Below are 1,153,433 nucleotides of genomic sequence, written 5' to 3'. Positions count from 1 at the left end.
GAAAATTCATAAGAAAATTAAATGTTATGGTTCCTTTAAGTCACTAAGTTTTGGAATGGTTTCTTATATAACAGGTAGCAAAAACATAGGTGTATGTATAAGTACAAACATATCAACTTTTCATAGAGAGGGAGCGAGGTGAGCCTAGAATCAACATTTTATAGAGAGGGAGGGAAATGGAGACTCAGAGACAGTAAGAAAAATGTGCCCAAGACCTCACAATTTATAATGACCGAGCTGAAATTCAAGTGTTAGTCAATTTAAGGACAAAGAGTACATATTTTCTTCTCCATCAGTGCTTTCTCTTCAGTTTTTTAGAAAAGACATCTTCCTATGACCTTTGTACTGTCTTTAAAATTTCCACAGAAAAAATACCTAACCATTTAATGACAATATGCATTCAGTGATAAAAATTACACTTCAAAAAAAGTCAGAGCCTCATCTCTTGTGTGTTCATAAAATACTTATGTTCTTAAGCAATTATTAGTAAAAAAGTCTCAATACATCAAAAGCTCCCCAAAGTGCAGCACATTCCCTAGGAATCTAAGTCTTTAATTAAATGAAACACACTTATGTTTCAGATATTTAAAATTAGACATTATGTATATGTGTGCGTATTTACATTTATATTATCTTTAAGTTCCACACTCATAACTGATATCTGCATGAACACCAGTGGACACATGATTACTGGAAATATTTTATTAGAAAATAGCTGCTAAATCTTCTTCATTGAAACATGGAGATTAGGTGCTAACAAGTACCCCAGGAGACAGATGAATGATTTCCTCACATTTATGAACAATGAGCCCTCACTTTCAAGTAGCACCCATCTTGGTCCTCATCTCATAAGCTGACTATCAGAAAGATAAACCTCATCAGGTCAATATTGTGCAGTCTATGAGTTTATTACATTTTTTAAAAATTCTCATGCCACTCTTTTATATTTGGAGGTTAGCACTCCAGTTGTATTGCACAAACCAGAAGTCTTAGTTTTTTGGAGGTTCCTAGGCTAGGGGTTGAATCAGAGATGCAATTGCTGGCCTATGCCACAGCCATAGCAGCTCAGGATCCGGGCTGCAGCTGTGACCTACACCACAGCTTATTGTGATGCTAGATCCTTAACCCACCGAGTGAGGCCAGGGATAGAATCTGCATCCTCATGGATACCAGTCAGATTCATTTTTGCTGAGCCACGACGGGAACTCCCAGAAGTTCTAGTTTTTGAGAGAAAGTCTACATCAGGCCAATATGCATTATGAATGAAAATGTATAAGTTAAATAAATTTCCTTCTCTGCAAAGCAGGACCTGATGCATGAGTAAAATGGACAAGGAATTTGTAACATTCACTTTGGATCTGATTTTACCGATAGGCTTTAAAAACTACCTCTGAAAAGCTCAGTGACACCGAAAAATATTTAATCTTTTCAACTATGGACTGTGTTTTTTTAGTTTTGTTTTTTGTTTTTTGTTTTTTTGTCATTTCTTGGGCCACTCCCGCGGCATATGGAGTATCCCAGGCTAGGGGTTGAATCGGAGCTGTAGCCACCAGCCTACACCAGAGCCACAGCAACGCGGGATCCGAGCACATCTGCAACCTGCACCACAGCTCACAGCAATGCCGGATCCTTAACTCACTGAGCAAGGCCAGGGATCGAACCCACAACCTCATGGTTCCTAGTCGGATTCATTAACCACTGTGCCACAACAGGAACTCCCTATGGACTATGTTAAGGTAGATAGTGGCTTCTCTGGTGGAGAGCCTACAAAGTAAATGTCTATGGCCCTCAAACATCAATACCATGCCCTTGAGTGATAGGTAGAGATCAGCAGTAAGATAAAACAACAAGGAAATATACAATAAATCAATGCTTTGTTAAGATGAGTGTTAATATTATTAATAAAAATAGCTACTATGTACTGGACACATAATATGTGAAAAGTACAGTGTATATATTACCATGGTGCCTAAAACATATCACTCATCCAATCCAAAGACAAACCTTAATACAGATATTATTACTGTGGCTGAAAACTTCTTCTCTTCATGTAAATAACAGAACATGCAAAATTTAGCAAAATGCATGGCCACCCAGAAAGGAGAGTAGATTCCTCAGCCTTCCTGGCTTGGTCGTGTGACTAAGCCCTAGTCAATGAGATGTAGAGATGAATAGGCAGGGAAGTAGGAAGAAAAAAAGAGGGCACGGGAGGGGAAGGGAGGAAGGGGGAGAGAGGAAGGGAGTAAGAAATGTTAATGAATGTAATAAAATGTTAACATTTGAGGAATCTGGGTGAAAGGTATTTTTCTATTCTTGTATCCTTTTCAAAATCTGAAGTTATATCAAATAAAAAGGCTTTTTAAATAAATAAATAAAATGAACATGCCAGTTACAAGTTGCTCACTTCTAAAAGTTAGGTACAAGCTGACTTGGATTGGTTCATTAAAAATGGTGACCCTGACAAGAACAAACAATGTATTCTACTTTCAAGAAAGCGGAATAAACAAAACGTCTGTGAGGTAGTGGCTAAGAACTTGGGCTCTAGAGCAAGAGAGGCCAGGTTTGAATTCTAGCTCCACCTTTCACTATCTGTATAAGTAGGAAAGTTACTCAATCTCTCTGTGCCTCACTTACCTAACTATAAAGCCAACATCAAAGGGGTGCACCACAGGAAATTAGTGTCAGTGTAAAATAAGTTGATAACATGCCTAGCCTATGGTCAGTATTGAATAAATATTAGCTATTATTGTTAAATTACATACTATGTGAAAGTTTACGAAGGAAAGACCATGTCTATCTGCAAACGCAAAGATACTTTCTTTTCACAAATTCATTAAACTGAAGTGAAAGCACACCCATCAGAATTTATAGTGAAATGAAGTCTGTGTTGCAAGTATAGCAGAATTGCAAATGTAGCAACAGACATTTAAAACAAAATATCTCAACTAAAAGCATTTGAGACATTTTGAGATGTATCCCTGAAATTATCTTGCAAAGTAAATATGCATTATCAACCAAGATAGCTTTGGTCTTTTCTCACAGGAAAATGGATTCTTTTGAGAGGTTATAGTTTATTTTTTAGCTTTACCATTTATTTTTTCTGTCAATTCCTATGTCACAAACTGACACACATGATTTCATGTTAAGATTTTTTTAATATATGACACGCAGTGAAGCTAAGATCAGATGATGATGATCACCTCCTATAATGACGACTCAGGTGATTATTTTATAAAGGGTATAATTTGGGGTTCAATCAGCAGCACTAGATGAAATTCCTCAGATAGTTTCTTTGTTGTGTTTGTCATCAGCCCATCCCATGCTAAATCTTCCTTTGGTTTTTCTTACTGTCCAAAGTGTTAAATCATTATTGGACAAAGCCAGTCATAACCTCAGTTCAAAATTTTCCAGTTTCCCTTGAAGTTAGTGTTGGACATGTGACCTATCACCCACAAATGAGACGTACAGAGACGTTCTTGGGAACCTTTTTCTTTCCTGAAAAAAGGGGTCAGAAAGAAATAACATTGTCCTCTTCTACTTTCCATGTTAAACAAATACATGGTCTTTGAAACTGCAGTGCCCTTTGTATGACCAAGGAGTGACATTTTAAGGTAAAAGTCAAGAGATCTTGGCCATTTTATAATCAAAGCACTAAATCAAAGCAGCAGCCATCTATTTCCGGGCCTTTCGTGACATATCAAGTATGAGCCCCAATTCTTTGAAGGTACTTTAAACTGGGTTGGTGTTACTCGCAGTTTAATGAATTCCTAATTGGTATAATACCCAGTTTAAGATCTCAGGTAATATAGGTCACAAACTTTCAATTATATAATTTATCATGAAGCAGTAAGTCAAGAAAGTCTTCAATATCAAAAGTTTTACAGAGACGATACTAAAATGTGTAATAGAAGTTCTTTTGTAGCACAGCAGGTTGGAGACTCAGTTTTGTCACTGCAGCAGCTTGGTCACTTCTGTGCTATGTGTTTGATCTTCCACATGCCACAGGTGTGTCCAAAAATGGGGGGAAAAAGTATAATAAATGAGACTCAGAGCTTTCAATAACTCTTCTAGGCACATGGATAAGTAGTTAATAAATATTGAGCAAGGAACTCTGGTGCCTTGTATATAGACTCATAATTAAAAGTGGAGGGAGTTCCCCTTGTGACTCGGCAGTAATGAGCCTGACTATTATCCATGATAACTTGGGTTCAATCCCTGGCCTCTCTTGGTGCATTAAGGATCCAGTGTTGCCGTGAGCTGTAGTGTGGTCACAGACCCAGCTCAGATCCTATGTTTCTGTGGCTATGGAACAGGCCATGGGCTGGCAGCTACAGATTTGATTCAGCCCCCAGCCTGAGAACATTCATATGCTACATGTGCAGCCCTAAAAGAAAAATTAAAAAATTAAAAGTGGAGATTTCTTTTTTAAATAGCAAAAGAAGTTTGTAATTGGTACCAATTGTTAATGCTAAGCCATAGAATTTTTGAGTCCCCTGATAGCACTACAGTCCCTTAATCAGTTTGTGCCTGATTGTATTCTTATAATCAATTATTTGTGAGTTTTAAGGAATCAGAGTCACAATACATTTTTGGTAAATTGCATTAAAGACAAATCACCCCAACAAACTTTAGGGAACAAGAAACAATAAGACACCACAATTTATGTTCACTACAACTGGAACATAGACTTTGAAAGTCCTTAAAACATTCCTAAGTTCAAAAGCAAGCACTTGTTTAACTTCCAAATTCAAGGAGGACTTTTTTTTTCAAAAGCCGATGAAATAAATCAACATCATTTTCTTATTTTGGAAGCAAAAATTCATAGAAATTGTATAGCTCCAGCAGATTAATCTCTTCATTTATTTTTTAATAAATTCATTTTATAGATTACATAAATTACATCTTGAGAAACTGTGGGTCATCTTTTCAAATTTATTTTCTTAAAAGATAACACCACAAATTGTGATTTTCCTTTTTTCCTAAATAAATTATTAATGTGCCCAAAGACCATCACATTTCTCAAGAATTTTCCCAAGTTTATCTTATATTAATTTCATAGTTAGGGTTTCATGGATGTATGGCATTGACCTCAAATCAGAAGTAGCAGAAATGAAATTTCATAATTCATGGGCCTCAAAGCATGTCTCATTTAAATACCAGATGAACAAAAACAACAACAGGAAGAAAAGGCAAATGCTAGGTTCAAATTGATAGGTGACTATATGTATGTATCCAGCTTCCCTTATCACAATGCCAAACAGCCTGACACTCTCAGCTCTGACCTTGACTGCCGTAAATTTTCTACAGTTCAACCTGAAGGGCTGGTACGTGGATTCTCATAAAGGTAACACGTATTCAAGTGGGCCAGACCATCTTGTTGCCAGAGGAAGGGAGTCCATTTATTTGCATTGAAGTAGCAACCCCAAATTAGCTGGAACTATGAGGACCTCACCAAATTTGTTGCATTGTCTCAACAAATCTGGCAAAAAAAAAAAAAAAAAAAAAAAAAAAAAAAAATTACTGTATTTCATAAAAGGGAAAAAGCACTAGTCAGATAGAGTCCCAGTCAAGAAGTTCTGCAGAATTCCTGCAGATACCTAGCCATCAGAACTAGGTAAGTTGTAGGACCGGAAAGGAAAGGATTTAGCTTACTAAGCACAATGATGATCAGGAGTATATTGAGAACAGTTTTAGGCTCCTTTCTACTTGCACCTGATTGATTGCAATGCTTGGCTAAGGTTAACCAACAGAATGCATCACATTGAGAATGCAAGGTAAATACTTCATAATTGACACCTGAGCAGGGTTGGCCTTCTGAATGAAAGCAATGAACTAAGAATTTCCTTCAATAAATAATGATGGCTTGAGTATTCTCAGGGATTTGTGGGTAATAAGCTATTTTTATGATAAAGTCAAGTTTATAAGCTGTAAAATGAGGGGCGTAGGCCTCTTTTAGAAGTGTTTCATACACATTCCATAATGTCTTATTCTACTATTATGAATTTCAGTATAATTATTATGACTGCACATATATATACTTGCACATGTGTTATAACTGGCATATCCAGCTGTAAGTGAAAAACACCTCACTTGTTTAAATGTCCAAAAGAGCTTCATTTTTACCCATAAAATTCCTAGTTTCAAGTTAATCTTGAAATTACCAAATCCAAATGCAATCACATTATTTCTCCCTCATTAACTTTTGCTTCTTTGGTGAACATTTTAAAGTCTGACTATTCTAACAGTTTAAGTCCCAAGAACTTATTCAAGTTCTTTCTGCAAAGCAGTTGTTTTCCATGAATTGTTTGCTTGATGCCTTTTCAAATAAGAGGCATTTTGTTGACAAAATGATTCACAATTCAGTTCCTGAAGTTCCTGGGTAGACACTGTGAGGGGCCTCAAAAAATTTGGCAGAAAACCTTGCACCAAAATACTATATTGCAAATATGTCTTTACCAATGATTGAAATATTACTACCTGAATTTGCTTACATTTTTCCCCGTTTTTCAGCCATACCCATGACATATGAAAGTTCCCAGGCCAGGGATCAAACCCGAGCCATATCTATGACCTATGCCACACCTGCACATGGCTGTGGCAATGCCAGATCCTTAACCCATTGCACCAGTGGGCCAGGGATCAAATGGGCAATGCCACGGAGATGAGCCAGATTATTACCCCACTGCACCACAGTGCAAACTCCTGAATTTACTTACTAGTTGTATTTCACATTTTAACTTTTGATGAAAACTGGTATAAATAGTGCAATGCCCTGGGGCATTTTCCCCAGCAATTACATGCACAGTTGATTGATGATAGCCAGATGCCATATGTGTTACTTGAGAGTCCTTTTATTTTTTTATTGCAAGTAATAGAAACCCAATGAAAATTTATCTAAGCCAAAAAAGGGGGGGAAAGGGTAATTTATAATATATATGCTTGGTAAGAAAAAAAATCAAAATAAAAGCAGCCATGACTGCTTTTAATTTGAAAAATACTTCCTTAATATACAGATCATAAAGGAAGATATTTTCATGATCACAAAATTATAAATCTTTTGTGTTAACCAACACAGGAAAAGTCACCCTCATCTGAATCCTACAAATAAGATAATTCTACAATTTAACACATTTGATAATTTGAGATTCTGTTTTTGAGACGGTGCATTAGTATGTTGATTTTCCCACACCAGGGCACACAAAATTATATTGTCCTGTTGTTTATGCTAAAAGGTCATGACAATTACATGTCTATTGTGGGTAATTCCCTCAGAGATCTTCCTTGCCATGTAATGTTGTTTGCTTTCATTTAATTTTTTTATGATATGAATTTTGCTAACTTTGCAATTTTGGTTTCTTTTGACTTGGATACACTTTTTCATCTTTTCCATAACCTTTCATAGTCACTTTCTAAAGTAGGTCTTTTACATTCTGTGTAGAGATAGACTTTAGGTTTTTTTAAATAAATCTGTCAGTCCATTTTGTTTTTTGATTGTTTTTCCTTGAACTAGGCAGGTTTATCTTATTTATACTAAAATTGTCAGACTAACAGATAATTTTGGACTTATTTCTGCCATCTTATTTTACATCTGTGACTCTTCTGTATTGTCTCTCTCTCTTTTTTTTTTTTTTTTCCTTTGGCCACATCACACAGCATGTGGAAGTTCCCGGGCAGGGACCCAAGCCCCTGCAATGACAATGCTGGAAACTTAACCCACTGTGCCACAAGGGAAATTCTGAATTGCATCTTTTAATATCAAGGGTGTATTATCACTGAATCATTTTGGTTTGTTGTGCATTTGTTTGAGACCATAAGATACTTTTTATTTTACACTTAGTAATTTGAAACCTAAAATATTTATTGCCTTTCTACTTTTTTTCACTGTCACCATTTCAGTTGGCTCCTAGAATTTGCATGTCAGTTCATCATTATCAAAATGTCACTGTGTTATGATGTAGTCTTTACTTTAAGAATATAATAATTACCATCATTTTGGTAACAATAATTGACAATTTAATTTGTAAATCAAGCTAAATGTATTGTAAGGCTTTTAAAGGCATTTGATATGCAACACTCTTTCCTACCTTGCATTTCTCAATAATGATGCTTTTTTCTATTTTTTAAATGGTGTAATATAATGATTTTAATGCACGTTTTGATAATGATAAAATAATAAATTAAATATTTATGTGGTACCCAGTTTATGCCTAAATCTGACTTTATTCTTTGCCTTTTTAATAATTTATTATATTTATACATATATTCATGTGTGTACATATGCAAACATACATTTATATATGCTTTAATTAATAGGTAATTTGGATATAATCATTCTATATGTAACATTCTAAGTTTTTCTCAGAATTATTTTTGAGAATAATTCACATTGATGTACATGACTGCAGTTCATTCATTTCCACTGAAGCAGAGAATTTTTTCTGTAGAAAGATAGTACAAATCATCTATCTATTTAACTGGGGCTGGATATTCTTGTACATATGCAAATCCTCTGGTACTAAATATAAGAGGTTCACTGGGGTATACGGTATAAATATTTTGTTATTCACTGGGATATAGTCATTGTCATCTTTATAAGATAATTATCTAATTTTTTTCCCAAAAGCATCCCAATTTTTAAATCTGGTAACAATACATGAATGCTTCTTTGCTTCACATTCTTATCAACATTTGATATTGTCAAATACTTGAACTGTTACCACTCCAGAAAATGAAAATGATATCTTCATTGTAGTTTTGTGTTTCCTTTATAAAGTATACCTTTTAGAATATTTTCATATGTCTATTGGCTCCTCTGTCTGTGAGATAGCCGTTCATGTCCCATTACTCATTTTTAAAATTCTGTTACTTATTCATTGATGACTTATTTGTGTATATTCAGGGTGCTAACTCTAGGTAAGCTAAATACATTTTTAGATCTTCTTTATGTCTTGTCTTCACTATTTTATGGTGTCTTTGATGAACACAAATTCTTAATTTTAATCTAGATGAATTAATTTATCCTATACTATTATACTTTGTCTTATTTAAGAAATCATTCATCACTCAAAATCATGAAGATATTATCTTAAGTTGTCAGCTAAAGTTGTAAAGTTTTATCATCCACATTAAAGTTCAATCCATCTAGAATGTGTGTGTGTGTGTGAGGGGCGGGGCAGGGAGAGAGAAATATGAGATAGAGATCCATTTAAATATCTTTTCAAGATGAACAATCAATTTTCCTAGCATCACTTATTAAATTCTCCGTGCTTTCCCTATTCGCCTTCAATGCCAGTTCTTTCACAAAATGAGTTTCCATGTATTTTCCAAGTCTGTTTCAAAGTTCATTAGTTTTGCCATTCAATTTGTTTCTGCATAGATCCTAAATTCCCTTCATTAGTATATTTTTATTCTTGATATCCAAAGGGCAAACTCCTCAGATTCTTTTTCTTCAGGAACATAATTTTTACTTCCAAATAAATGTAAGTTTGGAAAGTTTCTTGTAAGAAAAATCTGTTGCGATTTTTTTTTATTGGCATTACATTGCATTTACAGGTTAATTTGAGGAAAATTAAAATTATAAAAATAGTGTCTTCCTATTTATGGACATGTTATATTTCTTAGAGACTTTCAATAATGTTTGATTATTCTTATTACTTTCTACATAAAAGTCATTTAAAACCTTATTTTTTGTTACTACTAATAAATATTATTAACATTTGTTAATGTTCTGGTTATCTATTATTGTTAAACAACCTACTCCAAAACATAGTTGTTTAAAAACAGCAATGTATTATTTCTCATGATTCCACAATCTGGGCTGGGCCAGGCTGGGTAATTTCTTTGCTCCACATGATGTTTGCTAAAATTGGCAAGTCCAAGATGGCGCCTTCACTTGTATGACTTTTGTCCCTGTGGGGTTGTACTGAGTGACAAGGAACTGGATAAGAATGTCTCCCTCTCCATGCAGTCTCTCCATGTGGCATGCTTCAGGTTGCTCACTCAGTGATGGCCTCAGGGTGGCTGGACTCCCTGTATAACAGCTGGCTCTCAAGAAAAAGGAAGAAGTCCCCAAATCTTTTAAAGGATATTGGAATCAGCACAGCATACTACTGTCCCATTGTATTGGATAAATCCAATTACAAATTCAGACTGATATCAAAGGAAAGAGAAATAGACACCACTTCTAGACTGGGGAGTAGTGTGTACATATGTAGAGAGGGAAGGAATAGATGGTGGTCTTGGGCCACAACAATTCATATTGCTTCCACATGCTAAATATGCTCACTCTCATCCAAAATCCCCCTATTCCATTCCACCCTGGCGTAAGACTTGTGTTTTTAATGCAGAATCTTGTCATCTAAATATGGACTAAACCCAGGAGATGAGATGCATCAGATGCAGTCCCTCAGGTACAAAGCCTTGTGGACCAAAAATTACATTCATTTCTGCCTCTCTATGCCCAATAATCATAAGGTGAGAGCAGGTTAACTTACCAGAAACCCCCATTCTAAAAAGGAATACACACAGAATTTAATTGTTCCATAGAAATTCTGAAATATAATCAGTCACATAATCTCAGTTCCCTCTGCTCCAAAAGCAAGGAATGTTTTTAAATTTGACTCCAGTTATGCTCTCTTGGAATATTTCCTGTGGCTCACGGCTGTGTCCCCTAAGTTATTTTTCTCTTTCTGTAAGAAAACTTCCATGTTTGTGGCTGAATAGTTTTCTTACCATGTCTGTTTCTTATGTAAGGTTGGGGATTCTAAGACTTTTTATTTTTGTATTGTTAGTCTCTTATTGTTCAAACTGACAATGCTCTGTCCAATAAATTTTCTTAAAAGCCTAATGTTTTCTAGGAATTTTATTACAGTTGACTACACTAGACAAAAGTTGCACCCACCGATGTTATCTAGACAGAACGCTCTCTGTGGGACAGAATGCTATGGGACAACACACTTAAAATTCTTAGAACTTTCTGTCTGAATTAGAAGATCTTTGAAGCACTGACTTCAATCTGCTGAATGTTTTAAGAAAAGATCTCATAGCCATACACTTGATTTGATCTTAATTCTAAGGTACAGATTTACTGACGTTTCTCTGTATTTGATCTTTTTCTTGAGGGCATTTTTTATTCTGAGGACACTTTGCCAGCTGAACAAGCTAGTAATAAGGAATAGTATAAATTTCAACACAACCCAGATTGGATTTTTTTTTTTCTAAACCTTGGGTAAATTGAGAAGTTCCTTTTCTATTTTCTTTCTCTTTTCATGCACTTTACCACAGACAGCTTAAAAAATTCTTCCTAGAAATATCCTCAGTGAAATTTACAAGTTTACATCTTCTTTCTTCCATGTACTTGCAGACAATGGTGCTGCCAAACATCCCACCACTAACACAGGTTGCCTTTTTCACCAACTTCCAAAGACAATTTCCTCACTGCATTTTAGGTTTTCTTCCACTCACAGCTCAGTCACAAAGTGGAATTCAAGTTCCACTAGCACCCCGGATCTTGATATATTACAATTCTCTACTACTCCTTAACAAATTACCCCCAACCTTAGTGGCTTAAAACACAAACGTATTTTTTTTTAACAAATGCATTATTTTTTATGATTCTTCAATTTGGATTAAGCTCAGCAAGGAAATTCCTCTGCCTTATTTGACGTCTTGCAGAATTAGAATTCCAAGATGGCTTTTTCCTCCACCTATTTTTTCCTCAGGTAGGAAGGATGTAATAGCTGGGGTCTAGCTGGGTATCTATTTCTATCTCTGTTTGAACATATGCTCTTTCTAACAGCATGGTGCCATCAAGATAGATTGACCTCTTCCACGGAGGATGGTTTCTAAGAGAAAAAGAACAGTCTGCAAGCCTTCCTAAGTGCTTAGTCTGGAATTGACATGGCGTCCTTTCTACCACCTTGCACCATAAGAACACCTAGATTCAGAGGACGGGGAAATAGACCCCACCTCTTACCATAAGGACCAGCATGCATTTTGATACTATCCACATTTGGAAGCGAACACTACTAAAATTTTTCAATTATTTAAAGTTGATACATGGAAATAAAAGCGGTTTTGTTGAATATTTTATATTAGAAAAACTTCAGAAGTTCTTTTCATTTCTAATAGTCGGTCTGTCTCTCCCTTTCAAGTTTCTGTGTAGATAATCTACCTTCAGAAAATATTTCCAACATTTTTCTATCAATTCCTTTCCATTTTCTGTGTAAATAGTCATTCATCTTCAGCAAGAACCTCTAATACAACCACAATGTTTTGGCTTAGATTTGTTTATTCAGAAAAAAATACAAACTATTCATGTATTCCTATCCTAAGTTAACTCTAGAAGTTATATTTTAGAAGTCTCTACTAATGTATATCTGAGCAAAATATATTTTTATCAAAAACCATTAAAAATAAGAGTCTGTATAATATTTAGAGAAACATATTGCATTCTTAAAAGAATATATGTATTCAAATATGATTGTTGTATAGCAAATCTAGTGTTATTCTCTGAGGCAACTGTGTTTGGAATTGACAGATAATCTCTGTTTTAATAATGCCCCATTTCAATATAGTATAGTTTACAAATATAATAACCAAATATTTCATTTATGTAAACCCTTACTTAAAATATGAATCATGAATCAGAGCACCTGAGTTTCTCAATCTTCCTTTTATACCTACCAGCTTTATGACTTTTAAACATTGCATGACCTGAAATATTCTCAGTGTTGCCATCTTTAAAATGGAACTAATAATTACTGCCTTTCTTATGAGAGGCAATTACAATGAGTGTAGCATCAAAAGATTTATTTAAAAGCAATTTTTAAAGTCATAAACATCTCAAAAGATACATTACAGAATATTTTTGTAACATAAAATTTTTCATTTATAATGGATATTTCCCAGAAATATGTTTATTCTCCTGCTGCCATAATTTCCTAGCGTCTACAGTTCCAGGATATGAACTTGTCACAGTATTTTCATTCCTGGCCTAAAGTAGAAGTTTTTGGAGCCTGAGATTGTCATTTAAACAAGTTGATGAAATTTCTACTCTCATTCTTTTGTCCTCCTGTTTTTTGCCTTTATTATTTATATTTAATAGTCTACAGTTTTTCTGTGACAGAATTAAGTGAGAATTTATTTATCTTCCTCAGATATTCTTGATATATATTTTTTAAACCAAATGACTCGTATCTTTCAACTATTTGGAATTTTTTAGCCATTATCGCTTCCAATATTGTCTGGCCCTGATTCTCTTTTTCTTTTTGTAATTCCTGTTAAACTTCTGTTGGACTATTTCACTGGAGCCTTTATGATTTTTTTTTTACCTCCCTTGATATCTCCCATCTGTTTATCTCCTATCTTCCATCTGTTTATCACTCTGCTAATACATTTTGGTTGATTTCTTCAGATCTATCTTCTAGTTTGATTTAGCTCTTTGATCAAGTCTGTCTCTTGCTTTACCTTTTCTTGTTCTCTCCTGGTTTCACTTTCCTACTTCTCTCTTGAATGACAGTAAGCATACTTTATATGTTTCCTTATGTGTTTATACAGTGTGGGTTGTGACTAAAATACTAATTTTCCTGGAGTTTTGTTTGTTTTTGTTTTCTTGTATCTGATGACTTTCTCTTGCCATAGTTCAACTCCTTGTATGCTTGTGTTTTTTTAATCCTTACCTTATTATGAATTTCTACAAATATTCTAGTTGTGCTCTCGTTCTGAAAACAGATTATATTTCCCTGCATGTACTGAACTTAGTTGTGCTCAAATGGCTCTCTTTTATATGACTCTCTTCAATAATATAAAAAGAGACTTAATGTGTCATTTACTTGTAGAAGTTTTAAAAGCCAGAACTTTATTCACCCCATCCCCCTGTTCCTGCCTTGGCAGTCACGTGTGTCAAGTTGGAGCCTCAGTCAGCCTCAGTCCCTCTGAGGGCCAGAGAACCACAACAAGAGTATCTTCCGCCAGCTCCAGCTGGACATACAAAAGGAACCATATTAACTTGGCCTATTGTGATGGAATTAGCTTATTTTCACCATGGTTCATCCCTTTGTGGGATCCTTTTATTTCCCAGATTATGGAAGAATTCTTATAGGTATTACTCTAAGTTCAGGTATGTATTAAAATTCAAAATTGTCCTGGTAATTAGCATCTCTATGGCTTTCTAGTGGAACGAAAGCCTTTTAATATCCACTAATTCTACCATGTTGTTGGAAGCTGGCAGTTAATCTGTTGGTCATTCAGTTTACAATTGTAAATGGATTGCTAATAGAAGGAATAGTGCATGCATATTAATGCAGTGAACTCATACCTATTACACTGAACAAAGGAAAGAGCAGGGCACTGAATCTAAAAAAGAAACAAACTTCCATAATTAATACTATCTAAGGTGGTTTGGTGTTAAATTGATAAAAAAATTTGAAATTATTGTCCACTTTTAGAAAAAGAGATGGTTATTTTTAAGTACATATGATTTTTTTAGAATTATTTAAAAGGAAATTTATAAGACATTCTTTGTTGAAATCATTAGTATCTTATCCTTGTAAACTAAGAAAATCTAAAATTCCCAAGATAAAATAACATAGGGCAAAGTTAAATTTTAATTTTTTTTTTTTTTTTTGTCTTTTTGCTATTTCTTGGGCTACTAGCCATCTGGCTCTACAAGGATTGAATCATTAGCCACTTACTACAGTCAATGACCTTTAACATACTCTGAAAGGAGTTTGGGTCATAAATCATCAGGAATGAGGCACAATATGCTCGGAGAAAACTGGCAGAATAAGCCTTCAGTCAGATATGTTCAGGAGAAAATTTTGAGCCCAAATTTTTGTATCTTCCCCTACTTAGAAAAGCACTAAAACCACTAACTAAGATATCTGTTCCTCATAACCAGCAGCAACTTTCTGCTGAGATGTGTGCTTGATTGCATGTACCCTCCCTCGCCAAAATCACATGTCTACTAATGTGCCCCTTTAACTCTTTGAAAGGGTTTCTCGGCACTATCTGAGAAGCTGTCTCCCAGGCTATAGTTCTCAGTAAGACACTGAATAAACTTGACTCACAGTTTACAATGTATAGAGGTTTGTTTGTTTGAAATTAACAGAATCACCATAATCTAGTAGTATTCCATTGTGTGCATGTACCACATCTTTCTAATCCATTCATCTGTTGATGGGCATTTATAATATATTTTTATTCTTCTCTGATCTGTTCTAACTTTTAACCCCCTGACTTGTATATGGTGGACACCTAATACATAGTATTGAATTGAATTGTGCTATTTTTGATCTTATGCTACAAAAATAATAACTAAATTCTGAGATGATTAGGTAAATATTTCAGTGTATTATAACTAGTATAACTAGTAGATTTGCAGAAGAGTGAAGGCTGGATTACTCTTAAACATGCTCTTTTAAGCCGGTATTTCTTTTTCTCTTTGTTTCTCTTTTTTTTTTTTTTTTTTTTGGTCCTCTTAGGGCCACACCTGTGGCATATGGAAGCTGCCAGCCTAGCAGTGGAATCAGAGCTGTAGCTGCCAACCTAGGCCGCATCCACAGCAACATGGGATCTAAGCTGCATCTGCAACCTATACTACAGCTCTCGGCAATGCTGGATTCTTAACCTACTGAGCAAGGCCAGGGATCAAACCCACATCTTCATGGATACTATTTGGGTTCATTATCACTGAGCCACAGTGGGAACTCCAAGCCGGTGTTTCTAAAACCACAGTTAAAGGACATATTTTCAGAACTCAACAACATATTTATAAGGATTTTTAAACTATTCTTTCTTTCAGTTCTTTTTTTTTTATCGTTGATTATGGTGTTCTGTCAATTCCTGCTATACAGCAGAGTGATCTAGTTATACATATATATACATTCTTTTTCTCATATTATCTTCCATCATTTCCATCAAAAGTGACTGGAAATAGTTCCTTGTGCTATACAGCAGAACCTCATTGCTTATCTATTCCAAATGCAATAGTCTGCATCTACTAACCCAAAACTCCCAGTCCATCCTACTCTCTCCCCCTCCCCATTGGCAACCACAAATTTGATCCTTATGTCAATGAGTTTGTCTCTGTTCATAGTTAGGTTCATCTGTGCCATATTTTAGATTCCATATATAAGTGATATCATACGGTATTTGCCTTTATCTTTCTTACTTCACTTAGTATGAGCCTCTCTAATTCCATCCATGTTGCTGCTAATGGTATCATACTTCTCTTTTTATGGCTGAGTAGTATTCCATTGTGTGCATGTACCACATCTTTCTAATCCATTCATCTGTTGATGGGCATTTAGGTTGTTTCCATGTCTTGGCTATTGTGAATAGTGCTGTAATGAACGTTTGGATGCATATATCTTTTTCAAGGAAAGTTTTTTCTGGATATATGGCCAGGAGTGGGAAGGTTGGTAGTTCCATATTTAGTGTTCTGAGGTACCTCCATACTGTTTTCCATAGTGGTTATACCAATTTACATTCCCACCAACAGTGTAGGGGGTTCCCTTTTCACTACACCCTCTCCATAATTCATTATTTGTTAATTTTCTAATGAAGGCCATTCTGACCAGTGTGAGATGGTACTTCATTGTAGTTTTGATTTGCATTTCTCTAATTAGTGATGTGCCTAATTTTTTCATGTGCCTTCTGGCCATCTATCTGTCTTCTTTGGAGAAATGTCTATTCAAGTCTTCTACAAATTTTCAAATTGGGTTGTTTGGGTTTTTTTGCTGTTGCATTGTATGAGGTGTTTGTATATTTTTGAGATTAAGCCCTTGTCAGTTGCATCATTTGCAACTATTTTCTCCAAATCTATATGTTGTCTTTTTTTTTTTTAACGGTTTCCTTTTGTGTGCAAAAGCTTGTACATTTGATTATGTTCCATTGGTTTATTTTTATTTTTATTTCTATTGCCTTGGGAGAGTGACCTCAGAAAGCATTTATATGGTTGATGTCAGAGAATGTTTTGCCTACGTTCTTTTCTAGGAGTTTTATGGTGTCTTTTCTTATGTTTAAGTATTTAAACCATTATAGTTTATTTTTGCGCATGGTATGAAGGTGTGTTCTAGTTTTACTGATTTACATGCAGCTGTCCATTTTTTCATTTGTTCTTATTTTGGTGATGATTTTTTAAATTTTATGAAAATATTTGGAATTTTCTGGAAAATTGTCTCCTAATCAATTTTTGTCCCATGACTTTAAAATCAACTTTTGCACATATCTCATGATCAAAGTGAGTCCAACCAGTCTCTCAGTAATGTCATGAGCCAATGGGACAAGAAGTAAAGCAAAGGGCATACATGATATATTTATACCATGGAAGGCCATACAGCAAGACAGTTCACTGGAGATTATATAACACATTAGCATCAGAATGCTGTTATACTAAACTCATGTATGGTTTAGTACCCCAGCTCTACAGTGACTGACCCATTTAGTTTTAGCAATCAATATTTTCTTTTCCATTTAATTCATATTGTTAATTTATGTTCATTAATTTTATGGTTCTGTTTTCATTTAATTTATGTTTTATAGTTGTTGCAAAAGTTATATGCATAAAAAGATTATTGCTAGTTTAATAAATTTAAGTCAATATGGAAGGGTCACAAGAACTGAATCCTTTAAATGGAATATGCAATATTCAAGTTTGACAAACACTGTACCATTTAAAATATCAATTCAAAACAATCTACCATAAATGTGAGAGAAGGGGGAAGGGGCAATACACAACCTTTAAAAGAATGACACAGCCCTTGAGGATTTGACATAAACTGGCTAGAACCTACTGGACCCAAGATGGTGGAAAGTTTGACTTCTAGTATACCTTGAGCCTCATTATGTGCTCATTGCAACGCATTAGCTAAATGACAAGCCCACAGGTACCATGACAGTTCTGAGGCCAACTATAAAAGGCCAAAAAGTGGGTGGTGGCCCAATTCTTGAAAATCTCCACCCCTTCCCTGAAATAGTTGGAATAACCCACCCGCTCATTCACTGATTAGCCTATGAAATTATCCAGCCCATAAAAACTAACTACCCCATACTTTGAGGCCACTGTCACCTGCTGAGATGGACAACGTTCTGCCTATGGAGTGTGTATCTCTAAATAAACTTGCTTTTACTTTGCTATGGCTTGCTCTTGAATTCCTTCCTGTGTGAAACCAAGAATGCTCACTGGAGGCCTATCCCAGGGACTCACTAGAGACCAGAGACCTGGGACATGACCATATTCACATGCACCATTTTCCTGCAACAAATGTGTTGAAATATTTCTATTCATATTACCCTAGTTTTAGGTCTGGAGTATATTTATTTAGATATAAATAAAATCATCAATATACACAAAGAACAAATGGTGATTCTTTCTCTGTACTAAGGATTTCTCATGTTACTTAGGCTAAAATGGAATTCAAAAATATTCCTCCCTTATGAGGTCAGTGAATTCTAATCAGCCAGTTGTCTTTATGAATACTTTCACTTATACAAGCAGTAAATTATTGTTGGTCAACCAAAAACAGCTTTGAGGCTGATTACCATTTAAAATTTAACCAAAAATCCACCTTGGAAAAACTGCTTTAAAAAAAATAAAATAAAAATCAAGGGTATTTCTTTCTCAACTAATGTGAAAAGTCCTTTCAAATATAAAAATGACTGCTGCCATTTGGTCATTTCAGCACCAAGACAGAGCTGGTAATCAAAGAAACTGCTAATATTGAAGACAGCCTCGAGCAGTTAAGGTATCCAGGAGAAAGATTACTTTTTTAGGGTAAATAATACTCCCTTTGACCACAGATTCAGACGTAGAAGGCCCCATGCATCAAGTTGATGGCTTCATTTACATGAAGTCTTAAACATGATCAGCTCTCTGACTTACACATGAAAGAAAAACGCTACCAAGGCCCAGTTAAAATTCTGATTAATAGGTTGGTCAGGTACAGAGCCAAGATTTGCAACGGGCTGCAGTTGGTGCTTTGTCCAGGACCATGGATCATTTAGGCCGAATAGAGCCCTCAGTGATGGAGTTAACAGCATCTCTCAGGCATTAACTTGAAATGCAGTCTTAGGGTTTGTTTGGCCCTGAAGTTGGCACCACAGCCAGCAAACACTCCAGCTGGGCAGCAGATCCCCAGCCAGCCCTCCTCACCTGATCTGCCAAGTTTGGCAGGCATTCCCCTTTCACTGTCCAGATTCTGAATGTGTGTGCAGTGAAGGGAGAAGATGTGGTCGTGCTTCTAAATGATGAGGAAGTTGGAAGAAGTTGGCTGTTTTCGTTTCTTTTTCTTTCTTTCTTTCTGTCTTTCTTTCTTTCTTTCTTTTTTAATGCACTCTTGTTTAAGACAGGTCACTTTGTGAGAAAAAAAAAGAGAAGTTTGAACACAGAAAATAAGGAAGGACTGTAGCCCCATGAAAAACAAATCTGCAGAGATGATGTGGCAGCTGAGTATTTGCAATATTTATTCCCTGTGAAAAGGGGTGAGAAGCTGTAGCAATAGAAGGAAACGATAAAAGTGAAAGAGCATAGATACTCTAGCCACTCGGTCTTATAGATACAGCTGCTGCCTGACAATTGTCACACAAAGAACCTGGTTGAAAGGCAAAAGGGTTTCAGGTTTTCATGCTGTGGTCATTAGACATGTGAGCTGCTCTCTGAGGGTGTGTTGGGCCTGGGAAGCTAGGCACCTGTTGCCAGCAGAAACACAATACACTTATTGATTTGAGAGGACTGCACGGAGTAACTAAAGAGGACACACAAAAATCCAAAATAATAAATGGACCCATTACCCAATGATGTTGCAAAGGGGCCTCTAAAGGAAAGCCATAGATCCAGATTACTTTATCTAAGGCAGTACAAAGCAGAAAGAATTGTTTATGGGAGGTTGGAGGAAGGGCAGGGAGAGGATAGTGAGGAGGGAAGCACTGCTTAATAAAAAATGGTGTTGTACTTGAGACCATCTAAAAGAACCCCTTCTGATTTATCTTCTCTTGAAGCCGCAGCAGCAGCGATTGAAGTGACTATAATAGCCCAGGAGAAATGTTGGTGCTATTAGTTGGGTGATTGATGGAAGCGCTGCCAAAACAGCGAGGGAATTTGTCAATGTGTTTTTTGAAGTTTGTAAATGATGACACTGGCAAAGTGTAAACAAACTCAGCTCCAGCAGACACGTTACACAGTCCCCAAAATGACACTTTCAGAGACTCATTTGCTGAATTGTTCCAATTAGGAATCATCAGCTGGAGTAACATGCTCTGGTTTCTTAGGCCAGGGCAGATGGGGCTTGTATGTCATTTAAGATTTAAAGAAAGGCATCCAAGTAACTTATGTGGACTCATCCAAAGGGCAGGACCACCAGTTTGTTGCAGAGCACCTAGCAGATGCAAAGCAAAAAGGCCTTAGAGATACCTGTAACCCACAGACCCAGAGTCCCACAACTCCATGACCATAGTACAAGTTACATTAATTTTTTAAGGTCAACTTACAATGGCTCAAGTGCACATTAGCTCAGAGGGACAAGAATGATCCAAAAGAAATGGAATAGCAAGAAAGTCTTGAAGGCCAAAGAAGTAGGCTATCTTTAAGAAAGACACAAAAGTTCAGAAGGAGAAGAATAAAATGAGAACATGTAAGACTGTTAGGCTATGTTAAGGATTTTGGTTTATGACTTGAGGTAAATCCATTGAGAAATATTAAGCATGGAAATAACATTCTCAATTTACATTTAGAGAGGACCACTCGGGCTAGAGGGTAGAGACTATATTAGGAAGGTAAATATGAATAAGGGTCAGTATTGAAGTTACTGCCATGATGTACCTGGGAGATGATGTTAGATTGGGCCAAGAATATGGCAGCAGGAATATACTAAGGAACAAATTATAAAGACATTGGGGAGGTAAAAAGCCACAGGCCTTGATAATTGAATGATTATGGAGAATGGGAAGGAGAGAAGTGTCAGGTGTTATTGTCAGTGATGTGAATGAAGGTATCATTTTTTCATGTAGGTATCTTTTCAGTAAGCTGAATAAAAGGGTCAAAGCAACAGAACCCTGGAGTCATGCTGTCTTGTTAATAAGAAATAAGGAAAAACAAGATAATGCAGATATTTTGAACTAGACCCTGGACAATAGAAAATATATGGAAATTTATATCACCAACTTTTAAAATCTTTTTCAAAAACTCAGCAGCCTGTGGCCAAAGTAAAGGAAATCTAAGATCTACAGAATCCCCTGGAGAATGAAGGTAAGCCGTGTCAACTACAATAGCGATTTTCAAAATCAACCTTATAATCAGAAATTATATCCATGGAGGATATATACAGTGTCCTCAGAGTTCAACAAAGAAAGGCCATTTTCTGTGAAACAGAACAAAGTTTTTAATACACATTTTCTTCTGGAAATGTGGACCCAGGTTTCTGAAATCAAGAGAAATGTAAGAACTCCTAGCTAGGTCCATTCTCAAACAATACTCTCACTTTTCTACCCAGCAAGTAGTAAAATTAGTCTTAATTTTTGTTAGGTTTTTAAAATATGAGTTTTCAAAAAAAAAAAATAATAACCTGAAATAAGTTGCATGTTTCCTGACAAGCTAAGTCAAAATGTTTTCCTATTTTCTTACAAGAATTTTCACAATGCAAGTTTTTAATTTTAGGAAAAACAGATCTCTATGTACAAATCTGAAAAGAATTTGCTTAGATCTCCTTCAGTGCCAGAACCTGTCTGAAACTCCCCACCTCCAGGCCATCCCATTTCCAAGGACACATTCCACAGCCATCAGCTTACTGCTTTTGCAGCACAATCCTAGATTCAGGGCACACCAGGGCCCAAGTGTCCAAGGGATTCACAAAGAGAGATGAGCTAGTCAAGATATTTTTATTCTCATTTTGATGCTGCAGAGACTTACTTGTTTTGTGGTAAGAGACATCCAGACAGACTTCCAACGAGGCAGTGACTGGCACTAAAAGTAACTAAGTCTGTCAAAGACTCTTTCCATACAAAAGCCAAAGAAAAATGTGTACCATTGAAACAAACTGAAAGCTTGTCAGAGTGATTGGCAAGCTGACTCCTGTGAAGAAGAAATAATTATCACTTGATAATGGCAGCTTACGTCAGAGATATGCATTTGGGGGCCATTATTTGGGTTATTACAGGATGCCTGACATCACAGGAAGTCTTTTGTGGCTTCCAAAGCAAAACCATGAAGAGGTTTTAACTGCATCATTTCAAGAACAGCGTGTAGCAGGTACCCCTCATGTACCTGTCCCTCCCTGTTTTAACCACTAGATAAAATAGGTTAAAAAGAGAGAGACTCATGGACCTGTAGTAATGGCATTTGCTATTTTTGACTAGATGAATTCTTACGGGCATATTATATAGACAGTGTTTGCACAATCCATTTCAGTCAAAAAAATAAGTTCACTTTCATTTCACTGGTTTTAGAACAGTATTCTCACACCCCCAACCTTCAAAAAAAGATGCAGTCCTTGCTCTCTGAAAGTTTAGAGTCCTTTACTAAATATATTTTTCATTTTGGGGGGTTACTTTTTTATGGGCTTCTTTGGGGGTTTGTTTAGTTTTTTTTTTTTTTTAACTTTTCTCAAGGGGTATGAGAGAAGAAACTTGAGTGCAAAGTGTTAAGGACTTAGAAGGCAAAACTTTCTCATAAATAGGAAACATCTAGAAAAAAATGGTTTGTATATAGACAGTAAATAAATTCCTCACTTTATTCATTACAGACCTGGACCCACACATTTGTTAGTGACAGTTGTCAAAGGACATCTCCCTTTGTTTCCTCAAGTCACACACGTGTCCTGATTTATTTGCTCATTCAGTTTACTACTCTAATAAAAAGTAGTTATTTACTATGTTCCAGGCATGGTGGAAGGTACTGTAAAAATTACTTCAAATATGTATTTCTAAATATTTCTAGAAGATAGAAGTGTTTTATATGCTACTTTCTGAGAGAGAGAAAAAAAAAAATGTCTGTACCAGAGAAGGATGTTCCCCTAGAATACGGAAGTTATGCTTTGAAGCAGACGTGCTAATTACCTACACAACGTAAATTCTCCTCTTCTTCCTTATTAAATGAATCAATTTTAAACAGAGGGAAAATGTGCCTAGCTAAAATATTTAATTTCCTAGCCTCCCTTGCTACTAAAAATGATCACTAAACTCAGGTTAGGACAGCATGTTATTGCTGGAAATCTCAGGTGAGGACATTTCTTTTTCTTGAAGAAAGGGGAGTAGGGGAGAAAAAAAAGAAAAGAAAAGAAAAGAAAAGAAAAAACAGTGTCTACTGTCATCATATGATCAGTATACCAGCTTTGGACAACCTACCTTGAGCTTTCCTGTACATAAGAAAAACAAATTCCTACTTGTTTAAGGCACTACAGCAGAGACAAGTGCTACACTTCAAAACCATCTACTCTGATTCCTAAGCACACAGCTAGATTACTTTTCTCAGTCTCGTGGAGTTAAGTGTGAGCATAATGAAAGGGGCAAGCATTACTACTAACCTGGTCCGCATAAATGTCCTTTGTGTACACCTCCATGCTCTTCCTACTTCTGCTAGTTCAACGTCAAAATCCAAAGCAAACTCAGAAGATACACATTAAAGATAAGTGATAGCCCAACCTCCCTCAGCATCCATCTCTGCATGATCACCAGAACCTTCACACACCAAACAGGAACAACCACTTGAATTTTCACATAAGAGAAAATAAACTTATAATACATGAAGTCAAAGATATTTGGGGACTAACATGTTGCAATAGCTAACATTATCCTAAATCCTAACAATCTTTTTCCTTGAAGTGTGATACTGCTGGAACAAAACACCAAATATTTGACCTTGGGTTTGCATTCAGGTGGTAAATAGCTAGAAGGTCAAAGAACCCTGTTTTGTTTTGACGAGATGGTGAGTAAAAAGTGCTGCTGTCTGCAACAATCTGGAATTGTCCCAGATGTCTACTGAGACTAGCCCCAGGGGAAATAGTTGAAAAGTGACATGTTAGTATCAATTGCTATATGCTGCTTATAGCAAGTTATTATGAGGAAGACTGCAGATAAGGCAGCAGTTTCAGGAGTTCCCTGGGGCTCAGCAGGTTAAAGATATAGTGTTGTCACTGGTGTGGCTCATGTTAATGCTATGGTATGGGTTCAGCTCCTGGTGGGGAACTTCCACATGCCAGGGGCATGGCCAAAAAAAAAAAAAAAGTTTTGTAGAGTAAATTTCCAGGAGTAAAGTAAATGTAGAAATGTGAAGGCCCACAAGGTTGGAAAATTCAACAGCATCTAAACCCCATGAAGTACGAAATAAAATAGAAAAAGAGTTTGAATGGGAAATGCACACTGAATTGTAGCAATTCCAAGGACTCTCAAATTACTTCAAATGACCTCAAAAGAGCCTTGATTAAGTTGTTAGAAAGAGGTATTAAAATGAGGATGCAATGAAATAAATACGCTTGAGAATTATATATAAGAAACAATCTTGGTTGAAGATTATTAGCATATGAAACTAACTTATAAGTACATATGCAAGAAGTCTACCAAGTTTTTTAAGGAATTGTATTACAAAAAAAAAAAAATCCATGAATTTGGCCAAAAAAATAAAAACTAACCAATTACCAAAAACAAAATCTGAGCACTCTAAACTTGCACTAGTAGGGAGTATGTTTCAAAAGCTGTTGTCCTCAAAGAAGGTAGATTTACCAATGAAATTTGTCAGGAACAGGGGAAAATATGAGCCTCAAATGAAGGAAGATAACTTCTAGGGCAGATAAGGAACAGAAGAAAACAAAGAAAAATGGAAGAGAATGAATCCAAGATCTTCTCAGAAATGTCCTCCTCTGCCAAGCAGAGGGTCCTCATAATGCTTGCCCAGCAAGATTTCACTCTTGAAATGGACCTCTGATCATCCACTGGGCCTCCTAATCTTTTCCTTCTCCAAAGGGAATTTATCTCACAGTCATCCTGTCCCATATTGTGATCCAGTGTCATGTATCTGCTGGTAGAAGATTTTTTTTTTATCTTCTTCTTCTTTTTTAATTACAGGCAATTAGAACTTATGGAGCCATATTTGTACTTGATTGAGAGAACTGCCTATCAAAAATTATGCTAATATTGTTAACTCAGAAATTATGGACTTTGACCTGAAATGATACCCAAATGGTACTATTAATTTTCTCCTTTGGAGAGGAGCTGAATATGACCTTTGGATAGAAAAATGAATCAAAATGTTAGTTGTTTATCAGAATGTTTCCTTTTCTCCTACATTTTTCATCTTACCATTTAGAGCTTAAAATAAAGAAATAAAGCACACGAGATTTATGGTTAAGAAGGAAATGTGGGGATGGTTATCAGCATACAGAATTAACTTGTAAGCAGACAGATATGTGTTTCTTCTTCCTATATGTATGTTTCCGCTTCTGTTTTATTTTTTTTTAATTTTTCATTATGATTGATTTACAATGTTCTGTCAATTTCTGCTACACAGAAAAATGACCCAGTCATACATATAAATATACATTCTTTTTCACACATTATCTTCCATCATGTTCCAACACAGGAAATTAGATATACAGTTCCCTGTGCTATACAACAGGCTCTCATTGCCCATCCACTTCAAATGCAAGAACTTTCATCTACTAAACCCAGACTCCCAATCCACTCCACTCCCTCCCCCTCCCCCTAGCAAACATGAATCTGTCCTACATGTTCATGAGGTTTTCTGTTTTATAGATAGATTATTTGTGCCATATTTTAGACTCCACATATGCCAGGGCCAGCTCAGCAGGATGGGGCTGAAGAACAGGTACTGTGGAACTTAAGGGAAAAAGTTAACATAAAACAAGACACAGAGACATTTGTCTTAATTAAGTAAAGGTGGGAACCGGGAGACTCAAGGTCTCAGGGACCAAGAGCCCTGCCTCAAGAAACCATACCACTTTTATTGTGCTCTTTAGATGAGATCAAGTGAGGAGTGGCTATGGGTGGATGATATAGGGTTTGTTTGCTATTATATAAGTTCTTTTACTATCTTAAAAGCCACTTAGCTGGTAAAAGGTTAAGCTCTTACTGTGACTTCTAGGCACATAACAGTTCTTAGGCTTAAGTCATTTACCAGCACTGTGACTGTTTTTCAAGCAGGAAGATGGGATAAAGTAAAGAAGGACAAGATGGAGTTTTCAAAGAAACATGTCTTGCGACAAACATATAAGGGATATTGTATGGTGTCTTTCTCTTTCTGACTTCACTCAGTATGAGAGTCTCTAGTTCCATACATGTTACTGCAAATGGCATTATTTTGTCCTTTTTATGACTGGGTAGTATTTCATTGTGTACATGTACCACATCTTTCTAATCCATTCATCCATCAATGGGCATTTATGTTGTTTCCATGTCTTGGCTATTGTGAATAGTGCTGCAATGAACATATGGGTGCATGTATCTTTATCAATGAAGGTTTTGTCTGGATAAATGGCCAGAAGTGGGATTGCTGGGTCACCCAGTGGTTCTATAATTAGTTTTCTGAGGTATTTGCATACTGTTTTCCATAGTGGTTTACAAGTTTACATACCCACTAATGGTATAGCAGGGTTCCCTTTTCTCCACATCCCCTCCAGAATTTATTATTTGTTGACTTGCTAATGATGGTCATTCTGACAGTGTGAGATGGTACTTCATTGTAGTTTTTATTTGCATTTCTCTAATAATGAGTGATATTGAGCATTTTTCATGTGCCTAATGGCCATCTGTATGTCTTCTTTGGTGAAATGTCTATTTAGGTCTTCTGCCAATTTTTAATTTGGGTTTTTTTGTTGTTGTTGTTGAGTTGTATGTGTTGTTTGTATATTTTGGAGATTAGGCATTTGTTGGTTGAGTCATTTGCAAAAATTTTCTCCCATTCTGTGGGTTGCCGTTTCTTTTTTTAATGGTTTCCTTTGCTGTGCAGAGCTTTTGAGTTTATTTAGGTCCCATCGGTTTATTTGTGTCTTTATTATCTTTATTCTAGGAGGTGGATCAAACAAGATGTTGCTGTGATTTATGTCAAAGAATGTTCTGTCTATGTTTTCCTCTAGGAGTTTTATAGTATCTGGCCTTACTTTAATCCATTTAAAGTTTATTTTTTGTATCCATTTAACCCATATTGAGTTTATTTTTTGTATGGTGTTAGACAATATTCTAATTTCATTCTCTTCCATGCAGTCATCCAGTTTTTCCAGCAGCACTTATTGAGGAGCCTATCTTTCCTCCACTGTATGTTCTTGCCTCCTTTGTCATAGATAAAGGGTTTGGGTTTATTTCTGGACTTTCCATACTGTTTCATTGATCTATTTTTCTGTTTTTGTACCAGTACCATACCATTTTAATATATAAGAACTATTCTTTATTTATAGACTATGTAACAACTGACAGTGGGCCAGATTTGGCCTGCAGGATATAATTTGAAAACCCCTACTCTAACTAAGAAGTGCTATTACTGATAAGTCTGTTACCTGTAAACTAGATGAATAGAGAAGATTCAGTGGTGTTAAATGGTTTAGAAGAACAGGGTTGAATTTGAGAAAAAGTCACCATAATAGAGATTTCCATTACCTCTGGTTCCTTATTGTAAATCCCAGAATCTATGTCTATTTTAATAGCTTTGTAGTAGAGCTTTGTAGTAGAGTATGAAGTCAGGGAGCCTGATTCTCCAGTTCCATTTTTTCTTTTCAAAAATATTGCTTTGTCTATTTGAGGTCTTTTGTGTTTCCACACAAATTTTAAAATATTTTGTTCTAGTTCTGTAAAGAATGTCATTGGTAGTTTGATAGGGATTGCATTGAATCTGTAGACTGCCTTAGGCAGTATTGTCCTTTTGACTATATTGATTCTTCCAATCCAAGAGCATGGTATAATTTTCCATCTATTTGTGCCTTCTTTTATTTCTTTCATCAGTGTCTTATAGTTTTCAGAGTATAGGTCTTTTGTCTCTTTAGGTAGGTTTACTCCTAGGTATTTATTTTTTTTGATGAAATGGGCAATGGGATTGTTTCCCTAATTTCTTTCTGATCTTTCATCTAGGACAACACTAAACATACCAACATTTGCATCACAGGAGTTCCAGAAGGAGAAGAAAGAAAGGGCCAGAGAAAATATTTGAGGAGATTATAAACAAAAATTTCCCAAATATGGGAAAGGACACATTCACTCAAGTGGAGGAATCACAGAGAACTCCATACAAAATAAACTCCAGAAGAAATACAGCAAGACACATACTAATCAAACTGACAAAAATTAAGTTCAAAGAAAAAATATTAAAAGCCACAAGGGAGTAGCAACAAATCACATGTAAGGGAATTCCCATAAAGATAACAGCTGATCTCTCAGGAGAAACTCTATAAGCCAGAAGGGAGTGGCAAAATATATTTGAGGTGATGAAGAGAAGGACCCTAGACCCAAGAATACTGTACAGAGCAAAGCTCTCATTCAGATTCGATGGGAATGTAGAAAGCTTCACAGACAAACAAAAGCTAAGAAAATTCAGCACCTCCAGACCAGCTCTACGTCAACTACTAAAGGAACTTCTCTGAGCAGAAAGGGAAGAGCCACAATTAGAAACTAATATTAAGAATATTAGTTTTATTCCTTTAAGAATATTAAAAATGAAGAAGTTCACTGGTAAAGGCAAAGATAATTTAAAAGTAGGAAATCACCATTGACAAATATGATATTTAAACTAGCAAGCGTGAGAAGAGGAGAGGACAAATGCAGAACATTGAAAATACATTTGAAATTAAGGAGATCAGCAAGACAAAACAATTCTTCTTCATACATACAGGTGGATATATCTACCTATAATGGTCACATACATAAAAAGAAAAATCAAGTCAAACATAACACTAAACATTGTCAGCAAATTGCAAGAAAAGACAACAAAAAGAGAAAGGGAAGAAAAAAAGACCCCAAATCACTTCTGCTTCAGTTGGTGTACCACATGAGTGAGTTCTAGATAATGGGATGCAAATAAAAATGACTGCTGTCCACCAAACTTGATTCAGAAGAGTCTCCCATGCATCTCCCTCCATGCTCTTAATTACTGCAAAACACATATGTGAGACAGAAGCACCTAGGCCAGGATTTCATGCTTGACATCTTCTAGTAGGGCCTCATCCTTCAAGCCTCATGGACCAGTGGTAACACCTATGTTATTAATAAACAAACAAGAAATAAACTTCTATTTATTTAGCCATTGAAATCTTAGCATCTGTTCTTACACTAATATCTCCTGAAGACTAACTAACATCGGAGCTAGCATTACCCTAACTGTACAGTCGCACAATTCCTAAATGACATTTTTTGATGGATGAAAGTTTTGCTCAAATGTGTTTAGATCCATAAGTGGTGATGTCTGGACAGCCTGCATGACAGCCTGCATGCAGACTCAGGAGAAGCAGAAATTATGAAGATTTCTCTTTTTCTCTATTCTATCTCCTTACTTGTAAGTAATATACTATTTCTCCTATATTCTAGTTTTTATCAATTTATGGGAATTTTTTGGTGATGTTACTTTTATATTATAGAGGCTAGAAAAAGATTTCAAATGCCAATCAGAGAAGTATAGGGATTTCACTATGACGACTTCCTCAAACCTGAAGTTAAAGTCTGAGCAAGAGCAGAAGCAGAGAAAGCAACCCAAAAAATGGCAGCTGCAGGAACACAGAATAGGAAAAAAGACATCTGAGCAGCAGGGAGAGCAATTGGATGGGACAGAAGAGATAAAATCTATCCAAACCCTGAAAAGAAGTTTGGAATCAGGTGGCTTCACTTGTGACAGAGTGTAGGGGAAATTTGCAAAAGACATGCTAAAGGAATGTCTGGAATTATTATCCCTAAGGGTTTATAGAAAATATGTACACTATATGTGAACATGCTATTAAAAGCAGATAACCCAGGGAATTGGAATATGTTTAGTACTAGAGTTTTTCACATTTAACCCACCAGATACAAGAGGAGTTGGTAACAATGGAGGGCTAGGCACATGAGAAACTACTGAAGGTTATACAGTAACTGTACATTAAGGCACAAGCCTAAGACCATCAAGTTGCCACCACACCAGCACTATATCACAGTTGACACATAACAGTAAAAAAAAAAAAAAAAAAAAAAAAAAAAAAGGGCGTGCGTGTGTGTGTGTGTGTGTGTATAGGATAGGATTTGAAATAACACAAGACAATTTTTCTTTCTCTTGTTTTTTCTTATAGTTCAAAAATGTGACATATTTATAAAAAAGTAGACTGTTCCTACCCAAACATAGTAGTAGTTTCTTTTCTAAAAATAAGCATGGCCAATTATATTTTAGGGAGATTTATTTTCTGTTGTCTTACTTTTAAACAAAGCCATTTTAAAGAAAATTTATAAAGACTTCTAAAATCTTATCATAGAAAAAGATCCAACATTAACTAGGACCATGAGTATTTTTTTTTTTTTTATGGCCACATTAGAGCATAAGAAGTTCCCAGGCCAGGGGCTGAAACTGAGTCACCACTGATACCTATGCTGCAGCTGCAGTAGTGCTGGATTCTTTAAACTACTCCTCTGATGAATGTAAATGCAAAAATTCTCAACAAATTTTAGCAAACCAAATCCAATAACATATAAAAAGATCATACACCATAAACCAATTGGGATTCATTCTAAGTTCACAAGAATGGTTCAACATATGCAAATCAATCAATATGATACACCACCTCAACAAAAGAAAAGACAAAAACCACATGACCATTTCAATAAATGCAGAAAAACCATTTGACAAAACTCAACATCCATTCATGACAAAAACTCTCACCAAAATGAGTATAGAAGGGAACATATCTGAACATAATAAGAGCTATTTATGACAAACTATGGCCAATATAAATACTCAATGGTGAAAAGCTGAAAGCCTTCCCCCTAAAATCTGGAACAAGACAAGAATGCCCACTCTCACCACTTCTATTCATCATAGTATTTGAAGTCCTGGTCACAGCAATCAGACAAGGAAAAGAAATAAAACATACCCAGACTAGAAGGGAAGAGGTAAAATTTGTCACTGTATGACATGATACTGTATATAGACAATCCTAAAGACTGCACATAAAAACTATTAGAACTGATAGATGAATTCAGCAAGGTAACAGAATACAAAATTAAGACACAGAAATTGGTTGCATTTATTTACACAACAATGAAATATTGGAAAGGGAATTTAAAAAAAAAAAGCACTTAGGAATAAACCTGACCAAGGAGGTGAGAAATCTATATGCTGAGAACTACAAAACATTAATAAAGGAAATTAAAGATTATTCAAAGAACTGGAGAGATATACAAAGCTCTTGCATTAGAAGAATTAATTAATATTAAAAAGGTAATACTGCCCAAAGCAATCAGGAGATTTAATCTGATCCCTATCAAATTAGCTGTGATGTTTTTTCACAGAACTAGAACAAATAATCCTAAAATTTATATCAAAGCATAAAAGTCCCAGAACTGCCAAAGCAATCCTGAGGAAGAAGAACAAAGCTGGAGGCATAACCTTCCCAGACTGCAGACAATACCACAAAGCTACAATAATAAAAACGGTGTGGTGTTTGGCACAAAAAAAAAAAAAGACATACATATTAATGGAACAGAATAGAGAGCCCAGAAGTAAACACACACACCTATGGAAAATTAATCTTCAATGAAGGGGCAAGAATATAAAATGGGAAAGACAATCTCTTCAGGCAAGTGGTTCTGGGAAAGTTGGACAGCTGCATGTAAATCAATGAAGTCAGAACACACCTTCACACCACAAACAAAAATAAACTCAAAATGGCTTAATGACTTAAATATAAGACAAGACACCATAAAACTCCTAGAAGAGACCATAAGTAAAACATTCTCTGACACAAATTGCACCTAAGTTTCCTTAGGTCAGCCTCCCAAGGCAATAGAAATTTAAAGAAAATAATTTAAAAAATGAGACCTAATCAATCTTACAAGTTTTATCACAGCAAAGGAAATCATTTTTTAAAAAATGAAAAGAAAACCCACAGAATGGAAGAAAATAGTTGCAAACAATACAACTGACAAGTGCCTAATCTCCAAAATATACAAACATCACACTCACACATACACACACACACACACACACAGCACAATCGACAAATGGGCAGAAAACCTAGAAATTTCTCCAAAGAGGACATATGAATAACCAATGGGCACATGAAAATGTACTCAACATTGCTAATTATTAGAGGAATGCAAATCAAAACTCAATGAGATAACACCTCACACCAGTCAGAATGGCTATCTTTAAAAAGTCTACAAATAACAAATGCTGGAGAGGGTATGGAGAAAGAGGAACCCTCCTATGCTGTTACTGGGAATGTAAGTCGCTCCAGCTACTATCCACTATGGAAAACAATATAGAGGTTCCTCAGAAAACTAAAAGTAGTATTATCATATGATCCAGCAATCCTACTCCCGGGCATCTATCCAGACAAAACTGTAATTCGAAAAGATACATGCATCCCTTCATAGCAGTAGTATTCATAATAGCCAAGACATGGAAACAATTTCAATGTCCATTGACAGATGAATGGATTAATAACATGTGGTACATGTATACGAGGAAATACTACTCTGACATAAAAAAAAATAACAAAATAATCTCATTTTCAGCAACATGAGTGCAACGAGAGGTTATCATACTAAGTCAAGTAAGCTCAAAAGAGAAAGACAAATACATATGATATCACTTATATGTGGAATCTAAAAATATGACATAAATGAACCTATCTATAAACAGAAACCGACTCACTGACATAGAGAACATACTTGTGGTTGCCAAAGGGAAGTAGGTTGGGGAGGGACATATAGGAGTTTGGGATTAGTAGATGCAAACTATTATATACAGAATGGATAAACAACAACAAGGTCCTACTGTATAACACAGGGAACTATTTTCAGTATCCTGGGATGAAACGCAATGGAAAATAATATTTAAAAAGAATGTATATATGGGTATAACTGAGTCACTTTGCTGTACAACAGAAACTGGCACAACATTGTAAATCAACTACCCACAATTAAAAAATAAATTTAAAATACAAAAGAAATAAACTGAAGAAAAATTTCCCCTTGATAGCAGAGATTTTGATAAAAAGGAGAATGGTTGGAATACTTCCAAGCTACACCTTCTCTTACTTCGTAAGTTAGGACCACCATGTTGGTTCAGTTTTAAATACAAAGGAGAGGAATCTGCAGTTATGATATTTAGCCAGATGTGGCAGTGGGATTTCATGGGTGATGCTGTGGCCATTCCAATATTAAAAACTGTATTGCTAATAAAATTTAAATGTTTGTTCCATGAAAACAAAAATCTGACAGGTCTATAAGGAACTTATACCTGAAAGAAAGAGACCCATCATCAACCCATCGATTATGGAACCATATTAGATACCTTGGTTTTAAAGAGGGTTGAACATTTTTATTTTCTACTCACCAAATATCTTAATAACTTGATTATTTCCATACCTCTATGAGGCAGTAATAATATTAATATAACACAAATGATAGCTTCTAACATTTACTGAGAGTAATTATGTGCCACATAGGTGAAAAAATATTTTATATGAATTATTTCATCTTAACAGAAACTCTGAGGGAAATCTGAAGATTTTTACAATTTTTCAGATAGAGCACAAAAGTATAATTTATTTTATATATAAATATATAAAAGTACAATATATATAATAATTATATATATTACAAAAATATAGTATAAAAGTATATATAGCACAAAAGTATAATAAATATAAATATATAAAAGTATAATATATAGTAATTATAGATATTAAAATAATATAGTATAAAAGTATATATAGTACAAAAGTATAATAAATTAACCAAGAAAGTGGTAGTCAGAATTTGAACTTGGGCAAGTTGAATTTTTTCCCCATGGCATCCAAGTGTGCTATTTAAGGCATGATCCATTTGACCCAGATTTTGCGTAGAAACCTACATGAAGACAGCTGAACCCCCAAGAAATATACTTCATCTGTGACTTCAAACCACCTAGGACAAGGATGCTCATAGCCAGTCTATATCCTCAGAGAATAGAACAAATGGTAAACTATTAGATGCAAAATATGCATTATTAGATCAACTCCATTATTCCTTCCGAAGTTCTAGCCATTCATAAAAATGTATTAGCTAGAAAATAATGTTTAAAAAGAACGTGTGTATATATATATATGTATATATATATATGAGTTACTTTGCTGTACAGCAGAAATTAGCACAACCTTGTACTATATGACATATAACTATATAACAACTATAGTTAAATAAATAAATATTAGCTGGAAGACAATATAACACAGCTATACTTAAATCAATAAATAAACATTAGCTGGAAGACGATAAATTAATCTTAAGCTTTTGGTACTTCCCCTGATCTGAGCACTCTCAGAATCAGGTTGTATCATTAATATATAAGCAGCTCCAAATGCTTGACACATATACAACCAGCCAGTACTCAGAGGAAACTCTACCAAGGGCCACTACTCACTTCAGATGTTTAGCATCTTTTACCTCGTTTCTTTCTTTATTCACTCACAATATGCAGTGCCTAAGAAGTACCAGCCATTGCACTAACTTTAAAATAGTTGACATAGTCCCTACCCACATAGAGAGTATGGAATACTAGGAGACACGGTGACAGTGACACTCTGGCAAGGGAATTTTGTTTTGTGATTTTTTGAAAACATTTAGGTTATTCATATAAATTTGTAGGATGAAAGAAAAGTTCTAAGATAACCTATTAGTCAAGTTATGACAGCTATACCTGTTGCAGATACATTTGGTGGGTACATTTATAAAGAGGATAAAATGATTTGTCTAAATGCATAAAAAAGAGAATATGGTAATTTTAGAACAAATTACGTGACTTCTCTGAACTACTAGATCCCTAGATTTTAATTTCACAGGAAGTTAGCAAACATAGAAAGTCCTTTCTAAAGACATCAGTAAATATTTCTTTTTTTTTCTTCTTTTTTTTTTTTTTGGTCTTTTTGAGGGCCACGCCCGTGGCACATGGAAGTTCCCAGACTAAGGGTCTAATCGGAGCTGTAGCCACTGGCCTACACCAGAGCCACAGCAACATGGGATCCAAGCCACATCTGCGACCTACACCACAGCTCATGGCAATGCCGGATCCTTAACCCACTGAGGGAGGCCAGGGATTGAACCCGCAAGTTCATGGTTCCTAGTCAGATTCGTTTCCGCTGCACCAGGGGTTCTGCGGAACCCCTTCATTTTTTAAAAAATCTCAATAAATTGAAGTTTAATTATAACTCCAAAAATTCAGATTTAGAACAGAAATAAATGGATTCCAACTGCCTAATGATACTGCCTCCCCCACCCAACTAATGCTCAAAGTATGCATGGTTTTGAATATTTCCTTGTATTATATGATTTCATTGCAGCCAATGCCAATAAGGAACGAATCCCGAGTCTGAAGTTGAGTTGCTGCAAAACTGATTCAGTACTACTGGTTTCTCTAGAATTAAGGTGCATGGGGGAAAAAAGTGAGAGGGCAAGGTAACAATAATAGATTTCAAGAATAGGAAAGAGGAGTTCCCGTCATGGCTCAGTGGTTAATGAATCCGACTAGGAACCATGATGTTGCAGGTTTGATCCCCGGGCTTGCTCAGTGAGTTAAGTAAGGATCAGGCGTTGCCGTGAGCTGTGGTGTAGGTTGCAGACGCGGCTCGGATCCCGCATTGCTGTGGCCCTGGTGTAGGCCGGCAGCTACAGCTCCAATTCGACCCCTAGCCTGGGAACCTCCATATGCCATGGGAGCAGCCCTAGAAATGGCAAAAAAAAAAAAAAAAAAAAAAAAAAAGAATACGAAAGAAATACTTTGCAAAAGACTGATGAAATGCTCCCTATCTTCATGGATGTCAGAATGAGTGAAGAATGCCTCAAACTGCAAGATGTGATTGAAGTTAGACGCCTGAAAGTAATTGCCAGTTGCCCAGGGCACCAAACCATTGAGCATGGCACTAAAAAATGTTGATGAATCTCTGCCTTGCAAGGTCAACTTTCTGAGAAAGTTGCACTTCCTGCCACCAGGAAGCATCCCAGAGATAGATCACTGCTCTAAGAGATCTGTGTAGGCTCTTCAGTCCACCAAGCTATGAGAATACTGCTTCTAAAAACAGTCACTTTATCCTTCTCTGATCAATCCGTAAATATCGAGCACTTCCTCTGAGCCCAACACTGCAGATAATACAAGTAGGAAGACATCGTCCCTATCATAATGGATTTATAGAAGCCAAACTAAGAAGTTATTAAATAAAAACATATAATAGATCAGTATAAAATAAAGTTCAAACAAAGTAATTCCACTTATAAGACAAAGTAAAGGAAAAAAGCATACCATTTATATGACAAACTATTTTTACGACTTTCTAAATTAATCCCACAACAGCTTCATAAAACAAATATTGTTTTTCCCCATTTCATAGTTTAGGAAATTGTGGCTGAAAGGTGATACAAGATCATATAGCTAGAAGTAGGAAAAACCAAGAATCACATTCACATATTTCTAATCCCAAAATTCTTCCCACCAAACCCTATTAATGTTGTATTTTGCATCCTTTTAATAATTTATTCTCCAGAGTAGAAATGGTGGCTGTACTATATCCATTATCCCTAATATTTTTCTCAACATGACTGTCTCCAAAAAAGTAAACATCTTTTTAGAACTATTTTTAAATGAATAAATAAATGCAAAGCATGAATTTCTATTTTCTTCTCTATAAATCTCCTCTTCTAATTACTGACTAATAGCACTTGCATTTTATTATTTGTGATTTCAGAAAGGCTCCTAGGGAACTGAGAATTTGGAACTCAACAGTTGAATCGGAGGTAGGAAAACAGTATTAGCTGGAGGCATAGAGATGAATGGATTTAGAGGCACTAAATCAAGGAAACCAAATGGGCTCTCACAGTTCAATATTGCAGAATGAGCTTTAAGTACCCAACAGAATACTCAAGATCCAACATTAAAAGCCAAGAGTCAGGCAAAACCTCTTGCTCCTTTTAAAATCCACATTGTAGGTTTTACGTTCATAACACTATTTCTAATAATAGTATATTTTAAGAACTAAAATTTCTTAAAAGAGACCGAGAAGAATCAAACTGTTAACCTCCATATAACATTCATGGCCTACAGATCTATTTTTAAAAATTTGAATTAAGAAATTCCCAATTATTGACAGAATGCTATAAACCAGCTATAGTGGGAAAAATAATTATATATAAAAAAAAGAAATTCCCAATTGTTTTTTATCCAGGTCCACTCTGTCCCAGCCTGTGTGAATCAGTAGTTCCTAAACTTCAGTCATGCACATACCAAACTCCATAAATGTTGTCCTGTCAGCAAACCAATTATACCAGTATTCCTCTAAAACTTTAAAGTGATCTCCTTTTTAAACTTTAAGAGGGAATTTTCCATTATAATCATAAACAACACATTTTTTATTTATCAAAAATAGGAGGTTGCTATAAAAATAAATGCATAACTCTGTTAAATATAATACATAAAAGGTTGTCTTGGTACCACCTGAAGTGGTGCTTGCATGCCACTAGGTGCTTGTATATCAAACTTTAGTAAACATGGATCTTACTGGTCTCTACCTTTTTCCACCAGAACTATTCCCAGCAAACAAGAGGACACAGATGGACAGGGGACAATATCTTCCCTTATCTCAAGTGAAATCAGCATAGAGGATCACTTTTCCCAAGAGTGAAAACCTAGGCATGTCTTTCAGATACTCACCAAGGTGAAAAAGAAAATAGTACTTTGATAGCCCAGAGGAATTGTTCCCCTTTTCCTTTCCTGCTGATACCTGAGCTGTCACAGCTTGGTATCTGAGATGCTTTATAAGAGGCCTGCCTCAGCCACAGAGGAAAGAGGCAATGCTGAGAGCATAAGTCAGAACCACCCTGACTCCCACTGTGGCTGCTGGTTGGGAAACAGCCGAAAAAGTCAGAGTGGCGGTCACTCTTCAGACAGTCCCTGAGGAACAACAGCTTTTCCTTTCCTAACTTCAATATAGCTTTAGCATATCTACTTCTAACTCCATCTCATCTGAAGCTTGGTAACTGGGTTTCCTAAACAAAATTAACAGAAGTGTCAAGGTGAAATTGAAAGTGAAACTGGCAGCAAAGGGCAAATCTAGAGGCCTTTAATGGATTGCAAAGCCAAATGGCAATTTCCAGCTAGGTCTCTTGCCTCCGGCTGGATTAAACCAAGGCAATCACATTTCAGTCTGCTCTTTCAATAATTTCATCAATACATTAGACCTCAGGAAGTTTTATGTGCAAAAACAATCTCATGCTTCATTAGAATAGGTGGTCACCTTTATGTGATGTTCAGAATGCCCCCAACATGCTCCCGCACAAATATATCTCCCCTCATGCCCACCCTCCACCCCCCACTCCCACCCATGTACTTAAAGCTCCTTGCCACTTCTTTGGGAACAAAGTTATAAAGATCACTATTAAAGAAGCAAGTGATCCAAAGGGCAGCCCATTAAGGCAAATCCAGCTCACAACAGCAACTCCAAGTTAAAACGTTAGGATTAGACACTTTGTGGCTTAGAGCCAGGGCTTAAAGCCATGGGATTCTGGCAGGTAAATCTGGACAAACATAAAGCAATGAGGAATATATCAAAATCACTGAATTTCTTTTTTCAAAGCAAAAATTCCCTATGACCAAAGCCCCAGATATTCTGACTCCGCAGATATAGGAAGACAGCCAAGAGAGTGCCACAGTTGGGCCAGAGACCCCTGTTTAGAATGTAGGCAGGAAACTTAAATAAGAATAAAAAATTTCTGAGGAGAAACCCCCCTACTTTACACAAATTTGTCTCTATCTTTGAAGCAAAAATCATGGTCACAGTGCAATTTCCAACTATTATCCACTTCTGAATGAATAGGAAGTCAAAAATATTAGCCTATGGTATTCTCTGTATCAGTGTATCCTGTTCCTGAAGAAAGCCTACAGCACAGAGCAACTCCCGCCAGCAGCTGGGCATCATGGGAATGTTCCTGCTTTGGGGATGCATTCACCCTACTTATGGAAGCTAATCTGCTCTCCAAGTCTTCTGTGCAACCTCTGCTTTTCCTTTATTCTTACAGATATGGAAGCTCAAGGAAGACTCTCTGGGAAACTCAGGTTTCAGCAAGCTATGCATATCATAAGGGTGCATTCTCTCTCCCTCCCTTGCTCTCTTGCAAAATACTCCCTACTTGAATTGCAAACCTTGGAGCCAACACGTCTGGCTCTAGTGGCCTCATCATTCATAACTTTGTTATGCAAATAAAACAAAGATAAATTAAAATTCTAATTGAACCCCAATCAAAAGAGCCCCCCAAAAAAGCTTTTTTAAATGATATTAAATTCCAGTGCTTTTATTTTGTGTTTGTTATCAGCTTTTAAACAATTCAGCTAAAGACAAATAGATGAATGAATGTTCTGTTTGCTATTCCTAATGTTCATGTATTTGGGGCTATGCTATGGAAATTTATTAAAATTCCCCTAAACAATGGGGATGAATCGAACCATGGTCCTTAAATGACAAAAGCAGAATCAATCAAAGCAGGAAAAGAGATTTAAATGGACCCACGGAGCCTTGAACGACTGAGAAAAATACCTTTCAGAAACGTTACTTATATTACTGCTGAAGGTCTGAGCAGTATCACCTCAGCTATTTCAGAGATGTGCCGCCACCTCCTCACATAAAGTCGTGCTGTTCAACCCTCTTAATCTTACCCAAAGCCTCCACGAAATGTAAATATTTATGACTCACAAGCTGCACTTCCCTCACCCTGTTCAATATTATTCTCCCACAGAACTCTCTTTAAGAGAGTCGCAGGGCTTCATAGCTGAGAAAAACAGAATTTTTAAGAATCTTACTGCTACTTGCCCCAAGAGGGCAAATGATTGTTCTGAATTTCCCTCAAGGAAAGCCTTGTTGAAATAAAAAGTCTAAGAGAGACGTTTTGTCACATTGACGACACAGGCATTTTTCCAAGAGCTCCCATGTAAGAAATAGGGAAGGCGCAAGGGGGAGATGCAAAATTGTCTTATATGTAGTATAATTTGAATGGTGTGGGAAAGCTCCTATAGCCAAAATCATCTCTCTTGCTGATCTTTCTGTACTTAGAGAAAAGTACAGCCTCCAAAAAGCCCTTGCTTCAGTTCCCTTACACATCAGACAGAGATATGTAAGGGAAATACAAAAGTCTGGAAGAAAAAAGAAGTCCTGGGTTCAAGTTCTAAATCTACCCAGTTCCTAGCATCGCTATTTTGGACAAATAACAATGTCTCTGTCCTCAACTTTAAAATAGAATATGATTTGTTCTGCTTACTCATCAGAGTACTTACGAAGATAGAATGGGATAATGAGTATAAAAATGCTGAAAATATTTAAACAATAAACAAATATTTCTAAGAAGTAGTAAGTTAATAAAATCACTCAGTAGAAATTATCTTTTAAAGTTTGACATTATGGAATTATCATTGACCAACCTCATGGGTGCCATGGGTTTATACCATCATGCAAACCCCCTGTAGTACATTCTGGAATTCACAAAGTTGAACTCTCTGCTATCTTCTGCCTCCATATTGAAATATTATAAATACCTCCAAATTATGTGAGATTTGCCTGAGTATAAGATGCCACACATGTATCTCCTTTCCATGCATCTTTAAAAATGGCTTCCTAGACAATTACTAAGATTTTAGAAGCTTAGAATATCAGAAATGTATGAGTTGAAAATATTCTTACTTATCCTCAGCACTGTGACTGTAAAGTTCCAAAGGATAGAATGAATGGGACAATACTGACTCAGAGCAGGGTCCCAAGCCTCCAAGATGAATGACTGTTTAGTATCTATTTATGAAGGGTGCCAATGCCCAACATTCCTACAGACAATGAGTCAGCAGGTTTTTATGTTATTCAACCAAAGTGAAATTGGAAAAGGTACAAGCTGTATGCAAATCTGTGTCAATTTAAGGCCTAAAAGTACTTTTGTTATGTCATTTTAAAGTGCTCAGAACTTTCTTTTAACCACAGAACATATTAATAAGGAAAGAAAATGCATGTTTCAAGTCAGTAGGGTTAAGAAGGAATCATTTAATGATTGTCAGAATCCAAAACTAAATATGAAATACATTTCGGGCTATGGTTGATACTAAGAAGACAGTCTATTCTGGGAGTTCCTATCATGGTTCAGTGGTTAACGAATCCTACTAGGAACCATGAGGTTGTGGGTTTGATCCCCGGCCTCGCTCAGTGGGTTCAGGATCCAGCGTTGCCATGAGCTGTGGTGTAGGTCACAGATGCAGCTCGGATCTGGCGTTGCTGTGGCTCTGGTGTAGGCCAGTGGCTACAGATCCCATTAGACACCTAGCCTGGGAACCTCCATATGCCATGGCGGCCATAAAAGGACAAAAGACAAAAAAAAATGAAAAGAGAGTCTATTCAAATACCTGACCTGAACTCTAAAATGACATATTGATCTTATTTTTCTTGTGCCATGGCAACTTACCTAAATTTCCCGAGACTCAATTTCATGTCAGGCCTATTTCTCAAATTTTTAAATCAAAATATAACTGGTATATAACATTGTATTAGTTTTAGGCATACAACATAATAATTTGATATGTATATCAATTCAAAATGATCACTACAATAAGATTAGTTAATATCCATCATCACACATAGTAACAAAATTTATTTCTTGTGATGAGAACTTTTAATATCTACCGTCTTAGCAACTTTCAGATATACAACATAATATTGTCAACTACAGCCACCATGCTATATATTTCATTCCAGGATTTTTTTACCCAATAATTAGAAGCTTATACCTTTTTGACCTCTCACCCACTTTGTCCATACGCCATCCTCCACCTCTGGCAACCACCAATCTGTTCTTTATATCTATGAGTTTGGTTTTTTGTGTTTGGTTGCTTTTTTCTTTTGAGATTCCACATATAAGTGAAATGAAACCATAGGTACTTTTCTTTCTGTCTGAATTATTTCATGTAATATAATACCCTCAAGGTCCATCCATGTTGTCACAAATGGTAGGATTTCTTCCTTTTATGGCTGAATAATATTCATATAATACACACACATACCACATTTTCTTTATTCATTCATCCCTCGATGGACACATGGGTTGTTACCATGTATTGGCTCCTGTAAATACTACCACAATGAATATGGTGGTACAGATGTGTTTTTGAGATAGTGTCTTTGTTTTCTTCAGATAAATACCCAGAAGTGGAATTGCTTGATCACATGGTAGTTCTATTTTCAACTTTTGAGGAACTTCCATAATGTTTTCCATAGTGACACCAACTTATGTTCCCACAAACAGTGGACAAATATTCCCTTTTATCCATATCCTCATCAACACTTGTTATTTCTTGCCTTTTTGATAATAACCATGTGAACATTGTGATTTTGATTTGCATTTCCTTGATTATTAATGGTGTTGAGCACATTTTCATGTATCTGTTGGCCATCTGTATGTCTCCTTTAGGGAATGTGTGTTCAGATCCTCTGCCCATTTTTTAATGAGATTTTTGTTTGTTTTCTCTTGAGTTGTGTGTGAGTTCTTTTTCATATTTCAGATATTAACTCCTTATCAGATACTTGCTTTGCAAATATTTTCTGCCATTCTTTAGGTAACCTTTTCATTTTTGTTTATGGTTTTCTTTGCTGTACAAGAGCATTTTAGTTGGATGAAATGCCATTTGTTTATTTTTGCTTTTGTTGCCTTTGGTTTTGTTTGGAATCCAAAAAATCACTGCCAGAACCAATGTCAAAAAACTTACCCTCTATGGCTTCTTATAGAAGGTTTATGGTTTGGGATATTATGTTCAAGTTTTTTTACCCTTTTGAGTTGATTTCTGTGTATGGTATAACATACGGGTAGTTTCATTCTTTTGCACATGGCTATAACAGTTTTATCAACATCATTTAATGAAGAGACTATCCTTTCATGATTGTACATTCTTGCCTCCTTTGTCATAAATTAGTTGACCATATAAGCATGAATTTGTTTGGGAACTCTCTATTCTGTTCCATTGATCCATACATATCTGTGTTTTTATGCAGATATCATACTGTTTTGACAATTATAGCTTTGTAATATAGATTAAAATCAGGAAGTATGATGCCTCCACAGTCCCACTCTTTTTTTCAAGATTGCTTTGGGCATTCAGCATATTTTGTGGTTCCATACAAATTTTATAATTGTTTTATTTTTGTGAAAATGTCATTGGAATTTTGATAGGGCTTGCACTGGATCTGTAGATTGCTTTGGGTAGTATGGACATTTTAAACAATATTAATTCTTCTAATTAATATTAGAAGATTAGATATTCTATTAATGAGCATAGAATATCTTTCCATTTATTTTTGTCTTCTTCAATTTCTTTCATCAACATCTTATTTCAGTGTACAGGTCTTTCATCTCCTTGGTTAAATTTACTCCAAGGTATTTTTTTCTTTTTTGATGCAATTGTAAATGAGACTGTTTTCTTAAGTTCTCTGATAGTTTGTTATTTGTGTATAGAAAAAAAAAATGACTTTTGTATCCTGATTTTGTTTACTGCAACTTTACTGAATTTATGACTTAGTTCTAGCAGGTTTTTTTTTGCTGGAATTTTTAAGCTGTTCTATATATGTTACCTGAAAATAGAGCTTTACTTCATTTCAATTTGGATACCTTTTACTTTCTTCCTTGCCTAATCATGTAGGTTTTCCGATACTATGTTCTATAAAAGTAACAAGAGTGGGCATCCTTGTCTTGTTCCTGATCTTAGAGGAAAAACTTTCATTTTATTTTAAACCACTGTGTATTATGTTAGTCGTAGGCACAAATTTGTTGAAAATCAAATGAAATTCAGGATCCTGAACTTCTGCTTTCAGCTATGATGCAATAGTTTGCATCAGACTATCGCAGTAAGATCAATTACACAATATGGATAAAATAAAATATATAAAAGTTATATATATATAATTTTTCAAAGGCATCAACAAGAATTAAGGCAGACAAAATTCAAGGGTCAAGTTTCCAGAGAGAGAAGAAACTCACTGAATAAGAGTTCCACATTTTTTCTGCAGTTTTCTGAGGGAATTCATCCGTTCTCTGTATAACAAGAGTGTAGGCTCCTGGTATATAGTTGCTTTGAACCTGTAAGCTTCAATGAGCTAGAAACACAGAGGTTGGAATCCAGGAGTTTCAAATCACCTAAGACTAGAGGGACCAAAGACATGAGAGAAATCTCTTAAGCCGAAAAATTCATGTGTAATTTCTCCTTAAGACATAAGCCAACTCCTCAATTAGGCATGCTCAGGTTGAGATCCTCAGAAACCAAATGGAAAGCAACATCTGGGAGACCAAAGAGCTAAGCAGAGGTTTCAGTTGTCTCATGGAGATATAGAGGTATAGGACTATGGGTAAGTACTCTAGGAATTCTACCAAGACCTCAAAATGGCTATGCCCTACAGGAAAAAAATCTGTGTCCTAAGAGTGAGGGCAAGCCAAAAACAGATCAGCCATAAAAAAAGCCTGAAACCCAGTATTGACTGCAGTAAGATAATCTACTTATACTTTATCTAACTGCCAGGAAAAAAAAAAAAAAAGTAAATTCTTTCTGGAAGTAGATAACATCATCTAGAGCTTCTACAATATTTCATATACAATGTATAGTATTCAATACAAAATTATCAACTATGTCACAAACAGGCTAAAATAACCAAAAACCAAGAAGAATAATCAAGAGACCAATGTATTGAATTTTTCAATAGTGAAATTATCATTTAGAGACATTGAAATAGCTATAACTAAACAAGAAAAAAAAGAAAAGAAAAAAAAAAAGGGGGGGAAACTTCCCATGTGACACAATGTATTAAGGATCTGCTGTTGCTGCAGCTATGGCACAGGTTGTAACTGCAACATGTGTTTGATCTCTGGCCCAGGAATTTCCACATGTAAAAGGTGTAATCAAAAAAAAAAACAAAAACAAAAAACAAAAAACAAAAAACAAAAGACAAAAAGGAGTCCCTGTCATGGCTCAGTGGTTAACGAATCCAACTAGGAACCATAAGGTTGAGGGTTTGATCCCTGGCCTTGCTCCGTGGGTTTAGGATCCAGCATTGCCGTGAGCTGTGATGTAAGTCACAGACGCGGCTCGGATCCTGTGTTGCCGTGGCTCTGGTGTAGATCGGTGGCTACAGCTCCGACTAGACCCCTAGCCTGGGAACCTCCACATGCCATAGGAGCAGCACTAGGAAAGGCAATAAGACAAAAAAAAAAAAAAAAAGAAATTACAGGTAACTTCATGGGAGAAGTGGAATTTTTTTAATTAAATGGAAATACTGAAACTAAAAAATATAAATAAAATTAAGAATTCAATAGGAGTACTTAGTAAAAGAATGGCCAAAGAGGGGTTCCTGTCATGGCTCAGTGGAAACAAATCTGACTAGCATTCATGAGGATGCAGGTTCAATCTCTGGTTAGTAAACTAAACGACAGTTTATTCCCAATTAAACTCCTAGCAAGTTATTTTATGTGTATCAACAAACTGATTCTTTTTTTTTCTTTTTTTTTTTTTGTCTTTTTGCCTTTTCTAGGGGCCGCTCCTTAGGCATATGGAGGTTCCCAGGCTAGGGGTCTAATCTGAGCTGTAGCTGCCAGCCTGCATCACAGCTCATAGCAATGCTGGATCCTTAACCCACTGAACAAGGCCAGGGATCGAACCTGCAACCTCATGGTTCCTAGTCAAATACGTTAACCACTGAGCCATGACAGGAACTCCAACAAGCTTATTCTAAAATTTATACAGAGGCAAAAGACCCTGAATAGCCAACACAAAATTGAAGGAAAACAAACTTGGAGGACCAATGCCACCCAACTTCAAGACTTAGGATAAAGCTGTAATAATCAAGAAAATGTGATATTGACAAAAGGACAGACAAATCAATGGAACAGAATAAAGAGCCCAGAAGGAGATCCCCATAAATACTGTCAACAGTCAACATTGACAAAGGAGCAAATGTAATATAATGGAGCAAATATAGACTTTTTAACAAACAATCCTGGTAACAACTAGACATCCAGATACAAAAACAGTGAATTTGGACACAGGCCTTGTATCCTTCACAAAAATTAACTAAAAAATGGATCACAGATCTGCATATAAAATGTAAAACTATAAAACTCCTAGAAGATAAAGGAGGAGAAAATTGAGATGTCTTTGGGTTTGGGGATAACTTTTTAGATACAAAAGTCACAAACCATGAAATTAATAATTTATATGCTATACCTCATTAACATAAAAAACTTATGCTCTGAAAATTAAAATACTATAAGAATCAGACAACAAGCCACAGACAAGGAAAAAATATTTGCAAAAGACAGATCTAATAAAAAAACTTTAATGCAAAATACGCAAGAAACTCTTAAAACTCAACAACTGATCAACAAGAAGAAAACAACTTGATTAAAACATAGGCCAAAGATCTTAATAGATAACTCACACAAGAAGACATACAGATGGCAAATAAGCCTATGAAAATATGTTGGAGAAATACAAATTAAAACAGTAATGAGATATGGTACTACACACCTATTAGAATGGCCAAATCTAGACCATTGATAACACCAGAGGCTGATAAGTAGGTGGAGCTACAGGAACTTTCATAGCTGAGAGAAATGCAAAATGGTATAGCTACTTTGGAAGATGGTTTGGCAGTTTTTACAAAGCTAAATATGCTCTTACCATACAATAAAGACATCAGGTGTTTCCAGAGGTGGAGGGATGAAAAGTCGAATAAGCAGAATACAGAGGATTTGGGGGAAGAGAAAACACTGTATGATATTGTAATGATGGATATATATCATTATACATTTTCCTAAGACCATAAAATACACAATACTAAGAGTAAAGCCTAAGGTAAATTATGGAGCTTGATGGAAAAAAAAAAAAATGTACCACTATGGAGAATAACGTTGATGACTGAGGAGGATATGCATGTGTGGGAGCATGGGGTATATGGAAAAGTCTCCGTGCCTTCCTCTCAATTTTATTATAAACTTAAACCTGCTTTCAAAATATAAATTCACTTAAAATAGGTTATTAAAAAGTACTAAGAATAAGCACAGAGGGAAAGCAAAATGTGGGAAATAGAGAAAAGAACATATCACATATTTAAAAAGCGTGCTAACATACATATAAGAAGTGTGCTTAGAATCTCAGAAAGAGGAAAAGGGAAAGAGAATGGCACAAAAGCAATGTTAATGAGCTAATTGTCAAATTTTTCTAAAACTGACCAAAGTCAACAAGCCACAGATTCAGGAAACTTCTAATCAGGGTGGAAACTCAGAAGGCAAATACCGAGGTACACATCATAGTCAAACTGCTGTAACCCAAAGACAAAAATCTTTAAAGCACACAAATATATACATATATTCCTTCAAAGGAAGGACAACTAGACTTGCAGATGACTTCTCAATAAAAACAAAGACAAAAAATTGAAACACAAATTTAAAGAACTGGAAACTGGGGGAAGGGGACATGCTAACAAAGAAAATTGTGTAGGATTTTGGATAATCCATTCAACATGTTCTTTCTCAGATAGCTTTTTTTATTTCTCAAGTTACTTTTTCATATGAAGGTTCTTTTAATCTGAGGTTATCTAGCAGAACAAGGCTTATCCAGAAGACATTGAATTTACAACTGTCATTAACAATTTTTTAAACATTTTTTATTATACTTGATTTATAACGTTCTGTCAATTTCTGCTGCTCAGCAAAGTGACCCAGTCATACATACATACATAAATATATACACACACACATATATACATATGTATATATAAATATGCATTCTTTTCCTCACATTATCCTCCATCATGCTCTACCACAAGTGACTAGATATGGTTCCCTGTGCTATACAGCAGGATCTCATTGCTTATCTACTCCAAATGCAATAGTTTACATCTACTAATCCCAAACTCCCAGTCCATCCTACTCCCTCCTCCTCCGTCTTGGCAACCATAAGTCTATTCTCCAAGTCCAGGAGTTTGTTTCTTTTCTGTCAATAGATTCATGTGTGCTATATATTAGATTCCACATATAAGTGATATCATATGGGATTTGTCTCTCTTTCTAACTTACTTCACTTAGTATGAGAGTCTCTAGTTCCACCCATGTTGTTGCAAATGGCATTGTCCTTTTTTATGGCTGAATAGTGTTCCATTGTGTATATATACCACATCTTCTTAATCCATTTATCTGTCGATGGACATTTAGGTTATTTCCATGTCTTAGCTATTGCAAATAGTGTTTCAATGAACACAGGGGTGCATGTATTTAGACCAGACAACATAAAACTCCTATAAGAGGCAAAACATTCTCTGACATCAACCTTACAAATGTTTTCTTAGCTCAGTCTCCCAAAGCAATAGAAATAAAAACAAAAATAAAACCAATGGGACCTAATCAAACTTACAAGCTTTTGCACAGCAAAGGAAACCATAAAAAAAAAGATAAATTTTAGAATGGGAGAAAATAGTTTCAAATGATGCAACAGACAATGGCTTAATCTCTAAAATATACAAACAACTTATACAACTTATTAGCAAAACAAACAAACAACCTAATTGAAAAATGGGCAGAAGACCTGACTAGACATTTCTCCAAGAAAAGATATACAGATAGCCAACAGGCAAATGACAAAGTGCTCAACATCACTAATTATTAGAGAAATGTAAATCATAACTACAATGAAGTACCACCTCACACCAATCAGAATGGCCATCATTAACAAGTGGACAAATGACAAATGCTGGAGAAGGTGTGGAGAAAAGGGTACCATCTTTCACAAATACATTTTTCTAAATGAAGATTTTAAAATTGAGCAGTCACTTTTCTTTTCTTGTAATTTTATATAATGCCTTTGTATTAATTAAATACCTTTATAAGAAGTAAAGATATTTTTATATCATTTTGTTTTTACAACAATACTATCAAATATCATGTTCTCTATTTGAAAAGATGAAAATTGAAGCAAATGGAATTTTTCAAGATTGCTCAGCTAGAAAGTGACAAGGTAACAAAATAGTATAAAGATGCTAATATGGTTCTCAGTTTAAAATATTTAAGAAAAATCACATGCTTGATATATTTACTAATTGATATATTGTTCTTCAGTTATAGGAATCATCTTGAATGCAAGGATCTTGGGACAGAGTATTAATTCTTCTAGAGAAGAGTAGCCCAACAGAACTTTCTGTTAGAAAGATAATAGAAATGTCCTATATCCATGCTGTCCAAATACAGTAGCCATAGACATTTGTGGCTATCAAGCCATTGAAAGGTGGCTAGCGTGATTGAGGAACTTAATTTAAAATGTTATTTCCATTTAGCTAATTTTAATTTAAATAGCCACATATTTAAATAAATTATGTGACTTCCATATTGGACAATGCATTGTTAAAGCATTGGTTATCATTAAAAATATCACAATATTACTCAAGAGTAAAAAATTCTATATCTTTCCAGATATATGTGGACTGGATTTTATACATCAAAATATAGATAACTTCAGAGGCAACTACCAAGGCCATTTGTGTAACTAAGTTAAATAGAAAGACACAAAAGTCCCTGAACTTTTGAAAAAAAAAAAAAAATAGATCAAATAGATTTAACACAAGACAGTTTAAATTCTGTTGTGAACCAATTCCTTTGAAATAAGTAAGTCCTGGAGTTTGAGTTAGCTACATCATAAAAGTTATTTCTACCAGTGTTAAAATAAGTTTTGAAAGATGACCTTCTATAATGAAGTACTACAAGCGAAATAATCAAGGTGAAGGGAAAAAAAGTTAACTGAAAATACTGTATGTTTCCCAAATCTCTGAGACAGAGGATCAGCAGGAAAGTAATCCTGAATAATTATAGAGACAGAGCCCTGCAGTAACCTTCAGAGGGAGAAAGCATTCTGTAAGAAGCCCTGACAAAATACAACAATAACAAAAACGGATATTTTCATGTTGCTTCTACCTGTTGAATTTTTGTCTCAATCTAGTGAATCACCAAGAGTTAGGAGATATGTATTCTACCTCTATATCTGAGTAATTCCATGACCCCAGCAAATCACATAATTTCTCTGTGCCTCGATGTATTTGCCTATAAAAAAGTATTGGTCAACGCTATCTATAGTTGCTTCCAGTTCTGACACATGAGGTCCCCAATAAACACATCCCTTGTCCTTTAAAGACTTATACCAAAATCAGATTCTCCAAACAAATGCTGTGTTATGTAAAAGTTTGCTTGAACTGGTAATATAAGATCTGAGTCACATCAGTCTTGTGTGAAACTTTATAAAACCTCTTGAAACAAGTTTTGAGAACAGGTCTTCATCCGGTATGTATTGTCACATGTCTGGGTACTTTTTCAAACCCCTTTCTGGGATGGGGACAGAGAGGGCAGGGTATTCCATAGATGTGATTAGTTTATAGTTCACCCTATAAAAAGTGAGATGGTGTGGTACCTCCAGTTATTTCTTTCAGGGTCATGGCAGTTTTATCTGATAAGAACAATGAACTTTGACAGTGAACTTGCAATGATTTACATGCTCCCTTTCATTCCAAAACTCATTAAGTTGTTAAGTATATTGTAAAGTTCATTGAATTGTCACTCTTCCCATACCCATTAAGATCAATGGACAATGAACTTCCTCCTCTCCACCCATGCACGCACATAAAAATTAAACCATTTATGACTGTTTGGGGCTGATATGAAGCAATTCTTTTCCTTGATGTTGGTATCCATTCTTTGGAGAAGCTCATATATTGACATCTCTCATACAATGGAACAATGAATTTGAGGCCATAGCTCCCTTATGACTATTAAATCTTTAAATTCCAGATTTTGACCAAGAGTATAATAACAGTGCCAAGTAGCAAGAATCAAAGAAACCATATCTGAATTGGTTCAAACACATGTGCCTGGAAGAGACACCCAAGGACCTTGCATGTGAACCAATCTCAGAAAATTTATAACAGACCTGTCCTCAAGTTGCTTTGTTTTGGAACAGAATAAGCTTGGAAATAATTACAGTGACGAAGTCAGTTCCCCTGGACCTGATCCTTGGCACTGCCAGGAAACTTAATGCTATTTAAAATGCTGCCAAGAAGTGTTGGCTAGATCCTACAAAGTTCTAAAAAAAAAAAAAAATGATCTCTATAGTCATGTAAATCCCTGTTTCCCCAAACCCCACAATGGCTAACAATTATTTCACAATTGACAAGATTTTTAGCACAGTGTGTTGGAAAGGACCTATCATTTTCAGAGATCTTGGTCTCTTCATAAGTACTTGGGAGTTCTGCCAGACAACAGACTTAAGCCATTATTGCTGGACTGCTGGATGAAAATATAAAGATATATTTATCCACTTTATGCATTATATAGCCATGGCTACTTGGGGACGGACAGTACAAATGGGTTTTTCTTTTCATGCTATTAATTATAAATTGGAGAAACCAGAAAACAGATCAATTAAAGCCAAGTTAGCCTAGCTAAGAAAGTGCTTGGCAATTTCCTTAAGAAAATTGTGGCAAATGTGAAAATGTCAATAAGCCTAAAGAGAAAGAAGCTACATAATGAAAGATTATTTTATTATTCAATATTCTTTCTAATGTTTAAATAATTAATAATAAAAAAATTTAATATTTCTACTCTTGGTTCAACTGTTTTCTCCTGTTAAAACCACAAGGTGCCAAATGTCCTCTTTTCATAGTTTTGTTAACAAGTAATGACTATTCTCTGGCAAGATTTGTTCCTATTGGTTTCACAACATAGCTTTGTTGTGTTTTTTCTATATTTGAATCTGTTATAACTTTAAGTTACAATCCCTCTGAACTTTGTTACTATCAATCACATGTATTAGGATCTGATTTCTATTTTATAAATTCAGTTCATTGTACATTTTTTAAAGACCACAATAATTTTTCCCCTTGTTGAATATGCAGACTATGATCAGAAATGCAATTTCTAGATAGATCAGCAAGTAGTTCAAGATGCTGCTGAGTGTAGCACTGTGAATAATTTACAACACATGAAATGTTTAATAATGTCTCCTAACAAAAATGCAAAATGAAGTCTGCATGATAATATAACATGCTTTATTCTAAAATAAATATAGTGTTAAATGTGGGCACCTGTTAGATAAAAATATAACTTTATGGGATGTTTACCTACCTTAAAAATAAGAAATTATACACTTACACCAGAGGCAGAAAATTATCTGCCAATAATAGAATATTTGATTTTCAAAACAGACATTCAATAACTAGATATATATCCACTTGCCTTTTCTTCAAAAGCATTTCTCACCTCTAAAACATTGCCAATACTTCAATATACCCATATATCCTTTCTGTCCCTAGCTCCTCTTTCTGTTTGAAAAGAACAAATAGGAGTTCCCATTGTGGATCGGCAGTTAACAAACTGGACTAGTATACATGAGGACGTGGGTTCGATCTCCGTCCTTGCTCAGTGGGTGAAGGATCTGGTGTTGCCATGAGCTGTGGTGTAGGTCACAGACTCAGCTCAGATCCTGTGTTGCTGTGGGTGTGGTGTAGGCCAGCAGCTGTAGTTCCGATTCAACCCCTAGCCTGGGAACGTCCATGTGCCATGGGTGTGGCCCTAAAAAAAAGAAAAAAACAAAAACAAACAAAAAAAAAGAACGAGTAAATGAAAAGAGATTATAAATATTTAATAATTATATAAAAACTGATTAACCATCACCATAAAGAAAGTCCAGTTTGAATGACTGAGTAAATAAATTTAATAGAATGTTCACTTCAGAGGAAGTAAATGATCAAGATACATTCTTATTTAAATGTTTAAAAACCTTTGTAATTTGCTCTTTTCATACATTTATTTAAATATACCACCTATGTAAAGAAAGTTTAATCTTCTCAAGTAGAACAATTTTGAAAAATGCTAAGTTTGCCATCCTTCAGATGCTTTTCCTGAGATCAACCCACTGAGGTTCCATTAGTATCAGTAGAAAATTTTGTACCTAATGACACTGGAAAGGCCCTCAGTGATCATTTCAACGTGTATTAATCTTCTGTTATGATATGAAAGAAAATGTGTATATGTATGTGTGTGTGTAATAAACTATTCCAAGCCATACCATTTACTCAGCAGATGATATATGGTATAATACTTCATTTTACTCATCATTTATTTACTCAAGCCAAAAGTGAAAGAAGCTCTCCACTGGAGATTGGAGAAATTTCAGGTTGAGTGGAAATAGGTGGCAGTGATGGTTGATGCCAATGCTATTGTCATTAATAAGTTAATAAATGTATTATAATACTAAAATTCAATTAATAACATACCAGAATGCAAGGACAGTTCAATATTAAGAACCCTAATGGTATACTTCACTTTAATAGAAAAATCACACTATCATTGCATTATTTTAAAAATTAACATATTGAATATATTAAAATTCAATAGACATTTCTAATTTTCCAAAAGTAACCTCAATCAGAATGCTATGACCCTTCTTGGAGTGACAAATACACAAAATTTTTAAAAGCACATTTAATTGAATTCTACATGATTAGCTTCTAGGAATAATAATTGCTCAGCTTTCTTTTTAAAAAGTATATTGTTGATCATGGATTTAGGAATACTGGCAGATAGTATACTCATCAATGAACTCATCCACATTTGCTCCAATGCACAAGGTTCCATGTTCCAAAACATTGTTTACACTGAGCTTAAGTCTATTGAGTATAAGTAAATTAGATGTTACAACAATCAAAATATAAGTGCCAAAAGAGAGTTGGTATTTCTAAGGAAATTCAGCTAAATTCTTTGGAATCTGCAATAACTATGAACCATTACAGTACCTTCAAAAAACTATAATATTTGAGGTAGGTCATAAAGTATAGAAGTACTATGCAATTATATTATTTCATAAATATCTTAAAATGCCAGGTACTTAAAAAATATAAATTATATGCAATGTTTTATGGTATGGTTTATAGTATGGAGAGGATGTAAATCTACAATCAATAGCTCATATTCAAAGAAGAAACCTTGATTCTTTAACAACAGTGCGACAAATGAATGCTTAAGTTAAAATGTGAAGTTTGAGGAATAAATAAATTTTAATGATTGTGGGTCTTAAATTGCTTTTTAATTAATCTACAACCTAGTGAAACCAAATAAAATAAAATCATGTTGTATTAAACGATATGGTGAAACATCAACCATATTGTTTTCATTAAAGTTAGAAATAAGAACAATATCCTTCTTGAGGTTACTGTTAATACATTTAGTTATAGTAAATATATTTACCAAAAAGAATGAAGTAAATACAGACATTAGAAAAGAATAGGGAAATTGTCATTATTTCCAGATGTTAAAATTTTATTTACGTAACCACTGGCAAGGATACTATAAAAACTATTAGAAAATTAGAAAAAAAAATTTTAAGATAGCTGGTTACAAAAAATACATATATATATAATTCACTGGTTTTCCTTTGCACCAAAAACGGCGAGTTTGAAATTATGTTAAATGAGAGATCACAATTTTTTTTTTTTGTCTTTTTGCCATTTCTTGGGCTGCTGTCGTGGCATATGGAGGTTCCCAGGCTAGGGGTCGAATCGAAGCTGTAGCCACCTGCCTACGCCAGAGCCACAGCAACACGGAATCTGAGCCACGTCTGCAACCTACACCACAGCTCACAGCAACCCCGGATCCTTAACCCACTGAGCAAGGCCAGGGATCGAACCCGCAACCTCATGGTTCCTAGTTGGATTCGTTAACCACTGTGCCACGACAGGAACGCCCCACAATAGTATTTTTAAAAAATTAAATATTTAGGAATAAACTTAAGATATGATATGATATCAAAATTTTAAAATTCTACTTTCAAATGAAATGAGAAATTAGTCAATTTGCAGTTCATATTCTCATACTTAACTACTACAAAAACACAAAGCAGTATATAAAATGTAAAACTGAGAAATTTCAAAAGAGAAAGCCATGTGTAAACACACACACACACACACACACACACAAGCATCTCCTTGGGGGCAGAAATCAAACAAAAAACCAATGCAATGCAAGGATGAAGGTTCTGGCCTGCTGAGCTCTGCTTCCAGAAGCAAGCAGAAAAGGTATGAATTCATTTTCTCCAACATCTGGTAAAGGATTGGATGCAAGTAAAGGATTATTCAAGGAGCTGGAGAAAGATTCACCCACTTGTGAATGGATATGAAAAGAAGTTAAAGCTGTCTTCTATCTTAGTGTAGGTCTTATAAGAAGCTGACCATCAAGCAAGGTGAAGGAAACAGACGAGATTTGTAGCTACCACCTGGCCAAGCAGTCTTTGGCCTTGGGCATTATACCTGGAATGTCCCCCAATGTCACAATGAGATGGAAATCTGAGCCAACAGCATAAGGCTGGTTCTAGACTGACCATCCCAAAACAGAGTTGAGATTTAAAACAAGACAAAAAATCATAAATAGGAAATAGTAAGTACAGAGAAAGAGAAAAGAATCCATTCAAAATGAATCTATACATAAAAATTTCAAAACACCTGAGAAAAACATGACTCTCACCATCCACCACTCAGTTACATGTCCTCCGTTTCCAGTACACAGGTAAAGCAGGTTCAGGATTATTAACTCATACTCCCTTGAGAAACAAAGTTACCAACTAGACTACAGTGTCTATGTACTATCTGGGGGGAGGAGGTTGCCATCAGAACACCATTCTTCAAAATTATTTAGGTCAGTTCTGCTTTCTCCCACCCCCTTCACTACAGTGAGGTTATGTCATACATTTGTTGAGGCTTTTTTTAATAAAATAAATTTCAAGTTTATTGAAACATCACTAGACATGAACAGTTCCTGGAAAAAACTTGTTATACATTGTGACAACTGCATTCTTTTCTTGGATTCCCACAACATCTTGGTTGAACATTTCTTTATTTTCAGCCTTTCTGAATCATTTTATTTTAGGGTATTCTCTTCTATATAGCATATTTTTGGGTCTTATTTGGGAAATCAAAATCTTTTCCTTTTAATAGATGAGTTAAGCCCATTCACATTTGTTGATAATTGCAACACTGAGTCTCAGTGTATTTTTTTTTTTTTTCCCCGTCTTTTTGTCTTTTGTCTTTTCTAGGGCCGCTCCCACGGCATATGGAGGTTCACAGGCTAGGGGTCTAATTGGAGCTGTAGCCACCTGCCTACGCCAGAGCCACAGCAACACCAGATCTGAGCCGTGTCTGAGCAATGCCAGATCCTTAACCCACTGAGCAAGGCCAGGGATCGAACCCAAAACCTCATGGTTCCTAGTCAGATTTGTTAACCAAAAACCTCATGGTTCCTAGTCAGATTCGTTAACCACTGCGCCACGACGGGAACTCCAGTCTCAGGGTATTCTTAACTATTTCCCAGCTGTGTATCTTTTATTAGAGTTGGTACATTTCTTTCTCTTCAAGATGTGTCTTTTATTGTCTTTTTAAAATTTTATTGTATACTTGCTTTACAATGTTATATTAGCTTCAGGTTTATAGCAAAGTGAATCCGTTATACATATACGTATATCTACTTTTTTTTCCCATATGGTTACTAAAGAACATTAATTAGCACATTCTTCAATTGTTGTTTTTTTTCAAGTATTGCTACATTTTTGTCTTCGTGTCTTGATGTGAAAAGCCTGATGCAAGTCTAATTTGCATTTATGAATTATTTGAGTTTTTAGAGAGAATTTCACTTTTATTTTGAAATTTGTCTTACTTAGATATGTCTCAGCATTTATTATTCTTGATAAATTTTCCCAGGTATGTGATGAATCTACTCAATATATAGATTAGGTCTTATCTCTGAAAAGTTTTCTTGGATTACTGTGGGTTGTTGTTTTGTTTTATTTTGTTTCTTCATTTGGCCACACTTACGGCATGCAGAAGATCCTAGCCAGGGTTTAAGCCCACACTGAAGCAGGATCTGAGCTGCAGCAGTGACAATGCAAGATCCTTAACCCACCGAGCCACAAGAGAACTTCTGGATCATGGTTTTAAAGATTATCCCTGTTTCTATTTCAATTTTTTTCTTCCTTACAGACTCTGGAAGTATTAGTTTTATTACATTTTTCCCTGTTTTCCTTTCTACTGCTTTCTCTTTGACCATTTTTCTTCTTTTTTGATCATATAATTTCTTTTGATGTATCATTTTCATTTCTTTGGTTACTTGCTTAGTTTTTAAAATGTGCCTTAATAAATTTTCTTCAAGTTTATTCTTGAAATTTATATTATTATTATTTTCTTTTTGTCTTTTTAGGGCTGTACCTATGGCATATGGAGGTTCCCAGGCTAGGGGTCTAATTGGTGCTGTAGCCGCCGGCCTACACCACAGCCACAGGAACACCAGATCTGCGACATACACCACAGCTCACAGCAACGCCGGATCCTTAACCCACTGAGCAAGGCCAGGGATTGATGGTTCCTAGTCAGATTTGTTTCCACTGCACCACGACGGGAACTCCCTTGAAATTTATATTATTTATTCAGTTTGTTATTTTTTCTTTTTCATGCAGCACCTGAGGCATACGGAAGTGCCCAGGCTAAGGGTCAAATTGGAGCTGCAGCCACTGGCCAGTGCCACAGCCACAGCAATGCCAGATCTGAGCCGAGACTGTGACCTACACCACAGCTCATGGCAATGCCGGATCCTTAACCCACTGAGGCCAGAAATCAAACCCGCATCCTCAGGGACATTATGTTGGGTTCTTAACTCACTGAGCCACAATGGGAACTCCAAGATACTTTTTTCTATTTCTGTTCTGAGTTCAAAAACCTCTTCTCAATTTTCCTTGTCCACTGTTTTAATTTTTAAATTTCTGATTAAAGATGGTTTCTTGAGCCCTCAAAAGCTTGTTTGAGCATATTTAACTCGGTTTGGAGTTATTGGCTTGTAGACTTCTGTTTTATATTCATTTTTCAATGTAAGGCATGGTTAATATTCTTATTTGTTGTGTTTGAAATTTCTTTACTGATTTTCTGCAATATCTCTACATGGATGTCATCTTTCTTTTATTCACTTTTAAGATACGGGAGTATTTTTCACTATTCCCATTATTAATAGCACAATCTTCTGTCAGTATAGCACAGTCAAGATACTTTAACAAGGAGTTTTTATTTGTCAGTTTTGGAGTTGGTGAAAGGGTTCTGAGGCTTCCAATTTTATGGTTCTCTTTTTTCTTGCTTTCCCTAAAAGTCTCTCCCCACCTTTTTTTTCTTTTACTACTTAACTATCAAATTGCAAAGGAGCATTTTCCAGTCCTTTGCCATTTTTCTCTAGGCAGAAGTTGTGTATTTTGAAAAATGCCCATTTAAATTAAGTCTGCCCATGTAATTGCATCTCTCCTTTTAAAATGGGCCAGCCTCTTTATCACAGAAACTCTGAAGTCTCTGCCCTGTAGTTCTTGCTCTGATTTTCACAGGTTTGTTTGTTTGTTTGTTTGTTTCCCCAGTTTGATAGTAGACGTAATATTTTGAAAACTTCTACATCATTGCTTGCCTTCGTCTTTTGTTTTGCTCACTGTTTTTCTCTGGCTTATAAGATCATGGTGTGAAAGATAACTTGCTGGAATTTGGTCTTTTCTTTCCCCCTCTTTTTGGACAGTTATTTTTGCAGTTTTGGCATGTTCTACCTGCCAGTTAAGCTAGGGTATTGTTTTGCATAGAACTCATTTTTCATGCGTTTTCTTAGGAGTTAGGGAAGAAATTCTGCAGATGCTATAATGCCACCATTGTCCTAATCCACATGGATACCCAGTAAAATTATCTTGACTATAATGAATCAGAAGTGTAAAGAAGGCAATCTTCCTAATTTATAATTTCATTATTCTTCCAATCAAATTTCCAAAGTATTTGTTTGGAGGTGTGAATTTCTAAGGTGGAGACAGGATCTGACTATTTTAGAGATCACTTGGACGGCTAAATAAGTGAGGCTATCCATGAAAATGCATGTGGATGAAAGTCTAGCCCTTTGCAGTATCTCAAAGACATATCACAAAATGAATTAAAATTATGTGGTTTTGGTCAAGATTAGACAGTCAAACCAATGAAACAAAGTGAAGATTTCAGAAATAACTCAAATACATACTATATATTGGTATGTGATAACTATATCACTTAAAATAAGACAGGAAAAGCAAATTCTTTAATAATGAATGCTAGGGAATTTGCCAGGTCATATGGGAAAAACCAAAATTAGATCACTATGTTGTCCCATACATCAACACTATTTCAAAATAATAAAATTTTCAAATTTAAAGATTAAACCAGAAGTTACCATTGTGGCTCAGCAGTAAGGAACCTAACTAGTATCCATGAGGATGTGGGTTCAATCCCTGGCCTCACTCAGTGTGTTAAAGGATCTGGCGTTGCCATGAGCTATGGTGTAGGTCGCAGACACAGTTCAGATCCTGCGTTGCTGTGGTTGAGGTACAGGCCAGAAGCTACAGCTTCAATTAGATCCCTAGCCTGGGAACTTCCATATACCATGGGTTGGGCCATAAAAAGACAAAAAAAAAAAAAAAAAAAAAAAAGGTGGAACCAGTGAGGGAATATACCATAAGAAAACACATAAGATTCTTCTTTATATAATATTAGAGTGGAGAAGGCCTTGCTAAATAAGCATGCCATAAAATTCAGGAGATATAAAATTACATATTGGTAAAATTGACTACATAGAAACTAGAATTTCTGCATAGAAACTAATATCATAGACAAAGCTACCAAAAAAAGGGAAAATAGTCCATTACTACATGTTTTCAAATATTTCCTTTAATATAGAAATCTTTCTCTTAAATTGTTGAAAAGATCAACAAACCAATAAAAAATTTCATATAAAATATGAACAAAGAGCTCACCAGGAAAACAAAAATGGTAAACCAACATAGCTAAAGATGTCCAACTCAAATTTATACCTAAGACAAGGAGTTCCCATTGTGGCACAGCAGAAATGAATCCGACTAGCTTGTAGGTTCAATCCCTGGCCTCACTCAGTGGGTTAAGAATCCGGCATTGCCCTGAGCTGTGGTGTAGACCACAGACATGGCTCGGATGGGGCATTGCTGTGGCTGTAGCGTAGGCCGGCAGCAACAGCTCCGATTAGACCCCTAGCCTGGAAACCTCCATATGCCACAGGTGCGGCCCTAAAAAGACAAAAAATAAATTAAAAAATTAAAAATAAAATGAAAATATTACTTAGCGAAATAATTAACATCTTAAAAGGCCATATACCATATGATTCTAATTATATGAAATCTGGAAAATGCAAAACTGTGGAGACTATAAAAATATCAGTGGTTGTCAAAGATTGGGGAAGTGGGAAGCATGAACAGGTGAAGCACAGGAGATTTCTAGGACAGTAGTGATATTCTGCATGTTGTTAAAAATGTGTATGTATAATTACATAGATTTTTTTTAATCTATAGAATACACAATTGAAAGAGTGAACCCTAGTGTACACAATAGACTTCTGTTGATTTTTTTTATTAGAATAGTATTATTATGTCCTCTCAAATTCAACTGTTGAAGGGTTAATCTTGAGTCCCTCAGAATGTGACTGTATTTAGAGACAAGGCCTAAAGGGGCATTTAAGGCAACATGAAGTCAGTGGGTGAGCACTAAACCAATATGACTGGTATTCATATAAGAAAAGACTAGGACACAGATAGGCAAGGAGGTAAGACTATGCAAAGATACAGGAAGAAGACAGCCAAGGAGAGGGGCCTGGAACAGATCCTTCCCTCGTGGCCTTCAAAAGAAACCAAACCTGCTGACACCTTGACCTCAAACTTCTAGCCTCCAAAGTCGTTGATTTTTGTTTTGGTTTGGTTTTTGCTGCATGAATATCATTCACCTATTAACATTGTGAATATATAGTGGAAAAAAATGTTTCCCAAAAGAGAAAAGTGAATGTTGATTGTCAATAGGACAAAGAGGTCTTCAAAAAATAAAGAAAATGCATTTCTTTAAGCTGCCAAGTCTATGGTATTTGTTATAGCAGCTCTAGCAAACTAACACAAATAGTACAGCACGTCATGGCATAGGATAAAAAATAGAGTATACCACAGGTAGTAGGAGTAAATATTGTTTAGTAAAAAATCAGTTTTAGGTGTGGGTGTGTGTGCCCATGTGTTCATATGTATGGAGTCATGTATATGTTTTTCCTAATGTAGGTCTTAATTAGGACAATTTGAAATACGCTTATCTGGAGTTCCCATAGTGGCTCAGCTGGTCAAGAACCCAACATAAGAGTCCATGAGGATGCAGATTCAATCCCTGTCCTCATTTGGTAGCTTAAGGGATCCAGCATTGCTTCAAGTTGTGGATCTGGCATTGCTGTGGCTGTGGCATACACCAGCACTTCTGATTTAACCCTTAGCCTGGGAATTTCCATATGCCGCACAGCTGTAAGAAGAAAAAAAGAAAAAAACTGATCCAAACTATCCATTTTTTACTACTCAGTTACCTTCATCATTTCTTATTAGGATTACCTCTAAATTTTCCTACATGAACTCCATGTTTATTCCTTTATTCAGCAATACTGATGGAAGAATTACCAAGGTCCTGGAGATACAGTATTGAGTAAATGGACCTGGTTCCTATTCTCATTCACTCAGAGTCTAACGGCCCCTCCTATGTATTCTTCATAGCCCTGAGAGTAATCCTTCTAAAACATATATCTGATCAGTTTATTCTGCTCAAGGCACTCATCAGTGGCTTGCCAATGAGGTTTTTTTTTTTTTTTTTTTTTTTTTTTTTTAATGTAAACTCTCCTAGCTCGCAAGAGAGCTTTCATGATCTGATGCTGCCTGTAATTTTCGGTATATCCATGGTTCTCACCTATCCCCTATGTTCCAGATGTATTAAATGACATACATTACATCTTTCCAAATATGGCATGGTCTGTCAGACTGTTATACCCTCAAATAAGCTTTAGGCTCTAGCCTCCTTGTTCTCCCCATTTACTCAGATAACTCCCAGTTATAATTCAGCTCAGTGGCAACTTACCATCCCCCAAACCCCTGCTTCCTACCTCTAGGCTCTTCTTCATCTCCTTCAAAAATTCTTCATTGACCACCCTAGTCTAAATTAGCAACCTAACCATATCACATCAATCGTCAATTTTTTTGCCTATCTCTTTCATTAATTCTATTCACTGACAGTAACAATTTTGTTTCTTACTTTTCCACAAATTAACTACATTTCCTGGTACATAAATGAATAGAGGATGGATGGATGCTTGGGTGGATGGATGGACCAACAAACAGTCATTTATATGGGAAACTTTGCAGTTATTAATGAAATTACTCATCAAAATGTTTGAGAAATGAACATAATAAAAACATGCTACTCTAGTAACATACAGAAAAGAGATTAAAATTGTGAGAAAATACAAATTGAAGTAATTAAAATAAGGGATTTTCCTAGAATATATCATGATTTAGCCTGCACTCTATTAAATATTTTACCTAAAAATTCTTACCAATGATAATTGAAATTGATTTAAATATTTTAATAATATCTAGAAGTGAATCGGTTTGTTCTCTAGATCCCAAACAATGCAGATGCAAGATTTTATTGGAGACTTTTTACCCAAACTATTGTATTAGAAACATGAATACTGAGGAAGAAATTTTTTAAAATGACTTTCAACTTGGCAAAATACCACATGTATATCATATGTTGTAATTGCAGACTTACTAATAAAAGGTAATATGCCTATTCAGGATCTTGATTATTAGCTAGCTAAAAGTTTCTGTTTATCTGTTGTTATCTAAAGACTATATCCTGAAGATCACTAAAATGGAAGGAAGAGTCCAAGTGCTAGTATCAAATTGTGCTTAGGTAGCAGTCCCTTCTGATAAATCTATGCTTTCCAGATACCCATGCTTTTATACCAGTACTCATCTTACATTATCCGAGCAGTGCTAAAAAAAAAAGGGAGGGGGGAATAAAGAGGAAAGGAAAAATAGTAAAAATTGTAAATGTCCAATTACCCCTTTAAGAAACCTGAAAAAAATAGTAGTTTTGCAACATTTATTCTTTGAAGAAAACTGCATGCTTTAACCCTATTTTCAGAATGGAGCATGTGATGATAATTGTACATATGATTTAAGTACCTCTTAAAGAAATTGGACCTATAGTATTATAACTCACATAGTCTGTTATAATTTCTCACAATTCATTAATTGTATGGATATTTTCTGTGTATCACTTTTCACTGTCTCCCTCTCTCAGAATGCTAGGAAGTATCTTAAATGTAGAACTTGACACAGTTAGGAAAATATACCTGCATTTGAATGGGACCTACTGAAGTTGTCTATATAGATCAGCCTTCCAAAACAAAGAGCAAGGTAGAGATGAATAAAAAGTGGATCTGGGGGGGAAACAGAAAATATCTGGCATATCATTCAAGTAAGAAAACATGTAGTAAAATTTATAAAACAAATAGCAGGTATAAAAATGTCAATAAACACTGAGTATTCATGGGAGGCCTGAGTATGCTGAACACTCAACCTAGTGAAAAATTCATCTATGAATGCGTGAGGCCTTGGACATGGAAACATGGAAAGTGAGTGTTCACTTTCATATTCTACCACCCAGCCCATCCTAGACCTTCCTGTTCAGTGAATCTTGAGCCAAATTTCCCTCTAAATCCAAGCTCTCATTACTGACTACATTTAAGAAAGTACTAGTTTATTATTTCTTAACATCCTGCTTTCCATGGGCAGATCTGGAGAAGAGCTACTCTAAATGGAGTCTCTCCTTCTAAATCATCCCCAAACAGAAGCAAAAGTGCCATAGGGACCCACTTTTATTCTTCTATGGAAGAAGAGCGTATAAGTCTTTTGCTGATAGTACTACATCTTTGCAGTACTCCCTCAGCTTTCTTCTCCTTGTGTAAATCAATTATGTCCATCTTGTTGGGTCCTTCAAAAAAATCTCACAGTAGCATTCCACTATTATAGTGTTATATGTTATATTATACCTCTAATCCTCAAAACAGCATTCCAAGGTAGGTGGCATTATCCTCCCTTTTGCTCATGAGGAAATCGGGATTTAAAGTAAATTAACTCTCCTGACAGTAGGCTCTTTTAGGGCTCAAGATGTGTAGGACCCTCTCCTTTGTTGTGACTCCTAGTATATTTTTTCAAATCTAAATAGTTAGAAAACGATGTGATATAGGAAGCTTAAATGCATATTATTAAGTGAAAGAAGCAAATCTAAAAGGTCTACATACTACATGATTCCAACAGTATGACATTCTGGAAAAGGCAAAACTATAGTAGCAGGAAGAAAAAAAAAAAGTGGTGGAAGGGATGGATAGGTATATAATTGAGAGATTTTTAGGGCCATGAAACACTTCTGTGTGATACTAAAATGATGGATACATGCCATTATACATTTGTCTTATGTTCTAGTCATGGCAATTGCAGAGGCACAAGCACACCAAGTAGAAAAAAAAAAAAAAAAAACTCTTAAGCCTCTCGTTCATTCTGGCAACACTGTCACTTCTGTCTCCATTCCATCAGCAAACACAGTCACAAGGTCAGACCCAAAGTTAAGAGGCAGGAAAGTCCACACTATATTTAGTAAAACCTGAAAAGTTACTGTGAAAGACAGAGATACATGATGTAGTGAAGTATTTGAGTCCTTGTATTCAATCTGCCACAATGCAAGCATCTTTCAATCCAGTGTGCCTCTGTGACAGTATGTATAAACTAGATAAAAGTAACAACAGTCTAAATGGAAGGCAGCCTCCGGCAGTGTCCTGCTCAAATCCCCACTAACATTCACCTGTGATTAAAGACCTGAGGGCTACTTTTGGACAGAGGAGTGACCAGGGTGGGAGAGATGTACTGGGGGGTTAACACAACTAGAAGAGCCTTTGAAATGTACAACACTGAAATGTTTTACAGTTTCCTAAAAGTCTTCCCTAGGATTAAAATCCTAGTAGCCCACAGTAGTAACCTGCTCTTTAAAGCACCCTGTATTACAATTTCCCTTTTTCTACCTTAAGACCCTCCCTCCCCTAGCTGGGCTTCCCTGTATTGCCATTATAAAAACTCCTTGTGCTTAAATCCTTCAAGAATTTTCTTGATAATAAAATTCTGATCTAGAATCAAAAGCTTAAGTAGTTTTGGTATTCCTCCTACTAGGTATAGCCATGGAAAATCAGATCAACCAACTCTTTGAAGCAAATCCCATCCCAGGGATCAACTCTATAATCAGCTCAAGAGATAAGAGGCACACCTTGATTACTAACTGAGTCTGACTAAGATAACCAACTCTGGGTTGCTCAGGACTAATGGTTTCCTGGGATATAGGCTTTGTAGTATTATAAGTGGGACAGGCCAAGGCAAACCAGGATGGCTGATCAATCTAATCTGACCATAACAAATGAGAGTCATATGGTAAATATGCTCATTCTCTGAATTTTCAAGTCTGATTATTCATTATTACATAAAATCTTTGATTCTTCCTCAAGAAAGAAACTTATGTCACCTAATACCATCTCCCAGAAAATGCAGGAAAATAAATTAGGTAGATTGCGAAGAAGCAAAACTAACCTCTGCTTGCATGTCTTAGGTGATGGAAAGTTTAGAGTCATTCCCCTTATGTTTTCATAGTTTGAATTATAATCTATCTTCCTATAACCTAAATGAACTGGGCCTATTTCCATGGTGCTTCACTGAGTAAGTGCAATCTCTAGTTCACATGCACAGACAAGATTAGGTTCTTCAAATACTTCAAACCAATGCTTTTTTCCCCAACAATACTATCTTATCCAGTCAAACTCCTCCAGTTCTCCCATGATGTGCTTTCAAAATATTTAGATTTTTTTTTTTCTATTCTGGCATCCTCTTCTGGATTTATGACCATTTATTAATGATACTCTAAAACTGAATGTAACACTCTAGACATAGTCTGACCCATATAGAGTCCAAGGATATTCTAGATATGCTATTCATGTTTATGACACTAAAGATCACATTAGACTTCACATGAGACTGTCTCATTATAAGTTCATATTGAATGCCACTCAATTAAAACTTCTGTGATCGTTTTTACACCTAAATTATCTTTAATCTAAGTCTCCTGAATTATGCACTTGTAGAGCTGGGCTTTTAAAATCTAAATGCTAGATTTAAATTTCATCTGGTTGTTCTCAGCATCTTGTTCCAACTTTCTGGAAAATTTTGAGTCTTTAACAGCTAATATATTATTTACACATTGTATCATGTTCAATAATAATGTACATGTATGAAAAGTGATTTTTTAGCTTCTTTCAAGTTATTCGTGAGGACTTAGCCAAGATCATAGCCATGGGGCTCCCTTTGAGTATGGTAACTTCAAAATGCTATTGATCTATTAATCAACACACTTTAGGTATTGTTGTTTAACAAGCTTCAAATTTACTTAATGGTGCTATAATTCAACTCAGATATCTCCATCTTCTCCAGCAAGACATAACAAGAGATGTGGAGTGCTTTACTGAAATCCAGTTGCAGTAAATCAGAGGCAGCCTAGTGAATAAGTACTCCACTCATACTAGCAAAAATAAAATCAGGCTAATTTGTTATTATTTATTTGAGCTCAAGGCAGTTCATTTAGTGTTATCAAATTGCTGATGATATTACTCTTTGGGATTTGGCAACAAGAAATCAGAGTCCCAGGAATTTCTGAAATCTTACTACTCTTAAAATAATTTCAATATTATTCATACTCTACTCATCATTATGGATATCTCTACTCATCATTATGGATATCTAAACATTATTTACTAAATACGAAATGTATGTTTAATGGTAATTACAAGAAGTCAGAGGCTATAGCAAATTTATAAATAACGGAAAATATCAGCAAACACAATTGGATAATATTCAAAAAATAGAATGTGATTTCTTAGCAAAATCACCAGCACTACCCAAAATTACCATTATTAGGATTTATTTTGCTTCCAAAATATTTTTGGAATACCATTCATAAGCCTGCATATCATATAATAAGCATATAAACTTATTAATATTTATTTTATTTTTAAGAATGCCAGTTAGCAACAGACAAGACCACAGACATACTACAGGTAGACGCATGATTGCCTGACCATGACTGCGTCACTGGCACATGGCACATGGTCCTATCCCAGTTTCAGACATGGTCTAGAGATACAAACATTTAAAACTGCAAGGTTCATTTTGCAATTTATCTGCCCATCATACATTTAAATACTGCTTAAGCTCTACTTGTTTTCTTTCCATTTTGCAGCTCTTTTCCAACAGAGACAGAAGCAAACAAGAGTTCCGCGAAACGTTTCTGTCCCTGTCGTCCTGGATGCACCACAGGCATCCCCTGACCCAAACCCAATCCTTCTTTAGAGAATTGTTCTGGGTTGGCATCATTCTGAAGCTTATTTCAGCTCAGTATATTCATAACATTTTCCTATAGCTTTATGCCACAATTTTACATCTCCTTATTGAGGATGCCTTCTTTTACTCTTTATGAGACCTTCTTCTGCTCTTATGAGACCTAAATGAGCTTATCTATGAGTAGTTGCATTGATTCTCTCTCTCTCTCTCACACACACATACACACACCTCTACCCTCCCTCACCTTTTTTTCCTCTCTAGGGTCTATAGCAAATTTGAAAGCAAACTCTTTCTAGAATAATGTAGGAAACCTGTAAGAGTAATTAGCTTGCAGTAGAAACTCAGTTATCATTACTATTGTTGTTAGGTATTTCTACCTCATTGCAGTAATGATTCATTTTGAATCCCTAACTATGGAATTGGAACTTGGTTTTCTCTAAATTTTACCTTCTATACCTTCAAGGATGTTGGCATCAGGTCTGACAAAACCCACCTTTCCGTCTTTACCTGTGAAGAACTTCTTTCATATCATGGTTACCTCCACCCCAAACTTTGCGACACTGTTCATGTATCAAGTTGTTTTTCCTTATTGGTTAAAATAAGTGAAGACCAGCAGTTTCTCAATATTTTAGGAATTATGAAACTCACTGTTGGACAAGAATACTAATCAGGAATCAACTCTTTTTTTAATATGAGATTTCTAGTAATGTCCGGACAGTAAATAAAAATCTGCCACATTTTGCATCTTGTTTCTTTACCAGTTTTGTAATCTTTATCATGAAAATCTCATTTCCATTCTCTATCTGACTAGGCATGCTATAATCCATTAGACAAAATATTAGGTCTATTTTTCTCCCTTTATATCCCTCCCAAAGTCTCTCCACCTTTCATCATACCTCTATCCTGTTAAAAATGATTTATCCTACAAAAAAAGTTTCTGACCACTCAACAATTCTAATTTGGGAATGGGGTGAATAGGTTCCTCCTCATACTACCAAGCAATTATCTGGTACTATCTGGGCATTCTACCATTTAATTCAATCCTGACAATCAAATTCCACAGATTAAGAGTCCACAGAACTGCCCTCCACTTCAGATGCCAATTACCAACTCAGACTGTCACCTGGGCTTGTGGTCAACCAGCTATAGATTGAAGGGTCCAACTTCTTCAGTTACAGTTTAAGTGCTAAGTCCTACAAGATTGCCCCCACACACTTCAAATGTCAATTGCAAGCCCATGTTGTCACCCGTGCTTCCAACCTAATGGCTATCAATCAGAGAGGTTCCCACCATGCCTCCTTCAGTTTGAGTAAATTGCTAGAATGGCTCCATAATTCCGAAAGATTTTGCCTACAAGGTTACAAGTTTACTATAAAAAGACATAGCTCAGGAAGAGCCAGATGTAAGAGATGCACAGGACAAGGTATGGGAAAAGTTTCAGAGCTCTCAGAGTACACCACTCTCCAGAACTCTCCATACATTCACCAACCCAGAAGCTCTCCAAACCCAGTCCCTGTGAGTTTCTATGGAGGCTCATTACATTGGTGTGACTAATTAAATTGTTGGACAATGGAGATTGAACTCAATTTCAAGCCCCTCTCCCCTCCCTGGAAGTTGGGGAACAAGGAGGGGTCTTGGGGGAGGGAGGGGGCCTGGAGGGCAGAGCACTGAAAGCTTCAACCCTTCAATCATAGCCTGCTCCACTGGCAACCAGCCCCCATCCTTAGAAGCAGTCCAAAAGTCACAATTATGATAACAAAAGACACCTTTATGCTCTCTTCACTTAGTAAATTCCAAGGGATTTAGGAGCTTTGTCCCAGAAATGAGAACAAAAACCAAATAAACATTTCTCATTATAAATCACATCATCACATCCAACTATGCTCTCATTTTCCATGCTGCTCGAATATGATATACACTCCCAACTTCCACATTATATTTCTAAATTTTTACCCATTGTATCAGTGATACATGAGTTTATATTCACCACTCAAAATCAAACTTTCAAATTTCTTTTGTCAATTGGCCAATTGAGATCATAATTTTCAGCCATAATCGCCCCTTGTCACTAGCACATCGTCTACCATATTCTTCTACCTCAGACCTCTGTCTTATTCCATAACATCTGAAACAGAGCTCTTCATTATTTCCGGGAATGTATTTATTATCATCCCTACAAGTTTCAGTTTAATTTCACTTTAGAAGACCATCACCTCTTCTGGTATCTGCAGGCTTCCCAATTTTCATAATATGCACTTGATCTTGACAAAATTCTAGTCCAAACAATCCTTTCTTTGAGGAAGAAAGGCTTGAGATATCATTTTAAAAAATCAAAGTCATAATAATCATGATTCACCAAAAGAAATGTTTAACTTTCTAGTTTCTGTGACTTCAGTTTCCTCTTTGTAGATTTTTCAGGTACAGTATGTGGAAAAAGCATTTACCTTTGGTTATATAATTGACTGCTACATAAATTCAAAGTTATTAGTAATTAGTGGGTTATATTTATTTATTGCCAATTTTCCCCATGATAACTTAGATATTCTCCAAAAATCAGCAACAAAGTTTGTTAAAGCTTCATAAAGGAAAATATTAATCACCACAATGTGTTATTCCTCCTGCTCTAGGGGACAGAACTTCATATATTTGCTACTACCCAGGAATGCTCCTCATTATTTCAGGGTTATTCAAATCCCACTCCAGAAAGTCTGGTTTCATGGTCAGGATACTCCAAGGATTTGTCTTCAGCAGTTTTATAAACTGATTTCTTTGAAACACCCACCCACTTACCAATACCTTCATGAAAGTTTTAAATCTCCTATCCCACAGACACACTTTTCTTGTTTTCTTCTTTATCCCCCTCTCCTATCATGTTTAAAATGACTTCACCTTTTTAAATAAGCCATAACATATATTCTCCAAATTTTATCTTCAATTTCAAACATGAAAATCAGTATACATTTAAAGCTCTTATATTTGCTTCTTGCTTGAGGAAGAAAAATCTAGGCCAATTGCTCTAAATGATTATTCCCTGCACCAGTTATATATGGCTATCACCTCAAAACTTGGCAGCACAGAATAACCATTTATTATTTCTAAGAGTTCTCTGTTGATTTGGCAGTTCTTCTACTGGTCTCACCTGGCTCATTCACGGGTTTGCAGTCAGATAAGATGTAGAAGGTCTGGAAGCAGTCCACCCCAAGTATAGGCAATAAGGTACACTGAAGAATTTGAAAGCAATAATAAAAATGACTAAAAGTCAGCCTGCTTTTGATTTTCACTTTGCGCCAGTATTTCTAAATAGTGTCAGTGATAAAATATTCCTCCCTGGAAAAAAGCTTTGAGGGACACGGTGTTAGTCTTTTAGGGCTGCTATAACAAACTGTCATAGACTCAGTAACTTATAAAAACAAATTTTATTTCCCACAGTTCTGGAGGCTAGAAGTTTGAAGGGCATCAGCATGATAAGGTTCTGATGAGGACTGACTTCCTAGTTCACAGATGCTCACTTTCTGTTGTGTCTCACATGGCAGAAGGGGTCAGGAAGCTCTCTGGGGTCTCTTTTATAAGGGCACTAATACCATTCATGAGAGCGTCACCTTCCTGACCTAATCACCTCCCAAAGGTCCTCCAAAGACCATCACACTAGGGATTAGGTTTTAACACATGAAGTTTGCAGGGCAGCAAATAGAATTAATTTCTAATCAATGCTGGAGTTCTTGAGTTTTAATAATATATATGTAAGTTTCAAATTAGTATTTGGTTTAGGGATTAGGGATTAGGTTTTAACACATGAAGTTTGCAGGGCAGCAAATAGAATTAATTTCTAATCAATGCTGGAGTTCTTGAGTTTTAATAATATATATGTAAGTTTCAAATTAGTATGTTTTATTATTTATCCTTTAAAAAAAATTACATTCTACCTGGAAGTTAACTTGGAGAACTTACTAGAGCTGGACTCGCCGACATACACAGGGTCAACTACACATTTGTTTTAAAATTAATTGCATAGTGACCAGGGATTGTTCAAGCTTTCTTTGTGTGCAATTTGTATCTTCAACCCTGTGGTACTACATATTTTTGTGTTTTAAGATTTGAACTAAGCAATGATAGAATGACAGAAGAGAAGGCACTCAAGCTTTCTTTGTTTGCAGTCATTGTCCTATGACCACTGGAGATTTGTAAAAGTTTTTTAAAGGCGAAAAAAAAGTGAGAATTGTCAAAAAACAATATTTTTTGTTTGGTAAATACAATTTTTAGTTTATGTATAAAATATTTTTCTTAATATGAATGAGTATCTTCGAAATTGAAAATAATTCATTATTTTTCCAATTGTTTACTTTAAAACTAAGTAATATACCAAGAAAATTATAATTTTTGAAAATAATTTTGTCACAGAGAAGAGGAAGGGGTGAAAGAATCTATTTTGAGAGTCCAGTACTCACGATGCACCATTCGCTGGAAAATGCAAAACATACTCACGAGTCTGGAATTGGTTCCGTCTGCTGGAATGCCTGATTCACCACAACACTGTTCAGCCTCCAGGAGGATAGACCAGCTTCCTCATAAGATGATCCTAGCTTAGCATTCCTAGGAGGTAAAAGTGGAAGCTGCAAGGTCTCTGAAGACAAAGCAACAGAAGTAGCCTGACTTCATTTTCCCCACTTTCTCTTGGTTGAGGCAAATCGTAAGACCAGCTCAGAATCAAGGATTGGGCAAATAAATTCCACTTCTGGATAGGAGGGGGCTGCAAGTTTTAATAATATATACATACCTCCCCTCAACTGTCCTTTGTAGTGCAACTTTAAATGTCTCTAAGTAAACTTCAGCAAAAAACTCATTTATTTCCTCTTACCTAGAAACCATAGTATTAGGTTCCCTGTGTGGTAAGAGCTCCCAGAAATGCTGTCTTTGAGCCGGTCTGGCTGCTCCTCTCCCTCCTTTGGGCAGTTACTACTAATTACCTCTAGGTGTTAGCAATTAATACTGATTGACCTCAGCTGTGTATCCCCTCGCTTTGACATCATAAATGCTTAAGCCCTTAAAGACCAAATATTTAAAAATCTCTTGCTTTCTCCTTTGACCTCTTTTTTATTCTTTTCAGAACTCAATTCTAGTCAGCTCGGAGGGTGCAATTAGGGTCTGTCTGTAAGATCTCCCATAGGAGAAGATTATTTTGCAGCAATTTAGTTTGCCAGTGAGAGTAAGAGGCAGAACAAGAACCCAATTAATAAGAATTTGATTTGATTGTGGACCAAATCTAACCAAAGCTGGAACACTTTTCTTCCTCTGACCTCTCATAGCTCTTTATTTTGACCCATTTTACTGCAAATTCACTTTTAAAATTTATTGTGCTTTCTTGTGCAATGACAGCTCTTTCCGTGAAAACCTTGAATGGCCTGAGGGCAGGGGTCAAGTTTCCCTCTACCTGGTATCCTTCACAGCATTTTAGTCAGTTGGATAACTTGGTATGTATTTACGAATAAATGAAAACATTCTCTGTGTATTACTATTCCTGATACACTAAGTGAATTCAAAAGGAGGTATCATCCTTAACCCCCTATACCAAAGAGGTGAACATCACGACTAAAGAAAGATCAGCTAAACAGGGAAAGCAAAAATTAAATTTGTGGACCTTGATTTTATATTCCTAATCGCAAGGCAAGTTTTTCATCTGCTGGAATGTAAGATTCTCCACAAAAGAAAATCATTATTCCATGTTTCTTGAGGTGAAGAGAAAAAAACACAAAACACACACTTTCATTTCCTGAAGCTTCCAACAGAAGCAGGAGCACACACGTTGCGTCCTCCACTGCCACGCTCTAGACCATGGTAATGCTCATCTTTGTTCTTTTAGCCTTGCCGCTTTTTCATTTCCTTCAGCTGTGTATGTCTTCGAGTCTTTTGTCTGCTGCCCAGAGAATGAGTATTATCTTAATGAATAAATGACTGCTTGAGGAAATGAAAGTGTACAATCAATCTTTTCACAAATCTGTCTAATGGTTATTTGCAAAAGAAATGAAAATATTGAAGCACTTCTGGTTTTTAAGAACATGGTAAAAAAATATAACCAGGGTTCCATGCTAGTGTTGATCTGATCAGAGTGAATGGATTACATAATTCTGTTTTGCTTCATTGAAATGTTTCTGTTGTTTATTAATTTCACTTATTGATATTATGTAAACTAGCGATTCTTACTCTCTAGCTAACATCAGAATCACCTGGAGTGTTTGTCAAAACAGACTACTAGGCCCACTCCCAGAGTTTCTGATTCACCAGGTCTGGTGCGGGGCTCAAAAAATGTGCATTTTTAATAAATTCCTAAGAGATATTGACATTGCTGGGCCAGGGACCACACTTTGAGGACCTGCAACTTAAACTGTATCTATACATGTATGGCTCCCATACCTACACATTCCTGACTCCAACACCTCTTTAGAATATCTCATGTAATTCTACAGTACTCATCACCTGGTAAAATACTTAAAACCATAGTCATTTATAGTTAAAATACATCTGTTGTTAATAAATGCACAATTTAAAATAAATAAATAAATTTAAACCGGAAACAATTCAATAAAACATGATTAAAATTTAAAATGTTTCAAAGTTATAGGCCATTTTACTTAATCAGTATATCAAAATGATTTATTAAATAAAAGTGCACTTCAGTAAGCAGAATTAAGCTACACTGTCACCAAAATACCATATAATGTTACTATAGCTAAGAGAATTTCACACTGTGGGTAGGGGCAGAGAAAGTGTCAGGAAGTCTGAAAGAAGAATATTATCTAGACCAGTAATGTCCACAAATAAGATCTTTCAGAGGAGGTCTTAGGTAAAGGTCAGGGACATAATGTAAAGAGAAAAAAAAAGAATAAGGTTTCCAGGTTAAAGCTTTTGCTCATGGTAAAGAGAAATATCCAGAAAAGATGGAGTCTTCATAACAACATAGAAAGTATGGGTCACCTAACTATAGTCTGCAAATTCACATCTTCACACCCTCCTCTCTGGAGCTCCCATATTAGGCACTGGCATTGTTCTCCTTCAACCTTATATTCTATGGGCTACTGTCTGTTGTATCCCACTTTCTACCATAGTACATGCAGGTCTTTAACAAATGCTTATTGAATAAACAAATGAATATACAGCAGACATTTTTTAAATGGTTATAAATCTAGAGGAGAAGAATAAACTGCTTTTTTGCTCTGGAATGGAGCAGGTGCTGCTCTGGCTGAGGCCACTCTTTACCACTGTAGTTAGAGGGAGGTGACCACAGGCAGCTGTACAGGGTGTGCACTATAATACCCCAGAGACAACATTCATATAGGTTACAATCTGGATGGTAACCCCAAACTTAGTTGGGAGAACCACCTGCCTAATTGGACACAGGGGCCCTGTGGAGCAGCAAAGGAAAGGTGATAAAAGATGCTGAGGGTTGAGTCTAGGCTACAGAGGAACTCTGTAAAATGGGAGTTAGGAATTAGGATTTTGTGATAAGACAAATTCTAACTAGTCTTTAAGCTACAAGTTATGTGGCACAATTTAACCTCTCTCAACCATAGCTCACTCCTCTATTAGGAGGGTTAAATACAATACTGTTTGTATTTTCTGCAAAATGCCTGGAAATATTCTTTTCTCAACTGGTTTGACCTCTTCTCTCCATGACCTTAAACTGCTTCTGATTTTAGACAAGTGCAGAACGTTAATTCCATTTATTTCTGGTCCCGGAACTGGCCCTTGCCCAACCTATTCAGCCTCTCCCAAACTCTTTCCTGCTGTGACACAATTGGTAATTTAGGCCTCTTGTGTCACAAAGAAGTATCTAAGGCCAGTAGTGTGCTAATTGTTCTTCAACAGCACTGGGGGGTGGGGGGTGGGAAGAACCTCATTTATAGTGTTTGCCAATTTCTATGGTGTAAATATTTCTACTGTGCCAGTCTCAAGTAGCCAACATGAAATCACTGGACACAGAGTTCAAAAGAAAACTACAGTCAGCTTTGGTGAGCTTGTGGGAGCTGGCTCCAGCACTGCAGGACAAGGTAATTAGGGGCAGCCACTACCCCCACTACTCTCTTCCAGTCTCTGCTTCCTCTTGTCTTTTCTCCTTTTTATAATGGTCTCCCACAACTTTTTTTTTCCAGTTTGTCTGAGTATTTTTGGTACTTACCAATGTCACTCAAAAATCTCATCAACTTTGCCCAGCTCTGCCAGTGGCCTCAGGGCTTAAACTTCTAATCTCTACAGTTAATATGTACCACCAAGAGAGTACCTAAATATTATCACCAGATGGGCTAAGGGCTGAATCTGAGGCTTCACATGAAACTTGCTCTAGTTAAAACCAAAGAAGCTCTAGCCATTAAATTTGTATCTAGGATCAGCCGATAATTACCATTTCAATGTCTTCTATTTTCTCAAAGGAATTACAGTTTTATCCATGGGCTGCTGAAGTATGAGAAACCAGTAATGGTAGGAAAAGAAAAAAAAGAAAGAAAAAAACAGTTCAGTGATGGATTTAGCTCTGCAAGCCCTAGGCTGTGCTCAGATTTTCAATTTAAAGTTGTATATGAATATTCAATTCCTTTGAATTATGGGTGAAGTATAAATGCCTCTTGTGGATAGGATTATTTCCAAAGAGGTATTAGACCATACCACATTCTGAAAGATTTTGCCTTCCACCAAATCTAATCTCCCCTCAGCGCTCTTCCAAAAGCCTTTGTAATTGGGTCTATTACCTAGACTTTTCTCCACCTCTACCCTATGCCCAGCCCCAGTCACTCCTGTGAAAAAGAAAGAAAAGGATGACACATAAGTATATCAAGTGAGTCTTTGCCAAAATGTGAGAGGCAGGGGCTTCTGAGAGTCACACTATGTAAAGGGCATTGTGGGACAGGTTCCAATTGAAGGCCTCCTTTCAGAAGCTTGGGAATTAATAATCAGTACAGTGGAGAGAGAACAGAGTGCTCTGCAGCTGCAGACCAGTAATGATGCTCTTTCAGAAAGATAGTTGAGGTGCATTTATAAGTTTTCTGCCTGGTTTCAGAGACAGAGAAATGCTTAATATGGAACTCATCTTACTCTTAGATATGAATTGTATAATTCAATTCTCTGGAGTCTAATACAGAGCAATTGCTTCATATTATTGCAGCTTCATTATAAACGCTATGCTTTAAATGTTCACCTCTCTGTTTGGGTGCTCTCAGCTCCTAATAAGAACACTTTGAAATGGAGACATCATTGTAGAAACAACCTTGGATTTAAACTTTTGGAAAGCTAGTAAATCAAGGTGTAGAACCATCTCTTTAAAAAGACAGTGAAGCCTGAAGAAGGCCACATAAAATGTTCTATTTCAAAACAATTTTGCTTTGTGTAATATACTTTCCCCATTTTCCTCACCTTGTTTCCATAATAGAATCGTTTTTTTAATTTAATTGGAATTTTTCTATAGACCTGATTTTTTTAAAAGTGGTAAATAAGATGATCACTTTTCAAGTACTGCCTGCTTTAAAAATATATGCAATAAAATACAGATTTACAGAACAATTGGTAAGTAATTATTTGCATTAGAAAAAGAACTATTCCATTAGAAAAGAATTCACGTATTTTTTTTAAATCCTGTATTTCAATAGTGCAGTTTGAATGTTATTGATTTACAACAACTGAAGAGAAGAAAAGAATCAAGGGCAGGAAAACTGAAAAAAAAAAAAAAATGAAGGATAAAAGGTAGTTCCCTAATTTTTTTTTTTTTTTTGGTTGAGAATAATAAATGCCAATAACTGTAGAATCAAATATCAATAATGGCATTACCGCCAAAAGTTCACATATTGCTTACCTAGACCTTTTAGCACGTCACTGATACCCTCACCTGTTCCTGGGCCAATAGTGAAGTAAGTATATCAACAAGTACAGTCAGCTTATCAGGGAGAACTGGAAAAAGTCTTCTAGCCTTAGATCAGCATACAAACACCAAAGATGAGACCCGAGCCTCCTGGCTGGGATCCAGATATTCCGTCCAGACTCAATTCCACTAACTCCAGACACTGGCTAAGACTCAACTTCAAAAGGACTAATGGGGCCCAAATGTGGCCTTCTTGTTGCTGGGCCTCGGCTTCTGTTGCTTTGTCACCTCTGGTATCCTGGATCTTTTGATGAACAAGAGAAGACACTGAGGTAGATAGAGACAGACGTAAAAATACTACCTCCCTAGGTAGGACCTCCTTCTGAATGTGCCACTTACCTGTTCTCTTGTATTAGTTACTGTACGTATTCATTTTCAGGAATGTCCTTGATTGTTGGCTAGTTACCATCTAATTTTAACTCTTCTCTCAGAAATTGCAGCTTTGGATTTGTATCAGCTCTATAACTCCCATATCTGCCAAATATTTCCAGTCTCCCTATGAACCCAGTCCCTCTTGTCTCCATTACTTGCCTCCTGTCCCTCTTGTCTCCATTACTTGCAGCTCTGTGATAGTAGGTACATGCTCATCGTCCAAGGCGATGGGCATGAGTTACAATCACAATGATCCATTCAAGGAAATCTCACACCATCCAAATTTGTTCTCCACTTGTTCTTATTTTATTTGGTATCCATTTCCTATTTCTAATCTTTGGTGTCATCTCTTATTTATAGCTCCAACTATAGTAGACATAGTTTATGGCATGATCTCTGCTCATCATGATTCCCTTTAATTCAGGAACTTCCCACCCCTTCACAGGATCAGGAGGTTGAATCTCAGCAGTCATGTTTGAACAAAGCAGGAGTAGACACATGATTAAAACCAAGCTAATCATATTCTTTACTGGGAAGTTATTATTGGAAATAACAATGTCTTGTTTTATTGGGCCTATAACATGTAAGCTCAGGAAGTGAAGACAGCATATTTCTGCTACATAGACTAAATAACAGTAAAAGAATATCTGTAGAAAGAAAAAAAAAACAAATATCTAGAAAATAAGATGAGAGAGAGTGTGTGTGAGAGAGAGAGGAAGGAGAAAGACAATACAATAGGCTTATGCTAACAAAGTGGATAGGGTGTGGGGTGAACTGGGGGTTTGGGATTGGCATATGCACATTGTGATATATAGAATGACTGGCCAGTGGAGACCTGCTGTAGAGTACAGGGAATTCTACTCAATATTCTATGATAATCTATATTGGAGAAAAATCTGAAAAAGAATGGATGTGTATACATGTATAACTGAATCACTTTGTTGTATAGAAGAAATTATCACAACATTGTAAATCGACTATACTTCAATACAACTTTTAAAAGTGAAAAAAAAATAGTAGAAAGAGAATATAACCCCCCAAAGAAAGAGAGAATACCATAGGTCCCCAAACTACAACTGGGGCCCAGCTGATTTCTTAATCTAGGCAGAGACATATACACCAATCTTTAATTAAGCTTTCCAGAGTTGGTTTTTATTAAATAGTCAAGACAAATCCTGACTAACTCACTTCCCCAACCTCTTTGTTCTCTGGTTTCTCCAGAATGACTTTAGTTCCTTTTCTAGCACTTTAGATTTGAATCATTGAGGCATACCTTGGTAACATGCCTGCTCTGTACAGACCTTGGGCCCAGATTCTGTCCCTGGCCCTGCTAAGCAGATCCCTCACCAACCTATCTAACCTTGGGAAGAAAAGGAGCAGCATTTTCCCAACATTTGGCTTTTAAAGGGCACCTTTCATTAATTATTATGAAGGACCCAAGTGATAGAGCAGTTACAAGACCCAGGACCCATCCCCTGGAAGATGTCCAAAGTTTGGATTACAGCAATGAATTTTTTTAACCGATCCCAATATTGTATTATTGACGGAATTAAGTGACTGCTGTGATCTCCTCCCTCACGTCCAGTTCTGCCCTGACCTCTTACTACTCCTCATTCTGATGCTAGGAGTGCCCCTCCCTCCCTCTTTTATAGAGTGGGACATGAGCTTCCATAGCTTCCACAGGTACTGAATTGCCAAACAGACCTTTTCATTCTCCAACTTTCTTTCTGTTATCATTTGGTAACCTTTTAAAAAGCCATGGAGCTCATACCCAAAGGAGCAACAGGTGTGGTCTTTTGAGTGGATATATTTCAACATGGCGGGTTTCATAATACTAAACATCAAGATAGTATCCATAATACAGCAATTAGTAGTTAATTTTAATTAACAAGTATTGAGCTTTCTGTCTAAAGGACTCAAAAGAGGAGCACAGCAATCAATATATTGAGGAAAGAGAAATTCTCTCCTCTTTATAGAAAAATACGCAATGACAAAATAAAGACTTCACAACTTTAGTCTCACCTCTAATTTGACATTTACTATCTCTCAGATTTTTCTCTAGTTCTTGGGAAAATCATGCTGCTCTGGTAATGCAGAAGATAACAGTAACTCTTATACTGTTAACATTACCCAAAATTGGTTTCCTGTACCTTCTAGGAAAGAAAGTGATATATGGGGAAAAAAAAGTCCCAACTTGAGAGTTCTCTTATAAACAGGGAGGCACTCAAGTCCAACAAGGCAAAAGAATATTACTATTCCCAGTTCTACCACTGACTCTTTGATTCCCAAAAGTCATTTAAACTGTTAAGGGGCTGTTTCCTCATCTGTACATACAGGATAATAATAAACGCTCCTGCCTCAAGGGATTACCATGAATATCAAATAAGAAAGTGAGGAGTAAAGTGTTTGCATAACATGAATTCATAGTGAGAAAAACTACCACTGCATAAACCCTCCTTAATTCCATCCCTTGGAATTTATTATTTAAGCCCATTAGAAACTTTCTATTTCATTTTAGCTTGTTATTTGGTTAAACCACTAACCAAGATGCCAATTTTATTCCCTCAACAGGTTTCCCAAAACATGAATAGAACAACCAGACCTAATAACTAAGACATAATGTCTGCAAAGAAATGATAAAATGCTAGGGCATGAGGTAAGGCTAACACTATCCTAAAAATGGATCAGAGATGAGATAATAAATGCAAAAGAGCTCTGAAAGTATGAAGCACTAAACTATTGTGTGTTGTTATTATTAATGAGGAAGGGCTGGATTCAGGAGACAAAATTTCATGGCTGGACCCAAGGTCGCACAGTTAGACCTCAGACATTGCATAGATGGTTGATGTTCTGACTAAGGAACAAATGGCCTCTGTCATCCTCATCCCTATTTGGACCCCAAACATTATTCATGCTGCTTCGTCATTCTTGTTTGAAGGCTTTTGTTGATTTTTGAATGTGGCTGAAATGCAGTTTTCTTCCACACCTACTTAAAACAATGTAAAACAACACACTCACACCCTTGACTTGTGTTATTTTTCTGTGAGGATTCTTTAAAACCCTTCAGCTTCAGTTGGCTAAACATTTGAGGACAAACTTTTAAGCCAGAGGTCAACTCCATCTTTAGAAGAAATAAAAGATAGATAGATACATAACTTTGTCATAGTGGTTATTAGAATGATACTAAGGTAGCCACGACCACCAAGAAAGTAGGTGCTGGCATGTTTTCTGTACCTCTTTAATGAAATGACTTCAAAGTGCGCCAAAGCAATGCCTCCTCAAGAAAACACATTGCCTCTCTAGCTCCACTTTCTCATTCTTGACAATCTTAAAACAGAAATACAACTTTGACATCCTTTGTCTAGTCTTCCCCTCATTCCTATTCTGCCTGCAACGCCAATACTCCTGAACTAGCATTCTGCATCATGGACTAAAGACCTGAGACTATCTAAATTCAAAACAAACTGTTAGCCAAGTAGAGCACTGAGAATGTCTTAATTACTCATCATCCATCTCTTCTCTTCATTTATACAAAAGCACAAAAACACCTAGAACACTTGCCTGTTTGTTGGCTTAATATATAAAAATGACAACCACCAATTCTAACGGGTCTTGGTAACAAATGTTTTTTCAGCACTGAATGTCAGACCTGAATAATAAAGGCCTAAATTAAAAGCTTTATGGAATTTGAAGGGTCTCGAAAGCTTACACATGAGAAGCTGAGATCCAGGGAAGGGGATCCCTTGCCTTTGGCCACACAGCCAGTTTACAGGCTAATCTTTCTAGTCCACTGCTCTTTTCATTACAACATGCTGAAGGTTCTCCTTGACCCGTGCCCCCCAAAAAAAGCTTTATTCCCAGCACTGGTACATGATATCTTTGTTCTCCAGGTGTTTCAAAGGCAAGAAAACTAATGAAAATCATTAGCAGAATTTTAAAAATATGTCATCTAGCCTCATATACATGGGAAGAATGAGCTGCCATAAAAATTTTAAGATGTTTTAGATGGAAGATAGCACAAGGTCGTATGAATTAAATATGTATTTATTTAATTATGAAAAATATTCATAATTAATATTAGGCAAATAGCAAAATGCAGTAAAGTACCAAGGATTTGGAGAAGGGATTATTACACTCCCACTGTTAAGTCACAGCATGGTAAATAGACTATTCGGAAATGAATACTCTCATAAATACATATATGCCATCCTGAGTACCCCTCCATTTCAATAACACTAATTGCCCTTTTTTCCTTGCTGCTCCTAGCCATATTTCTTGGAAAACAACAGCTGTGTTTATTCAAATAGCAGCATACTGATGACTTGATGATAGGGTAATCTGCTGGAATTCCAAGTGTGACGGTCCCAGAGACAACTTCTCAGCACACCAAAAAAGTATCCTTTGCATAGTACAAAGCTTTGGAAAGGATTCCCCACTTTATTAGCACGTGGGATTGGGTGTTTTTTATTTCAACTGGTTGCAACATTGAGTTTCTTCCAACAAGTATCATATTTTCTTGTTTTGCAGATTAATTGTCCCATGCATCATGGTCAGAAAGTAATCTGCAACGTTAATATTTTCACTCCAATAGTTTCTAAGCAAAGGGAATAAACAGTACCTTGAGTTAAAATGAAAATAGCCACAGATTCAGTACAAAAACATAGCAACAAATTCCGTTTGTAGGTATTTTCTCTGAACCAACAGGCATTAGAAGGGATAATACCTTAGAAGCCATATGTTAGAAAAAATGAAACAAAAAAATATGGCTGATAATATAATTAATTGAAGCACAAGACCAATCTCCAAGAGTTAAATTTTTACAAGAAATTAGTCATGTTCCTTAATGAAGATCACTCAGGATAAATTAACACTGAATAGAATGTTTACAGACGGTATTTAGAAATAAAATGAGTTGAAAAAAAGTAACCAATATTTTTAAGGTAATGAAGCAACTGATCTCCTTTATTAATAATCTTTAGAATTTAGAAAGTTCATTTGTTTTTGTTTTGTTTTGTTTTGTTTGCTTTTTAGGGCTGCACCCATGGCATATGGAAGTTCCCAGTCAAGGGTTCCAACTAGAGCTACTACAGCTTCTGCCTAAGCCACAGCCACAGTGATGTGGGATCCAAGCCATATCTGTGACCTACACCACAGCTCAAGGCAATGCTGGATCTCCCACCCTCTGAGCAAAGTCAGGGATCGAACCTGCATACTTGTGTATACTAATCAGATTCATTTCTATTCTCCAGGATGGGAACTCCTAATTTAGGAAGTTTTTAACTCTTCTCCTAAGGTGATATTTATTAAGAATTTAAGTTTTTTCTGTAGGAGGAGGCATGTTCATATCAAATTAAAAAGACAGACTTATTGTACTGATGATTATGTAAATAGTAATAGTCACAACTACATATATAACACAATAGGCACACTTTTATGTGATTAAATGAATTAACTCTTTAAGTGAAGTGGATCCTTCATTTTTTTCAGAAGGAAAACCTAGAGCACAGAAACACTGCCACTTGCCCAAGGTCATACACTAGTAAGGGATAGATAGCTCTACAGTCCACATCCTTCATCAGGATACTATACTCCTCTCAAACTAAACATGACATGCATAAAAAAATAATATACTAGGTGTCAAAAGAAAAATTTAACAGTTATAAGTAATCCCTTTAGATTAAAGACAGTTACACAAAAAGGAGCACATTGAAGGAGACTAGATTTGAAGGATCTGTTAAGTCAACAAATCTTTAACGTACAGATATATCTAATGCATAAGTGACTCAAAACCAACTGAGGGAGTTTATCTCTAGCAAGAAGTAGGGTATTTTTCAAAAACACTATTCCCTACATTTCCTGAAGAGAGGAAGGGGAAATAGGCTTCAAACAGTTCCATTCAGTTTAAGTTAGACTTCCAGAGAGTTTTCTGTCTCCCAATGTGAGCTTCTAAAAAGGATTTACAGAAATCGTTTTTCTAGATGTTATGTTTATATTTCATTTTGCTGATTTTTAATACTGAAGGCTACAGGACTAGAAAGCGTTGGTGAATTTTTAAGAGGAGACCTATTAATGGTCTCCATAACCTCATGAGGGCAATTCTGTCTTTGGAATAAAATGGGATGGGAATTCAATTCGGCAAACAATGAAGTCACACTCTGTTTCTTCACTGACTCTGGATATCCGTTGGAACACTCTCAACACCGCTAAACAAATTCTGAACCGCTTCTGCATGGATTATATCTTTACTGTGGATTTCAAATGGAAATTTCCAAAAACAGAATGGCAATTTCAGACTAAAATGGCATTTAGTTGGCACTTATGACAGAACACCTCCTAAATTTGAATGAAAAACTCTAAGAGGGCAGAGAAAAAGATGAGAACTTTGTTTCTCAATGTCTTTCTCCACACACACACGTAAGCTGTGTATTTATACGTATATAGACACAGACATGTGTATGTGTCTATATATGTGCTTATATATAAATATGTATACATAGATATGTAAATGCATATGCCTGAGTATCTGCGTGTTTGTGTTTTATGTGTGTATGTGTGTATGCATAAAATGAGAATGATAGTAGGTACAGGCATACCTCATTTAATTGCACTTCACTTTATTGCACTTTGCAGACACCACATTTTTTAAAAATTAAAATTTTGTAGAAACACATGGTTGAGCAAGTCTATTGGTGTCATTTTTCCAACAGCATTTGCTTATCTCATGTCTCTGTGTCACATTTTGCTAATTCTCACAATGTGTCAAACTTTTTAAGTATTAGTATATTTTTTATAGTGATTTGTAATCAGTGATCTTCAATGTTATTATTGTAATTGATTCAGGGCACCACAAACCAAAGCCATATAAAATAGTGAATTTAACTGATACATATGTGTGTTCTGACTTCTCCACTGACTGGCCATTCTCCGTATCTCTCTCCCTCTCCTTGGCCTTCTCTATTCCCTAAGATGCAACAACATTGAAGTTAGGCCAATTAATAAACCTACAAAGGCCTATAAGTATTCAAGTGAAAGGAAGAGTCACACACCTCTCACCTTAAATCAAGTTAGAAATTGTTACGCTTGATGATGAAGACATGTCAAAAGCCAAGACAGGCTGAAAACTAGGCTTCTCGGGCCAAACAAATAGCAAAGTTGTGAATGCAAAGTAAAAGCTATGGAAGGAAATTAAAAGTGCAACTACAGAAAACATAAGTGAAAATAAAGTGAAATAGCATCATTACATATATGAAGAAAGTTTTGTTGGTCTCTGTAGAATGTCAAACCAGCCACAACATTCATTTAAGCCAAAGCCTAATCCAGAGCCAGGGTCTAACTCTCTTCAATTCCATGAGGGCTGAGAGAGGTAAGGAAGCTGCAGAAGAAAAGTTTGAAGCCAGCAAAGGTCAATTCCTAAGATCTAAGGAAAGAAGCCATAACATGTTTCATAAAATCAAAACGCAAGGTGAAGCAACAAATCCTGCTGTAGAAGAAGACATAGCAAGGTATCCAGAAGATCTAGCTAGGATAATTAATAGTTACATTAAACAACATATTTTCAGTGTAAACAAAATGGCTTCTGTTGGAAGATGTCATTTAAGATTTTCATAGCTAGAGAAGAGAAGTCGATTCCTGGCTTCAAAGCTGCAAAGATGGAATAGAAATATTTTTCTCTACATCCTCCTCTAAGTACAACTAAATTCCATGGATATTATATGCAAAAAATTATGTATATTATATACAAAATCTCAGAAGAAATGTGGAAAGAAGAAGGCAAACTAAATAGAAGATTTAAAACTCAAGAAACAACATGTTAGTGAGTTTCTCTGGGTATACACTTAAAGCTCAATGCCACCATCCATGAGTTCCTTTTACTCAGAATATTCTTCCTCCCACAGTGCACGTCTATTCACATTTTAGGTCTCAGTCCAATGATTTTTTTTAAAAATATACACTTTTTTTCTGTTCCCTAAATTAGATTGCTAGGTTATCCTGTCTGACTTATACACTCATATATCATTCTGTTTCTCCTTTTTATTTTCATCTCCCTTATATTTTTTTCAGTACTGTCTTTTCTAGTAAATTATAAGATTTAAGAGGGCATGGACTCTATCAATCATGTTCACACTTATAATTCTAATATTTAATATGATGCCAGGCACACAGTAGATTGTCAATAAATAGTTGTTACATGAATTAATTAATTAATTAAACACGAAGAAAGTTTTATAAATGCAAGAGCTTGAAAAACATCACCCACATGCAATTCTTCAAGAGTGTGTGTGTGTGTGTGTGTGTGTGTGTGTGTGTGTATTTTGACTATTCACAAAATTAATCAAGTTAAGAGCTTAAGAATGGAAATAATGTGGTCTAAAATGACCAGTGATGAACACTAAAACCAGTTAAATACAGATTCAACTACAAACCCCATAATATTAAATGCAAATAAAATAAATTTGAGGTTAATGAAAGATTACTAGTAATATCCTATCAGTCATGGGAGTAAGGCTGATTTTTATTTTTTACATGCCCTTTTATATTTACCAAATAGTCCGTGATATGCAAATAATGTGTTTCTAACTGAAGTAAAGGAATAATAATGAAATTTTGAAGAAAAGAACAGTTAAAAAAATAAACATTGGGTCAACTGATTCCATTAGTAAATTCTTTCAAAGCATTAAATAAGTAATATCATATGATACAAATATTCAAGACATACAATTAGGAAACATGCATGGTTTCTGGAAAAATGGAATAGAAATATTTCTCCCTATTCCTTCTTCTAAGTACAACTAAACACCATGGACATTATACACAAAGCAAACCTCAGAAGAAAGGTGGAAAAAGGAAGGAAAACTGAATAGAAGCTTTAACACTCAAGAAACAACACAGTAGTGAGTTCTCTGGATCTTCTTTATGCCTCATAAATCCCAAATTTTGGTTTAGGAAACTGGTAACCTCAAGGAAATCATAACTGAAATTTTCCCAAATTCTACAAGAGACACAAACCTAGAGGTTTAAGAAGCTGAGCATACCCCAAAAAGGATAAATATTAAGAAATTCACACTAAGACACAACATAGTCCAGCTTCTAAAAACAAAGAAATAAATCTTAAAAGCAGAGAAATTGAAAAAACAGCTACCTATGGAGAGAAAGCAATTCACAATTCTAATTACAGTGCACTCATCATAAAACATGAAGGCTAGAAGGAAGTGATGCATTGTTTAAACACTGAAAGAAAACAACTGTCAATCAAAAATACTACAATCAGAGAAAATCTCCATTGGAAATAAAATCCAAACATTCTCAAATGTAGGAAAAATGAATTTGTCTATAGTTTAAAGGAATTTGTTTAAACAAAAAAGAAATGATAAAACTGGGATTTGGATAATATAAAGGAAAAATGAATTTGTCTATAGTTTAAAGGAATTTATTTAAACAAAAAGGAAATGATAAAACTGGAATTTGGATAATATAAAGGAGACAAAAAAGAAAACAGTAAAAAAAATTTAAAAAAAAGTGGTGAAAGAAATGCACTTTTCTCCTTTTCTTGAGTTTTCTAAATTTTGTTTGATAGTTGAAGTAAAATTATAACACTGTGTCATATGGTTCTAAATGTACATAGAGGAAATATTTAAAACAATAATTATAAACTGGAAAGTATAAAGTGACATAAATGGCAGTGAATTTTCTATATATAACCTGAACCAGTAAAATGATGATACTGATACACAGTGGTAGATGCAAACTACCACATCTAGAACAGAACAGCAATGACGTCCTACTCTATAGCACAGGGAACTATATCCAATATCTTGAGATAGAACATGTTAGAAGATAATATGAGAAAAATTCTACATATGTGTATGACTGGGTCACTATGCTGTACAGCAGATATTGACACCACACTGTAACTCAACTATACTTTAATAAAAATATTTTTAAAAGAAGAAGATAAAGAAGAAACATTACTGGTTTATATAAATCAATGCAGGAAAAAAGCATTTGACAAAATTCACCAGTGTGTTGATACAAATTCAGAAAAATGAAGAGGGAAACATTCTTGATAAGCATCTACTAAAAAAATTATAGTTAACATTATACTTATGGTGCAATTCAGAATGTTTTCCTCCCAGGAACCAGAACAATGCAAGAATGTCTGTTTTCATCACTCTTATTAATTATAGGGCTGAATGCTCTACCCAGGAAAGATACAATGCAAGAAAGGCAAAAGAAAGCAAATATATTGGAAAGGAAAAAAGTAAAACTGATTTATTTGCAATGATATAATCATTTACATAGGAAATCTCAAGCAATCTACCAAAAAAAAAAAAAAAAAGCTCTTTGAACTAATAAATTTAAAAATTTACAATATACAAAATAACATACAAAAATCAGTTTTTTAATCAATAGATGTGAACAACACTATAGACCAAAGGAACCTAACAAATATATCTAGAATATTCCACTCAACAATAGCATATGGCAGATTCTTTTCAAGCACACATAGAGTGTTCCTCAGGAAAGATCATATGTTAGGCCACAAAACAAGTCTCAACAAATCAAGAAGATAGAAATTATATGAACTAACTTTTACAATCACATTGTATAAAACTAGAAATCAGTTAATGGGAGGAAAACTAAAAAGTTCACAAACACATGGAAATTACACAACATAGTCCTAAACAACCAGTGGATCAAAGAAAAAATCAAAAGAGAATTCAAAAAATATAAGACAAATGAAAATGGAAATACAACATGCTAAAACTTGAGATGCAACCAAAGCAATTCTGAGAAGAAACTGTAGTTATAAAAGCATGTATTAGGAAACAAGAAAGATCTCAAACAACCTAACATTACACTTTGAGGAACTTAAAAAAAAAAAAGTAACCACAAATTTAGTCGAAGGAAATTATAAGTTTGGAGCAAAAATAAATGAAATAGAGAATACGAGAGCAATAGAAAAGATTAACAAAACTAAGACTTGGTGGTTTTTCGGGGAAAAGTAAGTAAAACTGACATACCATTAGCTAGACTAACCAAGAAGAAAATAGAGAAGGCTCAAAAACATAAAATTATAAATGAAAGAGATAACATTACACTGATACCACAGAAATGCAAAGGATCATAAGAACTGTTATCATTTATATGCCAACAAACTGGACAACTTAGAAGAAATTAATAAATATCTAGAACCATAAAACCTGCCAAAACTGCATCATAAAGAAATAGAAAATCTGAGATCAATAGTAAATGAGATTAAATCAGTAATCAAAAACCTCCCAATAAAAAAAGTCCAGGACCATATAGTTTCACTGGTGAATTCTACTTGACATAATAATAAATTTCCTCTTATATGTCTGTATACATACTTTGGTTCTGTTTCTCTGGATAACTCTAACACAGCACTCAACAAAATCCAACACAGTTAATTCTGTAAAAAAATAACAGCAGCAGTATGGCAGAGATGATTATTATTTATCAAATAATTATATGTTCCTCAAACTTTCCCAGTTCCCATGAATCTAAGTGGTTTAGGTGAATGATTAATTCTCACCATTCAAATGGAAAAGGGAAGTTAAAAGAAGTTGTGCCCTCTATAAATACAATCTCACCTAAATGGCTAAAAGCGAAAACAGCTGGTAGAAAGAATTTGGAAGTAGCACTAGGGTCCCTATACTAGTAGCAGTAGGATCCTGGGGCACTTATTGGAAAAGAAGCACATAGGAGCCTCACCATCACATACTATGACGTGAGCAAGGGATGAACCTTTGTTGTGTCAAGTTTAGAGATTTCAGGTGTATTTGTCATTAAAGTATAGTCCTGTGTTGCTCTAACATAACTAGAACAACCTTCAATTACCATGATGCAAAATATCTGTTTTTAATCAAAAGACAGCATCATATTTAATGTTTCCCAAACCAATATCCAGGAAAACAACTGCTCTGGGATCTTTGGGAAAATGGCCCACTGTATATCTTATCTTCCCCTAAGTAATTTAAAGTACACATTTGCATATTAAAGACAGAAATCCTATAGAAAAGAAAAATCCATGACTTTATTGAACCCAGCATTTTACAAACTTATTTGACAACAATAATCTTTTAATTATTGGTATATCTATTCATCAATGTATTTGTATTCTACAGAATAAGCTGAAGAAGATAAGGTGCTAGAAGCATTGCCAAAAGATTCAGAAAATAGACAAAAACATCCACTGCTTTTGCTGGATTGATTGTCCACATGGACTTTTATCATAGCTTATTTATAGTATACATAAACAATAGATAAATGTACATATTTAGGTAGAGATACATTTGAGCAATAAATATATATGCAACATATATAAAATAAATATATAAAGTTTTCAAATCATATCAAATGTCTGAAAAATACCAGGCATTGCACATTTGAGAAAGCAGCATGAGAAAGTGCACATATAAGACAGACAAATATATACACACACATACAAAAAAATACCAAAATATTAATAGTAATTACTCTGGACACTGAAATCATAGGCAATTTTTTACTTTATTCTTTGTACTTTTCAATATTTTAATGAGAAATAATAAACATCATTTTTAAAAAGAGATATAGAAATAGAACAGTCCCTACCTTACAAAATTTCCACTTTGTCCTTCAGCTGGCACATTATTATTAATAATAATGCTTATTGAGCAAGAATAGTCTCTTTTCAGCATGAAATATCTCATATTCATGCAAAAATAATCTCAATACTTATTATTTTTAATGGGAAAAAATGTGCTCAGGTTGAACAATTACTTGATATGAGTATTAAAGGAGAACTTGACTTTGTAAAAACTATACTGTACACCAAAATGTTACAATCACTAGTAAACCACAGAGAGGAAGAGAGGCTGGTAGCAAAAAGAGTGGCCTGAAGATTCAAAGGTTCCATCCCAATGAGTGTGACCTAGAAGCAGATTCCAGTGGGGTCCAAAGATTCCCACCATCATCACCAACACCAATACCACACATATTCCTACTTCATAATGCAAGTTTATTAAAAGGCCCTTTTCTCTCTTTCATGATTTCTTTAAAGTCAACAGTTGCCCGTTTTCTCCTTCCAGGATCTTCTTCATCTGAAATTCCTCTGTTAAAATAAATATTTGAGAACATTTTCACTGAATCATTTCCAAGACAAACTTATGGCCAACTATAATTTTGCTTAGAAGTTAACTCACTGACTACTTCATCACCTTCCTTGGGGTCAACTTCAGGGCATATTTCAATATTAAAAGCCACTTGGTGGATATATGGTGCCTCTTTAAATAGTATTTCCACTATAGCCACCAGATAATTGGTGTTTTTCTTTTCTCTTTTGTTTTCTTCAATTCTAACTTAATTTTTATATGAACTTTGAAACTCTGATATATAACCTCATAAATTGTGTTGGGATATATATATACATATTCCCTCAAAAACCCATGAACAATAAAATTATATCTCCTCACAGAATTAGTCAGCTCAATGAAATGAGCTTATAGCATTCTCATATTTTGCTCCTTTTCACCTCAGTTTTCAAAGAGTTATAAAATATATCCAAGACATAAGATTGTGTTTTTTCTTTTATCTCAGCTTTTAAAGAAAGATGAAACATATCCATTAGAATATGCCCTTACATTTCAAGCAATTCAACCTTTTCAAAGTTTTTTTTTATTTTTAGGTTTTCTGAATAAAAACATGGCAAACAATATGTCTATTTATTGGATCATAGTATAGTATACTGCAGAGAGAAAAATATAACTTTGGAGTTAGATATGAGTTCCAGACTCAGCTCTACTGAATAATTTTAATGACTCTGTATTACAACATTTATTTTTCTGCAAAGTATAAAACTGCCTGCCTTGCAAATTTCAATGATGGATACATGGCATTAATCAAATGTGCTATATAACTGTTCATCATTGTTAATAATTAAAATTTCCCAATTATTTTGATTTTAGTATTATCTGTTATCACTAAAAAAATACTATTTCCATTGTGCTTAACAGACACTAATTGAAGTTCACATAGCAAACAGCAAAGAAAAAAAAAAAAACTCGCCATGATCAAAAAGCTGTAAAATATATACTTGGTTTTAAATTTAAATAGCCCATTGACCTTTCTAAATCATAGACTGGAGACAACCATTTTTCAAGGTCACTTATGAAATTGCAAGCATAAGGTGTTTATAAATTATTCTCTTAGCCCATCTCCAATGACTTCCATAATAAAATTAGTTGGGAAGACCTACTGTAGGTTGAATGTGTACATATATATAAATTGACCATTATTGTAGCAAGATGGCAGATTCCACATTGAAGCTAAGAAATGCTGTTAGAATGGAGTAAGATGCTACTTTAAATTATCACGGGTAGTTTTCATTGTTTGTTGTGGAGAGGGAATGGAAGCAGTTAAGTACCTATTACAATGTCAGCAAACATACTACTGAGATGAATCTATTTTGACCTTTGTTCACATTCCATCTGCTGTAGTGACTAGGGTGAGTTCACAGGTTCATGATGAGTCAGGCTTCATTTACATCCTCAGAAACATTTGCATTTGGAATACTTGACAGCCACACACCCCGATGTGGAAATCCTGAGAGAGTGACAGATTTGTAAAAGATGTTGCCTTGACTTAAATAATATGATGGAGGTAATGCAGTGAAGTTCATTCACTGAAAAGACCTCAGTGTCCTCAGATAGCCCCAGAACTAATCATTGGCATCATAGAATTGACCCCTGGCCAAACTGTGATATATTCCCAATAAAGGTGAAATCAATTAATAAATATTAATAAATATCAAAAGAACCTTGTAAAGGAGATAAACCACAAACTCTCCCCTTTGAATAGAGGAATATGCAAAAGGAGAAGAGCAGGATTATTCCCTTGCCTTAAGGATGAAGTAGGAATCCAAGGAAAACACATCTGGCATAGAAGGAATCGCATTTTCAGGTTGACATCTACATGTAAAACTCTGTCATTAAGATCAAATGGTAAAAGTATTCTGCTTCCTTTTACCACTTCCTAGTCTAAGAACCATCCAAAGTGGAATAGCAGGAATTGTCCCTACACTTTAAGAAAAGTAATCAGGGAGTCCTCACCAAGCAGTTATCCCTCACCAGGTGCTCTATCCCAGTCTCCTTAGTGGGTTCCCCTCAAATATTTTTTTAATCTCAAAGGAGTAAAGGACTCAGCCTTTAAAATCTCCTCAATTAGATGCTTTATTCAGTTCCGTAATTTTAAATATTATCTATTCACAGGAAAATATTCACAAAACTTTATTTCTAGCCCTGTGATCTGGACTTAACTATAAACCTACTATTTGAAATCACTCAGACCTCCAATTAGGTATCTCAGCTTTATCATATCCAAGATTGATTGTTTGATTTTTTACTTCTCACTCCACTTGTCTGGCAGTCTTCTTTATATTGGTAACTGGCATATTTATCCTGACATATACTCAAACTAAAAATTCTTGCAGTCATCTTTGATTTCCTTCTTTCCACAAGTAAATCCTTGAGCAAAAGTGTCAGCACTTCCTTTGCTCTATGTCCAACCACCTCTCGAGCCTCCACTGCCACAACCTTGGTTCAAACCATTGACATCTCTTGCTTAAACAGTTGTACTAGCTTCCTAACCTATCTCACCAACTCCACACCTGCCTCCACTGCCACCAACATGTCCCTCACTGCCTTCAGGTCTCCATCAATAGTTTACCGACTCAGGGAAACTTCTTGGGATCAGGATATGTCCTTCTTCCCTCATTTTACTTCTTATCAGAGTTCTTAATCATAACGTATATTTTGTGTCATTTGTTCACATTTTCATGGCCTTTCTTCACTGACTAGAATATGAAGTCTTTGAGAACAGGAATTTTGTTTATTATAATTATCACATTGTGTCCAGAACTTAACAAAATACCTGTCACAGAAGAAGTGCCCAACACATATTTTAAATGAATGAGTTATCAATACAGTTCCTGTCTTCAAGGAACTCACCATCCAGGAGTGGAAATGAAGATATACACAGTTATCTATAATGCAAGCCAACTGTGATTAAACAAATTACAGGATAGCACACGGGAGACAAAATTAAGTCTAGCTGGGGTTAGGGAAGGTTCAGAGTTTTCTCACACATACAGACATTTGGGCATACACATAAGTATTTAAATTAGGCTGAAACAAATAAATGAGATTTCAGCAAGAAAAGACATGGAGACCAGCATACGGCAAGAACTTGAATACTTAGAAGTGCTCAGCATATTCAAGGAACAGAAAATGATCCTGGGTGGCTGCCATCTGGAAGCTGAGCTGAGCACCATGAGAAGATGAAGCTGGGAAAATAGACCAAGCAGATTATCAGGGGTCTTGAATTCAATGAAAGTGATGTTGTTTAATACCATTACAAAATGTTTGTTAAGAACCTAGTCTAGACCAGACTCTGTGCTAAGTGCTGGCCATGTCGAAATGACAACTTTAGTTTGTGTTCAGGAAATATAAGAGCATAGGATACCTGAATATGCAGTCAAATAAGTGTCACAAAGTGTTATGAGTGTCATAGCAGCCATGTGAAGACCAACATGATGGAGCAAGGATTCTATAGTGCAGAAAAGGAGTTGTCAGAAAGATTCTATGAAGAAGGCCATGAGTCAGACTTCTGAGTTGCAGGTAAAACTGTGGAACCTAAGTCTTAGAGGGATTATGCAGGTTAGTGTAGGCATCTGAGTGGAACAGAGAGAGCCTAAAAGGTGCTTCTCTCAGTAAAGAGTAAGGAAAGCCTAATCAAACTTTGGAAAGATACTTCAATCCTATCCTCTGTCCTGGTAAGTATTTACCTCCTCAGACATTTTCTAATGTCAAATCAGTTTCACATAGATAGAAAAAAAAAGACAATAAGAATTCTCTTGCCTGATAATAAATCACATTTCTCCTTAGGGTAAAACTGGTAAGAAATCTAGAAAAAGCCATGCAAAAGTTCTTGACAAGTGTGGAGGAAGAACAGACGAATCTGGTAGTGTGTGGTATTATACAGAATGCTCCACAATTAGGGAATAGTAAGTTATGTCACAGCACTGGCTTTTATTGTATACATTACTTGCATACTCTCAATGGTTTAATAATAACCAAATAAAAAATAACTTGTAACATGCTTGGCTCCCATCCTTCTGTAAACCCTCTTCGTGGTTTCAAGATGTTAGTTCTGACAAGTTCAAATCATAATCATGATAATTAGTATTTGACACTTAACAGCCTCTTCACCAACAGTACATGTTGTTCATTTGTCAACATATAGTTGCAGTATAGAAAATATTTATCATATATAAGAACCACATTTTGTGTCATTTAGGAACATTTTGATAAGCTAAACATACTGAAGTATGCTTCCACCACTGATTACTTTTCTCTCTGAGCTATTCTATTTTGTTAACATGTGATTTTATAAGCTAAATTAATTTTCAAATTCCTACGCTTGTCGGGGTTGAGCCCTTGAGAAGTTTTCTCTGACTCACAGAAATGGAGGCATAAAAATGACTTGCTGAATTTAAAAATTTTTAAATGAATTAATGTAATTCTCACACATATGGCTATATGAACATATTATGCATAATTTTCTGGTCACCATAAATGCATGGAAAAGATATATATATATATTCACACACATACAAACATACATATACACACACTCATGTATATGTATACATATATGTATATATACATAATTTTTCCATGTAATATTCAGTATATTTCTTTTTTATAGAAAATCTAAGAGCCAATGAAATTTTTATTCAAATGCTTATTTTCCTATGGAAATCCAAAGCCTGTGCATTTCTCTGCTTTCTTATAGTAATATGACAATGTCGACTTAGGATTGCTTAGTAAGACTTCTTCAGATGAGCATAAGATGGTAGAAGTCAGGTTTAAGTATAGATGGTATCTACATTTATTATCTACTTGAGAAGAAAATATAAGTGTAAGGTATAAGGACCACACAGTTGTAAGTTGGAAAAACACTGTTTGTTGTCATGAATTAATTTTGAAATATTAAAATCTATCCTGATCTTTTAGGCTGGATCTATGAGTATAACTACTGTGACAGCTATTTATTGGGAACTGTGACTTTCACTCAGTTTACCTCTCAAGGTTATCAGGCCTAAAAACTGACCAGGATATGCCATCATCCCTTCTGGGTTGGCAGCCAAACTCCTAAGCTTTAAGTGGCTACTGGGCAAGCTTTTCTGGCCCAGTCTGGCCAGGCACTCTCAGGGGGGAGACTGTGGCAACTTGGCAGCTTCCCCAAAAATATCAGCTGTAGTTTGTACAGAAACAGTCTAGAGTTCTGGGATTTTACAAAGCAACTGGATGGAGAGCCGATCAAAATAAACTCTGAAAGTAAATAACATTGAGTTAAACACACTTTTGAGGAAATAGCATTAGAGCATATTCATGGAAAACAGCTCTCCTCAAAGCAGATTTTCAGGGCTTTTTTGTCCCAGAATTATCTGACACATTATTGTAGTCTGTAGGGATGTTATGTAAAAAGTATTATGGTAAAAACATAGTGAAAACAGTACAAGCCTGTGAGAAACTTCAATTGAACTGAAATACACAGAGGGATTAGGTCAGAGAAAGATAAATGTATCTTTAAGCAGTGTGTGCCTGAGAAATTATGCGTGATCAAAAGTCTCCCCATAGCCCCACTTATGACTAAATATCCTTAGCACAAATAAAATTACAACAGGTACACTTTTGTATTGGATATGGAAATGAATAGTTCTCTATGCTTCTTTACCTTTTTACATTTGTATAACCCTTTATAGTTTAAAAAAGAACTTTTGCAAGCATTATTTTCTTTGATCCTTACAATAAATTGGTGTGGTAGGTAAAAAATTAAAATAAAAGAAGACTTGAGGAAGCCAAGTTACAGATTTGCTTATAAAACAGAGTCCTTGACTCCACTCACCAGGAGAGTTCTAGGCTGCTGGCAACAAGACAGAGCTGGACAAGGAATATTGCCAGAACAGAAGGCACAAGATATGTGTGTGCGCATGAGCTTGATTGCAAATGTTTCGCCTTCCAAACAAAGTCAAGAAAGTTCCGAATTTCCTATAATTTCAAAAGACCTGTATCTATTTCTTCTCCCTTTAAATAACAAGAATAAAAATATAAGCCTCCAAAGAGCATTGTACAGTCAGTGAAGTCTGGTGTGAAAGCTGAGATAAGAAAATTCAAGGAAAGAGAATAGAGCCAACGTGAGACGTGTAAAACATATCCGTGCAGACTGCATTGCTGGAAGGCATCCATAGGCACCTAAAAAACCAAATTGAAGAAACACATGAAGAAGCCCTCCATTCAAGGCCTGTCTTTATCAAACAACTGTTTTCCAAGGTCATGCCCCTCTTGAGGAGTATTTCAGTATTCAAACCTTGGTTTCTCTATTATTTACAAGAGTGATTGCCCTTGAGTATGGATCTGTGTTGAAGCAACATTCCATGGCAGAGAGCCAGCTACTACAAACTTTAAATGTACCTGTTTTTTTCCAGCAAGCTCTACCTCCGTGTTCTTGGGGTATCTATAATATAATCTTTAAAAACTAATCTCACTATCATCCTCAAACAGAATTTTATTATACCCCCTCTCTCAATAAATGGCAAAGCCATTATGCAGTCTCCCAAGCTGTCAACCTTGTTCCTTGGACAGTTTCCTCTCCTTTCCATATATCGCTTAGTCTAGTTGATTTTACCTCCATGATATCTCACAAATTAACGTCCTTTGCTCTATCCTCACTGGTGTTATTTCTCTCCATGTGAGAGGTAACAAGGGTCTGGAATTATTGCAGGAGCTTTCTTGCTTGCTTTTTTTTTTTTTTTTTTTCAATTTCTAAACCTTTTTTTAATCATCATGTTTAAAAATTATTTTTATACAATTTTAAAGGTTACATCCCATTTACAGTTCTCATAAAATCTTGGCCATATCCCCATGTTATATAATACATCCTTGAGCCTACCTTACACTCAATAATCTGTACTTCCCACTCCCCTACCCCTATATTGCTAGTACCACTACCCCCACTATTTTGTTCTCTATATCTGTGAGTCTGCTTCTTTTCTATTATATTCACTAGTGTGCTGTATTTTTAGATTCCACATATAAGTTATATTATACAATTTATCTTTCTCTGACTTAACATCATTTAGTACAATGCCATCCAAGTCCAGCCATGTTGCTGCAAATGACAAAATTCCATTCTTTTTTATGGCTGAGTAGTACTTAATCATGTGTGTGTGTGTGTGTGTGTGTGTGTGTATGTATACATATGTATGTGTGTCTATACTTATATGTCATACATTCTTTATCCATGCATCTGTTGATAGACACTTAAGTTGCTTCCAAATCTTGACAACTGTAAATAATGTCTTGCAGGAGATTTCTTACTTGCCCACAAGATAAAATCCCAGGTTCATAAGCATAGCATACAAGGATCTTGTTTTATGATTTAGTCCCTGCCTAATTTTCCAAACCTGGCTACCGAAACTTAATTCTAGCTACACTGAACTTCTTGTAGACCCTCAAATTCTGTGCAGGATATTTTTCCATATCTTTGATCTTTTCGTTTGTTCTGAATAAAATATACTTTCCACAACACTGTCTTCCCATGAATATGTTACAAAATTGAACTTAAACACCATCTCCTCTGTGAAACGTCCTCCATTCTCGCATTCTCACACAGCTTGCTGCCCTTCTTCTATGCTTTAGTCACTTTTACCTTCATTAGTAGTATTATTGATATTATTAGATGTTTTGCTTTAATTTCTTTTCCATGGTTTTCTCTTCACTAATTAAAATTTATGTACTCTGTATTATTCCCCTTCATTCACCTCTACTATAATCATCTAGCATACAGAGAAAAGAATAAGCCTTGTTAAATGAATAATGGTGAATGAATTTTTAAATTTCAAAAAAAAATTTAAATATACGTACAATGGCCTAATGTCAACTTGAATATTATTATTGCCAAAAAGCTCTAACCTAAACCTATGTATTTTCAAATGTGCAGATAAAAGGAAAACTAAAAATAGTAAATATCCTGCAGACAATAATTACCATATTAAATTGCATCCCATATAACTTTGGGAAGAACAGATTGAGCCAGATTCTAAATAGAAGGCCCAGACAGACAAGAAATAAACAAAAGCTGATTTATCACGATGAGAGTAAAAGTTTTCAATCCATTCCATTAATTTCTAATTTACTTTATCACATTACTAGGTGAAGGAATACCTGTTTTAAAGACTACTGAAATAATTGTTGCTGCCTCTGTACCAGTCAGTAGTGTTGCCTCCAGAAAGCTCCATAAGAATCAGTCCTGAGGTTTGTCCTAGCAAGTTGCCTAAATTACATCTGAACCAAGGAGCCAATGGTCTATTCACAAATGTATGGATAATATGAAGGGGGGGAGGGGTGGAGATTAAGATTCAAAATTACCTTTACTAAAAGAAAAATATTCCTATGAAAACAGAAAAAAATTAAGTGTAAAAATAATTTCTTAAGGAGTGAAAAATTGGCTGGAAAAATCAATAAAATAAAAAAAGAGTTGGAAACCATTTTTTGAAAATGAAAAAAATGAGAAAAAAATAATATTAAATGTGAGGGGGTTTTGTTTGATTGGTTGATTGTTTTAGTGGGTCAGGAGCCTTTAGATTAATAGGTCTAGTTTAAGACATCAGGCTCACTCTCTCTGTGGATATCAGGGAGAAGGTTCAGAGAAGAATTCCAAAGAGTATTTCACAGAAGGGAAAGTTAGAGAATTTTAGGCTAGGGAAGAGATGCTAAAATCACAGCAAGGGGATGACTAATGATGTCAGATACATTAAGAAGTTAACACAAAGGGAACTCAAATTCTCCCTAAAGGTGATGCACCAAAATCAGAGAATACTGTCAGAATCAAAGAGAAAGAGATGGGGCTAAGGAGAAAGAATCTCTTGACTTTGTGAGTGATAAACTCATAGATGACTATGGAGCAAGGCTATAAAAACTTCCAGGAAGGGCTTAAAACTGTCAATGTTGAAAGTTTTAGGCATTCAGCTTTCTACGGGAAAGAAGATGCACCATGCCTTTTGTTATGAATATTTCTAGTTCTTTGAGTTAATGATATTACCTTGTATTCATCATATATTTATATAATATCCTGAACAACACAATAAACTATATGTTTATTTATTTACTCCTCTAGAAATAAGACATTACAGCAGGTTTAAAGTTCCTTCATAGAAGGCATGTTTAATGCTTTTGACCATTTTTTTTTGTCCACCAGTCTGATTCTTCCCAATTTCTCTGCAGCTTCTAATAAATATGGAGCACTGAAAAATACACAACTCTTCAATAAGTGTCCAGGAAATTCCAAATCAAAATAGGCAGATTACTCCATGGTTTCTGCATGTCATACATCTATTAATACATCCTAGGATCATGTTCACACTTTTAATAACAGCACCAGGCTGCTGACTCACATTCAGGCATGTTTCTACTTCCTTTGTACCTACATAATTATGCTCTATCTTGTGTCAGCCTGGTTTGTTTTTTTCCCTAATCTCATCCTGTTTAGCTTGGCCCATTTTCTCAATTTTCAAGGGTCTATTGAATTGTTGTCCTGATGCCTATGGATCGATCAGTAATGCTATCAAAATTAGGACTTTTTTAATAATCTTCAAATAAGTAAAGGATATGGAAGGTTGGGAGAAAGCTCAATAATTCTTTTTACCTGTGTGCAAGGCTCTCTGCTAGGTATTAGGGGTAAAACAAACATGGTTCCTGCTTCCTGATAGATTACAGTCCATCAGAGAGAGATAAGTAAATAGAAAACTACAACCCTATATGGTAAGTGCTGTGATAGGAAAGGCAGGCAGCAAGAGGACAAAGCAAGACTTTGAGCACAGGAAGAATTACAGGTCTAGAAGCTGTGGCTGCATTTTGTAGTAACTAACACCTGAATTCCAAAGAGAAGGATTCCGAAGGACAGGCTAAAAGGCTGAGAATCTGCACAAATGTATAAATTAGCCCCTTTAATCCCCACAATAACCCTGTAGGGCAAGTATTATTATCCCAACTTTAAAGATGAAGAAACTCAGCATTTAATAGGGTAGGTTACTTATCTGAAGGTCACACACCTCTAGATAATAAGTAACAGGGCTGGATTTCCAATCCAAGTCTATATGACTCCAAAGTTCATGAATGACCATGCTGCTTTTCAAATAGTCTCTGCCTTTCTGGTTTATTAACAGAAATGCCATGTGGGAAGAAATCTAAAATTTCAGAAATGCAGGTAATGTCTACTGCTTCCTTTTTATGTGGCATTCAGTCAAAACATGACAACAAACTGATCTGACATAAGCTCATCCCAAACTATTCTAGTAACTTCCTGACACTCTGAATTCAGGGAGCCAATTACCTGATGACTTGTTAGTTATGTTTCTAGGGCCCAAAAATATAACAATGCATTCATAATTTCAAGGGCCAATATTTATTCCAGTTTAAAAAAAAACAAAAACAAAAAAATGTATTTTTTTCACCTTTGGGCATTTTTGTCTTCTGCACAAATATTCTACAGCTAACAACTGTGCAAAGCACTCAACACTATCAGAAGTTACTTGGGTATCTATTTAGATGGCTCAGTGATAGTAGTTTCCTGTCACAAGCAGGTAGCCAATATGTATTCAGATAGGAATAGGAAACAATCCAGGAAATCAACCAAGCATATTGAATTGTTTAGTAGATGACATCTGAAATTCTATGTTTAATTCCTGTTACTATCATTTGTCTAACAAATGCAACATTTAAGCTAATTCCTGTAATAGGTCACTCTGAAAAGCTCCTCAATGTGAGGGTGTGCCAATGGTAATAGTTTGTCCCAGTCCTATACTTGACAGGGCATCTCCATCTTTACCTGCCCACTAATTTCCCTTAGCTCATGGGATGATCCATATCCAACCCACAGTGTTTTCTTAATAGATCATATTCTTATAGATTCCTATAAATACCTGCTCTCCCTCCTCAAAAAACTACCAATGGAATTTAAATTTGCATATCTATATTAGAATATTTACTAAATATTTACAATATTTACTAAAGGTTAACTTATACATAACCTATGACCCAGCAGCAGAAATGCTTACGTATGTTCACCCAAAGACATGCACCAGAATGTTTGTAGTAGTGCTATTTGTGATGTCCAAAAGTAGAAACTATTCAAATGTCCAACTACAATAGCAGAATAAATTGTGCATCTACACAATAGAATACAAGAACAGAAATGAATAACTACAACTTCATACAACAGTAGGGATGGATATCACAAACTTAATGGTGAGTGAAATACACATACACACCCATACTGTATGATTCTATACATGTGAAGAGGAAAAATTAATGTATTCTATAGAAAGTCTGGATGTATTACTTTTAAGGAGGGATTTTAACAGGAAGGCAAGGTGAGGAGTGCTTCTAAGATACTGGTACTACTCTTTCTTAATTGGGGTGCCGGTTGATTGAGTCTGTGGAGTTTTGTGAAAATTAATTGACTTACTTTTCTATATATGTATTATACTTCAATAATAAGTTTTTAAAGCCCCCAAAGGCTTAAAATTTTAAATATCTAATTTTTGAGGAGATTAATATGGGCCGTATAAAATATTACCTGTGGGTAGAAAAAGTGTTAAGATCTACATTCTAAACAATATGGACTTAGATGTCTTTTCTAAGATAGACCCGGATCCCTAACTCTGCTAAAACTCATGAGATTCCCATGCCTCCCTACACACGCCTTAGTCTTTAGTCTGGCTGTAGTCTCCAGCCCACTCCTTTTGATCACGTTGTTCCTCTTCTGCTAAAAGGGCACCCTCACTCTAGAAGGACATACCCTGGTCTGTGAGGCTTGGAAGCAAGTCGCTTTTCAATTAGTCCTCAAATATTCTTTTCCTGGCCTCTAAGCATGCTGCACTGACCATGCAATCACCTTCTCTCTCCCAGAATGTTCTGGGGAATCACCTCACAGTGGCCCCTCTTTCACTGATGCCTTTAGTTTGCCTCCTATGCCAATTAAGAGTAGAGAAGCTGGGCTGTTTCACATATTGTTTTAAATTCACCCAAATGTCCATTTGACTTTGATGGCAGATAATGTTAGAAGGCATTTGTTTTCATCATTTCCTAGAAGGGCCACCTCCCACTCATAGCTCATTTACAGACAAACCTGGCCCCCCCAAATGGCCAAATTACCACTGTTTCAGGTCCCCAGTTCCTTCCACATATTCTGGTTCTCTTTGGTAAATTACTACACAGAAGCCCCTCAATAGGCTGCTTATCTAGGGTAAAATGATTTTATAATATTAAAAATAGCTTTAATATATCTTAAGAGAAGCCAACATAACTCTTAACAAGAGAAAGGAAGAAAAGATCTGACATTTAACAGGTATGTATTACATGCAGATCTTTCTGCTGGTACTTGCCTATATGCTATTGTTTTTGGTCTTACATATTCTTGTAACATGGATCTTAAAACCTCCCTTGGCAGACGAGAAAGACAGAGCCTCATGGTTTAAATACATTGCCCTAAATCACATAAAATGTAAGATGCAGAATAAGACGTTAAACTAGGCATGGGCAAATATTTCCATAAAGACACAACAAATATTTTAGGCTTTGCAAGTCACATAAGGTCTCTGTCACATATTTTTCTTTGTTTCTTTGTTGGTTGGTTTGTTTTTACAACCCTTTAAAAACATAGAAACTATTTTTAACTCCACTGGATTTGTTCCAAAGATGATAGTTTGCAGGCGCCTGTCTTAAAAAGTTGGGGGGGGGGGAATACGTGCTAAAGCATGTACTCTGGACTTTGGTCCAAGTTTAAATCCTAATTCTATCACTTACTAGCTAACATTTATGAAGAGTTTATAAAGTACCAGGCAACATTTAGTTGTTTTATATGCGTTTACTTATTTAATCCTCACAACAATTATTCTCCCATTCTACTGATAAGGAAACCAAAGTGGTCTGATAACTTGCCCAAGGATACACACAGCAGTAAGCTGTATAGCCCAGACCATCAGCTATGAAGCCCATGTTTTTTACCATGATGTTAATATTATTGAAGTCAATAATAAACTACTTGATCAGGATAAGTAATTTGATTGTACATGTACATAAAAGGAAACTTTGTATTTTTCAATGGCACTTTTGGCCTTACCGGAAAAGGACTTAGTAACTGAGGCTGTTGTAAGTAGGCCTGAGGCATTTAGATTCTAGAAAATGCCATTTTGTACAATTCCACAGGTTTACAAGTGTGCAAAGCAGAACCTAGACAGGATGACTGTTCAAAGGCAAAAGGATAGACTGGATTTGAGTCCAGTTAGCCCAAGGTGCAAGTTGAGACTCAATGTAAGAACAGTTAGAGAACTCTATAGGGGATAATTGATAGGCATTCAAATGGGCAAACAATTAGTATCAGGACCTGCTGCCTGCAACAGCAGGGGGCCTGGTTCAAGGGAAACTAGAGAAACTTGAGATCCCCCATGACCACACTGAGTGAGCAGCAAGAGTGACTCAGTACAGAATCACTGCATGAGTAAGGGTACATCTTCGCCCTTGGTCTGCACTGTACTGGGGGTAAAAAGCAGGGCTCATCCTAAAAGTCAACGTCAGTTAATATCTACCCACAAGAGTTAAAGATCTATAAAGACAGGGACCCAGGAAGATCTTTCAAATACATAAATCTTAAAGTTATTTAAAATCCAAAATAACAGATACTGCTGCTTATCGTTATTGCAATTAACCTGCTATCAATCACAGATAAGTAATATAAAAGCAAAAAAAAAAAAAGAGAGAAACTGTAATCTTCTGTGGTGATAAAGTACAATGGCGTACAAGGGCCTACATGATCTGGCCCCTAGTGGTGGTCTCTCAATCTGAGACCCTTAGGGCAGGCTGTTCCCTTTCCCTGAAGTGCTTGCCATCACCCACTTCGTTGCAGCCTTTTTGGTTAAGCTTACATTTTCCTCATTTTATCTAATTCTTTGCTTTGTCACACATATCATATTTCTTAATTGTACACAATTTTAGAGTGCTGTGTATTGCCTGTTGCCTTCACTAGACTGTAAGCTCCATGAATGCCAGACCATATCTGTTTAGTTTACCAGGGGATCTCCACCCAGGGCTTAGCACAAGTCCATAAATTTTCTCTTGATAATTATCTATTAAGAATACATCTCTATTGACAGGGCATTGAAATACCTAAATATTATTTGTCCTCCTCCCCCCAACTGAAAAAAAAATACTTCCTGAAGTCAAGAAATATACTACAAATACAAATTATCTGTCAGTAGTCTTATGTAACAATACCAGGAAAATCATATGACACAGGATAAATAGGGTATCATCACGTTATTTATATCAAAATGTGCCCACAAGATCCCTGGGACAGAAAAAGGACTATATATATAACAAAAAGATTTTGCTAGTAAACAAATAGCAAGAATATTTCTGCCTTTTACCCAGTAAACATTAGGCTTCTTTGGCTTGCTGATGAAAAAATTTCCCAAAGCAATCAGCCCTGTTTTTCTCCTTCTATTTTTTGACTTGAGATGTCTATAACTTACTAAGTAAACTACCTGGCATCTTGTAATACTCAAAATCCACGTTGTCTATCACCACTCAAATAACAAGGGCATCTTTGGCATCCCAAATGCATATAAAGTAATCGATATAGAAAAAGAACAAATTAATCGAAAGTTATGTAATCTTATACCCTGAAAAGGACCTGATTAAATCTCTATCCTTCACAGTTTTCTAATCTAGGATAGTGCAGGTGTTTACAATCTTTTGTGAGATGACCTCAGGTGATCTAAGGATAGTTTTAATTCCTTATCAAATGTGATTTTATGAACAAGATAAAGATATTGTGAATGTATATAAAACACTTTTGAAATACAGAGAGCCTTTCAAGATGGGATTTTTAGTTAGCTTGCTACTCTTTCTTTAGAGTCTAATTGATTTTCTTGACATCTCTTTAGCCTGGCAAACTGCCTGCCTAAGTACTTTATCTGACCTTCAGGCTGTTTGCCAGGTATTGATCCAATACATACAATGGCTGTGTTGTACCAGCTTTTCCAACTTTGATAAGGGCTAATGTACTAGTGCCAGGCAGACAGGAAGTCGATGGTCTCAAAATTTCTCTCATCCTCCTCTTCTATCTATATCTTTCTTTCTTCTTATTCAAGAATTTCAGGTCCTATCAAAATCTGATCTTAAGCAAATTAGATGGACTTTTAGCCCTAATTTATTTTCTAGAATTTTTTTTAAACACATATTAGAAGAGCTCTCTGGGCAACAATAAACAACAATAAATGAAAATATTTAGAAATATATATTTCTCATTGAAGTTAAAAAATTAATAGCTGATGGGTTTCCTTTTGTTTTGTTCTTTTTGTGGAGCCAGTGATTGAACCCATGCCATAGCAGTGAAAATGGCAAATGCTTAACCATTAGGGCACCAGGGAGCCACAATAAGTTTCCTTTTTAAAGAAAAGTAAAACTAAATATGACTTACAGATATGCTTAGGGAGGATTTAGACAAATTGCATTGCAAATAGCGGAAAGAAACCAGGCAGTAAAGGGTCTTGAAATCATGTCATAAACAAAAATTTTTTTTAAAAAATGAGATTTTTAGTTAACCTGAAAAATAGAATACTAGGGAAACATTGTGATAGCTCTGAATTTATATCCACAACTTAATGTGACTGTAAGTATAAATTTGTGGCTAGCTCTCATGTTTTTCATAGTTTGACTTGACAATAAATTTTAGGAAAGCATTTTCATTGGACAAATGGCCCTGGGCGGGAAGGGGCAATCCACTCCAACAAAACACCCTAATTACTCAGGCCAGGATGAATCCTGGGAGATGGGGAAAGCAAATGACCTGAAAGGAGAGTTGTTGAAATAGACCTTTTGGGAAACAGAATCTTACTGAGAATATATTTCGTGTTTTGAAGATAATTTGGGAAAGATAAAATTGATTGATTCCCCTGTACAAAGCTGCTACTGATATGCTTTGCCCTTTGTCAACTAACTTCAAAAAACAATCAGAAGGATCTAGAGACTTCATAATGCCTTTACGTGGAGAAAAATTGGTGTTGACTGGTGCCTAGTTTATCTGATCTAGGTCTTTTTATAGTCTGGAACAGAGAGAAAGCTGTGAAAATTTTACTTTTAAGTTGCCAGCCTGAGGGAGACAATTAATAGTTAGAATAAACAAAAAATACATTCTTCATCATATGCCATTTCAGGTAACCTACATTCCAAAAAGTCACTGTAAGCAGCTGGATGGATCCTGAATTGATGGTTGGCCTTGGTGGGAAAGGGACAGAGAGTCCCACAGAAGTGGTATAGATAGAAAAATGCAGAGGGTTCTGCAGGAGTGGCTATGGGTGGAAGAGATACAGAAGACCGCACAGAGCTGTCATGGGTGGGAGAAGGTACAGAGGATCCCTCAGGGCTGGCTAAAAGGGAAAGAGGTGCAGAGGAATTCACAGCTAAGATGGATAAAACCAAGGAAGCTGTGCTGAGAAAAGAGGTGCCTGGGTTATTTTAATCTTCAGCCATACTAATTAGGAGCCACCAAAAATTTAGAATGATTCCTTCTTTTCGTCTGTTAGGTTCAATAGCACAATGATGTTGCAGACAGGCTTTGGAGAATGGACTTTAAAGCTGCTCCTAAAACCATGGGAATTTTTTAATCTTAAATACTGAAGATCTGGGGCACTTACCATCAATCCACTAGAGGAGGAAAGGGGACAGCCAAAGAAGAGAACAATATTTAAAGGGAAGCAGAAAAGGGGTAAGCAATGAGAAGGCCCAGAAATGCCTTTAGAGAGCTGCACACTCTGTGTTGGTGTAGGATCCAGATATTGACAGAATCTTAGACAGGAAAATTTAGCCAAATCCACGACTTCTGGGGGGAAATGTTGACTAGAGAAGTCATGAATGAGCAGTGATGATTATTCCAGGTTGTTTTGTCAATTATCAGTTAAATCAGTCTTGCTATTGTGATTACAATGGTGTTTGTCTCCAGCAGCTGGAGGCAAAAAGACCTTGAAAACAAGGAGAGGAAACCATCTGAAATTTGGCATGAAAAAAATAGTTCGGACAAATACACCTGGGGGAGTAAAAATTACAAAATGATGGAAGGTTTGAAAACCCACTATTGCCAGGAGTATCAGGAAGGGTGGCCAATATGACAGGAATGTGTGCATGGCATAAGGACAAAATGCTGTAGCCTCAAGCCGTGTGAACCATGTGCATAAGGCAAAGACTTCTGTTACCTTCTCTGGGAAGAGTTTGAGGGGTCAGATCTAATGTACTACTTATGGGTCTGCATTTTTATTAAAAAGGACAGGAAAAAATAGAAAACAGAGAAGTAAAAAAGAAAGTAAATGACATACAAGCAAAGTTGATGGGATTCCCCCTCAAAAAAAATTTAAAAATTGGCAAGTCACAGTCAACAAAAGGGGGAAAGGGAAGGAAAAGTAGAATCAGAAAGCCAAATAATAAGATGGAAAAGGAAGTTAAAATATTGTATTTCTAAAGCTCAAGAGAGTGCAAAAATCACTTCACCTCTTTAGGCCTCAGTTGTAAAGGGAGGGTTATGGACGAGGGTTATGGTTGTTAAGGCCTCTTCCAGCCCCAAATATCTATGCCCCACAGCATGTTTTAAAATTCAGCCTCTTCTAAATCTGGCTTTAACCTCACTTTGGGGAATTCTCTGTCATATATCCCATTTCACTCAGCTGGTTCCTTTCTTCACATCCCCAAAGGTCATCTGCCTATGCTACATGCTTACAAACAGTACATTTGCCTTTTTTTTTTTTTTTTTTTTTTAATTGAAGGAATGAAGATGGTAGAAAGGGAGTGACTGGAAATCCGAAGCCCTGGCTTCTGGTTCTGGCTCTCCTACACAGATGCGGGATGTTTCCCTCCTGCTAAAGAGATGGGCCAGATTAGGTTTTCACTGTGGTTCTTGTCAGCTCTACTTGCTGGTCTTGCTTAAGCTCTCAGGCCTCTGCATGAGTTCTCATTAATTAGATGTCTCTGACCAAGGAGAAGTCAACCACCGCACCAAAAAAGCCCGGAACCCTTCATTCCAATTCTCCACCTAATCCATTCACATAAAACATCACAGCTGGATCTCGGAAAGTGCGTCACACATACACACCAAATAGAAGCCAAACACTAAAAGACAACTTCCCAGAGAGGTGACTCACTCCATTCCATTCCAATCTCCAGAGAAACCAAGAGGAAGAGTCACTCTTTTCAGAGACACTTGAAATGAGATTTGAAAGAAGAGAGAACAGCTAGCAGTTGAGCATCCTCCCCCAGTTCTCAGGAGCTGGCCCTACACATTACCTCACATCTCAACTCTGCACCAGTCATCTCTGACTAGTGATGACTTGGAGACCACTAGAGACGTTCTTTGCATTGCGATCCAGCAGTGCTCCAACTTTCTCTTTTCTCTATGTCATCCTTGCAGCCCATGGACCACTCCACACCCTGCATTCCTGTCAGGTGTCCTGTTAGGCATAGTTGGTTTATTCAAGGTCATGCTGGCAGCTGAGCCCAAGAGCCTGCTGCCTCTACTGTTAACCTTGCCAAGTCGAGCTGCATCTATTTTTTTTTTCTTCAATCATTCCTAGAAATATCAATTCTGGAAAACTCTGTTTTCCCACATAAGGTTTTGGCAGCCAGTCCTCAGCAGTTACCTCATTCTTTGCTCTGCTGCCATCTGAGAAAAAGTACCAGGAAAAACTGTGCACCTGCAGCAAGAACAAATGCACAGAGAGTGAAAAACTGGATCACCTCTTCCTCCAGACAGGGCTACGCAGGTAATGCCTTTGTGGAATTAAAGAACATTAGTGCTTCTGAGACCTGAAACTCCACCTAGCCCGAATCCTTCATTTCACAGGCAAGGAAACTGAGTCTGGGCAGAGGAAAGTCTCTTTTACAAGTTATAGTGAAAAATATTTGCAAACACATGAATGAATAGATGAATGAATGAGAGAAATTCAGAAATGGAATTGGGAGGCCAGTATGCACACTTGTGGAGCACAAAGTCAGGCCAGAGGAAGAACCAGCAATAAATGATCTCTGTCACTGTGTACCTTAGTCCGTTTGAGCTGCTATAACAGAATACAATAGACTGGGCAACTTATAAACAACTGAAGCTAATCTCTCGTAGTTCTGGAAGCTGGGAAATCTAAGATCAAGATGCCAGCAGATTTAGTGTCCAGTAAGGGCGTGTTTTCTTGTTCGTAGATGGTCATCTTGCTATGTTCTCACAGAGCCAAAGGGAACAGTCTGGGGTCTCTTTTACAAGTACATGAATGCCATCATAAGGGCTCCATCATCACAACTTAATCACCTCTCAAAACCCTGCTTCCTAATACCATTACATTAAGGGTTAAGATGTCAGCATATGCAGGTTTGTGGGACACAAATACTCAGTCCATAACATGAAGTAAACGTTCATTCGTCTCAAGTTAAAATGTAGCCACTGGCCATCATTCTTTATTTTTGGTCCAGATAGAGTCTTCTGAAAATAAGATGTTTGTGACACTTCTGTATTATTGACAATTAATCATAAAGTAAGAATTTGAGAAAGTCTTATGAAGCATATGGCCACATCCTCATATTTTAGAGATGAGAGACTAAGATTTGAAAAAAGTAAAATGGCTTTCCCAGAATATCCAACAGGATGATCACAAAAAGAAAAAGCAATATAGACAGACCTTGATCAACTTGTCCCTGAACATTTTTTTTCCTACTGAAATAAATCCAAAACATATGTGTGCACACATGCATACCCATGCATTCATACCTACTGTAGGTATAAAGAGTTACTAAATATACTACCTCAACAGCTGGGATTTTACAAGTTGACTTTTCACAAGGTGCTTGTGGTTTCTTAAAATGTATTAAGCTCTCTTGTAAGATTTTTAAAATTTAACACAGAACAAACATTAAAAGGCTGAATTGGTCACGACAGTTACTGCACAGATACTTTATACTGTCAAACCCAAATTATGGGCAGTGAATTCAAGCTTGGCTTAATGTGCTGCCAGATCAGCTCACTTTGATCAATAGTATTCAAAAAAGGTGATCAGAAGCCGAAGTTGCCACCACGAGGCCCTACTGAAGTTGCACCAGTGGGCATCCATCTTTGCACCTGATTAGAGAGAATCCCTATTGAATTCAGTAGGAACTAAGAACTGAGGCCAGTTACTAAGAACTAAAAACTAGATCCTACTCGCATATCTGGTGGGTGGTAAAGCGGGACTATTCTCATGGTTACTCATGGGGCCTTGGCTTGTGACAAGTTACTAAACTTAGAGTCCCTGATACACACCCCCACCCCACGGAGAAAATACATTCTTCCAGATGCTTACTGAGGAAACTAAGCGATGCCCTGAGGAAGCTCAATGGGCCTTACCCAGGGTTCCATTCTTGCAAAGCTCACTCATCTTCCTCCTCTGATATCCTCTCTGCTCATCATCACACCAAAATTTATTGTGTAGGAATATGCTGGGAACTAAGTTGGATCTTATGCTGGAGACCTGTGTCAAGGAGCTGACAATCTAAGGGGAGCCAAAACATGTACACAAAAGTCTATCTAATTATACTCTTAACCAAATAAGCAAAGTATCAAATCAGTTAGTGAAGCAGTCAGAATTATGGAGTTCAGAGAAATTCCAAGGAGGGCATTGTGGTACCTTTACAGTGGTTATGAAGGTCTTCCTTTGCAGGAATTTAAAATCTTTTCTCACATTTTATTCTTATGTTCTATTATTCAGGGCATAACCCTCATTATCATAAGAAAGGGGGAAGACAGCAGAAGAATCCAGCACAATGAATAGGAACTTGAATTCTAAAACATGGAGTACTTAAGCACCTACTATGTGATAGGCACATAAAAAGAAAGCAAAATATAATATACAGTGTATTAAACCCCACCCTACAAGTTAAAATCTTTGTTTTTTTTTTTTTTTTTTTTTTTTTTTTGTCTTTTTGCTATTTCTTGGGCCGCTCCTGCGGCATATGGAGGTTCCCAGGCTAGGGGTCTAATCGGAGCTGTAGCCGCCGGCCTGCGCCAGAGCCACAGCAACGTAGGATCCGAGCCGAGTCTGCGACCTACACCACAGCTCATGGCAACGCCGGATCGTTAACCCACTGAGCTCGTTAACCCACTGAGCAAGGGCGGGGACCGAACCCACAACCTCATGGTTCCTAGTTGGATTCGTTAACCACTGTGCCACGACAGGAACTCCCTAAAATCTTTGTTGAAAAGCAAGTGTGTATGGCTCGGATGGGATCCTTGGATGGATCCCAAGAATGCCACAGGCAAACTTGAGCAGATCCACGTGGAGGCCAATGATCAGAACAATGAGGAAGAATATGGTTAGCCTCAAAGACGTAGAACAAAGAGCCTTGTAAGAAGGTATTATATGTCCTGGGGGCTAGAGAGTAGGCAAAGCAAAGTAGACAACTAAGAAAAGAAGACTAAGAAGGCCATAAATGGAGGTGGGAATGATATGTTATCTAAGAGATGTTATCTAAAAAACTCAGGGGGTTAAACAAGGATGAGAAAAACATGAATAAAATGGGACCAGGAAGGAAGAAGGAGGTTTGTTCTTTCTCAGACCAGACACAACAGTGTCAGATAAGGGCTCCATAAAAACTTCCCTTTATCTGCATTTGTTCCCCATATGATGGGGACATTCCCTCCTTCTCAAAGGAAAAAAATGAGTGGAGGAATCTGATACTAAGCTACAAATGAGTCTTGGGAGTAAATTATTGAACATCTTCTGCCCCCAGAACTCCCTCAGTGATCTAGAGATAGACATGATAAACAGAGTCAACTCTCACAGATCCTGTTCACGGGGGCAAGAGTTCAATTATACATAAGTGTGTATAACTCCCATAATTGCTTCTCAAGAAGATATGTTCAAAATGGAACAGGAACAAATGCTATATTGTGAGCATTTATTTGCAAAAAGGAAATATCTGCTTCTAAGGTCAGATCTTAAAGAAAGATTCAGCAATAATAGGGCAATGAATTTTAGAGCTAGCATATCACGCCTAGGAACTGTGATAACTTGGTCCCCAAGAGTCTCAATTAGCTAAAAGATTAGTCCTTGCTCAGCATGTATGGGTGATTTTTTTTACTTAACAGTAACTAACTGTATCTCTGGGTTATGCAATTTATCAAAATGACTGTATTCTAAACAGAAGGATGGAAAGAAACAAAAATAACCAAGGAGTACCTGGGTGCAGCATATTTTCATGTTTTTCTCTCACTCTTAAACAAAAATGTGTGTCGGAAAAGTGTGTTCTCCAGTTGTTCAATGAAACAAAATTTCCCATGGTCACTTGGCTCATAGTTTCCATTTCTAGTCGCTGGACACAGCATGGAAAAAGGGAAAGAAAGCACCTCGCTAGCCCTTCAATCAAATCCTAGCTCTGTTACTTAGTTGTAAATATTAATTATTAATAATTATTGAGTTCCTAAACATCCTGGTCCTGGGAAAATTTCTTTACCAATATTATGTCACAATAATGCTTTGAGGTAAGTACCATTCTTGTCCCCATTTTACCCATGAGAAAACTGACACATAAAAAAGTAATTTGGCCAAGGTCACAGCAAGTGATGGAGCCAGGATTTGGTCCTCTATCTATATCATGTCTCTTAACCTTTATGTCCTGCTACCAGTTCTCTCTTGTAATTAAACTATAAGCAACTTAATTTCTCTAGGCTTCAGTTTCTATATCAATAATGTGGAGAATATACTATCTTGCAGAATTGATGGGAAAATTAAGTGAGATGATGCATGCGAATTGTTTAGTATAATTCCTGGCTCATAATAAGTAATCATTAAAAGGCAACTATTATTGTATTTGGTAATAATTATTCCATAATTCCTGAAAAAAATGAGTACTTCTTAAGTTATATAGGTATATTTTCATCGATAAGAATAGAGTTATTAGTACTAGCTTTCATTACTTGGAGAATCACAATTTCCATTTAATTTCTATTGCCTATGTATTTGGAGAACAAAGTCAAATGCTCAAGAGATAACTAATCAGTGCTGGGCTGCTGAATGAATACTAAATGAGCCTTGATCCCAACCATATAATCTAAATAGAGTGGCCCTCCATTAACCACAGGAAATACATTCTCAGACCCCTAGTGGATGCTTGAAACCACAAATAGTACCAAACCCTATATAAACTATGTTTTTTGTCTATACATACATAGGTTTAATAAAATATAATTTGCAAATTACTCACAGTATGAGATTAACAACTAATAAAAACTAGAAAAATTATAATAATATATTATAATAAAAGCTATGTGAATGTGGTCTCTCTGTCAAAATGTTGTACAGATTTAATGGCTTTTCCATCTTAACTAAGTGTTTATCACACACTGTGGCCATAACTTTTGTAGTGTGAGGTATAATAGCAAAACTAGCACAAACATCTTTTTCCTTCTTTGTTCTTACTGTAGATCTTAACAAGCATATCATACAATTTTTTTCTTTCCTTATTAAATCAAAACATTTCACTTTTTCACTTAAAGGGAGCATTTTTTTACTTGTCTTTGGCATTTTTGAATTGCCAGTAGCACTCCTCTTTGTGCTTTGGGGGTCACGGCTAAGTAGAATAAGGGTCCCTTGAACAGAAGCGCTGCAACACCGAGACAGTTGATCTGATAACCAAGATGGCTGACTGCTAAGTGACCTATGGACGGGATCAGCTGCACAAAAAGACAATTCACATTTGGGGCAGGATGGGGCAGGGCAGAGGGAAATAGCACGAGATTTCATCATGGTAACAAGAACAGAGAGCAATTTAAAACTTCCGAATTGTTTATTTCTAGCATATTAATATTTCTGGACTGTCATTGACCACGAGTAACTGAAACTGCTGAAAGCAAAACAAATAAGGGGGGAATATTATAACCAAAAATAGTGGCTTATATTGACCCTGAAACTACATATTGCTCAACAGAAATAAAAGTGAAGAGCTCTGCTACTGGACTACATTTTCTGTGAGAGACAATGTTGTTGCCTACTCAACAGCAATTACCAACCCCCCACATTCTGCCCCTCTTCCTCTCCCCCTTCCTCTATAAGAGAACCCACACTTTATTCATGAGATCTGTGGCCATAAGTTCCAAAGAGGGGAAGACCCTTCCAGCCCCACGTGGAGAGTCATGATTGACCTAAGCTAATGATGGTATTTCCACTCCTCATAGGAAATCTAATAGGGGAAATTGAGAAAAGGCTTTTCACTTTTGGAAAATTAACATTCAAGGTGAAATTTCCCTCTCTGCATTTGCATGTTACACTTACAACTACAGTGGCTAGCTTGAGCTCATAAAGGGAAACCAAGACGATAAATCGATTTGCTGAGAATGTCAGAGCAGAAGGATGGAGAGAACATGAGTCCCTGATGAAACACTAAAGATAATAAACCCCTGAATGTACCCTAACAAGAAGCCCTCCAGACCTCCTGTTAGTGGGTTACTTAATTTACACATTGTTTAAACCATTCTGAGTTGGGTCTTATGTTATCTGAGCTGAATGCACCTTAACTGATACCCTAACCTAGAAGACTTGGTCTTGGTTAAGACTAAGGAGTCCAAGATAACAGACAGAGTCCAACTGGCTTGATTCTTGATTCCTGTTAAAGGCATATGACTAAAGGGAGAAGGAAAAAGAATGAAGTAGGACAGTTGTCCCTCGTTATCTGTGGGGGTTGGTTCCAGGATGCCCCTTACATAAAATGTCTGAGCACAGCTGGGATCCTGCATCCAAGCATTGTGGGTTCCACCAACAGCAGAATGAAATCCACTGCCATTGGTTGAATCTGCAGATACAGAACCCACCAATACCAAGAGCAGAGAGCAGACTGTGCTGAGAAACAGGACGAACTGAGGAACTGGGAGAAATCCTCAGGTCCTGATGGTCTTCCAGTCACTGACCATTCTTCCCATATTTATTCCACTTCTTTGGACTATCTACTGGTTCACATCACTCAGTTCATGTTAAATCTCCTTATACACAGACCCAGAAATTTGTAATAGGACCTCAGATTTAGTTGTTGTCCTGCAAAAAAAAAAAAAAAAAAAAAAAAAAAAAAAAAATTGCTCCCAAACTGATACATCTCCTGAAAAACCATGTCCTTGCTGAAATGTACTTTCTCTCACCCTGTACACAAACAAAGTATCACCCCCAACTGATTTCATTGAGCAAGGCTGGCAATATCTGGAAAGCAGCTTGGTCAAGTTGCAATGGGAATGGATAAGCTGCCCATGAACCACTAGATGTGTTCCTTTGACCCTGCTGAGCATCAGCAAAGAAACTGTTGCCTGAGTGGGCACAGCCTTGAGGGTGAAGTACAGGCACTTCTTAGAGCCACTAAATGAAAATGAGGGAAAAGCAGAGACTAACAGTAACAGCTTCCATTTATCAGGGGCAAGCTCATGGTTGTCATGAGCAGCTGTTCTCTTCCACTAATCACAGGCAGCAGGATTATATCTGGGAACAAAATGCCCCACAGTACAGTTTGCAAGAATAAAAACAACCTACGGAAGGATGTTATAAAAATCTTCCCTGGAGACTTTTGTGTATTTGTGTGTATGTGTATGTGCATTACACCACATATATATATATTATGTGTGTGTGTGTGTGTGTGTGTGTGTGTGTGTGTGTGTATTCTATATGAAAAGAGAGAGAGATTCTACATACATGTAAAATGAAAGGGGCAATACTTAAATACAGTCCTGTGGTAGAGGTACAAAAGTCAGTCTCTAGTTCTATTAGTCTGCAACACGCTATATCCTAAAGACATGTTCTGCTCCCTCCTCACCAATGATTATTGTCATCATGAATTATTCTTGCACTAGTTAGTCAATTTCTTTCTTCACAGGCTTGACTAAAGAACTCTCCCTGCCATTTCAGCTGTGCTTCTTCCTTACCACTGCTTCTCATATTCTCTTTGTTTCCCTGGGTCTCCAATTTCATTCTTTCCCCCCTCTTCTTAATCCGTGATTCTTTGTGAGACACTGCTGGCTGAGCCTGCACAATAGGCCTTGTCTCACCCTATTTACCATGCCCAGTAAATCTATTAGTCTCAGTACAGCATCAGCTTTTAAAAGTGCCCCCCTGTCACAGGCCCCCTTCTACCTGTTCTAATGACATTGTTCCCTCTTCCACTGCCCTTTGAACACTCATGTCATTAAGCTCCGGTTTCACTGTGCTTTTGGTAATGACAAGATGGCTGCCCTCTCTAATCTTACTCTGGAGCCTATCAGAGCAAGGACCTGTACAGCAGCAGCCACAAGAGATACCTATTGATTTCTCCCTTTGCCTCTCTGCCCTCAAGGTCCCAGAGCTGCTGTTGGTTCTTGTCCAGTCTAAGCTAGCTCTCACAGATGATTTTTAACTGGTCAATCCACGGACAAAGGATGGTGGATTTTCTGAATGACATGAGCTCTTTCCCTCTTCCCCTTTCCTCCCAAGCATTCTGCTGAGATGTTCAGATTCCATTCATTCCCTCCAATATGGACTTACTGAGTGTATTTCAACTGCCAGGCTCTGAGTTAGGGGTAGCAAGACAAGAAAAATGAGGTCTAGTCCCTTCCTCAAGGCAATTCCCATCTGAATAGATGGTAGGGGAAAGATGGACCTGCTGACCAGCAATTACGATGCAAGGAGTTAATTGCTTTATCCAGGCCAGAGAGAGTCCAATCACACTGGCTTCCATTTTGCTGATGTACTAAAAATAAAGACAGCTTGTGCAGAGCAGTGTCAAAGTGGACTGCACCAAAATGAGGCCAGACCTTGGTTTAAAACCTGGTTCCAACATAAATTTGAATAGCCTGAAGCAAATCACTTGCATCTTCAACAAAGCCGCAGGGTCCTCAGCTCTGAAGGCAAATAATAGTAGCACCTACCCCTCCAAAGGGGCTACTGTAAGGATGAAATAGAACTATACCTGGAGAGGTTGCTAGCCCAGCACAATGCTCCATCAATGTTAACTGGGGGTACACACATTTTTCATATTTGCCAGATACCCCCTGATTTCAGAGGCCTAATATTCCTCCACTAAACTGTCTTCTCTAGTGCCTAGAACTATGATTTTTATTTGAATACATGTGTAAGTCAGATCAGCTTCAACTCCACCAGGGTTGAGGTAGCTTGGTTAATTCCCCACCAGCACCTTACCTCCAAAGTATACATTACCCAGGAGATTTTAGGCACAGGGAAATTAGTTTCTCTTCTGGGAATTTATTCATGTCATAAAGTGAAGCTGAAAGTATTTCCATTGACAGTCTCCACTCAAGATTCAAGGGGATCCAGGAGGATGAACAGCAAGAGGGTTCCAGGTCAGGAGAAAGTTGCCTTAACAGGCTTTCTATGGAGGTCTCACGTCCACTGCCTGAGCACCAGAGTCCTTGAACCCACCTTCTGCTGCATTCGCTGTGACAGAAGACTCGCATCTTCACCCCAAGGGAAGGCACTTGTGCAAAAATTCTCCCCATGTATTACCATCCCAATGACTGCATGGTATCAGTTGAAGGGCAATAAAAAATGATTACTGAGCCATGTACAGACCACCCCAGCATTTTTAATTACATATCATACAAGGAAAACATACTTATATTTTTCCTGTATTCAAGATAATCTTATCAGGATTGTCAGGGAAAAAAATAATACTGCAGTCAAAAGAATATTCAATGCCCCTTCAGGCACTTTTTCAGAATTCAGAGTGTTGGCACATATTTAAAAACCAAATACAGGAGAAATACATAACTTAAAGAGCTCAGGTGCTAAGTTAGCAGAGGCTGAGAAAAAGAATGAGTCAGGGAACTGCTTCTCCAGAATGCGACCTAGCCTTTAGCCCCAACTTTTCCAACTCTTGTCAATGCGCTGAAGCCTGGTGTTGATGTTAAAATCATCTGACAACTTGTAACTCAACTATAAGCAGTTAGGCATAAGCTACAAGTGTCTATTTTTACACACCAGTAGCAATTCCCCCAGGAACCCCAGCTTTCCTTTCAGCTTGCTCTGCTGTCATCCCCAAGAACCATTTCCTCCTATGGATGTTCTATTCTCTTGTTGGATGCCTTTAGAAAGTTGCCTTCCAGTTCCTAATTACCTCAAGCAGCTGCCTAATGCAGCTTCCAGGCTCAAACCACTGTGGAGTATCCATTTTAACACTCAGCACTATCACTGACTGGCGTCGAGAGAGAGGGATTGCTTCTGTGCCTGTCAGGAAAACAACAGTTGCTATATTCATTGGCCTCCCAGGAAACTACGATGCCTTGCCATTGTGCACAGGATTTTCCCCCAGGGGCTCCGGCTGATGAGCCATCCGGCACACCAAAGAGGAATGGCTTTATTCTACCCTCTGCTCTCCTTGGCAGGGGTTACATCATTTGCTCAAGTACCATCATCAACAAGTCTCTATATACACTGCCTACAGAAAAAAATTTTATAAGCCAAAAGCAGTTATGACAAATACTACTAAGACAACATTCTCTGGGTAACACAACACAGTACCCAGCTCCCAAGCCATGGCTTACTCATTTCAGGAATGATTCCAATTACCAAAAAAACTCAATAAAGACTTGAGGGTTAAGTAATCCCTTGATTGGACTGGAATTCATCTATTAAATAACCTGTAATGTGCATTTTGACATAAGAGGGTGGGGTCTTCACAGCAACAGCAATGGTGTTTGCTGCCAGGCATCAGCTTGCCCGCATTTTATAAAAAAGGAAGGTACATCACTGACTCTTTGTTTCCACACATACACACACACACAATAGAAAAGTTGCCAAAAGGGGAAAAAAAGAAATTATTAAGAGAGGAAAGATATTCTTATGGGATTTGGCTCTCATCATTAAAGAAAAATCAACATTTTGCCTGTATTGCTGGTGGCAGTTCATATGCAGGTGCCATTTAATTTGAAACCTATTTTTAAGTAGTTGATTATTGCCTAGTGTTTCAAATTCACTCTTCAACTATCTCTTACTTTCTTTTCACTAATGGTTTCAGAAAATAATCCAGTGTCGGGAGAAAGTATTGAAAGGTCAGGATTGTTTAATGAGAATAAGCATGCAAAATGGTTTTCCAATTTGAGACCATAAGTGTATTGGATGCTACCATTTCTCCCTTAAGGCATCTGTTAAGATCAACCTTCCAACATTGAGGTCTCCAAAAAGTGAGCTTACTTTGCCTGGTAATTGGGATAATGTCTACTTCATGAACTTTATAGAAAATAAAGGGACCCAGCCAATGAGGCCTGCCCTCCCTGGGAAGTATCCGCATTGACCTGGCAACAAAGAATTAGTCAGTCTGCTTTGAGAAAGTTCCAACACTTGATTCCCTGACACTGATTTTCTTGCATGAATTTCTAGGATGACCTGAATGCCAAGGTCGTTAGGAGTCTATTATATCAATGAATGAAAGAACACTGAACATGTTGCTGCAAGATCTGTGGTTGAGGCCTGGTGCCTCTATTCAAGATATTTAATCTTGGAGTTCCCACTATGTCTCAGGAGGTTAAGAATTCAACATAGTGTCCATGAGGATGTGAGCAGAATCTCCCCTGGCTTCACTCAGCAGGTTAAGGATCCCATTGCCAAAAGCTGTGGCATAAGTCACAGATGCAGCCTGGATCTGGCATTATTGTGGTTGTGGCATAGGCCCCAGCTGCATCTTCAATTCAACCCCTAGCCAGAGGACTTCCATATGCCACAGGTGTGGCTATAGAAAGAAACACACACACACACACACACACACACACACACACAAAGATACTTTGGAGTTCCTGTCGTGCTGAGAGGTTAACGAATCCGATTAGGAACGATGAGGTTGCAGGTTCAATCCCTGGCCTTGCTTAGTGGGTTAAGGATCCGGCATTGCCGCGAGCTGTGGTGTAGGTCGCAGACGTGGCTCGGATCCCACGTTGCTGTGGCTCTGGTGTAGGCCAGTGGCTACAGCTCTGATTCACCCTTAGCCTGGGAACCTCCATATGCTGTAGGAGCGGGCTAAGAAAATGGCAAAAAGACCAAAAAAAAAAAAAAAAAAAAGATACTTAATCTTCCTGAGACTCAGTGTTCTCATTTGTAAAATTAAGGACCAGAACTGCCACCTCTCACCTCCACTTCAGCCCTTTTCCGTAATTCCTCACTAAGACACCGCAGATGGCGGGGTTCTGGAGGGAAGAGGAAACAGAAAGAAGGGACGTGAGAGTACACACAAGGGCCCTAGTTACTGAGCACCTTCCAAGAGGTCGCTTTTTCTTCATTAATCTCTTATCTGATTTTCACCAAGGGGGTGCAATGATTCACAGGGAAATAGGATTCTACACTCTTGAATATGTAGGAGGAGCTTATGTACGTGAACTGAGGAGCCCAAATGTTTTCAGAAGCTCTCGGTCATAATAGAACTAGCTCTCTTTTCTGTGGAAGTACGGAATCTCTTACAAATACCTCTAACACACACTTTGTGATACAGGCTTCAACGAGATACACAATGATATGTATCTGAGAAATGCCTGTCTGAGGCAAGGGTAAACTGCTACAGCCTAGACAGGACTAAACCTCTGAAGCTGCAGCATCTTCAGCTGAGGTCCACTAGCACTGAACCATCCAGAGGCAGAGGATCATGCAAATTCATAAGACAAAACGGGGTGGAGAAAGAGGAAGGGAGAGAGAAAAAGAAAGAAAGAGGGAGGTAGAGAGAGAGGAGAAAAACATAGGAGAGAGAGAGAAGTGAGAGAGCAGAAAGGAGAGAGAAAAGGGAGTTATAGAAGAGATGGAGACAGAAAGAAGAGAGGAAGAGAAGGAGAAAGAAAGAGATACTGGGAGAGTAGGGAGCAAGCCTACTTGCTGATTAAAGAAGAAAGATTAAGGAAGTGCTTGTTTGGCTATTAGGTTATATTTTTACCTATAGACTTTTTGTTTTCATTTTTCTATCCACTGTAATCCTCTATTCTGTATCCTATCTTGTTCCCCTGGTGAGGCAATAGTAAACAGTATCTTAGGCTTTTTCACTGTTGTTAATGATAAATACTAAGACTGTTCACCAATATACCAGATCTTCCATCAGGCCAGGGTGAGACTGCACTGTCATGCTCCCTTGAAAAGGAGCAGAGACAGTGATTTGTTTTGTCAAGGGAACATGAGTAAAAATAACATGTATTGCTTTGGGGCAAAAACCATTAGGAGACATTTTTTTTTTTTTTTTTTTTTGCAGGTTTCTTTCTTCCCACAAATATGATCAACAAATCTCCAAACATTGGAGGCTTCATCAGTCTGGGTCTGGATTGAGAAAAACCTGGAACAGAGTCTCCAGCTATCTATAGTGAACATGTATGTGTAGAAATAAAAATTTGTTGTTTTAAGCCACTAAGACCCAGGGTTCTTCTTATTGCAGCATAACCTAGCTTAACCTGATGATACATTGTTGTTATTACTGATTATTATTAAAGGCTGTCAGATACTGTTGTTTATAGCGTAATTTCACAAAATATAAAATTGTGAAGTTTAAATAAATAATACAGTTTTTTCAAAGAGTGGGTTCTGTTCACAAGGAGTTCTTATGATCTTCTTCTGGGTATAGAGTTTCCCAGTTGCAGTTTCATTTAAACAGAATTTTCTGTATATCTATTACACACTGGGTCTGAGAGGAAATGTTGATTAGTAAAAAACAGAGAAATGCTTTTGCCTCCATCATAGATTTTTCAGGAATTACTATTAGTGAATAATTTTAATGAGTATATAACAGCTGTAAACTTGTCAGAAATAGACACTAGAAAAATAAAATTATTGTTGTTGTGATTATTTTATCATCTCCAATACCCTGCAGCTAAGCACTCAATGATTTTTTAACACCAAATAAAACCCAGCCAGTTCAAAGCAGGTTTAATAAACCTAATAATCCTGTGAAGTTGAATCTGTGGAAACAACTAGATTGATCCAAAAGCATTTTTTTAGGTGAGCATTTTTAGCAAAAGGAATTAAATACTGGAGAATGTGGCCATAAACAAATGTTACCTAACTTTTACTGAACAAAGCCTCATCCAGCTGTTGGTAACTTTAGTGCAAATATATAATCTATAAAGTCATCTTTTGTTCCATAGTCCGAAAAGCACGGCTTTTCTCTGCATACTTAGTCTGTAACTACTAAATATGAGGGAGGTATCCTCACAAGGTGTGGATTAGATTAGCCACTTTAACCTCCACCTCATTCTCCATGTTCTGGAAACATCCCGGGAGAAATATAATACCAGCCCTCAATCTAGTAAAACTTCCTAAATTTGAAGTGTTGCTGGATATAAGAATAAAGTCAAAGAACAGAAATGATGTCATTCTTCAATTCAGGTAGAAGGACAACAGAGAAAATAGACTAGAAATAGCCTGTCAAAAACAAAGAAATTTGACAAGGATAGATCAAGCAGAGAAGGAAGCATTATATTCATTTCTTTCCATGTCCAGAAGGATTGCTGGTGATGAACTGAATAGGATCCCATTTTAAAGAAAGTGTCCCAGACCTACATCAAACCATATCAGCAAGCACATCCTACATTAAACGGACTTAGAAGTTAAAACAGCCTGGTGATATATTAATTCCAGTATAAAATAAAATCCACATACATTATTTCTTAACAAATCATTTTTCCTTTAAGGACTCCTTTTTTTTTTCCCTTTTTTTTTTTTTTTTGGAAATGTCTGTAAATCATTTGTCATAAAGAACCGCTGTCTCCAGAAACTCCAGAAAATTCTCCACTCCATCATAATCACAACTTAAGGACTCAAAGTATCTTTAGAAAACAGGCAGACACAGTAACGGAAGCTATAAGGAATAAACAAAAAAAATCAACAGGAGTTCCCATCGTGGCGCAGTGGTTAACGAATCCGACTAGGAACCATGAGGTTGCGGGTTCGGTCCCTGCCCTTGCTCAGTGGGTTGACGATCTGTCGTTGCCACGAGCTGTGGTGCAGGTTGCAGATGCGGCTCGGATCCCACGTTGCTGTGGCTCTGGTGTGGGCTGGTGGCTACAGCTCCGATTCGACCCCTAGCCTGGGAATCTCCATATGCCACAGGAGCAGCCCAAGAAACTGCAAAAAGGCAAAAAAAAAAAAAAAAAAAAAAAAAAAAAAACAAACCATAAAATGATCTCATTTACTTTCAATAATCAAAAATAAGCATAGGCCCATAAACCAGGGAAAAGAAACAGCACGGCCTTCAACTCTGCAAACACTGCTTACTATTTCTCAGTATTCTCCTATAGAGAAATCATTTTTAAGATGTTTGTGATTCCCATTTTCTGTATTAGAATTTTTTCAATTATAAAACTATGCACTGAAAAACACAGTACCTTCACCATAGTCTTTCTGGTCGCAAAATTCTATAACAAATAAACTAGGAGTTCCTGTTGTGGCTCAGTGGAAATAAACCCAACTAGTATCCATGAGGATGCAGGTTCAATCCCTGGCCTCATTCAGTGGGTTAAAGATCCATTATTGCTGTGAGCTGTAGCCTAGGTCACAGAGGCAGCTGAGACCCACGTTGCTGTGACTCTGTGTGGCATAGGCAGGCAGCTGCAGCCAGCTAGCTTAACCCTAGCCTGGGAAATTCTATATGCCGCAGGTATGGCCCTAAAAAAAGACCTAAAATAAATAAATAAATAAATAAATAAAACAAATGTGTTAAACATGCATGTTCACAAGCTAATAACGTAATTAAGGGGTGTTATATTTTTGCTTATTTTCCATCCCAAATAATAAATCCTCAATTTATTAGAAGACCAAAATGTATTCTTATTTAAAGCCAGTTAATTTACTTTTCTAGTCAATTTAAATAGAATCAAATATTCCTTATTGTTTTAAGCCTTATTATAAAATTATTTCCCCATATTTTGTTATTTATATAATGACTTTTAGAAGGTAAATTAATACTTTCCTATTGTAGTAAATACGTATTATTAAACATAACTGATTCTTCCTTTTAAAATGCAGGGTCTTTCAGGGCTTCCAGAGAGAACATTCCACATAAATATAGGTGACAATGATAGAACAAAGATTTAGGACAGCTGCTCTCAATAGGATTAGGGGTAAACGTGTAAAAATCACATTTTTTTTTTTCAAATTACATATGTCTATCCCCACTTAAGATTCTGGAATATATGTGGTCTAGAAAAATTCCTCTGATGATCCTGGGGTTCACTGCATTAGGAGTTTGGGGAACTCCTTGGATATAGAAGTATTATTCATTTAAACACTGAAATTTTTTTCTTCTAAAAATTAAGTGCAGGGGAAAAACTAGATTTAGAAAATTGACCTACTGTGTTCTTAGTTAAGGTCTTAACTGGGTAGTTAGCTCTGTTCTCCTATATATACATACAGGCAAATGCACCGTCTTTGTCTTTCACAAAATTGGAAATCTTTTCTCAGAGAATGAATCTGAAGAGTTGACTATCACCACCAAACACTTCTATCTTGTAGTTAACTAGCTTTGCTGTAGCCTGTCTGCCGGGGAAACAGCAGCCAATGGGCCAAGTCTAAAACACAAAAAGTGAAATGGCTCTATTAAGAAAGAGATTAAAGCATCAGGCTTTGTAAACTAGGCTAAAGCCCCAAACCACAAAATTATCTTGATGCATGTGATTGGGAAGGACTAATTAGAAGAGAGGATGTCATTTTATTTTCTAACCAGCCCACTTTGATCTGAAGACTTGACACCCCCTCACTTGTTACCTAGCAACCCTTCTTTGTATATGTAAGATTACTCTATTCCTGCATTGTTATTCAATTTATTTGCCATTTTAAGTGTCCTTATCTTCTTTAAGACTAACCCACCCTGATGTGATTGCCCTAGGCTTCCAAATAACAGAGAGCAGTCAATTAAGTGAAACCAAATGTCACTGCCCAGTCCACTACCCTCCACAGATATGCGCTAAATAAATGCTAAGATTTCACCTTGGTCTTAGTGATTTTTACCAGAGCCCTCCTCTCCTGCAGCCTCAGCCAACCAGCCTCTGCCTCATTCAGAAACTGCTGTCATTGCTTTTAACTTGATTGAAAGAATATATGCAGGACTGATTCTTTTTAACTCCATGGAAAAATGACTATCAATTTAAATATTAACTGGTGTCCTATCTAATCATGAAGCTAAAAACAGAATTTGCTTCTGCACATTGTAGAGTTTCTCAGAAAATCAGCCAACTAAACTTCACAATTTCACCTAAACCCTAGCAATATGTAAATAGGTAATCAGCCACATTTGGAAACATATTTTTTAATCAGGTAGTTTAGATGCATAATCACCTCCAAATCAAACTACCATTAGAGGCCATTAACTCTTGAAGGGAGGAAACTGGGTTGGCAGTCAGAATTCTATCAGAGATAAAGAGGTCCTGGCTCCACCTTTAATTTTTATAGAACTCTGGGCTTGTGCTCTTTTGCTCTTTATGCAAAAGAGTTGCATCTTTCTGGTCTTTTTTTCCTCCTTAAAAAGAAAATTGTGATTCTTTCTAAATGCTGCATAAGAATTAGCAGGCTTAATAAAACAGTCAACACACAGCACTTGAGTTCTTAAAAGAGGGCTATTACCTCTTTACTGTTTCTATTTTTCCTTCAGTCATCTGAGAAATGCTCCTAAGGCTAAAAGTCAAAATACCACCAGAATACCAAACTCTAGTACACCGTAATATACAGTATCTATTGTACAATCTAATATACATACTAATAATACAATTTGTTCAAAGCAATAGCACAATATTGCTCATTCTAAAATAACCCATGTTGCCAGAAGCTGAATTCCCATTCATTGTAGCACCCGAATAATTCCAAAATGTTCACAGCAATTCTTTTGGGATTTTATAGAGAAAAGGAATTTGAAAGCATTTGTTGTCTATCCTCTACTGCATTGGTTGGGGGATAAGGGCAACAGGTGGACCTAAGTCCTAGGATATGAGATAGTGGGGTGTATGGCCTGCCAAATTTAGATAACTCAATTAAAACAGCCCCATTCACCCTCACCAAGAAAAAATGCTGGGAGCTGGGGGAGAGGGAGAAGGTACACATGGGTGACAACTGCAGATTTTCTTCTCTGGGTCATTAGCTATGTTTATATTTCTATAGTATAACTGAGTTACAAGCTAGCATGGTTATTTTTGCCTCTGCCCCATCACTCACTGCGAAAGGGCAGAGGTGAGTGCCTATAAATTCACACAGCTGCTAGCTGGGAGAAGGCATTTGGAAAATAATTCAGTAACATGGACCTTAATTTCACTGAAAGAATTATTCTTTGAGAAACAGTCTTCCCTCTAAACCAAGAGAGCACCCAGACTCCTACAAAACCTTCCAGGTTAAAGCAAAGAACAATTTCTAGTTCTTGTGCCAGCCGGAGGTATGCAAAGATTTTTCTCAGCAGGAAGTCACTCATAGACATCACATGAATATTTAAACAATAGGAAGCCAGCAAAAAGATTCTTTCACGCTGCAGGATGATAGTGACTTCTGAAATTATCACAATTATCATTCCATTATTGCAAAACAAATGACCTGATTTATTATGCTCTGCCTCTGCTCATCTCTGGATCTCTTCCTGATATATTACACAACCGGTTACTTAGGCATTCTACACAAACAGCATTTGTATCGACTACTTCATTAATATTTTGATTATTATAAATCTCAGGAACTCAATCTACATCCTAGGTTAGAGTCAGCTCTCGCCCAACCTCTCTCCCTGAAGAAGATGGTCAGAAAACTTTAGAGTGGGTTATGATGATGTAGGCTCTGGAATTCTGCAAATTGAGGGGCTTTGTGGCATTATTCTCCCTTCAGTGCAGAAACGTTCCTACCAGAAAAAGCCAACAGTTCTTGAATCGGCAGGAAAAGTCGTTTACATTCAAGAAATCTAGGCAGAAATTCTATTTCCTTGTAGGATTCTAGTGCATGGGACATAGCCACCTTTACAAAAAAAAAAAAAAAAAAAGGTTTTTAGTTGTTTTACCTTTAGTAAGTAAAGAATAAGGGGGAAAAACTCACAAAGGAGTTACAACAGTTACGTCATTAAGTCATCAGTAAAGTAGCAGTGACAATACTAAAACAGGTCTTCCTATCCTCTTTTAAATCTTTCAGCAACACTAGGCAGCTTCATGTTCCCTGTTTACCGATCAATCTGTAGGGTAGAGCACGTTTGTTTACCCTCTTAGCAAGACTCAGCAAAGAGCAGTTATATCCCACCAGTGACACAGCAGGACAAGAGAACAATTCAGGACAAAAATATCAAACAACAGACTTGGCAAAAGCAGATCATGGCAATATGCATGTTGGAATGAGACAACTGATGAGCCATGAGTCAAATTCCCACTTCTTCCACTGGAACATTATCATAGTTTAAAGTGTTTGAAAAAGAGCATGTCTGCATTACCACTAATGACTTTAAATGGGCTCCTGTGTCAGGCTGTAAGCTGAAAAGAAAAAATAACTTTGCAAATGATTTTAATCTTTACCTATGCAGCACAACTTCAATCAGTCCCTTTCCACGTCTGGGTATAACACTTGCTCAGGGGGGGCACAATATGACCATCTGCTCTCAAGGTGAATCTAAAATAGGTTGCTCCAGGAAAATTGTCAATGAAACTTTTGGGTGAAATCTCCTGGCAACATCATCCCACCTTTTTCATTATATTTACAAACCCCCATACACTATAACCTCCCTAAAAGTTGAAGAAAAAATAATAATCAAGACTCAGGCATAGAATTATCAGGACTCCAAATGCAACTGAACTTATGGGGCTTATGAAGTTTCTATTACTATATATATATATAGTAATATATATATTTAGGACCATACTCACGGCATTTGGAAGTTCCCAGGCTAGGGGTCGAATAGGAGCTACAGCTGCCAGCCACAGCCACAGCCACAGCAACTCAGAATCCGAGCTGCATTTGTGACTTACACCACAGTTCACAGCAATGCCGGACCCCCAATCCACTGAGCAAGGCCAGAGATCAAACCCGCATGGATACTAGTTAGATTCATTTCTGCTGAGCCACAGCAGGAACTCCAACAATAAATATTTTTTGAACATCAAATAAAATATTCTACAGATATGAGCAAGATACAGTCTTCATCCTCAGGAGATGAGAATGTAGGAGAAATATAGAGATCAAGAAGAATCAAAGTAATTCATTTGAGGGAGGTCATGTATGTAGTTAATATAAATTTATTGATTGTTTATTGGAGAACTTCATTAGAACTGCATCCAGCAGACAAAGAGAAAGGAGCTAAGAGGTAATCTGATTTTGTGGTTTGAGGAGAAAAATCAGACCATCATGCAAGAGCCATTTAAAGAAGAATTAGAAAGATAACAACTCCTAGCCCTTTTCTAGCTTCAGTCCCAGAAAAGAATGTAGAAGTAGTCAGAAAAAGGAGAAATTTGGTAACTTGGTGTGTTCTCTCTTGGTAGACAATAGAGATTAAGGTAGGATGCTAAGAAAAGAGTTGTTACCAGATAGAGACATGAGGAAGACTGTGCCATTCATACAGAGAACTCTGCCTGGAATTGAGCTTGCCTGGCTCGATCTGGAGGGAAACAGCCTGTCACTTCCTTTCCATCCTCTGTATGGGAGGCAACATCCTCATCTCACACAAATGATGCTGAGAAATACTATAAATTAGCCATACTTCTCACATTTATTCAAACAGACATATTCTCACTGAAAGGAATAATACTTAAGAAAAGTGTATTTATTTCCCTTTGTATTAGAAGGGCACGCAAGTAGACAAAAGACCAAATCGAATCTTTTGCAATACAGCAATATTATTTGGTAAAACAACTACTTTGGGAACATTTTTTCTAGCCAGAATCAAATCTTGTTCAATCTTCTATTTCCCTATCAGTCATCAGTGATAAAGTTTAGAACTTTTAAGATATTTAACAGACAAGCAAAATAACGAAAAGGGCAGGGCGAGGGAGAAAGTAGAAAAGAAAAGAAACAATGGCAGCACTGTATAAGAATACAAGTTTAAACTTTTGGAGGAAAGATTGTATTGCATTTTATAAATACCTTGGAAGATTGGGCTAACTTTTTTTGACTGTGAAAATGCTCAGTATTCTAATATAATCTTTCTATTGTCTAAATCAGACACATCTCTTACCACAAAACAAGTTGTAATTGGCCTTTGGCACCACAGTTGGAATATTGCAAGGAGAGATTCTGGCAGATATCATTTAACACTCTCCCTTTATACTTTCTAGGATGTTAGTTTTATTTTCTTATTTCTTCTGACCCAAAAGGATTTCTTTTTAATTCAGAGCAAAGATGTTTTTATTTGCATCCTGAATTTCTTTGGTCCACCTGAAAGTCATAACAATACTAAAGAAGTATTTCTACCATTTTGAATCCAATTTACAACTTAGGTAAAAAAGAAATAACCTTCTGCTGCTATGGACCAAGGTCTTCAGCTGCATAAACTCCAGTCTGGAAAGGGCAATAAATCCAAATTAATAGACATGTTTTCGAAGAGCTTTCAAAGTCTAAACTATGATGATCATGTAATCAAATATGAGAGATGCCAACATTTATATTGATAAGGTAGTATTAAGTTGATTTCATATGGATTAATTGTTCTTTTTTTTTTTTTTTTTTTTTTTTTTGGCATTTCTTGGGCCGCTCCTGGAGGTTCCCAGGCTAGGGGTCGAATCAGAGCTGTAGCCACCAGCCTATGCCAGAGGCACAGCAACGCAGGATCCGAGCCGCGTCTGCAACCTACATCACAGCTCACAGCAACGCCGGATCGTTAACCCACTGAGCAAGGCCAGGGATCCTAGTTGGATTCGTTAACCACTGCACCACGACGGGAACTCCCGGATTAATTGTTCTTTACCTAAGTGTCTATTTCATTGATTTTGAACATTCGGGGAGGTATTCTTAAAAAAGAAAAAAGAAAAAAAATTAGCTCCAGTTCCACTCCAGATCTAATAAATCACAATTTCAGAGTGTGATGAATGGCCTGGGAAATTTTTTAAGGCCCCACAAGTGATTCTGATGCCCAAACAAGGCTGTGAGTCACAGGTATACTCTGGTCTTCAGGAAATAAGTCTTCTACAATATGAGAAGCAAATGGATTTTCCATTTTTCCAAGGTTCCAAGCAGAATGATGAGGACAGGGTTAAGTTCTCATGGCAAAAAGGTTATCTACACCTGCGAAAGAAGGCACAAGATTAAATTATCTAAACAATTTTGGGATATCTCCACAACGAAAATCATCCAATCATTTTCCCCAGTATCCTCTATTTTATTATTCTTCTAAGTAGGAACTCACAAGGTCCTCTCCAACCTTGACCATTCATATGACTCAACAGAATATATCCACTCCAGACACATCATCTATTTCACAGCGTAGTGCTTTGGGTAGAAAATTTGTTCAAGATTTTCACCTTGCAGATAGGTTAACTGGCAAAGAATAGAAGAACAGAAGAATATAAAACTGTCAAATGGAATCACATTAAATTGATGAGTTCCCAGAACAGAAAGCCTATTGCACCCCTCACAATTTCTCAATCGCATTAAAGAAAGTTTGAAGAAGAAAAGTCTAGAAATGAAGGAAGCAAATTTCCCAAATATACGACCACAGGGTGATAAGGAATCATGTGGAGTTAGGCTGTAAATAGACAAGAAAAGGGAAGCAATTCCACCCAAAGGGGAGAGAAGAATCTGACATCACCAATATAGGAATATATCAATTCTTTAGTGAATTTGACAGCAGAGTACAAAATATCTGAGAAGAAACAATATTGGTTATTTAACAGTCCAAGAAAAGTATTTCTCATGTCTGGGCCTTGGGCAAAGTACTTAGCCAGTATTTGTTCATTTAATTAATGCTCACAGCAACTCTATGATAGATTTACTAGTAGTATCCCTACTTTACAAATAATGAAAATGAAGCATAGGAAAATTAAGTAACATACCAAAGACCATATGATTAGTAAGTGGCAGAGCAAGAATGCAAAGAAACTGTCTAGCCCTAGAGCCATGAAGTTAACCCCTATCCATAGTCTGTAGTCTCTTAACTATTACTAAAAAATTGTAAGGCAGGGAAAGTTTCTCTATGACTTCTCCCAAGAGCTCATTTCATTGCTTCCTTTCACCAAGTTAAGACATTTTCTTACCTCCCCTTTCTCCTGTCAAAGCTTCTGATATTTAATTCCTCAGGGTTTTAATGTTTACTGGGCCATAGAATCCATACCAAGGATCAACAAATAAAAATAGTTTCACTTACCTCTTAATGATAATGGTTCCCACTTAATCAAAGGCTATTAATGCTTAACTAAGAGTAGTAGTTACTGTGGGATTCTGGCTACTGATATTCATGGTAAGCACCATTGAGGGGCAGAATCCACATTTCAATCATACGTGTATTCTTAGCACCCAGCACAGCATCTGAGACAGAACTCAACACTAATATAAGTTTACTGCATTGTAAATGCAGGCCATAGGCCAGCTTCTTCCATAAAAGGCTAGCTGGCCTACCTAATATGAACTCTCAAAGCTCCTTTGGGTACAAACTACTAAAATACCTCTAAAATGGGACATTTTGCTAAGAATCTCCTTTTTCTTCTCATAAAAATAGGCCACACATGTTATATAGAAGGACTGCTACAGTCAGCCACATTTCTGCCATTCAGAAGGAATAGAGAATGGATCCTGGGCCCTGAATGCCAAGAAAAGACATGGATAGGGAGAGGATACCTAGATGAAAAGTCTTATCATCGGTCATGGCTTAGGCATATCAACTTGTAGGTTTAGGGCAACATGGAATCCTGGCTCCTCATGGGAAACTACAAGTTAGGAAAGGAAAGCTTGCTGAAAGCAAAGAAGGATCTAAAACGAGAAATGGAAAAATGACTTTACAGCTTCAGAGACGTGCCTAGGGAGATGCCTATAGAAAAGTCCCCAGTGAAACAGACTGTATTTCCCAAGACAGCACCACACTATCTCTTGTTCCACACATTCTTCTTACAGTGCGACACTGACACTCCTTCCATCAAAAGGTGAGCCTGTGTTCTCTCCCCTTAGGTCTGGGCAGGTTTGAAACTACCATGTGACTTCCTAGGCTAGGTCATATAAGGTGATTCAACCTCTGCCTGATCCTCCTGGGACATTTACACTTGGAACTAGGCTGTTAGGAAGCCAAGGAGTCACAAGGAGATGCCACAGATAGGTGTTTCAGCAAACAGCCCAGCTGAAGTTCCAGCATGAACCACCAACCATGTGAATGAGGAAGCCTTCAAGAAGGTTCCAGTTCCAGCCACCATCTGACTCCAATCACAGGAGACACCCTAAGAGAGAACCAGCTAAATAAGCCAAATCAACCCTAAAAACCATGAGAGATAAGTATAAAATGATTGTTATTGTTAAGTCATTAAGTTTTGGGGTGATTTGTTATGCAGCACTAGTAACTGAAATGCCCAAACTGGAAACAATCTCAGGAGCCACTTTCTCTAAAGATGAGAATTAAGGCCCAAAGACAAGTTGGTCTTTTCTCATAAAGAGAGAGAGCAAAAGCAGTCCAGAAACTAGGTGGGACTGGCTGAGTCACAGCAGCCAGAACAACTCCTTTTTCCCTTTCTATAAGTTCAGAAGCTGTAAAACCTCCCCTGAGAGCATGCTGAGTCTGCCCAGAGAGAAGCCACCTCACAGATGATTAGAATGTAAGTGGATAACGAGCCATTTGAATTATCTGCTCTAGTTCAAACACATGCTGTTGCCAATATGCTGTGGCAGCCAGCTAACATCTGAGCATCTTTAATTTAAATTGCATATACTTAACTTGAAATGGCATCTATACTCTGAAACTAAGAATTTACTGTACCATCACCAGATCATAGGAGAAATCATCTTTTCAGGAATTTCCTAAATTTGCCTTTTTACTGCACTCTAATGTGGTAACAGCTTAATGCCTGATGGCTCCCAAGTCAAATGTTTCAGAGTGTGAGATGTAACTCCTATTCCAATCCGTTTGTTAATACACATGCTGTTTCCTGTCTACAAATGTGAATGGAATGATCCTCAGCAGCTTGGGTCTCATTCCCTCATAAACACCAAAATCATATTTGTAACCTTAGACAATAGGCACATTCAGAAAGCCAACATTTAACTCATCAAGCTTTATCAGAGATAAATATTCAAGGCAAAAATTCCAAAAGAAGCAAGAAAAAAAAATACAAGCTTATGATAGATATTTGAGACTGTCCTCAAAAGAAAAATAATAAAAATTTAATACAGCATCTGGGGAGCTTAAATTCTAGGCTCAGGATAAAAACAAACAAAAAGCAAATATAGCAAAAATGTGTGTTAGACGTAGTTATAACTGCATTAATTGTTTGAAAACAGATTGAGGGATTCTCATATTATAATGACTTCCTTTCAGCTGTTGTCCCACTTGACCTCTGTCATGTTTAATGTTGCTGGTCATCTGACATGCTCCTGCCCCTGTCCCAAACCATCCCTTTTCCTTGGATTTTTCAACATACCTTTCCCTTTTATTTTCTTGCTTCTTCCTGGGACGTCATTTCTAGAATCTATACCAACTAGATTCATGTCTTCAGTCAACCATCACTAGCTGGTATGACTTCTCCCAAGCTAAATTATCTAGTTTCTGCCATCTGTAAAATACAGATAATAATGATATGTTACACACAAAGAAACAGTGATGATTTGATGAAATAAGGCATATAAATGACTAGGTGTAGAATAAGTACTCAGTTAATATTAACTATTACTTTAATGTATCTTAGCGGGTTTTAGTGTCTTTTGCTGTCTTTCTCCTTTACTGGCAGCTGAAAAGTTGCAATTCCACAGCAGTCTGATCTTATCTCATTCTTACTCTCTCTGAACTGTCTCATCCCCTTCCATAGCATCAGTCACCTCCTACATGTCCGTGATTCTCCAGTCCTGACCTTTCTCCAGGTCTTTATTTCTATCTGATAACTGTCCTGTTGATCTAAAGGAGCCAAGCCATGACATAACATGCGTCCAGTTCCTGAGGGAAGTTCATTACATCAGAGGTCCTAGAAATGGTCTATAAATAGACAATCTATGGGCTATCAGAGCCAGACAGCCATTATGCCCCTCTGCTTTAGGAGAAAGAGGTTAAGGCCTGAGCTTTGAGGTCAACCTTGTGGTAATCTAGCACACTGGGCAAGCCCTTCTATGTGTACTGGTATGCTGGCTTTACCTGTCCTAAAACAGTCTCCATCTTTCTCCATCCAGCTCTCTGCCCTGGGCGACCTACATGGTGGACTGCATCAAGAAGCTGCCATGCCTTCTGGCTTCTAGTGGAGCTTGGCCTCTGGGGACACCTAGCAGGATATTGGGGAGAAGAAAGAAAGAGAGGTTGACAGACATATTCCCTTGGTTCCTCCCTGTGATGTCCTCTCACTCTACTGATTTCATCCCTCAACAAAAGATCATAGCTCCTATCATGGCAGCACTCTCCAGAAGACTCTGTCCTATGGTGTCGCAGGCCCCCTTGCCACCAATCCCAAGGCATATCGCTAATTTTGTATGCCATTGAACATAATTCCTTCATTAAGCCTTCCTCCCAGCTTCGGTATGCCATCTGTCTTTTGCTAGTACCCTGACTGAAACACATACCTGCTTAGTAGTTTTACCTTGCTTTTAAAAAAGAAATCTATAAAATTGTCTAAAGAAATATATGATAAATAATAAGACTATGCTACCAAAAAAGGAAAGAAAAAAAATTATCCATAATCCCATCACATTATTAGAATGTTGATACATTGCTTTGCAGTATTTGATACATATTTAATATGGTTGTAATTAAAGTATTTATAAAATTTCACATCTTACTCTTTTCATTTAATATTATAAAATAAGCATTTTCCATTTTGCAAAATAATCTTTATAAACATCATCTTTAAAACCTCCATAATATTCTATTAAGGGATTGCTGCAACTTGCTTGATTTTCTCATATTATTGAACATTTGGCATGCCCTTTCCACTGACCTTTCCAATGCATACATTCACACATACCATTACACATATGGTGATTTCCTTTCCATTTCTCTACTAGCTTTGCTAGAGGAAATTTTTAAATTTACATATGTTCTCTAAAACAAAAGCATTCATGTTTGCAGCTATCTCTCCTTTTAAAAAGGTTCCCTAGTCTTGTGCAATGGGAAGTACAATGGATTTGAAGTCAGAAGTCTTTGGTTCAAAGCCCAGATTTTGTGGCAGTCTCTGTGACTATGAATGTTTCCTAGAAGAGGTTAAACAGTTGGTCTCTAGGTCCCCTTCAAGTCTAATATGCTCTGCAAATGATTCAGATTAGAGTCACAATCAAAAAGATGAACATAGTGGGAAAACCATGAGTGTTTAGTTTGGAAGAATGAAGTCTTAGAGATCATCTGGTTGATAATGCATTCTCTCCTTGCTCTTAATCAGCACTCTAAGAATTCCCCACCCTGCATATGAGGAAGCTGAGGCTCATGGAGGCCTGGTGACTTAGTAAGTCATAAATGGAACATTCATAATGGAGCAAATACTCTGCTCACGCCTGGTGACTCCTAGTCCAGTGCTGTGTTCAGTGCCACAGTATAGCTTCTGAGGAGAGCATTTAAATATCCACATACGTGCCTCGCTCATTCATAGGATATAACTCCTTCACCTCAGGATCATGGATTTTTTTTCATTTTGCAATTGTTTAACCTTCCTCACCATGCTTTCACATCAAATGATATCACTGATTCCCTCCTATTTGTTAATAGGTACAGACAAAAAAAATCCTTATGAAAAAAATCAGAAATAACAATTTTTCATATAGCTTTGTCCAGTGCCCATAAAAACCTGAAGACAGAGGGGAAGCACTGAAGGTCAAAATAGGAACAAGAAAAAAATATATGGAGAGAACTAAGAGTAAACAAAATAGAGTTGCAAAATAGAGTTGACATTGAATTTACACTAATAGACAGTGGTACTTCAAGTCCATCACTGTCCAGTTCTGCAGACACCCTGAATCACCAGCAGCAACCTGATCATTATGCCATCCATACAGCTTTTCAAAGGAACTGTCTCATACATTATCTCATTTTCTTCTCACAAAAACCCCTTGAGGTAATCACAGCAAGATTTCCCACTGAACAGATAAAGAAACAAAGTGAGATGACCTGACCTTGGCACACATTTGTTGGCATAAGATTTGGTTGCCCTTAACAGAAAGTAGGCAAAATGAAGTCAGACTGTATTCCTATCTAAGGGAGGGTCTTCACAACATAGCCAGCTGGCTGGAATCTGGAGTCCTGGCCAAATAAAAGTTAACACCCAACACACATTTTAAGTAAGGACAGCCTAAAAGTATACTTTCTGGTTTTCTTAGCTGCCAAGATTTATCAATAAAATGCGAAGAATACCCTCCTACCTTCTAAATATAGAGGCCCAAAATGAGCCATGAAGCAGGCCCTGCTGCTAATTACCTCCAAATAACTATGTAAGTTACAAATTTAATGTCAACAACAAGGCACTGGCAAAATGAGACAGTAGAAAAAGAATAGTTGGTGCCTTTCCATTCTGCACAATCAGTGTTAGAACAAGAAGGCATTTGAAGAACACTCCAGTGATCCTAGTGTTTCTAAAATTCAACTTCTAGTCTCAGTTTTAGTATTCCCTGCCTTGCCTGGCCATAGCTTCCCTCATTCTCATATCCTAAGGCTCATGGTCCCCCAGAAACATTGGCAGCATCCCATAATTCCCACCTTTCTTATGTTCAATGTCATCAATGATGACATAAAAAATCCTGCCAATGAATAAAGAGGATAACACATATCCCTCTGTTAGAGATTTACCCAAGAGCCCTTCTCCCTTCTTCCTATTTGTTGGATGATCATGATTGTACCAGATCATTTCCTTCGTTTATACCCTCAATTTCCCAGACTCCCTTGTACGTGACTACCCCCACGAGAGACAGTGGCCTTCTGTTAAGAGGAAATTCCTTTGGCTCTCACTGCTTGGTTTCTTGGCTTTGACACGGTTTGATAACTAAATGCTTGAAGCCGTGGCCACTCTTTTGCAATCATGAGATGACTGTTACAAGATAAAAAGCCAATATCATGAAGATAATAATCTAGAAAGGTAGGAACTTTACAATATCTCTGAGCAGGTTTCAGGTGACCTGAATTCCAAATCCTTGTATACAATAAATATTTTTTGGTTAGATAGCTTTTTGATTCTTAGAGCTGAATACATCTGAACTGATACATCCTTTCAGGTAAACAGGCAATATGATATGGGTTTCAATGCCTCAACCCAAAAGACTGACTTAGGCATTCATTAGGGGATTCTAGAGCACTGTGGCATAGGAAGTATTATTTGAGTGGCTACCACATATGGCCCTGTACTCCTTTCACTCAGTTCGTCCAAGGAATTTTTTTTTAAGATAGAAGAGGAAACACACCCCCAGTAAAGAAAGTTATCATTGCAATAATTAATATCAAGGCAGCAAAAAATCAGTCCTGGATGAAATGGTTTCAGATTTAAATGCCTTTGCTGATATGCAGCTTGGGAGTTATAGAGCCATGTACACATTAACTGGTTGTTTCTTTGTGCTGTCTCCTCATTAAATTCATCTTCTGACTCTATCACTTTTGCTTTCTTTGTTGTTTTCTGCTCCCACAGACTCAAAGTTTTTTTATTCTCTGACACATACCCTCCTTATTTCCTTGATACCTTTATCACAGGCCTTTCCTCCCACATGGATACCACGACATCAAATCCCTACCTCTTGACTGAGAGACTGAGAGCATCCTCTAGCCAGTCTAGCACTCAGTCCTCTGTGGGTATTATTCCTTTCTGAACCTCTGGTTTGAGCTCTTACCAGTTCCCAGTTCTTCAGGACATTTCTCCACAGTTAATTACAAATAAATTACATAAGCCTCACTCAAACTCAAGTGTACAGCTTTCTGTTGTGTCTTCCCTCATAAAAGGTTGCATCTGTATCTTCTGATATCTTTGTCACTCCCATGTGACTCCTACAGGCTCTCAACCTAGCAGGTAGTAATTGTTTAATCTAAATATAAAGAAGAAAACATTAAGCATGGACTAAAGACTATTTTTCCAGTTGTGTAATACATTTGCTGTAATCTAAGCATACTCTCTCTTTCACCTTCATGTAATGAAATGATTGCTCAGGGTGTATGGCCATGAAAAAGATGCAGAGAGAGACTAAAAATGCCTGGCCCTTATTGTATGCTAAGCATCAGAACAAATCTCAAAGACTACCGATAAACAACTTTCTCCAGACATTCCACAATTACATTAAAGAACTAGGTCGTTTAAGTTTCCACCTTTAAAAAAAAAAGAGCTAATTTACTGTATGTCCAGCCCACCCCACAAAGGATAAAAAGAAATATGTATTCTTTGCCTTAAGTAATTATAAATTACTTGAAGAGATGATAAATGTTTAAGGATCATTTAAGTAAGGACAAATATATTCTTCAACATTTTGTACCTTCCATCTTTGGTACCAACCTGTAGCCAGTCTATATGTGCCAGCAGTTTCCATTCTCAGGCAGTCTCTCCTTCTCATCGAATACTGGGAGAAAATCTGACAACCAGCCTGCTTTCTAAGCAGGCATTTTGAACTCCAGTTAGAAAGTTAGTTCAAACCTGATGATCTCTCATTTAAAGAATTTAGTGTTGGACACAGAAATGTTTTTTCACCTACATCCTTTTCAGACTTCCAAGTTGCCACAGCGTATCACAGAAAACAGGCCTATTCTCATCAGAGGGAAGGAAAAGAAAAACTCCCAGATGGGCTCAATGGAAAAGCAAAAGCAGAAAGACTTTGCACCCTTAGAATATCATTGGACAACTTCAAACTTGTGCTTCATGCTCTTGCTTTTTGGGGATTTAGAATTTTGTGCTTTCCAGGACACATGAACAGCACTTGACTATTATATAGAAAACTGCAACTCCAGTTATCTGTGAGTTTGAAAAATCCCTGCTTATCTGCCCTAATCCTTCTTTCATTTTGAATACCGTAAACAAAATTAAATGAAGTTATATAAACAACAAAAAACTCTCCAGCTGTAACAGATGGACCCAATCCATATCAGTAGATAATATCTCATAAATGATTCACTGCCTTTGCTTTAACCTAGAGCCTTTTGTATTTTGCACATCTAAGTGAATAACCATTAGTAAGCTTTATGCATTGCACTGTGTAAATTATCTTGGGTCTGTCATAATCTAGGGAGTAGCACTGATATTTTGTGGGGGGGAAGGCCTGTTCTAATTATTTCTCTGCTGACCCTCTTATCTTGACAAGAGCTGCAGGTTATAAAACAGAACTAGACTCCAACTTCAAACCTGATCTGGGCTCTTCCTTGAGTAGTTACAAATGGACCATATGTCTTATTTAACACCTTAACAAATAAAAAGAATTCCATAGGCCTTATAAATATTTTATGTATTTGACACAAAAGTTAATTGTAATAAATGCTTAAAACATAGCCCTGAGGAGACACCTGGGCTTTCAAATACAGCTCTCCCTTACCTTAAATATTCCTCAAAACCACAATCTATTAACCTGGTGCAGGTACAGAACAAGCTTCTAAGGCAGTCTTACTTTTACTCAGCTGCTGTTTAAGAAAGCAATTGAGGAAGTTCAAGGTGTGGCTCAGCAGGTTACAACCCAACTAATATCCATGAGGATGCAGGTTTGATCCTTGGACTCACTCAGTGGGGTAAGGTTCTGGAGTTGCCTTGAGCTGTGGTGTAGGTCTGGCTGTGGCATATGCTGGCAGCCACAGCTCCGATTCCATCCCTAGCCTGGGACCTTCCATATGCCACCGCAAGTGTGGTTCTAAAAAGAAAAAAAAAAGCAATGAAGGAGTTCCCATTGTGGCTCAGCAAGTTAAGGACCCAGCTAGTATCCACAAGCACAGGGGTTTCATCCCTGGCCTCACTCAGTGAGTTAAGGATCCAGCGTTGCCTCGAGCAGCAGCATAGGTTGCAAATGTGGCAAGCTGTGTCTGTGGCATAGACCAGCAGCAGCTCCAGCTCTGTCTCCGGCCTGGGAACTTCCATATGCCATGCGTGCGGCCCTATAAAAGCAAAAAAAGAAGAGAGAAAGAAAAAGGGAGAGAGGGAGGGAGGGAGGGAGGGAGGAAGGAAGGAAGGAAGGAAGGAAGGAAGGAAGGAAGGAAGGAAGGAGGGAAAAGAAGGAAAGAAGAGAAGAAAGAAAGAAACCAATTGGCTCCAAATAATTCCAGGCCTTACTTCAGCTATCCAGGACAATGGATAAGCTTTGGTTAAGGCAGGCTTCTCCATGGCACCGCCCCCCCTCCACAGCAGCATTGTGAAATGGAGGGGTCAAATTCCACGGATACTGTAGTGATGAAGTCCCATAGCATGAAGGAAATAGGAAAAGTGGCAGCTGAGAAGTACTTGTTGAGGCTGTGGAGGTAGCACCCACTCAGCAGAATGGAGCAGCAGGCGGGAGGTCTTGCTTCCCTTCTCTGTGTTTCTAATTCCTCCCTATGTATCCACATTATCAGGCTATCACATAGCTGATAGCAACACCCAGGCCCTAGGCCTGGCCACTTCCATCAGAACATACCTCTCCCTCAACCTACCTATCTCCTCCATCACAGCTGGGCTAGTGCTAGCTATTCATCAACAAGTTCATACTGTAGTAAGTGACTGCTGATTGCCATGTATTGGACCTCAGAGATAATCTTCTTGCTTCTTGGGGTTCACTTCACCCATGGAAATGCAAAATTTGAGGATGAAAACATCTTCAAGATCTTTCCAAAGATTCCAAGTAGGAGATTGTTAAAGTCACATCATCAGGGTCTATATATTCTTTTTTTTTTATTAGTTTTTTTTTTTTTTACTTTTTTTTATTACTCAGATGAATTTATCACATCTGTAGTTATATAATGATCATAACAATTTGATTTCACAGATTTCCATCCCACAGCCCAAGCACATCCCCCCACTCCTCAAACTGTCTCCTCCGGAGACCATAAGTGTTTCAATGTCTGTGAAGCAGCATCTGTTCTGCAAAGAAGTTCAGTCTGTCCTTTTTTCAGATTCCACATGTCAGTGAAAGCATTTGATGTTGGTGTCTCAGTGTATGGCTGACTTCACTTAGCATGATAGTTTCTATGTCCATCCATGTTGCTAAGAATGCCAGTATTTCGTTCTTTTTAATGGCTGAGTAATATTCCATTGTGTATATGTACCACATCTTTTTGATCCACTCCTCTGTCGATGGACATTTAGGTTGTTTCCATGTCTTGGCTATTGTAAATAGTGCTGCAATGAACATCGGAGTATATGTGTCTTTGCGAGTCATGGTTTTCTCTGGATAGATGCCCAGGAGTGGGGGTCTATATATTCTAATATCACATTATTTGTGTTTTAAATTAAGGCTGTATTGGACATGGACTGTGGAACACAATGAAACCTTGTCATTATAGTTTCTTCTTTGACTCATGAGGATAAAATAAACAATAAACCTATGTACAAAAATGTAAACAAATATGAGCAGACTTAGTGTTATCAAGAAAGACTAAAGAAATGGAGAAAATGAATGAAGAGAGGTAAGGTCTGTGAATTACCCTGGAGTAAACGAGTAAAGGTTTAATAATGCAAAGGCCAGGAGGAAAAACATAAACATTTTAAAGAAGGTTGACTTTTGCTCTAGTTCTGAACCATGTTGATAAATAAAATAAAAGCGGCTAATTAGCATGAGTCGATCCTTAGCGGCACACCACCCTATGAGTCATTTTATGGTGTTTTTAACAAGCAAGGTCATTAATACAAGCCAAATAAATAATTTAGACAGAAGCCCACTGCACATGGTTTAGGGTTCCTTTGCATGAACTTTGAAAGAAATGGCCCCTTCACAGCAAAGGAAACCATAAACAAACAAACAAAAAAAGATAACCTGTAGAATAGGAGAAAATGTTTGCATACAATGCAACCAACAAGAGCGTAATCTCCAAAATATACAAACAACTCAGACAACTCAACAATAAAAAAAAACAACCAACCCAATTGAAAACTAGGCAAAGGACCTAAATAGATATGTCTCCAAAGAAGAGATACAGATGACCAACAGGCACAGGAAAAGTGTACCACTTCACACCAGTCAGAATGGCCGTCATTAGTAAGTCTACAAATAACAAATGTTGGAGAGGGTGTAGACAAAAGGATACCCTTCTACACTGTTGGTGGAAATGTAAATTGGTATAACTATTATGGAAAACAATATGAAAGGTCCTCAGAAAACTAAAACTAGAATTACCACATGATCCTGCAATCCCACTACTAGGAATATATCTGGACAAAATTATAATTCAAAAAGATACATGCACCCCAATATTCATAGCAGCACTATTCACAATAGCTAAGACATGTAGAAACCTAAATGTCCAACAACAGATGAATGGATTAAGATATGGTACATATTACAATGGAATAATACTCAGCCCTAAAAAGAATGAAACAATGCTATTTTCAGCAACATGGATGCAACTATAGATTCTCATACTAAGTGAAGTAAGTCAGAAAGAGAAAGACAAATACCATATTATATCACTTACATGTGGAATCTAAAATATGGCACAGACGAACCTATCTACAAAACAGAAACAGAGAAGATTTCTGGTTGCCAAGAAGATGGAGGTAGGGAGTAGGATGGGCTGGGAGTTTGGGGTTAGTATATGCAAACAATTATATTTAGAATGCGTAGACAGCAAGGTCCTACTCTACAGCACAGGGAACTATATCCAATCTTCTGGGATAGACCATGAGGGAAAGTAATATATATATATAATAGAATATATTAATGAGTAATATATATACACATATAATAGAATTTATTAATGAGTAATATATGCATATAATATATTAATGAGTCACTTGGCTATACACAGAAATTGGCACAACATTGTAAATCAACTCTAAAAAAATAAGTAAATAAATAAAGTAAAAAAACAGAAAGAAAGCAAGAAGGAAAGAAGGAAGGGAGGGAGGAAGGGAGGGAAGGAAGGAAGAAAGAAAGAAATGACCCCTTGATATGACTGATTGCCAGTGAGAGTGAATTCAGGTGGAAAGTCTCCTTCCATCCTGAAAAGGGAAGTAACACTGTGAGTGAGAGCTGGACCCAAGGTAAGGAGAGGAAGGAGACTGCTAGCACTACACACTCACCCCCTCTTCTGCTTTTTTGTTTCCTCAGTCATAGGTTTCACAAAGCTCTGATAAGAAGGTGGGGCTTCTGTCTTCTCCTCACCTGGAGCACTGGTAGGGAAGAAGTACCATTGTGCCAGTACAATCACAATGCAAGATTCTGTTTGTAATGAGCAGAACTTAGTGAGAACTCTTAGGCTCAGTCTGAAAGCTTAACTAAATTTTAACAATTGTGAATGAGTTCATTTTTATTCACTGGCACTATGGCGTGGCAGTTAAGTCACACTCTGGAGTCTTCTATGACGTTAAAACCCAAGCCTTTCAGCCATTCATCAGAAACATCGGGCCTCAGTGTTCATAACTGTAAAATGGGTGTAATTAGGGTGTCTATTTCACAGGATGAGAATTGAATAAGATAATGATTCTCCAGCACTTAGAGGCCTGACATATTCTAAGTGTTTAATAAGTCCTGATAATTACTATTGATATTATACTCATATTAACACTACAAAAGCAGCAGACCGTGATGAGAATACATACCTTGGCCACCTTGTACATTTTCTAGGAAGTGGTGAAAAAGTGACTAATGTCTCTATTCCTAGTGTCACTTTGATCAAAACTAAATTAAGTAGGTCATTGGGAGAAATGATCAATAAAGCAAAGAAACCAAGGATTTTATCACAGAGACAATCACAGTCCAGGTTTCAGTATCTTGTTTAAGCCAGGTAGGTAAACAGAGCTGCCCGTGAAAAACGTCTTCAACATCTCATTCCAGTAAGAACAGCTTGTATTAAAAACTGCTTTGAAAGATGTTATTATTTAGAGAAACTGGGTGAAGGGTTCACAGGATCCCTCTGTATTATTTCTTAGAACTGCACATAGATACACAATTCTTTCAAAATAAACTTCATAATTTCAAAATACTTGTCCCAGAATGTGGCATCATAGAATGATTCAAAAGGGATCTGGGAGACAAGGACAGCCCTTTCTTTGACAAATTAAAAAATACAACTGGAAAGGTTCAGCACTCTAGCTAGTCAGTGGCTTCTAATCAGAGCTTGTTTCACAACCCAGCATTGCTTCTACTCCACCCATCAGTATGTTTGCATTGTGTGCCCTGCTGTTTGCTCAGCCCCTTGATAGAAACCAAGAATTTATGTGTCATCACTCTTAATTCATACACTTTAAAAAGGAAGGTAGCACAGTATATTATTATTTTAAAACTGTATGACTATTTCTACCTGGTTCTAGAATATGGCATGTACTAGTTTTCTAGGGCTGCCTCAACAAAGTATTACAAACTTCACAAACTAAGTGGCTTAAAACAACAGAAATATATTGTCTCACAGTCCTGGAGGCTCTAGCCTGAAGTCTGAAATCAAGATGTCAGCAGGACCATTCTGACTCTGAAACCTGTAGGGAAGAGTCCTCTGGCTCTGGTATCCCCCAGGTATTTTTTGGCTTAGGGATAAGACTCCAGTTCTCCATCTTCACATGGTGTTCTTTCTCAGTCTTCGAAAAGTCTTCCCTTTGCATTTGCATCTCTGTCCAAATTCCCCCTTTTTAGAAGGACACCTTCGTATTGGATTGAGGCCCACTCTAAAGACCTCATTTTAAGGTGATTATCTCTAAAGACTGAATTTTCCAATGAGGTCACATTCTGAGGTACTGGCAGCTAGAACTTCAACAGCCTTGTGAGGGCACAAGTCAACGCATAACATAGTACACAGTAGGTGCATAATATCTAATCACTAACTACAAAAGAAGGGAAGACATTGTCATTATAAACCAAGGAAATCACAGATACCAAGTCATGAAGACATGGAGCAGATGATTGGATTCACTGGATATAACAGTAGTTGGAAAGAAGCTTAATACACAAGAGAGGAGAGGTGACTGAGAGATAGGCAGGCATGTGTTGATGAAGGACTGGGATGGAAGCTTGGATATTACCCTGTAGGCAACTCACACTGACTGGCAAGAAGTTATTCCAGAGCTGGCCCAGCCTTTTACTGAACTGAAGGATGAAAGTCAAATAAGACACAGGGCCCACTCTCAAGGACCTCATTGTTATGGAAAAGAGAACATGGTGTAAGCAAAACATTTCAGTTCTTTGTGTGTTCTTGGGAGAAGAAATAGTGTTACGACCAAAATAACTTGTAGGCATAGCATACAGCAGACAGTGAACAACTATTTGCTGAATGATTTCAATCTGTCAAGGTGATCCTTTTTTCATTATTGCAAATATAATAATACAAATAATAATAACATTAATAGTAACTAGATTATATAGCAAACACTGTGATAAACACTTTGGTGTATTATCTTATTTGTCATCACAATGCTCTGAGTTGTGTACTGTTATTATCTCAGGCTACAGATGAGGAAAGAGAGAGAGGCTTAGGGAGTTGCCCAAATGTTACAGATCTAGAAGTAGAGCTGAGATTTGGACCCAGATCCACCTGACTTATGAGTCCTGGATCTTATCTATTACACTGTGATATTAATTGGTGACTTTCCAATTATGTTGTTTGTCTCTAATTCTAGAAATTAGTGGGTTGTTTGGTTTTGTTTTTTAAGTAAATCATTACATTTCATCACAGTGGGTAATCCTCATAAAAATGCTGATTAAGTGAAATTCAAGAGTATTATGTTTGTCAGTGGCCATCAATCAATCTATAATCAATGTGTAAATTCTTTGCTACACAATTAACTTGTTGGAAAATGTGTAAACAAGGCAATTCCAGTTATGGAAGATATTAGCCAATAGTTCGATATAGACACATAGCATTAGGAACCAGCATACCACCCTCCATTTAATTATATTTGCAATATATCTATTGTATATGTAATGAACTTCCCTAGAAATCAGCCTCTTGGGACCTTCAGATAATTGGGAATCGTTGCTTTCGGCCTGGTTCATGAAACAATCAGTCTTACTAACAATAAATGGAAAATCTAGTTGGAAGTGAAATTGTAAGCAGCATGATACAAATCAACAATTAATAACATTGCTTAGGGTTCAAATATGTGATTTGTATTTGATGCCACAGTAGTTTGGGAAGGGAACAAAATGATTCACTCTTAACCTCGGAGTCCTTCTGGGCTTTAGGAACCCGTGAACCTCTCCACATATGTTTGCGCACACACACATATAGGAGAGAAAAATCACAACTTTATCAAATTCTTTTTAGGGTCCATCCCATGAGAAAGATTGAAAACCAACCTCCACCCCACCCTGGTGAAAATGAGCAAAGCTCAGAGATGTTAATACACAGTATCACACAGTTGTTAATGGAAAAATATAGGACAAGAGCCCACTGCCCACCAGCCTGGAGACCTATCTCCCAAATCAAAAGTTTAATAAACTGTGGATCTGACCAGAGAAATATGGCCCATCAACTACTGCAAAGACCAACATCTAGAGCAAGCCAGCACTGCCGTCTGATAGAGCCAATAGTTCACAAGATATAAAAGTGACACTTTAGGCCATATATGTTAATGTAAATGCTGACAATCTAAGAAGCATTTATTTATTTATCTTTTAAAAGAAATTCATCTTTCAAATACTATGATGGTATTATAAAATTTAATCAAAAAAATAAATAAAATAAAATTTAATCAACAGAAACCTTAATTAAAATAGAGGTAGGAGACCAGAAGGAGGACCTCTTACACGCTATGCAGACAGCAGAGCCCAGCGGAAGAAGAAAAGTTTCCACTTCTTGCCTGGCAAATAGCTCAGCCAGTGAGAGACTGTCACAACTCAGTCAATAAAAAAACACTATACTTCAAACTCTCAATTCCTCCAATGGACTCTTTGTTTACTGTACCCCTGCCAACTAACTGCCTTTTTCCCTCTTTAAAAGAGTTCTCCCCTCCTTGCTGTGTGGGGACTTGCATGTGGCTTGCCATGGTTGCAGACCCTGAATTGCAATACTTAGCTGATCCCAAATAAACTCATTTTTGCTGGAGAAATAATTGGCAATCTATTTGTTTTAGGTCAACAGTATTATATTTCAATGGAATGTAAAGGCAATTTCCCTTTCTCCCCTCCATTTCCCACTGCCCCCTCCCCTGCTGCTTCCATCAGCCACATCTGCCAGCAGCAATAATATAGTCTCCTTCCTTATTAAGAACCCTGCTATTATTTGTAAAGTAATTACCCAACACCCCACAGAGAATGCATTCTCTAAAGCACCCACAAAGCTTCTCCATCGAGACTGAGCACAGTACTCTGAAGGCTAATCCGGTATATGTCAAGGATTTGTTAAACAATGAACTTTCTTTTTTTCCAAGTGAAAATAGAACCCCCCCACCCCAAATGAAGGACTTGACGCTCAGCTCCATTTTCATATTATCCTTGGACTAGAAGTACATTTTTCAGCCTAGTTTATACAACTACAGGATTATGAGCAGGACTCATAACATGTGATCCATCTGATTCAATGAGAATCTTACTGACACATGACAGGTTTCTAACTCTCATTGATCCCTATGCAATTCTTCCATGCAGGCAACACCATGACTTTTGATTTCCCTAAGGCCAATGTTTGGCAGCCTCAAGATAAAGAAAGGCCATGTCTCCCCTTCCTGGTTCCATCACCTTCACCACTACTACTACCTTGTTTTGGCGCAGGGGATTAAAACAACGGGATCAGGCAACAGTTTTGGCCAGATACCAACCATCTTATTTACCCTGAGTAGCTTTGCTCCAATGTATCCTTTCCAACACAACTTCATGGGTTTTACATATCTATGGGGGAGCTTTCACTTGATTATATTGGACTAGGATAGAGTGAGATCTATGCTTGCTTCCAGGGTTGCCAAATACCTATGCTTGTTGCTTAGATGCTACAAATTGACAAGAGGATGCTCTATGTGTTTATATTTAAAGTGATAAGGAAATATATGTGCTGTTTGCTGCCATGACAGTGAGGAAGCTTTGATGACATAAATGTCTCCAGAAAGATGAGTGATTTGGCCCTTCCAGAGAGCGGGACTGCCAAGAAACTGAAGGAGTGGGGGTAGTGTCAGCTTCAGGGAAACACAGTCTGGCCTATAAATTAGGCAAATCACTTCTCTTTATAACTGTACTTTAGAAATTGATTTTTATATTAAAATAGACAGGTAGATAGGATATTCAATTAACATGCCTCACCTTTATCTCCTTTGGGTCAAATTAACCCCCTATTTAAAAGTTCTGGGCACACTGAAAATGATTTTAACAAATTATTTGGAAGTTCCTAATCCCTGATTAGAATCTAACTATTGTACTTTTTCTACTACAAGCAGCAAAATACTTTTTAAGTGGGAAAGGAGTTAATTTGTTGCAGAAAATGTATGTCATTTTCAAGAGTAACATAAAACTCCTTACACAGCTGAGCACCAAAATCTCATTTCACATTCACAGGACCAAACTCAAGATCTTCCATCCTCCAATCAATTTCCTTGTTTTCTTAGACAATTTGATTGGCACCCACCAATTAAGAAATCAACAATTCATTGACAAATATTTACTGAGCACCTACAGGGTACCACTTAGAAGTAGAAAATAAGCTGACAAAGTCTTCTTCCTTGAGCTGCACAAGAGATAGACAGCAAACAAATGAATATGGCTATGTTGTCACATGTGCATGGCTATTAAGATGTATAAAGCAGAGTAAGGGGCTAGACAGCAACAGATGCTGCCAGTTAATATAGGTTGATGAGCAAAGTCCTCTCTAAAGACATAACTCTTGGGTAGAGACCCATATGGTTGAAATAGCCATGCCACATGAACGTCTAGGCCAGAACATTCCAGACCAACAAGGACAAAGGCTCTTGGATAAGAAGCTTTGCTCTCAGGAGACCAGTGTAGCTAAGCCACAGGGAGCTCAAGTGGTAGGTAAGGAAGTCAGAGAGACAGCCAGACATGTAGTTTCATGTAGGCCATGATAAAGAAGGATTTAATTTTAAGTATCATTGGAAACTGTTGGAGGGTTTTGAGAAGAGAAATGACATGATCTCCTTTACTTTTTTTTCTTTCTTTTTTTTTGTCTTTTTTCTAGGGCTGCATCCACAGCATATGGAGGTTCCTAGGCTAGGGGTCCAATCGGAGCTGGCCTAGGCCAGAGCCACAGCAAAGCTGGATCCGAGCCATGTCTGCAACCTACACCACAGCTCACATGGCAACGACGGATCCTTAACCCACTGAGTGAGGCCAGGGATCAAACCCACAACCTCATGTTTTCTAGTCAGATTCGTTAACCACTGAGCCATGACGGGAACTCCGATCTGCTTTATTTTTAAGAGAATTTCCAACCAATAGGAATTAAAATTCCTTTGATTTCCCTCATATTTGTATCCTTTATCTTTGGTTCACAACTTCAATTGATTCTTCTTCATGATTCTGTTATCTATTTCTGGCCCCATCCTGGGTCTCACCTACATTCCTTATACATGAACCATCACAAAAGTCTTCTACCTGGTATTCATGTCTCCAGTTTCTCCAAGGTCAAATTCCTATAACTGGATGCCAAATTGATCTTCCCATAATCTCAACCTATCTGTGTTATTGTCCTGCTTTAGAAGAGGAAGAGTAGCTCCTGTTGCATCTCAGTGGGTTAAGGATCTGGCATTGCTGCAAGATGCGATACAGGTTACAGATGTGGTTCAGAACCAGGGTTTCTGTGGCTGTGGCTATGGCATAGGCCTGCAGCTGCAGCTCCAATTCAACTCCAAGTCTAGGAACTTCCATATGCCCCAGGTGCACCTGTAAAAGACAAAAAAAAAAAAAAATCCAGCTTATCTCCACATCTTCCCCTGAACATGCTTGGTTCATTCTTGATTTTCAGCCACACCCTTCCTAAAAGAGACTCTTTCTCCTTTTATGTCAGCCATATATATAATTTGTCCTTTGAGTTTTAATTCAAAGGGCACCCTCTTCTTTGAGATCTTTCTCAATGACTCCAACTAAGAATGTCTGTAGTGCACATGTCCAGCACCACCCACTTTAGTCTATATTTTCATACTCGACTTTGAAATACTATGTACATACTTCATATAATTATATGCTGTCCTCACAGTAAAACTGTAAGCTCCCCAGGACCTTACTACTACTATAACCAACTCAACAGCTTGCACACTTTTGGCACAGAGAAGTCTCCAAGCATGCTTAGGAGGATAGAAAGTTTAAGTGAAAGAAAAGTTAGAGCATTTCCGTTTCTGGCCTCTCATTTTATGGATAAGAAAATCAAGACCCAAGGAAGTGAAGGGCTTTGCCCAGGGTCACATAGGTACTTACTGGCAGAAAAAGAACTCAAAGCCAGGTCCCAAGACATCATGCTGACTGGATCAAAGAATTAATTCCAATAACTTGTCTTACTATTACAACATTCTGATTATTGTGGCTATAAATTTTCATTCTTTTTCATACGTTTTTTTTCCATTACAACACTGTTACAGAGTGATCAGATGACTTCTACTAATTGCGAAAAACATAACGTGATTCTCAGTAACAAGCAAGAGAAACCAGCTCTGGATGGCTTTAGCAAAAGGGACATTATTAGAAAGCTATCAGAGGGCTCACAGAAGTGACAGGAGGCTTGAGAATAGATGGAAAGCACAAGCACTCCAAAGGGCTGGGAGGCAGGCTCCTCTTTGAGTACCATACCACCACCATAATCAATGAATGACCTCAACTGCTACTTCTATCCAATGCCACATGTTCAGGATTCAAATACCCCTACCCACCCACAGAGTGGCAGATTGGTCAACTGTAGGTACCAGAAGATGAGGAGAGGAAAAGTTGGGAACCTTCGGCTTCCACAGTAGAAATCAGAAACCATAAAAAGCACTTCCACCAAGATCACGCATGATGAGGGCTTAATAATCCAAAACGTTATTGTGTGCTATTGCGAAAGGGGAATGACAGGAATTCAAACAAACATCAAATGTCCACTACACCAACCATCTCTACAGAGATCAGAGAAAATTATCAGCCCTCCAATTCCATTTCTGCTTAGGATGATGGAATAGAGGGCTGGGGGTGTGGGCAAAGGGATGAGGTGAAGAGATAGGCAGGAATGACTGACTGCCTTGCAAGGAGATCCACCATTTGTTTAAAATGGGTCAGAATCATATCATCTTTGATGAAATGCCAAAGAATAAGTGTAATCACATCCAGTGACTCCTGATTTTCATACAGCGAAACCGACTGAGAGTGCTACAAAGTGCTTCAAAGGAAGGTTAAAATCAGAATCACCCCGAGCTGTATATTTGAATGCAAATGCTCATAGTTCTGTGTTGATTTCTTAGCCCCTAAATGCTATCAATTCAATTATTTTTATCATAACAAAAAATATTTTGCCATACTGTATGCCTGCATGCCTGCATTTTATTAGGGACTTTAGCTATCTCATTTATTGCTTAGGGAAAAATATCATATAAATTCAGAATTATTTTTTCACTTTTTAGACAGAATAAGTGAAGCTCAGAGAGTCCAAACTAGAATTTGCAACTCAATCTACTTGTTTCCAAAGTTTCTGTACTTTCCGTCATGTTATTGAAGAAACAGGAAATACGAGAAAACAGAAAAATTGGTTCAAGTCCTGGCCCTAGAAGTTATAGGTCTGTAGCTCTGGACAAATCATTTTAATTGTTCTGTGCCTTAGTAGCTTCATCTAGAAACGAGGATAACTAATAATCGCCACTCACTCTCATTCAGTTGTTAGGGGGAACACATGTGAAAGGACCTTGAAAATTATAACAGTAATCCTATAAAATGCTATTCAAATAAGTCTTAGTAATTACCATTATTACAATATGTAAGACAATTGGAGATAAGCAGAATACAGGCTCAGACAGAGAAAAGTTAATAATCCAGCTGTATGTGGAATTCTGATGAGGCAAGGAAAGAAGTCCCAGAACGTAACTTTGCTCTTGAACAAGTCTACCAGTGTGTGAGAAGGAGGAGCCGGGAGTATCTCGAAAGACTATACCCAATAGGATTTGAAATTAGGATATCATTTTGCAGCTGTCTTGCTGTTATAGGAATGAATGAAACAAAATCATTGAATTTTAGACATACTCCTTATTCTTGATAGATTGGTTGCCTGACAACATTTTAGAACTGCCAGAGGAGGCAGGGTTAACTTTTATACAACTTTAAAACTGTCAGAACAGCAGAGAGTAAAATTAAGTTTGTTCCTTTTTACAACTACAGGTAGAGGTAAATTGCACTGTGAGATGAAGGAAAAGACATGTGACAGTTCTAATATTACAAATGAATATCTTTATGAGCACTGAAAGTTTATGTAGAGAGTGATTTTTCTCACATACTTTAGAATTATAGGTAACTGATATATTGCAGATCAGAGCCAAAAGAGAAAAGTGGAACCAACAACAATATAGCAACCACTCAGCAGAAGTACAGATGCAAGAAAAGATCCATTTGTTTTAATCTAAAGGTATTTCTGTTTGAAGATGTGAAAATAGGAGCCCCCAAACTGCTGTTTACATAGAATTATTTCCAATTTACACTTTGTCAGTCTTCTTTTTATTGGTGATTATGAATCATGATTATAATATATATTTATAAATGTTGCACAATGTGCATTTAAATATACCCTTCAAATACGAAACACTATGTTTGCAACCATTTGTCCTTTGCTTCAGTTACAATCATGAAACATCCCTCCTCCTTTCAAAGGTTAAGACTTCCATATGGGCTCCAGATCTCAAACCCTCCAACTTTCCAGAAATCCTATCAATAAGCCCCCTTTTTGCAGTACCATCAATCTTCAAGCTCCTCTCCGTCATCATTTAAAGATGATCTAGTATCTCTCACCTAGGAGTCTTTCAGCTGTTGTCCTCTCCCTCTAGGACCCTGTATATCCAATATTCTCAAAGTTAGACATTTGGCCTTAGCTTCTTATTCTCATGCACTCTGTAATCCATTCCAACCAGGTATCTTCCTACACTAAAAACCGTTCTTTCTTTGGTAAGAATTATTCATATTGCCTGAGTGACTAGGACTCTTTTTCACCTTCATCATTCTCAACTTCTCAGCAGCATTCAATATACATGACCACTTATTACCGTCTTCTCTTTACTTTCTTAACATTACACCTCATCCTCCAGTTTTGCCATCATCTCTTCTGCTGGCACTTCCTCTTCCACCTGATATAAATTGTCCTGGACATTCTTTACTCCTCATATTACATTCTCAGACATTTCATTTGCTCTCATTGCTTTAAATTCCAAATATTTGAAAAGAATTCCGAATTTACATTTCCAGACTAGCATCTTGTTGAAGGTTTCAGAACTGCACATCCACCTGTTCTTCTTGGCTTTCTCACAGATATCTCAGAATAGTGCTAACCCAACTTTTGACATCTCCTTCCACTTCATATTGGTCAGTCTTTCAATGTTCTTCACCTCAGCACTTGACTTCCTTATATGTACTCATTGTCCATGTATTAAGTTAGCCTTGACCTGAGAGACCCCACATTTAGTCAGTGGATTCTATCTCCAGAATATGTCTCATTTGTCTCAACAATGCTGACAATTATTTGCACCCTTAGCCCAGGCAGCTACACTGACCTAATCGATCTCCCACTTTCATCCCAACCCTTTCTATACTTGGTATTTGCTTCTAAATGCATCTTCAATCATGCTACTCCCTTACTTAAACACTTTCCATGTGGGGGGGTGGTGGATTATATTGCACTTAGGATAAAATTTACACATATATATAGTTGACAGCTGTATCATGAGCAGAATGCTACCCTTGTCTGTGGCTACCACAATATAGATCACTTTAAGAGGTTACAACTTGCAAGCCCCATGGAGAACCAATCTTGAGAAATCCCTGCCTTCAGTGTGTTTGGAAGAACAAATGTCATATGAATAAGATTAATGTAGGTCTGGTAGACTGAGAAATTACTTTCTAATTATTTTTAAATGAATATTGTTCATAAAATCATTTTATTACTATATCCCCTTACTTACTAAAACTCTATCCAAATAATTCTACCCATGAAATAATCCAAAATTACCAGAGCCATCTTTTTCAAAATTTCCTAAAATATTAAAGAAACATTAAAATAAAATTATTCTCTTATGCAAAAGCCAACAAATAGTTTTTCTACCTTGAGTACACTACATATAAAGAAGAAAAGGAAATTCAGATTTCATGTTGAATTGGAGCTACAGCTGCCGGCCCGCACCACAACCACAGCAATGCAGAATCCTCAACCTACTGAGCGAAGTCAGGGTTCAAAGCTTCGCCCTCACGTATACTAGTCGGTTTGTTAACCACTGAGCCACAACAGGAACTCCTGGAGGGGTTGAAAACAAGATAAAAACAAGTCTGCATGGTGGTAACAGGTAGCAGAGACACCTCATTGCCAGGGAAGCAATCCTGGCTCTGTAAAGAGGAGGGTAAAGATTCTGATTGAGTTTGGACGTTGTCAGTGCAAACATGCATGTTAAAAATGGAGTACTCCTAAAAGACCAAAGTATAATTTTATAATAGGGATACACAGTCTCATTTTAAGTAAATTTATTGATGCTAAAACTAATTTGGTTTAGAGAAACATAAGCAAGTTATACAGGGGATCTGAGGGTGTGGCAGCAGTGAAGTGGGATGGGAAGGGCTGAAATTTGGGAAATGCTGCTCCAAGTGGTGTGTGTCACTTGAAAGACATTGAAAATATCCTCTTTCAACTGCTTTCTGTTTGTTTGTTTGTCTGTTTGTTTTTGCTTTTTAGGGCTTGCATCTGTGGCATATGAAAGTTCCCAGACCATGGGTGGAATTGGAGCTACAGCTCCTGGCCTACGTCACAGCCACAGCAACACATGGGATCCGAGCCATGTCTGTGAACTTTACCACAGCTCACGGCAATTCTGGATCCTTAACCCACTGAGCAAGGCCAGGGATCAAACCACCCCTCCAACAAAAAAATTTCATGTTCACTTGGCAAAAATTTTCATAAAACCTTTGAAAACATCTCTCATGTCAAGATATGTATTTTCAAAGTAATATAAGCTTTGATTTTCTTTTTTTTTTCTTTTCTTCTTTTTTTTTTTTGTCTTTTTGTCTTTTCTAGGGCTGCACCGGAGGCATATGGAGGTTCCCAGGCTAGGGGGCTAATTGGAGCTGTAGCCACCGGCCTGTGCCAGAACCACAGCAACATGGGATCCGAACCACATCTGCGACCTACACCACAACTCACACGGCAATGCTGGATCCTTAACCCACTGAGAGAGGCCAGGGATAAAACCCACAACCTCATGGTTCCTAGTCGGATTCATTAACCACTGAGCCATTACAGTTACTCCCCGCTTTGATTTTCTTACCTTCAAAATTATTTATTTAGGAAAATAATATACATGCATACTTATAACATATTAGTTCCTGGAGAAATGTTAATTCTTTAAAATCAACCCACCTATAATCACCCTGATAATAAACAGGCACATTGAGAGATATCATTCACTCCAGAATAAATTTATAAGATGACTTTTATAGCTCCTAATAACCATAGAAACTCAAGTGATAGTTCATTATTTATTTGCTGCCAACATCATCCTTCATTTAATTATTTTTACTGTCCTCACAGTTACATAAAATTGCTCTGGTGCCCATCTCTACGACCTACCACCACGTAGAGTTGTGCTGGTGAACCAGCGAGGCAAAAATGCCCAAGCTTTCTCTGTTTCATACCAGAATGTCAGCTTTTCCACCTGCTACCACTTTGTGGGTCACTCTTTAGTCATCATGCCAGAAAACCTCTACTCCCAGCAATCAATGGAATGCTACAGCTATTTGACCTGTTTCCAGGGTCTGCCAAAGCCAACTGATGTTCCAGTGGAGAAACACAGGAACTACTCAATTCTCTAGATACTCTGAGCTCTACTCCCATGACAAGTTAGGACAACAACCATGTCCCTAGACTGTACTAACAAATCCTTCCTGAATTGCAATTTCATGTAATGAGAATTGGCCATTTCAATATATTGGCTAGATCTTTTGCAAAACTGTAGCTGAACATATTGTCTCCTATGTCTCTCTGAGACAATTCAAAAATTCCTTCTTGATTTTAGAATTGAGAAGTTTTCCTTTTTTGCAAATGGGTATACTTCCATATGTTAGCCAAGGAGAACTACCTAACTTGTCATGTTTGCTTTCGCTTTGGCAGCTAAGAATCAAAGAACTAAATTTACTATTCAATTCCCATAACTAGCACACTGAGCACTCTTGGTATAATAATATTTCCCCCCCCCCACCAAAATCAATTTTTTTTCTTTTTTTTTTTTCTCCCTACCACACTAGAAAGATACAGGACAAGAGCATCAGTAACACTGATTTACTACAAAATAAGGCATGGATGCAGAAATAACTAAAAAGTTCAGAAAAAGGCAAGGGTGTCACCTTGAAAAAAAAAAATGAAACAAAACCAAGGAAGATTCTCCTTAGTAACTGCTTTTCTACAAATGTGAAGATTCTCACTTTGATTTTTAGCCTGGATTATCCTGGTTTCAAACATTGCCCTCCATTCCTTTGTTCCTTCTCTCTTCACTTCTGTTAAGAATAATTGCTCTAAATCAGAGGTTGGCAAACTTCCTCTAACGGGCCATATAGTAAATATTTGAGGCTTTGCAAGTCATATAGCCTCTGCCACAGCTACTCAACTCTGCCACTATAGCATGGAAGCAACCATGGAAAATATATAAACAAACGAACAAGGAATGATCTAATAAAAATTTATTTACAACAATGTGTTGTAGGCTGATTTGGGCCACAGGTTTACCCCCGCCCCCATGCACCACTCACACTAGTAATTGAGAATCACTGCCTTTGCAAACCAAGGTTACATTGTGCAGTGTGCCTCAGGTGTGTTGGGATGGGCAATAAAAGCTAAAATATCCTGGCAAGAAGACTGTTGCAAAAATCCATGCAAGAAGTAAAAAGGAGGCAAAATATGGTGATGAGAATGGGAATAAAAGTGAGATTTAAGAGATTTTTTTCCCACACAGAACCTGCCTCCCACATGAAAATCCACTCCGGAGTATCTGGGAGCTGGTGCAGGATCACTGGAAATGGAGTTATCAGAGCAGCACGGTTAGTGGAATAGGTTACTTCAGTGACAGCCATGCGGAGTCTGAAGTATCAAGCAAATTGTGCACGTGAAGAGCAAGCAGAAGATTGAGCATGTGTCTGAAGCTTGAAGGATTTGGGACAAGATGTAGATAAATACACATTGTCCCAAAGAGGTGATAGTCAAGGCCATGGTTCTGTCACTTCTTAAGAGAGCATGTTCCAGAGAAGTAAGCACTTGAGGATCACTCATATTTTGGTGCCCCTAGAAGAAAGAGAACCAAGAAGAGAGAAGAGAGAGAACATGAACTGTCCCAAAAGTTAAAAGTCACAGTAAAGGGGATCAACAGGGAAAAATCAGTCAAAAAGCGAAGGCCTGAGAAACAGCCTTTGGACTAAAAGAGATGTCACTCTCCACCTTTGGGAGGACAGACAGGTTATAGCAGAGCACAGGCTGCAAGAGATGGAGGCGTGAGCTGGGTGAGGAATTGGAAGCAGCAACTGTAAATCCATTTGAGAAATTTGGGAGTAGTTTGTTCCTAGGATACTATAAATAACAGGAATGCAGGAAGGAGGAAGTCAAGAGATGAAAGGGACAACTCAGTAACAGGAGAGGAGTTTTCAATGGACAGTATTTGGGATTAACTAGCCCCAAGGTTATAATCAGCCTGTGCTGTGATATGCAGGCCTTGAGATATTTTGCCACCAGAATATGGTAAGTTCTGGCTTTCAGTGGTGGGACAGCTGGCCAGCAGTCACCATCATCATCCCCAAAAGCAGTTGGAGAGCCTCTGAGTACAAATCATATGCACTTTGCTTAAGACATAAAGTGTCTTAAACAAATGAGGCTTACATTGTGGAGAAGAGAAGAATCCCAAGAGAGAAAATATCAACTCTGACATGCATATAAAAAAAGAGGCAGTTGAGAAAACAGTGAGCTAATTGAAATAATGACTACATCTCATGGGCAAATGATGAAGACCATTCATTTTGTGAGGCAGAATGTGAAGACAAAGTTATAATTTGTATGTGATTAAGCAGTGTTGTTGGGAGGTGGCTCCAATTCCTTCAGGGAGCCTAGCGAGTGTCATAACCACTAGCCACCCACTAATTAACCACAAGGATTCACAGGCCAGCTCATCTAAGTAGGTGTGTAAGATTTCTGGATATCCTGGCCATCACTACTGAATTTCTCTAGCCAATTCAGCTCCCTTCCTATTGGTTTATACAAGCTCAAGTTTTTAACAACAACAAGAAAAAAAATTCACATTATCATAGGCAGGATGTAGAAAGAAAGATGTCATCAGCCACCACCTATACATTTTATCCAACTTTCTGTCTGTACAAGACCTCTGCTTTTGTGAGTTTCCATGATCAGAGCCCAGCCTAAGAGTGCAATCAGAGTTATGGGAGGTAACAGACACAAGAGAGAAGGACATTTCTAAAATGCATGTATACTCAGATGCCATTTGTTCAAAGCCCACGGTCCTTGAAGTACCTGAGAAAAGGAGTGTTTGGGATGCTGGGAATTAATTCAGTCCTATCCCAGGTTTGAGAATAATCATCTCTCTTTCAGGGAGAAGTTTGGGGAAGAAAAAAAAAAAAAAAACTGCTGCCACTTCTCACTGGTCAGGAAAAATGTCCTGTGTTGTATGGGGTGAAAGCCAAAAGCGCTTTTTCAGATACTGCCACAGTATCTGTAAAGCTGAGCTGGGCAGAACTTAATAGTCTAGGCAATGTTGGCTGAAGGCCTGACTTTACAGAGTTCACTTTTTCCCTTCTGGAAAGGCATCTCCTAATTATTTTCTAGATCAAGCCTCCTAGAAGGGAGGCTACTGCATCTTCCCACCCTACTAGATCCAGACCTTAGGGTGACATCATGCCCCTTGACAGTTGGGTTGGAGTCAACTGCACGAGGCAGACCAGATTGAGTGGTATGTTGACATATTATAAATGGTCATGTAATATATAGCCCTTATGTCATAGGAGACTAAAATTTTTTTGTTCCACACATCCTCTGGCATAACTTTCCTCACCCTAGTCCAAACCATTCATTTCTAGGCCAGGCCATTGAAAAACCTCCAAATGATGCTCCTAACAAATCAGCCACAATCTCTTAGTGTCTCCACCCATTTCAGTGGGATTGTTCTTACTCTAAACAGAAATAATACTGAACTCAACAGCTAATTGACCTCTTTGGTACTGGATACCAGCCATATATCCTCGTTGGTCCTACTGGGAGGGCCGGCGGTCTTGTATGTGGCCTGTCATGGGACTCTTTATATTCTTTGGCAGGAATGGAGAAGGCAGTGACCACACAGCAACCACTCAGAGACCACCCAGCAAGTGGTTTAGGAGTACAGCTTATCTGCAGACCACCACCAATGGGCTCACAGGCCACTCTCCCATCCTGTGGGAAATCATAGGGGAGACTGAGAGACGTGATAGAATCATTAGCAAATGATCCACATATAGTTCTGTCTCTTAGCTCTTTCTAAATCTCAGTGATCTTGGTACTGAAATAAAACAGAAGCTGAGACCCAATCCACCACTCCAGTATCTCTCCAATCCATCACTTCATGGAAAAATTTTTAAGCTTCTGCAGAGCAAAAATAGCATAATTTCAGAAAAAAGAAAACAACAGATTGTCATCCATATTTGCTGAAAATATTTTCCCCAAAGAGTTAATATTTATATTACATAAAAACTCATATAAAATGATAAGGAAAAATATCTAACGACTGCCACTTATCAGCAATTCAACTTTGGGCATGAAATTTAATTTCTTCAAAGCTCAGTCTTTTCATCTATAAAATGCAGGTAGGAATGCCAGCTTTGCTGAGGTACTGTGTAGATTAAATGATATAAGGCATTTAAAGTGATAAGAACAAAGTCTGAGAATTGTAGGTTCCTTTCTTTGCCCCGCAAGTGCTCTAACATCAAAGTGGGGAAAGGTCAGAATACAAAATTTGTATTGGAGAGAGTACGGTTAGGAAAAAAAACCTGAGAAAATATTAAACTTTACTAGTTACCCAAGAACTGCAGGTTAAAAAATACCTTATATCTATTACAGAGGGAATATTAAAAATCATGATACTGCCTTAACATTACCAATGAAGCTGTCAGGAGGACTATACATTCCTCTCTTCTCTGTTAGTGGCAGCAAGAACTGGGAAGCCTTTTTGGAAAGCCATTTGGCAATAGCAGTAAAATAAAATACTCATATCTTTTGACCCATTGTTACTATCCTAGAAATTTCTTCTAAGAAGACAGACCTAAAGATGCAGAACTACAAAGCACAAAGATTTTCATTACCACAAGATTCACTAGAACAAAAAAATCTAGAAATAATTTAGTGTATAATTTCAGATAAATAAGAAATTTAATTACATGAGGGAAAAAGCAGAGACTGTAAAATCATCTCTGTATTAATCTTATGTTTTTATGCATACACATAAACAAGGAGAGGGTGCACGAACAAATTTTTTAAAGGACTATTGGAATCTGAAGGAACAATTGCATTGGGGTAAGTTTTGCTTTGATTTGCTCTCTTGTACTGTTTGGTAATATTGTCTGTTCTTCTTTTAAAAAGTCACATCACTCTTATTTCCACAGCCTTCGCCTGAACCAGGACCTCTTCTCCCGTCAGCTAGATCAAGTACTCATTTTCCAATGCTTTCCTCTTGTGTTTCTCCTCCTGCCAACATAGGCAACACTAACATTCATCACTTACTGGGTGCTTCCTTGTTTGTCCCAGGTGCTATTTACCAAAGCACATTAAATACATATTTTGGCTTAGGAAAATCTATACCTACCTCATGAGGAAGATATAACAGGGCTCCACATCGAGAAATAAGAGAATTAACTCCCCTCCTAAAGTTTTGGAGTCCCTTGTGCTCTAGGATCTGAAATAGAACCAGAATTTATCTAACCTCAGTTTGAATACAGATTTTTAGCTTTTAAAATTGTTAGTTTTGGAGTTCCCATTGTGGCTCGGTGGTCATGAACCCAACTAGTATCCATGAGAATGCAGGTTCAATCCCTGGCCCTCCTCAGTGGCTTAAGGATCCAGTGTTGCCATGAGCTGTAGTGTAGGTTGCAAATGTGCCTCGGATCTGGCATTGCTGTGGCTGTAGCATAGGCCAGCAGCTGCAGCTCTGATTTGACTCCTGGCCTTGGACCTTCCATATGCCATGGGTGCAGTCCTAAAAGAAAAAAAAAAAATTGTTAGTTTTTAACTGGAGGTGAGTAGAAAAAATTTATCTTCTTATTTCTATGGAGACAAAAACAGAGGTCTGCTACTACAAGGCCCACTTCTGGGAGCTAAAGGCAGGAGAGTTTCCATAGAATCCACAATGCTGCTTATTTACCTACTCAATAATCTGTACAGTCCAAGCAAAGGGAAAATAGTAGATAATTTTGAACACAGTACTGAGGGTGGAGTCTATATTTAATTAATATTTGTGGGTAGAATCCATGACTCCAAAAACCTGCTCAAAGCCCAGGCAGAATCTTGAAATCAGTTTTCAAAGCCCCCTGCCTACCCTCTACTCCTTCTTGGCTTATCTCTTTCCATCAATTCTATTCCACCACTTCAACACTTACTAATGCCCATTATTTTCATGCCATATCCTCCATTCATGAGACTATACTATAAGAAAAGGATATATTAAACTTGTAAGTATTCAATTCTTTTGAGATTGATATCACTTGAGTTGGAAAGTACAAGTCAAGGAAACAAATCTAATTGTGAAACATTAGGTTCCCAAGTATTAGCCACTAGAGAAAGAAATGGCTAGTCAATAAATCCTATAAATAATAGCTGAAACACATGTCCCACTGTGTTAACAAAAGCTATAACATATCTATATTGCATTCATGCATTAAATCACTTTTTTAAACCACAAATAAATATAGTACTAAACCATACTTAGGTATCTTAAATATAAATTGTAGTGTGGGGGACTTTTTAATCCTTGTAGGCACATTGGTTCTTAATTTTTTTTAAAAAAAATTAATGCTCTAGGAAGCTTTTCTATTACAACATACAGATAAATAAAACTAATAAAAAATTTCCCTAATTATGCAGTATCTATGAAGGGTAATTATATCTGTGCAAACAGGATAAAGCATCAACCAAAAACAGCATTAAGATATAAAAAAAGGAATTTGCCAAAGTCCTTAAGGTATCCAGATAGATTAAACTTGACATCTGTCTGACTTAATAGGATTGATCTTAAGGAATTCAGCTCTTCTTTCCTTATCCATTGTCGCTCCAGTTGGACCTTGTTAATGGCTTTATTAGTGTCAGACTAGATAAGAGGGATTGGCCTTTCCATTTTCATCCACTGGGTTTCCTGGAGTGTAGGTTCAGTCATGAAAAAAGACCAGGCACTTTTAGAATTTGCTTTCTCTAGAGAAAAAAATTTCTTGAAACCAGTTCTGGATCCTAATTGGAAATACCAATTTTCTTTGACAAAATAGTAGCCAATTGCATAGAGTGAAATATAGTTTCTGATTAAAGAGGTTCACCTGGCCAGGAAGGCATTCAGATTTCTGGCAGAGGATGGACTAGTCAAAAACTCTAGGTATGTTTCGGTTATTTTGAAACAGTAGTCTGCTTAACAGGATGGACAGTAATTGATCATCATGTTACACTAGCAGAACAATCCATATCAATGGATTGAGCCAGCTCTCCTCCCAGGGGGTCAGTGCATGAAGCAGACATCCTAATTATCCACAGCCAGCTAAAGCCATACATACCGGGGCTTTTTCCATCAGCATCTTGACTGTGAGAGATACAGAGAAGCACACAATCTATCCAAGCAGAAATTAGATCTGCAATGTTAACACCCAAGGAACATGTAGCCCCATATTAAGCAGGGTATTAGTTTAGTAGTCCTGGAGTCCATAATAGGGCCCTTTCTCCAGCCTCTTCAAAACTTAGACTTTGGGAGTAGATCCTATAATAATGACGAGGGTCAACTTAGATACTGAAATTGAAGAACACTGCTAGAAGTTCTCGCCATATTAAACTTACTACTAAATAGTATATCCTATCAGTTCCTTCTCTCTCCTCCACCCCACCCTCACACACACAGTCAAGGACATAGAACTACATGTAAATTTCATGGAAGTCAGGTTAATAGATAATCATATGTTGATCTTAAAAGATAAAATTAGAACCCAAGCTTTTCCCAATTATATTTGGACATTTCTATCCCAGTGACTCTGCTGAAGGCTTGATGTCACAATGTATGATGTTTCTCAAATCTTCATAACTCGGAAAATCTAAGAAGTAATCTGAATTTTCTCTCCTGCAAACACAGACTTACTGTGAGCCTGTTCTCATAGCTCCACTGGGACCTGGTCCCTCTTTTCCTTTCTATCCTCCCCTCTCCTCTCGCCACCCCTGGCCTGGGTTCTAGGAATTAGCCCCCAAATCAATAGGCTTAGAGATAGGAACATAGCTATTGTTCTTTGTATGGCCCTGTCTATTCATTCTTCAAATTGCCCTTCCGTTAGGAAGACCTCCCTAATCTATTTGTCTTTAGGCTTCTTTTCTTTCCTTCTTTCTCTCTTTCTTTCTCTCTTTCTTTCTTTTGTTTTTCTTTTTAGGGCCACACCTGCAGCCTCTGGAATTTCCTGGGCTAGCTGTCAAAATGAAGGCAGCTACAGGCCTATACCACCGCCATGCAGGATCCAAGTCACATCTGCAAACTATGCCATAGCTTGTTGCAACACCAGGTCCTTAACCCATGGAGTGGGGCCAAGGATCGAACCCAAATCCTCACGGACACTATGTCAGGTTCTCAACCCACTGAACCACAGTGGGAACTCCTGTGTATTTCTAATATGCCCTGTGCATACTCCCATAATAACACCTGTCACGTTTATAGTGGTAATAAGGCTAAATTGTTTGCCCACCCCTAGATTATGTGTGAAAAATCTTTCCATTATAGGTACTCACTCTCGTTTCCAGCTCATACTAAGAGACTCAATAACTGTCAAGTGAATGCGTAGATTAATGAACAAATAAACAAAGGAATCCTAACCCTTTTGCCTATAGCAGCTTTCTGCTTTTCCTTTATCCAGTTATTAATACTCTTCTTGTCCATAGACAAGTAGATGATGAACATGCTTAAAAAACAGAAAAGGTAAACATGAACAGAATTCTAAAAATTCATCATGGCAATGGTTGCACAACTTAGTAAATTTGCTAAAATTTTTTAATTGCATAGGTGAATTTCATAGTATGCAAGTTATACTACACTACAGATGTTTTTAAAAATGAATACAAAATAAAATGTTTACATTATAAAACGGTCCAAAGTGAGAACATTTCAGAAGTAGAGATGATTTAAGTGAGAGATGTAACTTTGGAAATCCTTCCTTAAGTTTGTCATTGGTGGTGGTGGTGGTGGTGAAACTGCTTTTCACTTGGATAAGACATTGCTAGGAGCTTTGAATTAAATATATTTAATGAAAACTTGAGAGTTCACTGGCTGAAACTGGCCTATTTCCAACTTGGCAAAAAGGACCTACCCAATTTCAGAGTTTGAGTCATAGTTTGAAAAACAGCAAATTAATTTTATCTTATTCCACTTTTATTGACTTAATGAACTGAATTCAAATTAAGTAATTTAACTGTTAAAAAAGTGTTAACAATAAATTAAAAACAATAAATTTTTGCAATGAAACTTTATTGACTTAATTTTTTTACTTTGCTATGTCTAAGCAAATGAAGTTTTATGTTTTTAATCAGCTTGACTGCCTCTTTATTTCTATTAACATTTTTTGGGGTATGCCAGGTCTCCACTGCTGGGTTGCAAATGAAGGGATCTCTTCATATAATAGTCTCTAACATCAAAATCACATGAAAGTAGCCCTGTTTTCCTTTTAAGATCCTAACTACCTTACACTGAGAAGGGGTCTATTTTAAATAGATCCTCTTTTATAAATAAAAGTAAAGGCTTTCATCTACCTATCAAAACCACGTTGAAAATTCCTTTTCAACCTCATTTTTATGACATCTCGACCTTTTCTGATAGAATTTATTATTAGGAAGGGAAAGCACACCACAACACTAACATCAGACTTCTTTTCTTTGTAGAGATACCCTGAGGTATAAATTCAACTCGCAAATAATTCTTTTCATTATCTGTCTGTAAAAACATAAAATAAAAGTTAAAGACAATGCATTCTTGTTGAAAACATCAAAGTTAAATATACTCCTTGACAGACATTTAATAAAATCAGATATGAAGAACAGGAAGGCTAAGTTGTTATAAACATCAGTTGGCACATCTTGTAGTTCTTGGTGGTCTAAGATCACCGTTTTAAATTTCAAAGGATTTGAATAAAGACAGTTTCACAGTTGCTCTCTGGAGTCTTCATATCTGAAAGAATTCTTTTACAAGTGTAAAATGGACCAATTTGATATTTATTACAGAGCTGCCGTCATGGTCTTGGAAGAAGTCAGTAATTTACATTTGCAACCATATTTCCAATGAGAATATCTTTTTTATTGATGTGAGGGGCACATAGATCTTTCACAGCTGTCCTTGTCAAGCAGTTGCTTTTCATTTGTGACCATGTCTCTATTCAACACTATACCAGCTTTTCCATACTTGTTATTAGTAGGGTTTTTTTTTTTTCTGTTTTTATTGTTCTGATTAAAAGCATGCACTACATTCTTTCTAAATTATGTGTCACTTTCTTGTGATTGTTATTTCTGGCAATTTAATAGTCTGTGAACAGGAAAGCTTTGAAATGACTGTCCTCTGTCCTTTGGCATAAACCAATTACCAGGATTTAAACTTATCTGACAAAAACTGTAGTGACAGATTTGAGAACAAAGTGGTTTTAAATTGTTATTTTTGAATGTTTAACCTTTCCTGTTTCCTCTAACTAGATGTTTTCAAGTACAGTATGTGATCATGAAAATAGCACCAGCTTTTCGTATTTCCTTACTAAAATGCATGTCTTTCAGACTTTCCTATATCTTTGATGATGAGCAATGGCTTAAGTTCATTCAAATTAACTACTTCCAATTGTTACAGTAGAGATGTGTACTAAAAATCCAGAACCAAGACTGATTTGTAAAAACAAAATTCAATTCTTAAAGAAACATGTACAATTTTTTTTCCAGTTTTCTTTAAGGGAATATAATTAAAAGCAGAAATACTTTTACTCAGCTTTACTATGTCTGAGAGGTAGGCAAACCAGGTTTAGAATGCGATACCCCCAGGTTTCCGTGTGAAAAGTAAGAGTGTTTTGTTAGCTGTGAATAATCATTATTTATAATGCATCTATGGAAGAATTCTTCCAGCTCTACTTGGTACCTACAGAAGATAGAGAAAACATAATATGTGCTCAGGAGCCACCCTGTCAAGCAAAGTAGCTCCTGGGCCATTTGACCCAGTAACAAAAAGTAGCCAAATTCATTCCCAGCCTCATACTGCACAAAAGTTGACATCACTTTCCCAAGCCATGAAAGAATTAAAACACTAAAGATATGTCTGGCTAATAGGATTCAAAGTAAAATAATAAAAAGCACTTTTCTTTGGTTATTCTCAAACAGGCCATAAATATTTACATCCCATTATAAAACACCCTAATAGCTCAGTAAGATTGAATGCAATAGAGCTAATGCAATATAACTCCAAATGCTTTACAACTCCAATAGACTTTATAACTACACCTTGTAGACTATGTAGGAAAATCTGTGAGATGACTGGTGAATGTTCTTTGTTTAAAAAACATGTACAAGAAACACTATATGTACTATATGGACAGTATTTATTAAAACAGCATCTATATTTTATAGAGAGTTTCATCCAAAAGGCCATGTGAATCCTTAAGGAATAAGACAAAGGCACTACATTCATTTCCTGAGGGTTACTGTGCCACTTATCCACATAACTTGTAAAAAGAAAATGCATGTGCTTAAAGCAAAGCAACTTACATTTCATAAACCTTACATTTAAATAGTGCTTTATGGTTCACCAAGCAATTTCTCATTATTTTCTTACTTAATTATTAAATCAGTCCTTCAGGGTAAATAAAAGGTGATGGGAAGAAAGGGGTGCAGGAGGGAGAGAATGGATATTTACCGAGGACCTACTATGTACCAAACACCATAGAAATGTGAATCTATTCATTGGTTGCCTTCTGATAATCATTTGTTTTCATTTACATTATGAGGTTCACAAAGATTAATTATCTTCACCTTCATCCTATAGGCAATAACTGGAAGAGCTGGGTTAAATACCAAGTCTTATTCTGAAAAGAAAAGTATTCTTCACTCTATTTAATTAATTATCAGTATTGACTCTTGAACAGTTCTGAGATTGTGGTCTTCCTAATATTTTGTTGTTAAAATGTCCTTTCTTTTATGAAGTAACAAAGCTTAAAGTATCCTTAAGGGGCTGCTCTTAGAAATATACATTTTTGGCAAAATAAAACATTAGGAAGCCCGTATTAGTCCCCATATTTCTTTTTAATTCCATAGTTCCATGGAATGCAGAACTTTGAAAACCAGTATATTCTGGTTTTCCTATATAATGATCTAGCGCAGGCCTGTCAAGTATGATCACAAGTCTTCTATATCTGTAGACAAATGGGATGAGAAAGACAGAGTCAAATTCTCTTTGAGCAACAGTCTTCATGAGTAACAAGTGGATACCATCTCATCAATCCTTAAACCTTTTTTTTCTTTTGACCCATTACAACATCCCAGTTACCTATCATCTGCATGTGCAAAGAGGACCAAGAATACTGTGTTAAGGAGTTTTTAAATACCCTTCTTCAGTTTTTATCTTATCCCAGTGAATCTCAAACCACCTTCCTTTAACCTCAAGAGTTCTGTTGAGTCATCTCAGGAGCCACTGAAAGACAATGATAGGAGGCAAAGAGAGAGTGGTTTTCAACTATTCCAGACACATTTTCAGCTACTTTACAAATGGAGGTCTCTTTTATAACTTCTTTTAAGAAAGGGATGTTTACTATATAAGCAAATACATATATGAATATACCTAGAGAGATAACAAGATGATATTGAAAACCAGTGATTATCAATCTGAGGTCCTCGCATGCTTAAAAAATCTGCAAACCTAGTAATAAGGTTAGGGAAACTTTTTTTTTTTTGTCTTTTTGTATTTTTAGGGCTGTACCCACAGCATATGGAGGTTCCCAGGCTATGGGTCCAATCGGAGCTGTAGCCACCTGCCTATGCCAGAGCCACAGAAACGTGGGATCCAAGCCACGTCTTCTACCTACACCATAGCTCAGGGCAATGCCTGATCCTTAACCCACTGAGCGAGGCCAGGGATCAAACCCTCATCCTCATGGATGCTTATTGGGTTTGTTAACCACTGAGCCACAACGGGAACTCCAAGAAACTTTTGAATTTTTTTTTTTTTTTTTTTTTTGCCACACCTGTGGAAGTTGCAAAATCAGGGATTGAACCCACACCACAGGAGAGACCCAAGCCATAGCCATGACAATACTAGATCTTAATCTGCTAAGCCACCAAGGAACTCCTAAAATAGCCTTAATACAAAATAATAGCAGTCAATTTTAGCATAATGAATTAACTTTTTTTAAAAAAAAGGATACTTATGATTGTTAGGTTAACTATACTGATTTAAAGAAGGCAAATAGATGATTTACATCTCAGGATGCTATGAACATCAATTACATAGGTCTTTGATGACCAAAAAGGATAAAGGAATTAATTAACACTTCAAATAAAGAAGTTGGTTTGAAAGACCAAAATGATTCAAAGCATGGAAACTGTAATGAAAGACCATTAAAAAGTTGGCAGATTTCTTCATCATACTCTTTTCCTTCTTCATAAGGCTTATTTCTACCTTCTCTTCTGATCATCACTAAATTCCAAAAGTTACCTCAAGTTTGTAGTACTGTTGGATGCAAAAATGGACATCCACAGAGACTCCTGACTGGGTCCCAGAGATTACATTCAACAGAGCCAGGAATCCTGAACCTCGGCTCCTCCCACTTACACTCACTTGTCCAAGGACTAGCAGAAATTCATTTTTTTTTTTTTTTGAGAAATAATTAAGGGTCTAATAGTACTGTTTAGCTATAAAATGGGATTAAAGGTTAACATTAATGAACTCATGTTAACAGTGCCAACAGTAACTGTACTACTTGACAGATTTAATGTGAGTATCACAAGCCATATGTGAAGAATGCTGTTAAGATAATCATGTTAGGATTTCACAGCACCCACCACGAGGTTTTCTTTTCCTCTGACAACACTAAAAGAAACCTTTTACCATAAGCCAGGTAAATGTCATTGAAAAGCTTGCTCTCTGAATTTGATTTCTATATGTTACACCCATAATTTGAGAGGCTAAAAAGCATTTTGAAATCGATTTCCTTTTAGAGAGGGAGAAGGAAGATACATGTTTGAACTTCCTAATATGTGCCAAACAGAGTTAATTTTAACCAACTCTAATATACAGCAGAGATTATTGAGTTTTTAACTTAAGGATATTTTTTAGTTGTTATTGTTGTGGTTGTTTTAGCAGAGTTGACCAGCTATGCTGTTCTGAAGCAATCATTGACCATGGAAGTCTTCTGATTGCCATCTTGTCTGTGAGGACCCTCATCCGTTTAACTGGAATGTGACTTCTTCATATACCATCTCATCAATCCTTAAAACCATGTGACAACACAGGTAGTGTCCAAATCCCTCTTTCCTGAGAAATGGGCCAGGAGCAATCATCAAGGGTTACATGGAGCTAGAGCAGGGACTCAGTGAAACTAAGAACACAGGCAGAGCCACAGTTGAGCAGACCAGAAAGCTAGAAAAAGAAGTACAAATGAGTTACCTAACCAAATGGTGACTCCCAGCAGATATCAGAAACAAGGACAGTTATGCCAGGAAGATGACAACAGGGAAGGTGGTCCTTTTCCAATCAGAGACATGGGGACATGCAGAGTATTAGGAACCTAATTAAAACTTAAATAGACACTTCATCCATCCCCAATGCACACTTCTATGTTAGATCCTATGCTGTCCTTCACTACTTTCTTTTTGAGGGTATGATGTTGAAAAGTAGGATTGGTTTACCTGGATATGGCTCTGGGTCAGAAGCAGAAGCGCCAAACAATTGCATAGCTTTTCTTTGAGGATCAGAGACAAGGTAAAGTTCTCTGTTACATTAACTTCTTGTTAATATTTATCAGAAGAAAATTCAATAATTTACTTTTTAAAGTCATGAAATAATGTGAAACTATTGACTTTCTGCTATTATCGTATGGCCCAATTATATCATTTGCATTTTACACTTGAAAATGTGGACAGCACTAAATGAGACACATTAGGGAGCTATGGGATGAGAGAGTTAGATATTTCTAGGAAAAAAGTGTCTAATGCAAGAACTGGACCCACCCTTTCTGCCCTATAAGATGTGCCTCTAGTACCCTCTGGAAAGAAGAAACTCCAGAGGATCAGCTGGACTCATTATTCTTCCATCTTGGATAGCTGTAAATATTCTCAGTTCCTCGGTTTGTTTTCTCATCTTGTAAATTGCACAGCTTCACATATTTGCTGAATGTCCGTGGCTTTTGCCTCTCGTCTGCTGGCTTCATGGAAATTGATGCTACCAATATTAAAGTTGATCTCTAGTCCAGGAAAAAGGATGGTGGATTTCATGCTAGCTATGCTGGTTTTCTCCCAACCTATGTAAACACACCTTGCCACCACATAAATTTATTTCTTTACAAACCTACCTGTCTGATCTACATGAAAAACTATTGTTCCTCCAATTAATGTAAATATAATCTGATTTCTTATGAAATAATAAATTTAGCCTTATCATAGTTAAGATATAGTCAGTCTCTCTCTGCTCTGCAATTTATTATATAGATTCTATACCAAACATTTTAGAATGAACTTAAACTTCTCTCCCTATGGCTTTGCCTAAAATAGAAATTGGTCTCTACAGTCAACCTTTTGTACATTTCACCGAGAAGAATGTTGGAGAAGTCATATTATCTAAACAAGGAACAAGATCACAGATAGGTCAGTTAGTTGAACTTCCAGTATACAAATGTCAAAAATGAGGGTCAAAGAAATTGAGTGACATGCCCAAGATGAACAAATATCAAGGAGAAGGATTTGGGCCCAGAACTGAGATTTTCTAAAAAAAAAAAATCTTCAGCCATTATAGCCTTTCATCTATTATGATATCCCACTTCACACTTACTTTGCAATATATCTTTGTAAAATTCAGTGCTTTTATGTATAGCAATTCAACAGAGTGAAGAGAATGGAAGACACGAAACAAAAATTTTGGAGATATTAAAACCCTTACTAAGACCAGATGTTTCTGGTCAATAGCATAACACTATGAACTCTTTGAGAAATCAAAGAATCTTCAGTCTGTAATTTAGCGAAAAAGGATCATGCTGGGACTGGAACCATCAAGCCCTCTTGCCAGCTACAGGGTCAGTCTTCTTAGCAATAAGCCCAACACTAGTTCTTGGGGCAGAATTTTACAATGCTATCTCTCCATCTAAAGTTGTTGCTCTCAATTCCAAAACTGAGATGAAAACATTTCTTCTAATGTAAGTGGCTTAGAATATTGCCTTAGCCATCCCAGAGGTACCAAGATGATGGAAACTTATAACCAAGAATAAACTATACAATGGCTATCTAAGCCATCTAGTTTTCTCAGCCCCAGGCATCAATTAAGTTTTATAGGTCACTAGTAACAAGATGGTGACTATAAATGTCTAACCTTGACCTATAGGAAAGTGAATCTTTGACCATTTAAGCCACTTCATTATTCTCCTTGGGAAGATAGCCTAACTTTCACTTGGCATTGAGTAATTTTTATCACCTTCCAGGAAATGTACACAACTCATGATAAATACCATAAGAACAAGAGCCATTGAGAAACAATAATTACCAAAGGAAAAATAAAGGTTTTGGACCAGCACTGATAATTTAACTAAAAAGCCCAGAAAGGTTTACTTATTCCACAAAAGAAGGAGACAATTGTCGGGATGTTGTATGCTGCTTAGCCACTTCACCCTTCCTGATAGGACCGTTTATCAGTGGTGATACTCCTGCAGAAATCATTACATCACTGCTATGACTAATTCCATAACTATTCTCAAATAGTGCCAACTTACAATTAAACCATGACTTTGGCCTAATTCTTAACTGATTGACAGCCAAGGAAAGGTCTTATGTCACAAAAATACATGCTAAAAGTCTGGAAAAATCACTTGACACGCACTGCATCTTTTGGTGGTTCAGATGTACAGTTTTTTTTTTTATTATTTTAATTCAAAGGACATGAATGCAGATAGCTTTCAGTTGTCCTTGTGTTCCTTGTCTGAAAGAACCCTTTAATAAAGTGCTCTTGAAATGGTTACATGAGTAGCAGAAACAATCACGTCTTTTCAACCCCAATCACAACTGTTCTAAGATTTTGATGAGTAAAAAGCATCAGGCAGATTTTAAGTCACTAGTGGCCCTCTGAATTCTGAAGTTCTTTCAGAGTACAAACTATGTTACTTGTATTACTCTTCTGGCATGGTTTTGCTCATTTGCAGGAAAACCATATTTTGTACCACATCCTCACATATTGATATGTTGAGGAAATAAACAGCAAACATCACTTCCCATCCATCTGCTAAGCTTGTTAGAAAGATGAACACCCAGTGTTCAGATGTTTTTCACTCAGGTCTGAAATTCCATGCTCAGCATAATTTGCTTTTACTTTTCAAGACATATTTTAATCCAATAAGAGAAAATTCTGTTCCTTTTTGAAAGCAAATAATACCAATAAAATAGGCCAGCTCTACTGGACATTGTCAAGACATATTACAACTGGGTTTCTGTTAAGACTGTGAAAACATGAGCAACAATTCTGACGAAAAACCAATTTTCTCCAATTTATTATAAGCAAATCCAGCAGTTATTACTCATACAGTGATAATGCAAATCAAAGTGCCAGGTGAAATACTAAAAATGAGGGTAAGCACTTTATTATTTGTAACAAACTGTTTTCAAAAGATCTTTATACTCTTGCATCAGTACCCGGGATTACACAAGATCTTCTTGGGTTGCAAACATTTTAAAAGTGTGAAGCAAAGCAATAAAAGTCAATTGAACAAGCAAAAACCTGGCAGTCATAGTGCCCACTGGAAACTAAGCCAAATGCTCTTGTGAAAGAACCAATGAGAATGGAAGGTGCAGGCATCCCTAGATTTGTTCCTTCCAATATTTTTGCTTCCTCTTCTACTTGGAATTCCAACTCTTCAGGGGAAGTTTGCCTTTCTCTCCTGCTTTTGATTTACTCCACATCAATAAAGGTAGAACTGGTGGTTTTGCAAATTACATGTCAGTGGGAGAGAAAACAGCAATAGAACAGATATACAAGCTAGAATTTTTAAGTTATACTTAAAACAAACCCTTGGGATTCTATGTAGTATAATGTATATTTATAATATCAATGTTTCTTTTTTGGTATGACTATAAAATGAATATATTATAGTTCTTTTAAGTTTTCATAATGACATGAAGAACTTCCATTGAATGAGTACAATTCACCTGCTCTTTTGCAAAATTTAATATATAAAGGAGCAACATTTCTTGGAAGCACCAGAATGATTCTGCAGGCAACAGACTAAGAAGAAAAGAAGCAAAGGACAAGTTCTGAATAGGAAAAGATTCTGAAAAGTGTCTATAATCCAGTGCTTCTCAAACTATAATGTACATTCAGATTACTTGGGACCTTTGTAATTATGAAGATTCGGATTCAGTGGATCTAGGATAGGGTGCACTTCTGTACTTCTAGCAGCTCCCATGTGATGCAGATGTTGCAATTCTGTGGGTCACATTTTGAGTAGAATATAGTAGCCCATCCTTTAGGAACCAATACATTCAAAATAGGAAACTAACAATAATTATTTATGAAACAATTGCTATGAATTAAGCCTGGTAAGCATTGACACTGTGAGGAAATATATCAAGTATAAGAAAGATAAATAGACAGATTTTATGCACAAAAAGTAAACCAACAGGCATTTATCATAGACTTATATGTAAGGCAATGTAATATGAGCAATAAAGGATAAAATTTTTTTTTTCTTTTTTCAGCCACACCCGCAGAATATAGAAGTTCCTGGACTATGGATCAAATGAGAGCTGCAGCTTCTAGGCTACACCACAGCCACACCAACACCAGATCCGAGCCACGTCTGTGACCTACACCACAGTTTACAGTAATGTCAGATACTTAACCCACTGAGCAGGGCCAGGGATCGAACCCACATCCTCATGGATACCAGCTGGGTTCTTAACACACTGAGCCACAGTGGGAGCTCCAAGGAAATATTTTTTAAAAGGAAATGGTCTTTATTCTCAAACTGCTTTAGAACTCTAGTTGGTCAATTTTCACCTTATCTTAAATATGGTTCACCAGTCTTTAGGGAGAATTCCATTTACCTAGTTACTGGATTCTATGCCCTTCTGCCTATTCTGAAATCTTATTCTAGTAATTATCCCTCGCTTTCATGTATTATCCATCTTTCTTCTTAGTCTCTTTACCTTCTGGCTATTTACTCTCCCTAAAGCAATCTTATCTGCCCCCTACCCTCTGCTGCTATGACTCCAAAGCCACAGCACCCATCTCCATCCAATGTAGAGAATTTTCTCCTAAGATAAGGTCTTGATTTCTACCTGCCTCAGAACATTTCCTCCTGCATGTGCAATTTAACTGAACTTATTGTATCTACAAAAGGTTTTTCTCCTCTTCTTTCTCTGTTTTCCAGAATCCATCCTTTCTCTGCATCTCACAGCTATGGTCAGTCTCATAACTGGCTCTGTTCTACCAGTCTCTCTCCACTATCCATAATCCATATTTTTTTTGTTTGTTTTTTGGGGCTGCACCCATGGCATATGGAAGTTCCCAGGCTAGGGGTCCAATCAGCGCTGTAGCCACCGGCCTATGCCACAGCCACAGCAACCTGGGATCTGATCCGCCTCTGCGACCTATACCACAGCTCATGGCAACGCCGGATCCTTAACCCACCAAGCGAACCTACATCCTCATGGATACTAGTTAGGTTCGTTAACCACTGAGCCATGACAGAACCTCCCATAATCCATAATTTTACAAGAATTCTCTTCTTATCAAATAAATCTGAATATGTCACAACTTTTCTTATAAATGTCAGCACTCTGAAAGCTAAATGTACAAACTTCTTAGCTCCACATAGCAGATAAGGATGCTGGTAAGCTAGCCCCAGACTACCACTTTAATCTTCTTTCCCCTTCTACAAACCACACACACACATACACACAACATATACCTAAACTCCATTACTCAATTCACTAATCACTATGGACATCATACCCTCTCTGACTTTGCCTCTGTATATCTTGTTCCCTCTGCCTAGAGTATTCTTCCTTATCAGCTTGGAAATTTCTAATTCATTCTTTAGGACCCAGCCCAGTCTCCATGAAGACTTTTCTATTGGACTTAGGCACATATCAAATCAGAGAGTGCTATAAGAGTTTGTTTTCTCCACTTACACAAAAATTCCTTGAGATCAGACACAGTGCCTTTCTCTTCTTCCTGCTAGCAGTGCCAGGCACAGTGCCTGGACTAAAGCAAATATTCAACAAATAAATGTTTACTGAATGACTGAATGGACATAAAGCTGAAATTAATAATGCAAAACTGCAGATGACAAATGACTTATACCTTAAAAGGGTTATAAGCACACAAAGGAAGGAATGTTTACTATGTATAATTAAGTGCTAAAATGCATGCAGTATGACCTTCAGAGCAGACATTCACATACAGTCACATGCAGGAAGAGGAAGCATGAGATGAGCCTAAAAGGATGCATCACTCTTAGACAGATATAGGAGGTGGCATTACCTGTAAGGAAGCCGTTGGGACAGGGCAGATAAGAGATAAGCTTGATGAAGGAACACAAGGGAGAGGGAGTAGGTTTCAAAATTCAGAGAAACTTGGCTTGGCTGTGGTAGCATAGAGAACTGTGGGTGGCATGCCACACCCTCCTATGGTACAAAATCACATTTATTATCAGACAATGATGCCAGTTTCTTAATATCATTCTTGGGGCAACACAAGTTCATTCTTTCTTATTCTGACTCTACATAATTTCAATCACAAACTCCCTTTGTAATCAACTTCATAATAGCTGAAACTCATTTGAAATGACTCTCGGGTTTCCTTTCTCAAAATGACTCACCCACACATACAATATCTCTTCATTGGACTTTTTCTCTTCTGTTCTTTTTCCAATTTTCCATTCCATCTCCTAGAATATGGAAGACCTAAGGAGATGTGAGCAGAGCTGAGGAATGCCAACTCAATGCTACACTTCCAAACCCTTGGTTGACTGTACTAATGATGTGACCAGAGCCACTGCACAGTCTCACATCTACCTCATACCTGTAAGGCCATCCTGGTCCTGGGAATCTCCACACCAGTCACTCCTCTAGATTAAAGCACTACAGGCAGCTTCCAAACTGCTAATGGTACCAAAGAAGAGAAAGAGAGTAAGCCATTTTCAATTGCTGCTGCCTGCCTGATCATCCATTTCTTAGGTTAGTCACAGCAAAAATTAAGCCCTGTAGAAATTCAGCACATAAAAAGTCAACTTTAATGCATAAATATTATAACATTTGGTGCACAAAGTGTCTAGATGAAAGTAAAAGCCTAGCCTCAGATTACTCTTTTTTTTTTTTTTTTTGAGCTTTGTTATGTATAGACTGGAAAACTGTCATTTCAAAACTTATGCAGGTGTGGCCCTAAAAATTTAAAAAAAAAAGAAAGAAAGAAACAAACAAACAAACAAAACCAAGGCAATTTTCTATCAAAGAAGTAAGAGGACTGAATATACCTTTGGGGGAGATCGTTCCTTTGACTTGGGATAATTGCTTCAAATGGACCCCTTAGTGACACAAATGTACAATAAGTCCCTACCCATTACTGTTTGTGGGAAGACTGTGAAGCAAACTGAGTGCAAGTGTTTTCTTTCTTTTTTTTTCACTCTTACATTGGTTTTTATTTATTTTTTTAATTTTCAATTAATTTGTCTATTTGCTTTTTAGCCCTCTACCTGTTTGAGAAAATAAATGTTCTGTTTGCTAATGTAAACCACAAGGTACAGGTTTTAGCCAGATTCTTCACATGTGTTCCTTTCAGGTAAATGTTTCATTTACTGTACTGTTTGACAGAGACAACTTGCTGCTTGTTCTTGTGGAGATGTGAGTGTGTGGATGTGGATGCACGTGTGTGTGTATGTGTGTGAGTATGTGTGATTTTCTTGACTGCTTAAAGAAGATAATTTGGAGAGGATGAGACAAAGTTCATACTAGCCTGATCTTGACCTCATGATGGATCAGAGACAGTAAAAAAGAATTAGATTGGGAATCACATAGGAATTTGCACTGGACCATTGAGGTACTATATATAGAATTATTTAAGACTGAAACCTCCAGAAAGAGTTCATGTAACATATAGATTTTTAGATAATTTACATTTTTTTTCTGTTATAATTAGAGGACCTGCCCACAGTCCCCTGAGGGCAAGGGCTTGAGATTCTTTCCAAGGGAGCAGATATTCTTTGTCAATTATCCTGGAAGGTACCATTTGAGACCAGAAATGAGGCCTGAGGAGGTGAACTTTAGTCTGGAAAGGGTAAGGCACTTTGATGTCTTTGAGATGCCTGCAGATGTGAACTCTGAGGCCTAAATAGCTGGGAGCCTTCCAGGAGGTATGAGTGGGGAGAGGCTGGGAGGGTGGACAGTAACGCAGTGGGAAGGGGATTCTGAGGTTAACCAGGGTCTGTGTGTTCTGAGGGCAACACCATGTAGTCACAGGTATATGCTAACATTTAGAATGTATTTCCCTTCCATTGCTCCAAGGCTGTAGTAAAGCCTTATTCTCGCTGAGCTTCTGGGGAGTTTGAAGAATGATAGTAGAATATGCTGAGGAAAGAGGGTAAAGGAAGGAGCAGTGCCCCCCTCCCTTGCTCAGGGCCACTGTGCAGATCAGCAGGGTCACCCAGGAAGGGCCACCTACCCTGCACTGTGAGAGTGCCTGCCTGTACACTATAGCTTAACAAGGAAGTTGGAATGGAAGAAAGTGGTACACAGAAGGAAAGTACCGGAAGACACTCCTAAAGACCCAGAGAGCAGTTTGAGGAGCCTAAATTCATCTGTGGGCAGGTGGGGATAAGGTCATAATGTGCATGTTAATGAAAATGTTACCTAGTTCTGGACACATAAGCCAGTGAGGGCTAGGCATACAAGCTCTTTAGAGGGTTTAATTGTTGCTTCTTCTAATTATAAAGTTGATGAATGTTTACTGATGAGAAGTTAGAAAATAAGTGTATCAAAAAGAAAATTAAAATAACCCACAACTCTACCAAGAGATAACCACAGTTACTGCTAGGCAGTTTTGTAATCTACTTCCTCGATCAGTCATTTACCTCTGGGTTAAAAGAAACCCAAAACTGTTTTCTAAATAAATTCTTTATTGTGCCCATAGGTACTTCTCTGATTCATCTCTAAGCCAAAGTGAGAGGTCTCTTATTTAAGCATGCATCCTAATTTTCAAAGGATGATGTTTACCAACCCTATCTCAGCTCTGCTTTATACCTAACCAGCAACACAGAAAGACTGGATTCCAGGTGTTTGAAAATATAAGCTTGAAGTCACCCCCTTTCAATATTTTTCAAAAACTTCACTTAGAAATTATTGACCAAGGATGCTCCCAGGCAAGTGCAATACAATAATTTCTCTTTATAACCCAAATGGCCACAGAACCACACACCTAAACTATATTCTATTTTCTCATTTGACTGGGTGACATGAACATATTCTCAGGTTAAAACATAATTTTTAAAATACTATCTGTGATAGCTGCATGATAACCACCTTGGGAGTATCTCAAAACCATTTGGAAATATATCATAATTTATTCAGAAATTCCAGTTTTTTAGTTATTTTATCTAAAATAGCAATGAGCATCTTTGTACACAAATCTTATATCAGGACAATTGGAAAGTGGAACAGAGAAAAACAGTAGAAGTTGGTACTATAATGAAAGGCCATATACACCATACACTGATGACTAATTTTAAAAGGGTTATAATATAATAAAACTTACTAAAATTAAAGCTAAGGTGAATAAAATTTATAATTTTGTTAGTATTCTAAGTATTTGTCAAAAATCTACCCATTAATTAATTCATTTCCCAAATACTTACTGAAGATCTAAAATTTATTCAAGAGCACTATGTTAGGTATTATTATGTCAATGATTCACCGTCTATTCATATCAGTATGGTTTTATTGTCTGACTTTACATAAGATTTGAGGTGACCATATCATGTCAGAGGGTAAAAGTCATAATTTATAAAGAATCCAGACAAATAAAAATTATCATCAAAAAATTCAAAAAGAAGATTTTCTAAAACTGCCAAATTGTAATCTGATTGAATTTATTTCAAAAATTCATTCTCCCACAAAGCTCTTAAATATTGTGAAATAGAGTCAACATCTAAGTGGAATTCTCTGGAAGATTAAATATTTTTAGTGGTATAGATAATAAGTATGTGAGAAATACCTCTTTATTTTCTATGAACCAACTAAATTTTGACTTCCCCTCCTGCCTGGGTAATGGGAAATTTGATTTCAGCAACCTGAGACTCCCCGGTGTTGGGCTGAGGTTCAGGGTCTTTCAGAGTTCCAAGGCATTATGGAGTTCCCTGCAGTCACTGGCCATCTGTCCAGAGTTGCAACAGTGCTAAAATAGCTTCTTTCTCAGCCTGCATAATCTCTCCAGATCTTCCATTCCATGCTTCTGGGGTGCACTTGCGGCCTGGAAATATTAAGCAAGGCCAGCATCCCAGGCAGACAACCTATCCCTCTGGCAGCCTCTGACCTTTTCCTCTGAAACTATGCTTATACCTCAGGATACAGCCAGAGAGCTAAGTAACCCTTTCTCCCAGGACCAGAAATCTGTTATCCCCTCTGCAAGCCCAGAGGGAATCACTTTTGAATCTCAGATCTCTACATGTTTCTTCAAAAGCAAATCAGACCTCCTCAGTGGAGTTTATTGGGCTCTTGCTAAACATAAGCATAATTCTAAAAGCTGTGACTATATTGTCTCATTGCATTTCATCTAGTCTTCACCACAACCCTGTATATTAGGCCTTATCTCTAATTTACAGAAAAGGAAACTGACGCTCATAGAGTTCAGGTAACTTGTCTAAAATCACATGGCAAGAGAGCCAGCACTGCAATAATCATTCCCTATTACTCTCAGTCTTGGATTTCTATACCTTATAATAACTCTTATCCTTTTAAGATGACAGAAAATTGAGGCACCAAGAGTTTAAGTGATTTATTCTAGGATACACTATCCAATAATCCAATATTCTTTAATGGAACATTAAAAAACAAACAAAAAAAAAGGATTTAGGCTCATGAGCACACAACTTTTAAGTGAGGTATTATCACAGCAGTGGCAAGAGTATACATTTAGCCAGACTTGTCATGAGAACAGGGACTTACCAAAAGGATCAAAATATACTAAATTTAAAAAGTTATTATTTATCAAATATCTACTTAATGGTTTCCACGAGCAAAATTCTGTGCTTCTGTGTTCTGTGCTCTGAGAGATAAGAAAAAGACACTACCCTTGGCTTCCCAGAGCTTATCAGGCAGTAGAAGATACACAGGTATACAAATAGATTAAGGAAGTGAATATAAACAGGAGGAGGAATGCTGAGAGTGGCAGAGTGTAAGCTGAGCATGGACACAGCAGCTTCAAAAGTTTCCACACCAGAGTGGAGGAACGTCGGTATCGTGGCAAACAGTGTGGGTCACCCTGCCTTTCTCCTCCTCCCAGGGGATGAGAACGTTGGAGGCTCAGCTGCTGTAGACTGTAAACAGCACAGACTTCCCAGAGTTACTGACTTGCCTAAAGCCATTAAAATATATATATATATATGAGTTATTTTTCACTTCTTTTTCTGCCAGGATCAAGTATCAGCATTGTTAAATTCAGAAACACACCACTTTTAACACACTCGAGAAGAGCTGGCCCAAGCCGGGTAGGCATACAACAGTTGTCAGAGGCAGGAAGTCTCCCAGACTCCAGCCTCAAGCTACAGCAAAGTAAATTTGAGACATTCAACAGATTTCTAATGTGCCGAGATGCCTGAACTAGCCTTCATATTTACTAGTAAAGAGACAAAGAATGTTGTTTTGACAGAGCCAGAAAGAGATTTCAGGCAGATTTGGAATACTCAGATGAGTTTTTCTGAACTCATCTAAAAATCTAAAAATTTTAAAAAATCACTGTTCAGAACCTTAAAACTACTGTGAGGATTGCTTCTCCATCGCTGGTGTCCTCAAGCTCCTCTAGGGTATACCCAACAGGACCAGGGTTTCACACTCCTGTAACAAATCATTATACTCCATCTGTCTCCCCACCATTTGTTGAATTCTTTATCAAAGAGAAAAATGTCAAGAGAGTCCAGTTGCTTAGGTTTTAGGTTTTGATGGACTCCTACCCCATCAGGGGCCAGGATCTCCATTTTCTTTGTCTTTTACTCTTCAGGAGACCCAGAGAATGAAATCCAATACTTTTGTCTGCATCTGCTGCTAAAAGCCTTTTTTCCCTGGCCATGCCACAGCTCCCTCGAGGCTCATTAAGCACATTTACATTTGGCTCTTAAAATCCTAAATAGCCCATTTCACGCCTAGCAATGGTGTATTGATGAAAGAAGCACTCAGCGATGGCCCATAGGATGAGAGTGAGAACTCTTTTAACTCCAGATACCTCCCGCAAAAGATTTGCACATGCTGTGAAGGACTTAAACAGAATCGTGTGAGCAATAGACTATTGTTAGAAAGACACATGCACGCAAACACCATCGTTATGTACTGTCAATGTACCTGTTCACGTGCAGAAAATATGGCAAGGGTCCAAAATTTAGTGGAAATTCATAGAAGTGTGAGTGTGTGTGTGTGTGTGTATGTGTGTGTGTGTGTGTGTTAGAGACAGACAGAGAGAAAGGACAAACAAGGAAAGGGGGAGGAAAATAAAGAGAACAGGAAGACATAAAAGTAGAGAGAACGTGAGATACCGAAGCACTCACATCTCCCTAGGATTCAGGTAAAGATGTCTTTTTTCTTTCTTTTTGTTTCCTTTCTTTTTTTTTTAAACAAGGGACCACACCTGCAGCACATGGAAGTTCCCTAGCCAGAGATGGAGCCACAGCCACTGTAAAAGCAACACCAAGTAGTTATGCTGTGAGCCACACGGGAAGTCCAAGATGTCTTTTTTCTTTGACAATCTTTCTTTCCACCTACACCCCACACTTAGAGTCCAGAATAAAGTGATATTTATCTCTGTGACTTCATACCCTCTGGGGGAGGGGGAGGAGGCAGGGAATTCAGCACACAATAGAGTGTCTTTTTACTTCTTCCAATCCTCTCAAGTCGAATATATAGTCAACTCCATATCAGTTTTTTTGATAATTGGGGGTCAAGATGGAGAAGAGACCTTTTAGTTTTCATTTTATAACTTTATTTTTTTAAATAAAAGTAACAGATGCATATGATTAAGTTCCAACAAAATAAGGGTTATCTGTGCTGTAGGATAATTTACGTTTTGATTTTCTTCATTATATCTTCCTCTATTAAAAAGAAAACTGTCAATAAAAATGTTTTCATGGGTAGAGCAGAGGGAAAGGGCTGCCCACAGTATCACCTTTACCTCCCTCTGCTGTGTATGTAATCTGATTAAAATTTTATACCCAGGGGAATTTCCCATTACGGAATAGATAGATTCCTGAAAATGAACACATAAATCAACCTTTTGCTAACTGAAATTTATTTTGAGTATACCAAGAACATTTGCTATTTACAGAAACATTATATGAAATCCTCCAAAAAAAGTGAATAATCTAGCTCTGGAGCTCCCTTGCAGCACAGCAGGTTAAGGATGCACTATTGTCACTGCAGCGGCTTGGGTCACCATGCTGTGGTGTAGGTTCAATCTCTGGTGCCAGAACTTTCATGTGCTGTGGGCATGGCAAAAAAAAAAAAAAGAAAAGTAAATAATCTAGCTCCATGTATATAAAGCTGTGGTCAGTAATACTTTTTAAAGCAGAGTTCAGAGTTCCTGTTGTGGCTCAGTGGTAACTAATCCAACTAGTATCCATGAGGATGTGGGTTCAATCCCTGGCTTTGCTCAGTGGGTTAAGGATCCAGTGTTACCATGAGCTGTGGCAAAGGTCACAGACGCAGCTCGGATCTGGTGTTGCTGTGGCTGTGGCGTAGGCTGGCAGCTGCAACTCCAAATCGATCCCTAACCTGGGAACGTCCATATGTCACAGGTATGGCCCTAAAAAGACAAAAATAAATAAATAAATAAATAAAATTTTAAAAAGCAGAGTTCATGTGTGCAACATAGCAAATTGAATATGAGCACAGGTTCTGGAGCCAGACCACCTGGGATGGATCACAGTGCTGTTACTTTCTTCTTACATGTGCTTAGGCAAGTTATTTAACTTCCGTTCCTTCCATTTATAAAATGGACATAATATTAGCAATTCTTTCATCAGGTTCATGTGAGGATTAAACCACATAATCTCTTTAAAGCACTTATGAGCTGGCACATAATAAACAATCAATGTTCACTGTTTTCCATATTAGTATTATAACTATTGTACCGTTCTGTTATACTATTACTATGACAATGCTTGGGGAAGCTTGAATTCAGTTCTTCTTCTTCCAACTAAACAGGTAGCTCTTGAGGGCAAGACTGGTCTTAATCTAGGCTTTCTGTCATTTCCGTGGCTAAAATGGACACTGGCAATTGCATGAGACACAATGACATTTTTAAAAGGTTAAGCAGATGTATTTAATTTGTATTTGAATAGTGACATGTGGTAATGGCTACAGTATTGAATGTTTTCAACCTAAAAAAAAAGGTTAAGGGATTAATATTAAAAATATAAAGAACTCATACAACTCAATAGAAAAAAATCTGATTAAAAAATGGGCAGATAATCTGAACAGATATTATTCCAAAGAAGACATACATACAGCCAACAGGATGTTTGCTTAACATCACTAATCATCAGAAAAATACACATCAAACCTACAGAGTATCACCTCACACTGTTAGAATGTCTATTATCAAAAAGATAAGAAATAGCAAGTGCTGCCAAGAACATAGAGAGAAGAAAACTCTCATATACTGTTAGCAGAAATGTAAATTAGTGCAGCCATTACGGAAAACAGTATGGAAGCACCTCAAAAAAATTAAAAATATAACTACCGTATGATCCAGCAATTTCACTTCTGGGTATTTACCTGAAGAAAATGAAAATACTAACTCAAAAGGATACATACAGCCCAATGTTCACTAAAGCATTATTTATAATATTCAAGAAATGGAAACAATCTAAGCATGTACTGATGGATAAATGGATAAAGATGTGGTGTATATAAACACAATGAAATATTACTTAGCCATAAAAAGGAAGAAAATCTTGTCACTTACAAAAATATGGATGGAACCTGAGGTTATTATTATTATACTAAGTGAAATAAATCAGACAAAGAAAGACAAATACCACATGATCTCCCTTATATGTGAAATCTAAAAGCAGACAAACAAACCAGAGCTCATAGAGAATAGATTGAGGGCTGCCTGTGGGAAGAGGAGGGGAAATGAAAGGGGTGAAAGTAATTAAAAAGCACAAACTTCCAGTTATAAAAGTAAATAACTCATGGGGATGTAATGTACAGCATGGTAACTAGAATTATTGATTATTTATACTGTACTGTTCCCACTGCGGCACAGCAGGATCAGAGGCATCTCTGCAGCGCTGGATTCCACCCTGGCCTGGCACAATGGGTTAAAGTATCCAGCACTGCCACAGCTGTGGTGGGCCCAGGTTGCAACTGGGGCTCAAATCTGATGTCTGGCCCTGGTCAAAAATGAAACTAAACAAATAAATAAATGCTGTATTACTTAGCTGAAAGTTGCTAAGTTTTCTTAAATGTTCTCATGAGAAGAAAAAAAGTTTTTGTAACTTTGGTGACAGATAATAACTAGGCTTACTATGGTGATCACTGGGAAATATATACAAATATCAAATCACTATGTTGTACATTTGAAACTCATATAATATTATATGTTGATTATATATCAAAAAAAATATTTTTTTGGCTGCACACGGCATATGGAAGTTCCCAGGCCAGGGATCAAACCCTGAGCCACCGCAGTGACAATAATGGATCCTTAATCCCCTGTGCCACAAGGGAAATCCTCAAAATTTAAAAAAAAAAAAAGGTTTTTTTAATGACCACTGAACATTTTAATTAGTTGCAGCTACCATGCAACTAAGAACCCTGGTACTTGGCAGTGTACCTTGGACAAAGTTGAGACCCCATAAATGTGGCTGAATGAATGAATCCACATAAATGTGGGGCATTCCATGGAAAGGCTAAAAAAATAACATACATGTTTTATATTCATATAATTAAACCCTAATTTTATTTTTCCTAACAAGGCCTTTAGAAAATTTAGGACAGTCAAAACTTCAGCTAAGTAAGGAAAGGCAAGGAGTAATTAGCAAGCCAAAAACCGTTGATGTTTTCAGTGAGGTTTACATCTTGTTAAAAGGAAACAATTTGTATAATCCTCACTAAACACACCTCATCTATCATGCTCACAGGTCCTATGCTCTGCAGGGGTCTCAGCACAGCTCCCTTCCACAGCTCTCCAGGTTGAGCTAACAGACCTTAAATGTTTGCCAAATGAGAGTAGAAGCCTGGCCTTTGAAATTGGCCTCCCCCATGACAGCTGCCTACCAAGGGGTCTTTTCAGCCAAAGCACGTGTTTTATAAATGTGCCCCCAAATACAGTGATTCTCATATCAATAAAGTCCTGGGATGCCAAGAGCACAATTTCTCTGTGAGTTGAAACCACCAAGGTTAAGCCAGGTGCTTGATGTTGCTTTTATTGAGTCTGACTATTTTTGTGTATGTATTATTGTATGCGTGCTTGTGTCTGAATCAGTAAAATTGTTACTTATAACTCTTCTTAAGGTATTATTTCCATGTAGATAATCTTTGAAAATAGAACAGCTTCTTAGAGAGTGTCTGGGGTTGGAGATTGTGGGGAGCAGAACTTGAATGGGAAGAACCAGGCTTAGGCTCCTCCACTGAGGTAAATCACTGTGGAAAGTAAACAATAGCCTGAAGGTCAGCAAACCTCCTTCCATCCTCATCTGCATTTTACAAAGGAGAATACTGAAGCTCAGAAGGATGGAATAACTGCTCCAAGGACACACAACCAGTAAGGGACAACAGGAAGAGGCCCCAGCCCATGCTCTCTCCTAACTTTCCTCACTGGGATGTCAGTGTTACCCAGAAAAGCCCAGCGAGAGTTGGCAGGAAAGCCTAAGAGGAGGAAACCTTCAACTTCATTCACTATCAGCTGGGCTTTAACAAAATTAAAGTACCTTGTATTTATGCTACTAGCAGTGGCAAATATTTATTGAGCAGTTACTACTTGGACCAACACTCACTACTAGATGAGATTGTATAAACTATGGTCCCTACCTTCAAAGGTCTTGCCCCTACATAAGTAAGGCAAAAGACAGATTTTAACCTCAGATGACTGACTGCAGAGTTTGTACTCCTAACCTGGATTAGTATCCTATAGCTGCCATAACAAAGTGCTATCAAACTAGGTGGCTTAAAATGACAGATATGTATTGTCTCAAATTCTCAAGCCTAGAAGTTCAAAATCAAGGTATCAGCCCTTCTAGAGGCCCTGAGGGGCACTGTGGTCCAGGCCTCCCTCCTAGCTTCTGGTGATGGCAAGTAACCCATGGTATTTGTTGGCCTGTAGGTACAGCACTCCAACCACTGCCTCTGTGTTTACCTGGCATTCTCTCTGTGTGTCCATATCCATATTTCCCTCTTCTCATAAGGAGGATAGTCATATTTTAGTAAGGTCCAGTGATGATTTGATTCAATTTGCAAAAGACCCTATTTCCAAATAAGGTACAATCATAGGTACTGGGGGTTAGAACTGCAACATATCTTTTTTGGGGGTGTGCAGGGAGAGACATAATTTAACCCATAACATAACCACTATACCATACTGCTCCTATAATGCTCCACAAAACAAAATATATCACCCATCACCCACAAAACCCTATCAACAAGCACAAGCTATTTTGTTTTTTTGGGGGGGGGGTTTCCTCTTGTCTTTTTAGGGCCACCCATGATAGATGGATAGATAGATAGATAGATAGATAGATAGATAGATAGATAGACAGATCAATTGATCGACAGATCAGTTCCCAGGATAAGGGTTGAATCAGAGCTACAGCTGCAGGCCTACACCACAGCCACAACAGCACCAGATCCGAGACAAGTCTGTGAACTTCACCACAAATCACAGCAATGACGGATCCTTAAACCACTAAGCCAGGACAGGAATCAAACTGTGTCCTCATGGATGCTAGTCAGGTTCATTACCACCAGCCACGATGGGAATTCAAAGAGCTATTTTGTACTTACGGGGTTCAGGGCAGGTTGTCCCAGAATGTGTCACTTTGGCATGTGGATGATTTCAAGTTGAAGACAATCAGGGACTAACAAACTGAAGAACATTTTACCTCTCCTTTAATTGCCTAAAAGAATTTAGATATGGTGCTTGAACCAGGAAAGGAGCTATTACCAGAGATAACTTTACATCAGAAAGACTTATCTGCATGGTATGACAAACATTTGCTTACTATTTGCCCTTCTCATCTTGCTGTGAATTTTCTTCCTCCTTTTAAGACTCAGACCCCCACCCCCTTCTCTTGAGCTCAGTCAGAATGGCATGTAAGCCTTAGTTACCTGTCTGTTGGGGAGCCTCTCACATCTTTATGAAGCTTCTATGTGCATGAAATTAAATTTGTTTTTCTCCTGATAATCTGTTCTATTAGTTATTAGACAGCTAAAGAAGGGAAGAAGGGAAACATTTTCCTCTTTTACAGTACTATTTGCATATTCTTTTGTATTCGATAAATATGAGATTGCCTCTCACCACCTATTCTGGCACAACACTGCCACATAGACTGAACAATTTGAAAAAACAAAAATGAAAAGAAGGAATCTCTCTGGCCCAGGCCACCATGATCCAAACCTGATTCTGATAATGACCATTTAGAAATAAGTATATATAAGAGTCCTGAACTCATTTAGCACCAAGTTAATGTTTTGAAGCAGATTTAGCCCAAACTATTAAAAGATATCTGGAAATAAGTTAGACATAGACTAGGAGTTCCCTGGTGGCCTAGCAGGTTAAGGATCCAGCATTGTCTCTGATGTGGTACAAGTTAGATCCCTGGCCCAGGAACTTCCACGTGCTGCAGGCACAACCAGAAAAAAAAAAAAAAAAAAAGAATTCTAGACCGTCCAGCAGAAAAGTCCTTATGGGTCCACCCACCACATTTTACAAGTGATTAACATGAGGCTCAGAATCAGTGACCTGGCTGAAGTCACATGGCTAATTATGGCAGCAGCAGGAGAAGGAGAACACAGGTCTCGTGGCCTGAAGCCTGAATCTTTTCAGGATGCACAGAGTTGCTGGTCTTCCGTATGTCTGCTTCGGGTGCGTCCAGAGGTGTTCCTGGTACTTTGCACTATTTTGGAGCCTCAAAGAGATGAGAATGTCCATTCAGGGGCACCCACATGTTCCAAATCAAATGGGTCCCTACCCGACATGCTTTCTGAACTATCTCATTTGACTGGCGTAACTGAGCATCATCAGTCAGGGTAACTTGAATGTTTCAAGCACCAGTGTTTTGCTCTGGGTCCCAGGAGCCTACTTTCCCTCTAGAATCCTCAGCTATAAATGGCACCTTAACAGCACTTCCTTTCTTCATTTCTTTCAGTTTGACAATTCAGATATAAAAACATTTGCCAAAGATAAATGTAAAATAAGGATCCAAAAGAGAAAAATTACATGGGTTCACCTCGGAGAGTATGATTTGCTTCAATTAGGCCCAGTTGTCAGCCTGTGATCAGATGGCTAAGCAGATAAGATCCTCATGAAGAGTCAAGCTCTGAGGTTCCCTGGGAGGGCAGCAGGAAGGAGATGGTCCTACAAAGCAGGGTGTGGGCTGTAACAAAGTCAGTGTCCAGCTTTACAAATAATTCTCTTACTCAGGTGGGCTTTCTACCAATTTTGTTTAAATAAATCAGTAATTAAAAGCTTTCGTGCACATCACAATGGAACTCTAGTTAATGATCGTTCGATGGATTACTTTAGATTAAAATGTCTATCTCCATGGTTCCCTTCTAAGAATCTAAATCACAATCCCATCTCAACTCATTCTGTGAATTCGGACCTGTTGTGGCCAGGATGGCAGACACATTTCTGCTGAAGTAGTAACCTGGGTATGAGATACGGGAGGAGCAGGGAACTAAGGTATCACAAGTCTTGATCTCTGATACCCGACTTAGTAATGCTCTTTTACTCTGCCACATGAAGGCATGGAATTCATTCCTGGGTAGATGTGATATATTAAAGCACCTCTACCTTGTTCTCCTGCCTGAGATTCCCTTCCAGCTCTTTTCCCTCTGAAGAACTCCTACTCAACCCAAATGCATGATCTCCTGAGACAGGCTAAAGGCCCCCAAAGTGCACAAATGGCTTTTCCAGCACCTATGAGCCATTCCTTCCAGTGGAATGATGGTGAGGCAGGGGCTGAGTAAGGAGGAGCTGTTAGAGGAACCAGGAGTAAAAGGAAGAGTATCGTGGGTTGTGCCCAGAGACACTGCCTCGAGTGAAAAACCAAACTTGCCATGGTCCAAGGGTTGGCACAGGATTGAAACAGAGTTGCAACTAGAGGAACAAGGCCCAGGTCAAAGGTGAACTACACAACATAGAAAAAAACATCATGTGGGAACAAAGAGAGGCACGAATCTGGGAAGAGCTACACTAGTACTGTAACCAGGTGTAGCTGAAGCCCAGTCTAGGTGGTGTCAACTGCAGAGGTAAGAATGTTTTGCTTTTGGTGGGGTAGGACAGGACATTGTGATTGGGTTAGGATATTGTTGAGGTCAAAAGCACACATAAGAACATTTTCTCCATTGTATCATGTTTTTACTGCCACTTGACGAGAGCCCATACTCTTTATTACCTCTGTATCTCCGGTTCTTAACAAATCCCACCCACTACAGAGTAGGTGCTCAAAAGCAGGTATTACTGTGTTGTTCACTTCCAAATGGAAGTACTTTCTTCTGGTAAGATAACCCTGAAAGGTGCTCAGTGGCCCCCACTTGATCCTGTCGCATGAATTCAGGTAAAACAACTCTCTTCTTCCAGGCAGACCTTTCCATCATTGGGCAGCTTTAGCTGCAGAAGGACCTCTCATATAAGTTGCATCCCTATAACATGCACACTTGAGTCAGCTCTGCCATTTGAAGCCACTAAAAATAATTCTCCCTATCCCTTTTCCACATGGCAGTACCCATCTCAAGGTTAGGGAACTATGGAATGACCCCAGAGACATCTTCTGAAGCTGACATGATCCTGCAACTTCACTCCTTTGAAGAGGTTAATTTGGAGTAATATCAGCTTAAAAACTCATGATGGAGCCTTTTCTCCCACTTTCCTCCTTAATTCCTACCCTTTATGTAGACCCAATCTCCTGCCATATCGCATCTCAGGGTCTTCCTGCCAAGGAAATTTCCAACAGCAAGATAAATGTCATTCTTCCCAGAAAGTCTTCTCTGAGCTCCCCTGCCCTCAACTATAGTGGGCCCCCCATATTTTGTCTAACATCTCCCTATACTTCTTTTGTATGATATGTCTCACAATTGAATTTAAATATTCAATCATGGAGTCAGTTATTTAAGTCTGTATTCTCCACTAGAAGGCAAACTTCATGTCTGTCTTACTTAGCTTTGTATTCCCATCTAATGCCTGCTTCATTTAATGAGTTACTTAAATTTTTTTAATTTAATTAGAGTTTTTCATATTTTTTCCAAGGATCAGTATCAAGTCCATAGTACTATAGTTTATGGACCCCAATAAATGATATTGTCCTCAAGTAATTTATCAAGCTCCAAACTTTTTGCAAAAGGAAAAGCTGGCAGACATTTGGATGGTAGGATTCACCCATGACACTGCCACATTTGAACTCTGTTTTAGTTATCACATCAACATCTGCAGTTTTCACCTGGCCAGGTAACTTATCATACACCCTCACCACTAACCCCAAGCCACTTATGTTCTCTCTACTTTTATGTTCAGTAATGTTCTCTACTGCGCATTTATGCTTCAGTTTTGTAAACATCCATAAATAGCTAAGGCTTTGGGGTATGCTTATCATGTCTGTTTCATCTGTTTACTTTGAACATGACAAACCTTTGCATGTTGTTCTAAATTCTAGCCCATAATGTCCCAGTGTTCTCTCTGTCATGGGATTTAGTTCGTAGTGTTAAGAATCCAGGTTGATTTTATTTATTACTTATACTCTGTATATAATCTGAGATCATGAATATAGTTCTCAAACATCTACCCTGTTTTTTTCTTCAGTAAATTACTGGGCACCTCCCTCATTACTATTCTTTCTGTACCATGCCAGCTATCTTCCTAGTATCTAGTTAATAGATCATTTTTCTTCTTCCCTTCAAATTTCAGTTTAAGGCTTTCTTAGTTAGATTGGTGACTCTTCTTGCCCTTTTACTTTATTCTTTACTCTTCCTAGTGTTTTTGGTGTGTACTCTTCCTCTTGTCATTTTGCATCTTGAATGCTTTTAATGTCTTCCTCTTTGCTTCAATATAATTTAGTTTCTGGTATCCTCCTTGGATAAAACGTCCTGCCTGTCCAGAAAGGTTTCTTCAGCCCTTCCAAGAAGCCAGGTTTTAGAGTGGCTTTCTTACAAAGGAATTTAGGGTATTTACTCCAATAACAACCTAGTAAGAAAGGAAAATATCCAGACATTTGGAGGACAGTTGAATACAATATCCAAGTAGATATTGATACTCAGGGACCCATAGTGTCACTCAAGTGTCCCCCGCTAGAGTGGGTTTTATAGTAACCAGATAATAAATGGAGTCCTGGCACCAGATTTACAAAGAATAAATCTACTTTGTCCATGACTTACCTGGTAGACATTTCCATTGTTCCAAAATGTTTAATAGAAACCACATACTTGGTAATGGCAAAACATTTATGTTGGACTATAAGTTTAAGAGCTATTAAAGTGAGGAAGTCTGAATGGAAATCCTGAAGCTAACTCTACCCCAGCCAACATATTGAATCAAAGCAATATTAAATCCTAGGGACATGGTGAAGATGTGTGTTATGCAACAAAGTCAATTCTCCAGATACATACGTACATCACTGCCACTTTCTCAGACCATTCTTCAGTTATTATTTATTTGTTAATGATTATCTCCCTTAAGATTTACTATAATTAGACACACCTATAGTCAAAGGTATTCTGGAGGCCTTATTGATTTCCTCCTGCTGTTCCTTTCCACAAAAGTTACTGGGGGAGGGAAGAAGAGGCACCTATGTGATTCTAAGAGGGGAAATGGCAACATGTGGCATGGGGTTTTCCTGCCTCTATATGAACTTGATCATTCTCCTTTGCCTTTCCCATTGTATAGCAGGGTTGTGTTTAATAACCAATTCATTCCAAAAACATCTGTTACAAGACTACTTCATATAAGACTGTACCTAGATGCTGTATATAAGTAAGGGTATTGGCAAATGCACATAGATTTTTAAAAATGTAGCTGAAGAATAACATTATAAACATACAACATTAAAAAAAAACTTTAAAGGAACTTTTATAGAGTCTAAAATACTTAGTGCTCAATGGGTATTTAGTGAATGAATGAATGAATGAATTGTAAATGTTGAGAAATGGTTCTCTTCAGACTTCTGGAAAATACTTCTCCTTGATAAGAATAGTGATAACATCACTCCAGAGGGCTAATGTGACTCCTTCACCAATATGTTTCTAGATGTGTATTGTGTTTTCAGGTCTTCATCTTTGTTAGGGAAACATCTTTTCTAAGCCAAATAACAGTTTTCCTATTTCTTTTTTTTTTAATTTTATTTTCCCACTGTACAGCAAGGGGGTCAGGTTATCCTTACATGTATACATTACATTACATTTTTTTCCCACCCTTTGTTCTGTTGCAACATGAGTATCTAGACATAGTCCTCAATGCTACTCAGCAGGATCTCCTTGTAAATCTATTCTAAGTTGTGTCTGATAATCCCAGCTCCCGATCCCTCCCACTCCCTCCCCCTCCCATCAGGCAGCCACAAGTCTTTTCTCCAAGTCCATGATTTTCTTTTCTAAGGAGATGTTCATTTGTGCTGGATATTAGATTCCAGTTATAAGTGATATCACATGGTATTTGTCTTTGTCTTTCTGGCTCATTTCATTCAGGATGAGATTCTCTAGTTCCATCCATGTTGCTGCAAATGGCATTATGGCATTCTTTTTTATGGCTGAGTAGTATTCCATTGTGTATATATACCACTTCTTCTGAATCCAATCATCTGTTGATGGACATCTGGGTTGTTTCCATGTTCTGGCTATTGTGAATAGTGCTGCAATGAACATGCGGGTGCATGTGTCTCTTTAAGTAGAGTTTTGTCCGGATAGATGCCCAAGAGTGGGATTGTGGGGTCATATGGAAGTTCTATGTATAGATTTCTAAGGTATCTGCAAACTGTTCTCCATAGTGGCTGTGCCAGTTTACATTCCCACCAACAGTGCAGGAGGGTTCCCTTTTCTCCACAGCTCCTCCAGCACTTGTTATTTGTGGATTTATTAATGATGGCCATTCTGACTTGTGTGAGGTGGTATCTCATGGTAGTTTTGATTTGCATTTCTCTTATAATCAATGATGTTGAACATTTTTTCATGTGTTTGCTGGCCATCTGTATATCTTCCTTGGAGAAATGTCTATTCAGGTCTTTTGCCCATTTTTCCATTGATTGATCAGCTTTTTGCTGTTAGATTGTATAAGTTTTTATATATTCTAGAGATTAAGCCCTTGTCAGTTGCATCATTTGAAACTATTTTCTCCCATTCTGTAAGTTGTCTTTTTGTTTTCTTTTGGGTTTCCTTTGCTATGCAAAAGCTTTTCAGTTTGGTTAGTTCCCATGGGTTTATTTTTGCTCTAATTTCTATTGCTTTGGGAGACGGACCTGAGAAAATATTCATGATGTTGATGTCAGAGAGTGTTTTGCCTATGTTTTCTTCTAGGAGTTTGATGGTATCCTGTCATATATTTGAGTCTTTCAGCCATTTTGAGTTTATGTTTGTGCATGGTATGAGGGTGTGTTCTAGTTTCTTTGCTTCTTTGCATGCAGCTGTCCAGGTTTCCCAGCAATGCTTGCTGAATAGACTTTCTTTTTCCATTTTATGTTCTTGCCTCCCTTGTCAAAGATTAATTGACCGTAGGTGTCAGGGTTTATTTCCGGATTCTCTATTCTGTTCCATTGGTCTGTCTGTCTGTTTTGATACCAGTACCATACTGTTTTGATGACTGTGGCTTTGTAGTATTTCTTGAAGTCTGGGAGAGTTATGCCTCCTGCTTGGTTTTTGTTTCTCAGGATTGCTTTGGCAATTCTGGGTCTTTTGTTGTTCCATATAAATTTTTGGATTGTTTGTTCTAGTTCTGTGAAAAATGTCATGGGTGATTTGATAGGGATTGCATTGAATCTGTAGATTGCTTTGGGTAGTATGGCCATCTTTACAAAATTGATTTTTCCAGTCCAGGAATATGGAATATCTTTCCATTTCTTTACATCTTCTTTGATTTCTTTGATTAAAGTTTTATAGTTATCGGCATATAGGTCCTTTACCTCTTTGGTTAGGTGTATTCCAAGGTATTTGATTTTGTGAGGTGCAATTTTAAAAGGTATCGTATTTTTGTATTCCTTTTCTAATATTTCATTGCTGGTATACCATCAGTTTTCCTATTTCAACCTGAGCCACCATTGACACAGTTTAGACCCTAATCTGCACAATTACCCACATCTGATTTTGTCATTTCCCATTTGGCAAACTCCCTAATCTGTCCTTCATCTCACCATCACTATCATGCTCCAACCCCATATCCTTTCATGTACAGTCCAAGGCTTAAAAGGCTCACAGAGTCTACTGGAGTGAGATGGTGAATACCCCTCAAGCCTCATTTCTTACCTCTTTGCAATCATCCTACATTGAATATCAATTAATAGTTTTTAGAGACAAAAAATGCACTTCTTCTCTTTGCATCTTTGCACAGACTGTTTCTTCTTCTCCTGGGTAGTACTCACTGGCCGTTGAAGATTCAACTCAAGCATCCTCCCTCTTAGGAAGCTTTTCTAGAAAAAACTAGACTGTCATGAATGTCTCTTCTCAGGCTCCCAAAACATCCTGTACACACAGTGTCTTAAAATTTTATGTATGTACAATGTATGTATTGTATTATGTATGTACATACTGTCTTGCAGTATGTATGATACATATATATATTACCAATTCACTAGCTGCTTAAGGGCAAGAACTGAGTCTTTTTCTTTGCTGTACCTCTAATGTCCATCCTAGGGGCTGGAACACGGTAGAGAGGTGTACATATGTGTGAATGCGTGTGCGTATCCACACATATATGGTACAGAAAGATAATGGAAAAGGAGCAAAAAAGAAAGCAAAAGGCACCTGGCCTTGGAATCTTTGGCTCTCTAAGGTTGCTGGAAAGCAGGCAGGAAATTGCCAATGTTGACTGAGCTCTCTCTCTCTCTTTCTCTCTAAAGACTGGAGAGAAGCCAAAGGAATTGAATATTCTAGTACTTAGAGATTTTGCAGCCCAAGAAGGAAAAAAGAGCAGGCATTTAAAAAAGTAATAAAGCTTAGGATAAGCACAGGGATGGAGAAATACAAATCAATAGCATGCAAACTGCATTATTATTTTACGACTTGATTTTTAGAAGATATTTGGTGATACAAACTTTTGGCATTATTTTCATGTTTGGGGAAATAAGGAGCTATAAGAAATACAGACCATCACCAGTGGCCACCTAAGACATCACTAAGATGATAAGCAAAGCATGTTTTCAGAGCCACCAGCACACTTTTTTTTTTTTTTTTTTTTTTTTGTCTTTTTGCCATTTCTTGGGCCGCTCCTGCGGCATATGGAGGTTCCCAAGCTAGGGGTCCAATCAGAGCTGTAGCCGCCAGCCTACACCAGGGCCACAGCAACGCGGGATCCGAGCCGCGTCTGCAACCCACACCACAGCAATGCCGGATTGTCAACCCACTGATCAAGGGCAGGGATCGAACCCGCAACCTCATGGTTCCTAGTCGGATTCGTCAACCACTGCGCCACGACGGGAACTCCGACCAGCACACTTTTAACTACATCCCATCCCTCAGTCAGTGAGTTGGTTTGGGGGGGACAGATCACATGTAAACAGAGCTGGTGAAAGATGCCCCATTGGCGTTCTGCTGACAGAAAAAGGCTTCTCTGTGCCACTATCATCCTGACTGCTCATAAAATAACTTACATGTCTGGGCTCGTTCCCATGGGCCCTGTTTTCTGAAGGGAAAGGGAACACTTGTCCAGCATTTTCTACATACCACGCACATCTGATTTAATCTCCAAACGACTACAGGTACAGAAGAATATGGCCTTCTTATGAAAATGAAATTTAGTTTCTGAATAATCTGTGATCACATGGTTAATAAGCAATAATGCCAGAATTCAAACCCCACCCCTTGGTGCTAAGGACTGAACGTCTTCCATTACATTAAACTACTTATGCTAAGGTGGCTTTAACGTGTCTCTTTACCCATTAGAATTAATACAGGGACCTTTAGTTCTTTACCCCCCAAAAGTACCCAACAAGGCCATGCTAAGAACCACAGCAAGGCTGGCATAGTGGGGAATTTGGGCCATAAGAATCTTGCAACCTTCCCTCCAGCTACATCAGGTGGGTACCATGGACTCCTCTTAATCTGTCCTAACAGTCATTTTACTGAGTTTCTTTAAATGCTCAGCATGTGCAATCAAAAGCAAAATTATGTGGAAATTCATAGTGATGTAAAATAGAATACCTCATATATCCACAAAACTGCCTTTGTATTTATAATTTCATCAGGAAGGGCAAACTCACAGAAAGATAATAGCACCATTTATTCTCAAAAGCAGGTTTATACCTGTGACTACATATGAGTTAAGGTTAGTTTAAACACTGTAATCTCTTTTCATGCATTTTTAAAATTTTAATTTGTGTTTAAAATATTTAGATGGCTTCTTTGTACCCATGAATAAATAATCCTATATACGCTTTTTTGGCCTGCTTAGCAGAAAGTGACTGATCTATATTTTAATCCTTTTGTATAACATCACTGAAATCACAGCTTTCTTAGGAACTCAGGAGAGAAAATGTGAGCTCTGCCCTTTCACCTTCTGATTCTCCTTTGCCCTGACTCCAGACACAGGAAGAAATAAAAAATGGGGAAGGGAGAGGAGCTTGGTATCAGGGGAGCCTCTGGAAAAATGATGTTATGTAAGGGAAGAGCTGCTTCCAGGTTTTTTGTACAGGGTAGTCAGTTGCTGTGCAAGGATTATCAGGGCGCATCCAAAGACCCTTGCATCACCTCTTTCCTCTAGGATTAGGGTCTAAACTGCTGTAAAAATTCTTTAAGACATGTCTTATTGGAATTGTGCTGAGAACTGAGGTGGTTTATTATGACTGAAAGCTCAGAATGAACATGAAAGAAGAGTGAGATATGGAGAGAGGTGTTAATTTGAGGGCTGGCACTAGCATAGAATTATTTAGAAAAGCAGTCAGAGTTCAGTGTGTGAGCCAGATTTATTTTTGCACATGATTAGCTGAGTTAACCAACATCAGATACTCTGAAGCCAGGCTTCCCCACTCTCATCATCCAATCCAAAACTCAGAGTTGAAGCATTAATAGCAGTTAAAAACACAGCAAACAAACAAAGGAAAAAAAAAAAAAAAAACTTCATGAGCATGTTAAGAGGACTTCCCCTTTCTTCTGAGGTTCTCCAAACACCAAAGCAAAACGAATCTATGTGGCAATTTGCACAGCCTAAACTGCACAGTGAGTCTACCTGTATCAGAAATGTTCATAATCGTAGGGTATATGACGTTCATGATTTTCACTTTAGAGATTACGATTCTCAAGTTCAGCACCCAAGAAGTTATTTGTGGGGGGGTCATACTGACAGTACTAGAGGATGCCCTCCCTATGAGATGTGGTGCCTTTGTAAGTTGTTGTTTGACGAAAAAAAAAAAAAAAAAAACCCTAATATTCAGATAACCAATTCTCCAACCAGTAACTTTTATCAATATAAAACTCTTTCTCAAAGCACTTAGTTGATATTAAACAAAAAGCAAAAGAAATTTACATAGAGATATAAAGTTGTTTTGGTAAGAAATTGTGACCATCAATAAGAGCTTATGACCAAAAAAAAAAAAAAGTTACACAAGGTCCTGGGGGAATGTGTTCCACATAAGCAGCAATTATAATTAAAACTGACACAATGTATGACAACATGACAACATTGGTCTCAGGCTAATAATAGCTTGTATTTAAATGAAATAAATGTGATGGAAACACACCGGCTTTGATAAAATATATCTCATCTGTTATTTATTTACATTTTCACAAAATCCTCTTGTTATATATTAGGCAAATATTATCTTTTTCAATTTTAAAATATGAATTATGAAGGACTGGAGAAAAATTTGGAATGTATAATATTGGTAGAATTAAAACATCCACACAATATACTGACAGTTATTATAAGAGCTGAGATAAGATTACAGGTTTCCTAATATTCATTCATTCACTGGTTCTTCCACCAGACCAGTACAGCTACTTATACTTCTAATGCTCAGTGCTATCATAGGACCCAAAGGAAATATTAGTGCAATGAGACCAAATAGTGTTAACGATGTTTGTAAGTGTTTATAGACCCCTGCACACTAAAATTCCATTTGACATGAGGCAGGGAGAAGGTAAATGAAAAATGGTTGATAGAATTATGATCCAAAAAAGATCCTGACAGGCCATGGCATGGGCCATGCTGATAACACTCTTTCCTGAAGGGGTCCATCCATCCTTGGATACCTCTGATCTTTAGTTAATGACCCCTAACCATTCTTTCATGTATGCCCACACTTAAAACATATCTATTAGGTGCTTTCTCTAACAGGTAGGCATTGGAGCTAGATTCTAGAATTACAACGGTATATCAGTTAGCTGTTGCTGCATAACAAACCACCCCTAAACTCAGTGACTTAAAAAAATACACATTTATTACTGATTATAAACCCACAGTCAATGAGGTGGGTCTATTGATCTAAGCCAGCCTGTGTCTGGTCAACTGGTGGGATAATTTGTTACATTAGTCTAAAATGACCTAATCCACAAGTCTGGCAGTTGACTGACATTTGGCTAGGGCAACAGGGTGAGTAGACCACATAATGTTTATCCTTTAGCAGTGAGACCAAGAGAGCAAGCACATACAATTCTCCTTAGGGCCTATCCTAGAAATTGCACACACATTTCCACTGCATTCTATTTGCCAAAGCAAGGACAGATCCAACTCAGAAACAAGAGATGAGATAATAGAAGCCATGTCTTAATGGGAGGAGCTGAAAAGTTACATTGTAAAGGATACGGGAGCAGAAGGGCATGAACAGCTGGGAATTTTTTTTTTTTTTTTGCTTTTTAGGGCTGCAGCATATGGAATTTCCCAGACTAGGGGTTGGTCAGAGTTACAGCTGCCAGCCTATACCACAGCTGCAGAAACACCAGATCCAAGCTGCATCTATGGCATACACCACAGCTCACGGCAATGCCAGATCCTTAACCTACTAAGTGAGGCCAGGGATTGAACCTGGACCCTCATTGATCCTAGATGGGTTCATTACTGATGAGCCAGGATGGAACTCCAACTAGGAACATTTTTGTAACCAAGCTATAGAAATCATGAAACAGACAAGCACTGACCCTACCCTATTAGAACTTAAGAACTTTATTACTATAACTTTTAACCAGGAATTCTGGTTTATAGAACAAATCTAATCACTTTCCACATGAACAGTTCTTCAAATACTTGAATTTATCTCTCATATCTTGCATGAGATTTTTTTTAAGGCTAATTATGTCAAGTTCCTTCCAACCATCATGATGCAGTATGTAAGACAGGACTCTGCAGTAGTGAGAATGTTTATTTCATAAGGTTTCTAAAAGCAAAGAGGGAGAAATTATGGCAAAGATATGTTGCAACTTGTTTCAGCTTAGAGATAAGATACACTCTCAAAGTAACACATGGCTGCCTGGCAGAATAGATCTGCTACATATACTTACATATTGTGATTTCTAAATAAAAACTATTAATGTCAAATCAAATAAATCTTTTATTTTTTGCCCTTTTTTTAGAGCCACTCCCGTGGCATATGGAGGTTCCCAGGCTAGGGCTAGAATTGGAGCTACAGCTGCCAGCCTGTGCCAGAGCCACAGCAACACCAGATCCATCTGAGCCACGTCTGCCACCTACACCACATCTCACGACAACGCCAGATCCTTAACCCACTGAGTGAGGTCAGGGATCGAACCCGCAATCTCATGGTTCCTAGTCAGATTTGTTTCTGCTGTGCCATAACGGGAACTCCAAAATCAAATAAATCTTAAAAGTGATCCAGTAGAAGCTGTCAAAAATGTTGTAGGGATAAAGTAATATCAAGAGGAAGAGATTTTTACAGTGATGATGAACATGATATTGACCTAAGTTATCCATCCATAGGGCTTATAAAAAAATGGCTAAAAGATAAGAGATTTGGAGTCATTCAAATAGAAGACTAACTATGAGAATTTAGGCTGAATAGGTAATAGTAGATAAAGAAATAGGTTCACTCTGGGGGAAAAATGAGTCATTTTTTGTTTGTTTGTTTTGTTTTTTTGTTTTGTTTTGTTTTGGCGAAGATTGTACCACATACTGGTAGGACTAGTCAGAGATGACAGCATGGGTTTTTATCAATCAGGGAAAATTAATGACAACACACTATATTTAAGGATAGTAATAGACTGTGATGAAACGTGTTTTCAGCATGACCAGAAAATAAATTACAAGTCTCTAATAGGAAGCCCTAAGAGCCCTTTAAAATGAAGCAAAAACAACAAAATCTATGTCCAAATCACAAATATAAATGATGCTGAATTTGTTTCTCTGGTATCTGTAGTATTTTTAAAGAAAAACTCATCCCTAAAGACGGACTGACTGTCAGATTTAGGATGAAACGATCTGAGGATTTGAACGTGCCTGCTCCATAAAAAGGAGTGGGCAGCAGCCTATTATAAGCTCTAGTTTGCAATGGGCTTTCCTTGAAAGTTTTTGATGGAAAACACCATCACCCAGTTTGACCACTCACTGCTGGCTCTGAATGACTAGTACAGTATTTCCCAAGTCAAATTCCATTTAAAAAGGCACAGACATGCCACCACTGCCACCTCATCTCTGAAGATAAAGTTTTTCAAAGCCCCTTGAAAGATAAAGCACTATTAGAGTAAGTGGGCATCCCCCTCCAGTAACGACTTGAAAAGAAGTTTTGGGTATAGGCTGGGCTGATCTTCATCTAGTAGACACTGGGAAGACATGTCTGATGCAGACAACATTCTTATATAAGATGGTAAACTAGGGAGTTCCTGTTGCAGTGCAGTGGAAATAAATCAGACTGGCATCCACGAGGATGCAGGTTTGATCCCTGGCCTCGCTCAGTGGGTTAAAGATCTGGTGTTGCCATGAGCTGTGGTGTAGTTCCCAGACTCAGCTCGGATCTGGTATTGCTGTACCTATGGTGTAGACTAGCAACTACAGCTCCAATTCAACCCCTAGCCCGGGAACCTCCATATGCCACAGGTGCAGCCCTAAGAAAAATTTAAAAATAAAATTAAATAAATAAAATAAAATAAAATGGTAAACTAGGGGTCAGAACTAGCACCCTTAGGCTAAATCCAGTCCTTGGACTATTTTTATTAATTAAGTCTTGTTGGAACACGGACTGCTCATTGTTTACATTTTGTCTATGGTTGCTCTCACCTACAATGGCGGCAGAGCTAAATAGTCCATAAAGCCTAAAATATGTATTACTTGGCACTTTACAGATGTTTATCTACTCCTGATTTAGACTATCACCAGTGTATATACTTACTGACGTTTGTGAGTTTTCAACCATCTCTTTTATTTTATATTTATTTCTCTATTATTATTTGTTCATTGGCTGGGTTATTTGTATTGTCTTTGTTTTTTTTTTTTTTTTTAAGAAATCATTTCATTGAAAGATAAAGCAGAGATAAAGTACATACACCAAAAAATGAAGAGTATAATAAATTATTATAGGATAAAATCTCTTTTAACCAGGTCAAGAAATTAAATGTTTCCAAGCCACCCCAGATGGCTTTTTCAAGTGTCTTCCACCCAAATGCATAACCAATAGCCTAACTGTTATGGTAATCCTTTTCTTGCATTCTTATGGTATTATCACCCAAGTATGTATTCCTGGAAACTAATTTTACCTGAATCACTTTTTTTAAAAAATTAAAATTAAGTCACTTTAATATATAATTCCCACCATCGCCACCTCTACTTCTTTGTCTTCCTTACAATTTGCCTTTTGAAGGCCTGAGAATTCCCCACAGTCTAGCTCTTTCTCACTATATATTCCCAGTAGAGTTCACCATGTTCCTCTGTCCTAGGTATTTCCTACAATTAGAAGCTGAGACCAGAGGCTTGTTAAGACTGCTTTGAGGGAGTTCCCATAGTGGCTCTGCAATAAGAAACCCAACTTGTATCCATGAGGACATGGGTTCGATCCCTGGCCTTGCTCAGTGATTTAAGGATCCGGCATTGCTATGAGCTACAGTGTAGGTCACAGATGCGTCTCAGATCCTGTATTGCTCTGACTGTGGCAGAGGCCAGCAGTTGCAGCTCTGATTCAACTCCTGGCCTGGGAACTTCCATATGCCACAGGTGTAGCCCTAAAAAGCAAAAAAAAAAAAAAAAAAAAAAGAGAGAGAGAGAGAGACTGCTTTATTTTTTTGTGCAACTTTCATATGAACAGCCTTCAGGAAGCAAATGGAGTCAATGGAGTAAAATATGCCATTTCCATAAACATGGAAAAAATCATGACAACCAATAAAAACGTAGGTCTCATGAGTTTTCTTCTTCCCTTTTATTTGGTCCTCATAATACCTTTTAGAGTGGATATACAGCTGTCTGGGGCCCTATTATACACAAAAGAAAAAGGAAACTCAAGGGGGAAGGGGGTTTGCCCAACAATGATCAGCCAGTCAGTGAGGAAGGCAGGACAGCAGTTAGGCCCTCTGCCTTCCAGGCATCCTGGTTGCCTGAACCCAGCATGATGGTTTATTTAACTTCCTAAATATGGTTTAATTAGTGTAATCAAATGTAATTAATACACATTAATTTAGCCCTTATAATAGGCTAGGTACCATGCCAGGTGCCAAGGACGCAGACATGGTCCTTACTCTCAAGTTACATAACAGTCTAGTAGAAATGAAAAATATCTTCATTATTCAAATAATTATTTAATCATAATGTGTTATGTGCAATAAGAGAAAGATACAAGGTGCTTCTGGAGTAAGTAATATAATGGTAGGTAGCTCAGTTTGGGGTAACGGTCAGGAAAAAGTATGACTTAAACTGAGGGCTAAAATGGTAATGAAAGAGGTGGAAGACAAGAAAGAGAAAGCAGTAGGATGGAGCCAAAGTAGGGAGGGCCTCCAATTCCAGGCAGAAAGCACATATCTGTGAAGTCCCTGAAATGAGTAAGCTGATAGCAAAGCTTTAAAAGAACCAGGGTAGTGTGGTGGCTGAGAGCAGACCCAAGTCAGGCTGTCTGGGCTACTACCTGCCTGACCACAAGAAAGCCATGAGGTTGCGGTTTCGATCCCTGGCCTCGCTCAGTGGGTTAAGAATCTGGCATTACCATGAGCTGTGGTGTAGGTCGCAGACACGGCTTGGATCCCGTGTTGCTACAGTTTGGCCCATCTGTAAAAGGGGAGTGAGGAACATAACAACCTACAGGATTATTTGGAGGTTTAAAGGGTACAGAACACTAACAGTACCTGATACACATTCGGCCATATATAGGTATTTGGTAAATAAGAGAAGGTAAGTGTACTGAGCAAACAGAGAAGTTAGTGGTGCTTACACTGTCATTTTTGGACTTTATCCTAAGAACAGTCGCAGATCTTGGAGGTGTTAAACAGGAGAGTGACAGGATCAAAAGGGCTGGGAAAACAAATACCTGAAATAGCAACAATGGCAAAGTGAACATAGCACAGTTGATCACCTGACAACATTAATATTTTGATCTGCTACAAACTTCTGAGGAAAAGAGCCACCATCAATTAAATAAACAAATGACCAGATTAAAAATGAAAATATTGGAATTCCCATCATGGCTCAGTGGTTAATGAATCTGACTAGGAACCATGAGGTTGCAGGTTCCATCCCTGGCCTCGCTCAGTGGGTTAAGGATCTAGCATTGCCATGAGCTGTGGTGTAGATCACAGACACGGCTTGGATCCCGTGTTGCTGTGGCTCTGGTGTAGGCTCCAATTGGACCCCTAGCCTGGGAACCTCTATATGCTGCAAGTGCAGCCTAGAAAAAGACCCAAAAAAAGTAAAAAAAAAAAGAAAGAAAGTATCCACATAAGTACTATCTCTTTCTCCACAGCTAATGATTCATCTGCTATGAATTTAACATTCAGAAAAGGATGACTTAAATGCTGAAATGTGATGTTTCCCTCCCTGCAAGAGAGTTATTGTATATGTGTTTCAAACCCAGGCTAGATGACAACTCCCTTTCAGGGCAAGGATTAAGTCTTATTTGTCTTTGCAACCCCTGTCCTGCATCTTTGTCCAGAGTAGGCACTCAGGAAATTCTTATTGCAGTGGGCTGAACAATTCTGTGACATTTGATCTCAGAACTGTCTCCATTCATGCTGTTCCAAGCCAGAAGAATAACCTACACAATGCCCAGCTGGGAAATTCAACCGCATTTCAGAGATGTGATTGGACTAGAGACCTTGATTATTAACTCATGAATGACTGTGCCGAATAATATGACTCTCCAACAAGAGCTGCTGCTTGGGCAAGCCGTAGTCTTATAATATACTATCAGACTGTCTCATTGACTCATTCTAGTCTACCCAGAAGCCTTTAAACAATTGACATCCATTTGTTCATGCTCTTGTGTCTAGCATAACTGAAAAGTAAGTAATGTTTTCTTATGACTCCAATACCTTTATGCCTGCCAAAAGTGTTGCTTTAGTAGCTGTGCTTGGTCCCAGCAGTCCTAATGTCATTAGAGAGAGAGAACTATCACTGAAAGCGTATTATCTGGTGACCTCCGAAAGAGTCACGAGGAGAGACTGAAAGGATGACCTAGTCTCAAACACAGCAAGAGCTTCCTCCTGGTGTCTGAAGTTGGACCAGATTCATTCTTTCCATGGTCAGATTCTTCTACCAACTGGGCAACCTTGGGCATGGATCTTACTGCTTTCTGTCTTAAGTTTATCATCTTTAAAGCAGTACTCATAACAAGACCTACTTCATATGATTATAGCAGATAAAAGGATATAAATCTCTTTGCCCAGTGGCAGATCCATAAGAACTCAATCTACCGAAGCTGCTATCACCTTCTCAGAATCTCTGAAGCAATGAATTCCAGCCCCAGTTTTATACTGTCCCAAATTCTTAAAACAAAGTGTTAATCACTTTAATTTTAAAAGCACCAAGCAGCATTTTTAAGAAGAGTGGGAGGGTGCCAAGAAATCAAAAGATCTGGTGTTTGCAATTCCAAAAAAGGTCAGGAATCATAGCCCAGGAATGGACTATTTTGGTCAAGCCCTGCTGCCTCAACCAGACACTGTAGAAATTGTCCTTCTGGGTCACAGGAAGACTTGAGGGGACCCTCAGAGACAGGAACTTCTTCCAAGATACACAGCAAGGACATTATATGAGATGGAATTCCACGAAAGGAACATGGAAGCTCTAGTTCAAACTCTGATCAACAAACCCCCAAACTTAGTCTATCATTAGCTCACTTTCCAAGGTAAACTTAACACATCTCACAAAGCAAGATAAACCTAACAAGCACATGTACCAGTAATGTAATTTCTCTCACTCACTTGCTCACTTGCCTGCACACAACAATTCAGGTTTAAAGATGTAAGATTAATTCTTTCTGTCCATTGCAAATAAATGGCAGTGCATTCAGTTTTTGGAACCATGGGCAGCAGACAAGCCCTGCAAAAGCTCTCATGTTTACACTCAGTCTTTAATAAATTAAACCCCTCTGTTCCTTATTCATAAAAGCACAAATGTGGCCCCTGAATCATGGAACATGGTTGCCTTTTTATTACAAGTAAATTGGCATTTATGACCAGGCTATGATCTTTTAAGTCTAAAAACCAAGGTTATTTTATTGTTAATATTTTCTAGAAGAGGAAATACTATATTTCATAAACTTTACAGCCTGCAGATACATTCTTAATGATAAATCAGCCTAATCTTCTGCGTCAATCATTGATGATTATTAACATGGTGATATTTCTTTTAATCTAAATGTACAAGGTCACCAGCCATTCTTCTGTTATTGCTCAGATATCAAATGAGAAAAGAGCTATAAATAGAGGAGAAATCTGGACACAAAACCCTCTTCTTTTGCCCCAACCATTTTCAAATTTCCTGGAAATGCAAATATCATCCTTGGGAATTTCAAATTATTTCAATTTTACACAATTTTATATCAACAATCAATGTGCACAAGCCCATAAAAGTCTTGCCAATATTTATTCAAGAGAGTTGAACATAAACAAACATAGTTGCAGACTGAAACAAGAGTAGTGAAGGAGAAAGGATAAACACTCTTACAATCATGTAGTCCTAAGAACAAATGAATTCCCTCTCTTCATAGGTAGGTGGATGGACGATAGATAGATAGATAGATAGACAGATAACAGATACAAGATAATAGATAATAAAATCATTACTGTCACTGGCCAATGTGAGACATTGAACCTGAAGATTCCTCTACTATTCAAGGAAATGGGTTGTCCTAGCCAAGGTCTTCAACAGGGTAAGGCATTTCTGTCCATCATCATAGGCCTAGAACAACTCTGAATCTCATAAGACCTTGGTGGATCTAGGGGATTAACAAATGTGTTCAGTAAAAGTTCAGCCTGATACACTGTGACCTAAGAAGGAAATGTTCCCAGCACCCCAATGGCTACCCTTTCTTGAGAGCCCACTGTCAGAATGTGAGGAGTCAGCTTCTAGACACAGTTTCCATTTGCATGACACCAAAGGCACTCTACACATCAGAATCTATGTGTGGAGTATGCAGTCTACACAGCAGGATGCAATAGCCCTGACCAACAATCTGTCTTCTATCCAGGTAACATAGTGACCAGAATGAATCTTTTCCAGGAAAAAGACACTCCAGAAAAACTCAGCCTCCTTTGCAAGAAAAGGGACAGACTGGTCCAGTACACACGCCCCATATGACTCCTTCAAGAACAGAACTGCACTAAATGCATTCCTAGCTTGAATAAGAGCTGAAACAAGAAACTGCCACAAAAGACTCTGACAACTTAGGTGGCTGATCTTCAGATTTCCCAAGACTTGATGACTAGCTCCCTGAAGTAACCACCAGAACTCTGGGCTTTGGTTCTGAATCTCAACATTCTCTGTGATTTTAGGCAAATTTCTCCTTATCTCATTAAATTTCTCCTTTCTCACTTATACTTACCTTACTTAGATGAGGAAATAAACTCGCAACCGGAAATAAACATGAGAAGTTTTGAATGTTAAAAGTATTATATATTAACTTTTATGATTATGATGATATTTCAATGGTGCAACATTAGAGAGAATGTGAGATTCAGAAGATATGCACCAGTTCAACTCTTCTCACTCACTCTGGACAATTTAACCAATCTTTGACTCACTTTTTTCATTCTTTAAAAACAGGGATAAAAAATTACTCTCTGTATTAATTCATTCAATCATCTATGTCCTAAATTCATGACACATGGTAGGTTCATAACAAAAGTGAGGTTATTCTTGTCAATAATGTCCCAAGAAGGACCTCTATTTAATAAAGGTGATCATTCACTTCCCAGGAATCTGGTTTTGGGGAGCCCAGAAAAATCCCCCACAGAGGGCTGGGGCCAGCTACATGGAAAGGAATTTCCCAGAACATGGCTCTTCCTCCACAGACTACTCACTTAGTTGTGTTTTCTATCCCAGACATATTTAACACAAGCAGCTCAAGGGAATTAAATGATATCTCTGGCCTGGTCTGAGACACAAAGCCATCTGGAGAACATAACTTCCAACACTCATTCCTGGTTGCATCATATCTAGCCACAAAACCCCATCCAAGCTCAGAGTTTCTCCACCACTTTCTTCTCCCCAAAGATTTAAATGCATGGGCCTGCACTGACCTTTTAAAGCTTACAAAAGGCAAATCATTCTCCCCTTAGTATCCTCTGGGCTACTTCCCTAATTAAGGAACAGAAATACGGAGATGGTATCTTAGGAATACAGCCATACCATCCAGAGTAAGTCATTTCTACATTGTTCTGGAATGTATGGCACAGGTTTCACTGGGAGGAAATTTATCTTTTTGATTGAGTTTTATTTAGTCAACTATTAAAATTAATTTCCACTCCCTGAGCATTCTATTTGAAAGCAAGGACAGGCAGCCTGAGATTAAATTCTCACTATGAAAAGCTGCAGAAGAAAGAGTTTGTGTAGCTAATCAAGAACAACACATCTTTGATAAAGACCTAAAGATTTCAAAGCTCTAGCTCAGAAATAGCACTCTGCGTCCTGCTGAACAACCAACAGCCTATTAAAATCTGCCTTCTTTCCTGCACATTTGGTCTTAATTCTAATCCTGGTACTATTCCCAAACTTTCCATCCCCATGGGGCTAAAGTTACCCCAGAAATCCTTCCACACAAGATGCAATCATTATACTGTTCTCTGCCACCTTGGCCCAAGCCAAGGAGAGCTGGCTGTTTCAAATGCCTCGAGGTAACTTATTGTTACTGAGAAATGTTTTCCAGCATGGAGAGTGTCAGAGTCTCCTGCAGTCCTGAGGTTTGGCTCTATTTGGTGAGTTGACTCTGCCTGTGACAGAAAAAAAAAAAAAAAAAAAAAAAACAGCTGAGTAGCAGGGTGGTGAATGTTCTGAATCAACATAAGGCAACCAGACGCTTCGAAAAAGGCAGTTATGAAATATATTCAATAAATATCCACATCCAAGTATGGGCTCTTTCTTTAGTTGTGACAGAGGGAATACAAACAAATCAAAATCACACAATTAGCCCTCTATCCGTGGGATGGAATTTCTCAAAATTTCCACTTGTGTCCCACTCTAAGACTGTCACATCAACCTAGACATTTGCAAGAATATTGCCAGAGATATAAACAAGGTGCTCCTTGGGTTGCCTTTGCCCATCATCCCAACTGTATTCTCAGACTCCAAATTTGATAAGCTTTCTTTCCCCTTGTAGTTGACAAAGGGCCAGATCTGCAGTCAGTCATTTCTTTGCAGCTAATTGATGAGAACATCACTGGGGATGTTTTTCCAGATCAAGAGGAAAGACACAGCCCTAACTGTACCAGTATCTGTCAAGAGATTTTCCATAAACATGTAACACAAATAGGTAGAGATAGAAACAAAACAATTATAAATTATGTAATCTAATTATCACTAGGCAATTTGATTCATTGTGACCCAAGTGATTTTATTTGGGTCTGAAAGTTGTGAACAAAAATCTTAGGAAGGCAGTACAGACAGTGATTAAGACATGGACTCTAGAGTCAAACCTGGATTCAAATTGCAGCTCTACTATTTACCAATGATAGAGCCCTGAACAAATAATTTAAACTCTAACTCAGGTCCCCCCTTTTATGTGCTTAGTGGGTATAATACATAGTAAGAACCTAATAAAAGTGAGCAATAATAAGCTTCAAGGACCAGGATGTCTTGGAACTGTGGTGCCAATTATCCCTAAATTTCAAAATGTCATAACAAACAACCTGAGCAAGATTTACAAAAGAGGTGTTCTCAAAGTGTTTTGTGACCCCTGTACCCTCACCCACTCACAGACATATAAAGGAATCATTTGATAAGCCTGGAAGAATTGAAGATTGGAGTGAGGAATTATTTTGAAAATTTCTACCCTCACCTCAGTACTAATGAGAGAGACTTTAAAGAGATCACTTGGTGAGCTTGTTAGAGGTCTCCTGAGACAAATTAAATGGAAACTGGGCCATACCTGAGAAATATAATGGGCCAGAGCTAGCTAGAGCAGCCTGTGGAAGGAGAGTAAGGAGCTATAGCTGGAAAGCAATTGTATTCTCACAGGGGCCAGGTGAGAGAGATGACAGTAGGTGAGGAGAATTTATATACACTTCCCAAGAGAAACATGGTAGGCAGAAACTAAGATAACCTTTAGGATTCCTGCCCCCTTGTGTATAGTTGTGTATAATCCCCCCGCCACTTGTGTAATTGCCTCCATTGGATAAGACCTCTGAATATGATCGAATATCACTCCTATGATTAGGCTACTAATCCTTTGAATTGATCAAAGGGCAGGTTTTCTGGGTGGGCCTGACCTAATTATATAAGTCTTAAAAGAAGGCAGAGTATCATAGAGATGCTCTCCTGCTGGCCTGGAAGATGCAGCCTTTGGAAGTCTTGAGATGCAAGGAAATAAATCTTGCCAACAAATATGTGAGACTGGAAAAGGTCACTTAGTCACATTTGAGGTCACCAGTCTGGTCAACACTTTTATTTCAGCCTCGTTAGATCCTGAGCAGAGGACCCAGTTGTGCCCATGCCTGGACTTGTGGCCTATAGAAACTGTGATATAATAAGTTTACATGGTTTTAAGCCACTAGGTTTGTAGTAATTTGTTTACAGCAATAGAAAACCCTCGGGGGGCAGGGGCGGGCAAGGAAACCTCAGCAGAACTGTGCTGTAAATACATCATCAGATGCCCAGAGCTGAGGAAGATAACAGGCAGCCAGGCAGACTGTACTCCACTCATGACAGAACACAGCAGGCTAGAGATCCTCAGTGACGGGTTGTTGAGGGGAGTTCCAAAAACTCAAAAGCATGCCACAGGAGAATCAGCTTCAGCCTTTTGCCTGGCCCACAGTGCTCCAGTGCCAGATCACAAGAATTCCAGGGCTGCAGGACCTCTCCTGTCTCTTACCTTTCCTTTCACACCCATCCCCCAAATTCAAGCTGCCAATGTGGGAACAAGGGTCAGAAACATGGCAGGCAAGCTGGGGGAGGAAGGATAGAAATTTATAACACTAAGAATGTAGGTGCCCCTACATTCAGACACCCTCTACTCTGTCCCCTTTCCCACTTTCATCCTTCTACCTGCACAGGCCTAAAGCTGTACTTTTGAGTGCGTTCCTACTTTTCATCATTACACTAAAGTGGACCTAATAAAAGGAATTGAGTCTAGCTTTTTCTTTCCCATAAAAGTGACTGGAGAACATTTTATTATCTGAAAATAAGAAGATAACGTCTAAGTTTAGCCAGGATTTTATCCCAGGGTAGGGAAAGAGCCAGCTGGGTTTACAGAAGTATTGTTAAGAAAATATAAAGTTGCTTTTAGAATAGCACCATACTAGTCTGTTCTTTGAACATCAGAGTTACTGGGATTTTAATGATGATCCAACACACCAAGAAAAATCTTTCTGCCTTGTTCAAAGATAGGAACTACCAGGTTGGGACAATGAAGTAAGGAACGTATGTCCATGTTAGCTGAGGAAAGCCTTGAAATTGACCTAGTGTAATGACTGATAATACTGTCCAGGCCCGGTCTAAAAGTTCTGCATCAAGTTGTACCGAATTCTGCTCCCATGGGGATCTCAGACTCTTGGTTCCATATTAGGGGGTAAAAGGAAGAAGACTGGGGTGCTCAGTACAACTCTCAGACTCAAGTCTAACACGTTGGTAACTCTGCCGCCCACTGAAGTGGGAATGATTTCTTGCACACTGAGAATTGAAAATTCTTCCGTAGTAACTCATTATTTATTCAGTGTAGATACATTTGAGAACTGTCCTAGGCAAGAACTATAATTTACCTAAAAAGTCATGGTCTTCACTCCTGAAAAGACTGCCGTCTAATAGAGTGATTTGAATATACATCCTCCCCTGAAATAAAGGTGAGCATGAATGGTAAGTTTATGCAAATACACACTCACAAACTCTCCCCCTTTTTAAAAGGTGTCCATATTTTGGTAAAGCATGAGAAGGTGGCATTTTTATTTCTCCCCCTCCTGAAGAAATAGGAGGAAAAACATGTTGGGTCATAGACAGATGGGGGAGTCTGAAGCAGTGAGCAAAGAGAATGAAGATGAGGCAAGTGGGTGAGAAGAGGGCCTGAGGTTTAGACCAGATACAGGAGCAGGAAGAGATAAGCAAGGGGCCCATGTGAGGACCCCAGCAGCCCTGCAGTGTCTCTACTGACTCCTGGTGAGCACTGGGCTAGGAGGGCAGGCCCTAGTGGGAAGTCCTATCACCACATTTCACTTCTCGGCATAAAATAAAGGAGGGGCCTCTTAGGAAGTCTCCTCCTTCTGAGCAGTTTTATCTCCTGCCTAAAGGAATCAGTGCTGACCACTGCATACTTCTAACAGTGAGTCATTTAAGACTAACTCTAAATCTTTGGTGGTAACCATGCTTACTCCCACCTACATTCCCTGACTGGAATGTCTTTCCGTGACACCCTTTCATCTCCCTGTTGAAATCTTGAGCTACCTTTAAGACTTAACTCAAAACCTACCACTCCATAAAATTTGTAGGCATATCCCTCCTCTCTAATCTCCTATTTCATTTAGAGAAAATGAGGAGGGCACTGATATGCTACGATCACCTACTTTATACAAACAATTGTGTTGCGTGGCTACCATTCTGTTCCCGTTGACTCTCACTGCCTTATAACAAACTATCCTCAAAACACAGTGATTTGAAACAATAGCCATTTTATTATGCTCATAAATTCTGTGCATCAGGGATTTAGAAAGCACTGTGGGGACAGTTCTCTTTCCATGTCATTTGGGGCCTTGGCTGAGGTAAACTTCATGGCTGAGAGTGACTCAGTAACCAAGAGCTGGAATAGCTGGAGGACCCACATCCCAGATGGCTTCTTCTACATCACAACTCCTATATCTGTTGACGAGCTGGGATGGCTGGGGAACGGCTCAACTAGGACTCAACCCAGAAGGCCTACATGTGGCCATTCCGCAGGGCAGCCTCAAGGCAGTGAGACTTTTTATATGGTGGGTCAATGTTCCAAGAATAGGAACTCTGTTTGGCCATTTATGACCTATCTTTGAAGGTAACATAATATCATTTCTGCTGTACTCTTTTCTGCTATATTCTTTTGGTCCAAGCAAACACAATCTGCCTAAATTCAAAGGAAGGGTATATACCCCAACTCTCAATGGAAGGAGGTACCAAAAATCTGTGGTCATGATTTAAACCTACCACAGATAGAATACTGACACATTTAATTTTCATGAAAATGTTTAGAGAATATTAGTATTTATCCCTCATGAATGAAGAAACCAAGGTTCAGAGAAGTTATACAAGTTGATTATTGGGTCTCATGCCTAGAAAAAGGAGTCTAAGTTTGTCTGATTTCAGTGCAACCAATCTTTTCATTTAGACTTTCTGCTGCCCTTAAGTAAGTCATCATCACACTGACATTTCTCTAATCCTAAACTTTTTTAAGAGCACAGATGGTATCATTCCTTATTATACACACCTGTCCTAAATACCTAAGTTAATAGTGGGACTTCCCATTTAATATTAGCCAACTGATTTCCAACTCTTTCTCCTGCCAAAATTTTATATCTTTCATCTTGCTTTCACTCCTTATACTAACACACTTGATTAATACCAAGGCAACTCCCTCTCCAAAGAAAGTATGTCAGAAAGACATGTTCTGTTCACAAAAGCAAAATCTTTTTTCCTGGTAGAGAAAAAAAAATCAAAAAGTACCATTCATTAATTCAGCGAATATTTATAGAGCATCTACAATGTGCTGGACACTGTTCTGGGCAGTGGAAATAAGTGATTGACTAAAGTCTCTGCCCTCATGGACTCACACTCTAGGGGCTGAGTTGGATAAATCAATAGCTAAAAATATCTATTTTATTTATCCAGGAAATGATAAGTACATGAAAAAAAAATAATGCAGGGAAAGGGTGTAGAAAGTAGCAGGGCACTGTTTTTAGATAGAGTGTTAGAAAATATAATTTGAAAAGGTGACAAAGGAAATGAGGTTAGAAATTCAGCCAAGGGCCTGATGTGTAGAACTTCATAGGCCACAATAAATTCTGAATTGTATCCTGAGTGTGATGGGTAGGCATATAAGAGTTTTAAAACAATGGGATGTGACACGATCTGATTTACATTTTTTAAAGTTGACTTGTGATACTCTGAAAATAACTGATTATAGAAGGACATGGACTATTAAAGAGAGTCACAAATTTTTTGACACTCCTCTCATTGAAGGATGGGGTCTTTTTTTTTCCTCCCCTTGAATCTGGGATGACTCTGATTGTTTTGACCGATAGAATATAAAGAAAGCAATACTTTGCCAGTTTTTCAGACCCAGGCATTCAGAAACTGGCAGCTTCCACTTCCAGTGTCTTGGAACACTTACTCACATGTAACTCAGCCCCTGTGTCATGGCAAAGTCCAGGTATCCTCAAGGAAAGGCCCTTACGGAGAGGAACAGAGGCCCCAGATGACAACCCTGGCTGAAGCCAAGCACCCGCAGCAACTTGCCAGCCAAATGAGTGAGTCATCTTGAAGTGAACCCTCTGGCCTCAGTCAAGCTTCTGCAAGTGACAGTGCAAGGAGTACAAGTGACAATGCAAGGAGTAGAGAGACAAGTCATCCTGCTGAGAAATTCTGAATTCCTGACCCACACAATTATGAGCAAACATTTTGGCATAGCTTTTTATGCAACAATCAATAATAACTAGAATAAAGGATGAAAGAGGAAGCAGGGGACCAATGAGCAATCTACTTCAGTAAGCTAGGTGAAGGAGAATGGGGCTCATATCAAGTTGCTGTCAGTGGAGGGACGGAAAATTATTAATGCTCAGGATGTGTCCTTACATAGAAAAAATTGATTACTGTCTATTGTTGTTTAAAATCTTGTGCCGGGGAGTTCCCGTCATGGCGCCGTGGTTAACAAATCCAACTAGGAACCATGAGGTTGTGGGTTCAATCCCTGCCCTTGCTCAGTGGGTTAATGATCCGGCATTGCCGTGAGCTCTGGTGTAGGTCACAGATGGGGCTCGGATCCCACGTTGCTGTGGCTCTGGTATAGGCTGGCAGCTACAACTCTGATTAGACCCCTAGCCTGGGAACCTCCATGTGCTGCGGAAGCGGCCCAAGAAATGGCAAAAAGACAAAAAAAAAAAAAAAATCTGGTGCCCAGACTGAAAGAACTGTGAACTAAAATCAATAGCATTAAATAACATTATTAAGTCAGGTAGTGTTCTAAAAAACCTTTATATGTTTTACCCACTTTAAATCTCATGAAAATCTATGAGGTAGGTATCATTGTTGCCCACAGTTACATAAGAAGAAACTGAGGCACAGAGGGGTTAATTAACTTTCCTCAGATTCTAGTTTTGGAGAGAGTTGTTACTGGTAACTTGAATACAGGCTGGCTGGTTCCAGAAACTTAACCACTGTCTTATAAAACACACACTACAATCAGAGTTATTCCGGTGACTTAAGTCTATGACCTTCGACAAGTTACTTGACATTCCTGGGACTCAGTTTTGTAATCTGTAAACTGAGGCTGAAAAGAGGACCTTTAAGGTCTCTGCAAACTGTAACATTCTGTGATTCTAAATGCCAGACTTCCTAGAATTTGGGGGTCTGTTTGTTTCTGGAATTCAGAATGGATAATCTCAAGTACAGTCATGAGAAGTAAGAGACAGAAAGTTTACGACAGAGCCTAGAGACACTCCAGGCCTGTGTAATACATGGAAGATTAGGCATTTTAAAACTAGCCCCCTCAAGATGAGATTACGTGCCCAGAACCAGATGCAGCTTTTCTCTCTCCCATCTCTCCTTCTGGCTCTGCACACAGTGTGCCCAGGAATATGGCCCACAAGTTCAGCCCCAAGCTCAGACAATGCTACCTACAAAAGTGCAAATTTATTTTAGAGGTAAAGACCAGCCCGGCACATCATGGATGGCACAGGGGAAGAGACAGCAACACATCTGGTTCTAACCACAGGGCACTGCTCATATCTCTCAAGCATATTACCAAAAATCAAAGCATTTGTGTATTGAGTACATATACTGGGCTTAGTGCTGAGTTCTGAGTTTCAAATGTTTCCATTTATGTCAAATTATTTCAAATTGCCAAGATACCATGAAGACAACTATGAAGACAACATTTTGATTTCCTAGAAGAAGGGCATTATATATATTTGAAGAAACTGAAGGATCATTTTTTTTAACCAATATATGATTATTTTCCACTGAAAAACAAAATCAAACAGCTAACTTTTAGAGACCCTACTAAGTATGAGTCTAGTGTTTTGTGTGCATTTTCCCTTTTGACACTTACATCATCAGCCCAATTTATAGATGAGGAAACTGACATTAGAAGTAGAAAAGGGCAGATCAGAGATTTGAGTTCAGACAGCAAAATCCAGAGCACATGCAAAGATAGATGGATCTCTCCTGCAGATGTTGCATGTTAACATGACATAAGAATAAAGGTCTCAAGGCCTATGATCAACAACCTCAGGCCCCTGGCAGCCTGAAAGTCAAATTTTCTGTGTCTTTAAGGTACTAGGAGACTGTTTAGAAATTACTCTACTCCATGAGCATAAGCATTTTAGAGGAGAATGGAAAGACCCTAAGTCCTCCCTCCCTACCCATTCCCCACTCACATATCAAGAGAAAGCGTTGCTAATATTACTGGGCTGATTTCAGGATGCTGAGAGAATCACATGAGTAGGACCATCGTGCATTAAAAGATCCCACCATGGGAACTCACTTTTTTCTACTTCCAACTTTCACATCTTTGGTTGGTTAAGACAGGCTGGCTTGGTGGTCTTGCTCTATCCTTGGCCGTTATCATATTATGGCCAGCCTGATGAGCTAGGTGAGATCTTCCTGGGAACCTGGCCATCTCACTGAGTGTCGTTCTGTTCCCATGCGGCTAAAGGCCAGGTAAGCAAGCCAGGATCTACCTCAGACCCATTCACTTTACCCTTTGCCATTCTCCCATGCAGTAGGTTTGACTGGATGAGCCACATGCACTTGGGAACTGGTGTCTTGATGTTCTTTCACTAAGGTGCAGCATTTTCTTTCTTCTAGACAAGGTCCCTGCTGGCAGAGATGGAGTCGTGTTTCACTAAGTGGAATCACTCTACATTTACAGACTACCTAGTTGCACATGCCTTTCTTTCACTATTCCCAGCTTTTATCCTCCTTGGTGAGTCATAGACCCTCACCTGAGCATGCAAGCCGTCTTGCTTTCCTCTGTAGCACTTGTTTCCCTTCCCCAAATATCTTAGGGTAAACTGTGCCAGGATAACCTAAGGCCCAGATTCTTCTCTCTTCTCAAACATGATCATAAATTCAAGTAACATGGAATGTGTCTCTGTATCTAGTGGTTTGTCAAAAGGCGTAAGCTTCAGAGATTTGGAGTGTATGGAAGAATAGTCCTTGTGGACCTTTGGATGGGCCACCTATGTTTTCACTAAAGAGTCCTACATTAGTGAAAGGCATACTCATCCAGGCACTAACAAAGTAAAACTTGATTTCTCATTTGTCACTTCTGTCCTGAATGGAGCTTCCTGGGAATCTTCCAAGAGTATGGATGATCAAGGTAAAAATTCATTTATTTCTAGGTCCTCTGACTGTACTACATCTAAGTAATAAAAATATAATCCCAAATTCTTATCACACTAACTAAACTTTTACCAAAGAAGTTTACATTGATTTTTGCCATCTGATTTAAAAGCAATACTTTCTTATTTGCTATTGTCCATAAATATCTGCCTCAGAAACCTTTAGCAGAAGAGTGTTTAGGATAATACAAGATCTAGGCAGTCTTCTTTCCCTATCCATAATACTATCAAAACTTTACTTAATTCTCCCTTCTCCTTCTTAAGGATGGAAACCAGGAACAATATTCTTTCCCCTCTGCTGGGGAGAAGTGGAGAAGTAGGGATAACATGGTCCAGTTACTCTCAAAGGTCATCAACCAAATTCAGATGGGGGAGAATAAAGTAACTCTTTAAGAAAGCCACCCTCTATAAATTTGCCCTCTCAAGAAGCATGTAAATTGTTTTGTTACAAGACTATTCCCATAGAAGTAATGAAAACACAGAAACTTATGAGTCCAAAATCACTTGGCACATTTTCAATAGCATCAGTAGGAACAAAGGTGCCATATTATAATCCATTAAGTTACCTCATCTCTTAGTCCAACCATAGAATCTTATAGTAAGGTGTGGGACCCTGTAGGTCATGCAATTTAACTGCCTCTTAATAGAGAAATACTGCTCACAACCACCTCTGCATCTGGTCATGAGCCTCCATTCTTTTCACAATTAGAAATTTCTGAGTGTAGAAATATCTTTTATCCTGACAGGTCTCCTGACAATGTCCTCACTTTGCTCTCTAAAGCATCAAATAATGAGTCTAGTCTTCTCTCACTTTTTGTCTCAAGTATTTTATTTTAAATGCCCTTCTTGATCCTTCGCCATGAACTACCACCAAATCTTCTCTTCAGCAAAATTAAACTTCTCAATTTGACTGGATGTTTTCTCATAGGATGTGGTTTCTAGACCTCATGCCATTTATTATTATTATTATTATTATTATTATTATTATTATTATTTACCTCTGGATGTGCTCTTGATGGCTAAAGCTCTGTTTAGGTGGAGAGCATGTCTACACAAGACAGCATGGTTCTGGATGCTATGACCACCACAGAGTGAAGCATGTCCTTCTTTGTTGATATAAATTCTCACATCTCTTTAGTGAAGTCTATGAGTGTTGAATTTTTAGCAGCTAATCACATCAGTGACTTCCTATCTGCAAGTAGCCAAGGATTTGGCTTTAAATGGGAAAAATTTAAGAAAATGACCAGGTCCCTGGCTTTTTCTTTTTCTGAGCCTAAACTCTTTCTTGGTTATAAAAAGTAAGTTTTCAGGAGTTTCTGTCATGGCTCAGAAGTTAACTAGAATTCAGCTAGTAACCATGAGGACGTGGGTTCAACCCCTGGCCTTGCTTAGTGGGTTAAGGATTCAGCATTGCTGGTGAGCTGCAGTGTAGGTTGCCGATGCCACTCAGATCCCATGTGGCTGTGGTGTAGGCTGGCAGCTACAGCTCAGATTCGACCCCTACCCTAGGAACCTCCGTATGTCACAGCTGCAGCCCTAAAAAGAAAAAATAAATTTTTAAAAAGCAAGTTTTCAGCACTCATGTGTGAAGGCATCATCCCGTCTTGAGAAATGTACTGTAGCTGTGTAGAGAGGGAATCTAGCTACAGGAGTGAGGTAAGACCGTTGAAGAGATGGAGAGGGGCCTCTAGAAGGAAAGCAAATGGAGTATATTCACAGGAGCTTCTGGTAACATTTCATTAGTCCTCATCCAACCACACACAGAGTTTAAGAAGCTTGGTCCAGATTGCAGAGCTATTCAGTAATAGAGCTGAATCAATTTGTCTAAGTAGTAGTATTCCACAACTCTATACTCTCTAATCTGCTAGTTTATTATTTCTCAAATTATAACCCATGGACCATTACATCAGAACCATGAAAATACATATTTTCAGATGCCACATCAGTCTTGTTGAATCAGATTCTCTGATGGGGGCCTGAAATCATCTTTTTCACAAACTGTCCAAGAGATTCTTCAGTGGGAAGCATTATGTTAGGCAACTACAGTTAATCTACTCTCCATCTAGGAGAATAAGAGGGGAGCCTTTAGGAACGCAACAAATGTTCCTAGGTGTATAAGTGGAAACTCATTCTCTCATATTTTTTAAGATTTGCTGGGATGCAAAAAAAAAAAAAAAAAAAAAAAAAACAACTTAACCTCACAAAATATCAAATAGAAGTCAAGCAACAGTGCTCACAAGACACTGCCTTTTTTGTTTGGTGGGAAAAATGTTGATAAAAGCTGGTTAGTCTCATGGGACTAAAGATAAGAAGATCAAAAGATTTAAATAATTGCTAGTTGCTATTCTACTGCAAACAATATTATTATATGAACTATCAACACCCCAGGATCTCTATGATTTAGTGACCTGAAATGGAATAGAGTTCAATAGGCAAGATGAGGTTCTAAAGCTAAACTGGAACAAACCAGAAGTGACCCTAAATTCCTTGGTAAAGATTTTAAACTCTATCTCCCTTGAGATGAAGAGTTGTGACAGAAACTTATTACTTGTTCCGCTACTCTTTCCTTTCTTCATAGGTAAATAAACGACTGCAGTGAACAACATTTCCCAGACTCCCTTTTGTTAGGTGTGGTCATGTGACTAATTTCTGGCCAATGAGCTCTGAGAGGAAGTTTTTACTCTACTCCCAGACCTGAGCCAAAACAACCTCCCATTCTATTTTCCAAGTTATCTTTCTCTCCATCTGTTTTACAGGTTATCTTTCTCCCCATCTAGAAGCTGAGGGCTACAGAGATCTAAAAGTTGGTAGAGTCAACAGAAGGAAGGAGACTGAGTTCCTGGCTCACCATATTGAAAGCTGCCCATTCAAACACTCATTATTACACAATTATTTGAGCAAGAAATAAAATTTCTATTTCATTGAGATACTACAGCTCAGGGATTTATTCATTACAACAGCTAGCATTACATTAACTAATACAAGAATTATTATAGGACTTGAATTAACATGAAATTCTTTATATAGAAAAGCTACCCTGGGAGTTCCCATTGTGGCACAGCAGAAAATGAATCTGACTAGGAACCATGAGTTTGGAGTTCAATCCCTGGCCTCTCTCAGTGAGTTAAGGATCCGACATTGCCATGAGCTGTGGTACAGGTCACAGACATGGCTCAGATCAGGTATTGCTGTGGCTGTAGTGTAGGCCAGCAGCTGTAGCTCAGATTAGACCCCTAGCCTGGGAACCTCCATATGCTGTGGGTGCAGCCCTAAAAAACAAAAAATAAAAATAAAAACAAAACAAAAAAAAAAAAAGGAAAGCCACCCTGATGTCACACCACTTGGCAAAAAAAATTTTTGTATATTTCATTTATTTTTAAAATTTATTTTATTAAAGTATAGTTGACTTACAAATGTACCAATTTCTGCTGTACAGCAAAGTGATTCATTCATACTCATACATGCATACTTTTTTAAAAATTATTTTCTATCATGGTCTATCCCAAGAGACTTGATGTGGTTACCTGTGCTATATTTGTTTACAAAAGGTAAACAAGAACATGAGTTTCTTACAGAGAAACTCTTCTTTGTTTAAAACAAAAAAGAACAAAGATCAAGGATACTAATGACCATTTAGCTGAAATCACTTCTTATATCATTTAATTTAGTAACCTGCCTATGGGCAGATGAATATCCATCAAGCATCCAAATTAAAGCATTGTTTACATATCTTTAATAAGCTCCATTATAGTACCTCCCATAGTAATCCAGAATTTTCCTTTGGCACAAGGTATTTTTCTGCATGTATACATATCATTTTGCTGCATTTGAAAAATATTCTCTGAACAATTGGGAGGCAGTCTGCTAGTTTCCCCCTAAATCCACTTTTCCCTTCTATTAAACTGTCATAGTTCTTGAAGGGCCTATGGATAACTAGTTAGAAACTATGTTTTCCAGCCTCTCTTTCAGCTAAGTATGACTATTTGACTAAGGTCTCTCCAATAGAATATGAATGGAAGTGCTGAATGTAGCCAACTCAAGCCATAAAAAATATCTGTTGAAATAACTGACAGTGCAGTGCTCTTTCAGAGTTCCTGACAAACAGGTACATTCAATAAATGTTAAACCACTTTCTACCACACTCAAACCATATGTTTAATGTGATACTATTTTCTTAGAGGAAAAAAAACAGAAGTAGAGGACAAGGAATTGATCTTTCTGGCTCATAGTACCATATTGGTGCTCTATTTGGTGCTCCATCCCCAGGCCTACAATATTTCTCTAAGACAAAGAGAAACATTTTAAAGTATATCTAAAGCAATCATCATTTATGCACTCCTTTCTTAAATTTAAAATCACATACATCTTCTAAGTTTTATAAAACTAACCAGCAAAATTTTTGTAATTAGAAAAAAATCAAATAAGCACAAAGAATTGGAAAAACACAATTTTCTCATAACTTCATCCATAGTAGTAACTGTTCCATTCTAGTCTTTTATAAATATATTAGAATATATAATTTATCTCTTTAATTTATTTTATGTATTAATATTAATATATATTTTTATTAATAATACTATATTTTGTTTTTACAAAAATAAAATTATTAGTGCATGGAGTTAGGCTACTTGCTTTTTTTCTTACTAATCTTTCTTTAATAATAGTTTTATTGAGATATAATTCATGTAACATAAACTTCAACCTTTTAAAGTGGACAACATACTATTTTTAGTATATTAGGAGTTTATAACCATTGAACTACAGAAAAATTTTCAAAACTCCAAAAAAAACTTAATAGCAATCATACCCATTTCCCTCCTCTGCCCAGCCCCTGGCAACCACTAATCTACTCTCTGTCTTGGTATATTTGCCTATTATGAACATTTCATGTAAGTCAAGTCATATAGTATGTGATTTTGTGTGTCTCTCTTCTTTCACTTAACGTAATTTTTTCAAGGTTTATCCATGATATAGAATGTATCAGTAGTTTATTCTTTTTAAAGGCCAAATAATATTTCATTGTATGGATATACCACAGTTTATCTATCCCTTCATAGGTGATTTATATTTGGGTTGGTAACTTGTTTTTTCGCTTATCAAATTTTTACTAAACTGGAATTAAAAATCATATTTAATATCTGTAGGATATTACATTAAATAAGAAGAACAATTTCATTGAACAAGATGTATCATATTACTTAATCCAACTCCCTATTTACAAACTACTTTACAATAAACACCATTATAGACAAATCTTATCAATTCTGTCTCACTTTGAGTTAGAGTTGGGCAACTAGGATATAATTGACTTTTTCCTTAATGCCATTGCGTTCTGGAGGGGAAAGTAAGTGCACATATGGAGTGAAATAAGGCAGGGGGTAAGAGAGAGAGGCCACTTTTTAAATTTTTCTATCATCTAGGAAAGGAGATTCAGGAATATGCTACTGAAAATGTCTGTCATCCTGAAAATAAAATGATTTGCCTGACCAAGGGCAGAGGTAGGTTACGGACTGCCAAGATGTGATTCTAATGTGTTTCAGACCTGAAGTGGCCTGAGGCAGTACTCTCACAGCTCTAAAAGACTGAATATAAATCATACTTGTTGGCAATTTCTGCTGACGTGCTGCCTGACACATGGCTAAAAGCCTTTCTCAGAGCTGAGGATAAATTCCAAGGCAGCAATGACAGCTATAACAATGATGCCACATGTTAAAGTGTTTAAAAGCCCTCATCAGTAGTAGTCATCCAACACAATATCCTTTACTTAGATGGATCCAGACAATGGGGAAAGGGGGGTGCTATGCTAAAGAAGAAAAAGAAATATTGTTCTGCAAAAGACTACAGGAGTGAGGTTTATAAGCAATATTTAGATGAAATAACCCCTGTTCCACTCTCATCACCCTAAGTCCAAAGGGATCAAGTGCTTCTAAGGCATTTCAGTCATGAGCAGATGTCTACTGTGCAACAGGAAAATGAGACAAAAGGGGATATAGAATCACTTGATAGAGCATAATAAACACAAATTATGCTGCTTCCAATAGACTGTATGGCTTTCATTTGCAATCTGGTTTATTCCACGTGATTTGTTTCAAAAGGACTCAGGTTTGTTCTAGGATGTGTTGGTAGGAGGTGGTTAGGCTGACATTGTGTCCTAGGGATTAGCTTCTGGGTGTCCATGTGGGAACATGTGCTCCAAGAGCATTTCTGGAAGGGTTTTGTTTAAAAAGCCAAGTCATAAAAGGGAGAAGTTTTGCTGGCCTCTTTGAAGAGGTAAAATTTTATCCTTTTCTAAAGCAGTCTGCCTTTGCAAGAATTTGCCAGAGACTAAATTTTTAACCAATAATACTGTATGTGTGTGCATATGTGTGTGTGTGCTTTCAGAGAATTGTTTTGCAAGGAGAACATGCCTTGAGATTTACAAAAAGAATTGGCACCATTGGAGCAAACTGAGGGACCTTACTGAGACAAAAGAAAAAAAATTCCCAGTGGTTTCTGGCTCACAGACACTCTGAAAAATGTCCTGGGATGGGGACCATCTGGATAAAGATATTCCCACCCCACCAAACAAAATGCAAGTTAGAAAACAGGAAAAACACACCCCCACACATAAAGCAGAGCCAAGAAGCCAAATGATTGAAGGGCGGCAACTCAGCACAATGCAGAAGGAAACGGAGCTCCACAGGCACCTCAGAAAGCAGGGCTGATTGAATCCTGGGAGAATGCCTCCCAGAATGTCCCAGAAAGGGAAAGAGCATAGGTCCTGTTGAATGTGGGCCTATGGAAGACCAAAGGGAAGGGGGAAGACAGGAAATGGAGAAAGTTCCATTTTCATAACCATTTTCCACGCTTTCTGTCGCACTCAAAAGCTGTCCAAAATAAAGGCTACTTCCTGGATGGCTTTGGATGATAGAATGGCCATTTCTTGGTATTCTTTAATATGTTTTTACTCTTATGAGGCCTAATAGGTTTCATGTGCTAAATCAGATGGACAGTCAAATTATCAAACATATAAATAAACATGCAAGATGGACACAAACAGACAAGGAACTTTAATTGACATGAGAAACAATGCAAACTTAACGAATATTTTTAGTTTACTAATGTTTACCAAAACACTTTTAAAATACTTCTTCTCAACGACCTTCTCTAAATTTATAGGTTTCAAAAAAAATCTCACCATAGTCATTAGTGGTCCACAGGAATAACACAAATACGTGTGCTGTGGTATCATTGTTGCTTTTATGGTATTTGTTTTCCAAGAACAGTAAGATGTCAGGCAATCCATTCTCTACATAGAAAAATTACCAGTGATATTATTGGGAGTGGAACCTAAACACATAAAAGATTGTTTTCCCATCAGAGTGGTGAGGGCATGCATTTTCCTTCATCCCATAGCTGAACACCCCACTCTTTCTCCCACCCCATAAATCAACTTCAACCTCTACTTCTTTCCACCACATCTTTGAACTATGTCATCAGAGTCTTTTCTGCCAATCAACAGCCCATCCTTCTCCATTTAAGAAGTCTATCAGTTATGGACTTCAGCTTTTTAGAACAGCTGTCCACAACTTGTGGTCCATAGTTCTATGCTGTTCCAAGACTTGGCATGTGATCCAAAATGCCCTCTCTAGAAAGAGGTAAAGTTTTGTTTGCTGCCTTTCAAACAAAATAGACTCAGAAAGACACATAGGGAATCATTAATCCAGAACACAGGATTGTCTTCAGCTATTATCAGAGCTTAAAAAAAATAAAATCAGAATTCCCGTCATGGTGCAGCAGAAACGAATCCAACTAGGAACCACGAGGCTGCAGGTTTGATCCCTGGCCTTGCTCAGTGGGTTAAGGATCCAGCATTGCCATGAGCTGTGGTGTGGGTCACAGACACGGCTCAGATCTGACGTTGCTGTGGCTGTGGTGTACGCCAGCAGCTGTATCTGATTGGACCCCTAGCCTGGGAACCTCATATGCCATGGGTGTGGCCCTAAAAAGCAAAAAATAAAAAAAAAAAATTTCAAATTAAAAATAAAATCAATCCATGTGGCCATGCCAGAAATACTGTGGTCCTGGTTGCTAAGCATTCACTTTCTGGTCAGGAATTCTGCCTCACCATCCAGTTTCCATTGCTTTGCAATGTTTTTGTTTTCTTTTCTAAAATGCTTTTGTGTGTGTATATCTCACCATGTTCACCTCTGAAATAGGAGATAAAAGGAGATAGGCAATTTAAGGTTAGACCATTAAAAAAAGAAAATAGAATAAAGAAAGATGGTCCTGTGGTAGTCTTCCTTCCTTCATTTTTTTTTTCTTTTTGGCAATAGGATGTTTTCCTTTTTTTTTTTTTTTTTTTGTCTTTTGTCCTTTTAGAGCTGCACCCCATGGCACATGGAGGTTCCCAGGCTAGGGGGCTAATCAGAGCTGTAGCCGCCAGCCTACACCACAGCCACAGCAACACCAGATCAGAGCCATATCTGTGACCTATACCACAGCTCACGGCAACGCCAGATCCTTAACGCACTGAGCAAGGCCAGGAATTGAACCTGCAACCTCATGGTTCCTAGTCAGATTCGTAAACCACTGAGCCATGACGGGAACTCCAGGATGTTTTTCTTAAAGAATATTAGCAATAACCCCATTACATAAAAAGGTAAAAGTGGACTTGCACTGGTCAAAGATAGGTTAAATGACCCTAATTCTTGCTCTATCTCTCCGAACCAGAAGAAGCAGAATGATCTAGGTGCTCAGAGACAGTCTCAAAAGGAGTAGGTCAACCAAGTGGCGGCAAGGAGTTAGCATAGCTCCCATGCTTCAACCAGAGCAGCTCCTCTTAAAACTGGCTGCTATGTCAGGTTTCCACTGGGGTTCCAGTATCTGTAAAATTACTTGAAAAGGTGATCTCAGAAGCCTCTATACTAAGCTTAATTATGAAGCTCTACACTAAGATTCTAACTCAGTTGTAGTACATCTAACTTTTCTTTGGAGAAAAAGCTTTATGAGAGGTAGCAGAATATAGTCAATTTATTCATTTTCCAACTGTTAAGTGAATGCTATTAATATTTTCCATTACTCTATCCCTTGTAATGTTTAAAGTCTCATAGTAAAAATACCTGGCTACTCTTCTTTAAGAAAAGAAAGCTCACCCTGAAAGTGCAGAAAGCAAGCAAATTAATTCAGTTCTGTTCTTTAAAAATGGTTTATTATAGCCATTTACATAAGATATAATCACTTTAACCAAATTAACTTTATGATTTTGGCCCAATTCGAGTCTTTTAGCTCTTCTTAAGTACACATATTTAAGAAATTCATCTTCATAGTTTCCCAAATCATATCAAGCATCAGTGGGTTGTTTGTATACATATTGAATAAATAATAAGACTACAGTAAATAACTTTTTTTTTTTTTTGTCTTTTTGCCTTTTCTTGAGCCACTCCCATGGCATGTGGAGGTTCCCAGGCTAGGGGTCCAATCGGAGCTGTAGCCACTGGCCTACACCAGAGCCACATCAATGTGGGATCTGAGCCACATCTGCGACCTACACCACAGCTCATGGCAATGCCGGATCCCCAACCCACTGAGCAAGGCCAGGGACCAAACCCGCAACCTCATGGTTCCTAGTCGGATTCATTAACCACTGCCACCACGGGAACTCCAATAAATAACTTTTTACAAAAAGAAAAATTAATCCCCAAATAAACCAACTTTACCTCTATTCTCAACTTTTTCAATTACCTTCCAGTTCTTACATATACTTTATGTGGCTGTTACCACAGTGTCCACATCAATTTGCAATATGATTTTCAATTATTTCATAAACAGTTAATGCTTCTACATTTTCTTCCCAGTTGTAATTGGTAAAGGCTGCATAATATTCTACTGTATTGATGCATTATAGTTCAATATCCATTCTCTGACTGACTGTATTTCAATCACAGATTGAGCAGCAAGAAAAGCTCAGAATCATAATGCCAGAGGTTGTGGTTCTGCTTTGTGAAGCCCTGTTTTTGAACCACCAAAATATTCTGTTTGTCTCACACTACCACTGGTCAAGAGTCATCAGATTATAGGATCTTTCTTGTTGTTCTAAAGGTTGGAAAATGGCAACCTTTATAAATGGCAAGTGGGGTGGAAAATGCAGATGATATAAGGGCATTTCAGCTTACTTTGGTCTTTAAATACAGAGAAAACTGGAAATGTTGACCTACACAATCTCATCAGCTTTTGATCACAGTTCCCATGTTGTAGATATTGCCATACTGAAGTGATTCTTAGTTATCTCCATCTTGCTTCCCAGGAAAATCTAAGTCAGAAATTTCTATGGAAGTGACTCAATTGAAAAGTAATTTCTTCCTCAGAAAGTATTTAAATAAAATAAACTCAAAAGCTTTGGAGCCAGAAAATTTTAAGGATGGACCCATGTGTGGGGTCCAGGAAATATGTCATCATAACATAAACATAAAAATAACATATTTCTGTTCAGCATTCTGTAAGCAACTGGCTATGTTGAACAAAGCTTTTGTAATCTCCAACATATCATGCCACAGTGGGCCTTCATTTGTATATTTCAGAATGGATAGGCCTCCAATCCCACGCCTGTGTATATATCTGAAGAAAACTCTAATTCAAAAAGATACATTCACCCTAATGTTCATAGCATCACTATTTAAAATAGCCAAGTCATGGAACCAACATAAATGTTTATCGACAGATTAATGGATACAGAATATGTGGTCTATAATAAAATATAAAATGGAATTTTACTCAGCTATAAAAAAGAAAAAAATAATGACATTTACAGCAACATATATGGACTTAGAAATTATCATATTAGGTGAAGTAAGTCAGATAAATACAAATATCATATATCATTTACATGTGGAATCTTAAAAAATGATACAAACAAACTTATTTATAAAACAGACATAGACCCACAGACATAGGAAAAAAATTTATGGTTACCAAAGGGGATAGATAAGGGATTACTTATGGTTACCAAAGAGAAAAGAGATAAATTAGGAGTTTGGGACTAACATTTACACACTACTATGTATAAAATAGATAATACGTACCTACTGTATAGCACAGAGAACTAAACCTTGTAATAAGCTATAATGAAAAAAATCTGAAAAATAATATATATATGTAACCATCACTTTGCTATATACTTGAAACTAGCACAAAATTGTAAATTAACTACACTTCAATTGTTTAAAAAAGAAAGGATAGCCTTGACTTTTTCTTTAACCAGAATTTGGTTTTCAGATGCAGTGGGTGGCTATTTTGATTATGTTTCCCCGTATGTTCAGAGGGTTTTGTCAACAGAAGCTTAAAAATGTCACTTCCAAGAAACGTTCCTTTTTGTTCCCCTCTTACTGCTAGTCCTTGTCATTCTTGCTCTAAAACATGCTAAATAATTCCAACCTTCCAAAATGCTGTTTGCACCTTTCCAATGCTCATAGCAGGTACTTGGGGCTGTATAAAAACTAACAAGGAAATCAGTCTCTGAAAAGTGCTAAATAATCACATTGTTGGAGCTATAACAGCAATACAAAGCACTTTCATTTTCACAAGTACATTTTGAATGTAATAAAATAAAGAGTGTTAGTTAAACAGAGACATTTGCACCATGGGAGGTTGTAGAACTATTCAAAGGTAACATTGATAGGTTAATATATGAAAGGGGCTGTTGGAAACAGATTATTATTATTATTTTAAGTGGAAATATACTTAGAGCATTCAAAAGGAATAGGACTGCAATCTTAATATAATAGGTCCTCAAATTCTTGATTTTTTTAAAAACTACAAATTTACATGTGATTAGTATATATCATTCAGTGAAAGCTGAAAGGTTTCTAGCATTTCTCCACCTTCTTCCTTTTTTCCCTAAAAAATTCAGTATGTTCAGTACGTCAAGTTGGTAAAGTCCAACTGGAATAAACAAGCAGCTCAAAATGAACCTTGATTCTCAGCAGCCACAATCATGCAAAGAACAATGACTGTTTTCCTCAGGGGTCACCAGAGCACATGCATCATTAAGAGAAAGAAATCCAGTCTTCGTCTCTACCTAAGACACCTACTGTTGGAACTTTGAAGATGGAAACTCCATTGTAATCATCAACAACAACTACCTGGAAGCATCTTGTGCAACAAATAAGTAGGCCTTCTTCAATACCTTTTCCAATAAAAACTCCAAAACTATATTTTGACAATCACTAATTTTTTTTTTTAGAATTGTATTGACTAGTGTAGTCATAGCAAAAGAGATACACTTAATCAAAGCAGTATTTAACTTTCCATAATTGTCCTAATGCATTTGAAAATTCTCTTTTTACTTTCCTCTGCCCTCCAACTCATGTTTTATGCAAGGAAAATTTAAAGATACACTAGATATTTTCAATACGTTGGACCACAGTTATTGGGCCTCATTGAACAGTATTCCATCAAATATGTTTTAGAAATATCCTGCTTTCCAAATCACTGTATAATGGAAAGGCAGAAAATGTCTCTATCATTGCCTCTACTTCTTTTGTAGCCCTCACACTCCTTAGTTTCTTAATGATGTCATCGTTGGAGTGCCCAAAGCTCTGAGACAATAAAACAAAACAAGACATATGCTCAAAAAACAGCCCAAGTTCTGGACCTCATGGAGCTTACACACATGCCTACAGCAACTGGGTAATCATAGGGCATGTACAGATTGGCAAGAGTCCCAACTCTTTCACTTTTTTTGTTGCTCCTCCACCCCAACTGTAAAAGTTTTAAGTTTTGCTAAGCAAACATCTCACTAGACCCTGGAAAACAATAGAGCTTACTGATCTAAAGCAGACATCAAATCAAATCACATGTCTGCCACTCCTTAGTTGTTCAGTATATGATAATTACTTATCTAAGCTTCAGTATACTTTTCTGTAAAATAGGTAATTGTACCTCATGGGATTATTGTAATTTAATAAAATGCTCATGAAGGAGTTACATGAGGACCTGATACAAAGAAGAAAAAAAAAGTTTAGTTTTTTACTACTAGCTTTGTTTTTATTTTATCCATCTCATTTTATTCAGTCATGGCCACTTACCCAAGACTAAATTAATGTGCTCTCTATTCATGGCACAAAAATTGAATCTACCTGTACCATATTATCTTTTCTCTGATAATTTGATGCCTTAAGAATAACATATTTTAAATTTCTTTTTTTTTATTATTTCCCTTTTAGGGAAAGAATCATAGCATGTGTTTTTCTGTTGGACTGAATTGGATTGAAGGGAAGAAAATTACTTACAGAACACACTGTCAATCAATCGGCAGCTTTATTGAGTGCTTCCTGTCTACATATAAATATCACCAGAATGGTTGCTAGGTCTCCTGGGTTTACCTTGAGTGGAATTATCTTTTGACAATTTCATCCTCATTTTGTAGAAGTTTCATGTTTAAAATAGTGGAACCACTCCTCTTGATATAGGTGTATATTGCCAGCAAATCTTCCTATTTGAATAAATGTAAACTTTTCAATATGAGCAAGAAGTTCAAGGTCTATTGGAAGAAAACATTTATGTACAATAAACACAAAGTAATAAAGATATCACAATTTCATTTCAAGTCTGCAGGGAGCCTGAGAATCCTACAATAATATAATGTTATAATTTCAAAATACTTTTAATGAGCATCTGTAGGAATTGAGTTCTAATGTCTTTTTTCAAAAGATATGCAACATGACCTGAATTCCCCATTGGAGTGAACCTCACGTTAGCATCCAATTTAAAATGTTACAGAAATGGCATTATTGCCCAACATCTGTTTTACTATCTAATGATTCTGTGGTAAGATTATGATGGTGAAGTTATTTCAGCAGAATTCAAGAGAGACCTTTATGATGCCATCATCCTTACATTACTTTTCTATTACTCCCACTAAGGCTCATGACTGGGAAAGTAGAGAGTATCTAGTTAAGGAGACTATAGGATAGAACATTAGCCCATTCTGATTCCATATAGGGTTCCACAATACCTGCTCCAAAGAAATGACTATTTGTCAATGAATATAATTGCTATGTCGGAAAGTTTTTAATCCCCTTAAAAGTCATATGTTGAAATCTTAATGCTCAACATGATGATATTAGGAGTGAGGTCTTTGGGAGGTGCTTCAGTCGGGAGGTAGAGCCCTCATGAATGGGACTAGTGCCCTTATAAAAGAGACCTCAGAGATCCCTCATCCCTCTTACCCTATGAGAACACAGAGAAGCCAACAACTATAAACCGGGAAGAGGGTCTTCACCAGAAGGCAATCATGATGGTGCCTTGATCTTGGAATTTTCAGCCTCCAAAACTATGAGAAATAAATGCTGCTTATAAGCCACCCAATTTTTTTCATAGCATCCTGAATGGACTATGACAGTTGTTAATTATCAAACACAATTTCTAGAAATTCAGAGAGGAAATGTGTTGTGATTTCAGCTTTATTTTAATAAATTATTCCTTTTTTGACCCCAAAGTGTCTTCAGTTGGCAGATGTGGGGGAAAAAAAATGTGATGATCTGTCTACTGGTAAGATATGTAGATATGATTTCATGGATAGATATTATTAATAAAAGCCATCATATAGTGCTTTACAAAAGTAATTACCATACATATGATTAGTATAAACTTATTTTTGTGCATTTAAACTATTTGAAACAATCCACTCAGACTAAATTCATTATGAAACGTTTCATGCCCCCATCCCTATGCATAATAAGCAATCAATTATATGATGTAAACATTTAAATTTTCCATTTCATGGAACTTTTATAACAGCCTTGAACTTTACATTTTGGCCATTAAAAAAGCAAAACCTCACTAACTTTCCTGGTGATGCTAAATATTACATACACACCTGCTCATACATATTTTTGGAGGAAATGTTGTGTGGGCAAGAGAGTAGATTCCACAAATTTCTTGCAAGACAAGAGGCTGAGGTATAAGCTTTTTTTTTTTTTTTTCCAGAATGAGCAAAAAGACAGGAGAAACCTAAGATACCATGTACACATTACGATCACTATTCCTAGAGAGAGCAGTCCCTCAAACAGAGGGACTGTGTTTTCACATTGGTTGTAATTTTTAAGGTGAATCTATTCAGTTATGATATATATAGGAAAAGCCTCTAGCACAGTCCCTGAGACACAGTAAAGAAACACAGTAAATGATAACTATCATCTTCCCACACCATACAAGTTAAAATAAGAATAGGTACAGCAAAATTCTCACAATACTGAACTCCCCATCTTGCCCCCACATTTCCAATTAAGACCAGAGGTAAGCTGCTAGAAGGCAAGGATTGCCTGTTTTATTCACTGTTATATCTTTAAGATACAGAAGAGTGTCTGGCACACAACAAGTACTCAGTAAATAATTGTTGGCCAACTAGCTAGCTCTTCCCCTTCCTCCCCAAATAACCCTGTTCCTGCCTCTTCTCCTCCAACATTGAGGATCCTAAACCCAAGAGGAGAGAGTAGGGTATTGGACAGAGAGGAAGGTGGGTAGGGCTTGGGTACCAAATGAAGGAAGCCTCATATTCTGGCTCGGACTTCATGGTCTTTTTTTATCTCTAAGTTGCCTGTAAAAGCATTAACGATTAATGCACTAATGCAATATTACAACTTGACTGCTCATTATGGTAAATAATGTTTTTCTGAAATTTGTAAATAAAAAAAATAATTTCTTCAGGAGTTCCCATTGTGGCTCAGTGGGTTGGGGACCCAAGATCATCTGTGAGGATTCAGGTTTGATCCTCTGGCCTTGCTTTGTGGGTGTAAGATCTGGCATTGCCACAAGCTGTAGCAAAGGTGGTAGAAGCAGCTCAGATCTGGTGTTGCTGTGGCTGTGGCGCAGGCCTCAGCTGCAGCTCCAATTTGATCCCTGGCCCAGGAATTTCCATGTGCTACAGGTGCATCCATTAAAAAAAAAAAATAATAATAATAATAATAATAATAATTTCAAACTTCACAAGGGTTTCCATCTAAATCAATAAGACAGTTCAAATCATTCAGAATAGTCAAAGATTCAGATGAGAAAAGCATTTATTTATTTATTATCATTTATTTATAGATTTTTTTCTACTGTACAGCATGGTGACCCAGTTACACATACATGTATATGTTCTTTTTTCTCCCATTATCATGCTCCATCATAAGTGACTAGACAGAGTTCCCAATGCCACACAGCAGAATCCCATTGCTAATCCATCCCTAAGGCAACATTCTGCATCTATTTACCCCAAGCTCCCAGTCTATCCCACTCCCTCCCCTTCCCCTTGGCAACCACAAGTCTATTCTCCAAGTCCATGATTTTCTTTTCTGTGGAAAGGTTCATTTGTGCCACATATTAGATTCCAGATATAAGTGATATCATATGGTAGTGTCTTTCTCTTTCTGACTTACTTCACTCAGGAAAAGCATTTAAAAATGCAAATTATCTGTCAATGGACATTAGGGTTGTTTCCATGTCTTGGCTATTGTGAATAGCACTGCAATGAACATGAGGGTGCATGTGTCTTTTTTAAGGAAAGTTTTGTCCGGATATATGCCCAAGAGTGGGATTGCTGGGTCATATGGCAGTTCTATGTAGAGTTTTCTAAGGTACCTCCATACTGTTCTCCATAGTGGTTGTATCACCTTACATTCCCACCAACAGTGCAGAAGGGTCCCCTTTTCTCCACGCCCACTCCAGCATTTGCTATTTGTGGGCTTATTAATGATGGCCATTCTGACTCATGTGAGGTAGTATCTCATGGTAGTTTTGATCTGCATTTCTCTAATAATCAGTGATGTTGAGCATTTTTTCTTGTGCTTGTTGGCCATTTGTATGGAGAAATGTCTATTCAGGTCTTTTGCCCATTTTTCCATTGGGTTGTTGTTTTTTTGCTGTTAAGTTGTATAAGTTGTTTGTATATTTTAGAGATTAAGCCCTTATCAGTTGCATCATTTGAAACTATTTTCACCCATTCTGTAAGTTGTCTTTTTGTTTTCTTTTTGGTTTCCTTTGCTGTGTGTCCATTGACAGATGATTGGATTAGGAAGATGTGGTATATATACACAGTGGAATACTACTTAGACATAGAAAAGAATGACATAATGCCATTTGCAGCAATATGGATGGAACTAGACTCTCATACTGAGTGAAATAAGTCAGAAAGAGAAAGACAAATACCATATGATATCACTCATATCTGGAATCTAATATACGGCACAAATGAACCTTTCCACAGAACTCATGGACTTGGAGAATAGACTTGTGGTTTCCAGGGAGAGGGGGAGGAGTGGGATGGATTGGGAGCTTGGGGTAAATAGATACAGATTATTGCCTTTGGAATGGATTAGCAATGGACTCCTGCTGTGTAGCACTGGGAACTCTGTCTAGTCACTTATGATGGAGCATGATAATGTGAGAAAAAAGAACGTATACATGTATGTGTAACTGGGTCACCATGTTGTACAGTAGAAAAAAAATGTATTGGGGAATTAAAAAATATTTTTTTAATTTAAAAAAATAAAAATGCAAATCAGTATAGGGACTCCATAAAAAGACTGAAAAACAGTATCAGTTAAAAAGCAGTATCCGTTATTTTATTTTATGGAAAAAAAAAACTGAACTAGGCAATATGTATTGAATTACTTCCAAGGGTCATCAATCTCTAGATTGAAAAATATCATATTCTAGGATATCATGATATTGGCAGCTTTATAAATCAGCCTTGCTTTATCAATCATTTCAGAAAATATAAGATTTGAGCCTTTTGTCTTTATAGAGATAGGCTGCTCCAGAATTTTAAAAAATAGTATTTATATATACTCTTACATATATATAGTTATTTACATATGCTACATAGAGACATATACATACATATATGAGAAAAATGCCTACATTTGATTCATATTCTTTTAAAAAATCCATAAAACATTCAAAGAGATCAAAGTTGAATTATAGACTCTATTTAGCATTGTTTTATTTCCTATTGTTTTCAATTTTAGCCTCCTGGGTAAAACATTTTTTCCTACAAATAATGTAGCACAAATATTCTGCTGGCAATGTGAAAATCATGCTAAATACAATGGTAAAATGGTATTAGAGATCTATTAATACACACACATACACACACAGAAACTTAAGCAACATATAGGTCAGAGATTGTTTTCTTCATTGCGCGAATCAAGAAGAATTTAACTTGTTTTACAATGTTATACGCTCATAGAAGACACAGAATTTCTAGCCAAAAGACAGCTTATATTCTAATAGTTATAGGATGTTTTTTTAAAAATCAGTTTAATAAGAAAGTCAGATTTCTGGAAATGCTTAGATCCTTAACAGCCTCATATTGGGGAAGGAGTAAGACGTAAGACTACTATAATGATTTATAGATATTCCCCAATGAATTAAATTTCATTTCTATTAGTAAAATAGGATATAATTCTAAAAGAATGTCTGAATACTCTTGAACATGTGGGGCAAATTATAAGTAAGAAACTATGTAAAACAGAAGATGCACCATCATTACGTAAAAAGATGACTTCAAGAGGTGTAATTCTCTAAATAAAAGGTCAAGGTCTCTTTCCTCACATCATGTACTCAATAAATGTTAATTTGAATAATGAATCTTTACAGACAAATCATAACTCAAAAGTTTAAATATCTTGACTAGATCAAACTTTTAGAATCTGTAGATTGAACCCCAGATTTCTGAGTCCTTATCATCACCAGCCCAGCCTCATAAAATGCAGACAGCTCAGAGCCACGTCTAATCTTGCAATGGGAAGACGAGAGAGGAAGGCAGGGAATAACATGGGAAAAGAGAGTAAAAAATGTAATGAGATTGTAGAGCAGGGAAAGGGAAGAAGTCAGAGTCCAAAATCTTAAGTCTAAAGCGCAGGAGCCAAACTCAAGCCTATCTCTAGTAGGGATGGATTCCAGGCAGGAGCCAGGCAGGAGAGAGAGGACTGCAAGTTTCCCACAAGGTGGTGGTTCTTGTCAGGGAGCGGGGTTATCAACAAGGCAGTAGACAGGTAGAAGCCAAGTAAAGAAAAGGTTCCTGGCCTACTGACAGGGGGTCCAAAATAAACCCTAAAACAGTGGAGCAGACTCATCTTCCACATAGGGGGAATGCAGCAGAGAGTACAGAGGCTAGACTTTAGTCAGAAGATCTGTTGGGATTGCTTGGCCACACATGGATGAGAAGGCCTCAGTATAAGACTTTCACTAGACCAAGAGTACAGTGGTCTCAAGACCCTTGGACAGCCAAGCCTTATTTCTAAACCTTATCTCTAATAGGGGTATGGCTACAGACACCATATCTATTTAGTGCCCACTGGTTCCAGGGCTGAGAAGGCTGAATCTGCAGGTAGTAGCTAGGTGGGGCCATGACAGGCAAAGACTTATGCAACTCAACCAGAACTGTTCCCATAAACTACTCAAAGTCCAATATTACCATATCAGAAAAATTGGCATATATTCAGGCTTGGTGTTTCAAGGTCACATAATAATGGGCAAAAAGGTGGCGATACTGAAAGTGAGGTTAAAAATTTGGTTACATTATAGAAGCCAACTAAAGAGACAAAGTGATGGACATAGTGCCATGGAAGATAATATGAGGTTGAAAACTATTAAAGATGTGAAATATCAATATTGTACTTTAGTAAAAAAATTTCAATGGATTTTTAATAATAATAATAATGATAATATTACATGCAGTGAGTGATACTGGCACTCTCCTATACTGAAGATAAGTATGAACTGGGGAATGCAACTTGGCTCTGAATATATAGAGTCTTAAAAATTGTTCCTACTCCCAGTAAGTCTACTCCTAAGTATCCCTCATGAGGAAATAATCTGAGATTCAGATACTTTTAAACCACCATGTTTATACACTATTACATATCATACTAAAAGAAGTTGGAACCACTTAAACATCTAAAAATAGGTAAATTACAGTGCTTACAGTCCATGAAGCTTTAGGTAATCACTAAACACGTTAATTCTGAAGAATTCTTAATCATTAAACATGTTGATTCTGAAGAATTTGTTTATTAAACTGCAAAATCATTATATACTGTATGATCCAAATTATGTGTGTATATGTATACAGAGGAAAATCTGTCTGTATTTGTTCATATGTACTTCACATACATAGCTACATGAATATAGATATAAATACAGGTACAGATGGAAAATATACATCAATATAAGCCACAGATAGAAAAAGACTAAAAGGAAATTGAACTTTATCAAAACATAGTACTGAAGTTCCCTGGTAACCTAGCAGTTAAGGATTTGGCACTGCCATTGCTGTGGCTCAGGTCGATCCTAGCCTAGGTGTATCCAGAAAAACAAACAAACAAAACATAGTACTGTGATTTTTATTTCATCATATATTTGAATTCTATAAGTTTCCTACAATGAACCTATATTACAGCTGCTGGCCTATACCACAGCCAAAGCAACACAGGATCTGAGCCACGTCTGCAACCTATACCACAGCTCACGGCAATGCCAGATCCCAGACCCACTAAGCAAGGCCAGGGATTGAATCTGCATCCTCATGGATACTAGTTGGATTTGTTTCCACTGCACCACAACAGGAACTCCCTTTATTGCTTTTTATAGCCAGAAAATTATAATAAGTTGTTTCTTTGTATTGGTCTGTTTTTCATTTAGATAGAAAGACACAGACTTACATAGAAAGGTTTGGATTTTTGAGTCATGTAGCTTTATACTAGAATACTACTTTGCCCCTTATACTAGCTCTGTGAGCTCTGGCAGGCTAGTCATCTCTGAGATAAATTTTTCTCACACATAAAATGTCATCACCTCAAAGAGTTATGAAAATTAAATAAGAACATGAAAATAAAGCACTTGTTATGATACCTGAAAATGGTTTAGAGATTCAATAAATGGCAGCCGCTATAACAGTATTCCCAGTAACTTTGCCCCCTTAACTCTACCATTCTACCCCACATACCTCCCCAAACACACACATCCAGTCTTCAGAGAATAGATTTATAACATCATCCAATTAGCACCCTATATCAGGCAGTACACTACTTCTAGAATTATGAGGAACTAAACCCTAGGATTGGAAAACTATTTAGAACTACATGGTTCATGCAATTAAGTCTCAGCAGCTTCTCTGGCAATTCATTCCAGCCTCACAATCACTTCCTCCCATAATCTGAAAATCTTTAAAGTCACTGCTACTTATAAATCTAACTCTTTTGTTGAACTGCACAATGTCCTATACTCCCATACTCTGTAAGATTACTTTTGCGTGCCATAACTTGACCCCCATGCTAAAGATGTAGTCTCCTTCATCTTTATTTATTTTTTGGACATTTATTTTCTCCCCACACAATTCTGGGCATATGCTAAGTTAAACAATTTGCTGAATACACAGTGTCCCATTTGCACTCTCCCCAAAATAATATATTCAGCCAGTAATTCACTTCAAAAAAGAAATGTGCATATAAAGACTAAGGACAATTCAACAGGCATAAATTAACACTCAGCAGAAAGACTGCCATACATGGTTTTGCCTGGGAAAGTGAGGATTATAACTTGTTAGTCTAAGAGATTTTGATGTACAGAGCTGCTGTTTACCTGGTGCTACTTGAAATAAGAAATGAAAGAGAGAGGGGGAAAGAAGGGAGAGAGAGAGGGAGGGAGGAAGGGAGGAAGGAAGGAGAGGAAGGAGGAGGGAGGGAGGAAAGAGGAAGGAAAGGAGGGCAACAAGAAGGAAGTGGGGAGGGAAGGAGACAGGGAGGAAAGAAGAGAGACAGATCAAGAAGAAAAAGTTAACAGCAAGATAAAAAGCTCCCAGCAAAAAAAGAAAAAAGTAATAAGGTTCTTCAGGTGATTGGACTCTTTAAATACTACATAAATCCTTTGGGGTAGAAATGGGAGATGGGAGAAAATATGGAAATAGATTTTTATTGCCTAGGCTGATTGCTAAGGTGGGATCCACTGATTCCACAAATCAAAACATCAAAACTATATGATTATTCTCCTTTAATCCTCTTCTTTGAAGATTGTGTACAAAAGATAACCTACATGGTAAAGACATTTTCAGATTTCTGAGATTTTTCTAAGTGAGGTCAATGTGAGAGGAAAAAAAAATGCTATTCTACATAACAGCTGTCACTTGCAGATTACTAATTGATTCATTCAATAAATACTTATTGAGAATCTGCTCTGTGCCATGCCCTGTTCTAGGGCTGGGAATACAGCAGTGAACAAGATCTGCAAGTCCTTAATCTCAGGACTGCATATATTAATCAGTCTTAAGACTATGATAACACACGTCACATTTGCAATGTAGATTGCCCTCGAAAAATTATCAGAAATGAAGGGTATGCTTCACGCCCTCAAAATAAATAAAAGGATAAATGGACGGATGAATTGATGGATGGAAGGGGAAGTAGATAGATAGATAGATAGGGATAGATAGATAGATAGATAGATAGATAGATAGATAGATAGATAAATGGCTTTCAGAGCATGTGGGAGAGATCATATACAGTGAAATGAAGACACACGGTTTTTGTTTTGTGGTAAAATGTCTTGCTTTAAATAGACAGAAGTTTGCCTTGAATTCCTCTGGAGCAATCAGCTCGTTAGGAGGTTGAACATCCTGAAGCAACATTCTGAAAAGGGAGGCTAACTCTTAAAGACCTCCATGTGTGCCAGCTGTTGGCCTTTCCTGCATGCTCCATCAGAAAGGAATATTTTCCCAGGCATGTGTTTGATTTCAACACTCAATTATTTTCTTCAACCTCACCCACATGCTAGTACATGTCCAATAAAGTGTTGAATTTTTTTCTCTTTAGCTGTAAACACAGTACAAATCCAACTCCCACATAAAAAGTATCTGCTGCAAAATCATGTAGCACCCACATATTTGTTTAATGAAACAAGCCCAAATGGAAAAGTTACAATCTAATTTAAAGTTTAGATGCCTGGGGACAATTCTGATAATGTTTAGAGGTGGATAACTGTGGGAAACAGAAGAAATGAAAGATAAATATTGGTAGTGACTGAAAGAAAAGGAAAAGGCTGTCTTCAGATTTATGAGCAACACTAATAAAGGGCATGAAGTAAAAAGACCAAGGACTTCATGAGTATATGATGTCAAGGTATATATTTTCCTCAAGTGCCAGAAACCTTCTGACTTCCACAAGGACAATTGCTTATAAAAGAAATAAGAAGTATTTATTATTGCAAATCATTCCACAATGGCCTTGCGTTTACAGAATTTAACTAGAAGTCCTACTGTTTCCAGAGACTAAGGACATCTAGGTAGATAAAAACACTCTAAGACATTTTCATATCAGTATCTGGATAGTATCATGAGGTAAAAACGAGGATAGAAAGATGCTTTGGAAGCCCATCTTCATTCCCAAAAGAAAGGTATCACATTCCACGAACCTTAAAGAGAATCACTGCTAAAAGGGCAAAACTTCATAGATGAAGTAATAGAAGGCAAATAGATTAATCTTGGGACTAATCCCAAGAATCTCCTTTTGCTTGTTTTGTTTTTCAATATTAAAAAAATTAGAAATTACATAATTGGGCTTCAATGTTTGTGTAGCTTAGAAGATGACATTGCAACATTTTGACTTGTTTTTACAAGAAACCTTTCAATTTACTTATTTTCATTGAAGGATTCAACATACTTAAAATTTACTTGAAAAAAGGAATCATTTCTTAGAATCATCTGATGACCAGATTTGGATTTATCTAAAATTACAGACATTTATTATTCTTGTTTTCTCATCTAGTGTGTGTATATGTGACCGACACTGATGTTTTTCTAAGGGGAATAGATCAACAGAGAACATGGGTGCCAGGAATCCAGTCATTATGATGCTGAGGTTAAATTGGCCTAACTAAATACTCTAAACTGAGAAAGCATTTTTTGTACTGTTCTGTAGACTCTGCCTACAACAACCTGGGCACCCCAGGAAAACATCATGAGTCCTAATAAGACCAAGCAGCTCAACTCCTATACAGACCCATGACTTTCATTCCACTTCACAGCCAAAGACATTCTTCCTCTCTCTAGTATATCACTATCACCCATGTACACACTTTATCAAAGTCTTTATCATGCTATAGTTTAATTATAAGACACAGTGGTCATATTATGAGTTCTGGAATCAGACTTCCTTGGTTCAGGTCCTGCCTATACTAGTTTACACTACTGTGGCTTTGGACAAGTTACTTTTCTCATCCAAAAAAGGTGTTCTAGTAAACACTTGTCTTTTTAAATTTTTTTAGTTAATTTTTTTAATTATTATTTATAGCGTTACTTATGTTTGAAGAGTCTCTCCCTTTATCAATCTTGGTGCAAGGCAAAAAGCCTAGCCTCCCAGGCTGCCTTGCAGCTAGGGTATAGTTACATGGTCAAATCTAGCCACTCAGACTTAACCACTGAGGACTTCGATTCAAAGAAACAAGGACAATGGAGAATCATTCTGGGACTAGGGTGGCATATCTCTGGTCAAGAAGGTCCACTTTCTTAGGCCTCAGAGGCAGAAGGGCCAGTGGTGACATCACAGTTGGCAGTATCAGCAGTACAAGCCGAGACATCTAGAGCTTACGGGTGTGTGTTCTGTGGCAAAATTTTGACTGAGATGAAAACTAGTTGCTTAACAGAAATATATTAGGACTAGAAGGAAAACAAGAGATAAAGCAAGAAAAATATAACTGATAAAAATCATTCTATTTAAAAACTTGTAATAGCTTTCTATCCAATAAAATAATACACAAATGTTAACTTTACTTATAAATCTCTTCAGAATTTGGTTAAACCAAACTTTCCAAACTGAAACCCTGCTGCTAGATCCACACAACTTAGTCTCAAACCACAACAGATTCTTTTCCAGGTGCAACATTATCATTTAGATTTATGACTTCACAATCTAATCCTACGTACTATTAAGGGTCTTTCTCAAAAATTCCTTCCTTGATCAGCGTTCTCTAATTCCTCTGTGAAGGCAGAATCAATTGTTCCCTTTCTCTCTGTTTCCCCAGTCTTTGATAAGTACCTTCTGAGAGCATTTGCCACAAGGAATTATGATATGCATGCCTTCCCCAGAGCAGACTGGGTTTTTAATTTCCTGATTCATAGCATCTACCATATTATCAGTCAATTGATGGGCACTCAACAAATAATTAAATGCAAGCATGAAGGTCAAGAATCTAGTTTTTGGAGAAACCAATTTAAGAAAAAAAAAAAACCTTTAAGAATGAAGGTACAGTTTGCTCTCAGCCAGGAAATACATTCGGGTCAAAAGAGTGTATGTAGTAAAAGCATACAAATGTGATTTTTACACAGAGTTTACTGGTAGGGAAACATAAATTCAGGTTCCTAACTAGAAGCAGAAGTAAGTGTATAGACCCTGGGATTCCAATAAACATTTTTCTCTAATAAACACATATAAACAATCAATGCTCCTCAGGCCAAAAAGAAGTTTGTTAAGGCAGGAAGCAAGACTAAGTGAAATCTAAGATAAGCTGATTGTTTCACTCTTCTACTTTACTTTGGAAGCATGAGAATTTTTGTGGAGGAGTTCTAAAGATATTTTGCGATACATAATGCAAAAAAAATAAAAAATGATGTAGGGCATTTTTAAAAGTGAAAAGAAAAGAACCTAGATATGCATGGGTGAAGCCAGTGTCCAATGCAGGGATTCTCGTCCATTGTATCACTATTGCAGTTCACTGCCTTCATCCAGTCTGCAAAGCCACTGATTTCACTTTGCTCTATTCCTTAAGCTCCTCATGTCCTCACTCTGCTTCTTACCCAGGTTAAAATCTTTGATCTATCATTAAAATTACATCTTAGCAAATACTTGAAAATTCCCTGCCCCTCTGTGGTCCTATAACCCTGCCTAGCAAAATCCCAATCTGCTATGCCATCCTGTCATGATTCCCGCTTAGTCTACCAACCCCTCCCCAGACATTCTCAAAGAGGTTACCCCATTACAAACCCCTCTCTCCTGCATCCTCAAATGCTTTCACTGTCTTGCTCATTCCCACCAGTACTCAAATTTGCTCAAGTATCTCCTGCCTTTTAAGTCCTTTCCTGATACAAACCCCCACCTGAGACCACTCTTCTCTCTACTCCTCTTCACAGCCAGTCTTATCATAAAAGGTTTTCTGTGCATCCTACATCCACTTCCTTACTGACCCTTTACTGTTCAGACTACTGTAATCTAAGAGCTGTCTCTACTTCCAAAAGTATTCTTACCAAAGTCTTGGATTACCTCTAGTCATTAAGTTCTCATTTTACTAATCTACCAACCACCTTCAACAAAGTAGACTTCGCTCTTCATGTGAAATGCTCTCTTCAGTACTTCTCTGACACTATGTTTCCCTGAACGTCTTCTTCTTTCTCCTACTGGTACCTTCTTAGGCTCATTAGGAGGACCACTTCTATGTCACCTTTTTTTTTTCTTCCAGCATTGTATAAGTTTAAGGTGTACAGTATAATTATTTTACTTGCATACATCATGAAATGATTACCACAATAAGCTTAGTGAATATCCATCATCTCATATGTGACCTTTAAATTTTAGAGTTCCTCCGGGCTCAGTCCTGGGGCTTCTTCCTTTCTTACTATATGATATTTATTAGTAAAATATTATATAACGACATGGCTTTAAATAGCATCTAGGTACTGATGAATTTTCAACTTGTGTCTCTAAACAGAGACCCTTATATCTTCTTTTTTTTTTTGTCTCTTTGCCTTTTCTAGGTCCGCTCCTGCGGCATATGGAGATTCCCAGGCCAGGGGTCTAATTGGAGCTGTAGCCGCCTGCCTACACCAGAGCCACAGCAACAAGGGATCCAAGCCACATCTGCAACCTACACCACAGCTCACGGCAACAATGGATGCTTAACCCACTGAGCAAGGCCAGGGATCAAAACCGCAACCTCATGGTTCCTACTTGAATTTGTTAACCACTGCACCATGACGGGAACTCCAAGAGACCCTTATATCTTTAACATCACCTCTGCAATGTTCCAAATACATTTCGACCATAACATATTAAAATATATTTTGATTTCCCCTCCAATTTTCTTCAGCACCAACCTTCCCTTTAAAATGGACCACATCTGCATGCTGCCCATAGCTCTAGACTTAGCCCCTACCAGTAAATGATATCTTTTCCATTCACTTAACTGCACTAGCCAAAAATCTCAAAGTCTTTCTTCCATATCCCATCATCCAAGCTATTTCTAAGTCCTATCTATTTTACTGACAAAATATATCTGAATCTACAAGCTCCTGCCCAGCTTTGTGAAATCTCTGGAGTCTAAGCGGCTGTGACCCTGTCTTGGGCTAAAGCAGTTTTACTCCATTTTTCATTCTTGCTTCCTCCTCCAACTGATTTTCCACATAGTAGCAAGAGTGGTCTTTAGCTACTTAAATCCAGTTGTGTAATGCCTCTGCATAAAAGGTACAATGGCTTAGTTCCCATCGTGGCTCAGTGGTTACTGAACCCAACTAGTAATCATGCGGGTTCGATTCCTGGCCTCGCTCAGTGAGTTAAGGATCTGGCACTGCTGTGAGCTGTGGTGTGAGTTGCAGACGCGGCTTGGATCCGAACTGCTGTGGCTGTGGTGTCGGCTGGCGGCTATAGCTCCGATTCGACCCCTAACCTGGGAACCTCCATATGCCGCCCGTGCGACCCTCAAAACACACACACACACACACACACACACACACACCAACACACACACACACACACACACACACACACACACACCATGTTCCAGGCACAATGGCTGCCTTTCCACTCCTTGAGATCCCAGTTCCTTTCCCCAGGGTCTTCATATGCTTCTGTCTGCCTGGAACAATCTTCTCTCCAAATCATTCCTTCACTAATGCTTACTCATCCTTCAAATCATCTTAGTGTCATTCTCAGAAGGGTATTTCCTGACTTCGCTAACTAGCATCAATTAAAATCTTAAGTCAAAAACATATATTTTTCACCACAATTCTGACAACAATTTGAAGTTAACATAATTTTCATTTAATTAATGTCTGTTTCCCAAGTGATCACACGTTCTACAAGGGCAGAAATTGTGTTCAATGCTGATTCTCAGCATATACATCAGTATCTGGCCTACCGATAAATGTTTTTCGAATGGATGGGAAATTAGCCTTTTTTGTAAAGCTGCATTTGGCTGTCCTCGTTTGATTTGAGGAGAGTGGGAAATTGCTGATTTCAAAAGTGGACAAAAAGAAGTATATTCCTCCAGGACACAGAAAGAAAACACAGAGAGCAAGGGACATGGCTAAAATGCTGTGAAATAAACCCCAGCTCAGTTCTCTGGCTAAATGGCATAGAAACAAGGGGTCAGAATGTGAAATTAGAACTGAGTAAAGTTATATATTCTGTTAGATGGAGTTACAACATTCATTTTAATTTTTGCATCTCATGCCTCTCTTCATATTGTTAATGAATTTAAGGCTCTATAAAACCACCAGACAAATCTTCAAGTGCATTTATAAAAATATGTACTTTTGTACATTTTGAACAAAAGTATTAGGCTTACTGCCTTGTTTCATTGAAATATACAGCAGTTCCTCTGTCCAGAGGTGCAAACTAGAACATTTTGCATTGGATTTTATGACTCATCTAGTTACAGACATAAAAAATTAGGCTGAAAGAGATGGTACATGGATTAAAAAAAAAATGTCCAGAGCTGTGGATAATATTCCTGAAGATTCTCAGTAAAATTAAATAATAAACCAATCTCATATCACTCCTGGTCCAGTCCAAATCTAGTGATTTAAAGTGTTATAGTCCAAAAATCTTATCAATAATCATGGGGATTACATGCACCAAAAATCAGAAGTTTTCTCAGCCTACCACTGTTGCTCCCAAAAGAACAGAGGTCAGATACTTAAAATCATAAAAATTTGCCTCTTTCTTGTTTCCTTTCCAGAATCTTTCTCATTCTGAAACTAAAAATCTGAATTCATGGTTCTTCCTTTAGTCAGTTGTATATTTCCTCAGCATGATTTCCTTCTATTCCACAAAATATGCAAACCAAATAAATTAAGAATGAAGTAGATATCAATTCCTTAGCTAAACTGGTGACCAAATCTAAATTTAATTTACAGCCTGCAAAATATACTATCTTCCATACTAAATGGAAGATCAGATACCCACATTCCATTTAAGTACCTAGCTTAGCAAAATTTAGCTCTTTTTTCGAAATGATTGTAAAACAAATGAATCAGCATATTCAATATAGATATGATAATCAGGGTTGTTAAGCAAGAAGAAAAGTTTCAAACTCTACTGATTTTAAACCACTCTGAGCTTTAATGATTCAACTTTTGCTGTGCCTTTGGTCACTCCTGAATATTAATCCTAGTCATGAAACATAGTCATAAAATAGCAGGTATGAGAGGTTAAACAAATGTTTCAGCAATCCAAAACTGTAAAATAAAGGGTGGTTTCTTGAACAAAGCTCCAGTAAGTACTTCAATAACATTTACCTTTTTCTCCCAAATGGAGGGTATACAAAAATTTCAGTCAACTGAGGATGCTATTCAATTGAGGCCTTTATGCTTTAAGAACAACCAAAATGTTTCTAGGTAAGTTCCATAGAACTTTGGAATATTTCATAGAAGAATCTTTTGGCTACATTAAAACTAGTCCAAGAGTTCACAAGCAGTTTCCTCTCTCGGAATTCAAAAGCAGGAATACTGTTCTTAAAAAGAGGGATAGGCTTCTGATTCAGAAAGGAACTAAAGCTATTTGCTCAAACCACTGAGATCTATACTTACTGAGTCAAGGTGTTGCCATGAAATATTTACCATAAGTATTTTAAACCTGTAATAAACTGATATGCAGCTTGAGAAATCACATATTTTCTCAACTGTACCAAATAAACCCGGAGCCTACACTTCAAATGTTGTACCACTTTTCCTTTGTGCTCTAAGTTCCCAACTTAAGCCACAAAAACCTTATCTGACAGGCTTATTTCATCCTCAGAGTTCAGTATGTGAGAACAAGCAATTTTTAAAATCAGCAGAAGTTATGCAAAAATAAAAATAAACAAATAAGGATATTGGCTATGGAAATTAAAGTAAGCATTAGGGAAAATAATCACCATTTGAATCATGCTTATGCTTGGACCCACTTGTAACTTACTCTGACACTGATACAGATCAGCCATCCAAGAGCATGAGAGGAAAGGAGTCTGCTTTCCAAAGGTCTCTGTGAAATGGAATCTGCACTGCTTCAACTGCTGACATCGTTCATTTTACCTTTGAAGACCCAAGCGAGCTAATGCCAGAAAAATCCTCCCTGTGTTCTCCCCTCATACACCAGACCATGCAGCATTCCAGGTCTGCATCAAGAGGCTGCTGAGAAGCAGAGTTCCAGCCATTCTCCTGATTCCTCTTATCACATGCCTAGGGTGTCAGAGGGTCAGAGCCAGCGGAGCAAAATCTTGAGCCCTGAAGAACTGTTCCATCTTTATCAGGCCTTCAGGACTCACATCTGAATGACAACTGGCCTCTCATCTTAATATGAGGAAAATGCAGTCTGGAGACAATGTGTTACTTACCCAGGATCACACGACCCATGAGGGCTCATACTGGGAGATAAAATGACCATTCGGCCCTGACCAACTGGTTTTTCCTTTTTTACTCTACTACCAGCCCTCAACTGAATCAGATAGCTGGAATAAAGTCTCATGCATCTCTATGTTTTGTTAACTTATTTGTTTAAAACTTTTGCTAATATGATGTGAGTCCAGAAGAAGAATAGTCAAGGAGGAGAGGCAGCAGTTCATAATGTGATACAATTTTACAGAAGTCACTTCTCCCTGTAAGATGGTCCAGCCACCAGCTCTCTGTTTCTCCATGTTTCCCAACCATTTTGGCAGAATGTCATCTCTCCAGCCTCTAGAGTTACATATGGTGTAAGATCTCACTGTGTAAACTGACAGCAGAACCACTCCAAGTTCTCCCCCATAGAAAGGACTGGTGGGATCCCCCTGTGTCAGAAAAACAGAAAGAATTTTTATTGCAAGTAGCAAAGTTTCCATAGGGAAAAGAAGGCTCCTAGGTCTTTATTGTAAGAAAGGGTCTCTAAACTTTTTGTGCATGGACCCCTTTTCAAAATCATGTAAAATCTGTGATGCCTTCTTAAAATAATGTTTTTAAAAGTATAAAATAAAACACACAGGAGTGGAAAGGAAACTAATTTAAAATGTAAATACTAATATAAAAATGTTGAAAAAACAAATTAGTGATATAGTAATACATTATTATTGTATGAAATAAAATCTATTTGCAGGTGGGATAGTTGTATTTTTGAAATTCTGTTGAATGTAAACAATATCTTATGACATAGCAAATGTTATACAAAAATATCTGTGGTTTCTATTAATGACTGCAACTTCTGTAATTAGTTGCCCATATTCATAATGAAAGAAAATGCTAAAGTTCATTAGAAATTAGAGAAAATCAAGATGTACTCTCTTTTCAATCCAAGTTCACAGAATTCCTAAATTCTATTCATGGAATAGATAGGATAGAATTCCTAGGTGAAAAATTTCTACTCTAAAGAATCATTATGACTTTTGATAGCCACATGTTCCACTTAAAAGAGTACATACCACATACACTTGAGCACACTTAGTTTAACATTTCTTAATGCCATTACCTTTAAATTGAAGGTTATCCAGGAGCCAGTAGGAATTAGATTATCCTGCCATCACTTTCACTAAACCAATAGCTAATACATTCTCATTAGCTCAATTAGCTCATGAGCATTATTTCTCAGAGTGAGATCACTGCACCAGTAAATATTGATTACTCACATGGATTATAGCAGGTCTTAGGTACAGGTCTGTCTCTGGGGTTGTATGCAGGCCACTATCTCAGCTGAGAATATGGTGGTGAATCACTGGTTAAATGAGTTTAGAGCACTCCATTTATCACAGTGAAGTAAAGAAAGATCCACTACACAGCAAGAAGGGGACCAGCTGTTGCCTTCCTCCATTTTATGGAGTTAGGCAAAATCATAACCACCAACAGAGATTCAATTTAGTTCATAAAATTTGCATTGCCTTCTATTGTGTTTACCAATATTCCTATCCTATTTTCTTACTCTTGTCTCTTAGCTGCAGCACATAGTAAATGCATTTTCAACTGAACACTACCTCTAATCACACTCTCTTCTTATCCCTGCCTGTTAGTTTTTGCAACACAACTGAGTTATACATTGTGCATAAGGTAGAATACATGCTCTATTTTCAAAGCGCTGGGCACATTATAGTAATTTTTATAAATATTTGCCCATTCACCAGAAATAAATAAATACTTAGAGAGGATAAAATATATTAACTTCTTCACTAGCCACTCTTTGTTTTTATGGTTGTTTCATTTCTGGAGAAAAAAAAAAATATGTCAGACATGTCAGAGGGAATTGATTCCACAGATGAATAAAGTTTTCTTCAGGGAGGCCACATGAGCCAGAATGTAATTTAGCAAGGATGGCAAGTGATGGTTCTTAGCAACAGCAGCATCACCAAAGTCTAGCATTCATTTAATCATTCATTCATTCATTAAACAAAAATGCAAATGAGGGCTCACTAGGTATAAAAAAAGAAAAACTCGTGTAGGCCTTAGGGGAATCAAAGCCTGAGAAGGTAACAACAATCCACTTGATTTCTTCTATTCCTTTTCTTTGTTGCTACCCAATTTAGGCTTTAAATCACTGAAACTTCTTCTTGTCACTGATTCCCACTTCCAATCATGTGTTATTTGTGTAACATAACCTTTTTCCCCCAAATCATATTGCTGTCAAATTAATCTTAATAAAATAATTATAACACTAGGTAATAATATATACATATTAACCCAAATGTTTGATAATAGAAAAATGGTTGAAGAAATAATAGCATTTCCACAAAATATTATACAACCAATAAAAAATATATTCATGAAGTTTTTAATAAATGTGGAAATTTGTTATTATTACATTAAATATAAAAGCTAAGTTGTATACACAGTGTAATCTCAACAATACAAGCACACACACCCAAAGAAATAGAACTAGACAGAATGAGCAAAATTTCAACCATGATTATGATTATTGGTGACCATAGGAATTTTTGAAATTTACAAATTCACAAAGAAAAATTATAATGAGAATATATAACTTTTACATATCTTTAAGTCCACCACTTCCTTTTATTAACAAAAAAGAATTTTTAAAACTACAAATCCAATTATGCAAATCATAATCCTGTCTCAATATCCTTCAGTGCCTTATGATGACTTAGTGAACAGAAGTCAATTCTCTTAGACTAGACCAGCCTTCAAATGCTTCTACGTGCTGATGCCCCTTCCTCTCCCACTTTTCTTCTACAAATTTCAAATAATGTTCTGGTATGTTACCCCCTAGCTCTCCAGCCTTTGCACCTTTGCTCAGGGTGTTGCTTATTCCCAGAGCTAGATTAGGGAGCGGCCAGATGGCAACTACTCCAGCAGTGCTCAAGTGTGTAGTGAAATGGAGCAAACTGTGTTTACTAGAACTCCATTCAGAAACAGCTCTGTATGTGTTAGAAACGGATAATTTAATAAAACCACTTGGGGGTGGGGGTTTGGCAGGGGTAAGTGTGAATAACCACAGATGGAAGGTGGCTAGACTGCCTTCCAGGGAGTGGTCCCGGTAACTGCAGGGACTTTATCCTGCTAAATAGAGTGTACAACCTTGAGACCAGAGATGGATGACTTGGGGCAGTAAAAAAGAGGCTCATGTGGGTCTTTTGCTCACCGCTAAACAAATATTAAGCAAATATTTTAAAACCACCACTTGAAGGGCCACCCAACCATAGACCTGGTTAGAGGACTCACACCTTTGTCCTGCTTCTACTGCTTCTCCTGTAAGACTCTCAAATATCTCCTTCTCTATTATCTTCTCCTTACCTCTCCCACCCATCACCACCACTCTTCTCTGAACTCCTCTTGCTCTTGGTTGGTAGGACTTCTCATTCTAGTTTAAGATTATTTGAGAGTGTTGAGAGTGTTCTCTATCTCCTTCATTAGCTGCTAAACTTCTTATTTATTTAACTGCATCTAGCATACTACTCAACACATATTAAATAAATGAATGACAATTAATTAGAGAACAAGAAAACTATCCAGATGCTAGATAGAGACGGATTAAGAATAAGAGGTTCTACAGACACATTACAAAAGGAGATTCATTTAGGCCAATTTAACCCAGGGCAGGGCTAGAAAAGGGCAGAAACTTGCTGAAGATAATACCTTAGTATGGTCACAACCTAGAGAAATAAAACCCCAAAGTATCCAGGGCTTTCCTCAGAGCACAGTTCAGTGTTACTGTTGGTCTGACAGCTGGCTATAAGCAGGCCTGTATCATTCATAAAGAAATGTCATTGAAATGTGAATAACTTGAAGCTCTATTGGAATCCCCTATGTAATTTCACCTAGATGAGAGGCTTTCTAGCCTGATGTCACGTGGAGTTCTTTGGATGGAGGTGGGAGTTGATAAAACACTCAGAACAGCATGCTATAAATAGAAGACTGCCTCACACATTCTAATAACAATAACCACCCCTGAACTATTTAGCCATTGCCTTCTATATTTCACACTCCTCATATTTCCCCACTCATTTGCAAGAGTCAAGCCTCAGCTGTGAGTCACTGTGTTGTTAGCTCAATCCATTCTTCCAGAATTAACCTCCAGACTCAGCAGAAAATCTCAAGTCCTAAAGTAAGTCATCCTTCACACAGGTAAATTGGACATCTCCCAATCAATCTTCTCAGGTCACATCTCCCCCGGGGGAAGCTGTTCCCCAACAAGTACCGCTCAAGCTCCTTTCATTGTCTTTCCACAGCAGCGTTAGTGCTCTTTCTAGCCCTAGTTGCCAAGACTCAATTTTATCCCTTCCCTATGGCTTGCTTGGTAGCAATTTCATTAGTATCAGCTGTTGCTATCCAGTTAGACTGGGATTTTATTAAGGTCCCGGTCAGATCTTCCCTTCTCTCCACACAGAACTCTGTAAGTAATATCTGCTTTAAAAAATTAAAGGCTCATTTATTGCGTCATTCATTTGCAATCTGGTGGGACTTCCATTAAAAATTCTACTTTGAAAGCAATTCAAACAAAAGGAAAAATAAGAATACAGCTCAAAGAAGATGCTTATTATACATCTGTTTCCATGTTATTGATTAACTACAATGTATATATCTTGGGTCCAATTGTCCATGTCTAATTGACCATTCTAACTTTCACAGTGCTGGTGAAAAATATCCAAATGGATTCTCTTAGAGTGGCTGGATGGAATTATTTTAAGCTCTGCTGAAATAAAGAATCTACTAGACAAAATTCCTCCTTCACTCAGCACTAGAAGTCAATCTTTGTGAACCTAATTAGATACTGGGATTTTAGGATCTAAAGAAATCCTTACTCCCCATGTATCTTCCCAACTACAACAGGCTGCCAAGGGATCTGAAGCTGCTCAAAGCACATTTATGCCCTTGAGTAAAGGCAGTAGGTTTACAAGAAGCCTCCCCATTGGGTATTTGCATGTCCCCTATAATACCCTTGACACTGCAAGTAAAGGGACACTGCCTTTTGACTCAATTCATCCTCTTCCAGACAATTCTAGTTCAAAAAAATAATTTATTAGGACATAAAAGTAAAATATACACCCAAATACATTGCATTTAGAATTTAAAATTTTGATATTTTGTCTTTTTCCTCATTTTTATGAAAGAAATTAAATACTAGAGATAAAATTGAACCCCCTTCTCACTGGTCTCCTTCCAGAAGAATTTGGTATGATAAACTCAAGGCTATTTCTTAAACATCTATGTATTTAGTCTGAATAATGTAAATTTGTTAATCTTCAAATGGTTTTTTGACTTAAAGAATGTCATTTCACATATTTAAACCTACCATATATATGTTTTATGGGCGTGGCTTTTTATTTTATTTTTATTGTATTTTTCTTTTTAGTGCCTCACAGGTCACGTATGGAAATTCCCTGGCTAGGGCTCGAACTGGAGCTGCAGCTGCCAGCCTACGCCACAGTCACAGCAATGCCAGATGCAAGCCACATCTGCCACCTACGCTGCAGCTAGCAGCAATGCTGGATCTTTAACCCACTGAGCCAGGCCAGGGATCGAACCTGCATGCTCATCGATTCTAGTTGGATTTGTAGGTCGCTGAGCCACAATGGGAACTCCTAGGTGTAGCTTTTTAAATGTACATAAACAATATTATACATATTAAATATATTAAATATATGTCACATATTAACATATTGATATACACATTAAGCAATATGGCACTCTGTAATTTGCTGATCAATATTATGTTTTAAAGGTATATATATATATGTATATATATAGGTGTGTGTGTGTGTGTATATATATATATATGTATGTATATGTATATACATTTAGAGCACTAGTACATTCACTTCCACAGCTATATGGGATCCTATTACATGATGGTCTGCTTTGTTTGTTTGCTATACAAAGAAGGCTAACAATGGACATTTTTGCTCATTCCATCGTTAGGTATAAGAGTGAGAGAGTGTCAAGAATATACAATAAAAAATAGAATTGCTGGGTTATGGAATACATTTTCAGTTAAACAGGAGATTGCCAATTTGCTTTCACCAGTGATTATACCACTCACACTTTCACCAACAATAAAAAATTCTTACTCTCGCACATTCTTGCCAAACTTGATACTCTCAGACTTTTTAATTTTTGCCAATGTGAGGGGTAAGAAATTATTTCTATATGGCATTTTAACTTTCATTTTTCTGATAAATAATGGAATTGTGACAAACCTAATCTTCAGATAGTAGTTCCTTACTTTAAGCTAAAATATAACTTTTACTCATTTATTTCCTATGTCAGCAGTCCTCAACCTTTGTCCTCAGGACCATTTTATAATATTTTAAAATTATTGGGTACCTCAGAGAGCTTCTGTGTATATAAATGCTATTTATTAATACTTAACTGTATTATAAATTTTAATTATTATTTAAATATCTAGCAAATAATGTAAAAAACAATTATATGTTAGCATAAAATACTTTTCTTAAAAATAACGATATTTTAAAAATAACATAAAACAAAATAAAATGAAAATGAAAATAACCATATTTTGACAAAAAAAATTAATGAGAAAAGTGAGATTGTTTTGCATCTCTGCAATTCACTTTAATGACTCCTGCTTAATAGAAGGTGTCTGGAACCTCACACATGCTTCTGCACTTGATCTATTGTGATATGGTAGTTGAGGTATATATATTAAAAAAAATACGGACTCACTCAAGTATTGGAAAATGGGAGAGAATTTTAATAGCTTTTTCAGATAACTGTGAAAATTCTTCTTTGATACTACTCAAAACTCAACATGTGGTGGTATCTTAAATTAGGTTAGCTGCAATATGGAATCCAAAAGCCTATCAATGACATTTTTGTCTTCTATTGCATTAAAATCCAACGGACTACATTACACTTTAAATTGATCTTTGATCCATGAATGATTTTGTGACAGTATGCACTGGTTATTTAGAAAATATTAATTCACTGTGGTATCAGATCTTCTAACTAATGATATATTTCATCATATCAAAAAGTCATATTAGTGTTTATCATTTATCAAAGTCATCTTAGTGTTATTGGTAACAATCTCATCAGAAAAGTCTTTAAGGATTGGGAAGCTGTCAGGCTCATAGAAGCAGATATAAGTTTTCCAAAACTGTTTTTCACTTGAAACCTTGAATTTTATCATTGGCAACAAATGCTCAGTTTTCTTTGGATTGACAGGTTCATTTTGTTAATTTTTAAGAAAATGTGTACCAAATAACCAAGTCTTCATAACCATAGTTTGTCAATCATTCTTTCAATTTAAAGTGCCATTCTATGGGGGGGGGGAGTGGGGAGTGGCTAGTTCAGCTTGCAATTTATTTTTTTCTAATGATTTTTATTTTTCCATTATAGTTGGTTTACAGTGTTTTGTCACTTTTCTACTGTACAGCAGTCACCCAGTCATACATATATATGTATATATATATAAAGAATGTGTGTGTGTGTATATATATATATATATAGACACATTCATTTTCTCACATTATCCTCCATCATACTCCATCATAAGTGACTAGGTATAGTTCCCAGTGCTGTACAGCAGGATCTCATGGCTTACCCATTCCGAAGGCAATAGTTTGCATCTATCAACCCCAGATTCCCAGTCCATCCCACTCCCTTCCCCTCCCCCTTGGCAACAAGAAGTCTGTTCTCCAAGTCCATGAGTTTCTATTCTGTGGAAAGGTTTGTTTGTGCCATATATGAGATTCCAGATATAAGTGATATCATATGGTATTTGTCTTTCTCTTTCTGGCTTCACTTAGTATAAGAGTCTCTAGTTCCATCCATGTTGCTGCAAATGGCATTCTTTTGTTTTTATTTATGGCTGAGTAGCATTCCCTTATGTATATACCACATCTTCTCAATCCATTCATCTGTCAATCTGTCAATGGACATTTAGATTGTTTCCATGTCTTGGCTATCATGAATAGTTCAGCTTACAATTTAAAGAACTGCATACTTGCTTTTCCTCAGAACAATTATCATATTTGGATACACAGCAGAAATTACACATTCTTCCCATCCCATCACACAAAATATTAAGAGGACATGTTTGAAATGTCATTAAATGAATCATTTCTACTGTTTCATCAAAGATATTCTTTTTTTCTCTCTCTCTCTCTTTCTCTTTTTTGGCTGCCCCACAGCATATGGTGTTCCCAGGCCAGTGATCAGATCCAAGCCACAGTTGCGACCTACCCTGCAGCTGTGGCAACACCAGATCCTTAACACACTCTGCTGGGCCAAGGATAGAACCTGTGTCCCAGAACTGCAGAGACATCGCTCAGCCTACTGCACCACAGTGGAACTTCATGGATTTTCTTAAAAGAAATTATTTGTTTACTATATGTGTGGTGGTGAAAGACCCAGTTAGTATAGTTTGGTGCCACTTTATTTTCTACTAAGATACCAGTAATTTTACTACCATTGTTTTCATACTGTGAGTGTCAAAACAATAAATAGACAAATAATATTTTAGTATTATTCTGAAATAGTTTTGACTTCATAGATCCCCTGGAAGATTTCAGAGAACCTAGGAATCCATAGATCTTACTTTGAGAACCGCTATCCTTTGTTATATGTCCTTTAGGGCCATTTTCCAGTTATCAATTTACTGCCTCGCAGCTCCAAATTCACCCTTCGTGGCCTGCTCTGTAAAAATGTTTCCTCTGTTAGTGGGCATGATATTGAGCTTTTTTGATAGAGGGTGGTAGAGAGACACTGCAGGAGGAAGGGGCCTTCTTTTTTCTTTTTTTCTTTTTTTTCACTATTATTATTATTATTATTATTATTATTATTATAGTTGATTTACAAAGTTTCATCAAGTTCTGTTGTACAACAAAGTGACCCAATCACACACATTATCCTATGCCATACAGTAGGATCCCATTGCCCATCTACTCCAGATACAACAGTTTGCATCCCCAGAAACACCTAAAATGCCCATTCCTCCCACTCTCTCCCATTTCCAACCCTGAAACCCCAAGTCTGCTCTTCTTGGCCATGCTCTGTTTCTGGTTTTTGTTTATTTTTATTTTTTTTTTATTTTCCCACTGTACAGCAAGGGGGTCAGGTTATCCTTACATGTATACATTGCAATTACAGTTTTTCCCCCACCCTTTCTTCTGTTGCAACATGAGTATCTAGACATAGTTCTCAATGCTACTCAGAGGATCTCCTTGTAAATCTATTCTAGGTTGTGTCTGATAAGCCCAAGCTCCCGATCCCTCCCACTCCCTCCCCCTCCCATCAGGTTTTTGTTTATTTTTTATGTTTAGATAGGATCATCTGTTCCATATTTTAGATTCCACAAATAGGTGATATCATATGGTAGTTGTCTTTTTCTTTCAGGCTTGCTTCACTTAGTATGAGAGTCTCTACCTCCATCTATGATGCTGCAAATGGCATTATTTTGTCTTTTTATGGCTGAGTAATATTCCATTGTATATATGTTGTACAACATCTTCTTAATCCATCTATCGATGGACATTTAGGTTGTTTCCATGTCTTGGCTATTGTTAATAGTGCTGCAATGAACATGGGGGTGCATGTATCTTTTTCAATGAAGGTTTCGTCTGGATATATGCCCAGCAGTGAGGGCCTTCTTTTCTAGTTTCTGATTCAGCATTCATGAATTCTACAGCACCCAGCTTCTGCAGCATGTATGATTTCTCCAGCATCTGGCTCCTGTGGCCAGGAGCAGTTGATGGTAAGCAGCTTCCCTGGAACCATTTGCAGGTGGTTTCACAGCAGGAAGATATTCCTGTGAAAAGCTTTCTCTGGAAATGAGAGGGTGGGCTTCTGATAAGTCCAGAGCACAAATTTTCAGACAGTTTCACCATCAAGGCACCAAAACAAAGTCTTCACTACCCAGTAAGTCATAGCCATCCCTCCAACAAGGTCTGGGTCTCAACTTTGGGGTGGGGTGGTGGTGGGAGTTCTCCTAAGCCCTCAGGGTAGTAGATGCTCCTTATATATGCTCTTCGTATATTATTTAGGGTTCTCTTTAGTTCTTACTTCCAGTCCCTCAAAACTCCAATCCACTTGCTATAGTTAATAATAATAATAACAGTAATAAAATTCTTTATATGCAAATTTCCTGGTTTAAATATATATGTGGTTTATATTTCCTGATGGGATCCTAACTGATATAGATATACCACACAGAACCAAAAAAATGTTCTCACTTCAAGAAATCTTCAAGAGTTATTATCAGAGATGTTCTGATCTGTAGAAAAAAAATGCCCTAAACAGTGAGAAACAAGTGTGTTTTGGAGAAGAAAATAGGAAGAAATGAAAAGTCCATGGAATAGAGTTTGAAATGAGGAAACTATGAATGAGGGCTTAAAATGGGAACAATCTCAGGAAATTCAGGCAGACAGTTTGAGAAATCTGATCATCCAGGACATGAATTAACTAAATAATCTGTTAGCATGGCCTGTTTTGTGTTCACTTTGTGAACTGCTTTCTATTGCTGCAATGTATTACCATAAACTTAGTGGCTGAAAACAACACAAATTTATGATCTTACAGTTCTGGAGGTCAGAAGTCCAAAATGGGTCTCACTGGGCTAAAATCGAGGTGTCGGGAGAGCTGCATTCTTTCTGGAGTCTGTAGGGTAGACTCTGTGTTTTTGCTTTTTCTAGCTTCTGGAGGTCATCCATGTCCCTTGGCTTGAAGCCACGTCTTCCATCTTCAAAGGCAGCAGTGAAGGGCTATATTCTCATATCTCATCTCTCTGAACTTTTTTGCCTCTCTCCTCTGTGCTTGAGGACCCTTATGGTTACACTGGATCCACACAGAAAGAACAGGATAATCTCCCTATTATTGGGTTATCTGATTAGCAATCTTAATTCCCCTTTGCCCTGTAATATGCATACATATTTAGAGGTTCCAGGAACTAGAAGATGCACATCTTTGAGGGACCATTATATTGTCTATCACACCTTTGTTGCTTTCTGGAGCTCACTCAACAAGACTTACAGGAAGGAATGCTGATGGGAAAAAATTAATGACACCAAACAAAGTCACTATTTTTGAAGACTTACAAGCTTTTTATGAGACTGTGTTATGTTTTGCTTTTGTTAAGTATATTTATGTATATGATGCCAGTTTTTACTCTCAGGGAGGTTAAAACCTAACACAGAAAAATAAAACAAACCAAATATTTCTCCAAGAGAAGAGAACCTTTCTATTAAAGAGAGAGAACATTTTATTCTTTGTTTTTCTGAGCCCAAAGCACAGTGCCTTTCAGACAGGAACAAATGTTTGTTTAGCGGAGAAGCTGTAGAGAGAGAGGGTTGATCTAAAGAATGATGATATTTTATACACACATGTACACACATATTCTGGAAGGCAGAGAAGAGGATGTAAGTTAAAACAATATTTAAAAATAAAAGGGAGATGTGGATATAGAAAAAGTTTTCATTCTAAGACCATATTACATTATCTTATTTCAAAGGGCTCTCAAAAATATCCAAATGAAGTGGGCTTTCTATGATTCTCTTCTAATTTTAGCGTGGTAGGGAGGGGAATGGATCCTCTCTTCAGAAAAAATGCAAAATATCAGCAAATTAAGTCCTGTAACTTTAAAGTCAGAGGTAAATTTTTATAGTTACATTAAATTATAGTCCCCTGGGGTCTCGGTGATGGAAATGTTGACAGACACTTTCTCCTTCTTCTCACTCTTGCCCACCTTTCCCACTGCTCCTCCTATTTCCACTACCAAAGGGGAATAAACCTTCTTTTTTTTTTTTTACCATCACTTGACTTACATACTCAAAGAAAACATAAAAATATTATTATTTATTTGCCAAAAGCTATATGGTTTTTGATTGACTCGTCTGTCTAGAACATGTTGTCCACATCTACTTTGTGTGACTCTGGACACTCCCAAATGGGGCTTCTGAAGGGCAAAGACAGACCCAATCCCTGCCAACTCTTTACATCTGGAGTCCCTTGCTAACTGTGTAAAGGGCTCTGAAAAATGGCAAGCAGCAGAAGGGGAGTGTGGGGGATGCAGTGGGGAGGTGTCTGGGGACACATTGCCTCGGACTGTTGCCAGAGCTTCCTTCCTCTTTGGAAAGCTCCAGGATTGTTATGGTCCCTAAGGATCACCCTCCGGGTTTACATCCTGCTGAAGTCATTTGGAGGATTTTAAAGGAAGTCAATGCCTTTGGAAATTCCTCCTATGTACAGAATCAACTCCCGGTGATCTGGAGTACATGAATGTCCTCACAGGTTATGGATCACCTGGCCTGACAACAGCTATTTACAGCTCTACACACGAAAGGGGGTACCCACACTTAGAGGGTCTATGTTGTAAGTTGGCAGTTCTGAATGTAGGCCTCAGATTGCATTATAAAATCTAAAAGGTAAGATTTTCTGGTTGCCTGGTTTTTTAAATTGCCATATCTCGCACTGGACATCTTATGAAAGGTGCAAAATATACCTCTTTTGATGCATCTTACCTCCCCTCAGCAGCGTCAGGACCATCCCTTCCAACAGCATCCCAACTTCACTTCCTTCCCACCAGTCTTTCCTATTTAAAATGTACCTGAGTCCCATGACCTCAAGGCTCTTTTCAGCTAAAACTTTTGTTTTAACAGATGCTTTCTGGAAATAAAAATATTAACCCTAAAACAGTAAAAATAAATGAAGAAAATTCAAGTCTGAGAAAATATATTTGCAGACAGTGGGGTTTGGGTATCCCTCAAATCAAACTACATAGTTTATTAGGATGGTAGGCCTACATGATTATGATTTTTTTACTTCTATCAACACCTTTTGTTTGTTAAAGAAACATTTATTAGCTGTTGCTAATAACAAGGCACAGCTGAAGATGTTGAAGAGGACAAAGAGTTGCTACCTTGAAGGAGTCTACAATATAGTAGGTAAGAAATGGACATAAATACAATACTAGGTAGAAACATGTAAATAGTAAATCAGAGTATTAGTCTCTAAGAGATAAGCACTATTTCCTCCTGAGAAATAGAGTCTGCATATATATTAACTATATACATAGAGTTCTGATGATACTTTTTCAACTATGTATATACTAGTCTCATTGGAACCTAGGGAGGCTTCACCCCAACTCTTTTTAATGGTCTGATGGCAGTAGTAGAAAGTAGAAACATAAATTCATCTGATGAGGGAAGAAAAGTAATTATATAACTTATGAAAATATTCAGGATGATTTTTTTCCTTCCTAGCTGTCACTGATTTCAAAAACAAAAGACAAAATCTGTTATCTTAAAAAGAAAGAAGAAAATTAGACACTTATTTTATTTTGTAGGAGATTAGAAACATTTTTAAACACATCACAGTCCTTTATACTTTGTGTACTTTGGGTGGCTTGAACAGTGAAGGGCATCAGATTGTTTTCCCTATTTCTGCATATCTGTATGTTACTAGAATAAAATTTAAAATATTCATCAAAAGCCCATTTGGAAATATTTACTGGTAGAGGAACAGCATCCCAGGCTTCTGGATATTTTACTGTTATCATTTCAGAAATCTCACCTGCCTAGCAGATTGCTTTGCTTAGAGTGAGAAAAAAAATGATGGTGTCTATTTTAAGCATCATGATCCTTAATTTCTTAATTTTCTGTTCTTGAGTTCTATAATAAATCCATTCAAAGCTACACATATGCATTAAGAAGCACACAAAAATCACCTTTTCTTTTCTCTCAAAAACATTAAAGCCATTTTATCCTGTTTTAAAAGACTCTTTTAAACTGAGTTTTCTAAACCAAATTTCTAACCCACACATCACAGAACATTAGCACCCAGCTTTCCTGGATGCAGTAACTAATGTAATATCTGGTATAGTTATTTCTCCCATCAGTATCTTACGAAAAAAGCAGCTTCTGAGCAGAGGCAGGGCCAGAGCCAACTCTAGGAAAAGGGTAGGAGCGTGTGTTCAAGGTTGCTCACTTGCTCTCTTACTCGCTCATTCTCTCTTCCCCATTTAAAGACAGCTCAATTTTCACCAAATCACCAAAATATTAGCAAACAGTAACTACGAAGGATTTATTAGAAATGCCTTAAGATCGATAAAGATTTTGAGATGGATTCTGGGAAGATATCTCTGATCCCCCTGCTCCTTCATATGGCCCAAACTCAATATATGCCAGCAATGGCCCACAGGAAGTTGTGAGATGGAGGTACCTGTCCAAAGTTATTGATCAGGGCAGAAAACCTAACTTTTTGAATCACTAAACTTCAAAAACCACTCTCTCTTTCTCTTGAAAAAAAATAAAATAAACAAATAATGAACATCTTGGCAATAAGGTATAGAAAGGGATAAGGATCTATAAATGGCTCCCTATTTCGGTATATTAATACATTTGCTTGTCTCAGAAATTCAAATGTAATTTTAAAAAATGGCCTCTTTTTGTAACTACAGTGCTTGTACTGACATAACTCACTGTCCTTCAAGGATTATCAGAGTCAAAATGCTAAATACCATACCATCAAAGCAAGCCCCTTAAAGCAAATTATATTATTAAACAATATACACATATGTACAGTGATAAAAATGCAAAAATTATATAGTGAGATGAGTTCTAAGCAACACTCTAGGGCTTGTTCATGCTTTGCCTCTCTGATGCTACTCCTCCTATCACTTCATGGCCCTCCTCTTAGGAGTCCATCAAATTTCTCTCCTGCTCTCAGGCTTAGCTCAAGTACCACTTCCTCTACAAACCCTCCCCTAATAGGTGTTCTCTACTGCCTCTCATACCACCATCACTTAAGAACTGCCCATTGATCACAGGAGGCTTTGTGAGAGGTAAGTTAGAACATTTCAGATCTACCCACTCAAGACACTTCAAAGAGACCTCTATACCAGGTCCCTCTAACACTGCCCACAGACCCAGTGATGTCAACATTCACATAGTGATTCCTTCAACAGCCTTGTCTCTCAGTTTCTCACCGATGAACTCCATTTACTTGGATTACTCTCAATCATGTACAAGTTCTGCTACAGCCAGCACCTCCCAGCTTCCAAACTCACCATTCTAATGCTATTTGTCCTCTAACACCAACCTTGTGTCTCCCAACTCCCTAGTCTCTCAGCTTTACTTTGTTCCACATCCAACTTCAAGGTCAGGCATTACAACTATACTCTTGCCAGAACCCTGGGATTTCTCAAAATTTTTAGCTTTTCCACAACCCACATTGCCAACCCTTGATTCTGGGTAAAATGAATCATGCCCCTCTGTTCCTGCCCTGAGTTGCTAAAACTCAGCAAAAGTAGTAGCTAAACAAGCACTAGCTGCTTTCTATGCAAACGTATATCTGTGTTCCACCAAGAAAGGTCACAGGTTGCCTTTCTCCTCTGGGCAAAGAAGAAAGGTACCGGAGTGTCGCACTGCCTTTTGTGCTTCTGGAAAAATCTCAGCTTATTCCAGCTCCCTTTGACTTCTCTCATCCTCTCCTTCATATGGATTTTCCTAAGGGTTATCTTCATCCCTTCCCCTCCTTCAAGATGCCAGCATCAGCCTTTTCTGGAGAGGGCTGGAGAGAAGAGGCAACACAGTAGTGTGGGCAGAACACATCCCTCCAACAGACTCACTGAGCTGAGGGACAGAATGGCATAGTACAAAATTTCCAGAAGCATATTGCTGAGATTAAAATATTGAGTCTACTCTTATTTGCCATGTGACACTAGGCAGTCAACTTAACTTCCCATGCCTTGGTTTTCCTATCTGGAAAACGAGGTGAGTTAATGATACCTAACTGACTGTTGTAGGCTGAAAGGAGGTTCTTACAAGCTTCTAGAAGAGTCCCCATAGAAAGCACTCAGTAAGCATTCATTATTTTTAACTGGTAGAGAGGAACACTCATTTTACTGCATGGACCTTCAAAAAAAAGTTGTATCCCCATCAGTGAATATCTTCATCCTCTTCAGCTCACCTTTCCCTCTCCTCCAGGATTACCCAACAGAGTGCTGGAATCTCCCCTTGAGAAGGCTGGACTCCTACAAAGTCTGCCTGGTCCATGGGTTTCTACTCAAGTGAGCACTCTAAAGGTTTTCCCCAGCTGCAGCCAAGAGGTGGAACCAGCTGCAAGTTCGCTGGTTCCTGTTGGTTCTTCAGCTTGTACCAAGGTCTGTCTACCCACCGGCAGATACACAGGTAGATGAGACTCCTCCAGAGTCCCTTGGTATATGGTACAGGATACCACACTCCCACAGAGGCCCTCCTGTTCATGCATGGATGCTTAATTAGTTGTTAAAATGGGAGGCCATTATGCTGAAGTCACTCCCCAGGATTCTCAACTGCACATTTAAATGCCCCCCATATAAGATGGATGTTCCCCATACTCCCTCCTCCCCAAGGGCAGACAACTTGCAAGGTTTTACTTTTCATCCTTTTGATTACATGGGGAAGTCTTATGTCTACTGCTAAATGGAATGCAAGATCTTGATTTAGATTCCTTCATTTCCCAAACTGCCATGACCATAATCGATATCAGTAAATATTTCTTAATTTTTGTACTCAAATTAATAAAAATACCCAAAGTGGCCTCAGATATTTATCCCTCACACCTACAGAAGCCCAGCCAATCACCCACAAATCCCCACAGCTCCAAAGTCAAGGATTCTGTCCCTCCAGATATCAGAATCTCATTAGGGTTTGTCCCCAGGTAGGACATCGAATTATCCCTCCAGTTCTAATCAGGGGCCATCCAAAATATCTCTTCAGCATCTAGAGAGATTAACCTGAGAGGCTTGTTTCAATAGCAAAATTCTGATTCAGCACATTTGGAGTGGAGCTCAGGTGCCTGAAGTTTTAGAGAGTGATAAAACCCAGGTGATGCTGATAAAAACAATGACCTCTTTGGAGGATAGGGGAATAGGTCTTAGCCTTGACTGTTCTTTTTTTTTTTTTTTCCCAGCACCTAGTACAAAGTCTGAAACATGTTTGTTGTTCTCACCCCAAAACAGCCAGTCCTATCTAGAGGCACACCAATATGGCATTGAATTAAATTAGGGGTATAAGAGATGAGATTAAAGGTTCAGCTACTCCTGTGCTTTACCTGCATCTTTCACTTCCCTGCTGGGAACCACTCTCAGCCTCACTTTGCACCTTATTTACAACCATCTGCTGATTCTGGGAGCATCCAGCTATCTTACATCACCATCTTGGCCCCTGCAGTTACACGTAGGCACATGGTCCTGTGTTCTACCATCCGCACCAGCCTTGAAAATAAGCTCAGGTGACTACAGAGACTACAAGAAATCTGGAGGAAAGAGAAGAAACCTGGGCCAAATTCCAAGAAGAAACTGAGCTGAAAGTGCTCAGCCTTCCTCTCTGTTTCCCTTTGGCTTTACAGGAACTGGTGGCTTTGGGAAAATTGAAGCTGTGGCTGCCGGCATTTGTACGTGTTGTCTGATGGGGAATAAGATGATTAGGTGGGCAAGGAATGAAGCCAATGCAAATGTTGTGGGCTGGAAAAAATGCTTAAGGAGTTTTGAAATCTTTTACAAGGCCAACTCCCCTTGTGTCCAAACTTCTACACACCCAGCATCCCTTCCTTACATAGCTCACTCCTCCATTTAGAAAGCAGAGGCCAAAAGACCAGCTCCCCTGCTAACATAGTGCTTGGAGTGGCTGAGTGTGAGGCACACTAGGGCTGAACAAAACTGAGCTTCAACAGACTGCCAGGGTCTGGTTACAGCCCCTTCACCCACTAGTTTGTTCATTTAGGTTTCAGTTGTCTACTTTGAAAAATGAGGGGGTAGGAGGCAATGGTCTAGAGACTTTTGCATGTTTGACAGCAAAATAAACCTAAACCCAAGTCCTTTTATCCATCCCTTCCTCAAAGCACTGTCTCACAGAAAGCTCATCTCTGTGCAATTCAAAATTCCAAATCTGTTAAATAAGAGCAATTTTTGATAGTCTCTATTTTGCAGATATTGATGTACAGGAAACTAATAAATGAAAGTAAGCACCTAGAAATGATAAATTATTATAAATTTGTACAATTGTCTCAAGAATCCTGGTGTTCTGCTATCTTCATTATTAATGAACTAGACAACCCTTTTTAAAACAGATAATGGTGAACAGCAAGAAGATAAATATTTCACATTTTTCATTCAGGACCTTCTCTCTACAAAGAGAAATTTCATCTTATAAATATCTCATGTTATTTATTCAATTACTTCATTGTTTACTGCTCTTTCCCACTTGCATTTATATGGGGAGGAGAGCCTAGGTTGTTTTTTTATTTTGTACTTGAAACTCAGGGTCATTCCTGCATTTTTCACTAAATAATCATACTTGCACATATCTTTTTGCCTCTTTTGGATTTTAATTTTGGAAACCGGGCAACTGCTTTTATGTTACAATAGTGGTGATTTACCACTCATAGCTCAACTCTGAAAGTGTGAGAGAGAATAGTCCTCAGGTAAAAGGTGACACCATTTTGCTGTGACAATTTCAGCCAGCCCCAATACTCACTGTTCTCCAATCCTCAAGAAATAATGCAAGGGCACTAGATGGAAATCCCATCATCACCTAAACTCTGCAAACATTCAGTCTTAATGAAATGCACTGAACACAACCAGTATCCACTACATGTTCACTAGTTAATCTGACCACTCTTGAAGCAGGTTCTAAATGAAGTGAGAGCACAATACCTTATATTTAAATTGTATGTTCCAGTTTAAGAAATGCTTTAAAACACCTAACTTGGTCCCCACATTAATCCAGTCATTAGCCCATTTGATAGATTAAGATGCTGAGAAAAGGTCACTTCACAGCTTTCTAGAAAAACTTAGAACCATCCTTCATGAGAACGGGGAGATTTTTGTAACCCTCCCAGTTCAAGCAACATTTACTTATTAAGGCAAGAAAAGTAAGCAGAGCACTGGAAGCCAATAGACCTGAATTCAAGTTCTGATTTGGCCACTTACTGGCTGAATGACCTTGGGCAAGTTACTTAACTCACCTAAGCCCAGATATTTTTCATACATTAAAAATAAAGCTAATGATAAACTACCTCTCTCGGTTGTTATAATAGTTACATAAAATAATGAAAGTAACAGGCCTTGCTTTGATGCCTGGCACTCACTAACCACTCAGAAAAGGATGCTTTATAACAAAACTACACAGTGCCACCTGCTCTTCCTAATTAACATCCCTCATACACACACCCAAATGAAATAACAAACCAAGTAAGATTCCATCTATGTCCCTACGAAGATTAAAAAAAAAAAAACATGTCACTGTATAATCAGCCACACTGTTCCTATATCTCTTATAATAATGGAATCTTTATTCCAAAGGACTTATAAAAGAATGTCTTCCTTAGACTAGATACAGAGAGGAGGGTTTGGGAAATGAGCCTCCTCCTAGGGCAATTTCCTTTGCAATTTCCTTTGCATCTTTGACCCACACAGAGAAGCTCTCTAATTCCTCTTTACCATTGATTAATGGCATGTTTTTCAGGTATGTTACATGCCTTTAACTCGTGATATCCTGAGTGAAGCGTGACAAAACCATAATCTTTGGTTTATCCATCCAGCACATTTCACTCACCTAACCTGGGAAACAGATATCATCTTTGTCAAAAGGAATTGCTTCATGCACTTGGGCAACACATGCCTGGTTTCAGGCTTCCTTCCTCCCTTCCTGTCCCTGCTCAGACACCAGGCAAATGGGATTCCTTCAGGGAGGGCTTGGATGGAATCCAATTCAAAGACATATAATTGGCAGTTTTTTCATTTTTCAAAGGCCTTTTCAATACACATACTGCTACAGTCAGACTTGCTTTCATTCTCACAAAACATTGCCTCACCTCCAAGACTGTTGCTAGGATATAGGGGATATCACAACTCCTGAATACATAGGCGGAAGGAAAAGATTTTCCTCCTCCTTACAAATGTCAGTTCAATTCTTGCTCTGCTTTTCTTCAAGGCCAAACTCAGGACAAAGAATAGGATTACTAGGATGAAGTATTCAAAATAAAAGTCCGAAGAAACCAGAGAGACCAGCGCCTGACTGGGAATGGGGGTGGAGAAAGCCTGTGGGAGAGAAAGTTTTGCTTGCTACAGTGGTCAGATGACTCACCAGATGTGGCCCAGATCCAGATTTAGCAATAGCGACTGTGTGTGTGTGTGCCTGTGTGCGTGCGTGCATGCACGTGTATGCACGTGTGTGTACACACCTGTGTGTAAAAATCACAGACAGGGGAGGGTATTGCAAATCAACCAGGGACAGAAACATTTCCTCTCCAAAGGTAGTGCCCTTTCTAAAGTCAGTAAGTCAGAGAAGAGAGCTCTAGGATTTATTAAGCTTACAGCCTTATTAATCTGCAAATATGGCAACTGAAAGGGTTAACATATTAAAGGCTTACCCACTGTGGTAGTTTTGAACACATCCATAAAATCCTATATATTTCTTCCTTCAAAAAGTGGAGCCCAACCCCCCTTCCCTTAAAGGTGGACTGCATTTAGTGACGCATTTCTAGCTAAAAGGATGTGGTAGAAGTGACAGTGATACAGAGTGGCTTCTAAGATTGGACATAAAAGGTGGTGTGGCTTCCTCCTTACTCCTTTGTGTCACCTGCTCTGAGGGAAGCTGGCTGCCATACCATGCCGTGAGGGCACTGGAGCAGCCCTGTAAATAATTTTACAAGGAGAGGAACTGGGACCTCCAGCCAACAACCATGTAGGTGAGCTGTCTTGAAAGCTGATCCTCCAACTACTGTCTAGCCTTGAGCTGACCGAAGCCCCAGCCAGGATCTTGACTGCAACTTCATGAAAGACCCCCGGCTAGAATGATCTGCCTAAGGTCCTCTCAAATTTCTGACTCAAGGAAATTATGAGATCATAAATGTTTGTTACGTTAAGCCACTCAGTATTGGGTTAGTTTGCTTTGCAGCAATAGATATCTAATAATGTCACCTTTCCTCCACAAACATATTCAGATTATCTAACCACCTAGCCACTAAGGAAATCAATCCTGGGACTAAAGTATTTTAAAGAAAAGGGAAAGTCAGATATTTTATATCCTTTTATCATTTACAGGCCAACTTATGCTAATGGAGAGGACAAGACAGGGTAAAGTGCCATGGGAAATATGACACCAGAGTCTGCGGGGTTCAAAAGGAGGGATCCAGAGAGGAACTTTGACCACTTTTCAATGTTAATCAGAAATCTGTCTCTTACTTATCACAGGTATGGGCCCACCTTCTTTTTCCACAAGATGAGACTCACCTGCACCTAGTGAGGGACATGGGAAGATGGTAATATCAGATCCCAGAGGCTGAGGCAGCCTGAAGACAACTGGATCCAGGCACTTCTGCCAGAGGGGAGCTGGAACCACAAAAGGAGAGGCAGCTTGGGAGCTGGAAACACTGGCACAGAAAGAGGGCAGAATACTCAGGTCTTTCTCTTCCTCCCATCCTCCAATTTCTTGCCCTTTTATCCCCTTGGATAAAAGGCTCTGACTAAGAGCCTGAGAAGGGCAAGGAATCAGTCTGAGAGCAAACAGGGAAACAACCGTTGCTTTTCATAATTATTTTCCAATTCATCTTTTAATGTTTGGGAGCAGATGGAAGGATAAGTCCACACAATCCTACAGTGGTTCTGGCACCACCACACCGGAAAGAGAATGCATTTTTAAAGCACTGTGAAAACCACCAAGCTGGATTGCATAAGTTCATTTTTTATGGGAAGGCCCTAAGGCATCAAAACCAGAGGTGGGAGGAAAGAATACAGTTCACAAAATGAGCTGTATTGCTCATTAGAAATGTTTTATACTTATGTTTAGATATTTAGGCCTAGTCAAAAAATGTATAAACAGAGAGCTCTTGCGGATAAGGTTTCATCGCTTGTTTGCAAGAGGAAGAGGATAGTTACACAAGGCTAGGTTTTCCAGGTAAGTCTTCACTTTCTTCATCATCTTTGTTCTCTGTGTAATCATGCAGTGCTCTGAAACATCGAGGCCCCATTACAGCAACACTAACAATCCACCTGAAAGATGGAGACAATCAAATACTCACCAACCAGCTAAGAATGTGCAGCCTTTTTTGTGGTCATAAAGTTCTAAAAGACAGGCACAATCTATTTCTCCAGTACCTAGTCAGGCACTTCACCTTCGAAAACATCAGGTTCTATCAGGTTTTACAAAATACTCTGTGAGTTAACTAGGTTTCAGTTTTAATTCTCTTTATACACATCTCCCATTCATTTATTAGAATTTTTTAAACTGCAGCCTGTGCTAAAAGCCAGGCCACAAACAATAAAAATTTTCATTAAAATATTTAAAACCCAGAACAGGAGCAATAACATCAAAACTAAATGGCTAGCAGCCTCCAATAGCAAATCTCAAGAGGCCTTTCCACCATGTAATGCTGCTGAAAGAAGCCACATTTCGCACTTTGTCCTAAAAGTTATTAAGCCTGGACTCTTGAATGGGCATGGTAAGAAGTTATTGAAAATACGGAACTGTCCAGAGAAAATGTCTGAAACCCTCTACTCCCTCCCATCTATTTTCTTTATAATGGATAGAAAGAAGATAGATAGATAGATAGATAGATAGATAGATAGATAGATAGATAGGAAGACAGACAGATGGATAGACAGATAGATAGGAAGATGAATTTACTATATGGATTTGAGCCTGCAGTAAATATGCTTAGCAAGCTAGAAGACTTGGAGGCCTAAAGAGGGTCAGAAACTATTGCTACCTCAGGAACAATAAAATTAAGTTAAGCACCAACAGATAGAGGCACCTGTGTGTGTGTGTGTGTGTGTGTGTGTGTGTGTGTGTGTGCGTGTATGCATTGCCCGTATACACTGTCATCTAACAAATCCATTAAAATTGACAGAACACTGTAAACCAGCTATAATTGGGAAAAAATCATTATATATATAAAAAAAAACTTTGTAAAGGGATAGATGGTTACTAGATTTATCATGGTGATCATCTCATAATGTAGGCAAATGTCAAATATAGCAAACCTGAAACTAACATAATACTGTCAACTATATTTCAATTAAAAATAACAACAGGAAAACAAGAATTAAATGCCTACTATACAGTAGACATAATCATGTTTTCCAAACCAAACCCAGAAAAACAAGAAAATGATTGATACACAGAATAGAATATCTGAAATGAGGACTAGTCTGGGAAACATTAGCCTTGAGTCTGAGGACAAGCCCAAAAAGCCAGCCCATGAGGCCTGAGGACATGGTTCTCTTCCAGGATTCGACCTATGAGATCCTGCCCCCATGGGCCTTTTTCCAGAAAATTCTAGAACTGTCTGAGATCCCTTTAACAGGGGTAGAGTTCTCCAATTTGCAATAAAAACCTCAAATTGCAGACACATCTGGGAAAGATAATGCTGTTACCTTGATTTCACACAAAGTCGAAATAGCCACTTTCTTGAGAGTGATTTGATGTGAGGGTTAAAGCTGAGTAATAACAGGAAGAAGAAAGAGACAAGGATCTTGTGTACCTGAAAAGGAGCTGTCCTGTAAAGGAAAAATGTAAGGCAAAGAGAATGTCTGAAATAAAATTCTCATATGTCATAGTTTAACCTAAGGTAAAACTTTTCTCACTCATTTTTACATTCATCGCCATAGGACATATATATCATAGCAACTGTCTCAGTGACCACACCCCATGAAGCCTAAAGTCAACCATTGGATGGTGACCAGAAGCAGATTTCAAAGCCTGGTATCTTGAGCTCACAGTAGCAGCAGTAGGCTCCCTGTTCTGCAATCAGGGATAGAGCACCATCAACACGAAATACACAGGACTGTTGAGAAAAAGAGGAGAGAAACCCACATTCTTTCAAACTGTTTGCTGACTTTTAAAAGAAACCTTTTTCCTGTTTTGTTTTGGGGTTTGGCGATTTCTGTTCAACAATGCACTTGTTAAGTCTGTTGTAATAGAGCTCCTATCTTCTCATAATAACCAACTATCATTTAATCCTCCCAGCCATCCCATAAGGCTGATACTATAATTGCATTTCAAGAGGAAAATGCCATGACTTGCCCAAGGTCACAAAGCCAAATGCAGGTGAAAGAATTTGAGCCCAAATATACCTCCCCTTTGAAAACCACTGAGCCCCTGAGAGAGAGCAAACATTATCTGGATGTAAACTATCTGTATTTCAAAATATTTTAAAAGTTGTGTTAACATCAAGTACTCCATAAACACATATTAATTCACAATGTGTCTTCACGTTGTACTGTTTCCCTCCCCTGCTCTTGTTGGACTCCTCTTTCACTTTTTCTCCCTCCCTGCCATATTTATGCATCCATCCCTTTTCTCCACCTTCTGCCCTTTTCTTTCCTCTCCCTGACATTTCTTCCCTTTTCTGACATGGCTGAATGCTCTCAAAGCAGAGGTAATTAAGCTAATAGGTTTGACTTGACAGAAAATAACTTCAAAAACCTTTCTCAACAAAGATTCCTCATCAGAATCATAGAACACAGAACAACTCTCTTCCCAATTCTCCCAAGAATGGTACTTAGAAAGTATTATTCTAAATTCATGAGTGAAAATTTCATTCACCACACTCAGTGCTAAACTCTGATTTTATATAACTTTGAGAAAAGGATACTGGTTTACCTAAACAGTAAGAAATTCGAAGAAAATAATGTGTTTTGCCACTCATAAATATATACTCTAGGGATACTTAGAAGTCAAACATGAAAAAAATACTAAGTAAAACTGATTAAAAATCAGAATGTGAAAACAAGTACTAGACTTAGAAGTAAACCTAAATGGTAGGGTAATTTAGTCATTCTTACACACCAACTTTTGTAACATACCACATGTCACCTGTACTTTTGTCTATTTCGTGTTTTTCTTTATTATTTCTCTTTTGTTTAATAGGTGGTGATGTTAAAAACATACCAGTAACCAGCTAAGCCCGTCTTCTTTATATAATTAGAAAAATGGAAGAAGAATTGGAAAAATAGCATTTATGTGATTCAGCTTCATGAATTGTAAGGTCCCACCCAGCTCCACCTAAAATTGTCCTGACCATTCAGTACTGCTTTTCTCACCCTGAAACATTGTTAAGAAAATCAGTCAACAAATGTTTACCAAGCCCAGTAATTTTCATTGTACTGTACTTGGAATTACAAAGTCTCTTTGAATGAGGAGTTGATATTCTAATTTTGGAAGACCCATTCCACTACAATATGGCAGATGCTAAAATCAACTCCATCTGCCTCTTTAGAAGATACATAAAACCTTGCTACTTGTAACACATTTTGAGTCCCCAGGACCCCAGAAAAAGAAAGTGGTTGCCTAGACAAAATCCAGCTCCACAATAAACAAGCAAATCTTGTTAAATCCAAGTGCTAAGAAAGGAATTCTGAAGCAAGGAATGCAGCAGACCACAGGGCACAGATTTGAAGATTAAGCTCACACAACTAAACAGTCTTTGATGAATGGATCATTTGCATGATTCTCCTTATTAACCAAAATTCTAAAATTCCATCACAGGGTACATTCCTCATTCATGTTTGAAAGCTCTTATTGAAAGGGCTCTTCCATAAAGTGATATCCTAATTGCTATGAAAATAATCAAGGTAACACTTAACACTTTTGCCACAACATCTTTATTTTTGGCCTCTTACCTTCAACTGTGCTGGGGAAACCCTACTACTTCCCTAGTCCCTTTTATTGCTCAGAGATTATACATATTAGAAGAGAAATAAAATCTCAATAAACAAAACAAAGTAAAATTTAGTCTCCCTCCTCACAATTATTCTTATAATAACTAGAAACACAAACACAAGGATCATTATATTTCTGCAATTGTCATGGTGACAGCTGCATATGATTCTTTTAATGTTTTCATTTGTTAAAATACCTTGAACATTATTTGGATCCTTATACCAGCTGGCCAGACATGAATTTCAGCTCACTTCATGCTAAAATGTCTCTAAAGCCAAAGAGCCTCAGACTTTTTGAAGTCCCCACACTAACAGGGTCCACATGTGTAAATAAGGAAAGCAAGCTTTACAGTTTAGGGGTTTGTAGCTCTGGATCTCACTCCCACTATGATTGAAAAATTCCCTACTTGATTAACTTTCAGTGCCTATAAATTGTTTTGAGCTCCTCTAAGAAAGACGCTATATAAATACAAAGTATTATTATTAGGTGGCACTGGAATTTATTAACAGTTTAGTTACTCCATCAGTTTCTTGGCATGTAGTTTTGGTTATGGCTTGAACAAATACCTGTAGGGCTAAAACAAAATTCAGTCCAATGATTCAAAAAGCCACCTTGCCTTAGACAATGAAGAAAGCAAAGATAGTCTCATTGGCCAGAAAGAGAAAAGTAAGCTTTCATGCTGTTGCAGACTCATGTCCCAACTTCCCATGATCATGTTAAGCCACTGCCAGGGTCACCCAAACCCAGTTACTCTGTGTCTTTCGGTGAGCCATCAAAATCATCCTATGTGATACATACTGCAAAACGGAACGCACCCCAAATACTCTGCTCAGTCAACAATTTAACTAAACTTTAATGACCCACCTTTTTTTTACATACATTTCTGAATATAATGATTTTCCTTAGTATCAAAATTCATATTTTATTTGCCAATTAAGTAAGAGATATTTATTGATTTTCTCTAATAATTTAAAGAAAAATTAACACATGCACAGTTCTATGTGTAAGGCACTATACTGGAGAGCAAGGAATACGGAAGATAAAACACATCCAAGGGATTTAGGATTCAACTGAAGAAATGAGATGTGTGCACCGTGAAAAATGATCAACAATATGAAACAAGTAGTTATTTCTTGTTGAATGAATTAAATTAGACCTTATATTAATTACCAGGGAGTGTTATAGCAAGCAATCATAGAAACAAGTCAAATAGAGTATATGCATCACCAAAGTTGAGTTAGGACTAAACTGCTGGTCCTTAACACCAGGTTTCCATTAAAATCACCTGGAAAGTCTAAAATACTACTGATGCTTGGGCCACACCCCAGACCAATTAAACTAGAAGCTCTGGAAGGAGCCCAGGCATACAATGTTTTAAAGCTCTCTAGGTAATTCTAATATACAGCCAAGGTGGAGTATCGCTGGGCAAGACTTAGAAGAATTCAGTTGGACAGAAAGGCAGTAGGGATGACATAAATGTGATGGGAGGCCCTCCAAGTGACAGAAATCTGCATCTGGGGAAAAATGAGTCAACCCAAAGTGAATGAGCAAATGATTCTGATAAGAGAGCAGGGAATAACAGCATGAGGGAAGCGGTCTGGATCAATTACTGAAGGCTTTAAAGACCAGAATTATAGTTTTGCTGGTTATTTCTTCAGTGATGGCCATTCCAGGCCTAATCTCTCCTCAGATGTTAGGTTTTTGGTATTTTTAAATTTTTTATTTAATTTGAAATAAGTATCCCTATCTCTAGAAGGTTTACTTTTCTAGGCCAAATCCCTCCCAGTTCGACTGCTCCTCATAAGGCATTCAAGCATTCTCAAAATTCAAAGCCTAGGAAAACTCAGTCCTTGGAATGTGGTCTCACCAGGCCAGAGCAGCCTTCCTTCAACCTATCTGCTGGACATTTGCCATGTGAAGCTGAGACCATAGCATTTTCTCATTTGGGTCATATCACTACATATATACATGGAGCTTTTAGTCAATTCAAGCCTTTAAAGTTGTGTCGCTAGTGTCTAGTCTTGCTTGGTTTTAATAAACCACATAGTTATTCTATGACTGTGCAGTTGATGTTTTTTAACTGCAGGATTTTGCATTCATCTCTGTTCTGTTGCTACATATTTGTTTTGGCCTGCTCTTCTAGCCTCCTTCCTTGAAAGTTAATTATGTTTGATTAACATGATCTGAATGTGTCTATTTCCAAGTGCCAAAGTGAAGTGTTCATTAGCCCTTCGGTGAGATGCACAAATTACTCTACCAAACAGCAAGAAACCAATTTGGACTCTTGGGAATAATTTAACTCAATTCCAAGACACTTCCATGCCATTTCCCTGTTATTACTCCCAACTAAACAATTTATGTGAAGAGAAGGAAGCAAGAAACAAAGAAGTGAGGAATCAAGATGAGTTTTCTATATGACTTTCTGTGACTTTTAATCACTCAAACATCATCTGTATTTCCTTTGTAGATGTCCAGTGTGAGATAGCAATATAGGCCCCGAACCCTCTTTCTGCCCTGTAGTTTCTCTACCACCATACATTAACTTATCTCATTCCAAGATCCCAAGAGTTAACCTATTGCTCATTATAAGCCTCTCCAAAATTAAATCTAAGAAGAATGTAATTTCTGTTTGGAAGATAGGCTGGAGGAAGGCACTGCCTCCAATTAGCACTCCTCTCTAAAGAGCAACTTCCAACCTCATCTGGACTTAGCTCTGGCCAGAGCCCACTTTCCTCCTCTGTACATCAGAAATTATATTGACCTACTTTCCTCAGTATAGCTAATAAAAAGTTGTGTAAAGGGCTGTCCAGAGATAATATGGTCTATAAATGCTTTCTGTTCTGCAAATTGCATGGGACAGTCATGCATTTCTAAAGCTTAGAAGCCATGTGCCTCACATTTTTGCATCTTGGTTATAAATAAGAGAATTACTTGTGTTTGCAGTAAGAGATGCTACTTTTTACTTGGCAGGTTCATTTCCTTAAATATATTAGATAAGCCAAACAACAGTGATTCTTTTTTGTTCTCAATTTTCTGCTGTTTTCTTCTGAAATACAGAACAAGATGGATTAAAGAAAATATGAAGAGTGGGAGCCTATGGAATGTCTCTGAGTTCAGAAATAAACATGAGCATGACCTCACATTGAAGGCTGAGCTGTGTGTGTGTGAACACACATGCCTGTGAGTATATGTGCTTGAGGGTTTAGCCAAACACTGACCTCTTTGAGCAGTGTCAGCATATTACAGGAAAGGAGGAAGAGAGCTCTGGACATGCAAACAATGGAGACAAAAAGCTGCTTCACATTCCAGAGCAAGAGATGAGATGGTGGAACTGGAGAGTCACATGACATCAAGCACTTCACGTTCAGATTCTGCAGTTTCTAAAAGTGTTCGTTATGCTTAATTTTCCTCCTTTGCTGATATTAATAATGATAGCACTTAGCATTTCTAAAACACTTTTCATCTTCAAAGGACTATATGAACATTACCTAATTAACTAACATTAACTAATTATAATTAAACTTGCCCTGGGCTCACAAGTCAGAAGAACTTTAAGAAGGCTGGGGCGGAGGGGGGAGCTTTCTAGTCAGATAGTTTTCCCAAGTTTTCTCAGACTGAATTTTGATTTATATTATCACAGATTTTTCAAACAATTCTTGAGATAAACTAATAGGCCTCTCTCACTTCCCAATGGTTAAATATCAATGAGAACAATAATAGTCTCCAAAAAAGAAAATCATCATTCTAATACCAGTTTGTGTTAATAGAAGAGTTTAAATGCCAATTAAAAGGTGTTTCTAGAGCAACATGCTCTAAAACATTAAGCCAAGGAAATTTCTTTTCCTAGAGCAATCTCTCACTTCACACACACACAATCACACACATACAGACTCACTGCTGAGTGGCGTCAGAATTCTGACTTCCAATCTTTAAGTGCAATGAGCTCAGTGTTCTAACTCACAAGCCTGTTTCAGACATTTTAATGTATCTATTGAATTTCCTTTTTATTAACCTTAGCAAAAACTTTCAGTAATATTATATCCCAAGATCAAATAAAGCATCCTGTTTCCATAATTCCTAGACAGAAAAGCCATATAATCAAATGAGTCTATCTGGATGCTTATTTTCTGTACATTACACTTATCTAAATTTATACTTGAAGGAGCAGGTGGGTAAATAGGATTTAAGTCCTCTTTAAAGTTCCCTCTTTTTTTCATTCTAGAAATGTCTAAATAAAATATGTAGCTATGCTTGACTGGAAGCCATCGCTAAGATTTTGTTCTAGTCAGAACATGCTCAGACTGTTCTAAAGTATTCACTTTAGCAAGCTGCAAGTTCAGTACTGTATCAAAAATAATGTTCTCCTTTATATAAACTCCTTTTAAAACAATGTTTAGTCGGGTGGTTGTGAAAAAGTATGGCAATAATGGCATAATTTATCTTGGTTTTTTTTTTTTATTCATGCTGCTTGCATTGCTGAAATTACTCTGTTTCCATCAATAAAGCGGGCCTTCAAAACGTTATAGAGAAATCATTGCAACAAGCCTTTATCCCTATAGGTTTGCTTACTTTAAAGGCCTCCAAACCTGAAAGGGATGTGATCTTCACTCCTCCGTAAGTCTCCAGGAGAGATGATACAGCTCAGCTGACAGTGGTTACTCTCAGAAGCTGGTTATCGATCAGCTAAGATGATGTGTGCCATTTATCTCTGCTGAATTTGATCTTTTTATTGCGCTCCTCCAACCTCTATGTAATGAGAGCCTGCGGGCCAGTGCTTGGCGGATCTTTACCCACTGAAGTCACTTCCACCTTCTTATTACCCGTGTGCTTCCTTATGAAGATGCTATTCATCTTTACCCTCTGAAGAAAGAATATCACAGATAACAGAGAATATGGGCACAAATGAAAGCCGGAAGGACAATCAAAACATCACCCACAAAGAGGTCAGGGGATCGCATCTAGGGCTAAAAATTTTTAGTTTTTCAAATATGATCCTTAGGCTTCTGCTTTGTAAAGACACAGCCATATTTGAGGGGTTTTTTTGCTCTCTTAAGAAGACTGTTTTGTTGGGTTTGGGTTTTGTTAAAATAGCAGAATTAATTCAGTGCCTGGAAAGTGTCCAATATCAAAGAAAAAAATGTGTGGGTTATACAGAATTCAACATGTCAGCTTACAAGAGGGATGATCCCTTGGGCACCCCCATCACAGGCCTCTCAGAAATATGAGACAAATAAAAGCGGCCACAGAATAAATCAAAAGAGGACATAATTTTGAAGAAAGATATTTAAAACCCTCTCTCCATAAAGCTAATGACATGTGCCATTTTTATTTGATAGCCTGAAGCAAAGTCACCTAACAACCCATAATGCTCACAGAATACCGTCTTTATTTTTTAGCTTCTGCCAGAGAAGTTCTAAAACTTCTTATGGCATCTTATGATAGCTCAGTACACAGTGAATACAGATCTGCAAAAGCTTGGTCTCCTAATCTTTCAGATATTTACTCACTACTGATGAAAACCTAATTTCTGAGCCCCACCTATTTGCTGAATCCAAAATCTCTGTTACACTCTGAATAATTGCTCTACATAATTCCAGTTTCAAATGGCATAAAATCTGTCCAAGCAACAAACAACTTTATACAGTGAAACCTTCCTCAAACATTATCCTAAGTACAGAAAAAAGGAACAATTTTGCATACCGTGTGTACTGAGCTTGACGATACAAAATAAGCCACAAGATTTCGTGTGCAAAGGTAATATAAACCCAATATAAATATCCAGAGGACAAAACTTGTTGGCATAGGTCCCATACGGAGCCTATCACACAATGTTTTCACATTATTTATATTTATATGCTCACCGCAACGTAATTCCTGCTGGAAACTCATGGAGCTGTATATGCAGAATCACTACCTTATGTTTGATCTGTCCTGCTTGATGAGAGAATGTAGACTCTAATTAGAAGTCGAGCTTTGAGTAACTTTTTCTGAATAAAGGTAAAATAACTTCAAAAAATGAAACCATCATCTTCCAAAGAGGAAAGGTCTCCAGATGAAAGCTGTTTGGAGGTTTCGAAGCAAAGAAGAATTCCACATGTAAAGGCATTGGGAATAGAGGAAAGCTCAATTTAGAAATTTGATGTTTTCCAGTAGGAACTATCTAAAATATATAAAATATCAGAATAACACACAGACACACACATCACTTGCAAGAACTGTCCCCCCAAAAGGATATCATGCTGGGAGCCTGCTCCTTCAACCTGCAATTTCCATCAAAGCAACAAACAGAGGCCCAGCTGAACGTCATGCACAGAATATAAGGGAAACAGAGGACATGGATTCATGTTTAGTAAATGAACTAAGACAATCTCTGTAATGACTGCTACATTTCATTTGTGTACTCCAAGCAAAATCTGTTAAAAATAAATTATATATGTTTAAACTGGAAGTGTTCCTAGCAAAATCGTATAAGGTACCCAGGGCTAAATTGAAATGATCATTTTAAAACTACAAAAATTTCAGGAACATAAATTATAATTTCACGGTATGCCTTGAAATGGTAGTTCTGCAATAAAATTAAAATATATATTCTCAGTGTTTGTCTGGCAAATGCAAATATATGAAACAAACATGGTTAGTAAATGAACCAACAATTTGCTACATTTGGAGAAATCTGTTTCTACACTGAATACTTCAAATGGCAAAATCCTCAAAATTTTATCTTTCTTTCTAAAGGAATTACCATTGGTATAATTCACATGATGGTTCCAAAATGATCAGAGATTGTAACAATAGAGATTTGCTATTCTGGAAATAACACAAACAAAAACCTTTAAGCAACAGGAAATACTCTTGCTACATTAATTTTCTTTTTTGGTTCTACATAGCTTTAAAACAAGGGCAAACACAAACCAAGTTCCCTTGCTGAAGGATCAAATAGAAGTAAAATCTGAAGTTTGAATTACAAAACAAATAAAAACCAACCTTACAGTAAGAGGACATATTGCCCAGATTTTGCTTGCTTCTTACCTATCTTATTTGCAAGCGTAAGTGGACAGCTCAAGGACTTAAAAAAAAAATCTTGAAAATGGCGCTGCTAGTGTTTCAGCAAATCACCTGCCACCAACAGAGCTTACTGAATGCTGTTATCATCAATTCTATTTTTTCAATGTAAACAAACATTCTTTATTTACTTATTTTTAGAGTAATGACACAAATGTAGCATTCTCCTTGCAATGGCAAACTTCCTTGAAAGTTCATTTTCTCTTTTTTGAAAAGTGTATCATGGAGCATCAGCTACTTTTCTTTGAAGTAACACATTTTTTACCATACTGGCCATACCATACCATCATCAATTCTTTTAAAAAGATATTAGTTTATTTGAAAGATGTCAATTTATTGTTGTTATTATTTCCTGAGTTCTGCACTAACCAAGTACAGATGTTGTGACACAGACATGCTAGGAATATACACTATTTGATCACATAGCTCTGTATATTCATGGAGAAAAAAAGAGTTATGAATTACCATACTGGTTTGATCTTTTTCCTGAAAAGTATTAAGAACATTATGTTTAAAACTCTTATTACAGTTTACCAGTTGGAATACTCTTTGCCAGCTGCTACAGTACATAATGAAGAGACCAGGAAGCCGCTAAATTAGAGATCAACATTCAGGGTCCTAGCTCTTCCACTGACCAATAGAGCTTTGGCCATTAAGCTTCCACCCTTTTAAACCTCAAGATGCTCATCTATAAAATGAGAAGATCTGCCTCATTGTGAATACTAAAGACAGTGTCAGAGCCTCTGATCATGCAGTGAAGTGAAGAAAGTGAATAAGCATGTTCTTGTTTAAAACTATTTTACTGTTTTTGCTTTTTAGGGCCACACCTGAGGCACAAGGAGGTTCCCAGGCTGGGGGTCCAATTGAAGTAACAGCTGCCAGCCTACACCACAGCTACAGCAACGTGGGATCCAAGCTGCATCTCTGACCTACACCGCAGCTCACAGCAACATCAGATCCTTAACCCATTGAGCAAGGCTAGGTATCAAACCCACAACCTCATGGTTCCTAGTCAGTTTTGTTTCCACTGTGCCACTACAGGAACTCCTTTTCTTTTTTTTTCTTTTTTTTTTTTTTTTTTTTTTGCTTAAAAAAATATTTTATTTTTTAAAGAGCTTTGGGTTCACCTCAAAATTAAGACATTATAGACATTTCCCACATACCCCTTGCCCCACATTTGTATAGCTTCCCCCACTATCAAAATATCTCCCACAAAAGTGATATATTTGTTACAGGTGATGAACCTACTTTGACCTTCATAATCACCCAAAGTCCATGTTTATCATAGGGCTCACTCTTGGTGTTACACATTCTACAGGTTTGGGCAAGTACATAATGACATGTATCCATCCCCATGGTATCACACAGAGTTTTGTTTTTTGTTTTTGTTTTTGTTTTTTTCTTTTTGGGCTGCCTCACAGCATATGAAGTTCCTGAGCCAGGGATCAGATCTGAGCTGTAGTTGCAACCTAAGCTGCAGCTGCAGTAATGCCAGATCCTTAACCCACTGTGTCAGGCTGGGGATCAAACCAGCGTCCCAGTGTCCCCAAGACACCCCCAATCCCATTGTGCCACAGTGGGAACTCCTCACACAGAGTATTTTCAGTACCCAAAAAATTCTCTGTGCCCTGCCTTCCCAAACCCAGTCTCTCACAACCACCAATCCTTTAACTGTCTCCATAGTTTTGCCTTTTCCAGATGTCATATCGTTGGAAGTATATAGTATGCAGCCTCCTTAGACCGGCTTCTTTCACTTAGTAACACGCAGTTACAATTCCTCCATGTCTTTTCATGGCTTGGTGGCTCAAGTGCTAAATAATATTCCATTCCCTGCACATACTACAGTTTGTTTATCCACCTACTAAAGGACATCTTGGTTGCATTTAAGTTTTGGCAGTTAGGAATAAAGCTGCTATAAAACTCCATATATATGTTTTTGTGTGGAAATGTTTTCAACTCCTTTGGGTAAATATCAAGGTGTGTCATTCCTGGACTATTTGCATGGTAAATGCATGTTCATCTTTGTAAGAAACCATCAAAATGTTTTCCAAAGGGGCTATACCATTTTGCATTCCCAACAGCAATGAATGAGAGTTCATATTATTCCTCATCCTCGCCAGCATTTGGTGTGGTCAGTATTCTAGATTGTGGCCATTCCAAATAAGTTTGTAATGGTATCTCATTTTTTAATTCGCATTTCCCCAATGATATATTGATGTAGAGCGTCTCTTTACCTGCTTATTTCTTATCTGTATATCTTGTTTGGTGAAGTGTCTGGTAAGGTCCTTGCCCATTTTTCAGCTGATTTGGTTTTTTTGTTGTTGAGTTTTAAGAGTTTTTCGGTATATTTTTTGGATAACAGTCTTTTATCAGACGTGTCTTTTGCAATATTTTCTCCCTGTCTGTGAACTGTCTTCTCATTCTCTTGACACTCTTTTGCAGAGCAGGAAGTTTTTCATTTTAATGAAGTCCATTTTATCAATTTTTTATTTTATTGATCATGCCTTTAGTATTATATCTAAAAAGTTATTGCTATATGCAAGGCCGTCTAGGCTTTCTTCTATTATCTTCTAGCATTTTTACAATTTTGCTTTTTACACTTAGATATATGATCTTTTTTTAGTAAATTTTTGTGAAGGGTGCAAAGTCTGTGTCTATATTCCTTTTTTTTTTTCATGTGGATATCCAGTTGTTATAGCACTGTTTGTAAAAAAGACTATTTTTGCTCCATTGTACTGTTTTTGCTGCTTTATCAAAAATCAGTTAACCACACTTATGCGATTATATCCTAAATAAGTTCTCGATATTGTTTAAGTATTTTTTGAAAATTTCATTGATTCCTTTCAGAAGTCATTAACATTCTCAGCTACTGAGAATTGCCAATGGGTAATTAATATCAGTGGCAGAGAACCTGGAAGAGTTTATACACGTCAGGTAGTGGGTGGTCTACTCTTAGGGTGAACCATATAGTTTGATGTGCATGCCATCTGTCAACTCAAATTTGGTAGCATTGGGAAAGTACAGCTTTCTGTTTTCATCCAATAAACCTTTGCATTCAAGTGTTTGAACTGAATACCAGCTTGCTTAATAATTAACTTGATAATTTTAATTTTGCTGTGTTTTGAAGAGGAGGAGAGAGGAGTTTAGGGCAACCCTACCATAGATGTACATCTTCCCTACCCTTCACTCTCTATCCCCTCACCCTAGCCTATGTTTCTGTATAGAACTTATTGCTGTTGGGCACTATTTTGTATATTCATACTGTTTGGTATCTGCTTCACTCAGTAGAATAAAAGCTCTGAGAAGGTAGGAATTTTGTCTTGTTCACTCCTATATGCCCACTATGCATCAAAATAGCTAGCATATTCTGAGTGCTTAATAAATATTTTTTGTCTGAGTGCTTAATAAAGATTTTTTGACTAAATGCCATTTGATTAATTTAAAGGATTATCATATGGAATGTCACAAATACTAGTAAGTATTACATTAAACGTTCCATAATGTATATCTATATAAACTTTATCTCAGGAAAAGGAGAAAAAAGTCAAAAAGAGACAAGAAAGACTTGAAAGCATAGCCCTTTCTAGACACTTGCTACTCAATAGACCAACCACATTAGCATCACATGGGAGTTTGTTAGAAATGCAGAATCTTAGGCCCCACCCCAAATCTATAGAATTAGGATCGATATTTTAACAAGATACCAGGTGATTCATATGAACATTAAAGTTTGAGAAGCACTACCCTGGGGAACCTACATAGGAAACTTATACAGGTCTTAAAATTAAACTTTAGGGAAGACACCAAAACATTTCATTCCTCACCTGGTACAGGCTTTCAGCAGCCATAGATAAGTGGAAGGTGATTCCTGATGATTCTCTTTCAGATTCATCTAATGTGATTAAATCAGTTTTACTTCCACACTTATCTAACAACAAAGGCTAGGATAATACTGAAGAATATCTTACCCCTCCCAGAAAGACTCCCTTGCTGCTTAACCATGCTTGAAATTCCTTTAACAAAGAAAAAGAATCTTTCATTTCCCAAACAGAAATAAAAACCTAAAGGACAAATACCTGGTAAAATATAGACAAAAACTTAAGCATATTAAGGTGAAATCCAAAAACAAGAAAAAAATTTTGATATTAGTATTCACAAGTTTTGCTAGAAAAGTAGTCAAGCGAGGATGAAGGTATCCAATGTTCATATCTTGTTCACTAAGGAGATAACATGACAGAAAGAATGGAATGTGGGAACCAGAAAACAGAACTTAAGGCATGAATTTTTGTGGGCAAGCACTATCCACTTTGAATTAAAAAAATGCTCACATAAATTTATGAAGATTTAAAAAATTCTAATTTTATATTGAAGTATGCTCCCACAGTTTTGATAATCCAAGTTTTATCTAATATCCCAAAATAAATTTACAGCACAGTGAAGTACAATCTTAGTATCACCAGTTCAATCTGTAGGCAGCATAGCCAACAAGCAGAAGCCCCAGGAGGCCATGTTGAAAAGGAGTACCCTAGTGGGTGTGCCATTTGGAAAAATCAGGACAATGAAAGAGCCCTTTTTCTGGGAACTCAACCTGCTACCAGCTGATAGTCATCTGAAGAGGCACTTTTCTATAAATCACTATAATTTAAAAACCAAATGCTTTGAAACTCCTTTTGCCAGATCAAATCAAACTGACTCTCAGTTGGTGGAAAGCCCAGATGTGAGTTTCGTAACACACATCAATTACTATCTAATCCATCACTTGCAATGGCTAAATGTGCTCAGTACCATTCCCAGAACTAGTGTCATGGAAACAAATAACAGCATCTAGGTAGGAGTGGAATTAAAAAAATCTCTAGTCACTGTCTGCAAAGCATGTGTGGAGCATGTGTAAGCACATGCTCAGTTTGGCCTTTCAATCTCAAACAATATCACCTCTCAAGCTATTTAAAGCCCAAGTTGTAAACAGGAAGAGATGTTATATAAAGAAAATATCAACTTCTATAATAGCAATTTCATAATAGCTCGTTGAATACTTTCTCTGGTAATAGCCAAAATTTTCTAACATGATCATTAACCTCAGTGATGGACACATAGGTAATCTTTCACATGAGAAGTGCTGGTTTATTTGGATCTTTCACATTGCCACAGAGTGCTTTTAACAGAAAATAACATTGCAAGACCACATGAAGTGAACAAACTGACATAAACATGAACGAGTAAACAGATCATTTGAACAACCAACTCACAGCTGAATCTCTAGTCACACACAGGCTGGTTGGGTGGTGTCAGCTGTAACTGCATTTTCTGCTAAACTGGCTAATTTAACCAAGAACAATTATCTTAATGAGAGATCATCACCATCATCGTCAACGTGGAAGTTTATTTAGTGATTAGAATGTGCCACATACTGCCCAGTATATTTTACCTGTATTAATCCATGCCTTCTTCATAAAAATCCTATGTGCTAAGTACTATTATAGTTCTCATTTTACAAATGAGGAAATTGGGCCAGAGGTTTGAGGAACTTATGTGTGGTCATGCAACTAACTATATAGGATGCTTGACAGAGTACAGGTCCCAGTCTTCCTTACTGCATTTCTTACAGCTTCATATTTTGACTGACTCCCCAACCAGTCCACTTGATCAGACACAATGTTATCAAAAAGAGAGCCAGACAACGCCCCCCCCAAAAAAATCATAAAGTCATGAAGTAGAATAGTAGTTGCCCAGGGCTGCAGGAATGAAGGGTTACTGTTTAATGGGTATGGAGTTTTAGTTTTAAAAGATGGAAAGAGCTTTGGAGATGGACAGTGGTGATGGTTGCACAACATTATGAATATATTTCATACCAATGAACTGAACTCTTAAAAATAGTTACAATGGTAAATTATATATTGTGAACATTTCACCACAATAAAAAAATGAGGAGGGGGAGAAGAAGAGAGCTGGATAAATGGAGGAGAAGCAGAGGTATCACTAAGGAGATTTTCTTGTACCAATCAGTCTAGCTATTTAAAAGAGAATCCATGGGGTTGGTTTTGTACGGGCCAGATCTGTGGCTTTGGAGATGCAATGTCTGGCCTGAAGCCTGCCATCCCCTGGCACACACTGCTTGGGAGGCACAACCACACCAAATCATCTCAACAAGACCATCTGGTTCCGCCAAGCCTGTGTGCCTCTTGTCTAGTCACACTGAGCATCAGGATCTTAACCATACCACTTAGGAGCGATACAACAGGCTAAGGATTTCATGGTAGCTACAAACCATTAAGTACAATAATAGATTCCTTCCTATGGAATAAGAACTATAAACAGTGTTCTATATTTTTAACCTCACCAAAATTCATACAAGATATAAAATGCATCTGACGTAGAACTACCTAGTGTAGTATATGGCAAATCCTACTCACTCTACAAATATTTTTCCTTCACATCAACTTCACTTACTAACGAACTGGCGAAGAGAAATGTACCTGCACATGGTTGCCAAGAAGCACCAAGACCCGGACTCTCTCATGGCCTGCCCTGTCCACATTGTGGAGAAGGACAAATGACACTCTCCTACACTGGGCTCCTGCAGAGGAGGCTGGAGATCCGTTCAAATCCTCTTTTCCAAGAAGGATGCCAGGAGGGATGACTCCTGCACCTCTGACCACCACCATGAAACTCACGGGCCATCAGCAGCATGGTGCAGACATGGGCCCTGCCACTCAGAGCGCAGCTTCCACAGGGGCTCTTGGGTCTTCTTAGTGAGTGAGTCTGGATGAGCGAAGTTCATCCACTGTTCAAAGTCGGGCCTCAGGCCTGCCTGGTCCTGGTCATGTGTAGGCTAAGGGTTTTCTGCCAGCCCTGCACCTCTTCTATAGAGCACCAGGTGCCCTGCTCTCAGTCCTCAGGCATCATCTGCTGCTGGCCGGCTCCTCACTGGGCTGCCACTGCTACCATGTCTTCCCCCATGACTCCTCGGCCTTCTCCAACTCCTTCCTTCACCTTCATCTCTTTGACCAGGACAGCTCCAACGTGGTGTCTGGCTTCCTCCAGGATCCCTATTCCACCACCTTCAGCAGCTTCTCCCACATGACCTACTTCTTTCACGGAGCCCTGCAACCACACTGGGAGAGGATTTCCAGTGATGCTCCTTTGGCTCCTGAAGACAAGCCCCACCTGGATTGGAGGTCATTTCAGGTGTGGAGGTGGGGTGTGGCGGACAGTGGAGCAGGCACTTCCGGTCACAAAGGAAGCATAGGCCCACCGGGGGCCACTGGCCCCAGGTCCCTGGGCCAAGAGCCCGGCTCTTCTCAGGGCTGAGGAGCCAAGTACCTGCTCCATTTGGGGCGGGCTGGGCTGGGCCAAGCAGGCGGCCAAAGGGAGGCTCCCCATGTTCTGAGAGTCATCTTCTGAGGCGTGAGGCTTGGCCATTCCTCCTGCGGCATCTCAGCTGGGAGGGCTCTGCCAGGAAGCACCGCGACCAAGTACGCAAGAAAAACGTTGAGTATTGACACCTGAAGCTGCCGAGGAAATCCATGAGCCCAGGGCAGGAGTGGAGAAACTCACCACTCCGGCTGCATACTGCAGCCTCATGGCCAGAGAGGAGAGCGAGAGCCACACTCACAGGACCAGCAACTTCTGCGAGGGTCGCGAGGACCCAGGGCTGGGCCTGCTGGATCACATCCTCCTCACCTCATGCCCATATCGCAACGGCCTCGGCTACATACAGGGCCTGAGTGACCTGCTCTCAGCCATCCTCTGTGTCACTCAGAACGAGGTTGCTTCCTGAGGTGCCATCAAGTGGCTTCACGGACCTCGTGCACCAGAACTTTGAGATAATGAAGTTCTGTTGCTCCTGAACGTGCGGGGCTTTCCACTCTGAAACTTCCGGGACTCCCAGGACTCTGGTTCTCTCTGCTTCTGCTTCTGGTGGCTGTTCATCTTGCTGGAAAGGGAATTCCCCTTACCGGAAGTCCTTCGGCATGGAAGGTGCTGTGACAGGGCCCCCAGCCCCCAATCTGCAGCAGCCGGTGGCCCACCTTCCTGGACCCGAGTGGGAAGGATACCTCGGCTTTGGCTCCAGTGAGATCCTCAAGCACATCGACCAGCTGACCACAAAGCTAAATGAGGAGGACGTACTAGCCCAGGCTGAGGCTGTCTACAGGCTGCTGACGCCTGCCCGGTGAGTCCCTGACCCCTCCCAATAGCCCTCCAACCCCATAAAACCTCTGACTTTTTGCTCCCTAGCCCCCGACCTTCCATGAGCTGCCCCACTACGTGCAGGGGTCCTAGGTCTGGTGCCCTTCTCAGAGCCCCACAGCTTCTGGCTCCCTGCCTGCCTAGTGCAGCTGTCCCCCACCTGGGGCCCATTGGCTCCACCCTCCCCCACATGGATTTGGTCCTGTGGGAGGAGGAGGAAGGTGTTGACTCCTAACCCTCTTGCACTTGCTGGGCTGTCATGTTGGCTTGGGCCTGAATGGGAGGCATGGTGGCTTGTAGTCCCCTGTGACTACTTTGTGGAGTTAATGTCTGACCACGTGACTCTGATCCGCCATCGAGGCATAAGGAGGCAGGTGTGTGTGGTGGGAGGGAAGGTTGTAGAAGCAGGGTTCCCTTTCCTGACTGAGTTTGGGGCTTTTGGAGAAGAGAGGATGAGGGTACTGGGGTGCAGTGGCCACACATCCCAGATGTAACTGAGATGGAAGGGCCTGAAGAAGGCCTCACTCTGGGACCCTACCTACCAGCTTGTTCTGTGAGAAAGATAAACCATCCAACCCTCCACCTCCCACCCACCTCCATCCGCCAAAAAATAAAAATAAAAAATTAAAAAATAAAAATAAGGAGTTCCCATCGTGGCGCAGTGGTTAACAAATCCGACTAGGAACCATGAGGTTGCGGGTTCGATCCCTGGCCTTGCTCAGTGGGTTAACGATCCGGCGTTGCCGTGAGCTGTGGTGTAGGTTGCAGACGTGGCTCGGATCCTGCGTTGCTGTGCCTTTGGCGTAAGCCGGTGGCTACAGCTCCGATTCAACCCCTAGCCTGGGAACCTCCATATGCCGCGGGAGCGGCCCAAGAAATAGCAACAACAACAACAACAAAAGACAAAAAGACAAAAAATAAATAAATAAAAATAAAAATAAAAGGGTCAGTGAAGCAGGGCTGAGAGAAATATTTCTGCTCTAAAGTTCCTGTCTAGGTCTCTCCTTACACTGTCTTTGTCATCCCCATGTCCTGTGCTTTGGAGTGTCATTTCACCATGTAAGTTCCACATTTCTACTTTCAGGCAATTTTTGGTCTTGGCTTTTGCCTTGCATAGTACATGGTTTAAGTATAGAGTTCATAGCAATGGTATTTCTAAGAACATTCGCTTCCTCCATACATTTTACAGTGTTTCAACTCGGGAAAAACTTCTCTTTCAATGTCCATGGTTGCATAGTGCTGTTCTTGTCTGTCCCTGCTTCAGATTACTCCCAGTCTCGCTACCACGTTTAGTCTACCAGAGACTGTTAGAGAAACTTTTGATTTGTTTTTGTGGCTCTTTTCACTGAGAAAAATCTTTTTCAGATTGGGTTTAAACAGAGGATGACTTGCCCTCCCTTAGCACTGTTTGGAGGAAAATATGCTGTCTTCTTTATACACCTTGGTGCCTTATTTTTAAAACAATAAACATTCTTATTGACTCCTATGAGACAGTTAACATGTAATTTATCTCAGTTGAGAGGAAAGAATATTAATTTCCGAAGTCTGCTTTAGGTATCTGGAACAAGACACAATAAAGGGCAAGCTAAGAAATCATTTGTGATTCACATGAGTGATAACCCAAAAAAAGGAACTGGCTTCAGTCAGCGATATCAGTAGCTTTTGCTATATCCTCAGCCCCCAGGGCAGTATTTAATGTGCTAGGGTAATAAGCTTCTGTGTGCTATTATCTGAAGAACTAAAATCCTAAAAAAATTCCATAAAGTTGTTAGTTTTAACCAAGAAGGAAGGAATCTCAGATGCCAACTTTTGACCTAAAAATGTGCTAAACAAACTAGAAAAACAAGAGACACTAACTTTTTGTGTTTTATGGAACATACAAAGAGAAGCTCATCTTTCAGCTACCATGTTTCTTTTTTAAATATAATTAATACTTTGTGTTAGAAATAGCTTTAAAATATCTTTGGTTATCCAGTGAGACAGTGAAACCACTGAAAAAAATTATACAAATAATGCAATAGTAAAATCCAAACAATTTAAAAACCTAAATCAGTTAGGATTCATTTGAATGAAAGCAAAAGAAGTTCTTCAACTCAAAATGGTTGAAGTTAAAAATAAGGAGAGGGTGGGAAATTTTGACTCAGTATTCCAGTGAAGTCCCCGGAATACTGAGCCATGGGCTTCAGTTGTATCAGGATTCAGTTTCTCTCCATCTTTTGGCTCTGCAACCCTTTGGACTGGCATTATTCTCAAGTAGACTCTAACCTAGTGGAGACCTTGGAGCTCTTAGCCTTACCTCAGCCTAGATCCAGCAGTCACTGCACAGAGAGATTGTCTGTTCCCTATAACTCCAAGAAATGTTCCAGAATTGAGTGTCATTGTCCTGAACTACATTACATCCCCACCCTTGAACCAACAACGTGCCAAAGGAACATGATACATTAAATCTGTGGTGGAGAGAGTGCTGTGCATGAGGCTCATCCTCATAGACTGAAGGAGATGAGGAGGGATGGCCCCCAAATTAAAATCAAGGTGCCATTACTAGAAAAAGGTAAACGAATGACGGACACGCTAAAGGTTGTCCAATCCAGTACTCACAGTAATGAATTCCCCAACCTCAGCTTGTGAGATTTTGACTAGAATTTTTTAAAAGGGAAATTAAGTCCAATGATTCAGTGTCATAATTCTAACTTTTGACTAATAAGCAAACACAGACATGACATACATAAATATATTAGGAAGTAACCCTTCCATTTCAACAAGAAAATATGTGGGTCACTCAGATGGAAATTAAAATCTAAATCTATTCAGAAACAATTGCTAACTTAGTTCTAAAGCCACAAGCATCCAAACACATGACATTACACTGTCATGTCAAAGAGGTCCTATTCCTCTTCAATTTGCATCTTGTTATGACATTACACCATATGGCATGGGCCAAACGCTCTTGTATGCAAAATGAGTTCAGAGTAAATGAGCTAAAAATGTCTTACATACATAATGGTTCTTGTTTCAACTTAGCTGTGACTTCTAGATTGCTACAAACACCAAAATAATAGTGCTGCTAATGAGGAGATTTGTTCATAACTTACTAAGCTGTCTACTCTAATGTTCGACCATAATGGTTATTATTTATTGATATATTGTATATATACAAAGCAGTAGCTGAGTCCAAAAGCAGCCTCTTAACAGAGCCAAGCCTATTAGATTATGAATACTCTCCTAAAGATAATGATTTTTTTAAATGTATGCAATTTAAGAAAAAACCAGGAAGCCTAGATTTAAAGTCAGACTACCAGAGTTGATCCTGTAAGAGACTAGAGTGACAACTCCCAGTGCTGGTGAGGGTGCAGACTAGCAGGCACTTCCAGACATCGTCAGTGGGAAAGTGTTTGACCCAGCCTTTTGGAGAGGAATCTGACACGATATATTAAAATTTTAAAAGTGCATATTCTTTGACTCAGCAGTTTTACTTCTGGGAATCAACCCTGTAAAAATTAAAGTACCAGTACATAGGGATATACATACAATGATGTTTATTGTAGTGTTCGTTATAGCAAAAACTTGAAACAACCTACATATCCACAAGAGTGGAATGGTTGAGTAGGCTGAGATGCATCTATTTGGTCATGGGTTATAACGTGACTACTAATAGAACAAGTCAGATTTATATCTCAGTTTAGAGAGATGGATATTATATACTATTAGGTGAGAAAAGCAAGTTGCAGGAAAACAAGACAAATAAATAATGACAGAGGAGGAGCTCCTGTTGTGGCTCAGTGAGTTAAGAATCCAACTAGTATCCATGAGGATGTGAGTTCCATCCCTGGCCTCTATCAATGGGTTAAGGATCCAGTGTTACTGCAAGGTGTAGGTCACAGATGTGGCTCAGATCTGGCTTTGCTGTGGCTGTGGTGTAGGCCAGCAGCTGCAGCTCCGATTCTCCCCCTAGCCTGGTAACTTCCATATGCCTCAGGTGTGGCCCTAATAAGAAAAAATAATAATAATAAAGATAGATGAGATAGATAGATGGGGCATACATCCATAAATATAAAGATACGGATATATATTCATATACAGTGTGATTACGTTTTTGAATAGAATAGTAGGATTTGGATTCAGACTCTAAAATTTGAGTGATCTTTGAACCTCACTTTCTTCATCTGCAAAATAAAGGTAATCATTTTTGAAGATCAAATGAGATGATGATGAAAATGATTTGTGAACTGTAAATAGCAATCAAATGTCACTTAATATTATCATAACATAGTCTTGTGTCAGTCTGAAGTTCAGGTTCCACAAAGTCCTCTGTAGTATCAACTGGCAGAGTTGTATTTGGCTTTCTCCACACCAATATTAGCCACCTCTTGTGGTCTCCAGTTGTGTGTAACTGGACAGAAAACACAAAGAAAACAAATGGTGAAATATATTGATACCCTGCAGATTACCCATGCAGTGCCAGGAAAACACTGCTCATGTTCCCAATGTTGGTACTTTCAGCCTAACAAGATCATGTCTGTTTAGAGGACCACAGACGATAATAGCCTTGCAGGAATATGGTTGTATATAAGAAAGTTTTTACTTTTTAGAATTAACATATTCTCTCCTCATGTATGCTTTATAAGTAGTTTTAGTCATATAACAGATACAATTTTATATCTGCTTCTGGGGCCAGAAGGCTCTACATATTTCTAGCTGTGTGATCTTGGAAAATTACTTAGCCTCTATCTCAGTTCCTTCATTTGCAAAATGGGGGTAATAATACTACTACCACTTCAGATTGTTGTGATGACTAAATGTTAAAACATTTAAAAGACTAAACAAGATATTACCTAGTAAGTGCAAAATAAATGCTAGTTATTGTTATCCTAAATGTTCCACGAATCATAAGTTTATATGCTTTTTACACATTCATTATATATTCTTCATAACCATCATTTTATTGAGGTTTAATAGTACGTAAATAGCATGCTCCACCAAATGGGTGTGTTGTAATACATTTGGACATGATTCTGTTTGCTTCCTGTTTTTCCAAAATGTTTTCTGTTTTACAATTGTAAATAATATATTAATATCTTTGTACATTAAATTTTTCCATATTCTGTATTATTCTCATAAGAGAGACCCCCACCAGTAAGAGTTTTTGGAAGGAATTAATATGGAAATCTTTTGATATATCTTGAAAGTAAGACTTTAGATTATAAATATATTAGTTCTTTATGAACCCCCTTCAGAACTTGACATGATGTTCATTCAGCCATTCGACATCTGCCGATGTTTTAACAAAGTTCATTTAAGACAGGTCACTATAAGAAATGAACATATTAAAATTCATCTGCAAATGTGTTTGCATTTCAGATCTTTAAAATATAGTTCCCTAAGTATAATCACATCATGTTAGAATCTTGCTGCTAATAAGGAAAATTTGAACTCCAAAAAAAAAAGGAAAGCCCACTTACTCAATGACATTTTTAGCACATAAAATTTCCCTTCTGAATCATGCTCTCACAAACCATGCACCCCTAAACATTTAGCTCACTCTGACTCATTCTGAAACACTCTGATAACTTCTCCATTGAAATTCAAAATGTCCCAATAGTGTAACATCCTCTTTTCCTCTAATTATTTATTTCCCTTTCCCACTGGAAAAATGCAAGAGTGATAACCTCTGTATTTTCAGATTGTGGAATGAAGCGCACCTCTGGAATCTTCCACTGCCAACTAGTCTAAGCATTCCCATCTTTCAGGCATACCTCTCTCTTTCAGGCATACCTCTCTCTAGCCTAATAATGGACCTCCATTGACCTCCTTCCCTGGCATTCCAGCAACACTGCCTCTGGGGTTGGGGGACATGCTACCCTTCAAAATCCTAGATGTTTCCTAAACCCCATTTCCATCTGCAGACCCTATGGTTTCTGAGCCCTCTCTGCACAGTTTACTTAAGGAGACACTCTAACCTCACTAATTTATATGGATTGATCTAGGCTTCCAAAGCACAGTTAGCTCTCCCGTGACAACATGTTTACTTTCCTCCTCTATCAATACACCTTAAGTATTACATCTTGTATGGGGGGGTCATTATACACAGAAAACTCCCAGCATACAAGCGAAAAGCTTGAATCTAGGTTTGCTCTGAACAGTCCCTTTCCCTTATTGCTAATTATTACAGTACCCAAAATATAAACATGAAACTCATTCCTCAGGTATTTTTCGGTTCTCCTGCTACAAATCACACTGGGCTGCTGGTCTGGCAAGGTTTTAAGTTCCTTTGTCCCCAATTATTGAATTAATTAATTTTCTAGCAAGCTTGCTTTTTGTTCTGTGTAGCACATAAGTGGCACTCAGGGATGGCAAGTTTATACTAAGAAAGCAAAGCAGGTGTTAATTTAAGTCACCATGAGAAGCACTTAAAACCCCACACCTTCCTAGTAAACCTTTACTGACCATTTACAATCTCCCAAGCAGGACCAAGTGAATGACTTCAGAGACCTGAAAATTTCACCTAAGTAGCTTTGCATGAACCTAGACTAAATATGAAATTATTCTTTGAAACCTCACTGGAAATTCTAGCAATATGGCTGGGGTGAGGCTTCTGGTTGGCAAAATGGCAAGTCGTTTACCTTCTCTGCCCTTGTTTCCTCACACGTGAAATAAGGAACATTGATTCACTTCACAGGAAGCCTTCATGTGTTTAATTAATTAACAACACACATCAAAATACAGACTGAAGATCACCTTTGCTCGGCCCTTAAGCTCAGTAAATCTACCAATAGCATTCATTGCTTAGTTTATCGAACCTAGATCTTTCCTTAAGTTGAGTCTCTGGTCTGGCCCATAAGTAGGTACTTATAGGCACACATGTGGGTTTCGGTTTCCTATTTTAATGTTTTCTTTTTCATTGCTGCAATTGTTGAGGTCTTATGTTTTCTTTATAACATGCTCACTGAGCTCCCCGTTTACTATAGAAAACACTAGGTATCCATGCCAGAAAACTGCATGTCCGACGAGCATTTATCTAGCCAAATGAGCCCACATCAAACTCAGTTTTCCTTTCCTTATTCCAAAGTACCTTCTGTGACTAGACAAAAGATGATGGAAACTTCATCCTAGAACATCAAACCCTGCCAGGCACATTTCCATCTGTGCTATTGAAGATTGCCAAAAGCATTTTTTAGGTTTTTTTTTTTTCCCTTAAAGTTAGTCAATCAAAAATTCTCTTAGGGACAAGTAATTTGAGGATTAGGAAATATATTAGTTCCTACCCTGAATGACCTCCTAGACTATGGAGAACATACCTGACCAAAATAGGAGGAGGAAGGACAACTTAGGCGCAGAAGTAGTACCTTCAGAATCTATTTACTTCTTTTAGCCACAAAACAAAACAAAAAATCCAAATCCAAAGACATGCAGCTTAAGTGATGAAGAATCATGTCTGTAAGGAGAGAGAAGAAATCAGATGTCTTAGATCCTAAAAAGATAGGAACTTCACAGCTAGAGCCTGGAGACAAAAATTTAGAAGAGAAATGACATTGATGCCAAGAAGGGGAGGTCAAGACCAAGGACTTGAAGTTGAATGTATCAGTGGATGGTTATCTCAGGCAAAAAGTGGACTGCCCATTTTGACACGGGGGCAAGGGAAAGTCTTACTAATAAGCAGGATCAGAGATAGAAAACATTCACAGTAAATGTGTTTATTCTCTTCTGTAGAGAAGACTAAATCGTTAAAGAGGAAAGTTTTCTTATGTTCTCTCCTTGAACTGACCTTGTGTTAATTTGCTACTTGTACCAAATTAATAGTCATCTCTCATCAGTCAACTCTCACTGTTTCTCAGAACCACCAAATATCCCTCAAGACCAGTTCCCATCCTGGTTTAGGCCTTATTACTTCAGATTGTTTTGTGAGTTTTTCCGTGTTTCTCCTAAATAGCCACAGCAGGATTATGCCTGAGCATTGTAGTTTCTAGATGCACAAAGATGTTAGTGAGTCTTAAGAAACCGTAGAGTGTTGATTACCATATTAGGCACCATGACTTTTTTTTTTTAATGAAGTTCTTCCTTCCACTAATAAAATTTGATTTTTTATTAAAAAGTCTATACTCCCACAAATACAATAGCACTGAACAAATGCATTCACAAACTGAATTATAATCAAACATAAATCAAGATTGTCCTGAAAAAACAGAATCCAAAGTTCTTGAATGAGCATCTTCCAACCACAACCCGAGGAAATGAGGTCAGGCCTAACTGGGGAAAGTGACCACTTCATCTCCCTTCCTTTTTTTACCTTCTGCTCATGCCTTAACCTTCTGGCATCTGCCTTCCCTCCACCATATGCTGGCTATATGGAAATTGGTGGTTTCCAAATTTAGTGTGCATCAGAATTACCTGGAGAGCTTGTTAGAACACAGATTGCTAGGCTCCACCCCAGTGTGTCTGATTCAGTAGGTCTGGAGTGGGGCCCAAGAATTTGCATTTCCAACAAATTCCCAGGTGCTGCTGCTGCTGCTGCTGCTGCTGCTGCTGCTGCTGCTGCTGCTGCTCTGAGAACCTCATGAGAACCACTGATCTATGGAAAGTGCCATGTGACCTTGACCAAGTCTATTTTCTGAAAATAAGAGTACATACTCTTCCTCAGAGAATTACTGAGAAGACCTAAAACTTATAAATGAAATGAATCACTGTGAAAGCACTTTATAAGCTAAGCAGATGTAGTACAAGCAATCTTTAATATGGGCTTAATTGCCTCTCTTTGTTGCTTTTGACCCCAAGGAACATTTCCATTTTGAAACTCTCTTCTCTGTCCCACTGTTCTTTTCTGTCTCTTTCACTTCTGTTTCTGCTTACTGCCCTACTTTTCTTTCTCCATACTTTCTCTCTACAAATTCATATAGACTCTGGCTCAAAAATCATCTATGAGAAAATCATTCCCAAAGCTCAAGTTCCTTATCTCTAACTTATCCTGTTCTATTTCACAACTTCTCTAAGCTTAAAAATATATAATCAGGAGTTCCTGTTGTGGCTCAGCAGTAACAAACCTGACTAGTATCCATGAGGTTGCAGGTTTGATTCCTGGCCTTGCTTAGTAGGTTAAGGATCTAGCATTGCCATGAGCTGTGGTGTAGGTCACAGATGCGACTTGGATCCCATGTTGCTGGCAGCTGCAGCTCTGATTCGACCCCTAGCCTGGGAACTTCTGTATACTGTAGGGATGGCCATAAAAGTTTTAAAAAAATTATATATGCTCTACATATATAATCATATTTTATCCTCTCCCCTACTTAACTCTTCCTCCCAGACACCAACAACCTCCTTCCTCCTACAGCTTTTAATGTCACCTGCCATACTGCCTCCCTTTGTTAAAATTCCAATACTACCACTCTTGTTAGCCTCTGTCCCACAGGCCTTCCACCTGGCCTTTCTACTTCCACAACCTCCCTGCTCCCATCTTCCTAAATGTTCCCCTGTGAAGCTCTTTTTCACCCAGCCCCATACTCCCAAATCCACACTGGCTCTCTCTGGCTTAAATAATGAAGTCCCACACTAGCTCAAATATTAGGGTCTTTGCAATCTGTCCTTACCCTTGAGCAGAGGCAGGATGAGTGTCTGTCGGTAGATGTGGGATAGTTTCCTATACTGAATGACCTTTCCTTCCTACTCTCCAATTATATTAGATATTTCTGGTCTTTAATACTATTTCTCTAATGAAGCCATGGCTTTGATCAATCCAGTCTGCTAACTTTTTATACCAAAATACCATCTTAAGTATTATAAATGTGCCTGTTCCAGTAATGTTCCCACTCCTTTACGCTCACATAAATTTATTGGGGTCAAAGTCAAAGCCTTCTATTCTACTGTTGCTTATAATTCCATACACTCTCAAGCATTGTGTGCTTAAGTTTTCCTCTTCCTCTTTCTCCTTTCCTCCCTTTCCTTCTCTCCCCAAGTCATCCCCATCACCATACATGCTTTAGAACCTCTTATCCTTAAAAACAAACCAACCCCCCCAATTTGCCCACATACACCGTTATCTGCCTACTGTCTGTTAATCAGTCCATTTATTTGCTTATTTCCCAACTGCTCAACACACAGCTTCTCCACTTTTCACTTTACATTTGTTCCTTCTTCAACCCCCTGCAGTCTAGCTTCTATCTCCACTGAATTTGCTCCTTTCAATTAACTAAGAACCACCTCTGTGCCCAAGTCAATGAAAATGTTTGTCTTCTCCTCTTATCTACCTCTCAGTAGTAGTCAACGTTTGTAACAACTCTTGCATTCTCTTTCTTCTCCTGGCTTTCAACACTTCTGCCTTTTTCTTAACCTCATTCTCAGTCTTCTGTCATGACTCTTCTTCTCTTTAGCCTCTAAATTTTAGAGTGCCCAGAGGCTCAGTCCTGGAATCTCCTTCTCTTACTATCTATACACATTCCCTCAATGATTTCAAATACCCATTGGCTTTAAATAATGTTTGCTGGTGATTCCTTATGTTTCCTCCAGGCATAACATGACTTTGAAGTCCAGACTCTGTCTTAATATCTTAACTATGATGTCTAATATGTACATCAAACTTATCTAAAAAGAACTGTTAGTTCAACTCTCCAATCTCCTTCCTGTTTCTACTCCAATCCTCCCTCTCTCAGCAAATGACACTATTCCTTTAACCCCAACCAAAAATTTAGATATCATCTTTAATATTCACTCATGTTCAATCAGCAAATTTTGCATGTTGTACCAATAAAGTGTATCTCCATTGTTGCCAATTCTCTCCTTCTCCAGTGTTGCCACCCTAAACCAAGTCACCAAACTCTTTCCTGGAACCTTGCAGTAGTCCCCTAAGTGGCCTTCCTCAATCCATGCTTGGCCTTCTCCCATAGCAAACAGAGAGATCTTTCTAAAACATAATACCACATCACTCTCCCGCTTAAAATATGGCAGTGACCTCCTGTTTCACTTTAAATAAATTCAAACTTCTTACTGCAGCCTAAAGCACTGGGCTCTTTGCTCTCCCATTTCACTGGTACCACATTCACTTATTTACAAGCACCTTATTCAGACCATACTGATCTTCTTTTGCTCCTCACATAGCCAAGCTCTTCCTCAATTCTAGGATTTTGCTGTTCCATCCTTCAAGAATACTCTCTACTGAGTTTTCACATAGTAAATTCTGCTTTATCCTGATACCATTTTCTCAGAGGGGTCTTTTTTGACTACTCTGTCCAAAATGTTTCCTATTAAAAATGTACTTTATATCCCACTAACAGTAAAAGTGATCATGATTTAAAATATTACTAGTTAACATTTTTATTTGTTTACTTGTTTGTTATTTATCTCTAACTTCATCTCATAACCTCCCTGTAACCAGATATATAAATTCTAAAAGAAAAAAACTTGAATGTGTTTTTCTATGATTTTTCCCTAGCCCCTAAGAATGCTGCTTGGGTTTCTCAATAAATATTCATTGAAAAAAAGTTAATGGATAAAAAGCCCACTCATGAGTCAGAATGGGCTTTAGAAACACAATTCCAAATCTCAGTGGGCTAAAACCATAACAATGTATACCTTGTAAGGGCTACAGGACTCTGCTCATAGTGTTCCTTCAGGGAGCATGACTGACAGAGGCTTCTTCTCCACACATGTGTCCATGATAATCAGCACATCAGTGGTACAATGTGTGTTTATTTGCATTTGGCTCTTAATGCTTCCAGCAAGAAATGACACATATCAGTTTTGCTTGCTTTGGCCAAAACAAGTTATACAGCCAAACCTAACTTCAAAAAGAGTGGGAAAGTATAGTCTTCCATGTGTCAGAAGGAAGAAAATAAAAATATTTGGTCATTGCACTTTTGACTTGCAATATTTACCCTCTAATAAAGCTTCTTCCACCAACCTAGCCTAATTTCTCTGAACCCCTCTAGCAGTTATCTCTGTAATTCTCACTTGATGTAACTGTTCAGTCATCTGTCTCCCCATGTACACTGTAAATAAGGAGGGCAAACATCCATATCTCTTTTCCTCTGAGAACCTGGCTCAATGCCTTTCACATAGTAGATTCTGAACAAATATTTGTTGGAGGAATTTCTTGGGGATTTTCATGTGTATATGTTTTTATCTTCACAATTAGACTAAATATTCCTCTACATATAATACATAATGACAGGAATTTATATTTCATATACCTTTCAGCTGACTCATCACGGAGATATTCTCATAATGGCAAGAACATAGTATTTATTGAACTGAACTAATTGATAGTATTGAGGCCACTCATCAAGATGCACTGTGCAAAATACCCCCTTTTATTTTTTGATTTTTTTTTTTTTTGTCTTTTTTGCCTTTTTCTAGGGCCACACCCGTGGCACATGGATGTTCCCAGGCTAGGGGTCTAATCAGAGCTGTAGCTGCCTGCCTACGCCACAGCCACAGCAACATAGGATCCCAGCGGTGTCTGCAACCTACACCACACAGCTCACTGCAATGCTAGATCCTTAACCCACTGAGCAAGGCCAGAGATCAAACCTGCAACCTCGTGGTTCCTAGTCGGATTCGTTAACCACCGAGACATGACGGGAACTCCCAAAATACCCCTTTTTAAAAAAATGGAAAAAAAATGTATACATGTAAGGATAACTTGGTCCCCTTGCTGTACAGTAGGAAAAAAAAATAATTAATAAAAAGCTTTAAAAAAAAGAGTACGCTGGGAGTTTCCACTGTGGCACAGTGGGTTTATATTCCAACTTCAGCAGATGGGGTCACTGTGGAGGAATAGGTTTGATCCCAGCCCTGGGCAGTGGGTTAAGAATCTGCATAGGTCACAACTGCAGCTCAGATTGGATCCCAGCCCTGCAACTTCCATGGCCATGGGCGTGGCCAAAAAAAAAAAAAAGGTACTCCTGAATCCCCAGTACCAACATCTTTTGAACACAAACTCACAGAAGACACACATTGCTATCTCTGGCTTCCAACAAAAGTTCCACAGCCAGTTTTCTTTGGTGAGGAAAAAAACAACAGATGATTGCCTGGGTTGTTTTTTTTTTTTTTTTTTTTTGGTTCTGTTGGTGGTCAATCTGGAGACTGTAAAGGAGAAGTAAAACTCTCCTTTCCACAGGATTTCGTCAATGCCATAACCACAGGATTTGAATTTTGGTCATTGATAGTGTCTCAGCTCAGCTGTGTATCCTAATGTGAAAATGAAACTTGTGTTCCACTCCCTTATGTTCCCTTTCCTGAAATTGCCAATTCCTAAAATGATGCTGAGATTAAAATCTGTTCCTTCTTGAGCAGGGTCAGAATGTGTGATGACAGATCTGTCTCTCAGACCCTCACTATATGAGAGAGAATGTCAGTATTACTGAGATTTTTACATCAGACTATATTCTTTGGTTACCAGGCAGTTTCTATTTCTGCTGACAAGTTCAAAGAACATATATTTGGATATCTTCCCTGCTGCAATACCCTTGGACTCATAGCCTTCTTCCTTAGAAAAATGTCATTTCAAGTGGTTGAGTATTCTCAGTCTTCCGAATCATACAGGCCAGTGTAGCATAGTAGAAAGAGAGAGGCCTTCTTTAATTCCATAGCACATCTCAGGCAAATTACTTAAACTGAATTTCAGTTTCCTCATCAAAAAAGTGAGGATAATAATACCCATTTCATGGGATTAAAAAACATAGAATTGGAAGTGTTTCTCTCTGTTCCTAGAACACAGGAAATACTCGGTAAATGTTTGTTATTTTTTTAACAGCTACTTTAACTATTAAGCAAGGTACCAATTTAAAGTCCCTTCAAATAAAATCAGCTGACAATCATAGGACTCTTGAGTTAATTAATCTAAGAGCCCACAACAAAGCCTGGTACACAGTAAACTATACATATGAAAATTAGCCACATTAGCATTACAGTGGGACATGCTACTATGCTACAGTTTGATTTTTGCCCCCTTCCCACATTTTCATCCAATTCGCATGGCTTTTCTAAAATGTATGTTTCTCTCTCCCATTGTGTTTGGGAATATGTGTTGGTACAACTTTTTTGTGTGGAGAGCAGTTTAGCAACATCCATCAAAATTTCAAAAACACAAATTTTTTGACCCAGCAATTCTACTTCTAGGAATTTATCCTGTAGATATACTAGCACATATGCAATTTGATATATGTAGAAAAATATTCATAGTAACATTGTAATATGAAAAGATGGAAAATAACCTATTGTTCATTAGTAGAAGAATAGTTAGACAAATGATGGTATGTGCATATAAAGAAATCCTATGAGTGAGGCAACTGTAAATACTGACAAGGAACAACCTCCAATATATGTCACTAAGCAAAAATAACAAGGTGCAGAGCAATATCTATGGTATGCTACCATTCATGTCAAAAATTGTACGTATCTGTGTGCTTGTGTAAGCATAGACCACTCCTGGAACAACACAAGAGATTGGTAATAGCAATTGCCTCTTGGAAGGGGAACGAGATGGCCTTAGGAAGGGCCATCCTCTTACAATACTTTTCTAATTTTGTTCTATGTGCACGTAGTTTTTTTCCCCAAAAATGTGTTTCTTATAATACCTTTATAATACCTTTTATAATATCCTCTTATAATACCTTTTTAATTTTTTTCTATGTGCATGTAGTTTTTTTATCCTCTTATAATACTTTTTTTTTTTTTTTTTTGTCTTTTTGTCCTTTAGGGCCACACCGGCAGCGGCGGCATATGGAGGTTCCCAGGCTAGGGATCGAATCAGAGCTGTAGCTGCCAGCCTACACCAGAGCAACAGCAACGCGGGATCTGAGCCCCGTCTGCGACCTACACCACAGCTCACGGCAATACCAGATCTTTAACCCACTGAGCGAGGCCAGGGATTGAACCCACGTCCTCATAGATGCTAGTCCTGTTCATTAACCACTGAGCCATGACAGGAACTCCCATATAATACCTTTTTAATTTTGTTCTATGTGCATGTAAGTTGTTTTTTTTTTTCCCAAAACATGTGTTTCTTAAAACTGTCCTTAATTCTATCATATATCACTGATTAAATCTAGGAAGAGGATGATAGACAAAAGGAATGTCTAGAATGCTTTCTTTTTTTCTTTCTTTTAACCAAAGTATTCTGCCCTGTAATTATTTAACATTTAATATGAAAAAGTAAAATGGGAGTTCCCATCGTGACTCAGTGGAAATGAATCTGACTAGCATCCATGAGGACACAGGTTTGATCCCTAGCCTTGCTCAGTGGGTTAAGGATCCAACGATCCCATGCACTGTGGTGTAACTCGCAGACACAGCTCGGATCTGGCGTTGCTGTGGCTATGTACGCGTATGCCAGAGGCTACAGCTCCGATTAGACCCCTAGCCTGGGAACCTCCATATGCCGTGGGTGCGGCCCTAAAAAGACAAAAAAAGAAAAATGACTGGAAAGGGAAAATAAAGCTAGTCGAACCACTCTCACTTCCACACTACAGTGATTATCCATCAATCAAAAAACATTGATTGAGTATTTATTATTTCCCTGGTGTTCTGGAGGATGCAGTGAGAGGGAGAGATGTAAAAGAGATAGAGGGCCCAGGCTCTCCCCTCAAATAGCTCCCAGTCTGGTTGGATAGATTAGACTTAGAGTGGAATGATGAATAGCATCCAGTGGTAAAGAAGTATCATGCAGCAGTGAGGCTGGCCTGAGTGAGGAGACTCTACAAAGGAGGGGTTGGCAGGGCCTCTACAGCAAGTTATGCCTCCTCTTTATCCATTTCCTTGTCTTTAAAATGGAATAATCTGCCTTGGCTCTCCTCTCCCTGGGATGCTGTTAGGATTAATGAGATAAAGTTTGTGCTTATGTAGCGTCTTCCTTCTGAGAACTCAGAGTGCTTTGTAAAGTATTCTTATTAATATTCATAGGATGGTTTATATTGTTTTCCACCTTTCACTTTCAAAGTTGCACATCTCTACCTAAGGACTTGGATTCTTCTATCACTCTTCCTAAATATCACTCTCTTTTTTGCGGCAAAATAATGCAGGTTCAAGCTTTAAAGTCTTGGTGGTTTTATATAGCTCAGGGCTAATAACATCACACAGCTTGCCTGCAGGAACCCCACCTGTACATTCTAAAATTTCTACAGATTTCACTGTATACATATGCATGATAAACCTGAGCTCATGGTAAGATTTCAAACAAATCTATCTATAACTAAGACTGCTCCCTAGTAAGGATGAATCACAACAGTAATACGTCTTATGAGGTTACAAGTAGGGATGGAGGCTGAACCCCACTTCGCTCTACTGTCCTTGGAGATCAAACTACTCTGCACAACAGGGATTATTTGGGGGTAGGAGCAAAGAGTGCTGAAAGAGAGAAGAGGTAGGAGCAAAGACAGGGAGAAGGAAAACAGAGTCAGGAAGGTAGTGGAAGGCTGTGCATAGTAGGAAATGACTTCTCCATAGTCTCTTTCCTCAGTTATGAATAAACTTCACCAAACCGAAAATGGAGGAGTGAGTGGATTTCTTATGTAAACTGGGCTGAGTTTGAACACAGAGATATCAGGGGTAATGAAACAGAAACAAGTTGATCATGGAAATGAGAGAAATCATGGGAGAATCTGGACTTTCAATGGCTTGGGGCTAACTAGGCTCCAGGTTAATTAGACCAAATCTCTAGGGGGGAAAAGGATCTGGCTGACATGAGAATAAAGATATGTGATGTCCATTGCTGCTTGTTTTTTGTGCATGTATACCAGTATTAAAGTTTTTAAGAGTTAAAATTTAGGTTTAGAAAAGATGGCCCAGTCCAGCTCCTCTCTTGGACCTAGTGGAAAATGGAAGGCAGAGAGTGAGTGGACTTCCTGTGCAGCAGCCAAGCTTGAATCCAAGGTTTTCTACCTCCCAGTCAAGTGCTGGCTACATGTAACCAAACTGTGCCACCACCCTACACATCTTTCCTCAGATTTGTTTCTACCCTGTTTGCATGTTTGAGAACAGCACTTGGCTGAAGCCTTCAACTTGAGAGGTAGTAGGAGGGCTGCCTACTCATATCACGCTACCTGTTTGGCCCTAGGCCAGTATCACAAAACAAAGCTTCTTGCAGCAACTGAGAAGAAACAATTTGCATAACTTAAAGCTATGTTAGAGTGTTGTGCTTCATGTCTGAGCAGCATAAGTCTTGAGCTTTAAATAGCCCAACCCTAACATATATTTAAGAGCAATGTTCTAAAGGTTGTGTTACATAAAGTGGAACACTTAGTGACACCACAGCGAAGTGCCAGGTCCCCTTTCTTACAAATTGACAGAAGCCAGCCTCAGGCAGCTAGGAGCAAAACATTCCTATTGTATGAAACCCGAAAGAGGTCAGCCCTGTTTATAATTTGAAGAGCCCTGCAGTGTTCCCCTAACCCAAATATCTCTTCCCCTGGTCTGCTGCAGCCTTGCCAAATCTCTGATAGAGCCATCATAAAGTTACTTCTCTGTATTAAACAATAAAACAAGAGTCATCATTCCTGGCAGAACATTTAGGAATGCCTGGGTGTGCCACAGCTAAGGGCACAAGGCTTAGCTGGTAGAGGGAAGTTGTAGATAACATCTTTTTCCTTGGGCCTTCTCCCACTAACATAGAAACAGATGTGTTTTCATTTCTTTCTTTGATTTCCTCGTAGCCACTTCACTCATTTAGAATAGATGAAAGACCAAATTCTGTACCAAAATCATCTGTGGAACTTCTATGAAATACATATAAATGCTTAGGATCTACCCCATTCTTACCAAGTCAGAGTTTGGAAAGTTGTAGATGTTTGAACAAGTATAGTTTGAAAATGGTCCCACCGGCATTCTGATGCAGCGCCTGTCTTACAACCTCTGGAGATAGGTCAGAATGTAGAAAGGTCAACGTCAGGAATGGGAAAGAGATATCCCAAAGACCTGGACTGGAGAAATACAGCAATTAGGAAGGATGGATCACAAAGACCACCCCAAAACAAGGCCATGATAGTAAGGGAGCACAATCACTGAAAGATAATGACTCTGGAAAGTGACTGAGAATTCCAGACCATGCTGGGGAAAGTCCCCCAAAATTGACTGCCTGAAACGAGTAAGAACCTTACTCAGTGTATACTGCCATATATGTTTACATTTGCTTATACTTTCAATTTAATATTTACTAACTAATAAATGCAGATTAAAAATTATGTGCTGGAATAGAAGATGGAACAAAACTAGACACAATTCCTTACCCCATGGAGCTTCCATTCTAATGGAGAAGACAAAAGATTAAAGAAGTGAGTACTACTAAATGTAAAGAGTGATATGACAGGGGACGTGCAGGATAATAGAATATATAATGAAGGAACTAGCCTAGTATAAGGGTGATTAAGGAAAGCTTCTGGAGCAAATGTTTGTTAAATGGAGACCAGAACTATAAATGAATTTTAGCCTGATAAACAGAATAGGAGATGAGTTTTCAGATTCAGGCACAAAGCCTCGTGTTTTGTTTTTGTTTTTTTTTTTTTAACTCAGATTGGAGATTTAAATCACCTGGGAAGATTTTTTTAACTCCCTACTCAACCCTTACAAGTTGAGTAATAATTTCTAGGGGTATGACCCAGATATCAATAATTTTAATACTCCCTAGGTGATTCTAATATACAACCAAGGAGAACCAGTGACATTCCATTTAGGATACTGAAAGAAATTCATTTCATGGAAGTGAGAGAATAAAAAGAGAGCAGGCTGGCGTGAACAGATCCTGTAAGCAGTATCTTAGAATTCTTCAAAGAATCAGAACAATAAGACATGCATGATAGAAAAAAAAGAAGGGAGGGAGGGAGGAAAGAAGGGAAAGAAAAGATAGAAAAGAGGTATTTATTTATTTTACGGAATTGGTACACATGATTATGGAGCCTGAGAAGTCCCACAGTCTGCAAGCTGGAGATCCAGGAGAGCTGATATTGTAATTTCAGCACAAGTGTAGGAGAAGATTGATGTCCCAGCTCAAAAAAAGGCAGATAGAAAGTGAATTCTCCCCACCTTTATTTTATTCAGACTTCCAACTGATTGGATGGAGCCCACGCATATTGGGGAGGGAGCTGCTATTCAGTCTGCAAGTTCAGATGTTCGTCTCATTCAGAAATACCCTCGCACACTCACCAAGAATGTTTAACCAAATACATGGGTACCCTATGGCCCAGCCAACTTGGCACATAAAATTGGCCATCGCACCATTCTTAAAGAATTCATATTTTATCTTAAAGTTGTAAGAATTATTTAAGCAAGGAAATATAATCTGACTAGTACATTTAGTATGGTCACTATGGCTGTGGTTGAGAGAAAAGAATAAAGGGAAAGAGACTAAAGGTGACAAGGTCATTAGAAGATCATTGCAGTAATCAGTTAGGGTGCTGGAGAAAAATGGAGAGATGTGCATCCATCTGCAGAAAGGAAGAATCATTAGGACATGGTGACTGATTAGATATGAGAGATGATGGAGTACGGAGTCAAGAGTGACTTCCAGGTTTTTTTGGGTTTTTTTTTTGGGGGGGGGCTTTCACTATTTATATTTTAACAAAGTACATAACTCTAAGACAAAAGCTGAAACAGCCACACACACCCAGTGCCAGAGTGGTTGACCTTGTCTGGTCTCTGCAGGTGACCACCTGGGACTTTGGACCCAGGCTCTCTAAGGCCAGGGCCACCTTAGAATGTTGAGGGGTTATGTGGTTAGAAATGGAAGAGTTGATGTTACAATTTTATTGAGGGAATTTTTTTTTAATTTATTTCTTATTGTTATTTCCCCCAACACACTTTTTTTTTTCCACTGTATAGCATGGGGACCCAGTTACACACACATGTATACATAATTTTTTCTCCTATTGTTGTGCCGCGTTGTAAATATCTAGACATAGTTCTCAGTGCTACACAGCAGTATCTCATTATTAATCCATTCCAAGAGCAATAGTTTGCATCCATTAACCCCAAGCTCCCAATCCCTCCCCCTCCCCCCGGGCAACCACAAGTCTATTCTCCAAGTCCATGATTTTCTTTTCTGGGGAAAGGTTCATTTGTGCTGTATATTAGATACCAGATATAAGTGATATCATATGGTATTTGTCTTTGTCTTTCTGACATTTCACTCAGTATGAGAGTCTCTAGTTCCATCCATGTTGTTGCAAATGGCATTATTTTGTTCTTTTTTATGGCTGAGTAGTATTCCATTGTGTATATATACCACATCTTCCTAATTCAGTCATCTGTAAATGGACTTTTGGGTTGTTTCCATGTCTTGGCTATTGTGAATAGAGCTGCAATGAACATGCGGGTACATGTGTCTTTTTTAGGAAAGTTATGTCCAGATTTATGTCCAAGAGCCCACTTGGCTTGATTGCTGGGTGATATGTTAGTTACATGTATAGATTTCTAAAGTACCTCCATACTGTTCTCTGTAATGTCTGTACCAGCTTACATTCCCACCAATAGTGCAGGAGGGTTCCCTTTTCTCCACAACCCCTCTAGCACTTGTTATCTGTGGACTTATTAATGATGGCCATTCTGACTGGTGGGAGGTGGTATCTCATGATAGTTTTGATTTGCATTTCTCTACTAACCAGGGATGTTGAGCATTTTTTCATGTCTTGTTGGCCATCTGTATATCTTCCTTGGAGAAATGTCTATTCAGGTCTTTTGACCATTTTTCCATTAGGTTGTTGGCTTTTTTGCTGTTGAGTTGTATAAGTTGCTTGTATATTCTAGAGATTAAGCCCTTATCAGTTGCATCATTTGAAACTATTTTCTCCCATTCTGTAAGTTGTCTTTTTGGTTTCTTTTGCTATTCAAAACCTTGTCAGTTTGATTAGGTCCCATTGGTTTATTTTTGCTTTTATTTCTATTGCTTTGGGAGACTAACCTGAGAAAATATTCATAAGGCTGATGTCAGAGAATGTTTTGCCTATGTTCTCTTTCAGGAGCTTGATGGTGTCTTGTCTTATATTTAAGTCTTTCAGCCATTTTGAGTTTATTGTTGTGCATGGTGTGAGGGTGTGTTCTAGTTTCATTGATTTGCATGTAGCTGTCCAGGTTTCCCAGCAATTCTTGCTGAATAGACTTTTTCACATTCTATGTTCTTGCCTCCTTTGTCAAAGATTAATTGACCGTAGGTGTCAGGGTATATTTCTGCATTCTCTATTCTGTTCCATAGGTCTGTATGTCTGTTTTGATACCAGTACCACACTGTCTTGATGGCTGTAGCTCTGTAATATTGCTTGAGGTCTGGAAGAGTTATGCTTCCTGCTTGATTTTTGTTTCCCAGGATTGCTTTGGCAATTCTGGGTCTTTTGTGGTTCCATATAAATTTTTGGATTGTTTGTTCTAGTTCTCTTAAAATGTCATGGGTAATTGGATAGGGATTGCATTGAATCTGTAGATTGCTTTGGGCAGTATGACCACTTTTACAATATTAATTTTTCCAATCCAGGAACATAGAATATCTTTCCATTTCTTTACATCTTCTGTAATTTCCTTGATTAATGTTTTATATTTCTCAGCATATAAGTCCTTTACTTATATTCCCAGGTATTTCATATTTCGTGGTGCAATTTTAAAAGGTATTGTATTTTTATATTCCTTTTCTAATATTTCATTGTTAGTATACAGAAATGTGACTGATTTCTGATTGTCAATCTTATATACTGCTACTTTGCTGAATTTGTTGATCAGTTCAATTAGTTTTGGGGTTGAGTACTTAGGGTTTTCTATGTATAGTATCATGTCATGTGCATACAGTGACAGTTTTACCTCTTCTGTTCTTATTTTGATGCCTTTTATTTCTTTTGTTTGTCTAATTGCTGTGGCTAGGACTTCCAATACTATGTTGAATAACAGTGGTGAGAGTGGGCATCCCTGTCTTGTTCCAGATGTTAGTGGGAAGGCTTTCAGTTTTTCTCCATTGGGTATTATATTTGCTGTGGGTTTGACTTAAACAGTTGGGTGGATTGGAATTCTATTTGCCAAAATGGGGAACATAGGAAAATATTCCTAATCCCTCCATAGAGTTGCAGATTTTGGTATATGAGAGATCCATTGTCCTTCAAAGACTACTCTTTTCTGAAGAGACTGCCCCTCAACTATCCCAAGCCAGATGAGCATTCCAACTAGATTTCTACAGACCCTAAGGATGTCCTTCCTCCACCTACATCCCCGACAGCTCTAAACTGAAAAAAATCTGAGGGTGAAGAGATCATGAAAAAGGGCCAGGAACCCAGATAAATATAGGATATAAGTACTTGCCCTGAAGGGAAAATGTTCCTAAAATTTTGTCTTTAGAAACACAAAATTTGCCCTTTTATTTCTGATCATAAAGCTATGGTTGTGCTTAGGGGCAAACAAAAGGAGTCTTAGACCATAAACAAATGCTAATGGCAATAGGATGCTTTCACCTGGAAGTGCTTCTCTGAGAGAAGCAGTCACATAGTTTACTACACATCGTGTCTTCAAACCCAGAGACCTGGTCAGATGACTACCAAGACTTTTCATCACTATTATAATATTTACTTAGATTCTCTACATAACCTCCCCTAAACAAGGAGCGTAGCTCCTCCAGGTGTAGAGAATAAAACCACACCTATCATTTTTCCCTGCTACAGATTGTGCAGGAATTAGAATTAAGAAGGGGCACAGGACACTGCACACTGGGGAGCATTCTGGGTCCTTGGCCCTTGACCTTGCCACAGAAAGCTTAGAAGCACCATGCTCCCTTTTGTAAAACCCCTTTCATAGGAAGTTCTCATAAATCCAGTTTTGACAGTGGCTATATGCATATATATATATATATATATATATATATATGAATATATATATATGAATAACTGGGTCACTTTGCTGTACAGCAAAAATTGATAGAACATTGTAAATCAACTATAATAAAAATATTTTTTAAAAATTACTGCAAGAAAATTGACTGAATACTGTAAACCAACTATAATGGAATAAGTAAAAATCATTTGAAAAAATAAAAAATAAATCCAAGAAAAAAAATACTGCAAACTTGGTGGCTTAAAATAACAGAAATTCACTTTCTCACAGTTCTGGAGGCTCAAAGTCCAAAATAAGGTATCACAAGGTTGGTTTCTTCTAGAGACTCTGAGGGAGAATCTGATCCATACTTTTTCCTAGTTTCTGGTGGTTGCCAGTAATACTTGGTGTTCCTTGGCTTGCAGAGGGCTGACTCCAATTCTTGCCTTCATCTCCACATTATATTCTTCTCTGCATCTCTTTGTCTTCTAAGGACAGCAATCTGTGGATTTAGCTCCCATCCTAATCCAATATGACCTCACCTTGATCCTTAACTAATTACATCCAAAAAACCCCAATTTCCAAATAAGGTAACATTTTTAAAATTTTTTATTTAAATATATTTGGTTTACAGTGTTGCATTACTTCCAGGTGTACAGAGGGACTGCTGCTTTTGGCTGCAGCAACATAACAATTTTGGTTTTACTGAATGATAGCTACAACCAATTGCATAGACAAGGCCTGAAGTGTTCTAAAAACATGTCAATCATACCATTAGTAGGTATCAAACAGAGAGTTCTTTAAGGAGTTGTTCCCCAGTATCCACCCCAAGTGGGGGGGGGGGCGAGAAACATAACTGGCTACATATACACATGTTTATTTCTGGGACTGGGGTAAAACCAACAGCCCCCCTCTTCTCGAAAGTTACAGTCTTGGCCAATTTCCTCCTTTTTCCCAGTCTTTTTTTTTTTTTTATGAATTAGAAACTTACTTATCATGCTCACCCTATCCTTTATCTTCTTTTTTCTCCTGCCCTAGATCCCAACCTCAAAGAAACAAAAACATAGCTAAGGTCAGGGTCTGACCATTTCTGAACTAATCAAACAAAATAGATTGCCATGGTGTTCTAGTCCACATTCCATTGAAAGAATCTCAGCATCTTTCTCTTTTTTGGAGTGAGGTGGTTTGAAGATGTGTGGGGGTCACAGGACCCTTTGGGTGAAAAGGGTATTCAGGATAAAAAAGTGTGATGATCTGTTTTATAAGTTATGAACTTCCTGTGGTAATACCTCCGATAGAGACAGCAATGTTAGTCTGAAACTATTCTGGTTTAAGATGTTTAAAAAGTGTAATGTATCACAGTCTGTTTTAAATGTAATACATTAAAACACACCTCCACACAAGCCCATAAATGAAACAAAGGTGTCTTAGAGGAATAGGTTAGCTGTGCTTCTTTGAAGCCTAAATGTAAACTCTCCTTTAGTCTAAAAGCATTAAAATCATAATAATGAAATCTTGCCATTAAGAGTCAGAAAGCACTTTCTCTTTAAAAAGACAGATGCATTAAAATTTAATTATTTTCTCCCTATCTGATTATCAGACAAGAATAAAGCACATTTTGGAGGAAACTGCACATATATTCACTAAGGACAGGAATGATTTTAAGACTCTTTAAGGAGCTGTTCCCCAGTATCCACCCCAAGTGGGGGGGGGCAAGAAACATAACTGGCTACATATACACATATTGAAACAAAAGAGCCAGTTTACCAACTGCATAAGCAAACAGATACAAATCAGGTGCTTAGGGAATGATTTTGGTTTCCCAATCTTTGTGCACATTCTCCCTGTCTCTAAATAGTACATGTGCATTTGACTTGGTGTGGCATCCCCTCAGATGAGTGCTTCATCCACATTTTCTTCTTCTTCATGATAGGTAAGTAGATTCCTTTCTGGAGTGTGAAAGCTCGCAGCAGCAGGAACACAGCATATCTCATCTCTAATTTATGACTGACTAACTGAAACTCCGCACTGTCGGCAAACTCTGCCGTGTTTACTGGTGTGACAGCATACACACATATGGCAGAAGCCAGATGGACCTTCTCCCCCAGCTTCAAGCTAAGGGTGCTTCATTAGGAAAGAGATGCAGCCAGGCTTTGAGATCTTTGAACAAGGCTTTCCAGCACTCCAGGAAGGAAATCAGTCAGCAATCCAGAAAGAAAATAACCCTCCGCTAGGTAAGAGATTAGGTCAGGAGAGAATTTATAGTTGGCCTGTTGAAGCCCATCAAGTTTTAAAGAAAAAAATGGCCTGTCCTCCCAACCACAGAAATTAAGAAGCTGCTTCCATAGAAATCAGTTGAAATGAAGTTTGCATTTTGTCTACTCAGACAAGGGTAAATAGAGCAATAAATCCATTTCCTAAACTCTGATTTATAGTTAAGCATTAATAGTGTCAAAATGTTCTTTTAGGAGTTCCTATCGTGGCTCAGCAGAAACAAATCCCACTAGGAACCATGAGGTTGCAGGTTTGATTCCTGGCCTCGCTCAGTGGGTTGAGGATCCAGCGTTGCCATGAGCTGTGATGTAGGTTGCAGAGGCGGCTCAGATCTGGCATTGCTGTGGCTCTGGTATAGGCCAGAGGCTACAGCTCCGATTAGACTCCTAGCCTGGGAACCTCCATATGTCACAGAAGTGGCCCTAGAAAAAACAAAAACAAACAAACAAACAAAAAAAGTTATTTTAAACTCCAAGAAAATAGCAGTATCTTTTGCAACTACAAAGATTGCAGTGAAGAATTCCCTGCTACAATGAAATGTTCATAAGTTATAAAATAAAATCCAACTCTGTAAAGCCAAACTTTCTAAGATTTCAAAAAAAAAAAAAAAAAAAAAAAACAGTGTTTTCTTAGGTTTATCCAACATTACTGTGTTTGGGGTTTGTTTTTTTGTTTGTTTTTTGTTTTCTTTTTTCCTGGTATGTGAAAAGGTATACTTTTTAGCCTGAGGGGAGGGGGTTCTCTTTATTTTCTGGCCTCCAGGTTTTGGGGTGTGTCTCAAGAGCAATGGGCCTAAAGTCCCATCAGAGTCTTTATTATCCGCACTTGAATCATCTGGAGAAGAAAGCTCTGAAAAGTAATCTGAGATCTTCTCGCTTCCTAGAAACCCAGAAACAAGGGTTCTGGGAGTAATAAGGGAGTGACAAGAAGAATTGAAGGAAAATGGATTCTTAGCCAAGGAATAAACTGCCCTATTATCTAAACTGTGTGAAGCTCTGATTCAATAAATCCATTAATGCCATATGTCTTAGGGCCTAGTTCCAGAGCAGGTCTAATTCCAGGGCAGCAGAGTGGTGAGAAGGAAGGAGTGGGAGGTTTGAGAAAATGCCCCTTTCTCTAGGACCCGGTAGATTTTATAGGAAATTGCAGATACCCCTCCACTACCTCCAAGGGCCTTCTAGTGATTAAGCTCTGATGAAGGAAAGCAATGAGGAAGAATCACTGGACATTGTTGAAAACTCCCTCTGTATACCCTACAATTAGTTCACATTGACTAGAAATTATATTCCCTCTCGGGCAAAAAAATTACATATTGCTACAGAGTGGGCTATAGAAGCAACTAACAATTTTCTCAACATTCTACATTTCAATAAAAAAAAAAAAACTGCTTTTTAAGAACAGCCCTTTAATTGAAAGTTGGAATATATAGGGCCACTTCCAGTCTCTACCTTTCTACAAAGAATAATAGAACTATGCTTTTTGTAGGCACATCAGGATTAGGTTTAGTGTAAGGCATTAACCTTCTGTTTAAATGTTATTTCACAACAATAGAGAAGCCCCTAGTGTGAGATTGTGCATAGATTTTAACCTGGTCCTTTTCACTTCACTGGGAAACTCTGGTATGATTTGAAACATAGCAGTCATCATTGGTGAAATTCCCTGGAACCAAAGCTCCATAAACAACCAAACAAAAGCTAACCAGAGTGCTCAGGGGCAATACTGCCTGGTGTCCCTAGGGTACCACCATACTTCATATTGGTCTAGAATATGATACTCCTTAAATTGTTCCACACCTGTCCTACCTTTCGGACCTCAGAATAATTCTGTAAATTAGCCAGAAATGTTATTTGTCCCCTTTTACAGGAAAATAGGACAAGAAAGCTAGATATGCACCCCACCTGGTCAGTGGTAGGGACAGAATTAAATCCCAAGCATTCTATATTCTAGAATTTAATAGTATCCTCTTACATGGGGTTTCTTCTCACAAGTGAGTATGACTGCTTTTTAAAGGTCTAATATTCAGTTAATGGGATTAAGCAACCAATGGAATGGAAAACATAGGCTAAGTTTGATCACAGGTTAGATCACCTAAATATAATAAGACAACTCAGGTAAAGGGAGGGAGGGTTACGATGAAACCAGAAGAGCCAAGATCAGCAAACATGCTCCAGAATCTCTCTATGGTTTACACCTCAGACAGCCCCAGTCCATGAGAATGGAAGTGAAAAGAAAATGCAAATTCAGCTGCTATGTTACATCCACAGCAAATGCAAAGACAAATTAAGAATTAAAGACAAATGCAAATTACTCTGCTCATAAAAGAAACCTATACAAAAGACAGGGAATGAAAAGGCTCTGACAGTTATGGATGAATCTCTGAAGAGGCACACAGCAACTGTATTTCCAAATTCAAGCCTTTTAAAAACTGGTTAGAAGAATGAGAGCAGCTGCTGCAAAGAAAGGGGGGAACTTCGGTTAACACTAAACCAAGCTACAGAGTAAAACTGAGAATATGTCCTTATTGTCAAGGTGAGAATGAAAAGCAACAAAGGGACAAAGCCAAAGGAATTCTCGCTCCAGAAAGTATGGCAGACTTTAAAAGCTAAGCCCCTGGCAAGTCTTAGGCCGGGGAGATGGAGACAGGGAAAGAACAAAGAAGGAGGCAAGGTAGAAGACATGAGTGTTGAAAGAGAGAAAAACCACAGGACATCCTAGCAGGAAAGGGGGCCTAGAGATCAGGGGCCATTCTTTAACTCAGTGACTGCCAGAACAGGTAGGTAGCAGAAAGCCCGCTTAGCTAGGAGCAGAGGGAACTGTAGGAAACTGGCCAAGGACATTCAAATTCTCCCTTTTCCAAATAGTATTAGACATAGACACAGAGTATGTCGGTACAACATCATTTTTGTGTCCTTTTATAATTGAATATTTTGGTGCATCTTCAAATCTATGGAACAGAATAGGTGTGTTTTAAAAGTTAGGCAGGTGAATAATTGAACCCTCCATTTTATAGATGAATAAACTGAGTCACTAAAGGATTAGGAGGTTCTTATGAATTAGATAAAAGAAATTATCACTAGAGCCAAGTCCCTGGCCCTCAATCCGGGACTCCTTCACCTAGGTCGAAATGCCTCTGCAGAAGGAAAAGAAAATAAATATCTTCATCAGGGAGCAGAAGAGAGAGTCACACGATTGTCTCCAGTGGCACCAGTTGGCATTCCTACCATAGACTGCCACCTCTGCACTAGCATAAAGCATTCAGGCTCTGATTTCTGCAGAGGTAAAGGAAGCAACATACAGAGTAAAGTGGGCCTCAGCCAACATATGGCAAAGTGGAAAGTATGTGCCCCCATAGAAGGGGCAACCTCTGTCCAGTTCCACCCAAGCAAGAAAGTGGGAATGTGGCCAATCCTTTTAGAACCTATCATTTTTCAATACAGTCAGAAATCTATATTTTTATTTGAAACATCCTCATTTTTAGATTTTAAAACTAATTCACTTTTTGTTTTTGTTTTTTTCAGCTCCGCACCCACGGCATATGGAAGTTCCCAGGCGACGGGTTGACTCGGAGCTACAGTTGACGGCCTACACCACAGCCACCACAACACCAGATCCTAGCCATGTCTGTGACCTACACCAAAGCTCATGGCAATGCCGGATTCTTGCTCACGGCAAGACCAGGGATCATATCTGCATCTTCATGGATACTAGCTGGATTCGTTTCTGCTGTGCCATAACTGGGAACTCCCCTAATTCGCTTCTAAACACAGTGAGCACCAAACAGAATACAAGTTCTGAGTCAAAGGTGGCTTTACCACAGCCAGCTGACAACCTCTGACTTTAGTCATAGCAGCCATTTTAAGACAAGTTATAGTGTATCAGTGCTAAAACACCCCAACATTTCAGCTATTTAGAAACTCTCAGTCTGAAAATGTTTACTTTTACACAGTTCCTGTTATAGCACAGCAAAAATGAATCCAACTAGTAACCATGAGGTTCTGGATTCGATCCCTGGCCTTGTTCAGCGTGCTAAGGATCTGGCATTGCTGTGAGCTGTGGTGTAGGTCACAGATGCAGCTTGGATCCTGCATTGTTGTGGTTGTGGTGTAGGCCTGCAGCTGTAGCCCTGATTCAGCCCCTAGCCTGGGAGCTTCCACATGCTGCAGGCTCAGCCCTAAAAAGTAAGTAAGTAAGTAAGTAAGTAAATAAATAAATAAATAAATAAATAAATAAATAAATCTACTTTTAGGGAGCTCCTGTTGTGGCTTAGCAGGTTGCGAACCCAACTAGACCTTGCTCAGTGGGTTAAGGACCTGGCATTGACATGAGCTGTGGTATAGGTCACAGATGTGGCTCAGATCCTGCATCGCTGTGGCTATGGTGCAGGCTGGCAGCTGCAGCGCCAATTTGACCCCTAGCCTGGAAACTTCCATATGCTGTGGGTGCGGCCCTAAAAAGCAAAAAAATAAAATAAAAATGTCTACTTTTATTCGGGGATCGAATATATGAAACCAGCATTTAAGTTGAGGTAGACGCCTTCCAGTGAGGCTTTAGCATCTATATACTTGTCTGTCACATTTCTTGGAAGTTCATGTTTTCTCTTTTGCTGGATGGCATTAACTTGTGTTTGCTTTCCTTATCTACCTGCAGTTAATAAGGTTGTCAAAATGAGACTCTGTGGCTTCCTCCTTTCTAGAATTTATAAAATACCAGCCCTCACATAGCAACTCATTCAGCCAAGTTCGGGCCCCTAATGGTTACGCAACCAAGATAATAGAAACTTAATTTGAGTCCAGTCTCTGTAAAACTGCAATTTTTATTTAATAAAATTAGATTAGAAAATGAAAACTTGTTGCATTTATTATGACATGGAATGAGATAATTTCAAAACTTCCATACAACAGATCGCAATTTGTCTTTTAGGATTAGTAATTTATTTAATTTAGAAGAATTTTTTTTTATCTTGTGTAGCTATTAGAACCAGTTTCAAGAATTATCCAAGAAATAGAATTCCAGTTTTTTTATGAGGCAATCAGCCCCTGAAGAATGATATCCCTACAATAAGCTTAGCCTTCTGAGAGGAAAGGCTGCAATTTAAAACCTGTAGTAATGCATTTTAGCTTAAAGTGCCTGTTCCTTTCTCCTTACAAAATCCTGGGCTGTGGAAAATAAAAGTGGTAAATGTTATATAAATAGTGCGTGACATTTGCAAAGGTTAAGAAGAGTCTCTTTACTCCTTTTCTTCTTTTCCCAAGTATTATATTTGAGCAGTGAACCCCAAGGTTTCAGTATTCAGGTACAAGCCTGCAGGTCAGATTACTGGCAATACCAAGGTAGATCAGGAATTTCCACCCTGTTTGTTCCTTGGAAGAAAACAAGGCCTCACCAACTAAGATTTTGCACAAACATAGCCCAAGGAAGGGGTGTGTGGCATTCTGCCAAGGGGTCCCAGTGCTGCTGAATTTGCACAAAGCAAACTTGGCTTTGTCTTCAGTTTCCATAAGATGTTCAGGCATAATTTAGAGGCGCTGCTTTACAAAACAAGCCTCATTCCATCTATTCGTAGCAGTCTCTAATTTTTTTTCCCTCTAATCCTCCTTTTCAAGTGATTAAACAAAGAGGTAGGGTTTTTCTGCTACGAAATCTGTGAAGCACATTCAGTGTCCCGGATATCTGAACAGTTAAGGTATTGGGTTTTCTAAGCCATAAACACAGAACCATACTTGGACCTGGAAGACCATCCAAGAGGACATCTGAGTCCTGCCTTGCCTCCAGGCCAAGCAGAATTTAAGCCTGAAGAAAACTTTGAAATTTGCAGAGAATAAGGCTCTAATAGTTCCTTACTTAGTGACCCATCAATGGCTCCTCAAACATTGGGGAAGGGAATCCTCCCTACTGTCTAATTCATTTGAATTTACTTTCTGCTTTTTTCCTATAAAGGGATAAATCTCCCTCTCACTGGTGATATGAACACCAAACATTCTGAACTGCATCCATACTCATGCAGGAGTGTGTACATGGAATTCCAAGAGATTGCTTGACCAAGATGTGATAGTTGTTAGTAATAAATCGCTCGTGGGTCCTCCACTTTGAAGTGGCTTTGGTGGATTGACGGGGAACTCAGAGTCCAGCTCTCCAGTAGGCCTTTGCAGGCAAGGTGTCTTCTTTGGCTCACAAATGTGTACAAGACTCATTTATCACATACACACCCTCCATAGAATACATGTCCAGATCAGAGTTGGTAGGTAATAGATAGTGAATAGCTGAGTATTGTTTGGTAAATTATTATTGACAGGTTGGCTGCATGGGAAACCATCTTGGCTCTTTCTAAATCCTTGGTTAAATTTTATTTAACAGTTCCCTCATCCCTTGACCTCACCCTCCTTCACCCACTTAGTGCACCCTTTACTAGCCTCTAGACCTTAACCAGCCTTGCCACACTCTTCATTGTGGGTCATTTTGGATTCCCTGGTATCTTGATCTGTCCTATCTGCTGCCCTGATTGCTGGCCCTAGGTCCTATTTCAACTTTTCTTCAAGCTAAGTCATTTCCTTCTTTGCTTCCTAATCTCTGAAAACCTACCTAGAGATGAACCAGAGCCAGCTGCCATACCTAGCAGTGAAGATGATGGTGGTCAGGGCCACTCAGGGTCAAATAGTATAGGTCTGTAGATGCTGGATTGAATAGACAAGGGAAGCTGCATTTGGCTACTGTATGCTTGATAGCAATAAGTATCTTTATTTGAGCCATTTAAATTTGGTCATATAGGATGCAGGATCCCTGACCTAAGTCTTGTTACTCAGAGAGTAATTGGAAAACCAGCAGCATCACCCACAGCTGAAAACCTGTTAGAATTGCTGAATCTACTAGAGCCCCACTTGCAGCCTACTGAATCAGAATCTTCATTTAATAAGATCTCTGAATGAGTTATGTGCATATTAAAGTTTGAGAAGTGCTGAGATGGAACAATGCTTCTTAATTCTGGCTGCACATTAGAATCACCTGGGGAGGTTTGAAAAAATACTGATGTCTGGGAACACCCCACAACATCAGAATCTCTGGGTCTGGGAACTACACACCAGTATTTTACAAAGGTTTTACAGGTGATTCTAATGTGCATCTAGGGTTCGAGAATGACTTCCTTAGAGTTTAGATTGCTTTATAGATGTGAAAACCTGATGATAAGAATATTAAATGAATTGTTTTAAGTTTCATTGCTCATTAGTAGCAGACAAAGACTTAGATTCACACAGATTCTTTAGTTAAAAAGAGTACAGGCTTTTGAGTCAGGTTTGAATCTTGCTTCTGCTGCTTTCTAGAAGCATGGCTTTCAGCAAGTTTTTTTTTTTTTTTTTTTTTTTTTTTTTTAACCTCTGTGGGCTAGAGTTTTCCAATCTGTAAAATGGGATTGGTAATAAAAATCTAATGGAGCTATACTTGGGAAATTAAAGTAGGAAATGTTTGTGAAGCCTCTATTACAGTCTGTCTTCTCCTTTTTCCTTTTATTTTAATCCACTGTACCTTCCAATATATAATATTAGCAGAAATCCCAAATTGGAATTATTTATTTATTTATTCATTCATTGAAGAAATATTTATTGAGTGCCTATTAAGCAGCAAAAACTGAGGATTCAGAAATAAATAGCTCTTGCCGTCTTGGAGGAGAGATAGGCATATAAACAAGCAAATTACTATGTGACTATGTAGAAGCAATGCTGGAGGTGCTTGAAGGCATAAAGATACACAGAGAATTAAGTTTCCAATTGAAATTTCATGGAAATCTAGCCCAAAGATGTGACATCTAGGCATAAGGAAGGAAGAGGAGGTTTCCAAGCAAACAAGGGAAAGAGAGGGGCATTCTAGAAGGAAGAAATAGCATATACAAATGCAAGGAAGTGTGAAATACTGTGATGTGTTAAAGAACTGCAGGCAATTCAGTATTGCTGTAAGTGAAATGAAAGGGGAGAAGAGCAGGGGATGAGATGGCAAGTAGGTGGGAGCCAAGACACTGAAGGCTTTCTTTGCCATACTAAGCAGCATGGACTTGATCCTGTGCATGATGGGAGCCAGCGAAAGTCTCTAAAAAACAGCTTGTTCAGGTGGTACCTTGCAGAGGGAAAGAAACCTCCAAGATATACTCTGATGAATTCCAAGAAGGGGGCAAGTCAGGGAACAGATGGAACTTAGGATATGAACTTTTATCACCTGGCTGTCACTGAGCAGTGGGTCTTACACTATGGGATGCTATGGGACTGACTGACTCTTTGACAACATATAATTGTACAAATAAAGCAAGAAGGAAAAAGATGAACTCCAAAGATCAAAGGAGCATGACACCATTATTTGCAAATTCTGTTCCTGTGATGGTACTGACAACTATCTGAGGATTTTTTTTTTCTTTGCAAAAAAATAAACAAATGTAGAAATAAGGAGCCAGCCCCTCTGTGTATGTGAAATTTTTCTCGCTGCTCTTCTTAGTGCAATTGGTTACCACCTTCCATAAGCCTTTGCTCCCTTACCCCTAGATCTGACACATGGCTACTCCATGGTCAGGCTTATTCCTAGACCAACAGGATTTGCTACATATTTCACTTTAACTTTTTTCAATAATTTTTTAGAATTACAAAAGTACATATGGTACTGATGGAAAAGTACAGACATGCTCAAAGGAAAAAATTTAAATCACCCATAATCCTATCACTTGGAGATAACCATTAAAAACACTTTAGTTTATTTCTGTCCTATTTTTTTTCTAAGCATACGTACACGTACCAAAACTGTTTATAGAATGAGATTGCACTGTGTATATTTATTTATAACTTGCTTTTTACACTTATTTATTCATTGGATAAGTCTAGTTCCTAGTGAGTCTTTTTTCAAGAATGAACAAGGAAGACAGGAGCTTGTAATGTAAAGACAGGAGCTGGAGCAGCCATGTGTTCAAAGAAACCTAGAAAGCCACTCTTCAGAGAGAGAAACAAATGAAGCAGACAAGCAGAAAGAAGCAAAGACAAGAGATCATAAGATTCCAGAGAGCTGAAGAAAGTAACTCCCATTCTTTATGATTGTCTACTTGGGGTTCCAGTATCTTATGAGTCCCAACTGACTTCCTTCCCTTAGGTTCCATGCTATTTCTTTGTATCTCCCTAATAAATTTCTTCAGTTTTTCTTAAGATTGTTTGAATGGGTTCTTTTTCTTAAAAACCAAAAAAAGAGAAAAAATTAAAAAATAAAAAAGCCTAGCCATGGTAGAAACCTGAAACGTACTAAAGAAGATTTGGGCATAAGAAGGCAGATGGATAATGGCTTGTTTAGGTAAACGACTGATTTTTGTCTTGAAGGTAAAACTTCCCCCAAATAGCCAATTCTGTTCTTACTGATGCTTCCATACCATGTTACTTCTTGTTCGCAAATGTATAGATGAGAAATTTTATTTAACACACTATGACAACCTGTCAAAAAGAATGACTACAGTGCATTGTGTGGTCTGAGCATCTTGATTTGTTTTTTCCCCAGAGTTAGATAATTGCCTTGCTTTTTCCTGTTGTCACTGGGACTAGGTGCAAGGATAAACTAAATCAGTGTTCAAACTGGGATTGTTCAGTGGTCCTTGCCATCATGATTCATATTATTAGCAAGCCTGTAATACTTTGCAGAGTTTTAAGACAAGGGTATGGTAGTTTTCAGGCAATGGCACACTGTGAGTGTTCAAGAGTCATTTCTAAATATCTGCTTAATGGTACAGCCAAGGGCCCTGCTGGAGTTCAAATGGAGTTCTAGTAAACTGTCTCTTTTCGCCATCCTCTGACCTAGGTTCACAAGTACATTGTACTTGTTACTTTTTATTCCCTTGAATTTCATTACAGACCCATCCTTTACTCAAATAGTACCATCTCAGAGAGTCCTCCTCTAATCACTGTATAAAAAACACTTGTCTTTCTCTTTCTTTTTAATATTTAGTACCAGCTGACATAATACTCTATTTATACATTGGTTGTCAGTCAATCCCAAAAGAATTTCAGTTTCTTAAGGATAGGGACTCTACTTACTGCTGATTTTACCAGACAGCCAGGCACATAATAGGCCCTTAACAAATATTTGTTGAATGAATGAACTCCTAGGAATAGCATCCTAAGACTTGGCAGGGATGAAATTCTTGAAAGAATGGGATGCCATAGTCTTTTCCCTTCCTACAATTATACTAATTCCTACTTAGATTTGGGCAAGGCCCCCAGAGGTCTTACCCCCTTTCTTCAGACCAGTTCTTTGGATCACTGGTCTTTGGAACTTCCTTTCTTTTCAGCCTCAGCTCTTAAACACTAGGTTCGGCTGTTCCTTTTAAATTAAAAATGGGAGGAGGCAGAACATAGCTTTCATTTCCATAACGCTATAATTCCCAGCCCTGGGACGCCTCCCACCACAAAGTATGTCTAATTACCTCAAGGGAACGTCATTAAAACTTCAGAGAAACAATCATTTTAATTCATTTGAAGTTTTAAATAAACATAGACCACATGTGACAAAATCAAGCAAACAACAATGCAAGTATTAAAATGGTAAAAATGCTGGGAAGCCCTACTCTAATGGATTTCAGGGGTGAAATCCACAATTCCAAGCTGCAGTTAGTGTGATATATGCCTACTATACATTTACAAAATGACTCACCTTTGAATTTTCTCTAATTTACACACTTCGCCTACTCTCCTTCCAAATTACTAGGTCAAGAAATGCCTCTCATTTTCCTCTGTTAATATGCTGCTTCGCCCATTAAGCTTCACATACTAAGTTTTAACTTATTGGCTTCAGTGACACTCAATGATCCCAAAGGGGGGTGGGATAAAATATGTGTTTTTCCAAGGTGCCTTCATGCCTGGATTGCAATTTCTAATCTCTGAACTATTGCTTGCTCTACATCTGTGTCTTGTGAAAGAGCTATTGATCTGTAATCTTACCAATGCATTTTCCCCTGCTCATAAAATCCCACGAACATTCTAATTAAGGACAGACTGTGGCTACAAATTGCAGAAAAGATAGGACCCAGGTATCCAAATAGAATTCAGACCTTTGGCCATTCACGCCCTGGGCAATTGGGAAGCAAGTCTGTGCTTAAACTCTCCTTAATCAGTCAGGTTCTACTGTGTAATAGTAAGAGTAAATAAATAATAAACAAATAAATAAACGCAGTTGGACTCGTGTTATTGCTGTAGATCCCATGGCATACAGTTTGTGAGTTATGAGAGGCAGCATGAGATAGCAGGAAAACATAGGCTCTGGTGTCAAAGCAATCTGGGTTATCTTTGAATCCAGATTCCTCCTCTACCAGCTGTGTACTTATTTTCTCTCTAAGCCTTAGTTTCTTTATCTGTAAAATAAAAATAGTACTACTTAGCTTCCAGACTTGTAATGAAAATTGATGACATTGTGTAAAAAGAGGTCCTGCAATGTGGCTCAACCAATGGTAATCACTACCCCTACTTCAGATTCCCATATTCAAGACTACAATTCAGAATCTGTATGTATGTTCTTATCATTTAAAGGAATAGGAAGAAAAGTAAAGGAAGAGGAAAAAAGATTTTGAAACAGTGGAGATATCTGAATTTGGTCATAGGAATAGGAATGAGCTACTGTGAGTGCCTGAGAAAAAGTTGAAGGGAGGAGTTGGACTTGATCCAGCGAATGAGTGGGTTACCTGAGGCCATGCTTGATAAAAGACGGGAGTCTCCTCCTCCAGGCCAAGATTATCCAATCAGGAAAATAGCATTTAAATAAACAAACAAACAACAACAAAAAAAACAGAGCTCTTCAACACCAAACAATGAGGACTGAGTAGGGTGGCCATTGCACGTCACTGGTGACCTTAACCAAGGTAGAGGTTGGGAATCAGGATGCAGGGGTCTGAAGTATTAGAGGGGTCAGGATGCAGGGGTCTGAAGAGGAAAGGAAGTCAACAAGTGGAGACTATTCTTTCCAGTAGCTGAGTTGTGAAGAGAGAGTAATTCTCACCTTTCTCATTTTGAGGACTAGACATTTTCATGCCAGAAATAGTGCAGATGGCAGTGCCAAGCTATATAGAAGGTCTGAATTATTAAGACAGTCTTCCCCTCACCCCCGCCCCCCCCCAAATTCCTCAGCTATGATTTTTTTGGGTACCACATATGCCTTGTTTGAATCTTCCTTGCCTCTCTGGAAACTTCTGAACCTCACTTGACTGACATTGGTTTCTGCCTGCAGGGTATAGTGAGGGTGCTAGAATCTTGAAATCAGGAATGAGATAGACCTGGCTCACATCCTAGCTCACCGCCCATGAGCTGTGTAGCCTTGGGAAATGTGCGAAAATCTCTTTGTGCCACAATTTACCCAAGTATAAAATGAGATAACAAAAATACCTAGATGGAGTTCCTGTCGTGGCGCAGTGGTTAACAAATCCGACTAGGAACCATGAAGTTGTGGGTTCGGTCCCTGGCCTTGCTCAGTGGGTTAAGGATCCGGCATTGCTGTGAGCTGAGGTATAGGTTGCAGACACGGCTCGAATCCTGCATTGCTGTGGCTCTGGCGTAGGCAGGTGTTACAGCTCCGATTAAACCCCCAGCCTGGGAACCTCCATATGCCGTGGGAGCAGCCTTAGAAAAAAAGACAAAAAAAAAAAAAACAAAACCCTAGATAGAAGCGTTATGAGGATTAAATGAGTTAGTAAGGTAAGTAAGGTAACTATAAGGTACTCAAGACAGTGTTTGGCACATTTTAAGTACTCAGTAAGTGTTAGCTGTTATTGTTGTTAGTAGAAGACCTATGCTGATCTGTACACTTACAGCTCTGATGAGTCCCTAGTCTGTCTGACCTTGTATTCTGTCCTTCCCTAGTCCACTGCATAATGCTGTGATAACTTCTACTTTTTCTCTGCCAGCCTTTCTCTCCAACTGTACATCTCCAGTCCTGTTAAGTCCTATCTTCAGCTAGGCCTTATGCCATGTCAGTATCCTATACTAACAACTATAACAGCTGCCATTTATTATTACTTAGCACATGGCAGGCGCCATGCTAAGAGTTTTATACACATGTACCTTACAAATCCATGAGACAGTCATTATTAATGAGGAACCCAGCCAGTAAACAACACAGTCAGGATTTGAATCCAGTTCTGTCTTACTGGATTCACACTCCCAACGTCAGCCTTACATTTCCTGCAAAGGTTGTTTAGATATCTTGCTCCCATTAGAGCTTTTATTCCCTCATCATCTCTCCTTTAAATTAGATGTTTAGGTGTCTGTGAGGTACATTGCAAAAACCGTTACAGATTCTCTCGAAATTTATTGATATCCATCAAGAAGTAAAATTTAATTTTCTAGCCTGGCCCTGTGACTTGCTTTGGCCAATAGATGAGTACAGATGCAACTCCATGGTAGTCTAAGCCTTGGCCTCAAAAAGCTTTGCATACTTCCATTCATTCTTTTGGGACCCCTGCCACTATCATCATGTGAACAAGTCTTGGAGAATAAGAGACTGCTTAGAGGAAAACCAGAGCACCCCAGCCAAAAGTCTGTCAGCCTCAGCTGACCTGGCATCCAATCACAGAACCTGAATGAGTTCCAGCCAAGAGTAGCCAAGCCTGGCCCACTACACTGGAGCAGGGCAGCGCAAGTAAGCCCAGCCCAAATTACCAATGTGCAAAAGCATAAACCAGACAAATGCTTATTGTTTGAAGTCACTACTTTGGGGTGGTTTGTTATTCAGCAAAAGCTTACTGATACTCTCTGCAAGTATTTTTTTTAAAAATTAGTAATTCAGTTCCTTGTCTTCAGTTGGAATTCCTGTTTGCCACTCAATCTCAGTTACTGATCTTCCTGGTCCCTGCCTTTACAATGCTCTTTATCGGGCCTTTGCAGGAGATAAACAGTATTAAAACGAGATTCCCCTAACACTCCAGTAATACACTTCTTTGATGAAATCCAAACCTACAGTCTTTATACCAAATTTCATGCTATGATAAGTCACATTATGGCAAAATACCCAGGTAATAACCAAATATGGAGTAAAAGAGTTGAATTCACCTGTAATAACATAGATCCAACTACAACTTAAATGCACATAGATTTCCATCCCCCCTTTTTTTATCATTTTAACCTTTTTTTTTTTGCTTTTTAAAAAACAGAAATATAGTTAATTTACAATGTTGTATTAGTTTCAGATGTACAGCAAAGTGATTCAGTTTTCAGTTTTACTGAATATTGAGTATAGTTCTCTAGGCTATACAGTAGGACCTTGTTGGTTATCTACTCTACATACAGTAGTGTGTATATGTTAATCCCAACTCCAAATTATCTCTATCCCCATTCTCCTTTGGTAACCATAAGTTTATCTTCTATGTCTGTGGATCTATTTCAGTTTTATAAATAAGTTCACTTATATCACCTTTTTGAGATTTCACATTTAAGTGATATCATGTATTTGTCTTTGGCTGACTTACTTCACTTAGTATGATAATCTCTAGGTCCATCCATATTGCTGCAAATGGTATTATTTCACATTTTTATGGCTGATTACTATTCCTGTGTGTGTGTGTGTGTGCATGTGTGTGTATGGCATATCTTTATCAATTCATCTCTTGATGATTCCATGTCTTGGCTGTTGTAAATAGTGCTTCAATGAACAATGGGGTGTATATATCTTTTCTAACTATAGTTTTCTGTGGATATATGCCCAGGAGCAGGATTTCTGGATCAGATGGTAGTTCTATTATTAGTTTCTTTAGGAACCTCCATTTTGTTTTCCATAGTGGTTGTAGCAATTTACATTCCCACCAACAGTGTAGCAGGGTTCCTTTTTCTCTACACCTTCTCCATCATATATTGTTTTTAGACTTTTTGATGATGGCCATTCTGACCAGTGTGGGTGATACATCATTGTGCCTTGATTTTCATTTCTCTAGTAATCAGTGATGTTGAACATTTTTTCATGTGCCTGTTGGTCATCTGTATGTTTTATTTAGAGAAATGTGTATTTATATCTTCTGCCCATTTTTTTATTTTTTTTTAATTGATCTGTATGAGCTGTTTATATATTGTGGAAATTAATCCCTGTTGCTAGCATCATTCGAAAACATTTTCTCCTAGTCTGTAGGTTGTCTTTTTATTTTGTTTGTGGTTTCTTTTGCTGTACAAAAGCTTTTAAGTTTAATTATATCCCATTGGTTTATTTTTGTTTTTATTTCTATTACTTTAGGAGAAAGATCCAAAAAGATGTTGCTGCAATTTATGTCAAAGAGTGTTCTGCTCATGTTTTCCCATAAAAATTTTATAGTACCTGGCCTTGCATTTAGGTCTTTAATCCATTTGAGTTTTTTGTTTTGGTGTTAGAGAATGTTCTAATTTCATTCTTTTAAATGTAGCTGTCCAGTTTTCCCAGCACCACTTATTAAAGAAACTGCCTTTTCTCCATTGTGTATTCTTACCTCCTTTGTCATAGATTACCTATCCTTCTGAAACTATTCTAAAAAATTTCAGAGGGAGGAACACCCCCAAATTCATTCTATGAGACCACCATCACCCTGATACCAAAACCAAAGATACCACAAAAAAATAAAACCATAGACCGATATCACTGATGAACACAGATGTAAAAATCTCCAACAAAATACTAGCAAACTGAATCTAACAATACATTAAAAGGATCATACACCATGAGCAAGTGGGATTTATCCCAGAGATGCAAGGATTTTTCAGTATATGCAAATCAATCACTGTGATACACCACATTAACAAGTTGAAGAATAAAAACCATGTGATTATTTCAATTGATGCAAAAAAAAGCTTTTGATAAAATTCAACATCCATTTATGATAAAAACTCTTCAGAAAGAGGGCATAAAGGGGCCATACCTCAACAAAATAAAGGTAATATATGACAAACCAACAGTTAACATCATATTGAATGGTGAAAAGCTGAAAGTATTTCCTCTAAGATTAGACACAAGACAAGGATGCCCACTGTCACCACTTTTATTCAACATAGTTTTAGAAGTCCTATCCACAGCAGTCAGATAAGAAAGAAATGAAATAATCTAAATTGGGGGGAAAAAAGAAGTAAAACTGTCACTGTTTAAAGATGACATGATATTATACACAAAAAATCCTAAAGTTGCTACCAGAAAATCATGAAAGCTCATCAGTGAATGTGGTAAAGTTATGTCATACAAAGTCAATACACAGAAATCTGTTGCATTTCCGTACACTAACAATGAAAGATCAGAAAGAGAAATTAGGCAAACAACTCCATTCACCATTGCATCATAAAGAATAAAATACCAGATTTCCCACTGTGGCACAATGGGATCAGCGGGAGCATCTCTACAGCACCAGGATGCAGGTTTGATCCCTTTCCTGGCACAGTTGCTGCAGGATCCATCATTGCTGCAGTGGGAGTGTAGGTTGCAACTATGGCTAAGATCTGATCCCCCGGCCTGGGAACTCTATATGCTGCAGGGTGGCCAAAAAAAAAAAAAAAAAAAAAAAAAAAAAACCCTATCAAATTACTAATGGCATTTTCTGTAGAACTAGAATAAAATTTCTTTTAATTTGTATGAAAACACAAAAGACCCTGAATAGCCAAAGCAGTCTTTTTTTTTTTTTTTTAATTTTCCCACTGTACAGCAAGGGGGTCAGGTTATCCTTACATGTATACATTACAATTACATTTTTCCCCCAGCCTTTCTTCTGTTGCAACATGAGTATCTAGACAAAGTTCTCAATGCTATTCAGCAGGATCTCCTTGTAAATCTATTCTAGGTTGTGTCTGATAAGCCCAAGCTCCCGATGCCTCCCACTCCCTCCCCCTCCCATCAGGCAGCCACAAGTCTCTTCTCCAAGTCCATGATTTTCTTTTCTGAGGAGATGTTCATTTGTGCTGGATATTAGATTCCAGTTATAAGTGATATCATATGGTATTTGTCTTTGTCTTTCTGGCTCATTTCACTCAGTATGAGAGTCTCTAGTTCCATCCATGTTGCTGCAAATGGCATTATGGCATTCTTTTTTATGGCTGAGTAGTATTCCATTGTGTATATATACCACTTCTTCTGAATCCAATCATCTGTTGATGGACATCTGGGTTGTTTCCATGTCCTGGCTATTGTGAATAGTGCTGCAATGAACATGCGGGTGCACGTGTCTCTTTTAAGTAGAGTTTTGTCCGGATAGATGCCCAAGAGTGGGAGTGCGGGGTCATATGGAAGTTCTATGTATAGATTTCTAAGGTATCTCCAAACTGTTCTCCATAGTGGCTGTGCCAGTTTACATTCCCACCAACAGTGCAGGAGGGTTCCCTTTTCTCCACAGCCCCTCCAGCACTTGTTATTTGTGGATTTATTAATGACGGCCATTCTGACTGGTGTGAGGTGGTATCTCATGCTAGTTTTGATTTGCATTTCTCTTATAACCAGCGATGTTGAGCATTTTTTCATGTGTTTGTTGTCCATCTGTATATCTTCCTTGGAGAAATGTCTATTCAGGTCTTTTGCCCATTTTTCCATTGATTGATTGGCTTTTTTGCTGTTGGGTTGTATAAGTTGTTTATATATTCTAGAGATTAAGCCCTTGTCGGTTGCATCATTTGAAACTATTTTCTCCCATTCTGTAAGTTGTCTTTTTGTTTTCTTTTTGGTTTCCTTTGCTGTGCAAAAGCTTTTCAGTTTGATGAGGTCCCATGGGTTTATTTTTGCTCTAATTTCTATTGCTTTGGGAGACTGACCTGAGACAATATTCATGATGTTGATGTCAGAGAGTGTTTTGCCTATGTTTTCTTCTAGGAGTTTGATGGTGTCCTGTCGTATATTTAAGTCTTTCAGCCATTTTGAGTTTATTTTTGTGCATGGTGTGAGGGTGTGTTCTAGTTTCATTGCTTTGCATGCAGCTGTCCAGGTTTCCCAGCAATGCTTGCTGAATAGACTTTCTTTTTTCCCATTTGATGTTCTTGCCTCCCTTGTCAGAGATTAATTGACCATAGGTGTCAGGGTTAATTTCCGGATTCTCTATTCTGTTCCACTGGTCTGTCTGTCTGTTTTGATACCAGTACCACACTGTTTTGATGACTGTGGCTTTGTAGTATTTTTGAAGTCTGGGAGAGTTATGCCTCCTGCTTGGTTTTTGTTTCTCAGGATTGCTTTGGCGATTCTGGGTCTTTTGTTGTTCCATATAAATGTTTGGATTGTTTGTTGTAGTTCTGTGAAAAATGTCATGGGTCATTTGATAAGGATTGCATTGAATCTGTAGATTGCTTTGGGTAGTATGGCCATTTTTACAATATTGATTTCCCCAATCCAGGAACATGGGCTATCTTTCCATTTCTTTACATCTTCTTTGATTTCTTTGATTAAAGTTTTGTAGTTCTCGGCATATAGGTCCTTTACCTCTTTGGTCAGGTGTATTCCGAGGTATTTGATTTTGTGAGGTGCAACAAAGCAGTCTTGATAAGAAAAACTGAGATGGATGAACCAGGCTCCCTGTCTTCAGAATATACTACAGAGCTACAGCAATCAAACCAGTATGGTACCTCACCCCCTTTTTAAGTAGAAGAAGACTTGCTTTAGTCAACCTATGGTTAATATCAGGGTTCCATGAAATCATCAGTGATCCATGTCCCTTCTACCTTTCTGTTCTTCCACACATGACTTTCATAATCCAAAATGGCAGCTGCTTTTCCAGCCATTATGTCTGCATTTCAAGCAGAAGGCAGGAGAACATGAGCTTCTCCCCACTATTCCTCCCCCCATTGAGGTCTCTGCCCACATAATACTACTCTTCACATGTAACTGACCAACACTTAAGTCACAGGCCACATATCACTTCATATGGGGCTAGGAAATGCTGCCCAGTTTTTATTACTAAGGAGCAATAGTGAAGGAACATTGGGAGGCAACTAGCAGGTCATATATGCAACAGGTACATTTTATTATCTTGACTAGGTACCAGGTTGGTGACAGTACAGACCAACTTGGCATCCTACATCTAAAAGTCTGAGGCATTGTAAAAAGCCTCATAATCTGTCAAAAAGGCATTTAAAAAATAATTTTAATCATAATAACTCACTTCATGGAGAGTGCTAATAGGATACTTTTGTCACTAGTTAAGATCTGAAGTATTAGTTCCCATATCTGAAGTGTTTACCCAACAATGATTGAAGTAGTTATCAGCAGCAATTTGCAGCCCAAACTTTACCTCTGACCTGCAGACCTGTATATCTAATTCATTATCTCTTCCTGGATGTTTTAAAGGAAGCACAAATTCAACTTGTTCAAAACTAATGTTATTTTTTTTCCCCCAAACCCCGTCCACCTGCAGTATGTCTCATCTCGGTGAAGGATACCATCATTCACCCAGAGGTTCAAGCCAAAATCCTTGATCTTCCCTTTTCCTCAGCACCACTATCCATTCAGTCACCATGTCCTGCCAACTTTCACTCCCTAATACCTCTTAAATCCATCTATTTCTTTTCATCACCTAGGCTACTACCCAATCAAAGCTAACGTCATCTCTTGTCCAGAGAGCTATAATAGCTTACCTGTTGGTCTATTCCCATCCATTCCTTCCATACCTCCAACCTATTTTCTGCATTGTAGCCAAAATATTTACTTGGAAATATAAATGAGATCATATCACACCCAAGCATAAAACTCTTTGATGGTTTTCTATTACCTTTAGCATAAACATGCAAATCCTTTACATAATTGCAAGACTATATACCTTTCCAGCTCATCCTATCCCCTAATTTTACTCAGTTCTTTGTGATCTAGTAATACAGACCCTTTTCAGTTCCTCAAATATGAAAATTTCTCTCCTGCCTTGGAGCCTTTACATATTGTGCTCCTTAGTATTATTACTTACCCCGCCATACAACTACACAGAACTCAGTTTGAAAATCTTCCTCAAGAAAGTGAATTAATCAAGCTAGTCTAAGTACCTCTATTAGAAACTACTATTATGGCATTCTTTTATTCTGTAGCCCTTTTCACAAATGTAATTGAATAATTGTGTCTACCAGCTCCTTTGCTAGAAAGAATGCTCCATGAAGAGAGCATCATTTTCTGTACTGTTCATAGCTGCACCCTCAGTTCGAGCATGGTGACTAACATAATATTTTCAATATATATTAAAGGGATGAATGAATTAATGAGTGAGTGAAGGAATACCACACCACCAATGAGTAAGGACAGTTAACTCTTATATTTTCCACATGAAATAATTGAACGTTGGAAACATTAAGTTAGCCCAAGATAGCACAGCTCACAGAATGGCGGAGGTGGGACTCGACATGGTACTCTGCTTTCAGAGTCTATTATTCTTCCACTATTTTCACTTCTGGGTAATGGTAACAGCAAAGAGAATAGTGTATCCAGAATCAATGATTAGATCAAAATCAGTGATTGCACAATTTCTTTGACAGCCTCTTCCATGGTAGTTTACAAACAATGCATGTGAGTCTCATGTGAAGTTTACTGGTACGGAAAGGTTATGATAACCAAATGTCCTACATTGGCTGATATTAGATATGGTCACTTTGGGAAAGGTATTTACTTTCCCACAAAATGCTTTAATACATTTCAATACCCAGTCCTTTAAGGCTCACCTTCTTGCTATCCAAACATAGGTAGCAGAGAAGAGTTTTCTGGCTCTTTTATATGAATCATTCTAATCTCCACCCCCTGGTTTACATTTGCTCCTGAGTCTTGCCTGTAGTGTTTGCTCTGGCAGGATCAAGAAGTGGACATTACAAGAGTGTTGGATAGAGCTGAGATTGAAAGCCACTACTGATTCTGTACAATCCCAGTAGATTAGAACTGGGAGGTCTGAACCACAGTAATCAGATTGAAAGTAGATGCTATTACTGGATCACTCCTCTGGACTGGAAAGCTTGTTAAAATGCAGATTCTGAACAAAGTTGTAGCTGGAATAGGATCTGAGACTTCTTATTTCCAACAAGTCCCCAGGGGACAGGAATGCTGCAGGTGCGTGGACCTCACTTGGAGCTTTAAAACCTTGAACTAGCTCCCCACCTAGTTACATGCCTTATTGTACCTGTACTTCATAACTTACCACAGAATATCATTATGTATTTGTAGGAATATTTGAATAATATCTATTCCCCCCCCAAAAAAATGTAAAGTATTGAAATCATATCACTCAAAGTCTAGTCAGGAAAACAGAGACCACATCAGATGGTTTAACAGAAGGGATTTAATTTTAGGAAACTAGTTACAAAGGTGTTGAAGAAATTGAGAGTGAAAGAACTCAAGAGTTACACAAGAGCAAGAAGCCACTACCATCCTAGGACTGGAAGGAATAAAGGAATCACTGTTACATGATCCCATGATCTGGGCTGCCTGGTGGGAGCAGGATGCAGCTAGAAGCTGCTTGGCAGGAAGTAGGACACAGAAGAGAGCCACTTCCCAAAGCAGGATATGGGGGTGCATACTGAGAAATGCCATTGCTTCTTCTCTTCCTGCTCTACTGCCTTCTTCTAATATTCCCATTGGCTGAATCTAAAAAGAAGCCACTTGTCAAGGGAACCCAGAAAATGTATTTTGCAGGAGAAGATCAGAAAATTAATCTGCTTGCAAAAGCCGGACATATCTACTTTTTACTTATAGTATCTAGCATACAGTAGACATTCAGTAAATATTTATTGAAAGACTGAAAACTAAAGGAAAAGAAAAAAACAGACACCCTTCTTACACACACATGTACACCGCATAGACACATACCTTTCATTTTTGAAAACTATGTACTAGTCATCTGTGGCTACTGGCCTTGTTGAAATTCTTGGTTTCTACATCATCCAAAGTTACTCTCATTCTAAACTCTAGCCAATAGGGGTGAATAATTATCCCGGAGCAGTGAATGTGGTAAGCAGCTCCCACAGTTGACCAAATTCCTTTTCTTGTAGACTGTGGTCCAATCCTGAGAGAGTAGCAGTAGGTGAGCATAAAACACTCTCAGAACAATTTGATTGCCACTCACATTAGGAGAGATAGCAATAATGGTGGCACAACAGCATCATATACAGCCAGTGCAAGCCTAGTAATGGCTTAACCATTAAAATGAACCTTAGCTTCCCCTAAAGCTTAATCTCTTAATGATAACATTCTGCTTATCATTCCTTAATAGGAAAAGCTGAACCAGTTTTGCTTACTAAATGGCTCCCAACATAGACTCCAGAAATCCCTAATAACAGCCACCACTTACTGAGAATTTATTATGTGCCAGGTACTATATCAAAAACTTTTCTCATTTTGTCCTCACCTCAAGTCAATGAGGTTTGTACTATTCTTATTTTCATCTTGCAAGAGAAGAAACTGAGCTCAGAGACTAAGGATTCCTGCTCAAGATCATGCAGCAGATAAGTAACAGAGCTGAATTCAAACCCAGGCAGTGTGACTCCAAGGCCACTTTTCATCTCTGATTAACCAAGGAAGAGTCATAAGGGCAGAAATTCCCTCACGTAGGTTTGGGTACTTGATTTCATTCTTCAGACCACAGTAATGTGCTGACTCTGCAAAGTGGACTCATATTCCTCACATCTGTGTGTATGCCTTTCTCAGCATGTATATTTCACCCTGCCTTACTGACTTAAGAAGCGACTTTGTATGTTTAGTAACTCTTGATGATATAGGAAAGTTTTCCAGGAGATCTGAAGCAGAGACTAACATAAGGTCTTAGATTTCCAGTGGCATTCTGAAGTATAGCTATACAAAATAGAGTGAAGCTGGATCTTTTAAGCAGTCTCTCTCATTCCTTTGGTGATGGAAAGTGACTTTGACACAGTGCCATCAACTCTGACCCACCTGACCAAAGTCCATGAAGCTCAGCAATTTTCCCTGGCAGTCTACTTAGCATCTGTCAGAACCAAGCTTTACTGGGAAGGACAGGCTTTCTAAAAAAACTATCAAATGAGATTTAAATTCCAGAATTTGTTCTGAGCATTTCTCCCATGTCAGCCATCTTTGAAGGGTATGTATGCCACCCTATAAGGTATCCTAAATCCCATCAGACCCCCTGGGGGGCAAAAGGGGCTTCTCTTTGGTTCATAACCAATCACATTCAGCCTCCTCCCCTTTCCTCTTTCAGGAGCTGCCAATGGGTCCTTTTACTGGAGCAAAATGGTATAAAATAGGTGCTCTTTTTATCCCTGCTGGAAGGTTTTAGAAAGGTCATCAACATTGGCTTAAGTTCCCATTTTTTTTTTTTCCCACTGTACAGCAACGGGGTCAGGTTATCCTTACATGTATACATTACAATTACATTTTTCCCCCACCCTTTGTTCTGTTGCAACATGAGTATCTAGACATAGTTCTCAATGCTATTCAGCAGGATCTCCTTGTAAATCTATTCTAGGTTGTGTCTGATAAGCCCAAGCTCCCGATCCCTCCCACTCCCTCCCCCTCCCATCAGGCAGCCACAAGTCTCTAAGTTCCCATTTTTCATGAATATAACTATGGCATTAAAATCTTTGACAACCCAAGAAAGTCTAAATCTATTAATTACTAGTTTTCTTTGAGTACCAGGAAGAGGATATGCCCTCAAGGAGAATATGATTTACTTGGATCATGCATAATAAGTTATACATTCCCACAATAATGATGAATAACAAATAATTACATGCAGAGTAAGCATTCAGTGCTCCTGTATCTGGGATTGTTAGGTGGATTTGCTGATCTTGGCTGGGTTCTTTCATATGTCTAGAGGTTTACAGGCCATAGGCTGGTCAGGTATGACCTTAGCTAGGCTGACCAGGGTGACTCAGCTCTCCTCACATATCTTTCATTTTCCTTCTGGGACCAGTAGGCTGGCCAGGGCATGTCCCCCTCTCATGACAATAGCAAAGTACAAAATCACAGAGAAAATGCACAAGTACTTTTTAATAATTTCTAAAAAAAGTCACATGCCCAAATCCAGATTCAGGGTAGAGAATAGACAATTTTTTAATAATTTCTAAAAAAAGTCACATGCCCAAATCCAGATTCAGAGTAGAGAATAGACAATTTAATGAGCAGTCACAGTAGCATTGTGTGGCAAAGGGGAAGGACAAAGAAAAGGCTGAATTGGGTCCATAAATAGAACCAGATACAGCAGATAGCTAAGAGAGAAAATGCAAAAGTGTATATATGACAAAGTTCCTTAGCATGGCATTCACAATCTGGCCAGCTCTGTCAAATGGCTCAAACTTCCTATCCCCTTTCTTACCCATACCACTTTCTTCATCTCACTAAGTCACCAAGGTTTTCTCATACTGACCCTTTCCTCCCCCCAGTCTCACCTGACATTTGCCCAGTAAACTCAGACTCATTCCTCAGGCCTCAACTGAGGCTAAAATTCCTCTGGTAACAACCTTTTCTAAACTCTTGAGTTTGAGTTAGGAGCGCATCTGTGTATCCTTTAGCACTCTGTCCACACCCCATCATGGCACTTATGACTTGTATTGTCATTTCTTTCTTCCATTAGGCTGTATTTTCTAAGGGTGGAGGGACTATAGCCCCAGAGTCCAGCACAGCCACTTGTTCAGAGCAATAAAATCAATAAGTATGAGAAGAATGAAATTGCTCAAACCCTTGGCACCAATGGAGATAGGGAGAAAAGGGGTAACAAACAGTGCATTCAAGAAAGGAAGGGGAAATTTCTTCCTAAAACAGTTAAATGGGAATGGTGGAGGTTAGAGATGGCCTTGAAATCTAAAAAGAACAGGTAGATTACATGAATGTGATTAAAGTACCACTGAAAATTTTTGAAAAAGAGCCAGTGGGAAAGATTTGTGTTTAGCCAATACTCGAGAGAAGCACTGTTCAACATAAATAAAATGTAAGGCACAAACATGGATAAGTTTAGGTAATTTTATATTTTCTGAAAGCCACATTTTAAAAAGTTGAAATAAACAGGTGAAATTCATTTTAATAACATTTTATTTATCCTAATTAGTTTAAAAAAACTATCATTTCAATGTATAATCAATATAAAAATAGTAATAAGTATTTTACATTTTTTTACTCATACTACATCTTTGAACTCTACTGTGGATTTTACACCTAACACATCTCAATTTGAACTAGTCACATTTCAATGGCTCAATAGCCATAGTGACTGGTAACTTACAGCATTGAATAGTTCAGCTCTCTGGGCAAAGATATTATCTGAGAATTACCCAGGATGATCATAGTCATAAAATGATGACAGTTTGAGAAGGGAAAGAAAGGCAGGGGCATGCCATTGCACTGGCAGAATTAGTGTGTCAGTTTATCTAAGAGAGAGCCTTCAGGACGTATGTTTACACATTTGGCCTTCAGCCTGCATTGGAAAGGGGAATTGGTTCATGTACAAGCTATGATTTGTTTATATTTCTGTTCTCAAAAATAACTATTTGTTAATGAAATCTACCGTCTATCAGGCTGATTTCCCTAGTGTGGAATGTAAGGTTTATGAAATTCAAGCATACTAGGTGGAATTTAAACACATTTTTATGTACTATGGGTCACAGTCAATTCAATTCAACAATCATTAAATGAGTTCCTACTAATTGGGAGCTTGAGCTACCCAGCAATTATCCTTGAGAAAAGAGTAAAGAAGAGCATAATTTAATAATTTGCTATTTATTCTCCCAGTTACATAATTAGCAAACTGTTGCATACTCCTGTTGTGGTGTGTCTATATGATATAAATGTGTACAGATATATTTTATTACATTTTAGTTAAGCCATACGTAGAGATTATCGATTCCAAGTGTCCGTCTAGCTCTAATTTCTCCATTTTACAAGTGGAAAAAATTATAAAAGAATAAAGGACTTGCCTAAATGTAGTCAATGGATAATTTGATGGCAGAACCATGGTTTATTCCTCCTCCATGAAAAGGAGATCTGGGGTCCTTGGATTTTTGTATAATCCACTGAGTTTTACAAGCTTTGTTAATTCCCACCTTTTGACATGAAAAAATTAAATATTTGCATACATTAAGTTATATTTAAAATATTTCTCTGGCTCTGTGGGTATGTATGTATAATAAATGAATAAAATATATTAATTTATTAAATAATATCCTATCTATGGAAATATTTTAAGTGTATATATTTTCGTTAAAATGGATTTCAAGAAAGAACTTATGGCTTACTAAGCAACACTAAATTTGATTTGTCCCAAAACTACATCTTTATATTAGCAGGTAACTCTCATACTCTTATGAGCATCTTTAGCATATCTTTTTGAATGATCTGGATTGACTGTCTAGACTGTTTCAAGTTCCCTGGATAATTTCACAACTCCCTCTTTGCTCCGACAGTAAGCATGTGACCTTGAGTTAAATTAGAGAGCTTTCTTTTCTTCTAAATGTTTCATATGCACTACGTACATGACTTAATATTTGAGATTTTTTATTTACTGTATAGGGGAAAATATCCTGTTGAGCAATATTAAATATCAATTATCTGAGATTATCAGGTTATGTGACTACACATGTTATAGCCCTTTCTTTCTGAAAATGAATCCATTATTTTTGAAATTTAAAGAAATTACTGCATTTTTAATCAAATCAATAATTTACTATAAGCACACAAACCATTTTGAATTGAGCACTGTGTTTTTTTGAAACTAATAAAATTACCGTAGGTCAAAAAACAAATATAGGAGCTTTGTTGTGGCTCAGCAGTAATGAACCTGACTAGTACCCATGAGGATGTGGGTCCAATCCCTGGCCTCACTCAATGGGTTAAGGATCCAATGCTGCCACAAGCTGTGGTGTAGGTTGCAGACGCATCTTGAATCCAGTGTTGCTGTGGCATAGGTGGCAGCTACAGCTCCAATTCAACCCCTAGCCTGGGAACTTCCATATGCTGCATATGTGGCCCTAAAAAGACGTGTGTGTGTGTGTGTGTGTGTGTGTGTGTGTGTAAGAACTTTACTAAATAGGTATACCCATGTTGTGAATAAGAACATGATTTCATCAGGAGCATCTGACAAATCCTAAGGATTCAAACATTCTCTTCTTTTGTTTTTTCACATAACAATGTAAGCCATTAAGAATACATAAACTAGTTTAAAGGGTATTTGCTTTCCCCCAGCATCATGACAAAAGAAAAACTTAAAAGTTGAGACCCTTTGGATCCCTCAGGGAGTCTCCAACTTTGATACTGAGGAACTTACTTTCTTACAGGCTGTGAAACTCTGAAGAGTAGGGAGGTACCTAGAAGCATCCCATAACTTTCACTAATTATGTAAAAAGCCACAGAATGTCAGACACTTAGAAGTATTCTAATCCAAGCCTTTCAATTGCTGATTCAATGTAGAACATTAACAATGTAAACCCTTCCCTAAGTTTAGATACACATGTCCAGTTAGCACCTCTTGAGGTAGACATCTACAAATTTGCCAACTTAATCCATCCTCTTAGAATATACTGTATTTCCTTTAAGTACCTAAACATATGTTTGTTAAGGTGTAGTTAAGTGCAGTGAGTTAGCCCTTGAAGCTTTAAGGCATTGCCCTTGGCCCTTGCTTTCAAAGATTTAGTAAGCATGTCTATACTCACCCTGCTCAGACCTTTCATGACTTTATAGACTTCAATCACAATCCTGCCAGCCTTCATTTTTCGTATTATTCCTTCCAAACTAAAGACATCTGAGGATTTGAAACATTTGGAAGCTTTCCCTTTCATTTCCAGCCAAGACAAAAATAGAGGGTTCCATTGTGCTCTCAAGGAAAAAAAGTTTATGTTTTTGGAAGTTGGGGCTGCCTCCAAAACTGAGCTCTTACAGAGTATATCTCTATAGAAGGCGTACAAATGAGAGACACTTAGACCTATAAAATACCCAAGTCCAAAAAACCGACATCTACTCTCACCTCTTGTAAGTGGCAACCTTTCCAAACTGGGGGTGCTGACCCATTTTCTTCTTTTGTATGTATTGAGGAAAATGTTGCCAGAGAAGGAAAGTAAACTCTCCCCAAAGATTTCTTCCACAAAATATTTCTTTACCTTCCACAGAGATATTCCTGATTTCTTTGACTAAACAAATTCTATGGATTTTTTTTCCCATGTAAGATTGTTTCTCCTAGCATGAGCTGTAAGACGTAAATGTCTCTGAGTTAATTCATCAGTTTTCTAGATCTCATTGTGAATTGCTTTAATCAGGTCGCTTTTCTCACTGATTTCCGGATGCAATGAACCCTAAAAGAACTGTGAGTATTTGACTGGAAACTTAGAAGCAGGGGTTGCTAACAAGAAGGTCAAGTTTGAACTGGCACATCAATAAGTATTGGATCACCAGAGGGTAATCTAAGGCCTATGATCCTTGGATAGGGGAAGAGAAGAAAGAGGGAACACAAGCAGAAGAAACAAAAGAGTGTAGGAAAAAGACCAATAGAATAGGTCTTTTCAAAAGAACTTTTATTGAAATTTTGCATTCATTATCTCATTTAATTCTTACAACTGTCTTGCAAATTACAGATTATTACACCTATTTACAGACATGAAAACTGAGGCTTAGAGAATCTAATAAAGTTTCAAAGGCCACAGAGCTAATCTACTAATTATTGAATATTATGTTCTTTATATAAGTTTTCTCATAGGGTCCTCAAAAATTCTAAGTAGGTATTACTATCTGCATTTTAAAGGTGAAGAAACAAAGCTTAAAAAACTCTAAGGTATTTTCCAGGCAGCGCTGGGATTAGAACCCAGGTTTTTCTGACTTAACAGCTAAGGCCAACCCCCTAAGCAACACTATCCTTCTACCTCAAAGGCAGAACTTTTCTGCTACCTCACAGTAGCCCAGTGCCTTGATGCCAAGAATTCTAGTTTGCTGCATGGGACCTGAGTCAGTGATTTTTCTAGAAGGCTTTTCTTTTAACCGTATCTCCCTTTCTTTGCCAATTAAGATTACCTAATAAATTATCACATTATCCTCAGTTATTTATATTTGCTCATAAAAGCCTTTGCCAGGAAATCAGATGTCCTAGGTGTTGGTTCCACAGCTCCCAACAATTGGTTGTATGTCTTTGTATCAACCACAGGACCACTAGGGACAAAGTCACGTCAGTGAAATAAAAAGATTAGAGCCCTCTTAGCACCACAGTTTCATAATCTTTTGGCAGTCTACTATTGTTTAATTCCCTTTGCAAGCTAGATCCCGCACTGTCACCAAGAATAAAGCATTTTTTCATTCAACATCTATTGAGTACAGAGTATATGCCAGGAACTCAAAGGAATAAATCTGAATGTTGACATATGAATTGTGCCCTGTGGGAACCCACAGTACAGAGGAGGGGCCAGATAATTAATTATCATAACTAGGTAAATTTAATGAGCATCCATGTATACCAGTCAATGTTCTGAGCATTTGACATGGATCATCTCATTTAATCCTCATGTCACCTCTAAGCAGTAGATACTAGTGATATGGTCATTTGACAGATGAAGAAACCAAGTCTAAGACAGTTATTTAACTCGTCTTAAATCACACAAGTGGTAAATGTTGGAGTTCAGGTTGGACTTCAGACTTTAGGTTTTAGCTTATACACTTACCTTCGCTGCTGTGCTATTTTCTTGTAGTACTCATAGTAAGAATTGTGGTGGAAGCATCCATGGGAAACTAAGGGAGTATAGAAAACACATGACATAGCTAGGTCTTCAGAAGTTTCTGGGAAAATGGTACTTGAGTTTGAGGCCATCGATTTTTTTTCTTTGAAAAGGATATTTTCCCAGTGTTGATTATCAAATAAATTTGAATTAAATACTACTTAGTTTTATACAATTAATATTGATAAAATTTAATTTCACTTAAGGAAAAGAGATGGGGAAATATATCCACAGTGAAAATTATTTATTCAGATTATTTGTTTAAATTCAATACAAACTTTAAAACTATTCGGACAAGTTATCATGAAGATAAATTCTAAATAAGTGCAGAGCCATAGAGCAAAGAGTAACTTAATGACTTCACATGCAGTGTTTAACAAAATTGCAAAAGGTATTTCTTTTCAGAACTCTCTTAATTGTACTTCAATCTTTTTAAAAAAAATTGTTTAAAGAATGTGATTTTGCTTCATTAAAAAAAAAAAGAAGAGAGGTGATAGATGTTTTCTGAAAACACTAATCTGAGACTCTATCTCACTTTACTTTTGACATCTTTGGCCAGCCTTATCTGACCTATTTCTGTTATTTTTCCCAAGCACAGCTCCCAGTTCCAACACTGTCTCCTTTTGCTGTTATGCTGTTTGATTCAGAATCAAAGATAAAGTTCAGACTGGAGACCAAAAATGATTTTGTCCATGGGATACATTTGTGGGGGTCAAAAGGGCAATGAAGTGAAAGCCAGAACTTCATTGCCCATTATTGCCACCACCACAAGCTCCCCACCCCCACCCTCACAGGGTTACTACAAAGAACAGCCATTCACGTAACCTCTGGGAACTCATCCTTTCTACCACCACCTCCAACCCAACCCCACTACCGCACACTAAGGCAGTGTGGTGAGCTTTGGCTGACTTTGAAAATAATTCTTAGGTCCTTAGGCAGTACCTATAGACTGAAGTCTATACACTGGCTAGCTGGAGACTTAGTGGTACCAAGTATCAGTGGGTAATAGCTTTTATTCTTATTCTCATTATCTTCCTTCTCCACTTAAGCTGTGGCCCATCCATAGCTCCACAAATCTCTGAGGATAGATCATACTTACCTACCTGTTACCTACTGACCTCCAAGACAGTTGTTTATTTTTAAAGATGACTACCCAAGGATAGCTGATTAGGAAAATTCTACACTTTGAAATGTCTCTAATTGCTTCCCCATTTTTGTCTAGTTTTTTGTGTGTTCCAAAATGCCTTTGAGGTATTTTACCAAACAAATCTTTTTATATTAGCCTTCTAATCATTTCACTGTTCTTTTTTTAATTTATTTCATTCTAGTCCAGCCAAAAAGCAGGGAACTGAATAAAGCCATCCCTTGATGTCACTTTCAATTCCAAGACTTCATGATCGCTTAAGAATTTTTACTGTAAGTATTGGGGCCAGCACAGAAAAGCAACTATAAAAGTGAAACAGGATTGACTTAGGTTTAACACAAAGAAGGAATTCCTAAAGATCTGAATAAGTTAAAACTAGGATGTTGCATAATCCCTTTTTATGGTGGACTTTGAGAGTAAACTCACTCTGCCTTTGAGGATAGAAGATTGGACTTGATTATTTCTTGAGCTGTTTCCTATCCAAAGACAATTTTATTTATACCTTAAATCAGTGTTTCTCAAAATAAGCTCAGCAACCATCACTTAGAATTACTTAGGGTGTTCATAAGTAGTTAAGATTCCTGGGCCTCACCCCAGAATGTACATTTTTAACAAACCCCTTAGTTGATATTTATGTATCCTAAAATTTCAGAACAACCACTGAATTAAGAGGAGACTTCCAGACAGTATTGTTGAGTGTTTCTAAATAGGTACAAATTAGGTATCTACGTGGAAATCTTAGCTCCCAAAGACTGGCCCTTCTGTTGATACCAAATTACCATGCTAAAGACCTCTGAAAAAGAAAAGTGATCTAATAAAAATCGCTTAATCCTTTAATCTGCCAAACCACTATCCAAGTTGGTTTTTTAAAACCCACCATAGAATGTTTAAACTCTAAAGAGCCTCGGAAGCTGTTCTGATCCAACTTTCTCACTTTACAGAAAAGGAAATTGAGAGTAGAAAAGTTCTTGCTCACCCAAGGTCAGTCAGTTAGGAGGGTCAGTGGAAGGTTAAAATGAACCTCTTGGCTGTTCCAGTATTCATTTTACTTCACAAGGTGCATTTCTATCTATGTGGACTCTTTTCACAATGCATGCTTTTAACAACTGTTCTTTCATTGTTTTCGTTTTAATGACTGAAATGTATTTTTAAACTCAAAGATAAGCAAGTCACAAAATGTACCTCTCAGTATTACAACTCAAATTTTACTAAAATTTTACTGAGGTTATCCTTTAGTACCCAGCATGGGTGGTGGCTACACCTATATTTTAGATAGATCAGTCAATCAATGGGTAGATATAGAGATGATCCACATACATATATGGTGGCTAAGGCAATTCTTAGAGGCATTTCTAGCATAGTTATTGAATATTCTAAAACAGGGTTCCCTGTCACTATGCTCATATATCTAATATTAATATATTCATTCACTTAATATTTGTGGACTACCAACCATGTGCCAGGTATTTCGCCTTTTGAATGGAGTTGCATCTTTTGTGGAAATTGGGTTCTGTGGTCAGTCCTCGAGATTAAATCATACAGAATCAAAATTACCCTTGGAAAAAAAATACATTATAAAGGTTTATAATCCCCCCCCTGTTTTTTCTCTGATTGAGCACCAGATGAAGTTGTTAGCTTGCTTTTAGTGGCCAACCTGTATGAAAATTAATTCTCATTAAACATTTTAATCACCCTTGGTACAGAGAAATACTCAGTGTGAAAAGCACATAAGAACTGAGACCAACCCAGGGAACAACTTGGGTTCACATCTCCTGTCTCAACTTATTAGGTGAAATGGCAACCACGCCATTTAAATTATTTCTCTCTCCTTTTTTTTTTCCCCCCAAGTAGATAAAGTTGAATTCAAGTAATTTAAATTCAGGTTGTTCATACCTCTTACTTTTGTCATAATCTATTTTCATTCTGCATTATCCTACTTAATTTACATGCTATTTTATTATATTGGCTCATCTGTTCTCCCTATAGGGAAATATGTAAGAGACTTTTTGTAAAGAATAGAGCCTCTGTTTTAAACTATTGCTAGTAACTTCAGTCTACTATTCATTGGAGTGCTAGTATTTTATTATCCTCTTGACCTTGACCCCAAGGTCTTACACTGGCAATTCAAACAGCTACTGACCCTTGGAATGAGTAGTGTTCTCTGGCTTGAAGACTGCTAACCTCTTTCCACAGTGCTAAGTTGTCAGGCCACTGGTGGAGCCCAACTTCCTTTAACTTTCATAGTATTTGCTTTCTATCATGCCCCATTCTCCACATGAGCCCCAAATCCTGGAACAACTCCAGATAACATATGTGGATCAGTATTAAAGTTTGGTTACACTTCTACAGTTTATCCTATCAAATTGCCTAAGCTCTGAGGAGGAAGAGAGAAATTGTTTCCAGAAACCATTCAATTCACAGCTAATTTATCAACCCTATGGAACAAAGGATACTGAATTATGAGGATTCTTGTCCATTAAAAATGGGATTGACAGCAACAGCCTATTTCACAGGATCCTCTAACTGGAGGTCATTAAATCCAATGACTTCTTGATTGGCTCTGAATTAGAAACCAAAAGATGAAAGACTCCACATTTCCCATCTTTAATCTATGAGCCACTCAACCTAAATCCTTGGCTTTATTGTCAAGCATCATACTACATGGAGCAACATAAAAAACCCGTAGCCAGATCAAGCTCACCTAAGCTATGCTTATTACAGCATTGGGATTAGTAATTTCTAGGCCAGTGGACATAAACCATGAAGAGCTAACATTCTCTAGCTTTAGAAAATCTGAAAACATCATTCCACCAAGAGAAATAATGATGGGACAGCTATTAGGCACTTAAATTTGGGAGTTGGTTGTATTTCATTTTGCTTTTATTCCCCAGTTCTCATTATGTTTCCTGGCCCCATCCTTTTCAATAAACATATCTTAATGAAAGAGTTTAAGAAAAAAAAGTTACTAGAAACATGTAAAGAAATATTCTTTAATACATAAAAGGTAATTAAAATGTGAGCCTACACTGAGGGCAGAAAATGGATACTTCTATTTGGAATTTCAAAGCTAATAAATACTGCAATATAAATACACCATTAAATTTCATTGTAACCAACAAACAGACATATAAATTATTGAGCCATACTTAAACTTTAGGACCTGACTACAGAAAAGGCTAAAAGCAAACAAAAAAGGCCCAAGTTAATTGAGCAAGTAATAGGATACAGGAGGTTAAAAGGTTGTAAAAGGGAAGCACTGAAGAATAGATTCTCAAGAGGAGAATCACAAGTAGCAGGAGGGAGTAGAAGTGAAGCAACATAGAAAATTTCAGAGGAAATTCTGGTAAATGGATACCTTGTGAGTTTAGATCTCAGCACCAAAGCAAGTTTGATTCTGAAGACATAATGTTTCTAGAAGCACAGATACAGAACGAAAATGGGATTTTTTTAATACAATATATAACACTATCCATGCACTTTTTGCTTTTTAAGTGAGATTCTATTTATGGTCATTGGAATATCAGGGATCAGGTTTACCTGCCCACCTAAAATAACTTTCAGAAACAGACTAAACATATGAAACAATAGTTTTCAGAAATTGGGCAGTAGGAGGCAAAAAGGCAATAGGATCCCTGAGTAAAGGAAAACAAACCAGATGTGTTCCACCTCTAACATCCCCTTTTACTGCCTAAAGATAGTTTCTAGGCTGAAACAAAGAGAGGAAACCCAAACAGAATCTGGCTTTCTCCCTGAGTGGAGGAAACAGAGCCAATTATTTAAGAACGGAGCCCAAGGTGGCACAAATTCTGAGCACACAGCTCTGGAGAAGAGAGTGCTGCACAGAGACCATGCTCAGGAGATGTACAGAGGGTTCCTCATGTCTTCATCTGAGTACTGCCCTGTGCAACATAAAAGGAAACTACAAGGCCAAGTAAAGACCACTGTAAAGAAGCAATGCACAGAGGTGACACATGTCTGAAAATAGTTCCATTTCCCCTTACCCCCACCAGAGGGGAAAACCTCATAACACACAAGGCATCAGGTAGTGTACTCGAAAGGCTATGGACTCAGGAGTGAGGAAAAATGACTCCTAGACTAAAGATTACTCTGTTACCATCCAACAAGTTCTAAAAGTGAACCTATGTGATCAAACTGTTTTCAAGTAAATTGAATGTATCTAGAACAAAGTTCAAGAATATTTAAAAGAATACAAAAATATCCAGTACCCAAGAAAATAAAATTCACAGTAGCTGGCATCCAATGAAAAATCACCTTGCATGCGAAGAAGCATAATGTTGAGAAAAAACAATCAGTCAAAATAAATTTAGAAATGAAACTGATGATAGGACAAGTAGACAAAGATATTAAAACATATACTATGATTATATTCCATATGTTCAAGAAGGTAGAGCATGGTTTTTTAACTTTGGCACTGCCATTTGGGGCCAGGTAAATCATCATGGGACTGTCCTGAGCGTTATAGGGTGTTTAACAGCATCTCTAACTTCTAGCCACTACATTCCAGTAGCATTCCCCCACCACAAGCAAAACTATCTTCAGACATTGTTATATGTCTCCTCTGGGGCAAGATCACCTCTGGCTGGAAACCACTAAGGTAGAAGAAAATATGAGCAAATTAAGGAGAGATATGTATAGTACCCCAAAGACACAATTACAATTTCTATCGATGAAAAATACAATTTCTGAGATGAAAAATACACTGAGTGAAATAAACAGCAAATTCGACACTGCAGGAAAAAAAAATGTAACCTGAATCTAAAGCAAGAGAAGTGCTCCAAAATGATACACAGAGAGAGTCTACCATGTAGTATAATTATTTATTATAGTAGACTCCATGAAAAGAATTAGGAATATCAACTACAGGGCTCTTGTAGCAAACCAGTCTCATAAAAGCTGGTAGAGTGAAAATAATAGTTGTGATGGTAGGAAATTAATACAATCATTATCAATAATAATAATGTAGCAATATAAGGATAGCTAACATTGAAATTTTGTGTCATTTTACTAAGTACTTTATTTGCATTTTTTTTTCACTTAATAGTCACAAAAATCTTTAGAGGCTGGTGTTACCATCCCCTTCTACAGATACAGAAGCTGAATTTGAGAAAGTTTAAATAAATAGTAAACAGCACAAGATTATAAGATCACACAGCTACTAAATGGTAAAGGAAGAATTTGAACCCAAATCTATTCTATTCTAGAGCCTGCCGCCCTTAACCACCAGGCTTCCCAATACAGAATGATTGGTTGAGAGGAAAACATTTGAGGGATATTTCAAAGAAGAATCGAAGTGGAATTAACAACCAACTTGGATGTGGAAGAAAGAAAATACAGCAAACAGGGAGTTCCTGTTGTGGCTCAGTGGGTTACAAACCCAACTAGAATGCAGGTTCCATCCCTGGCCTCGCTTAGTAGGTTAAGGATCTGGCATTGCCATGAGCTGTGGTATAGGTCACAGACACGGTTCAGATCTGGCATTGCTGTGGCTGTGGCATAGGCCAGCAGCGGCAGCTCCTAATTCTACCCCTAGCCTGGGAACTTCATATGCCACAGGTGCAGCCCTAAAAAGAAAAGAGAAAATACGTACATTATCCAAGAAATAACACAAGTGTCAAAAATACAAATAAAGCCATATAGATGTACAATCCATAGAACTTTAGAGCTGGAGGGAATAGGAAATATAGTCTCTTCCAGACACAGATGTGCACATACATACATACACACACTTTTAAACAGCAAAATAAATACACATCTAGAGGCTTTGCTTTCCTTCACCACAGTTGTTGAGTGTTTTAAATGACTTGCTTAGTTTCCCCAGCTTGTTAGAGGCTATGCCAAAACTGAAGCTCTAATTGTCATGTTCTTTCTACTTTGACATCCTGCTTCTCCTGAATAAATATGTAAAGATGCCTACCCCATGCCTAGCACAATGTAGATTCTTAATAAATATTAGATGTTTCTATTGACAACCAATTAAGCCATTCAAAATGATTTATGCATATAGACACAGCATTATTGCATAGAGGCAGATCCACTCTGAAACTGTCTCAGCCTTTTCTTTGCAGAGTAATCCTATTTACTATCAAATGATGTAGCCAAGTCACAGTGACTGGGGAAAGAACAGATGTTTTTAGGATTATTTCCCTTCTTATAGTGTGTTCTTGAAACCCTCTCATGCTAAAGTGCCTAACACCTAAACAGAATGGACTAGAATAACCATCATCACAAAAACAACATTACCCATGTTTACAGTCCTTTCCACAGAAGGGATTGGCTGATGAAGCCAGCCAGTCTGAATGTACAGTTACAGGAGCATGCCAGAAACCAGGTAAGCCAGTCTCCCCAGGACTCTGTGTTATCGGGGTCCCAGATCGGCCCCAACCCAAAAGGCTGGCCTTAGTTGTTTATCCCCACATTCTGCTCACACAATTGGTATGCCCAGTTAGAGATCACTTTCTCTGCATAAGATTGCTGTCCTGAGCAACATGTGAAATGGTTTGCCTTTAAAGAGCCTCTCCATTGCCCTTGGCACCAATGTTTCCTAATGTTTATGTTTTTGAGAGGAGAGTGTTTGGTGATAAAGCTCTCGGTCACACGGAGGTGCCTTTTTGCTCTGGCAGTTCACAAGATATTCAGTTTTATTTAATGGCTTAACTGCTTCATAATTGCTCATATTCAGCTGCTCCTAAGCCTGAATGATCTCAGCTTTTAATATGCCTTGTCTGATTTTTAGCCACATCAATCTATACAAATAGCTCATCACTACTCTGAAATGCTAATGCTTGTCACATATTTCAATCGCCTCTATAAGACCTTGTTCCTGTGTTCATAAATCTTGTTAACATTTCAAGACCTTTATTTTCTTGTCCAATGATTCAAAAAAAATACATATGTGTGTGTGTGTGTGTATGTATATGAAAGGCCTAATCTTCTCCAAGGATGAAAATCGTTCAAAATATGAAATACAAAAGATGTGACCTCTTTTTTCTCTAAATCTACATAACACCATTTGTAATTATCTGTAACATTTTAAGCCTTCTGCCTTCTTTTCATAGTTATTCGCAAATTTTTCTTACTTCTTTTTTGTAAGCACCTTGGGATAAACCAATGAGATAAAGAATGGGGAGGGCAGCAGGAGCTGGGGGGAGGAGGAGACTAGAGATTGGATGGTCAGAGTCCACTCTGTGAGATGAGATCTGAGCCGAGAGCTGAAAAATGGAAACAGCACAGTGAAGACCGTTCCAGTACTCTCACTTTCTGTAGAACAGCAAGCTAGTCATCAGTCACTGTGTTTCAATGACCTACCTCATCAGAATACTAATTTCTTCAGTCAGGTAATATCACCAGGAAGGGATAGAACATTAAGAAGTAAAAATTTCCAGAGACAACTGAGTGAGCTTGAAGTCAAAGGACTCTATTGTAAAATACCTCCTAACAGAGCAAACTAGATTTCAAGCAGAAATCCACAAAGGGTCTTCTATGTCACTGTATAAGTTTCTATATTTATCTGATAAGTAAGCATATGATATATTAGCCTCTCCAATTATATTGAGAGCTCCTCCAAGTTAGAAATTATTTTTCAAATGTGACCTCTGTATCTTTGTTATTTATTGTTTATTGTGTATCACCCCCACTAAATATAGGCTTCAAGAATCCAGAGACCCTGGTGTCTTGTTCACAGCAGCATACCCAGTCCTGGAATTGAGCACATAGTAGGCACTCAATGTGCTAAATAAATGGATGAAACTGACTGGGTATTAATTGTTCGCCAATAAAACTGTATGTCCTTTGGGTCTAAAGGAGAGCCTTTATAACTAACCTAAATAGGTAGTATCTATTTTTAAAGTCAATACAATGCCCCTACTATGAGTGACTATTAAAATAGTCCTATATTCTTTAGGCTACCAGCATTAGATGTGGCAAAACTGACCAGTACATCATACCTGCCCCTCTTCTAACTCCATGCACCCCAGAAAACCCAGGCCTGGGGAGAAAGCAAAAAACAGTGGCCACAGGAACCCTTTCTGAGGAGCTGGTGCTCTTAAGGGCACCACTACTGGCTGTAGGAAGGACGGCTGTCTGACTCGCATTTCCCAGCTCTCCTGTTGCTTACACCCTGTCCTAAGCTGTGAATATACAAGATTCCTCTCTCTTTTCAGGAACCTAATAGCATACAGCACCAGAGATTGAACATTCAATGTTTGTTTCAATTTCTGCATATAAATATCTATTTTCCTTAAATCCAGTATCATTACCTTCAAGGGCGTAATCGTCCACAGGACTGATGCAGTTTTATCCACCAGAATTCCTCATTACCTAAGCACTGTGATGGTTACCAAAATCATTTACAGATCATGGTCATCCCTGAGAGCTGAAAAATAAGGTACTTGACATCATTCTTAACTACATTGACTGGACCTTCCACAAATGCTCCAATAAAAGAATTGTCCTTTCTTCCTCCCCATGTACTTATTACCCTTAATAATACCTGTTATGACTGAAGCCCTTAGCAAAAAGAATGTTAGTCTAAAATTGTATGTTGTTAGTTATAATTTGCCTACTGGGGAAAATGTTGCCTGAGAAATAAATATATTTTATTACTAGAAAACTAGGTCAGAATATAAAAAAAATACACTCTCCAACTACATTTCTTTTCTTTCCCTAATATATGCTACTTTTCAAAAGCTGCAGGTACTCCCAAGAACTATCACAACAGCTGTGGACAGATTTCTCTTACAGGACCATCCCTAGGAAAAATACTCAGATCAGTCAAATTGGTCTCCCGTGTTCTGGCCTCACTTTCTCCAACAATTCCTCTGCATTTAGCATCTCTCCTCTTTCAGGAATGTTGCATGGCATCATGGTCTGATAAACTCACTCACATCAAACCTCAGCAGTACTGGAGGTGTAATATGTCACCTTACTCGGGAGTATTTGTGTCTCAACAGGAGGTGTAGAAAAGAAAGAATAGTGTTTAAAACAGAAAAATGAATTATAATGATGATCTTTTCCTTCTGCCTAAGAGTTCCAACTATGAACAGATCTCAGAAACATTCATTTGTTCATTCATTTATTCGGTGAATCATCAGAGATTTTTCTAGGGCTTGTCATGTGCCAGTTGCCAAACAAGGTACTTAAGATGTTAAAACAGACAGAGTCCTTGACATCAAAGAATTTATAATATTCTCTAGATTTTGGTTCATATGAGAACACTGAACCTCAAAATACGCAAATCAGTCAATGTCATATACCATATAAACAAAAGTCAAAAAAAGATCATCTCAATAGATGTAGAAAAGGCACTTGATGTAGAAAATCCAGCATCCATTCATGATAAAAACTCTTACCAAAGTGGGTATAGAGGGAACATACCTTAACATAATAAAAGCCGTTTATGACAAACCCACAGCAAATATAATGCTCAATGGAGAAAAGCTGAAAGCCTTCTCACTAAAATTTGGAATAAGGCAAGGATGTCCACTCTCACCACTTTTATTCTACATAGTACTGGAAGTCCTAGCCACTGCAGTCTGACAAAAGAAATAAAATGTATTCAAATTGGAAGAGAAGCAGTAAAGTTGTCACTCTGTGCAGATGACACGCTACTGTATATAGAAAACTCTAAGGACTCCACACAAAAATTACTTGATCTGATCAATGAATTCAGCAAAGTAGCAGGATATAAGATTAACATTCAGAATTCGGTTGCATTTCTGTATACTAACAATGAAATACTAGAAAAGAAATGTAAAAACACAATACCCTTTAAATTCACACCCCCCAAAATTAAATACCTATGAATAAACCTGACCAAGAAGGTAAAAAACTTACATGCTGAGAAATCTAAAACATTAATCAAGGAAATTAAAGAGGATTCAAAGAAATGGAAAGATATCCCATACTCCTGGATTGGAAGGATTAATATCATAAAAATGGCCATACTACCCAAAGCAATCTACAGATTCAATGCAATCCCTATCAAATTACCCATGACATTTTTCACAGAACTGGAACAAACAATTCAAAAATTTATATGGAACCATAGAAGACCCTGAATTTCCAAAGCAATCCTGAGGAACAAAAACCACATAGGAGGCATAACCCTCCCAGACTTTAGACAATATTACAAAGCTATAGTAATCAAGACAGTGTGGTACTAGTACAAAACAGACATACATACCAATAGAACAGAATAGAGAACCCAGAAATAAACCCAAACCCCTATGATCAATTAAGCTTTGACAATGGAGGCAAGAATATAAAATGGGAAAAAGACAGTCTCTTCAGTAAGTGATGCTGGGAAAATTGGAAAGCTGCATGTAAATCAGTGAAATTGGAACACACCCTCACACCAAACACAAAAATGAACTCAAAATGACTTAAAGCCTTAAACATAAGGCATCATAAAACTCCTAGAAGAGAACATGGGCAAAACATTCTCTGACATTAGCCAAATGTTTTCTTAGGTCAGTCTCCCAAAGCAATAGAAATAAAAACAAAAATAAACCAGTGAGATCTAATCAAACTTAAAAGCTTTTGCACAGCTAAGGAAACCATTAAAAAACAAAAAGAAAACCTATGGAATGGGAGAAAATAGTTTCAAACAATGTAACCGACAAGGACCTAATCTCCAAAATATACAAACAACTCATAAAACTCAACTGCAAAAAAACCAACAATCCAATCAAAAAATGGGCAGAAGACCTGTATAGACATTTCTCCAAAGAAGATATACATGAAGATATACAAGAAGGCACATGAAAAAATGCTCAGCATCACTGTAAGAGAAATGCAAATCAAAACTACAATGAGGTCCACCTCACAACAGTCATTAGTAAGTCTACAAATAACAAATGTTGGAGAGAGTGTGGAGAAAAGGGAACCCTCCTGCACTGTTGGTGGGAATGTAAATTGGTACAATCACTATGGAAAACAGTTTGGAGGTACCTCAGAAAACTAAATATAGAACTACCATATGATCCAGCAATCCTACTGCTGGGCATATATCCAGACAAAGCTTTCTTTGAAAAAGATACCTGTTTGTTCATTGCAGCACTATTCACAATAGCCAAGACATGGAGCTAAATGTCCATTGACAGATGAATAGATTAAGAAGATGTAGTATATATACCAACAGAATACTACTCAGCCATTAAAAAGAATAAAATAATGCCATTTTCAGCAACATGAATGGAACTAGAGATTCTTATACTAAATGAAGTGAGCCAGAGAGAGAAAGACAAATACCATATGATATCACTTATATCTGGAATCTAATATACAGGACAAATGAACCTATCTTCAGAAAAGAAACAGCTCATGGACATAGAGAACATACTTGTGGCTACCAAGGGGGAGGGAGTGTGATGGACTGGGAGTTTGGGGTTAGTATATGCCAACTATTGCATTTGGACTGGATATGCAATGAGGTACTACTAAGCAGTATGGGGAACTGTATCTAATCACTTGTGATGGAACATGGTGAAAGATAATGTGAAAAAAAGAATGTGTGTGTGTCTATGTATGTATAATTGGGTCACTTTGCTGTACAGCAGAAATTGGTGGAACATTGTAAATCAACTATACTAAAAAAAAAAAAAAAAAAAAAAAAAAAAAACTTAAAAGAAAAGAACACTGAACCCTGATTCAACATTTTGGCCAACATACTTCAAATACCCTTTAGATCACTAAATATTTTTCTATTTTGTTTAACCACCTAGGTTTAAATTGGATAGTGCATCTTGATTCCATCCTATGGATGACAGGAAAAAAAGACAGTATTGCCATTGAAACCCAAAGTTTGACATCAGCATATGATGCAATTTATTAAAGAAGCCAGTGACAGGGAGGAGACGCATTCTGTATGAACTGAGGGTTCCAGGTAAAATGTTAATGGCTGTACTGGGGCATTGTGGATGGTAACATTAGTCAAAAGTACATTGAACCAAAGTTGTGGTTGTACTGAAGGGAAAAGATGTCATTTTAGAGCAAACACCATTTGTAAATTTGGGGATGGCTGATTTAAATTAGTAGGTTGCATAGAAACTTATTTCTGGAAACAGTTTTCAGGGCTGCTCTCGCAGGCTTTGAAGACCAGGAATTAGAGATACTTTTAAAAACTGTTCCTTCTATATATAGGGAAAAGAAACTATATAAAGGAAAAGGAAGTAAAATACTCGGCTGGTTCTATAAGAAGCAGAGCAGAGTCTTCTCTAGTAATTTTTTGCATATGGAACCATGCTGTAGTTACTTCAAAATGACTAAAGTTAATAGTTGGAGCATACAAATAATATTGTAGGTATTTAGAAGGCTATAAATAGTTATTAAGACATTTAGGACGTAAATTTAGAAATATACACAAATCATAATGATGACTAAAAATTACACTGACAAAAATATAGAATAATTATCAAGACCTTAAATTTTCCTTTGGATTTAAGCCAATAAAAAATCCACATCTAAATTTGACCTGTTAATTTGGTGTTCAGATGTCTGTTTTAAATGAGCATCACCCATCTTTTGTCTTAAGCCTTTATGATTACTTAAAGTATAAAACACCCTCTTGTTACTATCCCTGATGTCTTTCTTGCAAGGAGACAGACAAGCCATATTTATTGCATAAAGGAAATTCATCAATGCCCCACCCTCTACACACACACACACACACACACACACACACACACACACACACACACACACTCTCTCTTATCCTTTCCAAACTACCTCCCTACCCAGCCATGGAGAAAGAGTCTAGGCCTTGGGAACAATACTTTTTCATTGCCTGAACACATATATCCTCAGGATTCACAGTATGAGTGAGTAGGGGGTCAAGTAATTCTCTTTTTTTTTTCCAGAATAGACCTATTGATTCATATCTTTGCTCATGAATTTTTTTCATCTCCATAATCCAAAATATTTTTCCCTGTCCCCTCCATCAGGCTAAATTGCAGCCATACTTCAAAGTTCTATTCAACTTTCATTTTCCTAAATCCATCCAGATGATTTAAACACTTTCCTCTCTCTGAGCCACATGGCTTCCACAAGTAAAGAGAACACCGTCAATAGGAAAATTTGAGGCAAACCCACCTAGCATAAATGCTCCTCAGCCATAGACTGTATTGTATTAAAATAATGTCCCCCTGAAATTTATGCCCATCCAGAACCTCAGAGTGTGACTTATTTTGAAAACAGGGTTTTCTAGATAAAATGAGTTAAGATGAAATTTGGGGTTAGGGTGGGTGCTATCCTAAGGACTGGAGTCCTCATAAGAAGAGAGACACAGATACATAGAGGGAAGTTAGCCAAGAGAAGATAGAGGCAGAGTTATGCTATGACAAGTCAAAGAATGCCAAGGATTACCAGCAAACATCAGAAGCTAGAAACGAAAACAGCTTTTGAAGAGAGTGTGGCCCTACTGACCTTGATTTAAGACTTCTAACCTCCAGAACTATGAGAGAATAGATTTCTATTACTCTAAGCCACTCAGTTTTTGATCATCTGTTTTAGCAACTCTAGGAAACTAAAACATTGACCATATCTTATATTGCTTCAGATTTCAGAGAGTTTGGGGCTTATGGCAGGTGATCAATAATCACTGCTTATTGACTAATAGGAAGATACTTTATGATGATTGTGAAGGTCAGGGCAGCTGGTCTGTGTAGCCATAACTGCGTGGCCTTAGGTTGAGACAGTGGACTATTCTCAAGATAAGTTGTAAAGCACAAGAGTCTTGCTTGATTTCCCAGTGCTAATGATAGATTCAAGTTCAAGAGGTGGACAAGCGCAGGCAATCTTATGGATTTGTTATTAGGAGGGAGAGGTTACTGCATCAAATATATTTTCAATTCAAAAGCATTTTCTTTCACCTACATGCTACGTATTTACTCCTCTCTTAAATGGAAGCTGTAGGATTATAAGCAGAGGCAAAGATTTGGCTCCAAGCCTTTGATATGCTAATTTTACCATTAACTTCCATGACCAGTTTTCTAATTTCCCATATTTATTTGATCATGGTTTACTTTGGTTTGGAGAGCATGTCCAGGGGATAATGTTTTGATTTACGTATTTGGAGAAGCTGACCTAATTAATAACCCTTACCTCTTTTATTGAGACTCTTTGGGCTGAAAGTAATAAGGGAATTGATTTAGAATGGGTTAATCAATAAGAGCTATTATCTCATATAACAAAAAATTCTTCATTAGGCATCACCAGGGATGTTTAATTCAGCTGATCAATGGTGTCATCAGGCCCCATGAACTTTTGTCTCTCTTTTTTGCTTTTTTCAGTGTGTTGTATGGTTCCCCTCAGACTACAGCAGAACCAGCCATCACAACTATATATGCCAATTCCAGTGGGAAAATTTTCCAACATGTCACCTTTAGTCAGAGAGGCAAATCTTTCCCAGAAGCCTCTTGTCCAGTTCCCTTCACACCTCGTTTGGTCAAAGTTGTGCCACATTTCCCTGCTTATCCCAACCAGTGGCAAGGGGAACTGGGCCACCATGACTGGCTTAAATCACTCACAGCTATGATTCATTTTCTAGGACTGGGAAGGTAACCTCCTAGCATAATTGAGTCACACTCCTGTGACAGTATGGAGGAGGGAACTCAAAAAACCACGGTTCTGTTAGTGGGGAAGGATTGTTGGTTGGCCCCTCAACAGCCATCCACCCCTTCTTCCATACCGACAGAACATCATTTGTGCAGAAGAGTGGTGTGTTCAGCCCCCATTGTTTGAATCATGATTATCAAAGCCATTCCTAGAAATCTCATTCATTTTTGACAGATGTTAACTTTCTCAGACTTTTGTACTGTAAGTGCCATATGACATGTTTCTGACCAATGACATATAAGTGAAAGTTTTCTTCAGCCTTTTAATATATCTGTATATGTATAGTTATATATCCATCTGCCTAATCTGTCTGTCTATAGAGACAGAGACAGAAAGAATTAGCTTAAGCCACTTCTTCTCCCCCTACTGCTACCCCCCCTCCTCCTTCATGCCTTTGAATATGGCCATGTTGTCAGGAAGTGTGGCAGCCACCTTATGACCCTGAAGTAACCAGCACAAGAGCAAAATACCAACAAACTGAGAATGACTAGGCAGAAGATGGAAAGAAGCTATCTATCATCAGTGAGCTACAGAATCCATTCTGGATATTCATACTCTGAATGCTCTGCATAACACCTGTTCACATCAGGCTGAACATCCACAGAACACAGAAAGCAAGATACCAGAACACCCAAATCTTAGAGTGAAGTCACTACTGCAGCTGAATCCCTTAAGCCTGACCCTATCTAGAAGGGGAAGAAAAAAAAAGGAAGAAAAATATTGGTCTGAGGAACAAGGTGTCAAAGACAGCCAGAAAAGCACCCACTAATGCAGGTATTCCCAGCACTTTGGCTCATCCTGCACAGTTTAGAGGTACATCAGGAAGGTGCTCAGAGGAGCCCTTATGCTTCCTCTGTTATGAGGAGGGGACAACCAGAGCACTGTGAGGAGAGTGCTTCTCCACTGTTAAGAAAGCAGATGGAGCCTCAGAGAGGTCACGGATTAGAAGAAGCAAGTGTTTCCCTTAGTGATTCCCACAATAATTATTTTAACCAGATTTTATCTGCACAAATCTGTGAGGTGGAGAGAAATGGCCCATCCAGGATCATGGGCACTGGTTCTTTATCACCCACCTACCCTGACTCCTAGGGTGATCCTTGTGGCAAACCTCTACCTCTCTTCGCTCCCTCCCCCCCAGAACTCCTTCCAGTCTCCTAATTTGTGACCACAGTTTTATAAAGCACAGGCAAAGCACTAAACTTCAAAAGTATGCTTAGAAAAGGGGAAATGAAAATGTCAGTAATGAAATGAGATGAGCTGGCAGAGCAAGCACAGGCTTGGTGCTGTACCAGTAGCAAAGAGGAACTTAGCAAGTGCATAGTCAGCCCACTCACTCTCCTGAAATTGTGACCATACCTTTATTCTGATCAAAAGTACAAAAACAATATATATGTTACGCCTTCATCATGCACCTTCATCATGTGTGATGTAGGTTTAAAACACTTTCATTTATTTGTGTACTGATAATTCCAATAAATATACATTGATTCATAGCTCCTGAAATTTTAAAACCAAGTTAAGATCAAATGAAGGAGGAGGAAAAGGAAAAACCAGGAATGAAAGATAAGAAAAAAATAAATGATTTTCTAACTAGAGGTCTCCCTACAGATTTCTTCATTCCATGCCCTTTCCTATTCAGGTAAAGAACAGAAAAATTAGTTTTGTGCCAGCACAAAAATCTGTATTTCTACAATTCTCTTCCAGTGCTGTTCTCAAGGGATTCATGGTTCTAATTTCAACACCAATTTGTCAGACTGAAGGGTAGGAGAATTTTAATCATAAATTATTTGCATGGAAGCACATCAAGAACTTGCCACAAAAATACATGTTCCCTGAAATATGTAAAAGTATTGTTTTTTACACTTTCAGGCTCTTTGATCATAGTGATATCTATTAGGCTCATAGTAGACCATGGACTTAAGAAGGCTTCTCAAACATGACCATGCTGTCCTTCATTAGGCTTCCAACCAGGGGATAAACAGGACTGACAAATATTCAGCCAAAAATGCCATCTGGAATCACAGTGTTGCTAATAAGGGAGGTTCCTGTTTCACTAATCACTGAAGATCTTGTGGGTCCAGACCAATCCCCCCACGTCATCAAGGAGGGATGTAGGCTGGGGGAGGTGGGAAGGAAGGTCCCAGTGATGCTGTAAGGCTTCAGGCATTTCCTTCATCTCTGCTTTCCAGAACTTCTTTCCCAGCCTAATAGTTCTCAGTGGTTTGCATCCTCCATGCTATGGCTGTGTCATTGATTGACATCTCTATTCAGTTCTGAAATATGAAATTTTCAGTTTGTACTAAACATCAGATCCTCATCTGGACAGGCTTTTGGAGCTTCCTTGGCACTGTTTTTGGCAGTCAGTGGGCAATCCCATCTATCCAATGACCCCCAACTCCCCAGGTCCTGCTATTCCTCTGAACCTACGGAGGGTTCAAATATTATCAAAAAAATGAATCAGCTTTGCCTTGAAAGGTAGGCAAAGGAAAATAAATGGAGAATGGACATAGTTTGGCTTTAATATACGGTCAGTATGCCTAATTTGGAAAAATCCTATGTCTTCCCTGGAAATTACACTGTCCCTAGGACTCAGGAGACCTCTAAGTAGCGAGATGACTGTCTTCAAGGTAGTTCAGTATTCTAAAGCACATGATCAAAAAAGTTGGATCACTCGATCCATTAAGTGGTGTATAAACAGGTGTATAAACTTTATGGTAATAAATAAACATTTCTTAAACAACACAAGACAGGGGAGTCTAGGAGGAGGCAACAAGCAAGCAAAAATAAGGATAGTTAAATTTTCTTCTGTCTTCCCATCCCTGTCCAAGAGAAAGCAACCAAGATTTGGTTTTCAGCAGGCTTATTAGCAACCCAGGAGAAAATAAAAAGTACTTACTTACAGAAGCCTAGCTCAGTGCATGTTAAATCATGATGAGGAAGGTAGGTATGCAGTATTGTATCTGATTCTTTTAAAGGTCCAGACACTTAGGTTCAAAAAGAGCACATTACCAATTTGCATCCTATTTTGAATGTCTAAATATTAAGTTTTAAACGACCCAAACTTAAAGCATCTATAATAAAAGAAACAATGATCCCTTGGGCTATATTCAAGTATAGCACAAGATATATAGTTTATCTTGATCATATTCTTAATAGGAAAAGAAGTACAACAAATGTCCATATTTATCCTCCTACAGTAAGGAGGATATCCAGAAAGTAAGACTTGCCCTTGGCAAATTCTGTCTTCCATTTCCCTGACTGACACATCAAATTTCTGCAGCTCTCCAACTGGTTTCCATTTCCCAGAAGTCTTATTCCTAGCTGACTATCAACTGTTCTTTCTACAGATAATGGCTTTTAGCTAATATTGGTTTAAGGTGTTTCTTTTCCCAGGTGTATTTGCATATATAAGTGAAATCTTCAAATCATCAGCCCTGGTTTAAGAAACTAATTATGTTATGGGTGAGGGGAAGGTGGGAAGCGGGGTAGAAAATAAGAATGTTTTTTTGTGGAAAATTTGCAACTTTTCAGCTCCCCTTTTCAAAGCTCAAGAGGGATTTACAAAGAGATATCAAGGTAATTAAACCAGAAATTGTTACCTACTGGACTTTTATATCTCTTTCAGTTGCAAGTGACAAAAATACATATCAGATCATCTTAAGCAAATATGGGACTTTGCTGGCTCATGATAGGAAAGAAAAGAACAATAAGACATGGACTGAGCAGGGGAAGTGATGAACCTCTGAAATTATTGGAATTAGAGACTCTAATGCACACTGGGCTTTCACTTTATTTCCCATTACTGCATCTCTGCTTGTCCACTTCATCTTCTTCCCCTGCAGAATGATTTTTTGTTCAAATGAGAGGATACATGACCTTTGTCAGTTACAAACTTGTCAGACTTAACCCCTAGAAGGAGACTGCCCTCAAGCTCTCTCCTGGCCCCCAGTCCACCCAAGGAAAGCACTCATTAGCTCAGCTTAAATCAGCCATTGGACCTGTCAGCTGGGGTCAGAGTGGGGCTTCTAGGATGGGTTCAGTTCCCATGGTGGACCGATCAAATAAAGCCTGGGAATGGCAACCTGAAAGGATACTCAGGTGTTTATTCCTGTGTTAATTACGAAGATGAGGAAAGGGAGAAGAGGCACTTCTTAGCAGAGGGATTCTGCAGACAGTCCCAGGTGCCAGATGTCCTCTATAGCTGGGCACAGCACAGTGCTGCTTAAAGACCCAGTAATCCTCACTCCTTCAATATGGAACACAACATGGTTTCAGATCGCTAGGGACTGTAAAGAACTTAGCCTTCTTGGGTTAAACAGTTATAACACAGAGACAGCAGCATGACAATATCAAGGGGACACCCGAACGGGAGAAAAAGACTTCATAGATACTGCATGTTATACCAGTATCCATGGGTCCACACCTACCAGAGAATCTCTGGGAATTCCCATAAATAGCTGATGGTTAGGGCAGAGGGAGCTCTGTTTCTGCAGTAGGAATTAGGTGCTAGATATGGCAAGATAAAAATTAATGCTACTAGTATAGGACACCAGGACATAGGGCCAAGAGCTGGGGCCCTGGAGCTAGATGGCCTGGGTTCAAATTCTTGCTGCACCACTTCCTGGCTGTGGGGTCTTGGGCAAATTGCTAGTGCCTCTGTGCCTCAGTTTTCTCATCTGAAAAGTGAAAATATTAACAGTACTTACCTCACAAGTTTGTTTTGATGATTAAATTAATATATGTAACAACACTTTTAAAATTTTATTTCTCATATAGATGTAGACCGAGACCTCTGAAAACTACATCTCCAGTTCGTTCCAAAGGAATAAATCTCTAATGGCAAAATTACAGCTGTTAATAGGATATTTTAGGGCAGAGAGTTAGGCCTAATACCTCAGTCTATCTACCATATAGACATCTACTTACTCTATCACAGTGATTTTGAGTTCACTATGGCAGGCAAGAAGCTATTTCTAACTTTTACTCTCCCCCTGCCATACCTCTAAGGATCTAGTCTCAAGTAGCTTTTTAATGACTTAGGAAATCTTGGGCCCACGCCTTGAAGACCCCCCAGTTTGGGCTCCATCTCCACTGATTCTAAAACCTGGAACTTCAGAGTCTCTAAGAATTACTGACAAGATGAGGGAGGATGGGAGATAAGTCCTGGCAGGACTGAGGGGTATCTGACAGGATCCACTGAAGGAGATAAGAAATAAAAGAGAAGAATATATATTTGTGCAGCCTAGTGCAATGATCTAGGCTGTCTTGGAGACAAATGGTAACACCCAGCTCTCCTTCAGGACAAGGTTAAAGCAAACAAATTCATCCTTGGCTCGCTACCATGGCTCCAAAATGACAGGGAGGCAGAACCACCAGGTTAATCCAAGGCACCTAAGATTAAAGAGTGGCAACATCCAGGTCAGTTGTGCTATTTCTTCCTGAAGTCAGGGAAATGTCAGCTCAGATACAAAGTGTAAAAGTGGACTCCTTTGAACTGTTGACTGAAGGTAACTATTGGTTGTGAGTGCAGTGAGTGTTTTTCTCCTCTCTCTCTTAAAAGGAAGTTGCTAAACTTGTTACTGGAAAGAGTCAGATTCCTTAGATTGTTCCATATGCCCAAATCTGACAGTTACACTGGCACACTTTGATTCCCCATTTCAAAAACGTGTGTGGAGACGCAACTGAGCGGTTTCCATGTCACATCCTGTTCTCTCAATCCAGCTTTTGACATTTTCAGAGGACTCTTCCAAGGGAGTAAACTGAGCGCAGATAGAACTCAGTCTTTTTCCTTTCAGCCATCTCTTCCTTTAACATATTCTTCATCAAAGATGCACTAGAAAACACTGTCTAGTGCGTAGAAAAGGTGTAATTTTTCAGTTTCTCACTGAGACGCAGGTTGGCAAATAGGTTAATTTTAACTTCACAGATTGCAAGGTGTGTGAATAGAACAGCTATATCAAGAACAAAATAGAGCTGAGAAGAAAGAGCTGCTCTGAACTACCAAGCTGTTTCCTCCCTAAGGTCACAGAGGGCATTGGGGCTATTGCATTAACTGCTGAAAAGCACAAGGTTGAGGAACTTCAACAATTATCTGCCCCTTTGGTTTTTATCAGGAAAAGAGAAAGGTGTGGAACATGAAAGTAAGAAAGGGGCACCCATAGTTTTCATGGATAATAATTATAGCTAACATTGATTAAGTGCTTGCTGCATGCCAGGCACCCAGACCAAGAATATAACACACATGGTCTCATTTACACTACTCTTTAAGAAAAGTACAATTTCAATCTCCTTTTGTCAATGAGGAAGCCTGGGCTCAGAGAGGTTAAGATATTGCTTGGAATCGCATAACTGGTAAGTGAGGTCTGTATCAAGGTCTGTCTGGCTTCAGAATGCATACCCCATTTCTCTATCCTGACTTGTGACTTAAGAAAAGATCATTGGCTGTCAGCCTTCTGACAGTTAAACAGTTTAGGGATTACCCAGCCTCTCATCTCCTTCTTCTCATTGTCTGTTTGTTAGATCCTCCATCAGAACATCAAGTGCAGGGGACTAAGGGCAGGGGAAAGAGGAAAAAGCAAGTGATTGATTTGACACAGCTGGTACCAAACCCATGGAGGAAGTAATTAAACCCAATAACCAAATGAGTGGAGTGAGATTTAGGGATTATCTGCATGTTTCAGTTATCAAAAGTGTTCACTGTTCTTCATAAACCTATGTAATCAAGTTGGCTCCAGAGCAGTTTTGTTTGCTTTGCCCTTTTACCCATTTAATTAGCCTAGACAAAGACTTCACCTCTGATTTTAGATGAACAAAGTCATTCTGTATGAAACACAACTGGTTCTGCAAGTCATACAGCACCCAGGGCCCACCCTTAGATTAAATACAATTTAGGGCCAGTAATGAAGTAATGACTTATGGTCATTAAGTCATTGTAAGGCCTCTTATTCCTACTGCCTACCCAACCAGGGTGTGTTTATTTACTTTCAAATGCCGGAAAAGTCCAAAGAAGGAGATCTTGTTCATCTTAATAATGCATGGATCTTAAAGGGTATAGCTTCAATGCAACTGACTTAGATTTATAGTTATGTCATTCCCTGGATATATACTCTTCTCTCAATGACAGAAAATACACAAACATGCACACACACAAATATATACTCAAACAAATGTTTGCAATGGTAATATATTGAATCAAGCTAAGCTTTGTTAAACACTTTATTTAAAAAACTGAGTATGAACCCAGAGATATTAAATGACTGTCTTGGGGGATAAAGGCAGAATGATATTCCTGTTTGATTTGGAAGCAAAGCCGACAGCTGGGGCAGCATGGAGTGCTGAAGTTTTATAAGCTTGTATATTAAAATAAATATTTCTTCTGGGACAAAGTCACAGTTATCTGAATGCTTTGGAAAATAGAGCTACCTTTTAAATCTTTCTGACAAAAATTCATCTCTTGAATGATATATATCCATTCCCACAGGTCACAACAGCCACTGATTGATAAATGGACACTGGCAGAAACTGCCAGCTGGTCACTAAAACCCTTGTTCCCCACTTCTTCCTGGGAACATAGTCAGTCCGTATTTTTCACTCTTCGCTGCAATTAGAGGTGGCCATTTAGCCAGTGAATATGGGCAGAAGAGATGGGTGCCACTTCCAGGCCCCATAAGAGCCTTCCATGCTTAGTCTGTGCCTTTTCCCTACCAGCTGTGCACTTGGAAACCACATATTGAAGACAGCACAGTCTCCCTTGACCTGGGCCCTTAAATGACCTCATGAAAGAAGGCCACCTTTCTGCCCTATTCACTTGCCCAGTATTATCATGTGAGCAAGAAATAAACTTCATTTTGTTTTAGCCATAATATATTTTGGGGTCTAGTCTCATGGTAGTTAGCTTACCTTAACTAATACAGACACATTTTTCCAGCAAAAATCACCTCCAAATCTGTTAAAATCATTTCGGGGTTTTGAATGACCTGGGTATGGCTCAGTAGAGGCTTTAACCACCTATAGCTGAGTCCCTATATGTTATTTACTTAGCAGCACTGCCACACGACTGCAAATTAACATCTGTAAATCAGAACATCTGCACTTGAGACTTTTCACTTGACTCATTTTGAAACAGTTGTTGGTTTTCTCCATCTCAGGAGCCTTAACACATGCAAAGTATCTTTTCTAATTCACAACTGAGAGTTTATGATGGTGCCTCCATCTCTGCCTACCTGGAGAGTGAGTACCTATCTCTTTGATGTGGCCCCCAGGAAACTCACTAGTGAATTTCTGGTATGCCATATAGTAATTGTCTGAGTAAGATTATTTAACTTTCTTTAAGCAATTTGTGCATGCATTCCCATCTCAATTGAAGGCATAAAGAGAATTTTTAGTGTTTTTTTTTTTTTAACAATGTGAGGACCAGCTAGAAAACAATGTGCATAAAACTAGAGTAAGGTAAACACTATTTTCTTCAATATTCCCTGCAATTACTCTGAAGTATATTTTAAAAGTGGTTTAAAAAAAAATTTAAGATGATTTTTTTAAAATCTGCATAAGTATAATATGTAATTTATCTTTTGAAGTATGAGAATTCTTTTTTCACATACGGGAATACCAGCCTCCCTCTTTCCCACCCTCCTGTCCCCATTTTTGGTGAACAAGTATTTTGAGGGAGTTATTTGATCATTAGCTTCTGACTTCACAGATTGCTGGAATGGGAAATCAGAATAGGATTCAGAGCAGTGGCCAGTCCTAGAAATTGGAAAGGGAGATTAGGAGAAAGATAGAAGAGAGAATATGAGGGGAAGGGAAGAAGAGCTAAGCTTAAAAATAGGGGAAAGAAAGTGCCATGCTCAGACAACCAGGGAACATGGGGCTGGGAAGGTGAAAGCTGTGAGTGTTGAGTAGTTAGATACACAATGACAAAAGGGGAGGATAAGTCAGGGACAACCCCTTCATAGGCTACTTGAAGCAGCTTAGTAAGGTGACCAGCATGTTAAGGTTCCATTGACCCATGAATTATATTAACTTCCAATGCTCTGATCACAGTAGTACTCTCTATAAATGAATTTCTCAGCTTCCTTGCTAAATCTCTGCAGAGTACTCCCTCCACACTGTTGTGGAGCCTCCAAAGAAGTGAGTCCTTTGTGCTTAAAAACAACTGTCCACTAGTTAGCAGTTGGTGTCTTCCATGGTTGATGTCCACACCTTGACCTGAAGAAGCATCTTGGTTGCCATCCCTAACACATCCCTTATGAGAGCACTCACCTGCTCACAGGTGAGAAGCTAGCACACGATGGCTATGGAAGTGAAAAAGTCAAATGAATGGGGCTAGACATCTACCTGCCTCCTCATGCAAATTCAGCTTATGTTAATCATTGGCCAAATTAAGTAACTCTTCGGTGTTATGTCAATTTAGCTCTTCCCCTGTTTCCTCTAATCTTGATTTCTTTGTAAACATGTCTTGAAGGCAAAAGGAATCTGATCTCAAAATGGATTCCTGTTTTGGTTTTTGAGGTCTGCCAGTAATTTGTACCATCTAAGGACATCAGAAGCAGCTATTTTGACCATAACCAGATGGCTGCAGCTTCCCAAATTATCTGTATCTTCAGTATAACATTTTTTTCCATTTGTTTTATGGAACTTTTTGTGAATATATTGGTATCTTTTATTTCAGCAATGAAAATTCTCCAAGGAACATTTTTTCAGTCTCCCTCTAAGATTTTTTTCTAATAGTTGTAAATTGTGAGGTTAAATATGAATTAAATAGTTTTTCAACTTTATAATGCTGCAAAGAAACACCAGTAACTTCCCATTAGGCTCTGCTAATGAAAACAAGTCTTGATCCAAGACTCAGTTTTAATAACCACCCCTTATCTTCTCAAAAATCCAGCTTCAGAAAAAGAATTTTTTAAAAATAATAATATACATTATATGTGCAAAAAATTTTACATCATATAAACATACATTTCATTTATACACATATTATATTTAAAACTTTACAAAGATTACACAAAAGTATAAATTTCAACCAAAACTGAGAAGAAGATGAAAAGAGGATCCTAAACTCATAACTGGACTTTATTCGTAGTTATTAAAAAGATCGATTTGAGGAATTCCCATCATGACTCCGCAGTAACAAACCCAACTAATATCCATGAGGATGCAGGTTCGATCCCTGGCCTCACTCAGTGGCTTAAGGATCTAGCGTTGCCATGAGCTGTGGTGTAGGTCACAGATGAAGCTCAGATCCCGCATCGCTGTGGCTGTGGTGTAGGCCACAGCCACAGCTCCAATTCAGCCTCTACCTGGGAACTAACAGATACCATGAGTATGCCCTAAAAAGATTAGAAAAAAAATTGATTTGATTAAGAAAAGATTTCAGTGGAGGCAATGGAAAAGCTGTAACTATTGTCATTGGACTGAAACTCACTATGAGATTATGCAATATCTCTCTCCTCTCTCTCGCTTAGACATGCTCCTCTTTAGAAAGAAAGAAAGTTTAATCCCCATCACTTCCTTGCACAGGGCAAGGGTGACTGAGAATTCTACACAATACCAGCAAAACTGTCTTTTGTACCCATTCCAGCCCTTCAACTGGATCTTTGTACAGGCTGGTGTTACTCTGGCAACACAGTGATAAATAATACCTCTTTCAATGTAGCCTGTCCCGGTAAAGCCTCAGTGACAGTTAAGGAAGAAACCATACAAAAAAGGGAAGATAGCTGTGAGGTAGGATGGAGGCTGAAGTTGAAGGATGTTTTTGTAGAAGCAGAGAGAAGCTGCATTTTTTCTGCACCTGATTTACATTTCTTATACTAGTCCTTAAATGTTCAAGAGAAGATCACCAACTTAAGAGACTGATTTGAAGAGTGGCTCAAGGTCATTCCTTAAACCTTTTTGGGCCCTTGTAAATTAACTGTAGATTAAGAACAATTCATTTTTATTTTTCCAGGACAATCTGAGAGTTAAAGATGCTAACATTCTGGCCCATTAAACATTTGAATTTTGCATTGTCAGGACAGGCTAAATTATGCTGAGGTTTAAAAAAGTCTAAATTAAAACTGTGATGCTTTAACATGTTACAAGTTCATTATGTTCATATATTTTCCAGAGCAGACCTAGACCACTCTCCAGGTAGCTGTCCTCCAAGCAGCAGGCTAACAATCCCTGATATTTACATTTTGGGGTTCCACTGTCTCAACACATGTCTCCCACTCTATGACTGGCTTGGCAGGAGAAGTGACTAGGACCTTTCAGCCAGAATTTGTCATGTGACTTCTCCCAAGTGAAGAAGGATAGAGTTCTTCTATATAACTTCTCTATAGTTCTCTATAACTTCTATAGAGTCATGGAAGAAAGTACATGTAATATATGTAAAATGACATAAAATATTTAAGAAACCATAGGTAATAGTATAGGAAGTAATAAATATGCCCATAAGTGCCTAAGAAACAGAATCTTTGTGCCTAAGATTCAGCCACATGCTAGGGGAGCTGAAAAGAATTCTGATAGTTCCTTCTCTCAGAAAGCTTACCTTCTCGCTGGGGAGACAAGATATCTTTAAAAGAAACAAGGCAGCTAGGAATAATAGAAAGAGCTCTGCGTTAGGAGCCTACTCAGATTCTACTACCAGCTCTGTCACTTACTAATTGCATCAACTTGGGCAAGTACCTCTGTCGTCCTCAGTTTTTCATCTAAAAACTGCATGAGAGCATCTATTTCATTTGCCTTACAGGGCTGTGGTGAGGACCAGATGAGATGACTAGCGTGGCTGAGAACTGTGAATGACCAAGTGTCCTCCACATATAAGCTATACCTGGAGAACAATACAAAGTGTAACAACAGTAGCACTTGAATCGTTTATTGAGCACCTGCTCTTTTATAGACTTTTTATGTAGGACTTCTCTACTTGTAGTTTAGCTGTGGATTTAAACAGGAAGAGAGAAGGAAGAAGAACTCAACTAATCAATTCCATGTGTTGTGAGCAGCTTGAAACAGATGGAGGGGCTAGATTTGTACAAATAAGGCCTAGTGTTCAAGAAAGAAAGAGATGAAAAGTTTCTGGACATTTGTGTTTGCACAACAATGTGAATGTATTTAATACCACTGAATTGTACACTTAAAATGCTTCATATGGTAGTTTACGTTATGTGTATTTTACCACAATCAAAAATTTTAAAACACAAGAGTTCCCGTTGTGGCTCAGCAGGTTAAGGACCCTTCTAGTATCCATGAGGATTCGGATTCAATCCCTGGCCTCACCCAGTGGTTAAGGATCTGGCATTGCCACAAACTGTGGCATAGGTTGCAGATGTGGCTCAGATCTGCTGTTGCCATGGCTACGATGTAGGCCTGCAACTGCAGCTCCAATTCAACCCCTAGCCCGGGAACTTCCATGTAGCGTAGGTACAGCCATAAAAAGGGGAAAAAAATAAACAAAAAGACAAAAAGAAGGTTGATCTGAATACCACAAACAAATGGTTTCTGAGAAACCAAAGTAGTTGTCCAGAGGGCCCATTGATAGAAATTTTAAAGGCAGGTTGACGAAGAGGGCCTAGGTCAGTACTAATGGGAAGCTATAGTAGGTTCTTAAATAGGAAAGTGATACAACAAAAATATTGTTTAACCAGATTAATTGAGCACAATATTCAGGATGAATATTTACATCAGGAGAGCAGTTGGAAGAATGGACCACGTACAATTATTCTTGAATCTAGAGAAACATGACTAGGGCCTGAGCCAGGGAATAGAAAGGAAGAAAATGTGGCCATGAAGACAAAACCCAATATATTGTGCCACTGATTGTTCAAGGAGGATAATGCAAATAGGAGAGTCAAAGATGCCCCCTAGTTTGAATCTGGAAGGTGGCAAAAATGACTTTACACCTTTCATCTGCTGTCACGTAGGAGAACTACCTTAAATATTTTGTCACAAAAGGCAAATGTTATTGTTACTTAATAGAGAGCTAAAGACAAATTTTTCATTTTAATCCATTTGAAGTAGCCACATGAGCTCTTCCTTAGAAAAGTGAAGTTAAACTAAGGTTTAAACTCAAGCCATCCCCCTTAATAGCCATCTCCCCATTACTTCTGAATAAATCCGTAGTCCTCAGCATAACACACAAGGACTTGGATAATTTGGCCACGGCACACCTTCCAGAACCTTTAACCCATTACATCCTTTCATTTGCTCTCATGCTTCCCACACCAAACTGCCTAAGGCTTCTACAAGCAGGCCATCCAATTTCTCACTTCCACACCCTTGCTTCTTCAGTCCCCCCGGAATGGATTGCTCTTTTCTTCTTTTTTGTGAAGGAACTTGCATGGCTTGCCCTGTGCTTCAGTATAACTTTGTTCTTCTAGGATATTTGATTTATTTGATTTGGGACTGTGACTAACTAAATACATATTCTTCTGTCTCTAGGGTAACCAATTCATCTAATTTTGTCCCACACCATCCGCATTTTAAAGCTGAAAGAATCGTGTCCCAGGAAACCCATCAGTCTCAAGCCAACTGTGATGGTTGGTCAGCTTACACATTTATTGTATCACAAGCCAAAGGACAGAGAAAGCAGCCCAGGTGTCTGTAAGCACTTGTGTTTGTATTGTCTCAATCATCATAACCACCAACAAGAAAGGTACCATTATTCCCTTTTACAGATGAAGAGACTGAGGGTCAGAGGAGGTAACATGTTTGGGAAATGGCAGGGCTGGGATTGGAAGAGAACTGATTTTTAAGCCTATTCAATGGAGAGCCAGACATCAAAGGAGTTTTAGCAGGAGACTGACAAACATTTCCCCGTGTTTTCCCGGTAGTCAAACCTGCTTTTCTTTTTTTTCTTTCTTTCTTTCTTTCTTTCTTTCTTTCTTTCTTTCTTTCTTTCTTTCTTTCTTTCCTCCTTTCTTCCTTTCTTCCTTTCTTCCTTTCTTCCTTTCTTCCTTTCTTCCTTCCTTTCTTCCTTTCTTTTTCTTTTTAGGGCCGCACATTCAGCATACAAAAGTTCCCAGGCTGGAAGTCAAATTGGAGCTACAGCTGCCGTCCTATGCCGCAGCCACAGCAACAAGGGAACCAAGCTGCATCTGCAAACTACACCACAGCTCACAGTAACACCAGATCCTTAACCCACTGAGCCAGGCCAGGGATCAAACCTGCATCCTCATGGATACTATTCTGGTTCTTAACCCGCTGAGCCACAATGGGAACTCCAAACCCTGCTTTTCTTAATAAAGGACTATTAATTCTATATTCCAAATGTGACAATGACTAATAAGTGCTTAATCAATGTTCATTGAATTGAGATTAACTGATTGGTAGGCACCTAATGTGAAAAATTAGGGAAGTGGATAAAGAATAAAGAAGTCAAGGTAAGAGAAATAGTAACTAATTTCCACAGGAAAAAAAAAAAAAGAGGAAGAAGGATAGTAATGGTCCTTCTCGATAGAGCTTAAGATAAAATTACATCTGGTCTGAATGATCTCCGAAGTCCCACCTCCTTTCAAATGGATAGAAACCCTGTCCTTTTTTCAACATTTTCTCAGAACTTTTCCAAGTATTATTTCTCATTATTCTTATATTATTCCATTTGCATTTTAAGCATACAGTGTAAAGGCTGGAAAACAATGAAACATGCAAATAAGGAAGTTGAAAGTGTTCTTTGAAAAGTTAAGTGATGAAAAGTAATGGCATTCAAATTCTTTAAATGCAATACATTATCTCTTAAATCGACTTTTCTGTTCCCTCTCTACCTTCCCCCTGCTTTTGTTACACTCTGTGTTGAAAAAATTAAATTCCACAATAGTATTTTTGCAAGGTAAAGTAACTTTTAAAGTCTGAATTATTTGTTTTTAATCTTGTGAACATAATTCCTTTTTGGAAAAAAAAAAAAAGTTTAACCTGGATGGAAAATTCTATGACAATTCTCCATCATAGCTATTTGAAATAAATTATCGAGTTAATTCAGATGCACTCAGTTCTGAATACTCTTAAAGTCTGGGCTATCTGGAGGGTCACAGCTTTTTCCCTTATTAGGCCGGGATTAGTGACCTGAGCTCCACTTAAAGGCGTTTTTAGCCAGTTGGATCATTACATGGCCATTCGGGGCATCATTGTGAGGCACTACATTTTATTATTTCTGTTTACGTAAAGTAAGCTTTTAAATTATTTTCTCTCATCCTCTGCAAGCTCAGAAAAAAGAATAAACCGTTTCTACATTATTAACCTGCTCTTTAAAGTGCCCAAAATAGCCTTCCACATGGATCAATTGAGAATAAATGTATCTTCTTGATGACAATAGGGACAGTGGCCACAAAAACCTTCGAGGATGCTGGAACAGTCAGTAAAGCATTGTGTATCTATTTTTAAATATATCCAAAAAGACCTCTGTGCTCACAGAATGCCTATGTGAGCCCAGCTCTTCTTCTCTTCACTTTCACAGCTGAGCCCTGGCCAGAGTCTTTCTAGATTTTGCTTATGTCTTCTCTGCCCCTTGGAAGAGAATTTTGAGAGCCTAAGGCAACATGGCTTCACTGTAAGAAAAGTATGTATCTCAGCTAGGACATTTGCTGAAATGAATCTTGGATGAACCAGAAGGTAAATGAAGCTTATTTTTAGCTTGACCTTTAGGATTTTATAACCTCTTCATGGGCAGTTCCCCCTCAGCAGAGCTTCTTTCTCAGGACCTGCAAAGGGCTCCTTCTACGTCTCCTCCCTTCCTAAGTTACTCTCCCCAGGTTTTCACCAATTATCCTCCCAAGAGTTTTTGCATTTTAAATACAAAAAGTCTCCCCTCCCCTTAAAAAAAGGATCAATTTTATTATTTTTAAGTATAAAAAAATACTTCATAAAGTATGCAAAATTATAAAGGAGAAAATAAAAATCACCCATCATCCCACCATCTCTGGATGGGATCTATCCTTCTGGATTTCTTCTCAAGCCTACATGCATATACAAGTGAATGAGATCATGCATACGCACTATATAATAACCTGCTTTTTGCATTGTACTATCACATTAATAATGGCCCTCAAAGCTTTTTTTTTAAGTACCTTGATAAAGGCTACCATAATCTGATTCTAACATTTTGTCTTTTCTGGTAGAAAAAGATGTACTGCTGCTGCTTCTCTCTCTTGTTCTCTCTCTACACCTCACCACCAACACAACAACATTTGGTCAGAATGATACAGAGAACATTCTTTATTAACAAAGTAAATCACAATCCACTTTACAAATAGGATTAAGAACAGTCCTCCAAATGTGGCAGGCCTACCTTCCCCTACACTAGGCTCTCCAAGGATAGACACTAGGCCCTGGTCTTCCTCTTTGTGCCCTTCAGTGCTTAGAACTGGAACTTTTTTCACACACTGAGTTGGCCCTTTCAAGCCAAAAATCCACATGTTTCAACTCTGTTTTCTCTTATTTGTGGATTTCCTTCCCTTCATTTTCTCTGTTCTTTTCTTTAGAAGATGTTGGACCTCCGGGTTTGATCTCTTGTCTCATTACATTTTCATGTATTTCTATTTCTTCTTATTATTGATTTACACTCCAAGATATTTCCTCTACTTCATTTTCCAGCTCTTGTACCAGACTTCTTTTATATAGGTGATAATATTTTTATTCTTTAAAAGCATTTACTTTCCTGATTACTCTTATTTTATGGAATATGTTCTTGATGCTGTCTGAGTATTTTTCACTTAAAGCTTCATTCTATTTCCTAAATAATCTTGGTTTCCTTCAGGTTTAGGTTTCTTTCTGTTTACCTTGTTCTTTCTCTTTCATAACACTAGATCTCTGTGTTTCTTGGCTGTCCCATTTCATTTAAGAAAAGGGGATTACAAGGCTTCTGGGGGTTCCACTGCTGCTGTACAAACCAATCTGTTTCTTGGAAGAGATCTCTCCTGAGTGGGTAACTTAATTGAGAACAATGTATTCATGAGTAAAACATAAACTTGCAGCTTCATTTTAAAAAGTAAGGGTAAGAAACAACTCTGAGGCTATAGACCCTACCCCAACCTGCCACCCCCAGACAAGGTGGACACCAGCAACAAAGCCTTAACTTTCCTCTAAGGGTTCATTCAATTATTCAAGAAATGGAATCGCAGAATATTTTCCTGGGGATAAATGACTCTTTAGATTTCTAGGGATAAAAATGTATATCATTCGTACAGATGTACAGTCTCTTACCCACAATTCTGAAGTCAAAATATCTCTAAAAACTAATGTTTTTTCCTAAGTTTGAAGCTGACTTATTAGGTAGCAAACCTGACCTGAACTGACTGCAACTACATATGGTCTTTATTTGTCTACTTAATATAGAAATATTAAAGGCTTTGGTAATGAGGTGCTGTCCCAGACCTTCCTGGGGTATTATGTAATATATGAGATATATATTCCCCAAGACATTGTTCTTTTAAAGGGTTTTCTCAAAATAATAGATTGCTCAAAAGGTAAATTATAGAACTTATTTACACTTTTAAATGATGCTATTTTTATAGTAGTTTTGTTGTTAAGGGTTTTTATAGGTTGATTTTGGTTTTTGCCATTTATACCTATGAAATTTTTTTTTGGTCTCCTTTGTCTTTTTAGGGCCACACCCACAGCATATGGAGGTTCCCAGGCTAGGGGTCCAATCAGAGCTGTTACTGCCGGCCTACACCAGAGCCGCAGCAACACCAGATCCAAGCCACGTCTGCGACCTACACCACAGCTCACGGCAACGCCACAACCTTAACCCACTGAGGGAGGCCAGGGATTGAACCTGTAACCTCATGGTTCCTAGTTGGATTTGTTTCTGTTGCAGCAAGATGGGAACTCCTATACCTATGAAATTTTAAAAGGAAAAAAAAATTCTTAGGACTCAGTTGGGCACCCCATTTATACACAAGCAGGCAAATTATCATTGATCCATTAATATATTTGTTTTCTCACTTAGAGTTGATTCTATATTGAGTTGTTTTGTCCTCTTTATAATTTCTTTTCATGCCTGGACCAGCTTTTTAAAGACTTGGGTATTTCCTCATGACATATATATAATGGTGAGGCAAATTACACTTAAAATCTGTAGTGAAATATCATGGTGAAAAAATGTGAAAATAAAATTTTCATTTAGAAATGGTTCCTCACCCTAAACCATTCAAATTGGGCACACATAATTCACTAGTTATCTCAGTTGGGCAGAACCATTTTCCAGTTGCATGTGGAGTCATAAGGTGGAAATCAGATTAGCCTCCCTCTTTAATAGGAGCCCAAAGCTATTAATAATAAATCCAAGAGACATAGTTTAATTAAAAAAAATACTAGAAACTATTGTCAGACAGAAATTACCTAATAAAAAAGTAATTTATATTGCATACCCTAATTAATAATTTACCTCCTAGGGTAAAAAAAAATTATCAAAAGTAATTACAATTAAAACATGCTATTTTTTCTTTAAGGATAATAGGATAACACTAAGAAGCTAGTATAATCTTGAGCAATGAATTCAATTGCTGCTATCTACACTTTCTGTCAAAAATTATAATTTTAATGCTCTTTTTCCCTCTGCTCACAGTCCATTAAACTGATAATTGTAACTTTACAAATACAGTCTATTAAATTATGTTTGTAAAACTTTCTAAACATAGTCTAGTATAATTCTACCCAAGAAAGATATCCACTAATTTAAAAGGATTTGGGAAACAACAGCCAAGTGCTTAAGGCTTGGATGAGAGATTAAAATTAGCTTAAATTAGACTACACTGAGTTACTGACCTAGAACAAGTTCTGATTAAACAAGAGACTTCAAGGAAGGAGGTGATATACAAATAGCCTTCCCTTGGCTATAAACATTACAAGAACAGAAACTGGGTGCATATTTTTCATCATCATATCCCCCCCTCTCAAACAGTGCCTGGCAAAAAATTCACACTGAAAAAAATTCTATGTTGTTTAAATAAATGAAAGAGTAAGGAATTACAATATGTACATGTCATCATATTATACATCTAAAACTAATATACTATGTTAATTACATTGTAATTAAAAATGCTTTCTCCTAATAAACAGTTTTGTCAAATTAAAGGGGAAAAAAAGAATTCTAGAAAAAAATAAAGTGTGAATATAAATAGCTGTGCCGGGTATTCCAATAAACTGCCCAGAATTCCCTTAAGGAACAGAGAGGACTTATTTTCCTCAGGTGGGGGCAAGTGCTGCTGCCTAATAGCTGTCAGTGTTCAGCTCCCTTCAGGGCTTGCATCAGCTAAAGAGCACTGTCTCATCCAAAATCACACCCCTTTACCCCAGGGTGGTCCATATCCAGTGACTGATCTTTGTGGGTAGAAAAGGCTCAGCCTCCACCCTACAACTCAAAATGGGTTATCCTATCTGAACTCCCTATAAGGCTATCTGAGGACCCTCTTGAAATTTAATCATAGCTCAATTTCTTTCTTCTGCCCAGTTTTGCCTCCTCTGTTGCTTCCAGAGGTGTTGATCCAAAGCGCACTCTCTAATAAATCTCTAGTATGCTAATCTCCATATTAGATGCTGCTTCCCAAGGGACTCAACCTGTGAAAAGATGTACCCTTCAGTTGAGAAAGTTAAAGATTTAGAAAAATAAAATATTATTAAGCATCATTCCCTAAATCCCTTCCTCCACTATCCAAAGTACAACTAAACTTAATAAGCCAGAAAGAAAGGCTGGGGAAGGAAGATTTCAGTTGAGACAAACAAGATCTTTGACAGATCATTGACACCGGCACCTTATTGGAGGTTAGTCTCTCAAAACAAGAATGGACCAAGTTTGCTCACTTGATGTCTGAAAGTAGTGGAACCCCAAAGGAGTGGTCATTAACAACATGGAATTAGGCATCCAACTGGCCCAGGTTTGAATTCCTTTCTCCGCTAGTTACGGATTGAGTGACCTTGGCAAGTAACTGTTCTAAGCCTCATAATAGAGGTAATAACATAAAGTTGTAAAATGCTAAACAAAGTACCTAGCACCATAGTAAGCACTCACTAAATAGTAGACATTCTTCTTTTAAATATTTATTACCAAGAAGGCGGAAAAGTAATGTCCTGCCGTTGTCAATCTCCCAACCTCAAAACTAAATGGCAGCTATTGTTGCCAAGAGGAAAAATAACCCTCTGCACCCTGGTTATCCACACTCAGAAATGAGAACACTGAACATTCATTCACAAGGAAATAGAGAAAGAGGTATGGGTAGAGCTTTGAACCTGTGTCTTCTTAAAGGATGATTAATAGGACATTCTTGTTTTCAGACATACTGTCAAATACAGCGCATGACCTTTGGAACAGGGACTAACCTTTTATATCCACATGCAAAGGATATGGACACCTCATCTTAAGTGAAGATCTTGTCATTAAAGTTAAGGCTAGCAGATTTATGACTTCCACCATGACAGAATAAGAAGGTCAAAAATCCTTTCTCCTATGTCTAGATACTCATGTTGCAACAGAAGAAAGGGTGGGGGAAAAAACTGTAATTGCAATGTATACATGTAAGGATAACCTGACCCCCTTGCTGTACAGTGGGGGAAAAAAAAAAATCCTTTCTCCCAAAAGCAACTCTAAAGCCAAACAGTCTGTAACATTCATCTAGGCATTCTGGAGTTTAACTAAAGATATACAATAAACTGAAAAGCATTTATTTGTGAAAATGACTAAACTTTGGGTAAGAACAGCATAAGTCCATAGCATTTTGCCTGTGGCTGCAGCAATCCCTCTTTCAGTAGTTCAGCAAGAGTGAGACAGGCTTTGAAAGTAATAAGCACTGCTGCTACTGGAGGGGACTCACTTGATTTGGAGCATTTCAGTTAAAAAGGACATCCGGTGACAAGGAAGGTCTAGGGCTCCATTAGCCTGAGGTTGCTGGCCTTTTCAAGGTAAGCAATGGACTGGTAGATTGGCCAGAGTTTTAACAGAGTTATGGGAAATGAGACCTCCATAGAGGATGTAATAAACCATTCAGGTATCCTGGCTTGGTCGGAGGCTGTGCATATATATGCATAGCTACCCATACATTCCTGGTTGACAGAGCTGAGTCTGGACATAATGAAGAGGAGATGCAAGAGAGCCCAGCAGAAAGTAAAAACTGACGCAAACTTGAAAATGACCTGAAGTTTGAATACGCTTCCTTACCTACAAATAAATCCATTAGCAGTATGAATAGAATCCATACTGATTCAAGGTATGTGAGGAAAGCCTCTGGCCAATCATTGGATAAACACTAAACTGAACAGGCATAAAGATTATCCAGGAGTTCCCGTCGTGGCGCAGTGGTTAACGAATCCAACTAGGAACCATGAGGTTGCGGGTTCGGTCCCTGCCCTTGCTCAGTGGGTTAACGATCCGGCATTGCCGTGAGCTGTGGTGTAGGTTGCAGATGCGGCTCGGATCCCGCGTTGCTGTGGCTCTGGCGTGGGCCGGCGGCTACAGCTCCGATTCAACCCCTAGCCTGGGAACCTCCATATGCCACGGGAGCGGCCCAAGAAATAGCAACAACAACAACAACAAAAGACAAAAGACAAAAAGACAAAAAAAAAAAGATTATCCATAAAAAGTCAGGCTTAAAAATAAAAAACAAGAAAAAGAAAAGAGCACAGGCATCAGGGGCCATGCATTGCAAGGGGGACAGATTTCACAGATTTATTCCAGGCAAATTATTATTAAACAAACAACAACAAATTTTTCAGGGGAAAAAAATCAGACTCCAGAGTTGCTACAAGAGATTATCTAAAGTGTCCAATATTCAAAAAAAAATGAGATATGCAGATAAACAAGAATTATGACCCATACTCAGAGGAAAATTAGTCAAAAAAAAAAAAAACTGTCTCCAAGATAACCTAGATGTTGGATTTATCAGACAGAGACCTAAAAATGGTTATTATAAATATGTTCAAAGAATGAAAGGAAAGTAGGAGTTCCCTTGTGGCACAGTGGATGAAGGATCCAGCATTGTCGCTGCAATTGCTTAGGTCACTGCTATCATGCAGGTTCATTCCCTGGTCTGGGAATGTCCACATGCTACAGGTGCAGCCAAAGGAAAAAAAAAAAGCAATGAAAAGAAACTAAATAATTAAAGGAAAATATGATGACAATGATTCAGCAAATAGAGTATCTCAATAAAGAGATATAAATTATAAAAAGAACTAAATGGAAAATCTAGAATTGAAAAATACAATTACTGAAATGAAAATTTGACTAGAGGGCTTCAACAGAATATGTAATATGGCAGGAAAATGTGGGAAATATTTAAAGATAGACCCACATAAATTATCCAAGCTGAAGAAAAGAGAGGAAAGAAAAAAAAAATAAACAATGCAATTAATGACTAACTTATCAGAAACTATGGAGGCCGTGTGAAAGTGGAGTGATAAACTCAAAGTATTTAAAATTATTGAATTGTACACTTGAAATAAGTGAATTTTAAGGTAGATCAATTATAACTCAATAGAACTCTTTTTGAAAAACAGCAATAACAACTTAAGAGACCATAACACAAATATACTTGGAAACATTTCTGAAAGTACTTTACTACTCCCATTCTCTCCTTTACCCTCTTCTTTGCTTTTTTCTTATTTTCCCTTTTTCTTTATCTCCCATCACCATCTTTTCCTTCTTCAAGTCCATGGCTTTTTTGGCATCTATAACCCATAGAGATTACTCATACCCAGAAATAATACTCAAAGATACTCTTTGAGTCACAGATATTCTGAGATAGACCTCTCCATGTTCAGATTTTTCCCTGTTCTTTCTCAAGAAAAAATTTCATTTCCATTGAGCAGTCTGACCTCAATTTTTTTTTTTTTTGGCTTTTTAGGGACACACCTTCAAGCATATGGAAGTTCCCAGGCTAGGGGGTGAATTGGAGCTGCAGCTGCTAGCCACAGCCACAGCCACAACAACATGGGATCTGAGACATAGCTCATGGCAACAATGGATCCTTAACCCACAGCTCATGGCAATGCTGGATCCTTAACCCATTGAGTGAGGCTAGGGATTGAACCCACATCTTCATGGATACTAGTTGGGTTTGTAACCAACTGAGCCACAATGGGAACTCCCTGCTTCATAAATTTTTAGGAAAACAAAACAAAAGGAAACAAATTGGATACCCAAAATGATGATTTCAAGATGCTTAGCATTTAAAAACAGACAGCTTAAGAAACCCAAAGGATAGGTCTCATATGCATACTTGGCTTTGGCTCTGTGGTTTAGCAAAATATCAGTTTTTATGTAAACTTAGATATCTCAACTTAATAGTCAACTAATTTGTTATTTATGCCCTTGTTATTTATGCTGATTTTTTATGGAAAAAAATAATTCTGTTTACTTCTGTGCATTAATTTGAAGAAGGTTTAGGGGAAGAGATATTCCTTGAAATTCACCATATACTAATGACAGTATTTTCTGTGAAATTAGCCAGATACAGGAGAAATTGGGCAGCCTTTCAAAGTTAAGCTCAACATGACAGATAGGGGCTAGCATCAGGTGGGAAAAGTTACACAGTGTTCTTGGAGCCTGGTGATGATACTGTACTGGCTAAGCTGGTACACTTAGTTGGTGCAGTATGCTTCCAGGACATTCAAATTAAGCTCCTTTTTACAGTGCTAAAAGGACATAATGTGATGCAGGCTTCACAAAACAAACTTTTATCAAAAATGAAATATCAATTATTAGAATTCTACCCAAGCCAGCAGCTTGATCTGGTGGGAAAATCTAAGGCAGCAAGCCGTAATAACAAAGCCTTGGGCTTGGAATCAAGAATTCATTCTGGTTCTACAGCTAAGTTATGTAACCTAAATTGTAGCATTTACATTCCTCGGTCCTCAGTTTTCTCATCCGTAAAATGAAGGTGTTAGTGCATCTGACCCCAAGTCCCCTCTCAAGCTTAAACATAAATGAAACTTTAAAATAGTCTCTTGCCCCACCTCTGTTTTGTTAATTGCCAATTCATTTTTTAAATGTTTACCCAGGACTAATTGTTACCCTTCCTGAGCAATTTGGCAGATAATGATCCTACAACAGATCATGAATGATCCAAAGACATCAGAGAACAACTTGTTATAAGAATTTGCCAAATTCCTTATATTATTAAGGAACTTTTAGAGCCCAATTATGACTAGATATGGAAGAGCTTGAGATTAACATTCACAAAAATGCCTTCTTCCAGACATTTTTGTCTTTTGTGGAATCATGTCTGGTTTTTCATAACAAGATATTTTAAATATTCCACCCACTTTACATGGATTTTTTTTAAAAGATTTAGTCAGATATGAAGCAGAGATCAATTCACCAGTCTTTTCTACCCAAGATATTTGTTGCCTGTGTGCCTCACAAATTGTACTCCCTTATGCTTTCAGCATTCTTTCGGAATGAATTTCCCAATGAAGGATTTAGGGAACTGCATACTGCAAAGCACAGAGGTAGCAGTCTACCCTAAGGTGTCTTGTTTCACTTTCAGGGGATAGTTGATATTGAACAAAGAGAAACCAGACAAGAGAGGAGGAAGAGAGAATAAATTCATAGATTGAGAATCTTATCAGTCTGTTTCCTATATTGAATAAATAATTCTATAGTAAGGAACCATATTGTCCCCTATGACTCCTCAACTGAATCAAAGCTCCTATTTCTGTATTTTTCTGCAGGACCTCATTGCTAAGAGGTTTATGTTTCAAGCTAGCTATTTCCCTGAATCAACTGGTGAAAATTCTCTAATTTGCATTAGCTCTAGTCTAGTCCTGGGAGCCTGTCCAGTTAAACAGGAACAGGGAAATTTGCATTTGAGCTTACAATTTAATCACCATTTGAAAAGAATCATCTTGCAAAATGTACTGTATCTTTAGGTGATCCTTAGCTGTCAATAACCAAGCTCCTCAATGATTACATTTGACAATGAGCAACGTTTGCTTTTCTCTACAGCTACGGAAGAGTAGCCATGTAGTTAGAACCTAATTAAAAAAAAAAAAACGGTGCCGTATTTTAGGGAATAAGTATTGTCTCTCTAAACCATCTCTCTAACGTTACTACTACACAAATTCAATTCTTAACAAATCAACAAAAAATAAATTCCTTTCATTGATCATTCTCCCTACCCACCACATAGATCCAGGATTATTTTATTACCCTGGATTTTTATTGACTATATTGATTCTCACCAAGAGTCAGGATTGAGGATTCAACTGGAAGATACATGACAACAGGACCTGATTCAGGGATATTTCACTTAAAGAAGTTCTTCATGGTCATACATTCTTCCTTCGCCTGGCCAAAGCTTTTATCAGCTCTTGTGGTGAGAAGGATATATTACCATCTGCGATTTTTTTTTTTAATGAAAGATGATCCTAAGCCATAAGAAACAGCTAACTCTCAACACAGCAGCTGGGCTCTGTCTCCAAAGAGAGTTATAGGAGAATTGTTGCATGCATAGCATTGCTTTGCAAGAATCTGATTAGATACAGTGTGGTAACCAAAAAATGTGAACAAGCACAGCTTCAGGAAGTGAGATTTACTATTCTATTCTCAGTTCCACATACTTTCTGCATTTCATGAGTAGAAAGTCATTGTTTCTTCAATTTTCACAGAAATGACAATAAATTATTTTATGTTATCTATCTGGAAGTACGATCATGGAAGGAGAAAATTTAAATAGGAATATGAAAAATAAAGCCAAGGCTGTTCCTTCATTGTTGCCCCTAAAGAAGTGGCAGAGACAGGCAGGCCATACACAGATGGAGCTATACCCCTTGTAGGGGTATGAAATCAGAAAGGAATCAGAGGACAACTAAGACATCGTAAGGCAGCAAATAAATAAATAAATAAATGTAATATATCTAATGAATTTTAAGAGGAACTAAACTTTTCCCACAGTTTTCCTTGAAACAAACCCTAAGGAGTCACACCATTTTAGAAGAACAAGGGAACAAAATCCAGACAAGTGCAAGATGCAAACCAAAGAATCTATAGGACCCAGGAAATTATCGCTATTTAAGAATGCAGCCTCAATATTGCCACATATTTCCATTTCTTAAGAACTAATAGAAATTTATGTAAAATTTCCTGACTTTTAAAACAATACGTAGCCCAAACAAAACACCTTTGCACATTAGATTCAAGCCATGGTCCACCTGTTTACAAACCTCTCAAAATGACAGAGGTTAGGGAAGTTTACACTCAAAGTCCAATAGCTGTTTGTGGGAAAGACCAAGCCTGGAATCCAGGTCTCTGTGTTCAGTTTATGCCCTTCAGTATTACTGACTTACTCTAACTATGTCAACAATGTAAAAACTATGGAAAGGAAAAAAGAGGGAAAATACAGGTGGATAAACCTTTTCATTCTTCCTGTATTAGCCACGCAATTTGCATTTGCACTGCAAAGGAAAGAATCTAAGCCTTCCCAGCGTGCTGCACTCTGCCATAAGAAGCAAGATGTTTACAAATGTGCAGCCACAGATCCTTTGAGAGATACACAGGGATCCACAGAACACTTCTCAGATTAGAATCTGACTCAAGGAACACAAACCATCTTCTTCTAGGATTATGACACTTTCTCAAAATGACAAGCGTGTTGACATAAGGCAATAAACACAACTGACCAGTATTTTCTAAGAAGTTTTACCCGTTAATGCCTTGAAATAACAAACACTATTTAAAAACCTTTAAAAATAACTCGTCCTGCAGTATTTACTTGTTCCTGATGAGAACTGAGAACAAAAATAGCCACTCATGGAGACTTGCATAAGAATAACGTTCTACATCTTTTCAATAAAATGACGACTAATAGTCTAGGTCAGGGATAAAAATCCACCAAACTTTGACAAAACAAGGTAATGCAGATTCAGGGGGATATTTCATTCCTGCAAAGAAAAAAAAATGTAATGTTCTATGTAAGAATGTTATTGGAGAGTAGTGACTTGCATCTTGCAAGAGTGTGGAATGCATTATGTATGCATAATAGGTTTGCAATAAAGTTGGAGCTGGTATTTAACAAGTTTGCCTTAAAGGAACTTTCAGCCATGGGTTCTAAGATGAGAGTTTTAGTAACTAATACCACAAACACTGTAAGTACAAATCATTTTTTTTAAATTTTTAGGTGAATATATTCCTATGAAAATAAAATGTGATTAATGTAATACATAGACACAATGTATTATTATAATAAAGTGAACAAAGCATGGCTTGGCACATAGGCTGGCTGAATTTTTTATCTATTTCATTTAGAACTACATAATCAATAAGGGAAAATAGTTGGAAGAAATTGACAGTTTCTCATAAAATGTTACTTTTTACTTGGTCTGCTTTCTGCCAATGCATAGTCTCAGAAGACTCAGAGTATGAAATAAAGTATACTTAACCACAGACCATGCAACTAAATGTCCTCTTATATTATCAAAAGGAATCAAATTAGAACACCAGCACTTTGTAAATAGCTGATCACGTGATCAGACATTAAGCTAGGAGGTCATTCTGTAAGGACGTAGGAGCTTTAAAAAGATCTAAGAAGACAGGAAACTGAACCAATAACTAAATACTACCATGATCTCATGCTTCATTTTGGGAAACAGTGTAGTGGCAATAAAGAGAATTTTAGGACTATTTTAGATACAAGTATGCAAGGATGGTGAGCTTGCTGTCTGCAAAGGAGCTAACTGCTCCTTTATAAATGTCAGAACCAACTTCAGAAGGATCTGGGCCAATATAACATCATCTCAAAAAATAACAACAATTATTATAGATCAGACTGCAAATGGTATTTTGAATCATACCATCCATACCAAACTGTTTCCAAAAGGTGAATTGTTTAATTCCATAATTGCAATGGTATATGTCTGACCAGGTTCTTAAGATCCAACATTCTTATAAGCAACAAATGAGCATTTCCCATAGTGAAATCATTTTGCTCTCCCAAACATGCCATACTTCTTTAAGGAACATAAAAATGTCCTTATATTATAGCATTTGTAATCTCTCAGGAATTAAGATTTATTTATCTTTGTATTTCTTACTATCTTATGGTGTTTTGCACATAGTAGGTGTTTAACATATGTCTGTAGATCCATCAAATACCCCTTCATTCATCATTCAATCAATCAATCTAATATCTATTCAGGCAACTCAAATCAAAATAGAACATTGACGGAGTTCCCATTGTGGTGCAGCGGAAACAAATCTGACTAGGAACCATGAGGTAGCAGGTTCGATCCCTGGCCTTGCTCATTGGGTTAAGGATCCAGCATTGCCATGAGCTGTGGTGTAGGTCGCAGACACAGCTCAGATCTGGCATTGCTGTGACTGTGCTGTAGGCCAGCAGCTACAGCTCCGATTAGACCCCTAGCCTGGGAATCTCCATATGCCACGGTGTGGCCCTAAAAAGATTAAAAAAAAAAAAAAAAAGAACATTGAAATACATATGAAGTTTGTGCTATTTGCTTCATATGCTTTGATACATTTTTTACCAATTAAGTCTTTTTTAATCAAGTTTTCTGCATTCCATGAAATATATTCTCTCCCTGATGTTCTTAGATTTAGTGTTGCAATCAAGGGTAAATAAAATACCGATTTCTGATATTGTTTATAACAGAAATATGGCCCTTAAATCTCTTCCCTACATTTAATGACATATAAGAGTTCCATCTTCTCATTGAAAATTTATAAGAATTGCAATACCAACCCCTGTGTCATGAAACTTTATCCCCCAGTGTCTAGCCAAGTTTAAACTGGAACACATTCACTGTGCTTTCATAACCCAGCAAATGCAAGCAGGAGTTCTGGGACCATTTATTTCATCCTTCTCAGTTAATGGGGGGGGGGGGTCCCTTCCCTCCTTTACCCTGAGAAATAGTATTTGGCATGGTCCTCAAGCCTCTGCTGCTTTTGGATTTTCAGTTAGCAGCTTGAGCTAATACTGTCAAATTCCTACTATGTTTAGGGCAAGTCTGTGGCCACTCTCTGAGAATCACACCTCTACTGACCACCTTCCTCATACAAATCCACGTCAGTTTTCTAAGCAGCATGTGGCAACAGAGAGAGACCAGAAAGAAGACAGTTTTTCATTCCAGCTGTCACTCTTTTCAATCAAAAAGAGTAACCCTTTAAACTCTTCATGAGTAAAATGAAATGTTTGAATAAAAATATTTTCTAAGATTCCATCCAGAGTTGAAAACTTACAGTTTCAGTCTCTTAAAAATGTCTCATCTAATAGATGGGGACATTTCAAAGATTAAACTACATAGTAAACACTTTAGATCAAATACTTTATCTATTTGATCATTGCTCTAGCCCAAGTAACAAAGCCAGTGTCTCCTACTTTGTAGGCACCTAATAAATATTTGTTGAGTGAATCAGTGGATGCTTTGAACAGAAGTGACATGAATGTGATTCCTTCTTAATGGTTGCTACACTGGTGCTAACCAAGGAGATAAGCCAATCGTTCTGCCTGTCTACTGAGCAGAATCAGCCACAACAGCTGTTCCAAACTACATCTTGTGTACTTATCTCTGGTACAACTTGACACCATGCCTATTTTGGAAAGGTCTCGTGGTTTTTGCATCAAATCTCCTCGCTCCCTATGCAACAGTGTTAGGATCATAGGATCACATGCAACAGTGTTAGGCCAGTATTGGCCTGGATCAACTCATTTTTAGTATTTTGAACCACTTTTTCAGTGATGCTGAGAATAGTATCAAAGACCCTTGTTCTCAGATGGCTGCCTGGCAAAGTTGGCTGGGGGTGAGCCATCTCCCATCACCCTCTGGACACGAGGCACACATTGATCAAAAGTCTGTGCTTACTTGGGGCAGATTAAATCCAGTTTCAAATTGTCCTTTTGTCAGAGAACATGTCAAATCATGTGAACCAAATTTTATTTCAAGATCTGTATCTTTCCTCCTCTCTTTCCAACAGTTCTCATTGAAAAAATTTAGGACACCATTTCCCAAAGCAGTTTCCCCAAAACCTAGTCTTCAGAGATTCCTTGTGATAAAAAGAATTTTGTGGGAAAATAATTTGAGGAAAATATTGCACACACAATGAATATTACCATGTTAAATGTTCTGATAAGTCCTGCAGAGAAGAAACCAACTTGTTTTTCCAGCAATTCCCCAATCTTTTTTCACCAGGAAACATTTTCCTTTTCTAGCAACAATTATAAACATCCCAAATGAAGGAACACTTTTTGAGAAATTCTCACAAGTCTGTTTTAATTTGGGACAGAGACAGAGATACAACAAAATTTATGGGAAAAAATGACAACCTTCAAATTAGTAGTGACAAAAACATTTTAACCTTAAAAGTTACCTGTGAATAAACTTCATGGTGAGAAGGCAGCTCTTCCTTTGATGAATGCTGGCATTAAACTATTAAAAGACAGGGCCCCAGTAAGGCATACTTCCCTCACAAGGGAATGGTCTTGTAATCTCAGTTATTACAGCCAAGTTTAGGGATGGGAAGGAGGGTGCATTTGATAGCTTGAGATCATAAACTGCCACAGAGGAAAGAGCTTCTGGCCAATAAGGGGAAATCTTCCAAGAAATATGAAGACAGGAGGTTATCTTCCCTACCCAGATAACTCCTACAGATTTATTTTAGATATAGAAGCAAGTTTTGTCATAAGGCTGTTTTACAAGAGTGTATTCATATTGGAGGGAAAACCCATATCCTACATTTCTTCCGTTTGATACCCTTGTACAAGAACATCAAGAAATGCTTGGGTCAAAGACAAATGGAATTAACAGAGGTCTTGTAAAAAAGTCAGAAGATACCTCTACTAGAGAATAATGTCCAAACAGGATGTGATTCCTATATGGGGGCACTGGTCCCAAGAGACTCACGCAGAGCCTCATAACTGTGGGGCATTTTTACAGGTCTTTTGGTTGCTTAATGTATTTCTGAGTGATCCTTCACTTCCCCATACTTGACAATGACACCATGAGGTACTCTATGGTGAATTAAGTAGTTTGCCCACTGTGGATTCAGCATCAGGTACTGGTGCATCCACCCTTTATTAACAGCTCTACAACTGATCATGATGCAATCAGAATTGAGGACCGTTGCTCTGTTCCTTTCCAGAAGAGTTTTAGTCTCCCTGGCAATGCAGGTTAAGAAAGAAGATGGAAAAAACAGGGTCAGGATTCTGACTTCTATGGCAGACCTTTTACATGTCATGTGGAAACTCCCTATGCAAGTTGGTAATTGGTTTTGGATGAAGAGTGATCAGAGTTAGAGGCTAAAAGTGACTTTAAGTGACAGCAGTTTACAGAATACTGTTGATTATGGTGACAATGAACAGAGGGAAAGCAAGACTTTCATAAACCCACAAAATGCTTTTGTAGTATAAGATTATTCTGTGTAGTAATCCATTGTAACCAAACCCCTAAAGACCCAATTTCTTAATGCCATGACATGAAAACATCTTTATTTTACAGAGCCCTTTGTTGCAATTCTCCAGTTCCAATTGCATCTTCCCATCAGATAGCCTCTAATAACATCAGCTAACATTTACTAAACTTTCATTACTTTCTAGGCAACAAGCTAAGTACAGTGAGCACAGAAGCTCGTTACTCTTCACTGCAAACCAGTGTGGTGAGTAATGTTATTCTCTGTCTACAGAGAAAAGAATGAGGCTTGGCAGGGTTAAGTAACTTACTCAAAGTTACCCTGCTAGGAAACAAGCAATGGAGGCAGGGACAAGCTGACCCTTGTCTGTCAGAGTCCTTGCCCTTAAATTACCTGTTTTTGGCTGCCTAGATGGATAAAATTTAATTATCTATCATAGTACCCTAGGGTGTGTGTCCCTGTTCTGGGTGAAGACCAAACAGACCTTGCCTCTTTTTTGCTGTGAAAGCGTTGATAGAGCTATCAGACTCTTCTTATCCCTTTGCTTTCCTAAGGCAGATAGCACTCACTCTCTGGGTCAGACATCTTCAGAACCTACACATCCAGGTGACCTAACGTTCAGATTTTCTTGGATTTGTAATCAAGACCCTTACACAGCATCACAGAAGGGTATATCTAAGAAATACTATGTTTCTCCATGTTCATCCATGGTGGATCCAAGTGTCTTCTGTTGAACCTTTGTCCTTATTCTGTATCCATTGGTGTCCCTAGTTCTACTGATAGTGAACTTTGTTGCTCCCTCTTACACAGTTTGCTCTGTTCTGAATGGGTCCCCTTCAACATTCATGGGTTATATTTATCCAATTGAAGAGAGAGCCTATTGTCTATAGACAGAGATCACAAATCTTGGTCCTAGAATATAACAAATGGTATATTCCTCTCCTCAATTACCCTTGGCCAAATAATAGCAACAATTTTCAAGAACAGATTGTAAGTTTCACTCCAAACAGGTAAAATACCATTTAATCAGTTCTGCTAAGTACAGCAATTTCCAGGTCTCCAAGGATAGACCATAGTAACAGTGCTTTGCTGATCTCATTTCCACAAAAAAAAAATCTATTAAAAGAAAATCCTCTAGAACAGATGTGTTGACAAATCCCTGTCCACAAAGCAGTCAAGATCTTTAACAAAAATGTTGGTTCAGTATTTGTTCTGTTATACGAGTGTGTGTTTGCTGAGTCTCAGTGGAGGTGGGTTGAAGGGGGTAAGGTTTAGAGAATCAGGAAAGAAGCATTGGCAAGGCCAGGCAAGAATGGAAGAAAATAGCAATAGGGTAGAATGAGAGGGAGTCAGAGACAGAAAGAAAGAGTAGACATGGCAGCACAGTCAAAAGCAAAGTTTCAGAGAAGTTACCAGAAGACAGAACAGGAAACCAAGGTGTTTACCGTTCTAGACAATGCTAAAGCATCTTAAATCATCTTAAATCATCTTCTACCTCACATCTTCTCCTAAAAGACACTACTGGATCCTCAGCCTGAAACCTTTGTTTTCTAGACTCTTCTCTCTCACCACCAAGTGCCAATAACTTTGCTGTTACTTGAACCTGTCCCTTTCTCTCCATAACTGCCATGGCCTCTCACGCAGGCTCCGCTGATCACCCCCTACTGTTCTCAGTAACATCTTTCCCCAATCCATTGCTCACCCAGCAGCCTAGAGAGCTTTATCTAAAATGCAGAACTTACCACCTAAGTGTATCTACACACACTCTTTCTGCTTCCATCTTTTGCCCCCTCCTCCTATCCCCAGGGCTGATGGGATGCTTAAATTTCTTAAATGGTTCCCCCATGACACTCAAATAAACTTCCAACTTTCCCTCTAAGATTAGACTCTGCTTACAGTTCCAGCTTCATCTCTCCCATCTCCCTTTCCAATTCTCATCTATACTCCAGCCAATATCCTCAACTCCTCAGTATTCCCATCTCTATAACTTTGTACATGCACACTTCTCTACAGACAATGATTGTCACCATCACCAACTCTGTCTTCAAGTATAGAGCTAGAGTATAGACCAAGGTGTTTCTCCCAGCTGCCCCTCCTCTGAGCTCCCACAGTCCTTTGAGCTTGTCTCTTTAGGAGCCCATGTCATTGTCACACTGTCTTCCAACATCCAAACGATTTTAATCCCCTCAGGAGCAAAAACTTTGTCAGGGTACCATCAGCATAAGCCTAATGCTCATTACACAATAGCTATTTAATAATTGCCTCTTGAAGGAAACAATCTCTGCCCCCACCAAAACGTTCAGTGTTTTTTTGTTTTGTTAAGTTTTTGTTTTTGTTTGTCTTTTTGCCTTTTCTTGGGCCGCACCCGCGGCATATGGAGGTTCCCAGGCTAGGGGTCTAATCGGAGCTGTAGCTGCCAGCCTACACCAGAGCCACAGCAAAGCAGGATCTGAGCTGCATCTGCAACCTACACCACAGCTCACTGCAAGGCCGGATCCTTAACCCACTGAGCAAGGGCAGGGACCAAACCTGCAACCTCATGGTTCCTAGTCAGATTCGTTAACCACTGCTCCACGACGGGAACTCCTGAGTGTTAATAAGCTATTATTTGCAAAGAGTCCACTCCCCGAAGCAAGGGGGGGAAAAGTAAATTTTCCATACCGTGTGGCACTAAATTTTTACTTTAATGTAATTTGAATTTAACAAAACCATTTGAATAACCTATCTGACTAATTAAAATGGATTTTTTACCGGCAAATATGAATAGAGGTTTAAAATAACTTTGTATACTATTTGAATTGTTCTCTCTCATGGAATCCTATCTGCAGTTTAATCACAGTGTTTATTGATGTTTCCATAAATGTATCTGTACTGAAGCACAGTTTATTTTCCAGACCACAGAGCTCTAATTTCAACCACCCCAGAGAATACTCATCATTTTCATCCAATTCCTTGACTTCGTAGGAGGTCTTTCTTTCTTCTCAAAGGGACAAATGAACCATTTCCCATCATTTAAGCTCACAGTTGCTGCTATAGTGAAAGTCCTTTGCAGGAGAGAGAACAATTCATTAGGCACTCAACAATACTACACTAAGTGCCAGGAGGAAAAATTAAGGACCTCAATAAAGACCCTGCTGATGAGGAACCTCCATTTTTAGATGCAAATAGACAGCAGCTAGGGAGAAACTGCTGTCAGCACCCTGTATTCTTTTTAGTCTATCTACCTCTTTTCCCAGTTTACTTTTTCTTTCCCTTTAGGCTTTCCTGGCCTTTTCATCCACTCTCTCTCTCTCTCTTTTTTTTTTTTTTTTTTCCTTTCTGAGGGTTCCTTTACCCATGCCCTTGGCACTAGGCCTAAATTTACAATCCCAATAACTCAAAATTCCCAGGCTAATACCAAACTTTTCCCTTGCTCCTTCCCTCAATTTTTACTCCATAGAGTCACAGCATCCCCTTCCCTCTGTGGGGAGTCTTTCTGAAAATGATTTAACTTCTCTGAAACATAATTTCTATTGATGGAAGTCACATCTGCACAGTCTTTTACAGAGTGTTGCTAATGAATATAAAAATATGCTAACACCATAAAGTGCTACACAGATCTCATCATCATGATGACGTTTATGATCATTTTTTAAGTAAAAAGATAAGAAATAAGCATATGACTGTCACATAAACCAAAATAGCTCATTTGATCTTGTTTTATAGCTCTGCCTAAAATTACAGTCCCAAAGTCAACCTTAATTTTTAAGAATGTATAATGGTGGGTGAATGGGAGTGGTACAAGGGGGAGTAAAAGATTGGGGAGGGGTGAATTCAATGATAAATAGAGGGATTTCCACATAATCCCTTTGGGATGCATCACTTACATTAACTATAGGGACTGTAATAATAATGACATTAGTAATTATAGGTACTATTTATTAAGTAATTTGTTACACCCAGTCTTTTAAGTATAGTACATGTGTTACTCTCTATCCTCCTAACAACCTTATGAGACAGGAAGTATTTTACCCTCATTTTATAGAGACGGAAACTGAGGCACATACAGTTATGTAATCCTGAGTCTGGCACACACTCCTGACCAGTGTGGTCCATCACCTTTCAGCATAGAGGTATGCTTGAGGCATGGGTTGTAGAGCCAAGCTGCTTAGAGTTGAAGCCACTGCACCGCTTGCAATAGTCCTCAGATTCACAAGATAACAAATGTGTAGTAAGCACACAGTAGATGTTAGCTAGCAACACACTGCTTCAATTTGCTTTCTTTGCTTCCAGAACAATGAACTGGCTCTGCTGATTGTGCCAAAACAAAACAGTTTTTGAAGATCATAAATTTAAAATAAGATGCCAAGTGGAAACCCATGCAGACACACAGTGAACCGACAAAACTGGAGTCATTAAATATAGCAGGCTCAGTCCCTCCCAGGCTTGACAGTGGAATGGGGCAGCAAGAAACCAGAAGCACTCATTTTGCCATTTGCTCTGTGTTACAATGGCCCTTTGTGAATAGAATTAATTGAATTTTTTTGCCCCCAAATCAATCCATACAGGGTAAGGCAGACACTGCCTAAGGTCTGTCTCTCTAAACAGATAAGGTGAAATAGAGAGCAAGGCAATTTTAGATAATTTTAATGTAGTTAGTCCAGTTGAATAATTTAAGCCAAAAATTCCTGTTTAGCCTTAATGAAGGTTTTTAAAAATGAAATAATTTAGGTAATTGTCCCAGATTTCCATTTCACTTTGCTTATATCCACAAACTTATGCTTGCAATTGAGAAACTCATTTTTTAAAAAGACAAGGAACATGGCTCTCTGTTCAGGGAGAAGGGGAAATCTTTGCATTCTTCACTTTACCTGATCAAGACCTTCTTTAGCCAGTTTTCTTTCATGGGTCCTGTGTCAGTACTTCACCTGTAGCTCCTCCGATCATAGAAAATATATGTTCAATTATTTCATAATAGGTATGAGTTACCTTGTATATTACTCCTTCCTGGAGTGTTTGCAGTTTAGAAAAAAAGCCAACTATATGAGAGGAAACTTTAGCCTATATAAGAAAGCAATTAATCCCTATTGGTGGCATTTCAGATATCCACAGTAGACCCATATCTTTGAGCAGGGAAATTTCGCAGCTCCGTGTCAAATCTACAGGCATCTATTTCCACTATAGAAATTGAAACACTTACAACTCTTTGGCATTTGAAAAATCAGAAGTAATATATCATGATATTATAAATACCAAAACTATATGAACTTATATTAATAGAAAATAACAGGCAACAATAGGATTATCTATTCAGTATACCAAAAACCTATGAAATAAAGGATATTTTCTTACTCAAAGTATAGATTTTTTTCTTTATTTCCATATATTATATAAGCCAGAGAAGATATCCTTTCAAATGTAATGAAATATATGATGTCTGACCGTGACATTTGGCACCAGACCTGTAATTTTTTTTTTAGATGTAAGAAAGGAAAGTATAAGCAAGCACACTTGTCATACAGGGAAGGTACTTACTTATTAAATAATTTTTTTTTTGTCTTTTGTCTTTTTTTGTTGTTGTTGTTGCTATTTCTTGGGCCGCTCCCGTGGCATATGGAGGTTCCCAGGCTAGGGGTCCAATCGGAGCTGTAGCCACCGGCCTACGCCAGAGCCACAGCAACGCGGGATCCGAGCCGAGTCTGCAACCTACACCACAGCTCACGGCAACGCCGGATCTTTAACCCACTAAGCAAGGGCAGGGACCGAAGCCGCAACCTCATGGTTCCTAGTCGGATTCGTTAACCACTGCGCCACGACGGGAACTCCTAAATAATTTTTTTTAGAGTAAGTTAAAAGGTCAGAATATGTGTGGTGTGGTTGGGTGTCTACATGCACATAATATGTGTATGTATTTGTCCCCAAGAAAAATGTCAACTAAGTTTTAGAGACAATGTCTTGAGCATTCACCAGTTTTTCTTAACAGCTATTCAACACCATGATGATATTTGTAAAAATTGCCCACATGCATTTTGAATAAGGTAAAATTTTAAATTGAGAATTTAGAATAATTGCATTGTGTAAGGATTTGACCATTCTTATTAGAACTACTTCCTTTAATGGCAAATTTACATGTGTGTATTATTGGACATAGCACAATACTATATAGTATTTCAGTCTACCCTCTTTGTGAAGAATATTTTTTTTAAGTTCTGATAAAATACACATAACATAAAATTAACTATCTTAACCATTTTTTAAGTGTAAAGTGCTGTGTTTAGTCATATTGTTGTGCAACAGATCTCCAGAACTTTTTATCTTGCAAAACCAAAACCTATTAATCAAAAACTTCCCCTTCCCCTTGCCCTTAGTCCCTGGCAACTACCATTATACTTCCTGTTTCTATGAATTCGACTTACTCTAATACCTCCTACAAGTGGACTCATAAAGTATTTTTGTGACTGACTTATTTTACTTAGCATAATATCCTTAAGTTTCATCCAGGTTATGATGTGTTAGAGCATTTAAGGCTAAATAATATTCCATTGTAGGTATCTACCACATTTTACATATTTATTTATCCATCAATGGATCTTTGAGTTGTTTCCAAATTTTAGCTATTGTGAATAATGGTGCTATGAAAACAGAAACATAGGTATAAAATATCTCTTTGAGATCCTCTTTTCATTTCTTTTGGTTATATACCCAAAAGTGGAATTGCTGGATCAACTGGTAATTCCAGTTTTTAATTATTTGAGGAATTACCATACTATTTTCCACAGAGACTGCATCATTTAGCATTCCCACCCACAGTGCACCCAGGTCCCAATTTATCTGTGTTCTCACCAAAAATTGTTATTTTCTGCTTTTTTGATGGTAGCCATCTTGGTCTATGTGAGAAAGAATAATTTTGAAGTTTATTTTCCTAAGTCAAAGTCAATTATTTATTGATTGAACCCAGTGCTGCATCTTGTGGTTGAAGAAAACATTTGAACACATGCATTCAAAATGCAGTGCTATCACATTCTGTTTCTTCTCCATTGATACAGGAATATTCACACCTTCCTTATAAGATTATTGTAATGACCAAGTTAACAAGCACATAGCACAGAATAAGTGCTCAAAAATGGTAGCCGGTACTAATATTGGAACTGATGTTAGGATAAGAAGACTTGAGATATACATTCATAAAAATCATGCTGTCTTGTTGGGAAGAGACCACCAACTCACATGGACATCTATTTATATATATATATTTTTTTTCATTATAGCTAGTTTACAGTGTTCCGTCAATTTTCTACTATACAGCATGGTGACCCAGCTACACATACATGCATAGACTCTTTTTTTTCACATTATCATGCTCACATGGGACATCTAAATGATAGGAGTGAACTCGGGATATCCAGAATGTGTTGTAAGATTTCAATAAGAGCAGAGATCCACTTACAGAATACAAATAATTTACTATCCATGGCATTTGTGAACTTATAAAGGAGAACAAATTTCTATCCTTCATCTCCATGATTTATTTCTATGTGCCATCACCCTCAGATTAAAAAAATTACAAGTTAGGAGTTCCCATCATGGCCCAGTGGAAATGAATCCAACTAGGAACCATGAGGTCATGGGTTCGATCCCTGGCCTAGCTTAGTGGGTTAAGGATCCAGCATTGCCATGAGCTGCAGTGTAGGCCACAGACACAGCTTGGATCCTGAGTTACTGTGGCTGTGGCATAGGCCAGGAGCTACAGCTCAGATATGACCCCTAGCCTGGAAACCTTCATATGCCGAGGGTGTGGCTATAAAAGAAAAAAAAAAAAAAGGAAAAATATTCCAAGTTGACTTTTTCATTCATTCTACCCCACCATAGGTAGTCAAATAGAATGTTGATAGTGGGTTGACTGGCAAGCCAAACCAGAGGGCAAGACCTGAAGATCTGCTATACAGGTAAGGCAGGAAGGAGGGAAACTTGGGGTGATGGGCAAGTTTTAAGGAGCTGGAGTCAGGCAATAGGCAATAAACTCAGGTCTGGGAGAAAAGATGGTTAGGTCTGCTACCTAGTATCAGGTATTCAGCCTCAGGGTTAGATATCGAAGGCAAGACTCTAGTAGCCCAGAAAAGAGTCTAGGTTAAGACACATCCTAGAGCAACTGCTCTATCAAGCAAACTATCATGGTAGACTTAGAAAGACAAGGACTCACTTGGTTACTGGAATTCAGTACTGAGGCAAAACAAGAGCTTGACTGTAAGCCCTACCACAGAAGGTAGGAGGTGGACTAGAAAGCATAAACTTCAAGCTCTTAGATAGCTCGTCTAACAAATATGTCTCTAATTAAAAACAGGCTCTATGTAGCAGACTTAATGTAGTGGCTCCATCCAAGAAAATCAAAGGAACTATAGAGTCAAGGAATGAGTAGTCTGTGGAGTTCCTGCTGTGGCACAACAGGATCAGCAGCATCTATGGAACACTGGAGGACTCAGGTTCGATTCCTGGCCTGCCGCAATAGGTTAAGGATCCAGCATTGCCACAGCTGCAGCTCAGATCTGATCCCTGGCCCAGGAACTCCATATGCTATGAGGCAGCCAAACAGGAAAAAAAAAAAAAGTAATGAATGGTCTGCTCAAGAACCCTGTTCCATCTGCTAAAAATGAAATGACCTGGATTGCAGAATGTTAGGTGAGCTTATGCTCTAGACACTTAATAAATATCTGTTGAATGAATGATTTGTGTCTGATGAATCATTAGCTTCACTAGCAGGATGCTTGTTACCTGTCACTATAGTCAGGTCATTCATTTATTCATTTGACCAGCATTAATCTAATACCTGTTACATACTAGGTCCTATTCTGAGTGCCATGGATACAGAGAAAAAATAAGCCAGTCCTGAATGGCTCTCAAAATGTTCCCAATCTAATAGGCAATGAGAATCTCTTGGCAATCAAGAATCTTTAGATCAAGCACACTTCTCCATGGATTATTCAGCTTCTGCCAATGTTATACAATGAAAGTGGAGCACATGGTGAGTGATTCACTGATCCATGTGAGAACACGCGCTGAATCGCCACACATGGATAAAGCTGCACGGGCTGGAAGGGAAAAACAGAAATTGTTTCAGTAGTTCTCGCAACACTTTCCAACCATTCAGATTTTTGTCAAATGGATGGCCTGAATCCTCTGCTTACTAGCTGTGAAACATTGGGCAGGAATATAGCTCTCTAAGATTCATTTTTCTCATCTTTAAAATGGGAATAATAATTATTCAAAGATACTCTTATGTATAGAACTAAATAAGAATTCATTAAGAGTTGATCGTTGTTAACTATATTTGCTAATAACTTCATACTGTAGATATTAAAATGTTCTGAGAAGTGCGATAAACTTGGCCACAGTGGTTACTTTAACCAGTGGTGGAGTTGAAAATAACACTGACTTCCTTTCTTCCAAATTCCTTCCAACACATGTTCCTGGCTCTCCTCACCAAAAATCTGAAATACTGGAAAGATTTATTCAATATTTTAAAAATTTTATATCTCAGTTATATACTATAGTTTAAAATGTATATCTCAGTAATATGCCATGGCTTAAAATAAATAAATTCACATATAATCTTTAAATTAAAGAGTATGAAAGGAAGGAAAGAAAGAAGGAAGAATTGAAGGAAGGAGGAGGGAGAGAGGGAGGAAAGGGTTTGCAGTTAAATTGGAGTTAAAGTACATTATACTTGGTACTTTGGAACTCAGTCTGAGCTTTTGGAAATGTGCAACATCCATTCAATACATATTTAGTATGCCTAAATTCCTGCCTATGTGCCAGGAATAATTCTAGGTGCTAGAGATATTTCTGTGAGCAAAGTCAAAATCCTGACTTCTTGGGACATACAACAAATTGGGAGAAGTGGATAATAATCAAATAAATATGTAATATAATTCAGGAAATCACAGATGTCATAAAGAAAAATATAGCAAGGAAAAGGCATAGAGAGTGATGAAGGGGATATATCAGATAGGGTTGTCTCTTTGAGGAGGTGATGCTTGAAACCAAAATGGAAGAAGAAGCAAGGCACACAGCAATCTGGGGAAGGACATTCTAACCCTAGAAAATAGCAAATGCAGAGCTTTTGAGAAGAGAGTGAGCTTAGTGTGCTCGAAGAATAGCAAGAATGCCAGTTTGGAAACTTACAGGAGAGTGGGTGATGGAGGAATGGCAAGAGATGAAATCACAGAGCTGTATAGAGACCAGATCACATAGGCCAAACCTAGAGTTTGGGAATTCATTGTAAGCATAATGGAAAGTCATTGGATACTTTTAATAGAGAAATGATATGATCCAATTTGTTAAAAGCTTTTTCTCAATGCTGTGGGAAAAATAAACTGGAAGGAAACAAGATTGGGAACTGGAGGCTATTGCAGTCATCTAGATAAGTAGTGACACCAGTTGGACTGGTTTGGTGTAGGGGAAACAGCAGCAGTAATTGAAGTGGTAGCAGCAGCAGTAGACAGAATTGGTAGGCTTCAGGATATATTCTAAAGGTAGAGCTGGCAGGGCTACAGAGGGACCTGGCTATTGGGTGAGACCACGAGAGAAATCAAGGCCAACTCTTGTTTAGCCTGCTTAACTGGTGGAATGGCAGTTCTCTTTATTGAAATGGGGAAGACTTGGAAAGAAAGGGAGTTAATCAAGAATTACACTTTAGGAGTTCTTCTGTGGAGCAGCAGGGTAAGGATGGAGCATTTTCACTGCAGCAACTTGGGTTGTTGCTGTGATGCAGGTTCTATCCCTGGCCCAGGGACTTCCACTTTCCACATCCATGGGTGCAGTAAAAAAAATAAAAAGTTATACTTTAGATATGTTAAATTTGTGATGCCTATTAGGCACCTCTGTGGAGATGTTGAGCAGAGAGACAAAAGGCTGAGTAACAGACTGGAGTCAGAGTTGTAAGTTTGGAAGGCATTCACTCTTAGAACCGGGGAGATCACTAGATAATGAGTAGAAAATAAAGACATGAGATCTGGAAACTGAGCTCTGGGGCATCCTACCACTTATAGGTCTGTTAAAGGAGAAGATCCAGCACAAGAGACTAAGAAGGCACAATAAGTCTGACAGCAAGGAAAGCAGGAGTGTGAGGAATCAAGGAATATGCAGTACCCAGAAGAAAAGAAATGAGTAAAGGATATGAAAATATAGCTCATAGGAAATGAAATACAAATGGCTCTTGGAAAAGAAAAGATAGTCAATCTCCATAATAAGGGAAAATAAAATTTAAACACCTTTGCAATATCATTGTTCACCCATCAGGTTAAAAAAGATTAAAATGTTTAATAATACAGTATGTTGGTGTGCTTCTAGGGAGACAGTCACGTATTATAGATGGGAGTATTACAAACTGGCATATTCTCTTTGGAGAGAAACTTGGCAAGAACAAAATTTTAAGAGCAAATATACCCTTTGACCAAGCAATTCTATTTCTGGGAATTGCTATACTATATCCTATAGTATATTTATACATGTGCAAAATAATAAATGTGCAAGAGTATACACTAAAGATTATATTCAGTAGGTCAGAAACAGTCATTAGGGAACTGTTTAAACAAATTATGACTCACCCAGAAATAAATATAATAAAATTATGAGAACTATTAAATAAATTATCAATCATCCCAGAATAGTATTCCACTATTAAAAAGAATGACAGATTTATAGGTACTGTATGGAAGGCATCTGAAGATATATGATTAAGTGAAACAAGTCAAAGTTTAGATTAGTATCTTTATTGTTACCTAGCTCTTTTATAAGAAAATAATAGAACATAGATACATATATCTTTGTATATGCCTAGAATATCTCTGAAGGAATATGTAATAATCTGATTACAAGGTTACTTCCAGGCATGAGAACTGTATGAGGTAGAAGAGAGGCTTGTTCTCAGTTTATTCTGTCTCTCATACCTTTTGGATTTTATGGCATATACATTTATTTCTACTCTTTTAAGTATTTTTTTTTTTAATTTTAAAGAAAGAGTGTTGCCAAAAGTTAAGTAAAGTAAGAACTGAAAATTGACCATTAATAAGGCAAGATGGAACTCCTTGGTGACCCTTATAAGATTGAATCCCAAATTGGAAAAAACTCTGGATTTTATCTCTGATTTGATCCAGCCATTTCTTATTTTTTCAGACTGGACAAGTCATTTAATTTCTGTGAGCCCTATATACTGCATGAGTAAGATTAAGAAAGCCATATTTTCCCTGCCTATGAGAGAATATTCTTGTTGGGCTCAAATGAAAGAATGTCTCCTAACTGATACATAATAAATCCTATTAGATAAGATATATCATTATTCTTATTACTACCCAAGCATCCTTGCACTGCAGAACAAATTTTAAAATAAATATTTTGGAAAGATGGAGATTTAGTGTCTGCTTCATGGGTCCATTTTTATAGTATAACCTATATTATATTTGAGGTGTGTCTATATTGCTGCTTTCTAAACGCCTCTTTTTTCCAAATGAAAAGCTATTTTATTTCTGGCTGAAAACTCATTTATTTTAAAGTTATAGATTTTTAATTTTTTTTCTGGCCACACCCACTGCATGTAGAAGTTCCCAGAGCAGGGATCGAACATATACCTCAGTTGCAGCCTGCACCACGGTTGCAGCAATGCCAGATCCTTAACCCACTGCACCATAAGGGAGCTTCCTAAAGCTATAGCTTTTTTTTAAAGTGTTTTTAAAAAATCCTATTGGTTATCATTGCTTTAAAATTATTTTGATACTATAAATATACATAAATTATAAAAATAAAATATTACAACGTCTCATTTTCCAGAGATAACCGCTAGTAACTAGTACATTTTCAAATCTTTCAAGATATATCTCTATTATAATCAATATCCTTATACCTATTTACTTTGGATTTAAACAAAATCAGCTTGCCCCCTCCTGATACTTCTCAACACAGATTTGACTTATAATAGGAAAATCAGGAGCTTTTTTTGTTGTTATGAAAAAAGTCCATATGAAAATTTGGAAAGAAACCATCAGTTTTGACTTTAGTTTCTTCCCAAATGTTTATGCTTCTGTTTTGGGTAGAAATTGCGGAGCTAATTTGACTTTGTTAGCTGATTCTTATCTCATTGGAAGGGGGGGGCAATAGCATAGATGGATGTCCTCCAGAATAAGAAATGCAACACTCCCTCTGCTACTAACCTCTGTGGCCAAGATAATAAGGAATCACCTAATTTAGCCCTGCACACTAAGTGGTGAATAACATATTCCCACTTGAGAAATTTTAAGACACAATAAATATTCTTTTAATTCCATTTAGTCTTTATTTGCACAAGTAGATCCACCTCTAGGGCAGGCCCAAGAGCAGAATGTGCACATAAATCATACAATGTACCTCCATCTACAAATGTGAATTTGTGCATTGCAGAAACTTTGCATGCACTGTAGAGATGAAGATACTTCTCTTTTCCTTCTCACGCTGTACTTCTTTAAGGCAACATCAAAACTTACAACAACACCAAGTAAATGGGAAAAGAGCCAAATTTAGTAATGTTAAAAATATATTTTTTTCTTTCATTGGTCGTATTAGTCTTCTTGGGCTTCCATAACAAAATGCTATATACTGGGTGGCTTAAACAACAGAAATTTATTTTTTCATAGTTCTGAAAGCTTGAAACTCCAAGATCAGGGTGCCAACATGTTTGGTGTTTTAATGATAGCTCTTTTCCTGGCTTGCAGACAGCAACCTTCTCACTGTGTCCTCACAAGGAATAAAGAGAATCAGCAAGCTTTCTATTGTCTCTTCTTATAACGGCACTAATCTCATCATCGGGGCCCCATCCTCATGATCTAATGTAACTTCCATAAAGGCCCCATCTCCAATTAAAGTCACATTGAGGATTGGGGCTTCAACACATGGATTTGGGGGAGATATAAACATTCAGTCTATAGTACTAGTCCCTTCCAATATAACTTTACAATTAAAAGAATTATAGAAAGAATGAAAAGTAGTGAAAAATGCCCTGGATTAGAAGTTAAAAGACTTAAGTTGTGTTACAACTCCTATGTGTCTTTGAATATCTCTCAATTTCTTCTATTTGTTTAAATAAGACTAGGGAGACTAGAGATTCACCATCAAAGCTAATATTCCATTTATTCAAAGCAAAAGGAATTTTATAGCACTTAATTTTCCTAATACCAAATGGAATTAATTTCTCTCCAGCTGTGAAAATATGATTGAATTATAACTTCTCTTCCCTTTCAAAAATGTTTCTTTTACAATAAAAAAAGCCGGTTTTGTTACTAGAAATAAGTTACAGTATCTATAGAAGACATTTTTAGTGTTGCAAAACCATGTATAATATATATCACAAACATGATGAAGAATTAAGAGAGACTTAGGGGAACAACCCACCAGAGGAAAAGTTAAGTGATTTCAAATTTCTTATTAATTTTATTTTATCATTTCACCTTCATCATCTGAATTTACTCCTTTACAATATGATAATATAACAACCAAACTTATTAATATAGTTAGTGTGTAATCTTTCCATTTCCACAGTGGTACATAATTGCCTAAGCTTCATTCATGAGGGTCATATATAAGTTACATGATATCATAAAACACTTTTCAGATATTGTAAATTTAGACAAATAACTATTTAGGAACTTTTTGTTCTTAGGCGTCAGACATCTTATAAATTGTAAGAATAACATAAACTCCAAAGTTAATAAGTGTTGAGAGATTAATAATGCCATGTAGCTCAAGAAATGCATAAAATTTTTAAATTAGAGGTAGGCATAGAAGATATTTAACTGTGACACACAGAAAACCATAGAAACCACTTCCACACAAACTAGTAGCTGTTCCAACTAGTAGCTGTTCCCTTATGTTAAAAATCCATGAAAATACATAATTTTTTCAATCTTTCAATATAGCACAAATCCAAAAACTTTCAGAGAAACCAAGTTGAAGCAATGCTTACAAAGGACAGTCTCACTTCAGGAACCAAAATGAAGCAAGGATTTTTTAGGATGCAGTGGAGGCAAAACAATCCCCCTTACCTTTGACGCAATAGATGCAAATTAATTTGATGTAATCATCTAAAGAAATAGCTTATGAAAATTCTTCTTAAAGGTTGGTCTAAGCAACTGTAAGTGTAACAACAAAATACACGTCTGAGGCAATGTATGTCCATTCTGAGGAAGGAAGATGCAGGAAATGCAGAGTGTAGGACCCACAAAAGGAGTTATACAAAGGGGCCAACTCTAAGAGATATTTCTCTGATCCACATTTACCTAAGATTTCACCATTCCCTCATGAAGAGAGATAAATGTCACCATCAGAACAACATTCGATATTCATTGTAATTTGTTGGCATATACTCAAGTATAACTTAGTCTTAAGTATAACTTAGTCTTAAGTATAACAGTACTAATTTCATATATCATAGGTTCAGTTATTCTCAATTGCACACAGTTCCTTCCAACCTTATTAAAGAATGTTGTCTGGAAGAAATTATCCCCAAGACCCAAGTAACAACTGCAGTCCAGATTCAGCTGCCAAAAAATGTCTGGGTAGGAGTGTCATTACTAGCAGAGTGTGCTTAAATAGGTCTTATTCCTCTGTGGGCTTATACATATTACACCTGCCCTTATAGTGCACATGGCATTGTCCTTGACTTCCAGAAATGTATAATATAGTTGTAGAGACAAAACTGATGAACATGCACTCACAAATTTAGCAAAGGCAGTCCTGTGTACAAGATGCTATACTAAGTAGGATATAAAGAGAAATGAGACTGCATGGTCCTTGACCTCAAAATGACTGCAATTTTTAAGGAGGGTAAGACATAATAATAGCAATGAAATAATAATTTTAAATATATATTAAGTCACATAATATGTGAAGGACTCCACCAAAAGCTTTATATCACATATGCAATCTCATTTAACCCTCATATTAACATGTTAGGGTAGGTATTGCTATTCTTATCTTACAGATGAGGAAACTAAGCTCACAGAGTTTAAGTCAGTGGTTCACGGTTATAAAACTAGTAAGTAAGACATGTGGGTCTGAGTCCAAGGGGCTTAGCTCCTTTCTGTGGTATCGCACTATACCTCCCACATGTAGACAGATCACTGCGGAATGGCAAACATCATAAAGGTAGACCCATGAACCACAGTACTTTACAGCAGTCATTCCAGCCCAAGAAAACTGGAAATGTTTGGTGAGGGAGACGGCCTTAAAGCTGGTCCTTGAGCAATGCTGAGGAGCCTAGTAGGAGATGAGTATCTATAGGAAGTTGGATCATTTGCCAAGTTGGAAGCACATGGGCAAAAGCACAGAGGTAGGACAGCATACATTTTGTAAAAGGGGAGTGATTAATTATCTATTTTGGCGGCAGCTTAGACATAACATGATGTGTGGTGGGAAAAGTAAGTTGTAATCATATTGGAATCAAACGGCAACACGCAGGCTTAAATAATACCTTAAGAAATTTAGATTATTTGGAGGATATCATTGAAAGGTGTTTGTGGAAGAAGGGTATAATTGACAGTGCTGTGGAGTGATGAAACAAGGAGACAACCGTTAGGTAATGTTACATGACAATCATTAACAAATATTATCTCAATGTGAAGAAATTTTCTTATATTATTAGGAGAGAACTAGCAATCTGTTTCAGGTGTAGCTCATTAAATAACTAATCAAATCTTGACCAGAATCATCACAGTCTAGATTGGGCCAAGAAGGGTTACAAACTCAGTTTCATCAGTTTCACCCCTAACTGTTTGATCACACTGGGAAAAATAATAAAGTAGCAAGGAAAATAAAATAATAATATGTAATAATAGCTTATCTTTGTAGAGCTTATATTATGTGTCAGGCACTGCCCTCAAAGCTCCTTGTAATAATAGTCTGCTGTCTGCTGAGCCCAGGATCGCCGAAAAGGAGGTTGTATAGTCCCGTGAACTATTTCAATCAAGCTATCAGAGAAATCAGAATTTGTCGCTTTTCAAGTGATCTAGTCAAGATTACTAGTGACATAAAATAGAGTCTCTTGCCCCTGTTGAGAGCAGTCAGGGGTAAACACTGAAAATACTCATGAACTTTCCTTTTCCTAAACTCCATAAGGATCATTTGTCTCAAACATGTTTCCATTTCCAGGATTACAGTTTCTTTTACATTAGTTACATTTTATGATGCTTGTTTCCCAGCACTTCTGTCTCTTCAGCAAACTCTCTCTTCTCCAAATCAGAGTGTAGGATGGGTTATTTCTAGGAAAAGCTTCTCCAAATAAACTGATTCCTCCCACCATGTATTCATTCTGGCGTCTTATTCCTGCATTCTAAAGCACTTCTGGAGCCTGCAGCTCACTATCTATGATTGCCCAAACTTTCTCAATGTAATGAGGGAAAGAGATTGTGAAGCAAAAAGTTGGATTTTGTGACCTCTATCAATCTTAATTAGCAAAAGAGATTCAGTCACCTAAGTTCTCATCCCATAACTCCTACTGTAAGTAACCTATACGTGGTAGTGTCACATTGAGACAGAATATGTGTGTGCATTTGGGGGGTGGGGGGATAGTAGTTGGAGCCACATTATTACCTGTAAGTTCTTTAGTGATAGAAATTATTTCTTAATAATCTTTGTATGTCTGAATCGCCTAACACAGTGAACTACACACTCTAGACAGGAAATAAATATTGAATAATTGATTTTTTTAAACAAACCATAGATTAGTGGAAGGGAGAGAAAACAAAATTCAAACATGTACAAGTCACTTGTCTTAACAGCTGGAGTTAAAATGTCTAAGGAAGAATGAGGCTAATGGGGGCTCCCTGGGGGCTCAGCGGGTTAAGTATTCTGGCCTAATCACTGCTGTGGCTCAGATCACTGCTGTGATGCAGGTTCCATCCCTGGCCTGGGAACTTCCACATGCTGTGGGGACAGCCAAAAAGTAAAAAAGAATGAGGCTAATGGCTAAGTTTGAGCAGACTGTTGGATTTTTATAGCTATTTGATAACCTTTTATTTTACATGACCAATAAAATGAATATTTTAATAATAATACCTGATTATTTAATTCAACACCTCAAGCAGTTATCAGGTATCCTCTCAGCTAAAATAAGAATTGTATATTTATATGTACCTTACCTCATCTGCCTTATTTCACAATTTCCTTCATTTCAATGAATGGCATAGCAGGTTGAATGATGGGTCCCCCAAAATATATCCAAGTGCAAATCTTTGGAGTCTGTGATTTGGTAGACGGGATTTTCAAATATAGTAAATGATCTTATGATAGAATCTTCCTGAATTATCCTATGTTGGGCCTAAGACGAGTACCCTAAGAGATAGAAAACAGGAGGCGTAAAGGAATGATGTAGCCAAGGAATGTCAATGAAAGAGAATAATCACCAAAGCTGGGAGACATCCTAGAACCTTCAGAAGGAGTAGCTCGCCAACAGCTTGATTTTGTCTTTTTGTCTTTTTAGGACCACACCCTCGGCATATGGAGGTTCCCAGGCTGGGGGTCCAATCAGAGCTGTAGCTGCTGGCCTGTGCCATCTGCGACCTACATCTCCACAATGCTGGATCCTTAACACACTGAGCGAGGCCAGGGATCGAACCCATGTCCTCATGGATGCTAGTCGGGTTTGTTAACAGCTGAGCCACGATTGGAACTCCAATACCTTGATTTTGAGCTTATGGTCCCCAGAACTGTGAGAGAATACATTTCTGTCATTTGAAGTCACCCAGTTTGTGGTAATTTTTTACAGCATCCTGAAAAAATCTAACACAAAAGACAACTCTCTGCTGCCATTTGCTCGCCAAAGCCCCTGGAGTTGTGCTTAACTTGCAACTTTCTGTCACACTGCCAATCCAACCAATGGTAGTAATGTATTTAGAGTATTTTAAAAATACATCTAGGATTTGACCACTTCTCACCTCTTCCACTGCTCCTACTAGTTGAAGCCACCATCCTAGATTATCTCCTTAAACAGTTTCCTTGATTCCACCCATGCTGCCTACAATCTATTCTCATTACACCAGGAAGACTGAAATCTTTTAAAATTTAAGTCATATCATGTCAAAACACTACATGTCCTCCCCATTTCACCCAAAACAAAGCCAGAATTCCCACAGTGACCTGTACATATCCTTTCACCACCCAACCCCATCCTGTGCCATGCACTGCTCTTCTCCAGTCCACAGCCTCTGTGCTCTTCCTTGTTCCTCCTCCAATACTCTAGGCAGGCTCTCACCTCAAGGCCTTTGTACCAGTAGTACTTCCCTCTGTTTAGAAGGTTTTTGCCTCGGATATCTCTGCAAAGACTTCTTTTAAGTCTTTCTCAAATGTCACCTTCTCAGAGGTGATAAGTAAAAAACTATTGAGTAGATAATTAAGTGAATGGATGTCAAATCAAATTTTTTTTTTGGCTTTTTTAGAGCCACACTCACAGCATATGGAAGTTCCCAGGCTAGGGGTCGAATTGGAGCTGCAGCTGACAGCCTACACCACAGCCACAGCAATACCAGATCTGAGCCTGTAGATCCGTGACACAACTGCAACCTATGCTATAGCTTTCCACAATGCCAGATCCTTAACCCACTGAGTAAGGCCAGGGATTTAACCTCCATCCTCATAGATACCAGTCAGATTCGTCACCACTGAGCCACAACCGGAACTTCTGTTTTTTGGTGTTTTTTTTAATATATGACCTGGTCTTAGTATCCCATCTAAGTAAACTCTACAGAATTAGATTCCTTCATAATACCTTATACATTAAATCCATGATTTCTTAATGACCTTGGGTGTTTTGGAAGCATACAATAATGTCCAGTATTTTCTCAAGTGGTATATTGTAACTTTTCCCGTTAACTAATTAGTTTTAACTCATGATGTAAGTGAAGTAGTCTTTTCTTTATAATCAAGGAGATGAGCATATATGTCTTCATTTTTTTCCAAAGTTGCAAACTACTGTCAGAAGCATGGATGGCAATTAGTTAATGAATAATGTAAGAGAGTGGTAAGAATAACATAGAAAGTTTGCTTCAAAATGAAAAAAACCTATCAAAGAAAAAACTATTTTTCCAATATGGTCAGGATGGTAACAGGTATATTATCACTACAGGAAGCAAATTTGACTGTCGAGTTGTTGAAAAATAATTACAATTGTCAGGCAGAGAAATAATGATATTGTGGGAAATTGAGCATTCCAAAATTCTCACACAAGTGTTGACTTCATGTTATAGTCCCCAAACTCATTTTAATGCTATAAGATCCAATTTACTTTTCCAGAAGTCATTGTTGCCAGTTTTCATCCTGCCAATTGTGAAATGTTCCAGTGTGATTTTTGTGTTTGTTTGTTTTATTTGTTTGGGAATTCATTATCGCATTGTCAGATTTCTAGGTCATTGCTTAGAGAGGCAACTTTAGTAGTGTTTTAAATTACCCATGTGATAAACCTTTTCTTTGGAAAGACCTCTGTCTCAATCATCCAAGATAATTTCATAATCTCTCTTGGATTGAACATTTATAGATTTAAGGCCACATAATTCTTTCCTTGGCTAAGATAATAAATTTTCTCAAGATACAAAGAACTTTTCCAAACTGTGTTGTAAACAAAATTGTGACACTCTATGAAGTGTAAATTTCAACAGTTCAAATACATTTTCAAAAATTTCAGGCAGAGCAAATACTTGTACGAGTTACAAGGGTCCACTTCTTATTTTGCTATGTATGCGGTTCATAGTGTTCATAATAGCATAGTACTTCCTTTGAAGTCAGTAGTGTTGAAGTCTCTGGAGGTTCAGATAAGTTCCTCAGAGACAGATCTGGTATAATTTGTATAACAGCCTATGGCATTACTAGTTCACACTGTAATTTTGCCAGATCTTATAAAATAAGCCGGCTTGGCCCTAGTCATTAGAGAGATGGGCAGCCTCCAGGGTAACCCAATTGCTGTAGAAACTATCATTAAAACTATTATTGAACATCTATCAGGTGCCAGAAATACACCCAACTCATAGTAGTCATTGGGATCTTCAGCAAGACAATGCTTCTGTGCTTCACAAGGGACATATGAATGCCTTGGAAATTTTAACCCAGGGAAATGCTGAAATGGAAAAGCTCTGATCCCAGAAGGCACTCAGGCAACATCATGCTACTCCCTCTGATTCTGGACCACTTCCAGTTCCAGCATCCTTTATGTAGCCAAAAGTCAGAACAGAGGCCCAGATGTAACTTGATCATGTTTGGCCAATTTTATCTCCAAAACACTTATTAAATCAGTCTCTTCTTTCTTCATGCCAAATACCACTGGCTCAGTACAGTCCTTCATACCTCTCACCTGGACTAATACAACAACTTCCAAACTGGTCTCTGTAACTCTTGTCCATCCATCTCCCCTACCCTGGATCTACCCCCTTCCCATACTGCAACCAGAGAGACTCGTCTGTAACACACACCTGGTCCTTCCACTCCCAAGTTCTGAATGGCTTTGAATTCAGTCATGAATTCATTCAGCAAATCCCCCATACTCCAGCACTGGGAACACAACAGTAAATAAAACAGACACATCTCTGCCCCCTTGAATCTTACATTACTGTGGGTAAGACAGGCAATAAGAAGAAAACTATACAAGGACATGTATGTCAGGAGAGACAGAGTGATGGAAATGGGGTAAATCTTAGAAAGGGTGGTCAGGGAGGCCCTTTCTCAGCAGAGGGAGTAGGGGGACAAGGTCAGCCACTAGAGAAATGGATAGGAAGGAAGAGCAGTCCAGGCAGAGAGATTAGCAAGAGCAAATGCCTGAGTCAGTGAGATGCCAGCATGTCCTGGCACATCAAGGCAGCCTGTGAAGTTGGAGCACACTGTGGAAGGGGGCTGAAGGCAAAGTGGGGAGCAGGGCAGGGACCAATTCAAGTAAGAACTTGCCTTTCATGCCTTGGTAAGAATGTGGACTTTATCCTGGATGTAAAGAAGTCATTGGAGGTTTGATCGCTGGCTGAGGAATGTCATTATCTGATTCATGTTTTAGAGAGACCACTCTCCCTTGTGTGAAGAGAGTAGACTTCAAGTGAGCCAAAATGGAAGGAGACTTATTCCCACTATAACTTTGGAGCTGTTGCTATTATCCATAGGAGCTTGGACTGTAATGGTGATGGTGGTCAGATTTGGCATATCTGGTCAAGAGGGTTTGCTGAAGATTTGAATGTGGGTACAAGAGAAGGCAAGGAATAAAGGACTGGGCATTTCCTATAGAAAAAGCCCAAGGTTGTAGCACAGCATCCAATTCCTTCTCAGTCTGACCCCTTCTTCCTTGTTCAGCTTCCTCTCCTGCCATTCCTAGTCTGAAACATTTCCCTCTGAGAATTCTAGTTTACCTGCCCATGTGCCCATGCTGTTTCACATCTCTCTGATGTTCTTCAGGCTGTACTTTTTGTGTAGATTTCCCTCCCCACCTATGCATTTCTTTCTCAGTCTTCAAGATTCACAGGCATCATCTCCCTAGGAAACCTTTCCTAGATTCCGGGTTTAAATAGTATCTCCCCTAGACATAGCACCCAGGAATCTCAGCTTAGCATTAATCATATTACATTGAAACTCCAGTTTTCGTCTGTCTTCCAACTAGGCTGTCACTTCCACAAAAGAGGGATCTTGCATTATGTCTTGTCATCCCCAGTGCCTAACTCAGTGCTTACACGCAGCAGAGGCTCAATAAATTCTTGTTGATCTGAACCTACTGTCCCGAGAACTCTTCTTGCCATCAAATCAGCCTTTTCAGAGACCAAAGGGAATCATATCATCAAAGAAATGGACAGTGAACCTTTCCTGGATAAATCACATTGTGCAGAAAGGCACGTTGATCATGTGGATGCAGGAGTACTCTAGGCCTTTGGTCAAAGTGAGCCAGCCCCAAAACATCTCTGGATGTGATAAATACAGGGATCGAGGAGTAAAGGCTTGGGGGTAAAGGAAGAAAGCACACAGTTACCTAGTCTTTTTGAACATGGGATAACAGGCTTCTAGAAAAATGGAACTCCCAAGCACTAGCCACCTGTTATCTCTGCCTATGTCCTCAACACCAGCCCTTGCTGCTTTTACTGGTCATCATATCTGATAGAGGATACAGAGAGAATTAGTCTGCAAGCTGCAGGTACAGAGCAGTGTTCAAGGGATCTGTAATCATGTTACATAAAATGGGGTTTATATAAAGTTGACAGAATGTGCTGATGTGAGCCATTTACAGTTCAATTGTAACAGAGCAGTCTGGCAAGCAGCTAGCTTTATCTGGGAGATGATGTTCTTTGGATTCTGCCATCAAGTCAGATTTAGAATAACAATCTGAAGGGAACACAAGCCCCCTTTTAAAAATCCTGCCTTCTCTTCCTTGGATCCAGGGAAGAAGAGTCTGCATGATACCAGCAGACTTTTCATTACTTTTTATAGAAATGTTAACTCATCTAAAGATTTTCCTCAAGGGAAATGTAATCAATATACAAAACTTGATATAATAGAGCATATAACAAACTCTTTAAAAAAAAAAGTGTTCCTTGAATTTAAAAAATTTGCCAGATAAATTAATCAAATCTTTAAAAATTTTTCAGCATAGTTTTACTAGATTCTATAAAACACACAACCAGTGACAATTCTATAAACTGACTAAATTATGGAAGAGACAGATTTTCAGTCCATATATGTTGCATGTGCATGAAAAGATTGAAAATTGTTTTCCTTAAACAAGACTATACTGTCACCTGGTTTCATTTTCAGATACATTTGCAAACATTTGTTTCAAATATTTTTTACAATTTGTTTTGTTTTTTCTGTTGTTTTTCATGGGAATTTTTGCTATAATCAATTTTTTATTTTTATAATTAAATGTTTTAATATTTTTCTTTAGGGTATATATGAAGGGGAGTGTGTGTGTGTGTGTGTGTGTGTGTGTGTGTGTGTGTGATGGTAAAAGGCTTTCCCAACTGCAAGAATGTAATGCTAGCCACCATTGGTTTTTTTCTATTAATTCTATGGTTTAGTTTTACTGCCCTAAGTCCTGAATCCATTTGGATTTTATGTTAATATAATGAGTGAAATCAATACTGAACTCTTTTTCCTGAATGACTAACCAGTTTTCTAACATTATTAATGAAAGAATATATCTTTTGGATGTTGCTATCTTTATCGTATATTTTATTCCCCTGCTAACTTGAGTCTCCTTCTAGACTCATCATTGTATTTCATCCTCTGTCTATTCCTGTCCTAGAAAAATCAACTTTGCTTTGCTTACTAACACCTTGATGCTAGGAAAAGTTACCCCTCATCACTTTCCTTTTTCAGAATTTTATTGGCTGTGATATTCGTTAACTATTATATTTTTCAGAACATCATTGCCTATATTTATGATCCAATATTATCTTTTAGATAATGATTTTTGGGGGGAATATTTGAAATCATTTAGTAAAGTTCCCTCAGAAAAAAATCCCATTTAGAGGGAGTTTCTATCGTGGCTCAGTGGTAACACACCCATCTAGTATCCGTAAAGACTGGGGTTCAATCCTTGGCCTCAGAGAGTGAGTTAAGGATCCAGCATGCCATGAGCTGTAGCGTAAGTCGCAGATGCAGTGCAGATCCTGTTTTGCTGTGGCTGTGGCTTAGACCTGCAGCTATAGCTCTGATTCGACCCCTAGCCTGGGAACTCCCATGTGCCAAGGGCTTGGCCCTAAAAAGACCCAAAAAAAAAAAAATCCTATGTGGAGTTTTGATTAGGATTACCATTCACACCTTGACTGACTGTGAGATCCTGGACATCTTAACAAGAAAAGGTATCTTCTAACCAAGAAAAGGTATCTTTCCATTTCTTGTCTTCTTCTATGCCTCTCAGCACATTTTTGTCACTTTACTCATAGGTCATGCATATTTCATGTTAAGTTTATCGCTAGGTATTTTGGATGTTTGCAACTTAGAAATTACAATTTGTCCAAATCCTACACATCAAGATTCAAAAAAGATCTTAGCCTCCAACTTTTAGTCAGCACATCCTGTTAATGTGCCACCTAATTTTAATTTCTAGCTCATCCTGAAATAAATGTGTCTTCACTGAGTTTCTTTAGTCATCGCCTTTAGAACTTTATCATTTGTATCTGCCTGATATCTTTTAATTATTCTCAATATTTTGATAGATTCTTATATTGTGAATCTAGCCCTGCCAGAGTAGAATTTAAAACAAACAAACTACTCCCTTCCGGTCTCACTTGCAGCTTCAGTGCAAGCATCAGACCGAAGTTGTGCCAAGCAAAGGCACCCCTATAAGACTCCAGAAGTAGGAGTTTCTGCTGTGGCTCCGTAGGCTAAGGACTTGACATTGTGAGGATGTGTGTTCGATCCCTGGCCTTGCTCAGTGGGTTAAGGATCTGGGGTTGGCATAAGCTGTGGTGTAGATCACAGATGCAGCTCAGATCTGGTACAACCTGTACCTGCAGCTCCAATTTGACCCCTAGCCTGAGAATTTTCATATGCTGCAGGTGTGGCTATAAAAAAAAGAGAAAAAAAAGACCCCAAAAGTAAAATATGGACGGTAGCAACATGAACCAATGGGAACATGTGAGGAGGTTCATCTTCTGGTAAATGGAGTGGAAGCATCTGATTCTTTAGGAGCATCTGATTCAGTGGAGAGCAGCATCAGTGTTCTCTTGGTAATAACAATCCTGCAGCATGGGGGAGCAGAGTTCCAACTTATATTGTTTGAAAATGCGTTACATTCAAACCTGGTCCAGTGGCCCCTGCAGAAATTTTGTGAGCTATTTGAGATACTTTAAAAAATCTTTTTCTCTTTAAATTAGCCAGAGTAAATTTTGTGGCTTGCAACTAAAACTGCTCAATTCAGAGATGAAAGATGGAAACCCATGTAGTAGACACTAAGAAAAAAAGGAACTATAAGCAAAAGTTGATGGATTGTGCCTATGTTATCTTTCTATTCCCTAGGCATTTATCTAATTATGTCCTTTACCAAGCCTCTGACTAGTCAACAGTTTCTGTTTGAATTCTTCAAGTGCTGCTAAACTTGGTTCCCTGGTGTGAAAAGCAAACATACTTTCACAGCACAGGACTTTGATCCCTCAGTTGTGTAATTAACTACGTGATATGGAGAAAATGTGTGAATTTGATAATCTTGTCTTTTTTTTTATCCATGTTAATATTGGCCATCAGTGTATCTAGAGAAGATTAAAGTATAAGTATGCTTGAACCCACAAATTAAGTATACACACAACTATTAATGCACAATAAAACAATAAACAGATATATTATTGCTAAACTACATACTGGTCTCAGCTACACCATCACCATCAATAACTCTATACATTTCACTGGGTTTCCAAAGCCATGTTCATAAGCTAAAAGAGACCAAGACCTCAGAATTGAAAGGGGCTGGGATTTGTCACCTCTCTTATTGGCTTCTCATATGGGAATACCAGCTGAAGGTAAAAATGCTCTCTTCAAGATAGTTAGGTAAGAAATATGCACACGTGAGGCTGAAAATATATTCCATACTCTTCTTTTTCTAATTCCATTTTCTTTTTAAACCTCATATTCATGGGTGACCCACTTCTCTTTTCAGGTCTCCTTTCCACTTCCTCAACTAGATAGTAAAATACCTGTTCTGTCCTCCCTTAGTCAAAGTTTAAAGATACCTAGGGCTTCTTTTCAATGTGCCTTCACCAAAGCCAAGATAACCCCTACTCCTTCCCAGAAGTACACCTCATACCCTGTTCATGGCATCTGTTAGTCATTAGAAGAATAGCTGTTAACAGAGCATTAATTCCCAGAATGCTTGCATCCACCTCAGATGCCATTTATTTCTCTAGTTTCAAAGAACCACTAGCCTATAACCTTCATCAGGAAAAATCCTTGTGTCTCCAGGGTTTAGCACAGTCCCTTGGTACATATAGGGTACACAAGCAATATTTTTCAAATGATGTTTTGGTGTTGGATTATCATTGATCAACATTTCTTGGATGCATGTTAAAATGCATTATATCTAAACTTCAAATTTCCAAAGTATTTGAGGTGATCTATAGACCAAAATAGCAGAACGTTCTGAATAAATACATACTGGTTTTCCTTCTGATTTATTCTTATAATTTACTTTAGAACCAAGCAGATGAGAAGAAAATTCATATTTAATCCACAATGGCCTTATCTTAATTCTAGTACATATATAAGCAAATATATGTACTAGAAGTAGCTTATTCAAGTGAATTAATCAACAGGGATCATCTGACAAAGAATTGAACTGAAACATGTAACTAGTGAGAATCTGAGGGCTTATCTTAACTATTTTTTGTGTTGGAATTGGTGTTTCTAGACTTCATATTACAATATAATTATGTGAGAAAATCTCTATCAAATTGAAAAGACCGACTTTTTTTCTGACCAGACTAATAGGCCGTGCTGTCTAGACATAGATAGTTTTCCTGTGAGGACATGGCTAAAATGGATTTCTAAATGCTAATTCCTTTGGCTCTACATTTATCCGACTGCCCTTCTGAGAGATAAACCCCAGCTCAGGTAGCTGCTACAAGTTTTCTCTTTTGTGCTGTGGTTCATTTTTCTCCTACTGACCTTCCTTCTTAAGTAATAACTGCAATAAAAATTAATAGCAGTTGGGAAATCAAGAATTTTACCCAAGAAACTTGAGAATGTGAGGAAAACTAAAAACTTGAAGGGTAGTGTCCTTTATAAGTACTTTCTTGAAGTCATTTATTTATTGCCTTAGATTAATCAAGTTGCTTGGAATTATTGGCTTTCATATAAACATGATTAAGAAACATTTTCTTTTCACATAAAAAAACAGATGGGTACTTGTTTTCTAATAAACCAAAATGATGACAGAATGAAAAAAGGAAAGAAGGGAAACTCTCCAAAACTCCCAAAATTGTGATTGATTCTTCCTCTTAAAGAACACAAAAGTGTCTCTTTTTGCCCCTTCATATGGAAATTTATCTCCTCAGCTTTAACCACATTTAACAGAAATCTTACAGTTTAATGCCTGTACCTCACATTGAAAAGAACAGGCAAAACTGTAAATAAGCATTTTTAAATGATGAGTTTGCTCCTAGAAGTCTTTCAAAGCCACTCTGAAGAAAATCAAGTCCACAATGGTTGGAAACAAAAAATAAGTGAATTACTAATAGAAAGTGGCCACTTACAAAGCAGAGGCTTCTTTTATGCATAGTCTCCACATTGTTTACTTCAATTTGGATGACCCATTTCTTTGCTATTTCAAATTCACGTCAACTAAAGTGATCCCTTTTCTTTACAGACGCACTGCAGATTAAGGTCACTGATTTTGCATAGAGTAAACTGAGGGGAAAAAAAGAAAAGAAAAAAAAAAAAAACCAACAGCAACAGAGAACCGAATTTTAATCAGTTACTGGGAGAAAAAAAGGTCAATCTGTTAACAATTATCTATTAAACAGCCACTATGTGTGGAGTGCTGAAATAGATTCTGTATGGGGAAACAGGAAGCAGAAGATAGTAACCATACCTCTGGAAGAACACAAAATATAACAGGCACAGAAAAAAATCTCACAGAGATTGAAGAAATGCAAAAATAACAGTATGCAAATGACCAGCCTAAGTATCCCATGCAAGACCAAAATCAAAGATGGGTCTGACTTACCATCTTACCTTTGGTTGTATAGGTCACCTCACTCTTCTTTACTGCTTTTAGCTGTACTTATGGGATAGACCACAGGACAAGAAAGCAGGGTCAAACAGATGCAACCCACATGTATCAGCCTCTCATCACACAACTGAACTTTCCAAACTTCCCTCCAGATGTGTGAATTCAAAGGATTTAAAGAAGTTATCAATCTCCAAACTATATTCTAGAAAACCATTAACTTAGTTCTCCATTAGAAAATGAATACCCCCCCATCCAAATACACATACACACACACACATATCCATGGGTTTAATAAAAACAATTAAAATTGATTAATATTTTTCACTGGATTCCTTAAGAAAAAGGAGTTTAAAAAAGAAACAATTCTCCATCTGTGAATCTGGGCCAAGTGAGCAGAAGATGATATAAAAAAATGAAAGATGGCTCTGGCTACCCCATGCAGCATCAGGGAGAGCATGGTATTACTTCTCCTGTTTATCTTGATAGGGGGCTGTCCAAACAGAGGGCAATTTTTGAAAAACAGTAGAAAATTAACACAGAATAGCAACCTGGGAAAATCACCAAGCATGTCAAACAGCTAGCGCTCTTAGCTTTTCCTTCCTTCTTTTCCTACATTTGTTGGCAATGCGAGTCACCAAAACACAGGATCACATGCATTAAACTTGTTCAAGATGAAGTTCCTATCTCAAAAATAGTAAATTCCTAGTGGGAGCAGGGTAAGAGGTATGTTGATTCTTTTGCAGATAGATAGTTACTATTGTGTATACCAGTGTTTTTGTTGATTTTATTGTTTTTTTTTTTTAAGTGCTGAAAAAAAAAAAAAATACCATCCATCTGTCCTTAATCTAGAAATGACTTAATGGTTTAGAAGCTTTTGTTTAAAGCTCACAGAATGGCTATACATTGACTTGACTGCCTAAATGTGAAACTTAGGCCTTCAATGAGACACCCAAGTGAGAAAATTATGAGAATAACAGAATTATGTTTTTAATAACCATTTATTGTCATCCAGTGTATTTAACTTAATACCTTATGTCTTCTTTGACATCTAGTTAAAATGTTAGTCTCATCTAACTGAAATTGATGAAATCTAAAATGTATAATTAATGACCTCCTTTGCAGAAGAGTAGAAAATTAACTTTATTTCTTTTAGAAAAGGTGTTATTCTCATGAATAACCAAATTTCTCTAAGTTGTTGGAAGTAGTTTAGCTTAATAGTCTTATTTAAAAAAAAAAAGATCACGGAATTTTTATTCTTTCTTTTGCAAAAGAAATAAAAGCCACATGCACTGTAGCACTAATGCTCAAAATTATAAATTTTTGCTGGCTACTTCCACTCTCAGCCCCCACACTCATCGCTTGCCATGTCCCCTTTTTAACATTTTGTATTATTTCTGTGCTTATCTGTCCCCCCCCACAAGACAGTAAGCTCTTGGAAAGCAGGAAATAGGTCTTGTTCATTACAAGCTTTAGCATTCCATCTCCCAGCCCAACAGTGTGTACAGAATAGGCACTCAATAAATGTTGGCTTGCAAATGTTTTAAAACTCAATAAATGCGCAAATGAGGAGTTCCTGCCGTGGCTCAGTGGTTAACAAATACAACTAGGAACCACAAGGTTGCAGGTTCGATACCTCGCCTTGCTCAGTGGGTTGAGGATCCCACATTGCTGTGGCTGTGGTGTAGGCTGGAGACTACAGCTCTGATTATACCCCTAGTCTGGGAACTTCTGTATGCCACAGGTGCGGCCCTACAAGAAGGCAAAAAGGCAAAAATAAAATAAAAAAAATAAAATAAAATAAAATAAAAGTATAAATGATTGCATTTGTTTCTATGTACAAAGAGGGAATTTTTGACATCCCAACCGTGATGACATCAAGACTTTCAAGTGGGCTAATAGTGTATAAGCAATGCCTTATCCACCTCCACCTTCCCCTCACCAGCTTGAAGCTGCTATTTGATTAATAAGACATTCCTCTTACTTACCCCCAAGGCTACTCTCCATACTAAATATGCGCTATGTGTTCCAAGGTCGAGAGCCCCTATGGGGAGAGCCTATCCATGAGCAGTGCTTTTACTCCAAAGAGGCCCCTCTAAATTTTTCTAGCCTCAAATCTGTCGGAGAATCTAATGCTGCCCAGTACAGGAAAAGGCAGAGTTCCTTAGACAATGTGCCTGTGCTTTAGGGAGATGTTCCCATAGCCTAGGTCTGATTGGATAAAGGAAGATTTATCAGCTGCTGAAAGTTTGCCTACGGCAATGTTGGGTACCCTGCATCCACACAGTGTTTGTCTAAATTTTCTTGGAGTCACTTGTATTTCTGCTGCAGTACACAGGGGTTACTTCTCATTCTCATCTCCACTCTAATTGAAGCCAAGCATCTTCAATAGGGAATGGAAAGGCTATAACAGAAACCCTCTGAGTTCAGCCTACCTGGTTCCAAGAGTAGCAGCAGCAAGGAGAAGAATAATCAGGACTGGCTTGAAGCTGTGGCCAAAGGGAAACTCAAAGTCATACTCCTGGACTAGACAATCCAAGAATCAAACTAAGAGTAAGAAATAGTTCCAAGCACAAGATTTGTAGTAGAAAGCAAAGGGCCAGAGGAGCCAGAGAGAGAGCTGCAATGATGTGCCAAAGGAGGAAGCCTGTGATGCTATTCCCTACACACATCTCCCCACAGGCAAGGAACTGCAAATGGCCCTGGCCAGTTTGGACTTCTCTTTTTTCTCAGTTCCCAAGGATATCAGAATGAGAGTGGGAGCTTGTAGAATCCAGGTGCATTACCTTCTAGGGACAGTTTTTAGTTTAGAGTGCTTGTTTGTTTGTTTCCCAAAATTAGAATCTCCTGTGTCTGAGAGGGAGGGAGAGCATTGACGTGGGAAGTAGCAAAGATGAAAATGAAGGCAACATTGGTGAAAACAGCAGAAAGAGCCTCAGGAAGTCAGCAAAAAAGGAGACTATCTGTGGTTCCAGGAGTGGCACCTCTCACTGAGACCAGTGAAGGGGAAGCCAGAATAATGCAAATGATTGTGCTGACACATTACTTTCAGCAAATAATAGCTGGTATTTGAGCAGGTGAGGGGACCCTGAGAGACCAAGGGTGTCAGGGTAGGACATGAGGCAAAATTTGCTAAAGGGAACAATTGGAGGTGCTACATTCTCCTTGTGTACAAAAACCAAGCCTGTGGAAATATGACTGGCATGACTGGATTGGATGGCTCAGACTAAGACTGGGACTCACCTGGATGCTATGGGCAATTTGGATAAATGAATCAATAATTAAAATATATAATATGAGAATGATGACAAGTGTTTTGGAGAGTATATATCAGGGAAGGGGTAAAGGAATGTTGGTAGGGAAGAGCTTACAATTATAAATAAGGCATCCCGAGAAGGCCTCTGAGAAGGTAATGTTTGACAAGTGATATATTAAAATAACATTTTTTAAATAAGAAAATATATTATATTTAAGTGAATGTTGAAGACAACCTAGAAAGATTTTAAAAGAGGAGGCAATGTTTCAGATAAGCTGTCTTTTGAGAAGCATATGTGAAAATGGGGGAGGAGATGTGCTGCCCAGCAACCATCAACAAGTCTGGTGTGAAAGTATTTACAAGAAACCCATTAGCTCCTGGAGTCACTACCTCCTCCCTCAGAAAAATGGTGGTCTCTGTCCTCTGGTTGCAATCAGAGCCTGCTCTCACTGCCATGTTCTCTCCAGGGGCTGCTCCCTCCAGGATGGCTTCTCTATAGGATGCCCTTCAGGACTACGCCTCCACATGGAACTCAGAGCATACCCGGAACCTGGAGAGGACAGGATGGGATGGATTGCCTTTCCTTTTGCCACACTAGCCTTTTAGTTTCCATAAGAATAACTCAGCAGACTGCATCGATTTTAGCAAATTTCTTTCCTATAAGATTAGTGGAATTTCAGAAGACAATAAAAAACACAGGCAGAACAAATATTAAAATTCCAGCAACTTGGACTTTTTCCTTGAGTGTCAAGTGCACCACACAGACACATCTTGAGAATATAGAGCTACCGTATGATCCAGCAATTCCACTGCTGGACATATATCCAGACAAACTTTCCTTGAAAAAAATACATACACCCCTATGTTCATTGCAGCATTATTCACGACAGCCAAGACATAGAGGAAGACAACCTAAATGTCCATTGACAGATTAATGGATTAAGAAGATGTGATGCATATATATATAATGGAATATAACTCAGGCATAAAAAAGACAACCTAATGCCATTTGCAGCAACATCAATGGAGCTATAGACTCTCATACTAAGTGATGTAAGCCAGAAAGAAAATGACAAATACCATATGATATCACTTGTTTGTGGAATCTAAAATATGGAACAGATGATCCCATCTAAAAATAACAAACAAATAAAAAACAGAAACAAAGCATAGGCCGAGAAGAGCAGATTTGGGGTTTGAGGGAGGGGGGATGGGCATTTTTGAGGATGCAAAATGTTATATCTGGAATGGATGTGCAGTAGGATCCTACTGTACAGCACAGTGAAAAGTGTGTGATTGGGTCATTTTGTTGTACAACAGAACTTGAGGAAACTTTGTAAATCAACTATAATAATAACAAAAAAAATTTTTTTAATGAATTAAGACTTCACAAAGGAAGGCCCCCCTGTGGAACCCTTTCCCCAGCTCCTAACTTGGTTCTCTTATGTGCACATAGGTTCAGACACACATGTGCTCATTAAAATGGATCTCCTGAATCTTTCTTTTTATCTTTTAGTATCTTTTAGTATTAACTGATAGAACCATCTCCTTATTTAAACTGTCTCCAACAAATAGCCAGCCTTTTACTTTCAAGACTCTGGGGGTTCATTCTTCCCCAAATTGATTCTCTGTAATTCAGGAACAGCAGCACAGGAGCACAAAAGCAGCACAGAAATCAAGCTATAGGAAAAGAAATGATTTGAAATAAGAGAATAAACCCAAATTTTCCTTAGTAGTTAGATAATATAGCTTGAAATCCATCTCTAAAATTTCCTCTTTGGACATGCAAGAATAAAGAAATTAAAATTACCAATATATTAGGAATTGAATAGCTATTGAATACTCATAAGAGTGAGGGTTGAATTATTTGGTATTTTTCACCCAATAAGCGATTATAGAGAAAAAAGAGATCAGCTTAAACACAACCCTCACTGGACCAGCTTTCAGCATGAAAAAACCAATCAGTATGGCTACTCAGATTTGTCAATGTTTAGTAGAGGAAAGTTTTAATATTTCTCTAAATATTGAATTAGGGGAACACTGTGTTTGAGAGCTCATGGCACTCATGTTTTCAGCTCAGTCTGATTTGATGAGCACTGTCCCTTTTTATTTCTGGAGATTATCTTCCTTTAAGTTTTTTCTTAATATGGTTGGATTTTCATCTAATATTCTATTTATGCAAATGAATATTATTTACATATATAAAACTGGTTAAGAAATCAAAATGACGTCCAGTTATATTTACAGGCAATTTCATCAGGTTATTTTTCAGTTTCATAGAATTTAAATTTAGCATTTTCTGACTTGGATTCCATTAGATTGGTACACTTACAGAGTTAAGCCGATTTTCTTTCATTAAAGTTTAGTTTCTGAGGTTTAATCAGTGAACATATAATTGCTTGAAGTATTCATTTTATAAGATTTTTCAATAAATTATCAAGGATGTTTAATTCTAAAAACTGATGCTATTTCTGTACTTGTGGTCATAGATACACAGCACAATTTTTGCAGCTAGTCAGCTTGTTCTACTTTAATCTAATAAACTAGCTGGAAAAAAATGGTTCTGTTTTCTCTGCTGGATTTCTCTTCTTATTTTTCTATATGAATATGGCCCTTTCATACCTTATCATTCTGTCTCAAAGGCCATGAGCTTTTATTTCATATCACTTTTTGATTCATCCAGTAATAGTTCACTTTGAGAGCCTAATATATGCTAGGCACATGGTAATGGATTAATTCACTTAATCCTTGTAATAACCCTAAGACATACTTACTATCACTGTCCTTATAAAGATGAAAAGTAATGCAGGAAGAGGTCAGCCTTGGGAAATAATACCCACCTCTTAGGTCCATTATAATCTCATTAAGTGCAAAAGTATATATGTAAACTATGTAACTATACAAGGTCCGCCATGTTCTTATTAAATGCAGTGAGATATGTGAGGCATGTAGCATAAGGCCTAGCAAATTTTTTGCATTATAAGCATTCATGAAGAGTACATTCCCGTTGTACTTTCTATGTATGTTCCTCTATTAGAGCAAGTGGCTCACTCTGTTCCAAGTATTTACTTAGCTAAATGACCTAGAGCAAAGTGCTAAACAGCTAGTTGTATGGCAGGATCCTTACTCAGGCAGTTCTTGTCTGAAGCCCTAGCCCTTAGTCAGTACAGTACACTGCTAGATAAATAATATAGCATTGGTAATTCTATCAAATTAACACATATTCCACCTTATTACACTATTGTGGTTCCCAATGGTACCTCTATTACCATACTGATCTGAGAATAACATCCATAGTCAAATCTAGGTGACAACATCAAGGTATAAACAAGAAAGGAAGATATAAAATGGAATAAATACACACAGTAAAGTGTGTAGGACTGTAGTGGACACTCTCATAAAAGCTAGGAATCTAGATTCAAGATTGGATAGGACAAGAGCATGAGTCATCTAACGGAGGAAAGAGAAGGTGCAGAATCTAAATCCCAGAATATGAGAGGAATGATAAAGCATCTTGTTCATGACCTTCATCTTGGTAATGCTTGTAAGTCAATAAAGAAAGTAGTATAGTAACTGTAATTTAGAAAACTTTTAAAGGCATAATCAGTCTTTTACTTTGCTTTTTAGGACCTCAACCACAACAAATGGAAGTTCCCAGGCTAGGGGTCTAAATGCAGCTACAGCTGCTAACTTACACCACTGCTACAGTAACACGTATCCAAGCTGTGTCTGCGACCTACACCACAGTTCATGGCAGCATTGGATCCCCAACCCACTGAGCAAGGCCAGGGCTTGAACCCACACCCTCATGGGTACTAGTCGGATTCATTTCCCCTGGGCCACAGGGGAACTCCCTAATCAGTCTTTCTAAATGCTACCAAACTGCTCTTTCTGAAACACAAATCTGATATTCCTCTACCAAAATCTTTTGATGGCTGCTCACTGTCCACAAGGTCACTGTGATCTGGGCTTGTATCTTGAGGTTCTCTCTCCTCCCACTTTGCAGAGACCACCTAATGGAGTGGAAAGAATCTGCATTTGGAATCAAGAAACATGCAGATTTGGATTTCTTGCTCTACTACTACAAACTGAGTGATCCAGGGGAATTTAACCTCTCTGACCTTTATATCCTTCTCTATAACTTGAGGATACTTATAATACTTTGTGGTATTATCATTTGTGTTAAATGTGATGATAGTATTTGGATCAAATAATATAGCATAATGCCCAACATGCCATAGTCATTGTAGACATTCAATTAGCTTTAATCCCATTATATTTTATTTGCACTTTTTTTTCTATGATAGTATTTGGAAATACCTCCAAATTTCTTCATTTCTTTAGGACATATTTTCCTTATCTTCAAAATGGGCTCCTAGAAGGGTTTTTATGAGGAATAGAGAAAATAATGAAAACAAGGTGTGTAGAAATCATTCAATAAATGTTAGTTATATTATTGTCACTGCTGCTGTTAGTCCATAAACTCCTTGCAGATAGAAGCTCTATCTTATTCTTTTTTATCCTAGAGTCTCACATAGCACCTACTTATGCAATTAATACTGGACAAACTTTCAAATTGAGAACAAAGGAGTTTTATCTGCTCTGACCCTGAGGCAGGATATCTTGAGACCCATCAGCAATGTTGGAATTAACAGCAGTTTCAAATCTCATATTCTTAGTCCTACTAGAGTTTTCAGAACCTCAATGTATTACTTAAGGTAAATAATTACAGTTGCTATAGAAGAAAAACTCCAAACCTCAGTAGCTCAACCCAAGAATTTCTTTCTTTCCCATGGTACAGTCTAAAGCATGTTAAATTCCCAAAGGCTTGTGATGGGGATAAAATTGCCAAAAAATAAATAAGTCCCTATAGAGTGGGATTACTATGTATATTTATTATATGAATGACTTCCTAGATTATCACTACCCCTGTGTCCATAGTCACTAGTACATTGTTTGTCTTCCAAAAGAATTCAAAAAATATTTTTTATTTACTAATCAAAATAAAAAATAAAGTTAAGTAGTTATCCAAATATTTTGGGAGAAGAAAAAACTCTTATCAAGGAAAAGTTGGATATAAAAGCCTATATTTGCTAGTATTGTCTAAATTAGTTAGCTTTGCAAGAAAATTCCTTAAATCATATTCACACTGAAAAAAATCTTTTTGTGCTAATTTAACAAATTCTACGTTAAAAAGGAATTCTTATCTACCATAGTATTTGTATGATCGAGAGTTATAAGAATTCTTTTGAGAACAGGAGTCTGACTCTTCCTGAATTCGATGTAGGCACTAAGAGCTTTGCTGGTATTGACTCATTTATTCCTCTCAACAAACCCCTCAAGAGAGTCCATTATTACTCTCTTTCACAGATAAAACAACTGGGCCAAAGAGAAGTTTCAAAACTTGCCCAAGGACTCACAGCTGGGAAGTGACAGAGCCAGAACATAACTTCAGGCAACCTGACCAGTAGTCTGTGCTCTTAACCACCTCCTCTGCTGTGTCTGTAATAGAGCATAGACTGAAAAAAAAAAAAAAAAAAACATCTTTACAAAGTAGAAAGGACTGTGTAGAATACCATACAGGCAAATTGTCTTTCTAAATAATGTAATATCTTTTATAGTGTCTTTTATTTATTTAACTAAAAAAAGTTAAAGCTTTAGTATAGCCTAAACTGACAGAACTTGAGTTATCAATTAGCCTGGGAGCTGCTTTCTTTGATGCCAAAAAGGCATTTGATTTGATATGGCAAAACAATACAACTAGTTTTAAGGATAACATTTGAGCTGAACTCAAGATTTGCTTTTTAAAAAACAGTCTGTAATCTTCAGTTACCAATGGCTGATTTCCAGGTTCTATTTTGAAAGTGATAATTAGGCCTAGAAATTTTTTCTAACTTTGTTATGTAAATCACACCTTTGGGGGGGAAATTGGACAAAATAACACAATAGCAATAGAAAACCATTTTACTCTGAATGATTTTTTGAAATCTTTTCAATCAGATGAGATATGTGTCAAGCTTTTTGCCATACTCAATGATTCCTAGAGCATTTAAAAATTCAGTTCCCAATTTAAAAAGTATAGTTCTTGTTTTTGTTTACTCCAACCTCCAATATAATCTTGAGTCCCGCAAATCTTGGTTTCCCACCCCTCGACTGGTTGGAGGCTCATTATAGAATCTCATGCCATCAGAATCTTAAACACTTCTATTATTTTCATCACATCCCACCCCCCTCCCATTTTCAACAGCTATTCTCCAGAAAGAAATATAAATTAATTTCCAAATCATGTTTTTAATTTCCTATTTCTAAACTTCCTAAAAGCTTTGATACTGACCTAATTACACAACTCCTAAAGACTTTTCTTAGTCAAGGTAATCCCAAAATAAAACTCTATAACCTCTCCTGGACAATCAGTTAGAGATAACTTCTCTAGATCAGAAAAAAAAAAAAAAAAGAAGAAGAAGAAGAAGAAGTTTGTCAGCTCTGCATTGCTTCACAGTGGAAGGCAAAAGGAAAAATGGTCCCACCAAAGAGAACTGGGCACCCTATTCTGACTCCTTGAGAAGCAGTGTCTGGTTATGATGGGAAAATCTAATTCCACTGATAGACTCAAGACATCTGCAAAATTAAATATATCTCTAAATACAGCACAACTTGAAAAACAGATCAGATATGGGTTTAGAACACTATGTTGTTAACCCTTTTCAACAATTGGAATTCCTTGAAGTGATTATCCTTATCGCTAAAGAAAAAATATCATAGAAAATCACTTTGTATCCAAATATTTGCTTGTATCTCAAAATACGACATTCCCACAGTGGCCGCATTCTACTTTATAAATTACTTACTGAGTGGCATCCAATGGCTTACTGATTGCTAAAGCCAAGAACAAAAGCAAAATGGATATAATTCTCCCATTCATACGTCGAGGTCAGAATAGAGAGGCTGACTCACCATAGAGTAGTTATAGCAAGTCATAGTCTTTCCTACCACCAGTCTGTTCATTTGTTATTATGAGCTATTCAGTGCTGCTTTTCTTTCTTCATTCAGGGCAGAAACATAAGGTCGAGGCCAGAGAGAGTGTAGTCCTTAATGGCTCTTTTCTCTCACTTCTCCACTTGACAGGCTACTCAGTTGGCTTACACAGCCGGTTGGACACAAATGCCTTTGTCATCTCGCCTCCTCATGCCTTCCCACTTTAATTGCTTGTCAGTGTGCTTTTGTCTCTTGTCTGTTGAGAGGGTAGGTTTCCTGTGCACATATGCTCTCTTTGTTGCTAGATATGACATTTAGCATAGTGCAATTTAATGTGTATTTTAATAATTTACCTACTTTCCCTTTACAGGTAGACCTTGAAGATATTGCAGGTTCGGTTAAATATCACAATAAAACAAGGTGCACATTTTTTTTTGTTTCCTGGTACTCACAAAAGTTATATTTACATTATACTGTAATTATTAAGTTATAATATCATTATGTCAAAAATATATATATACCTTAATTACAAAATATTTTCTTGCTAAAAAGTACTAACCATAATCTGAGCCTTCAGGGAGCCATAATCTTTCAGCAATAGTAACATCAAAGATCACTGATGATCACAGATCACCATAACAAATAAAATAATATTGGGAGAATTGCCAAAATGTGACCCAGAGACGTAAAGTGAGCAAATGCTCTTGGAAAAATGGTACCAAAAGGCTTGTGAAACTAAGAATAATCATCAGCTTCATTAAACTTGTAACCTGCCTTCACTGATTAAGCTCCTTTAATCATTACTACAAAAAAATTTGCACGTCCTCCAAGCATCAAGTAGCCTAAACAATAAGATGTTTGCCTGAGTTGTTTTTCAGGAACTTGGAGCCAGCTGTATTCAGTTCAAGCTCACAAGGGTTAAAGACTGGTTAGGACCACCAACCCTCCAACTGGGCCTGAGTGAGTGTTCTCTTGGTGACCTTTTGATGTCAAAGGGCCAAAAACTCCACCCCCAGCAAGTACTAAGGCTGCCATTTCTTCAACATGAGTCACATAAAGAAGTTTAGTTGTACCTGGGCAGAACAAAGATATCTCACCGTCTTCTATTTCCAATAACATTTCCCCATGCTCTCCATGTCTCAGCTTTATCCTGTAAGTATCCCAAGCCCCAAATTCGAGGAGACAGATTTGTGATTTGTTCTCCCATCTCCCCACTTGGCTGCCTCATGAATAAACTCTTGCTCTGCTACAAACCTCAGCATTTCAGCGTTTGGTTTGCTCTGCATCAGGCACTTGAACTTGGTTCGATAACACTTGTTCAAGACTGGATTGCCACATACCTTCAGTCTGTGAAAAAATGCAACATCTGCAAAGCACAACAAACCTAAGCAGAGCAAAACGAGGTATGTCTGTATTCAACTTCTTCCTAATGATTGACGATCCTATATGAATAATGCGACTTTTCTTTTTCAAATTCCAGATGCTAGTGTGTCTAGTTTTTTGCAAATGCACTGACTGAATGAAATATTCCCTGATTTCATAATGATATTTCCCCTTTTCGTTCCTTGGCAGTATTGTTTAGAGTACTTATATAATATTCTATTCTATCTTACTCTCGGCTTGCCTATCAGTGGTTCCAAAAATGTTGGATATCAGAAATGCTTGAGGAACACTAACCCGATAGATTATGATTCGGTAGTCCCTGAAACACCCAAGAAACTGTATTGTTTTTAAAGCTCCTATATTTTTTAAAATTCTTATTCTACCACCACTATCACCCCCTCCAAAAAAAGATATTGTTTGCATTCCATAGTTGATGTAAAACAGATTAAAAAGGCCACAATATCTCTAAGAGAGGGGCCTGAGAATATAAGGGTTTTTTTTTTTTTTTCCTCTAGTGATCCCAAGATAGATGCCATTGACAGTAACTGAGAACCTTTGTTAGCACCTTATAGCAGTAATGGGGGATGTTAAAGTGGAGATGGTAAAACAGAGAAAGTTGATTGGCTGGAGCACACAGGTAGGGCCTAAATATTAGGTTTGGATAAATGGATAAGAACTCTTAAATGCTAAGTTAAGGAATTTGGATTTATTTTGAAATAAGGAAGTACCACCAGAGATTCTTAAAAAAGGAGTATCATGACACAGCCACAACTTTAAAAATTTAATTCTGAAAGTATTAGAAGAATGGAGTTGATGTGGGAAAGACTAGAGTCAGGGATAGCCATGATGGACCGGACATAAGATGAGGAGCTCCCAATTAATGAAGGACGGGGTTGGGGGGAATATGTATGAGACAGCAAAGAAATACCGTCAGGTGCTAGCGTCAGGTGCTAGCGTGGAGATGGAGGATTAAATGGTGGAAGGGGTTGAAATGACTCTCAAGGCTCAAGTTGGTTTACAGGAAAACTTGTGATCCCATTAACAGAAAAAGGAGACTCAGATTTTGAGGAAGAGAAGATGAGTAGAGTCTTGTATTTCTTACTTGAAAAATCAGACTCAAGCTGGTTTTGGAAAGATGCTCAGTAGCCTGTTGGAAATGCAGGTCTGGTATTCAGGAGAGAAGTCAAAACTGAAGAGGTAGGTATAGGCTCATCCACATAGAGATGCTACTTAAAATAGTACACAAGACTATGTCTCAGGGAATTTGGATATATTGAGATTGAGGGGGTTGGGATCAATTGGGGCCTTAAATTTGAGGGTAGGCTGACTGTTTCTTATGTCCTTCCATTGAATTTATGAGTTCAGTGAAAAGTAAATTGTGGCAAATTTAAGAAGGTATAAACTGAGAAGGAGTAAAAGTATTATCTAATGTCAGTGCCTATGTTAGTCAGACTATGCCAATTGCTATAACAAACAGTCCCCAGATCTTGGTGGCTTAACACAACAACAGTGTATTTCTTGCTTATATCATAGTTCAATGAGGGCTAGTCAAGTTTAGAGGAAGCAAAAGTTTAAATTAGGTGAGAGTCTTGACTTTGCTCCATGTACCCAGTCAGGGATTCAGTTTCTTTACTCTTCTACTATGGTATAAAGAACCTCCTGGCTTCCTCCAACAAGAGAAAGAGGAAAAAGGAATTATGGAGGATTTATAAGACATTTTAGAGGTCAGGCCCAGAAGAGGTATATATTGCTTCTCCCCACACTCCACTGGTCAGAACTCAGTTACATGGCTTAAAATAACTATAGGAAATGCTGGAAAACATTATCTTGCTGCATGCCAGTTGGAAAAATAAAACAGATTTGGTGAGCACATGAAAGTGTCTCTGCCAATCTACCTTCTTGGTCACTACATACCTATTCTACCCCTTCCTCCCATACACAGAACAAAATTACTGCCTCCGGTGAGAGACACCTTCATTTCCCTTTCTGTCACTGCATCTAGCCCTAATACAAGGATCTCTGAGTGATGATCAGGCCCTGCGTCAAGTCCAGATAAGATTTCTCAAGTCCTTGTCAACTATGAATTTAAAAAGGTACAAATCCTCTGCCTCTCAACACACATACTCCCAAAATTCAGTGGTGGAATAGGGACATAATTACCACCAAAACACTCCCATATGGGAGGAGGAAACAGACTTGAGTTAAAGAAATCCTAAAATCCTGCTGGGCAGACAGTATAAGGGCCTGCTACCCTGGAGTCTGGGGTAGGGAAAGATGATCTTATACAGACCCTGATTCTACTCTCTGGAAGAACCCTTTAACTGCTTGATCCATAGCCACTGTCTCTACTCTCTGGAAGCTTCTTCTCTGTCCAACATCATCTTTAGCCATGTCTGAAATGTGTACTTGGGAGCACTCCCATCTTGCAGACTGCATAGTTTTTATAGGCTGCTTCCTGTTGGAACAGGTTGGGAATCTAAGAGTTGCCTTACCACTTAAACAGCCAAAATTTGTTTTGTTTTGTTTGTTTGTTTATTTTGGCCACACTCATAGCATGTGGAAATTCCCAGGGAAGGGATCAAACCCACACCAGCCATGGTTGCTACCTGTGCTGCAAGTGCAGCAACACTGTATCCTTAACCCACTGTGCCACAAGGGAACTTCCTAAACAGTCAAGATTTGTTTTTAATCAAAGCTTGAAGTTTGTGGTTTCTTTGGTTATACATTTCCCTCAAAACCATAGAATATTTCTGTTCTACTTCATTCATGTTCACCCTAAGTAAACATTCTTCAATTTTTTTCTAGTCATAATTCTCAAATATGCTTTATTTCATTTTTCCCTCACTCTGCACCTTGCTGTCTCAATTGAATGGCAACTGCCTCAGTGCCATCAAGCTTGGTTGGAATGCCACATCCTTAATTTGATCTTTGCCAAATGCTTGGATATTAGTGGGTTTTAAATTTTTATGATTTTCCATTGATTGGGGCTTAGTAATGGATGTCTTTGTCAACTCGTCAAGGTTGCAAATTTCTAGACTCTATTACTTCTTTTTGTTTTGGCTGCACCTGTGGTGTGCGGAAGTTCCCAGCCAGTGGTGTAACCCCAGCCACAGTAGCAACCCACCCAGTGCAGTGATGATGCCACATCCTTAACCCACTGCACCACAAGAGAACTCCTAGACTTGGTCACTTTAATTTCTGCTTGCTAACTGGCCAATTCTTTCCTGAAGTTATATATCTTTTAAGATATTTTTCAAAAATTAGCCAATGGTAGTCAATACACATTGACAATTTGATTCTTTACAACCATTTCCTCTAGAGCTCTTTATTAAATAGAAATGTCATCTGCCTCTGTAATATTAGTGATAGTTTTTTCAAACAATTTGCTACTATATAACATGGATTGTCACTTTTTCAGACTTTAACATTAGTTTCTTTGCTACCTAACCCACCTTGGTAAGCCAATGGCATATAGTTAAGGGTTTTATTATACAGCACCTCAGTCTTGGTACCAATTTCTGTACTAGTCAAGATATCTTAACTGCTATGATAACACCAACATCTCAGTGAGTTAAATAATAAAGTCTTCTAGCTCATGTCATAGTCAAAGCATGTTAGGAGCAAAAGAGGAGCCTAGATATTCCCACCTATAACACGTGGCTTCTGTTTGGGGCTCAATTGTGCCCCCTTCATCAAAATTTAAATACTAACTCTTAGTAACCCCTGAATGTGACTGTATTTGGAGGCAGAATCTTTACAGAGTTAATTAAGTAAAAATGAGGTCATTAGGATAGGCATAATCAAATATGACTGTGTCCTTATAAGAGGAGGAAATTAAGACACAGACACAGACAGATGATGTGAAGTCACAGGGAAAAGAACCACCATCTACAAGCCATGGAGAAAACCTGGAGCAGATTCTTGCCTTAAGACCCTGAGAAGGAACCAACTCTAGATGCTTTAATTTTGGACTTCTGGCCCCTGGAATTATGACAAAATAAATCTCTTGTTTTAAGCCACCCAGTTCATAGTACTCTGTTCTGGTCATCCTAGAAAACTAATATGACTTCCTTGTCACCAGGTGTCATCCAGCCAGCTAGGGGAAAGAAAGAATGTAAGAATCTTACAGGAGATCTAGGGTCATTTTCTGGAGGTTTTAGGAGCTATGCCTGTACCTCATGTCCACCTCCATAACACTAGCTAGATCTCAGGCACATGGCCTCACCTCACTACAGGAGAGTAAGGAAATGTTGTTCAGTTACCTGCCAGATATAAAAGGGAGTTCCCATTGTGGCTCAGTGGTTTATGACCCTACCTAGTATCCATGAGGTCGTGGGTTCAATCCCTGGCCTCGCTCAGTGGGTTAAGAGTTCATTGTCTCCAGAGCTGTGGTATAGGTTGCAGATGTGGCACAGATCCTATGCTGTTGTGGCTGTGGCATAGGCCGGCAGCTTTAGCTCCAATTTGACCCCCAGCCTGGGAACTTCCATATGCCACATGTGCAGCCATAAAAAGAAAAAAAGAAAAAAGGAAGTGGCTCAAGTTGGGTAGTCTAAATTTGAGGTGGGAATGACTCTCTACCCAGACAAGGAACTTGTGTAATGTCAGCGGAGAATTGGGAAGAAAGCAGAGGGGAGAGACTCTTCCTTCATTTATATATCGCTCTGCTGTTGACTTTTCTCAGTTTTTACTCATTTGTTCCTCAAAATAGCCCATTTAAGTATCCGCTGAACATGTGTTTGTTGAGTTCATTATACATACTAAGCACAAAGAAGACTCAAGAATTTCTCAGCCCATTAGATGTGTGGGTGAATAGGTAGGTGCATAGTTGTAGGAATATTATTGTCCTTATTTCATTTATAATTTCAGATATTGACTTGATAACCCATACAGTTAATAACTAACAGTCAGTATCCTTTTAAAAAATGTGCCTGGCAGGCATGTAATGAATAGCAGTCATTCCACATCACCCATTACTTTTTTTTTTTTTTTTGTCTTTTTGCCTTTTCTGGGCTGCTCCCGCAGCATATGGAGGTTCCCAGGCTAGGGGTCTAATCAGAGCTGTAGCCACCAGCCTACGCCAGAGCCACAGCAATGCAGGATCCGAGCCACATCTGCGACCTACACCACAGCTCACGGCAACACCTAACCCACTGAGCAAGGCCAGGGATTGAACCCACAACCTCATGGTTCCTAGCCAGATTCGATAACCACTGCGCCACAGTGGGAACTCCTCATCACCCATTACTTTTACATCTATTGTAGTTTCCACAGATTATAAAGGGTAATCAAGTATATTAAAACTGTAAGCGAAAGGTGCATTATAAGAAGCATGATTATGTTAAATGCCTCTAACTATATATACCACTTTTTCAGTGGCACCACCATCAAGTGCAAACTCCTCAACTGCAATGCTCATCAAGAGCAATTCTCAGATGTGACTGCCACATGCTGGCCTGTCCCATCTGAGCTGCCCAACCGAGAAGACTGCTGTTCTCACCACTCATTCCACAGAACATACAATGAAAAAAAACCAGTATCTTGTATCTTCTCATGCTTTTCTTTCTTCTCATGCTTATCTCTCTAAATTCTACCAGTTCCTCATGTCTTTTAGGTGGCCTCCTCATAACTCTTCCTGCATATTTCAACTGACCTCATACCTCTGTTATCTAGCTGAACCCACCATTTAAAATACCATTTTGGTATACCATTCTTAGATTTACCTTATGTAACTCTTTAAATGTTCAATAGACTTAGAATAAAGCATATTTTTATATTTCTAAACTTCTGGGGCTTTTAAAATTCATTTTGTGGTTAAAATAAGTTTGCATGAATCGTCTGCTCATTTACTTCTTAAAAGTTATAAATTGGAAGATCTTTTTTCAGTGTCATGCCTCAACAGGGCCTTCTCTGATCAAAACATGAAATAGACCCCCTGTGTGGCCTTTTAAATTTTGGGGGGGGTTTTTTGCGCTTAAAAAAAAATGAACCCTAAAACACTTGCTTCCACTGTCAGGGTAGCAGGGCTTCCTAGGCCTCATAGATCTGCCTGGAAAAATGCTTGTGGCCATAGACATTGTCAGTCTTCCTCTTCTCTTTCCTAACAAAATGCGTCTGTCTTCTCTCTCACCTGCAGGTATCCAAACTTAATCAGATAAATAAATTTCAAGTGAGATACAGATGCTAAACATGGTAGCAGTTTTTTTTTTTTTTTTGTTCTTTGTTTTAGTTTTTTGTTGTTTTTTGTGGGGTTTGGTTTTTGGTTTTTGGTTTTTGGTGGAGAATGTGGGCAATGAAATGGCAGCAGTTTCGTGGTTGAAATTTCATGACATCTAAGAGTGATTGTGCAAGTTTTAGTCAGTGACATAACACTGGAAGTAGAAGGCAGGAGGTGAACTTTGATGTCCTTCAAATTTGCTATGCCATGAGGAGAACTCTGGTTTGGTAAAATATCATCAATGTAAGGGAAAAAATTGATCTGAGTGGTAAAACATCATAAAGCATGGAATCTACAGAAATAATTGTAGTGTAGTGGTCTCATATTCCTATTGTTGCTTTCTAAGTTATTAGTTTGTGATTTATAGTAGTATGATTATAGAGAAGTTGGCTACTTAATACAAAAAGTTCATTGTTTAAAAAAAAAGTTCATTGTTGCAACAACAACAAAAGAACTGCTTCTGACTTAGCATTTAATAAGAGAGATGATAATAAACAAGGCCTTAGAGGACAACTTTCTGTTTAACAGTAAATTAGCTTTGTAGAAAAATAATGAATAGATTTAAGCATGGAAAGCACCTGCCTTCTCTGCAAGTTTGCTGGCTGTGGCCACAGCATAATGATCCAAGCTCTGAATGTAGTCCCAGCAGGTTCTGACCACTTCTGAGAGAGAGCTGGGAAGAGGGAGGCTGTATTTTTTATGTTATGAGCTTCAAGTACCTGGAGACCTAGTCTTGTTGATTTTCTTAACTCACTCTTATACAGTACACCACATGCGTTTTTGACACTCAAATATCCTTCAGTACCGATATCGGAAACCTCTCTGTCTTTGTTCATTCATCTTAAGAACAGGAAAGAAAACTTCACCTATACTCACATGTTCCCATATCACTTAAAGCCCCAAAGCTGAGAAGTCTTCCCTTACTCCATCATAAAATATTTTATTATGCCAATTATGGGAAACCCAATCACTCAAATAATGGAACAAAGTACCTGGAGAATCATGGGGAATAATCATAAAACTAGCCATGGATATGAATACAGTGATTAAAACACCTTTCTAATTTCAATAACTTCTTATTTCTGAAAACAAAGGAAATTATTCATTCCTCCCTTTTAACTACAAATATAGATATAAATACACTTAAACAGAGAAGTTAGGTTGAGCATCATAATCACCAGCTTTCATTATGGATGAAGTCAATTCAAAGAAAGAGGAAAAAGGCAAAGACCTGTCACATTCTCTCTCTAATATAATACTTTACTATAAACATATAGTAAATCCAGCTTCAAGAAATTTAATTTTTAAATAAAAATAATTAAGGACCGTAACTATAAGACATGAAGGAAAAAAAGCAGAATTAGCCTATTTATTATTTATTTATTTATGGAGCACACCTCCCCATTTATTTCAAAGCACATCAAAGGATAAATTGTTAATTAAAGAACTAAGATGGCATACTGATTACCTGATTAGCTCTATTTTCCTCTATCACACAAAAATGGAGAAAACTACTTTTTCGGGTTTTGTTATTCTTTTCGTTTTTCATTTTAACAACTTTACCACCAACTAATTATTATTAACCTGTTTGTGAATCCTACACACAAACAAAACCCTGCAGTCTGCTTTTATTTTAAAAAGTCTGTTTAATAGACCTTTTTGTTATTAGAAATTATTTTCATCATCATTGCTGTATTACTGGAAAAGGCAATCAGAGATCTTATTATAAATGACAAAGGGTATTTTTAAAAGAAAAAAACTAGTGAAGTTGCTTTTGTGGCTCAGCAGGTTTAAGAACCCAACTGATATCCATGAGAATGCAGGTTGGATCCCTGGCCTTGCTCAGTGGGTTAAGGATCCAGGGTTTCCACAAGCTGCAGCATAGGTTATAGGCACAGCTTGGATCTGGAGCTGCTGTGGCTTCGGCATAGGCTGGCAGTTGTAGCTCCGATTCGACCCCTAGCCTGGGAACTTTTATATGCCATAGGTACAGCCCTAAAAAGAAAAAAGAAAAGAAAAAACTAGTTTCAGTGATACTTCTTCAACTCATTGCCATAGACTCTCTCTGATACAGCAATAACAATGTTTATGTACAATTTCTCACTAGGACTTTGATCTGTTCTGTATCTAACCTGTGTAGCTTCAAAAATGCTAAAGGAAGATGTGAAATCACAAAGAGGCACAGCTTTATGCCTTTCTGTGAGGCAGAAAGAAGTTCTGTGGCTACATCTCTGAATGACAGTCAGCTTTGTCTTGTTTGTACTCTCCATCTACCCTGGATGTGCGCCCACAAGTAAAATGGTGAAAACAGGTAGAGGACTGTTCCAAGGCCACCCACCCGGACTCATGGATGAGTCAATAGGATCTGTTTGTGGCCCCATATATTTGTCTGAGGGTAGGAGAAAGAAGGAAATACAAAGAAGGGACTTCTGCCATCCTGGCTATTTGAACACTAAAAGATACTATGTACCTACTTTGGATAACTCACTGAATGTTACTGAAGATCTCTGTGCAAATGAAAACATTAAGCCTGAAAGAGTGGCTTTTCTAGTGCTTCAAATAGACAACCCACATCCTCACAAGGAAAATAAATTCTCGTTTATTTAAAAAATGTCTTATGTGCTTAGAACCAAAACACTCCTCTAAACAATATCATGTGGTAGAAAATGAAAGGAACAAAGGATGTTTTAGTAACTGGGTCTTGTTGTGTTAAATAAATGCAGCATGAAGTTTACATATTTGTGTGGGCATAATGATGTAATCCAATCTCAGAAAACTCATACATTTACAAGATGATACTGGGATATATGCATTCCTGAGCTCTGAGATTAACCATACACTTATATAAAACTACACACGTTGTTGATAAAATGCATATATATATATATCCACCTTTATGGAAAAAATGAAGACAAAGACAAGCCATTTGTATAAATTATTTCGATCAGTTCTCTGTTAGCTTAAATGGAATTATTCAGTTTTGTCCAGTTAAAGATGGCCCAACAAATTTTCTCCAAGTATTTATAATTCAAGCTGAATCTTGTTTCCCTATTCTGATTTCTTTTTACCCTAATTTTTCCTCTATTTTTTGTCCTTTTTATTGTGTATAAGCCACTACACTACATTCAAAAATTCCTTTTGAATGACAGGGAAAGCATACCTATTCACATATTTTCCCCAGCCCCAGCAGGGGGTTCAACTCCACCTAATCCAGAGAGTCTGTGCCCAAAGTTTACCCCCTGGTGCCTTAGGAAATTTGCTCAGCCCCCATGGCAGCTGTGCTCTTAGCTTCACATTGGCAGGGAAGAGTTTGGGGGGGGGTAATACATGTGCGCATATTAAAATCACCAGGTCTAAAACCTAGCTTGAGGTACATAAAGAACCAAGTTCTGATATTAGAGTTGCTGCAGTTAGGCTTATCTCAATTCCGCTCCTATTGCAGGTAACTTTAACTAACTGAATTGTTTCCTTCCTATCCCTCCCCCAACACTGCTAAACCCTTAAGTGGCAGGATTATGGCCCTAACGTTCTTTGTATCCCTCTCTGCATTCCCAAGGATTTCATTCAGTGCTATACACATAATAGCTAATGTTTATTGAGCACTTACTGTATACCAGACACTATGCACTTAACATGTTATTGCATTGAACCATTTCAGCAGCACTATGATGTAGCATTAACTTTATCCCCATTTTACAGATGATAGAACTGAGTTACAGAGGTGTTCAAATCCACATTTGTAAGTATCAGAGCCAGAATTTGAAGCCAGAGAGTACACTCCTGACCACAAAGCACACCACAGATGCTTATTCAAATTTTGATCTGAGAATAGATAATTTCAGCCACCAGGGTCATAAAAATGTGGGAACTCAGACATTCTGCATTATATAATCTGTTCAGCCTCTGAACAATGGCATCTCTTGAGCCAGCCTGAGTTGTAAACACTGGCCTCACCTAAATGATAGCAGTAACTTCTTACATGGCCTCGCTGTCTCCAGTCTCTTCCTCTTCCAAACCATGTTCTGTACTTTCCAAACTGATAATGTTAAGGGTTCGTATACAGACTAGATCAAAATATTTTAGTAAAATCATTTGCCTCCCTTATTTGTCTCAACTCCACTGAGGTTGAGATTTTTATCTTTTTTATTTCAAACATATTGCCTTTCAGGCAGTAGATTCTCAACAAATTCTGAAAATCTGGATTTTGTGTCACTGTGGCTGTGGTGTAGGCCAGCATCTACAGGTCCAATTTAACCCCTAGTCTGGGAACTTTCATATCCTATGGGTGTGGCCCTAAAAAAACAGACAAACAAACAAACAAAAATTCTAAAATTACTTAAACGAGGGCCTTGTCGGGTATGGCTACTCTTTGGGGCACAGAAGAGAGTGATCCTGATAAACAGAATATCCTGGGAAGAGGCAGCATTAGACACATGCAAAATTATGCATAGATAGGCAATTTACCTTTAATTCTATACCGTTCGAAATGTGTTCAGCAACAAGCAATAGAAAACCTAACTAACTGGCTCAAACCCATATAAAGTTTCTTTTTCTTGCATAAAAAGATCAAGGGTAGCATTTGACAGTAGCAAAGTTCTACCGCTTAAATATATGCTAAGATTTAGGCTCTTTCTTCCCCTTCACCATACTCAATGTACTGGCTTTTCCTCAGCATAATTTTCATCTTATGCTGAAGAATGGCTCTGGACATCACACCCATACTCAGGGCAGGAAAAAGAGGAAAGGGCAACACCCCTTTTACCAGGAAGCCCAGACTCCCACTCCAAGCAAGTTTGTACTTAACATCTCATTGGTCAACACTTTGTCGCATTTTCCACATGTTGGGAAAGCTGGGGAATTAATTTCATTTTCCCAGCCTCATTAGTGAAAGGAAACAAGAAGAAGGGAGAGAATTAGAAATTGCTGAGTCAGCCAACGGTTAGTACCTGTCACAGAGTCTTCCTTCCCATTTTTTTTTTTTTGCCCCCATGAGAGCATCATTTCTAGGAAATGCACATGCATGTGCTCTTTCCAACATTTATTTCCACTCTACATATCAAAACAATTTCTAAGGAAATAATTTGTGGTAAGTTCTGGGTGAAAATAACAACTCTAGTACTGACATGTTAAAGGAAACCAAAATCTTAAGCTTGCCTCTCTTGGTGACTCTTACCACATATGTTGTTACCATTTGGGTAGGATGATTATGTCTTATGCATAATTGACTACTTGTGCAGGGCATTTACCAGCCTCCCTGTCCCCTGCTCCAACCGATAGTAGTAATCGAATGTGGAAATCTTCTAGTTTCCAAATGTTCCATGAAGAACTCCCAGTTGAGAAAAACTGAGCTATAGGAATGCAACTTGCAGGTGAACTGTCAGAAATCAACAGCTAGGAACCGAGTAAGGAACTAGGTTGGGAAAGAGCATAGAAAGGAAAGTCTGAAGTATAAACAAGACCTTCTCAGAACCTCTTTAAAAAAGAGCCTAAATAACTTTTCTTCATTGCTTGTCATTAGCTTTTCAGAAAGAAGAGACCATCTGGGATCCTTGTCTAACCAACATCACTGCATTCCACAGTCCATCAAAGACCACAAATGGAATTAGAACAGGGTGAGTGCAGCAGGGTTGCCACTCAGTATAGAGAACTGAAGCAGGGTTGCCACTCAGTGTGTAGAATGGCCAAAGAAGCAGACATTTACACACACACAGAGACACACACGCACACATACACACACTGGCTCACCAAGGCACTTAAAAAAAAAAAAAACAGCTTTATTGCTTTATCAACCATATACTATACAGTTCACCCCCATCTCTTTTGTCTTTTTAGGGCCATACTTGTGGCATATGGTGGTTCCCAGGCTAGAGGTTGAATCAGAACTGTAGCCACTGGCCTACACCACAGCCACAGCAATGCCAGATCCAAGCCATGTCTGCAACCTACACCATAGCTGAAGGCAACGCCGGATCCTTAATCCACTGAGCAAGGCCATGGATTGAACCTGCATCCTCATGAATACTAGTCAGATTCATTTCTGCTGAGCCACGATGGGAACGCCTCCAATTCACCCTTTTATATTGTATACTTACAGTTCTCTTTTCAAAGTAGATTTTTCTTGTGTTGGGAGAATGGAAGTGGTGGACTAGATAGTCTCCAAGGGCACTTGCAGTTCAAGGGTGCTCCAGCTTGCTGAGCTCTCCCCCTTTTTCTCTTTATGAGGTGGAGAGTCATGGTAAGAAGTTGGCCTGGCTCCTCAGCCAGTGCTGTGAGCAAAGTCTCTTCCCCTGCTTCAACACCCTTGCTCTGAACACATGGGGAGTGTGGTGTCCCTCAGCAATAATCACAGCGTTTATAAATTCTACTGTCCTGCAAAGAGCTCAAAGCTAATATTGTTACCTTACAGGAGTATTTATTTTCATACATGCATTAAGTAGGTAGGGGTTAAGTGTGATTATCTGCGCTTCAATAATAATGAAAGTGAAAGGCATTGGTTTGGAGTGGCTTAGTCAAAGTCCCACCATTTATCACTGGGTTAACTGAACTGAGGTTTCCAGGGAGAGGGCTCTGCTTTTGTCTTAAGAGCCTTCCTATTCTCCTAAGGGAGAATAAACTTTAATGGCAGATTTCTACAAAGTTGAAAAGCAAAAATTACAATAAAATACAATTCCTTTGTAAGAGATTCTTGATGTGTTCTTTCAAACCTAATCTTTTATTACTGACAATGAAGATTTAGCACTTAGGTAGCACTTTTAATTCACAAAGCACTTTTCAAATGTTAACTAATTAAACATCACAAGCACCTTGGAAATAAGAAAGTTATTATATTAGACTTAAATGCTTCCTATAAGATGTATATTAAATGCTTTATTTTGCATTTATCAGAATATCAGTGACACAGATGAAGAAAATCTCATTTAAACTAATTAATGGTCTTCTTTCCACAATGCAACAGAAAGTATTTATTAGGTATTCTGAAAAAAATTTTATTTTAAATAGAATAATATAGGACTTGGGGCTCTTGATCTATAAATGGTGTGATATATTGTGATTTGAAAGCACAATAAAGTAATACAAATTAGATTGGTTTAAATCAACCCTTGAGAGAGGGTAATAAAATTATCAAAATTGTTAATATTTATCAAGCCTCCTCTATGCCAGGCACAAATCTCAATGGTTTATCAGCTCTTACAATCCTGGCAACAGCCCTCTAATGAAGTATACAATGATTCCCATTTCACAGATGAGGAGACTGTTTGAGGTTAAATGATGTAAACAAGGTTAAATAGCTAGTGGGGAACTTGTGCAGGCAGTCTGGCTCAAGAGTCCATGCCCTTAGACTCTGACATATGCTATTAAATTCACAACTGAGAGTAAGTTTTTTAGAAGATTGTAAGTTATAGGCCTATGGGCTGTTATTAAGATACAATCTGTCCAGGCCCCTTAGAAGTCTTAAACGTATTTAATTGTGAATATATAAATGAACTAAAGTTCTGGCACCATTACAGATTTGGGGAAAACTGATAGATTTCATATTTTCAATATGGATTTTAATGCTTGATAATTATTTTAAATGCACATATATTAAATATATTCTCTGCCACTAACCACGGTTAAATTTTTGAATTTTTAATTTGTCAATTTTTCTGTTAATAACTTCTAAAACAACTGTTAAACTTAACACTGGGGAAAAAAATGCCATATGTAAAATTTCTTCTTTAGATATGTAAAGTACTTAGGATATTTGTGTGTGTGTGTGTGTGTAATATAAGCTAGGAACAAGGGAAATAAAACCTTTATATTAGGGAGAAACTAAAAATCTAACCATGGTCAACATATATTATTTCAAATATTATGGTAAATTCAGGGGCTATTTTGATAAGCATTCTCCATGTACACAATATGTATTGAATTCTGCTATAAATCTTTGGCAAGGAAAAAATATATCTCTGTAATTGAGTATATTAGTGCAGATATCTTGATAGAAAAGGAAATGTTCATTTACTATGATTTAATGTGAAAGATACATGACAACATCTAGGTTGAATCAAAGTATACTATCATCCTGTGATAATTTGTTTTATTTTACTATGGATTAGATTTATACTTTAGTTCAAATAATGACCTTGAGTAGCTCACTCATTAAAACACCATGAAAACCTAAGTGATGAATATAAATTTTATTCCCTGTCACCGATATTATTAACAGTCGCTCTATTGTATCTTCACAGTTTTAGAAGTCAGCTTTGAGAAAGCTATAGAATTCTCACCTCCTTGTTGAACCAACACAGAGTAAATCCTCAAAGGTATTTTCCACTTCTCTTTTCTTTCTTCTCTCAGCACAGCCTCCCAACCCTGCCCCTCAAAGGGTAAGAGTTTCGTCACTAAGAAGCTATGTATGTATAGTCAAAGATATTAGAAAATAACTCAAAGTTTAAAAACCCGTTAGCTATTATATTACTGTGTACATTATGCCTGTTTGTAACTTTTTTTCTCCTGTTAACAATTCCATCCCTTGGTCAGTATTCCTGAAAGTGTAAATATACTCTCATGACAGTTAAACATAACAAAATTAGCCATGGATCTTACCATTCAACCATGTCAATGATATTTCAGAATTCTTATTAATGTCACTTTTATTAGCCCTCTGCTTTGAAAAACTAATTTCCTTTTTTTTTTTCCAGAAAGACAACTATTATTAAAGGTATATGTCAAGATAAGAACAATAAAATTTAGCAATGATAAGAGAGTTCATAGAAAGTCATTGAAACATCTTACATTTACCTTCAAGAGTGGAAAGTTTTTCTTTCATTTTCTCTTTGTTTCTGAACTACATTTTCAGAAATGCGAAACCTTGTACTTGATATATGTGTTATGTAAGGCTGATGGAGATAACGCCACTCACAGGCTCTTATAAATCTTAAGCAAAACTCTCTAACTCAAGATATGGAGCCTAACCATCAAACAAATCTCCCAATTTAGGAGTCAATCATTTTGATAAAAGCACCAAATTTGGTGATGTTAAAAGAAAGTTACAATAAAAGGAGAAAGATGTGACAAAACAGCAGAGCACGCTATATTCCAACTTGTCTCACTGGGGAATTAATGTGCTATAATGTTTGATCACAATCTAGTTGTTAAGTGAAATGATTATGTGACAAACGAGCATAACACAAGAGTTGCAAGGACCATCTAGATAGTGAGGGGGTGTTTCATGCCTAAAAAAGGACAGCATTCTATATTAATAGTGCCATGGTAGGAAGAAGTACTTTTAAAGTATATTATTTTTTGATGATGAAAATAATATTTTCCTATGTATGTCTACATAGTTGAAATTATACTACATATAGAATTAACACATATTATATATGTGTATATATATATAGAAGTTTTTGTATTTCTTTTTTCATCTAGCTTTACATCTTATATTACATTATGTTTTCTTAAGAAGATGTTTTGAAAGTGTAACTAAGGGATCCTTATTCTGCTACACATCCAATGTCAAAAGGAGATAAAAGAAATAGTGAAAAATGGGCAGTCAGCTGAATGTGCCACAGTGCTAAAGCAAAACTTTCATTTATATGAAAAAAGAGAGATTTTTAAACCTTATCATTGTTATTGATCGTGTGAGCTTTTCACAGGACATATAAATAAGATTGTGGCATGGAGATACATTTCTCTTTATGTTGCAGATAGCAGAAAACCCAACTCAACCTCATCATTGTTGTTTCCCAATAATACAGAAACTCTCATATGGCTTTAGAAATGAATTAAAAAAAACAGAATTCCCATCAGTTAGGGTTCAGTGAGACAGGCAGAGGCAATATAAGTGACAGAGAGCAAGGAATTCACTAGTCTATGCATCAGCCTTATGCAGTCATGGATGTGTGCTGCCTCTAGATCTATTGCTGAGCCTGAGCATCAGCCATCAGGAAGAGAAGATGGACAGGAAGTAGGGCAACTGAGGACAAATTGCAGCCTATAAGGAGAAACTGTAAGTTCACCTAATTGGTCACTGCCTCCAGTTCAAATGATTTGGGCAACTTCTGAGATTAGCCAGCATCTTCAACTACAGAGCTGGATATGCCCCTGGCCCAGGATTCTCAGAAGGTGAAGGAGTTTGATGAGAGCTGGAGGTGCTGCAGGCCCAGCAGCTACTCCTTGTCAACAGCAGATCCAGGAAAATATACACAAAGTTCAATGCAGCAATCGTCTGAGCCTAGAAATGGCTGCCCGTTGGTGCGAAATCCATCTCATATTCTTATTGTGGCCAATTTGAACATGGAACCACTGAGAAGAGAATGTGGGGAAATTAACAGGGTAAAAGCTATCATACCACATTAGTACTTTTACTGTGAATTAACTAAAAGTTGCATTTAAAATAGGAAAGTATGAAATAGAATTATTTCCTAGAACTTTCAAGTGTTTTAGAGTGAAAAATACTAAGAGATATCAGAGGATTCGTGTCCAGAAACTTCTTCCCATGCAGAAACAGATCATGAGTTTACTTCTTTAACTCTAACATTTCCTACTTAAAGAGACGTAACACTTATTTTTTTTACCATAATTTCACTCTGATGTATACAAAATAGTATATAAGCATTCCAAATAGCTTAAGGAAAAAAGGGGGTAATTCCCATTATGGTCCAGTGGAAACAAATCTGACTAGCATCCATGAGGATGCAGGTTCCATCCCTGGCTTCACTCAGTGGCTTAAGGATTTGGCATTGCCACCCACAAGCTGCAGCATAGGTTGCAGATGTGTCTTGGATCCCGCATTGATGTGGCTATGGTGTAGGCCAGCAGTGGCAGCTCTGATGGACCTTTAGCCTGGGAATTTCCATATGCCATGGGTGTGCCCCCCTCCCAAAAAAAAAAAAAACTAAAAAAAAATTTAAAAAGAAGGAGTTGATTGGCTCATATACCTGGAAATTAAAGGATAGTTCTTACTTCAGCAATGGTTAGCTTCAGGGATACAAAGAGCGTTATTAGGGTTTACTCAACATCTCTCAGCTGTGCTAGTCTCTGCTTCTCTTTGTGTGTAAGGTCCACCTCTAAACAGACTATCTCCACATGTCAGAAAATATAAGTGCCAGTATTTCCAAGTGTGCATCTTTACATCTTGAGATGGAAAAAATAAATAAGGCATTTCTCTCCCAGCACACACACAGCATTGAAAGGTTCTAAATTTCCTTGTCTGGTTCGTATGCCCACCACTTACATCAAACTCTCTAAGACAGAAGGATGAGATACCATGATTGAACAGGCTTGGGCTCCTGCCCACTCCTACAGCAGAAGCTGGCAGAACACTGAGACTATCATTTCCACCAAAACACCTATGATGAAGGAGGAATTACTCTTGAAATAACACAAGGGTTCTGGCCAAATTAAAAGGGTATTTAATGCAAATGTAATTTTATTTTAATTTAATTTTTATTTTGGAGTATAGGTGATTTACAATGTTTTGTTAGTCTCTGGTATACAGCAAAGTGCTTTAGTTCTATGTATACATATATCCATTCTTTTTCAGATTCTTTGTACATATAGGTTATTACAGAATATTGAATATAATTACCTGTGATATTGAGTAGGTCCTTATTGATTATCTATTTTATATATAGTAGGGTGTATATGTTAATCCCCAACTCCTAATTTATTCTTCCCCTGACTCCATTTTGCCCTTTAGTAACCATAAGTTTGTTTTCAAAGTCTGAGAGTCTGTTTCTCTTTTGCAAATAAGTTCATTTTTATCATTTTTTAAAGATTTTCCATATAAGTGATATCATATGATTGTCTTTCTCTGTCTGACTGACTCTACTTAGTATGATAACTTCTATGTCCATCCATGTCACTGCAAATGGCATTATTTCATTCTTTTTTATGGCTGAGAAATATTTTTTATGGCTGGGAAATTTATTGTTTATAGACTTTTTGATGACATTCATTCTGACCATTATGTGAGGTGATACCTTAGTGTAGTTTTGATTTACATTTCTCTAATAATTAGTGATGCTGAACATCTTTTCATCTGTTTTTTAGCCATCTGTCTGTCTTCTTTGGAGAAATGTCTATATCTTCTGCCTGTTTTTTGATTGGGTTGTTTGTTTTCTGTTATTGAGCTACATGAGTTCACTGTATATTTATGATTCATCCCTTGTCAGTCACTTCATTTGCAAATATTTTCTCCCATTCTGTGGGTTGTCTTTTTGTTTTGTTTATTTCTTCTGCTGTGCAAAAGCTTTTCAGTTTAATTAGGTCACATTTAGTTGTTTATTTTTGTTTTTATTTTCATGACTCTCGGAAATGGATCCAAAAAGATATTGCTTGATTTATTGTTAAAGAGTATTCTGCCTATGTTTTCCTCTAAGAATTTAATAGTGTCTGGCCTAATATCTAGGACTTTAATCCATTTTTAGTTTGTTTTTGTGTTTGGTGTTAGAGAATATTCTAATTTCTTTCTTTCATGTGTAGCTGTCCAGTTTTCCCAGCACTGCTTATTAAAGAGGCTGTCTTTTTTCCATTGTATATTCTTGCCTCCTTTTTCATATTAACTATGCATTAACCATTAATGCATGGTTTTATTTCTGGGCTTTCTGTCCTGTTCCATTGATCTATATTTCTGTTTTTGTGCCAGTACCATAACTGTTCTGATGAATGTAGCTTTGTAGCATAGTCTGAAATCAGGAAGTCCCGTTTTTCCTCTCCGATATTGCTTTGGCTACTTGGGGTCTTTCGTGTTTCCATACAAATTTTAAAATATTTTGTTCTAGTTCTGTGAAGAATGTCATTGGTAACTTGATAGAGATTCCATTAAATCTATAGATCTCCTTGGGTAACATAGTCATTTTGACCATATTGATTCTTCCAATCCAAGAATATGGTATATCTTTCCATCTGTTTGTGTCATCTTTGATTTCTTTCATCATTGTCATAGTTTTCAGAGTACAGGTTTTTTGCCTCCTTAGGTAGATATTTTTCCCTAGATATTTTATTCTTTTTTATGTGATGGTAAATGGAATTGTTTCCTTTATTTCTCTTTCTGATCTTTCTTTGTTAGTGTATAGGAATGTAAGTGATTTTGACCTATTAATTTTGTATCCTGCAACTTCACTGAATTCATTGATGAGCTCTAGTTATATTCTGGTACCATCTTTAGGATTTTCTATGTATAGTAGTAGATAGCTGCAAGCAGTGACGGTTTTGCTTCTTCTTTTCCAATTTGGATTCCTTCTATTTCTTTTTCTTTTAAGATCGCCATGTCTAGGACTTCCAAAACTATGTTGAATAAAAGTGGCAAGAGTAGACATCCTTATATTGCTCCTGATCTTAGTGGAAATGCTTTCAGCTTTTCACCATTGAGAATGATGTTAGTTGTGGATTTGTCTTTTTTGGCCTTTATTATGTTGAGATATGTTCCCTCCATGACCACTTTCTGGAGAGTTTTTGTCATAAATGGGTGTTGAATTTTGCTAAAAGTTTTTTCTGCATCTATTGAGATGATCATATGGTTTTTATTCTTCAGTTTGTTAATGTGGTGTATCACACTGATTGATTTGCAGATATTAAAGAATCCTTGCATCTCTTGGATAAATCCCACTTAATCATGGTGTATGATCCTTTTAATATACTGTTGGATTTGATTTTCTAGTATTTTGTTGAGTATTTTTGCATCTATGTTCATCAGTGATATCGGCTTGTAATTTTCTTTTTTTGTGTGACATCTTTGTCTGGTTTTGGTATCAGGGTAATATTGGCCTCATAGAATGAGCTTGGGAGTGTTCCTTCCTCTGAAATTTTTTGGAAGAGTTTCAGAAAGATAGGTGTTAACTCTTCTCTAAATGTTTGATAGAATTTGCCTGTGAAGCCATCTGGTCCTGGACTTTTGTTTGTTAGAAATTTTTTAATCACAGTTTCAATTTCAGGACTTGTGACTGGTGTGTTCATATTTTCCAGTTCTTCCTGGTTCAGTCTTGGAAGCTTGTATGTTTGTAAGAATTTGTCCATTTCTTATATGCTTTCTCTCTTATTGGGATATAGTTGCTTGTGGTACAAATGTACCGTAAATCAAAGAACTGTAAGATTATTGAGAGAGGGAAGATGTTGAAATTTATGCTATTATTTTCCCTTTTCTAGAAAGCATGGCAGTGACATAAAGAAGCACTTTTATTAGTTCTCTGATAACAAACTGTAGGGAAAAAAACACATATTGGCAATAGTACCAAACGCAGTTTTCTATAGATAGCACTGGCCTGCTACTGTCTCAATTTAAAATACATTCCAAAAATTGCCACCAGATGAAGTTTATGGCCAGCTTTAGCTTTGAGGGAAATAAATGAAATCTAATGTCCAACAGCTATCTGGAATGATTTGCCTTTGCATGGAATGTTTTTATTAACAAATAATGGTGCATGCAGCTGTTACCCACAGATCATATTTTTTAATACCAAAAAAAAGAATAGAGAGGCTTCCTAATAATGAATAATGACCTCTAATTGTAATAGATTTTACCTTCAGGTAAATTAGTAAAAGCTAATTTTTTATAGCATGACTTAAAATGATCATTTTTCTTAATGGCTTTGTTTCCACACAGAATGTAAATCCATAACTATTAACACTGAAATTGGAATACAACTAAAAGTACTAAAAGAGTTCTTCATTCCCTCATCCCTTCACTCTGATTTTGAGCCCACTGTATTGTCATGCATTGAGCTTAGCACTAAGGATACCAAAAAGAATAAGATACATCCTTGCCCTCAGGATGTTCACAAAGGAGCAGAGGAGAGCTCAAGAAACACAGTGCTACAAACCACTGCCATCAAGACAGCTGTGAGAGCCAGAGGAACAAACACTTAATTTTGCCTGGGGTGTAAGAGAAAGACTTTTAGATGAAAATCTTGATGTAGAAACAGTAATTTTTCAATAAGAGGTGGTATTTCCAATAAGAAAATGGTATTCCAGGAAGAAAAGGCAGTAACCACTGTTTTGGACATTGTGGATTAACAGTGTTAAGGCATGATCAGGAAGCTGACAGGAAGTAAAAACAGACAGAATGGGATAGAAACAATATGTCATGTAAGGAGTTTGGAAAGATAACTCTGGAAGCAGGGGGAAAGGGTCATTGACAAAGGAGAGACAGATTACACAGAGAGCTTATAGAGGTTACAGGGCTAAGCTAGACACAGGGCTAAGCTAGACACGCTGCAAAGTTCAAATGGAAACCAGTAGTGACAGATTGAATGAAGGAGCTAAGGAAGAGGGATGAATAAAAATACCTTTCACGTATCCAGTTTAGGAAACTAGCTGGATGGAGATACTGTTAAAGATGTTAAACGACACAGACAAAACAGAGTGGAGTTAGAGAGCAAGGCAGGGATGATTAGGAGAGAAAAGAGAGCTGTGATTGCCTGTGCTACCAGACATTAATTTTGTGTTTTTGTACAATAGCTACATAAGATAATATATCTTTCCCATAATACATTATTCTTCCATATATTTTGATTAATGTCCTATTTAACCATATTCACCACACCAACACACATATTATTAAAAAACAGTATGGACCAAGTCATCTGTTTCTATAATCCCAATACTACATGAAAGGTGTGATGTTTTGAATAGCACCAATCTCTGTTTAGTATTCTATCTTCATGAGTGTATTACTGATGTTTCAGGGGGAAAAAATACTGTCTCCATGTGACTGCACAATATTTTGAGGCCAAAAAAAATTGTTTCTGTTCTTAACTAGTGATTTCTTTATAAAATCTGAGAACGGACACAGTTTGTACTTTCTAACTTTCATTTTTCTTGTGGAGATATTATCTATAAGAGTATAACAATGTTAAACCTTTTCAAATGATATCTCTTGATTTAACTTGTAAGACTTGAAGACTACAGATTCTTATAGATTAGGAATAAACTATTCACCAGAAACAACAATAGTTACCAGCTGTTGAACAGCATTTCTCAATGAGTGTATTACAGATGTTTTGGGCAAAAAAATACTGTCTCCATGAGGTTGTAAGGTACTGTTTCAACGAGGTTCTAAGAAACTTGCTTAATATTATATTATAAAACTTTAACAGTGATCTTAGATAAGACATTAAAACAAATTACAAAAAAGGTAGCTGAGTTTTTTCACATCAGATATCAGGGTGGAGGAAGGTTAGTTGTCTAGTCTTGTTTCACACTGAGTCTTTTTCATTTACTTTTCTTAATGCATTCAAAAGTTGTTAAAGTTTCTTATATAAAAATATGATTGATTGTTACAGTGACAGTAATTGCATTTTAGCAAAAGTAACCATTATAGTAATTTTCTTCAAGGAAGAGAAAGCTAACTAACTAAAGCAGCTAGTTACTTCCTAACACATTAACTTTGAAAATTTTAACATAATAATACTTGATAAGGGAAGTACAAATTGAAGAACATAAAATGGCATGCAATATTTATAAAACTACTTCCATAAGGTGGTTCTCAATTTTATGTAGCTGTTAATCACAAATTAAGTGAAACAAAATATAAGGGAAAAACTAAAATTTCTATACTAGTGGGCCAATTAAACTAAGTCCTCATTTGAAGCATTTTAAAAACAACTCTCAGATAGCTCTTATTTTTATTTCTAAACTCAAAAGGTAATGATTTTTTGAAACCAAGATTTATTCACATCATGCCCTTAGGAGATCAAATTAATACATGAAGATAGTATGATTACAAAGAAAAAACAGGACTACATGTGCATAGACAGGGTAATACCGTATAGAATAAGAACTTATACATGTTAAATCACAAATGAAACAGCATTAACATTTAATTTCATGTATTCCACTGCACACCTGAATACTAATTAGCAACTAAAATAGGAAATGTGTGGTACTGCTTGTATTGATAAAATCTCACTTCTGTATACCTTAGACACTAGCAATTTAACATGAATTGCATACTGGGAAAAGCTACTTTATCATCTTTACAGCTTCTTTTCTAAAATTCTTTTTCACTATTATTGAAAGCAATACACTAATTTCAAAATCAATCAAAGATGACTGAAATGTTGGCTAAATCTGGAATTGCTTTTTCTAGTATTTATTGTTAACAATGTATAGACAGTAATGCAGAGTATAAAGCAGAAGCCTCAAATTCAGTGTGCAAATAGATGAACAGTAATTCAAGGTAACCAAGGTCAGTTGAGTTAACTCAAATTTTTCATTTTTAAGGGGCCCCAGAGGATACTGGCGCTTTGTTTCTGCCCCTCCTTAGCCCTGTTTTTGAAATGGCCCCTGAAAAGGAAAGATTTATTTTTAAGGCTGAGACAGAGGAAAAAGAGTTTAAACTTCATGATTTTTCCCTGGCTGTTTCTATTCATCTCTCTCCATCTCCATTCGCGTTCTAGCCTCTGTATTTAAATTGGCCCTTACACTGCCATTTAATTTATGTTGGAGTTATTCTTATAGAAGATAATTTTAGTCACAAAGCCATATTTCTTTGAGTTAATGCATTCCTTTATTTTTCCACTATTCCCCATAGATTACAGATCCTCTCCCATTTGTTTGTACCATTTTGCCCATCAATTGCATCTGTAATACAAATTAATGCTTATTATGTATGGCAAAGAATGCAGTGGAGGAAATTGCAGGTGTGTGTGTGTGTGCGTGTGTGTGTGTGTGTGTGTGTGTGGTGTGTGAGAGATAGAGAGAGAGAAGAATATACATGCCTGTTTGCTTTTGAGTTGTATTCTAAAATAAGGACTCAGTATAAAATTGATGAGAGTAGTGTTTCATCAAAGTCCTATTTACTTAAAGCCTGGCTGGTGTTTCATTTACTTACAGAACACAAAGGTAAAAGGTAATTACAAAGTAATTACACTCATGGTTATCAAAATAAGATGGTTCACAGAGAAGGACCTAGTATCTGCTAAAAAAAAAAAAAAAGGTCCTAGGGACTGTATCATTAAGGATGCTTCTAGTTACAAACAACAGAAAAAGCAACTCAAACTTGCAGAAACAATGAAGAAAATTTATTGGCTCAAATAACTAATAGTGCAAAGGATGGGAGAGATTTGGGTGAAATTCCAAATAACTTGGCTGCCTTAGTCTAGTTCTTCATTCTTTGATTGCTTTGATTGTTGACTCTGTCTTAGGCTAACTTCTTTTCAGGTTGAAGAATTTCAGTTCACAGCAACCAGGATTCTTTCCTATTTACGTCTCCCACTAAAGGCCATTTCTCCCCCCAGTGAAAGTCCTGATCTTCATTTTTTTTAATTTTAATTTACACTTATTTCTTGAAAGTTGACATGCTCGTACTAGGAAACCAAAAAACACAAGCAAATAGGAAGCAAAAATACAATCTCATCCATAATCACAAGCAGTTTACAGTTTGATACATCCTAACTGTATGATCTGGCTTCATTTTGATCGGCCCAATTTGACCCAATTTGGGGCCACTCTTGAATCACCTGTAGTGGCAAGAAGGAAAGACTAACCAAGACATATTCCTGGTACACACTGATAGAAATCCATGGGTTTTTAAAATATTGAAACACTCTAAGCCAGATGATAAGTAGCCAATACGCTAAGTCCCCCAGGTGTTTCTCATTGCATCCACCTGGAATGTCCCTGAACTCTCTTTATCCAGCAATTAAAAAGTTAATATCTGCAAAGAAATCCATTTGGACCCTGCTCCAGCATTGCTGCAGGCATCTATTCTGTTTGGATGGATCATGCCCTGGTTGTTAAACATTTTGAATATATTCCCAGCCTGCAGCTGAAGGCAGTAGTAGTAACACCATTGTTTTTATTTCCTAGATCTTCCATAATAAAGTACCAGAAACTGGTTGGCTTAAGACAGCAAAAATGTATTCTCCTATCATTCTAAAGGTTAGGAGTCCAAAATCAAGGTGTTTTCTGAGCCCTGCTCCATCCAAAGGCTCTAGGAAAGAAACCCTCTTGCTCTTCCAGCTGGTGGTTGCCAACAGTCCTAGGTGTTCTCAGTTTGTGGCAGCCTAACTCCAATCTCTGCCTCTGACTTTACAAGGTTATTTTGTGTCTGTGTATAAATTTTCCCCTTCTTTTTATGAGCCAATCACTGGATTAGGAACCACTCTAATCCAGCATGACCTCATCTTAACTTGATTATACCTGCAAAGATACTATTTCCAAATAAGTAACATCCATAGGTTCCAGGTGGACATGAATTTGGGTGGACACTATTCAACCCAGCACCACAGCTCCCAAGTTGGATGGCTTCTCTGTGATGGGAAAGTAGTAAGTGATGTTGGGAAGTTTCCCACAGTGCCCACTATACATGCTGGACTCTCTTGGCCTCAGCTATCTTCATGTGCAAGTTGTAGTCTATAGCTATAGTTGACCCAGCGTTTCAGATTTTATTTGCATCTTCTGAGCTGGATCTTATGCTGTCTAATCTCATTTTCAATTCAAAGGCCTAAGCCCATGGACTTCAAAAAGTCATTTGGGAGAGGGGTCTGGGAGAGTCCTTAAATCCACATGCCGGGCCAAGCATTACCAATAGAGCAAATAAGCAACATATCTCACCTATGTTTTTCAGTTGTATGTAGCTGTAATTAATTAAACAAAAATTCATTTAAAATCTTCCTACATTTATAATACCTCTTTATCATGTATATTCTCTATCAACAGATAGTAAATACAACACTATTGTATTTTAGTACACTGGCCTCTATAAACGGGCCATGACTAATTTTTACACCCCTTTCCTCTAGGGATCTACATGGCTTAGTCTCCTACCTCCTTCAAGTCTCTGTTCGAGCATTACCTGCTCAGGGCAAAACTTGCTTTCCACAGTAGTTATCATCACTTGACATATTGTATATTTTGCATGCTTATTTTGTTTATTGTCTACCTTCTATAACAGTGCAAAATACTATATAAATTTAACATTTATCATTTTCATTTTATTCACTACATAGTCATAGCTCTTAAACCTGTGCCTGGTATAAAGAAGGTATACAACAAATATTTGATGAATGAATGAAAGGACATTTTTTTTAATTTATTGGGGTATAGTTGACTTTCAATGTTGTATTAGTTTCAAGTCACAAAAATAAACAAGCATTAGAATACCTCAAATAAATTTAAAAGAATCTCTTATGTATAGAGTGTTAACCATGTGTCAGGCTCTGCATAGAATTTTTTTTCTTTTTCTTTCCTTTTTTCTTTTTTTAAGGGCCGCACCCATGGCATAAGGAGGTTCCCAGGCGAGGGGGCAAATCAGAGATGCAGCTGCCAGCCACAGCCATAGCAACGCCAGATTGGAGCCACATCTGCCACCTACACCACAGCTCACAGTAACACTGGATCCATAACCCACTGAGTGAGACCAGGGATCAAACCTGTGTCCTCGAGGATGCTAGTCAGATTCGTTTCCACTGAGCCACAACGGGAACTCCCGCATAGCATTTTATACGTATGATCTCAGTGAATTTTCATAGCAGATCCTATGTGATTGGTCTTATAACCAACTTACAAAGAGATGTTATATAACTAGTTTTAGGAGTGAAAAAGTCAGCACATGGGGAATATGGGTTTGAACCCTGACTTATCTGACTTAAGAGTCCATTGTCTTCCTAAAACGACTAAAACATGCCTCTTTAAACTTAAAAAAAAAAAATCACTATCACCAATAGCAATAAAAAAGACAAAATGAAATCTTCATTTGAAAAGGGGCAACTAAGAGTTCCTCTTGTGGCTCAGCAGGTTAAGAACCTGACATAGTGTCCATGAGGATGCGGATTCAACTCCTGACATTGATCAGTGGGTTAAGGATCTGGCATTGCTGCAAGCTGCAGCCAAGGTAGCAGATGTGGTTCAGATCTGCCATTACTGTGGGTGTGGCATAGGCTGGCAGCTGCAGCTCCAATTCAACCCCTAGCCCAGGAACTTCCATATGCCACAGGTGTGGCCCTAAAAAGAAAATAAATAAATAAATAAGAATGGCAAAGGAAAGAAAAAGATATGAAAAATGTTTTTAAATAAATAAATATGTAAAAATAAAGAGAGGTAACTAAATGCTTGATTAGGATCCCAAGTATGTGAAAATTATAGAGCCTAGCCCTTTGAAGGAAAAACACTGAGTAGGTCAGACAAAAGGCTGAGCAGAGATTAGAAAAGCAGAACTGCACCCTCAAACACACAAAGAGATAATAGAGAAACTTTTCTGAAAACTCCATCTTCTTTTCCCTGTTGTGGTCATCACTGAAGCAACATGAGCCACAATGAAATACAATCCCTTTGTTTCTTGTGACCAGAGTGAGAACCATAAAAATCATTTCAACTCACCTTCCCACATTTGCACAAAGATTGTCTTTTCCCGAGAGCTGAGAGAGAAGTACAATGTCTAGACCATGTCCATCTGAACGGATGATGAATCTTGAGTTGTATGAGGAGACTACAAATATCAGCAGACTGGCAAAGTAGTTCAAGTTTTCAGGAAGAAATGTATCATCTACCCTAGACATATGCAACCAGAGAAGCCAATGGCACAACTGTCCATGTGGGCATTCAGCCCAGCAAGGTGGTTATAACCAGGCTGAAAGTGGACACTGGTGGCAAAAAAGACCTTTGGATGTAAAGCCAGATCTTGCAAAGTAGGAAGGGAAAAGGGCCAAAAAGGAAGAAGCTTGAGAAGATGTGGGAATGAAGAAATTTTATATACAGCTTTCTTTAAAACCTGATACAATGGAAAAAAAAAAAAAGCCTCCCTAACCCTATCAGCTGCCCCATACTCCCACTGTGCAAAATGATGATAAATTATTTCAGGTTCTTGCTTATTGATTTGCCATCAACCTGTACCAGAAGACTCAGATAATCAAAGACTTCCAAGAATAAAATAAGGACTTCTTTATGAAAGAGTGCTCTTATTTTGGTCAATTATAAAACAGTAGAGGGGTCCTTCATTTGCCCTTCTGCTGGCCATGTGAAGAAACATGGGCTTGGCTCTGCCTCTGTTCTTCTCCAAGTCTTCTTTGAAAGATTTGCTGTTTGTAAAATAATCCAGAAAAATACTAAAAAAAGAGGGTAAAAGTCCTAGCATACCCCAGGTACAAGGAAATATTCTTGGGAAGCATTTGCAAGTAGGTACCTGAAACTTCAAAACCATATCAATAAAAGAAAATGTTACATGAATAACTTTTGAGTATTGAAACTTAAAGTATGTTAGAAAATCAGAAGGCCTATAAAATGAGACAATGTGTTTTCTAACATGCCCTAAGGTCTCTACATAAACAGATTCTAAGGGATATTTATGTAAGTAATTCACACTTGGAGCCAAAAGAAGCCCCCTATTGATGAGAGTATTCCAATTACCAGCATCTCTCACCACACACAGAAAAGTGACTTAAGTTGTCAATTCTTTGTGTTATTTGATCTGAAGTTTTGCTGCTGGTTTTATTTCAGAAGTAATGTCTCAGAGAAAACTAAAATTTATATAAATCTTCTTTAGGATTTTAGAAGCATTTCATGTCTTGGCTTTTTAAGATAATTTTGTAGAAAAGAGATAAAATATTGAGATTCAACCAAAGCAGAAAACAAAGCATTAAAGTTGAATTTACTAGACCAAATCAGGATTTCAGTACCAACAGGTGCAAATCTACACATTCACAATCTTTGGTTCCTCCTTTGCACATCTTTTATATTCATTGACACAAGCTCAATATGATTTTGTATATTTTTTTCTCACAGAAATGGACAACTTGTGATGTACCTCAAATGAGAAGATTCTTCAACACATCAAATTTCATGTTATTATGGCTAGCTCAGTACTAACACTTGGGTGACTGCTTTCCAACTCTGGGAAGCACTTTAAGAAGACTTAAAGTTGTGTATATCTAATCTAAGGTTGAACACTGTATACAGAAAAAAAAAAATGGCAGGAATTTAGCAACCAGAAGTCTGTGTCTCCTGGTAAAAGAAGGTAGACAACTCCTCTAAAAGACAGCAAGATATTATTCAAAATCAAACATTTGCTTCTCCATTTACCAGTGAAAATTGTATTCTCTTGTCAAATACAATATGTGTTATTACTAAAAATTATATGCCCATCACTAAATGCCCAAGTTCACCTACATATTTGACCTAACATATCAAACAAAGAAAACAGGCTTGGCCACAAAGTCAGTGAAAGTCAAATAAAAGGCCAAACTAAACAGATGAGACACCATGCCCCGAAGATCAACAGAGGAGATCATTGTTAGGTGAGGAGGGCTTAGCAAGGAGGATTTGCTGTGCCCGTCACAAACAAAGCAACTCATTTAAGCTACTTAAAAACAAATCCTATTGGAGGGCCAATGGCCAGTTAGATGCATACAACTGGAGTTTTTCTTTACCACATCATATTAAAGTGAACCCTACGTGGATATCCTAGAGGTATCTTTGAAATTTTTTGGTAATAATAATAGTGGTAACAAATATGTAGCTTTATATTAGTTAATTTTTTTTCAATATAGAGTGTTATTTAAATGTAAAATGTGTGACAATTATGATGGCTGAGATTCAGATAATAATGAATTATTTGTTTTAAAACAATCCTTATTCCAGTACATCCCTCCTAAAGGACTCTACAGCTTTTGAACCCTGGGCATTACCTGGTCTGGTCTACACTATCAAAGAGTCCACGATATTTCCCTATTTGTCATAATATGCCCATATTTCCTCAGGTTTGTCAGAAGAAACTTCCATCCACTAAACTGAAAAGCACAATTTCTTCTCCTCCACAGCATCCATCAGGATTCTTCCTGCTAGGTATTGTGATCATATACCTGGAAAACTCAAGAGACTCACCAAAAAGCTATTCAGCAAAGTAGTGGGGCACAAAATTAATATACAAAAGACAGAAAATGACATGGATATATAATGGAATCAAGTAGTCATTTTAAAAAGAAAAGAAGGAAATTCCTGTTCTGGCTCAGTGGTTAACAAATCCGACTAGGAACCATGAGGTTGCGGGTCCAATCCTTGGCCTCATTCAGTGGATTAAGGATCCATTGTTGCTGTGAGCTGTAGTGTAGGTTGCAGACATGGCTCAGATCCTGTGTTGCTGTGGCTATGGCCAGTGGCCACAGTTCCAATTGGACCCCTAGCTGGGAACCTCCATGTGCCGTGGGTGCGGCCACAGAAAAGACAAAAAAAAAAGAGAAATAAAAAAGGAAAAGAAGATAAAGGCACAGTAATAAACTTATTGAGAAATATTAAAAATTATTGGAGCACATACAAGAAATTTTTTACAAGGGGAGATGTACCAGTTGGTAAAATAAAAAAGGTGTCAATTCTTCTGAGTTAATGTATCATTTCAACATAAGCCCAATAAGAAAAATGTTGACAGTGGGATTTTTGAAACAGGGCGAACTGATCATAAACTTTATATGAAAAAACAATTAATCAAAAAATAGGCAGGAAACTGAGGGGGAGAAAAGGGAAGTGAGGGCAAATTAGCCCTATCAGCTATTAAAACATGAAAACTTGAACACTTAAACAATGTGGTACTGGGTAATCATTAGACAAGATGACCAAAGAATAATATACAAAGTCTGGAAATAATTCCAGATGCATACTGCAATTTACTATGTGAAAAACACAGCATTTCAATCAGTGGGGAGGAGATTATCACTTCAGTAAGTGGTGGTAGATTACATGGAGGGGGAAAGATGTTGGATTTGTACCACACTCCTTGCTCTAGTAAAACCAGGGTAAATTTCAAATAAATCAAAGATGTACATACAAAATGAGAGCATGTAAGAATTAGAAGAAGTTACAGGAAGTTCCTTTTTAGTATTTCAGTGAAGAATTTCTTTATGAGTCAAAATCTAGAATCCATAGAATAAGATAATAAACTTAACAACATTTAAAACTATAAACAAAGTCAAAAGGTAAATGGCCAACTGAGAAAATCCTATCTTAGACAAATACTATGTGAAGAACTACTAGAAACTGATAAAAGACCAAATATCTAATAGAAAAATATGCATATCTATATATCTATATATTCAAGTCATAGGAGGAAAATCCAATGGCTCATAAATATAAGTAGATGATCAAGTCTGCTCATAAGAATAGAAATACATCTTAAATCTACACTGAAATGGGAGTTCCTGTCACGGCTCAGTGGAAACAAACCTGACTAGTATCTATGAGGATGCGGGTTCAATCCCTGGCCTAGCTCAGTGGCTTAAAGATCCAGCGTTGCCATGACCTGTGGTGTGGGTTACAGATGCAGCTCTTCCTGGTGTTGCTGTGGCTGTGGCATACGCCAGCGGCTGCAGCTCCAATTAGACCCCTAGCCTGAGTTGAAAAAAACTACACTGATATCACTTTTTAGACTGGCAATGGTTTAAGAGCTTGATAACAAATTTTATTGCTTATAGGAAAACTGACCCTCTCATACATTGAAATTAGTACAATTCTGATGAAAGAAAAATTTTCAAGGTTTATCAAAACTGCATATACCCATTGACTCACAATTGCATTTCATGCACACATGAAATGACAATAAGTGTAACTTTATCCAGGCTTGCATTTCTTCTTTTTTTTTTTTTTGTCTTTTTGTCTTTTTGCTTTTTCTAGGCCACACCCTTGACACATGAAGGTTCTCAGGCTAGAGGTCTGATCGGAGTTGTAGCCACCAGCCTACGCCAGAGCCACAGCAACTAGGGATCCGAGCTGCGTCTGTGACCTACACCACAGCTCACGGCAACGCCAGATCCTTAACCCACTGAACCAGGCCAGGGATCAAACCCGAAACCTCATGGTTCCCAGTCGGATTCCTTAACCACTGAGCCACGATGGGAACTCCCCAAGCTTGTATTTCTTGAAATAAAAAACTGGAAACAGTGCACATGCTCACCAATAAGATACTGGTTGAAGAGTCGTTGAATCTTTGCAGAGTGAAGTACTACCCAGTGGCTTTAAAAAGTAAGGATCTCTCTAGTATTGGTCATCAGGATGTCAATTATTGTAAATGCAAAAAAAAAAAAAAAAGGTTAAAACAGGGTATGTTGTATACTACTTTTTGCAAAAAGGTGCATAAAGAAATTCTGTGAGAACTTATAAGAAAATAATAACTAATTATGGCATTCTGTTTATGTGTAAGAGAACTATGTAAATGGTGGACAGGGTGAGAGCAAAATTTTCACTTTATCTCTTTTTACATTTTTTGAAAATTTTGAACTATGTGAAATCTGACATTTTAGGGCACAGGACAGGAGGAGACTGCGTTGTGGGCCCTAGTCACAAGCAACCATTTGTTGCTGAGTGGAAAGTCAATTAAAACTGTCTTCTAGCTAAAATAAACAAGTGGGACCACATTACACTAAAAAGTTTTTGCATAGCAAAAGAAACCATCAGCAAAACAAAAAGCAACCTATTGAATAGGAAAAGATATTCAAATGATATGGAACAGTGGAAATGAATCCCAAGGAAGCATGAGGTTGCAGGTTCGATCCCTGGCCTCACTGAGTGGGTTAAGGATCCGGCTTTTTTTGTAGCTGTGGCTGTGGCATAGGCCAGCAGCTGTAGCTTCGATTTGACCCCTAGCCTTGGAACCTCCATATACCGTGGGTGCGGCCCTAAAAAAAAAATAAAGTGTTATAGCCTGTAATGGATTGATATCCAAAATACATAAAGAATTCATACAACTCAATATAAAAAAAACCCCACAAAACCCAATTTAAAAAATGGACAGAGGACTTGAATAGACATTTTTCAAAGACAGACAGATGGTCAATAGGTGCATGAAAAGATGCTCAACATCACTAATAATCAGAAAAATACAATAAAAATTACAATGAGCTATCACTTCACACCTATCAGAATGGTTATTATCAAAAAGGCAACAATAAAAATTGTTGGGGAACATATGGAGTAAAGGGAATCCTGATGCAATGTTGGCGGGATTGTAAGTTAGTGGGGCCTCTGTGGAAAGCAGTATTGAGGTAGTTCACAAAGTTTTTAAAAATTGGACTACAATATGATTCGGCAATTCCAGCTCTGAGTATTTATCTGAAGAAAACAAAAACACTAATTCAAAAAACTATGCAATCCTACATTCGTTACAGCATCATTTATAGTAGCCAAGATAGAAAAACAACCTAAGTGTCTACCTACTGATAGATGAATGGATAAAGAAGACGTGGGGTGTGTGTGTGTGTGTGTGTGTGTGTGTGTACTATGGGATATTAACAGTAAAAAAGAAAGAAATCATGCCATTTGTGCCAACTTGGATGGACCTAGAGGGTATAATGCTAATGAAGTAAGTCAGACAAAGACAAATAATACATAGTTTCACATACATATGGAACCTTAAAAAAAGGCAAAAGAACAAACAAAACAAAACAAAAATGGATTCAAAGATACAGAGAACCAATCAACAGTTGCCAGGGAGAAGGGGGTGAGGGATGGGTGAAATAGGTTAAAGAGTTTAAAAAGTACAAACTTCCAGTTATAAAAGTAAGAAATGTGGGGATGTAATATACAGCATGGGGAATATAGTCAATAATATTGTCATAACTATTGTATCGTGACAGATGGTTATTAGACATCATGATGGCCATTTCTTATAAAAATATGGAATGATGAAGTTGTACACCTGAAACCAATATGTCAATTATGATTCAGTTAAAAAACAAACCAAAAAATTCCAAATCATAAATAATTAAGTAAAACTGTCTTCCTCACTACCAGTGGACTCTTTCTTTATTTTAAAATATACACCATCAGAACTATACTTTGGAAAATGAACCAAACAGAATACATTTTTTAGCTTATTTTTGTTCCTTTATCTAAAAGAGAATTATGCCTGATTCAGTTGGTCCTCCTTTAATTTTCTTCTCTTTTTAATTTTTTTTAAGCATACCAAAAAAACCCCAACCATTCACTATTTTCCTTGTCTTAATCTGTCCAGGCTGCTATAACAAGCTACCACAGACTGGGTAGCTTATAAACAACAGAAATTTATTTCTCACAGTTCTAGAGGTTGGAAGTCTGAGATCAGGATGCCAGCCTGGTTGGTAGAAGGTCCTCTTTCAGGACACAGACTTATTATTTCTCACATGGTGGAACAGGCTAGGGAGAGCTTTGGAACCACTTTTATAAGGACACTATTCCCATTCATGAGGGCTCCACGCTGACCTAAGACCTCCCAAATGGTCCACCTCCTAATATGGTCAACTTTAGGGTTGATTTTAACATGTGAATTTGCAGAGGACACATACATTCAGACCATAGCATTCTTCATAACATATTATATACCTTTTAAATCTTATTTTTAAGCTAAAAATTTCTCCACTTTTGTTGATTTTGTGATTAATCTTGGAAGTTCCTCCATCTTGTCTATAAAATTTTAAAGTTTTCTGAACCAGGTAGATACATTGTTTTAGTATAAATCTATAAAATGAAAAGCACATGGAAGAATTATCTTTCAAACTGAATATATGGACGTTCCTTTGTATTTAAACCTCACCTTATATTTGTCATCTCTGATTTCATACCTTGTTTTCAGACTAATATTTTACCAGCTTTCAAGGTCATTTTTCTCTAGGCTCTAGGATACTAGCAAATCATCTAATTCAGCTCCCTATTAGTCTGACAGTATGCTCTGAATTCTTTTATCCAGCACAGTAATAAAAATACAAAGAAAACTATCCTTGCGGCAGGTTTCCACTAATTATCATTTGGTTCACTGTCATCCTGCAGTTCACTAGAAACACAGCAATGGCTTTCTACTCCTTGTTTTGTAACTTTGTCAAATTCTTCCATTACCTAGAGGTGGTATAAAGCAGACTACTTTAGCTTTTTGAAAGCTGCTCTCTCTTATTGATGAGATGTTGTAGCTGTTAATACTTCCTCATAAATAGATATCCCTAGATCCTAACCTGCCTAGATTGAAACTGATAATCTTTTATCCAGAAGTTTAACTGGAGAATACAATGTAGGGTAACTATGACAACAGTAGTGATGAAAGAAAAGAAAACTCCAATAATCTAGAATTCCCTTCAGCTTTTGTTTCAATGGAGAATTTACAGGATGCTTTATGTTGTAACTTGTCTTATATGGTAAAGATAATAGGAAAGAGATATTCCTGGAATTAAAAGAACTGTAATCAGTTTGTTTTTTTCTCCTTTCACTTTTTTTTTTTCTGTCTTGCAGTTTGGTTTAAGGGCTGGATTTAGAATAAAAAGCAGATTGGTCATGGGGGATAATAATCTTTGAGAAAGCGATTTTCATGCAATACAGTGATCAAAAATACTTACTTTTGGAGTTCCCGTGGTGGTGCAGCAGCAATGACTCTGACTAGGAACCAGGAAGTTGGGGTTGGATCGATGGCCTCACTTGGGGGGTCAAGGATCCAGTGTTGTGGTGAGCTGTGGTGTAGGTTGCAGATGATGCTCGGGTCCAGCTTTGCTGTGGCGTAGGCCAGAGGCCACAGCTCCAATTCGACCCCTAGCTTGGGAACCTCCAAGTGCCATGGGTGTGGCCCTAAAAAGACAAAAAGACAAAAAAAATTACTTTAAAAATAGTTGTAGAAGTTGGGTGATGGATACCTGAGAGTTGAGCCTAATATTCCTCTACTTTGATATATTTTGAACATTTTCCCTAACAAAAAATTAAAATAAGTAAACATTAAAGTACACTTTCAATCTCTTTTGCTATGGTGCATCTTCTCAGATTCCTCTAAAAGACCCTTGGCATCATTCCCCACATTGGATCTATGTCCAGAGAGAGAGATTAAAGTATAGTTGAGGTAAAATGTGCTATTATTTTACTGTATTTAATAATATGGTGAGAAAAGTAAAGAGATAACAGCAAAGTGATGGTCAGCCCGAATGCTGGAAGCTGGGGACCACTCAGTTGGGTCATTGATGTTGTTTTTATATGTTTTGAGGATCAGACTGGGAAACAGTGTGTATTACACAAGGATGCTATGAAGAAATAAGATGGTAAAGAAACTAAGTCCAGGTGGTAAAGAACAGGAGGAAAGAAGGTGAAGAACAAACTCAGGAAGGACTCATAATGAAAAGCTGAGCTCAGGCAATCTCTGCATATTATCACATATCCAGAATAAAAGAAAAAAGGCTGATCATAGGATTTCTGTGGATTTTATCCCAATGACCCTGGACAAGTTGAACACTCAGAGACCTACAAAGACTTCACTTTTAATCTGAAACTGATCCAGGCAGAAAGGACCCTTCATCTTCAAGGATATGGTTTTCCAAAAATGTTTATATGCCTTCAGCTTGAGAATAGGGGCAGAATGAACTAGAAAGAAAAGGCAGTGGTTTCAAGGGTTTGGACTCATGGAGAGAGCAGCAAGTGAAAGAACTGAGATAGCCTAGGAGAGATGGTTTACTGTTTTCAGGCTGTACTGAGCTAATGAAGCAATATGTTTAGCAGTAACTTCAACTATCTATAGTTTTTCTTTTCCCCGAAATTGCCCTAAAATATAGTAATATCAGTTGTGGAGTTGAACATATTGCATATACTATATTTTGGAAGATATAATGGGAAAGGTATTCTCCAGAAAGGGAAAAGTGTATCAGGCTGCAGAAAGATGTTTAGAGGAGAAATCTCTCTCCCCTTGAATCTTTAATTTATTGAGAAGATAAGTTCTTTGTTCGAGATGAGGGGCAGAGAAAACCCAGCTAAAGTTACTCTCTGTTTGGGATTTAAGAATGGCATTTCATCAGCCATTTGGAACTTAATTACAAAAGCATAAATAAACTTCTTGAGCCCCTTATTCTCTTTATAAATAGCACTTTCTCACTTGTGTGCTATTCTTCATTTGCATGAAAAGCAAATTAAGGCTTTCTAGTAGCTATCCACAAAGGCATAGCAGCTTTGTAAGGTCCTGCTTTATTTATTATTCTCATTTGTGATTTCAGAATTTATGTTGAGAATATACTTATTAAACTAGCCAAAGATGCAAAGTTAACTGGCATGCCTATTACTTATGAAAAAATGATTTAATTCAAAATTGTCTTCACATATCTAATGACCTTTAATGGGGACATGCAAATTAAATCACCTAAATAAAAGAAATAGATGTTATTAATTTACATAAATGAGGCAGAATATTATCTAGTAATTATTATATATTGGAAACAATAAAATCAATAACAAAACCTTTATACTGATAACTGACTGGGTCTTAATCAAAGAACTATTTTCTAGGATAAAGCTTCATAGCATAGATAAAATGACAAGACAAAGATCTTTTCTTTCTGACAGAGAGAAGTTCAACCAATATGTGAATGTTTAGCAAATTACAGGGGGAAAGCCTGAAGTAGATCATTAATATGAAAACAGTCTTTTTTTTTTTTTTGAGAATAGCTCTTAATATTCCTCAGATACCTGAAAAGGAATCATAGATTATAATCAATCATTCTACATTTGAGTAGAAAGCAGGAAAAGAGCAGGCTGCAAAAATAGAGACTTAGTATGATCCTGGGACAACTTCCTTATCATAAAAAGTATGTGGTACTACAATACATGAGTGAGCATTGTGAAATCTCATCAAAAGATATGTTTAAATTGGATGACAAATACACTTGTATCTCGCAGAGAGACTTAAAGGAGGAGGTTTAAAATTCTATCAATTCCTAGAGTCCTGGAATTACCAATAGAATCAAAGATTAATATCATCCTTTAAAAAATGATTTACTAAAGAATTCTAAAATCTTGGACACCCATCTAATTTTGATAAGTTGCTAACTGTCAATATTCTAAAGAAAATGTAACTGTGGTAAAGAAGCATGATCATCTAAGAATAAGACACATAAAGTATCAAACTTGACTCTACTATTCACAAACCCTGTCTCCACATCTGAGTCTACTCGGATAACATTTGACCTACAACTTCAAGAATTGTTCAGATGATAAGATAATATACATGAAAGCAGCTTAGGAACTATAGAGCTTTGCAGGCTTCTGTTATTAGTATAAACCATAAATATTAGAAACAAACAATTCCTATATCTAAATAGCTTATATATGAATCTGTTAACTCTGAATAAGAAACCTTTTATTATTTGCATAAAATTCTGCCAGAGAATCTATATGCAAGAATTAAAGAAGGGCCTTGAAGTTAACCATTTACTTTTATTTGATCTTTGAGTTTTTTACAAGAGTATACATTCATACAATAAAGTTCACAAAGTGTATTGCTTAAAGAATTTTAATAAATGAATACACCTGTGTAACCACTATCCAAGTCAAGACATAGAACATTACTACCACACTAGAATATTTCCTCATGATTCATTCTAGTTAACTATCCCAAAGATAAATGCTATTCTGACTTAATCACTATAGACTGGTTTTAACTGTTTTGGAAGTTCATATAAATGAAATCATGCAGTATGTACTCTAGGTGTCTGGCTTCTTTGTATCAATCTCATTTCCCTGAAAGTCATAGGTACGGTTGCATGAGGCAATTATTCATTATTTTTATTGCTGTGTATTATTTCAGTTTAAGAATAAACCAAAACAGAAGCACTTCTGGAATGGCACTCTGAAAACCTCCTCTCCTAAAGAGCAATGAAAAATTGTCAAAATCAGTTTTTTTCAGATCTCTGGAAATAAACCAAAGATTTGTAGCAATCTGAAGAGCATTTATTCAAGAAAAATGGTTGAATTTTGGTAAAAAACAGTGAGCTTTGTACATTTTAACTAGCTCTACTTTGATTGCTCTGTCCCCAGATCCACTATAGGGTTGAAAATAAGCATCCTCACACCATAGTAGCTGTGGAAGCAGCCTAGTAGGCACTGAAGGGGGAAGAATGGATTTGGAGCTCCCCAAAAGTCTTCAGTCAATTGTCACTATTTAACCTGTCTTGGAAATTTCCAGGAAAAGCCCTATTCAAGAGGCTTGTCTTTGTTTTACCTAATCCATAGTTTACTCAGTGAGGAGAGCATTATCCCCAAGGCATTGTCAAAATCATTCAGCAGCAACTGGTTAATATCACAACTGTCTAAATTAGAGATACCATTTGAGACAAATAAGCAGCTCACCAAAAAAATCTTCAAAAGGAAATCTGGAAAATTAGGTATCCGTAGTAGGCTTTGAAAAGTTCCAACATATTCTTAGGGATCTAGAAGGCCACCTGAATGTGCAGGGCTCTGTGTATGCCCCAGAAAAACCAGTGAAGGCCCTATTCTTTCACCTTTAGCATAACCCAAGGCCCTGTGCAAACAGGGAGTGAAGGCTTGGGCAGACATAAAATAAAGGCGTACCACCACACAAACACATACAGAGCTTCTTGGAAAAATCTTGAATACATTGTTTTAAGGCATTTAAGGAAATCATGCTGGGAAAATGACTAAACAAAAAATAATGGCAACAAACAGCAACAACAACAAACCCTAGAGGGAAGGGATTACAAGACTGGCTAAGACAGGAAAGTATGGCTGATGCACAAGGGGGAAAAGCAGTTAAAGAAACTAACTCTGAGGAATTTCAGATGTTAATCTTCCTAAGCAAAGAATTTAAATCAGCTATCATAAATGTTTCAAGAATTGAAGAAAATTATACTAAAGAATTAAAGTATGAGAAAGATGATTCATCAACTAGAGAATATCACAAAAAGATAGGAATTATATATATTATATATATTTATATATAATTATACATATACATGTAATACATATATGCCAAACAGAAAATTTAGAATTGAAAAACCCAATAACTGAAGTGAAAATTCCAACAGAGGGACTCAAGAATAGATTGAAGCTGGTAGAAGAAGAATGGGACAACCTCTAGACAGTAAAGACTGTCTAGTCTGAGAAACAGAACTTTTTTTCTTAATGAAGAAAAATGAACAGAGGCTCAGAGAGCTGTAGAACATCATCAAAAATACCAACATATGCCTAATGGGAGTTGAAGGAGAAGGAGAAGAAGATGAGGAAGAGGAAGAAGAAGAGGAAGAAGAGGGGGGAGAGGTGCCAGGGGAGGGAGAGGAGGAGGGGAACAGAGAGTGAGAGAAACAGTAACCAAACCTTTCCCAAATTTGATGCAAAATATTAATCTATGGATCCAGGAAGCTCAACAAACCCAAGGTATGATAAACATAAAGAGGTTCACTCCTTTACACAAACAAATCATAGGCAAACTATCAAAAGACAAAGAATAAAAATATATTTTGGTAACACTTTTATTTCCCTATATGAATTAAAAGATATATGCATAAATTATAAAACGGCATTGATGGAGTTAATATATAAAAATATAATTTAGGAGTTCCCGTCGTGGCTCAGTGGTTAGCAAATCTGACAAGGAACCATGAGGTTGTGGGTTCGATCCCTGGACTTGCTCAGTGGATTAAGGAGCCAGCGTTGCCATGAGCTGTGGTGTAGGTTGCAGACACGGCTCGGATCCCGCATTGCTATGGCTCTGGAGTAGGCTGGCGGCTACAGCTCTAATTGGATCCCTAGCCTGGGAACCTCCATATGCCACAGGAGTGGTCCAAGAAATGGCAAAAAAGACAAAAATAAATAAATAAATAAATAAATAAAAATATAATTTGTATGACAATAATCGCACAACACTTGGGGTGGGGAAATGAGCTATGGTGGAGTGAAGTTTTTTATAAAAATACATTATTGACATTAAGTTTGTATTAATCTGAAGTAGATTGTTTCAAGTTAAAATGATAATAGTAATCCCCATGACAACCACTAAAAAATAACTCAAAACAATAGAAGAAACAAGGGAATTAAAATAGTACATTAGAAAATCTCTAACACCAGAGAATGTAATGATAGAGGAAAAAAGGCATAAGACATAGAACACAAATGACAAAATGGAAAATGTAAATCTTACCTTACTAGTAATTGCATTCAATGTGAATGAATTTGAATCAAGACAGATATTGACAAAATGCATTTTCAAAAAGTGACCCAACTACATGTTGTGTATTAAAGACATGTTAGATTCAATGAACAAAGGTTGAAAGTAAAAGAATAGGAAAAACATTTCTTTGGTTACTGTAACTAAAGAGGCCTAACACACCACTTAATATAAAATAGATAACTAGGAGTTTCTGCTGTAGCACAGTGGGATCAGCAATATCTCTGCAGTGCCAGGAAGCAGATTTGATCCCTAGCCTGGCACAATGGGTTAAAGGATCTGGTATTGCAATTGCAGCTCAGATCTGATCCCTGCCCTGGGAACTCTATATGATCCAGGATAGCCAAAACATAAAATTAAATTAAATTAAATTAAAATTAAATAAAATAAAAATAGATAACTACAAAGACCTACTGTATAGCATAAGGAAATCTATGTGCTATTCTGTTATAACTTATATGGGAAAAGAATCTGAAAAAGAATGTGTGTTTGTGTGTGTATACACACATACACACACATATATATATGATTCACTTTGCTGTACACCTGAAATTAACACAATGTTGTAGATCAACTCTACCCCAATAAAATTTAATTTAAAATAAGACACCTAGTAACCTAAAGAGACCTGCAGTAACTATACTAGTATCATACAAAATAGATTTTAAGACAAAAGTGATTATTAGATACAAGCAGGGCATTTTACAGCAATAAATAGTTCAATCCATCAGAATGGCATAACATTGTAAATATATATACACCTAGCATATATATACATATATATATATATATATAACATAATTATACAATAATATATATTCTAACATATATGTAAATATATTATTCACAAATAATATGTTATTATACACACATATAATATATGTAAATATATATGTAATATATGCCCTGCTTTGTATCTAGTAATCATTATATGTATTATATATATATTGTATCTAGTAATCGATATGTTATATATATATATATATATATACATATATATAAAAGCAAAAGCTTATGGAGTTGAAGCAAATTCCTCATGGAATTGAAGCTTATGGAACTGAAGCAAAAGCTTATGAAATTGAAGAAAGAAAAAAAAACCAAATAGTTTGAGACATTGATACGCTACTTTCGAAAATGGAAAGAACTAAAAGAGAGATCAACAAGAAAATTTTAAAAATGCAAATGATAGTATAAGACAACTAGGCATAAAATACATCTATAGACCACTCCATCCAACAACAGCAGGATTCACATTATTCTCAAGTGTAAATGGAAAAATTCTCTAGGATAGACTGTATGTTAAGCCGTAAATCAAGCCATAATAAATTTAAAATGACTGAAATCATACAATATATGTTCTTCGGCTACAATATAATAATATAACAAACAATAACAGAAGGAAATGTGAGAAGCTCACAAATTTGTGAAAATTAAGCACACTTCTAAATAACAGGTGGATAAAGAAAATCACAAGGAAAATTAAAATATATTTTGAAATGAATGAAAATGAAAATACAACACACTAAAATTTATGACATGCAGGGAAAGAAGTTCTCAGAGAAAAATTTATAGTTGTAAATGCCTAGATTAAAAAAGAAGAAATATTTCAAATAAATAACTGAAACTTCTACCTTAAGAAATTAGGGGGAAAAAAGAGCAAACTAAATCCAAAGTAAGTGGGAAGGAAAAACAAAGATTAGAGAGGAAATAAATAAACTAGGCAACAGAAAAAAAGAAAAGCACAAAACTAAAGATAGAGTCTTTGAAAGTATTAATAAAATTTTCAGTCCTTTAACTAGATTGATCAGAAAAAAAAGAACTGAGAAGTCTCAAATAACTAAAATTAGAATGAAAAACAGGCCTTAAAGCCAATCTTACAGAAATAGGAAAGTTTATAATGAAATATGATGAACACTGTATGCCAACAAATTAGATAACCAAGGTGAACTGAACACAGTACTGGAAAAGACACAAACTACTGAAACTTTTATCTCTGTAGTATCTTTATACATTTAAAACTTTCTCATTAGGTAAGGTACATTCAAATTCAAGTGTATAATCTTGTTGATCCCTTTATCATTATGAAAGATTCAATTCTTCACTAGTAATATTTTTTGCCCTAGAGTTTCTTTGTCTGATATAAGTATAGCTGCACCATTTTCTTTTGGTTATTATTTCATGTTACATATATTTTTTAATTATAACCTTATACCTTTAGAAGGCCTTATATTTATGGTGTATCTCTTATAAGCAGCATATGGTTGGTTATTTTTCAGTACACCTTGACCACCTTTTCCATTTAATTCAATTAAGTATAATAATTGATGTATTTGAATCTAAATCTACCTTCTTACTATATGTCTCCTATTACACCATCTTCTTTTAGATTAATCAAGTATTTATTATTTCATTTGCCCCATATATTAGATTGTTAGTGATATATTTATTATTTTATTGGTTACCATAAATAAGAGATTCTAACATTCATCATTTGCTTGTTATAGTTTACCTTAAATTAGTACATGTACATTTCTTCAATAACACTTCTTGGTTATCATATATTTTACTCCTGCATATATTTTAAATCCCATAATGTATTACTACTATTATTTGTATAGGTTTACTAATTTACCCTTCCCTGTGTTCTTAATTGTTTCCTTTAGTTCCATGTTTAAACCTGAAAAAAATTCCTTGGGCGTTCTTTTAGTGTAGATCTATTAATAGCAAATTTTCTCTGCTTTTGTTTGTCTGAAAGTGTATTTATTTCACGTTCTTTTCCAACATATATTTCTATGAGTATAGAGTTCTGGGTTGGCAGTCATGTTCTTTCAGAACTTTAAAGATAACATTCCATTGTCTTCTAGATTCCATAGTTTCTATTGAAAAGTCATCTTAAGTCTTATTTTTGCTCCTTTGAAAGTAGTTGGGTTTCCCCCCCCCAACTACATTCAGCATTTCTTTTTATCATGATTTTTCAGATATTTGATTATGATGCTCTGAGTGTAATTTCCTTGTATATCTCCTGCAGTGTTGTAGAGCTTCTTGAATTTATGACTTGCTTTCTTTCATTGGTTTTGTAAACATAGTTGCCAATCGTATTTGAAATGTTACTTTTGTTCAATTCATGCTTTCCTATCCTTCTGGGACTCCAATTATATGTATATCAGATTTTTTAACTCTCTTCCACATACCTCTTATTCTCCTGTTTTCCATCTCTTTTAATACCTACTTAAATTTGAATATTTTTTACAGCCATCTTGCTCTTAGTTCACTATTCTTCTCTCTGATGTGCCTAATCCATTTTAAACACATCTTTCATTGTTTTAGTTCTTGTAATTTCTGGTTCTAGTATTTCTATTTGGTTGTTTTTTTTTCATACTTGGTACTGTTTTAATTGGATGCTGAACACTGTGTGTGAAAAATTTTAAAGATTTAGTATGCCTTAGTCTTATAATATATGGACTTATCACATTACTCCAATTGATGGTGGACTTGAACTTTTTAGCTTCATCAGTTTTGTTTGTTCTAACTCTTAAAGCATAGCCTTTAATTTCTAAGGAGTAGACTTTTTGGATTCTCTCATGAAATCCTGAGGTATTTACTTGGGCTATTGCACCTTGATGGTGCCTAAATTTTCATCTCTGTCTTCCAATGAATGTCTCCAAGACTGCCAAAGATCTCTGCTCAGCTTTTTAACCTTCAAGCTCTTCCTTTACACTTAGGTTCTCTGCATTTTATCCTACACAGCTTAGGAGTCGGCACAGGTAGTAAAGGAAAATTGCACAGAAGTCTGGGCTTCCTCCTCTGTGGTTTTCTCAACTCCTGGATCTTAGTCTTTCAAGTCCTAATCACCTTGGTAGACTCAAACTTTAACATCTGTCTCCCTATCCTAGTGAGACTACCATAAGCTCAGGCTGACACTTTCTTCTTAGCCTCTATTACCCATGCCATGAATCTGCAAATACATAAGTGAAAATTTGAGGTGAATATGGAGTTCAATACATTATCATTTTATCCTCTCTGAGATCTCAGTCCCTCCAGTACTGGCTTCTTTAGTTCCTGTCTAATGACTTCAAATGATTGTTGTTTATATTATTTTTAAATAGTTGTTCTTAACAGAAGAGTTAAGTACAAGCTATTCTATCATAGCCAGAAGTGGACATTGAACCATTTACTTTCATAGTGCAATTTTCCATAATCTCCACTTTCAATGTAGTCTCATTTGTGGTTTTAAAACTGCAGAGTTAAAATTGAGTCAGAAAAAGTATATACCTGGGTGGACTTAAAATAAGAAAAATGAATCAGGAAAGCATCTATTCAAATATTAAATAAAATTTATGCAACTGCTGTTTTTCTGTGAATAGCCAAAAATCACAAAGGGAAAATGGATTCCTGAATTATGTAGGTGTCTAATACTGCAGATTCACCATTCTGAGTATCCCAGGTCTAATGTCAGCACTGAAAAGCAAAATCAAAACATCTTTTTGGTTTTTCAAGTACAAAATTTTGTGCCTTTTAATGACATATATTTGACTGTTTTTGAATTTATAATATATATTTCCTCCTTACAAAAACGTGAAATTGACAGTTTGGTGGGTAATTTTTTTTTTTTTAAGTAAGAGAAGTAGGTCTTTCTAGTATGTAGCAAAGGTCTTCTGGATGGGACATGCTCCATTTAGAGCTCTGTTTCCTGCTTGGAGGGACAATTAATATGCTTACTACTTGGGAAATAGCATGGCTCATTGGACCAAGCTTTGAGTCAGTAGTTTGGAGTTATAATCCTACTTCTGCTACTGATTCAGTTTGTGCCCTTGGGCAAGCCATTTAACCTTTATATTTGTTTACCTGAAAAATGGGATAAAATTATCACGTGTTTGCAGATAGCTAGTAATAACAGATTTTGAATATAAAAAAATGTATACAATATATTTTGACCAGTTAAAATTACTGCAAACATTTTTACAATTCTGTTTCCCCTAAAGTCTCAGTATTGCTTTGATTAAAATTCTTCTGATCTAAGTTAAAATGAAGCACAATAAAGTGCGGTTAAGTGTTTTGCTTAATTTGCATGCTTAAACAGGTGGGAAAATCCAGTGTAGTTTAGCCTGAGAAAGCAAAAATTTTTTTTTAAATAGAGAGGAAAATCCTTCTTTCTCTCACTTTTTTTAAATTGTAAAAAATATTATATATTATACCCACATATTAGTCTATATTGCCACTTGCAAATATTCACATTTACACACAATAATAATAAATTCATATCTATTATTTTCCTTTTCTTATCTATAATTTTAAGAAATGGAATTTTAATAATATTTTTAAGTTTTATGATCATTTTATCTCAACACAGATTTTTTTTAATGCTCTCACCATATTATAAAAAGGAGCAAATGTTCAGATCATTCCTTCTCCTGGTACATTTCTTACTTTGCAGAGTCTCTGCTTCTGAAAAAATATGAAGATTGAAATCTTTGTATATAGAAAAATTTAAAGTACATTGTATTTTGAAAAGCTGCTACTGAAAGGGACCCTTAAAACAAATGCTTTTAAATATTTAATAAATTATCTTCAATTTATTTCATAAATTTGAGTTTAACATAGAGGATAATAAATTTTCTCTCTTTACCATGTGTCTCCTCTTAACTGTTCCTAATATATTTGTAGTTTCTCTGATACTCAGTTTTTCCCCTTTTTCTGTGAAATGGTAATAATATTAAGGATACCTACTTTACAAAATTGTAATGAAAATTAAGAAAGAATGTATTTGAAAACACATTAAAAACCATTTATCTTGTTAGAGATGACGTTAAGAAATGCTGTCTTCTTACAGCCTCCAAGTAACATTCCTGTATTCTTGAAATCTTAACATTTTTACCTACCAGCCTAATCTTTGTCACCATTTAGGTGGTTTCAACATACCTGCAAGTGACCCCTCCCACTCTCTGGATGATTTGGCATCCAATTTTTTCATCTCATTGCCAGTGACCATTTTTTCTATCATTGCAATGGTAAAACCCCCCAATACATATAATTCTCATTCTTAAATTTTCACTCCTATCCTTTTAGCTCATTTTTCTAAATGTCTGCCAGAATTCCTCTGAGTGGTGTCAGCCTTCTAATCCATTGCACTTACCACTTCTTTCTACCCACAACAGACTCTTCTATACTTTCTTCTTATGCAACTAAAATTCCGTTATTCATTGTTCCAATGACTCCCATTCCACTCCCATAACTTCCTTGTTTTTCTCTTCCTCAAAATCTCTTACTTAACAAGTCTAACATCTGAAGAACTTAATCAGCTGCCTTCTCTGTGCCTGCCCATAACTATGTGTTCTGGGAAATAACCACACACAGCTGGGCAGACTAGAGTCATGATAAACATGATATCCAATCTCAACGGGGCTCAAGTCTGGCAAATCTACTCTAATGCTTCTCTCTCCAATCTCCATTAGGACTATGTTATAGCTTTTCATCTTGCCCCTTCCACTTTAAGCTGAAAATCTTGCTTTACATGTCAGGGAATTTAGAGCTCTTTGCTGAGAATATAATCACCCTCCAGTGTCCAGTTCTACAAACTCACCTGCTTCTGCTTGCCTATTCTCCTTCCTACTTGCTTCAATATGGCTTCTGTTGAAAGAAGGAGAGCAATTCTCTCCATGATGCCACATCCAATGGCATCCTTATCTTTTTACTCTTCAGTTTACCAATGTCTCTGTAAATTTCAATACTGTTCATATTTCCCCTTTTACAGAACACTTTCATGTATGATCCCATCTCTCCTCTCTCTCTCTTTCTCGTGCATGGTTTTTATGTCATTTCTATGGCTTTTTCATTACTTTTTCATCCCCTACCCTGGCTTTTAATCCTGTACTTGCTAAATTTACTTTCTAAGTCCACTCTCTATTTAGATGTTGTCATTTATTTCCATGGCTTTAAATACTGTTTGTGTGCTGACAATTCACAATACATATCTGTGGGATTGCCTGTTGACCCAAACTTTAGTCACCTACATCCATTTTCTTACTTTATATCTCCATTTGGATGTCTTATAGGTGTCTCAGACTTAACATTTTCAAAATTGAATTATTTCACTATTCATCTCTCTACTTCTTTCTCTATAATATATCTCTCCACTTAATTCTTGCCTAACTCAACAAATGAAACTACCTCTGCTCAAGAAAAAAAGTAGGAGTCACCCAATTCATCAGCAAATCCTGTAGATTCTGCTTCCAAAATATATCTTGAATCTGTCTACTTCTTTCCATAATAGTTAAAAGTACCATAATCTCTTGCCTGATTTGCTATAACACCCTTCTAACTAGTTTTCTGTTTTCTTTGTTAATCTTTTGCAACTGTTCTCCATCTAAGAGCAAGAGTAATCTTTCAAAACATAAACCAGACCATGTAACTCCCTTACTTAAAATTCTTCAATGGTGTGATGCTACACTTTGAATAAAGTCCAAGAACTTAATTTTGGCCTGTAAGATCTTGGATAGTCTGGAATCAATATCCTTCTCTCTGTATTCACACCACTCTTTTCACTGCCACAAGACACTCATTTCAATTTCTTGAACATATCATTGGTTTTGTACACACTGTTCCTTCTTAATTATCCACTCTCATAGGAATCTCCTTTTCATCTTTTAGGCTTCAGTTTAAATGCCACTTCATTAGCAAGTCCTTCCTGAGTCATTCCCTTCCTATCCAATACTACTACTCTTATTTGTTATCTCAATATCTTGTCAGTTTCTATAAATAGTCCTTCCAATTCAACAATTACTTATTTACTTGCTAATTTTCTATCTTCCTATAAACTAAATGGAGGTATAGGCTATATCCATTTCACTTATCACTATACAATCATCACCTAGCAAAAATCTTATAACTAATAATTATCTGTCAAATAAATGGGTACCACAGATAAAGATGGACAATGTAATGAAAATGGCTGATTTCTATGCAGTCTTGCATTACAGAAAATTTTAGGACCATACCATCAAAGCTTTATTCAAGATTTTAAGCATTTGTCAAAATGGATGAAGGGCACTGTTTTTGAGAGTCTTGGCTATATAGCTTATTCTCTATTCCAATGCCTCTCAAATTGTATATGGCAAATTTCTAGTCTATGACACTTTTTAAAAATACAATAAAATTGAATTACTAAAAACACGAAATAAAAATAAAAACAAAATATAAAGCCATATATATATTTTTTTTCCTTACCTTCAACAAAGTAAAATTATTCAGTCAAATTTGTACAAAACTTAAATAGTTGTTATTGGAGTTCCTGTCGTGGCTCAGTGGTTAACGAATCCGACTAGGAACCATGAGGTTGCAGGTTTGATCCCTGGCCTTGCTCAGTGGGTTAAGGATCTGGCCTTGCCATGAGCTGTGGTGTAGGTCGCACATGTGGCTTGGATCCCACGTTGCTGTGGCTCTGGTGTAGGCTGGTGGCTACAGCTCTGATCAGACCCCTAGGCTGAGAACCTCCATACGCCATGGGAGCAGCCCAAGAAATGGCAGAAAGCCAAAAAACAAACAAACAAAAAAACAGTTATTATCAATATCTATACTAATCTCATTGAGTATCAGTAACAAGCAGTTTGAGATTAACACTGGTTTGAGAATTGTGTTTTGAGTAGTTTTGGTTTACTCCAGCTTGAATGACTTAAGTCATTGGCATTAGCTTGGGTAGGGTATTTCAAGACTTCAGCTATTCTTTGTTATGGAAAGAATAGTTGAAAGCCATTAGAAATAAAATATTTAGAAAATGAGCAATAAAATAGTTGTGGAATTTATAAAAGAGTTATAAAATTTAGAAAATAAAATAGAAAACTATTAGAAATAAGATAGAAAACTAAGTCCCTTCCCTGTGGTCATGAATATAAATTGAAGGGTGGAAAAAAACCTTCCCCGAATTAAATCTATTTTTTTCTACTTCCCACACATTTACTGAAATTTTGAAAAAGGTGATAGTGGGACAAAAAGTTAAATGTTACCCTTGGGATGTAACACAGAAACCAACTGGTTGTTGAGATTTTATTACTAGCTGAGATGTAGCCTTTTTATCAAAGTGCTGGATATATTATTTCCATCATAGTTAGTTTCTCTTAACTCTTTTAACTCACTTTCCCAAGCTAAAGTATTCTGCCTTAATGTTTTGTCCCTTAGCCATTCCCATATCCTTATTCTTCTCAGTGTGTGTGTGTTTGTGTGTGTATTTTCCCTATTGACACAGTGCAATGCTATGGTTAGGTAGAAAATGTAAGAGTAACAGTGGCAAAAGCTTGGATAATGGGAGCTTTCTTCCTACCTTGAGCATTTAGGGTGAGAATAATATTCATGAAAGATATGCCATGAAAGAAAGGCAGAGATTATTAGCTGCCTTCTTTTAACTTACCAAATTACTAAGTTTGTTCCCCTTGTATTATAACTTACAGCTTAGGTATATAAGAAGTTCATTTCTTGTGCCGTTTCAGGAATGTCCATGATATCTGAGCACAGGGGTATTTTTTCTTTCTTCCTTCCTTCCTTCTTTTTTTCTGTAGCTAAATGCAGCAGAAATACTTAAAAATTTTTCATCTATGGGGAATTCGCATGTCTCACACTTCAAAGTGATGTGGTCATCTTCCTGAAGTTAAAGAGGGATTTGGCATATCTTGTTTATATATGGCAGGTGAATACCTTAAAGTGAATTTCCTCATAATATATGATGTGCTACTCAATCCCAAAGGTAGGTTCAATTCCAGCCCTACCTTGGCATTGAACATTTAATCTATACCTTTTTTTCAGCCATGTGAGTTTCAAGCATAAAAAGAAACCATCCTTTGTTCTAGAAGCAGTCTGTGTTTACCTCTGTTTGCTCATCTGGCCAGCACACACTTGACTTTAGATTAAATTGGCTTCTCAAGATTCTTCCAGCTAGGAACAACTGGAAGTTCAACTGAATTTCTGTCAGGACTCTGAACTTGAAATTATAGCATTTGAATAGCTAAAAGGCCAGGTATCAGGTTTGGGAATTGAGCGATGTCAGCTAAAGCTGTTAAACACATAGTTGTGTCAGACTAGAATTCCTTCCAGGTTTTCTTCTCCTTTCCTCTCCTTCCTTCCTAAACCAGTTGGTACAACTTGCATTATGTTAGAGAGATGTTGGATTCGTAGATAAGAAAAAGTGACTTTAGAAAACAGGAAGGAAAGAGGAGCAAAAGGGTTAGCTGCAGCTACCTCTATCTTCTTTATAAGCTTTGCAATTAAAATGGGAATTAGTCACACACTCTTATGGCTTATTTCGTTAAAATATTTTTGAACACAGATTTAGGAACAAAATGGACAATTACTGTTAATGGGTGTTAATAACATCTCACATGGAGTTATTTAACTATTAGAGAATCGTCTAGCAAAGACTTTGACTTGTTACTTCTCTTTCTTTTACAGGAGAGTATTTTTCATGTTCTCTTACATTCTTATACTGGAAATTTGGGTGGTAAGATAAGGAATATATTTTCAAGTTTTAGTCCTATTTCTGGTTATTCCAGTTATTCCACTTGCTCTAGTTTCACAATTCAAGAAATATTGAAGCGATGCAGAGATTAGACAACAGTGGGGCCTGATCCAAGGCATAACTAACATCAAATTTCTGAGTGAACTAAATAAAATACACTGTCCATTCTAGAAATGTTAGTGGCAACTCTTAATTCAATCAGAGAATGGAAGGTTTATATTTACTCCTCTGACCAGCTCATAAAGTCCACAGAACTACATTACATTAGATGAGATCATTTAGACACCTTGAAGACCAACTGGGGACTTTTCTTAACTGTTGCGCAATATCATTCAAATTCTGAGCACCATGACTTGAGAACTAGAAATCTTGGAGAGACTTTAAAGAGCCACAATGATTACTAATAACCTTGACAAGTTGTAGAAATGGGTAGATAATTACAGGATGAACTTAATTGAAATACAGAGTAATTTAGAGGAAGAGAAAAATGAGACTATAACTACAAGGGAGAAGGCTTGCTTTGCGGAGAAATTGGGAACTCAGTAAGCTGCAAGTAAAGTGTCAATTAGCCATATAGTACAGATATTTTATTTGTTTTTATTAATAAAAACCAAAAAATCATAGATTATATGTGAGAATAATGTATTTAAGGAGAAGGCAATTATCCCTTGTCATTTATATAAATATTAAGCACCTATCACATCATGCTAGACACTCTGAGTGCTGACATAAAATGGGGAAGAAGACACAAGACCTCCCACCCCCCCACCTTCATGGAGCTCGCTAAAGTGTGGTAAATGACAAAGCTAGTACCGTTAATACTCTCTTCAGTTAGTGTTCTGTAACCAACTTTGAGTACAGCACATAATGTGAGCGTCCTGAGAGAGGGAATCCTACTTTACGTTTTGGATCCCATTCCGTGCCTAGCACAGCACCTTGTAAGCAATCAACTTGAATTAAGGAGTACAAACAAGCCCTAAAATAACGAAAATTTAAAAAGTAAACACTCGAATGACCATCAAATATGTCGATCGAAATCCTCAGGTTTTCTCTTCAGCGTGTAATAATATTTGAGAACCTATTACATGCAGAACAATTCTCAGCACAAGGCTTTGTATGTAAAAGGAATGGTGGGAATGGATTCGTATTGCACATCGTGATAACTGCGGTGGAAATCTTTGACCGGGTGGACAGCCCACCCTCTGCGAGGCCATCCCCACCCCCTTCCTTTTCTTTTTAAGACAAAACGCTTAAAACAGAAGCCACAGGGGCGGGAAGCACGAGACGACTGAGGGTACAGACACTGGCTGCGGCAGCTCGGCAGCGCGGAGGACCGACTACCACACCTCGCTTCCCCGCGCCTGGAATCTCAGAGCGGACGAGGCGTCCCCCCAGAGGAAAGACAGGGCGCCGCAGACGCCCCCGCGGAAGAGTCACCCGCCCCACCCCGCCCTGGGGTCCTGTTCCTCTTGAGCTCCCTCTGACCCTTCGGGCGTGCGCTCCGTAGAGAGGCCAGGGGAGCACGATTTGGAAACCAGGCGCTCGAGATCGGGACGAACCTCCATCCGCCCGCCCACTCGAGCTCCACGGCCCAGCAGGCCGAGCAGGCCGGACGACGAGGCCTCGCGGTATCGAGGCTCCGTCCGCCCCGCCTCCTCACCCTCCTGCCGGCCCCGCCCTCGCTCTCTCATCCCTCCCCCTCTCCCGCCTCGCTTCCCCGACAATCTCCTCGCGCTCCCGGCCCGGCACGCGCGCTGCGCCCGGCCACCGCCGCCACTGCCGCCGCCGCCGCCACCGCTGCGGAGCGTTCCTTCACGGTGCCCGGCTTCCAGCTTCGGGCCGGAACCGGAAGTTTAGGGGGCGGGGCCGGCAGAGGCCAGGGGACCGAAAACGCGGCCGAGCCCGGAGCCTGGAGCCGGAGCCAGAGCCTGGACCAGAACTTGGCCGCCGCCTGCGCCGCCGACGCCCGCCGCTCCTTCCCCGTGCTGCCGCCGCCGCCTCCTCGGGCGCCGCCGCTGCGAGCTCAGCCGCCACTGGTCCGCGGACTTTGGGTGTCCGGGTTGAAGGTCGGTCCGGACGTCGGACCCAGCTCGGTTCCCGGACTGTCCGGGCGGCAGCGGACGTCGCCGCCGCCGCCTCCTCGTCGCCTCAGCCTGGCGTTTTGTTCCGAGAGACCCGAGAGGCGAGCGGAGCTGACAGTGATTTTGACAGTGATTTAAACCCGCTTTTGTTGTTGTTGGCTTTTCGTTGTTTGGTTTTGTGTGTTGTGATTGTGTGTGGCGGTTTTTCCCCCGTGGTGCATTTTTTTAAATTGTGCTTTCTTTATTTTTAAATTTTTTCCTTTTTTTTTTTGACCCCGTGAACGTTATTTTTTTAATTTTTTTTTTTTTTTTTTGGTCGGGGCTTCCGAATATGTTTTATGACGGTTGATTTTACACCAGGAGGTTTGTCTCTGAGGAAGACCCAGGGAACTGGATATCTAGCGAGAACTTCCTACGGCTTCCCCGGCGCCTCGGGAAAATGGGAGCTGCTGCAAAGTTGGCGTTTGCCGTCTTTCTTATCTCTTGTTCTTCAGGTAGGTGCACGGAGCGCGGCGCGGCGGGGCTGCTGCCGCCGCCGCCGCTGCTGGCGGCCGCGGTTGTCGGTGGGTCGGCGAGCTCCCGTGGACCTTGAGGAGGTTTCCCCGCACCCCGAGCCCCTCGGCTGCCACCCGCCAGGTCCGACTGTGATCTGGAAACCTCCATGAATTTTTCTGGTTTTGAGTTAGGTTGGCGAACTGATTGGAGTGACTGCTCTGTTGTGGAAGTGAGAAAGTCATGGTTTGTGGCCATAACAGTGGATGACAGCGCTGGTTGGGTTGTAATTAAGCCGCAAATACCACAAGTGACAATTTGTGCAAAGGTTTGAGACCCGAAAGGCGTATTCCAAAATGTCATTTAGTATGACATCCTCTGAGATAAGGGTGGTTTTTATTTTTTTAACGTCTTTTAATTAGTACTTCAGTGACTATCACGACAGAGATCAAGTCAGTTGCTGCTTAATTTTGACCGTGAGAAACAATGCATTCTACCAGCAGTTTCTTCTGCGTCTCCCCTCACATTTTCTTCAACTTCAGTGTCCAGCAGTGTTAAAAATAGTTGTAGTTGTTGTTGGAGTATTAACAATAACCCAGTGCAGAAGAGGTATGCTGCTGTGTGTTGGGAATGTGCTGGCTTTCAACCACCATTTATGTGCTCTTTTCTGGCATAGATTTTGCTTACCTACGAATACTTATTTTAAACGCGTTGTATTGAAGCATTGTTTTCGGTTTAGAACAGCCCATTTGAAATTGTGCATACTGTCACATACACTATAGTCATAAAATTCGTTTTGGCCCAAGGTTGGAAGAATAATCTGGCCCCTTTATATTTGAAATTTTGATTTTGTGAGAACATTCTGTGGTTGCAACCAGTGGTTGGAAAACTATGTAGTCTTTTGTATTTGAAATTCTGTAAATGAATACAGCATCTAGCTCAAAAGGTGTGCAAATGTGCATAAGAGGAGAGTTCGCTTGATAGATGGAGCAATTTTAAAGTGGCAATGGATCTATTTTTTACAAAATTCAATATTCAGTTACCAGGTTGTGAGATAGAATTATAGGGGGACAACGAATTGACAGGTTTCATGGCCATGTCTTTATCTCCTTTGCCACAGGGAAATAAGAGGGTGGTAGTCTTTTCTTTGTGTACCTCTGTGGTGTGTGTGTTTGTGTGTATGTCCTTGTCCATCCGTCCTCCCTGCCCCCCCCTTAATAGAATCTTTTGTGATGTATAGAATTTTGCTGAATGGTACATTTCCTTGTGGTTAATAAATGGATGAAGTCTGGTCTTATGTCTATAGTGGTATTGATCAGTTCCGGGTGGGCTGAATGTGTTGTGAAATGGCGATCATTGCCAGAGATTAACCAAAAGAATCATGTCTGTTTAAATGGAAGAAGGAACATGCTTAAGGCAGGCTGACAGTTCTTTTTGTGTGTGGTTTGGGAAGGAAGATAAACAATGGTGTTTCTGAAATGAATGAATACTAGATAACATTAAACCTCTTGCTTTTGTGACATAACTTAACCATGTAGTTTTTATTATTCCTGTAGTACTCTTCCTCCTCTGCTCCTATATGTTCTGGTTGGTGAACTCCTCTTGTTCAGATCCCTTTTTCTGATCTCCTGCCCTTGAGGAGGAGGGGCATCATGGCCACTGACCAAGGACTTGTGGACATTATTTTCTCCCAGACCCTCCTGAGTCACACTAATTGGTGAAGCAGGCTATTCTTGAGCATTCTCCAGGTATTACCTCTGGAAAAGCAGGCTGTCAACTACAGATCTTACAGCTTCTTCTGCTTGGCTTGGGAGTAAAAAGAATGGAGCAGTTAGTTTCTTGTAGGGTTTTTTCCACTGGGCCAGGAGGTTAATAGCTAAAATTTTAAAGAATTTTGTTGCTATAGAGCACATAGATATTGCACTTACATTACTAATTAAGTATTGTTGCATAGTTTTTTAAATAAGTAATCCTAGCTGAACTAAAATATAATTCTGTTGAAGATACTGAAATCTTAGACTTTAATCCATATTTATACATGAAGATTTTTAGTACTTAAAATGTCTGATTTTTTAAAAGGGCTTTTGTTATGCATCAAGTGCACTCTAAAAAGGATTATTATTTTTCCTTTCCTAATTGATTTTTTTCTATGTAATCTGTAATCTAGCCTGGTGAAGCATGAGGATGGCTACTTTTATGAGATTTAAAAATTTTCTCAAGTTTTTTTTTGTTTATCAATATTTGATTTTTAAAAAATCAAGTGAAGAACAGTAGTAAAGAACAGTTTTATTTCAGGTGCTTAGGATTTTTTTTTTTCTTTTTTTTAGTATTTTGTGGATGTTGATTTTTCATTTTCCATCCCATGGTATGTATACTGGAGATTGGTTATGAAGACTATTTGTGTAGGATATAACCAAGTGTATGATTCTCTCCTCTCATTCTAGAGGAAACATTCTTGAGTTTTGCCCTCATCCTGAAATACCTTCAGATTCCCTTTGATTTCAGTTTTTTTCACCCCTCTTATCCTTCCTCAGATTCTGTTTCAAAACACAAATCTACTTCTTAGTTGTTTTGTGTTTAAAGCATTGTGGTTAATTTGAATCGTTCTCCAAATTTATTAAAATGTGAGGATGAGTTTAATACTTGCTCTAATACTTAGGGTTATCTTACCTAGAGTGATGCAGCTATTGTGGTATTTGAATTGCATTGAACAAGTTGAGAATTCCTTTGGATTTTGTGGGAACTGGAACAGTCTGGTCCACATATTTGATGAAATAAGAAATGTAAATCAAGTAATTTTGTGCATTTTCTTTAGTTCAGCTAGTTAAAACTGTGTGTATGTGCTCACATGGATGTGCTCATTTCTGTGAGAAAGTGTATATGTGTTTGGAGGGGGAGTTGGCAGTACAGTGAGTCTTCTGGAGTTTGACTAACAAGTGATAGATATTAAATCCTTTTTTTTCTAAAAGGCAGAATCTCTTAAATGTAATCTGTGGTCAAGTTCAATATATTGGAAGATTAAGACCAGAAGAAAACAACACTTCCCTCTCCAATTCATTTTGAATTTTTTTTTCTATTTATGATAGGCCAGTAGTTCTCAAGCATGTGTGACTTTTGCTCCCAACCCCAGCCCCCACCTCCCACCTCTACCCCAGGGGACATTTGGACACATATTTGGGTTGTAACAACTATGAGGGAGGAGGGAGGTTTGCTACTGGCATCTAGTGGGTAGAGGATGGGGATGCTGCTAACCGTCCTGTAATGCACTGGAGAGCCTTCCACAACAAAGAATTATCTGGCTCAAAATGTCAATAGTGTTGAAGTTGAGAAGCCCTATAGTTAATTCTTAATTTTAAAAATTATTAGTATATTAGCAAAAGGACTCTGCTGTCCCTCCCGCAGTTAGTCATCTAAATTTTATGAATGCATGGTATTAATGATCTCCAAGTGACCTTGTATTGAGAGTTTTCATCTTTTCATTATCTTTTAAAATTAGAATGACTAGAAAAATAAACTACATATACACGTTATTTCATCCTGTTATACTGTAAGAAAAATATTTTGCTGTTAATGGATAAACTTTCTCCAAACACTTGTTATGATGAAATGCTCATGAAGACTGCGTATTCATTGATATGATGAATGATAGGTCAGGGTATCAAGTTTAATTATATTTGCTTTTGCTTTTCATCCAGTAGTTTCTTTGCTGTAATAATCATCTTTAATACTATTTCCTTTTATCCTTATTGAAATCACTGTGCGATGTGGTGGCAGGGGTGTGTGTGTGTGTGTGTGTGTGAGAGAGAGAGAGAGAGAGAGAGAGAGAGAGAGAGATTAATATGGTGCCTGGAAGTTTTGTAAATTTCATATAGCGAAATATTTTTATTATTACTTGTTCTCTAAATGGTTTCAAGGTGTAAATTCAGGGATTTTTGTTGTTGTTGATTTTTTTTTAGATTATTTCCTTTATCTAGCAAACTTTAATTTCAAGAAACTTACAAAATGATTTCTTAATTACATAATTTTCTTGAGAATCATTATCTGGGTTTTGGTTACCATTAGACCCATTTGGGCTATACTACTAAGTAACATTCTATGATCTCTTGCGGACCCTTGTTCTTTTTGAGGTTAAAATTTCACCATAATTAATACTTGATTACCTTATTTTGAACCCTGGTGTTAAGGAAGCTAACCCAGCCAGCCAGCGTAAGAATTACAGTGAAATTTTTAAAATAGGTAGCACTACACTACAGGGAGGAAAAATTTTGAAGTTCCTCCCACAAAAAATATGCAAATAAATCTCATACTCATACTGTCTTTGTAACACACCTCCCAGATATTTATCTCTGGTCCTGACATTTTCACCCTTTGTGTCCAGACTCATTGTTTCACGAGCAATAAAGCGTAAGTAAACCAAATGAGATTTTAATAATCTTTAAATTGTCCCTTTAGATTCTAAAACTATTTAGTTGCTTTTTCACTTTTGTCATTATTCTTATATCTCATCTTTGGTGTCTCATAAATCTGTGATTTAAATTTGTCTTTTTATCCTCTCTTAGGTTGCCACCGTTATGGTGCCCCTTGGATACTAAGTTAGGTGAGGTTGGCAATGTTTGATCCCGAGGTCACTAGTACTCCTCCATTTTATTCCATATTCTAAAACTCATCATTACGTCCATTCCCCCTCATTATAATTCCCTTTCCACTTTCCCTCCCTCTTTGTCTTCCCAGTCTCTTCTGTACTTCCCTGTAATATAGGCTCCTTGTTTGTGGAACCTACCATTGCTTGGTACCAAAGGTGGCTCAAGAGTGCTAACCCTAGGTTTAAATAAGAACGGATTGAATTCAGAATGCTTGAGGATTGACCAGATAGTCTTTTTTTTTTTACTGTTCTTTTCATTTGTTGGTGTCTGGAATACCACACACACACTTAGGCTGGTGTTACTCTCTTGGAATCAAAAGTCGTAAACTTCAGATTGCTCTGGTTCATATCCCTTTTTAATATTCTGGTTTTCTTAACTCTTGCTGCTTTCAAAAAGTTTATCTCTTATTATTCATTCTTCATCTCTGTTTAAGCCAAAATTTGACCAGACCAGGGATTATATTTATTTCCACAGCTGGGACCACATTAGACTTCCTCTGTAGTATATTTAATTCTTTTAGGTTATAATAGTCATGTCTAGACAGAACATTGATTTCAAATTGACTATTGAACATCAAAGTTCCAGGAATAGTGTATAGAGGAAGGAGAAGAAGTCGCAAAGGAAAGAAAACTGCAGATAGCAATTGACTTTCTGTCGTTCTCCAACTAGATTTCTGTTAGTCATTTTCATGTACCCAACACATCTGATAGTCAGGTTTTGTTTAATAAAGGGAATGTGTTACTGTTTCTGAGGTTCATTTCTTCAACTATTGTAATGATGGACATACCGGGCAAAAATGGGAGGTTCTTATGGATACTGGACAAAAAGTGGTTGTGGTGGTCAGTAGACTTGGGTTCCGATGCCAGCATTGCCACTGTCTAACTCATCTGTCATTGCTGGTACCTAAATTATTGCAGTACCTTTCTAGCTGTGACTAGCTAGTTCCCTGCTACTAATTCTTTTTCCAGTCCATCCACAGAGCTGCCACATTGACCTCATTAAAAAATAAGTCTGACTATGCCATTCCACTTAAAGCCTTTCACTGACTGTGAGTCACCTTTAGCATAAAATCTAGTCTTAGAATGGCATGCAGGTCCTTTATCATTTGGTTCTTGCCTGTTTTCTTTTACCTTGTGGTATAGTGGCTAAGAGTATAGACACTGGAGTTAGACTTTCTCGCTTTATATCCTCACTTCACAACTTAACCTTGGACAGATCACTTCATCTTTTGTGTTTCAGTTTTCATCTATAAAATGGGGATATTAATAGTGCCTCCCTCAGGTAGAGATTTGAAGATTAAATGTCAAACATCACTAAATGCTAGGTATTCTGCTGTGTCTCCTCCTGAGCATGAGTCCTATATTCCGAGTATACCAACTCAATTTGCAGTTTTCTGAATGTATCATCCTTTATTGTATATCAGCATGGTATCTTTGTACATGTCATTTCTTCCTCCTTTACTTGGCCAACTCCTTGCTGTTAAGACTGAGAAGTATCACATCTTGGTAAACATTATTTCTCTGCCCCCCCAACCCAGATTGAGTTAGTTGATTTTTGTTCTTTATAAATGACCTTGTTTGCAGTAATTATTGTAAATGTTTACTTGCCCATATACAGTTTAGATTCTGAGCTCTTTGAAGATGTCTTTTCTTTATCCACAGACCCACTCCAAGAACCTAACACACAATATATATATATGCTCAGCAAATGCTTATTGAATGAATGAAGTAGAAAATTTTCATTATGGGCCTGGGTTTTTCCTTTGTATATTAAAGCAATATACTTGGATTGGATGATCTCTAACTTTTTTCCTACTCTAAAAGCTTTATAATTCTCTAGTTTTAAGGGTAGCGTTTAATAGTGACATTTTATTAAGAAAAAGTGATTTTGCTGGTTGTTTTGGGGTATCCTTAAGTTCTGTCCTTTTTTTTTTTAATGCTCTGTCTCTGATCCTTAGACCGAGTCTTTTAATATAGTTTGAATCGTATAGATTTAGAAGACATCTTGGAGCACTTCAAGTTCAGTGGCTTTCAGGTTTTTGTGAGTGTAACCCACAATAAGAAATACACATTACATCATGACTCAGTTCCCATATACATAAATATGTATATGTATCAGGAATAGAAATTTAATAAATTAGTAACTCTTATTGTGTACAGGACACTTTATTTTCTGTTACATTAACACATTTTTTATTAGGTCCCGTTAATTAACTCAGTGACCCACTAATGGGTTCTAAACTAAAAAATACTGATCTAACTAATAATCTCTTACTCTCTCCACCCAATCTCTGTTCTTCTGAATAGAGAAGGAAGTCATAAATATGTGCAATGAAAAATATTTGCACTGAAAACTATAATCATTATTTAATCTGTAAAGGAGAACATATACCTAGGTACAGAATATAGAGAAAACTGGTTCCAAGGGAAAACATGGACCTGCCCTGTATGAGCTTGTCTCTCTCTTTGACTAGCTGGATGAATTATGCACACACAAAAGGTGCTAAAACAAAATTAGAGTAATTTTGAAGATCAAATTTTTTCATTTAGGAAAGGCTCAGTGGAGGAAATAGGTCCTAATAACAGGGAAAAAATGTCTTTTCAGGAGGTTGAGAAGTATATTCATCTTAATATGAGAGAGAAGGCAGAAAATAGGATCGGGAACACAGAGAGCACTTGTGAGTAAACTTGACCATGGTAGAAGGCAAGTTGAGCTGGAGGACTTTTTACTAAGTCTGAGGAAGAAACTGTGATAAAAAGATGTATGTAATTGCTTGAAGTCAACATTCTCAGTTGAGGGAGTTAAATCCAGATGAAAAGCAATTAAAACCAATAGGAGATAAGAGTGGATGATAGTGATCTTGATGGATGTCACAAATACATATAGTATATGGAATATAGAAAAGAAAAATAGCTTAGAGATTAAGATAGAATGGTGGTACTACTAAATAAAATTTGTAAAGAAATAAAAAGCCAGAAGAAAATAGGAAGCACTTTCACAACTGAAGAAATTCTGCAGAGAGAGATGGATTTAGAATATAAGCATGAATGAAAATATAAACATAGATTTGGAAAAAATAAGACTAGATAAAAAACATGAGAGCATATTATATATGTATGTATATATATATATATATTCACTACATGGTGGATATATGTCTCCGTTGTGAGGTTCAGTTAATCCTAAGCACTAGTAGCTTGGTGTGTTGTTTGTATTTAAATAATGGTCATAGTCCAGTAATTGCAGTAATTGCCCATACTGGTCATTCAGATTATATTCTTTGAAGTGTATGCGAGGCAGGTTCCTCACAGTAAATTATACTGTTTTGTAAAAGTAGATTTATAAACTTTTCTGAAGTTAGTATATGTGATTCTGGCCCGAATCCTAAGCCTTTTTAATACCATTCTTTTGGACTAGATAAAAGTACCTTTTGAGGGGGGTGGTAGTAACTAATCATATTGGGAGTAATTTTATTCTCTAATATTGCTGAAGCAAAATGTAAATCAATGAGATAATTATTAGAAGGACTCAAGTAGGGAGGGGTTGCCTTTTAAAATGAATGTCTGTACATATAATAATAAGCCTATCTTATCTAAAGCTTTGAGAAAAGATTACTAATGTTACAGTTTACATTTAATAGAATTGAGAACTCTATTGGGAAAAATCTGTCGATCTTCACATCTTTATGACTATACTTTGTAAATCAAGCTTGTTCCAGGGCATTATTTCAAGAGGAAGGGGCATGGGCAAATTATCAGATCATGGCAAGTTTCTAAAATTGTGAGATTAATTTTTTTAAATTTGTAAGCCAAAATGTAGTAAATAAAATAATATGCCACATAGAACACAGTAGCTTACATACATGTCTGTTTTTATCCTATCTTAAGTCTTGTTTTAAAACAATTTAAAAATATAGGTTCAGTTCTAGGGTGATCTTAAAAATCTGCTGGTAAATTACTTATAAGTTAATATGAAATAATATTCTGACTAAATGATTCAGCTGAAGAAAATATAAATAATGCTGCCAGGTAGGTGCCAGGAAATACCTGGAACATAGAGATAATCGTGGTTCTTGTACAAGGAGTTCTTTGAGTTCTCATTGTTCTAACACGTGGTAAAAGGAAACCCTGGCATAAATCTTCATTTCTATTTATTTGTTGGAATTTGAAATGTTTCTTATAGACAGTTTCACTTAAACTTTTAAGTGTTTTAAAACTTTTCATGTAAAGTCAAGTCTTGAAAGAGTCTAAAGTCTGTTTTGGGGTACTGGCTACAAGCTTTGAAGATAGGATCGGTAGAGTTTTGAGGTCAGTATTTAGAAAGTGGTAATAACATTTTGGATTATAACTTAAGACTCTCATTTAAATTCTTACTTTTCTACTGATTCTTCTTTGACCATGTCAACCATGAAGACTTTACTTATCACTATTAAAGAGATGAAATAAGTATTCATTCATTTAATAGATACGTATTGAACTTCGTGCTAGGCACAGTGCTAAGTGCTTGGGATGTAGCAGTGAACAAGTCAGACATGATAATGTCCTTACAGAGCTTATAGTCATATAGTAAGTAGTCAAGTGAATAAAATAATTACAGGTTGTATGTGCTCTGACAGGGTTCTGAGAGGTTAACTCTTTATTTGCCTCACATCACATATCACAATCTCAAATTACTTAGTTTATTTATCTACCCCTTTATTATCTGTTCTTTCCACTGCTAGAGTATAAGCTCTGTGAGAGAGGGTGTTTCACTTACTCATCACAGTACCCAAGGCATTGCACGGTTTCTGGCACAGAGTAAAAACTCAGTAAATATTTGACTGACTGCCTGAGGAAATGAATACAAGTGCGGCACTGGGGAGATAGGGACAAGATCGTGTATGGCTTTTGATATAAGCTGGGAAAGAGAATAAAATCCAAAGGGCAGTGGGGAGCAAAAAGTTTTAAGGAGGAGCCTGATCTGGGTTATGTGTTAAGATCACTGGCAGCTATCTGGAAAATAGATTGGAGATGTGTGGAGAGAGGAGGTAAGACCAGTTAGGAGGCTGTCTTGTCAACTTAACCTAGAGAGATTCTCTAAGTTCCCCTCTAGCTTTGTATTCTAGAATTTGCCTCCACTTACCAGTCTTCCTCTCATTTTCTAAGTCACCCCATTTTTTCCTCTGCTTATTATCAGGAAAAATGGATAGCTTATTGTGCAGGTGAGAACTGAATACAGTGTCTGAAAAAAAAAAAAAAAACCCTCAAAAAAGATAATAAATAGCAGGCCAGAGGTTATTGAATTTTTGTGGCAAATTTAGATTCTGTGCATCTGCTAGTTTATATTCTTGCTAAGCATTTCTTTCTGAAATTTATTTCTCTCTGAAACTTTGGCTTTATTCTTTTTTAAATGCCTATTTTTCATATCACCTCTTTATTGTTTTTATATGTAATATACTGTATTGTTGATATGGTTGAAGATTCAGAAGTAGAAACTCACCATATTTTGTATCTTCTTAGAAATTTCATATATTTGCTGATTATTGAAGTCTTAAAGGCTAAAAGGATAAATTGTTGATACTGTGGGCTTTAATTTTTACTCAGAGCTGTTGCCTTTAACTGTTAAGTAGTTAGTTGAATATTTTTATATGGAAGATTTCGAGCCTCTAGTGTTGGTGGAAGGGGGAAGTGATGCTTGGCACAGGGAAATCAACTATATTGGCAGAAGTTCAGCATCATCATCTTTGACTAGGAAAAACAGCATTTATTACACAGAGTTAAGGCCAGAAGAGACATTAAACTCTACTGAATTTAGAAATATAATGGTGCCTGCCTCTTTTCGTTTGGTTTCATTTGGTTTCTTTCATTTTGGATATAGGTAAGGCTGTCTTTGGTTAGCTACCTTCTTCTAAAAAGAAATATAGATTTGGAGTTCTCTTGTGGCTCAGCAGGTTAAGGATCTGGTGTTGTCACTTCAGTGGCTTGGGTTTCTGCTGTGGCGCAGGTTCGATCCCTGGCCTGGCAACTTCCATGTGCCACAGGTGCAGCCAAAAAAAAGTGTAGCTTCACCTTGTAAGTTATTAAAGGTCATTTTATTTATTGTTAACTTAAATAGTAAGGTGACTAGAACTGGTTGCAAGGTAGTGGAGTTTCATATGGCAAGATTAGTAAATAGAATTTGTTAATTACTTTTATTTAAGTTAAGAGTTGAAGTTAACTTGTGTAAGTACACTTTAAAGTGATTTGAGGAGAACCAAAGTCAAAGTTAAAACAAAAATGATAAAAAATGAGTAAGGGCAGTTGCAGGATATTAATTATTCAAGATGAGCATAGTAATAGTAAAGCAATTTGATTAGTAGGCATTCAGAAGTAGAATATAATATCTTTCTAAATGACCATCCTTTTATTCTATATAAATATTATATAATAAATCTTTCTGGGTAACCTTTAAAAATATTCTCTTCATTTTTAGTTTTTTATAAAGATAACGTGTGTTGAATTAGGAAATTAATTGCTAATTATATTGTTTGTTAAAATGTAAATAGAGATCACCTGTTTTCTGAGAGGGCTGGAAATAATAGAAGCAATTAAATCAGGAGGCTTTAACTGCTGAGAGGGCCTGCCTAACAAACTGTCAGTTACTATTTTCTCCATTAACTTCATCAAAATGATTTTTATGAAGAATAAACTACTCAAGCTGGAGGATGGAGTAAAATTAAAAGATTAAGTTTGAAAAGAATATTGTTAGTTTTAATTTTTTCCTTTTGAATTAGCGAAGGTTAGTTTTGATAGTCTACCCACTGATCTTATCTTTCACTACTATAGCCCATTTATCTTTACTCTGTCTATGAATAAAGATTCATTCTATAAACAGCTGAATATCAAATCCTAGAGCAATGTCTATTCCTTACAGGGACTTTAAAGATACTGCTTGAGGTGGCCTTTCTCTGACCTCATCTTTTGCCATATTTGCTCTCTTTGTTACCTCTTGAGTTTTTTTCCCACTTGCCTTTCATTAATACTTATGAGGGGGCCAATATCTGACTTATTCACTGTAGTTTTTCCAGCTTCTGACACATTATAGGTGCTTAACAGATATTTGTGCACGAGTATTGAATGCTTTCAAGTGCTTAGGATGAGGTCCACAGACTTTTTTGTAGCGGGCCAGATAGTAAATATTTTAGTCTCTTTTGTAAGTACTTATCTCTGCCAATTGTAACACAAAAGCAGTCATAGACAATATCTAAATGAATCAGTGTGACTATGTTCCAATAAAACTTTATTTATAGATACTAGAATTTGAATTTCATATAATTTTCATGTGTCACAAAATATTCTTTTTCAACCACTTAAAATTATAAAACCATTATTCAGTGGCTGTGCAAAGTCAAGCTATAGACTGGATTCAACCTGTGGGCAACAGTTTACCAATCTCTGGCATCAGCAGTTGTGTAGGTAGCGTCCTCCCCCAAGTTAGAAATAAATACATTATGTCCAAAAGCTTTGGAACCTAGGAAGCATTTTTTTATAGGATCATCATCATCTGTGTTGGTTACATTCCCAGACCAGTCTATAAGCCTGTTTTACCTTCGGTGTTCTGTAACCCAACAATACGACTATGTCCCCAGGAATAACACTGACTCGAAGGGAAAATGGAGTTAGCATTCCTTCTTGGACCAGAAGAAACAGACTTTTCCTAGCACTATCAGAATTTCCTTCTTTCCTGAGAGTCCTATCAGGAAGTACCCCGTACCCTGGGGCTTCAGTAGGGTGGTATGGTGAAAAGACTAAAAAGAGCTTTGTGTATGTTCTTAGGGAGGAGAAAGGTGGTGGGGAGAATGAAAGAAAATAGAAAATATCTGAATCATGCATACTAAGGGTAGTATTGTTTTGCGAAACCTCAGTTATGTGTGTGATTATATGTATATATGTACTAGGTCACAGTGAAAAATGTATTTCTTACTGTGATTTGTGATCAGCCCTGTGTTCTAAGGGCTTAAAATACTGATCCTGAGATCATTTATTCTCTTACTGTATATGAGAGCCAAATGAAAAAATGTAAAGAAGGCCTCTTAAACACTTGTGGCAATGTATTGCTGGTACAGAGTTACCTTATGAGGTAGTTACCTGTTTTACTGATGAGCAGACAGCTAGTAAGCGTCACAGTTGAGATTCAGACAGATGCTTACCTTATTTTAGAATATGTGCTTCATCCATTATACTGTTGTTTTCCCTGTAGGGAAAAAAGCCATGTATGACTTCCATTGTTTTTAAGAGGACAAAAACCATCCCAATTGGTTACAGCTCACCAGATTTCTTGAGACAAGGCATTGGCTTAAGTATTAGGACAGGGCCAATGGAAGAAAATGGTTAGAAACTCTATATGAAGATTGACATGTATTAGAGGGGCTCTGCCATTTTGCCTTTATTTTTTTTCTTCTTTCTTCTTTGTATGACTAGCCTTGCTCCTTCATACCTCACCATCATCATGGGCTCTTAACTCATGCTAGAAACAGCAAGCATTTAGTGAGGAAGAGTAATAAAATCTTGTCTTTAGCTGAAGGAAGAATGGGGAGGGAAGCCCAGGTAGCAGTAACAAATGCCCACCTGGCCACTCAGATGGGTTGGCTGTTCCTAGGTGACAGTGTCTAAGTGGGTATGGGTAAAAAATTAATTGTGTTCCAAGCAGAAGTCTTAGCTTTGGAGACTCATAGCTTTGATATGCTAAGTGAAAATAGTTCTTTTTAGTTATTATGGAAAAGCCTTTCTTTTTTTTTTTTTTTTTTTTTTTTTTTGGTCTTTTGTCTTTTTTGTTGTTGTTGTTGTTGCTATTTCTTGGGCCACTCCCGCAGCATATGGAGGTTCCCAGGCTAGGGGTTGAATCGGAGCTGTAGCCACCGGCCTACGCCAGAGCCACAGCAACGCGGGATCCGAGCCGCGTCTGCAACCTACACCACAGCTCACGGCAACGCCGGATCATTAACCCACTGAGCAAGGGCAGGGATTGAACCCGCAACCTCATGGTTCCTAGTCGGATTCGTTAACCACTGCGCCACGACGGGAACTCCGGAAAAGCCTTTCTTAAGCAATACTTGATTAGTCTAGATTCAGTTATTCATTTAAGTACTTAAAAATCATAATACATGTTTAAGATGTGTCTGTTTTTCTTATGTATTGAGTTAGCAAGTATGGTGAAAACAAATTTATGCTGATTCTGATTTCTAAACTTGATTTGGAATTGTCTTGGGAAGAAGTAGATTGATAGAAAGGCTGTTCTTAACTAGAAAAGTAACAAAACCATAGCAGACAGATACCTTGTTAATTGAGTGGAAAGATGACAGATTCTTGTAAAATTGATTATCTTTCTCAAGCTGAGTTGAGATTTCTTTTTTTAATTGAAGTGTAGTTGATTTATAGTATTTTATATATGTAATATGCTATTTTTTAAAAAAATACTCTTTTCCATTACAGTTTATCATAGGACATTGAATATAGTTCTTTGTGCTATATACTAGGACCTTGTTTTTCCCCTCCAAGCATAATCTGCTAACCCCATCTCCCACTCCATTCCTCCCCCAACACCCTCCTCCTTGGCAACCACAAGTCTGTTCTTCTTGTCTCTGAGTCTCTTTCTGTTTCATAGACAGGTTCATTTGTGTCCTATTTTAGATTCCACAAAACAAGTGATAATCTCTTTCTGACTTACTTCACTTAGTGTGATAACCTCTAGTTGCATCCATGTTGCTATGAATGGCATTATTTCTTTTTGTTTTCATGGCTGAGTGGTATTCCATTGTATATATGTACTGCATCTTCTATATTTATTCATCTGTCTGTGGACATTTAGGTTGTTTCCATGTCTTGACTATTGCGAATAGTGCTGCTGTGATCATAGGGGTGCATGTATTTTTTTGAATTATAGCTTTCTCTGGATATATGCCAGGAGTGGGATTGCTGGATGATATGGTAACTCTGTTCTTAGTTTTCTGAGGAACCTCCATACTGTTTGCCATGGTGTGGCTGTGGCTGTGGCAAGGCTGAAACTGCAGCTCCAGTTAACCCCTAGCTCCGGAACTTCCATGTGTTGCAGGTGCAGCTGTAAGAGGGAAAAAAAAGGGCCAAAGACTTTAATAGACGCCTCACCAAAGAAGATGTACAGATGGTAAATAAATATATGAAAAGTTGCTCTGTATCATATATCATCAGGGAAATGCAAATTAAAACAACTATGTACCACTACACACCTATTAAAATGGCCAAATTTGGAGCACAGATACCACCAACTGCTAGCGAGGATGTGGACCAGCAGGAACTCTCATTCATTTCTGATAGGAATGCAAAATGGTAAAAGACAGTTTGGTGGTTTCTTTCTTTTTTAAGAATTTTTTAATTTTTATGGCTGCATCCAGGGCATATAGAAGTTCCTGGGTCAGAGATTGACTCCTGAGCCACCGCTGCAACCTTTGCTACAGCTGCAACACCATCGGATCCTTAACCCACTGTGCTGGGCCAGGATTGAATCTGCACCTCTGCAGTGATCAGAGCTGCTGCAGTTGGATTAACACATTGTACCACAGCAGAAACTCCAGTTTGGTGGTTTCTTAAAAACTAAAAATCCTCTTACTATATGATCTAGCAGTCATGTTTCTTGGTATTTACCCAAAGGAATTGAAAACATGTTCATACAAAAACTTAAGCACTTAAAAAAAAAAAGAGAGAGTTCCCATTGTGGCGAGGCGGAAGCGAATCACACTAGGAACCATGAAGTTGTGAGTTTGATCCCTGGCCTTGCTCTGTGGGTTAAGGATCCAGCGTTGCCAAGAGCTGTGGTGTGGGTTGCAGACGTGGCTCAGATCTGGTGTTGCTGTGGTATAGGCTGGCGGCAACAGCTCCGATTTGACCCCTAGGCTGGGAACCTCCATGTGCCACTGTTGCTGCCCTAAAAGGACAAAAGACAAAAGACAAAAAACAAACAAACAAACAAAAAACCCAACGACTTATGCACTGATGTTTACAGCAGCTTTATTATTAATTGCCAAAACTTGGAAGAACCAAGATGTCCTTCAATAGGCTAATGGGTAAATACACTGTGATACATCCAGACAATGAAATGTATTCAGGACTAGAAGGATATGAGCTATCAAATTGTAAAAATACATGAAGGAACCTTAAATGCTTATTACCAAGTGCCAATCTGAAAAGGCTACATACTGTGTGGTTCCAACTACATAACATCTAGAAAAGGCAAAACCATGGAGACAGTAAAGGATCACTGGTTGCCAGGGGTGGAGTGGGGGAGAAGGGATATATAGGCAGAGAACAAAGGATTTTTTTAGGACAGTAAAAATACTCTATGATTTATAATGATGGAGACATGGACATACATTTGTCCAAACCCGCAGAATATATAAACATCACCAAGAGTGGACCCTAAGAACCCATGGACTTTGGTGATTGTGATGTGTCAGTGTAGGCTGATCCTTGGTAACAAATGTAGCAGTCTGGTGAGCAATGTTGATAATGAAGGAGGCTGTGCATTTGTGGGGTCAGGGGTATATGGGAAATTTCTGTACCTTCTTTTCAGTTTTGTTGTGAACCTATAACTTCTCTAAAAATATAAGTCTAAAAAACTAGTTGCTAATGTTGCTTATTTTTGTATAGTACAGTGTGTCTAGCTTTGAACTGTTTATTGAATATGAATGAGCACAACAGAGTGAATCTGAAACTGAGGGCATTCCATTATATTTAGTGAGAAACTGACCTTTGGCAGATGGCCATGCTGTTTTGTTTAGGATATAATAGTGTTTGTTTCATTTATAATATTTACGTTTATTTATATATTTATTGGACTCTGGCTTAATTTTAAAATATCATTTGATTTTCAGGGAAGAATACAATTGCTTGTCCATATCCATGTGTTTTCCATCTATGGATTCAGCCAATTGGGGCTCAAAAATATTTGGGAAAAAAAATCCAGAAAATTCCAAAAAGCAGAACTTAAATTTGTTGCACACTGGCAACTATTTCCATAGCATTTACATTGCATTAGATACTATAAGTAATCCAGAGATTATTTAAAGTATACAGGAGGATGTAGAGGTCATATGCAGATTCTCTGGCATTTTATGTAAGGGACTTGAGCATCCTCAGATTTTAATGTCCTTGGGAGGAGTGAGGAAGGTGTCCTGGAACCACCTGCTCCCCCTCCCCCCACCAAGGGATGACCCTACTATTATTTCCAATTATGTATTTTGGTGGTGGTGTTTTATATAGAAATATGGGGGGATCTTTTCAGTAAACTATAAAATGGAGTAGTGTGTCATTTGATAGTATATTCCCAAATGAGAGCATCTCAAAAACCATTTTCCAGAATGAGGTAAAGGTGAAAGGGAGTGGGTGTGTTAGGGGAATACCTATAATTTCCAAAAAGTATATTTAGTTTTATTTTCTCAATATTTGAATTTCAACATTTCTGGGAAAATACTTACCTTTTACTAATGTTTTATAGTTTTCTAAGTGATTTCATTTGTGTTCTATTTGATACTAGGTAAACCTATTTGAGATAGGTTTCATGGATTTTTTTTATTCGTTTGTTTTAACTCAGAAGATAATAGAATTAGTCTGAAGTCACTAACCAGTGGAGATAGAACTTAAACCCTAATTTTTAAGCTTTGTGGTCTTTTGTAAAAGCAAAGAATGCTTACCAACTTTTACCTCATCCTCCTCTGCCATCTCCCACCCTTAGTGGAGGAAATGTTTGCATTTACACTAGAGGTAGTTGCTTTGCAGTTCATCCTTGTACCACACTTTGAGAAATTCACTCTTGATGCTGGATAAGGCGGGGTTAGGGGTGCAGGGCAGAAGTAGCAATACAGGAGCAGGAAGCACTAAAGTGAGTTCTCATTCCAGGGCAGAGGTTGATTTATTCTTGCCTGGATAGTTTGATGGCAACCATAAATCCATATATGTTAATTATTGCTGAAGGAAATTTGTAGGTAAATCCTGCCTTTGATTGCTGCAGAATGCTTTTCTTAATCACTTTTGTTTTTGATGAAGGATGGTTAATATTGCTTTTCTAATGGGCCATTATTCGGTGAGTCCCATTATTAGGTGAGTCCCATTATATGTGTACCACAATTTTACATTATTATATTTCTTTGGTCAAAATTGAAACTGGCAAGTTATGTCACACCTCAACCATATAAAACAATGGTATTAAATGATTATCATTTGTTAAAATAACCATCATAAACAGCCACCACTTTCTGTATGCTTTGGGCTAAATGCTTTAAAGTTTTAGTGGTAATGTCTGTGACTCACCCTACAAGATAAATATTGCCCCCATTTTATAGGTGAGAAAACTGAGACTCAGTGACTTATCTAAGGATGATACTTAACAAATTAGTATCAGAGCCAGGGTATGTATATATGTAACCTAAGTCTGCAGGGAGTAAATCTGTTAGTCTATTGAATCAAATGTTCTGAAATACATATTAAAACAGAAGCTACCAATTTCATCGCCAGTGTGACTTTTTTTTTTGCCTTTATCTTTTTAGGGCTGCACCCGTGGCATATGGAGGTTCTCAGCCTAGGGGTCAAGTCAGAACTGTAGCGGCTGGCCTATGCCACATCTACAGGAATGCGGGATCCAAGCTGCATTTGTAACCTACACCACAGCTCACTGCAGCACCGGATCCTTAGCCCACTGAGCGAGGCCAGGGATCGAACCTGCAACCTCATGGTTCCTAGTTGGATTCATTAACCACTGAGCCACAACGGGAACTCCTAAAGTGTGACCTTCTTTGAACTTGTTCCCCCAGGGTTTGCTACCCCTATTCCACCCTTACAGCAGCTGCTGTTTATGGCACCCCCTTTAAAACCTATGATGTAGTTAAAAAAAAAAAAATGCTGAGTTATCAAATTGAATTATTGATAATATATTGAGTACTGTAGCTGTTATAGTAGAGCTTTCTCTATCTCTTAAATAAAAGTACATGTCCACAGCTGTGTAAAGACTGAGAAGCAGAAGTTTTTCTTTTGGTTATAGTGAGCCAGAATCGGAACTAGGTCAGAATTCATTTGCTCTGATCACCACTTGAGTAATTAGTGAATCAAATGATCAAAGTAAATGCATCTTTTAAAAGTGATTATACCTTGATTTAGAGAAGTTGAATTAATTGAAATTTGCTCATGTAGAAGAAGACAAAATCAGGCTCTTTTTGACCCATATTTGGAAAAGAATTTAATGATAGTGGTTGTTTATTGCTTACTTGGTGCCTATTAACCTGTGATGGGTGAGGAAGTACATGTTAGATAGGTAAGTATGAGTGGTTCTGGCATTTGGGTTTGTGATTCCCTTGCCCACATTCATATTAAGACAGATTGGTAAAGATATAACACATTGTTTTTCCATTTCCAAGGATTTCAGTTTTCTGTTACTTTCTATAACTTAAATTATAGATTATCTTGTGGAAAACATATGATGAAGAGAATAGAAGAAAAGGAAATCCATTCTTAAGTGACTGAATTTATGGAAAAACTAATGTTGTATTAATAATCCATTTAGCTATATTTGAAATCACCTGTCATTTAGGGGGTACTTTCTGTGTGCTTCTCAGTATGCTGGTTACTAGGGAGGTTACAAAAGGAATATGAAGTCTTTGTCTAAAAAAGCTTGTCACTTTGGAATGATAAACTTTACAGTGTAAATATAATAAACATTCTGAAACCGGCAATGAAATACAAGAACATTTGACACGTTAAATATTAAAATTAATGGTGTTAGGCACTAACAGACCTTTCTCTCTTTTTTTGGATGCGGGGAACGGAGGCTTTGGTTATCTTCTAGAACTTCATAATGTGAGGGATGCCTTTCACATTCTACTTGGTCTAGTCTTTGAATCCTTCTTGGCTTTGCTTTCTGATTTATTGCTGCTAAAATAAAAGTACCATGAAGGTAGAGATTATGGCCCTTATATTTATCGCTTCATTCCTGGTGTCCAGTGCTCAATAAATATTTGTTGAATAAATTAATTCCTCTCACTGTCTTGAAAGGTTTCTGTCCTACACTGGCTTCATATCTACTTTTTGTTTTCTCTTCAACTCATTGTTACCCTTAAGTGAAATAATTTCTTCAACGATTAATGATTTTCTAATTGCCTAAAGGATTCTTGTTATCTATATTCAGTTACTACTTGACTTTCTTGTAACTTTGATTCTTTTGTCTACTTATTCCTTCTTGAAATTCTTTTGTCTTTTTACCTTTCAGTTTTTCTGACTACAGCTCCTCACCACATCCGTTTTCAGTCTGCCCATCCTTTTAGTTTTGTGTTTCTCAGAGTTAAATCCCTATGGAATTCTTAATCTACATATCCTTCCCTGCTAAAGTAATCCCACCTCTCTTTAGTTTTTATCTCCAGTTTGATCTCCCTCTTGAGCTCTAGACTTATATATTAGTCATCTGGTAAACATTAAGTATATATTGTAACAGGAAATACGGGAATGAATAAAACAGTCTTTACTCTAGAGGACTCATAGTTTATTAGTTGGAGAAGAGTGATAAGTAAACTAGCAGTATTGCAGCACATTCTGTCTATATTAGAATGCCTTGGAACTACAGAAAAAGGTAGCCTAATTCCTTTTGGGGGAGTCAGGTAATGTTTTCCCTCAGTGGTGCTTGAGGTGATCAAAGGATGATTAGATTTTATCAGGTGAATAAGTGGGAAGAGTATTTTATGTTGTCAAGTCTGGTGGATGTGCTTCCTGGTGATGAGACAGCAATTATGGAAACCTCAAGGTCTGAGGACATAAGGCCTCAGGGCAGAAGAATGAGAATTGTCCAGTGGAGCCAATGTCAATGCCAGCAAAGTGGTAAGAAGTAGTAAATCCAAAGGGAGAGAGGTGACCCTAAGACCAGGAGAGTCAATTATAGAATCCATTAATAGACAGTCAAAAGCAGTCTTTGTAAGGGAATGATTTAGATTAAGGCTTTGAAAATCATGTCTGCTAGATCTGCCCTTTTCTGTGATACCTGTTGTAATAGTGGTCATAATTAAAGCAGTGCTTCTCAGGCTTTGATATGCATATGAATCATTTGGAGTTAATATTAAAATGCAAATGTTGATACATTTTGCCTGGAGTGGGGCCTGAGATTCTATATTTCTAACAATATTCTTATGATGCCATGCTATCAGTCCTTGTACTTTGAGCAGAAAGGGATAAAGGAGCCAAAAATGGCCAGAAAAATGCAGAGGAAATTTATAAGGAGACATTTGAGAAACCGGAATTAGTTTCTGAGACCTAGATCATAAGGCATATTATGGAACATGGAGCAGTGATGGCTGAGTGCAGACAGAGGTGGGCAGGGATCAGGACTTGATTTTCAAGAGGGTTAACTTCGTGTGTGGAAGCACATTTTGAGCTAGAGAATCCCTCATCAGATTAGTGTTATTTAGTATAAAGAGATGCTTGAAGTTTTCATCAAGTTGAGGTCAAAGTACTTGTGGCTTACCTTGATAGGGATATCAAATAAGTAGTTGATATAGATCTAAGCTGGAGAGAGATTTGAGTCTTTAGCCAGTAGATTTACATGCATGAAATCAATTTACAAACAAGCAAAAAAAAAAAAAAAAAAAGCACGTGGGAAATCAAGAAAATCTGTCTTCTCTGTTTTTTTCTAGAAACATGGAAAATAAATGCTAAGAGATCTTATCATGAGTGTGCAGATCTGGTCCTGACACTTAACTGCTTAAATCCCCCTCACCACCTTCTTATCACCTACACAGGATGAAGGTCAAATTTTTAAACATGACGTATAGTATCCTTTGGGACTGTTCCTTTCCAGCTTTATTTACTGCTACTCACTGCCTCCCACTTTGATCCTGTAACACGAAAAAAACCTCCTCTTCTCCCCTCTCCCTACATACTTGTTTTTTGCTCCAAACTCCACTCATTTTATACTTCCTGCAACACCTGTGGGACCCCTCTTTCCTAGCAAGCTGTTAGGTACTCCTTTCTGTGTTCCTGTAGCATCTTACTCATCCATTTATTGTTATACTTCCAATATTATTGACATTTTCTTCTGCTTTCTCTCTTCACAGTAGATCTGAAGGGATTTGTCTGATTTTTCTCTGAGTTCTTAGTTCCTGGCTCAGTGCTGGTAGAGTTGTTGCTCAAGTCATGCTCATTGATTAGGTGTAAGAAGAATTATATGTGGAGGTAGTGGCATTTGATTGGACCTGTGAAGAATGGCAGGATTTCAACAAGTGGCCTTTGATGAGAAAGAAGATTCAGTGTAGAGTGGCCATCATATGTAAGAGCATTGAGGCAGTAAATAGGATAAAATTTAGAAATATGCTGATTGCTTCTTTTAGACAGGAGAGAAAGGTAGAAAATGTAATGGAAGGTAACGGTTAGAAAAATAAATTGGGTACATATGAAATGGAATCTTGGATGTTATGCTTTAAAGTTTTAATTTTCGGACTTCCCATTGTGGCTCAGCAGTAATGAACCTGACTAGTATCCATGAGGACACAGGTTCGATCCCTGTCCTTACTCAGTGGGTTAAGAATATGGCATTGTCATGAGTTGTGGTGTAAGTCGCAGATATGGCTTGGATCCCACATTGCTGTGGCTTCACAGGCTGGCAGCTACAGCTCTGATTCTACCCCTAGCCTGAGAACTTCTGTATGCTGTAAGTGCAGCTCTAAAAAGGAGAAAAAAATATATATGTATCTATATGTGTATATATATATATATTAATTTCAAATAACTCTACCTATCTATGCTTTTTTTCAAACTAGTCTTTGAGTGAAGTATGCCTTGTCTAGTCACTTCTGCTTTTTCTTGTTCAAGTACTTGGAACATGAGAGCAGGTGTCACACTTTGTACAGTTCTTTGGCCTTTTCTAAGTACCCTGTAGGCTGCCTAGGATGAAGTTTCACCCTTTACACTTTCAGTTCTGCTGGCCTGTTAAGTCACTATGCAGGGACTCTGAACACCACAGGTCTTTTAGTTTCAAGAACTGTTTTCCCTGACTTTTTCTCATTTCTTTCTCCTGTTAATCCACTCAGTATATTGTGAAGACTTCACTTCCTTCTTCCCCTTTAATGAGTTTACTTTTTCATTACTTCTCAGTATAGACTGCTTTCTACATGTGTGCCATTCTTTTCCCGGAGTACTCTCTTCCTTCATTAGTCGAATATCTTTACTTTCCAAATATAGCTAGAATCTTTTTCATAAGCTCTTTCTTCTGGGAAGCCTTTTCTAATTGAAGTACATTCTTCATGTACTTCATTTGCAACTAAGCACACAAATTATTTTAAATTCTAAATTAAAAAAATTTCTAAATATTTGTTATATCTGGTATTCATAATGGATTACAGACCTCCCCAGGGCAGAAAGGACTATTTTATTTCTTTTGGTGTATTTATATAACATTTTGCATACTCTGAGCACTTAGATATGGTTACTGTTTGATTTTGGAACTACCATCCTGTGCCCAGAGTTCATATGTAGAAAGGTGTTTCCCCTGCTGGGTTGTAAGTTCTAGTTCTTATACTTGTGGATTTTTATGATAATAAGAATTTATTAGGAAGATATTTTTCCTTCTTTTTGGTCAGTGATGAGTAAATGACAACAAGCTAGTACATCATTACTAAATTAATTGTTAGGTAAGCTCTGTCCTATGTTTGCCTTCTGCTAATGACTCTCTTTCAATTCTAAATTTTAAGGACCTGAAGGGATATCAAGAAATAATTTAATTTGGTCTGCTTTTAAAATCAGGGTTTAATTTAAGAAAAGAATTTTATATCTTATCCCTTATAGGAAGTTTTGCAGTTATCTAGCTTAGGTGCTTGTGCATTTACACACACACATAATTTAAATATACATATATTTGTATATATAATTAAATGCATATAAATATATGTATATATAAATATGATGTATTTAATTACAAATAAATTTTTACAGCTGATATACCAGTACTTTGTGAAGAAGAAAGGTAAAAATCTGTACAGTCTGCTGCAGGTAAGTCTTAGCAAACAAAAGCATGGAACAGCTGCTTTTAAGCCTTGTACTGTCTTTTTGGTGTCAATGGAATTGAGCAGATATATGTTGAAAAACTCATTTTATAAATATTCTGAGGACTAAGTCCTCTACTTAACCATCTGTTAAGATTTCATTTTAAAGACAAACTTTCCTCCTGCTTTTTGCGATCATCTTAAATTATTGCTCATATTGCTGTCTTTTTGCTCATCTTCGGGTTGACATCTTTTTAATTTTTCTGCTCATTTTCTTCTTTTATTACTTCTCATTTACATTCCTTGTGACTTGATTTTTTTTTTTTTTTTTGGTCGTTTTGGGCTGTACCCGCAGCATATGAAAGTTCCCAGGCTAGGGGTAAAATCAGAGCTGTAGCTGCCAGCTCTACACCATAGCCACAGCAGTGCCAGATCTGAGCTGTGTCTGCATCTGCAACCTACACCACAGCTCACAGCAATGCCAGATCCTTAACCCACTGAGCGGGGCCAGGGATTGAACCCATGTCCTCATGGATGCTAGTTGGGTTCCTTACTGCTGAGCCACAATGAGAACCCCACTTGTGACTTGTTTTTGTTTGTTGGTCTTTGGCACAAGTAGGAAGAAAACAATTTGTTCAGTGGCTGCTGTATTAGGGGCTTTTACTGGTGAAGATTCTTGCTCTCTGATACAAGATTTTTTTAGTCCCAAGAAGTGGTATACCTGATCACATACTTCCCATTTCTCCCTCTGAATTAGCATTGAAAACATAGAACCCATGGTTTATGTAGAATACATAATGTGTATGTATTCTACCCACTAAAATTTTAATGATTAATAGATAACTTCTTAAATGTGTCCCATCTACCAGTTTTGCACCTATCCAAAAGGAATCCTACATTACTTTTCCACATCGAACACGTTATGTAAAACCCAATTAAAAGCAAAATATAACGACAATGTAAAAAGCTTTTTATTATGTCTTAATGGAAAGTTGGATTCCATGGATATTCAGTATGTTAGATAGTTGGTTAAAGCATTGATAGCCTATATTGTTTTACTTTATATTTTCAGAGTGTTTCTCAACAGAAATCTCTCTCGTTTCTTTATCAGTCTGACATTAACAGACTGGCATGGTTTTTCATGTAATGTTTTGGTTTATCACTGTCACTTATGCAAATTCTGGAAAGTTTTGTTGTTGATACATTTCTTGGCTCATACAATTAAAGAGATATTGGTCTGACTTCTTCCTTTGATCAGGTGACCACGGTAGAAGTTTGAGCCACCCACCACTTTCTCTAGGTCATCTGGTTGAGCAGGATTTGTGGCAGATATTGTTAAATGCATCCTTTCTGAAAGTTTTAATGATCTTCTTAATCACCCATCTTCTAACTTCTAAAATCTTATATATCTGGTTTTACATAAAGATATTTTAGCAGTAGAAGTTATACCTGTCTATGATTTCTAGGATTTTCTTTTTGCCTTTAGAAATAGCCATTGCCTTACCTTCTTGGGGACACCTTTTATAAGTATACAGGAGAGAAACCACTGAGAAAAATCACAAAGAGTAATTTCCAGATATAGGAGAGGATTGTTTTTTTAAATAGGCAGAGTGGTTTGTGTGTCTTTGTATAGCTCATTTACTTGACAGCTACCTTGTAGTTCCCACTTTTTTTTTGTTTTTTTTTGTTTGTTCGTTTGTTTGTTTGCTTTTTAGGGTCGCACCTGCAGCATATGGAGGTTCCCAGGCTAGGGGTCAAATCAGAGCTACAACTGCAGGCCTACACCACAGCCACAGCAGTGCCAGATCCGAACTGCGTCTGCGACCTACACCATAGCTTATAGCAATGCCAGATCCTTAACCCACTGAGCTAGGCCAGGGATCAAACCCAAAACCTCACGATTCTTAGTCGGATTCATTTCTACTGCTCCACGATGGGAACTCCTGTAGTTCCTACTTTGGAGACATTTGTGGTAGTTTCATTTCCATATGGTGTTCCTTAAAATGTGCATGTATGTTAGTTATGATAAAACATTGTTTTAACTTTTTTATGAGATGAATTAATTGTTTTAACTTTTAGTAGTTGGTTGAACAGAGTGTGTGTATTCTAAGAAGGTCTCATATAACATGTGTTGTAACGAGGGTATTGGGCCAATCAAGTTCAGGATGGTGTAGTGTCTAGAGCAGTGATGTAAAAGAAATGTAATGCAGGCCATAACCATAAGCTACAAAATGTAATTTTGGATTTCCAAGCAGCCATATTAAAAAAGTAAAAAAAAAAAAAAAAGATGAGGTTAATTTCAGTTCTGTATTTCATTTAATGCAGTATATTAAAATATTGTTTCAACATGTAATCATAGGAAAATTATTAATTTTTGTACTAAGTCTTTGAAATCCAACATATATTTTACACTCATGGCACATCTTAATTCACATTAGTGATCTTTGTAGTAGCTACTGCATATGGCTAGTAGCTACTGTATTGGACAGACAACTCAGGTGTAGAGTGTCTGTGTATACTCTATACAGAAATTATGGTGATGCCAGGAAATTGGGGAAGACATAAGAGAAGCAAGTGTGAAGCTCCAAGATAGACCCAGTGCAGGTAATTTTGCATGAAATGGCATGTAATTTCAGGAGGGAGTCAGGTTGAGAAGTATGTGGAAGATGGTGGAAAACCAGCTGAAAGATGAAAACAGCAGAGATTCAAAAGAAGATAAAAATTGGAATTCCCATTGTGGCTCAGTGGAAACGAATCTGACTAGCATCCATGAGGACACAGGTTCGATCCCTGGCCTCGCTCAGTGGGTTACGGATCTGGCGTTGCTGTGAGCTGTGGTGTAGGTCGCAGATGCAGACGCAGCTCAGATCTGGCGTGGCTGTGGCTGTGGTGTAGGCTGGTGGCAGCAGCTCTGATTCTGCCCCTGGCCTGGGACCCTCCATGTGCCACTGGCGTGGCCCTAAAAAGACAAAAAAAAAAAAAAAAAGGAAATGGCAGGATTTGACAATTGCCAATATTTTGTAAGAAGAACAAGATAATTGATTATCATTTTAAGGAAAGCATCTTTCCCAGCTAAGGGCTTTTTTAGCCTATGCTATGTCATTATTGTTTGAAGAAAAGCTCATAATGACACCCAAGAGAAACCATTGAAGTCAACAGATAAAACTGATTGCAGAGAAATAATGTGGGTAGCGGGGAGGCAGGGAAAGTTGATTTACGTTAGTATAGCAAAGAGGAAGGGTCTGAGGTAAATGATTGATTTTTATGAAATAGGAACCAGGCAAAGTTCTTGGTGACTTAAGAGCAAATGAAAGATTAAGCAGAATACCGGGGCGTTTCTGTCCTGGCTCAGTGTTAACCAGCCCGACTAGCGTCCATGAGGACGTGGGTTCAATCCCTGGCGTTGCTCAGTGGATTAAGAATCTGGCATTGCCATGAGCTGTGGTATAGGTTGCAGACATGGCTTGGATCCTGGGTTGCTGTGGCTGTGGCTGTGGTGTAGGCCAGCAGCTGCAGCTCTGATTTGACGCCTAGCCTGGGAACCTCTATATGCTGCAGGTGCGGCCCTAAAAAGACAAAAAAGACCAAAAAAAAAAAAAAAAAAAAAAAAGATAAAGATTAAGCAGAATACTAAGTCAAAATTTATTGCTTAGGTGCTGAATAAGAGGACCTAGTGATAGGGACATTGGCCACGCTGTAATATAAGTGAGGTTAAGAGCTCATGCTTTTAATTTTGTTCCAGACCTGTCCTGACCACTTAATTTATATTCCTTAGCAAGTTAAAACCACCTAGGACTCAGTTTCTTCATTCATAAAATCGGCAGAAGGAGCATATACTTTATGGAATTACATAGGATGGAATGAGATTATGTATTCAGTGATCTTGGCCAGTATGACACATCTTCCTGTTATTCCTCTTAGTTCAGAAAATCCAGAGGAAGGAAAAAGAGGTACTGTAATGTTTTCTTGGAGTCCACGCTCATGCCATATCTTCTAAACTATTATTCCTTAAAGCAGTTTTCAGGGTTTAGTTTGGTGAAACCTGTTGATTAATAGTGGATGAAAATTTCTTTACACATAATTCCTATTGAGTGAAGAAAGACTTTCTATGTCTTGTTTTGTGAATTGTTTGGATAGTGAAAGTGAGAACAGAAATCTGGAATTGAGTCTGAGCTCCACCGCACAGTGACCTAATCACTTTATCTTTCTGGGACTCAGTTGAAATTGAATTGATTAGTGTTTCTCAAACTCTGGTTTGAGGACTTCCCAGCATTTTTATCATCCTGAGTACTGGATAAAAATGCAGATTCTTGATCCCCACTTTAGACGCACTGAGTCAGTCTCTGAGAGTAGAGCCAAGGAAGTTTTACTTAGCACTCAAGTGTAGCTGATCTGTACAACATCTAGTTTGAGAAGCACCAGAAAGGATGAGTCTGAGATCTGTTTCAGTTCAAGTATGAATCTCTTCCTTGTATTATATGCATAGAGTAGGAGTTGGGTAGGAATAATGGTATCTATTCCTGTTTACCCTGTAGGATAGTTGTGAAGATCAAGTAAGATATCTTTATGTTTGTGGAAATAAGTTTTGGTTAAAAGATAATTAAATTTTAGACACCTATAGATTGTAATATATATAATACATATGATATATACATGTATTGTAATTTATAATATTTATTTATATAATTATTTTTGCAGCTACTCTTAACTATAAATATGTAATGATTTCTGTATTAGGTGAGTATTGGTGGATTAAGTATTTGATACTAGAATTCCTGTCCAAACAATAATGAGCTTATTTTTACCCACCCCATTTCCATTTAATTTTTTGCATAGTAGAGGCCCAATACCATTATAGACCTTCAAACCAGATGAACGTATAATTTGAAAGAAAGACTAATGTCTGTTCTTATTTTTAAGTTTAGAAATAAATTTAAAGTGCTTAAGATTAGGAGTAATAATTCCTAATAATATTTAATATTAGGAATAATTTTTAAAATAATTTTTGTGACTCATTTGTTTAGATTGTCCTATTTAGGGATTATCTGTAGTTTCCCTTTCATACTCTTTTTCCATCACCATCAATTTAATCCTCTCCTCTCAGCAAACAAAAAAACCACCCCCACAACTAGGTTATTTTCTGGGAATAAAATTTAACCTCACTTTTTTTCCCCCAATTTCCAGAGAGAGCAGACTGTTATTAGGAATCTGCTTTGTGTTAGTTATAGTGTTCCAGGCTTAAAATTTCTTGTTTTGGTATCTAATCCGTACATAATTTAATATATAGAAATACTTATTAAATGATTATTAAAAGCGCAGTGGCCAGACATAATGCTTTGAGAGAATTTGATTTAGTGGGTCTGAACTGGGGGCAGAAATCAGTGTTTTGGTGATTTAGATGGAGGCTGTGCAGGGCGCCCACACTTTGAGAAACATGGCTCTGTTTCTTGTTGCCTCCAGAGGCATACATTGCAGGCACTGGCTGCACAGCATAAATTAGGAATAGTATGCTTCCAACTTGAAAGTGAACATAAAAATGTTGCATATCAGAACTCCACGTGTGTTTCTCTATATATTTTCCATAGGAACCCAAGCTGGTATTAATACAGATGTCAAATGAAAGGACAAACCTATCAGCAGATGCAGCTTGGATACCGTGTTGCTGTGGCGTAGCAACACAGGGTCCAAGCTGAATCTGCAATCTGCAGTGCAGCTCTCACCAACACTGTCCCACTGATCGAGGACAGGGATGGAACCTGCATTCTCATAGATACTAGTAGGGTTTGTAACCTACTCAGCCACAATGGGAACTCTCTAGAAAACATTTTTATATATATAAAAAAAAATCATAGGACATGGCTGGATCTGAATGAGTCTACACTTCTCAGTCTTTTTTTTTTTTTTCTTCAGTCTTTTAAAGTTAGTTTCAGGGTTTCACAAATGTTATCATCAAGTAGTGAAATTTAAGATTATGTGACAAAATATATAGGGAAGAGAAAATAAGATAGCCAGGCAGTGTCTAGTACCTTTTTAAGAAAAACTATTGAGCTTTTATTGTATGCCTAGGACTGTGCTTCTGTAAGCATCTTCTGCAACACTAGCATTCACCTCTTGAATTGACTGATTAAATCCCTTTATTCCATGAGCAATCCACAGTTTTTCGTCCTTTTTCCCATGTTTCATATAAACAGTCTGCTTACTGTTACTTCTGTTTTTCTTTTAGTATATCTCAATTTTTGTCTCTCTCCCTGCCTTGTTTCTCTTTTTACTGTATAGTATAATTAATTAAATAGCTTATTACAAATTTTGAATTTCTAAGTACCAGACTAAGAAAAAAATTAAAAATTGGTTTGATAAAACCCATTTTCTTTACTTGCACCAGTGCTGCTGCCTTTTCTTTTAGGTATTTATTCCCTGACTTCTCAAGTGTTAGGTATACTACAAGTGCTAATTTATACTTGAAAAATGCTAATGTTAAAGACAAATCTTAGATTGTGTGGCACCTCGGACATAATTTTCATCAGCCTATCACTTCTATTTTCTTCATCAGACTTATGAGGCTTTTAATGTCTGTTGATATTTAAGTTCCTGTTGGGCTCAGACGTTTATTGCAGTTGTTCCCTGTTCTTGATTAGTTTTTAAAAAGCAAAATTCTTCTCTGAAAATTGAGGCAGGTGGGTTTAAGTGCTAAATGGGAAGAGAGTGTGTGAATTCCACCAGGAATTGATTTTCAGATTTAGTGGAAGGCCAGGGATTAGAATTGTTGACCCCTGAGTCATCAGCTAACCAGCTGCTTAACTGAGAACAACTCTGATGGATGCAGTTGTTCCCCAGGTCCTTTCAACTGCTTTTTTGTCTCCATCGTTTTCTTCTATCCTGTCTCTCCTATCCCATCTCTATCGCCTCAGTGCACAAATACATCACTTAATATGAAAAGGGTAACAAGTAGCATTATTACTAAATATTCTGTCTCTGAATTCCTTTGCTTTCTGCTACATATTTCTTTTTTTTTTATTTTTATTTTTTTATTTTCCCACTGTACAGCAAGGGGATCAAGTTATCCTTACGTGTATACATTACAATTACATTTTTTTTTCTCCCACCCTTTGTTCTGCTGCAACATGAGATCTAGACAAAGTTCTCAGTGCTACTCAGCAGGATCTCCTTGTAAATCTATTCTAAGTTGTGTCTGATAAGCCCAAGCTCCTGATCCCTCCCACTCCCTCCCCCTCCCATCAGGCAGCCACAAGTCTTTTCTCCAAGTGCTACATATTTCTGAACCTGGATTTCCATTCCTAGGCTAGCCCTAAACCTAAACATTGCCCAGCTATGGCTTCATTTAGTTTCTGGCACTGGGAAAATAGCTTTTAACTTGAAGGAAAGCACCCTATATTTGAACTGGTTCGAACTTATTTTTGTTTGGTATCTTTCAGTGGCTTAGTAATAGGAATTTTTTAACCTCATATTTAAATGTTTCACAGATAAAGAACTGGGAATGCTTTGATGGCTGTGAGAGTTCTGTGGATCTTTTTTCCTTTATAAAATGATAGATATAAACATTTCTGAGTGGTAGGATGTTGAGAAAATGGTGGAATGGCATTTAAGGTGGGCTAACAATTCTTTTTAAGATATTTAACTTATTGGAGTTCCCGTTGTGGCTCAGTGGTTAGCAAATCTGACTAGGAACCATAAGGTTTCGGGTTCGATCCCTGGCCTTGCTCAGTGGATTGAGGATCCAGTGTTGCCATGAGCTGTGGTGTAGGTTGCAGAGGTGGCTCGGATCCCGTGTTGCTGTGGCTGTGGTGTAGGCTGGCGGCTACAGCTCCAATTCGACCCCTAGCCTGGGAACCTCCATATGCCACGGGAGCAGCCCTAGAAAAGGCAAAAAGACAAAAAAAGACAAAAAAAAAAAAAGATATTTAACTTACTAAACATTAGGACATAAGCTAATGTGCTAACCTTCCACTATTGGATTTAAAAGTAAATAGTTTAACTTTATTTACTATTCTTCATTTCTACTTTTCAAGGATTGTCTAACATACTCCTGAACACAAAAAGTTCCTTTTATTATTAGCTTAAGTAGAGAGAAGTTCTGGTTTTATTAATGGGTTATAGGCAGTGGCTTATTAGAAAATAGTTTAATCATTCATGTAGATAGGGCAACTTACCAGCTATTGATTATTTTTGAAGTAAAATAAACATAGCTTGTTTTCAATATAAACATGACATTTCAAATGAAAGTTATATTAGTGAAGGTGATAAAATTTGTGGACTAATTGCAAGTAGTATGCTTTGTGGATGTTTATATGAAAGCTTTCTGAAGGAGGCTAGTTTAGAATGTCTATGTTCTGCTCTAACTTTGATCCTTGATTAAAACTGTTAGTGTTACATTTATCATGCTGCTTTTCTACTCTTTGAAAATTCTATTTCCTAACTACTGACTGGTTATACAGGCATATCTCGCTTTATTTGCACTGCACAGATATAGTGTATTTTACAAATTGAAAGTTTATGACAACCCTGTGTCATGTCTGTCAGCACCATTTTTCCAACAGCATTTGCTTGCTACCTGTCTCTGTGTCACATTTTGGTAATACAATATTTCAGACTTCCTTATTATTATTATTTTTGTTATGGTGATATGTGATCAATGATCTTTGATGTTACTGTTTTAATTGCTTTGGGGAACCACAAATGGCACCCATACAAGACAGCAAAATTAATTGTTAAATGTTGCATATATTCTGTCTGATCCGTTGATCAACTGTTCCCCCACTTTGCCTTTGTCCTAGGGTCTCCCTATTCTCTGAGACACAACAATATTGAAATTAGGCCAGTTAATAACCTTATAGTGTCCTCTAAGTGTTCAAGTGACAGGAAGAGTCACACATCTCTCATTTTAAATTGAAAGCTGGAAATAATAAAGTTTGGTGAGGAAGGCATATTGAAAGCTGAAATAGGCTGAAAGCTAGGCCTCTTGTGTCAAACAGCCAAGTGTGAATGCAAAGGAAAAGTTCTTGAAGGAAATTAAAAGTGTTACTCCAGTGAACACATGAATGGTGAGGGAGCGAAACAGACTTATTGCTAATATGGAGAAAGTTTCAGAGGTCTGGATAGAAGATAAACCAATCACAACATTCGCTTAAACCAAACTCTAATCCAGAGAAAAGCCCTAACTCTCTTCAGTTCTATGATGCTTGAGCGAGGTTGAGTAAGCTGCAAATGAAGAATTTCCTGAGGTTTAAGGAAAGAAGCTGTTTCCATACAACAAAGTGGAAGGTGAAGCAGCAAGTGCTGATGTCTATAGAAGCTGTGGCAAGTTATCCAGAAGTTCAGGCTAAGATACAGCAGATTTTCAATGTGGACAGAGTAGCCTTCTCTTGGAAGAAGATGCCATGTAGGTCTTTCATAGCTAGAGAGGATAAGTCAATGACTAGCTTCAAAGCTTAACTCCCTTGTTAAAGGGTGGTGCAGCTGGTGAGTTGAAGTTGAAGCCAGAGCTCATTAATCATTCTGAAAATCCTAGGGCCCTTAAGAATTATGCTAAATCTTTTCTGCCTGTGCTCTTTTTACAACATGGAATACTGACTGTTTTAAGCCCATTGGAAAAAAAAGATTCCTTTCAAAATATTTCTGCTCACTGACAATACTCCTGGCATACCCAAGAGCTCTGATGAAGATGTATCATGAGATTATTGTTGTTTTCATGCCTGCTAACACAACATCCATTCTTCAGCCATGGGTCAAGGAATAATTTCAACTTTTAGGTCTTCTTTAAGAAATGCATTTCGTAAGACTCTAGCTGCCAGAGATAGTGATTTCTTTGATGGACCTGAGCAAAGTAAGGGGGAAACATGGGAAAGATTCACCATTCTAACTGCCATTGGGAACGTTTGTGATTCATGGAAGAGGTGAAAATATCAACATTAGCAGGAGCTTGGAAGAAGATGATTCCAACCTTCCTGGATTGGCGGGTGGGGGGCAGGGGGACGGACAGTTTCAGGACTTCAGTGGAGGAAGTAACTGCAGATGTGGTGGAATTAGCAAGAGAACTAGAATTGCAATTGGGGCCTTAAGATTCTTGCTGCAATCTCATGATAAAACTTGAGTGGATAGGATTTATTTCTTATGGATAAGAAGTGGTTTCTTGAGGTGGAATCTACTCCTGGTGAAGATGCTGTGAAGTTTGTTGAAATGACAAGAAAGAATTTAGAATATTATATCAACTTAGTTGATAAAGTAGTTGATAAAGTATTTGCAGAGCTGGAGAGGATTGATTCCCACTTTGAAGAAGTTTTGCTGTGGGTAAAGTGCTATCAACAGTATTGCATGCTATAGAGAAACTTCATGAAAGGAAGAATCAATCCATGTGGCAAACATCATTGTCTTATTTTAAGAAATTGCCACAGCAACCCTAGTCTTCAGCAGTCACTACCCTGATCAGTCAGCAGCCATCAACCTTGAGGTAAGACCCTCCCCTGACAGATTATGACCTATTAAAGGCTTACATGATGGGTAGCAGTTTTTATCAATTAAGCATTTTTTACTTAAGGTATGCACATTGTTTTTGCACTTTTGTACAATTAACAGATTATAGTACAATGTAAATATGACTTTTATGTGATGGGTAGCAGTTTTTAGCAATTAAGCATTTTTTTTATGCAAATTTTTTTTTTTTTTTTTTTTTTTGTCTTTTGTTGTTGTTGTTGCTATTTCTTGGGCCGCTCCCGCGGCATATGGAGGTTCCCAGGCTAGGGGTCTAATCGGAGCTGTAGCCACCGGCCTACGCCAGAGCCACAGCAACGCGGGATCCGAGCCGCGTCTGCAACCTACACCACAGCTCACAGCAACGCCGGATCGTTAACCCACTGAGCAAGGGCAGGGACCGAACCCGCAACCTCATGGTTCCCAGTCGGATTCGTTAACCACTGTGCCACGACGGGAACTCCCAATTAAGCATTTTTTACTTAAGGTATGCACATTGTTTTTGTACTTTTGTACAATTAACAGACTATAGGACAGTGTAAATATGACTTTTACATGCATTAGGAAGCCAAAAATTTCATGTGACTTGCTTTATTGTGATAGTCAATTTGTTGCAGTTCTCTGGAATGAAGCAGGGTATGCTTGTACAGAGAAATGTAATGCTTATAACAAAATTGTTGCCTGTTTTATATATATATATATATATCTATGTATATCTCTCTCTATATATAGATATATATATATGTAGTTTCATTAAGTTGGGAAGGAAAGAAAATATTGAGATACTGTTAATATAATTCTTTTGTGATAAGTAATAGAACAAAATTGTTTAAATTTTGCTATTAACATAGCAAGATTATTAAAGTATTGAAGAAAAAATGCTTTCTTTTAAGTTTAGAAGAGATTTGGAGGAAGTATTTTAAAATTATAAATGTGAAAGGTTTAGAAAGTATATTAGATAAAATATACTTTGTAATATTAAATAAAAATGAGTGTGTTAATCTGATTTTTACCATTCCTGCTACTCCTTTATAGGATCCAGACAAACCAATGTCTAGAACAACTTTGATAGTTGTTGAAAGATGTTGCATGGATGTATTTATTTTTTAAATGGGCAAAAATGACTTTTACAAATACAACTTTTACATTTTTATTAATAAGCAAGAAGCCAGTAACTGTAACCTAGAATCAAATATTCTTTTAATTTAGAATGTTTATCTGAAATTTTTGTTTAATTTTTGCTAGGTTTTAGAGGAAAGATGCATGCTTTGTATTAGTGTGGTTTAGGGATCTTTAAAGAAAAGTTACTGATTTAAAGGCTTTCTCTTTGATGAATTTAGTAGTGAATGAATCTTTCGTTTTTGGAGGGTGGGGTAGTAGTTATACACATCTCTTAGAAATTAACTGAGTATTTTAATTTTTTAAGAGCTTAGAGATAAGTAGTTTGAGTGAAGATGATAAATATATGTATTTTTAAGAACTTACTAAATATAATCAAACTGTTCTCAGTTATTTGAGAACTGTTTCCAAATTAAAAGTTGATATTTTGCCTTTTTTCATTTCATGATCTGGTAACTCTTATTAAATTTTTCCTAGAACTTTCTCAATGTTTTACTCTATCCACTCCATCACCTTACCCATTCAGAGGGGTTAGAGATAGGGAGGTGGTAGTAGAAAGAATGTGTCAGGGCCTGAAGCAATTTGATGTTCCAAGAAAGTAGTTCACTTGTCTGATGTGAATTAAGGCTGAAGAGGCGTCAAATTGTGGAAAGCCTTATAAGATTTGTTCAAATTTTATTTTAAAGTCAAGGGTAGTCGGAAACCATTGAATGGTTTTAAATTGGGGGAGTGACTTGATTTTATCTGGGAAGGACTTCTAGATGAAGAACTGTTGGGATAGGATGAAAAGTGTAACCTGGGGAATGGTTGGGGAGGCTATTGCTCTAGTCCAGGGAGAGAGATCAGTGACTTGCCATAATAACCTTCTTATTCCACTGACACTCACCTCCTTCACAAACTAGCTTAGATTTTCTCTATTTCTATTGCTTGTGACCAAATGATGTTACTTTTTTTTTTTTTTTTTGCTTTCAGTTATCTATAAATTTTCATTTGATGACATAGGATCATTATTTTATTCTTTTTATTCTCGAAGGTGCTAGTATGAATGTATAGTTTCTTTATGGCTAATATGAAGATCTCTATGCATGATTTATTTGCTTTTTCAGGTATTTCTGCTACCTAGCTACCAATGAGGAGTTGGTGTGGCTGTTTTGTAATATCAATCAATGATGACTAGTGAGCGCTTTTGTGTGTTAAGTCAGGATATCTCAGTCAAATTATTTATTTTTTATTCATCTTTTTAACTTACAAATTAAATTCCAAGGCAAAATACTACTTTTTTTTTAGAGGCATTAGCATGGTTTTTTCCTTTAAATAAAGTACAGTGATAAAGAAGCATACTTGAAATTCCCTAGTCTTTGTGATTTCTGATCATTTATCATTCCTGCTTTCCCATTTTTACCCTTTAGGAGAAATTAAAATAAGCCTTACTGAAGTTCAGAAATATCTGAAAATTTATAAGTTCTCTCCTAATTTCTACTTCTCGTGTCCTGTTCTGAAAATTAAGACTCTCCTTTAAAAGATATCTCAAATTTTGAAAATATGTATATATATTTTTGTCCACGCTTACTGTATGTGGGAGCTCCTGGGCCAGGGATCAAACTGATGCTAAGGCAGTGAAGTGACCCAAATCGCTGTAGTAACAACACTGGGTCCTTAGCCTACTGTGCCACAAGGGAACTCCCCAAAATATTTTCCATTTCACTCTTTCTGCTTAGTACTTAAAATATCAAGTGCCTGCCAATACTGTATATTTATTGAATGTAGGAGATGTTCTACCTTTGTGAAAGACATAGTGTCCTCTTCAGATTTCATATAGCATGCCACCAAAATAGACTTTAAAGTGTCCAACTGGGGGCAGAGAGGTAGAGGGTGGAATTTTCTCACTTGTGAAGGGAAAAACATTGGGCTCCTATTTTTCTTGTTCTTTGTAGAAATCTTTCCCTCAAAATGTTCTAAGAAATCTACATATATTGGTTAAAGTTAGAAGAAAACAGGTTTTGTCTTTCAACCATTACCCGTCCCTCCTTTTTAATTGTTAAAAAGGCACAGGGAGGTTGAGGTCTGGAAATTTGCCAGGCTTTCTTGGACTGTCCTAGAAAAGTAACCTTAAATGTGTTCTCAGGTGCTAGACAGTTGAATTACAAATTTGAAGTTTTGCAATTTGCTCTCTTCCTGGTTCCTATTATTCTATAAATACTTTATGTAGTCAGGAAAATGAAGGTCTTTGGTGGTTGATGATAAAATCAATGCTTTTATTCCAGGCTCCCAATCAAATATACCAACTTAAAAAAAAAATATATTTCTGCCCAAACAGATCTCACGTCATCCCTTAAGAGAATGAGAACAGCAACCTTTAAGATGTAAAGATGTTACTTTTAAAGAAATTTTTCGGGAGTTCCCGTCGTGGCTCAGTGGTTAATGAATCTGACTAGGAACCATGAGGTTGCAGGTTTGATCCCTGGCCTTGCTCAGAGGGTTAAGGATCTGGCGTTGCCATGAGCTGTGGTGTAGGTTGCAGACGCGGCTCGGATCCTGCGTTGCTGTGGCTCTGGCATAGGCCAGTGGCTACAGCTCTGATTCGACCCCAGCCTGGGAACCTCCATATGCTGCGGGAGCAGCCCAAGAAATGGCAAAAAGACAAAAAAAAAAAAGAAAAATTTTTCTTTCTTTTGGGAGAGAATACAATAATGGATTTCTTTTGTTATATAGGGTTTAGTAGTTTAGCACAGATTAGTTAGCATCTTTTTTGAACAAGCCAAGTGTAGAGCATCTCTACTTGAAGAGTTTAAAACATGAGGCCTTTTAAAAATTTTGCCATGCAGAAATGCATCTCTTTGTATTAAACTAGATCTATAATTAAGTGAATTAAGAAATAAGAAATTTGTAAGGGATTTATTTAAAGGGGTTCAGTTTGCCTCTTTTATAAGAGGGAATTCTACCATTACCAATTTGGTGTTCTGTTCTCCTTGGGTTTCTGAAACTGTTAAGGCTTTTTAAGAAAGAGGTTTGAGAAGTTTATTTTTCTTCAAATCTTGATCTGTATAAAAGTAGATATATACTTATTTAGGAATTATCTATATGGGGGAAATCAGTAACTCTTGAGTTAACATTGTTAAAATATGTTTTAGGTGGTTATCTTAGTAATTTGCCAGGAATTAACATTAAGAGTCCTTAGATAACCAGTGGTTAAATGTTGACTTCTGAGTACTATCATGCTATTTCTTACATGGGCATATGCACACACTGTGTCTGGTGTCACAACATACAATGTTTGTATTTTTATTTTTTCCGCATTAGTTGTGTTTTTAGTTTATATTGCTTGACCCTGATGGATAGAATCTTGTATTTTTGTCTGACTGATAGAGTAAGTACAGAGTATAACAGGGGAGGCAAAATAAATTTCTGGGAAGAATGCCAGAAAGTGTTTTCCTTTGGAAGTGATTGTTTGGTGGTAGGAAGGTAGTTAAAAAAAAAAAAAAAAATTGACATTGTCTAAAATGTTGCATTATCATGAAGAAATTTTATTTGAAAATTTATTCTTCTTCCTTGTGTTTTCTAACTTGTTTATCAGAAAACTTTTGGGACATTGTGGACTTTACTTTTCTTCCTAATACTTAAAAACGGCCCAAGGGAGCCAAATAGGGAAGGTGACTTTTCTTCTGTGATGTGTGTTAATATAGAAAAGAAAGGATAGCAGGAGACCTCTGATGTGTTTATAGATGCATACAAATATTAAATGAGAAACAAATTACATAAAACATAGAAGTAATAAGCAAGAATTTTAGACTTTTCAAATACTAGGAATCTTAGTAATAAAAATGAAGAAGGCTGTTGGTGATTTTTAAAATAAGACAAGTTGAGTGATTTGTCTGTTATTTAGTGTCATGGTGAGTTTTCAGTTTGCATTCTTTTCCTTTAATATTAGCGTATTGCTTATTTAAGACTTCTCTAATATTGGTAATTTTCTTCCATTGCTGGTTTTAGGTTACCAAATGTTACTTTGATGCAAAGTTTTGCTATGAGTTTTGTAGGGTTTTTTTGTTTTGTTTTGTTTTTTTGTTTGTTTTTTAAGTTTCTCACTCTTATTACTACTGGTTTCTCAAGGGTAGTATTTCATACTACTTTCATAGCAGCTGAAGTGATCCATTTTTACATCAGAGTTTGATAATTTATGAAAAAGAAAACCCTCATCTTTTCAAGAAAATAAAGCACAAAAATCCCTTAATGTACATGGCTTTCAGAGTAATTTAATTGAGACTTGTAGGTTGTTTTTAGTAGGAGCTACTGTGTGTTTGTATGTGTTTCCTTTATCTTAGGTTGTCTGTTCTGATTTTGAGAATTTATCTTTTATCTCATATTCTTCTAAATTCACGCGCAATTTTGACTTTTGTACAATTTTAGAAATAGTTCATTTATTCTGATGTAGCCTCTTGCTACAGTCACCATGATCCTTCTGCACCCCCCCCCCCAAGAATATCTAACATAAGAAATCTGTTTCACACAGTCCGTGTGATACTTGTATCTGCTTGTACCTGTTTTGTTGTAATTCATTTTTTGAGTGTGTGCCAGAGAACTGCATAGAACTATTTCAATCTTGAGATCTGGGCATTTCTAGAGATCCCACACATTTTGTGGCTATAGGCAAAAACACTTTTCTGTTGTACCTTATCTTTGAGATATCCTACTTATCTGGGACAACACCTGTCTTTCATAACAGTAGGACGAGTTAGCAACAAAGAGAAGTGAAGAATAAGTATATATGGAATAAGGTTTTATTTTGTCAGATGATGTAAGATAAACATTTACCAATACTCAACTTCCTTACTCAAATCACTTATATTTTAATTTTTTATACATAGACCAAATAAGAAGCTATGGAAAGCAAAAACTTGATTTCTATATTTTAATTTGCCTATCTTCTTGATGCCTGTGGCTATCTGCTAAGCATGGATATTATAGACTTATATTGGATATTATAGTTTATATTGGATAGTTCATATGGCTTATTGAGTTTCTTTTCATTCCAACAGAGTTTACAAATTTTTAGGTTAATCTTAAAATTAACACTTCTGAGTTTCCTGGTGGCTTTGTGGGTTAAGGATCTGGTGTTGTCACTGCTGTGGCTTGGGTCACTGCTTTGGTGTAGGTTTTATCCCTGGCCCAGGAACTTAGGCCTGGGCCAAACAAACAAACAAACATTAAAAAAAATAAGAGTTCTTGATGTGGCATAGTGGGATTGGTCGTGTCTCTGCAGCACCAAGACACAGATTCTATCCCCAGCCCGGCATAGTGGGTTAAAGGATCCAGCGTTGCCACAGCTGTGGCATAGGTTGCAACTGTGGGTTGGATCTGATCCCCGTGATCCTTGGCCCAAGAACTCCATATGCCTCAGGGTGGCTGAAAAAGAAAAAAAAAAAAAAAAAAAGCTCTTAACTTTTGATGTTTGCAAACCTGCCTGGATTATACTCAGTACTAAAGAAGACGGAACACTCATGTTTAGTGAAAGCAATCTTGTCAAACACTCTTGATTTTCACAGCCTGTTTATTAGGTCACAGTCTCTCTATTTATTTTTACTTCAGTTATTTTCTCTTTCCGTAATAGTCCTACTTTAGTCCCATTTGCTCCATAAAACTTTTATTCATTTCTTTGTGAATTGATTGATTTAGTGCATGTTTATTGAGTTCCCGTACTGTGCCAGGTACTGGTGATAACAGGGCTTGTTGTGGAAACTCATAGTCTAGTGGAGGACCTAGGTTATCATCTCCACATTCCTCCTGCATTTATCTATAGCTCTTATCTTGGCGTTTTAATTTATATGTTACAAGTATGGGATCACTTTTTTCATTTTGTGTGTATTCTCAATATACAGCAAAGCTTTCTTAAAAGATTATTCCTCAGAAAAAGTCGTTTTATATTTGAGACCTTACAAAATTTTCAATATTTTGAGGTGCTCTCTTAATAATTTTATTTTGAATAGAAGTATAATGTTTGTAGAGGATAGGCAAGCTTGAAATAATGCCAGTTAGTGCTAGTTTTGAATGTTTATGGAAGTTTCCTGAGGGAGTAGGTAAAAAGGGAATAAAGATTTTAAATAAATAAGAAATTATTCAGGGGAGGGTATTGATTTACTATCATTATTTGTCGTAAACTGCTTATAAAGGTTTTTAAAAAGAAGCTAGTAAAAGCTCACTTTTAAAAGCAGTATTGTAAGTAGTTAATTATTTTATGAGCATCACAATATATACCTTTATAACAGTGGGGAAAAAACCTTAGTGCTATGTGAATGGATATTTATGGCTTGGAAAAACATGTTAAGTGATAATACTCTATATGACTTCAAAAAGTATTGCTTCTCAGACAAATGGAAATGGAGATAATTCAAGTTTTGATACTTTTAGATGACTGAAAAAGAAATTAATGAGGTGACACTTTGTTGAAAGATGTACGTGGAGTTTGAACAAAATTGTTTTGCAAAATTTTGTGCTTTATGATTTAAAAAATTTCATAAAACTAATGAGTTAAAATAAGTATACATTGGACTCTTTCATACAAATATACAAAGGTTTGTATATTTAAAGTTGGTCAAAAAATTTAAAAAATAACTTCTCAATGGGGAAAATTAGGATAACCTTCATGTTGAGGGTTGCATCATATTCATTTATGGTAGGTAGCTTGCAACTTTCTGGGTTGTTGGACGACTCCTGACATAATGGGAGACTTAAAAATACCTCTTGAACTAGTAAAATGCTATATACATATTCTTACTTAAGGATTTCTTGGTGCCGTGAGGGAAGGTAGTATGCCAGAAGTTCTTAATTATTTGCCTATAATCATTCTTTCGTATAATGTTTTTGATGTAATTTTATTTTTAAAAAATTTGTACTAGAAAATGTTATGAATTAAAAGCATCATTGAGTTTGATCTGCTGTCCATAGCTGATTCTCTTTGGACATATGTGTTCTACCCCTAGAGTGGTACAAAGCAGTAGCATGTGAAGGGGAAACAAGAATTGCTTTTTATGTTATATTTGTTATTTTGGAAACTTCATTAATCCTTTCTAAAGGACTTAAGTTGCCTTTGGGGGCACATGGTTAGGCAAAGCATACAGTAGTGTGCCTGTTTATACTTGTTTCTCAAAAACTCATTGATAGTTTCAAATAGCATTAAAATATTTTAATATTTTAATATTAAAGTGATTGGAAGTTACCAAAACAATTCTTTTCTTTCTGTTTAGTATTGGTTGCATACATAGGAAAATTGTGGTAGGATAAGGCTGGTCACAGGGCTCTGAAAAACATTATCTAATCAGATAAGAAATTAATACAATTCATTTGTAAAAGAGTCTTTAATTTCATCTACCATTTTCAAAGGTGCTGTGGATGCAGTCATGGTTGGTAGGTTTTTTTTTTTTAATTCAGTTATTACATCATGTTTTTACATTTTATCATTCATTAAGTACTCTATTAGGAGGGCAAGAAAGATAGTCTTAGAGCCAATGGCATTTCTGCCATATTAAAGGACATATATAGACTAACTGAAATCCATGACTAGATGTAAAATAAAACATTTTATATTGGATTGTAAATAGTGTGCATTTTTGTAAATTTTAGGGAAGGAGGAGTTCTGATGAGAAAACTTGAAACTTGTCACATATGTAAGATGTAGCCTGGGAGGATTTTCGTAAGAACTGGGCTTTCAGTAACTATTAGAATGATGATAGATGGCAAAGGGGAGAGCATTCAGGAAATATTTGCTTGAACCATATGCATTGCTCCAGCACCGTTTATTGAAAAGTCTATTTCTCCTCCATTGAAATTCCTTTGCTCATCTGTCAAAAATTAATTGGGCATATTTGTGTGAGTCTGTTTCTGGGTCCTTTCTTTGTTCCATTGGTTTTTGTGTATGTCTCTCCACCAGTACCACACTGTCATGCCTACAGCAGCTGTATGGTAAGCCTTAACATAAGGAAGAGTGATTTCTCCCTTTTTTCTTCTTTTTTTTTTTTTTCTTTTTACTTTTTTTCTTTTTTTCTTTTTTTTTTTGTCTTTTTGCCATTTCTTGGGCCGCTCTCGCAGCATATGGAGGTTCCCAGACTAGGGGTCCAATCTGAGCTGCAGCCACCGGCCTACACCAGGGCCACAGCAACTCGGGATCCAAGCCAAGTCTGCAACCTACACCACAGCTCACGGCAATGCCGGATCCTTAGCCCACTGAGCAAGGCTAGGGACCAAACCTGCAACCTCATGGTTCCTGGTCAGATTCGTTAACTGCTGAGCCCCGATGGGAACTCCTCTCCCTTTATTCTTCTTAAACAGATTTTAGGATAAGCTCATGTATGTCTACAAAGAAATTTGTTCAAAGTTTGATATGAATTGGATTAATCCTATGTATCTGTTGAGGAAGAATTGATATTTTTATTATGTTGACTCTTCCAGTCCACGAGCATAGTATGTCTCCAAGTGTTTAGGTCTTCTTTGATTCCTTTCATCAACATTTTATAATTTTCATCATACAAATCTTGTACATGTTTTAGTAGATTATATGTAAGTATTTTATTTTTTAGGAGCAGTTGTAACTGACATTTTTAATTTCAGTTCCACTTGTTTGTTGTCAGTATAAAGAAAACAGTTGATTTTTGTATATTGATTTGTATCCTGTGACCTTATCAAATTCACTTATTCTAACATTTTTTTTGTTTGTTTCTTATAATTTTCTGCATTAACAGTCATTTCATCTGCAAATGGAAAGAATTTTATATCTTTTTTTCCAAATTGGTATGCTTTTAATTTCTTTTTCTTGCTGTATTGGAATAGCTAGAACTTTCAGTTCTATGTTAAATAAAAGTGCCCTCTTGCTGAAATTAGGGGGAAAACATTCAGTCTTTCACCATTAAGTATGATGTTGACTGTATGACCTGTGGCAGAAACATAGGCAAGTATCCATGTTTTTTGAGTGCCAGACAAATGTTCAGTTTCTGTCATCATGACAGATAAACATTTCTGTATCAGTGTGGTTTCTTTTTTTGTCTTTGGATGTAGGTACTTGTTTGGTGGCTTCCAATCTATTTTGTTGATGGTTGTTCCAGCAGTTAGTTGTATTTTTGGTGTTTTCATGAGAGGAGGTGAGCTTAGGTCTTTCTATTCTCCCATCTTATCTCTTTCTCTATTTTTAAAAAGCACGTTGTTTTGATATAAAGAAAATCTAGCCATACACAAATGTAAGTTAGAAATTTGAGGAGTATTGTAATAGCTTTTTAAGATAATTGTGGATATTTTTCTTTGATATTGTACCAAAACTCAACAAGTGGTAGGTTCTTTGTTGTTTTAAATCAGTTTTATTGAACTATAATTTACATAGAATAAAATGTATTTTGTATAGGTATACAATTCTGGGAGTTCTAATTAAGCCATACAATATAACCACTACCACAATAAAAATGTGGAATATTTCCATCACCCCCAAAAGTTTTCTCAGGTCCTTTAGTAATCTGCCCTCTCCCCTCAGTCTCAGCTTCTGATCTGATTTTTATCCGCATGCTTTTGGCTTTTCCAAAATATTGTGTAAATGGAATCATACAATATATAGACCTTTCTGTCTGTCTTCATTTTTAGCATAACGTGTTTGCAATTTATCCACGTTGTTGTAGCTGTCATTAGTTCATTTCTTTTTATTTTGTGTAGATGTTTATTTTTCCATTTACTAGTGCCTGGATATTGGATTGTTTCTGGGTTTAGGTGATTATGCGTAAAGCCACTACGAACATTAATGCACAGGTTTTTTTCATGGGCATAGGTTTTCATTTCTTAGGTAAATACCTAGGCATGAGATTTGCTATTTAGTAAGGTAGGTGCATGTTTAACTTTAAGAAGCTGTCCAAGTGTTTTCCTAAGTAGCTGGACCATTTTGCATTCCCACCACCAATGTATAAAAGTTGTAGATGCTTTACATATTTACCAGCACTTGAGGTTGTGTGTTTGTGTTTTTGTTAATCACTATTTCATTTTAGTTTGATTTTCCTTGATTATTAGTGATGTTGAATATCTTTAAAATAGTATTTCCCATTTGTACCTGTTTGACAAAGCATCTATTTGAATCTTTTGCTCATTTTTAGAAATTGGGTTGTATGTGCTCTTCTTATTGAGTTGTGTCTTTCCATTTTCTGAATATCAGTTCTTTTTCTAGATATGTAATTTGCTTCTGGTCTGACTTTTTTCCCTTAACTTACAAAGAGAAGTTTTCTCTTTTAACAAAGTTCAACTCGTTTTGTTTTTGTTTTTGTTTTTTTTTTTGTAGCTCTTTTTTTTTTTTGTATTCTAAGAAATCTTTCATAATATAGAGTCACAAGATTTTTAATTATTCTTCTATAACTTTTGTAGTTTTAGGTTTTATTTTAGGTCTTTGATAGGTTTAGAGTTTATTTTTGTTTTCTTTTTATGGCCACATCTGTGGCATATGGAAGTTCCCAGGCCAGGGGTTGAATCTGAGCTATAGCTGTGGTGTGAGTCACAGCCACAGCAACACTGGATACAAGCCTCATCTGCTACCTTCACTGCAGCTTGTAGCAATACTGGATCCTTAACCCACTGAGCCAGGCCAGAGATCAAACTTGCAGCCTCACAGAGATGATGGGTCTTTAACCTGTTGAGTCACAACAGGAACTCTTAGAGTTAATTTTTTGTATGTGGCATGAACTATGAGTTGAGAGTCTTTGTTTTGCACATAGGTGTCCAATTGTTCCCATGTAAGTTGTTAGAAGACTGTGTTTTCTCTATTGAAATGCATTAATACCTTTGCTGTGTATCATTTGATCATATACGAATGAGTGTGTTTCTGAATTCTCCATTCTGTCTTGTAGGTGCATGTGTATCTGTCTTTTCGCTAAGACCACACTGTTTTGTTTGTTTGTTTGTTTGTTTGTCTTCTTAGAGCCATACCCACAGCATATGGAAGTTCCCCGGCTAGGGGTCAAATCACAGCTGTAGCTGCTGGCCAACGCCACTGCCACAGCAACATCAGATCAGAGCTGCAACTGCAATCTATGCCACACCTTGCTGCAATTCAGACTCCTTAATCCACTGAGCAAGGCCAGGGATTGAACCCACATCCTCATGGGTACTAGTTGGGTTTATATCCTGCCAAACCTCAGCGGGACCTCTAAGATCATGCTGTTTTGATTGCTGAAGCTTTAATGTAAATCTTAAAAATAAGTAGTAGTATCTTTTGTACATTTTTTCATAATTATTTAGGTATTCCAGTTCCCTTGCTTTTTCTTTTCTTTTCTTTTCTTTTCTTTTTTTTTTTTTTTTTTTGCTTCTTAGGGCTGCACCTATGGCATATGGAGGTTTGATATGGCATATGGCTAGCGGTTGAATTGGAGCCAGGCTACACCACAGCCACAGCAATGCCAGATCTGAGCCCTGTCTGTGACTTACATCACAGCTTACGGCAGCGCTGGATCCTTAACCCACTGAGCAAGGCCAGGGATCAAACTGTAACCTCATGGTTCCTAATTGGATTTGTTTCTGTTGCGCCACAATGGGAACTCCGCTTGCTTTTTCATATAAGATAAGTTGTGGTTTCTTAAAAGTCAGTGAAAGTGTGGAATCTAAAACCATTAATGAACTTTTTGTCCTTTTTCTAACATTAAAATCTTCTTGGCTATCTTGAACATTGAATGGATTTTTTATCTGCGAATGCTTTTCAAACATTACACGTAATTCATTTGGAAAATTATGGCTCTCTGAATTATGTAGACCTTTTAACTGTGGGCACATCTCATTATTCTATAGTTGAAAATCACATTTGTTAATATCACCACTAATCTCACCAGAAAATTCTTTGATTATTGGGAAGGTGTCAGGTTAATGGTGGTGGTGAATAGAGATTTTCCAAAATTCTTATTTTTGTTTGAAAACTCATATTTTGTCATTGTCAGTGCATGCTATTGATTGTTTTCTTGAAGTAACAGGTTTACTTGGTTTATTTTAGAAAATATTTCTGCTAGATACTCGTCTAAATAACCATGGTTGGTTTAGTTCACAACTCAATCATGCAAGGGCTTTTTCTGGAGGCAATCATTGTATTTCAAGTGTGCAGAAGTTCTTTTGCTTAGTTCCCATTTTGTCACACAGAGTATTGAGAAGAAGTCTATTCACGGGTCAAGGTTAAAGAAAATTAATAATTTTACTACATTTCATTAAGGACATTCTTAAATGAAGTGAACTTGGCCTTTTGCAAAGAAATCTTGTGATGCATATTATTGTTTTCTATTATTGTATTTTATTATATTTAAAATATAGAGATTGTCCTGGAAACCTAAACACAATGTTGTAAGCCTAGGAAGACTATATAATTGACATTTTAGGAAGATCTGAAATTTGGTATACTAGGAAATCTCTTTAAGAACATATAGGATTATATTAAGGTGTTTTATTTAAGAACATATAGGATTATATTAAGGTGTTGTTTTATTATCTTGTAGGTGCTATACTTGGTAGATCAGAAACTCAGGAGTGTATTTTCTATAACGCTAATTGGGAAAGAGATAGAACCAATCGAACTGGTGTTGAATCCTGTTACGGTGACAAAGATAAACGGCGGCATTGTTTTGCTACCTGGAAGAATATTTCTGGTTCCATTGAAATAGTGAAGCAAGGTTGTTGGCTGGATGATATCAACTGCTATGACAGGTAAGAAAACATTTTATCTTTTACGATGGTGTTGAATAATTTTCATTCCCTCCCCCTTTTTTAAAGTAGAAAGATCAATGCATGGATTTGCAGTTAAATATTTCTTCAAGTTGGGAATATGAAGACCATTATAACATGTTATAATAACAAGATATGTATTTTAAGGTAATAAAATAACTATAGCATACTTATGTTTTATCTTCATTATGCTTTGAATAATCTACTAAAGGGTGAGACTTTAGATAAGAAACATTTCTTTGCCTGTGTTAGGAGTATAGATTTTTTTTTTAAATGACAATTTTAAGAAAAAGGATTTTTTAAATTGCTTTAAAAGACAATATATCTGTTGAAAATCTATCCTGAAGGAGAATAAAGCTTAATCATGGTATTTAATTTCCTTTTAGTTTCCCTCTTTATGTATCTGGAAGAAATTGATCTCACTACATTTTCCCCCTTTTTTGTACAAAGTAGGCCTTTGTTCTTTATCCCAAGAGACATTTTTAACTTGACATTCAGAATTGCATCAGAACTAACACAGTCCTCATAGAAAGCTACATTTTATTTAAAAGATCTTGCTTAAATTGTTTTATTCTGTACTGGAAATAAAATACAGTGGTTATGTTATTGATTGCCTGTAATCTTTCTGTAAGGTATCCTTGGATGTTGGGCTGATCACTTAAACTGCCTGAGCCACAAGATTTTCACTGGGGGTGGGTGCTGATGACTACAGAAGCTACAAAATTCTAGATAACCAGAAGACTTCATGGAACCAAATAACTACTAATACTCATGGAACACTAGCTACATCCCGATCCACTTTCGGGAGCCTTAATTGACTATGTTAAATCTATGTTTGATTGGCCATATGTAGTTAATGGTAAATTTTGTTGAATAAGGCCATGAAAATTGGATTAGCTCCACTTTTGGTGAGAAATTAAAATAGTCACTTAGGTATATATTTAGTGTCTAGGGTATATATACTTATACATCTGTGAATTTTCTAGGAATTATTACTCTGTAATTGTACATTTAGCTGTATTTCTGATTATTAGCCTCTTTATTAACAGAAGATAATAAAATATCATCAAGTGACATTTGTTACAATGAAATGGTAAGTAGGGCCACTAGAGAAAGAGTATAGAGGTCCCTCAAAACATTAAAAATAGCAATGATATAGCAATTCCATTTTGAGGTATATATCCAAAGGAAATGAAAACACTAACTTGAAAAGATGTTTGTACCTCCTTGTTCATTGAACCATTAGTTACGGTAACCAAGATGTGGAAGCAAACTAGGTGTCTTGTCAGTTGATGAATGGAAAAGAAAATGGCGTACACACACACACACACACACACATATAGACTGTTTTTTAGACAAAAAAAGGAGGACATCTTTCCATTTATGGCAGCACAGATGGACCTTGAAGGCATTATGCTAAGTGAAGTAAGTCAGACAGAGAAACCATTGGGGGTTGCCAGTGGCCAGGGGTGAGGTGTGGACAAAGTAGGCAAAGGGAGTGTAAGGGGTACAACTCTTAGTTATAAAAGAAGTAAGTCCTGAGGATATAATGGAGGACTACAGTTAGTAATACTATTGTGTGTATTTGAAAGTTGTTAAGAAAGTAAATCTTAAAAATTCTCATCACAAGGAAAAACGTTTGTAACTTTGTGGTCACAAATAACTGTGTTATTGTGATGATCATTTCACAATACATACAGATGTCCAGTCATTATGTTGTACACCTGAAGCTAATGTAATATTACATACCAGTTATATCTCAGTTAAAATAAAGAAAAATAAGGAGGAAGAAGGGGAAAAATGAGGTTTGGGGATCATCTTTATTCAAAACTTTGTATTATTTAGCTGAAATCAGGGATGTATGTTCTTTTTATAGTAAAAAGCTACTGTGCTTCTCACCAAAATCAGTATTGCTGGAGGTTAAACTTTTCTAGATAATGGTAAGTGGGTTGTTCAGTGCAAATGCTTGCTTTTACAGTGATAACGACTACACCAGCTTTGTTACTAGGGGTTAAATGCTAATTCAAAAGTATGTAAATTTTTTTACCTCTGAATTTGATTAAAAATAAATATTAAGAGTAGTAAGATAAGTAAGAGAAAGGAAAAGATGATTCAAGAAATGTTGGAGTACCCTTCATGGCTCAGCAGTTATGAACCCAACCAGGATCCAGGAGGATGCGGGTTTGATCCCTGGCTTCTCTCACTGTGTTAAGGATTTGGTGTTGCTGTAAGCTGTGGTGTAGGTCGCAGATGCAGCTCCGATCCTGCGTTGCTGTGGCTATGGCTGTGACCAGCAGCTGTAGCTCTGATTCGACCCCTAGCTTGGGAACTTACATATGCCTCGAGTGTGACTCTAAAAAAATAAAAAAGAAAAAAGAAATGTCAAAGGTGGCAGAAAAGACAGTGATAAAAAGAATGATGAAATCGGATGATGAAAAGTAACTTTCTTGAGTTAATTGGGATAGGTATTTAATCATGTTAACCTGTAAATTGAGGCATGATTCGAAATTTCAATTTATATATTTCCCTATATAAATTGTTAAAAATATAGCTTTCATTTGTCTCTTTCTACTAATTCAGTATTGGTATAGATTTCATTTTAAAGTTTGATTTTGTTAAAATTGCCTTCTTCCTGAAACTTCTTGAGCTTTTCACTTCGCAGTTAAATTCAACCATGTTATTCTAACAACCATTACAAAAGTTCACAATTCGTAAGCTATGTTACATATTGCTTTTTACTTTTTGCTTATCCCACATCTATTCATTATGTTCAAGGAATTTTTATCTGCTGCAAAATGGCTTTATTCCCAAGTCTGGTTTAGGTCTCTGATGTTGAAATACGTTCTGCTGTGAGATAAGAGCATGCATTACCTTGTACTGGTGTATTTATACACCCATATGCACGCACACACGTGTATGTGTATGTATGTATATGCGTATATGCGCATTTTGGTTTTTTTATATATATAGTGTTTAGTTTTTGTATTCACAAAATGGGAAAGCTGTATTTCCTGTGAGCACTCCTAGGCCAAAATTTTTCATTGAGTTTATGTTCTTCTTCAAGCTTTTCTCATAAATTAAAAAAAAAAAAAAAAAAAGGTTGTCTTAGATTGACCATTGAAAACCAAATTAAAGAAGGAGTTTCAGGGAGCCAGTGTGATTGTTACAAAATCAGCCACTGATTTTTTTTTTTTTTTTTTCCTGATGAGATTTAGTACTAGGATTCAAGAAACATTTTTGTTTTTTTAAGAATTGGTTATTGACTATTAATAGGAATGTTGAAGTTGACCATATGACTTATTCAGTGTTTTATCTCTGAGAAGAACTTTAGAAAAAATGTATTGTAGATTCAAAGTAATTGTGTTGATTTTAATTCTTTCTCCTCTTTTTGTTTACAGGACTGATTGTATAGAAAAAAAAGATAGCCCTGAAGTATATTTTTGTTGCTGTGAGGGCAGTATGTGTAATGAAAGGTTTTCTTATTTTCCGGAGATGGAAGTCACACAGCGTAAGTTCACAGGAAAAATGCATAGGTCTGTTCAACTAGTATACTGAAAGCAAAGCATATTTGTCTGGGTGGAATAATTTACTCCCACCTTCTCCTACTCCTTATTTTTCTCCCAAAATTTGACACTATAATAAATATTTATTGTGGAATTGTGTAGACCGAATCTGAACAGTTTCCCCCCTCCCCCCTTTTCCACAGCTACTTCGAATCCAGTTACACCTAAGCCACCCTATTACAACATCTTGCTCTATTCTTTGGTGCCACTTATGTTAATTGCGGGAATTGTCATTTGTGCGTTTTGGGTGTACAGGCATCATAAGATGGCTTATCCTCCTGTGCTTGTTCCAACTCAAGTAAGTTAATGTCTTGTACTTTGTGCTATTTTAGATTGTGTATTTTAAAGAAATATTACTGTGGTGAAACCGTAGTAGGTTGTTAGAAATCATTTTCCTTCACGGTTACTCTTTGAATGTTTATTGTCATGGGAACTATAGCTAATTTTGCAAACTTATTAATTTGCTTTGTCCTAAACTTAAGGGTTGAGGTAGGGCAGACTATAGAGTATTCCTGTACCTTTTCTTCTTTGGAGAGTTTAACTGACATTGTAGTACTTTAAAAATGGGAAATACACTCTGCTTTGTTTCTTGAGAAGTAAGTGATGATGGAGAAGTGATACTGTAACCCTTCCTTTCCCATCCGTTTTCTCCTCCATTCCTAAGTTTTTGTTCCTTTTTCAAGACTATTTGCCAAAATATCCTTTTTAACCATGGGAAGGGACCCAGTAAGGTAATCAAGAAAGTGTGGAATAGAGAGGTTTTACAAAGTCATCAGGAAGATATATCTGTAAAAATGTTGTTTTGCAGAAGAGGAACAGAGGAACAACCCTTTTCATCATGTGTTATTGGTAGTTCCAAGTGTATATATGTTTTTTATTTGCAACATATCTGTGTACTGAAGTCTGAAAACTTTTTCAATGCCCTTGAGTCTCACCCCCTCAACACTGAATATATCTGAAAATATAGGTATGGTGGGTAGTCAGATTAAATTTATGAATTTTTCCTCATTCTCTATCATATGGACAGTTTGTGCTGGTTCAGTGCTTTACAAAGACTTTTAATATAAGTAGTTCATATTCTATAGGCACAGGAAAGGTCATAACTTTTGGTTACACTTGTTGAAACATCTCTAAGCTCTGTGTTTTCTTTTAACTCTTAAGATTGGATTACCTCAGCCTTCTGGTTCTCTTGGTTTAATTTTGTTTCTCTAATTTCAGTAGGATTAATGGTTCAAATTTGGTAGAAGAAAATGGTAAAGTCCTATAATTTAATGACTGAAACAACTTCTCTTTTAGCTTTATTTACGTAATATACTCCTTTCTCAGTGCTTGTTAGCAATCTGTTAGCATTAGATCATTGATCCCTGTAATCTTTGTAAGAGGGGTATATGGAGAAGTAAGCCTAAAGGTAAAATTCCTTATTTAGTAAATTAGGTAAACACACTAGTTTGTACAGCTGAAATAGTTGGACTTTTAAATATTAGTAGCTAAGTTGTGGGTTTATTGAAAAATCATCTCTAAAAAGTACTTTAAAATAAAAAAAAAACAGTACCTAATAAATAGATGTTGTGTACTCCCAGATGGCCATAGAATACACTTTACTTTCCATTGGTGGCGAACTATTTTATTTAATATCCACATTTAAAAGACAGAGTATTTAGTACTATAGTCATGTCTGAATTTACCTGGGATTTGTGACATGATAGAAATAAACTGTAATCTACATTTAAAAACAAATTTGTTTCTTAATAGAATTTTAAAAATAATGTAATCCTATAGGTAACGTTGATTTATGTAAAATATTATTAAAAAAGTATGGTTGGGGAGTTCCCGTTGTGGCTCAGTGGTTAACGAATCCAACTAGGAAGCATGAGGTTGCAGGTTCGATCTCTGTTGTCACTCAGTGGGTTAAGGATCTGGCGTTTCCGTGAGCTGTGGTGTAGGTTGCAGACATGGCTCAGATCCTGCATTGCTGTGGCTCTGGCATAGGCTGGCGGCTACAGCTCCGATTGGACCCCTAGCCTGGGAACCTCCATATGTCGAGAGTGCAGCCCTAGAAAAAACTGAAAGACCAAAAAAAAAAAAAAAAAAGTGTTTGTGGATGGACATTTTTATTTATAGGGCTGGCTATGTTATATATGAGGCCACTTTATTTAGAAATGCTAATTAAGTCAAGGGTTTGGACTTTTGAAAAGAAAAGATGGATTATTTATAAGTAACTAAAAACCAGGAATGTTCAGTGAATGGGTATCCATCTCTGGGGGTTTTTGTTGCAGTGGTTAATGTTATTGTATACATGTATTAAGTATTTGCACTGTTCTGCAGTGAATTTGCATGAATTGTATGAATTACTGAAAAATAAGGAATGAATTTAAAAGATGTGTGATGGAATAACCTGGAATGGTCAAGCTTTGTTACGAAAAATATAATACATGCCCAACTTTCTGCTTTCCTTCTGTCATGAAATATGTTGTGGAAAAGGAGCATTGTCATCAATATGAAACTTCATTTATGTAGTATCTCACTGTCTCAAACAGTATAGTGTCATGCTGTAAGTCTCATTTTTGGTGAGCGGTTTATGCAAACCACTCTGCAAGACTGCTTGGTGGTTATCTTTTACAAAATGCACAGTTTTATTTCTACTGCAAAAAAAATGATGATTGTATCAAATGTTAAGTGACATTTACAGTATACTAGAATACTGGTAAGTTACAAAGATGTATAAATATATAAATTATATAAGAATATATAAAAACATAAAATACATGAAAATTTCACTATGATTTCCAAATTTTGACCAGTATGTAAGGATCATCTTTGGAATTTGTTAAAGACCTACAAATTCCTGGACCATACCCCTGAAAGTATGGAATGGGCCCTGTGATATTATGTTTCTAATAAGTTTCCTAGGCAATTCTGGTGACCATTGAGCCGGTTGTGGAAAGCCCTGATCTGATTTTACCTCATAGGATTGTTTATGTAGAGTTATAATCCTTATTTTATAGATAAAGAAATTGAGACATAGCAAAGCTGGCAAATATTAGAGCTGGATTCTGAACCAAGGACCCTCTGACACTAAAGCTTTGCTCTTAATGCTTTTGCTGATTGGCCTCTTTTTCCAGAAAGCAGATGCTTCTGCTGTTTCAGATAATTCAGTAAACATCCCTGCCATCTAAAATCGTTCTCTAAAGTAATGTATTTTCCTACTTTAGGATGGTGAGTAGTTTGACAACTGAAATGAGGAGTAACATGACCTTATTGTCTCACAGAGGACAGAAGGGGGAATAAACAAGTCATAGATAAATAGAAGGGTATATTCATGTGTTTTCCATTAAAAAACTTTTTAGCATACATTTTAGAATACGGTTTATGGACATTGATTGTATCATAGGTAAAGTTTCTTGTGCTTCTGCATTGACATTACCAGTGCCTGCTAGTTATTCAAGACATTTTTGAGGGATAGAGTAGATAGGGGAAGCATACTACACATTTGAAGTCTTAAGGTAACTTCTGCATTTCGCTGCATATTCATTTCCCTAAGATCAAAGTTTAATTTCAAGACCAGTTAGGAAAACATGTTATATTCTTGTTGTACATTTCTGCTGCATTCTTCCTCTAATTTCTTCAAACACATTTAGACAATGATGTAAAATTTGTCATTTCCTTTTCTTAGGGCAACATTTTCTTAAAGCCTTGGCTAAAGGCTGGGGATATCTTATTGGTGGGTCAATAAAAATTTGCAATAAGAATTATACTTGAAGAGAACTTACAGTGATCCTTAGCAGAGCAAACTTTAGTTCCAATACCATGCTCATTCATTGGTCTGATCTCAGTCTTCTATTCTTCTTGGGGAATAACATATCAGTCCTATGGGGCATTCTGGAGGACTAAGAGATATCCACATACATCACTTAATAATCTGGTTCTGGCAATTAAATGGTGGGATTCTTTATTTCCAAAACATCAAGTTGTTTAAAGTTTCTTCTGGTTTCGTTAATATTTTATTCTGAAGAAGAGATGTAGGGATATACATGCTTTGAAATCTGGTCTTTAATTATGGTTCTTATTTATTCCAAAATGGAAAATATTCTAAAGTAAATCTGCTATAGTTAAAAGCATAAAAAAAAAGTAATTGTGCTTTTTTTAAAAGAAATAAGCCGTTCTTCTTTCTGTATAGCCTGTTAATGTTTCTAACATTGTTTCATGTTATCACTGTCTTTCTCTTCATCTTGATTGGAAGCCTTGGAGACAGCTGTGTCTCCCATTCTTAGCCCTATCACTTACCAGTTCATTTACGTTTTCATCCTTCCTGATCCTGTTGTTTTCAGGACATTATTATTACTGGAGGCTGAGGTTATTTCTATAATCTCGTAGCTGGCCTTCTTGTTTCCAGTTCTCTCTCTTCATCTATACATGTCTGATTATGCTCCTTTTGTGCTTAAAAATATTTGAGGGCTTTCAGTGATCTAACAGCAGAGAATATAAAGTTTAAAGCATGACAGAATCTTCCACACTTTGCCTTTTGATTCTTTTCTTCCATTACACTCTAAGCCTTCTGTTGTAAGCATCGAGAATGGTATTAGTTATGTAGCATCCTTGAAAGAATTGAGAAAATAGTGCTCAAGTCAATTTCTCTCTTTTGTGATTCACTTGACTAACCTAACTAAGTTGAGAAGGGCTCTTGTCATTTGTGAGCATGTTCTATTCTCATACTTGATTATAAGCTTGAGGAGAAAGTATGTATTGTGATTAGTACTGTATTGCACACAGTATCCGTATGTCATAATCATTTTGTAAGTGATGAATTGCTGAATTGACTTTGTTGTATTTATACTAAGATGAATATAATATACTATATTCATTATACCCAGGAATTTTATAAACATTTCAGGGGCTTTAGGGTTTTGCTTTAAGATAAATCTTGAGGCCATATTTCTTGGGGGTAATAAACTAAGTTGAAGTATTCCAGGCTTTTATTTATTTATTTATTTTATTAAAAAAAATGTTTTTTTTTGGTCTTTTTGTCTTTTTAGGGCTGCACCTGCAGCACAGGGAGGTTCCCAGACTAGGGGTCCAATCGGAGGTGTAGTTGCCGGCCACAGCCACAGCAATGTTGGATCCAAACCACATCTGCTATCTGCACCATAGCTCACAGCAACGCCAGATCCTTAACCTGCTGAACGAGGCTAGGGATCGAACCTGCGTTTTCATGGATGCTAGTTTGGTTCGCTAACTGTTGAGCCACTACAGGAACTCCCATCCATGCTTTTATAAGAGAATGCCATTGTTTAATTCTTTCTCTACTCATGTGTGTGAAGCATCCTTCTAATTTGCATCATCTGAATCACTTTTCTTTTGCCTGTTCTGAAACTCCTTCCACATGTAGGTAGGTATTCTTATAATCTGCAGTAAATAATCTGAATGCAGACTGGTTTTTATAGTACCAGTGAGTCATGAATATGAGGGAATTAATGCGTTGAATGTTATTAAGTCTTATTGTGATTAGAGTTAATGTGGTTTCAGTAAAACTGTTTGCATTGTTTTTATAACCATAAGTGAGCTTAAGTTTCCTGCTTATAAAAATCTATGTTTGTGCTGATAAAAAATACCACTTGATAAGAAAATACATTTAAGAAGCAAGAAATTATGTACCTTTAACAAGATATGAGGTTAACATCTTGGTAATTTTTGAAGGTTATATAGTATTGTGGCACTAATACTTTTAAAAATGATATCAGTGTCTTCAGTCTTGGCACCATGACATTTTGTCTAAGTTTTGGTCTGATGAGGACTAAAGGCTTTCAGATGCTTGGAATATTGAGTTGTGCATACAAAATAATCCATCCTGTCGACCTTAATATTAAAGTAATAATAGGTTGTCATTTCATGCTGTGTCAGATGACTATCCACTGAGAAACCAAGCCATCTGTGAAAATGCCTTGTAGGATTTTCCTTTTGAACATGGGTCTATATAAAATTAATAAGATACCCATTTAAAATTAATAAGATGCTAAAGAGGTAGTATAACATTTTTCAGCCAAGTCAGTTTCGGAAAGTATGCTGCTTCCTCATTTGGGGAGGCTGCAGGGAGATGTTTACTAAATTTTATTGAATATTTAACATGCTAATATTAAGCTATACTTACGAAATAAATATTACATCTGTAGAAGCGCATCTTGAAATAGGTTGATGGCTGGAGTTTATGAACACATCTCTTGTTTTCTCTCTTTTTAAATAAATTCTCTTCTATTTAAAAATTAATTGTAGGAACTTGCTTGTTATAGCAAGACAAATTACACAGGAAGACATATGTCCAAAAAAAGGATTATTTGTTCTTCCTCTTTTTCCTTTATCACTTTTCTGAAATAACCAGTTTTAACAGGTTGGTGTGTATCCTTTGACATCTTTCTCTAATCTCATTTGAGTATATACGTTTTTCTTATTTATACACTAGAAAATGTTACTCTGCAATTGCTTTCTTTTAATTTAACAGTATACTGAGGATAGCTTTTCAGCTCAGTAGTTTTAATCTCATTCTGATGCTACGATATATTTTTAAGTGACATTTAGGGGAACTTTAATGTATGCTCAAGAAATACCAAAATTTGATGTTTTATTAGCTTAGAGTTTATGTTAGGTTTCTGCTGAGAGCTAGAACCTGCATTTCACAAATGGTGGGTGTTTGTTTTTTGTGTGACCGCACTCACAGCATGTGGAAGTTCCTAGGCCAAGAATTGAACCAAGCCACTGCAGTGACAATGCCAGATCCTTAACCCTGTGCCACAAGAGAACTCCCCACAGACAGTTTTCAGTTTTCTGATTTTAGTTTGTTTAAAATATAGTGATATAATGCTACTGTCTTACTTTTGAGCACCTTTTCTTTTTCTTCTCTCTATATGCCTAAGAAATAATACAGGGCCACTACAAACGTCTCTTGGTATGCTTATTTTTATATTGGTAACCTAAATTACAACTTGTTTTTATGTATACTTCTAAACTAATTATGGGGAGAAGTGTCATAAACTCTCCATAGACATGCAAGTTGACAAAGTATTACTCAGATTAGGTGTATATGAGTTGTTTCTCTTACAAATGCACAGACAGGCCCATTTGGAGCTGGGCTGAAATTCTGTATCCAAAAGCAAAAACGTGGGGTGAGGGGAAGCTGTATCAAAAGCTAATGCAAATTAAAGCTGCACGTTAAAATTAAAGCCCTTTATTTCTAAAAAGTGGCAGATTAAATTTTAAAATCTTGAGTTTGGTTTTAACTTTGGCCTGTGGAAGGCCCATTTTGTCAGCTTACAAATGGGACTGATGCATATAGACCAGAGCGCATAGTTTCTCCTTTTTCTTGTTTGGCAAGGAGATGGTAGATAGGAAGAAGTGAGTTTGCTTTTCTCTGTGTTTTTTATTTCCTGGACCTCGTCCTAGATCTGTTCCTTTATTCCTAGCTACTTTGTTGCTGCCAAACCTTTTTCTACTAATTTGAGATAATAAAAACGAAGAAATCCATTTGTTAGTGAAAGCTGCTTGTATCAGATAGGCTTGGAGGTGTTCAAGTTGGTTGATTTGTTTTATTTTTGCATAACTTTTCACCTACTGCTTAAATGCCTATTGTATGCCAGGCACCATGCTGGGTGTATAATGTTGATGTATAATGTTAAGGTTCAGGGACAGTCCTTGCTGGCCCTTTTGGAGCCCACAGTTAACATGTAGATGTATTAAAAATAGGTTGGTTGATTAGTTGTTTGACTTTTGCAGCTTGGAAAGAAAGGGTAAAGCGAGTTGCTTCAACAATTTTAGGCAAAGATGGAGAAAAGGAGGAGAAATGTTTGATTCCAGGTCTGTAGTGGTTGGGAGAAGAGCCATATCTGGGGTGCTTGGCGAATGTTACGTGCTCAGTAAGTATTAGCTGTTAATTGCCAACAAGCTCGAAATTGTACTCCAGAGGAATAATTTTTTGAAGCCATTGATTTCATTATCAAAATTGATTTATTGAAATCATTTTATTTGAAATTAATTTTGTATAGTAAAAAATTTCATTTTTGAATATTCTGTGCAGCACTATGCATAGCACTTTACACATATTAACTCATGTAATCTTTCTATTAATACCCAATGATATGGGTTCTGTTTTATTAAGTCCATTTTATAGACAAAAAAATCAAGACACAAATACGTACTGTGACTTAGCCTAGAGTCAGTGTGCTGAATGGTAAAGCCTGAGCATTTATGTCCAAGGATTGTTGTCCATTGAAGTAATCTTAATTGAATGGGTTATTTCAATAAATAATTAGGTCAGGTCCATAAAAAACTAAAGTAAGATAAAGGGAGGGATCTGAGTACATATATTTCATTTAAAGTAGCTTTTGTAGTGACTGTGTATATAGCCTTGCAGATGAACATAACCATTTCACCACATCACAATTTATTAATTATAGCATCATCTTTTTCTTTTTTTCAGTTCTACTTGAAGAATACAAATGCTAAATAAAAATGAAATTTCTTCTATACCCAGTAATAGACCTGATGCCTCTGAGCAGCAGCCAAAAGAATGGGCATTCCTATTATCTCTTTCAGACTTGTAGCCCTAGTGCTGACTATCCTGAGAAGCTAATCACTTAGGGAACTTATTTACCTTGGTCTGTCTTTGCTTTCCTTCCATGAGGAGTTAGATGAGGGAAACTCTGGGTAGTAGGAGTTGATATATCACACAGGAATTTTGAAGATCTAATTGGATAGAATCATGGCTGTGCATTTGACAGTCAGTATCAACGTTATTGAACCTGTTAATGTATACTCTCTTGCTGTCCCTAGCTCAGAAACATTTGTCCTGATAACACATATTCTTTCTTTGCACATTTTATTTCTTTCTGCTTGGTAATTGTCTTTTTAAAAATTAGCAATTGTAGCGAGTTTCCCTTGAGGCTCAGTGAGTTAAGAACCTGACATCATGTCCATGAGGATGCAGGTTCGATCCCTGGCCTTGCTCAGTGGGTTAAGGATCCGGTGTTGCCACAAGCTGTGGTGTAGTTCAGAGATGTGGCTCTGATCTGCTGTGGCTGTGGCTGTGGTGTAGGCCTGCAGCTGTAACTCATATTTGAACCCTAGCCTAGGAACTTCCATATGCCACAGGTGTGTCCCTAAAAAGGAAAAAAAAGGAAAAGAAAAAAAAATTAGCAACTGTAAAATTTCTTAGAAAGTATAATAATTGGATGATTAAGGGGAGACATTTAGAATTTGTCAGTTTTCAAATACTTTGGGTGGGGAAGGGGGTGCTTATTTCTTCTTGATCATCCTAAGAAGTTGAATAAGGTATTAAAAATTTGTATATAAATGTCTTGAAATGGTTTAAATAGAGAAAATTTATAGTAAATATCATATATATATTTATAGCATATAGACTCCTTATTTCTAGAAAAATTTCTTTGTATTCTAGTTCTGTATATCTAACTGCTTACTAAATATCTCCTATTAGATGTCTCTGAGCGCTAACATACAAGGGTAATGATGATCTCTCTCAAACCTGATTCTCAGTAAATGGAACCAGTAACCATTTGGTTGTACAAGTCAGAAATCTGGGGTGTATATCCCAGTACTGTTTTTCATACCTATGCTGCCTTATTCCATTTCTCAAGGATTCTCTCCTTAGGAAAACCTCTTATTTACCTGTCCAGTATAAGTTAGGTTTTTCCTTACAGGTGCTCATGGTAACTAAATTCCTTTTCTTTGCTCTCATTTTATAATTATGCATTCATTTGATTAGTCTTTCTTCCCCACAATATAGTAAACATCATGAGAGTCTAGGTAGTCAGTGTCTGGTACAAACTAGGTGCTCAGTAAAGATTTGTTGAATGAATATGAGTATTCATTCCTTTCTGATGTTTGTCAATAGTTATTTTTTTTTTCCCCTTAAGGAATAAGCAGCAAGTGTCTTTCTCATCGAGCAATCTAATTACTTGACATTAGTGTGCTGATTTGGTTTTTACTCTTATCTCCAGTCACAGTGCATGATATTCAAGTTTTATTTTCGAAGTTGTGAATCTAAGACTATTTTGGTTACTTTTTATCTGTTTGTGTATTTGGTGAATTAATTTTTTTTGGATTATGTTTTGACTCATGTTTTGTAACTTAAGTTTATGCATTGGGACCTGTTGTTGATGTCTGTGGCTTGAATCATTCTATAGCTTATTCTAATATTCGTTTACTGAAAAGTATATTGAGCAAAATACACTTTTTAGTAAGATGCATGAAACAGCAGCTACTTGCACAGTGTTATTACAGTGGCATCTTGATCTCTGAAAGCACCAGTATGAAAAGAAAATCTGAGAGATGTTTAAGCTTTGGGAAGCTATAGTCTAGTTACTCACTTGGCATGTATTTCTTTCAAGAGAGGAATTTTACTTTGGAGTACTGATAAGATGTTTTGATACTAGGATTAGCTAAACCTTTTAGATGAATTAGAAATAGTCCTGAATCTTTACGGGAGAAGATCAAGAGGCAAAAAAAAAAAAAAAAAAAAAACCCAAACAAACAAACAAACAAACTAAGCAACTGGTACATAAAAATGAGTGGTCAAATCTTTTTCATCATTGCTATTGTTCTCTGTAGAAATACTGAAAACTGAGAAATAAGTGCTTGGAGGTATTCGAAGCTTTTACTGGTTTAAATTAGTGCTTTTGCCTCTTTGGGGATGACTGGGGGAATGAAAATCTAGTTCTTTATCAGTATAGGGGTCCTGAGCTTGAAAATTATGTATAGATACTTGCTTGAGTTCTTCACTCTGGTTGTGGCTGGGGAAGCAGGTCTGATATGTCACTGTTTTCTATTCAATTCTGATCTTATTCTTCCCGTGTCCTAGTGTATTATTTGTATTTCACACACTCACAGAGGCACCAGAAACATTTTTCTGTCTCACTGTAAGCAGTCTCCTGTCTTTCATGAGAGTAAAACCTTTCAGGAAGTTGGAGATTCTAGATTATTACATCAACTGTCAGTGATCTGAGAAAACTTTCTGTGTAAAAATTTCTTGTGCTGCTTCTACAGTTTTTGTTAAAGACAATACTGCCCTCTGGTGTCCAGAATCCAATTTCAATGCGTAGATTTTCAAACTGCTTTTTTTTACTCTTATAGTTTAGACCCCAGAATTCCTTAGAAAATTAAGTAACAGTTATTTAAAGATTTGTTTTAGTTTATTCCCTGGCTTGAAATCCATTGGATCAGGTAACTTGGGGTCATACTATAGACATCAATATAACAATACTTCTTATCTGATAGATAATATCCAAGATTTTTTTAAATATATTACTTTCCTCTGTTTATAAGGAAAGTGTTCTTAATTCTCATTTGAAAAATATGATACATTCAATCATTGACAACTTTTAAAAAGCTAAATCATTATTCTCTTTCCTTCACTTTTGTAATTTGTGTCATTTTTCATTTCATTCCGGATATAAATCGTAATTTCTTTTGCCTGTGTTTTTTCTTCACAAGCACGCCTTTCATATAATGATAGAGGTAAGATTCATTGATATTTATTTTATGGTTGTGGAACTTTTTGTGGATGCATACAAAACATTTTTTTCTTAGATTTTTGTTGTTGTTGCTTTATTGTGCATCCTTTATAGTTTATAAATTTATGTTATAGTTTTTCCCGCCGCTTTTAGTATTAAAAACTTGATTGATTTGCCACAGTAATAGTTTTTGGTCCTAAAGTATTGTTAACAGTGTTTATACTTATCTAAGGTGAAATGTAGAAACAACTGTTTTAGCTGGTTAGATGTTAACACATAATGGATATATTTTTAGCTTTGAAAACCTTATATTGGTTATTTTTATAGTATGTCATTAGCTTAAATGCCAGCATGTACTCATTTTTAACAGGGGCTGACTTTCAGGTCGAACACATTATCTTTCAATGCGAAATCTATATTTTCAGGTAGTTTTTTTCATCTTTAGCATCTTGAACAAGTGGACTAGCTAGAGAAGTGGTAACTTGATCTTTTGCTGTCTGCAAATTTAAGGCTTTATTTAGATTTAGAACTCACTTTTCATTTGGAGAAGTCAGGATAAGTAAAATGATCGCAGACTGCTTTACATCTCTTCATTTCTAGTCGTTTATTCCACTATTGGTTATAGTAATGATCCTGAGTAGTGGTGTTGGAGTGGGGGACACTTTTTCCAGCTATTGTCCTTTGTTGCTTCTCAACATGATGTCTTCTGATGCTGTAATTTTCATATATAAACAAGAAGAGATGTAATCAAAGCCATGTTCTAGTGCATATCTTTTTAACTGTGCAAAATAGCATGGACACTGCAAGAAAACTGGAACTTAGTAAATGTTTTCAGGAATTTTATAGTCCTTATAGTTGCCCCTCTAAAAGTGGTTTTTCTTTGTAGCAGGACAGAGCCATGTTTTATGGGTAACATCAGAATGTTGTCATTATGAGGTTTAAGTCAAATTTGTCTCCCCAGGTGTTCATGTATTTTAAAGGTATAAATCTTCATTCCTAGAAACAAAAATTGAGTTTTTAGTAAATACATTAGTAAAATGGTGCTAATAAACTGGAAATCATTTCTAATATTCTTGGATTATTGGATAAGTAAAAGCTAGATATGAGAAAGGCTGTTAAAGCTTCCTATAAATGAAGTGAAGGGCTGAAAAGTATGAAGTAGGAGAATATTCTAATAATTTTTTATTAAAAAATCAAAAAAGTATATTGAAAGCTATAATGATATAGAGTTCTTTTGAACCTAACCTTTTAAGAATTATAGAGTATTATTTAAAAATACATATCGTTTCTAAAAGTTTTGACACTTCAAAGGAATGTGTCTTTGTAGACCTTTTTCTCACTCTTTGAAAGTTGGCCATTGTTCTCCTTAATTTAAGCTTTTTACTTATAGGTAATTTTGACAAAGCATATTATCAGGCTGTTATGATATAATCCTGACTGTAATGGTAATATCATTAGGAGAATGATCTAAGATTTCTTACTGAAATAATGGTAGCTTAGAAACTTTCTAAGCAGAGTCTTGAAAACTTATGGGAACTCTGAAGTTTATATATACATTCGAAAAACATACAGTGATTTTTTTTTTTCTAAGCATAGGCATTGGAAATTATTGTTTCCTAAAACTAAGGTTAATATTTTATTAAAGTCATATTTTGAATCTCTGACACATTCTTAATTTGGGGTGTGGATTGAGTTATCTAACCCCTATTTTATAGACTGAATCATATTCATGTGGTTAGTCCTCTTTGGAATAGAGAATGGGTAATGTGTATGTTATCTAGGGAGACGTTATCAGTCAATTTATAAAAGTTATTTAAAAATCTTAGTGTTTAAGTATAATGACATATTATTTTTGGTTATTTTTCCTCTTTAGCTTTTAACCTTTGTCTTCATACTTTAGTTTTTAGCATCCCTGCTTTGAAAATAGGACTTTTCTAACTTATTTCTTCTAAAAGAGGGGAAATTGTTGACTTTATAAAGTTTTTCAAACTGAATTTTTTCTGTTTATTTAGCATAATTATTCTTTTATGCATGTATCTAATAATTCTTGGACTTTGAGCACTGAGTGGTTTCATTTGCCTCTAGAAGAGTGGGTTTCAACTTTCTTCCCTCCTGTCTCCACATTCACATAAGTCATATACTGCTATCAGTGGCATCTCTTATTACAGGTATACATGGTCAGTGAAGGGATAAGGGAGGGACTGTTTAGTTTTGTTAAAAGTTCTCCAGAGAAAGTCTTATGTCCCCTCCCACTGAGAATCATAACTTGAAGCACCATACTTCTGTAAGATTTGTATCTGACTTCCTTGACCTGTCACTCTACTAAATTAAAACAATCTTCAGCTCTACTAACTTTTCATGTTTTGAATGTGAAGGGAAAGCAACTTTTGTAGGCATTCAAAAAATAAATATCTGATGTTAAAATGAATCACAGGAAGTCTTCTGGTTTATCATACTGGTTTAAAATAGGAATTCTCAAACCATTTTATAAAGATTGTCTAGTTTAGAAGAAGAAGGTACTTTTTAATACTTTGCAATGTGTCTCTTTCTGAGGGTCTTTCTAATGTAGATGTTAACTTTTAAGAATCTTGAGCAGCACCTATGGCTGAATAATGCCTAAAGGGAGCACTAAGACCTGAGAAGGTTTTTTTGTTTGTTTGTTTGTTTTTGTTTTTATTTTTTTTTTTTAAGGAGGGGAGAGTAAAGACAGAGAGGACATGCACTGATGAAGGGGTGATTTACAATTTCCAAGTGTCTTAGGTGCCACCCACTATCATAAAGTCTGTTGCTACTGCCACAGAAATTTTAATTCCCCCTTACAATACTCATGCAGACCTTCAGACATGTTACTACTTTCCTCTGGAGGCTTTCCAAAAGGCTTTCTACCTCTTGCTTTAGTGGTAGATAATGAACTAACAGAATGCTTTCCATGAAAGTTTGCCCCTATGCTTTGTATAGGGAGGATTCCTAGGTGATCTGACATGCTGTACCTGTATTCATATACTATGTTCGCTCCATTTAAAAAATTAACTATAGCAGTACCCTTCGCTTTCATACCTTATTATCTACAATGATGACCACTAATTTCTGAATTATTATTTGTACTTTCTTTGCCAGTTAGTCCCAAAGCACAAATAATATCTCAGATCAATTCTGCAAAGTAATTATAAACAAAGGGATGAATTATTACTAGGGGGAAAATTATAGTGAACAGAATAGTTTGGCTGTAGCAACACTAACTTACAAATTTCTTTTATGTGCTTTGTATTTGATATACCAATTTGTAATGTGTTTGAGAATGGCTCTGGATATTTCTAACATGAAGAAAGATTTAAAGTTAAATACTCATTGGGGAAAGTAATGGATTTTGAGGAGAGGTTTTCTCTGAGACATAGCCATAATTTGCTGTTTCTGGCACATTTCCAATCTTTGTCCTATAAAGAAGTATCAACTGGATGAGATCATTGAAATACTGTTAGTAGTGTCCTGAAGGTCACAGATATGTATAAATATATGTGTATAGCAATAATGTTGAATGTTATTATGAAAACTCTTAATTCAAGTTCCTTGCCTTGTGATCTTATAGATAATTAGTAATTCTTTAGAACTCAGTTTTGGCAAGATTGAATTTACTGTCATTTGTACGTGTTTACCATTTCTGTCAATTGATATTCCAGTATACTTTTTTCTGATATTTAGAAGTGATATGTATCAAGTGCTCCTTTTTAATAATATTATTATTATTTATCTATAGGACCCAGGACCACCCCCACCTTCTCCATTATTAGGTTTGAAGCCACTGCAATTACTAGAAGTAAAAGCAAGAGGAAGATTTGGTTGTGTCTGGAAAGCCCAGTTACTCAATGAATATGTGGCTGTGAAAATATTTCCAATACAGGTATGTTTGTACAGTTTTTTAACATGCACTTTTTTTTTGCTTTTATTTTTTTTTCTTAGGGCCGCACCTGTAGCATATGGAAGTTCCCACACTAGGGGTCGAATTGGAGTTGTAGTTGCTGGCCCACACCACAGCCACAGCAATGTCAGATCTGAGCCATGTCTGTGACCTACACTGCAGCTCACAATAACGCCGGATCTTTAATCCACTGAGCAAGGCCAGGGATCCAACCTGCATCCTTGTGGATACCAGTCGGATTTGTTACCAGTGAGCCACAACGGGAACTCCATAATGTACATATATTTTTTAAAAAACGTAACTGGCTGGATCATTGTAACTCAGAAACAGTCTGAAAACACAAGCCACGTGTTTCAAGGTGGTTCTTTGTGATACTGGGGAAAGCAGTTAGCCCTTTTATGTCTGCCTTTTCATCTGAGAAATTAATGATACAACAGTCATATTTGTTTGGAAGGGTGGAATTACAATAAATGAGTACATAGGTGATCTTTTTAACAATAAAAACTCTGCAGAGATGCAAAGTGAAGAGGATTCTAATAAAATCATAATTCATTGTCTGAGTGGTTTCTTTTAATGTCCCACCGACATTATCAGAAAAAGCAAACAGAATAGTACAGAATTTGTTTTTGTTTTTGTTTTTGTCTTTTTAGGGCCACACCCACAGCATATGGAGGTTACCAGGTTAGAGGTCAAATCGGAGCTACAGCTGCCAGCCTACACCATAGCCACAGCAACATAGGATCCCTAACCCACTGAGTGAGGCCAGGGATCGAACCTGAAACCTCATGGTTCCTAGTCAGATTCGTTAACTACTGAGCTATGACAGGAACTCCCAGAATTTGTTTTAGAATTGCTCTTTGGAGGTATATGACCAAACTAATTCATTTTTGTCCTACTTTGAGTGTTTATGTAATGACTTGATATTTTGTTTGGTGAATTTTCAGAGGCAGTGACTCAAGACTGCAAATAATTGGTTTATTGTTGACCTGTTTTTCTTTTAGAGGGGGCCAACCTCATAAAACTCTGGTTTAATGTACCTCTGAGCTATTCTTAGTTTTTGTTTTGCTCCATTGGTGGTATAGATCTGTGATGATGCCTTTGTCCCTGTCTTCTGCGTGTACACACCTGTGGCTAATGCCATGATGGTATTGTGTATGGCTGAGTTTTTCTGATGTAGGCTCCACCCCTGAACCTACATAGTAGATCTTCCTTATTCCAAAATTCAGTTTCTTTGTCTTAATATACCTAAATTTTTGCACTTTTACCTCCTTGAAAGCCTGTTTCTTAAGAGTCAGACTTCTTTTTTTGGTAGCTGTGCAGATACTGTAAATTATGGTTCTCAGAGGAAGAGTCTGTTGTGCCAAGGTTCACCAAGAAAATCAGGGTTTTTATGTGAAGAAGCCTAAAAATTGGAGAAGGGCATTTGGGTGATATTAATGTAAAAGTAACAACAGTAACCTTATTGAATGGTTCTGTTGTGTAGACAGAGAGTACTCTACATATGTGAGTACTCAATGATATGTGTCCATATGTTACCTGTACATATAACACAACAACCCTGTGAGGCAGACACTACAGGTCCCGTTTTGCTAATGAGGAAAGGGAACGATCCTGTAACATGCCAAAGATTCTTAGTTTGGATTCAGAGGGTTCCTAACCATTATGCTGTGGTGTCTCCCACTTTTCATTATTCGCTCATTGTGAATAGATACTCATGCTTTTTAAGTAGGTATGTAATAGACATGGATCACTTACTGGCACAAATGAATCTGTAGTGTTTCACATTACTGTATTGCACATTTATACCCCATTGCTCTCTTATTGACTTTGCAAGGTATTCTAAACGTTATGTTAAAAATGTTTGATATATTGTTTGTCTTTGAAAATTGTTTTCTGTTTAGATGAAGTCATCCTCCCTGAATTTCATCTCTCAAGGTGATTATTCTTAATAGTAATGCAAGTAACTTTGCAACATGATGAAATTACGCTGTAATATTAACTCGTAAGCGGAATGTGTTGCCATTGTTAGATTTAGAAGTGCAGCCTTTCTGACCAACTACTGTATTTACAAATTAGAAACAGAAAAATTATGTTTGAGGGAATGGGGCAGGGCTGACATTTGGTATGGACCTGTTGTCAAAGTTGTTTTTTTTTTAAATTAAAAAACAGGGCAAAACAAAACCAAAAAATCATTTAATACTTAGCCATTAAAAAAAAAATTGCCTTAGAACCTACTTAAGTAATCTATTAGATATGGTTTATTTGCCTGTATTCTTTGCATTCTTACTATTCTTTTTTTTAACCGTAGGACAAACAGTCATGGCAAAATGAATATGAAGTCTATAGTTTGCCTGGAATGAAGCATGAGAACATATTACAGTTCATTGGTGCAGAAAAACGAGGTACCAGTGTTGATGTGGATCTTTGGCTAATCACAGCATTTCATGAAAAGGTAAAACTGCTTTCCTTTTTAACTCAGTAAAGTTAGAGTTGGCCTGCCTTCCTAAGGTTGGCTACAAAGCCCTCACTTTTGGGGGACTAGTATGTTGTTATAGGTGGTTGATATTTATAAATAAAAACCTATTTTAAAAATAATTTGTTTTAGGGTTCCCTTGTGGTGCAGTGGGTTGGGGATCCAGCGCTGTCGCTGCAGTGACTTGGGTTGTTGCTGTGGCACAGATTCGATCCCTGGCCCAGTTACTGTCACAGGTCGTGAGTGTGACCAAAAAAAATGTTATTTTAATAGAAAAATAAAGATGGAACTTTTTCACCTAACCCTCTACTTATATAATACTATTCTTTTGTCCCTGATTTCTTGTGCTGTCATGACCTCTCACAAATAATTATTTTAACATAGTCATTGCTTAGTAAATTTTATTTGCCATTTACCATTCACTTTTATTACATGAACCAGTTTTTCACCTTGAATTTTGTTTCTTAAAAATTCTTTTTTTTTTTTTTTTGTGTCTTTTTGCCTTTTCTTGAGCTGCTCCCATGGCATATGGAAGTTCCCAGGCTAGGGGTCTAATGGAGCTGTAGCGACCGGCCTATGACCAGAGCCCCAGCAAGGTGGGGTCCAAGCCACGTCTGCGACCTACACCACAGCTTATGGCAACGCCAGATCCTTAACCCACTGAGCAAGGCCAGGGATCGAACCTGCAACCTCATGGTTCCCAGTCGGATTTGTTAACCACTGAGCCACGACAGGAACTCCTTTTTCTTAAAATTCTTTAATCAATGTTGCATAGTGACAAAACTGGGATCAGGAAATATATCTGATCTTTGATCTGTCACTAATTTGTAAGATAATTACCATGAAAACCTACTTGCTATTTTTCCTCAATTTTTCTACTTTCAGAGATGGTTTGAAAGTACACATTATTGAAGTAGGATATTGTGTTCTTCTTGGCAGTCAGTTCATCGTCAGAAAAATGTGGCTCTATTTTACTTCCCTTAATTCTTGACCGAAAGGTTGGCAGTTTAGATTAGTTGTTTTTGTGTTTTAATTTTTGGTGCTCCTACTCCTATGATGTAACATCTCTATGGTTAGTGTTTTATACGCACACATGTGCGCGCGCGCGCGCGTGTGTGTGTGTGTGTGTGTGTGTGTGTGTGTGTATGTAAATAAATATTTTCATTTATTTGCTTTTTAGGGCCACGCATGCGGCATATGGACATTCCTAGGCTAGGGGTTGAATCAGAGCTGCAGCTACTACACCACAGCCACAGCAGTGCAGGATACGGGTCATGTCTACAACCTGTACCGCATCTCACCACATCTACAACCCACTGAGCGAGGCCAGGGATTGAACCCGCATCCTCATGGATACTAGTCAGGTTCTTTACCACTGAGCCACAGCAGGAGCTCCTATAGTCAATATATTTTAACTTTTAAAATATTTTCTAAAATTTTAGATTTTCAGCTCTTCTTGTTTTTGAAATTTTTTTATACCTTTGGCTTCTAAATAGGAAAGTGAACAGCTGTACTTGTAGCAAATCTTTAAAGATTAGTGATATTCCTTTCAAATGTTCATTAATGCAAAATTTGAACCATTCTAGAAAGATTGCTTTTTGGATGTTATTCACCAAAAGGAAAGATATATTGCCTTCCATAAACACTTAAAAATAAAAAAGGAAAGTCTCCATACATACATGATTTTTGTCAAGAACGTAAGTTTTTTTTTTTTTTTTTTCTCCCTTTCTTTAGGGTTCATTGTCAGACTTTCTTAAGGCTAATGTGGTCTCTTGGAATGAATTGTGTCATATTGCAGAAACCATGGCTCGAGGATTGGCATATTTACATGAGGATATACCTGGCCTAAAAGATGGCCACAAACCTGCCATATCTCACAGGTAGAGCTAAATTTATATTATTTTCTCCAGTAATTCTATATTTGTTTATTATTTAAACTTTCATTCCACTGGGCTAAATTTATTTTTCCCCTAGTAATCTAATCTCATGCTAAAGGAGGCATTTGATATTCATTTGTTGTTTCAAGTTAATTTTGAGATTGGCCAGGAATTATTTTGGGTAATGTATATATTAAAATCATTATCAAAGTTTAATTATTAATTTGTTTTGTCTCATTTCTGAAAGCATAGTTAAGAATGATTTACTTCAAAGATGATTTTAATTAGGTGTTTAAGGGGGTATAATTCAGAGATTTTGAATATCTTTTTTGCTTGTTTTGAATGATAGTGTGATCATTTCCTGAGCTGAGGTGGAGGGAGGCATGATTTGAATAATTAGATTCACTGGATTTACTTTTTCAGTGAAAAAATACTACTAGGACCCAACAGTTGACATATCTTTACACAGGACAGTGTCAGTTCCTGTGTTAAACATGGGATTCAGTTTACCATTTTGTATTTAACGTCCTTGAACATGGGATCAATTTGTCTGACATCTTATATTCAACTTAAAGATGGTTATTTGCAGTTAACTGATTCATTTAAAAGATAGTTGAGTGCCACCAGGCACTTTTTTAGGTTGCTGGGAGGTATTACTTTAAATCCAGTTCTAATGAAGATTCTGATTTTGAAAACCTTAAAGGACTTCCACCTCAGAAATAGCTCCCCTTCTCACCTTTCCATATGCAGTCGAACTGCCTCTTCCTGGATTTTTGCTTGCCTCACCCATCCTCTAGGGAACTAATCCTTTGGAACCCCCAGAGGTTATTATGAGTAGGGTCTCCAAAAACTTTGAGTCTAAGACTGGTTTTTTATAGCATTTGTGCTGTAAATATCCTCCTCTATCTCATGCTTAGTCTCTGTGTCTGTACACATAAATTTAACCATTGCTCACAGTGCAGATGTATTTAGCTGGGGTATAGTAATCTCTAGCCTGAAGCAGTTGAGGCTAGTATGTAAAGGAAGATATCTGATCACCTTAAAATAGTTACTTTTTTTGGAACACTAGGATACAGATGGAGCCATTATGTTTATGGTGAAAAATTTGTATGTTATATATTCCTAGAGATGCTTTTGTACAGCCAGGTTGGTAAATACAGATCCATTAAAATATATATATATGGGACCATTCTTAAAATGTAGGCCTGTGCCAATAGACAAAAAGGCTCTAGTTCAACTACTATTTGAAAATTCTTTAATTTATTTTTTTAAATTTCAATTTCAATTAGAATTTCCAACTATAAACTCTGAAATATGCTTATTATCATAAAAAATAACAGTTTTATAATTAGTAGGTAGGATTGACATAAACAACACATAGGCTGACAGTTTTCTGGGATGGTAGCTCTTTATAAAACTGCTTTATGGAGAGAATTCCTTCTTACTGTCCATGTGATGAATAGGAGCTGGTCACTGTACTTTTGTGCTTCAAGCTATATGGAGATTTTGCTTAAGCTTTTTCTCCTGATGCCTTTTTCTGTATTTCATACTTAGAAAGTAGCAATTGTTTTATAGTAGTATATGTGGTCTCATTTCTTACTTTCAGTGAAAAAATTTAAAAGATAACTTGTTTAAACTAACTTTGAATACTTTGTCTATCCTTCTGTTTGCAAGGGACATCAAAAGTAAAAATGTGCTATTGAAGAACAATCTGACTGCTTGTATTGCTGACTTTGGGTTGGCATTAAAGTTTGAGGCTGGCAAGTCTGCAGGTGATACCCATGGGCAGGTAAGGATGCCAACTATAAACTGTAAGAAAAAATAATTCTGTCCCATATTTTCTTAGATGGTATATCTAGGATCAATTGTTCTAAAATTATCATGGTGGTTATTAAATCGGCATCTAATACAAAATGACTCTTTTAAGCATAGTTTGTTAAGTTTGCTGAGGAAGGTATTTTCATATAGTGGTGAAAGACTGTTAGGACCTCAAGTGGTTTAGATCAAGCAATTCATAGAACAACTTAGATTCACAGGATTCTAATTTTAAAACTAATCAAGGAAGAATTCAACACATTTTAATAGACTACATTCTTAGGGAGTTCTTAGTATTAACGCACTAGTTTTAACTTGTTAATTTTTTCACTATCTTAAGAGAAATGGAAGACTAATCATTGACCATTCATGCTACTTTGTATTAAGATCTGGTGCCCATTCTTCCAGACAATAATGATGATTTATTTCTCCTTGGTCTTTATTGCCTCCTTAACTCTTCACTTAACTTAATAGCTTTTCTCTGAGTCCTCTCCAGAGTTCAGAGCACTTGTAAGGCTCTGATCAAGGAGCCTCACTCTACTAGTCAATGTCTACACAAAAGATCTCAGCAATGGGAGTCTTTAAGGAAGAAGGCCAAAGAGGAAAAGAGCAGTATCTGTACTTTTTTTTCCCCTTAAAAACCGAGCTAGGAAAAGTGTTTTCAAACCAGTTACAAAGCCAAATGATTTTTCATAATCCTTATTTCATTTTCCAAATCATGCACGTTATTTTGATCATCTAATTTTCAGCTTTCTTCTTGCCCAGTATTGACCTCCAAGAACAAACCACAACAAACTTTGGCAGTATTAACCAATGATTTAAGAATTTAGTCAGCAGTCATAGTTCTAGAAAAGTTAACACTGAATGTATTTGAGAACAAAGGCAGTTTTGTGGAGAATATTACTGAGATGGGAGATTGTGGAGGAAGCCTGGAGCCAAACTTCTGAGCTGACTGTATGCTCATCATAAGATTGAATTTGTGACAATTTCTGCTGTGATGCAGTGGGTTAAGTATCAAGAATTGCTGCATCTGTGGCATAGGTCACAGATATGGTTCGGATTCAATACCTGGCTCAGGAACTTCCCTGTGCCTCAGGTTTGCCTGAAAAAGGAAAAAAGATTGAATATGGGGAAGAGTTTAATCTTTTGTACCTTATAAACATCTCCCTCTTTTTTTTTTTTTTTTTCCTTCTTTTTGTCTTTTTGCCTTTTCTAGAGTCACTCGCGCGGCATATGGAGGTTCCCAGGCTAGGGGTCTAATCAGAGCTGTAGCCACCGGCCTATGCCAGGGCCATAGCAAAACGGGATCCGAGCCGTGTCTGAAACCTGCACCACAGCTGATGGCAATGCCGGATCCTTAACCCACAGAGCGAGGGCAGGGACCGAACCCGCAACCTCATGGTTCCTAGTCGGATTTGTTAACTACTGAGCCACGACAGGAACTCCTCTCCCTCCTTTTTTTAAGAAAAAAATTGGGGAACTCTTTAATAACCTGTAATGCCTTCATGATCGGGTTACATGATGAGGGTAAAAATAAATAATAATGTATAACACATACATATATATATACACACACACATTTATAAAATACATAATAATAAATAATAATACATCACTGATTCAATGACTTTAGATTTCATGGACCAGAAAATTTCTGAAAATTTGTTATTACACATTTTATATACTACAAAGAACACTGGGAAAAATATTTTTATCTATTATCATCCGTTTATAGAAGAGAAGACATTTTACATTGAAAAGGTAGATGTCATTATTTCATAAGAACAGAAGTACTTTGGATGGCACATGTTTATCTTTAGGAGAAAAGTCAACTTTTGGGAAAAGCTTGCTTATAGTACAATGAAAATAGTTATTTAAAGTAGCAGAAAAGACAAAACTACTCTTTTTTCCTTTCTTGAAAGTGTTCTCTGTATTCAGTTAAAACTTGATCTTTAGAGTCTTAAGGATCTGTCCTTATTTTTTTTTAACTTTTCTGTTATATGTACATTTGCAGATAATGGCCCAATTTTGAGTCTGTAGATCACAGTCACTTAACAGTGGAGCTTCTGGGAGTATCAATATCTGGGCTGCTTCCTAGACCTACTAAAACTCAAATGGATTGTGACCCACCCCCTGTCTCACAGAAATTTTTAAAGCATTCATATATGAATCTTCTCAAGCACCAACCAAAGCTAGCTATACTAGCTTAGTAACCGTAGTAACATTACTAAGATATACCAAATTTTTAGGGATGGGTATTAGTAAAGAACTCCAAGATAGAATTCATGAAGAAAAAAATACATAGATTTTGTGCAAATAGAACTTTAAAAAGTTTATCCATCCTTTACTTGGCTAATTCTTTTTATTATTGTTTTAGTTTTGTTGGTTTTTTTTTTTTTTTAGTAGAGAGAAAGAGAAACTCTCTAAAAAGGATTTTTTTTAAATAAAAGATACATTTTCAAACTGTGTACAAAGGTACACAGTTGAAAATCCATATGATGTACAATACCAGGAGCTACCAGAATGCCCAGTTATATAAACTGTGGACTCGCATGATAATGATGTGTCAGTATAGGTTCATTACCTATAGCAAATGTATCACTATGGTGCAGAATATCCCTAGTGGGGAAGGTGTGTGTGTGTGTGTGTGTGTGTGTGTGTGTGTGTGTGTGTGTGTGTGTGTGTGTGTGTGTGTATGAAGGCAGGAGGAATATAGGAAATCTTCATTCTTTCAGTCAATTTTTCTGTGTAGTTAAAATTGCTCTAAAAATACTCTATTTTTTAAAATAGTAAAGATACCATTCTGTTGCCCTCCGTGCCAGAAGCATACAGCTGTTTTCTCTGTTCTAGCCTTCTCCCCACAAATAACCATTGTTCAGTTTTTTTTTTTTTTTTTGTTTTTTGGTTTTTTTTTTTGTAATTACTTGAAGAAGGGGGAAAGACTCAGCCTATTCCAACAAAATGTCTGTTGATATATCTATTAAGTGTACCCAGAAGGGATCTTAGTGTATATATTGCTCTGTTCCATGTTGTTTTCATCTTGCAGTATTTTCAGAAATCTTTCCATTTCAGTCTTTAAAGATTTTTCTCATGATTTTTTTTAGAGCTGAGTAATACTCTTATTTGTTTACGCAGTCTCTGCTGATGGATACTTCCGCTGTTTCCAGTGTCTTGGCTATGGTATTACTTGAAATGGAATAAAACTCTGTTGGTCATAATTCAGTTATCTTACCTGATATCAGACCATGCTTGGGTTTGATTCTTTCTACAGAATCATAAAATGTTAGCTCATAAAGTTAATAAATAAGTACTATTTGCTTTCAACATTTTTTTCAGGTTGGTACCCGGAGGTATATGGCTCCAGAAGTATTAGAGGGTGCTATTAACTTCCAAAGGGATGCATTTTTGAGGATAGATATGTATGCCATGGGATTAGTCCTATGGGAGCTGGCTTCTCGTTGTACTGCTGCAGATGGTAAGAGAACAAATATTTTTAAAATGATAAAATACCCATGTATATAAAGCGATGATTACACTCAAAGGTAATCTTTTAAAGTATAATTTTTTTTTAATAGACTCCAAGAGGTGGTAACTTAAAGAGAATGCAGGAAGGAGGGGATAGGAAAGGTACTGATACATATTGCTTCATAACCATTGCCAGATATTTTGCTGGGCACGTCACATACCTTTAGCTTATTTCCTAAAAGAACTTTGGATGTAGTTATTATCAGTTTTATATGTGAGGACTTTGACACTGAAATTTTAAGTAGAAATTAAGTAGTGTGTCTATTTTAGCCTAAAGGTGGTAATTGGTGAAACCTAGATTTGAAACTCTGATCCAGATGCAGGGAAAGGGCTGCTGCGTTGGTTAGGTACATGGATCCTGAGACACCTAAGAGTTAAAGCTCTCTCTTGGGTGAGAGGAGATGCATGTAGAGTTGAGGGATTTTGCCTTCCAGGACACTCATGCTGTCTGTGGAATACTACATTATATTAGCATTCTGTCCTCCATGACCCAGAACTGAGCATGTGTTATACCAAGGTTAGATACTGCCTCCTCAGAGCTTTGAAAGTCTGATTTGATGTAGACATTTTGTGAATAAAAGTTACATTCCTTATTAGCATAACACCTTGGCTCTAAGGGATTCCTAATCCTTGTTCTTATTACTTATGTCCTTGTTCAAGTCTTAGAAATATTTGCATTGATTGATTGTGAACCTGCATAATGTATTCCTGGTGTGACTGAAGTTTAGTGTTCTAGGTATGCTGTCTTTAGTGCTCCTCAGAAGTTCTCTATTCTCTTGAGTTATGTTACACTTTTTTGATTTTTGGAGGTTTTTTTTTTTTTTTTTGGCTTTGCCTGTGATGTGCACAAGTTCCCAGGCCAGGGATCGATCCTTAGCCACAGCAGTGACAATGCCGCATTCATAACTGCTAGGCCAAAAGGAAACTTCTATGTTACACTTCTTGGATATGAGAATATAAGGCAAATTTTCCTGATTATTGAACTCCCTAATCAGTGTAAATTAGTTCAATCTGTTTTTTAAAATTTTAATTTATAAAAGATGACCAATTTAACCTATGTTTGTAAGAATATTTTGTGAGTACTATAATAGTTTCTCACTATAGGACAGGCTACCTCTGGTATATGAAACTTGATTCAGGGTACCTTTTAAAGAGAATTAGAAGCGAGTGCCATTCATTCATTCTTCCAAGATTAGAGATTTGGCGTGGGAGTGGATCCAACCTAAGAAAGGTTGAGCAATTTGTGTACAATTTTACCTTAAACATCTAAAGGAAGAAGAGTAAGCTGTTCTGTGTGTTTTGGCTCAAAGTGGAAGACAAAATGCATTTGTTAAATGCATTTATGGAGGCAAAAGTAGGTTAGATGGCAGGTGTTATAAAAAATATATTTCTTAAGAATTTTATTAATGTGAACTCTCCAAAGCAAACCATTGGATAGTGTTATGGGGGATACACAAGTAATGTATAGCTTACTTAAGGTGATAAAACATATCTTGGGTAATTAACTCTGGAGTAAGGATGAATTGTCTAGTGCTTTTTTTTTTTTTTTTTTTCCTAGTTTGTACATAACTGTTTTTAGATGAATGTGATACCTGAGAAATATAAGGGAGTGTTACAGGAATACCGAGGAGTGAGGAATTGCTTTGTGGGGAGGAGAGGTTATCCTGCAAGTTTTTACGGAAAAAAAAAAAAAATAGATGCTTGCATTTCTTAAATGCCTCACATGTATTATGAAATACTTAATTGCAGAGTCAGGCATTCCTAACTTAAATCAGAAATTGAGACAGAGGGGACAGGGTGAACATTGCTGAAGTAAATGCTTTAAAATAATTTTTAATTATTATCAATAATAATAAAAAGGCATGTGCAAGTTCCGCGGCCAGGGATCGAACCTGCACCACACCAGCGACCTGAGCTGCTGCAGTGACAATGCCAGGTCCTTAACCTCCTGTGCCACAGGGGAACTCCACTTTTAAAATTTTTGGTGGCTCAGAGTTCCCATCATGGCTCAGTGGAAATGAATCTGACTAACATCCATGAGGACCCAGGTTTGATCCCTGGCCTCGCTCAGTGAGTTAAAGCATTGGTGTGAGCTGTGGTGTAGGTCACAGACACAGCTCAGGTCTGGCATTGCTGTAGCTGTGGTGTAAGCCAGCAGCTACAGCTCTGATTCTACTCCTAGCCTGGGAAGCTCCATATGCTGTGGGGGTGGTCTTAAAAAGGCAAAAAAGAAATTTTTTTGGTGGTTCAATTCCAAGCTTGTAAGCTACCCATCAGTGCTGGTGTTGCTGATCTGTGGACCACACTTTGAGTAGCCAGGGTTAAATAGACACCTTAGAATGTCACTGGATGTGCTCGAGTAGACTATCCAGGTATCAAGGATTCTTATATTTAGACAGGGTTAGATTAAGTTAGATGGCCTCCTTCATGATTCACTTTTTTTTTTTTTTTTTTTTTGGTCTTTTTGTCTTTTTTTAAGGGCTGCACGCGTGGCATTTGGAGGTTCTAGGGGTCTAGTCGGAGCTGTAGCCACCGCAATGTGGGATCCCAGCCACATCTGTGACCTACACCATACCTCAGGGCAACACTGGATCCTTAACCCACTGAGTGAGACCAGGGATCGAGCCTGTGTCCTCATCGATGCTACTTGGGTTCACTAACTGCTGAGCCATGAGGGGAACTCCCATGATTCACTTTTTATAACTTATATTCTATCCAGGAGTATTTGGTGTGTTTCAAGAACTTGTACAAGCTTTATGTTTATTTACAGACATATCTGGTCACTGAAATTACTCATTAGTGAACAATTTCTGTCAAGGGGATACAGTATAGTGATTGAAAACACAGACTTTAGAGCTGTTCAGAGATGGATTCAAATTTCAACTCAGTCACTGAAAGCTGTATCCCTTTGTGCAAATTATGGAACTGTTGTTGGAGTATCTTATCTGTCAAATAGGGTAATGCCACCTTTGTTCTGTGAACATAAAATGGAAATAAATAATGTAAAGTTCTAGTCAGGGTAAGTGCTCATCAAATATTAGTTATTACCAACTCTTAACTAAATTTCCATATTTGAGTATGCCTACGAAAAAAAGGAATCATTATTTTTCTTGAATGAATCCTATCTGTAAAGGCATATTCTGACTTGTTGGGAACCCTGTTTGGAGAGTACATTTGTGATTTTTTTTTTTTTAAATAAGTATTTGGAAGCTGTTGTGAGGGCTGCGAAGAGGTGTGACCCTGAGGTACATAATTGCTCAGGAGGAGTGCGTGGGGGTTTAGGCATGTCATGGAATAAAGATGGTATAACAAATTGAACCCAAAGTCTTCAGAGATGAAACCACTGCTGTTTACACTTTGATCTGACTTATAAGAGGTTCGGGTACCTTAAAGGGATATTATGTTCTGGATATGCAGATATTGATGGTATCCTATGTCCTGTATAGAGATAGGCTTCGTTACACAACAGAGGAGAAGAAAGTTCCTTCCACAGTCCCTAGCAGGGTTACATGCCAACTTACAGACTTTTTGCTTTCCCCTAAGTTAAAGTTTGCATCAATCACATTGTGGTATAGGTACAGTTGAGTTTGTTTTTCTCGTCATCCTAGCACCTGACAGTTAGGAAAAGGTGTATGAAAGACTGTTTTAGAAAGCTTGTTCCAGTTTAGAAGGCAGAAAGACCCGAATTAAAATGATTCCCCCCCCCCCGCTTTTTTTTTTTTTTTAATTTCAGGACCTGTAGATGAATACATGTTGCCATTTGAGGAGGAAATTGGCCAGCATCCCTCTCTTGAAGACATGCAGGAAGTTGTTGTGCATAAAAAAAAGAGGCCTGTTTTAAGAGATTATTGGCAGAAACATGCTGTAAGTTATACGGTTAGCTTTTCACTTGAATTTTCAATAAAAAATGCTTTTTGGAGGAATAGTTTATATCTCTGTACATTTCTCTTTTTTCTGGGAGGATTTTCCGAGATGATCTTCATACAGGTCATTCTATACTAGAGTTGCAGAAACAGCAAAATTAAGGCTATGTCTTATATACTTAGGAGAGAGATGGTGAGGTCATAGAGCCTTAAGGGCTCTCCCCTTTATTGTCCTGTGCAGATAAGTATGTCCCTTGTGGGGAAAAGGGGTGCCTGCCTCTGAGCCAGTGGATAGTTGGGTAACCCTGCTGATCACCACCTGCCCATATGATGTCATTAAGTGAAGCACCCAGTTTTCTCCTCTCCATAGCAGTTTTTACGTTTTGATTTGGGATTGAATGATTCTCAAGCTCTTAAGAACTTAAGAGACTAGGTAGGTGAAGGCTAGAACAATATTACCCTGGTTATTTTAGGCTAGATATAACTAGAAACATGTATAAAGCCAGGTAGAGAATCCCTGAGGATGGCTTTATAACCTTTTTTCTATTTAACTGCAAGGTAAAGATGCTGATATTAATGGAGAAAACAGTAAAAATTGGCTAGACCTCTTAAAGCCTTGGTTTTGAATCTGGCTCAAAACCAGATTCAATTACCTGGTTTATGAACAATGGATAGGGATTTTGGAAAACAAAACAAAACAAAAAACCGAATCACTTGCTGTGATATTTTCCACTGCTAAGAAAAAGTTGATTTCTCTTAGTGCTTTTCTCAAAAGTGAATGTTGATAAGTATCATCAAACTTGGGTAATCTTGAAACTTTCTTTAACCCACAAAAATAGCAGTTTCTTTAGGAAGATTGTATTCTATTTCCTAATAGAAAACAAAAAAATACTGTGGTGTTTCAATGTGTTTTTCCATTTTAGGGAATGGCAATGCTCTGTGAAACAATAGAAGAATGTTGGGATCACGATGCAGAAGCCAGGTTATCAGCTGGATGTGTAGGTGAAAGAATTACTCAGATGCAAAGACTAACAAATATCATTACGACAGAGGACATTGTAACAGTGGTCACGATGGTGACAAATGTTGACTTTCCTCCCAAAGAATCCAGTCTATGATGGTTGCACCATGTGTACACACTGAGAAACAGGACTCTCAACTGGAGCTGCTGAGCTAATGAAACTGCTTACAGTTTATTTTCTGTGTGAAATGAGTAGGATGTCTCCTGGACATGTCAGAAAGAAGACCCTCATTTCAAAATGTGGCTCTGGGAGACTTACGGCATTGCCTGTAGCAGAGACATGAAGGACCTGAGACTAAGAGAAAAGTTGCAGACTCTGTAAAGAAACTTTTGAAAAAGTGTACATGAAGAATGTGGCCCTCTCCAAATCAAGGATCTTTTGGACCTGGCTAATCAAGTGTTTGAAAAACTGACATCAGATTTCTTAATGTCTGTCAGAAGACACTAATTCCTTAAATGAACTACTGCTATTTTTTTTTAAATCAAAAACTTTTCATTTCAGATTTTAAAAAGGGTAACTTGTTTTTATTGCATTTGCTGTTGTGTTTCTATAAATGACTATTGTAATGCCAATATGACACAGCTTGTGAATGTTTAGTGTGCTGCTGTTCTGTGTACATAAACAAAGTCATCAAAGTGGGGTACAGTAAAGAGGCTTCCAAGCATTACTTTAACCTCCCTCAACAAGGTATACCTCAGTTCCACGGTTGCTAAATTATAAAATTGAAAACACTAACAACATCTGAATAATAAATTGACCCATGTTTTGTAACAAGGTATTACAAATTCACTGTGTTATTTAAGAAAAAAAGGTAAGCTATGCTTAGTGCCAACAGTAAGTGGCCATTCGTAAAGCAGTGTTTTAGCTTTTCTTGTGCTAGCTTGTGATGTAAGGAAAAAAAAGTGCTGTATTTTGAAATGAAAAAAAAAGGTGTCTTTTTACCTTTTCTCCCACATTTTAAAGCTTCATCTTATATCCAGTTCCCAAAATATTGCACACTTTCCTATGTATGTTTTTGGGTGTGTTGTGTTTGGGGACTATTTGAAAATTTAAAGCATGGTTTAAATTTTTTTTAAGTGAGCTGTGACACTGGAAAGCTCTTCGTTTTTGTTCTTTTGAAATAGTTTTTTTTTTTTTTTCCTATTTATATATGTAAAATTGTAGTGTGTTTCTTTTTACCAGTGTGTGGGACATTCTTTATCACTGTTTTAGGATCACCTCAGGAAGTGTCATTACCCAAAATTCCTCACTCTCTGCTTTGAGACTTTATCACTATATTTCTGCTTGGTGCCATCTTGTCAGGGTAATATTTGATGTCTGTGATATGTCAAGAATCATCCTAGGATAGAGGTTTAAAATTTTAAGCACAGATTTCAGATGTTACTGCTTTAAAATAAATCAGGGATAACAAGTTAAACTTATAACTTAAAATATGCAACGACATTTAGAGGTAACCAATGTTGATATAGGTAACATACCTTAGCCTCTTCCTACAAATTGCTTTCACAACTAACACTGATATTAATTTAGCATAGTTCATGCCTTATCCTTGATAAGATGAAATTGATGGTAGGTAGGTGCCAAAGTGCTTTTCAAAACAATATTACATTAGAAATATAATTGGATTCTTCTTCAAATTTATACAGGCCAAAGTAAAATATTAATTTCCTGAATTTCTAGATTACTGACCAACAAACAGCCAGTATTATGGTATGTACTTTTGTCAGGTCATTTTAAAATCCATACATTGATTTTATAAAAGTATTTTTTACATGTCATTATCAGGAGCTCACTGTGAATGTGTTATATTCAAATGGCTGTTTAACCACACAGTACACTACATTTTACATATAACATGCACTTAATCTCTGGGAATAGTAAATTACATTATAAATCATACATCGGTCAACAGACTCCAAGCAGAGAGGAAAGAAGAGTAACAGCATTGTTGTCTGTGTGCCACACACCGTACAGAACTTCGTGCTCTTGGTCACATGTATCCAAGGTTTTGTTGTATTTCTAAGAATTCCCATTTCAGTGTTGAGTTTACCTTTATTTCAGGAAGTACTTGGCTTCTCACTTTCTTGATTTGGTTTTGCTTCCACTTTGATAATCAAGAAGGGAAAATAATGAGAATGTTCATACATGAAAATTGTTAATCTACTGAAGACTAATTTCTGTCTGTTCTGAACATTTAATCATGTTTTTAAAAGTTAAAAAAAAATCAAAAGAAAAACAAGGAATATGATGAATGTTTGGCTTATGTGAACACTTAGAGATAAATTTTTTAAGACTAGTTATTCACAAAATAAAGTTTTCTCTTCATGTTAGAAAAATTTTTTTAGAAATCCCGGGGATTGTACCCAACTCTAGCTAGCCAGTTTTAAAACTTGTATCCTTTTGAGAACTATATTGATAGAAAAATACTTTTTATAAGCAGTAAAATAAGAATGTTCCAGTGACTACCTGTTCTGATAACTAGTCTTGTTAAAACTTTCTTTTGCAGGGCATTTTCTTTCATGTTTGGTTTACAGTCAGTGTAGAGCGGGCAAGTTAATAAAAAAGTTTGAGCTTGGGATACTGAAAAAAAGATCAAAGAAAGAAAAATGGTGACTTCTTTGTTTTGGGGTAAACTGGGACCCCAGTAATTTTTTCCTCATGTGTATGGTGCTCCTTATGATTCGTCTTGTATTTTGCCTTTATGACACTCGTCAGAACTGCTGCTCTAACTATACTCTTTACCTTGCCCAGATCTCCGTGTAAGGAATGCTTTATGAACAACTGCCATAGGACTGATGGATTAACCAGTATTTGGCTTTATTTGAAGTCTATGCCCTGCACAGCTCTTGTATGTATTTTAGATGCTAGGAAGTTTTTAGCATGTGATGTGTGATTCTTGTTTGAATGTTTATTACAGGTACCTTGTGAATTCCAGAACAGAGACTGTGCCTCACAATTGTTGGTCCCATGAACTTGCACTATCTTTCGTGGTAATGTTTTGAAAATACAATCAGGAAAAAAAAAGTTTGGAACTTAAAAATTAATCGTATATCATGAAATTAAAAAGAATCTCTTCTTCCCGTTTCCTTACTCCTACGAAATAGCTACATTTAAGTCAAACGCAGGAGGTAGGGAAAAAAATCCTGGCCAGAGGATAGGTTAGTGGAGTAAATTGATTACAGTTAAAAAAAAAAATGCTTCACCATAGATATTTTCCTGTTTCTCTTTTTTACCTTTTTAAAAATATTACTTTTTAGGGACATTTGGTATAATATGCATAAAATTATTTACTGACTTATGGGCAAAATGATACAAGTAGCATCTTGATTGAACATCATTTACCTCAGATATTCAACCAGCAGTACATTTTTTATGCAGTCTCAACCATATCCTATTTGTTACCTCTCTCAAAATATTGGTAAGTAATTATTTTAGCTTTACTCTGTATTTCTTGTCAGTGTTTTGGGCACAGGTTGTTGTACTACTGTCAAGTTGTACTTGCTATTTTTTCTGCAAGTATTTAACAGAAAGTTAAAAAAAAGAAAAAAAAAGTCCCATAAAACCCCACCTTGGGTAAGTGATTGTTAAATATTGTACAAATAAAATGTATGCTATCCCCATTCCATTCCCAAATTAAATAAAAAAAACATGGTATAATTTGTATATGCAGTTTTTCTTTAGTTATAAGTTCTTAAACAGGGAAACAGATTTATAATTTATAGTAAGGCTTACACCTTGAGATGTGCAAGAATGGGGATAGTGGTGAAAGCGAGGTTTGTCAGTGGTGGCACTTGCCGCCTCTGTTGTATAAGCAGATTGTATTCCCACTAAAGTAGGTTCTGCCAATTTTAATGAGAGGCTATAAATGGCCCTTGTTACTTTCTCTTTTCTTCCATAGATTTTAAAAATGTGGCTTAGGCAAGTAGACATCAGAGATAAACTACATTTCTCAAATATTTGTGTTTTACCCACTGAACTTAAAATTTCTGGTATTTTCATATAGGGTAGTCAGTAAGAGTCATCACCAAGAAAACTAGTTTTCATTTACATTTTTAATGTTGCAAAATCTTTTACTTATCCCCTGGCTTTCCAAGAAAATGGGGCTGGAAGAGCCCCACCTTATCACATTGAGTGTCACAGTTCACATCAATGGATTCTCAGTTTTTTTAGGATAAAGGTGAAGGAAGGGGCAACACTTAGGTTAAGGTGGTTTGAAAGAAACTGCATTGTCCTCTAAACCTAATGAAAACGTAAACCATGGAGGAATCTACATGGAATTTCTATAGAAAGACCAAAACTGTTTCTGCAAAACAGATTTCTTCAGGGAGTTAATAGTATATAATCAACATATAGCTCATTTTGATATGGTAAGTTCGGACCAACAGGTCTTAATGCCTCAGAGCCATTCACATGCATGTCCACAAAGTTGGAGAGGCTTTGTTTTCTTTTGCTTAGATCCTATTTTTGGTGGGAAACTGCACTGATGCCTCTAACACTCCTCCTTACCCACTTTTTAATTGTTTGATTGTGCTGTTAATAGGGTACATTCCCCCTCTAGTAAATGAAAAAAAATCTTTAAGCCTTACTGGTTTACATTATTTTCAAAAGTTTTTTACTAGGCTTTTTTCAGATTTGGTATTTATTTTATTGATAGTTTAAGCACTTTAAATATATTTTAGCTTCTTTGTATTAAGGAATATGGAAAGGGGGAATATCAACATTCCTCCTCGAGAAAAATGCCTTTGGAATGTGGACATATGCTTCATTTGACTTGCTAACCTATTTTTTCTAGTTTGCTTTGTAACTCTTTCACTGATGTCGATGGATCTTCTCTGCCTCTTATGTGGCCAAGGCTCTCAGTCTTTTAGTGACATCTTAAATTGATAAAAATTTGCAACCCTCCAGCCAGTTCTTTATGTGCTCTTATAGTCAGTGCCTTTAACGAAGAGGGTACTTCCCTAAACAGCTCAGGAAATTTTTAAAAGGGATAATTTTAGCTCAAGTGCAGATTCCTTGCTGCTGGTAATGGTGATGCGACTGCGGTATTTTGGCAAAAAAAAAAAAAAAAATCCCCTAAAACTTGTAGACTACTGCACAGAACCTGTATGCATGCCTTAGCTTTCATGGGACTCTGCTGAAAAGTAAATGACAATGATGTGAAGACAGAAGGCAGGGAAAGAATGCCTATGTATACAAAGGATCGGGTGCAACTACTGAAGAGCTATTTTTAAGCTCAGAAATCTTACACTCCATCCTAAGCACAATACCTCTTAAAAATGAAATCATTTCTTAGAGTGTCCTTTCAAAAATACATGGTAAGGAATCCATTACTGAGCTTCAGGTCTTAACAGCAGGGGCTCTGTTGTTAACAAAACATGAGTTGGATTCCAGGGTCTGACTGTCCTCTGGACATGGCCGCTACTAAGTTACTCATCTGTAAACAACAGTAAATATCATAGGGCCTATGACAGTTAAAAAGATTACTAAATGCACAAGGATGGGGACTCTGTCTTTTGTAAACCTTTCATGAAAATAAGATATTCTTGAATAAATGATGTTATTAACACTTAATAAATGTTTGTTAAATTTCACTTCAAACATATATCCGATTAGTTCATGAATTGTTGAATTTATAAGGTGATGCTATGCCATTTCCACATTCCTCTTAGGACTTTACTTTTTGATACAAATAGCTTTAGTTAACATTGTCATATTCTCCTTATTTGTAGAAGTGGTTTTACAGAAATTTTCTAAAATGCCTGTCAAAAAGACAAATGCTAGTACCATTGGCCTGGCATAGACCCAAGAATCTGCATTTAAAAACATCCCACATCTATCTTCTGTAGAGGGTAGGAGTACCATATTAAGTCTGGAAGAAAATGTTCAAACTTTTGGCTTTTTTTCTTCCATGTGAACGATCTTCTAGCCAAACTGGTCATCTCCTGAACTCTTAGAAGACCTGAGTCTGTGATAGAATCCAAAATTTCCATGAATACAGAAAAAAATGCAGCACCTCCTCCCAGTGGGCCAAAAGATTACTCAACACCTCAACTCTTACCATTGCTCTTTTACTGCTTTGTTTAAGGTATGTAAAAAATCCAGCTGCTAAATGAGTTGAACTTTTCAAATGTACCATATACATACTTCACAAGTGTTAAATAAGCATATGGTTCAATGCCTAAAATAGTCACATTTATTTTTTTTTTTTTGAACAGCTACTTATAATCTAAATCACTGGAATTATAAATCATGTAACTGCTCATGATTTAAAGGCAAGGCAAGCTATGCTACTACATGTGTAACAGTTTCCCATTAATATAAAAATACTTCTTTATAAATGTAACAAAAATGTAATAACATATCTTGTTAAAGGACAATAGCTTTTAGTTAGCTTTTAGTAAGCCAGGAATTCCATAACCGAAGCCATGGTGATATTCATAACCAGCTTAGTGAGGATGTTGCCCATTGCCTAACATCTGTAGGACAGTTAGGATATTTCTGTAAAGCATTCATAATTTGAGTATTGTCCAAAAGCAGTTTCATCAGCTGGTACTCCCTCTGTGCATTTACTGTCGTTCTTTCAATGGGCCTTATTAATTCTAATTGTTGTAAGTGTTCAAAAGCCTGAAAGATGAAAGAAAAATAGTTTAGGTTGAATAGGGAAAGTAATGTAAACAACATTAACACGGAGAATAGTCAGTGTTTTGGTCAGTTGTGGAATAAAGTACCAGGAAACAAAACTTAATAGATGCCAGTAAGGTTCAAAAAACAATTCTCATCAACCTCATAAAAACTTCATACATCATGTGAGGCAGCATCAACATACATAGTTATCTGTCCATGCATCTCTGAATGTAAACAGGGCAAACTTAATTCAGTGTGCAGAATATGGTTTTTGTTCCTAACTTCATTCGATATCATATCTCCTAGTACTTAAGATCTGATAAAACCAGTATTCCCTTTCTTTCCACCCACCTGCATATGGGGGTTCCCAGGCTAGGGTCAAGTCAGAGGTTCAGCTACCAGCCTATGCCACAGCCACAGCAACACCAGATCCGAGATGCGTCTGCAACCTACACTGAAGCTCACAGCAATACCAGATCCTTAACCCACTGAGTGGGACCTGGGATTGAATCTTCATCCTCATGGTTGCTAGTCAGTTTCATTTTACCACTGAGCCACAATGGGAACTTGAAGACCAGTACTTCTTGACTAATTGCTGAGGTTATTGAAGTTTGCATTTAAGTTTTGCTCCTACCTTTTTAAGATTTGGCTGGGTGAAAGCTTAATGTAGCTATGAAAAGAGAGGGAGGCAGGAGAAAACCCCTAGGAGTACACCTGTTGAACTGATCCTATAAATGATTCAGCAGAATGGTATAGATATAGAGGAAAGGACAGTTTCCTGTTTCCCTAGAAGTCTGACAGAGACCTCACTACAACCTGTTGAAAAATTCCTTCAGAGTTCCCATTGTGTCTCAGTGGAAACAAACCCAACTAGTATCCATGAGGATACATGTTCGATCCCTGACCTTACTCAGTGAGTTAAAGGATCTGGTGTTGTGCATGAGCTGTGGTGTAGGTTGCATATGCAGCTTGTTGCTGTGGTTGTGGTGTGGGCCCTCAGCTGTAGCTCTGATCTGATCCCTAGCCTGGGAACTTCTATATGCTGCAGGCATGGCCCTAAAAAGCAAAAAAAAAAAAAAAAAAAAAAAAAAAAAATTCCTGTAATGATTATAGGTTGAAAGATTTTTTGATATATTAAACAAAATTTATTTTTCAAGTTAATTTCACCTTTTTCACTTTTTTGTTGCTATTAGAAAAATTACATAAAGCTACATTATGTGGTTCACATTATATGTCTGGTGACAATGTATCCTAGAATAAAGTTTCTCAGGTTTTAAAATTCATGCCCCACTACATCTTTCTCTATATACCCTCATAAGTCAATGAGATTTTGACTTATTTTCTTAATGACTCATTCTGTCGCTTTTACTGCTGAGATTATAAAGCCAACCCTATGACTGTAAGGGAATAGGGTTATATCTGTGTTATGAGACAGGCTGTAAAGAGTGATGCATCTGCTAGGAAGAGACAGTAGAGGGCAGTATATTGCCACAAACTAAAACAGAACTGGCTGCATTCTTCAGAATTATTCAAACACTTCATTTTTAGTTTTATTTTTGGGGTCTGTTTTGAAAAAAAATCCTATGATAATAGCTAATATTTCAAAATTAATGAAAGTATGTTACATACACTCAAATTAGATGTAAAAATGTAACTATCTGCAAAAGAATAATAGCGAACTTAAAACCCTACCTTCATGACAACAGGTTTCTCAAAATTGTAAACAGAATGGGCCTTCCTTTGAACAAACTTCTGAAACTCTGTACAGAAAGCAATGACAACATTAGTACCTTCAAATAAGCAGTGGGGTAGAGTCAAAAAGGAACTACTAAAGTTTCATCTCACCATTATAAACCATTTGAAAATTAAAGGGCTCCTCTTCATAGATGTCATTTAAATGTTTCATCGCTATGATAAGACAGATTTCCAAGACTGACAGACCTATAATAAAAGGAAGACAAACTATGAATAGTAGTTTATTTACTGACATATAATTTTAAAATAACTGTCCTCCAAATAGAAAGGTAAAGTCAAAGATCATGGTTTTGAGGGGTGAGAAGTCAAGACATCCCCTAGGTTCAAACATGTTTCAGTCACTATATAATCTTAAGCAAGTTATTCAACCTCCCAGAGCTTAACTTTCATATACGTAAAACTTTCAGAGATGTTATAAGGATTAGAGATAATATTATCAAACACTCAGCATATGGCCCACAGTAAACACAACTAGAGCTGCAATTAGGTAACTTTAAATAGCTTTAGGGCCCTTGATTATTCAGAATCTCTAATCCCCTGGAGATTATATCTTAGTTTGTTTTTTTCCTAGAGAGAAGGTTCATTAGATTCTCAAAAGGGACAACGAACCCCAAATGGCTAAAAGCCAATGCTCCTCTGTAGCATTTGGTGTAATGAGAATACCTGCAGTAAAGTCTTAGCTGGATTTCCAATGTGACAAGGGAGGCTGAGCGTCAACTTTCTCTCATTTTAAATGGGAATAATAATAAATATTTTTAAAAGGCTGAGTTAAAGGATATATGGATATAAAAGTATTCTGTATACAAAACACTATATCCAATATTAATTATAATTTTGAAAAGCATACCATTATATAAACTCAAACTTATTTTAAAAACTACTAACCAAGCAGGTTTCTTACCATGTACAATATTTGCTTTAGAGTCCATGCTACACAGCTGGTTTGCCTCCATCAGATCTGTTGCAGTCATAAAAGGGTGTGATGGTGTTACACGATTTAAAGCAAGCATCTAGGGAAATACAGATCAGAAAAACAACTGCATGTTATTTGGGCATTTTAGAAATATTACTAAACAAAACTATTTAGAGTTCTGGAAGACTAAATATTAATGTTTGAGAAAGATATTCTCATCTTTAGCTCTATTAAAATACAGCATTTCAAGTCACATGCCATATAACTGTATAAATGTAAAGCACAAAAAAATTTTTGCTGGAGTTCCTGCTATGGCACAACAGGATCAGCATCTCTGGAGCACCAGATGCAGGTTCTATCCCCTGATGCCATGGCCCAGCACAGTGGGTTAAGGATCTAGCATTGTAGCTATGGCATAGTTTGCAATTGCAGAAGGGATCTGATCCCTGGCCTGGGAACTTCACAACAGCCAGGTGGTAAAAAAAAAAAAAAAAAAAAAAAAAGAGGGACAAAAAAAGTTCTTGCTGCTTCTCCACCCTTTCCTTGCATATCTTGTTTGTTTACAAATCCTCAAAAGAAAAATATTTTAAAAGGTCAACAAGAGACCAAAAATAAGAAAGGATACTATTCAAAGCCCTAGACCAAACAAAACCCAAACCAAAAATGTAGATCTGTGACTTGAATAAACTTTCTTAGCATTCAGTCAGCCAGTCCAGGTTAATGTTAAGTGATAGAAGTCAGTTACTTTAATGTTCGAGTGTATAAAAAAGAAAAAAATAAATAAACCCCAAATTATACACATAAACAACTCTCCTTGAAAGCAGAGTCCACTTTTCTGTAGCAAGTTGTTTTTTCAACAAAAAAACTCTTGTATTTGAAGATTTCTTTATTTGTAACTTATATAACATCTAATTTTTACTTATTTTTTTAAAAAAAACTTTAATTGAAGTATAATTAATTCAACATTCAGATTTAGTCATATATATAGGGCTAGCAGATTTAGCAGATAAAAATGCATGGCATCTGATTAAATTTGAATTCCAGGTAAACAATGAGTAACTTCTTAGTTTAAGTGTATACATTGTAATATTTGGGACATATTTTTACCAGAAACTCCCCATTTTTAAACCAGGGACCAGGGTCCTTACTTCAGTGAAAGAGTTTGGCAATCCTTGTCCTTCATTCCTGTGTAGGGAGGAACTCAGGTACCCAGTAGTTTCCTCCCTTTCTCTTACCCTTCCATTTTCCTTTCATTATAAAATATTTCTGACATATAAAAAGGTAAGAGAATAATATGAGTGTCAAGGACCACTTCCTCAGCTTATGAAATATAGACTTACAGAGTCGAAGTTCCTGTCTCTTGCCCTGGTTGGACTCTCTACTCTTCTCCATGCAAAAAAAAATCATGCATGTCTTCATCCTTCTACTACATATCTTTGTAGACAATACAGAGTAATTTTCAAGTTTTATATAAATAACATATTATACTTATGCCACTCTTTCTTCACTGAACATCTATCATGAGGATTCATCCATGTTAAGATATCAATTCTAGTTTCATTTTTTTTTTGTATTGTAGTCCTTTGTTTATACTCACAATTATTCTTTCCCCTATTGATGGATATCTGTCATTTCTTTTTTTGTAATTATAAACAAGGCTACAATAAACAATCTTGTACATGCCTTCTTATGAATCTGAGTATCTCTAGATGCTTAATTTGCCATATTGCTCTCCAAAGTACCTATATGTATTTATACTACTAGCAGCAATAAATTTAATAGTCGCAGGCAGACACCATACCATCAGACATAAACTTTTGAAACTCATCAGATTGCCAGGTCCTTAACCCACTGAGCAAGGCCAGGGATCGAACCTGCACCCTCATGGATACTAGTCATATTTGTTTCCACTGAGCCACAACGGGAACTCCATAATTTCTGGAGGTTAAACATCTTTACACATTATAAGACATGAGATACTACACTGGTGGATTGCTTGTGCTCACATTCTTAGTTGGTTCATTCCCTTACTGTTTACTCTAGAAGCTCTTTATAAATTACGTATAGTGTTGATGATTGTGTTGTCATTTTCCTCTCCTAATCAGTCATCACTTCTGTAGTATCTTTTGGTGTCCAGACATTTAAAAATTCAATGCAATTAACTTTAACCATCTTTTCTTGTGATTTGTGTAACTTCTCTAAGAAATATTTTCTTACCTCAAAAATACAAACATAATCTCTTATATTTTTCTTCTAATTTCTAAAAGAGTTTGCTTTTGTATATACATTTAGGTTTATCAACCTGAAATTTACTTTTGGCTATGCAATGAATGTGTTTTTTCTATGTGTATAACTCCTGATTTTTTTGGTGAAAAATTATCCAAATAACTGCATTTAATTGCAGTCAAGTCTTTCAAACTTTCCTTAAAAATTTCAACCAATTCCAAATTTGTTGAAATCCTTCCTCAATAATTTCAACCAATTCCAAAACAAGAAAAACCAAACCAAAAATCAAGCCATTACCTTGAATTAAAAATGTAATAGGAAACTGGCAAAACAGTGGTTCATGTTGACAACTTTGAAGCAAAGATATTTTTCCCAGAATGATGAGAGGAATGTGTGTATGTGTATCTTCCAAATAACGTAAGTTAGTAAATAGTCTAATTTTGGTACACAAATAACTAAAATCTCTAAAAATTCTTATTTTCCAAATACCTTTATTATGAAGATAACTGTTGCTGAAAATGGCAGTATGCTTTTGAAAAATGAGTGGGGGGTGTGCTAATGACAGAGGCAGTATATAGGGAGCAAAAACAGAAATGGGAAAGATGAATGTGTAAAAAGTGTTGCAAAACCATACAGTAAAGTGGGATAAACTTGAAGCCAGAGAGCCTTGGATTTGAGTCTTGGGTTTGCCATCTACTAGCTGTGAGACCTGGGGTAAGTTATTTAACCTAAAATTAGCCTCAGTATCCTCGAAGATAAGGATAAAATATATTTGTGGTTTAAAAAAAAGGGATTAATGTAAAGGATTAGATAAAATGCTGGTGAAGTAACTAGGTCACCTAACTCATGTACTATTTAATAAATGATACCTATTGCTATTATAAATGGAAGTGAGCAAGAACTCATGAAACCAAAATTATTTTTTCTTTGAAAAGTATCTGCCATATCTTTCATAATAATGAAAAAATAATTTCTAGAAAAAAATTAGGCTAATATCAAATACTCTTAGTGAAAGAAGAACTTTAATTTTCAGAAAAGCAAAGTACCCCCTAACTGATACTATTTAAAGCTTAAGATATAATTACTTGGTGAAAGACCATGACCAGGTTAGATTTGTCCAGGCATGCAAAGCTAGTTCGACATTCAAAATCAAGCAAGGCAATCCAACATAACGACAGGCTAAAGAAGAAAAACCATAGGTCATATTCATTGATACAAATTAAGCATTTAACAAAATCTAACACAATCATAAAAAAAAATCTCAGCAAATTAGGAATAGATGGGAAATACCTTAACTTGCTAATAAACATGTATTAAAAACCTACAACTTACATCTACTTAATGGTAAAAGACTGATGGCTTTCCCTCTAAGACTGGCAATTGTCCACCCTCACCATTCTTATTCAGCATAGTTCAAGAAGGTCTAGCCATTGCAAAAAAGACAAGAAAAAGAAATAAAAGATATACAAATTAGAAAGGAAAAAAAAATCTCTTTATTTGCAGGGGATATGACTGTCTACATAGAAAACCTCAAAGAATCTATGGAAAAAAACTAAAATGAGTTAAGCAGTGTTGCAGAATATAACATCAACACAAAAATCAATCACATTTCTATATACTAACAATGAGGATGCTGATACCAAAGTTAAAATATCATTTACAATTTTTCCAAAGGAAATTAAATACTTTGGAATGCACTGTAAACATGTACTACATCTGTGTGGTAAGAATTATAAAATGATGATGAAAGAAATCAAATAGATAAACGAGATGTACCACATCCAAGGACTGGAAAACCTAATGTAGTAGTGAACATGTTAATTCTCTCAGAATTTATCTAAAAGCTTAACCAATTCCTATCAGAACATAATTACCTGGTAAAAGCAAATGAGTGATAAAAACAAAACTCATACAAACCAACAGCATGTGTAAAGACCGCAGGTTTTTGGTAACATTGAAATGCTTCTGCAGCACTTCTCGCACACTCCTATCTTCTGAGAGAGTCTAAACGGAAAAAAAAAACAAAACAATTAAGGAACAATGCAATTCAAATCCTGTGTCTCATTAACTCTATCTGGTATTTATTCATTATTAAATAGATGCTAATTTTTTTTTTTTTTTTTAATTTTAAGGCCGCACTCGTGGCACATGGAAGTAACCAGGCTAAGGATCGAATCGGAGCTGTGGCTGCTGGCCTACAGCTATAGCAACGTGAGATCTGAGCCACATCTTCAATCTATGTTGCATCTTATGAACACTTAACCCCCTTAACCCACTGAGTGAGGCCAGGGATTGAACCTACACCCTCATGGATACTAGTTGGATTCTTAATCCACTTAGACACAATGGGAACTCCAAATAGATACTGATTTTATTTGTGGAATACAAAAATCAAAATAAAATGTCCACTCTAAATGATTCACTTCTTAGCTCTTTACGTTAATTCTGAAGACACAAAGAAAACATAATCCATGCTACCACATAATTTCTAGTCTAAAAAGGGAAACTATATAGTCCTACTAGTGGGATGATCAAAATGCAGCACAAAATTTAACAGAGAATAAGGGTTATTTATATATTTGGAAAACAAATAAAGGGCTTACTGTTACTACATATTTCTTTTTATCCTCAAGAGTCAAACACCCTTTGGAAGTACACAGGATGAACATTAAATGTTAAAACAAAGTAATGAAATAAAAGTTTTGGAAATTAGCTGTAGTTCTGGCTTCTGCACTGTTGACTCTTGCCAAGTCACTTAAAAAATTGATATATACTGAAATGAGAGCACTTAAGAAAATTAATGAAAAACACATGTTGATAAATTTTCTCTTTAAGAATTCAGATTATTTTTAAAAAACAATACTTGCTTTTCTTTTACATGATGCTTCAAAGGGTTAATCTCTACTTCATCTTTCTGCTCATCTCTATACTTTAAGAGGTCTGAATTCCATTCACTTTCCTTCCGCAAACTATCACTTTTTTGCTTCCAAAAGTACCCAGTCTGCCTTAAAAACAAATCTAAAAGATCTATATGTGAGAGCTATATGTGTATTTAAAAAAAGCTCTTAAACATTTTAATTTCACCTTGATTCAAACACTATAAACTACCTGAGGATAAAGCTATTATCACAACCCCTTATTGGATGTCTATTATATTTAACTGGTTGTGATAGTCACTGAAGATGTTAAATCTTGGATTTTGAAACATGACTGAATTTCTTTTCACACTGGATTGAAAACTCCTTTATGGCTGGCTCAGAAAATGATATAAGGAAAATGGGACAGAAACTGACCAACCGACATCACCCCTTACAGGAACAAGGGGAAAATTCCGATTCAGGGAAGCTGACATATTCCCTTTTCACTGATGAGCACATGAGTAGCAATTACAGAAACAAATTCTTAATGTGCTCACTACCATTTGTTTGGCCAGTGCCCTCTTCACAGGTAGTTTTAAGGATTTTAAGTAATTTAGGATTACACGTGTACCTCAGGACTCATGCTGCTCAAGGGATAACTTAGTCGTAGCAACATACGTACTACATCTTCTAGTCTGTTCCTGCTAAGTATTCTCACCTTTTGTTAACTAAACAGGGAAGGTGAAGACAGTAAGCAGATCTTTCTTGAACTTAGCCACAGTACTCTGTGGGAATTAGCTTTAAGGAAAATTAGCTATGGTCTTTTTAGATGCTTTTTTATAGGGAGATCTTTCTTATACTGCCATGCTGAGACAGTGTTTACCCTTATTTATGTATTTGACTCACTTAGGGTAGGGCTAAAACAAACATTCAAGTTAGGCAGGATGTCCGGGTTCAAGCCTATCCTGAAGATATTTCTTGGACGAAATTCCATAGGCAACCTTTTATTTATACCATTGCTTTTGGTTTAACCTTGGAATTAGAAAAACCTGCTGCACAGTCAGCACTGAGTGAAAGGATAGCTCCTTTAATGTGCCAATGCACTTTTTGGTCAGGGCCTCTGGCCATGGTGCTGACTTTTTTCCCCCTAGGGAAGCTCATTTATTAGCATACACTCAAGGGGAGGTGACAAATGATGCCTAGGAGAGGTCAAGAAAATACTACAATCAAGACACAAACTCCAGTGGTTCAATTCTACATTACAAAAAAACCTACAAGATTATCAGAAAGATGACAAGATAGTGCTCACATTCAGTCCTACCATCCAGCCCCTAAATTCAGTGATATAAGATCAGCAAAAAAGGACCAAAAACCTAAGGGCTAGCCATTGTTCTACCACATGCTTACCATTTTCTGAGTCATCTAGTAAACTCACCATCTACTTCCTTTATATACTTGAAACATCCACTCTAAGATACTCAATAGCTGGGAAGGACGGAAAGATGGATGACAACACAGCACAACCTGGGCTTATGTGGTCATTTTAGGAAAAGAAAGTGAGTAGGGATAAAAATAATAAAAGCCTTAGGAAAGCAAAGACATTTAAACACTATGAAAAACTGCATTTGATCACCAAAGCAATCAGAAAAACACATTGTTGTAACAAGACAATCGGTTTAGGAGTAGTAGAAGGTGCAAGTCTATGAGGCACTCCAAAGTGGATTCAGAGGCCAAAGATCAAGAGCTCTGATCCACTCCAGACCTACATAAAGGAAGAGACAGTGTGAGAGTACTATGAAGTGTTTTTTTTTTTTTTTTTTTTTTTTTTTTTTTTTTTGTCTTTTTGCTATTTCTTTGGGCCGCTCCCCGCGGCATATGGAGGTTCCCAGGCTAGGGGTCCAATCGGAGCTGTAGCCACCAGCCTACGCCAGAGCCACAGCAACGCGGGATCCAAGCCGAGTCTGCAACCTACACCACAGCTCACGGCAACGCCGGATCCTTAACCCACTGAGCAAGGGCAGGGACCGAACCCGCAACCTCATGGTTCCTAGTCGGATTCGTTAACCACTGCGCTACGACGGGAACTCCCCTATGAAGTGTTCTTAAAGCATGGAATTTTATAATTAAATATAGTATCAAGAAGAACTTCTGTGAGCTAATAAATATGAGCCCATGGCAAAATTAATTTGGGCAAGAGGCTGGAAGGGAGGACCCACACCTAATTACATCACAGCACAATATCTGGGTATTAAGGATAAAGTCAATCATTTTGACATATAATTCTATATAGTTATATTAGGAAAAATAATATGGAATAAAAAATTAGAACAAAGTTAAAAAAGATAACCAAAGAATAATATTTAAGGTTTGAATCCTTTATGTAAATATAAATTTAGCATGTATATAAGATCTGATATGCTATGAACCAAATAATTACTTTGCAGTAAAAGGAGGAAAGATGAACATGGACATGCAGGAAAATTCTACCTTTTACTGTGTATTCTCATGCACAGATTAGAATTTGTTTAGTAAACTTAATTTAAAAAATGTGTCAAAATTAACAGTGCTTACATAAGCAGCCTATATTTTAAAATCAATATGAGAATCAAGTTTGTTATGCAAGATGAGTAAGTTTTGGAGGTCTGATTGTTCAGAAATGTGACTATGGTTAACAATACAGTACTATAGTCTTGAAATCTGCTTAGAGAATAGAACTTAATTGTTTTACCCACATCCCCTACCAAAAAAAAAAAAAAAAAAAAAAAAAGAAACCCATGTGAGGTAATGAACAGTTACAGATTGTGGTATTTTACAATGCAGAAACATATTAAAACATAGTTGCACACCTTAAATATAAACAATTTCTAATTTGTCAATTATACCTCAACAAAGATGGGGAAAAAGAAGAATCATTCAAGAGCAACATAAATGCAAATTCTCACGTTTAATTTGGTATTGATACTTGAGATTTTATAGTAAAAAGAATATAACCTATCGCAATCAGTGAATATAGAGTGTTTAAGCAGATCTAATCATCCTTACTAATTGGTATTTAACATTAAGACCAGTTTTTTCCAATTCTTTCAAAACTATGGACTCTTTATATTACTTTCCACTTTCACAGGACCAATATTTTTGAAGGGTTTTAACATGTGAGGTTTATTCAGTAACACTTTTTCAATCACGTTATTAAACACATCCACATACATACACTCTCTCTTCTCCCTGCCAACTAAAATTTATCAGTGTAAGATAAACTGATGGTAGTATGCTTAGTTAATATAACAATGGTCTGTACAAGTTAGGCTGTTCAACTTTAGTATAAATAAATTTGCAGAGTCCACAGGTTTACTAAATGTTTAGAACAACACATGAATGTGCATTTGTAACTTAAGACCCAATGTAAATAATATAACCAAGGGTGCCTCTTAATAGACCCACTGAGAAAAATGCTGTAGTTGTTGATGAGAATGAAAATAAAAAATCCACATTAGATAGGTAGTTATTACCTTTAAGCAGGTAATATATTTCTAAAATTGTAAAACAAAGAGAATAAATAGCGATAAAAATTCATTAACAAAATAATCTAAAATATAAACGAGGTATGAATAAAACAAATCTCAAAGCTTTTTTGAGAAAAAAATGTCTAGGAGGTATGACATTTCAACTATTTTTTAAAAGAAATTACACACAAAAAAGTATAATTTGTATTAATGCAGTTTTATGCCACAGTAATATTAGAAACATTATGCTAATTCATAAATTTTAAAAATTTCCAAGTTTTAATTGCTTTCAAATGATATAACAAGACATAACAATTACTTTAACATTATTGTCTTTTTCCAAACTACCTGAACATTCTCATTCCACTTCTCAGCGAAAATCTTGTCTGGAAATACTGCAGGTAGAGATAATTGTTCTTTAAATATTTTAAGATACTGTGGAAAACCAAATGAATTCATTAAGTGTATCTGCCGGTGAGAAAATCGTGACTTCACTCTTTTTTCTAAGAGTTCCAAAATATCCTTAAAAACAAACAAAAATCACCATGAGATGCATGTTTAAAATAACCATACCAATGTTAGAGATATAATTATTTGAAATATCACTTATACTTAGCAATGCTTATACTATAATATAAAATTAAGCATTAAAAAAATTTACGCAAGCTTCTGAAAACCCTAATTATTCCCTTGAGCTACTTAGATTTACAATGCAGTAGAAGTAAGAGGAGCCTGTAAAAAAAATTTTGTCTTTTTTAGGGCCACACCTACAGCATATGGAAGTTCCCAGGCTAGGGGTCAAATTGGGGCTGTAGCTGCTGCCCTACACCACAGCCACAGAAACACAGGATCCGAGCCACATCTGTAACCTACATGATAGTTCACAGCAATGCTGGGTCCTTAACCCCACTGAGCAAGGCCAGGGATCAAACCTGTGTCCTCGTCAATACTAGAGGGGTTCATTACCACTGAGCCATGACAGAAACTCCTAAAAATATTTTTAATATCAGCTACTTTTAGTCCTCATCCAAGCATCTGTAGGCCTGGTGATGTCATGCCTTTTTCAGCTAATCTTTAACACTGCAAGACAAACAATAATTGCTAAAAATTATAACTATAATAAATAGTTACATGACACAGAAATATCAAGAGTTTAAATAAGGGATTTCATATATTCTACAAAGAATTCAGATTAAAAAATTAAGATAATAAAATGTAGTTAGACTTATTAACTAACATGCATGAAAATTTAAACATCTTCATTGTTTTATGTGACAAAGACTTGAGAAGCAGCATGTGTAATGGAGAAAAGTTCATTTCACTAACCTAAACAAATTTAAGCTGAAGCCATGCTGGACTTAAGGAACAAAGTATGGAAGAGGAAACTGGTAGAAACACAACATGACATTGGTAAATGATCTGTCTTTTGGCTTTCTTATAGTAATATTTGAGAAACTACTTTTATTTGTGCTATATTTTCCCTTAAGAAGTGAGGGATCAAGTTTGGTGTCAATTTTCTATTTAAAAAAAAAAAAAGCTGGAGTTGCCGTCATGGCGCAGTGGTTAACGAATCCAACTAGGAACCATGAGGTTGCGGGTTCGATCCCTGCCCTTGCTCAGTGGGTTGGCGATCCGGAGTTGCCATCAGCTGTGGTGTAGGTTGCAGATGTGGCTCGAATCCCGAGTTGCTCTGGCTCTGGCATAGGCTGGTGGCTACAGCTCTGATTAGACCCCTAGCTTGGGAACCTCCATGTGCCACAGGAGTGGCTCAAGAAAAGGCAAAAAGACAAAAAAAAAAAAAAAAAAAGGTTGTGGTCATGCCCAGAAATATAAATTTTTAAATCTACCCAGGTGATTCTAAGAAACCAATGATATAGACAAAAAAATTACAGTGATCAAAAAGCATCACTGAGGAGTTCCCGTTGTGGGGCAGCAGAAATGAATCCGACTAGCATATAAGGATATAGGTTCGATCCCTGACCTCGCTCAGGGGGTTAAAGGATCTGGCATTGCCAGTGAGCTGTGACACAGGTTGCAGATGTGGCTCAGATCCTGTGTTGCTGTGGTTGTAGTGTAGGCCAGCAGCAGTAGCTCCAGTTTGACCCCTAGTCTGGGAACTTCCATATGCTGCAGGTGCAGCCCTGCAAAACAAACAAACAAAAGGCATCATGGTTAATTGGGAAAAGAAGACAGGAAAGATCAATAGCTTGGGGCTACAGAGGAAAAGGCGAGTAAAAAAAGGTGAAATGTTTTTATAGGTTAAAGAAAGATATAGTACCAACCTAAGAGAATTAAAAGTTATGTTTAGAGACAGAAATATTATACATTTATTTTCTTCTAAGGAACAGTTCTAGATTACCGAAAAAAGTAGAGAGTTGAATGGTAGTGGAAGCAACACTGTGCAAGCAGTAATTAAGAGCCTGAATTTGGGAATGGAAAGAGATGGAAGTAAAATTTTTTTTTTTTTTTTTTTTTTTTTGGTCTTTTTAGGGCCACACACATAGCATATGGAGGATCCCAGGGTAGGGGTCAAATGAGAGCTGTAGCTGCTGGCCTATGCTACAACGACAGCAACAGATCTGAGCCGCATCTGCAACCTACACCACAGCTCAAGGCAATGTTGGATCCTTAACCCACCAAGCAAGGCCAGGGATTGAACCTGCATCCTCAGGGATACATACTAGTCAGATTTGTTTCCACTGAGCCACAACAGGAACTCCAGGGAAGTAAAAGAATTTTAGAAGTGAACAGTAACTGATATTTTGGTACTGGACAGTATTGACAGAATATTGCTAATGTGGGGATAGAGGGAATAGTGAAGAAAAAATTTACAGCCATAGGGGAAGAGGTTATTTGCTGGCAAGATCTTTACTTCATCTATCCTTTTCCTCTTTCCCTAAAAACATGGACATATAGATAGACTTAGACTTAAATTACACAGCTGGAGAATTATATATTCAAAATAAAAAGAGCCTCTGATAACACTGCTAAGGCTGTATTAACCCTTTAATTATTTGGTCCCTCACTGGGTCAGACAGCATTTGCCACTGTCAAACTGCCAAAGGAATTTTTAGCAAGAAGGAACTCACTTCCTTAACCCCTGTGATAGACTGCGAAAAATGAAGTGGGGCAGGAGGATGAAAGCTATAGAAGCATAGCAACCATGGCATAATAGAGGTGACTCTATACCAGTTTTAACTGAGTTCAATAAGAAAGTTCAGGAGTTCCCGTCGTGGTGCAGTGGTTAACAAATCCGACTAGGAACCATGAGGTTGCGGGTTCGATTCCTGCCCTGCACAGTGGGTTAAGGATCTGGCGTTGCCATGAGCTGTGGTGTAGGTCGCAGACACGGCTGGGATCCCGCGTTGCTGTGGCTCTGGCATAGGCCGGTGGCTACGGCTGCAATTAGATCCCTAGCCTGGGAACCTCCATATGCCGCGGGAGCGGCTCAAGAAAAGGCAAAAAGACAAAAAAATACAAAATAAATAAAAAAATAAGAAAGTTCATACCAGGAGTAAAAGAAGGTAAACACATCACTTCATGGCCTTTTAGCTAAGGTCACGTGGTGTATCTGTGCTTATCAGTTTAATATCTGATACATCCTCTGAGGACAATGAATTAAATAGATTTTTGGAACAAGGAAATGGAACAGAAGCTTACTCCATCCACTCCATCCACTGACCTGGTATTGCAGTACTTTTAGGAACAGTGCTCCCCCTTAGTGTAAGAATTTAAATTTTTTTCTTTTTTAAAAAGGTGGTGAAGACAAAAAGAGCTACATAAGCTATCTGATGGTACCCAAGGTTCAACATGTATGGAGTCATCTTCACAACGTAATGTGATAGTGACAGTAAGACTGTGGTTAGAATAATTCTAAAATCCCCCAAGGAGCAAAGGAGCTGCTATCTACTATTGACAGATTGAAAAAAAACAGTTCCTTCCATTTCTGGAGATGTAAACTTACAAAGCTGAAACAGTATCATTTCAATTTAAAATGATGAGCATTTTCAAAACATGAAAATAATCTTAAATGTAAAAAGAAACTATTAGCAATTTTTATAAAATGATGGTGAGATTATATACAAATCTATTTACTAATGTAAAAATTACATTTATTAGCTTACTCTCACATCACATTTTTTTAGTGATTCCATTGAAGGGAGAAAGTTATTAGTTTATGAGCATGTGTGAAAAATATTTTCTTGCTTTCCTCCGTTTGAACTGGAGTGGGAAAAATGTACCAGGCACTGATGAAACACATTTCAAAAATGACTACATAGTGACTAAGTCAGTAAAAGTAAACTTTAATTTTTTTGCTTTTATATTCTAAATATTATAGTCAATTTTTAAAATAGAAAGACTTACCAATCTACATGTAAGACCAATAACTGCTACTGGAGTTTGTGCAGACTGAGAAATGTCAAAAAGATTATAGAGGAGTGTTTGGTTTTTATGATGAGTGAAAAGATCAAATTCATCTAATACGAAGATCACTGGGCAACTACTAGTCCGGTCACCTAAAATAAAATGTTTTATATTAACATGAAGTTATATCACATTTCTTAAATTTCCTAACCATTTACTACATTTCATTTTTTAAGATCAATTCAACAAATATATATTGACAACCTGCTTTAGGAGAGGACATTTACCAATACACGTACCCTTATTCAACAACAAAAAATATTCTCAAGATAGCCCCTACTGCCCTCAAGTACTTCATAGTCTAATTACTAGCCTCTAGACGTTTTTACTGATGAAAAGTTAAAATCATTTAAATGACTGGAGAGTACTGCTTTTTAAATTATGTAAATTCTTAAAAGAATTAAAGCTTACACTATTTTAAGTTCAGCAAAAGCCACTTTTAACTCCTGATGCTAAGTTTAACATTTCAATAATAGAGAAAAGTTCAGTATGACTCTATGGATTTATTTTTCTCATCACAATGATGCAAACTATTTCAGCATAAGAAATCACTACTATCTAAGGTCTAAGCCTTTATACTTGCATAAACAAGTGGGAAAAAAAAAAAGCCTGATAAGGAGGTACTGACTCTAATAGGTAATAAAATATATGCAGTAACCTAAATGACATTAAAACCATGAAGACTACTCAAAAGTTTAGAAACAGACTCATATAATAGAGAAATTTAGTTTCTTGACAAATATCATATAACATGTCAACAAGAAAAGTGGTTTATTCAGCATCTGATCTTCACTTTATACCTTACCAAATTATTTAAGTATATGTAGTGGATGAAAATATAAGTGAATATCTTCAAAATATGAAGGAGAGAAAAAATTTGACTATGTAAAAATTTTTAAACTTTAAAGGTCCAAACCAAATTTAAGAAAATTCCCCAAAGTATGAGATAACCAAAATAAGACAAAGAACAAGAAACGCACAAACTATGAAATATCAGTGGCCAATTAAAATATGATAGGAGCATCATCAGTACCTAAATTATGCATATTAAGCTAAAATAATTTTTTTCTATTAAAAAGGCAAAATGAAAATAAATGTTGAGGTTGTAGAGAAAAAAGTACTTTTACATATGCTCAGAAGATGGATCTTCTTAAAAAAAAAAAGAAAATGGATCTTCTAGAATAATTTGGTAATTAATATTTATTCTTTTAAATGTGAACATTTCAATCCCTAATTCTACACATTAAAATTTATCTCAGGAAATATCTGGATGAGCTTTTAAGCATTTCTTCCTAATTATACAAAATTAGAAATAAAAGCTGTTAACTGGTGACTATTAAGTTATAATTTATTATACATAGAATTTTAAATTATAGTTAATTTACATTTTAAAAATGGAATATATGAGCACCATAAGAATGATGATGCACTTCAATATTTACTGACATGGAAATATGCTTACAACATACTGCAAGTGAAAAGACATATACTGCAAAACAAAAAAGAAGAAATTTTATTCTTATAAAAAATTATGTCTATACCAATGATATACTGCAGGTGAAAAGATATGAAATTCAAAGTTAATTGGAATAATCACTATTTTAGGGATTATCACTATCATTATTTTATTCTTTTTTCTATTTATTTTATCTTTTGTTTTATAAAAGCATGTATTGTATTTTTAATGAAGGGAAAAATAAAAGTAAACAAATATCTTTTAATATTGTTAAGTATGCTAATATTTACCTTTTTTTAAAGCTTCCAGAAGAAATGAGAGATTTTCAGCAAAGCTTCCCTGAATAACAAAAAAATATACCATGACTAGATGTTTAGTGAAATAAAATATACAGAGAGATATAGACAACTGTGTATCTAATATTTTCTAGTAAATTAAGAGTCATTAGCCAGAATCTGAGCTGAATATGTTTCTATGCTTACAATCTAAACCTTAAATATAAAAAGAGATGGGGGCATAGCACTGAAAAAGGCATTATTATGTCATGTTCAAAATTTTACATTTTCTGGATAAAATCCCTAAAACTCTTTATTTAAAGGTAGTTTTAAAGGGCAGTTTATCCTAATTACAGTTAGAGAACAAGAAATTCATTGCACTTTGTATTTTCAAACATTGCCTAAATGAGTCTCTTGAAAGTCTAAAACTTGTAGTACTAAAAAAAAAGAGCGATGCAAAAGGAAAAGGGAGAAGAAATCTGCCTCAAATATTAGATAATACAACAGTGTTTCTCTATTCGAGAGCATATTATGGAATCTGTATATATCATATCCAATTTGACTGTTTACTTGGAACACAGCCAAAACATTTTTGCATACAACTTAAATATGCTGGATGGAAATTAATGGAGTAGCAGATGCATTATCCAGATGTCCTAGCTTGTGGATAAAGGCCCCATTAAAATATTTTTTCAATGAAGTCATTAATTTTCACTTCATTCAGATTTTTTAATTTAAAGAAAGAGCCAAATTTGAATTTAAGATGTAAAGGAGAAAGGCCACCCATTTGTTTGTTTCCCACTGATATAAAATAGCATAATAGGTTTTAAAGAGCTTCTACATATTTTGTGATGATTACATGCTGTCAAGTCAATACTATTCCAAGGAAGTCAAGGCAAGAGGTATTTATCATAATGTAAACAAATGCTCAGAGACAATCTAATGCAAAATCAGTGGTCAGAGTTACTCAAAGGTTGCTTGTTTTTTGATATTTCTTTTAAAGACTATTATACCTGACACTAAGTATAGGTACATACTTAGGTAAATTCATATGCATATAAGAATTTATTTAAATAAGATGTATATATATGAATACACACATATATGTGCATATATATGTGTATGTTTTTGATATATATAAAAGAATATACAAGTTTGCTATAAGTGTATCAAAACAGAAAGACTCTCGGTTAAATTACTTCGTTCTTAACGTTCGGCCTTTGTCATTTCACAACTTTAGGCAACTAATTATGTTCTCTGAGCCTCAGGTGCCTATTGGTATAGCGCAAAAGTTAAACTAATAATCTGTGTATGTGATGATTATGATAACAAAGGTGATAACTAGGATGATAATCAACTGTGCCTTTTTTCTTATGAATCTAATATGAATAGCTCTGTTTACAAAGGTCAGAAACACTAATCAAGTGGAAACCAAAAGCCAAACTGAGTTTATATAGTAGTAACTCTTTTTAGCCAAGCAGGCCACTATCTTTAACATTACATTCTGGACAGGAGGTAGAACAGATTTGCAGAAGGAGCATTTTGAACTTGCACTTCAAAGATCTGCAAAAAATGGAAGGGTTACACATGATTGGCTCAACTTTTTATAGATAATTTTTAAAGAATAAAATTACTAAATGCTAGGAGGCTTACACAACCATGGCAGTGTTACTATATTGCAGAGTACACAGTTTAGAGATTAGAGTGATATGACTACATAATCACCAGTGACCAGAAAATGAACTTGGAACATATACAACCCACTTCATTTGCATTAAGCAGATGGGTCATTTCATCATGAAAATTAAGGCAGCTGCAAGTTAAGTAAATCCTGTTTCCTTGGCTTTATAAATTAAGGGATAGGTAAAAAGTTTAATGAAAGTTCCAAAAAATTTCTAACCAATTTAAGTTATTGATGTTTACTGTCCTGAGACTCCAAGCTGCTTATGGTAATGAGACATGGCTAACTTTCTGAGAACATTTATTTTTTGTCCTTTTACGGTTGTACCCATGGCATATGGAGGTTTGCAGGCTAGCGGTCAATCAGAGTTGTAGCCTCCAGCCTACACCACAGCCAAATCAACGCCAGATCCGAGCAGCATCTGCCACCCACACCACAGCATGTGGCAATTCTGTATCCTTAACTCATGAGTGAGACAAGGGATCGAGCCCATATCTTCATGGATACTAGTTGGTTCTTAACCTGCTGAACTGCAAAGGAAACTCCTCTCTTAGAACATTTTAATAGCAAGAGACAACTGACATTTGCATAGTAATTACCATCCAATTTAAAAAAAAAATCATAAATGATGTTTAATGCTTCTTTTCATTTTTAGAATAATCTGTGAAGAATAATAAAATAATGCTCATCTAATAGGTGAGGAATCAGTAATTCAAAGACATTCATTAGCCATGATCACCAGGTAGTCAATAATTGTAAGGCAAGACTCAAATCCACTTTTTGTAGCTTCAAATTCAGTACATTTTTCGCTACTTCCATGCTATCCAAGTTTTATACGACTAGAAATGGACTGCTATAAGACTAGAAATGGACTGTTAGCAGGTAGTATTTTTAAGAACATATTGTTCTATCTCCAAGGATAGACAATCAGAATATTACAGATAAAGAAACAAACAGATATCATATTATCAACATAAAACTGGATTTCTTAGCTAGTTATAGCTAGTATAATCTGCTTCAAAAAATGTAAACATAAAGATTTGATAAATAAATGCATCCTAGTACAAGTGTACCTTCTTTTTTTTTTCTTTTTAGGGCAGCACTTGCAGCATACGGAGGTTCCCCAGGTTAGGGGTCGAATCGGAGCTCAGCTGCTGGCCTAGGCCACAGCAATGTGGGATCTAAGCCGCATCTGCGACTTAAACCACAAGTCACCACAATGCAGGATCCTTAACCCATTGAGCGAGGCCAGGGATCGAACCCACAACCTCATGGTTCCTAGTTGGATTTGTTTCTGCTGTGTCACGACAGGAATTCCCAAGTGTATGTTCTTATAACAGGAACCTTGCATATTTCAATTTAGAATTTCTGAACCCTTCCTAGTCTTCCAAATATAAAAATATCTTTTACACAAATTTGACGTTGATGCTTATTTAATAAAGGAACAAAAATTATACTTACAAAAACTTTATCTCCGACTACATTTTCCAGATTTAATTGCCTTGTAATTTCCTTTAGGGCAATTTTATCATTGATTTGAAGCAGTCCTGAAATAAAACCCATTTAAATGTATTTAGTTAAAACTAAATAGGTATTTGATACAGTGCAGCTTATTTTCTAGTCAAATAAATTTTCTAATGCTTTTTAAAATTTAGCTATAAAGAAAAAAGTCAAAGCCTTTTAGTTTACATTATTTCCTTTTAAAAACTCAACAGTTAAGATAATTAATAGACTCAAAGAACCATCTTCCATGGGGTTAGTGTTATTTTTTTTAAAAATAAAGACAAAAAATTAGGAGACCTGTGTGCCAACTTTATTAATATTTTTTTAACTTCTAAAAATATTGTGTGTAATATGCTAAAGCAAAAGTTGTTAAACAAGGATCTAGTTTTTATATCATGCAAATGTAAATCATATGAGTAAATTTAGCTGCAGAATATAAAAAGCTCACATGGCTTATATCAAATTCCAATGGCAAAATGATGACATACTTACCATTTAGGTGAACTTGCAATACATTTTCACTCACTTCTTCCACTTCCATTAGTTCTTTCAAAGCATGGTTTATTAACTAAATAATATTAAAAAGTTTATAAAGTATTTAATAATAAATAAAAGATGATAAGCCCATATTCTTTTTTAAACTCTGAGTAACAGGAACAGAATATAAATAGACCGGCATTAAAAATTAACCAATAAATCTGCAGATTATTTACAGATAAAATGTTTAACTAGAACTTTTAATGTTTGACTCTTAGGATGCCAGAGCCAGGACTGATGCCACACTCTTTAAATCAGCTATACAAACTTCTAACAAATGTTTAGAAATAACCCTTAAGTTTTCAAAAAAATACTTCTCTACAAGTCACATAAAATTATGGCCGCATAAGAACTTTGGGTCTCAGTCAGTTCTTATATTTGGTTCTCTGCAAAATCATCACTGAAATCCATTAAAAGCTATTGAAAACAAGTACCAGGACAATGCTAAATGATTGCAAAATGTTGACCCCCAATACATCAATTTCTATGAAATACTGTGAACCATTCTGTTACCCTGAAATAAAAATGAAAAAAGAAATACCAAGGAGTTCTCATGTGGCACAAGAGATTAAAGATCCAGCACTGTCACTGCTGTGGCATGGGTTCGATTCCTGCCCCAAGCACTTCCACATGCCACGGGTGCAGCCAAAACAAACAAACAAACAAACAAACAAAAAACAATAGAAGAAGAAAAAGAAAAGGAAAAACCAAGAAGTTATCTCGTTAAGTTGAAAAAGCCATGTTGCCCTGTCAGTTGCTAGGTAAGCAGAGAATGCCCTTATTAAAGAAATTTAAAGCATACATAAAAAAATTATTACAACTAACACCATACTTAAAATATAACAGTAATTAGTACTAAAATTATATCCACATAGTGTTACACCACCTTAAACTGTTCAATTATAAAGCCCATATTTTTATTACTATAGGTTTCTATGTCACATACTTACATTTTTTATATTTTAATTTGTGAATCTTATCACTCATACTGCAATATCATATACATTTCTTCATATTAATACTGCATATATTTTCTTAAATTTGAAAATGACTAGAATTCAGAGAAACCAAAAAGCTTTGTAAAAGGAAGAGTAAAGGTGGATTATTCTTTCTAATATTAAAGTAGAAACAGCAGGGTACTATCACAAAATATATAGACTAGGACATTAGGCTATATATACAAGAAAATTGGTAATGATGACACCAAAATTTAGTGAGGACAAAAAGGATTAATCAACAAAGGCACCGAGACACCTGGTAAGCTAAATTTGTAAAACAAAATATTATTTGTACTTGTAATATTCTACCTCTATTGGTCACTACAACATCTCTGGGCAATATGAAGAGGTAACCCTCATTTCAAATTATTAGGCTTCATAACAGGCTATCAAACATACTAGCTATTCCTGGTATATTTGTATGCAAATGGAATTCTACCTTGGATCATAGGTGTAAATCCTCCTTCAAAAGATAATCTCTACATATCAACTGACATGTATGAATAAAAGCCCAGCAGAGAAGCTACATTCGTTATAGAAAACTGTCAGATGACAATGGTACTCCTCTGTCTTTGGATCACGTTGGACTCTATCACAATAGTTAGGCCCCAGGTGGTGCAAACTTGGGTCACTCAAAATATGGCTTTTGCTGTTTTTTCCTAGTAATCTGCTATGTTCTTGCCCCCACCTCTTGATATTTCACTTACATAATATTTATATTTCCCTAGCTCTGATTTTGTGTTTAAAATCATTTTATGTTTGAGGAATTGTTCAAAACCATTTCAAATTTTTTACAGAATGAAACAGGGTTAATAGTACCTTCACTATGCATATGCATAGTTACAACAGGTTTATATTCTTTCCACTGAATTTAGTTTAACACCAAATTACTATGATTTGTCTGAATTAGCTCACAAATTTTTATACGTGTGTGGTCTGAAATGATAATTTAAATGTATTAGCAAGTAGGTCTTCAAATAACAATTTTAGTCCAATCTGGATATTGCTAAAATTTTCTGTGTCATCAGCTAGGTAACCAATCATATAATTTTAGTTTGTTTCAAGAAACAATGTCATCTTTTCAGATATTTTAAAATAAATCTACACTACAAAAAATTTAGTAGGTTATTAATGTTATGCTAACCAGCGTAACTAATTTGACTACCAAGGTTCCACATTCTTTGTAGCTAAAAATTAATTTTACAAACATACTAGCATAGTTTGCTTAGAATTGCCAATATACAGAGTTTTTTATGCTCACCTATTCCTATTCCCAAATACTTTCATGAACACAAGATCCAACAGTATGCAACTAGAAGAAACATCGACTAGAAGGAACATCCTACTTAACCATCCAGCAAGTTTCTTTGTCTACAGAAATTTCTATGTAGAAGAGTATTTTCCAGGGTCCAATCTGTCATTTGGAACCACATCTACTTTGAAAACAAAATGTTTGAAATACAGCAAACCACACTATGTGTTTATCAATTAACTATAGATTTTGAATTTTTGTATTTTAGATAGTTTGGCTAAGGGTAATGTTTTAAATATACTGTAATCTTATTTTTAAAATTCAAATTTATATAACTATATTGATGATGTTACTAATGTATGATTATATTGATATGATATACATAATTATACTAATTATACTACATAATAATACTCTTATCTAAGTATAACCTATTTTATATCTCAGGATACTTGCACACACAACAAATCACCAAAGTGGCAGGAGTTAAACAATGCTTCTCAGCTTTCTGACCTCTCCTCTCAATACTGGAGTGCAGCAGGAATAAATTACTTTGTACCAAAATAGAATACAAGATAAAGGATTCTTCCATATTCCAGTTAAGTCACACTAGATAATTGGCTCCAAAGCACCAGAACAGGGCTCTGGCTTAAGAAGTAACAACAACTGGATAAACTGTCAGCTTGTCAAGAATATTCTATCCATTTTATTAACTCATAAATACTATGTCTTAAAGTCTGTCTTCTTTAAATCTGAGTAAATAGAAAAAATATAGGAGTTCATAAAAAGATGATATAACATGAAAGGGAACAGCAAGTTGATGAAAAGATTAATTACTACTAAAATTATGTATTTTAGGTAATACATGTTTTGAGCAATTTAAGATAGAATCAGACAAATACAAAACAGTAGACTAAGAATGTATGCAACAAAGAGCTAGACAAGAAGGACTGTTAGAAAACTAAAATGCAGTATCACATTAGAAAAAGCAAACAGGGGAGTTCCCATCATGGCTCAGTGGTAACAAACCTGACTAAAGATCCATGAGGATGCGGGTTTGATCCCTGGCCTCACTCAGTGGGTTGGGGATCCGGTGTTGCCATGAGCTGTGGTGTATGTTGCAGACAAGGCTCAGATCCCACATTGCTGTGGCTGTGGTATAGGCAGGCAGCTGCAGTTCCAATTCAACCCCTAGTCTGGGAACTTCCATATGACACGGGTGCAGCCCTAAAAAGCTAAACAAACAAACAACAACAACAACAAAAGAACCAACCAGAACTGATGGGGAAGAACAATCACCCTGGTGATATGGTAGAATGCTGATGAAGAGGAAGAGAAAGGTAAAAAGAAAGAAACACAGAAAAGCGATATGGTGAAGTGAGAACAAAGGCTTAATAACTGAATATTCTAATAATCCCCAAAAGGGCAAGAAGAAAAGAAAGAGAATACTCAAAAATAAAAGAATGACTGCTCAGTGAAGAAAGACTCAAGTTTATACTGAGAGTTTGTATATCAGTTAAACGTATGATCAATCCTTAAACAAGAATAACTAATAACTAACTGCATTAAGACATGAAAAGTAAATAAAAGTATAGGTAAGAGATAAGGGAAGGAAGAAATAAACCTCTTTGTTTGCAGGTGACACAATTATTTATGAAGAAAATCCCAACTGGACCAATTCCTAGAACTAGTAATCAATTATAGCAAGGTTGCAGATACGAGGTAATACACAAAATTTATGTGCTTTCCTATATACCAGCAGCAAAAACTTAAGAATATGAAATTAAAAATATAATGCCATTCACATTAGCACCAAAAATTGTAAATACCTAACAAAATACGTATAAATCTATAATGAAGAAAAGCACAAAACTGAAAAAAGACCTAAACAAATGGAGAAATATTCCATGTTCATGAATGTGAAGATTCAGTAGAGTTAAGAAACCAGTTCTTTCCAATGTGATCTATAGATCCAACACAAAATCCCACAATATAACAGGAAAAAAAAGTGGATATTTATAAATTTATTCTACAGTTAATATGCAAAGTTAAAAGTACACAGAATAGTCAGAACAATATTAAAGAAGAACAGAGTTGGAAGACTGATCCTACCTGCCTTCAAGACTTACTGTAAAACTAATGGTAATCAAGACAATGTGACGCTGGTGAAAGAAGAGACAATAGATCAAGGGAACATACGGAGAGCCCAGAAACAGACCCATACCCATACAGTCAACTGAACGCTGACAAAGAAGCAAAGGTAATTCACTGAGGCAAAGATAGTTTTTTCAAAAAATACTGTTGGAATAACTAGATATTCATAGGCAAAAAAAATGAAGCCACAAACATGCCTTATACCTTTCATAAAAATGGACTCAAAATGAATCAAAGACCTAAAAGTAAAATACAAAGAACTATAAACCCTCTAGAAGAGAGCAGGACAAAACCTAGATGACCTTGGGTTTGGTGATCAAGTTTTAGATATAAAACCAAAATCACGACAGGTGAAACAGTTAATAAACTGGACATTATTAAAATTAAAATCTTCTGCTCTGCCAAGAACAATGGTAATGGAATTAAAGGACAAACTATGCACTTGTAGAAAATATTATAAAACACATTTCTGATATATGCAAAAGGCACAAAGAATTCTTAATACATACCTATTAAGAAAAGAAATAACCCAATTTTAAAATGGTCATAGGAGTTCACATCGTGGCACAGTAAAAATGAATCCGATTAGGAACCATGAGGTTGCAGGTTCGATCCTTGGTCTAGCTCAGTGGGTTAAGGATCCAGCATTACCATGATCTGTGGTGTAGGTCGCAGATATGGCTCAGATCTGGCGTTGCTATGGCTGTGGTGTAGGCCGGCAGCTGTAGCACAGATTAGACCCCTAGCCGGGAACCTCCATATGCCTCAGGTGAGGCCCTGAAAAGCAAAAAATAAATACATAAATAAATAAATTAAATGGTCAAAAAATACCTCACCAAAGATGAAAAATAAGCATATGAAAAGATGCTTGATATCATACATCCTTAGAGAACTGCAAATAAACCAGCAATGAGATACCTCTATGCAACTACAAAAATAACTAAAATTTTAAAAAGTGACAATACCAAATGCTGGTCAGGATACACAGCAACTAAAGCTATTATTCACTGCTGGTGAGAAAGCCAAATGATGTAGCCACATTCTAAGGCAGTTTGGCAGTTCCTTAAAAAGCTAAACATAGTCTTACCATTAAGATCCAGCAATGGGTGCTCCTAAGTATTTACCCAATTAAGTTGAAGGCTTAAAAACCTACACACAAATGTTTATAGTAGTTTTATTGATAACTACTAAAACTGAGAACCAGCCAAGATATCCTTCAGTACGTGAATGGATACATAGTGGTACATTCATACAATGGAACATTATTCAGCAATTAAAAGAAATGAACTGTCAAGCCATGAAACACCATGGAGGAATCGTACATGCATCTGGCTAAGTGGAAGAAGCCAATCAGAAAGGCTGTATATTGTATGATCCCAGTTGTATGACATTCTGAATACAGCAAAAGTTATGGAGACAGTATGATCAATAGGTGCCAGGGGTTGGGAGTGGAAGGGTAATAGGTAAAGCACAGGGGATCTTAAGGGTGGTGAAACTATTTTTTAAGATATTATAATGGTGGATACCTGGCATTATGCATTGCTAAAACCCACAGACTTGTACAATACAAAGAGTGACACTTAAGGTAAACTACGGACTTTACGTTTCAATATTGATTCATTAAACTTAGCAAATGTACCACACTAAGGCAAGATATTTTTTAACAGGAGAAATTGCACATGTGTGTTTCGGGGGGAGGGTGACACAGGAACTCTACTATCTGCTTACATTCTCTGTAAAAAAAAAAAAAAAAAAAGTATCTATTTTGCTAATTTACTAATGAAATGGAGTATAGTTTTAATCTGTATTTACTTACATGTTTTTGTCAGTGTTTACTAGCTCTACTTTCTGTTTTCCGAACTTTCTCTATGCCTTTAGGGACAAAAATCCAAGATGAAAGTTCAGAATAAATTCACGTATTAGCTGCTCAAGTTATATTTTTAATGAAGTAAGTAATTTTCTTTTTATGACCACACCTGCAGCGTATGGAAGTTCCTAGGCTAGGGGTCGAATCAGAGTTGCAGCTGCTGGCCTATGCCACAGCCACAGCCACGCTGGATCCAAGCTGCATCTGTGACCTACTCTGTAGGTTGTGGTAAAGCCAGGCACATAATCCATTGAGCAACGCCAGGGATAGAACCCACATCCTCATAGACACTATGTTGGGTTCTTGACCTGATGAGCCACAACGAGACCTCAAGTTACATTTTTATTCTTGACACTTTGATATACAAATCACTGAGATTCAACTTCTCTATTGCAATGTCATTTTGTTTCAAGCTGCACAATGTATGACAGAATAACAGGTCTCATGTACTACTTTCCTAGATCTCATTTTCTCCTGTACTGATACAAGAGCATCACTATGGAGTTCCTTCAAGTATTAAAATATTTTTGAAAAATAATCTTCAAACATACTTATGATAATGTGTTTTCCAAGACAATAAAATAATGAAAACTAAAAAAAAAACAAAAAAAAAAAAACCTACACAGACATAGCCTGTGAAATTTTCACATTGCTAAGATAAAGGAATTCTACAGGCATCTAGACAGGGAAAAAAATCACACACAAACTCAAAACAGGTTTAGCTATAGAGGTCATCAGTGACTTTTACCATACTTCTGATTAACCTCCCTTTCCAGGCACCTAGAAAAAAATGCACTTCCTTGCTCTCTTTAAATTGGGTGTGATCATGAGACTCACTCTGGCCAGTGAGCTGTGAGATGTGCTTTGTATCACCTCTGGGTAGGTATTTTAAGAGTGTCCATGATTCATTATGCTTCCTTTCCAACACTGGGGCACTTGTGGAAGAACATGCTGAGATAACATTCACTTGCTTTAAGTGATGACAAAGAACAACGCCCCTTCGCTGGTCGACACTGGGCACACAGCAAAAGCAAACAATAAACTTCTTTTGTGTCAAGGCACTGAAATTTGAGGTTGTTATGACTGCATAATCTAATGTATCCAGACTGATAGAGCAGTTCATAAAGCCAAAAGAGAAAAGTCTGCCCTCGGAGTTTCCCCACAAAACACAAATTGAATAAAATCTAGGTAATTCCAAAAGATAAGAAACTGTGACCAAAGAGTTCAACCTGGGCCAGGTTATAAGTAATGTGCAAAATTATTTTTGATGTATTTAAAATATTCTTTTTTTCTGCCATTTTCCAATATTACTAAACTTCTCTTTTATATTTCTGTAGCTTGAATGGCTTTAGAGATTTGTTTTGTTAACCAGATCCTTTGGGTTTTTCCCTTTGCCTTCAACCAACATTCCTTTCTTTAGTTTTCTAAACAGACTATATGGTCATATAGTTCACATATTAAAAAGCATAAAAATACATACAGTGAAAAGTTTCCTACCTCTGTCCCCATGTTCCCTTCAACAAATAACCCACTATATTACTATTTAGTATTTCAAGCAATTTTTTGTCCACATACAAACCAACAGAAAAATGAACATTTTTTTTCCTCTTCCTCTTTTTTAAATGGACTATATACAAATCTTTCCTTATTCTTTTATGCTGCAATATCATAGTCTAGTATATGGATGGATGTACCATGATTTACCAACTAGTATTCATTCTGTTGATAGGTATTTATATTGTTTCTTTTCTTTCACTATTAACAAACAGTGCTGCAGTGAGTAAATTTGTACATACATCATTTCACAAGGGTAAATTCCTAGAAATGTTGCTGAGTCAAAGTGTATATGCATTTATAATGTGACTAGAATTTGTCTAATACCAAATTGGTATATACCAGCAACATCTGTGTATATACTATACTACCAGCAAGATCATCAATATGGTTTCAATCTTACAGGTTTTGTCAAACTGATAGAGAAAATTGCTATAGTTTTTAATTTACTTAATTATGAGTGAGATTGAACATGTTTATAAGTTAAAGACTGACTTGTATTTAATTTCCTAGGATCTTTCTTTGCTCATTTTTTTCTACTAACAGTTAATGCAATTATTGTTAATAACTTAAAGAAAAATTATAATTTAAAATCTCAAGAATAAAGAAATAGTGGTTATATAGAAGGACTCAGCCCAAGGACTAAACCAAATTAAACAAAGAATCAAAACTAAATGTTATTGTAAATGTGACTATAATATAATAAATGAAAATGTGACTATAATATAATAAATGAAAAATTCTTAGATTAAAAAACAAAAGAAATGATCAAGATCTATATTTCCAATTTATGTACTTCAAACGTTACTAGAAATTAGTGATAACAGTAAAATCTTAAAGTTCTAATTTCCTCATTCTATAAAATGCACATTCAACAAACACTGCTTTAAAAAATAAAAAAAAATTTTGCTATTTTACATAATTTTACTTAATAGAAAATAATATATAATACACACACTTACTTCTATAATACAATACCATACATTTAATAAAAAAGCATGGTAGTGAGAAATACAAATTTATTGCATGGGATAAAGTAGAAAACAGATTTTATAATTAAATAGTAATACTTTGAATATAACAACCATAATTTGTCTTATATACTAAATAAAGAATGAGAAAAGAGAAACTGAGGGAAAAAAATAAGAGTATCTTTTTGAAGTAACTTATCGATTATAATAAAGAGGAAAAGTAAAAGAGAATTCTAGAATATATGACCACACATTTTAAAAAACTGCCTTAGTTAGGATTAAACAATAAATTAAGAAGAAAGCAAGCCATACCTCCTTTCAGAGTTAATGTAAAGAATAAATGACAGAACACAAGTAAAAGGCACAAGATACATGCTCAATAGATGCTAGTTTGCTTTTTTTCCATTGACAATCACGAACTATTCAAGGATAAAAGAACATCATGGAATAAACATTAATCAAAACTTTGTTACAACATCAGAAATCAACAGCTTTTACCATGGTCTTTCCTGATCCTCGGGGTCCAATAATGAGAACAGAGTTACTTTCTCCATGGATAGCAGTTCTTTTTAGCAGCTCAATTAAGTGTCTGAAATAATATAAACAGGCCAAAATTTTAAAAGGAAAGTGGAAATAATTTGCTAGGTAATGCTTTTTAAGAGCTGAATTGGAATATGCACAAAAAATAAGCATTCCTTTTTTTACTTCCTCTGTGCCTTGACTTATGCTCTAAAGGGACAAGAGTAGCAACTCTTGGGACCTTTCACTCCACAGCTGGCTGCTGAGTATCAGGTGCAAGCTTAGAAGTCTTTCCATTATACCTCATGACAGAAATGACACAAGATTCAAAATTAAAGGGTTTTCTCATTATGGAAATATTTATATTTGCTTTTGCTTAGAAACAATCATTGTTTTTATATATAAAGAAAAAAATCTACCTCTATAAAAATGTTTGTTAGCCTTGTTTGAAATAGTATATACCAACTTTTACAAAACTTAAAGGGCACCTGTAAGTAGTTTCATAACAGACAAGCAGATAACTAAACTTACTTATACTGCACTTGTACTCCAAATAGGTTACTATGTGGACTCTGATGACAAAATCTTTCACGTAAAATTCTTTGTACCTGATAAAAATGAAGTGGATAAATATAAATGAAGATATTATATAAGCAATCAAAAATGAACAAGAATATACATTATAGCAGTTAAGAATTAGGTATTAATGAATCAATTTAATGCTCCCTAAGTAACATGTCATCATGAGTGCTGGCATTTTCACAAATTGTAAAAGTAACAGTTCAGTTTAACTATCTCAAGTCCCAGAGAAAGGATGAGACTTTAGTTAAGGTTTCCACAAGAGACAGTAACTTTAGCTACATAAGCAATTTGAGGGCTGTTTTAATGTACATGAATGAATGCCTCACTTTGTATGACATGTCAGCCAAGAAACCAAGACAGGAAGGAATCAAACAATATAATCTAATAATGCTCATGAACCACACCTCAGTCTCTAAAGACCAACACATCTAAACTGGTTTAACTCAGGCCCTATCAGTCTGCACCTGTCACAGAAGTCAGGATTCTGAGGAAATAAAAGAAGTTTAAAAGTCCATATAGTTATTGAGGACCCATTAAATGTAGAGCACAACAATATTAAAATAACAAAATCTATGCCTAAAAAATCATAGCAAATATATTGGAAAGAAAGAATACATTCAAGTAACAACCTACAAAAAAGAAGTAACTCTGTATAAGGAAATGCTCAATTATATGGAAGAAATAATATTCATCTAGGCTATATAATAATAAATCATTGACTAGGAAAAAATTTTATAAAGAGCTGAATTTTGAGTTTGTCTTAGAAAGAAGGGCCTAGACTAAGTTGTAAAAAAATTAGTTGTAGAAAATATGTCAATCTACCACATTTAGATGGACCACTAAAGTCATTCCTTTTCCGCATCTGCTATAATACAAAGGTCCTTCAGGGGCAAGAACCTCAGGAGACTATTTTAGATTTAGCCCCGTCAGCAGAAATAAGACGACTCCAAGATTATTTGCTTCTCCCAGATTGACAGCATGGGACTGATCCATTATGTACCAAAGAAATGAGTTCTCTTTATAGGTACCAGAGGCGGAGCAAAGCAAATTATTCACTGAGGATAAGATTATCTACACTGAGAGTTCTCCTCATGGCTCAGTAGTAACAAACCTGACTAGTATCCATGAGGACACGGGTTCAATCCCTGCACTTGCTCAGTGGGTTAAGGATTCAGCATTGCCATGAGCTGTAGTATAGGTCGCAGATCCAGCTTGGATCCTGGGTTGCTGCATCTGTGGTCCAGGCTGGCAGCTACAACTCCAGTTTGACCCATAGCTTGGGAACTTCTATATGCCGGGGGTGTGACACCCGCCCCCCCCCCCAAAAGACAAAAAAATCCTCTATACTTATCAGACAGAAAGTGGAAAGAATAAGAATGGTGCCACAAAGTCAATTATGTAAATTTTAAAATTTAGTTTTTTCTAAATCTTTTTTTAATCTATATAATGAAGACAATAAGACTTTTCTATCAGGCCTATAAGATTAAATAAGGCAGTTATCTGTAATACAATATAGGTATTATATAGGTAAAAACTGATACTTTATGAAACGTAAAGAGGCATATATAGATTCAATTAATCATAGTGTGTTATTTTTCCACAAAGATAAGATCACTAGAAATCAAAAGACAAACCTATTTCCTTTGCATCATTAAATTTTCATTAAAGTCTATTAGAGAGATGACAACTATGTATAAAATAAGAAATAAAGTGAAGCTGAGAGGTTTTAAGAATAGTGAGAGGTTAAAAAATCCCAAGGTGATCTTAGATGAAAGTTAAACAGGTATATACATGTATAGAAATTAAGTTGCACATGGAAGATTTGTGCACTTTAAAAAGATACGTAAATTATACTCCAGTATAATCTTTTTAAAAAACAGAATTAAACATTTTCCTTCCAAAAGAAGGAAAGTAAAGTCTTATAAAGGGATGCTAATAACATTTAGTTTTTATTTCTTAAAAATATAACTCTGGTTAAGCCTGATAAATAGAAATGCCAGGGTAGATATATCATGCTCATTCCCTCTTAGACTTCTGAAGAAAGATATATATACACTTAAGAAAATATTAAATGTTCATGATAAAAACATTCAACATACTAGGAAGGGGACTTCCTCAACATGATAAAGAGCATTTATGAAAACCTACAGCTAAATCATACTCATTGGTGAAAGACTGAATGCAGTTCCTCACTATCAAATACAAAATAAAGTTGTTCTTACTAGTTTATTCAATATTATATTTAAGATTTTAGCTAGGATAATTAAACAAGAAAAAGAAATAAAAGGTATCTAGATTAGAAAGAAAGAAGTCTAAACTATCTCTATTTGCAGATGACATGACCTTATATATAGAAAATCCTAAGAAATAAACTAAAAAGCTATTATAATAAATGGTTTCGGCAAAGTTGAAGAATATAAGATTAATATAGAAAAATCAATTTTACTTAGATACATTAGCAATGAACAAAACATAAAATTAAGATGCACTAGCAATGAACAAATAAAATATAAAATTCCATTTGCAACAACACCAAAAGGAATAAAATACACAGGAATAAATTTACCAAAAGAGGTACAAAACTCTGAAGATAATATTAAACTAAACTGAAATTAGAGCACATTTAGGAAGATATGAATAAGGTTAGGATTCCATGTATTCAAAGTAACAGAGGTTGAACTAGGGAGTAGCAAAGAAACTCTCTCTTTGAGAATGGTTCTTCAAGAGTGGTCTTCATACATGCTGTGGAAAGAATTCAAGTTAACATGACTATTTCTCTTATCCTCTTTGTAACAGACCTTCAGATTAATGAAAATATATACTAACCTGTGAAAGGTATTCTGCTTGTATTAAGTTGCTACTCTTTGATTTACGACCACTCATTTCAATAAAGTGAAATCCTTAAAAGAAAAGTTAAAAATTTTATCATGAATATAATAAAGACCATTGACTTATAGAGACTTAGCATTTACTATTAGGAAGTTCCCATTGTGGCTCGGTGATAACCAATCCAACTAGCACCCATGAGGATGTGTGTTCGATCCCTGTCCTCCCTCTGTGGGTTAAGGGTGAGGTGGTGTTGTGGGCTGTGGTGTAGGCTAGAAACTGCAGCTCTGATTCAACCCCTAGCCTGGGAACTTCTATATGCTGCATGTGCAGCCCTAAAAAGAAGGAAAAAAAAGGAATTTACTATTAGAGAATGAAAATCAACAAGTTCTAAAACATAAAAAATGTTCAAATTTCTCAAACTTTAAAAATTCTCCACTGAATCTAATTGTAGCAATCATATCAGTTATGTGTAAATCAAGCCATTATGCTGTACCTCTAAAACTTAAACAGTGCTGTGTGTACATTAGTTCTCAATAAAACCAGAAAAAAAGCCCACCTCAATGGCACCTCTTTTTCAAAATACAGGCTTGTTTGACACTCCCATTCCACATTTTAGATGGCTTTTACAGACAATTACTCCCACATTTCATTTAAATCTACTATTCACTTTCCCTTCCTTGCCTTTAAAAAAACCCCAAAAAAACAAAAACCTATGTGCTTCCTTTATACAGAATGCTTCTTCCTACAACCATTCCATAGGATCATCCATTCCAGAAGGACTTCACTTGCTTGCTCCAGTCATTAATCATACACAGTCATTGCAGACTAGGTAAAATGTCTCTTTTGTAAACATACAAAACTGCCTATACTTTTCTTTATCTATAATCAAATCATATTAAACAAAATTTGGTTAATTGCCAGTGTCCCAAAATTGAGGATATTTAAAAATTCCAAGCATTTTAGCATGATATCCAAGATAAATTTGGCAATAAGCATAATGAAAAATATATGTACTAATGAAAAAAAAAAGTTTTGTAAAATTGTCCCAGAGGGCAATATACTCATAGATAAACATCTTTGGCTAAAAGATCTAATTTTCTCATCAGCAATTTCCTTAGCAGTACTTTCCTAATCAGGTAATAATGGCTTAGCCAGTGCTTTGCATTTATTAAATCATTTAATCCTCAGAATAACCCTATGGAATAAATACAATCATTAATATCACTTTCAGATTAGAAGACACAGAAAGGTTAGGTAACCTTAGCAAAATCAAAAAGGATATAAGTCACAGAACCAGAATTTAAACCTAGCCAAGTTATACTTAATTATATATAACTATTATACATACGCATAATGTATAAGTATATATATTTGGTTATAAGTATACATATTTGGTTATATATAACTAACTGCTCCTTCACCAACTGTTTTTTAAAAGTGCAAATTTCAATCTGAGCTCCTGTTGTGGCTCAGTGGGTTATGAACCTGACCAGTATCCATGAGGATGTGGGATCGAACCTTGGTCTCACTCAGTGAGTTAAGGATCTGGTGTTGCCATGAGCTGTGGTGCCATGGCGTGGGTCTCGCAGATGTGGCTTGGACCCCACGTTGCTGAGAGCTGCAGTGTAGGCCAACAGCTGCAGCTCTGATTCAACCTCTGGCCTGGGTTTATATGCTGCAGATGCAGCCCTTAAAAAAAGCCAAAAAAAAAAAAATACAAATTTCAATAACTTGAAGGAAGATCAGCCACTGTGGCATACTTTATATCCATATTTATTAATTTCATATAATGACAATTAGATGTCAACCCTTGGAATGCTGTTTCCTTCTCTGGATATTCTAACAGGACAGCAGCTGAGTGGCTTTGACAGACAGCAAGCAAGTCTGTCTCCCCTTTTCTATATAACCAAGGCCTAAACCCCAAAGGGCTTTGGGCTCCAGGCACTCATATTGGAAACTGAAGAACAGAGTACCCTACTGATATCCCTATAGCAGCTTCTTTCTTAGGAGAAAAGCGGTTTTCTCTGCTGCCCTAAGGCACCTTCTAGCAGCCTTTTCCCTACATAAGTCACCTTGCTTGAGAATCTTTACATTAATTATTACAGGTTTATTCTACTTAATTTTATTCCACTTAATTTTATTCCTTAAATCTGAGTCGTGTGTGGGAAAAAACTGTTTTAACAACATGAAATGATACTCTCATTCTGTTTTGATATACCCTTGAATGTGAAAAAGGTCTATAAGCCAACATCTGAAATCAAATCAATTTCAAAATAAAAAATTTAAGAAAAATAAAACCAATTTTATAGTCTTTTCAATGACATAATGACAAAAAATGTGAATATTAGCAGTATAACTAAATCGTTATTATCTGCAAATCATTTATTAAGGTAAGTTTCATTGAATTTCTCCTTAAATTTTACCAATGGATCATGGGACTTCTCATTCCACTTCCTCCTGTACTTTTGATACTATGATTTTACTTAAAATTCTAAATAGCAGGACTGGGCATAAAAAGCAAAAGAAGCTGAATGTCTACGCATGACTAAGTCATTACTCATATTGTTACCAAATGAGAAAATAGGTGACTACAATTATTTAGTTGTAGAAATTTTTGGTAGAGGTTACTATTTTATTTATACTATTAAGAGAAGCAGTGAAATAGAAAATCCCAAAGAATGGCTAACCTTCATATTATTTCTTTAGCATCTACAATTTTTATATTATTGGGTTTTTCAGTAGGTCCTCTTCTCAACCTATGTTTTGCTAAAGTGAATAAATCTAATTTTCAATTTCAGAGTTTCAAGAAACAACTCGTCTATTTTATTGCCTAAAACAACTGAACCCAATCCACTTCTGTCACTAGCTACCTCTATCCCACTTTATCCCACTTTATCCCACCTTTATTTCTTGACAGGTCATCTATGACAGTTTCTGTACTATTTTTACCCTTATTTTCATGTTAAAAACTGTCAATTCCACACCCAACTGCCAAATTCTAAATTCCTAATTTCCTAACAGCATTTAAAAGGAAGGTTCTGAATGACTAGTATCCCAGTTTAGCTTACTAGCATCTTCTCCCTGGAAAAATCACCAATTCTCTGTACTCTGACTCACTTCAAATTCAGGTCTTAGTTGAGACATTATTTCTTCTAGTCCACTTTCTGTGACACTCAGATATATTGCTAGTCTGGACAAAATCTGAGGGTTATTTGTTCCTCAAGTGTTTTCAGGCTACATGCTATTTTCCCCTTTCATAGAACTTAATTAGCAAACAGTGATACAAGTGTGCTTACTTACCTGTTTGCTTCACTGAGCCACTGGCTCCTTGAAGGATAGGCTCAGATATTGTATTACCTACCATTGTATCCAAATCAAGTAGTGCAATACTGGCATACAATTGGTTTTCAAGAAAATATTTGATAAAGGAATGAATATTAGGCAGTGGAGAATGTCCACAGGTAAACTAGTTGCCATAAAGGAGCCAGGTTAGTTAAGCCAACTGTTTAGCTAAATTTTAAAATTTTGAATAATTACATCTCATGACCTCAAAAAAAACCCTGCCAGGTCTGAAAAATAATAAGTTATATAAATAATACATGTATACTTATAGGTATATTCATATAAATATTATGTATAGCAAATAAAAGTAATTCATACTTCAAGCAAATTACACACAGTATAATATTATTATGGTAATATCACAGCAATGGAAACTCATATTGGTTAAAATATAGTTAATGTGGCTAAGAAATACATTTCTTTTAACAAAGAGGTCCCAAGATTAACAAAAGATAATAGTGTACAGTTTGGAATTTTTTCGTTTTTCAAGTAATTTTAAAATCAAGTGGCATATCTTATAAACCTGCAAATCTAATGAGCAAGAGAAGGCAAAGTCACTTATCTTTAGAAAAAGACTATCAATTGTTTTTATCTTTTTATAATCTTAGATTGACAGCTTGATGGTAACATAGTTTTTAAAAAGATGAGTAATATATATTCTCCTTTCTGGGATTGGGCTAGCATATTTCATATTATTTATACGGCCTGAAATTAAGACTTGGAGGATTAAAAAATATTTGAAATCAAGATTAAATTTACTAGTTAAAATCTACATTTTTACTTATTTTATTAATATTTACAAGTATTTCAGTCATCTTCTACTTCATCTTTTAATTTTGCTGTGATTTGGAATACTACCCTACTCATTTCAAACATGCAGTTATTGAATGGCAGTTTTAGCATGTCTAAAAAATTAGTCAACACAGATTTTAAATCTATTACTGAATATATGAAAAAGTAGAGTTAAAAGGTTTTCATTTCTGAAGTTAAACCAAAAAAGCAAAGGGAAAAGAAGTAAAGATGAAGACACTAGAATTTTTCTGGAAATTTTACGTTTTTCTTGGAAAGTTAGGCACATGTGATGAAAGAAAAAGAAATACTTGAGGACACTGTTGAAATCAGAACTGTAAGTAAGACATCCAATAAAAGGCTACTTGTATGTATTCCAAATTTAAGAAAAATGCAGATTCAGACAAAGTCAAGGAGAAGCAGAATTTAAAAACTGAAATTGATGGTAATATAAACTGTTCTTAAGAGCTGTGTCATCACCTGGGCCTAGATTTGAATTCTTGGTTCTAGGTTGTGGCCTTTGCAAATTAACATTCCTAAGACCTAGTTTTCTCCTCTCTAAAATTTGAGATTAAAAGTATTATTTAAGAAGTAAAATAGTTGTTGTCTGCAGATGACATGATTCACAGAAAATCCTGAAGAAGTTATCAGAAAACTAGTAGAGCTCAACAATGAATTCAGTAAAGTTACAAGACACAAAATTAATACACATAAATCTCTCACATTTCTATACAACAATGAATGATCAGAAAGAGAAATTAAGAAAATAATCCCATTCACTATCACATCAGAAAGAATAAAGTAATAATAATGATAACAATAATAATAATAATAATAATAAACCTATCTAAGGAGGCAGAAAACCTGCACTCTGAAAACTATAAGATGCTAATAAAAGAAATCAAAGATAACAAAAACAGATGAAAAGAGATACCATGTTCTTCGACGGGAAGAATCAATATTGTTAAAATGACTGTACTATCCAAAGCAATCTAGAAATTCGATGCAAGCCCTAGAAATAACCAATGGCATTTTTCACAGAACTAGAACAAGAAATGTTTAAATTTGTGTGGAAACACAAAAGACCTTGAATAACCAAAGAGATCTTGAGAAAGAAAAACGGAGCTGGGAGTTCCCATCGTGGCTCAGTGGTTAACGAATCTGACTAGGAACCATGGGGTTGCAGATTCAATCCCTGGCCTTGCTCAGTGGGTTAAGGATCCGGTGTTGCCATGAGCTGTGGTATAGGTTGCAGACATGGCTCAGATCCTACATTGATGTGGCTTAGGCATAGGCTGGTGGCTACAGCTGTGATTAGACCCCTAGCCTGGGAACCTCCATATGCCGCAGAAACAGCTCTAGAAATGGCAAAAAGACAAAAACAAACAAACAAAAAAAAAAGGGAGCTGAACGAATCATGCTCCCTGACTTTAGACTATACTAAACCAGTATAACTATTAAAACAGTATGGCACTGACACAAAAACAGAAATACAGATCAATGGAACAAGATAGAAAGCCCAGATATAAACCCATGCACCTACGTTCAACCAACTTACAACAAAGGAGCCAAGAATATACAATGGAAAAAAGACAGTCTGTTTAATAAGTGGTGTTGGGTAACCTAGACAGCAACATGAAGAATGATGTTAGAATATTCTCTAACAGTATATACAAAAACAAACTCAAAATAGTTTAAAGACTTATGACTGAATACTTTAAACTCTTAGATGAAAACTAGGCAGAACACTATCTGACATAAATCATAGCAATATCTTTTCAGATTCACCTCCTAGAATAACGAACATAAAAACAAAAATAAATGGGATCTAATTAAATTTACAAGCTTTTGCACAGCAAAGGAAACCATAAACAAAATGAAAAAAAATCCCCACAGGATGGGAGAAAATCTTTGCAAATGAAGCAACTGACAAAGGATGAATCTCCAAAATATACAATCAACTCATAGAGCTCAATCTCGTAAAAGCAAACATCAAAAAATGGGCAGCAGATCTTGGAGTTCCTATCATGGTGCAGCGGAAATGAATCTGACTAGGAACCATGAGGTTGCAGGCTCGATCCCTGGCCTTACTCAGTAGGTTAAGGATCGGGCATTGCTGTGAGCTCTGGTGGAGGTTGAGGATGTGGCTTGGATCTGGTGTTGCTGTGGCTGTGGTGTAGGCTGGAAGCTGTAGCTCCAATTAGATCCCTATCCTGGGAACCTCCATATGCCTTGGGTGCGGCCCTAAAAAAAAAAAAAAAAAAAAGGGCAGCAGATCTAAATAGACATTTCCCAAAGAAGACATGCAGATGACCAAAAAGCACATGAAAAGATGCCCAACTTCTCTAATTATTTAAAAAAATCCAAATAAACAGTGAGGTACCACTTCAGAACTACTCAGCTGGCCATCATCAAAAACTCTACAAATAGGAGTTCCTGTTGTGGCTCAGTGGTAAAGAACCCAAGTAGTAACCATGAGGATGTGGTTTCAATCCCTGGCCTCACTCAGTGGGTGAAGGATCTGGTGTTGCCGTGAGCTGTGGTGTAGGTCCCAGACCTGGCTTGGATCCTGCATTGCTGTGGCTGTGGCGAAGGCCAGCGGCTGCAGCTCTGATTCAGCCCCTAGCCTGGGAACTTCCATGTGCCACACATACTCTAAAAAAGAAAAAGAAAAAAGTCTACAAACAATAAATGCTGGAGAGTGGGGAGAAAAGGGAACATTCCTATACTGTTAGTGGGATCGTACACTAGCATAATCACTGTGGAAAGCAGTACGTAGGTTCCTCAAAAAACTAAAAATAGAACTACCATATGATCCTGGAAGCCCAGAGAAAGTCATAATTAGAAAAGATACATGTACTCCAATGTTCACTGCAGCACTATTTAATATACCCAAGACAAGGTGCAAACTAACTGTCCAATAACAGGAACGGATAAATCATATGTTGTACATACATATAATGGAGTATTAACCATAAGAATGAAGTAATACCATATGCAGCAACATGGATGGACCTAGAGATTATCATACTAAGTGAAGTAAGTCAGAGAAAGACACACAATTAAATATCTCTTATATGTGGAATCTAACAAAAAATAATACAAATGAACTTGAACAAAAGCAGATTCACAGACTTTGAAAACAAACTATGGTTACCAAAGGGATAGGTAGTGGGGAGGGATGGTAGGGGGTTTAGGATTTGCATATGCACACTACTGTACATGGAATGGATAGTCAATGGGAGCCTCATGCATAGCACAGGGAACTCTATGCAATATTCTGTAATAACCTATATGGAAAAAAATCTGAAAAAGCATCAATATGTGCATACGTATACTGAACTACTTTGTTGTACAACAGAATTTATCACAACACTGCAAATAAACTATATTTCAATAAAACTAAACAATTAAAAAAAATTTAAAAAAGCAAATAAAAGAGAGAATGAAAGTGCTTTGTTTAGCATCTCACATACTACAGCTGCAAATTAAATACATTTCTGCGGCCAATTAAAAAAGGTATTATTTAATTCATAGTATTGTGGTGATTAAATGAAATGTTTTACTTGATATGCCATGTTGTCAAATGCCAAGCATGGTGATACAGAGTAGAAGAGAACCAAGACAAGAAACAATTGGAGTTGGGGAGAAAAAAAAAACTGAAACACAGCATCAGACTCTTATTCTAAACAATTTCTTTGAGGGTACTTTGACAGTGCAATAAAACATCAAGTACAACTTAAACTAAGGTACTCAAGAACTATGATGGCAACTTCAAGAGTATAGATTCACTGAGTATTCCTCAATATAAAAATAATGTATTTTAAGATATTAGTAATAAAAAATGATTGGTAGTCCAATCTATATAGAATTAGAATTACATGGACCCTAAAGACTCCAAATCACTAGTGCCCAAAGCTAGTCAATGCGTGGAAGTGATTAAGATTTCTAGTTCTTATTGCCAGAATTTCTGATTTAATAATATATCTGGGGCAGAGCTTGAATATTTTTTTTCTGATAAATTGCCAGATAATGTTCCTGTCACCAGTCCTGGAATCACACTTTGTGAGCAACTAAGGAAATTAACTTAATTATTGCTCATTACACACCAAAGCTGATAAATTGATATGAGGCTAGATAGAGAAGATGAAGTCCGTGGGTATAGACAGAATTTCTTCTAAAAATGCTAAGTCTAAGGTAAAAACTGTTTGAGGATCATGAGGGGAAAATAGGAAAATCTGGTATAAAACAGGCGTCAGGAGGCCTAGGGACTTTCATCATGATAAATAAACACATATGTAAATAAACAAATAAGCTTCGAAGCCCTGGAAGGCTTCTTATTAGATAGAAAAAGAAACTACAAGGGGAAACAAAAAGAGTTTCTTTCCTCCTGTTACTAAATAATAACAAAAAGTTTTTGTCCTGCCATCTGATAATTTATAGAACCTTTTGAAGGGTATTTCACAAAAGTACATAAAAAAGCACACTATGATCTACCTGGGAGATTCTATTGGTTACCTAGATATTCATATGGACTTTTTAAACAATAGTGAAAAGACAGAAAAAAAACATTTGCTAAGATGTTTTATGTCTGTATGTCATCCTCTGACTTAAAAAAACAAACAAAACTTCTTTTCTGCAAAGAATTTTTAAATTGTTTTTTGATACGTATATTTTAATAGCATAGAAGTCAATGTTTTTTATAAGGTTTTGATTCATCAATATTTCTTAGGACAAATTAAAATGCTTAGGCTAAAAAAAATTTAAAAAAAGGAAAAATTCGAACCTAAAAAATAAAATACTTTTACAAGAAAGTTACCAACAAAGTTGCACTCTAAGACTAGTATCAAACAACATGAAAGGCTCCTAATATAAAAAGGCCAAAAATGATATGGTTGATTCAGGAGATGGGGACAGATATTTGCTCTGATAAAGCCAGCTAAATAATGGAACTAACTGAACACTATTGTCTCACTGTTCCAATTACAAGATGAATGAGGAACTGGTTAAGCACTAATGCTGGAATACTATTGGACAGGCTATGTCAGTTAATATGATGCAAAGTATGTAAAATCCAGGAAGACATGAGCCAAATGGATGAATGTGAATTAAAAAATAAATAAATAAAAAGAAAGAAATAAAGAAAAAGAAGAAACCCCTGGGCAACATACTTGGATCTTTGGGGACAGAAACTGCCCCCAACCTTAGCAGGTAAGTTATTATTACTCTGATATAAAGTCAAAGTAGGAAGAAAATTGGATTCATGTCATAGATCATACCTGTGGATTTTTTGGTTAATGTCAGTGGGATTTTTTTATAAAACCTGAGCAACTTAATTCTGCCTTGGTTTGCCAGTTCCTCTGGACATTGATCTCTTGAACAGTAAGTATCACATATGAAACCCTCATAGATGTAGCAAAAAAAAAGAATGGAGAAATTTATTAACATACACATAAGAGAGATACTTTGCTTGCCAAAGGATAGGTGATTAAAATACTGCCCATAATGAAATGACTGCACACAAAATTCAGGTAGATAACCACAGATAGTCTATTTAAAGCAGGAAAACAAACAAACAAAAAACACCACATACATTTTCTTTACTTTGTTCCAAAGTGTTGGTCTTGGTTAACATATATTTAGCCAAATAAATTATATGCTTTTATTTAGTATATGTATTTATGCAAGTTTTAAAGTGACTCTGAGGGCTCCCATCAAGATGGCAGAGTAGAAGGCAAGGAGCTCACCTCCTCCCACAAATACAACAAAAATATATCTACATGTGGGGTGATTCTCACAGAATACATACTGCACCCTGAAAGAAGACCTCAGAACCTGAAAACACAAGTAGGATCTCCATGTAATCCAGGTAGGAGAAAAGAGGAAAAAAAGGAAGCAGGATGGGACCTGACCCTGGGAGAGAGCTCTCAGAGGTAAAGTTCCCAAACCCTGGGAAGCCCCCTCACCAGTGGTGAGGTAGGCTGGGACAGAAAGGGAAGGCTCAAAGGAAAGCACGGCAACCAGTTGGTGGCAGGCAGAGCAGAAAGGGATACACAGACAGTTCGTGCCACTTCCCCATGCTCCCCAGCCTGAGATGCATGTCTGCTGGTGCAAGTGGGGGCTGGATGTAGAAAAATCAGGCTTTAGAGGACAGTCCAGGGGAGGTAACTAGGGCTGGCTCCATTGAGAAAGCCTACAGGAGCTGGAGCATGGTACAGCCGCAACCAGGGTGTGTACCCAGAGGAAGCCTGGACTGGGCATGGAAGCAAAGTGCCACTGTTAAGAATGCAAAGGGAGGGACAGAGCCTATCACAGCAATCTCCTTCTCCACGCTCTCTCAGGGGCACAGCGTCACCTCTGTGAGCTTTGGGACAAAACAAATGCTAGTAGGTTGCCCACATGCTGAGGTGGAGATGAAATCAGAGCTGAGCCCCAGAGGCTGCAAGACTTAAGCAGGGCTGAAATTTGAGCCCTCTCCATGTGGCTGTGTGACCTGTGAATTTATACCACAACCAACAGTTTTGTAAACTCTGTGCCTGTGGGATATCTGAGTAGACAATAGTTGTTCCCAGGGCTGGAATGGGTTGGGCCTTAGAAAGTGGGGGCTTTGTGGGCATATACGCATAGATCCAGGCCTGAGCCAGGCCAGGGTTTGGGCTGCCTCCTTAGCTCCCATAGTGGGACCAAGTATGTGACTACTGTGGTTTTAGAACCTGACTTCAGTGGATCTGCACTAGTGGCTTTATGAAAATAGCTCCTGAGGAACACTAGAGCCTAGTGCCGCTATTCCAACTGTTGAGGCAGGGCCGAGGGTAGTACCAACAATAGAATACTTTGTGATCCTGCACAACAGGTGACAGACGACACGAAAGAGCACACTCTCCAGTGGGCAGTCCAATGGAAGAATAATCAATGGCTTCCCTCCCAGTGGGAGTGTTCCAATCCTGCCTACCTTGCACTGCAGCTCAGAAACAGATCTGGGGGTTTCTACTCCAAGACCTAGGGAGCAGAACCTGCCCTCGACAGAACTATGATAACAAAGAGCAATGAAGAAGGCCACTGCAGGCTGTGGTCACCATAACAGCAGTCATACCACCTGTTAAGGGGGTGATGGCCAGCACACCCTGTGGAAAGACAGTACAGACATCCATACCAAAAAAAAGCCTGCAGACCAAAAATACTGGACTCACACAGGCTATACAGCAGTGTTCCTTCGAGACCACAGCAGTCCTTCAAGACCACAGCATATAACTGTTTCACCTAAATTCAAGGATATCAGAGTAATATAAGTAAAATGAAAAAGCAGAGAAACCACTCCTAACTAAAACACAGGATTACTCTGAAAGAACAATGACACAGACTTCTCCACTCTGAGACCCCCAATATAAAAAAAAAGGTAATAAGGAGTTCCTGTCATGGCTCTGCAGTAAAGAAGCCAGAGTATCCATGAGGATGCAGGTTCAATCCCTGGTCTTGCTCAGTGGGTTAAGGATGTGGTGTTGACATGAGCTGCAGTGTAGGCTGAAGACATGGCTTAGATCCCAACTGCTGTGGCTGTTGTGTAGGCTGGCAGCTGTAGCTCTGATTTGACCCCTAGCCTGGGAATGTCCATATGCTGCAAGTAAAGCCCTAAAAAGAAAAAAAAAAAAAAAAAAAAAAAAAAGCCAAGAAAAATTAGAAAACTCATTCATTGAGACAAAAGCTCAGTTAAAGGCAATGGAAGAGCAGACTGGATACTGCAGAAGACTGAATAAGTGATCTAGAAGACAGAATAAGGGAAATCACAAAATCGTAACAGTAGACATAAAACCAAAAGAAAAAAAAGGAAAGTAGTATAAGACACCTATGGAATAATATAAAATGTGCTCATCATTTTGAACAGAAGGAGAGAGAAAGGATTTCTCAGACAAGCAAACACTAAAAGAATGCAGTAAAACTAAACCTATCCTAAAAAAAATAGCAAAAGGCCTTCTCTAAATAGAAAAGAAGCAAAAATCTGTGGGAAAGAGAAAATCACAATTGGAAAGTAAATCACTTAATTAAGCCAATGCACAGATTAAAAAAAATTGTGAAAGCAATGATAACCACAATGAACAGTAAAGGGATTAACATGAAGATGCAAAAATGGACAACAAAATAATAAAATGTGGAGGAGAGCAAGAAATATTAGATCTTCTTTAAGAATGTGTTTGAACCTATTTGACTACCAGTGTAAGAAAAGCAAATATAGGAAGGGGTAATGTACTTGAGAAAGAGTGTAACCCCAAATTGAAAATATAACAATAGATCAACAAAAACCAAAACAGAAGGGGACATAGGCACAATACAAATGAAAACCATTAAGCCATAATAGGAAAAACAGAAAAGGAAAGGAACAAATAAGAAATACAAAATCAAATGGAAAACAAGGTTTAAAATGGTAGTAAGTACATATCTATCAGTACTTATCTTAAATGTTAATGGACTAAATGCCCCAACCAAAAGACACAGAGAATCAGACTGGATACAAAAACAACAGCCAACAATATACTATAAGAGAACTACTTTAGGGCAAAGGATACACATAGGTTAAAGTGAGAGAATGGAAAAAGGTATTTCACACAAATGGAAATGAGAAGAAAGGAAAAAGACAAAACAGGCTTTATAACAAAAGGTCTAAAGAAAAATAAAGACACTATTTAATGATATAAGGATCAATACAAGAAGAGGATATTACACTAGTCAACATATATACACCTAATATAGAAGCACTCAAAGACATAAAACAAATAGTAAGAGACATAAAAGCAGAAATTGATGGAAATACAATAGTAGGAGACTTTTACACCCCACTCACATCAATGGAAAGATATTCTAGAGGGAAAAATCAATAAGACAAGAGATCCTAAAGAAAACAACAGAGCAATTAGACTTAATTGAAATTTTCAGGACATTAAATCCAAAAAACCCAGAATAAACATTCAAGTGTACATGGAACAGTCTCTAGAATTGAACATAAGGGCAGGGAACAAAATAAGCCTCAACAAATTCAAAAATATAGAAATTACTATAAGTATCTTTTCTGGCCACAACAGCCATCCATATGTCTTCTTTGGAGAAATGTCTATTAAGGCGGTCTGCCTATTTTTGATTGGGTTGTTTGGTTTCTTGTCGTTGAGTTGTATGAGCTGTATGTATATTTTCAAAATAAAGCCCTTGTTGCTCACATCATTTGTAAGCATATTCTCCCAGACAGTAAGTTGTTTTGCATTTTGTTCATGGGCTCCTTTCCTGTGCAAAACTTCTAAGTTCTATTAGGTTCTACTTGTCTATTTTTGCTTTTATTTCTAATGCCTTGGGAGACTGACTGAAGGAAACACTGGTATAATTTATGTCAGAGAATATTTTTCTGATATTCTAAGTGTTTTGTAAAGTCAATATTAAATATTGAAATATTAAAGTCTTAATATTTCAGTCTTTAAGCCATTTTGAGCTTATTCTTGTGTATGGTGTAAGGGGTGTGTTCTAACTTCATTGATTTACAGTAGACTGGCCAGCTTTCTCAACACCACTTGCTGAAGAGACTTTCTTCCACTGTATATTCTTGCCTCCTCTGTTGAAGATTATTTGACAGTAGGTGTGTTGCTTTACTTCTGAGCTCTCTGTTCTGTTCCATTAATCTATATGTCTGTTTTTGAGCCAATACCACACTACTTGGATTACTGTAGCTTTGCAGTAGTGTTTGAAGTCTGGGAGGGTAGTGCCTCAAGCTTTGTTCTTTTTTCTCAGAACTGCTTTGGCAATTCTGGGTCTCTTACGGTTCCATATTATACTTTAGGATTCTTTGTACCAGTTGTGTAAAAGATGTCGTGGGTAATTTGATAGGGATGGAATTAAATCTATAAATTGCTTTAGATATTACAGCCATTTTAACAATTAATTATTCCAATCCAAGAGTGTGGTATATCTTTCCATTTCTTGGAATCATCTTCAGTTTCCTTTATCAGTGTTTTATAGATCTCACTGTAAGTCTTTCACTTCTTTGGTCAGGTACAGTCCTAAGTATTTTACTTTTTTGATGCAATTTTAAAAGGGATTTTTTTATATTATTTTTATTTTTTTGTGTTTTTAGGGCTGTACCCATAGCATATGGAAGTTCCCAGGCTAGGGGTCAAATCGGAGCTGCAGCTGCTGTCATAGAGCTGCTGGCCTACACTGCAACACAACAACATGGGATCTGAGCTGTATCTGCAACCTAGACTGGAGCTCACAGCAATTCTGGCTCCTCAACCCACTGAGTGGGGCCAGGGATCAAACTAGCATCCTCATGGATACTAGTCGGGTTTGTTAACACTGAGCCACATTGGGAAACTCTGGATTTTTTTTTTTTTTTTACCCTTCCCTTTCTGATATTTCATTGTTAGTGTAAAGAAATGCAACAAATTTCTTCATGCCAATCTTGTATCCTGCTACCTTAATGAAGCCAGACATTAAATACTAGAACATTCAAAGGAAACTGCATATGTGAGGAAAATTAGATAGGCACATGCATGCCAAGGCAAATGTCTAGGGTCAAAAGAACTTGAAAAGACCTTAGGTTTACACCCTAGGTTGATCTTTGACACAGAGACAGTACACAAAAATTTCTCTAAAAAAGGAAAGCAATAAACAAAAATAACAAAACCCCAGCAAATCCTGCGGAATGGGGAAATCTAATTTCTAAAGTTACCAAATTATTAAATTTAAGTGTCCACTTTTCAAATTAAAAATATCAAGAAAATCAAAGAAACAGGAAGGTATGGACCATTCAAAGAAAAACAGAAAGAGATGTTCTTTGAAAAAGAACTGATGGCAGATCTACTAGACAAAAACTTTAAAACAACTGTCTTAAAGATTCTCACAGAACTAAATTAAGATGTGTAAAAAGTCAAGAAAATTACATATGACCAAAATGGAAATAAAATCACTATAGAGAAAACTGAAAGAGAAACAATAAAATCTTAAGTTGAAAATAAAATACCTGTGGTAAAAGTTTTACAACAGGGATTAGAAGGCAGATTTGATCAGGCAGAAGAAAGAATCAGTGAACAAAAAGATAGGACAATGAAAATGAACAACTCAGAGAAACAAAAAGACTGAGGAAAGGTGAACAAAACCTAAGGGGATGTGGGACACCACCACAGTGTACTGTGAGTCTCACTGAAGGAGAAAGAAAAAAGGGATGAGAGGAGTTCCCATTGTGGCTCAGTTGTAACGAACCCTGTCAGTTTCCATGAGTTTGTGGATTCAATCCCTGGCCTTGCTCCGTAGGTTAAGGATTAGGCACTGCTGTGAGCTGTGGTGTAGGATGCAGACATGGCTAGGATCTTGCATTGCCATGGTGTAGGCCAGCAGCTGCAGCTCCAATTTGACCCCCTACTTGGGAATTGCCATATGCTTCAGGTATGGCCCTGCAAAGTAAAAAACAACAACAACAAAACAGCCCCCAAAACAGGGATGAGAGAATATATGAATATTTAAAATTTTCCAAGTATAATGAAAGAAGCTCAATGAACTACACATATCATGATCTCCAAGAGAACTGCACAGGAAACCATTATCATCAAATTTTTAAAGGACTTTAAAGTCTTGAAAGATGCAGGAAAGATGGAACACTTCCCATATGAGGTCCTTGATAAGATTATCATCAGAGTCCTCATCAAAACTTTGGAGGCAAGATGGGCATTGGCCAATATTTCCAAAGTGCTTAAAAAAAAAAAAATTGAAAAACCTGTCACTCAAGAAACATATACCTAGTAGAACTCTCATTTAACAGCAAGGGAGAACTTAAGACATTCCCAAATAAACAAAAGCTGAAGGAACTGGTTACCACTAGACCTGCCCTGCAAGAAATGAATATGGTAGTCCTATAAGGTATAACAAAAGGATGCCAGACAATAACACAAAGTCTTATGAAGAAATAAAGAACTCAATAAAGGTATATAAACAGCTTAAGCCAGTATTATTGTAACTTAAATTTTAATTCCATAATTTGTTTTTCCACATAATTCAAAAGATTAAAAGCATTTCTCATAACGTAGTTTATATTTTGGGCACACAATGTATAAAGTCATAACTATGACATCAACAACCGAAAAGGCTGGGGATGGAGTAGTAAAGGAGCAGAGATTTGGGTATGTTATTGAAATAACATAAGTAAGTATAAATTCAAACTGGCATGTTATAACTTTAGAATTTTAAAAAGCAATCCCTATAGCAACTGCAAAGAAAATACTTATGATGGCTGAAAGACTTAAATATACGACAGGACACCATCAAACTCCTAGAAGAAAACATAGGCAAAACACTCTCTGACATCAACATCATGAATATTTTCTCAGGTCAGTCTCCCAAAGCAATAGAAATTAGAGCAAAAATAAACCCATGGGACCTCATCCAACTGACAAGCTTTTGCACAGCAAAGGAAACCAAAAAGAAAACAAAAAGACAATTTACAGAATGGGAGAAAATAGTTTCAAATGATGCAACCGACAAGGGCTTAATCTCTAGAATATATAAACAACTTACACAACCCAACAGCAAAAAAACCAATCAATCAATGGAAAAATGGGCAAAAGACCCGAATAGACATTTCTCCAAAGAAGATATACAGATGGCCAACAAACACATGAAAAAATGCTCAACATCGCTGATTATAAGAGAAATGCAAATCAAAACTACCATGAGATACCACCTCACACCAGTCAGAATGGCCATCATTAATAAGTCCACAAATAACAAGTGCTGGAGGGGTGTGGAGAAAAGGGAACCCTCCTGCACTGCTGGTGGGAATGTAAACTGGTACAGCCACTATGGAGAACAGTCTGGAGATACCTTAGAAATCTATACATAGAACTTCCATATGACCCCGCAATCCCACTCTTGGGCATCTATCCGGACAAAACTCTACTTAAAAGAGACACGTGCCCCGCATGTTCATTGCAGCTCTATTCACAATAGCCAGGACATGGAAACAACCCAAATGTCCATCGACAGATGATTGGATTCGGAAGAGGTGGTATATATACACAGTGGAATGCTACTCAGCCATAAAAAAGAATGACATCATGCCATTTGCAGCAACATGGATGGAACTAGAGAATCTCATCCTGAGTGAAATGAGCCAGAAAGACAAAGACAAATACCATATGATATCACTTATAACTGGAATCTAATATCCAGCACAAATGAACATCTCCTCAGAAAAGAAAATCATAGACTTGGAGAAGAGACTTGTGGCTGCCTGATGGGAGGGGGAGGGAGTGGGAGGGATCGGGAGCTTGGGCTTATCAGACACAACCTAGAATAGATTTACAAGGAGATCCTGCTGAATAGCATTGAGAACTTTGTCTAGATACTCATGTTGCAACAGAAGAAAGGGTGGGGGAAAAATGTAATTGTAATGTATACATGTAAGGATAACCTGACCCCCTTGCTGTACAGTGGGAAAATAAAAAAAAAAAAATTAAAAAAAAATTAAAAAAAGAAAATACTTATGAATACACACAAAAATAAATTAAAAAAAAATTTAAATGTTTCCCTATTCCTTCCCCAAATCAACTAAGCATAGAAGTAAACAGCAATACAGACAATAAGAAACAAGAAAAGCTATAAAATAAAACAAATAGAAAAAGGAAAGAGAGAATTCTTTAACAGTAATTAGTTCAAATGTAAATGAACTAAACTCTACACTCAAAAGAGACTGGCAGAATGGAAAACAAACAAAAAAAACATGATGCAACTATATGTTTTTAAGAGATTCACTTTAAAGTCAAACACACATACAGTTTGAAAGTGAAATAAGAAAAATATTCCATGCAAATATTATAACCAAAGAAAAGCAGAGGTGACTATAATAATATCAGAAAAAAACTGACTATAAATTTAAAAAGACAAGAAACAAATAAGCACATTATACATTAATAAAAATTCAACATAACAAGAAGATACAACAATTATAAACATTTATGCACCAAAAAATAGACCATCAATGACACAAAGAAAAAAATTAACAAAACTGAAGGGGGATATATACTTCCACAATAACAGTTGTAGATTTCAATACCCTACTCTCACTGGAATAGAACAGCAAATAGAAAAGAAATAAGTAAACAGAGAACATGAAGAACATAATAAACCAACTAGATATAACAGACATATTCAGAATACTCTACTCAGCAACAGAATACACATACTTCTCAAGTGCATATGGATCATTTTCCTGGATATACCATATATTAGGATGCAACATATTTTAAAAGATAGAAATATCAGAAGAAAAAACAGACAATTCACATATCTGTGGAAATTAAATAATAATACTCTTAAAGAATCAATGTATCAAAGAGGAAAACACATGGGAAATTAGAAAATACCCAGATATGAATAAAAATGAAACCACAACATAGAAAATTCCTACCACAGAGATAAAGTAGTGCTAGAGGAGAAATTCAGAACTACCAACTTTTAAATTGAAAAAAAAAAAAGAGGAGTTCCTGCTGTAGCTCAGCAGTAATGAACCCGACTAGTATCCATGAGGATGTGGTTTCAACTCCTGGCATTGCTCAGTGGGTTAAGGAACTGGCATTGCTGTGAGCTGAAGTGTAGGTCACAGACATGGCTTATGGCTTGGATCCCCACATTACAGTGGCTGTGGCAATAGACTGCCAGCTGCAGCTCTGATTTGACCCCTGGCCTGGGAACTTATACATGCTACACATGCAGCCCTAAAAATCAAAAAAATAAAAATTAAAAAGTAAAACAAAAAAAGAAAGATCTCAAATCAATAACATAACCTTCAACCTTAAGAAAATAAACAAAGAGTAAACAAATTACGCCTAAAGCTAGCAGACAGAAAGAAATAATAAAGACTGGAGCAGGGATTTTACAAATAGAGAGGAGAAACTTAAAAACAGAGAACCAATGAAACAAAAAGTTGTACCTTCATTTTTTTTCAAAAGTTGTATCTTTTAAAAAGATCAACAAAATTGACAAATCTTTAGCCATCTACAACCATCTAACAAATCTATAACCATTTTTATAGATGGACTATAAAAGAGGATATTCAAATTAATAAAATTAGAAGTAAATGTGAGAATAGTACTACCAATTCTACAGAATAAAAATTTTAAGAGAAGATAGAAAATTGTATGCCAACAAATTGAATAACCTAGATAAAAGGGACAAATTCATAGAAACACAGAATCTACCAAGACTAAATCACAAGGAAACAGAATATCTGAATAGACATATAACTAACAAATAAGGGGGAATGAATCAAAAAACAAAAATCTCTTGAAAAAAAAAAGTACTAGAATTCTACTTAATTTTTAAAGAACTAGTATCAATTCTTCCCAAACTTCTCCAAAACACTGAAGAAGACACTTTCTAATTCAGCCTCCTCTCAAGCCAGTATTTCCCAGATACCAAAGACAAAGACACTATAAGAACACCACAGATTTTCCATATAAAATCCTCAATGAAAATACAGGCAAACTGAATTCAGCAGCATATTGAAAAGATTATACATTATGACCAAGTGGGATTTATTCCTGGAATTCAAGGATGGTTCAATATACAAAATTGATTAATGTAATACTTCACATTAACAGAATGAGGAAAAAAAATAATCATCTCAACCTACCCAGAAGCAGTAAAAATCCAACTAATCAAAGTAGGGACAGAAGGAAACTGTCAAAATAACAAAAACTATACAGAAAGAACACACGGGGAACATCATACTGAAAATTGAAACGCCCTTCTCTTTGATCAGGAACAAGGTAAGGATGATTGCTTTTACCTCTCCTATTCAACACAGTACTGAATGTTCTCGTCTGAGCAATTTGGCAAGACAATTAAAGGTATCCATATTGGAACAGAAGAAGTACATTGTCTATTCACAGGTGATATTTTCTTATATACCGAAAATCCTAAAGATTCCTTAAATTGTTAGAATAAATGAATTCAGCAAAGTAGTAATATACAAAGTCAACACAAAGAATTCAACTGCATTTCTAGAACAACCTGAAAAGGAAATCAAGAAAAAAACTCCAGGAGTTCCCGTCGTGGCGCAGTGGTTAATGAATCCGACTAGGAACCATGAGGTTGCGGGTTCGGTCCCTTGCTCAGTGGGTTAACGATCCGGCGTTGCCGTGAGCTGTGGTGTAGGTTGCAGACGCGGCTCGGATCCCGCGTTGCTGTGGCTCTGGCGTAGGCCAGTGGCTACAGCTCCGATTCAACCCCTAGCCTGGGAACCTCCATATGCCGCGGGAGCGGCCCAACAAATAGCAACAACAACAACAACAAAAAGACAAAAAAAAAAAGAAAAAAACTCCAATATACCCTACTAGACATAAAATAAACAAGGACCTACAGTATAGCACAGGGGACTGTATTCAATATCTTGTAAAAACCTATGATGGAAGGGGATCTGAAATGTATACATCTATGCATATATACATATATGCATGCATGTACGGTGCTGTATATCTGAAACATAATACTGTGAATCAACTATACAACAATTAAAAAAAAAGTCTTGAGAATTCCTGTGTGGTGCAGCAGAAAAAAAAATCCAACTAGTATCCATGAGGATGCCGGTTTGTTCCCTGGCCTGGCTCAGTGGTTTATGGACCGGGTGTTGCTGTGAGCTAATGGTGTAGGTTGCAGATGTGGCTCGGATCCCACATCTCTATGAGTGCGGTATAGGCCAGTAGCTATAGCTCCAATTCAACCCTTAGTCTGGCAACCTCCATATGCAGAGGGTGTGGCCCTAAAAAAAAAAAGAGTCTAGGAGTTCCCAAGGTGGCTCAGTGGGTTAAAGACCCTACATTGCCTCTGTGAGAATGTGGGTTCAAACTATGGTCTCACTCAGTGGGTTAAGGATCCAGCATTGCTGCTAGCTGTGGCCTAAGTTGAAGATTCAGTTCAGATCCACTGTTGTCATAGCTATGGTGGAAGCCTCAGCTGCAGCTCCGATTCAATCCCTGGCCTGGGAACTTCTATATGCCATAGATACAGCCATAAAAAGAAAAAAAGAAGTCTAATTGCACCCCCTCCTACAAAAAACAAAAACAATTCCACTTACAGTAGGATCAAATAAAGTAAAATATTTAGGAATTAACTTATCCAAGGTGAGAGACTTGTACAATGAAAGTACAAAGCATCACAGAAAGATACATATGAAAATACATTCCATGTTCATAGATCGGAACACATAAAAATGCTGTTAAGATGTCAATACTACCCAGCATGATCTATAATTTCAATGCAATCTCTATCAAAATCACAATGATGTTTTTGGAGAAAAAGAAAAAAAACTATGCTCAAGTTCACGTAGAACCTCAAAGGGCTCTAAACAGTCAAAAAAAAAAAAAAAAATCCTAAAAAAGGAACAACAAAGCTGGAGGACACTTTCTCATTTCAAAATTTATTACAGGAGTTCCCACTGTGGCTCAGTAATAACCAACTCCACTAGTATCTATCAAAATGCAGGTTTGATTCCTGGCCTTGCTCAGTGGGTAAAGGATCTAGCATTGCCTTGATCTATGGTGTAGGCCAGCTGCTACAGCTCGATTTGACCCCTAGCCTGGGAACTTCCATATGCCTCCATGCAGTCCTAAAAACACACACACACACAAAACCAAACGAACAAACAAAAAAACCTGAATACGATGTTGCAGTTTCCACTGTGGCTCAGTGGGTTAAGAATCCAACACAGTGTCTGTGAGGATGCAGGTTGGATCCCCAGCCTTACCCACTGTGTTAAGGACCCAGCATTGCCATAAGCTGCAGCATAGGTGGCAGATGCAGTTTAGAGGTGTTGCCGGGGCTGTGCGTAGGACTGCAGCTATAGCTCTGATTCAACCCCTAGCCCAGGAACATCTAAATGCCACAGGCACAGGTGTAAAAAAGGAGAAACAAACAAACCTATTACAATGTTACAGTAATCAAAACAATGTGTTACTGGCATAAAGACAGATATACAGACCAATGGAATAGAACAGACAGCCCGGAAATATATATATACACACACACACACACACACACACACACACACACACACCCCCACATATATGGACAAATGATTTTTGACAAAGGTACCAAGGCTGTTCAATGGGGCAAGGGTAGTCTTTTAATAAATGATGCTGAGAAAACTGAATATTTACATGCAAAAGAATAAGGCTGGACCCTCAATGAGCTCTACATATTTATAACGAGCTCTATATATTTAGTCAACTCAAAATGTATCAAACAACTAAATAAATGACCTAAAACTACAAATCTCTTAGATGAAAACAGAGTAAAAGCTTTAAGACATTTGATTTTACAAGAGTTTGCTGGATATGAAACCAAAAGCACAAGCAAAGAAAAAAAAAATAGGTAAAGCAGACCATGAAAAGTTTAAAATATGTGCATTAAAAGACACTATTATCTGAGTAAAAAGACATCCCAAAGAATGGGAAAAATAATTACAAATAATTTATCCTATAAAACTGTATATAAAGAGAGCATTTACAAGAAAAGAAAGATGAGAACATGTCCTATTTACTTAGTTTCAAAATTGTGCAAGTAGGTCAAAGGGACAATAAATAGTTTTTCCATACCTGCAGATCAAAAAGGTACATGATAGTTGCTGCAAAATAATCCTCTTAGGTAAAGTAAGTATTTTAAAACTTTGACTTATATTTATCCAAAAATAAGAATTAAATTAAGCCTAGATGAAATTTAATAAATAAAATATTAATTTTCACCTTCACCTTGTGCTAGGAGGTTATGTCATGTATGTCCCTACCAGCAACCCACGGGTTCTAAGGAAAGACTGGGAGATCGGTGACAAAGCTTCCGAGTGGCACCATCTCATATTTATGCACTTTCAGCTTATTACTACACAATGTAGGTATATGGGCCCAGTTGGATAAAATTACTAAAGCCGGTTGCCTTGTTCAACTTAAAGGTAGTGTTATGACATTTTAAATGAAAGAAAAATGACGTGATAAATTGAGGATCTTGCCTGGATTGAAAAGTGGCTGACTTTCAAAAGCATGGTACTTAGCCAAAATGAAAACAAAAAACCCCAGTACCAACAAAAGATACTTTATGGACTTTCAAAAAAAGCAGAAAAATAAAAAAGTAGAAAAGAAACTGCTTTTAGAAAGAAATTTGTGCTATAGAGAGAGCACTTTTTAAATGTTTTCATCTCGACTTTGGGGCTGAAAATGGTATATTACTTTTAAAAATTCTTAAAAAACATTATGAAGAGGACTTTTTAGTTTATTAATAGATATTCCTACAAAGAGTATGAGTGAGTTTTATAACAATTTGTTAAAAATATAAAAACATACCATTTTTCCAATCAGTTTGCAAAAACAACTAATTTACATGAGAAGATGAAATTTACTAACAGAATTCCTTTTTTTTTTTTTTGTCTTTTTGCCTCTTCTAGGCCTGCTCCCACAGCACATGGAGGTTCCCAAGCTAGGGGTCTAATCAGAGCTGTAGCCGCCTGCCTATGCCAGAGCCACAGTAACGTGGGATCCGAGCTGCATCTGTGACTTACCCATAGCTCACGGCAACGCCAGATCCTCAACCCACTGGGATGGAAACCACAACCTCACGGTTCCTAGTCGGGTTCGTTAACCACTGAGCCATGACAGGAACTCCAAAATTTACTAACAGAATTTCTATAAAAAGTTAATAAAATTGGAGGATGGGACTAAAAATAAATAACATACAAATGATCACTATTTTCTCCATTCCTTTTTTGGGGGCAAACTTAAAAAAGTTCCAGCAGAAGAACATATCAATTCATGACAAGGACTCTTTTTTTTTTTTTTTTTTTTTTTTTTAAGGGCCAAACCTGCAGCATATGGAGGTTCCCAGGCGAGGGGTCTAATCAGAGCTGTAGCTGCTGGCCTAAACCACAGCCACAGCAATGCGGGATCCTAGCTGTGTCTGCAACCTATACCACAGCTCACGGCAACAATGGATCCTTAACCATGAGCAAGGCCAGGGATCGAACTCTCAACCTCTTGGTTCCTAATCAGGTTCGTTAACCACTGCACCATTAAGGGAACTCCAAGGACTCTTGATTTAAAAAAAAAAAAAGAAAGAAAAAGACGTAATACTACTCTCTTTGATAATGACTGAAGAAAAAACGCTGAAAATAATACCACCATCAACCTCCATATAATTAGGTAAAAGTTAAAAAAATAGAGATTCTACTACTGTTTATCTAGTATCTAACTCTCTATGGTTGTTGGCATTTTTCAAAAAAGAATAAGAATAGGCAAAAGATTAGAACTTTGCCTCTTTTCAGTTAGTAAAATGTTCTTGATTAGATAAACAGTCAAATAATGTAAAACAAAAGACATTTTAGGAGAGTTCTGTGGGAGGTTTCCACATTTTGTTATTGTTCTTTGAGATGAAACTGAGGAAAGAAGAGCTGTTTTTCAGTCAGCTAGAATTAGTTTTCATATAACTCTTTCTACTTGGTCTGTTTGTAGCAAGGTAAAGATGAAAATAGAGTTAAAAGAAATGATGAAGGTGGGGAAAATAAGCAACAAAATTTGTATCAATTCCAAGTTAACAAACAAGCAAACATATTGTTAGTACTCCTAAAGGGATCAGATTGAAAACGTTCTCTATCAAATTATGCAGATTTAGTCAGTCAAGTTGGGGCACAGTTTCTGGTAAGATGTTTCCTTAAGTTCTTCAGGGCTGAAACATAATTCCAAATAAAATAATAGCTTTTTGTGACTTCAAGATAAACTTATCCACAGTGGACCAACTGGGATAACTGCTGACAATTGTATAAAAATCTATTTTTCTCCTAATTTGTTCCCAGTGAATACAGAACTGTACAATTTACTTAGAACTGACTCAGATCATATGAATTCAAGGTTTAATAATATTTAGTCTAATCATATAATGACATACTATGTTCTTTATTGGATTGAAGAAAAATATTTATAATGTCTAATACTCAAAAGTTACCAAATAATTCATATAGAAGGTTGCAACTCTCCAGAAAAGCCATGCTATCTCTCACCTCTGAGTTTTCAATACTGCATAGCACTGTGCCTGGAACCACATATACACAAGGAGATACACCCTCGTGTATATATACACATACACACACACACACATATATGTGCATAGATACTAGACATTGTATATCTTTTAGTAAGTAAATTTACATTATAAAGTATCTATATGAATACCAATACCAAATATGCCCATTCGGTTGTTTTTGAGAACATCGTGGATCAATAGTCACAAAATGAGTAAACATGGAGTTCCCCTTATAGACTAGTACCCATGGGGATGCCAGTTTGTTCCCTGGCCTCGCTCAGTGGGTTAAAGGTTCTAGTGTTGCTATGAGCTATGGAGTAGGTTGCAGACATGGCTCAGATCTGGTATTGCTGTGGTTGTGGCACAGGCTGGCACCTGCAGCTCTGATTCGACCCCTAGCCTGGGAACTTCCATATGCTACAGATTCAGCCATTAAAAAAAAAAAAATGAGTAAACAACCTCAGTGGGAAAAGCACAGATTTTAATAACATGAAATCTTCAGGAAAAAAGGGCATTGATAAAACTTTTGGACAGCAAAGGAAACTGTAAACAAAAAAGACAACCTACAAAATGGAAGAAGATATTTGTGAATGATGCAATTGACGAGGGATTAATCTCCAAAATATACAAAGAGTTCATATAGCTCAATACCAAAAAAAAAATCACCTCAATTAAAAAATGGGCAGGAGATTGAAATAGACCTTTCTCCAAAGAAGACATACAGATAGCCAAAAAGCCCATGAAAAGATGCTAAACATTGCTACTCTTAGATAGAGAAATTTTATTGTTATTAGAGAAATGCAAATTAAATCTACAACGAAGCATCACCTCACATCCTTCAGAACGGCCATCATCAAAAAGTAAACAAATAATAAATGATAGAGAGGGTGTGGAGAAAAGGAATCCTCCTACATTGTTGGTGGGAATGTAAACTCATACAGTTACCATGGAGAACAGTACAAAGGTTCCTTAAAAAACCAAAGTTACTAAATGAGCCTATAATCCCACTCCTGGGCATATATATTTATCTGGCAAAAACATAATTCAAAAAGATACATACACCTCAATGTTTACTGCAACACTATTTATAACAGCCAAGACATAGAAGCCCATCAACAGACGAATGGATAAAGAAGATGCGATGTATATATATGTATACATGCATACATGCACACACACATAGACACACACAATGGAATGTTACTCATCCATAAATGCCATTGGCAGCAACATGGACAGATCTAGAGATCATCATATTAAGTGAAGTAAGCCAGATAAAGACAAATATCATACAATATTATATTGCTTATATGTGGAATCTAAAAAAGAATACAAATGAACTTATTTACAAAACAGAATTAGGCTCAAAGACACAGAAAACAAACCTCTGGTTACCAGAGGAGAGGTGGGAGAGAAATAAATCAGGAGTCTGGGATTAAAATATACACATTACTATATATAAAATAGATAACCAACAAGAACCTACTGTATGGCACAGGGAACTATACGCAATATCTTGTAAAAACCTGGAAGAGAATGTTTAGCAAAGAATACGTATATAACTGAATCACCTTACTGTATACCTGAAACACATTATAAATCAACTGTATTTCAATAAAATTTAAATTAAAAAATTTTTAAAAAGTACTTGTAAGTTAATATAGTATTGGTCATGGAACAGTCCTTATAAATGATGACATGTATCAATTTTGCATTAGTATAGAAGAATAAAAAAAGAGAATGTCTTTATTTGTTTTTTGTCTTTTTCTAGGTCTGCACCAGCAGCACATGGAGGTTCCCAGACAAGGGGTCCAATCGGAGCTGTAGCTGCTGGCCTACACAACAGCAGCAGCAACATGGGATCTGAGCAGTGTCTGCGACCTACACGACAGCTCATGGCAACAGCGAATCTCTCATCCACTGAGCGAGGCCAGGGATCGAACCCGCAACCTCATGGTTCCTAGTCGAATTCGTTAACCACTGAGCCACGACAGGAACTCCTGGGAGGATGTCTTTAAAACACATATCTAAAAATAAAAATAAAAATATACTCACTTCTAAACTATGAAATGAATGAAAGAAGCTAATGAAAGAAGCAACACAAACTTAATCTAGAAATCCTTTCAGTTTTTGGAATGCAATATATCATTTTATTGGCACTGATTTATGTTATAACTACATCTTAAATATTATACTAGCAAACAGTCTACATTCTCTGAGCACATGGAATCTGACTAGAAACATGCTAAAAAAGGAGAAATTAATCTTGTAAATCAAAAGAATGGTTTACTTGGGTGGATAAATAGTATAAAGGAAACAAAGATTTGAATTCAATGAAAACATCGTTTTTGGAGAAAGAAGAGGGTATCACATATGGGACTCAAGATTTAAGATCTGGGCACTGAAATTAGTAAGGAGAGAGCACATATAGGCAAATTTTCTCTGAAAAACTCTCAAATGCCTATAAAATAGTATTGTACTTTTTCACAAAAGCTATTACTCCAGGGCATATGTTCATTTGAGAAAAATAATGAATAGAATCCTCCCCACTATTCAAATAAATTTTCCCTTCAACATGCTCACACAGTTGAATTTATGTAAATATGGTACGCTACAACCCAGTGAATTAACTAGCGAATGTTAATTTAACATATCTTTGTAAGGAGAAACTGAAAATAACATTGCTTTAGGGAGAAACCACTTGAGAATTTCTAGAAATTATTCATGTGAACCCAAAGTCTTACAATTTTCCCCAAAAATCTTAAGAACAGTATGTTTCTAATGAGACTTTCAGTTTATGCAGGAAACATAAGGACACCAAATTCCTATAATTTGAGTACTAGGGCCAAGGAAATTATGTTCTCAAATCGTGTTTACTGGAGTTCCTGTCATGGCTCAGTGGTTAGCAAACCCGACTAGCATCCATGAGGATGCGGGTTTGACCCCTGGCCTCACTCAGTGGGTTAAGGACCAGGCATTGCTGTGATTTGTGGTGTAGATTGCAGACATGGCTCGGATCCCATATTGCTGTGGCTCTGGCATAGGCCAGTGGCTACAGTTCCAACTGGACCCCTAGCCTGGGAACCTCCATATGCTGAGGGTTCAGCCCTAAAAGACAAAAAAAAAAAAAATTGTTTACTAATAAATAAATACACAGTGCCTCCTCCCCCATCAGCATGTTTAGGTAATTTTGCCATGACAGATGAAAACTTGAGTTTAAAACATTTTTACTGTAATAAAGAGATTTGGCTTTTTTCTTTTTTATGGGAGGGAGTGCTAAAAAATTATCTTCTTTTTTTGCTTTAAAAAGACAGCTTAGAGTTATTTCTTGTATTCAATACAGAGGAAAACATCCTTTTTCAGACTCCAAATCAGAAGAATGCTTAAAAACTTAACTTATTCCTTGCACTGCAAAATAAGTGTTCATTGTAATGACTTTAAGATAGTAAAGTATACTGTGTTCAACATAATTAGAGACTCACTTGTTTTTAGCATGATCACCAAAGATAACTTCCTCATTTTCACACAGAAAAAATGAGACACAAATTTATTCTCACTCAGATCCAGTTGCAGGCAAACTGAAGTTAAGAATTCAGGTGCAATAGATCCATCTTTTTCTGTAAACCTTTTTACCCCCTCAAGGTTAAAAGGCTGATGGCAAGGCAACTAATTGATAACTGAATATGAGCAGATAGATTCAAAACATATGTTTCCTATATTATTGTCATTCTTCATATACCTTTTCTCATATAAACACCATTCTCTGTCCCAAGAAAATGCTATTCCTTAACCACCGAGGTAAGAAAAACAATAAAAACCACCATCATTGAAACAAAAATGCCCAACAACCATAAACAACAGGGAGAAATGAGTTAAAAAAAAAATTAAATACCTCCTGACCAATCAATTTCCTAATTCCTAAATAAGACAGAACTAGCTCAGGACACCAGGTCACTCCCTTGAAAAGTCAGCAGGTAAACAAACATGGAACCTTCAACAGTTGTAATAAAAAATAGTCTTTTCTAAGTAAACATAAGAAAGCATATGAGGAACAGTTTTTTCTCCCTTTGGTGGTAGACCAAACTGCATTGCAATGAGTTAAACCTAACAATGGCTCAGAAGCAGAACCTTCCCCTTTAGGAAGGCTGACCGGGTGTACCAGTTAGTTAATCTTGAGTTCCTTAGAACTGTCATTGATATTACAGAAGAAACAATAAAAAAGGATAAGGTTACGCCATCGGAAAAGCTAAAAAGCTGAAATGACCAGAATGCTGAAGAAAAACACATGGGCTAAAAATCTCTGAGAATAGAAGCAGTTACAACCCATAATTAGTAAAAGAAAACTTTTGTAAAACTAAGTTTGCTCAGCAGAACTCCAGAATAACTGTAAGATCTAAAGTAGCAGCAGTGGAGTTCCCTGGAGGTCTAATGGCTAGGATTTGGTGCTTTCACTGCTGTTGCCTGGGTTCCATTCTTAGTCTGGGAACTGAGATCCAACATTAAGCTACTACAAGGTGTGGCAAAAAAAAAAAGAAAGAAAGAAAAGAAAAGAAAAAAGAAGTAACAACAGGATAAAGATCATAAGGGAGACAGGAAAAATAAACGGTAAAGGATTTTACCAATCTCTAACTATGAATACTCAATAGCTCCATTTATTCCAACTAAAGGCAACAACTAGAGATCTCTAAAAGTAAGAGCTGCTTCAAAAAAGTGGGGACTAAGGTCTGAGAAGGTGAGGCGGTACTCCAGATAACTTTCTGGATCTTTTAAGAGAGGAAATCTCATCTCAAAATACAACATTTTCTTTATATTCTAGAAGAAAAATTTGTATTTTCCTTTTAACTAGCCTCCAAATAGACCCACAGTAGTTCTCATATTCTAGTGTTCATTTCTTTGAGTAATCCCCTACCATATCATAGAACTGGCTAGTATAACTGACAGGTTATTGTGGAAATGATGGAATGTGAATTCTGAGGATATGCTTTGACTTCCCCTAGACCACCTGTTCTAGTAAAGCCACTGCCACATAGCAAAGACAGTCAGGCAACCCTATGAAGAGGTCCATGTGGTAAGAAACTATGTGCTTTTCCCAGGAGTCAATAGTAACTTGCCAGCCACATGGGTGAACCAGTTAGAAGCAGATTCTCCAGCTCCTGTCAAGCTTTCAGATGACTGCAACGCTAGCTAATATCTTGACTACAACTCATGAGAGATCAAAAGCCACAACCATCTACCTAAGCTTCTCCTGAATTCCTGACCCACAGAAACTGTGTGAGAAAATAAATGCTATTTTAAACAACTAATGGGTACAACTGCTTTGGAGTGTTTTGCTACATAGTAACAAATAACTAATACACACTTTTTCAGAATTTATTTATTTTTTTTGTCTTTTTGTTGTTGTTGTTGTTGTTGCTATTTCTTGGGCCGCTCCCGCGGCATATGGAGGTTCCCAGGCTAGGGGTTGAATCGGAGCTGTAGCCACCGGCCTACGCCAGAGTCACAGCAACGCGGGATCCGAGCCGCGTCTGCAACCTACACCACAGCTCACAGCAACGCCGGATCCTTAACCCACTGAGCAAGGGCAGGGACCGAACCCGCAACCTCATGGTTCCTAGTCGGATTCGTTAACCACTGCGCCACGACGGGAACTCCCTCAGAATTTATTTTTTAAAAAAGTATTGGATGTTCTTAGAGATTATCATACTAAGTGAAGTAATCAGAGAAAGACCAATATCATATGATATCACTTATATGTGGAATCTAATGATAAATGTATGAAATAATTTACTTATAAAATAGAAACAAACTCATGGATTTCAAAACCAATCTTATGGAGGGAAGGGAGAAATTGGGAGGATGGAAATAACATGTACATTTAGCTATATAAAATAGACAATAAGAATCCTGTACAGCACTGGGAAATCTATTCAACAGTTTATAACCTAATGGGAAAAAAGAATTGATATATGTATAAGTGTAACTGGTTTACTTTGATGTACACCTGAAACTAACACAACTTTGTAAGTCAACTATATTTCAATAAAATAAAAATAAAAAGTGTTGATAAGCTGGTTACGGAGAATTGGTCATGAGTACTATAAATTTCCTCTTCCAAAACAAAAACACTCCAAAACCCACTGGGAACTATATCTAGTCACTTATGATGGAGGATAATGTGAGAAAAAGAATGTATATGTATGTATGACTGGGTCACCTTGCTGTACAGTAGAAAATTGATAGAACACTGTAAACCAGCTATAATGGAAAAAATACAAATCCTTTTAAAAAAACCCCAGCCCAAAACCAAACCACAAAAATCTTAGAGCGGATAAGGAGTGCAATCCTTCTGCATAGCGCAGGGAACTATACCTGATCACTTGTGATGGAACATGATGGAGGATGTAAGAAAAAGAATGTGTATACACACACACACACACACACACACACACACGCATGTCTGGGTCACTGTGCTGTACAGCAGAAATTGACAGAACACTGAAAATCCACTATGACAAAAACTTTAAAAAGCCACAAAATCTAGCGGATATGATCATGGTAACATTGAGAGAAAAACATATGATATTTTTGAGATAACAAGAATACATATATTGGTTTCTGCCCCTGGCTTCTGGCACAGAAGAGCTCCAGAAACTCCTGTAACTTCCTAAGAGCACCAGGAGCATTTTTTCTAGTTATTAGGTAATGGAACCCAGTTCCTCACACAGGGATCTTGAAACTCTTGTAATTTCCTGGGTGATAGAAGTGCCTTTGTTCTAATGAGGTGTTTCTCAGTGGGGTCCTGAATGGGTCCTGGAAGAGAGGTGGTCAGTAGAAAGACCCATGATTAGAATCTTGGAATTTTCAGCACCCCACCCTCTCCATTCTGTTGAATAGGGAGAAAGACTAAAAATGGAGTTAATGATCCATATTACCTATGTAATGAAGCCTCCTCCATAAAAAGCCCAAAAGTATGGGTTTTGAAAAACTTCTGTACTGGTGAATATGTGGAGGCGGGAGAGCAGCAGCCACTATACCCTGCCCTAAGCATTTCTTTCAAATAATGGTTCCTGAGTTAACATTCTTTCACAGTACACTGGTTACCTAGAAAGTAAAATGTTTCTCTGAATTCTGTGAGCTGCTCTAGCAAATTAATTGAGCCCAAGGAGTGGGTCATTACAACTTTTGAACTACAGTGGGTTGATCAGAAGCACAGGTGACAACCTTAACTTGCAACTGGCATCTGAAGGGGCAGGGGGTATCTTGCAGAACTCATTAACTTGTGGAATCTGATGCTATTTCTAGGTAAAGAGTGTCAGAATTACGTTGAATTATAGGACACTCACCTGGTGTCTCGGAAGTGCTTGGTGATATGTGGAAACCTGCCCCTTTCCACAACCTTAGGCTGAAACTAGGTGCAGGACTATACAGTTTTAGGCAAACCTATTAGTAAAGAAGAAAATAAATATGTAATGTGCAACTTACAAAGGAAACTAAGTAAACCAAAATACTGCATAACAGAAAATAAAGCACCAAATTGATGAAATAATTACTCATAAAAGATAAATAAAAAGTAGAGGCAGAAAACCTGAACAAATTAGTCATCACAAAAGAAGTGGAAAATGTGCTCGAAACCAAGCACAAAAATGGCTATAGACCCAGGTAGCTTGGGTCTAATTTTTAACTAAACATTCAAAAAAACTTCAAAAAAATTAGTTCCAATATCTAGAAAAAAAGGATATAGGCCTTTTGACATTATTCTATGCACCTGATGTATTCTTTGTTAATAAAACTGAACAAGGGTTAAAAAAAAAAACAAAAAACCTTTATAAAGTTGACAGAATTCTTAAAAAGAGTCAAAGATTATGGTTCAAATATTTATTAGCTATGTATATAGGAAAAAAATATCTTTTAGAGAATGCTAGGAACTTAGTTCTTTAATTTGAAATAGGACAAGTATCAAAAACTCACTGTAGGAGTTCCTGTCATGGTGCAGTGGAAACGAATCCAACTAGGAACCATGGGTTGTGGGTTTGATCCCTGATCTAGCTCAGTGGGTTAAGGAATCCAGCATTGCCAAGATCTGTGGTGTAGGTTGAAGACACAGCTCGGATCTGGCATTGCTGTGGTTGTGGCATAGGCCCAGCGGCTATAGCTCCGATTTGGCCCATAGCCTGGGAACCTCCATATGCTGCGAGTACAGTCCTAAAAAAACAAAACAAAACAAAACAAAAAAAAACCTCATTGTAAAGAATGTTGCAAATAAAATCATGAACAATGTGCTCACTACTACTACAAATATTTAATAGCATTCTAGAGAAAACAAGTAAATTTTTAACTTTTAAACATGTCAAATGTATGAAATTATTTTAACATGAATTTAAATACAATATGCTCATCAGACATTGCATCAGAGTGGTGCTATAACACATTGGACATGATACAAACTACCCAGCTTTTAGAGGAAATGTTTTGGGTATTTACTCATTATAAAGTAAGCTGACTGACACACAGGCTGAACTAGAAGTGATTAAGAGAGCAATATAAGTTGATATTTCTGGGTCATGTATATGTTAAAAAGTATATTTTTATAAACTACAGAAAGAAAAAAGCACACAGGAGAACATAAATATGTGCATGTGTGTGCCAAAAGAAAAGCTAACACACTCAGAACTTTAATCTTGCCAAGTCTGACCTCAATCTTTAGGTCAAAACTTCATACTAATATTGATTCCCAAACTAATCAAAGCAGCAGAATAAAATATAAAGGACTACGATTTTGTTGTGTTTTTATTGGAGATGAGGAGGGAGACTGAGAAAAGAATGTAAGATTAAGAGTAAAAATTTAGGAAAAACTAGCAACCCCAACACATACTTGTTTGAAGATAAGCATCAAAGGCAGAATTGGGAGTGAAAGAGGGAGACAAATGGAAATAAAAGGATGGGAACAATTCCCTATTCTAGCTTCCATCTACCTTCTAGTTTATAATCTTGAAATCATATCTTATTCTTCCATTAAAGCATCAGTAAAATGTACAAAGCCATCCAGTCTCAGCAGCCAATCCTATTCAAATAGGATAAACACAAAACAGCAAAGTCACTTAATAATCAGTACTTTAATTTGGGCTAGAAATTCACTGACAAAGTCATCTCCAAAGATCTGCAGTGCTAAAGTGGTTAAAATTGAAGAGAAGCCTCTAATTTCACTCCATCAGAAGACAAGCAGTTCTACAAAGGGTAATACAGAGGGACTCTTATACCAGGGGATACAAGGCACAGTAGAGGATGAGAGTATAAAGTTTAAAAAAAAAAATTCAGTGTTGAGATTCCTGAGCTCTACTCTCACTGAAACCTAGAGCACTGTTAACATCTCAGAGCAGGAATCTCATGATGAGCAATAGCGACATTCTGAACTAGATAATTCTTTGTTGTGGCTGTCTTGTGCATTGTAAAATGTTCAACAGCACCTGCAACTTCTATCCACCAGTTTTCAGTAGCAACCCATTGCCAAACGTGTCTCTAGACACTACCAAATATCCCCTGGGGGATCCTACTATCACAGCAGAGAACTACTGACTTAGAGGAGAAGACTGGGAAACTTTCCTTGTTGGACTCTTATTAGCCCAAGAGAAAAAGCTTCCAACCTAAAAAAATTGACATCAGGGTTTTCCCCTCTAAATATGCCCCAGTCAAATTTTTCCACCATGAGAACTATCAATAGCAAGCCCACATTAACAGAGACATTACATAGGTTTCCAACACTACTTACACAAATTTGAACACACAATCAAGGATCACAATATAACTGAGGAAAGCCTCCAAAATGAGAGACTTAAAATTAACCAACAAAAATAAAAACTTAGAAAAAAACAAGTATGTAGTGAAAAATTAGAAAACAAAACTTTAAATCCATAGAGTGGGGAAAAAAAAAAGCTAGAACGCCACAGAAAAAATACATACATCAAAAAATATTGAAAATTCAAAATATGATAGGAGAAATGAAAGTCTCAAGGTTTGAAAAATTAAATGTTTCCAGAAAGTGTAAAACAAAGGGCTAGGAAAAGATGAAAAATAGAAGAAAAGAAACAGGTCCAGAAGTACATTGTCAAATTGCAGTTCCAGAATCAAAAACACATAGGCAAGAAAATTACAGAAAATGTATTAGAAACTTTCTCAGAAACTTTCAGAGCTAAGGAATACAAATTGCCAGACTGAAAGAACACATGAAATGTAGAGCAAAGCAGATGTCTGTGGACCTATAATAAGTCACCTCACATTACTGTGACATTTCAGAACACTGGGTACAATAAAAAAAAAGATTCAATAAGAATCAAAAAGTTTGCAGAAGCTTCCATGGGGTGAAGAAAGTGAAGTCCAGTTTAAAAATAAGAATGGCCTCAAATTTTATATCAAACACAAAGAGTTCCTTCACAAATCTAAAGAGAAACATTACAAGTTTAGAACTCTACACCCAAACTAACAGGGTACAGTAAAGACATTTACAAGAACATAATCCCACACATTTGCCTCTCAGACACTTATTGGAGACTGCAACAAAACAAAATGTGTACATGAGACAAAGGATTACAGGATTACATGGGATATAGCAAACAGAGCATAGGATAGAGGCTGCATGAGGAGCAAACACATTAAGCAACCGGCCCAAACAGATCAGAATATCCTGGGAAAAATTTCTTGAAGAAGGTTGAACTGATAAAAATAATTTATATCTTTGAACCTATGGAGAGAGTATGCTGACAACTAGCACACAGTTTGGAATTAAAATACTCATAAAAACTGAGAAACTATACAGACACTGAATGGTTATCTACCAAAAACTAAGGTATCAGGGAACAATGGGAGAGTTCTGGGGGTTTTTCCGTAAAAAATCCAAAACTACATCATTCACAATGGGAAGTCAAAAATGGAAAAATCAAGAGACGGTAGTATAGGATGTTATCTGGAAATACGGAAGTAAACACCAAAAGGATCAGCCAAGAAGTTTTTAAAGGGTCTGCCCCTAGAGTGGGGGAAATGGTGGCTGTAACAGTCACCCTGTCCAACATCATACAAGGTGAGGGATAAAAGTTGAATCATTCAGTCTGCAATGGGCAATACTCTGGAGAACCAAAGGATATGATAAATAGTTATGGGCTGTTTTCAGTAGTAATTCATGTAGAAGCAGTTGATACTTTAAGAATGTGTTTTTACATTTGAAACTGTTAAGTTAAAAAAAAAGATACAAACTGCCTGGAAATATTTTCTAAATTTTAATTAATTTGGCATCTTATACTGTACAGATCGATGTGATTTTATGATTTTTAAACTAATGTGTGACAATTTAAAACAATTTTGGCTAGAAGAAAAAAAAATCTCTAAAATTAAAAAGAGAATAAGGGTTCTATTTATGGTAATGGCAGATCAAATCAAGCCAACTGCAAAGTCAACAAGAAAGCTTAATAATAAAAATCAAACAAAAATAAGTCAATCTGATATTACATGACAAAATCTAGGAGAAAATAAACGAAGAAATACACACTCAGTACCTTCTTCCTGAGGTTTTCCGTCTATCCAGAATAAAAGACTAAGAAATAAAAAGAAAGACCAAGTTACTGGTGACTTTGCAGAGCTATTGGGAATTTAAAAAAAAAAAAAAAAAATCAAAGGCATAGAGCTTATCTAGCATGTGCACTCAAAGAAACAATCACCTAATTCTGAGACCTTAAGGGCAGCATCATCAGGAAAAAGGAGAACTGGAAAGCAAAACAAAGCTTGTGTGATTAGAAGCCCTGCTTAACATCATGTATATAACAGAAGGGATCCCAAGATTTGAACATGAACTAAGTGACTTAAATGGTAGCATCCCTAAACAATTTTCCTAAAAAAAAAAAAATTTCTTCTTGAGGAGGACCTTATTCTAAGACTCATGTATTCCTAACATTTTTCAAATACAACCATCACACAGGCACACTAGGAGAAAAAAAGAAAATCACGAACACAGAAAATGACCCATTAAAAAAAAAAATCAAGAAACTGGAATTCTGCACTACAGACAACAAATTAACTACAAATACTATGTCAATAAAGGCCACAACTGTAATTTTTAGCAAGTAGCTAGAAACAGTTAGGGTGGACATAGGTGATATATTTCCTAAAAAGATGTGGATCCGTAGACTCAAGAATCCCAATGAGTTCAAAACGGGAAAAAGAATTCCATACAAAAGCATCATGAAGAAACAGCAGAAAATCTATGACAAAGAAAATATTTTTTTAAAGGCAGATTTCTTCTAAGCAGCAAGAATTAGACAGCTGACTGCTCAAAATCAATAATGGCAGCCCCCCACCATAAAACAGTGGAACATCTTTAACAGGGCTGATAAACAACCACAATCCTACAATACCCCCAAAACATTTTTCAACATTGCAGGTGAAACAGACATTGTAAGGTAAGCAAAAAAAATTAAGCAATTTGGCCATCAGTATGTCTACATTAATTAATTTCTTAAGAGTGTATACTCAGGCAGGAGGAAAAAGATTCCCAAAGAAAATTCAGAGATTCAAGAAGAGATGAAGAACACCCAAAATGGTAAATATATCGACTCAACATTGATAGCAGAAAACAATGCTGCCCAACTAGAATACAAGGCCACTCACACATGTAACTTAATATTTTCTAGTATTCACATTTAAAAAAAGTAAAATAAGGTGAAATTAATTTATTATAATTTCAACAAGTAATCATAATAAAATAATTTTACACTGTTCTCATACTAAATCTTAGAAATCTGAGGTTTATTTGACATTCACAGAACAACTCAGATGCTAATTTGTCATCAGAAATATGTGGTCTTAATTTTTATAAAGTTTACAATTGAGACAGTAAACTTACATACTCAGGTTGTTCCAAGCATACTTAATGAATCTTCCGACAACTGAATCGAGTATCGATTTTCAAATTTAAATTAACACAATACTAAAAATACAGTTTCTCAGTAATACTACCCATATTTCAAGTGTTCCATAGCTTGTGGCTACTGTACCAGATAGCAGAAGTATAGGACATTTTCCCTGGAGTTAAAATTACCCCCCAAAATTCAAATAACAGTAGCAGTATATAAGTCAGTAAGAATGAAATGAAGATAAAGCTATTATTCAGGATGTGAGAAATGCTACAAGCACAGAGAAGATATTTGCCACAATGCTCAAGTCTTTATGTAAAAACACAGACAACTTAACTGGACACAATCCAAATGTCTGTAATACTGAACTAGTTAAATTTTGATTTATTCACAATAGGACTCACTACACTACACTTACTATACTATAAACATTACTATACAGCAATAAAAATACATGAACTAAAGCTAACAGGATTAAATATTGCATAGTAAGAGAAAAATTATACATAACTCATTTACATATAGAAAAAAACGTGTATTGTTTAGGAATGTCGGAAAAGGTGGTTTAAAAACACTTGAAATAAAATTAGGAAATCATTACCATAAAAATATCATTACTACATTTAAAAAAAAGAAATTGTTACCATAAAAATCCAGCCATCTTTGGGAGTACTGAAGAGGGAGGAAAGAATAGGAATGGATTGGCGGGGGGAGGGCGGAGCATTGTTTTCTCTCTTTGGTAGTGATTACAAAGTGTGCACGTTATAATTATTCATTATACTGCATATCTACGACTTGCACACTTTTTTGCACATTTTTATTTTGTCGTAAAAAATTAAAAACTTGTTACGTAAGGCACTTTTATTGATTTGCTATAATTTTTTTCTGTTCTAAAGTGGCAAACATTTGGTTTCAATATAAACAAAATGTTAAGGCACAGGTGTCTAGTTTTTACTCCATTCGACAAGATTACTGCACACACAGAAAGTGGTAAAAGCAGTCAATGATGCATGAATAGGATCTACTGTCAAAACACATAGAAGTAAAACGTAGAAAATAAGTAGTAACTTTAACTAAGAGTACGCTGAAGGACACACCACAGAATTAAATAATACCAACACAACATAAATATGTGGAATTTTGGATTCCCGGTCTTAAAAGAAACTATACATGAGTGATAATCTTTCAAAGCACCTTCAAAAGAAGTTAACTGAAAGACTAGAATGGTTTTAGTTATGATTGTATGAACTGAATGTGAAAAAGAAACGGTGCAATTTTACTGAAAAAAATACCTTTATTAATGAAAATCCATGAATCTTTTCTTAAATATTCTGAATTAACATAAGGGAAGCATTATTTCCAGCAAAACCAGTTGCATTTAATTGAAAAACCAAAGGCTAAATCCGAGGCTAGTAACCAAAGTAATTTAAAATAAAAACCCATTAAAATAATTTTTAAAAACCCTCATCTACACTACAGAAAGGGAGAACTTTGATGATATACCTTCCTTATCAACGGTAACATACAATATCAAGGATTACACAATCCCATATCCTTTTCTAAGAACAACCATAGGCGTTGTGGTGCAGCAACAACGCAAGACAGGGAGAGAAATTCCACTCGAGACATCCTAGCTTATTCCCTCCCCAAAGCCACTCCAGAATTCCTAGAAGGATAGCGAAGTAAGGATTGATGGTCATAACATCCAACATAAGCAATGCATTTAATGCTATAAGTTGTCAAAAATCACACAGCTTGTCTCCCTTGCTAGGCAGGTCCCCTGCTTTGAGCTGAAACAGTCATCAGAAGGCTCCGGAGATCCAATTTTTCTCTTACACCTGGACCATCACATTCCTCACCACCACTGGGTGTAGTCTCCACCTGCCATAGATTTAATCTCATCAGGACTCCCTAAACTCTTCAAGGATTCGTCGCCCGCAGGCTCACAGGAAGGCTATGAGATGGAAGAAGCCAGCCTAGTTTCTGGCCTGCCTGGCCTAGACAGGCCTGCCCCCCTTCCCGCATACCCAGTCTCCAAAGCCTTCCATCCTCCCCTTTTCGATTCGCCTTTAGCCAGTGGCGCCCATGGCCTTCGTTCTGAGGCCAGCCGACCCCCATGTTACCTCTCACGAAAAAGCCAGCCCTTAAGAGGGCAGAGCGGTATTCTAGAGACCGCGGAAAAGGATCCACAAGCTCCTCTCGCCGCGTAGTCAGCTCTACCTCCCCAGAGGCTGCCAGCTATACACCACTACTCCCAGCGTGCCCCGCGCAGGGACCGCCTTTCCCACCACTCCCCTCTCCCGCCCAAACACGTGACCTCCTTTTGCCTTGGTCCACGCCCACTTCCGTTCCTCCACTTTCCCTTAGGAAGGAGGAGGGGGCTGGGGGTGTTAAAGAGTAGCGACTTCCTCCTACTCCCCGCCCCCGCCCCTCTACCCCCTGCTACAATGTCTTCCGGGTCGCGATCGCCTCGGAGCCTTCTGGGAAACCTTCACATTTCCTCCCCTCCCCCTCCTCCTGCCTTCAACCAACCAGCCTCCCGTCAGAGAGGGACATGCGCAGTGAGTGCCTCCCGTCTCTTCTACCCGAACCCCCCCTCCCCCCCAAGCAGAGAGACCCCAGCAGCAGCAGCAGCTGATGATGAAGAGAGAGGCAGTGGCAGAGGGGGGGCACCTTTTATTTCTATTTTTAAAGGGACAGGACACTAATTTTACCCCACTTCAACCTTGAATTGAGGGGGGTGGGGGGAAGGCGGCTGAGTTCCTTCCCCCACCCTCCAGCCCTGAGACCTGAGAGGGGGATTGAGCCTGAGAAAGAAGGAGAAGGAGTTTCTTCTTCTTCCAAACCCCCCCATCCACGACTCCTACCCCCTCACCCCTCCACTAGCCTCCCTCCCGAGCCCTCTCCATCCTCCTCCTCTTTGGCCGTGAGAGGAGAGAAAGAGACCAAAAGCCTCTTAGCAACACAGACCCTTCTCTGCTGCTGCTGCTGCTGCTGTTGCTGTTGCTGCTGCTGTTGCTGCTGCTGCTGCTGCTGCTGCTGCTACTGCTGCTTGGCCCTGGCTGGAGACATCTCACTACACCCAGGAGCAGCCACTTCCCCAGCTCTCCTCCTCCTTCGCCTCCTCCTCCTCCTCCACTCCCCCCCTCTTTATTACCCTTTGTGTCATCCTCCACAGCTCCAGGGAAGGCACTCAAAAGTGGGGGGCAGGAAAGGTAAGTGTGTCTGTGGGGGCTTCATTGCCTTCCTGTGGCTCTGACTTTAACTCTGGGGCAACAGTAGCACCAAACCACATACGCAGTGGAGCTCCCGGGTGAGGAGGGGGTGGTGCTGGGGGGTGGTGAAGGAGGAGTAGGAGTGGGGAGGGGTGTGTGAGGTGGGTGCCCATCCTGTCAGAGGAGGAAGGGCACTTTTTATTTTTATTTGCTGTTGTCAAAAGTGGTTTCTCTCCTCCAGCTAACATCTGATTGTGTCTTGGCTCCAGTGGGGGAGAATACAAAAACAACCCCCTCCTTCCTCCAATGAGGCGCCAGGGAAAGAGACAGAAAGAGGCACACTTTCTAGATGTCACTTTAAAAAATCATTTGGAGAGCTTTTTTCCTTTTTTCCTAGGAAAAGCTCTGCTGCATTTGTTTCTGTGTGGGAAAATGTCGGGATCTGGATTGTATCGGAACTGCTTATCCATTTGTAGACCTGAGTGTTTTCCCCTTTTTGGTTCTGTATGTGATTTGGATGTTGACTTCAGTGTTGGAACAGACTTGATTGGTTTTTGCTTTCTGGGTTTAATTTTCCTTTATTCGTTTTGTCTGACTTGCATAGAAAATTTCAAATTTTTGGTGATAGAGGCCTTTGGTTAGGTTTTGGCTTGTATTATTGCTTTTTTTTGTTAAATGTTTGTTCATATATTAGCATATGAAGTTCATAGCTCAAAATACTTAAAGTTTAAATGCCGCTGGTATTGTCTCTCTGTAGCTACGTTCCTGATATTTATTTTACATAAGATGAGAATATTCGCTATTTCATAATATGGGTATTTTCCTAATCTTTGCAACTTGTCTGAACAAGTAATCCCCATTGAAAACTTTTATGTTGTTCTGGCTTCATGGAAGGCCAAACCTCTCCATCAATAGTTTGCTGGATTGGTACCACTTTCAGTTTTAACTGAATTATTTATTTACTGTTGTAAATTGAGATGAGTTTTTTATCTCTTGGGGGTACTGAACCAAATTGCTCACTATATGTGAAAGGAGAAAAATTTCTAAAATATGGTTTTCTGAGTCGAAGAAATCATGATGTTGTAGTTAGTATATGCATTGTAGATGTTAATTGAAAGATAAATCCAAATTTAGGTTTATAGAGTAATAATCTTGATAAAAATATCTATTCTCCATTTTCACTTGGCATGTTCTTAGTGAAAGATTTTCAAATCTAGTACAGTATTTGATTTCACAAATGTTAGAAAGTATGTTTCTGATGTAGGCCTTTTACCAGGGCTTACATTGGAAAGTGGTATTTTGTTTCATATGTACATTTCTTTATCCTTTCCTTAAAGATGGATGCACACATTCATACACACACACACACTCACTCACTTTCTCTCTCACACACACCCTTTTTTGTAACTGCATTGGTATCTCTGATCCCATAATTTATGTCAGCAAAAAATATTCTCCTGTAAAGCAGCAATTTTGTGATCAGACTGGCAATATGAAAACAGCAATTTGATCAACTAGAAAGGATTGAAGAAAAATAATCTCGAAGGATATTTGACATAAATATTAGACATAATAATACTTTTAATTTTTTGTTTTCTTAACGGTACAACCAAAACGTAATATGCCTATATTTTAGTGACAGGAAAAGCATTGCATATGCAGAAACTTGTTCTGTAAAATCTTAATTACTGATTGAGTGCGAAAGTAGACATTTACACACAGGAAAAAAAAAGCTGTGTAGCAGTGAACATCATGGTCCTAGTTCCCTCCTTTCTATTATAAATTTTGAACAGTTTTGTACCTTTTTCTGAGATTTAATTGGTACACTTAAGCAGAAATCTGTGCCAAGTTCAAGTTTGTCTTCCAGCAATACTACTGTTCCAGATCCACCTAGGATTTCTTGTCCTCATCTTAATACTTCAGCAACCTTAACCTAAGAGATGGAAAGTAAAACTTAGTGAAGAAATCTTTTTTTTTTTTTTTGGTCTTTTTCTAGGGCTGCACCCGAGGCATATGGAGGTTCCCAGGCTAGGGGTCTAATTGCTCCTGGCCTCTGCCAGAGCCACAGCAATGCCAGATCCAAGCCGCATCTGCGACCTACACCACAGCTCATGGCAACACTGGATCCTTAACCCACTGAGCGAGGGCAGGGATCAAACCCACAACCTCATGGTTCCTAGTCAGATTCTTTAAACCACTGAGCCACGACGGGAATTCCAAGAAATCATTTTTAAGTAAAGTGAATTTTGTAGGTAATTGGGGTGGTGCTGTCCCAGTTGGCAGCTGAGTGAAAATCAACAGCTTGATTATAATATCTTAACTTTGTTTCTGTTTTCCTTTGAAAACATTCCATACCCCAACCCAGGGTAAGGCTATATGGTTTGAAGATTCCACACCTCCTCTAAGTTGGATGAAGATCTACCCTTAGAAAACTATGTATTTTTATTATGGCTTATTTTTAAGTATTAAGATGTATTTTAGAATTGTAATTTTCAACTGGGTGATATCTTGGATGTCACTTTATCCAACTCTTTATTTTCCATATTGCTAAAGTTCAGAGAGTTCAAGGAACTTGCCCAGAGTTCCAAGGCCTGTAAGCGGACAGCACATAGACAAGAGAACTCTGATTCTTGATACTCACTTTGCCATACTACCTCATTATTTTTTGTCAGAAATGAAACTGTTGTGCACAGTCTGTGTATGGCACTTAAAGGTTAAATGAAGACATTCTAAGAATATGAGATGTCTGTAAAGCCTCAGTTTTGTCCATATAATTCAATAATCTGTTGAGTTTTTAAGAGCTACTGATTTCTCTCATATGGATTATTATTATTTTGAGATATTTCAGCTTTCCCTAATGCTTATTTTTCCTTTGTACTTCTTATTAATCAAGTAAGAGTAAATACATCTCTTACTTTTGTATTAAGAAGCTCTATCTCTTTCATTCTCTCTCATTCCTTCTCTCCCCTTCCCTGTCTCTCTTTATATATATATATGTATATGAAGAATGCATATTGTAATATAAATGTTTACTTGTGATTCTTCTTCGGTGAACTGCTTAAGTAGGACTAAAGATTTTTTCTTGTTCCCTCATAGCACAATGTCTAGTTCACTGTAGGCCCTACTGGTTGTTTGTCATAATTGATATTAGAGTTAGGAATATTTGAATTTCTTCACTCTCAGATATGGAATTCCTTCTTTTTCATCCTTTTTCCTTTCCTTCCTGCTACAATTTATTCACTACTATGAAGATTTTTTCTAACTTCACTGTGGTTCTCCCTTTTTCGAATAGCCAAATTAAATCCTGTTAACCAATAGTATTCATAATAAGTAAAAACATATTCTGTATGGGCTACAACTTGATGAAAATGATTTATTTTAAATAAAGGTTAATCAAAAAAATTCCTGTTAAAAAGATTCTAGCAAACATTCAGAATACACTTAGATTTCATTTCATTGAGTAACTGGTACAATAGGTTATTGGAATAATTAGGCTGCTTTTACCAGCTCTATAAAGCAACCGTTACTTAGGTGACATGTTTCCCTGACTTTGTTTTTTTGGTCCTTACCCAGACAATTATCAACTTTCCAGTTTTCTATGGATATGAAGATTTACTCCTAGTCATCAGTGGGACCCCAGGAAGTCAGCCAGAAAGCCTATGTCCAACTTATGTACCTTTGCAAACTTGTCTGTATTTCGAATGTATGTGCAAAACAGATTGTACTTAGTTATTCATTAAACATTTATTGAGCATCTTATGTATGTCAGGCACTGTGCTAGTCATCTGAGAAACAAGGATGGTCCCTACAATTTAATGTGAAGAGGATCTTAATTAACTGTATTCCACAAGTGTATTGGTCATATCTTTATTTGATGTTTCTACTTAAATAAATTTTATTAACTAAATAGATACCATTAGGTAGAAAAATGCATGTTTAAGAAGAATATTTCTGTATTTTATTAGAATAGAGAAATGCAAAGAAAAATTTTCCACTTAATACTGTATTCTAGGGATTTCTATTCTGTATATAATTCACTAATTTTAGACCTATTATTTCACTATTTTATGAAAATAGACCATGTGGCTATCACTGCTGGTATTTTACTGCTATATAGTTTTACTTGAAGATGACCAACACTGTTCATTAAAATATCTCATTAAATTATTCCCCCCAAAAAGAAATCTAACTCTCTAATCTTAAACATTTTTTTCCTCCAAAGTAACTTTTTCATTTTTATATCTCATATAACAGGTTATCATTCATGGTTTGTTGGAAGACATTGTACATTAACATTTTGAGCATTTAATTATTTTCTACCATAGCTTAAGCTGACAGTATGATTTAATTATCATGAACTAATTATAGTATAGACTATTTAGGAGTTTTGGAATTTGTAATGTGTTGTAGATAAATTTGGAGAATTTTGGAGGAATCAGTTGCAGTTTTTAACTTATGTGGTATTGTTTCTATAACTTTAGTAAAGTTATTTGGAATTTCTTAGTTGAAGGATGTTTCAAAAAACTGAGAATACTATCTTAGTTCTGTCATGGTTTTCATATGTAATTTACAGGTTTATTAGAGAGAGAGATTTCCTGGATTTCCTTTGCTGTCCTTAAAGTATGCCTTTTAGAATAATATCGATTCATAATTTAAAAGAGGGAGGGGTCTTTCTGGTAGAGTATCTTGTAAAGCTAAATAGACTTCTGAGTGTCAGTCAGTTCTGATCTCTTTCACATTCATTCTTAACCTTCTATTTTGGTAATAATCATAGTTACCATTATTATAAGTGCCTAGTACTGTGGTAAATATTATCAATCCTAGTCAGTCCTTACTGTGGTCCTGTGAACTTTGTAACATTGTCTACACATTGCAAAGAGGAAGTTTTTCCTGACAAAACAAGATTTTATTATAATCAGCAAAATATTCCATTATAGTAAATTCATGACACTTTCTAATTAAAAACATGGTCACAGTAAAGAGTTTTTATCAGTCAGTAAATACTCTGGTAAATATTAGTAAAATCATGGCCCTGGTAGCTTACTGATAGATGGAAATTTTCTAAAAATTTAGGACAAAAACAAACAAAAAATCCAATCTTTTATAAGGAATGTAGATCCAAACCAGTGTGCAATTTGCAATGAAATATACGTAAAGTCAGTCTTCTCTTTGTGTGGCAAAAATGACATTTAGGCCTTCTAAATACTGAATTTCCTTTGTCTTGCGTGGGGTTAAATTTAATATTTTATTGCATGAAATTTGAAGGTTCCAAAAATTTGTGACCCAGAGAATATTTACTATAAAAATTTTTATATAACTGTTGATAATGGAAAACCTATAAACAAAGGGGAGTTTATATTGCCTAATGCTTTGGTGTATATACACATACTTTCTGCACCTCTATCTTACAGTATTTTATAATTACTACATTGCCTTTACAGGATTAAATTTAATGTACTCTTTTTAGTATTACTTAAACTCAAATGTTTTTAGTATAAGAATGGACAACTTCTTGGATTCTCTTGATGCCTAAATTACTATATAGTTGTTCTTCACAGCAGCTACTGAATTACGATACTTTTTAATCCAGCCAACAAATGTTGATTTTTAATCTTCTGCCTTTTAGAGAAAAGGTTTTTTTTTAAATTCTGTTTTATTAATGACATAACTTTCATATCTGTCCTAAGTAAATGCATTTCATACTGTATGCTTACATTGACTCTACTACCCTATAAACATTATGCCAATGCATCATGACCTGTAGAGTTTAGAAATATTTTTAAATGCTAAAAAATCTATAATGTGTCATCTCATTTTTCAGAAAGGTTTTTATGTTTAAGCCAATCTCAATAATCAGTAGGATAGAATTTGGTCCTGAGTAATCTCCTTAGATAACCTAAAGTTAATTCAGTTAAAGATGGAGATTCTAACTCTTCAGCATTTCTGTTTGAGGTATTTCTATATCATGTAAGATTATAGAAGTTGGAATGACTCAGTATAGCTCTTCAGAGAGACAAGGTGCAAACCAGGCTTAAAATATATTAATGTATTATCTTCTAATGTAGCTGGACATAACAGAAAGGAAAATCACCTGGCAAAAAACACATACTGCGTTCATAGTTGGTTGTGGGGAGTTCCCGTCATGGCCCAATGGTTAACTAACCCGACTAGGAACCATGAGGTTGCAGGTTTGATCAGGGCCTCACTCAGTGAGTTAAGGATCCAGTGTTGCCTTGAGCTGTGATATAGGTCGCAGACGCGGCTTGGATCCCACGTTGCTGTGGCTCTGGCATAGGCCCGCAGCTACAGCTCCGATTAGATCCCCTAGCCTGGGAACCTCCATGTGCCATGGGTGTAGCCCTAAAAAGACAAAAAGACAAAAAAAAAAGTTGGTTGTGAGTAATCCTGATTTGAGTCCTTATTTCGGTTGACCTCTATAATAACCTTTTCTTAGAGCACTTGTAATTAAATTCTGTGTCTTTGAGTAATTTATTAGAATGTATTGTTTTAAAGGGCTAAAATGAGTTATATTAATTGGATACCACTGGTGAAAAAATTTTGCACATCCATGCATCACTGAGTCCTATGCCACCAACTAAGATTCCAGCAATAGGAGGACAAATTTCTCTATGGTACTAGAGTTAAAACTTACAGTCTTTTGCTACCTTTTTAAAGAAAACTTAATGTCTATACCTCAGAAGTTAGAAGTAAATGTAAAATGTTTTTTAAGGTTGGCTGATGCTAAATTGTAATTTGATTCTTCCTGGTATTCAAGTCTATCGTTTTCTATACGCCTTGAGTTCCTAAGTGTCTACTAATCTGGTGAATGTTAATTAGTATTACTAGTAATCTAAAAATAATAATGTAGGCTGTATACTGTATACATACACTCACTGGTGTTTGGTAGGGAAGTATTCCACATTCCACAAAAGAAAGTATTGATTTTTAAATAGCTTCCTTGGGATATACTGATCTAAAAACCAGCTGCTTTGTAAGATATAAAGGATTTTTGTTTATTTGGAAAGTAAATATAAAGTTTTTATCATTACTGAATATTAAGCAGCATCAAAATACTTGGGAAATCAAATACATGTTCCAGTAATGACAGAAATTTAGAGGCTGTTTTTTAGCATTATTTCAAAATCATTTTCCTTCCTCCATATTTGTCACACAGGAGTTGTGCTGAAGGATTTCTTGGCCATTTTAGAGACTGTAATCTAGTTAAAAGGTTTGTTTATGCTTCCCATCTCTGTTCTGCTGATGGTATTAGAATGCAGGCCAGAGCCAGACATCTAACTGTTTATAACATTCAAACTTCAATTAAAGCTATAGCATTCAGCTCACTATATATCAGGAAGCTCATATCAGCTACAAATACTGCCAGTAATAATGGCAATGATTTTGTGTAGCTGTAGGCCTTCCTAAATCAAGCCGCTCCTTATAAATTCCTTTTTTTCATTTAGGAAGTAGTAACATTTAATTATTTCATGTAAGTCTAAAAATGAAGTTACTTTCTTCTAGAAGTAGTATAGAACTTCCTTTAAGATATTTTTTGCTAAAAAATCCTAACAGGTTATATTATTGCATATCTTATTTAAATGATCCAATTTAACTTTTTTTAAGATTAGTAAATTCTTAGTAGATGTTAGTTTCTTATCCTCTTGATAACAAACTGACTCCTGTTTCTAGTTTGAAGAATAAAGCAATATTTTGTCTGTTACACAAGTAGCAGTCTCAATACTACACTATACTTAATGTGTATGAGAGGAGACTAGATCCACATAATTCAATTTTAATTTAATTTTATGTTGCTTTTCTGGTCTGGTGCTCCTGCTGTTTGTGTTTTCTATATTCTAAGTATATTGATAAATGGTTTTTAAAGATTTTGTTTCTTTTTAAAGCTGTTAAGAATGCTCTAAAACATTTTTTCATCGGTTTCTCTGTATTTTTGTACAATTTGCCTCAGTGAGTCAGAAAATTTATTGTATGTGTCTGATTTTTCTAATCAGTGGGCAAATTTGCTATATTATATTGCTTTTGCTTTTCATAAAACTTTTAGTCTTTATTAATTTTAGACTTTGATTTACTAAATATGTGTATGTATATAGTTTTTTAATTTTTTTTTTTTTTTTGTCTTTTTGCCATTTCTTGGGCCGCTCCTGCGGCATATGGAGGTTCCCCAGGCTAGGGGTCTAATCAGAGCTGTAGCCGCAGGCCTACACCATAGCCATAGCAATGCGGGATCCAAGCAGCGTCTGCAACCTACACCACAGCTCATGGCAATGCCGGATCCTCAACCCACTGAGCAAGGCCAGGGATCGAACCCGCAACCTCATGGTTCCTAGTTGGATTCGTTAACCACTGAGCCACGACGGGAACTCCCTGTATATAGTTTTTTAATAAAATACAAACTTTTAGGAGATTTAAACATTTGGGAATGATGAAAAATAACATTAAATTGAATGAAAATTTGCTAAAATACTTTTAATTAAGAAATACTACAATGGAGAAAGCAGAGTTACTCATTTTCCTTGACACTGAAAGTAATGATCCATTTATTTTAGAATACTATTGGTAGAAAGTTAGGAAATACTCCCTGTAGTATTTAAAGATAAAAGGTAATAACAACCATGTAAACTTTGACTTGTAGGCTAAAATCCTGGAAAGATCTCTAAGGTAAGCTGAGTTGAAACCAAGTCACAAAATAATGTACACAGTATGATCCCATTCATGTAAAAAAAATAAAACATTACTGTGCATCAATCATAAGTATATATATGTGCATACATTGTGTATATGTATAATTTATGAAATTAAAAAATATATAAAATATATGCCTTATATTTTCTAAATACATTAAGAAATAGCCAGGAAAATAATGTACCAAATTATGTCCTTAGTTTATATAAAGTGTGTATGCGGGATGCTGGAAGGTTGAAGAACTCTTACTGTTTTGCGTACTTGAGTATTATTACTTGGGTTTATTTCTAACAATAAGCACATATTCCTGTAGTAATTTTATAATGGAAAAATACTTACATATTAAAGGAATGAGAAAAAGAATGATCCAGGAAAATTATAATCCTAGCCCTTAATCATCCTGTGAATATATCTCTTGACCACCATGAAGAGAATAGAGTATTGGTTAACAGTCCCTTCATTCAGAATAAAATCTGAATGAAGGGAGATTCAGGGAGAAAAGCCTAGATGGTTGAGGCAAGAATAATGGATGTAATCTATCCTGATTTTTAAATACTTTGTCTCTTATTGCAAAATGCATTTCTCACTATCCTAGGAAAATACAGCTTAGGGATCCAGTGGTAAAGACTTTCAGTCTTAAATGAGTAGACAGTAACTAAGTCAGTTTCAGTCTGAGAGAACATATAATATATGGGCCTAAGTTAGACTTTTGCTATTTTAATAATGACCCAAATTATTGTATGCTCATTCAAAATACAGATGGCATAGTCATGAGATTTTTATGATGTTTTCTGCATTTAGGTACTGGTTTGGATAGAAGACAAAAATTAAACAGAAGGTTTTAAGATTAAGTCTTTTTTTTTTTTTAAATGACTGAAATATGTACTTGAAAAAAACTTCAGGAGCCTTTGTAAAATTACATCGAACTGAGTATGTAAATATGCAATTAGAAATTATGTAATTTAGAAATTATGTAATTTATGCATGTAAATTAGAAAGTATGTAAAGAAGCAATTAGAAATCTATAGAGTTAATCACACTGGACTTCCTGGGAGGACATGGGCTAATCAGAGTTTAGGGAGTGGAGGGATCCTAGGTTGGCAGAGAAGTAATTCAAGTAAAGACAAAGATTGCAATGGGATAAGAGGATGAGAAAGCTTATTTTTATTAGTTTGAAAGCTAGGATTAAAATTCAGAATAACCTGATAAATCAAGAAATAATATACTTTGCATTTGTGTCTTAAGACTTTATTTCCCAGTGCAGGTCAGAAAAATAAGGAAAAAATAACTTACATAAAAAATGAGACAGTGAACATTTTTTTCAATTATGACTAGAAAATCTGTCCAGTCTTAAACAAGTGCAATGTGAATATGAGTTGAAAATGAAACACTGTAGTTAAAATAGGAAAAAAAAATTTTTTGGCCTTTTAGGGCTGCACCTGCAGCATATGAAATTCCCAGGCTAGGTGTTGAATTGGAGCTGTAGCTGCAGGCCTATACCACAGCCACAGAAACGCCCAGATCTGAGCTGGGTCTGCCCACAGCTCATGGTGGGATCCTTAATCCATTGAACAAAACCAGGGATTGATCCCGAATCCTTATGGATACTAGATGGGTTCATTACTGCTGACCCACAGTAGGAACTCCAGAAAATTTTATCCTAGGATCTTCAGGTTCTTTTTCCCTTCATAATTAAAACTCATACTTAAGCTGGTCCTAGGATCAGTAGCAAATAGTATACAATTAAAACTATAAATCTTACATATAAATAATAAAATAACAAAAAGTTATAGCTTATGTTTTCTCCATTTACTTTATAATGTTAATTTATATTTATTTCCAGCTGGCCCTATATGGAAATCACCATCCCACCTATCCCCTACCGCCATATATTAAACTTTTTTCCTGAAAAATAGCCAGTTTAATGAGTTCTATCAAATGTTGTATTTTTTTTTTACCCAAAATGTCATGATAATTTTTCCTTTAAAACCATGTAGGGATCATTGACTCGGTGTTTGTTATCTTTTTTTAAAAAGTAAAAAAAAAAAAAAGATTGGTTAACCAGTGTTTTTAGTCAACAAATGTATGTTGATACCTATTATGTGCTTGCTGAAATAGTGAGGAAAAATAGACATAGGTGTTGCTCTTCTGAACTTAAGTTCTAGAGTTAGAGAAAAATATTAGTCAGATATTAATATGTATAAATGCAAAGTTGGAACTGTTTTCATTTGCTGTAGAGAAGTACATGGTTTTTAATATGAGGGCTTTTGGAAGGATAATTTAATCAATTAGTGGGACCACACCAAGGGAAGGGTTTGTTTTTTGTTTGAGAAAGTGTTTAGTTAGCTGAAATCTTGATGAATTTGAGTTACGTTGATCAAGAGGGAGAAAAAAGTTGGTGGAAGAAAGGAGGATCTATGTACAAGATCCTCATGTGGGAAGATTTTAGTACCTAACATTAAATGAAAGTCAGAATGACAGAAGCCAAGGACTAGAGAGTGCATGGAAAGAGGTTATGCTAAGGATTATGTCGGAGCCAAATTGCAGGATATTGTGGGCCAAGGTTTTTTATCCTTAGAGTTATTATTTAAATTTAAACTAATATTCTTTACACTCTACAAAGACTTACTACTGCAGTTGACCCTTGAGCAGCTTGGGAGTTAGTGATGCCACTCCTACAAGCAGTCAAAAACCCAAGGATAATTTATAGTTGGCCTTATTATCTGAGGTTCCTCTGTGTGGGAAGATTCAACCAATTGCAGATCCCATAATACTGTAGTATTTATTATTGGGGAAAAAAAATCTGGATTTTTTGGATACACATAGTTCAGACTCCTGTTGTTCAAGAGTCAGCTGTACTTGCTCCGGTGGTTGTATTCTAAGAGTTCATTTTTCTTTCAGTTTAAGACTTACAGTGCTTTTCCTATGGAATCATTGTTGTAGAGATCAAGTCTCCTAAAACATTTTTAACACAGTTAACAGTGGAAGGTAGTGAATATTAACATTGAGCCCTTAAGAAAACTAGGTGGAAGATAGAAAAGAAAAACAAAAAAGGGGATTAAAATTGGTATCTCTACATACTCAAGAGAATGTCCTGAGTGTGACTGACTGAGTTTGAATAATAAGGAAAAAAGTCTGCAAGTGTAGGAGGCTAGTGTAGGAGATCCTAGCAAATGATTATCATATTCAGTTGGACAGCTTAAGACCCTCACTTGGTACCTGTATGAAGCAGTGTGATATCCGAAGCATACCAAGGCAGGGAAAGTAGAAGACATCATATTCACAAATTCAATGTTCCAAATCTAGGAAATATTTGTGTCAATGTTATTAAAACATAAAATTAAAAAATATATTTTAAGTAGAATTGCAAAATGGTAATACAATGCCAACTGTGTTTTGGTTTTTTTAGAGTAAAAAAGTAAGAAGTTAGAAGAATTATATTTTACTAAGTAACATTATCTCAGGCCTTTATGGTAGCTTTGAGAATATTGCTGAATCTCCCTTGGAGTAGTGCTCATATTTATTTGTTTGTTTTTTGGTTTATTTTTAGCCACACCCATGGCATCTGGAAGTTCATGGCCAGGGATCAAATCTAAGCCTCAGCTGAGGCCTACATCACAAGCTGTGGCAATGCCAGATCCTTAACCCTCTGTGCTGGGCCAGGGATTGAACTCATGCTACCACAGAGATGAGATGGCATCCTTAACCTGCTGTGGCACAGCAGGAACTCCTGAAGTAGTACTTTTAAAGACAAAGTTGAAGGAATTTAATTTTTAATCTTATTTTCCATTTAACTTAGAACATCGTCAATAAGATAGTTTCATTTCTTGTTGATATTTAAATTTTAAGCCTCTTTGAACACCAGCTTACATCTATATTAGTAAATAATCTAGTTAATAAAGTTTATTAAGAATATTATAAAAAGATGGATCAGTTACTTGAATTTTATCAAGACCAAAATGTCACAAAAAAAAAAATGTGTTAAATTGTAAGGAAAAGGTAAAATATATGCAAGCATTCACTGAATAGTCATCACAATACTGTTGGTTGAGGAATTCTGCCAGTACATCATCCTTTATCAGGTGATCTTGAACTTTAACTTTCTGGCATTCTCAAGTATGGCTTTTAAAGCAGATTAACATCTAAAATTAAGAACTGCAGAATTGACTTTAGTGGTTATTTACTCATGTATTTGCACTTTTACTTACAAAACATTCTAAATTAGAAAGTATCACTACCATTTATTTATTTATTTTTGCAGTGTCTAGCAGACTACTGGTATTCAGAGACCATAAATATTTGGGAAGCTTATTGGGGTTTGAAAACACAGTTTACTAAATTTATCTGATATCTCTAAGGGTCATCGTACCTTTTAAACAGAAATGAAGAATCACTTGGAAATTATTCAGGGATTGATGTGTTCCCTCTGTTTTACAGGTTTCTACTTGTCTATCAAAGTATATTCCAAAAATCCCTAGTTCTGTGATAATAGGTATGGCCATCCTCACCTATCTCCCATGAGATTTCTTCATTGACGTTTTGAAAACTTGATTAAAGAATACTGAACAGGATTTTTTTTACCATAATAGCAATCACTAACATTTATTGAATGCTTACTTTGTGCCAGTCACTATGCTAAGAGTTTTACATACATTATCTTATTTAATCTTAACAACCAGAAAAAACACTTGGAAGAATATTCAAGAAGTATTTCCTTGTATTACTTCACAGCTTATAAGCACCAGTGCAAGAACTTCTGTTAAGAATATAATAGTGAGAAAAATACCATTTTCTGTTCTTAAAAATCCTGTGGCTTTGGGAAAGAAGATTATGAAATTTATCCTTAAAATTAAACATTGAACTTAATAATGTTTTCTATGCTCTTCTAACCATAGTATTCACAGATAATCAGTGAAAACCATTATATTCTTTTATGACTAGGAAACAACCTTTAAGGCTTCAGAGAGATGCCTGGGTTTGAACACAGGTTCTATAGTGTTCAAACACAGGCCACTATAGTGTTCAACTTTGGTGAGCTGTTAAGGTTCTGAAATTGAGTTTCTCTGTAAAATTAGTATAGTGGTACATTTCTCACAGAGTTAGTTGTGACTATTAAGTGATAGAGTACCAAGCGTATATGAAGTCCTAGCATATAGTGTACATTCACTGAAACTTGGTTTTCTTTCTTTTTCCTTCTCTTCTTTTTCTGTTAGTAATAACCATGTTTTAGAATCTTCATGAAATTATATACACATTAAATTTTTAAATTGTTTTCCTTTTAAAAAGTAATCTATTTCTCCTAAAATTATTTTAAAACTTTCCTTAAATTCTGATTTGAGGGCTTGATTTACTCCATCTTTTTGCTTTTCTGCATTTTGCTAATGAAATGGGCACTTGTAAATGTTGTTGAACTCAGATATAAATTTAAGTAGCCACACTTCATTAATGTAAACACTCTACTGAAAGCTTACAGCTATGCTTTTGGTTCTTATTAAGTGAAAGAATATTAAATAGAGTTCCTTTTTTTGTCTTTATTTCCCCACACTAAACAGGCGATAGTGCAAAGAAGTTAAGTGCCTGGACTCTAGGGCAAATCTGTTTGGAATCAAATCCCTACTTTACCACTTAACTATGTGACACCTGCATCTCAATTTACACATTAGTAAAATGGGTGTAATAATTGTGCCCACCTTAGGGCATATATCTATATCTATCTATATATAACTGTTAAAAATGCCTTGCACATACTGAGTGCCGTAACAGTGTTAACTGTTAATAGTGATTATATGTATTATCTGTAGATGAATATGTATTATCTGTATATCAGTTGTATTATAGAAAAAATTGTTACTACTGTTCTGGTAAGAGTCTAATTTGGTAATTTTTCATTTGGTAGAATAAAAACAAATTCAGTTTAATTTACGGTTCCATGAAAAGTATGTAGCATTTGTATTTGCAAATTCTTCACTTTTTTTTTTACTTCTTAATCGTATTATTGGAGATAGTGAAAAATCCCTGTTGTTTCTGGTGAAGAAGCTAAGACATAAGTAAATTTAGGAGCTTTTAAAGCATAGCAGTTTTTAAAGTTAGTAGAAAGTTAGTATTCAGAGTATTCCATGTGCTATTATGTTGAGCCATGCATCTCTACTCCTTATTAAATATTCAAACAACAAACCTATTAGTTGGCAAACTAAATGTTAAAGGGATATTATTCTGTTCTTCAAGACTTTCATTGGCTTATGTCTCCTTTGGATGTGTTCTCTTAAGATTGATTCACTTAGCCTTAAATTAATTCAAAGATTGTATGCAAAAAAATTGTCTTTGCTGGCATTGGACTAATTAAAGCTAAGTGGTGGTGGCCCAGCTATCCTTTAGGACATTTGTGGGTGGAGTATCTTTTTTAGTAATCAGCTGCCTTCCCTTCCTGCCTCATTTGATGAAATGGAAAATTTCTCTACAATTTCTCATAGTATCAGTAACCATTGTAGTAATACTGTGCTTCTCTGAACCATCCAAGAAACTTAACCGTCATTCTTAATATTAGTTTCTATGAAAAATGATTCCAAGTTTCAAAGAATAAATTGAAAAGCACTAGGATTATAAGAACAGTTTTCTGGGTTTTTTTTAGAAAGATACATTAGAGAAACATTTAAAATATTTGTTTTTTCTTGTTTAAAATACTGCACATTGTCTCTAATTAATCAATTTAAGAAAGTTATGAACAGTTTGTTTGGAATCCAGAAAATAATAAATGATGATGACTAGAAAACTCAAAAGCATCCCTTTAAGAGAGAATTGTAAATGTTACTTAGACAAGTAATAGAAAAGTGTCATTTAGGAGTAGTAAATAATTTACTATGAATTTTTCTTTAAAACTAACAAAACTTAAAACTTAGTATTTTAGTCTAATAATTTGGAAATCTTTATAGGTGCTTTCACATCAGTGCCACTTTTATTATAGAAAACTAAACAAGGATAAATTTATATATGTTGAAAATAGCAGTATTGACTCAAACACAAAATATCCTGTTTTCTATCCTTGTGAAATAATGTTTAAATTGTAAACAAATTTGGAAAAATGTTTTTCTCTATCTTTTTTTATATTTTTTATTCTTATTTTTTTTTAGTGTTTTCATGTATACACTCTACCGATTATTAGGGGCATAGACTCAGGGAACCTAGTCACCTAATAACCGAATTTGAAAACTCTCAAATTATTTTGTAAATCCTGTTGTGATTAAACCACTTTAAGTTTCTCCTAAAAAAAAAGTCAAGTTATGTTTAAAATAATCTTTTTTAAAGTTATGGCTTCTGAAAAGGATTATTTCTTGAAAGGAGATTGTGAACATTTTAGAATATTATTAAGGCTACCATCAGCTGCTAAGGGACATCAAATCCTGACTCAAGGAAATAGTAATTTTTCAAAGTAGGAATTTTTCTAAAGTAGAGAAAAGATGTACATTGTTGTCTGTTACATATGCAATTAGGTAAAAAAAGTCCTAGGACTTAAGAAGCAATCTCAGGTTTTTCATAGCGGTGTAGAGAAGTATAAATATTTATTCAGTTGCTTGTTCTACACATGTTAACTACATGATATGAGCCATGTATGCAGCAATAAATAAGACAGGTAGGTATATGATATCATATTTGTCTTTCTCTTTCTGACTTACTTCACTCGGTATGAGAGACTGTAGTTCCATTCATGTTGCTGCAAATGAAAAGACTTAGAGAAAAGACTTGTGGTTGCCAAGGGGGAGGGGGAGGGAGTAGGATGGATTGGGAGCTTGGGGTTAATAGATGCAGACTATTGCCTTGGGAATGGATTAGCAATGATATCCTGTTGTGTAGCACTGGGAGCTATGTCTAGTCACATGATGGAGCATGATAATGTGAGAAAAAAGAATGTATACGTGTATGTGTAACTGAGTCACCATGCTGTACAGTAGAAAAAAATAATGTATTGAGAAATTAAAAAAAAAAAAAAAAAGCAGGGACCGTGGAGCTTAAATGTAATCAGCTTTATAAAGAACATTTCTTTCAGGTACTCAGAGAATCCATATGTAAGTTGAATTGTAAGACAGACCTTTCTCGGTGATAATAATAAATGCATTTAACTTTTGACCTCTCAGTTTTATTGATGGAGAAATAGAGGCCCAGAAAAGCTAAACAGTTTATCCAAGGCCTTATAGGAAGTGGTATATTTAGGATCAAGGTGTCCCCTGCCTCCTGTCTACTTATTTCTGCCCCTTGAATTAAAGCAGGAAACTGAAAGAGAAGAAAATAAGACAAAGGACCTAGAAATTAAATTTGGACTAGCCACTTTAGACTTGAATGTAATTAATGAAATATGAGGAAATGTACTTTTTAAACTTATTTCTACATGCTTGTTATCTTATTTGAGTTTTAAAAATTTCTTGTTCTTTAACATTTACTAACTGGTCTTTCAGTTTTGCTAAATCCCTGTTCGTACAAAAATTTTAGAAGAGCGCTCTGTGCCCGTAGAAGCCACCTATGTTGGTGCTGTGGTTCCTAAAGCTTTTGTCTGCTAGAACTATTGGGAGGTTTTTTTTTTTTCTCAGTGAAGAAAGTTGTTTCCTTTAATTATCTTGAATTTACTTAGCTATAGCCTTCTTGTTCCTGGGGTAAAAAAAAGACAAAAATATGATGGTGGAAGATTAAAGGCATAAGTTTTTCTGGCATAGTTTTGTAGCACTGGCTTGAAATCCTGTTACTCTAGACTAATTCTGGTTATGTCTGATAAGAAAAGACTTTGTAATACATTATTAAAGGGTATTCCAATCACATGTAAGGTTTTAACTAAACTAATGTTTGTATGAATGTAAGGATTTGTAAGATGTAATGATTGTAAGAAAGTTATATGATTTCATTTTTGTTTCCATTATTATTTTTGTATTTGATTATCAGTGTTACTGTTTAATTCCTCAAGGTGAACGAAGAGTTTGAATTTTGGGGTGTGTGTGTGTGTGTGTGTGTGTGTGTGTGTTTTAAGGATAATAAACAGAAAAACTAGGTACACATCCTAGTAACTTACTTTGACTTAGGGACAGCAAAGAACAATTATAGGATCACAGTTTGAGAAGTAAATAAACTGTTTGAAAGTTGAGTCTGCAAAGCTAGGCATAGTAACAACAGGAAACATCCCACCTACAATGCATATGGCAAAGGAGAAAGATGGTGAAACAGACTACAAAAATAATAACTGGGAGTTAAAAATGCATATTCTGCTTTACAACCTTAGATCTATCATCTCAGAAATAGCAATACTGTATCATTCTTCCAGATATAATAAGGATGTAATTTATAAGAAAACTTTTTTTTTCTTCAAGTATCTCACATCATATTTATACATTATAGTTAGGGTATAATATCTCATGTATTTTAAACTTTGCTAGTTTTCTAGTATATATTGGTGGTTTTGTCTCTTAGGAACACATACTATTTTCACTTTACTGTTGTGTCGGCTTTTTTTTTTTTAACCATACGTGCGGCATGTAGAAGTTCCCAGGCCAGGTATCGAACCTACGCAACAGCCCTGACCTGAGCCACATCAGGAACAATGCTGGACCCTTAACTGCTAGGCCACCAGAGAACTCCTTATTGTGCGAGATTTTAAGAAATTTGTTACTTAAAGAATTGAACATACAAAAGCTGTAAAGTAAGTGAAAAGGTTTCACTGAAGAATTACTTTTAAGTAGAAAGCTCTTCTGATGTACTTAAGTGTTTTAGAAATCACTTCCTATCTTTGGCTATAAGAGGTGCAAGAAAACTTAGTGCTGAAATGTCAGAAGCCACTGCTGCTTGAATAGTAATCGAAATGAGGGTAAAGCATTTCTGAAATTTTCATTATAAACTAATGAAGACGTGTTCTACATATAAAAACTGCATTTGCATCTAATTTCTGAGTATATTCATTTTATCAAGTAAATCACTGTTGTAAATTGTGTCATTTTAGTATCTTTTAAATTAATTTGTAGTGTCTATATGAAAATAATATATGGAGTAAGGACTTTTATATATAAAAATGACATTATTATGTATCAGTTAAGCACAAGAGTACTTGCCTATCAATTATGTTTCAAAATATTTGATAGTTTGGGTGCATGCTTCTCATTTAGTAAAAGGGAATCCAGTTGTCTATAACAATGGGCTATTGTCTAGTTTAATGTTTAATCAAAGCACCCTACTGATGATTAATACATTTTTTAATTTTTATAAATTATAACTTCATATCCATTAAATATGAATGTATAGTATGTGGATGAAGTTGAGTATCTAGTCCTATGGTTCTCTGTTTCTGCAATTCTTTCATCTAATTAAATAAAACTAACACAGTTAATTTGATGTATATTTACTGGTATTTATAATCATCATTGCGATTCATGATAATTAGGCAAATATGGTAGATAATTGCTATAAATGACAATAATAGCTTTTTTTAATACAGTTATTTTTTCTCCTTTATATGTCCAAAGTCCAATGTCAGTTTTGATAGCACATGCAATTTAATCTTTGTCATATATACATTTATTAATTTTGTTGTTGTTTTAGGGCCACACCCATGGCATATGGAAGTTCACAGGCTAGGGTTCGAATCCGAGCTACCATAGCAACACAGGATCTGAGCCTTGTCTGTGATCTACACCACAGCTCTCGGCAATGCCAGACCCCTACCACTAAGCTAGTCACAGATTGAACCTTCATCCTCATGGATACTGATCAGGTTCATTACTGCAGAGCCACAACAAGAACTCCCAATTTCTTTCTTTTCTTTCTTTTCTCCTTTCTTTCTTTCTTTTCTTCCTGTCTTCCTTCCTTCCTTCCTTCCTTCCTTTTGCTTTTTAGGACTGTACCTGTGGCATTTGAAAGTTCTCAGGCTAGGGCTCAAATCTGAGCTGCAGCTTCTGGCCTACACCAAAGCCACAGCAGTGCCAGATCCAAGCTACATCTGCGAACTACACCAAGCTCACGGCAGTACTGGATCTTTAACTCACTGAGCGAGGCCAGGGATCGAACCCACATCTTCATGGCTACTAGTCGGATTCATAACCTGCTGAGTCACAACAGGAACTCCCTTGTTAATTTATTAATTGTTTACCTTATCCTTAACAACTGGACATGTTAAAGCAATACTTCCTGTTTGTTTTTGCACATGCTTCTTTCTTCTAGGCCTAAGATAGTTCTAATGAATGCACATTAATCCAGGACTGACCTCTAACATTTAAATCAGAATCTCTGGTGGTGGCAGTGCTGGTATTGTTGTTTTTTAAAGTTCCTCAGTTGGTGCTTAAGTGTAGCAAGTATTATTCTGGGACTAAGATCCACTCTCTTCAAATTCTCATGCCTTGCTCTTGAGAGATCCTTAAACATCAGGTTCACAGGGTGTTGGATTACTGATGGCACTGCAGAATCTGGACTCTGTAACTTGTTTTGGAGGTGACACTGGAGTGTAATGAATTCCTGTGAGGATGGCCTCTGGGTCCTCAACTCTAGTTGCTGAGACCAGAGTGCAATAACTGACAACACTCATTGTGGGTCAACTCAGGGAAGAATTTGTAGAGGGGCCTTCTGACTAGTTAGAAGAAATTGAAGTGAATTTCCAGGTTTCAGGAAAGTCATGTTTAAAAATAACCCCTTGTATAGCCAGTCATGTACTGAAATGTTTTGAAATGGACCTCCAGAAGAGCTACCACCCTGCCATCTTAAATAATCTTTCTTAGGGAGAAGGATGAGAACCAGATGTTAATAGTACTCTCCATTGTCCCAGCAAATGCATGCCACTTACGCCTATCACACACAGTGCCACCCAGTTATTCTAAAGTGAGTAAGGTTACACATAGTTTGCTGCAGAATTTGATTACGGGGCAGAAGAAGATTCTAACTTGTCTCTACTGCCTTTCTTCTGCTTTCCTTCCACCCTCTATCTCTCCAAAAGCATAAACAAAAACTTTTTAATACCTAGTGGCTTGAACTTGACATTTTTTAAAGGCAAATGGACTTTCTCCTTAAATAAAGATGGGCATAACAGGGATATACATTAAAATCTTCTCACAGCATAATATGGTTTTTTAACAAGTTAAGTGTATTTTTAGCCAGTATTTTAATCCTGGAGGATAGAAAAGTTCTGCCACCCAAGGGGGATTGATCCCTTCCTGGTTTGCTGCTTACCTTTCATTGGGAACAGATACATGAGATATGTACAAAAGTACTGTTTAGTTTCTAAACCTCAGGTGAGCAGTTTAGTTGCAAATAAGTGATTAGTATACAGTATTCTTGCTTTAATAGGATCTCTGTTTCATAAGACTGTATGTGGATATAAAGTAAACAGTATTATAGTAAGAGCTATTAAGTGTATGCTACCACGCTTCGGAAAAATCATGCTTTTCTCCTTTCTTTTCTACATAATAGTCATTAGAATAACTAAGCATCCTGATGAACAAAGTGTTTCAGTCATAGTACATCTCTACCTTGCCTTGGCAACTTTTCCTGCCATTTATTTTTAGTGCCTGTATAACAGTTTAAAGTGGCATCTTCCTTTATGTGACTGATAAGAAGCATATACCTTTATGAGAAAGAAAGGGGGTTTTTATGATTTACAAATAAAATATTTCTCACAGCTGTGAGTGAACTGTAGAGAACTTCCAAGTAAAAAGCCGAAGAGCCTTTTTATTTTTTTATTTTAAATAATTCCCTTGGATACCTAAAAATACTTAAATCAACCTTTCAAAATCAGGGACAGTTTTTAACATTTTACATTATCAAGTTCTATTACATTTTTTTTAACAGCTGTACAGTTCATCTAAAATCAACATTAAATCAACAGTAGCAAAATTTATATAATCAATTTATATATTCAATAGCAACAAAATCAATAATAATGAAATTTATTTCAACAAATTTGGGAAACGAAAAAAGCAAAAAAAAAAGAGAGAGAGAGAAGTCTACAAGTATACTTGCAAGATCTCATAATCTCTTGGAAAGAAAACAGTGATGTTGATAAAGTTTCCATACTAGCATTTGGTAATTTTATTTTAAAAATTGCAAAGTGACTGTCTATGACTGAAAAAAGTAAAGGAGACCAGACCAGTAATGCTAAAGGAAGTCCTACAAGTTAGGGGAATCCTGTTGCTGGACCGGAATTTTTTTTACTAGGACTTAAGGGCTTTCCAAGGCAACATAGCTTTTACCTTCTTTTGAGGCTTGGCTCCCTTTGAGAATCTGATAAAAGTATTGTTCTCCTGAGGGAAGGTGTCTTTTGTCTATGAAAAATTCTGTATTACCTTGTTTATGTATCAACAGGTTTGTGACATTCTGAAGACAAATAAGACTAATAATTAATAATTATTAAGACTAATAATTTCAACCATTTGCCATCACAATGACGAGTTGCCTGTTAAAATACAGGCTGTGGGACTATACCCCAGAGAATTTCCAGTGACCTGGGTTCTGAAATTTGCATTTTAAAAAGCATTTCCACATAATTCTTCTGTTCACCACTATAGTCTAAGAATCACTATTCAAGAGCTTTGTGTATTATTACCAGTTCTGCCTTTGGCCTAGGACCAAGATTTTCAATGATACTCAACTTATCATATATTATCCACTAATTTCTTAACCTACTACAAAGTATCAGCTAGGTGCCTTTAATGTTAATGACCCCCAGGATTGTAAAGAAATGCAGTTACTTGTGCTGGGTTGATCATTTTAATTAAAATAAATGCTATGAGAAAAACATTTTAGTTCCTGGCTCTGTGGGTCACAATATGCAAATTTAGATAAATCAAACTTATTTGTAGTCTTTGTAAAATATACTTATTTGCTCTAAGAATGTATCTACAGTTACTCAAGTGTTTAATAGAAATCATACTGAGTGAATGATAGCTTACTTGAAAGTACTGCTACCTCAGAATAATTGAGATTGGGTCCAGTGTGAATTTTGGAAAAGCGAGACTTATATAATTATTTTAAAATATATGCAGCTTTACTTCAACTAAATGTACATGGTGAGATAAACTTGTCTCCAGAACTTACCTCAATACCTGAGTGAATCAACCTTATTTGCAGTGCACATATTAAACGGTGGTATATAAATTATGCTGCTAAAACAGTTTAAGAACTGCTTGAAAATAGTATGTAAAATTTGACTAAACATTTCCGTCCTAATCTTGTTATGGTCTTAATTTATTTTTGCTGGTTTCCTTCACAGATAAATTTAGGGTTGAACTTAGACTAATAGGGACAGGCTGTTATCTTAAGTTATTGAATCTGGATTAATGAGCTAGTATGCCCATGTAGTTGAACTATTTGGTATTAATTCATAAACACTTTTGTACCATGACTCTGAAAGACAAGTTATGAGTCTAGTAGTCTTAGGACATTTGTTTAAACACAGAAGAAAAAATTCCCTGGTCAACAGTTATACCATATATTTTAGTTAACTGTCTCATCAAACTTGTTAGGAGTCAGGAGAGATCAGGTAAAATGTGAATTACTCAGCAAAGGCTTTTTATTGCTAAGAGGAAAAAAATAAGTATAAGATGATCAGTGAGTAAGTGAAAAAAACTATTTCTGAGTGGGAAAAATATTTGTGCTATTATTCATTATAAAATAAAAGTCCTCTTAATGTTCATCTGATATATTTCTTTCTTAAAAGCAAATTAAACTTTGTTCAGTAAATATTACCATGTAAAATCTGTTATTCCTAGGGTTTCTGGAAAATACATGAAAACATCCTATAAATTTTTTTCATGTCTCCTGTGATGATCCAGATTTACATAAAAATAACAGTTTAGTTATTCTCCAAAGATTAAAATTTAGTTGGTAATTTTCCCATTGAGTCTTATTTCTGATTAAAAATTCTTCCTGCAAGAGTATACTTACCTTTATGGTAGTTTTTTCTATGTGTTAAATTCAGTTTCTTGGATCCCTTTGTCTTTCTCCTCATGTGTCCCTAAGGGTATACACACGTTATGTACACACACACACACAAATGGTATATAAAAATATACACAAATAATATGCACAAATAGTATAGTTTATCTCTGCAATAAGAATCACATTTATTTTCATGTTTGACAGAGTGGATTATAATGGTTATAATAGCTAACTTTTTTATTAGTGTGCTAATTTGTACATAATAAGTGCATATTTTGTGTGCATTATATCATTTATTCCCCATAGTCACCTTCGAAGTAAGTACAATTTTTATTCCTGTTGCATAGGTGAGAAAACATATTGAGGTGAACTAACTCAACAAAGGTTATATGACTAGTCAGTTTTAAACTAGATTTAATATCAGTCCTTGACTTCTTAACTACTATGTGTTACTAACTTGGAAGATGACTTTAAAATATGGTTGACCCTCAACCAGCATGGTGTTTGGGCCACTGACCCTCCCTGCAGTCAAAAAGCCACCTGTAATTTATAATCAGCCCTCCATATCTGTGGTTCCTCCATACCCATAGGTCTACATCTGCAGATTCAACCAACCGTGGATCATGTAGTACTATAGTCTTTGCTGTTGCAAAAATCTGCATTTAAGTGGATCCATGTAGTTCAAACCTGTGTTCAAGATTCAACTATATATCCAAAGTCTTTATATTTAATACAGTATTTTTTAAAAAGCTAATGTAGATTCTTGCCACTCATGAAAAGCACTTGAAGGAAAGATACTAACTTACTTGCTTATTATGTGCCAGACTTAGTTATAGACTTTTTTTCTTTTTTTTTTTTTTTTTTTTTTTTTTTTTTTGGTCTGCACTCCTGGCATGTGGAAGCTCCCGACCCAGGGTTCGAATCCAAGCGGCAGCTCCCACCTACACCACAGCTGTGGCTATGCCACAGCAGGAACTCCTATAGACACTTTTATGTATAGCGTTCAGTTCTTATTTGTGAGACAGGCCTTGTTATCCCCTTACACAGATTTAAACAAATGGTCCACTTTTGTAACTTCCTCAAGATCATACATTATTTGGCAGAGACAGTATCTGTTACCATACTGTTGGGACTGGTGAATAAAAAACACTGAACTTGGATTAGGTCACTTTCTCAGGTAGCCTGGCTAACTATCCCAGGATAAAGGCTAAGAGTTAGCAGGAAAAATAGCCTCTAGCTACTAGCATATGTAAAGATGTCATTTCTCTTCTTTCTCCTTTAATATATTAGGATTTTTTGTACATAGCAATCTAGAAATTCTGAAGATTTTTGCTCCTCAGTCCTAGAATGGATAATAAAATTATGTCTTGATTTATGTGTACAGTCATAGTCCATACCAATCAAATCAGTTCACTAAGGGTTTGTTGTTTTAATGAAGCCTTTCTATATACTGGTGATGCTGGGAAAAAAATAAAAGATCTTCAAGATTTCATCATTGGTTGAGAAGTCTTACATAAACACATGAAGTTAATTTGACAACATATGACTAAGTCCTAGAGTAACTGGTTAACAGTATGTCCTGGTGGTTCTTCAGAATCAGCATTTATGTAATTAAACTTTTAATATCTTCCACTGTCTTTGATGGCGTCATCCCTGGTCACCCCCGTTTCCCAAGTTAGAAATGCAGGAGTCCTCTGCCACCTCTTCCTTTTCCTCTATAGTCAACCAGTCACAAGATCCTATAGAATCTGCCTCCTTTTTAATCCATAAATCTTTTCAGTTTTTTTTCATGTTAGGCCTGTTGCTGCTTCCTTAGCTCATTTCTTGGCTAAGGAATGATGATAATCTCTTTAGTAAATTAAACTCCACTGCCTCTAGTGGAGTTCCTGTTGTGGCACAACGGAAAGGAATCCAACTGGCATCCTTGAGGATACAATTTTGATCTCTGGCCTTGCTCAGTGGGTTAAGGATCTGGCATTGGCGTGGGCTGTGGTATAGGTCACATACACACCTCAGGTCCTGATTCAACTATATATCCGAAGTCTTTATATTTAAAACAGTATTTTTTGAAAAGCTGTAGGCAGGCAGCTGTAGCTCCGATTTGACCCCTAGCTTGAGAACTTCCATATGCCATGGTTCAGCTCTAAAAAGCAAAAAAAAAAACCAAAAAAAAAACAACAAAAAAACTACCTCTAGCTTTCTCTCCTTTAGTCCATATTCTATCTTTTGCTGAAGTTATTTCCCAAACATAAATCTAGTTATGTCATGACCTTGATTAAAAACCTTAAGGGGTGCCTTTTCATTTTGGCTTGTATAAAATATTCAGTCTGGCACATGGGCCTTTTATCTTTACTCTTTTACTTCAACTTGGACCTCCAGCCTCATCTCTCATTACTCTCTCAAGACCCTTATATATTGTGTTGAAGCTCATCCAACTGCTTCCTCTTCAAGATTGTATTGTACTTCTTCAGGTCTTGCCTTTACACAAGTGCTATCTTGTATATAATGCCTCTTGCCTTGCCTTTTCATCGCCCCCACAACCTGAAAGAACCTGGTACAAGTCCTGATTCAGGTGTAACTTTCGATCATATCATCCTAATCCTCCTCAAGCAGAATTAATTTGCTCCATCTTAGTTAATGGCACGTACATCTATCTTTTATCATCATATAAGGTGATTATCTCTACTTTTAGTGTCTATCTACCCTCAAGGTTATGAAGTGCTTGCCTTGTTTGTGTTTTCAAATCTAGCCCAAGCCATAGTAGATGCACATCAAAGGTATATTGTGGTCATTCAGAATATAGGCTTGGCAGAGGCAAGCCTGGGTTGAAATAAGGGCTTTGCAACCAAAAGGAATGGTATGGAGAAATGTGTGGAGAAAGGGAAAGCATTGAGAAGGAAGGAACATGGGCAGTGGCAAGTCTGGATATTTTTCACAGCCTGGTTGGCCACTGTTAGGGTAAGGTAATACCTCAAAATCTACTGAAAACCCAACTGGGAGGCATAGAAATTCGATAAGCCAATATTTTTACTAAATAACTTGATATATATGTGGCTTTTTGCTATACAAGTACTAGGAGTATGAAGATGAGGAAGAAAAGGACTCTGCCTTTGAAAACATTCAAAGTGAACAGGGAAGATAGACATGTAAGTAAATAAATATAATATCATCTATGAATATACATTAATAAATTAATTGTGAGGAATAGTAACCACTTACGATGTGAATCTCTCCAGGCAGAAATCCTCCAGTTTAAAGGGATGCCCTAGCAAAGTTTTAAAGTATGGATTGGAATTCTACAGATGGATAAGTTGGTAAGAGCTTGATAGATTGAGAACAGCATGTACTAAGGCATGAGGAACAAAAGCAGCAAAAGTAGGAAAACCCTTGATTGTAAGATTTCATGCATATGCTTATATATTTTAGGAAGCCTTACAAAGCAGCCTTCACTACGATACCGTAGATAACACCTAACTTAAATATTTAAATACGCTCTCTTGAAACAATCCTATTACATCAATTTATTTGTTATCCTTTCCCTTTGAAGTATAAAATGCATAGGAGCATAAACTTTGGAGGTCAAACTTTGAGTTCAAATTCTGAAATACTTAGTATCTCTAAAAATCACTTTACCCTTTTATAAAAGGTGGTTATTAACTCTACCTACTTCACAGGGTTTTTAGGAAGATTCAGAGAGAATGTGTGCCAAGTTGTTGGCACAGTGCCTGGTCCATAAGAAAGTCTTGGTAGGACACCATAAATGCTAACTGTATTGTGGCACCTGATAAGCCTTTAAAAAAGTCATTTATTTAAGAAGTTATTTATTGATTGCTTACTATTTATTAGGCGCTGGAATTACAAAGACAAGTAAGGCAGAACCTCTGTTCTTGAAGAATTTAGAATTTAGTGAGTACTGTGCATTGCAATGTACTACATTTTGAGAATCAACAATTAACAACCTAGAAAATGCTTTGGCAGGGGTGGGGGCAGTATAAGCAAAAAATAACCGAGAGAAGAGGCACCCAAATCTCTTTTGGGGCATTATGAAAGTATTTATTAGGAAGACTGACTGGATGAAGAACAGTTTGCTGGTTTGGTGTTGGAGGATAGAGAGGAGGGAAGCTTTTTTGGGGGAAAAAGGAAGAACATATCCAAGAGGAAGGCTAAGGTAACTTAACTCAATCAGAGGAAGACAAATAATAGAAAAACCTCTAAAAGAAAAAAGGGGAATCCTTGTGGCTCAGCAGTAATGAACCTGACTAGAATCCATGAGGACGTGTGTTTGACCCCTGGTCTCGCTAAGTGGGTTAAGGATTCAGCATTGGTGGCCATGAGCTGTGGTGTAGGTTGCAGACTGGCTTGTATCCTGTGTTGCTGTGGCTGTGGTATTGGCCAGTGGCTACAGCTCCCATCGACCCCTAGCATGGGAACCTCCATATGCTGTGGGTGCAGCCCTAAAAAGACAAAAAAAAAAAAAAAAAAAGAAGAAGAAGAAAAGATAAAAAGGATGTGAATAGAAAACATGAAGGGACTGACTCTTCCCAGGCGAAAAATCTCTGTGGTTGAAATGTCCCCCAGAGGGCCTTACATTACAAATTTGCTCCTGTGAAGTGGTAACTCCTTTAGGGTCAGTATGCGAGAAACTTCTGAAAAACTATCCTGTTTCAGCTTGGGATGCTGGGGTGGTCCACTCATCAGGTATGAAGGCTTGTGTCTTGTCTAGTGTAGGAAAACACAGCCAGCGCTCTAAACAGTATTGAACACTGGATCAAATGGTGGGATGCGGGGAGCAAAGGAGTGGGATTTCATTAGTGATGTTAGTATCTGAGATATGATGCCAGCAACAAAAGTAAAACTGTCCATGTTGTAGGAAGATGGTAAGAAAGAACCTGTAGTTGCTGAAAGTTTCTGGAAACAGTGTATGTGATAGGTGGATTGACTTGAATGTAGCTTGATGGACAGTGGTATATTGACCGATTCTCAGCAGCTCAGCGATTTATACCCAGAAATTAGACATCATCTTAGCTCTTTAGAAGCTGAAAACCAAGTGGCATATGGACTATGTGGATTATCCCAGGGAGTCAACCATTCTTAACCTTCCCTTTAACCAAGGGAGGAATTTGGATAGCGCTAGAAATCCCTCAAAATCTTTGAGTAGATGCTAGCCATGAAATAATCATTGTAGTACAGATCCTGTGGCAGTGTCTTGAACAGAAATGCAAAGAGGAAAAGAACTGAGATTTTTTCAGCACTTACCTTGCTTTGATTTGTTGGTTTTTTGGAGAGTGGAGGAGGTATGTATCTGTCACATAAGATAAACTTCACCATTTTAAAGTGTATACATTTCAGTGGTTGGGGGTATATAAACAGTGTCCTGGAATAATACCACTGTCTAATTCCAGAATATTTCTATCATTCTAAAAAATTTATTAGCAATCACTTTCAGTTTCCCCCTCCCCTATCCCCTGGCAACCACTAATCTGTATTATCTCTATAAATATGCTTATTCTGAACATTTCATGTAAATGATACCATGCAAGATATAGCGTTTGTATCTGACTTCTTTCATTTTGCATGTTTCATTCATATTGTAGTGTACATTAATACATAAGTCCTTTTTATGTTTGCATAATTTTATGGATATATCACATTTAGATTAGTTGATCAATATTTGGCTTGCTATCACATTTTGTTTATTGTGGATATGCTGCTGCTGACATTTGTGTACAAATTTTCATGTAATCCTAGAAGTGGAATTGCTGGGTCATATCATGACTGTGCATTTAACATTTGAGGAACTGCCAGACATTCTCACTATTAATATGTGAGGATTACAGTTTCTACTCATCTTTTCAAACACTTATGTGTCTTTTTTATTATAGCCATCCTGGTTGACATGAAATGTTATCTTATTTGGTTTAGATTTGATTTTCCTGATGGCCAATGCTGTTCAACATTTTTTTATGTGCTTAATGGTCATTTACATATCTTTGGAAAAATACATATTCAGATCTTTTGCCATTTTTAAAATGAGTCATTTGTCTTTATTGTCTTTTTATTGTTAGGTTGTAGGGGTTTTATATGTATTTTTTTTGACACCAGACCCTTATATTATATATAATATATATATTTGCAAATATTTTCTCCCATTTCATGTGTTGTGTTTTTACTTTCTTGATAATATCTTTTCGTACACAGAAGTTTTTAGTTGTACATTTATTTTTTCTTTTGTTTTTTGAGGTTTTGGTGTTGTATTTAAGAAACCAGTGTCTAATCCAAGATCACAAAGATTTGTACTTCTGTTTGCTTCTAGGAGTTATATATTTTTAGCTCTTGCATAAAAATTGTTGACCCATTTTGAGTCAAGTTTTGTATATGATATGAGATGGGGTACAAATTCATTCTTCTGTATATTTAATTTCTCTAAAATCATTTGTTGAAGAGACTATTTTTCCTTCATTGAAGTGTCCTGGCACCCTTGTCAGAAATCAATTGACCATAATTTCATAGCTATATTTCAGAATCAGTTCTATTCCATTGGTTTGTGTATTTCTCCTTATGTCAGTACCACACTGTTTTGAGTACTATAGCTTTGTAGTAAAATTTGAAATCAGAATTGTGAGTCCCCCAAACTTTTTTTTTTTTAATTTTCTAAGATTGTTCATAGAGATTACATTGCATCTATAGATCAGTTTGGGGATTCTTACTGTCTTAATATTAATTTTCCAATCCATTAACACAGGATGTCTTTCATTTATTGTAGGTCTTCACTACTTTCTTTGAACAATGTTTTCTAATTTTCGTTGTAGAAGTCCTGTGCTTCTTGGTTAAATCTGTTCCCGAGGGTTTTTTTTTTATTATTATTATTCTTTCTGAGGCCATTGTAAATGGAATTGTTTTCTTAATTTCCTCTTTGGTTTGTTCATTGTTTGTGTTTAGAAATACAACTTTTTTGTGTGTATATGGATCATGTATTCCACAGCTTTGCTGAAGTTATTAACTGGAAAATTTTTATGAGTTCCTTGGAGCTTAATTTAGATAAAATCTTGTCATCTGCAGTTAGAGATATTTTTACTTCTTCCTTCCTAGTGTGAATGACTTTCTTTTTCTTACCTAATTTCCCCAGCTAGAATTTCCAGTATCCTGTTGAATAGAAACATGAGTAAAAATGCTTTTCTTGTTCCTGATCTTAAGGGAAAAGCTTTCACTTTTCTTTAATCTTTATTCCTTTCTTTTTGCTTTGGATTTAGTTACTCTTTTTCTAGTCTCATAAAGTGAAGCTTATGTTATTAATTTGTGATCTCTTTTTTTCTCTTTTCTAAAGTGGGCATTTATAGCTTATCATTTAGATCTTGTCTTATTGGTGGATTTTACTTAGATACTCCTTCAGGTTGAAGAAATTTCTATTTCTACTTTGTAGAATATTCTTATTTTTGTTTGAGTTATAAAATGGTGGTGGATTTTGTCATATGCTTTCTTCATCCAATGCAATGATCTTTTTTTTGCCTATGTTCTATTTATCTGGTGTTTCACATTGACTATTTTTCAAATGTTGAACCATCCATACATTCCTGGGATAAATCCCACTTGACTATCATGTGTAATCCATTTAGATGCAACTGGATTTGATTTTTAGTATTTTGTTGATAATCATTGCATTTATATACATGAGAGATATTGATCTCTAGTTTTCTTATGTTTCTATATTTGGCTTTGCTATTAGGGTATAGTGGTCATAGAATAAGTTAGGGAGTATTCTTTACCCTTTTATTTTTTGGAAGAGCCTGAGAAGAATTGGTGTTCATTTTTCTTTAAACGTTTGATAGAATTCACTCATGAAGCCATCTGATCCTGGACTTTTGTATTAGAAAGTTTTGGCCTTTTTTTAGCTTTTTTTTTTTTTTTTTTTGGCTTTTTAGGGCAGCACCTGAGGCATATGGAAGTTCCCAGGCTAGGGGTCAAATCAGAGCTACAGATACGGGCCTACACCACAGACACAGCAACGCCAGATCCGAACTGCTTCTGTGACCTCCACCACAGCTCACAGCAGCACCAGATCCTTAACCCACTGGGCAAGGCCAAGGATTGAAACTGCATCCTCATGGATCCTAGTCAGACAGGTTTGTTAATCACAGAGCCAAAGGGAACTCCCAGAAAGTTTTTGCTTATTTAGTTAATCTTTTTATTTGTTCTAAGCATATTCAGATTTTCTGTTTCTTCTTAGTTTTGGTAATTTGTGTGTTTCTAGGACTTTTTGCATTTCATTTAGGTTATCTAATTTGTTTGGCATAAACTGTTCATTGTATTCTTTTATAATTCTTTTTTATTTGTATAAAGTCAGTAGTAATGTCCCTGTTTTCATCCCTGATTTTATTAATTTTAGCCTTCTCACTTTTTAACTAGGTGCATCTATATAAAGGTTTGTCAACTTTGTTGATCTTTTCAGATAACCACCTTTTGGTTTTATTAGTTTTTCTCTTTTACTTTCCTCTTCTTTATCTCTGCTTTAATCTTTATTCCTTTCTTTATGCTTTGGATTTAGTTTACTTTTTCTAGCCTCATAAAGTGAAGCTTATGTTATTAATTTGTGGTCTTTTTTTCTCTTTTCTAAAGTGGGCATTTATAGCTATAAGTTTTCCTCTTAACACTACTTTCACTACATATGTTTTCATGTTATGCTTTCTCATTATCTTTATCTTCAAGTATTTTCTAATTTTTCTTGTGAGTTCCTTTTTGACCTATAGATTATTTAGAAGTGTGTTATTTGATTTCCACATATTTGTGAATTTTACAAATTTTCTTCTGCTCTGGGTTTCTTAAAACTTTCCATTGTGGTCAGAACACTTTGATTTTAGTCTTTCAAGCTCAGATATACATTTCCATTATCACTGAACATAATGCTCTCCTAAATTTTCCATGGACCATTACTGATCTGCAACTTGTCTCTGGTCTGTGACAGAATAAATCTAGAAATTAAGAATGTTTAAAAACTCTCATAGCACATGACTTTCATCCAAATACAGGACCAGTTACCTCATAACTCATTTTTATTGAATTTTACACAGTATTAATCTGTGACAGATTTGAAATTTTAAAATATACAAATGACTGTTCAGTGGATAGTTTGAGAAGTACTATAATGTAGTTTTACATAGGAATTGCAAGATCGTAGTCTGTATGGGATCAACTATTATATGGTAAATTCAGTCTGTTGTACAAAATCATTCTATCAAATTATACTCCTACCACCAGGAAATAAAAATTTTCATTGCTCTGCTATTTATCTGACACTTGGTATTGCCCACCTCCCACTTTTTTTTTAAGTTTTGCCATCTGATAGGTGTGAAATAGCATCTTAAAATTTTAATTTGTATTTTCTAAATAACTAATATAGTAATAAATATATTTTCACATGTATTTAGTACATTTATGATTCAATTTTGTCATATGTCTGGATACTCATTCTCTGTTGGCTATGTGTATTGCACATGTCTTCTCCCATTTGCAGTTTATTTTTCTGGTGCTTTGATGAACAGAAATTCTTAATTCTTCTTTTTGTCCTGTTTAATAAATACTTCTATAACTTTGTTTTAAAGTTTGTTTTTTACATTTAGGCCTTTGGGTCCACTTGCACTCAAATTTGATTTCTGTGTAGAATTTGAAATAAGGATCTAATTTTTTTTCCTTCTGTTGTTAAGGGTTCTTGAATTGTCTATTGAATAGATTCTCCTTTACCATTGTTTTTCAACATCCAATTGGTCTTAAAGTGTGTTGTAATATGTGTGTAAGTCAACTTCTGGACCCACTATCATGTTCCATTGGTCACTTTGACTAATCTTTGGCTTAATTTCTACACCTTTAAAATAGGTCTCACTAGTAGATACTGTGCACTACATCTTGTTCCATAGTTTATCTGTGGAAATTACATGTCTTTTCTCTTTTCTTTCTTTCTTTTTTCTTTTTGATATTTATAGCTGCACTCATGGCATATGGAAGTTCTCAGGCCAGGGGTCGAATTGAAGTTGCAGCTGCCAGCCTACACCACAGCCACAGCAACACAGGATCCAAGCAACGTCCGTGACCTATACCACAGCTCATGGCAACACCAGATCTTTAACCCACTGAACAAGGCCAAAGATTGAACCCACATCCTGATGGATACTAGTCAGATTTGTTCCACTGAGCCACAGCGGGAACTCCCTCCATGATCAGTTTGTCACATGTCTTTTATGTGTTGGTTATTTATCCAGAAAATTACTAAACATTCTTTTTCATTTTAATAGTATATTTGTATACTCTTAGGATATCTTTTAAATAAATAATCATTCTCAACAAACAGTAAAACTTTTGTTTGTTCCTCTCCAGGCCTTATTACCTACTATTTCTTCTCTTTGCCTTTATATGGGAGCTAAAATCTACAGTGCTAATGATAATGGACATCCTTGTAATGTTGCTATAAAGAATGCTTTACACATCACCTTTAAGTATGACTTTTTTCTTTTGAGTGCCTTTTATTAGATTTTTAAAGTCCTCTTCTGTTCCTAGTATTGAAAGTTTTTATCATACACAAAGGTTAAGTTATATTAAATGCATTTATTTAGATGATTATGTGAATTTTCTCCTTTAATCTGTTAATGCAAATGTTAGATTAAATTATATTTAAGCAACTTTCCAAATTAAACTAACTTGGCATTCCTGTTATGAAACCAACTTACTCATGTTGTAATATCTTTTTTGTTCATCACTGGATTAGATTTTAAAATATTTACTTTGAGCATTTTGCATCTCTATTCATAAAGCAAGTCTGTTTCATAATTGTCTCCTTTTTTGTAAAAATTACCTAACGACCGTCTTTTTTTTTCCTATTCTCTAGAAGTGTTTATATAAGACTAGAATATTCTTTCTTAAAAGCATAGTGAAATTTATCAGGACCCATCAGAACTGCTGTTATCTTGTGAGATTTTTAACTTTTGATGCAATTACTTTAGTGGTTAAGGAATATTTAGAATGCTAATGTATTCGTTAGATAATACACTGAGAAGTTCCTCAGTGGTTTAAGGATCTGGTGTTGTTACTCTTGTCCCTCAGGTCTTTGCTGTGGTACAGGTTCTGCCCCTAGCCTGGGAGCTTCTGCATGCCACAGGTTCAAACAAAAATAAAATTAAAAAAAAAAAATAGATAATATAGTGGGTTTTTCTAGGCGTTCATCTACATCATTTATAATTTTACATTTGTTGGCATAAAGTTGTTCCTAATATTGTCTTACCTGTTTAATCATATACATTATTTGATATATTCCATTTTTCTTATCTAATGTTTTTACTTATATATTTATTTATTTTAAGGCCTCGCTTTTGGCATATGGAGGTTCCCAGGCTAGGGGTTGAATCAGAGCTGTAACCACTGGCCTACACCACAGCCACAGCAACTCGGGATCTGAGCTGCATCTGTGACCTGCACCACAGCTCACGGCAACGCTGGATCCTTAACCCACTGAGTGAAGTCAGGGATTGAACCTGCATCCTCAGGGATGCTAGTCAGATTTGTTTCCACTGGGCCACAATGGTAACTCTTAACATTTTTAAGTTATTTTTCTCTTTATTATTAATGATCAAGTCTGTAATGGCATTATCAGTTTTGTTCATCTTTTTGAAGAACTAGCTTTTGCATATACTGATACCTACTATTGGATGCTTTCCTACTTAATTTTTTTCTGTAACTGTATTACTTTCTTTCTTCTATTTTTTTTTAATTTACTTTATTCATATGGTACATGCTGACTTAAAAACTTTAATTTGCTTTCTCACTCATTTTCAGCCATTTACCTTTCCTATAAGCATTTAGGGCATTAAATGTACATTAAGTATTGCTTTATTTGCATTCCACAAGTTTTGATGTGTATGTGTTTTGCTACAGTTTTCTTATAAATATTTTCTGATTTTTATTGTGATTTCTTTCTTTGGTGATTTCTGAGATTTTTGTAAAAGTTTTTTTTTTGTTTATTTTTGATTTTGTTTTCCCTCAAGTCTGTAAGAGTATCTTTCTTGTTCCTGATTTCTACATTTAAAGGCATTTTGGTCATGAGAAGTGGACAGTATGAAGATCTTGTTTGACTTAATTAGTCAAAGGACTGTAATTCTTAGAATCCCATACTATAATACTGGTATCAGTTTTTCCAATTTTATCTTTATCTTTTTGTTGTTGTTGTTGTTTTGTTTTGCTTTTTAGGGCCAGACCCACAGCATATGGAGGTTCCCAGGCGAGGGGTCAAATCAGAGCTGCAGCTGCTGGCTTATGCCACAGCCACAGCAACACAGGATCTGAGTCGGCGACCTACATCACTGCTCAGGGCAAAGCTGGATCCTTAACCCACTGAGAAGGCCAGGGATTGAACCCGCAAACTTATGGTTCCTAGTTGGATTCTCTTCTGCTGCGCAACGATGGGAACTCCAGTTTTTCCAATTTTAAATCCGACATGCTAAAAGCAAATATACGTCCAATGTACTTTATAGTTGGTAATTTAGTCAAATGCAGTTGTAGTACTATCACTACTTAGATTTTTCCCCTTGAAACTTAGATCCTAGATATTAGCAGTAGCATGACAAAAATGCCCACAAAATTATTGCTATATTTAAAAAAAAATAGATTTTGGAGTTCCTGTCATGGCTTAGCAGTTAGTGAACCCACCTAGGATCCATGAGAATGTGGGTTCGGTCCCTGGCCTCACTCAGTGGGTTAAGGATCCTGCATTGCTGTGAGCTGTGGTGTAGGTCACAGATGTGGCTTGGATCTGGCATTGCTGCAGCTGTGGCGTAGGCTGGCAGCTGTAGCTATGATTTAGCCCGTAGCTTGGGAACTACCATATGCCTCAGGTGCAGCCCTAAAAAGCCAAAAAACAAACAAAAAACAAAAACATAGATTATAAAAACAGTTATTGAGTTGTTACTTTATTTTCTAATTTGTTTACTTTGTCTTCTGGGCCTTGAAATAAGTACTAGTATAAATCTGGTTCAGATTTATTGATTTTAAAGGACAGACATGAAAATCTTCAATGTGATTTATAGGTCATTTCCAGAGATATTGTATCAAAAATAATGTTCTTTGCCCTTTACTTTTAACTACTTTAAACTACACAAAGAATATTTTTATTAGAGTGCTGTTCTAAGGAAGAAAATGAGTAACACCTCCCTACCTATACCTCAGAGTTTGGTATTTTTTGTTTTTTGTTTTTTTTTCCTATTTCCATCTTACCATATGTATTACATTTTTGTAACATTGAACTTTAATGAATTATTTAATAGTGTGATGAACTGTTTTCTCTGACACTGCAGATTTGATACAAATAACCTACAGATTAGATAGTACCTGTGTTTTCCAGATGATGAAGTCAAAACTGCTCAGTACTAAATTTAATTTTTTCATTGTCCCTTAGCTGATTGGTGGGACAAGCCTCAGTGCAAACCTATCTCATTCCAATGTTGCCAACGTTTATATTTATATAGGTCTTGTTCTGTAGATCTTTTATAGTCTGTGTGATCTCATTAAGAAGCAAGTTTAGATCGTAGTTGGCTTAACCTGTCCCAGGACATGAGTATTTATTTTGATTTTCCTGATTGGCTTTTATTTGCATTTCGGATACTTAAAAAAAGAGACTCTAAGTTGTTTACTACTAAATATTCTCCACTGTCATTTATATTTAGTTCTATTACTTCATTAAAAAAATGAACAATGTATAATCATGAAGTTTGGTCTGTCTCCCCACATACTTTTCCATTTATCTCTAGTTTCTGTATAGGATAAATGCAGTGCTTAAAATTTTCCTTGAGTAGAGTTCATTATCTGTCTGACCTTAAAAGATTGACCCGAAGAATGTCTGTTAGGCAAAAAGTTTGCTTGAGTAATTAGCTTAAAAACTTCTTGCCAGAATGCATTTTTTTTTGTGTGTGTATTAAACATAGCTTTCCAGAAGAACGTAGTGGCCTTATATGAGCTTGGTCAGAACTTCTCTTAGCTATTTCAAAAATTAAGTCATTGAAACACAACAGAAGTGTTTCATGAAGTGTATTGGATGGTTGATTGCTGCATGGATGAATGAGTGAGTAAATAAATGAAAAGTCTGGATATAAGCTTTTACAGTAGCTAGTCTCCTGTGTGTGTGCCTTTGTAATCTTGCTAATGTTGTATGATGACAGAAGACTTTCTGGATGAAGAACCTTAGCAAGAAGTTCTTACTAATCCTTCCTTGTGGTATTAAAAAAAAAGTCATGTATCTATTTCTGTAGTTTGTGTATTTTCATCATACCATCATTTATAGATACATAACTGTCAGTGGCTTTTTTTAATATGAAAATATCTGCACGTGCATGAAGCCTGGTTCTGACAACTGAAGAAAAGTTCAGTTTACTATTTGCCTTTTTTATATACAATAAGCTGCAGCATTTACACATTTAGTAGTGGAGCGTCCAGTAAACAACTTTTCTGCCCTATTGACATCAATACACTCTTTTTATTTGTTTGCTTTTTAGGCACACCTGCGGCATATGGAAGTTCCCAGTCTAGGAGCTGAATCAGAGCTGCTGTGTAGGCCTGTGCCACAGCTGCAGCAACGCAGGGTCTGAACTGGGTCTGTGACCTACACCACAGCTCAAGGCAATGCCAGATTCTTAACCCACTGAACAAGGCCAGGGATTGAACCTGCATCCTCATGAATCTGGTTGAATTCTAACCCCTGAGCCATAACATGAACACCCAACTCACTCTTTTTTTTTTTTTTTTTCAGCCTTTTTGAGACATAATTGATGAATAAAATTGTAAGATATTTAAAGGGTACAATGTGTATACATATACAAGGTGAAAGGATTTCCTCTCATTCTTCACACATTCTTCACCTCATGTATTTACCTTTCTTTCCTCCTTCCCCTCTCCTCCCCTCCCCTTTTCTCCTCTTCTTTCCCTCCCTTCCCCACTTCTTCCCTTTATTCTTTTTCTTTCTTTTTCTGTTTCTTTTTTTTGTGAGAACATTTAAGTTCTATTCTCTTAGGAAATTTTAATTATGTAATACAGTGTTATAAACTATAGTCACTGTGTTATACATGAGAGCTATCATCATACTCAAGTTTGGATGCAGTAAAGCAGTTTAATTTAATACATTAGACTACTAGAAATTTAATTAATATTAAGTGAGCTAGGCCAATATACTAGTATAATTAAAACGTTGTGTAATAGTCTATATGTAAATAATTTAAAATTACTTCTCAATTAAGAAATAACCAAAGGAAATTCTTCAAATTCTTTAAAGGATTTCTCTAGCACAGGATAAGGAGACATCTTGATTCTTTGTAACTTGTGACATACTTTCACATATTTCGAGGCCTCAAGTACATGGATCATGCCTTAATGTCCCACTGGGGAGGCCCACTTTATAAGTTTTTAATTAAATATATGGTTTTTACGGAATCAGTTTTTGTTATTCATTCTTGTGGGACTTGATAAATTTCTACCTTATGTGTTCTTTGCATAGTAGTGGAAGTTAATTCTGCTAGTCTGTTTTTATATCGCATATGTTTATAAACTGATTATTTTAGGGCCTGAGATATGGACTGCTATTCCACAATTCATTAAAAATTTTGAGGTAAAGGTTACTTATTTTGTTAGTATCCTTCTTAATAATTCCCTCAAGAATGTGGAGTGTTAAACAGAAGATTTCACAGAAGACATTGGAAGAAAATATTACTTCCAAGTTTCTTTATTCTTATATTGACTGATAGTGCATGATTATTTGTTCTATGGATATGTTTTTGTCATTTCTCCCTAAATGACCTCACCTCATTCAAATCATATATATTAGTTTACCTGGCCTTTATAGATGGAACTATGGTTCTGCTGCTTCTCCTGTCACCCTGCCATTTTATTACCTGCTCATTTTCTAACCAAAGCGGCTTTATGCATATTTCCACCAAGATTATAAAAAAAGTTAGATAGGTCTTATTTCTGATGCTAATACCCTTTATTCCTCCTTTTATTCTTTGTATTTTATACATTTTCTTTTGCATCTCAAAGAAATTTTCTAGACTCTGGGTGACACAGATTTTGAAATGATCTTTTTTTTTAGGGCCACACTCACAGCATGTGAAAATTCCCAGGTTAGGGGTCAAATCAGAGCTGTAGCTGCCAGCCTACACCACAGCCACAGCCACAGCCATGCAGTATCCCAGCCGCGTCTGTGACCTACACCACAGCTCACAGCAATGCTGGATCCTTGACCCACCGAGCAAAGCTAGGGATCGAACCTGCATCCTCATGAACGCCAGTCAGGTTCATATCCTCTGTGCCACAATGAGAACACCTGAAATAGTTTTTTAGGTTTAATTTTGTTAGGGTGTTTAAAAATAATACAAATCATTTTTACTAATTTTTAAAAGATATTTGCAATCCCATAGGTTTTTTTTAACTCCTTTACAAAATTCTATTTCCGTAATCATAAATAACCCCACTTGCCTATTAGAGATACAAATCAGACTGATCTGTAATTACAAGATTATTGTAATTATAAGTAGCTGGTAATAGCATTTCAATGATCAATGTCACAGCAGTGAATTTTTTTTTCTGATTTCTGTACTAATGCATATTTTGGATGAGACTATCTGTGTGTCAACAAGGGCTCACTTATTTTTAAAAAACTGGTGATCTTGATGGTGATCTTGATCTTAACGGCAGTTTTGCCACCCCTGTACAATTTATACATGTTGTAAAGCCTGTGAGTATACCAAGTGTAATATTGCTGCTTCCTAACTTATCAATCTTTGACCTAGAAACCTACCCAACCAGTTCTTGAGTCAGGGTATTAGTTATGTCATTGTTACATGGAGGTTAATTTTTCTCATTTTTTTGCCTATTAGCCAATGCCTAGATTAAGTCTGTAAGTGCTCTAATGCCCATAAGTTATAGCCTTCTTCCTCCATTGCCACTCTCTTTGATCAGACTAAAGATTTGGTATCTTGTCCAATACTGGTAAACTTCCTTTTCCTGGGATGTCATGAGGCTGCAGCTCTCTATGTAAGGCAGAGAATCCTTAATGCCTCTGCCTTGTATAGGGTAGATCTCAAGGAAACTAATTGCTCCTCCTGCTTATCTTCAAGTGTCACCACTACAAAAAGACCCCTTCCATGTTGCTCATCCTACCAGCTAAGATTGTGTAGAAGTTGGTGTGACCCTAGATCAAATCTACATTGTTCCTCATGAACCCTTGGACACTCTGATTTTGGTGCTACTCATCTTTCTCTTGAGGCTAGCTAAATGCCCTCAGCCCCAACCCTATCCATTCACATTTTGCAGGGAACTTATCAAGCCTCAAAGCTGAATTCACTGTCCTCTTCTTACCTAGTGACAAAACAAAATAAAACAAAACCAAAAAAATAAAAATAAAAAAACCTAAAGAGCACTAACTTTGAGATAACTACCTGACAAATAAATGGAAGCTTTATGTTGACTAGTTTCCTCTCCCTTCCATTCTTTTCCCATCCTTCCTTCTTTCCTTTAGTAATTGATGTATGAAAAACAGTGCTTAAAATATCGATAGTTCATTCTCCTGTATAGTCCACTGCTTTTATATATATTTTATGTATATTTGTGATAGCATACCTGAGAGATGAAATTATATATTGCGGTCACTTCCTGATACCTAAACTTGGTTCCTACTTGTCTTACCTCCTTCAAGCCCAGTTACCCAGGGAGCAGGTGCAATTCTTCACTGCTTTGGAGTCTGACAGAGATCGAGTTGCACAGCCAGCATCGGAGAGAATGAATTTAGACATCACCACTTTCCTAAAGGAAGATTTGGGACTAGGTAGCTTCCAACTTCATCACCAGTTTTCACATTTATAAGTCTCCTCTCCCCCACCCCCACCCCAAGCAGGAATAGGGGAAGGGCAGAACATCTTTGCTTTTTTTCTGGAGCATGCACCAAAAAGGGCCTAGCAAGCCTCTTTTCAGACACATCGGCACTCACTATGAGGCTTTCCTCTCTTCACAACATTAGTATTTCCCAGCGTTGTTAACGCAAAAGAGAGAGGAAGGTGGAGTGAGAATAGCTTTAAGTGAGGAAACGACCGCAGTAGACTCTGTGAACCAGAGGTTCCAGCTCTGAGTTGAGAAGAGCAAACTTATGAATTTGTGAGGTATTTCCATGTTTTTCTATCCTGTGAGCATTCTCTGGACTATTTCCTTTGACAGTAACAATCAGAAGTAGTGTCACGGAGTTCCCGTCGTGGCGCAGTGGTTAACGAATCCGACTAGGAACCATGAGGTTGCAGGTTCGGTCCCTGCCCTTGCTCAGTGGGTTAAGGGTCCGGCGTTGCCGTGAGCTGTGGTGTAGGTTGCAGACGAAGCTCGGATCCCGCGTTGCTGTGGCTCTGGCGTAGGCTGGCGGCTACAGCTCTGATTCGACCCCTAGCCTGGGAACCTCCATATGCCGCGGGAGCGGCCCAAGAAATAGCAAAAAAAAGACAAAAAAAAAAAAAAAAAAGTAGTGTCATGAGTATTTCAGTCATCATTCAAAAAGAATTTAGGAAAAACCATTCTTTGGAAAGGAAATTAATATAGGGGTATCGCAGTATAATATTATTAAAATGTGGATTTTTTTAAACTGAATGTGTTCAATTTAATGACCACCTGTTAGATAGATGAAATGGAAAGCGAGGGATGGGAATGTTACAAAATAAAATGCTAGATTTTAATAATCTTTTGTATTATAGAGTTTTTAGTAGAAAACTGTTCTTTGTGTTTTTTTTTTTTTTGTTTTTTTTTAAGGCAGGAAGATTCTCAATGCTTATTGGCTGGAATATATACAAAGCAAAACTGAAAATATGAATTCAGTATTTAGTTGATGAGTGGTTAATAAAAGGTGTCTGTCATTTGTATGTTCCAAAATTAAGCAGAGTATTGTTAAAGCTTTGGGGGTAGAGAGGGGCCAAGAGGCATTTATAGCATTATTTCTACTGGATGGATTTGTTAACATTTGTTGATATTTAAATGCAGTATGTTAATAGGTAAATACTTTATGTTCATCTCGTAATGGTGTTTCATCTTTCACTCTTTACTCATGTTAATATTTAGTATTTCCTTCAGCAATTCTAAATTGTTCTTAAATTTGCCACGTATACTGTTTTTTCTCACCTCCACACCTTTGCTCAATAAGGAATGCACTCCACTTATCTGTGCTTGCTTCTCTCTTACTTATCCTTTGAGATTTGTCTTGGAACATCCTATCAAACTTCTTTTGTTCTTCTTCAGAGCACTTTGGCACCATCTAGTTTGGTACTCTGTCATGTTTGAATTTTCTGGGAATATCTAGAGAGCAAAAATGGTGTTCCCAGCACCTAGTACAGATAACGCACATCGAGGTGCTCAATAAGTATTCGTGGAACTGAATGTAGATTTAAGAATAGCTGTATGGAATTCCCATTGTCGCACAGTGGGTTAAGAACCTGACCAGTATCTGTGAGGATGTGGGTTCAATGCCTGGCTTCACTCAGTGGGTTAAGGATCCGGTGGTGTTGTGAGCTACTGTGTAGGTCACAGACGCAGCTTGGATCCTGAGTTACTGTGGCTGTAGTGTAGGCCTCAGCTGCAGCTCTGATTCTACCTCTAGCCTGGGAACTTTCATATACAGCAGGTGCAGCCCTAAAAAGAAAAAAGAAAAAACGAAAGAAAGAAAGAAATAGCCATGCCATACGTATTTTGGTTAATACAAGTTTTTGTTTTTTGTTTTTTTTTTGTTTTTTGCTTTTTAGGGCCACACCCACAGCATATGGAGGTTCCCAGGTGAGGGTCGAATTGGAGCTACAGCTGCCAGCCTACCCCACAGCTACAGCAACACCAGATCCGAGCCACATCTGCAGCCTACACCACAGCTCACAGCAACACCAGATCCTTAACCAACTGAGTGAGGCCAGGGATCAGGGACCAAACCTGCCACTTCATGGTTCCTAGTCAGATTTGTTTCCACTTCACCAGGACAGGAACTCCTAATTTAATTTTAATAGATGTTTTGACTCCATTCACAGTAACTGCAAAATAGAATACAAAAGGTACACTTCATTAATTCAGTATACTTGAGTATCCACTCTGAACCAGACACCATGCTAGACACTGAAATATCTTTGAGATTTAAATGTATCTACATCACAAAAGTATTTTGAACCCCAATTAAGAGCCACTCAGTAATTGTTAGGCATTTTTTTTATGTTTGATTTTCTTTACAAATTGTCTTTAGACATGGAGCAAGATAAAATTTTCAGAAATTCAGTAGATATTTCATTTGCCAAGACGTAAATTTTTCTCAAGTTTTTATACCTCCAAGACTCAATAAATTAATCTGTATTCTATAGATCATTCCAGATGACTTATTACATAAGTAAATTTAGTTTAGGATCTTACTCTATCTACTTGCTTACAAAACAGAAACATTGAATTTAGATTCTATTTTTATTCAGCTGTTAACTGGAATTAAAACGAATGGAAACAGGATGCTGCTCAGGGTTACAAAATAATTTTATTCTATTTCTTTCCCCTGTCTTATACTCCTCCCTACTTCCATCCCTCCTCCAATCCTGCAAAGCTGACTTTTAAAATCTCATGGTAACTAAGTGGTCATTCTTACTCTCATCTCATACCAGTGCAATAGAAGGGCATCTTGCCCTGTATGGGCAAAGGTTTAACAAAACCTTTTCCCCTTCAGCATGAGAGTTTGACCTTCTGTTAACTGCTAGCTCTGTTTCCTTGGTAACCTGATAAGGGTAATATATCAGCTGTGTCACTAGGCAACATTGCTTATGGTAAAAATTGATAAACTTCATCTGTACTGATGGTGCTATAAATATCTGGCAGAAAGCCATATCTTTGGGTTTCCCTGAATATGGTAACTCTTATGAATGGATGTGACCCTTGAAGGGATCCTGAAAGCTGTGCTTATGGAGTTATTACTAGGATTCCAACTCCTGGTCGGGCACAAGGTCCCTAAATCAGTGCAGCTTCCTCCTCTGTCCGATGTGGCTGTCTCATCTTGAACTGAAACAATGATCTTGGAGGCCAGAAAAGAGCTTCCTGATAGTTGTATGAACCATTACATGGACTGCTACAAGGACTCCTGCAGAGAGGAATGGCTGACCCTGCCCTGCTGACATACATCAGTACTTATCCTCTGATGTTCTGGATAGACTGTTGCCCCGGGTAGCTTGTGGTTGTCCTGTGAATCTGCATTTTCGGTGAGACCTAAGAAGATTTTTTAGTGGGATTTGAGGATCTGGCTACACTTTGTTTCTGAGATTGTGCTAAGGAGAGAATGTATTGATGGAAGAGAAGCAGAACTTAGATACGTTATTTCATAGTAATCCTGTTTCTTTGAGATCATAGTACCCATATCTTCTAAATCCAAGAGTCTTTCCCCACTAGGTTGGAGAATACTCCCAACAAGTAACTTCTGTTGGGGAAAGTCTGTTTTGGTTTTACATTGCAATATTTGTTCATTCATCAAGTATTCCCACTGATAGTGCATTGACAGGTGCCTTTTCTGTTGTTTTTATGAATGAGGGATCACCTTAAGACATGAGGAGATATTGGGTGATAATTATAACTAATGAGCACTTTGTGGTTACCTTATTTTACTTGCGTATCATTGCTCTCTGTACCAAGTTGACAGATTCTTCATCTAATTGTTTGTTTAATTTTATTAACAGTTATTAAATTCTTATACTTAAAATTTGACCTTTCAGGTCATTTATAAGGAAGGTTTTCATTCTCTGGTTATAATTTTAAGCTCTGTGTTGTTAACCAGTAGGAAAAGGAAAATATCACTAAGGTTTTAAAATTTTTAAGAATTGAGAAAATATTTTAGACTTAAGCTCATCTTTTTACCTAAGGCAGGATTCATTCATTTGATTTTTTTTAATAGTACAGAAACGATGTATATTTTCATTTGAAAAATTGTAATTTATGTATAAATGAGATAAAAGTTTCTAAATGTATAATTTCGTTATTCAGAGGTATACCCTATTAGCATTACATGTTTTTCATTACATACCTTTAGTTGCCCTGTGTGAATATACAATGTCAAGGTAGAGGGAGGGAAGAAATGAGAGAGATGGAAACAGAGATGTATCCATTTTTTTTACTTTTTCTTTTTTTCTTTTTTCTATCTTTTATTTTTTAGAGCCGCATATGTGGCATATGGAAGTTCCCAGGCTAGAGATTGAATTGTAGCTACTATAGCTGCCAGCCCACACCACACCATAGCAATGCCAGATCCGAGCCAGGTCTGCAGCCTATACCACAGCTTGCAACAATGTCAGAATCTTAACCCACTGAGTGGGGCCAGGGATTGAACCTGCATCCTTACGTATACTAGTCAGGTTCGTTTCTGCTGAGCCACAAAGGGAACTCCCAAGATGTATCCATTTCTATTTTAATTTTTTAAATGGGATCAAGATGTGCATACTGTTATAGCACCTTTTTGCATTTTGATATCATAAATGTATTTCATATCAATACAGTTTTAAATTTCAAGATAGTATTATACTAAAGAACCATAGTTTTTTTTTTATCAATCCATTATTATTGGCATTTATGTTGTTTCTTATTGACAGGTCTCTCTTAATAGCTCACAGTAAATGGTTATCCAGCCAGTGCTTTTTTTTAGATTTAGCATTTGTATAAATGTCACCATGTAGTATGTTACTGTGTTTAGCAGCTGTGTCACAATGCTGGATAATAAGGAGCTTGTGGGAAACTCTACAATAAGCAGTTCCTCTTTATACAAAGTATTGCCAAGCCATTTTTCCTTTATCTTTTTGATGTCCTCATTAATTAAATAATAAAAATACTGAATAAGATCAAAGGACAAAAGATGTGATGTTTCCCTAAAGACTTCTCTCTACAGCAACATAGCACTCTTCTTTGAGGGTAAGATTGTTAAGCCAGTGTTTTTTTTTTTTTTTTTTTGTGGTGATAATATGTAATATCTATTTCAGGAATTTGATATTTGTAGTATGTTTACTACTAATAGGACAGAGAAGCAATCACAACTGCTTTATTCAAAAGTATCACCGCAATTATTAAAATTTAAATCACTACAAGAACCCCTGGAAAAACAAACCAACAAAAATCCCCAGGTACAATGACCATTCTGTGTTTATCATGGTGAGACCAAGGTTCTTTGATAGAAAAAGGGGTAAGACACAAGGTATAAAAGTTTGACAGCCCATCTCTAGTTCACATTTCACCATCTGGTCCAAAAGTATATTTTGGAGATGGTTTTCGTTGCACTGTTAAATTTATGCCATTCATTACTCTGATACTACCTAGGTCATTCCAGATTGTTAGAATTATAGAAAAGTCTAGCAGCTTCACTAGTGTGAAAATTGGAAATACAGAAATAACATTAATACTATTTTGTTCATCCAATAGTCTTTTAAACTGTAAGTGTAAAACTTTAATGTTACTAGAAACTGATAATAATACCAGGTAGTGATTTAACAAAGTGATAGACAAACAGTTTAAAAAATTGAGAATTATAAGTTATTTAAATATCAGCCTAGTAAATTATGATATTCTCTCCCTATTTCTGACACACTGCAGTTGTCTGACACATAAATATACAGAGATATTTATATGTGATGTATTTTTTCAGTGTTCGTGTGTATAGACAGAGATAGATGAGGATTTATGTATATATGCATAGAAATATGTAAGCAGCAGAGGGACATAGTTAGTGAGGTAGACGTGCTAAGTCACTTTATATTCTCATTTAATCCTACCAATAATCCAGTGAAATAGGTACTATTCTTATCCTCTTTTTTTTGGTGAAAATTGGCATACAGAGAGGAGAAGTAACTTGTCCACAGTTACATAGTCATTAAATAATAGACCTTGGTACTCAAACTGTGGTCTCAATGCTTTATGGTATTGGAGCTGATATATATGTCCAATATGTTTCTACCTGTTGGACTATCTATTCATTAAAGATGATCTGAGGTATTTTCTGTCTACTAATTTAGCGTTACCCATTTCTCTCCTGGCTGCTCTCTGTCTTGAAAGTGTATTCTATTTTAAATGCTTTTTTTCTGGCCACGCCCACAGCTTGTGGAAGTACTTGGGCCAAGGATCAAACCAGTGCCACAGCAGCCACCCAGCCTGTTGCAGTGACAATGCCGGATCCTTAACCCACTGCGCCACAATAGAATTCCTGTTCTGTTTTAAACACATTTAAAGAACAAAGCCCATTTGTTTGTCCTATAAATTTTTCATAGAACAATGTTATGTCAGATAACTTTTTTTAGTTAAAAATAGAATGAATGGTTAACATACTGTGAGTTTTGCCATCAAGTTTTGTTTTAAAATAATATGATGAAATCAAATACTAAATTTGAAAGATTATGAGGAAAAAATTTGAAGTTCCTTGGGCAGTACATACTTAAAATATCATGCATGATCAGGCCTTGTTCTTCTGGAGGAAATTATAGCTAAATGTACTAATTTGTTCTTATTTTAATCATTATAAGCATCTAGAGAATTCAGTATGCTAATTCAAACATAGGTTCTACCCTGCTCATACTATCCAATATAATAATGGGCATTTATATAGTATAATGTCTTGAGACTTACTGAAATTCAGATAACAAACACCTTTAGGCAATGGGACTGTGTAAACATAGATAGCAGTTACCTGAAATCTGTGAAAATGAGTCATTTAGTTAAAAATAATTTTACTAAATTATAGCATCTCAGAGTATCATCCCTAAGGATAAATATTTTTAGATGAAAAAGATTCCTGATTTACCAGGAATCAAACATTTTTAAAATGTATGGGCCAAAATGCAGGCTTTAGTCTTTATAGGTAAAATTTCTGTTTTAAAAACTATAAACATAGTTTGCTCTGTTTCTAAAAAATGCTTTCAAAGTATCTATGTTTTAAAGCATAAAGAAAAAGACTGGCTTCTTTCATTGTCATTTGTTTTGGCTTAGCATTGTTCCCCCGCCCCACCGCCCCCCTGAGGATATAACCTATATACCAGCCAAGGCTTTGATTGAGTGGTAAGTTGAGTGCTTTTAGATTTAACTATCATATAACATATCACTTTAGTTCTTAAGGGGGCACCTGAATTAGTGTTGTATAAAAACTGGGTAAAATGACACTTGATTGCCCCTGACAATAAGGCATTAATTTTCTTGACAGGCTCTTGTATTGTGAATGTGTCACATTTATTTATTAACTCAAAAGTTTTATCATTCTAAATTTTCATATCCCCTGAAAGCTAGATCAGTTGGGTGTGATTAGGTGCAGTGTTTCCTTTACTAGGCGTAACTGTTGATGTATGCTTTATAAGTTTTCTAAACCACATTGATTTGCTTGAGACATATAAATTTGTTTTATTTTGTTAATGTCTGGAGCACACATATGCAGCTCTGAAGTTTACCCTTTTAACAGAAATGACATAGGAGATGAAGTGATAGACTGAAGGAGTGAATATCGTGGTTTCTTTGCACATCCCAGGCCTTGGTCATTCCCATAGAACTGGCCAAGAATCCTCACAGAGAAATATTTTAGTCTCTTAGTTAGTCTCGGATTTAATATGAATAGCCTGCTCTCCTTAAAAGTGTGAGAGTCTCACTGTGTTGATTTTTTGTTACTCTGTAATGAGAAGATAGATCAGATCAAGATCCTACTGTGCTGATGAAGTCAGTTTAGAAGAGGAAAAGGTCACTGTTGTCTTAATTTTAGATTTACTGTACTTTTTTTTTTTCGTTGCCTGGCGGGAGGGTATAGGTAAGACAGACTGCTCTTTAAACCTTTTCTCTTGGTGTACAAATAAAATTCTTGGAGTTAAGGGGAGGGCACATTGTTAAAATTGATCGATTTGAAGTTAATATTAAAATTCAATGTTGTGATTTTTTTCATAAATCAATTTAAAACTGTGTAAATTATTTTCTTATCCTTCTTCCTTTCTTGCTCTTATATTTTAAAAACATTGCCTTGATGAAAACGACACATTAGTGGGTATAAGTTGAAAATAATAATATTCCCCAAGGCATTGAATTTTCTACATGAGAATATGGCAGTAATGATTTAGAAATGATCTTGAGTGACTGGAGGAATGCTAACCTCTTACTCCCCCCATCCTCTGTTACGATGTTAATACAGGGGTTAGGAATATTAAAGACTTCCTCCTCTAGGAAGGGCTACCAGAGAAAGGTGTCCTCTGGGCTTTTATTAAGGCAAATAGATCTCCAGAGGAAGCATTTTGTGAAGACAGTGAGGCATAGGGGATTGTCAATTGCTAATTAGTAATTATAGTAGCAACAGCAGAGGTGAAGTAGAAAAAGCGTTGTCAGAAGGGATAATGGGAAAGAAGGCTCATGGAAGAAGCAGCCCAGAGTAGAATAAGCAACTAAAGACCATATTTGAGTCAAAGAGTGGCCATAGATATGGGACTATAGTGCATACTGTGATAAACTGGATTTAGTCAGGTTTATTTCTTGGGGTTTTTTTGTTTGTTTTGTTTTTTGGTTTTTGTTTTTGTTTTTAATAGTCACAGGCAAAGGTAAGAACTGATCTACTCTGTTTGAAATCAGATTGGGAGTCTAGAATCCTGTAAACTCTACCTCTTTTTCCCTTGCCTGACTTCTTTCCCATTATCCTTTGTATGGAAAGCTCAGACTAGTGTAAGAGAAATGGAAATAATTGTCCTGAAAAGGCTATAACATTAGCTGTTAGAACGTTTTTCAACTATAGATATTTCTAAATGTATGTCTAAAAGCAGGAACTCAATTTTTTAAAAAAAACTTAATATCATTATCACACTTTAAAAAGTTAGAATGAGTCCTTAATTATCATCATACACATCAGATTTCAGATTTTTCCAGTTGTAACTTTGGCTTTTTGTGGGGGTTTTTTGGTTGATTGGTTTGTTGGTTTTTTACAGTTTACTTGACTTAAATAAGATCCATATGTTGCAGTTGGTTGACGTATCTCTAAAGTGTTTCTTAATCTATAGCTTTTCTCTCTCCAGATTAATAATTGATGAGACATACTTACAGATATACGGTATTGATGATCAGAGTATCTACATTGCAAGAAAACAGGAAATGTTAGTAATTAGCCAACTTAATTCAATGGTAAATAACATCTATATAGTTGTTTTCTGAGTTTGTCTTCTAATCTGGTCTTGGAAAGTAAGTATCCTGATTATCCTATTCTGGTTAGGAAAATAGATCTTTAATAAAAGTGGAATGGTTGGTGATTACCCTAGATCCCCTTAGAAACTACTTTGAAAACTAAGATCACTTGACTTTTTTAGCAGACTGATGAAGATGCTTTTGTCTTTCTTCTTTGTATTACATCCAGGTGTGAGTTTAAAATAGGTTGCATGTAGCCTGAAGATGAATATGATTTGTAGTGTATTAGTCAGCATAGATTGTATTATGAAGTAGTGAGAAAAAAACCACAAAACCTCAGTGGTTTAAAACAACAAAGTTTATTTCTTGTTCTCTTTGCATGTCCATAATGGTCAGAGGTATCTTTGCTTGTAATAATCACTTAGGGACCTTATGGAGCAGCCACTGTTTCAATCAGTGCTGATCTTCACACTAGAAATAAAGGGAGGAAAAAAAGAGTCCAAGGAGATTGTGAAATTAGTCATCTATGTGCCTCAGAGAAAAGAACTAGCTATTGGTAAGCAGGACAAGTAAATATTGTAAGTAATAATTCTATCACTGGACTGTTGGCAAATCTATTCATCCATTCATTCATTCACTTATTTATTCATTCATTAATCACATATTTATTGAATGGATGCCTTGTGCATTTCACTGTACTATACAGTGGAAATATTAAAGTGAACTGATCATTTTGCATCCCTCTTCTCTAGGTTCTCAGAGTCTAGTAGAGACAAGAAGCAGGTTATTTTCTATATTAGGAATCAGCAAAGTATCACCCACAGGCCAGATCTGGCTTGCAGCCTGGTTTTATATGGCCCTTAAGCTAAAAATGTATTACATTTTTAAAGGATTGAAAAAACAAATGAACAAAAAGGAATATGCAGCAGAGACTGTAAGTGGCCCACACAGCCTAAAATATTTACTGTATGACCCTTTACAGTAAAAAACTTTGCTGACCTGTGTTCTGCAACATCTGTTCATAAATTTGATGCTCCTCAAACTAAGTATTATTTAGCTCATTGTCAGATAAAAGACACACAGTGAACTTGAAAGGCCAGGACATCTCAACAGTGTGCCTTTTGTTTGATCTGATACTACATTTCTGTGGAAATATAAATCTTTTTCTGTGTTGCTGGAGTGCTGATTTTATTGTCATCTTGAGGGGTGTTATTACTGGGCATTGGAGACATAGGATCTGTATTAATTTTAATGCATAGTTAGGTAGTCACAAGAAGGTCAGAGCCCTAAAATGTATATATTTAGATGTTAAAGTAATGATTTGTTTGGGAACAGGAAGTAAAGCACCATGAGGATATCTGCTTCCTTGGAGAAATAGAACCTAAACTTTATAGACTTTAGAAATCAAGGGCAGTGGATGGAAGTACACATAAAATCAGATTTTTTAAAAAAATTTTCCATTCTATGGACTGGGCTTCTCAATTAAGGATTATAATTGCAGATACTTCTTAAACTGAACAAGGGGCTGAGGTTCAAAGTATATGGGAATCAAATCCTATATATTAAAGTCCCTACTATGAAAGAGGCACTTAATATAGAAGGACAAATGAAAAGTCACTCCTGGTACTTCAAATTCAAAATAAAGGAACAGGAGTTCCCATTGCGGCTCAGTGGAAACAAATCTGACTAGTATCCATGAGGACGCAGGTTCGATCCCTGCCCTCACTTGGTGGGTTAAGGATCTGGTGTTGCTGTGGCTGTGCTTTAGGCCAACGGCTACAGCTCTGATTCAACCACTAGCCTGGGAACCTCCACATGCTACAAGTATGGCCCTAAAAAGAGCAAAAAATAAATAAAAAATAAAGGAAGAGGGTAGTCTTCAGATTGAGAGGAAGAGAATTGTATAAAACATATCTGGTTTATTCTAAAGCAATTTTGGTGGAAAAGGCTCCAAAATATATAACTTTTATATCACGTGGAGAGAAAAGATGCCTTGAGCTTACACTTATTACAGTCTCGTATTAACTCTCAGAGGTCAATTCAGTTGTAGCCCCATTTTTTTTTTTTTTTTTTTTTTTTTGCATTTTGGATTATAGAACTGTGACAGATTCCCACCACTTTTAGGATTCACATAAAGTATTCTAATATGTGAACTGTAGATTGTGAATGCCAAAAACATCTGTTTAACAACAGTCTATATATATATAGGAACCAAATTTTTATAGATTTGTGGAATATTCTCATTCAAATCTGGAGCTTCAGAGCTTGAGTCCTTAAACATTACTCTCTACTATTTTACAAGGAATAGAGTTTGTTTTCTTAACAATTGCAAGCATATTTTTTTCAAGTGATTCCTAAGGCTCTTTCTAGTTTTATGGCTATGACTGGATGACAGACAAGGCTTTGGTCTATGATTCCAGTAACTCTGATTAGATTCAGAGCTTGTATACTGAATGTCCTGTGTACACTTGTTTACTTTATGTATTTTACCAGCCTTCTATTTGTTTGAGGACCAGCAGATTGCTCTAAATACACCAAATGTGCCAGTATTTACTATGGGTTATGTATGATCTACTTTCCATGGCTGTTGACTGCTGCTATATGTAATTCTGAGATTATAATTTAAAATCACCTTTTCCTTATGTCAGCATTTTATTGTTAATTTGCATTAACTGAACTGCCCTACAACTTAGCCACTGCAAATGTACCATTATATAACAAGGTCATGGGACTGACTGCCCTTTGTACAGCAGCTAAAATAGTCTAGTGTAAATGTATAATCCCATATTTCTTTAAACACACATCCTTTGATCCTTTCATGTGTCTAATTTCTGCTTTTCAGATTTAGCTTTTTGTTGGTAATTGTGAATTTCTTTTGGTTAATGCTAATTGTGAATACCCAGTTTCACGTAACTGGGTATCACAGCTATAATTTGGAATCAGCTGATAATCCTGTCATTGTGTTGGAAAATTTAATATCATAAAAGAATAGGTGTATAATTACTGTCAATATTTTATTAACTATCACGATATTTTATCATAAAAATATTCATGGAGATGAATGCTACACAGACTGGAACAAATGACCATATACCTAACTTTTCAAGACACATTGAAAGAAAAAATAATATTCAGTATTGTTGACTCATCTTTCTCATCTATTCTCAATTTTTAGCTTTTCTGTCTTCATTTTGAGTAACTCACTGAAATATATTTTCAGGTCAACCTCATTAAAGTTTTTAAAACAAAATTGAAATGATCAAGTGTCTGAAATTATTCATTGCCACCTCGGCCAGTTAATTCATAAAATGCTGACCTGGAATTTCAGCAGAATTATTAATAATTTGGCTCTATCTTCCAATGTCAAAACCATCAGCTTTATGTTGCTATTATCCTGAGTACTAGATTTGACCTAACTTCGTTCATCCTATCTTATATCAGTGACTTTCAAACGTTTTAGAGAATGACAGTAGTGCTAGTGGGAGTAACCACCCCTAAGGTTATTGGGTTAGAGAAGTGTAGTCAGTTGTAATAATACAAACTAGAGAAAGTAAAACTTCTTAGAATATTTTTGGGTAGTGGATGAATATAGAAAATATGCCATTTTCTGTGTGTCTGAAATTCTCAAGTCAAAGAGGCAGTCTCTGTCTATCCATGGCATCCCTATTTCAGCTATAGTGACCACTTTCCTGCCTACTAAAACTTGCCTTAGCCCATTTTCATTAGTGTCCAGACCCCTGAAACTCATTTAATTTTAATTCAATAAACCATGTTGTCATGTTATTAAACACTATCTCTAGTGCTTCTTTTGAAATTATTAAAACAAAGTCAAAACAGAAGAAAAACCTTTAGTCTTCTAATGTAAAGGAAATTTAAAATTGAAATGAAGGTGAAGTCTGAAGATAACTGAATTAGAGACAAGTGATTAATCTTTCCCTCAGTTATAGCAAATAGATGTCCATGACTTAAAATGATGAGTAAGTACTGGTCCAGCTGAGGCATTTATATCTTGCAATGCAAGAGATGTATTAAAATCATAACCTTCAATAAAATGTACAGAAACTCATTGTGTTCTGTGCTTAGTTGTAAACATGTCTTCTATAGATGGCAAGTTTCAGCTAACTTCAAAAAATGATCCAGGAGGAGTTCCCATCGTGGCTTAGCAGAAACAAATCTGACTAGTATCCATGAGGACTCAGGTTTGATCCCTGGCCTCGCTCAGTGGGTTAAGGATCCAGCGTTGCCGTGAGCTGTGGTATAGGTCACAGACGTGGCTTGGATCCTTTCTTGCTGTGGCTGTGGTGTAGGCCAGCAGCTGTGGCTCTGATTTGACCCCCTAGTCTGGGAACTTCCATATGCCGCATGTGTGGCCCTAAAAAGACAAAAAAACTAAAAAAACTAAAAAAAAAAAAAAAAAAAAGATCCAGGAATATTGAGTCATGAGAGAAGCAGAAGTTTTAATTTGAATAAATATTCCTTTCTTTAAAAAGTGTGATTCATTAGTTTTCTGAACTTGTGAGTTATATTTTTGGAACCTAGTATTTTAATAATTGATAAATAAATGGTTATTATTACAAAAAATGACCTCATTGATTTTGCCATTAACTTTAACAGCAAATCTAAAGTACAAATGTGTTGTAATGTAAATACAACATTTATTATATTAATAATACTTGAACAATACTTCTAGCATCATATTTTAACCTAGCATACTTTAGGCTTAAAATTTTAGAATGGAGTCTCAATTTAAAGACTAGTTAGGCTTAAAATAGATGTTTTACTTACATTTTTAAGATTTTTAGGTGATTTGGGAGAAAGATAAATACATATGTGTTTCTTTTGCTAATTTGTGGATCTCCTGAATTTTAAAGTAAACAAAAATTGTGAAGAAAGGAAAAATGCTTAAAATCAAATAAAAATATTCAAAATTATTGCATATTATAATTACAACTATGTAAATATCCAACTATTTAAACATTAAAAATGTTAGAAGGTAATGTAGCGAAATCCCGAATGATTGTTTTAAGTTGCTAAGATTAGGGCCCTTTTTTTCTCTCTTCTAGATTCCAATATTTCTGTAATATGGTTGTTACATTTATGATGAGAATAAATATGTTTTTACAAAATGTATTAAAAGAAGCTAGGATTAAATATAGAAAGCATTTGCTGTTTCTAATTATGGCAAATGTTTCAAAGGCACTTATATTAAATGTAAGGATAATTCATGTACTCGAAAGACCATACTTTCTTTGGTGTATAGTTCAGTATAAGAAGCAGCTCGTGGCTTACTGTGTCAGGGTGCTAGCAGTGTAAAAGTGGTTAAATAGATGTCAACTTGTTTATTTTCTTCTTCAAGCATCAGCATTCCCCCAAACACCTAAATAAAAACTATGAGAATGGGGTTCTTTTCTGTCTTTTTAGATTGTTGCATCCTTAAGCATTTAGAATCATTTCTGGGATATAGTAGGAGCACAATGAATATATGTTGAATAAGCAAATAACACATGAGATATGCAATTAACTCCTAATTAATTATGTTACATTATAAATTACTGATGTTGCCTGTCCCCTACCATTTCCCCTAGTTTAAGCTGTAAAACCAGGGGACTGTGAAATTTGTCACAAGTATTAAAGAAACTTGAACTATAGAGAATGTATCCACGTGAAGCCAAGCAAAATCAACCCTGTTAAGCAGTTATATATATTTCCATCACTCATAGCAAAACATCTGACTCTGAGGAAGAATGAGAGTACAGTTGGCCCTCAGTATTGGTGGGTTCCACATCCATGGATACAGAGGGCCAACTATGGAATTTGAGCATTTGTAGATCCTCAGTGGGTCCTGGAACCATTATTCTGCAAATACCAAAAGACTACCATACATTAAGAAAGGCAGAGAGGGATTTCGCATCATGGCACAGTGGAAATGAATCTCACTGGGAAGCACGAGGTTGTAGGTTCAATCTCTGGCCTCTCTCAGTGGTTTAAAGGTCCAGCCATTGCCATCAACTGTAGTGTAGGTCACAGACACGACTCAGATCTGGTGTTGCTGGGGCTGTGGTGTTGGCCAGCAGCTGCGGCTCTGATTCGACCCCAAGCCTGGGAACCTCCATATACCTTGGGTGTGGCCCTAAAAAGACCAAAAAAAAAAAAAAAAAAAAAAGAGAGAAGTGTTAGACACACCCTATAAATCCTAATCTGCTTTCTATAAATGGACCCTGTATTGCAGCAAAACCCAAGATGCCAGGCACTCAGAAGGCTTCCTAGATTGTTCTTTGCATGCTTAGATGGCCTGATGCACTCTACTCTGGGGCTACCTCAAGGTCATTGTACTCATCCTTCTATTTCTTCCACATAGTGCTCACTGCACTATCACTCATGCTTTTGTGGCGGAATTTCAGGTATCTTAGCACACAAACCATACAAAATAACAGTAACTACTCTTTTTGAAAGTGATTGCATTAATTTGATTAATTGATTATAGGTAAATCATTTAATCTTCCTCTCAGCCAACATACTCATTATTTCCTTTTATTAACTTCAATGTGATGTGTAAATAATTTTTTTAGAGTCTTCTGAATTTTTCCATTTTCATTTGTTCTATAGTCTCATTCTTTTTGTTTGCTGTGTCCTACCATGCTTCTTTCCTCTTTAAGGAAATTTTTCACACTTCATGTGCCAAAGCCAGAGGCATTTTTCATGAATCCTCTAAACTTCATCAAAGTATATTCCTTTCTCTAGTCCTACATCTCTAAAATTTTAGGCTGAGACTGCTCTCTCCAGAACCACTGGAATGTTTATATGAGAGGGTCTGTCAATATGAAACATGAGTTTTCTAATTCTTGTCACTCATTCAGTGTTTTCTGTGATAACGTTCCTTTTCTAGGGCACATACCCACCTCCGTGTCAAGCTTCCTTCAAGTCTCTCTGTTGCTTTTGGCTCTGACAGGTTCTCTATAAACTCCTCAGATTTTTGCCATTTGCCCAGGACCACGAGCATCTCATTGTGGACTGTTCTTCATTTCAGATGGTCCTAGTTCCCATTATTCATCTTTTGGCCCTTCTCTATCTTTGATGATTTACATTAGCTCATTCTTATACCTATTCAGTCATTCAACAGACATTTATTGAGTCAGTATCATGCACCAGAGCTGTGCAGGGTGTTAGGGTAAAAGGTAAAAGGAGCAAACATGGTCCAAAACCGTAGGGAGTTTTCTCCCCAGTTGAAAGATAAAACGTAACCTCACACTTACTTCCATTACTTAATCTGCATGTGATTTCAGGGGAAAAAGGCTTTTATTACAGAAATTTCTTGTTCATTTACAACCCCAAAAGGAATAATCTTTTCTTTTTTCTGGTAGCCTTGGCACAACTGCAAGACCATTTTGCATGTGTCCAACAAAATGAGTAGCCCCTATAAAAGTCATGTTAATAATAAAAACCCCTATAGGACAATAGAGGGGGTGACTCTTCTTCCCCCTCCCAGCTGTCCTGGGAGCTGTTTGTTTTCTCATAATAAAGACTTTGCTTGCCTAAAAAAATAATAATAATTAAAACCTATACTCATTAGGCATTGTGCTTTTGTCCATTATAGGCATGATTTCCTATGATCCTCACAACAAATTTATGAAAAAATGGGCACAAAGAAGTTAAGTTGCTTGCCCATAGTTTTTCAGAGGGTGGAGGTTTAAATTCAAGTCTGTTCTGTCCCAGAATCTGAACTCTTGTGGCTCATGTTAGCTGATTTCTATCACATTTGAAATTAATCAAAAGTTAAATTTATAAAATTTGCATTCCCCCTTTGCCCTTATTAAACATCCAGTATATCTGCTGTATAAAATGTTATGGAATCTTAGTTTCAAAAGTCAAGATTTAACCATATCACAAACCTACTTTTTGGTTGGTTGATTGTGATTATGAGAGAGATTATGACTTTTGAAACATTGGGAAATATTTACTATCAGGTGGAAAATATTTTTGTGAAAGGCTTGACTGCATATTAGTATTATTTTTTTATTTTAAATTGTAACCTCTGAAAGTCAGTAGATATATTTTCTTTGTTAAATTTTTTTTAAAATGAGAAGGCATCATACTTGTTTCCTCCCAAGTAAATTATGTATATTTTTCACTTTATAATATTCACTTAACATATTTCATCTATAAATTAGACAGAACATCCCAGTCAAGGCCCTATGTTCCCTTCTACCCTTATTAAAATATTTCTCTTTTTATTCATTGTATAATTAAAGAAAAATATTTTTTAATCCTTCACATTTTTACTCTCAGGAAACTCTTTCTGCTAGGTACAGATTACACAAAGTAATTGAAGACCTGGTTTAGAAATACTATATAAGTCTTTTTTGCCTGTTTGCAGTTTAACAGTTTCATTTTGTAGAATACAGATTTATGTAGTACTTAAAAGCATGGGACTTGAAGTCAAATAACAAGATCCCTGCCCTTTTTTGCCATTGATACTGGGCAAATGACTTAACTTTTTCCATGCTTCTATTCTCAAATAGGATGCCACCACCTTCCTGTGACATGCCTACCTTGAAACTTCATCTTTATATTGGGATTATAAAGTTCTACCCAACCAGAATTTAAATATTCCAAAAACAAAGACATAAAACAAAAGGTACTGTATCATAATAGCCATTGGATATATAAAGCAGTTTTGACAGATCTAAGGTAGTATTTACCCTTATTTTCTACCTCTTAAAATATAACTTTTAAAAATATTTAAATATTTCAGTACATTGTTTCTTGATTTCTAAGTTATTTCAGTATAAATTTTTCATCATTACTTTGATACTTCAGTGGAGACTGAAGCCTATTAAAATCTTTGTCACAGATAAAAAAACCAACATATTTAATAGACTCTTTTTTATCTTGTTTTTGTTTTTATAACCAAGTGATTAACTTTCATTGTGTACATGTGTACTTTTAAGAGTGATTCGCACTTACCCTATATTGGCTCATCTTATTAAAAAAACCAAAAAACTGTTTTCCTTTTAAAAGAATATATCACCATGAATTCATTGGAAGAAAGCCATCATGTTAATACAGGATATCTTGTTACTATTTGTAGAATATTTTACAGTGGCTGTTTTTTTTTCCCCCCGTGAGGTGTTTTTCCTCTCATTCTTAAAGCAATCTATTCTCCTATCCCCTACCTCCTACTACTGATATTTTCTTGTTGCCATCATTATTCTTTAGGTTGAAAATTGATACACCGTTAATGACAATAGGTTTTTACAGCATTGTATTAAATACTTTTGACTGTCTTTAAATTTTTTCTTTACCTTTTTTCTAATATAACATTTTCACCTTTTTTCAAAATATTTGGCTAATGGCTTACATTTTATTTGATTATGGAAGTTGATGGAGAGATCTGTGAAGAGAAAATGTAGAAGGTAGGCATATTTTATAACTGTAAACCAATACTTTGAGAAGGGTAACAGCACTTCTTTTGCTACCAGCGGCACAGGATGAGGCAGGCCAAGAGAAGCCAGGGACCAAAGTTGATCTTGGCTGATAAGAGGTGACAGATAATGAGGATCTCAGCAAACACAGAACTTCAGGCAGAAAATTAGCTACGCTAGAGAGGAGAATATAAATTCTCAAATAACAGAAGGTGCAGTCTAACAACTTCAAGTCAGACAAGCTCCTGAAAGCAGAAAGTGAGTAGAGGAGCCTTCTGAACCTCTGACTTTTGTTTTTAGCCCTAAATTTCTTAGCCCACGTCTACTGATATTGGCACCATCCTTTGACTGATTAGCAGTATATTCAGTTGTTTATGTAATGAGACAGTGAGAGCTTTTATTATAGATAGAATGCTATCAGATTAATTATAGTCTTCATTATTTGTGCTCAAATGGCAAAATTTATCAGTTTGGGGTACTGGAGCTCTTCAGTTACAGAAAACTTTCCAAACTATTTGTCCCAGCCCAAATGAGGCTATGTGATTGAATGGGCCCCTAACTATCCACCCTCACTTGTAATCCAAGTTAACCTGTTTCTTGACACACCACACTTGTTCCTCTTCCTTTAGAACATTACACAAGTTGTTTCCTCTACCTAGAATGCTCTTCCCTTCAGGCTTTCCATAGCTGGCTCCTGCTAGTCATATCTCAGCGTAAATGTCAACTCCTCAGAGAGGTCTTCTCCAACCACTGCCAAATCCAAAGAAATGGGGATTAATTACCTTACTTTCTGCTTATAGCACCTACCGCTATCCAAGATTTTCCTGTTTATTTACATGTTTATCTCCCCTCTCCCTTTACCTATTAGAATAATGTAATCTCTGTGAGAGCAGGAACCTTGTCTGTCTTGCTCACCACTTAATCACGAGAACCTTGGACTGCCTGGCCAAGAAATAGCTGTAGGAATAAATGAATGAACTGTGTCTAGAAAAATAATAAATTATTCAGATTAAAGAGGACTAGGAATAATAAAGACTTAGAGATAATTTGGATCAGTGCTTCTCAAAGCCTTCTAAAATAACCTGGCTAGCAGCATCAGCATCACCTGGAAATTTACTAGAAAAGCAAATTCCAAAGACCTACCCAAGACCTTTGAATCAGAAACGCTGGGGGTGGGGCCTCACAGTCTCTTCTAATAAGCCCACCAGGTGTGATCCTGATGCTGAACTGCTGATTTATACATTCCTTTTTACCGATCAGTTGTCAGAATAAGTTTAGGGTTTTTTTGCTTTTAAGCCAGATTACCATGTTTGAAAAGTATTTTTTTTCTGCGCATGAGTTAGCAATATATTCCTTAAATCTTCACACATATAGAAGTTTCAAAAGTATGCAACTCTAATGACAGTAAAGCTAATTCAGTGAATCGAGGACATAATTTTGTCTGCTTAGATATCTTAAGATTCAGCTTCCAAAAGTATTTTTTTTTTTTTTTTTTTGTCTCTCTCCCTTTTTCTTTTCCTTTTCTTTTTTTTAGGGCCGCACCTTCAGCATGTGGAGGTTACCAGGCAAGGGGTCGAATCAGAGCTGTAGCCACTGGCCTAGGCCACAGCCACAATAACATGAGATTTAAGCCGCATCTGCCACCTACACCACAGCTCACGGCAACACCAGATCCTTCACCTACTGAGCAAGGCAGGAATTAAACCCATGTCTTCATGGATACTAGTCTGGTTTGTTAACCACTGAGCTGCAATAGGATCTTTCAAAAGTGTTTTTAAAATTAGTATTTCCTTATTTCTGAAGAATATTTTTTTTGTCTTTTGCCATTTCTAAGGCCACTTCTGCAGCATATGGAGATTCCCAGGCTAGGAGTTGAATCAGAGATGTAGCCTCTGGCCTACACCAGAGCCACACGGGATCCGAGCCGCTTCTGCAACCTACACCACAGCTCACGGCAACGCCGGATCCTTAACCCACTGAGCAAGGGCAGGGATCGAACCCGCAACCTCATGGTTCTTAGTTAGGTTCATTAACCACTGAGCCACGATGGGAACTCCATGAAGAAATTTCTTTGAATCTACTTTGAGACCAACTGTTCCAAGGAGTAACTAATCTTTTAATAAGTCGTAAACAAAGCTTGATCAAAGAAGTGCATTGGCATTCTAAGGATTAGTACAGTTTAGTATCTCCTATAGGTCTATTAGAAGGAAAATTCAGTACAAAGTCCTGTATTTGAAGACTACTGCTCTAAACTGAAGGTTTACTCAAGGACTTTAAAATATTTTCGCAATCCCCCCTTCAATTGCATCTGTCTCGAAATAGTAATTTCTACTGTCATTTCATATGTACCCATTAAGTAGTATTTAACTAAGTTTAGTAGTATGGGTACATATGAAGTAGTTTTTTTTGTTTGTTTTGTTTTTCAAAGAATCCAAAATGGCATTTGCATTGACATTTTGAGATATCGATGTTTTTTCTATCAGGCACAGTACCAAAGCCTTATCTTTTTTGATCTAGAAGAGAATACTAGGAAAAATAACATGCTTAATTTTCTGTAGGTCTAACTAATCATTTTTGAAGAGGAAAAAGGGTGTAGCTTCTAATAGGTATAGAATCTGCTACACAGAGAGTTCAATAAGTGACTTGACCAAAATCGGTAGGTATTATGCCTGAGATAGGATTCAAACAGAACTGTGTCTGATTTCAAAGCCAGTGCTTTTTCTACCATTCAGTGCTGCCTTCTAATGCCAATGTACAAAAGACCAGGTGAATCATCTTAAATCATTACGGGAAGCTAGCGGCATATAAATAATAAATGAATAAATAAAATTATGGAAAGCTATGCTCTTTGCTCACTAAATATAGTTTAAAAGGTTAACATTACTCTCAGCATATGCCTAATCACTTGAAATTGTTGGATCACAATTAAGAAATCCAGATTCAGCAACCCTTTTAACAGGTGGGAAAATGTTGTTTGCCATAGAAATGTTCATTTTAAAATTTTCGAAAGAACACAGTGAATATTAAGATAACATTATTTAAAGAAGTATTTGAAAGTGAACAAATTTTCCCCTGTTCTATTGCTTTAGAAATTAAAACTACTTCCTTATGTTATTTCCACATCGGATCTTGAAGGGAATACAAAATTAAATGTAATTGCTAAGAAATGATTTATAGCTGACCGCTTATCATTTTATATTTTTGGCTGCATTATTTAATCCCTTTAATACATATACAATCTGTCTTTAAGTGAAAAGTACGTTTGATTTAGTTAGAGTTAAGGTGCTTTAGTAATATAGGCTGTCTTAAGGAACTACTTTTATATGAAGACCTCGATTTTAGGTGCTGAAAGTTTATTTCTTATAAAAGATGGGAACATTTAGTAATTAGATTTAACATTTATGAAGTGTAGAGTGTGTAGTATAGTATAAATACAAGTTACTTATGAACAATACATGTTTCTATGCATAATCCAGATTTATAAATTAATTCCATTACTATGAGTTAGATTATTTTTCAAGTCTTTTTGCTACCTTCAGCAGACTTGGGGAAAAAAATTTCAAAATGAGCAAGCATTTTCAGTGTTAAATGTTAGTTGAGATTCCCAAGCTCTAAGGCCACCTTTTAAATGGCCATGTGTGGGAGAAGGGAAATTGAAATACCCTTTTCTTCTTAAAAGAGAATATAGAAAACTAATTGGAATCCTGGTAAGAGTTAAAAGAGGGGAGTTCCCTTTGTAGCTCAACAGTTAACGACCCCAACTAGGGTCCATGAGGATGCAGGTTCGATCCCTGGGTTAAGGATCCGGCTTTGCCATGGGCTGTGGCACAGCTCGGATCCCACATTGTGTGGCTGTGGCATAGGCCAGCAGCTGCAGCTCTGATTCAATCCCTAGCCTGGGAACCTCCATACACCACAGGTGCAGCCCTAAAAAGAAAAAAAAAAAAAAAAAGTTAAAAGAAGAATGTTATCAATTTTTAATTACCCCAGGACAAAATGGCATAATCACTTTAATATTTATACTTTTCCATTTTCTTTCTTCTTTGGTGTGCTTTTGACACTTAAAAGAAAATTAGAAGAGAACAGAGAAGGAAAAAGAAGTGATGCAGACTATAAATATTTAACCTGATAATTTGGGGATGAATTGCTGAAATAAGAAAGCTATAAAACTATAAAGTATTATTCTTTCTTATCTTAAAGCAGTGGTTCTCAATCCCTCATAGCACATTTCACAGTGTTTGAAGATATTTTTATTGCCTTCACCTGAGAGTATTAGGATTTTACTACTGGCATCTAGTGGGTAGAGGTCAGATAGGCTGCTAACCTTCTTATAGTGCCCAAGACAGCCCCCAACAACAAAGAGTAATCCAGCCTAAAATATCAGTAGTGTTAGAATGAGAAACCATGCTTCAGAAAGAGACACACCCCTCTCAAAAATAATAGAAATAGAGATATGTGTAAGGTCATACAGCTACTAAATGAAGTGGCCAGAAGTTGAACTTGGATCTTCCAATGCCAAGCATTGTGCTTTCCTTGGTTCTTACTGTTCTTGGAATCAAAATTTCAGTTACCTTTGGAGAATTATGGTGATGTGGGGGGAGAAGCAAGAGCATCATCAGAGTCAATGCTACTTCTCCAATTTTGTTATGTTCCTCTTAATTGTAATATAATTAGTTTTAAGTTTTGTTTGTTTGGATGTCTTGTTATGCAGTATCTAGTAGTACCCTTTGTTTTGGAATTGATAGCTTCAATTTTCCTCCATTGAAAACTGAATACATACTATCAGTGTTTCATCAATTCAAGGCCTCTAGCAAGGCATACCATAAAGATAGAAGAATTTTAACATAAAGTTATAGGATATAAGAAAACGAAAGCTTTAAAATGTGGGAGAAATTCTTCAGAAGGTAAGCTGAACAAGGATAGAACCTATCTTGCATCTAAAATTGTTTGCAGGAAACCATCTGAATGTCCAAAAATTGGAAATGTTTGGGTACATGTTGAGTGAAAAAAAATGAAACAGGATACAAAATACATATAGCTGCTTTTAACTAAAAAATAAAAGCTATATAAAAAACACTGGCAGATAAAATATCTGGTGTATATTACTACTTATAAGTTCAAAATGGTGATACTAATAGTTTTCTATTAAACAGTAGGTTATATTGGTCCATTCATTCATGTACTAAAATATTTTCTCAGTATCTTCTGTTTCAAGCACTATGCTAGATTCTATTGAGAAGGCAGTGAGCAGAAGAAGCACAAAACTTTTTCTTAAAATGCTAATAGCAGGACAATCAGACAGATAAGCAATAACAAACTGTGCTAAGTAGTAGAGGAGTCCTGTGGGAGTAGGTAACTGCAGCCCTGTGTTATTATTATTAAGTGTAGCCTCGGTTAAGCTTGGTAGCAAATTAACCCAGAAATCTCAATGATTTATCACACAAGGAATTTTTCACACAAGTAATGTCCAGTTTCTGTCAGGCACTGTTCCTCCATCTTGCAGAAACATGTGGCTTCTTCAGGTGTCATGACAGAGAAAGTAGGAGGTAGAGAATTGGACATGTTTATTAAAGACAGTCCTGTAAGTGGTTTACATCCTTCTCCCCCACATCTTACTGACCAGAAACTAACCACATTCCCCCAACCTTACTGGAAGGCATGCTAGAAAATGCAGAGGGAGGTACATTTGACTATTTGTTGAGCACAAACTCTACCACTGGTCTTTACCACAATTGGACAATTTAGAAAAGGATTCCCCGGAAGCCATGGCATTTGACTGAAACCTGAAAAATAAGTAGTTAGACCAGAAGAGATGGATTATCTCAGGTAGAAATAATCTTGTACCAATGTTTAGAAGAAAGAGAAGGATGGCACTTCAAAGAATTGAAGTTGAGTTCATTATTTGAACTTTGAATGTAAGGGGAAGGCAGGTAGGGATACAGTCTTGAAGGACTTTAAAAGCCATTTTAAGGTATTTAAAAATTGTTCTTAAGGCAAGGAGAAGCCATTGGAAGGTTTATAGCATGATAAAGTTTGAGTAAGGTGAGTAGAATAATGTAATAAAGTAATGTAAAGAAGAATAGAAAAGAAATAGATTGAGGAGATATTTAAGAGGTATAGTTAATATACAGTTTGAGTAAGGTGAGTAGAATAATGTAATAAAGTAATGTAAAGAAGAATAGAAAAGAAATAGATTGAGGAGATATTTAAGAGGTATAGTTAATAGACTTGTGGTTGCCAAGGGGGAAGGGGAGGGAGTGGGAGGGACTGGGCGCTTGGGGTAAATAGATGCAGAATGTTGCATTTGGGATGGATTGGCAATGGGATCTTGCTGTATAGCCCTGGGAACTCTGTCTAGTCACTTATGATGGAACACTTAATGTGAGAAAAAATAAATGTATACATGTATGTGTAACTGGGTCACCATGCTGTACAGTAGAAAAAATATATATATAAATAAATTATTTACAAAAGGGGGTATAGTTGTTAGAATTTAGTAATTTGTTGGGTGCGCAGTAGTAAAAGCAGGTTATATGGGGTGGGGAGTGAATAATTCAGTTGAGATATTTTGAGTTTGAGACAAACAAACAAGACATCAAAGTGTTGCTGTCTAAACAAGATTTAAAACATGGGTCTGGAGATCAGAGGAGAGATCTGAGCAGAAGACACAGATTTAGGATTTATCAGGATATAGATCATAACTGAAACCACAAAGAGTAGATGAGTTTGTACAGGGTAAATGCATACTGTAAGGAGGAAAGAGGGCCTTTGGCAGAGGTTCTTAACTTTCACAATGTATCTGAATTACCTATTGAGCTTTCTAAAACTATGTACCTAGGCCCCACTCTCCAGGGATTATGATTCATTTGGTCTTTGTGTGTCCTAAGATATCCTGTGCTTCAGAAGCTCCCACAGTGATTCAGCCAAGGTTGAGAATCATTGATGATGAGAAAGAAGGAACACTGTCTGGTGTCTCCAAGGTGAAGAAGAACCTGAATCAAAAGCTTCTGAGAAGTAATGAAAAATAATAATCAAAAAGTGTCATTGGTGAACCCTTCCATAACTCAGCTGTGGAGCGGAAGACTGTAGAGTCAAATGTATGATCAAAAACTGTCATTGAATTTGCCAATATGAATATGAATTAATGATTTAAATTAATGGTCATGGAAGCCTAGTTGCGGTAATTGAGTAGTAAGTGGGAGATAGGGAAAAGAAGATAGTTGATGTCTCCACTCTTTCATGGAGTTTGATTATAAAAATAGATAAACAAATGAAGGAGAAAAAAGGGCACCAGCTGGAGAGAACATGAGTTTAGAAAAGAGCTCTTTTATAATGGGAGAGACTTGAACATGTTTATCTGCTAAAGGCCCTAGAGAGACCGAACAGATCAGCAACAGACCTGATAAACACGCAAGAGGAGTGAGACTGAAAAACCAGAGTACAAAAAGAGAAATAACTTTCTATTCTAAGAGGAGGGAAGAAAGAATTCATTTGTAGCAATGGTGGTACAAAACTGGTGTGTTGCATTCTCATCTCATCTAAGAGCAATGATTTTTTTTTTTTCTGTTAAACACCACTTTATATGATCTACTAGGAGTGAGGGAAGAGATGGTGAGGACAGTTTTTACAGAAATGATGAGTGTTTGAAACAATCACTGTGGAGGATGAGTGAGCTAAAGAGGAAAAGCTAATAGGATAACCAGGCATCGCTGAGGCCCAGATTGAGGATGCTGAGCAAGGATTTACGGTGGCCACTATCTGCAGAGCTTTATATTCTGTAATTTTTCTCTTGAAGCCTCCAGGATCCCAGGTACAATGGAAGGACAATAGGGCAAGGGAATTGACTATATTGACAGGGGAGTGGTTTAAGTGATGTACAGTGCAATAAAAGCAGACTAGGGAAGGCAATAAAGAGAAAGGAGAAAAGATAGAAAGTAGCCAATAAAGTGGTCTTCAGCTTTTTAACATGTAACACCAATGTATATATGTATTTATAAATTGTATGTATTTACCTCTATTCTCATATACTTTATATAAAACTTATAAACAGTATATTAAGTAAATTACATAAGTATGCTGTAGTAAAATCTACTTTATATAACCTGCAGCCTACTTTATATATTATGCAAAAATATGAATTATAAAAAATATAAAATGTAAATAACTAAAGATTTAAAAGTTCTAAGGCCTTCTTCATATACTCTACTCTGGATTGTCTTATACTTCCTACTTTGGAAATGACTTAACTTGAGAATCTATATATATATTGGGTTGTAATTAGAAGAGGACAGGAATGTTGGGAGGTCATGGTCAGAGAATAGAATGTCTAAATTTATTATCTGGAAGTTTCCTGTTGGCTTAGTGGTTAAGAAATCGGCATTGTCACTGTGGTTTGGGTTACTGCTGTGGCTCATGTTTGATCCTTGGCCTGAGAACTTCCATATGCTGTGAGCAGCAACCCAAAAAAATTTATTATTTTGAGGATAAAGCATTAATGACATATCCAACATGTTAATGGAAATGGTTGATTGAATCACCAAGAAAAATCAAGAAATCAAAGTTACAATGTCATTAATGTAGCACCTTGTGGTTAACTCTGGTTGATTGCCACTTTAGAGTAAAAGGAAAAGCCTAAGATCCAGATGCCAAAGGATAAAAAATTAAAAGGGTTTTTGAAGAGGAAGTTGCCTAGTAAGTGACAACAACAAAGAGGGGTAAATACAGGAGCTTACAAAAAGCATGCACTAGTACTCCCTCTGAGACTTTTTATGTAGACTACCTACAATAGACAGTGAATTCTGAAAAAATGCTCCGAACTCAGAAGTAAAGGGATATGGAGAAAGATAAAGGGATATGGAGAGAGATAAAGTGATTGGTACTCTAGAGTTAATTGTTATAATTAAATCAATATTTAGTTTAAATCAGGCTTAACAGTGGAAGCAAACACTTCCAAGAACGTAGTATAATTTTGGAATCTTTAGTCAGATGTTATTTTCTCTCCTAAAAATTGGGATCCATCTTACATTTTTGTCAGTTCGTGAGTGTGTTTATATGGTAGTTTTTATAATGATATTACTTTGTGTAAATTGACATTTAAATAAAAGAAAAGAATGTATGAAATCAGTACTGCCTTGAAATCTGCCAGGTGTATGATCCTAAATCTGGGGCATTTGTAATGGCAAATCTAGATAAATTAGGAGATTTTGAATTTCTTGAGGTTATCATGAGGGTCTATAGACTAGGGTGATGTGAGAAAATAAGAGAGAGTGTGTGTCAGGAGAGAAAAGTAAAACAAACTGAGGGAGAACTGAGTCTGAGTTGCAAAATTTTATGGAATCATAATGGAGATTGTTTTATCTCTGAAATTCTTCAGACCTGATGCCTTTGGTATATTTTGGGTGCTCTGAATTAAGGAAGACTCATTTGGAAAGCTGCTGAAATTCAGTGTGTTTTTGATCATTCCTGTTTAACCTATTGCAATTTCTTTTTTTTTAAATGATTTTTTATTTTTTAATTCTTTAATGGATTTTTATTTTTTCCATCATAGTTGATTTACAGTGTTCTCTCAATTTCTACTGTACAGCAAAGTGACCCAGTCACACATATATACATGTTCTTTTTCTCATATTATCCTCCATCATGTTCCGTCACAAGTGACTCGATACAGTTCCCTGTCTATACAGCAGGATCTCATTGCCTGTCCATTCTAAATGCAATAGTTTGTATCTATTAACCCCAGACTCCCAGTCTATCCACTCCCTCCCCCTCCCTCTTGGCAATCACAAGTCTGTTCTCCAAGTCCATGAGTTTCTTTTCTGTGGAAAGGTTTATTTGTACTGTGTTTTAGATTCCAGATATAAATGATGTCCTATGGATTTCTTTCTCCTTCTGACTGACTTCACTTAGTGTGAGAGTCTCTAGTTCCCATCCATGTTGCTGCCAATGGCATTATTTAGTTCTTTTTTATGGCTGAGCAGTATTCCATTGTGTATATATAGCACATCTTCTTAATCCATTCGTCTGTCAGTGGACATTTATGTTGTTTCCATGTCTTGGCTATTATGAGTAGTGCTGCAATGAATACATGGATGCATGTATCTTTTTCAAGGAAAGTTTTGCCCAGATATATGCCCAAGAGGGGGATTTCTGGGTCATATGGTAGTTCTATATTTAATTCTCTGAGGTACCTCCATTCTTTTCTCCATTGTGGTTGTACCAGTTTACATTCCCACCATCACTGTAGGAGGGTACCCTTTTCTCCACACCCTCCCCAGCATTTGTTATTTGTTGACTTCTTAATGATGGCCATTCTGACAGATGTGAGGTGGTACCTCATAGTAGTTTTGATTTGGATTTCTCTAATAACTAGTGATGCTGAGCATTTTTTCATGTGCTTGTTGGCCATCCGTATATCTTCTTTGGAGAAATGTCTGTTCAGGTCCCTTGCGCATTTTTCTATTGGGATGTTGCCCACTGCAATTTCTGAATATCCATTTTCTCCAGTTTTCCAGTCTTCCTTTTCAGTCCATGTGCTTTACAGCAGGATAGGGGTGGAAAAGAGCATTCATTCAATCATATAGTCATTCATCTAACTGGTATGTATTGATCATTCATCACTATTTGATGCTGGGTATGCAGTAGTAAATAAGAAAGTTCATACCCTCAATGAGCTTATAAACTAGTAGGATGAAGAAATAAACAACTGGAATATAGTGTGATATATTCACTATAATCCTTAGTGATAAAATCACTAAAGTAGAAAGGACCCCTAAACCTATTCCTTAGCAGTGAGATGAGTCTTCTGGGAGAATGTGGCATTTCATGTGAGACTAAGAACTTTGAGAAGAGAAGGAATTTGCCAAGTGAAGATCTGAGGGCGATCACTGGGGAGGAATTATGTTCATGCTGAGAGAATAGAATAGAATGTCCCTAGAGCGAGAGAAAGCAAGAGCCATATATTGACTGGAAAAATGAGATTAGATGTTAACCTTCCCTTGTCTTCTCCATCTCTCATCAGAGGTATACTCAGATTTTCACGTAAGTACAAACCTCTACACATAGCCCTCAAAAGCCAGTTTCAAACTTGCATGAAGTACCTTGTCTAGTTATCTAATGCTGCATAACAAATTACCCCAAATTGATAGGATACTACATCCATTTATTATACTATCACATTCTGAGTCAGAATTTCAGACAGGGCATAGTGGAGGTGGTTTGTCTCAGTTCCATGATGTTTGGTGTCTCAACTTGAGGACTGAAAGGTGCTGAGGACTAAAATTATCTGCATCATTATTCATTCACCTTTTTAGCAGTTAATTCTGGATATTGGCCAGGGAATTAAATTCTTCTCCCCTCATAGGCCACTTTGAGTTTCCTCATAGCATGGTGTCCAGGACCCAAAAGCAAGTGTCTCACGAAGAATAAAACTGGGTAGAAGTTTTATACTTTTTAAGAGCTAACCTTAGAAATCACATAAAATCATCTTTCCCATACTCTGTTTGTTGGACCAGTCATAGACCGTTGTCCATGTTCAAGGGAAGGGAACAAAACACCTTCCTCTCAGTGGGAGGAATGTTAGTCACGTTGTAAAAAGAGAATGTGGAAAAGGATTGACTGATGATTAGCATCTTTGAAGGGTACAGTTCTTGCACATTCCTCATTTAAGAGTGCTCACAAATAAGGACAAAGCTGTGTTCCACTGCACCGTCACTAATTGTTCTTTATAGCTTACTTATTGGTTATTCGTCCATGATATCTTTGACATTACTTTTGAGGTATTTTGTAAGTGTTGGTAGCCTCATCCTGTTTGATAAGGGCAAAAGCATAAAAGAAGTCTAGAAGTGGTACAAAGCAAAACCAACAAAGTTTTTAAATTAAAACAGTGATAAAACTGTAACTGCTGCTTGAGTGTTGTCACTTTAAACATATAAAGAATTGGAATTAAATGTACTACTTGCTTTCAGAACCTAAAATAATTTTAAGTAAAGCAACTTCAGTACTGTTTTACCATCTTTATAAGCCTGCTAGCTAGTTAGGGAGTTTTGGGTGATTTTTTTTGTTTGTTTTTGGTTGGTTGGTTTTTGTTTTTTTTAAAACCTCATTTAATTTCGCTGCACTGCCTACTAGCCTCAGCTATAATGTAAACTGAATACTAAACTTTTTAAAAAGTATGTTCTTTGCAAAAAAAATAGATGTTAAAGTTAAAAGTACAACTCTTACATATCTTTGTTTTTCTTTGTTTGGCCCTGATTTTCCCATATATGTGCAAGATTTGTCTTATACGTGTGTTTGTGTGAGAATGTGTGTATACTCACTGGTGCATGTATATACATACACAAATATGTTGAACAGTCTTTAAATATATATATATATATATATATCATAGTCATAAACACAAATCAAGCCTTTTCTTGTTTCACTTGCCTATTTTAACCATCCACAGAGTCCTCTGATTTAAACTGATCTAGATAGGCCTGAATTAAATTAGAAGGAAAAAATTTTAAAAACTCATTTGTCTATTATTGATTTCAAGTTTACTATTCTAATCCACCTTATTCCACTTTCTTCTGCCTCAAAATGTAGGAACAAGGTCAAACTGGATGTTGTTTTCATTGGATATTAGGCTAATCTCATAGTTACTAATCTAAAAAAGACCTCCTAGTCTACTTTGATTAAAAAGCAGTGTTGAAAATGGTAATGTCCATATTTTTGCCACGTGCTGTGCATTTGTTACCTCAGTTACTCCTCAGAAGAGTATGTGATATTTTCTCTATTTCACAGAGAAGAAAGCAAAAGGCTAGAAGAAATGAAGTAGCTTATCTGTTACACAGCTGTGACACAGTGGCGACAGTAAGATTCTAGGTCACAGTTGTCTAACTCAGAATGCTAAATTCTTGCAGTTCAGCATCAGTACCTGTAGTTTCTCTGTAATACTTCTCAGCTGAATATTATTTTGATTTAACATTTATGTGAAGGATCAGAATTGCTTGTTCTATTCAGCTAGCTGAATATATAAACCCAGCTTGTTTGTAGAAGGCATTTACAAAGCAAAAGTCTAAGGGGAGCAGAACATTGGCCCAACTAGAAGCTCACAGTCTGTTCACTGGCAAATCAAAAAAAAAAAAAAAAAAATGCCTTTGTTATGACCAAAAAAAGTATACAAAAGAAACTGTGAAAAGCATAATTTATTATGTTGTACAAGACCAGAACATTCCTACTCACCAAAAGAAGATAGATGGAAAATTTTAATGAGAACATAAATAAGCTCGCGTAAGAAAATACAACATTCTGTGAGAAATCATACTTTTGCCTTAGAATAAATTCCTCATGTATCCATGTAAGCAACATGAAGAAAATAAAATATATGTTATCCACTTGTATTATTTTTTCTTTATTGTACCAAAGCCAAGGTCAGCCTCAGCTGTTTTCCTACTTAACTGCTTGATCTTTCCATTATTTTGCTTTCCGTCAGTGTCTTTTTTCCTGTTTAGAGTAACAGATATCCCTAATGGTAGGGTTGCTTTTCTTACAGAGATCAGAATTTATGTAACTGAAAACATTATGGCCTTGGAAATATTTTAATATTTCATTTTGTGGCTCATGGATAAGTATTCCTGGAGTCATAGAAAAGTCAAGATAGAAGTAGGTGGTATCAGAAACAATCTCCAAAGCCAACACTCCTGGAAGAAGAAGAGCCAGGGTAGTGGCCTTAGTTCAGGAAACCTTTTCAGGAAACCACACAACCTAGTGATGCTCTGATATGTGCTACATGCTAAGATGGCATGTTAGTACATGGTATAGTTAAAACGTTAAAAGTTAGCTTCAGAATCCAGTGAAGTACCCTTTATTTGTTGTGGACCAGAGGTATGCCCAACTTTCCCATCCCACCATCCCTTCTTATAATTTCTAGATATGCCAGTACATGGAAAACTGAAATAAGATTTTTTTTAATTTCATGGTATTTTAGGAGTTCCCGTCATGTTGCAGTGGTTAACAAATCCGACTAAGAACCACAAGGTTGCAGGTTCGATCCCTGGCCTTGCTTAGTGGGTTAAGGATCTGGCGTTGTCGTGAGCTGTAGTGTAGGTTGCAGACTTGGCTTGGATCCCGCGTTGCTATGGCTCTAGCGTAGGCCGGTGGCTACAGCTCTGATTCGACCCCTAGCCTGGGAATCTCCATATGCCGCGGGAGCGGCCCAAGAAATAGCAAAAAGACAAAAAAATAAAAAAATTTAAAAAATTTTCATAGTGTTTTAGTCAAACATGGCTCTCTACTGTTCAATTTCAAAATAAAGTTAAGGTATCTTGCCAGAGTTAGGGAAATAATTCAAATGCATTATATAACTCATTATTAAATCTTATTTTTAGCTTTATTCAGTGGTAAACTTAAAATCCTACTCTTTATGAAATATTTTTTATGATAGACACCACGCTTTACGAATGTATTATAACATGTGTTTGCCTGGTGAGGTTGTAAGAGGGAGTAAGAGGAGCTATGGCAGCAGTGGACTGAGTTTCTTCCTCTTGGAATAGCCATTCATCTCTTCTATTCCTCCTGGCTAACTCTAATTTCTTCTCTGATGTAAAGGTTTGAAGTCATCCTTTCTAGGGACATTCTGTGATCTTTTCATTTTGCATTAGGTGTACCTCTTCTGCGAACATCTGTAGTATCCTGTACATACTCAGGTACTTCTCTTTATTTAACTCTTACTTCCTCAAAGGCCTGTAAAATTGTTGTGAGCTTCACTGTTTTTCATCTTTGTTTCCTCAACAGCTAATCTTGTGCCTCATACTTGGTAGGCACTAACATCTTTATTGAATAAAGGCATACATGAAAAAGTGAATATGAATATATTTACCAGTATTTTATGAGTTGCACATTAGGATTCACAGGTAAAAAGCATCAACTCATTACTCATGAAACATTGTCTTGTTATTATGCTTCTTCATCCCATTCTGCAATATTATTTTCATTCTTTAGATCTTTAACCTATTGCACTAAACAAAAAATAGTTACTATTTAAATTAAATTTTATAACTTTGCCAGTAAGTCTTTAACACACAATATTGACTTTTTAAAAAGTTAGTCTGGAGTTACTGGTGTGGCACAGTGGGTTAAGAATCCGAGCGCGGCTTAGGACACTGAGGAGATATGAGTTCGATCCCTAGCCCGGCACAGTGCATTAAAGGATCTGGCATTGGCATAGCTGTGCCTAGGATTCAATCCTGGTCTAGGAACTTCCATATGCCATGGGTGAAGCCATTAAAAAAAGAAAAAAAAGTTAAATTTTTCAGCATTCTTAATCTGCAGTTATATAATTTTGTGGCCAATTTTCCTCCCAAAGAACGTGTCATTAGTTATTTAGTGGATGCTATAGCAAGATAAGATTTGCCTTATGGAGAAAATTTGTCTTTGTGATTGATTTTTTTGGAATGTGTCTGTTTTTAAAGTTATGGGCTTCTTATTTTAATCTAAAATTGGGGGAACAGTATTTATAGTTTTGTATCACTTGAAAATTCACAGATTACCTTTGTACTTTTTTTATATAATCCTCAAATTAAATTGCTGTGAGAAAGTGTAATACTTATAAGATAATAAAATGAGATATTATAAACAGGTTAACTAAGAATCATAGAGGTTAAATAACACCTTGGAATGTGTAGCTAGACCTGGAATTTTATTTGCGAGAAAGTTTTTACTTCGATTCAATTTCTTTAATAGTATTGTTCAGATTTTTCTATTTAATCTTGAATCGGTGTAAGCTGTATTTTTTCTAGAAATGTGTTCATTTCATCTGTCTTCAAATTTATTGGATTGGAGCTCTTTTAATACACTCCTATTATTTTAATGTCTGTAGTATCTGTGGTTATGTAGTTTCCCATGTTAGCTTATTTCTTTTTGTTTGCCTTCCTCCTCTTCCTCTCTCCCTCCTCTTTTTCCTTCCTTCCTTCCTTCATTACAGCTTTTTGCTAAATCTCTCCAGAGGTTTGAAGTTTTATTATGCTTTTCAGAGAGTCAACTTTTAGCCCTCCTGTCACCTCTATTTTATCTTTATTTTCTATTTCATTACTTTCTTTTCTTATTTTAATTATTTCTTGTTCTCTGCTTTCTTTTGACTCCTGGATTTTTGTTTGTTTATTTTATTTCTCTTATAAAAACTATTTTATTGGATTTTTAAATCACTAATTTTCATTCTTGACCATAGTAGGCATTTAAGGTTATAAAATTCTCTTCAATTATTGACTTTGGTGTATACCACAAATTTTCATGTTAGATATTGGTTGTTATTAAGTTCTGAATATTTAGTTCAATTTCCATTTCGAGTTTTTTAGAAGTATGCTTATTTTCAAAACAATTTGATTATTTCTAGTTATCTTTTTCTTATTAAATTCATAAATAAATTTATAGATTACTTCATAAATAAATTCATAAATAAATTAATCTCGTTAAAAAATGTGGTTTGTATAATATCAATTATTTTAGTTGCTGAGCTTTACTTTTGTGACCTAAGTGTGTGATTAGTTTGTGAAATGTTCTGTTTTGGAAACGTACTTGAAAATAGTGTGTATTTTACAACTCTCAGTGCCATTTTATGTATATATTCATTAGATTAGAGTAATTGTTCAAATCTTTTATGTTCTTATGACATTGTCTTCTTGACCTTTCAGTTACTAAGCTACAGTATAAAGCTCCCATGTTGCATTATTTATTTAGTTTTCCTTGTTATGTTTTGCTTTATGTATTTTGAGGCTGTTAGTTGTGTATGTTTGTTGTTATATTTTCTTTTTTTTCTTTGTCTTTTGTCTGGGGTTTTGTGTGTGTGTGTGTGTGTTTTTGTTTTTGGCCACACCCACAGCATATGGAGGTTCCCAGGCTAGGGGTCTAATTGGAGCTGCCAGCCAATCCCACAGCCACAGCAACGCCAGATCAGAGCTGTGTCTGAGAACTACACCTCAGCTCACGGCAATGCTGGATCCTTAACCCACTGAGCGAGGCCAGGGATCGAACCCGCAACCTCATGGTTCCTAGTCAGATTGATTTCCACTGCACCAAGACAGGAACTCTTATGTTTTCTTGAAGATGTAAACTTTTTATCATTTAGCAATGATCCTCTTTATTTCCAATAATGCTTTTTTTCTGATTTTTTTATTCAATAATGTTTGCATTGATATCTTTTTCTGCTTTCTGTTATGTATGTATCTTTTTAAAAGAGAACAATAGTTAAAATTTTTTAATGTAGTCTGATAATTTTTATCTTTTAATTGGAATATACAGCCCATTTACATTTATCATAGTTACTGATTATATTTGGGTTTATTTCTACCATTTTATTTTCCTATTATTTCTTTCTTTTTCTTTTATTCATTGATTTCTTTTTATATTCCTCATTATTTTTTCTCATTCATTTTTTCCCTATGAGACTGGATGTCATACTCTATTTTTACTTGCTTACCCTAGAAATGTTATGTATACTTTTATATTATTTACATAATTTTACTCTCTACCCAAACAAAAAAGGTCTTAGAATAGAATATTTTAACTCTGCTTACCTTTTCCCAATGTATATGTTTTTAAGTCAGTATGAAATAAATATGTTTTATAATGATATTGTTTTATATTTACCACTTTGCTCCCTCTCATCATGCCCTATGCATTTCAAAGTTTCCATCTGGTATTATTTTCCTTTTGATTAAAATTATATTCACTGAGGGTATTAGAGTGATAAACCCTCTCGGTCTTTATTTTAAATGATTGTGTTGCACTCTCATAGTTAGAAGAATTTGTTGGTTATAGAATTCTAGTTTACTAGGTTAATTTCTTTTTAGCCAATACAATATATCATTTTACTGTCTTGTGGATTCTGCTATTTCTTCAAAAGTTTAATAATTGGTCTGTCAGTCCTTTGAATGTAATTAATCTGTTTTTCTGTTTACTTTTGATATCTTTACTTTTTCTGGTATTTACTCTTTCAGTGTAGCCTCTACCTCTTTCTCTCTCTGTTAGTGCTCTAATTCAGACGTATAGGAGATCATTTCACAATATTTTCTATGCCTCTTTACCTCTCAGGACTACGTTTGACATAATTTATTTATTTCTCTATGAGATTTCTCTAATTATCACTTCAACTATATTGAAGTTACCGTTTAAAAATTAATATTCAAGTTCAACCAATTCACCAAATATTCTTAGGGTAAAAGACAACTTAAGTGCCTACCTTGCTACTCCAACTACTAGTCTACTTAGTCTTGTCCCCAGAATTCCTTACCTAATGGGAGCATTTTAGAATTTTTTTAATATTTATTATTTTATTTTATTGTATTTTATTGTATTTTATTGTATTTTATTTTTAGGGCCGCACGCATGACATATGGAGGGTCCCAGGATAGGGACCAATCAGATCCACACCATATCTATGACTTACACCACAGCTCGTGGCAATGCCCGATCTTTAACCCACTGAGCGAGGCCAGGGATCAAACCTGCAACTTCATGGTTTCTAGTCCTATTTGTTTCATTGTGCCATGACGGGAACTCCTGTTATAGTTGTTTTCAAGTGGTACTCGTGTTATATATAGTAAAGAGAAGTCCATTGTATAGCTTATAAATAGCAAAGCCAAGACTGAAATCACAAATTGACTCTCATCATGGTACTTCAAGAAAATTGGACAAGGATATATACAGACACAAATATATCAAATGTTTAAAATCATTAGTTGGAGTTCCCGTCGTGGCGCAGTGGTTAACAAATCCGACTAGGAACCATGAGGTTGCGGGTTCGATCCCTGCCCTTGCTCAGTGGGTTAACGATCCGGCGTTGCCGTGAGCTGTGGTGTAGGTTGCAGACGCGGCTCGGATCCTGCGTTGCTGTGGCTCTGGCGTAGACCGGTGGCTACAGCTCCAATTAGTCCCCTAGCCTGGGAACCTCCATATGCCGCGGGAGCGGCCCAAGAAATAGCAACAACAACAACAGCAAAAAAAAAAAAAAAAAAAAAAAAAAAGGCAAAAAAAAAAAAATAATAAATAAATAAAATCATTAGTGATCCAAGAAATACATGGAATTAACTCTGCAGTACTGTTTTTCTTATCAGATAAGAAAGGTAGGGAAGAAAATGAAGGAAAAAGGAAGGAGACAGAATTTGAAACCCCAAATTAACAACCACTCAAAAATCCAGATACCTTCATATGTCTTATTGGCAAGGACGTTATTTGCTTCAACTCTACGCAGAGCAATTTGGCAGTGTATATCCAAGATGTTAAAAAAATTATTTTTATGACACAAATTTCACTTGTAAGAATTTATGAAAAAACAATTAAAGATGTGCATAGCAGTTTAGCCATAAGAGTGATCTTTACATCAACTTTATATAAAATTAAAATACTGAAAACAAACATTTGCCTCATAGTTCAGTGTGAAATATCCATATAATAAAATGTTAAATGGCAATTTAAAAAGATTTCTTTGAAGTATTCATGCTACTGAAAGAAGTTTGTGACAGTTTGTTGAGGGGAAATTGTTGAGGGGAAAGAGATTGCTGCAAGATAAAAATACAAATAATCTAATTTTTAAAGAATGGTGTGTATAACCACAATCAATCTTAAAAGGTTAAAAGTAATAGCTCTTAGAAATGAGGTTTGAAATGATTTTTAACGGATTTTACTTTTACTTATTTGTATTTTCTACAGTGATCCAAACATTATTAAGAATAGGTAACATTCCATTAAATAAATTCTTAAATAAAAATCGTAATTTAAAATGCCAGTACTCTCATACAACTATTTGTACTTTTTATATTGACTTTTTTTTTTTTTCTTTTTGATCTTTTTTTGGGGGGATGCACAGGCAGCATATGGAGGTTCCCAGGCTACGGGTCCAATCGGAGCTGTAGCCTCCAGCCAATGCCAGAGCCACAGCAACGCCAGATCCCAGCCACATCTGCAACCTACACCACAGCTCATGGCAACGCCAGACCTTAACCCACTGAGTGAGGCCAGAGATTGAACCCGCAACCTCATGGTTCCTAGTCAGATCCATTTCTGCTGCGCTACGATGGGAACTCCTAAATTGACTTTTCAATTCTGATGTTTATGTACATGTGTTTTTATGTAGTTAAAATTATCCTCTACATATATTTTATAATCTGCTATTTTCTTTGGCATTTCTTTTCCTCATTTCTACATGGCTTGGCAATGATCGATTTGATGACCACATTATATTCTATTTAATTACTAAAATTTAATTTTTATAATCATTTAAATATCTACTTTTTAAGCGTTTATCTATATAGCTAGCACACCAATTAAATAATGCAAATGATAATTCTGAAATTAATGGTAGCAGGTATAATTTATGAAACACCTTTTTGGTGTTTCATAAAAATTCTATGTCATTCTTTGAATAACTGTATGAATTATGCATTAATATGTTCTTATTAAAGATGAAACAAGTGTAAAGAAAGTAAGTAACCCATTGATTACAAAGCTAGTGAGAGATTGAACTAGAATTCAATCTGGGTTTGTCTGATTGTATTTCTGACTCTGAGCTTTTTCTGTTAGTGTTTCTATAATTGTGTTCCATAATTGTTAACAGGAAATAATAACAGCGATGAATACTAGTTTTAATTCAGTTTTCTGAATCCCATATCTATTTCAGGATTTTTATGACCATTATCTTTTAGTTTCCAGTATTATCATTAAAAAGAACAGTCACTTTCAGAGTCTCATCTTAGGTGTAGGAGTTCTCCCTGTCCAGTGTCTGGAATGTTTTTAGCATCTTCTCTTTTTCCTTAGTGTTTTTATACTTTCTTAATAATTTACCTTGTTGTTTGTTCGATTTTCATCCTTTGACCTGGGTTTGGGAGTTTTTCATGTTTTATTTCTTTGGTAGTTTCCTGTCTTCTAATTTTGCTGTTGTTGACAATTTTGTTGTTGTTGTTGTTGCAGAAGTTTTATTTGGATGTTGGACCTCTTAGACCCTGATGGTCATATCTTTTGTTTTCTATTGTTCATTTCTCTATCATTTTATTTCTACCTTAGAGAAGAGTTTTTAGCTTTATCTTTGAATCCTTTTATCACTATGTTTTTGTTTTTGTTTCTTACCATTGCTGATCTTTCTTGTTCTCTGAAAATTTCTTTTCTTTAGTTTCTAATTCTTGTTTCTGGGATACAATGTAGTTTCTTATTTCCGTGAGGTTTTTAAATAAATTTTTGAAGTTTCTTCTGTTTCCTGAATTGAATGATTTTCTCCAAGTTCACCATTTTCTGTTTCTGTGGTTTGAATTCCTGTCTGTTATGAGCAGAGCTTGTTGATTGGGTAGCTTCACTGAGATTTGATTGAGCAATGAACTGTCCTCTTTGTTGGAAGATCACCAAAAGTCAGTATCTCCAGGTGTTTACTCCTAGGCAATTCAGATTATAGGGAGAGGAATTTTCCGGTGTCTTGGCTCTGGAAGAAAAGCCTGGATGCCAGCTTCTGGGAGGCAGTCAGTAGAAAGGGAGGGAAGGGAGTGGTATAATAAACATTTACTTAATCCCAGTTGTTAAACAAGGCAATTTATTCCACTTTCAACTCTTTTTGTTGACTCATTATCTAAGTCCTCTCTGGTTCAACCCTCTACAGAATAAAATTCCAGTCAGCTACTTGAGTAGTCACCTGGCTACTGAGTAAGGAAGATCAGTTTGGCATCTTCTTTTAAAAAATTGTGAACAAATCTTTCCATTTAAAGCCCTACCCTATTCCACCCTTCTATCCAGAAATACAATTCCTAAGCTTTTCTGAGGTTCTAAAATAGAACTGCCTCTCTCTCTTTCCCCTCTTTCTCCCTTTCTTCCTGCCTACCTCCTTTTCTTTCTCCCTTATCTTCTCACTCCTTGGCTTAACTTTAATCAATCCAGCTTTCAGTTTCCAAAAGTGTTTTGATATCATCATCTGTTTTTGTCTCCTTTTTCATTTTTGCTTGTGTAGTACGATTTAAAAAATATATAAATATACTGTCATTTAAATGGTGTTTCAGAAAGGAGTAGAGATAAACACAGGTTTAATCCACTGTATTTTAAAAACCTCATTTTATGATATGACCACCCATTCAAGAATATGTCTCCATTTATTTAAGTCAAATCTACTAATTAAATTTAATGTTTGTCTTCATAGAGATTAAATGCAGCTTTTATTAAGTTACATTCTAAATAATGCAGTTTTTCCTTGTTATTTAGAATGAACTCTCTTTTTCCTTTCTATTTTCTACCTAGTTATAACTTGGTGATATTACTTTAGTGTACTTATATCTGGAAAATTTATTAAACTCATTGGTTCTATAATTTCTGCACTGGTTGTTTTAGATTTCATAGCATATAATCATTTTATTCAAATAATATTTTATCTCTCTATGTGTTTTATTAATCTATTATGTTTCTTTTTCTGTTTTTATGTATAAAAATATTCAAAAACATTTAAAATAATATTGGTAATAATTAATATCCTTATTTGACCCCTAATTTGGAAGGAATACTTTTAGTAGAGTTCTAATGGATATAATATGGACTTCTGTTTTGAAATGTCATTATTTTTAGAATGTATTTTAAGACAAACTAAAAAACTGAAAAAAACATGTCCAAAGTTCACAGAAGCCAACTTTAAAGGGGCTCCATCTGGACATATTTGGGACACTCATGTCCCCAATCAAATAAATAATGATAAAAATGGGTTATAACACACTGATTTAAAAACAGTAATCCATAAGTCACATCGATACATAAATTAGAAAACAGATGATGGGAAAGTGCTTTTTTATAGAAGAATGCCTGCTAATAAATGTAGAAAGTATATGAGGAATGGAAAATTACTTTTATTTACAATAAATCAATTCAGGCAATAGTCACCAGTTGATGCTAAAATTGTTGGGTAAAAAAATAAAAATAGAAATATAATTATCTTCTTTAATAAAAATAAAATTATATGGATCAATTCACAGATAACTTATTAATAAGAAAGATACTTACAAAATGGAGAAATCTGGCAGCTACCATCTTAACTATATGATTAAATTTCACAACACCAGTAAAGGACAGTGTCGCATCACGTGCCTCCTAATATGTTGTACTTCAGAAGAGGAAAAGGTGCCTCTTTTGTTATATTCCTGACAATAATGTGTAACCTAAGTAGAATCCTCAGACAAATTTGAAATGAGAGGAAGAGTCTGAAAAGCAACTGACCTAGACTCTTCCAAAATGTCAGTGATGTGGAAAAACTAAACAAAAGTAGGGAATTTCTCTAACTGAAAAGAGAATGATGATTGTTTGGATCCTAATTTTAAAAAGAAAACAATAAAACAGCAAAACCAACAGAAGGTTAGAGTGCCTTGGAGACAAATGGCAAAAGAAATACAGATTGTAAATTATATGCAGTATCAGTGTAAAGTTTCCTGAACATGATAATTATATCATCGCAGTTATGTAGAGTGTCACTGTTTGGTGATACATACTGAAGTACATATGGATCAAGTGCCATGGACTTTTACAAGTAACTCTCAAATGGTTCAGCAAAAGCAGTGTATGTATGTATACAGATATGCACACATACAAGCAGATACCCATAAACAGGGAAGGGCAAATGTGGCAAGCGGTTAAAAATATGTTATTAAACTAGGTCGAGGGTATTCTCTGTGGCTACTGCGATTGGAAGTTACTTAAGTTTGAAATTTTTCAGAGAAGTTGGAAAAGTGAAATATCTTTTTGTAATTTTAATATGTATTATCAGATCTAAATTTAGCTATTCTATATCTACAACAGTATCTCTTTAGTAGTAATTTCTCTAACAGTTTTATTTATTTATTTATTTATTTAGTCTTTTTTTGCCTTTTCTTGGGCCGCTCCCTCGACATATGGAGGTTCCCAGGCTAGGGGTCGAATCAGAGCTGTACCCTCTGGCCTACACCAGAGCCACAGCAACGCAGCATCTGAGCCGCGGCTGCAACACATGCCACAGCTCACGGCAACACCGGAAACTTAAACCACGGAGCAAGGCCAGGGATCGAACCCGCAACCTCATGGTTCCTAGTCGGATTCGTTAACCACTGCGCCACGCTGGGAACTCCTACCAGTTTATTTTAATTAATGTTTTTTCAGCCTGTATAAGAAATTGCGTGCGCATGTGTGTGTGTGTGAATGTATGTGTACACATAAGCATTTGTGAAAACCTCTGCTTTCTGTACTGAAATCCTATTCCCCAAGGAATATCCTCAGTATGTATATTTTTTATACCATATTATCTTTTCTTGAATTATTTTCCTAAAATGGCTTAACAAACCTTTGGACCAAATACTTTCTACTTGGTGCAAAAGGAATGTCTTTATAAATTTTTCACACATTTCAAATTTTAAAAAGCACAAGGAATTATTACATGAGCCTCCTTGCAGTTCATGGTCTCTTAATACTTAATAAAAATAGAGTCGAAAGTGCTATTTCTTCTCTTAACAAATTTATAATTTTAAAATGCTTATCACTGAGTCATTATCTGCTTTTCCGCTCAATTATACTAATTTGTATTTAAATCTATTTCCCATCATAATTCTGTTTATGGCTTGTCGGTCTCATTTGGTCTATTATTATGGTGCTGAACTTGAAATTTTAAAAAAAAATCTTTCAATCAGACTCAGAAATCCTGTGAATAGCTTTAAAACTCAGGCATCTGTTGGTAATCTAAAAGTTTCATTAGACCAGAAAAGTACATAATAATCATCAACATTACTTCTACTCTAACATACCGTGAGTCACCCCTCTATTGTGTGGCACCGGCAGCTCTTCACTTCCAAACTGTAGCCAGAAAGCTTGCTGACTTTATCTCACAAATTCTATCTCAAAGGCCTCAGGCGAGGTGGGGTTTGAGAAAGAGGTAGTATGACTTAGAGCATCTTCTTATAATAATTCTTTCAATGATTGATGCTTCCCTTTTGCACATAAAGTTTAACTCTTAGAAAATAGCAGTTGCGTTGTATTTCGTCTCTTGGAAATATTTCCTTGTGGGAAACTTTCTGCTTTATAGTAACTGCTCTCGAACTTGTACTATTGATATTTTTGGCATTTACTGTTAACAGCCTCTAATCTCTAGGTAAAAAGTTGACATGCCCAGTTTTGTTAGAGGATAGAAGAGCTTAAAATGACATGCGTGAAGGAATCGTTTCTCTGCTTATGCTGTTGCAATGGAATGTGAGTAGCCTCAGACACCTTACTGTGTTGTGAAAGCCGATTTTCAGCCTGGAAGAGGCTACTAGGTAGGGTAGGAAAAGATGGTGAAACTGCATTAATAAATGATGTACTTTGCTTTTGTAGACCATTTTTTCCTTCTCTGTGAATAATCTGAATATCATGACATACTGTATGGTAAATATAATACAGCATACAATTTTGATTCTTTTCTATTTTTAAACTAGTAATTTTGTTATTACAGAGTAAGATTTTTTTCTTTTAGAAACTAAAAAAGATGAAAATAAAAAACACATGTGGGGTTCCTGTCGTGGCTCAGTGGTTAACGAATCCGACTAGGAACCATGAGGTTGCGGGTTCGATCCCTGGCCTTGCTCAGTGGGTTAAGGATCTGGCGTTGCCTTGAGCTGCGGTGTAGGTTGCAGATGCGGCTCGGATCCCGCATTGCGTGGCTCTGGTGTAGGCTGGTGGCTGCAGCTCCGATTTGATCCCTAACCTGGGAATCTCCATTTGCCGAGGGAGCGGCTAAAGAAATGGCAAAAAGACCAAAAAAAAAAAAAAAAAACTAGGAAAACAGATGTAACTGCAACATCCAGAGATAATCATTTCAGTGCTTATCCTTCCAGATCGTTCTCTTTAGGGACATCTGTTTTTTAGGTGAGTTCATATGGTATATGCCCCTTTACTTGAAATTTTTTTCATTAACAATATATTGTGGACATCTTTCCAGATTATTTAATTTTCTTCTAGACTATTATTTTAAGTAGCTGTACAATATTGTGTATTTGTTCCATGACTTATTCAAATAGCTTCTGTTACTGATTTAATTTTTTTATTTTACTAGTGTTCTTATTACATTGATGAAATAAAATCTTTGGTCACAATTTCTTTTAAATAAAAAATATAATAGCTAGATCAAAGAGGTTGAAATTTTAAAATTTTTATACGTATTGCTTAACTGCTTTTTTAAAAAGTACTCTATCTTGAAATAGCTTAATATAATTTTTAGAGAAAACCAATAAAGAAAGTGGCTGGTTTAAATACTGAGAACTCTACATAATCTCTTAGCAATCTATAACATTGTTGGTTGATTTTATGAAGGTGAGAATAAATTAGTTATTTCCTGCTATCATTAGGAATAACATTAAAAATTTCCGGTATAAATTAAAAGTGAGAAAGAGCATAAGACATTTTACCAATATTATAAAAGCTATGAGTTTATATAGGAAACAATTTGATGAATGTAGTCTTTCCTTCTTTTTTCCCAAAATAGAGATGTTTTTATTAATATTCTAAATAATAAAAATAACATGAGCTCATGTTGCAAGTCTGTTTTGCAAGTGGCTTTTATAAAAGTCTTGCTAAAGTCTTCCCATATTACTACACAGATTTCCCTTACTCTGTAATTCCCGAATACTATATGGTATGGTTATATCATATTTTAGTAAATAAATTCCTCATTGGTAGTTATTTAGATTATTTTTTACTCAGTTACAAATAATAAGTATATTTTTTGTCTTTTACAGACATCCATGTGCTTTATTTATTCCATGAAATAAATATAGCTGTAGCAGTAGAACTGTTATTGATAACAATGTTTGATAAAATATTTGATAAAATTGATATCATTGTTATTGATAAAATGATAAAACTCTGAGTTCTGGAATTAGAGCTTGAATACTACCCTCCATCACGGACATGCTGTTTAACTTTGGCAAGCTAATTGATCTTACCATTAAAATGACATGAAATCTAATGGTTGAGGAATTCTGTATCCTCTCCTAATAATGAAATTCATGTAAGGCAATTACTTTGTACCTGTTGTACTTGGCACATAGTAAGTGCTAAAATAACCCTATTGTTAACATAAATTTTTTCTTTAGTGAATTTTCTGTTCATTTCTTTTGGACAGTTTCCTTTTATTTTATTAATTAATTTTTGTATCAAGAATATTTACTAGTGGAGTTCCTGTAGTGGCACAGCAGAAACAAATCTGACTAGTACCCATGAGGACACGGGTTTGATCCCCGGCCTCCCCCAGTGGGTCAGGAATCCAGCGTTGCCCTGAGCTGTGGTGTACATTGCTGATGGGACTTGAATCCCGAGTTGCTGTGGTGGCGGTGTAGGCCAGCAGCTGTAGCTCTGATTCGACCCCTAGCCTGGGAACTTCCATGTGCCACAAATGCAGCCTTTAAAAGAAAAAAATCAATAGTCCCTACTATAAATTAAAAATATTTTTTCTCAATTTATCATGTCTATATTCTAGTTTAGTCAGATATGTTAGTCTTTTATGATTTCTGGTCTTAGTGTCATGCTTAGAAAGGAAATCTCTACTGCAAGATTTTGTTAATCCTGTATTTTCATCTAGAGATCTTAGTTTTATTTTCTATGTTTAAATATTTTCCTCTTTTGTGTGTGGCTAGTACTGCTTCTCCTCCATTCTCTCCTCTATTCCCCCAAGGGACATATTGGAAATGTTAGAGTCCTTTTTAAGTTATCACCACAATTGAGAAAGCACTACTGGTATTCACTGGTCAGGAGCCAGGAATGTCTGCCAGACTCCTTCTGTGCACAGAACTTCTCTCAGTAAAGAATTTCCGCATACTCTCAATCTTACCTTTGCTTTCTGCCAACAACAAACATCTGAAAACTAAGCATCTAAGAATTAAAAATAAAAATAACTGGATTTAATTCATTGCTTTGCAGATTAACTGAGTTTAAAAATAGTAACACCTGAATTACAGAGAAAACCTGAATTTCATGTACCGGGGGAGTGTTTAGATTAGTACAACCATTTTTCGTTGTCTTATTGTTAATTGCTCCTTTTCCATGGTAGTATATTCTTGTTTATTGCCACAATACCCCTCAAATATAACGGAAAACAAAACTAGAAAATTTCAGTTACCTCTCCTGTTTCTTGCGTTATTTCTCCTCATTGAGTACCATTTGCACAGCTTGTTCACCTTACTCTCCTTTTTGAGCTGCTGATTTTCTTTTTATAGCTAGTGATTTTTATTTGTATAGATAGATCTTCATTAGTAGAATTGATGTCTCTTTTAGGTTTCTTCAGCAGATTGGTAAGTCTGGTTGAAGGGATTCCTCAGCAGAACTTGGCTGGGGAACTGAACTTTTATGACTTAATATGATCAATTTGTAAAATAGAAGTTCAGTCCTTTTCCATACATCACAATGGTCAAAAAGTCATTCCTTCTTATTTTATACTTTTTTTTATAATATATGTAAGATAAAGTAGTTTGAGTTCATAGCCTTCTGATGGTAAAAGTTTAAGAATACTACTTAAAAGAGTTGAAAAAGATATAGCTTACAAATAATTTTCCATAAACATCATTTCTCTTAGTGGGTTTCTTTAAAGGTAATTACCCACAAGAGAAACTGAAAAAAAAAAAAAAAAAAAAAAAAAGGCAGCATTTCTAGAATGTGATAGCATCTTTGGAGATTGTGATGAAAGATACATAGCTATAGCTTCTACAGAATTTCAATAACAAGTGCATAAATAGATGTCTTATGGCTATTCACTCTTTACTTTTCAATTCAAAAATGGAGTTTCTGCAAAGGGCTAAAAAAATATATATATATCTTATACATAATATACATATGCATTTGTATATATACAAAGTTTAAGCCTTTTGGGAATTTTTTTGTAAGGAGCATTGCTTTATTTTTGTCTTTGAAAACCACTGAAATGTTTTTGGCCATATTGCAATCATGCTTTTGTTTTTTGATTAACTTCTAATTAAAATACAGTTGATTTACAATGTTTTGCCAGTTTCTGCTGTACAGCAAAGTAACTCAGTTATATATACATACACACACACACACAAACACACATAATTCTTTTCCATCGTGGTTTTTCACAGGAGATTGGATATAGTTCCTTGTGCTATACAATATAACCTTTGCTTATCCTTTCTAAGAGTAACAGTTTGCATCTACTAACACCAAACTCTCCATCTGTCCTCCTCCCCTCTACCTCTCTCTTGGCAGCCATAGCGGTGTTCTCTATGTCTGTGAGTCTGGTTCTGTTTTGTAGATAGGTTCGTTTGTGCCGTATTTTAGATTCCATATATAAGTGATATCATTGGGTTTTTTAAATTTTTTATTGTAGTTGATTTACACTGTACACCAAATGTACAGTGTTGTGTTAATTTCCACTGTACACCAAAATGACTCAATTTTACATATATGTATTCTTCTTCATAATCTTTTCCATTTTTGTTTATTATAGGATATTGAATATAGCTCCCTGTGCTATACAATACAACCTTGTTTTTCATCCATCCCATATATACTAGTTTGTATCTGCTAATCCCAAATTCCCATTCCTTGCCTCCTCCACCCTCACTCCTTCTTGACAACCACAAGTCTGTTCTCTATATCTGTGAATCTGTTTCTGTTTGTAGATGGGTTCATTTGTGTCATATTTTAGATTCCACGTATAAGTAATGGTTATTTCTCTTTCTCTTTTTGACTTACTTTGCATAGTATGGTAATCTGTAGGTCCATCCATGTTGGTGAAAATATCATTCTTTCATTCCTTTTTATGACTAAGAAATATTCCATTATATATATATATATACCATGTTTTCTTTATCAATTAATCTGTTTATGAACATTTGGATTGTTTCCATCCTGCTATGGACATAGGAGTGCATGTATATTTTTGAATTATAGTTTTGTCTGGATGTATGCCCAGGAGTAGGATTGCTGGATCATATGGCAATTCTATTTTTAGTTTTTTAAGGAACCTTTATACTGTTTTCCATAGTGGCTGCTCCAATTTACATTCCCACCAACCATGTAAGAGGGCTCCCTTTTCACTACACCCTGTCCAATGTTTGTATACTTTTTAATAATGGTCATTCTGACTCGTGTGAGTTAGTAGTTTTGATTTGGATTTCTCTAATAATTAGTGATGATGAACATCCTTCTTTCATGTGCCTGTTAGCCATCTGTATGTCTTTGGAGAAATGTCTGTTTAGGTCTTCTGCCCATTTTTGCATTTTTTATTATTATTGTTGTTGTTTATATTGAATTGTATGAGCTGTTTGTATAGGAATTATGTTTTATCAAACCATAAGACTTAGAATATGTAGAAGAATGGACAAATTATCTCACCTTGAAGTAATTTCCTATGTACCACTTCTTGCAGCTAGACATTGCATATAAGCTGGATAGAAACCAATTGATTATAATTGACAGTTCAGTGTATATCCATATATTTTTGAAAGGCAAATAAACAAAGAATAACAGTATGTGTTTTTGTAAATACTGAGAGAGCCTAACCAGATCACGGATCTGGATGGAGAAGGAATTTACTTCTGTATCCTAAGGGAACACCTTTGGATAAACCACCACCACTGCCACTGCCAACATCATCATCATCATGTTTACTGAGTCTTTACTCAAGCATATAGGCAATAGTTTGCTTTGAATGAATGATCTCATTTAATTCTCATAAGAATCCAATATGGTAGATGACCATTATTCCCATGTTATGGACATGGAAATTAAAGCACAGAGAATCTAAGTAATTTGCTCAAGGTCTCATAGCGAGGGAGAAAAAGTCATTCAAACTGAGTTAAAAATGTATGCTTATCGCATGCTGCATCTTCAGAAAAAAAGAATTGTGGATCTGTTCCAGGATAGATCCAAACAAATGTAAAGGGGGAACAAATGTAAAATTGGGCAGAAGGGGATCCAGTGAAGGAAACTGGATAGAACACTAAGGAAAGTAGGAACTCAAAATTGTGAAGTGTCCAACAAGACAAAAGATAAATCACTTAAATGTTGACATTTAAAACAAATGTTCCTAGTGATCTTTTTTTTTTTCTTTAAGTAACTTTAATTTCGGTGTAGTGGAAACGAACCTAACTAGGAACCATGAGGTTGTGGGTTCCATCTCTGGCCTCGCTCAGTGGGTTAAGAATCCAATGTTACTGTGAACTGTGGTGCAGGTCGCAGAGGAGGCTTGGATTTGGTGTTACCCTGGCTGTGGCACAGGCAGGCGGCTACAGCTCCGATTCGACCCCTAACCTGGGAACCTCCATGTGCCACAAGTGTGGCCCTAAAAAAACAAAAAGAAAAGAAAAGAAACTTTAATTGCCAGAGTAATGTGTTATTTGTCTTTTTAATTACCCAAAGAGTTTTAAAAGGTAGAAAGTGAAAAATTTGTACCTGTCTCCCCACTGTATTCTTTCCTGGAGCATTAACTTTTAATTTTTCCTGCATCTTTCTAATCATTTTTCTTGAATATACAAGCATAACTGTATTCCTACTATTTAAAATGCAAAATTTTTCACATTTTTACATTCCTAAAATTAGAAGATATCTTACAATTGAGGTATATTAAATTTAATGGATTTTTTTCCAGAAAGGCTGATATTAAATGAATACCATCTGAAAATCTTGGAATAGAAATAATATATACATGTGAATAAAAAATAAAAGTACATATACTTATAATAAATCAAGAAAATATAGTTATCTAAATATGAGAAGTATATATGTATGTAAATAAAATACCTAAAATATATGTAAAATAACATGCATATAAGCACATTTACTTTCATATACAAGTGAGATTAGGAATATATATATGGAAATGCTTTTTAAATTTAAGATGTTTTCAAATAAAAAATTTATATATATACATATGCTCATACTGCCTCAATTCTAAGAGGTTCATTTTTCTAATTTTAACATCTTTGAATTCAGGTTATGCTTCTCCATTTCTAGCATCTTAGACTAAAAAATACAATTACTAATTTTTTCTCTTGGCTGTATATTATTCCATGGTATGAATCTTTCATAATTTTTTAACCCGTCCATTAAAACAAATCAGGGTTTTTCTTGTTATTGTTCATTATGGGTTTTGATTTTTATTTTGCTTTTAGCTTTTTACTGGTACCGATGATGTCTTAAGCAAACTTCTCTCCTTTATATTTGTGTTTGTTTCATTTTATATAAATGCTTATAAGCCCTATTACTAATTTACATACATTATGAAAATAGAATAGCGATAAACTTTTTGGTTTTGCCTTTTAAAATACATTTTCCATATTTCAGGCATAGTCATCTTTCTAAAAAGTAAATGTGATTATGACCAACATGTCTTGTAGTGTATAAATTCTTATGATATTCCATCCATTTGAAATATCTGACCTGAATTTTTTGTCTACAAAGAATTTAATACTCGTGCTTGTTGTCATCTTATAAGACTATGTTCAACTTTAAGATGTTTTCAGCATAGCTCAGTAGCCCCCTATGCTAATACCTTTCGACATTTATCATAATTGTACCACAGGTGCCTTATTCATTTTTCTGTCTCTTATATTAGGCTTCCTTAGGATTTGGAACTGTGTAGCTAGCTGCTGCTTGATAAGTCAATAAACATTGAAAGCATCCTCTTGCTGTGAATTGTTTTTAAAATGTTTCCAAGTATTTTAAAAAGGTTGGCTAAGAGAATAATTTTTGTAATGCTAAACAGGACAGTAAAAAGAGAAATTAGTATATAACTGGCTTAGAAGGAAGTGAAAAGTATGTTGGTATTACAAGTACATGCTTTCTTCTGATTTTAGTCATCTTAAGAGGAAACAGTAACTCAAATAAAAATGTGTTCTACCCAGTCAAGGTACTGAGAATTATAGGCCAAGAAGTAGATGACTTTACAAAGGAAAAATTGCTAAAGGTTTTAGATAAAGAGATACAACTTTAGTTATTAGATAGCTAAATATTGCCTTCCATATATGATAGCCAGAGTGTTCACGCTTTCACTATGTATAGTAAATGCTTTTTCCTGCATGCTTCCTTCCCATACCCCACACATATAACAAAAGGAAGAAACAAACAAAGCAATCCTTTGTACTTCTATTTCTCAGAGTAATATACTGTAGGAATTACAGCCTTAAGAGGAGGCCTCTAATCTGGGCTATTTTAATAATAGGAACAATGATAATACCATATTTTCCCTCTAGCTGTTTATACTTAAATACCGGTTGACAATCTCTTATCCAGCATGACTACGGGATGGATAATAGTCACATGTGCAACACATTCCTTACTCAAAAAGGCATATCAGAATGCACTTAGCTGAAGGAGAGAGAGAGAATATAATTTACAGTTTAAGGATAATATCAAATACTCCTTAAATTAAAAATAATGTTTAAAATTTTTGCAAATTTTATTATTTAATAACTAGTTACCAGAACAGTAGTTGATAAACTGTCCTTTTAAAACCATGTCTACATATTTCACTTTACATGCATTTAATATAGTACATATACTATTGACCTTTATAGTAGACCTGTATTTTGGATAAAAATGGTCCTGGTATCCTGAAGGCTAATGACAAACAGTTGTTCAAAGTCACACATTGGTTAGGGTTTGAGCAGAAATTAAGTCTTACCTTTCTTGCTTCATGGGCTGTCCATTTTCATTTATAGCCATTTATGTGCTGATTGTTATTATAAATGACAATCAACACAAAAAATAATGCATACATTTTCATATGCATACATACTCAGATACGCACATCAATGTATATGTATTGAAGTGAGTCACTCCTTAAATATCTGAAAACTGTTCTACCAACAGCAGATATATAAAGCTTCACTTCCACCCCATCTTAGAAAAACCTTAATTGAAGTTGAGTTTCGTGTGTATGAAGTGTTTGCACTGTCCTTATTCAGTACACCAGCACAATTCCTGTTTCTTTAAGAAACAAACAAACAAAATCTGTCATCTCAATTGAATGTTCCTATCAGCACAACTAGAAGATTTGGTACAAAGTTTTGATATCATAAAAATTGAAGCTTTAGCTCTATTTATTTTAGGTTATCAATTTTGGGTTGGTTTTTGTCATTTTTATAATGATCTCCAAAATGCCTTTACCCATCCAATCCTAATTTTCAAGATCTTATATTTCAGGAGAATTAAAAGCAGTAAGGAACTGTCAGTGGCCTTGAAGAAGAGAACACAAGCCATGGCTGAAGGAAACTCACAATAGTGACTCAGGCCATAGTCTTATGTCTTAAAAGATAGGCTCAGTGGAAGTACAGCTGATATATTTTACAAAGAAGATTGTCACTGTATTGAAAGTGTCACTGATCATTAAGAAAAAGGAACATTTTGTCAGCAGTAAGTTTTAAGAATTTGACAATTAATGAAAATATTGAAACTTGGAGGAAGACTCAGTTCTTTATCCACTTAGATTTTTTGTGGCTGTAAACTATAAAAATAGATGATTCTGATACCATAAATATATTTTTCTAAATAATTGAATAGGCAAATCCAGAATTTGGTATTTCAATTTATTATTAAGTAATATGAGACTAAGTTCTTTTTGCTTTCTGTACTAATTTCTATTTATAGAATACTTAAACATCATTTAATAGCCTTCTGAAATGTGGATTACCTCCTTAATTGACACTTTCAAAAATTTTGTTTTCTACTTTTTAAATGTATGTGATTCAAATATAGTTTTCAGATTTAAGTAATTTTGTGACATTTTAGGCATTTTGGTGCTTGGCCTATGTAGGCTTTGAAATAATGCTGTTAAGGATGGAGCAAAGTCTGCTCCATGCATTGAAAAGCAAAATCTCTGAACATTTAGGGAAATAATAGTTTCAAAGCCCATGCATTTTTTTTTTTTTTGTAAAAGAAGGCACTATAACCATTTTTACTTTTTTTGAAAAAAAAATTAATACACTATTTTGAGAGAATGTTGATGGTAAGTTGATTAAATAAACTTGGTCTTCCGCTTTTTCTGACAGCACTCAACTCTTCTTGCATAGTAAACTAGAAACACTGTACTCCCAGAAGCTGACACAGTATAACAATGACCCTGAACCCTTTGGTTACCTCTAGAGTATGATCTTTTGTAGAACTGTACAGTAAGTGTACTAGGTCAATGAAGCCATGCAAAATTATTTTCAATAAATTGCTTACTATGACAGGGATAGTTCTTTTGTTACCATACAAACATCAAGAAATAAGTGTGTAGAAATTTTTCATCAAAATTCATCAAACTTGAAACATTTGTTTGAGATTGTCTAACAAAATATAAGCTGTGTGGTATAAACAAAACTTGCTGTGGGAACTTAAGGAACTTATCTCACAGATCTTTTAAATGACCATACCAGAGAAGTTCTTACAACTCTTGATCAGGAGAGACAGGCATATGTAGTAAGACATTGTGCAAGAAGAAAACAGTGGTAAATTCAAGTGCCCAATCAAAATGTCCCAAGGATGGCCCTGCCAGGTTATAGAACTTGATTTGCTACCCAGCTTTTTCTCATAATAGCATGCTCCAGAGTGAGTAGCAGTAAGGATTTACTCACTTGATGATGGTTAATGATTCTTTGGGACAAGTTTGGGGAGACCAGCTAATATTTAAAATATTTTAGAAAGCTTGCCAAAAGTGATTAGAGTCAAAATAGTTTAGGCAGTTATTAAGTGAAGCGTCACTAAAAACTGCATTCATCTGTAACATCTTATTTGTTTCTAGTAAGAGATGAATGAGAAATTCTTTGTCATAAAATGTGATAAGTCATTCAGAAGGACTTATTTATTGCTATTTTTAAGAAGTATTTATGGGTCCAATTATCAACTAATTGCCATGAAAATTTTCCTTAAATATTTTAAATGATGAATAAGAAGTACTGTGTTTTAATTATCTGGAAATGTCTTCCTAACATCTAGTTCCCTAATGTTTCCAGATGACTGAGATGTTGTTATGTCTTTTCAGCATGAGGGATCTGTGTGTCTGTGTATATATTCCTTTTGGGGCACTCTTTACTAATGACTACTTTGTGCATCATCATCTTAGTGTTAAATTTGTTTTTTTGTTTGTTTGTTTTTTTTTTGTCTTTTGTCTTTTGTCACTTCAGGGCCGCTTATGTGGCATATGGAGGTTCCCAGGCTAGGGGTCCAACCAGAGCTACAGCTGCCGGCCTACACCACAGCCACAGCAATGCCAGATCCGAGCCGCATCTGCAACCTACACCACAGCTCATGGCAACGCCTGATCCTTAACCCACCGAGCGAGTTCAGGGATCGAACCCGCAACCTCATGGTTCCTAGTAGGATTCGTTTTTTCACTGCACCACAATAGGAACTCCAGTGTTAAGTGTTTATGATAAATGACCCTTATATTATTTTGGAGACAAGAGGTTGGAAGTCAGACTTAAGCTATGATTCCACTTATGTGACCTCTCCAACGTTCTTTCCTCACTAGCAAAATGGGAATAATTATGCTTGCCACGTAGATCTCTTATGGGGATCAAATGAGTTAATCCACTGAGCACAATGCCTGGCACATTGAAATTTCTCAATAAATAATCAAAACTATTAGAAGATTACAAAAAGAGAATTTCTTATATACTGTGGTTGTTTTTTAGGATCTGCTCCTTCGTGTTTTTACTTTTTTAGAGATTAAATCTAATTAGTCTGTTCAAAAACTGGAATGAAAGTAAAATATACATAGACAATGCATAAATTATCCTCTGTTGCTTTTACCTCTTATTGTAAACAAAAGTTCTCTAGACTTTCATTAGGAATGGATCTTCAGTGAAGTATATCCATATGGCAATTCTAAAATGTAAAAATGAGCTGCCTTTTTCGTATTGAATAAGCATAAAAATCAAATTATGTTGCTCAAAAAAGAATACTCATACATCTTTTCCCATCTTGCATAACACAAAAATAGCTAACTGCTTTTGCTCATAAAAATCATATTTGGAGGGTGACTAAGCACGAGACAGTTCCCAAACAAATCTTTGAGAAAGTTATGCAGGAATGAAAGTGAGATTTCAGTTGTAATCAGTCTCCTCATCTAGGTTAGTTCAGTGAAGGTAGACTGGTAAATTTTTTAAATCATCAATTAGTCTTACATCATTTTTCAACATATTTTGGATATCACTGAAATATTAAAATCTAATGTCATTTCTTTTTAACTGGAATGTGGTTTTGTGGGCTATAGCTACTATGTACTTCTTTCTTTTACAGGCACATGCATACTTTTACATAAGTATTTGTTCATTTACATAAAATGCATGAAGTAGTGAAGACTTATCTGAAGGATGACTTAGTAATGTAGCATGTCTTATGTATTCATGTACTATCCTTGCTACATAAAAATAATTAGATGGTCCATGATTAACAACAATTTTTTAATTGGAAAGTGGGGATATTGATGGCACTATACCAAAATGTTAATTAAAAAAAAATTTGCAGTCTCAGAATACATAATTTGGAGGGATTATGCAATCACATATAAAGGAAATTTAAAAGTTTTACCTCTGCTATTCCTGAGGTCCAAGAGTAGTTTCATTTATTTCTTCATCTTTTAAAGGATCATACATACCATATTTTTAGAAAAATCTTTCCGTAAGTTTTCCTTGGGGTAACTAAATGTTGTTTAGGGTAGAGTAATTAAATGAAATTTAGTTTCTTGTTTCATATTTCAAGCGATTTGTTTTTGCAGTTTACCTTATAAACCTTTTATTTACAGTTTATACTATTCCAAGTAAGTTATTCTGAGTAAAATATTGAGGTATGAATTTGCCCTTGTTTATCCTCAGTTTTTAATTTTTGTTTGGATAAGCTTTCCTTACTGTGACATTTCTGCCTTTACTTTGTTTTATTCTTTGTTTTTCTTTTCATTTTGGTTGTCAAATATAGAAAATAATATGTTTAAGTAAAACCATGATATTTCCAGAAAAAAAAAGGCAAGTTAAACATACTATTTTTAACTTATTTTGAAAAGAAAAATAATTGTCCCAAAATTCACATTGAATTAAGAAAATGTATTTGTTGAGCAAGGGTAATGAGAGGGGAGGTATCCAAATTGCCATGAATGTCTAAAGAAAATATTTCTCAGAGTTCCGGTCATGGCTCAGTCGTTAACGAATCCCTCTAGGAACCATGAGGTTGCGGTTCGATCCCTGCCTTGCTCAGTGGGTTAAGGATCCCGCTTTGCCGTGAGCCGTGGTGTAGGTTGCAGATGCGGCTGGGATCCCGCATTGCTGTGGCTCTGGCATAGGCCGGCAGCTACAGCTCTGATTCAACCCCTAGCATGGGAACCTCCATATGCCGTGCCAGCAGCCCAAGAAATGGCAAAAAAAAAAAAAAAAAAAAGAAAGAAAGAAAGTATTTCTCTAGGGTATCCTAGAATATGAAAAAAATTTTTTTCTACTAAATAGCTATGTGTCATCCAATCTTTGGACAAAATTTGATTTTACTTACTATTTATCATGCCCAGTCTTATTTTACCTTAATGTCAGATAGGTGGGTAGATAGATAGATAAATAGATCGATTGATCTTAATGTCAGGCAGGTAGATAGGTAGGTACATAGATATATATATATTTACATTTATATTTTTTAATTCTTAGCACTAAAAGGAGAAAGATATTTGGTAATTTCTTTAAAGTATGTTTTTTTCTAAATTATCATATAGCCAGGTTTTGCGTTTTAACTTTGTCTGGAACACCCTCTAAGAGGAATCCACTTATCACTCTGTAGAGTGACAACTGATGTGCTTCATTGGATTTCTTCCATATATACTTTATATTCATGATTTTATTTTGTCATTTGTTCTTTTCGCTTTCCTTTATGTTTACTGATTTGTTCAATTACTATTAATTTCATTTTTTAGTTTATTTCCTTTTGTGTCTTGTTAATATGGAAATGATGTTTTTTTATTTTAATGCTTATTATCTAACACATATTTCTCCACAATTATATGAAGGCTTTAAAATGTTTTAATTCCCCATCCCATTTCCCCCTCCCAAGTGAAGTCCTTAGGGTGCTTTTACTTTCCTTTACCCTCTTCCAACTCGATTTTGCTGACATAGTTCAATACGCTTAGTTCTATATTTATTAGATTTTCCCCTTGCCATATGTCTCTTCTGTTTTAAGGATCCTTACTTCATAGTTGCCTTACAAATTCCCACGCACACAATCATTATCCATTTAGTTTTAACGTGTATCACAAGGCAATATATTGAACTGTTTTCTATTCATCATCTTCTGTCTTGAGATTTCCATTGTGATTCATATGTTGTTTGGTTCAAGTACTTTCTTGAGTATTTTCATCAGATGGGCTATAGGAGTGGTATTATCTCTCATTATTGTATATCCACAATTTTTTTTTCGTACATGCATGATGTATGATAAACCTGATTGGGCGTAGAATTGTTTGTAGGCAATCTTTTTCTCTCTGTCCTTAGTATTCTACTCTCTTCCAGTTTCAAGTATTACAGATAAGAACTAAGATGTCAATCTGATTCTTTTTCTTTGCTAAGTAACTCCTTCTTTCTTTCTAGAAATTTGTAATATTTTCTCTTAATCCTAATAATATAGGAATTTTAGCAAAATATGTCTAGTTGTATGCCTTACTTTGATTAATCTACCTAGAACTTAGGGAGCCCTTTCACTCATGTACTTAATTCTTTGAATCAGGGAAATTATGTTATTTTTTTATTCCTAACTTCCATTTGTCTTTTTTCCCCTTTTTTTCTTTTTCTTGTAATTATTATAGTCTTTACCTGATAGTTCTCTTGGTGTTACTTTCCAAGTTTGTTTTTCCTGATGATTTCCCTCTTTGTACATTTGTTCTATATTTTGAGATATTTGTTCCAGGAAGGCTCAACAAGTACATACTTTATTTCAGTTCTTCTATTTAAAAACAACAACAACAACAACAACAAAACTATTGTGGTAAGATATACATGACTTAAGATTTACCATCTTAATCAAATTTTTAGTTATTATAAAGTATTGGCTATATTGTCCATGTTGTATCCTTGTACCTGATTTTATACATAATAGCTGGTACCCCATCCTCTACCTTCCCTATAGTGCCCCTTCCCTCTCCCCACTGATAATCATTAGTTTGTTCTCCATTTCTAAATTTAAAAATCAGATTTCCAAATTCCAGAATATATTTTAAAGCTGAGTATTTTTATTTTGTTAATTTTTTTTTTCTTTCTCCTCCAGCAATTCCAGTCTACTAGGTACTTCTCAGGTCTCAAGGTTCTGTTTGCTCTTTCTTTCTCTGATTATTGGGATGCCTTGTATACATTTTTATTTTTCTCGCCTAAAAATGTCTGTTTAACCTTTGAGTGGTGAGAGGCCTAACACTGTCTGCTCTGTGATCTTAAATATACCAACTGGCAAGCTCATTCACTATTTCTTAAAGCAATGAAGGATTATTTAGGTAAAGTTCTCCTTAGGAATAGAGAATAAGTCTGTCCATCTTTATATCTGCATGGAAGGGCTTCTGCAAACATCAGCCACAACCCCTAGGACTGCATACATTACTCTACACTTACTTTTAACAAAGGCCAAGATCTTTCGGGACCTAGGACTTTTGGTGATATTCTCTGGCCTGTCAGACACAGATCCTCCAGTCTCTGTCAGTCCCACAATGGCACAAAATTGGGTTTTTGGTCCTTCTTTCCAGAATCCCTGCATATCGCATGGCCTTGCACATTTTCTGAGCTGTCCAGGCACCAACCTGGTGCTCATCCTAGGAAAGGCTACTAAAATTGGGAGATGAAAGCACCAGGGACACACTCTCAGGCAGCCACTTTCTCAACAGTTTAACTGAAAATAACTTGTTTAATTTTAAATTTCAGCTTTTCCAGAGAACTATAGACTCATAGTCTTAAACGTATTCCAGCTGTGATATGGTTTTCAAATAAAGAACCAGAGACGATCTATATTCTGCATTTCATTACATTCAGATTGAATTTATAACTTGAAGGACGGAGGGAAGAAATGGTCCTAGACAAATTTTAAGTAGAAAAAGAAGTATGAATTTTGGCTAAGAGAAATTTTAGGAAATTCGATACTGACAAAGCTTACAAATGAACAAAATAGATGGAGTGTGATAAGACAGTGGTCTCCTTCTGGGTGCATTTGTTGTGACCAACACCAAGGACTTGGAGTCTCCTTCCAGAAAACCTTTGTCCTGTAGCTCTCTTAATATCTCCTTTATTAAACAGAAGTCAGTAAAGCAGCCCTTAGGTCAACAAAGTTACTTGACTAAAATGTAAGGTTTTTATCTAATTGCTAGTCAAAGCAGTAACTAAATCAGGCAGTAGCTATCTTTAAGCAGAAATTTTGTCTAAAAAATCCTTAATCCAAATATGTTCTATCCACCAGTTTATTGAATCTGATCCCTGACTTTTTTTTTTTTTTTTTTTTTTTTGGACACACCCACAGCATGCAGGAGTTCTTGGGCCAGGGCTCAAATACACATCACAGTGGTAACCAGAGACATAGCAGCAGCACCACAGGATCCTAAACCCACCGAGCCACCAGGGAACTTCTCCAACTCCTCCTTCATTGTGTCTATCTGTATATAATTGTCAGAGACTTGCTTCTCCTTTTAATTTCCTTTAAAGTCTCTGCCCAGGATCTGTAAATCCTCCTCTTTTTAACCAAATGATCTGTTCCTCCTGATTTTCTCACTTAACATATAGCATTTGCATTCACACCTCATATACATACATAATCCATGCTAAGTGCAATCTTTATGAAACTTTTATAATGTTATGCAATACTAACTTTTTTATTGTGAAACCCATTCTGCACCTAATTTTAAACCCACCCATATCTTGACCATTATTTCTGTTTTATTCTGGGCTCCCTTCAACTAGGGCCATTCTACTGTACTCCACAGAGACCTGCATTACCCCTTTCTTGTTCTTTTGTGGTTATCTCCCCTCTTCCTAGGGCATCGTCCTTTCCCATTTTGCCCTGCCCTTCCAGGTCCATGTGTGATGGATAAAACTATGTATTAATATCAGATTGTGAATTGCAAATTTTTATCAAAAGAATGATTAAAAAGAAACTTTAATCTCAAGTAAAAATGGAAGACAAAAATAAGACTAATAAAATGTAGTACCAGTAGCAGTAGTAACCTAATATTTACAGATTTCCTACTGAGGCCTCATGCACAATGTCACATGAGTTCTAAGACTTATATGTATTTTTACACATTTTATTCTTGGGCAGTCCTGTGAGATACTTCTACTATTATTCTGATTTTACAAATGTGAAAAATGAGGCATTTGAAAAGTAAAGACATTTGTCCACAGTCGCATTCAAATCCAAGCAGTATAACCAGAGAGTTCAGGTTTGTTTTTCAATCATAATATAGGAAGATATATGTTTATCAAATAATTTTATTTAATTCATTATGAATAAATCAATTTTAAAATGGCATGTCCATATAAATTTTCTGAATGTAGCATATAGCTACATGGCAGGACATACCAATATAGTAGAATGTTCCCTAAGTAAACATAATGAGGAAATTTGTACATAAAGGGATTGTTGTGTTACCAAAGAAATTTTACAATATTTTGTACTATTTCTGTGAAAAATGCCACTGGTAATTTGATAGCGATTGAATTGAATCTCTAGATTTCTTTGGGTAATATAATCATTTTGACAATATTGATTCTTCCATTCCAAGAGCATGGTATATCTTTCAATATGTTTGTGTCATCTTTGATTTCTTTCATTAGCATCTAGGAGCTTTCAGAGTACAGGTCTTTCATCTCTTTAAGTAGGTTTATTCCTAGGTATTTTATTCTTTTTGATGCCATAGTAAGTAGAGTTGTTTCCCTAATTTCTTTTTCTGATTTTTCATTGTTAGTATAGAAAAATCCAGTCAATTTTTGTGCATTAATTTTATATCCTGCAACTTTACCAAATTCATTGGTGAGCTCTAACAGTTAACTAATAGTGTCTTTAGGGTTTTCTAGGTATAATACCACGTCATCTGCAAACATTGATTGTTTTACTTCTTCCTTTCTTATTTGGATTCCTTTTTCTTCTCTGATTGCTATGGCTAGGACTTCCAAAACTATGTTGAACAGAAGTGGCAAGAGCTTACATCCTTGTCTTGTTCCTGATTTTATTGGGAATTCTTTCAGCTTTTCACTGGGAAAACTGGACAGCTACATGTAAAAGAATGAAATTAGAACACTCTCTAACACCATACACAAAATTAAATTCAAAATGGATTAAAGACCTAAATGTAAAACCAGATACTATAAAACTCTTAGAGGAAAACATAGGCCAGACATTCTCTGACGTAAACCACAGCAATATTTTCTCAGATCCACCTAGAGTAATGACAATGGGATAGATTGGGAGCTTGGGGTTAATAGATGCAGACTATTGCCTTTGAAATGATTGGCAATGAGATCCTTCTATGTAGCACTGGGAACTATGTCTAGTCACTTATGTTGGAGCATGATAATGTGAGAAAAAATAATGTATGCATGCATGTGTAACTGGGTCACCATGCTGTACAGTAGAAAAAAAATGATGTATTGGGGAAATAAAAAAATAAAAATAAAATAAAAAAACAAAAATAAACAAAAGGGGCATAATTAAAAGTTTTTGCATAAAAAAGGAAAGCATAAACAAGACAAAAGACAACCCACAGAATGAGAGAAAATATTTGCAAATGAAGCAACTGGCAAGGGATTAATCACCAAAATATATAAACATATCCTGCAGCTCAGTATAAAAAACAAAAACGAAAAAATATATAAACAGCCCCATCAAAAAATGGGCAGAAAATCTAAACAGACATTTCTCCAAAGAAGGCATACAAATGGCCAAAAAACACATAAAAAGAGTCTCAACATCACTAATTATTTGAGAAATGCCAATCAAAACTACTGCAAAGTACCACCTAACACCAGCCAGAATGGCCATCATCAAAAAGTCTACAAACAATAAATACTAGAGAGGGTGTGGAGGAAAGGGAACCCTCTTACACTGTTGGTGGGAATGTAAATCAGTGCAACCACTATGGAAAACAGTATGGAGATTCCTTGGAATACTAAAAATAGAATTACCGTATGATCCTGTAATCTAACTCCTGGGCATCTATCTAGAAAAAAGCATAACTGAAAAATATACATGTACCCCAGTGTTCATTGTAGTACTATATATACAATAGCCAAGACATGTGCACAACCTAAATGTTCATCAACAGAGGAGTGGATAAAGATGTGATGCATATAGATAATGGAATATTACTCAGCCTTAAAAAAGAATGAAATGTCATTTGCAGCAACATGGATGGACCTAGAAATTATCATGCTAAAAGTAAAGTTAGTCAGACAATGAGAGACAAATATATGCTATCATTTATATGTGGAATCTTTAAAAAGGATACAATGAACTTCTTTGCAGAACAGAAATACACAGGTATTGAAAAGTTTACAGTTACTAAAAGGGACAGATTTGGGGGAAGGGATGGATTGGGGGTTTGGGATGGAATTGTTCTAAAATTAGATGGTGATGATGGTTGTAAAACTGTAAATATAATAAAATTCATTGAAGTTTTGAAAATGAAGGGATCAGTATGAAGTGCCCACAATATGAAGGGGGTGGTTAGAAAGCTGTTACACCAACCTAATCAAAAACAGTATTGCTTTAAACAACTTAAGGCAGTAGGAAAGCAAAGGAGAATTTTTATTTTTTTTTTAATGGCTGCACCCATGGCATATGGAAGTTCCTGGGTCAGGAATTGAATCTTTGCTGCAGCTGCAACCTATGCCAAAGCTGCAAAAATGCTGATCCATTAACCCAGTGGAATGGCCTAAGGATTGAACCCATACCTCTGCAGAAATCTGAGCCACTGCAGTAGGATTCTTAACCCACTTCACCAAAGAAGAAATTCCTCAGAGGAAAATTTGAATGCTTAAGGTATAAGTTGAACATATTTGACCTGATATAAGGGAGAGAGAATACTTAATTCAAATCCACAAATTTGGTAGTTCCCATTGTGGCTCCATGGGTTAAGAACCCAACTAGTATCTGAGGATGTGGGTTCAATCCCTGGCCTTGCTCACTGGGTTAAAGGATCCAGCACTGCTGAGAGCTGTGGTGTATTTCACATATGTGGCTTGGATCTGGCATGGCTGTGATGTAGGTTTTCAGGTGCAGCTCGGATTCAACTCTTAGCCTGGGAACATCCACATGCCATAGGTACAACCGTAAAAAGAAGAAAAAAATTTTTAAAAATTCCCCCAGTTTTCTGAACTCTGCAAGGTTAACTCTTTTGGAAAAAACTGTTAACACATCGGGTTTTGAAATTTCAAAAAATATTTACCTTGGAAGAACAATTCAGATACTGTTTTCTCTTCTAAAAAAATAAGATAGTTGATTCAGAATAATAGCTTAAAGTCTTTTCCAGTTCTATATTTATCTAAATCAGAGTTACCTAAAACTTAAATTTTAAAATCCTGTGTCATCCAAAATACTTTTTTCCCAGTGCGTTTAAAGGTAAGAAGGATGTATAAAACATGTCTTGGAGTTCCCTTCATGGCACAGCAGGAACAAATCTGATTAGGAACCACGAGGTTGCGGGTTTGATCTCTGGCCTTTCTCAGTGGGTTAAGGATTCAGCATTGCCATGAGCTGTGGTGTAGGTAACCAGAGGTGGCTTGGAACCTACATTGCTGTGGCTGTGGCCTAGGCCAGTAGCCGTAACTCTGATTAGACCCCTAGCCTGGGAACTTCCATATGCCGCAAGTGTGGTCCTAAAAAGACCAAAAAATAAATAAATAAATAAAAATAAAACATGTCTCACATGCTGTGTAAGTCTGTGGGAATGACTTAACTAGTTTAATTTTTTTCCCTAAAACATTGTAAATTGACAAATCACTTAAAAGTATCATTACAATTAATTATAAAATAATTTTAATGAATTCAGAAGAAGTGAATGTCTTTGCACAATATCCTTGAAATTACTGTAGTTTTTGGAAAGCCTGCTCAAAATAGTTTGAACACATTTAGCAAAAGATAGAAAAGAAATAGGATTTTACATTTGAGACCTCTTAACTATCCCCAGAACAAGAGATTTTCACAGAGTCAAACATTTGGAGATAATTCTACAAATAGGACATTTTATCTGATTAAGCTGATTAACTCTCAGTGAAGCCCACGAATTGACAAAGTCCTACCCACACACTTTCTTTTGGTGCTTCATTCTTAATATGAGTGAATATCCAACAGTTCACCCCAGTAATTGTCCAGGAAAACCTCCAACATGAAAAACATACTAAACCTAAATAAACGGTATAATGGGATCCAGAGGAAACTAACAATGAAGAGGTAGCCAGACAATTAAAATACGAAAGCAAAAAGAAAAGAAACAAGTTAGAGAAAAACAGAGTTGAGAAAATGAGGAGTCCATTAAATAAGAAAATACAACGTCCCCCTAAAAGGAAAAGAAAATACAAAATCCATTAAGATGCTATTTAAATTTTGAATAAGTAAAGGCAGAACTTTGAAATTAAAAATATTATAAATTGATTTAATTTTATTTAATTATAAATTTAAATAGGCTGGAAGAGAAAGTTTGGAGAACTAGAAAATAGAACAAGAAGCAAAGAGATTAAAAAAAAAAAGGTGGAATAAACATGAGATTCAAGGCTTAACCCAGGAATCCCACCATATTGCAAATTGGACTTCCATAAAAGAATAACAGAAAAAGTAAAAGGAAAAAGAAATTACCAAAAAAATTATTAAACTTCTCTCTGAAGATATTTCTTCACATTGAAAAAGACCACTAACTATCCAGCATAATAAATGGAAAATACCCACACCATGGAAAATCATCACAAAATTTCAGCACATGAAGGATAAAGAAAAATGGTAAGAGCTTCCCAAGGGGAAAAAATAGGCATGTTTCACATCTAAAGGAGTGCAGTGGCATCAGACCTCTCAACAACTACACTGTAGAAAAATTCTTCAAAACCATAAGGTAACCAATCTCATTACTTAGAATTTTATACCCAGGCAGCCAGTGTGCTGTTAGACTAAAAGAGGCCTCTCTCCAGTCCTCCAAAAGTACTGTTCCTGGACTGATTCCTAGGAAATCACTGCAGAATGTGACTTATCTAGATGATTAAGTAAAGTATGAGAAGGAAGATGTAGACAACTGAAAACAAGAGGTTCCATGCAAAGGGGATAAAGAAAAGTGTCAGCATGGCTGCTATTTAGCAAACTAAAAGGACAACCAGTTCACACTGTTCTCTTATAAGGAGAACCCTCAGAAAGGAACTCTCTAGGCATTGTCTCTGTGGCACCTGGGTTCATTACTGAGGCTTGGGTTTGATGTCTGGCCTGCCACAGTGGATTAATGATCTGGCATTGCCACAGCTGTGACATATGTCATAGCTGTGGCTCAGATTCGATCCCTGGCCTGGGAATTTCCATATGCTATGGGTATGGCAAAAAAAGAAAAAAAAAGTAAATATATAGCTTAATGGAAAAACAGCAAGGTCCTACTATATAGCACAGGAAACTATATTCAATATCTTGAGATAAATCATAGTGGGAAAGAATGTAAATTTATATATATAGGTTAATCCCAGCGGAAAAAGCCAGAAGGGCTGAAGACAGTTGACTCTGGGGATATAGAGAGAATGGAAAGAGATGTGGCAAAACAATGTTCTTTTTCACTGTAAGCCTTTTAATATTATTTTACTTCATAAACTACACACATATATCAACATCATAAAATAAAAACAATTTAAAGAATACAATATCCCACTTTTTGTGAGTCAACTGTATGTTATTTTGATACTTTGCAGAACCTAAATGCACAAACATGTAAAAACGAGAACCAAAAATCCTTTAATGAATGCCATTTTTATCTATGTTATCTAATGTTTTGACATACAGTTGTTTATAGTATTCCCTTACAATCCGTTTTGTTTCTGTGAGGTTGGTAATGGTATTTCTCTTCTATTGCTGATCTGACTTAAGATTTTTCTTCTTCTACTTTTTTTTTTTTAAAAAAAGGTATTTACCCCTATAAATTTCCCTCTAAACATTACTTTAGTTGAATCATGCTGGTTTGGGTTATTCTGTTTTCATCTTTATTCATTTAAAATATTTTCTGATTTCCCTTCTGATATTATATTTGACTCATTTAGAAATGGGTCATTTAATTTCCACATACTTATGAATTTCCTTGTGAATTTGAGAAGAATGATTATTTACTGTTGTTGTGTGGACTGTTCTGTAGATCTCTGTTAGCTCTAGTTTATTTTTAGTACTATTTATTTTTTATTTTTATTTTTAAAATTTTATTATTTTAAATTATTTCCCCAATACAGTTTTTTTTCTACTGTACAGCATGGTGACCCAGTTACACATACATGTATATATTCTATTTTCTCACGTTATCATGCTCCATCATAAATGACTAGACATAGTTTCCAGTGCTACATAGCAGGATCTCATTGCTAATCCATTTCAAAAGCAATAGTTTGCATCCATTAGCCCCAAGCTCCCAATCCACCCTACTCTCTACCCCTCTCCTGTGGCAACCACAAGTCTATTCTCCAAGTCCATGATTTTCTTTTCTGTGGAAAGGTTCCTTTGTGCCGTATATTAGAGTCCAGATATAACTGATATCATCTGGTATTTGTTTTTCTCTTTCTGACGTACTTCACTCAGTATGAGAGTCTCTAGTTCCATCCATGTTGCTGCAAATGGCATTATTTTGTTCTTGTTTATGGCTGAGTAATATTCCATTACATATATATATACACCACATCTTCCTAATCCAATCATCTGTCGATGAATGTTTGCATTGTTTCCATGTCTTGGCTATCGTGAATAGTGCTGCAGTGAACATGTGGGTGCATGTGTTTTTTTAAGGGGAGTTTTGTCTGGATATATGCCCAAGAGTGGGATTGCTGAGTCATATGGTAGTTCTATGTACAGATTTCTAAGGTACCTCCATACTGTTCTCCATAATGGTTGTACCAGTTTACATTCCCACCAACAGTGCAGTAGGGTTCCCTTTTTTCCACAACCCCTCCAGCATTTGTTATTTGTGAACTTATTAATGATGGCCATTCTGACTGGTGGGAGGTGGTATCTCATGGTAGTTTTGATTTGCATTTCTCTAATGATCAGGGATGTTCAGCATTTTTTCATGTGCTTGTTGGCCATCTGTACATCTTCCTTGGAGAAATGTCTATTCAGGTCTTTTGCCCATTTTTCCATTGGGTTGTTGGATTTTTGCTGTTGAGTTGTGTAAGTTGTTTGTATATTTTAGAGATTAAGCCCTTGTCAGTTGCATCATTTGAAACTATTTTCTCCTATTCTGTAAATTGTCTTTTTGGTTTTGTTTTGGTTTCCTTTGCTGTGCAAAAGCTTGTCAGTTTGATGAGGTCCCATGGGTTTATTTTTGCTCTAATTTCTATTGCTTTGGGAGACTGACCTGAGAAAATATTCATGATATTGATGTCAGAGAATGTTTTGCCTATGTTCTCTTCCAGGAGTTTGATGGTGCCTTGTCTTATATTTAAGTCTTTCAGCCATTTTGAGTTTATTTTCGTGCATGGTGAGTTCTAGTTTCATTGATTTGCATGTAGCTGTCCATATTTCCCAGCAATACTTGCTGAAAAGACTGTCTTCTTCCCATTTTATGTTCTAGCCTCCAAAGATTAATTGATCATAGGTGTCTAGGTGTCTGTTGTTGTGTGAAGTGTTCTACAGATCTCTGTTCACTCTAGTTTATTTTTAGTACTATTTAGTACTATTTAAATCTTTTATTTCTTCAGTGATCGTCTGCCTAATTTTTCTATCCATTCATGAAATCCAACTCTTATTGTTAAATTCTATTTTTTTTCCCCTTCAGTTATGAGTTTTTGCTTCAAATATTTTGGGACTGTTTTGTTAGGTGTATATATGTTTATAATAGTTATATCCTTCTGATATGTTGACTCTTTTAAATGTCCTTCTTTGTCTCTAGTAAAAAATTTTATCTTAAAGTTTCTTTTGTCTGATATTAAGGTATCCATTCCATCTCTCTTTTGGTTACTGTATATATGGCATTTTTTTTTTTATTCTTTAATTTTCAACCTAGTTTTGTCTTTGAATCTAAAGTTTCTTTTGTAGACAGTATGTAATTAGACCATTTTTTTTAATCCATTCTGCCAATCTCACACTTTTGATTGGCATCTTTATATATAATGTAATTACTGATAAGGTGAGAATTTTATCTGCCATTTTGCTGCTTGCCGTCTGTATTTTTTATGTTTTTCCCCATCTCTATCTTCATAATTATCACTTTTTGTGTTGGATATTTTTTTAGTATGCTGTCATAATTCTTTTTTTTTTTTTTTTCTCTTTTTAGGGCCACACCCATGGCATATGGAGGTTCCCAGGCTAGGGGTCAAAATGGAGTCACAACTGCCGGCCTACACCACAGCTACAGCAACGCCAGATCCAAGCCACATCTGCAAACTATACCATAGCTCACGGCAACACCAGATCCTTAACCCACTGAGTAAACCCACAACCTCATGGTTCCTAGTTGGATTCATTTCTGCTCTGCCACAACAAGAATTCCTTTTGTTTTGTTTTATTTTTCATCGTAATTTTTTTGTTGCTTCTCTCAGTTATTTTCGTAACAGTTGCCCTAGTGACCATAACTAGTACCTTAACCTAAAATAATCTAGTTCAGATTAATGCTATCCTATTAATTAGGTTAATTAATTAATTTCATTGCAAAAGCTTTTCTCCCATCAAGTTTCATTCTTTTCTTTACTTATACTACTACTGTCATATAAATTACATTTTTATACATTATCAGCCCATCAATAAATTTTGAAATTATACAGCTATGTTTTAAATCATATAGGAGAAGAAAAGAATTATAGTGAAAAATATAAAATATATATATATATTTATTATCTTTTCTTTTTTTTTCTTTTTTTTTTTTTTTTGGCTTTTTAGAGCCACAATAGTGGCATGTGGAAGTTTCCAGTCTAGGAGTTGAATCAGAGATACAGGTGCTGGCCACAGCCACAGCCACAGCCATAGCCACAGCAATGCGAGATCTGAGCCATGTCTGCAACCTACAATACAACTCATGGCAACACTGTATCCTCAACCCACTTAGCAAGGCAAGGGATCAAACCAGCATCCTCATGGATACTAGTCAGATTCATTTCTGCTGCACTGCAACAGGAACTCCTATATATACTATATTTTATATTTATCTCTATAATTACCTTTACTGGTGTTCTTTTTTTTTCTTTTTTTCTCTGTAGGTTATAATGATTGTCTAGTATTATTCTGAAGAATTCTCTTCTTTATTTCTTGGGCAGAACTGCTAGTGACATAGTCCCTCAGTTTTTCTTTTTCTGGATATACCTTGATTCCGTCTTCTTTTTTAAAGGTTAGTTTTGCCAGCTGTAAGATTCTTTTTTGACAGTATTTCTTTCAGTACTTTAGATATGTCATCCAGATGTGATTTGGCCTCCATGGTCTCTGATGAGAAATCAGCCTTTAATTTTTGAGGATCTTTTGTACTCGATGGGTCTATTTTCTATTGCTCTTTCAAAGACTATCTCTTGTCTTTGTTTTTTCACATTTTGGCTGTGATATATTTGAGTGTGGGTCTCTTTGAGTTTATTGGTTTTTTTGAACTTCTTGAATATTAATATTAATGTTATTTTTTATTGTATTTGGGGATTTTTCAGTCATTATTTCTTCAGACAATCTTTATGTTCCTTTCTCTCCTCTCCTTCTGAGACTTCCATTTTGCATACATTGGAATGTTGGATGGTGTTCTACAGGTGTCTGCGACTCTGTTAATTTTTTAAAAATTCTTTTTGCTTCTTATGTTGGATAATCTCAGTTGACCTCTCTTCAGTTCATTGCCATCAAATTAACAGATTCTTTCTTAATGACAGTTCAAACTAGTGAAGTTTTTCATTTCAGTTATTATACTTTTCAATTTCAGAATTTCTTTTTTATTCTTTTTTAAAAGTGATTTCTTTCTCTTTGTGATTCTGTATTTGAGGAGACATCACTTGCTTACTTTTATTTAATTCTTAGATGTGACTATTTTTTAGTTCTTTGAACTTATTTATTATAGGTGATTTAAAATCTTTTCCTAGTAAGTCTAAATTTGGGCCTTCTTTAGAGACAGTTTCTATAGACTGCTATTTTTTCCTCTCTATGGACTATACTTTCTGTTTTATATTTCTCATTTGTTAATTGAAAATTGTTTTGAATAATTATCAACTCTAGAAAATAGATACCATCCTCACTAGGGTTTGTTTTTGTTGCAGTCTCCTCATTGTTTTTGCTACTTGTTTTTTAAGTGATTTTTCTCCAAAGTCTGTATTATTTGTTGTTTGTGGCCACTAAAGTCTCTGTTCTGTTACCTTAGTAGTCATCTAATGATGAGAGATTGAACTAAGTCTCCAGCCTTTGCTGAGGAGGCTTTGTTTATGTCTTGGGATATGCCAGTTTACAACTCCATGTTAGCTTTAGCCTTCATTTTCTACTTGCATAGAGCCTCAGAGTCAGCCAGAGTTGAGAGCTTAGAACCTTCTGAAATCTTTCATGGTCATGCACAAAGCCCTGTGCATGTTCATGACCCACTAGGATCTCAAGAATATTTTGGAGCTTTTTTTTTGCCCACATGTGCCTCCCATTCTCCATTTTTCCCTTTAGTTTTTTTAATTAGCTTCTTGTTATCCATAACTATCAAAGCCACCTCCAGTAGCTTTAGTGTTAAACATTTGCCCTCAGATGTCTGAGGGTAGAGTGTTTTCACAGAGTCTAATGAAGTAATCTGAAAATGGAACTATTTTCATAGTTCAAGGTAAGGTAAGTCAAATAGTGACAGTTCTCTTGAGATGGACATTTTGGGGAAACTCTGTCTGTCCTAATCCCTCATGTAGCTGGTAGGCTGCTAGTTTATGTAGCTATCACAGTTGTGTGGCTCTTGGTTTTCAAGGCTAATCCAGAACCAGAGAGGGGAATGGGATTAAGGAAAAATAAAATGCCATAAGATTTGCTCTTCTTACCAAAATTCCACCATTTATCTTAAATAAACAATTCTTGGATTGTTGTAAGCCTTTAGTTAATTTCCAGAGTTTTAAAAGAGACAATTTGACAGTTTTTGCCAGTGTTATCATCGCTTTCATGCAGAAGCTATTTTGGGAGTTCTTTATTCTACTGTTCCAAATATTAAGCTGTGTTCTTTAAAAAATAATTAAATAGTACATATATAAAAAAAGAGTATCGTAAATAAGATTTCTACCCTTAAGTGCATTTTTCCCCTAATCCCAACCAGAATATTAATTAGTATTAGTGATTACTGTGTATTCTTCATATATATATACTAGAGAAGCATGTATGTGTGTAGAGATCTATGTTTCCTTTTGTACATACAGAAATTTACTATATACTCATATTCTGTATGTTTTTTTTCACTTGGTAATTTACCTTAGATATTGGTCCATACTAATCCATATTGAAGTTATCTCAGCCTCTTATTATTGTTGTTGTAGTTGTTTGGTATTCTATAATGGATAGTCCATTATTTGCACATTTTCTAGTAGCAAATATTTGAGTTGGTCTATGCTTTGTTATTTCAAACAATAATGAAGTGAACCTTATTGCATTCACATCTTTTTGACCATATATTACTATAGGATAAATTCCTTATTTTTTGTTGCTTTTCTCATAAATTTAGTTTACAGTTTTACTTTGTATTAGAGACATCGCTCCTTTATTTGGCAACTTGTGAGTTATTATTTATGGCTAGCAATTCTTCCTGTTCACCTTCTTGCAATGGAAGTGGGGGTTGTTTTAAGTTACAACCTGGAAATTGTAGGAAACGGGGAAAGAGAGGAAGTTGAGCTATAATAAGTAGATACGAAAGCATTCCCTACTCATGGCTTAAAATGTTTTGCCCTCAGGTATTTCTACTGCTGAAAAAATTAGTTGGGAAAACTAGCTCTTCTAAAATACAGTAAAACCTGTGAAAAGTGTAGTCCTTGCTTAACACTTAAGATGAATTACTAACATTTTTCATTCAAATAGCTTGGGTTTTTATTGTATATGTATATTTAGAGGCCAAAGCACATTCCAAGACAGGGTAAAAGTCTTTGTAAATTCGAAGGGCAAGGAATGAAGAAATGAAGGCTAACAAAAAGATACTTTTACTTTTAACAGAAAGTAAGTACATTTCAGGACCATACTATTATGCTGCTAAATATTATTGCCTAGACTGAGGATAAGTGAAGATTATTTTTATGATCTGCAAGATAAATTTTTTTAAGTTCAATCTAAATTTTCCTGCCAGATAGTGAAATCCAATTTAGTATTTCCCAGTCAGCCTAGTATCTCTTTCCTTCTTTTTCTATTGGTAAAAGAAATAAAAAGAAATGGAAAACATATGTCTCCATTCCATTTTTTGATAGTAGGATCATATAGTGCTATAGTTGAGCATTTGCTGGGTTACTGTGGTAGGCAGGATAATAGCTCTCCAAAGGTGTCCAGCCCCTAAAATCTAGAACCTGTGAATGTTACCTTAAGTGGCAAAAGAGAATTGAGATTCCACGTGAGGGGTTAACGATCCGGCGTTGCCGTGAGCTGTGGTGTAGGTTGCAGACGCGGCTCGGATCCCGCGTTGCTGTGGCTCTGGCGTAGGCCGGTGGCTACAGCTCCGATTCAACCCCTAGCCTGGGAATCTCCATATGCCCTGGGATCGGCCCAAAGAAATAGCAACAACAACAACAACAACAACAACAACAAAAAAAAGACAAAAGACAAAAAAAAAGACAAAAAAAAATAAAATAAAATAAAATAGGGCGAATAGCTTGGATTATCCAGGTGATTCCAATATAATTACAAGGGTCCGTAATAATAGAATAGGAAGGGAGGAGGGAAAGGGAGATAAATTTCGCTTGAAAAGGAAGGATTCAACCTACCCTTATAGGCTTTTAGAATGGAGGCAGGGAACCACAAGCCAAGGAGTATGTGCTGTGCAGACTGTAGGAATTGGAAAAGGCAAGGACTTGATTCTTCCTAAGAGCCTCCAGAAAGGAATACTGCCTTGATTTTAGCCCACTGAGGCCCATGCAAGATTACTAACCTTCAGAACAAGGTAATAATAAATTGTGTTGTTTTAGGCCATAAATTTGTGGTAATTTACTTTGGCAGTAAATAGGATATTAATGCAGTTAGTAAACTATTAGGACAGAGCACTCACAAATACTGAAGATTTGATGTTTTGGTAAATATTTTCTATCTGCAGTTGTTTATCTGGAAATCTGGACTATCTACAGCATGACTAAGGACTTCCTGGGAAAATTAGCCTGGAAAATAGCTGAGTCAGAATTAAGCAATTGAGCTTTGGAGTTGGAGGCTCAGACACTTAGAATCTCTCCTAGGGCTGGCTGTGTGACATTAGATAAGTCATTTAACCCCTCTACGCCTCTTTTTTCTTACAATAAACTTAAACCGTAAGTTTGTAGTGAGGATCACCTAAAATGAAATATATATAGCATTTAGCATGGTTCTGGCTCATATAAAACTTATACAGATTCAGATAGATAGATACTCAAAAAAACATGTGTCTTTCATCATAAAAGCAGAAGCTCTAGACAACATAGGAGCTCCCAAAGGCATATATACAGCAATTGATATTTGTAACAGCATTCTTGATTTGTCAAGTGTGAGATTTAAAATTTTTTTCTTTTGAAGATCTTTAAAATATGTGAGTATTGGTGCTAAAAGTGGAATATTTTTATACCTTCAAAATTAATGACCTGGAAAATTAATTTATGTGGAGTTTATATCAAGAGTGTCAAATGAACAAAATATTTTTAAGTGCATTTTCATTGAGACACAAACCTTAGCTCCTTCACTCGTTATTCTTCTGTACACCTATGAGCCACTTAACCTCTCTGAGCCTAAGTTTATTCTATAAAATTTAGATAATAGAATAGCCACCTGGCAGTATAGTTGGGAGGATTAGAGACATAATCTTAAGCATGAAGCATCTTGTATAGCATATAAGTAGGTGCACAATAGGTGGTAGTTATTCTTGTGAGTGTTACTTTGTGCTCTTCTAAAATTACCTGGCCTAAAGTGACCTAATTATGAAATCCTATGCATCTTCCTCCTCCTTTGTCTCAGTTTCTACTACATTTGATACTATTGAACATGTTGAAATTTTTTCCCTTCTTTTCTGAGATTCTTCCTGCTTCTGTGGTTTATTCTTTTTCAGATTTCTTTGCTCACTCTTTGTTCTTTGCCTACTCTTTAAATAAATTTGTATAGGCTTTAAAAGTTTTCTTTTTCATCTGCATTGTCCCTAGGTGCAAAATTCTTCATGGCACCTTTTCCTTGAGCAGCAGTTGGGGTGTCCCAGAGACATCTCCTTGTGGAGTATATCTAAAAATAAACCTATCATCATTTTCTGCATACTTTCTCTTTCCTCTCTCTGCCCATATGGACAACACTGTACATTCATTCATTCAATCAATTAATTAAATATTCATTGAGTGCCTCCGATGTTCTAAGCCCTGGTAGTGAAGTAAACAAATTACAAATCCTTACCCCAAAGGGAAACTATTTCTAGTGGGAGATAAAGCAAATAAAACATGTTGTGTGTCTGATATGGATAAATTCTGCGGAGAAAAATAAAACCGGAAAGAGAACTGAGGAGAGCCAAGATTACGATAAGGGTTGCAATTCTAAGTAGGATTCTTGGGGAAGTCAGGCACTAAAAGGGTGCCTTTTGAGCCAAGATCTGAGGAAGTGAGGGAAAAAGCCATGTGGATATTTGGAGGAAGTTTGTTCCAGGATGGGAAAATAGCAGTTGCATGCTGCAAGGCAGGGATATGCTGGCATTTGGGGGAGACCATTCAGTAGCCATTGTGTCTGGCCTGTTTGAGGGAGAGAGCAGTAGGAGAGAGGTCAGAGACTTAGAGGAAACATGATTGTGTTGGTCCTGCCTACCATTTTCTTACTTCACTGCTTAATCTATCATTCTCCTTTCATTTCCTCTAATATCTAGAAACTCACCACATTTTGCTCCAATTCCTGCATTACTCTCCTGTCTATTCTCTTCATCCTCACTGCTTTTGACTTAGTTCAAGCCTTTATTATTGGTCACCTGATCTACTGCTAGCCTCACATTTTATGTTCAACACTCATTCCAGAGATTTTCCTGAACTACTTCTGTGTTCCAGGCCCCACATTAAGTATTGTGGATATAATGGTTATCAAGCTAGGCATGACATGACCATTGTCCCTAACAAAATTCAGGGTAATTAGAAAATCATACAGGCAGTTAGTAACATGACTATATAAAAAGTGCTTTGAGAAGGGGCGTACAAGTAGTCTTAGTTACGTAGTGGTGAGTCATCACCTCCGATTTATGAGGATTAACACAAGCTTTCCGGGAGAAACTATCTACCTGTTGAGATCTAAAAGATAAGTGGGAGTTAGACCCTCAAAGGGAAAAGAATTTCCAAGCAAAAGGACCATTTTCACTGGTGTGGATGCCCAGAAAATAGAATTTGAATAATAACCAGATAGAGAGCAGAGGTGAGCGACTCAAACTGGAGCTGGAGAGGTGCAAAGGAACCAGATCCTGTCTGATATCTTCAGGTCCTTTTAAAGTGCTCTGTTAATCCATTTGTTACCAAAAACGATCATTTTATAAGTTGAATATAGTAATTTATCTGCCAGAAGTAGAATCTACCAATGATTTGCTGTTGGCTTTAGGTTAAATTGAAGTTCTATAACAGCACACTTTTTTTTTTTTTTTTTTTTTTTGGTCTTTTGTCTTTTTTAGGGCCGTACCCAGGGCATATGGATGTTCCTAGGCCTAGGGGTCAAATCATAGCTATAGCTGCCGGCCTACAACGCAGCCACAGTAACGGGGGATCTGAGCTGTGTCTGCAATGTACAGCACAGCTCACAGCAGTGCTGCATCCTTAACCCACTGAGCAAGGCTGGGGATCGAACCTGCGTCCTCATGGATGCTAGTCGGATTCTTTCCACTGAGCCACAATGGGAACTCCTATATATATAGATATAATTTTTTTTAATTGAGGTAACAATGACTTAAGAAGTTTCACATATACCACATAATATTTTCACTTACCTACAAAGTGCTCACCCCATAATTTTAATTTCCTTCTGGTTGATCCCCTTTACCCATTTCACATACCCCCACTCCCAGCTCCACACCCACTCCTCACCCTCCTGCAACCACTATCATGTTCTGTGTTTGTTTTGGTTTCATTTGTTCACTTATTTTGTTTTTTTAGGTTCCCCATATGAATAAAATCATATCACATGGTTTTTTTTTTCATTTAGCCTAATAAGCCCAGGGTCCATCCATGTTGTCACAAATGGCAAGATTTCATCCATTTTTATGCCTGAGTAATATTCCATTTTGTGTGTGTGTATGTGTGTGTGTGTAAATGTATTTATAAATAAATGAAAATATATTTTTAAACATCATCTTTATATATTCACTTGTTGGTGGACACTTAGGTTGTTACCATATCTTGGCTGTTGTAAATAATGTTGTGAAGAACATAGGATGCATGTATCTTTTCAAATTAGAGTTTTTGTATTCTTTGGGTAAATACCCAGAAGTGCGCTAGCTGGATCACATGGTGGTTTTTATTGTTAATTTTTTGTAACATCTCTATTTTGTTTTCTATAATAGATGCATCAGTTTACATTCCCACTGACAGTGTATGCAGGTTCCCTTTTTAGCACACAAAGTTCATTAATCTGCCTTTTGCCTCTTTACTGTCTGCTCCAAAAGCCCCACTCTTAGTTTATACACTAGAAGCATGGAACTGCTTGTAATTATTCTCTAGAAAAGGGAAATTTTAATTCTCCAGGCCTTAGCAAATGCTTGGAATATTCTTTGGTCCTTGCCAACCTTATGAATTCATTTTTGCTTTCAAAATTAATCTCAGATGTCATCTTCTTTAAAAATCTTTCCCTGAAAACTCAAAGCTAATCACTTCCTCTTCTTTGCTACCACTTGGAGTTATCTCAGTCTATGACAGTTTGTTTATATGTTAAACATCTCTCCTAGTGTGAGCTCTTTGAAGGTCTATGGATTTTTTGTTTTTGTTTCTGTGTATCCTTAGCTCCCAGCATATGCATGACACTCAGCTGCATTTAATAAATGTTTAATTTAATATAAATGAAGCCTCAGTTAATTTTGACCAAAAAAAAAAGGAGAGAATTATTTATAGGAAAGAATTCATATTAAAACTCATTTAAATCAAAAGATTGTGATAGCACTTAGCACATTTTACCAAAGGAATCAGACTTTTTCTCAGAGACAAGCCCACGCAGGGCAATCTGATGTATGACTCTGAGTTGCACCTTTTTTTTTTTTTTTTTTGAGGATCATAGACATTATATTCCTTTAAGTTTTATTGAATTATAGTTGATTTACACTTTTGTGGTAATTTCTGCTATACCACAAAGTGATTCAGTTATATGTATGTATATGTGAATATATATGTATATGTGAATATATATGTATATATATATATGTATATATACATACACAGACACACACACACACACATAACCATTTTTTTCAGATTCTTTTCCCATATAAGTTTTTATAGAATATTGGGTAGAGTACCCTGTGCTATACAGCAGGTCCCCATTGACTATTCATTCTAAATACAATATGTGTATATGCCAATCCTAAATCCCCAATCCATCTTTTCCCCCCAACATGTCTCCCTCTGGTAATGGTAAGTTTGTTTTTGAAGTCTGTGATTCTGTTTCTGTTCTGCGAAGAAGTTCATGTGTATCCTTTTTTTAGATTCCACATGTAAGTGATATATGATGTTTGTCCTTTTCTGTCTGATTTACTTCATTTAATGTGATAATCTCTATGTCCATCCATGTTGCTACAAATGGCATTATTCCATTCATTTTTATGCCTGAGTACTGTTTCATTGTATATATGTACCACATCTTTTTTTCTTTCCTTTCTTTATTACTCAATTAATTGATTACGTTTATAGTTGTACAATGATCATCACAATCCAATTTTAAAGGATTTCAACCTGCAACCCCAGTGCATCCCCCCACCCCCCAAACTGTCTCTTTTGGAAACCATAAGTTTTTCAAAGTCTGAGTACCACATCTTTATTGATTCCTCTGTCAGTGGACATTTAGGTTGCTTTCTTGTCTTGGCTATTGTAAATGGTGCTGCAGTGAATACACGGGTACATGTATCTTTTTGAACTATTGTTTTGTCTGGATATATGCCCAGAAATTAGTTTTTTGAGGAACTGCATACTGTTCTCCATAGTGGTTGTACCAATGTATATTCCCACCAACAGTGTGGGAAGGTTTCCTTTTCTGCACCCCCTGCAGCATTTATTGTTTGCAGTCTTTTTGATGACGGTCATTCTGACTGGTGTGAGGTGATAGATACTTCATTGTGGTTTTGGCTTGCATTTTTTTAATAATTAGAGATATTGAGCATCTTTTCGTGTGTGTTTTAGCCACCTGTATGTCTTCTTTGGAGAAATGTGTATTTATATCATCTGCCCATTTTTGGATTGGGTTGGGGTTTTTTTTGTTTGTTTGTTTTTTCTTATATCATGCTGTACAAGTTGCTTGTATATTTTGGAGACCCATCTCTTGTCAGTCACAATGTTTGCAAATATTTTCTCCCATTCCAAGGTTTGTCTTTTCATTTTGTTTATGGTTTCCTTTTATTGTACAAAATTTTTAAGTTTAATTAGGACCCATTTGTTTATTTTATTTTTATTTTCATTACTCTAGGAGATGGATCCAAAAAGATATTACTGCAGATTATGTCAAAGAATGTTCTGTCTGTCTTCCTCTAAAGAGTTTTATAGTATCTGATTATACATTTAGGTCTTTAATCCATTTTGAGTTTATTTTTGTGCTTGGTATAAGACAGTGTTCTAATTTCATTCTTTTATATGTTTCTGTCAAGTTTCCCCTGTACCATTTACTGAAGAGACTGTCTTTTCTTCATTGTATAATCTTGCCTCCTTTGTCCTAGGTTAGTTAGTCATGTGTGCTTGGGTTTATTTCTGGGCTTTCTGTCCTGTTCCACCAGTCTATATTTTATATGTTTCTGTGCCAGTGCCATACTATTTTGATGACCGTAACTTTGTAGTATAGTCTGAAGCCAGGGAGCATGATTCCTACAGCTCTGTTTTTCTTTTTCAGGATTGCTTTGGCTATCTTTTGTGTTTCCATACAAATTTTAAAATTTTTGATTGTAGTTCTGTGAAAAATGCCATTGGTAGTTTGATAGAGATTGCATTGAATCTGTAAATTGCCTTGGGTAGAGTAGTCATTTTGACAATGTTCCAATCCAAGAGCATGGTGTATCTTTCCATCTGTTTGTATCATTTTCATTTTTCTTTCAATAGCATCTTATAATAGTTTTCAGAATACAGTCCTTGGCCTCCTTAGGCAGGTTTATTCCTAGGTGTTTTATTCTTTTTGATGTGATGGTAAATGTGATTGTTTCTTTAATTTCTCTCTTTGTTCTTTTATTGTTAATGTATAGAAATGTGAAAGATTTCTGTGTATTAATTTTGTGTCATGCAACTTTATTGAGTTCATTGATGAATATTGCATTCTTAATTTAGCAATGTCTTTAGTTTTGACTTTTAAAACTTGCAGAAATTGCACTATCATATTTTGTGCACTATTACAGTTTTCATGAATTTTATACTTCCTTTACTGTCAAATAGTGATAGGCTCACCATTAAATATTTAAATTACTTTGTAAATTAATATTTGAATCAAAATATTTTTTCATTCTTGTTTTCTTAAAATCTCCATCTCTGGTCATTATTTTTTAAAAGCCTAGTGTTTTCTCATAGACAATGAATGATTTTACCAGTGCAGCTGTAAGTAGCTCAAAACACAAAACTAGCCATCCTGGCACTTCCAGAGACCCCAGTCTCAAGTTTAACCTCATCCAAGCCCATATATCCCTTACATAGGAACCTGTAAAGCATGCACCATAAAAACTATTGCAGGTGTTCCCCTCATGTCTCATTGGTTAATGAATCTGACTAGCATCTATGAGGACGTAGGTTCGATCTCTGGCCTTGCTCAGTGGGTTAAGTATCTAGCATTGCCATGAGCTGTGGTGTCCATTGCAGATGCGGCTCGGATCTGGTTTTGCTGTGGCTATGGCATAGGCCAGCAGCTACAGCTCTGATTTTATCCCTTGCCTTTAATATGTCACAGGTGTGGCAAAAACAAACAAACAAATAAAACAAGATGCCTCACAGAATCTTAGAATTCTTATCCAGTCACTATGGACAGTTCTGAAAAGAAGAAACATAAATGACAAGTAAATATTTTTAAAAATTAAAACTTACTACTGATCACTGAAAACGAAGAAAGATTTGTGTTGTTGTTGCTTTTTAGGGCTGCACCTGTGGTGTATGGAAATTGCCAGGGTAGGGGTCGAGTTGGAGCTACAGCTGCTGGTCTTCGCCACAGCTGCAGCACCATCAGATCCGAGCTGTGTCTGCAACCTATACCACAGCTAACAGCAACGCTGGATCCTTAACCCACTGAGTGAGGCCAAGGATCCAACCCGCATCCACATGGATCCTAGGTGGGTTTGTTAACCGGGGAGCCACAAAGGGAACCCCAAGAAATATATTTTTAATCCTTTCTCACTGTCAAGGTTTTTTACTTTTTAATACTAGTAATACACTTGAAAATAAGTGTGCTATGTAATGGGTTCTCTGACTTTCTGTTGATGAAAGTATAAACTGGCCTGTTTTTTGAGGGCAAAAACAGTATACATTGAAAAAATTTTAGATGTCCACACTTATCGATAGCTCAAAATATCCATCCTGATGGAAATGTTTTACGAGTGGTGGTGGTGGTGGTTGCACAACATTATGAATGTACTAAATACCACTAAATTTTTCACTTTAAAGTAATTTTAGGAGTTTCCATTATGGTTCAGTGGAAATGAATCTGACTAGCATCCTTGAGGCCTCAGGTTCAAACCCTGGCCTTGTTCAGTGAGTTAAAGATCAGGCATTGCTGTGAGCTATGGTGTGGGTTGCAGACACAGCTCAGATGCTGCTTTGCTGTGGCTGTGATGTAGACCAGCAGCTATAGCGCTGACTCAGCCCCTAGCCTGGAAACCTCCATATACCATGGGTGTGGCCCCAAAACAAGACTAAATAAATAAAATAGTAAATTTTGTTATGTGAATTTTACCTTAGTAAATTATGTTTTTAAATATTCATCCTAAGGAATTAATCTAGAAATGTTAATGAATAAGGAGGTTCAGTTCAGCATTTTTTATAATAGCAAAAATTTATGAACAAAATCAATGCTTAATAGAGAGCAATTATATGTGGTACATCTATATGCTAGAACACCATGAAGCTATTGCAGATAGTATTTGTAACAGATTTTTAATGAAATAGGGAACTGCTCAAGAGAATGTATCACATGAAGAACATTGAATACAACATTATACATTTGGACAGTTTTATAAAACAAGCATACATAGAAAAAGATGAGAAAAAAATTGTGAGTGTTCCTAGAGCTTCTTTAAGCACGTGAAGTCCTTTCCCCAAGAATTTAAATGGCAGGGTTTTCATTTGAAGTCTCTTGTGGTTGAGTCTGTTAAGATCATCAGCCATGGGGACTCTGATTTTGTCACTGATCCGTGCATTATACTCAGAACCTTAACCATCGTGGTACAAAGAACCAGAATAGGAGAAAATGTTATTAACACACGGAATTGTGATGTTATATTTGGCAGTTGATACTGTCTTTTAGCTGTAAATAGGTTAAATAGGATTGAGAGGCCACCTTGGAACAACAAATTTATTGAATATTTACTGTGTGTCTGACAGTTTTCTACAACATCCATCATCTCATGTAATCTTTACAGAAACATCACCAAGTAAAAAGTCTATATAACCACTTTACAGGTGGGGCAAATAAAAGTTGAATGTTTTGCTCTGGTTTACATAGAGCAAGTGTAAATTGAGTACAGCTGAGTACTAAATTGAGTAAATTATTAAACTGAGTAGTAAATTGAGTCTCAAACACTACTACCCTGCTTCTAAATCCATTCTTTTTCTACTACACAAAATAGGTTTTATTTTTCTGTGCCGTGCTGGACATCGCTACCACAAAGCCTCAATTAGAAAGTCTTCGGTTTACAAATACAGTATGTTCTAAATGTGTTTCAAAGTTATGTTCTAAATGTGTTTCTAAATTAGAAGTGTCTACATGTAATGTCCTTTCCCATAGGTATAGCATTAAACTCATTAAGAGTCAACCCTGAAGAGTGGTTTTTCAGGTCTGAATTGGCAAATACTCAGTACTTAGAATGCCATTCCCAGAACAGTTGCTAATATTTATTGAAATTTTCCATGTGCCAGACACTGTTCTAAATTCTTTACTTAGTAACCCTGAAATCATCTTAGCAGCCCTAGTAAATACCAGTATGATCCATGTTTTCATGTAAGGAAGCACAAGGTCACATAGGTAGTTGGTACTAAAGCCAAGATTGGAATCCAACCAATCTGAACTTTACTGGTCCTAGTAGCACAGTGTTCCAGGCAGCCACTGAGAAATCCAAATTGGCACTCATGCTATTCACAATTTGTCTATGTCCTAAAATGTGTAATGCACATTGCCTCTCAACCCTGGCTACAGGTCAGAAATAATTATGGGTTTTCTAGACATAGAGGTCCAATCCAACTGTGGACAAAATGAATCAATAACTTCTAAGTTGGGTTATGGATAACTATGTTAAGATGTTCCACAGATGATTTAGGCGTATAGCTGTCTTATATACATACAACAGATGGAATTGTTATGGTCTCTCAGCCTCATATATCTCAAGGGTTTTTAATACAACATTTATAAAAATGTTAAGCAAGGTATTACTGCTTATTGATTACTAGTATGGGCTCTGGAGCTAGACTTTCTGACTATAAATTTATTAATTTTGTTAGTTTAAACATGTGACTTAATTTGTCTAAACCTTAGTTTTTTGATGCATGAAATAAGGGCAAATTTTTTAAATAACATAGAGAGTGGTTGTTATTATCAAGAAAATAAGTACAAGTGAAACTCTTCAACGCAGTGCCTGACAAACAGTTAAGTCCCCGAAGTTTGATAGTTGTATAAACGTACACTAATAATGTAAGTAATAATCAGTAAGCAATATGAGTAGGGTAGTCATTACATGCTATAGGGACTAACCACAGCATTTGAGACAGGTGAGAGAGCTTCCCAGAGGTGATGGCATTTTCAGAGGTCATGTGAAATATGACCAGAAGCTGTTGCATAAGATCCTCCCAAAGCGTTGGGTCTATTGTGAGAGATAGCTTGAGAAGAATAAGCAGAGGAGTTGGAGTTTTTTGTTGAAAGTTACAATAATGAGGGATAGACTTGCATCTGAGTTCCTTAGTATTGGATTTTGGGTTTTTTTGTTGTTTTTTTGTTTTTTGTCTTTTTGCTATTTCTTGGGCCGCTCCTGCGGCATATGGAGGTTCCTAGGCTAGGGGCCAAATCGGAGCTGTAGCCACCAGCCTACACCAGAGCCACAGCAACACGGGATCCAAGCCACGTCTCCAACCTACACCACAGCTCACGGCAACGCCAGATCGTTAACCCACTGAGCAAGGGCAGGGATCGAACTCGCAACTTCATGGTTCCTAGTCGGATTCGTTAACCACTGCGCCACGACAGGAACTCCAGTATTGGATTTTGAATCTCAGTTGATCTGCATTATATCAGTTCTTTAAGAACTGCAAAGGACTTAATACTCTCTCCCACCTCTTACCTTCTATGGTATTTTATTTGTACCTCTGCTTTTGTGGTGATTTTTTTTTACACTGATATCCTCAACTCTTTGTTCTTAAAACACCCAGGAGCACCTGAAAGTGGTCTTTTACATACCAGGTTTTCAAAATATTACTGTATTGAATTAAGACAGAAGACTTAGTTATTTTCTTTAATGTTAGTTTAATAGAGGAGCTGTGATGTATATGTAATGCTAACAACATGGAATTCTAAATAATAAACATAACTCCAATTATGTAAATGAGAGATACCTACATTGGAGTTAATAAGTTATTTGTAGCTTTAAGAGCCAGAAAGAGCCAGATTTTATTAACAATCTATGGAATGTTTTTGGTAGGTTAGCATTTGTTATTTCTTCCAAGATATATTTTAATCATAATATTTAAATTTGAGTGTGAACCCTAGTGATACCTATTTATTCCCATAGTCTGTCTGAAGAAGTAAGCAATACCAGATCTAATCTCTATTTTTGAAGCAAGGAAGAGAGGGAAGAAAGGAAAGAAGATAGGTAAGTAGGTGAGCATGGAGGAGAATTTAAAATGCTTATCCTGGTGTTCCCGTTATGCCACAGTGGAAATGAATCCAACTAGGAATCATGAGGTTACTGCTTTGATCCCTGGCTTTGCTCAGTGGGTTAAGGATCTGGCATTACCATGAGCTGTGATGTTAAGTCCGCAGACGCGGCTCAGATTTGGTGGTGCTGTGGCTCTGGCATCAGCTGGCAACTGTAGCTCTGATTTGACCCATAGCCTGGGACCCTCCATATGCTGTGGGTGTGGCCCTAAAAAGAAAAATCAAGATGCCTATCCTGTATAATTTTGTCCCCTCAGAAAATCTTACAGGGGTGGGGTTAGAAGTAGAAGACCTGGAAGGTCAGGTTCTTATGAAACCACAAAGCAGCACACCTACTTGGAAAACCAGTTTGTGCTGAGCAGGAACATGCAACTGGGACTGAGCTGGGGTGGATTCTTTCAATTTCTTTCAGTTTCTTTCCCTTTGCGTGTTTTCCACCCTATCAGTCATTTCAAAGGCACATGGATTTAAATAGTGACAGACACATTTGATACTTTACCCTTTAGCCCAGTAGAGTGTGTCTACTTTCCTCACAATAATGAGGAATTTGCAATATCACAAGATCTAAAAACATTTATAGGATAAAAGCCAGGCTTATAAACCTTGTTTTACTGTATGCTATTATTGTGCTATGTTAAATGGATATACTCTGTTTTTTCCCTAGAGGAAATCGTAGTTTGAATTCTAACTAATAAGTATTTAATTGAAAAGATGTGTTTGAAATGGATTTCATAGATATTTTTCTGGAATGGGCTAGCACTTAGGAGAAGTTAGACTTTAATTTCTTCCTTCCATTTTCCATATATAGTATGTTATATACCTTCTACTTTTCATAATATATAATGTGATCAAAATTTGGTATTATACTAATATAATTTGTTGAAGTGAATTTGACCTGATTTGAATTAAAAGCTCTTTGGAAATGAATATGTTAGGAACTAGAAATGTTCCTATAGGTGTTCCTGGATACTGTACTAGTTCTCTCATAGACTTTTTGCATTATTCCATCAAATAGGAAATAACTGAAACCCCTCAAGCCCAAGTTATACTTTTTTTGGGGGGGGAGGCGGTAATTTACTGTTTTGGAATTGAAAATGCATTTCTTCCTTTGAAACCCATGTAGTACATTGAGCGAGGTTCCTAGGACAGAATTTCCAGAGATCTTTTCATCCTAAAATGGGAGGCCTTGTCTGATTTCTGGATCATTGTTGACAACTACATAACTGGAAATGAGAAGAAGCCCTAGAAAAGAGAATTCCAGAGGGATTTCACCTTACAATATTGCTGAATTAATGATACTTTGAAAAAAGCACACGTTGCTAAAGCAGATCTTAATTAATATGTTCCTGTACCATCATCATAATGATATGTAAAAGTTTTTTTCCTATAACTCTTTCTTAATCTCAACCTTTTGCCACTAACTTTTTTTTTTTTTTTTTTTTTGGTCTCAATTACCTCACTTATTTCCATTTTAATATATAGTACTGGTATTTTTATATGCTATCAATCGCTTTGTAATAAAACAGAAATAATTTTTAAAAGTATCACGTTTAAGATGTATTACAAACCACTAACAGAGCAATTGGGAAAGATGGAATAGAGCACTAGACTTGGGCTCAGGTTCTAGCACCACAATTTTCCAATTCAGGGCAAAACTTTGGCCTCTCTCAAGAGACTATTTTTCTCATATACTCTAAGATCTTAATGCTGATTAAGTCATGTTATATTTGGGAAAGTATATGGTATAAACTAGAAAGATAATTACATATTAGTTGAATCTATATCAGGTTTTCATAGGTTAGGGAAAATATATTGTGGTTTTTCTTCCTTTTTAAATCTGTTATTCCTGTGACCGAATTGTTACAGTTTGGTGCATTCACTAGGAATGAGTCTAGGCATTCTGGATTTTGAGCATTTGTGAAAAATCTAATGAATGCCACATCGGTGCTGTGCCCAGAGAGCTTCCTCTAGAGAAGGCTTATCCCTTGAACTTCCATGTTGCATCAGTGCCAGTAGACAGAACCTATGACAAGAGGAAGCCTTCTCCAAGCCTCCAAAGCAGCACCCTGAAACATATATTCTTATAGACTTTGTGCTATATAGTATTGATTTGTCATGGTTTTCCTTCAAAAGCCATTTTATTCTTAACACAATTAAACAACAGTGCAATTGTGAGAATATAACTATACTCACTGTATTTCTTGTTACAAATGGGCCTTTCCCTGAGGTGGGTCTAGGCTCTTTTATGGAGACCTGCCATCTTCATGTTGGCCTTTGTTCTGAGCCAGCTTTTTCTAAAGACTGGAACTTCCTTCAGTCTGTTTCATATCCAAGCCAAAAAACTCTGTACCCATGAACTCTATTAATGAAGCTGTATTATACTGTGATTGGAAACCTTTTTGGGAGTTCCCTTGTGGCTCAGCAGAAACTAATCTGACTAGCATCCTTCAGAATGCAGGTTCACTCCTTGGCCCCGCTCAGTGGATTAAGGATCCGGCTTTGCTGTGAACTGTGGTGTAGATCACAGATGGGGCTCAGATCCTCCGTTGGTGTGGCTATGGCGTAGGCCTGCAGCTATAGCTCCAATTTGACCCTTATTCTGGGAACCTCCACATGCCATGGGTGTGGCCCTAAAAAGACAAAAAAAACAAAAAGAGAGAGAGAGAATTGAAGCATGCTCGTGTTGGGAGATGGTGCCGTGCTAATAATACTTCCTACAAGTACTGTATATGTGAATAAGGTATTATGTTGTGGAACTCAAATGAAAACTCTGCGGATTATGTAAAAACTATGTTAACAATATCTTTAAGTTATTTGAGAAAATGAGGAGACCTAGATCACAGCCCTTATATCACTGTTATGACCTTCATTTGGCAAGTCACCCTTTTAGATCTGTTTGCTTGAAAATGAAGTAACATCTGGGAAATTGCTAAGGCTTTTTCCAGTGTAAATTTCTATTACTCTTTTTATTAAAATTTGAGGTGATAAAAACTTGGTCATACTGTACATAAATGATTGTTTTACTCAAGAGTTATTAATAGTGTATAATTTTACATTGCAGACTTGTCTTCTAAAAATAGACAAAAGTATAATTGTATTTTTCCCTAAGTGTTTATTGCTTTATATGCTGTATTTCTTGATCAGACTTCTTCATTTTGAGAAGGAAAATATTTTTCTAAGGAGAATCTCTTATCCTTTTTATTTCCTACTAGCTCTTCCCCACCCCCACCACCCAAAGATAACCTCCCCCTGCATCCATACTTGAAAAGTAAGTCTCGGAGTTCCCATCATGGCTCAGTGGTTAACGAATCTGACTAGGAACCATGAGGTTGCGGGTTCAATCCCTGGCCTTGCTCAGTGGGTTAGGGATCTGGTGTTGCAGTGAGCTGTGGAGTAGGTCACGGACGTGGCTCGGATCCCTGGGTTGTTGTGGCTGTGGTGTAGGCCGGTGGCTACAGCTCCAATTTGGCCCGTAGCCTGTGAACCTCCATATGCCGCGGGAGCGGCCCAAGAAATGGCAAAAAGACAAAAAGACAAAAAAAAAAAGTAAGCCTGACAACCACAAAACCAACAAAGTCTGGGACATTATTCTCTGCAGTGAAGATAGACCAATGCTTGGCAACTGTGTTGTAAAAATATAATTCAGAGGGAGTAAATTCATGCAAAACTGTCACAAATAGTATGATTTATAGCATAGCACAGTCAAAAGGGAAATGTCATTTCTTCACTTTCATACACACATGCGTGCATACACACACGCGGACACACACCAACACACACACACACACACACACTTGCTTTCCACCATTTTTGCCTCTGTTCTCCTTAAAAAAAAATTTACAGGAGTTCCCATCATGATTCAGTGGTTAATGAATCTGACTAGCATCCATGAGTACAAAGGTTCAATCCCTGGCCTTGCTCAGTGGGTTAAGGATCTGATGTTGCCATGAGCTGTGGTGTGGGTTGTAGACATGGCTTGGATCCTGCATTGCTGTGACTGTGGCTGGCAGCTACAGCTTCGATTTGACCCCTAGCCTATGGACCTCCATATGCCACCAGTGCAGCCCTAAAAAGACCAAAAAAAAAAAAAAAAAACCAAAAACTCACAACTACGTATCAGCTTCACAACTACAATATTCATCTTGGTACGTATATATGTAGTTTACATACAGTTATTTTTATTCCCCCTGGTATATTTATGTATTTATGTATTATAGCTTTTGAAAGATCACCACTCTTTAATGTACATCAGTGGTATTGCATAACCAGAGATACCACTATATGACTTACAGGGCTTATACATGACCATCCAGTCTGTTTTAGCTCTCCAGTTGGCTGTAAGTGCTAATCCAAAAGGGATACATTGAGGAGAGAGATGACCCAGAAGAAACAATCCATAAGATAAGGCATCACACTGACCACAGAAGCTCTGGCATTATAATAACACCAGGACTGGACCTGAGCTCTACTGGTCAGCAACTATCACCAGACCCCAAGAAACATAAATGCTGTGGAACACTCCAAAAGAAGGAGGCCTAAAGATTCATGTAAGACAAACACTGAGAGGAGCCAAGAAAGACGTTATTTATTTTTATATTTTATTTTTTATTACTCAGTGAATTGCTTAGATTTATAGTTGTACAATGATCATCACAACCCAATTTTATAGGATTTCCATCCCACAGCCCCAGAACATCCCCCCACCCCCAAACTGTCTACTTTGGAAACCATAAGTTTTTCAAAGGCTGTGAGTGAGTTGTGTCCTTTTGTCAGATTTCACGTCAGTGAAAGCATTTGAAGTTGGTGTCTCATTGTATGGCTGACTTCACTTAGCGTGACAATTGCTAGGTCCATCCATGTTGCTAAAAATGCCAGTATTTTGTTCCTTTTAATGGCTGAGTAATATTCCATTGTGTATATGTACCACATCTTCTTGATCCACTCCTCTGTCGATGGACATTTAGGTTGTTTCCATGTCTTGGCTATTGCAGATAGTGCTGCAATGAACATTGGAGTACATGTGTCTTTGCAAGTCATGTTTTTCTCTGGATAGATGCCCAGGAGTGGGATTGATGGATCAAATGGTAATTCTATTTTTAGTTTTCTGAGGAATCTCTATCCTGTTTTCCACAGTGGTTTCACCAATTTACCTTCCCACCAACAGTGTACTAGGGTTCCTTTTTCTCCACACCCTCTCAGCACTCATTGTTTGTAGACTTTTTGATGATGGCCATTCTGGCTGGTGTAAGGTGGTACCTCATAGTGGTTTTGATTTGCATTTCTCTAATAATGAGTGGGTTGAACATCTTTTCATGTGTTTCTTGCCATCTGTATGTCTTCTTTGGAGAACTGTTTAGATCTTCTGCCATTTGTAGATGGAGTTGTTTGTTTTTTTGGTATGGAGCTGCAGAAGGTGTTTATAAATTTTGGAACATAAACCCTTGTTAGTTGATTAATCTGCAAAGATTTTCTCCTATTCTATGGGTTGTCTTTTTGTTTTGTTTAGGGTTTCCTTTGCTGTGCAAAAACTGTTAAGTTTGATTAGGTCCCATTTGTTTATTTTTGTTTTTATTGTCACTACTGTAATAGGTGGATTTGAGAAGATGTTGCTGTCATTTATGTCAGAGAGTGTTTAGCCTATGTTTTCCTCTAAGAGTTTTATAGTGTCTGGACTTATATCTAGGTCTTTAATCCATTTGGAGTTGATTTTTGTGTATGGTGTTAGGGAGTGTTCTAATTTCATTCTTTTCCATGTGGCTGTCAGTTTTCCCAGCACCACTTATTGAACAAGCTGTCCTTTCTCCATTGTATGTTCTTGCCTCCTTTGTCATAGATGAGTTGGCTGTGGGTTGAATTCTGGGCTTTCTATCCTGTTCCTCTGATCTATATTTCTGTCTTTGTGCCAGTACCATATGGTTTTGATGACTGTTGCTTTGTAGTATAGTCTGAAGTCAGGGAGCCTGATTCCTCCAGCTCCCTTTTTCTTTTTCAGGATGTCTTTGGCTCTTCTGGGTCTTTTGTGCTTCCAAACAAACTTTAAGATACTTTGTTCCAGTTCTGTGAAAAATGTCTTGGTAATTAGATAGGGATTGCATTGAATCTGTAGATTGCCTTCTATTGGATAGTCATTATGACAATATTGACTCTTCCAGTCCACCAGCATGGTATATCTTTCCATCTATTTGTGTCATCTTTCATTTCTTTCATCAGTGTCTTATAGTTTTCAGAGTACAGGTGTTTTGTCTCTTTAGGTAGGTTTACTCCTAGTATTTTATTCTTTTGGATGTGATGGTAAATGGAATTTCTTCCCTAATTTCTCTTTCTGCTCTTTCATTGTTGTGTATAGAAATTCCATCAATGTCTGTGTATTAATTTTGTATCCTGCGACTTTGCCAAATTCATGGATGAGCTCTAACAGTTTTCTGGTAGAGTCTTTAGGATTCTTCAGGTATAGTATCATGTCATCTGCAAATAGTGATAGTTTTACTTCTTCTTTTCCAATTTGGATTCCTTTTATTTCTTTTACTTCTCTGATTGCTCTGGCTAGGACTTGAAGAATAATGGCAAGAGTGGACATCTTTGTCTTGTTCCTGATATCAGAAGGAATTCTTTCAGCTTTTCACCATTGAGAATGATGTTAGCTGTGGGTTTGTCATATATGGCCTTTATTGTGTTGGTGTAGGTTCCCTCTGTGCCCACTTTCGGAGGGTTTTTATCAGAAATGGGTGTTGGGTTCTGTGAAAGGCTTTTTCTGCCTCTACTGAGAGGATCATATGGTTTGTATTCTTCAGTTTGTTAATGTGGTGTAGTATCACACTGATGGATTTGCGGATATTGAAAAACCCTTGCATCCCTGGGATAAAATCCTACTTGATCATGATGTGCAATCCTTTTAATGTATTGTTGGATGTGGTTTGCTAGTATTTTGTTGAGGATTTTTGCATTGATGTTCATCAGTGAAATTGGCCTGTAATTTTCTTTTTTTGTGGAATCTTTGTCTGGTTTTTGGTATCAGGTTGGTGGTGGCCTCATAGCATGAGTTTGGGAGTGTCCCTTCCTCTGCAATTTTTTGAAATAGTTTCAGGAGAGGTGTTAGCTCTTCTCTATATATTTGCTGGAATTTGCCTGTGAAGCGATCTGGTCCTGGACTTTTGTTTGTTGGATTTTTTTTTTTTTTTTTTTTTTTTTGTCTTTTTGCTATTTCTTTGGGCCGCTCCCGTGGCATATGGAGTTCCCAGGCTAGGGGTCGAATCAGAGCTGTAGCCACCGGCCTACACCAGAGCCACAGCAACGCGGATCCAGCCTGTCTGCAACCTACACCACAGCTCACGGCAACACCGGATCGTTAACCCACTGAGCAAGGGCATGGACGAACCCGCCACCTCATGGTTCTAGTCCGATTCGTTAACCACTGCGCCACCATGGGAACTCCTGTTGGATGTTTTTTAATCACAGTTTCAATTTCAGTTCTTGAGATTGGCCCATTCATCTGTTCTATTTCATCTTGGTTTATTCTTGGAAGATTGTACTTTTCTAAGAATTTGTCCATTTCTTCTAGGTTTTGCGTTTTATTGGCATATAGTTGAATATAGTAGTCTCTCATGATCTTTGGTGTTTCTGTGATGTCCATTGTTATTTCTCCTTTTTCATTTCTAATTTTATTGATTTGAGTCCTCTCTCTTTTTTTCTTGAGAAGTCTGGCTACGTGTTTATCAATTTTGTTGATTTTTTCAAAGAACCAGCTTTTCGTTTCATTGATCTTTTCTATGGTTTTCTTCATTTCTGTTTCATTGATTTCTGCTCTGCTGTTTATGATTTCTATCCTTCTACGAACTTTAGGTCTTATCTGTTCTTCTCTCTGGAGCTGCTTTAGATGTAAAGTTAGTTTGTTTATTTGAGTTTTTTCTTGTTTCCTGAGGTGGGCTTGTATTGTTATAAACTTTCCTCTTAGGATGGCTTTTGCTGCATCCCATAGGTTTTGGAGTGTTGTATCTTTGTTGTCATTTGCTTCTAGGTATTTTTTAGTTTGCTCTTTGGTTTCTTCAGTGATCCTTAGTGTTCAGTAGCATGTTGTTGAGTCTCTACGTGTTTATGTTTTTTGCATTTTTTTTCTTGTTGTTTTCCAGTCGTATAGCCTTGTGGTCAGAAAAGATGCTTGATATGACCTCATTTCCTTAAAGTTACGGAGGTTGGATTTGTAGCCCAGGATATGATCATGTTAGAGGATGTTCCATGTGCACTTGAGAATAATGTGTATTCTGTTGCTTTTGGATGGAATGTCATCTTAATATCTATTAAGTCCATCTGGTTTAATGCTTCATTCAGGGCCTGTGCTTCCTTATTGATTTTCTGTCTGGATGACCTGTCCATTGCAGTAAGTGGGGTGTTAAAGTCCCCCACTATTATTGTGTTATTGTCAATTTCTCCTTTTAAGGTTGTTAGCAGTTGCCTTATATATTGTGGTGAACCTATGTTGGGTGCATAGATATTTAAAATCGTTATATCTTCTTGCACTGATCCTTTGATCAGTAGGTAGTGACCTCCTTGTCCCTTAAAATATTCTTCATTTTAAAGTCTTTTTGTCTGATATGAATATGGCTACTCCAGCTTTCCTTAGATTCCCGTTTGCATGGAATATTTTCCACCATCCTCTCACTTTCAATTTGTATGTGCCCCTAGAAGTGAAGTGAGTCTCTCAAAGACAGCATATATGTGGATCCTGACTTTGTATCCATTCAGCCAGTCTCTGTCTTTTGGTTGGGTCATTTAGTCCATTAACATTTATGGTAATTATTGATATGTATGTTCATACTGCCATTTTTTTAATTGCTTTGGATTTGTTTTTTTGCTCTTTTTTCTCCTTCTCTTGTTCTTTCCTCATCTAATGACTATCTGTAGTGTTGTATTTGAGTTGATTTTTTTTATTTCTTCCTGTATCAATTGTAGATTTTTGGTTTGCAGTTATTCCTGAAGTTTTGATATGAGTCTAATATATATATATATATAGTGAGATTTTTTTAAGTTGTTGTTTTCTTAATTGCAAGTTCATTTCCAGTGTCCTGTATTTGTACCCACCTCTTCTCATGATTTCTGATTTTGGTGGCATAATTGTGCATGGATGATTTCGTATCTTTACTGTACATATACCTCTACTGGTGAGCCTTGTCATTTGTGGTATTGTTGTTTCCTGTTGCTGTCTTTTCTTTTCTGCCTAGAGAAATTCCTTTAGTATTTGTTGTAAGGCTGGTTTAGTGTTGCTGAATTTTCTTAGTTTTTGCTTATCTGTAAAGGTTTTGATTTCTCCTTCAAATCTGAATGAGAGCCTTGCTGGGTAAAATAATCTTGGTTGGAGGTTTTTTCCTTTCATCATGTTAAGTATATCATGCCACTCCCTTCTGGACTGCAGAGTTTCTGCTGAAAAATCTTCCGATAACCTTATTGGGGTTCCTTGTATGTTATTTGTTTCTTTTCCCTAGCTGCTTTCAAGATTTTCTCTTTGTCTTTAATTTTGGTCAGTTTGATTAATATGTGTCCCAGTGTATTCCTCCTTGGTTTATTTTATATGGTAGTCGTTGTGCTTCCTGGATTTGAGTGGTTCCTTCCCCATGTTAGGGAAGTTTCTGGCTATTATCTCTTGGAATATTTTTTCTGTCCCCTTCTCTCTCTATTCTCCTTCTGGCACCCCTAAATATGGATGTTGGTGTGTTTAACATTGTCCCAGACTTCTCTGAGATTCTCTTCATTTGTTTTCAATCTTTTTTCTCTTTTCTGTTCTGCATCTGTAATTTCCACAAATCTGTCCTCCACCTCACTTATTCATTCTTCTGCCTCCTGTATTCTGCTTTAGCTGCTTCTAGTGAATTTTTATTTCAGTTATTGTATTTTGCATCTGTTCTTGTTTACGTTGAATATCTTGTATCTCTTTGCTCAGTGTTTCTTTAAGTTATCCATCTTTGCCCCAGTTTTCAATGTCTTGCATCATCTTCAGCATCAACAGTCTAAAGTCTTTTTCCTGGAGGCTGAGAATCTCCTCATCACTTAGCTGATTTTCTGGGGTTTTTTCCTTTCTCCCTCATCTGAGTTATAGTTCTCTGTCTTTTCATTTTTATAGGTTTGTGGTGTGGTGACCTTTTTATAGATAATAAAATTGTAGCCTCTCTTACTTCTGGTATCTGTCCCCCTTGTAGCTGAAGTCGATTCGGGGGGCTTGCTGTAGGCTTCCTGATGGGAGGGGTTGATGTCTGCCCACTGGTAGGTGGAGCTAATTCCTACCCTCTGATGGTTAGGCCTTTGTCTCTGGATGGGGTTAGAGGCGGCTGTGTGCCTGAGGGGTCTCTAGGCAGCCTGTTTACTGAGGGGCAGGGCTGTGATCCCACCTGGATTGTTGTTTGTCTTGGGGCTTCTCAGTGCTGATGGTTGGGGCCAGATTTTCCCAAAATGGCCACCTCCAGAGAAAGGCAGTGCTGCTGAATATTCCCGAGAGCTTTGCTTCCAATGTCCTACCCTCACAATAGGCCACATTCACCCCTGTTTTCCCAGGATGTCCTCTAAGAACTGCCGTCAGATTTGACCCAGATTCCTAAGGAGACTTTGCTTTGCCCTGGGACCCAGTGCACATGAAAGTCTGTGTTTGCCTTTTAAGAATGGGGTCTCTGTTTCCCCCAGTCCTGTGGAGTTCTTGTGCACAAGCCCCACTGGCCTTCAATGCCAAATGCTCCATGGGCTCTTTTTCCCAGTGCCAGATCCCCACACTTGGGAGTTTGATGTGGAGCTTAGAACTCTCACTCCTGTAGTTGAGTCTCTCTGAACCAGTTAGTTTCCAGTATGGAGCTTCCCACCCAGGAGGTATGGGGCTCCTTATATCACGTAATCACCCTTCCTACCTCTTGATGTGGCCTCCTCTTTGTCTTCTGGAGTAGGATATCTTTTTGAAGGTTTCTGGTCCATTTGGCTGAAGATTGCTCAGCCTTTAGTTGTGAACTTTGTTGTTTTTAGGAGAGAGGTTGAGCTCCAGTTCTTCTGTTCCACTGTCTTAATCCCATCTTTCATGAGAGACTTTAAAGCTGAAGAATTCAAGTATGAGGAAGAGAAACTTACTTATGTCAAGGCACAGTTGTCTTCTTTGAGAAAGTATTTGTGGATCCTCCAAATGACTTTAGCCCCTAGTTTAATTTTTTTTTTAATAGTATGTGACCTCAAGTTGTGGTAGGAATGTAGCCACTTCTATAAGTGGCTGATTATGTGCCAGACTGATTATGTGGTATGATGCCTTACATTCTTTGTTTTGGTAGGTGTTTGTCCTTGCTATAATTTTGGACATCATAGGAATCTATAAGGATTATATATTCCTTTTTTTTTTTTTTTTGCTTTTTAGGGCCGCACCTGCCACATGTAGAGGTTCCCAGTTTAGGTTTTGAATCAGAGCTACAGCTGCCAGCCTACACCACAGCCACAGCAATACAGGATCTGAGTCGTATCTGCCACCTACACCACAGGCAATGCCAGATCCTTAACCCACTGAGCGAGGCTAGGGATCAAACCCACATCTTCATGGATCCTAGTTGGGTTCATTACTGATGAGCTGCAATGGAAACTCCCCTTATTTCTTGAAAGAGTTAAATCATAGGCTAATATTATTCCTTGAACTTATATGTATTTCCTAGTGTCTTAGTGCCAGGCTCCTATTTTGTTAGCATTTTGAATTAAGAAATTGCAAACTACCTCATTATTAGTAATACCTAGATGTTGTCAACATCCTTTCAGCTTCCAGGTCAAACTGGTTTGCCCCAATTTCACACACAATTAGGGCTATTTTGTTGGAATGATCACAGTGGTGACTGGATTCTACTTAACAGCTTCAATAGATAAGGGGTATTCTGTCCATATGCTCTGATAGTACACATCGGCCTCCCAAAGGCCAGTACCTACCTCTAAGTCGCAGGACTGCCTTTTAGCTGCTGGAAGCCACTGTAGGAAGACCTTAAGCAATGATTGACAGACCTTAAGCAATGACTGGCCCTTACCCAGACAATTCTGAGACATGTATCTCATATCATTTGCCAGGTTCTTCCATTAGATTAAGTTTCTGTTGGCTTCTGTGATAGCTAGCTTATTATCATGCCCTGTATTAGCTGCCTGCCCTTCTCTTATCATCTTCCCCACTCCCATACCAGTTAGGCTGAACCTGCTAAATAAATTATGTCCACTCAGTCCTAGTCTGAGCGTCTACTTCCTTGAAAACACCAAGTTAACTTATTAACTCAGGGATGAGAATCTCTCTTATTTTGCCAGTATTATTTATTTTATACTGTTATTATCAATTGTTTAGAGCAAATGGACAGTATTAAAGGTTATCTATTGATTGAATGTGACTGAAAATACTTAGTTTGATAGATCCATTTCCATTTTTGTGACCCAAAACTGTTAAAATTACTATCCATCAAATACTAGTAAAAATTAACAAAGTTATGGAAGTAAAAGGATTTTATATGATCACCCTTTCATTAAAATTCTAAACATAACTTTAGAAATACTAGAATCAATATAAATATAAGGTCTTAACTCTGGAAAAATGCATTTTAACCAAAAAATTGAATATAGTTCTAACCAAAAATTATAGCTACAGTCTAAACTAAAGCAAACCTTAAGACCCTTAAAATGCCCAAATATAAATGTTTAGGGATACTTAAAAATGCTAAGAATTGAAAACAAAGTAGTAAAGTAATGAGATCCTCAGAGACTAGGAACTAGTATTCCAAGTATTTAAAATATCAAACAAGGAGTTCCTATCTTGGGGCAGTGGAAACGAATCCAACTAGGAACCATGAGGTGGTGGGTTCTATCCCTGGCCTTGCTCAGTGGGTTAAGGATCCAGCATTGCCATGAGCTGTGGTGTAGGTCGCAGATGTGGCTTGGATCTGTCATTGCTATTGCTGTGGTGTAGGCTGGCAGGTGTAGCTCTGATTCAACCCCTAGCCTGGGAACCTCCATATGCCACCAGTGCAACCTTAAATAGACAAAAGCAATAATAATAATAAAATAAAATACCAAACAAATGAATAAATACTTAATAGCCACCTTGGTACTAGTGATAAAATGTAATTAAGTACTAAGAAGAAAATATTAAAAGCAATCTAAAAGTACCAAGAGTATTGTATATAAATCATTTAGGGCACCAAAAACTGAATTTAAAAAACAATCTTTCAAAGCCAGAAATAGTCACACAATATTCAGAGGAATCTCACAGCTAAAAGGAAGACCTAGTTCTAGTCTGAAGAAGATGGGAGGCAGTGGCTGAATTTAACTCCTCTGGGTCAAATATGATCATTCTCCTTTGCCTGGCAAATGAGCCTGATCACTGTTGATAATCCAGGTTAGAGCCCAGGCCAATTCTAGTTGCAAATTGTTTGCAGACTATCTTTAAAAGGACAGTCTAAAAGAAGAGCTAGAAATCAAACCTGATTCCTGGACTGCAGACTTCCTGCTGCATTTCCCACCACTTTAAGTAACATTTTGTAGAAGCTGATGATAGATATGTAAATAAGAAAAGGGAAGGGTAACTCTGGAACTTTAGCTGTGATGAAGAACCAGTGATAGCAGTATTTAAAGCCTGACAATAGACAATCCACTTTATGTCTCCACAAATTTAATCTGTTTTAGCCTGCTTTTCCTCCTGCTTTTCCTCCAATCCACTTTATAACTCCACATATTTACTCTGTTTTAGCCCTCTTTTAGCCCACCAACATACAAGATAAATTGTATAGAACTTTTTTCTTCTTTTGCTCAGTTTGACCAATGTTGTTTATTATCACAAGAGTACTATATGTCTTTTCTCAGTGTTTTGATTTTTATAAGTATTTATAGGTTTTATGATTTAAATAACTCCAAAGACAATATAGTACAGTGAGTAGGAGGGTAGGCCCTTGGTCTAGTCCTGGCTCTGCCACCTAACTAGGTAATGTGACCAAGCACGTGTTACTTCACTTTGCCTTGATTTCCTCCTTTATTTAGTGGGCACAATGAGAACACACTGTTCTCTAAGGGATTTTGAGGAGTAAATAACTTAAATATACAATTCTTTTTTTTGGGGGGGGGGTCTTTTATCCTTTGTCTTTTTAGGGCCGCACCTGCAACATATGGAATTTACCAGGCTAAGGATCTAATCGGAGCTGTAGCTGCTGGGCATAGCCACAGCCACGCCAGATCTGAACCGAGTCTGCGACCTACACCACAGCTCACAGTAACACCACTGAGCAAGGCCAGGGATCAAACCCGCAACCTCATGTTTCCTAGTTGGATTCATTTCCACTGCACCACAACGGGAACTCTGATTAAATGTACAATTCTTAGAGTAGTGCTTGCCATGTATGAATGCATAATAATTTTTTCATGGATGAGAATAATGCATTATGGAAAAATGTTGGAAATTATAAAATGTTGAGATACATAACAACTTTTATGTAATGATTATTATGGGGAAAATGGATTCTAATTCTACTGAGTTCAAAAATGAATGTTTCAGGAGTTCCCTGATGGTCTGGTGGTTAGGATTTAGCACTTTCACCACTGTGGCACAGGTTCAGCCCCTGATCTGGGAACTGAGATACCACATCAAGCCGCTGAATGCCCCAGCTGGAAAAAAAAAAAAAAAAAAGTTATAGTGTGACCCATTTATGACAAAGGACTGCAGTTTCTGCTTGTTTTCCCATGTAATATTGTTTATGTTCCTAGTAAGGGGAAGGGAAAGTAAATGGTGTGCCTACTGTATGCTAATAATAAGCACTTGATGGCTTTTCATGTAATCCACAATCAGCCCTACTAGATAGCTAGTAATAACTCTTTCAAAAAGAAATGGACATTTCAGAAAGGTCCAGTGATTTACTCAAATAACAGAGCTGCTGTAACATAGTGTCTCTGACTCCAAGCTCAAAGCTTGTGCTACTATACCTGTCTTATTAACAGAGAAGAGGTTGGAATTATATAGGGACTGGTGTGGCCCAGGCACCAGCCAATTGGAGCAGATGCCAGGGTCTTGGAGACCTTATGCTCTGCCAGGTGTTATTCTCTTGGAGGTTAGAACATGGACATATCTTGATGGGGGCAAGGTCCCTGGAGAAGGGGACATAGAGGTTGGAGCAGTGGCCATTTTTCAAAAGTACGGAAGTCTATTATTATTTAGTATTTAACAACTGGTATAGCCACATTGTTCTTTCTGACCAGGTATTAGATGTATCAAAATGATAGTTTTAATGCATCGAATGTTTTAAGTATATAAAAATTTGAATACTATACTAGTTTTTGTTTTAATGTTTTTTAAGTCACATTTTTCAGGTTAGGCATGATTTAGAATTCCTTTCTGCTAAAAGTAAAGATTTCTGCTAAGTTTTTATTGTACAGTCCTTTTTACTTATATTGATTGATTGATCACCAGTTAACACAGATTACCTTTATAGTCAACAATTTTTTTTTAATTATCAACTTGCAGTAGTTTGATAGAAGAAGCTTGCAATTTATGGTATTTTGGCCAGAAAATTTATTGAGTTATTATAAAGACTTTGTTGGTGTGCTTTTATTCCAAATGTGAATTTGCTCTTATTTATAACCTTCTTGCTACATCTTCTTTATCCATATCCAAGAGGAAGAAAGAAAAACAACACAATGAATTGTACCTAATAATCTATACAGAGGATGTTCAAATTTACTAAAAACCTAGTCTCTTAATTTCATAATCTGGGAGCAACAGATATCATTGAGAGTATTTATTCTTTCGTCATTTTTGTGGGAGAAAAATTATTTGAAATGCCGATTTTAATGAATGAATACATTGTTTCTTGGATTGTATCACAATAGTACATGGAATTAAATGAAATAAATATGTTAACTAATGCTTTTACTTTGAACCATATGTCATTACTAATATTTAGCCTTTTTTGAATACTAAAAAGGACGGTTTCACCTGGTTCATTCCAATAGAGGGGAATGTATTGCCAACAGATTAACTGCTTTGAAATAATTTGTTTATATTACTTTCTATATAAAATAACTGAATATGTCATTTTACTTTTTGCTTCATTTGATCCCTGTTGCAACCAGGTAATTAGTATATATTTTAAAACATTTTAATTTTTATTGAACATGAACCCACCATACTAAGTTTTACTTCCACATTTTGATTTGTAGTTTGCCTAGTTAAAAGCCTACTTACTACATACTTATATAGTGTACATTTTCTTATTTCTGCATCTACAGTGCTACCTACAGCTGTATTCTTAATGCTAAGGGATCATCAGAAAATTATAGCATTATAAGTGCTGGCAATATTGGAAACATTGACTAATTTTAAGTAGCATTTGAAGCTATATGTGAGAGGTTGTATCAAGACTTAAATCACTCAGAGCAAAATAGGCCTGAATGTTTTGGTTTAAACATTCAAGTATTTTTCTGCATAGTCATTCAGTTCATTATAAACAGAGAAGAGAGAATAAGTTTCTGGAAATGCTTCCCATTTTATATGTATAGCATTTGATTTGTCACCTTTGAAAGATTTAAAATGATATTCCATAATTTTTTGTACATCTCACAAAACTTTGAGAGGACAGTCCTCTAAACCCGAAAAATCTCTAGTAAACAAGAGTGACTCAGAAGCTTTTTTGGTTGCATTTGCTCATTTTTGGATTTCTTTTTTTGATTTCTCAGTTATCTTTGATGAAGTTAATAATGACCCCATATTTATTTATTCTAGAGGTAATTTGTGTAATTCAGACATCTTTTCCTATTTATAAGGATTTCATTCTTTTGTCAATATGATATTTTCTCTAACAAAACTCTTCATTATTTGGCAGGTTGGCATAATATTGAGCTGTTCTTGATAGGATTTGAAATACTCTTGGTAAATGATAGCTGCTTCCAGACATCATAAAATCGAGCATTACTGCTGGCTCACAGAATTTCTCACATAAGGTTTCTTTTGCCATTATGAGTTCCTGCACCAAAAATCTACAGAAAAATCAGAGCCTAGTGTTTCTCACAAGTGACTTTGACAGTTTAGTCTTATTGTTTTTTTTTTTTTTTTTTCAACATCACTAAGGACCATATTCCTATTCTTCTCTGCACTTATTTGCATTTTTTTCTGTTGTCCTTATCTTCTTTCAGTGGGTTGGCATGTGGGGACTTCACTTGCTTACACAGAACTCTGACACCTCTCCTTGCTTTTTGTTTCTATTGGAAATTGTGGTAGAGTTTGATTTAGTTATATAGGAAATTTTCAGCTTGGTTTTTTTTCCTCTCCTATCTTTCTTTCATAAATTTTTAATATTTTCCCAAGATGTAACCATTTGCTTTTTGTCAGTTATGCTGGCTGAATCTCTTTTCTTAGGTTATTACCTTGTATTTATTTCCGTGGATGAGGAATGATGACTCATCATTTTGGAGGTTTTTGTGTTTGCCATTTGAAAAGTTGCTTTGACTTTATAGGAATTCTATAAAAAATATGTAATAGAATATGCGTTCTATATAAAAAAGAATGAAATAATAGCATTTGCAGCAACACAGATGAACTAGAAATTATCATACTAAGTGAAGTAAGTCAGAGAAAGACAAATATATGATATCACCTACATGTGGAATCCAATAAAAATGATAGAAAAGAACTTATTTATAAAACAGAAACAGACTCACAGGTTTCGAAATCAAAGTTAAATTTACCAAATGGGAAATATGGGAAGGATAAATTAGGAGCTGGGGATTAACATATGCATTCTATTTTACATAAATAATAGATAACTAACAAGGACCTGCTCACTGTATGCACAGGGAAATCTACTCAATATTCTGTAATAACCTATGCAGGAAAAGAATCTGAAAAACAATGGATACATGTATGTGTATAATTGATTCACTTTGCTGAAACTAACATAACCTTGAAAATCAGCTATAGTCCAATAAATTTTTTTAAAAATTAAATAAAATAATGTATAGAAAGCATAATCTTTGTTATCATATCAGAAATATTGGAAAGGAGGGTATTTACATATTAACATTTAAAAAGCATTATAGCATAAATCTGATGTTTGCCTATGAGCAGTTTATTATGTCAGTTTTAATAATCTATAGCTATATTGTGAAGTTGCTTGTTTCAAAAATATCTACAAGAGTACTTTTTAGTCTGTATGCACATACTTTAACATTGTTTTATTTAAAATTTTTCCATAAGTTAATTTAAAAATACCTTTCCTCTAATTAGTTTTCTCTCAGATTAATCTTAATTAACAAGCACTAATTAATGAGTAGCATATCTTATTAATTTTTTTATCTGAAATGGTTTTGTTTTTATATAAAGAACATCTTTTAAAAAGACTTTTTCTAAGCTGTGATTCAGTGTTTTCTGCTAAAGCTCCTATAATACCCTAGTAATTTTTTCAATTAAATACAGTGGACTGCTTTTAGACCTATTATTATCTCTGTTACCACCATGTAAATAAAACATTATGGTTCATATGCAGAATCTGAATTTCGTTTTAAGCATTGAACCTGATTTACAATAGCCTCATGAAATCTATTTTCATAATATGTCTTTCTTTAAGATGATAATATCTTATGTGTCACATGCCCCAAAATATTGTTATAGCACCATTAAAATACTTGAAAATAGGTGAAACTTCTTTAAGGCCTTCCAGTTTTTGTGCACAAAAGCAATGATCTCTCTCTCTCTCTCCTCTCTTCTCTCTCTCTCACACACACCACACACACACACACACAGAGTCATGAACCTACTGTCTGTTTCGGCAGCAGCAGCACATCTTGTTTTGTTGGGTAAAATTCCAGTTCTTTGTTTGGTGGCATGAATTTCAGCATGATCCCCAGGTTTTTGTTTTATTCTTCATGTTGGCCCATCATCAATTTATAGTATTTTGTTTGTTCTTAACCTTGGGTTACACTGGTATAACCAATGCCTATATTTTACCGTATTGCTTTAGAATTAAAAAAAAATTAATAATACTATGTAAAGTGTTCATGAATTTCTGTCTACCCCAAAGGAAGCAGTACAGTTTTGATGTTTGAATTTTGAATGCTTTTTCAAAGCATTTTTCTCTTGTTTGCTCATAAAATTTCTTGTGATTTCTAATCACAAATTCAAAAAATCATGGAGTTGGACGGGGCCTTCAGGTTACCATGTTTCAGAAGGAACATAAGCATAACCTCTGATGGTGAAGTTCCTTCTCTGATGTCCCAGTCTCTTGTCCAGTTATTCCATCTACCCTTTGAGTATAATCCTGAACAGTGAAATCAATAGTAGTTGTCACTCTTACTTTTCTTCCCTTCTTTTTCCTCCTTTATAGAACTTTCCAGCATTAAAAAAAAATACTGCCTTTCTAGTGTTCTGGAAATGTAGCTCACTCCTGTTGGTGATGATCATGAGAGAAAGAGGAATGTGATGTTTTATAAAAGGAAATGGTGGTGATGTCAGTGGTAGTGATATTTTTAAGGATGCCACAAAAAAAGATATGGATAGATAAATTGCTAGAAATGTGTTGAGAGACTACTGAGTCAGATCTCAGGAGGCAAGAGGCAAAATCTGATAAGACAAGAAGATACCATCATTAACATCCCAGTCATGAACTTCTAACTGTGCCAACATTTGGAGGGAGGCAGAGAGCAAGGTCAATAATATAATAGTATTTTATTTCCAAAGGTAAAATAGCTTTATAAAATGTAATAATAAACCTATATACATAGCTTTGTATTGTGTTTCTGTAACTGCCACTGAAGAAGTCCTTGAAAAGTTCTAACACATGGGAGGATAAATAGAAATGATTTTTTTACATTTTGTGTTTTATTGAATGTAAACTACTAACATTGTACTTCACATTCACATGACTTCATTCCCTCAATCTTTTTTCTCTACAATATATTCATTTTCTCAGCTCTGAGTTCTCAATTCATAGTGGTTTTTAGGAACCTCATTTTTGGGGTTGAGAGAGACCACAAAATAGTAAATGAGCTGCCAATCCATTTACTGGGTCCCAACTCTATTCTCTCATTAATTGTCAACAAGCCCAAGAGCATAAGACTAAATTCATTGCCAGAATGTTAATATGCATGTCCTTGATACTATATGTGGCAAAATGTTGTATTTAATTCTTTCTTTCCAAAGAGATCAGCTCTCAAGGTGTTTGCATATTAGTTTAGCCAAAATATCCCTCACTAATATTCACCAAGTAACAGATGTCAGAACCACATTGATTATTTACTTTAGTTGGAGAGAGATTCTACTTAGATCAGATGGATATTTTTAGAGAGTGCTAGTAGGGAAAAAAATAGGGATGGAGGAAAGGGCATGGCCTTTTTTTTCTTTCTCTAATGAAATTATATCATTTTATATGAATACCTTGAAGGGCCTGATTATTATCAACTTCCACAGAGAGAACTTCAGTTGTTTTGGACTTTAAATATACTTTCTTACTGAAGCCAAATCATCTGGACAAATTGCATGAGGGCTAAAGGCAAGTCTGACTTTGATGGATAGAATTTAGAATAGCCTATGATCCTTTGTTTTTGAAAGTGACTTGGGTACTCAGTAAGAGACTCTTAGGCTGTTTACCACAAAAATAGTATAGCTGCAAAATAAATAAATAAATAAAAATTACTCCAGGTCCACTAAAAGAGAGATCTAGAATAAACCTAACAATGGTCTTAGCTGATACCAAGAATGGGTTAAAAAAGCTCAGGCTAAGATTATTCTCTGTAATAAAAACAGTTGAGAAAACAAATTTTTCATGGATTACATGATTAGAGCTCTTGTTATACTGAAGAAATTTGGAAACTTAAAAAAAACAAACATAAGGGAGTCCTCATCGTGGCTCAGAGGAAAATAATCTCACTAGCATCCATAACAATGCAGGTTTGATCCACGGCCTTGCTCAGTGGGTTATGGATCTGGTGTTGTGGTGAGCTATAGTGTAGGTCACAGATGCAGCTCAGATCCCACGTTGCTGTGGCTGTGACACAGGGCAGCAGCTACAGCTCCAATTTGACCCCTAGCCTGGGAACCAGTCAGTATCAAATCAGAATAAGTGAGATCTTGATGGTTATAAAATTGCATACTGCTAATGAAAGCTATCACCTATAAAAAGCATTCACCTATAAAAGTTTAGATTTGAGAACCCTAACCCTTAAAAAAATAAGTTTAGTTTTGGACATAATCCCATAGCTCAGGGAAGTAGAAAGCATATTTTCTCCCTGTAAAAACCACCATATTTAGAAATTAGAGGTGCAGTAATATTTTAAGAAGGCATATTTTGTTGCAGAAAAAAAATTGAGTTAAAACCATAAATTTTGCATCCCAGTATTGAACCATATTTAATGGATCTTAATGTGATTAGGTTTATAGAACATTACATTCAGAAGCAAGACTGAGGTTTTTAGGATAAACCCTTAATGTCATAGAGACTTTATTATGTAAGTGGTACAGAAATAATAGAAAGCATGTAAAGATAAATGAGAACTTATAAATAATCTTATTGTGAGGAAGAAGAGTTGGAAATAGACACCATAGCATTTTCCTTTCAGTCAGAAAACTGATAAACCTAGCGAAAGGGTAGGAGGTATAAGGCAGAAATTGTTAAAAGGATAGATTAAGTAGGGCTTTGAGAGTTTCCTGAGACTTTAGTTTAATGGGTGGGGCCTTGGAGAAATAGTTAATTGTAAACTGCATGAATTTGAAACCTAGCTCTGCCAGTTCCTAGCTGTGAAATCTTGGGCAAGTTCCTCTCTCTCTTCCTCAACTTCCCTATCTGTAAAAGGTAGATGATCATTAGCACTTCTTAGGATGGTTGTGAGTCTTAATTAATGTTACTTAGAAGTTAGAAATCAATGAATGTTCTTACTACTATATTTAAAAACAAAGAAGATGTTTTAACAATTTATATGACAAATATTGGAGATCCCTAATGTCCATTATCTAGAAGTCTGTATTTTTAATCATTCAAGAGCAGTATGTATAGTTTGAATGCTTTTTGTATTGTATTGTGTGGTTTACAACTTTTGGTTCTTTTTAAAATATGTAGTTTAGCGAAGGGAAACACTGAACCATGTTCCCTATGACTTCTATGTTAAATATATTTAAATAGAATGTAGTTTACTGAAAAGTGTTCATTCTTGTTTAGTTGTTATTAATACTAGTAATTATTAAGCTTTTATTCTCAGTTAACCAAAATAACCTGACTTATGAGACATTAAGAGAGTTAGGTGCAGTAGTCCTCAGAACAGATGGGAAAGATCATGCAGCACAGGGAGATTACAATTTTTCAAATCATTCACAGTAATAAATTATATTAAAGAGTAAAGCTGAGTGCCTCACGGAATCACGGTAAAATACTATATATGTAATCAATCGAAAGACCAACAGATAAAATTGTTATGTATTTGTTCAATGCTTTCAGGCTAGGGCTTGCTGGGAAATTACAATATAGTTGCTGTGAAAAAAACAAACATGCCAGAACTGAAATAATAACAAAATATAGAACGAAGAAACCTGTGAGTCTCTGATTAACAAGGAGCACATCCATATTAGGAAGATAAGAGAAAATATGTAGTTTTCTTTCAAGGGTTAGTAGTTTTTGATCGCCATCCTTATTGAGTACAGAAGAGACTCCAATATTTACCTCTCTTTATTAGACTTTTTCAGAAGGATTCTGAAGAGTATGTGATGTTGAATATTTTATTTTTATTGTGAAGTACTTCTGGACCTGTTTATAAGAATTTTCCAAACTAAAATGTTGACAGCCTATTTTATGTTATTTTTAGTAAGCTATGTTTGTGTGTGTATTCTTGAGGGAAATGATTCAAGACTTTTTGTTTTAAAAAACTTGTTTGTATTTAAACAGAGCAAATTACTTTAGAGGAGTTCTTTTTCCCCCACTGAGTCTGGGACAGAAAAATTTTAATGTTGAGACATTGAGAACATGTTTCTAGTTACATATGAGCTTTTAGGTTAAATTTTCCTTATAAATATAACCTAGTTTTATACTTTTTTTTTTGGACACAAGTATTTTATCAATTACGTACACAGTTTACTTGGGAGGATAGCAAAGCTTACAAAATAAGCGAACCATAAACATTTTTTTAGCTTAACTACATTGATTTATTGCCGAAGTCCTATTCACTATTAAATTTAAAGTTATTTCTTACCAGTGAGTCTTGGAATTACCTTTTAAGATTAGAAATATAATGTCAGAATAAAACTTAAGTATTTTTATACATGTTAATAATGAAAGTCTAATAGTCACTGTTCATAAATACTTAGCCATTTTATAGGGGACATAAACCTTTTGTTTTGTAATCATAAGAGATATCTGAAAAAATATCTCCTTGGCCTTAGGCTAGTTCTTGTGACTCAGAATCTTTGGGCATGGAACCTGGGAATCTACCTTTAATTTTAAAGTAGTAATTTTGGTCCTTAAGTGCATTATGGTTTGGGATTCACTGTAACCACCATTTATGCCGTGCTTAGTTTCACATAATCTGTGGTATTACCTAGTTGTTGAGGTAGGTTTGTATGTGTTTACGTGTGTCAGGGAAGCTTTGAAATCATTTATTTTATTAATTTTTTTTTTTTTTTTTTTTTTTTTTGTCTTTTTGCTATTTCTTGGGCTGCTCCCGCAGCATATGGAGATTCCCAGGCTAGGGGTCCAATCGAAGCTGTAGCCACCGGCCTACACCACAGCTCATGGCAACGCCGGATCGTTAACCCATTGAGCAAGGCCAGGGACCGAACCCGAAACCTCATGGTTCCTAGTCGGCTTCGTTAACCACTGCACCACGATGGGAACTCCAATGAATAATTTTATTTTATTTCATTAATTTTTGTGTGTGTGTGTCTGTTTTTGCTATTTCTTGGGCTGCTCCCGCAGCATATGGAGCTTTGAAATCATTTAAAACATTTACCAGACAAGGATTTCCCATTGTGGTGCAGAAGAAACAAATCCAACTAGTATCCATGAGGATGCGGGTTCCAGTCCCATCCCTCCCCTTGCTTAGGGGATTGGGGCTCTGGCGTTGCCGTGAGCTGTGGTGTGGATCACAGGCGTGACTCGGATTCTGCATTGCTGTGGCTGTGGCATAGACCACTAGCCTGGGAACTTCCATATGCCATGGGTGCAGCCCTAAAAATAAATAAATAAATAAATAAAATATTTACTAGTCAGAGTAGCAAGTATCTTACTGGTTTTCATGGATACCCATAGATACAATTTTTTTTTTTTTTTGCTATGTTAGTTATCTATAGAAACTTGTTAGTTATCTATAGAAACTAAGTTAAATAATTGCTCTGAGATTGTTTCCTAACTTGCAGAACAGACATAATTCTTTAATGCTTTTGAAAAATAGCTAGGTCCTGGCCCCATGTGATGACAGTTAAATCAGAATATCTAAGGAAGAGACCATCTCCCTACATTTAGTAATTTCTTAGGTGTTTTAATGTGTAGCTGCAACTAAAACAGAGTCTACACTAATGACAAGAGGCAGAAATATGTTGCTAATGAAAAAATTATTGATTTTGGTTTTGGAATCCATAGTACCCAAAACTATATGCTAAAGGTATAGCACTGTAGCATCCAAATCCTATTTCCCTAACTGCTTATCTCAGGCTGATTTTAAAAAATCAAAGGAAATAAGAATCAAATTATTTCAACATAGAATGTTTTCTCTGAGTAATCCCAATTCTCTATAAGAAGCAATTTCTCTTAAAAAACCTCTGCTGTTTTACTAGTTCTATGTAAAACACTGATGGGACAGTTTAAGTGATAAGGGGTAAAAATATTGACTTTTCATGAGAGCAGAATATTTAACTAATTAATTTCTGTGATTTTGACTTTTAGAGGCAATTCAGAGGTATTCAAGAATATATTTTTGCTAATTATCCATTCTGAACAAGGAAAGAGTTTTCTAGGGTGGGGATACATTCATGTATGACCTCAGAACCAATGTGTGTAAAATTATATTTCTTAAAAATGTTCATTGAAACTAGGTTAGCCAGATAAAAATAGTATTATAGAAAGTACTAAACTCTATGCCAGGGATCAAAATATATGTTGTACTGTACTTTCTGATTCTTATAAAGGGGGAAAAAATCTCATTATTATCACTGTTTCATTACATAAAATATGTCCTATAATACACACTACCCTTTGGCCACACTTATTAAATCATAAAGAATAATTTCAAGATCTCCTTTAACATTTAAAATAAATGAAAAAATGTTTGTAACTTCAAATTCATGATATTATGTTTTCTCTTTTAGATGCTTATTGAGGATATCATTTTCTGTGTGTGGGAATTAGATACTGAAGGTTACATGGTTTACAGACAAGATCTTTAAAAAGAGACATTCAAGGTAAGTAATAACTGTAGCCTGTTAAATAATCTAATTTAAATGGTTAGGGTTGCTAGATTATAATTTGATTGCTAAACTTACTTTTTTATCACTGGCTCTTTCTAAACAGCCTCACAGAGCACATGTATCCATTTTCAGACACAAATTTTTATGTCCTAACACTATCTTGATAGGAAGTACTAGATTTCATTTATAGCAGGCATTTGTTAAAATTGATATATTATGGAATAATGCAAACCAATTAAGAATGGAAAAGCTTCCATCACAATTGTATGTGTTACTCCGTAGAATTTAACGTGAAAAAATAATTTTACAGAGACTACTATTCACTGTATTTTTTAATGTATTCCTTAATCAGTTCCTTAACCATGTTAAGAACTTGTTTTGTGAACCACTTCAAAAAACCCGTCATAGTTTCAAATACTTAGAGTATTATCTCTGAATATTAAACTTCTTTTCATTATTTCTTATGCTCCTAAAGATTTTCTTGACCTAGTATGTCCATTTACTTAGCATATTCCATTCCTGTCTCATATGAGTGCTTACATGCTTACATTAAAATTTCTGAATACATTTGGTGAAACTTTGAGTGAAACACAAGAAGCACAAAATGCCCAAAAAGGTACTTTAAATAATTGTGTGTGTCAAGTAGGTACAGTGGAACCTTGGAGATTATGTGACCTGTTAGTGGCACTTCTGTTCAGCTCTAGAAGCCTTTCTAAGTGAGAATAAGAGACCATGAAATCAAATCTCATTTTTTTTTTCAGAAAAAAACAGAAATAAAGATTTTTAAAAATACTAATTTTTCAATATCAGCATAAAATTTTTCCTGTAAAAATAAAATCTACTTTCACTACTCTGTGAATCAAATAAAACAGTTTATAGTCTCTGGTGCAAAAATTTTTTTTCCTTTGTTCTATTTTTCTTCATTCAAAGTGCAAGTACTTAAGAGTTTATTTTTTGTCCTTAATTTCTGGTTAGCAGCTTAGTGATTTTGCTAGTTTTCTGTGATTAATATTATTGTCAGAAATACTTCTCTTGAATATCTAAATGATATTTCTTGTTTTAAATTTATTTCTGTAGTTATATATGGTGAGTTGGTTGCTTAGAAGTGCTATTCAATTATTTTCTGAATTATACTAATTAGTCAATTATTTTATAATTCCTTTGTCTCCACGGTCTAACATAGATCCCTCTGGTTTGAAAAAAAAATCCCTTTTAAATGTACCTTTTGATAGAAAATAGTTAATCACATTCCTTAGTTCATGACACACAGAACTTTTTAATTTTGTACCTGATGTTCTTTAGGTAGATATTCATTTTTTAATCAATTAAAAACATTTTCTTGGTATCTACTGCTGGTGTACAGAAATGCTATTGATTTTTTGAAACTTGATCTTAGTGCTAACATTGCTAAATTATCTTTTTTTTCTTTTTAGGGCCTCACATGCAGCATGTGGAAGTTCCCAGGCTAGTGGTTGAATCAGAGCTGTAGCTGCTGGCCTACACCACAGTCACAGCAACACCAGATCCAAGCCACATCTGCAGCCCACACCGCAGCTCATGGCCATGCCAGGTCCCCAGCCCACTGATCGAACTCAGGGATCAAACCCACATCCTCATGGATACCAGTCAGATTAACTACCACTGTGCCACTGCCGGAATTATCTTATTCTTAATAGATTGTTTTTTTTTCTAGATAGATGATCATATTACAAATTACAAGTAATGACAGTTTTAGTTCTACCTTTCTTATTCTTATACTTTTACTTCTTTCTTCTTTCCAATAAGTACCTTTGGTCAATTCCTCCAGAACTATGTTAAGCGGTGGTAGTAACAGTAGGCATTCTCACCTTATAGTCAATCTTAAAGAGAATGTATCTGACCTCTCATTTAAGTATAATGCTTACTAAGGGTTTTGAATGTAAAATCTTTTCCAAATTAAGAAAGATTGAGTACTGATGAAACCAGATCAGAGCTGCGTCTGCGACCTACACCACAGCTCATGGCAATGCCGGATCCTTAACCCACTGATCCAGGCCAGGGATCGAACCTGCAATGTCATGGTTCCTAGTGGGATTCGTTAACCACTGAGCCACGACGGGAACTCTTTTTTTTTTTTCATCTTGTTTCTGCCATCTTATTTCAGTTTTTCTTATACACTTTGATAGTGTGTATCTTTATTTTTAATACTTTCTTTCTTTAAAAAAAAAATGATATTTATATATCTCCCATAAAAAAGATTCTTGCAGGGGCAAGACATATAAGGAACTTAGAGGTCATATTAAGAAAGTAAAATTATGTTTTGCTTTAACTCTGACAAGAAGCCATTTGTGGGTTTTGAGCATAGGATTGATGTGATCTGTGAGACATAAAACATCTTTGAATGATAACTTAAGAATTTTGGTTTAAAAGCAACTCTTTTTTTTTTTTTTTTAATAGCTATTTCCCCAATACAATTTTTTTTCCTACTGTTCAGCATGGTGACCCAGTTAAACATACATGTACGCTTTCCTTTTTTCTCACATTATCATGCTCCATCATAAGTGACTAGACATAGTTCCCAGTACTACACAGCAGGATCTCATTGCTAATCTATTCCGAAGGCAATAGTTTGTATCTATTAACCCCAAGCTCTCCAACCACCCCACTCCCTCCCCCACAACTCTTTTAAAGCCATAAAATGATAGATTTGTAACTTTTACTATAAAAATGTTTGAATAATTAGAAAAATCTGTAAATTAAAAGACACTTGAAAACTTAGCAATTATAGTTGGCAGCTGTAAGGAAAATACTGATTTTTTTTTTTTTTTTTTTTTTTTTTTTGTCTTTTTGCTATTTCTTGGACTGCTCCCACGGCATGTGGAGGTTCCCAGGCTAGGGGTCGAATCAGAGCTGTTGCCACCGGCCTACGCCAGAGCCACAGCAACGAGGGATCCGAGCCGCGTCTGCGACCTACACCACAGTTCACGGCAACGCCGGACCCTTAACCCACTGAGCAAGGGCAGGGACCGAACCCGCAACCTCACGGTTCCTAGTCAGATTCGTTAACCACTGCGCCACGATGGGAACTCCCTGATTTTTTTTTTTTTTTTTTTTTTTTAATATATGAAGAGTGAGAACAATTCAGTGTGGAAAAGAAACCCATTTATATAAAAGACTTGAACATGTAGTTTATGAAGAAATGCATGTAGCTAGGAAACTTGAAAATGTTTGATTTTTCAACCACTCCTTATAAATAAATTATATTTATTTATATTTATATTATATATATATTTATTTTTATTCTTTGTTATCAGTGCTGAGCTAGTTCCTCTTTTTTTTTTTCTTTTTTATATCTCACGACTGAATGTAATGGTTTTACCTGGCATGTACGTGTGTGGGGGTGTGTGTGTGTGTATGTGCGTGTGTTGGTAGGGAGGGTCTAGAGTGTTGTTCCAAGTTTGCTTTCCAAGGAATAATCTTTTATGCTGCCACAGACATAAAAAACCTCCTGTAAAAATGGCTTGTTTATTTCTCAGGTAGCCTCTACCTTCTCCACTTCTCTAAACCTAACTGAGTTTACAGAATTCTTTTGACAGCTCAACTCACTTCTGTTCCACACATGTGATTAGAAATAAAGGTCTCCAGCAATTTGGGTGTGTTCTATGCCTTTGAGGCATATTTTTGGCCTTCAGTTTCTGAGATCTGCATTATACTGTGCTTTACTAGTACATTTTTTCCAAGACTGATTCTCTTCGCTTACTCTCATGTGTTTCCTACCAAGTCTCAACTGCTTTTACCTATTTCAGTGTTTCAGGATCGCATCTGAATCCTAATATTACTTAAAATATATCAAGTGGATTTCTCCATAAAGAAAGGAAAGAATGTGGGAGACAGGGAGGGTCAAATAGAAGGACACAGAAACAGAAGAAGAAAAGAGAAAATGAATAAAGCAATCAACTAGGAACAAAACTGATAATACAGAAAGCAAGAATTCTGGCAAATATGTTGTGAATTGACAGATGGATTAGGATCTGGCCAAACTTAGGAAAGTACTTATTTCAAAGATTAAATTGGAAAGAAAAAAGAAAGACTAGACATTATGGGAAGTACTCTTAAGAAATATAAAAGATTAAAATGAGAGGAATGAATGAAGGAAACCAAAGAAAGAATAAAGTAATTGGAAAATGTGTGTTATGTATGTAAGTAGATAAATTGAGATAGAGACACTAAAGAAAAATATAATAGAAAAGAAAAAATATTTAAAGATAAAATATAAAAAGTTTATAAAATAGGAGATAATTTGGATCCGCATGGTGAAAAGGCTCACCCTGGGCCAGATGAAATTAACCTAGAACTGTCAATACTGAGATGAACCTACTGGATTTAAACGTGAAGAAAGAATGATTAAGTCACTAAGATGAGGAAAACAGGGAAAAATATTTAGTCTTGTCTCTGTTTATCCACATCAACATTTAGGGCCTGTTGACACTGGAGTAACATCAAAAGGATTCTATAAAGGAAAAAAGTATTTTGTATTTTAAATTCAGAGTGTCTTCAGATACAAAGACTACAGATGGCTTTGAACTCAGAGAATATTATTTTAACTATGCCCTTCCTAGAAGAATTCCTAGAAGATGAACTACTTTCATTCAGATGGAAATAACTTAAAAATTACCACAGAAGGATGAGCATTGAAAGGATTTAACTATAAAATAAAGACTAAGACAAGATGTAAACACTATGTTCCCTAAAAATAAAAGTGATGTACCACCTTGACCTATTTGTTTCCCCTTTTCATCCAGGTTTTTTGTAGTTGTAAGTTTGTTGATTGCCTTTTCCTCCTCTTCAATACTGGCAAGTCAAAGAATTACATTAAAGCTGCAAATAAAAATAAAAGCAGAATTTAATAGTGCAGAGGAAAATACTGAAGAACATTAACTGAAATATGAAGGAAAGAACAGGACAGAGCAGTAGGAAATATGCTAATACCTTAATTGCTTATAGAAATGAACTAATAGATCATAAATAGGGAAATAAATGACAGTCGTATAAGTTACATAAGTGACATAATTTAACTTGTGAATACAAAGTTGCATAATGTTATAATTATGAAAACAATTACTGGAAAAAATATATACAGACAAACTATACATGGAGAAAAATGACATAAAAATTAGTGATGAAAATATTTTCTTTAAAAAAAAAATCCAGGGAGTTCCCTTCATGGCTCAGTGGTTAATGAACCCAACTAGGATCCATGAGGATTCAGTTTCAATCCCTGGACTCTCTAAGTGGGTTAAGTACCCGGTGTTGCTGTGAGCTGTGGTGTAGGTCACAGACACGACTTGGATCCCACGTTGCTATGGCAGTAATGTAGGTTGGCAGCGGTAGCTCAGATTTAACCCCTAGCCTGAGACCTTCCATATGCCACAAGTGTGGCACTAAAAAGCAAAAATAAATGAATAAATAAATTAAATATCCAGAAATCAAGTTAAAGAATGAAAAGCAATTCTAACTATCAGATGTCACAATCATCATTCAGCATTACACTGAAGGGAATCAGCCAAGAGAGGAATTAACATAAATGGGCTTTGAGCTTGTGTTGGCTTTTTAGAAAGTGGATTTCCTGCTAAATCACAGAGCAAAACACTATATTCTCTAATATAGGTAAGAAATACAACTAAATTGTTTTTAAAATGTAGAAAACTAAAGGATAAAAATTACATCAGATAAAGGTGGGCAAATGCTTAATGTCAGACCAGAGGAATTGGTCCATGTAAACATCAAAGAGGTTGAACAAAGTCATTGTTTTTTAATGCAAAGAGTGAAGTTCGCAGTGAAGATGTAACAGTAGGGAATATCTACAAACCGAAGAACATGATAACAACACTTACAAAGCACAAACAGTGCAGGTACAAGGGAAAATAGTAAAAAACACACTAGGCTTGGAAAGTTTCTTCATTCTCCTCTCAGTCCAAAACATATCAAGCAGTTGTGAGGATAAGGAAAGAATGAGAAAACTTTGAAAATATTGCAAATAAGGAACATTGCAGAGATGCCCCATGTCATGACTATATAACATTTTGATGAGGGGAACATACCAAGAGAAAAATGCTAGAACTTTTAAAGAAATTTTAAAAGATAAAATTAAAAGCTCCAAGTGCAAATCGTATGATTATATTCCTGAAAGCACCATCCAGTGGGTTTTATTTAATCAACTGAGTGACTATTATAAATAGTAGAACTCACTAAGATATTGTGGCACAAGATTAGTGTAACCACATGGATAACTTTTATATATAACAATTTTATCATGATATATACATATGACTGGGTCAGTTTGCTGTCCAGTAGAAATTGGCACATTGTAAATCAATTATAATAAAGTAATTAATTAAATGTAATTTAAGCCCTAGTGCCATATTGTACGTTTGTATATTGTTTGGGTGTGTGCAATAAGCCTAAGAATATTGTTTGTGTATTAGTTTTCAATAGCTTCTGTAACAGTACCACAAACTTGGTGGTTTAATGCAACAGAGCATTAAACCATAAACATAAGCATCTCTTATGTTTCCAGATGTCAGAAGTCAGAAATCAGTGTCAAAGGGCCAAAATCAAAATCTAGGGTTCTCCTTCTAAAGGTTCCAGGGGAGAATCTTTTCCTTCCTTTTCGTCACCTCTGGTGACAGCCAACACTCCTTGGCTTATGGTCACATTGCCTTCTCCATTTCTGTGTGTGTTTACTTCTCTCATATAAGGACCTTTGTGATTGCATTTAGGGCTCACCTGTATAATCCAGAACAATATGATTTTAAAATCTGACTTAGTCACATCTGGAAAGATTCTTCTTCACAAGATAACATTTGCAGTTTATAGGAATTAAGCCACAGTATCTTTGGCCTTTATTAGTAGGGTATCTAGAATGGTAATAGCTATGTAGCATCCTTGGGAAAATTGGGAAAGCACTGGCCTTGGGGTAGTTCAGAAAATAGTCGAATATCATTTTTGTAAAATTTAGAGTTCTCTCCCATAACCCTAGTTTTAAAAGGCTATATATATTGGTGTATGAAATGACAGAATTAACAAGATTATAAACTCCAGCCATAGACTTAATAAATGCAGGAATATTGAAAATAATAAGAATGACATCTCATTCAGTAGGAAAAGTATTGTTTAATACATGTTGGGACAACTGGTTAAGCCATCTAAAAAGAAAAGTTGAATCCATACCTCACATCATACACCAAGATATATCTAGATGGACCAAATATTTAAATGTAAAATATGAAACCACAAAGCTACTCAGAAAATGCAGGAGTTTTTTTTTTATGACTTTTGCTAAAAATAACCATTCCAAATGAAATCTAGAAGCCAAAAAATGAAGTGATTAATAAATTTGAGCATGTTTGTCAGCACAGAAATGCATAGGCAAAATCAAAAGGCAAATCACAAACATTGAAACAAGTTTGCAATTCTTACTGAAGGGGCAATTTAAAAAAAATTGTATTGAAATGCAGTTGATTTATAATTTTGTGCTAGTTTCAGGTGTACAGCAAAGTAATTCAGATATATATATCCTGAATATACATATATCTTTTTCAGAATCTTTTCTGTTACAGGTTATTACAAGATACTGAGTATAGTTCCCTGTGCTGTATAGCAGGTCCTTGTTGTTTACTTGCTTTATACAGAATAGTGTGTATATGTTAATCCCAAACTCCTAATTGAATTAAGCCTGTCCCCCTTTTCTCCTTTGGTAACCCTAAAATTGTTTATGATACCTGTGAGTCGGTTTTCATTTTGTAAATAAATTCATTTGTGTCATATTTTTAGATTCCACATATCAGTGATATTATGTCTTTTAATTTTGTCTTTCTCTGTTAGTATGATAATCTCTAGATCTATCCATATTTCTGCATTATTTCATTCTTTTTTATGGCTGAGTAATCCATTGTGTGTTTATACTACATCTTCTTTATCCATTCCTCTGCTGATGGACTAAGTTAGGTTGCTTCCATGCCTTCGCTATTTACTATAAACATTGTCACTATTAACATTGAGATACATACATCTTTTCAAATTACAGTTTTTGCCTTTTCTAGATATGCCCAGAAGTGAAATTAATGGATCATATGGTAACTCTATTTTTAGTTTTTTGAGGAAACTCCATGGTGGCTGCACCAATTTACTATCCCATCAGCAGTGTGTAAGGTTCACTTTTCTCCATGCCCCCTCCAGCGTTTGTTATTTGTAGCCTTTTTGTCGCCATTCTGACTGGTGTGAGGCAATACCTCACTGTAATTTTGATTTGTATTTCTCTGATAATTAACAATCTTGAGCATCATTTCTTTTATCTGTTGGCATCTGTATGTCTTCATTGGAGAAATGTCTGTTTAGGTCTTCTACCCATTTTTTGATTGGGTCGTTTGGTTTTTTGATATTGAGTTGTATGAGCTGTTTGTGTATTTTGGAAATTAAGCCCTTGTCAGTTGCATAGTTTGCACATATTTTCTCCCATTTCTAGGCTGTATTTTCATTTTGTTTATGGTTTCCTTTGCTGTTCAAAAGCTTTTAAGTTTAAAGAGGTCTCATTTATTTTGCTATTATTTCTGTCTCCTTGGGAGACTGACCTAAGAAAACATTGCTACAACTGGTCAAACGATGTTTTCCCTGAGTTCTCTTTTAGGAGTTAATGGTGGTGTGTCTAAGTCTTTAAGCCATTTCGAGGTCTTTTTGTGTATGGTGTAACGAGGTATTCAGACTTCATTGATTTACATGTAACGGTCCACCTTTCCCAACACCAGATTGGCTAAAGTTTTTAAATGTCAAAAAAAAACCCACAAAATAATAAGTTAAAAGACTAACGTTGCAATCAGAAAAATGACAAAGTATGAGAACAGACTGTTTACAGAAAAAGAACTATGGATGGCTCTTAGAAAAATCTCAACCTCACTCAATAAAAGAAAAGCAGAATTAAGCCACAATGAAATGCTACTTGTCACCTATTAGAATTTCAAATTTCTTAAACTTATATATACTAGTCTTGTTAAGAATGGAGGCATTCTTTTATTTTCCTGGTAGAATGTAAATTGAATGTTTCTGGTAGAATATAAATCATATGGAAGGTAATTGGGAATATCTGTTAAAGTAGAAAACACCTTTTCCATTGACCTAGCTAATTACTTCTTGTAATTTATCCACTAATATATTCCTTTATGAGATAGGCATAAAGTTATTCTTAGCAATATTAATAGCAAATGTTGGAGAAACCCTAAGTGTGCATCTCTATGGGTAAAATTTAACTGTGGGGTATCCAGAATGGAATAGTACACAGCTATTACAACTAAACTAGGAAGCTTGTTATTTCCTTTTTTTTTTTTTTTTTTTTGTGTCTTTTCTAGGGCCCAATCTGCGGCATATGGAGGTTCCTAGGCTAGGGGTCTAATTGGAGCTGTAGTAGCTGCCCTGTGGCCTACGCCAGAGCCACAGCAACGTGGTATCCGAGCCACATCTGCGACCTACACCACAGCTCACAGCAACGCCAGATCCTTAACCCACTGAGCAAGGCCAGGGAATGAACCCACAACCTCATGGTTCCTAGTCAGATTTGTTAACCACTGAGCCACGATGGGAACTCCCCTTTTTTTGAAACTTGTTATTCCTAATAAAGAAAAATCTTTATGATCTATTCATTTTTTCAAATTACAGTTGAAATTACAGTATTACAGTTGTAGATTGTATGTGTAGGATTTTTGCGGTTCAAACATAATGGGGAAAAGCATATTCATTCATATATGCTTCCTTGTGCATAAAAATCACTGCAAAGATACACAAGGGAATGATAATGATGACATTATCTCATGGGGAGTGAATAGGAATTAGATGAAGAATAGGAGCAGGAGATAAATTTTACTGTAAAATATTTAAGCTTTGAAAAATTATTAAAATAAATATGAATCTTAACTCTTTAAGCTAAGTGAATAAACTTTTTCATTTTTTTTCTCAAATATTTATTGAGGACCTACTTTGTGTCAGGTACTGTTTTAGGTACTTGGGATCAGTGAACAATACAAAGATCCCAACCCTTACAGAGTTTATATTCCAATGATGGCAGACAGACATTAAAAAATAATCATAATAAGTATACAGTGTTGTATATCAGGAGATAGTATGTGCTATGGAAAAAAAACACATAAAAGCGTATGTTGGATTGGCAGTGTCAGTGCAATTAGGAGGAGATTTTACAATATTAAATAAGATTAGCAGGGTGGGAGTTCCTCTTCTGAGTCAGTGGTATCAAACTCAACTGTTATCCTTGACAATGTGGGTTCAATCCCTGGCCTCACTCGTGGGTTAAGGATCCAGCGTTGTCATGAGCTGAGATGTAGGTTGCAGACACAGCTTGGATCTGGCATTGCTGTGGCTATGATGTGGGCCAGCAGCTGGAGCTCTGATTTGAACCCTAGCCTGGGAACTTGCATTTGCCATAGGTGCAGGCCTTAAAAAAAAAAAAAAAAAAAAGATAGTGGATAAGTCTTATCAAGAAAGAGCAAAGTTAAGCAAAGACTTAAGCAAAGGTGTTAGTCATGTGGATATGTGACAAAAGAATGTAAGGAGGTAAGGATAATAGCCAGTGTATATGCATTGGGAGAGGTACATGTCAGATGTTTTATATAAAAGGTTTGGAGCCCAGTGTGTCTTGATCAGAACAAAAAGGATAGTAGGATATGGGGCCAGAAATATAATATCCATTGGACATTAGCATGATCTGACAAATTTTGAAGTGCTCACTCTGGTTTTATCAATTTGAATTATTATAAATAGGAAGCAAGTGTAACAGCTAAGAGATATGTCAGAAATAATGGTGTCTTAGACCAGAGGAAGACCAATGAAAGTGATGAGAAAGTAGTTGGAGTTATGATGTAATTTGAAACTACTTAGCTGTATTCCTGATGGACTGGTTATGGAGTGTGAGGGAGAGGACTCAAGGAAGAGAGGTGTGAAAACATTATCTAGGAAAATGGGAGATTGAATGGACTAGGAAATTATACTGTGATTGGTTGTGAGCATGAAGAGCCCACTTAAGATCTTCATGAATTTAAAAGTGAAACTGGGTTTTTCTCTAGCTACATTCAGCCACATGATTAGATCCCATCTGGTCTAAAGAAGACCTTTGTGGTATTATGGAAGGGACAGCCTTGTTAAATTTTTTTTAAAAATAAGGCATAGGACATCATACATAGAAGGTTCTCATCTTAAAAATTTTAAGAGACTACATATAGGCTTATTTATATTTATACAAAACTAGATATGTTTCACCATGGTTTAGCTAAGTATGATATTTTTGTACTCATTCTAAAAAATGTATGAGCCTCAAATGATCCTTATTAAACCATGCCTCTTATTTTTGCCACATTAGCAGGTGGCAAGTATAAGAAAGGTCTCAATTAAAACATTAAGGTGACCATTTAAAAGGCATGAATGATTTCAGAGTGCTTATTTAATCATTGAAAAATTAAGCTTATGATATTTATTTTGAACTTAACATAGTATATAAAATTGTTAACATGAATTGTATGTGTTTTCTAAGAATTTGTATATTTACTTTTTAATGATTTTTATTTTTTTCCATTATAGTTGATTTACACTGATCTGTCAATTTCCACTCTTCAGCAAAGTGACCCAGTCATAGGAAGCAAGGGTAGCAGCTAAGAGGTATATATATATTCTTTTTCTCACACTGTCCTCCATCATGTTTCATCACAAGTGACTAGATATAGTTTCCTGTGCTATACAGTAGGATCACATTGATTATCCACTGCAAATGCAATTGTTTGCATCTATTTTTTTTTTTTTTTGACTTTTTGTCTTTTTTTTAGGGCCGCACTCACGGCATATGGAGGTTCCCAGGCTAGGGGTCTGATTGGAGCTTTAGCTGCTTGTCTACACCACAGCCACAGCAATGTGGGATCTGAGCCACATCTGCACCTACACCACAGCTCACAGCAACACTAGATCCTTAACCCGCTGAGCAAGGCCAGGGATCAAACCCACGTCTTCATGCGTGCTAGTCAGGTTTATTCACCACTGAGCCATGACAGGAACTCCATGTTTGCATCTTTTAACCCCAGACTCCCAGTCCATCCACTCCTTCCCCCTCCCCCTTGGCAATCACAAGTCTGTTTTCCAAGTCCATGAGTTTCTTTTCTTTGGAAAGGTTCACTAGTGCTGTATATTAGATTCCAGATATTAGTGATATCATATAGTATTTATCCTTCTCTCTTTGACTTACTTCACTTAGCATGAGAGTCTATAGTTCCATGCATGTTGCTGCCAACAGCATTATTTTGTTCTTTTTATGGCTGAGTAGTATTCCATTGTGTGTATATACCACATCTTAATCCATTCATCTGTCAGTGGACATTTATGTTGTTTCCATGTTTGGCTATTGGGAATAGTGCTGCAGTGAATGCATCTTTTTCAAGGGAAGTTTTCTCTGGATATATGCCCAAGAGTGGAATTGCTGGGTCATATGGTAGTTCTATATTTAATTTTCTGAGGTATTTCCATACTGTTTTCCACAGTGTTTGTACCAATTTACATTGCTACCAACAATGTAGGAGGGTTCCCTTTTCTCCACACCCTCTCCAGAATTTGTTTTCTTTACTTGTTAATGATGGCCATTCTGACAGGTAGGAGTTGGTACCTCATAGTAGTTTTGATTTTCATTTCTCTAATAATCCATGATGTTGAGTATTCTCAACCATCTGAATATCTTCTTTGGAGATTGTCTATTCAGGTCTTTTGCCAATTTTTCAATTGGATTGTTGGTTTTTTTTCCTGTTGAGTTGTATACATTGTTTGTATATTTTAGAGATTAAGCCCTTGTCAGTTTCATCATTTGAAATTATTTTCTTCCATTTTGTAGGTTGTCTTTTTGTTTTTCCTATGGTTCCTTTTGCTGCGCAAAAACTTGTCAGTTTGATTAGGTTTCATTGGTTTATTTTTGTTTTTATTTCTGTTGCCTTGGGAGACTTACCTAAGAAAATATTCATAAGGTTGATGCCAGAGAATGTTTTGCCTATGTTTTCTTCCGGGAGTTTGATGTTGTTTTGTCTTGCGTTAAAGTCTTTAAGCCATTTTGAGTTTATTTGGGGGCATGGTGTAGAGGTGTGTTCCAGTTTCAATAACTTACAGGCAGGTGTCCAGTTTTCCCGGCAACAATTGATGAAAAGACTTTTTCCCATTTTCTATTCTTGCCTCCTTTGTTGAAGATTAATTGACCATAGGTGTCTGGGTTTATTTCTGGGTTCTCTATTCTGTTCCATTGGTCTATATGTCTGTTTTGGTACCAGTACCACATTGTCTTGATGACTATAGCTTTGCAATATTGCCTGAAGTCTGGGAGAGTTATGCTTCCTGCTTGGTTTTTGTTCCTCAAGATTGCTTTGGCAATTCTGGGTCTTTTGTGGTTCCACATACATTTTTGGATTGTTTGTTCTAGTTCTGTGAAAAATGTCATAGGTAATTTGACAGGAATTGCATTGAATCTGTAGATTGCTTTGGGTAATATGGCCATTTTTATGATATTAATTTTCCAGCTCAGGAGCATGAAATATCTTTCCATTTCTTTGAATCCTCTTTAATTTCCTTGATTAATGTTTTATAGTTCTCAGCATAAATAAGTCTTTCACCTCCTTGGTCAGGTTTATTCCCAGGTATTTAATTTTTGGGAGTGTGATATTAAAAGTATTTGTATTTTTATATTCCTTTTCTAATATTTCATTGCTAGCATACAGAAATACAACCGATTTTTTAATATTAATCTTGTTCCTGATACTTTGCTGAATTTGTTGATCAGTTTGAGTAGGTTTTGTGTGGCGTCCTTAGCGTTTCTATATATAGTATCATGTCATCTGCATACAGTGACAGTTTTACCTCTTCTCTTCCAATTTGGATACCTTTTATTTCTTTTTATTTATTTATTTATTTATTTTTTTTTTGTCTGATTGCTGTGGCTAGGATTTCCAACACTATGGTGAATAAAAGTGGCAAGAGTGGGCAACCTTGTCTTGTTCTAGATTTTAGTGGGAAGGCTTTCAGCTTATCTCCATTGAATATTGTATTTGCTGTGGGTTTGTCATAAATGGCTTTTATTATGTTAAGGTATGTTCCTTCTCTATCCGCTTTGGTAAGAGTTTTTATCATGAATGCATTTTGAAATTTGTCAAATGCTTTTTCTACATCTATTGAGATAATCATGTGGTTTTTGACTTTTCTTTTGTTAATGTGGTGTATAGGGTTGATAGATTTGCATATGTTGAACCATCCTTGTGAACCTGGGATGAATCCCACTTGGTCTGGTATATGATCTTTTTTATATGTTGTTGGATTTGACTGGCTAAAATTTTGCTCAGAATTTTTGTGTCAATATTCATCAAAGATATTGGCCTATATTTTTTTTTTTTTTTTTTTTTTGGTATTAGCTTTGTCTGGTTTTGGTATTAGGTTGATGGCAGCTTCATAGAATTTCTTTAGGAGTGTTCCTTCTTCTTCAACCTTTTGGAAAAGTTTAAGAAGAATGGGTGTAAATTCTTTTTCATATATTTGTTAAAATTTGCCTGTGAAGCCATCTGGCCCTGGACTTTTGTTTGTAGGGAGTATTTTTTATTACATATTCAATTTCATTTCTAGTGATCATTCTGTTCAGGTGGCTGTTTCTTCTGTTTCTTCTTGATTCTGTACTGGTAGGCTATTAGTCTCTAGAAAGTTGTCCATTTCTTCTAGGTTGTCAAATTTGTTGGCATATAATTGTTCATAGTATTGTGTTATGGTTCTTTTTTTTGTCTTTTTATCTTTTTTAGGGCTGCACCTGTGGCCATATGGAGGTTCCCAGGCTAGGGGTCGAATCGGAGCTATGGCTCTGGCCTACAGCACAGCCACAGCAACATGGGATCCAAGCTGCGTCTGCGACATACACCACAGCTTATGGCAATGCTAGATCCTTAACCCACTGAGCAAGGCCAGGATCAAACCCGCAACTTCACGGTTACTAGTCAGGTTTGATAACCACTGAGCCATGACAGGAACTCTCTGTTATGGTTCTTTGTATTCTACAGAATACATTGAGATTTCTCCTTTTTTATTTCTTATTTTGTTTATTTGGGTTATTTCTCTCCTCTTCCTGGTGAGTCTGGCCAGAGTTTGTCAATTTTGTTTGCCCTTTCAAAGAACTAGCCTTGGTTTTATTGATTTTTTTCTTATTGTTTTTTGAATCTTTATTTTATTCATTTGCTCTCTGATCTTTCTGATTTCCTTCCTTCTGCTGACTTTAGGCTTTGTTTGTTCTTTTTCCAATCCATTTAGGTGGTAGATTTAGTTGTCGATTTGAGATTTTTCTTCTTTTTTGAGGAAGACCTGTGTCACTGTGAACTTCCCTCTAAACACTGCTTTTCTGGCATCCCATATATTTTGAATGATTATGTCTTCATTATCATTTGTCTTGAGGTATTTTTTAATTTCTTTTTTGATTTCCTCATTGACTCATTGGTTTTTTAGTAGCATGTTGTTTAGTTTCCATGTAGTCAGTTTTTTCTCATGTCTTTTCCTATGCTTGATTTCCAGTTTTCATGCCGTTGTGGTCAGAGAAGATATTTGAAATAATTTCTGTACTCTTAAATTTGTTGAGGTTAGTTTTGTGCCCAAGTATGTGGTCAATCCTTGAGAATGTTCCATATTGACTTGGAAGGAATGTATATTCTAATTTTTTTGGATTTAATGTCCTGAAAATGTCAATTAAGTCTAACTTTTCTACTGTGTCATTTAGGATCTCTGTTGCCTTATTGATTTTCTGTCTAGAGGATCTGTCCATTGATGTAGTGGAGTATTAAAGTCTCGTAAGAATTAGATTCCCATCAATTTCTCCTTTTATTTCTGATAGTATTTGTTGTATGTATCTGGGTGATCCTATATTAGGTGCATATTTATTGACAGCTGTAATATCCTCTTCTTTTTTTATTTTTTATTTTTTTGTCTTTTTTATCTAGGGCTGCACCCGCAGTAAGTGAAGGTTCCCAGGCTAGGGGTCTAATCAGAGCTATAGCTGTCAGCCTACACCAGAACCATAGTAATGCAGGATCTGGGCCCTACACCACAGCTCAAGGCAACACTGGCTTCTTAACCCACTGAGCAAGGCCAGGGATCGAACCCACAATCTCATGGTTCCTAGTCAGATTCGTTAACCACTGAATCACAACAGGAACTCCATAATATCCTCTTCTTGAATGGATCCTTTTACTACTAAATAGTGTCCTTCTTTGTATTTCCTTATGGGCTTCATTTTAAAGTCTTATTTTGTCTTGGAGTTCCCATCATGGTGCAGTGGAAACAAATTTGACTAAGAACCATGAGGTTGTGGGTTTGATCCCTGGTCTCGCTCAGTGGGTTAAGAATCCAGCATTGCCGTGAGCTGTACTGTAGGTCAAAAATGCAGCACGGGTCTGACATTGCTGTGGCTGTGGTGTAGGCTGGTGGCTACAGCTCCAAATTGACCCCTATCCTGGGAACCTCCATATGCTGTGGGTGTAGTCCTAAAAAGACAAAAAATAGAAAAAAAAAAAAAAAACTTTAAAATATAGTCTGTTTTGTATTATATGAATATTACAACCCCTGCTTTCCTGTCTTGACCATTGGCATGAAATATCTTTTCCCATCCTCTCACTTTCAATCTGTATGTGTCATTTGCCCTAAGGTGAGTCTCTTTTAGACACCATATTGTAGCTTTTTGCTTTTTTATCCAATCTGCCACTCCGTATCTTTTGATTGGAGCATTCAGTCCATTGGCATTTAAGGTGATTATCGATAGATATATAGTTATTGCCATTTTAAACCTTGTTTTACAGTTGATTCTGTGTTTCTCCTTTGTTCCTTTCTTTCTTTGGTTGGATAATCTCCTTTTATTTTGTGCTTGTATCCTTTTCTTTTTAGTTTTTGAGAATGTAGTGTTCGGTTTTGATTTGTGGTTGCCCTGTTTTTCACGTATGTTAGTTAACCCCTTATTATATCTGCTTGCTTTACCCTAATAGTCATATAGACTCAAACAAATACTAAAAAAAAAAAGAGAGAGTCTGTATTTTCTTACTTTCCTTCCCCACAGTATATGATTTTTAAGTCCTATTTTAACATTTTGTATTTGTCCTTTTGCTGTTCCTTGTGTTTATCGTCACTTGTACAAGAGTTTTTCTTGTTGTTTTTTCTTTTAGATCTGTATACTGGCTTATTTAAGTGATGGCGTTCCAGTTATGATTTCCTCCATCCTATTTCTTCTTTTTTATTTAGAGAAGCTCTTTGAGTATTCCTTTTTTTTTTTTTTTTTTCTTTTGGAATGTGTTTTGTATTGGTATACTCTTAGTTTTTGTTTGTGGGAGAAATACTTATTTCTCCTCCTATTTTAAGTGATATTCTTGCTGGGTAGAGTATTCTATGCTGCACATTTTTCCCTTTTAGAACTTTGAGTATATCTTACCACTCTTCTGTCTTGTAGTGTTTCTGTAGAGAAAACAGCTGATAGCCTCAAGGAATTCCTTTATACTTAGCACTTTGTTTTTCTCTTGCTGCCTTTAGAATCCTCTCTCTACCTTTAACTTTTACCATTTTTTTTAATTATACTGTGTCTTGGTGTGGGCCTGTTTGGATTCAACTTGTTTGGGGCCCTCTCTGCTTCCTGTATCCAGATATCTGTTTGTTTTAGATTTGGAAGGTTTTCAGACATAAAGTCTTCATGTATATTTTCAATTGCCTTTTCTTTTTCTTCTCTTGCTGCAATCCCTATTATGCGTAGATTGGCCTTTATATTATTCCATAGATCTCTTATATTGCTTTCATGTTTTTTCATTTGGTTTTCTGTCTGCTGTCCCGAATGGATGATTTCCATTACTCTGTCTTCCAAGTCGCTAATTCATTCCTCTGCATTATTCATTCTGCTCTTTAGTGTTTTTAACTCAGTTTGTGTCTCTGCAAATGAATTTCCTAATTTTTCTTGGTTCCTCCTTATATTTTTAATTCCTTTCTAAAGTAATCTGCATTACTGTTGATATTCTCTCAATTCCTTCATATTTACCCTTAATTCTTTCAGTATTTTGATATCTCTCTTTTGAACTCAGTGTCTTTTAAACTGCAGAGGTTTGTTTCATTGTTCGCTACTTCAGGTGAATTCTCCTGTTCTTCTAACTGGTAGTGGTTCCTGAGCTTCTTTATTTCGCTTATATTTTTCCTTTTCTGTGAGGTTAGGGAAACCAACTATGCTAGTCTTGGAGAGCTGTTTCTATACAAGAGCACCCCTTTGTATTTTGTGGGGATTACTATTTATTTTTGAAGAGGCATTTTGGATATTTCTCTTTCTTTGGTGTGAACACTATATCCCCTTGATAGAGTACTGAGTGTTTGCAGGGAGGAAGCAGTGGGCAGTAGTTAGTGTTTGGTTGCTGGGCTCTTGACAATAGCAAGATAGTGCATGCTACTCCTAGTGGCAGGGCTTGGGAAGTGGTAATGAGCCTCAGGCAGATTTAGGCAGTGTCCAGAGCATTTGGCAGTGGTAGTGGAAATGGCAGGGTATAGGAGTTTCCAGGGGAGTGAGAGCAACAATGCATGGTGTTTAGTTGCAATGCACTCCTCTCTGGTGCCCTCTGAGGTGACTGGGGCTGCAAGTTGTGCATATGACGGACCCCTAGTGATGGCAGGTCATGACTACCTCTGGAGTCAGAGATAACTTTGGTGGTTTGCCCTCATTACCTGTAGACCATGCAAGAAGCACCCTGTACTGCTTAGCCCATGAAGGAATTGCCACACAGGCTGCAGGGTCCTGGGAAGTGACAGTGATCAGGTATGTGTGGGCGCTGCCTGGAGTATTTGGCAGTGGCAGCAGCAGGGTGGGTGTGTTCTCAGGGGAATGAGATCTTCAGTGGATGGTGCTCTGTTGCAGTGCCCTCTTTTTTTTTGCCAACCTCTGAGGTGACTGGGGCCACAGGTGTAGCCTGTTCACAGACCCCTAGAGGTGGCGGGCCATGCTCCCCTCTGGTTTCCGAGATGACTGCTTTGTTTCCAGTGCCTGTAGATCACACAAAAGGCACCATGTCCCTACTGCCCTTAGCTCAAACAAGAGGTGCCCAGCCATCCGTAGCCTGCACAAGAGGCAACCTGTCTCCTGTAGCCTGAGCATGGGGACTCTCACCACTTGTAGCCTATGCCAGGGTGCCCCGCCCTCTGAGAATGCACATGCATGCATGCATGCACAGGGAAAGAGATTCTTATGGCAGTCCACCCCTCTTCTTTTCGCCTTCCCCGACAATGACGCCTTGCTTCTCCTGCTGGCTCAGACCTCCTTCCCTCAGCTGCAGAGTTCTGCTCCCTAGCCAATGGTGCATTTCTCCCTAGCCCCTGAGACTGTCTCCACACAGCCAGCTATAATCCTCTCCCTGCAACTGACCTCTGGAGCCTGAATCTCAACACCCAGTCTCTGCCGAAGAGTTTCAGGCTGTGATGTCCGGGGTGGTGGTGCAGATGATCTCTGCAGCTCTTACTCTGCTTTGCCCTCTGCAGTCTAGCTGCTGCACTTTTCTCAGTGACTTTGGGGTCCCTCCATCTCAGCTGATCTCCCCATCAGTTAGGTGGCTTCCCAGTGTGTGGGTTCTTTTTCTCTTTCTCAGCTTCCTCTCAGAGCACTAGTCCCATCTAGATTCCTTTTCTCTCTCACTCTCTTTTTTTATTTTGTTCTGCCATTTTATGTATAGGGTTTCTTGCCCTTTCTGGAGGTTTAAGTTCCTCTGCCAGCTTTCAGTAGATGCTCTGTGCGAATCATTCTATATGGAGATGTGGTTTTTTTTATGTATTTGTTGGAGTAGGTGAGTGCAGCTTCGTACTCCTCTGCCATCTTGATTCTTCCCTATAAGCATTTGTATATTTCAATGCTTAAAAGTTTTAGTATGTAAGGACTTTGAGAATATAAAACAAACAAAAAATTCTTAGAAAATATCAGAAGAGTTAGATGTGTTATTAGCTGGATTGAACATCTAGTGAACATAGCTGGTAAGGGAATAGAAAAAGAAAAGAGACAAGAGAAAATGAAAAGAGAAAAAGAAAAGAGAAAATGAAAAGAGGCAAATATCAAAAGCTAAAACAAACATATGTAAAAGATTTAAATAATTAATAACCCAAAATCAGCAGCAAAGAGGGAATGTGGGAAACATCTAGAAGCAATGCAAGCAATGATATTGGAGGCAATAGTTAAATATTGAATGAATACATCACATAACATGTGATAGAGCATCTTCACTTGATCCAGTGAGTTCTCTTTTCTGAATTATCTGTGTGAGCTGCTTCTAGGAAATGCACACAACTCCAGAAACAGCTCAACAATGAGGCACTTTACTAGCAAATACTCGTATTTAGTGAGGGTCAAATGTGTAGTGTTATCCCTAGATTTTATTCATTGAACACTGTGACTAACAACAAAACTGTACTTCATTTATAGTGAAGCCCATGAATAAATAAAAGGGTATAATTCATTATTATAAGTATATGATAATATATTGTGTTTCCATGTGTAGAGTTAGTACAAGTCTATAATTGCAATTCTTAAAGGCAAAAGGCTCTGAGATCCAAATTTCCTTTTTGCCTCAGCACATTGGGGTAGCAAAACCTGGTTAACTTGGGATCATCAATGACTCACTTAAGTTCATTGAAAATTTAAAAACTATTTGTGATGACATATCAAATAAGAGTTTAATATCCAAAGCAGAAGATTTCATACAACTCAACAGCCAAAAAATGAACAATCTTTTTTAAAAAGGGCAGAGGATCTAAACAGACATTTAAAAAAAAAGACTTTCAGGTAGCCAACAGGTACCTGAAAAGGTGTTCAAAATCACTAATCATCAGGGAAATACAGATCAAAACCACAGTAAGATAGCACCTCATACCTGTAAGAATGGCTCTTGTAAAAAGACGAGAGATAACGTGCTGGTGAGGATGTGGGGAAAAGGGAACCTCTGGGGGTGGGAGGAGAAATGTAAGTAACTTGTTACAGCCATTATGGAAAACAATATGAGGTTTCCTTTACAAATTAACAATCAACCTACCGTGTGGTCCTACATTTATATAGATAAATAGATTAAAAATGTGATATGTATGTGAAAATGGGATGTATATCACATATATAGTTACGTGTGAATGTATATGTATGTATATATGAATATTAGTCACTCATAAAAAGGAAATCCTGATATTTGTGACAACATGGATGGATCTTGAGGACATTATGCTCAGTGAAATAGAAAGACAAATACTGCATGATCCCCCTTATATGTGGAATCTTAGAAAGAAAAAGCCAAATTCATAGAAACAGAGAGTAGAAGAGTGGTTGACAGTGACGGGGAAATGGGGAAATTTTTGTCAAAGGGTACAAACTCCCAGTTATAAAAGGAATAAGTTCTTGGGATCTAATATTAAGCATGGTGCCTTTAGTTAACTGATGTATACTTGAAAGTTGCAAAGAGAATAGATCTTAAATGTTCTCACCACACGCACACACAAATATAATTAGATGAGGTTATGAAATGAGTTAACTAACCTTATTGAGTCAACTATGTGTATTAAAATCATCACATTGTACAGAAATTTATCAATGTCTTATGGCAATTATATCTCAATAAAGCCAGGGGGAAAACATATCTTCTGAGAAAAAAAAAGCCACTTATAAATATATGAAATTTTTATGTTATATGTTCATATCAAAGGGTGAATTTCACTACTGATAATGTGAGTGTCTTTGATTATGAGCTGCTACCTGGACACCATTGGTTGGTGATAGGGGAAAATTCAATAAAAGCATCACATCAATCTTAAAAAATCCAAATTCCTATATACATTTGTCCTGAAGAGTTTCTAACACAAGTATATGAAATCTATAGAATTAGATGTGCAAGGGATTAGGATGATGTCCATCTGTGGAGAGAAGACATGGGACTTTTAGTTTTCACAGTGTAACCTTAAATACTCTTTGAATTTTACCACGATTCGGAATTACTTTAATAAATGAAAAATGACTCTAGAAAGATAAATTTGGCTATTATCTATTTAAATATTTTCTCTGCTAGTAAACAAAAATCAGTTTGCCTTGTGCTCTCTCTCAAGATTTTTAAGTGCGTAGTGCTCTCAACCAAGAGTCCACAGAAAAGGGAGAATACTATGAGCTAGAGTGGATAGGATGGACTGCAAGAAAATTTGGGATCCTGGGTAAGTCTTAAGTATGAGAGGGGTTTAGAGAATGAGAAATACAATGACAAGCAAACCAGAGGGAAGGATGATATAAGGTGAGAATACACACATGGGAAAAATAAATACATGGTGTTTACTTTGTTCTGGGCTTCTTGCTAATTGTACAGATCTGTTTATTTTTACTTTCTATTATCCAAAATACTTTAATTTCTATGTGTAGGCCTTGAAATATTATTCAATGTAGAATTAATAGAACTTCCCTTTAGTCCACATTAGTTTGTCAATTGATTTTATACATCTTGCATGTCAGACAATTGATAAGTCATGAAATAATTGTAGTGTTTTTGCTTCAACTAGATAACTACTTTAATAGGCTTAAATTATAAGATTCTTCATTTCTGCTAGGTGAAATGTATGACTAGAAATAATTTTGTGATCTTGCTATATATCTAATTCTTATTTTACATTTGTAGCTTTCAGTTAATTCCTTAAGTAGCCTATTAACATTATTTAACTGTTACATTTTTTTTTAATTCTTTTGGCTATTTTTCACTTATATGGACTCTTCATTCCCAAAATTTTATCTTTAATTACTCAGTTTTCTTAAAAGTTTAAACCAAAACTTTTAATAGCATAGCAAATACTTTCATGAAGTATAAAGTCAATAAAAAGTGTCATGAAGTGCCTCTGTTCTATGTTATAGTAAACAAATGTATTTGAAACAAATTAAATTTTAATTGTCTCCAGCTACATTTGTGCATAGGATTTATTAAACATCTTTTTATGTGTAGTGTTAAAATTTTCCAAGTCCAAGTGTGATTTTAACCCTTATTATTACTTATGTCTTTCCATTAATATTGGTATAATGTAACTTCATTTGGATTTTTCATGAATACAGAAGGATTTTTTCTTCTGGTTTTATTGATATATAATTAACATATATTACTGTATAAGTTTAAGGTATACAGCATAATGGTTTGACTTAAATATATCATGAAATGATTACCATAATAAGTTTAGTGAACATCATCATCATATAAATATAAAAGAAAAAGCAAAGCATATTTTTTTCTTTGTGATAATAAAGAACTCTCAGGATTCACTTTTCTAACAACTTTCATGTATATATATATATACACACAGTAGAACAGTGTTAATCTTATTAATCATGTACATTACATTCCTAATATTTATTTGTCTTATAACCGGAACTTTGTACCTTTTGACCACCTTCATCCAATTCCGTCTCTCCCTTGCCCTGTTTCTGGTAACCAAAAATCTGATCTCTTTTTCTATATGTTTGTTTGTTTTTTGAAATATAATTGACTTACAGCACTAGATTATTTCCTGGTGCACAACATAGTAATTCTACATTTCTATACAAAATGATCACAATAAATCTAGTTTCTATCTGTCACCATACAAAGATATTGTATTATAATTGACTGTAACTGGTTATGTCAGTATAGTAGTCCATGTAGCTCAATTTGCTATATATGAATGTCTTATATATATATATTTTGTGTGTTTACTTTTTCATTGCTTTTTGGTTTCAAATAAAGTTCTAATGTCGACTTTATTTAAAAAGTTTAATAAATACTATCTGATCATGGTACATTTACATATTATTTTAATACCATTTTCATTTCAAAGAGAAAAGCCATAAAACTATTTAATTCCAGCTGTAAGCACTAGCCAATTTCTTCATTCTGTATAGGACCTGTAGATGGATAGTCATACAAATCAGTTGTTATTGGTTTGTTATCTTCACATATTACCCATCATCCCTTTCTTTCTCCAATGGTAAGAGTGTACTGCTTACGAAAAGACTACTAAGTTTTTTTCTAATACTTTAAACATACCACATTATTTTACACAGACTATTCAAGGGATAGCATGTTTTGTAAAATGATTGAGAAGCTCACATTTTGCTAAATTACCTGGATCCACTTATATTTTATACTTTGTATTATTAAACTTTTTAGTAATAAATTTATATTATGATTTTAAAAGACTAAAACAGCAAAAAAGAATATAATGTGATTTATCACATATTAAGGTAAATGTTGGGAGCTGCTTTAATTTATCTCATTGGCATCTACTATATATAAGTAATCATATTAGTAGCTTATATTTTATAGATTTGTGTACTTATTTTATTTATATTATTCAATATGAATAAAATATAAATTATAAAAAATTATTTAGATAACTAAATAAATATGGGTAACCTGGCAAGAATTTTATCTTATTAGAATTTATTTTCTATGGATATTAAAGAAAATGTGTTGGTTTCTTCCTACATACATGTAAAGCTTTTTGATTCTTATAAATTATATATACATATATGTATGTATGTATAAATTTTCACATGTGCCTGTGAATATTATGCAGTTGTAACATCAGTATAGACTTTCCAAATTCACTGGAGTAAATTTCTCTCCAGTGAAATTTCTCTACAATAAATGTGTAAGGACCTATTACTGACTAGCTGTGTTTGGCAGAAGTTATCATTGACCTGATCTTAACACATGAATTGTGAAGCCAGTTTGTGTATTCTAGTGAGCAATATCTTCACCTCAAGCCTGACTGGAACGTCAGTATGGGATCCAAATAAATGAACATAGATTCTGGTGGACTTTGCTATTCCTTTCTTTCCTTGTTTGTTTTTTTTGTTTGTTTGTTTGTTTGTTTATTTCTTTGCTTGTTTATTTGGCTTTTTTCATTCAAATTCAGGCAGATTCTAGTTTCTTCATTCCTTCATCCTTCTAGTTAAATCTTCAGTTTTACATTTATTTCAGTTTCCAAAAACCATTGTTCATAGTGATCCTAGATAGGTTTGTAAATATTCCTTAATTTAGAATTAAAAGAATTTGGACTTTGAATTCAGAGAAAAAATGCCAGATTAATTATTTATAACTATTTTTAGCATTTGATTGCCGTATTAAATTTTTATGTCTTTGAAGTAAGGACAAAGTATAGTCTAAACCAGGCATAGTCTATTATTTTATTCTTTTCCTATATTTCTTTATTCATACTAATTTTATGCATTCCGTGTTTAGATTTTTAAATGTGAAATATCTGAATAATTTCTATAACTATTTTCTTATAGCTGCATCTTACAAGATCAGTGTAGTTTTTCACAGTCACAAACAGAAATATTTCCCTAGTATAATTCATCTTATTTTATTTTCAATATTTTAGAAATTGAAGATTCTCCAATAAAATGAGTTTTTTATAGAAAAATTTTATTGTTTCATTGAAATATAATTTATATGCTATGAAGTTTGTAATTTTAAATTGTACAAGTTGTTTTTTTAGTATATTCACAGTGTCATATCAATTACCACTTATTCCAGAATATTTTCATCACCCCAACAAGAAACTCTGTACCCCTTAGCACTCTTCATTCCTCTCTTCTTCAAGCCCCTGGCAATCATTACTTTCTTTTTTCACTATGGATTTGCCTATTCTGGACATTTTATGTACATAGAATCGTACGATATACTACTTTTGTGTCTGGCTCCTTGGTGGTAGGTTTATCCCTTTCATCACTTTAAGTATATCTTGCCACCCTCTTCTGACCTACAGAGCTTCTGCTGAAAATTCAGCCGATAACCTTATGGGGGTTCTCTTGTATGTTATTTGTTGCATTTCCTTTGTTGCTTTTAATATTTTCTTTTTGTCTTTAATTTTTATCAGTTTGACTAATATGTATGTGTCTCATTATGTTTCTCCTTGGGAGAAATCCTGTATGGGATTCTTTGTGCTTCCTAGACTTGAGCATTTCCTTTCCCACATTAGGGAAGTTTTTGGCTATTATCTATTCAAATATTTTCTCAGGCTCTTTCTTTTCTCCTTCTGGGACCTCTATAATATGAATGTTGGTGCATTTAATATTGTCCCAGGGGTCTCTTAACATTGTTCTAATTTCTCTTCACTCTTTTTTCTTTATTCTCTTCAGTAGCAGGGATTTCCACCAATCTGTCCTCCCACTCACTCATACTTCTGCCTCATTAATTCTGCTATTGATTCCTTCTAGTGTATTTTTTATTTCAAGTTATTATATTGTTCATCTCTTGTTTTTTAAATCCTCTCTTTATTGAATATTTCTTCTATCTACTTGGTCTGTGCCTCCATTCTTTTTCTAAGATCTTGGATCATTACTCTTAATTCTTTTTTAACAAGTTGGCCTATCTTTATTGCACTTAATTGTTCTTCTGGGGTTCTTTTTGTTCCTCTATTTAGAACATATTTCTCTGCTGTCTCATTTTGTCTAACTTCTTGTGTTTGTGGTCTCCATTCCATAGGCTGTAGGATTATAGTTCCACTTGCTTCTGCTGTCTACCCCCTTGTGTGTGAGTCTGAGCTTGTGCAGGCTTCCAGGTGGGAGGGATTAGTGGCTACCCACTGGTGGGGGGAGTGCAGCTAGGACTTGTCCCATTGGTGGACAGGACCATGCCAAGGGGCATCTTTAGAGGCAACAAGGAGCTCAGGACTACTTTAGGCAGCTGGTCTGATGAGGGGTGGAGCTGTGTTCCCACCCAGTTGGTTGTTTGGCCTGAAGCGTCCCAGCACTGGAGCCTCTAGGCTGTTAGATGGAGCCAAAATGGTGGCCTGGAGGATTCAAGTAAATTATTATTTTCTAGGCCTCTGCCACCAGTGTCCTTGCCCTCACAGTGAGTCACAACTGACCTCCAACTCCCAAGAGATCTTCCAAGATCCATGGGTAGGTCTGGTGAAGGCTCCTATGGAGTCACTCCTTGCCCTGGGTCCCAGTGCACATGAGACCTCATGTGCAGCCTCCAAGAGTGGAGTCTGTTTTCCCCAGTTCTTCTGAGCTCGTGCACTTGAGCCTCACTGGCTCTCAAAGTCAAATACTGTTGGAACTCCTTCTCCCGATGCCAGACCCCCAGGCTGGTGACCCTGACATGGGGCTCAGAATTCTCACTCCTATGGGAGAACCTCTGCAATGTAATTATTTTCCAGTTGGCTTGCCTACCTGATGGGTATGAAAATTCATTATATCATGAAAGTGCCTCCCCCCAACCCATGATATTGTTTCTTCTTTATCTTTGGGTGTGGAATATGTTTTCGGTAGGCTCCAGTCTTTTTTGTTGATGGTTATTCAACAGTTAGTTTTGATTTTAGTGTTTTTGTGAGAGGAGGTGAATTCAAGTCCTTCTCTTTTGCCATCTTCTCTCTTCTGGCTCATTTGACTTAGTATAATGTTTTCAGGTTTCATCCATCTTATAGGATGTGTCAGAATTTCATTCCTTTGTATGGCCAAATAATATTCCATTGTATGAATGGCACTACATTTTGTGTATCTATTTATCAATTTATGATAGTTTATGCTTTTTGAATCAGTTATTATTCTACAGTGACAAGAAGCCTAAAATTATTATTTGGTACAGAGCAGTCTTTGATGTATGTTTTAGACATTAAAAACTTGTGTTTTTTAAAAAAAATTTTGGTATGTTTGCTTAGCAGTTGTAATGGATGTAAGCTTACCTTTCAAGACTCTAAATGTTCTTAATTTCAAAACACATCTGACTCCCAAAAGTTTTGGATGAAAGTGTTGTGTATACTTTCTGAAAATTAAGAAAAAAGGAAAATTTAGTAAGGAGAATATTTAATGTATTCTTTTTTCTAGGTAAACATTCCCTAGACCCTGCCTTCTTTACTTCTCTAAATAAAGGTCACCCTTATTGACAGTAATTTTAAAAGTAGCTGCTTCTTTACATCTGTGAATAGCTTACTATAAATCTATTAAAGAAGTTAAGGAAGTGTACTTTAATCATCTATATATTAGCTTTTCCAGCTGCTGGCCTGAAAGCTCCTTGAAAACTAAAACTATCATTAATCTCTCTCTCACTCTTTTTTTTTTTTTTTTTCCTGCAATGGCTGGCAAGGAGTTTCTCCTTATCTGTTGCTGGAGGAATAATGAATGAATAAGTAGAGTCAATAAATATCACTTTTTTCCTATTCTTTGGAACAGTGTTTCTCAACATTTTAAATAGGCAAATGTTAAAATTTTCCAGAAGGATGTCATTGTTTTTTGAGTTACAAAAATGTTGGACTCTATATTGTTGAAAATTGGATCACAACTGGGAGTTTCCATTGGGGTGCAGCAGAAATGAATCTAACTAGTATCCATGAGGATGCAGATTCAATGCCTGGCCTGGCTCAGTGGTTAAAGGATCCATCGTTGCCATGAGGGGTGGTGTAGGTCACAGATGTAGCTCAGACCCCACATTACTGTGATTGTGGTGTAGGCCACAGCTGTAGCTCTGATTTGACCCTGGCTCAGGAATTTCCATGTACCACATGTGCAGCCCTAAAAAGCAAAAAAAGAAAAAAAAATAGGTAACAACACAAAGCTTATGAAGTAAGATTGCAAGTCAAGGAGAATTGATTGGACCTCTATCATGGACTTTCAGAGAAATAACATTTCTAAATATGATAAATTGCAAAGTCAAATATGTAAAAAACTTTGTAGTGTAAATATCCATTAGGCCTATAAGTTAGCTTTAAAATCAGCTAATTTTAATTTCTAAATAAGGGAAAATTTTGAATGTGATCAACACCATATTCTTTCTAATACTGAGGTTTGCCAACTCCTACTCTAGATGGTTAAATCTTCTGGTTGGGAAAATCTGCTGTAGTAACACATTCTTAAACTTCTCCAATACCAGTTCTATCATGCCATTCCAAAGTGATTTGAGCTTATGCCTGGTGATAAAAGATGTTCAATTTGTTACCAGAAGCTTCTGTGTGATCCCAATAATGTTGCTTCTTTGTCCCACTTCACAACTCATAGAAGTAACTATAAGAAAACTGCTACACTGCCTGCTGTGAAACTAATTGTCCTTTGTTCAGGTGATGTAGTGTGGTATAATGGAAGAAAAACTGGGAAACTTGGATACCACTCTCTAGCTAGTTCTACCACTACTCAAAGTGGTCAAGTTTCTCAAACCTCTGAGCACCATTTTTCCTCCTATTAATCTGGAAGTATTAAGAGGTTATACTGTAGTCATAGATTTGAAATCACTGGGTAAATTTAAAAGTGTAACAAACACTGCCGTTGTGGTGGTGTTTGCACTTTATTGTGTACTCTAACATAATGATTTCTTGCAGATTCCCTATATGTGCTGTTATATTCCTCTTGAAGTCAGGTATAGACTAAGAATTACACATAAACTTTCTTAGACATTTTGCCTCCATACTCTCACACTTTTGAGCTGCTTTTATCTCCTTACTGTACAGATGTACCAGGTTCATTACTAATAGCACTATGAACTTTTAAAATTATGTTCCATATATTCATTCTTATTCCTTCATGAGGTCAGAGACTTTGTCTCATCTGTACTGTATCTCCTGTACCTAATATATTTGGGTCTTATAAATAGTCTCTGAGTGAATCCCATATGTTTATTGCCTTTTATTATCAAAAGGAATGTGGAAATCATCTTATAAACAATATGTATTTAAATATATAAAATAGGATTACAATGTAATCTACCATAAGTAACTTTACTCAGATGTAGTTCAATCTACAGATCCTTCAGAATACATGAACCCTGATTTTTCAAATATGGAGGAATTTTTGACTAGTATCAGGGGACACACAGTCTGTATCTGCCAATTGCAAAATTAACAGGATTAAAAAAAAAAACAAATGCAGGGTTTATTTGGTCTTTTGAAGAAATCCTTCCTCTGCATTTTTAAATTATAGCAAAAAGTACAGTGGAGTTTTTAAAGCCTATTTTGGTTAAATTTCTTTTGTTTACTATAAGAAAAACAGAGTGTGCCAAACTTATTTTAAAAGAGCATTTTTCTAGAAGATAATAAAGTATCATGAAATTGACAGGTGGAAAGAAAAGGAACAAGGGTAGATCTGGGGATTTCAGCTTTCTCTAGAGTAGAATCATTGATGGGGTTGCCACTCATGTGTCCAGATTTCCTTAATGAGATCTTGTTCTTAATGAGATCTTGTTCAGAATCTCAAAAATGTCCTTAAATATGCATCCAAAGAAATATAAAATAACTGGCTATCTGTTCAAAATTGGTAAATTCATCCTTATTTCCTTTTTAACAGGACCAAGGAAATAAATACCAGAAACCAAGAGCACAGAGTATTTTCCTTCATCAATCCATAGACTCTTCTCTAGTTTAATCAAACACAAAAGAATGACCACCTTGGCAAATGGCCACAGAGGATGTCAACAATTTTTTGGAGGTAAGCAATGAAATTCTTGTGCTATGAGTTTTCAATTACCAAGTACATGGTGACAAGTAGAATTATGTTTTAATGAAAAATAAGTGTTCTTTAATATAGCGGTTTATATAAGTACAGCTATTGTCCCCTTCCTTTTTTTTTTTTCTTTGAGCACTATTGCATGTGAAAAATTACATTAAGCCATTTTGCACTTACCTCGAGTACTGTATAAGACTGAATTATATCCCTAAATACAAAATAAAAATTTAAATAGCTGAAATTCAGTACCCATGCTTGAAAACAGGGCTGTTGGCATTTATCTTGGATGCACAAATCATATAACTATAAATACTAAATAGTTTGGAAGTTAAAGTTATCTTCTGTTTATTTTAAAATTATCCATACCATATATGAATTTTTTTTCATTTAATTCCTGCACTTTTTTGGCCTCAAACATTTTCAAGCAATTGTTCTAAAGGGCTCCAAAATCCTTGAGATGTCATCCTTTACATCCCTATCAGCTTTATTTTTTGTGAGGTTCCTGCATCACAAGATGCCATTGAACTTTTAGTTATTTTTACAGGAGCTCTTAATACTCCTGGAAAAATAGCTGGCCAAGGATTGTGGACCACGGTGCCATCTTCAATATGAAAATTAATTACATTACCCTTTAGAGGAAGTTTGGTTGAAAAGAAATTGAAAACTGCATTATAACAAAAATAATATAAGGAATTTGCCTTCTCTGCTTTCATAAACAGTATTTAAGTGGGTGAATATAAAATGAAATAAAAGTAAACTTATGAAAACATAAGTAGAATGCAAGAAAATTGATTTTTTTCCAACATTTTATATGAACAAAGAAACTGTAGATATGTCAGAATTTTTAATTTAGTGTTAATTCAACCCATAGGCCTAAGGTCATCCAGCAAACGAGCCTGCTTTTTAAGTTGTACATGAAAGGACATTTTCCAAGTGAAGGAGGCCATAAATGTTTAAAAAGCCCAGTGTAGAGCCTTCTGAGTTTTCTTTCGGTAACTAGAGACAAAATTAATTCTTGCTTTTCTGTTGAGGAAAATTTCATCTAATTACATTCAAATTATTCTGCAACTTTTTGGACAGCAAAGCCTGGTCACCAAAGAAAAGAAAAAGCAGCTGTGTTGCCTTTCCTCATAGTTATAAGAATAGTATTATTATGCAGTCACTAGGCTTTATAGAACCGTAAGTGTTTATCCTCTGACTGCCTTCTGGTAGGTACATACCTAAACCTTTCTGAACTGCTGATAAAGTAAGCCTTCTGTTTTTAAGGCTCTTCAAAGAAATAGATTTCATTGCTTCTTTTAGCAAACCAATCTGGAATAACAGCTCTCAGGAGTAGGGAATTCTTTCTTAACCCTTTTATTGAGTGATTGTTTCTGAAATTTCTTTTCTCAGAATCATGCTTTAATCATAATTTAAATCTCTTCTTAGTTTCATGTAATCTACTTAAGGTTTAAGAAAATACTTAAAGTTGATCGCTGCTAAAATTAATAGAAATAATTTCCATAAACAATACTTCTCCATTAGCAGCCTATTGTTAAATTTCTTCCTCTAATATTTCGTTTTTGATCTTATCTAGTGTCACATCTTATTTTGATCTTAAGTTATTCTTTAACCACAGAAACATTCTTGTGTCAGATAATTGTAATTTCTCTTTCTTCCACACACATTATGTTAAGAACCAGCCCTTTGTTCTCTTTGAATTGCATTCTATTTATGACCATGTCATTAATAATTCTAATCAAAAGTGCTGGTGATTTCATTTTCTTCTCATATTTTAAGGTCGATTTGCAAATTATGATTTAAAAAAATTTGATAGTTAGAAAGGCAATTAGAACATCGTGGGTATGACTATAAGCTTGCTATACAAGAACACAAATTCATAGAACAGATTAAGACTGACTGATTAACCACACCTGTGCCACTCCCACCAGCTGTGTTACTTGGGTAAATTACTGATTCTCTTTGTCCCCCAATTTGTATATCTTTAAAATTTGATAATTATAGCATTGTAAGGATTAAATGGGATGAATAATATAAGTAAAAGCTTAGCTACTTAGCAGTTGGGTGGCATATAATTCAATAAATAGGTGATGTAATTATTATACTTTTGCAAAAGCAATAATGAATTTGTCCATTATATTCATACCAGATTTATTTTACATCATGTTTCTGGTACTGCTACTAAGTTTTTTTTTCACATTGAATTTCCTCAATGAGCATTTTAAATTTTATGTTCAAGCATGTAAAAATGCAGTTTATGCAGAAATCGCTGGTAAAACAAACAAACAAATAAAAACATGGTTGTTTAAAAAAAATGGCTGGTAGCCTTTTAGTCTCATGAAAACTATGTATATTACAAATTTTGCAGGAGGTTTTACTGGATGTTCCTGATTTATTGCCTGTTCTAAAATTTTAACTTTATTTGAACAACTATTACTTGGAGAAATATTCCATTCACAATGCAGAGTGATCTAAAAAATCTTCTTTGGATTAAATATCTTTTATGGATACTTTGATCAAATCTTTAATTAGTCTGAGACGCTGGTTTAAAATTTCATTAGAGGAGTTCTCTTGTGGCACAGTGGGTTAAGGATTTGGCATTGTCACTGCAGCAGTTTGGGTCACTACTCTGACATAGGTTTGATCCCTGTCCCAGGGAACCTCCAAATGCCTCAAGCACAGCCAAAGAAAAAAAAGAAAGAAAGAAAAAAGAAATAAATATCACCAGAAAAAAATAAAACTGGCAGTTTAGTTCTCCGTGTTAGTTTCTTAGGTCTCCTGTAACAAATTACCATAAACCGGGTGGTTTAAAATGAACCTTTCCACAGAAAAGAAAATCACGGACTTGGAGAATAGACTTGTGGTTGCCTAGGGGGAGGGGGAGGGAGTGGGAGGGATTGGGAGTTTGGGGTCAACTGATGCAAACTATTGTTCATGCAATAGATTTACAATGATATCCTGCTGTGTAGCACTGAAAACTATGTCTAGATACTTACAACGCAGCACGACAATGGGAGAGAAAATTATGTATACATGTATGTGTAACTGGGTCCCCATGCTGCACAGTGGAAGAAAAAAAAAAGTGTGTTGTGGGAAATAACAATAAAAAATAAATTAAAAAAAAAAAACTGGGTGGTTTAAATTAACAAAAATTTATTCTCTCTCAATTCTTGAAACCAGAAATCCAAAATCAGGTGTTTCACAGGCCATGCGCTTTTGAAGGCATGGAAGATGGACTCTCTGCCTATCTCTTTGCTTCCTTGGCATTCATTGGTTTATAAACTCATTACTCTAATCTCTGCCTCCCTTTTCACATAGTTTTCTCCCTGTGTCTGTGTCTCTTCTCTCATTATAAGAACATAGTCATGTTGGATTAGGGCCCACCATAAGTCAGCATGGTTTCATCTTAACTTCAGTACAACTGCAAAGACACTATTTCCAAATATGGTCACATTCATAGGTGTTAAGGATGAAGATTTGAACACATCTTTTAGAGAGAACACAATTTTCAACCAATAACACTATCATTCATATATGTGTACACACACACACACACACACACACACACACATATATATATATATAAGCTGAAAATAAAGTTAGAAAAGAAAAATTGATTTTAAAAACAAAGAATTTTGTTCTCCTAGGAACCAATAACACTGTCATCCATATATGTGTACATATATGTGTATATATTAGCTGAAAATAAAGTTAGAGAAGAAAAATTGATTTTAAAAACAAAGGGTTTTTTTCACTTATAAAAAGACATGTTTTGCTTATAATGATTTGACATTATCATTTCTTGAACATAGTTTCTTGATTCTTTTTCCCATCTACTTTGTAGTTCTATTTGTTAAAATTATAGAACAATTTTATGTTTGTTTACTTGAGATCAAAGTATGAATAATAGCATTATAGTTTTATGATTAAAGATTTGTGTCCATTTTACATATATCAACAAATGAAACGCCCTAAAATCTTAGAGATGGTTTAGCATTACATTTATAACTGTATTGATAGTATACTCCATAAATGAACTGAGTCAGTTTTTCCTTTGCTATACTTGATTTGAAGCAGGGTTATTTTTTATTTCCATCAGCAAGGAATTCATTTTAAATAAAATCTTTTTAAATTGATGACCTTTCAAAATAAACAAAGCCACCATATATATATATATATATATTTTTTTTTTTGTCTTTTTTTGTCTTTTTGCCATTTCTAGGGCTGCTCCTGAGGCATATGGAGGTTCCCAGGCTAGGGGTCAAATCAGAGCTGTAGCCACCGGCCTACACCAGAGCCACAGCAACTCGGGATCCGAGCCACGTCTGCAACCTACACCACAGCTCATGGGAACTCCGGATCCTTAACCCACTGAGCGAGGCCAGGGATCAAACCCACAACCCCATGGTTCCTAGTCGGATTCGCTAACCACTGAGCCATGATGGGAACTCCGCCGCTGTATATTTTTAACATTAATTCTACTGCTCATCCTAGTCAAGTCTTTCTCATATATACTTGGTATGTGATATATAGATTATCAGCACACTCATATCTTTTTTGTGGTCATATCCCATATATTTAGACAATTGTCACTGTTTCATGTAGTAAAACTTAAATAGATTGTACACTCTTAGCACTTCAATTAAAGAATTTTATGTGTATTTTCTTTGCACTTCTGAAAGAGAAGGAGGTAAAGCATTAGAAAATACTATTGTAGGACCCTTATGTTTTTCCACTCTTGCATGAAGCACATAAAGTTCCCAAATATATGCTTTTGAAGGTAAAACCTGCTTCAAATTATCCTTTGCATGTAATACACACTCAGTAAATTTTTTGAAGTGAATGAAGAAAATTGTTATTGGCCTTCTGCTTTTACATAGCATCCAAAAGGATTGCTATTGAAGGTAAGTAATTCTGAAGCAGACTCAGTTATACACCATTCATGTTAAGTATATTCCTTGAATTTGGTATAAAGATGAACAGAGGTAGAAATTAGAAAATTTACAATGCTGAAGATTAGAGATATGTCCTATATTTCCTAAAAAACTTAAGTCTACAGGACTTAAGGATTTGGTTTACATTTTTACCTCATTTTCCAAAAGAAACTTGATAATTGAGGGAAAAATAAACTTCAGGTTGTTTGGTTTTTAATACTGAATTTTATGAGCTGTTTATGCATTTTGGATGTTCACCCTTTGTTGGTCATATCATTTGTAAATATTTTCTCACTTTCTTAGACTTTTCATTTTGTCAACAATTTCTTTTGCTATGCAAATCTTTTTAAGTTTAGTTAGGTCCCATTTGTTTATTTTTGCTTTTATTTCTTTGCTTTAGGAGATAGATACAAAAATATATCACTACAACTTATGGCAAAGAGTATCCTGCCTGTGTTATTCTAGGCGACTTACATTTAGGTCATTAGTCCACTTTGAATTTATTTTCGTATATGGTGTGAGGATATGTTCTAATCTCATTCTTTAACATGTAGCTCTCTGGTTTTCCTAGCATCAGCTATTGAAAAGACTATCTTCATTGTATATCTTGCCTCCTTCATCATAGATTAATTAATCATAAATTTGTGGGTTTATATCTGGGGTCTCGATTATGTTCCATTTATCTATGTTTGTTTTTGTGTCAGTATCATGCTGTTTTGATTGCTGTATGTTAAGTGTAGTCTGAAGTCTGGGAGGATGATACCACCAGATTTATTTTTTTTTCCTCAAGATTGCTTTGACAATTTGGGGTATTTTGTGTTTCCATATGAATTTTAGGATTATTTATTCTTGTTTTGTGAAAAATGTCATGGATATTTTTATAGGGATTGCAGTAAATCTATGGATTGCTTTGTGTAGTTATGGATATTTTAATAATATTCTTCCAATCCAAATTGGGGATATTGTTCCATTTCTTTGTATCATCTTGTTTCCCTCATCAGTGTTTTATAGTTTTCAGAGTATGGCCTTTCACTTCCTTGGTTAATTATAGTCCTAGGTATTCTTTTGGTTGGAATTTTCTCGTTCTTATAGTTTATTATTAGTATATAGAAAGCAGCAGATTTCTATATACTATTCTTGTACCTGGAATTTTGCTGAATTCATTTATTAGTTCTAATAGATTTGTAGTGGAGACTTTAGGGTTTTCTACATAGAGATAGTATCATGTCATCAAATAAAATGATGTTTTTACTTCTTCCCTTCCAATTTGGTTACCTTTTATTTTTCTTGTCTGATTGCTGTGCTAGGACTTCTAATACTTTGTTAAATAAAAGTGGTGAAAATAGGCATCCTTATCTTTTTTTTTTTCTCTTTAGGGCTGTGCCCATGGCATATGGAAGTTCCCTGGACGAGGGGTCGAATTGAAGCTGCAACTGCCAGCTTACACCATAGCCACAGCAAAGCATGATCCAGGTACCGTCTGTGACCTATACCACAGCTCGTAGCAATGCTGCATCCTTAACCCACTGAACAGGGCTAGGGATCGAACCTGCATCCTCAAGGATACTAGTCACGTTTGTTACCACTGAGCCATAATGGGAACTCCCTTACCTTGTTCCTGAATTTAGAGGAAAGGCTTTCAGGTTTTCATCATTGAATATGTTAGCTGTGGGTTTGTCATAAATGGCCTTTACTATGTTGACATATGTTCCCTCTATACCCACTTTCATGAGAGTTTTTTTTTTATGAACGATGTTGAATTTTGTCAGAGGCTTTTTCTCTGTCTATTGGAATGACCATGTAGTTGTTATCCTTCCTTTTGTTTATGTGTGGCATTATTTTGATTGGTTTGTGACTATTGCACCATCCTTATGTCCCTGGAATAAATCCCACTTGATCATGGTATATGATATTTTTTATATATTTTTGATGCAGTGTGCTAATATTTTGTTGAAGATTTTTACATCTGTATTCATCATTGATATTGGCCTGTAATTTTCTTTTTTTGTAGTGATTTTGTCTGGTTTTGGTATCAGGTAATGATGGCCTCATAAAATGAATTTAGGAATGTTCTATCTTCAATCTTTTGGAATAGTTTGAAAAAGATAGCTGTTTAGCTCTTCTTTATATGTTTAGTAAAATTGCCTTTGAAGCCATCTGGTCTTGGACTTTTGTTTTCTGGGAATTTTTTTTATTATTACAAATTCGATTTTATCTCTAGTGATAAGTAAATTCAAATTGTCTCTTTCTTCTTAATTCATTCTTGTCAGGTTGTATGTTTCTAGAAATTTGTCCGTTTCTTCCAGTATGTCTAATTTGTTGGATAAAAGTGTCATTTTGATCCAGTATCTTTGAGGAGATACTTCTTAAACTCTGCAATATGCAGTATACTGTGTCTCAAATTACTCTACTACCGGGTTTGACTCAGATATGCACATTAATTACTACCATTGTTCCTTGTCTGCATGCTTCTTTACTGAGCATGCAGCTGATCAAATTGCTTTTGATGCAGCTATTGCTTGTTAATAGCTAGAATCTTGGGGAGAAGGGCCAGTTTCCTAGAAGAAAAAAACTGCTGAAGATAGAGAAGAAGCACCTTCATAAGAGAAAAGCCTGAGTCTAGTGGGCCTTGAAAGGCAGGACTGAATGAATTTGAAGCCCCAAAGGGAATGAAGGGAAACTCTCTAGTCTGGCTTTAAGAACCAAAATGAAAGTGACAGTAATTGTTTTCTTTTTTCCGCTGTATATTTCAAGAGCAATTTAAGGATGGAAAAAAGTTCATAAGTAAAATTGTGCCACCTTTTTTTACTAAGCTTCCCATGATCTAGAGTTTTAATGTATAATTTCAGAAATCTATCCATCTTCAGGTGTATATATGCACATGCATGTAACACACATATACACACACATGCATGTTCCTTTATATGCCGTTAAAAAAAAAAAAAAAAAAGCATGAATGGAGGAGATCCCTTGTTCTTTGCTAGTGGCCTTTCTGATATTTGTCTCTTTATTACTAATTTCTGAGAGCTCTTTGTATACAATAAAATGTGCATTTTTTCATGCATTTCAAATGTTTAATTTGACCATTAATTTTTCATTTAATCTTACCCTTTAACTTCATTTGTGATAGTCTCTTTTTTTCATGTTGAAATTTTAAATTTTGGTTTTATCAAATTATCATTCTTTACTGTTATGCCTTTTGAAATTTATGTCCAAGTTTATAAAATATATAACATTATTTTTTTCTTCTCTACCTTAAGGCTTAATTTTTGTTAAGGTGCTTTTTCTTTTTAGTTTCACAACAAAATTGAAAGGAGAGTTCTGAGATTTTTCCATAGACTCTCTGCTCACAAATATGCGTGGTCTCCCCATTATCAGTATCCCCAATACACAGTGGTACATTTGTTACAACTGATGTACCTACATTGACACCTCATTATCACATAGACTCTAGTGTTTACATTAGGGTTCACTATTGGTATTTTATATTCTTTGGTTTATACAAATGTATAATGGCAGGTAGTTGCTATCATAGTATCACGTGTAATATTTCACTGCCTTAAAAATCTGTGTTCTACCCATTTGTCTGCCCCACCATTTTTTAATAATTTCTTTTATGTTTAAGTTTTTAAATCATGGAATTTTGTTCATGTCCTACTAGTTTTTATTGAAAAATCCTTTCTTAAAATGGCACCTTTATGTATTTTAAAATCTTAGACATATTGTAGTATATTTTAGGATTCTCATTATACATTTTCTATTTGTTTGTTTCTTCTCTAGAACTAAACTCTTTAATTACTGCACCTTTATAATGTATATCGTTTTTAATATCTGGAAGGACTAGTCCCGTCTTTACTCCTTTTTTCTTCAAATACTCCTAGGTAATGAAATGCTTTTAACTTTATGAACTTTGGTATCATCTTTTGAGTTCTCAAAATAGAAAAATCCAACTGGTGTTTTAATTGGAATTTATTAAAATTAGGCAGATCAGCAGTCTTAGAATATTGACTGTGTATCTATATTGAAAACAAATTACATGTCTTACAGGTATCTGGATTTATTTTGAGTTATTTTTCTTGTGTTTTTCATATCAAATGGGTTTATTTCAAGTTTTTATTTTTTAATTGGGCTTCCCTTATAAGGAGAATCATTAATCGACTACTGCTGATACAGTGTCACTCAACAGTAGTTGACCAATAGTAGTATAGTATACTACTGATGTAGTATACTACATATACTAATTATATAACTAGTTACCTTTCTAAATTCTTTTTTTTTCTTAGTTTTTCCCTTGATTTTCTTCTGTTTTTCAATTATACCTACATATCATCATGAAAATTAGGATATAATTGCCTCCCCTTTTTATTTACTTGAGTTTATTGATATTTATATGGCATAAAACATTAAGGTGTACAATGTGATGATTTGAGATATAGATAGATAGATAGATAGATAGATAGATAAATAGATAGATAGATAGTAAATGATTACCACAAAGTTAACACATCCATCACCTCAGATAGCTACTCTGTGTGCAGGGGGGGGCTTTTTTTTTTTTGCCATTTCTTGGGGCACTTCTGCGGCATATGGAGGTTCCCAGGCTAGGGGTCTAATCGGAGCTATAGCTGCCGGCCTACGCCAGAGCCACAGCAACGCTGGATCTGAGCCACGTCTGCAACCTATACCACAGCTCACAGCAACGCCAGATCCTTAACCCACTGAGCACGGCCAGGGATCGAACCAACAGCCTCATGGTTACTAGTCGGATTCGTTAACCACTGAGCCATGATGGGAACTCCGTGGGGGTGGCTTTTAAGATCTATTCTCTGAGTAACTTTCAGATGTATAATATAGCGTATTAACTGTTGTCACCATGCTGTACATTAGATCCCCAAAACTTTTTCATCTTACAACTAGAGTTTGTACCCATTTCCCCAACCTCATCCTCCCCCCAACCCCTAACAGCCACCAATCTTCTGTTTCTATGGTTCGTGGTTTTTTTGTTTGTTTGGGGTTTTTTGTTTTTTTTTTTTTTTTTAAGGATTCCTACTTGTCTTTCTCTGTCTGATTTTTTTCACTCAACATAATGCCCTTAAGGTGTATCCATGTTGCACAAATATCAGAATTTCCTTCTTTTTACAGGTGAATACTATTCCATTTATTTAGATATATGTTTTCTTTATCCCTCATTCATTGACAGACACTAGGTTGTTTCCATGTGTTGGCACTTGTAAATAATGCTGCTGTGACATGGGGATGCAGATATCACTTTGAAATATTGATTTCATTTTCACTGTAAACCCAGAAGTGGGGTTGCTAGCTCATATGCTAGTTCTGCTTTTAACTTTTTGAGAACCTCTATACCATTTTCCATAATAGCCACACTAATATACATTTCTACTGACAATGCACATGGGTTCCCTCTCCTTCACATCACAGCCAACACTTGTTTTCTCTTGGTCTTTTTGTTTGTTGTGTTGGTTTAGTTTTTTGTTTTGTCTTTTTGTCCTTTTTTAGGGCCACAGTTGCGGCATGTGGAGGTTCCCAGGCTAGGGGTCTAATTGGAGCTGTAGCTGCCAGTCTGCACCAGAGCCACAGCAATGCCGGATCCTTAACCCACTGAGCGAGGCCAGGGAACAAACCCGCAACCTCATGGTTCCTAGTCACACTCGTTTCCACTGCACCACACGGGAACTCCTCTCTTGAGCTTTTCGAAATTAGCCATTGCAGCAGTTATAGGGTGACTCCTTATGGTTATTTCATTTCACTGATGATTAGTGGTATTGAGCACTTTTTTATGTAACTGTTAGCCATTTGTATATCTTCTTTGGGAAAAATGACTCTTCAGTTCTTTTGCCCATTTTTAAAAAATTGGTTTATTTGGGTTTTTTTTTTGGCTATTGAGTAGTATGAGTTTGTTACATACTTTGAAATATTAACCCCCCATAAGATAAATGATGTGTAAATATTTTCTCCCATTCTATAGGTTACCTTTTCATTTTGTTGCTCATATTTTTGCTGTGTAGAAGCCTATTTCATGTAGCCCCACTGTTTCATTTTTGCTTCTGTTGTTGTGCTTCTGATGTCATACCCAAAATAATCATTTCCAAGACCAGTATCAAGGAGTTTTTCCCTGTTTTCTTCTAGGAGTTTTGTGGTTTTAGGTCTTACATTTAAATGTTTAATCGAGTTCAAGTTAATTAAAGTGAATGGTGTAAGATGGAGGTCCATTTTCATGATTTTTCCTTTTTAGGGTCGCACCTGCAGCATATGAAAGTTCCCAGGCTATGGGCTGGAGCTGCAGCTGCAGGCCTGCACCACTGCCACAGCAAGGCAGGATCCGAGCTGCATCTACAACCTACACCACAGCTCATGGCAAAGCCAGATCCTTAAGGCATTGAGCAAGGCCAGGGATTGAACCTACATCCTCATGGACACTAGTTGAGTTCATAACCCATTGAGCCACAACGGGAACTCCCATTTTTATTCTTTTGCATGTAGGTACTCAGAATTCTTAACCCATTTATTGAGGACACTATCTTTTCCCCAATGGATTTTCTTGGTTCCCTTGTCAACTTGGTGCCTTACTCACCATATACATGTATTTATTTATTTCCAGGCTCTTGATTCTGTTCTCTTGGTCTCTGTGTCTGTTTTACGCCAGTACCATACTAAATTGATTACTATAGCTTTTTAATATAGTTTGAAATCAGAAAGTATGATGCCTTCAGTTTTTTTTGTTGTTAAGATTGCTTTGGCTATTTGTTATCTCTTGGGCTCTAAATAATTTTTGCATTGTTTTTTCTCTCTGTAAAAAAATCCATTGGAATTTTGATAGGGATTGTATCGAATGAGGCTTTCACTAGTATGGACTTCTTATTAATTCTTCTGGAGTTCCCATCATGGCACAGTGGAAACGAATCCAACTAGGAACCATGAGGTTGCAGGTTCAATCCCTGGCCTCATGCAGTGGTTAGGGATCTGGTGTTGCTGGGAGCTGTGGTATAGGTGGCAGACATACCTCAGATCTGACATTGCCGTGGCTGTGGTGTAGGCTGGCAGTTATAGCTCTGATTAGACCCCTAGCCTGGGAACCTTCACATGTTGTGGACACGGCCCTAAAAAGCAAAAAGTACATATATATATTAATTCTTCCAATTCATTAACATGGGTATCTTTCCACTTATTTATGTCTTCTTCAATTTCTTTCATCAGCATTTTCTTTAGTTTTCAATGTAGAGATCTTTCAGCTCTTTGGTTAAATTTTTTGATGCTACTGTGAATGGGGGATTGTTTTCTTTATTTTGTTTTTAGTTGTCCATTGTTAGTGTATAGAAACTCGTGTGATTTTTGTATTTTGATTTTTTTCCTGCTGAATGTTACTGAATTCACTTCAGTTTTAACAGTTTTTTTTTGATGGAGTCTTAAGGTTTTTCTATGTATAATATCATATCCTGTGAAAACAGGGCAAGTTTTACCCCTTTCTTTCCATATAATGGCTTTTATTTCTTTTTCTTTAGTGATTGCTCTAGTTAGGACTTCAAGTACCATGTTGAATAAAAGTGGTAGTCATAGGCATCCTTGTCTTGTTTTATCTTAGAGGAAAGTTTTCACCCTTTCACCCTAAGTATAATATTAGCGGTAGACTTTTCATATATGTCCTTCAGTATGTTGAGATTTTGTTGAGAGTTTTTATCATTAAAGGATATTGGAGTTTGTCAAATTTTTTTGGCATCTATTGAAATAGTCACATGATTTTGATTTTCATTCTGTTAATGTGATGTATCACATTTATTGATTTGCATATACTGAATCATTCTTGCATGATTGATTGCAAGGAATGAATCCCACTTATCATGGCATATGATACTTTTAAGGTGCAGTTGAATTCAGTTTGCTAATATTTTGTTTAGAATTTTTGCATTTATTTTCATCAGGCATATTGGGCTGTATTTTTCTTTTCTTGTGCTATCCTTTTCTGGTTTTGTATTAGGGGAAGCTGGCCTTATCAAATGAATTTAGAAGTGTTCTTTCCTCTTGACTTTTTTGGAAGAGTTTCTGAATGATTGATAAGAATTCCTCTTTAAATATTTGGTAGAGTTCACCAATGAAACCATCCAAGCTTGACTTTTTGTTTGTTGGTGGGTTTTTGATTATTGTCTCTATCTCTTTATTCATTATTTGTCTGTAGAATTTTTCTGTTTTTTCATGATTTAGTCATGGTAGGTTTTATATATCCATTTTACTAGGTTGTTCAATTTACTGGTGTATTATTGTTCATAGTAGTCTCTTACTATCCTTTGTATTTCTGTGGTCTCTGTTGTAATGTTTCCCTTTTCACTTATATTTTTATTTATTTGATTCCTCTCTCTCTTGTTGCTTAGTCTAGTTAAAGTTTTGTCCATTTTTGTTTATCTTTTTTCCTAATAGTTAAACCCCTGGCTGCTTGTCTTTATCTAGTAAAGTCTTGATTTTATATTTTGTCAAAGTGGGTCTCTTTGAGATTTGCCCTTAACCCTTGGGTGACTCTTTTAGTACAAAGATATAATCTTTACTCCTAAAATGTGGCCATTCAGGGATTTCTGTGGAAAGCCTGAATTGTTCACTAAGCTGCTTTAATTAGGTGGAATTCAAACTCCACTAAATCTCATGCACTGGGCAGCAATAGAAACCCCAGTTTCAGTCTTTCATCTATTACTTCCCACTGAGTTCTTTAGCATCACAGATAGGCAGTTCAAGGATCAACTCTGGTGGGAGTATATATGCAAATTTTAAACTTCTCTGTATTTCCCTTTTTTCTGAAATCCAGCACTCAGTTGTCAGCCATTCCCTGAACTATAAACTCAAGCCTCTGGTACCTCAGCCAGTAAGAGTGTGGCCTTCTGCATTAATTTCAGCCCTTCTCCCATCTTTGTGCTTAAGGGAAAATCCACATACATGTAGATCTTGCCCAGCTGTGTTCACCTCTTTCAGGGATCAAATCCTCTTTCTGTTTCTGTCTACCTTTGGTAACTCTCCATTGTGTCTTCAAATAGTTCTTTTTTATTTGCTTGTTTTAGTGTTTTTCCAGTTTATCATTATTATCAGTAGGATGATGATTCTAATTCAAATTACTCCTCAGTTACCAGAATTGGAATTCCTAGGGTTTTTTTATTTTCATGTTTATCTATCCATGTCATTATTTTGCATTCATGTATATTATTCACTTCATGATCGGTTTAGTCACTTAGAGCTAGATTTGATTCCTAGCTCTTCCATTTGTTATGTTACTTCAAGTTCCTGATCTTTAGTGTCCTTATATGTAAAATGAAAGTTGGCCTATATACCTCAAAAGGTTGGTTGTTTTTGAATATTAAATATGAAGCTATATGTAAAACATGGGGCACAGAGCTTAGAACTTCATTGGTACTCATAAATGCTGCTACCCTTCTTAACATAATTATTCTATAAGATTGGAAGGTCAGATATTACTATACCAGATGACTTACCTAAGACCTTACTGCTAGGTGATAGGAGTACAAATTAATTAAATCACATCTACAAGCTAAGTTTATGCCTTCTAGAGGTTCCTGTTGCAGTATTATCCCATTTCTGAAGGAGAAACTGCCTGATTATGATTCAAAGGAGGTATAGCAAAACCAAGATTACTAACAGTGAGGCTGGGTGGTTAATGTTCTGGGCAATGTCTTTTTCTCTCCTTTGAGCACTTAAGAGCCATCCAACTGATTGGTGACCAAAAAATACTACCATAGCGTTCTACCAGAGAAGAATGACGCTAAGTTTCCAATTTTAGAGCCAGACAGAATACTTAGTGAGAATACTTAGTCCCAGTAAAATAAGTGGTGTCCAGTAAATTGTATACCACTAGGCGATGAACTATTCTTGGCTCCAGGTTTACTTGTGACTCACAAATGAATAATTTGTACCCTGGGCAAACATGGAATTTCAGAAATTGGTTAGTGAAGGAGCTTTTCTATGAGTAGTTAACATCATCCAGTTCTGTCTACTGGAAGAATGTTGTAGATGTGCATGTGTGTTCCTTCAGGTTATATTTAAGCAATGCATAGGATTTTGTGTGGTCTTCTGAAATATTTTGCTATAGAGGGGCAATTTAATGTTGTAGGAAAAGGGGCAACTGGTTGAAGTTGCATCAGCTCTCTCTGATAAGCTTTATTATGGTTACTGTTCACATTTATGCCTGTTCAAATATAAACTTAGGGCCAGATTCTGATCTCCAATGCATAGTATGAATTGCCACATATTTTTTCTACCTCCCCCCAAAAAATGCTCAGAAGCATCTGAGATTAAAATCTATCCTTTCAAATTGATCGTTTTGTTATCTAAACTAAGAAGCAAAATGCAGTGTCAGAAGAGGAAATAAACTAATTTGTCAAGATGTGTGTTATTTTTTAATGTATAATTCTTATGAAATCAACTGTTCATATATTTCTGTAATCACAAATGGCTCTGAGAGAAAATAGAAAAATCATAATTTAAACCTTTTAAAATGGAACCTTTTATCCTTTTGCAATCATATGCACTAACTTAGATTGTGAGGAAAGACCATATTATAAAAAGAACATTACCTAGCATAATGTATGAAAAATAAGCAAAGTCTATTTATACGGAACATGAAATTTATAAGGGTAGATTTTATATTTGTTTCTATGAAAATGTAGTAATTTTATTAAAACTTAGCAATGTGCGTTCCTGTGTGGCTCAGTGAATTAAGGCTCTGGCATTGTCACTGCAGTGGCTTAGGTTGCTGCTCTGGCATGGGTTCAGTCCTTGGCTTGGGAACTTCCACATGTCACAAGTGCAGCTAAAAACAAACAAAAAAACTTACCAATAAAATAAAATATTTAAAATAATGAAACGGTCTTTTTGGGGGCATTTGTTTTTTTGAGTATAAGATAATTGCATGAAAGATTTGAAGATAAAATCTTCATTAACAACAAAGAAATTTGGTTCAAACTTGGTTTATTTAGAACTTTTTATAACAGCACAGTGTGTAGGAATTTTTAGGGAATACAAAAAAATGAATCTGGTACCATCCTGCTTCAAACAAGTTTGCAGCTAGTAGGACATCTGTCTTTACTTCCTTCCTTTCTTTCTTTTTGACTCTGTGAATTATAACAAGGCCAGACAACATCAGGCTTGAAAAGTACATGATTCCCACATTCCTGAAAGTTGTTAAGTATTGTTCCCTTCTGTCATTTTAACAGAGAGAGAAATTTTTGAGAATGCTTTAAGAAATTATGAGGGCTTAGGTACAAATAAATAACAAAGATAAGTCAGCATGTTCATGTTCACAATTCAGTCCAACTCTAATATTAGAGTTCTATTAAGTCTATTATCTGGGCTGCCTTAAGTAAAAATAATTAAGTGTCTCTCTATCTTTTGAATATTAGAAAACTTTGGGCCTTGGACTGGTGCAAGGTTCATAGCTATTTTCGTTTGGAACTTTTCTTCTATCTTCCCTACCATTAATTATCTTATTGCTAACTATGGTAAGAGAACATTGTTGATGAAAACAATGTACTAAACCTCAGAAAAGGGTTTATGTCCTTGACTTCTCTTCCTTCTGTTTATTATTTGAATGAGACAGAACTGTTTTTGAGAGAGACTGAGCAAGCTAAGTATTTGTAGTTTTGTTTCAAATTTAAGTTCTTAGCAATAGGCAATAGGAGGATTTGGACAAATATGTTCTTTTTGCTAAACTCTAAGGACAAATTATTATGTGATTCAGATTTCAAAATAAGAATGAGCCTTTAAAAAATATGGACTTTAACATAGTTAGCTATTTATATTGGCAAGAGATAATGAATAATTTTAGCAACAACTATTAATTAAGCATTTTCTAAGTGCCATATGCTTCAGATAGATTATTGGTAGTCCTCACAGTAAATCTGCTTGATAGGAATAATTACTGCCTATTTATATATAAAAGAATATGGTCTTCAAAAACATTAACGGACCTTCCCATGGGTATTTGAAATAGTCATTTACACAGCCAGAATTCAAACGCATGTTCGTGTCAGTCTGAATCCAGTGCTTTTTGCACCATATTGCCTCTCAATTGGATGCTAAAACACAGAAGTGAAGTGCAAATGCACTTGCAGTCTTCAATTCCCTGTCATGGCTTTTCTCTTTTTACTTCTTTTTAAAAAATTTACTTATTGCAAGCACATGTTAAATCAAATAGCATTGAATGTCACCTCCATAGGAATCCACCTAGAATCACTGCTTTTATTTTTGATTTGCCCTAAATTTTCCCAAGTATTTAGTCACCTAATTGTAAATAATATATTCTTTACTGCTGTATCTAGATTTACAAATATCAGACATTTTTTGCCAATGGAACTTATAAATAATTTATCACAGATGATGACTTAGCTCACTTACGCCACCCAGTAGCTCTCTATCCCCCTATCTTGCCAGAGTAGTTTAAAAAATTAATATTTGGTGAAGAGTTTAAATGTAAAGTCCCCTCAGCATAGACCTCCAAATCTCTGCACCTTCATGTAAGTGCAAAATAAAATTAGCCTGTCACTTCCCATAGCACTGCAAGAAAAAATGGATTGATTCAAAACTTACCACTGAATACAGTTAAAAGAATATCTCCCTGATCACCTGTAACAAGTTTGTCTTATGGGGTTTCTACTGAAATTCACACTATATAGATGTTTAATTTAAAGGAAATTAAAGCAAGAATTTATGGTGGTCGCAAGTTTAAAATTCCCCAAGTAGCTGGCAGAAGCAAACATAAATCCCCTCTGAAGGAATCTACATTTAATTCAGAACTCAAAAAGGTCCTACAGGTAAAATTCCCCAAAAAATGAATTTACAATCAAAAATAACAAAATAAATATTATAAAGGAGTATCAGAAACAATATTCGAGAGAATAAGCTTCTTCAACATTTCAGATATTAAAATTATCAAACAGTATAAAATGAATCTTTTTTTTTTTTTTTTTTTTTTTTGGAGGAAGCAGAAAAAGTAGCATTAATTGCCAAGCAAAGAGAGGAACACAGCAGGCTACTGCCTCAAGGATTGTGCTCCCTGCCTTGGAGGGGGTAGTGAGGAGTCTTCTCATATGGAGGTTCCCAAGTTAGGGGTCAAATCGGAGCTGTAGCTGCTGGTCTACACCACAGCCACAGCAATGCAGGATCCAAGCCACATCTGCAACCTACACCACATCTCACAGCAACACCAGATCCTTTACTCACTGAGTGAGGCCAGGGATCAAACCTGGGTCCTCATGGATGCTAGTCAGATTTGTTTCCCCTGAGCCATGATGGAAATTCCTAAAACAAATCTTTTTAATCAAAAAATAAAGAGGGGTTTAAGGTAATGAGAGAAGAATAATAAGGTGGGGAGACTTGGCCTACCAAATATGAAAATTTGGTATAAAGCTTTAGTAAGTAATACAGCATTTTGCTGATGCAAAGATAGATGAAAGATAGTGAAACAAAGTAGCCCAGGAATATCTCTGAGGGTGGAAACTTAGTATATAACAGAGGTGGTTTTATAAAGGTTGACTTTTCAATAAATGGTATTGGGCTTATTGATTATTCATTAAGGGAAAACAAAACAGAAAAATAGGGGAAAGATTTATTTTAATCTGATACTCTTTTCAAATGACTGATCCTCTTAACTCTCTGTCCACCTGCCCACTTATCTAAAGGGGTAAAATCCACTACTAGGTATTCCTTAGTTAGTGTTTTGGAAAAAAAAAATTTTAAGGAGAAAACTTAAATTCTTACACTGAAAAAGTTACCTCTGAGCTGACTCACTCCTGTATCTGTGTCTATCACCACCCAATTAATTATTCCCTTTCCTCAGCTTCTGACCTTTGACACAGTCATAATGTTATCTTCATTCTTCTTCTGTAGTATCAAGTAGATTCTACATTATCTTCTGAGAGTTCCTGCTGACAGTTTTCCCCAGACATGATTCATATAAACATAGCACTTTGGTGTTGATAAATCTTTAAAATGGTGCCTTTTTAAAATTGTGACTCTTTTGGACAGTATTGTTAGTTACCTTACTCTTTTTCTCCCTGCCACTCTTACCATCTAAATCAGTGGTTCTCAATCAAAGGAAATTTTCCCTTCTAAAGGAACATTTGGCAATGTCTGGTGACATTTTGGGTTGTCATGAGTGCAGTGTGGTACAAGGCCAGAGATGCTGCTATACATCAACACACTGGACAGCCTCCCATAACAAATTATCTGACCCCAAATTTAAATAGTGCCACAGTTGAGAAGCCCTGTCCTCTGTGACTGGCTTTCTAGCTAATTTCTTTGTTGTTGTTGTTGTTGTTGTTGTTGTTATTGTTGTTGTTGTTGTTGTTGCTATTTCTTGGGCCGCTCCCGCGGCATATGGAGGTTCCCAGGCTAGGGGTTGAATCGGAGCTGTAGCCCCCGGCCTACGCCAGAGCCACAGCAACGCAGGATCCGAGCCGCGTCTGCAACCTACACCACAGCTCACGGCAACGCCGGATCGCTAACCCACTGAGCAAGGGCAGGGACCGAACCCGCAACGTCATGGTTCCTAGTCGGATTCGTTAACCACTGCGCCACGACGGGAACTCCTCTAGCTAATTTCTTATTCTTGTGTTCTTTCTATTTCTGGTTCTTCTGGATATACCTGCCCGTATAGACCTTATAGACCATCTTCCTAATGTAATAAACAGTATGTTATGAATTCTGCTGCTGCAACTAATATCCAGCCATGAGATACACCGTTTTCTGTACCAGGTCCCACAAAATAATACAGAAAGTGGCAAATAGAGTGGCAGAAATAGGTTCGAATGAAAATAGGAAGGGCTTTCCTGATCTCCTGTACCAGTGCTTTCCCCCCAATAGATTATAAACTTAAGGCAAATTAATGAAACACAGATAGTGATTCTAACTTGTTTTTCATTCTCAGACCATATGGAAAAGAAACATTTAATGGGTGGCTACTTACATGTGCCAGGCATTATACTACACTGGTGCTTTCCTCAATTCTCAAAACAACTCAAGAGGAATGTTATTATTCTTAACTTATGGAAGAGAAAACTGGGACTTAGAAGAAGTAGACATAAATTCCTTGCCCAATTTCATGCAGCAATTGGGATTTGATCCCATGTTTCCTAACTCAAGTTTACTGTTCTTCCTACTATCCTATTCAATCATTTTATACTTTATTACTTGCAGCATGCCTGTTTTATATAGTTCTTTTTAAAGGCTTTATTTTGCTATCTAGGAGATAAACTATTTGAAAATTTTTTTGGCATTTTAGTTTTATTTATTTGTTTGTTTGGTTTTTGTCTTTTTAGGGCCTCACCCACGGCATATGGAGATTCCAAGGCTAGGGGTCGAATTGGAGATGTAGCCACTGGCCTAGGCCACAGCCACAGCAACAGCAACATGAGATCCAAGCCATATGTGCGACCTACACCACACCTCACAAGCAACACTGTATCTCTAACCCACTGCTCGAGGCCAGAGATTGAACCTGCTTCTCTCATGGATGCTAGTCAGATTCATTTCTGCTGAGCCATGACAGGAACTCCAGTTTGGCATTTTAAAAATAAGTACTCTTATCTTGCTTTACTTTACAAAATCTTACTATTCCTTAAATCTTTTATTCCTTAAAAAATCTTATTTTAGAAAAGATTTTATTTTTTAGACCAATTTTACATTCACAACATTTTGTTCATGTTTCCTTTTGAATCAAGAAATACTGTACTTCAGAAGCCCTTACTGCTTGATGTATTTGTATCATTTATTTTACTGATTTGTATCTTCTTGTTGCAATGAGATTGTCATCACGATTAAAGAAAGGCAAGGCCTGCCATGCATTATGGACTTCCTTGTGACTCACCGTTCTTGTTATCAAAATAAAAAATGATTAGTCTTCATTTTCAGAATATTTTTGGTTTGTATGACCATTTGATGAAAATAAAAAAAATCATTTGAAAAGATTCAATACCTATTCAGAATATTAAAACAAGTTTTCAGTAGCTTACTACACCTAATAAGCTAGAGGTAGAATTATCTATATTAATTTATTTTTATTTTTAAATTTTTTTGTCTTTTTAGGGCCACACCTGCAGCATATGGAGATTCCCAGGCAGGCTAGGGATGAAATCAGAGCTGTAGCCGCTGGCCTATGCCACAGCTACAGCAACGCCAGTTCTGAGCTGCCTCTGCGACAGCTCACAGCAATGCCAGATCCTTAACCCACTGAGCAAGGCCAGGGATCCAACCTCAACCTCATGGATGCTAGTCAGGTTAGTTTCCGCTGAGCCACAATGGGAACTCCTATATTAATTGATTTGAAACATACATTTTACATAATTTCTATTCACTTTAAAGTATCTGTTAGCCATGGTTTTCTAGGAGTTGTAGTCATTTTTCAGAAGAATTATTTGTGATTTTAATAAGTAATGCCAAGTTCTGCATATTTAACTTAAAACTGCCTAAAAGTAAAAACAGTTTAAGGTAATATTTTTAAATGTGTACATATTCAACAATTAATGCAAATGACATTTTACTCATATATGTCAAGGATACAGGTCATTTGGAGAGGAGACATAAGTAATCATAACCTTTGCAACTCCTGCCTTGCTATTATCAGAAGGAAATGAGGGACAAAGTACTACGTACATTAGAAAAATGAATAAATTTTAGATATTATGTGAATGATCTTACTTAAAATGTTTCTCAACTAAGTGTGATCATTTTTGTTCACTCTCACCTGTGCCAGAAAGAGTTTGGATATGTCTAGAAGCATCGTTTGCTGTCTGAGTGATTGGTAGGGAGGGTCCAGTAGTGTTAAAGTGCAGAGCATGGAACAATGTCACCTAACAAAGATTTTTCTTATCTAGCATATCAGAGGTGCCCCCATTAGAAAATACTGAAAGATATTGATTCATATTCTAATTACAAACATATGTAAAAAACCAGGTACCTTTATTTTTTTAATTTTTTTTTCTGTTCAAATAGCATATTTTCTTTTTTTTATTTATTTTTTTTTCCCACTGTACAGCAAGGGGATCAAGTTATCCTTACATGTATACATTTTTTTTCCCCCACCGTTTGTTCTGTTGCAATATGAGTATCTAGACATAGTTCTCAATGCTATTCAGCAGGATCTCTTTGTAAATCTATTCTAAGTTGTGTCTGATAAGCCCAAGCTCCCGATCCCTCCCACTCCCTCCCTCTCCCATCAGGCAGCCACAAGTCTATTTTCCAAGTCCATGATTTTCTTTTCTGTGGAGGTGTTCATTTGTGCTGGATATTAGATTCCAGTTATAAGTGACATCATACGGTATTTGTCTTTGTCTTTCTGACTCATTTCACTCAGTATGAGAGTCTCTAGTTCCATCCATGTTGCTGCAAATGGCATTATGGCATTCTTTTTTATGGCTGAGGAGTATTCCATTGTGTATATATACCACCTCTTCCTAATCCAATCATCTGCTGATGGACATTTGGGTTGTTTCCATGTCTTAGCTATTGTGAATAGTGCTGCAATGAACATGCGGGTGCATGTGTCTCTTTTAAGTAGAGTTTTGTCCAGATAGATGTCCAAGAGTGGGATTGTGGGTCATATGGAAGTTCTATGTATAGATTTCTAAGGTATCTCCAAACTGTTCTCCATAGTGGCTGTACCAGTCTACATTCCCACCAACAGTGTAGGAGGGTTCCCTTTTCTCCACAACCCCTGCAGCACTTGTTATTTGTGGACTTATTAATGATGGCCATTCTGACTGGTGTGAGGTGGTATCTCATGGTAGTTTTGATTTGCATTTCTCTTATAATCAGCGATGTTGAGCATTTTCTCATGTGTTTGCTGGCCATGTGTATATCTTCCTCGGAGAACAGTCTATTCAGGTCTTTTGCCCATTTTTCCATTGATTGATTGGTTTTTTTGCTGTTGGGTTGTATAAGTTGCTTATATATTCTAGAGATTAAGCCCTTATCAGTTGCATCATTTGAAACTATTTTCTCCCATTCTGAAAGTTGTCTTTTTGTTTTCGTTTGGGTTTCCTTTGCTGTGCAGAAGCTTTTCAGTTTGATGAGGTCCCATGGGTTTATTTTTGCTCTTATTTCTATTGTTTTGGGAGAGTGACCTGAGACAATATTCATGATGTTGATGTCAGAAAGTGTTTTGCCTATGTTCTCTTCTAGAAGTTTGATGGTGTCCTGTCTTACATTTAAGTCTTTCAGCCATTTGGAGTTTATTTTTGTGCGTGGTGTGAGGGTGTGTTCTGGTTTCCTTGCTTTGCATGCAGCTGTCCAGGTTTCCCAGCAATGCTTGCTGAATAGACTTTCTTTTTCCCATTTTATGTTCTTGCCTCCTTTGTCAAAGATTAATTGACCATAGGTGTCAGGGTTTATTTCCAGGCTCTCTGTTCTCTTCCAGTCCCACACTGTTTTGATGACTGTGGCTTTGTAGTATTTCTTGAAGTCTGGGAGAGTTATGCCTCCTGCTTGGTTTCTGTTTCTCAGGATTGCTTTGGCAATTCTGGGTCTTTTGTTGTTCCATATAAATGTTTGGATTGTTGTTCTAGTTCTGTGAAAAATGTCATGGGTAATTTGATAGGGATTGCATTGAATCTGTAGATTGCTTTGGGTAGTATGGCCATTTTTACAATATTGATTTTCCCAATCCTGGAACATGGAATATCTTTCCACTTCTTTACATCTTCTTTGATTTCTTTGATTATAATTTTATAGTTGTCAGCATTTAAGTCCTTTACCTCCTTGGTCAGGTGTATTCCGAGGTATTTGATTTTGTGAGGTGCAATTTTAAAAGGTATTGTATTTTTGTATACCTTTTCTAATATTTCATTGCTGGTATACAGAAATGCGACTGACTTCTGAATGTTAATCTTATATCCTGCTATTTTGTTGAATTTATTAATCAGTTCAAGTAGTTTTGGGGTTGAGTTCTTAGGGTTTTCTATGTATAGAATCATGTCGTCTGTTTACAGTGACAGTTTTATCTTTTCTCTTCCTATATGGATGCCTTTTATTTCTTTTGTTTGTCTAATTGCTGTGGCTAGGACTTCCAAATCTATGTTGAAGAGCAGTGGTGAGAGTGGGCATCCCTGTCTTGTTCCAGATTTGAGTGAGAAGGCTTTCAGTTTTTCCCCACTGAGTATTATATTTGCTGTGGGTTTATCATAAATGTCTTTGATTATGTTCAGGAATGTTCCCTCCATACCCACTTTGGCAAGGGTCTTTATCATGAATGGATGTTGGACTTTGTCAAATGCTTTTTCTGCATCTATTGAGATGATCATATGATTTTTGACTTTTCTTTTGTTAATGTGGTGTATGACGTTGATTGATTTGCATATGTTGAACCATCCTTGTGAACCTGGGATAAACCCTACCTGGTCAAGTTGTATGATTTTTTGGATATGTTGTTGGATTCGGTTGGCTAATATTTTGTTGAGAATTTTTGCATCTATATTTATCAAAGGTATTGGATGATAGTTTTCTTTTTTTTTTTTTCTTTTTTTTTTTTTTTTTTGTTGTCTTTTTGCTATTTCTTGGGCCGCTCCTGCGGCATATGGAGGTTCCCAGGCTAGGGGTCTAATCGGAGCTATAGCCACCGGCCTACACCAGAGCCACAGCAACACGGGATCTGAGCCGCGTCTGCAACCTACACCACAGCTAATGGCAATGCCGGATCTTTAACCCACTGAGCAAGGGCAGGGACCGAACCCGCTACCTCATGGTTCCTAGTCGGATTTGTTAACCACTGCGCCACGACAGGAACTCCTAGTTTTCTTTTTTGGTGTATCTTTGTCTGGTTTTGGAATTAGGTTGATGGTGGCACCATAGAATGTCTTTGGGAGTATTCCTTCTTCTTCAACCTTTTGAAAGAGTTTAAGGAGGATGGGCACCAATTCCTCTTTATATGTTTGGTAGAATTCGCCTGTGAAGCCATCTGGTCCTGGACTTTTATTTGTAGGGAGTGTTTTTATGACATCTTCAATTTCATTTCTAGTGATCGGTCTGTTCAGTTGGTCTGTTTCTGCTTCATTCAGTTTTGGCAGGCTGTAAGATTCTAGAAAATTGTCCATTTCTTCCAGATTGTCAAACTTGTTGCCATATAGTTGTTCATAGTATTCTCTTATGGTTTTTTGTATTTCTGCTGTATCTGTTGTGATTTCTCCTTTTTCATTTATAATTTTGGTTATTTGGGTTCTTTCTCTCCTCTTTTTAGTGAGTCTGGCCAGGGGTTTGTCAATTTTGTTTACCTTTTCAAAGAACCAGCTCTTAGTTTTATTAATTTTCTCTATTGTTGTTTGAATCTCTATTTTATTGATTTCTTCTTTGATCTTTATCATTTCCTTCCTTCTGCTGACTTTAGGTCTTTTTTGTTCTTCTTTTTCTAATTCATTTAGGTGGAGGGTTAAGTTGTCAATTTGGGATCTTTCTTCTTTTTTGAGAAAGGCCTGTATTGCTATAAATTTCCCTCTGAGCACTGCTTTCGCAGCATCCCATAGGTTTTGAGAGGTTGTGTCTTCATTATCATTTGGTTCAAGGTATTTTTTAATTTCCTTCTTGATTTCCTCAATGACCCATTGGTTTTTTAGTAGCATGTTGTTTAGTCTCCATGTAGTAGGTTTTTTCTCATTTCTTTTCCCATGGTTGATTTCTAATTTCATGGCATTGTGGTCAGAGAAGATACTTGAGATAATTCCTATGCTCCTAAATTCGTTGAGGTTAGCTTTGTGTCCCAGTATGTGGTCGATTCTTGAGAATGTTCCATGTGCATTTGAGAAGAATGTGTGTTCTGATTTTTTTGGATGTAGTGTCCTGAAGATATCAATTAAGTCTAACTTTTCTATTGTTTCCTTTAGGATCTCTGTTGCTTTATTGGTTTTCTGTCTAGAGGATCTATCCATTGGTGTGAGGGGGTATTAAAGTCTCCTACTATGATTGCATTCCCATCAATTTCTCCCTTTATGTCTGTTAATATTTGTTGTGTATATCTGGGTGCTTCTGTATTTGGGGCATATATGTTGATGATAGTAACATCCTCTCCTTGGATGAATCCCTTAATCATTAAATAGTGTCCTTCATTGTCTTTCTTTATGTCTTTTGTTTTAAAGTCTATTTTGTCTGAATTGAGTATTGCAACTCCTGCTTTCCTGTCATGTCTATTGACGTGAAATATTTTTTCCCACCCCTTCACTTTCAATCTATATGTATCTTTTGTCCTAGCTGAGCTTCTTGTAGGCAGCATATTGAAGGTTTTTGCCTTTTTATCCACTCAGCCATTCTGTGTCTTTTGATTGGGGCATTAAGTCCATTGACATTTAATGTGATAATTGATAGATGATTATTTACTGCCATCTTGAACCTCTTGTTCCAGTTGATTCTATGGTTCGCCATTCTTCCTTTCTTTTTTTGGTTGGATGATCTCCAGTGTCTTTTTGTTTGTTTGTTTGTTTGTTTCATTTTTTTGTGAATGCAGTGTTTGGTTTTGGCTTGTGGTTGCCCTGTTTTTTAAGTATACCAACCCCTTCCCATAATTGTGTGTTTCAGCCTGATGGTCCTGTACGTTCAAACACTTCATTACTATATTAAAATTAAGAAGAGAAACAAACAAACAAAAAAGGTCTATTTATTTCCTAACATCCCTTGCCCACATTTTATGATTTTGATGACTCTTTTTTTCCCCAGGTACCTTTATGATAAGAGTTAACGAATCTCCAAGGTAAAAATCTTTAAACTGAACAAACCTTCCCCACCCATGAAGATCTTTATTGAAAAAAATCAAGTTTATCCATGTCATGTGACATCAGGTGTTTGAGAAACCTGAACTGTTCTTAGAAATATTTTTCTCCAGTGTTGGCCCATCATGAAAAGGCCCAGAAATGGAAATAGGAACTTAATCTCTTATTATGAAGAGATTATTGAGGTTGGAATACTGAAACTCAGCAGTAACAATTGTATTGGATCCAGGTAAAAGGGTTCACTAAATGGCCTGGTATTTTTTCTGGAAAGGTCAAGATTCAAAGCAGAGAGAACTCTAGTAGGAGATTGTCATCCTACCATCCACACCAAAGACTGAGAAAATTGATAAAGGGAATTGACATGTACTGACCACCTAGTATTTGCTAGACATTGAAAAAGGCACTATGTATATATTCCTTCATTTGTACAATACAATTTTCCTGTGACGTACAGTAGGAAAACCACCGAGGGATATGTAGCTCCTGCAGTCCAAGAACATCAAGTGTGATGATGGAGGTACATGAGATGTCAGTTGTAACTACATATGATAAATGCTTAGATATGGAGTACATACTGTTTCATTGGAGCATATACATTTATTCCTGCCTTGGAAATTTGGAGGTCTGGAAGTGTTTTAACAGAGAATGTGACATCTGATATGAGTCTTTTTATATCATCTAATATCCGAATACCGTGTTGTACATATTATTTCTATTCACTAGTGAGACTGAAGTACAGAAAGCTGTACAGTCTATATAAGGTCGTATAATAATAATAGCAAATTTTTATATGGCTCTTATTCTACAAGTGTTATTATAATCTTCCATAACACTCTAACATGGATGCTTTTGTTATTTCACTTTTACAGTTAAGAAAACCAAGCCCTGCAGAGTTATGTAATTGTTCCAAGTTTATATGTTCATAAAGGCAGTGTTGGGATTTGAACCAAGACAGATAAGCTGTAATAGTGTCTATGTGCTTAACCACTGTAGCATACATTCTCATGGTTGATCATTAAACCAGGATTTAAAACTCAGCAGTCAGACTCCAGAACCCATGTTGTTACTGACACCATGAGACTGGCATTTGGAAAAGATTATTTTGACTATAGTAAAAACAGTGAACTGAAATGAGATAGACTTGGAGACAGAAAGACCAAAGAGAAGAAAGCGTGGATGCTGGTCTTAATTATCCTCAAGTAATGGCAGCTAACATGTACAGCAGCATACAGGTTCAAGAGATTTTAGCAATTAAAAAGATCAGGACTTGGTGATTAATTAACATGGAGTATGAAGGAAATAAGAAAGTCAGGGATCACTCCAGGGCTTTTTGTTTGACTAAATGAAACATTGATAAATGAGGTGAAGAATACAGGAGGGAGAAGAAGATTTAAAGAGAAAGTTGTTGAGTTTTTCATTCTTTTTAAATTTTCTGTTTGGAATGCCTGTAAGGGACTTGAAGGAAGATGTCCAGAAAGCAGGGCATTTGTGACTCTGGAACTCAGGAGAAAGGTCTGGACTGGGAAATAGAAAAAAGGACCACACAAGGAAATAGAGGATTGACAAGCATAGAGGATTGACAAGATACAGCTGAGGTTTTAGAATGAAATGTATCATGGCCTAAATCTATACAGTTGTGTGGAGGAAGAAGAGGGAGAAGAAAAGAGAAAGGAAAAATCTTGGAAGGCAACAGAAGGATAAAGATTATGAATAGTTAAAAGGTAATAACTCTTTCCTGTTTGCCTGCTCACCTTCAGGGCCAATTCTTTGTGCTGTTTTATAAATTTGGAAGGGAGGAGAATTGAAAGAAGTTGAGAAGGCTTGATCGATTTACGTTAGGAAGTTAGAGGGAGAAAACAATCAATCCAGAAAGACTGGAGGAGGGGATGTAATAAAGGAAAATGTCATATTGGTGGTTCTTGGAGAGAGAGTCTGAGGAAGATTTGAGGGTGTGAGATAAGATTCTAGCACAGCCACCCTGCTCTATGACCTAAGGAAGAGACAAAAGAGAATTTTAAGATCTTTTGTTATACATTAGCAATGAAATCCTATATTAGTGCATCTTCATTAGAGTTCAGTACAGATTTAAAATATCTGTTCACTTTTCAATACTTTTTGAATATAGGTTGCTGTTTTGCTTGTTTGTTTTTATCTGAACATGGCTTTCTAAGTCTAGCCAAAATTTCTCTATTTCTTTAACATAGGCCTAATTTCTGGGAAGAGGTAAGTTTCTTGCTATTGGGGAGTTTATATTCTAGAATGTATGTGAGGTGGTAGGCTGAAGGTAGGGAAAGTGGTGTGGGAAAGAGAAAAATAAATACTTAATACATTGGAAAAAAAAATAGGAAGGATTAGAAGATAATCCATATGATGTCTTGGACTAGGGTAAATGAGGAAAGAAGGGTTTCAAGAAAAGTGTGAAAGCTTTTCTCTTTCGATTTTTATATCCAAATCAAGCAAAGGCAGTACAAATATGAAAAATTATAGACCAATCTCAATGAAAACTGCAATACAAAAGAATCCCAAATAAAGGAGTTCTTGCTGTAATGCAATGGGTTAAGGATCTGGTGTTGCTGCAGCTGTGGCATAAAGTCTCAGTCGTGGCCCAGATTTGATTCCTGACCTGGGAACTTCCAAAGGTCATGAGTGTCCAAAAAAAAAAAAAAAAAAAATCCTAAATAAAATATTTGCAAAATGAAATAAGTAATGTTTTTGTTTGAGTGTTAGTATCTCCAGACCATGTAGGCTTTAATAGAAAGAACTCAAGAATGGTTAAAGTTTTTAAAAATCTATCAATGATATCCTTTGAACAAAAAGTGCAAAACTATATGATCATCTCTGTATTGAATGTATGAAAAACATTCAGTAAAATTCAATAATTAGAAAAACTTAGTAAATTAGGAATAGAAGGAAAATTCCTTAATCTGATAAATGGTATCTGTAGAAATTAAATAAATAAAACAAAAAACAGCAAGCATGCCATTTGAAAGTCTGGAAAAATGAAAAGGTTGCCTGTTTTTCCAACTTTTCAGCATACTAGAAGTTCACCCAATATAATAATAAAAAAATGTATAGTTGGTTAGAAAGACACAATGTCATCATGCAGATATTACTATTATCTATATACAACTAAAAGAAGATATAAGCAACTTTGCTGGATGGAAAACTCAAATCTTGGGGGTTCCCGTCCTGGCTCAGCAGAAATGAATTTGACTAGCATCCATGAGGATATAGGTTCACCCCTGGCCTGACTCATAGGGTTAAGGATCCGGTGTTGCAGTGAGCTGTGGTATAGATCGCAGGCGCAGCTCGGATCCTGCATTGCTGTGCTGCAGTGTAGGCCAGCAGCTTCAGCTCCAAATCAGCCCCTAGCCTGGGAACCTCCATATGCCACCGGTGTGGGCCTAAAAAGACAAAAGACAAAAAAAAAAAAAAAAAAAAAAAAAAAAGAAAGAAAAGAAAAAGAAAGAAAGGAAAAACCCAAATCTTAACTTTCCTATCTAATAATAATTTTTAAAAGGATAAAAAGAACATCAGTAATAACAAAAATTATACCAAGGATAGACATAAAAGAAATTTCATGAGCAGTTTATCTGAAGAAAATTATGAAGTTATAAAGCTTTGCCAAGAGATTTTTAAAAACACATTAACAAATAGATATATGTTGGTTTGACTGAATACAAAAAAGTGCAAATATCCACATTAGTCTATATATAATGTGATTCAACAGTAAAATGAATAAATTTACTAAACAGATAGTATTCAGGTACTGTCCTATGTCAAACTGAAAACTATTGGGATATGGGAAAAAACAGTGAAATCTCTGTATTCATTGAGCTAACATTACATGATTCCAAGCTTCACAGATTATTTTTTCTTTTTTTTTCTTTCTTTTTTTTAAATTAGAATATAATTGACTTACAATGTTGTGTAAATTTCTGCTGTACAGAGTAATGACCCATTCACACATATATATATACATATTCTTTTTCTTATGCTATCTTCCATCATTTTGCAAGAGATTGACTATAGTTATAGTTCCCTTTGCTATAAGTAGGACCTCATTGCTTATGCATTCTAAATGTAATAGTTTGCATCTACCAACCCCAAACTCCCTATTCATCCCACTTCCTCCCTCCCCTCCTTGGTAACCACAAGTCTGTTCTCTGTCCCAGAGTCTGTTTCTGTTGTGTAGATAGGCTTATTTGTGCCACATATAAGTGATATCGTATGGTATTTTTTTTCCTTTTTACAGCCACACCTGCAGCATATGGAAGTTACTGGACTAGAGGTCAAATCAGAGCTGCAGCTGCAGGTCTATGCCACAGTCATAGTACAATCACACCCAAGCTACATCTGCGAACTACTTCATACCTTGCAGCAATGCTGGGTCCTTAACCCATTGAGCAAGGCCAGGGATCAGTCCTCACGGGCACTATGTTGGGTTCTTAACTCACTGAGCCACAGGGAACTCCCAGTAAAAGTTCTAACATTTACTTCGAATGCTCTAAGGAACAATAAACACAAGAAGTATGAGGAGGAAGGATGGTGAAGAGAGGGAGGAATAATGCAGGCTTGCCTGTCTATACATTTTTAACTTGATTATGAAAATTTTCTTTTAATTGAGGTATAATTGACAAACAACATTATATTAGTTTCAGGTGTACAGTGTAATGACTCGATATTTGTATATATTGCAAAATGGTCACCACGGTAAGTCTAGTTAACAACCATCACCATACATAAAGAATTTTCTCTACTTGTGTTGAGAAATTTTAAGATTTACTCTTGGAGTTCCCACTGTGGCTCAGTAGTTAACAAACCCAACTAGTATCCAAGAGGATGTGGGTTCAATACCTGGCCTTGCTCAGTGGGTTAAGGATCCAGTGTTGCTGTGAGCTGTGGGATAGGTCGCAGATGTGGCTAGGATCTGGCATGGCTGTGGCTGTGGCTGTGGCATAAGCCAGCAGCTACAGCTCAGATTGGACCCCTAGCCTGGGAATCTCCATATGCTGCAAGTGTAGCCCTAAAAAGACAAAAAGAAAAAAAAAAAAAAAAAGGTTAACTCTCTTAGCATCTTTGAAATATCAATACAGTATTAACTACAGTTACTATGCTGTACATTACACCCCCACCAATTTTGACTCCTGACTCCTTCATCAGTTTTGCCCACCTCCCCACCTTCTACCTCTGGCATCCACTTGTCTGCTCTCTGAACTTATGAGCTTGAGTGTCTTTTTGTTTGTTTGTTGTTTTTTTGTTTAAGATTCCACATATAAGTGAGGCTATATAATATTTGTCCTTCTCTAACTTATTTCACTTAGCATTATGCCCTATAGGCCCATCATGTTGTCACAAATAGCTAATTTCGTTATTGTTTATGAATGAATAATAATCCTCTGTGTGTGTGTTGTGTGTGTGTAACATTTTCTTTATCCATTCTTCTGCCAGTGGACACTTAAATTGTTTCCATAACTTGGCTATTTAAATAATGCTACCATGAACATAAAGCTTATAGTAACTACAACACAGTATTACCGAGAACAGAATAGACAAAAAAGAAAGAAATTGGCCCAAGTGTAAATAAGTTAAAATGTGATACAGGTAGCATTTCAAATTAAAGTTGAGAAATGATGGATTATTTAGTAAATACTGTTGTGGTAATTTGGAATAAAATTAGTACACTATTCTCATAATTTACACCAAAATAAAGATCAAATGGATTAAAGATGTTGCAATTTTTCTGCCCTTATTTTTCACAAGGAAATATTTCAAATATACTACAAAGTACAGAAAGTAATTAAATAACTTTAACTTGAATCAAATTACACTTAATCTGATTTATTTCCCACTTTTTTTTTTTTTTTCTTTTTAGGGCTGCACCTGTGGCATGTGGAGGTTCCTAGGCTAAGGGTCCAATCAGAGGTGCAGCTGCTGGCTTACACCACAGCCATGGCAACGTGGGATCCAAGCCACATCTTCAACCTACACCACAGCTCACAGAAAGGCCAGATCCTTAACCATCTGAGTGACATCAGGGATTGAACCCATGTCCTCATGGATACTAGTCAGGTGTGTTAACCACTGAGTCACTACAGGAACTCCTATTTCCCACTTTTTTAATCTCTTTTTTAAAAAAGTAATAGTGTATTACTTACAAAGCTAAAGCTCACTTTACATCCTTTCTGCCTTCTTTCTTCAAAGGTAACCACTGTTCTGAAATTAATGTGTTCATATACATGGATGTTTTTAAATATTTTCTAGATATATGTGATAAACAATATATAGTATTCATTAATTTTTTTAGTCTTTTATTTAAGTCTGCTGTTGATGCATATGTCTTTAATCTCTCTGGAATTTGCCTTATGTATGATTTGAGGTAGGGATCTGGTTTTATTTTTCCGTATACAAAGCTGTTGTCTGGAAGAGCCCATACTTTCCCTACTGATTTTAATAGTATAGCTTCTGTGAGGTTTATTACTGTTAACAACTATGTATGCTTTTTTGTTGCTATTGTGAACTGTTTCTTTTTGTATTACATTTTCTAGCATGTTTCTATTTATATGAAATTCTTCTTGTTCTGGTTTTTATTGTACATTTCATTTCTAACAGATGACCTTCATGAACTATCTTATTAGTTTAGTTGGTAGACTAGGGTTTTTCATGTAGATAATTGTATCATTAGCAAATAATGATAATTCCAGATCTTTCCAATATCTGTATCTCTTATAATTTTCATATGTGGTTATATTGGCTAGTTTCTACAGAATGATGCTGATAGGTGTATAGCTTCTAATTTAGGGTATTTAATATAGAAGTAGATAGTAAACATTAGATAACAAGTAATTTATGGGGTAATCATATGGGTTTTTCACATTATATTATATATTTGGTAATATATTTTATTAAATTTCCCAATAGAGATATTTCATATTCCCCATGAAAATGCTCTTTGATCATATATTTGATGTGCTTATTTTTAAAATCTCATTTCCATGGAAGTACAGAAGGGATTTGTCTTTTTTATTTACTGATTTTTTTTTTTATTTTTTAACTCAAATTTTATTACATTTATAATTTTACAGTGGTAATCACAACTCAGTTTTACAATATTTCCATCCAAGCCCACAGTGCATCCCCCCACCACAACCTCTCTCCTTTGGTAACCGTGTTTTTCCAAGTCTGTGAGTCAGTTTCTGTTCTGCAAAGAAGTGCATTGTATAGTTTTTTTATATTCCACATGTAAGTGATAGCATATGACATTTGTGTCTCACTGTCTGACTACACTTGGCATGATAATTCCTAGGTCCACCCATTTTGCTGCAAATGCCATTATTTCATTCATTTTTATGGCTGAGTAACATCCCATTGTATCTACCACAACTTCTTTATTCACTCCTCTGTTGATAGACATCTAGATCACTTCCATGTCTTGGCTATTGGATGTAGTGCTGCAGTGAACATTGGAGTACATATATCTTTTCGAGTCATGGTTTGCTCTGGATAGGTGTCCAGGAGTAGGACTGATGGATCAAATGGTAATTCTATTTTTAGTATTTAGAGGAATCTCCATAATGTTTTCCATAGTGGTTGCTCCAATTTACATTCCCACCAGCAGTGGGAGGGTTCCTTTTTCTCCACACCCTCTCCAGCACTCATTGTTTGTAGACTTTTTGATGATGGCCATTCTGGCTGGTGTAAGGTGGTACCTCATAGTTTTGATGTGCATTTCTATAATCATGAGTGATGTTGAACATCTTTCCATGTGTTTTTTGGCCATCTGTATGTCTTCTTTGGAGAAGTGTCTCTTTAGATCTTCTGCCCATTTTTTGATGGGGTTGTGTTTTTTTTGGTATGGAACTGCAGAAGGTGTTTATACATTTTGGAGACTAATCCCTTGTCAGTCGATTCATTTGCAAAGATTTTCTCCCATTCTATGGGTTGTCTTTTCATTTTGTTTAGGGTTTCCTTTGCTGTGCAAAAACTTTGAACTTTGAGTAGGTCCCATTTGTTTATTTTTGTTTTTATTGTCATTACTCTAAGAGGTGGATCAGAGAAGATGTTGCTGTCGTTTATGTCAGAGAGTGTTTGTCCTATGTTTTCCTCTAAGAGTTTTATAGTGTCTGGACTTATATCTAGGTCTTTAATCCATTTGGAGTTTATTTTTGTGTATGGTGTTAGGGAGTGTTCTAATTTCATTCTTTTCCATGTGGCCGTCCAGTTTTCCCAGCACCACTTATTGAACAAGCTGTCCTTTCTCCATTGTATGTTCTTGCCTCCTTTGTCATAGATTAGTTGGTTGTAGGTGCGTGGGTTGAATTCTGGGCTTTCCATCCTGTTCCACTGATCTGTAGTTCTGTCTTTGTGCCAGTACCATATGGTTTTGATGACTGTTGCTTTGTAGTATAGTCTGAAGTCTGGAGCCTGATTCCTCCAGCTCCCTTTTTCTTTTTCAGGATGTCTTTGGCTCTTCTGGGTCTTTTGTGCTTCCAAATAAACTTTAAGATACTTTGTTCCAGTTCTGTGAAAAATGTCTTTGGTAATTTGATAGGAATTTCATTAAATCTGTAGTTTGCCTTCTATTGGATAGTCATTTTGACAATATTGATTCTTCCAATCCAAGAACATGGTATATCTTTCCATCTGTTTATGTCATCTTTGATTTATTTCATCAGTGTCTTATAGTTTTCAGAGTACAGGTCTTTTGTCTCTTTAGGTAGGTTTATTCCTAGATATTTTATTCTTTTTGATTTGATAGTAAATGGGATTGCTTCCCCAATTTCTCTTTCTGATCCTTCATTAATAGTATTAGAAATGAAGTCATTTTCTGTGTATTAATTATGTATCCTGCAGCTTTACCAAATTCTTTGATGAGCCCTAACAGTTTTCTGGTAGAGTCTTTAGGATTTTCTAGGTATAGTATCATGTCATCTGCAAATAGTGATAGTTTTACTTCTTCCTTTCCAATTTGGTTTCCTTTTATTTCTTTTATTTCTCTGATTGCCATAACTAGGACTTCCAAAATTATGTGGAATAGTAATGGCAAGTGCAGACATCCTTGTCTTGTTCCTGATCTTAGCAGAAATTCTTTCAGCTTTTCACCATTGGGAATGATGTTAGCTGTGGGTTTGTCATATATCACCTTTGTTATATTGAGGTAATTTCCCTCTGTGCCCACTTTCCTGAAGGTTTTTATCAGGAATGGGTGTTGGATTTTGTCAGAAGCTTTTCCTGCATCTACTGAGAGGATCACATGGTTTTTATTCTTCAGTTTGTTAATGTGGTATATCACACTGATTGATTTGCAGATATTGAAGAATCCTTGCATCCCTGGGATAAATTCCACTTTATCATGGTGTACAATCCTTTTAATGTATTTCTGGATGTGCTTTGGTAGTATTTTGTTGAGGTTTTTACATCTATGTTCATCAGTGATATTGGCCTATAATTTTATTTTTTGTGTATATTTGGTTTTGGTATCAGGGTGATGGTGGCCTCATAGCATGAGTTTGGGGAGTGCTCCTTCCTCTGCAATTTTTTGGAATAGTTTCAGAAGGATAGATATTAGCTCTTCTCTAAATGTTTGTTAGAATTTGCCTGTGAAGCCATTTGGTCCTGGACTTCTGTTTATTGAAGTTTTTTAATCACATTTTCAATTTCAGTACTTGTGCTTGGTCCATTCATCTTTGCTCTTTCCTCTCGGTTTAGTTTTGGAAGATTGTACTTTTGTGAGAATTTTATTTACTGATTTGTCCTTGACAGTAAATATTTATTGAATTAAAAAATAAGTGAGATTAGTATTCAGCTTTTCTTTTTGTTTTGTCATTGTCATGTTTTATAGCATGGTATATCGGTTTTATAAAATGAATTTAAAGGTTTTTCTTCTTTTCGCTAAGATCATTCAAATTATTGAATAGCACTAGAACTATTGGTTTTATTGGTTTTTAAAAAGACCCAGCTTTTGTTGTGATTGTTCAAGTCTACCCTTTTGGTTTTTATTTCACTTATTTCTCCTTTTATCACTGTTTTTTCTTTTGGTTTTATATTATTGTTCTTTTCTGACCACTTGAATTAAATGCTTGGCATATATATTTCAAACATTTTTAATAAATGGATTTAAAGCTCAACATTTTCTTCTGAGTAAATTGTTTCTAAATAGTCTATAACACTTGTTTATTTTCTCTTTAATAAAACAGGGATTATTTAGTAAAATGCTTTTTTTTGTTGTTCTGTGGGGACATGTTTTTAACTATTCTTTTGTTGTGGATTTATGGTTTTATTTTTTAGTCTGTGTAATTTCTACTTGGCAAATTTATTGAAATTTTCTTTATGGTCTAATGTATAATCACTTTCTATCAACAGCTAAATATAATACATATTTTCTTTTGGCAAAGCTTGGTATTTCTATAATGTAATTTTGACTACTTGATCATAGATTTGTGAGAACACTCCATTTAGTTTTCTGCTATGGTTGTGGATATGACTATTTCTCCTGATATCATTAAACAGTATTTATGTGTGTTTGTGTGTTTGTATACACATACATGCAGTGTTAATAGTGTGTGTGTGTGTATCAGTGTGTGTATAGAACATATTTTTCTAAATATGACTAAAGCATAAAGATTATTATGTATTTTCTTGGGATATTATTTTTGTGAATTGATATATCCTTCTTGTCCCAATTAATGAATTTTGTCTTCAAGCCTTTTTCTGATACCTGCTCACTTTTGTTAGCATTTTCATGGTTCATCAGTTTTAATCCTTTGATTTTCAGCATCTCCATCATATTAATTTAAATGTGTCTTTTTTAACTAATAAGTCACTGGATTTTCCTTTTTCTTTTCTTTTTTTACCCAGAGTCTTTATTCTTTAATGAAGGAATACAATTCATTAATATGCATTATGACAAATTAATATACCTGCAGTGTTTCCTGTACTATAATTGTTTAGTTTTCTACTTATTACTTTTTTGTATATTTGCTTATCTTGCTTCTTTTCTTGGTTTCTTTTGAACTGATCTAATTTTTCTTTATTTTGGTGTTTCTTTTGATGGTTTGGAAATTTCATATTCTGTTTTCATTTTTGTCCAGAACTGTATATATATAAACATCTGTTTTCTAATAAAATATAGAGGCAATCAGTACATCCTAACTAAACAAAAACCTTACCATGCTTGACTTTTCCTCACATTCTCGACACCCACAGCCATTATAGATTGTTGCTAAATTTCCATTTGTCAGTGTATAACTGAAAGTTTGTATGCATTTTTGCTTAATATTTTTACTGAAATTCCCAGACTTTTTGTCTATCCCTCCATTATTTTGCATTTGCTAGACTATAGTTTAGTCTTATACTTAACCATATAAATGTGTAATCCCCTCTCCTGAGTGGGATCTGCCCTTTCTTACATCCCCTGGTCTTCTTTCTTGACTCCTTCTACTGCTAGATGCTGAGCTCATCCAAAAAAGGATATGTAGGAAATCTTTATATGCCCGAGAGTCTTTCTATTCTACTTTCATATTTGAAAACTGCTTTTTTACATATCTGAGGTCAAATATTGACCTCACAACTGAAGATATTGCTCCATTTCTTTTCAATGTTGCTGATCAGATAATTGATATGTTAGTCATATTTGTTCCTGCTGGAAATCTATAAGATTTCTGTATCTAGGGGTCTACAGTTTCATATATATATATATATAATGGTGGATTTTTTAAAATCTATTGTACTTGGCTTAAAGACTTCCTTAATCTGAAATTTTTTTTTCTTTCTTTCTTTTTAGAGCTGCAGTTACAGCATATGGACGTTCCCAGACTAAGGGTCAAATTAGAGCTGCAGCTGCTGGCCTACACCACAACCATAGCAACACGGGATCCAAGCCACATGTGCAACCTACACCACAGCTCATGGCAATGCCAGATCCTCAACCCACTAAGTGAGACCAGGGATGGAACCCATATCCTCATGGATACTACTTGGGTTCATAACCTGCTGAGCCACATCAGGAACTCCCTTGGATATCCTTTTTATCTCTGACAATCTACCTTCTATTATTCCTATGAATATTTTTTCACTTATGTGTCCTTACTGTTTCTCATTCTGAGATGTAGTTGAATGTTAACACTTTAGAATCAGTCCTCTTTAACTCTTAACTTATTACATCTTTCTTTGTGCTTTTAATTCTACTTTTTTTTTTTTTTTTTTTTTTTTTTTTTTTTTTTTTTTTTTTTTTTTTTTTTTTTTTTTTTTTTTTTTTTTTTAATTCTACTTTTTAAAGATTTTTCTCAACTTTATTTTCCAAATCTTCATCACTTACCACTCCCTACTTTCATTCTTTCCAAAGTTATTACACTCTCTTTTCAACTGATAGATGGCCCCTCATCTCTTTTCCTTACTGTATGGTTTTCCTTTTAAAAAAGCATTTCAGGAGTTCCCATTGTGTCATAGCAGGTTAAGGATCCAGCTTTATCTCTGCAGTGGCTCAGGCTGCTACTGAGGCTCAGGTTCAATCCCCAGACCAGTGCAATGGATTAAGGATCCAGCATTGCTGCAGCCATGGCATAAGTCACAGGTGCAGTGCAGATTTGATTCCTGCCCTGGGAACTTCGATATCTGTGAGTGCTGGGAAAAAAAAAAGTTTTCATTACTAGTATTTTAATGAGATCTCTAGAGAGAGGAGATAAGACTATGAGATCATCCTCTCATCTCATAGAAGAAACCTGTCCTAAGAGCTTTTCACTGTCTTTATTGTGTCTTTTTTTAAATATTGAAAGTGTTATTTTTTACTTTCTCTTTGGAGGGTGATTTTTAGTCTCTAGGTAGTATTATTTATTCTATCTTTAATCAGTAATTTACAGTTTCATTGGCCTGTGATTTGTGGCTGGCCTGTAAGTTAATTTTTGGAGCTCAAATAAGTTTTCTTTGTAGTATGGAATATAATCAGTTTTAATAAACATTACATAGACACTTGAAGAAAATATGTTTCTTGTGAGTAAAAAGTTTTGTACATCCGTTATATTGGTTAACCCTTTGATTTACTTCTGGATGCTTGTTTTGTAAATGACTATGTGAGGGAAACTATTTTCCCAAAATAATTATTTCCATCTCTTCATATTTTCTTTGAATTTCAAATAGCTTTGTTTCCTGTTTCAGTGCTATGTTATTTGTAGTATAAAAGGATATATATGTCCTTATTTTAGATCTACATTTGTAATCAGTTTTTTAAAATTTACTTTGTCTGTGAAGGTGCATTTCCTTTGATTTCTACAAATGTGTTATTAATTTTGCCACTCATCCTTTATTTGTTTGTATTTACCTAATATATCTTTATCTATTCCTTTAATTTTAACCTTTGCTTAGAAATTAAGATGTGACTCTTATAGCATATAATTTCTTATTTCTTACAGCATGGAATTTGATTTTGTTATTTAAACTAGCCTAAGGGTCTTATTTTTTAAATAAAGAATTGAATGATTTCACTGTTATTTTGACAAGAAATATTTTTATGTTCTCTATATTTTACACTTATTTTTGGAAAACATTTCTCTTTTCCTCTTTCATTATCTCTCTCATACATTCCCTGAGAAGTGAAAATGCTTGAATTTGCTGTAACCTTTATTTGTACAGGAAGTTCACTTTCATCATTATATGCTTATCTGTGCTAGACTGTTTTTTTTTTCTTCTTCCAGTTTATTTAGAAATAATTGACATGCAACACTAAGTTTAAGGAGTACAGCATAATGATTTGACTTACATACATCATAAAATGATTATCACCCTAAGTTTAGTGAACATCCAGCATCTCATATAGATTCAAATTAAAGAAATGGAAAAAATGTTTTTCCTTGTGACGAGAATTCTTAGGATTTACTCTGTTAGCAACTTTCGTATATAACATAGAGCAGTGTTGATCATATTAATCATATTGTACATTACTCCTGTACTTATTTATCTTATAACTGGGAGGTTGTTCCTTTTGATTGCCTTCATCCAATTCCACCTCCCTCTACCTGTGGTAACCACAAATATGATCTCTTTTTCTATGAGTTTGTTCATTTGTCTTTGAAGTATAATTGACCTACATGCCTGTGTTAGTTCCTGTAATACAACATAGTGATTTTACATTTCTATACATTACACAGTGATCACAATAAGCCTACTTAATATCTGTCACCTTACAAAGATATTTTATAGTTATTGACTATATTCCCCATACTGTACATTTCATATCCACGACTGATTTATTTTGCAACTCCCTCACCTACTTCTTATGCCCCTCCCCTCTACCCACTTCCCCTCTAGCACTACCTGATTGTTCTTTGGATCTGTAACTCTGTTTCTATTTTATGTTTGTTCATTTGTTTTCAAGATTCCGTATATAAATGAAATCATAATATTTGCCTTTCTTTGTCTGATTTATTTCACTTAGTACATCCAAGGTGTCACAAATGGCAAGATTTCATTATTTTTATAGCTAAGTAATATTCCTGTGTTGTGTGTGTGTGTGTGTGTGTGAGAGAGAGAGAGAGAGAGAGAGAGAGAGAGAGAGAATGGGTATGTGTGTCAGGGGGATCTTCTTTATCCATTCATCTGTTGATGGAAACACAGATTGTATCCATATTTTGGCTTTTGTAAATAATGCTGCAGTGAACATTGGGTGCATGTATCTTTTCAAATTGGTATTTTCATTTTCTTTGGATAAATACCCAAGAGTGGAATTGCTGGATCATAGTTCTATTTTAAGCTTGTTGGTGGAAACTCCATATTTTTTTTCCATAGTGGCTGTGCCAATTTACATTCTTACCAATAGTACAGAAGGGCTCCCTTTTCTCCACACCCTTGCCAGTACTTCTATTTGTTATCCTTTTGAAAATAGACATGCTGACAGGTGTGAAGTGATATTATAGCTTTAATTTTCATTTCTCTTATGGTTAGTGATGTTTTGCATCTATTCCTGTGCCTGATGGCTATCTGTATATCATTTTTGGAAAAGTCCACTCAGGTCCTTTGCCCATTTTTTAATTGGGTTGTTTATTTTTCTGATGTTGAACTATATGAGGTTTTTGTATATTTTGCATATCAACCCCTTATCAGTTATATCATTGCAAATATCTTCTCCCATTCAGTAGGTGAATGGGAGATAATCATTTTGTTTATTTTTTTATTTTTGTATTTTTGCCTTTTCTATGGCCTCACCCGCAGCATATGGAGGTTCCCAGGCTAGGGATCTAATCGGGGTTGTAGCTGCCAGCCTTCTCCAGAGCCACAGCAACACGGGATCCAGCCATGTCTGCAACCTACACCACAACTACGGCAACGCCAGATCCCTGAGCAAAGCCAGGGATCAAACCCACAATCTCATGGTTCCTAGTCGGATTCATTAGCCACTGAGCCACGACAGGAACTCTGAGAAAACCATTTTGTTGATAATCTCCTTTGCTCTGCAAACTTTTTAGTTTGATGTAGTGCCATTTGTTTATTTTTGCTTTTGTTTCCATTAACTGAGAAGACATAGCCAAAAAAAATATTGCTAAGACTGATGTCAAAGTGCTTAATTACTGCCTATGATTCTTTGAAGAAGCTATCTTTTCCCCATTGTATATTCTTGCCTCTTTCATCATGGATTAATTGACCATAAGTGTGTGGGTTTATTTCTGTACTCTCTATTCTGTTCCAACAATCTATGTGCCTGGTTTGGTTTTTTGTTTTGTTTTGTTTGTTTTGCCAGTACCAGACTGCTTTGATGGCTGTAGCTTTGTAGTATAGTTTGAGATCAGGGAGCATAGTTCCAGCTTTGTCCTTCTTTCTCAAGATTGTTTTGGCTATCTGGGTCTTTTGTGCTTCCATATAAATGTTAAAATTATTTGTTCTATGAAACGTATCATTGGTATTTTGGTAGAGACTGCACTGAATCTATAGATTGCCTTGGGTAGTATGGTCATGTTAACAGTTTTAATTCTTCCAGTCAATGAACGTGACATATCTTCCCATCAGTTTTGGCCATTTTCAATTTTTTTCATCAGTCTTATAGTTTTGTGAGTACAGGCCTCTTATATCCTTAGCTGTATTCCTAGGTATGTGAATGAAATTGTTTCCTTAATTTCTCTTTTTGATAATTTATTTTTATTACATAGAAATGCAATGAATTTCTGTATATTAATTTTATCATTGATGAGCTTCCATAGTGTTTTAGTGGCATCTCTAGGATTTCCTATGCATCTGCAAACAATGACAGTTTTACTTATTCACTTCCAATTTAGATTCCTTTTATTTCAATTTCTGATCTGATTGCTATGGCTAGGACTTCTAATACCATGTTGAATAAAAAACTGAGAGTGTGTATCCTTGTCTTATTCTTGATCCTGGAGAAAATGTTTTTAGCTTTTCACCATTGAGTATGATGTTAGCTGTGGGCTTGTCATTTATTATGTTGAGGTTCATTCCTCTACACCCATTTTGTTGAGAGTTTTTATGATCTTAAATTTTGTTAAAGGCTTTTTCCACATCCATTGAGATGATCATATGATTTTTATTCTTCAGTTAATGTGACGTATCACATTGATCAATTTGGGAATATTGAACCATTCTTGCATCCCTGGGATAAATCCCACTTGATCATGTTTTATTATCTTTTTAATACATTGTTGGCTTGCTAATGTTTGTTGCAACTTTTTGCATCTATATTTGGACTATTTTTTTTAGTTTGCTCTTTGCTTTTTATCTTCCTATATTTTTCTATACCTGCTGAGTTTTTCTTTATCTCTCTTTATTCTAGTTCTCATTTGGAAGTTTTACATTTTATTTTTACTAGTGCTTTATTCTTCTTCCAGGGTCATGAATAGGTAATAATAATTCACCATGTATACAATGACATATTTAATGTGATTTTACTTTGTCTCATTCTTACCATTACCACAAACACATGTACACACCAGTAATTTTGTCTTTTAGCTTTAGATAAACGTTATCTTTTTTACATTACTTTTTTTTGGTCTTTTTAGGGCCGCACCCATGACATATGGAAGTTCCCAGGCTAGGGGTCAAATTGGAGCTGTAACTGCTGGCCTACACCACAGCCACAACAACATGGGATCCAATCCACGTCTGCAACCTATACCACAGCTCACAGCAATGCCAGGTCCTTAACCCACTGAGTGGGGCCAGAGATTGAACCCACATCCTCATGGATACTAGTAGGGTTCATTACAGCTAAGCCCCAATGGGAACACCTACATTACTTCATTTTTTAATGATTATTTTAACATTTTCTCTGCCATAGAGCCATTAACTTGGATATATATAACCCAAAGTTTTAGTAGTTTTACTGGTGATGCTTTTGCTTTGTTAAAATATTTTGCATCTCTTAAAGCCCTTTGTTTTCTTGATGGATAGTAAAGTTTCTAGGTCCTTGCATGACTGTGAAATACTTTTGTGTCCTTGAAAATGAATGATAGAGCTATGCTAGTTTCAGATATTTGGGTAGAAATCTTTTACATTAGAAATTCATTGTGGAAGTTCCTGTTGTGGCACAGCAGAAACAAATCTGACTAGTATCCATGAGGATGTGGATTCAATTCTTGGCCTGGCTCAGTGGGTCAGGGATCTGGTGTTGCCATGAGCTGTGGTATATAGCTGTGGTTGCAAATGTGGCTCAGATCCCATGTTGCTGTGGCTTTTGCATAGGCTGGTAGCTGTGATTCGACCCCTAGCCTGGGAACTTCCATATGCTGCACCTGTGGCCCTAAAAAGCAAAAAATAAAAACATAAAAAATAAATATTCATTGGGTATGTTCCATTGCCTCCTATTACAGATGGTTGTTTGAGAGAAGTCTGGTGTCAGTTCACTGTTGTTCATTTTAGATGACTTTTTTTCTTTTTTTTTTTTTTATTTTCCCACTGTACAGCAAGGGGGTCAGGTTATCCTTACATGTATACATTGCAATTACAGTTTTTCCCCCACTCTTTCTTCTGTTGCAAAATGAGTATCTAGACATAGTTCTCAATGCTATTCAGCAGGATCTCCTTGTAAATCTATTCTAAGTTGTGTCTGATAAGCCCAAGCTCCCGATCCCTCCCACTCCCTCCCCTTCCCATCAGGCAACCACAAGTGTCTTCTCCAAGTCCATGTTTTTCTTTTCTGAGGAGATGTTCATTTGTGCTGGATATTAGATTCCAGTTATAAGTGATATCATATGGTATTTGTCTTTGTCTTTCTGGCTCATTTCACTCAGTATGAGAGTCTCTAGTTCCATCCATGTTGCTGCAAATGGCATTATGTCATTCTTTTTTGTGGCTGAGTAGTATTCCATTGTGTATATATACCACCTCCTCTGAATCCAATCATCTGTTGATGGACATTTGGGTAGTTTCCATGTCCTGGCTATTGTGAATAGTGCTGCAATGAACATGCGGGTGTATGTGTCTCTTTATAGTAGAGCTTTGTCTGGATAGATGCCCAAGAGTGGGATTGCAGGGTCATATGGAAGTTCTATGTATAGATTTCTCAGGTATCTCCAAACTGTTCTCCATAGTGGCTGTACCAGTTTACATTCCCACCAGCAGTGCAGGAGAGTTCCCTTTTCTCCACAGCTCCTCCAGCACTTGTTATTTGTGGATTTATTAATGATGGCCATTCTGACTGGTGTGAGGTGGTATCTCATGGTAGTTTTGATTTGCATTTCTCTTATAATCAGCGATGTTGAGCATTTTCTCATGTGTTTGCTGGCCATCTGTATATCTTCCTTGGAGAACAGTCTATTCAGGTCTTTTGCCCATTTTTCCATTGATTGATTGGCTTTTTTGCTATTGGGTTGTATAAGTTGCTTATATATTCTAGAGATTAAGCCCTTGTCAGTTGCATCATTTGAAACTATTTTCTCCCATTCTGAAAGTTGTCTTTTTGTTTTCTTTTTGGTTTCCTTTGCTGTGCAAAAGCTTTTCAGGTTGATGAGGTCCTATGGGTTTATTTTTGCTCTAGTTTCTATTGCTTTGGGAGACTGACCTGAGAAAATATTCATGATGTTGATGTCAGAGAGTGTTTTGCCTATGTTTTCTTCTAGGAGTTTGATGGTGTCCTGTCGTATATTTAAGTCTTTCAGCCATTTGGAGTTTATTTTTGTGCATGGTGTGAGGGTATGTTCCACTTTCATTCCTTTGCATGCAGCTGTCCAGGTTTCCCAGCAATGCTTGCTGAATAGACTTTCTTTTTCCCATTTGATGTTCTTACCTCCCTTGTCAAAGATTAATTGACCATAGGTGTCAGGGTTTATTTCCGGATTCTCTATTCTGTTCCATTGGTCTGTCTGTCTGTTTTGGTACCAGTACCACACTGTTTTGATGACTGTGGCTTTGTAGTATTTCTTGAAGTCTGGGAGGGTTATGCCTCCTGCTTGGTTTTTGTTTCTCAGGATTGCTTTGGCGATTCTGGGTCTTTTGTTGTTCCATATAAATGTTTGGATTGTTTGTTCTAGTTCTGTGAAAAATGTCATGGGTAATTTGATAGGGATTGCATTGAATCTGTAGATTGCTTTGGGTAGTATGGCCATTTTTACAATATTGATTTTTCCCAATCCAGGAACATGGAATATCTTTCCACTTCTTTACATCTTCTTTGATTTCTTTGATTAAAGTTTTATAGTTCTCGGCATATAGGTCCTTTACCTCCTTGGTTTAGGTGTATTCCGAGGTATTTGATTTGTGAGGTACAATTTTAAAAGGTATCGTATTTTGTATTCCTTTTCTAATATTTCATTGCTGGTATACAGAAATGCAACTGACTTCTGAATGTTAATCTTATATCCTGCCACTTTGCTGAATTTATTGATCAGTTCAAGGAGTTTTGGGGTTGAGTCCTTAGGGTTTTCTAGGTATAGTATCATGTCATCTGCATACAGTGACAGTTTGATCTTTTCTCTTCCTATATGGATGCCTTTTATTTCTTTTGTTTGTCTAATTGCTGTGGCTAGGACTTCCAAACCTATGTTGAAGAGCAGTGGTGAGAGTGGGCATCCCTGTCTTGTTCCAGATTTGAGTGAGAAGGCTTTCAGTTTTTTCCCAATGAGTATTATATTTGCTGTGGGTTTATCATAAATGGCTTTGATTATATTCAGGAATGTTCCCCTATACCCACTTTGGCGAGGGTCTTGATCATGAATGGATGTTGGACTTTGTCAAATGCTTTTTCTGTGTCTATTGAGATGATCATATGATTTTTGACTTTTTTTTTGTTAATGTGGTGTATGATGCTGATTGATTTGCGTATGTTGAACAATCCTTGTGAACCTGGGATGAACCCAACCTGGTCATGGTGTATAATTTTTTTGGTATGTTGTTGGATTCGGTTGGCTAAGATTTTGTTGAGAATTTTTGCATCTATATTCATCAATGATATTGGGCGATAGTTTTCTTTTTGGGTGGTATCTCTGTCTGGTTTGGAATGAGGGTGATGGTGGCCTCATAGAATGTCTTTGGGAGTATTCCTTCTTCTTCAACCTTTTGAAAGAGTTTAAGGAGGATGGGCACCAATTCCTCTTTATATGTTTGATAGAATTCACCTGTGAAGCCATCTGGTCCTGGACTTTTATTTGTAGGGAGTGATTTTATGACCTCTTCAATTTCATTTCAAGTGATGGGTCTGTTGAGTTGGTCTGTTTCTACTTGATTCAGTTTTGGCAGGCTGTAAGATTCTAGAAAATTGTCCATTTCTTCCAGATTGTCAAACTTGTTGCCATATAGTTGTTCATAGTATTCTCTTATGGTTTTTTGTATTTCTGCTGTATCATTGTGATTTCTCCTTTTCATTTATAATTTTGGTTATTTGGGTTCTTTCTCTCCTCTTTTTAGTGAGTTTGGTCAGGGGTTTGTCAGTTTTGTTCACCTTTTCAAAGAACTAGCTCTTAGTTTTATTAATTTTCTCTATTGTTGTTTGAGTCTCTATTTTATTGATTTCTTCTTTGATCTTTATCATTTCCTTCCTTCTGCTGACTTTAGGTCTTTTTTGTTCTTCTTTTTCTAATTCGTTTAGGTGGAGGGTTAAGTTGTCAATTTGGGATCTTTCTTCTTTTTTGAGAAAGGCCTGTATTGCTATAAATTTCCCTCTGAGCACTGCTTTCGCAGCATCCATAGGTTTTGAGAGGTTGTGTCTTCATTATCATTTGGTTCAAGGTATTTTTAATTTCCTTCTTGATTTCCTCAATGACCCATTGGTTTTTTAGTAGCATGTTGTTTAGTCTCCATGTAGTAGGTTTTTTCTCATTTCTTTTCCCATGGTTGATTTCTAATTTCATGGCATTGTGGTCAGAGAAGATACTTGAGATAATTCCTATGCTCCTAAATTCGTTGAGGTTAGCTTTGTGTCCCAATATGTGGTCGATTCTTGAGAATGTTCCATGTGCATTTGAGAAGAATGTGTGTTCTGATTTTTTTGGATGTAGTGTCCTGAAGATATCAATTAAGTCTAACTTTTCTATTGTTTCCTTTAGGATCTCTGTTGCTTTATTGGTTTTCTGTCTAGAGGATCTATCCATTGGTGTGAGTGGGGTATTAAAGTCTCCTACTATGATTGTATTCCCATCGATTTCTCCCTTTATGTCTGTTAATATTTGTTGTATGTATCTGGGTGCTCCTGTATTTGGGGCATATATGTTGATGATAGTAACATCCTCTCCTTGGATGGATCCCTTAATCATTAAATAGTGTCCTTCTTTGTCTTTATGTCTTTTGTTTTAAAGTCTATTTTGTCTGATATGAGCGTTGCGACTCCTGCTTTCCTGTCATGTCTATTGGCGTGAAATATTTTTCCCCACCCTTTCACTTTCAATCTATATGTATCTTTTGTCGTAAGGTGAGTTTCTTGTAGGCAGCATATTGAAGGTTTTTGCCTTTTTATCCACTCAGCCACTCTGTTTCTTTTGATTGGGGCATTCAGTCCATTGACATTTAAGGTGATAATTGATAGATGATTATTTATTGCCATTTGAACCTCGTTCCAGTTGATTCTATGGTTCTCCATTCTTCTTTTCTTTTCTTTCTTTTTTTTTTTTTTTTGGTTGGATGGTCTCCTGTTATTATCTGCTTGAGTGTATTTTTTTTTTCATTTTTTGCAAATGCAATATTTGGTTTTGGCTTGTGGTTGCCCTGTTTTTTAAGTATGCTAACCCCTTCCCATAATTGTGTTTTTTAGCCTGATGGTCCTGTAAGTTCAAACACTTCATTACTATATTAAAATTAAGAAGAGAGATATACATACAAACAAAAAGGGTTATTTACCTCCTAACATCCCTTGCCCACATTTTATGGTTTTGATGACTCTTTTTTATTTTTTCTTTTTAATTTTATTTTGTTTGAAGCATGTTCATGATTAAATCTGTATGCTGGCTTATTTGAGTAACTTCTCTCTGATTGCAGTTTCCTCAGTCCTAGTTCTTCCTCTTCTTCTTCTTTTTTTTTTTTTCTTTTCTTTTTTCTTCCCTTTCCTTCCTTTCTTTTTGGTTTAGAGAAGCCCTTTCAATATTTCCTTTAACCTGGGTTTTGTGTTGCTGTATTCTTTAAGTTTTTGTTTGTTGGAAAAAATTTTTATTTCCTCTTCTATTTTAAATGATATTCTTGCTGGATAGAGTATTCTAGGTTGCATATTTTTTCCTTTGAGCACTTTAAATATCTCTTGCCATTCCCTCCTGGCCTGTAGTGTTTCTGTAGAGAAATCAGCTGATATTCTTATGGGGGTTCCCTTGTAGGTAACATTCTGTTTTTCTCTTGCTGCCTTTAGGATCCTCTCTTTATCGCTAACTTTTGCCATTTTTATTATGATGTGTCTTGGTGTGGGTCTGTTTGGGTTCAGTTTTTTTGGGGCCCTCTGTGCTTCTTGTATCTTGAATCCAGTATCCTTTAGACTTGGGAAGTTTCCATCGATAATTTCTTCAAATATATTTTCCATTCCCTTATCTTTTTCTACTCCTTCTGGAATTCCTATTATGCGTAGATTGGCCCACTTTATATTATCCCATAGGTCTCTTATATTGCTTTCCAGTTTTTTGATTCGGTTTTCTGTCTGTTGACCGGATTGAGTGATTTCCATTATTCTATCTTCCATATCACTGATTCGTTCTTCTGCATTATTCATTCTGGTTTTTACTGCCCCTAGTTCAGTTTGCATCTCTGCAAATGAATGTTCTAGTTTTTCTTGGCTCCTCCTTATATTTTCTAGTTCCTTTCTGAGGGTATCTGCATTACTGTTCATATCTTCTCTTAATTCCTTCAGTATTTTCACTATTTCTCTTTTGAACTCCAGGTCTGTCTGACTGCAGAGATCTGTTTCATTGTTGACTGTTTTAGGTGAGTTCTCCTGTTGGTTTGACTGGGGGTGGTTTCTCAGCTTCTTCATCTCGCTTGTTGTTTTTTTCTCCTGAGGGAGTTGTACTCTCCGTTATCGGGCAGTGTTTGCCTTGTAGATGACTTTTTTTCTACTGAGACTTACATAAAATTTTCTCCTTCCTTTCTTATTTAAATTCTTTAAATTTAAATGTATCATCAGAATATTCTAGATATAAGGTTTTTTTGCTAAGTTTGACTAAGCCCTTGTATTTTGAAGAATCATGTTTTTCTTCATCTCAGGAAAATTTCTAGTATAATTTGATTATTGCTTCCCTTTATCCACTTTAAAATTTTTCCTATAGAATGCTTATTATATTGGATCTCCTGGATTTGGCCTCTGTATTAGGGTTCACAAGAGAACCAATGGGCTGTATTATGTATCTATAAAGAGATTGTTTTCATGTATATATGCAGAGACTTATTTCAAGGAATTGGCTCCTGCACAGCTGGCAGGCAAGTCTGAAATCTGTAACGCAATCCAGCAGTCAGAAAATTCTGACAGCAGTTGTTGTTAACATCTTACATCCCAAAGCAGTCTATAGAAAAAATTCCCTACTCCTTTGAGGCTCTCAGTCTTTCCTCTAAATGCCTTCAATTGATTGGATGAGACCCACCCACATTACCAGAATTGTCTGCTTTCGTCAACATCTATTGATTTAAATTTCAATTACATCTAAAAATTATCCTCACAGGAATGACTAGACTGGGGTTTGATCTAACCACTGTGCACCAGAGCGCAGCCACGTTGACATATAAATTAACCATCATATTCTCTAAATCACTTTCTCCTTGCCCTTTATTTCTTTTTCCTTCTAGTTTAAATTTTAAATTTTAAAAGAATTTCTCAAAGAATCTTCTCAAGTCATCGATTTGCTGCTTGCAGCACTTAATTGCTTTTTATAAATTTGGTGATAGTGTTTTTTATTTAAAAGCAGTATTTTCTGATTTCGTATTTCTTGCAGTTGTATTGTTTTCTAATTTTTTGAAAACATTTTAAATATTTTTATATTTATTTTGACTAAAGTATAAAACTTTTTATTTTGCAAAATTATAAACTTTGTTAATCATCCTCTTTACATAGATCAATCAGTTTTTGACAGTTGCCATATTGTTTATCTCTCATCATATACACACATCACTTATTATTATTTGGCTAAACAACTTGAGATTAAGTTGCAGCCTTTGACTTTTACCTAAATACTTCAGCAAATATCTCCTAAAACAAGAACATTCTGCTACATGACTTAAAATAGTTAAAATAGTTTTTGAATTTAGAAAATTTAACCCTGATATATATATATATATATATATAAAATACTGAAAATTTAACCCTGATATATATATATATATATATAATACTGTTATCTAATGTACAGTCCATATTAAAATTTTGCCAATTATTTCAATATTATGCTATCATAGCAATTTTTTTCTCCAACTTACTTTCCAGTTGAGAATTATGCTTGGCCTTTACCTATCACCTAGGAGATTTTTTTGAAGCTACATGATCTTTCTTGACTTAAATCTATCTTACAGGGACCTTTTTAGTGTGATCCCTCAGAATGAATACCTTCTTTTCATATATGTAATGATTTTTGTTTGTTTTCTTATTATAATGAGCAGTTATGTAATAACCAGTATCAGCAATTCTAAATTTTTAAGAAAGATCGTGTTAGTCCTTTCAAAGCTTCAAGTCCAGGGTAAAAGAAAAGGAAAGATTTGTCTTTTTAAAAATTTTTAACATACTCAGATTACTCTTGGCTATAAAACTTTGGAAAACTATTGTGTCTTCCTTTCTTGAACAGCATTCTTAAAGAACAATTTTCACTTGTTTTTCAGAGTATATGTAGAGCATTATGTTAATCTCAGTTGAGAATACAAATTAAGTGTGAGGTCTGGTTGAATGGACAATAATCATTTAGGAAAGGCAGTTAGAGGGCAGATGTGAGAAATGAGAAGAGCTTATGGAAAGCTCAGAGGCTTGGGACTGCAAAGATGCATCAGATTTGAGTAATAGGGAAAACATGCCTAGTGAGATTTCAGGAGGAATACAGATCATTAAAATTTGATTATAGGTTTCAACCATAAAGCATTTTTTAGAACCCACACCTTTACTTGAATTCTACTAGATGAAAAACCAAGCATATGTATGTATAAGTTGTTCAGTTCCTCCAAGCTCTCAAATATGTCCTCAAGTTTTTTAATATTCTATTATTTTTCATATCTACCTTATCTGTGATTATGTCACCTTTTTATTCATAATGTCTTTTGTTTGCGTTCTTCATCAGTCTGCCTAGAGATCAGTTCGCATTACTATCTTTAGCATTTCCTTTCTCGTTTCTTGTATTTACTGTGGGTTTTTTTCTCACTTCTTCGATTTTAACATTTGATTGATTTTTAAGCCTATTTTTTCTATTTAGTATATGCACTTGAAGTAATACTTTTATTACTGTTTTAACTAATTAAGCAGAGTTTTAAAATCAGGTTCATTAGGGTATAATTTGCATAAAGTAGAAGCGCCTTTTTAGTGTACAGTTCTGAGTTTTGGCAAATGTACATATTTATTTCACCACCACATTAGTCAAGTTATCAAATCTCCATCACCCACAGAAATTTCCATGTGCCACTTTATAATCTCCCTCTCTCCTCAACTCAGTTTCTAGAAACTAGTGTCCTATAATTTTGTCTTTTCCAGATTATCATGTGAATATAATCATACGATGTATAGCCCTTTGATTCTATCTCCTTTCACTTAATGTAATGCATTTGAGAGTCCTCTGTATTTTTGCATGAACCAATCATATGTTATGATCAGAGGACTAGTCTATATGATTCTGAATCTTGATACTTATTGAGGATTATTGTGAGGTTGAATATGTCCTCGTTTTTCATCTTATTTTTAGTCTCATTTGTACTTGAACGGAATTTTCTTTTTTTTTTTTTTTTCAGTGCTGTGTTCTATAAATAGCTGCTAGAAAAACTGACTGTGTTGTTCAAATCTTCTACATTCTTATGTTCTTTTGGCTACTATTTGCTGGGAATATCTTTTCCATTCTTTGTTTCCACTGAATCATCTGCCTCAAGGTGTATCTCTTCTGAGCATGATAATGATGGATTAATTCCATGCTCGTATTATTTTTAAGGGGTTAATTTAATGCATTAATATTTATTGTAGACATAGACACATTTGACTCATTTTTACCATTTTATTTTGGTTTTGTTTAATTTTACTTTCCTTTTTTGTTTTCCTTTCATGCCTTCTATTAAACTGATCACTTTTCTGCATTTTTCTCCTCTGCTGGTTTGGAGGTTTGGAAACTGTAACTGTATATTTCCATTCTTTTAATCATACTCATAAGTTGTAACATACATAAATACCATAGTATTTTCTCATAAAGTTTGAATTATTTCATCTGTCCTCTCCCTTAACAATCTTTGCATGTTTTATCTGTCACCTTTCCTAATGCTTTTTCTAGAATAGTAACGATATCTTTGTGTTCTGTTGGTTTTATTTTGAAAGAGACATTGTCATTTCTATGCTCACAATTATTTATGTCCTATGCTTTCCTTTAATATTCAGTTTTCATTTTGCTTTAAGAAGTAGTTATTTCAACACATATGTCTAGTGCTTTTTATTGGCCTAGAAATATCTTTATTTTGACTTCACTGCTTAGTGGTAGGTAGTTTTAAATGTTTATGTTGCAGTTATTTTTCCCTCAGTACTTTAAAGATATTACTCTAATATCTTGCAGCATCTTTACACACAGGTAAAATGTCTGCTATTTAATTATTACTTTAAAGATAATTTTTTTTCTCTTTGGTAGTATTAAGATTTCTTATCGACTTTGATTTTTACACTTGCTCTATGTAGAAGTTGAGATATGGATTTATTTTCATGTGTATTTCTGTAGATTTGATGATGATGCTTTTGATCTTAGATATCAAGATCAAAATGGTACTGGAAATGTCTCAGACCTATGTCTAAATATTGCTTATCTGCCATGCCTTCTATATTCTATTTCTGAAATTTGTGTTTTGAGATATGTTAAAGCTTCTATCCTCCATGACTGTTAACAGCTGTTTCACAATTTTCCCCTTTGTATATCCAAATCTCATTCTTTATGAATTCTACAGTCCTATTTTCCAGTTTACTGTCTTTTTTACTATATCCAGTCTAGAATTTCTACTGTAAACTAGGGTTTTCTTTTTTTCAACTAAATTATTTTCATCTCCAAGAATTATTGTTGTATTTTTTCATATGCATCTATTCTTGTCTTTTGATTTTCTTTTGTATTTTCTTTTTTAGAAGTGTTATCTATTGCTGTATTTCCTTATGCATCTTCAACTATTGCTTTTAAGATGTTTTCTGAATGCTCCATTTATGTATTGTTCTCGTATACTTTATTTATTAACTTTACATACTCTTCTAATTGTGGAGGTTGTTAACATTTCTTCTTGGCCTTAATTTGTTTTACGTACTTTAGAAATTAGGGTGTAGGTTCATATTGAAAGGCAACTTTTTCCTCTAGCTCTTATCTTTTTCTGCTTATCCTAATCACTGAATCAGTATGTGGATTGGCCCATGTTTTAGGAAGTAGGCTTTGTCTGTGTCCTCTGGCCTTCTGGGTTTTAATAAGCTTTAGTCTAAGAGACTTTTTTCAGCTTCTTTTCATAGTTTGGGGAATCACTCTCATGCAGATTTCATGCACTGTGACTGGCGCAACTCTTTTGCTGGGTGGTTCTTTTTAATCACCAATAACAAACAAGTCTACACTATCAACCTTGCTTACTACTTTGTATTCTGTTACATGGAAGTTTTTATTTTTAGTACAGCTATATCTTAGACTATATATAAGTTTTTTCCTCTAGATGCTTTATCTATAATTACTAAGTGTTTAAAACAGAGAAATCTCTGAAATGTGTACTCCTTCTGCCGTATTGACCAAAGTTCTATCAATATAGTTTTCATGTAGAAATTTGGAAATTAGAATATGAATCTTTGTCAAACCCATCATCTTTTATGTATATATTAGATTGATTCCACTGCCTTGTTTAATGCCACAGATTTAGTGCATCAAAACAGTGCTATTTACACCAAAATCTCATCTAGAGCCATGGCTTCTAAACTCAAATTGAATGGGTTCAAATCATGGCATTGGTATTTACTTCCTATGTGACTCAACCTTTTGAAGGCTTTTGTTTCCTCATGTGCATTTATGAGTTTGTGTCTACCTCATAAATATCGGTAAAGAATTAAATATGGTAATATATAAAATGTTGCCATAATATATAACTTGTAGTATGTCCACAATGAATGTTATCTATTATTTTTATAGTGAACTGCATATGTACATTTAATTGTATGAATTCACTTAAAGCCATTCTCTTGTGAAATGTATGAAATAATACATGTATAAAATTATATTTACAGATATACCCTAGTGTATGCAATATATTGTTCTTTGAAATTAAATGTTACCAAGATTGTTAACCCCCCCCATACTATGTTTATACTTTATGAGTGATTTAAATTATCTTCAAAGGGAATTTTAACTACTGGATAGTTTTTCCTTACAGACCAGCCTTAAGACTTAATCATTCATCAGATATAACTATCAATAGTCATATCTAAACTAATCATTGGTGTATTTATGACAAGCATTGATGATTATATACAACTGTGCAATAATAGAAAATCATTTGAGTTCAGAATCAGAAAATCTGGGTATATTTCTGGACTCTGACAATCCCCAGTGGGGTTTTTATCCAACACCCTCACCTCTCTGAACCTCAGTTTCTTACTTTCTAAAACAGATAATAGTACCCACATACCAGAGGGTTTGTAAAAGTTAAATAAGATATGAGAATGCAGTCTGTAAACTCTAAATCACCTTAGAAATATGAGCTGTTATTGCTTGCCTTCATTACAACAGCTTTATGGAGCTCATATGGAAAGCAGGTTACCCTGAGCTTGTAAAGTTTGTTTCACTTACAATCCATCCTGTACTTTTGTAATAAGGGGAAAAAAATCTATGAAGAATGATTCTTAGGGCATGGCAATGAAGTAGATATACATTATCTAGTCTTTGTGTTTGACAGTTTAACTGCTGAGACCAAAGTTCCAGAATCCTTTTCCTCTTTCAAACACTGCATACAATATTTAGTTCTTAGCAATTTGAAACAGCAATAAAGGAATCCCAATTTTAGTTCTGAAATCAGCTGAGCAGACATTTCCTTCCCTATTCGGATAAAATTATTACATACCTTTAGTGGACTATGCTGAACAAATCTGAGAACTAAGCTGTTTATCCTTAGTTGGTGGCTCTATTTTATGTCATGAGAAGAGTGTTCCCCACCTAAGTCTCCAAGAAAAATTTTCCCTTCCTTCTCCAGACTCACGTGTAGCAAAAACTACTCTAAGTGGAACATGCTTTGTTCTTGAAAGAGCAGGACAAAGGTTAAACAAAAGCTGTTCTTCCTGGAAGCCCAGTAAAGGTTAGCACATAAACTTCTAGTTCCACTCAGTTCCTTTTTAACCCCTTTCTTAACTATCTTCTTAACTTTCCACATACACTTCAAAAATCAAAACAGTACTACAAAGTACTCATTGAGAATCTGACTTTTACTCCTATCCCATCTGCCTCCACCATCACCCCCTTCTGGTCAAAGCTAATGTAGTTTCTTAGGTATCCTTCTGGTATTTGTTTATATATCTATCTATATAAGTCTAGATTTATATAGGTAGATATATTCTTACCTTCCTTACATACATGGTACATGCTATGTATATTTTTTACACTTTGCTTTTTTTTACTGAATATTTTATCTTGGATTTTTATTTTAACATCAGTGTATAGAGCGCTTCTTCATTCAAAGTACTTGCCACAGTTCATTTAATCATCCCTCCTAGAGGAACATTTGAGTTGTTTTCAGTCTTACTGATATAAACATTGCTACAGTTGGGTTTTTTTAAGTGAATAGTGTCACTTTATACATGTATAGGGTACCTGTATGATGAATTTCCAAAGTAGGATTATGGGTGAAAGAATAAATGCATTATTTTAAAAATATCTGATTGTTTCAACCACCACAAAACAACAGAGAGTGGAGCCATCGGGGTAGAGCCTGTTGGTGGAGCTGTGCAGACAGCCTGGTTTTGATTCCCTGGCCATGCAGCTTTGGCCTAATCATTTCCACCCTTATAGAACCTTTGTGTACTCCTCTGCAAAAATGGAGAATAGTCTCTGTCTCAATTGGGTGATTATCAAATTAGATGAGATAATGGATAAAAATTGTTAGCATTACGCACCTTTTAAGGTGCTATGATTATCAACCTGAAAATGCCCGTAACCCTAATAGCTGCATGCTAGGGTGCTAGGCTCACTTGCTTTGTTTTCTTACTATCATACAGTAGGAGTGACTTCTCTCTCTCTTCTTTGATGCCCACACTATAAATTTTAACAAATATGTAGACGTGTCACAACCACCATAATCAGGATACAAAATAGTAAGTACATTTTTTGTTTTAATAAATATTGGCTAGTTGCTCTTCATAAAGGTTGTATACCCTCTTTGGACGTCCCCCCCCCCCAACAATATATGAATGAGTTTTACTCACAGCCTTGGCAAAAGATGGAGTTGATTGTTATTATAGTGGTCTCTGTGCAGAGACATCTCAGTGGACTAGGGCTGTGGCAGCTGTCTGGTCCTCCCTCTCTTGATTAAACTTGCTTAAGCCTAAAATCTGAAGCTTAAAAAGAAAAATAAATACTAAACAGAGGCCTCATATTTTAATCACATTTGAAAGTAGCTGCTTTTCCCATCTGCTCCTTGAAACAAATAGACAGCTCAGTTTACAGCACTCTGTCATTCTGAGTAACTACAGGGTAACTGAAGGAAAGCATAAAAAGTAGTCTAGATTGCAGTTGTGTATCTTTGAGATGGTAACTGTTCTTCACTAAATGTTCCCAAGTTCAGATGCACACATATATTCTCTTTTCTTTTTGCCTCCTACCCACTGTCAAAACATTTAGAAGTGAAAGTGTGATTAAGAAGGTATTAACAGTTTTGTATTTTCATTTGTAAATTTGCTGAAAAAAAGAATGGTATTAATAGGATGACCTGAAAAAATTTGGACTTTAAGTGCTTGAAACATTTTCTTTCTCTGAATATAAATAAATATAAATCAGCTGCAGGTAACCAAAATAGCTTTCCTTTGTGCTACCTTTATAAATGACTGTCCCACAGGCCAGATTCAGCCAACAGGCTTGAATCATTTGTGTGATATACTCTTTCAAAATTAGGAAATTTTACATTAAAATCCAAATCTCTGGCTTCTGTTGAATAATCAGAATATCTGGCCACAGTTGTCCATATTCTCACATAGCTTTGAGTAACTACTGTTGATTAGGAAATATGCACTCTAATTCATTACATTTCTGTGTAGTTTCTATGGCCGCTTCAGCCTTTTTTTCTGCTTCCTCTTCAAAATACTATGTAAATTAAAGTTTTAATGAAGTTTTAATATCAGCAAACACTTATTTTTATTACTAGTATTTTTAGGTTTCCATATGGTTTTTAGCAGTAGATATCAACAAAAAGACATAGTTATTTTGATTAAAGTATTTTTTTCTTACAAACATGAAATCAGACATTGGATTTAATGGTGGACTACTTAGCATAGAGTTTTTTTTTTTTCTTAATAAATAAACGTATTTTCTTACCATGTTGGAAACCTATCTTTGATTTTTTTTTTTTTTACTTTCCAAATGATTTTGCTTTTTTTCTCCTGATAGAATATTTCACATCCACATCATTTGACTTTTAATATATATCTTTAAAATACTTTAGCTGCTGAGAAATGTTCCAGCAGAGTTCATCAGAATTATGACCATATTGCTTCTGCATTTTGATCCCTGAGCTGATGGGCAGACTTCTAATATGAATTATGAGTGGAATTTCAGATTCATGCTCTGAAGACTTTCTAAGATGGAAAAAAATGCTCATGAGAGTGATATGACATGTTTGTGAAGGTGTGCACAAACATGTATTTTCTTACATTGCCAATGGCTGTAAATTGGTATAACTCTTGGAAAGCAATTAAGAAATATATTTATATTAGAAGCCTAAAGATGTTTCCTTTGACCCAATTTCTAAAAAACCTATTATAAAGAAGAATATAAAAGTATTATCCCAAGGAAACTACAACATTATTTATAAGACTCAAATTTGGGAAAAACCTATGTGATAAATAAGAGTGAATGGGAATAAGCAAATTACAGTGAATAATATGGTATTATTATAAATAATATTTGCAGAGAACTTGTTGAAACGTGGACTTTTTTGTTAAAAATGTATAAAATTTAGTTATAGTATCATCACTGCTTCACAAAGAAAAGCACAGGGGAGAATGTCTGAAAGAAGCTATGCAAAAAAACTAACAATTTAAAGGTAATTTGTTTTTGAGTGGTAGAACTGTTTCTTCTGCTTATTTGTATTCTCTAATAATCCTATAAAAATCACATATTATTTTTAGAATAGAAAAAGCAAGCTGCTTTTTTTTAAATCTAAGAAGCAATACTGAAATCATATTTCTTTTGGGAAAGACATGTTAAAAAATTATAACTCTGCTTTTTAATAGTTTTTGGAACTTCAAAATAAAAAAGGAAAACTAGATTTACTTTGATGTACTGAGAACCTAATCAACTTTATAGTCTCACTGCCATGGTTCTTCCTCCTTCCAAATAAGAGAGGCCTCAGTGCAAATCATTAGTCTTCCTTTTATGCCCTAACAGGCCTTCTCTTGACTTATCAGAGACCAAGTCAAATGCCTGCCCGTTTCAGTGTGGAAACTCCAAACTCCTGCCATTACTACCCAGTATTTTCTCTTCATTTCCTTCTTATGAGACTGGATAGAATTGCCCCTCATAGCTTTGACTCATTTATGTGTGCTTAGTCTAACCTAGTGTTTTAAGAAACAGACTAGTACATGACCAAAGAAAAGCAATACCTCCATTTGAGATGGACCACTCTTATCGTTTTCATGTATTATTTAATGTCACTGGTATGGATGGTTAAGAACACATGCAAAACTTCATTTTCTGCATCTCAACTCATATCAGAGTTCTAGTTCAGGCATTGTTGTTTATAATCTGCACTTAGTAGTATAGTTGGGCCATTAACTTTTAAAATACATATATAGCAGCTTTATTGATGTACAATTCATATATCATACAATCTACCCAATTAAATTATATAATATGGTGTTTTTAGTACATTCACATGGTTGCTCAACCTTCACTACAATGAATTTTAGAACATTTTTTCACTCCAAAAAGAATCCTGTAGCAGTAACTCTTCATTTCCCCCGAAGTTGTATTTCCTTTTCCCCCACTCTAGGCAACCAATAATCTACTTTTTGTCCATATAGATTTTCCTATTCTGGCATTTCTTTCAAATGGAATCATATATGTGGTCTTTTGCAACTGGTTTCATTCACAGTATTTTAACTGTTTATCCATTTTGTAGCATGTGTCATTGGTTTATTCCTTTTGATTACCAAATAATATTCCTTTTATCAATATACCATTTTTATCCATTCATCACTTAGTGAACATTTAGATTGTTTCTACTTTTTAGCTATTATGAATAATGCTGCTATGAGCATTTGTGTACAAGGTTTTTTGCAGGAACATATGTTCTTATTGCTCTTTGGTATATAACTAGGTGTGGAATTACTGAGTCATATGCTGTCTCTATTTTTAACATTTGAGGAAATGAGAGGCTGTCTTCCAAAGTGGCTGCACTTGAAACAAAGTCGTTTTATTGAAACCATCCTACTGTTATGTAAAGTGGTACCTGATTGTGATGTTATGTTTTTCTCTAATGTTAAATGATGCTGAGAATCTTTTCATGTGTTTATTGACCATTCATATATCTTCTTGAAGAGATGTTTATTCAGATGCTTTGCCTGTTTGGGGGTTGTCTTTTTATTATTGTTCTGAGTTCTTTAAATATTCCAAATATAAGCCCATTTCTTATAAAGCAAAAAAGTTTTAATTTTGATCATGTACAATTTATCAATTTTTCTTTTATCACTTGTGATTTTAGTGCCATATCTAACACTTGGCCTAAGCCAAGATAACAAATTTACTCCTATATTTTATTCTAAGAATTTTATACTTTTAGCTTGTATATTGAGATAATTTTTGTGTAGAGTATGTGAACAGGCTCAACTTCATTTTTTTTTAAATGCGAGTATTCGGTTGTCATAGCACCATTTGTTTAAAAATCTAATCTTTCACCCACTGAATTACTTTAACAACCTTCTTGATAATCATTTGACCATAAATGTGAGGGTTGTTTTTGAAGTTTCAGTTCTGTTCTATTTATCTAAATGTCTATCTTTATGCCAGTACCATACTGTTTTAATTACTATAGCTTTATGAGATGTGAAACAAGAAAGTGTGAGTCCTTCAACACTGTCCTTGTTTTTCAAGATTCATTGCTCTGGTTATTCTGGTTCCCTTGAATTCCATATGAATATTTTTAAAAATTTTAAACACTTGACACTATTTTATTTTATTGATCATGTCCACAGCATACACAAGTTCTTAAGCCAGGGATTGGACCCACACCACAGTAGTGACAATACCAGATCATTAACCACTAGGCCACCAAGGAACTCTTCCATATGCATACCATGTATTACATTTTCTTGCCTAGTTTCTCTGACTAGAACCTCTAGTACAATTTGAATAAAAGTGTGGATGTCCTTTGTCTTCTTCCTGATCTAGGAGGAAAGAACTCATTCTTCATTAAGTATGATATAAGCTGTGGATTTTTCATAAATGCCTTTTATTAGTTGAAGAAGTTCCCTTCCTATTCTAATTTATTGGTTTTTTTATTATGAAGAGATGTTGGATTTTTTCAAGTCCTTTTTCTGCATTTACTGAGCTAAACATGTATTTTTTGTCTTTATTGATTTGAATACTAAGCTCTACATTCCTGAGCTAAATTTCGCATAATTATAGTGTTTGATCATTTTCATATGTTACTGGATTTGGTTTGCTACTATTTAGTTGAGGATGTCTGTGTCTGCCTCTATATTCATAAGAGATATTGTTCTATAGTTTGCTTGTACTATCTTTTTCTAGTCTTTGTATCAGGTTATAATGTCTTAAGAGTGAACTGAGATATATTCTCTCCTGTTTTTTTGGAAGAGTTTGTGAATAATTGATATTGATTGTTCTTTAAATGTTTGACAGAATTAATCAGAGAAGCTTTTGCCTAGTTGTTCCTTCAATTAATGAAAGTGGGATATTGAAGATTGCAATTATTATTATTGTTGAATGAATATTTTTCCCTTCGGGTCTATCAGTTTTGCCTCATGCAATTTAGGGATCTGCTGTTAGGTACATATATGTTTATTATATCCTCCCAATGTTTTGCTTTTTATTGTTATAAAATGTCACTTTTTTATCTGTAACAATTTTGTTTTAAAATCTATTTTATCTAGCTTTCTTATGATTGCTGTTAGCATGAGCTATGTTTTTCCATTTTAAAAATCTCAACCTGTTTGTATCTTTGAATCTAAACTGTCTCGTTTATAGCATATAATTAGATATTGTTTTACTGTTTTGAAGTCTCTGCTTTTTGATGGATTATATAATCCATTTACATTTAATGTTACTAATATATTTACATTTATGTCTGACATGCCTATAACATCTTGTCAGATTCTACTTCAGATGTTACTAACTTAATTCCAGTGAGATAAAAATATTATTCCTATATAGCTCTATTTTTTCTTCTCCCTTTTTGTGCTATTATTGTTATGCACTTACTTGTATATGTGAAACAAACCTAACAATACTTTGTATATTTTTATGTCTTTTAAGAATCTAAGAGAAGAAAGGAGAGCAAGTGTGTATTTATAAAGTTTTTTATATTGGCCTTCTTACATACCATTTCTGGTTCTCTTTGTTCTTGTGATTGAGTTATAATCTGGTATCATTTTCTTAAATACATCTTTGCTCCCTCCCACCTGCATGCTATTTTTGTCAAATATATTACAGTTCTATATGTTAAACACCAGTAATATGTTATTCTACATTATTATTTTGTAGAATTTCTTTTGAATTTAGTTGAGAAGAAATATGTATTTACACTTGCCTATCATTTCATAATTATCTCTACTACTTTTTATGTTTTGTTTGGCATTGGATTACCACTTGGGATTGATTGCTTTCAGCCAAAAGAATGTTCTTTAGTATTTTTTATAATGGTGGTCTGCTAACAATGAATGCTTTGTTTTTGTTTGTTTGGTAATGTATTTATTTCACCTTCATTTTTGAAAAATAATTTTACTGGATATAAGTTTTTCACTGACATGTGTTTGGGGTTTTTTCTGTTAGCTCTTTAATTATGTCATCCTAGTGCCTTCTGGCCTTCATGTTTCTGAGGAGAGTCAAGTGTTGATATTTTGGGGCTCCCTTGGATATAATGAGTCCTTTTTTTTTTACTGCTTTCAAGATTTATCTTCATCACTGGCTTAAACATTTGTAGTATTATATGTCTGGTTATGGATTTCTTTGTTTACTGTTTGGAGCTGATTGAACTTCATGGTCTTTTAATGCTTTTTATCAAATTTAGGAAGTATCCAGCTATTATCTCTTTGACTATTATTTCTAGTCCTTTCTATCATCTCCTTCTAGTACCTACAATTATGATATGTTGCTGTATTAATGGTGTCTCACATTTCTCTGCCCCTCTTTTCTTTTTGTCTTCATTCTCTTTTTTCCAGTTTTTCAAACTGCATAGTCCCTGTAGATCTGTCTTCAATTTCATTGCTCCCTCTGCCAGTTCAAATCTACAGTTGAGTCCCTCTAGTGAATTTTTCATTTCAGTCATTATACTTTTCAACTCTAGAATTTCCATTTAGATTTTTTAATATATATAATTTCTCTTTATTAGTAGCCTGTATCAGTTGAAATGTCACCATTGTACTTTGCTTTAGTTCTTTGACCATATTTATAATAGCTCCTTTGAAGTTTTTGTTAGTCTGACATCCGGACTCTCTCACAGGCAGTTTCTATTCACTTTTTTTTGTTGTTATTGTTCTGCATATGAGTCATACTTAAATGTTTTTGCATGTCTTGGAATTTTTTGTTGAAAGTTGGACATATTAGATAGCATGTTATATCAACTCTAGGTATCAGTCCACTTTCAGGATTTTGGTTGTTGTTTTCTTGTTTACTCATTTAAGGATTTAGCAGGACTATTTTAGCAAAGTCTATTTTCCCTTCTGTGTCAAACTTCTGATACTTCTCTGAAGGTTCAGCCTTTTCTGTATACATGATCACCATGGAATGACTGTAGTCATGACACAGCTCACTTTGACTGTCTCTTTCCCTGATTTCTGTTATGCTGTCTGCCTCTATTGGCATCTCACAAGTCTGTTACACTCCACTGGTTGCCAACAGAATATTGTTTCTCCTAAGGCCCAATGACACGAATTCTTACTCCATAATCTGATCCTATGAAATTTTGTTCCCTTTTCTAGAGTAGTTTTTGAGGCCATTTTTTGAAGTTTATTTTGACTCCAGAGGGTTCATCTTAACACTCTCTTTCCTTGGTTCTCTCTGATAAAAACCCCCATTTTCTTGGTTATTTTTCTGCTTTATTTGATGACTGATAGATACAGTCATTTCCTATTATTCACTGTTGTGGCTATCTTTTAGCTTGTTTATCTCATGGAATTACTGGCCACTTTTTACTTGCTTACCAGAAAAATCTCCTTTGTTTTGAGAGCACCCTTAAGCTTGAACCTTTCTACACTCTGTCCTAAATAACTTCAGTTCTTTGGGGAGAGCTTTGGGAGCTCTGTTTTTAATGGCCTGCCTCTCCCCTGGACAAATCTTTGAAGGAGCACTCCGAAGCTAAGGATAGGAACAGTGGCCCATTTTTTCTTGAAGTGACACCCTTGTTTTATGAGCAGGGCAATTTGTGTGCCAGTAGCCTCTGATCTTGGTTTGCCCCTCCTGATATGGAAGTTCTGCCCTAAGAGTGAGCTGGAACAAGGATGACTGGGGCTCATGTTCTTAACCTAGCTCACATGGAGTAAAACTTCTGCTCTTAAGTGAGGTCTGAGTATAGGAGAGGAGGCCCTGGCCTCCCAGCAGTACTTGTTGGAATTTAGTCTCTGAATCATGTAGCTGGGGTCATGAGAAATTCTGATGGCTTCCCCTTCTCCGGGAGGTAACTTGTCCTTGACTGGAAGCTGAGGCGGCAGGGGGAGCCCTGTATTCTTGGCCACACCTGCCTAGAGTAGAACCTCTCTTGACTGAGCTGGTGGGCAGGGGTGAGGGAAGCAGTGGGTCATGACTCAAGTGCCATGAGTCTCACTATTCTTATCAAGAGTTGGTAAGTTCTCCTTGCACAATGTTTATTCATTTGTTTTGTGCCCTTAGGACAGTTTTCACAAATTTTAAATGACTTTGACTTTACAATTTTTACCTGTTATGACGTTTCACTCTTGGGCTCCTCATCCATTTCAGAAGTCGATCTTGGCCATTAAGTTTTGGACGATATCCCATCAACCTCTCTGTTCTTCTCTGAAGGACCATTATTACTGTGTGATTTATAATTTATCAATATATTGGTATAGCTCTAGAAATCATCATCATGAATAAATCACTTTGTACATTACATGTCAATGAATTACAGCATCCCCAAATATCAATAATACTTGTGTAGGCCTAGGAATGACAGTTTGAATAAATACTCAATCTAACTTATGATCACCTGTTTATATAAAGGAAACTTTTTAAAGTCACATGCTAAGAAAGAAATAAGGAATTGTGGGTAAAGCTTTTTTCTTTCTCTGAGAGAAGATGATCCCTTAGTTAACCCAGTCTGTGCTGGCCAGGATTGGACAGGCCTTCTCTCCTTTTCTGGCAGCCATTCTCTTCCCAGAATTTCCTTGGCAAAAGGTGATCTTTGCTTTTTCCTCTGTTTAAAGAACTCTGTCGCAAGTTCATTCTAATAGTTTAACTCTTAGGAGTTAAAGAATTTTAACAGTTCTTACTTTTCCCCACCCAATCTACACTACCAATTCTTCACTCTAATTCACCCAAGAAAACCAGAGTAAAAGATCTTCTGGATGTATTGTTTGATTTAAGCCTTCAGGCAGCTGCATACAATATATATATAAAGGGCTCACTCTTTTTCCATTTTCTCGGTGATATTCTTTCTTTCTTGTTTAATAACTGATAGCTAGTTATTTCCTGTAGTTCACTGAAGTGTTATGTTGTACTGAACACATATGAAGGGTTAACAGGTTTCTATGTTGTATCATTCCAATTTTCAAAAATGCCTGGTGGCCTGTAGAATAAACTTCAAACTGTTCAGGAAGTCTTTTATAACTTTTCCTATTTGGCCATAGTTTACCGGTCTTGCCTCATCGTTTGCCTGTTCTTGACTTAGACTGGGTTAACAACTTACTTCTTTCTCCAAACATGTCATTTACTTCATATGATCACACTTTTGGTTTCAGAGATGCTTAACCAAATGATTGCAAAATAACCCTATAGTTATGTGAGATGCCAAAGGCCCTGTCCACACCTACTGAATCAGATTCTTTATAGTTGATGAGTTTTTTAAAAGCTTAGGAACCATTGCTGTTCTCTTTTTTTCTCTTTAGGATCCTCCCTTTTACTTGTTTTGAATTTCCTGAGAAAATCTTATTCAACAAAAGTGAGAGAGAGAGAAAACTAAAACATTACCTTCTCTAAAAATATTTTGTCATTTCTGCTTCCATTCTTAATCTAGTGGCTGTAAGTTTTTGCTGGTGGCTGATTGGCACTAGGGTCTTTTTGTTCTCAGAGGCTTCCCTGCCTTCTGTTTTTTGTTTTTTTTTTTAATTATTCAAATAAATTTACACATCTGTAGTTGTGTAATGATCATAACAATCCAGTTTCACAGGATTTCCATCCCATAAACCAAGCACATCCCCCCCACCCCCCAAACTGTCTCCTCCAGAGACCATAAGTTTTTCAATGTCTGTGAGTAAGCATCTGTTCTGCAAAGAAGTTCAGTCTGTCCTTTTCGCAGATTCCACATGTCAGTGAAAGCATTTGATGTTGGTGACTTACTCTATGGCTAAATTCACTTAGTATGATAATTTCTAGGTCCATCCATGTTGCTAAAAATGCTGATATTTCATTCATGTTAATGGCTGAGTATATTCCATTGTGTATATGGACCACATCTTCTGGACCCACTCCTCTGTCGATGGGCATTTAGGTTGTTTCCATGTCTTGGCTATTGAAATAGTGCTGCAATGAACATCGGAGTACATGTGTCTTTGCGAGTCATGTTTTTCTCTGGATAGACGCCCAGGAGTGGGATTGCTGGATCAAATGGTAGTTCTATTTTTAGTTTTCTGAGGAATCTCCATACTTTTTTCCACAGTGGTTGCACCAATTTACAATCCCACCAACAGTGTACTAGGGTTCCTTTTTCCCCACACCCTCTCCAGCACTGACTGTTTGTAGACTTTTTGATGACAGCCATTCTGGCTGGAATAAGGTGGTACCTCATAGTGGTTTTGATTTGCATTTCTCTAATAATGAGTGGTGTTGAACATCTTTTCATGTGTTTCTTGGCCATCTGTATGTCTTCTTTGGATAAGTGTCTCTTTAGATCTTCTGCCCATTTTTTGATGGGGTTGTGGTTTTTTTGGTATGGAGCTGAAGAACGTGTTGATACATTTTGGAGCATAATCCCTTGTCAGTTGATTCACTTGCAAAGATTTTCTGTCATTCTGTGGGTTGTCTTTTCATTTTGTTTAGGGTTTCCTTTGCTGTGCAAAAACTGTTAAGTTTGATTAGGTCCCATTTGTTTATTTTTGTTTTTATTGTCATTACTCTAAGAGGTGGATCTGAGGAGATGTTACTGTTGTTTATGTCAGAGAGTGTTTGGCCTATGTTTTCCTCTAAGAGTTTTATAGTGTCTGGTCTTATATCTAGGTCTTTAATCCATTTGGAGTTGATTTTTGTGTATGGTGTTAGGGAGTGTTCTAATTTCATTCTTTTCCATGTGGCTGTCAGTTTTCCCAGCACCACTTATTGAACATGCTGTCCTTTCTCCATTGTATGTTCTTGCCTCCTTTGTTATAGATGAGTTGGCTGTAGGTGCGTGGGTTGAATTCTGGGCTTTCCATCCTGTTCCACTGATCTATATTTCTGTCTTTGTGCCAGTACCAATGGTTTTGATGACTGTTGCTTTGTAGTATAGTCTGAAGTGCTGGAGCCTGATTCCTCCAGCTCCCTTTTTCTTTTTCAGGATGTCTTTGGCTCTTCTGGGTCTTTTGTGCTTCCAAACAAACTTTAAGATACTTTGTTCCAGTTCTGTGAAAAATGTCTTTGGTAATTAGATAGGGATTGCATTGAATCTGTAGATTGCCTTAGGTAGTAGAGTAATTTTGATAATATTGACTCTTCCAATCCACCAGCATGGTATATCTTTCCATCTATTTGTGTCATCTTTCATTTCTTTCATCAGTGTCTTATAGTTTTCAGAGTACAGGTGTTTTGTCTCTTTAGGTAGGTTTACTCCTAGGTATTTTATTCTTTTGGATGCGATGATAAACGGGACTGCTTCCCTAATTTCTTTTTCTGCTCTTTCATTGTTGGTGTATAGAAATTGTATCGATGTCTGTGTATTAATTTTGTATCCTGCGACTTTGCCAAATTCATGGATGAGCTCTAACAGTTTTCTGGTAGAGTCTTTAGGATTCTCTAGGTATAGTATCATGTCTTCTGCAGATAGTGAGAGTTTTACTTCTTTTCCAATTTGGATTCCTTTTATTTCTTTTACTTCTCTGATTGCTCTGGCTAGGACTTCCAAAAACTATGTTGAAGAATAGTGGAGAAAGTGGACATCCTTGTCTTGTTCCAGATCTCAGCGGGAATTCTTTCAGCTTTTCACCATCGAAAATGATGTTCACTGTCGGTTTGTCATATATGGCCTTTATCATGTTGAGGTAGGTTCCCTCTGTGCCCACTTTCTGAAGGGTTTTTATCAGAAATGGGTGTTGGTTTTGTCAAAGGCTTTTTCTGTGTCTATTGAGAGGATCATATGGTTTGTATTCTTCAGTTTGTTAATGTGGTGTGTCACACTGACGGATTGTGGATATTGAAGAATCCTTGCATCCCTGGGATAAATCCCACTTGATCATGATGTGCAATCCTTTTAATGTATTGTTGGATGTGATTTGCTAGTATTTTGTTGAGGATTTTTCCATCGATGTTCATCAGTGAAATTGGCCTGTAATTTTCTTTTTTTGTGGTATCTTTGTCTGGTTTTGGTATCAGGTTGGTGGTGGCCTCATAGTATGAGTTTAGGAGTGTCCTTCCTCTGCAAATTTTTGAAATAGTTTCAGAAGGAGCGGTGTTAACGCTTCTCTATATGTTTGATAGAATTCGCCTGTGAAGCCATGTGTCAGAAAGATGCTTGATATGATTTCAGTTTTCTTAAAGTTACTGAGGTTTGATTTGTAGCCTAGGATACAATCAATCTTAGAGAATGTTCCATGTGCACTTGAGAAGAATGTGTATTCTGTTGCTTTTGGATGAAATGTCCTATAAATATCTATTAAGTCCATCCAGTTTAATGCATATTTCAGGGCCTGTGCTTCCTTATTGATTTTCTGTCTGGTTGATCTGTCCATTGCTGTAAGTGGGGTGTTAAAGTCCCCAACTATGATTTTGTTATTGTCAATTTCTCTTTTAAGGTTGTTAGCAGTTCCCTTACATATTGTGGTGAGCATATATTGGGTGCGTAGATATTTAAAATTGTTATATCATCTTCTTGGATTGATCCTTTGATCATTATGTAATGTCCTTCTTTGTCCCTTAAAATATTCTTCATTTTAAAGTCTATTTTGTCTGATATGAGTATTGCTACTCCAGCTTTCTTTTGATCCCCATTTGCATGAAATATTTTCTTCCATCCTCTCACTTTCAATTTGTATGTGCCCCTAGAAGTGAAGTGGGTCTCTTGAAGACAGCATATATATGGGTCTTATTTTTGTATCCTTTCAGCCAGTCTATGTCTTTTGGTTGGGGCTTTAGTCCATTAACATTTAAGGTAATTATTGATATGTATGTTCTTATTGCCATTTTATTAATTGCTTTGGATTTGCTTTTGCTGCTCTTTTTTCTTTCCTTCTTCTCTTGTTCTTTTCTTCCTATAGAAGTTCCTTTAGTATTTGTTGTAAGGCTGGTTTTGTGTTGCTGAATTCTCTCAGCTTTTGCTCTTCTGTGAAGGTTTTGATTTCTCCTTCAAATCTGAATGAGAGCCTTGCTGGGTAAAGTCATCTTGGTTGGAGGCTTTTTCCTTTCGTCATGTTAAGTATATCATGCCACTCCCTTCTGGCCTGCAGAGTTTCTGCTGAAAAATCTTATTGGGGTTCCCTTGTATGTTATTTGTTTCTTTTCCCTAGCTGCTTTCAAGATTTGCTCTTTGTCTTTAATTTTGGTCAGTTTGATTTATATGTGTCCCAGTGTATTCTCCTTGGGTTTATTTTATATGGTAGTCATTGTGCTTCCTGGATTTGAGTGAGTGATTCCTTCCCCATGTTAGGGATATTTTTCGGCTATTGTCTCTTCAAATATTTTTTCTGTCTCTTTCTCTTGCTCTTGTCCTTCTGGCACCCCTATAATATGGATGTTGGTGTGTTTAACGTTGTCCCAGACTTCTCTGAGACTCTCTTCATTCCTTTTCAGGCTTTTTTCTCTTTTCTGTTCTGCATCTGTAATTTCCACTAATCTGTCCTCCACCTTGCTTATTCGTTCTTCTACCTCCTGTATTCTGCTGTTAGCTACTTCTAGTGAATGTTTTATTTCAGTTATTGTATTTTGCATCTCTTCTTGTTTAAGTTGAATATCTTGTATCTCTGCTCAGTGTTTCCTCTAAGTTATCCATCTTTGCCTCCAGTTTATTTCCAATGTCTTGCATCACCTTAGCGTCAACAGTCTAAAGTCTTTTTCCTGGAGGCTGAGAATCTCCTCATTGCTTAGCTGATTTTCTGGGATTTTTCCTTTCTCCCTCATCTGAGTTATAGTTCTCTGTCTTTTCATTTTTATAGGCTTTTAATGTGGTGACCTTTTTACTGATAATAGAGCTATAGCCTCTCTTGCTTCTGGTGTCTGGACCCCTTGTGGCTGAAGTCGGTATGGGGGGCTTGCTCTAGGCTTTCTGATGGGAGGGACTGATGCCTGCCCACTGGTAGGTGGAGCTGATTCTAATCCCTCTGGTGGGTGGGGCTTAGTCTCTGGATGGGATTAGAGGCAGCTGTGTGCCTGAGGGGTGTTTAGTTAGCCTGTTTTCTGAGAGGTGGGGCTGTGATCCCATCTAGATTGTTGTTTGCCCTGGGGCTTCTCAGCAGCTGACGGGTGGGGCCAGATTTTCCCAAAATGGTCACCTCCAGAGAAAGGCAGGGCTGCTGAATATTCTCCAGAGATTTGCTTCCAATATCCTTCCCTCACAACAGGCCACATTCACCCCTGTTTTCCCAGGAGGTCCTCCAAGAACTGCAGTCAGGTTTGACTGAGATTCCTATGGAGACTTTGCTTTGCCCTGGGACCCAGTGCACATGGATATCTGTGTGCCTTTTAAGAATCGGGTCTCCATTTTCCGCAGTCCTGTGGAGCTCCTGCACACAAGCCCCACTGGCCTTCAATGTCAGATGCTCCAGGGGCTCTTTCTCCTAGTGCCAGATCCCCACATGTGAGAGTTTGATGTGGGGCTCAGAACTCTCACTCCTGTAGGTGAGTCTCTATAAACCAGTTAGTTTCCAGTCCCAGGAGGTATGGGGTTGTTTATACCATGAAATTGCCCCTTCTGCGTCTTGATGTGTCCTCCTCTTTTTCTTCTGGAGTAGGATATCTTTTTTAAGTTTTCTCTTCCATTTGGGTGGAAATGTTCAGCCTTTAGTTGTGAATTTTGTTGTTTTTAGGAGAGAAGTTGAGCTCCATTCCCTCTATTCCGCCATCGTAATCCCATCTCGGTTCCCTGCCTTCTGAATTAGAGATAGTTCCTACTGAAAAGACTCAAAGTGCCAACTACTTACTTTCACAGCACCCTTACATGTTGAATGTGACTCCACAAACAGGACTGCCAGTCAAGGACACATGCCACGTATTTGAAGCTAAACCTAGAGACATTTAAAATCAAACCACAGACTCCTAAATTTATGGAGAAGATAGTACTAGCAATGGCAGCTATTTCCAGTATCCAGGTATGACAGAAAAGTCATTCTAGTGGCAGATTGCAGCATACATCTCCCAAGTAGGAGCATTACTCACTGCTGCCTCTTTTCCAGGCAGGATAGCTTCCAAACTGATTCTTTAACTTTTTGGAGAATTTTGTGAGAGGCTTCCTACCTTTACATAATTTTTTCTGCTGAAACTACAGTATGGAGTTGGTTTCTACTGCTGGTAACTGAGAGACGTGGACACCAGATAGAACACCTCCTTCTTTGTATCTCCCATTATACTTCATTCCCTGGTCAATATAGCAATGAGTTATATTATTTTATAATTAATTGCCTATAGAATATAGGATAACTTTGTCAAGAGGGAAGGAAAGAGCATTTTAGGCAGAAGGCATAGCAGGAGACCATGTGGCTGGAAGTAACATCAAGAATACCAGGCACTGAAGGGACACGGTGTCCAGAAGGTAAAGTGAACTAATTGGTGAAAGATGTCAATGGACAGAAAGTTGTCAGAGGAGTTAAAAAGCTTGATCATACTAGCTCTTTAAGACTATTCTAAGACATTTTTATTTTTAAGTTCAAGAGCAGTGAATTTAAAAGTTCAGTAGTTAAATCTGTTGAAGTTTTGGAGTTCCCGTCGTGGCTCAGTGGTTAACGAATCTGACTAGGAACCATGAGGTTGCGGGTTCGATCCCTGCCCTTGCTCAGTGAGTTAAGGATCCGGCATTGCCGTGAGCTGTGGTGTAGGTTGCAGACGCAGCTCGGATCCCGCGTTGCTGTGGCTCTGGTGTAGGCCTGTGGCTACAGCTCCAATTCGACCTCTAGCCTGGGAACCTCCATATGCCACAGGAGCGGCCCACAAAATGGCAAAAAGACACACACACGCAAAAATCTATTGAAGTTTTTTAACTGATAGATGTCATACTTAGATTTGTATTTTGAAAAAAAAATTACTCTTCTGGCATAAGGAATAAATTGGAAGTGGGGGAATGGACAGTGGAATTTGCCTGGATTTGAATTCTGTTCTTACTTAGTATCAGGAGGTTTTACATTGTTCTAAGCTAATCATTGCTTTCTGTCCACATCCTACTACTAATTCTGAAATTTTCCTTTTGGAGCAATCCAGAGTGAAGACCTCCTCTCTCCCATCAGAGAGTCTTTTAACCTTTAAAGCTAACTAAACATGCAGAGCAGGCCGGGGAAATATTTTCTCCCAATTTCTTGCTATTTATAGATATCTATTGCTAATGCAGAGACTGAAATTTTTATCAAGCCCATTCGACTTCAAATAGATGTATAACTCAGATTGGATTCTTTTGACGTCCAGGAGTTAAAGCAGTTCTAGCTTGTTTTTGTTTGTTTTTTTATGAATTGGAATACCTTTCAGAGTTCTCTCATGGTGCAGTGGGTTAAGGATCCAGTGTTATGACTGCTGTGGCTCTGGTTGCTGCTATAGCTTCGATCCCTGTCCCAGGAAGCTTTGCGTGCTGTGGGTGTAGGCAAAAAAAAAAGTTGGAGTGCCTTCATCTTACTCTTTTAAAACTAAAAGTGAAAATGTCACACTAAGACATATGCTAATAATGTGTATTTATATTATTTGACATATTGTATTTTATAGGATGTTTTTATTTCAAGAGCTATTCAAAACTAAAATTAAGTTTAAAGATACTATTTGTATTTTTAGTGGTCTCCGAAAATGAAACAATGATTGCAGATGGCCAGTCTGCAGATGGCCAGCCAAATAATTTGAGCTGCTACTGATTTTAATAATTATGTCCCTCTGAATTTTAGCCTATCTCACAAAACATTACAAAAGACATTCAGTGGTAAACCAAACAAACAGTCTCGTCTTTTGTTCACTAGTAGAGTCAAAAACCTTTAAGTTTCTGAAGAATAATGTTACCTTTCTAGAAAATCTTTCCAAGCATACTTTAAAAGCAATATCCCATAAGTTTGTTTCTATGTCTATGACTCTTTTTCTGTTTTGTATATAGATTCATTTGTATTTTATTTTAGACTCCACATATAAGTGATATCATATCAAAAGTAAAAAGAGGGTGAGGGATAAATTAGGTGTATAGAATTAACAGACGCAATCTAAACTTACATAGAATAGTTAAGCAACAAAGATTTTCTGTATATTTCAGAGAACTATATTCAATATTTTGTAATAACCTCTTATGGCAAAGAATCTGAAAAATATGACATATACACATAACTGAATCACCTGAATTAGAGCAATATTATAAATCAACTATATTTCAGTTACAATTTTTAAAAAGCAGTATCCCGAACAAAGGCAAGACATTTGATGTCTAATATATGCAAAATTGATAGACAGACCTGTGTAAGGCCGCCTTCAAGCCAGCCTCCTCATGACAGCACTGCAGGAGCTAGGGGAGGTTAAAGGCAGAGGCAAAGAGGAGTTTTCCAGGTTCCAAAATGTTATCTTACATAGGGGTGATTTTGTTTGCTATTGTTAACCATGTTTGTTCCTATCATTCCATGATTATTTTAACTAACAAAAGTGTAGAATTTGCTTAAGAAAAATAGAGGTATATATGATTGTCCAAAGTACCTTTAAGGCAATATTAAGCTGGACCATCTGAATTTGTCATATTTGTAAGTCAAAAATGATTGAATATGAAACGTTCATTTAGTTCAACCTCATGAAAACCTACCAGAGCACTTTAATATACTATAATATTTAGCAATTCATCAAGTTTGCACATTCTGAGTAGATAAAAGATGTTTTTCTCCATTTTTTTGTTATCAGTAATTATTTATAATGAAAACTATTTACTTTTATCAAATAAATTTAATCTTATTAGGTGTCAGAAACACTTGCTATGGACATTTATAAAGTAGATTATCTAACTCATAAGAGACTTTTTAATGTTATAACGAAGGAGCAAAAGGGTACAAAATATACTGATATAGTGACCCAGACTATAATGCTTTTATAGTCCTCATTGATCTCTGGGCTGATAGTCTAGAATTCAGAATTTTTCCACAGCTGTCACAGAATTTAAAAATATACACTCAAACTGTTTGCTCTCCCTAATTTTTTGGAACTTACATCTCAGGTAAGACACGGGTTAATATGAAAATTTAAAAAAATAATAATTATAGAGCTAACTTAATAATACTTAGGTAACACTTAAATAGTGTTTACTGTGCCAGGCACTGTTTTAAGTGCTTTACATACATTAACTCATTTAAACCCCATGGAAATACAGAGAAGTAGGCAGTATTATCATTATTCCCATTTATACAGATGGGAAAATAGAGGTGCAGGACAGTTAAGCAATTTGTACTAAGTCATAAGCTGAGGAAGTGCCTAAACCAAAATTTAAAACTAAGAATTATGGCACCAGAGTTGGTAGTTAACCAACAGTGAACTGACTTTCAATATATAGAAAGTCTAGTATCATTGAATCAATTCTAATACATGGCAATGGTTACAATATTAGTTGAAATACTAACTTCCTTAATGAAGCTTGTTAAGTTTCTTTCCATTCTAATAGCTACCATTCTGGACTGTTGCAGTAGTTCTTTAGCTAGGATAGAGATTTCTAATCTTCTCCCCATTTCTAGGCCAGCCTGCATCCTGCTGCTAGATTAATATAAGTAAATCATCACTTTAATTAGGTTACTATCTTGCTCAAATCCCTTTCATGACTATATTTCCACTGCCAGGAGAAGATGTAAATGAGAGCAGCCACTACAATCTGGTAGCAGAGCTGGAAACACCTTACCACAGTTTGGTATTTCTTGGAAATTTCCTGTTTTATCTTAAAAAATTTGCACAAATTTTACATCCCACTGCTTAACACATCTCTTTTAGTATAAAAATAATCTAAATTGACAGAACATTGTAAATCAATATAATAAAAAAATTTAATTAAAAAATCTATTAAATTTTTTTTGTTTTTGAATTTTTATTAAAGTATTTTTATAATGTTATGCTAATTTCTGCCATACAGCAAAGTGACTTAGTTATACACATTTATACATTTTTATTTACTATTCCTTTCCATTATGGTTTATCCCAGGAGATTGGATATAGTTCCCTGTGCTATACAGTATGACCTCATTGCTTTTCCACTCTAAATGTAATAGTTTGCATCTATTGCCGCCAAACTCCCAGTCAGTCCCTCCCTCTCCCCCCTCCTCCTTGGCAACCACAAGTCTGTTCTCTATGTCTGTGAGTCTGTTTCTGTTTCGTAGATAGGTTCATTCATGCCATATTTTAAATTCCACATGTAAGTGATATCACATGGTATTTATTTGTCTTTCTCTTTCTAATGTACTTCCCTTAGTATGATAATCTGTAGTTGCTTCCATGTTGCTGCAAATGGCATTACTTCATTCTTTTTATGACTGAGCAGTATTCTATTGTATATATGTACCACATCTTCTTAATCCATTCATCTACCTATGGACATTTAAGTTGTTTCCAAGTCTTGGCTGTTGTGAATAGTGGGGCAGTGAACACTGGGGTGCATGTATCCCTTTGGATCATTGTTTTGTCTAGGTGTATGCCCAGAAGTGGAATTGCTGGATTATATGGTAATCCTATCTTTAGTCTTCTGAGGAATCTCCATACTGTTTTCCATAGTGGTTGCACCAACTTACATTCCCACCAGCATTGTAGGAGGGTTCCCTTTTCACCATACCCACTTCAGCATTTCTTATTTACAGACTTTTAAATGATGGCTAGTCTGACTAGTGTGAGGTGATATCTGATTGTAGTTTTAATTTGCATTTCTCTAATAATTACTGATGTTGAGCATTTTTTCATGTGCCTACTGGTCATCTGTATGTCTTCTTTGGAGAAATGTCTATTTAGGTCTTCTTCCCATTTTATGATTGGGTTGTTTATTTTTTTGTTATTGAGTTGTATATTTTGGAGATAAAGGCTTTGTCAGTCACATCATTTGCAAATATTAGAAATAATGTATTACACTGAAATAAATGTTTTGGAATTCCTGTTGCGGCTCAGCAGTAACAAAGCCAACTAGTATCCATGAGGAGGCGGGTTTGATCCCTGGCCCCACTCAATGGATTAAGGATCCGGCATTGCCATGAGCTGTGGTATAAGTCGAAGATGTGCCTCAGATCCCATGTTGCTGTGGTGTAGGCTAGGGCTGCAGCTCCGATTTAATTTCTAGTCTGTAAACTTCCATATGCTACAGGTGTGGCCCTAAAAAAAAAAAAAAGTTAAGCTAATTAATAACCCTACAATGGCCTCTAAGTGTTCAAGTGAAAGGGAAAATTGCGTGTCTCTCATTTTACATCAAAAGCCAGAAATGATTAAGCCTACTGAGGAAGGCATGTCAAAAGCTGAGATAGGTTGAAAGTTAGGTCTCTTGTGCCAGTTAGCCAAGTTTTGAATGCAAAGGAAAAATTCTTAAAAGAAATTAAAAGTGCAACTCTAGTGAACACATAGATGTTCACAAGAAGGCAAATGTTCACAAGAAGCAAAACATCTTTATGCTGATAAGCAGAAAGTTATGGTGGTCTGAATAGAAGATTAAATCAGCCCCCACATTCCCTTACGCCAAAGCCTGATCCAGAACAAGGCCTTAATTCTCTTTAATTCTTTGAAGGCTGAGTGAGTTGAGGAAACTGCAGGAGAAAAGTTTAAAGCTAACAGAGGTTGGCTCATGAGGTATAAGGAAAGAAGCCATCTCCATAGCATCCAAATACAAGGTAGGCCGGCAAGTGCTGATGTAGAAGCTGCAGCAAGTTATCCAGAGGACTAGCTAAAGTAAGTAATGAAGTTGGCTACATTACACAGCACATTTTCAATGTAGCCTTATGTTGGAAGAAGATGCCATCTAGGACTTTCATAGCTAGAGAGGAGAAGTCAGTGCCTGGCTTCAAAACTTTAAAGGATAGACTTCCTTTCTTATAAAGGACTAATGCAGCTGGTGACTTGAAGTTGAAGCTAGTGCCAGTTTCTATTCAAAATATCTTAATGCCCTTAAGAAGTATGCTAAATCTCCTCTGCCTGTGCTCTATAAATGGAACAACAAAGCCTGGATGACAGCACATCTGTTGATATTGTGGCCTACTGCTCAGAAAAAAAAAATAATAATCCTTTCAAATATTACTGCCTGGAGTTCCTACTCTGGTACATTGGGTTAAGGATCTGGCATTGCCATAGCTGTGGTGTAGATCACAGCTCAGCTTAGATTCAGTCCCTGGCCTGGGAACTTATATATGCCATGGGCATAGCCATAAAGTATACATATATTACTGCTCATTTACAATGTACCTGTTCACCCAAGAACTCTGATGAAGATATGTAATGAGATTCCTGTTGTTTTCATGCCTGATAACACAAATCCATTCTTCAGACCATGGTTCAAGGAGTAATTTCAACTTTCAAGCCTTATTTAAGAAATATACTCTTTAAGGCTAGACCTGCCATAGATTCTTATGATGGATCTGGGCAAAGTTAATTAAAAACCTGGAAATAATTCACATTCCAGATGTCATTAAGAACATTTGCAATTCATGAGAAGAGGCCAAAGTATCAACATTAACAGGAATTTACAAAAAATTGATTCCAACCCTCATGGATGACTTTGAGAGGTTCAAGACTTCAGTGGAGGAAGTAACTACAGATATGGTAGAAATAGCAAAAGAACTAGAATTAGAAGTCGAGCCTGAAGATGTGACTGAATTTCTACAATCTTATGATGTAACTTGAATGGATGAGGAGTTGCTTCTTAAGGATGAGCAAATAAAATGGTTTCTAGAGATGGAATTTACTTTTGGCAAAGATCGTTGAAGTGACAATAAAGAATTCAGAATATTACATTAACTTCACTGATAAAGCAGCAGCAGGGTTTGAGAAGATTGAGTCCAGTTTTGGAAGAAGTTCGGTGGGTAAAATGCTATCAAACCACATTGCATGCTATAGAGAAGTTGTTTGTGAAAGGAAGAGTCAATCAATGCACCCAACTTCACATTGAAGAAATTGCTACACAACCCAACCTGCCGCAGCAACCACCATCCTAATCATTCAACAGCCATAACATCAAGATAAGACTTTCCACCAGCAAAAAGATCTTGACTCACTGAAGACTCACATGATGGTTAGCATTTTTTAGCAATAAAGTGTTTTTTATTAAGTATATACACCATTTTTTAGATATAATAACCTTTGCACAATTAATAGACCACATTATTGTTATATATAACTTTTGTGTGCACTGGGAAACCAAAACTTTTTGTGACTAGTTTGTTGAGTATTCGCTTTATTGCAGTGGTCTGGAACTGAACCTGCATATCTCCAAGATATGCCTGTACCTTCTCTTCTCATGCCTATTATAGTGCTAATCTTTCAAGACCTAAATCAGAAGTTCCTGTTATGGCTCAGTGGAAACAAATCTGACTAGTAACCATGAGATTGCTGGTTCGATCCCTCACTTTGCTCAGTGGGTTAAGGATCCGGCATTGCTGTGAGCTGTGATGTAGGCCACAGATGTGGTTCAGATACGGCATTGCTGTGCCTGTAGTGAAGTCCAGAATCTGTAGCTCCAATTCAACCCCTAGCCTAGGATGCCTCAGGTGCAGCCCTAAAAGGCCAAAAAAAAAAAAGACCTAATTCAAATACTAGCTTTTCCTGACTACCCCAGTCAGGACTCTGGATTCCTGTAATACTTACTTAATGTTATTATGTAACAGGTTGTATTTTTAATATTTGTTTAATTAGGCCTTACACAAATTTTTAAGAGTTCAGCATGCAGAAAAATGAAAAAAAGGACATTTCGTGGAATGGACAGGACGTATACAAAGGCACAGGAATATGAAGTAGCACAGAGTGTTCCAGTCAGGCTAGGTTGTTTAGTATAGTTGGAATGTAGAATATATACTGCAGATGTGAGAAAAGTAGGAACCAAATCATGAACAAATTTACAGCCCAAACAAGAAATGTACATCCCACCTTTCCCAGGCCTGTCTATAATTAATGAGAAATCACAAGAAATGGAAAAAGGAAGATTTATTATATTAGTTGCAACACTTTGATGTAAGTTCTCTAGTTTTAATATTCTTAATTTTTATAGATCATATTTTTATTTTGTATGCCTGTAAAAGTATATTTGATGCAGTCTTTTCTTCTAACCTAGTGTATATCTTTCCTATACTCCATGTGTATATACATATATAGAGAAAGGAATTGTTCATTGCTTTAAAAGATTGGATTACACACACACACACACTCATACACACACACACACACACACACACACACACCCTGAACCTTGCATTTCTCACTCTACAATACTTTGTAGAAAAAGATCTAATTTATTTGTTCATGACTGCAATATTGTATATTACGGAGGCACCAAAATTTATTCAGACATTCATCTTATTTCCAGTTTCTTTATATTTTTCAAGGATGCATAGCTAAATCAAACCTTATGTTTATTTTGCTAAATTCCACTGTAGTCTAGATTAACCCACCAACTGCTAAATAATTCATGTAGGTCCAAACATATAAGACAAAAATTAACTTATATTGATAATTTCTTATTTATTATATTATCTCATGTCCTCTGATTGCTACCAAATTAGTGGATATTTGGGAGTTGTCCCCAGTAGTAATATAACATCATAATGCTTGAAATAGACTCATTTGATGACTCAAATTTTAAGTTAGAGTATAGTGATATCTTATATATTAAATATAGGGGAGTTACCATAATGGGTTCCAAACTGAGATGTTAATAGGAATTTTATGACAAAAATGTTCCATGGCCAGATTATTTGGGAAGATATACTGGACTGAACTGGGTTCTGCAAGTGTTTGTATTCTCTAAGAGTATATTATTTCATGAAACACCATTTGGTAAGGAATTCTCTGCGTTATTCTAAAATAATATAGATATCGAATTTTGTTGAAGCATGTGGATAAATTCCCAAAGACTATTTTGTGACACCCATATTAGCCTCCCAGTAGTACAGTTCTGAGAAAGGTGACCCACCCAGATAGCTGTTCATTTATCTAGGTGTTAGTCCCACTATTCCTCCCCATACTTAATACACTTTTCAATCAACCACAAAAGCTTGGAATTCCAATGATAGTGGATTATGAATATTTCTAAAGCATACCCAGTACTTTTTTTACTTTCATACTTTGCAGATTTTTCCTGTTATAACTAATTTTAAAATCCTCTTTCTTCTTACATTTCTATATATGACGATCTCAGTTTTCTTTAAATGCTCCTTTGTTTTTGAAGCTTTTCTTCAAGCTCTCCAGTAAGAGTTAAAACTACTCCGTGTCTGATTTTTCTCATACCACTTTGCATTTCTTTCAGTGACTTAACTTCCTGCCTTATGATTCACACAGTTGTTGGGCAAGTACACTACAATAAACGTTGTGCCGTGATCTCTAGTTCTTGCTGCGGAGGAGCTCCTAGGCCAGTGGCGGAGGCAGATATATCAATACATTTGTGCAGTGTACTATGACATGTATTTATAATGGTACACAACGCTAGTGGTAAAAGGATTGACATGAAAAACTATGGACTAAAACATCTGAAGGTAAATTAGCTAATATAACTGAGGTTTTAGCTTTATTTGGAATGTCCAAGTGTGAAGAACTGAAGTAGAATGTTGTACTGGGTATTGTACATAACTTTCTCTTCTACTAGCTTATAAATGCCTTGAAGATCTGGCCTGTATATTACTCATTTTGCTGCTTCCTTTCGAACCTAGCACTATTATATAGATGTGTAGAATACACTCAATAAACATGTGTTAAATTGACTTAATTTCTAGAAGTTGCTCATTTAAAAAATTCATTCTTAAACAGTCTGAAATTTGATATGTCTGCATATTCAGACTGCTATTTTATTCTTAATATATAATTATAGGGATGGGGATAAACAACATTTAAAAATTATTAAATAAATACTTTATTATTGACTCTTCATCAGAAGTACTTTGGAAACTTTGGACTTACACCAAAATGTTTATGGAATTGCTTTTGTTCCTTAGTACACTATTTTGAATACACATACTAGTTTCATCTGAATTCTTAACCAACTAAATGGCATCTCAAATTAAGTTTAGTGGGTCAAAAGTTATGTGTGGCTTCAGAGGTCAAAAACACAAGAGATCTTCTGTGGTGCAAAAGTTAATTGCAGAGGCAATTACAAGAGAGAAATTCCAAAAATATTTTGAACAATTCTAGCATTTCTGGGCTTGGTTTATGGCCTCCCAAGATAACCATTTTGAAGGACAAAAAGGATTTAAAGTATATTTATTAAAATACCAGGTTCTTCATAGTCCCAGTTTGTAACTCCAAGTTATTAAGAAGAGTTGTTGTCTTTGTTGGGCTGGAATTTTAAGCATTTTATTATGTGTCCTGATTATCTTTCTTATACTATTTTCAATTGGTATTTAAGCTTTACCAGCGATCCTGATAACATAACTTGTTTTTAGTTAAAGAATGTCATTCTTCTTGGAGAAGAGACTTGTGGTTGCCTGATGGGAGGGGGAGGGAGTGGGAGGGATCGGGAGCTTGGGCTTATCAGACACAACTTAGAATAGATTTATAAGGAGATCCTGCTGAATAGCATTGAGAACTATGTCTAGATACTCATATTGCAACAGAAGAAAGGGTGGGGAAAAACTGTAATTGTAATGTATACATGTAAGGATAACCTGACCCCCTTGCTGTACAGTGGGAAAAGAAAAAAAAAAAAAAAAAAGAATGTCATTCTTGTTTCATCATTTTCTTTCTTAAAAATAATGCTATTACAGCCTAGGTTTTTTTTTTCCATTCATATTGGATATTTTCCATCATGAAAAAAACTTATACATTCATGCTCCTTGCCCCATTGTTATTATTGGCTAATGATAATGGAAGATGATACCAAAATCATCCTTATTTCCTGATTATCTGACCCTTTATCTAAAGGAGCCTAATCTAAAGATAAGACCACATATATATCAAATGGAGTAAATACTGTAAAGTAGCATGTATTTCAACTGCACTTTCTTAGCTTTTGAGAAATGAAACAGGAGTTGAGCTAAAGTTTACTTTTGCTTTAGCCAGAAAGAAAAGAATTGTCAACCAAAGTAATCCTGTAGACATTAAGAGGCGGATCTATTGAAGCAAAAAAATGCCTTTAAAAAAAAAGAAAAAAAGTCTTTTGAGCTCATTCGGGATACCAATTTCTAATTTTTATTCTGACTTTAGAATATTTTATTTCACAGGTTAACGAAACCATCTTTTATAAGGACTAGGTACCATTTTTCAGTTTCTCTTTAGTTAATGTTTTACTTATAAATAATAAAATAATTGTACCTCTCTAGATTTCACTAATTAATTATGATAAAAATCTCTTTTAAGTAATTCTGTAATATATTTTAAGAATACATATTTTCAAAATTATGCAAACATGTTATGGAGCACACAACTGTAAATATCAAAGTATAAAATAGAGATTTGAGGAGTATTGGCCTCGCTTTTAAATTTGGTTAAAAGGAAGCCATCTGAGCTGCTGTCACATGCCTAACCTAGAATAATTTGAACAACAATTTGCTCATTCTTATATTTCTTTATACAAAATACATATTCACAAATAATATGCACCATGTCCAGACTTTTAATAGGGTATTTTGATTTTTGTGAAGAGTTATAACTGTTACAAGGCATAGTATACTTTGTGAAGAAATTGGGCTTATGTTATTAAAATTTTTAGCAGGTAACATTTGTGTACTGTTTTACATTTATCACATATTTTTATATCTATTGTATCAATTACTCTTAGAAACAGTAGGGATAATACTTATAAGGTTGGCAGGAGTTAAGACTCATTTGGTTGAAGAATACTCTCCCTCTCTACCCTCCCCTCCCTCTGCAGGCTTAGGCTAAAAGGTGATATTTTTGGTTCATAAGATAGAATGGTCTTCTGATAAGCTAATCTGAGGTTCCCAATTCTTTCCTTCTAAATTGGTTCCATCGTCAGCTCCATACTTGGTTGTCCTAACAGTTCTGAGTGTCACCAGTCCTGATTTGGTTATGTGTCCATCCTAGGACATCTTGCTGTGGACGGAGGGGTAGGGCAATATGCTAACTGACTTTGGCTGTTAGGCCCACCTTTAAAGCTGTAGAATGGGTAAGTGGTCCAAAGGAAAATCAGTGTACAGTTACCAGAAGTAGCAAGAAAGCATGGTGGTGAGGCAAAATTCACATATCCACTCCAGCAGATAATAACATCTCTACTTTACAGATAAGAAAATATATTTGGAGAGGCTAAACGTCCTACCCAAACTTATGTCTTTTGGTTAAAAATCCTGCTCCAGGCTGCCTTAAAGGAAAAGGGAAGCAGGAATGGATAAGAAAAAAGGTGGTTCCATGTTTGACATTTATTTTTAGTCTATGTTTTGAAGTAAACCAGGCACAATTGATTTTAGGGTAATAATATAGTCTGATCTCTGTGGTTAGGGCTAGAGTTGTTGAACAACACATTTGTGGGATATAAAATGTGCCAAGGTCTGTGCAGGGGGGTAGAAGAGGTACAGTGGACATGATCCTCAGAACCCAGAGTTAGGAATTTGGGATTAAAAGTAAAATAGCTAGCATGTATTAACCGTTCCTTATACCTGAGGCAGTGTGCTAAGCACTGTATTTATATCAGATTACACTAACATCATACCTGTGAAATAAGGATTTTACAGATTAAGGAAGCTTAAGCAAAAAGAGGTTTAATATCTTATCAGAGGCTATATAAGTAGAAAGGGGTAGAGCCAAGATTTGAACCCAGGAAGTCTAGAACCCACTTCAGTGCTTGTTTTTGTTTTTCATTGTTTCCAGTTAAAGTATCAGTGTTTAGATATCTGCCCCGTGCTGGCTGCCATGGCAGATGATTATCTGATCTAACAAATATTTTCTAGAAGCTTACTCTATAAGGTTATATAATGCAATAATTCATATGCAACTACATTTAAGAATTTAAATTTGAATTGCTGTTTCCACAGTTCATTGCCAATGTTAATTTTATGTTTTGTTTTGTTTTATTTTATTTTATTTTATTTTTTGTCTTTTTAGGGCTGCACCCACAGCATATGGAGGTTCCCAGGCTAGGTGGCTAATCGGAGCTGTAGCTGCCGGCCTACGGCAGAGCCACAGCAATGCCAGATCCCAGCCATGTCTGCAGTCTACACCACAGCTCACAGTCTACACCACAGCTCACAGCAATACCAGATCCTTAACGCACTGAGCAAGGCCAGGGATCGAACCTGAAACCTCAAGGTTCCGAGTCAGATTCGTTAACCACTGAGCCATGACGGAAACTCCTGTTTTGTTTTATATTTATCAGTTACACCTGCACATAGTTCATGAGTAGTCCTAAAAGACTTATTTTTAAAAGAAATTAGCAGTTTCCTGCTCAGCACCTCCTCTCACCATTTTTCCAGTTCCCAGAAATAATCACTTTGAATTATTTTTAAATGTTTCTTTAGGTATTTATGAAAAGACTACCTCTAAATATTATGAGTACTATGATTTTAATTCTACTTCTTGATTTTTTTCAGCCTCACATGTAAAGTATTGTTTTCCCTTGGAAGCTGTAGATTTCAATCTCTTTTACGTCCATGCCCATCACAGTGCACCAACACAATAATATGATTTTGATGTTTTCAATTACATGCATTTTATAACTAAATAAACTCAGCTTATGACTGGACCATATCATGTATCTAATTCTCTGCCTTTCTTAAAGCGAATAATTGTCATATTTTTCATAGTTTATTTCCTATGTACCTGTTTCTGTTTCAGCTGCAAACTCTGGCCCTGATGTCTTTTTTTCTTTGGAGCTTCTTTTTGTCCTTGATTTGAGTTGAATCTTTTGTTTTTAATGTCTTTTCCTTCTTCATTTACTGCTCATTTTGATGGAGCAATTCTAACAATAGCTTTGATCTTTCCTGTTTGAATTATGTCTTCATGCTTTATTGACATTCTATTGGTATCATGGGTGAGTACAAAATGCTTGTTTGGAATTTTTTTTCTCTCACAATTTTTTAGTCTTTCTCCATTGTCTTTTAGTTTCTTGTGTTGAAAATTTGAAAGATGTTCTAATTTCCATTTTATATGTTTTTCTTTCCTGGAAGCTTTTATGATTTTCTATTTGTCCCAAAGATCAGAAATTTTCTTTGATGTATCCTATTAGGGATCTATTTTCATTCATTTTGCTAGGCATACAGTGAGCCCTCTTAATCTAGAAATTTATGTTATTTATTTCAGGAAATGTTTCGTGAATTATCTTCTTTGATGATTTCTTTCTCACTGTTCTTTTTCTATTATTTGGATGTTGAACCTCCTAGCCTGGTCTTCAAATTTTCTTAGCCTTTCTTTCCTATATATTTTTTTTCTTTTTTTGGCTTTTTACTTGCTGGGAGTTCTTCCAACCTTTTCTTTTCAGGTTTCCATTTCTATCGTAATTTTGCTTCCTAACAACACTTTCTTTTTCCCTGATTTTTTTAAAGCAATCTGTTCTTGTTTCATGGATGCGGTTCTCTTCTCTCTTTGAAGATAAATTTTTTTTGGAATTTTAGTTTCATGAATAGTTCTGTTTACTTTCTTTGTTTGTTTGTTTTTCGAGGCTCCATATTTCATGTTAGATGCTTTGCTCAGATGTCTAGTGGTCATTGCCTATCAGCTCATATTTAAGGTGGTAAGAAAGAGGGATGTCTAGGTAATACATATTTAGGGCTTGATGACTGTGGATTTCCTAAATCTGACTATGCTTGTTTTATTTAGGAACCCCCAGTATCAATTTATTGAACACCTTTCTTTTTAGTCTAATTAGATTTACCAAAGAAGAATCTTTCACTCTCCTGCCTAGAAGTTATAAGATGGACTCCTAGCATTTGGCAAAACAACAACAACAAAAACTAGGTAGAAGAGGATTTAAGGGTCTCAATATCCAGAATATAAAGTTTCCTTCAATTCTGTTTTCAGTAGAGTACTCTGCCCACAAGAATTCTCTAAAATTTCTCAGATGGGGAGCCTTCTGTTTTACCATTCAAAGGAATAAACGTTTAGTCTTCTGCTGAGATGAGATAGCAAGGCTACTTGTCTGGTTGTGAAAGGTAGAGAGGGAATGCAAGAAACTATTTTTTAATAGACTTCAGGGAGTTCCTGTCATGGTTCAGTGGTTAACGAATCCGACTAGGAATGGTGAGGTTGCAGGTTCAATCCCTGACCTTGCTCAGTGGGTAAGGATCCAGTGTTGCTGTGGCGTAGGCCAACAGTTACAGCTCTGATTAGACTCCTAGCCTGGGAACCTCCATATGCCATGACGGCAGCCCCAGAAAAGGCAAAAAGCCAAAAAAAAAAAAAAAAAAAAAATAGACTTCCAACCAGACTTGCTCTTATTTCTACCTTTAGCTCATTCCCATAAGTCTAGGTGCTACCAGTTCCTAAGTTTTTTGAAAACTGCAATGCAAATAAAATTGTTTCCTGGCTTTACCTACTGCTGGTTTAAGATTCTATTTGCTTGGAATTCCCGTTGTAGGTCAGTGGGTTAAGAAACCATCTAGTATCCATAAGGATATGAGTTTGATCCCTGGCCTTGCTCCATTTGGGTTAAGGATCTGGCATTGCTGCAAGCTATGGCATAGATCGCAGATGCAGCTCTGATCCAGTGTTGCTATGACTGTAGTGTAGGCCAGCAGCTACAACTCCCATTCAACCCCTAGCCTAGGAACGTCCATATACACAGGTGTGGCCCTAAAAATAATTTTTTTTTCTAAAGGCAAAATTCTGCTCACTTGGATTTGCTAAATTAATTAGTTTAATTAATTCTAGCTTCCAACTTTTGGTAACTATCATTCGTCTCTCATTCTCCTTTTCTTTCTTGCTTCATGCTTTTTAATAAAAAATTGAATGTTGTATTTTAATGTGGTTTTGAAGGGGGGTGGAGTTAAATGCGTATGTTCAATCTACCATCTTTAACCAGAAATCAATATTGCTAATTTTGTTATCTACTGAGTAGTTTCTTCTTTTTAACATTTGTTAGATTTGAGATAAAAATGCCTTTTTTAAAAAGACAATTTCTATTTGAAGAAAATGGAAAATACCTTATTCAATCCCTATATTCAGACTCTCAGGCTCAGAGTAAAATTTGAGGAGATTGCTGTTTATGAATTATGTATTTTATATTAAATGCTTTAAGTATGACATAGACCTGCTTTCTTCACAGCGTGTGGATATGTTTAGTACTCCATCACCCTGAAATAACTAGGAGCCATCTATAACCAAGCTCAGTCTCTTAGAATCAGGACATATAACAAGATCATCAAAATTTCTGAATTGGAAACTGGGCAACATAGTGTAATCTTTAGCAACCATGAAGTAAACAATGTGCTTTCTCTCACTGTCTTACTTAATATATGTATGCAGCAGTTTTTAATTATTGTAGACAATGTCTTATGTACATTTCATTATTTCACTTAATACATGTATTAGAATTTTTTATTGTCACATGGTGTTTTTTGAATAAATCCTCAGAGAAGTTAAATTACTTCCTCAAATTCACACAGCTAGTATGTGACAAAGGTAGAATTTAAACTCAGGATTCACTCTCTGGAAGGGAGTGTGTAGAAAAAAACTTGGAATTACGGAACTACATTAAAGGTCCCTGGAAACTGGGGAGAAGTCACAGAAAGGCTGCTATCAAAAATCGTAATCAGAAAAATCATACAATTTATCATTTGTACATTTCATTGACTCCTTATAATAGTCCTATAAGCTGGCTATGTAGATTTAAATTTTATAGTTGTTTATTTCTAGTGTGTAAAAAACTGTTTGCCTATATGTAAAATAGATTTATCTTACAAACCCCTTTTTTGCTGACATTCCCCTAACCATCATTTCCATAGATAAAGTAAAACTTAATCTTACCTATTGGTAGTAGCTTAGTCACTTCTAAATTAAAATTGAGTCAGTTTAAGCTTTAAACTAGATTCTTCCTCTCCTTCCTCTCTCCTTCTTTTCTACTCTTCCCCAAGTTCCTGGGGAGACTCATCATCCTGTCATGGCAGATGAGCGTGGGTTTCTACATCCTTCTGTCTGCCTGCTGGTCCCTGTTCAGTTACTCTTGGTGCTTGGCATTTGGGCACCATGTGCCATCATGCACTGACATGTAGTTCCTCTTGCTTGGACTCTGGACTTCATACACTGGATCTACTGCCACTCTCCTTGCTGTGCTCTCCAGTTGTAAGGACCAGGTGTTGTTTACCCTGTTTCTTTGAATTCCAGTCTCCTTTATATCTGCCAACTCAATCTTAACCACTCACTCCACCCACTCAGGGCAGAGACTTTAGTAACTTTTCAGCTGTTCTGCCATAATACATTGGTATGCTTAGAACCTAAAGATGTCTTCAGACAAATCCTCCCAGGTACCTTTCTCAGTCATAATCTTCTATGCTCAGATACCCCAATGCCCTTTCCTGCCTGGTGGCCAGTGTCTTATTTCCTTGGCATGGGAAATCTCTCTTATATCATCTTGCACTCTTGTCTACACTATAGTTTTTATGGTATAAGTTTTATAATGATCATATAATAATGCAGCTCTGTATTTCCTGAAATGATCAATTGAAAAAACATATTACATAAGAAAGCAAAGTATAGAACAGAGTGTATAACCTGCTCCATTTCTATAAATACATATATAAATGTGTGAATGCATTAAACATTTCTGGAAGAATACGAGATTGGTAGCAGGGGTTGCCTCTGGGGAGGGAAAATGGATGTCGAGGGGACAAGACTAGAAGACAGATTTTTTCACTGCCTTTTTATATCTTTCAAATTCTATATCATGCAAATAACCTATTCAAAAATAAATAAAAGATAATTATAAAACATGTATAATTTGGCTTTTTCAATCCTGCCAAGCTCCAGATCATCTGATTCTCAGCCACAGACAGAAAGTAGCTCTTCTGGCAAAGCTATGTCTTTTTTTTTTTTCCCCTTCTCTGCTTCCTGATGTGCCACTCTTTCTTGTAGAACTTTATTGAAGGCTGCATGAAGCAGCAGCCTGCTCCAGCATTCTGAGTTTTCGCCCTTCGTTACAAGGAAAAACATTTCAGTAGGAAGATGGCCTGAATCCCAAATATATCAGATGATGGTTTAGCTGTTTTGCTAATTTGCCAGACTGAGATGGAGGCATCCTCACTACCCTTCACTTGACTCCTTTGGCCAAGCCAGGATTGTATTGTAAGGTCTGTTACTTGCAAGAAATTTTGTGACCTACAGGCCTATAACACTGATATATATTTAATAAATTATGTAAATAAATGCATGAGTGAATAATTTTATCTATAGGAATAATCCACCTAATTTTAAATGAATTGACTGCTAGAGATTTTTCAAAGTCCTTATTTTAAATTTCTCAACTGTTCAAAAAGTATAGCTGTCTTTTTTCCCCAGGTCCAAGATCCACGCAAGGATCATGCATTGTATTCTGTTGTCCTATCCATTTACTCTCCTTTAATCCAAAAAAAAAAAAAAAAAACCTCTCAGCCTTTTTGTGTCATATCACTGACACATTTTAAAAGTCTGGGCCAGTTATTCACAAGATGTCCCTTAACTTAGATTTTTCAGAATTTTTAAAAATTATTATATTCAGATTAAACATTCTTGGCAAGAATAACTCCATTGGGGATGCTGTGCCTTCTCACAGTATCATATCAAATATGTAAGAGGAAATTGGCAACACAATAGAAAAGTACACCACGATGACTTGGTAGAAGGTCCAATTTGAGTTTTCAGGTCTCCTTGCTTTAATTTCATACTAATCAGGTAATTTCTAAGTGGTTTGGTACTTAAATAGACCAGGTATAAGTAAATAGTATTTTATCCAACCCCTTGGTTATCACTTTGGAGCAACAACCAAGTTCCCATTTTGAGTTAATCAGTTTCATGTGAGTTTATAACAGTTTGGGAGCTGATAAAATCAAGTTTCTGATTTGCAAAGCTGAGGATGCATTCCCAGCACTGAAGTGAGAATTACCAGAGATGTTAACAGAAGTAAAATGTCACCGATAGTATTATGCTCTGTGAAGGGTCTCTATTAAAATAACCCTACCCAGGTATTTATTTTTTAAAAAACACATCAATAGCATATACTATTGTTGGCACTGTCGCAAGTACTTATGAATATTAATCTTTATAAGAACCCTTCTACATGGCCCTATTATTATCCCCATTTACAGATGAGGAAACTGAGGCACAGTGAGGATAAGTAACTTTCCCAAGGTCATATAATATGCAAGTGGTAATATTTCAAACTTTTTTCTATGAGAACTCACTGGAAAACAGGCAGCCCATATAGCTCCAGTTTGTATTTAAGGATGATTTTCATTCAGCTGTTCCTTTAAATAAATGTGTGTGTATGTTATTTTTGTTACAGAGAGAAGAGGTACTCCTTTATAGGGACTCATAAAGGCATAGAGCATCCAGAGATTTACTGCCTCCACTACACTGCTGGGTCTCACAGCACGTGTTATGTTTTCATCTGTTTCTCTCCAGAAGGTAGGAGTTGTTTTCTCTCCATGAATTCTTCATATAATTATAGTTTTCTTATCTGTGAACTTAATTTATATTAAATATGAAAAGCATCTGTTATCAATAGATTAAAGTGCCACGCATCTCCAAATAGCTAAGACACGTAAACACATTACCTCTAAAAAATATTTCTGTTATAAAATTAATACATGTTCATTGTTAAAAGCAAAAAAAAAAAAGTATGGAAAAGTATAGTCATCCTACCACTATGAGATAATATTCTTGATATTTTCTTGTATGTCTTTACGAATTTATTGATATATATTTATATTATGTTTATGTACTTCTATAGATATTTATGATTATGACTAGAAGTAATAGGATATAAATGCTCTTTGGCTAGAATTCTTCCTTTACTTATCAATTTATTGCAGCATTTTCCATTTTTAATGGTTGTATTATATTCTAGTTTAAGGGTATAATATAAATTATATGAATATTTTCAATTATTGAGTTTGAGATCTTTCTTTTTTTTTTTCCCATGGTTAACATGACTTCAATGAACATCCTATGTCTAATGATTTCTTAGGACATTTTCCAAAAGTAATTCTTGCAGAACTTTAGTTGCTAAGAATCTTCTCTAATGAAAGGATTCCATGGCCTATAACATAAGGAAACACTGTTTTTCACCGTCTTGGAGAATACCAGTGTATAGTAGTGTGCTAAGGTCTTAGAAGTCAAACTTACTTGACTGTAGAATCCTTAAATAACATCTGTCCATAGAATGTGGCCAGTTGGAAAAGCTGTGCACGTGGGGGGCAGCGGAGATGTGGAAAATCTCTACTTTCTAGTCAGTTTTACAGTAAACCTAAAGCTTATTTTTAAAATGAAGTCTATTTTTTTAAAAAGGAAATGAGAAATTTGAAAAAGGAGTTTTTTTAAATGCTATTGTATAAATTTACATTTAAAATTAAACTTAGACATACACATACACATTTGTCAACACCCCACTGAACACTTTTGAAAATGCTAGTTTATGGGTGGTATATTCTTAAAAATGGACTTGGTGGATCAAAGGGTAAATATATTGAAAGGCTTTACCAATTTGCATTGCCACTTTCTCTGTGGTTTTGTCATTTGGTATGAACTGTTTTTCTTTTTAAATAAATCTGAAATGACAAAAGTGTATGGCATTTAAATTTTCGTTTATTTGGTTACTAATGAGATGAATGTCTTTATTTGTACTTTGTATTTCTTTTATGACTATCTCATTTATGCCCCATTCCAAATTTTTCTTGGGGTATTTAATGTTTTTTCTTGATTGATAAGAATCAAAAATCATATTCAGATATTAGCACTGTAAGGCACATTTGTTACAAATGTGTTTTCCCAGTTTTTCATTTTTTAATTTTTTTATGATGTTTTTTACTTTATGTGCTTTCTTTTTGCCATGTAAGATTAGCATTTCTATGAGCTTAAACCTGTTATCTTCCTCATGGCTCCTGCTTTTGATGTCTGCCTGTACATTGGCTTTCTTTATTGTAACTATTTATTATGGACACAATTTATTTCAAACATAGAATATAGACATATTTATTTCAAACATAGAATATTTGGCAGAATACTATAATGAACTCCTGTGTACCTCAACCTGGCTTCAATAATTAAGAACTCATAGCTAATCTTATTTATAGTTCCTATATTACTTTGAAGCAAATTGAGACATTGAATCATTGAATATTTCAGTGTGCACACTGACTTTAAAGGTATTTTTAACTAACCTGTATTTTACCTCTACCATAGTTTGTCTTAACCAGAATCACTGACTTCCATTACAACATACTTAAAATGATACACCAAACATCAGCATCAGTTAAGGTTATCGTTACATAATTTAGGATTTTTAAATAGCCTCTGTAAAAATTATTTTAAGTACTTGTGTTGCTTGTCTCTCATGGGTTAAATATACATATCTGTATGATCCATACTTTTTTGTTACTACAGTTATATCTTAATAAAAAGCTTCAGTTTCCTTTTTATTTTACCAAAGTTATACCTTATTAAAATCTATAACTCTTTTTTACCATGATATAAACTTCATTTTTCTGTTCTCAAAAGGTATTGTCCTAAATTGTGAACTATGTCACTGTATTTAAAAGATACTTTCCAGGTATTTTGAGTAAAACTTTACAAATGCCTCTCCAGAAACATGGCAGGTTTTATTTTAATCCTTGGATTAGATAGAATTTTATTTGTTATATGCGATTGATATCTGATTAGTTTTTGAAGTACCAGCTCAGAAGAAAGCAGTACCTTCTCAGGATCTTCTGTGAAATTTGTTAGTGAATATAAAAGTTCATCATAGGAAATTAACAAACAATCTCATGATTGCTAATGCCAGAAAGAGTACAGAATATCACTAGATATAGTTCTTATTCAAAAAAGAAGGATACAAACCAGAGTTACTGGAAATAGGATGTCAATACATGTTAAAAGCAGAGAAGTAAGGAGTTCCCTTGGTGGCGCAGTGGTTAATGAATCCAACTAGGAACCATGAGGTTGTGGGTTTGATCCCTGGCCTTGCGCAGTGGGTTAAGGATCGGCGTTGCCATGAGCTGTGGTGTGGGTCTCAGATGCGGCTCGGATCCAGTGTTGCTGTGGCTCTGGTGTAGGCCGGCGGCTACAGCTCTGATTAGACCCCTAGCCTGGGAACCTCCATATGCCACGGGTGCGGCCTTAAAAAAAAAAAAAAGAAAAAGACAAAAAAAATAAAATAAAATAAAAGCAGAGAAGTAAAATCAATCCAAACCTTATTCATAGCTAGGTAAAATCATGTACATTTCTATAGTTAACAGTCTTTGGGTTAATGTTGCCAGATTATTTCATTTTATGAATGAGAAAACAAAAGAGCAGAGAGTTGAACTCAAGTTTGTCCAAAGTCACACAAATTTTTTTTCCAGTTTTCTTAGACATTTAAGAAGTAAGTAAAAGGTTCTAAAAAGTTATGATTTTTAACAGCAAAAACAATTATCGAGTGCTTACTATGTAGGTGACAATCTCCTAAGTACTTGGAATCATTTGTCTCATGTAATCCTTACCAAGTGCTTTGAGATAAGAACTATCACCATCCCCTTTTATAGAGGTAAGGAATCTGACCCTAAGCCAGGCAGTCTGAGACAAAAGCCCTCACTCTTAATGCTGTTTTTAAAAGGCGACTCTTAAGTGTTATAATCAGTAAGAAATTATATTTCTCTATCAACTAAAGCAGACAGTTAGTGGGAGAACAGAGAGGATTGCAATAGTCAGTCCTAGAAATTAAAGCAGGAGTGGAAAGTTTTGGCAAGATAGATGGCAAGAAATAATATTTTTTACATCCTAAGTAAAAAAAGGGGGGGATCTAATTAAAGAAATTTGTGGCATGATTTGACTGTAGATTATTCCCTAATTTTCAGGGAATATTGCATCCCTCAGTTTATTTTTACATTTATAAAAGTTATTGTGATTTTTCAAATAAAAGATGGCTTGTCTTTTTTATGAATTAATAAAGAAAGCAACACACAGAACAGATTGACTCTTGCTCTAGGTTTTAATGCTGGCTGCAGTTCTTGTCTAAAGATGCATATGAATTAAACAAAAAATAAAATCATGAAAGAAGAAGGAATTTTTTAAATGAATTTGCAAGTTTAGTTCTAAATAGCATTCAGAATTTTAGCTTGAGGCTTTTCTGGGTGATTGTGAATAATGATTAGGTGAGATTATATGCCCCAGGCACAGCCTCAGGACATTAATGTTCCTAGCCTGTCATTTATACTCAAAAAATGGTCCTGAGCTTGTGGAGTATTATTTGAAATACCAGAAGGAATCAAACCTGAGTCTGTCACTTTATCCCAAGAGCCATCTCAGGAGTCTGAAGCTTAAATGTTAAGATAAATGTTTACCAAAGAAACCCTTGGTAGACTTTTCATTTACTGTTGCTTTATTTTATTTTTACTGCTTTGGGGTATGCATTTTTATTTACCTGCAGAACGAATTATGTATAAACAATTGTAACCCCAAGAAAGCAGTATCACTATTGAAAATTGTATTCACCTGTATAAAGGATCTATTCAGGGAAAATAGGTAAGAATTTTTTTTAAAGATAATGAATTTCACTTCTCATTTTTATTAGATTTTCATGGAAATTTCTGTTTGAAAGAATTCTGATTTTCTCTTTCCTAAAAACATTCTTCTAGCCTGATCTTAACATGTAAAATTATGAACTAGTTAGTGTGGATATTTTGAAAACCCTAAAGTCTTGAATTCATGGATAATTATGTATTTTCAGTTACTAAAACTCAGTTTTCATCTATCCTTATAGCTCTTTGCTTTAATTCTTCTCTAAAAACTTTGTAACTCTAGTTGTTAAAATGACTCCTGGTGTTCCCGTCGTGGCGCCAGTGGTTAATGAATCCGACTAGGAACCATGAGGTTGCGGTTCGGTCCCTGCCCTTGCTCGATGGGTTAACGATCCGGCGTTGCCGTGAGCTGTGGTGTAGGTTGCAGACGCGGCTTGGATCCCGCGTTGCTGTGGCTCTGACCTAGGCTGGTGGCTACAGCTCCGATTCGACCCCTAGCCTGGGAACCTCCATATGCCATGGGAGCAGCCCAAGAAATTTACATAACTCACCCAGTGTATGGAATAATACTGATGATGATAATAGTAATAAAAAGAGTTGTGTTCTAGTAATCATCTAATAACATTAAGAAGAATAACTTGAAAGTTCCCTCATGGCATAGCAGATTAAGAATCCAGCATTGTTACTGTTATGGCTCTGGTCACTGCTGTGGTACAGGTTCAGTTTCTGGCCTATAAACTTCCACATGCCACGGGCACAGCCAAAAAGGGGGGGGGTAGATTTCATATAGGATTTACTCTATGTTCTAACTTAATACTCCATTATTATCCCCATTTTTTAAAATGAGGGAATTGAGTCAATAAGAGGTTAAATAGTAGACAGTAAATTCAGGACCAGAAACCAGAACAGGGGTTGAGAGAGCCACAGTAGAAAACTTTCTCAATCCTTCAGAGTCTCACATCGCTATACATAGGACTTGGTGCTGGGAATATGGTGGTAAATGAGGTAGGAAGAGTTCCTGATTTCATAAAACGTAAAATCACACAATTTATTTTATTTCCATAATATAAGGCAGGAGAATGTATTTAAGGATCTCACATAGTCTGGGAGATTCAGGCAAAGCATCTCCAAAGAAAGGGCATTTTGGTTGAGATCTGAGGTATGAATAGGATTCACAAAGTCCAGTGGAAATGGGAAGTAGGAGAGGCAGGGACCACACTATGACTTTTGTGGCCCTGGGCACTTTTGCCTTCAAGGGCCCCTTCTTCCATACAAATATAAAAAAGCACATTTTGCAATTATACTGATATGAAAAGAGATATGTTAAGATTATATACTAAAACATTTTCTTTGACCTAAAAGGGGTTTTTTCTTATTTTTTTCTAAAAAGTAAAATGTTTCTATGTACTCCTAAAAGTATTTTTGGCCCTAGGCTCTTTCACCCACTCTGCTAGTGGATAAGTCAGCCTAGAGGTGAGGGCTGAGCCAGAAACATTTCAGATGGAAGAACAGCATCAGGCCTTGCTTGCTCAGAAAACTGACAGGGGACCAGTGTGGCTGGAGCTGAGAGTGCAGGCAGGGAGGCATGGGGTGAGGCTGTGAGCCAGGCAAGGCCCTGTGGGCCATTTTAGAATTTTTACATTTATCCTAAGAGCTATGGAAAACTCCAAGGGGTGTGTGTATGTATGTTTGTGTTTGTGCGTCTGTGTGTCTGTGTGTGCATGTGTCAGTGTGTGCTTAAATCAAATTGATATATGCACATGGTTAAAATCAATAATTCTTTGGTTCAGCTTTTCCCAGTGAAGCCGCACTTCTCTTTCCAGTTTTCCTTTTGATATTTATCTTCATTTATCCAGCTAAATATAATTTGCTTTCACCTCACATTTTTAAATTTATGATCTTTAGGCATCATATAGTCACACGCACACACACACACATGCATACAGAAATCAAGGAGCAGTATAAGTTCTCTTACATACCTACTCCACCTCCACCTTTTCTCTATCGTTTTTCATGAGTTTTATCTCTGTCTTTGGTTTCTCTGTTATAACTGTGGGACAAAAACCAAATACTTTTATTTCTTGTCCCATTAAATATAGGTGCTCCTTTGGGATTGTCCCATCTATCAGATGAGGATAAGAGCATCCACATTCTCTGTGGTTCTGTCAGATTTGTTTGTTTGTTTGTTTTTTATATTCAAAATCAATGCCATTTACATCTATTTTATAACCACATTCAAGTGTTTATATCATTATGTGAAAAGTGCCTTGCATTTGCTGTTCCCTCCACCTGGAACATCCATGTACCCACAGGCCCACCTTGCTTGAGCTTTCCCTCCCTTAAGTTCTTGACCCAAGGGGCAGCTGCTCAGTAGAGCTGTTCCTGACCGTCTTAATCCTAAGTAGCAACTCTCCACCTGGGATCCTGGCTTTGCTTTCTGTTATGTTTCTCTCTGTCACACTTATGGGTGATAAAAATCATATGTTTTATTTCACTGAATTTTTAACATTATTGTCGCTCTCCCCATGCTTGACTATAGCTTCAAGAACATAAGGATTATCTACCTTAATTTGTTTGACTTTTTTGTTGTATTATTTTCCCCTCACTGTTATATTCTCAGGGGCTAAAACAGCGCCAGACACAAAATTATTTGAGTTTATGATTAATTATAGTCCCAAGTAGTCTTCTTTAATTATATGTCCTTAGGCAGTTTTTTTTTGGCTTTCTTAAAATTTGTAATTCCTTTTTTTGTTTTTCTCACATTGTTTTCCTTTATCACATTCCAGTTCTTTCCAACTCTTGATTATGTGAAATATTCCGGGGCATCTCTTTCCCTGTTTTGTTCTTTTCCCTGGGAACAGCTCTTCTAGAACCTACATCCTTTGGCTGCACAGCTGTCATCCTGGGGCTTCTCTTCTGTCCTCTTCTCAACCCATATTTTTTCTCTTTTTCATGGTATATTCTCCTTTAATGAAGCATATCCCTGAGCAACTTTCTAGGAAAGAATATATGGATGATGCATTTTTTGAACTTTCACGTTTGAAGTGTCCTTGTATTTTATCCTCAGTAGAAGTATACCCGGGTTCTAACATCAGAGGGTATAAGCGTGGGGACAGGGCCTGACCGGGGAAGAGGGGAAAGGTGGGGTGTGCGCATCAGTGTTAGAGAAGGAGAAAAAGCATTGAAAGGTGCCATACTTTCACTCTACACTACACACTGTCTAAACACTGGCATTTTGTACCACTTACACTACTAACTTTTTGTTACAATAGTCTTAACAATCAATGTGTTAAAAACTGTAGAAAAGATACCGCCTTTGGAGAATGTGTTGAGGATAAGCAGTTGATGCCTTTCTAACTGCTTGCCATCTGAATTCTAGTTTGTGTGGGACCCTAGGGTACAAATCATTTTTTCTATGAACTTCGAAAATGCTCCCTGGTCTTCTCAAACGTATTAACACCAGCCTGAGTTAGTCCTTTGTAGCTCATCTCCTTCTTCCCTCTGGCAACTTTTGGGGTCCATTCTTGTTTTTCTTGGTGCTTTTCAGAAGCCTCGGTGTAGGCTTTTTTTCTGTTCATGTTATATGCAGTGAGCACTTTCATTTGAGGAGTTTAATCTCATATTAATTCTTCAGTAGTGTCATCCCTTTATTCCTTTAGTTTCCTCTTATTTTTTCCTTCTATAACTTTTGTTATTCCATGAAGAACCACATGAGCTGAACATCTGATGTCTCATCTTTACCATGATATTTTCTGTTTCTTTTTAAATCTATTTCCAGGCAGTGCTTTCAATTCCTAAAACCAAACCAAAAAAAAGAGAGTCATAGGAGAGTTGAAATATAAAATTGTGTTTTTATTTTCCCAGAGTCTTTCATATTCTCTGGGGGTTTTGTTTGTTTGTCTTTGTTTGTTTGAAGATGAAGATAGTGATTAAGAGCACAGATTATGGAGCCAGACTGAATTTGAATCCCCATCTCCCACTTAGTAACTCTGTGACCTTGAGCAATTTTAAATTCTCTTCCTCTGTCCTAATCTGAAATGGAGATAATGGTAGTATACCTATCAGAGTTCTTAGGATTAAATGAGTTTATAAACATAAAACACTTAGAACAAAGTCTGGCATATAGTAAGCCTTTTGTGTATTTGCTATTATCATTACATTATAAACATCATTATTATTTTGTGTATGATGTCTTCTCACTGTCCCTGAGGGCACTACCCTTTTTTTCCCTAAATTCTAAATTACCCAGTTTAGCTTATGTTTTCAGTTTGCTTTTACTTTCTCTTTTTTTTTAATGCAAGAAGCTTTCTTTAAATATCTGGCAGGTTTTGGTTACAAATTCATGTATAACAGTGAGAAAATAAACAACTGATTGGGAGCTTTGCATACAAAGGCAGATTTTCCTGATTTCAGGTGTTTAAGATGGTTAGGCCAGGGACCTAGTCATTACAATCCAGAGCCCCTAAATGTCAGATATCAAAGCAATTCTTTGCTCTAGGATTGATTTTCCCCAAAAGGAGCCCTTTGATAGTTTTTATAGGAATGCTTTGCTTCAGTGGATGTGGATGCAACCGTTACATACACAAACATTAAATTAACCTCCCCACTTTCAGTCCCACTTCTCACTTCTGCTCTCATTGCTGCTCTCTTACCAGGCATCCTGAGCCTCTGAATCTCTCTGTGGTTTTAAAGATTGCTGTGCCCATCTTAGTTTTTGCCACTCCATATCTGCTCTAGGATAAGGTTTCCTTGCTCCACCTTAGTATTTTTCTGTTATTTTCCTGCTCACATTCCTTTTTTGAAATCTCTAATCTGTTGATGCTCCGTCCCTCATCCATTGTGGTGTTACTTATTTTTTATTCTTGTACTCTCATTTTAGTAGGTCTTAAAAGAGGTAAAAACATGTGTGATCTCTGTCCCATCTTTAACTAGAAATCGTTGAATATTTGTAAGCAGAAAAATGAACAGATCAAATGTCATTTCACAAAGACCCACCTGGTTAGAGTTTGAAGTATAGCAGCATAAACTAAAAGACTTGGTTTTCATAAATGTAATTCTGTGATGCTTATAATACTTAGCACACAACATAGATAATAAAACTATTTATTAAAATAATGACATAAATAGTATATTCTTAGACATATGTAAATCATATTTCATATTTAATGGAATACTGTCATCTAGAAACAATACTTTCTTCTACTAAAAGCAAAATATTATGTCAACATAAAATTTTAATAAATTATACTATATTTATATAATATGTTATTCTCCAGGCCGAAACAGAAGTGACTTGCTTTAGAAATCATATAATCTCTACATACTCTAGCAGGGCTTTTCCACCTATCTCTTACTATTGAATGTAAATGCAATTTTGCATAGAATAGCAGTAAATTAGTCTTAAATTAGCCTTTGATTTAGAATTTTATGATTCTTTATTTACAGTAAATTGACAGCTATGAAGATCAAAATACTTTCTCATAAGGTGGCAATGATGATTAAATGAGATAAAATATATAATGCTCATTTTCTCCTTCTTCATACTGTAGACCCATTTTTAAGCCACCTCTAGAATATCTCCATAACTAGAGTAAATTCACTGATCAAATCCACTAACCTGTGTCTATATGAAAATTTTGGTATTTTAAAGGGAACTGCTGCCAACTTATGGCATGTTATATGTGAAAAGTGCCTTTTCTGCTGTCTTGCAGTATTAAGCAGCTCCTTTGTGTCCTTGATTAAAAGATACATGTAAGCTTTAGTGCTATTAAAGAAATATATATTAATTACAGCCCAAGTCTTTATAATGTGAATAATTTCTTTATCAAAGTTCCAGCTCTATAAATTGTATTCACTTAAATGTTTTTCAGTATTTTCCATCTTAATTATTGTGCTGTCGTATGTGTGATTTCCCCTTAGGGATATTGAATAGAATAAGAAAAATGCTCTTAGACAAGTTGCATTCATTTGAATCTCCCTTAAAAAGAACTACACATATATAAAAATTATATGTGGTAGAGTTTTATTACACATTATTAGGCTCTCTCATTTACTTCCTGTCTTCCACACAACTTGGGGGAGGGGAAAGGAGAAATTTTAAATCCATAACCTAATAAATTCAGTAGGTTTTGAAGAAAAAAATAAAAATTACAGAAGAGGTAATTCCAGGCTCCAAATATCTGCAACTATGTGATTATGGCTTAAAGAAATTGCAAAACCATTATGTATTTTTCATAATTAAAATATTTTATCAACCCTTCATGTTTCCTTATATAAATAAAAAATATTATAATTTCAGATATCATTATTATCATAGCTATTTGCCTTTATTGTAAGGGGGAAATTTTCAATATATTCTTCTTATCTGTTTCTGACTGTTCAGTGTGTACACACACACACACACACACACACACACACACATCTGAGAGAGTAGTGAAAACAAATGACATTTTATTAAGTAAATAACACTCCTAAAAGGTTTTATTCAGTTTAAATAATAGATCAGAAGTTCATTTTTAGGGCACTAGCTTCTATTTTACATTGGAATTATTTTTAAAACCTATTGTGCTGGGGTTTTTTTGGTCATAATTTGACTGTTATGATTTCTTGGTAGCACTATAGCAATCTTCCTGCTTGTTTCTTTCTTCTGTTCACAGTATTCAAAGTGGTCCATGTGACCTAGATATTGAAAATTGAGGTAGAGTGTGCTGCATTACTGATATTTACTGTGAAACCTTAGAAACATTATGATTCCATATGCTAGAATTACAGGGCACACACCGTTTAATATTGCTGGTATTTTAAAAGGTCTCTGAAAGGCTGCACAATCACTTTTAAAGTTGGCATTAAAATACTTTTTAAAAATATTTAAATATTGCAACATAATACTTTTTATTCAAGTTAAAAAAGCACACATAATCATTGTTCATTTTTAAATTTTAAATCATGCTAGGAAAGACTCATTATAGATTTTTCCCCCATTAATTACCTTGTATTTAGAATTATAGTAGTCTACTAATTTTGAAATCTAACCCCCAAAAGGTGCAATTAGTCTGTTACTATTTCCTAATTTGGGGTGAACTCTGTTAAATTATTAAAAAATAAAATACTATCTAGGTCTGCATTATAAAATTATGCTCATCAAGAGAAGTTATTTTATCTTCTGTCAGATTGGTGCACAGCATCTCTTTGAAAAAGTCAGCTTTTACATTCAGGAAGCCATATTCTCCTTGTGTGGAAAGCTATTTCACCCTTTCATACTTCTGAGCAAAAAATAAAACCCGGAAAGGAAAACACTGAATGAGTTAAAGCATCTGCACGGTGACTGACTTTCAAGTAGAGAGTTATATATGTACTGAAAGAATCTGATCTGTTTCTTTTCCCTCGTTGCAAAAATGTTATGAAATAGAAGAAATAACAGATTACGTCACAATTCTCAGCTAAGAAAATTAAAGCACAGATGTGCTAAGGATTAACTCTGTGGATTTTGTTTGTCCTCTAGATGACAGAAAGATGAGCTCACCAAACTAATTCATAGGTTTCTTTATATAGCCAGAGAGAACTACAAAATACCAGGGCAGATGACCAGACTCCACATATATTGAGAAATCTAAAGACCATAAACTGGATACTCAGTGCCTAGAATCCAATCTTAAGTACAAGGAGAGACAGAAATAAGTAAGGAATACAAGTAGGTAAGGCAGCTGAGCAGAATGAGATGCAATAAACAATTAAAAAAAAAAAATACAGAAGCGTGGCCCAGAACCAGGACTGTAAACAGAAAGTGTGAACAAAACATATTAATACCTTTTGAGCATAGGGAGTGTATCAGGATTGGAAACTTATTATCATTGAACAGTACACCTACCTCTCTGATTTGGTTCTAGCACCTGGATGAATTTGTTCTTCCTTTGTTCCAAATCAGTATCGCCCAAACTGGTCTTCTCAAAGCTATATCATGAAGATAGAAAATATCAGCATTCAAGTAAATTTGGAATATTAAAGCATGCACACACATATATTCTTCATATTTTCTTCTTAAAAATTCACAATGCCTTTATCATGTAAAATTTCTTAGTAGCCCTAGAGAAAAGAAATCTGTAAATCCAGCCTTTCCCAAACTTGTTTGAACTCACACTATTTTGCATCACATCAAATCCCATCCTTTGGAGCTGTGTTCTCCAGCACACCAATTTGGGAAACCAACCGTCCTATTTTACAAATGTTTCAATGAGCTGTTACAAAGCCATCTTTAAAAGGGAGGGTATATGCTGAACAAATGAATATTTGTCCAATATTCACTAATATAACTGTTTCAACTTTGCATGGGATTCGGACCTTGGTACAAGAAGGGCTCACATTATCTGTATAGTCAGACAAATAAGAAATCACCACAGCTACTTATTTTTATTTTATTTTTATTTTATTTTTATTTTTTGGCCACCCTGAAGCACATGGAGTTCCCAGGCTAGGGATCAGATCCGAGCCATAGTTGCAACCTAAGCCACACCTGTGGCAACACCAGATCCTTAACCCAGTATGCTGGGCTGGGGATCGAACCCACATCCCAGCGCTCCCAAGATGCCACCAATCACCTTGTGCCACAGCAGGAACTCCATAGCTACTTATTTTTAAAGATCACTTAGTGTGTTAAATTATATAAGCTAGACTTCACAACACAGAACAACTGATCCCATAGTTTGGAGAGGCAATCACTTGACATTAATAAGAGCATCGAAGAATGTTTCACAATAATTATATTACACTCCTAGTAGTTCTTGGTAAAGAGGACTCCAACTAAAAAGGTTGTGATCTTGTGTCAACAAGACACACAGAACTATCAGTAGCCAGGATATATTTTCTGTTCTGGATCTGCATCAGCTACCTGTGAGACATTATAAAAGGCAGTTCTTTTCTGAAAAATGATGAGATTACCACTTCCCACCTAGATATTAAGAATGAACTTCAAAAGAATTCTAGGTTCTGTGCTCAAATTTGTCAAATTGTTTATTAAACAAAGTAAAGCAAGTTTCTACACCCAATATTAATGTGAATTTCCAAAAAGTAGATATAGTAATAAAAGATTCTGCTACCCTGTATCTGTACCACGTATTTTAAGAGATCCTTCAAATGTAGTTTGAGAAATACAGTTTTAAATATAGTCCAGGCTTCCTTGTAATTCTGAAATGTTATACTCAATTATTTTAAATTATCTATTTACATTTTTCTCCTTACAAGAAAAAAAGATTCTTATAAGCAAAGAACTTCAGTCATATGCTTATGAGGGATCAGTGTTATTTGAAAAATATCTTAGGTCACAACATTATCTTAAAACAACTCCACATTTAACTAGATCTTCTTAATTAATTAAAAATCATATATATGATTTTAGAGTATTGAGTAAAATGTTTTTTAAGTTGTTATATATTAATGGTCTTTATGGTTTCTAGGTAAAATACTATAAAATCATGTGCATATTATATTTTACTTTAAAAAAATTTCATGCTACAGCTCTAAGGAAATAATAGCTAAAGAAGAAGTAGTTTTTCCAAAATAGGACCATTGTTGGTTTTCATCACTTAATTTAGTAATCATCACTGTCATGTGTGATAGCTAGTCTTCTAAAGCTTTTTGAATAAGAGTAGTAACTTTATGCTATGGAAAAAAAATAATGGAAGAATGTTTTACTTCTTTGGAGGCAAAGTGCAACATAAAATAGTTGGGGTTTTTTGAGGAAAATTTACTTGCAAAAAATATTTGGGTTTAGGACATTGTTTGAAGAGACTTACACTGGCCAAATTTGAGACAATTTGAACATCAAAAGAAGTAATGATGACAATGAATTAAAACACACTGAATAAAATAAGAATCCATTAAATGAATAAGTAAATAAATGAGAGAGAGGAGAAAACTCTTCCTTAAGTTAGAATGACAACTAATACAAGAGATAATAGAGTTAGAAAACCATCAATGGATGCTAAAATTAGTGGGTAGCATTTTACATAAAATACTTTCAAAATACTTCTCCATGAATTCTTTTTTAATTATAAAGGAGACTTGGTAATTTGACAGTAGAGAAACTGGTAGACATCACATTAACAAATTGATGACCAATACTGGATTAAACTGACATTTCATGTGCCTCCTGATAGATGCACTTGAAAAGGACACAGCATTACCTCCGTAATATTCCCACTAAAATGCATAACACAAAGCTAACCATAAGGAAACATCAGACAAACTTAAAATGAGGGACACTTAACAAAATAACTGGCCTGCATTCTTCGAAAATGTCAAGATCAGAAACAAGTGAAAGTTTCATTTTAAAGGAAGCTAAAGAATCTTTAACAACTAAATGTGTGGTAATGGATTGGATCTTGGCCCAGGAGATTTTTTAAAAGTATAAAGCTCTACAAAGAGCATTATGTAACAGTTATCAAAAATTGATTGTGTACTTGGATTAACTATATTAAATTTCTTGATTTCAAAAATTGTACTGTGGGAGTTCCCGTCGTGACTCAGTGGTTAACGAATCCGACTAGGAACCATGAGGTTTCGGGTTCGATCCCTGGCCTTGCTCAGTGGGTTAATGATCGGGCATTGCGGTGAGCTGAGGTGTAGGTTGCAGACACGGCTCGGATCCCACGTTGCTGTGGCTCTGGCATAGGCTGGTGGCCTCAGCTCTGATTAGACCCCTAGCCTGGGAATCTCCATATGCCGCGGAAGTGGCCCTAGAAAAGGCAAAAAACGACAAAACAAAACAAAACAAAAAATTGTCTGTGGTTTTATAAGAGAATATTCATGTTCTAAGGAAATGCTGACTGAAATTTTTAGAGATAAAATGACACATTGCTTTAGTTTACTCTCAAAATAGCAAATTAGATACTTAGATAACAAAGCAAATGGGACAAAATATAAACAATTGAGGAATCTGGATTATGTTTCTGGAGAGAATTCCTCATCCTATTCTTACACATTTCTCTAAATTTGAATTTGTACCAAACTGAAGTTTTAACACTTATTTTAACTTGAGTATGCCCACTGAGAGTTAAAAGCCTGTTTCATTATAATGGGTCACACTGTTCCAAGTATTTAAGAAAAAAGGCCAAACCTTACAAATTTATTCCTTGTTCTTTGTCCAAACTGATACAATTATGAAACTAAATTAATATGGTAATTAATCCCCCTCCCTCAAGAGAAGTTAATTTGTAGTCTAATAGTGAGCCATGTTAAATTCTTTATGTTAAATGTACTATATGAATTCAGGATATTAATATTTTAAGTGAGTGCACTTAGAGAATGTACAGTGGACAGCTATATCAAGAGACACATGAAACTATGTCCATTCTCCCCAACCCCCACCCCATGTGCCACACATTATTCCTCCGCCCCCACTTTACATGGCTAATCCAAATGTAAAGAGCTGGGAGTTCCCGTCGTGGCACAGCGGTTAACGAATCCGACTAAGAACCATGAGGTTGCGGGTTCGGTCCCTGCCCTTGCTCAGTGGGTTAACGATCCGGCGTTGCCGCCATGAGCTGTGGTGTAGGTTGCAGACGCGGCTCGGATCCCGCGTTGCTGTGGCTCTGGCGTAGGCCGGTGGCTACAGCTCCGATTGGACCCCTAGCCTGGGAACCTCCATATGCCGCGGAAGCGGCCCAAGAAATAGCAAAAAGAAAAAAAAAAGAGCAAATGTAAAGAGCTTTGTCCAGGAGTCTTTTTTGCCTTCTATAATTTATAATCATTCTCACTACTCTGTGAAGGTGATAGACTATATATTAAATTGAAAGGTCTTTTTAAAAGACTTTGTACTAAAAAATTGCCCAATTTTTGATATTTTTTGTGTCATAAATCACTGTAGTATGTTTTATTTTTAAATAGGGTAATCATTAAATTATCCTTAATTTTAAATATTTTGAGTACATCACAATTTTTTAAAACTTAGAACAAACAATATGTATGTTATGTATGTACATTATATGTATATTTACAAAAAGGAAGTAAAATACGTTTTACTTCTTTTACCTTTTTCAAAATATAAATTCTACTTCTTTGGACCCATAAGCTCTATAGTCTTTATATACACATTAATGTTTGTTTTCTTGGGAGTTCCCATTGTGGCTCAGTGGAAAAGAATCTGACTAGTATCCATGAGGATGTGGGTTCAATCCCTGCCCTGCTCAGTGGGTTAAGGATCCAGTGTTGCTGTGAGCTGTGGTGTAGGTCACAGATGCGGCTTGGATTTGGTGTTGCTATGGCTGTGGCAAGGGCTGTCAGCTGTAGCTCTGATTCAACCCCTGGCCTGGGAGCATCCCCATGCTACACCTGTGGTCCTAGCGGGAAAAAAAAAAAGTTTTCTTTTCAGAAATACTGTTGTTTGGTTGACATTGAGAGTTGGCAAGTCTGAGTTAAATCCAGAGGACTAAATAGTAATATAAAGAAAGATATATTTCATTTAATAGATAATTGAGAGACAAAGACTGTCATAGATTCAGATATCAGCTGCTATAAGTGTTGAGTCCAAGAGTCTAAATCAGAAACAAAAGTAAGAGGGATGAATTAAGAGGTACCAATTATGTGTGGATATATGAGTATGTTTGAAGCAAGATTTTTATTTTGATTTCAGTTTTTTTAAGAAATTTTATTGGAGTATAGGTGATTTACAATGTTATGTTAGTTTCAGGAGTTCCCATCGTGGCGCAGTGGTTAACAAATCCGACTAGGAACCATGAGGTTGTGGGTTCGGTCCCTGCCCTTGCTCAGTGGGTTAATGATCCGGCGTTGCCGTGAGCTGTGGTGTAGGTTGCAGACGCGGCTCGGGAGCGGCCCAAGAAATAGCAAAAAGACAAAAAAAAAAAAAAAAAAAAAAAAACCAACAATGTTATGTTAGTTTCAGATGTATAGCAAAGTGAATTAGCCATACATATACATATATATCCATTCTTTTTTAGATTCTTTCCCCAAATAGGTTATCACATAGTACTGAATAGATTTCCCCTAGTTCTATAGTAGGTCCTTGTTACCCACCAATTTTGTATATAGTAGGGTATTTATGCTAATCCCAAACCCGTAGTTCATCCCTCCCCACCATCTGTCCCCTTTGGTAACCATAAATTTGTTTTCAAAGTCTGTGAGTCCATTTTTTATCCTTCAGATAAGTTCATGTGTATCCTTCTTTTGGATTCCACATATAAGCAGTATCATTTGATGTTTTTCACTCTCTAACTTCACGTAGTATAATTTCTAGGTCCATCCATGTTGCTGCAAATGGCATTATTTCATTCTTTTTTATGACCGAGTACTATTCCATTGCATATATACACACCACAACTTCTTAATCCATTCCTCTGTTGATGGACATTGCTTCCAGGTTTTGGATATTGTAAATAGCACCGCAGTGAACATTGGGGTGCTGCATGTATCCTTTCGAATTATGGTTTTCTCCAGATACCTGCCCAGAAGTGGATTGATATATCATATGGTAGTTTATATTTAGTTTTTTAAGGAACCTCTGCACTACTCTCCACAGTGGTTGCATCAGCCTACATTCCCATCATCAGTGTAAGAGAGTTCCCTTTTCATCACCTTCTCTAGCAATTATTGTTTATAGACTTTTTTTTATGATGGCCATTCTAACTGGTGTGAGGTGATATCTCGTAATTTTGATTTGCAATTAGCAATTAATTACTGATTTTGAGCGTCTTTTCTTGTGTTTTTGGCTATATGTCTTGTTTGAAGAAATGTCTATTTAGATCTTCACACCATTTCTCCATTGGTGGTTGTTTGATTTTGTCGTTGTTGAGTTGTATGAGTTGTTTTTATATTCTGGATTAATTAGTGATTTCGAGCATCTTTTCAAGTGTTTTTGACTAAATGTCTTGTTTGAAGAAATGTCTATTTAGATCTTCAGACCATTTTTCCATTGGCGGTTTTTAGATTTTGTTGTTGTTGAGTTTATGAGTTGTTTCTATATTTTGGAGATGAGGCCCTTGTTGGTCTCTTCATTTGCAAAGATTTTCTCCCAGTCTGTGGGTTGTCTTTTCATTTTGTTGATGGTTTTCTCTGCCGTGCAAAAGTTTTTAAGTTTAAAACTTTAGGTTCCACTTGTTTATTTTTGTTTTTATTTTCACTACTCAGAAACGTAAATCCAAAAAGATGTGGCTGTGATTTATGTCAAAGACTGTTCTGCCTATATTTTCCATTAAGAGCTTTATAGTATCTGGTCCTACATTTAGGTCTATAATCTATTTTGAGTTTATTTTTGTGCATGGTGTAAGAGAATGTTCTAATTTTATTCCTATCCAGTTTTAAACCTATCTAGTGTCCCTAGCACCAGTTTTTGAAGAGATTGTCTTGTCCCCATTATATTCTTGCCTCATTTGTCATAGATTGACCATAGGTGCCTGGGTTTATTTCTGGGCTTCCTATGCTGTTCCACTGATCTATATTTCTGTTTTTGTGCCAGTGCCATGCTCTTTTGATGACTGTAGATTTGTAGTATAGTCTGAAGTTGGGGAGCCTGATTCCTCCAGCTCTGTTTTTCTTTCTCCAGATTGATTTGGCTATTCAGGGTCTTTTGTGTTTCCATACACATTTTAGAATTTTTGTTCCTTTTCTGTGACAAATGCCATTGGTAATTTTATAAGGGTTGTGCTGAATCTGTAGATTGCCTTAGTAATATAGTCATTTCAACAATGTTGATTCTACCAGTCCAAGAGTATGCTATTTATTTCTATCTGTTTGTGTCATCGTCAGTTTCCTTCATCATTGTCTTTTAGTTTTCAGAGTACAGATCTTTTGCCTCTTTAAAAGGTAGGTTTATCCCTAGGTATTTTATTCTCTTGATGAGATGTTAAATAGGATTATTTCCTTAATTTCTCTTTATGGTCTTTCATTGTTAGTGTGTAGGAATATAAGATATTTCTCTGTAATAATTTTGTATCTGAAGCAGGTTTTTAAATTGTTTTGATAGTCTGTGTAAGAGGAATATTATTATTATTAACATTATAAATATTAAGAGAAATAAAGAATTGCTTTCTCACAGAAAATTTTAACTTTTGAAGAAAAGGTAAATGTATAAGCATTTCAGCAATTGTTTTTTTCTGTTGAATCTTTTTTTATAAATTCCACCAAGAATGTTATAGTCTACATTCAAAATATATTGAATAAAACATGTCAATAATAGTCTTGCCCTTTTAACAATCATGTAATTTCTCTGAGGAAGTGGTCATGTGTCATCATATAAAATTATTTTATAGAATTAATTCTTGGCACTCTTATCTACATAAGAAAGGATTTAGCCCCACTGATGACCTACTTTTTTTCTCATTCAGAATTTTTTAGCAAGAAAATAACTGTCTCACACCAAGATGTGAAGCCAGAATTTTACTGTAACATATAAAAAAGAGAAACTCATTCTTATTGTATTTCTATAAGCTGAATATCAGGTTATACTGTAGCAACAACCAGCAGATGGAGAAAAAAATATTCTAGGAAGCTAGGCTATTCTAGGTTAATTCCAGAACTTTGGGGTTTTGAAAATTTTACTAAAGCTTCTCTAAACTGATCTTTTGGGTAGAAATTCATAATTTAGAGAGTAAAGAAAGGCACAGAATCTCAAGTTGAGGTCTGTGTTACTTCAGATGGCTTTGTCATCCTCTTACACTACCTGTCAAAGCCATTTTTGGTTTTCTTATCTCCACATTTATGTGGATTCCAAAATAGCTCAATTGGGAATAGAATAGTGATTTTTCCCATAATACCATGTTATGTCTCTCTTATATATCTGGTGAACATCCTGCAAAAAAAAAAAAATCAATATATTAAATTCACCCATAGTGTTAGTGATTAAATGCCCAGTTGGAAAAACTGCTTTGGCTTTCATTCACTTATTCAGTTTAATTCATGGACATACATGCCAGGTTCTATAATTGTATTAAAGTGGAGACATAGATGATATAGTTCCCATTCTCAAGTTGCTTAAGACAAGCAAACTTAACCATAACAATGCAATAAAATAAGTGTTATAAAAGCAAACACAATGTGCTATGGAGGTATATAGTAATAGCTCCTAACCCATACTGGGTAGTTGTAGATGTCAGTGATTTTGGCTACCAAAGATGGGGCTAGTAAAATATGATGCAAATTTAGTGATCCAAATCAGCTTTTTTCAAGATAAACATTAGTCTTATTAACATTACCAGTTAATCAAATATCTATGATATGTTAAGCATTACAACAAATACAATTTTGTCATCTACATAAGATATCCTAAATAATAATAATAATAAAGATTTTTTTTCCTGATAAAATGTTTATCTTATTTCTTCTGATTGTTGCTCTCTTTTTGGTTAACTGGCATACACCAATTCAGGCCACACAATTCACTTGTATCATTGGCTTTCAGAGGTACCCAAGGAAAAGCATGAATTCATTAGTGGAAATTCATCCTTTACTTCTATAAACCCAACTTGAACTCATGTCCTGCCAAGGACTTTTGGATCATTCGCTTCATCCTTGTGTGTGAAAGACAGTAAATCATGATTATACTATGAGCTCTCACTAGAAGGAAAATCATTATGATGTAGTGTTTCTGAAAAGTAGTAATACTGAATTTGGAGAATCAGCCTTGAACAGAGAGGGAAATTTCCAAATACAGGAAAAAGCGGGAATACAGAAATTAAGATGGAAGATTAGAAGGTGGGAAAGGTTAGTAAAGAGAATTTGAGTTTAAGTAAGGTAAGTGGAGGAAAGTATAGTGGGCTCAAGAAGTTTGAGGAGTTTATAGAGTGAGGTAGCACTTCACACCAGCCATCATCAAAAAGTCTACAAACAGTAAATACTGGAGAGGGTATGGAGAAAAGGGAACCCTTCTACACTGTTAGTGAGAATGTGAATTCATACAACCACTATTAAGTTTCCTTAAAAAAACTAAATATTAAACTACCATATGATCCAGCAATCTCACTCTGGGAATATAGCCAGAGAAAACCATAATTCAAAAAGATACCTGCACCTCAATGTTCATTTCAACACTATTTACAATAGCCAAAATATAGAAGCAACTTAAATGTCCATTGACAGAGGAATGGATAAAGAGGATGTGGGGTGTGTGTGTGTGTGTGTGTGTGTGTCTGTGAGGTGTCACATGTGTTGGAATAGTATGCAGCCATGAAAAAGAATAGTAGCTGAATAGTATGCAGCCATGAAAAAGAATGGGACAAGTGTGGACTGCAGTGGAATAGTATGCAACCATGAAAACAAATGAAATAATGTAGCAACATAGATGGACCTAGAGATTATCATAATGAGTGAAGTAAGTCAGAGAAAGAAAAACATCATATGATATCACTTATGTGTACAATCTAATAAAAAATGGTACAAAAGTACTTACTAAAAACAGAGGGAGTTCCACTGTGGCTCAGTGTGTTAAAAACCCAACTAGTATCCATGAGGATGTGGGTTCAATCCATGGCCTCACTCAGTGGGTTAAGGATCGGGCATTGCCACAAGCTGCAACATAGGTCACAGATGCAGCTCAGTTCTGGTGTCGCTTGGTTGTGGTGTAGGCTGGCAGCTGCAGCTCGGACTGGACCCCTAGCCTAGGAACTTTCATATGCTGCAGGTTCCAAAAAATAAAAACAAACCAGATTGGTCAAAACCAATCTTATGATTACCATAGGTGAAACTTTCAGAGAGAGAAAAGAATTGGGAGGCTAGGAATTACATATACACACTACTGTATAAAATAGATGGTTAACGAGAACCTACTGTACAGCACAAGAAAATATACTCACTAGTTTATAATAACCTATATGGGAAAAAAATAATGGATATATTTATATGTATGACTGAGTCACTTTGCTATACATCTGAAGCTAATACAATATTGTAAATAAACTCCAATAAAACAAAAAAGAGAAATTTGAGGAGTTTAATAATTAAATATCATACAAAAAGACTTGGAAAATCACTTGTACTCGAAGTTGGAATGTTTGGCAGTTTTTGTTATTTTCTGCAGTTCTGCATCTGATCTTCACCAACTCTGCTAGTGCAGTGACTGAGGAAAAGTAATAGCCTTTGATCACTTGTTCTAATTACTCTCCATAGTATAATGAAGAAATGTACCTTATCTTTTAGTTGCGTGCTGGGATAAACACATAGTTTAGTTGTATATAGTCGTCTAATTTTTAGAAGAATTATGTGTCGAGAAGTTCTTCCCACATGGCTCAGCTGATTAAAGCCCTGACATAGTCTCCATGAGGGTGAAGATTCAATCCCTGGCCTCCCTCAGTGGGTTAAGGATCTGGCATTACCACAAACTGTGACTTAGGTGAAAGTAAGCCTCAGGTTTGGTGTTGCTGTGACTGTGGTATAGGCCTGCAGCTGCAGCTACAATTCAACCTCTAGCCGAAGAACTTCCATATGTGGCAGGTGCACCCTTTTAAAAAAAAAAAAGACAGAAAGAAAGAGGGAGTTCCCTTTGTGGCTCAGCTGTAAGAAACCTGGCTGGTATCTATGAGGACGCAGGTTCGATCCCTGGCCTCTTTCAGTGGATAAAGGATCCTGTGTTGCTATGTCTATGGCACAGGCCAGAGGCTACAGCTCTGATTCAGTGCCTAACTTGGGAACTTCCATATGCCACAGGTGGGACCCTAAAAATACAGGAAAAAAAAAGGAAAAGGAAAAGGAAAGAGTTAGGTGTCAATACGTCTACAAAGTTAAATTTTAACTTTAATGGATATTAAAAAATTAGTTCTATAATATCTAAAACGTAGGAAAGCAAGCAGTCCTAATTTTCAAATAAGCTCAATCAGTTTCCAGGGAACAAAAGATAAGAATACCTTTGAGAAAATTTTTGCTTACTTATTATTTTCTCTCATGATTTTAGTAGATCTAAGTTAATTGGGGGTATAATAACTCTAGTTCAGTGATAGGACTTCACTACAATGAGATGTATGTAAAGAGTAACCAGATAATGACCTAACACAGCAATGATTCTTGCTGATTTATATCTGATATGAGGAAAAATAAAAACATGTTTATCCGAATATGCTATTAAAAGGAAAGGTTTGACAAAAACCATTTTTGCTTTTAATTATAATTTCAGTTATATTTTCAGTATTTGATAAGCCATAAAACGTTCTGGAACAAAGTATATTAGAACTTTTAAGATATTGAAATTTTCAAATTGGTGGTATTGATATGACATAAATACTGATGATGGCTTAAATTCAAAAATGGGGAGTTCCCGTCGTGGCGCAGTGGTTAACGAATCCGACTAGGATCCATGAGGTTGCGGGTTCGGTCCCTGCCCTTGCTCAGTGGGTTAACGATCCAGCGTTGCCGTGAGCTGTGGCGTAGGTTGCAGACGCGGCTTGGATCCCGCGTTGCTGTGGCTCTGGCGTAGGCCAGTGGCTGCGGCTCCGATTCAACCCCTAGCCTGGGAACCTCCATATGCCATGGGAGCGGCCCAAAGAAATAGCAAAAAGACAAAAAAAAATAAAAAATAAAAAATAAAAAAAAAAAAGATAAAAAGGGACATTCTTAAAAAAAAAAAATGGACAAACTTCTGTCTACATGCAAGTCACATATTTAAGAAATTCTGAAACCAGTTACATTTATTGAAAAATCCCCAGTTAAAACACTAACCAAGTAAAATATTCTCAGTAGTCATAAGGTGACTATAATCCCTTTTTTTGTATTTACTAATTAGAATTATTCTTAAGGCTATAATTGGTTTTGTAGCTTTCCTCCACACCCTCCTTCTTCAGCCCATTCCTTTGAAGTGTTGAATGTAGGCTGACCTGAGGACATTACTGATATAATGTATTGAGATACTTGATTGGATTGAAGTGACTTAACTAGATAATCAATTTGCCACACCCAGACTGTTGCAAAGCTTAGAACATTGCACACAGGCCTATTTACTTCTTCCAGACTAAATAATTATCTTTGTGTATGTGTCAGTATATATACATATGTCTGTGTATTCCTTTATTAGAGATATAGAGTGTAACAGTTCTGAATGTATGTGGGTGTTTAACAATCCTCAGTCATCATATTATCTTTTTTTTTATTTTATTTTTTGCTTTTTTTTTAGGGCCAAATCCGCAGCATATGGAGGTTCTCAGGCTAGGGGCCAAATAGGAGCTACAGCTGCTGGCCACAGCCACAGCCACAGCCACAGCCACAGCCACAGCAACATCAGATCCAAGCCGAGTCTGCGACCTACACCACAGCTCATGGCAACTCCAGATCCTTAACACACTGAGCGAGGCCAGGGATCAGACCTACAATCTCAAGGTTCCTAGTCGGATTCGTTTCAGCTGTGCCACAACAGGAACTCCCATATTATCTTTTACAATGTAACAATTGAACAATACTAAGCCAGGTAAGTCTAGGTTCTGTATTTCATGCCATGGGTATAAGGTTTTCTTTTTTTTTTTTTTTTTTAACCTCCATAAATTGCAATTAGCTAACAGGTGCTTATTGAACACTTTCTAAGTGTAATCTAAATTTGAAGATATTAAAAAGAAGAAAATGAAACCCTACCTCCTTGTGTTTTTTAAAAATTTTATTGAGTATAGTTGACTTAAGATGTTGTTTTAGTTTCAGATGTAGAGTGAAGTGTATCAGTTATACATATATCCATTCTTTTTCAGATTCTTTTCCCATATAGGTTATTACAGAGTATTGAGTAGATTTCCCTGTGCTATAGAGTAGGTCTTTGTTACTTCTCTATTATAGATTATATATATATATAGTATGTATATATTAATCCCAACTTCCTAATTTATCCCTCCCCTCAATGTTTCCCCTTTGGTAAGTTTGGTTTCAAAGTCTTTGAGTCTGTTTCTGCTTTGTGAATAAGTTTTTTTGTGTCATTCCACATATTAATGATCTCATTTGATATTTGTCTTTCTCTGTCTGAATTACTTCACTTAGTATGATAATCTCTAGGTCTATCCATGTTGCTACAAATGGCATTATTTTGTTCTTTTTTATGGCTGAGTAATATTCCATTGTGTAAATGACCACATCTTTATTCTTCTGTTGATAGACATTTAAGTTGTTGGCATATCTTGGTTATTATAAATAGTGTTGCAGTGAACATCGGGTGCATGTATCCTTTTGAATTATGGTTTTCTCCAGATAGATGCCCAGGAGTGGGATTGCTGTATCATATGGTAGTTTTAGTTTTAGTTTTTTGAGGAAACTTCATACTGTTTTCCATAGTGATTGCACCAGTTTGCATTCTCCCATAGTGTAGAAGAGTTCTCTTTTCTCCACACCCTCTCCAGCATTTATTGTTTTTAGATTTTTTGGTGATGACCGTTCTGACTGGTGTTAGGTTATGATACCTCGTTTTGATTTTCTTTAATGATTAGTGATATTGAGTATCTTTTCCTATGTTTTTTGGCCATCTTTCTGCTGTTGACCTTCCATTTAAGCGTTTTCTATTACTAGGAGAACCTGCAGCTGACTGGCCTGCTCCTTTGCCCTGGTTTGAGGTGTGGAAGACAGAGTACATTCTCTGAGGACTCTAGGATACTGGGAAAGGTGAACCCTCAGATAGATGTGCAAATTGGTACAACAAATACAAAATAATAGTAATACAGATTATACTGTCCTCTTGAATTGTCATGTCTAGCTTCCTTTCTGCCACACATGCGTAAGATTATATTTATATTTTAAAGCATTTTTTTATTTTAACATGTGCTTTTTTCTTAACATTAGAAAATAATACTATTTTAAATACTTGATCACTATGCTAATTTAATGCTTTCATTTTGAATTCAAGTTAATGTCATAGCTAACAATATTTAGTGTATTATGTACAAATATCATTGGTCCTGAATGCCACAGCCTTGGACTTTTAGCATCCTTTCCAAAGTATAATTTATATTATTAATAAAAATTCTCTAGGCACCAGCTTCTAAACACCATGGTTTAATAGCATCTCTTAGGCCTACTACTGGATCTTTATTAGTAACTAAAGAGTTTAGGGAAGAAATATTTTTAAATCATATATTTTTGTACCAGTCAAGATTCTTTATTACAAATAACATAATCTTCTCTGGCCAGAGTAACAATAAAGGAGACGCATTAAAAGGTATTAACTAAGTAGCTAACAGACTCCAGCAGGAACATGGAGCCAGCTCTCAAGCTAATAACATTGTCCAAGCATCTTCCAGTAGCTCCTCCAGCAAAAAACACTCTTTCCACTGGCACCCAGCAGTGGATACATCTGTCTGAACACCACTATTATCCCCAAAGAACCAAATCAAGTTCTCCAAGAAGAATGGCATCCTCAGGGTGCTTGCTTCCAATTTCAAATCATATGAATTTGATTTGCTGGGACCTAGTATTCTTGCCCAGATGCAAGACAGTCTAAGAAGGCTAGGTTTCCAATTTCTGCCTTAAGAAGACTAGAATCTTGCTGTGTAAAGTTAACAAATATAAGGAAAGTGTTTAAAACTTTATAACATTGGTGATCAATGTCCACAGATAACAGTGAACTAATTAATTTTCATCTTAAATCTTCATTGCATCATTTAAAAATATCTGGGGGTCACATATAGGTTATTGTCTTTCTCTAGAAAATTTATCCCAATTTTTGCTTTCTGTAAGCATCCAAATTATTTCCTCAGTAAAGCACTTCCAACAAATATTAACTCCTGTAACCATCATTCATACTTGAGGTGAAGGAGTGGAACACATCTGTCGTTGTAAAGCAAAGTTTCTCAATACTATTAACTTTTTTTTTTTTTCTGTCTTGACTTTTTAGGATCACACCTGTGGCAAATGGAGGTTCCCAGGCCAGGGGTCTAACAGGAGCTGTAGCTGCTGGCCTACACCACAGCCACAGCAACACAGGATCTGAGCTGCGTCTGCGATCTACACCACGGCTCACGGTAATGCCAGATCTTTAACCCACTGAGCAGGGCCAGGGGTCGAACCTGTGTCCTTATGGATACTAGTCAGGTTTGTTAATCACTGAGCCATGACAGGAACTCCACTATTGACATTTTGGAAGGGATAAATCTTTGTCGTTGGGAGCTTTCCTGTGCCTTATAGGATGTTTAGCAGCAATCTCTAGCCACTACCCACTGGATAGCAGTAACGCACAGACACAGGCATACATGTACGCACATAGAAACAAACACGGACACCCCTATAATGATAATTAAAATTATCTCCAGGCTTTGACAAATGTCTCCTGAGGTACAAAATTACTGCCAGTTGAAAGTCATTAATATACAACTAGGTTTTTGCTTAGTGGACAACAAATAAATAGAAGCTACCTTTGACTACTCTCTCTGTGTTTCTTACCATCTTACCAATGATGCTGTAATTATATGTTTCTCACGGCGTCCTCTAAATTCTTCTCATCAAAATGTAAGACATTATATAAATCTGAAAAGGAGATTGAGGAGTTCCCGTTGTGGCTCAGCGGGTTAAGAACCCAACATAGAATCCATGAGGATGCAAGTTCAATCCCTGGCCTGTCTCAGTAGGTTAAGGATCCGATATTGCCACATACTGCAGAGTAGGTCACAGATACTGCTCGGATCTGGTGTTGCTGTGGCTGTGGCATAAGCCTGCAGCTGCAGTTCTGATTCAGCCCCTAGCTTGGGAACTTCCATGTGCCACAGATGCGGCCATAAAAAGAAAAACATTTAAATTTAAAAAAAAAAAAAAAAAAGGAGGTTGGAAAATTGTCTCCTCTGTGTAGCCCCCTTCAGTATTTCCCTTTTGCATTGTCTTCTGCCCCTTCTGCACAGTGTAAAATTATACATCTTATTATCCCTTCTTCAAAGATAGCCTTGAGCATGGGTACCTATAGGAAGGATGAGAGAAGGAAAGTTAGTTTGAGTTTTGAATTTAAACTTTGTGCTCCAGAAATTCCATTAATTGAGTGAGTGTATGTTTCTTAAGCTTATCATGGAAACAAATGAAATGCAAGTATCCATTTTGTCATTACATTAAATTTACTTGAAAAGATGTTCCCACAATATAAAAATTAGCTATTATGTAGTCAAGAATTAGGATCAAGCCTGGAAACTCTCTTTTAAAAACCTTCCTATATTTGCTTTTGTAATTCAGAGCATATGCAAGGAAATATAGATAAGCCATAAAAATTGCCTTTTTCTTTTCAAGCTTACTGCAGTGTTCATTAATTTATATATATTTTCACTCCTTACAAAATGATCGTTTATATGAGTAAAATGGCTTTTTTATGCTAATCATTAACTATTCTAAGCAAAGATAAAATATTAGGAAAAAAACAGTTAAATTTCATTTGGTTTCCTGATAAATTTCAGAGTTGACCTGAATCATTTTGCTACTTTTTCAAATTAACTTCCAAAATCACTAACCTGTATTAAGAGTTTAGAAGCATACCTTTCCAAAATTGAAGAGTAACATCTAATTTCCTTATTTTAAGCATTTCTTTTACCACTTAATAAGTTATAGCTTTGCAAGTATGAGAGCATGATTAAATTTCTTTTTAGTATTGCTTTTAAATAGAATAAATTGAACTTTTTGTCAAGATATTTTCAGTTTTTATATTGTATTGTAAATAGCTTGTCAGCTTTGTTAGAGGGTTTTTTTTTTCTTACCAGAAATATTTAAGGTTTTTCTATTATTAAAAAAGAGAACAGTTGGAGTTCCCGTTGTGGCTCAGTGGTTAATGAGTCCAATTAGGAACCATGAGGTTGCAGGTTCGATCCCTGGCTTTGCTCAGTGGGTTAAGGATTCGGCGTTGTCATGAGCTGTGCTGTGGGTTGCAGACGCGGCTCGGATCTGGTATTGCTGTGGCTCTGGCATAGGCCGGTGGCTACAGCTCCAATTAGACCCCTAGCCTGGGAACCTCCATATAGCAAAGGCAAAAAGACAAAATAAAAATAAAAATAAAGGTTGATTTTATTAAGTCTTGAAATAACTTACTACTTCTAAACAACATATTCTTATTTATTAATTTTGGCTAGTTTAATCTTAATATATCTCCATAGTGTCCATTATTCTAATTGAACTCAGAATATGGATATTTTACTAATACATCTAGGAAAAAATGCTTATTTATAAATATATGATTAGGTAATGACAAGTATATAATTTTTTGCTACCCATTAACCTATTCAGAAAGTAACAAGTATTTTGTGGCCTCCTATTTTTAATATTAGTGAGATTTGAATTTAACATATTGTACCAAAGGAAAAAAATTTAGAGAGATTGAGGTATATTATATAAAAATATGATTAAACATAAGAAATTGATGGTCATATTTTATGATTTATGGTTACAATTAAAGGAAGTATTTAATTACAAAGAAAATGTAATAGTAATAGGAAAGAGAAAAGTAATACATTTTTGCTTATGTCTGAATTACTATTAATTTTTTTAGAAACTAGAATTTTTATTAAAAAAATACTATTTTGAAAATACTCAAGCACAGAGTAGAACAAGTAGAAAATCAGAATGAAGACATCTATTTCTAGCCATGTAAAAATTACTTTCAATGGTTATCTTAACTCAAAACAACCACATCTTGCATAAAATTAATATTACTTCATTGTTAGGTTTCACAAATTGAAGTAAAATTCTTAACAAACAGGGAAAGCAAAAAACATGGACTGAAACAAACAGGGAAAGTAAAAAACGTGGACTGAAACGCAGTAAACACATACAAGACACAGGGGTTGTCTTTAATGGCAAATGAAAATAAAAACAATTAATCCAGAAAGAAAACTATAAGCCAACAGCAATATAAAGAAGCTGGAGGATCTCAGTGGTTAACAAATCTGACTAGGAACCATGAGGTTGCGGGTTCGATCCCTGGCCTTGCTCAGTGGGTTAAGGATCCGGCATTGCTGTGAGCTGTGGTGGAGGTTGAGGTTGTAGATGAGGCTCGGATCCCATGTTGCTGTGGCTGCGGCATAGGCCAGAGGCTACACCTCCGATTAGACCCCTAGCCTGGGAACCTCCATATGCCGCAGGTGTGGCTCTAGAAAAGCCAAAAAAAAAAAAGGAAGCTGGAGGATATTATCACTTAAAGCCCCCTGGTGGAGTTTTTTCCCTCCTGTTTTGTTTACAGATTTGTTTACTTTCTCGAAGTCCAGTATACACAAAAGGAAATGACCCACCATGAATGAGAGTTAGCAGTGCTGACCTAAAACAAGTAGACTGCCAATTATTTTTCGGGGGTGGGGGGGAGATTAGCTTGGGATCAGTAGAGAAAGGTCATTTGGAATCTGCTACCATGGCAAGCCATGTGCAAGTTTTAAGTCCCCACAAAGCAAGGAAAGGAGAACTCCTTCATAGAGGGGAAAAATGTGGGACAGCTAGAGTAAACAGAGTCCATGACTTTTCCTTGGCTGAGATATTGCCAGGAAAGAGGAATCTTTCTTCTTCCTATTTGGCTGTCTTCTCGGGGCATGAGAGCTCCCTCTTCTGGTATCCTGACTCCATTTAATTGAGGTTTCTGTTTATTTTTTACAGTAGAAATGACAAATCATACATTTAGACCCCAAACATTGCAGATAATGAAATTAGCTGATATAGAATATATAAAAGCAAATCTGAAATGCTTAAAATAATAATCCAATAGAATTGAGTTTACAAAAGTGGAAAACATAATCATCAAAATGAAAAATCTTAAATGGATAGTATCTAGTCAGGAAAACAAAAACTATTCTAATTATTTTTTGTAGAGACTATATAATACAGGGACCTAGTTATACAGGTTATTAGAAAGAACTGGAAAGGCAAAGAGAGGATAACTGACAGAGCAAATAAAAAGGAAAACGGTGTAGTAGGCAGAGCTCAGAAGCAGATAACATTTCTTGGTTGGAGTCTCTGATCCTCCACTCGAGAGGGTGCTGTTGCAGTCACTTTTGGATCCATCAAAGTAGTATCACCCCAACCATAACCAGAATGACCAAAAGTCACTGCCTCTTCCCAAAGTGCTAGGTTCCAAAATCATCTCACCCCTCTTGCCCAAAAAGCAGTTCTTTCCTTATGATCTCCAATTTGTGCCTTAAGAGTATTGGGAGAATTTAGGGAAAATAAAAAATATATTAAAAAAAAGAGTATTGGGAGAATTTAATAGGAAACTTGTGAGAAGAACCAGGCATTTTCAAACTCTGCACCTCATACAGCACAAAGCAGAACAGAGAACAGTGAGGGCTTTAAGAGGAAACACACAGGTTGGCGTAATGGATTATATATCTGTTTGAACATGGCTGAAGGGAGAATTAGAAGAGATGTTTTAAAACGATAGCTCAGCAGTAATGAACCCAACTAGTACCCATGAGGATGCAGTTTCGATCCCTGGCCTTGCTCGGTGGGTTAAGGAGCCAGCATTGCCGTGAGCTGTGGTGTAGGTTGCAGATGCAGCTCGGATACTGCTGTGTTACTGTGTCTCCAGCATAGGCCAGCAGCTGCAGCTCCAATTCAGCTCCTAGCCTGGGAATTTCAGTATGCCACAGGTGCAGCCCTAAAAAGCAAATAAATACATAATTAACAGAATAAATAAAAGAATAAATGAGAAAAACAAATACATGAAAAACATGTAAAAAAGAGATTTGTAGGATAAAATGTGAAATTCTGAGGCTAATTGTATCCCAAAGAGAAAATAGAGGAGCAGGTCAAAATTCCTGTGCTAATCAGTAGTAGGATCCTATCTGAATAGTCACTGCACTCCATATATAATGGAACATTATTCAGCAATAAAAAAGGATAAGAACTTGCCATTTGAGACAATATAGATGGAACTCAAGGACATTATGCTAAGTTAAATAAGTCAGAGAGAGACAAATACTATATAATTTCAGTTATATATGAAATCTTGAAAAACCACAGCAAACAAAAAAACTCTTAGAAGTTCCTCTCATGGTGCAGTAGTTAACGAATCCAACTAGGAACCATGAGGTTGCAGGTTCGGTCCCTGGCCTTGCTCAGTGGGTTAAGGATCCAGCGTTGCTGTGAGCTGTGGTATAGGTTGCAGACACGGCTCGGATCCCACATTGCTGTGGCTCTGGTGTAGGCCGGTGGCTTCGGCTCCGATTGGACCCCTAGCCTGGGAATCTCCATATGCCATGGGAGTGGCCCTAGCAAAGGCAAAAAGACAAAAAAAAAAAAACTCTTAGATACAGAAAACAGATTGGTAATTGCAAAAGGGAAGGTTTGAGGAATGAGAGAAATGGGTGAAATTTAAACAAAACAAAAGTAGTATTAGAGAACTGACATGTGCCTAAACTTCCCAACAATAAGGACAAGCAAAACAGATAAAAGAGGAAAAAAGTATATATAAAACAATATTAAGCCTCTATATCCATAAAAACGAGGCTTTAAAAAACAAGGCGAGGAGTTCCCGTCGTGGCGCAGTGGTTAACGAATCCGACTAGGAACCATGAGGTTGCGGGTTTGATCCCTGCCCTTGCTCAGTGGGTTAACGATCCGGCGTTGCCGTGAGCTGTGGTGTAGGTTGCAGACGCGGCTCGGATCCCACGTTGCTGAGGCTCTGGTGTAGGCCGGTGGCTACAGCTCCGATTCAACCCCTAGCCTGGGAACCTCCATATGCCGCAGGAGCAGCCCAAGAAATAGCAACAACAACAACAACAACAACAAAAAAAAAAAAAAAAAAAAAAACAAGGCGAAAGATTTATGCGAACTGAAGAGAAACCAAGTAAACAAGGCTTTAAAATATATAAAATGCTAAAATTCAATAAAATTAAAGGAATAAATCGATCAATATCATAATAAATTTTAACATACATTTGATTGAACTTTGCATCCAATAATTAGAGCATATACATTCTTGTCATTTACAAAAATTAACCATATCTTTTTCCACAAAATGTTAGTGCATTTTAGAGAATTATATTATAAACCACATCTTATGACATATAAATAAAAGTGAATAGCAAAAAGAAAAACTTTTAAATGATTATACATTTGGAAATTTAAAGGAAAAACCTTTGAATAATTCATAGACCAAAAATGAAATAACTTCTACCTGGACAAAAACTAAAACATGTCAAATGTGTAGGATACATAACCTTATATGCTTACATTAGGAAAGGAGAGAAGCACACAAAAACTATTAGAACTGATAAACAAATTCAACAAGTTAGCAGGATATGAGATTAACATATAGAAATCTGCTTCATTTCTTTACACTAACAATGAAATATCAGAAAGGGAAAGTAAGGGAAAAAAAAAAAACCCTTTTAAATTTGCTTCACAAAAACAAAATACTTAGGAATAAACCTGACCAAGGAGGTGAAAGGCTTATATGCTAAGAACTATAAAACATTGTTAAAGGAAACTGAAGATGATTTAAGGAAATGGAAAGATATACCATGCTCATGGATTAGAAGAATAATTTTTTATTTTTTTTGTCTTTTTGCCATTTCTTGGGCTGCTCCCACACCACCTGGAGGTTCCCAAGCTAGGGGTCGAATCAGAGCTGTAGCCACCGGCCTACATCAGAGTCACAACAATGTGGGATCCAAGTCGCATCTGCAACCTACACCACAGCTCATGGCAATGCCAATCCTTAACCCACTGAGCAAGGCCAGGGATCAAACCCGAAACCTCACGGTTCCTAGTCGGATTCGTTAACCACTGAGCCATGACGGGAACTCCTGGAAGAATAAATATTTTTAAAATGGCCATACTACCCAAAGCAATCTACAGATTTAATGTAGTCCTTGTCAAATTATTCATGACATTTTTCAAGATCTAGAACAAATCCTAAAATTTATTTGGAACCATCAAAGACCCGGAATTGCCATAGCAATCCTGAGGGAAAAGAACAAAACTGGAGGCATAACCCTCCCAGACTAGACAATACTACAAAGCTATAGTAATCAAAATAGTGTGATATTGGCATGAAAACAGGCATATGCATCAATGGGACAGAATAGAGCACCCAGAAATAAACCCACACACTTGATGGTCAACTGTCTTTGACAAAGAAGGCAAGAATATACAATGGATAAAAGATAATCTCTTCAAGCAGATGGTTTTGGGGAAGCTGGGTAGTTGCATGTAAATCATTGAAGTTACAACACACCCTCATTCCATACACAAATAAACTCAAAATGGCTTAATAACTTAAAGACAGAACACCATTAAACTCCTAGAAGAGAACATAGGCAAAACATTCTCTGACATGAATTGTACTAATGTTTTCTAGGTCAGTCTTCCAAGGCAATAAAAATAAAAGCAAACATAAATAAATGGGACCTAATCAAACTTAGAACTTTTGCACAATAAAGGAAACCATAAACAAAATGAAAAGACAGCCTATGAACTGGGAGACAATACTTGAAAATGGTGCTACCAACAAAGGCTTAATTTCTGAAATATACAGTTAGCTCATACAATTCAATAAGATAAAAACAAACCCAATCGAAAAAATGGGAAGAAGACCTAGATAGATATTTCTTCAAGGAAACAGACAGATGGCCGATAGGTACATGGAAAGATGTTCAACATCACTCATTATTACAGAAATGTGAATCAAAACCACACTGAAGTACCACCTCACACCAGTCAGAATGGCCATCATTAAAAAGCCCACAAATGGGAGTTCCCTTCGTGGTTCAGCAGAAACGAATCTGACTAGTATCCATGAGGATGTAGGTTCAGTCCCTGGCCTCGCTCAGTTGGTTCAGGATCTGGTGTTGCCGTGAGTTGGTAGGTTGCAGACACTGCTCGGATCTGGGTGTTGCTGTGGCTATGGAGTAGGCCAGCAGCTGTAGCTCCAGTTCAACCCCTAGCCTGGGAACCTCCATATGCCACAGGTGTGGCCCTAAAAAAACAAAAACAAACAAACAAAAAAACCAGAACTAACAGAAGGTATGGAGAAAAGGGTACACACCCTACACTGTTGGTAGAAATGTAAACTGGTGCAGTCACTATGAACAGTATGGAGGTTCCTTAAAAAAAAATAGACTTGCCACATGATCCAGCAATCCCACTACTGATCATGTACCTGGAATTCTAAATCAAAAAGATACATGCACCCCAATGTTCTGTTTACTACAGCCACAAAGACTTCAAGTACATAGAAATAAAATGAGCAAAAGTATGCAAGATCTCTATGGAAAAACTACAAACTTTACTGAGCAATGGTAAAGATCTAAATGGAGAGTTGTACTAATGTATTAGATTCAGACTAGTCAAGGTGCCAGTGTTTTCCAAGTTGATTCCAGTGAAAAGTAGTGACAGGGTTTTTGAGGAATTCTTCTTGTGAATATCTACTTGATATTAACCTCTTTTTGAATTCCTTCTCATGTTTCACCAAGAAAAGCAAGAGAAAAGGCCTGATTAGGATAGGAATGGTTACATCCTTTACTAGGCATATTCATAAATTACATAACTCTGTACAATAAAGTGGAACTAAGATTCTAATAACCTAATAATGGAGAAGACTAGAGAATAAGATGTTCTAAGGTTTCTGAATATTTTATTTAATCTTAGTTGCAAGTTATATTTCGAGGTATTTTTTTATCTTCCTTAAAGGCTTAGAGAAATTTTTTTAGATGTTTCAGAAAACAGTGTTAAAGAACAGTACTCACTAGGAAAAAGAAAATCTGTCTAAAAATAGTTTTATCACATGAGTTCGTATTTTAGTACACAAAGCAAAAAAGTTTTTTACAGGTTTAATTTGCAACCCAGCTATATTTTTTATATATTTTTGCTTTGCAAGACTGAATGACTCAGTGACTTAATATTTCTCTGCCTTGTATATGAGGAATTTTAGCAAGTACTGGATTTAGTGTAATTGATACTATTTAAATCTCTTTGTCTGCCTGAAAGTAATTTTTGATTCTAGAAAGCTTTTCTTCTGACATCGTAGATTGATTTCACAAGTAATATACATTGGGGGTCACCTAAAACAAAAAATGGGTTTGTTAACAGCCCACATTCCTATCTAATATGTTCAATCTACCTGATTTTAGTAAGCATGTAAGTAAGAATTAATGGAAACATCCAGATATTTTTATAGTAGACATATTTCTTTAGTTATTCTTTATCTTGTCAAAGCTTAATATCCTAAAGTCTAACAGATGTATTGAAAAAATTGTCAGATGAAAGAAAATATTTACAAATCATTATTCTGAAAACAGTAAAGTTAATGTTCATTTGTCTTAAGCTTTGCATTTATTCCTCAGTGGACATAGATATACAACATATATTCTTTAAAAGACCTTTATATGTGTCTGTTTTTCTTTCTAGTTCTCTCTGATGTATTGAACTGTTGAAAAACAAATAGAACATTTAATAATTTTTTGTAGTTGTCCCTCAGTCTGGTATACTACGTTATATAAATTTGTTCTATTTTTTTCTCAAAAGATAGAAATTACTTCACTGTTTTTTTCTGACTATAAAAGTGGTGCTACTTATTGCAGATATCTATTTTTCCAATGTAGACAAAAGTTTATATTAGAATACACTTTCTGGAAGACATATCACATTTTATTATTGCCAGAGCTATTTCTGTAATAAGAGCAATGTAGACAATACACAGTAACATAGCATGATTACAAATTACAAATCTTTGTTATGGAATTTGATTGGGTTTTATTAACAAAATCAACTGGAGAATTGCCAATACGCTGTTTCCTTTTTATATTTTAGACCAGTGTTTTTCCATATGTTGCATTTAGACTTCACTTCTCTCAAAATTAACTGGAAGTGCTTGTTAAAAAATGCAGATGCCTAAATGCTATCCTATACCTTCTCAGTCAGAATCCTGTCAGTCTGCCCTGAACATCTGAATTTTAACAAGCAGCCCTGGTAATTTAAGCACTGCGCAATTTCAGAACCACTAATGTACACCATAGCCTGAGAACTGAGAAAGCTTTATTCCCTGCCTTTTTAGATATGTTTAATCCTCCAAATAACTGCTTTTTTATTGAGATATAATTGATACATAACATTATATTAGTTTCAGGTATAAAACATAATGATTCAATAATAGTATGCATTGCAAAATAATCATCATAATAAGTCAAGTCTGTCACCAATCATAGTTAGAAATTTTTTTTTCCTTATAATGAGGACTTTTGAGATCTACTCTTTCAGCAACTTACAGATATGAAACAGAGTGCTACCAACTGTAGTCAGCATGTTGTATGTTACATCCTCATGACTTATATTTTATAATGGGAAGTTTGTACTTTTTGGCTCCCTTCACCCATTTCACTCACTACCCACTCTCAACCTCTGGCAACTGCCAATCTGTTCTCTGTATCTATGAACTTGGTTTTTGTTTGGTTTTGTTTACATTCCGCACGCACATGAAATTGCACAGTATTTGTCTTTGTCTTTGATATATTTCACTTAACATGATGCCTTAAAGTTCTACCCATGTTGTTTCACATGGCAAGATTTTTTTTACAGATGAATAATATTCCATTTTATATGTAAACCACATCTTCTTTATCCATTCATCATCCTTTGATGGATACTTGGGTTGTTTCCAGGTTGTTTCCATCTCCTGGCTTTAATAATGGAGCAGTGAACATGGGGTGGGGTGCATATATCTTTTCAAATTAGTGTCTTCATTTTCTTTAGATAAATACCCAAAAGTGGAACTGCTGGGTCATGTGGTAATTTATTTTTAAATTTTTGAAGAACCTCCATACTGTTTTCCATAGCTGTTGCAGCAGTTTATATTCCTACCAACAGTGCACAAGTCCCTTTTCTCTGCATCCTTGCCAATACCTGTTTGTTGTTGTTGTTGTCTTTTTGATGATAGCCATTCTAACAGGTGTAAGGATCTCATTTTGATTTGCATTTTCTTGATGATTAGTGATATTAAACATCTTTCCAGCTACTTCTTAATGGTATTATATCTGCATTACACCCCTTTTATACCTTGGTTTAAGTCAAACAGTGACTTAAAGAGATCCAGACAGCTCTCTGGCTCTGAACTAAATGGTCTTCCTCATACTAGTTTACCTGAGGAACTTCTCTTCATCCTTTCCAGCCTATAGCTACCCTGTGTTTATCAGGTCTGGACTTATAGGTAGCATATGTAAAATCTGTCTCATTCTTTCTTGTTACTGTGAGTTTGGGAATTATTATCTCTTGCTTTATTTAAAGAAATATTTTAGCCCAGTATTGACTCAGGAAATAATGTTTACAATGAAAGATTCACTTTCATTCTTTCAACATAGCTACAACTTAAAGCAGTTTTTAACTAAGTTCAAAAAAATGCCACTGCTCTCCAGCCTTTCAGTCTATACTTCTCTACTAGTAGGTATTTCTTTTATTCCTACATTATGGGGATTTAGTTATTTCCCAGAAACATTATAAGCTGCAGGCCTTTTGATATCTTTTTTGTTATGTAGAGACCAAGGAAAATAAAGATAAAGACGTTCTGACAAATTATTCAGCTCTCACCTTTGTAAGAGTTTCTGGATACAGGTAAAAGAAACTATCAGAGTATTTTAGAAAATTAAGAAGTCTGACAATCCTGTGGGAAAGTATTCCTATCTAATCTTTTAAATTTATGCTCACCTTCTCTCTTTTCCATAGATTTCAAAATCTCCTCTACAATCCCTGTGATACTAACATAAAAATTTACATCACCTCCAGAGTCAAAAATCTGAAATTAAGGAAGTAAACAGTATACTACCCAAGCTTTTCTCTTCCCCTAACCAATTGAAATAAAACAGAAAAGGAACATGGTATCTCCCTTTTCCAAAGGCATTGCTAGCCTTTTGTCATCTTCACAGATTAGGAGGAAGTAAATGTTGAAGCCATGAGAAACAGATTGTGCACCCCCAACAATCAAAACAACAAACTGCTAATCTCATTGACTCCTGTGCCTTACACACCAGTGCTTCTAGGTTATCCTAAAAGGTTAACCGGACATACCAAATTTGGGGAACCAGCAGCAGACATCTTCTTGTCCGGGACCCTGGTCTCTTCTCACCTTTATCTTGATTTGAGAGGTCGTCTTAATCTGAAGTTCACCAACTCTGAAAGAAAAAGTCCAGCCTCCTCCCAAACGAACTGAAGACAGAGCAGATGTTCTTGAAGTTCATATTCAACCCCAACACACCTGAGGGATTAATAGCAGTGACACAGTACAGTGAAAGAGAGGGGGAGGCTGGCAGATTGGGAGAAAGAATAGTGATTGTTGTGAACCACAGAGGATATATTGTAGTCTTGCATTGGGAGGAAAAGGTCGTGCTTATAACTTTAAGGTAGATACTTAGGCAAAGTTAACTTATTACTGTCAGGTATATAACTTACATTTATTTACTGCTTTATGTTACAAATCTGACTTAAGATTTTATAAGTAGTAAATATGTTTGTGCAGTAACAAACATCTGAGGTTGTATTTTTGCTTTTCTTCCATACCAAATTCACCAGGTGGCTGGATTGGTTTTTGTTATGTTGTTTTTATCTTATTAGCTAAGATTAAATTAGCTTCATAAATAACTTGGGTAGCTTTTGTTCCTTTCTGGAACAACTTCATAAAATAGGACTTCTCTATCTCTTAAAATTTTCTTGAACCTACTGGTATAATCATCTGCCTGTGTTTCTTCAGAGGGGTGGTCTTTGACTATTACTTCAATTTCTGTATTACTTACTCAAGTTCTTTATTTCTTTTTGTAACAGTTGAGATATTTTATATCTTCCTGTGCATTTATCTATTTTATTTCTATTTTCAAATATTTTAATATATAGTTTTTCATAGTACCCAATCTCCTTTTTCAATCTTGTAATGTCTGTAGTTATTTCCTATTTTTCATTCTGTATTTTATTTGCACATTCTCTTTTGTTCTTTTTCATTCTTGCCCAACATCTGCTTACGTTATTAATCTTTCCAGAGAATCGACTTTTGGCTTGCTATTCTTATTTGTTACTGTTGTGCAGGTTGTTGATGTTATTCTCTGCATCACCCGCCCCTTTATTTATATTTCCTTCCCTCTGGTTTCTTTGGGCTTGCTCTGTGGCTCTTTAGTTCTCAGCTTTTTTTTTTTTTTTTTTTTTTTGGATGCTTATTAACTCATTCAATTTTATTTTATTTTATTTATTTATTTATTTTGTCTTTTTAGGGCTGTACCTACGGCATATGGAGGTTCCCAGACTAGGGGTCTAATTGGAACTGTAGCTGCCGGCCTTCACCACAGCCACAGCAACGCGGGATCCAAGACGCATCTGCAACCTGCACCATAGCTCACACCACTGAGCGAGGCCAGGGACCGAACCCATGTCCTCATGGATACTAGTCAGGTTCGTTAACCACTGAGCCACAATAGGAACTCCTTTTTTTTCTTTTTGACTACACCCGTGGCATGCAGAAGTTCCCAGGTTAGGGATGGAACCTGCACCACGGCACCAACCCGAGCTGCTGCAGTGAAATGCTGGATCCTTAACCTGTGGTGCCACAAGAGTACTCCTCTTTTTTGTTTTTTGATAAATGTTTGAGCTATGAACTTCCTTCCAATTCCTTCATCAACTCTTGTCCTTTTTTTCCTAGGATCTCTGAGCATTGGATTTTCCCTTCCTGTTCTAAGCAACCTTTTTTTACTCGACTTTTTCTTTCCTGTGTCCTCCATGGCTTTGCTTTCAGTCCTTGTCTTAGTGTCAGAGTTTGGGATATGAGGAACAGAAACCCATTCAAATTAATAGAAAAGGTAAGTTAGTGTAAGGATACTAATGCACCATAACTGGAAAGCTCTCAAAAACCAAAGCAACTATCTGTGTCACTCTTTTGGAGGGACACGGTCTCTCTTGGAGCCTCTGCCTATCCCCCTACATATCTCTGTTCTATTCTGTTTCCCTAAAGATCTAACTTCTTCATACTCTACCTTCCATTATCCACTCACAATTGGTATTTTGTCTAAATGAACTTTAACATTGCTCATTACTATTCTCTTCTTTCTTTCTTTTAATCACTACCCTTTCTCCTGAGTTTCCTTTGCTAATCAGCCAGTTATTTCCATATTTCTTAGTTCATACTCCTAACAAAGAGAATCCAATTGGCTCAACTCATCTTTTCCTTTTTTTTTTTTTTTTTTTTTTTTGTTGTTGTTGTTGTTGTTGTTTTTTGGTTTTGGGGTTTTTTTGTTTGTTTTCATTTTATGGCTGCACCCGCAGCACATGAAAGTCTAATTGGAGCTGCAAGTGCAGTCCACAGGCACAGCAACACCAGATCCAAGCTTCATCTGTGACCTATGGTGCAGCTTGCAGCAACACCAGATCCTTAACCCACTGATCAAGGCCAGGGATCCAAATGAATACTATGTCAGGTTCTTAACCCACTGAGCCACCGTGGAAACTCCCCTCGACTCATCTTTTCTTAATAGATTATTAATTAACTTATATACCTAGGATAGTCGGTCACCTGTTTTGAGAAGTGTGGGCAAGGCATCTAGCCTTAGGGATATACTGGTAGAATGGGCTCTAGCCATCTCTAATAGTTCTTTCATCCTTATTTATTCACTTTCACCCATTAGCTCCTTCTCCTCATGCTTTAATTTTGTTCTGTTACTCTAAAAACTACTCTTTTGATCCTGTTTTCACTTAACTACCATCCACTCATTCTTTTCACCTCATCCATTGTATTCAGAAGAGCAATATTTGCAGTGTTCACATTCTTATCTCTCATTAACTTCTCATCCCACTGAAATTAGGTTCTGCCTTTTGTTATATTCCTGAAACTGCTCTCACCAAGAGCACCTGTAATCTTCTAGGCGACAGTCATGGCAACATTCTTCTACAAATATTCTACTCCCTTGGTTTCTTTGAATCTGCATCCCATGGGTACTGCTTATAACCTTCTGACTATTCTTGCTCTTTTTCTTGCAAATTTTGTATGCCCTCCACTTAAAATGTTCATGTTCACCAGATTTCATACTTGCCGTAACTCTCTTTACTCAGTTTCTTTCCACTTTTATGGTTTCAACTATCATGTATAAACTATTGATTCCCAAAACTCCCATTTCCAGTCAAGACTTCCCCACTGAACATCACATTCATGTATCCATGGATGATCTTTGGGAATTTCACAGTCACCCCAGCCTAAATTAAATGTATTATCCCTGCTCTCAAATTTGTTCCTCTTTTGTTTTATTTGTTAGTACAGCTATTTACTATTCGGAAAAAATAGAAATATGAAAGTCTTCATGGTCCAGGGTTGAGAAACTTACAACACATAGGCTGCCATTTCTCCATCACATGCTTATTATGAACATAGGACTTATAAGCACATGCTGACACTGCCTCATGCCATTCTAATAGGTATATGCTTCTCAGGGTTATTTGTCTTGAATGACATCACAGAATCCTTTTCTGTTGGTGTTGTAGGCAACTATTGTCAATCAATTAGGATATCCTGCTTATTTTTCACCCAGTTCTTTGTGCAGTCACCTTTGGGACTACATTGAGAGCTTTCTTGCCCTCTGTCTTCCACGTGGGTTTGCTGGGAGGCATTCATAGAAGATCAGGAAATGGGATATTAAGATATTTATTTTTATGTAGTTCCCATTGTGGTGCAGTAGAAACGAATCTGACTAGTATCCATGAGGATGCAGGTTCAATCCCTGGCCTTGTTCAGGGGGTTGGGGATTTGGCGTTGCCGTGAGCTATGGTGTAGGTCAGCAGCTGCAGCTCTAATTCAACACCTAGCCTGGGAACTTCCATATGCTGTGGGTATGGCCCTAAAAATGAAGAAAAAAAAAAAAAGTATTTGTTTTCGCGGGCTTGCCACAGGTTGGCTTCATCTTTTCACTGAACGACCTAATACCTATCAACACCTTCAATTCCAGAAACTGCTCTTTTCTGACTTTGGGGTGATAATGGGTCTCTTGTATTGCTAGCCCTGGGGTTATGTACTATCCCTTGCCAGTTCCCCTAAATCTTGCCCACATCTTTGCTGTTAAATTTTTTCACAAATTGCCCAATTTGAGTGTACTCTCTCTTGTTTTATGCTGAAATCCATGATATATCATACAGCATGTAAATTAAAACTTATTTACCATCCCTTTCCTAGACTCCTTACATCATCTCATGCCCCACACACATCCTTATAATTACAAAGAATTCTTATTTTAGACCTCAGATATTACTCAGTTGGTGTCCTTTCTCTCTATTCTCACGATGAAAATCCTAGCTCAGTATCTTTCTGTGAGATAAAAATGTGTGAAATGGAAAAGGATTGATATTCAGGCAAACCATTCAGCAGAAGTTGCCAATCCCTTGCAAACTGATTACATGGCCTACTCCATTATATTTGGCTTTATTATTCTCTGGTTAATTCATGAGTGTGTATCCTGTAGCCCCTATATTTCTGTCTTCTAATCCTTATATTTTAAAAGATCATTGACTTTTCAGGGGGTTGTTTTATTTATAAATATAGGAAAGCTTTTCTTTTAAATAATGTAGTCTCAGATGAAATCTAATACATTAGATAATATATAAGATTCTAGTTAAAGTAAGGTTACCTCTATAGACACAATAGGAAAATTACTGTGCAGCCTCTGTTACCAGTGCTTAATAAGTATTTGTCTCATCCTATTTATTTTCTCCATTTGATGAATGAAATATGGAAAAGTTTACAGTTTATTAGAAGAATTCTCCATTCTAATGTAGGCTGAATATCACTCTCTGATAAGTATGATCCTGTTGGCCTTTTTACCCTCTATATTGTATTGACTGAATGACTGCAGACTTATGATTCAGCATCCAAGTTCAATTTCCTATTAGAATTCTTTATCAGCAGCAAGACTTACTGAGCTTGCATTTAGCCAAAAAATGTCTTTTTATACCATATATTATACATTTTATTTCTTCCATCTTCCATTTGATCTTATTTTCTAAAGGTGATCTTCAAAATCCCTTTAGGAGTATATTGGATCCTAATTCTATTCTGTAACCATCAGCCATTCTTCCATTTCAGTGTTTATTCATCCTACTTAATGGAAAATGTTTATTGGTGTAGGATTGCAGAGAAAAGGCCTTTTCATCTGCCAATAGAGAATTCTAATAGGAGACTGAACTTGGACATTGAGTCATAAGTCTGCAGTCATTCAGTCAATAATAAATATATACGACTTTTGAAATGTCATCTAGCTCTTATTTTACTATCTGATCTACAAGATTTCTAATGACTTTGCTAAATTCCTTCTTGAAATCAAATTTACTAGCTCTAGAGTATTTTTCAGATCTGCCAACCATGTAATAATTTCAGGAAATGATTGGAGTTAGTCTAATATGACTTGTTCTTGGTGAAGATGAATTAGCTCATAGTTATCACTGCCTTCCTTTGTTTAGAAAGAAGTTTCTTAACACATGTAAGACTGTCTGTTCATTAATTCCTTCTAGAAGGCTTGCAGGGCTTAAAAAGCACAACTTAAAGCCTGACTGTTTTGTAATTTGAGATCTCCACATTCTTTTTCTTTTCACAAAAATTAGGACTAGTGTCATTATCCAGTCTTGCAGCCTTTCTCTTCCAGTCTCTATAGTTCTTCAAAGATTGCCATCATCAATCTCATCATTTCATCTTCAGGTTCTCGCAGTCATTTCTTCAGGCAATCATGTAGGTCAAGATGCCAGTAACAGATCTGTTAAAGCAGATAAGAGATCTGTTACTGTTTCTTCACCTGTCTGCACCTGTGATTTATTCTCTTTACATTTTTTTTATTTTGAAATAATTTATGCTAATAAGACAGTTGCAAAAAACAGTACAGAGCATTTCCACGTAGGCTTTACCTCCCTCCCGCAATGTTAACATCTTGCATGGCCATAATCCAATGATCAAAACTAAGAAATTAATATTGATACAACACTGTTACCTGAAATAGACTTTATTCTGATTTCACCAGTTTTTCCATTAATATGCTCTTTCTTTCTAAGATACAATCCAGGATCCCACATTGCATATTGTTTTCATGTCTGTCTCCTCAAACCTGATAGAGTTCTTTAGTCTCTTCTTATCCTTCATGACCATGACATTTTAAACTAACTAGTCAGAAAGTTTGTTGGATGTCCCTCAGTTTGGGCATGTGTGATTTTTTTTTCCTGATTAGATTGAGATTATGCATTTGGGGGACAGTAATTGACGGTGATATCCCCTTCTCAGTGCATTGTAGCAGGAGGTGAATGATGTTGATTATGTCCTATCACTAGTAATGTTAACCGTGATCACTTGGCTTAATAGGTGTCTGTTAGATTTCTGTAAAGCCTACTATAAAGGCTGTAAAGTTGTTCTTTTCCCCTCTTTGTAATTAATAAATACTTGAAAGCAGATACCTTGATATTATGCATATATCTTGTTTCTTCTTAAACCTTCACCTACTATTTTTAGCATTCATTTATCATGCCTGCCACAGTTATTACGGTGGTGTTCTAAAAGTGATTTTCTGTATTCCTCGTTTCTCTTGCATTTATTCATTGGAATTCTTCTGTAAGGAAGAGTTGTTCCTTTTATTTATTTATTTTTAATGGTTTTATTGTGATATAATTGATATACATTTAACAACATATATTTAAGGAGCACAATTTGATGTTTTAACATATGTAAAATCATCATTGCAATTAAGATAATGAACATATCTCCCTTTTATCACCAGCCCCTTGACATCCCCAAGCAATCATGGATCTGCTTTCTGTCACTATAGATTGGTTTCCATTTTCTATAATTTTACATAAATGTAAAGTACTCTTTTTTTTTCATTAGGCGTCTTTCACTCAGGATGATCACTTTGAGATTGACTCTTGCTAATACACGAGTTGGTAGGTTTTTTTTTTCTTTTTTTATTGAGTTACATTCTACTATATGAATATACCACAATTAGGTTATGTATCTATTCACCTGGATATCTGGGTTGTTTTCAGCCTGAGCTGTTACAGATGCCCTTCTACCTTTCTTTCAATCAGTGTTAATAGAATTTTTCTTTTTCATTTGTCATTATATTTAAAGTGTGATTTTTGTAAGCAGCATATGGTTGGACTTTGCTTTTGTTTTGTTTTGTTTTGTTTTGTTAAAGTCTGGCAACCTCTGCTTTTTAATTGGGGTGTTTAGACCACTTATGGTTAGTATGGTTATTGATATGGTTAGTTTTTTTTTTTGTTTTTTTTTTGTTGTTGTTGTTGTTTTTTGTCTTTCTACCTTTTCTAGGGCCACTACTGCAGTATATGGAGGTTCCCAGTCTAGGGGCCCAATTGGAGGTGTAGCCGCCAGCCTACGCCAGAGCCACAGCAACGTGGGATCTGAGCGGTGTCTGTGACCTACACTGCAGCTCACGGCAACACCGGATCCTTAACCCACTGAGCGAGGCCAGGGATCAAACCCGCAACCTCATGGTTACTAGTCGGATTCGTTAACCACTGAGCCACGACGGGAATTCCTGATGTGGTTAGGTTTTAAGACTATCATTTTGCTATTTGTCCCTGGTTTTTTATTTTGTATTTGTCATATTTGATATTTATTCTTCTCTTTCTGTTTTCCTTTATCATCCCATACTACATTTTTTAAAATTTAAATTTTCTGGAGATCCCACTGTGTGATGTGGGATCAGCAGCATCTCTGCAGGGCTGGGACGTAAGTTTGATCCCCAGTCCAGCACAGTGGTTAAATGATCTGGTGTTGCAGCAGCTGCAGCACAACTGTGGCTTGCATCTGATCTCTGGCCTGGGACTCCATATGCTGCAGGGCAGTCAAAAAAATTGTTGATTGACTTTAAATAATAAAGAAAAAGATTTTATATGTTTAGCTATGTAACTCCTATTTATGGTACTCTACATCCCTTTTGTCTTAGATCCATATTTCAATCTGGTGTTATTTTTCTTCTTCCTAAAAACTTTATCATTACTTGAATCCTTTCAGCTGTGTATATCTAAAAAAAGCTTTACATCACCTTCATTTTTGAAAGATATTTTTGTTAAATATAGAGTTCTAGGTTAACTGTTTGGGGGGATTTTTTAAAAACATTCTTTAAAGATAAGATCTCAGTCTTCTCACAGCTCTGTTTTCATTAAGGAATCTCTTTATCATCTTTCACTTTAGTCTTCGGTACATAACATGTTCCCCTAGCTCCCAGTTGCTTTTAAAAATTTTTATTTATCTCTGGTTTTGAGCAGATTGATTATGATGTGCCTTAGGATGGTTTCCTTTTTTTTTTTTTTTTTGGAATCTATGTGCATTTATTGTTATTATTATTTTAATAGTTACTTCCCCAATACAATTTTTTTGCTACTGTACTGCATGGTGACCCAGTTACACATACATGTACACATTTCTATTTTCTCACATTATCATGCTCCATCATAGGTGACTAGACATAGTTCCCAGTGCTACATAGCAGGATCTATTTATTTATTTATTAATGATATCACAATCCAATTTTATAGAATTTCCATCCCACAACCCAAGCACATCCCCCTACCTCCCAAACTATCTCCTCTAGTAAGTTTTTCAATGTCTGTGAGTAAGCATCTGTTCTGCAAAGAAGTTGAGTCTGTCCTTTTTGCAGATTCACATGTCAGTGAAAGCATTTGATGTTGGTGTCTCATTGTATGGCTGACTTCACTTAGCATTATAATTTCTAAGTCCATCCATGTTGCTAAAAGTACTGATATTTCGTTCATGTTAATGGCTGAGTAATATTCCATTGTGTATATGGACCACATCTTCTGGATCCAGTCCTCTGTCGATGGACATTTAGGCTGTTTCCATATCTTGGCTATTGCAGATAGTGCTGCAATGAACATCAGAGTACATGTGTCTTTGCAGGTCATGGTTTTCTCTGGATAGATGCCCAGGAGTGGGATTGATGGATCAAATGGTAGTTCTATGTTTAGTTTTCTGAGGAATCTCCATCCTGTTTTCCACAGTGGTTGCTCCAATTTACAATCCCACCAACAGTGTACTAGGGTTCCTTTTTCTCCACACCCTCTCCAGCACTCATTGTTTGTAGACTTTTTGATGACGGCCATTCTGGCTGGAGTAAGGTGATACCTCGGAGTGGTTTTGATTTGCATTTCTCTAATAATGAGTGATGTTGAGCATCTTTTCATGTGTTTTGGCCATCCATATGTCTTCTTTGGAGAATTGTCTGTTTAGATCTTCTGCCCGTTTTTTGATGGGGTTGTTTGTTTTTTTACTATGGAACTGCAGAAGGTGTTTATAAATTTTGGAACATAATCCCTTGTTAGTTGATTCATTTGCAAAGATTTTCTCCCATTCTGTGGGTTGTCTTTTCATGTTGTTTAGGGTTTCCTTTACTGTGTAGAGACTTTTAAGTTTGATTAGGTCCCATTTGTTTATTTTTGCTTTTACTGTCATTACTCTGATAGGTGGATCTGAGAAGATGTTGCTGTCATTTATGTCAGAGAGTGTTTGGCCTGTGTTTTCCTCTAAGAGTTTTATAGTGTCTGGTCTTATATCTAGGTCTTTAATCCATTTGGAGTTGATTTTTGTGTATGGTGTTAGGGAGGGTTCTAATTTCATTCTTTTCCATGTGGCCATCCAGTTTTCCCAGCACCGCTTATTGAACAAGCTGTCTTTTCTCCATTGTGTATTTGTGCCTCCTTTGTCATAGATTAGTTGGCTGTAGGTGCGTGGGTTGAATTCTGGGCTTTCCATCCTGTTCCACTGATCTGTATTTCTGTCTTTGTGTTGTGCCAGTACCATATGGCTTTGATGACTGTTGCTTTGTAGTATAGTCTGAAGCACTGGAGCCTGATTCCTCCAGCTCCATTTTTCTTTTTCAGAAAGAAAATGTCTTTGGCTCTTCTGGGTCTTTTGTGCTTCCAAACAAACTTTAAGATACTTTGTTCCAGTTCTGTGAAAAATGTCCTTGGTAATTAGATAGGGATTGCATTGAATCTGTAGATTGCTTTGGGTAGTATAGTCATTTTCATAATATTGGCCCTTCCATTCCAAGAACATGGTATGTCTTTCCATCTGTTTATGTCATCTTTGATTTATTTCCTCAGTGTCTTATAGTTTTCAGAGTACAGGTCTTTTGTCTCCTTAGGTAGGTTTACTCCTAGATATTGTATTCTTTTGGAAGCAGTGGTAAACGGACTGCTTCCCTAATTTCTCTTTCTGCTCTTTCATTGTTAGTGTATAGAAATGCAGTCAATTTCTGTGTATTAATTTTGTATCCTGCGACTTTGCCAAATTCATGGATGAGCTCTAACAATTTTCTGGTAGAGTCTTTAGGATTCTTCAGGTATAGTATTACATCATCAGCAAATAGTGATAGTTTTACTTCTTCCTTTCCAATTTGATTCCTTTTATTTCTTGTACTTCTCTGATTGCTGTGGCTAGGACTTCCAAAGCTATTCTGAAGAATAATGGCGAGAGAGGACATCTTTGTCTTGTTCCTGATCTCAGTGGGAATTCTTTTAGCTTTACACCATTGAGAATGATGTTAGCTGTGGGTTTCTCATATACAGCCTTTATTGTGTTGATGTAGGTTCCCTCTGTGCCCACTTTCTGAAGGGTTTTTATCAGAAATGGGTGTTGGGTTTTGTGAAAGGCTTTTTCTGCCTCTACTGAGAGGATCATATGGTTTGTATTCTTCAGTTTGTTAATGTGGTGTATCACACTGATGGATATGAGGATGTTGAAGAACCCTTGCATCCCTGGGATAAATCCCACTTGATCATGATGTGCAATCCTTTTAATGTATTGTTGGATGTGGTTTGCTAGTATTTTGTTGAGGATTTTTGCATTGATGTTCATCAGTGAAATTGGCCTGTAATTTTCTTTTTTTGTGGTATCTTTGTCTGGTTTTGGTATCAGGTTGGTGGTGGCCTCATAGTATGAGTTTAGGAGTGTCCCTTCCTCTGCAATTTTTTGAAATAGTTTCAGAAGGAGAGTTGTTAGCACTTCTCTAAATGTTTGATAGAATTCGCCTGTGAAGCCATCTGGTCCTGGACTTTTGTTTGTTGGACGTTTTTTAATCACAGTTTCAATTTCAGTACATGTGATTGGTCCACTCATCTCTTCTATTTCATCTTGGTTTAGTCTTGGAAGATTGTACTTTTCTAAGAATCTGTCCATTTCTTCTAGGTTTTCCATTTTATTTGCGTATACTTGCATATAGTAGTCTCTAATGATCCTTTGTATTTCTATGACGTCTGTTTTTACTTCTCCTTTTTCATTTCTAATTTTATTGATTTGAGTCCTCTCTCTTTTTTTCTTGAGAAGTCTGGCTACGTGTTTATCAATTTTGTTGATCTTTTCCAAGAACCAGCTTTTCGTTTCATTGATCTTTTCTATGGTTTTCTTCATTTCTGTTTCATTGATTTCTGCTCTGATGTTTATGATTTCTATCCTTCTGCGAACTTTAGGTCTTGTCTGTTCTTCTCTCTGGAGCTGCTTTAGATGTAAAGTTAGCTTGCTTATTTGAGCTTTTTCTTGTTTCCTGAGGTGGGCTTGTCTTGCTATAAACTTACCTCTTAGAATGGCTTTTGCTACATCCCATGGGTTTTGGAGTGTTGTATCTTTATTGTCATTTGCTGCCAGGTATTTTTAAATTTCCTCTTTGGTTTCTTCAGTGATCCATTGATTGTTTTAGTAGCATGTTGTTGAGTCTCCACATGTTTGTGTTTTTTGCAGTTTTTTTCTTATTGTTGATTTCCAGTCGTATAGCATTTTGGTCGGAAAAGATGCTTGATATAATTTCAATTTTCTTAAAGTTACCGAGGTTGGCTTTGTAGCCCAGGATGTGATCAATCTTAGAGAATGCTCCCTGTGCACTTGAGAAGAATGTGTATTCTGTTGCTTTTGGATGGAATGTCCTATAAATAACTATTAAGTCCATCTGTTCTAATGCTTCATTCAGGGCCTGTGTTTCCTTATTGATTTTCTGTCTGGATGACCTGTCCATTGCAGTAAGTGGGGTGTTAATGTCCTCCACTACTACTGTGTTATTGTCAATTTCTCCTTTTAAAGTTGCCTTATATATTGTGGTGAACCTATGTTGGGTGTGTAGATATTTTTAAATGGGTATATCTTCTTCTTGGAGTGATCCTTTATCATTATGTAATGACCTTCTTTGTCCCTTAAAATATGCTTTGTTTTAAAGTCTATTTTGTCTGTTATAAGTATGGCTACTCCAGTTTTCTTTTGATCCCTGTTTGCATGAATAATTTCTTCCATCCTCTCACTTTCGATTTGTGTGTGTCCCTAGTGGGTCTCTTGAAGGCAGCATATGTATGGATCTTGTTTTTGTATCCATTCAGCCAATCTATGTCTTTTGGTTGGGGAGTTTAGTCCATTAACATTTAATGTAATTATTGATATGTATGTTCTTATTGCCATTTTATTAATTACTTTGGATTTGTTTTTTGTTGCTCTTTTTTTTCCTTCTTCTCTTGTTCTCTCCTCTTCTGATTTGATGACTATCTTTAGTGTTGAATTTGAGTTGATTTTTCTAATTTGTTTGTGTATCAATTGTAGATTTTTGGTTTTCAGTTATTCTGAAGTTTTGATATGAGTGTATTTGTATATGAGATTAAGTTGTTCTCTTAATTGCAAGTTCATCTCCAGTGTCCTGCATTTATACCCTCCTCTTCTCATGGTTTCTGATTTTCGGTGGTATAATTGTGCATGGATGATTTTGTATCTTTACTGTATATATACCTTTACTGGTGAGCCTTGTCATTTGTGGTATTGTTGTTTGCTGTTGCTGTCTTTTCTTTTCTGCCTAGAGAAGTTCCTTTAGTATTTGTTGTAAGGCTGGTTTTGTGCTGCTGAATTCTCTCAGCTTTTGCTCATCTGTGAAGGTTTTGATTTCTCCTTCAAATCTGAATGAGAACCTTGCTGGGTAAAGTCATCTTGGTTGGAGGTTTTTTCCTTTCATCGTGTTAAGTATATCATGCCACTCCCTTCTGGCCTGCAGAGTTTCTGCTGAAAATTCTGCTGATAACCTTATCGGGTTTCGCTTGTATGTTATTTGTTTCTTTTCCCTAGCTGCTTTCAAGATTTTCTCTTTGTCTTTAATTTTGGTCAGTTTGATTAATATGTGTCTCGGTATATTCCTCCTTGGGTTTATTTTATATGGTATTCGTTGTGCTTCCTGGATTGAGTGAGTGGTTCCTTTCCCATGTTAGGGAAATTTTTGGCTATTATCTCTTGGAATATTTTTTCTGTCCCCTTTTCTCCTTTTTCTCCTTCTGGCACCCCTGTAACACAGATGTTGGTGCATTTAACGTTGTCCCAGACTTCTCTGAGACTCTCTTCATTCCTTTTCAGGCTTTTTTCTCTTTTCTGTTCTGCATCTGTAATTTCCACTAATCTGTCCTCCACCTTGCTTATTCGTTCTTCTGCCTCCTGTATTCTGCTGTTAGCTGCTTCTAGTGAATTTTTTATTTCAGTTATTTATTTTGCATCTCTTCTTGTTTAAGAACTCTCACTCCTGTAGGTGAGTCTCTGTGAACCAGTTTCCAGTCTGTGGGGCTTCCCACACAGGAGTTATGGCGTTGTTTATATCGTGAAATCGCCCCTCCTACCTCTTGATGTGTTCTCCTCTTTTTCTTCTGGAGTAGGATATCTTGTTTAAGGTTTCCAGTCCATTTGGCTGAAGATTGCTCAGCCATTAGTTGTGAATTTTGTCGTTTTTAGGAGAGAATTTGAGCTCCAGTCTGCTCTGCATTTTACTTTCAGCTAATCAATCTTTTTCTCCTGTTCCTTTTCAAGTATTATTTTTTGTCCTCAGTTATCTATTGTTTAAATATAACATAGAGGTGTGATTTTTTATTTCTGTTCAAACTACTTGGAACGTGTTGGGCTTGCTCCTTGAAATTGCAGATTTTTTTGATTGAGCAAATCTGATTCTCTGCCGAGAGTCTCACTGGCTGCAATCATGGTGAGTCAGAGCTGTATTCTGTGGGGTCCCCTTTAGAGCCCATGAAGTGCCTGGCAGAATCTAGATCCTCACAACTGCATCACTGAGGCCTCCAGCTCCTGGAGGCCGCCTCCACATCCTGCCACGTGGCCCTTTCCACACGCAATCCCATCTCAGCTGCATGCTTCTAATCAATGGAAAGATCAACTGAATCAGAGGGCTGTCCCGATGCCACGAAGAGCGCAGCACTAGGTCTGAGATCTCAGTCCATCTTCAGAACTTCAGCGGCCCTCTGGAAGCTGCTGAGATCCCGGGTCCCACCTGTCTTAGAGCCTTCTCTGCAACCTCCTCCAAGGTTCTCAGACCCAACATGGGATTAGAAACCCGGGATGCCCAGGTGCAATTGGGTCTGTTTCAGCCAATGCTGCATGAACACCTTGCCTGACACCTGGGGTGCTGGCCACGTAGACTGGCGTGTTCCTTACAGGCACACTTGCCCAACACTCACTGTGCACCTGGAGTCCTGCCCCAGGGCCAGCAGGGACCCAGGCAGCCAGGCAGCTGAGGACCTACCCTCTCCAGGTAACACAGGCCAAGGGCTTACATTCTGGACTCACTACCTTCCTTTTTTGGGGTGCCCTGGAAAGGCTACTGGCATGGTAAAGTTGCTCAATTAAAATGAAAGAAGGAATGAGTGGGAAGGAGAAAGGAAGGAAGGAGGAAATTTATGGCCAACGGGCACATGAAAAAATGCCTAACCTAAACAGCAGGATCTCATTGCTAATCCATTCCAAAGTCAAGAGTTCGTATCTATTAACCCCAAGCTCCCCAACCACCCCACTCCCTCCCCTTCCCCCTTGGCAACCACAAGTCTATTCTGCAAGTCTGTGATTTTCTTTTCTGTGGAAAAGTTCATTTGTGCCTTATATTAGATTCCAGATATAAGTGATATCATGTGGTATTTGTCTTTCTCCTTCTGACTTCACTCAGAGTGAGAGTCTCTAGTTCCATCCATGTTGCTGCAAATGGCATTATTTTGTTCTTGTTTATGGCTGAGTAGTATTCCATTGTGTATATATATACCACATCTTCCTAATCCAATCATCTGTTGGTGGATATTTGGGTTGTTTCCTGCTCTTGGCTATTGTGAATAGAGCTGCAATGAACAAGTGGGTGCATGTGTCTTTTTCAAGGCAAGTTTTGTCTGGATATATGCCCAAGAGTGGGATTGCTGGGTCACATGGTAGTTGCATGCATAGATTTCTAAGGTATCTCCAAACTGTTCTCCATAGTGGTTGTACCAGCTTACTTTCCCACCAACAATGCAGGAGGGTTCCCTTTTCTCTACACCACCTCCAGCATTTGTTATTTGTGGACTTATTAATGATGGCCATTCTGATTGGTGTGAGGTGGTATCTCATGGTAGTTTTGCTTTGCATTTCTCTAGTAACTAGTGATATTGAGCATTTTTTCATGTGCTTGTTGGCCATCTGTATATTTTCCTTGGAAAAATATCTATTCAGATCTTTTGCCCATTTTTCCATTGGGTTGCTGGCTTTTTTGCTGTTGAGTTATATAAGTTGCTTGTATATTCTAGAGATTAAGCCCCTGTCAATTGCATCATTCGAAACTATTTTCTCCATTCTGTAAGTTGTCTTTTTGTTTTCTTTTTGGTTTCCTTTGCTGTGCAGAAGCTTGTCAGTTTGATTAGGTCCCATTGGTTTATTTTTGCTCTTATTTCTGTTGCTTTGGGAAACTGACCTGAGAAAATATTCATGATGTTGATGTCAGAGAATGTTTTGCCTATCTTCTCTTCCAGGAGTTTGATGGTGTAAAGAAAGGGAAAGATATTCCATGCTCCTGGGTTGGAGAAATTAATATTGCAAAAATGGCCATACTACCCAAAGCAATCTGCAGATTCAATGCAATCCCTATCAAATTACCTATGACATTTGTCACAGAACTAGAACAAACAATCCAAAAATTTATATGGAAACATGAAAGACCCAGAATTGCCAAAGCAATTCTGAAGAACAAAAACCAAGCAGAAGGCATAACCCTCCCAGACCTCAGGCACTGTTACAAAGCCACAGTAATCAAGACAGTGTGGTACTGGTACCAAAACAGACATATAGATCAATGGAACAGAATAGAGAACCCAGAAATAAACCCAGACACCTGTGGTCAATTAATCTTTGATAAAGGAGGCAGGAACATCAAATGGAAAAAAGACAGTCTTTTCGTCAAATATTTCTGGGAAACCTGGACATCTGCATATAAATCAATGAAGCTAGAACACACCCTCACACCATGCATGAAAATAAATTCAAAATGGCTTGAAGTCTTAAATATAAGACAGGGATGGGTTTCTTCAAAACTTTTTGTGTTTGAGATTTATTTCCTTTCTTAGGTCTCTGGGCATATAGTTTTCATCAAATCCATGAAAATTTTAGTCATTATTTCTTTAATATTTTTTTGTCCCCTCCTCTCTTTTTTCCTTCAGGGATTCCAATTGCAAACTTAAATTATACTTGAGTCATCCCACAGATCACTGTTACTATTCGTTTTGGTTTTTTTTTTTTTTGGTCTCTTCTTTCTCCATTTCATTTTGAATAGTTTCTATTGCTGTCTTCAAGTTTACTTATCTCTTCTGCAATTTCTAATCTCTTAATTTCACCCACTGTATTTTTCATCTCAGAGTTTTTATCTCTAGAAGTTCAATAGGGGTCATTTTTTTTTACTGTCTTGCATAACTTTGTATTTTTTAACATATGGAATCCAGTTGCAATAATTATGTCAGTGTTCTTATCTGCTAATTCTAAAATCTGTCAGTCTGAATCAGTTTCAATTTATTTTTTATTGAAATTTTTATTCATTTAATTGTAGGTTCACATGCAACTGTAAGAACTAATACAGAGAATTCCATGTACCCTTTACCCAATTTCCCCAATGGTAACATCATGCAAAATCAATGTAATATAATAACCAGAATATGCTGATTCAGAGCACTGATCTTTTTCAGATTTCCCCAATTTTACTTTACCCATCCATGGGTGTGTATGTGTATGTAGTTCTGTACAGTTCTATCCCATATGTAGGTTTGTGTATCTACCACCACAGTCAAGGCACAGTTCCATCACCACAAGAACCCTCATGTTGTGCATTTAAAACTATACCCATGTCTGTCTTGCCCTCATCATAGTCCCATCCCTCATTCCTAACAACTCATCTATTCTCCATTTCTAAAATTTTGTCATTTCAAAAATGTTAAATAAATGGAATCATTTAGTATGATTGAGGATTTGCAAATAAATGGAATAGAACCTTTAGGGATTTGCTTTTTATTCATTCAACATAATTCCCTGGAATTTCAACCAAGATTGAGTGATTTTATTCCTCACTATGTGTTTTATTTTCCTGATTTATTCCATGTCTGAAAATTTTTATTTCATGTTAGACATTGTGAATTTTTCCTTGTTGAGTCCTGGGTATTTTGTACCTTTAAATATCCTTCGGCTTTGCTCTGGAATGTGGTAAAGCTACTTGGAAATAATAATTTGATCCTTTAAGGTCTTGCTTTTAAAACTTATTAGGTGGTACCAGAACAGTGCTTGACTTAAGTCTCCATCGTATTCCCCACTATTGGCAAGACACTTCTGAAAACTAACCTATACCTCATGAATTATGAAGTGTCTTAGTTCTCAGCCCAGGGTGAATGCCAAGTGACATTCTCTCTATCCTTTCAGGGAATTCTTTCCTCAGCCTCAGTTATTTTCCTCACATACATGCACTGATCATTACTCAGCTGAATACTCAAAGGAAATGCTATGCACATTTCTGTATTTCTCTCTGTGCAGCCCCCTTCTCTGGCACTCTGTCCTGCAGACTCACACTGGCTTGATCTTCCCTAACTCTTCATCTACATCTCCTCAACTTAGCCTGCTGGGCTCCAACTGGGATAACCTTTACACACAGACTAGAAACTCACTCAAGGCAGTAAGCTAGCTCAGTTCTAGGGCTCATCTCCTTTGTTTCCTATTTCTGAAGAATCACTGTCCTTGACTGACTGATGTCTAATGTTTTTAAAAACATTGTTTCATTGTTTACCTGGTTTGTTTTTCAGTTATTTTGAGTAAGAGGGCAAATATGACCCTTGCTCTTCTATCTTGACTGGAAGCTGGAGACCTCTATGGTTTATTCTCAATCAAATTTATTTTTTTATTGATTTATTCTCTTTTATCAAGAAAACAATAATAAAATTAAAATTTTATTTTATTTTATTTTCCTTTTATTATTTTGCTGTTTATCCAAGTAAAAAATCTTTCTCTTAATCTTCTTCTTGTTCTAATAATAACTCTGAAAGTTCCTTTTGTATCTTTAGAATTTTTCTAAAACCCAATTCACTGTGACTTGATAAGCTTTTTGGTATTTTTCTCACATGCCTTTTTGTTTTCCCCTTTTTGTCCTACTTTTCTTCTTTCTTTCCATTCAATGAGTATTTATTGAAAGTCTATAATGTGCCAGATACTATGCGAAAATCTGAGGGTAATGCCATGGAAAGGACAGACAAAATCCTCACTCTGTTGCTTAAATTCTAGTAGTGAGAGAAAAGCAACAGACATATAAACAGATTGGTTAGGAATATGTGCTATGGAGAAAAATGAGTATATTTGGAGCTGATATTTGAGCTCAAATATTAAAAGAGTTTAAAAGAGGGAACAGCAACTGCAAAAACCTAAAGTCAAGCATAAATTTGACATATTCAAGGAACACAAAAAAGGACACAACTGGAAATTCGTTTACAAAGAAGAGTGGTACAGAATGTAGTCAGGGAGCGTTCAGAGGTCAAATCACATAAGATCTTAAAGACTGAATCTTAAGTTTATATAACCTTTATTTTTACTTTTTAAACATGACCTCTTTATACCTAAGCCACATAGGAAGCTCCCTGTGCATGCAACCCCTTGCTCCTCTCCAAAACTGTCTGGTTTCTTCATCTTTGGGCTTAGAATGATTGTATGGTCATGGCAGATTGTCTTTTTTTTTTTTAATTTCAAAACTTACTTTGCCTTCTTTATAGTACATGCTGACAATGTACTTTTAGCTATTCTCAAATGCTTTTCCAAAGTCTAAGATACCTGTGTAACCGCCCCTAGTGTGTACTTCCTAGACTATTAAAATCTGCAAGGTAACATGACCCATTTCTCCAATTACATTCCAGTGGTACCTGTTATTATCAGTCAGATTTAAATACAAAGAAACAGTTTTAAGAGACAGTTGTGAACAAGCATCCAGAATTTTGTCAGGCCTGTCAGCTATTATCACAAAGACTTCTTGCAAATTGTTTCTCCCAGTGCATTCCTAACAGAGCAAAAAAGAGACTCCTTCTTTCCCAAAGTACAGCTAAAGTCTTGTCTCTCCTCTGCTTATCCTCTTGATAGGTTCCCCTTGCAATTAAAATAAAATTCACAACATGATTATGGATTATGAGGCCTTACATGATTCCCTCCCTGCCTGTTTCTCCAACCCCATCTCATGCCACTGCCCCCTTCACTCACTGCATTCCAGCAAAATTGATCTCCCTTCAGTTTCTAGAACAAACCCAGTCTTTGTCCAGCTCTGAAATTTTGCACATGCTGTTTTCCTTTGTCTGAGGTATTTTTCCCCTGATTCTCTTCTCCTGCCCAATTTCTCTCTCATCTTTCAGGTCTCATTTATATTTCATCTCCTCATGGAGGAATTCTCATCTGTAAATGAGATCTTTTCTACCCCTTACCCTTGTGATCTCTTAGGGCCTTGTTTATTTCTTTCATAGAGATTAACATGAGTAACAATTATTTTATTTACATATTCATTTATTGGTCTTTAGTCTGTTTCCACCATTACAATATAGGCCTCCCAGTTACACTGTTCCACATGCCTAGAACCATGTCTGATATATAATGGGCCCTCGTGAAGGATTTAAGTAATTTCATTTGATTCTAAACTTAGTTCATATATTTTTGAATGAATGAACATAAAGAAAATCATAAAACTTAGAATAAAAATGACTTTTTGACAAAGTTTGTTTGTTTGTTGTTTGGTGGGTTTTTTTGTTAACGAATCCGACTAGGAACCATAAGGTTGTGGCCTTGCTCAGTGGGTTAAGGATCCAGCGTTGCCATAAGCTGTGGTGTAGGTCGCAGACGCAGCTCTGATCTGGTTTTGCTGTTGCTGTGGTGTAGGCTGGCAGCTACAGCTCTGATTCAACCCCTAGCCTGGGAACCTCCATATGCCGTGGGAGTGGCCCTAGAAAAGGTGAAAAGACAAAAAAAAAAAAAAAAGAAAGAAAGAAAGAAAGATTTGCTTTAGTACTGAAGTATTACAATGTCCAGTGAGGGAAAAGACATATAACTATTGTTAAATTCTCATTAACTGTATTACTGATTCAGTGTGACTCTTACTCATATATTGTTGAGCAAATGAAAAAATTAATAACATTTTCATCTCAAACATACATCTTTACTAAATATAATTTCATTTTTAATTGTTACGGACAAATCTTTTTGTATTTTGTAAGATTAATGGAGACTTGGTTAGCAAATTTCTACATAGTCTCAGAAATAGACTGAGGCTACCAGAAATTTTTCTAGAAAAATAGAACTTATATTGTAGTGACCTGTTTGTAATGTCTGATATAAAACCAAGGTTGGGGAGTTCCCATTGTGGCTCAGCAGTATGTAATCCCACTAGTATCTGTGAGGATGCGGGTTCAATCCCTGGCCTCTCTCAAGATGAGCTATGGTGTAGGTCACAAATGCAGCTCGGATCCTGCGTTGCTGTGGCTATGGTGCAGGCAGGCGGCTATAGCTCCCAATCAACCCCTAGCCTGCGAATTTCCATATGCCACGGGTGCAGCACCCCCCAAAAAAGCTAAGTAATTAACTAAAATGAAACCAAGGTTGAAAATATGATATTTTATCTCTTTCTTTCAGAATTAGTTACATAATACAGTTAAATCATGGCAGTTATAGTATGCTGACATTTTTTGAAAATGATATTGTCTTTTGAAGTTTTCATACTTAAAATATACCAATTACTGCTGCAGTTGTCTTTTGAAGTGTTCATGCCTGAAACATTAGAATTATTATTGTAGTCACATCTTTGGATTTATTTATTAATTGCTTATTACTGGTAAGAAATGACCTGGTAGTCTAAATTTGCAGTTTACTTGAGGGTTTTGGAATTATTTTCTTAAAAATTAGGTAATTTCTTAAGAATTAAGTAACTTCTTTAAAATTTCTAAAAAATTTCTTAAAATTGTGCCTCTTGTTTTAGTGTTTTCTTGCTGCTTACTATGTTTAATAGATGATTTATATGTCAACATCTGCTTTTTGATTCTAGTTTGGATATCTTTCTGACAAAAAAAAAGAATCAAGAAATAGTAATGTAATTCTATGAGCTAGAATTAATGAATTTCCTAAAAGTTGCATAACCTATTCCAGATACCTTAACTCTGTAGGTCAGTAGAGACTAGTTTATTAGCTTACTGATTAATGAGTTATCAGCATCCTTTTTGAAACTATAAAAATACAAATATTAAAACTATGCCAATTGAAGCTTAGAAACAAAAAGTTGTAATAAAGAGTAAAGTCTTCAAACAGAATCTATAAGTAGAACTAAAAAAATCTTTATCTTTTTATTTAGGACTTTTGCTTCAGTATCATATTGCCATAGAAACTTTTTCATTAATGTTAGATTGATTTTTCCAGAGATAAAATTGCTTGTGTCATCCATCTCCTAGTATTCCTAAAGTGTCGTAAGCTAACTTTGGTGTTTTAATCTTTTTTTTTTTTTTTTTTTTTTTTTGTCTTTTCTAGGGCCGCACCCACAGCATATGGAGGTTCCCAGGCTAGGGGTCTAATCGGAGCTGTAGCTGCCAGCCTATGCCAGAGCCACAGCAACGCGGGATCCAAGCCGCATCTGCAACCTACACCACAGCTCACGGCCATGCCAGATCCTCAACCCACAGAGCAAGGCCAGGGATTGAACCTGCAACCTCATGGTTCCTAGTCAGATTCGCTAACCACTTAACCATGACGGAAACTCCTAATCGTTTTGGGTTTTTTTGTTTGGTTTTTTTTTGGGGGGGAGGGGGGTTATTGTTCTTTCTGTTTTTGTTTTTGTTTTTAGGGTCATATCTGAGGCAAATGGAGATTCCCATGCTAGGGGTCGAATCAGAGCTGCCAGCCTACACCACAGCCACAGCAACACAGGATCCAATCTACATCTGCGACCTACACCACAGCTCATGGCAATACCAGATACTTAACCCACTGACCAAGGCCAAGGATTAAACCCACATCCTCATGGATACTAGTTGAGTTTGTTACTGCTAAGCCACAATGGGAACTCCTGGTGTTTTAATCCTGACTTGTTCCAGATTCCCAAGAATTTCTGCCATTGTGAGTATTCTTGACACTCAAATGTAACAAACTGACATTTCAATGTTAGTATCAAGCTTACTGCTATGTTTTCATTCTTGGTCCAAAAAATATTTTACACATTCTAGGTCATCCAGGAAAAACTTTGAATTATACGCTGAAGAATTCCAAGGACCTTTATGTAATTAAAAACAAAGAAAGTCAAATGCCTTTTTAAAAGCTTATACTTAGTATTCTAGGCTTTTTTAGCTATAAAATATTAAAGTCCAAGTTAATGAACAGAGAAAAACAGTATTTGATTTGAGTAATTGGACCTTATACACCTCTATGTGACATGTTAAAATTCATTCCTGAGTCAGTTCTTGAAAGTTGAACCTCAGTTTATGTAGAGTGCCAAAAATAAACATGTCTTAAATACTTGATTGTTTCATGCCTCTGGAGTGAATCTTGCAAATGGTTTCCAAAAGTTATTCCTTAGGTTTTAAAGGCGTATACCTTGTGCTATTTGTTTTTGAGCACCTCAATATATACTAGGTACTCAGCACATGTTCCTCTGACCTAACATGTAATTTTAGTCTCTGAAGGTGAGATATAAAGATTGCTTTTACAAAAGCCAGGGAAGAATAGGTTGTAAATTTATGGCATGTGATGTGAAAAGGAACCAAATGTCACCACTGATAGATACAGAAGTATTACATCCTTGTATATGATTTTTTTGGAGGTTTTATTTTTTTAAATGTTTATTTTTTTATATTACTCAATGAATTTCTTGAAAAACCATAAGTTTTTCAAAGTCTGTGAATCAGTATCTGTTCTGCAAAGAAGTCCAGTCTGTCCTTTTTTCAGACTCCACATGTCAGTGATAGCATTTGATGTTGGTGTCTCACTGTATGGCTGACTTCACTTAGCGTGATAACTTCTAGGTCCATCCATGTTGCTAAAAATGCTGGTATTTCATTCCTTTTAATGGCTGAGTAATATTATATTGTGTATATGTACCACATCTTCTTTACCCATTCCTCTGTCGATGGACATTTAGGTTGTTTCCATGTCTTGGCTATTGTAAATAGTGCTGCAGTGAACATCGGAGTACATGTGTTCCCATGGATAGATGCCCAGAAGCAGGATTGCTGGATCAAATGGTAGTTCTATTTTTAGTTTTCTGAGGAATCTCCACACTGTTTTCCACAGTGGTTGCACCAATTTACATTCCCACCAACAATGTAATAGGGTTCTTTTTTTCCACACCTTCCCAGCACTTACTGTTTGTAGACTTTTTGATGACGGCCATTCTGGCTGGTGTAAGGTGGTACCTCATAGTGGTTTTGATTTGCATTTCTCTAATAATGAGTGATGTTGAACATCTTTTCATGTGTTTTTTGGCCATCCATATGTCTTCTTTGGAGAATTGTCTGTTTAGATCTTCTGCCCATTTTTTGATGGGGTTGCTTGGTTTTTTGGTATGGAGCTGCAGATGTGTATAAATTTTGGGAGTTCTGTCATGGCTTGGGTGGTTAATGTATCTGACTAGGAACCATGAGGATGAAGGTTTGATCCCTGGCCTTGCTCAGTGGGTTAAGGATCTGGCATTGCCTTGAGCTGTGGTGTGGGTCACAGATGCAGCTCAGATACCACCTTGCTATGGCTCTGGTGTAGGCTGGCAGCTACCAGCTCCAGTTGGACGCCTAGCCTAGGAATCTCCATGTGCCGCAGTCATAGAAAGACCAAAAAAAAAAAAAAAAAATGTTTATAAATATTGGAGCATAATCCCTTGTTAGTTGATTCATTTACAAAGATTTTCTCCCATTCTGTGGGTTGTCTTTTCATTTTGTTTAGGGTTTCCTTTGCTGTGCAGAAACTTTAAATTTAATTAAGTCCCATTTGTTTATTTTTGCTTTTACTGTCATTAAGGGGGGATTGGAGAAGATGTTGCTGTCATTTACGTCAGAGAGTGTTTGGCCTGTGTTTTCCTCTAAGAGTTTTATAGTGTCTGGTCTTATATCTAGGTCTTTAATCCATTTGGAGTTGATTTTTGTGTATGGTGTTAGGGAGGGTTCTAATTTCATTCTTTTCCATGTGGCCATCCAGTTTTCCCAGCACCGCTTATTGAACAAGCTGTCTTTTCTCCATTGTGTATTCGTGCCTCCTTTGTCATAGATTAGTTGGCTGTAGGTGCGTGGGTTGAATTCTGGGCTTTCCATCCTGTTCCACTGATCTGTATTTCTGTCTTTGTGCCAGTACCATATGGCTTTGATGACTGTTGCTTTGTAGTATAGTCTGAAGCACTGGAGCCTGATTCCTCCAGCTCCATTTTTCTTTTTCAGAAAGAAAATGTCTTTGGCTCTTCTGGGTCTTTTGTGCTTCCAAACAAACTTTAAGATACTTTGTTCCAGTTCTGTGAAAAATGTCCTTGGTAATTAGATAGGGATTGCATTGAATCTGTAGATTGCTTTGGGTAGTATAGTCATTTTCATAATATTGGCCCTTCCATTCCAAGAACATGGTATGTCTTTCCGTCTGTTTATGTCATCTTTGATTTATTTCCTCAGTGTCTTATAGTTTTCAGAGTACAGGTCTTTTGTCTCCTTAGGTAGGTTTACTCCTAGATATTGTATTCTTTTGGAAGCAGTGGTAAACGGGACTGCTTCCCTAATTTCTCTTTCTGCTCTTTCATTGTTAGTGTATAGAAATGCAGTCAATTTCTGTGTATTAATTTTGTATCCTGCGACTTTGCCAAATTCATGGATGAGCTCTAACAGTTTTCTGGTAGAGTCTTTAGGATTCTTCAGGTATAGTATTACATCATCTGCAAATAGTGATAGTTTTACTTCTTCCTTTCCAATGTGGATTCCTTTTATTTCTTGTACTTCTCTGATTGCTGTGGCTAGGACTTCCAGAACTATGTTGAAGAGTAGTGGTGAGAGAGGACATCTTTGTCTTGTTCCTGATCTCAGTGGGAATTCTTTTAGCTTTACACCATTGAGAATGATGTTAGCTGTGGGTTTCTCATATACAGCCTTTATTGTGTTGATGTAGGTTCCCTCTGTGCCCACTTTCTGAAGGGTTTTTATCAGAAATGGGTGTTGGGTTTTGTGAAAGGCTTTTTCTGCCTCTACTGAGAGGATCATATGGTTTGTATTCTTCAGTTTGTTAATGTGGTGTATCACACTGATGGATATGTGGATATTGAAGAACCCTTGCATCCCTGGGATAAATCCCACTTGATCATGATGTGCAATCCTTTTAATGTATTGTTGGATGTGGTTTGCTAGTATTTTGTTGAGGATTTTTGCATTGATGTTCATCAGTGAAATTAGCCTGTAATTTTCTTTTTTTGTGGAATCTTTGTCTGGTTTTGGTATCAGGTTGGTGGTGGCCTCATAGTATGAGTTTAGGAGTGTCCCTTCCTCTGCAATTTTTTTTTTTAAATGAGAGTTGCAACGTTTATTTCAGGTTCTCTCTTGTGTTATTTTTTTTTTTTTTGTATTTTTTTTTTCTTTTTTGCCACACAGGCAGTATGTGGGAATTCCTGGGCCAGGTATTGAACCTACGCCACACAGCAGCAACCAGAGCCACATCGGTGAGAACGCAGGAGCCTCAACCCACTAGGCCATCAGAGAACTCCCTGCAATTTTTTGAAATAGTTTCAGAAGGAGAGGTGTAAGCTTTTCTCTAAATGTTTGATAGAATTCGCCTGTGAAGCCATCTGGTCCTGGACTTTTGTTTGTTGGATTTTTTTTTTTTTTTTTTTTTTTTTTTTTTGTCTTTTTGTCTTTTTGCCTTTTCTGGGGCTGCTCCCGAGGCATATGGAGGTTCCCGAGCTAGGGGTCTAATCGGAGCTGTAGCCGCTGGCCTACACCACAGCCACAGCAACGTGGGATCCGAGCCATGTGTGTGACCTACACTGCAGTTCACAGCAATGCCGGATCCTTAACCCACTGAGCGAAGCAAGGGATGGAACCTGCAACCTTATGGTTCCTAGTCAGATTCGTTAACCACTGAGCCCCGACAAGAACTCCTGTTGGACCTTTTATTAATCACAGTTTCAATTTCAGTACATGTGATTGGTCCACTCATCTCTTCTATTTCATCTTGGTTTAGTCTTGGAAGATTTTACTTTTCTAAGACTTTGTCCATTTCTTCCAGGTTTTCCGCTTTATTTGCGTATACTTGCATATAGTAGTCTCTTATGACCCTTTGTATTTCTATGATGTCTGTTTTTACTTCTCCTTTTTCATTTCTAATTTTATTGATTTGAGTCCTCTCTCTTTTTTTCTTGAGAAGTCTGGCTACGTGTTTATCAATGTTGTTGATCTTTTCAAAGAACCAGCTTTTCGCTTCAGTGATCTTTTCTATGGTTTTCTTCATTTCTGTTTCATTGATTTCTGCTCTGATCTTTATGATTTCTTTCCTTCTACGAACTTTAGGTCTTGTCTGTTCTTCTCTCTGGAGCTGCTTTAGATGTAAAGTTAGCTTGTTTATTTGAGCTTTTTCTTGTTTCCTGAGGTGGGCTTGTCTTGTTATAAAGTTACCTCTTAGAATGGCTTTTGCTACATCCCATGGGTTTTGGAGTGTCGTATCTTTATTGTCATTTGCTGCCAGGTGTTTTTAAATTTCCTCTTTGATTTCTTCAGTGATCTATTGGTTGTTTAGTAGCATGGTGTTGAGTCTCCACATGTTTGTGTTTTTTGCAGTTTTTTTCTTATTGTTGATTTCCAGTCGTATAGCATTGTGGTCAGAAAAGATGCGTGATATAATTTCAATTTTCTTAAAGTTACCGAGGTTGGCTTTGTAGCCCAGGATGTGATCAATCTTAGAGAATGCTCCCTGTGCGCTTGAGAAGAATGTGTATTCTGTTGCTTTTGGATGGAATGTCCTATAAATACCTATTAAGTCCATCTGTTCTAATGCTTCATTCAGGGCCTGTGTTTCCTTATTGATTTTCTGTCTGGATGACCTGTCCATTGCAGTAAGTGGGGTGTTAATGTCCTCCACTACTACTGTGTTATTGTCAATTTCTCCTTTTAAAGTTGCCTTATATATTGTGGTGAACCTATGTTGGGTGTGTAGATATTTTAAATGGTATATCTTCTTCTTGGAGTGATCCTTTATCATTATGTAGTGACCTTCCTTGTCCCTTAAAATATTCTTCAATTGAAGGTCTACTTTGTCTGATATGAGTATTGCTACTCTAGCTTTCTTTTCATTCCTGTTTACATGGAATAATTTCTTCCATCCTCTCACTTTCAATTTGTATGTGTCCCTAGAAGTGAAGTGGTTCTCTTGAAGGCAGCATATGTATGGCTCTTTTTTTTGTATCCATTGGCACATTTAGTCCATTGACATTTAAGGTGGTTATTGATATGTAAGTTCTTATTGCCATTTTATTAATTGCTTTGGATTTGTTTTTTGTTGCTCTTTTTTCTTTCCTTCTTCTCTTGTTCTCTCCTCTTGTGATTTGATGACTATCTTTAGTGTTGAATTTGAGTTGATTTTTCTTGTTTGTTTATCCATTGTAGATTTTTGGTTTGCAGTTATTCTGAAGTTTTGATATGAGTGTCTATATATGTATAAGAGATTATTTTAAGTTGTTGGTTTCTTAATTGTAAGTGCATCTCCATTGTCCTGCATTTGTACCCTCATGATTTTGTATCTTTACTGGTATATATACCTGTACTGGTGAGCCTTGTCATTTGTGGTATTGTTGTCTCCTGTTGCTGTCTTTTCTTTTCTGCCTGGAGAAGTTCCTTTAGTATTTGTTGTAAGGCTGGTGTTGTGTTGCTGAATTCTCTCAGCTTTTGCTCTTCTGTGAAGGTTTTGATTTCTCCTTCAAATCTGAATGAGAGCCTTGCTGGGTAAAGTCATCTTGGTTGGAGGTTTTTTCTTTTCATCATGTTAAGTATATCATGCCACTCCCTTCTGGCCTGCAGAGTTTCTGCTGAAAAATCTGCTGATAACCTTATCGGGTTTCGCTTGTATGTTATTTGTTTCTTTTCCCTAGCTGCTTTCAAGATTTTCTCTTTGTCTTTAATTTTGGTCAGATTAATTAATATGTGTCCGGTATATTCCTCCTTGGGTTTATTTTATATGGTACTCATTGTGCTTCCTGGATTTGAGTGAGTGGTTCCTTTCCCATGTTAGGGAAGTTTTTGGCTATTATCTCTTGGACTATTTTTTCTGTCTCTTTTTCTCTCTTGTCCTTCTGGCACCCCTACAATACAGATGTTGTTGCATTTAACATTGGCCCCATACAACAAATATTAACAGGCATAAAGGGAGATATTGATGAGAATACAATAATAGTAGGAGACCTTAACACCCCCCTCGCATCAATGGACAGATCCTCTAGACAGAAAACCAATAAAGCAACAGAACCTAAAAGAAACAATAGAAAAGTTAGACTTAATTGATATCTTCAGGACACTACATCCAAAAAAATCAGAACACACATTCTTCTCAAATGCTCATGGAACATTCTCAAGAATCGACCACATACTGGGACATAAAGCTAACCTCAGTAAATTTAGGAGCATAGAAGTTATCTCAAGTATCTTCTCTGACCACAATGCCATGAAATTAGAAATCAACCATGGGAAAGAAATGAGAAAAAACCTGCTACATGGAGACTAAACAACATGCTATTAAAAAACCAATGGGTCAATGAGGAAATCAAGAAGGAAATTAAAAACTACCTTGAACCAAATGATAATGAAGGCACAACCTCTCAAAACCTATGGGATGCTGCGAAAGCAGTGCTCAGAGGGAAATTTATAGCAATACAGGCCTTTCTCAAAAAAGAAGAAAGATCCCAAATTGACAACTTAACCCTCCACCTAAATGAATTAGAAAAAGAAGAACAAAAAAGACCTAAAGCCAGCAGAAGGAAGGAAATTATAAAGATCAAAGAAGAAATCAATAAATTAGAGACTCAAAAAACAATAGAGAAAATTAATAAAACCAAGAGCTGGTTCTTTGAAAAGGTGAACAAAATGGACAAACCCCTGACCAAACTGACTAAAAAGAGGAGAGAAAGAACCCAAATAACCAAAATTATAAATGAAAAAGGAGAAATCACAACAGATACAGCAGAAATACAAAAAACCATAAGAGAATACTATGAACAACTATACGGCAACAAGTTTGACAATCTGGAAGAAATGGACAATTTTCTAGCATCTTACAGCCTGCCAAAACTGAATCAAGAAGAAACAAACCAACTGAACAAACCAATCACTAGAAATGAAATTAAAGAGGTCATAAGATCACTCCCTACAAATAAAAGTCCAGGACCAGATGGCTTCACAGGTGAATTCTATCAAACATATAAAGAGGAATTGGTGCCCATCCTCCTTAAACTCTTTCAAAAGGTTGAATAAGAAGGAATACTCCCAAAGACATTCTATGGTGCCACCATCACCCTCATTCCAGAACCAGACAGAGATACCACCAAAAAAGAAAACTATCGCCCAATTCATTGATGAATATAGATGCAAAAATTCTCAACAAAATCTTAGCCAACCGAATCCAAAAACATACCAAAAAAATTATACACCATGACCAGGTTGGGTTCATCCCAGGTTCACAAGGATGGTTCAACATACGCAAATCAATCAGCATCATACACCACATTAACAAAAAAAAAAGTCAAAAATCATATGATCAGGGGAGTTCCCGTCGTGGCGCAGTGGTTAACGAATCCGACTAGGAACCATGAGGTTGCGTGTTCGATCCCTGCCCTTGCTCAGTGGGTTAATGATCCGGTGTTGCCGTGAGCTGTGGTGTAGGTTGCAGACGCGGCTCGGATCGCGCGTTGCTGTGGCTCTGGCGTAGGCCAGTGGCTACAGCTCCGATTGGACCCCTAGCCTGGGAACCTCCATATGCCGCGGGAGCGGCCCAAGAAATAGCAACAATAACAACAACAACAACAACAAAAGACAAAAGACAAAAAAAAAAAAAAATCATATGATCATCTCAATAGACGCAGAAAAAGCATTTGACAAAGTCCAACATCCATTCATGATCAAGACCCTCGCCAAAGTGGGTATAGAGGGAACATTCCTGAATATAATCGAAGCCATTTATGATAAACCCACAGCAAATATAATACTCAGTGGGGAAAAACTGAAAGCCTTCTCACTCAAATCTGGAACAAGACAGGGATGCCCACTCTCACCACTGCTCTTCAACATAGGTTTGGAAGTCCTAGCCACAGCAATTAGACAAACAAAAGAAATAAAAGGCATCCATATAGGAAGAGAAGAGATCAAACTGTCACTGTACGCAGACGACATGATACTATACATAGAAAACCCTAAGGACTCAACCCCAAAACTCCTTGAACTGATTAATAAATTCAGCAAAGTAGCAGGATATAAGATTAACATTCAGAAGTTAGTTGCATTTCTATATACCAGCAATGAAATATTAGAAAAGGAGTACAAAAATACAATACCTTTTAAAATTGTACCTCACAAAATCAGATACCTCGGAATACACCTGACCAAGGAGGTAAAGGACCTATATGCCAAGAACTATAAAACTTTAATCAAAGAAATCAAAGAAGATGTAAAGAAATGGAAAGATATTCCATGTTCCTGGACTGGAAAAATCAATATTGTAAAAATGGCCATACTACCCAAAGCAATCTACAGATTCAATGCAATCCTTATCAAATGACCCATGACATTTTTCACAGAACTAGAACAAACAATCCAAACATTTATATGGAACCACAAAAGACCCAGAATTGCCAAAGCAATCCTGAGAAACAAAAACCAAGCAGGAGGCATAACTCTCCCAGACTTCAAGAAATACTACAAAGCCACAGTCATCAAAACAGTGTGGTACTGGTATCAAAACAGACAGACAGACCAATGGAACAGAATAGAGAATCCGGAAATAAACCCTGACACCTATGGTCAATTAATCTTTGACAAGGGAGGCAAGAACATAAAATGGGAAAAAGAAAGTCTATTCAGCAAGCATTGCTGGGAAACCTGGACAGCTGCATGCAAAGCAATGAAACTAGAACACCCCTTCACACCATGCACAAAAATAAACTCCAAATGGCTGAAAGACTTAAATATAAGACAGGACACCATCAAACTTCTAGAAGAGAACATAGGCAAAACACTCTCTGACATCAACATCATGAATATTTTCTCAGGTCAGTTTCCCAGAACAATAGAAATTAGAGCAAAAATAAACCCATGGGACCTCATCAAACTGAAAAGCTTTTGCACAGCAAAGGAAACCAAAAAGAAAACAAAAAGACAATGTACAGAATGGGAGAAAATAGTTTCAAATGATGCAACCGACAAGGGCTTAATCTCTAGAATATATAAACAACTTATGCAACCCAACAGCAAAAAGCCAATCAATCAATGGAAAAATGGGCAAAAGACCTGAATAGACTGTTCTCCAAGGAAGATATACAGATGGCCAACAAACACATGAAAAAAGGCTCAACATCGCTGATTATAAGAGAAATGCAAATCAAAACTACCATGAGATACCACCTCACACCAGTCAGAATGGCCATCATTAATAAGTCCACAAATAACAAGTGCTGGAGGGGCTGTGGAGAAAAGGGAACCCTCCTGCACTGCCGGTGGGAATGTAAACTGGTACAGCCACTATGGAGAACAGTTTGGAGATACCTTAGAAATCTATACATAGAACTTCCATATGACCCCACAATCCCACTCTTGGGCATCTATCCGGACAAAGCTCTACTTAAAAGAGACACATGCACCCGCATGTTCATTGCAGCACTATTCACAATAGCCAGGACATGGAAACAACCCAGATGTCCATCGATAGATGATTGGATTCGGAAGAGGTGGTATATATACACAATGGAATACTCCTCAGCCATAAAAAAGAATGACATAATGCCATTTGCAGCAACATGGATGGACCTAGAGACTCTCATACTGAGTGAAATGAGCCAGAAAGACAAAGACAAATACCATATGATATCACTTATAACTGGAATCTAATATCCAGCACAAATGAACATCTCCTCAGAAAAGAAAATCATGTACTTGGAGAAAAGACTTGTGGCTGCCTGATGGGAGGGGGAGGGAGTGGGAGGGATCGGGAGCTTGGGCTTATCAGACACAACTTAGAATAGATTTACAAGGAGATCCTGCTGAATGGCATTGAGAACTTTGTCTAGATACTCATGTTGCAACAGAAGAAAGGGTGGGGGAAAAAATGTAATTGTAATGTATACATGTAAGGATAACTTGATCCCCTTGCTGTACAGTGGGAAAATAAAAAGAAAAAAGAAAACAAAAAACATTGTCCCAGAATTCTCTGAGTCTCTCCTCATTTGTTTTCAGTCTTTTTTCTCTTTTCTGTTCTGCATCCGTGATTTCCACTAATCTGTCCTCCACCTCGCTTTTTTGTTCTTCTCCCTCCTGTATTCTGCTGTTGGCCACTTCTAAAGAATTTTTTATTTCAGTTATTGTGTTTTGCATCTCTTCTTGTTTAAGTTTTATATCTTGTATCTCTTTGCTCAGTGTTTCCTGTAAATTATCCATCTTTGCCTCCAGTTTATTTCCAATGTCTTGCATCATCTTAGCATCAACAGTCTAAAGTCTTTTTCCTGGAGGCTGAGAATCTCCTCATTGCTTAGCTGACTTTCTGGGGTTTTTCCTTTTTCCCTCATCTGAGTTATAGTTCTCTGTCTTTTCATTTTTATAGGTTTTTGGTGTGGTGACCTTTTTACAGATCATAGAGTTGTAGCCTCTCTTACTTCTGGCATCTGTTGCCCTTGTGGCTGAAGTTGGTATGGGGGCTTCCTGATGGGAGGGACTGGTGCCTGCCCACTGGTAGGTGGTGCTGATTCTAATCCCTCTGGTGGGTGGGACTTTGTCTCTGGGTGAGATTAGAGGCAGCCGTGTGCCTGGGGGTGTTTGAAGCAGCTTGTTTACTGATGGGAGGGACTGTGATCCCACCTGGATTGTTGTTTGGCCTGGGGCTTCTCAGCACTGATAGGTGGGGACTGATTTTCCCAAAATGGCTACCTCTGGAGAAAGGTATGGTGATAAATATTCCCAAGAGCTTTGCTTCCATTGCCCTTCCCCCACATCAAGCCACAGTCACCCACTGTTTTCCCAAGAGATCCTCCAAGAACTGCAGTCAGGTCTGACCCAGATTCCTCTAAAGACTTAGCTTTACCCTGGGACCCACTGCATGTGAAAGTCTGTGTGTGCCTTTTAAGAATGGGGTCTCCATTTCCCCCTGTCCCGTGGAGCTCCTGCGCACAAGCCCCACTGGCCTTCAATGCCAGATGCTCCAGGGGCTCTTTCTCCCAGTGCCATATCCCCAGGTGTGGTGACTTGACGTGGGGCTCAGAACTCTCACGCCTGTATGTGATTGTCTGTGATACTGTTGCTTTCCAGTCTGTGGGGCTTCCAACCCAGGAGGTATGGGGTTGCTTATATTGTGTAATCAGCCCTCCTACCTCTTGCTGTGGCCTCCTCTTTGTCTTCTGGAGTAGGATATCTTTTTGAAAGTTTTCAGCCCATTTGGTTGAAGATTGCTCAGCATTTGGTTGTGATTTTGTTGTTTTTAGGAGAGAAGTTGAACTCCAGTCCTTCTATTCTGCCATCTCAATCTCATCTTTGATATTTAAGTGTCACTTACGTATTTTTACTTTCAAAACATTTTCTTCAGCTCACTTTTCCTTACTTGACAGTATGTCTTAGAAATTCTTCCCTTTCACTGCAGAACTACCTCTTTTAAGTGTTGTATTATCCTCCATATTATGAATGTTTTATTATTTACCCACTCCCTAGTTTTAACTAGGCATTTAGGTTGGTTTTATTTTTCATTCTAATGACCAATGCTAGTGAATATCATTTTACATAATTCTTTGTGCACATATTTGATTATTTCTCCAGGCATGATAAAGAAGAGTAGTTGCTGTTTGAAAGGATATGCATATCATAATATTGATGCTGATACCTTCCTAAAAGGAGGCGGCAGTTGATCCTTCTACCACTATTTTGACCCTAGCTATTTTCCTGTGGTTGACCAAACTTTCTATTATCAATCTTTTCAAAATGTTTAAACATCTTGCAAGTTAAAATTCTTTGTTACTGCTTCATTTTGTATTTTCTGATTACTACTAAGATTGAACATCTTTTCTTAAGCCTACTGGCCTTTTGCATTTCCTCTTCTCAGCCTATCCATATTTACTGCCCATTTTTCTATTGGGCCTTTTCTCTTTTTTATTGATTTTTGGAAGTTCTTTATACATTCCAAATACTAATGCTTAGACTGTTATTTATGTTGCATGTTTTCTCCAGGCTATCAGTTGTCTTTTAAGTTTTTCAGTGATTTTTCTGCTGAACAGAAGTTTTAAGTTTTGATGCTCTCAAATTTAACAGTCTTTTTCATTATGGCATTTGTATCTACTTTAGAAGGTTTTCATAAATATGGTACAAATAAACATGTCCTTTTATATTGTCTTAATGCATTTATATTTTAGTTTGATTTAGTTTTTATTTCTGACTTAAGTCTTGCATCATCTGGAATGCATTTTAGTGAATTACATGAGCTATGGAAGTAACTCATTTTTCCCCCAAGTGAGTATACAGTTATCCCAACAGCATATATTGAATTGGCCATCCTTATCCTACTGATTTAAAATGCCACCTCTATGATAAACTAAATTCATATACCTAAGCCAATCTCTTCTATTATACTTCTAATACCTATGGATTTATTTATAGCCAATCTCCTCTATTACACTTCTTGCCTATTCTTGCCTGAATACTACAACCTTTTAATATATTTTATTATTTCATAGAACAATTATGTCCTTCTTATTTTTGTATGTTGGTTTTGTATCTAGCTACCTTCTAAATACCTTTGTCCTTGGTTCTAATAATTTTATAGTTTGGATTCTCTAGGAAAATGATCGTGTTGACTTCTTGTACTGTCAGTTTTATTTATTTATGTCTATTAATCATACTTCATTTAATAGTTATTTGTCTTACTAAATATTCAAGACTAAGACAATTCCACATAAACACCTACAAATGGACACATTTCTATCGACAACTTATTTAGAAAGTTTTATCTTTCTCTACCTATCTCTCTCCCAAATGTAGTCCTTCTCCATTCACACAAGATGGATTGGAGATTTATTTCCTTCCTTCCTCCCTCTCTCCCTCCCTTCCTGCCTGCCTTCCTTCCTTCCTTCTTCTCTCTCTAAACACTTCTTTAAGCTTCAGTTAGGAGTTAGGCAAGGTAAGGAAGAGATTCAAAATTAGAATACTTTGGAGTTCCCGTCGTGGCGCAGTGGTTAACGAATCCGACTAGGAACCATGAGGTTGCGGGTTCGATCCCTGGCCTTGCTCAGTGGGTTAAGGTTCCGGCGTTGCCGTGAGCTGTGGTGTAGGTCGCAGACGTGGCTCGGATCCCGCGTTGCTGTGGCTCTGGCGTAGGCTGGTGTCAACAGCTCCGATTAGACCCCTAGCCTGGGAACCTCCATATGCCGCAGGAGCGGCCCAACAAATGGCAAAAAGACAAAAAAAAAAAAAAAAAAATTAGAATACTTCTTTATATTATATTGACTTCACTATTGCCTTATAATTTCCAAGAGTCTATGTTTTGTCTACCCAACATTTTAACTCCTTCAGGTCAGATTATTTCCCCTGCATCTTATATATTCACAATTTCTTTCCTCCTCCCCTGATACCTGTACTGTGTGTTTTTTAACTTCATGTAAATCTTTATTCCAGCTTAGATTCTGTGTTCCATATTTCAGTAACCCAATTGCCATGTCTCAGAATTCATGTCCTCTTTTACCCACTCCCCATCAACATTATGGTCCTATTTTATTTTTGTTTCTGTTTTTCTTACATTTTAACAATTTTTTGTTTTGAAATAAATTCACACTTACCAGGAAGTTGCAGTAGTGCACAGAATTCTATTGGCACAAATTCAGCAATTAGCATTTTGCCATTTTGCTTTATCATTCTTTCTTGCCCGACTCTATGTGAGTGTTCATGTATATTTTTTGTAATAGTTTGATAATCAGTTGCAAACATCATGTATCTGTCTTGTGTTTGTTTTTTCTATGCCTATCCTCTATAACCCTGAGGTCCAACTCTGTCCATACTCCTGTCTTATCTGATAAGTCATATTCCGGTAACTAAGATCACATTCTGAGTTCTGCCATAAATTCATGATTATTGAGCTCAAATTGGCTTTCACCACTGCCTATATATGAGTGACTTTTTAAAATTTACAAACACTGGGATGTTTGGGGATATCATTTTCTTATGACATTCTACATGGAAACTTGATCATATGATACATTCAGTGTGATTTCAGTTGTTTGGAGTCATTGAGAGTTCCTTTATGACCAGCTATCTTTATTTATTTACCAGATATTTACATCATGCTTACTATGGGCTAGGCACTAAGTACTTTACAAATCTTCACTTATTCAATGTGCGCAACCCTGTGCAGTAGTGTTATTATCATTTTGCCAATGAGAAAACTGAGGAACAGAGATATAGCTTATCCTAAGTCACACAACAAGTAGTAGAGCTAAGATTTTAATTTAGTAATCTAGATCCAGAATTCGTACTCTTAACCATGATTTGTAAGGTTTTCCCCTCAAGATTCTCTTCTTTCTCATCCTGATCAACCTCATTTTTTAAGAGGCTGGTATTAAAAGCTATGCTTTAAACTTAACTTGCATATACACAGTCATTCTTTTTATATTTATATTTCATTCCTTTACAAAATATTTAGTTAAGTTCCTAAATGACACCACCAAGTGTTTGACTCAGACAGCTTTGGAAATAACGCAACTGATATTAGAAAGCATGTAATTCAGCGGGTAAGGAGTAAGCATTTGTCTGCTTTCAAATGGAAATACTGTTTTGATTAATTTAGTGATTTGTTTATGTGGAGGTCAGTTAAAAGAGTTTCCTCTGTAGTTCAAATCAGAATATGTTCTCCAAGTAAATAAAGGCAAAATCACTGAAAAGTTATATTTCATTTGACAAATGTTGTTATCAGAAAATAACTATTTGGGAATGAAATTGCATTTATAAATTAAGATACTTGTAGACCAGCAACACTTATGTTAGAAATGTCATGGATCTCTGATACCAAAGCTGTTTTTAGCTTATGTGCATAGAGATTCATCCTATAGTAGGAAGACTGACATGTTTTTTAAAGCTATATTTATGATACTCGCTAGCACTCCTAGTGCTCCACTTGAGTCCGATCAGGCTTTTCCCTGTCCCAGTAAACATGTATAATACTGAGTTGAAAATATTGAAGTCATCTGTATAAAATCATTCTTGATTCTCTAGCTTATGTAGAAATGACAGAATTCGAAGGACCAGAATACCCAGCTCAGGGGAGGTTCTTTGGAGTTTCCCAAATGTTGGACACAATTTTTTTTATTATAGTTGATGTACAGCATTCTGTCAATTTCTACTGTACAGAGTAGTGACCCAATCATTAATATACATACAACTTTAAATTTTAAAATTACATTAAGTATTTTAACACTGTCATGAAAATAACATGCCCACTGAAATGTGTTATAGCAAATTGTTACATATAAACACATCATGAAACAAAAATAAACTGTGCTGCTAGTTTATATTTTTGTGAACTGCTAATTAAAACCTTGCTACCAATTTTGATGTAGATATTTGAACTTCATAAAAGTATGCATTTCTGTTTTTCTGTTTTTAGCTAGGCTTTAAAAAAAAAAAAACAACCCCTAGAGTTCATTATTATATACCGAGTAAAATTATGCAAGCAAGAGATGAGCTGTAGCATATGTATGCTCCATTAAATAAATACAAACAGAACACTGGGGAACTCTCCTGCCATGTATCCTTATACTCCTTAACAGTTTTACAATGGCAAATTAATGTGATAATATTGTATTAAAGAAAGTCTTCTTGCTTAATTTAAGTTTTGGGTAGTTCTTGCCCATACTTTGTATTCATGACCAGAAACATGAGTAATGTTACTTTCCTTCAAGCTTCCAGACCATTTTGATTACAAAGATCTTAAATTGTCAGTCAAATTTGCCGTTTAAAACAAACTTGGCATGAAAAAATGCTCAACATCGCTGATTATTAAAGAAATGCAAATCAAAACTACCATGAGATACCACCTCACACCAGTCAGAATGGCCATCATTAATAAGTCCACAAATAACAAGTGCTGGAGGGGCTGTGGAGAAAAGGGAACCCTCCTGCACTGCCGGTGGGAATGTAAACTGGTACAGCCACTATGGAGAACAGTTTGGAGATACCTTAGAAATCTATACATAGAACTTCCATATGACCCCACAATCCCACTCTTGGGCATCTATCCGGACAAAGCTCTACTTAAAAGAGACACATGCACCCGCATGTTCATTGCAGCACTATTCACAATAGCCAGGACATGGAAACAACCCAGATGTCCATCGATAGATGATTGGATTCGGAAGAGGTGGTATATATACACAATGGAATACTCCTCAGCCATAAAAAAGAATGACATAATGCCATTTGCAGCAACATGGATGGACCTAGAGACTCTCATACTGAGTGAAATGAGCCAGAAAGACAAAGACAAATACCATATGATATCACTTATAACTGGAATCTAATATCCAGCACAAATGAACATCTCCTCAGAAAAGAAAATCATGTACTTGGAGAAAAGACTTGTGGCTGCCTGATGGGAGGGGGAGGGAGTGGGAGGGATCGGGAGCTTGGGCTTATCAGACACAACTTAGAATAGATTTACAAGGAGATCCTGCTGAATGGCATTGAGAACTTTGTCTAGATACTCATGTTGCAACAGAAGAAAGGGTGGGGGAAAAAATGTAATTGTAATGTATACATGTAAGGATAACTTGATCCCCTTGCTGTACAGTGGGAAAATAAAAAGAAAAAAAAAGAAGAGGAAAAACCCAAAAAACAAATAAATAATTTTCAGAACTAAAAAAAAAAAAAAACTTGGCATTCGCAGTAGCTTTTCTCTGGTAATCAGAATTGTCTCAATATTATAAATCCAAAACAAAGTTCAGAAATAAATTTGTTGAAGATGATTTAAAATTGCAGCTGTCAGCCATATCCCTTGATTTTATAGCTCTTATTAATCAAAATAGTTGATTAATCTTATTGATGGATTTTAAGAAGTAATATTATAATTTGCTCTTATAAAATGAATTATCACCAGCAAATATCTTTCTCTGTTTTATATATTATAGTTTTAATTTAGATTTTATTAGACAAAAGAGATCTACCACTAAAATAATTTGAAAAATACTAATCTGGTTCAATCCTTAGTTCAATTTGTTAATCTTAGCAACTTGAAAAATTAAACTTCAGGTTACATGTCTTGCTTAAACTTATACAGCTAGAAAATTGCAGATACCAAATTTACTGTTAATTCATTGTTCTTTCTATTACATTTAGTTTATGCCGTGCCATTTCACATTTAATGCCATGGTTTGTCTACAGACACTCATTTTTTTATCCAACAAGTAATTTTATGTGTGCCAGATACTCTGGAGAGAGTCCCCAAATCAAGAAATTGAACTAAAAATAAAATAAGAAAAGTAGATTCTATTTTGCCTTCATTGGATTTTTTTGTATACATACCTACAGCTAACCACCTTGTATATCACTGAGTGATTTTTATCGTATCATTAAGGACTTTTCTATATTTTAGGGGAGTAAAAAATGTTCTATAGGTGAGGAAAAAAAACAATTCAAAGCACACTGTTTTCATACCATATACTTGATCATGTAAAGTACATAAAACAGAATGTGCTAAGTTCTGTTACATATATGTAAGCAACACTGGAGAATGAGACAGTAACTCTAACCAGGAGAGGGAAAGAGGCTTCATGGAGGAGTTGACCCTAGAATTTAGTCAAAGAACAAAAGGTTGCTTTAAGAAAGTGGGAGGAAATCTTTCTGTGCCCAGGGAAAGACACATACATAGGTGTAGAGTTATGAATGGTTCTGGCATTTCCAAGAAAGGTTAATGCACCAGGAAGCTAGGATATCCTAGAAGAAGTGGTGAATAAGCATTTTTCAGCATCATTAGATGATGAAACTGTGGAAGTAATTGGGATGTGAGGATTTCTTATTCTTGATGCTTCCACCTATTTCCATTCCTCAGTACTTTGAGGACATTGATGCTATTTGGAACTCCCCTATCTGTGGCAACATGTGCAGTGCTACAGTAGCAAGAGCGCTGTATACCCTTATGGATTAAAATGCTCATCATTCACTCAACAAGTATTTTTGGCTCTAGCATGTGTAGGTTGCTGTTAGAAATAAAAAAGTTGTTATACAAAGCCAACTTTCAGGGAGATATTGAATGCAAATCAAAAATTAGCAAGGATTTGATGATTACTATATCCATATTCTCAGGGAGTTTCTGTTCTTATCAGAAGAGACAGACCATAATAGCAGGGTAAACAGTAAAATATATACAGTATGTTAGTGGTAAATACTAAGGAGAAAAAATAAAGTAGGAAAGGGAGAAATTATCAGAGAGGAAAAGAGAAAGTAAAGTTATTTAAAGGTAAAGTTATTTAGTTTTACTTGCCTTGGTTTCCTCAGCTCTAGAAAAAAATGGTAGTATTTACCTAAAGGATTATGACGAGGATTAAGTGAGCTACCATGTGTGTATAGAAAGCCCCAGAAGATGGCAATTTGTTAGCCAATATTATTTATACATTTGACTAAAATAACTTTAGCACAATAGTTATCTTATTTCCATCACTTATGGACTTCTTTTATTGAAGGATATATTTCCAGTTTTAAGCTCCTTTATCTATAGGCTATCTCCCTCATCCATATTTTGCTGCTTTTAGTTTCTGCTCCCAATGCAGTTACATCTAATATCCCTTTCTTACTGAAGTGAATCATCATTCTTTCATAGTATTTTTTCTACTAAACAATATTTGCTTATCTAAATGTGAGGTCATCATTTTCTATTTAAAGCATCCGCAGGCATCCAGATCTTCCTGTGGAGAATATTCATTAATGCTTCATCACTTAACACATCTCAAGGTTAAAAGGTCTAACAGAATGAGACCTTGATGCTTGCTTACCAACTAAAAATGAGTACAGCATATGGAATTGTTATTATCAGACAATATCAAATTTTCAGTATTAATCTTTAGGAACTAAGATCTTTTTCATGGATCAGGTGACGTTTTTGGCTTCCTACTAACCTTTCTTTGTCTATGTAACCTCTATGCATCCTTAAGTGTATCCTGCACCCCCCCCCCCGCCTTTGCTGATTCCCTGGAAAACTAGACTAGCTCTTTTGTGTGTGTGTTCATTTAGCCTTTCCACAGCAGGCATCACTCAGTGTTGTAATGACCTGTTTACCTGACTGCCCAACTCTCTACCCTCCAACTTTCAGGCAGTAAGCTCCTTGAGATGAGGGGTGGGGGACTATGTTCTTTTTATGTCTGGGTCTGTACTGTCTATCACAGTTCTTCACATGTAGTTGATTCCCAGTAAATACTTAAAACATTAAAATATAAAGCCTGGACTACCTTTAGTATATCAGGATTATAGAAACATAGTTATCTAACTTTGGTCCCACATCCCTTAGTTGCTTATTGGTCTCTCTTGGCTGCTTTCTGAGGAATAGCAATGCTCAAACATGCTGCTGCACCTTGTCCTACACATTTTCCTGTCCTGCTTCCATCCAAAATCGAAAAGAATAAGTAGGCCAGATATCAAGACTTGAAAGGCGGAGGAACACCCTATGGAGTAACCATGGTCCAAGAGCTGATCCTTACTCTTCCAATTTAAAAATTTGATTTTGCCAGTCCTTTCAAGTCCCCTAGGGTCTGACATTTGCAAGAAATTAATTTATAAACCAGGTGACCTGTTTGTTTGTTTTCATTGATTTGAAATGAAAATTTCATTCATTGAAATACTTGTATCTGATATCCAAGTCACTAACTTAGTGGTATAAAGTCCCTGTAAAATCCACCAAATAATCAGAAGGTTGTTCAGTGAATGTGGAAACAGAACAAAATGAGTTAGACTGCACCTAGAATTATTTTACTCAGGCTTGAGGAAGAACCTTTTCATTGCCTCCCTGATGGCTAGGAGAAAATTAAGCAAGGGGAAATAAGGCCTCAAGTATACTTTTGAAAGTCCTTACAAATTTTTTTCTTATTTGCAGAAAGCAGTTTTAAAAGTCATGGGTAGAAATGTCACTTTGTATCACAGTAATGATAATGTACAATTTGGTTTCATAGTTCTTTGATCCCAAGATAAGTTCCTGAAATGATGGTATGTGGTATAGCTGACACTGGTGCTAAGGAAGAAGGAAAGATAGAGGATTGATGTTGGATGAGAATTCTCTGTACTTTCTGCTTCCTCTAACTCAACAATCAGCGGTCCCAGGGTCAAATCAATTTCATTAAGAAAGTTCGAGTTTCCACTGTGGTGCAATGGGATTTGGTGGGGTCCTCCAGCGCCGGGACTCAGATTCTATCCCTGGCCTAGCACAGTGGGTTAAAGGATCCAGCATTGCTGCACTTGTAGCATAGGTCCAGCTGTGGCTCAGTTATGATCCCTGGCCCTGGAACTCCATATGCTGTGGGGTGGCCAAAAAAGAGAAAGTTAACTGTGCGTGCTTGTGGTTTTAGTTGGCTTTTTGGCATTCCTTTGTGTCCTAATAATGCATGAAGATCTACCGAGAGTTTGTTCTCTACCCTTGTGAAGAAACTAGAGTGTAGGTTAAGTGGTCATTTAAAAAATAAATAAATAAGTGCCTCTTGTTAAGGGCTACAGTCAGTCCTTCAAGCCTTATCTCAAGGTCTTTTCTATTCCAGAGGTTGGAAACGCAAGTGCCTACAGAGGCCAGGCTGGTGGGAATGAAGCAGGAAGCCACTGCAGTGAACTGGAGAACCAAGTCCTTTGTGAGGGAGCAGCCACTGCTCCGTTCCAGATAATTGTTGCAAGGCAGGAATGTTGACCTAGTGTTACCACATTGTCCAGTTTCTCAGGTAAAGCAGGAAATGAAAATTCTCCTGTAAAATCTTTGTTTTAAATGTTGTCCATTAATTCACTTGGATTATTATTCACAGCTGTGTACAAGCCAAATTCTTCTGCTGGTGGGATTTGGCACAGAGCCCTCCTGTTTATAATTTGGTTTTATATTTTGCTTATGTATTTATTAAACTGGAGTCTTTATTTTCTACAGGTTTTGCTTTTCTTCAGCATGTTCTCTAAAATATTCAATCCCTGGTTTTGTGATAATGAAACTCCCTCCCTCTCCAACCTGAATATTTTATGCATAAGTTGCTGTTGTTGTTGTTCATAGTTTTTGGTGGGGGTTTTTGGGGGGTTTTTTGGGGGGGTTGCTATATCTCTGCCACCCTCAGTATTCTGGTAAATAGTCAAATGCTAAGTGGAGTCTCCTTGAGACACTTTCATATGACACCACTAAACATCTACTGGTATTACTTTACTCATTTCATTCCTGATGTGTGAGCTAAATAAGCACAGTAAAAGATTGTTTATTTCATGGTACTTAGAGACTGTATGCTTTGGACTCCCCCTTCTAGAATCCTCAGAGACTATCTTCCTTCTCTTGCATCTTGAGAGACCGTATCAGATAATTAATTAGACTATGGTTTTTTTTACATTTAATTATGTTTATTGAAAACATTGATTAGGATTGAGTGTTCCTAGATATCTGTACATATTTATAGACAATGTATCTGTTTCTTCAATGGCTGAGGAATCTTCTGTTTTCACTTTGAGTAACTTGATTGTCAGTGTTACTGAGGAGGCACCATTGCTTCTATAAGCAGCTAATTACTCCAAGTAGGAACTTGGCGTCCATTGCCAGGTGAATTGAAGAATGCTAAATAAACATTTTTAAGTTAAAAGAGTACGTAAACATTAGTACAACCCCTAAATGGACAAAAGTCACAATTGTTTCATTCTTAGTACAGTTTTAGTTTAAAAAAATGTTGATGTACATCATTTTTTAGCAATGATTTGACCTATTGAGCTACATCTTGAATACCCTAGTAATGCACAGATTAAAAAGTGAAAATAACCCCTTAGTTGCTTCATGCACTCTTAAAAAGATTATGTAAATGTAAGTATTCGTTACAAGAAATTTTACTACACTATAGAAAAGCAAAAATAGCCAACTATGTTGATGCCTAACATACCGAAATAAATCCTAAATAAATTTGCCCTCAGAGTTACCATGGGTTTATCTGGTAGTTCATAGATGTTCTGTTGTGACCTATTATTATACTTTTAAACAGTAAATTTTTTTAAAAGAATATGTATTTGGGAACTGATGATTATTCACTTTTTGGCTTTTAAGAAAGTAAAATGCAGAGTAAGCATTTTCTACATATGCATACAGATCCTCACTTTCCTTCTGTATTTTTAAAGGCACAAAGGGAAGCCTTAACTTGAAGTTGCTGTTTCAATTGCTTTTTCTTTACAGTCGTGTAGAATGGCAAGGGCTAAGAAAAAGCTCAGTTATGTGTAGTAATGTATGTGGATTCCTGAGTATGATAAAGGGGAATTATAAGCGGAACCTAATTTAGAGTTGGAAAGTCAAATAGTGACTGGAGAAACCAGGAAAGTGGTTCCATCTCTGAGGAAGTGACGTTTAAACCGAGATCAACAGAAATTGGTTTAGTGAAGAACCTGAGTGTGGTGATAGGAAATGGTACGGCAAGCAGAAAAGTAAGAGTGGCAGCCTGAGGCATTTTAGAACCAGTCAAAGGGGAGTTCACATCATCTCTCAGTGGCAAAGTACCCTGAGGAGGATCCATGAGGACACATGTTCCATCCTTGGCCTCGCTCAGTGGGTTAAGAATCCAGCGTTGCCATGAGCTGTGGTGTAGGTCACAGACACTGCTTGGATCCCACATTGCTGCGGCTGTGGCGTAGGGTGGTAGCTGCAGCTCCAATTCAACCCCTAGTCTGGGAACTTCCATATGCCATGGATGCATCCCTAAAAAGACAAAAAAAAAATCAAAGGGATTAATTTTCTTTTTATTATCTAGGTCATTCAGGTTAATGTGGTAGTCTTTCTAATTCTTCCTATCTTTTGCTCTACTTAGCTAACACAGAAAAATGTAGTTCCCCAGCAGCCTAGCAGCTTGAGGATCTGGTGTTGTCAGTACTGTGGTGCAGGTTCACCATCCTTGACTCAGGAACTTCCACATGCTGCAGGCATGACCAAAAAAAAAAAAAAAAAAGAAAAAAAACAGAAAGAGGAATAATAGCATATTACTAGGCACAAAGCTTGTGACTGTTCCCAATAAAAAGCTTCCCTAATGCTTTTAAGGATTGGGGAAATATTAATTAGCTGTTCTATGGCTATGACATTTAATTTTTAGAAATAATATTTTTCCTAATTACAAAGCTAACACATTTTCAATAAAGAGTTTTGAAATACAAAAAAGCAATGAAGAAAATAAAAAACACCCCTGTTTCTGCTACCTAGAGACAAATACTGGGAAGATAGTGCTGTTCTATGCCTATACATATATATTAGCATTTTTATAAATGAAGGTTGCACTACATGCAACTTTGCCATGTCTTTTTTCACCTGACAATGTCATGGACCTTTCCCAGTACTATTTGGTTTTCCATAACTTGATTTTAATAGCAATGTATAAAAAATAATAACTTAAACATTTATTATATGCTAGGCACTTGTTTAAGACTTATAGCTTATTATATCTCCAGAACAAAATAATTCTATTAGGCTGTAATCTTCATTTTATAAAAAAAAATTTTTAAACTTGCTTAAAGTCACAAGCCATTAAAAGGTAGAGCTATATTGCTTCTCAATACTGTAACTAATTTAAAGAAAACTCAATTTTAGACTTTTGGATCATTTCCAGGATAGTTTTGGCTATTTGAGATAATACTCATGATTCTATGGGTTGGAAATCTAGGCTGGGCTCACATAGGTCAGCTCATCCAAGAAGCAAGAGTGGAAGATACAAGGCTCTTGAAGTTAAGGCTCAGCCCTTGAGCAGTAACATATTCATCCCATTCTTCTGGTCAAAGCAAATCACAAGGCCAGCCCAGACTCAGAGTGTATAATAATAAATTCTACCTCTTGATGGAAGGAACTACAATATATTTGTGGCCAATTGCAGTGTACTGCATTCAGCATCTAGTCCTCCAAAGGCTTCTATGTGACTAGAATGTGTAAGTTGCTGAACGCTGCTACATGAAATGGCCCATGTAAATAATGCTACTGACCATGGATAGGCATAGGTCAGGATGCTGGTTACCTTGACCCTGAGAACTAGCCTCATTCTCAGGAGCCCATCCCTCTACCGTCAGAGTCTGAAAAAAAAAAACAACTGCAACCTTCCAGTGCGAACATGTTTCTTCATGCGCAGCTTTGGAACATGTACACTCTTCTGCACTGAAAGGGCAAAGACATTTGAAACTAGAGAGATTTAGGGATCAGGACAGGGAAGATGTGCTTATAGTATCCTGATACAATGTATAAAACAAATGTAAACATATTGAGGGTACTTTGGTGTGAGTAAATAGAGTGTAGTGGAGGCATTAGGTCTCTTACAAAAATATTGTATCTGAGAGGGATGTTTTGGAAGAGGTAACTTCACAGTGAAGATAAGAACCAAATTACAGGAAGTTCCCATCGTGGCGCAGTGGTTAACGAATCCGACTAGGAACCATGAGGTTGCGGGTTCGGTCCCTGCCCTTGCTCAGTGGGTTAACGGTCTGGCGTTGCCGTGAGCTGTGGTGTAGGGTGCAGACGTGGCTCAGATCCTGCGTTGCTGTGGCTCTGGTGTAGGCCGGTGGCTGCAGCTCCGATTGGACCCCTAGCCTGGGAACCTCCATATGCCGCAGGAGCGGCCCAAAGAAATAGCAAAAAAAGACAAAAAAAAAAAAAAAAAAAGAACCAAATTACAATGATAACCAGAGTTAAAATGAGGCTAATATATTGGAAGGTATTTTTTTTTAATGAAAGCAGGTATAACTGTTAAGTGTGCTGATAAGTAAAAATGCATAGCTTGAATAAATAGGTGAAAGGTGAAACAGATGGGAAGGTTGGATGGGAGAGCTGGCTAAATGCTATGAGGAGCTATTTAAGTAATTGATATGAGGGTGAAAGATAATTGAAAAGGGGAAATGTCATTTAGGGTTAGCCTAACAAGTATAATATAACTAATAATGATAGAAAGATGATGAGTGAATCCATTTATTACCCAAACAAATGATATTAATACTGTAACCATCTTTCAGTTGGGTTGTATAAGTTGTTTGTATATTTTAGAGATTAGGCGCTTGTCAGTTGCATCATTTGAAACTATTTCCTCCCATTCTGTAAGTTGTGTTTTTGTTTTCTTTTTGGTTTCCTTTGCTATGCAAAAGCTTTTCAGTTTGATGAGGTCCCATTGGTTTATTTTTGCTCTCATTTCTGTGGCTTTGGAAGATTGGCCTGAGAAAACATTTGTAAAGTTCATGTCAGAATGTTTTACCTATGTTCTCTTCCAGGAGTTTGATGGTGTCTTGTCTTATATTTAAGTCTTTCAGCCTTTTCGAGTTTATTTTCGTGCATAGTGTAAGGGTGTGTTCCAGTTTCATTAATTTACATGCAGCTGTCCAGGTTTCCCAGAAATACTTGCCGAAAAGACTGTCTTTTTCCCATTTGATGTTCCTGCCTCCTTTGTCAAAGATTAATTAACCATAGGTGTCTGGGTTTATTTCTGGGTTCTCTGTTCTGTTCCATTGGTCTATATGTCTGTTTTGGTACCAGTACCACACTGTCTTGATTACTGTGGCTTTGTAACAGTGCCTGAAGTCTGGGAGAGAGATGTCTCCTGCTTGGTTTTTGTTTCTCAGGATTGCTTTGGCAATTCTGGGTCTTTCATGGTTCCATATAAATTTTTGGATTGTTTGTTCTAGTTCTGTGAAAAATGTCATGGATAATTTGATAGAGATTGCATTGAATCTGTAGATTGCTTTGGGTAGTATAGCCATTTTTACAATATTAATTTTTCCAACCCAGGAGCATGGAATATCTTTCCATTTCTTTACATCTTCTTTAATTTCCTTGATTAAGGTTTTATAGTTCTCGGCATATTTCCTTTACCTCCTTGGTCAGGTGAATTCCCAGGTATTTGACTTTTTGTGTTGCAATTTTAAAAGGTATTGTATTTCTGTATTCCTTTTCTAATATTTCATTGTTAGCATACAGAAATGTGACTGATTTCTGAATGTTAATTTTATATACTGCTACTTTGCTGAATTTGTTGATCAGGTCAAGTAGTTTTTGGGTTGAGTCGTTAGGGTTTTCTATATATAATATCATGTCATCTGCATACAGTGACAGTTTTACCTCTTCTCTTCCTATTTGGATGCCTTTTATTTCTTTTGTTTGTCTGATTGCTGTGGCTAGGACTTCCAATACTATGTTGAATAGACATTTCTCCAAGGAAGATATACAGATGGCCAACAAGCACTTGAAACAATGCTCAGCATCACTGATTATTAAAGAAATGCAAATCAAAACTACCATGAGATACCACTTCACACCAGTCAGAATGGCCATCATTAATAAGTCCACAAATAACAAATGCTGGAGGGGGTGTGGAGAAAAGGGAACCCTCTTGCACTGTTGGTGGGAATGTAAGCTGGTACAACCACTATGGAGAACAGTATTGGAGGTACCTTAGAAAATTATACATAGAACTACAATATGATCCAGCAATCCCACTCTTGGGCATATATCTGGGCAAAACTACTTTAAAAAGACACATGCACCTGCATGTTCATTGCAGCACTATTCACAATAGCCAAGACAAGAAAGCAACCCAAATGTCCACTGATAGATGATTGGATCAGGAAGACTGGTGTATATATACACAATGGAATACTACTCAGCTATAAACAAGAACAAAATAATGCCATTTGCAGCAACATGGATGGAACTAGAGACTCTCACTCTGAGTGAAGTAAGTCAGAAAGAGAAGGACAAATGCCACATGATATCACTTATATCTGGAATCTAATATATGGCACAAATGAACCTTTCCACAGAAAAGAAAATCATGGACCTGGAGAATAGACTTGTGGTTGCCAAGGGGGAAGGGGAGGGAGTGGGAGGAACTGGGAGCTTGGGGTATATAGAGGCAGAATGTTGCCTTTAGGATGGATTAGCAATGCAGTTCTGCTATGTAGCACTGGGAACTCTGTCTAGTCAATTATGGCAGAACACGTAATGTGAGAAAAAAGAATGTATACATGTATGTGTAACTGGGTCATCATGCTGTGCAGTAGAAAATATATATATATATAAATAAATGAAAATTTTAAAAAATTAAAAGAATGCTGTAACCACTCAGACTTTACTCTCTAAAATGCTAATGCTTATGCTGTTTTTTAATCCAGTCATATCTGTTGTTGCATGTACATACTATTTTGGAATTTAAGTCTGGAAAGAGGTAGATTTTATGTGAGACTTTTTTCTCAAGTGGAGGATGTGAGGCATTCACTCTTGCAAATGTCAGAAAGGAGACTTTCTAACTTTGAATATTTCATGAGTTAAGTTTATAATCACTGAATAAAAATTGTAAATGATAATTTAGGCTATATAGCATATTAAATATTTGAATTTTACCAAAGTTGCATCATCTTACCTTAATAAATCAATAGTTCATTCAGTATTCATTCTGCCCTACTATGTATCCAAGTAATGCCACTAAGTACGAGATTAATGTGTGATTTCATTATAAACATTTTAGTAGAATTTACTCATATTATAACATGACTTTAAAATAGTTCATTCTTTTTATCATTAATTAGGTATGTGTAATGGAGTTCCCATCATGAAACAGCAGAAATGAACCCAGAAATGAACCACAAGGTCGCGGGTTCCATACCTGGCCTCATTCAGTGGGTTAGGGCTCTGGTGTTGCCATGAGCTCTGGTGTAGGTCGCAGACACGGCTCAGATCCTCAGTTGCTGTGGCTGTGGTGTTGGCTGGCAGCTGTAGCTCCAATTAGACCCCTAGCCTAGGAACTTCCATATGCCTCAAGTGCAGCCCTAAAAAGCAAAAAAAAAAAGAAAGTGTGTGTGATATTATTCAAAAGAATGTGTGACGTTTGATGCTATCCAGAAAGATTAATGAAGATTAGCCGCTTATTTTCATGATGTCATATTCTCTGATATTTAGTTTTCATGGTGTTTTGGGTATAACTTTTAAAACATATTTAACACTGCATAATATAGTAAGTTTATTCTTTGGTTGACAGAAATGTCAGTAAAGCAGATAGAGAAAAAAAAATCAGTTGAGTAAATTTACATCCTGTTGAAATGTGTTTCTGGAGTTCCCGTCGTGGCGCAGTGGATAACGAATCCGACTAGGAACCATGAGGTTGCAGGTTCAATCCCTGGCCTTGCTCAGTGGGTTAGGGATCCTGCGTTGCTGTGAGCTGTGGTGTAGGTTGCATACACAGCTCGGATCCCCGAGTTGCTGTGGCTGTGGTATAGGCCAGTGCCTACAGCTCCGATTCGACCCCTAGCCTGGGAACCTCCATATGCCGCAGGAGCGGCCCAAGAAATGGCAAAAAGACAAAAAAAAAAAAGAAAGGATCTGGCTTTGCTGCAGCTGTGGCACAGGTTGCAACTGTGGCATAGGTTCAATCCCTGGTCCAGAAACTTCAAATACCACATATGCAACTGAAAAAGAAAAACAAAATACAAAAACTCTGATGCACTTTCATAAAGTTAGCATATTATTTTTCTTATAAGCTCTATCATACTTCTTCTACACAGAAATTATTACTCAGAGATTATGAGATCATTAGGGACAAATCTAGAGCAAAAAAACTCCTTTGTATCATTTGTAAACATTCATACTCACCGGCTTCTCTTCTTTTAAAAAGTTCTCTTTCATTTTAGATGCACATGTTGCTAAAACTTTACAAGCCTACCATGGTAAAAATCAAAATATAAAACTGTTGGCTAATTAGAATCTGCATCGTCTTCATTGGGTTTTTAAGCACCTTGTGTAGGCCAAGGCACTCTACACCAGGAAATGGGGCTACTGGAGGAACCTAGAGAAACAGGGTCCCTGCTGTGAGGAGTTTGCATTCCTATGGTGAGGGATAGGCAATAAACAAACAAATAAATGATAAGGAAAAAAAATCAGATAATAAGAGGTATTAGTGAATTAACTGAGAGAATACCTAAGGTTTACAGTGTAATCTCTTTGAGGAGGTGACATCTAATTTGAATTCTGAATGAAGCCAATGCAAAGAAGGGCCCTAGAATTATGCAGTTCTATTTTAGCAAATACTTCCTTTTTTTTCTTCTTTTTTTTTTCTTTTTTTATGGCTGCACCTGCAGCATATGGAAGTTCTCAGGCTAGGGGTCAAATTGGAGCTATAGCCGCTGGCCTACGCCACAGCCACAGCAACGTGGGATCTAAGCCATTTTTGCAACCTACACCACAGCTCATGCCCAATCCTGGACATACTGAGCAAGGCCAGGGATCAAACCTGGATGCTCATGGATACTAGTTGGGTTCATTACCAATGAGCCACGATGGGAACTCCTATTTTAGCAAATGCTTCTAAGTGAATTATCAAAATGACCATAGAGTTATGTATAGAGATACTTATCTCAGATTTATTTGCAGTTGAAAAAATTGACGAGAAAAATCTATGTCCACAAAAGGGATGTTAAGTAAATTAGAAAACTCTATCTAAGAAAAGTCTAAGCAATTAAAAGTCATATTTTGGAAAAATATTTAATGCTGTAGTAAAATGATCAACTTTCAAATAGAGCACAAAGCAGTGCTAATTCAATATATAAAGGAATAAAGAGTATCCATCGTAGCTCAGTGGAGGTGAATCTGACTAGCTTCCGTGAGAACGCAGATTCCATCCCTGGCCTCATCAGTGGGTTAAGGATCTGGCGTTGCCGTGAGCTGTGGTGTAGGTCTCAGACGCAGCTCAGATCTGGCATTGCTGTGGCTGTGGAGTAGGCCAGCAGCTATAGCTCCAATTCAACCCCTAGCCTGGGAACTTCCGTGTGCCATGGGTGCAGCCCTAAAAAGATAAAATACTAATTATAATAATATAAAATCAAATAAAAATAATATTTAAAGGAAAAAAATGGCACTTTTATACATAGGAAAAAATCGGAATGAGTATTGCTACTTTGGAGAGCAATTTGGCAATGCCTATAAAGTTAAATGTGCAAACCCTGCAACTCAACATTCATGTGATTTATGTACCAAAAGATGAATAGTCATATGATAGAATAGGATTCAAATGTTAGTATCTGTAAATCTAGAGATCTGCAGATCTCTATATAGATCTCTGTATCTTCACAGATCTGTATATCTCTGTTGAGACAGATCTGTCTCCAAAGATAGCCCTCAAAACAATATTGAATTTTAAAAAGCAAAATGCAGAGTGATATATATGTATTTATGTTAAAATTCTAAAATCTAACAATGCCAAATATTGTTGACATATATACATAGGGAATAAGCATATAAAAACATAGTCTGGAAGGATATAGACCAGAATAAGGATATTGGTTACCTTTAGGCCAGAGGGGAGGGGAAATAGGACCAAAAATAGAAATGGGGTGGGGATGAGGGGTAGTACTTAATCTCATTTGTAATGTTTTCTATGTATTTTCTTTTGTAAAATAAGCAAAAGTGACAAAATGCTGACATTGTAAATTTGGAGTGGCTGTTCATTGTTTATTATATTCAACTCTTTTTTTTTTAATGTGTGCTTTTAAAACTTTCTAGTAAAAATGAAAGTCATCCAGTGGTTATGATTAAACAGTGAGATTACAGTTCAGTTTTGATTGTCATCTTCAGACATCTATGAATTTTCCAGATTTACAAACTAAATGTTGAGAAAATCAGTGCCACTTAGAGGTAAATAGACGGCAACTATGTAGTTAATGGACCTCAGTCAGTGAGGGGTTCCTAAGGCCCTTGCTATTCACCTGACTCTAGAATCAGCCAAAAAAGGGATGACCCTCCCAGAAACAAAAGGAAGCAGAGGGCTGGTTCTTGTGTGGTGTGGAAATGTAAAACCAGTCATGTCCTGGAAAGGGAACCAGGAGCGTTAGTCTAAGCCAGTGAGTCTCAAACTCGAGCCTGCATTAGAATCACTTAGAGGACTGGTTAAAAAACATATTGCCCCCCAGAGATTCAAATTCAGAAAATATGGGTTTAGTCCTGTGTGTTTGCATGTCTGACATGGTCCCAGGTGTTCATAACAGTAAAGATGCTTGGCCTATCTACAGAAAAGAAACAAACGCATGGAGATTGAGAACAGACTTGTGACTGCCAAAGGGTAGGGGGAGGGAGTGGGATGGATTGGGGTTAGTAGATGTAAACTATTGCATTTGGAGTGGACAAGCAATGAGGTCCTGCTGTATAGTATAGGGAACTATATCCAATCGCTTGTGATGGAACATAATGGAGAATAAGAAAATATATATATGTGTAACCGGGTCACTTTGCTGTAAGCAAAAATTGACAGGATATTGTAAATCAACTATAATTTTTAAAATTAAAATTAAAAAAAAGAAAAAAAAAAAGATGCTTGTCCCAGGACTGTGCTTTGAGAACTGCTGGTCTAAGCAAAACTCAGCCTTCAGATATTTGTATTTTTGATGACTGAAATATAAGGGAGATATTTGGCAGAAATCAATTTGATATTATCTGGCAGATCCACAAATTACTTAATGGAGTGAGCCAGTCAGTCTCAGGGAAGTTGGAGTCCACCTGCAGAAGCAGACAGTCAAAAGGGGGTGGGGGAGCATTAAACAGAAACCTTGAAAGTAAGGAAAATGAGAGCTACTCTCAATCTAATGATCATAGACCACGGGAAGGGATTTCTTTAGGAAAATGCAATTTAGTAAAATGAGCGTGAACAGGAGCTGTTAAAAAAGATTCACAGGGTCTGTTGCTATATGACCAAACTGGGAGTCCAGGATGACCTAAATTTCTTATCTTTTTTATATCTTTCACTAGCTAGGAGAACTCTACTAGGCTAGAAACTTCTCAAGAACGGGGACTATCCCTTCCTTGCTCTCCATCCTTTCTCACCCTGTCCCCTCTTTCCTTTCTGTTCATCCCCACTCAGCAACTCTTTAGTGTCACATATTACACAGGGCTTTGGATAAAAATAGTACCATCTTCATGCTCCAGCCCATAGCATAATGCCTCATACATAGTAGCCAGTCACTAATTGTTGAATGAACCATGAAAAAAACACATACATGATCAGTAGGGTCCATGGTTAAAGCTGCAGTGAATGGGAGATAGAAATAGGATGCTATGCCTGAAAGTGGGTCATATCTGTGAATGGCATAGACCCAGTGGACTGGCCCCAGCAATGCAAATTATCAGCTTGAGTCACTATTGAGAGTGTACTACTTGGCACCTTCCTTTATACCCCATATTTCCCCTAATAAATTTGTGCTGCTTTTCCCATTGTCTTCCAGTATTTCCGACACCTGTCCCCATGGTTCCTGATAAAGGTATTACAACACCTTTATCTGCCTCAGAGCCAAGGCTGCAAGTAAGGCATATGCCTGAATACATGATGCCTTTTGCCATAAAACCATTCTCTCGCTTTCTTTTCTCTTCAGTGATGAGATCTAAAAAAAAGATCTGGGGCTAACTTAAATAGTAGACGTTCAGGAATGGAGATGGAGTAGTTTTGTGTCTGTTTACACTGTTTAATTTTTGATTAGAGTTATACATGCATATATAAAAATTATCTAAAAATATTAACCTTTATTTACAATTTTAAACAGTTTTATCACTGTGATGTGAATCTTCAGTCATTTAACACAGTACTCAAGAGCATATCACCTTCACTTCCAGTTATGTTGTTTCAGAGTCAGCATTTTTTAATCTGTGGATGATGCTATCACTGTAAATTTTTATCACAAACCACGATTCCCACTCATATAACACTAGAACAGTGGTGGGGTTTTTTTGTTTGTTTTTTGTTTTGTTTTGTTTTGTTTTGTTTTGTCTTTTTGTCTTTTGTTGTTGTTGTTGCTATTTCGTGGGCCGCTCCCGAGGCATATGGAGGTTCCCAGGCTAGGGGTCTAATCGGAGCTGTAGCCGCCGGCCTACGCCAGAGCCACAGCAATGCAGGATCCGAGCCGCGTCTGCAACCTACACCACAGCTCACGGCAACGCCAGATCGTTAACCCACTGAGCAAGGGCAGGGACCGAACCCGCAACCTCATGGTTCCTAGTCGGATTCGTTAGCCACTGCGCCACGATGGGAACTCCATTTTTTTTGTTTTGTTTTTTTTATTCATCCTGTAGTATAGTATTATGGGTCCCACAATGTAATCACACTCTGTATATTAAATTGATTATAAAGAGTCTTGTTTGCCACAACAAATGTTAGCAATTGTGATATTACATTCTCTACCAGGATTAAGTACTACATCTTTAAAAAATTTCATTTGCCATCTTTTTTTATTCAGCAATTCTATTAAGAAGACCTATTATAAGCATTTCACATTAGCAGTGACTACTGCTCTTTCAGGCCAGTGTGTCTTCCTCAAACTGCACGTTGTGACTTAATCAAGGAATTAAGAGAGTACCCCAAAAAAGAAGGCAATTTATGAACGTTATCCAAAGCAATTCCCATTCTTATGTTCAAGAAGAGTGGGGGAAAACCTTTTCATATTTAGAAATGTACTATAAATTTTTTTCTTTTAAAAAAAGAACTGTTTCTTCTTTAGGTCAATATGATGATTAGAAAATAAATCATAGGGGTATGTAGAACTAAAAATGATCAAAAGTTATTGGATTAACACACACCTTTCTAGGTGTCAAGTCATTGGAGGTGAGAGATATGTTTTTATTGTGAGTTAGAAGGAGGCTGTGTATGTATATATGTGATGCCATAATTATGGGTCTATCTCTAGTAATTAGAAAGTTGCAAGCATTGAAGAACAAACAAATTGGTTTAACTGGAGTAAGTGGATCAAGTTGGAAGAAGAACACAAGTTGAATTTGACATGTGATTTTGACAGCAGAGGACATCAGAGTGGTTTGGTACACTTCCCAGTTTATTCTATTTTTTGAAGTGTGCAGCCTCTCCGTTTTTCATTATTAAATGTATCGTGTACATATTTTATATATGTTTCAGGCTACATTATTGGAATTTTGAAGACATGAAAACATCAGGTGAACCAACCTACAACATCTTGGATTCAGATTGGAAGATGAAGAGAAAGTTTAAAGAATGTGGTCTATAAAGGCGGGTAGTACCTGGAAATATTAACTGACTCACACTGTAAAAATGAGACCAGTTTCTAAACATTAGAAGTTAGTCCAACATCAAGGTTCAAGACAAAATGTTGAACTAAAACTTACACTCCTCTCCTCCCCCACTTCAGACAGGTACCAGCATTGGTGAGCATGATGTTCTTTAGTCAGAAGCACTTGTTTTCACCCGTGTAGACCATGCTTAAGAATTAAACATCGGTCACTTAATGCAGAGTATAATGGGAAACTGATTTTTTCTAAAATGGCAGATTTCAAGGACTTGGTTCCAAACTGAGCCGAAGCTTCCCAATGCATTTTGTGCAGTCTGGGGAAAACTGTGCTGCATTGGCCATTTTTGAAGGCCATGATGCCCTGTAAGATAAGGATATCATCTTATTGCTGATATCTTTGGGGAGTCCCAAGCAGACACAGAAAATGAATGGAGGCAAGGAGTGTGACGGAGGGGACAAGGATGGAGGTCTTCCAGCTATACAAGTTCCTGTGGGTTGGCAGCGACGCGTGGATCAAAATGGAGTGCTTTATGTCAGGTGAGCCCTTATTATTACCTGCGTTACCTCCAAGCTTGCAGCCCCAAAATGAAGGCGGTTCCTCTGAGAGTGCAAAATATTGTGACTGACAGCATCCCAAATGAATTTGAATAAATGACCTTTGTGCTGGGAATACTCAAGTGTTTTTATTCTAATACTATTTTGCGATGTGAATTACCTTAGGTTACCAGAGGGAATTTTTATGCATTATTTGTGTTCGTAGAAGTCATCATGCTTATCTCTCTAACAAGGATAAAGAAAACTATGAAGATTTCTAAAAGTAACCTATGGGCATCATTACCACATTCACAGGAGAATATAAAATATAGAAAATAGACCCAACATCTCTTGATAGTATTATTGGGTCCTTCGTAGTGCTTCAGCTGGCTATTCTGATGCAAAGTTGAGTGTTTTTACCTATAGTCAGTTTCAATTATGAGTTTTTTAATGCCTGCTATTAGCTAAAATAAACTCCTTATTTTTTTTCTGTGCAAAAATTTTTAATCTATTCCCTGTGTATAACAGTAAAAAGGAAAAAGTCATGATGGAGTCACGTCGCAAGTATAAATCACACAAGTAACATGTAAATGTCTGCTCTTTTAAATTTTGATTGCATTTATTATGTAGAAGAAGCTGAATGAAGTAACTGAACTATTGGCAAGAAATTTTAGTCTTATTACTAAATTATTGATACCTAAGTTCCTTACTTTGTAGTTTGTCAGTAAATATATGATTAGGATACCATAAATCTTTCTTTGTGATGTAATTTTTAAAAGCTATTACACATAGAACTTTTTAGAAGATACAACATTGCATCATTACATTAATGCTGTTACTTTCAGTGTGATTATTTGTATCTCAGCTTCAATGGAATTCTCATTTGTGCAAAGATATATTTATGTAAATGAGGAATTTCCATTACATAAATGCAAACAATTTCATACCATAACAACTCAAAAGTCTGTTCAGATTCTGTCCTGTGTTGGTTGGTTGGTTGATTGGTTGGCTGGCTAGTTTTGTGTAAGTGTTTCCTGAGGTACACTTAGTGACCAATTGAAATTCTTTTGCACATATTTTTGTATCTGCAATATTAAAGATGTGCTCTGTATTAATTGAAGTGAAGATATAAGAAAGCAGGGGATGTGATGCTTACCTCATGGTGGATTAGATGGACGAGGATTCATGTGATAATTTTCTCAGAGTGTTTGTACTGACGATGCTGTTAATACTGCCAGAAATAACTTTCTTATCAATACACTATAGCAAGATATCAATGTTATTGTTCATATGTATGGTTGTTCTAATCTGTAAGGAGCAGCTATATATTCAGCTTAGAATAAGTAATTCCAAAGTCTTGATAATTTAGTTTTGGGGGGTTTTATTTGTTTTTGTTTTACTTCATGTGAATCCCTGTAAAAGATAAATCAGCTTCTCAGGTTGCTGAGAGTTAAGTTAAAGCAAATTAAGTCTGGGATTCTGCCAGTTATCTTGTTCATGACTAACCAAGTGTGAGTAGGCTTTACCATCTGTTAGTATGAGTTAGCTCGAATTGTCCCAATCCAACTCTCTGCACTAAGGGTTATTTTGGAAACTAACTTCAGATAAGGTAAAACACCTTCAAATGAATTCAGCCAACATGGCTTCAATTTGTATAACTGATTAAATTACTACTTGAACATATATACAAGAGCCCTTGTTCTATAGCTTCCTTCCCCCGTGCAGTTTGCTTGTAATTTGGGGGTTAATCTCCAGCCGCTCCTGCCTCAGGGTGGCATGGAGGCTGCACATTAAACTTCCCACCTGCTTCCAATCTTCTAAGCTTTATCTGTGCCATGAGACTTGTAACTATTTTTATGTTAATTATTACTCCCGAAAGTTAATTAAAGAGCTACAACTGAAGGAAAGAACTCAACTGACTGACTGAGAAGTGTTTTTAAAGTGTCTAGAGTAGAATACTCTCATAGAATTCAGAAATTCTTGATTTAAGTTTAATTTTGCAATTAAATTCTTCTAGGATTTATTCAGACACTTTCTTTAGCTGAAACACATTAGGCAGTTTCTCTTCTCAAAATTACAAACTCTTCACAGGATAACTGGTGGTTGTGTTCTATCAAAATTATCAGACCTCCAAAAACATCTTGCTGTTCCTACCAGTGGAACTCCAGTCTGTAATATGAGAATTATTCTTTGCCTATCATCTGAAAACAATTGTTAGCCCAAATAAATGAAGGAGTTAACAAAGTTGAGGATTTTAATTGTGATTTTCTCCACAAAGTTACTAACATAATTGTCCACAAATAAAATATGAATTGCATTTTAAATCTATTTTCTTTTATTGATACCAAACTACTACCTGTGTTTCTCTAGAAGCAGACTAGTCTACCCCTAGTGTATACTACTTTGTTTACAAAATAGAGAGTATTGTTTCTGAGTAAATTTTATCAGAAGGCTTAAGTGAAGGTTTTGGTAAATAGTCATAAATAAAAGATATTCTCGAATGAAAAGTATATAATCATTTTCAAAACATAATATGCAAGCAAGTCATAAAAATCAACACATTAATAATGAAAGTCCTGAAATGCAAATTGCTCATTTTAAACTAACCCTTACTGTAAATAAACATTAATGACTTACCTGTCATCTGAATTAGAACCTAATCTGTAGACTTAACTTTGATCAATATTCACATATACTGACTTCTGTGACCTGAAGAGTAGTAACGTTGAGAGCATTACCCAGTTACCAGACAGAAGGCCTGCAAGGTACCTTTCTTCCATTTAAACCCTATTACCTCAAGAGTTCTCCATCCTTGGTTCTTCATTAGAATTTGGATTGGGCTACATTGCTCTGTCTTTAGAGAAACACATGAATGAAGAAGAGAAGAAGAGAAGCCTGTTTTTACATACGGACAGATTGGTTCTAGACCCCAAGATTCAAGGGAAGAACTTGTTAGCTTGAACTTTTGTAAACTTGGTGACTTTCTGGTTTGTCCTCCAACATGTTCCTAAATGTTAGTTTTTCCTCACACAGTTTAAGAACCAGATCTTATAGTTTAAAATGATTTGTTATAGTTTTCTTATTCCTTTCTTACCTGCTCTTTCTTAACAGTAGCATTTTTCCCATCCTTAGTCCACTCTTAGTTTTCAAAATACTTTTATTTACTTTCCTATGAAGATCTGTATTTTTCTGAGAAACATTTTGGTTCAAAAGAAAGAGCAATAGCGTTAAAGGCTATAATTTAGTAGCTAACATAATATTGACAAAGAAAATGCTTTCCCCTAGTTAGAAAATATTATCCTGTGAAGGACAGTAAGACTATAAATTATGCCTTTTTTCATAAAATATGTGCAGTCAGAATTATTTCCTGATGTTTTTTTAAACTATTTTTGCAGTCCCAGTGGGTCTTTGTTATCTTGCTTGGAGCAGGTTAAAACATACCTGCTTACTGACGGAACATGCAAGTGTGGCTTGGAATGTCCTCTTATTCTTCCCAAGGTAATCATTTCGCAATAGATGTATCAGCAGTTTTTTTTTATTTTTCAGGTGTTTCATATATTTGCTTTTCTCATTTGGCATTTTATTTTTACATTCTCCAATCGTATATGCATTTTAAAGTCTAATTAGATATATTTTGCATGCATTTTGCAATGGTTAAACATTGCAGAAAATAGTTTACATCCAAGAGTCATTTTCAAAGATTACAAACCTATATTCACATTAAGTATTTCATCAAAACCTCTTTTTGCACCTTTTTATTAGAGGTATACCCATGTTCACTATTTAATTCGGCTGTATTTTCTTTCACTCCTGCTCAGTCTGCAGTGTTATTTTTAGCATCGGTGTTGATAAATCTGCCACAAATATTTCTAAAATCACAAAGCTGAACCCTCTTAGCCAAAAGTAAAACTGTTTTATGCCTTTGCCAGATAAAAATAAAATCATTTTAAATGGTAAAATATTTACCGTAGAAACAGGTCATTTATTCTCTGAATGTCTATAATAGTGCTAATTTTAGAACTAAAGAGTAGTAGACACTTATTCTTTTTTATTTGTTTGTTACCTCATTCCAAAAAATAAAGCATATGAAACAATGTATATACATGATAAATATTTTTTAAATAGAGTAATAGATTTTTTAAATGAATGAACAGGTTGTATTAATATAGCAATAAAATAAAGCCAAAGGAAAAGTTAGCATGAAGCAGTGTCAGATTTTAGGATTTTTTAACTGTACTTCATCTGTTTTTGTACTGTTATAACATCAGGAAGTATCTAAAATTGGGAACATCAGCTACTATACCTTTCCATATATTTATCTTGGCTATCTTAGAATTAGGATAATTTTCATTATTTACTCTGCCACTAAAAAACATGAGTTCAGCAGAAGCATTTATTACATTATATATAAAGTTGCTTTTCTTACATTTAAAAACTTGAGACCGTTTTATTCAGGTTTATGGGTTAATCTGTGCAAAACTTTTTTTTAACAAGGGGATCTTTTTACTTAATATTTTTACAGACATATTTTAAACAAAGGCTGTGCTTTTTCCAGGTGTTTAATTTTGATCCTGGAGCTGCTGTGAAACAGAGAACTGCAGAAGATGTTAAAGCAGATGAAGATGTCACAAAGCTATGCATACATAAAAGAAAAATCATTGCAGTGGCCACACTTCATAAAAGCATGGAAGCCCCACATCCTTCTCTGGTGCTCACCAGTCCCGGAGGAGGAACAAGTATGTAAAATGGTGAAGGGTTTAGGAATTTTCCTCCCTGGCTCCTTTCCTGGGGAAGGAGTCAGTGGAAATCACTTTGCCAAGCATTTTCCAAGTCCACTTTTCAAACGTGCACAGTGCATTTAAAATTATGTATGTTTTATCATTTTACTACAAATAGCAAATTAGTTCTGAAGTTGTCTCCCAGAATTTTCTATCCAAATCATTTATTTAAATGAGCAGAATGAACACTGATTATCACATACAAATGCTGTGCAGGTACATAGACTGTGCTAATAAAAAAAAAATTTTTTTAAAAGTGCCATTGGCTTTTAGGAAGCAGTTGTAGCCTCTTTCCTAGGGCTGTACTGGAACATGTAATATCAAGTCCGAAAAAGCAACTAGCAGTGTTATTCTTTCAGTCATTTAATAGCTGTATATTGAACACCTACTAACAGAAATCACATTGCCATGAATTTTTTATACTTCCATCCAATATACACACGTACTTTCATTTTTTAAAAACGTCAAAGCTGCAGAAAAATTACATGACAAGCTCATTGAGTACCCATGTACCCTTCACCTCGATTTAGTAATTAACATTTTGTTGTTGGAGTTGCAGGTATTGTGACAATTCACCCATATTTCAAAATACATGCATGTTCTTTACATAAACCGCAGTCTAATTATCAGAGTCAGGAAATTTAAAACTGATATAATAGTATTAACTAATATGCAGTTTATATTCATATTTCTCGGTTGTTGTAATTATATTCTTATAGTTTTTTTAGTCCAATGTTTTTTAAAATTAGGATGCAGAGATGGTGTATGTGCAGTTAGTTGACACATTTCTTTATCTACATCACTTCCCCAGTTTTTTAAATCTTTCATAACATTGATATTTTAAAGCGTCTAGGCCAGTTTTATAGAAGTTCCTCAATTTGAATTTGCCTCATTGCTCCCTCATATTTATATTCAGATTAAACACAGTTTGCTAGGAATACTACATAGGTGATGTTATGTCCTCATTAGGAAGCACATAAAGGCAATTTATCCCATATTGATGACATTAAGTTTGATTGCTTGGTTAAAGTTATGTCCATTATTGAGATACATTTTTTTAAACGATGTTTAAAAATTATACTTTGAGGCTGAGGAACTTCTTTTTGTAAGGGCTAGAATATGAGCTCTCCAAAATATTACAATTAACACTTGCATGGTAAATCTGGTTAAAAACCTGGCTGAACACCAAAACATTTGTTTAAGAAGGATAAGTCACACTATTCCTCAGACTTCTGAAAGGTCCCTTCTGTAGTGATCAAAGAAAGCTTTATGGTAGAACTGATTTGAACCAGGGACCTGGAACATGGTAAGATTTAGACAGATAAGGGAAATAAGAAAATCCTTGTCTATAATGAGTACAGCATAGTTAAGGAATGGTGTGGACTCATCTGGCTTGAGTGAAAGATTAAACCTCCATAGGTAAATTGAGACCAAATTGACAGCCTTAGATACAAAGAGGAGCAGTTGTGACACCATAGAGGTCACTAAACATTTACACGTGAAGAGGGCAGGAAGAAGACAGATTTGGCAGTTGTTAGCAGAGAGCTCCTCTCCAATAACCCTCTAACCTTTAAGCTTTAACAGGAATGATCAGAAAAAAATTGCTCCACTAAGGTATGTAAAAAAATATATATATATATTTTAGTGAATTTTTCTTTTTTTTATAAGCTATGTTTTTTTAATTAAAAAAGTACAATTTAAAGATGTTTGGTAGTAATAAATTATTTAAAATTTACTATTATCCTGCAACCTTGCTGTATGTTTTCATTTTTACATCTTACCTTGCACATGTGTGTGCACATACATCTGCCATCTTCATATCATATCATACAGTTTCACCTCTGTCTACAAAGTCTAACTTGGTGCCTTTTTAATCACTGGAGCAGAATCTTGATCTAATTCTTTTACCATACCCTATACATACAAATTTCATTATTAAATTAAAGATAAATATTTATCTAGTGTAGCTATAAAGAGGTATATCTCCATCTCCTTTTAAAATGATATTCTTTGTTGAGTTAATGTCCACTCTTGTACCAACTTCAGACATAGCATTTATTTCAATTTTCAAATGTTAAACTATATTATAAGGTTCAGATTTAAATAATTAAAAGTTAAGAAGACTCATGTAGTAATTTTCACCTCCCTTTATTTTACATGCATAAACATATAACTAGTTTCTGTTTATTCTTTCAAAAGGTCTGTTTGAATATACATGAAAGTACTAGATGGGTGCCTAGCATTTATATTTTCCAACTCTTTAAGAGTTTAGGTCCTAACTTAAACATAACAGCAGCATGACTTTTGTTTGTTTATTTGTTTAGTATTCCTTTTTTTTAAAGATGGTAACTATTTTTCCTCAGTATGGAAGAAATCCTTTCTAAACTGTACCTACTGTCTAAATTCTAGTAAATATAAAAATGACGGTGACTATATTTTTAATCATTGAACTGTAGATAATTATATATAAATAAACAGCAAAAGACACAACTTGGTGGTTTTATTATTAAAGAGGACACAGTTAATCCTATAATAATGCTGGTGATATTAATACAGACAACTGAGTTCTCACTATAAGCATAGTGCCCCAGATATTTTTCGTATATTATTTCTTCAATTACAAACTTGAAAAATCTTTCACAAAAAAATTAATTCAGTTGAGTTTATCTGCTGCAATTCTCTTATATGAATTGTTCTCCATTTTTCATATATTATATCCAAAAATCACTCTATCAAAGAATCTCTACCAGAAACAGAAAGCACATGTTTCCCAGGAAAAATACATATTCACTGCATCCTCTTACTTCTTGATTGCACCCTACCAAGATTTCTGCTTATCTCAGGTTGAGAACCACTGTCTTAAAAATTGTTATGTTATGATTTCATCTGTAACTACCCTGCAGGTAGGAAAAGTATATTTATCTTAAATGTGTAATTATCCGTTTAAGTATACCTCAAATGAATCCAAGTATATACTTGCTAATAGTCTGTAAGAATTGGGATGACCAGTATGTAGTATGAACAGTACCACTTCCATCTGTGCCAGTAATAGGCTCATTAGCATTTTCTCATGGAGCCCAGCTAGAGCTCAGCATCCTTTTTGCCATAGCTTTCTAAGAAGTCCACCACCAATTGATTGGAACTGGCATATGAAACTAGTTTTATTTACCTCCCATGTTTTAAAAGTCACAACTTTATAAAATAGTTAAACATCCTTAGGGGCTAAAAAAAAACAACAACAACCTAGAATTCTGGTTTGATCGAATGAAAATTCTGTATGATTGAACCAGCTTGCTTTTGTTGCCTGTATTCTGTCTGATCTCCAAAAGAACTGAAAGGATTCCAAAAAGCTAGTGAGGGAGCAATGCATTATGTAAAAAGAGAATACTCAATTGGAACCTAGTACTGAAGATTTTTGCCCTCTGACTAAATTTTGCATAAGAATTCTATCCTAATAAAAGAATTGCAATCTTCTACTTAAGTTCGTTGACCAAGGCTGCTTTTACAACAATGACTGGTTAAGGGTAAAAAAGTTGCAGTGTTACAAACTTGATGTGAAGTTAGCAGAATTGTTTAATTTTGCTGTGTTTACTGTTGGTATCACTCCCTTTATGAAAGATTCAGAATCCCATTTACCTAATTCACAAATTTTAAGACTCTTACTCTCACAGTGAAGATTGGGACAAGGAAGAGTTTTTGTGCTGTCTTGAGGTTTTAGTAAGGTTACAGAAACAATTATAGGGTAACAAGTTTTCTGGTGAAAACGGCAATTGATTTAAATCACCCAAGAATGCCACACAGATGATAATTTTCCATTGTAGCTGTGTTCTTTAAAAAATTCAAATCCAAAAGATAGCAACATCATCATTTCCATCTGAGCTGTCAATCCTGATTTGGCATATTATAAATGTTATTAGAATGGCTTGTGTCAGTGTGTACAGATTCAGATCCCCATCCTTTCTCAACAGATATGAGCAAAACAAGCATAATGAGCAGTTATCGAGAACCTTTGGTCAACTAAGGAAGAATGTCATTTTTTCAATCAAAATTTAGTGTAGAATACAGAACTTTTTTTAACTGCAAAAAAGTCAGAGCTTCTCTTTTTTTTTTTTTTTTTTTTAATAGCCACACCCACAGCACATGGAAGTTCCTGGGCCAGGGATTGAATCTGAGCCACAGCTGCAGCAACACCAGATCCTTTTAACCCACTGTGCCAGGCCAGGGACTGAACCCACAGCTCTGCAGAGACCCAAGCCACTGCAGTCATATTCTGTGCTACAGCAGGAACTCCAAGAGTCATAGCTTCTGTTTGCAGATGCTCTCCCTTTCTCATTTTCTCCTTTTTTTCCCTCCTTCCATCCTAACACAAACAAAATGAGACTACTAACAGAATTTTTTTTTTTCTCTTTCACATCAGATGCAACTCCAGTAGTACCTTCACGGGCCGCAACTCCAAGATCTGCAAGAAATAAATCTCATGAAGGAATTACAAATTCTGTAATGCCTGAATGTAAGAATCCTTTCAAGTTAATGATTGGATCATCAAATGCCATGGGAAGGCTATATGTACAAGAACTGCCTGGAAGCCAGCAACAAGAACTCCACCCTGTCTACCCCCGGCAAAGATTGGGCAGCAGCGAACACGGACAGAAATCTCCATTCCGTGGCAGCCATGGAGGCCTGCCCAGCCCAGCGTCATCAGGTTCCCAGATATATGGAGATGGCTCAATCTCTCCAAGGACTGACCCACTTGGAAGCCCTGATGTTTTCACAAGAAGTAATCCTGGTTTTCATGGAGCTCCCAATTCCAGTCCTATTCACCTGAATAGGACTCCTCTTTCTCCACCTTCAGTAATGCTACATGGTTCTCCTATACAGTCATCTTGTGCAATGGCTGGAAGGACTAATATACCTCTTTCCCCAACCTTGACTACAAAGAGTCCAGTAATGAAAAAACCAATGTGTAATTTTTCAACTAATATGGAAATACCACGAGCAATGTTTCACCACAAACCACCCCAAGGCCCACCTCCCCCTCCTCCACCTTCTTGTGCTCTTCAGAAAAAGCCATTAACATCCGAAAAAGATCCACTTGGCATTCTTGACCCTATTCCTAGTAAACCGATGAATCAGAACCCTGTTATCATTAATCCAACTAGTTTCCATTCAAATGTCCACTCTCAGGTACCTGTGATGAATGTAAGCATGCCTCCTGCTGTTGTTCCTTTGCCAAGTAATCTCCCTTTGCCAACTGTAAAACCTGGTCACATGAATCATGGGAGTCATGTACAGAGAGTTCAGCATTCAGCTTCAACCTCCCTGTCCCCTTCTCCAGTGACATCCCCAGTGCACATGATGGGGACTGGAATTGGAAGGATTGAGGCATCGCCCCAAAGATCACGCTCATCTTCCACATCATCAGATCACGGAAATTTCATGATGCCACCTCTAGGACCCCAGGCCACGTGTAGTGGTATTAAGGTTCCACCCAGGTCACCAAGGTCAACGATAGGGTCCCCAAGGCCATCAATGCCATCAAGCCCTTCTACCAAGTCCGATGGACATCATCAGTACAAGGATATCCCTAACCCATTAATTGCTGGAATGAGTAATGTACTAAATACCCCAAGCAGTGCAGCTTTTCCTACTGCATCTGCCGGAAGTGGTTCTGTAAAGAGTCAGCCTGGTTTGCTGGGAATGCCTTTAAATCAGATCTTGAACCAGCACAATGCTGCCTCCTTTCCAGCAAGTAGTTTACTCTCAGCAGCAGCCAAAGCACAGCTAGCAAATCAAAACAAACTTGCTGGTAACAACAGTAGCAGCAGTAGCAATTCTGGAGCTGTTGCTGGCAGTGGCAACACTGAAGGACATAGCACTTTAAACACCATGTTCCCTCCTACTGCCAACATGCTTCTCCCAACAGGTGAAGGGCAAAGTGGTCGAGCAGCACTAAGAGATAAGCTGATGTCTCAGCAAAAAGACTCATTGCGAAAAAGAAAACAGCCACCTACCACAGTGTTGAGTTTGCTCAGACAGTCTCAAATGGATAGTTCTGCAGTTCCTAAACCTGGACCCGACTTGCTAAGGAAGCAGGGTCAGGGATCGTTTCCCATCAGTTCCATGTCTCAGTTACTACAGTCTATGAGTTGTCAAAGCTCTCACTTGAGTAGCAATAGTACCCCGGGTTGTGGGGGCTCAAATACTGCTTTGCCTTGCTCTGCTAACCAGCTGCATTTTACAGATCCCAGTATGAACTCCACTGTTCTTCAGAATTCACTGACACAGAACATACCTTTAAGAGGGGAAGCCGTGCACTGCCACAATGCAAACACTAACTTTGTTCACAGTAACAGTCCAGTCCCAAACCACCATCTTGCAGGTTTAATCAATCAGATTCAGGCTAGCGGGAACTGTGGGATGCTCAGTCAGTCGGGCATGGCTTTAGGAAATTCATTACATCCCAACCCACCTCAGTCAAGAATTTCAACGTCCTCCACTCCAGTGATACCAAACAGCATTGTTAGCAGCTATAATCAAACAAGTTCTGAAGCAGGTATGGTTTTATTAGAAAAAAGTACCCAAAGGTACTAAACTTTTATACATTTTTTAAAATTTGTACCAAAATATTTATTATGATAAGAAATGATCCTTTCCCCCATTGTGAAATTCTCATCATTTCTTTAGTATTTATAATTTTATTTACAGAACGCTAGGGATTTGTCTTTTAGAAAAAGTAACAGCCATGAGGATTCCATGTGTTTCCGTTTTTTGTTGTCAATCTGTGTCATTTTGAATTTTGTTCGACTTTTAGTTGGTTATATAACCATTGGACTCTAAACTACAAAAGAAGCCATAGAAGGCAGGATTTCCTGGTTCGTGAGACATGTACTTGGTCTATGCCAATACATAGGCCATTTCCCCTAGCTTTTGTTTGTATTCAGGTAAATGAAGCTCAACTTGGAAAACCCAAAAAGGCAAAAATAAATGGATTTTTTGTTTTTGCTGCTGACCAGAAATAGGTAATGGATAGGAAAAGGTAACTAGAAGTTGTATGAAGTAGAAAGCTGTCTTCTAATGTGTTTTCTTATCCTAGTTTGCTATCCTTTATTATTATTTGTTTGAAAAAAATTCAAAAATGGATATTGGCTACTCCCTTTTTTAAAAAGGTGATAATTTAAGTTTTCTAATAAAAAAGGCTTGAAAACCTGATTTCCAGAATTTTTGATCTTGAAATTATTTTGCAATTTTCTTGTAGAACTAAACCCTTATTTTTACCATTGACGTTATTGTATCTCTTTGTCCACTATTAATGAAGGAGACAAATTTACTTAAAAGTAGACACATTAGAAAGAACTGTATTTTGTTCAGTAGAGTCCTCAGAAATTGTTATGGAAAACTGTAAAGAAGCACTAAAGAGATAAATTCATTGATACTTAAGAAAATTTGACCATGAAAATTTTAGAAAGAATACCCTAAGCCCCAAACTAATGATATGAGATGTTGATGGGAAATGACAGGAAGGAAATAAAAGATGATTGTAGAGATATTATTATTCAGATATGAAAACAGTGGGCTTTTAAAACCAGATTGCTGTTGGAAATGAGAAAACTGGTGAGGCTTTTAATAATAAGCTATTGTGTATCTATATAGAGACTGTATTACCCACCATGCTGGAAAAGCAGTATGACCTACATGTCTTTGTTGCTGATAGTAAAATCAAGTTTTTTCCTACCTGGTGTCACTACTCATACCTGCCATTCTCCACAACTTGTGTTATATGTTATGTTTTGATGTCAGTATTTAATGAAGAATTGTTCATTGACCTCTTGTGTTAAAAAGAGTATGAGGTGAAGAAGATAATTGAAATGATTAGTGCCTTCTTGATATTCTTAGTCTAAGGAATCTCATGAAACTATTTTTTTATGTGTTTAACAGGATCCTTATTCCAAAGAGGCTTCCAGCTTTTCAGTGACTCATATTCCATTTTAGATAATTCCAAACAAATGAAAATTTAATCTTATGCATTTAGCAGATTAAAGTTACATAAAATCGTAAACTATTTAAGAATACATTCTATTTATTAAGCATACCTTCAATTATTTTAATGAGATATTGTTAGTCTCACTGTATTATATCTTTAAGTTTTGATACCCCCTTACCTCAACTTAGTTTTTTTCAGGTCTAAGTCATATTGCAAAGTATAGGTATTTTATTAATGATGTATTTTAATTTATCTATAATGGAAAAGACCAACATTTATTTATATTCTTGTTTCTTTGGATTGTCAAGTTTAGACTTATTTTATACAGTCTTGGACATGTGCTTTCTTGTTCCATACATCTCTGTAAAATATTGGATCTGGATTGCCAGTGCTGGGAGTGTCAAAACACACATGTTGAAAATTTATTAATATAAGAAAAGAATTAGCATATAAATAGCTAAAAGGGATGAGAATAAATGTCTAGTAATGATGTGGATGTGACCAATCATGTGTAAGCTAACAGAAAGCATATGCTTGATAAAAGTCTAGGTCAGTAAGAATTTTTTAAAGTATTAAACCTAATAAAATTAAATACTAATTAATGTATATAGATCTGATGTGTAGCTGATAATAAAAATGGGTAGATTTACTAATTAATATAACTTTTGATGAGCTGAATATTGAATAGGTCTCTAATATCATGTTTCTTTTAGATACACAGTGAACTGTGTCTGCTGGATGTACTGTCATTATAATTGCTTAGCCTAAATATTTATTTTCACTAACATTTATTCATCCATCAAATAAACACTAAAGCCAGGAATTCAGAGTGAGACAGCTATCTCTTTAAGTTTTTCTAGGTATTCCTAGCATACCAGTTAGAAGAAAGACACATTCTTAAAAGTGTTACTTACAGCTGTCATTGAGAACCTGTGATGTGCTAGGTGATTTACCTATATTATTTCTAATTTGTGCAGTTTTCCAAAGTATATGATATTCTTGCCCTCATTTTATGGATGAGTAGACTGAGCCTCAGAGAGCCTGAATAACTGTTGAAGATCATGCATAACTGAATTAGGATTTGAACTCAGGTTCATCTGATTCTAAAATCCATTTTCTCCCCAGCTGCACAAGTTCTTCATCTGAAACAGTTGTCAAAAATACTATTTTCACTTTCACATCTTTAAAAATATCCAACAGATAGTGAATTAAAGCACATCGATGCATGTTAGAAACCACACTTGTAAACTTCTGATGCACTTTTAGACAAAAGTCAAGTTATTTTGCCTTCTCTCTTTGGACTCTAATATCTTAATATATAGTAATTAGGATGTTTGTGTCAGTGCAGATGAAATGTCCACAGCATCAAAAGCCCCTCATTTGTGAATCACATTTGGTAACCTTTATTTAAGTGAATTCATGTCACCTTACTTATTCAGATAAGAATGGGTTTCCTAGTGAGTAAGGTGTCAGTAGACCTTTGAAGGAGGTGACTATGCATATGCTAGTCCTGCCATTCCAAAAATGATAGCAGAGTGAGGATGAAAGAAACCCTCAGGTAACATGGCCCAACTCTTCCTTGTTAAGTAGGGGAGCCTGAACAGAACACAAGTGACCTCCTACTCAGTGCCTTTTTTCCACTCTCCTAAGCCGCAGCTCAAAAATGTTATATATTAAGACCTCAGTTTGGACCAGAAATCACTCTGAAAATGTTTGATTTGTTTGGTTATTTGTTTTCAAAAACTTCTTTTAAAGAGAGTTTTTTTATCATAAACAATTCAAATATTCATTTTTAGGCCTATATGTAAATATTCCATAAAACATACTTAAAATTTATTACACCTCCCATATGAGAATTGGAAGCAAAGATAGTTTAAAAAAAAAAGAAAACAGGAGTTCCTGTCTTGGTGCAGTGGTTAACAAATCCGACTAGGAACCATGAGGTTGCAGGTTCTATCCCTGGCCTTGCTCAGTGGGTTAAGGATCCGGCGTTGCTGTGAGCTGTGGTGTAGGTTGCAGACACAGCTCGGATCCTGCATTGCTGTGGCTCTGGTGTAGGCTGGCGGCTACAGCTCCGATTCGACCCCGGCCTGGGAACCTCCATATGCTGTGGAAAGCGGCCCTAGAAAAGGCAGAAAGACCGCCCCCAAGAAAAAAGAAAACAGGTGAAAGATATGAAACACTTAGAAAACATTTTTAAAACTTAAGAATATATAGGTTTTTTCAGTTCTGTTTGGTGTTTTGCCTTTCCACTAAAGCTCTCTACACACTTTGCGTTGTAAAGTTTCAGATTTCCATTAGCCTTTTGGATATAAAATTACAAATAAAGTTTAAAATTCCCATGGAACATATTTAGAAAATGACCAGTAGGATTCTTGGTGACATTCCTCAAGTTGTAGAGCAAAGCTCTGGTGGATCTGGCAACCAAACCCCAATCAGCTCCTGATTCTCAGTCTAAACAAATTGCTGAATGCAGGTATGTTCTGAAATCCATCAATAGTGTACATTTAATCAGTTTATTAAAGTGAGATAAGTTTCAGCACTTAAGTGGTTTCAGCACATGTTCTCTGGTGTTTTGGTTCAGGAAGGAATTCAAAATCGAGTGCCCCTGAATGGCAGATTTCATCAGGCCCACCTTTCCTCCATCCTCTGACTAGTGCCTACCTGTTTAGCATAGAACAAAAACACACATGCCAGTGACTCTGACCTCTACAGAGGACCCAGCCAGGTCTGTGTCCACATGACAACCCATCCTTCCATTGCCGTATGGGTTTTCACAATTTTCAAAGAACGAAAAAGATTTGGACTATTCTGTCAACCAACTTAATAATTGAACCTCACCTTCCTCCAATATTATAAAGTCATTAAATATAACTTTTTCACCTTAAAATGCCTTTTATGTTCTCTTTTTTTTCCTAATAAAAGACAGTTAATTAACTCTTCTAAATACATGAAAATATAGTCCTCTGAAGAGGCAGAGTATGAGTTTGTACCAGAAGAGAAAATAATTCAGTCATTTATTTGCCTTAACTTTTAAGGATATACATTAACTAACAAGAATATAAATAAACCTATGAATAAATATATGCTCATGGATATTTTTATATATATATTTATTTTTTACTCTGGAAAAGAAAGTATTTTCTTTGAGCACAAAATGCATTTGGTTGAAACTCAGTGCAGCCACTGATGTGGTAGGTATAAGAAAATTAAATAGAGACTACAAAAGAACACTTTGGATAAAATACTGCAAAATATAAGCTTGGTTTCTTGGTTCTATGTATTTATTTCATAACATGCCAGTAAAGAAAATAAAGGGAAATTGTCCTTCCCTTCATTTGAGGTTATAGGTGCAAAAAGATGATGGGATAAAAATGCTCCAGGGCGGATTATTCTATATGTTAGCTCTCAGAATATGGGATGTTTGTGTGGAAATAATCTTCTAGTCTTATATTGACTTGTTGTAGAGCGAAGAAAGGTAGAGGTCCCTTTAAGCTTGTGACTGAATTGATGATAGTCTCTATTGGAGGTATTTCCACCTAAGTTTTTAAATGCCTTGATTTTATCCCTCATCTGATTGATACACAGGCTTCTAGGTTGAAAGTTGCCTTCTGCTCTTGTTTTTTAACCAAATACCAAAACTATTAAATTCTTGATTATATGATAACAATCTATGTCTATTCCTTTAGTTTAAATTTTTGCAAAATGAGCCATTTATTTGCTGTAAGATATTTTTACAAGTGACAATGTCTTGCTGTTTAAGAAAGTTGCCTAATATCAGGGTTACACCACTTGCTTTGTTTACATCTTCCAGGTTAATTGTTTCCTCTTGTACAGAAAAAGGAGTTAAAAGATGTTTGACGAGTCTATGTAATCAAAGGTGATAACAGAACTAGAGTGGTGTGATATGTTTGCTGATTCAATGATCTATTTTGTACCTTTTAAGAAATAAATTGCCCCAGTGTGCAAATTGGGAGAATTTTATTCTATTACAATACACTAAGCTCACTTATAAAATCACTAGAAATCCTTCCGTTCTCTAGGAGATGCCTAAGCTATTATTTACTAAAACTCAAGTGGTCTAAAAACGTCGAAGTAGCTTTTAAAAGTGCCCAAATTCTCAGCAGTAATGTTAACTCTACAAAAATTTGACTCATTAAAAATAATGCTTAAAAATATTCCATCAAAATAGATTTCATTTCCACGTGCCTGTAGTACTAAATAAATAAGTAGTTCTACCTTCTAGGAACTTATATCAAACAATATTGGTGCCAAAGAAGCAATGAGTAGAGCAAAATTATTCTCTTAAGAGTTAGGAGTCTTGCAGATTCAAAGTAACAACCCACCCTTTTTCACAATAAGAATGGAACTAGACAAACAAATCTGGAGGAGTTGCTGAGATACTCCTGGGGTAGGAACTAATCCAGGGAAACTTGAGTTATCTGTCCAAGACCTGTGGGTACAGGTATAAGAGAGAGTATCACAGATGCCCTGGAGCAGGGCTCCTGTGCTACCCAACTCCACAGGGACATCTCCCACACTCTAAGTCTCATAAATACGCTTCCTGGAGCATGGCTCCACAGACCATCCCCCACAGACTTGAGCAACTGAGAGGCCTGATCCTAAAGCACTGTTTTTCAAACTTTCACTTCTAACCACAGCAAGAAATGAACTTCTCCAGTTCACTGGAGATAGGTTTTTAATGTACAGCCAATAAAAGTTTCCTGAAAAAAATACTGCATGTGATGCTCTCTGACATTTTTTATCCCATTCTGTATCTTATCCTTATTCTGTATCTTTTTTTTTTTATGACATTCATGACCCACTGAAATGATTTTATCAACTGCTAACAGAACATGACCCAGCACTCACATATATAAGTTAACGGAAACAGTTTCCACAAAATAATATCCTAGCTATGCAAGGTACTCTTTTTCTTTTCTATTTCACTTATCAAAATATACTAGCTGGACATACTAAATTGATTTTACAACCCCAGATAGGTCTAAACACTGCCTTAGAATATTCATGAGATAATTAACTCAGTAAATATTTATTGAGCACCTAGTATGTGCTATGCTCTGTTTTAGCACTGAGATAAAATAGTATACAATGGAAGGATACAAAGTTAACTGTGTTAATAATCTAGAAATCAGTTTGCTCTGCTCATTGAACAAAATGAGATAAACTTCCAGTTGGAATATTGATAGATGGATCATTTTAATTGTTATTCTAGCATATTCAGAGAACAGAAATCCTACCAAGCAAGAGACTTAACCTTTGCTCAGCATTTGTTTACTTACAGTAAATATTAAGAAAAAATGTGATAAGCGTTCGTTAAAAAAAAAACTTTTGTTACTTGAGAAACAGTGAAAAATCTCAAACATTTTTTCATTTCAGCAGTCTCCAGAGTAATTCTTTGTGTTAATAAAGGAAGCAGAAATGATCAGTAGTAAAACACCTTTTTTTTTTTTAACGTGACCCATTACCCCATAAGACTGGCCACCTCGATACAGTCATAACCACTCAGACCTCGTATTCCAAGATTCAAGCTGTGTCCTTTCCACTGTTTCCTCTTCCCTGGGAGACTGGCCCTGTTGAGGGTGGCGAGTATTTCCTCAGATACCACCACTGACCCCTTCCCCCTCTTATTTTTCTTCTAAGTGTGTTGGTTTTGGGCCCCTCCCTCCCTTCCTTGTGAAGAACAAATAGCCACTGGTCCCTAGGGCTTCCTGCCTACTTCTGGTAAAGGAATGCTAGGAATTTACATCAGGATCCAAGGCACAAAGATAGAGATTGGTGTATTTTTGTAAACATGTATTACCATGCCATTACTAAGGCTTGGGAAAATAATGTCTTGTTGGAAGATCCAGACTTCTCATAAAAGTTACCTTTCAATTTTTTAAATCAATTCTTTAAATATAAAAAATTGTACTATTTCCATGGGATTGAAAAGTGAATTATATTTATTAGACTCACTTGGACATGATATTTTCTCTTGTCTCTAGAAGCATTCATTTTTATTAAGGATTGCCATTGACCGTGTTTGCAATTAAAGTACTGTTACCAAAGCAAATGATAAAGGTCAAATAGTGAAGGAGTGCTTTCTATATGATGTATTTCTTACGTTCCTGAATTTTACGGATAAAAATCAGTATTTGGGCATATCAATTTAGAAGGAGATTTCTAGCATTATGTAGTATTTATTCAGAATTGGAGCTATAGATCTAACTGGCATAATGAAATTTTAAAAGCACCTATTGGCCCATTTGGAATGAGTTTTATGCCCTCTCTTGTATGTACACAAAGACATGTACAATATTATTAATATTTAAAGGCTGACTATAAAAGAGCTTAGCATAACATGAACAATGACGTTTCTCAAAGAATGCTGGTAACAAAGAGAAATCTAAAGATGAGGACATTACTTTCGCTTCGAAGAGCAGTTTTTAGAAACATCTCAAAAATGACATTTAGTAATATGAAAATATCCATTAAAAAATCCTAAAATATTACTGATGCTATTTTCTGTATACGCGCACATATACAGGTACACACACATCATAAATTATGTGTGTGTGAAGAATACTTCTTGTCTAGAAATCTACCCCACTAGAGAAGCTACCACTGTTGTTTCCTCATTGTACTGGACCATACTTTCAGCCTCTGATTGGGTAGGCACGTGATCTCATACCAGGAAAGTTTATTTGGGTGGCTTTCCAGTCTTCTTTCCTACTTCTTTAAAAGTAGAAAAAACAATGAGAAAAAGAAATTATGCCAGTTCATGGTGCTGCTGGCTGGTGTGAAATAATTTTTTCCAATGAAAGGACGTCTCCAACTTAGTAACTTATTCCAGATTCCCAGCTGCCTTTTGGTTATTTAACTGCTAAATGTTTAGAGCATAGTTTGCTTTGTTAAAAACTCTTAAAAAAATAAAAAAAAAAAAAAAACCTCTCTCCTTCATTAGATTAAGCACAAAACATCTTGGCTGCCAAAAAGAAAAAAAAAAAAAAAAAAAATCAGCTTAAGAAAACATTTAAAAAAATTTTTCCCCACATGGTTCAACAGACCATAGTGGGATTTTTTTTTTTTTTGAAGATTGCTAATGTTTCTTATTCTTTATTTAAATTTACAAAAATAATAGAAATAATGTAAAAGTCTATGATGTAAATTAGTTTTTTTTTTATTTTTTTAAATCTTTATGTGGAACTATGAAGTAGAATCACTGGAAAATGCCTGTTCAAGATTAAGTGGTTCAGAAATAAGCAATTTACAATTTCCCTCCAACTATGAAACTTCAGGGTCCTCTTTCAATGACCTCAAGTATTAATGAGTGACTTTAAGAACTCAAAGTACTTTGGGATGGACTTCTTCCTCTGTAAGATTGTTTTAACTCTCTGGAACACTTGGAAGTCTTCTAAAGTAACTTGTCATCTTCTAACCATCTCCTTTCCGGCAACCCTTATTTCCTGGCATTGGACCAATACTCTGGAGAGTCGGTTTTCATTTTCTTCACAGAGGAATAGGATTCTGTCCTACACATACACACTTGTCTCACACACACAGTATCAAATGAGCTGATTTGTAGAAGTTGAATGCACATTTTACAATCTTAATAGGTTGATTCAACCAATGTTTTTTTTGAATGCCAACCTTGTGTTAAAGACTCAGATCTTGGAAGTGCAGAGGGAAGTAAGAAATGGTCCTTGCCTTGAATGGTTCAGAAAGATGATTTTAAATTTCTTCACTGATTGTCTAAGACAGCAGGTTAGCTACGAGTAGGACAGCTGGGGTGTATAGAAAAGGTGTGTGTGCAATATTTTCAGTCATATTTCTCTGTTTTGAGGATACCTAGGACTCTATTATCCTCCATGCACTTTATTATCTCCTTGTCTTTTTTAAAAATTACTTTCCTTCTACTTCAAAACCCTTTCTATCTCCTTTTCTACTCTCAAATCCCAGATTAAATGTTATGACTTGCTTAGTTTTTCCTGACACCTTCATTTTTATAAGTGTCCCCTTGTTATGTACCAGCTATAGTTCTTAGCCAGTACATAACAGGTACAATATAGTTCACATTGTCTTGTTATACAAGCTATATGAAAAGACCTTTAAAATTTCCTGGTTCATAATAAGCTTGCAATAAATGTGTATTTGAGAGAGACAGAGAGATCTGTATGTTTATCAAACATTGCCTAAACTCAGAGTTCCTGAAAGAAAGGGCAGGGTGCTATGTTCTTGTTGTTGTTTGTTTGTTTTGTATCACCATTTTTACCCTTTTTGGGGGCAGAGTGCACTTGATTGTTGAATTGACATGTTGAAAATTAGAGAAAATAAAAAATAGGCCTTGATCCACATATTACCCTTAAGAAGCTTGTAGTATTCACCACCTTCTTTTTTGTAATGCAAAAGTATACCCAGAGCAACTATATTTTCTTTATTGTCCTTCCTCACAAATATTTGGATGGAGAACTTTTAGAATAATGTCCCCAAATGGCTACTTTCATGATTCCCAAATACGGATGTTTTGCTCTTAGAAAATAAAGATAAAAGAATAATAACTTCTAAGGAAATCCTTCATCTACAAAGCCAGGTCATATACACATTAGAGTATTTTGAAAATGTACTCTGATTGTAATTAGAAGAATGGTGATCTGTATATTTAAACATGTCATTATTATTTAACAGATGGGGGAGGAAAAGCTGTAGATAGTGACTACTAGTAAATAAGAGTTTTTATGAGCTTGTTTAAAAACATGGTTTCCAAATGCAAATAAAGCACAATATCTATTTATGGAAATAGCAATATTTAAGAAGCAATGAAGTGTTTAAGGTGTTGATTGTTTTATTACAAATCTGAATTAATACTTAGAGAATTACATACATACCATATGCCTACTTCAGTATTTTATCTCCTCCTTTAAATAAAACACTGAGAGCTTAAAAAAAAAAAAAAAAAAAAAAAAAAAAAGCAGGCCACAACACCACAACTAGGAAAAATTACAGAGTCATGCTATAGAGATGTATGTGTTGGATATGCTGAATTATACTTATTACTGCTACCACATCATCGCTACTACATCATCATAACTACAACTACTAAGGTCCATAAATAATGATAACTCCTTTTATCATTATGTGTACACTTTTAACACATTGCAAGCTTTTCGCTTACCTATTTTGATGCTCACAACAATCATACCTGTGAGTTTCCTTAAGAAAATTCAAAGGTAGAGAATACTAAATATCCTGTATGTGATCATATGTCTTCTGCATATGAGCCAATATATAGCTTGCATAGTCTCTGAAATTTCTGCAAAAAATAGAATTGCCTCAATAAAAAGCTTTATAAACCTCTTTGTCTAATAAAATAAAATTAAAAAAAAAAGAAAATTCAAAGGTAGGAAAGTTATCACATGCTAGAAGACATCCATCCCTGTCTTATATATAATGATGAAAAAATCAAAATATAAATGCCAAACTTTATCAGAAATTCAATAAGTGTGTTCAATCCATATACTACACGGTTAAAAATATGAAGTCTATGTCAAAAAATTCTTGTGTTATTCTGTTAGGAGAGAACAAGGCTATATAATTATATTTGTACTGCTGTGACCACAATGGAAATATTTCTGTGTATTTGGACGAGTCCTCAATGGTAACATGGCCAAATATAAAATTTGTTATAATGGCATAGCATAGCAGGAAAGTGTTTGAATTATTTTATTTTTTTATTTTATTTTATTTATTTTATTTTTTTGTTGTTTTCTAGGGCCGCACCTGCGACATATGGAGGTTCCCAGGCTAGGAATCTAATCAGAGCTGTAGCCGCTGGCCTATGCCACAGCCACAGTAATGCAGGATCTGAGCCGCATCTGCGACCTACACCACAGCTCACGGCAACTCCGGATCCTTAACCCACTGAGCGAGGCCAGGGATCAAACCCGCAATCGCATGGTTCCTAGTCAGATTCGTTAACTGCTGAGCCATGACGGGAACTCTGAATTTTCAATAATACTGGTATTGTTCGTTATATACATGTTTAATATTTTAATAAATGTATGTGCTTACAATAATAAATATTTGCCAAATGCATGTATTACATAAAACAATGCATTTATTCAGGGTAAGTCTTTAAAAAAAAAAAAAGATTGTAGATTCCTTTTCAATAGAATGTGATTCTCACCCTCCCCACCCCACCCCTTATGCATCTGGATCACCGTGGGTGATTTCAAAGAATACTACTGCCCAGGCTGTACCCCAGGAGATGAGTTCTCAGCTGGTCTTGGATAGGGCCTAAACATTGGCTGGTTTGTTTAAGTTCTCAAGGTAATCATTTTGTACAGCTTGGATTGAGAACAACTAAAACAATTATAATAAACAACTGAAATTTTATTATTAAATTCCCTGAATTTAGCATGCATAAGATTTTCAAGATTAAGAATGCTATTTTGGTGAAAACTGGTCTGACTTAAGGAATCATGAGTATAAAGTATGTTATTAAAATAACAAATATTTTAAAATAATGATAAAATACAGCATTGAGAAAAATGAGCATTGCCTACATTATTTATAGAAAAGCAAATTGAATGTATATTGATCACCTTCTCTGGAGAACAGTCCGACAAGGTGTATCTAGAGTTTTAAAAATAGTAAAACTTTTGTCCCTGGAATTTCACTTGTAAGAATTTATCCTTAGAAAAAAATTGAGCGTATTAGCAAAGATGAGTAAATGATAAGGTTTATCATAGTGTTGCTTGCAAGAAAAAGATTCGAAGCAATCAAAATATCCACAGCTATGGAGTGATTAAATTATGGTATATCCATACATGATAATAGTAAAATGGATCTATAGTTAACATGCATTAACATGAAAGGTTATTTACAATATATTGGTAAATGAAACATGTTACAAAACAGTATGATTCATTTTTGTTAAAAATATATGTAGCATGTGTGGAAATAGATATATAGATATGTCTGCATGTTTATATACACACAGGTGGGAAAAGCCTAGAAAACTGTACTCTAAAATATTAATAGTTATCTACTATTAATTGATAATAGTTTTGCCTTCTCATACATATACTACTTGGTTTTTTTCCCACCAAAATCAAGTCCTAGTAAATATAAATAAAGACCAAGAACTTTGTGAAAAATGTAAAAATATATGACGAAAAATGAAGGCTTGTTACTTCAATCTACCCAATTGAATAAACTACCACAAATTCCCCCATTTTCACCTCGTCTAGCTATGAAAAACAAGATATTTGATAGAAATAACTATTTCTTTATATGCTAAACTTCTTCAATATATTTATGTTCAGAGTAGATTAGGAAGTATGAAGTTCAGCTTAAATTTTATTAACATGTTAAATCATCTCTAGTTGCAGTTAATCTGGTTAGAATCTACAAAGATGACATGTAACATTAATTGAAATGCATTTCAATGTTTTTCATGGAGTGGTCTTCGTTAACATCCATAATTAACAAGTGGGTTTTTTTCCCCTTTATTTTAGGCTGTTCAGGACCATCATCCTCCATAGCCATAGCTGGCACCAACCACCCCGCCATCACAAAGACAACATCTGTTCTTCAAGATGGCGTCATAGTCACCACCGCAGCCGGAAACCCACTGCAGAGTCAGCTGCCAATTGGGAGTGATTTTCCATTTGTTGGCCAGGAGCACGCACTTCATTTTCCATCCAACAGCACTTCAAACAACCATCTTCCACACCCCTTGAACCCCAGCCTCCTCAGTTCTCTACCTATCTCTTTGCCAGTGAATCAACAGCATCTCCTAAACCAGAATCTATTAAATATCCTCCAGCCTTCAGCAGGAGAAGGCAAGTCTGAGATCAACCTCCACCCTTTAGGTTTTCTCAACCCGAATGTAAACGCTGCTTTAGCTTTTCTCTCCAGTGACATGGATGGGCAGGTCTTGCAGCCTGTTCACTTTCAACTCTTAGCAGCCCTGCTTCAGAACCAAGCCCACGCAGCTGCCATGCTTCCCTTGCCATCTTTCAATCTGACCATCTCAGATCTTTTGCAACAGCAAAACACCCCTTTACCCTCATTAACACAGATGACAGCCCCACCAGACCATTTGCCAAGCAATCAGTCAGAGAACAGCCAAGCTGAGACCCTTTTAACCAGCCCCCTGGGGAACCCTTTACCAAGCTTTGCAGGCAGTGACACTACTTTTAACCCCCTGTTACTCCCAGCTGTCACTGGGGCCTCAGGATTAATGACCTTGAATCCCCAGCTGTTGGGAGGTGTCCTGAACTCGGCATCGGCCAACACCGCTAATCATCCAGAGGTTTCCATAGCAACTTCTTCCCAGGCAACCACTACCACAACCACTACATCATCAGCAGTGGCAGCACTGACTGTCTCAACACTTGGTGGGACAGCAGTGGTGTCAATGGCAGAAACATTGCTGAATGTATCTAATAATGCTGGGAATACATCTGGTCCAGCTAAACTCAACAGTAACTCTGTGGTGCCACAGCTACTTAACCCTCTACTGGGGACAGGTCTGCTTGGTAAGTTAAATTTTTTCACAAATTTTTACAAAAGAAACGTTTTTCTAATTCTATTTTCTCCTTTTAAAAAAAAACCTCCATTTTGTCACACTATTTTTAAAAATGTTTTTGTTATGTCACAGCTTGCTTAAGGAACTAAATATAATAACACCCACACACAATCATAGTTTTACAAACATGAAAATGACTTTTTCCTTTTCCCCTATTCTAGCAATACTAAATATCATTTTAATCTGCCTCCTCCTATCTTCTAATTCTGATGCCACCTAAATCTAACCTACCCATCACCCTCTTAAGCCAAGTAGTGTCTTAAACTTTTCAAATAATAAAGCACAGGTACACTTTAAAATAACATTTATTTGAATTTTAGTTGGTGTGGCATCACAGGGTTAGTATGAGCAGCTGCACTGTGGATGAAAACAGTTTGAGGAAGTATTTTTCCAGGTGATCCTAAATAAAACTAAGTGCTTATCCAGCAAGATAAGCAACAAGGCATAGAGACACTCAAAGTTAAAGTTTGCCCAAGTTCAAGGAAACAGACAGCCCCAGTAACTACTGCTAGTTTTTCTCAAACAGTATTATTCTTTAGAACTTTGTGGCTTAAAAACAAAATCCTCTATGCAGATTATTTTATCTTCAAAAATTTAGAAAATAATGTCAAGTATTTTCAACTGCTTGATGCAGGTAACTCTAATATAAAGTAAAGAGGTGGTATCCGTGAAGTCTGGAAACATATGCAAGTATACATGATATTGTCAAGGGCATATTTAGTACGTAAAAATACTATGTTTCCAGATTTCATGGACGCCTTAATAATATAGTTTAATTAGTTCTTTGTGGCAATCAAATCAATGTAGTTAAGTAATCTAAAAAGCATTACAGATTTACATATTTCAAGTTATAGGACAATTTCTTTGACATTATTCCTCAAAATAATTTCAGTGTAATTTCAAAACAAATTAATTTTTAATTTCAAATATAAATTTTGTGGTAAACTAATTTATCTGATTATGTAATATTTATTTTGAGTGATTATGACAATGAATTATTTTGTATTATAGCTTTCTTTACAACTTTAGATAACCAACCTATTACTTAAAAAACAAAATACTTATTTCTAGACCAAATCTCATTTTATTTGGAGGTAATTATTGATGATTATGGTTTAAATTTTGTAAGCAAGCCCAGATCAGACCCACTTACTTTAATCATCTTGTCAAATACTTACGATGGCTAAGGTATTTAGGACTAATTTCAACCTTTAATTGTAGGTGCTCTGACAAAAATAGTTTCAAGGAATTCTGTAACATTGAAGATCAATATATAAGTATCGGATAACAGACCAAAGACTAACTAGTTTCTCTGTGATACAAAATCAAAGCACTAATTATGAAAGATAAAATTAAATAATAAAATCACTCCTTCCTTACTACTTAGTAAGATTTTGAGGAGAAAAAGAAAAAAGAATTACCATGTAAATCTAGTTTTTGGTTTTTGTTTCAGGAATCCTCAACAAAGGTAGGCATAGGACCTCCAAAGATTCACAATGACTTATGTTTTATGTTTTTCAAACTATAGGTGACATGTCCTCAATAAACAATACTTTGAATAACCATCAACTGACTCATCTACAGTCGCTGTTAAACAACAATCAGATGTTTCCTCCAAATCAGCAGCAGCAGCAACTTCTTCAGGGGTACCAGAATCTTCAGGCATTTCAAGGACAGTCCACAATTCCTTGCCCAGCTAACAATAACCCCATGGCTTGTCTGTTTCAGAACTTTCAGGTACTCTGCCTCCCTGGGTTCCTTTAGTAGAAAACAGCATTTACTACTTGTTTTACTTAACTTGGGGGGAGAGACAAAAGAAGGCGCTTATGTACCTGTTCACTTCTACTTACTATTATTTCTCAATAATCAATTATTGTTAAACTTCCCAGTTTTGGGTGTGAGATTATTTTATTTTCTCTGAAGCATGGTTCTTTTGGATCTGTTAGTAAAAACTGGTCATGTTACCCTCTTAAACCCTTTCATGGTTTCCCATTGCTCCCATGATTAAAATCACATCCTAGCTCTTCCCTGGTGGCCTAGTGGTTAAGAATCAGGCATTGTAACTGCTGTGGTGCAGGGCTGGGAACTTCCACATGCTGCAGGCATGTTCAAAAAAAAAATCACATCCTAAACATGTTTACCCTGCCTCACTCTCCAGCCCTAGCTCTCACCACCCTCTCCCTGGCCTCAGCCGCATGGTCTTCTTTTAGTTCTACAAACTGAATAAATTCCTACTAGATTAAAGAGCTGGATGAAAATAGTAACATTAAATAAATACATGAAGAATATATAGATTTTAAAAATAATCTTGGGGTAGAGAATAGAGAAGGCTGTTTCAGCAAGACACAAAACCAACAAGTCAAAAAGAAAAAGGTAATAGAGTTGAATACATAAAACTTTAAAATCTGTATGATCGGGAGTTCCTGTTGTGGCTCGGTGGGTTAAGAACCCCACCAGTATCCATGAGGATGCAGGTTCAATCCCTAACCTCACTCAGGCATTGCCGCAACCTGTGGCATAGGTCACAGATGTAGCTCAGATCTGGCATGGCTGTGGCTGAGCCTGGCAGGTGCAGCTCTGATTCGACCTCTAGCCTGAGAACTTCCATATGTCATGGGTGCGGCCATTTAAAGAAAAAACAAACAAACAAAAAACAGATGATCAAAGGTATTCTAAACAAAATTGAAAGCAGGAGGCAACCTGGCAGAAAATACTTGTGTAATAATAGCAAATAATTGCCAATCATGATATTTTTAAAAGCCCCTACAAATAAGGAAGAAAAAAGATAACTGATTGGAAAAATGAGCAGTAAAATGAATAGATAATTCAGAAAAAATAAATAAAAATTTTTAATAAACATGAAAAGAATAATTCAAATTATATAAATTACAACACTACTATGTCCATCAGATTGATATCTCTTGCTGACAGCGGTACGGGGAAATTGATTATTTCAGATATACTGTTTGATTGTATGCTGACTCAGTTCTTCTGGAGGATAATCTGATATTTATCAGTATACATTTTATATATATACATATATATATATATCTCCTTTGACCCAGAAGTTCAACTTTTATGTATCTATTTTAGAGAAATATTCAAATGTGAACAAAAGGGCACAATCTAGAATGTTCATTACAACCTGATTTGTGGTCAAAATTAGAAACCACTTAAGCAACCATGAGTAGGGAAATAGTTAAATATGTTATGCTAGATCCATTTTTCTAGTAGTTTAAAAGATTAGGTAGATTTATATAATCTGATGTGGGAAGATCCACAAGATTACAAAACTTTAATGCTCTAGCATTGTAGAACAATACTAATATACAATACCATTTATGTGAAAGAAAGAAAGAGGGCAGGGAGAAAGGAAGGAATGAAAGAAAGAAGGGAAACTAGAGCTATACCTTAATATATTAAAAAATAAATCTGCAAGGATACACACCAGCATTGATTACTTCTGAGAAAGAAATAGGATCCGAGTGAGATGCAAAAGTATATGTAGGTCCGGGTGAAGAAATGATGAAGAAAACTTTTCCTTTTTTTGACAATGAGAAAATATTCATGTACGTCTTATATAATAAAATAATTTAGGAGGGAAGAAGTGCTCAACATGTCATTGAGTAAACAAGTAGGGAAAGTCTGAAGGGAATCCACTAGATTTAGCAGTTAGAACATCCTCAGTGACTTAGAAGAATGCAGTTTTGGAGGAGTGGTGAGAGCATGAACCAGATTGCAATGGATGGAAGGATGAAAAAAGGATTTAAAGACTGTAGATTACTCCTTTAAAACTTAACTATGAAGAATGCAAGAGAAACTGGGTGGCACCACAGAGGCAGTTATATACCGATTGCAAACTTTTAAAATGTGGAGCCACACACATAGCTGAATGCTAAAGAAAGAGACAAAAAGAGAGAGAGAGAAAGTGGAAGAGAAGGGATAAGAGATAAGGCAAGATCCCTGAGACGGGGCTTGGGATTCAGAGCATAGACAGAGGACTTAACTCTCAGAGAGCAGAAGGGGCTCCTCTTATACTGGGAAGCAGACAGGCCGGATGGTGACATATATGTTGCAGAGAAGCATGTGCTGCCAGAAGGCAGAGAGTAGCAGAGTATAAGAATTAGGAGAATTCTTAATCTGTGAACTCCATTTTCTCTGTGAAGTAAGGTCAATTACTAAGAATAGTGTAGGAGATGGTATAGCAGCTGTCTTGAGGAAGTGGATAAAGGTTTGAATAGTTGTGAAGAGGGGTGACACCTAACCAGAGGATCACAGGATTGATGGGAATATAAGCCCCCAGCTGCGGATAGTCAGCATCCTCACTGTAGATATAGGTAGGTAAAGCAGGCAGTTAAATTGATCCAAGACGGGGATTTTATATGGTAGAAGAGAGTAATTATGTGCTGATGGGTCCCAGGTTTTGGTTTAGTAGAAAAGGATGTGAAGACAGGAAGGGAGTGATCACTGGGGCTGGGCGTTTGAGGGGATCCAAAGTATCAAGGGTCTAGAGCAGCAGTTAGCTGGGGTTGGTGAAATTAGAATAACTTTTTATTGTGACTTTTAAAAATTACCCTCGTCATTGTTGTCCTGAGCATTGACATTCTTCCCTGATAGGTTATTCCCTCCACCTCTATCCAATAAAGAATCACTTCTCTAGGGAGTTCCCGTCATGGCCCAGTGGAAACGAACCCAGCTAGTATCCATGAGGATGCTGGTTCAATCCCTGGCCCCATTCAGTGGGTTAAGGATCTGGCATTGCCGTGAGCTGTGATGTTGGTTGCAGACACAGCTCGGATCTGGCTTTGCTGTTGCTGTGGTGTAGGCCAGCAGCTGCAGCTCCAATTCGACCCCTAGCCTGGGAACTTCCATTTGTTGCACCTGTGGCCCTTAAAAAAGAATCACTTCTCTACAGAGCCACTATCATTGTTGACACCATGTCTCTCAGCCAGTGGCCTGGTAAGGTTGAAAAGTAGGTGTTACTACCCATCTAAAAACTTCAAAAATTTAGTGTCATATCAGAAATATTTTGTTGTTAAAAAAGGAGTCTATGTTTGTTTTTGGTTTTTTTTTTACCTTATACTGTATTTCACTTGGTTCAGTAGAAATACCAGTGAGTTAGAAATCATTGAAAAACTCTGCTTTCCTTTTTATTTTGAGCAGTGCTGGTGACAGACTTGTTTCTCTCTTTGAATTCCAAGTTGCAAAACTTGCAATAACACTAAAAACATGGAGTCATCACCTGGAAACATTTTATGTCCAACCCCCTCAACTTTAATTTCTCTAGAGAATGTTGCATAACGATGATTTCTTAAAAAATCTGTTACATGATTTCAGTCAAAGAAGTAGTACTCAAATATAATCAAGATAAAAGCCTTTCTATACAGATGACTTTTAATTTCATCTTTGAGTCTTGTCCTTTCTTTGTATTTCCTTCCTTACTATATCTGTTCATCTTCTGGTAAATCTTAAAATTATGATCTTTCTCTTTAAGGACTTATTTTTTTTCCCTCTCTCTCACTGCTTCCTGTCTATTTCTTTAAGGTGAGAATGCAGGAAGATGCAGCTCTCCTAAACAAAAGAATAAGCACTCAGCCGGGGCTCACAGCACTTCCCGAAAATCCAAACACTACACTTCCACCTTTCCAAGATACATCTTGTGAGTTGCAATCTCGGATTGACCCATCTCTCAGTCAGCAGGTGAAGGATGGTCTTGTTGTGGGTGGCCAAGGTGATGCTTCTGTAGATGCTATTTACAAAGCCGTTGTTGATGCAGCCAGCAAAGGAATGCAGGTTGTCATCACCACTGCAGTCAACAGTACAACTCAGATCAGCCCCATTCCAGCTCTGAGTGCCATGAGTGCCTTCACTGCTTCAATTGGTGACCCCTTAAGTCTCCCCAGTGCTGTCAGTGCGGTCATTCATGGACGAAACATGAGCAGTGTTGATCATGATGGGAGGCTGAGGAATGCAAGAGGGGCTCGGCTGCCCAGCAATCTGGACCATGGGAAAAACTCAAATGAAGGAGATGGGTTTGAATATTTCAAGTCAGCAAGTTGCCACACATCTAAAAAACAATGGGATGGGGAGCAAAGCCCTGGAGGGGAACGAAACAGGTGGAAGTGTGAGGAATTTTTAGATCATCCAGGCCATATCCACAATAGTCCTTGTCACGAAAGGCCCAACAATGTCTCTACACTGCCATTTCTGCCTGGGGAACAGCACCCAATACTGTTACCACCAAGAAACTGTCAAGGGGATAAAATTCTGGAGGAAAATTTCAGGTATAATAACTACAAAAGAACTATGATGAGTTTTAAGGAGAGACTAGAGAACACTGTGGAAAGATGTGCACACATTAATGGGAACAGACCTCGACAGAGTCGGGGCTTTGGAGAGCTGCTGAGCACCACAAAGCAAGACCTGGTCCTAGAGGAACAATCTCCGAGCTCCTCAAATAGCTTGGAAAGTTCTCTGGTCAAAGACTACATCCATTACAATGGAGACTTTAATGCCAAAAGCATTAATGGGTGTGTACCTAGCCCTTCAGATGCTAAAAGCATCAGTAGTGAAGATGACCTAAGGAATCCAGACTCCCCCTCTTCAAATGAGTTGATACATTATAGGCCAAGGACGTTCAACGTTGGCGACTTGGTCTGGGGCCAAATCAAAGGACTGACTTCCTGGCCTGGAAAATTAGTAAGAGAAGACGACGTTCACAGTTCTTGTCAACAAAGCCCCGAGGAAGGGAAGGTATACCAATCTTTATCCATTGTCAAATACTAACCTTTATTCAGATATCAATGATTATTTTTTGTTATCATCACTTTGGATTCTTCATGACTCATTGAGGTCTCACAAACTTCTGGAGCATAAAATGAAGAGGGGATGGTTGTAGTCACCAAAATGTCATATCGTCACGGGGTGAGTTGTGAAGCATTCATAGATCCCACTAGGGCTCAGGGTGGCTCTAACCCAGGAACCAGATTTCCAGAATTGTGTTAACTTTGCCTTCCTTCCTTGCATGTACCCAATTCTTCATTCATACATAGAGAATGAAGGCAAGTGGCAATGACTGGGGAAAAAAATCTGGTGGTTATTGGAATCCAGCTGTGTGGCAGAGGTAGGGGTCCTCCCAGGCGACAGGAAGTGCCAGGGGACTGCATCTCTTCTGTATGCTGACATGTGACACCTAGAGCTGGGCAGAGGGTAAAACTGGGGTGGAGTTGCAGCCATTTCTGGAAGTAGCAAGTAACATCTGAGTTCAGAATGGTGTCTCCTTTCAGGAAAAGTTCTGGGTCTTTGTAACATATGGAAATGTTTAACCCCATAGTCTGGTTCTACTTAACACAATCTGATCACGTAAATTAAATGAAAACTTCTCCATGAAACTACCATACAATTTTGAAGAAATTAGTAGGAGTCTTCTAGACTTTTTTTCCCCTCATAATTGGCAGAATTGACTCACTAGGCAAGAAATAAGCAGAATGTTTAAAGCAGATAGAACAATTTTTTATCTGACCAGGAAGAGACAATAATGCATATTCCCCACATATGATGAAGAAACCTGTAATTTTTCATCTCCTTTTATATATTATTCTATTATAGGCATATATTATTCTCTTATAAGAGTATATTGTATGACGGTCTTTCAGCTCTGCTCAAATATCCACTGGCACTGAGGTTTAATGGCAAAGGAAACCAAAAGCATTTTTGCCAGCACAATAAAAGGATTGTCTTTCTCCAAATGACCGGGAGGTCCTTAAATCCATTGCTTATAATGCCTAATATATACTTGTCAGGATACACTCTGTGCATAATGTTTTTATATTTGATAAGAAAATGAATTCCATACTCCTATTCACAAAACATTTTATTCTCTAATCTCTCTGAGACCAGACAGACATTCTTTAGGTTGATAAACCTAAATATTTTTGACAGTTTATTCAAAAAATAATTAGAAACAGCAAAATTGGGCTTTTATGATATAAATGGAACTGGTACAAATACAAGATGTAGACATTGAGCTGTTTTATAATCTCTGTGCCAATGAAACCATGCCTTTTTATGTGCCATTTTACCAAAAAAAAAAGCTTAACTAATGAAAAGATTATGGCCTCCCTTTCCTAAAAACTTTCTTCCTGTCCTGAATGCCTTGTCTATATATATATATTTTCATGTCCTCAGAAGCATAAAGGCATGTGCTTTTAACACATTTTACATTAAACAGTGGGTCTAATCTTCTGTTTCTTCTATGTTAGCAAACTCCTGAGATTGAGTTCCTCACTGACGTTTAGGGAGATACACTTTTTAAAAAATCATTATCTGAGAGTACAAGAAACATTTGTTTTGCTTTATTTAAGTAAGCAACTGGGGAGTTCCCTGGTAGCTCAGCAGGTTAAGGATCTGGTGCTGTCACTACTATGGCTCTGGTTATTGCTGTGGTGTGGGTTTGATCCCTGGCCACAAATTCCCACATGCCATGGGCACAGCTAAAAATAAATAAATAGATAAACAACTGTTTTTCAGTCACTATAAAATAATAATGTGTTTCAAAAATCCAGATTCTTCATTTTATACAATAGGTAGATTCCTAATAAGGAGCATAAAATTGTTTCTGTAAATTCAAATAGCCCCCCTTCCATTGGCTGACATTGTAATTTTGTTTTCCCAAAACTTTATAGCAAAATATATCAAGATATACTAAAAATATTTTTAGTAAATCAGAAAAATAACTGAAAGCACACATTTAGAGGTTAAAACCTGAAAATATACAATAAAATATTAATAACACATAAAATATTTATCTATTATTAAAAAGCAAGGTATAACAGCCTTAAAAGCTCTAGAGTACTTAACATGTTTTAAAATCTCTGGTCTTCTCAGAACCCACCTCACTTTTACATGTAAGAAAAACAAAGTACTACTTCACAACCCTTTTTTTTCCTCCTATAGTTCACAAAGCAAAGGAAGGGCTTCCTTGTACCTTACTTAATGATGTCCAGCTAGTCAAACACTCTTTTCAGTTTTTAACACTAGAAAAGGTAAAGTTTAGGAGTTCCCATCATGGCTCAGTGGAAATGAATCTGACTAGCATCCATGAGGACACAGATTTGATCCCTGGCCTTGCTCAGTGGGTTAAGGATCCAGCGTTGCCGTGAGCTGTGGCATAGGTCGCAGACACGGCTCGGATATGGTGTTGCTGTGATTACGGTGTAGACCAGTGGCTACAACTCAGATTCATCCCCCTAGCTTGGAGACCTCCATATGCCACAGGTGCAGCCCTAAAAAGACCAAAAAAAAAAAAGAAAGAAAAAAAAAAGGTAAAATTTAAAATACAAGTCTCTTTGACTTCAAGCCAGATGTCTTGGTGATCCTGATCTAGAAAAGATTAAACTGTGGTTAATATCTGTGACAAAGCATGATCTATTTGAAAAGATTTCCTATAAAACATGGTTTACGTTAAAACTGATCTGAAATTGTGAACCAGTTATGATGTAAATTTTACTTACATAGAACCCCTTAGTCCTCACAATGTTGGATAAATAAAGTCTTGTGCATTTATAACCAGACTACTGCTTTTAAAAAGGTAAGCAGTGCACTCAGTTTCCTTCAATACACTGTGGAAATGCCTGCATTTGGATAAAGTCAAGAGAGAAAGACAGAGACTGACTCCATGAACAATTTACTGAGTAAAATCTTATTAATTCTATCTTGCTAATGTGGAATGTGGGACCATTTCCCCTAGTATTTATCTTTGTAGTATCTCTGAAGAAAGGGTTTGCTAGACAATTTTCTTACATGTGATCATTTGAAACTTTGTTAGCCTCTCAGTTTTTCATACAAGTAGTTCTATGTCCACCTAAGTAAATTAATCCAAGATCCTGTCAGATCCCACCAGCTAAAATCCATGTTAACTCAAGTTTTAGAATAGGTTTATCATCTTATCTCCCCCAACCCCCGCATCTCACAAACCTATAATTTATTTTCTGTTGCAATCTTTGTTTTCAGCAAGTCACCTCAAATTCTCTTTGGAAGCGGGCAAAGTAGAAAAAATAATAAATAATTAACAGGATTGCAGGTTACTAATTCAGAACAAGCCAGGCACCTTCCCTTGTTCTCAGGTCGCATGTGTGGTCTCTGGACTGAGAGGTCAGGGCTGTGATGGGAGCACTGGCATCTGCCTCAGGCTGAGATTTCCATGTTGTCCATAACCTGATACTTTAGCCAACTGTTTGTCATGATAATAAATGACTCAGTCAGCTTATGATTTTAGAAAGACATTTTTAATCTTTGCTGGGGTATTAAATGCAGTGGAATTACTAATAATACGTTAGAAATGTCCTGCAGTTTCTGAGATTACTTTCTAGGAGGTATGCTTTCTGAACATCAAGTAATGTCTGAACACAGTCTACAGGGAACTAGAGAGGAAGCAGGGTGTGGCAAAAAGATGCCTGGGCTTTGGGCGATCTGGTGTGAGCTTAAACACAACTCTGCCAGTTTACCTAAATGGTCTTGGGTAGGTATAGTAATTTCCAGAGCAGAAATCCCCTCCCTCCTCAAGTGGGAACATTAGTTCCTACTGAAAATGATGTTTAAGAATTAAGTGCAGTACCATAAAGAGATGGTACACAGAAGATGATCAGTAAAAATTTGCCTCCTCCTTTCTGTTCCCTATGTTAAATCTTATTAATTTGGATTCCACCATTATGGAATTGCGGTAATCTGACCTTCGTTATTGTATGCCTATGCATTATCCATAAAAAAGGATTAATTAACCAGGTTGGAGGTGGAAGTATAATAATATATTTAATGAATGAAATAGATTATAACTATTTTTTATGAACCTCAGGACATTGCATACAAATTGGCGTATCTGATTACAAACTAATAGTAGCTGTTCGAGCAGGTGTTCTACTTGGAAGTATTTTAAAGCACTCAGTTTGTTGAATGAACTTGATAGTCCCCCCCCCCATGTTTCTAAAAGCTATGAACTCAGACTTTCTTCCTCTATCTTCCTATCCCCCAAAACACTCAACAGTATTAAATAGTAAAGATTTTTAAGTCTGTGAAAAGTTGGGCTGAATCACCCCTACGTAATACTGCCGCAATACTGAAGCTGTGTGACAGCACTGAAGGATGTTATATGCCTTGTATAATACCACTGAGGAAGCAGTGTCTCTTTACTAATCCATTTTTTTTCCTTTGACTATGAGTTTGTAATGAAGTACATTCCAGAAGACATTTATACTTTTCTAAAGAAATGATGCGGGTTTCTCTCTGAACCATGAACCCTTTATAGTTTCTGTTTTAGTGGCCAAGAATAAGACCTCAGTGCTGAATCATGGCTGGAAAAATGTACTGTCAGATCTTAGCACATTATTAAGGAATCCTTGGAAAGGAAAATGGCTACCCCTGGCATTACACCGACCTGTACATTATAATGTACAAACATTTTAAGCCTGTGCAACTGTGTGGGGAAGTGATTATCTTTATGTGTTTACTTCAATAATTATTTTAAAAGAGGAAAAATGCTCTTTTTTTCTAAAATATATTTTGTAATTATCATTTGCCATCTTTGATCTTACATTAACTAGCCTAAATGGGTTGACTCTCAAGTAATAACCGAAAAATAAAATTCTTATATTTTTCTGAGTAGATCATTTTTGCTCTTTTTAACACTGTCCCATTGGTCTTCATATTTCCTTGTTCTTACATCCAATGTGTGTTCTGACTAGAGCCAAATTTAGGAAAGAATTTATTTCTCAGTTGACACCAAATGTTTCTTTCAATGAAATGTTTGTTGTCATTGGGCAGACAGAGACAGCTTCTGATTACCCAGAAAAGTTTTACATTTTGTTTCAGCATCACCTGATTGAATGAAGATGTTTTTTAAAAGGAATGGCTAGGGTGATCCTTCTCTAAACTCACACTCTGAATTTTTTCCACACGGATATATATGGCAGGTAGAGATAAAGACAGCTCTCTGAATGGTTGTTCAAAACAGAGAGAATTCATCATTATTAAAACTCATGCCAAATTTATTTTGGGACAATCACTTTCTGTATGTCAGTTCAGTATCACATGCACTCATGTTTTGACAAGTATGGAGCAAAACCAGAGACAGCTTACAGTTGTATTCTGGGAATGTGTAACTTGAGAAATGGAGCATGGGAATTAAATTTGGGGGGTGGGCCCTCCTGTGATATTTAAACATTTTACTTTGAAGGACATTCTTTCTGGGCTTAACTATCAGCATTGGCTACTTGTATCCTTCGGTACATGATTCTCTACTGAAAGTGTTTATGTATTCCCTTTGCCTTATATATTTTCTTAACCTCTGCTAGAAACAAATTATTTTCTCTATACCCAATCAAATATACATAATATTTGGGCTTCATTTTGGCTGGTGGGATGGCAGGAGCAATCTGCAGCAACAGAGTCTTTGTGAAAAAAGGAGAAAAAATAGTTTTAAAAAAGTAACAAGCAAGATAAACAAGCAAAAAGAGGCAATGCCTAATCAAAATGTGATGGTAAAAATAAAAAACTAGGTAATACCCAAAATATAAATATTAGGGAAAAGACTGAGTACAAAGCTGAGGTAAACTTTAGTAAACTGTGAAATTCTGTGAACTTTTTTTTCCTGAGGAAGATTAAAGAGGAAAAGGAGGCCTGTCTCCAGTCACAGATAACTGAGACCAGGCACGGAGTTCTCGAGCTTGTCAATATTTGGCATATGGTTAGTAGCAAATGGAATCTCAGGCAAATACATGCTTCTGTTACATGATCTTTTAAACAATGTATCTTTAGAAATATGAATTTATTCAAAACATTTAATTCTACTTATGTCTGGTGGATCTATACGAAATTTATTGTCACATTCAGAATAGATTTACTCTAGTTCTGTAGAATAGTTCTCTATAGCTCTCTAGTACTTAAAATTGCTGCTATCTGAAGAGGAAAGGAAGCCAAAAAAATAAATAAATAAAAAGTCTCAGAAGGTGCCACTGACCAAAATTGTAATAATGTGGATTTGCTTAGTCCTTTTGCAAAATTTGTGATTCGTTTTATGGATTTTTCCTTAAGTACTATTGTTGTAATATTATTGGAAAATTCGATTCATCCTTTTTGTCACAGGTGAGTCAAACATTTTACTCCAAATTATTTATCATTAATTCCCATACTTGCAAAAATATTGAAATATTGCACTTAAGTTAGCAGGATTTTCAGCTTGAAGATTTAAAATAGCTATTTAATCAAATGGTTGATAATAACAAACCTAATAAATGCCTCATGTTTGCTATTGCTTCAGAAATGTATTTCCCAGACTTTAGCTCAAGTTACATGTTACATTAATATTACTTAGTTAAAATTTCTCTTTAAATTTACTTACTCATTTACCATTCATCAAATATTTTTGACACGTATTATGTCCTAAGCACTATTCAAGCCACTTTAAAAATAACTTCTAGGAGTTCTCTTGTGGCTCAGCAGGTTAGGGATCTGGCTGTTGTCACTGCAGTGGCTTGGATCACTGCTGTGGCATCGGTTTGTTCCCTTGCCCAGGAACTTTCATAAGCCATAGATGTGACCCAAAACAAAACAAAACAAAAAACTTTCAGTCTTACTCTAAGATGTATGTGAAATCACAGGCATAATGTTTTTATACTTTTCTAATATAAATTTGTCACTGCATAGCTATTAAAATGTTTGTAAAGGTCTGTCCATGTTCCACCTAGAACAATTTCACATGTCACTGGTGGCACTTAGGGAAAAACTGCTTTGGTGTTTATAAAGCATCTTCATATTTATAATCTTTTTAGGTCCTCTCGGTGGCCCATAAAGATATGCGCAGTTATTTCCATTTGGAGCTCAGGAAGTGGCATTCCTAAGGACACAAATCACAGGCAGTTAAACCAGACCCCAACCCTGGTGTCTTAACTCTAAGCTTAGTATTCTTTCCATGATGCCATTCCCCCAACCACAGGAGCTGATGACACTGTAAAAATGAGATGTGGAAGTAAAGAATGAAAAGGGGTGATTGCAATCAGCTGTTTTATCTCTGTTATGAAATCTGTGATGTGGCTGTGCTCTATCCTTTGACCTTGGTGTGACATTTTGCCTCAGCATGGAATACCAGTAATCACAAGAGATTTAATCCTGTTATCAAGGATTAAAGCCTGCAGGGAATTTTGACATCATCTCTAGTTAACTGGCTCTATTCAGGTGGATCTAGGATCTTTGATCCAGGTTCTCCTAACATACACTATACCTCACTTTCAGAGACTCACTTTGGCTTTCCGAAATGTTTGTGTCTCCTTTTGTCATAGACTTACTTCTGAGATACACTACATGTTACTGTGCTGACCCCAAATTAAATTAAATTACCAAATGTTGAATATGTGCCTTGTGGAAAAAATAAGCAACCAGAGATTCAGACTTGTTCAGAAAACTCTTATTAAACTTCTACCAGATAATGATATTTTGCTTTATGGGTATGTTTCTGACCCTACTGAACAGGTTTGACTATTTATGACAAAGAATTATTATATCTTAAGAATCTGAATGAATGAAAGGAAGGATTTAGAAGTAAAAAAAATTCAACACGTATATAATTATACATGAGGTAATATGTGAATTATAAGTAGTATAAATTCTGGGTATCTTTTTCTAATTCTTGAATGGCATATGTGCAGAGTTAAGCCATGGGAGCCATTACTATTAACGTCATCATTGTTAGAATGAGAATAATGTTGACAGATTAGAAGTGATGATACAATATAAAGTCCTCCCCCAATTTCTCACCAAGATAGGAATCAAATCACTTATGGAACTTCTGATGGCTTGTGGATGTACAGGAATATAAGATTATTAAAATAGTGTCCTAAATTACTTACTCCTTCAGTGTAAGTTTTATTTTAAAATGTGTTTATGTGTTTAACCTCTTTAATGTTATATATTTGATTCCCAGAACTTAATTCATTAACAAGGTGTCTAATTTGTGAGGGAGTATTCATTAAATCATTAACTGTGATTTCTATTTGACTAGAAATTGAATTTATTTTGTTGTTCCCTGATACCTTTTGGGAGAAGGTATCTTTAATGACTTTCTTGAATATTGTATAAGTGCACGAATATTTCCCCAGAGGAAACACACACTCTTCATGTATTACATATCACAATACAGAAGAGTACTAAAATTTTGGAACCAAATAAAGTAAACATTTACCTCTGGATATGTATGGTCTTGTCAGAAGTACAGAGTGATGTGTATCTTATTAATATTTAGTTTCAGAAAACACCATCATTGCTTTCCCTTTCAAGGTCATTGAATTATAAATAATATAGTTTACTATGAGAGTACCTTAGAACCTTAGAGGCATATTTAAATGAAGAAATCATGGCAGAGAATTAGTTCAGAAAAATATGAGAAAATTATCCAACCATAAAAAATGCTTGAAGATAAATTTGAGCAAGTATCTATGCTTCTATAAAAATATAATTGGATTTACAATAACTTGACCAAATTTTTTGAGTATGTAAACATACACATACATACATATATATACACACACGCATATATGTGTGTATATATACCTATGTATATTATGTATATTTCAACATATATTGGAGTTGGTATGGTGTAGAGAGTTGCTTTAGAGTCAGACCTGAGTTTCAGTGTTGGCAATGTTACTTAAACTCCCTTAGTCCCATCTGTGAAATAATGAAACAATGCTAGTTTGCATAATTACCACATTCAATAATAAAACAGTGCCTTCTACATAATAAATGCACAAATGTTTTTACTGCCTCTTTATTCCTTACCTAATTAAAAATAAAAATAGATAATTTTTTTAAAATAGTTTTACCTAACTTAGTTTTTTAAATTTAAGACCATTAGGATAGGCTTTCATTGTGGTGTGTTGCTTTGTTTCACCCTGAATCTGCTTCCTATTGTATAAATACATCAGTCTCTTCTGAGATCTCTCACTACACCAATTTGTGTCTACTAGAAGTTTATATTACAGGAGAACTTCCTCCTTGCTGCCAAGAAAGTAATTTAAATACAATTGGAATTAGCTATGAATAACATACATGTAATATGTGAAATATCTTTCATATTCTTATTCTCTTTGTGTGAATGAACACAATTTGGGACGTCATTTCTAACATTAAATGTGAAAATATAGTCAGGCATCTTAAAAAAACAATAACAACTAAAACCAATGAATATATCCATCTTAAGATTTTCCAGTCATCCCAGTAAGACACACCATCACTTCTGTGGAATTGTTAATAGAAGAAAGTTTTCTTTTGTCTTGGCACACCGTAGATTGGGTATTCCCAGTGAACTTGTGTATATAGGATATTTGGATACTTTAGGACAAAATACAAAAACCATAAAAAGGAAAATGTTTCCATTATTTGACTGTTTTTCTCATTGAATAATTAGAAATTGATATTAATAATTATTCTAATTATTCAGTTTCTAGTGGAAGCTCTTGGTTAATCTCTACTATGTACTAAATTTGAAGGGGTCAAAGAAGAAATATGAATGAATAGTGCTCATGATTTAAGGACAAAAGTTAATAATTTCTTTGCTTAGTAGTGTATATTTTCTTACTCATTAGGTGTTTTGGAAACCTTTGAATTTTGATATAAAAGTAGTGTAGGGGTGGGGAAAAACTGGGTTAAGGGATGGTGAATTTGAAGCTGTATTTTCACAGTAGGCAGTACTGTTTCTACTTAGATTGTGTTTTTTCAAGATCAATAAAAGTAGCAGTGTTTTTCTAAATGTTCTTATTCACAAGTTACATACAAGATTTCCTGTTTATTAATTGTTTTTCTTAGGAGAAGTGGCTTCAAGAATCATGATAGAGATTATTAGGGGCAGGTGGCAAAGGCTGCACCTCCCCTCCCATCTGGTGGCGAACTGTGATGAGGTAGCAGGTGTCACATAGGCTAGGAGGGTGGTGTTAAAGCAGGACAGGATAGAGGACAGGCCCATCAGGTATAGCAACACCTTCTTCCCACAGACTCCTACTGCCCCCACTCTTTTTGTGGCCTCTGCAAACCTAACACATATTAGGTAGTACTAACTGCTCTATGCTTAGCTAAGTGTTCAATGTGACTGGTTGCGTTTTAATTCTCACAGCAATTACAGCAGAAAGGTAGTATTGTCCTCATTTTAAAGAGGAGGAAACTTAGGCTCAGAATATTTCAGTGTTTTATTCATGCTAGAAAGTGAGGAGGTCCGATTCAAACTTCCATTCTCTTGTCTCCAAAGCCACTTCACTAACCACTGCTCTAGTTCATCCCCTGATGGAATACGGATTTGCAGCTGTTGATCATCAGGCAGTGCAGAAAGCAAACCAGGGTTTCTGACTTACATGATTTTGTGAATTGAAGGTTATTTAAATTGAAAGTTATATTCTTAAAACATTATTTTCAAAATGTTGACAATTCAAAAGCCAGTCTTTCATCTCCATTAACATTGCAGCCTGGAGCCGTGGAATCCACCTCTGCTCGAGTGAGGACAGAGCATTTGGCAGAACAGTGAAAGTTAAGCCTCCCTTCCCCCAGTGCAGCACCTGCTTGTACAGCAGGAAACTAAAAATAGTGTTAACAATTGCAGGTCTGGGTAATGTGGTTTGGTGTTCATGCCTTCACTCAGGTGGAGCCGGAGAAGTTGAAGACACTAACAGAAGGTTTAGAAGCCTACAGCCGAGCCCGGAAAAGGAACAGAAAGTAAGCACTATTTTTTTTCCATTTTGTTTTTCAAGGATATAATTTACTGGTTTTCCTTCAAAGGGGCAATGATACCTCGCTTATTTTGTCCATCTTGGGTCCTGTGTAAGTACAGTTTAATCATTGTTATAACAGGACCATTATAGATGAATTAGCTACTACATAAAATATTTTCTTAACAATTTATGCTGTGTGTGGGATTTCCCTCTTCATCAGCTCTTTCCTCACTCCCTGTCTCCATCCCTCATTTAGTGGGAAAGAAAATGTGATTGATATTCTTGACATGTAGCAATTAAGAGTCTCTAAAAGTATAGCAAAAGTCTATCCCTTTGTAATTCAATTACTTCAGGAGTGGGAATACCCCCCCCCCACTTGTACACATGTGAATAATTTTGGCAGAGTTTAGTTGGTAAAATGGGGCAAAATGACGGTAAATAATTATTTTTTCTTGTAGGGGCAATAGGCTTTCTTTGGAACTATAACAAGAAGTTGAACTTTGGGACATGATTACTCTTCAAGTTTTTCTAGATCTCTATATTCTGAGTAAATATAGAATGGGCAACTAGATAATGTTTGAAATGTAATATCTACTCTAACACAATGTAGTTTTATATATCATAACTATTATTTCATTTTAAGGTAGAGAACTATAAATCTGCTTCTGTACATGTACATGGAAAGTTATCATTACTTAATTTTAATATTATCAAACATCTAAGAATTATGAAATTATTTGTAGTGTGTCTTGCACAAAAAAACTTATATGATGACAATAATAGTAAAAGGCACTCATTCTCTTCAGTAATTCTCACCAGACCTAAAATTGTAGAACTTAACCAGTCATGGGGAGACTATTTTCACCTCACTAGAATGTCTCATAAAAAGATGCCAACTGCAAGGGACAAACCCCGATGCTCCTGTGTTCAGGACTCCTCTGGAAGGCAGCAAGCTGGTACTAGGTTATGGTGAGGGCCAAGTGAATTGCCAGATTCGCTAGAGCTCTGATCTGATAAGGAACAGAGTGAGGCAAGTCTCCTTTACTCTGAACAAAATGACGTTTAACAATGCAGAGCGTAGTAGTAGGATAAAGCCTATAAAATTAATACAAGGACTGGAGGAAAGGAAGAAAATTACAAATGACGTAAATCACAAATTTGCAATGGGCCATTTTCTATAGAATATTCAAGAGTACTTATTTGACATAAAATATTCTTAAAATCTTTCCTTCGGTGAGGTATGCCAGTCAGCAGGATTATGTGCAATATAACCGAACTGTTGATAACAGAGAAATGAAATAACCCCTCCAAACATTTAGATATACTGCCTTGAAATGAGCTATATTTTCCCCATAAGTTTTCTATTAAGCAATTTCTGAAAGGTAATGAGTAACACATAGCAATTTAAATTTTTTTTCCTCAAAGCCAGTTTACTATTTATGGTGAATTTATATGAGTCCTAAGTGGCATTATCTAAAGGAACTCTCATGAAACCATAAACTTAAGAGTATGGACTGAAGAAGCAAACAACAGAAATATGAAGGAAAACAGCTTTATTTAACATATATTGTCTAAGTAGACTGAATTACCCTGTAAATGCCTAGTAGAATACTTTACATTTTATATAGATGATTTAAAATCGGAGTTCGTGTCGTGGCGCAGTGGTTAATGAATTCCACCAGGAACCATGAGGTTGCGGGTTCAGTCCCTGACCTTGCTCAGTGGGTTGGGCATCTGGTGTTGCCGTGAGCTGTGGTGTGGGTTGCAGACGCAGCTGGGATCCTGTGTTGCTGTGGCTGTGGTGTAGGCCGGCAGCTACAGCTCCAATGAGACCCCTAGTCTGGGAACCTCCATATGCCGCAAGAGCAGCTCCAGAAAAGGCAAAAAGACAAATAAATAAATAAATAAATAATAAAAAAAACTTTAGAAAAATTTTAAAAATAAAAAAAAAATTTTTTTAAATAATAAATAAATAAATAAAATCTATTATTTTATTCTCCCAATCACAAATTGGGCCAGAATTACTGAACCCATTTATAGATGAGGACACTATCTGAGCTTAAATAATGAGTTGGAAATCACATATGTGATAAATGATGTGTTGAATTCAGTCATTTATTTATTTACTTATTCAGTCATTTATATATTCGTTAATTCAAGGAGACTAATTTAGCAAAAAAATCTGTGCTAGCTAGGCACAGTGTAAAGTAAAGTCCCTGGACTTTACTCTTTAGTGAAGGAGGCAGATCTAGAAGCAAATAATTAAATGTTAATGTTGCAATTACAGGAGTATGTATAGTGTATTTTGAGAACGTAGAGCAGTCTCATTAAACGCAGGTAGTGGAAGACTTCCTAGAGTCATCTTCCTAGAAGAGGTGATATCTGAGCCAAGCCTTACACACTATGCAGGTGTTAGCCAGACAAAGGAAACGAATGGGGTGGAGTGGGGTCGTGTTTAGATGAGATCATCAGTTGGGGGACTTTAAATTGTCAGACATGAAATTGTAAGAAGTGAAGCCAAAGTTGTAAGTGGGGCCCAAATAATGAAGGGCCTAGTAAGGCCCCACAGGTCCCTTTATGTTATTGAAAGTCCCATTAGGGGACCAGTGGTTGGGTTTTCACTTTAGAGAGGGCTGTGTCAAGGATAAATTTTAAGGGCACAGTATTGGAGCAGGGACATCCATTTAGAGGCCATGTCAGAGGACAAGGGGGAATAAGGACTCAGCCAGGAATGGGGCAATGAGAAGGGAGGAGAAAGAATGTGGTCAAGAAATATTTAGGAGGTAGAACTGACAGAACGTCATGGTGACTGGAGCATGAAGGAGAGTAAGCTATCAAGGTCAACCCTCAGGGTTTTAGTCTGGGCGACTTGGTGGGTAGTGGAAACACTGAAATGGGAAATACAGGAGAGAGGCGTTGAGTCGATGTGAGATGCCTGTGATCTCACAGGCACAAGTCTGAAACTGGGAAGAAGTGGTATTTGATTATGTAAAACTGACTGGGTCACTCAGAGATACTTTGACCAATTTGAACAGTGGGCTAAGGATGAACACTGGGGCATTTGAACATGTGCTAGAGATAATAAAGGAGATGAGAATAACGATCAGTCAGAAAGGAGGAGGAGAATCAAGGGGTAGGGGAGTAGGTGTTGAAAGCCAAAGACCAAGAATTTCTAGGATGATAGAATGATCAGCAGAGGTCCCGTAAAACAGGATCTAAAACACCTCCATCAGCCTGAGCAATTTGGAGTCCATTGGTGACCTTAGTGAAAACAGTTTCCAGTAGAGTGGTAGATGTAAAAATAAAATGTCCATGGACTGAAGAATAAATAAAAGGGAGTAGAGAGACCCAGTAGAGATTATTTACTCTCTTTTGTACCCTTAATGTGAAAAACTCCTGAAGAATAAATGAAAGAAGTTTCGAGATAAAGATTTGACTACTGGAGTTCCCGTCGTGGCGCAGTGGTTAACGAATCCGACTAGGAACCATGAGGTTGAGGGTTCGATCCCTGCCCTTGCTCAGTGGGTTAACGATCTGGCGTTGCCGTGAGCTGTGGTGTAGGTTGCAGACGCGGCTCGGATCCCGAGTTGCTGTGGCTCTGGAGTAGGCCGGTGGCTACAGCTCCGACTGGACCCCTAGCCTGGGAACCTCCATATGCCGCGGGAGCAGCCCAAAGAAATAGCAAAAAGACAAAAAAAAAAAAAAAAGATTTGACTACTTTTGTAGGCCAAAGGGAAAAGGAGAAAGAAAGAGAATGAAAAAAGAAGGTGGCATTTGGAACAAGATAGTTAAAAGTTTGGTTTTTGACCTGAGTTCAAATCCTTGCATAGCTGTGTGTACCGTTGGGTATGTTGTTTAACCTCTCTGAGCCTAAATTCTTCATTTCTAAAAGTGGGCATATTAATACCTACCTCTTAGAATTGTTACAGTTAATATAAAGAGAATCTTAACATAGTACTTGGCATATGGTATTAGTAAACAGTTATTTTTATTGTAAAGATGCAGGTGAAACAAAATATTTTTGCCAGTTGGAAACTTCTATCTCTATATTAGATATTTAGAGTATTATGTAGTCATTTTAACCCTCAGTATCCTACAATCAAGCTGTACAAAAAATAAAGATGTACTTATTATAGCCAATCACAAAAGAAATATTAACATATTTATTGAAGAATTATTCAGGGTCATTTTGTACTTAAAAGAGGAAATAGCTTCATTAAAGAAAAAATTACAAGATATGATTTTCATTTAAACGAGAACCAAATCTTCTGTCTATATGTACATATAAATATATTCAGAAACTTTATTTTTGGGCTGTGCATGGGGCACATGGAATTTCCTGTACCAGGGATCAAACCCATGTCACAGCAGTGACCCGAGCTGCTGCAGCGACAACACCAGATCCTTAACCTGCTGCACCACAAGAGAACTCCTTGGAAATCTTATATTTATGAAGCTGGGAAATGATAAAGTGATAACATAAATCGCACTTTCACTTTAAAAATCAAGAAATGGTACCTAATGTATTAAATTGTCTATTTTTAATTGAAATGTAGTTGATTTACAATATTATATTATTTTCAGTTTAACAATATAGTTATTCAATTTTTTTCAGAGATTAAGCCCCGTTTAAAGTTATAATAAAATATTGGCTATATTCCCCATACTGTATATTATATCCTTGTATCTCATTTATTTTACATCTAGTAGTTTGTACATCTTCATCCACTTCCCCTATCTTTCCCTTCTCCCTACTTCCTCCCCACTGGTAATCATTTTATTATCTGTATCTGTGAATCTGTTTCTGTTTTGTTATATTTATTTGTTTATTTTCTTTAGATTCTGTATATAAGTGAAAACATACAATATTTGTCTTTCTCTGACATATCACTTATGTCATAATACCCTCCACGTTCATCCGTGTGGTTGCAAATGGCAAAATTTCACTTTTTTATGGCTGAGTAATATTTCCATTGTGTATGTATACCACTTCTTCTTTATTTATTCATCTATTAATGGGTACATTTAGGGTGCTTCCATATCTTGGCTATTATAAATAATAGCTGCTATGAACATTGGAGTGCATGTATCTTTTTTAATTAATGTTTTCACTTTCTTCAGATATATACCCAGGAGTAGAATTACTAGATCAAATGGTAGTTCTATTTTTAGTTTTTTGAGGAAACGCCATACTGTTTTCCTTGCTGGCTGTACATTCCAACCAAAAGTGTACTAAGGTTCCCTTTCCTCCACATCCTAGACAGCATTTATTTTTTGTTGTCTTTTTGACATCAACATTCTGTCAGGTGTGAAGTGATATCATATTGTAGTATTGATATACATATCCCTGATAATCAACAATGTTGAGTGCCTTTTATTTATTTATTTATTTATTTATTTTATTTTCCCACTGTACAGCAAGGGGGTCAGGTTATCCTTACATGTATACATTACAATTACATTTTTCCCCCCACCCTTTCTTCTGTTGCAACATGAGTATCTAGACAAAGTTCTCAATGCTATTCAGCAGGATCTCCTTGTAAATCTATTCTAGGTTGTGTCTGATAAGCCCAAGCTCCCAATCCCTCCCACTCCCTCCCCCTCCCATCAGGCAGCCACAAGTCTTTTCTCCAAGTTCATGATTTTCTATTCTATGGAGATGTTCATCTGTGCTGGATATTAGATTCCAGTTATAAGTGATATCATATGGTATTTGTCTTTGTCTTTCTGGCTCATTTCACTCAGTATGAGAGTCTCTAGTTCCACCCATGTTGCTGCAAATGGCATTATGTCATTCTTTTTTATGGCTGAGTAGTATTCCATTGTGTATATATACCACCTCTTCCGAATCTAATCATCTGTCGATGGACATTTGGGTTGTTTCCATGTCCTGGCTATTGTGAATAGTGCTGCAATGAACATGCGGGTGCACGTGTCTCTTTTAAGTAGAGTTTTGTCCGGATAGATGCCCAAGAGTGGGATTGCGGGGTCATATGGAAGTTCTATGTATAGATTTCTAAGGTATCTCCAAACTGTTCTCCATAGTGGCTGTACCAGTTTACATTCCCACCAGCAGTGCAGGAGGGTTCCCTTTTCTCCACAGCCCCTCCAGCACTTGTTATTTGTGGATTTATTAATGTTGGCCATTCTGACTGCTGTGAGGTGATATCTCATGGTAGTTTTCATTTGCATTTCTCTTATAATCAGCAATGTTGAGCATTTTTTCATGTGTTTGCTGGCCATCTGTATATCTTCTTTGGAGAACAGTATATTCAGGTCTTTTGCCCATTTTTCCATTGATTGATTGGCTTTTTTGCTGTTGGGTTGTATAAGTTGTTTATATATTCTAGAGATTAAGCCCTTGTCGGTTGCATCATTTGAAACTATTTTCTCCCATTCTGTAAGTTGTCTTTTTGTTTTCTTTTTGGTTTCCTTTGCTGTGCAAAAGCTTTTCAGTTTGATGAGGTCCCATGGGTTTATTTTTGCTCTAATTTCTATTGCTTTGGGAGACGGACCTGAGAAAATATTCATGATGTTGATGTCAGAGAGTGTTTTGCCTATGTTTTCTTCTAGGAGTTTGATGGTGTCCTGTCTTATATTTAAGTCTTTCAGCCATTTGGAGTTTATTTTTGTGCATGGTGTGAGGGTGTGTTCTAGTTTCATTGCTTTGCCTGCAGCTGTCCAGGTTTCCCAGCAATGCTTGCTGAATAGACTTTCTTTTTCCCATTTTATGTTCTTGCCTCCCTTGTCAAAGATTAATTGACCATAGGTGTCAGGGTTTATTTCCGGGTTCTCTATTCTGTTCCATTGGTCTGTCTGTCTGTTTTGGTACCAGTACCACACTGTTTTGATGACTGTGGCTTTGTAGTATTTCTTGAAGTCTGGGAGAGTTATGCCTCCTGCTTGGTTTTTGTTTCTCAGGATTGCTTTGGCAATTCTGGGTCTTTTGTGGTTCCATATAAATGTTTGGATTGTTTGTTCTAGTTCTGTGAAAAATGTCATGGGTCATTTGATAAGGATTGCATTGAATCTGTACATTGCTTTGGGTAGGATGGCCATTTTTACAATATTGATTTTTCCAGTCCAGGAACATGGAATATCTTTCCATTTCTTTCCATCTTCTTTGATTTCTTTGATTAAAGTTTCATAGTTCTCGGCATATAGGTCCTTTACCTCCTTGGTCAGGTGTATTCCGAGGTATTTGATTTTGTGAGGTGCAATTTTAAAAGGTATCGTATTTTTGTATTCCTTTTCTAATGTTTCATTGCTGGTATACAGAAATGCAACTGACTTCTGAATGTTAATCTTATATCCTGCTACTTTGCTGAATTTATTAATCAGTTCAAGTAGTTTTGGGGTTGAGTCCTTAGGGTTTTCTATGTATAGTCTGTGAGCACCTTTTAATGTGCCTGTTGGCTAACTGTATGTCTTCTTTGGAAAAATGTCTCATCTTTTTCCCATTTTTTAATCAGGTTGTTTGCTTGTTTGTTTATTAAAGTGTAGTTTATTTATAATGTTTCTTTCATTTCTGTTGTACTGCAAAGTGACCAAGTCACACCCAGTTCCTTGTGCTATGCAGTAGGAACCCATTGCTCATCTACTCCAAATAGGTTGTTTGTTTGTTTTTTATACTGAGTTATATGAGCTCTTTATATGTTTTTGGACATAAAGCCCTTATCAGACATATCATTTGCAAATATTTTCTCCTATTCAGCAGGTTGCCTTTTCATTTTGTTAGTGGTTTCCTTTGCTGTGCATAAGCTTTTAAGTTTAATTAGGTCCTAATTGTTTTTGTTTTTGTTTATTTCTTTTTCTTTAGGAGACAGATTCAAAAAATATTGCTAAAACTTATGCCAAAAGAGTGTACTGCTTATGTTTCTTCTAGGAGTTTTATGGTTTCTGGTCTTATATTAAGGTCTTTAATCCATTTGAGTTTATTTTTGGTGTGAGTTTATATATGGTGTGAGAAAATGTTTTAATTTCATTCTTTTGCATGTAGCTGTCCAGTATTCCTCACACCACTTTTTGAAGAGTCTGTCTTTTCCCCCATTGTATATTTTTGCCTCCTTTGTCATAGATTTATTGTCCATAGGTGGGTGTCCATAGAATGGGCTTTCCATTCTGTTCCATTGATTTATGTGTCTCTTTTTGTGACAGTACCATACTGTTTTGATTGCAGTAGCATTGTAGTATAGTCTGAAGTCAGAGAGCATGATACCTCCACCTTTGTTCTTTTTTCTCAAAATTGTTTTGGCTATTCGGGGTCTTTTGTGTTTCCAGATAAATTTTAGGATTGTTTGTACTTGTTCTGTGAAAAATATAATGGGTATTTTGATAGGGATTACATTAGATCTGCAGATTGCTTTGTATGGACGTTTTAACAATTTTAATTCTTCCAATCTAAGAATACAGGATACCTTTCCATTTCCTTGTATAATTTTCAAATTCCTTCATCAGTGTTTTATAGTTTTCAGTGTATAGGTCTTATATCTCCTTGGCTAAGTTTATTCTGGGTATTTTATTCTTTTTGATGTGAATATAAGCAATATTTCCTTAATGTCTCTGACAGTTCATTATTAGTATATAGAAAAGCAACAGATTTTTGTATATTAATTTCATATCTTGCAGTGTTACTGAATTAATTGATTCATTCTAATAGTGTTTTGGTGTAGACTTTAGGATTTTCTGTATACAGATAGTATCATAACATCTGCAAATAATGACAGTTTTACCTCTTCCCTTCCAATCTGGATGCCTTTTTTATCTTTTGTCTGATTTCTGTGGCTAGATCTTCCAATACTTTGTTAAATAGAAGTGGCCAGAGTGGACATCCCTGTCTTCTTCATGATTGTAGAGGAAAAGCTTTCAACTTTTTATGGTTGAGTGTGATGTTAGCTTTGGGTTTGTCATAAATGGCCTTTATTATGTTGAGATATGTTCCCTCTATGCCCACTTTGATGAGAGTTTTTATCATAAATGATGTTGAGTTTTGTCAAATGAATTTTCTGCATCTGTTGAGAGGATCATATGGTTTTTATCTCTCCTTTTGTTAATGTGGTATATCACATTGATTTATTTGTGAGCATTGACCCCTCCTGCATCCCTGGAATAAATCTCATTTTGTCATGCTTCATGATCCTTTTAATGTATTGTTGAATTTGATTTGCTAATATTTTGTTGAGGATTTTTGCATCTGTATTCATCGGAGATATTGGCTTGTAATTTTCTTTTGTGTGATATCCTTGTCTGGTTTTGGTATCAGTGTAGTAGTGGCCTTGTAGACTAAATCTGAGAGTGTTCCCACCACTCCAATTTTTTAGAATGGTTTGAGAAGGTTAGGTAATAGCTCTTCTTTATATGCTTGGTAGAATTCCTCTGTGAAGCCATCCAGTCATAGACTTTTGCTTACCAGTTTTTTTTTTAATTATAATTTCAGTTTCACTACTAGTTATCAGTCTGTTAAGATTGTCTATTTATTTCTTCTTGATTCAGTCTTGGAAGATTGTACACTTCTGGAAATTTATCCATTTCTTCTAGGTTGTTCAATTTATTTCATGTAACTGTTAGTCATATTATCTTATGATTGCTTTGTATCTCTGTGTTTGGGTTGTTATTTCTCCTCTTTCACTTACTATTTTGTTTATTTGGGTCCTCTCTCTTTTTAATTAATGAGCCTGGCTAAAGGCTTATTAATTTTGTTTCTCCTCTCAATAAACATCTCTTGTTTTCATTGATCTTTTCTATTTTTTTTTGTCTGTTTAATTTGTTTCCATTCTTTCCTTCTTCTGACTTTGGGCTTTGTTCTTCTTTGTCTATTCCTTCAGATGAAAGGTAGTATGTTTATTTGAGATTTTTCTTGTTTCTTGAGGTAGGCCTATTTCACTTTAAACTTCCCTCTTTGAACCACTTTTGCTACATCCTATAGATTTTGGAAGGTTGTGTTTCCATTTTCATTTGCCTTTAGCTATTTTCTCATTTCCTCCTTGATTTCTTCTTTAACTCATTGGTCTAGTCTCCATATGTTTGTGCTTTCCTCACTTTTCTTCCTGTAATTGATTTCTTGTTTCATATTATTGTGGTCAGAAAAAAATACTTGATATAATTTCTGTCTTCTTAAATTTGTTGAGACTTGTTTTGTGACCTACCATATGATCTATCCTGGAGAATGTTCTATATGCACTTGAAAAGAATGTATATTTTGCTATTCAGAGATGAACTGTCCTGTAGATATCTGTAAGTCCAACTTGTCCACTGTGTAATTTATGGCCACTGTTGCCTTTTTTACTTTATGTCCAGATGATCTGTCCATTGATGTAAGTGAGGTGAAAAAGTTCCTTCCTATTATTGTATTGTTGTCCATTTCTGCTTTTATGTCCATTAATATTTGTCTGTTATATTTATGGGTTCCTGTATTGGGTGTACATAAGTTAATGAGTATAATATGCTCTTCTTGTATTGATCCCTTTATCATCATATAATACCCTCCTTTTTCTTTTGTTATAGACTTTGTTTTAAAATCTATTTTGTCTGTTGAACATCTTTTCAAGTGTTTTTTGGCCATCTGTATGTCTTCTTTGGAGAACTGTCTGTTTAGATCTTCTGCCCATTTTTTGATGGGGTTGTTTGTTTTTTTGGTATTGAGCTGCAGAAGGTGTTTATAAATTTTGGAGATTAATCCTTTGTCAGTTGATTCATTTGCAAAGATTTTCTCCCATTCTGTGGGGATATAAGTATTGATATCCTGCTTTCTTGTTATTTCCATTTACATGAAATATCTTTTTCTATTCCTTCACTTTCAGTCTCTCTCTGTGTCTTTAGTTCTGAAGTGAGTCTCTTATGAGCAGCATGTAGATGGGTCTTGGTTTTCTATCCAGTTAGCCACACTATGTCTTTTGATTAGATAATTTTGTCCATTGATATTTAAAGTAATCATTGATAAGTGTGTACTTATTGCCATTTTATTTTTTATTTTCTGGTTGTTTTTGTACTTCTTTCCTGTTCTTGTCTTCTTCTTTTAGTTTCTTCCCTTGTAGTTATATGATTTTCTTTAGTGGTGTGTTTGTATTCCTTTCCCTCTTGTTTTTGTGGATCTGTTGTAGGTTTTTTGATTTGTGGTAACCATGGGGTTCATATATGTTGACCTAAAACTATATCTATTTCTTTTAAACAGATAATTCTTTGAGTTCAAATACATTCTAAAAGATCTGCAGTATTTAGTCCTTTCCTCCATTCTTTGTGGGTTTTTTTTTTAATCTCTCTTTTTTTTGTTTTTCTTTTAGGGCCACACCTGTGGCACATGGAGGTTCCCAGACTAGGGGTCTAATTGCAGCTGTTGCTGCCAGCCTACACCAGAGCCACAGCAATGCCAGATCCGAGCCATGTCTGCGATCTACACCATAGCTCATGGCAATGCCGGATCCCTAACCCACTGAGCAAGGCCAGGGATCAAACCCACAACCTCATGGTTCCTAGCTGGATTCGTTTTTGCTGCACATAGATGGGAACTCCACATTCTTTGTGTTTTTGATGTCGTGTTTTGACATCTTCATGTTTATCCCTTTACTGAGTATTATAGTATACTTGGTTTTAAAATTTTTTGTCTTTTAATCTTTGCACTAACTTATTTAAATGGTTGATCTCCAGCCTTTACTATATATTTGCCGTTACTAATGAGATTTTTCTTTCCTATAGATACTTACCTCTAGCAATAGCTTTTGCTTTTCTACCTAGAGAAGACTTTTTAACAGTTCTTTTAGGGTTGGTTTAGTATTGATGAACTCTTTTAGTTTTTGTTTGTCTGAGATGTTCTTTATCACTGTTTCAATTCTAAATGATAATCTTACTTGGTAGGGTATCCTAGGTTTCAGATTTTTCCCATTCAGCCCTTTAAATATATCATGCCACTGCCTTAAGGCCTATAAAATTTCTTCAGGAAAATCAATTGATAGCTTTATCAAGGTTCCCCTATATATGACTCTGTTTTTCTTACTACCCTTAGAAATCTCTCTCTCTTTCTTCTTTGGCTACACCCATGGCATATAGAAGTTCCTGGGCCAGGGATCCAATCTGAGCCACAGTTGCAACCTGTGCCACAGTTTCAGCAATGCAGGATCTTTTAACCCACTCTGCCAGGCCTGGGATAAAACTGGCACCTGCACGGTGACCCAAGCTGCTGCAGTTGGATCCTTAACCCACTGTGACACGGGAGAACTCCTAGAAATCTCTTTAATTTCTGCAGTTTTAATAATGATATGTCTTGGTGTGGATCTGTTTGGTTTATCTTGTTTGGGACTTTCTGTGCACCCTGTACCTGGAAATCTGTTTCCTTCTTCAGGTTCAGGAAGTTTTCAGCCATAATTTCCTCAAATGTGTTTTCTACCCATTTCTCTTTCTCTTCTTCTTCTTCTTTGACCCCTATAATGTGAATGTTAATATCCCTGATGTTGCCCCAGAGTTCTCTTAAACTATCATTTTTTTTTTTTTTTTTTTTTTTTTTTTTTTTACTTTGGGAGTTCCCATCGTGGCTCATTGGAAACAAATCTGACTAGCATCCATGAGGACGCAGGTTTCATCCCTGGCTTCACTCATTGGATTAAGGATCCAGCATTGCCATGAGCTGTGGTGTAGATTGCAGATGTGCTCGGATCTGGCATTGCCATGGCTGTGTATAGGTCAGCAACCATGGTATAGGTCATGTGTATAGGTCAACCCATAGCCTGGGAACCTTCATATGCCACAGGTGCAGCCCAAACAAGACAGAAAAAAAAAATTAAATTTTAAAATAAAAATAAAAATTAGTTTTTCTTTTTGCTGTTCTGATTGAGTAATTTCATTCTATCTCCCAGATCATTTATGCATTCTTCTTTATCACCTAATCTGCTGTTAATTCCTTTTAGTATATTTTTCATTTCACTTATTATATTCTTCAGCATGATTGGGTCTTTTTTAAATATTTTCTAGTTATTTGTTAAAATTATCACTGTATACATCTTTTTTTTCCCCCAAGTTCAGTTTGCATTCTTATTACTGTTTCTTTGAACTCTTTATCAGGTAAATTTATTTCTGTTTCATTAGAGTTTTCCCTTTTACTAAGGTTTTCCCCTAGTTCTTTTGTTTGAAACATACTTCTCTGTCTTCTCGTTTTGATTAACTTTCTCTGTCTCTGTGAAATTAGGTGAAACAATTACTTATCCCAGTCTTGGAGTTCTGTCCTTGTGTGGGAGCATTCCTAAGCAGTCTGCATGTACTCAGCGGCTTTTCTGGGAGAGTAGGATCTGAAATGAGCACTGGCTGCATCTTCCCCCAGGGAGTGCTGGTAGTCACCACCTTGGCGGGAGGTAGACATGGAGTTGAAGGCATTAGAACCAGTGCCAGTTGTGAGCTGGGTCTTCCTCTTTGGCCAGTGATTGTTACTGCCCTATAGGAAGTTGGATTGCGGCCTGAGAGGCTAAAGCAGGAGCCCTGAGGGAGTTGGGTTTCTCTTGGGTGTGATGTAATCTCTGCCTTGGTTGAGGTTGTGGCCAGGGCTTGAGGCTGCATTCCTGTGCTAGTTTCACTTCTTCCCCTGATGCGTGTGCCTTGGTTAGAGGCTGGGTCAGGGCTGGAGGAGTTTGTGCCACACAACTGAGCTGGTTTTGCAATGACAGTCTCCACCCTTAAGCACTCTGGCAATGTCTGTCTCTGCTCTTGTTTGTGCTGGCTCTTGTACCCTAAGTGTGTGCACTCTCGTTGGCAATGGCAGCCTCTGCTCTTGTAAAGAGCATTACCAGATAAAGAGGGTCTGGAGCATGGGCCCAGCACAGGTTGGGGAGTGCAAGCCAGCCAGAGCACCAGGCTATTTTCAATCTGCCACCTCTGCATTGTGACCAAGGGTAAGCAAGTCTGTGCATGCACTCTTCAACAGTGAAGTCTCAGTTTCTTACGGCCTTCCAATACAAGTCCCACTTGTTTTCAAACCAGCTGAGGGGGCTCATCTTCCCACTGTCGGACCCCAGGCTATGTGGCTTGAACCCCATGCTCCCCAGGGAGGATCTCTAAGTCTGAAATATACCCCCTTCTCTTCTGGGTCTCCCATTAGGAGTGTAGATCCTAACCAGATAGCATCTCCTCCCTTCCTACCACACTCCATGTGGATCTTTCTTTACAGCTTTGGTTGTAGAAATCTGGTCATTCTTCCCGTCTCCAGGTCATTTTCAGCAAGAGTTGCTCGACGTATAGTTATATTTTTGATGTACTTGTGAGTGGAGGTGAGTTCAGTGTTCTTGTACTCCACCATCTTGATTATCTCTCGTGTGTTAATTTTCTTTACTCTTTTTTTTTTTTGTCTTTTTTTGTTGTTGTTGCTATTTCTTGGGCCACTCCCGCGGCATATGGAGGTTCCCAGGCTAGGGGTTGAATCGGAGCTGTAGCACCAGCCTATGCCAGAGCCACAGCAACGCGGGATCCGAGCCGCGTCTGCGACCTACACCACAGTTCACGGCAACGCTGGATCATTAACCCACTGAGCAAGGGCAGGGACCGAACCTGCAACCTTATGGTTCCTAGTCGGATTTGTTAACCACTGCGCCACGACGGGAACTCCAATTTTCTTTATTCTGCATAGTTTTACTATGGATTAAATTTTATAATCTAAGATTCTTAACATTTAGTTCTTACCCAAATTTGTTCTATTCAACACAAAATGTTGAATTCTAAGCTTAAATCCTAAACTGAAAGTGTAGAGCAACATACAGTTTCTCATGTCCCTCTTATTTCTGTGCTATTCACAGATGTGTATCTGGCTTTTTTTTAAATGAATGAAGATGAGGATAATGTGTGACAATATAGGCAGTGAAGATGAAAAATGGCAATTATCTCCATTAATAATTAGAAATATGATTATATGAACACCTATTGCTTAATCAAGTAGGTTTTAGAGTGTCCATTAGTTAAAACTGTTTATTATTAAATGTCAGTGGGGAAGAGAAAATAGTGGAAGAGATTCCACAAGGAGGCCATCTGGATTGGAAGACTGAATTTTGACTAATTAGTCATTTAATGAACTCATGGAGCTTTTTCTTCCTCTTTTAAGCTCATTCTTTCTTGACCAGCTAGTGTAAAAATTGGTATATATATTTGACATCTGGGAAAGTCTCTCTTTACCTCTTGATTCTCATGATGAATTCATGTAATTTCATGCCCCACATCTCTATATTTATTCTCTCTTCCAAAAGTAGTCATTTCTCCTGCTACTAACTACTTAAGTTTGTTAAAAGAAAAACATTATACTAATTAAATTAATCCAAGATGTTTATAAACATTTTAAATACCTTGTTAAAGGATTAAATCACAAACTCCTAAAATTTTATCTATTCATTCAACAGAATTATGTTTATACTTTGGTGATGTTATTGCAATTTTTCATAGGGAAAGATTTTTATAACTCAAATTATTACTTTTGAAAACTATCTGTAGTTAAATATCCATCCTTTTCATTATAAAATTACAGTTGGTTTCACCAATTCTCCCTAAAGAGTCATGAAGTATTGCATACAAACAGGTGTGATAATACCTACTTCATCAGCTTGTTATAAGGATTAAATGAGATAATGTACATGAAGATTTAACACAGTTTTGTTACATATAAAATTTTCATGGAGTTCCTATTGTGGCTCAGCAGTAATGAACCCGACTAGTACCCATGAGAATGTGGGTTCAATCCCCGGCTTCATTCAGTGGTTTAAGGATCCAGCGTTGCCGTGAACTGCAGTGTAGGTCACAGACGCGGCTCGGATCCTGCATTGCTGTGGCTGTGGCATAGACTGGCAACTGTAGCTCCAATTAAACCCCTAGCCTGGGAACTTCCACATGCCGCCTGTGTGGCACTAAAAAGCAAAAGATAAAAAATAAAACGTTTTTTCAATAAATACTATCTATTTTTGTTATTAAAGGTGAGAAAACCAAGATTCTCTGACACTTTTTCACTGAAACCCTTTACCTTTTTTAGACATTTAAAACTTTTACATAGTCAATTTTAAACCCCCAAGATAGTATAGTAAAAATGCATAATAAATATCTTTTAAAACTTATTTTCATACTTTTATGCAAATGCAAAAGAAAGAGTAAGAATAACTCTATTTAACATATTACAGTAACAAGGTTTAATATTCTCAGGCAATAGGCCATGTGTGAGACTGTAAGGTCTTTGCCAAACAGTTCACCAAAGGGGCCCCAGCCTAATCCTAGCTCAGCTTAAATGTCCCTACAGAGCCCTAGGGATGGATTCCTACCCGGGTTGGATTCCTACCCAGTCACCCAGAATCATGCTTAGCAAACTCCTTGTTGGGAAAACAACTCTGACTCCACAAGATTCCCAGAGCCCCTTAAAACTGGATTGGGTAAGTAAATAAAAGATAGCATGCAAATAGATTTTATGAACTTAGTGGTCAAAAATATCAATAAAAGAGAAAGAGGCACATTGCAGAATGTTATGTATATCAGGACACCTTGTGTGTGTGTGTGTGCGTGTGTATACACACACATAAAAGACAATACTAAGTACTATTCATGGACATATATAAAATACAAAAAACACACTATACAAATATGCCTTTGGGGAAAAGGTGGGAGAAAATAGGACTAGAAATTGATAATAGGAAATGAATCCAACTAGGAACAATGAGGTTGTGGGTTCGATCCCTGGCCTTGCTCAGTGGGTTAAGGATCCAGTGTTGCTGTGAGCTGTGGTGTAGGTCACAGATGTGGCTTGTATCTGGCATTGCTGTGACTCTGGTGTTGCTGTGGCTCTGGCATAGGCTGGTGCCTACAGCTCCGATTAGACCCCTAGCCTGTGAACCTCCATATGCTGGGGTGCGGCCCTAATAAGACAAAGACAAAAAAAAAAAAGAAGAAAGAAATTGATAACAGGAGTTCCCGTCGTGGCGAAGTGGTTAACGAATGCGACTAGGAACCATGAGGTTGTGGGTTCGATCCCTGCCCTTGCTCAGTGGGTTAACGATCCGGCATTGCCTTGAGCTGTGGTGTAAGTTGCAGACGCAGCTCAGATGCCGCGTTGCTGTGGCTCTGGTGTAGGCCGGTGGCTACGGCTCCGATTCGACCCCTAGCCTGGGAACCTCCATATGCCGCAGGAGCGGCCCAAGAAATAGCAAAAAAAAAAAAAAAAAGAAAAGAAAAAAAAAAAAGAAATGGATAACAAATGGAAATTTAAATTTCAGCTTCATTTTCTTTAATAAAAATGAATTAAAGGAAATACGTAATTTATTAACAGTTTATTCTGGGAAATGGATTTGATGGGGTTGCTAATTTATTCTATGCACCTTTCTGCATTGTTTACATTTCTAAAAGTAAAGTGGCAAGAATATAAAAGCTAGAGGCTAGCTTACAGGCCTACAAAAGGTTGGGAGAAGAAGTTGGTGCTGCATTGCCTGTATAATTTAATTACAATCAATACATTAAACTTTCTTTTCTGTTCGACTGAGTTAAGTGCATATATGTTTCCCAAAATATAGAGCCGTTGTTTTAGCTTGAGTCAGACATTTTTATTTAGTAAATATATGCAGCATCTATGATGTACCTGTCAGTAAACTACTCAGGATTGTACACAGAAACTAAACCTATGAATTGTCAGGGTAAAACTTGGTGAAGGCCTCATTTAAAAGCATTCCACTAGAGTTCAAATACGTTTCTAAACACAATGTGAGCCAAACTAAATGGCACTGTGAGCCAAATCTTTCTACAAATGCAAATTTCCAATCTCCATGTAGATGATAGGATAGAACTTAACTCTTGGAAAACCATGCTAAGCCTGTCTTGAAAAGATTTACCTCCTCAGCTTTTTCTAGTAATTGTCATGACAAGACAAATGAAATGAATCACCTTAGTACTCAGAATAATTGGGTAATTATTTATATACATAGAGAAGGAAAAAATAGAGTGGACATGACTGCAGCGGTGGATAGTGTGGATTTGCCTGATTTTAGTAATTAGTTTAGCAGCTTCCTAGATATGTTTCAATATGTGAGTAATGGTATGTTTAATGGTATGCTGAGTGGAGAGAAAAGGTCAGATGAATGATAGATGCTCTGAGACGTCATTCTTCATCTGCTCAAATAGTTATGTCATTTTGGTTTGTGGGGAAAAAAAAATGGGGCTGAGCCTCAGGTGTGGCGAGTTAAACCGTTTCCCACCTGGAACAAATGCACACCAGGATTTCAGGTTTCCCTTGCTCAATTCCTGAAGCCAGGAGGCTCCAGAGAGGGCAGAGGGAGCTCCCTAGTGGCCAGAGCCTGCAGTTCAGCCCCCGCAACCTCCTGTCTGCACAGCCTGGCCGCTGAAAAAGAGACAAGCCAGAACAAAAGGCAGTGCAGAACAGGTTGGAATCTAGGAGGACAAGCTGCATCTGCATGAAAAGAGACCTGTGGCCCAGCTTTCTGGCAAAACTATCTGACTGTGGAAGAAGCATGTGGAAGGGGAAAGAATCCATTCTTCCCAATCATGTGTTCAAATTTTTTTAGTAGTTACGTGGTTTTATCACTCAGTCGTGAGAATTCCAGAGTGTTTTGTCATCTGAATTGTCCAAATGTGAATATAAATTGACTTTCTCTCGTGGAATTGGTACTTCTGTTTTCTGATTGGGGGATTAAATTGAGATTTTTGTGTCCATAATTTATTAATCTGGTGTGTTGTTTTCATTAATTCCAGAAGTGGAAAGCTAAATAACCATTTAGAAGCTGCTATTCATGAGGCCATGAGTGAACTGGACAAAATGTCTGGGACTGTAAGTTAATTTATTTTTCCATTATATTGTGTTTCTTTGAAAATAAATTGTATTATACTTTTTGGTAAAGTCTCTTAAATATTGTCAAGCAACTCACATAGTAATACTAAATTAGTAGGCTCAAAAAAAAGACTAATATCAGGAAAGATTAAAAATAACTTAAGAACAAATAACCTACTGGTATTAACTATGTATTTTTTCTGAGATAAGTAACTTTTTCCCTACCATGTGACAGTCTTTTAAAATGTAAGCAGCAAAATATTGAAGTTCAAATCACAGCTTTCTGCATTTTGACTCTCAGAATAGCAGTGGTCATTAGTATTGCCTAAAAATTCAATAATAAATTTTACTCTGTTTATAGAACAAAAAGGGAAATTGAACATAGGGTCAAGCTCAAGGGTGTATAGACCTCTCATCTCCTTTCTACTGTTACTTAAAAAATAAAATATTTGGCAAAAAATTCTGTTTCAAATTATTTAACAGTATAACCTCTGGTTTTAAAGAGGTAGAGTCAACTTTTTATTTAAATTTTTATTGAAATGTTCATATAATAGTGTTGTATGTAAGAAGTTTAATCATTATTCTCTAATTTACATATTGGCTAATGTAAGCCTCAAAATATAATTTTGGTAATCTTTTTAAAAATGTAAATTGTCAAAAGCTATTCAGCAGTGGGATTTCTTTTACTTTTACCTGACACTGTGGTAATAGGGTTATCTGAATCCTAACAAGCCATCTAGTGGCTATTGAATGACAGAGATAAGTTATACATTCATAGAATGTTGGGATTGGGATGGACTTTAGAGATTTTGTGATCTGACTCATCATTTCAAAGATGGGTAAATTGGGGCCCTAAGATTTTAAATTTCCTGGTGCAATTATAGCAAGTCTGGATTATAGACTCAAACACCTTCTAGGGCTAGACAAACAATATCAATAGGTAAGTGGGTAAGGTATAAGAAAAACAGTAATTTGAGTGGATTGAGAAAGGCCAACCAAGATGCCCTAATCAAGGTAGGCTCTTTCACTTGGGTCTGGTTCTGGTTGGGAAGGGTTTGCTCAGCCATTCAGGGGCTCAGGTTTTTCTATATCTAGTGTCCAACATCCCCTAGGGCCTCTGAGATCATCCCCTGGGGCTTCTGAGTGCTCCATTATATCTTTGCATCCAGCCCAGCAGGTGAGAAAAAAGCATGTACACAGAAGACTGTCAGGATAGATTTTATGGGCCAGACTGAGAAGCTCATCACTTCTGCCAGCTTTCCTCTGGCCTGACCCAATCATGTGGACTTCTTAATTCAAGGGCGCTAGTAAATATCTTATACTCCATACCTGCTCAGTAAGAAGAGAAATGGGTGTGGCAAGCATCTCGCTAGTCTCTGTCTCAGGACCTTTGGCTCTTGTGGCCAGTAGGCAATCAGGAGTGATGGGGGCCATGGCAACCTGCAGTCGTGCTCTTTCTAAGAAGCTCCTTCCATGCTCCAGCAGATCTGAGCCAGGTGGGGAATTGTGCCAGTGTTGCAAGATACTCCAATTTCTCACGAGATTCTAGAAGTCTAGAGTTAAAATTCCTCACATATTAGTGTTGACAACTATTTTAAAAATATGAAGACACCATATGGCTAAACAAAAATCCTGTCCAGACCCCATTCAGTCCACAGGTTACTACTTTACAGTCTCAAATAGAGGTTTCTTTCCTCAATTTTTAAAAAGATTTCCATTGGATCTTTATCAGAAACTTCATGGTTTTGTGGTTTTAAAGAATATATGGAGGGATTAAGAGGATGAATCATTTTGAGAAACTCATAAGTGTTGTTTTTTAAATAAAATTTTTTTAAGTTTTCTGTATTAGACTCTGAATGGCATTGGCCTTTGCTGTTATATAAACATTGTCTTTAAAACATGCATTGGAGTTCCCGTCGTGGCGCAGTGGTTAACGAATCCGACTAGGAACCATGAGGTTGCGGGTTCGGTCCCTGCCCTTGCTCGGTGGGTTAACGATCCGGCGTTGCCGTGAGCTGTGGTGTAGGTTGCAGACGCGGCTCGGATCCCGCGTTGCTGTGGCTCTGGTGTAGGCCGGTGGCTACAGCTCCGATTGGACCCCTAGCCTGGGAACCTCCATATGCCGTGAGAGCGGCCCAAAGAAATAGCAAAAAGACAAAAAAAAAAAAAAAAAAAAAAAAAAAAAAAAAACATGCATTCACGCCACCTTGATAATACACATGTCTTCCTAACTCTGAGTCCTGTGACACCATATTGGTAGCTTGAAACTGGCTGTGGTAAAAACACTTTTACTGCAGAAATTGGCATATGCTGCAGTGGGCTTCTGTTGCCTCCATAGGGAGCTGGTTGTTAAGCATTTACTATACCACTGCCTTGGGCCCATCCTGCCTTTCCAGGGTCTTAACCTTGCCCCCTCCTATCAGTACCACAACAGCCACAATGCAGTAGAGTACACCTCATCATCTCCCTTAGCACCTGTCTTCTGCCCCTCAAAACCACACCTGCTGTCTCTTACCTGGGAATCAAGTCCTGCTATTGCTGCACCCTGTTTAATCTGATATACAGCCCTAAATGCTGCTAGTTCTGCGTTAGTATATAAAAACAAGTTGTGTTAATTGCTCTTCCCAGACTATATAAGCTTAGACTTACCAACAGATGGTAGTGGTATTCTATTTTCCATCCTGATCCTTCTCATAAGTAAACCTCCTTGGGCTGAGTGTGTGTACATGTTCCTATAATCTTTGACCCTTCATAGCAGTTATAAAATAAATACCATAATGAAGTAAAGAAGAAAATGGGACTTCCTGTTGTGGCTCAGTGGTTAACGAATCCAACTAGGAACCATGAGGTTGCAGTTCGATCCCTGGCCTTGCTCAGTGGGTTAATGATCTGGCGTTGCCATGAGCTGCGGTGTAGGTCAGCAGCTACAGCTCCGATTAGACCGCTAACCTGGGAACCTCCATATGCCATGGGAGCAGCCCCAGAAAAGACAAAAAAAAAAAAGAAGAAGAAAATGTGTTTAGTATGCATATATCCACACTTCCAGACCCCAGTGAAAAGTGATCCAGGGATCTCTGCTGGGAGAGGTCTAATTTTTGTCTTCAATATAATATACTGCAGGGGTAACAACTACATGTCCCATTTCTCACACTGATTTTCTTTTCCCGTTTCCTCCTCTGTATTCCACTGGTCGGGGAGTGGGTTTCACAGAGGGTTGCTCTGCTTTGCAGTTTCCAAGATTCCTCATCCTCTGCAGTGACTGTGGGCACACTGAGATCTGGGGTCTTGGTAAAAATGTTAAATGCCTCAGGGTATCAGTGATGAAAAAGGAAACCCAGAGTCTGTTCCCTACCCTGTTTCTTTGTCAGAAATCATATGGTGTTTGTGATTTCAATCTCTGCTGTTGTTTTTTTCTCCCCCCACCTCTTTACTTCCAGGTTCACCAAATCCCACAGGGAGACAGACAAATGAGACCCCCCAAACCCAAGAGGAGGAAGATCTCCAGATAACAGGGACTACTCCACCCATGTGCAGTGTTTATTAAAGGAGTGTGCACAGAGAGAACTGTCTATAAGTATTGATACAGCCTCTGTTATATCAATATTTATATGATGGCAGACAGTTACCACCACCACAGGGTGCTAAAAGAAACAGTGATACAGTATTTTTTTGATCAGGAAGGATAAAGAATGCTTGAGAACCAATCAGGATCCCCTGAATGATGAAAGTGATAAATGGTCAAGAGATTACTGAGAAACTCTTTTTTTCTACAGTACTAAAATTGTGATTATAAGAAATAGTCCAAATGTTTCTGAAGAATTTTCAATGTTGTATATAGAAAATACAGAATTTCATGGTGATATCAGAAATGTAAATATTGTACAATATTGTCATGTACAAGCGTACCTAATGCACACTTTATCTTTTATTGTACAAAGAAATAGTGTACAAAATTCTTTGGTTTCTATGGAGTACACCTACCAGAGACTACAAGTGTAAAGTGATAAATAAAAATACAACCTAAATGCTTTTCTATGATAATGTAAAAGATGCTGTTTTTGTATTTAACAGCAGAGAAAAGGCATGATAATGTATTACCTGAATTATGACATACACTGCACACCACTGAGTGTCCATTTATATTGTCTGTTTGGAATGAACCTTGCCTGGAAGCACTGGACTTGATTTCGGGTGTCTAGGAAATCAAAACCTTGCAGATTTCTAACGGAACGAGGGCTCACAGGTCTAAATTAAGAATTCAGAAACTGCAACCATTTGTTGCATATTTTTTTTACCTAAGTTTTAGACTAGAATAGGTTTTATAAAAAATCTTAGATGAGATATTTTACTCAGTCATTTCTGTAGTTAACATTTGATAGCCACCTTTTGAACTAGATAGCATATGCTGCACTACCATTGATGCTCAGAGTTGAGGTTTTTTTGCAAACAGTACTTGACAAGATCAAACTTTCTGTTGCCATACATGGAGGCAGAGCCCCACTTTGAAATTATTTTCAGAGGCAAGGCTGATTATAATTCAGTTTTTCTGTGTAGCAGCAAAAATAAGTATGAACCATCAAAGCAAGTTTTATATCCATTCATCAGTATTACTTACACCAGAGGTTAAGGGTGGCTTACAAAATTATTAGCAGTGGTAATTTTTTATCAGTATTATGTAACATATCAGATTTATTTTATTTAAAGAATTATTTATACCATTATCAGATTCTTATATATATATTAATGTGGCTGAAATGTGCAGGTTGAATCTATTAACCAAATTATTTATATTATATTAAGTAAGAAAAAAAATGTGAAACAAATGTAGAGAGAAAATACTACATTGCAAGCATACAAACCTAAAACTGTGAGCCATTGTAAAGTACAAGGTTATTAATAAGAAATGTAGCACAACATAATTTTCCATCTTTTTTCCCACAGTTCTTTTGTGGTGGTGGTATAACCCTATCTCCCAGGCAATTGAGCCAAGTTTCAGGCTTCCAGCCTGACTTCAACTGATGGATTGTCCAGGAAGGGATCCCTTTTCCTTTCATTTTTAGAACCACCAACCCCACTTCCAAGCCCTTAACCCTCTGGAGAGCTCTGCCTCTTCCCCTAACCTGGAGCTCACTGGACAGCTTAATGCTCCAGCTGCAGGGGGGACCTTCCATTGGTAGCTTCTGAACCCCCTAATGCCCCTCACTTCCCTTCTCCTCTTCTCTCATCCACCTCACCCCCAACTCCTCAGTCCATGATGTAGCAGAGTTCCAGTAACTCAGGAAAAAGGAGACCAAGGTCATTCCCCCATGTGGTTTCTTGGGGCCACAGCACAGAGCACTCCACCTGGGCTCACTTTTGATATCAACAGCTCTTAGTTCTTCCCCTGGGTCTCCTGTGTCTCTCTGTCCTTTCCACCCCCACCCCCACCCCACCCCCAAGCCTGATGGAATGCAACTGGCCACACTGGGCTTCATGGCCTGGAGGCAGGAACCCTTCCTTCTGGGGGTAGGTTGAGTTTGTCTTTGGTGTCATGGTGGGATTAGCTGCCTGGTCCTTCCTTCACACGGTCACCCAAAGTAACCTTTTGTGTTTAGTTAACATATTTTTGTTATAAGTTGATGTGCTTGGTATGTTTAAACCATTAATGTTGTCCTTTTTTTGTGGGGTTTTTTTTTTTTTTTTTTTTTTTTGCATCAATCTGCTTTTCTACTGTTCATCCGCATGGTTGATTTTCTTCACAGATTCACAGCATACGTGTGTTTGTGTTTTAGGAGTGTCTGCATATATGTGGGGGGTGGTGTTGATATGTAGAAGTTTTTTTAACCTTTGCTTTTTGTCAACAGTCCGAGTTTGTGTCTACCAAGCCTTCTTTTTACTATTTTAAGCTAATTAGGTTTGTGTTTCTCTCACCCATGTATACTTTACATCAGAGACAATGTAAAGTATGTTTGTGCCCATGATGTCACTGGTTGCTTGCGGCTTCATGTGGGTGCTAGGTGTTGTTTCAGTCCACGTGGGTTTTTTTTTTTCCTCTCTTTTAATAGTTATTCAATCTCATGTAAGCAGTTAATGCAAATATTGTTAGCATTACAGGTCATGCAGTGCTGTAACATTTTTTTAAATGTTGCACCTACTTTACAATTAAAACATTGGTCACTCATACTTGAATTTTGCCCACACAGCCATTTCTTTATCTTTGTATTAAAGCCAATTCATTTTTTTTAAATGAAGCCTAGCCCTTTGACCTTAGTACATTTTTTATTTCCGAAAATAAACTTTTTTTCAACCAATCTGAGAATGGAAACAGAAAGAAAAGTTTTTGCACCTTTAGAAACGTAATAGTCCCTCTTGGAAAAGGAAATCTAATTTTGCTTTGAGCCCTTTAAAAGTTTTAGGAAGCACAAGGAGAATAAACTACACTTTTCAGTGGTTTTTAAAGATTATTTCAAATGTGTGAGACCTAATTGAGCAACTTTTGTTTAATTTGTCTTGTTTGTAGCATTAAAAGCAATCGGTTTTTATTTATTTAGAGGGACATTTTTGGCTTGTACTTTTCAGTCTCATTGTGCATGTAAATTCTTTGAGAAGAATACTCATCCCTTGTGATGTCATGGGCCACTTTTAGTCTTTCATTTGAACCCTGACTTTGAGTTATTTGCTATGTCTGTGTTCTAAGTAAACACAGTTTCTTTTTTTGAACATAACACTGCAGAATGTGGGGAGAAGTAGAGGGTGGTTATTCTGCTTTCTGTAAGTTTTATGAAGATTCTCAGCTGACTTATCCCATGAGGTGATTCTTTTTTCATTTCAGACCACAGTAACACGTTTTCGTTAACTTTGGTGATCTTCCATGCAGTTTGCAATGTGCCCTTGTAAGCCACAAGTGGTTTTGCATTGATATTTTTAAATCTAAAATATTAAGATGCTGGTGACATTGCTCTTTCTGTAAAGAAAGCCAAGATTCTAGACCTTACCAAAAATCTGATATCCTGTTCGTTTTGCCCATTTATGCCCAAATGGTGTAATGCAAGACTCAAGACTTTTCAATGTAATGTATAAAATGAGTTGTGCATTACTTGATTCATTTGGGGACCAGAAGCAAATAATATCAATCAGCCAGAACTGTAATATTGAATTAGTCTATCTTTTTCTTTCATTCACTCTATCACATTTGCATTAGCCAAAGAGATAAGAACATTAGTAATTCATATGTGTAAACAACCCAGAAGTGAATATTCAATCAGTGAGCCAAAAAGCAATAAACAACTCAAGCATGGGAAATCCTGCTAACAGTGGGAAGTCTGATATAGAAAAAAATATATAAAAAGCATTATCTTCAAATATGAAAGATTAACTTGTATCTACTGTAAATATGTATTATCAGCCTTATCTGCTTTTATACACACTGTGTGTGTACTGCAGTGACCTTTTATAAACCGAAAAAATGGTTGATTTAATAATTTGTTATGTAAATACAAAGTTGTCTATAAATTGGAAAATTTGATGCCAGATGGCTTCACAATATACAAATGTGTTTTGTAACATCATGCCTTTATGGATTAAGTCTAAATACACTGGATTGTCTGTGTAGAAGAGTAGCAATCTACATTTCACCTGCATATCAAATGGATATTTTTGTCCAAATGGTTATACTTTAGGAAAAGAAAATGACCTGAACATTTTCAGTGTGAAACAAATATGGTTTTGAATTCACCAAAACTTCTTTTCATGTTCAAGAGTCTGTTCAGTTCCACACTAAATGACTCGTATTAAGAGATTTCCATAGCAGATTCATGGGTTTGAGGCTGGGATCTGCCTAGGAAGCCTCCCCAAACTGAAATATTCTATTGTAGAGATAGGTTGTGCATCTTAATTTCTAAATCACAGGCAGGGGAAGAACCACAGTCTTCTTATTGCTTTTTAATTTATTCTTCTCTTCTTTGTTTTCATACATCATGGAAAACACCACACAGGCAAGCAGGGCCTGGTTCTCTTGCGCTAAGGTGGCTACAGAGTGTCACCCCGACTCAGGGCTGCTCAACACCACTGACATTTTGGGTGAGCTCATTCTTTGCACAGGGGCTGTCCTGTGCATTGTAGGAGGTTTGGCAGCCTCCCTTAGCTCTACTCACCAGATGCCAGGAGCATCCCTTCTAAATTGTGACAATCAAAATTGACTCCAGACATTGCCAAATATCTCTGGGGGTGTGAGGTGGGGCGGGGGTGGGAGACAAAGTGATATTTGAAAACCACTGCATTAGTAGAATCAGTGATGGAACATATGTCTGGGTGAAATGTAGACATGTTTGGCATGCTGTTAGCAACAGGAAACTGATTCCTAGATCAAAGTCTGAAACAAAACCCATGCCAAAGGAGTGCTTCTCAGTCCCTGGTTAAGGAAGTGAATACATTGGCTTCAGTTCCATTTTGGACACATTTGTCACTTTTGATCATAAGACTGACCCAGGACAAACATCTTTGGAGAACTCCCAGGTAGGGCGAAGAGGAATTACTGCCATCCTGTGGTTGGGAGTTTGGGAGAAGACTGATGGCTCACTTGGGTGGAAGGCTTCCCAGTGATAGTGTAGCTGTCTCCTTGAGTCCAGATGAGGAGTTTGGTTAAGAGGATGTGTATGTATGTACGTTTATATGTATCTATTTCTTCAGCTCTCTCTAGTAGCCTGGTTCAGGTATTAGCAGTTTTTGTGGGATCCTCTTTTAAGTTCTGACAGAAACAGCTCTATAGATCCTGGAGATAATATTGTGCATTTATTCATTCAGTAGATATTTACTGAGTCCCACTCTATGCCACACCCCATCTGCAGCAAAGTGAGTAAGACACCTGTTTTCTGCCCTCACAGAGCTGCCTAAGGAGGAGGCCACTTAACCATGTAAGTATGATGAAGGGTGATAAGGGCTGGGGCGAGGGAAGCACATCACAGGCCCCTGGCCCAGTTTAATGGGTGTGAGGGCTTGAGTGAGGACCAGGGAAAGATGACTCAGTATTAGACAAAGGAGAAGTGTGTGGCCTGGGGGAGGGTAAAGGAGAGCTTGTTCCAGGCAGAGGGAAGGGCTTGTGTGAGGCTGGAGGTTAGAGGAAGCAGGAGAGAAGAATAGTTATGGAGTAAATTGCAACGGGAGAGAAGTGGAGCAAAGAGCAAAGCGGGGTCTTGGCGCTTCGCACCAACACGGCACTGCAGCCTGGCAGAAATGGGGACTCGTGGGTTTTTCAGGAGGAGGCGATGTGATCACGTTTGTGTTTTAGAAAGATTAATCTGACTGTAAGGTGAAGGAATGGGCAGCCGGAAGGGAACATCAAGTGCAGCATTTTTTAAATAATTGATTTACGGTATTAATTTCATAGTGATTCAAGATTTTTATAGATTATACTCCAAAGTTCTTATAAAATATTGGCTATATTCCAGGTGCAGCATTTCTTAAAAGTAAAATTTTTTAAAGATCTGGGCCCACCATAATTCTTCATATTACATTTATTGAGCCAGTTCCGTTCCAGTCCTGAGAGGTATGTATAGAACCATCTTTGTGTAAAGTCACTTTAACAGTCATGAAGAAATGCTGTGTAGTGCACTTACAGTGTCTGCCAACAACATGATGCCCTATTTCTGTCACACAAATTAGGGCTCTATTGGTAGAGCAATAATGTTTCTCCTTTGGTGATAAGAGGTTGGGAATGTTGGAAATCCCAAAGCATTTTGTGAGATTGTTAGAAAACAAGGCCTGCTTCCTGGAATGCACAGGTAGGTATAGGTCTGGTCCAGCCACTTGGCACCATATCCCTTCATCTTACACATCTCACTGAAAAAGGAAGCTTCAGAGGAGCATGCACGATGTCAGAGGTATCAGGTGAGCACCAAAGGTTATGGAAGCACAGGAACATGGGACCACGGGAGTCAGGCCATCTGGCTACAAGGACCTCTGCCCCACAGCAGGGGAGACCACAATGGCCTTTCATCATCCATTCCGGCCGGTGATTATACACATGCCCTGCAAAGTATTCCCAACCACAATTAGTCACCTCCTACATTCAATGAACATTGAACTTAAGGGCTTTTCAAAGCTAATTATCTGGGGTGGGGTTTTTTTTGTTTTTTGGGTTTTTTAAAGGCAGAACCAATGCAATAACAGGCATCCAATCCTATGATCCAGACACCAACAAATAGCCCTTCTCTCTAGACAGGGTCTTGTACACAGGAAATGGAGCCTCAACAGGGAGGCAGCCTGTTATAATGGTTATAAATTGTTCTTCTGAGGGGGTCGTCTATATTCCCATCTAGGCTATGCCACTAACTAATTGTTTGACTTTGGGCAGGTTACTTAACCTATCTGTGTGTAGCTTCCTCATCTAAAAAAAAGAGGGATAATAACAACACTTCCTTCCTGGGGTTGCTTAGAGGATTGAATGAGATAATGCAGATAAACTCTTAGTGCCTGGCACATAGCGGGCACTCAGGGACTGGTGATTAAGCTGCAGTTGGAAAGATTCAGATTAGAAAAGGGAACTTGCTGCCAGGGAAAGCGGTTGTCAAACACAAGGAGGAGCCCTGTGTAGAATTGCTGTCTCCCCAGGAAGCCTTTAAAGGTGGAGTGGTTTACCTGTCCCGAGGCCTTTTCTGGTGCTTTCCATTTAGCCCAGAGTTTCAGAATCTGCTACCTGGGGTATTCCTTAGAATTCCATTGTCTGTAGTGCTACATGCAGAAATGGACCAGCAAAATGATCTCCCAATAAACTAGTCTGGAAAATGATTTCTCCAAGAAGTGTATAGGCAGCACAGAAACAGAACTTCTAACCTTCAGCCACAAAGTGAAGTTAGAACTGGCCCTTCGAATAAGTAGCTCAAGCTATGAAAAGTTAAATAAGTTATAAGCAACCAAATCAGGGAATGCAAAGTTTAGTCCAGGGAAAAGTGTATTTGACCTGACCGAAATTCAGTGTCCTCGTTCTTGCCACTGACTGGCTTCATGATTTAGGACAAATCACTGATAAGACGCCTAGGTTGTGACTCCAGCCATTCAGTGGCTATTGTGACCTCAGGCAAATTACCCTCTAAGGACTTTAGTTTCATCATCTGAAAATAAGGGCAATAGGATCATAAAATTGTTTGAGGATTACACAGATTAATCTGTGTGAAGCACTTAGAAGAGTGTGGGCTTAGAGGAAATGCTATGCAAGTCGAGTTCTCTATTGCTATCGCTGTTAATAATAGTGGTGGAACCTCACTCAGTTCCTTCATCTCCAGATTCAAGCAAACAACACAGCCCTCGCTTATGTTAAAGAAGGAACCAGTCTTCTGTGGGGTACTCATTTAAGGGGGTCTTGCTGTTCACCTTGGACCATTTATTTCTCTTCCCTGATTTCAACACAGGTACTCTTGAGAGGAGTAAGACTTTGAACTGAGCAAGTGGCCGGAGGTTCCCAAAAGATTTGACAATATGGAGGGTGAGAAGATGTTCATAACTATCCTAGGATGAGCTTCCTCAGAAGACTGGCACGAAAATAAAAAGAGATGATACATTGAGATATGCTTTCAGAAGAAGAGAGGAAAGAATAAATAATCTGATAGTATATTTCAGTGCTATTAAGGCTTACTATTTATTTCTTTTTTCTTTTTCCCTTTTACTGCTGCACCTGGAGCATAAGGAAGTTCCCAGGCCAGGGGTTGAGTGGGAGCTGTAGCTGCAGGCCTACACCACAGCCACAGCCAGCCAGATCTGTGACCTACACTGCACCTTGCAGCAAAGCCAGATCCTTAACCCACTAATAAGCAAGGCCAGGGAGTGAACCTGCATTTTCACGAAGGCTATGTCGAGTTCTTCACCCACTGAGCCACAGTGGGAACTCCCTACTTATTTCTTAATTGGAAGTTGCTGACTAAAGACTGTACAAAAAAGTCTAGGTACAGTATTGAAGTATATAGAAACTAATTTTCAGACTGTGAAGCCTTAGGCACATCTTGTTAAAACAGGGGGCAGAATTCGTTAAAACACTGATGAAGGGAGTAGGTTTATCTGAACACTTTTTTGCCAGGGGCAGAGCCTCTCTGGGTCTTCCTGTCTTTCGCTCCCTGGGTGGCTGCGGAAGAGTGCTTGTAGAGAACGTGGCCAGGATGACTGATTGCCCAGGCTTTGGTCCCCAAACTGTGGCTGAATCCCTCCGGAACATGGCTGTCCTCGCCAAGTTAATCTTAAATAGCTTTCATGGTCAGGGAAGATATCCTTAGGAAATCTCTGAAATCTGTTACAAGCTCTGTTCCCCTTTTCCAATCAAATGGGGATTATCTAGAATTGGTGGTTTCCTTCAAATTTCAAAACAAGCATAGAGGTCCAGGAGCCTGTGATTTCAGGCTGAGTCTCACTGTTCTGGTTTATTTGGCACAGAAGGGGAAGCAAAAATTCACAAGAGCTGGAAAAGAAAGCATGCAAAAATTGGAGTGGAGTAACACTGGCTATCTCTGGACAAGCCATCTATCTTAGCAAAAGTCAGCAAAGCTGAAGAGAGACTGTTCCCCTATACCCACATTTCTCTTGGCTTTTCAAGCTCTTCTCAAGTCTCCTGGGTGATTATGGAGCAGCTGAGGCATCCTGGGAGGAGGAGAAAGTATGTGCACCAGGTCTGCTTCATAAAGCAAGCGGGTCCGCCAAGAGATCAGGCCATATAGTGATGGCCATTGTGAGGAGCTCATCGCTTTCTCAACAGAAAACAAAATAAGAAAGAGATGTGGTTCCTGCCTCAAAGAATAGCTTTCCTTGCTCTAAAGTGGTAGTTTCCAAACTTTATTATCAGAAATTCCTAGCAGTAAATTAAAAATAAAATTGAGGACTTACTATACACACGTGTGTTTGTGTGTGTGTGTGTGTGTGTGTGTGTGTGTGTGTGTACTACTGAATTAATACACTATGTGTGTTATAAAACAGCCAGGGAGTTCCCGTCATGGCGCAGTGGTTAACGAATCCGACTAGGAACCATGAGGTTGCGGGTTCGATCCCTGCCCTTGCTCAACGATCCGGCGTTGCCTTGAGCTGTGGTGTAGGTCGCAGACGTGGCTCGGATCCTGCGTTGCTGTGGCTCTGGCGTAGGCTGGCAGCTACAGCTCCGCTTCGACCCCTAGCCCGGCAACCTCCATATGCCGCAGGAGCAGCCCAAGAAATGGCAAAAAAAAAAAAAAAAAAAAAAGTCAAAAAAATAAAGAAATAAATAAAACAGCCAGAATGAAAATTAGGGGAGACTAGATGAACCAAACAGAAATAGAAGTTTTATTTTTTCCTCTTCCTCCCCCCAGTAGATATCTTGCACTGTACCCTTAGGCGATGGCTCTAAGGGATGAAATACAGGGAGGTCACAGCATGTCATTCCAACAGCAAAGGCAGTGATGGAACCAAACCTTCAACCTGAACTTCTTGAAAAGGGAGCCAGTTTTTCTTATTCAACTTTCTATGCTCAATTCTAATTAAATTGTAGGTAAAGGAAGGAAGGAAGGAAGGAAGGAAGGAAGGAAGGAAGGAAGGAAGGAAGGAAGGAAGGAAAGAAGGAAGGAAGGAAGGAAAGCATTCCTAAAAATCTGATAATGGATATAGAATCCACATTTTATATTAGGTTCTATGAACAACCTTGCTCTTTCTACAAACTCCAAGTGTCTATCAAATATATCTTTTTGGATACCAGCTCAGGAGAGTTGCTGATCCAGAGTGCAAGGGCCTGACTGTCAGCCCAGCACTGCTGCTGCCACCCCTGGTAGAAGTGAGAGGTCAGGCCAACACTGTGGTAGGCCTGTCTGCTCGCACACATGGGTCAGGCACCGTGGGTGTACACATGCCAGTGTATTCTATATACTCTCAGCCTCAGGAAAGTTCTGGAGCCTTCCTGACAGGTACCCAAAGTGTGTGGTTCTAGACAGCTCATTCATAAGATCATAACAGGGTGAAAAAGGAGCTGAATTGATTCCTAGTCTCAGCTCTGCTGTGTGACCTTGGGTAACTGCCTAAACGTCTCTTACCCTGCTTCTTCTCATCTGTCTCTAGGGGAACTGATATTTCCCTACCTGCCCCATAGGGTTATCATGAAGTTCGCATGAACATGCTTATGAAGCCCGGTGCTGTGCAAAAAATGTAAAACATTGTACAGTGATGACATAAGCGATTTAGACTCCTGTGTTATAATCCCATAAAGGCACAAAGACAAATTTTTCTTAGAAATCTTGGAGTTAATTATTCTGAGAAACTTTCTCCTGAGGAGAGCAGCACAGCGGGTCACAGTCGATTTCTAATCTGGACCCAGAGTTCTGGAGGCTTTATGAGCCCAAAGAAAAAACCGAATGCACCATGATGACTTTCATAAAGCAATTTTGGTAGAGTTCCATTTTTCCAGAGAATTCCAAGGGATATTTGTTCATTCATTCCTTCAGTAAATATTTATAGAGCATCTTATCTCTTAGATAAAGGGCTCCCTCAAGGGTTCTTTGTTCCAGTGAATGAGAAGACTTGTGAAAAATTGTGTGCAATACATTGACAAGAGCCACAAGCCAAGAGTGAGATACAAAGAGTTTTGGATCCTGGGAGACTTAAATATGGGGGACTCTGGTAAGTGATTTATGGGAGAGGGAATTCAGGGGTTGCCAGGAGGGGAAAAGGACATTCAAGAGAGAGGGAATGAAGTGACAAGGCCGGGGCAGAGTGGGGCATGGGAAGAACTAGAGAATAGTATGGTTTTCTGGGAACTGTGAAAAATCCAATAAATCTTGAACGTGATGTCCTAGAAAGGAGCAAGGTAGACAATAATCCCAGAAAGTAACCAAAATGGTGAGCGTGGGCTGCCAGCAGCTCTTCTAGACCAGCATAACTTGAAAAGCCATTTGAAACATTTTAGACCAGATGAGTGACAGCCATTCATCTATACACATAACAACAAATATTTATTGTGCACTTAGCATATGCTAGCACTATTGAGGATACAATGATAACTATGGCTGCTGTGTTCCTACCCCCACAGAATGTATTGTCTAATGTCAATGACAGACACCAAAAAATTATTAAAGTGTAATGAGTGTTATGATGGCTATAGGATTCTATGGCCCCATATGATGGTACTTTAGAAGGGCCACCCTGACCACACCACAGAAGAGGGATGAATTTTTCTTCTCCTCCTAGAGAAATGCCAACAGCTCAAGTTTATTCTGCTGTCCTCAAGGTAAAAACCCAGCTACCTTCTAAGAGGCTAAGTCAAGACATCCCTGACTCCAAACTCAAGGCATGGGGAATGGCTTGGTTACTGTCAGCAATTTAATAGGGTTATAGTTAGACCTCAGACCCATGAGGTTGGAGTCAGAAGGCTTGTACTGTGATCTCAGATCTGTTCCCGATTATCCATGTGACTCTGAGCAAGTCACCCACTAGACCTAATGATTTTAAGGGAACAATGCAGTTCTTTTATTTTTTTATTATTTATTTATTTAGTTAGTTACTTCTGCTTTTTAGGGCGGCACCTGCAGCATATAGAAGTTCCCAGACTAGGGGTCAAATCAGCTGCCGGCCTACACTACCCACAGTAACAGGGATCCAAGCCATGTCTGCAACCTACACCACAGCTCACGGCACAGTACAGTTCTTTTAGATTAATGTTCTGAGATTGCAAGGTAGAGGGCTAGTAATCAGCAGGTTCTATCTCATCCATGTTTACGGAGGAGATTTCTGCTAGGGCTTACTGTGTTAGTCTTTATCTGTGCTACATATTCAGGAACTGACAATGAAGTGACAATCTCTTTTTTTTTTCTTTTTATCTTTTTTTAGGGCCCCACCCTTGGCATATGTAAGTTCCCAGGCTAGGGATCAAATTGTAGCTACAGCTACTGGCCTGTACCACAGCTGTGGCAATGCAGGATCCAAGCTGTGTCTGCAACCTATACCACCGCTCATAGCAACACTGGATCCTTAACCTACTGAGAAAGGCCAGGGATCAAACCTGCATCCTCATGGATCCTAGTTGGGTTCATTACCATTTAGCCATGACAGAAACTCCATGAAGTAACAATCTCTTGAAGCACTGTCTCCATATAATTTGGGTCCCCCACCTCCACTCCACATTGTCCTTTTTATTGAACTGAATTAAATCAAACAGATGGGGTAACAAGGAACAATCCAATTGATGTGTACATGTTGTCCTTACACCTAACACCAGGCTATTATCTCCCTTGGGATGGATTTTGCCTTTCTCTTTCTTACTATAAAAGATTATATAAGGCAAAACTCCTGAAACAAAAGATAATGCTTTTTCCAAGGACAGGAAGCCACATAAGATGAGCTTGATGGGTACCAGAAACCCAAACCAACCCATCCCAATGTCTGCCCCATATAATTTTCATGGCCAAGACTCACAAATACCAGTACAAAATGACCTGAGCGCCTGATGACTGTATGGAGGATGGCAGGGGAGATGGGGTGGAATATGCCAGTGTCACTTCCTATCACCCCAGAGGACCAAAATGTGGGAGACTTGTCAACATGCCTAAAAATGAAGTCACTTAAATGATGCCATGTAACTCGTATGTTGTTCTGCAATTATGACATTAATCCATTTTTCAAGCTAGGAAATAAGAACAAAGAGCCTGAGTGGCAAGTCTGATCAAGATACACCACTGCATGGCCACATCATTGTGTGTGCCTACCCCAGGTGCATAGGTGGCAGTCGCATGGTACCTGAGGAGTCTTGAGGAAGGATTCCCTCTCATATGTCCAGTGGCTGATTGATGCTGGCTGTCAGCTGGGACCTCAGCTAGCATTGCTGGTCAGAACATTTACATATGGCTTCTCTATGTGGTCTGGGCACCCTCACAGCATTGTATCTGAGAGCAAGTGTCCTTAGACACATGAGAAAGAGCCAGGTGGAAGCTGAAGTACCTTTACTAATCTAGCCTCCTAAGTCATATTTTATTGCTTTTGCCCAATTTGTTTGGTTAGAAGCAAGGCCCTAAAACCAGCCCATATTCTAGAAGAGGGGAATTTGACTGCCTCTCCCATTAGAGTGACAAAGATTTGCAGACACATTTAGAACTACTACATAAGTTTTTAACAAAATATGTGATTGGAACATATTCCTTGTGCTGGTATAAATATTGCTAAGATAAAGATAATAGCTAATATTTGGAGAACACTTATCCTGTCCCAGCAGCAATGCTAAACACTCAATGTGCTATAAGAGTTAAATGACATACCACTCCCCATCCTATGGGCAAGTACTATTATTTCCCCATTTCACAGACCTGGAATCTGAAACTGGAAGACTGTAGTAATATGTCTTTTACCCAGGTAGAAATTGGCAGCCACAGAAGAGCCCAGGCAGGCTTAGGGTCCAAGTGCTTATCCACTAAGCCAAACTGTCACATTTCCTCAGGCTCATATATACAATGATGTCTGGGTATGTGAAATAGATTTCTCAAAGTTAATAAGTGAATATATAACTATATCCAAACTCATACACAAAAACGTATTTGTACAGTTTATAACAAAATGGAGAAAATACCCTCTTGGTAGCTCTCATGGGAAGGTTTCTGGAGGGAGGAGGTAGATTTAAGAGAAAGATGCTGTGAAAATCCCTTAGTGGAGTAGAAAGAAGGGAGCCTCCCAGTCATGTTGCAGGGCAGGAGAGAGTGCCTTGGAAAGAGGAGGTGCTGACTGTTTTGGGGGAAGAAGACTGAAGAAAGAGGCAGGTCTCCCACCCTCCAATCCACCCCATTTCCCAAAGGAGAATCAGGAAGAGGTTAGAAGAAGAGACATCTAAAAGAGATTCCTTTCTTGTACAGAGATTTAGGAGAAAGATACTACATACTGTGCAACGTGAACTCTCCCTACACCTCTGAAAGTATTCAGGGCAATTGCAAAAAGTCACAGTGGGTTTTGGTGTAGTTGGGTTTATTGTTACAGCTAAGTTTAGGGGCTGAGTTTTGCATGACAAATTGCTCAGGGTCAACCGGGGCTAAAGAAGTGGGGCAGGGCAATAACCTCTGGATTCTTAAGGCACACCCTCTAACAAGTAGTTCACATTCCTGACAGAGGCATAGAATTCATTAACTAGTCCCACTAAGGGCCTCTTCATCCTTCCCAGGAATTGGCGTCAGGCCCAGTCTGTCCAGGAAGTCTGAGCATGTGCTTACTGAGTGCCTACAACACTGATCATATCCAGATACAAGGAAACTTGGTAAGACTGAATTCTGCCTGGAGAGGCTGTTCACCTTGTTTTGCCCACTCTAGATACCAGGAATCTACCAGGAAGATAGATCCCATTCATCTTCATCCCAGGAAGATAGATAGCAATTCTTCAGTGAGTCTATGAAACTAACTCAAGTATTCACTGAGGCTAACCTCACATTCTGTGGTGAGAACCAGATGAATGTTATCTTTGTGCTCAACAGTAGAAAACCTCAAGGATCGTCTTTAGTTCCCTTTCATTAAGGAAGTGGCAATAACTCTTAACCTGTCTAGCAAATGGCTTAGCTCTGGTCTGATCTAGGTCAACTTAAGAGTTTCCTGTGTTGTCCTTGTCCAGTGTCATCTGCTGCTTCTTGCCACAGATTCTTGGGGATGTGTCTCAGCCTTGGTACTTACCTTTGTACCAAACGCAGCCATTAAACACTAAGTGTCAATCCTCTCCTACAAAATACTTCCGTTTCCATCATCAAGCTCTGAAAAATCTGGCCCTAATATTGTGGGTTTTGTAGCTTCCTGTCTGTGCCAAGAGACACTGATGAAAGATGCCCTTTGGGAATGGATCCTTGAGCTGAAAATCAGGTAGAAGGGAATGAAGTGGCTGTTATGCTGTCATGCACGTACATAAGTCATGAGGACCCAGAGGAAGTGGTTGGGAGAGGAGAGCAAGAGAACCGCAGGTACAAGGAGAAAAGTGGAGAAGGCGTGAGTAAGAGATGACAATAGCAAACCTATGTGCCTCATAATGTAAGTCTTTCCATTAATATTCCCACATTTCTTCTTCTTCTTTTTTTTTTTTGTTGTTGTTGTCTTTTTTTTTTTTTTTTTTTTTTAGAGCCATACCCTCAGCATATGGAGGTTCCCAGGTTAGGCGTCTAATTGGAGCCATAGCTGCCGGCCTACGCCACAGCCACAGCAATGTGAGATCTGGGCCGTGTCTGCAACATACACCACAACTCACAGCAATGCTGGATCCTTAACCCACTGAGAGAGACCAGGGATTGAACCCACAACCTCATGGTTCCTAGTCGGATTCATTTCCGCTGCACCATGACGGGAACTCCCCCTCATTTATTTCTTCTAACAATCTTGTGAAATGGGTACCATGATTGCCCTCATTTACAGATGAGGAAGCCAAGACACAAAGAAGTTGTGCCCAAGATGACTCGCAGTAAAGCCAGAATTTAAACTAAATAGGCTGGTTCCTGAGTCCTTTAGTTTACCACCTTGATTACTGCCTCACAAAGGAGTGATGAGAGGCACTCCCTGAAGCCCCTGGCATCGACCCTTCCTAAGGTCAGCCACTTGAGTTTAATTGGATTTCTGGAGATCATCTGAGCTATCTGGGCTTCAGTTCCTGGCAACCAAAAGAACCCAAACCAAAATCAGATGAGGAAATCTGAGCTTTCTGTGTAAGAGAGACTGGACATGTTGAAGAGAACAAGGGATTGTTGATGGAGCAGACCTGTGGGGAAGCATAAAGGGTTGGGATTAAGAATGAGGAGAGGGAGTTCCTGCTGTGGTGCGGGGGTTAAGGATCTGTGGAGGCACAGATTCCATCGCCAGTCCTGTGCAGTGGGTTAAAGAATCCAGTGGCACAGTGGCATTAAGTCGCAGCTGTTGCTTAGGCTCAGAACCCAGCCCAGGAACTTCCCTATTTCCCGGGTGCAGCCATTAAAAAATAATAATAATAACTTGTCTGAAATTACACAGCTAAAAGAAGTAAACTGGACCTAGAACCCCTATCTTCTAATTCCTAGTCTAGTGGATTGATTCCCAACAAGACATCTAAGTCTCTCGAGATATTCTTGTGGATCAAATGGAGAAATGTGATGTAACTAAAAAAAAATATATATATATATCTGTCTTCTCCCATAGTCAGACTGCAGACTTAGTTTTACCATCAGGCACCCACAGTACCACATGGCAAGTTAACCACCTAGCCAAACCAACGGGAGTTAACACATAAACCAGAGGCTGTGCCTTTCTGGCACAGAATGGGTGAGACTGTGTGCCACCTTCTTTCTGAGCCTGTGATTCTCTGTCAATAAAATAGGGATAATGATTTTTAAAAATGGAGAGAATTTGACTTACCAGGACTCTGGGGAAACAGCAGAGGTGCAGGCACCATGGTGGGGTGCCCCCTGCTGCAGCCAGACTTAGGAGTCTCAAGTCAGATTTTTCCAGAGACAATCTCTGAGGTGAGGTCTGAGGACAGGAAGTTTATCAGGGAATGCTCTCAGGATCAGTGCCTGAGGGTGGTCAGGCTGAGCAGAGGGACAATTTGCGGCAAAGGCAGCAACTGATTCCATGGGGAATCGGAGCTGGGATGGCCCCTCAGAGTTGTCCCAAACTGGGGCAAGGGGCTGTGCCTTAGTAGCCCACCCCCTTTGAGAGGTCCCTGGGCCTAGGATATCATTAGGTGAAGCTAACTTGAGTCAAGGGCAGTTCCTGGGGGGAGACCCAGCTTGGAGAGCTTCAGCAGGTACCACCCTGGACAGGTCGGGGCGGGGGGTACATGACTGCCTCAGTCTTGAAAGGGCAGATCTGGGCGTCACTTCACAGCACTTGCCAGGTGCAAGAACTGAACCCTGCTTCTCAGAGGCCAAATTGGACAGGGAGCCTACGCTTTGGGGAAGTGGGGGCTGAGAGGGGCCAGGAGGAGACTGCGGAAGGTTGTTCTGTCCTGATACGATCTTGCTCCATCTCCACTGAAATCATCAAGAAAGTATGTGGCCTGTGAAAACGCTGCATGTATCTGATGTGTGTGTGGAAACCAGAAAGGAGAGGCTCCTCTATCTAGTCTGAGGCCAAGAAGCCAAGTTACTTGGCAAAAAGACAGAGAGAAACTGGAGATAGTGAGGCAAGATGACCGAATGGAGGCTGTAGACTTATAGTTTGGGCCAAGTTTAACCTAAAATCTCCAAAGGGCAGGGAAGCCCCACATGCCTCATATTAACAAGGGCACTTTTCATGGCATTCAGCGGGCTCCAAGAGTGAAACAGAATGAAACTGCCTCCTGCAGCACACCTGTTCCCAGCCCAAGTCTGGGCTGTTGAAAGAGTTACTGCGAATTGTGCCAGCCCTGGTTCAGGAGACATGGGACAGAATGGGTGAGAAGATAAATCACTGCCCTGAGCATTCTCACTTCAAGGATAAAGGGACAGTTATCGACAGAATCATGTCCCCAGCACCCCCAGATTCGTGTGTTGAAACCCTAACCCCAGTGGGACTGTATGCACAGAAGCCCTTTAATGAGGTCGTAAGGGCGGGGCCCTAATCCAGTAGGACTGGTATTCACAGGAGAGGAGGAAGAAAGAGACTATTTCCTCAAAGGGGAAAACAAAGGCCCTGTGAGGACACAGCAGGAGGCACTTGCAAACCAAGGAAAGGGAGAAACCAAACTTGCCAGCACCTTGATGGTAGACTTCCAGCCTCCAGAATGGTGGGAAGTACATTTCTGTTGCTTAAGCCACCAGCGTTCATTGTTTTGTCCTGGCAGCCCCTGCTGACTGGGGCAGGGAGGCGAGCACACAGGAAGCAATGGGCTGAGAAGGTTTGTGCGGGAAGCAGAACCCACCCACGCGTTCCCATTTCTCTTCTCATTCTTGTATCACATGTCTGACCCCGCAGGGGCTGGTCAGTGGCCAGGGGACACCTGGCAGAGATGTGTTTCCACGGTTGCCTGTAACTCTGGACGCACAAATGAGCAGGGATTCCCAGGCCCCTTTGCCAGTCGGCTTCCAGGCCGGTATTCGCCAGCTGCAGGCACTTGAGGAAGTGAAGGGAAGAGAAACCACTTTACACACGTGCCTCCTTCACTTCTGGCCACTTGTTTGCTTGCTTGTGGGCCACGGTCAGTGTCACTGACTTGAATTCAACTTCCAAAGGAAATTTGTTTCCCTGTGATTCTTTTGGTTCCAGTTGAGAACTTGGGGTAAAGGTGTGCCCCAAATTAAGAAATGCCCAGTGCCCAAATCAAAACTGAAAATGAGGAAGGTAAGAGAGTTTATTCTCCTGGCCTCCTTATCCGAAAAATGAGGCAGTTGTACTAGATTTGTGGTTTAAAAAAAAAAAAAAAAAAAAAAAGTGTTTTTAAGCCACAAGAAGGCTTTCTTCAAAAGAAATCTTACCAGGAAGCAGAAACAAGGGAGGTACACATGAGCTGAGCTGCTCAGATCAAAGGGAAGGGGTGAGTTCCAGAATCCTGCCTACCAGGGCGAGGCTCTGCAAGCGAGGATGGAAACCATCTTCCTCTCATCTCTGAAATCCTCTTCCAGCCTCCGGTCTGTGATCTCTGAGGAGTTAGTGGTCGCAGGCCTTCACCCCCCCACCCCCATACTGTAGGGAGTGAGTGGAGCTGGGGCCCAGGGAGGGTCCTGGACTGCTTCTACACTCAGCATCCATCGTTCACGCCCCACAGGGGCAGCGGGGCTGGGCTGGGAGAAGCCAGGTGAGGCCACCTAGCTGAAGTCCCGCCACAGGAAACAGGAGGAGCTGCCCCAGATGATACATCCTGTGACCCAGGAGGGGAACCCCCCACTCACCTCCCAAGATGAAATTGCTCTGTGCATGTTGCTGTCCTTTCCTCCTGACTTCTTGTCACAGAAAAACCTTGCTCCCTTTGTCTAAGTCTAGTCCCCATCTACTCTATCCCCTCCTGACTCCCCTGGGTGCCTTTCCTTCTCTTCCAGCCTCTCCCAGTCAAGCACCTTCCTCATCAAAGATGGACACAAAACACTCACCCTCTTCTCTTCCCTGTTTGCAGCGCTTTGGAAGGCAGCCTATGGTTTCCATCTCCACTCCTTTCCTTGCATTCCCTTTTTTCAGTGGTCTTTTCTGCATTCGTGTCTTGATTCCCTGCTCTTTTCTTGGTTTACATTGTCAGTTCTGTTGCATCCTTTATCCTTGGAAATAGGTCAACAGCTGAGAGCAGAGGTCTTGAATTTGCAGTTCTGTTGCCAGGAGGGGTGAGGAGGGGTAGCAGGGCAGCCTCAGGCTTGCCCCCTGCTTTGAGGCTTGCATGGAGCCCTCCATGGAAACCAATAGACCAAGCTCACAACCAGCCTTCTTCTTATTGGATCCATTAGGGCTTATCTCAGCTCCCCTCTGTCCCACCAACAGCATACCTTAGGGGCACTCGCTAGCTGACTTTTAAACAGCCTTTTCTTTCACCCTTTCCCACTCAGTGAAGAGCAGCTCCCTCCACCAGAAGGCCCCCTACACACACACAACGTGCAATCTCCGTTCCCCCTGCTGCTGCCTTGTTCAGATCTCCATCACCCCACCCTGCACACCTGCCATGGCTTCCTAATTGGGTCTTCTGCTCCAGCTTAGCCTTCTGTAAGTGAGAATTCACACTGCTGCCCGGGTAGACTTTGTAAAAATGAAGATCCATGTGGCACAGAGAACTATATTCAATGTCCTATGATAAGCATGATGGAAAAGAATATATAAACACAGATCCAACATGTCACTGCTGAATAAAATCATGGGAGAAAGCTTTAACCCCTGAATACGGCTTTGGAGGCTCTTATGGACAGAATTGTTTCCCCTCTGCCCTCAAATTTATATGTTACAGCGTTAACACTCCCAAAGTGACTGTTTTATGAAGATACAGCCTTTAAGGAAGTAATTAAGGTTAAATGAGGTCATAGGGATGAGGCCCTAGTCTAATAGGACTGATGTCCAAACACAAAGAAGAGACGCAGGGATGCAGGCACACAGAGAGAAGGCAGCTGTCTCCAACCAGAGAGAGAGGCCTCAGGAAAAACCAATCTTGCCTGCACCTTAATCTTCTTTTTTTTTTTTTTTTTTTGCACCTTAATCTTGAACATGCAGCCTCCATAACTGTTTGAAAATCAGTTTCTATGGTTGAAGCCACACAGTCTGGGATGTTTGGTTATGGCAGCCTGAGCAAACTAGCACAGAGGCCCTTGACATGTTGGCCTCACCCTTTCACACCAGTTCTCCAGCCAAATGAACTACCTGGACACCCTCCAGTGACCACCCCCTCATGTCAACCATTTCCTTCGCTTACAACATCCTCCCACTTCACCACTGTTGCTGAAATATCGGCTGCCTCTATATAGCGATGCCAAATAGAAACGCAGAGACAGAGGCGGAGGAAAGAGAAAAAAGCATCTTTAGTTGCCAGGTGAAGAGGGGAACACAGTAGGCTAATGCCTCAAGGACTGTGCTCCCCCTTGGAGGAGGTAGCGAGGAGTCTTATAGTATTTGAGGAGCAGGGCATGGTCAGTTCATGGACTTTTCTTGATTGGTAGGTGGTGAGGTAACTGGGAGTCAATGTCAGTTACCTGGTTCTAACTGGTCTGGGGTCTACGTGCTTGTGGGTAGCATCCAGTTGACTTCTTCCACCCAGTGGGTGCTTCAGCACCTGCAAGACAGATTCAAGGACATGGCTCAGAATATTAACTATAGTCTCTGAAGAAGGGAAGGTCCTTGACGTTGTGGAATGGCTGAATCATTATTACTGTTTTCTTTTTTCACTTCTCTGATTAAATTGGTTCTTTGACTAAAGTTCTTCTATAGACAAAAAGGCAGGTGAAGGACATGAGTCGGGGGTGGGGAGTCCACTCTGGGAAGGCCTCCCAGGGTCCTGCTTGGTTACACCATCTCTACTGCTTGAATGAATTCTATACACATGTTGGTTGTGGTCTTGATGTGAGGTTCATAGAGTTTTCCACAAAAATGTTCTTTTATGGAAACTAATGATTTCTTAATTTTTATTTTTTTCTTAATTTTAAAATGGATGTTTACACTTTTATCATTTATTCTTGGGCATCCTCTGTGCTTTGTATCCCTTCTTCTCAAACTCATACTAAAACTTGCCTACCTACCTCCCACCATCTGCAAAAGTGAACTCAAAATGGATCTAACACCTAAATGAAAGCACTGAAGTGGCAAAATTCTTAGAAGGATATATAGCTGTAAATCTTAATGACCCTGGATTAGGCAATTTTTTTAAAGGTATGGTACCAAAAGCATGCATAACAAAAGGAAAAAAAGAGAGAAATTGGGCATGTTCAAACCAAAATCGTGTGTTTTAAAGGACACCACCAGGAGTTCCCGTTGTGGCACAGTGGAAATGAATCCTACTAGGATCCATGAGGATGGGCGTTTAAGCCCTGACCTCACTCAGTGGGTCAGAGATCCAGCGTTGCTGTGAGCTGTGGTGTAGGTTGCAGATTCGGCTTGGATCCTGTGTTGCTGAGGCTGTGGCATAGACCAGCAGCTGCGGCTCCGATTTGACCCCTAGCCTGGGAACTTCCATATGCTGTGGGTGTGGCCCCAAAAAGACAAAAAAAAAAAAAAAAAAAAAAAAAAAGGACACCATCGGGAAGGTAAAAAGACAATTACAGAATGGAAGAAAACTTTTTGGGTTTTTTTTGTTGTTTTATTTTATTTTATTTTATTACTCAAGTGAATTTATCACATCTGTAGTTGTAATGGGAGAAAACTTTTTGAAATCATATATCTGATAAGGACTTGCATCTAGAATTTATAAAGAACTATTACAACTTTGTATAAGAAATAAAAATAAAAAATGGACAAAGCATCTGAATAGACACAGAAGATATTCAAATAGCCAAGAAGGACACAAAAAGATGTTCGATATCATTAACTATCAAGGAAAAGGAAATCAAAAGTACAATGAGACATCACTTCACATTCATGATAATGGCTATAATCAGAAAGTCAGATAGTAACAAGGGTTGGTGAGGGTATGGAGAAATTAGCAGGGTATGGTGCATCTGCTTTGGAAAATAGTCTTGACATTTATTGAAATGGTTAAACATAGAGTTACCATATGAGTTAGAAATTCCATATATAAACACATACCCAAGAGAAGTGGAGACATAATGTCCACATAAAGACTTATACATAGGGAGTTCCAGCCATGCCACAGCGGAAAGGAATCCAACTAGGAACCATGAGGTTGCAGGTTTGATCCCTGGCCTCACTCAGTGGGTTGGGGATCCAGCGTTGCTGTGAGCTGTGGCGTAGGTCGCAGATGCGCCTGGGATCCTAAGTTGCTCTGGCGTGGCATAGGCCAGCAGCTGTAGCTCCTTTTCAACCCCTAGCCTGGGAACTTCCATATTTTGCAGGTGAGGCCCTAAAAAGAAAAAAACAAAAACAAAAAAAGACATATACATGAGTGTTTGTAACAGCATGATTCATAATAGCCCCAAACTGGAAACAACCCAAAGTTCATCAGCTAATGAATAAAATATCCAGACAATAGAATCTGGTTTGGCAATAAAAAGAAACAAAGTACTCATACAGGAAACAACATGAATAAGCCTCAAAAACATTATTGCAAATGAAAGAAGCTGCAAAAGACTTCACTTTGTATGATTCCGTTTATATACGATGTCCAGATTAGGCAAATCTATAGAGACAGAAAGTGGCTGTTTAGGGCAAGAGGAAGAGAGATTGAGGAGTGAAGGTTAAAGAGTGCAGGGTTTATTTTGACGTTGATTGTGGTGATGAATGTACAACTCTGTGAGTATATCAGAAGCCATTAAGTTTTTTCTATCCTATCCTATCCTGTCCTGTCCTGTCCTGTCCTGTCCTATCCTGTCCTATCCTATCCTATTCTGTTTGTTTTTCAGGGCCACACCTGTGGCATATGGAGGTTCCCAGTCTAGGAACCTGCACCACAGCCCACAGAAATGCCAGATCCTTAACCCACGGAGGAAGGCCAGGAATTGAACCCACATCCTCATGGATACTGGTCAGGTTTGTTACGGCTGAGCCACAGTGGGAACTCCAGTTGTATATTTTAAATGGGTAAATTGTATGGTGTGTGAATTGTACTTCACTAAGCTATTTTTTTAAGATCCTCCCTACCGTATGACCCCTAGAGTAGAGGCCTAGTCCTGCTGTAATCTAGGGAAAAGTGCAGTAACTGACTTGTGCTAGTGTTAGTGACTAGCCACATCCCAGTGGGCCATCCTCTCAAGTTTTATTTGTAGTCCCTTCACGCAAAGGAATTCTTTTCAAACTTTAAACTCATTGTTAAGAATTTTTTAATGACTATGTTGATTTTGAGAATTTTTCAAAAATTTAACTCTTTAATTTTTAGCCTTCTCTTCTATTCAATGACTGTCTCTTCCTGCCAGATCATAAATAATCTTCAGCAGAACAGGGATCAGATCTGTCTTACTCTTCAGTGGGTCCCTGGCACCTAGGACAGTGCCTTACTGAGAATAACCCCTTCATAAATAATGGTGTCCCCAGAATATCTCCCACAGGCAGTCATCTGCCCATGAGTAAGTCTGGCCCTTGAGAGAAGTTGAGGGGATAAGCAGTGTCTATGGTGTGGGTAATGCAGCCCCCAGTGTCCTTGAATTTGTTCCTTGGGACATTCCTGCATTTTCCAAAGATACTGCCCTTTGTCTAAATATCTCCAGTAGAGCCTGCATAGCTGTGGGGAAGGGGTGGAGGATTTTGTAGCTTCATAGTCACCTCTTATGAGTGACCCTAAATGCTCTTACTAGCTGAATTACTCATTCCATCCACTGGGCTTGCCCAAAAGGACTTTCTGTAGTTCCTAAAACTAAATTTACCTCCTGAAGGATAAAAATTTGCTGTCATCAAAGTAACTCCAAAAACAATGGTCGAGGCAACTCTGAAGGCGCTTCAGACGGCATCTGAATGAACCAATCACTCAAGAGAGGAAAACCCTTCCCTAGATACAGAATCTCCAAATGTGTGTATGAGAAAATGTGACCTCCAAGTGACATCAAGTGTGTGCCTAAACAGATGGAGTCAGATCGAAAGTGACTATGTTTTGAGCCGGGGCCGCTAGAGACTCTGAGAGAGGTGAGAAAGAGAAAATCTCATAAAAATTAAGAAGAATTTGTACAAAAGGAACACTTGAAAGAAATGTAACCAGTTCTTGGTCTTAAACAGGCTTAAATCAAAGAGGTGAAACAGGGCAATCATTTGAAATGATAAAATGCTTTAAAATGATTAAATGTGTTGTATTTGATTTTGAGAAGGTAAAGGCCCATTGTTATACCACCCATTTTCTATTTTTAAAAAGTATTAAATCAAACTATTTTCTTTTTTATTTTTATTTTTAATTTATTTTGTGTGTGTGTGTGTGTGTGTGTGTGTGTGTGTGTGTGTGTGTGTGTGTGTTTGCTATTTCTTTGGGCCGCTCCCGTGGCATATGGAGGTTCCCAGGCTAGGGGTTGAATCGGAGCTGTAGCGGCCAACCTACGCCAGAGCCACAGCAATGCAGGATCTGAGCCGCATCTGCAACCTACACCACAGCTCACAGCAACGCCGGATCGTTCGCCCACTGAGCAAGGGCAGGGACCGAACCCGCAACCTCATGGTTCCTAGTCGGATTCGTTAACCACTGCGCCACGACGGGAACTCCTATTTTCTTTTTTAAAAGCATGAGAAACTGCCATTAACCAGCTGTGTGATCTTGGGCAAGGCATTTTAACCTCTCTGTGCTGTAGTGTCTCCATTTTTTTATACAAGAGAGTTTATACTCCAGAATCTCTAAGACCCTTCCAGCCTGAGGTTTATTTTGTACAACATTCATGAGATCCCTATGAGGCAAGGCCTTTGTCCCAGGCACCAGGAGGACATGTGGGCTTCTGCGGGCTTGGAGCCACACAGCTAAGCCCACACGGGTGCTGCCGGGAGAAGGCAGGAACCAGGAACCACAGAGCCTATGGAGACCTCATCTCCCCCAGGTCAAAAGAAGTAAATTACCTTTCCCGGTGGGCCGATTGCCTACAAGGTACTCCTCTCTCCTCTCCTCCTCTTCCTCACGCCTCAAAGGGCTTGGACTTTCTCAAAACAAAAGCTTGGGGCTTGACCAAGGAGAAGGAGAAAACTACACAGAACAGGAAGAAAAAGACATAATGTTTTCCTCAAAAAATCAACAGGCGGCATGCACCTTGCCAGGAGGATATTGTCACATTAAGCCTTGACAAGGTGTTTGAAATGCCCCTGCACTGTCCAATGCCCCTTGACAAGCCTCTACCACCTGACTCCCCACAGCAGTGCTGTGGGAAAGGTGGACTGGTGCCAAAGAGGAAGTGTTCCGGGGTCAGCCCCAGGCCTCTGGTTAGTAAAGATGGAGCCAGTGATGGCCACCTGCATAGACTGGGGTGGGGGTGGGGTAATAAAGGACCAGAACATCTAGGGGGGCCTGACACGTCTGGGGGAGGCAAAAAGGAAGCACCACAGTGGGTGCCCCACTGAGGCTGGCCTGGCCTGGCCTCTATAAGGAGTCAGTCCACTGGCTTATGGGTCCTCACCTGCTGCCCCCCATGGGCTCCAAGAGATGGAGGAAGGGAGAGAAAGCAGTTGTCATGGAAGGATGAGGATAGCCAGTCTTTGCATCCTCTGAAAGTCAGCCTGAAAGCTGCCCAAGGTGCAGAGGGTTAAGGATCTGGCGTTGTCATTGCAGCAGTACAGGTCACTGCTGTGACACAGGCTTAATCCCTGGCCAGGGAGATTCCATATGCTGCAGGCATAGCCAAAAAAAAGGTAAAGAAATGCAATACACCAAGACTCATTTGAAAGAAAGAAAGAAAGCTGTTCAAGAAGTGCCTTGTGCATCTCACACCTTTCTCACCAGTTTTCTCACAAGATTACAACCCACAAAGAGAAAAAGAAAGAAAGATAGGGAGGAGGAAGGAAGGAAAGAAGGGAGGGAGGGAGGGAATGAAGAAGGGAGCAAGGCTGGTTCCCAGGTGCTCTCCCACTGAGAGCGGGCACAGCCCAGAGTAGGGGGCAGGGCTGATAGAGACCTCAGGCTGGGCGGGAACAGCTGGGTTTTGGTCTAGGCTAATAGTCTCCCAACATTTCTGAAAGTACTAACCCCTTAGTGAAACTTCTTCCATAGGTACCTGCAACATGTTTTTGCTTGTATATTGACATGTAAGTACATGTACTGCCCTCTAAACTATAACTTATAATATGGGGAGAATGTACACTAAAATGATAAAATTGAAAACATCTATGACTGGGAGTTCCAAAGTTTTCTCTGCACCCCGGCCTAACCCTTGGCTGATAACTTGGGGTAACACAGACCCCCGGACACACACAGCAAAGTACCAGAAGCACTGGAAGTGGCCGTAGACGTGATACCTCCTCAGAGAGGGTCCGTTCCACTCAGCTGCACTAACTCAAAATATAGACATGAACCCAGGATGTTACAGAGTGGGATGTATGATCCATATGAATTTTTAAGGTCAAACAGAAGGCTTCTGAGAAAGTTATGTTGCTCTGGAACACCCTGGGATCTGGGCCAGTTCACCAAAGGGATGTCTTCTTCTGAGGTTAGGGACACTTGGTGAAAAGGCTTCCAAAGCAGTGTTCTAAGTGGAGGCAGTTAGGCCCCAGGATGAGAGTGGACTTAGAAACTTTGAGGCATTAGTTGCCAGAATGTTAAAAAAGAACACCTATGCTTTACTTTGGGATCTGTTCATTCATTTACTCACTCATTCATTTATCCATTCATCTATTCAACAGATATTTACTGAATGTTTATTCTAGTGCAGGTATCAAGGAAAATGTGGTGCCAATTATTTTCGAAGAGACTTGTCTTAAGAGTATGAGACCCTCAGAGAATGAAGGGATACTTACACTTGGCAAACCAGAGTAGAGGTAATTCTAAATCCTCTCTACTTCCATGTGGCTACGCTTCCCTAACTATAATAACACGAGAATGAAAAATGAGACTTTGAAATTAAAATCGTTAATGAGTACAAATGAATCTAATTCATGAGCATAATTTTTCCTTCAGGAAATGTTGGGTGAACCAATGCACGTCAATACCTGTGCTGGGTACAGAGGAAAGAACGTGAACGGTCCTGGCAAGAGCCTGCCCACAAAGGAGGGAGTAGTAAGGAGATGGGAGATACAGAAGCAGTTGTCGCTGGGTGCAAAGCCTGCGATGACTTGAGCATTAGGGGCTCTGAGACTTCTTCAGGGAAGAGGAGATCTGCTCCATGCAACCATTAGTGAAGTGATTAATCTTTATTCTCCTAAGATGTCACCATGCTTATAAAAATACTATAACAAGAACACAAGCCGTCCTATGAAGGGCTGAGAGCACAGTGGTGTGTCACCTGCCATCACCGATAATGTCTTACCAGTTCATCATGTGAGCATGATGAGTCCATCATACCTGCATGAGACAAGCCACTACCTTGTCCAGGAAACACAAGCCAATCCAGGCAGTACTTGTGTCTATGTATTGTGCTGATATAGTGGAAAATAAACTTGGGAAGGCAAGACCCACTGGATAAAACCGCTGATGCAGGGAAGAAATGGAGGTATGAAGACTTGGCTAGAGGAGTTCCTGTTGTGGTGAAGTGATTAACGAATCTGACTAGTGAACCATGAGGTTGCGGGTTCGATCCCTGGCCTTGCTCAGTGGGTTAAGGATCCGGTGTTGCTGTGGCTGTGGTGTAGGCCGGCAGCTACAGCTCCGATTCAACCCCTAGCCTGGGAACCTCCATATGCCGAGGGAGCGGCCTCAGAAATGGCAACAAAGCCAAAATAAATAAATAAGCTTTAAAAAAAAAAAAAAAAAAAAAAGACTTGGCTAGAATGGTCAAGAGCTGGCTGTCTAGAATGGTCAAGAGTTGGTTGGCTGGAATGGTAAATGTGGGGACCAAGGACGTGCATAGCATATGTGCGGACCTCTCCTCTGAGTCACCCTCCATGAAGGGCTCTCAGGCAGAAGCACCTGTAAACTTTGGCACTGCCCCCTTTCTCTGGGAGGGAGCCCAGAGAAAGAGAGTACCTGTGTATGACTCTTTGGTCCTACTAAGAGAGAACTCCAAGCACATACCTCCTGGTGATGGCCTCATTGCCCTCTCTGAATCCAGAGGGCAAACTAGCAGCAGTTCCATTAAGAAAAAGACTAGAAAAAAGAAGTAGGAAATTATACCACCAGTTGGTCTGGAGGGAAGATCTTTCTGTCTGGTAGGGCTGCTGTAACAAAGTACCTCAGACTGGGTGGCTTAAACAACAAAAATGTGTTGGCCTCACAGTCCGGGAGGTCAGAAACCTGAGATCAGGGTGTCAGCAGCATTGGTGTCTTTTGATGTCTCTCTCCTTGGCTTGTAGATGCCTCTTCTCCTGTGTCTTTGCACGGTCTTCCCTCTGTACCGTCTAATCTCCTCTTCGTATGAGGACTTAGTGCTATTGGATTAGGACCCACCCAAATGACCTCATTTTAACTTAATTACCTCTTTAAAAACCCTATCTCCTAATACAGTCACATTCTTTGCATATGCGTGTGTTGCAGGGGGGCGGGGGGTGGGGGGTGCTGCACCCACAGCACGTGGAAGTTCCCGGGCCAGGTAGGTCCTGGGACCTACCACAGCTGCGGCAAAGCCAATCTTTAACCTACTATGCTGGGCGGGGGAATGACCCTGCAACTCCTCAGTGACCAGAGCCTCTACTGTCAGATCCTTACTCCACTGCTCCACAGTGGGAGGGCCATACAGTCCCTGTCTATGGTACTGGAGGTTAGGATGCCAATAAATGAATCAGGAGAGAAAACAATTCAGCCCATAATATGTTTTCTTAACTTGGTTAAAATGAAGCAATGGGAGAAAAGAGAACCAAGTACCTCACTGTGTGAAATGTCATAAAGGCTTCACCAGGGTCTGGTGTGAATGACAAGGTGACTGGCCCAACTTGGCCACTTTGGGACAGGACCCAGGCGTGACCAGCTCCTCTGTAGCCGGATAGTGCTATGAGCTGAATGTGTGTGTCCCTTCAGAGTCATATGTTGAAATCCTAACCCAGGATGGGATGGTATTAAGAGGTGGGGCCTTTGGAAGATAATTAGGTTTTAAGGGAGGAGCCCTTCTGATGGGATTAGTGTCCTTATAAGAAGAGATGTGAGAGCCTCTCCTCTTTTCCTCCTCTCCCTCCTCTCCCTTCTCTCCTCTCCGTCTTTCTCCTCCTCTCTCTCTTTCCCCTCTCCTCTCCCCTCCCCCTCCTGTCTCCCCTTTCCTTCTCCCCACCCCCTCCTCTCCCCTCCCCCCTCTCCCCTCCTCTCCCCTCCTCTCCTCACCTCTTCTCTTCTCTTTTCTCTCTCTTTCCTTCTCTCCCCTCTCCCTCCCCTTCCCACCACCCTCTCCAGCACAGGAAGACATGGGAAGGCCATCTGCAAACCAGGAAGAGGGCTTGCACCAGAACAGAAGCAGAAACTGCCAGCACAGGGATCTTGGACTTTCTGGCTTCCAGAATTGTGAGAAACGTTTGTGATTGAAGCCACCAAGCCTGTGGTAATCTGTTACAGCAGCCAGAGCTAAGACAGTCTGTGAGGATTCTAGGGGTGTGATGACCCAACCACACAGGTGAAAAGGAAGACCCATCTTGATCACAAACAGCTGTGGCCCCATGGTGGGGCAGGAAGGAGTGGCCTGTGGGGCTGCAGAGCAGGACTTCCAGGGGTTGGGGGGGGCACTGAGGCTTCTTCTCCCCCAGGAATGTGCCCCAACATTCTTGCCACCCCACTGGCCCCAAGGCAAGTCTCCTTCCTCAAATGTGGTGCTGCTGGGACGTCGTGTGGTCACTGTGGTGGCCCAAGACTCTGAGGGTCACTGGCGAGGAAGTTCTTGCTGATCCGGCAGTGGCAGTGGTTTTCCCGGGTGCTGACACTGTGAGGCATTTGTAATGCTAGTAGCTGCTCTGCTGCTCTAATCTGGTTTATGCAAACCCAGTCATTTCCCGGCCCACAAGGAAGGCTAGGAGGAGGGATTTGCTTTGATCTATTATCAAAGAAGGTTTTGCATTTATGTGGGAATGGCGAGTGCTATAAATATTGCTGTTTGGGAGAAACATGAGCCAATCTATGCCCTAAATTCAGACATTTTAAAAGATACTGTGGCATCTTGGAATGCTCAAGCATTAAGCAAACAAATGTGAAACTCCCTCTTTCATTCTTCAAATGAAGGTAGAGCCAAGCATCCAAGTGCTTGTGCAAATTCCTGCCTCTTTCCTGTACAGAATCCTCCTGACCCCATGCTCCAGTCTGGCCAGAGCTGCCAGGGAGCAGGGGACCGCTGTCCTACTGAAGACCCCTGGCACAAGGCTCTGTGCACAAGGCCTGAGGCTTGGAAACTTTGCTTCAGAAACAAGTTTCCTCCATTTTCTGCTCCAGCCTAAGGGAACGGGATTCTGGAAATGGGAATGGGAATGAATCTGGGCACTGCCTCTTACCAGCTGTAAGGGATTAGTTGGGATGATCCTTTAGCCTCTGAGTCTGGACTTTCTCATTTGTAAGAGGAGAATCACAGTACTTGACCTGCCCCTTCATGAGACTTTTGTGAGAATCAAATGAAGTAGTTCAGGTGGTTATCTGTAAGCCATAAAGCATCATATACATTGCAGGGGGCATTCTTTGTGTTTTGTCACCTAGCCTCTTGTAACCTCTCCTTCTAGTAACAGCATAATGGTTATGTCATAACCTAATTTCCTCCGGACAACTAACCTCATCTCACTCTTAGTCCCCAGGCTGCAGATGGACTTGGCCCTCCCCCTAGCCCCAGAAGCTGGGGATATGGCCCAAGGCCTGGCCAAGGAAAGCCTTGCACACTCCTAGCCTCCTTCTGTGGTGCGCTGGCCCTCAAAATCCTTTCCAGTGCCCTCCAGGGTGCTATCCTGTGTTGCAGAGGCAGTACAGCTAAAAACAATCTTTTCTAGACTCTTCTACAGGTGACCATCTGAATGCAACTTATTACCCAAAATGTCCACTCAAACTAGGTTTGGAAGGAAGAAGTACAGAAGAGATGGTGTCCCTGGGACTTTCATGTTTTCTGCAGAGACACTTTCTCCCACAGGAGTAGTTCAACATCTGGTCAGCCATGTCTTGAGTTTGAGAATCAGTTTGATGGCGATGGCAGTGGTGCCATCAGCCTCCTGGCCACCTGATCCTGAGTCACGAATACACTGTGTGGTCTTGAACTCTACCATTCTCATGGTGGCCTCCTGATTCCCCCAGCTCTCCCTAGTAGCTGTTTTCTTGGAGTCCCTTCTAATGATTCAACCCAGAACTCATTTCTCCAGATGATCCAACAATTTTGTAAGGACCTGATACTGAAGTTAAAGTTCTCTCTTCTTTAAACATCTTGGGTGGCTGCTGTATTCTACCAATGAATACCGTCTGGTACAGATGAGATGGGTACTTGGGACCCCACTCAGACCAGGGAGAAGGTCAGATCACAGGATTTCATTCAAACAGTCGAGAAATAGAGACTAATTTTCTGATGGGCTTGGAAGTTTTGAGGCCGAGCAGCTGACCACCAACTTGCTTCCTCAAGATGTCTGAGAAGAACACCACCATGAGGGGGCCAAGCCAAGAAATGAGAGGATCTTGATCATGACACCGTTTGAGTGACTGAATCAAGCAATGTCTTGTGCCAAACTTATCCTTAGACTTTCGAGTTAACTGAGCCAACAAATTCTTCCTTCTCTCTAGGACATTTGCAGTTGGGCTGGTCCATCATTTGACCAAAACATAGCACATAAGTTCTAATGATAATCAAAGGAGAGAAACAATAGGGCAGCAGTGGTCAGGACATAGACCACATGTTCTCAACTGGGGGTCAGCGTCAGACTCACCTGGGAACATTTTATAAGACACAAGCGAGCAGGTCTGGGCCTGGGCCTTCCGGATCACTTGAGAGACATCCACCTGAGCATGGGATGTGGGGAAATTCTGCCAGGACGGGGGTTCTCGTGTGCACCATCAGAGAACATGGCGGCTATGGCTCAACCTGCAGGGCAGGAAACAAAGCAGGGGACATTCCTTGAACACACTCACATGTCTGAATCCCAGTTTCAGGCACCAATATTATTTTTTGCTCAACTTTGATTTATTTCTTTTAGGGTTAAAAAAGAAAACCTTAGCATTAAATCACTTGGTATTGTAACCACCAGATGAAAAGCCTGTGGAGTAAAATATTTCAGCCCAGTTTGTGTAAGCCAAAGCAGCTGGGACATTTTTTAAAAATTATAATAAATAAGTGAATACACAATCAATCCCTTGAGTGCCAGCTCTCTGTGCTCTGTGCTCTCAGAGCTGTGCTTTTTCATCTTTATTCTAGGCCCCCGAAAAGAAAAGCAATGTAGGGGAAAATGTTGACAGACTGTTCTCTGTGACGTCAACCAACAGAAAAAGCTAAAGGGTTGATGCTCATTTCAGAAAGCATTTCTACTGTGGGTTTGTGTGGGTGCAAATTTAAAGAACCCTCTCTTTTCTGGAACAATATTAACTATTTGATACCAAAAGCCACCTGAGAAGAGAAGGCAAACATTTTGATGCCTGCAATTGTATAAAACATAACAGTGATAGAAACAGCCTTTGGAGTGAACAGCTACAGAACTAAAAACCGATCACACATTTCTGAAGTGTCTGGTCAGGCCTTGGTGGCCAACAATACACCAGACATGCCCCTTAAGTCAAGAAATTTACCTTCTCCAGAGAAACAGGCTTGGTGAGAGAACACAATCATTTGGCAGAGGATTTTAACTTTGGCATCAAACAATAATTACTCAAAGGCAAACCTGAAGAAAAAGCTGGATGATCACACTAGCTGACTCTAAAGTATGACTCATAGAATGGTTCTGAAGTCAGATCCCAAAGATAATTTCTGCAAATACCATGCGCATCTTGGGATGTGTATATAACCTACTGAGGTACCACTTTATTTTTATTTTTGTACATTTTATTGAGGTATAGTTGATGCACAATATTATATAAGTTACAGGTGTACAACAGAGTGATTCATGGTTTTTAAAGGTTATACTCCATTTATAGTTACTATAAAATATTGGTTTTATTCCCTGTGCTGTACAATACATCCTTGTAGCTTATTTATTTCAAACACAGTAGTTTGTGCCTCTGGATCCCCTACCTCCGTCTGGCCCCTCTCCCCTTCCATCTCCCTAAGTGAATACTTAGGTGGTATTCATTAGTTTGTTCTTTAGACCTGTGAGTCTGTTTCTTTTTTGTTAGTTTGCTTTAATTTTTTCCCTTTTCTGGCCATCCCATGGCATATGGAGTTCCTGGGCCAGGGATCAGATCCGAGTCAACTGTTGTGACCTATGCTGCAGCTGCGGCAATGCCAGATCCTTTAACCCCCTGTGCCAGGCCAAGGATCAAACCTGTGTCCCAGAGCTCCAGAGATGCTGCCTAGCCCATTGTGCCACAGTGGGAACTCCGGCTTTAATTTTCAGATTCTGCATATAAGTGACGTCACACGTTATTTGTCTTTCACTGCCTGACTTATTTAAGAGTGATACTCTTCAGGCCCATTCATGGTATTGCCTGAGGTACACTTTAAAGGGACAAATTCATTTGATGTATAAGTTCCAGTATGGTTTTTGATGTTGCTTCTATGAACATATATAAGCCAAAGTAGCCATGTAATTAAATGCTTAATGGATGGAAATTTTCTCTAAACTTCCCCAATCCTTCTCTGGATGTGAATAATTATTAGGCCACATAAACGGTAACACTACACTGTATTGGCCCACTGCCTCTGCCCTGGCGTCCACTTTAAGGTTCCCCTGGGTATTGCGGGAGTCTTCTCCATGGGAAAGGCCAACCTCACCTCTCAGCACGTTCTGCCTGGTGCCCTCACGGCCACCTGCTGTCCATGAAGCCGCCCCTGACCACTGTGGCCAGGACTTCTGGGAGCACTGCCTTCACTTTGAGCTCCTATATTCCCTGTAGACATGGGCAGCCCTGTGTTGTAGTTCATCCTCAGGTCCTGGTTCTCCAGAGTCCCTGCTGAAAGCAGCTTGCTGACCATCTGCAGCCTCTTTCTTATTCCATCCCCTCATCCACAGTGCAGGGGGACAGATGCCACAATGTCCAGCTCCATCCTGCCTCCCCACAAGGCTCTGAGTTGAAGTCCACATCGCCTCCTCTCTATGCTAACAGGTCCCTGAGTTGCCTGCCAGCTCATGACCCCACTGGGCCATGAGTCCCCATCAGGTTCAGCTACGTCTAACAGAAAGACCAGGCAAGGGCCTTGAGCAGTTAGATGCCCCTCTCTCACCATTCTTGGTTTCTAACAGAGGTGACTTCAGGCCAAAGCTTACATTTAATTAACAGAATGGGATATGGGTAGGCAACTGCTGCTCTCAATTAAAAGGGTCAAACCATGTCTGCAAGTGACAGTATCATTAAGACACAGCATCACGGGCTCGCGGGCCAGGGATGGCCAATAACATGGCAAGGCCAGTCGACATGACGGATGGTGCCACAGATACTGTTTATTAGAGTCTCTTTTAAGGAATTACATTATGGGGGATGCTCATATTATGCTATGTAAAGGCTGTAAATGTTTTAATTCTTTTACAGAAAAAAAAGCTCTACCTCATAATGTTATGAGGAACATTAAACAGAGTTTCAGATGTGAGGGGTTAAAGCTGCACACTTTATTTTAATATTTGAAGAAAATGATATATTTATATTAAAACAAGCATGAATATATTATGCAGTTGGATACCAAAAAAATCACATGAATTTTTAAGACAGGACAAGGGACTTAAAAGAAATTTCATCTCTGCTGCTCTGGGGCATACATTACCCTTGTTAGGGATACTTCAGCAGAAAAGTTGCAGAAGTCCTGACATGGGCCCCCTGAGGCCAGGGGAGCTTCCCTGCTGAGGCCTGACAGGGTCAGCTGGAGCATTAGAGAAACCCTTCTGAAGGCAGCATGACATGGTGAGGGGGGGGACAAAAATTGGGTTCTGAGCTCAGGCCTGTGTCATAATTGTACAAGTTGCTCTTTGAATCCAGAGCCTCCCATGCATCAGGGAACCCACAGCATTTCTCTTCAGGTGCATGGCAAGACCATGTTACCAGAGGACGGAGAGCCCCCGGGATATGATGGGCTCTCAGCCATGCGGCCTGAACTCAAGCCCAGGCCTGCTGACACTCACCAACCCTGCACCTGCTGACAAGCCATCCCCATGCTTGCCACCTCCTGGCTCTGCCCACCTCCCATGGCCAGGCCCACCTGAAGGAGGCCTTGATGCCTGAGCCACCTGCCTGTGTCCAGGAACCTACCCGGGCTCTATTGGCCCTCGCCTGCCCCCATGCCCACTCCACCCCTTCAGTGATCCATTGGCTGACAAAACAGTCTCAGCCACTCCACATCTGACTCCAGGAGAAAGGGACCTGGTGATTTTTCCAGAAGGACACATGACAGTGAGTTTCTGGTGGTCGTGCCTGACTCTAAAGAGAAGTGGGTGTCCTCAAGCCCAGGGTGGAGATGAGGCTCATGGGGGTGCGGGGCCTGACCCCAGGGTCCCATTTCCTTCCAGAGGCCTCAGATTGAGAAACCAACAGTTCTGCACAAGGCACGTTAGTGGCCCCACCCCCGGGTGTTGCTGCTCCTACCAGACGTCTCCCCGCAGCCCAGGAGAGTGCTGACGTGGGGCCCAAAAGCCTTTGAATTATCACCAAAGAAGCAGGAGGAGGATGAGGACTCCCTCCCTGTGTGTGTGCTGCTGGTGGTGAACAGGAAATGGCTCCAGCCTTTCTTCCTCTCCGCCTTTGCTTTCTGTTTCAAGTCTGTGTCTGGACCTTTGAGTCACACCAGACATTTTAGAACAAACAGTAAGAAACAAGTCTGCTTAGGAGGGGAATGTCCTGAATGCTAATAAGCCATCTTCTCTTCTCTCTGTAAGGCAACAGCACTGCTTCCAGGTTCCAAACTGGATTCCGACTTGCCTACTCCTGTTTCTTTGTAAGCTTTGACCCCTCGAGTGGGAACTAATAGGTGTGAAGCTCTGTGGATGCTTAAGAGTCCAAATGGGGTCTTCCGGGGTCATGGGGGCCACACTTTTGAAGGCCTCACCAGTAGCTATACCTGACAGGCGGCCAACCAACATTTGTTGACTAATCGTTGATTATGTGCCAGACCCTGTGATGAGAGCTTGGAGCAACATGGACAAAATCTCTACTCTCCTTAAGCTTAAATCTAATAGGCAAGAAAGATAGTAAGCAGAAGTTTCCAACTGTATTGCCTATTATGAGGGAGAAAGACAGGACACTGTGGACACAGGTAAAGAGGACATAACCTGGCTGGGAGTAGGGGATGGAATAAGGAACCTTCTCCCCAAGGAAATGGCATTTAAGATAAGACCTAAAAGAGGTGGCTATGCACAAATAAGGGGAAGGATAGAGAACAGGTAGCCCCAGATAAGGGAGTGGCTTACATGGAAAAGCCCTGAGGTAAAAAAAAGAATGTGTGTAAGGAATTTGAGATATCCAGGATTCTAGAGTAGAGGGCACAAGGGCGGTGAGGACGGCAGAGGCAGGGAGGACATGATTGGCAGAGGGAAGCCATTCACAGCTTCTAGGAAAGGAAAAGGCACTGGCAGACTAGCATTTTTAAAGGATCCCTCTGGCTGTTGCTGGGGGAGAATGGAGTTGGAAACAGTGGGAACTGACTCTAGGAGACCATCGAGCTATTGAAATTATCTGGGGGAGAGATGGTGATGATTTGCAAAGGGGTGGTGGCAGAGACGCTAGAAAGGGGAGGATGAGTCAACAAGAGACTGAGGAGTAATTAGGTTAAAAGTTAGGGCTTGGCTGCATGCAGTAGAGAGAGGAGAGTCCCAGAGGACCTCTATTCTGAGGTTTGCTGCAGTTAAATTTTTGGTTTTCTTTTGTTTTGTTTTACTGGGCCTATAGCATGAGGGATTTCCAGGGCCAGGGATCAAACCCGTGCCACAGCAGTGACAACATCGAATCCTTGACCACTAGGCCCAGGGAACTCCTGCTGTTATTAATGGCTTCCTGAAACGTTCAACACCAGCCCCCATACAGCAAAGATGCTCTGAGCTCTGTGAGTGTCCCCAGGCTCCACTGAGGAGTGCCATCCTGGATGCAAGTCTGTTTTAGAAGGAGGAGAAGTGTGGGACACACAGACAGGGGAGAAGACCAGCAATTCCATCTTTAATATGTGAGAAAGCCAGAGCCTTCAAAGTCTGCATACCCTCCCCAGCTGCCTGCTTCTGTGAGGGGCCTTTCTCAGCATCCCTCAATTATAAAAAGGGATTAGCATAATTCCTGGGTTGAGTGTTTTGCCAAGGAATGAGTGCTATTGTATTACAAGAGCTTTTCACAGGAGCAAGGTCTGGGCACAACTTTCCTGCTGGTGGCACTTGACCTTGTGTCTGGAGCTTCGGGTTAGTGGCATTCAAAGCAGGATGGTCTGACATTAGGAAGAATTGTCTCTCTAGTCTGAAAACGGTGCAGGGCATTCCATGCCTCCACTTTCTGATAGACCTCGTCCACTATTGCCCTTCTCTTTCTCCTATAAGATGTGGTTCCTGCCTCCCAAACACGGGCGGTCACTGAGGGACAGTGGACTCCCCGCCTTTAGGGTAGTCCTCATTTCACCATAGTCAGGGTGAGTGTTCACTGAGCGTTATATGTGTTAGGATACTCCGGTTATATACATTCTTGGTTGTAAAAATCAAGTTTGCGCAAACAAGAAAAGCTGTTATATCATGTAACTGGGAATCAAGAGAGAGGGTGAACATCAGAGTTTGATCCAGATGCTCAGCATTCATATCAAAGACTTTGGTATTTTTCGTCACTCTGCTCTGTTGTTCAGCATGTTGGCTTCTTCCTTGGGCTGGATTTCCTCTAGGATGCAGCATGGCTGCTGATGGCATTTGGGGTCACCTCCTTCCTTCCAGCAGTAGAAGGGTGCTGCTTCCAGAAGCCCCCAGGAAGAGTATGGCAGACCCTTCTCAGAAACCCCAGCAAACCTGTCCTGCATCCCATGTCCTTCCAGAACCAATGGTTGATGAGAAGGTTGGGCTCACTCTAATCAGCTGAGATGAATCAGGGCTGGAGTTTGGAATGGGATTGCTTTGCTTTGACCACAGTGTCTGTGTGGAAGAGTAGACACCTGGATAGAATCAAGAGTCCTTTTAGGAAAGAGCCAGGGAGGAAGAGATGTTGGGTAAGCAGTTACCAGGGATGAGCACTTAAGGGGCCTCAGGAAAGAAGAATTGTGAGCCTTAAAAGACATTTTATTTGGAAATTTTTTAACATATAAAAAGTAGACAAAACAGTGTAAAAAATTCTCAGGTATGCACTGCCAAGCCTTAGCAGTGATCAACTCAAGGCCCTTCTCATCTATTCTCCTACCTGTTTTCTGCTCCAATTTATTATGAAGCAAGTCCTGGATATCATATTACTTCATCCAAAATTATTTCAGCACACATCTTTAAAAGACAAAGGCACTTTTAAAAGCCAAACCACGTCATCACTAGCTCACCTAAAATAAATAACAGTAATTCTTAACATCATCAAATTATTCAGTGTTCAAATTTCCAGTTGTCTCTAATGTAACCAAAATTTGTTTGCAGTTTGTTCAAAGCTAAGTTCTAGGGATCAGCATCAGTCCATCTTCTTATCTTAAGGATAAAGAGACTTGGCGATCTGGAGAGATTAAACCACTTACCCCAGGGCTCTCGGATTTTATTTTATTGATTCATAATTCTATTCTGCCTCTTTTCACGACATGTTTGGGACAGATGATTACATAATGGAAGACCTGCAATTCATTCATTCAACCATTTCAATACCGGTTGACATCAGCTATGTGCAAGGCACTTAATGAGGCCACTGTAGTCAACAGCACTTGGATCTGTAACCGGAGGAATTGAGCACTGGTCTAGGGCTTCTGCCATCAGGCAAGTCTCACCATCCACCTGCCATGGTGCCTTACATCCCCAGGAGAGGCAGTTTTTGGATTATGGAGTTGTCTTGGGGACCCTTATGAATATGCAAACATATTATTCTAGCAGATAGCTGTTCTTTTGGGCTGCCCACTTCCTATTTGGGAGGAATTCTAAAATAGGAGGAATCCTAAAATAGGAAAACAGGCTCTGCTTTCTACTATAGAAATGAAATTTATGGATGGTCTTTTCCCCACCTCCAGACAGCTGGAGAGAGACACAGGACCTGGTGCTCCAACCAAATGCTGCCTCCTGGGGTCATCAGTCTTGGAGAAGTGGCCTAGGCCAGCTGGAGATTATCCACCAGTGCCATGGCCAAGTGGAGTCCAAGGGAGCAGAGCCAGGCATCCAGGGTCACCACAGGCAGCAGCCAAGAAGTTGGTTCCCAAGAGTCACCTCTGCTGGGACTCATTTCCCACCACAGCCTGTTGTGCCTGCTGCCCACACTGAACAATGCCTCACCTTTCAGTAAGTGACTTTTCTGCTTAAGTGCTTAGGGTCACTTCCTGCTCTGGGCAACCAAAATCTCTGGCTTAATCAGTTGAGACTAATCATCTATTAACGCTTTAAGTTCTTTTACATTGTTCTGATTGCCTTATCAAATTAAATACTTGCCAGCTACTAGGAAACAAAATATAACACAGGATAGGATATTCTGATGGACACTGTCAGGGGACATAAGAGGTTCAGAACTCAATTCCCTCTGGAAGTCAAGTGTGTTAGCCCAGGATGCTGGGTGACTCAAGGTTGTAGAGGAACTGTCACCTCCTTTCCAAATCTCCTGATGGATGATTCTGGAAAACAGATCCATGTTTCACAAAAATCTGTGCTGTTTATAGCATTGTGTCTGGAAGGAGGCTAAACATGATTGCCTAGAATTTCAGAAGGCTAAATCTGCTCTACCAACCCCAACCCCTTTATTCTTGGCTGGAACTAAGGCTGAATGGCCACAAGGCAGGGATAGGCAGGATGGTACTGGGGAGTCCAGATGCTGCTGGTTTCTGTCTGCCTCTGAGGGAGCTGGGAGGACCTGGGTGGGGCCTGCTCCCTGGGGTGAAGTAGAAGTGGGCAGCATCTGGCCAGGGCATGGGCGTGGCTCCCACAGGAAGCAGCTCTGCTCCTCCAGGCAGTTCTGCCAGCCCCTGAGCTGGGGTGTCTGTCAGCCTGGTCTCAGGTCCGAAGCTCAGGGAAACTGGATCAAAATGCCACGGTCCAGAGCGCCTCCGCTGTGCTCTTCCACCTTTTAAACCAAGGTGAAGCAATACCATCAGCTTGCAGGACAGAACACCCCCTGCCCTTCTGGCCTCAGCAGGAAGTTGCTTAATGAACTCCAGAATAATTACTTGCCAAGTTGCGATTTCCTACAATGAGTCTGTGGTTTCCCATCCTCTCTCCCTATGCCTCTCGAGGCCCGTGTATCTTCCTGGGCTCAGACGCTCACTTTCCCCCTTCACCTCTTCAACCTTTATTCTTGTTCTACTTTCTCATCCCTTCACTCTGCTCTGCAAGACTTTTCTTCCAAACCCATACCCTTTTGCTCATTATTGATTATTTGCTTTCTGGAAATATTTCCACTTCAGGAGAGTTTTATGGCCACCCCTGGTTCTCTCTTTTCTACTGGACTGTACTGAGGATACGTCTATCTTTAGCCCTCACCCCATTTCTTCCCAATCTAATACTGTTAACGATTGAATTATGTCCCCCTTAAAAAAGATATGTTGAAGTCCTAATGTTTGAAGTACCTCAAAATAGGTGTTATTTGGAACTAGGATCATTTCAGATAATAATTAGTCTAAGATGCAGTTGGACTGAAGTAGGATGGGACCCTTCTTATAAGGGCCCTATCCAACATGACTAGTGTGTCCTATTGTGTAAGACGATGACCATGTGGAAGAAGACACAGAGACATAGGGAGAACGCTCTGTGACAACACAGGCAGGTATTGGGGTGAAGCAGGTATAAGCCAAGTCTCACCAAAGATTGCCAGCCATCACCTGAAGTTAGGAAGAGAGAAGGAATTGTTCTCCTACAGTTTCCAGAGGGAACACAGTCCTTCCAACACCTTGATTTTGGACTTCTAGCCTCCAGAACTATGAGACAACAAATATCTCTTGTTCTAAGACATCCAGCTTGTGGCACTTTGTAGTGGTAGCCCTAGGAAACTAATACAGATGCCATCAGGAAGATCCTAGGAACTTCCTTCTAAAGCTTCCTCCACCACCAACCCTTAGCTTTACCAGGATCCCAGTTCTTACCTGAAAAACTCCTCAGAACAAATAAGGGTGATGTTTCCATAAGTGAAAGAGTTCTCTAGAAGTTTGGACTCTGTGACCTATAATATTTGAGATGGTTGGTTGACACTCCCTGACCAGCAATGTTAACCCACCCTACTCTAGCAGGTTTTTTCCCGTCAAATCCAGTCACCTCCAAGCATGTTAGATAATGCTATTATGGATTATATGCACTGTCTCTGCCTGTCTTCTCCCTGCTAGATTATAAGCTCCATGAGGGCGGGGGTCTGATTTGTTCACTGGCACAAAGTAAGCTTTTAATACATCTTTGTTGAATAAGGAAATAACTGAGTCAGGACCTTTCTCCCCTGACCACATGGAAAGGTTAAAACTTCTCTGCAGGGGCTGGGGTTGGAGGAGGTGATAGGCTAGGAATATTGCATACAGTGCTTAGAAGGCTGGGAATGAAAAGGTCATTTTTCACTTGCCTGAGGAATTCAGGTGAGAGATACGAAAAAGGCAGGGCTTATCTTGGATCTTTTCCCTCTTCTGATCTCAAGTTCCCTGCCCTTGACTCTCAGGGTGATCCCAACCCAGCTGGTTGTCATCCAGCACTTCAGCATGGGATCCCCCAGGCCACACACAACCAAAGGTTCTGATGCCTCCACGGTGGAAGAGGAAGGCTGCCCGGGGACCTGGCAGAGCCATGGAGCCCATAAGCTGCATGTTTAGAGGCTGAAGTATTCTCCACCGAGTTCTGGACTTGATGATGCACATGCAGTTCAGTCTGAAATCTAGCAAGAGATGATGCCAGATGTGGTGGTAAAGGGGGGTGGTGGCAAACATCGAGATAAACAAACCAGAGCCAGCTCTCTGAAGAAGGTGGAGGCCAATCTGATGGGGAAGCTAAGACCTGTCCATAGAAACACATGAAAAACGCCAAGGCAGAAATAAGTGCCATGGAATTGGGCAACTTGGCAGGACCCATAAGTACTGCCACCTTCCAGAAATGACCAGAAGTTGTGAGGGAGCAAGGGAATACAAAAGAGACTTTTTGGACACAGGTGCAGACCGAACAAAATTCAACTACAAATTGCTGGGCCAAGAAAGAGAGGCAGGGGACTTTTTAAAGGGCCACTTTTTAAATGGGACATTTAAACACTTTCGGTGCTTCTGCCATGAGTCAGGCCTGATGTGAGGGAGACGTCAGGTGGGGCTCTGGCCTCAGGGTCTCAGCTGCCTCTAGCCCCTCTCTACCTGAGCACACACACACTAAGTATGATTCTTGGGTTTAAAGAAATAGACTATTTTTTTTTTTTTTTTTTTAGGGCCACAGCTGTGGCAATATGGAGGTTCCCAAGCTAGGGGTCAAATCAGAGCTGTAGCCGCCAGCCTACACCACAGCCACAGCAGCACCAGATCCGAGCCTCATCTGCAACCTACGCCACAGCTCATGGAAATGCCAGATCCTTAAGCCACTGATCAAGGCCAGGGATTGAACCCGCATCCTCATGGATGCTAGTCAGATTTATTTCCACTATGCCATGATGGGAACTCCAAGAAATAGACGGAAACCAACCATACAGCTAGTATTTGACCAAAGAAACACCAATTTATCCTTACTTGGCCAGAAAAAGGAATGGTTTTCATATGGATGTTATGAGAGACAGTTCATTGGTCTCCAATGTGGCACAAAAATCCCACCGTGTGAGCTGTATTCAGAGGGTGATTTTAGAGACCTTAAAGGGAAATTTTGACCTCGTGTGATTTTCATCGCATGAGCAACTCCCAGTCAGCTGTGACAATGCTGTGAGCAGGACACTCCTATCAGCCCTTCCTTAGCCCACTGTCCACTTTGTCACACTGAGTCAGCCCTTCTCAGCCCCTTTCCCCCTATTCTAGTCAACTGAGATTCTCCAGATCCATCTCCATTTTTTATTCCATCTAAAGTAATTAGATGGAAAAGGGAGGAGGGGGCAATGGTAAGGAGGGAAGTTTTGGAGCATAATCAACTGGTGAGAAAGAACTAAGTCTTGTTCTGCAGATTCTTTCCAAGTCCTGGAAGAAGGCAGCTCTGAACTGGGTCCTTTCCCCCAGGGGAGAGGCTTAAAAATTCCAGACAAGAGAAGCAAGCTTCTGTGGAAGAAACCTCAGCCATATTTCTACCTTAGAGACAAACAGGTCCTTGAGAGCAGGCCAGAGGCTTATGACAGGGATGCTGACAAGGCATTGTTTGAGGGGTACCAGGGAACAGTCCTCAGCTTTACTTCTTGGCAGGTTTCAGTGGAAACTTCCACAGCAGCAGCAGCAGCAGGCACCATGGTGTCAAGCCCAGCCTCCCCCTTCCTATAGAAGCTTTCTTCAAATCCAGGTTTAAGTACATCTGAAGGTCTACAGACTTTTTCAAGGGGGTTAATTGTTCACAGATGATCTAAAGAGAATCCAATTCCAGAGTCTTAACTTACAAGTACAGATTTCTCAAATAATTTCATAAAATTTCCCACTACCCCCTTGCCCGTTGTAATCACGTGGAGCTTTGCTCTTGGGTGTAAAAACCTCCTTGAGCCAGAAAAAGGGGAGATTGACATATTGGTTTCTGGGGAGCAGCTTTAATGATTCATCAAGGCATCTTTGCCCCTTAGGGCTTCCTGTTCTTCCCTGCGTATTTCTGTTAAGGGTGAAGCATGGCCCACATTGAGCTACTCTAAATTTAGAAAAACTAAAGTAAGATAGGTTAGTGGTGCTAAATTTTTTACACAATTTCTTCAGATTCCGTCTACATTATTCAGTAATTAAGCTTATCTTATCAAACCAGCTCATGAAATATTTATTCTTATTATAGTTCGTTCTCATCTTATGAAATGTTTAATCTTTTATAACACCTAACAAAAATAAACTTTCAAATGAAGGATGAAGCATTTAAACGTCAACTTTCATTTTGGCAAGGGGGTATATACTTCTTTAAAGTTGTTTTAGGAAGTAGATGTTAGAAATATTTGGAGACCATTGACTCAAGAATCTCATGCTCCCACCTTCATCCCATTCATGCAAATGTCGCCCACAGTCTAGCGCTCTCTGTCCAAGATGTAGCCACCAGCCACCCATAGTTATTTAGGACTTGGCATGTGGCTAGTATGATTAAGGAATTAAAATTAAATTTCCTTTCGTTGTAATATCCACCGGTGGCTAATGGCTATTACACTGGACAGTGCAGAGATATTTCCATCATCACAGAAAATTCTATTGGACAGCAGTGGTTTAAAGGACCCTAGAAACTGACGTGGCCTCTATAGGCAGGTGTGGCTCCAGGCAAAGCTGTGACATGGTTATTAGTATTTAATTTTTTGAAAAGGTAGTTCAAACACATGATGCAAAATTATAAACAATGCAAAATGGCTTATAGAGCAAAGTTAGTCTTTTTCCTTATCTGCTCCCAATCACCCAGTTTCTCCTCTTAACAATTTCTTGTGATTCCCTCCAAAGATATTCCACTCAAAGGCAAGAATAAGTGTATGTGTCTCTGGCAGTTTATTTTTTAATTTTTATTTTTAGGGCCGCACCTGCAGCATATGGAGGTTCCCAGGCTAGGGGTTGAATCAGAACTGCAGTGGCTGGTCTACGCCACAGCAACAGCAACGCCAGATCCAAGCCGCATCTGCGACCTACATCACAGCTCACAGCAACACTAGATCCTTAACTCCCTTAGCAAGGTCAGGGGTCAAACCTGAGTCCTCATGGATGCTCATCATATTTGTTCCACTGAGCCATGACAGAAACTCCTCTGGCAGTTTAAAAACAGAGCCACATTCTTTGACCTTCTTCCCATTGAGAGACGAGGTTTATGCCCCTTCCCTTGAGTGTGGGTGGGCCCTGGAATCCTTGAGCCACTACAACATGGTGACATTATGTTATTTCTTACCCAAAATGTCCTAAAAGGCCACATGGCTCCCATGTTGTTTGTTGGAACACTTACTCCTGGAGTCACAGCTTCAATGTCCAGCTCTTCTATGACTGTGATGCTAAAAGGACCACATTCAAGAACATGGGTCAGTTCTCACAGCTGAGCCGTACTTCAGTCAGGAAAGCCAAGGTGCCAGACGCAGAGTGATGATTCATGACTTGTGGTTCATAAGAAGGGCTTTACAATTTGAAAAATTTGGTAAAAACTTAGATACTTTAAAAACTAAGCCATGAAGAAAAATGAGGTAATTTGTAACCCCAAGAAAAACAAAGTTGACCCATAAAAGAATAACCACCTACATGTGCTGTGAGTACTTAAGTCATGGTAGTGCGAACACTGAACATTGATTAAGCTGAAAATGGTGATATAAAGACATTGGGAGGGTGGAAGGGGGAATGTGCACGAGGAGGGTGCAGGAAACCAATTTAAAGTGTCTAAAATTGAAGAAGCTGAAAATAGCTGTATTATTTAGAAGTACAGATATAAATTACAGAAGAAACAGATGGGAGATAATGAAAGCATGGGTGTATGCCAATGGCCATGCTCCAATAGAGGGGGGGACGCTGATGGGGGATGATTGAATGAATGTGGGGAGGCCATTCAGACCACCAGTGGAATGACGGGTCTTTGACAGGTGACAGACACATTGACCAGAGGGAAGGAGAAGAGGCCAACACCTGTAGACATGTAAATTTAAGGTGGAAAAATGAGGGGATTCACATCTGATAGTTTCTCTTTTCTCAATGAAATATGACCAGAGCTCATCAGCTGAGGCTAAGACACAGGAAGGGTTGTGGGAGTTTTAAGATTAAAAACGGGAGTTCCCGTTGTGGCGCAGTGGAAACAAATCTGACCAGGAACTCTGAGGTTGCGGGTTGGATCTCTGGCCTCACTCAGTGGGTTAAGGATCCGGCATTGCTGTGAGCTGTGGTGTAGGTCACAGACACGGCTCAGATCTGGCGTTGCTGTGGCTCTGGCATAGGCTGGCAGCAACAGCTCCGATTCGACCCCTAGCTTGGGAACATCCATATGCCACAGTTACAGCCCTAAAAAGACAAAAGACAAAAAACAAAAAGGTATAGAAAAGGTACCTCGAAAAATATGAACGCTGGTGTACTGGAAAAACACAGTCACATAGCCTTGCCGTTTTGAGTACCTCTTTGAGGTCTGAGATCATACACTTAAAGTGAAAACAGTCTGCTAATACGGCTTTTCCATAGTAACATTAAATTACTTGAATGCGGGTATGGAGAAATGGATGGTTGGATCCACTTAGTGTTTTGTAGGGTGCTCTAGTAGAGGATGTAGGGATTGTGAGTTTTTGAAGAGTGTGTATGGTGATGGACCATGAACCCTAAGCTGGACAAGAAGAGTGAACACAGGTGGCAGCTGATGGGTAGTAAAAAGTGGTGGAGACAGTGGAAGGGTGATTTCAATAGAGTTGAAGAATCATTGCAATGGACGCTTGAACAAGATCATTGAAGGAAAGGAGGCTGCAGAAGACAGTGGACATTTGAGCTTGCAAGAGCCTGACATTCTAGTGGGGACAAGGTTCAGACTATGACCTTGAGGTGGAACAGAGGAAGAAAAGGTCATTAGAGATGAGTCAGTAGAGGAAACTGAGAGGCCAGAGTGCAGGGTGGGGCATCAGTGTGGATCACCTCACTGAGATTGAAGGAAGGAGCTGCCCAGAGAGGAAGAAGGGTGTGGCCCTCAGTGAAAGAAGACATGGGATCTAGACTAGTGTCCCCCTCTAAAGGGAAGGAGCTTTGTAAGAGGGGATAGGAGTTATACTCTGGGAGCTACAGTGGAGAACAAGCAGCACCAACACTACCTCCTGGCCTTGAAGTTCATGGACACCAAGAGATCAAACAGGCTCTGCCAGAAAGAGCTGCAGCCCTAGTGTCCTGGGAACCAGTCAGGCTCCAGCTAAAGCAAGCAGGGGCAGGAAGGCCATTACAGGTTGAGAACTACAGATCAGCGGCTTGGGGGGGCAGGGGTACCCAGAAGACAAAGTGGAAATGTTTGGGAGGAAATGGAGGGAAAGTATGGGAAGTTGGGACAAATCAGTTGGTGAGCAAAGCAGGCACGGGATGCAAGTCCTGGTAATGATGGATGATGGGACAGGGGTGCACTTCTGTTGGTGATAGATGAAAGTGAAAGTCAGATCTTGTTGCAAACTATTTCCTTTGGAATGGATAAGCATTGAGATCCTGCTGTGTACCACTGAAAATTCTGTCTAGTCGCTTACGATGGAACATGATAATGGGAGAAAAAAGAATGTATACATGTAAGTGTAACTGGGTTACCTTGCTGTACAGTAGAAAACTGGCAGAACACTGTAAACCAGCCATAATGGAAAAAATAAAAATCATTATAAATTGTATATGAAAAAAAATCTCAGGTCTTGTCTCTCTCTTGCTTAGAATCCTCCAATGGTATTCCACCAACTGAGCTCATAACAAGGCCCCACGGGGCTCAACAGCAGTGGTGGTCAAAGAATAGTCCCTGGACAGGAGGCATCAGCATCACCTGGACCTTTTCAGGAATGCAAATACTTGGGCTCCGCCCCAGAGCAGCTCAAACAGAAACTCTCAGGGCAGGACCCAGCCATCTGTGTCTTAAGAAGCGCTCCTCCAAGTGATTCTGATGTGCGGAAAGTTTCAGAGTCACTGACATGCATAATCTGGCCCTTCCCTGCCTCTCTGACTTCTGAGTTCCTAATTAACTAAGCTTTAGCCATGCTGGCTTGTTTTCTTTCCATTGTCCCAATACTCTTCCTCAAGGCCTTTGCTCTAGCTGTGCCATCTGCCTGGAGTGTTCCCACCACCCCCACCTTCTCTCCCTCCCTCCCTCCCTCCCTCCCCCTCCCTCTGGGCAGGTCTCTATTCAAAGAGACCCTTCCTGACTCTTGCCTCTCACCCTCAATCTTTTTCTTTCTTTTTTCTTTTTACAGCTCCGTATGGAAATTCCTGGGGGTTAGAGGTCAAATCAGAACTGCAGCTGAGGCCTGTTCCACAGCCACAGCAACACCAGATCCGAGGCACATCTATAAACTACTCTGCAGCTTGTGGCAATGCCGTATCCTTAACCCATTGAGCGAGGCTAGGGGTTGAACCCGCATTCTCACGGAGACTACGTCAGGTTCTTAACCCACTGAGTTGCAATGGGGACTCTGCCCCAGGTCATTGTCTAAGCCATGGTGCTCTTATTTCTTCAAGCATTTGCCACTTCCTGAAATCTTTTGTTTTCAACTTATGCCTGTCTCCCCCAGTTGAATGTAAATTGCATGAGAACCAGGAACTTCTCTGGTTTTTCACCACTATATCCTCAAGACAGAGCTATTGTAAAATGGGGTGCTCAGTAATTTCTTGTTGAATTGATGAAAAAGGATGGGATGAATCCCGGTATTTCTTCGACTTTGAGATATAAGCAATCACAAATCACTTGGGGATCTGTTCAAAGGCAGATTCTTTGCTGGGTCTGGGGTGGGACCAGGGATCCTGCATTTCTGAGTTCTAGGGGTCTGGTTCAGAGACCCCACCTTGAAAAGCAAAGTCTTTAGTGTGAGCCCTGGGCTCTGCCTCTTGTGGTCTCAGATGGTAGTTTGGCAGCTTCCAGGCAACATCCTGGATATCCAGGCACATCTGTACTGATTCTATTTGAAATATTCTCCAGCCAGGAACAATGGTAGTTTTCCTGAACCAGCTCTCCTTGGGGAATGGAGATGTTTGGGCTCTTTCCAAAGATTACAGAAGAATGACAAGAAGCTTGCTAAGGAGGCTACTGCTTTTAAAGGAGCCAAAGTTTTGCTGAGAACAATTCCAATTTTTCCAAATTAATAAAGAAAAGAGAGTCTAGATAGTCACAATCTGTGGCTAGTCTGTTAACTATAGGAATTATTTAAATCTGTTCCTAACTAAATCTTTTGCTAGGAAAGCCGACAAAGCGGCAAAGTGTCCACTATGCCTTTGGCCTCATTCCTGCTCATGTGCTATGGGGTGGCATCAGCAAGGGACAATAGCGAAGGAAGGAAATATAGGGCTGTAGTATCTGAAAACTCAGAGAGCAAACCCTGCAATTAAAGGCCATGAGCTTCAGATAAGCTTTTCTCAGACTGTGTTGCTAAGACATGACAATTCACCTGCACTAAAGAGATCTTTCATCAAAAAAAGTTTGGAAAATGCTGGGTTACATACGCACACATTAGGGTTCCCAGCTGCCAGATTTCTCAGAGTAATCAATGTGCTAATCTACTTGTGAGTCCCCAAGGGCTTTCCATACACAGCATCTTCTAAGTGTGCCTTGTAGAACCAGTGTCCTGTGGAGTGAAACTTGGGAAAATTCATTGGATGAGGTTGGATTCTATTTACACATTTCTCAAAAGAGTAAGGCTAGGAGTTCTCTGGTGGTGGAGCTGGTTAAAGATCCATTGTTGTCCCTGCTATGGCTTGGGTCACTGCTGAGATGCAAGTTTGATCTCTGGCCTGGGAGCTTCTGCATGCTGTGGGCATGGCAAAAAAAAAAAAAAAAAGGAAGGCTAAGCAGAGATGATGAGAAATAGGATCAAGGAGAGAGGCATAAGTAAGGGATTGTCACCAGGCCCCTCACTCAGCTTTCTGCCTCCCAGGGATTTCCTTCTTTTTTTTTTCCCCACTCAAGGCATGTGGAAGTTCCCAGAATCAAACCCAAGCCACAGCAGTGACCCAAGTCACTGGAGTGACAACACCAGATCCTTAACCCCCTGTGCCACAAGGGAACTCCCAGGGATTTCCAATTTGAATGACACACCTGGGCCAGCATTCCCCAACCACAGTCCCTTACTCTCTCCTTCTTCATCCCCTGTATTCTATCCTCTCAAAACTCTGATGAAAAACTGAAAGAATCACTCACTATTATGAGTTAATGGGTATATCATTCCCAAGGGTACTAGTATATGGAAGAGGATTTAGGGAATGGTCCTACTTGATTCAAAGGAATGGTTGACTATTGAACTATCAGGCTGGTGGGAGTGGTCTTCCACTGAGGAACCCATCTATACTTACCAAGGGATGTCTACTTCCAGGTCCTGAAATGAAGGGGCGGGAGTCTTGGCAGGTAAAGAAACGGCTCTATCTCCAGCTGTTTGTGGAGTTTGGTGTGTGGGTCCAGCATGCTCTGATTGTGCGATTTCCACCCTCCCGCTGCCACAAGGCTTCAGCCAATTCTCTTCAAACTGGGACCCTGGGAAATACTTGCTACAATTCCAAGTAATACTTTACAAGCACAATATAGTTTTTAGCATTTTTGGGGAAAGATCAATTTTGCTCCCATACTTTGTTTATATGATCTTTCTTTTCTTTTTCTTTTTTATGTGCTCTTTCTGAATCGAATTCTTTTCTATTTTTCTGCCTTTGAGATTGCATTCATTTTGACCTTAACAGTACATTGCTCACCAAACATACAATCAAAAGGAGTAGAGAAAGTGGAGAATAGAAGTGCTGCTAGATGAACAGTTTTGCATTTATTTTTCCATGATTTGGATAAAATATAACCTGGGGAAAAAAGATTTAAAACAACAACAATCTATGAGCCCCTCAAGGATAATGACCAAGGTTTCATTCTCATTGGGTCCCCCAGTGCTAAGTGTCTAGCATATGGCAGGTTTAATAGTTATTTGCTGAATTGAATATCCAGGTATGTTACACAGACTTGTTTTGTTTTACCTTATTGCCGTTATTTCAGGCCCTCTCCCCATTTAACATGATGATGGACTGCAAATCCTTACACATCTTCTTTCCTACGATTTGCCAACCAAGTGTGAGCACATTGAATATTTCATGAACATCTTTTATCAGGATTTTTCAAGTTTTGAACCTTTCAAGGTGGTAGAATATTTAAATATTAAAAAAAAATTAAAAAATATTTGACCATCTCTGCCTTAAGGCAACATAGAACCAATCTGATTCTCCATCAATTAGTAGGCTCCCAACTTAAATTGAAATTAGCCACATGGAAATATGTAATTTCATGTGACAAGAAGTCCAGAGCAGGACCACCTTCAGGGCTGGAGGGTTGACTGCTTGGCTCGCTAATTGGCTCAAACTGGAGTCATGACTGAGCTGCACTTGTGGGCATTATGCCCAGCCATGCCCAGTCTAGATGAGGGAGAGGGTTGGAAGGACTATGCATTCTCGTGACTCCCTCACAGGAGCAATGAACTGTCCCCAAAGTCTGAAGCTCTTGCTCTGATTTGGTCAGAGTTAGGACACTGTTTGGAGGCATAGGGATCTCTCCCTGGATGTGGGGGAGGCAGGCACCACATGAAGCTCCAGGCAGGAAGCAGGTGGCTCATGGGTAATGCAAGTCAAAGTGGGACTGTTTACAAAGGCGTGGAGAGATGGCAGAAATACCCCATTCCCACCAGGGCTACTAACAACAGGGACACTGTTACCAAGTGTTTTAGTTTCCTGCAGTTACTGTAACAAATTACTACAAACACGTGGTGTGCAACAACAGAAAGTTCCTCTCTCATGGTTGTGGTTCTGGGGGATAGAGATTGGAAGCTCCCTCCAGGCTCTTGGAGTGGGTAGGTAGGGGAATTTGTTCTTTGTCTCATCCAGCCTCTGGTGACTGGTGGCATTTTTCTACTTGTGGCCTCATCACTCCTGCCCCCAAGGTCACAAAACCTCCTCTCTTCTCTCTGTCAAACCTCCCTCTACTCTCACTTATTGGATTTAGGGCCCATGTGGATAATCCAGAACTCTCTCCCCATCTCCAGATCCTTCATCACACCTGCAGAGAAACTTTTCCCAATTTACACATTTACAAATCCGGGGATAAGGATATGGATGTCTCTTAGCGGGCCACCCTTCTGCCCTCTGGGCCACCCCCAAGGCCTGCAGGGGTTAGGCAGGGAACCCAGAGACAGAGAGAGTTGTGTGCAGCAGGTCTTTTGAAGGAGCCACGGCCTCCAAAAGAGAGACATGGCCAGGCACTGGGAGGAAGCCTGAGGAATCAATACTGCAGCCTTGTGGTCCTGTCTCCCTTTGATCTCCTGCTGGCAACCCCCATTTGTCAACCCAACCAGCGATTTTGATGTGTCCATAAAGGTCAGCCTCCTGGGGCTCAAAGTGAGGAAGAGAGCAGTGGGTCTGGAAGGGCAAACGGAAGATACTGAGCCCGGCATGGACAGCATCAGGGCTTCTATAGGAAGGATGAAGGCAGAACAGGTGCTGTGAGGCAACTAGCTGTGCCACCAAGCCCAGAGCCCCTGACTCTTTGACACTCCACACAGTTTAAAGGGAAACTGTGCGACATTTAAACAGTTACTGTACTCTATTTACAAAAGCAAGGCACGTTGATTATAGAAAGTTGGGAATGCATAAAAAAAAATACATATTACTCGCAATGCCACTATGCAGAGGTAACCATTGCAGATGTGTTGGCAATTTCCAGTTACCAGGTTTTCAGGGTATTTGTGTGTATCTGTGTGTGCATTTATCAAAATAAGTGGAATCTGTAGGTACTGTTTGTAATACAAGCTTTTGTTTGTTTGTTTGTTTACTTACAGATCCATCATGAGAATTCCCCATCTACACGAATAGTCTTAAGGAACAGTGGTTTAGTGGCTATGAAGGATTCCACGATATGGCCATACTATACTTGTCTAGGACTTCAGGTTTTTACATCAGGTACCTGAGCAGGGACTGGGCTGACCACTCAACTTTTAGCTTCATTGTCTTCCTCCTTCCCTCTGCCCCTGCCTTTCCTGAAGTGCTTCTCCACATACCCCCTGTCCCTCGAGATTCCCATGCACTCACATGACCTCTTGATTGAGGAGCACCCCTCCTGTGGGACCCCTGAGCCAGATGCATAAAAATGAACTTGGGGACCCCCATTTATCTTCCTATTTCTCCCCACTCTTGCCAACTTCTTTGTTAGCTCTACCTCACAGAAGGCCTCCTACAGTAAGATGTTCTCAGTCTAATATTACCCTCTCCCTAGGTTTTTGCAGCTGTCAGTAATAGCTTCTTAATATCCCAGAAGAGTAAGTTTCAGAAATTTGGGGGAGAGGCAAGAAACTCACACCCCTCTGCTCTGGTGAAGCCCTAGGCTCTTTAGGCTGAGACCTGTCCCAAAGATCATTCCTTGAATTTAAGGACAGATCTCAGGCTTGAGGCCTGGCCGGGAGGCCCGAGAAGCCAAAAGGTAAAGGTGACTCCTCAGGTCTCCCCACAAGCAGCCTCAGCCTCTGTCTCCCACACTTAAGGATAGGCCCCAGGACATAGAGCAGCCTCCACCAGGACTGGAAGCCCTTGCTCTGTCCCCAAAGGTGTCCACAGCCACCTAGTAAAGAGCTCGGGTTTCAGAGTCTTTTCTTCCCAGAAAGTCTGAACAAACCCGGGACCCTGCACAGCTGGGAGTCATTAACCAGGAGACAAAGGGCAGCATCAAGGGGAGGCGGGCTTCAACATGCTCAGCCTCCAGGAGTTGATGAATCAGTCTCAAGGCAGAGTGAAGGGGCCCCAGCTGGATGTCACATAAGCTCTGAGCAGTGGGGGCAGGGCTGAGGGGTGTCCCAGCGGTCTCATCTTCGGGATGGGTGGCTGAGGGCCCCTGCAGGGACAGAGTAGCTGCCCCTTATCCCATGGTCTGTTGTCATTCTGCCAGAGTCCAGTCCATTGCCTTGACTTAGAAACCTCAATGGGTCTCACAAGGGGACAAGAGAAAGCTGTGACAGAATCCGAGCAAAATCAGGGCTGGTCAGGAGGTTCCAGGCAGAATCAGGCTTCAGGCCACCAGCCAAGCTGCACATTGTTTCCCAAAGGCTTTAAGGTGGATGGGGGGAGGGGAGGGGCTATAAAGAATTCAGCTGACACATTTATATTCTTAAGAAAACCAGTCTTGACTCATCTGAAGTTACCTGGCTGCTGGACTGGAAGGCTATCACAGCTCCAACTCCTCCCAGAACAGCCCCACTGGAGCCCCGCTCCCTCCGCAGCCCCCTCCCCCCACTCCCCGAGGCTGCCCTATCCCAGGGTCTTTCCAGCAAACCCCCTCCGCAGCCCACACCTTCCTGGCCAAGCTTAGAGCCTGATTTTTTCCAAAGAGCCCAGCCTGAGGGGAGATGCTAGCAGCCCACTCGCTCCTTGCCAGCGCTCCGTGAAACCCAGGGCTCCGTGAAGCGGGGAGCGGGGGGCGCTCTGGAAGGGCCGGCAGGGGCCTGGGCGTCCCTCTGGAGGGAGGAACGGGAAGGGCCAAGAATGTGCTGTTACAAACCAGACTTCCTGCTTCAGGTGCCCTCTGACCTTTGGTAATTACAGCTTCCGGAATTGGTTGGCTGCCCCTCTAGAAAATGGACATAACGAGCCCCAACATCTTGGGGCTATTGAAGGTTTAATTGATTCGTGGTGCCAGGGAATCCTGGCCTGGAATTCAGCCGACGCTGCTCTGTCAACAAGGTAAGGGGCCTGCACACACACCCGAGAGTAGGGAGCTGGCTGATGGTTGGCCTCTCTCAACCACAAGTTCCCCTCCGTTCCCAATCCTTCAGGCTGTTCCTGAGTATTCTGCTACCAGAACCCTCTGTCTGACCAGGGTGGTCTGTTCCTGGCCCCCTGGTCTTGCCCCTCCCCCACTCAGAATGCACACCCCACCTTTCCCTGTCCAGTTAATCTGAGTCACTCCCAGCTTCAATCCCACCTTGCCTGCAAGCCTTACTGTTTCTCCCATAAGCCCTACTTGATTCTATTTCTGTGAAGTCTTATAGGCCAAACACTTAGCAAACTCTAAGATATATGAGACCTTACTGAAATGTGGGTCTTGATCCAGGAGGCCTGGGGTAGGGGCCACGGTTCTGCATTCCTACCAAGCCCGTGGATGCTGCAGTACTGCTGACCCGAATGACACACTTTGAGGGCCAGGCCATCCGTCTCATGCCCTGTACTGGTGGTTTTCAGTTTTCTTTTTATTAGCACAGGTCTTTCCTTTTTTTCCAAATGAGATCAGAAATTTATATGCTCAAACTTGACAACATTTACGCTTCAATCATTTAGGCAGTTTGATTAAATACAAAAAAATACAAAATTAAGTGTGTGAATGACACTTTGTAATATTGTGGCAGCCTCAGCCTCCACATTTGTTTCTGTATTTTGTTGAGAAAACCCTGATACACACAGACAAGTAGTTAGAACTAGTTAATTTTTTAATGACTTATCTGTAAATTTTAGGATATTCTTCCTAGTAGGTAATCTTGTTAAGAAATTGTTCTCTACAATCACTAACTACACCAGGAAGATTTAGTCCAAGTTCTCCACAATAGCATTTAATTTGGCAGCACAAGTTAATCCTTTTGGGAGTACAATGTGTGAATATTTAGCATGTAGTTATTTTCAGCATATCTGTTGTTTTATTACTTTCTGAAAATCAAGTGTAATTTTAAAAATGAAATTCAGATTAAGGTTAATTGTTTTACCTAGGAGCAGGTTTCTCAGCCTTGGCACTGTTGATATTCTGAGCTGGATAAGTCTTTGTTTCGGGGGCTGTCCTGTGTCTTGCAGAATGATTGTCTGCCTCCCTGCCCTCTACCCCCTGGATGTCAGCAGTATCCCCCACCCAAAGTGGTGATAATGAAAAAAAGGTCTCTAGGCAGTGCCAAATGTCCCCTCCAAAGGGCAAAACCATTCCACCCTTTGAGAACCACTGCTGTAGAGTCACTCATATCTGGCAAACACAGCTAGAAAGCTAATGGTTTGTAGCTTCCATGTGGCACCTAGCCCACCTGCCTTGTATTGTTCCATAGCCCCCTGTAGCAACTGGAAACTCCTTACCAGCAGGACCATGAAGGAAACTTCAGCAAACACCCAGTGAGCAGTGACTTGCTTGGTGGTGATACCCAATGAATGTTTGTTTATTGAAAGACAGAGATACTAATGTTGGTCTTGCTGGCCTCATATAGATATTTTATGAGAAATCTGAGATAAGGAAAGTGAACATGTTTTAAAAACATGAATATAAAATAAATGTAAATTAATAAAACTGTCAAAGCGCACTTGTATGTTCAAATATTTCATCAGCTTATCCTGCCTCCCACCAAATATGAACAATGAAAAAGTCTTCTTATTTCTTTCCTGAAATTTTCTTAATTCTCATGGAGTAGTCTCAACTCTACCATTTATTGACTGTGGGGCTTTAGAATATTACTTAATCCCTTTGAATCTCAATTTGTACATCTTTAAACTAGGAATGATGATATTCATTTCATAAGATTCTTTTGCAGATCAAATGAGATAATATGGGAAAAGTACTTAACCACCCAAAGAAGTCACAGAGGAAGCATATAGTAAATGTGAGTTGTTGCTTCTGCCTTTGGAGTGTCGTTAAGTATTCTCTCCTTAAAGAGAGGTAGCAAAAATCATAAAACAGCAGATAAGCTAAATGTCTTGCCCACTTAGCCTTGGAAAATATCTTTCACTATCTCCTCTCCTGCTCATCTACACACACACTCCCCTGCCCTCCCAGCCCTTCCTCTCCATCCTGCATTCAAAAGGGAAGTTATCTTCCCCACTTGCACACACTTTCTCTCTTGAATTGCCATCATCCAGTCACCCAAACCAGAAACCAGGGAGTTGTCCCTTCCCTTTTGGATAAGCTCTCCAAGTTCTACTGCGATCACTTTCAGAAGTGAATTGCCATCCCCTGGAGTCCTCTTGCTTTAGCGCAGGACTTCCTCAAGCCTGCATGAACTCTTGCGGGGGGTCCCTCATTTTTTTCGCACTGTCTATTCACGGTCCCCTCAAAACCCTTCTCTGCTGTGTTTCTAAGCTGCCATTCCCCTTCTCAATGCAATTCAGTGATGTATCACAGCTTAGAAAGATCAGGTTCAGGGGTCCAGACAAGATACACAATGTATCTAGTCTAGCCCCAGCTCTCAGCCTCATCTTCACCTCCTTGGCCTTCACACTCAGATAACACCCTACCAGTGGTATGTTCTGCACAAATCAGGCTGTTTCTCATATTGAGACCTCAGACGCATTCTTTCCTTGCTTGATATGTCTGCCTCTTTCCTGCTTGTCTACCTGGAAACTCCTCTTCATCCCTTGATGGAACCCACATCAAGGTATTTTTTTTTTCTAATTAGGTTAAAAGAAATAGACATTTTAATGATAACATGGCCCAAGGATTATTGTAAAAGTATAGAACTTATTTTAACTATCAGAAAGAATCTATTTAGTCTGAAGCATGCAGAATGGCTCTTTTTATTTCAACAAAGACAAAAGCAATTAAACTTTGCCTCTTTGCAAACATAGATTGGTATTTGAGTACCTACTTTAGTGTGAGTACAGAGGAAGATGCTGAGAGATGAGCAGGGTAAAATTCATGGGTTATCAAGGTATTTTTTAACACACACTTGCCAGGCACTCAATGGCATGAAATATAGTAAAATGACACGATTCTCCCTGCCCTTTTCCTTAGCATTCCTGAATATATGAAGGAGTGGAGTAATATTCTTATTTCACCTTTACATCAAGAAATTTAATCAATAGAAAACTCTGTATATCATATAACAACACATATAACACCTGTGGCAACAAATATTAAGTATGTTGTCTGGCATCCATGGATGTCCAATCTTGGTTCCCCCACTGTTGGTGCTGCGTTATTTCTTGGGTTGACTTGTGAAATTGTAGGATGTGTGTATCCTCCATAGGTGTGGCCTCTCAGCTCCTCAGATTTCTCAGAAATCCTGTAAATGTTCTCATTCTGGTACCTATGAGACTCAGGGCAATGCAACTTCTTTGTGAATGTGTAAGTCACTCCTTCTCTGGGGAGAAGCATCTCTCTTGGCCCAGAGAGGCATGTGGGAAACCCCACCACCCACCCACCCCAGGGATCTGACTCCTGCTTCTTTCATTCCTTCACTCTTCTAGCCCCATCTTTTTTCCTCTCTTCCCTCCTTATCTCTTGGGTTTTGTTTTCCCTCTACTTTTACATATGCCTGGCACGATGGAAGGATTCTTGTTATAGGAAAGGTAAAAGCAGATATTCTAAAATTGTCTATTAATATTTACTGAGCACTTAATATATGCCTGGGACTGTGCCAAGAGCTTCCTGTGTGTGAACTCAGTCAGTCCTCAAATAAGCCTATGAGACAGGAACTTTTGTTTCCTCTACATTTGTAGATGAGAAAACCCTAACACAGAGGGGTTAAGTCCCTTGCCCAAGGGCCCATAGCTTGCAGGAAGCAGAGGCAAAATTGGACCTTTATGTGTGACTCCAGGCTCCATACTGCCAAATTCCTTCCAGCAAGTCCTACAACAGTTTTGTTGGCTGTATTGTAACATCCCACTTACCTGTCTACTGTATAAGGCCTGAAAACCTCTTCTTCAAAGGAAACACACATATACACATACACATACACAAAAAAAAACCCCAGAAATAATAGAGAAAAAAGAAAAAGAGTAATTTGGCTCTTCCTATTCCGTTTCTGTCCACACTTTCATCATCGCACATGCCACACTTCAATGGCAAAATTCTAAAACAGTGCCCTCTCAGCCATCTTTCTATCCTGACTAGCACACAGCAGTTTGTTAGGGTGGAGAGATATTTCTAGAAGTAACCTGATCACAGAGTGATCTTCACCAGCTCACCCCATCACAGCCATGCTCTTGTTTTCGTCTCTCTTTTTTTTTTTTTTTGTCTTTTTTTTAGCTATTTCTTGGGCCACTCCCACGGCATATGGAGGTTCCCAGGCTAGGGGTCTAATTGGAGCTGTAGCCACCGGCCTACGCCAGAGCCACAGCAATGCCAGATCCAAGCCGCGTCTGCAAACTACACCACAGCTCACAGCAATGCCGGATCATTAACCACTGAGCAAGGGCAGGGACCGAACCCGCAACCTCATGGTTCCTAGTCAGATTCGTTAACCACTGCGCCACGACGGGAACTCCTTGTTTTCGTCTCTTTCAAGGGCCAGCTGACGGAAGCTATAGGACTGAACAAGGTCACTGGACCTGCAGATAGCTGAAAGGCTTGCAAACAAGGTAAAGGTTCAGGAAAATGTTCAATAAAAGTATCTGTGTCATGATGGAACACAGTCCTCTCTTCCTCTGTTGAACCAGAAGGCTTTCTGAGCCTGAGGCTGTGTGTGTTTGCCAGACTGCAGCCATCTTTATGGATTCAAACCCTTTCTAAATGAAAAAGAATTGAGAGCTTTCTGGACTGCCATAGAAAATGTCACCCATGGGGCCAGTGTTGCCCAGACCTGGGGGTGAGCTGGTGAAAGCAGCGTGGGTGTGTGTGAATGCATTGCTTGGGCTGCACCACCCAGTTCATTTCGAGTGCGTCAGGCAGGATTTCTCAGTATCACCACATCCTGGCTCTGTTAGAGCTAATAGGTGCAAAGTGGCTCTTCTGTGGGGCCAGCTTGATAAAAGAAGGCTCCTGGGCCTTCTGAAAACATCCCCACCCTGGCGCTCTGGAAAGGAGCCAGGAAGAGAAGAAAGGAGAGTCAGGACTGGGGACCCCACCGAGGAAGAGCGAGGGGGTTGGGCAGGGCTTCTCTCTGCTTGTGCCCTTTCCTATAACTGTGCATTACAGCCTTGAAATGCAGAGCCGTCTGCTGAAGGAAAAGCACACCAGACAGCTCAGTGTTTGTGAGAGGATAGGAAAGTCAGTTTATTAAGAAATCGTGAGGCCAGTGGAACGCTGCCTCTAATGTAAACCAGCCCTTTAGTGACCTGAGGATCCTCAGGTGGTGCAGAGAACATCCATCCTGTGAGTCAGTCCTTCCTGGTGTGACAGGAAGCCAGGGGCAGGCTCCAGTCATCTCCTTCCATGCACCAGTTGGCACTCACAACGCCCTACTTTCTGTCTGAAAGGAGAGAATGATAACAACCAAGTGGCAATCCCCTGTCATTGTTTCTGGGGCTGAAGAGCAAACATCTGAGGAGGCACAGAATGAGGAGGGGATTGAGCATTCTGACCAGTGTCTTTGGACCTACCTGTGCTCTGCAGTTCCCTCTGCATGAGTGCCTGGCAGCTGGGAGGAAGCAGGAGCAACCCTTCATTTACCATTGTCCTTGTTCTTTGACTTGTCATTTGTCCCTATTCCAATGCTAACTTTAAAACATGGAGGCTTCTCCATGTGGGACTATGGCAATCTGGCTGAAGTATACACAGCCACATTCTCACTTTGTGCTGGAACCCCAAACCACAAGGTGTTATCTTCTGATTCATTCATTGTCTCTAACTTTCATTTCCAGTCTGCTCTAAATGTCTTTTTGGTGACTAATAGGCTCTAATGTCATATTTTAAAAGTTGAAGAGAATTGAAATGTGAGGCAATGGTTTTGAGCTTGATAAAGCTTCCTTTTGGATAAAGCTACCTTCTGCTGTAGGCTGCTAAAAATATATTTTAAAAGAAAGATGTTAAGCCCCTTCCTGCTTAGGAAATATCCCTTAGTTTCTCTTTGAGGAGATATTTAAGGGCAGAGTGGAAGGAGCACTTTTATTTTCACTCCTGGCAATAGTTAGCTCTTTTGCAGATAGCTTAACAGGAGGCCTCTCAATGATGCCACCAAAGACAGAATAATCAGTGCGAAAGATCGATGAGAAGGGTCCTCCGGCTTCAGGCTCTATGGGAAATGTGGACAGAAATGGAATATGTCTGCGTCTGTTGAACTCCTGGCTCCCCTCCTACTGCTGTTGCCCCAAAGAGCCGACCATTAGCCTAGGATGCAAAAGGTTGTTTCCAAGATTTCTCTGCCATCTTTCATCACTCCCTGCCCTCATCTTCCCTTTTGCCTTTAAAGGATGCAACTGTTGGTATCCACGAAAAAAGCAGGTGGAGCCAGTTTCTAAAATGTCCAATCAGAGTTCCTGTTATGGCTCAGCGGAAACAAATCAACTAGTATCTATGAGGAGGCGGTTTTGATTCCTGGCCTTGCTCAGTGGGTCAGAGATCTGGCGTTGCCATGAGCTATGGTGTAGGTGGCAGACATGGCTCAGATCCTGCATTGCTGTGGCTGTGGTGTACACTGGCAGCTGTAGCTCTGATTAGACCCCCAGCCTGGGAACTTCCATATGTTGTGGGTGCGGCCCTAATAAAGCAAATAAATAAATAAAATGCCCAATTACCAGGACTGTGTGTTGGGTTTCCTAGGAAACAGACCTTGAGATGGAGATTTGTGTGCGGGTGGATTGTTGGGTTGTGCTCCAAGGAATACCATGAGGGGGTGAGGGAAACAGGGTGGATGGAGGTAGAAATTGAACTGAAATGTGAGAGCTCAAATGCAGCTGGGAAGACCCTCCAGAAAGCTCTTAAGTGGAAGCAAGGGGGGGCCAGGCCTTTGGACCCTCATGTCAACTCCATCCTGGCTGACCAGCAAGGCACATAACCTTGAGTGAGGTAGCTTCCCTCAGCCAAGGGCAATTCTTGGGGAGAGACTCAACTGAGAGCCAAGCCACCAGCAAACGACACTCCTCCAGCAGCTGGAGGAATGAGTGTCTCAGTCCTGAAGAGGGATTTCAGGTACCACCACATCCAGGACCTTCCACCCCTTGTGTGTTCAGTATACCCTTTAGAATAAGAAATTCGTCTCATTGGAAACACATCCTCTGCTTTCCTTAGTTCCCTGGGGAAATTCAAAATAGGGTTAGTGACTTAAACCACAGACCTGCTGTTACAGCTGATCTTAATATAACAGAAGCTCATTGTCTACTATCCTTTCCTGATTTTCCTCAACCTCAGCTCACACCTCTGCTAGGCTAGATGGTCATCCTGCGGTGGAGAATCAGGAACTTTGTCCTTGAGGTTTCTGAGTCCGTGATTGCTGTGCCCTCCCCAGGCTAGAGTTGCCTCACTTGTTGATTTGCCATCACAATTGGGTAGGGACTATCAAGAGATACTCAGTGAACTACCTGGGTGCCAGACATAGTACACCTTGTCCCATAGTGTAAAAGTAGCCCCCTACTCCTGCTGATCAGGGCAATTACCCCTGACAAGAGAGGAACACCTCTTGTCTGCTGGACTCTTTGCTTAGGGACTCCAAGGTAAACAAGTAGCAGTCACAGGTTAAAGTTGAATGGGCCTTTTCTTGTGATTCCTGGTGGAGGAGTTTCTCCCTCTGGGAACCAGACCTCTAAACCTGCAGACAGAGATTTGTAGGCACGCTAAGCTTACATTTCCCAAGTGGATTCCTGGAAGCGATGGTAAGCACAGCCATCCTCTCCCACCCTTCCCCCTCCCCCTTTACTCTGGACCCATGGATTCTACCTATTGGGGATAGAGCCCTACGTAATGGTCATTATTTTAGGGTGCCTACTGCATCCTCGAAGGAAGTATCCTTTCTTTTTTTTTTTTTGGAAGTATCCTTTCTAAGCTGGCACCTAGGCATTGTCATCCCATTATTCAATCAGGTTGGCAACTTCTGGGTGGAATATCATACAACAGAATCATTAGATCCCATGGTCATACATCTATAGCGTACCCCTCCGGCTGTAAAATGAATTTCTTGGTCTTTTGTGTTACTATGCAGGATTCTGTGTTGGTGGCTGAAACTTTCTGGAAGCCCTTGAACAATGATATTGGAAAGGCAAATCAAAACCTCTGAGGTGCCCATTCCAGTCAAGAAGAAGCTCTGGGAGTTCCCGTCGTGGCGCAGTAGTTAACGAATCCGACTAGGAACCATGAGGTTGCGGGTTCGGTCCCTGCCCTTGCTCAGTGGGTTAACGATCCGGCGTTGCCGTGAGCTGTGGGGTAGGTTGCAGACGCGGCTCGGATCCCGCGTTGCTGTGGCTGTGGCGTAGGCCGGTGGCTACAGCTCCGATTCGACCCCTAGCCTGGGAACCTCCATATGCCGCAGGAGCGGCCCAAGAAATAGCAACAACAACAACAGCAAAAAAAAAAAAAAAAAAAAAAAAAAAGACAAAAAAAAAAAAAAAAAAAAAAAAAAAAAAGAAGCTCTGACCCTTGCAGAGTGGGAGGAGTGCAGTGTAACCAGTTTACCACCAATAGGTTGGTTGGTCTCCACTTTATTGGAAACTCAGCATTGTTCCTGTTGCTGGTCGGTTGGACCTTCAGCAGTAGCAGTAGCTAGACCAGCCCTGGTAAGTAAAAGTATGGATTACCTATTTTTTTTTTATTGTTGTTCACTGATTAGCTTTGAGGGTTGTTTATATTAGTTTTACTGTTTTCAGCTGATTAATTTCTCCTTATATTTTTATTCTTCTTCCTTGCTTTGCTTTATTTAGTATTTGGTATTTTGTCAAGGTAGTTGTTCTTTTTCTGATCCCCCTGGCCACTCTTCTTTTTCTATCAGCATGTCTCTTGAATGGCTTGTCACAGAAGGCTCTTGAGTCAGATATCAGCCCCAAACTGCAGAGTCTGCTGCCCCAGAGGCTCAGAATGACTTTCCTTCTTCCCTTCCCTTCCTTAGTAGATAGTCATTCCTGGCTGGGTGTCTTCATCTTGCTCTATTTCAGGAAACCAAATTGTTTGTCAGGAAGACATCGAGGTTCCTTGCTAGGATTAGAGAACTGTTGTATTTTTTGTGATTTGTGTGTGTGTGTGTGTGTGTGTGTGTGTAGAATCCAAGGAAAAGATTTTCCTCAGCATTCTTAACTCTGCCCTTGGCTTAGAAGGACAGTAATAGAGAACATAATTTTGGGCCTTTGGGTCCAAGGAGTAGCTTACTATGGACACCAACAAATGGACAAGGCCAGGTCCCGGCTGTCCTGAATGCACATCAAGTTTCTGCAGTTCAGCTGGGGAGGGCTTTCCTTTAACCCACCTAAGCCTTAGTTTCCTGTTTTGTAAAATGTCCTTGCTGGGCCTCTGTGTGGATTGGATGAAATACCTTCCAGTAGTACTTCGTACTTAATGCTTGCTCAGTAGTATTTGTTGTTAAGGACATTGTAGTAACGGTCTCTCTACATAGCTCTCCAGCCTTTGTAAGGGTTGTTTGTCATCTTAGTCATCTCATTATCCACCCAAACATTGAGTATACTCAATAAATGCTTGTGCAGGCTAACTGACTAATTTCTGTTGAGGAAATATGGTATCCTGGACAGTGCCCAGACCTGGATTTTATAATGCAGCCCTGTGCGTGGGTATAGTTAGCACATATTTTATCCAAACACAAGCGCACAGAGTAGCACTTAATGATACTCCCGCTTATTAGGAATGCCACAAGAGTGTCATTTCACCTGGCTAGCCCAGATGGTTTGTTTATAAGGCCAGAGGTGTGCAAGAAAGAATTTCATTCTTTTTTTTTTTTCTTTTAAGGGCTGCACCCATGGCATATGGAAGTTCCCAGGATAGGGGTTGAATTGGAGCTGAAGCTGCCAGCCTCACCTCAGTCACAGCAATGCCATATCCAAGTCGTGTCTGTGACCTACATCTCAGCTCATGGTGACACCAGATCCTTAATCTACTGAGTGAGGCCAGGGATCGAATCTGCATCCTTGTGGATGCTAGTTGGGTTCATTACTACTGAGCCATGATAGGAACTCCCTAGTTTTATTCTTAATTGCCAAAACATTGAAGCAACCCAGCTGTTCTTCAGTAGGTGAATGAATGAATTAATAAACTATTTCCAGACAATGAAATTTATTCAGCACTGAAAAGAAATGAATTATCAAGCCATGAATAGACATGGAGGAATTTAAATGTATATTAATTAATACAGGAAGCCAAACTGAGAAGGCTACATATTTTATGATTCCAACTTTATGAAATTTGGAAAAGACAAAACTATGGAGACAATAACAAGATCAGTGGTTGCCAGAGGCTGGGGGCAGGGAGAGAGAGATGAATAAGCAGAGCACAGAGGATTTTTCAGGGCAATAAAACTATCCTATATGATATTTCAACAGTGAATACATGTCATTATACATTTGTCCAATCCATGGAACATAGGACACCAAGAATGAATCCTAATGTAACTTGTAGATTTCCAGATGACAATGTGTCGATATAAATTCACCCGGTGTAACATATATACCGCATGGTGTGGGATGTCTCTAGTGGGGGAAATTGTGCAAGTGTGAAGGCAGGTTGTATTTGGGAACTTTCTGCACTTTCTGTTCAATTTTTCTGTGAACCTAAAATTGCTCTTAAAATAAAGTCTATTTTTTAAAAAGTCAGTGGGATGAATGAGGGATTACATGATGAGGTTGCTGTGTGGTCCCTATGATAGGTAGGTAGTGCATCCAGGGAGTTAGCAGAGAAAATGAAAGCCTATGTCATGGGCCTATCTTCCCCATTCTTTTCTTGCAAAGGATCAATTCAGGATAAAATGATTATAGCCACTTCTTTTTAATCATTCAAAATGAAAATAGCTCCTTTTGACTCTGATAAATAAGAAGACTATTTTTACAACTAAGATGAGCTATTTTATTGAAAATAAAAACGTCAGTAAGAAAATTGGCACTAACTTTACTTTTTAAGTTTTATTATCTGATCATGTTTAGAAAATAGCCACATGGAACCAGGTATCTAATTCTTCATCCCAAAGACTTTGCTCTTGAAGCTTAATGGATCACCCTTAGCTAACTTGGCCTGTCCTGGTGCTAGTTGCTCCTGAATTTTCACACAACTTGGGGAGGCCAAGTCATAAGTTCAGTAGGGAGCTAAGGAAGGGTTGTGAGGAGCTACTGGGAAGCAATATGGTGAGACTGGTATTTTGTGAAGATGACTATGTCAGCTGCAACAAGAATAGATTCCACCAGGGGTGAAAGAGAGACAGAGTAACCTATTGTGTGATGTTATCACAACAGACGGGAGGTTTCAACTAAAAAAAAAAAATGAACACCCTAAAAGTTGAGAATTATATTTTATTAGGTGGACAAAACCGAGCACCTGCATCCAGGACACAGCATCTCAGATCACTCTGAGAGACTGCTCCAAAGCGTCAGGGGAGGAACCAGGATATATCAGTTTTTGTAACCAAGACCAGGTAGTTGGAACGTCAAAAGATTACTGTTAGTGAAAGAAAACCAGACATCTCAAGTTAATGAATTGAGTGCTTTTCTATGTATGGGAAGATGCAAAAGTCTAAGCTCACTGAAGTTGCTCCTTTGATATGCGCCTCAGCTCTCTGGGGCCAGT

At 36.9% G+C, this 1,153,433-nt stretch overlaps 3 protein-coding genes, 1 long non-coding RNA gene and 1 pseudogene across 35 annotated transcripts; 3 read left to right on the top strand and 2 right to left on the bottom strand.

Moving 5' to 3' along the window:
• On the bottom strand, window positions 70,454-72,529 carry LOC110256956. The gene is made up of 3 exons (XR_002339046.1): window positions 72,444-72,529; window positions 72,071-72,178; window positions 70,454-70,809 (listed from the first exon to the last, which is right to left on the bottom strand). It is a non-coding gene; the product is annotated as an uncharacterized LOC110256956 (long non-coding RNA).
• Window positions 289,505-291,325, top strand: LOC100518695 (annotated as a pseudogene).
• Window positions 487,111-568,834, top strand: ACVR2A (activin A receptor type 2A). The gene is given in 11 exon segments (NM_001204765.1): window positions 487,111-487,187; window positions 534,918-535,125; window positions 538,542-538,651; window positions 538,850-539,004; window positions 553,974-554,117; window positions 556,444-556,587; window positions 558,343-558,488; window positions 560,160-560,274; window positions 563,637-563,775; window positions 567,559-567,689; window positions 568,612-568,834. Coding segments are annotated over 11 exon segments (1,542 nt in total). The 5' UTR covers window positions 487,111-487,132; the 3' UTR covers window positions 568,807-568,834.
• ORC4 (origin recognition complex subunit 4) lies at window positions 569,835-649,628 on the bottom strand. Of its 13 annotated transcripts, none has more exons than XM_021076117.1 (17): window positions 649,433-649,558; window positions 643,386-643,474; window positions 641,757-641,853; window positions 641,135-641,223; window positions 609,190-609,263; window positions 606,313-606,389; window positions 605,761-605,851; window positions 596,422-596,497; window positions 595,888-595,973; window positions 592,761-592,809; window positions 590,955-591,106; window positions 586,938-587,111; window positions 582,146-582,232; window positions 577,991-578,099; window positions 577,180-577,275; window positions 577,027-577,094; window positions 573,340-575,334 (listed from the first exon to the last, which is right to left on the bottom strand). In XM_021076117.1, the coding sequence occupies exons 5-17, from the start codon at window positions 609,244-609,246 to the stop codon at window positions 575,146-575,148; spliced, it is 1,311 nt and encodes a 436-aa protein (XP_020931776.1). In that variant the 5' UTR covers window positions 609,247-609,263; window positions 641,135-641,223; window positions 641,757-641,853; window positions 643,386-643,474; window positions 649,433-649,558; the 3' UTR covers window positions 573,340-575,145. The 13 variants fall into 13 exon arrangements, 11 of the variants coding, with proteins under 11 accessions (XP_003133297.1, XP_020931777.1, XP_020931779.1 ...); XM_005671604.3 differs by lacking the exon at window positions 643,386-643,474 and adding an exon at window positions 645,957-645,994 and having other exon boundaries at window positions 649,433-649,549; XM_005671603.3 differs by lacking the exon at window positions 643,386-643,474 and having other exon boundaries at window positions 649,433-649,574.
• MBD5 (methyl-CpG binding domain protein 5) lies at window positions 649,708-1,096,308 on the top strand. 20 transcript variants are annotated; one of them, XR_002339406.1, is made up of 17 exons: window positions 649,854-650,524; window positions 802,520-802,612; window positions 832,971-833,111; window positions 924,910-925,031; window positions 1,007,251-1,007,424; window positions 1,020,604-1,021,270; window positions 1,024,663-1,024,765; window positions 1,025,823-1,026,003; window positions 1,030,463-1,032,598; window positions 1,045,546-1,046,571; window positions 1,048,150-1,048,358; window positions 1,052,166-1,053,374; window positions 1,064,257-1,064,369; window positions 1,083,065-1,083,140; window positions 1,086,578-1,092,031; window positions 1,092,566-1,092,663; window positions 1,094,525-1,094,726. XR_002339406.1 is itself a non-coding variant. In XM_021076105.1 (17 exons), the coding sequence occupies exons 8-17, from the start codon at window positions 1,021,158-1,021,160 to the stop codon at window positions 1,086,647-1,086,649; spliced, it is 5,238 nt and encodes a 1,745-aa protein (XP_020931764.1). In that variant the 5' UTR covers window positions 649,864-650,524; window positions 802,520-802,612; window positions 814,235-814,312; window positions 832,010-832,047; window positions 832,971-833,111; window positions 924,910-925,031; window positions 1,007,251-1,007,424; window positions 1,020,604-1,021,157; the 3' UTR covers window positions 1,086,650-1,094,726. The 20 variants fall into 20 exon arrangements, 17 of the variants coding, with proteins under 17 accessions (XP_020931760.1, XP_020931765.1, XP_020931773.1 ...); XM_021076105.1 differs by adding exons at window positions 814,235-814,312; window positions 832,010-832,047 and having other exon boundaries at window positions 649,864-650,524; window positions 1,086,578-1,094,726; XM_021076101.1 differs by having other exon boundaries at window positions 649,708-649,870; window positions 650,488-650,524; window positions 1,086,578-1,094,726.

Source organism: Sus scrofa, chromosome 15, assembly GCF_000003025.6.
Source record: "Sus scrofa isolate TJ Tabasco breed Duroc chromosome 15, Sscrofa11.1, whole genome shotgun sequence".
NCBI lineage: Eukaryota > Metazoa > Chordata > Mammalia > Artiodactyla > Suidae > Sus > Sus scrofa.
Note: the sequence above shows the minus strand (reverse complement) of the source record. Positions and strands in the feature narration are given on the sequence as shown.

Bases quoted from the DNA above. Each gene is read 5' to 3' on its own strand.
- ORC4 (XM_003133249.4), bottom strand. From the start codon at position 609,246: ATGAGTGGTCGTAAATCAAAGAGTAGCAACTTAATACAAGCAGAATAC. The intron at 591,107-592,760 runs GTAAATATTAGC...ATTTTATTTTAG, and splicing joins TCTGGAAGCTTTAAAAAAAG to GTGACCGGACTAGTAGTTGC. The intron at 575,335-577,026 runs GTAGGGTTTTAA...TTCATCTTTCAG, and splicing joins AGAAACCTGTTGTCATGAAG to GCTTTTGAACACTTACAACA.
- MBD5 (XM_021076106.1), top strand. From the start codon at position 1,021,158: ATGAATGGAGGCAAGGAGTGTGACGGAGGGGACAAGGATGGAGGTCTT. The intron at 1,026,004-1,030,462 runs GTATGTAAAATG...CTTTCACATCAG, and splicing joins CAGTCCCGGAGGAGGAACAA to ATGCAACTCCAGTAGTACCT. The intron at 1,048,359-1,052,165 runs GTACTCTGCCTC...TATTTCTTTAAG, and splicing joins GTCTGTTTCAGAACTTTCAG to GTGAGAATGCAGGAAGATGC.